Source organism: Narcine bancroftii, chromosome 10 (genome assembly GCF_036971445.1).
Source record: "Narcine bancroftii isolate sNarBan1 chromosome 10, sNarBan1.hap1, whole genome shotgun sequence".
NCBI lineage: Eukaryota > Metazoa > Chordata > Chondrichthyes > Torpediniformes > Narcinidae > Narcine > Narcine bancroftii.
In genome coordinates, this window is record NC_091478.1 from 40,067,987 (window position 1) to 41,221,419 (window position 1,153,433).

General features: G+C 41.5%; 5 protein-coding genes, 4 long non-coding RNA genes and 1 pseudogene across 33 annotated transcripts; 4 read left to right on the plus strand and 6 right to left on the minus strand.

The window, feature by feature from the left end:
* Window positions 1-10,603: 10,603 nt before the first annotated feature.
* On the minus strand, window positions 10,604-87,578 carry ccdc6b (coiled-coil domain containing 6b). Its single transcript, XM_069900710.1, has 9 exons — window positions 87,248-87,578; window positions 39,749-39,898; window positions 38,555-38,683; window positions 33,835-33,938; window positions 30,266-30,426; window positions 28,858-29,014; window positions 17,334-17,434; window positions 14,787-14,911; window positions 10,604-12,564 (listed from the first exon to the last, which is right to left on the minus strand). Exons 1-9 carry the CDS (start codon window positions 87,503-87,505, stop codon window positions 12,391-12,393), a joined length of 1,359 nt encoding a protein of 452 aa, XP_069756811.1. The 5' UTR covers window positions 87,506-87,578; the 3' UTR covers window positions 10,604-12,390.
* A 13,856-nt stretch (window positions 87,579-101,434) lies between these two features.
* On the plus strand, window positions 101,435-113,519 carry LOC138744483 (uncharacterized). 2 transcript variants are annotated; one of them, XR_011345565.1, is made up of 2 exons: window positions 101,435-101,733; window positions 113,241-113,519. It is a non-coding gene; the product is annotated as an uncharacterized lncRNA (long non-coding RNA). The 2 variants fall into 2 exon arrangements; XR_011345566.1 differs by having other exon boundaries at window positions 113,246-113,519.
* A 704-nt stretch (window positions 113,520-114,223) lies between these two features.
* LOC138744480 (ankyrin-3-like) lies at window positions 114,224-780,409 on the minus strand. Of its 17 annotated transcripts, none has more exons than XM_069900714.1 (45): window positions 780,093-780,408; window positions 349,133-349,234; window positions 342,472-342,570; window positions 332,830-332,928; window positions 328,002-328,100; window positions 323,473-323,658; window positions 316,009-316,107; window positions 313,271-313,369; window positions 305,648-305,746; window positions 303,865-304,062; window positions 298,575-298,673; window positions 296,448-296,546; window positions 291,038-291,136; window positions 282,848-283,045; window positions 281,265-281,363; window positions 278,231-278,329; window positions 271,644-271,841; window positions 269,575-269,673; window positions 268,763-268,861; window positions 268,557-268,655; window positions 266,117-266,215; window positions 265,901-265,973; window positions 264,937-264,999; window positions 245,912-246,044; window positions 228,777-228,855; window positions 226,108-226,167; window positions 223,012-223,118; window positions 213,618-213,842; window positions 211,013-211,167; window positions 196,195-196,406; window positions 185,944-186,145; window positions 183,692-183,788; window positions 175,406-175,634; window positions 174,537-174,662; window positions 173,670-173,792; window positions 173,219-173,245; window positions 171,881-171,965; window positions 161,702-161,776; window positions 143,894-144,025; window positions 138,892-139,032; window positions 134,624-135,317; window positions 130,366-130,774; window positions 123,665-123,796; window positions 119,848-119,947; window positions 114,224-115,611 (listed from the first exon to the last, which is right to left on the minus strand). In XM_069900714.1, exons 1-44 carry the CDS (start codon window positions 780,135-780,137, stop codon window positions 119,879-119,881), a joined length of 6,060 nt encoding a protein of 2,019 aa, XP_069756815.1. In that variant the 5' UTR covers window positions 780,138-780,408; the 3' UTR covers window positions 114,224-115,611; window positions 119,848-119,878. The 17 variants fall into 17 exon arrangements, with proteins under 17 accessions (XP_069756815.1, XP_069756814.1, XP_069756812.1 ...); XM_069900713.1 differs by having other exon boundaries at window positions 211,025-211,167; window positions 228,777-228,870; XM_069900711.1 differs by having other exon boundaries at window positions 228,777-228,870; window positions 780,093-780,407.
* Window positions 162,297-169,723, minus strand: LOC138744479 (ankyrin-3 pseudogene; annotated as a pseudogene).
* On the plus strand, window positions 243,757-274,548 carry LOC138744482 (uncharacterized). 2 transcript variants are annotated; one of them, XR_011345563.1, is made up of 5 exons: window positions 243,757-243,859; window positions 249,130-249,193; window positions 268,499-268,678; window positions 268,786-268,926; window positions 272,491-274,548. It is a non-coding gene; the product is annotated as an uncharacterized lncRNA (long non-coding RNA). The 2 variants fall into 2 exon arrangements; XR_011345564.1 differs by having other exon boundaries at window positions 268,499-268,607.
* Window positions 780,410-782,391: 1,982 nt separating the features above from the next.
* Window positions 782,392-844,003, minus strand: LOC138744485 (uncharacterized). Of its 2 annotated transcripts, none has more exons than XR_011345568.1 (5): window positions 843,337-844,003; window positions 829,458-830,187; window positions 826,449-826,632; window positions 784,800-784,991; window positions 782,392-783,119 (listed from the first exon to the last, which is right to left on the minus strand). It is a non-coding gene; the product is annotated as an uncharacterized lncRNA (long non-coding RNA). The 2 variants fall into 2 exon arrangements; XR_011345567.1 differs by having other exon boundaries at window positions 843,487-844,001.
* Window positions 843,742-864,263, plus strand: cdk1 (cyclin dependent kinase 1). 2 transcript variants are annotated; one of them, XM_069900731.1, is made up of 8 exons: window positions 843,742-843,815; window positions 851,591-851,647; window positions 852,494-852,650; window positions 855,331-855,454; window positions 856,949-857,119; window positions 859,163-859,326; window positions 862,679-862,817; window positions 863,930-864,263. In XM_069900731.1, exons 2-8 carry the CDS (start codon window positions 851,605-851,607, stop codon window positions 864,041-864,043), a joined length of 912 nt encoding a protein of 303 aa, XP_069756832.1. In that variant the 5' UTR covers window positions 843,742-843,815; window positions 851,591-851,604; the 3' UTR covers window positions 864,044-864,263. The 2 variants fall into 2 exon arrangements, with proteins under 2 accessions (XP_069756832.1, XP_069756833.1); XM_069900732.1 differs by lacking the exon at window positions 843,742-843,815 and adding an exon at window positions 843,974-844,022.
* A 43,783-nt stretch (window positions 864,264-908,046) lies between these two features.
* rhobtb1 (Rho related BTB domain containing 1) lies at window positions 908,047-974,209 on the minus strand. 5 transcript variants are annotated; one of them, XM_069900735.1, is made up of 10 exons: window positions 974,137-974,209; window positions 954,493-954,694; window positions 953,036-953,139; window positions 932,833-933,018; window positions 919,408-920,393; window positions 918,422-918,540; window positions 916,478-916,628; window positions 913,495-913,583; window positions 911,216-911,321; window positions 908,047-909,208 (listed from the first exon to the last, which is right to left on the minus strand). In XM_069900735.1, the coding sequence occupies exons 2-10, from the start codon at window positions 954,682-954,684 to the stop codon at window positions 909,042-909,044; spliced, it is 2,100 nt and encodes a 699-aa protein (XP_069756836.1). In that variant the 5' UTR covers window positions 954,685-954,694; window positions 974,137-974,209; the 3' UTR covers window positions 908,047-909,041. The 5 variants fall into 5 exon arrangements, with proteins under 5 accessions (XP_069756836.1, XP_069756834.1, XP_069756837.1 ...); XM_069900733.1 differs by lacking the exon at window positions 974,137-974,209 and adding an exon at window positions 969,263-969,471; XM_069900736.1 differs by lacking the exons at window positions 932,833-933,018; window positions 974,137-974,209 and adding an exon at window positions 969,263-969,471.
* A 125,377-nt stretch (window positions 974,210-1,099,586) lies between these two features.
* LOC138743935 (uncharacterized) lies at window positions 1,099,587-1,112,401 on the plus strand. Its single transcript, XR_011345121.1, has 2 exons — window positions 1,099,587-1,099,719; window positions 1,112,144-1,112,401. It is a non-coding gene; the product is annotated as an uncharacterized lncRNA (long non-coding RNA).
* A 112-nt stretch (window positions 1,112,402-1,112,513) lies between these two features.
* Window positions 1,112,514-1,131,846, minus strand: LOC138744487 (transmembrane protein 26-like). The gene is made up of 6 exons (XM_069900739.1): window positions 1,131,621-1,131,846; window positions 1,126,049-1,126,175; window positions 1,120,735-1,120,803; window positions 1,120,225-1,120,421; window positions 1,119,405-1,119,481; window positions 1,112,514-1,117,732 (listed from the first exon to the last, which is right to left on the minus strand). Exons 1-6 carry the CDS (start codon window positions 1,131,809-1,131,811, stop codon window positions 1,117,398-1,117,400), a joined length of 996 nt encoding a protein of 331 aa, XP_069756840.1. The 5' UTR covers window positions 1,131,812-1,131,846; the 3' UTR covers window positions 1,112,514-1,117,397.
* Window positions 1,131,847-1,153,433: the final 21,587 nt, after the last annotated feature.

Below are 1,153,433 nucleotides of genomic sequence, written 5' to 3' on the forward strand. Positions count from 1 at the left end.
CAGACCAATGAATAAGGTTATTTACATTAACCAAAAGTTGCTTTCAAAACTTACGAAATGCTTGTCACTTAAACGTGCCAATTGCCAGAATTTGCTATTTGGTTTTTTGATTTTTTTTTAAATATTTTGTGAATTTTCAATCAACCTGCAGTCAAAACTATGAATAATCAAAAATACATTAGTATTCACATATTAACAAAATGATACACATATCAATCTGCATGTCAATATTAAAGAAAGTGAGAGTCAACGTGATTCATTCATTATAAAGAAAATTCTACTACTACAAAAATGTAAATTAAATTAAATGTCCGTGTTGAGTCAAAGGGTGAAAAATATAATAGAAAAAAAAACAAAAGGAACCCTCCCCCTTCCAAAAGAAACAAGAAAAAGAAAAAGAAAAAAATTGGCTTCACCTTGGATAAATCCCACTCCCAAAGGACAAATAACCTGACTCATCTAGAGTCCTCGGCGTTGCGAGCACCGGGGGAAGAGACAGGAGGGAAATTATTAAAGACTTACCTCAATGTCGCTTAGTTATGAATTCCATATTCTTGAAAATACATCATTCCCTGTTTGAGGTTGTAGGTGATCTTCTCCAGGGGAACACAATGATGCATTTCTATCTTCCAGCGGGTTAAACCTTGTTGGGAATCAGATTTCCAAGCAACTGCTATGCACTTCATGGCCACAGCTAAAGTGAGCTTAACGAATTTTAAGTGATATTTCGGCAGCCTCATTTTAGGTCTTCTAAATTCCCCAATAAAAATAATTTAAGTACCTGAGGAAATTCCAGCAATTTACCCCCCCACACAGGAGATTACCCAAATCTTCCCAGAAAGGCCTCACTTTAGGGTAGGACCAGGTTGAATGTAAGAAAGTACCTATTTCTTGACCACATTGAAAACGTTGGTTTGATATTTCTGATTTAAATTTATGAAACTTTTATAGAGCAAGGTATAATTGATGCAAGAAGTTATAGTACACCAGCCGATACCTCACATTAATCGTGTTAGTCATGCTGTTCTGGCATAAGTCGGACCAGCAAAATGGATCAATTTCTATACCCAAATCTGATTCCCACCTTAGTCTTGATTTATCAAGCCCTTGTTTAGGGGTTCCCACCTGAAGCAAGGAATACATTTTGGATATAAATTGTTTTGTGCTCCCCTTTCGAACCAGAGTCTCTATTTCACTACACTACATTAAGGTTAGTACTGGACCTAATTTGTCCCTTAAATAAAATCTTAACTGAGGATAGTAAAGATGTATTTAAAATTCCATATTTATTCCTAATTTGTTTAAATCTCATAAATTGTCCCCACTCATAACAATCCTCAATGCACTTGACCCCTCTCTGGGACCAAGTGTCCAGGATTTTATCATCAATCGTTAATTAAATTAACGATACTTGTATCCTTGATATTTAACCTGAATGAATGTGCAAAACTCAAATTAAAAATCCAAACAGAAATTTACTTAATCTCGTGGTCATTGATATGCAGCGATATTTGTTCATACATCAAATAGGACAATAAACAGGTAGAACATGAGGAGATAGCTTAATATTTCACTTTGAGTTGATCTCATATTGTACCTATCACAAAGATGGAGGGTGATAAACACGCCTGAACACAAATTTATGGATAGCCAATTATACCCACCTTTCAAGATGAAGGGAGTTGTGCAAAATAATAAAATTGAGCGGTACAATTTAACAGGAGCTCTCCTCTGTATTTAGCAACATGTGCATGAATTGAATCATTTAGGGCAATTTCAAGGTGCAGAAATAAAGCAGAATTATACTAGTAGACTGAAAACCAGGTCAAATTGGGTCTTCTGCATTTCAAAGGACCAAAATCAGCAGAAGGCTTTTCACTCATATTCATTGAGATGTTTGGATCGAGTAGGGTGCTCGAGTAATAGCAGACGATTTGATGAGATCTTTTAGGTTCGGCGCAAAGTTTAAAGTGAAAGATGCAGATTTAAAATACAATTGACCAATAAAACAAAGTTTTTTTTTCATGTGCAACACTTTCGGAGATCTTTGGTCAGACTGCATGTTGAGCAGCACCACTTATTTTTAAACAAACTGTTGAAGATGGCAAGAACATGCTCATTTCAAATGAGAATTATTTTACTTTGAAATAGTATGGTACTCCGGATTGAAGTTGATGAATTGCTTGTAAAACCTTTTGGGAATCTGCTTAATAAGCTATATAAATGCAAGTTCTTTTATTGATCAGTAAACTAAGTACATCTTATTTTCTTTATTGACTACCATCAAGTAAAAGACATTCTTATATTTATCCACTCGAAAAAGAAAGCTCTGATATTTGAAACATTACATTCACCTTTTTAAATGTTACTCAAGTCTTCATTTTTAGGGCCATTAGGAAACTGATTCATACCACAGAAGCATTTTTGCACCATCAAATAAAATTGATTAGAAAGATAAGAAATATGGGCAACTAGATCAGATTAAAAGCAATACTATTTTACAGTAAGTATGTTATTCAAACATCGGCACTTCAAGAATAATCACTCAAATATTAACAATTTGTGTTCGTCTTATTTGCAGACTTAATAGAAAAGGAAAACTTCAAAAATTATTTTTGCTTCTTCCATTCTTTTCAGCCAGAATTATTCACAGAGGCGAGATTCCAAATCTTGAGCAAGTGATCTATCATACCTTACACTTCCAACCCTTTCTGTTGACAATGTCAAGATCAAGCTGAGATCAGGATGATCCACAATCTGAACTATTTCACAATTATCAGTCCACATAATATAGAATGATGCAAAAAAACCTTTGGTTCTTACTTATATAAAGTAAATTAGATTGCATAACAGCTGTGTAAAAATATTACTGCCATTATCACATCAACTTGTTTTGAGATTTTCAGTTCTGCCCCTCTCTCCTCCAGAGGTTTAAAAACAAGTTTTTCCTGAAGTCTGAGCAAAATGTTCAAATTCTGGGGTGGGGGAAATGATTCGTGTCGTAGTATTGTACACTAAATTTAACTCAAATACTCAATGGTAGAATTTCCTGTAAAATGATTCAGTGAAGGCCCTGGTATCCAGCACCTATGTGGATTGGTATTTTCCGCCTGCTTGAGATCGTGTGCTGCATGGATTGATGAACTAACTGCCAGGAGTCACCAATGTTAAACTTTTGAATACTTTTAACTATTTATTTTCCCCAATTTTTTTTGCCGGTTGGTTGAGGCTGCCGATTTTGCTTGAATTCTGGATAACGGGGATTTTACTGTAATTACTGTTGCAGCCATTTTTGGAGCCAAAATTAAGGCATTAAATTTGTTGCTCTTTTAGGTGAATAGCTTTTATACTACCTTGATTTGGATACCCAAGGAGTGAAATAGTTGATGAAATATACAACTCACATTCCCATAATAATGACTGACCAACATCTTTTGTTCAATAGTTTTTCATGCTCTGTTACTGGTCAAATCACACACAGAGTCAGAATGCTGATCGGTTTTGGATGATTGAGATTGTAGGTAATATAGTAAAGTAGTTTGATGTTATCATTGTAACCTCACTGACAAAAGGCAAAGGAGGAAAAACCCAACACCCAACCCCAACCAACCAATTTTCCCCTGCAACCGCTGCAACCGTGTCTGCCTGTCCCGCATCGGACTTGTCAGCCACAAACGAGCCTGCAGCTGACGTGGACTTTTACCCCCTCCATAAATCTTGGTCCGCGAAGCCAAGCCAAAGAAATTGTAGTCTTGTCAGGATGTACTAAAATATAAATGGAATAAATCGATGAATTGCAGGCAACTCAATTGTTGCTATTCATTTGGGTCCACAGCAGATATTATCTCCCTTGTTCTCTCAACTCAGCCCTGGAAACCTATGTCAACACCAGTGTTCAACTACAGCTCGCCTATCATTGTCCCAGTAAACACATCACCCAACTTCAAGTTCTTGGCCTCAGTGCCCCCCTCTGCAACTGGATCCTTGACTTGCTGTCTAATAGAAAGCCTCTCAGTGAAGATCTCCTCTACAATCACACTCAATACTGATACTCAACCTTCCACACCCATGACTGTACAACCATCTTTAAGTCCAACCCCATCTTTAACTTCACTGACCACACCACAGTTGTATGCCTGTAGACACAGCGGTTGAAATAAAAACACAATGCTGAAAAAACTCAGCAAATCAGTGTCCTTTATATAACAATGGTAGAAATACATAATCGATGTTTTGGGCTTGAGCCTTTCAACGTGTAGAAAAATGCCAACAAGTCTGAACAGAGAGGTGGGGAGGGGTAGAAGGGTGGCCGCAAAGGCTGGAGGTGATAGGTGGAAAAGGGAGGGAGGGAGGGGACAGCAGCAATCAAGGGGAGATGGTTAGATGAATAGTGAGGGAAGGGGGGAGGAGAACTGAGAAGGGGAGGAGAGAACGGGGGGGGGGGGGGGGTGTGGGGAAGAGGAGAGAAGGTTAATAGAAACCAGAAAAGTTGATGATAATGCCATCTGACTGGTGAGTGCGCAGATAGAAAATCAAGTGCTGTTCCTCTAATTTGCGGGCGGTCTTGGTGAGACATGAAAGTATGGGAATGTGATATCCAACTGAACTGGTTGGCTACTGGGAGGTCTCTGCCACTGATGCAGACAGAGCGAAGGTGCTCAGCAAAGCCATCTCCCAATCTGTGCCCAGTCTCTCGGACGTAGAGAAAGGCACAAAGGGAGCACTAGATGCAGGATGCAACAGAACACAGGAAGGGGAGTAAAAGGCTAGTGAGCTGCCGGACAGGCTAATTATTTATCAACTGCAGCACAGTTTTCAACACAATAGCACCAAACAAACTAATCTGCAAGCTATGTGACATTGATCTCAGCACCTCTCTCTGCAATTGGGTCCATTACTTTCTATCCCACAGGCCGCAATCAGAGAGGACCTCCTCCATGATTATCCTCAACATCAGGCCACCAAAAGGACATGTTTTCACTCCTTTACTATATTCACAGTACACCCAAACTACGTGGCCAAGCACCACTCTAAAACCATCTATAAATTTGCAGATGACACCACTGCCGGAGGCACAATCACTAACAAAGATAAACTGGAGTACAGAATTAGAAGGAACTAAGAAACATAGAAGTCGGTTGAAAAGGAGGAACGAGCACACTCCTCAGTCCCCACGATTCAGAATTGGAGATTCAAGTTCCTCAAGGTAAATATCTCCAGTAACTTGTCCTGATGTATCCACATCAATGCACTGGGCAAAAAATGTCCACCAGCACCTCTAATTCCTCAGAAGCCGGAGGAAAGATCAGCAGCACCTCTCAACATCATCTGCAGGTGCACCAATTACTACTAGGATGCATCGCTGTGGTACGGGAACTGCTCTGCCCAAGGCCGCAACAAACTGTGAAGAGTTGCAAAGATGCTCTAGCCATCTCACTTAGCCCCTCCCCTCCACCTATTTTGTTTATTAGATAGAATTGCATGATTTTACCGGTCTGATGTCCAATGTCTCTGCATCAGTCCTTCAATCACGAATGGCCAAAACTCCGTCTCCGTTTCCTTATGTGTTTAAACAGCATACCGGAAGTGCGGTAATTAAAGAAGCGGGACTTGCAACATCGATACGTGCTATTCATTATCCCATTGTTCACGGAACGCCTGCGGTTCACTGTAGACTGTACGCTTTCCGGGAAATTAACTAGGGTTCAGGAGGTAAAATATTGAAATGGAACCCTCATTCCTGCTCCAACTTTTTATTTTTATAAACACCGCATGCATTCTGGGAAAATGGTTATTAATTTCCTGGAACACAGCGGCCGTGTAAAAAAAATAACTCACTGCCTTTGAAAAACAGTCAATATAACAAATCCACCCCACCCCCCCAGCCACATTCTCTTCAGCCCCTTCTCCTTGGGGAAAAAAAGATTCACAACTACAAAATCATGCACTCCCATATTCATGGACAATTCCTTTCCAGCTGTTATCAGTCTCTTGATGGAATGCCAAAACAGAAAAACTGCCTTTGATCCATTACCAACTGACCTCTCCCTGCAACTCTGCAGGTTTGTACTATCTTAACCATATAACCATTTATCTGTACTATGCATGAAATGATGACTAGTCTGCTCTCAAAATGACCACTCATACTACATCTACTACATGTGGCAATAAACTTGAACTTGGTGCTAAGATGACAACATCTCTCCCTTGTTCTATGTTAAAAAAACACAAAAGGTGCTGATCAGAGATTTCAGGGGGTGGGGTGACCCCGGCTATATCAATGTTGCTTGGTTCCTGGAAGTGAAATTTCCAGTGACCTAACCTAGGCACAATTGACAAGAAAGCTCATCAACACCTGACCACACTTCAAAAAACATCTTTAACCACTGACAATTATAGATTTATGCAGTAAAAATGGGTAGGCACGCTAGCTTTTGATAGGAGAGAATCTGAATCTCTTTATACCAACACAATAAATGGAAATACCATTTTCTTGGTATAATATGGGGAATGTACACAAGGATCAAGATGAGAAACACTAGAACTGCAGAGTAACCAGAGATGCTAGAGGGTCTCATCTTAAGGGTCCCGAACCAAAACGTTCACTGACCATTTCTCTCCAAGGATGCTGCCTGACCAACAAGTTCCTCCAGCTTCTCTTTGTTCATGGGAACACATATTTGCTTTATTTGCACAATATCAAAATGCCAAAAAATCCATGGGAGCCAAATCCAGTAGTTTCCAGAAATGCCTGCAGGAAACAATGTAATGAGTGCCTGTGAATGGAATGCAGTCAACATGCCAGATTCATCTTGGATCTTAGTTTCAATTATTTCAGTTTCCAGCTAATGCTAACTGCACAGTTGTTGGCTTGCAAGAGTAAAGGGCCCAAATCATGAAAGGTCAAGCTCAATTTATGGCAGCCTGCACTAATGAAAATGAACTCCTCTGGGAAATGGTTTTGAATGCAGAACTTGGGAGACAGCAGGTTGCACAGAACGAGATAACTTGGAAGAGACGGCGCATGAATGACATCTTCCAACAGAAACATGCAAAGATGGTAGCAGAATTTCAAGGCCCATGGAATTTTCATGTTTAATGGCTTCATGTACGGCCATTGTCCATGAACAGAGCCTCGTGCCACATTCAACCAGAGGACAAGAAGTTGGTGCCTGAACCCCGAGTTCCCCAGCAGTTTTTTTTTCTTGCTCTAGATTCAATCTCTACCAATAACTTAACAATCAGGGTTTTTCCCTAATGTTTTAATGTTCCTTTTCACTTTCATATATCTACTGGTTTCCAAAACGTTCAAACTGTTTAGCTATCAGTCACATTACCCATATTATATTATGTGACATTTACTTTACACACTTGCTTCTACAGTGCAATCCAAAACATTGCCAGAGGTAGCAGGCGCTGGCACAGAAACCAGGCCAAATTTGCATGGCCTAAATTTCATATAGGAGTCAAGGCTGGAACTGGGACAGCATTTGAAGCCAAAGGTTGTGGTGCACCTGCTCCAGACATCTCACCTCTCCTTCAACCAAAACATTCTGAGTTACAAGCCAAAGCTCGTGCAAACAAATGTCTAATCCTTTCACTCTTCCTCGACATCTGAATTGCAGATACCCAAGAGCTGCAGAGTGGCAGAAAATGGAAACCTGCCGACAATTTCACAATGAGCCACCAATTTAGAAACTCCCATAATACACAACAGAAAGCAGAAATGGAATCTGCATGTAGCGAGACATCACTGACTGAAGCCAGGCCACAAGGATTACACAGGCTTTAGTGGGTAGAAATAAGCTCACTGATGAGTAGCTACGGAAACCTGAGAGGACTGATGGGTCAGCCAACTAAAGGCTGCCAATAGGCCTGCACAATGAAACAGTTGGTAAATTGAAAATCTACATTCAGTGTTAAAGAGATGGTACCAACATAACATGCTGCTAAATCCCAGTCTTTCCAGTGTGGAGGTGGTGCCCAACTCTATTCATTCCTGTGAATTCAATGCAGGGTCTGACATCACAGATGGCAAATTATGGCAAGCTGCAACCATATTCAAGCATTGTGAGGATCATACAAATTCATTGTCAATCATCTCAATTGCCATTGGGAATGCAGTATAAAGTCATGATTATGGCTGGAACAGCTGGCAAATTTCAGTGAAGAAACTTTTATTGACGCACACGCAACTCTCTAATCGCTTCCTAAACATCACTGACAGATAAATCTTCAGGCTGCTAAAAAATTGATATTAGCACCCATCCCTGGGCCTTAAAGCAGCTTACTATATTCTGAATTACCTCTGCAATATATAAAAGTGCTGGAGATACAAAACAGGTCGAATACACTCAAGTACTGAAGAAACTTGGGTAATGCAGCATCCGCTATTCACAAAGGTGCTGGAGAAACTCGGTGGGTTAGTAATACACAAAAATGCTGGTAAATGTCGAATATGCTGAATGACACCGAGTTTCTTCAGAACTGGACAACTGCACTCGATCCCAGCATCTGCAGATTCTCCGAATCATTCCTATTCTTTTTCCACATTTGCACTATATTTCTGGGGGATGCCTACAAATGCATTCACGGGTACAGATGTTTTGCGCACGTCAGGGCAAAGTCGTACAACACCTACCACATCACTCCCTGTAGACTTCCATATCCTGAATTCATCAAAAGATGCCAAACCATAGCAAAGGCCAAAAAAAACATACAAACAGGTAAACCTGGAAATAACATACTGATATAATTATGGCCACCCATGCAAGGGCAAGAGTGAATGAGAATTTATTATCATATAGAGATGCAATGAGGGGATGTTTGCTGGAATGTTGAACTTAAACAAATGGCCCGGTATCAAATTAGCATTGCTTAATAATGGAGATCTTTCAGCACGTTTCTGATTATCCGAAAAGCTTGGGACCGGACGTTTTTCGGTTCACCAGATTTTTCAGAGAACCGAGAAAAGGCCTTAAGTAGCCCAGTAGCATCAGCAGAATATTTGTATCAGTAGTTAAACAACAAAAAGACAACAGAAGGCCTTTCAAACATGAAATGATATTTAATTCTAACCCAAATAAATGTGATCTCTGCTTACAAAATAAATGCAGCAACAAAGACTTCTCACGTCACTGCCAAAGTTTTCTTTTGGATAACTGAGATATAGGGCTAACTGATTTTCAGATTAATCTGAAACGTACTGCATGTCTATTCACTGCTCATGCTCCAACGCCTTCAGTAACATGCCATCTATCCCATAAACTTACAATTTTGGAATGAAGCCCAGATTGTCCAGAACGTAATCATGCACAATGCCCATTTCCTACCCTGCGATTTCAACACTGATCTGAACAAAATGAATTTGCATCAGTAGCTCCAAGAAGCATCACAAACCAACTCATTCAATGGTGAGAACTTGCTTCGTCTTCTCAAAGGTTAAAACCAAGAATGTCATTATTTTCTTATGCACAAAAAAAATTAATGGGGTCAGCAGAGTTTGGGACACCAGTGTCCAGAAATTGACTGATGATAGGTGAAAAGAAATGAAACTTTAAACTCAATAGTGGGAGTAAATGCCCAATGAAACACAAGAATCTAATGGATTTGATTACAAAGCAGTGAATGTCTTGCAGCAATTTAGACATAAAACTTAAAACTACATCAATGATCATTTCTTCAATTCTTAGTTCAGAATCGAGGGTATGATAGACTAACTTTTTATTCACCTGGGGCAGAATACAGAGGAGTGATCTAACAGAAGTATTCAAGTATTTGAAAAGAATATAGGTAAATTGGTTTTTTTTTCTGCTCTGATGAGACTGAATAATGGGGCATAAGATTTAAGTTTGAATTTTCTGAGACATTAGGAATTTCCCCCAGAGATGTTGTGGCTTTAGAAACTAAAAACAATGCTTGACAATAATATGCAAACAAATTAGGTAAAAGGATTTAATGTACACAATGAAATTGAATGGTAGATTGTGCTCCAATACCTGAATGGGCAATGTTTGCTCCTGTGCTCAGGCACAGGGGATGCATGCCAAATTTTAACACAAGTTCTCAGGTTAAGTAGCACATAGTTGGACTAAGAGTACCTATTCATTTAACAATACTCGCTTATTGAAAGCTTTAAGTTCTCTCTGGTGTATGGTTCTCAGGTAATCTTTCAGAGAATGATGGTAATAAAGAATGATGAAGCACTTTTGGAGAGAAAATTAAAAAAGAAAACACTTCAAATGGCTTTTTACCATCCTCGCACCCAATTTCCACACAGCATTTCAATGAAGTTCATTTTCACTTTGCAACTGAACCAATTCTTCTCACTTGAGTGTTAAACAAAATTGTAACTGTTGATGTTAGTTTAGTTACAAGCAAGTACCTCAGCAGAGTACAGAGATCAAACTTCATAACTTTGTGGTCTGGACGATTCAGCCTGCAAAGCTTCAGGGAACCATCCAGTACAAATAAAAAATTCATATTTCCTGTAAATAACGCCACAAAGTAGATGCATTACAAATTCCACTGGAGATTATGTATTCCCTGCTCGTCCCTCTGTCTGACACAAGTGTGCCTTTTAAAGAAAAAAAGGACTCTTACATTATAAAAGTTGCTGCAAAGCCAAACCAAACAATTTATTATTTTTGGAGGAAAACTTTTTAAAAAATCTCCCTGTAATACAGTGTATTGGCTCATGTATTATGGAAGCTTTCATTACAGCCAAGAACTTGCAATCTCCATGGCCTGTCTCATCTTCACCAAACAGTGCAGAATTATTTGGTTATGACAAGCATTATACTTTGAAAACTGAAAATATTCCCACCTGGGTTAGCAGATTACACCACACACACACAGAAAAAAAATCTGCTCAAAAGTTTTTTTTTTAATGATCTCTTCAAACCCCCTCTGAAAAGCTGAGTTGGCAGCAAAGACAAAATTTGTTCTTTTAAACATAAATTTGCAGGACTCAATATTTCAGCTGATGATTAATTGTCATCAAAAGCAAGTATTTTACAGCAGACAACATTCGCTCCAAACACACCAGCTTGTTCATCTAATGATTCACTATCTACAAAGCCCACCGACAATAGACCTATGCAGATTACAGTTTACATCAAGCAATGTTGATCTTAGATTGAAATACAAAAAGGTTATATTTCATGATGTCATAATCCTGATCTATAATAAATCAAAATAATTGAATTTAGATGTAACCCCTTCCAAATGGTACAGATTTGCCATAACAAGACCTTGGAATTCTTATAAAATGGCAGCCACAGCACATCACAGAAATTCAATACTGAATCTGCATTAAGTTTACAGTAAAAGTCCAAAAATCCAAATGCCAGAAATCCACTCCACCTGAGAATCCGGACGCTCAAACTTTTAAAAGTTTGTGGGCTTTTGTGTGCATGCACGTGTAAGCACCACAGATGCATAGCAGCAACAAGCGACCACGCTTAATATAGGTAATCTTAAAACAAAGAAATTCATTTGTATACTGCATTTTTCTTTCCAGTGTTCATTTTAAGCATTACCCGCTTTTTTTTGTAGTGAAAAAAAATTATGTCGACATTTTTGTCAAGTGTTGACTTTATTTTTATTTAAAATTGCTTGTTTGGTAAATGAAGCATGCTCTATTTGCTTATGAATAATATCACAATTTACCTGTTCATCTCTTCTTTATTCCTCTTTAAATTTGAATTTTAAAAGTAGTGCCCAAAAATCTGAAAAATCCGGACCAACCCAATCCTCAAGCCGTCCAGATTTTAGGACTTTTACTGTATACGCTGCTTTTTGGGATACAAATCCTACCAGAGGTAAACATTAGATTCAGTGATGGTGCTGGATGCCTTTAAATGATACCATTAAAACGTTCTCCCATTTTCTTTTCCAAAATGTAGTGCTAATTCTGTTAATGCTTGGCAAAATCCAACGAGACACTAAAGCATTAACACTGATGCATAAACACAGTCTATAAAACAAGACAGACACATCATGCTTGTAAGTACTGCAAAATCTGTAATGAAATCAGTGGAAAGGCCTTTTTACAAATCTGTGGAAAGCAGCTTTGGAGCTCCCTGTCCGACAGAACATTCAACTCGTGTATTGTTATTACCAAATGGATGTGGCAGATATTGAGCAACAAAATGAGAATTCTGCAGAAGGTTCCAGTCAACACTGACAAAATGTAGTAAATTAGTGTTGTTGACAAACAACACCGGATGCCCTTCAGACAAACATTTACAGCACAGTTAGCGGTGAAGCCTATATAAACTCAGTGCAAATAAGTCAAATTCAAAAGAGGTGGTAAGCCTTTGGCTTTAGTAAACTGCTTTTTTATGTCATCAGTCCGCTCCAGATCAGCTGCTTCACAACACGTGTACTCTACGGCTGAGGAGGAGGAGGAGGAGGAGGATATGTTGAAGACTGGGAATGGGCTGGTTGGGATGGTGGAGGAGGTGGTGGTGGCAGCTGAACCGCCGTCTGTGTGTTTGGGGAGGGTGGAGGTGTTGGGCGTTTAAATTTGTCAGGGCTGTTGCTCCTTCTTGGGGAAGGCCTCTGAAAAACAAACAGATGCATGAAATTTTAAGACCATGTTTTTAAGAACAGTTCAAAATTAAAGAACAGCAAACCACATAGAAAAAGGATATCCTATATCAAAAAATAGATAAATAAATCAAAAAGGCAGAAAACGTTCAGGACACACAAATCTTTACTGTTCAGCTTGAAATCTATATACTGTAAATGATCCAACAGGATTTGATGTGCAAACACCATCTGGATAATATTTTCTATTGATTGCTCAAATTATTGGGTCAGAATTTTCTGTCAACAGCACTTATCACTGACAAATGGTGGGAGGGACAACATCTTTCCATTGCAGCAAAATGAGCGTTCGAGCAATCAGGGAAGCAAATACAACCACATGGGATTGAGATGGAGTCATAATTACGTCCATGAGTCCACTCATTCCAAAAATAGCAATAAAAAGGCTCGGAGTGAGATTTATATAATCTGCTAACAAGCGTTCTGAAATCATTAATGGCAGAGTCTTGGAGGAAGCAATGACATTACAAGAGTGGACGAGAGGTCCCAGCAATGAAACAATTTTAAAAAAAGAGAGCTGGCAATGTCATGCATCCCAGGATTTGCAAATCAAGGGCATTCAATGCTCCTGAATGCCACTGGCAGTATTGAAACAATCCAAAAAACATTTTTTTTAAGGTGAAAGACTTCTGAAGATGAAGATAAAACCAGAAAAACATTTAAAACACATTAACATCATTGAGAAAACTGGCAATTCAGAGGTGAACAAAAGCTTACCCTTCTCACTTGCAAACTTCCTTGTCATTGAAGTGTCAAAAAAAATTACTAGTGAAACTTTAACAAATTTGGGACTTTTTTTGGGGAGGGGGAAGGAAATTATTGATCATTTGGCTTGGAACATTTTACAGCAAATTCTGGCCCATGTACTGGGATAAGTCAACTGCAATTTCTCTGAAGAGCTCACTACAGATTTTTTTTTGTCTCATACATTTATCATGTTAGTTGAGTTGACAAAAGTAGCTCTTGGCAGCCATCATTCATGACATTTTATTTACCTTTCTGCAAAACCCTTTTGAGGTTTTGATTTTTCATTTAAGCAACTGGCACCTAATGTTCCCGTTAAGGTTGAAGTTTAGGGGTCCAGGGTACACGAACTATTGCATGGAAGGAAATGAGCAGAATTTTTTCACTTCTGTTTTATTCAGTTATTAAGTTATAATGTCTTAGTGAGCTAACAGAGTATCTGCAAAAACTGAGAAAACAGGATCAACTGAATTCCACAATTAGTAAATTTTAAATTCAGACATATAGCATGTTAACAAGCCCTTTCGGTCTACAAGCCTATGCCACTCAATTACACCCAATTGACCAACACTCCCCATATGTTTTGAAGGGTGGGAGGAAAGTGGAGTCGCCGAGAAAACCCACACAGTCATGGAGAGAACATACAAACTTCTTATGGACAGCATGGGCATCAAACCCTGGTCCCAATCGCTGGTGCTGTACCAACATTACGCTAACCACACTGCCCTAAAAAGCAATGTTCTGATGATCTAGCTTTCAGCTGAAAGCAGCCACCTCATCTGGATTTTTAAGAATCAGTTGACTGCAAGAGCTCCATAATGAGGAAATTCCTACACACCAAGAGATATACACAGTGATATACACGGAAGGTATCTTAACTATATTAAAGTTTCATTTCATTTTCTGTCAAATATATTGGAAATTTCACAATTGCATTCTTTGTTTTCTCTGCTGCCTGGTTCAGTGATCAATTTAACCATGTGTCTCCACTAAATTTTAAACACTTCAGTTTTCAAAACAGAGGTTTGAATTCGCCCTGATTCATTCATTTTGCATGTTCTACTGAAACTGAAAATGTAAAAAAATCAGCAGTATTAAACATCACAATAGAAAGGACAGAGTCACAGCAAAGGACGCAAGTATTGAAGATGGAAGAGTCAGGAGGTGCAAATTTGCTCAGATTTCCCTAACCCCTATTTGAATATTTATATATATATTATTATTATAATACACATTTTTCAGAATTCAGATACAAATGTAAATAGGACTTCGAAAGACTGTTTCCACTAAAAATAGATTGGCAAAAAAATTTGTTCTGAACCATGAATGACATTTTTACAAATCCCTTTGTCACTCAGAATGATGCCCTTGACCCTTCAAACCACACACATCTTCTCAATAAATATTTATTATTTCTTATTAAAACTTACCGCAATACCATGAGAAGTTCCCATGTGCTGTACATGAAGACCAGGTGAAGTGTAATAAGACATTCCAGCACGTGTCAAGGTAGTAGGTGGTGTAAAACCAACATTGTGGCTTGCATAAGACAGACCTGTAAAATATATCCAATTGGTCTGGTCATTTTCCTTTCAGTTTATTCCCTTCATTTGAACATTTTTTGAAGATAACATTAGATTTCTCCTGTCGCCCCCAGGAAAACTTGGAAAATTTAAGATGCACGATCAACTAAATGTTGTTCTCAATACACAAACAAGAGGAACACTGAGATGGTCTCAGAAAAAGTTAACCAATTTGAAATATTCTATTATTTAAATCTGTTCTCAAATGAATTCAATAAAACTAAAAATGCAGCTTTCAACAAATCTTTGGCACGTATATTCCCTCGGCATTGTGATTTCAAATACTTAACCATATAACCATTTACGGAGCGGAAACAGGCCATGTTGGCCTTTCGAGTCCGCACCGGTTCACTGATTTTGTGCGCCTTCATCAGGCATTGGTGATTTTAAGTGTAGTGTATCTTTGAGAATTTTAACATCTATCCATAGGTACTCTGTACTTTGGATGTAAAATATTCAAAAACATTAGCTGTGTGGGAGAAGCCAGTGAGTGGCCGTGGACAATAGCTTCTCAGACTGGAGGCCTGTGACTAGTGGTGTGCTGCAGGGATCGGTGCTGGGACCAGCGTAGCTTGACATCTAGATCCACAATCTGGACAACAATGTGGTGGTGATTGGATCAGCAAGTTTGCAGACAATACTCAGATCAGAAGGGTTGTTCATTTTCCAAAATCCTACTTTAGTTGTTTTAGTAGTTGAACACCTATCTAGCGAGAGGGATGTCATCAAATTCAATAACCATTATGTAAGTGTGGGAGGGACAACATCTTTCCATTGCAGCAAAATGAGCATTCTAGCAATTAAGGAAGCAAATATAACCACATGGGATTGAGGTGGAGTCATAATCACGTTCATTAGCCCACTCATTCCAAAAATAGCAATAAAAGGGCTCGGAGTGAGATTTATAACAAGAATTAGTGTAGTAAATATCTCTTTCCAGTAATTACCGACTCCCATGCATCTTCAGGAAACAGCTGTTGAAAGTTGTACTCCCAAATGTTCTTAATGTTAGATAAAGGACTATCACTAAATCTTAAAGTAGTTCATTAGGGCTGAAATCAGTTCTTTCTGATTAGGTTTAAAATTATATACTTCCCAGATTGGATTAAAATCTAAGTCTTGGGGAAGCCTCATCATTAAGGATTTTAAGAAACTCCTAATCTATAAATAGCACAAGAAATGTTGATTAGGTCATTTAAATTTTGCAGATAAATGCTCAAAAGAGGCAAAGTTTTGGTCTAGATGCAAGTCCAAGAAAGATTGAATACCCAACCTGGAACATGGAGTACATCCAATGTTTTGGACAGAGGGTTTAAAAAAAAAGGAATTACATAAAATTGGACTAATTAATAAAAATCTATGATAACCAAAGTGCTTTCTAAATTGGAACCAAATGTGCCAAATATGTCTAACTACCAAATTATCAGTTAATTTGGAGAGCGAAAAAGGCAAACATGCTCCATATTGAGAAAAGAGAGCGTCTTTTAATGGATTTAATCTCGAAGACGATCCATCCTGAGGCACCTGAAAATTCGTCATGATGTATCTATATAATGATATTCCTAACATTTGCTGCCCAGCAATAAAGTCTCAGATTAGGTTAATGCCAAGCCCCTATTACTTTTAGCATTTTGAAGGGGTTCTTTTTTTCAATTATTTTTAAAATTTATAGATCAATTATTTTTGCTTTTTATTCAATATTTTTTTTTTCTTTTTCTTCATTTTTTTGAAATTAGTAGTTGATAATTGGCTTTGATTGTAATTGCTCAAATAGGTTGGGATTAGAAATTACATTAGTTATATTTTTTTCCAATTTTTATCAACATGGATCATAGGTATCTTGTTTACCCTCGATACTTCTTATTTATTTTACATGAACTTTATATCATATGTATCTATGTATTTGGCATTATTATTTTCTCAAAAATCAATAAAAAGATTGAAAAAGTAAACATCCTTTAACTGGGAAAGTGGCTGTGAACATTTAATGCCTGTAGCTGTGTTGAAAAACATTCTCTCAATTAGTCGTATATGAAAAATTATAGCAAATCTTAGTTATCCCACAAAATTGAACTTTTTAAAAAAAAAGCAGCATTAATGACAGTTACAAGAGTAAGAAAACCACAATAAAAGTTAAGAATTGAGGACAATTGCACACAATCATCTCATCCTTATCCTGACTAAACTCAGCAGAGACTGTAAACTAACAGAGAATTGATAATCTGGAGCTCTGCACGGCTCATGTTTTACCTGGGAATTATTTTATCTACTTGACCACTAGGGTGAGATTCTCTGAACATTAACTCTTCCATCATTTCCATCAGAACACAGCACTAAACAAGATGATTCTAGTGGTTTCACCAGTGATCATAAATGGAGAGTTAGAAAACATACCAGGAGATATCGGCCTGCTGGAACTTGGAGATGGTGTGTAGGGGATAGGGCTGGAGACAGTACGAGGTCTGAGTCCTTGGGCAGACATCTCATTAAAATATCTGGAAAACAAGCATAAATTATCAATTATATCCAAGTTACACACATCCAATTATCAACCTATAAAAATTAATGAGAATATTTCATTTACACCCAGATTCAATTAAACAAACCTCCCAGGTCTTTCCAAATCAAAATAAGAGATAAAGCTCAAATTGAACAATACCAAAGAAACTAAAGCTTGCAGACTTTCAAGCATGGACTGCCAGGCAATTCGAAAAACTCAAACAAGTGTCAGGACAGTGATTATCCAGAACAAGCCAAAACATTGACCTACCATTTAATGGCAGTATCTGAACAAGCTCTGTTCTTATGAGGTGTAAGAACCGCAGATGTAGTCAGAACAGAAACTTAGCTGGACCAGCACCACATTAAACAAAAATTAAAGAAACAAATGGGACCCTGATGATTCTCTACAGTTGCTATCGAGAAGATGACGTACTGGCTGCCTTCAGGAGAGTGAGTACAAGGAAAGCATCTGGTCCGGACAGAATATCTGATCGAGTTCTGAAAGCCTGTGCTGACAAACTAGCCAGTGTTTTCATGGATCTTTAACATTTCACTCCAAAAGGGCATGGTACCCACCTCTTTTAAACAAGCTTTACTCTTACCTGCGGCCAAGAAGAGTGTGCTAACCTGCATAAATGAATACCAACCATATCCACAGTGATGGTGTTTGGAGAGGCTGGTGTTGAAGCAGATTAGTTCCTGTCATGGATCCATTCCAATTTGCCTACTGCAGCAACAAGCCCATGGTAGATTTCAGATTTACTGTCAGTGTACATATATGACTTCACATTCAACCTTGAGATTTTTTATTGGTAGTGCAAAAAAAAACTGTACACAACTTACACCTGTAAACAACTGATTCTGAAAAGAGAGGAGAAAAAATAACAATAAAATGCAAAAGAAAGTTGTTAAATGAGTACCTAATTGAGTTTGTTGTGTAGGAGTCTGATGGTGGAGGGGGAGCAGCTGTTCCTGAACCTGGTGGTGCAAGTCTTATGGCACCTATACCTCTTTCCTGATGGTAGCAGGGAGAACAGAGCATGTGTCGGGTGGTATGGATCCTTGATGATTGCTGCTGCTCTCTGATGGCAGCATTCCCCGTAGATATTCTCGATAGTGGGGAGGATTTTGCCTGTGATGTCCTGGGCTGTGTCCACTACATTTTGCAGTGCTTTATGCTCGGGGTGGTATTGTGTCCCAATATCAGACCATGATGCAGCTGGTCAGCACATTTTCCACCACACCTCTGTAGAAATTTGCTAGGATTTCCAATGTCATACCAAATCGCCGCAAACTGAGAAAGTAGAGATGCTGATGTGCTTTCTTCATGACGCCATTAGTGTTGGCTCCAGGAAAGATCCTCTGAGATAGTGACTCCCAAGAACTTTAATTTGCTCACCTTCTCCACCTCTGATCCCCAATAATTACTAGATCATACACATCTGGTCTTCCCTTCCTGAAGTCAACTATCCGCTCTTTGCTTTTGGTGACATGGAGTGTGAGGTTGTTGTTGAGACACCAGTCAGCCAAGTTTTCAGTCTCCCTCCTTGACTCATCACCAACTCATCACCTCTTTTCAAACCACCCACTACCATGTTATTTTGTAGATGGTGGTGCTGTCGTACCAAGCCACACAGCCATAGATGTAAAGTGAGTAGAGTAGGGGGCTTAAGAACTCAGCCCTGTGGTGTTCCGGTACTGTTGGAGATGGTGGAGGAGATGTTCTTCCCAATCCTTACTGATTGTGGTCGGTAGGTGAGGAAATCAAGGATCAAATTAGACAGTGGGGTGTTGAGTTTGTTGATCAGTTTTGAGGAGATGATGTTAAATGCCTGAAATGTGTTGATAAAGAACATCCTGATGTATACATCTTTGCTGTCCAGCTATTCCAGGGCTTTGAGTGGAGCCAATGAGATGGTATCTACCATAGATCTATTGTTATGATAGACAAATTGGAATGGATCCATGTTGCCTCTCAGACAGAAGCTGAAATGCTTCAAAGCCAGATTTTCAAAACACTTCATCATTGTTGATGTGAGTGCCACTGCCATTAGTCATTTAGGGAGGTTACAAACACTCTTCTTGGGCACTGGTACAATTGCTGCCTGTTTGAGACAGGTGGGTACCATGACCTGCCAGAGTGAGGTGCAGAAGATATCCATGAATACGTTGGTAAGTTGGTCAGCACAGAGTCCGCCCAGACCAGATGGTTTCCTTGGATTCACTCTCCTGAAGGCACCCCACACGTCATCCTCAGATACAAACAGGAGAGGATCATCAGGGACATGGGGTGTACAGTGATGGGTCTTTCTTGTTCTATGTGGAAATGTTGCCATCAGAGAGCAGAAGCAATTATCATGGACCCATAAAACCCAGGTCATGCTGTTCTCACTTCTGCCATCAGGAACAAGGTATAGGTAGCACGTACCACAAGACACATACTGCGAGGTTCAGGATCAGTTGCTACACCTCCACCATCAGACTGCTAAAAAAAAAAGATCCAATCAGAGACTCATTAAGGACTCTTATATTGCACATTATTACTGATTTTTTTCTGTGTTTGCACAGTTTGTTTACATTTCTCTCTTTTTTTAAACATTTCTCTCTTTTGGATGCTCATCTTTTTTTCTTGAGTACAGTTGACACTATTGTTAAGTAAAAAAATTCTGCCTGGCATGCAGGAAAAAGAATTTCAGAGTTGCATATTATGTCTTGTATATACTCTGAACTTTGGACGTCATGTTACAACTATACAAGATGTTTGTGGAAGTAGGCAGCCATCATCAGAAAGGACCCCCATCATCCTGGCCACAAACCTTTCTCACTGCTACCCTCAGGCCGAAGTACAAAAGCATGAAGACCAGTACCTCGAGGTTCAAGAACAGTTTCTTTCCAACAGCTATCAGGCTCTTGAACATTCCCTTGTTACACTGCTCATGGACTGCTCCAACACCAAAATAAGGGATAGTCTGCACCATTTCAGTCATTTTTTGCACTAGGATAACTGAACATTTATTATCTATCTTATTTCTTGTCTCTTTATAATTCAACTGCATACTATTATAGTTATATTTTTTCAAAGGAAGTATCTGTTCAGCTGCAGCATCAAAGAATTTTGATGCAAATGTACATTGACATTATTATCTAAAATTAGGGGGTAGAAATTGAAGATGAGAGGGAAGATATTTAAAGGGACCCAGGGACAGCTTTTCCACATAGAGCGTGATAGGGAAATGAAACGAGCTGCCAAAAGAAGTGGTAGAGGCAGGTCCAAGAGTAACTCAAAAGTATTTAGACAGATACATGGATTTAAGAGGTTCAGAGGGATATGGGCCAAGAACAGGCAAAATGGACCAGTTTAGGTGGGCAACTTGGTCAACATGGACAAGTCGGCCAAAAGGATTGTTTCTGTGCTGTAATACTCAATGACTCAACAAAAAAAAAGGGTTTACAATTTGTTTCTGTGATTTGGCAGAATTTCTCTGGCCCAATATCATGGAAATTAATGAAGAGAGGCATTGAATGGAAAACAAAACATGATGATGCCAAAGGCAGCAGACATCAAAGGTTAGCAGGCACAATCTAGTGTGGCAGTGGACTATCCACTTCACTGCTGTGAGCAGCCTGAGCCAGATTAAAATTCTAAAGAAGCCAAGGTTAGAGCAGAATTACTAGTCTATGTTCTTTTTATTCATGAACAATAAATGGGTGTGGTCATTAAGATGAAGATTTAATGCATATCCTTAATTTTTCTCAAGACAATGATGGTGTGAGGAGTCACGTGATGGAGTAGTGGCTGGTAGGAGAATACCAGCCCTCTCCAGAAAAGAAGGAAAAAAGTGAGAAAAAACAAAGCCCCAGACACACAAATCACAACAAATAAAAAATAAAGATGTGGAGAAAATGGCACCAAAGAAAGAAAAGCCAAAAATAACGGGAAGAAAAGAAGAAAGAAAGACGCCGGAAGAGAAAGGTGAAGGCCTTACCTGTTCAAAGAAGCAGGGACCCGCCGTGGAAAGAGGAGCCCACTACCTGAGGTCAGTGGAGACCTTGCAGGGTCGCGACCCATCGAACGCAGAACTGCAAAGATGGGTCACGGAGCCAAACAGGGGTACGCAACCGTGCATGCACGAGGAATCGCACATGCGTGATGCACACGACAAAGACAACACCGACGGGAGGGGGGACGAGCTGCGGAGTGGAACTTTACAGCACGAACAGCTGAGAAAGACTCGACAGCAGGGCTCCCAGCGGGAAGATACAGAAAATAACGGGAACGGGAGGGGAGAGAATGAAAAAAGGAAACCAGAGACACAACAGATAACCAGCCAAGAAGAAGTGGACCAACATCAAGACACCATAAAAAAATACCCAACAAACTGAGACAAGCAGCCCAACAAGAAAGTCAGAAGAGACACAGATACAAGGAAGAGAAATAGAAGACACAAACCCTAGAGCAGACACAGAAGAAGAAGAAGAACATCAAGCTCTGCACAGAGGAATAGAAGATAAAGTGAATGGACAGTACATAGATTTAAAAAAATTTCAAGAATATATGGAAGCATTAAAAGAATGGCTGACATGAGAATTTAGTGAAATAAAAAGAAAAATGAAAAGTACAGAACAAAAAGTGAGTAGAATAGAGCTGGTCATGACAAATGTAGGGAAAAGATTAGACAAGGTGGGTGGAAGAACGTGTAATGGCGGTAGAATTGGAAGTGAACAACTAAAAAGAAAATTGGAAGAAACTGATAAAAAAGTTAAAGACACACAGAAGTGGTTAGCTCAGAAGATGGATATAATGGAAAACTATAATAGGAGAAACAATATAAAGGAGAGTGGGCCTTAAGGAAGATGAAGAAGGCCAAGATATGAAAGAATTTATAAAAGAATGGATCCCCAAGGTCCTGGGAATGCCAGAAATGCATGAAAGAATGGAAATAGAAAAGGCACACAGTACATTAGCCCCAAAACCACAATCACAACAAAAACCAAGATCCATTTCAATAAAATTCCTGAGATATACTACAAGAGAAAGTATATTGGAAAAGGCAATGAAAAAAAATGAGAGAAGACAAAAAACCACTGGAATACAAAGGTCAAAATTTTTTTTTCTACTCAGACATAGTTTTGAGCTCCTGAAGAAAAGGAAGGAGTTTAACGCAGCAAAATCGATCCTATGGAAGAAAGGCTATAAATTTATGTTAAGATATCCAGCAGTGCTTAAAATAGTTATCCCGGGGCAGCAAAACAGACTGTTCTCAGATCCGGAGAAAGCACGAGAATTTGCAGAACGCCTGCAAGACAGAAAGAGAGATGAAGAGATGTAACAAGAACAAAGAATGATGACAAACTTCATATAAAGAAGAAAAATAATGTATAAGTAAGAACTAAGGAGGGGAAGAAAAGGGAAGAAAGGAAGTAAGGGGGGAATAAAGAGGGTGAGCTTTGTTATATGTGATAAAAGTCTTTTCTGGAGGGGCTTGGGTGGGAGTGAGTAACAGTCACTCGAAATCAGTTGACGCTTGCGAGCAAGTTCACAATCCAAATGGAGAGGGGAGTTGTGGTTGCCCGGCAAGAGACAAGGGGCCACTCATGAGAGGGGTGGGACATTTGGGGTTAAGGGAATTTTAGATGGGGGAATAGTGGAAATATTTTAATGTTTTAGAAGTGTTGTCTTACAGTGGGTTCAAAAAAAAAACCAGAAATGGATAAGGAGGAAAGGTGGTGATGAGGAAGCAGAAATGAGAGGTAAACAAAGTATGAAATGGCCATGTTGAACTATATGACTATAAATATTAACGGAATACATAACCAAATCAAAAGGAAGAGGCTGTTAAATTTACTGAAGAAAGAAAAAATTGATATAGCATTCATGCAGGAAACACATCTAACTGAAGTGGAACACAGGAAATTAAAGAGAGACTGGGTAGGGCACATAACGGCAACATCATATAATTCAAAAGCCAGAGGAGTAGCTATATTAATCAATAAAAATGTACCAATCAAAATAGAGGAAATAATAGATCTAGCAAGGAGGTATGTAATGATAAAGTGTCAGATATATTCAGAATTTTGGAATTTGCTCAATGTATATACACGTAATGAAGAGGATCAAAAATTTATGCAAGATATCTTTTTGAAGATTGCAGATATGCAGGGGAATATACTGATAGGAGGGGATTTTAACCTTAATTTGGACTCAAAGATGGATAAAACTGGAAAAAAGATGAGCAGAAAGAACAAAGTAACCAAATTTATGGCTAAATTGATGCAGGAAATGCAACTTTTGGATATATGGAGGAAACAACACCCAAAGGAGAAGGAATACTCATATTATTCGAGTAGACATAAAACATACTCAAGGATTGTCAACCCACATCCAAGGGAGAGTTAGAAAAACGGAATATAAAGCTAGATTGTTATCAGATCACTCACCCCTGTTATTAGCAATAGAGCTGGAGGACATCCCATCAAGAACATATTGATGGAGATTAAACTCCATGCTACTTAAAAGACAGGATTTTAGAGAATTCATTGAGCGCCAAATTAAAATGTACTTTGAATTAAATACAGAATCAATCAAAGAAAAATTTATACTATGTGATGCAATGAAAACTTTCATCAGAGGGCAGATAATAAGTTATGTAACTAAGATGAAGAAGGACTACAATCGGGAAATAGAACAGCTAGAAAGGGAAATAGCAAGTACAGAAAAAGAATTAGCAACAACGGAAGATACAACAAAGAGAATTGGCAGACAAAAACATCAAATATGAAACACTACAAACATACAAGGTGGAGAAGAACATAACGAAGACAAAGCAGAAGTATTATGAGCTAGGAGAAAAAAAAAGGCACAAATACTAGCTTGGCAGCTTAAAACAGAACAAACTAAAAGAACGGTATTGGCATCAACGAAAAAGGACAAACAAATTACATATAACCCAATGGAGATCAATGAAAACTTCAAGGAATTCTACGAGCAATTATATCGAACTGAGAACGAAGGGAAAGAAGACAAAATAGATGAGTTTCCAGCTAAAATTGAACTACCGAAATTGCAAGAAGAGGAGCAAAACAAATTAATAAAATTATTTGAAATAGAGGAAATACAGGATATATTAAAAAAACTACCGAACAATAAAACACAGGGAGAGGACGGACTCCCAATAGAATTCTATAAAACATTTAAAGACTTATTAATTCCTCCTCTCCTGGAAGTAATGAACCAGATTGAAGAAACACAAAACATGCCAGATTCATGCAAAACAGCAATAATTACAGTAATACCAAAGACGGGGAAAGATCCATTAACACCAGCATCGTATAGACCAATATCTTGACTCAACTCAGATTATAAGATAATAACTAAACTATTAGCAAACAGATTGGCCGACTGTGTACCAAAAATAGTAAAACTAGATCAAACTGGATTTATTAAGAAAAGACGAACAACAGACAATATCTGTAAGTTCATTAACTTAATCCATGCAGTACAAGGAAACAAGACGCCAACAGTGGTGGTTGCCTTAGGCGCAGAGAAAGCCTTTGACAGAGTAGAATGGAATTATTTATTCAAAGTACTACAGAGGTTCAATCTACCAGAGAAATATATTAATTGGATTAAAGCATTATATTAGGGACCATTGGCGAAGGTGACAGTAAATGGATATATATCAAACCAATTTAAATTAAGCAGGTTAACTAGGCAGGGATGTCCACTATCTCCCTCACTGTTCGCGTTAGCTAAAGAACCCTTGGCAGAACTGATAAGAACAGAAAATAAAATAAGAGGGATAAAAATAAAAGAGAAGGAATATAAAATCAATCTATTTGCAGATGACATCATAGTATACTTAACAGAACCAGAATTATCAATAAAAGAATTACATAAGAAATTGAAGGAATATGGAGAAGTATCGGGGTACAAGATCAAAGCAAATAAAAGTGAAGAGATGCCAATGAATAATGCGGATTTCACAAAGTTTAAGAAATAATCACCATTTAAATGGCAAACACAAGCAATCCGATACCTAGGTATTCAACTAAATAATAATCTAGGCCATCTATACAAATTAAATTATCAGCCATTAATGAAGAAATTACAAGATGACTTAGAACATTGGAAAGATTTATCACTAACACTAATACGAAGGGTAAATTGCATTAAAATGAATATCTTCCCAAGGATACAATACCTATTTCAATCATTACCAATTCACCTAACAGAGAAATTCTTCAAGGAGTTAAAGAAAATAATAAGGAAATTATTCTGGAAAGGGGGGAAACCGAGGATAAGGCTAGATAAATTAACAGAATGGTACAAACAAGGGGGCTTACAGCTCCAAACTTTTAGAATTATTATAGAGCAGCACAATTAAGATACCTATCAGATTTTTATCAAACAAGGGAAAAACCAGATTGGACCAGATTAGAGCTAGATAAAATAGGGGAGAAAGTACCTGAACATATACTATATAAGTAGGAATTCACCAGTACTGCACCATCCACTCAACATTTGGAAGAAGATTCATGTAGAAAGGAAAAAAACAAATTACCAACAACCAAAATTAATATTGACGCAAAATCAACTAATCCCTTTCACAACAGATAACCTTTCCTTTAGAGAATGGGAGAGAAAAGGGATCAAAAGATTAGAAAATTGTTTTTTGGGAAATAAGTTATTATCTTTTGAACAAATGAAGTGCAAATATGGTACAACTCACTGTACAATGTTTGCATACCACCAACTGAAAACCTACTTGAAGGATAAATTGGGAAGCAGACTGAGGTTACCAGAAGGAAGCAGTTTTAAATATGTGATTACAGACACAATGATAATTAAAAGATTTATAACAAACATGTACATCAAATTGCAAGAGAAAGAGAACGATGAAATAAGCTGTAAACCCAAACAAAAGTGGGAACAAGATCTAAACATAAAGATAAAGAATGAAACATGGGAAAAGCTATGCTCCGGAACTATGAGAAATACAATAAACACGAGATTACGCATGATACAATATAATTGGTTACAGGGGCTATACATCACGCCCCAAAAGTTAAATAAATGGGACCCAACAATATCAGATAGATGTTTTTGCTGTAAGAAGAAAACGGGAACAACAGTACAGGCAATTTGGGCATGTGAGAAAATGGAAAAGTTTTGGGAAGATCTAAATCAGGTATTAAATAAAAATCACAAAAAATAACATACCAAAAAAATCCAGAGATCTTTCTTCTAAGTAATATAAGAAGTAAAGAACTTGGCCTTGATTCAGATGAAGCACAAAAAAGATTTATTATGATAGCCTTAGCTGTAGCAAAAAAATGTATTATGTCAACCTGGAAAAAGCCTGAGAATACAGCAATGGTACATATAAATGAATAAATGTATTCAATTGGAAAAAATAACATATAATTTAAGAAATAACATCACAGTATTCAAATAAATTTGGGAACCGTACATGGAACACAACAGAGAGGTCCTACCGTGGACCTCCACCACCTAAAATGACAGAATGAGAAGACTAAATGAACTGACCCAGTGTGTAAAAGTAGATGACACAATTTTCTTGTTTATTTTCATTGTGTGATGACATTGTTTAATGGGTTTATTGTATTGTATATGTTGAACGTTTAGTGGTTGGGTAGGGGGGTGGGAAGGAGGGAGAGAGGGGAGGGGAAAAAGGGGAGAAAATGACACTGGCCTGTTTCCGCTCCGTAAATGGTTATACGGTTATATTCAAGAGGGAAATGTTTATGTGTATTTTGGTCAATATGGTTCATAGTGTGAAAAATTTTAAAAAAAATTTAAAATACAGCCGTCTACCTGAAATACCATCCTACCAGCAATGATGTTCTTACAGTGTTCAATGGGGACTCTCAGGATTCTGATCCAGCAGAAATGTAGTATTAAGTCTGGAGTTGAACTGCAAAGGAGCACATCATTGCTCTAATAATTGTTTGCTGATTTTAAATTGAGGGATAACAATGTCCAAATGGTGATGAAAGATATACAATTCAATTTATGTCGTTTGGGGAAAGACAATTCAAGTGTCTTTTATGGACAAAAAAGTTGGGCGAAGTTGCTTAGAAATTTAGCAAAGAAAACAAGGAAAGTTCATTATGTAAGGCAGGTAAAATGATCACTCCAATTTGAGAACACCACTTTCATTGGTTGACGAGATAAAGAATTAGTCTTTTGGAACGATGATAATAATAATCATGTAAATGGTTTGGAAAACATTTTTAAAGAACAGGCAAAATAGACAAATCAACAACTACTTTAACTCAATGGAATAACGATCGACAAAAGAATTTTTCATCAGATCACATAGAAGTAGACTACTTTAAGCAAATGAAGCTCCTACATGAAAGTCCAGAAACAAAAAATATATAATTGGCACAAGGGGCAGAATAAAATGTACATAGCCATCTTATAATTAGCATAGCTCCAGGTTAGTTGATGAGGTAAAAAGTCTACATTGAATGAAGACACAAGAAATTGTTGATTCTCAAATCAGAAGCAATATCAGAAACTGTGGAGGAACTCGTGTCAAACAGCATTTGTGGGGGAAAAGGGCTGGCCAATGTTTTAATAAAAACACATAGATATGCTGGAGGACTCAGCTGATCTCACAGCATCCATAGCAGGTAAAGATGTTTCAAGCCTGAGCCTTTCTTCAAGGAATCAGAACACGAAGGCGTCAGAATAGACAGAAGAGTGGCAGGGGGAGAAGTGCAGACCAATAAAAGGTATGAATTGGATATGAAGAGAGGTGAGAATTTATTTTTGGCTGTCTTGGGGGAGAGAGAGAAAGACAGGAAGAAATAAAAAGAGAGTGAAAGAGTTAGAGTCAGAGAGAGACACAGATGGGGAAGATTATATGGGGAAGGTGGGTGGGGTGGGAAGGAAGGTTAATGGCAACCTGAGAATTAATGCCATCTGGTTGGAGGGTGCCCAAACAGACGATGAGGTGGAGTTCCTCCAATTTGCTCGTGCTCTCAGTCTGGCAGTGCACAAAATCATGTCACCAAGGGAAAGGAACGGGGATTTGAAATGTGTGGCCACACTATTGTGGCAGTCAGAGCAGAGGTGCTTCACAAATGATATCCCAGTCGGCACCCAGTCTCGCCGACGTAGAGGCGACCACAGCAAGTGCAATATAGAGGCCAAGTGCAACACCCACTGATCTCCTCCAGCAATTTGTTTTTGGCTTTATTGAATCTTAGATTCAATCAGTCATTGGAACAACGGAGATAAACATTATTAAAAAATTAAATTTAATATGGAAATAAATGTTAATTCACAACTGTATATGACAGCTGTTTATTGTAAGTATGAAGATATTTTCCAAAATCAGATTTTATTAAACATTAAGTGGCAAGAATAAATATTTTCAATGCAAACCTTTCATCATCCATTTCTAAGCTGGACTCGCTTTCAGACAGCTGTCTGCAGAGGGCTTCTCTCCTTTCCATTTCTCTTTGTAGTTTACGTTGGAGCCTCAAATTTTCTTCCCTCATGTGACGCTCTTCTTCTAAATACTGTGCCATTTTCTCTGTATCTGTAAATTTTGTAATGAGTAATGTATCAATGGAAGACTTCATAATTTTGTAACCAAGGATCAAAATAAGAACAGAGAAATCCAAATTTACTAAAGTTGCTGGAATGAAAGGCAAAAGAATCTAGAATTTACTTCGAAGCAAGAATGTGACTGAGGATCCAGGTGGATCCTGAATTCTAAAGACAGGGAGCAGAGTCCTAAAAGTTGGGAGTGACTGCAGAAGAAAAGTTAAGAAGTCTTCAGATGCTGGAATTGAGTGCAATACAGAAACAGTTTGGAGAAACTCAGCAGGACACATGGCATCTCAAGGAAGGAAAGTGTAACCAAGGTTTCAAGCCTGAGCCCTTTGTCAGGCAGGCACCTGAATAAAAAGGTGGGTGACAAGGAGGAATGCAGGCCAATGGGTAAAAAGTCATGTCTATACAGGTGGGAGGGTTGAAGAGAAAAGGCATAGAGGGCAGCTCTCTGATCGAGGGAAGGGGGTGGGGAGCCAGAGGATAGGACATAGAAGAATAGGGAAGAGAGAGAGAACAAGGAGGGAGGGGTAAATGGAATTTGGACGGCAATGTGAATGACATTTGGCTGGAGACTGCTAAGACAATACCAAGTGTTGTTCTTTTAATTTGCGGGAAGCCTCTGTATGGCAGTACATAAGGCCAGGGGCAGACATACTGATGTGGCCATGGTGTGTGGAAATGAAATGGTTGACCATTGGAGGCCCTTGCCCTGACAGCAGACAAAACAAAGGTGCTCAACGAAGAGATCTACCAGTTTGCATCCTGTGTAGAGGAGACCACCTCGGGAGCATCGGATGCAGTAAATGACCTCAAAGGGTTCACAAGCATTGGCACACAAAAGTATTGATTATTGTGGCTTCATAAGGCCTTTTACAGTGGTAAAATTACATGCACCTAGTGTAGTTTTACTTAATCAATCTGCAACAACTGAACAAGTCTTTTGCTTGTCAAACCTGGGTCAGTTTGAAGGAAAGAACTCAAGCACTGATTTAGAGCGTTTAATCTATTGGCATGATAAATACAGAAAAATTAGACATTTCCTTTCATGAGACTGTACCATTCATCATGCAGTCTCTAAAAATGCAAGCCTCAATTAATTCTTTAAAATCAGTTGGTCATTGACTATTTCACCAATTTTTAAAATGATCTCTTGCTGCTTTAAAGAATAAATTGAGTGCTTAAAAAATCATGGGGTTAGAAATAATTCCCACCTCTGTAACATGATGGAACTTACGCTGTAACTGAGCTGCTCGGAGTTGCTTTTTTAGCCTCTCTACCTCGTTCTTCAGAAATCTGATGTGTCGCATCATGTTTTCTGGCGAGTCTATTTCCATGGAAATGTCTCTGGGCGAAGGTGGAGCTGACACAGGCTGGTCTAATTTCTCCTGTAGAATTCTACATTAAGAAAAAAGTAAGTAAGCCACAAATAAATGCACTTTGACTAAAACAAAATGCGCAAAATAATTCTAAATGAACAAAGTGCAGAAAAGCAGGTGAAGTTAAGAAGCAGTTACATACAACAGAAATATTTGAAATGCTTGAAAGTGAGCGATACCCTTTAGTATATTACAGAATAAATTGATTCAATGGATGGGTGCTCAAATGAAGCATGGCCTACACAAGTTCTGCAGGTCCAAACTAATACTAAAAAGAACAGATAGAATGTACATAGTAATGACACACTGTTGTCAAGCAATGCCAATCACTAATAAAAGTCAAATTTATGTTTGCAAAACCATCAAATTGCTTGTTTTATCAAATATGTAACAATGGCTTTATTTCCATTCGCTGTATTACACTACCAATATGAATATATTAAGCTGAAATATATATATATATATATACACACAAGTTCAAGTTTATCATCATCCAATTGCACAAGTTCAGCCCAATGAAACAGCGTTCTCTGGTCCTCGGTACAAAACATGCAGACACATAACCAGATAAAACACATACAGAAACAAAACATACACAAGACAAATATACATGTGTGGCGGTACGCCATTAGGCAGGCGAACCGGCCCCGCTTGTCACGCACGCGGAGGGTTTCCTCCCGACCTCAGAACCAGGCTCAGAAGCCCGCGCTTGGGAACCCACGTGACGCCACGGTGACGTCGGGAGCCCCCAGTGCGGTTCTCAGCCAGGTCTGGGCTGGGAGTATAAGACCAGCCAGGTAGCCTGCAATAAGTGAGTCTTTGCTCACTGAACTCAACCCGTCTGGTTGTGCGATCCTTTAGTTAGCAGTGGAGCCGCCGCTACACATGAATAAATAAATATTGTTTGGTGAATATTAGAGTCTCAAATGGTTAGTGTGAGTAGTTCCTTCGGTTGTTCGGCGTTCTCACTGCTTGTGGGAAGAAGCTTTTCCTCAGCCTGGTGATGCTGGCTCTAATATTGCTGTATTTCTTTCTCAACAGGAGAAGCTGAAAGATGCTGTGTGCGGATGGTAAGGGTCCTCAACGATCCCTTTAGATCACATCGATAGGGGGAAGAGGAAGACCCCAGTATGCATCTTGACCACTCCTATGATACTGCGTATTGAGCTCCTATCCAATTCTCCACAGCAACCATATCACACTGTAATGTCGCCGGTTAGGACGCTCTCAATAGAACTCCTGTCAAGAGGTTCACATGCTGGTGGTCGGTAGGCTTCTTGACAAGTGAGGAGATGTGTGCCCACGAAAGGTCATTTGTTAAGTGGACTCCAAGGAGCCACCAAGTTATTTATGTGTAGTGGAGGATCACTCCTAAAGTCTATGATCATCTCTGTCTTATCCACGTTGAAACTCAGGTTGTTATTCTCTGACCATACATGAGATTTCCATCTCTCCTCTGAAGCACGAATCATCGTTGTTGCTGATGAGGCCATCTGCAAACTTGATGACTCTGTTGGAGCTGGGTCTGGCGACGCAGTCCTGCAACATAGCGTGAACGAGAGTGGGCTGTGCATGCACCCTTGTGGTGCACCTATGCTCAGCGTGATGGAGCTCAAAGTTCTGCGACCGACCAGGACAGAATGTGGTCTTTCTGTTAGGAAATCCAGAATCCAATTACGGAGAAGGGCACTGAATCCCAGCCTGGACAGCTTCTCCACCAGCCTCTGAGAAATGATCGCATGAAATGCCAAGCTGAGGTCAATTATCAGCAGCCTGGCGTATGAGGCCTCTTTCTCCAGGTGGGTCAGGACTAAATGGAGGGACAAGACTACATCATTGGTCAAACAGTTTCCTCTATAGGTGAAATGAAATGGGTTCACTGTCTCTGTGAGGTCCGCTTTGATGTGTTCCATCAGCAGATGCTCAAAGAATTTCATATTGGTGGAGGTCAGTGCCAAGAGGGTGGTAGTCACTGAGGCCTGTAACTGTCACCCTCTTTGGAAGGGGTATGATGGTGGCTGTCTTGAACCCTGTATGAACAATGAACTGCTGCAGTGAACTGTCCGTATCGCCCTCCGTCAATTAGTCTGTGCAGCCCTTCAGTATCTGACCATGTATGTTGTCTAAGCCCACTGATTTGCATGGGTTCACCTTGGATTGTGTTCTCCTCATCTCAGCCACAGCTATGCAGGGGGACCATTCATCAGGAGAACCATGCCTTCTGGTTAGCCCTGGTTGTGAAGCATTTGATCTCAATGACATCCTCACTGGACTTGCTGATGTAGCCAGTCACTGAGCTCGTACACTCTTTAATGTTTACCTGACTGTTGTAGGTGGCTGACTCCCTGAAACAGCTCAGGTCCATGGTCTCAAAGCAGTTCTTTAGCACTATTTTATGTATATATATATATATATATATATATATATGTGTGTGTGTGTAATGTATATGTAATGTATATATGCACGCGCGCATATACACACACACACACCCTACTGCACAATAGCAAGGAGAACGTAATCCACCTTTGTTCATCATCCTTACAAACTGGAGCAATGCTTACAAAATTATCTCTGTGTGTAAGGAACCATCAATATCCTTCACATTCTGCAAGCAGATTACTGTATTTGATGGCATATAGACACCCACCCCCCCATTTTTACTGAGATTTCAGGAAAAAAAATGTTGTGTATTTACCTCATTCAATTTTCTCGAAGTCTCATCCCTCACTCCCTTCCAGTGTTTTGAGGGGAGCACTGGGCCTCAATGATCAGGCTTTGTTCAACGAGCCTGATAATCGAAGCCCAACACTCCCCTCAAAGCAGTGTGGGAGAAAGGAAGCAAGAGAAAGGAGGGAGCGAGCGAGCAACGGGACACTCGAGCAAATCAAATGAGGCGCGGGGGTGGGTGGCAGTGACCAAGTGGCCTGAGCCACTCACTCACTGCCACCTGCGCCTCATTCAATCTATTCAGGGAACGAACAAAGCTGATCATCGAGGCCCAGCGCTCCCCTCAAAGTACTGTGGAAGAGAGCGAGCGATGTGAAGAGGGGTGGAAGAAAGAGAGAAAGAACACACGTTGGTGAGAAGGAAGGAGACAGCAGGCCTTCTTACCAGAGAAGGCAACGACTCCAGAAAGCATGGGTTATTAGTTTGAGGTCTTTCCTCCTGTCGCCATCTTGCAAAATGGCAGCACTAAAATGTCACCTTCACAAAAAGGAACCGGTATGGTTTTTGAGGTGATTTTTTTTGGAGGAAAAAGGAGTGGGGGGGTGGGGGAGGTTTCTATATGTCGTCAAGTGCAGTAGTTTGACAGGTAAAGTGAATTCAACATGAAATTTCCATACTATGTCACCATATAGAGGATCCTATGCTTATGAGTTGGCAATGCCTATCAAACAGTTGCATAAAAGTAGAGCCATGAACTTACCGCTTCTCAGCTTCCAGTTTGTCCATTCGTTTCCACAGTCTATTTACTAATGCTTCTTGTTCTTGTTCCAAGGTATTTTCAAGGTCAATTTTCTCACGGCGCAGCTATAAAGGAGATGAAGTGCTTATTTTGCTTTTGAGGATTGCAAGCCTATTAGCTGAGTAAGCAAGCACCCTGTTATATTGGATTGCCGAAGCAGTGAATATTCCTCAGTGAGTTGTTTTTGGGCATCAATAATAGTTGGCAGGGACTGAAACAGGATTTACAAGTGTGGTTCTATTTTTCAGGGATAGAAACTTTTCACATGCAGGGGCTTCACCAAAGAGTACGATTTAAAAACAGGCAACGGATTAAAAGTGACAAGAAGCTGCTGATGTTCCCACCTGTTGACATCACAATTTCCCTTCTCCATCCTGTACAACATCCATGAATTCACAATTCCAAAATTGAATTCACTGCCATCTCTTGCTCCTTCAACTCCAGCATACCACAATCATGGCAGCTGTCACTGATCTCCCATTATAGTATTTCATTGGGCATTTTCCTCACATAATAATCATTGGTCTAAATAGTAAAACCTGAAACCATAGAAGCTGCCAAGGGGAATTTCCATTGCAACCTTGGAGAAGGGGTAGGGTGATGCTGATCCACATCCCAGAGAGAGATAAACTTATTTTCTTGAATTACCTCAAAGCCAGGCCCATAAAGAAGCAATCCTCTGGCAAGCACGATTGGCAAGAGTAAGGGTTGGTGAAAGGTGTCGGAATAACAAAAGCTCTACTTCAACAGAAAGGCAAGAACTAGGCAAATCCAGGCACTGGGACTGACACATTAGATAATACCATTGTCTCTCTGACAAACTACAGAATGTCTTAATGACAGGTATTGGTTACTGTTGCACTGACGCTCCTAATTACATTTACCTTTCTTGCTTTAATATAACATCAGCACCAGAAATTTTGTCTAAAGATTTACATTGAAATTCTCATCAGCCTTTTCCAGGGCAATGCCTCATGGACAATTTGACAAACCTCAAACAACAGGAACAGTGGAATGTCTATAGTATCTGGGCTGCTCTGAAATTTAACATACCATATATTTTGGCGTATAAGTCGATCCCCATTTTTTGGGCTGTCTGGGCCTCCCAGGAACAACCCAATTTGTTTTTTTAAAAACACCCCAATCGCAAGTAACAAAGCTGTAAATTAAGTAAAAAAAAACACCTCGGCCTACCAGACAGCAATAGCCCACGGAGATGGAATGGCAACATCATGCTCCAGGCGGGAGCAGAAACCTCGGCCTACCAGGCAGCAGCGGCGACGGCCCTCGGAGCTGAAGCGCCGACATCGTGCTCCCGGCGGGAGCAGCAACCTCGGCCTACCAGGCAGGAGCGGCGATGGCAACCTAAGGGTCCCAGGTAGGAGCAGTTATGGTGGCGCCCAGCGGTGGGGAGGTGTTGGGTAGCAGCGGTGTCGGAGGTGGGAGGTGCTTCCGACATCGTCTTGACGTCAATCTGGTTTTTTTTGGTGAATTTAAGGTCTCAAAAGTATATCCAACATAGAAGTCAACCCCCCTTTTTGAGATTTTTTTTAGGGTTTCAAGACTCGACTTGTATGCCGAAATATTGGTAATTAGCAGGTGACAAGAATAACTCAGAGATCCAGAAACTTAGTAACAGCAAATTCAAAGTATCCTTTGAAATTTCACCAGGGCTCCAGGCAACTGAGATCCACAAGGTTAATAAACTTAAAAGTAGATGGCAGGCCAAAACACACAATTGAGTGATAATCATGGCATGCAGATTACTTAGCATTGGCATAACTGGCAATGATCTAAATGATCAAGATCCCATCTGCTGGGAGACAAGAATGAAAGTGAAGGTTTGAAGGACATAATCAAATGGTGCCCTCCAGAGGTATTACTTGAAGAACTCCTTTATTTTTCTTGAATGAGAATCCTGCATTCCTGATTCATAACCACCATCGTCCAACTAAAAGACAACAAGGCCTCAGAAGTAAACAGCATCTCTGCTAAAATTCCTAAAATTTGCCCAAAAGGAACGTGCGTCAAAAAATTAACCTATCACCAATTGAACTGCTTCCTCACCAAAAACACCATGAATCAGTATAATGGAGGAGGATTTACCCAGGGACGCAAGATCCATAATTGTGACCTCCCCAGGATAGGAGACCAACCCAAGTGTCATAACTATAGAATGGGTCCCCTTGCTACTTGTCACAGGAATAATTGTCATGGACCACTTTAAGCATTAATATCCTGCACATAAAGAACTACTCCCCAAATCAGTGAGGATACTGTTCATTTGGAGGCACTGTTCATCAATTCTAAGAAGTGAAGGGATTTGTATCATAATCTTGCATATCCTGAACCTCAAAGGCCTTTCACTCCATTAACTGGAATTGTAGAGCAGCCATTCTCAACCTTTATTTGGCTACGGTCCCCTTAGGACTCTGTCCAAAGTTTATTAGCACGCTTCCCTGTGAAGCACTCAAGTTTTGGTTTTGACTACATAAAAACAAAAATTATTTATGTTGCATGAGGTGAAAATAAAACAAGGTTTTTACTTAAATGTGCTGAAAAGATAGAATGTGGGACTGTAAAAGCCCATTGAAAATGGCTGCTATAGAACATCTTTCTCCAATTTTTCTGCCCACATAAATTAGCTACTATATTATTTCAATCACATACCAACATGCAAAGTGCAATCTGAACAAAAGGTTCCCAACAAACACAATGTAGACTGGAATAAAGCACAATTACATCATCTCAACTGCAAGATCTTGCTAAAGTAAAAATAATCCACCAGATGTGAAAACCTGTTCAGGCCATGTCACCGTCACTCCAGAGTGACTTTGGTCTGCACACGACCCTTCCATATTTGCAGGCCAAGTCGCATTCCTTTGCCGAGTTATCTTCTGATGGATGCAAGAAAATGCACCTTGCACTTAACACTCACTGGACAAACACTCTCTACGAACCTTTTGCAATGTACAGCACTATCTGACAGAAAAATATACAGCAAGACAATGGAAAATGTGGATACATTTGCCCATCACATGGCCTACCTCTCCACTAAAATAGACATGAATGGTGAAGTTCGCCTCCTCCTGCACTGCACAGGTATAGCCTTTGACCATTTGAGACTTCAACCTTGGTGAAAAACTCATGGCCAACTAGACAGCAGTTATCCCTGCTCTTTTATACATCTCTAAATTGTGTACTATCTGCAAGGAGTACATCAAAGTACTGGAGAAACATGAAATTTGTCTTTTCAACACACTCCAAATCCAGGGTCAGGGTAAACAGATGATAAGAGTCTTCTCCCAGTCTAACATCCCCTGCATTCAAACACCAATCACATTCTGTCAGATCTAATGAAAGGAGATGTCATTCACAGGATCAAACTCCCGAAACATGTCACTTGAGTGCCATCATAGCAAGTTTTTCACGTGGACAGAGGAAATGACCAAAAGATATTCTTAAAAATTTCCTTGAAAAAGTGCAAAGTTTCCATTGATCTGTGGGAATCCCTATCCATGACCACTCAAAATGGAAGAGTGTTAGATTGGCAAGGAGAACATCCAGTCCATTCCCAAGGAGGGACTGCCTAAGAGTGAGGAAAGTTGGATGTGAAAAAAAATAAGTTGACTGGTTTGATGGTCGAATATTTCTTTGGGTTCATAGTTCCCTCCTCAGTTACATGGGTTATACCTATAACACAACTCTGAAAACAAAGTTTGAAGAACAAAAAATCATGGAAAATTAAGCAACGAAACTAAAGACAATATCTACCTGGAGGTCAGTGACTAGTGGAGTGCCGCAAGGATCAGTTCTAATTTTTATAAATGACCTGGAGGTGGAAGGATGGGTCAGTAAGTTTGCAGTTGACACGAAGGTTGAAGGAGTTGTGGATGGAGCTGAAGGTTGCCGAAGGTTACAAGAGGATATAATAGACAGGATGCAGGATTGGACAGAAAAGTGACAGATGGAGTTCAACCCAGATAAGCGTGAAGTGATGCACTTTGGAAGGATAAACCAGAAGGGTTAATGGTCGGTTACTTAAGAGTGTGGATAAACAGAGGGACCTTGGGGTTCAAATTCATATATCCATCAAGGTCACCACACAGGTTGATAGGATAGTTAAGAAGGCCTATGGGATGCTGGGCTTCATTAATAGGGGGATTGAGTTAAGGAGTAGAGAGATCATGTTGCAATTCTACAAATCTCTGGTAAGACAGCATTTAGAGTATTATGTTCAGTTCTGGTCACCTCATTATAGGAAGGATGTGGAAACTATGGAAACAATGCAGAGGAGATTTGCCAGGATGTTGCCTGGATTGGAAAACAAAGGTTAGTAGAACTGGCACTTTTCTCTTTGGAGAGTAGAAGGATGAGAGGAGACATTATGAGAGGCATTGATAGGGTGGACAGCCAGCACATGTTTCCCTGGGCAGGAATAGCAAACACCAGAGGGCATATGTACAAAGTGAAGGGAGGCAAGTTTAGGGGAGACATCAGGGTAAGTTTTTTTAATTTAAAAACAGAGTTTGGGTGCCTGGAAAACATTGCCAGGGATGGTGGTTGATGCTGGGTTAGTATTTTTTTTTAAGGAATATATGGATTGACACAACGTCGAGTGCCGAAGGGGCTGTCTGTGCTGTAGAGTTCTATGTTCAAATGGAGGTTTAAATATGCTTACCTGTTCAAGTGTAAATTGTTTAGAAAGAGTATCATTCTCCAATTTTTTAATCTTTTTCATCAATTTATTTACTTGAAACTCCTGTTCCTGCTCCAGTGTCTGTTCCAGTTCAGCTTTTTCATGCTGCAACTAAAGAGAAAAACAATAGCAAGAAGGAAACAATGATGGAATGATTAGAGGCAATTTTATAAATCTAATCAGCCACTGAATACTTTGCTTGCCAAGAGATACAAAAGCAATGCAAATGGACAATCTTCTAGCCACTTAACAGATGAATATCAAGAGCTTGAAGTATTACTGTTCATAAAAAGGATGCAGGTTTTGCTGATGCCTGAATGCAATTGCTGTGGGAATTTCTGGCATAAAATCCCAATGATCTAAACACTGAAACAGAACTACAACTTCATTAAATTCCGAGGTGTCCAAAATATTGCTGGTCAACACGTTTACCTCACAAAAAAGTACAAGATCTCAACTGCATCTGAATCCCAAGTTGTCGAGGCTGCTAATCAAAGACAACTCGACCAACATTCACTCTGCCTCATGCAGCTAAAGAGTGTCAAACTGTTTAATTATTATTTCCCTGAAACCCGGCTTTAATAGAAGACATTAAAATTACTATGAGCTTTTAATTGCATTTGAATATCTAAATTGCAGATTTGCTGGAAGAGAGGACCCATATATTTTTTGAAAATTTAACAGGATTCATCTGTTAAATAGAGAAAGTGCTAAGTCTAAACACTGGAAAAATTGAGCAGAGATAAAAGTTTGGCAGCAAGCAGTACTGAAATGTTCTTGGATAATTTTGACAGGCGATAGGAAATTGAGAGAATATTTTAAAAATTGAGAGAATCATTTTAAAATCCAATATTTGTTTCTGTAAATAATGTGGATGTTATACAACATCGCTCAAAGAACACAACTGGAGAAAGATGAGCAAATGTATCTGGGAAGATTTAATTAAAACGATCCCTGCTGATTTGTGCCCAAGTCATCACATGTATGCTGACATGACAGAAATTAAGATCGGGAAAAAAAGATATTCGTGTTTCAAATCTGTATTAAATATAAAAGATTCCAGTTGCCTCCCTTCTGACCTGCATGTTCTTCATATGCTCCGTCTCTCACAGTGACTCAATTCCTGAGATTAATTTGAGTTGTATGATTATTTGATTTTTGAAGACCTGACCTTACCTGAAGCAGCTTGCGAGAGAGTTCATTTGTGAGAAATTCTTCTTCTTTTTCATAATTTACAGCAAGTGTTTCTTTTTCTTTTTGCAAAGCTTGAATTTTTTTAAACAAGGTGTTACTGATAAATTCTTCCTCCTGTTCAGCCCTTGCTTGCTGTAAAAAATAAAAGGAAAATGCAATGAATATCACCTTGGTCAATGATTTGAGGTGATAGATTTGATTAAATATTTGGGCTTTTTTTTTCTGATGCACTACTTTCCACAAGAATCCCAATTTGCTTGGAAACAAGGGAGCCCCAAGGTGTTAGATTTGCTTCTTATTTCCATTGCATTGGGCTTTCTGGGGCTTCCTTGTTGGAACTGCAGAACTGGATCTATTCACTGATTATAATGTAGGGTCCAAATTCAGTTTTCCATGTCATTCTTTATTATAGAATTTCTCCAGCAGCTTTTTATGCTCTGCACTGCAGTCTTGTATCAGTGTTCTTGGACAAAGGCTATGTTCTTCGACTGGAGTCCTTGCTGCAATCCAAGAACACAGATTGAACTGGTTGCACATGATTTTATTCTCATTTAGTAGAAAATGAATCCAGTTCTACTTCCTATTATTAGGATAATACTTTGAGCCTTAGAAGGCCCCATACCCACTCACACTAGAATATCAAAAAAAATTCCCTCACCCAAAGGAATGGCATTTTAAGATGCTTCTAACCCACAAGGAAATAAGATTGGACGAGCATGTCACGTGACCCCTTCGGGCAGGATTCAGGTTAATCTGATTTGCCATTATCCTCAACTACTGCTGCCTTGAATCTATTCAATAACTCGACCTCCACTGCTCTAAGAAACAATTCCGAAACTTCACAATCCTCAGGACAGCAAATGCTTAAATGAACAATCACTTATTCTAAAATAACAGCTCCATGTTCTAAATTTCCCCACGATGGGAAACATCCTGTCAGCATCAATTCCATCAGATCCAACAGTTTTACAAAAATCTAATTCTTGTAAACTCCTTCATCTCACAAAACAACCTTATAAACCTTCTCAGAACTGCTTTGATGCATCTTCAATCTCTCCTTTAATCAGGAAACCAAAGCTGCCAGCAGTACTCCAGACGTAGGCACATCAATGCTACATACATGACACTAGTTTGCCAACATCAATTAAAGCTTCTCAAAACAAAGATCTATTTGTTTATTTCTATCTTATTCATAATCAAATTTATTGGCCGAATGAATTGACATTAACATCCAGATGCTACAGGTGATCAATCAAATTCTGAACTTTGTCAAAAAAAGTGTTTTGAATTGCACATTACATCACATCAACTCTAAGCAACCTATTCTAACCTGGACCAAATACAAGCACAGCCAGCTATCCTACTCAAACTTGGTACAAAATAGTCAGATTTAGAGGCTTGGGTGAAGTCGCTAGGCTCAATGCCATAATGTAGAATAAGATATCATTTATTCAATTACACTGCAAATGCAAACATTGGCAAGGCTTTTTAAAATCACATTTACCATTGCATCCAAGGTGAGTTAGTCAATTAGAGGCTGAATGTAGAACTCAGTAAAATAGAAGAAGCAAATTCTCAAGATTTTATTTATAAATGGAATTGAAGATTGTTGATAGCAAATAGAGAAACTCCTATTTTTAAGCATTTCATTGCAAATTCACAGAATAAGGTTGATAAAGAGATTGGGGGAGGTTTGATGTCAGGGAAAAAAAAGCCATTATTTCAAAATAGATTTTTTCCACTTTCTATGGGGAGTCAATTTTTAAGGATTTGACAACATCATGGTATTAAGAAGATCGAGGACTGTTTTGAAGCGAGGAAATTTATGACTTCCAGTAGAATGAAGGAAAAGTGTCAGATATTTGAGAATACTAGACTTTGTTATAAGGTTATGAACATTTTACGGGACAATTTTCATCATGATTTTTTATTGCCAGCAGGGACAGAAGAGGAGTCATTTATATGTAATGGAGATTTAAAGAAATTTATTTGGTAATATATAATTGGTTACAAAGGAAAGCTTGGAAAGTAGGGGTTCATAAATCAAGATAAAGATGGGAGATAGATTTGAATAGGCAAATAGATGAGCATAGTTGGATTGAGTTGTGTAGAGAAAATATGAAAAGTACAATAAATAGGAGATATAGGTTGGTACAATATAATTTTATCCATCAATTATATTTGACACATCAAAAATTAAAGATTGACTCATACCTTTTTGGATTTATGTTTTAGATGTGGACAGAAGGTCTGTACATTTTTACATTCTACTTAACAATGTCCTAAAGTTAAACCTTTTAGGATGGAAATAGGAATTTGTTAGAATGAATAATGGAGGTTAAATTCCCACAATGTTATTTTTATTGGGGGATATTAAGGGAGCTAAACCCAAATTAAAATTGAACATTTATGAAGTAAATTTGTACAAATTGCTTTAGCAATAGCTAGGAAATGTATTGCTATAATTTGGAAATCAGTTACAGATTTGGGAATGCAAAGATAGTTTGAAGTTCAGAGTTGCATACCACTTTAAAAAATTGCTTACAACTTAAGAGATAAATACTTTATATTTTGGAAAATATGGTGCCATATTTACGAAGGGCCAGTATGAATATTTAAATAAAACTCAGACATTCCCTTTCTCCTAAAGGTCTCTTTACATTAGAAAAGTTTTATAATATGGAATATTCCTGTGGTGAATCTCTTCTCCTATACTTTCTTTTTAGTAGGGGGAGGGATATTGGGCGGGGGGAGGGGGTTCTTCTTAATTCTATCTTTTTCTACACACACACACAATTAGAAGTTGATTTATAATAATATGTATCTGAATTTTTGTGGTTTTAAATCTATTTGTTTTAAAAAGCTAATCAATTAGATACAAAATTGTCTTAATGGATAGCGACAGAGGGTGGTAATGGAGGTTTTTTATTGCAAATTCTAGGCCTGAGATCAGTGGAATCCTGCACGGACTGATTCTAGGTTCCCTGTTTGTCATGTGCATTAACGATTTGGATGAGAAGGCAAATTATATGATCAGTAAGTTTTCTGGCGACTGCAAAATTTGTGCTGTGGTGGAATGTGAAGACGGTTGCCCAAGGTTACAAAGGGATCAAGATCAACTGGAAAAGTGGGCAAAGAAATAGCAGATGGAATTCAACTCCACATGCAAAGTGGTGCTTTTTGGAAAGTTAAACCAGGGGAGGACTTGTACCAGAACTGACAAGTCTCTGGGAAATGCTGTAAAACAAAGGGTACATACGAGACCGTGAAGAAGGCATATAGCATACTTGCTTGCCTCCATCTTTGGTCAGGAATTAAGTACAAGAGTTGGGACATTGCATTACAGCTGTATAGGATGATGGAAAGACTGCATCTGGAATAGCGCACGCAGTTCTGGTCACCATCCTATAGGAAGCATGTGATTAATCTTAAAAAAGGTGCAGAAAAGATTACTGGGACATTAGGAATTACAAGAATATTACTGGGACTGGAGGACTTGAATTACAATGAGAGACTGGAGAGTTTGGGACTATTTTCTTTGCAGCAAAAAAAAACTGAATATAACCGTATAAAGTCATGAGAGGCATAAATAAAGTGGATAGTCACAGTCCTTTTCCATTATAGAGGTGTCAAAACTAGAGAGCATAGGTTTAGAGTGAGAGGGAAAGATTTAAAGAGGACCCGAGTTTCAAGTTTTTCATAGAGTGGTGGGTCAATGGATCAAGCTGCCAGATGAAGTGGAAGAAGCAAGTATGATTCGAATGTTTAAAATATATATCAACAGGTTCATCGATAGAAAAAGTCGGCACCCACTTCAACATGAACAAATTATGTTGAAGGCCTGGTATTCATACCATATATTGTTAGGAATCTAAATACCTTTCCTTATTTCAGTGCTCAGTCAAGCTGTGAACATAGATTAAAAACTTTGCACTCCAATTAGCTAAATTCATTACAAGGTTCGCTGAAATATCAACACGGAAAAAATCAACAAAGCTAATTGTGTGCACATTTCAAAGCAATTCAATCTAATTACTGATAAAAGACATGACTAACTTAAAGGTCCAGACCTTCTTGGTTCAGTACAAATGAATGCAAATTATTTGAAGGACAGAGAGAAACTCCATCACTTTCTAATAAAAGCAAACAAGTTTTAAACCACTTTTCTAGTTCTGTCACTATTGTACTATTAATACAACACTTGCAGCAAATAAACTTCTCGTGCAACTATTTCCTACAGCAATCAAATCATTAAATATGAAATTGTTTTATATATGTTCATCTCAAAGGCAAAGCTGCTTGACAGTATTTACAGCAATCTAATTTGTATTTAGTATACAAATTCCATTTCCTTACACAAGAGACAACTTTGTAGCCTGACCCTTAAAATATAAAACATTATACGGCAGGCTCCTTGTTAAACTTGTAAAACTTGAAAACCTTGCCATTTCACTGCAAAAATCTAATCTTGCATATTCTTAAAACATTCATTTAGAATATGTAATAACCAGAACCTTAATGATTGAATGGCACTTTGTCATTACAGTTAGTGAGCAACAATGTACAGTAAAATCCATGGAATCTGGCACCTATGGGAATTAGTAGACACCGGATAAGTGAATTTTCTGGTTGCTTAAGACTTACTCCTACAACGCCCAACTATTACACCTATATTAAGAATAAACTGTTTAAAAGTATATTGTACTTACACTGAATAAATATCAGGTGCATGAATTTATAAACTTTAAAACATTTTGCTTTATTTTCACATTCTTTAAAAACGTTTAACCATCGCTGCATTGGCAGAATCCTCCTTCTCCACAGAGATGCCCAAAAGATGAACAATAGCATTATAGATAATTAACCCATCCTTTCCCCAAGTTTACAGATAAAAGCCTCTGACCGGGGTGACCCTCACTAAGCATGGATAAGGAGTTACTTCAAGAGAATCATCTCAATGGCGAATGACATCAACCAGCTCTTCATCCTGGGTGATGCCATTTTATTCAAACACAACTTTAATCAAACAGCTGCAACAAGTAAAGCACGACCAAGTCTCACTGTTAGCTAAATATTTGTTCCCACCTTCAAAGATTTGTTACCTCAGAGAACATTTACTTTTACAATTTTAAACTTACCGGTATTTTTTTTTTACCTTTTATTTATTTTATTTTTTTTAATTACTTATTCTCCTTTTTTTGCCAGTTGCTTGAATTCCGGTTACCAGGGGTTTACAGGTATCAAGGTATTTGGGATGAAACCCTGGAAGGGGGATGGATATCTGAATGAGGCAGGGTAGAATATCTAAATGGGCCTAAACTTCAAACCAATATAAAACTTGAAATATTAAAATTAAAATTGCTAATGAGTTAAACTTCTCTGCAGAAGTCGAGTTCACCAAAAGTCACAATGCTGAATTACCATACAAGCCCGAACCTGTAATTTTTATTCTGTAACATCAGATACTATTTATTGTCATGTAACAAATAGAAATTTAATATGACACAAAATTGCCTTCCATCCGTAATAAGACAAAGATTCTTCATTAGCATTGTCCAGCGCCTGTTGGCAGTCAGAAAGAGAAGCAAAAGGAAGTCCTACCAGAGTCACTAGGCCTTTTCACACTGCCATGTAAAATGGGGATTCCTGGGAAATTTTCCCAGAAACCCTCCTAAGAACTGGCGGTGTGAAAATGTCGGTCCTGGAAAATTACCCGGGTCCACGGCTCTACCTAAGAGATAGGGCCACAGACCCAAGTAATTTCCCTGGACCACTCTCTCCCTGCGGTGTGAAAAGGGAATTTGGACCACAGTATGGAAGGCCTGGAAGGTCCTGACCTTCCAGGAATTTCACCCAGGTCCAAGTCAGGTCACCACACGCCAGTGGTGTGAAAAGACCAACTGGGTTTCTGTTGATTCACTTCCAATGCTCGGGCAGCTTTTACAGCTTCAAAGAGCCCAAGTTCAGATCAAACCATTGCCAATCCAACCCCAGATTCAAACCTCAGACGTGATGAAGAAAGCCTTCAAAGCACAGGGTCCTTCAGGAGCCTTCCTTACCCTCAGCATCCTCTCAAATCCTGGATCAGATACATGGTTCTCATGAGCCAATCTCCAGCAGTCTGTGTGGGATCCTTGCCTGCAAGTCACCATCAGTTCTCCACCTGTGTATCCTGCTGCCGCAGAGGCCCTTGCTATTCTGCCACCATGGTCACTGTCCTTGGCGTTGTCTCCTCTGCTTCTCCAACACAATGGGGAGAGCTTGACAGGTGCCTCGCACCAGTCCACTGCTCCCTTGGAGTATGCGACACCTCACGGCCGCTGCTGAACACAGGCATCACCATCTTTGTCCCAGATCCTGTGGTCGTCTGATTTTAAATTAAACACTGTTGGCTCTTTTAACCGCCTAGTTAAAGCCTGCACGGAGCCATTGGCAGTAGTACTGCGTGGTAGGACCCTGTGGGGGGAGCTCTGCGACTCTGCTCCCCGATCTCCCTGGGTCCGCTCCGGCACTGCCTCCATTTTTCATAGATCTTATCAGGCATAATTGGAACTGCAAATTGTCAAAATCTTTAATGAAGGTAACATAACTTCCATGCATTTCAAAAAGCCCACCATTTCAAATATGCTTTCATGTTACAATTCGTCTGAAACTGCACATTATACTAAACACCATAAAACTCATTGTCTAATTGGTCGCAATTCATTTCACTCCCTGAACATAAAAACAACCATATTCTGCAGGATATGCCAAGCTTGGAAAAACAGTGTACTTTAGCTCATTCATTCGATGTCCTACTATGTAAGCACTTATAGAAACTAGTGGAATTTCAAAGGAACTGAATGACAAACAACAAAATTTAAGATACTTAGTGCACCTCATTCATAATTAAGTTAGTTTCTAATTAAGTCACATTAATGTTTTCCCAACAATCTTCCAAAAATCTCTCAATGATTGAGAAGTGAAGACTTTGATTTATTTAATTTTCAGAAGAATGAGTTAAAGAAATTGTAATTTTTAAGTTGCATTTATGCATATCAACTTGCAACATGTATTGTGGTGGAAACCATGGTTTAACTAAATTATTAGGAGCTGTTAACTCACCCAGAATTTGGATTAATTGCTGAAAAGTAGATTACCAAGAACAACCAGCTTTTAAAGTAACCAGCTAAAAATTTAACATTACTCATTGTAAAACATGCTCACCTAACTTGACAGAATTCCTCACCAACACAAAAACCTTCTCCAATAAACATGCTCGCCCAACTTGACAGAATTCCTCACCAACACAAAAACCTTCTCCAAAAAACATGCTCACCCAACTTGACAGAATTCCTCACCAACACAAAAACCTTCTCCAATAAACATGCTCACCCAACTTGACAGAATTCCTCACCAACACAAAAACCTTCTCCAATAAACATGCTCGCCCAACTTGACAGAATTCCTCACCAACACAAAAACCTTCTCCAATAAACATGCTCACCCAACTTGACAGAATTCCTCACCAACACAAAAACCTTCTCCAATAAACATGCTCACCCAACTTGACAGAATTCCTCACCAACACAAAAACCTTCTCCAAAAAACATGCTCACCCAACTTGACAGAATTCCTCACCAACACAAAAACCTTCTCCAAAAAACATGCTCACCCAACTTGACAGAATTCCTCACCAACACAAAAACCTTCTCCAAAAAACATGCTCACCCAACTTGACAGAATTCCTCACCAACACAAAAACCTTCTCCAATAAACATGCTCACCCAACTTGACAGAATTCCTCACCAACACAAAAACCTTCTCCAATAAACATGCTCACCCAACTTGACAGAATTCCTCACCAACACAAAAACCTTCTCCAATAAACTATGCTTCAAATCTTCAGCTCTCTTGTAGAAATTTGCTTTATGGCTTTTCATTGCTTTCTGCATGGGCTTTTCCTGAACAATATTTAATTCATCTTGCCAAACAAGCATTTCATTGGTGTGCCTCTGGGTCTCAACAAACACAGGTCTAAATTAGATGGTGTCTGAACCAGACCAATGGTTTATTTTCAACACTTGCTTCTATAGCTTTGCCTTCTTCTGGAAGGCCCAGGAAAATGGGCATGTAATGCTTGCTGATATAAGAAAACCTGTCATGATCATTTATTGGTAGAAACCAAATTACACACTGGAAAAATTATCTATATTTTCTTTTTATGACCTAGGACATCAATTACAACCCTCTACAAAGGGAGTACCACAAAGGGCACATCATAAAGGCCCACCCATCAGCCTTGTTCATGACCTCTTCTCACTGCTACCTTTGAGCAGAGTGTACAGAAGCCTGAAGACGGACACCTCAAGGTTTAAGAACAGTTTCTTTCCAACACCCCCTTGTTACACTAATAATGAGCTGCTTGCACATTGTTAAAGGAATGTGCATTATTGCAAAGTCCATCTTTTTTGCACTCAGGTAACTGTGAATATAATCTATCTTTTGTGTTTATTTTTCGCTTTTTAATTTAATTATGCATACTATTTTTAGTTTTTTTTTTAAATTAAGTATCTGTTCTACTGCAGCAAGAAAATAAACTCCTTATCATTGCATTGTCTCACAACACCATGAAATCCTAGAGACTGTTTAAAGTGCACCATTTTGTTAAGATAAAATGGCCAACAAACCCAGTGATCACACAGACCTGGGGGTGACACTGGCCGTCGTCCCAGGTGACCTCCTGCACGGCGGGAAGATGGAGCATTGAGGCGGGAACGCCAGCCAATCTCAGACCAGTGCTCCGATGACATGGGCCCTGACGTCAGTGACTGGAGCCCATATAAATGCGACGGCCAGTGCAATAAACCAATCTCAACTTCAAGGCTTTGGTGTGTGGTTGTTCTTCTCCACGCCCGCGTAGCAAGAACTCTACAGTACAGTAGTTTTGTGAATTTTGCTTCCTTATTATCCACTAGCTATAAACTTTTGTTCAATGAAATCTGCCATCAACATTTATTTATCAGATTCTCAATAAAACTGGATCAAATCTTGCTCAATCAGCAAAGACCCTGCTGGATATCATTGAGAGCCATTTAAGTCAGCCAGATCAAACACTGCCAAAGAGCATTCTGAATTTACCTTTGAATAGCAAAGCTTCTTAACCCCTAACTCTTCCTTGGCCCCAGGAGGGTGAATTGTCAGAGCTTTTTTTTTTAAAATGCATCCAAAATGTCTGTCACATTTAAAAGCAAATCAAGGTTTTAACATTAAAATTTAAATAACTTCAAAATGTTGTAAAACACTCAAATAATAACATTACAAACACAAATTAATACTACCATTCTTCCTTCCTCAACTACAAAATTGCTCTCACAGTAATTGAGCTCATGGATCATGATCCGGGTCTAATTTGGCACAGGAACAATGAGCAGATCTGCCATGAGAAAACTCAGGATATTTGTGCTCTGCATTGGAGTGTTAGTAAGTTCAGCTCTTGGTCAGCCAAAAATGCCTGTGCTGGAAGTCACTGGCATTTAGATGGGGGGAAAAGCTGGTCTATTTTGCAAGAGAGAACATTTCTCCCCAACTGGATTCACTACGTTTATACAGTATGGCAACTTGATGCAAATGCATCCACATCCATATATTTCACCAATCCCAAACTTACCCTTAGAGGCTTATGGACTCATTCATTAACCTCTTTTTAGTTTAGTTGAAAATAAAACAAACTACTTCCACAATTCCACAAGGTGAGGGGAATAAAACAGAAAAGGAAGGAGACCAAACAATAGAGATGTCTCTTGGTATAGAATTTGTTCCCTGACACGAGTAAGAACTGTTTCTGTTAAAGATCACAACAAATTTGAATTGGTCTTAATTGCTGTCCAAAGTCCACATTAATTAATCAAAGAAGGCACTTTAGCAATTAATTCATTTAACAAATTTCCAGGTAGTTTTCTCCTTTCTCTTTTGTTGAGAGATTTTAACTTCATACAATAAAAATCCCTTAGAGGCAAACAGATTACAGTAAATCTCTTATCTATTCTTTTAGAAAATATAATTTGTGAAGACTTTGGAGGGGGACTTTGTTTTTTTTATTATTTGGTTTTTATATTTTCTATTCTCCTAATTCTTCCTCCACTAGTTCAGAAGATGATGAGGAGGCGGTTCAATCCATTATTCGTGTTGAGCTTGAGGTTTCATTCAGGCTGATCGAGGGTTCACTTCATTAATTGGAATGGAGCAGAGTGAATCCACCAAACACGGGGTCTAGTTTGATGAATGATCTAAACCAGCCATTCACAATGGGGGCCCCACCCTGCGCCCCCCCCCACCCTACGCCCCCCCCCCACCCTGCGCCCCCCCCCCTCCGGGCAACAACATATTTTAGAGGCCCCAGACTGAAATTATATATTTTTTTTTTTAAATACAGTTTGTTCCATACTTCTCCAGACTAACTAAATGTAACTCCTTCACAGGCAAGGGGGTCATAGCCAAAAAAAGGATGAGAATGGCTGGTCAAAACTGTCAAATAGGATACAATAATGAACAAATAAACTATACTTTGGGCAGAAATTTGGTACTTGTGGAATCACTACATACTATGAAAATTAACTCCTTGCAAAAAAGTAATTTTACTCTAATTTCATCTTAATTTATAACTAATTGCTAATTTTTTTTAATTTTAAGCAATTTGAGCAAGTGTGAGGGTAACAAATGCCCAAGGTGAACTGTACCAGAACAAGAGTAAGAGGAACAAAGTTCCATGGTCTGGCAGGTTTGGAGGTTGCAGGTTGGACAATTTGAATAACTTACAGTCAGAAATCTTACACATCCCACCCCCCCCCCACCCCCCTCCCCACATGTCAGTGAAGCAAAGTAAAAATATAAAAATGGGTGCAATGCTTTCAAACCTTTGGCTGTGATTACAGCTATTACAAAAAGGGGAAAAGATTCATGTTAAAGATCGGTGATGGAGGCGAGAAGCAAATGGGCTGAAATGTAACTGGAAACCAGAAAATAGAGGGCAAGAGCAATGGGAACTTTCTCAGATCTAAAGTTAAAAATCATTCCAGAAGGACTTCTATTTACTGAACATATAAACTGCCCACAAGAATAAGTAAAAATTGGATTTGGTACCAATTTGGAAATTGCAGCAAACAAGGACAGTTATGAAATACAAGATTGTAAAGAGGATGAATAAAGAGCAAATCAAATCAAATATAAGGTGAGTATTCAGCAATAGGTGAAAAGGTATTCATTTATTGGATGGCAATAACTCAGTGATATGGGAATACACCACATGAAAAATGCAGTGAAACTGATCACCTCAATCTAATATTCATGATATTCATTCCACCCACTGAGGTTGAGTTGTTAACCAATTTAGAAGCATCCTTTCAAGCTGACTGCATACAGGTTCTTTCACTTCCTAATTCTCCAATGCACAAATTATTCAAACAGTGAGAAAAAAGATAAATTTAACATCCAGAGAATGGGATGTATCATGAATGGGCTAATGGTATTTGTGCCAAAGGAAAATGAGCCTTATTAATATTAAGGGCATCCATCATTTATATCAGTAGAAATATGAACCTGAAAAGGAAAAAAATCCATGAGTGTTTGAAAATTATCAGGAACCTGCTCTATAACTTGTGAACTCAGAAATAAAGGTGACTGATTGGAAAATGAGCCCTCAATTCAGTCAATTAATCATGTTGTCATCAAGAATCAGAGGAACATTGCATGGAAACAGGCCCCTTGGCCCACAGATCCGTGTCAAACCCCAGATCCCATCACTCACACTCGAGCAATTCAGTAACCCACTAGAAGCTCATCCATCTTTGCAATACAGGAGGAAACTGGAGCCTCTGGAGAACAACTACACAGTAAAAGAAAACGTGCAAATTCACCACAGGCAGAACGAGACTTGAACCCAAATTGCTGGAGCTGTTAAGCTGACCCCATTGTAAAAGGAACATTAAAAATCTGAATGGAAAAACAGCAGAACAAAAAAAATCTGCTCAAACTTGCATAGCAATAAAGCCAAATTCCTGCAGTAAAACTGAATAACTGCCCCAAAAATATTAAAAACTGTACCAAAAAAATATTAGATTCTTAGTTTTGTCTCACATTTCTATTTGCTGCAAAGATCTGGGTTGATTTGGGCATGCCTTTCTGAAGAAGATATGGTCACAATGGCTGCCAGTTTTTGAATAGAAAATACAATATATTTCAAAAGGTATGTTCCAGTAATCAGAATTTATTGTCATGATAAGTCACAAAATTCGGTGTTGCGGCAGCGTCATAGAGCAAACACTCGTATTATGAACCATCTTACAACAATAATATAAAATTAAAATAGTAGGACACAAAAAGTAAGACAGGGTTTTCGGTTCATTGATTATTCTGGAATCTGATGACAGTGGGGAAGAAGCTGTCCTTGTGCCGCTGAGTGCTCATCTTTAGGCTCCTGTACCTTTTTCCTGATGGGAGCAGAGTGAAGAGGGCATGACCTGGGTAGTGGGTATCTTTGAGGATAGAGGCTGCTTTTTTAAGACACCGCCTCATATGAATATCCTCGATGGATTGAAGTCTGGTGCCTATGATGTCGCAGGCTGAGTTAACAACCCTCGGGAGTTTTTCCTTGACCTGAGAATTGGCGCCTCCATACCAGACAGTGATGCAATCAACCAGTATGCTCTCCACGATACACCTGTAGAAGTTTGAGAGTCTTCGGTGACCGACCAAATCTCCTCAAGACCTCACAAAGAATAGGTGGTGGCGGGCCTTCTTCGTGATTGCATCAACATGGACGCTCCAGGAGATGTTGACAGCCAGGAACTTGAAGGTCTTGACATTTTCCACGACTTGAGCCCTCGATGAGGATTGGGTCAGGTTCTCTTGACTCCTCCCTGAAGACCACAATCATCTCCTTGGTTTTGTTAATGAGGAGCTCAAGGTTGTTGTTGTGACACCACTCAAAGAGCTGCTCTATCTCCCTCATTGTTGTTTGTGATTCTGTGGTGTGATTGGAAAACTTGTAGATAGCATTGGAATTGTGCCTGGCTGCATCTTTGGGGTGTGCCTGTGTTGATAGACATTGAGGAGACATTGCTTCCAATTCGTAGACTGTGGTCTTCAAGGATCCAGTTACAGAAGAGGGTACAGAGGCCTAAAGTTTGTTGCTTCTTGAACAGCAATGAGGGAATGATGGTGTTGAAGGATGAGCTGCAGTTGATAAAGAGCAGCTGTATGTATAGGTTGCTGTTTGAGGTGTTCGAGAGCTGAGTGGAGAGCCTCCAATATTGCATCTGTGGTGGAACAATTGTGATAATAGGCAAAATGCAAAGGGTCCAGATCTTTGTTTAGGTACGTGTTAATTCTGGCCATGACCAGCCTTTCAAAGCATTTCATCACAGCAGAAGTTGGTGCTACTGGCCAATAGTCATTGATGCAGCTCACACTACTCTTCTTGGGCACCGGGATGATTGACGCCCTTTTGAAGTTGGTGGGAACCTCTGACTTCAGCAACGAGAGGTTGAAAATATCCGTGAACACTCTGGCTAGTTGGTTGGCGCAGATTTTCAGTACCCTGGCAGGTACGCCGTCAGGGCCTAACACCTTGCGAGGGTTCACCCTCCTGAATGGCATTCTGATATCGTCCTCAGAGAAAGAGGTGGTTCTTCTCAAAGCAGATATAGCTGTTCAGCTCATCAGGTAATGAGGCATCACAGCTCTCTGCAGTATTTGCCCTTGCTTTGTAGGCTGTAATGGCCTGCACTCCCTGCCATAGCAGCTGTGTATTCATCTGTTTCTATCTTTCTCCGGAATTGCCACTTTGCCTCAGATGGCCTTCCACAGGTCGTAACTAGTCTTTTTATAGAGATCTTGTCCCCGGCCTTAAACACCCTGGTTCTTGCCCTCAGTTGGTTGTGAATCCTGATTCATCCGCGGCTTCTGGTTGAAGCACTGAAGAAGTGGCTCTACACATACTGTGCCAATACAGAAAACTACCATGAAAACCTCATACTTTTTGTATCAATGCCCAAATTTTTAAAATTTTATCTGCAGGAACCAACGACATGGCAAGACCATTTATATTTCAAGAGGGTAAAAATATAGGTGAACAAACTTTGTTGGAAAATACACAGACACAATTACAGATCAAGATACAGGTGACATGGTTAATGTCTTTAATTTTTATTCTCATCTGTTGTTGCGTGATTTGCTCAATGGCACCAAACTCAAACATTTTCTTAAAGCTACACTGAGCACCTATAATAAAAAATACAGCAATCTCAAACGTGGTTTTAATTGACCTTCTGTAAGGGACACAACTTTAGGATGGAATTATAGCTATATTGAGGATGACCCCGGTGACGACTTTCCACATAGCACACCAAATGTAGACCCTCTGCAGTTACAGTTATACTTGCCCACAATTACAAAGCCTCCCTTCATAAAAAACCTCTTCTTCCAAGATGTGAACAACTTCAATTCTTTACTGTCAGGTTTTAGGATTTCATCAGGGTTGTTATCTCCTCCCAAGGCCTTACTAATTTTGAGCAAGTATAGTAAAGTCTTTCCAAATTTTTTGGTCAGACTGATCCAAACAGGTTACTGTGGGGTGGAATCCAAAGCATTCTTCTCAAGATTAAAGTCACTATTCAACAAAAGATACCGCCAAAGCTTTGTCCACAACATACTCCAAATTCACCAGAAGGATATGTGAACCAAAGTAAGCTTTCTTTTCCACACCAATATCCATGCATTGAGGATTTTGTAACTAAGACATCTCCTTTAGGTTGGCATCGTCACTCACATGTTCAAATCAAGAATTCTAAAGTAGATGATGTATTCTGTGCTCTTTCGTGGAAGCAGAACAAAACATTCACGCATTTGGTTACAGCTTCATTAAAAAAGTGCAACATCCCCTCTGACTTCTGAGCACTTCTAGCCTATAACCACAAGGTAAGGAAGGACCATTCAGGATGATTGTGAGATCCTCAAATACACAAGTTCTGCATAAATGCCAGGAAAATATTATTACCTCAATTAACCTCTTCTTCCCAAGATCCACCAGCTGCCCTATTTGTGGAAGAGGCTATGGTTTCTCATTGACCATCTTAGAACCAACAAAATCAGAGCGGAAGTTGAGGAACTATCTACATTTAATTTTAACAGCTACATTTAATTTTGTTCACTCAAAAAAAACATTCACTCCATTTCCACTTGTTTTCCTTCATATCCCCACCAACTCCTTCTCCCTAACATTAAGATCCTAACATTCATGCTATATGTCATAGTCACATGAGTACTCCCAATATTCACATCACGTTTATCTGGATTAAAATGATCTACCATTTATCAATCTTTGCAGTAGAATACACACACACACACACCAATTCTTCAGGTTGGACCTGGCACAGAAACAGTAAAGTTAATTCATTTGAATCAAAAGAAATGGCTGCGAGGGAGTAAATTGGAGATGTACTATATTTTGGCGTCAAGTTTAATTTAATGTCCTTAATCATTTTAATTCTTTTAAGGTTTAATAATTCTAACTTTTTGCAATGGAAGTTCCTGAATGTCACCTATTTGTTATTTTGATGGAGTTGAGGAAGTCAGGGCTACGTAAAACATTTCCTCCCCCAGCAGTTTCATGGTTAGAGTTATTTTACTCCCACCCACTCAACCCTTCCCATCAAACAAGCAATCACAATGGGGCCTTGCTTTTGAAGATTTCATTGTTTTGAAAGTAGAAGTTGACAACAGATCTACAAAACACAAGCTTACACTGATCATTAAGGCCATCAACAAGGACAGGTACTGTCCGTCAGCTTGGGTCTGATTTTAATGGCCTAGTCTGTCTCTCCCATGAATGATGGTGAGGTGCTGTTGGGAGATGAAGAATACGAGGCAAGTTTTCACCCATGGTTTGGTGGAACATGGAGTCTGTTCATCTTCTCCAACCTGCTAACTGCAGTTGACTGGAGATCAGGAGCATTTTTCCATATAATTTAGACCATGGCCCCTGACAAATATAAACTAGTTAAGGAACTCGAGGATAGATTATAGTAGATTGACGTCCTATGTCCATGTAGCGCGTCGAATGACTCAGACTTGTAGATTATTTCCAAAAGACTGGAGCGTAGTACATCGAGGTCCAGACTGGCCCTGGGACTGGTTAGGTACAGCACTTTATGACCTGGCCAGTAAGTGTGGCTACAGCTCTCAGCCAATCATTAGTACTATATACGAATATATACAGAGGTGATAGGATCCATACTATCACAACCCAGACAAAGTTAATTTTTTTCCAGTGGAGTACATCATCATTGTGGTTTCTGAGGTGGTTCCCTACAAAGTAGCAGGTCAATTTTAAAATCTCACCGCAATTCACAAACTGCTGGAGAAACTCTGCGGCTCCCCCAGCAACCAAAGGAAGTGAAAGGCAGATGTTTTGGGACTGGGCCCTTTGTCAATGATGAGCAAAACCATGCAGGCAGCTGAATGAAAAGGTTAGGGGAAGGAGTGAGAGGCGAGGAGGGAAGAAGGGGCAGCGGGAGGATCACAGGCCACGAGGTAGCTGGGAGATGGTGGAAAGGGTCAAGGGCAGCTCTGATAGGAGAAGGAAGGGATGGTGGGTAGCTGGAGAAAAGGGGATTAGCAAAGAGAGTTGGCCATTTACTTCCTATGGATGCTACATGATCTGCCAGGTTTCTCCAGCCACCTCAGCATCTGCAGACTTTCTTGTTTAACTTTAAAATCTCATTCTTATTTTTAAACTTCTCCATCGCTCTACCAATCCAATCTTTCAAGACATTAAACTTTTCACAACTGCTGCCTTTTGCTCATTCTTGAAATTGTGAACAATTTCTCTTCCATCCTTTGGATACACTTGTTTGAAGTAAAATATGAAAGTCTGCAGACACCATGGTTGTAATAAGAACAGAAGGCTGGAGAAACTCAGCAGGTCAGGATCCTTGATGAAGGGCTCAAGCCTGAAACATTGGTTATGTTTCTTTATCTTTGCTATACAAAGTACAGTTTGACCTGCTGATTTTCTCCAGCATTGTGTTCTTGCTGATACACTTGTTCCTTAGGTCATGCTATTTTTCAACACCAATTGGCTCTGCACCAAATTTTTTGTAGCTCGTGTTGGTGGTGTGCAAATGAGCAAGACTATCTGCTTGTTTAGACAAGGTGGCACAGCACTAAACAAAAGAGAAAAGAATCTGCCTCCTACACAGATTTCTTCTTCAACAACCTAAGATTAATGAGTTATTTTGTTTACTCTTTGTCTGATCCCTGCTGTGAACAAATTATCTGGAATATCTGCCTATGTAAACAAAGAATGAATCTGCTCTCAAGGGAACTAAAATGAGAAGCTTCAAATGTCTCATTTCCACAGATATGCAGAATGTGATCCAAAATGTAATAAAATCAATTTCAGTTAGGGAGGGAAATGAAAAAAATGGAATGCAATTATTCATGATTATGTGTGTAATTAACTGTCACACAGAGAAATGAACAAGACTATCTGCTTGTTTATACAAATGTACAAATTCATTAGTTACGTGCAATGTGATCCACACCACCAACAGTCAAACATCACAGCACTCAATCTCATCCACAGGAGACCAGATTTTCACTGACAAATATAACAAATGATGTCCTCTAAAGAATGGGCCATGACTCCACAGTGCATTTTAAGGCTGGAGTATAGATTGCAAAGCAATTTTTTTTTTAATACACATGCTGTTGAAAATTGAGCTCACCCTCAAACTGATTCCACTGTGCTCCTAGCAGTATCTTCTCAGAAAGGTGCAGTTGCTTCACACTTGGACAGCCACATGGACAATTGGGTAGAGCAGAATCAGATGATTTTATACACAAGCCCTTATGGGAGGTCAGATATAATTTTATCTTTCCCTGTTTCAAATGCTATTCTCGCTTGGCATTTAGAATAATTTTCTTGTGTAAAAACCTAAGTAACTCTATTGGTTTTGATCAACAGTACATTAATCGGTTAACATTAAATGTTGATAGGTGCAGCCCTTGGATTTTCACTTTAATAGAATTTCTGCACTATGGTTCTCATTTTCCTCAACCCACTGCAGCACATAGGGCACTCTGGTCCATCCATGCTTCTGGAACAGTCCAATCCATGTCCTTTGCCTGCAGATCTGCAAATTATTTTCCTCAATCTTCCACTTTGAAAGCATTGTTTCCACCATTACTTGGTATTGTTTAATTAATAGAATTATATTTTGAGCCCACCATTGATGAAAGTTCAAATTTATTGTCAGAGTACATACAGTGCATCACATACAACCCTGAGATTATTTTTCCTGTGGAATGGGCAGAATTTCTACTTATCAGTAGTGCAAAAAACTGTCCTCAAGATACATATATACATGAGAAATGTAAGCAAAGAAGGAACTGCAAGCAAACTGACTGTGAAATACAGAAATACAGAAAATAAATAAATATTCAATAATAAAGAACATACAAAGAGTCCTTAAATGTTCCTGAAGCTGGTGGTACAAGTCTTGTGGCACCCATACCACATTCCTGAACATGGAATCTGTTCATCTTTTCCAACCTGCAGGATCCTTGATAATTACTGGATTTCACATACATTTACTCGATGGTGGTGAGAGATTTGCCTATGATGTACTGAGCTGCATCCACTACCTTCTGCTGGGCTTTCTGTTCAAACTTATTGGTGCCTCCATACCAGGCCATGATACAGATAGTTCACACACTTTCCACTACACGTCTGTAGATATTTATCAAGGTTTTGTATGTCACCCTGAATCTCCACAAACTCCTGAGAAAGTAGCTAACTTGGTTTATTCACAATGCCATTAGTGTGATGGGTTCAGGAAAGTCCCCTGAAATAGTGATTCACATGAACTTAAATTTTCTCACCATCTCTACCTCTGATCCCCCAATGATCAATGAATCATACATCTCTGGTTTTCCTTTCCTGAAGTCCATAATCAGCTCCTTGGTTTTGGTGACATTGAGTGCAAGGTTGTTGTTAGTTGACCATAAAGCAAGTTTTCAATCTCTCTTCTGTTTGCTGACTTTAATCACACCCTTTTATACAACCCACTTATTATGGTTTCGTGAACAAATTCATAGGTGGGGTTATTGTTGTACTGAGCCATACAGTCATAGGTGTAAAGAAATAAAAATCCAGCCCTATGGTGCTCCGAAACTAATAAAGATTACACAGTGGGCTATTGAAGTCCAAGTCTTGGAGTTTGCTGATCAGTTTTGAGGGGTTGATGGCGTTGAATGCCGAACTGCATTTGAGAAAGAGCATCCAGATGTCTGCATCTTTGCTGTCCAGGCATTCCAGGGATTTGTGTAGAGCCAGTATGAAGGTATCTGCTATAGACCTGTTGCTGAGATAGGCAAATTGGAATGCTTCAACACCAACTTTTCAAAACTCTTCATTACTGTGGATGCGAGTGCCATTGGTTGGTCGTCATTTCGTTCAAATTCAAGTTTATTATGATCATACAATTTTAAAGTATAACTGGACTAAACGGCATTCTTCGGCCCTCAGTGTTAAAAATACGCAAGCACTTATATAGACATACACATTTACAGTACATTGGAAAATAATAATGATAAAGTCTCTGAGGGATTGTATGAGTTCAGCAGTCTCACTACCTGTTGGAAGAAGCCATTTCTTAGCCTGGTGGTTCTAATTATTCTGTATCTCTTTCCCGACAGGAGTAGCTATCAGATGCTATGTGCAGGGTGGTAAGGGTCATTAATGATTTTGTAAGTCCTCCTCAGACTGTGATCCTGGTAGGCCATGTCGATGGAGGGGAGGGAGACCCAGTAATCTTCTCTGCTGCTCTTATGGTCCTATGGATTGACCTCCGATCCAATGCTCCACTGCAAACATACCACACTTCAATACAGCCAGCCAGGACACTCTCGATAGAGCTCCCATGGAAAGTCGACAGAAATGGTGGCCGGTAGCCTTGCCTGCCTCAGTCTTCTCGGGAAGTGCAGTTGCGGCTTCCTGAGAAATGAGGAGATGTGACGTGTCCAGGAGAGGTCACGACTTCAGTGGACTCCAAAGAACTTTGTGCTCTCTACCCTTTCCACGACAGAGTTATTGATGTGTCATGGAGGGTGGTCATCCCTAGTCCTTCTGAAATCCACCATCATTTCCTTTATCTTATTAACATTAAGATTCAGGTTGTCACCACAGTCTTCTTGTTTACAGGTACAATTGAGCCCTGTTTGAAACAGATGGGTACAATGCCCTGCTGAAGTAAGAGGTGGAAGATATTTATGAATATACAGGTTTTCAGTACTTGGCTAGGTATTGTGACAGATTATGTTATATTTTATAATCATTTATAGATATGTTTTAAAGGAGATAAATTGTGGCAGGTATTTTTTAAATGTAGGTCACATACAAAAACTTCAAAACAGATCTCATTTAAAATGCCAGAGCTCTGCTCAAGCCAGACAGTTCAGGCTCCGGGTGTCTTTGCAAAAACTTTGAAGAATGCCTATAAGGACTTCACAAGTGTTAATTAGGCATGCTGTGGAGTAATGGATTGTTTTGGAAAGCAACAGATGAACGAACTCGGAGGATTAGGTCCGGAGCCGCAGTCTGTCTGAGTGCAGTTGGCTGTTCTAAGAGAGTCATGTGGTTTTCTCTGAGTATATGTGTGTGAGTGAGAGAGAGAGAGAGAGAGAGAGAGAGAAAAATTCAGTTCTACAGTTCAGCAGCAGCAGGGACTGGAACATGGCAAGCTAGAGGGAAAAACCCCATTGTGAAGATGGGTTGTGAGTTCTTAGTTCAGCCTGGTCAAAGCTCTTATGGTCCATACAAGAGGAGAGGACAAGCTGTCTAATGTTTCACTTGAAATAAAAGAAACAGAAAAGGAACTCTGTGGTGACCTGAAAGAAAGAGGTTATCATCTGGAAAGCACTGATGGGGCAAGTTTCTTCAGTAAGACAATGATGTAGCTGATTGGAAGGGATCAGTTTGCGTCCAACGAACAACAAATCTCTCTGAAAACTGACAAGAACCTTCCTGAGCAGTAACCATTTACCTTTCAAGCACCAAAGCCTGGTGAAATTCATAAATGTTAAATTCTGTGCACAGTATGAATTACCTGATACCGGTAAATTTCAAAGAGTGAGAATGGAGATTGGACTGTGAATCGAAGAACTTTTCTGAACTTACACACACTTTACATACACCTGCGCTTAGAATTAGAAGGGGGAGACGATGCCACTTTAGTTGCCCATTCAGAGCCAGCTCTTCAGCACTTGACGTCCTGTTTTATGGAAACTGCCAAAATGTTTGGCCTGGAAGTCAGCCTGAAGAAAACGGAGGTCCTCAATCAACCAGCTCCCCACCATGACTACCAGCCCCCCCACATCTCCATCGGGCACACAAAACTCAAAACGGTCAACCAGTTTACCTATCTCGGCTGCACCATTTCATCAGATGCAAGGATCGACAACGAGATAGACAACAGACTCGCCATGGCAAATAGCGCCTTTGGAAGACTACACAAAAGAGTCTGGAAAAACAACCAACTGAAAAACCTCACAAAGATAAGCGTATACAGAGCCGTTGTCATACCCACACTCCTGTTCGGCTCCGAATCATGGGTCCTCTACCGGCATCACCTACGGCTCTTAGAACGCTTCCACCAGCGTTGTCTCCGCTCCATCCTCAACATTCATTGGAGTGCCTTCATCCCTAACATCGAAGTACTCCGGATGGCAGAGGCCGACAGCATCGAGTCCACACTGCTGAAGATCCAGCTGCGCTGGGTGGGTCACGTCTCCAGAATGGAGGACCATCGCCTTCCCAAGATCGTGTTATATGGCGAGCTCTCCATTGGCCACCGAGACAGAGGTGCACCAAAGAAGAGGTACAAGGACTGCCTAAAGAAATCTCTTGATGCCTGCCACATTGACCACCGCCAGTGGGCTGATATCGCCTCAAACCGTACATCTTGGCGCCTCACAGTTCGGCGGGCAGCAACCTCCTTTGAAGAAGACCACAGAGCCCACCTCACTGACAAAAGACAAAGGAGGAAAAACCCAACACCCAACCCCAACCAACCAATTTTCCCCTGCAACCGTGTCTGCCTGTCCCGCATCGGACTTGTCAGCCACAAACGAGCCTGCAGCTGACGTGGACATTTACCCCCTCCATAAATCTTCGTCCGCGAAGCCAAGCCAAAGAAAGAATAGTTAAAGTTTGATCCTGTTTTCATGTTTAAAGATAATTAAAAGCAACTTTTGATTAAGTAACCATTTGTCTTGGTGAATTTCTATTGCTGCTGGGTTCTGGGGTCCTCTGGGCTCATAACAGTATTCTGTCTGGACCAGATTCTTTCCTTGGATTATCCAAATTCTGTATTCTAGTGCAGCAATATCAATTAATTACTGAATCAATCAACATCTAAAACGAAGATACCTGGTACTAATAATGCACAGACATAAATAAAAGAATTTTAAATAGAAAAAGAAAGCAAAATGGTTCATCTTAAGATGAACTACACTGATGCAATTTTAAATGATTAGCTTGATAGGTGTGTTCATTTAACAATTAACTAATTTTAAAAAAATTAGTTTTTAATGTTCAATTGATTTAAACAATTTTACACAGAATTTGCAAGCTAAGGAATTTTCATAGCCTAATCAGTCTCTTTTTAACAGATCATACAAATTATATTAATCAATATCCTTTGTACCCTTCATCCAAATTTTTAGCAACTTCAATCTTTAAAAATCATAAAATCCTACTTGAGTATCACTGGATTTACACTGTCTTGGAAGCAGAAGTGCCTTGAGATTACATTTCTGAATAACCTGCAATATATTCTTTGTATATTCCCACTTACATTTATCCTTTGAAACATCTTAATTAGGCCAATCTTGTAAAGTAGGCTCACTGCCCAAATCTGAATGCCATATCACAGAGGAAGGCCAAATTACGTTAGGATCACCCTCCTCTTTGTGCATCAGCTACCTTGAGATTGTCATTATCTCAATGAGACAAATCTATTTCTGTGGACGACCTGGCTATGTTTGCTATCTTCTCCATTCTTGGCCACTCAAATTACCAAACCGGCATGATACATTCCACAGTGCATCTGTAGAAGTTTAATAAAAGTATTCAGTGTCATGCCAAATCTCCTTAGATGTCTTCGAGGTGTAGGTATGGCATCTTCACGGTTGCCTCATCATGCTACCTATAGGAGAGGTCCGTGAACTCGAAGGTACCAACCCATTCCATCTCTGTGTCCCATCAACTAAGACAGCTGCATAGCCCCTTGGCCTCGGCCTCTTAAATCAAATTAAATGTTCCTTGACCCTGCTAATGTTGACAGCATCATTGTCGCTCTGGCACCATCCAACCAGATTCTCAATTTCAATCCTGCATTCTGACTTGGTATTTCTTGTTATTTGGCTGACAGTAATGTCATCAGAGAAGAAACAAGCCTTCCGTCGCGCATGCAGCCATCTTCAGCGCAAACTCCGGGAGATCCAAAATGAGTGGTGGACTAGCCTCGCCAAACGAACCCAGCTCAGCGCAGACATTGGCGACTTCAGGGGTTTCTACAAGGCTCTAAAGGCTGTGTATGGCCCCTCACCACAAGTCCAAAGCCCGCTGCGCAGCTCAGACGGCAAAGTCCTCCTCAGCGACAAGATCTCCATCCTCAACCGATGGTCAGAACACTTCCAATCTCTTTTCAGTGCCAACCGCTCAGTCCAAGATTCCGCCCTGCTCCAGCTCCCTCAACAGCCCCTAAGGCTAGAGCTGGATGAGGTTCCCACCCTGGATGAGACATATAAGGCAATCGAACAACTGAAAAGTGGCAAAGCAGCAGGTATGGATGGAATCCCCCCAGAAGTCTGGAAGGCTGGCGGCAAAACTCTGCATGCCAAACTGCATGAGTTTTTCAAGCTTTGTTGGGACCAAGGTAAACTGCCTCAGGATCTTCGTGATGCCACCATCATCACCCTGTACAAAAACAAAGGCGAGAAATCAGACTGCTCAAACTACAGGGGAATCACGTTGCTCTCCATTGCAGGCAAAATCTTCGCTAGGATTCTACTAAATAGAATAATACCTAGTGTCGCCGAGAATATTCTCCCAGAATCACAGTGCGGCTTTCGCGCAAACAGAGGAACTACTGACATGGTCTTTGCCCTCAGACAGCTCCAAGAAAAGTGCAGAGAACAAAACAAAGGACTCTACATCACCTTTGTTGACCTCACCAAAGCCTTCGACACCGTGAGCAGGAAAGGGCTTTGGCAAATACTAGAGCGCATCGGATGTCCCCCAAAGTTCCTCAACATGATTATCCAACTGCACGAAAACCAACAAGGTCGGGTCAGATACAGCAATGAGCTCTCTGAACCCTTCTCCATTAACAATGGCGTGAAGCAAGGCTGTGTTCTCGCACCAACCCTCTTTTCAATCTTCTTCAGCATGATGCTGAACCAAGCCATGAAAGACCCCAACAATGAAGACGCTGTTTACATCCGGTACCGCACGGATGGCAGTCTCTTCAATCTGAGGCGCCTGCAAGCTCACACCAAGACACAAGAGAAACTTGTCCGTGAACTACTCTTTGCAGACGATGCCGCTTTAGTTGCCCATTCAGAGCCAGCTCTTCAGCGCTTGACGTCCTGCTTTGCGGAAACTGCCAAAATGTTTGGCCTGGAAGTCAGCCTGAAGAAAACTGAGGTCCTCCATCAGCCAGCTCCCCACCATGATTACCAGCCCTCCCACATCTCCATCGGGCACACAAAACTCAAAACGGTCAACCAGTTTACCTATCTCGGCTGCACCATTTCATCAGATGCAAGGATCAACAATGAGATAGACAACAGACTCGCCAAGGCAAATAGCGCCTTTGGAAGACTACACAAAAGAGTCTGGAAAAACAACCAACTGAAAAACCTCACAAAGATAAGCGTATACATAGCCGTTGTCATACCCACACTCCTGTTCGGCTCCGAATCATGGGTCCTCTACCGGCACCACCTACGGCTCCTAGAACGCTTCCACCAGCGTTGTCTCCGCTCCATCCTCAACATCCATTGGAGCGCTTACATCCCTAACGTCGAAGTACTCGAGATGGCAGAGGTCGACAGCATCGAGTCCACGCTGCTGAAGATCCAGCTGCGCTGGATGGGTCATGTCTCCAGAATGGAGGACCATCGCCTTCCCAAGATCGTGTTATATGGCGAGCTCTCCACTGGCCACCGTGACAGAGGTGCACCAAAGAAAAGGTACAAGGACTGCCTAAAGAAATCTCTTGGTGCCTGCCACATTGACCACCGCCAGTGGGCTGATAACGCCTCAAACCGTGCATCTTGGCGCCTCACAGTTTGGCAGGCAGCAACCTCCTTTGAAGAAGACCGCAGAGCCCACCTCACTGACAAAAGGCAAAGGAGGAAAAACCCAACACCCAACCCCAACCAACCAATTTTCCCCTGCAACCGCTGCAATCGTGTCTGCCTGTCCCGCATCGGACTTGTCAGCCACAAACGAGCCTGCAGCTGACGTGGACTTTTTACCCCCTCCATAAATCTTCGTCCGCGAAACCAAGCCAAAGAATGTCATCGGCACCGGTGTCACTAGGGGAGGTGCAGACTGCACTGGGTGACACCATTAGAGGGGGTGACACCAAAATGACTGTCTATAAAATCTTTGCTTAGTGTTTCAGCAGAAATTTATTTTTTTTATATTTAAAAAATATCCCCGTAGTCAGTTATAACAACAAAAGCATTTTTCATCACCCTAGCTTACATGTATCAATATACCTACAAAGCAAAAACTCTATAATTTACTTTTTGAACCTTCTCATGTGCTCTAGTCAGAGCTGTCATTGTTACCCAATTACAATGATGCTTGGAATCACCTGGTTTCATCTGCACGACACTACAAGCATGTGCTGTTGTTTTCATTGCTGCTGGTGTTTTTATAGTTGCTGCTTTTGTCAGATTTTCTAGTGTTTTAGCTACAATATTGTGGTAATTAGTATTTGTCAACCTATAGAAGTAACATTTTTTGAGAATGAAGTAGTAATTAAAGGAAAAGAAGGATAATAAATCAAAAAAGGTTTCCCCTCAGTTACTAACAATAAGGTTTAACATTAAAAATCTATATAATTTTGATGTAGTTCTTAAAAGTTTTTATTTTGAATTCAATTGTTTTCTTACTGAATCTTCACTTTAACCACATGAAACTATATAAATGTAAATGCATTTAAGCTCTGCGTATGATATTGTAATTTAAAGGTGTGACTTTAATTTTGCTAGTTGTTATCCCACTATCATTGCCATTACATTCAGTGATATTCAGGAATTACAAGTAACATTAGTACAAAAAATATTAATGATTCTGTATGGTCTGGTTCAGGAGGTCCATTTGAGGGGGGGGGGGGGGGTGACACTATGAGTTACCGCACTGAGTGACAACACTGGTCATCGGCAATTTTAAAGATTGCATTTGAGCCGAACTTAGCTATGAAATTATGGGTGCACAGGGAATTGAGCAGCAGATTAAGCACACAGCTTTGTTGTGCCTACATTGATGGTCAGCAAGGTCCACATTTAATGGGGTCTTCTAATGAGGAAGTCCAGGACCCAGTTACAGAGGAATAAACAGAATCCTAGACCCCTCAGTTTTATCACATTTTGTTTGTACAATGTTATTGAGCACCAAGTTGTTGTCAATGAACAACAGCCTCATTGCTTCTCCAAGGCTTCAACTTGCAATGATCCACACCACTTTCAATGACCAGATTCCGGGCTATTTTTGACCCTTTTTAACTTTCTGGGTCCCAGTTACAGTACTTAGTTACTTTGTATCCAAACCAGAATTTAAGCAACTTTACATTGCTTTATGCAAAGAAATGTGGTTTAAAGAATAGATCTCATCTGGTTCCTTGGTTTGAGAAGGGGGGGGGGGGGAGTGGGGGCAGTGGTTGGAATGCCATAGTACATGTTCCCTTTCTTCCTACCTACCACCTTCTTAGAAGGTTACCTCCAATCCCCTGTGTTTTCATTTTTGTCCCTCTCTTGGAATTGATATGGCCTCTGAAAGAATAAAAAATTGATAACATGCATTCACTAATTTACAAAGTCCATAAAAGGCCAAACCAGGCTTGGCAGAAATGACCACCTTTTCACTATCCAGCTGAATCGCTGATTAGTTCCTTTCTGTTCAATCTCTAATGGTGGATTCCTATACACAGCCAATAACTGATGGGTTCAAATTTCTTCTCAACTTTAATTATTGCTGGACACAATCAGGATTATAAATGAATTACAGCTCTATAACATTCAAAAGCAACTAATTATCAGGAACCACTACTTGGTAATCCACTATGTCAAAACGTCGCCATGAGATTAACAATTAGTAACTACAGTAATTTAGAAATGTGGGCAATAACACAAAAATGTTTACTTCATGGCAAGCTGATAAACTAGTGATTTTGGCAGAGATCGCATATTTCTGAGTACATGGTCTGACCAAACAACTTATGCAAAGACTGATTGCATAAACCTTTAAATGTAAAGCACTAAACCTTGTGAATACTTTTGCAATTAAAGAGCATTTTTCTGCAAAAGTAGTCAAGGACATTTAATATGCAAACCAACCCATTATCACTGTGGTTCGGGTCACGGAATGGAAGAGGAACTTAATTCAGAAATCTAACACACCTGAAGAATTTTCCATTTTGCAAGCATCCAAAAGTTTAAAATTTTCAAGTAATTTATTTCTACACTTCCAGAGTGCAACGAGATAGATCTTAAATGTGAGATGGCACATACTAAATGTTCAACAAAGAAGTGAAGATCAATTTTGTCTCATTTCTTCAAACCAGTAGGTCTCATTTATTTCCCTGTTACACCACAGAAAATGAAATACCCAAGCTCCTTGATGCCCAGAGCCCCAGTACACTTAGTTAAGCAATTATTTCCTCACTTCCTCCAATTCTATACATCTTTCACTCAGTGCTTTTTCCTGCACCAAAGAAAACAAATGCTGATTATGTTCTGCTTAATACAGCCCCAAATACGATCCATAACTTTAATTCTCCATCCTGCTTTGACCTCTCTGGCTGACCTCCGTCTCAAGCTGTGTTCCAACAAATTCCAAAGTAAACTCAAGGAAGAACAATTAAATTTTCACCGAGGAAAGTTATGACCTTTCAAAGATGATAAGCCAATTCAGAAATTTCAACTGAACAGCATTTATTAACTTTGGATAAGTAAACTGCATTGATGTCACCTCTGGATTCTCGTTATCAACTATTCTGTGATTAAATCTTCCTACTTTCAACCATGTATACACCTTGTCTTTTATCCAATTCTCGACACTCCCATTGTTCAACTAACTTTTAACTCTGTTCAAATGAAAGTCCAACTTTTCAACCATCCATTCTCAATGAGGGCCATTCAGCTCATTGGGAGGAGGGACAGATTGAATTTGTAAATTTTTTTAATATATAGTCAGTAAGAGAGAAGTGCAGAAGAAACCAATTAGATGTAACTGTTTCACAGGGAAGAGGGCCCATAAACTTTGAGCAGAGTCCTAAAGCGGCCATAGAGAAATAAAGGTTAAGAATGTGTTTTTGACAACTATCTTACATAGAATGATACCTGACTTGCTGAATGCTCCCTCCATTTTCCATTTTAATTTCAAGTTTTATTTTAGTTCTGGGACGAGTTTCACCGTTGTTGTTGAGCTAAACCCTACAAATTTGAGTCAATAACACTATACTATTATCTGCACTGAAAACAACAAAAATTTCAGCCTGAGCCCTTGTTCAGGCAGGCGCATGAATAAAAAGGCTGGTGGAGAAGGAAAGAAAGGTCAGGGGGAGGGAGGAGAGGAAAGGGGAGAATTCACCATATTAATTCATACCAAGAAGTTCTGAAAACAAGATAACAAAATGTTGAGCAATACTGGCCAATGACAGACAACACTAGTTACTGATTTAAAACAATGCAATAGTGAAAGACCCTAGATTATCATTATTCAACAAAATTTTCATAAGTGTACCAGACAATTCCTCAAATTTACCTTAAACAGTTTCTAAATATTCTGCAGCAATCACACAACTGCCAAGTTGTGTCACAATGTAGGAAACACAAAATCTCTTACACCCTAAATGGGCTTTGAAATAGGCACAAGCTGATTTCACATTGTGGTTTTACAATTCATGACAAGAGCTTCTTGCCATCAGGCTGGAAATTTAAACAGATCCAAACACTGCTCATCGCATACTGAAATATTTGAAGGGAACAAACTAAAGGTCAAAGTGAAGGGAAATCAATGACAGCACTTGATTTAATACTACTGAGTTGTAAACGGAGATACAGGAATGCAACAGTAACGGTGCTGGGAAAAATTCTAAAGGACCAACAAATTCCTTTATTACCTATTAACATTTTGGGTCCTTTTCCTACAGCTTACAAGTCTGTTTACAGCAAAATAAGTGATTTGGAGAGAACCAAGTGTTGCTTATCCAAGTTTGATGATGGCACTGAATTCAGTGGAAGAGAAAATCGTGTAGAGGACACAGAGTCTGCAGGGAGATGATAGATGTGCGGTCATCCACTTTGGAACAAAGAATTAAATCAGACTATGATTTAAATCGTGGAAGAATGCAGCATGCATGGACACAGAGACCAGGGAAAGCTTGAACATGAATTGCAATAAGTTAATTTGTAGGGTGCAGCAAATAATCAGAAAGTCAAATGGGACATTGGCTTTCATTACTAGGGGGATTGAATTTTAGAACAGGGAGGTTCTGTTTCAATTGGACAGGGTACCGATTCAGATTTCATATTTATTGTCAGAGTGCACACATGAAATTAAATACCACCGAGATACTTTTTTCTGTGGACAAGGCAAAATTAACACACTGGTAGTGCAAAAAAAACCATACACAGCCTATACATGTAAATATAAAGAATGGTAAACAGGTAACAAATGTAAACAAACTAAGAATTTTTAAAAAAAACTCAATAAAAGTGCACAAGAAGAGTCCTGAAACGAGTCCCTGATTGAGTTTGTTGTTGAGGAGTCTGATGGTGGAGGGGGAGCAGCTGTTGCAGCACCGACTGTATATTTTGGTGTACAAGCCAAAGTGGAGTCCCCATTTTCAGCCTCTTTTTCAAGGTTTTATCACATCAGGTGTACAAATTGACCCCCCCCCCAACCCCCAAAAAAAATCGCGATGACTGAGCTGTTGGGCTTTGCCTGAGGGTGGTTGTTATCATGGAGCCTCCAGTAAAACAATGAAGGTATGAAGCAAGTTTTAAATTAAAAATAATAGAAGTGGCCAAGAAATCCAGCAAATGCTGCTGCTGCTAGGGCATTCAATATGTAAGAGATTGGAGAAAGAAAGATACTTTTAGAAAAATACCAAAGAAATAATGTTTGACGAGAAGAGGAATCACTCATTGGCCAGAGTTGGAAAATCACCTCACAGCATGGGTACTTGAACAGAAGCAGGACCTCTACATAGTCACACAAAATAAAATCAGAACACAGTAAAGATTTTGAAGCTTCTCATGAACAGGAAAAATATGATATTATGACAAAAAACACAAATTGGACAGAAGCTACCAAAAGATCTTGATCATAAAGTTGTACATTTTCACCAGTTTATTATATGAGATAGACAATGAGATAGACAACAGACTCGCCAAGGCAAATAGCGCCTTTGGAAGACTACACAAAAGAGTCTGGAAAAACAACCAACTGAAAAACCTCACAAAGATAAGCGTATACAGAGCCGTTGTCATACCCACATTCCTGTTCGGCTCCGAATTATGGGTCCTCTACTGGCATCACCTACGGCTCCTAGAACGCTTCCACCAGCGTTGTCTCCGCTCCATCCTCAACATCCATTGGAGCACTTTCATCCCTAACGTCGAAGTACTCGAGATGGCAGAGGTCGACAGCATCGAGTCCACGCTGCTGAAGATACAGCTGCGCTGGATGGGTCACGTCTCCAGAATGGAGGACCATCGCCTTCCCAAGATCGTGTTATATGGCGAGCTCTCCACTGGCCATCGTGTCAGAGGTGCACCAAAGAAGAGGTACAAGGACTGCCTAAAGAAATCTCTTGGTACCTGCCACATTGACCACCGCCAGTGGGCTGATATCGCCTCAAACCGTGCATCTTGGCGCCTCACAGTTTGGCGGGCAGCAACCTCCTTTGAAGAAGACCACAGAGCCCACCTCACTGACAAAAGGCAAAGGAGGAAAAACCCAACACCCAACCCCAACCCACCAATTTTCCCCTGCAGCCGCTGCAACCGTGTCTGCCTGTCCCGCATCGGACTTGTCAGCCACAAACGAGCCTGCAGCTGACGTAAGCCTGCAGCTTACCCCCTCCATAAATCTTCGTCCGCGAAGCCAAGCCAAAGAAAGAATTATATGGAACCAGCAGAAACACCAGTTTGCATTGGCAAATATCAGAAACATGGACAAAAGCCCCATGAATATTGACATGATAAGCAATAGGACAGTGGAATGGAAACTGTGCAAACTAGAAGTACAGACCATGAAAGAACCAAGTTTACAGGGGTGTTATTGTGCATGGCTGAAGTTAGGACCCATGGTAATTTTCAAGTGTAAACTTAAACCCAAAATAAAGTTCCCAGAAGGTATTTTTGTACATTTTCATGAAAAAGGATGGATGAAAATGGTGTAAAATGATGGATGGACAATGTGTGGAACAGGAGGCCAGGCAATTTACACAACGAAAGCAGTTTGCTGGTCTGAGATATGTTTCGTAGTCACTTAAATGAGGAAACTAAAAGTAGATTAGCACCAAATAATACTTACATCGCAGTTATCCCAGATGGTTTGATGTGTCCATAGCAAACTCTAGATATCTGCAAGCCATTCAAAGACCACATGTGCCAAGAATGGAATACTTGGATGATGAGTGCAGAAAAATCTTTTGCCAAAGGGTAAAATAAACACATCTTTGATTAGTTTTTAAAACTATGAAATTAATATTTGTTGTACTTCGGCTCCTTTAAATTACTGAATATTAGGAGCACAAGTTTACACACCAGATTTATATAACATCAAAAATGGAAATAATATTATGTCTTTAGAGTTGAAAGGTTATTGTTAGAACAAAACTATTTTGATTATCAGGAGTTCAGCACAAATTAGAATTGTGCTCATATGTGATATGTGGAAGCAATTCTTCAAACAAAAAGTTTTGGAAACCTCACAATTATAGATGCTACGTCAGATGAAAATGTGAAGTCGTTTAGTGACAGCGCAAATTTACTGAGACACACAAGGCTTAACAATTCTGCTGCTCGGCAATCCAGAAAACTGCTAAAGTCGAATCATTCTTTTTGATTTATGCACAACAGAAAAATAACTCAGTTGCATGACATTTTAAATGTTAGGTAAATCATTGAATTGGCTGGACTCTACTCAACTCCAGCTGAAACAGAAATTAGCTGAAGGTCAGATTCCAGCACATCCGAGTTCTTGCTGTTACTAAACACCATTAAATTCAGCTGTGAAGTAATAATGAGAAGCCAGATGTACATTCATTTTCTGATGGTGAGCTGGTAGCAATACTGAGGACCTTGAATAAAAAGGCTAGTGCAGGGAAGTTACTTTTATTTATATCTTTCTTAACATTTTCTTAATTTGTAGCATTAAGATATTTTAATAATGATATTACTAATTATTTAAACAAAACAGACATTTAATCACTTCCCCAAAGCAGATACCTGGTTAGTATTCCGAATCTGGATACTGTTAGTGAGGGGGAGAAGTTAATGCTGTTTGACACATCCAGTCTAATCTGTATAAATGCAAATTGTGCACTGGAGGTTTGCAAAGTCAGACATGCAAAAAACAATTACAATAGAAGCCCTGATATCCAGCACTTATAGGGATCTGAAGTTGCCAGATAAGTGAATTTTCCGGTTGGTTGAAATTGCATGTGGCATGGTTGGCGAACTAATGGCAAGGCCTGCCAATTTTAAACCTCGATCTTCTTTACCAATTTATTTTCTGCAATTTCTTTTTTTGCCAGTTGCTTGAATTCCAGATAATGGTTTTTTTTAAACTGTAAAAATATTTGTTCAGAAATAAGATATATGGATAAGGTCGCAAAGCAATCAAAGGTTCCCAAGCATTTAGGCTGTTCAGGATTGTATGCTCCTAGTTGAGGCCTGTAGTTGGCCTCATCAGAAACAATGATGAGTGAGCTCACAGCAAGGAGGCTGGGAGGTTCATAAAATGGTGTGAGTAAAACAAAGGAGATGATTGTGGACGTCAGGAGAATGAAGGTCGACCATCCTCCATTGATTCAGTCGTGGAGAGTACAAAGTTCCTAAGTGCACAAATGAAGACCTATTCTGGACCCACAACACCTCCTCATTAGTCAGGAGGGCACACCAGTGCCTACACTTCCTTTCTTTTTTAATATTTTTATTAGATTTTTACATGACTACCTATAAAAAAAAGATGTGCAACAATGATATAACTGTAACAAAGTAAACAAACTTTAATTTGGTTATGTATTCCATTAATATTTTTAACAGAAAAAATTATATTATGCAACACAATTAATTCAAAGTTAAAGTAGAAAAGAGAAGAAAAAATTAAAATAATTTTATAATCCAATCCATTCCAAAGTTGCATGGCTAATAGAAGGTAAAAATAAAGGTACAGGTTCCATTATTGTCACATTATACTACATTTAGAATGTAATATACATGCAATTCTTTTAACTTTTGTCTACCAGAAGGCAGACAAGTCACCACTTTGTCCAGCGCCCCTGACAGAAACCTACAACACCTGGTGCTCCTAGGCGGCCCCTCCTCCAAGTACTGACCAGTCCTGAGCCTGCTTAGCTTCTGAGATCAGACAACCTCTGGCGTATTCAGACTATCAGGTGCTGTAGCCGAGCTCAACAAGCCGCTCATCACTGCATCCCGCCCATCATTCAATTTGCTCAAGTACCTGTGCTCGTCGAACAAAGGTTCAGCTTGGGACCTGATCATCAAGGCCCAGCGCTCCCCTCAAAGCAAGCAATCAATCGAACCATCAGCATGTACTACAAATACTGCCATTTGTGCTGTTGGGGGGAAATGAGCGGTAGCTCCAGAAACCACGGGCCACCCCAGGGAAGGTGATCCGCGAAGTTGAGGGCCCGCTTCCTGGACAGCCACAGCACCTTTGCAGACTTCTTGAAGCTGGGAGAGTAGTTTGAGCACTTTCATCATATTCCCATCTTGCAGATGAAAGCCTCCACTACGATTGTATTTCAGTACCCACAATGGCAGCACCAAAATGTCACCTTCGCGTACATGACCCTGGGGTTTTTTTGGGGCAACTTTTTGGGAAAAAGGGGTCTTATGTGCCATCAAATATGGTACCTTTATAAACATTATCACTGCCTGTTCCTCACCCCAACTCCCCCCACCCATCTCTCATGTCCAAAATATTGAATTTTCATCCTTTAGACCTTCAGATATAAATGTTAGCAGCAGAAACAGGCCATTCAGCCCATCAAACCTATATGGCTATTCAAATCATGGCTGATGTACTTTTTTTTCAATCCCATTATCCTACCATCTCCCCAATAATATTCGATGCCCTACGCAAGAACTGAGCAACCTCTGTTTTAAATATACCCAATTACTTGGTGTCCATAGCCACCTGTGGCAATGAATTCTACAGACTCACTACCCTCTTGCTCTGGGGTGGCCAACCCATTTATTTTTAATTTATACATAGAGCATGTTAACAGGCCATTTCAGCCCACAAGCCCATGCTGCCCAATTAACCTACACCCCCGGTACATACTCACGGCCCCGTTATCGTGCCATCTGTCTAAATTAAAAGGTTGGCCACCCCTGCTCTAGTTAAAGAAACTTCTCTTTTCTGAAGGGACATTATTTTATACTGAGGCTGTTCCCTCTGGTCCTAGGCATTCCCACAACTAGAAACATCTCCTTTTCTACTGCTTTGTCTTGCCCTTTCAATATCTGGTATGTTTTGATGAGGTTCCCCCCCCCCCCATTCTTCTAAACTCCAATGTCCCTCAACTCTCTCCTCCCTTGGTGGTGAGGAAGCAGAAATGAGGTGTAAACAGGATATGAGATGGCCATGTTGAATTATATGACTATAAATATTAATGGAATACATAACCAAATTAAACAGAAGAGGTTATTAAATTTACTGAAAAAAGAAAAAAATAGATATGACATTTGTGCAGGAAATGCATCTAGCTGAAGTGGAACATAGCAAATTAAAGAGAGTCTGGGTAGGACACGTAGCAGCAGCATTATATAATTCAAACGCTAGAGGTGTAGCCATATTAATTAATAAAAATGTACCAATCAAAATAGAGGAGGAAATAATAGATCCAGCAGGGAGATATGTAATGATAAAGTGTCAGATATATTCGGAATTTTGGAATTTGCTCTATATATATGCACCTAATGAAGAGGATCAAAAGTTTATGCAAGATTCTTTTTGAAGATTGTAGATACACAGGGGAATATATTGATAGGAGGGGATTTTAACCTTAATTTGGATCAAATGTTGGATAAAACTGGACAAAAGAATAAAGTGGCCAAATTTATGGCTAAATCAATGCAGGAAATGAAACTTATAGATATATGGATGAGGCAGCACACAAGAGAGAAGGAATACTCATATTATTCGAGTAGGCATAAAACATACTCAAGGATTGATATGTTTTTGTTGTCGGCCCATGTTGAAGGGAGAGTTAGGAAAACTGAATATAAAGCTAGATTGCTATCTGATCATTCACCCCCGTTATTAGCAATAGAACTGAAGGACATCCCACCAAGAACATATAGATGGAGGTTAAACTCCATGCTACTTAAAAGACAGGAATTTAGAGAGTTTATTGAACGCCAAATTAAAACGTACTTTGAAATAAATACAGAATCAGTGAAAGACAAATTTATATTATGTGATGCAATGAAAGCCTTCATTAGAGGGCAGATAATAAGTTATGTAACTAAGATGCAAAAGGACTACAATCGGGAAATAGAGCAGTTGGAAAGGGAGATAATAAATACAGAAAAAGGAACTAACAAAAAGGGATGATATAACAAAAAGAGAATTGGCAGACAAAAAAAAATACAAAACATTACAAACGTACAAGGTGGAGAAGAACATAATGAAAATAAAGCAAAAGTATTATGAACTAGGAGAAAAAACACACAAAATATTAGCCTGGGAACTTAAAACAGAACAAGCTAAAAGAACTGTATTGGCATCAAGGAAAAAGGACAAACAAATTACATATAATCCAACGGAGATTAATGAGAACTTTAAGGAATTTTATGAACAATTATACCAAACTGAGAACGAGGGGAAAGATGATAAAATAGAAGAGTTTTTAGCTAAAACTGAACTGCCAAAATTGCAAGAAGAGGGACAAAACAAGCTGATAAAACCATTTGAAATAGAGGAAGTACAAGATATATTAAAAAAGCTACCGAACAATAAAACGCCTGGAGAGGATGGATTCCCAATAGAATTCTATAAAACATATAAAGAGTTATTAATTCCTCCTCTACTGGAAGTAATGAAACAGATAGAAGAAACACAAAACTTGCCAGATTCATGTAAGACAGCAATAATTATAGTAACCAAAGACAGGGAAGGATCCACTAACACCAGCATCATATAGACCAATATCTCTACTTAATTCAGATTATAAAATAATAGCAAAATTATTAGCAAACAGATTGGCTGATTGTGTACCAAAAATAGTAAAACAAGATCAAACTGGATTTATTAAGAAAAGACAAACAGCGGATAATGTCTGTAAATTTATTAATTTAATTCATGCAGTTCAAGGAAATAAGATGCCGACAGTGGCTGTTGCTTTAGTCGCAGAAAAAGCCTTTGACAGGGCAGAATGGAATTATTTATTCAAAGTATTACAGAGGTTCAATCAATTGGATTAAAGCATTATATAATGGACCATTGGTGAAGGCAACAGTAAATGGATATGTATCAAACCAATTTAAATTAAGTAGGTCAACTAGGCAGGGATGTCCATTATCTCCCTCACTGATCGCTTTAGCAATAGAACCATTGGCAGAACTGATAAGAACAGAAAATAAAAGGGATAAAAAGAAAGGAGAAGGAGTATAAAATCAGTTTATTTGCAGATGACATCATAGTATACTTAACAGAACCAGAAATATCAATAAAAGAACTACATAAGAAATTGAAGGAGTATGGAGAAATATCGGGGTACAAGATCAATGCAAATAAAAGTGAAGCGATGCCAATGAGTAATGCGGATTATACAGAATTTTAAAAAGAATCACCATTTAAATGGCAAACACAAGCAATCCGATACCTAGGTATTAGGTTAGAAAATAATTTAAGCCACTTGTACAAATTAAATTATCAGCCACCAATAAAGAAATTGCAGGAAGACTTAGAACATTGGAAAGAATTACCGCTAATGTTGATAGAGAGGGTAAATTTCATTAAAATGAATGTCTTCCAAAGGATACAATACTTATTTCAATCGTTACCAATTCCCTTAACAGAGAAATTCTTTAACGAACTAAAGAGAATAATAAGAAAATTTTTGTGGAAAGGGGGGGGGGGAAACCAAGGATAGCGTTAGATAAATTAACAGAGAGGTACAACCAAGGTGGTTTGCAGTTAACAAACTTTAAAAATTATTATAGAGCATCACAATTAAGGTATTTATCAGATTTTTATCAGACATGGGAAAAACCAGATTGGACTAAGATAGAGCTAGATAAATAGGGGAGAAGGTACCGGAACATATACTTTATAAGTGGGATGAAAAGCTGGTACGATATAAAAGCTCACCAGTATTGCATCATTTACTCAATATATGGAAGAAGATTCACTAAGAAAGGATAAAAACAAATTACCAAATACCAAAATTATTATTGACACAAAAATCAGCTAATCCCTTTTACAATAGATAACTTTTCCTTTGGAGAATGGGAGAGAAAAGGAATTAAAAGAATAGAAATTTGTTTTTTGGGAAATAATTTATTAACATTTGAACAATTGAAGTACAAATATGGAATAACTCATGGCACAATGTTTGCATATCATCAACTGAAATCTTACTTAAAGGATAAATTGGGAAACAGACTGAGATTACTAGAAGGAAGCAGCTTTGAATATGTGATTACAGACACAATTTGTTAATTAAAAGATTTATAACAAGCTGCAAGAGAAGGAAAACGATGAAATAAGCTATAAACCCAAACAAAAGTGGGAAAAAGATTTAAACATAAAGATAAAAAATGAAACATGGGAAAAGTTATGTTCTGGAACTATGAAGAATAAATAAACACAAGGTTATGCATGATACAGTATAATTGGTCACACAGGTTATATCACACCCCAAAAGTTAAATAAATGGGATCCAACATTATCAGATACATGTTTTCACTGTAAGAAGGAAACGGGAACAGTACATGCAATTTGGGCATGTGAGAAAGTGAAAAGGTTTTGGGAAGATCTAAATCAGATATTAAATAAAATCACAAATCACATACCAAAAAATCCAGAGATCTTTCTTCTAAGTAATATAAGAAGTAAAGAATTAGGCCTCAAACTGGATGAAGTGCAAAAAATATTTATTATGATAGCCTTAGCTGTAACAAAAAAATGTATAATGTCAACTTGGAAATCAGAAGAGAGCCTGAGAGTACAGCAATGGTACATAGAAATGAATAAATGTATTCCATTGGAAAAAATAACATACAGTTTAAAAAATAAAGTCACATTATTTGAACAAATTTGGGAACAATACATGGAACAAAACAGAGGGGGCTTGCCTCGGACCTCCACCCCCTAAAATGATAAGAAGACAAAATGACTTGATCCAGTGTGTAAAAGTAGATGACACATTTTTCTTGTTTATTTTCATTGCGTGATGACATTGTTTAATGGTTTTATTGTATTGTATATGTTGAATGTTTATTGGTTTTGGAGGGGGGAGGGAAGGGGGGAGTGAAGGTAGGGGGGGGGGAAGGGGAGAAAATGCCACTGTGTATATTTAAGAGGGAAATGTTTGTATGTATTTTGGTTGATATGGTTCACAGTGTGAAAAATTTTTTAAAAATTAAAAAAAAACTCTCTCCTCCCCTGGGATCATTCTTGTAGACCTCCTTTGGACCCACTCCAATGCCAGCACACCCTTCCTTAAAAGTTGGGCCCAAAACTATTCACAGTACAAATATGGTCTGACCAGCACCTTAAAAAGCCTTAACATTACATCTTTGCCTTTCTAGTATAGTCTTCTTGAAATGAATGCAAATCTTAACGATGCTATGGTAGTGGGTTGTATATAAAAAAAGGTGATGAGTCAACATAGAGGAGGGAGATTGAAAACTTGGCTGAATGGCGCACCAACAGCAACCTTCAACTCAATGTCACCAAAACCAAAGAGCTTACTGTTGACTTCAGGAAGGGAAAATCAGAGGTGTACGATCCAGTGATCATTGAGGATATCAGCGGTGGATAGGGTGAATCACCATCTTGAGGATCTTTCTTGGACCCAACACACTAGTGGCATCATGAAAAAAGCACATCAGAGCCTCAGCTTCCTCAAGTTTCTACAGATGTCTGATGGAAAGTGTACTGATCAGCTGCATCACAGTCTGGTATGGACCATTAATACCCCTGAGCATAAAGCCCTCCAAAAGGCAGTGGACACAGTCCAAGACATTACAGATATCAATATCATAATCAGGGAACACTGCCATTGGAGAGAAGGATCCACATCACCCAGCAGACGCTCCGTTCTCACTGCTACTTTCAGGAACACCTGCTCCCCCTCCACCATCAGACTCCTCAACAATAAACTCAATCAGGGACTCATTTCAAGACTCTTATTTTTGCACTTTATTGATTTTTTTATTGCACAATTTGTTTACATATATATCTTTTTACATTTCTTTATTTGTTTACATGTATTCGCTGTGTAGTTTTTTTTTAATTTACCAATAAGTGGTCATTCTGCCTTGCCCGCAGGAAAAAGAATCTCAGGGTTGTATGTGATGTCATTTATGTACTCTGTCAATACACCTGATATCTAAATCTATTGCATTTGCCTTCTTTGCTATTGACTCAACCTGCACATTAACCTTCACTATGACCTCATGTCCTTTTGAACATCAGTTTTCTGAATTCTCTCCACACTCTGAAAATCACCTACTTCTTTATTGCTTCTACCAAAATGTATGACCAAACATCCCTCCACAGCATTCCATCTACCACTTCTTTGCCTATTCTCCCATCCTATCCATATTGCTCTGCACTTCCTACTTCCTCAAGACTACATGCTACTACGTACTTCCATTTTTCAGTCCATTTTCATTTTTGTGGGACTGTCACTTTAAGAGAACAGATTTAACAAAACCCTGCAGGCTTTGGAGTGTTTGTGAACTGACTGCAGGTTGAAGACAGCACGTTCTTAAATTGGGAGAGAGGAAACCCAGGTGCAGAGACCAACAAGTTCAAGACTGAGTGCAGTTTTGCTCAGGGCCCATTTTTAAGGAGACAGCAAAAGAGCAAATAGCTCTTGGAAGAAATTCTGTGCTGGATTGGCCTCATGCGTGGTTATACACAATCTGTCTCATTTTCCCATGTTACAGGGGAATGGGGGTGTAGACAACCTGTTTGATTTCCTCCTGTTATAGGGGAATGAAAATACCATTGTGATCAAATAGTGAAGGTCACTTTGTTTGGCTAACCAACGGAAAGGGCTCTGAAAGCAGAAGAAATACTGCATTTGGATAATGACCAGAGGGAGGGTCACTTGAATTTGACTGACCCACAGAAAGGGTTCTGGAAGCGTTATGAGCATCACTCACTTCATGTCCCCATGCCAAGGAAGAGAGGGGTTAAGGTTGGCACTCATCTAAAAAGGATATTTCACTGGAAGCATCTCAACAAGGTTTTCATGAGTTAATAAACATTCTGTTATCTCCGGTCTCTTTCACCCACTTCATGAATTGTTAATTTAATCACTGAATTTTCAAAATTGAAATGTGAACTGCCTTTTGAGAATTGAGCCTTGAGCTGTAGTGGCTTGGGGGTATTCCACACACACACATATATTTGCGCATAGTTGAGGGTTGTTAGGTAAGTGTAGATATAGTTTAGATAAGTATAAATAAATTAGATAAGGTGTTATATCATTGTTAATTTGTAATTAAAAGTATTATTTTAAATATAACACCTGTGTCTTTCGAATTATTCCAAGAAACTCCTGCCAAGGTCCCCTTTCAATCACCTTTGGCCAACTCCTCTTTTGTGTCTATGTAATTCCCTTTTCTCAATGATTACCTTTACTCAACAATTTACTGTAATGATTTTAACTTCTCCCTCTGAAACTGCAGAATGAAGTCAATCATATTGTGATCACTACCTCCTAATGGTTCTTTTACCTTATCTAATCAAATCCAGCTCATTTGCATCAAATCCTGAATTTCCTTTTTCCCAAGTGGGCTTGGCAACAGCTTCTCATGGGCATTCCACAAATCAACTTGCATGTTGAAATTCCCCATCACCACCTTCACATTGACTTATCACCTTCTATGTACTTTTCACCTTGTATTAACAGTGTAAAAGTAATCGTAATAATCACAAATGCAAAAGCCAGAGCGAAAAAACTTGATTGTGCGTAAGATTTAGTTAGCCAACATAGTGGTTTTCAGAGAATGCTACCATGATCAAAAGCAAACACGCCTCTCTCCTTCCGCCCCCCCCCCCCCCCCCACCACCACTAGGTAGAGTGAGGGAGGAAATAAAATACCAATAAAAAAATGCACTTATTTTGCTTAATATTCAAAACCAATGTTCAACATGTTTGGTCATATACCAAGAAAGCTGCCAAATCACATTGCTCAAACACAAGCACCTCAGATGTGATTTGTGCCTGGCTAGAGCTGTTCCTGAATTTAACAGATAAAGATTTAATTCTTTTCTTTGAATCAAATTTTTCTAAGTACTTTTCAGCCATTATTCCAAGTAGAAAGTTAATGTTAAGCTGAAGATAGACCAATGATTGTGTAATTCAACAAAGAGTTTTGATGATTCTGCACCCAGTCTCGTCTACCATACATGGTGTCTTAACATTCCAACTTTGGAAGGCTAGTCAAGCCAGATACTGCTATAAATCTATAAGGTACTTTTTTTTTCGATTCATTAATTTATTTCATGCTTAAAGCATTTGCCACAATCCTGTGACACTTTCTATTAAATAAACCTTCAAAATTAAACATCAAATTTGATCTAATTAAATGGAAACATAAAATATCTAGAGTGAAAAAGAAACTTATTTTTGACAAAACACTGTTGTCCTGTAGAACTACCCATTTCTAGGTACACCAGTCCACTGAAATAACTCCTGAGAAATCATTTTCTGCTAACATCTATACTTTCCAGTTGCTATACCTAGAAGTTGTCGAAATACCAGAGGTGCCATGCACCTGAGCTATTTATCCAAGAGCATTTACTAATGACCAACAGAAATTAACCAGTGCTTTTTAAAAAAAAAATTAATGGCTTAGTTTCTACACCTTTATTATTTAACTAAACATATCTATCTGGCGATAACAGAGGCTTGGGAAAGACTGATCTTGAGCTTCCTTTACCTGAGCTCCTGTATCTCAGCCTTGAGCCCATGCAATTCTTCAAGGATGGTGATTAGCAAATTATTTGTCGGCTTCTCGGGTAGGGGATTACATGGATTGGCTTTTGACGAAAACTTAAAAGCTGGTTCTGTCATGATCTTTGCCTTTAACAAATGAATAAGAATTGTTAGAATAGGTTGACCTAGTTTTGGTTTTTACCTTAAAACAATTTTTAGTCAGTTGAGCGTACACCTGCAGGCTCATAGTGCTCTGATAAGAGTGTTCCTTTAAGTATCTGGATTCTTCATAAAACTCAAGCAACTCATTCACTTGTTCCAGCTCAAGCACCAACTCAAGCAGTTGAAACTATTTAATAACTATCTATCTTTTGGGCGCCAAATAAAAAATGACCTTAATAAAAGTATCAAAGTAAATTACAGGCAAACAAATTAGGCAGCTATCATGTTCTTCAATAAAAAAAAAGTCTCATACAGCTTTGTCCACCATTTACGTCACAAACATTTTAAAATCTATCGTATATTAAATCAGCATGGACATGGTAAGCTAAATATTCAGTTTCCATGCTTATGCCTCCATGACTTGAATACATCTAACTAATGCAAACCTTGCATGCCTTACTATTCTCCAACTTCACAAATTCAGGAATGTTTGCAATCCCAAAAATCAAGCTAACAATGTTTAAAATCTAAACCTGTCAATGTAATCATGATGAATTCTTTTGGTGCCATGATTTGTTCAGTACATCACAATCCTGGAGTACATCGTTATACTACAAAATATCAGATTCAAGGAGACCTGCCGAAAAATAAATTGTTTGCCCATCTTATTTGTTCTTACTGAATGCTGCCCACAGCAAAATAATTTTCTAACACAAAATGATGGAGAATGAAGCAGTCTGTCGAGTTTATTCTTGTCCTTCTGGTCAAACAAGGCTCAGACCAGGGAGCAAGCTGCTCAAATCCTTAAGATACACCTGAGCTCCAAGGCAGGTCATGTAGGAATCAAAGCATGGGAAACTTGTTTGAACTCATTCTCAAATTTACTGTTGATGTCTCACAGAAGCAGAAAAGCAGGCAAAGGACAGACACTTTCACAATCACCTTTTGTCTCAAGATTGCATGGCTGATCCTTCTTGGCCTCCATCTAAGATCTTCACCATGACAGCCATGTTTTTTGATCCTAACATCATATTGAGGAATTTCTGAGTGCAAATCAAAGCTAAAGGTCCCAACAATATCTCAACCAAAGTGCTGAAGATACAAGTATCAAGGACACAAAATTAAATTATGAATCACAGAGGAAACTTCTCACTGCACAACTATACACCGATTAAGGAAGGTCATTGTTGGAGGCCTATCAACACAGTATCAGTTCTTCAGAGTATAGGCTTGGATCAAATAATTTTCAACTGCTTTACTAGTCACCTTCAGATATCGGTATGTTCAATTACAATTTTTTAGATAACAAAAGACGTGTCTGCAAGCAACATGTGAACATTCAACCTTGAGCTAATAAGGGGTGTCTCACAAAATCTACAATATACCTTTTCCAACAAAATAGAGATTAATCACTTCCTCTTAGTATTCAAAGGCATTACCCACAATAGGTAGTGGAGAAAACCTTTTCTCAAAGTTACTGCAAATGCATCAATCCATGACCATACTGGTTGAATTGGCCACTGTACTTTCCATGTGACGACACCTATATTTTGCTGTGTCTCCAAATCTCAACATGAAGTGGATCAGCAGAAAAGCAGATTGGCTTGTCCATCTGAAGCATGGATTTTGTGCAGCGTCATTATCTCTTGAATGAATTTCCATTTATTTCTACAAATACCACCCTGTCTATATTTAATAGCACCCTGTCTATATTTGTAATCCTGGATGCAGCTTGCACCTTACAGCAAGGCCAAAAGGCTTCAACAATGGCCGCAAACTAAGTTCATTATCATCCGATTGTCAAACCTGATGAAACAGCATTCTTTGCTCCTCGGTATAAAAACATGCTTACAAACAGACACAACACACAGACAAGCAAAACATATGCAGTACATTTCTACATATACAAAATAAATATTGTTAAATAAATAGTCTCAAAGGGCTTGGAGGAGCAGTTCATGCTGAAGTACAAGGGCAGCAGACAGGAGACCACAAACCTCATACCTCTCAGGACTCATTCTGCATCTACTTTGTTCCCCTTTTCCCTTTTGTCAACAGCTCAACAAGCTCTGCGTACGCCACGATGCCAACTCTTCTTTCATCGTCTCTGTCTCCGTGCTCCACCACAACTCTCCACCCCACCCACTGAAGACCTCTTCTCTCTAAAGTATTCAGTCAGTGGGGAAACAGTACAGAAACTCACAACCTAGTACCCATTCAGTCTTTAAGGGTGCTAACATTTAACTAAATTGATCTAATCTTTCTTTTTCAATCTTTTTATTGGTTTTTGAAAAAAATCAGACACATATGATATAAAGTTCAGATAACAGTAAATTAGAATTACAGATAGTAAACAAAAATAAACAAGTTACCTATGATCCACGTTATTGATAACTAATTTAATTTCTAACACCAACCTATTGAATGAGCAATTACCATCAAAGTCCGGCGTCAACTACTAATTTCAATATTAATGTTCAGAAAAAGAAAAATAAAGACCATAAATTTTGAAAATAATTTAAAAAGGATCCCCAAAGCGGAAAAATTTAGTACTCGTGTCAGTAGTTGAACAACTGATTTTCTCTCGAGAGGGATGCCATCAAATCCAATAACCATTGTGTCTGTGTGAGAGGGACAACATCTTTCCACTACAGCAAAATGAGCATTCTAGCAATCAGGAAAGCAAAAACAACCACATGGGATTAAGATGGCATCAAAATGAAGTCCATTCGTCCCAAAAAAGCAATAAAAGGGCTCGGAGAGAGATTTATAGGAAGAATTAAAGATAGTGTAGTAAACACCTTTCAGTAGTTACAAAGGGAGGGACGCAGCCAAAACATATGATATAAAGTACCTTCCTGAGTTGTACACTTAGCATATTGATAGGATATATTAGGATAACATTAAGTGAATTGAACTTTGGAACAGTGGGTTACTTTAAATTGTAATAAGGATTCTCTGGCGCAGAGGGAAGATGGATGTGCATTTTTCAAAATAGAATCTCAGATATCTTCAGGAAGCAATTTTCCTTTGGAAAAGTTTTCCTTCAAAATACTAAAAGTAATGGGGGCTTGGCATTACCTAATCTGAGACTACTACTGGGTAGAGACTATTAGATATATCTGTACCTAAACACAAGGCTCTTAGGGACAATCTCCATGGGTGGCACAGGACACACATTTCACCCCCCCACTTCTCCCAGATGGACAAGTCTAAACATAACGGAGCACCTTACCTCTGGGACCCTCACCCCAACCTACTCCGTGCCCTGGTGTTGTGGCGCCGAATATTCAGGATCCTCAAAATGGATTGATTTAGAGATTAAATCCATTATCTCAATAATCGGAGCATATTTGTCCTTTTTGCTCTCTAAATTAATGGATAATTTGGTAGTTAGACATACCTTACATATTTGGTTCCAATGTAAAAAGCGCTTATCATAGATTTTTATTAATTATCCCAATTTTATATAATTCCTTTTTGTTCACCCTCGTTTCAAGACATTGGATGTACTCAATGTTTCAGGTTGGGTATTCAGTCTTTCTTGGACTTGTATATAGACCCAACTTTGCCCCCTTTGAGCAATAATCTCCCAAATTTAACTTACCTAATCAACATTTTTTCACTATTTACAGATTACCATCTTCTTGAACTTCTTAACATCGAGGCCTCCCCATCTCATCTGGGAAGTACATAATGTTTAGACTTAATCAGATCTAGCGATCGTTCTTTATCAAACATTAAGTTTGGGGACGTGATTTACTCCCACCCCAGTTGAGATTTAGCCTTGAAGTTTGCGGGGGTGGGGGGAAATTCAAAGCGTTGACAGATTTTGTGAGCTGGTGTGTTAATAACGGACAGAAATGTGCAAACACGTTCCGAGCACAGTGAAAATAAAACCCTTAGTGACAAAACGCAATGCTTCCATCACCAATTATACTTTTTACTCTACATTTGTACCTGCAAAATATCCAACATGAATTAGTTAACGGTCAGATCTTTGGATGTTATTAAAAGACAGCTCAATCGCAAAGGCACTAGTAAGCAGCAGTTTCAGCAAGGACTGAGCTATTGCACATTTCTATTCTTTCTGACAGCCTTTCAAGACCAGGAGACATCAGAAACAGCCCATAGGTTTCTCGACCACCCTACCAAAGAAGGATGACATGGCAAAATAGAAGCCAATAGTTCATTCTGAAACACCTGCTGCTGCTTTTATTTTCCCTGGAGATACATTCTGGGTTGATCAATGCAAAAAGGGAAAGCTCTGGACCTAAACACAAGGCTCTGAGGGGCAGTCTCCATGGGTGGCACAGGACCCACATTTCACCCCCCACTTCTCCCTGTGGACACGTCTCCACGTCAGTGAGCGTCGTGTCGCCGAGGAAGCCTCCTGGCGCCTTTAACATGTGGGGTAGGCACGGCTCCAGGGTGGGCACCTTCCCTCCGGGACCCCCCCCCCCCCCCCACCTCCACCTCCACCTCCTCCGTGCCCTGACGCCTTCACTCCACGAGGAACGAGGCACACCAGGCCCGGAGGACCACGAGCTGGGCGAGGGGCCCAGACGAGGAGAGGGCGGGCATCGGGCTCACTCACGATGGTGACGCTGGCCTTGCGCAGGTCGCGGTTCTCCTCCTGCAGGGCCTTGCACTTCAGCTTGTAGGTCTCCAGCTCGATCTTCAGCACCTTGTTCTCTTGCTGCAGCGACGCCAGCCGGTTACTCAGCTCCTCCAGCTTGGAGGCCGAGATCACAATGCCGGCCTTGGAGGACGGAGCCGCCGAGGACGAGGCGGGAGGCAGCGCCGTCGAGCTGCCCGCCGCGTCCGTGTCGCTCTCGCTCGCGCTGTCCGCCATGTTGGAAGCCGCTCGCCTCGGCCCCCCCTCTCGAGCCCCGGCTGGTGCGCCAGTGCGGGAGGGGGCGGGGCCACGGCGCGTGGGACGTGACGTCGTCAGAGGGCTCGGCCTGTTCGGGGGGGGGGCGTGGCTCGGAAGGCGGGACCAGAGCCGGGATTGGTGGAGTGTAGCAAAATCAGCGCCAGGTTGGGTTGGGAGGACGAGGTGTGACAATCCCTGACGTTTCAGTATTGGTTATCGATCCTCTCTCATCAGTGGTCTCAATAACAATAACAGAGGAAGACCACCAGAGAATAACATTTCCTTGTGGCGCTGAGTGCTGGTCTTCAGGCTCCTGCACCCCCCCTCTCCCCCATGAAGAGGGCATGGCCTGGGGTGGTGGTGGGGTCCTTGAGGATAGAGGCTGCTTTCTTTCTCTAAGACACAGCCTCTTTTAAATTAGATCTAGGACGGTGCAGTAACAGGCCATTTCGGCCCACGAGTCTGTACCGCCCAATGGACCCGCCCTGGAACGTTTTTTTGAACGGTGGGAGGAAACCGCAGCCCCAGGAAACCCATGGAGACATGGGGGGAGCGTACAAACTCCTGACAGACAGCTGGGATTCAAAACCTGGTCTGGTCCCAATTGCTGGGCGTGTAAGGTCGTTGCGCCAACCAGGCCGCTCTTGTAGATGTCCTCGATGGTGCCCCTGATTTAACAACCCTCAGGAGTTTTTTTTTTCACTGTCCTGAGTACTAGACAATCATGCAATCAGACAGAATTCTCTCCACAGTACACCCTGTAGAAGTTTTTTTGAGTCTTGTGACATACCGAGTCTCCTCAAATACTTCTGGTGAACTTTATTCATGATTGCATTGACATGGAGGACAGATCCTTGGAGATGTTGACACCCAGGAATTTGAAGCCTTCAATGAGGACTGTATCGTGTTCTCTTGACTTCCTCCTGAAGTCAACAATCATCTTGGTTTTGCTAATGTTGAGTGTAAGGTTGTTGATGCAACACCACTCAGCAAGGTGATCTATCTCCCTCCTGAATGCTTCCACATTGCCCCTTTGTGATTCTGCCAACAACCGTGGTGTCATAGGTAAATTTACAGATAGCATTTTTATTATCCCTAGCCACACAGTCATGGGTGTGTAATGAGTAGAGATGTGGGCTGAGCAAGCATCCTTGAGGTGCACCTGTACTGATAATCAGTGAGGAGGAGATTTCCTCATGACTGTGGTCTTCTGATAAGGAAGCCAAGGATCCAGTTGTAGAGGGAGGTGCAGAGGCCCAGGGTTTGGAGCTTCTTGACCAGGTCAGAGGGAATAGCCTGGTTGGGCCTGTGAATGGCAGCAGGGCCAGGCTACTACAGGTGTAGAGGGGTGAGGTCTAATTGGGGAGGGGAGAGTCCAGTCTGCGGCAGGGTTTCAGAGGGTTGGACTGTCCTAAAGATGCTGGACATATTTCAATTCATCTATGAAAGAAACTGGTTCACCCAGGAATTTGAAGTTCTTGAGCCTTGTTTTCCTGATGGTAGCAGAGTGAAGAGACCATGGCCTGGATTATAGGGATTATTGAGGTTAGAGGCTGCTTTCTTAAGGTACTGCCTCCTGTAAATGTCCTTGATGGAATGAAGACCGGTGCTTGTAATGTCTCAGGCTGAGTTCACAACCCTCTGTTTTTTTCTTGTTCTGAGCATTGGCATCTCCTTACCAGACAGTGATGCAACCAGCCAGAATGCTCAGGGAGGCGCAACAGCAACTGCATTTCCTGAGAAGACTGAAGCGGGCAAGGCCACTATTATGTCAGTCTTCTACAGGAGCTCTATAGAGAGCAGCCCAGCTGTCTGCATCACAGTGTGGAGCAGTTGTTACAAAGAAATGAAGTGGAGGTCAATCCACTGGACCATTAAAAGTGGCAGAGAGGATTACTGGAGTCTCTCCACACCCCCCCCCCTCCCCCACCCATCAACATGATCTAGCAGGATTGTTGTCTGGAGGGCACAGAAAATCATTGAGGACCCCATTCCACTCTGCACACAGCATCTTTCAGCTGCTCCCATCAGGAAAGAGATGCAAGAGTATCAGAGCCTGCACCACCAGGCTGAGGAACAGCTTCTTCCCATGGGCAGTATGCATGCTGAACGACCTAAGGAATGGCTCACAGTAGTCATCCAAGCCTTTCATATTCCGAAAGCAATATTTATATTTATTTATTTGTATATATAAAAACTTGTCCTGCATATGAATTTTTTGTCTATATATGTGATATCCTGGTTGAGTGTCTGCAAGTTTTGCAGTGACAACTGGAGAACGCTGTTTCATCGGATTGTACTTGTGAAATCAGATGACAATAAACTTGACTTGAAAGGAGTTTTGTGAGCTGTTTTCGTATGAATGGAAGGATCTGTTGGTTTTGCAGACGGCCCAGAGGAGGTTCATGAGACGGATCCCTGAATGAATGGGTAATCATATGAAGAGCCTTTGATGGCTCTGGGACAGAACTCACTGGAGTTCAGAACAATGAAGGGGAACCTCGTTGAAATATATTGAATACTTAAAGGCCTGGATAGAGTAGATGTGGAGAGGAAATTCCTGTGGTTGTGATTCTGGGACGAGAGGCCACAACCTCAGAATATAAAAATCCCCCTTTTGAACAGAAGTTCAAAACAGAAGGGTGGTGAATCTGTGGAATTCATTGCTACGGATGACTGTGGAGGCTGTCACTGGATATATTTAAGGCAAAGTGAGATAGGTTCTTGATTAGGAAGGGAATCAATGTTCTAAAGGAGAGAAGGGGGAGAATGGGATTGAAAAGGAGAGTAAAATATAGTGATTGTGACCGAGCTCTGTCAAGATTCAAGATTCAATTTATTGTCATAGTAATGAAGCAGCGTCATATTACACGAGGTTTCTCTTTACCTGCTGCAAGGCAGACAGATTCGCCAGCAACAGGAATTGCCAAAGTGCCTCTTACCATCAGGCTTACCATCAGAGAGAGAAGCAAAAGAGAGTTCCACCTCCCCCCCCCCCACCCCAGAGTCACTGCACATCTGTAGATTCGCCACCAGTGCTTCCGCAGCAGCCCCTCGCAGCTAAATGTCCATCATCGTTATGGACAAGGATAAAAGCAGATAGAGAAGGAAAGTGTTTAATTGGGGAAAGGCTAATTAAAATGGGATGAGGCCGGAACTAGAGAGAGGAAATTGGGAACAGATGTTCACAGAAAAAGCACAAAGTGGAGGATTTTTAGGGAGCACTTGCGCAGGGTTCTGGAAAGGTTTATCCCACTGAGATAGGGAAAAGATGGTGAGAAAAGGGAACTGTGGTTGACAAAGTATGTGAGACAGCTAGAAAGTAGTCGCAGGTAGCTGAAGAATGGTTACAGGACTTCTTTGAGTCAGCATATAGGATGGTGTTCAATGACTCAGCTGAGGACCTGAATGATTACACCACTTGATCAAAACAGCAGTGTTCAAGTATGTCCCCATCAAATCATTCAGGGTTTTACTCAATCAGAAGCCCTGGATGAACAATGAAATCTGGAATCTGCTGAGAACCAAATCACAGGCATGTAAGTCCAGAGATCCAAATCACTACAGAAGGAGCAGGTATAACCACTTACGGAGCGGAAACAGGCCTGTCGGCCTTTCGACTCCTCGCCGGTTCACAACTATGACCTGCAGAAATTGGGGATCAATGGATAACAGCTTTTTTAATATGGGGTACAATTAAGGCTTTTTTGAGAAGTCAGATTATTTCATTTATGAAAAATATGAAGAAGAAATATAATGCAGAATTTTTTTTTAATTTATTTTTTTATTTTTCACACCATAAACCACATTAACCATGATACATACTTTTTCCTTTTTAAATATATACAGTGCCATTTTCTCCCCCCCCCTCCCTCCTCCCATCCCACCCTCCCTACCTCCCCCCTCCCGTCCATTTAAAGTACAAAATCTAGGATACATTAAACCAGTCAAACAATGTTGTCATTCAATAAAAATAAACAAGAAATTCCACTGAGTCAATTCTTTTCATTTCCTTCTCCTTTCGTTAATTTAGGTAGTGAATGTCCCCGGTAGGTTTTCGCTATTATGTTTCATGTAAGGCTCCCATATTTGTTCAAATATTTCAATATTATTTCTTAAACTATATGTTATTTTTTCTAATGGAATACATTTATTCATTTCTATATACCATTGTTGTATTTTCAAATTATCTTCCGATTTCCAGGTTGACATAATACATTTTTTTGCTACGGCTAGAGCTATCTTAACAAATCTTTTTTGTGCACCATCCAAATCAATTCCAAATTCTTTGTTTTTTATGTTACTTAGGAGGAAGATCTCTGGATTCTTTGGTATATTGTTTTCTGTAATTTTATTTAATATTTGGTTTAGATCTTCCCAAAATTTTTCTACTTTCTCACATGTCCAGATTGCATGAATTGTTGTTCCCATTTCTTTTTTACATCGAAAACATCTATCAGATACTGTTGGGTCCCATTTATTTAACTTTTGAGGTGTAATGTATAGCCTGTGTATCCAGTTATATTGTATCATACGTAACCTCGTATTTATTGTATTTCTCATCGTTCCAGAACATAACTTCTCCCATGTTTCCTTTTTTATCTTTATATTTAAATCTTGTTCCCATTTTTGTTTAGTTTTACCATTTGTTTCCTCATTCTCCTTTTCTTGCAGGTTAATATACATATTTGTTATAAATCTTTTGATTATCATTGTATCTGTAATCACATATTCAAAGTTACTTCCCTCTGGTAACCTCAGACTGCTTCCTAATTTGTCCTTCAAGTAGGATCTCAATTGGTAATATGCCAGCACTGTATCTTGAGTTATATTGTATTTATCTTTCATTTGTTCAAAGGATAATAATCTATTTCCTGAAAAACAATTTTCTATTCTTTTGATCCCTTTTTTCTCCCATTCTCTAAAGGAAAGGTTATCTATTGTAAAAGGGAGTAACTTATTTTGCGTCAATATTAGTTTTGGTAATTGATAATTTGTTTTATTTCTTTCTACATGAATCTTCTTCCAAATATTGAGTAGATGATGTAATACTGGAGAACTTCTATATTGTACCAATTTTTCATCCCATTTATATAATATGTGTTCAGGTATCTTTTCCCCTATTTTATCTAATTCTAATCTAGTCCAATCTGGCTTTTCCCTTGTTTGATAAAAATCTGATAGGTATCTTAATTGTGCGGCTCTATAATAATTTTTAAAGTTTGGCAGTTGTAAGCCTCCTTGTTTATACCATTCTGTTAATTTATCTAGTGCTATCCTCGGTTTCCCCCCTTTCCATAAAAATTTCTTTATTATTTTCTTTAACTCCTTGAAGAATTTCTCTGTCAGGTGTATTGGCAATGCCTCAAATAGGTATAATATCCTTGGAAAAATGTTCATTTTAATACAGTTTATCCTTCCTATTAGTGTTAGTGGTAAGTCTTTCCAATGCTCTAAATCGTCCTGTAATTTTTTTATTAGTGGATAATAATTGAGTTTATATAGTTGGCCGAGATTTTTATTTATTTATATACCTAGGTATCTTATTGCTTGCATTTGCCATCTGAATGGTGATTCCTTCTTAATTTTTGAGAAATCCGCATCATTCATAGGCATTGCTTCACTTTTATTTACGTTAATCTTGTAACCCGACACTTCTCCATATTCCTTCAATTTCTTATATAATTCTTTTATTGATAGTTCTGGTTCTGTTAAGTATACTATAACATCATCCGCAAATAAACTGATTTTATATTCCTTGTCTTTTATTTTTATCCCTTTTATATTATTTTCTGTTCTTATCAATTCTGCTAGTGGTTCTATAGCTAACGCGAACAATAAAGGTGATAGTGGGCATCCTTGCCGTGTTGACCTGCTTAAGTTAAATTGCTTTGATATATATCCATTTACTGTCACTTTCGCCAATGGTCTCTTATATAATGCTTTAATCCAATTAATATACTTCTCTGGTAAACTGATTTTTTGCAATACTTTGAATAAATAATTCCATTCTACTCTGTCAAAGGCCTTCTCTGTGTCTAAAGCAACTGCTACTGTTGGCGCTTTACTCCCTTCTACTGCATGAATTAAGTTAATAAATTTACAAATATTGTCTGTTGTGCGTCTTTTTTTAATAAATCCAGTTTGGTCTAGATTTAGCATTTTCGGTACATACTCTGCTAATCTGTTTGCTAATAGTTCAGCTATTATCTTATAATCTGTGTTAAGTAAAGATATTGGTCTATATGACGCTGGTGCGAGTGGATCTTTCCCTTGCTTTAGTATTACTGTAATTATTGCTGTTTTACATGAATCTGGTAAGCTTTGTGTTTTATCAATCTGGTTGATTACTTCCAGGAGGGGAGGAATTAATAAATCTTTAAATGTTTTATAGAATTCTATTGGGAATCCATCCTCTCCTGGTGTTTTATTATTTGGTAATTTTTTAATTATCTCTTGTATTTCTACTATTCTAAATGGTTCTGTTAATTTATTTTGTTCCTCTATTTGTAGTTTTGGTCGTTCAATTTTAGTCAGAAATTCATCTATTTTCCCTTCTTTCCCTTCGTTTTCAGTTTGGTATAATTGTTCATAGAATTCTCTAAATTTTCCTTGATCTCCTTTGGAGATCTCCTTGATGCCAATACCATTTTCTTAGCTTGTTCTGTCTTAAGCTGCCATGCTAGAATTTTGTGCGTTTTTTTCCCCTAGTTCATAATATTTCTGTTTTGTCTTCATTATATTCTTCTCCACCTTATATGTTTGTAGTGTTTCATATTTTATTTTTTTATCTGCCAATTCTCTTCTTTTAGTTGTATCTTCCTTCATTCCTAATTCTTTTTCTATATTTACTATTTCCCTTTCCAACTGCTCTGTTTCCTGATTATAGTCCTTCTTCATCTTGGTTACATAACTTATTATTTGCCCTCTAATGAACGCTTTCATTGCATCCCATAGTATAAATTTATCTTTCACTGATTCCGTGTTTATTTCAAAATACATTTTAATTTGTCTTTCAATTAATTCTCTAAAATCCTGCCTTTTAAGTAACATGGGGTTTAATCTCCATCTATACATTCTTGGAGGGATGTCCTCTAACTTTATTGTCAATATTAAGGGTGAATGGTCCGATAATATTCTAGCTTTATATTCTGTTTTTCTTACTCTATCTTGCATATGAGCTGATAACAAAAATAGGTCTATTCTTGAGTATATTTTATGTCTCGCCGAGTAATATGAATATTCCTTTTCCTTTGGGTGTTGTTTCCTCCATATATCCAAAAGTTGCATTTCTTCCATTGATTTAATTATAAATTTGGTTACTTTGTTCTTTCTGTTAATTTTTTTCCCAGTTTTGTCCATATTTGAATCCAAATTCAGGTTGAAATCTCCTCCTATTAATATGTTCCCTTGCGTATCTGCTATCTTCAAAAAAATATCTTGCATAAACTTTTGATCTTCTTCGTTAGGTGAATATACATTGAGTAGATTCCAAAACTCCGAATATATCTGACATTTTATCATTACATATCTGCCTGCTGGATCTATTATTTCCTCTTCTATTTTAATTGGCACATTTTTACTAATTAATATAGCTACTCGTCTTGCTTTTGAATTATACGACGCTGCTGTTACGTGTCCTACCCAATCTCTCTTTAATTTCTTGTGCTCCAATTCAGTTAAATGTGTTTCTTGCACAAATGCTATATCAATTTTTTCTTTTTTCAGTAAATTTAGCAGTTTCTTCCTTTTAATTTGGTTATGTATTCCGTTAATATTTAAAGTCATATAGTTTAGCGTAGCCATTTTATACTTTGTTTATCTTCCCTTTCCGTTTCTCCACCATTACCTTTCCTTCTTATCCATTTCTGCTTTCTTGTTTTGAACACTTTATAAGACAACATTTCTAAAACATCAAACATTTTCCCTATTCTCCTATTTAAAACTTCTTTAACCCCATTCTCCCCTCCCCCTCCTGAGTTGTCCTTTATCCCTTGTCGGAGAACCACATCTCCCCTCTCCATTTGGATTTGCGAATTCACTCGCAAACGTCAGCTGATTTTGCAGTGACCGTAACTCCTCCCCACCCAGCCCTCCCCAGAAAAGATTTCAATTTTCATATGTAACAAAGGTCACTCTTTTAATTCCCTCCTTATTCCCTCTATTCCATTTCCCTCCCTTATTAATTCTTGTCTATACTCTATATATTTTCCTCTAAATACGGATACATTCATGTATGCACACTTTACACACATACATATAGATCGTGGTTATTTTTACTCTTATTACATATCTTCATCTCTCTGCTTGTTTTGTAGTTGTTCTGCAAATTTCCTTGCTTCCTCTGGATCCGAGAATAGTCTGTTTTGTTGCCCTGGAATAATTATTTTAAGTACCGCTGGGTACCTTAATATAAATTTATATCCTTTTTTCCATAAGATCGTTTTCGCTGTATTGAACTCCTTCCTCTTCTTCAGGAGTTCAAAACTTATGTCTGGATAGAAAAAATTTTTTTGGCCTTTATATTCCAGTGGCTTTTTGTCCTCTCTTACTTTCTTCATTGCTTTCTCCAATATATTTTCTCTTGTTGTATATCTTAAGAATTTTACTAAAATGGATCTTGGTTTTTGCTGCGGTTGTGGTTTCGGGGCTAAAGTTGTTGCAGGCTAACAAGTCTCCAGGAGAGGATGGGTTTCCACCTGAGTTCTATAAAGAATTTAGAGATATGTTAATGCCATTACTGATGGATCTATTGGTTCGAGCGGTGGAGATGCAGAAACTTCCAGAATCTTTTTCAAAGCAGATAATTATGGTATTACCCAAAAAGAATAGAGATCCATTAAAAACATTGTCATATAGGCCAAATTCTCTTCTTAATGCTGACTACAAAATTATAGCAAAGGTGTTAACCAATAAGCTGGGGCCAATATTCACTGAAATTAATACAACCAGACCAGGTGGGATTTGTAAAGGGTAGACATTCAGTGAATAATCTAGACAGACTGTTTAATATAATACATATGGCAAAATCAAGGTGTTATACAAGTATAACAGTTTCATGGTTGCAGAAAAGGCATTTGACTGATTAGGTGCGGACTCGAAAGGCCAACATGGCCTGTTTCCGCTCCGTAAATAGTTATATGGTTCTATGATTAAGAGGATTTATTAATTGGATTAAGGCACAGTCAAAGATATTTACAAGTAGTGAAATGTCAACAGTATTCCCTTTGAGTAGATCAAGTAGGCAAGGATGGTCTCTGTCTCCAGCATTGTTTATAATGGCAGTTGAACCTCTGGCTGAAATTATTAGAAGAGATCCTGAGAGCATAAAATTAGTTTATTTGGGGATGATGTATTTTTATATTTGTCAGATCCAGAAGAGTCCTTGGAAAACTTAGAGGAGACTCCCAAGAAATATGATAGAGTGTCTGGTTATAAGGTTAATATGGACAAAAGTGATCAATTCCCTTAACAAACAATGATTACGAAAGATATAAAAAAGGAAGTAGGTTTAAGTGGAAATCAGATGGGACTAAATATTTGGGAGTAGAAACAGACAACAATTCATAAAATCTGTATGAGATTAATTATGTTCCTCTGCTTAGTAAAATAGAACAGGACTTACAAAAATGAAAGGATTTTTCAATAGCACTAATAGGAAGAGTGAGTTTTGTAAAGATGCAAGTGATGCCGAGACTTCAAAACTTGTTCCAATCACTACCTATAGCTTTACCTAAAAACTTTTTCAAATTGTTAAAACAATCAAGTAAGACCATTCCTATGGAATAACAAAGTACCTAGAATTGCATTGGAACAACTAATCTAGGATTATAAATTAGGAGGCCCGAGACTTCCAGACTTTAAAATATTTTATCTGGCTGCACAAGTAAGATTTTTAGCATCTTTTTTTGAAGGGAATTCACCAAATTGGGTTCGTATGGGGCTACATTCTATGAGTGAGGTAACAGCGAAAGACTTTATTTATAAATGGGACATTAAATCAATAAAAAAATAAGACAAGTAACCCTATATTGATACATATGGTGAAACTAAGGCAGGAAATAATGAATGTATTGGAAAAAAGTGGGTATTTGGCTATGGGTTCCATTATGTATCAATGTATTGTTATCTATGTTTATATGTAACAGAATTCTAAATGTATTGTTACAAAAGGGTAAATGCTGTTATAAAGATGGTGTTTTTATGTCATTTGAACAAATGAGACAGACTCATGGTGTACCTAATGGAACATTAGGTTTTCTTTGAAGGAACGATGGGGACAGGCATTGACTCCTCCGGGAGTTAGTTAAATGGAACAAATGATTTGGATGGGTGATATGCCCAAATTTATTACCAGAATGTATTTTGCTCTTCAATTAGAAAGTGCTAAACCTGGTCTGGAGAGAAGAAGAGAAAGGTGGAAGTCCAACTTAAGTGTTGCAATATCAGAGCAATACTGATCTGAATGGTGTGTGGACAGTGTAACTTTCACAATGTGAGATATGGGTTGGTTCAATTTAATATTTTACACCAGCAGTATCCCACTCCACAAAATTTGCAAAAATGTATGTTTTAGTTGTGAAATAGAGGAAGAAACATTCTTTCATTCAACTTGGTCATGTGTGAAGGATTGACATTTTTGGCAAGAAATCTCTGAAGTATTAACAAGAATTACAAGGGTAACCTTCCAGGTGGTCCAGAACTTTATTTTTAGGCAATTTTATAGACATAAGTAATGATTTTACAGAGTTTCAAATTTCATTTGTTAAAATTGCACAAGCAGTATCCAAAAAGAGTACGGCAATCACGTAGAAGTTGGACTCTCCAGTAACCTTGGCGAGGTGGATAGCAGAGATGGAAATAATAACATACAATTTTAGGAACCAGTATGATACAGTTCTTAAAATATGGCAACCATATTTGAAGTATGTTGGTGCTAAACTTTAATAGTTCAACTAAATTCAAAAGTGATCTTTCCCTGAATCTTGAGATTAATTTAAATTGTGAGCTCTGATGGTACAAAAAGGTATTTAGTAAAGGGGGAGGGGAAACAGAAGGGGGTAGAGCAGTGGTTCTCAACCTTTTTCTTTCCACTCACATGCCACTTTAAGTAATCCCTATGCCCTAGGTGCTCTGTGAATAGTAAGGGATTGCTTAAGGTGGTATGTGGGTGGAAAGAAAAAGGTTGAAAACCACTGTTTTAATCGTACCTAATTGTCTCATTATGTGCACGGTTTCATAACTCCAAAGGAAATGGGCCAATGACAATTTTTCTCAAGCAAAATATTTCAGTAACAATTGGGTCTAGAGCAGTGATTCTCAACCTTCCTTTCCCATTCACATTCCACCTTAAGTAATCCCTTATTAATCACAGAGCACTTATGGCAGAGGGATTACTTAAAGTGGTATTCGAAAGGCTGAGGACCACTGGGGTAGAGTTGGGGTTTTTGTATGTACACTTATTTTATTTGTACCAAATTTTATGTATATTTTTACTGTAATGTTAAAATTGTTAAATTTTTATGAAAAATAAAGTACTTTTTAAAAACCTGAAGATTGATAAGTTCCCGGGGCCAGAAGCAATATAGACCAGGTTGCTGTGGGAAGGGAGGAAAGAGATGGCAGGGGGTTGGTGATGATTTTTGTGTCCTCTTTGGCCACAGAAGAGGTGCCAGAAGATTGGAGAATGACAAATATGGTCTCCTTGTTTAAAAAAGGTAATAGGGAGGATTGTGAGAATTATAGACCAGTGGGTTTTATATCAATGATGTGCAAACTATTGGAGGTGATTCTTAGTGACTGGATTTCTGAGCATTTGGAGAAGTACAGGGGTAGTCAGCATGGTATTGTGAGGGGAAGATCCTGGCTCACGAGCCTAATTGAGATTTTTGAGGAGGTAACAAAAGATATTGATGAGGGTAGGGCTGTAGGTGTGGTCTATATGGATTTTAGTAAGGCATTTGACAAGGTCCCCCATGAGAGACTAGTTCAGAAAGTCATGAGGCATGGGGATGCATGGAACCTTGGCTGGGTGGATTCGGAATTGGTTTGCCTGTAGAAAGCAGAGAGTAGTAGTGGACGGAAACTATTCTGCCTGGAGGCCAATGATGTGGAGATCTTCAAGGATGTGTTCTGGAACCCTTCCCTTTGTGATTTTTATTAATGAAGTAGATGAAGAAGTGGAAGGATGGATCAGTAAGTTTTGGATGATACAAAGGTTAGAGAAGTTGTGGGATAGTGTTGAAGGTTGGCATAGGTTACAAAAAAATATAGACATGATGAAGAGTAAAGGGGAGAAGTGGCAGATGGAGTTCCTTCTGGAGAAGTGTGTGGTGATTCATTTTGGAAGAACAAACCAGAAGGCTGAGTACAGGGTCAATGGATGAATTTTTAACAGCGTGGTTGACAGAGGGACCTTGTGGTCCAAATTCATACATAGGATGGTTAAGAAGGTGTGTGGGATACTGGGCTTCATTAGTTGGAGGTAAAAGTAAAAATGTGTTTTCCTTTTACTTATGATTTACTTCATTAGTCGGGGGATTGAGTTCAGGTGTCAAGAGGACATGTTGCTACTCTACAAATCTCTGGTGAGATCACACTTAGAATATTGAGTTCAGTTCTGGTTACCTCTTTGTCGGAAGGATGTGGAAGCTATGGAGAGGGTGCAGAGGAGATTTACCAGGATGTTGCATGGATTGGAAAATGTCTTATGAGACAAGGTTAGTAGAACTATGGCTTTTCTCTTTGGAACGAAGAAAGATGAGAGGTAACAAAAGAGAGGTCTACAAGTTTCTGAGAGGCATAGGTAAGGTAGACAGCCAGCACCTTTTTCCCGGGGCACGGTTAGCAAACACCAAAGAACATCTATACAAAATGAAGGGAGTGAAGTTTAGGGGAGATATCAGGGCTGTTTTTTTTTTACACAGAGTATTGTGGGTGATTGGAATGCCTTGCCAGGCTGAAACATTAAGGGCATTTAAGACACTCTTACACAGGCACATGGAAGAAGGGAAAATAGAGGGTTGCAAAGTAGGCTTTAGATTATTATTTTGGATATAAATAATATATAGGTTCATGTTATTATTTTGGATATATTATTTTTAATGTATACAGTACATTCTGAGATTTGGCATAATCCACATATAACTTCATCACTCGACCGACGTGGCCTGCTTCTCCTAGTATGTCAGCATCATATCACTCAGAATTATTTCTTTTTCTTCAGGCTACATTTTATTTTTAGCTGGAATGAGCTATCTAAATTTTACATTGAACTTTTCAAATTGTGATATTGGTTGTGATGTTTGTAAGACCCCATGCTCTATTACTAATGATTTAAAGCAGGGGATCAGCAAACTTTTTAAACCATCAACCTTTTCATGATCTCTCTTTGACTCCCCCCCACCTCCACAGCATGCAAAATAAATAAATAGATATTATCAATAATAAATTTCTCTATAGCCTAGACATTTATCGACCCCCTTGGATAGTCCATCGATCCCCAGATGTCAACATAGACCACTTTGCCGATCCCTGATTTAAAGTAAGGTATGATGAAAATGTTCAAAAAACTTCACACTGGAAACTTGAGGAGAAGTCTTGTGAATTTTGGTGATAGGCATTGAATATTTGACGTATCAGCTTTCTCTGGTCATTTTCGGGTGAACAATATTTTGGGAGTACGGGAATCTTTAATGTTTTTATTTCAATTCATCATTGTTCTGGTGGTAGTGAAAATGTCATAATGCAGACATGTGAAGATGTTCCATTATACCCAACAGTTCAACTTTTGACGATCCTATTTAATTCTCCCCACCCAGCACCAGTTAGCTGCTTGTAGAGCAGCTCCTCTGCTGGGCTCCCACAGTAATATCATCATGGCCACTGTGTCTGTTGTGAATAATTAACTCAACATTTTGAGCTTGACGTAGGCCTAGTTAGGGATTGATATTGGTTTCCTCCTCGCTGAAACACGATCACCTAATTGCTTTGTTCGCTTGCTGATCCATTTGGCTGAAGGTGCAGTTCTTATTACCAAAACCTGGTGCTTCCTGTTCTTCCTGCTTCGACCTGCACATGCAACTGAATATCCAGAAATCTTTATGTGTTGAACCGGAAACATGGTGGAATCTACCTCTCCAGACTGGCAGAGATGGGGGAAAGAAACATCAGAAAGAAGGCTCTTTAAGGAAACAGCAATATTCTGGGTGAGTAAAATATTGTGCTCTGATACAAATGTTATCAATGGCCCGGCTATTCACTGTAACCAACTGAAAAAGGCAAAGCAGCATCATAAACTGTAGATGCTGGAAATCTGAAATAAGGTATAAATAGCTGGAAATGTTCAAGCAGGTTAGGCACTATCTGTGGAGCAAGAAACAGTTAATGTTTCCCTCTGAAAGTGTGCCAGACACCCATAATGGTTGGAATGTTTTGACAGACACAAAGTCCTCACAGACCCCATGATGTTAGCTTTGCTCAGATTTTGGCTCTGGCTGTGGGCAGTGGTTCTGGAATGTGCTTTGACTGTAGGTCAGGTACTGTATTTCAAGATGAGGAGAATTGGATTCTGGTCTTGGAATGCTTATGAAGTAAGGAAAAAGCGCGTGCCTTGGGAACTCAGAGGATGGCGGCAAGTCAGAACAGAATGAGGTTATAAGTTAGTGTTCATGCAACAGTATCTTGGGGAGGGCAGTTCATCGGGGGACCACCTCCTGAAATAGAGTGCACCAATATCAGAGTGTGCAAAACAATTAGAAGCAAAAATATAGACTCTAATATTCCTCGAACCTGCTCTGGTATTTGATATTGTGGCTGATCTGATTGTCAACTCAGCTCTGAATTCTTTTCACCCCTGGTTTAATTAGAATTGATCTATCTCTGCATTAAAATAACAGATGTGTGTCGCTTAACATCCGCGGTATGTTCTGTGAAATACGACGTTATGCGATTTGGTCTTGGTGTGAACACCATTTTGTGTACTTAGCAAAGATGTATGGAATACTGTAGAAAATTAAACAGAGAGATAACACTACAACATTCAAGAGATGTGTGATAAATGAGATTAGATGCTGTTGCCTGTGATTCAAAGTTCTACAGAAAACTTTTTATTTAGGGAAATTTCACATTAAATAGCGATAGAAATTATTATATAGTGCATACATAAGCCAGTTACAGGCATTTATTATGGCTATCAAGACATATGTAATATAGTTTATATATATTGTAGCGTGATCTCGAGGAGCACAAACTCGCTTTTATTAGCTTACAGCTAATGGCCAGTATTTACAGAGCTCTTCAGCTAAATCCAAGGTAAGGCGGAAAAACAAGGTTTATATCGGGACCGACGGGGGCAGAGCCAGGAGGAGGGGTCAGCCAGCTAATCTACACACAGACAGTGAATTCCATTTCACTGCAAATGTACTGTACCATTATATACCTGGCAGCACAATCACTTTGTATACAAGAGACATGAGATACATGTGTCGCGTGCGGGAAGCAGTTGCGTTCACTACATCTGGTTAAGTCCACTACATCCCGTTTTCCAATCAGGATTTCTGAACTCCATTATAACCTTATGGGACCACGGACAGATATACGATCAGACATTGCCCGAGCGAACGTTATGCGGCGCATGACTGTATTCAAATATTCTGGTTCCACTGCTTTTGGTGAAGAAGAAATAAAATTTCACATCATGTACCTTAAAGGAGTGGTCCATTATTATTTAAACAATTGTCCTTTATTTTTAGATTCTCCCCCTGTAAAGACTCTTCATAGTCTTGTATATTCCAAGCCAGTCCCTTGAATTCCAATAGATACAGGACTGTATAGCTTGTCCTCATAAGACATCACTTATTCCAGATATCAGTGTTGTCTTTTTCTGAACCACTTCCAATACTATTACTTGTCCTTTGTACAAGGAGACCAATATCACGTACAGTCTGCCAGATGAGGTCTCACCCGTTGTGAATATGCACATACATACTTATGATGTCATCACATATGACATCATCTCACACACACACACACACACACACACACACACACACACACACACACACACACTCATATATAGTGTGCTTTCAGGGAACCATTTTAGTTTAGTAATAAAGAATGAATGAAGCACGACGTCTCCATCTGCTCGTGTATTTCCATGCCTAGAATGCACAACAGATTGGTGACAAAGATCGAAACGAACTTCCCCTATGCTCTGAACATGGGAGAGGATATTTAAAGAGGAAATGCAAGGCTACCACAGGGTCAAAGACAGAGAACAAAGGGAGGCAGGAATATTGACTCCTAATGGCAGAGAGACAGTTTGGAAAATTCATAGACTCAGAAGAAGACTAGTATGACTATATCGAAAGATTTGATCCACACTGTCTTGCCCATAATACTACCAAGTGAACACCAGTAGCACTGATGTTTGGGCAGGACTTAAGGACAAAACTTTCTGTGGTGCACCCAAACATCGGTCTTCACTTGGAACAATCCACGACTCCAAGTAAACCTACCAGATCTCTGGAAGTAGGAGACTACTGGGTCAATAGGAAACCGAGGATCAGAGACTTGATTCTTACAAAAACTGAGTCCCTGTTCTTATTCCCCATGGTAGGCACTAAAATATGGAAATACCACATCGACCAGTTAAGAGCGATGGATGATCCAATGACCACGCCCACTGCTCACGACCCTGACGAATTCCCATTTTGGGCTCATTCCAATGACGAAGTCCCAGAAATATCATCTGAAGATGTCAACTGCTCAGCACGACAGTCCTACATTACGTGCTGCTCAGCAGAGCAGTCCGCCACTACATCCGGATCAGCAGAGCAGCCCTACACGATGTCCGAGTAGGGCTCACCAAAGACAAAGTTCACAGTCCTTATCACCAACTGAGGAGGAGGTACTGCCCAAAAAGGCAAAGAGTCTGGAGAAGTCGCAAAGTCTCCCAGCAAATTCTACCTAGCCAAGAAGATCAAAAAGAAAAGGATGTCCTCCAGAATGCCAAAGGGACTATGTACAGCGACTTGGCTGATTAACATGTCATACTTATGTTGTAGTGTAATGGTAATTCACACCATTAGTCCAGGGGTACCATGTAGTTATTGTAGTTTAGTATAATGTTATTTTCATGAAGCGTTTATTTTGTGGGGGGAAAGAGCATTGTGAATTTACACCTGCACGTGTATGACATCATCACGTATATATATATTGTGTGCTGCAGGGAAACCATTTTTTGTTAAGTAATAAAGAATGAATGAAGCCCCACGTCTCCATCTGCCGAGAATACACATCACCCAGGCCCTTTTTAGCTGAGACATAACCCCTTTTTGTTTTCACTGCAGTTCCGCAGCAGTAAACAACGTCATGCTGCTAGCTTTCCTAATGACTTATCATATCTGTGTGCTTGCCTTTTGTGAACTGTGTTCAAGGGCACTTGTATCCTACTGCACCTCAGAGCTCTTCAACATCTCACCATTGAAGAAATGCACTTCTCCTTCACTTTTCTTGCCAAAATGGCAGTTCTTCATTTTCCCACATTTCACATGGTCTTTGTCTAGTCACTGAACAAAAATATACCCCTTCGCAGTTTCCTTGTGCCCTCTTCATGATCCACATCCCATCTATCTTCAAGTCATCAACAAGTTTACCAAACTACACCTGGTATCTTCATCCATTCACATTAATTGAAAAGTTGGAGGCCCCAGAGCTGATTTCTGTGGCTCACCACTTATACTGTTACAGCCAGACAAAGACCCATTTATGCATACTCTTTTTTTCCTGTTTGCCGGCCACTCTTCCACCCAAGCCAACATATTACTTCCAAGACCATGAACTTTTCTTTTCTCCAATAATCTTTGATGCAGCAATTTATCAAATGTCCTCTGGAAACTTCAGTATGGTACATCCACATAATCTCCTCTATTCACAGCATGTGTTACTTATTCAAAGAATTTGAAAGGCAAACAGTGATAAAATTTGAATAACTGAGAGCAGAAAGAGCTTATAAAACAGCAAGGGGACGGGAAATTATGACCCGTGAAGGGGGTCTAAAGATTATTTGCAGTCAAAAATTTGGAAATAACAAAAGCTGACAGAATCACATCGTGAATGTGTCACAGCAAAAAAACAAATATGAAGAGGTAAGAATGTATTCTCATCATAAAACCGAATAAATACTGAGCCACATGACGTATAAATACTATGAAGACCAAGAGAATTACAGCATCAATAAACCGTTCACAAATGGACTAGAAACCAACACTGGAATACTTGACATTCACTGTGCACAAACTCCGAGTAGACACCTCAGGATAAATACAGAAATTACTTTGCTATCAGAGGTGATCATCAGTTGAGATATTAAATAAAGAGTCTGCTTTTCAAGATTCCTTTAATGTCATGTAGTAGTCGTTGTCGTGGCTATCCTTTGTAGTCGAGGATGATAGACCTCGTTCCATTTTCCACAGAGCGACGACGCCTGTGCGTTAATTTGTTTAACGCCTACGTGATGTTGTGCTCCAAAAAGCACACGATACTTCACAAATCAACCAACTAGTTCCATTGGCATGAATACCATGACGATTGGAGCTGATGGATTTGCTGCAGCCTTCGTCCTTCATCATAGCCGTTGAGTTCAAAGCAACTTCGTCCGCCTGTTCCACCGTTGAAGTCTTGGTTGGATTGTTCTTTGTCAAGGACCTCACCCTCGTCCTTACCATCATGAATGGCCCTACCAGGAGCACAGCTCCACACGGCATTGCTCTCGGGATCTCAGGACCACACAAGGTTCTCCACCACGACAAGGTGACAATCCATGGAGAAGAATGTAATAGTGTAGAATATGAAATATTACACAAAATTGCCTTCTGCCTGCCATAAGGCAGATAAAAAGTCACCATTAGTGTCACCCGACACCCCCTTACAATTAGTAGAGAAAGAGAAGATAAAGAGTCCCTCTAGAGTCACTGAGATCTGCCTCCAGTGCTCCCACAGACTCAGCCACTGCATAGACCGGGCACCCTGAACTCCAGATCCAAACCTCAGATTGGATCAAGTAATCCTTCTGCCATCGGTGTTCTGTGATTAGCAAGGGATGCTTAAGGTGGTATGTGAGTGGGAAGGGAAGGGTGAGAATTACTGCTCTAGACCCAATTATTATTGAAATATTTTGCTTGAGAAAAATTGTCATTGGCCCATTTCCTTTGGAGTTATGAAACCGTGCACATAATGAGTCAATGAGGTACGATTAAAAGTGGTTTTTACACTTTTTCTTTCCACCCACGCACCACCTTAAGCAATCCCTTACTAATCACAGAGCACCAATGGCACAGGGAATACTTAAAGTGGTATGTGAGGGGAAAGAAAAAAAGTTGAAAACCACTGGCTTAAATCCTCGATTGTATAATTCCAATATTACTTCCCTGTACTCAGCTCGTTGATTCATAACTTTGGGAGCATAATCTTCCACTACACCGATCTGCTAATCATGTTATTCCAGTTTCCCTCTCCACCGGGCCTCTCGGATCAGAATGTCCTTTATCTGATAATGATCCCTCAACAGCCCCTAAGGCTAGAGCTGGATGAGGTTCCCACCCTGGATGAGACATATAAGGCAATCGAACAACTGAAAAGTGGCAAAGCAGCAGGTATGGATGGAATCCCCCCAGAAGTCTGGAAGGCTGGCGGCAAAACTCTGCATGCCAAACTGCATGAGTTTTTCAAGCTTTGTTGGGACCAAGGTAAACTGCCTCAGGATCTTCGTGATGCCACCATCATCACCCTGTACAAAAACAAAGGCGAGAAATCAGACTGCTCAAACTACAGGGGAATCACGTTGCTCTCCATTGCAGGCAAAATCTTCGCGAGGATTCTACTAAATAGAATAATACCTAGTGTCGCTGAGAATATTCTCCCAGAATCACAGTGCGGCTTTCGCGCTAACAGAGGAACCACTGACATGGTCTTTGCCCTCAGACAGCTCCAAGAAAAGTGTAGAGAACAAAACAAAGGACTCTACATCACCTTTGTTGACCTCACCAAAGCCTTTGACACCGTGAGCAGGAAAGGGCTTTGGCAAATACTAGAGCGCATCGGATGTCCCCCAAAGTTCCTCAACATGATTATCCAACTGCACGAAAACCAACAAGGTCGGGTCAGATACAGCAATGAGCTCTCTGAACCCTTCTCCATTAACAATGGCGTGAAGCAAGGCTGTGTTCTCGCACCAACCCTCTTTTCAATCTTCTTCAGCATGATGCTGAACCAAGCCATGAAAGACCCCAACAATGAAGACGCTGTTTACATCCGGTACCGCACGGATGGCAGTCTCTTCAATCTGAGGCGCCTGCAAGCTCACACCAAGACACAAGAGAAACTTGTCCGTGAACTACTCTTTGCAGATGATGCCGCTTTAGTTGCCCATTCAGAGCCAGCTCTTCAGCGCTTGACGTCCTGCTTTGCGGAAACTGCCAAAATGTTTGGCCTGGAAGTCAGCCTGAAGAAAACTGAGGTCCTCCATCAGCCAGCTCCCCACCATGACTACCAGCCCCCCCACATCTCCATCGGGCACACAAAACTCAAAACGGTCAACCAGTTTACCTATCTCGGCTGCACCATTTCATCAGATGCAAGGATCGACAATGAGATAGACAACAGACTCGCCAAGGCAAATAGCGCCTTTGGAAGACTACACAAAAGAGTCTGGAAAAACAACCAACTGAAAAACCTCACAAAGATAAGCGTATACAGAGCCGTTGTCATACCCACACTCCTGTTCGGCTCCGAATCATGGGTCCTCTACCGGCACCACCTACGGCTCCTAGAACGCTTCCACCAGCGTTGTCTCCGCTCCATCCTCAACATCCATTGGAGCGCTCACACCCCTAATGTCGAGGTACTCGAGATGGCAGAGGTCGACAGCATCGAGTCCACGCTGCTGAAGATCCAGCTGCGCTGGATGGGTCACGTCTCCAGAATGGAGGACCATCGCCTTCCCAAGATCGTATTATATGGCGAGCTCTCCACTGGCCACCGTGACAGAGGTGCACCAAAGAAAAGGTACAAGGACTGCCTAAAGAAATCTCTTGGTGCCTGCCACATTGACCACCGCCAGTGGGCTGATAACGCCTCAAACCGTGCATCTTGGCGCCTCACAGTTTGGCGGGCAGCAGCCTCCTTTGAAGAAGACCGCAGAGCCCACCTCACTGACAAAAGGCAAAGGAGGAAAAACCCAACACCCAACCCCAACCAACCAATTTTCCCTTGCAACCGCTGCAATCGTGTCTGCCTGTCCCGCATCGGACTGGTCAGCCACAAACGAGCCTGCAGCTGACGTGGACTTTTTACCCCCTCCATAAATCTTCGTCCGCGAAGCCAAGCCAAAGAGAAGAAGAAGAAAAAGAAGATGTAAACGAATGATAACCGAGTGTGGTCTCTGACCCAGAGCTGGTTTAGATACTAAAGAGCAGTGAACTCTATCGATCTCCAGAGGGGATGGGAGCATATCTTTCCCGAAAAATCAGAGAAGAATTTTGTAGGTTGTTTTCTTTCGATACATTCTGCCAAGCTCAAGATACGCACCGGCACTCCAGATCAGCGACTTTAGTCGTTAACTTTGAGTTACTTTCACGTAAGCTGGAGCAGATGTCTTCTAATTCAGTAACACGTTGGCGAAGTATTCCGAAGCGAGCTCCAAAGATGACAATTGCTGGCCATGCTCCTCCATTAATGACCGGATTTGATCAACTTTAACTTCAAACAAGCTAAAAGAAGCTTTGAAGGCATCAGCCAGCGCCTGTCTCTGTCGATCCAGTAGGACAGAAATAGCCTCTAACGTTAGGCTAGCAGTAGCTTCTTCTTTTCCTTCTTTTTTTCCCAGATTTTCCATTTTGTTGTAGTCATTTTGAGGCAAACAAGAGTAAAAGAAGGAAAGATGCAAAATATATAACATTTCAGTTGTAAAATAAAAAGGTTAGAAGTGAAAAAGAAGAGAGAGTAGACAGGAGCTCCTGATAGTAGTGTCTACACCACATCGCAGCTGGCCACAAGTCGGCAGATGGAGTTTGATCTGGATAAGTGTGAGGTGATGCATTTTGGAAGGTTGAGCACTGTGTCAATGGATGAATACTTAACAGCGTGGAAGAACAGAGGGATCTTAGGGCTCAAATCCATACATCTCTCAAGGCTGCCTTGCAAGTTGATAGGAGAGCTAAGAAGGTCTGTGGGATGATGGGTTTCATTAGTCAGGGGTTGGGGGTTCAAGAGTCGAGAGGTCATGCTCCAAGCAGTTGGGAGTCGAGATCTGAAAAACTCAAACTCAGCAGAAAACAGCTGATTGGGCAACTGAGGTCAGGTGACCCAAGCATCACTACAAAAGTGAGAGACTGTGCAGCGGAACAGTCCTTCAGCGGTCATTGTCGGAGTGGACTGAATTAGAGTCGTAAAACTGGTGAGTAGGTGATTCAGGAGTTGAAGTAAGTAAGGGCCATCCTACTGGAGTAACAAAAGGGATTCAGCAGGTAGATTCAGGGAAGGGCTGGTCTTATTTGTCCTATATATTTTTTCCTGTGGTCTTAGACAATGGGAATGACAGTCAGGGCAGGGAAATGCTCCTCTTGCAGAATGTGGGTCATCAGAGAAGCCTGAAGTATCCTTGACAACTTCATCTGCGGGAAGTGCATCCATTTGCAGCTCCTTATCAACTGAGCTGAGGAATTGGAGCTGGAGTTGGATGAACTCTGGAACATTCGGGAGACTGAGGGGGTGATAGACAGGAGTTATAGAGATTCCATCACACCCAGAGGGCAGGAGGTGGTGACAGACAAGAGATGGAAAGGCAACAAGTAGTCAGTGCAGGGCAACCATGTGGCCATTCCCCTCAATAACAAGTAAACCATTTTGGATACTGTTGGGGTGGGGTGGAGGACCTACCAGGGACAAGCCATGATGATCAGGTCTCTGGCACGGAATCTGGTCCTGTGGCTAAGAAGGGAATGGAGGAGAAAAGGCGAGCTGCAATGATAGAGTATTCCATAGTTAGGGGGAACAGATAAGAGGTTCTGTGCAAGGGATTGAGATTCCCAGATGGTACATTGCCTCCCAGGTGCCAGGGTCTGAGAAATCTCAGATCGAGTTCATAGCATTCTCAGGAGGGAGAGTGAGCAGCCAGAAATCATGGTCCATGTAGGGACTCATGACAAGGGTTGGTAGGGTAAGGAAGTCTAGCAAGGAGAATTGAGGGACTTAGGCACTAAGTTGAAGGTCAGGACCTCCCAGGTTGTGATCTCAGGTTTACTACCCACGCCACGTGCTAGTGAGGTTGAAACGGGAGGATAAACCAGCTTAAAATGTGGCTGAAGACATGGTGCAGGAAGGTAGGCTTCAGGTTTCTGGATCATTGAGTTCTCTTCCAGGGAAGGTGAGACTCGTTCTGATGGAACAGTTTACATCTGAACTAGAGGGGACTAATATCCTTGTGGGAAGGTTTGCTTGCGATGCTCTTGGAGGGGTTTAAACTAGATTTACAGTGGGATGGGAACCAAAGTGCCAGAACAGACAGAGGAGTGGGGAGGGAAAAGATGATGTGAAAATTACATGCAACATTCAAAGTTAAAGGGCTGTACCGGGTGCCAATGTTCTCCGGTGCATCTGTTACAAAGCACAAAATATTGTAGGAAAGGCAGACGAGCTTACAGCGTGGATTGGCACGTGGAATTATGACACTGTGGCCATCAGTGAAACATGGTTGCAGGAGGGATCGTTCAATGTCCTGGACTTCTGTTGTTTCAGTCGGTGGAATGAAAGGGGGAAGAGTGGCATTGCTTGTCAGCGAATATATTACAGCTGCTCGTCTACTGAGGCTGAGAAATGGGAAAGGTATGACCACACTCATGGGGTTGTATTATAACCTACCCTATAATCAATGAGAATTGGAGGAGCAAATCTGCAGAAAGATAGCAGGCAGTTGCAGGAAACAAAGTTGTGATAGTTGAGAGTTTAACTTTCCACATATTGTCTAGGACTCCCAGGGACATATCGAGGGCATGGCAGGTATGGCATATGACGCTTGAAGGGGGCACCACTGAGCAATTTCTGTCCCCAGTGGTCTCCTTCACTGCACCTCCCCTGATGACTAGAAGTGGCGCATTGACGGAGGCACAATTAGCATAGATGGAGCCCCCCACAACCAGCACCACCCCCCACAACCAGCACCACCCTCCCCACAACCAGCACCACCCTCCCCAGCCAGCGCCATCCTCCACAACCAGCGCCACCCTCCCCACAACCAGCACCACCCCCCCAGCCAGCGCCACCCCCCCAGCCAGCGCCACCCTCCCACAACCAGCACCACCCCCCCAGCCAGCACCACCCTCCCCAGCCAGCGCCACCCTCCCCAGCCAGCGCCACCCTCCACAACCAGCGCCACCCTCCCACAACCAGCACCACCCTCCCCAGCCAGCACCACCCCCCCCAGCCAGCGCCACCCTCCCCAGCCAGCGCCACCCCTGCACTGACATACAAAAACATATAGGTCTTTCTTCTCCGCTTTGTCCTCACGTTCACTCTCAACATTAAAACGCCAAAGCCAAACAGAATGTGGCAGCCACCAAGGCCAGCTCTTGTAAAAGGTTGGCCATCCCTGCTATAAGCGCTATTTACCGTGGATATGCCTCCAGAAACTCCCATGCTGGACCTTGTTAAATGTGTTCAGGAACATTTTCTAAATCAATAGGTACCAACGACAGAGAGTGCAATAATGGGACAGATTGATCATTGAGATCTGTACAGCAGTATTCACTGGCCTCTTTATTTTGGCACCTCTCTTTATTTAGCTTTTCCAAGATCAATTGGAATATATCAAATCTAATAGGTAAACAATTTAGGAAATGTTTTAATATAAAAAAAACATTGTTTTATTAAGTGATATCTCTCATAATTATTTTTTTCAACCATTAATAATTGATCAATCTTTCTCTATATGGAAAATCAAATGTATTGTTTCTTTCGCAAATTTATTCAAGGTTGTTTAATGTCACAGACTGAAATCATAGAATATTTAAATTTTTTTATAATAGATGTAGTAGGAGAGAAGCAGGGAAGTAACCAACTAAAGTTGACTGCTTCACAGGGAAGGTGGCCGACAAATTTTGAACAGAGCCATTGCCAGGAATGATTTAGAATGCCTGCTCTAGATTTATGAAATGGCCTGGGTTTTGAGAAGCAATGAAGAGTACAAGGACTGGTCCGTTTTTAAAAAAAAGTTTGTTACGAGATCAGCAGTTTCAAGTCTACTCAGCAGTATGATTTCTGAAACATCATAATGGAGAAACTCGATTTAAAGGAATAAAACAAAAGATACTCTATGAAGAAAATTGTCCACATAGACCTTAGAATATGCATGCTATGAATTTTCAATTACAACTTTTAGTTGCTATTGGCAACCAATTCGAACGTATGCCTTTCGACAGCAAGCAGCTCTCGAGTCATTTCTATCGGCAATGAATCAGTAAGAAAAATCACAATTTAACTTTAAAAAAAATTCCAGAGAACAAAAAGTCTAGGACAACCAAATGTTGACCTGTCTTTAAAAATATTTTTTCTAAAAATAGTCTTTCCAAGTTTTGTTGGATAAGGAGAGAATTAGGCTCATGCAAACTTTTGAGCTGCAATTTATGGTTTGTTTAAAATCATTCTACATTTTTTTCAGTGCAGGTGAAATTTCTGTTACTTGCTTGATGATAGAGAATGTTGCAAGAAGGAATTTATTGATGGATCAAGGAATCACTGACAACTCTAGACTTCTGCATCAACCGGGGAAAAGTTCTCAAATTGCCTCCATTTTAACTGAGCGATTACTATTAATCATTCGAAACTCCACACTGTTCCTTTAAAATGTATCTTTAACACTTCTGAATATTTCAGATTCTGTTCATGATGGTTTTATGTGGTATTAACTCTTTTTATAAATGGAAATGTAAAAATGGAATGTGCTTTAGCTATCTATCTATTCAGACATACAGGCCATGAGTCCCCGCTGCCCAATTTACTCACACACCGGGTACATTTTAAAGGGTGGGAGGAAACCGGAGCCTCTAGGAAAACCCACGCAGACACAAGGAGAACGCATAAACTCCTTACAGACTGCGCGGGATTCAAACCCCGGTCTGGATCGCTAGCGCTGTAAAGGCATTGCGCTAACCACCACACCAACCCTGCCTCCGTGTTTTTCTGAACACTTTGACAAACAAAAAGTAAAATGACCAAATTGTGGTTTTTCTTGGAGGATAATTTTCTGCTTTAACCAATCTCACACTCTACTAAATGATCTGCTCATTAGCTGTCCCTTTATTGAAATATGTTTTGCAATACTGAGTGAAATAAAGATTTAATCTGTACAAAGGATGGAATCTTTTCTGTGAAGTGCAGAGACAGCTTCGCTGTCCATGAACACAGGATATGAGACTTTACTAGAATGGAGTGAGTGGGTTGAAATTCCAAATTTAAAATCACCAGATTTTACACCTGGGTGATACTGGCAACAGGACATTTTCCTGATATTCAGTAAAGCTCCATAGCTTAATATTAATGAACATGTCAATTGACTCAACCATTAACTGAGGCCTCCTTGACAAGCTGACCAATGTTGAATTTGCCACGACAGTAATGCTTCCTAAAAAATGCACAGAATGCTAGATATTTAACACAATTTATTTTTTTAACTTGAATAATCAATTGGATCATTCAGTGGAGTTTTGTTTTCATACATATGTTATAAGAGCTATCTTCAGTGACTGCTTAATGTTTTTATATGAATATAATCAACAAAGGAGAATAGTTCACCAAACTTAAATGTAGAATGTCCTTTTAACCACAGCAGTCCTTAACAACCTATTATTACATTGCCAAAAAAGGTTACAGATCATCAGTTTATGGAAAGACTTCTACATCTTATTGCCAATACACATGATATAGTAATAATTTTACAGCATGTTGCCAGTCTACAAGCATGTACATCCTCATTGTTTCAACTCATAATACTGTGCCTGCAAGAGAATTAATTCAACTATTGAATTGCAAGCATAAATCCCTCAAGAAGCAAGAATTTGAAACATTTCCCCTTTGCATAATGTATGGCATCCTTTTAGTTATTAAAAAAAAGCAGTAAAGAATAAAAGGGTGTGATAAAGTGTGTTAAATTCCAACAGTGTCTCCAAACTTAGAAAACAAATTTAATTGCAATGAGGGACACATGCACCTGAAAATTGGTAGACTGAAGAAACTTCATTTTGAGATCATTTTTCACAGAATTACATTTTTCAAAATCATTTTATATCTCTGCAGTGTAGTCTGAAAGAAAGCGGTCTTAAAATGAAACGTGTTTTTGCATATACAAAGATTATACCTTTTCTATTAATTGTACAAGAAATTGTGGAATCACACTCAAAACGCTTTTAGTAGGTGGAATCAACTTTGTAAGTGTGAATCAGACACGAAAACATTTGAAGTGCTCAGACAGCACATTTGCGTTTCTTCCAAAAACGCCACCTGATCATATTTTTTTTTTTTTTTTTTACAGAGTTCTTATGTACAGCAAAACCATTTATGATTTTTTTGATGTGTGTTTTTAATTTTTTTTTAAATAAGCAAGTATTTTTTTTATACCCTGAAACCACGGGTTCAAGAAAATTATAAGGCTAGATGCTGTGAATAATCAGTGATTTATACACTCCTTGCTGGAACCTCGATACGTTATGATTTGCTGTCAACATCCTCAATCACAGGGAAGTTATTAAAGGCGCAACATAAAATCTCTGCTGGATGACACAGAGAAATTGAAAAGTCGCTTGTACTGAAAGCGCCTGTGTGTCACTCAGTGCACCAAATGCACTCCCTTCCAGATCAACGAATGAAAGTGATTTCCCATGCGGTTTTAAAGTTGCTCATGCTAAATTAAAATATCCTGTGTATCTAAACCATGCTTTAATGTGTGAAAGCAGCAGGCACACACTTCATCTGCAGTCGGCTCCTCCTTTGTTCCAGCCATTCCTCCTGGACACTGGCAGTCGCAAAACGTTTTCCTGTAAAAGACAGACGGACTTGTATTTATATTCTGCTTTTCGTAGCCCAGAACTGATTGAACTGTGATCACAGAAAAAGGGGCAGCCAATGTCCAGTGTTTGTGCATGTGCAAGGATTATACCTTTTCTACTATATGTATAAAAAGATTGCAGCCATACTCAAAACGTTTTTAGCAACTGGAATCAACTTCTAAATTGTGAATCAGACATTAAATCAATGTGACAACAACCAGATAATTTCTTCTGGTAAATGTTAGGTGAGGATTCAGCATTGATCAAGACACCAGAAAATAAAACCAGAAAGAGGATATTGGCACTTGGTTTAACCCTTTCAGTCCAGCCATTTTTAACCTTTCATAAAAGATATTCAGTACTGAGTCCATGGGTAAACTACAGTACGAACCAGCTGGTATAAAACCAGTCCCTCCTAGAAAACGGGGACATGAGTGTGTGGTTGGTCGTCCCTGGAAACCGTGACATTGAATCCAATGGGTTCACATCTCATCAAGGATAGTGGACCCCATCAGTACTGCAATGGGGAGGGGGCACCTTTCATGATGCACTTGACTCTGCAGTCGATATCGGGAAGTGGCTGACACAGGTTGCATTTGAAGAACTCAGCAAATTAAGTGCAGCGTGACTGAAGTCAGACTCGAATGATGCAGCATTGACCTAAAACAGGTTTCTCTGTCCCTCTCACACCACAAATACTGCCTGACCTGCTATGGCATTTCCAGCCATTGGTTGCTTTAGAAACTGGATCATCAGGGGTTCCAAAACTTTAAAAAAAAAGTAATGCCATTGATGCCGATTTCCAAGTCCACCATTCCACAAACATTTATTGATAGCCTTGCTCGTTTAGGGAGGTGACCCCCTCAATTTGATACTGTGCCAAGATGTAACACAGACGACATATGCAGTTAGATCTAAGTTAGCTTTTTCCATAGTTCCACTATCCAAAGGAGCCATATTTTTTTTTAAATCACAAATACGTAACATTGGTCTCTGGATTATACCTAAGCCATCTGGAAATGCACATGATTTTTGTCATTTGGGACAATTTGCATTGCTGACAGCTTTATCAAAGTACTCTGATTTTGAGAATGCTTGCATCTGAATAATACAACACAAACTAACCATGAGTTTTCAACGTAGTTTCCATAGACTAGAGCCCATGCTTAATTCTGTGTCTCCTCAGTTGATCTTCAAACTGGTTTAAACTTGTTTTTTGGGGGGCATTATAGATATTTGATGTATCTGAGCTTCAAACTGAAGGTTGTAGGCTGTTTTGGAAAAAACCTTCAGATTTTGTGGGTATTTAGTTCTATTTTGGATTGATATTCTGTGAAATTTATTTGGCCAATTAATTTCATAGGTCTGGAGGGTTTTGGAATGGGTGCAGGTCAGTGGGACCAGCAGAATGATGTTTCAGCACAGACTAGAAGGGCAGATCGGCCTGTTTTCTGTGCTGTAATGTTCTATAGTTCTATTTGCTCAATTGCAAAATCTAAAGCAGATAACCCCCTTTTTTTTAATAGGGCCTTATTGACATTGTAGTGGGTAAGGGAAAATGCCACAAGGCCAGGGTGGTCTACTTCAGTCAGGGAGAATCTTAATAACTGGCCTGCAATTCAACCCAAATCCATCACCCATGTCTGTAGGGCACTGTCTTCCCCTATTAAGTGGAAAGTGAATTTACTTAAGACATTAAAAACAGTACAGGTGAAGAAGGTCACAAAAGGTTAATGGAACATTGTTATTTTTGCTTGGATTAAAAGTGGAGTTCAATGCTTGGTGCAGTCTGGAGCACTGTGTAGGAAGGGGGTATTGCGGCAGTATAGATGATAGGGCACACATTCACAAGGATGTTGTCTGCTGTCAGGAGATTCGCACAAACTAGCTGGAATAAAATGGAGCTGTTCTTATCAGAACTAAGTTATAAACATTTGATATAATCCAACAAGAGATGGAGGTGGGGCGTTGGGAGCATGATCATGCGACAGAACTGCAGAGGCTGACATTGCTTATCTTACATCACTCAGTACTGCCAAAGGGGATCTGATGCAAAATTACTTGAGTTGAGAACACGTTTCTTTTGTCACTGACTGAAGCAGAGGCAATTATGGTTTTTACACTGCAGGCATGTAACGGCACAATCAATGAAATTTGCAGCTCCATGGGCAGTCGAAAAAGGAAAGTGCAGGAATTTTGAGTCAATTCCTGCACTGCAATTTATCCTGCAGACCCCCCCAACTACTTTTCGGGGGAAGCCTACAGTATAAATCGCACGCAAAACTCACTTCATGAATTTGGCGTCCCAGCTGATGATTCAGGCCACGTCGCTCCATGTAAAAGCACCGGGACAAGAGTACACAGGAACTTAAGGGGTGCAGTGTAAATGACCACAAGGTGAGTGATTATGTTAAATTTTTCAGATTTTTTCCAATATTGCCATCTAAAAAACACTATTGTCAATATTTAACTACAGCTAGCAAGGTACTATACATAAATAGAAATAAACTACTGGAACATGAGATAATCTAAACAAAGATATGTTGGCAACATTTTGGGCCTGAGCCCTTCTTCAAGGAAGATAAATTAGAAAAGGTAGAAGCCGGATAGATCAGAAAATCTCAGAATTCCAACACAGACCAACAAAAGGTGTTAAGGGATGTGATAAGGGACGAGGTAGAATTTATCATGTCTGTAGATGACAGGGGAAGTAATGAGGGTGGGTGGGGGGGGTGGAGGGAGGCAGTTTTTAACGAAAGACAGAGAAGTCACTATTACTGCCATCCTGTTGGAGGGTGCCCAGTTGGAAGATGAAGCATTGTTCCTCCAATTTACATGGGGTCTCAGTCTGACAGTGCATGAGACCATGGACAGAAATGTCAGCAAGGGAATGGGATGGAGAATTGAAATGGGTGGCCACTGGGAGATTCACGCTGTTGCGGTGAACTTAGCCAGGTTGGTCAACAAAGTGATCTCCCAGTTTGCGTCCAGTCTCTCCAATGTAGAGACCACAGCGGGAGCACCGGATACAGTAGATGACGCCTGCAGATTCACAAGTGAAATGTTGTTTCACTTGGAAGAACTGTTTAGGGCCCTGAATGGTGCTGAGGGAGAAGTTGTGGGCGTAAGTGGAGCATCTCCTCTGGTCACAAGGATAGGTCCCAAGGAGACGATTGTTGGGGAGGGGGGAGTGGACAAGGGAGTCATGGAGGGAGCGGTCCCTGTGGAAGGTGGAGAGGGGAGGAGAAGGGAATATGTATGAAGTGGTGGGATCACGTAGTAGGTGGCGGAGGATGATATGTTGGATGCGGAGGCTGATAGGTGGTAGGTGAGGACAAGAGGAATCCTGTCCTTGTTGTGCGTGGGAGTGGAGGGGGCCAGGACAGATGTGTGGGTAATGGAGGATATGCGGGTGAGCACTGAATTTGGGCACTCCCTTGTGTCGGCATTCCCGGTCTCCTTTCGCACAATCATACTTAGTCCTTTATCACATCCAATTAACACCTTTTGTTGGTCTGGATTCCTCCCCCATTGTTTGAATTCTGAGACTTTCTGTTATGTCCTACTTATGCTTTTTCTTGAAGGGCTCAAGCCCGAAACATCGACAATATATATTTGTCTCCTATAGATGCTGAATAGGCCAACTGAGTTCCACCAGCATTTCAGCGTTTTTACTGCAATTGCAGTGTCTGCAGCCTAATCTAAACAGCACCATAGATTGGCTGGTCCAAACCACTCCTGTGTTTCAATTTCAGTGCAAGCCTAAGTGATTCTTTCCAGCTGAGGCCAGAGCGAGAGTAGTTGAAACGGGTCATTTATGTGCTTCCAATTCACCCTTTCCTTCTCGTTTATACTGACATATTAGAGAATTTAAGATCTGTAATTGATTTGGAACATTTCCAATTAAGGAATTTAGTCATTTATAATATGAACAATGAAATTCAAATCTGAATATTTCCTTGAAATCCTTATTTATTTTGTGCGAGTTTTCAACTGAATAAGATGCCTTTAAAGGCCTGCGATCTGGGTTCAGATTCTCACTCCAATAAAAAGCAAAGTGGCCCCATTTAACAATCACATCTGCAATGAGCAAGGACACGAAGTTCCACATCAGCATTTAAAAGGAAACACTGGCTCATGTCTCTCCCTCCACCCCCCATCACCCCCCCCCCCCCCCGGTAAATTGCAAAGCAGTTGATCCAATATACCAATGGAATATTGTACCTGTAGTTCCATCTTGGCTCTTTACAGACTATTAATGAGTCTTCTTTTCTGCTTGCCGAATTGTCTCCTTTTTCACTCGAATGACTTTATATCCTTCAACCTGGAAAGGAAAAATAAATACGTTGGTTTTTAAGCCAGTAACTAGACTGACTGAGGTACTAAGATAGTAACGTTGGGCTCTCCAAAGAAATCCTTGGCTTAAAAGTATTAAATGTTAGTATGATGAGTGGGAGGGAGTGCAAACAGTATTTTTTTTTAAAATCTGATAATTTATATCCCACATGAACATGGTTCATGCAAGCAGCAAGATTCTGCAAGAAAAGTCAGGCAGTGATCCATGAGTGAGCGTAGCAAGTTCAGCGAAAAGGAAACCAGCAAAGGTCAAAGCATGTTACTGCAAAACATGGAAATCGGAATGAAGGCATATTCAGTAATCAGAACCAGTACCATTCTCACAAAGGTTCAATTTGGAAATGAGCGTGAACGATACATTTAACATAGGCAAGTGAATAGTGACATCAGCCGCTGTAAATTATTTCAGTGAGTCAATTATCCACACCTTAAAATTCATCCCTCAACTCCTAAACGTTTGCAGTGCATCATCTTAGGCAAACACAACGTTCACATTAAGATCAGAATGAGTTTCAGATGCACATTTTTTTGCTGGAAGTCGTCCAATTTTTAAAAAAAATTGTCAGACTGGTCTCCAAGAAAGGCATTAGAAGTTGGAGATTAAAGCTGAAGCCATGCACATTTTTCTGGCTGGGATGTAACTGACAGACACATCATGAGAGTGTGACTGAGGCTGTCATTACAAGAAACCACTTTTAGTATCAGAACATCTTTCAAGAATGTTCCAATTAGTTAGGAATAATTGCGCACACACAGCAGAATTAACCATTAGCTGCAAGATGCAGAGAGGATCTTTTTCCAAATAATACAAAGCTGTCCACCCCACCCACCCCCCCCCACCCCACCACCCTGCCCACCCCCATTATTATTCAAACAACTTATTCAAGTGAATGAAAATACTGCAGAAATCAAGTCTGGATTTTATTTCCCGTGGACGATATCCTGAAATTCTTGAAGATGTACAAATTAATTGGACTTCCTTCCACAGCAAATATTGACCATTAGGGAATATGTTTTACTACTGATCTTGATAGCCATAAGGGAACCAAAAGAAAAGTCTGCTTAGTGAACCAAAACTACATTAAGATTCAGGACCATCAGGAAGGGACAGGTTGTCATATGTAAATAAAACTTGGACATGGAGTGAAATGTGAGAACAGCAGCAGGTTTCATGAAAATCTGGACAGGCTGGAGTGATGGACAAATAAGAAGTGGGTGAATTTCATGCTGATTAATTGTAAAATGTTGCTTTTTAGTAAGAATTGATGAGAAGATAACAAAGAAAAAAAAAAGTAGGTTCCTCTTGCCTGTTCAGTAAGATTATGTCTCATCTTTTAGCTCAGTGTCAAATTCCTATGCTCATCCACATATCCAAAAAGGTACTGATTCCGGTCTTGAATATACTCACAAAAGAAGCTCTCATAGGTAGAGAATTCCAAAGGGTGACTACCCTCCACATAAAGAAATTTCTTCTCATATCCGACCTGAAAGCCTGACCCCTTTTCTGAGGCTATGACTCAGGGTTCTAGAAACTCTAAGCTGAGGAAACTCCTTTCCTCTGCCAAAACTGTGTAAACATTTTGTACGCTTCAAAAAAATCATCCCTCAAACTTATAAAATCTAGAGAATATAAACCCAATCTACTTCATCTCTGCTCACTGGGAAGATGCCAGGTTCCAGGAAGTCTGGCAAACAGTCAATACATTTCCTCCTATCCCAAGTGAATCCTTCCATAGGTCAGGAGACCAGCTCTGTAGACAATATTCCACAATTTCTCCACAAGTCCGGAAACATGTCTTCCCCTGCTCAAATCCTCTCACCAGGCAACTGGCAAAAGCAGCAAAAACAAAATCATGAAGTAAATTTTTATTTTGCAGTATGGCTAAGTCTGGGATGTGCGACCAGGGGTGGTGGTGGAATAACATTCAATTCTTGCATTCAAAAAGTAGCTGCATACATAGCTACAATGAAGGAATGTGTCTGTTTATGTGGTGACGGTGGGGGAAGGGATGTACTTCACACAGGAGCAGCACGGACCCCACTGGCTGAATGGCCACTTTCCATCGTGTGACTAATTTGTGAATGAGCAAACATGAAATGGTTAAAAAAGAGAGATTCAGCAACTAATTAAGATTATTTAAGAGTCCATGTTATGTGGGAAAATCATTTCAGGTTACACATGGAGTGAAACATGAAAGTCTGCAGACGCAGGGATTGTAGTAAAAACACAGACAAATGCTGGAGGAGCTCAGCTGATCTCTCAGTGTTCACAGGAATTGAAGATATATTACTGACACTTTGGGCCTGAGCACTTCTGCAACGCAAAAGCAAAAACCAGGCAGCCATCTTATTTAAAGACAAGAGAGAAAGGGGAAAGAATGGGAATGGCAGGAGTCCAGACCAATAGCTAAAAAGTGTTAAATGGATATTACAAGGAGTTTTCAAAGGGAGTTCTGTGCGAGTCTCTCTCTCTGCTCCTGACCTACACTCCCTGCTGCTCTCAAGCTCTTCGACCATGAACTCACCCAGACTTGCTTCCACTTGTTTTTTTTTGGGGCATTATAGGTATTTGATGTATCTGAGTTTCAATCTGAAAAAGTTGGAGGCTTTTTTTTGTCCTTCCTGGCTTCTTGCCGTTGGTCTACACTCCTCCCATTCTTCCGCCTTTCTCTCTAGTCTATCATTCAGACGCCTGCCTGCTTTTTGCTTATGCCTTGAAAGGCTCAAGCCCGAAATATCGGTAATGTACCTTGACTTCTTATGGACGCTGCGAGTTCTCCAGCATATCTATGTGTGTTTATTATCTACACATCCCCCCTCCCCTCTACAAAATACCTGTTGCATTGCTGGCATTTTATGCATGCTAATTTAAAAAAAAGTTAATTTGCAATGTATTTGTAGAAATGTTGGTGGTTTTGTTTCTCAATGAAGATGAAGGTTGAGAATTTTGGAAAAGCTGCAGAGTTCTGGTGAAAGATACAGTGTTGGGGGAGGTGGGGGGGGAGATTGGACAGCTTTTGGAAAGGGTGACCGCCTTACTGGGCTAAAGGGCCTCATTCTGTGCAGCAGGATTCAGTGAGAAACTCTCAGCCTTTTCAGTTGTGTGCAGCACAAAGGGAACCTCAAGCCTCCAAGCATTATTTGCCAAAACTAGGGCTAAATTACACATTCAACTGCCGCCGAATTAAAGATACAGGGAGTCCCCGGATTACGAATGTCCAACTTATGGACAACTCGTACTTACGACCAAATTGTGCTCCAAATTCACCCATGTGCGTAATGTTACCTCACGAATGCCCCTTCCGGTGTGCAAAACATCAATGGAACGGTGGTAAGCGTTAACTTTTAATCATCTTTTTTTCTCTATCGAAACTGTTTTTTAAATAACTGTACTGAGACAAACATTTGGCTAAATAAGAACCGTATGTACCAGTTCCAACGTATCCACAAATTCGACTTAAAGACAGCTGTAGGAATGGATCTCGTTCGTAACCCAGGGACTTCCTGTACTTCATTTTCAAGGGCAGTTATTTAACTGGCTCAGGTGACAATTTGGGGGTCGTCATCACTGCACTTACCTTGTCTATGGGAAAGCTGATTTCTCATCCCCTATCATCACAAGCAACTAATAAATAATTCTGCTGTTAAACTCATTTTTTTTTTTCTTTTGAACACAGCTGCAAACCTCCTCTCCCATGAAATCACTTCTGAGATACTCGGCACCCTCCTCATCGCCTTGCCCTTCCCTTTTCAGTTCATCATCCTCATGGTCCCTGCTTGGAGACAGAACAAGCCGCCTCACCACTGTGCGGGTCACCTAAGAGGAAAAGAGGGCATCAAGAGGTTTAAAGACCGTGCTTGATGGTTTCAGCCCCAATTTATGAGTAGAACTTAAACATGTTCATATAAAGTTGGTCAGTTATGGCATTACATTTTTGGTGATAACATTTCCATCTTCGTCAACAAACTGGTCTTCTGTAACCATCTCTTCAGGGACTCGTTTAGCTTCCTCTCCCTCTAAAGGGTGCATTATGTGAAAATTAAGGCATGGTTTCAACAATAGGAAGAGATTGAATTCACATGTCGAGACCACAGTTTGCCACATGCATAATATCAATGGCATAAATCAAAGTTTTGTCCTTCCATGCATCATTTGAGAACAGCTCTGCCTATCCTTCTCAACTGCCCTGATTCTTTGGAGCCATAGCTTTGTGTCCACACTATTGCTGGATTCAACAGTTGCTAAAATACCATGAGGGCTTTAATTTCAGGGTTGCTTGAAAGAAATCATCCAAATTAAAGATGAATAAATTCACTTCCTAACTGGCAGTGGGAAGGTAGGGCTCTGCAAGTTTCCATGAGGGTTGACCTGAACTGTAAGCATGTGCCATTACATCCAGGATTATTCCTGACGAGAGTCAGCCTGGCCTTTCACTTTGAACTAAAATATTCATATCAAATAAGAATAAACTATTAAAATCAGACAGGCCAGTAAAAGTGGAAGGTTGCTTGAATGATATTTTGTTTTCACAGAGCTAGGACTCTCGGTCTCCGGGGCAGCCTCAAACTATCCCAACACCTCATAGGAGGAGATACCGGTCACAATAAGCAGCGAGGGGATCTCAGCAGGTCCACGGAGGAAAGGGTCAATCAACATTTCTGAAACCGTAAAGGTCTGGAGAAAGGGTCCAGAGCCAAAAGGTCAGCAGGTCACGCAGCGTGTCAAGGACGAATGATGCTATCATATGAACTTTTCTTTGCCCCGTTATTTTCTTGGGCGCATTTTTCATACAATTGAACGATAAAGGAGACCAATCCAATCCTGGAACATCTCAGTTTTTGTAAGGTTTGTGTATTAGAATGGTCAAGTATCAGCTGCTGGTAGTTTCATGGGTTTAGTGAATCAAACCCTTAGTTTTCAGAACACAGATTCAATCTTTCATTAATTGCACACACTAAACAACATTTGTAATGTAACTAGTAAATCTGACAGGCTTAAATTTATTTTCTCATTGGGCAGTGCCCACATACAGCCTGCCATTTTGTTAATCCAGTCATGAGCGTAAAGAGGGATGGAATCATTGGGGATTGGATATGAAGTCACGATGGGAATGCAATGGATCCAATGGAAAATGTCAGGGAAGTCAAAGCCAACGAAAAACCAAGAGGGCATAAGGAATTAAATATTAGTGGGAAGATAGAGGATTGGGAAGTTTTAAAAAGCATGCAGAAGGTAACTAAAAAAAAAATCTTATTAGGAAGGAAAAGATGAAATATGAAACGAGACTTGCAAATAATATCAAAGAGGATTAAAAAAAAGTATATAAAGAGTGAAAGAGGGGTGGGAGTAAATGTAAATGACGCAGGATAAATAATAATGGGTGAGAAGGAAATGGTAGAGGAACTAAATAAGTATTTCGCATCAGTCTTCACTGTGGCAGCACTGTGTCAAAGCAAGGAAATTGAGTGCAGTTACTATTTCAAGAGAAAAGGCGCTCAGGAAGTGGAACACTCGAAGGGTAGATGTTTCTCAGCCCAGCTGGATTGCACCTTTGAATCCTGAAAAATCCACAATCTCTACTGCTACCTCTCTTAGGACCCAATAATTCTGGCAATGTCTCAGAGGACTGCAAAAATCGCAAATGTCACCCCAGGTTCAAAAAGGGAGGGAGGCAGCAAAAAGGAAATTATAGACCGGATAGCCTGACGTCAGTGGTTAAGAAGACATTGGAATCAATTGTCAAGGATGAGATTATAGAGTACTTCTAGAAGCACAAGATAGGCCAAAGCCAGCATGGTTCATTAAGGGAAAACCTTGCATGACAAGCTTATTGGAATTCTCTGAAGTAACAAGCAGGCCGGTGAAGGGAGATGCAGTGGATGTTGTGTATTTGGATTTTCAGAATGACTTTGACAAGGTGCAGGACATGAGGCTACTTGACAATAGCACATGGTAGAACAAGAAACCGAGCAGTGTGGGTAGAGCATTGGCTGATTGGAACAGAGAGTTGGAATACAGGAATCATATTCTGGTTGGTTGCCGGTTGCTCGAGGTGTTGGTGTTGAGCCGCTTCTTTTTATGTTGAATATTAATGATTTAGATTATGGAACGATGGCTTTGAGGCCAGGTTTACAGATGATACGAAGGCAGGTGGAGGAGCAGGTAGTGTTGAGGAAACATGGAGGCCGCAGAAGGACTTGGAGAATGGGCAGAGAAGTGTCAGAAAGTGGACGGACACGCACTTTGAGAGAAAAAAATTTATAGGAGCAGACTATTTTACTTTTAAATGGGGAGAAAATTGAAAACACCAAGATGCAAAGGGACCTGGGAGTCTTTATGCAGGACAGCCCGAAGGTAAACTTGCCAGTCAGTGATGAAGAAGGAAAATGCAATGCTGGCATTCATTTCAAAGGAACAAAATACAAGAGCAGGGATGCGATGTTGAGGCTTTAATAAGGCACTGGTGAGACCTCATTTGGAGGATTGTGAGCAGTTTTGGGCTCCTCATTTAAGAAAGGATGTGCTGACATTGGTGAGGGTTCAGAGGTTTACTGGGAATGATTCCAGGAATGAAAGGGTTATCACATGAGGAATGTTTGACAGCTCTTTGCCTGTACTCGTTGGAATTTAGGAGAATGAGGGGGCATCTCATTGAAACATATCAAATGTTGAAAGGCATGGACAGAATCATGTTGGAAGGTTATTTCCCATGGTGGGAACGTCTAGGACTCATGGGCACAATTTCTAGATTGAATGGTGTCCGCTTAGAATGGAGATGTGTCGGAATATTTTCAGCTGGAGGGTGGTAAATCTGTGGAATTTGATGTTACAGGCTGTTGTGGAGGCCAGGTCACTAGGTGTGTTTAAGGCAGAGATTGATAGGTTCTTGAGAGCAAGGCCATTAAAGGGGTTAAGGGGAGAAGGCCAGGCAGTGGGAAAATGATTGAATGGTAGAGCAGAATCAATGGGCCAAACAGCCTATTTCTGCTCCGATACCTTATGGGTGGGCGGGGGGAAGAGGCAAATTTACTTAGTGAGCTGCTACATGATTCAATCCTGACCTTCTTTCTTACTACTTTATGAAACATTTCCAAAATGGCTTGCTCACAGCGATGGACCATGCACGTCTATGAATATAACTCTGCTGTTTCACGTGGCAGACTTTCACATAGTGTTCACAGGCAGTCACACAACCGACTAACTGCACCCCCACACTATTGCGCACCCCCACACTGGCACTCAGAAATTTTCAAGCACAAGCTGCCCAACCCCATACAGCTACCTCACATATGTCCATCAGCCACTGCATGAGGGCAGCACATGTGTACCTCATAACCATATTTTGTGCTGTAACTTATATTTTCTCAGCCAGGCAAGGGAGAACAATGATTTCTCATGGACAGTGGATGATTGGCATAGCGCCTGTGTGATTGTGGGCTCAAGGATGTATGGGTATGGTGCATCAGTGTGGGTGGGTGCTAAAGTGGAGGCACAAGAACCATGTAAAATGCTGTGCAGCTTCCTGTCACTGTGTGTCTGAACCTGGTCTGTTAACACAGCGGTAGTTCTTTTTATTGGCAATATGTTTTACCAACCCTACGGCATCTTGGAGGGATTCAATAAAACATCATTTTCGTGGCCATAAAAACTTTTAATTGGAAGAAGTAGATTTAGAACCATAGAGCACTTCAGCACAGTAACAGCCTCTTCAGCCCATCTAGTCTATGCCAGCCAAACTATTAATCTGCTTCGTCCCAGTGACCTGCGCCCAGATCATAGCTCTCCATACCCCTCCCATCCATGTACTGATCCAAATTTTTCTTGTTGAAATCAAGCCCACATTCACCACTTCAGCTGACAGGCTGTACTGTACTTTCACCGCTCTCTATGTCAGTGGTTCTCAACCTTTTTCTTCCCACTCACATACGACTTTAAGTAATCCCTATGCCATAAGTGCTCTGTGGTTAGTAAGGAATTGTTTAAGGTGGTATGTGAGTGGGAAGGGAAGGTTGAGAACCACTGCTCTACACTCAACTGTAACTGAAATATTTTCCTTGAAAAAATGGTCTTTGGGCCATTTCCTTTGGAGTTATGAAACTGTACATATAACAAGTCAATTAAGTATGATTTAAAACAATGGTTTACAAACTTTTTCTTTCCACTCACATACCAACTGACTAATCATAGAGCACCTATGGCATAGGTGAAGAAGCTCCTCCATGTTCCCTTTAAACATTTACCTTTTAGCCTTAACCCATGACCTCTGATTCTTGCCTCATCTAACCTCAGTGGAAAAAGCCTACTTTCTTTTAATCTATCTACCACATAAACCCTCTTGTGATGGCAAATGATGTCGTTTTCCCCATAACAATTTTGCTCTTGAGCACAACCTCGTACAAGGGAAACTCTCTCCTTTTACTTAGAACATCAATGAGCAGAAACTAATGATGATAATGTTCATCAAACCAATAGAGCTTGTGAAAGGCTCAAAACCCCCAAAGGCTAAAATCTGGAGATAACAAACAAGAACACAGTCATATTCCAAAACCATCTCCAAGCACAATAAGCCAGGATGGGATGGATACCTGCAGCATCACCCTAGGTGGGTCACGCTGGCTGTGACCTTCCTCCTCATTGAGCCTAAGTTCCTGATTTATGCATATTAGCACATGTTGTTACGAGGAGGCACGTAGCATGGCCATGGACTAGAACAGATGCATTTCTTTGAGCCACTGGCACTTACCCGAGTTGCCCACTTGCAAGACTGACTGATCATTGGGGACGAGGTTTTAACTAGCTGCATCAGCGTTCAATGCCAGCAACTGAAACTCTCCATTAATGGAATGGTCAGCACACAACCTAGCTCAATTGCTGTGGCAACAACTCAGGATTTTTTTTCAATCAACTGCAGTAGAACAAGTTAATCATTTCAAACCCAAATAGATTGCCATTTAAATCACCAAAGAAACTTTCTTTCTCCATGGATGCTACTTTTCCTTAGTGGAGCAGGGGTAGCAGTATTTTTTTTTTAAATTGTAATTCGACTTTCCCGCTTTTGTAAGCAATGAGAAGCTGTGGTCAGGCAGCACCCAAGGAGAGAAAGGGCCAGTCAACGTTTGGCCTCCTTTCTTGAGACCTTTCTTGACCACCTTTAATGTTTTGAAAGAGAAAACATTGGTAATTTGGGGATCAGGATTTTAAGTCATGTGTTACCAAGTACAGCCTCAGTTATACTTTGACCTGCATGTCTATTGAGGTTTAACATACCAGATAATGCAAAGTGTCAATGAAATATTCAAGTCAACATTTGCGAGCTGAAGTTAACATTTTCTACTTCCATTTTGGTTTAAATTGGATGCATAATTGGCTAACTGCTTTATATATGTCTTTTTGAGGGTGAATTAGACGTAGTATATCCAGTTTCAAAGAGTCTTGCGCTTTAGGTCTTGACATCACTGCAGGGAAAGCACAAAGCCTGTGTGCCAAAGGTTGCTCAGAAGAGCACATGCCAAAAGATTAATTAATTCACTGATAGAAAGCTAATTGTGCCATATTTTAGCAGCGTACATCCATAATTAAGCCGTGAATAATTACTAAAAACTCAATCTGAGACTCATTTAAAGACTCTTACTTGGGCACTTCACTGATTTTCTTTTATATTCTCTCTGTATTGCAGAGTTTGTTTATTTTTTGCACTACCAATTAGTGGTAATTCTGCAAAGCCTGCAGGAAAGAGGAATCTCAAGGTCATGCATGTACTCTGACCATAAATCTGAAATCTAAAAAATTTTAATTATCAGAAGACTGGATCCAGTTCTGTTCCAACCCACTAATTCTAGGGTGTATTATGCTGCACTGTCAATCTTCATTGCAAATGACTAACCATAGTCAAGGATGTAAACTTAGCAGTGGAGACCTGTGGCTAAGGCGGGGGATGGGGAGGAGCGAGGCAGGTACAATAACTGTGGTTTTATCTTTCCTCCACTGAGCTGTTAATAAGAATTTCAGACTTGAGATTAATCTCCAATCCTCAGAACATAAGGTTCTGCATTCAGCAGACAAATTCACATCTGATATCTATATCCACATATTTCTCATTTTATAAAACTCTATCAAACCTTATTGTTGGAGATTTTGATTTCTTTCCATTGAATGCATCTGGCAGGAACAGGATATTGATTAGTGACTAACAGAAGAACACAATCAATTTGACAGGAGCAAAATTCAGTCCTAGCTATAAAAGATTAACATGTGTACACAATATTCCAAATGTTAATTCTTCCCATTTTAGTGAACAATGAGAAGCTCGAGGGATTTCAGTTAGTTAATACTTAAAAGCACAATTTCTTTCTTGAACAGGTCATGCACAAGGAGACTTTTTTCACCTGCACTTTGTTTTCTGCTGGTAGAGGCCCATCACCTCTGATGTTTGTTCCTGATTTAATCCCCTCAGACATGGCCCAACTTGTCTTCCTCTCTGCTCCGTACCCGCTGCCTCTGTGCTCTTCTGCACCCAAGCGCCTGGAATCTGCCAGCACCTCCTTCCCTGGCTCCACGACTGGTAATGAGCGTTTCTGCGCCTTCCCATTGACTGCTTTTCTGTCATGTGACGTCACGGGTACCTCATCCGCCACCTCCTGAATCAAAGGACTCACTGCTGCGTGACTTGACTCTTTTTGATGTTCAAGCCGATGCAAGTCCAGGTCTCCATTCTCCTCGGGTTTTAAAATTGGTCCTTTCAAATGAAACTTGACAGAGCCAGCGAGCTCAGCTTTGAAATTCTTTTCCTGAAGACTACAGAAGGTGGAAATAACATTAAAAATGCTCTTTCTGCAACGAGCTGCACATCACTCAACTTAATCTTTATTCCAAATTCTTAATGAAATTGTTCTGACGTCCTTTATCATGAAATTAAGGTACCGTATTTGATGGAAATACGACCCACTTTTCTCCCCCCAAAAACTGGCTCAAAGATATCCTCCGGGTCTTACATGCCAAGTTGAAACTCCAGAAGCCCGCGGAGGTGCTGTGGGCTGTCCAGGAAGCGGGCCCACAGCTTCACAGGCCACCTTCCCTTGGAGCCGCCGCCACCACCACTCACTTCCCCCGGTGAGAAGGCCGACCATGGCGGCCCCTGCCCAGCAGCACAAGGAGAGTAGGAGGAACCATTTGCCAAATGACTCACAAACAACTTTGCTTAGTGTTTCCTGCTGAAATTGGGGGGGGGGGGGGGGGGGAGGAGGTCTTGTATGCCATCAAATACAGTAATCATATTGAATGCCCAGTGCAGATTACTCTAAGAAAACAATGAAGTTTTGATTTTATACCAGTACAATAAAATGGGTGCGAGCTGGGCCATTTCAGAGAGCTGTTAAATGTCAAGAACTTTGCTGTGGGTGTCGAGTTGTGTGCAGGACTGATCAAGTGATGACAGCAGGAATATTTTCCGAAAGGGCATTAGAAACCCCACTGGGTTGCCACTCATTTGACATTTGATTTCCATTTGCACTTTTAAAAAAAAAAGATAGTGTAAATTCTCAAACCGTCACGTGGAATCCCTTTCTTAGGAGCCCCAATCCTCTGAATTATTTGTGCAGCATTATGAACATTGCACTTCCACCATCCTTGTAGTTTTCAATACACATCAAGTCTGAAAGACTCTTACCCTTGCATTCTGTAACCATGGGGAGAATAGGCTACTTACCCTTTCGGTCAAGGCTGAAGTGCTTACTACACAAGAGAAGCACTGCTGGAAATTTGGGTGTTTACTTGGTGGCTGGGACCAGTTTAAAAATATGCTTAATAGACTGCCGTCTCATTGCAGCATGTGGACCTGAAGGCTTAATTCTTGCTCATCCACCTCAAAATCAGAACATGTTCTCCGAAATGTTGTTCTTGTTATTTTGATGTTCAATGCGAGTTTAATGTCAGATAAGTGCAACACACAGGTGCACTGGAAATTCTTACTTGCTGCAGCCAAAAAGGGGTATATAGCCTACACCAACAACAATAGCCAAAATGCAAGTAACCGTAAATGAAAGACAGAAAAAAAAAATCAAAGCATAGATAAACGTTCCTAGTCATAGTTAGTGCACGAAAAATAATGTGACAATTCTCATGCAGACAGATCTTTTGATGGTCCAGGGGTAGTTGATGGTTCGGATTAGAGTAATAGAGGGAGGTTGAAGGGGTTGATAGCTGTTGGATAAAGACTGTTCTTGAACCTGGAGGTGAGGGACTTAGGCTTCTGTATCTTCTGCAGGTAGCAGAGAGAAGAGGTTGGGACCAGTGTGATGGGGATCCTTTATGACATTGGCAACCTTGCTTGAGGCAGTGCCTCACGTAAATGCTTTCAATGGAAGGGAGTTTGGTGCCCGTGAAGGATTTGTCCAAGTTTGCCATTTTGTGCAGCCTTCTATGTTCCTGGGCACTCGAGTTTCCAAACCAGGCCATGATGCAAAAGGCTATTAACCTTTTCTATTCTCAATACTGAAGCACAAATTCTGACAGTTTTGCACCTTGTTCAAGTATGCCATTCTGAATTAGCGATTTCACAAGCAACTTTATAAACTAGCAGTAATTGCATTTAAAACTATAATGTTTTAAAATTTCATACATGAACATATTTCCAACGTACAAAATCACAGTTTTACCTGTGCTTTAGTGTCTCCGTTTATTTTAGACGATCCTATGTTTATAAAAGAAACTGCCTGCATAAATCATTTTACCGTAATGACATTGCTTTCTTGAGGATATAGTAGTGGGACGAAATGATACGACCACCCTCTCCAGTGCACTCAATTGCACACTGCAGAAGATGTAACACTAATCACACATTGTTAGAGTCTAATGCACATAGTGAACACAGAACAGCACGGAAACTGACCCTTTAGGCCAGGAGTCCGCGCCTAACATGATACCCAAGTTAAACTAAAACTTTGCTGCTAAAGTGTTTGGAGAATCCCAAAGCTCTCATTTCATTAAGCCCCTTGGGTATCACCCAGAAGGACTGGTATAGTCGAATGTAAAGCTTTCCAGAGAACAGAATCTGAAATACATGGTGATAAGTGGATGTGGATGGGGGCGAGAAGATTCTTGGAGTTAAAGGGGGTACTCTCAATAATGCTGCAGTCATGTGACCCCCTTTCTCATTTGCCACTGTACTAATATTACATACTTGAGGAGATTTGGTATGTCACTAAAGACTCTAGAAAACTTCTACAGGGGTAGTGCGGCGAGCATTCTGGCTGGTTGCATCACTGGTACGGAGGCACCAACTCTTTCAGGACAAGGAAATACTCCAGAAGGTTGTTAACTCGGCCTGTGACATTACATGCACCAGACACCACTCCATCACAGACATCTACATGAGGCGGTGTCTTAGAAAAGCAGCCTCTATCCTCAAAGACCCTCACCACCCAGATCATGCTACCACTGGGGAAAAGGTACAGGAGTCTAAAGACGAGTGCTCAACGGCACAAGTACAGCTTCTTCCCCGCTGCTATCAGATTCCTGAATAATCAATGAATCAAAGACACTGCCTTATTTTTCGTGCACTATTTTGTTTTTATTTATTTATTGTTGTAAAAATGGTTTATGTGAATGTTTGCAAGTCACAAAACACCAAATTCCATGACTTGTTCATGACAATAAATCCTGATTCTGACCACATCTGTCCTGTAACCATTTTCAATTATTTTTTGGCCTCAGCTCATTTAGGACTGTCAAAGTTCCTCGTGAAACAGTCAAGTTTAGTTGGTTTCTTCCATTCTTCTCTCCTACCAACTGCATTAAAAATATTTTATAATTTCAGTCCATGGCCCCCCCCCTTAAATATGCTGTTCCCCCTACCCATAGGGGAGTTGTATGGCCCCTATTGAGAATGGCAGCTTTAGGGGACTTTCGGAAAGTCATCTTTTATCAGTAGAAATTAAATGGACTTTTAGACATACAGCACGTTAACAGGCCATTTCGGCCCACGAGTCTGTTCTACCCAATTAACCTACACCCCTGGTACGTTTTGAATGGTGGGAGGAAACCTACGCTGACACGGGGAGAACGTATAAGCTCCTTACAGACAGCATGGGATTCGAATCCCAGTCCCGATCATTGGTGCTGTAACAGCATTGCACTAACTGCTATGCTAACCGCACCTATTTAGAGTTGCTTGACAACTGGCACACAAAGGAGAAAAATCCCATCAGCTCTTCCTCGGAGACTTGAGCATAAAGTTTGAGATGCTAAAATTAGTGAAGTACTATAGAAGGGTTGGACTGTCAGAGGTGCTGTCCTTTGCATGAAATGTTAAACCTGGCTGATTAAGAGAATGGAAAAAGGTCCCTTAGCACTATTCCGAACCCCCAGATTGCTGACCAGCATTAACCCCTCAACCTATGTTACTAAACCAGATGATCAGTTCATTATTGTATTTCTGTTACATGCTACATGCATGCTCATTGGATGCAAGTTATTTCTTTGAAAAACACATTGGGGATACATAAGATGCTATATAAATGCAGGTAGCTTCTTTTGAAATCAAACTTGGGTAATTTGAGTAGTAGCATGGCATAATCATTTTTTGCAATTGATAATGTTTACCACAACAGGCAGCAGATTTGTTTAAGAACAGATTATCTCACTTACTTGGCATGGTCTTCATCTAGATCATCAGTGCTCAAGTGGCAGCTCTTTGGGGTTGGTGGCTCCACAACAACACTGGATGCATCACTGTGCCAACCTGGAACTGTAAAACATTCTTTCTGGCAAATCTGAGCACGATGAAGTGCCTGGACCTCTTCCTTTGTCACCTCCTCGTCATCTGAACCTCTGGAACTACGTCCTGGATTAACAACCTCCATGTCTCTTTTGAACTCTGCAAGCTCCTCAGTACTGGGCGCATCTGATCTGTCCTCTCGCTGCGCCTGGTTGGGAGGCGCCCGCTGGTTGGCCACGCATTCCTCGTCCGGTGACCGAACGTGTTCTGCCTGCTCTATGTTGGTGGAAGTCTGAGTAACAACAATGCTGTCACCCTTGAACTGCAAGTCAGATCCACACTTGGTGCCTTCTGGCTTATCCACCGGCTCAGGTGATGAAGGGGCCACCTCATCTGATGCCAGTTTGAGCCCTGACAAATCAGCACTGAAACCTTTTAAGGGCATTTCTTCAACGTCGCTGAAAGGCGACATTTCCTTTGGTGCCAGACTTCTTGGATGGGGAGTTGGGGATGTTGATTCTGCACCAGGATAATTACTAAAATAATGATCAAAATGAAGAGGGGAGGGTGGCAAATAGCGTAATGCAGCAGGTGTCAGCAGCTCCGCATAGATGGAAGAGTTGCCTGAATGAGCAAAACACAATGGAAAAAAGTACAGACAACATGCATGATCACAACAGAAACATGACAGGTAACGGTGACACATGAGTCTCCTCAACACAGATGGTGAAATACAACTATGCAGAAGCAACCATCTATTGCACTCATATTATACGGTTTCATTTTTATCAACTTCTCTGCACTTTCAAATTAGGTTCTGTCTGAAAGACACCCCACAATTTAATTTTATAAAATAATTCATCTAAGCTGACAGTGCAATTACCCAAAATGATCTCCAAGGGGCACATTATTAAAACAGATTCACACCGATATGCATAAATACCTACTTTCCAGAAGTCCTGTGAATTTAATTTTTTTTAAAATTTTGATTGCTCAATCCATGCACCAGATTACACAACAGGGCAGCTCAGACACTTATTTTGCTCAAAAAGGATAAATGTTATTGGAGGGAAAACTGGTTTCTTCATTAATAAAGCAGCAGGTAAATTTTTTTCTTCTTCTGTGGCAATAGATGAGAAGGCCCCTTTGTAGCAGCAGGTAAAAGCTAAAGTCCATCCCAGTACAGCGAGAGCTGTGGACATTAGTCAACCACTGCAGAACCTGTGATTTGCTCAACAAAGCTTACAATTGACACCAAGTCCATATGCAATCACTGACCAAAGCAAATGGCCTTGGATTTTTACAAAGGTATGGTTCACCTCAGGCTGGGATTATGGAGAACCATCAAGGGCTTTGCAAGTGAGCTTGCAGGGCACCAATTGCAAATTCCTTAAGGAAGATCATTCAGGTCTTCTTCAGTTCTTGGGACCCAAGTGTTTCCACAGAATATAGCAGGGACTCACATTAAGTTTTGTGCAGCTTTAAAAATCCTTGTAGTTGGTATTGTCAAATCAACCAAATTCTGCCTGGTTAACATGTCTTTTGCCTGTCACTCATAGCCCTCCTGACCAATGACAACTGCCTCTCCTCTTTAAATGAGCTGGCCAGGTTGGAGGGGTTAATAGCCCTCATTCAAGGCCACATACCGAAAGGAGCAACATTTGCTGGAAAGTTGGAGGAAGGATGTGTGGATTTTCAATACAAGGCACCTAGCTATAGTCTAAAAAGTCGTGCAGTATTATCTTAGGTACCCTCTACTAATCCAGCTAGATTATAATAAAAAGATTTTTATGAATCACTTTGATGATATATTCTGAAGCCAATGGTGTCTCAGGATCTATTTGTACAATGACCCAAAGATACTGTAGTCTTTTCATCCCAGCACAGCTAGCTGTCCACTCAGCCACCTCGAGAGCTGTTTATTATTGCATCCTCCCTTCCCTTAAAATTCTTTTCCAACCAAGGTTTTATTCATCTACCCTCGAACCATGACTGATATTCCCTGTGTTTCCTTGACACATTTTGATATGTTTTTATAAAGTTAAAAAGTGCTGGTCTTAGTTGGTGAATTACTTCTACCTATTTAATTCAACTCCATACAAAACATAGATGAGGGCAAGTGGAGCTGCTGGGCGATAGGGAGTTGCTGCCTAGCCCACCTTTCACCTCTACTACAGCACATGTCCTCCCAATATGGGTTGATACTCAGTTGCACTTCGCATCTAGTCCCTCAACTACCACAGGCATAGATTTTCATTTGATTCCTTTACTGCAGATCAATACATCTTAACTTTTAATTTAAAAAAAAACTCCGTTGTTAAATGTCCAAAAACATCAGATTTATTTAAAGCAATGTAACATGACTCTGAGAACAGTTACCTGTCAAAGTCCATCAAAGCTGTTCCTGAGCTAAGAGTTCAAGTTGAATGTGAGAATCAGATGGAGTCCAATCTATCCCACTGTTTACCTTGTGTTAAGGTGAACACATAATCTCTAATGTTCATATATTATTATTCTGCTCATGGACTGGAAAATTTCTTATGTACTGTAGTACCATTGCTCCAAGAAAGTTATGAGCAAATTAACATCTCTCCACATTTCTATTTGTCTTTGAAGTGACTTTTGGATTACTTTTCAGGTTTACAAACCTGCACCATACAGTCCTGCAGAATTACTAAAATGATAGACAACACTGACAGCAAGACATGGAGGAAAATACAGTGGAAAGCTTTTACAAGATGATTACAGATCTAATGGATTTGATTGACCAGAATGATGATAAACTGAGGAGAGATTTTTGTAAACACTTGGACAGCAGTACAGATAAGCACACTGATTAAAATAAAAAGATGATTTCAAGTGATCATTACATTACATTAGCTTGTAAACAACAGGAATAGGCGTGTAACAAAGCTTCTTTAACTTCAGACTTTAGGAATAGGAAGATTGGGAATGAGATTGGGACAGGCGCAGTAAATGAAATCCAGTTCATTGATCGGTAAGCAGAGCACAATCAGTAGAGTTCCCCAAGGTCCGCAGAGAGAAGAGCAGAGACAGGTGGATCTTGGCAGAGGAGGAGTGCCGGCAGGTTCAGAGAGGACGAGTGACAAAGAAGTAATTACAACTGTAAAGCAGCATCTGTCCAAAATAATCGCAAGAAAACTGAAATAGCAGAAAAAAGTATCTACAATGCAAGGGTACATTTTATCTGGCTGGAATTCCACACTTCCATTAAATGCATACAAAACAGAATGGGTGTAGAGATTGGTGTATCTGCAATATTCACCCATCCATTGACTGAATGGATGAACGCTCTTGCAGAACACACCATTCTCTGCAACTGATCTCTTGTTGAACACTTCGACCCAACAGGTGCACCGCAAGAACAATCTATTCTGGGGCATAGAAATACATGGTTGATTGGTGAGGCCAGATTTGGAGTACTGTGCTCAGTTCTGGTCTCCAAATTATAGAAAAGATATAGATAAGGTGGAGAGGGTGCAAAGAATGTTTTCAAGAATGTTGCCTGGCTTACAGCATCTGGATTACAGTGAGAGATTAAGGAGACTTAGACTTTATTCATTGGAACGTAGATGACTGAGAGGGGACTTAATAGAGGTATTTAAAATTATGAAAGGAATAGATAGACTAGACATAAACAGACTTTTTCCCCTGAGGGCAGGGGAGGTCGGAACAAGAAGCCATGAGTTGAGGGTAAGGGGGTAACACTTTAGGAGAAATAATAGAGGTGGCTTTTTCTCTCAGCGAGTGGTGGCAGAATGGAATGATCTTCCGAATGAGATAGTTGCGGCAGGGTCCCTTCTGTCATTTAAGAAAAGGTTGGATGTGCACATAGAGGTGAGGGGGTTGGAGGGTTATTGGCAGAGAGCGGGAGGTTTGAGCTAGTGGAGTTGTTCTAGTGAACCAGTGAGGACTCGAAAGGCCGACATGGCCTGTTTCTGCTCCGTAAATGGTTATATGGTTATGTTTTAACTTCAGAGCATTACCTATGCTTTAATCTATTGATATCCTGCATACATTTGCACTTGGAGGAATGAACTTCCATCAGAATTGAAATCTGGTTACAGTCAAAGGCAACAATTTGCACAAACAAAAAATGTGACTGGTTTTTTGATTCAGTGGAACCACTATTCCTCCCCCCCCACCCCCCAGAAAAGTGTAAGGAATGTAAATTTACCATCAGACTGATCCAGGAATACGCCATCGTCAGCAAAACTTCTTGTGCCAGAAACATTACCGTAGTCAAATATCGGGCCTTCTAGCAAGGTCACAATGTCCATTCGATTAATCTTTTTGAGGACTCGGCTTAAGGCATCAGCTGCAGAAAGAGGAAAAATATGCTGACTGTGCACAGTGATCTAAAACACTCAAGAAAGAAGGGTGGCAGGGTTGATATAGCGGTTAGCGCGAAGATCTGGACCAGACCAGGTTCGAATCCTGTGCTCTCTGTAAAGAGTCTGTACGATCTCCCTGTGTCCGCGTGGGTTTTCTCTGGGGGCTCCGGTTTCCTCCCACCAGTGGGGTGTTTTAACAGCTCCCCTCATTCTAAAAGTTGGCATTCTTGTGGGAGGAGCCTGCCAGATCATGTAGCCCTTTACAGGGGAACATTGTTAATATTCTCTTGAGATAAAGCAGCCTCTGTTATCTGGATCAGTGTCGAAGAAGTCGGCAGGTTGTTCTGATAAAGTACACTTTAAAGGTGGATCAGTTTTACATCTAGTTGGAAATGGATGAAGTGATCAAGCCCAAAACAAAGAAGCAATACTTTAACATTTTAAATTAAGAGCCAACTCACTTAGGAGATGTAACTAAGAAGCAATTATTTTCCTGATACTCACCCCAAGAGCTTGCTTGAAATTTTCAGAATGAAGTTCATTTGATTTCTGCTAGGATGAAGTATTAAAGGATAGGGGGAGCAGTGGGAAAAATGGATTTAAGATACAGGTCACCCAGGTTTGATAAAGATGAAGATGTTTGAAGGGGTGAATGGCTTTGGCCTGTAATTATTTTCTCACCAAAATTACTGTTTAATAGTTGGGACTTCACCTCGCTGCCATTCAATCTGCCAGCAGGGTGGAAAAACTCGACATGATGCTTTTTCATCCTCATTGACTGTAATGGAAAACAACAGGGCGACACGGTGGGCATAGCAGTTATTGCCACACCAGAGATTGGGACCTGACTTTGAATCCCGCGCTGTCTGTAAGGAGCTTGTACATCCCCCCCACGTCTAAGTGGGTTTTCCCCAGGGGCTTCGGTTTCCTCCCACTGTTCAAAAAAAATGGTCCAGGGAGGTAGGTTAAAGGGGTGTAAAATGGGCGGCTCGGACTCGTGGCCTGAAATGGCCTGTTACCATGTTGTCTGTCTAAATTTAAAAAAAAATCAAAACACACACACACACACATATATATACATATATATACTCCCAGTAAAATTATCACAATTTCTACTGAATTGTGTATTTCACCCACTAAGTTTTTACTTCAAGTCTCCAACCACTCAAAAGTCTGAGGGTGCTGTGGTTCTGTACGTGGGCGAGTGTGAGACAGGAAGGGAAAGATGCTCCATTGATTAAAACACCTTTGCGGTGTCCTACACCCTTAACAAGTCACCTGAAAAAAGTGAGCGAAGACACTTTTGAAGGAAAAAAAAAATCCATGGGAAAAACTCAGTGGGTGGAATGGCACCAGTGGGAGAAAAAGAATGACATTATTTAGGGTCAGATCCTTTCATCAAGGCTGGATTTACAAAAAATCTTTGAAATTTAAGATTCTGTACAACATCCCTACTTTTGCCAACTGATCACTAACTGGTACGTGGTTAGAAATAACAAGAGAACCGTCTATATTTCCTTAATCCCAGTCCACAATGACATTATTATGCTGAACGCTCATCACAGGTGCTATGTGGCTGAAGATGGCAATGTTTGAAAGGAAGCTCATAACAAACTAATACACATGGGAAGACCAAAACGATTGGTGTTTGCAGATGGGAAAATATCAAACCCAATAGTCACACTCTATCATCTAAAATATCTGGGACCCTCCCCAAAACAAAGTCAGAGCAAGCACAACGGAATACTTTGAAAGTGTTGGGTCATTATCCTCAGTCACAGGAATCATTCTGGGTGCCCATAAGGGCAGTCAGGTCGGCCCAACCATCTTCGTGAGGTTTTCTCCAATGGGCCAAAAGTAGAAATATCTATTCAATGTTCCTGAGATAAGAACGATATCTCTGCCTGTATTCAAGGACTCCGATAACAATCAATCTTAGGCTGATAAACTGTGAATGATCGTTACATTCCACGCAATGCCCACCGAACTCTTTTGTATAATCACTTATGGCGTTCAATAGCATTCCATTCGAAAACCCCACGGACCCAGCAACATCCTGGGGTGGCATTGGCATTGCCATTTACCAGATCTTTAACAGAACCAATCACAAGAGCATGTCAAAACTCAAAATATTCTGAGGCAAATAACTTGGCTGATTCTCCACAGCCTTTCGTCCACCTAAGGGACAAAGTCAGGAGTGCAGTGGATGACTTCAAACTTGTTCGGTTAAGTACATGATCCAAAATAAAGCAGGCTTCATTAAGACCACTCCACCCATTAAACATTCACTTTCTCTGCCATTGGTGGACCAATTCATCAAAGCTACTTGACCTCCACAATCTGGACAGAAAAAGGCAGGAGCATCTTAGGATCACCAGTATCTGGATGCCCTCTGCTTAACCTGGTTCGCTTTCCTACACGTTTGTTTCTTTTCACGTTCCTTCACCTGCAGTCTCTTGTGTGAACAAAAATTGGACATGCCAGTACAGCAACAAATTTGCAGTACCAACAGATTCATGCGTGTCCCTTACTAAAACTACAATTATTCAAAGCCTGGGTCTAGCAGTGGATTATTGCGCCTCTCATTCCAAGGAGAAGTGCTCGCTCTGAACATTGATTAATCAGGCCAACAAGCTACTCTCAACGACTCTTGCCCGTTGAATTTGAAAGGGACAAGTCTTCCAAGGACTTATGACATAAAAATGTGCTGCCATTCCTTGAACGGATTCAGATCAGATTTCAAATTTATTGTCAGAGTACATCACAAACCACCCTGAGACTCTTCCCTGTGGGCAAGGCAGAATTATTATTTATTGGTCGTGCAAAATACTGTTGTTGAGTCTATATCAAAAAAATCCCTCTGAGCATCTTTATCAAATGGAGTGCAGCGGACGACCGCGGCTATCTCAAGGACAATTGGGGTTTGGAAATAAATCCTGGCATAGCTACTGGCACCCATTGTTCTGTATTAATAAAACACCAAACTATGAATAGTAGGTAAGGTGAAAACTCCTCCAAATTCAGACATTTCCTCAGACTCTGTTCACTTCTGGCAAACGGGAATCCAGCAGGTCAAACATGCATTCAAATACTAGTTTGGCATAGTTGAACACTGCTTTTCACAGTGGTGCCAAAACCCAATTTATAGTGTTTATTTTGATGTTAGTCAAGGAATCAGATAAAACTCCACATCAACAAAATCCTGGAACTAATCCAATTTCAACAAGGCCATCAAATCCAAAACTTACCTCACAAACTCCAATCATTCTTCTGATTCACACCACATACCATTTACTAATATTCATCTAGTGCCTTTGCCCATTACCTTATATTCACTTTCTTAAAACTTCCAGTGATGATATGCAAAGCCCAGAGCATCACAAAAAGCTTAAAAGCCCACAAAAATTAAAAAGGTTTTTTTTTCTCTCCCCAGAAACACATCAAGTGTTAATGATAAGAGAAAGGTTAGCTGAAAGGGAGTGGGGGGGAGAGTACATTCAATATCAACTTCTCAAAAGGGATTGGAAACTGCCTAAAGGGTGGCACAGTTGGTGTGGCGATTAGCACAACGCCTTTACAGAGCGAGCGATCGGGACCAGATCGGGGTTCGAATCCCGTGCTGTCTGTAAGGAGTTTTTATATTCTTCCATGTCTCCCACCTTTCAAAACGTACTGGGGGTGTAGGTTAATGGGGTGTAAATTGGGCAGCATGGACTCAAGGGCTGAAATGGCCTGTTACCATACTGCATATCTAATTTTTAAAAATATGTAAGGTTATATGTATTTAACAGGTAGATACTTTAACTTAATCATTTTAAACTGAGCTTTAAAAACTGTGAGGGAGGTGCATGTGTATCAGTAGGTAAGAAAAATCTAATTAGCAGAAGGTATAATCCTGGACAGTCTACATTAGAAATGTGAACATCAGTATAAGACTGATGGAACAAAATTTGCAAAGTATTTTATCATATTTAGCAGGTTCACTATTGTTAATTATTATGTTTAGCAGATCCAATCCTCAGTGTTGAGACCCTGACATCCAACCAGGTCAGGCATAGCATATGCAGTCACATTAGGGTCCCACAGCAAGCTCCACTCACAAAATGTACAGACAGTCAACTAAGTAATGTCTCCTATCTTAGCCAGTGTTCAAACCTGCCAAGGTCCTGAATTTTTTTTCTGAACATAAGATTCATAAAAAATAAAACATTAAAAATCAATTTAAGCCATTAAAAACATTCACAAATTTAAAATCAGTTAAAAAAAAATTGAGTTTTTAAAATTTACACAACTTGAAAAGTAAACCACCCCCCCCCCCCCCCCCCCCCCGCCACACCCAGTATCCAGCATCTATGGGGATTGGTAGATGCCGGATCAGTGAATTTGTCGGTTTCTTGAGATTGTGTGCTGCATGGGAGTTCCGCTTTTAAGCGTTTGTATTTAAAAAAAAAATCTCTATTTTCCACAATTTTTTTTTTGCCGGTTGCTTGAGTTCTGGATAACAATTAATGTAAAAACAACGTTCTAAATAAACTAGAACTGCGTCCCTTACAAGTATTCTTTACCATGGAAATGAATGGACTCGCTGTTTTTGGCACCAGATTTAACTTGGCAATGGCTCAGTATAGGTAGTGGGAATTGCTGTCATTTGTGCTCTGCCCATGAACTGTTCAAACCCAAATTTCAGACTGCACTTGGGACTTTGCCAATGCAGATTAAGCAGTCAGTTTGCGATTTTGAAATCTGCACAGCAGTCCCCAGCTTGGTAATGATTTTGCAGAGAAATGCCAGCATTCTCCAAAAGGTTCCAACACAGTGCATCATCCACTTTTCCTTTTCACTTACTTGTAGCACTTTTTCCATCTCGCACAATCCACTTCTTTAACAATATAAAGCTCTGAGTGGTTAAAGAGTTTGGATTTTCAACCCGAATCTGATTTATATCATCAACAGAAAAGTTCAATTCTCTTGCCAGTTCTGGAAGAAAAAGAGATGCAAAACAAAATGTTATTTTCTCATTTCCGTGGCTGCAACACAGCTATTGTCTGCGAGCCAAATGTTGAGTTAATGCAAGAGGGCAATTCAAGTTCTGTTTTTATTAAATACAGATACACTAAGAAGAACTCTCACATCCAACTCTTGCTCCCCTTACTCCAGTGTTCTGCTTATGCCGGCTAATCTGGACAACCCATTACTCCCATCCCCAGAATGAGATTCTTTTGCAAACCCACTATGGCTTGTTTCCTTCCTCCTACAAAAGCGTTAGAAGCCACAGAAAAAAAACCCTCACCTTTTTCCCCCATAACTCACCCCAAGCCCACAGTAATACACTGGAACTTTAAAGATTTTGTTTTTTGTTCAGTTGAATTAGGCAAGTTACTCAGAACCTGAAATAGTTCTACATTCAATGTCAACGTGCAGATGTGGATTTGTAACAGGAAGACCTGTGAACAGAATCCATGGAGCCACAAGATTATTACAGAAGAAATGGGATGCGTCTTGACTCCTGGTCAAAGCTCATTATGAGGAAAATATCTGCAGAGAATCTGTGTTTCTAATGAAGATTCTCTTCATCATTTCTCACTATTCTTATTGACTGTTAACACTAAAGGACTGCAACTTGCCATCATTTATTTACTGTTGCTGTATATCACAGCAGAGGTTTAATCTCTTCTAATGACGCAGTAAGGAAAGGTCATTCTGTAACTTTTGTTAAATGTGCAAGCTTTCATCTTTGACTGTCCGGATTTCAGTCAGCAAGTAGCCCATCATCTCACATCAAGTACCAGTGTCTGACCACAGAAGGCATAAATTCACTGAACAAAGGGCATTCCCTGAATACAAAATATGCAGTCATTTTGGTGTCGGCTTTCAATTCTCATCAACGAATATTTTCAATCATTTAGCAGTCAAATCAGAAGAAGCCACTGAAAAAAAAAACTGGGAAAGTTAATGGTGAAATTATGGAGAGACAATGTGCCCTAAAGGATCCCATGGCTTCATTGTGGTAGTACCTCGATCTGGAGAGCATGGGATTGTGTGAAGTTGTGCAACTCTGTTCTTGATTTAACAGAAATAGGTTTGCAAATAATTACACAAGCATGGTCGATATACAGTGTATCCCCACTTGCAGAGGGGCGGTGTTCCTAGAAAATCATCCATTTCAACACAGTCTGAAGCCATTAAATCTCATGTTATAAGTGGAGGTATACTCCAATGGAAAGTCTCTCTCCATGGTAATATCTCTTCAGGTTACTGCTTCATAGGGAATTTTGACTGTATTGTATGCTGAAGAAAAAGTATTTTTTTTAAAAAATCAATTAGAAATAGATGTTTCTTAGCTCGATCAAGTACAGGTCCTCCATGATTTACAACCTACTTGACTTTTTTCCATCCGCACAATCAACTAATAGTTTTAAAATACATTTAAAAAATATAAAATTTATGCAGTTTATGTTGTATTTGATAAACTGTAACAGGGATAGAGGGCATGCAAGAGGCAAAATGTGTGTACTTACCTGGTTAGTCGGTGTTCTGGAGTCCATAGGCCGGACATGGCCATCTTGATTTCTGTGCGCATATGTGAGTCTTTGGTGGTGCATGCACCGTGGGTTCACGTATTGGAGTTTTTGTTGGCACATGCACGGTGGGTTGGCGTATTGGAGTTCAGTTGGTGCATGCACGGTGGGTTGGCGTATTGGAGTTCAGTTGGCGCATGCACGGTGGGTTCGCATATTGGAGTTCAGTTGGCACGAGCGAGAGTTAACCCCCCTGACAATATTGAATTTGCTAGATATATTTTGATTTTATTTTATCTCAACGTAAATTCTATGAGCAATCTTTCTTTATCAATTTTTTGGTAGTGATCAGTGAATTCCAGGACAAATGTCCATGACGCGAACTACTGCATTCAAGCTTTGCATTTCCGCATATTGACAATTCTTAGATAGCTCACAGAAATCACAATAGTCAATCACCAGCCCATATGATCTATACAATTATTTATTTTCTACCAAACTTTCTCCAATGTTTCCCAACTCAGCAATGTTTGTAGATTTCCTCTAAATGTATTAGTGCTGTTGTCCTTCAACACCCCAAGGCCACAACGTTCCAGCTTCTTGCCACCAAGTCAATTCCCGAATTCCTAACTAAGTGTCAGTGAATATCTGATTTCATGACCCTGTTATTGGACTCATCCACTGTATCAAATTTATTTACAATTTTCAAAAGTTCCATCATGCCACCTACCAGCTTTTAAAAAAATTAACCCACTCAACATGCAAATGAACAGAACTAATTAAACTTCCCCATGGTTTTGCATTTTAAGAACAAATACTCGGCTGGTGCCCAAATCGGGTGTAATAACCACACGTATACCAATAACTGGCTAATTTGAAATTGTTTTGCATCATTTAGAACCATAAAACTGCAGCACAGAAAACAAGCCATTCGGCTCGTCTAGTCTGTGGCGAAACATCATTCCGCTAGTCTCACTGACCTGCGCCTTGTTCCATAACCCTGCAGGCCTCTCCCATCCATGTATCTATCTAATTTATTTTTAAAACTTAAGAGTGAGGCCACTTTTACCACGCCAGATGGCAGCTCATTCTACACTCACCCCACACTGAGTGAAAAAGTTCTCCCTAATGTTCCCCCAAACCTTTCCCCTTTCACCCAAAGCCACGTCCTCTTGTATTTATCCCTCCTAATCTAAGTGGAAAGAACCTACTCGCATTTACTCTGTCTATACCCCTCAATTTTTTAAACCTCTATCAAATCTCCCCTCATTCTTTTACACTCCAAGGAATAAAGTCCTAATCTTTCTTTGGAACTCAACTCCTGAAAAGCTGGCAACATCTTTCTTGTAGTTTGGGAACCAGAACTGTACACAATACTCTAAATTTGGCCTCAGCAGTGTCTTATACAACCTTACCATAACATCTCAACTCCTATACTCAATACTTTGATTTATGAAGGCTAGGAAGCCAAAAGCTTTCTTTACGTTTGATGCGATTTTCAGGGAATTATGTATCCACATTCCCTGATCCCTTTGTTCCTCCACACTCCTCAGTGCCCTACCATTTACTGTGTGTATGTCCTACCTTTGTTTGTCCTTCCAAAGTGCAACACCTCACACTTGTCTGCATTAAATTGCATCTGCCATTTTCTGGACCATTTTTCCAGTTGGCCCAGTTCCCTCTGCAAACTTTGAAAGCCTTCCTCGTTGTCCACAACGCCTCCAATTTTAGTGTCATCAGCAAACTTGCTGATCCAATTTATCACATTATCATCCAGATCAATGATATAGACAACAAAAAAAAAAAAACACTGATCCCTGAGGCATACCACTAATCACAGGCCTCCAGTCTGAGAAGCAATCATTCACCACAACTCTGTGACTTCTCCCATTTAGCCAATTTCAAATCTAGTTTACAACCTCTCCATGGATACCTAGTGACCTTGTCAAAGGCCTTACTAAAGTCCATGTAGACCACATCCACAGCCTTCCCTTCATCTACTTTCTTGGTAACCTCCTTGAAAAATTCTAGGATTCATTAAACACAATCTACCATGCACAAAGCCAGGCTGATTATCCTTAATCAGCCCTTGGCTGTCCAAATATTTGTACACCCGACCTCTTAGAATACCCTCCAATAATTTACCTACTACTAGCCTGTAATTTCCAGTTTTTCTTTTGGATTCTTTTTTTAAACAATGGAACAACATGAGCTACTCTCCAATTTTCTGGCACCTCACCCGTAGCTAAAGACATTTTAAATATTTTTGCCATGGCCCCTGAAACTTCCACTCTAATTTTTCTCAAGATTCAGTGGAATATCATATCAGGCCTGGGGGATTTATCTACCTTTATTTGCTGTAAGACACCAAGTACCTGCTCCTCTTTAATCTTTATATGTTCTATGACACCACTGCTTGTTTCCCTTCCTTCCTTGTTCACTATGACAGTTTCCTGAGTAAATACTGATGCAAAAAAACTGTTTAAGATCTCCCCTATTCCATGAGGCTCCATACATTAATGACCTCTCTGATCTTCTAGGGGATCAATTTTGTCCCTTACTATCCTTTTACTCTCAACATACTTGTAGAAGCCCTTCAGGTTTAACTTTACATTATCTGTCAAAGCAAACTCTCATATCTTCTTTTGCCTTCCTGATTTCCTTCTTAAGTATTTTCTTACATTTTCTATACTCTTCTAGTACCTCATTAGCTTCTTGTTGCCTATACCCGCCATACACCTCTATTTTCTTGACCAGATCTCGAATATCCCTTGAAAACCAAGGCCTGTTAAGTTTGACTTAAACCTGACAGGAACATGCAAAGTCTGCACTCTCAAAATTTAATCTTTGAAGGCCTTCCACTACTGAACACATCCTTGCCAGAAAACAACTTAACCCAAACTACTCTTTCTAGTTCCTTTCTCATTTCCACAAAATTGGCCTTTCTCCAATTTAGAATCTCAATTTGAGGACCAGACCTAGCCTTATCCATAATTAACTTGAAACTAATGATAATATGGTCACTGGATGCAAAATTTTCACCTACACCTACTTCAGTCACTTGACCTGTCTGGTTCCCTAATAGCAGATCAAGTATTACATCGTCTCTCTGCTGGTACCCCTATATATTGATTTATAAAACTTTCCTGAACTCATTTGACAAACTCCAAGCTACCCAGCCCTTGTACAATATGGGAGTCCCAGTCAATATGTGGGAAGTTAAAATCTCCTACTATCACAACTTTCTGCTTCTCCCTACAGATTTGCTCCTCCAATTCTCTCAGACTATTGGGTGTTCTACAATATAACCCTATCAGTGTGGTCACATCTTTCCCCATTCCTCAACTCCACCAATATGGCCTCTGCAGATGAGCCATCTGGACTGTCCTGTCTAAGCACAGCAGTGATATTTTTCCTGACCAACAATGCCACTCCTCCCCCTTTCATCCCTCCCACCTCTATCATGTCTGAAACAAAAGAACCCCAGAACATTGAGCTGCCCCTCCTGTAATCAAGTCTCACCATAGCAATAATGTTGTGATCCCATGTGCCAACTCACACCCTAAGATCGTCTGCTTTTCCGACAATACTCCTTGCATTGAACTTAATACAGCTGAGAACATTTCTGTCACAAAGAAACCTTATGATTTCAGTCTATACATGCAGTCCTCACGTGACCTTTATCCCTCTCCACTTCACTATCCGCTCTGGCACTCTGGTTTCCCTCCCCCTGCAAATCTAGTTTAAACCCACTGGACCAGCACTAGCAAAGCTGACCATAAGGTTATTTGTCCCCCTCCAGTTTAGATGCAAACCGTCCTGTTGGAATAGGCCCCACCTTCTCTGAAAGAGAACCCAATGATCCAAAAACCTGAAGTCCTCCCAGCTACATCATGTCTTTAGTAATGTGTTAAGCTGCATTACGCTTCTATTTCTAACCTCATTAGCACGTGGCATGGGTAGCAATCCTGAGGTCGCTACCCTGGAGGTCCTGTCCTTCAATCTTGTGCCTAACTCATTGAGCTTTCCTTTCAGGACCTCCTCACCCTTCCTACCAATGTAACTGGACCCTCCCTTCTTCCTGAGAATGCCCTGAACTCGTTCTGAGATATCTCAACCCCTGGCACCAAGGAGGCCACATACCATCCGGGATACTCGATGTCCTCCACAGAACCTCTTATCTGTCCCCCTAACTATGGAATCCCCTATCACTACAGCTCGCCTCCTCTCCTCCCTTCCCTTCTTAGCCACAGGATCAGATTCCGTGCCAGAGATCTGATCGCTGTGGCTATACTTGTTATTCAGGGGAATCCCTTGAAGGGTATCCTGCCCAGCCTGCCTGTTCCCTTTCGTTCACCTGAATGTCACCCTCTTCCTGCCTCCCAAGTGTAATCAAGTCTCTCTAATTCCTATCAATCATCCCTTCTGCCTCCTGAATGTTCTGGAGTTCATCCAACTCCAGCTCCAATTCCTTAACTCGTGGTTTGACAGGAGCTGCAGCTGGATGCACTTCTCACAGATGAAGTCGCCAGGGATACCCTGGTAACCTACATCTTGGAAGAGGAACATTCCCCTGCCTTGGTTGCCATATCCAAACTCTCTCTCTCTAACTATCTCCTTCTATCTTTATTTCTCTCTATCTGACACTACTGCTCCTTTTGGATTTTCTATGACTCTCTGCTCTCATATGCTGGTAAGGTGGCTCCTGTGGGAGGCCAAAAAAACCAAAGAAAAAAACTGTTTTGGCCAATTACAGGAAAAACATTGTAAAATTCCTCCCTGACTCCCAAATGGCAGTCAAGCAGAGCAGCAAGAGATCACTGAAATTTGTGATACACTACACTACCAGAATAAGGTTTAATTCTATTTTTATTTCTTATTCTAATACAGTACAACTCCGATTATCCGAAATGTACGGGACCGGGCCCATTTCGGATACTTTTTTTTGGAGAATGCGTCATTTTTAAAAATAGCCCAGTATTAACAGCAAATCACCTGTAACAAACAACAAGGCTTTTTAACCATTAAAATAAGTTTAATTCTCACCCAAAAAAATGCTGGCCACCACCAGTCACCTCCACACTGAGGCCCCACAGATGCCAGGAGCCCGAGGGTCCCATTCCTGCCTTGATGCCCGATGTCCCCACTACCGGCACCGGGAGCCTGAGGTCCCTGGTCAGTTAGGTTCCAAAAATTTTTTGGATAAATTAGGATTTTGGATATCCTTAGTTATCCAAATTTTAAAAAAAAAATTCAAATAAACGACGATTTAGGAGAATCCAATTTCGGATAATCGGAGTTGTACTGTACTTAATCTCCTCTCAGTCAAACTCCCGCTCCTCTATTGCATGGAGAGGGGAGGATAGATTTTGTGTCCGTTTCAAATGGACGACAGTAAGAATAAATTGGTCCTTATTGAAGCGATCATTGTTGAAATATTTTACCTCCTTAGTTACTGACCGAAATCCTCTGGTCTGAATTATGCCTGTTGAGGGAAAGCTCTTGGATACTGGCAACAGAAAGCCTCAATCTTTCACCTACTGAATGCACAGGAACTCAGAAGGCAGCAGAGTGGTGTACATAGCAGGCACTGACTTCATATCCGCGGAAGGCACGTATGCGAGGCACTGCCTTGTCAAGGCAGCAATTGACACAATAGATTCTCATCACACAGGCTGGACATGCTCTCTTCTCACTGCTACTTTCAGAAAGAAGATACAAAAGCCTAAAATCCAGCAATTCCAGGTTGAAGAACAGTTCTTTCTCAACAGCTGAATCTCCCCTGTCCTAGCTGAGCCATATCACTACCTCAAGACAAGCACAGAACTGACTGTACTACTGACTCAGTATATTTTTTGAGCTACAGACTAACGGTGAAGTATTTATTTATTTATATCATTCTTTTATATTACCTTTACTTTCTTTCAGGTTAATTATACTTAAATTGTTGTTGATGTCTGTGTAGCTGGGAAGCTGCAGCAGGCAAGGCTTTCAGTGCATCTGTACTCTTGCGTATGACAGCTATTAAAAAAAAAATTAGAAGTACAGAACCTTAACAAGTCAATTCGGGCCCATGAGTCCATGCTGCCCATTTTAAACCATGGTACGTTTTTGAAGGGTGGGAGGAAACTGGAATCCCTGGAGAAAACCCACACAGACATGGGGAGATCGTACGGGCTTCTTACAGAGAGCACGGGATTTGAACCCCAGTCTGGTCCCAATCACTGGCACTGTAAAGGTGTTGCACTAGCTGCTATGGCAACCTTCCTGACTCTGTGCCCTTTGCAAAGCCTCCACATATGGGGTGTCCACAATTGCAGACAGTATTCCAGGTGGCAGTCTAACCAAAGTTTTATATAAATGCACCATGACTTCCTTATTTTTGTATTCAATGCGCTGCCCAATAAAGGCAAGCAAACCATGCATTTTATCACTCTATCTCCTTTCATGGCCATGTTCAACGAGTTATGCACCTGGACCCACAGATCCCTTTGTATTATGACGCTTTTAGGACTCTTGCCATTAACTGTATTCATTCTCCTTACATTTGATCTCCCAATGTGCAACAACTCACATTTATTTGGATGAAACTCCATATCAGGGTTGGCGCCACAATGAGTTTGGGGGGTGGGGGTATGCAGGTAACGGGGGGTGGGGCGCACAGTCCAACGCTCGTAGACTCACTCACCGTTCGGGGGGGGGGGGGGAGTGGGTGTTGGTGGATGCTGGTCCTCCTTCCCTCCGACGTAGCAGACAAAAGTGCTGCTTTTACTGGGTGGAGAGTCACTGGCGTACTTCAAGCTACATGCTAGTCACGCTTGACGCACAGTGGCGGGGGCGGGTCTGGTGGCAAGCGATGGCCATGAGCGCATGGGGGGCATAGCACCTCGCTTGGGGGGGTGGGCAATATCTGCGAATGCCCTCCCCTTGGCACCAACCCTGCTTCATCTGCTGATTCGATGTCCACTTCTGTAACTGATTTATATCATATTGTATTCTTTGATAGAACATTACATCACAGATCCTTTCGGCCCACAATGTTATGCCGACCCACATACACCTTTAAAAAAACCCCACCCCATAACCCTCTATTTTTCTTTAATCCATGTGCCTGTCTAAGAGACTCTTAAATACCCCGAATTGTTTCAGTCTCCACTACCACTCCTGACAATGCATTCCAGTCACCCACAACTCTGTGTAAAAGAAAACATACTCCTGCTGTCTCTCTGAAACTTTCCTCCCTTCTCTTTGTACAGCTCTACTCTGCCCATAGCTCCATCAATTTTTTTTATCATCTGCAAATTTACTATTTGGTGACCCGTTCACCAACTTCTTCACCCAAGGCACTTATATTCTGTGATATTCAGGGGTCAGTCCCAGCCTGAGTAACATTCTTCCACCACTACTTTCTGACTTTTCTTTGCCAGTCAATTTGGTTTCCAAACTACTAATTCACCATGGATCCCATTCATCTGTACCTCTGCATCCAGAATAAAAATAAATACTTAGGTGAGGAGAAGTATTAGCCAAGAGACTAGACAAAGTTTCTGCACTTCTTCACAGATCCCATTCTGGTTATTTTTTTTGACCTGGAAGAAACACCCAGGAACATCTTTTTATACGAGTCTTTCAGTAAAACTGCATTGTCCAGGAAAGCCAGGAGACATAAAAACCGCCAACGCTGGAATCTTGAGCAGACAATGAGAAGCCAGGAAGAACTCAGCGGGCAGGCAGACACACTGAGTTCTTTCAATATCTCACTGATTGCACTTGAATGTTAACTGTGATGGAACAAGAGGCCATGAGTTAAGGGTAAGTGGGGTAACACTTTAGGAGAAATATTAGAGGTGGCTTTTTCACTCAGTGAGTGGTGGCAGAATGGAATGATCTTCCGAATGAGATAGTTGCGGCAGGGTCCCTTCTGTCATTTAAGAAAAGGTTGGATGTGTACATGGAGGTGAGGGGGTTGGAGGGTTATTGGCGGAGAGCGGGAGGTTTGAGCTAGTGGAGTTGTTCTAGTGAACCGGTGAGGACTTGAAAGGCTGACATGGCCTGTTTCCGCTCCGTAAATGGTTACATGAGGTCCATTAACAATGGTGTGACCTTCTAGCTCATTGCTAGGAAGGCAGCCTTTAATATAAACGTCGAATAATGCAGATTTTGAAAATTTCAAAAAAAAAAACCCAGAAAATGATGGAAGTACTTAGAATATCAGGCAGGGAGAAAGAGTGACTATTTCAGATTGATGCATCTTCATCAGCTCTCAATTATGCTGAAAGCTCATTGGCCTGAAATGCTTCCCTCTTCATGGAGAGGTGCAACAATGCGGCACACAAATCTATTAGCACAAATCTGCAACAAGTTAGAAAGAGATTTTACTCTGACTTTTACCAAGCTTTGCATTAAAATACTCAGCAGGTCAGGCAGAATTAGGGCAGTGAGGGACGGAGTGCTGAGTCGATGGCCATTCATGCCAACTGCATTTCTAGCAGCAGAGTGGGAGGGTGGAGTGAATGGAGGGAAGGTCCCTGATTGAGGGTGGACCTAGGTTGCCCAAATGATGCAGTGTTTTGGTGCTTTCAGAGGAAAGTGGGCAGTTGGAAAGAGAACGACGCTAGAATATTGAAGCTGCTGATCATACAGTTGCTGGAAATCCAAAACAAAAAGCCAGACTGAGGATGACTTTTACATTGGGCCCAACGGAGAGATCAGAGAAGGTGGGATTACAGGAGGCAGAGTCATTCTCCTCAGCGGTGTTCCACAAAGCGAGACTTAATCTGCCTTTGTTTTCTTCGAAGCAGGAAGACCAAATGCAGTGTGAAAGAAGTGCAAAAAAATGGGCGTCTTGCTCGGAAGGACCTCATGTATCCATGAACAGTGGGATTGAATGAGGTAGAAAGGGCAGTCCTGTATCTCCATTTTGTTAAATGCTTTCATGGGAATATTACAAAGGACAACATCAATGCAGAACATGTTCAAAGATGTCTTTTGGTGTTCTGTGTTGTGTATTGGCCTATGTGTTGCGTGGTTTTATGTTAAAAAGTGACAGTTTGCTTTAGAGAGCCAAGGTGAAGGTGGACTGCTGAGAGAGTGGGAGATGGACTGAGCATGTGCAGAAAAATGATCTAAAACATTTCTGGACTTAGACGATAAACCACCACTTGGTGGTGCTGTGGAATGGAAGAAGGGCCAGAGCATGAGTCATGGTCTGGAGGACAGTTTAGAATGTTGGGATTTCAAAAAGGATGAACATTCTGAAGGCAGGCAGAAGGATCCAGACCAAGCAGGTGGTTCCTCTCTCTGCGAGCACCACAAGATCACTTCAAATTTTGTGCTCTATCTCTCAAAGTTATTTTTTTGGCTTCAGTTTACCAAACAAATTGAATTTTGTTTAAGATCTTTGCTTCGGTTGAGATCGAAGTTTTGTGAGTCTTGTGTGTTTTGTGTCTAAGTTTTTCTGTGGGCTGGTTGGAAATATAACTTAGACTTTAATATTTAGGCTGGGGAATTTATTAGTTTTACACTGTTAAAGAAATTTGCATAGTAACCAGTGGGCATTGTTATAAAAGGGGGGATTTTGAATTAAAAGTTTGAAGGTGAATTTTTTTATTAATAAAGTAATTGTTCATCTTTACCCCTGTGTGATATGCCTTCTTTGTGGTTGCTGGTTTGATCTTGTAACATAATTTGGGGGGGATCGTCCAGGATCAAACCAATTTGGAAGCTTGAGGGGCGATTGACTTGTGCTTAGTTATCAGTCGTCTGAGTTTGACTCAACCTCCAGCTTGAAATTAAAAATAAACACCAGCAGAAAAACCAGCAACTATGAATACTGACCAGTTCATAGCGAACCCTTCAGTAGTTAATGTAAAAATAGTTAAAAAGTCAGAACTGATGGTTATAGTTGGAAAGTTAAAACTTCTTACAGTAAGAACTGGGATTAAAAAGAGGAAATTGTCTGAAAGATTGTTAAGCACTATGTAGGAAAGAGGGTATTTGAAGGAGTTGCATTAGAACAGTTTCCAAAGGAGAAAAGGTCAGAGGAAGTAAAGTTGGCTTTGAGAAAACTAGAGTTAGAGGAAAAAAGAGAGGCAGAAAGGAAAGCCGAACGGGAAGCAGTAAGGCAGGAGGAAAGGGAAGAGAGAGGAAAAAAGAGAGACAGAAAGGAAAGCCGAACGGGAAGCAGTCAGGCAGGCAGAAATTGAGGAAAGAGCAGCCGCAAGAGAGGAGAGAGAGAGAAAGAACAGAAACATGAGCTAGAACTAGCTAAATTGAGGCAGACCCTAACCCAAGGAGAGGGAGAAGTCCAAAACCCACATGCTGGTCAGGAGGAGAGGTTTCTGGTCAGTAGAAAAGTGAGGTTAGTTCCTCCATTTGAGGAAGCTGAAACAGACCAGTATTTTCAGCATTTTGAGAAAGTAGCTGTAAATTTAAAATGGCCACCAGACCAGTGGTCACTCCTGGTACAAAGTGTTCTTAAAGGGAAAGCCCAACAGGTGCACTCGTGTCTCACTGTACAACAAGCAGCTGATTATGAATTTGTAAAGCAGGCTATACTCCGATCTTATGAACTAGTTCCAGAGTCTTATAGACAAAAGTTAAGGTGTTTAAAAAAAGCAGCAACCCAATCTTACCTGGATTTTGCTTATAGGAAGGATGTACGTTTTGATCTGTGGTGTGGCGCAATGAAAGTAGAAAATAACTTTGATTTATTGAGGAAAATCATTCTATTGAGGAGATTAAAAATTGTGTCCCTGATGATATTCAAGTGTACTTGGCAGAGAAAAATATAAAAGCTTGGCAAGAATTGGCTAAATTCACAGAGGAATATGCTTTAACCCACAAGTCTAAGTGGACACCAGGGAAAACCTTTCAAAGAAATACTGCTGATAATCCAAGTAGAGTAGAAAGAAAATCTAGAAGTAAGGTTAAAGGAAGAGAGGAAGAGAAATGGGTGAAGGAAAAATTTTCTAGTGTTATTTGCCACTATTGTAAGAAGCCAGGGCACATAAAAGCAAATTGTCTTGTACTGAAAAGGAAGAAAGAGAAAGGAGTGGTACCAACTGCCTGTGTTCAGAGTGAGAAAGTTAGGGATATTTTTAAACCATTCATGACTGAAGGTTTCATTTCGGTTAAAGAAGGATCCAATCAAGTGCCAGTTAAAATCCTGCGGGATACTGGAGCAGCCCAATAGCTTGTATTAAGCAACGTTTTGAATTTTGGTGAGGAGGCTGATACTGGAGATGTGAATTTAATTAAAGCCATTGGTGGTGAAGCAGAACCTATACCTTTGCATAGAATAGTGATGAAATCAGACTTAGTTAATGGCCTGGTTACGATAGGGATAAGATCAAGTCTGCCGGTGGATGGAGTTTCTTATTTGTTAGGAAATTATTTAGCAGAGGTTAAAGTCATACCTGCGGTAAAACTCACCAGTAAACCATTGGTTTATGAGTCCGGATTTGGAAATTTACCCTGCGTGTGCCATTACTAGAGCCATGTCTAGAAAAAAGGTAGAGGTAGAGAAAGTCTGTGATGATCCTGTAGTGGAGGCAAGCATTGAAGACAAATCTAAGGATCCAGCTTTGCTGTTGTCAAGAGAAGAAGAGAAGACAAAAGCATGATCCTGATCTTGCTTGGATAAGAGATAAAATTCTGTCTAACCAGGAAATTGAAACTGTGCCAGTAATGATCTTTGCTTCAGTTGAGATCGAAGTTTGTGTCTAAGTTTTTCTGCGGGCTGGTTGGAAATATAACTTAGACTTTAATTACATATGTTATATTTAACCACATAACCATTTACGGAGCGGAAACAGGCCATGTTGGCCTTTCGAGTCCGCACCGGTTCACTGATTTTGTGCGCCCTCTTCAGGCAATGGTCCCGATGGGTTTGGCCCTTGAATTCCAACTTCAGTGGCTGAATTCTTCCGTTATTTCACCTTGGTAAACTCCAAGAGTCTCGTTTAACCATATAACAATTACAGTACGGAAACAGGCCATCTCAGCCCCTCTAGTCTGCATTGATTTAAGTGATCTCCTCTAGTCCCACCTACCTGTTTCTCTGTCCATAAACCACCAACCCCCTCACATCCATGCTCTTAACCAACCTTCTCTTAAATGACAAAACTGACCCTGCTGCCAACCACCTCTTAGGCTGGGGAATTTATTAGTTTTACACTGTTATAGAAATTTGCATAGTAACCAGTGGGCATTGTTATAAAAGGGGGGATCTTGAATTCAAGTTTGAAGGTGAATTTTTTGTTAATAAAGTAATTGTTCATCGTTACCCCTGTGTGATATGCCTTCTTTGTGGTTGCTGGTTTGATCTTGTAACAGTAAATTATTCAACACTATGCTATTTTCTTTCTTTTATTTTCATTATCATCAGGTCTTTGGAGGCACAGAGACTCTAATTTGAAACAAAAAACAAACTGATGGCGGAATGCAGCACATCAGGCGACATCTGTGGGGGCAAAGGGACAGTTAATGTTTTGGATCAAGACTCAGCCTGACCTGCCAAGTTTCTGCAGATTCCCTAATGAAAAGCTCGGGCACAGAATGTTGGCTAACCTTTACTACCTATGGATGCTGTGTGACAAGCTAGTATTTCACTAACACTGTTGTGCATTGGACTCGAGTTCCTGCTAACATCCATGATTATTATATTTAAAGTAACACTGAAGCTGATTTATAGTCTTAATCTCTATTTTTAGACACTTTGCCCGACTTTTCTCGATTAGTCATTAATGACCATTCTATAATAGAATTTCTAGTATCTTTTTGAAAAGTTATTACCAGATTATTTGGGGATACATTCCCATTTATGACTTGTTACCTGAAGATCCTCGTGTCTTTCACTGACTATCTCAAATATAGTACACCGATTATCCAAAATCTCAGCTATCTCAAATTTTTTGGACCCGGAAGTGACATCTGTTCGACTCGGAAATTTTTTTTTCAGATAATTGAGGGTTTCAGAAAAACCAGAAATCCTCATTTATCTGAAAAATTTCGAAGTCAAAATGACATAATTGCACCTCCGAAAATTTTTGGATAAATGAAGGTATCCAAAACAATCAGAAATCCTCAGTTAACGGAATTTTTTTTCCAGAGCTGAACTGACGTCATAAATTGAAAAAAATTTGGAATTTTGGAAAAACCTCTGATTATTTTTTGGTGCTGGATTTATCTTTTCTTTTGATCAGGTTGTTTTTTTCGGTGAGAATTGAACATTATTTCTTGCCGAGAAGGCCTTCCCTTGTTGTGTGTGGCTGTTTAAACACTGTTGCAAGTGATTTGCTGTTGCTACTGGGCTGTTTTTAAAAAAATGACCAGTTCTCCGAAAATATCCATGTAACCATATAACCATTTACGGAGCGGAAACAGGCCATGTCGGCCTTTCGAGTCTGCACCGGTTCACTAGAACAACTCCTCTAGCTCAAACCTCCCGCTCTCCGCCAATAACCCTCCAACCACCTCACCTCCATGTACACATCCAACCTTTTCTTAAATTACAGAAGGGACCCTGCCACAACTATCTCATTCGGAAGATCATTCCATTCTGCCATCACTCACTGAGAGAAAAAGCCACCTCTAATATTTCTCCTAAAGTGTTACCCCCCCCTTACCCTGAACTCATGGCCTCTTGTTCCAACCTCCCCTGCCCTCAGGGGAAAAAGTCTGTTTATGTCTAGTCTATCTATTCCTTTCATAATTTTAAATACCTCTATCAAGTCCTATCTCAGTCCATATAACCACTTACAGCACAGAACAGGCCAGTTCGGCCCTACTAGTCCATGCCGTAACAAATCCCCACCCTCCTAGTCCCACTGACCAGCGCCCGGTCCATACCCCTCCACTCCTCTCCTATCCATGTAACTATCTAGACTTTCCCAATGATCCCGCCTCGACCACGTCTGTCGGAAGCTCATTCCACATCCCCACCACCCTTTGCGTAAAGAAATTTCCCCTCATGTTCCCCTTATAATTTTCCCCCTTCAATCTTAAACCATGCCCTCTAGTTTGAATCTCCCCCACTCTTAATTGAAAAAGCCTATCCACATTTACTCTGTCTGTCCCTTTTAAAATCTTAAACACCTCTATCAAGTCCCCTCTCAATCTTCTACGCTCCAGAGAAAAAAGCCCCAATCTGCACAACTTTTCCCTGTAACTCAAACCTTGAAATCCTGTCAACATTCTCGTGAACCTTCTCTGCACTCTCTCTATTTTGTTTATATCTTTCCTATAATTTGGTGACCAAAACTGTACACAGTACCCCAAATTTGGCCTCACCAATGCCTTGTACAATTTCATCATAACCTCCCTACTCTTGAATTCAATACTCCGATTTATGAAGGCCAACATTCCAAATGCCTTCTTCACCACACCATCTACCTGAGTATCAGCCCTGAGGGTACTATTTACCATCACTCCTAAATCCCTTTGTTGCTCTGCACATCTCAATAGCCTACCATTTAATGCATATGACCTATTTAGATTTGCCTTTCCAATATGTAACACCTCACTCTTATCTGTATTAAATTCCATCAGCCATTTCTCAGCCCACACCTCCAGCCTTCCTAAATCACCTTTTAATCTACGGTAATCTTCCTCACTGTCCACAACACCACCAATCTTTGCATCATCCGCAAACTTGCTTATCCAATTCTCCACCCCTACTTCCAGATCGTTAATATATATAACAAACAGTAGTGGACCGAGGACCGATCCCTGAGGAACTCCACTAGTCACTGGCCTCCAATTGGACAAACAATTTTCTACCACTACTCTCTGACATCTCCCATCCAACCATTGCTGAATCCATTTCACTACCTCCTCATTTATACCTTATTCCTCCACCTTTTTTCCTAACCTCCTGTGGGGAACTTTGTCAAAAGCTTTACTAAATAGACAACATCCACAGTTTTCCCTTCATCAACCTTTTTTGTAACCCCCTTGAAAAACTCAATCAGGTTTGTCAAGCATGATCTACCCCTGACAAAACCATGCTGATTACTCCCTAGCAATCCCTGTACCTCCAAATAATTCTAAATACCATCCCTCAGAACACTTTCCATCAACTTGCCCACCACAGACGTCAGACTCACGGCCCTATAATTCCCAGGTTTACATTTAGACCCTTTCTTAAACAGCGGAACCACATGCGCCACCCTCCAATCCTTTAGCACTATCCCCGTGTCCAGTGACATCCTAAATATCTCTGTTAATGGCCCCACTATCTGTCCACTAGCCTCCCTGAGTGTCCTTGGGAATATTTTGTCTGGTCCCGGAGATTTATCGTCTACGTTCCGATGAATAAAGTCCCATTCTCCTTAATCTCTCACTGTAATTCAGATGCTGTAAGCCAGGCAACATTCTTGAAAACCTTCTTTGCACCCTCTCCATCTTATCTATATCCTTTCTATAATTTGGAGACCAGACTGAGCACAGTACTCCAAACCTGGCCTCACCAATGCCTTAAACTGCTGCAGCATCACCTCCCAGCTCCTCGACTCTAGACTCGTTTATCCATTTTGGATAATCAGAGTTGGACTACACACGTTCTACTAATGGAGGCATTATCAAAATACTTGTTTTAAACACCTCTATTGTTTCTTCCCCTCAAATTTTCTTCCTTTAAAGGCCTAATTGCCATATAATTCAATTCCTCAATCCAGTGAACTTTTCTCTGTCATCTCTATGTTCTTCCCAAAGCAACACCAAACTCTGGATGTGGTCAAACAAGTAAAGCATAAACGTTTATCATAGCTTTCTTGCTTTTTACTCTGAGCTTTTGCTGGAAAATCCAGGTTTAGAAGAATGTCTCAGCACATGCAGTGGTTTCGAAGAGCAAAATAAAAACCTGCTGGAGTAACTCGGCAGGTTGAGTAACATCAGTGGGAGAAAAAGAACCGTTGACATTTCTAGTCGGGACCCTTTGTCTAATTCTATTCTTCCCCGCAGAGGCTTCTCAACTCATTGAGTTCCTCCAGCAGATGATATTTTGCTCCAGATTCCAACCTCTGGTTTCAAATTACCGCTGGACGCAATCTGGAATAATGGTTTTAAATGCGAGTTAGCATTCAGGGTCTCCTTTTTGTCTTGAGGGTGTACAAAGATTACAAGTGCATCTTACCTGTCCAACTCAGTCCCAGATGATCTGCCACTATGGCTGTCCTTATATCTGTCCTTTCACACGGGCTCTGAGGGCCTGCAGTTTTTAAACAATGAATTAGGCCAACATCCTGAGCAACACATCCAACATCCAGATTTAGGTAAAAAAAATCTACTCGTGCCCACGTATATGAAATAAACAGGTCCTAGCTACCTACACAAGTGTAAATCCTATCGCAATCATTAGTAAGATCCAAATTCAGATGAATGCGGAAAATTTAAAGTGACGTCACAGCGCAATGTTGATAAAGAATTTGAACATGCTGAAAAACACCCACTTTTCTAAATGTGTAATTGGAGAAAAGTGAACAAACTGCACGTGCTTTACAAAAGTGTTGCATTTTCTTGTCTGACTTGCATAGAACTGCAGGTCTGCAGAGAAGATGTGGTCTAATTCTCTCTGCTTAATGTTGGTAGGCATGCTTCACTGGGAGAAAACTACTGGGATTACACTGGAGAAAACGGGCGGGGGGAACGGGGTGGGGGGGGGGGGAATACGAAACAACACAAACAACGACAATGATCACATGACAGCTAAAGGATAAATCACGCCACAAGCAATCACAGATAGTCATGCACTAAAGATCAACAAGTCGAAAGTTTTACAAACTAGGCTTGATCTCCGCGATGCGAGCCACGCGAGGCCCAGAAACCTGACTGCTTTCCTCCCCACCAGTCCTTTTACTGCTCCTTGTCTCACTGTAGACCTTTTCAACCTTTGATTTTAAAGATGCTGCCTCTGGTCTCATATCTCTAGGAGACCTCGATGTAACGGAAAGTAGGCCGGCTTCCGATAAAGTTGCATTTCGCGACGTGCTGTCTTCTTCAGAGATCTCTGACTGCCCTCTTTTCTCTTCATTGGCATGTCGATCCACAAGTTTTATTGCCTCACTGCTAATTCCTTTAAAATATCCAAATGAATATTTACAAACCTCACTTGGTTGTACCTTGTTTGCTCTACTTGATTTATTCATGGTATTGCTAGGCCTTACCTTAACTGGCAGTCTAGAATAAGATTGCTTCGGCTTTACTTTGGCTGGCTGTCCCTGTTCTACACTGGACTGGGATATGGTGAGTGGAGGCAAATTTGTTTTGTCAATATTTTTAATAGGGATTCTAGATTTTGCATCAAAATGTTTGGGAGGATCTGTTTTTGCCTTAAACTCATTCTTCCTAGGCTGCTTCACTGTGCACGCTTTCTGATCTGGATGAGAAACGGACAATGGGGCCACGTTTGTTTTTACTGGAAGTCTCGATTTGGGCTTTCTTACTGGTTCAGCAAGTTTTTTTACCACGTCAGTTTTGGTGGTTGTCAATGGTTCTGGTTCTTGGACAGTTGATTCAATTGCTGGCTTGACTTCAGACTGACTAATGGCCTCACTGCTGCCAGCGTCTGTGGCTGGAGAATCAAACTTTTCCTTATTAGAACTTATTGGCAAATCAGATCTGTCACTTTCTATCATACATTCCTGACTCGTAGCTCTAGTCTGTACTGTAGCTATTTCTAGCACTGCATGCTCTGTGATCTGATCATCTAACAGCACGGTATCAGCTTTAACTTCAACCATCTCAGTTGCGCCCATGTCTTTCTTCATCGTCATTGTGGACGCAGAAATTCCCATTTTAATTGGCGTGCGTAATTTAGGATCAACTTTTGCAGCTGTGGCCGGTGAGGATTTGTCCACTGTGTTGCCACTGGATAGCGATTCCAGGCCATTTCCGCTAGCCTGGACTTTCTCGTGCTCAACTTGGGGCGCCTCTATCGATGCCTCAGTTGTGTTATCCCCTGTCTGAGGCAGCGTGGTGACTACAAGTGTGTTTAGAACCCTTTCCCCCTTCTCCCCTGACTTCCCCTCAGCGGTATGCTCACCAATTTGGAAAAATTGGAGCCTTTCTTCAACAAAATCCCTCTTGCTCATGTCAATTGCACCACTGCGAGTCATCTCAAACATCTTCCCTTCATGAAATGGGAAGGGATTAGGCTCACTAGTTGGAGTGCTCTCATCTGTTGGGGTTCTGGCTGGGGTGGTATCTGGTGTTGTTGCTTGGGACCTGTCCTCTACTGCTAAGCCAAAGGCCTTTTGCTCATCCTCTCTCAACCTAGCTTCAAAGACTTCATCGTCCCCTCGGCCATTAGACCATGGATCAAAGTCAAGGCCTTTGGTAGCAACAGTTTTAAACGGGGTTGCAAATTCTTCCTCTAGTTTGTAACTAAAATATGAATCATTAAACCCGGTTCTGTCAGGATGCCTGCCTTCCAAAGTGAAGATCTCGGTTCCTGGTTTACCATCAGTTTTCCCTTCGCCTTTCTTTTCAGAAGTCTGAGTTTTAGACTGCAAGGGTGTTTCTTCTTCAGCGCCTACCTTTCCCTCTTCCTCAATTACTGCAAGTTTACCCTGGCTATAGGAACGATCCCCCTGCTTCAAAATCCCTTCAGTGACCCAAACATCCATCTTGGTTTCTATTCCCTGATTCAAGGATTTAGAGTCAGTTTCAGTTAGGCCATCATCTTCATCCGGCAGATCGTATCCGTCAAGGGAGTCAACCTCTGTGGCATCGGTGTCATGGGAGAATTCTGCAGTCGTTGCTATAGAGCACTCAGTGACCGACTGGTCATTATTGCCGTTTGGGACTGCATCCTCCTCAGAAGTGACGTCCAAAGCCAAATTTTCGTCGTCATCTTGGGGATCGTCATCTTTGCCACTCTGCTCTTTAGGCTTACATCTCGAGGAACCAGTGTTGGTGTCGTCCTGCAGTTTAAAGGTGTACTTTTTCATGGGAGCTGGCTGAAAGATGGACTCATCGCTGCTCGAGTCACTGTCATTGGCACCAGGAGGGATGGGCGAAGGTGGCTGGACTCTGATGACGGGCTCGGCCATGAAATGTTTGTCATGTTCTTCTTGCAAGCTCAGTTCAATCACATCCAGCTCATCCTCGGTGGTAGTGCCAGGCCCTTTCTTCCTGACACCGGGCATCTCGGAATCCAAAGTATTGATTGGAGGAGGCGGAGGGAACTCAATGTAGGCGACACGATTTTCTTTCTGCCGTTTATCTTTTCCATCTGATTCGGTCAGCTTCGAGGATCTCGTCAGTCCGCTCACGTATTTAGCAGAGGCCATTTTGACCAGTTCTTCCTCTTCCGATTCTTCAGAAACTTCAGGGATCGGACTGGGCTTTCCATGCATGGTGGGAAGTTGGGATGAAAGTTCATAGCTGACCTCCTCAGAACTGGGTGTTTCAGGTGTGACAGGACTTTTTCCAGAACTCTCTATCAGTGATACTTGTTCCAAAGTGTCATCTTCTGGACTACCCTGAGGAGAGGGGCATGGTTTATGCTGGCGAACTGTATAAAAAGAGCCCCTTGTCTCCTGCACTGTCCTACTTTCCTGACTGGTGATTCGTTTAATATTTCCTTGGAGTGGGCCCACAGGTTCTTTCTCATAGTGTTTCCCCATTTGAACAATGCTGACGTACACAGGCAAAACCTTTATTTCTTTAAAACCTTCAATGCTCGCCAAGGGTGCTGTTCTATCCAAAAACTCAACTGGACTCTGATCAAAGAACTCACTCAGTGAGGAATCCTTCACAGGACTGAACTCGAGAGAGTCAGGAGACTTGACAGGGGAGGTTTCCAGCTCTTCCCGACAGCAGCCTGGGTCCACGCCATTCCCATGTCTGTCAGACTGATTGTCCTTGGAGCCATTAGTCTGAATACTACTCTCTTCTTCAAAGAACTGGGGCCCCTTTTTGGCTCTCTCCAGCATTACCTTGGGTGTTTTGATGACTACATCAGTCTCGTGGAACTTCATTTGATCACCGTTACATTTTTGTATCTTTGACGTCAGTTTCGGCTTCTCTTCTTGAACTCTGACCGGGATCTGTGATGGGCTGTCTTTCCTCGTAGTCTTTCCTCGCATTTGCTCACTGGAGCTCTCACCCTCTCCGAAAGTTCGCTCCACCTTCTTGGACGGAGAGCTCGACGGGGCCCCTCGAGCTTCCTTTATTGAGTGCTTGCTGTTTGACAGATGCTCCTTCTCCACTGCAGGGGCGATCGTTTCTCTCACGTGCCCATCAGACCGAAACTCGGCTTGGGCTAGGTCGTTTTCCATTAGATTATCATGCACAAGAATGTGGGTAAGCTTGTCCTTGTGAGATTTGCGATTGGCACTCCCACAGTGTTCCCAGGTTCTGTATACTTTTTTCTCTTTATCCAATTTTATTTGTAGCTCTTGGTCTTTTTTCAAAGGTGCTTCTGTTTCACCAACTGCACCTTTTGCACCAAACACTAACTGTTTTGGAGCGGAGGCCACAAATTGAGAAATATTTGCATGTGGTGTAACTTCTGTTGCCTTCTGAAGCACTGACGACACAGGATCCATTCCAATGTTCAAACCTCCCAAGCTGCTGAAGTCCTTAAACTTGCTGGCGTGCACTTCCTTCACGGTAGAAATGGCCCCTTGGGCTGCATGTTCCAACTTTTTCTGATTAATTTCTTTCAAGGAGAACTGGTAGATTGGCAGCTTGCTCTCCTGCACTCGTTTAATGGACACATTCAGCTGCCCTTCCTGCAAATCCTTTTCCGCAAAGGGTGCTTTCACCTCATCACCAACCTGAGCGCCGGAGCAAGGAGCCGCAACTTTTCTCAGTTTGCTGTCAGCCTGGCCGCCCTGCACAGCACGGTCTTGCGGGTAGGCGTGCCATGAGGAGTCCTTGCTCTTCTGCACCACCACCGGCTCAGGCTTCAATGAGCCATTCCCTGTGTGTTTGAAGTGAAAAGGTTGCTGGGGCAGGGCCTCGCAGGGTTTTGTTTTATGTTTCACGTCATCCGAGAGGGGCAGGGAAGCCCTCTGGGCAGCGTCCACCATTGCATGGGCCGTCCTTTTCTCCTCAGCACGAACAGAGTACCTGCGAAGGCACTGCTCGCCCTGCTTCTCCTGGCTCCATTCGTCGCTGGGCGTTACGTCGGTCAGCTGCAGCTTCTCTGGGCTACTGCTGGCAGAACTGAGGCCGGAATGGGTTTGCATTCCTTCCCTTTTGTGGGGCTTCTTTTCTGGCGACTGCAGCTCATCATTCAACTTCTCGGTTTTGTCCCGAAAAAACTGGGACACTTCAGTCAGCTTCTCCTCTGCTTCTTTCACCGTTCTGTCAACCCGGTCTTCATAAATCAGCTTCTCTCTTCCTCCCTCCTGCTGGTCTTCACTGAAGCGCATCCACAGGGCATGCTTTGGACTTCCAGATTCCGGTGGATAGTGCAGCACTGCAACCTTCTCAAGGCGACTGCCTCGCTCTGGCAACTGATCGACGTGATCAGTCATCACTTTGGCGATTTCCTTCTCCTGCGACACATCATTCAGTCTCCGGTAATGACCGGTTGCCTGCGGGTCCAGACTGAAGACCTGAGGCTGCTCAGTGACTGATTCTTCAGTGTCAGAATGGGAAATATCCATTTTTTCTGAAAGAAGCATCTTCTCCGCAAACCTGTAGGACTCGCCCCTCATCTCAGAGTATTCGTCATCGTGGTACTCGACAGACTGCTGCGTGAGAAGCTTCAGCGTTTTGTAGGAGTCATCGGAGATGAGCTGAGCTGAGCTGGGACGGCTTTCATCCTCCTGGGACACAGGAGTGTTCACCCTCGATGACTCCATGTAGGATGGAAGGGATTCTTCAGCCGTGAGCTCCTCCTCTTCCCGCTGTACCTGCTCGTCATGACAGGCGTCAAACCTCTCTGGGAGAACTTTGGCTTCCCTTCCCTCTCTGTCTCCCAAAAAATCTTTCTGATAAACAAACAATTCTCTCTCTGGGTGCTTTTTTGTCTCCCTGATAATTACTTCTGTCGGTTCCACTTTATTCCCCTTTTCAATATGGAACTCAAAAGTTCTTTCAACTTTTGGTTTCGAGTTGGAGTCTTTGTCAAGATAGCTCGACATTGCTTCTCCAGTCTTGCTGCTTTCTGAAGACACCACCGATTTGTGCTCAAACAGGCCAGCCAGTTCTTTCGAAGGATCACGGCCTGATTGAAAAGCCTTCATGATATCACGAACAGACATAGTTTCTTCTATTCTTTCACTTGCCTTGCTCTCAGTGGGGAGGGGTGAGTGGTAAACCATTCTAGTGGTTGTGGTAATTTGAGTTTCCTCTTTCACATGCACCTCTTTGCTCTTCAAGCATTTGCTGTCTTCATCCTCGGACTTTGTTTTGATTTGAAAAGCTTTCACCTTGTCTTTGATTGAACCAATAGGCTTCTCTTCCACTTCTGCAAACATATCTGCATTTTGCAACGAAGCCAACCCTTCCGTTTTGGACTCCTGCATCGCATCTAATGATGGTTCGTAGCTTCGAATGACACGGACCACTTCCGTACGCGTTTCTGTTATGACTGGCGGTATGGGAACATCTTGAAAGAGGGGCTTAGGACCGGTGCTCTCTGCACTTTGAGGGGCAGAAGGTGTCTTTTCGCTCCTGGTCTCAAACCCACTGTCCGACAGAGGACTCTTGTCCTGATCGTGCTGAGAAAGATCGTCAGGTGACTCCAAAATAGCTTCAGTCGCCATTAGCGCGTCTGCAAGTTTGCTCAGTTCCTTTTCTGAAGCAGACTGGCGCATGGTTGGCGGAGGCATCTTGAGTTTATGTTCTGGCAAAGGCATTGTTGGCTTGTGAGCCCTTTTGGAGAACATTTTGTCTTCACCTTCCTTCCTGATGTCAGTTTGGTGATATTTATTATCACTCATCGTTCCCAGCGTGTCAATTCCGAGATCATTTGTCAAGTAGTCGACCACTCTTGCCAAGCTGAAGTCCTTTTCTCCTCCGTTTTTCACTTTAATTGGTAAAAAAGTGCCAAAGTGGTCACTGGCCTTTTGCTTCGCCTCCTCAACATCATCACAGTCAAACATAACCCAGTCACCTTCACCCGAAAGCTCTCCATTTGTCTGAGCTCCCTTTGCACCGTTCTTTCGCTCCGACAGCCCGTCCTTCTGAAGGATTTCACTGACTTTCACCAAGTCTTCTTTAACCTTCTCCACAAGCTTGAAAGGCTCCTCACTTTCATCCTCGCTTTTTCCTCCCTTTGCAGACACCTCCGACGGGAATGCTTTTTCGCTTGCCGAGTCGGTTTGCAGGATGGCGGTCATCTTCATCAAGTCTTCCCTCATCTCTGCAACGTCTTTCAAAATTTCCTGACTGGAGGACAGGGAGGAGGCAGATGATAATTTCAGAGCTGTGGGAGCAAGATACAGGGAGCTTTTCAATGGGGATAAGGTCTTAGCAAACTGTGACTGAGCTGGAGGGCGAGATTCTGTGGACAAGGATTTTATTGGTGATAATAATGCAGCTGCTGACTTGGTTAGTGGTGTCGCCTCCGAGAGCCTTTTCAGTTGTGGCTCCGATAATACATTTACAACAGAGTAAACAGGTACAGTTATAGTCGATGATGTCACAGATGATGTGGTCACAGATGAAGACCTCAATGAGGAATACAAGGAGCCAGCGGGGGGTAATCTTATTGACTGAAAAGCAGAAGGGGCTGCTGATGCAAAGGATTTAAGAGGAGCAAATGTAACGCTATGGCTGGTTACCTGGGCTTTCTCTACTGCGTTCTGCACCGTTGCAAGGCCTTTGCTTGCCAGCAGTGTGGCAGAAGTTTTCTCGGGTGATGAACCATTTGCTTGACTGCTAAAAAAAGCTGCAGCTGAGGGATACTTGATTGGTGACATCATTCCATTCGTAGAGATCTGGCCATTCGATGAAGCAACCAATTTAGATGGAGAAAAGGACACAGATGACAATCCTTGGGTGGCATCAACAACAGATTTAACAGGAGAAGAACTTAAAGCCGACACCGATTTCAAAGGCGAGGACAGAACCGTGGGTGCAGTCGTAATTATGGACTTGAATGGCAAGGCGGTCGAGTACATGTTAACAGTCGCTTTAGGGGAGGCTGGTGGGGTCATGGTAATGGAGGATCTTTCCAGAAGCGATCCTGCCGTGGTGGCTGGAGACAATCGTGAGGAGAACTGTGACGAAGTTGGCCCTTTTACAGAAGAAGACTCGGGCATTACTGATGCTTTCACTGGTGAAGAAATCAAAGCAGAGGAAGATTTAACAGAATACTGAGTCTGTGTCACTACAGTTTTTATAGGTGAAGATGTGGACTTAAATGATCTAATTGGAGATGCTAAATCACTCATAGATCTTACTGAAGAGGTGGTGGAAGCTCCTAAGGTTGATCTGATAGGTGAAGCAGAAGAAACAGACCAAATTGACTTTAATGGGGAAGCTGTAGGCGTGTTGGAAGTTGAACTTGAAAGAGAGGTGATCCCAGATTTTGCTTGTCCAGCCAGTGTAATGGGGGCTGCTGCCCACGACTGATAAGACTTTGTTGAAAAGACCGGCTTGTACGAGTACGGCGCAGGGAAAGACCTGGTGGTTCCTGTACTTCGTTCAATGATTTCTTAAAAATTTCAGAAATGATATCCAAATTTTTAAAATAAATCAACGAGATAAATTAAAGAAACGGAGAGACCAGAGAAAAAGAGAAATTGGTCAGTAAAATCTGGTCAAACAGTGAGAAGAAAGTACAAATCATTTAAAAAGACACAGCGATAAATTCAGTGAGAACAGCGTTTAAATCAGCTTGATCCGAAAAAGAACATTTTCATTTCCTTGCGTTTAACTGCATAATAGTTAACAAGCTAGAAAGCAATTAGAGCAGCAAATGAAATAACACACATGTAAAATTAAAAGACAAAAATCGGGTAGAAAAGACCAAACACAAACAAGAAACAAATGGTATGAAACACAATGGCAATTTCGAGCAATATTTTTCACAATGTGTGTCTGTTTTACAGCTAAATTTAGCAGTTGCTTTAAACATGCCACTGAGGAAAGAATTCTGAATTTGTCCAAAATTATTATGATACAAGCACACCTCTCCAATGTAAATTAATGTTTGCAGTTTAAAAAAAAGTGAATTTAGTTTGTGTATGATTCATAATAATCTTCAGTCACCATTCACTAATGTGCAAACTGCAGCAAAAGATGCAGTGCCAACAGATTCATCCATTGTGAGTTGGTGTGGCATCATGCCAACACTGTGGTCAAGAGTTCCTTCCACAGCAGTACAACTTAAAGTGTCCCCTCAGATCACAGACTGAAACTAGGTTTAAAATCAGCGAACCCTCTTACCCCGGCTCGATCTCTTACTCTGAGCTAGAAAGTAGTGGCTTCAGGTTTTCATTTCAGAAGCTTGAAAGAAAATCCAAGACAACATTCTCAGGAGGTGCTGCCTTTCACAGGAGATGGTGAACCAAAATCTTATCACCCTATCAAATGGGCGTAAACGAGACAGAGCAAGATAGATCTCTCTTTTGCACAACTTTGGTACCAAAACCAAGTCATTGATATATATATATATTGCTATTTGTGGGCAATGCTGTCCCCCAAATACAAGCACCCACTTGGCGACTCGAGTCCCTTTTGTGAAACAGTGATTAGACGTGGTAAGTAATTAAATGGTTATAAAACACATTGCAATATCCCAAGTTCACAAAAGGCATGCCAAAAATGAAAGTCTTTTATTTCCATTTCCTTAATGAGAGCTTTACGGCATACATGATATCTTAACATGAGAAGCTCCTTGAAATTGGTGATCGGTGGCTGAGTTTAGGGTGACTTTAATATTCGAAGGACAGCAGCCGACCCCCGGACAAGAGGCGTTTTCATGTTTAATTAGTCACAGAGTTCCACAGCATGGACGCAAGCCCTTTGAGCCAACGTCCACACCGACCAACGTTATCCACCCAGGCTAGTCCCATTTGCCTGCGTTCAGCCGAAATCCCTCTACACCTTTCCTATCCGCGTACCTGTCTAAATGGATTAGAATCAATGTGAAAAATAAATCTCATTTTGATCGAAAAAATTAGGCATGCATTAAAAACATTAAATGGTAACAGTAACAAGTGGTTTTTTGCAAAGCAAAGCTAGTTCTTGCTTTCTAGCCATGGATCTCAACAAGTGACAACAGTTTAAAAAGAACGAGTACAAATTTACTTGTTCGACTGTCTTATCTTAAAATGAAAAAAATTATCACACACGAACGTGAACAAGACAAACATTTCGTGGAGGGATGAATGGAGGATCGACTCACTCATTCCGGGTTCAGCGAGGTAGCTGTAGCGTTTCCGTAGAGCGAAGGATGCAAAAGAATGACGGCGGTCTGACGTTCTCTCCACCTGGAAGAAAAGTACTTTGTGGCAATCCGTCGATTTTAACAAATTCCCAAAGTGAAAAACTTTCATTTGCACGTCTCTGTTCTAACAAAGAATCTTGTGGCATACAAATTCTACCAAAATCAATGGCTGCTGCTTGACATCTTGATAGAGAAGTCAATTCTCCTTCCCTTGCTTTTCATTGCACAGGTGATATAAAAACAGAAATGATGAAAAACACTACACTCACCATCTGGATTATTTTAGAAATGAAGCTGCATGCTATTTCCAATTATTCATTTCCTATTTAGTAATTATTACTCTTCAAAGGTTGGTCTTGTTTCCTTCCTGCTAGGAGGATTGCATGCTGCAGCCACCAAACTTTACAGTGCCACATTCAGGTCAAAGGTTAGAAGGATGTGGGGGGGGGGGGGACTCCTGCTTCCAGGAAAGCACTGTCCCATTTGTCCGTCCAATGAATGAACGCATTAAACTGAAGTGCCTGTTTCACACACCAAAAAGTGGGCCTTTGTTCCATTGATGAAGGATCCCCGCAGCATCATTGGGATTCATGAGAGGTCAGTGTGGACACACCGTAGACAAAAGCAGCAAGAATGGAATTTGTAAACACCAAGCATGAAACATACAGACGCATGTGAAACACCTTACTACAAATAGATGAGAATCAGCTTTCGATGTGATTAAACTGATCAGTTTTAGTGTGTGTTAAGGTGTTGACATCTTCACACTTTTTAAATTAGTGGCTATTAAAGATACAGTTACAATAAATATTCTGGTGTACAATGCTGGCAAAGGGGGCCTGAAGCTAACCAAATCACATGGGGGCAGTTGGTACTGACTCAGAAGGCTCTATTCCAGCATAAGATACAAGGAATTTTTATTGTGACCACAAGCAGATACATTGTGATGCACTTATTGAGCTATGGCAGTTGACCCAGTTCTCGGCCACACAAGCTTTTCTCGCTGTGGTGTCACCTCAATTTTGTAATTAAGACACTGCACAGAGATGGACACCGCTGAACTATTTCAGAAACCCTAACCCTCAAGAAAATGAAACAGGATTGTAAAAATGACAAGATCTTTTATTTCCCAGTTGCACCCAGAATTGGTCTGCTGCATCTGGCACTGGGAGTTTGGAGAAATTAACTCAATCTGAGAAACATCAGGGGAAAATAATTCTCCAAGACACCAAATGCACAAATGTCCACTGCAATAACTTAATAGTCATCACCAAGTTTAGAGAAATCATCCTTTACCTCGTCATCTGGGTCTGATTCGGCTTCCTTATGGTCCCAAGAAGCATTGCAGAGACAAGGAGTATTATAATGGACAGCAGGGGAAAGAAACATCAGGATATGAAGGACTCAGAGGCAAGCAAATTAGCACAAGATCAAAACAAGTCCAAAGCCAGCAAAACCAAAAAAAAAATTAAATTTGATTTCACATTAACCAAAAACAAAAATACACAACAAATGATGGACTAAACTGCAGGAGTTTTGACCTCTAAGTTATTAGACAGAGCAAGAGCACAGTGAACAACCAATGCTAGCAATTGAGAAAATAGGATTTAATGACTACTTGTAAAATAATGTAGCATTTCTTGTTTAGAAAATAAGTGTTTGTTTCTAAAGCAATACAGGTTCAGAGTAAATTATGCCATTTATCGAGCTTTCTCGAGCAGAAGATCGATTTGTCTTATTCACATACTTTTTTGTGAGCCGGGAGTGTTATGTTCAGGTTACAGATAGCTGCTTGTGGTAATCCTTTGGAGGTTTTTGGCTCCTTGAGGAAGGACAGACGGCCACAGGGCTCCTGGCTGTTGTCTCTAACCTAGAAATAAGAACCACTTTAATTCACAACAGGCCACACTATTGAGATCTCTGATCTGGAGGGGCACATGCCAACCACCTGATAAATCTTTCTCATTGGCTGTGGCATGTTACAAAACAACGGCCACAGTAGCACGTGTTTAGATTGGTTAAAAACATTTAGAGAAGTATCTTGAATAAATCATTCCATGAGCACAATTTTTTTTAAATTGGGGTTGAGCGATCGATCTTTACTCTTGGCCACACATCCTGCATGTGAAATTGTATGTGAACAGTCTTAATTCAGTACCCAGTGGGGATTATCCACTCGTACAAAACGGTCAGTAACTTGTTGTATCTCTCTATTTTTATAGGAAATAGAAAAAATGGCTGTCTTGTGCAGTAAAAGGGAATCCTTTTCATTAAAATGGAGGCAAACAGATGGCATGGTAGAACGGAACTAATTCGCATGATATTGCTCATCATACTGATAAAGGGAGCATGGAAACAAGTTTGAACCAGGTGGTGCTGAGTTCTGTGGCGAAACTTGAATCCATGATCCGAGAGCTGGAGGCAAGAACATAGCCTCATGGCACATCTTTATGACCAAAGTTTTGGGCCTCTTATCCCCATATACCCTTCAAGAGCCCTCTCCCTTTTTCCATACAATATTCCAAAGTGTCACAGAATGCAGGGCTGATGCATAAATTAATGCAGAGCTGATGTGGTTATTGTCTTACCTTTGCTCCAGAGGTTTTTGCCTTACCTTCACACCAAAGGGCAATCTATTTTCCTTGAAAGCATAGAAGTTGAACACAAGCTGCTGGCCTGCTTTGGCTAGGGGGACCAAGTTTCCATAGCAATCCACGAAGATGGGTTTACCTTCTAGCACCTGTTGGTTAACATTGCAAGTTTACAAATAAACACAAGCATTGACCAAAGAATTGTCATTTTAATGCTTTTGTTTCTGAGTATTTATCAAATAAAGACACATATGCTTGAAATCCCTGTTCCATGCATATAATCAACATAGGATGATTTCTAATTACTTTATGAGGTTGCCTGCTTCGACTCTGGAATGTTAGAAGGTCCCGGGTTTCTGTGGATTGTAAACTGATACTCAGGTGCAGTACGAGATGGGAGGTGTGGGAAAGACCAGCTCCTGGCGAGCAGAAGAATGAATGGGACAGGAGAAAGGATTTATAGATGCTCTTTGACATGATAAACCCATCATAAGTGGAAAAATCATACATCGAAAAAGAATACCACAACTACCAAACATCATAGCCGAGCCTACCTTAATGGGCACAGACCACTTTTCGTAGCCTATAGTTGGGCAAAATCATCCAACACAAAACCTATTTTATAATAAAGTGTTGAATATCTCATGTAATTCATTGAATACTGAAAGGATTTTTGTTCAGCCTAGGCTAGCCCAGCCTTAGATGTGCTCAGACCACTTACTACAGGAGGACAGATTTATCTAAAGCAAAACAGGAGACACACATGGGAGTTTAGCAGGTAGTTCCATGACAACCGAATCTCTGACTTCATCATAAAACCAACATCCAAGTCAGTTGAGAAGTGACGTGCAAAAGATACCTCCAGACTATACAAATCGCTTCTAAAGTATACCTCAATATCTTTGCTCCGTGCCACTTCGGTGAAGTTTTCCTGTTGCTCCAATGTCTTGTCAACTTTATCGTCAGTCATGCAGAAGCAACGCAGGCGGGCTTCCACTGGGTCATGCATTTTGGCAAACACAACAAATTTGGCCATGTAGGGGACACAGATCAACTCTCTGTAGAGTTGTGTGGCTAAACTAACAGTTTCTGGCACCTGGTGACAATCGACAAGCCAAAACCTGTGCAAGAAATCACACAAACAAGAAGCTTTGATCTTTGCACGCATTCAGGTTAACACACCAGACCATTTAGAATCAGAGATCGCACATTACTTCCAAAACTGGGTCATATGAATATTTTATTGGCCATTGTTTATTCATTTCTTTTAACTCGGTCTGTTGATAATTATAAGCACATAATTCTGATTAAAGAATTGTATGAGAGAATCCAATAGTAGGGACTTTCCCCACAGTGTCTTTGGAATTATTGATTCTATTCACAAAAAAACATCTCTGTTCATTTTACGTCAGAAAAGGAGGTATGCAAATACACAGAGTAGCAGAAATATTTAGTTGTTTGTACCTCCAACTCGGGTATTGTTCTCATTCCAGATCTGCTCAAAGAAATCAATGAAAAGAAATTCACAAGTAACATTATGATGGATTAGCAGGATACCTGGCATTGCCCAGGAAATCAAACACTCAGTATTGGCTACATGGTTGAAACAAAATACCCAAAAAACTTCACTGTAATTCAGCTTCTGAATGTGCATTGATGCATAGCACTGTAACTAACTGAGGTGTCCTGGTGCAAGTTCAATTTTTAAAATGTGGTCATGACATTCTTTCTTCTTCTTTCTTTCTTTGGCTTGGCTTCGCGGACGAAGATTTATGGAGGGGGGTAAAAGTCCACGTCAGCTGCAGGCTCGTTTATGGCTGACAAGTCCGATGCGGGACAAGCAGACATGGTTGCAGCGGCTGCAGGGGAAAAATGGTTGGTTGGGGTTGGGTGTTGGGTTTTTCCTCCTTTGTCTTTTGTCAGTGAGGTGGGCTCTGCGGTCTTCTTCAAAGGAGGTTGCTGCCCGCCAAACTGTGAGGCACCAAGATGCACGGTTTGAGGCGATATCAGCCCACTGGCAGTGGTCAATGTGGCAGGCACCAAGAGATTTCTTTAGGCAGTCCTTGTACCTTTTCTTTGGTGCACCTCTGTCACGGTGGCCAGTGGAGAGCTCACCATATTACACGATCTTGGGAAGGCAATGGTCCTCCATTCTGGAGACGTGACCCACCCAGCGCAGCTGGATCTTCAGCAACGTGGACTCGATGCTGTCGGCCTCTGCCATCTCGAGTGCTTCGACGTTAGGGATGAAAGCGCTCCAATGGATGTTGAGGATGGAGCGGAGACAACGCTGGTGGAAGCGTTCTAGGAGCCGTAGGTGATGCCGGTAGAGGACCCATGATTCGGAGCCGAACAGGAGTGTGGGTATGACAACGGCTCTGTATACGCTTATCTTTGTGAGGTTTTTCAGTTGGTTGTTTTTCCAGACTCTTTTGTGTAGTCTTCCAAAGGCGCCTTTGGTCATGACATTCAGTATCAAAGGTTACCACCATTTTAGAAATTATTTTATTTATTTTTTTCCCTTAAATATACACGGAAAACTCTCCAATATCAAAGGGTAAGAGTGTGAGTATGTAAATAAAACTTTTTCTCACAAAAAATAAACAAAACAACCCCTCCCCCCTTTCCTTTTCACACTATAAATCCACAAACTGTCAGGGCTCACATTAATGTGGACCATAAAAAATTCTCTATGGGGAAGTCACTTGCATTTATATTGTAGCAGCATCTATTATTGTAGTTATAATTATAATTGAGTCCCTACATGATCTAAATATGGCAGCCACATCTTGATAAATATATCATATTTGTTCTTTAAGATGCATGTATTTTTTTCCATAGGTATACAACTATTCATCTCAGCAGTCTGTCAAACTATATGTAGAGGGGAGTCAGATTTCCAAATAATTGCAATACATTTCTTAGCCACTGCTATAAGTTTATTTTAACAAATGAAATTTGGAATTTAGTTAATTTATCGCTTATTTCAATAAAATTGAAAAGATAAAGCTCCAGGTAGCTCATGAAGGCCACCCATTATCCTTGTTAGTATTTCAGTAATATCCTGCCAGAAAGGTCTCACCTTCACACACGATGTCGTACGCAAAAATGTTCGTATTTCTGTCCCACACCTAAAACACATCTCTGATATTTCAGATTTATGCAACTTCTGTGGTGTGAGATATAATTGGTGTAGGAAATTATATTGCACTAATCCGTATCTTGCAGTTTATAATTGATGTCATGCTGTCCAAACACCAATTAGACCAGCATCTTTCCATTATGACCACACTTAGATCTGACTCCCATCTCTCTCTTGATCTCTGTAAACCTGGTTTCGCACTTTCATTCTGGAGAGCATAGTTATAAATTTAGGTATATTCCCCAGCCAAATCATTTCATTAATTTCAATTGAAACCAACTTGGTATTTTGTCTTCCCCCTGGTTTAAAAAAAATCCTTCATAAAGGCTTCAACATCATAATTTGGTGCATAGATATTCATAAACGTCCATGATTCTGCATAACTTTTACAATGTGCTGCTACAAATCTTCTGGCTTGGTCAGTCAGTGTCTCTTCTATTATTATTGGTATATTTTAGTAATTTTAATTGCTTTTAAGCCAAATGAAGATGATACTACTTGTCCCACCCATCCTCTTTTTAATTTAGCATGTTCCAATTTGATAAGACGTGTTTCTTGTAGAAAGACTATATCTGCCTTTAATTTTTTAGATGTGTCCAGTTTCCTTTTCACCAGCCCATTTATCCCATTAAGACTAATAAATTTTAGAATTCTATCCACATTGATTTTTAAACAAATATTGTTTTACAATAAAACCTTTTTGATTGCTTAAATAATACTAATTTTTTTTCCCAAAAAAAACACATACATTCTCCCTGCCCTGCCGGTGATGTAAGCAGGAAACCCCAAAAGCCCATAGAATCCTTCGAGGAAGAAGAACTCCTCCATTTAGTGAAATTTTTTAAATAGATTCTCCACTGGGGTCCATTCTATCCCTTAGACTGAAGTCTCCACCTTGCTACTACTTTTCCCAAGTTTTCACTCTTTTCTGAGCTCTCCATGAACTTTTCAATAAAATTAACTTTTCAACAATACAAGATGGTTTAAAAAAAAATACAACTTTTAGTCCCATTGTAAACATTCTTCACCGTCTTCTCCTTTGGCAACTTTAGTCTTTCCATAATCCTCAGAAGAAGTTAGTCTTAAAAAATCGATTACCTTCTGCTCCTTCGATGCTCAGTCATGGGGTATATCATGGAATATTTCAAGTTTTCGGAATGCAAATTTTTTTTACTTCATCAAACTTCCTTTGCTTAATCAAAGTAGGACTACAATCTTGGAAAAATAGCATTTTTTCATGGTCAATCTCGGACGAGCCATTATTTAGCTTAGAGTTTTCATAGGGCAGCTCCCAGAATTGTCTCCCGTTCCTGGTAAATCAAAAGTCTTACCAGGACCGGTCATGGTCACTGAACGCTAGCTCTCCTGGGTCCGAGGGTCCGGTGAGCCCTTTCAATGTGTACATTTTTTTTCTGAATTGGTCTTCTCCCAGCACTCGTGGGATCCATGTTTCAAAGAAGTTCATCGAATCTCTTCCCTCGATTCCTTCTTTCAGTCCGATAATTCGAACATTATTTTGTCTGCTAAAATTCTCCATGTGGTCAATCTTGTCTAGCAGACCTTGTCTATCCAACTCCCATTGTTTTGCATCTTTTTCCAAAACTTTGAGCTCATTCTTGTTTTTTTTAAACCAAGTTTGTTTCTGCTTGGTTCATTCTTTCTATTAAATCTTCATCGGTTTCTTTAATTTCAGTCATGTCTCTCATTACATTTTTGACGCCTGCAAATCGGTTGCTCAAGTTTTCCATTTTCTCCAGAATAATATTTAGTTCTTGTCCCAACTCCCCAGCTCTGCCGGGGTCCTCCAGTCCCAAGCCCACTCTTGCACTGCTTCCTTTTGGGGTTTCGATGTATGTTCCTGGCTTAATAGAAACTTCCTCAATTTTTGTTTTTGGCTGCCCTTGGTTTCTTGGTACTTATTTTGTCCATTTTTTTTTTAAAGTGGAAAAATTCTTAATTTTAAGATTTTAACCATCTCTTTGATACTCGATCAAAACACGTCTAAATCCTTCGCATGCCCACGTCCCAAATATATAGCACATAACAATTACAGTATGGAAACAGGCCATATGAGCCTTTCTAGTCCCCACTGATTTAAGTGAAACTCCACTAGTTCCACCTATCTGTTCCCTGCACATAACCCTCACGTACTCATCCAATCTCCTCTTAAATTACAGAATTGACCCTGCTGCAACTACCTTTTCCGGAAGGTCATTCCACTCAGCCACCACTCTCATGTTGCTTCTAAAGCTTTTCCCCCTAACCCTTAACTTATGACCCCTCATTCCAATCTCCCCTATCCTCAAGGGGAAGAGCTATTCACATCTACTCTCTCTATATTCCCCTCATAATTTTATACACCTCTATCAAATCCCCTCTCAACCTTCTATGCTCCAATGAATAAAGATCCACTCTACTCAATCTTTCTCCGTATTCTAGATACTGCAATTCAGACAACATTGTAGTACCGCAATGATAGTAAACAGTAACGCAAATCAGTACAAGCTGTCCAGAAAACACTTTTGAACTTCATGTGGCCTTAAATGTTAAATTCAATGTGGTCATGACATTCAGCATCAAATGTTACCCCTCCTTGGACTTTTCTAGAGTTCTCATATTGACTTGCATGGAGAACAGAGAGACATGCACAAATATCTATTAGATAAAGACAATTTTTTTTTCACCACAAGCTTCCTGCCAAGTAATTGCGATGCATTTTCTGCAGAAATGGAATGTCTTAAATGCTTTGTAAATAATTCTGTGCCTCAAGGTCAACTGTACTTTTGTGGAACTGATTTTATTTTTGTCTTGCACCTTGTAGAACTCTTTTGATGGATGAAAGAGTGGGCAATATTATATCTCATGTCATTTTGTAGAAGAAAACTACAACTAAACCTATGAATGGCACAAGTGTTGCTGCCTCACAGCTTCAGTAACTTAATTTCCATCACGATCTCTGTTGCTGTGTTTGTAGCTTGCACATTATCCCTGCGACCACATGGCTCTCCTCCATATCCCAAAGACTTGCCGCTAACAAGCCACTGTACAATTGCTCTGTGTGGAGCGTGGGAGGAATTGATGGGCTTATGTTTAGTGTAAATAGCTGTACGATGGTCTGCTTCGACTGTGGGCCAAAGATCTTGTTTCTCTAAAGTCCTTAAATCTGGAAAGATCATCAACAAAATTAAATGAAGCAAATGTCATGTTGGTCAGTGCAAAAGAGTCTTCTGAAAAGGAACGTAACAGCAGTGTGCACTACCAGGCTATTCTTCTATTCTTACGACTATAAAGGGAGGGAAAACCCAAGTAAATCTATGACCAATAGATTAAAGCAGAGGATCAAACGTGGGAGTCTCATTAGTGCACATTCTAAAAGGTACATATAGGATTAAGATTTGGTACTGAAATCAAAGCCGTCTGTTTCACAAAAACTGAAAGGATCAAATGAGAACTCATGCCTACAACAGTGACCACGATGAGACTTTGGTGAGACTACAATTGGAGTCAGCTTTGGTGGCACTGTTATAGGAATGATGTTGTCAAACTGGAGAGGGCGCAGAGAAGATTTATGAGGAGGTTGCAAGGACTCAAGGGTCTGAGATGTAGGGAGAGGTTGTGCAGTTTTATGCCTTGGAGCGCACGAGCACAAGGAGGTGGTCTCATGCAGGTGTGCAAAATCACAAAAGGAATGCAGAGATCAAGCGAATGCAGAGTGTTTTGCCCAGAGTAGAGGGATTGGTAACCAGATGATGTAGGTTTAAGAAGAGGAAGAGAGATTTAACAGGAACCCAAGGGGTAACTTTATTTTAAGTTCAGTAGGTAATGGGCTGCCGGAGGAAATGGCAGAGGCAGGTAGAATTCCAATGTTTAAGAAAAATTGGATGGACATATGGATAGGATGGGTTTAAAGGAAATGGGCAAAATGCAGACAGGTGGGACTAGTTTAGGCGGGACATTTTAGTCGGCCTGGGGAAGTAGGGCTCTTTGAGAGCCACTAATTGATTTTGTTTGCAAAACGCTTGCAGGCATCGAAGAAGAGAGGGATTACAGGATTCAGCTATCCTTGGGAAACCACTGCATTAAAGACATGAACAAACTGAACATTTTTACCCAATAATTATACACTCATTAGCAACAAAGACCAGAGTAAAAGAGAACTTGCAGGTTTGTGCACATTGATGGCTTTTGCAGTGGTTTTTAACTTTTTCTTTCACTCACACACCACTTTAAGTATTCCCTATGCAAAGGGGGCTCTGCAATTAGTAAGGGATTGCTTAAGGTGGGACGTGGGTGGGAAGAGAAGGTTGAGAATCACTGCTCGAGACCCAATTGTTACTGAAATATTTTGCTTGAGAAAAATTGTCATTGGCTCCTTTGGAGTTATGAAACCATGCACATAACGAGTCAATTAGGGACAATTAAAGCAGTAGTTTTCAAACATTTTCTTTCCACTCACATACCACCTTAACTCATCCCTTACTAATCACAGAGCACCAATGTCATAGAGATTACTTAAGGTGGATTGTGAGTGGAAATAAAACCACTAGTCTACAGCATAATTGAATAGAAAAGAATTATCGCCACCATGCACCACAAGTCAAGGGACTTCGATAAATATTTCTTAGGATTTCAGCTTGTGCATTGCTTTCACCTTGAGGCTCTCAAAGGGAACACAATTGTTTGAAGATGGATACTTTAGAGATCCACTGAGGAACACTGATAACTTGGGTCACAGGATTACTTTTTGAGTGAATAGGACAGTTATTTGTTGCTATATGTGAGGCAGGCTTCATACAACTGTGTTAGCCAATTGTGAAATACAGCAGCAGGGGGAAAGCAGAAGCAAAAGTCAGCCAGGTTTAATGATACAAAAGGAAAGCTTGCTAAATCTTTATGATTTAAATTTCAAACATATTAAAGAAAGCAGGGAAAATACAAATAGGCATTCCAGTGTATATAAATTTTTAAATTTAGACGTACAGCACGGTTACAGGCCAATTCGGCTCACGAGCCCGTGCCGTCCAATTATATCTAATTAACTTACAACCCCTGTACGTTTCAAACAGTGGGAGGAACCCCAGGGAAAACCCATGCAGAACGGGGAGAACATGCAAACTCTTTACAGACAGCGTGGGATTCGAACCCCAGTCCCTATCACTGGCGTAATAACAGCGTTGCGCTAACCGCTACGCTGTCTGCTGCTACAGCAGGAGAAGTAGAAAACCACAAGTCCATCTGTTAACATGCATTGTTAACATTCCTTAAAGTGATCCTTGTTATTTCAATACATCCTCCAAAACAAATGGCAGAAATATTCCAAATTCATTCTGCCACTGGACACAGAAGAGGAAAAATGAAAAACAACAAAAAAGCAACAGATCCTAAAAATCTGTTGCTGAAAGAAATACTCGGGATGTGATACTTCCTGATCTGATGAGTTTTCCCAGGGTTTTCTGTGTGTTCTTTGGGAGAAACTAGAGATTGATGTCCATCACACATATTCTATAGAAATGGGTTCATCTGATCCATTCCTCGTTCTTTCACTGACTAAAATGTTTTGAATTCTTAAAATATTTCCAACTCGAACACAGAACATTAATAATTATTTAAAGATTGAAATGAAGCCAAAGTAAAATAGCACAGTGGGAATTGTGCTCGAAGTTCATTTGAGATCCATGACTTTGAATCCTGTGCATTAGTTTCAGTATATAAACAGTTTTGTGATGTGGAGCTGAAACTGTTGTGGAGAAATACCCAATTAATCAATAGCAATACTTTTTGGAAATTTGAAACACTAAAATACCAATCAAAAATAATCTGTATAATTTAAATGACGGTGGTTAAAACAACATTCCCTTCTAAGGTGCCCGCAGTGCAAGGATTTTCTCATGTACCTTTAAAGTGCAGGAAGAAGAAAACTATTGTTTGGATGAGGTGGTTTGACCATTTTTAGCACCAAACAAATTGGCAGACAGTTCTGAATGCTAGGTTTTGGGCAACGTGGTAAGAGGATAAAAAGTTCTGGATAATCTGTACCTGGCTGAGACATTTGTTGTAAAAGAAACCCCTTCATTGACAAAAGTTAATGGTGTTGTTCCAGTTATGTCTTCCCACTGTGCAGGTGATGTGCCTCCTAACACAATGAGAAAGAAAAAGCCAAGTATCAGTTTCAGTGAAGAGTTGGGGGGGGGTGGGGAAGGAAATAGGACATGATAAATCTCCATCCACAGATTTTACATCCCAACATATTCTACGGCTGGAACTTATGCATTACACTTTCATCCACTTATGGATTACACTTTCAGATTCAAACATGGAAACTACAGAATGTTCAGACCTTTTATTATTACCTTTATCACAAACAATTATACATTACTGAATACATAATAGGAATGTTGAGAGAATTAAAACTCCTAGATGACCCAAAGTTATTTACTATAGAATTACTCTATGGAATTAATTGCAGAAAGCATTTGGATGTGACATCATCTTGCCTCGTTTCTATTTTGTCCCTCATTTAAGAGAAAGTTGGATGTGTACGTGGAGGAGAGGGGGGTTGAAGGGTTATTGGCGGAGAGCGGGAGGTTTGAGCTAGTGGAGTTGTTCTAGTGAACCGTTGCGGACTCGAAAGGCCAACGTGGCCTGTTTCCGCTCCGTAAATGGTTATATCGTAGTTGGGTATTTGGTCACTTCGAACATGGATCGCTGAAAGGCCTGTTTCAATGATGTATGATTCTAATGGAATTGCATTGATGCTTTTGACAGGAATTCTCCTCTTTAGTTGCTGAATAATGGGCCAATGGCCATTTTAATCACGGGCCAACTGCTTTAACATTGATTGGCCCATGAGGCCAAGAATTGGACATTGCAACTAGCCTAACATGTGGAAAGGACTTTCCTTTGAGTTCAATGATGTACCAGGGTTGGTGGGCACCATGGGGTTAGGGCATTGGCTGGGCCAGAGGATCGGATGCAAGAAATGCATGAGATGTATGAATCAGAAGTGGTGGGGAAGGAACTAAAGTCTTAATCAAGGATAGAGTTTGCTGCCAGCAATCAGTAGTGGTGTCTGTACACTCTGGCCTTATTAAGGATTGGGGGACAATGTCAGGGAGATCCAATCACAGAAATATGGGCATATCAGAGGCTGCTGCAATTGATCAGTTACTCTAATAGGCTAATCATTAGGTGGGGGAGATGGGGAATAATGAGCAAGTCTTTGTGGTTAAGGTAATGAGTGTCAACTGGGCATCAGGAGAACTGTAGGGGGAAGGGGCCCAAATTAAAGTTGCTCAGTCCATCAAATCAAGCTCGGACCCCAGCACGAGGCTGGCAACTGCTGAAGGTGGGCCCTTGCAAATAACACAGCTATGAACAGGTGGTGCAGTGAAATCCCCTATGGAATGTGAGTGACCAACTATCGACGTGTGAAAGAAATGGGAATGGCACGAATGCATGGTTGTAGAAAGCAACCAACATGTGCAGGAATTTCCCTGTCAAATTTCCAGAGGGGCTGTGATCCAACCTGGGAAGCAACATTATTGTTGCATCCAAGGGAAAATAAATTTCCAATGTCAATAATGTAGGAAACAAGACCACCAGGCAACCAAATTTTGTGGCACAGCTGTTCAGAATGGATTGTGAAATCTTCAATGTTGAAGGGATGAAGCAATATTCTTCACTTGTCGAGATTATCATTTTCAGTCTACCGTGGTACATGACAATAGACTTGAAATTGGACGGCCAAAGAAACACTCAAAATGCCCAAGAGCACCCAGATCAAATCAGCAGGCCTTTCTCAAATATTTTCTGAGCTATGAATCACACAAGGAGCTGCCTTCTTGGCACCACAGGGATACTGTGGCCATCATGTGCAACTTGTAACAAAGTTTCCTCAAGAGCAGCTTCAAAACTTGCACCCACTGGCACCACAAAATGCAAAGGCAGCAGATGCACCTGAACACTATTATCTAATTCCTGGCCACTTTTATATCAGAGGGACAAAGGTGTTGCCATTTCTTCATCAACACTGGCTGCAACTCTTCCCACTCTTAACTAACAATTCCGTGGGGTGTACATGCACCACTGGTTCTGCAATGATTCCAGTCAGTGCCTCAGTCCCACATTCCCAAGCACAAGTAGGGATGGGAAATAAATGGCGATGTTAACATCCCCAAGAAGGAGAAAGAAAATGATATTTTGGCGATTTGAGCAAACATTTTCATGCTTAGAAGATCACTGTGCATCAATTAATCTGGTCAAAGGGAACAAGCCAAGATCAAACCAACCTGTTATACTACACAGCAACCGGAGGCTTGGTGCATCACCTCTACTTCCATTTGAAGCATCTCCCGATGCTGATGGTATTGGAATAGTCATTGTAATGGGTTTGTGAAATTTCCTTCTCCTCGGCTCCACAGTTACAATAGGACTGAATGTGGCTCTGTTCCCAAGGATCTTTTTGACAAGTTCACCTTGAACTGGCTGTGCCTGTAGGTTAAACACAAAGAAAAGTTAGAGCCAGTTATAAAGACTACTATGCGTGTTATCACAATGAATTGGAAGCAAGAGAGGGTTCCAGAACTTAAACCTTGGTGTAGTTCAAGCTTCACCATCCGTTAATCAAGCAGGCACTGAGAGTCAACAAGAACAATCAGACCATTATCTGGAGTTCATAATGCTTTCCTGTCGATGTGAACCAATAAGTACAGCGGTCAAGGAGCCATGGTGCACAATTTCTTTACAAATCACTTATTCACATTGCAACAAATTCACCCAACCATATTATCATTCTGAGACCTTTCTAGTAGCCTTGAATCCCATTTGCTGACATCCTCAGTCTAGTTTTCTTGAATGTTTCTTATTCTACCACCCATGCCAGAAATCTGTGTTAGATACTGGTCATTCATTAGTCAAAGCAGGAAATACCCTGGCCAGTTCATGTCGATGAGGAATACCATGTACCAGCATGAAGATGTCATCAGGGAAATGCAGAATTCTACCTCTGAAATTTCAGAGCTGTGGTCATCTCAGGTACAAGTTGCAATCACGTTTGAAAACAGCCATCTGGATTCGGCTTAACACCAGCAACATCAAACCAATCTGTGAAGGAGGCTGACAGATCTAGAAGGATTAACTGATGGATTCTCTATCACACAAATCTTGGAGACCCTCAAAAGGAGTGGTTGGTCATAACCACGTAGATTCTTTAACTGGGACTTTCTGGAAGATGGAGGTGGTTGTGGGAGGGGGAAATTAGCAAATTTATCCTGGAGGCACAGAGAGGAGATGCAAAATACTGGGAAGCAGTCTTCAATCAATGGGAAGTACCACAGGGCCTTTTCGCCTTTAGTTCCGCAAGATTCTGGAGAAGGAGAATGATGCACTGCTCCAAAAGTTAGAATTATAATGAAAGTTGACAAATCCACTGGTAACAGCTGTGCACATCTGGAATAGTCAGAATGATGAACTGATTGCCGGAAATGGACTTAATAGGTTTGCAGGCACTTTCGCCCATTGCATTATCCTTCTGCAGTTACAGATAATGATGAGGGTAAAAAGATTGGTATACATTGTGAAATTAAGGTAAAATCCAAATGTCATGAATGATCTTGGCAGGCTTCTTCAGAAATTATGATCAAAATGAAAAGGCAGGTACAGAGCCAGCCTCTTATATCTAAACTTTGATACATGGATTACACTTCTATTACAGAAAATTTTCAGTCCCATCAACTGGTAAAATGGTGGTCACACTTCTTTCTTTTCTTTGGCTTGGCTTCGCGGACGAAGATTTATGGAGGGGTAAATGTCCACGTCAGCTGCAGGCTCATTTGTGGCTGACAAGTCCGATGCGGGACAAGCAGACATGGTTGCAGCGGTTGGAAGGGAAAATTGGTGGGTTGGGGTTGGGTGTTGGGTTTTTCCTCCTTTGTCTTTTGTCAGTGAGGTGGGCTCTGTGATCTTCTTCAAAGGAGGTTGCTGCCCGCCGAACTGTGAGGCACCAAGATGCACGGTTTGAGGCGATATCAGCCCACTGGCGGTGGTCAATGTGGCAGGCACCAAGAGCTTTCTCTAGGCAGTCCTTGTACCTCTTCTTTGGTGCACCTCTGTCTCGGTGGCCAGTGGAGAGCTCGCCATATAAGATGATCTTGGGAAGGCGATGGTCCTCCATTCTGGAGACGTGACCTATCCAGCGCAGTTGGATCTTCAGCAGCGTGGATTCGATGCTGTCGGCCTATGCCATCTCGAGTACTTCGATGTTGGAGATGAAGTCGCTCCATGAATGTTGAGGATGGAGCAGAGACAACGCTGGTGGAAGCGTTCTAGGAGCCGTATGTGATGCCGGTAAAGGACCCATGATTCGGAGCCGAACAGGAGTGTGGGTAGGACAATGGCTCTGTATACGCTTATCTTTGTGAGGTTTTTCAGTTGGTTGTTTTTCCAGACTCTTTTGTGTAGTCTTCCAAAGGCGTATTTGCCTTGGTGAGTCTGTTCTCTATCTCGTTGTCGATCCTTGCATCCGATGAAATGGTGCAGCCGAGATAGCTAAACTGGTTGACCGTTTTGAGTTTTGTGTGCCCGATGGAGATGTGGGGGGTGGGGGGTGCTGGTAGTCATGGTGGGGAACTGGATGTTGGAGGACCTCAGTTTTCTTCAGGCTGACTTCCAGGCCAAACATTTTGGCAGTTTCCGCAAAACAGGACGTCAAGTGCTGAAGAGCTGGCTCTGAATGGGCAACTAAAGCAGCATCGTCTGCAAAGAGTAGTTCACGGACAAGTTGCTCTTGTGTCTTGGTGTGAGCTTGCAGGTGCCTCAGATTGAAAAGACTGCCTTCCATGTCGTACCGGATGTAAACAGCGTCTTCATTTTTGAGGTCTTTCATGGCTTGTTTCAGCTTCATGCTGAAGATTGAAAAGAGGGTTGGTGCGAGAACACAGCCTTGCTTCACGACATTGCTAATGGAGAAGGGTTCAGAGAGCTCATTGCTGTATCTGACCCGACCTTGTTGGTTTTCATGCAGTTGGATAACCATGTTGAGGAACTTTGGGGGGCATCTGAGGCGCTCTAGTATTTGCCAAAGCCCTTTCCTACTCACGGTGTCGAAGGCTTTGGTGAGGTCAACAAAGGTGATGTAGAGTCCTTTGTTTTGTTCTCTGCACTTTTCTTGGAGCTGTCTGAGGGCAAAGACCATGTCAGTAGTTCCTCTGTATGCGCGAAAGCCGCACTGTGATTCTGGGAGAACATTTTCGGCGACACTAGGTATTATTCTATTTAGGAGAATCCTAGCGAAGATTTTGCCTGCAATGGAGAGCAGCGTGATTCCCCTGTAGTTTGAGCAGTCTGATTTCTCGCCTTTGTTTTTGTACAGGGTGATGATGATGGCATCACGAAGGTCCTGAGGCAGCTTTCCTTGGTCCCAGCAGAGCTTGAAAAACTCATACAGTTTGGCATGCAGAGTTTTGCCGCCAGCCTTCCAGACCTTTGGGGGGATTCCCATCTATACCTGCTGCTTTGCCACTTTTCAGTTGTTCAATTGCCTTATATGTCTCTTCCCGGGTGAGGACCTCATCCAGCTCTAGCCTTAAGGGCTGTTGAGGGAGCTGGAGCAGGACGGAATCTTGGACTGAGTGGTTAGCACTGAAAAGAGATTGGAAGTGTTCTGACCATCGGTTGAGGATGGAGATCTTGTCGCTGAGGAGGACTTTGCCATCTGAGCTGTACAGTGGGCTTTGGACTTGGGGTGAGGGGCTGTACACAGCCTTTAGAGCCTCGTTAAAAACCCCTGAAGTCACCAATGTCCGTGCTGAGCTGGGTTCGTTTTGCGAGGCTAGTCCACCACTCATTTTGGATCTCCCGGAGTTTGCGCTGAAGATGGCTGCATGCGCAACGGAAGGCTCGTTTCTTCTCTGGCCAGGACGGCTTTGCATGGTGAGCCTGGTGGGCAGCTCACTTCTTTGCCAGCAGCTCCTGGATTTCCTGGTTGTTTTCGTCGAACCAGTCCTTGTTTTTCATGGAGGAGAAGCCCAGTATTTCTTCAGTGGATTGCAGTATGGCAGTCTTCAGATGATCTCGGAGGGATCCCAGTCAGTTTAGGAGCGGGATTATGGCGTTCGGAGGCCCCAACCTAGGTGGTCACACTACTGAACTAGTAACAGGCAGGTCTGACGAGCAATCCATTAGCAAGATCAAATTCCCGCAATACAGCTCGGATGGTCACATTTATTTATTTAAATAGTCTGAAATTTTAACAGAAATAAATTCTGAAAGGTGAAAGTGAAATGACTAAGATGTCATAAAAGTCCACCTCATTTACCAGACCATCAGAAAAATTGGCAATCAGACCCACGCTGATTCACTAATTCTTAGGCCATTCATATCTGCTTTAAATTTACATTTTAAATTTTATATGTTTAGATACACAGCACGGTAACAGGCCATTTCAGCCCACGAGCCTGGGCCGCCCAATTTATACCCCATTAACTACAGCCCCGTATATTTTGAACGGTGGGAGGAAACTGGAGCCCCCGGGGAAAACTCACACAGACATGGGGAGAACGTACAAACTCCTTTCAGACAACGTGGGATTCAAATCTCAGTCCCTTTTTGTAAAACCAAATTTAGATTACTGTGTGCAATTCTGGTCACCAAATTATAGGAAAGCTATCAACAAGGTAGAGAGTGTGCAGAGAAGATTTATGAAAATGTTACCTGGGTTTCAGAAAGATTGAGCAAATTAGGTCTTTATTCTTTGGAGTGTAGAAGGTTGAGAGGGGATTTCACAGAAGTATTTAAGATTATGAGAGGGATGGATAGAATTGATATGGTTAGGCTTTTTCCATTGAGAGTAGAAGAGATTGAAACAAGAGGTCATGAGTTAAGAATTAACGGGCAAAAGTTTAGAAATAACATGAAGGGGAACTTCTTTACTCAGAGAGTGGTGGCTGTGTGGAATGAGCTTCTGGGAGAAGTAGTGGCAGCAGGGTTTATATTGTCATTTCAGGAAAAATTGGATAGGTATATGAATGGGAGGGGAATGGAGGATTATGAGCAGGGTGGTGTTAGTTGGCAACTAACATAATCCCAAGATTATGAGGTAGGTTGGGCCAGAGGAGAGTACTTAGTTCAGTGTGGACTAGCCAAAATGGCCTGTTTCTGAGCTGCAATTGTTATATGGTTAAAAAAAATGTCAAAATTCAAGGAAAGCTGCCTTTTGAGAAGTGAAACTATTTTTCTCCAACAAGACGGGTTCATCTATCAAATATCCCAAGGGTTATTCATTTGAATCTGGCGCATCAGTGATGGCATTGCCAAGGTATGAATGCAACTACTACTGCAACCAAGGTTGCTTGCTCCATCACCTACTTTGGTTGCAGATATGATACCCATGCCTCCCAGTTTTATGTGGCCTTGACATATTCCTGGCAAGGTCCCATGGAGGCACACAGAATGAAGAAGAGCAGATAGACTAACCACATAAATCCAAGGCATTCCAGGATTGCCAAGACCTGGGCTTGTTAAATGGGTTCAATCCTTCCTGCAGTTCCCACCACCATTTCTCTTACCAATTCAGTTTGCAACAATTGCAGGATCCGAGAGCATTTGAGTAACAGATCTATCTATCTATCTATCTATCTATACTCTATAGGATGAAAAATTAACAAGTTTGCTGATCACATCAATATTGATAATGAGTAGTAAGCGAGGCTGATAGGATTTAAGATTAGTGTTATGTGCAAGTTCCACGCTTACATTTGTTGCCATGTGTACCCAGATACAGTGAAAAGGTTTGTTTTGACTGCTTTCCAGCAAGTCTAGCCATACAGCAAAACCAAACATTACAGAGAGTTTAGTGAGAGATCGGTTCGAACAGCATGACGTGATGCACTTTAGGAGGACTAATTGCAGAAGGACAAACATTATGAATTAAAGGGGTTTACGGAAGATTCATGAACAGAGGGATCTTAGTGAATAATTCCATGGCTGCACAGAAATATGTGATGGTGAAAGGGGCATATGGGGTATTTGTTTTCATTAAGCAGAGATACACGAAAAGGAATGTCATCAAACATTGATGTGGCCAAAGATGGTCTATTGTGTACAATACAAAGGAAGGGATTGCCAAGGAGATTCACCAGAATGGAATGGTACAGTTCAGATCGGAGGAACAGACAAGCTGTGTTAGTTTTCCTTGAAATATGGGATTGGGAACATCCCTTAGACCATCAAACATAGTCCTCTCCCATCCATATACTCCATCTGTATCTCCTGCTCTCCAGAAAAAGCAGCCAACATATTAAAAGCCCATCTCTTCAGCCCCCTTCTTTTGGGAAAAAGATTCACAAAGGCAAGATCACACACCATCAGAGTAGAACACTTTCTTTCCTGCCACTATCAGACTCCTGAATGAACCCCACCAAATTAAAACTGGCTTGCCTTTGTTCCATTCTGACTGATCTCTCCTTGGAACTTTGCACTCTTTCGTGTCTGAGATGAGCAGCTGAGAACCACAAAGCAAACTTTATCATTGCATCTTGGTGCATGTGACACTAAGCCCGAACTTGGAATTTTATGTTCCTCTAGCAAGACCATCCTCAGTCAGAGGAACACAAAATTATGAGAAATTTTTCCCTTAGCAAAGGTATCTAAAGCTTAAGATCACAAACAAGATTGGAAAGGATCTGAGGAAAAACCATTCAGTCGTAGAGTTTTACAATCTAGAAACATATTCGTGCTGACCAAGTTGTAGACCTGAATTAGTCCTATCTGCTTGTGTCCCACCCATATACCTCCAACATTTTCCTATCCCAGAGTGTAGTTTAGATCTGGTGTGCATACCAGCATTGCCTGAGTAGGTGGATGTGATGGGTTCTCTTACAATATGCAACAGATATCTGGACAACAATTGAATTGGCAAGGCATAGAAAGCCATGGCTGAAAACACAGAAATCCTTAGGCTGTAAAAAATATGACCTGTTTCAGGCCTGAGCTCTTCTCCAAGGTATGAAGAAAAAGCAGGCAGGCGTCTGAATGGAGGAGGGGAGGAGCACAAACCACTGGATGAATGATGATAACTGAATATAGAGAGGAGGCCAGGAGAAAGGAAGGGGCTGGGGTAAAGAAGACAGAGCTACAGGATAGGAGTGGCAACTAACAGAAAATGGAGAAGTTGATATGCCATCAGGTTGGAGGGCGCCCAGGCAGAATAAGAGGTGTTGATCCGCCTATTTGCAGGTGGCCCAACAAGACCATAGACAGACATATTGGCAAAGGGAATGGGGCAGGAAATTGGAATGGGTGGCAATGGACCAAGTGCTGGTAAATGGGATTAGCATCGACAGGTATGATTGGTTGAAGGACACGATTCTGTGCTGTTGGACTCCAGTCAATAGAGTTTAGAAAGTAAAGTGATGTTACTGAAACCTGCATCAATTATCTTTCAATTATCTATCCTTAAGGGTTATGGAGATCCAACCATTGATGATGTTCTAAACACAGACCAAAATATATCTGGATATTAGAATAGTGCTCAAATTAGAAGATCAACAATATTATTATTAAGCATTGTAGAGAATTCAATGGGCCACATGCTCTATCCTAGTTCTGATGGCCGGCAATAGCACAAGAGACAAAGCACGTACATTGGCGTAGCATCTTTCTTACCTTTCTGGACGGGAAAATCTCATGAACACAAATAGAAGAGGGGAATAAAGGGAAAAGCTTCATTAGTGGGAACCCTACGCCCAATGGCAAATGTGATACTTCATGCCACTTGTAGCTGGGCAGCAGTAACATCTCATAATGGGTGTATATTATAACTGTAGTGTACAAAATCACAAAAAGGGGCAGTTTATAAAATTACCAGGGGCACAGATAAAATGAATAGACAATTCTAGGGCATAGTGGACAATTGTGCATGGGGCACAATTCTAGCTTCATGGTGAGGGGTGGGGAGGGGAGATTTAAGAGGGGCCCAGGGACAACCTTTTCACCCAGAGAGTGAAACGAGTTGCCTGAGGAAAATGTAGAAGTGGGCACAATTTGAATGTGCGAAGTATTTGCACAGATATACGGTTAGTAAGGGCTTAGAAAGATATGGACATATGTAATTTTGCTTTGCTCTTCAGGATTCAGAAGGCACGCTTCATGGATGGCCCAGCAACACTAAAAGATGGCCCAAAAATGTAGGCTGTCCATTCCTGAATTCACATTGTTTATTATCATGTGCAGAGATAATTGTTGTGTACTTCCAAAAACAGAATGTTATACCATCTTAGTTGGGTCACATGTTTATGTATGGCTTATTCTTATGTGGGAAGCAAGCAGAAAAATGGCAGGAACATCTAAATCTGCAGTTGGATTCATCTGACCATCTCACAGGAATTGATCTGGAAAAGTAATTAGCAGCCTTTTTCAGAAAAGGAAGTCCCTTGACCAATATGGATCTGCTGCTCAGTACACGACCACCCACTTGAGTTGCTTAATGCAAGTGCCATTTCCACAACCTTCTGCTCCCAGGGAGAGATGCACTCAGAGGAAGCGTGGGTTAGAAAATTGTAGTATTGCTACCCAACCTTTTACTACAGATTTACACCTGGTAGCACAAGACCATAGAGATAGCTCAGCCTTGGTGCTACCAAAAAAACGTACTATATGCACAAAATGTATTTAATGTTACCTTTTTTTTAAAAAAAACTTTGACCAACAGATTTTTAATCTGCAGCCGTAACAGAAGTAAATAGGAAATATAACTCTTTGGATTTATAATACATGATCTGGCTGTTCTTTGGAGCTCTATATCCAAAAACAATGTAGCTCCCTTTGCTTCACGTGATTTTCCTTTACAACAAACCATGCCTGTGGCTATATTTCCTTTCCACAGGAATACATTTCCTCTGTGGAAGGGATTGTTTTGTTGCCATTCTTCCCACACCCTACACGATAACCGTCAACAGATGACCCTCAACTCCAACCTCTGACATCGAGGATAAACAAGAATGGCCCGAGAGCCTTCCCATTTGACCCGATCAATACGCTTCATAATTTTAAATGTCTTCCATGCCTTTTCCAAAATAATCAAAACTAATGACAATTTTTAAAAAAATGAACACATTAAAGTCACATATTTAATTTAATTTTTAAAATGAAGGCACTGTAACAGGCCCTTTGGGCTAAGAACCTGTGGGCTGCCCAAATAAGCTAATTAACCTACAATCTCCATATATTTTTGGAATGTGGTGATACGGGCCCAGAGGACCCCAAAATCCAACAGCAATAGAAATTCACCAAGACAAATAGTTACTTAAACAAAAGTGGTTTTTAATTTTCTTTAAACATGAAAACAGTTTCAAATTTTAACTTATTAACTTAACTCCCTTCTAATTCTAAGTACACGTGTATGTAATGTGTGTACAAGTTCAGAAGAGTTCTTTGGTTTACAGTCCAATCTCACTTCTCACTCCTCCAAGTTCACCGTAATCAGGCAATTCTTATACTGTGCACAGAATTTAAAATTTTTGAATTTTCACCAAGCTCTGGTGCTTAAAGGTTCTGGTTGGTTTCAGAGAACGAGAGAGAGAGATTCATTGCTTGTTGGACACACTCACAAACTGATTCCCTCCAATCAGCTACTTCAGTGTCTTGCCGAAGAAACTTGCCCAATCAGGGTTTTCCAAATGATAACCTCTTCTTCTGCAGGTCACCATAGAGTTCCTTTTGCTTCCTTTATTTCAGGTGAAAGCCAGCCATTCCCTCTTATATGGACCACAAGGGATTTCAACAGGCTGAACTCAGAACTCATAACCTGACTTCAAAATGGGGTTTCAACAAGCTTCCCAAGGACACTGCAGAAGCCAGATCTCTCTCTCTCTCTCTTGGACAAAACCTGTTTGGTCTCTCTCCTCTCAATCTGCTTGCAAAATCCACATGACCATCAAAGAACAGCAAATTGCAACCAGACAGATTGCGCCACCGGACCCAAACTTCTAAGCCCATTCACCTGTTGCTTTTAAAACAATAATCCATTACTCCACAGCATGTGCATTTAGCAGCTACATGTGAAGACTCTTGAGCTCGGATTCTTCTATTTGTACCTCCTTATGAAATCCTTTAGCAAAGCAGTTTTTATTGTCTTTACAAAGGCCCTGGGCCCCAGACTGTCTGGTTTGAGAGAAGCTCTTGCATTTTAAATGAGATCTGTTTTGTGAAGTGCTTGTTTGTGACCTATGCTAAACCCCCACAATCTATCTCCTCCAAAAACATACCTATTCACAATATATAATATAATCCATCACAGTGGAGCATCCTGGGGAAACCCACATGGACATGGGGACAAACTAATTATAGACAGTATAGGATCTGAATGTGGGGCGCTGGGGCTATAATTAAACCATGCTAACCATGCCTCCACTACACTTAGCATGCTACCTCATGGGGCTGATATTGCAGAAGATCTTATCCCACATTCCTTACCAAGCCCCTAAACCAGTACTCTACAATCCCCAACATTTAACACAGCACAATCCAATAAAATGCCCAATTACCTGAAGCCCCACTCGAATCCTTTTGGTCAAGGCTCCATCTGGGAAGGATGCTTGCACACTAGGAATGGTCGAACTGCTTAACATTCCTCCTTCAGGCCCCATTTGATTACTTTCCTGCTTGATCCGAGATACAACAGCAAAGTACTGGGGAAAATCCTTGGTAACCACACGACAGATGCGCTTCTTCTCCAGTTCTTCCAGGCTATCGAGTTCTAGATCAGATCACATTCAGGGGTCAACTTGAGAGCATTTTTTTACTTCAATATTGAACTTGAACACAAATATCATCAGTGCTTTCCAAAAAAGGATCAGTCTGCATATATTCCGATGAATCAAAAAACTGGTTTAAAAAAAAATGACATCAGGCCACTAACTAGAGCAGTTGTCAAGTTGTGGACAATTGATCTGGAGACACAAGTCACCACAGCAGGTTGGTAATCAAAAAATCTGGAATAAAAATATCATCATTAGTGATGACTGTAAAACTATCATATCAACACTGTGAACCTATCTGGTTTACTTAGGTTACCTGTGGAATAAGTAAGCTGCCAGAGGAAGGTAGTGGGAGGTATAATTGTAATGATTTAAAGACTTTAAGACAAGAATGGGTACAATTTCGAGGGATATGAGCCAAATGCAAGCAAATGGGAAGATCTTGGATAGACAACCACATAAGCGTGGACACTGAGCAGAAGGGCCATGTTGCAAAACAGCGGGAAGGATATCTGATCTCCTTGCATGTCTGGCTATGAGATTCCATACCCTCCTGCCGAGTTGTTTGAAATGGTTCAGCAAACATTCAATTCATAGTCAACTCAGGAAAGAATGCAAGCCTTCTTCCCATGAAAAGCTCGCCACATGGAAGGGGATCCATCACCTTGTGATGGTTGCTTGTAAAAGCTATGCAATTAATTCCGCTTCCACTGTTCTCTTTCCACTTTTGTATAACTGTTCCTCCCCTTTTCAGATCTTTATCTAACTTCCTTTCAGAAGGAAAATTTTGACTATAGATTTCAGAACATTTAAAAAAAAAATCTGTAAAAAGGCATCTCGTTTCTCCTCTAGTTCTTTTGCCAATTATCTTAAACCAGAATCCTCTGGTTATCACCCTTCCAGTTAATGGAAACCAGCTTCTCCCAATTCACTCTGTCAAAATCCTCAAAAAATTAATGTACTCCAATTAAACCTTGACCTCTTGAGAGGCTAATCCAAATCTCTGTGTTTTTACCTCATCCAAGTTTCTCATGCCTGGAAATCTGCCCTGAAAATGAGTCAAAATTTTGACATGTTTTCTAGCATGCATTGCTGTTGACATCCGACCAGTAATCTGGCCCATTGCATGTTTAACTTTCTGGAGTTCAGGGCTGTTACTTTACTGCCTCACATCCTATCAAGTACCTTCTTTCAGAATAATTAAACTTCCAATCAAATTACAGGTATGCGCTGCTTTAACAAACATGATACGTTCTGTGAAACTGGGTGTTATGCAATGCAGACGATGTGCAAACACAATATTACTGCGCATGGGATGGGATACTGAACTTACGATAAATAATTTTTTTTCCCCACTTTTTAAACTTCTCTATAAACATTAGCCTGTATCACACACAATTTGACAAAGAAGATCAGGATTATCCACATCCCGGTTCTCAACTTCCTCAGTGCTCCCCGGAAGAGTTTCAGGTCAAATAACTTCACTCTGCAATGCCTGAAGGACCTGGCTGAGGCTCTTCTATGGGAGGCGATGGCTTCTTCAGGAACATGTCCAGTGTTGTTGCCTAGTTGGCTTTTTCTTTTCTTCATAAATTTCTTTATATGCAGCAAACATTGCATGAGCGTTCCTCGCTATCAGTGAAAAGTGTTCAGTGTTTGGCTCCATCTCTTCAGTGAGCTGTTAAGGTTTGCAAAGAATGTGACTAACCCCATAACAGTCCACTATGTCCATATCTCCGATCGGAATTTCTGACATAACTCCATAACCCTATCATACCACGGATGACGGACTTGTATGCGGTCGGACATTGCCCGATCGGATGTTAAGCGGCACACACCTGTATTACTTTCTAAACTGTTACATTTATTTTGGTTATGAATTGATTTAAAAAAAAATCTAAGAGCATGATATTGAATGCTGAGTTACTGGCTAAGACCTTCCTGGTCAGATGATCATATATTTCGCTCCAAGATTCGAGCAGATCATCTATATTGGCAAGAAGTCCAAATAAATTGCTGTGAAATATTTGGCTTGGGTCCAGAAGACATATGAATGCATGCTCCTCCTTTGATAAAAGAATGAATGCAACCAGTAAAAGGGAGGTTAAGATAAAGCAAAGGAATAATATTAAACCTACTGAAAATCAATAACTAAAACTGGCAACAAGCACTGAGGAGCTGGTGGAACTCAATGTGTCATGCAGCATCTGTGGGGAAAAATGCTCAGTTAATGATACAGGACAGGACAATTCAGGCTGCCTGTCAATTAGACTCTAGTCTGGAATTTCCAATCTTCCAGACAGGAGCATCTTAAAAAATGTTCCATTTAAATTTTTTTAAATTCTGTGAATCATCCAAGTGAAATTAAAAAATTAAATTTATTCAAACCAGAGATCGAAAACTTTCTGGATACCAAGGGCAGAAAAATAAAGCTGAGAGAGATCAGACAGGATCTTAATGAATGGTAAAGTTGACAGCAAGGGCAAACTCTTGAGTTTTTGTGAGGCACCTTGGACAGAAACATTAATTAGAGCAATAAAACACATCGTTTTTCATTTTATAGAAAATGGTTTGGTTCAGAGAAGACCATGAATATGTGTGTAGAGAATGCAAAATGCTATACTGAAAGGGTAAAAAGGGGATGTTTGGGAGAAATATGAAAGATGCATTTGCATTGATATTGCACATTTAACAGACCACTTTATAGGCAATGAAAGAAATAATAAATGCTGGAAATAATAAATGCTGAAAAAAAACATCAGTTTTGTTGGAAATTTTTTTTTCATGAAAACTAGAAGAAAATGGACATTGTACAGTATGCCTAAAGTCACGAAAAGGGGAAGGAGTGGAGAGGAGATAGGGAATGCCAGGAATAGAATGGAGAGCAAGACAAGTTGAATGACACACTTGGCAGGGGTGCCAATTGCAGGAGGTGAAGGCTTGCTGAACAGGGTTAATCCATCACATGAAGTGCAAACAGAAGGAAATGAATGTGAATAGATGAGAAAGGACAATTTTTTTTCCAAAATAAACACAGCCGTTGTGCTCCAGGCAATTACTGCTCTTTTCCTGGAATGGAGTCAATGTAAAAAGATCAGAACAGGAATCAGGAGTCATTCCTGTTCCGATATTTTACCTCCTTGACCCCACAGTAAAATTCCCGGAACACCTGCAGTCTAAAATTAACTGCAGGCATTCCGTGAAGAACAGAAGACGTGTGATTCACGTAACACTTGATGTCGCCACTGTAGCGCTGAACTTTCCAGGTACGTCAGGTATCGATGTTGCCACAGCGGCATTGTAAGCTCCGCCTCCTTAATTACCGCACTTTTGGTATCCTAAACGCGTGGCTTGGAATGGATATTTGGTCGTTCCTGTGTGAACGGCCACTCCAGATGATAAGTGTGACAATTGCCAACAGAAGAAAAACTTTAGTTATATGTAAAAAAAACATAAATGCTGGTCCTGTGAGTCACACCACACCCACTGCTGGGAATGTTAAAACGAGAGAATGCTGGAAATAATTGGGAGATTAGGCAGCCGCTGTGGAGAGAAGAAACAGAATTAATATTGCAGCTTGGTGACTTTTAATCAGAACTGGCTAATTTTCTTATGTAATGTGGTTACCTGAAATTGCCAAATTCAATTTAACCAATTCTCTTTTGCTTTCTGGATCTACATCAACGTCCACTTTAAAACTCTAATTTTTGCCTTGAAATCCCTTCACAGGTTTACAGATCAGCAATTTTCTCCATTCCCATGACTCTCTCTCAATTCTGTCCTCTTGAATCGTGTTATGCCCGACCACTGGTGACTAAGATTTCAGGTGCCAAAACCTCGAGCACTTCATATGCCACTCCACCTCTCCTGCTACCCTTGGGGCACCATTAATTGCAATTAATTGCAATCTTTCCAACCAAGGTTTTCGTTACCTGCTCTCCTCCTCTTGAATCAGGAGTCTGATATCCTACAGGACATTATAGGTTGCCGTCTGTGTAAAAAGATCGGAATGGGAATAAGGAGTCATTCCCATTCTGATATTTTACTTCCTTGACCCATTTCTGGAAGTCAGGAATTAAACACGCACTATCTTCATTTGTGGCTCACGGCCAATTTTTGTCTGATAAACTTCTGTGGAACACTGGGGTTCAAGGTGAAAAACTGGACGTAAAGAAAAACTGAATAAAAACCCTAGATGCTGGAAATGTGAAACAAAAATTCTGGAAAATGCAGGTTAGGCACATAGAAAATACATCAACTCTAATTATCTCCCTAGTATGTTGCCAGACCGGATGTGTATTTCCAGAACAGTATTTTCATTCCAGTACAAGTCATTGGTCTTCATGCTTAGTGGAAGTAAATGCTTTGCACATTTGATATCCCATCAATTTTGCAGCTTCATGCATTCTCTGACCATCCTTTTACTGAGAACCAAGTTGTACATTTATAGAGCACCTTTCACATCCTCAGGTTGCTCTGAATCCATCTTTACAGCTATTACATTTTATTTTCCTGAAGTAGGGTGTTTTCTTCCCTTCTCTGAAACAAATGTAGGAGCTCATTTTTGCACAGAAAACTCACACACGCACAGCCACAAATCTTCTGACAAATTCCCTTCCCTTATCAAAACATCTGATGTGTCAGGAACCACTTCCTCTGGTTCACACAAGCTTTCAGAAGATTTTCACTCAGATGGTTTTAAAGCCCTCGCCTCGTGGAAGCTGGTTAAAATTGCAGCCACAGAATTGGTTCATCGCTGAGCAAATTGCTGAAAGGTGCGAATCCCACCAAACACACTTACATCAGCAGCTCCGATATTCTAAGTCCAGGAACCTGTGTGCACCTCTTTTGCCTATTTAAGAGCCAAAGCTAATAAACCCGGCAACAAAGATTTTTCTTCCTGAACACTTGGGTGTATTTTATGGATTTCAGGCTGTTGATCATGAAAACCACCTTAAAAATTTCCTATTGTAATTTTTAAAAAAAGATATAACCTATTGTGTGATTTCCTATCATACTTTAAATCTACTGGTATATTGCCCATAGAACAAGCTGTTTTTGTCAGTCCAAGCATGCCTGGGCATGCACTCAGTGCAGGTGCTAGGTCTTCGGCCTGGGCATAATTAGTCACGACAGTCAGAGGTTGAGAATTTTCTTGGCAACTATAATCTACATCCGGCTGATTAACAACCTGCTTCAAGCATTTAAAACCATGAAGTGCAGCGTGCTTTTGAAAATACACTTTCTGCCTTCGCACTTGGACGTCCTCCCTGCTGATCTTGGTGCAGTCAGTGACGTACATGGTGAGAGGTTTCTCCAGGATGTTATAACCACGGAAAAGTTGCCAGTATCAGAGCAACTGGAATCTATCAATGGACACTCACAAGAGAGGCATCAGATGCTGAGTACAAATGAAAGTCAGCAGCAGAACATTTTTAGGTCAGTTGAACCAACGCAATGTGTCAGCGTCATTATGCGATTTAACGTGCTAAATTTGATAAAAGTTAATTTAACGTTTCTCCAACTTCCTACGTGATACAGCAAATCCAAAATTATCTTTGGGTTCAGCTTGAAGTTGTCTATCATAATCCACAATTTTTTTTTCAGGAAACAAACCTTTTGAAAAATTTTGTTGTCCAGTGTAATTTGAATTGGAATGAAGCAGGTAGGTTTAGCATGCATCAGGTCAGTACAAGCAAAACAAGAATAGAAAAATTGGTGGATTGCAACTTGTTGGACATTTGCTACTGTGGTGATGTCCCATTTGCTGATTTACAAAACAATTGATGCACTAGGCTAATAACTGCATCCCTGATCTGTGAAACTCAATAAGTCAAATACTACAGGACTTGCACTGAAAGTAAGAAGAGGCAACCCTAAAGGAGATGTAGGGCAAAGTTTTATTGCACATAGAGTGGGTAGATGTCTGGGATGGGCTGCGAGGAATAGCCACAGGGCCATTTAAGAGGCTTGTAGGCAGAGAATAAGCCCAGAAGTCTGGAAGGCTGGCGGCAAAACTCTGCATGCCAAACTGCATGAGTTTTTCAAGCTTTGTTGGGACCAAGGTAAACTGCCTCAGGATCTTCGTGATGCCACCATCATCACCCTGTACAAAAACAAAGGCGAGAAATCAGACTGCTCAAACTACAGGGGAATCACGTTGCTCTCCATTGCAGGCAAAATCTTCGCTAGGATTCTACTAAATAGAATAATACCTAGTGTCGCTGAGAATATTCTCCCAGAATCACAGTGCGGCTTTCGCGCTAACAGAGGAACCACTGACATGGTCTTTGCCCTCAGACAGCTCCAAGAAAAGTGTAGAGAACAAAACAAAGGACTCTACATCACCTTTGTTGACCTCACCAAAGCCTTTGACACCGTGAGCAGGAAAGGGCTTTGGCAAATACTAGAGCGCATCGGATGTCCCCCAAAGTTCCTCAACATGATTATCCAACTGCACGAAAACCAACAAGGTCGGGTCAGATACAGCAATGAGCTCTCTGAACCCTTCTCCATTAACAATGGCGTGAAGCAAGGCTGTGTTCTCGCACCAACCCTCTTTTCAATCTTCTTCAGCATGATGCTGAACCAAGCCATGAAAGACCCCAACAATGAAGACGCTGTTTACATCCGGTACCGCACGGATGGCAGTCTCTTCAATCTGAGGCGCCTGCAAGCTCACACCAAGACACAAGAGAAACTTGTCCGTGAACTACTCTTTGCAGATGATGCCGCTTTAGTTGCCCATTCAGAGCCAGCTCTTCAGCGCTTGACGTCCTGCTTTGCGGAAACTGCCAAAATGTTTGGCCTGGAAGTCAGCCTGAAGAAAACTGAGGTCCTCCATCAGCCAGCTCCCCACCATGACTACCAGCCCCCCCACATCTCCATCGGGCACACAAAACTCAAAACGGTCAACCAGTTTACCTATCTCGGCTGCACCATTTCATCAGATGCAAGGATCGACAATGAGATAGACAACAGACTCGCCAAGGCAAATAGCGCCTTTGGAAGACTACACAAAAGAGTCTGGAAAAACAACCAACTGAAAAACCTCACAAAGATAAGCGTATACAGAGCCGTTGTCATACCCACACTCCTGTTCGGCTCCGAATCATGGGTCATCTACCGGCACCACCTACGGCTCCTAGAACGCTTCCACCAGCGTTGTCTCCGCTCCATCCTCAACATCCATTGGAGCGCTCACACCCCTAACGTCGAGGTACTCGAGATGGCAGAGGTCGACAGCATCGAGTCCACGCTGCTGAAGATCCAGCTGCGCTGGATGGGTCACGTCTCCAGAATGGAGGACCATCGCCTTCCCAAGATCGTATTATATGGCGAGCTCTCCACTGGCCACCGTGACAGAGGTGCACCAAAGAAAAGGTACAAGGACTGCCTAAAGAAATCTCTTGGTGCCTGCCACATTGACCACCGCCAGTGGGCTGATAACGCCTCAAACCGTGCATCTTGGCGCCTCACAGTTTGGCGGGCAGCAGCCTCCTTTGAAGAAGACCGCAGAGCCCACCTCACTGACAAAAGGCAAAGGAGGAAAAACCCAACACCCAACCCCAACCAACCAATTTTCCCTTGCAACCGCTGCAATCGTGTCTGCCTGTCCCGCATCGGACTGGTCAGCCACAAACGAGCCTGCAGCTGACGTGGACTTTTTACCCCCTGAGGTCCTCCATCAGCCAGCTCCCCACCATGACTACCAGCCCCCCCATATCTCCATCGGGCACACAAAACTCAAAACGGTCAACCAGTTTACCTATCTCGGCTGCACCATTTCATCAGATGCAAGGATCGACAATGAGATAGACAACAGACTCGCCAAGGCAAATAGCGCCTTTGGAAGACTACACAAAAGAGTCTGGAAAAACAACCAACTGAAAAACCTCACAAAGATAAGCGTATACAGAGCCGTTGTCATACCCACACTCCTGTTCGGCTCCGAATCATGGGTCCTCTACCGGCACCACCTACGGCTCCTAGAACGCTTCCACCAGCGTTGTCTCCGCTCCATCCTCAACATCCATTGGAGCGCTCACACCCCTAACGTCGAGGTACTCGAGATGGCAGAGGTCGACAGCATCGAGTCCACGCTGCTGAAGATCCAGCTGCGCTGGATGGGTCACGTCTCCAGAATGGAGGACCATCGCCTTCCCAAGATCGTATTATATGGCGAGCTCTCCACTGGCCACCGTGACAGAGGTGCACCAAAGAAAAGGTACAAGGACTGCCTAAAGAAATCTCTTGGTGCCTGCCACATTGACCACCGCCAGTGGGCTGATAACGCCTCAAACCGTGCATCTTGGCGCCTCACAGTTTGGCGGGCAGCAGCCTCCTTTGAAGAAGACCGCAGAGCCCACCTCACTGACAAAAGGCAAAGGAGGAAAAACCCAACACCCAACCCCAACCAACCAATTTTCCCTTGCAACCGCTGCAATCGTGTCTGCCTGTCCCGCATCGGACTGGTCAGCCACAAACGAGCCTGCAGCTGACGTGGACTTTTTTACCCCCTCCATAAATCTTCGTCCGCGAAGCCAAGCCAAAGAAAGAAGGCAGAGAATGGATGGATATGGATCTCATATAGTGTTAGGTCTGCTTTGTTCATGAATGAGTGAGACAAACACCAGACTGAGTCGAAATCAGGGTTCTTTGTTCTTTATTGCCGGATTGTAACACTTGCAACTAACCATGTTAGTCGGAGAATGCATTCTGCCGTTATCAGCAAAATGGTGATTTTTTATACCCTTGGATACATGCTTAGAACATCATCATATCATTACTTGTCCAATGACTAAAACTGTTGCTATCCTTTCCCTGCTAGCTTCCTGCCTCTCAATCCATCAATGTCTCTCTTATCTTGTAAGTACAAGGATGCATTCACATCTTGTTACAGCCCTGTACAGGGTAACTCCTTACACATTCCCATCTCATGATGTTTTACCTTACAATAGTCAGAAGAAATTTAGCTTAATTTGACATCATGTTCAGCACAGGAACTACAGGCTGATGGGCCTGTTCCTCTGTGCACTCATTTGCATTGGGTATCTATCCCAAATCAGATTAAATTGAAAAATGACCTTTATAACTGTCAACAAATCTGATGTTAAGAAGAGCAAGTCATTCGTCAAGCAAGTATTCACTTGACTTAATTGGAAATATTCATGCTTCCAATTTTAGAACTTTGTGGACTCTCTCCTGCTAAAGGAATTCACAATGGAGACTCTTTCGCTCCTTATGCTTATGCCAGCTCTGTTCAAGAATGATCGTACTAATCCCATTGTTTTTCTCTCTTGCTCCAAGTCCCACAGCTTCATTTATCATTTACCAGCTCTTCTATTTGATGGCACAATATTAAATTAAATGAGGATACAGTATGATAGCATCCCCTTCCGGCTTACGAACCATTGCCACTCAAAAGACACCAATCCACCATACGATACAACTCCCATACGATTTTGAAAGGTGGGAGGAAAGCAGAGCACCCGGGGAAAACCCATGCAGACATGGGGAGAACATACAAACTCCTTACAGACAGCATGGGATTTTAACCCAAATTGCTGGTACTGTAACAGTGTTACAGCTAGGCTAATCATGTTGCTCTAATTTTGCCTTGTGCTTTTAGAATATTCCGTTTAAAAATATTCAATTTTCCTAACTCGTCCACTGTTACACATTTTACAGCATAGTTAGGAGTTGATTCGGTCTGTGCCATTTTTCGGAATTACCTGACAACTAATATTTGAACTTGAAGTTGTGAAGATGAAATAGACACAAAAACAAGACTAGCAATGGCAAGAACGGCATTTATAGAAATGAGAAACATCCTAATGAACAAGAAAATAGAGATGGATGTTCGCCTTAGAACTCTCAGCTGCTACATTCTTCCTATGTTGATGTCGGTCTGCGAGTCACGGACCATCATAAATGTAATGGAAAGAGGAATCAATGCAGCAGAGATGTGGTTTCTCAGAAGAATGTTCTGCCTATCATATAACAAAGAAGTTCTACAAAGATTGAAAACAAAACGTACATTACTTAAAAAAGAAAATCAGAAATTCTTTGGATACATCATGCGAAGAGAAGCATTAGAACATTTAGTTACAACGGGAAAGCTGGAAGGAAAATGAAGCAGAGGCAGAGAAAGAATGAAAATGAGAGATGGATTAACATCAAGGTTAGAAACAGGGGAGGCAACAACTACAATTCAGAGGGTCGGAGACCGTGATGGATGGAGAGACATGATTGCCCACGCCAAACAGCAAGGCACCCGAAGATGATAAATATTTGTCTCAATAAACAAGATGCTGAGGTCTCTTCAAAGAACGTTCAGAGTCACGAGGAACCACGGAAAGACCTAGATCCAGCAACGCATCTGAAAGATAGCACCTCCTACCGTGCAGCTCTTGTTTTAGGCCATGTGTTTTAGGCCTCCAGATTGGGGTTGAATCCACATTATTCAGATTCACACTTATTATGGACTCAGCAAAAAACTGAAGTGGAAGAAAGGGCTGCTTTCATGAAAAATTGTAAAATTAAGCCAATAACAGATCAGGGTTAACCAAAGGTGTTATAATTGCTAATGGTGTTATGTCACTTTTCATTAGTGGAGGAAATGGAATAGTTTCCACTTGGTTCAGTTTTATTTAATGAAACATTTTTATATTTGAAGTTCTCCAAAATGTCTAATAAAAATCCAAAGATCTCTGGTCACGTGGTATGATAGCAGGTCACGCAGCATCCATAGGAAGTAAAGGGTCAGAGTCCTTCTTCAGGAATAAGATGTTTTATGTGGGCATCTGTGGGCGTCTGCCTGGTTTTTTTCCTTCTTATTCCTGATGAAAGGCTCAGACCCGAAACATTGGTTACCTTTTACTTCCTATGGATGGTGCGAGTCCTGCTGAGTTTCTCCAGTATGTACGTAGATTTTTTTTAATTTAACTCAACATGATGTGATAAAGAAGTTTGACTTCTAATAGGTCATCAAAAATAAAAAGGAATCTATATTTTTGCTCATGCCTTAATGAAGTGCTCAATTCCAAAACTTTGGTTATACAGTACAACTCTGATCATCTGAAATCGGATACTCCGAAATCCTCATTTATCCAAATAAATCTTTAAATTTTGGATAAACGAGGATATTTGAAACAAATCAGAAATCCTCATTTATCCAAAATTTTTTCAGAGCCAAACTGACCTCACAGGTTTAAAAAAGAATTCACCCGACATGAAATGAGAACAATTATTGCCCTCGTTTCAGGTAACTCCCTCCCCTCCCTCTTTCCATTTCTTCTCTACCTTCCCCCTATTGACTTTTCGCTCTGACTCTTCCACTCGAACTGCACGGCCCTCGCCGCAAAACATTGGAAGAATTCCTTGCCCTGGCGTCATCAAGGAGAGCGGCCTCCCAGGCAGGAGCGGGGACCTCGGCCTCCCAGGCAGGAGCGGGGACCTCGGCCTCCCAGGCAGGAGCGGGGACCTCGGCCTCCCAGGCAGGAGCGGGGACCTCGGCCTCCCAGGCAGGAGCGGGGACCTCGGCCTCCCAGGCAGGAGCGGGGACCTCGGCCTCCCAGGCAGGAGCGGGGACCTCGGCCTCCCAGGCAGGAGCGGGGACCTCGGCCTCCCAGGCAGGAGCGGGGACCTCGGCCTCCCAGGCAGGAGCGGGGACCTCGGCCTCCCAGGCAGGAGCGGGGACCTCGGCCTCCCAGGCAGGAGCGGGGACCTCGGCCTCCCAGGCAGGAGCGGGGACCTCGGCCTCCCAGGCAGGAGCGGGGACCTCGGCCTCCCAGGCAGGAGCGGGGACCTCGGCCTCCCAGGCAGGAGCGGGGACCTCGGCCTCCCAGGCAGGAGCGGGGACCTCGGCCTCCCAGGCAGGAGCGGGGACCTCGGCCTCCCAGGCAGGAGCGGGGACCTCGGCCTCCCAGGCAGGAGCGGGGACCTCGGCCTCCCAGGCAGGAGCGGGGACCTCGGCCTCCCAGGCAGGAGCGGGGACCTCGGCCTCCCAGGCAGGAGCGGGGACCTCGGCCTCCCAGGCAGGAGCGGGGACCTCGGCCTCCCAGGCAGGAGCGGGGACCTCGGCCTCCCAGGCAGGAGCGGGGACCTCGGCCTCCCAGGCAGGAGCGGGGACCTCGGCCTCCCAGGCAGGAGCGGGGACCTCGGCCTCCCAGGCAGGAGCGGGGACCTCGGCCTCCCAGGCAGGAGCGGGGACCTCGGCCTCCCAGGCAGGAGCGGGGACCTCGGCCTCCCAGGCAGGAGCGGGGACCTCGGCCACCCAGGCAGGAGCGGGGACCTCGGCCACCCAGGCAGGAGCGGGGACCTCGGCCTCCCAGGCAGGAGCGGGGACCTCGGGCTCCCAGGCAGGAGCGGGGACCTCGGGCTCCCAGGCAGGAGCGGGGACCTCGGGCTCCCAGGCAGGAGCGGGGACCTCGGGCTCCCAGGCAGGAGCGGGGACCTCGGGCTCCCAGGCAGGAGCGGGGACCTCGGGCTCCCAGGCAGGAGCGGGGACCTCGGGCTCCCAGGCAGGAGCGGGGACCTCGGGCTCCCAGGCAGGAGCGGGGACCTCGGGCTCCCAGGCAGGAGCGGGGACCTCGGGCTCCCAGGCAGGAGCGGGGACCTCGGGCTCCCAGGCAGGAGCGGGGACCTCGGGCTCCCAGGCAGGAGCGGGGACCTCGGGCTCCCAGGCAGGAGCGGGGACCTCGGGCTCCCAGGCAGGAGCGGGGACCTCGGGCTCCCAGGCAGGAGCGGGGACCTCGGGCTCCCAGGCAGGAGCGGGGACCTCGGGCTCCCAGGCAGGAGCGGGGACCTCGGGCTCCCAGGCAGGAGCGGGGACCTCGGGCTCCCAGGCAGGAGCGGGGACCTCGGGCTCCCAGGCAGGAGCGGGGACCTCGGGCTCCCAGGCAGGAGCGGGGACCTCGGGCTCCCAGGCAGGAGCGGGGACCTCGGGCTCCCAGGCAGGAGCGGGGACCTCGGGCTCCCAGGCAGGAGCGGGGACCTCGGGCTCCCAGGCAGGAGCGGGGACCTCGGGCTCCCAGGCAGGAGCGGGGACCTCGGGCTCCCAGGCAGGAGCGGGGACCTCGGGCTTCCAGGCAGGAGCGGGGACCTCGGGCTCCCAGGCAGGAGCGGGGACCTCGGGCTCCCAGGCAGGAGCGGGGACCTCGGGCTCCCAGGCAGGAGCGGGGACCTCGGGCTCCCAGGCAGGAGCGGGGACCTCGGGCTCCCAGGCAGGAGCGGGGACCTCGGGCTCCCAGGCAGGAGCGGGGACCTCGGGCTCCCAGGCAGGAGCGGGGACCTCGGGCTCCCAGGCAGGAGCGGGGACCTCGGGCTCCCAGGCAGGAGCGGGGACCTCGGGCTCCCAGGCAGGAGCGGGGACCTCGGGCTCCCAGGCAGGAGCGGGGACCTCGGGCTCCCAGGCAGGAGCGGGGACCTCGGGCTCCCAGGCAGGAGCGGGGACCTCGGGCTCCCAGGCAGGAGCGGGGACCTCGGGCTCCCAGGCAGGAGCGGGGACCTCGGGCTCCCAGGCAGGAGCGGGGACCTCGGGCTCCCAGGCAGGAGCGGGGACCTCGGGCTCCCAGGCAGGAGCGGGGACCTCGGGCTCCCAGGCAGGAGCGGGGACCTCGGGCTCCCAGGCAGGAGCGGGGACCTCGGGCTCCCAGGCAGGAGCGGGGACCTCGGGCTCCCAGGCAGGAGCGGGGACCTCGGGCTCCCAGGCAGGAGCGGGGACCTCGGGCTCCCAGGCAGGAGCGGGGACCTCGGGCTCCCAGGCAGGAGCGGGGACCTCGGGCTCCCAGGCAGGAGCGGGGACCTCGGCCTCCCAGGCAGGAGCGGGGACCTCGGGCTCCCAGGCAGGAGCGGGGACCTCGGGCTCCCAGGCAGGAGCGGGGACCTCGGGCTCCCAGGCAGGAGCGGGGACCTCGGGCTCCCAGGCAGGAGCGGGGACCTCGGGCTCCCAGGCAGGAGCGGGGACCTCGGGATCCCAGGCAGGAGCGGGGACCTCGGGCTCCCAGGCAGGAGCGGGGACCTCGGGCTCCCAGGCAGGAGCGGGGACCTCGGGCTCCCAGGCAGGAGCGGGGACCTCGGGCTCCCAGGCAGGAGCGGGGACCTCGGGCTCCCAGGCAGGAGCGGGGACCTCGGGCTCCCAGGCAGGAGCGGGGACCTCGGGCTCCCAGGCAGGAGCGGGGACCTCGGGCTCCCAGGCAGGAGCGGGGACCTCGGGCTCCCAGGCAGGAGCGGGGACCTCGGGCTCCCAGGCAGGAGCGGGGACCTCGGTGGGGAAGTGTCGGTGATCAGCGGTGGCCACTTTTGTTTTGGTGAGAATTAAATATTATTTTAATGCTTAAAAAGCCTTCCCTTGTTGTTCGAACACTGTTACAGGTAATTTGCTGTTGCTACTAGGCTGTTTTGTAAAAAATGACTAGTTCTCCAAAAAAAAAACCTTTTATCCTGATCATTTTGGATAATCGGAGTTGTACTGTATATCTTTATTTTTGCTATATAAAGTACACAGTTTGACCTGGCAAGTTTCTCCAGCATTTTGTTTTTAAAGAACTCCATAGTTTTTGTCAAGCAGTAACCAAAATAGCTGCCAAAAGTGGATGCTCACCTTCATCCATACCATTTAAAATATCACTGAGTTCCTGTTCTTTATAGTCATACTGGTGCTCCTTCCAGACTTCCCCATTTTCACTCCGCAGAACGATAAGCTCCCGTTCTTTGTCTCGCATTGAACCAAAATGTGGTATCTCTACAATCACTGGGCTAGAAAGAAGAAAGATCTATTGCATTATCACTATTTGGCAGCCCAAGACAAGATCTTAATCAAATTTAGAAAACTGTATTTCAATAGCTCTTAGAATTTTTCCTTTATAATACAACTGATTCTTTTTTCCTGCACCCCCAACCCTCTCAAACCCTCCTCACCAACCCCCAACCATAAACTTGGTCATTTTAATCCTTTTCAGAAAGCATTCCAGCATTACAAGAAAAGGTCATTGATCCTTCATTTCTACTTTTTTCCTGCAGGAAATTTATGAATTTTGATTTTTCTTCTGTACATTTCATGACTTATGTTTCTGGGAGAAAGGTTTCAGCTCATACAATAAGAAAATTTCACATATCACAGTCAAAAAGTTAGAAAGAGAATTTAAACTCAAAAAGTGAGCAAAAACACATATATTTACATAGCCCTCAAGAGAAACATTAAGAAGACAGTTTGTTTTTCGGTCGTCTATACAGGCTGTATTATTCAAAGATAAAGTCCTCAGAGCTAAGGCAATAGTAAGGAGAAAGTTGCTGGAGGGCGAAATATTTAAATGACCACGCAACTTACACATTTAATTTCTTTATTATTAGCAATCAAAGAAAAATAGAGCACGAGTGGAATTTTGTTGCTATTTTCAAAACTTTTAAATGAGATTTGCATGTATTGAAAAGTATCTTTGCGTTGTTATTTTTACAGCTAAACAATGATCAAAAATAAAATGTGAGATTCCCTATTTGCAATAACACTCCCCAGACTCTCCTGACCCCCCCACCCCACCTTCCCTGTTTTGGCCAGAATTTTGGGAATGAAGAAATGTTTCTGGTTTCTTACATTTCTAACATTCTGCTTCATAATATTCAACACTGGACACACACAGAAAACCCTTTTTGCAAATGTGCTTAAGCGTGTGTGTGAGATTGTTGAGGAATGCAATGGAAATTCAGCACTCTTTGATGTCCCACCTTGGAAATACAGCCCTTATATGGCACCGAAACTTGCACTGTCCATGAAAAATACATATTGTCAGATTGATCATTTCCTGTGTGTAGTGCAAGACATCCAGAATGAAAATATGGATATAGAGAATGTACCATACCATTGGTAGTTAAGGGAAATGTTTTACACCTGGACTTGACCAAGCAGAAATGCTAATGGCACCATGAAGCTATCTGTGTAGCTTCTTACTGAACATCAAATCAATATTTTTGAGCCTACGTCCTTGAGCACCATTTTGGAGGACACACATATTAATTTTGTAATTTTTAAGAATGTATAAAGCAGGCAACCTGCAAAAAAAAAAAAAAAAATCATGGAGGACTACGCCATCATTTTACAAACGTAGCCCAGGCGCCATCGAAAAGTTTGTCAAAACTTGCTAACTTGGTGAATGCATTTTGTTCAAGCTAACGTAGAAGTCGGCAAGAAAAGGAACATTGTTGATTTTCTGACTTCAGTGGACTTCTTTTTTAATGACTACCCATCCTTCTGCCATAAAGTTGCCCTGTTTCCACTGATACCTTCTCTATACCAATATTGAATGTAAAGAGCTGTCACTTTTTACTGAATGCAGTTGATGCAGCTGAAAGAGATTCCAACAGGTGAAGTACAGAGATGAAGCAGTTATGAAGGCAGAATGCTTGCAGTGATCATAAGCGTGTCTGTAAGCGCCAAGCTTAAAACAACAGTGCTTTAATAGATCAAGCCAGTATGAATTTCTCTCAGCGACAAAACTAAAAGCTGGTTTTTCAAAAAGAAAACAGAAAAACATGGGGAATGACTAAAATAAATACCAAAGAAAATTTTTTAAATCTGCTGTGACATTTTATATCTTTTTAATAAACAGCCTACCCAATAAATTTTGTTCCTCGAGGCCCCAGCTGCAGGATTCGGCTAACCAAGCTCTCACCCTCATTGAGAGGGGGAGGGTTGGTAGGAAGGTGAAGTTTACTGAAAAAACATCCATGCAGCAGTAAAGGGAAACAAAACGTGAAAAAAAAAACAATGAAGAAACTGTCATTCCCAACAGTATCCAGATTTGAAGGGAGCATTTGCAAAACTTATTCTAACAGAATGAGCAAAAAAGTTACCAAGTACTGCAAAATATTTCGAGACACATGGCAGTTGTTTAGAGAGGAATCTTAAAATTGGGCATTTGCAGGTGATCAAAGATGTCCAATTTTACTTTCCACCAATGGAATATTATGGTTTTCAATTTGGCCATCAATAGTGCTTTCACAATTATCCTGCTCTGTGACTGATTTTGAAAAGATGCTGGTACATGGCATTTACAAAGAAAGAGCACGCAAGTTAATCAGCCCCACTCCCCCACCAACCAAACAAAAAGCTCTCATTCAAGACTTTGTGACCAGTAGCGTTAATCCATACAAAAGAAAAAGGGGAAGATGAGTATTGTGGAATGGTCAGAAAGAAAAGAGCAGCAACTTACCCCAAGAACTGAGCACCTGATGGTCCAACTTCAACCAGTCTACTGGCCAACCCTTCCCCTTCTACCATAGGTGGTGGGCTTGCCAGTTTGTGTCTCTTCACCAAACGGCAAGTGATGCGTGTGGGCGCTGTGCACTTGCGGGGCGGGATGATGATGCGCATTCCATTGTGGCGGCTGCCACGCATCGAACCGCCACGGGCATCCACCATGAAGCTGACGAGAAAACTGGAGGGGAAGAGGAAAAAAGCCGCACACATAAATGCGCCAGTTATTTCAAATCACGGAAGCAGTGCTGTTGGCTTTGCAGAGTTCAGGGGGCATCTTGGAAAATTACTGGAACCAAAACACGCAAGATTTTCCAGTAATTGCATTTGTAGCTTAAGAGGTATAAACATTTGCAAAATAAAAGGTTTGGGTATTTATAGTGAAACAGCAACAGACCTTTCGAAGGGTTGGTCATGACACAATGGCACAAAAGACCCCTTCTAAGCCTAAAACTTTGTAATATACGACTTCTTAGCTGCAAAAATACAGCAAAGAAATGTACTCCAAACCAACAGGAATTAACGCTTTTGAGGACAAGAATGTCTACTGGTGTTATTTACGCTGACTTCTAGAAATCATTTGATAAAGTCCACATTAGCTAAAATTGCAGCTCAAGGCATTGAAGACAATTTATTGCATCTACATCTCCTGCTGTCAACATACTGAAAGACCCATCATACCCTGGATGCCTCCTTCCTCCCATCAGGGAAAAGGCTTAAGGCTTCAAAACACACACATTATTAATTATCCATCTTTAATATTTATTGTCTAATTATTTTTGTATTTATGACATTTTTTTAATTTATCGTGTAGCTGGTTTAAAAAAAAATGAAGTACCTGCTCATCTGCAGCATGCAAGAATTTCAGGACGCAACACATTGTACAATGCATATGACCATAAATTAATTAACACCAGGCTTGAAGATAGTTTATTCTCTGTAGGCATCAGGCTCCTGAATGAACCCCACAACAGTGTCATCTTGCTTCCCTTGCTTGGTGCCAATTGGTCTTGCATTCTGCAAGCATGGTCTTTACATGGTTGTATGAATGTTAGGGATAACAGGTTAACCGGCTTGCTGAAGAACCCTCTCACGGACTAAATTTGTGATGAAATTAAACAGTTGAGCAGTCAGGATCAGAAGCTGGCAACATGTGCCCAGCATAAAGGGAAGTGTTGAAGATTCAATCTTCACAGCGGGAGAGATTTCCCATTACCCCAAGACCACTGCTCACAGTGCCTCATCAGGGTCCAGAGCAGCACAGGGGGCTTTCTCCACACAACCACTAGACTCACAGACAGTAAGGGCCTGCCCGAACTCCAGACTGTGCTATTATGGATGAGATCAACTGATGTGTATGAACATCTTTCAGATTCAGAAACATTCTGTGATACTTGGGAAATGCAAAAATAATTTGGAAATAATATTTTCATTTAAAAGAATGAAAAGCTCATAGGTTAAAACCAAGACTATTTAAAGCACAACTACTCACCTTTTCCCTGGGTACCCACATCTCCCATTCATTCGGGTAAGAATTGCACTACTGATACCAGATTTGACCCATGCTAGAGTGACACAAATTTCCCGGCTTGAAAACTGGGAAACCTAAGAATGATCATATCAGTGGGTTGTTTGTATGTGGAGGGGACGAGCTGCTGCTGTTCATCTTGACTGGAAATTTGGAAGTTGGTACACTCAAAAAAAGACACATTATGGCTCCAAGACAAGCATCTGGGCAAAGGATCACCTTTCATATTAATAAATGATTTGATAAAAAGCCTAATATACACAAAGGTAGACACCACTGTAGAACTGATCATAAATTCACAAAGCTTTAAGGTTAAGTGAACAGCAAAATTGTGGTGAAATTATGTTCAGTTTAAGCAAATGCAAGACTATCCTCTTTTGACCTAAAACAGAAAGAACAGTGAGTGGTCTATTCTATTCCCTGAATGCCCAGGAAAGGATAAAGGGCTGGAGGGAAACAGCACAAAGTGGGTGGCAGGGGGAAGATCCACTCCTGAATAACATCCAAATCAGCTGACTCTGATCTCCAGTTGAAGTTGATGATCACATGGACCAAGATGCAATGATAAAGTTTGATTTGCAAACAGCCCAGCAAGAAATCTCATACATTGTACAGCGAGTAAGAAACAATACAGAAGTGCAGTTACAAAGGGAGATTAGATGGTGTGGAGCAAAGACAACTATTTTACTACTGTGAGGTATATTTGGTTGACTGATAACAACAGGAAAGAAAGTCCTTGAATCTAGTGACGTGTGATCTCACACCAGTGAATCATCTTCCTGATGGGAGAGGGATGAAGAGTATGGCCTTTAATACGTTAGTTCCTTTTCCAAGGCAGCTCAGGGAATAGATGAAGTTGGGGGGGATGGGGTGGTGGTGGATGTGTACAATGCACTGAGCCACATTCACAACCCTCTGCAGCTTTTGTGGTCTTGGGTGCAACAGGTTTCACCCACAGTGGTGCACATTCTGACACCTGTGGAAGCAGTGAAGGGATGCCAGTGACATGCCATGCTTCTGAGGAAGTGGAGGTACTAGTGTGCTTCCTTGGCCTTTGCATCAATGTGGGTGACCAGGGCAAACTCTGGAGATGTTTATACAGAGGAACTTAAAGCTATCTAACATATCTACCTCATCACCAATGATGCAGGCTGTGCTCTACCCCTCTCCAGATGCCTATGATCAGCTCCTTGGCCTTGCTGACAAAGAGGGAGAGGTTGTTTTCTTGGCACCAAGCCACCAATCTACCCATCTTTCCTTGCACAAGACATCCAGCTATGACCCTTGTAAAGCCGAGAGGCAACACCATTCCAAGATGGAGTCCCAGACAAACCTCACAGACACCTGCCAATGACACCAAGGCATCCATGCCATCATGAAGTTATGGCCAATCCAGAATCACTGGTGAAATGCATTTCTTCCCATTCAGCTCAAAGATCAGAACGTCAGAATGACAGGGGCGAGTTGTCTAGTTGAATAGACTAGACTAGGCAGGAGTTCAGGAGACTAAGAATGGACTTGATAGACATCCTTGGAGGATTATTCAGACAACAAGCAGAGAGGATGTTTCTTCTTGAGACAAGAAACTGGAATAATGGAATGCACAACTCACTGGTCAAGGTACTGTGAAGATTTTGGGCCTGCAGTGGACACTCAACACAAATGCATTTGTTGAGTTGAAGAAAACAAGAAAGGGAACATTAAATACAGGCAGATCATGTGAAAGTGAAGACAGGGTGGAAACGTACACGAATGACCATGACATGAGGTCTGTGCAAGTGTGCAGCACCAATGAACAGCCAGCACCTTTTCCCAAGCGTGACAATAGCAAATACTGGAGGACTCCTTTTTAAAGTAAGTGGAGGAACGTTTATGGGAGATGTCAGAGATAAGTTTGATTTAAAAAAAAATCTCTGCACAGAGTGGTGGGAACCTGGAATGCATTGCCAGGGTGGTGGTGGAAGCTGGTTCGTTAAAAAAAATGGGACACTTTGATAGGCACATGAATTGAAGAAAAATAGGTTACAGGTATGAGAAAGGGATGGATTTGATCGTCGTGGAGTAGGTTTATATAGCTTGGCACATCGTGGGCTGAAAGGTCTGTACTTGCTGTAATGTTCTATGTTGAATAAGGTTATCAATGGGCTTAATGAGAGTGTGAAACAAAAACTGCACAAAGAGAAGCTGGAAGGACCCAGCAAGTCAGGCAGCGTCTATGGAGAGAAATGGTCCATGTTTCAGTTCAGGGGCATTTGTTGATGAGGGAGCATGTTTTTTTTTTCTTTAGAAGTGGCTTCCCCTCCGACCCAATTGATAAATTGTGTCCCCTTGCCAACCCACCTGCTCTCACCACCCCATCCTCCACAGTGTTCCTCTTCTCCTCATCTTCCACTCAACCTCCTTCACCTTCAACAGGTCAGCAATTTCTGCCAACTTCACCAGGCTGCCTCAATCAGACACAAACTCCCCACATCATTCCAGAGCAACTGTTCACTCCGTGACTCCGTAGATGGGGAGTTTTGGTGCAAAGGCAATGGGGAGTGCTTGTGCACGATACTCTAAAGGATGACCTCCAGGTTGAGTCAGTGAAGAAGGCAAAGGCAATGTTGGCATTTATTTCTAGAGGAGCATACAAGAACAGGATGTAATGTTGAGACTCTCTAAGACAGTGGTGAGACCTCACTTGAAGCGGTTTATTTGAGAAAAGACACTGGTGTTGGAGAGGGTTCAGTGAAGATTTACTAGAATGATACGAAGAATGAAAGGGTTTGCACATGGGTAGTGTTTGTCGGCTCTTGGACTGTACTCCTTGGAGTACAGAAGGATAAAGGGCTGGAGGGTGTGGGGAGGGAGGAAAGAATCTCATAGATATTTTGAATGTGGAAAGGCCTGAACAGAGTACATGTGGCAATGTTGTTTCCTGTGGTAGAGTCTAGGCTAAGAGGGCCTATCCCCCAAGAGGGATAAAGGGTGTCAATTTAAAACAGAGGTCGCGAGTCTGTGGAACTTGTTGCCTCAGGCGGCTGTGGAAGCAAGGATGTTGGTTGTATTTAAGGCAGAGATTGACAGGTATTTGATTAGGCATCAAGGGTTACGGGGAGAAAGATGGGGAATGGGGATGAATGGGTGGATAAATCAGCTCATGATAGAATTGCAGAGCAGACTTGATGGGCCTACTTCTGCTTCTGCTTCTATAACTGTGATCTTGTGACTCCCTGACTCATAGCTTCATAGAGCAATACACCACAGCAGCCGGCCCTTCTCAAATAGCTGAAGCATTAAACAGCAAGCTGTGACTATCTGCGATTAGATGAAGCTAATCTTTGGGTTTTTAACTACATCATGTGGTATGGGTACATACAAGGTTCAACAGTCAAGAAATCTCTGCTGGTATAATGAAGTCTGCCAAATTAGACTTTAATTGTTTCAATGGCAATACCCTGTCAAAGCATTCACAGGGCCCAAGCATCTTCTAGATTGAAATATCTTTCCAACAGAAGCCCAAAAATATTTCATGATATGAAAATCATTGTAATTATAATTTTACCCTGTATGTCAATGGATATTATCGCAAATATTTTTAAATTTGTAATGTTAAAAGATCAGTCTTTTGTTAATTATTTAAGATCAAATTGCAGACATGTAAAATAAAAGGCACTTTAAAATGAGACAGGATTTTCTAAGGCACTGGATTGTTCATATTTTGTCCTTTCCTCTTTGATTTACTTTGAACAGTGTGGATGTTATCTCAGTCACATTGTACCAAACCAGTCCACAATATCGGAATTTGAAAGCTCACTGACTAATTATGAACAAAAATCATTCATTTCAAGAGGGCTCAAATATAAAAACAAGGATGCAATGCTAAGGCTTTATTAAGGTGTTGGTCAGACCATATTTGGAACATTGTGAACAGTTTTAGGTCCCATAACTGTGGAAGGATATGCTGGTTGCAGAGGGTCCAGAAAAGGCTCACTTGAATGATCATGGGGACGAAAGGGTTAATATATGAGGAGCTCTGGGCTTGTACTTGCTGGAGCGTAAAATTATGAGGGAGATCTCATCGAAACTTACTGAATATTGAAAGGGCTGGATAAAGTGGATGTGAAGATGTGTTTCCAGTAGTGGGAGAGTCCAGGGCCAGAGGACACAGCCTCAGAATAACAGGGCAACCCTTTAGATCAGAGTTGAGGAGAAATTTCTTCAGCCGGAGGGTGGTGAATCTGTGGAACTTGTTGCCACGGAAAACTGCAGAAGCCAAGCCATTGGGTATATTTAAAATGGAGTGTGGTAAGTTTTTGATTGGCAAGGGTGTGAGGAGATGGCAGGAACATGTGATGAGAGGAAAAAATATATCAACAGTGTCTTGAATGGCAGAACAGACTCAAAGGGTCATATGACCTAATTGTGCTCCTATGTCTTGTGGTCTCAATGACATTCGTTTGAGCACTAAGTAACTAGAATTGCACACAATACTCTGTGTTGTATCATCTTATACAGTTGTAACAGGATGCTTCAACTCTCATACTTAATGCTCATGTACCAAATACCTTCTCCACCACTCTATATACAGGTGTTGCCACTTTCAAGGAACACTGTGCCTGTACTTCGAGGTCTCTCTGGTTCTCCAGGGCCCTCCCATTTACCATGCAAGTATTGCCCTGGTTTAAGGTCATAAATGCAACAATGCACACCTGGCTTCTCTTTTGTTTTGTGGATATTTTCCACACATCCTTACTCACTTTCTTGAGTTCTCCAAGTTCTCCTATACAGTAAAAAAAAACAGGTGAGAATATTTATTTGGTCTCTCCCATCTCTTCAACCGATCCTGAAGAAGTGTTCTTGCCCAATACATCAAAAAATCTTTCCTTTCCCCTCACTGGATAGATTGCTTGTGCTCCAGATTCCAGCATCTGTGGTCTCCTATCTCCTGTGGTTCACATATGGCCCCATTAATCTTTAAGAGAACCTATTCTCGCCCAATTTACCCTTTTGCTCGGAATATAATTATGGAATCTCTGACGATTCTCCTTTACCTTATCTGCTAAAGCTCTCTCACTTCCTCTTTTTTCCATCCTAATTTCCCCCTTAAATCTTCTCTGACATCCCTTGATCCCACCTGCTTACACCTGACACTTGCCTCCTTTTTCCTGACCAGTACCTCAATATCCCTCCTCAACCAGGATTCCCTAATCCTGTCAGTATTTACCTACACTCCAACAGGAACATGTTAACCCTGAACTCTTCCAATCTCACTTTTAAAAGCCCCCAACTTGACCTCCAAACAGCCTTTCCCAATCAACCTTTATAAGTTCCTGCTTAATGCCATCAAAATTAGCTATGCCCCCAATTTAAGACTATCTTGTGGATCAATCCTATCTTTTCTCCACATCTCCACAATTACTTTAAAATGACTAGAATTATGGACTGGTCCCAAAGTGCACTGCTACAGACACAATAGTCCCCCTCCTCATTTCCCAGTGGGAGGTCCTATGTTGCCCCCTATCCTAATGGATGAGTAAACTTACTGGACACGCTTAACAAATTCCACCTCATCCAAGTCCTCAGCGGTATGGTAGTTCCAGTCAATATTAGGGAAGTTAAATCACATCCGATTACATTTCTATTATCCTCACAGCTATCTATAAATCTCTCAACAAATTTTCTGCTCTAACTTCTGCATAGATCCTCACCAGACAATATCCAAGGAATATTAGCAACATTCTCACTAATCAAAAATGCAACTCCCCTACCTCTAGGCAACAGCCCTGAGGGGTTGCAGGCTCCGGGAAAACGGAGAACTGGTGCAGGGCACCAGCAAGCAGGGAGACTACCCCCTCATCTGAGAAGGAGAAGCAGAGGAGACGACCCATGGGACGGTGATCACGGCAGAGGACCAGTGAGGGGTTCTGTGGCTGAGGAACACACAGGTGGCGGGCTGTTGGCGACTCGAGAAGAGGAATCCACGTGGGCTGTTTGAGATGGCGGTCAAGGGACTCACACCAGGTGATGGACTACTTGAGACTGGCTGAAGGAGTACCAGGTATCGGAACCGGGATGCAAGAGGGAGCTGAAGGGTTGCTAATAGCATTGGAGGCTTGGATATGGAACTCAGGTTGCTGATGGTTTGGACTGGACTCTGTGTGGCTCTCTTTTGCTTCTCTTTCTCTGTCTGTAAGAGGCACTTCAGGCAATTTCTGCAATGGCGGATCTGCCTTACAGCAGGTAAAAGGCAATTTCGTGTAATTATTACATGACAATAAATTGAATCGTGAGATCTGAATCTTTTACCTTCACTTATTACACGCCATAGCATCCGTACCCTGGAACAGTCAGCTACCTTTTCTTAACCATTTTTCTGTAATAGTCCCATGGGCTCTGTTCACCTGCCTTACCTGTCAGGCTTCTAACATTGAAATAAATGCAGTTTCAGCTAACAGACCTTCCTTGTTCCCTGCCCTGCAATAACTGAACTGAACTTGATGGAAACTCATCCTTTCTCTTCATTCCACAAAATGCAGCTGAAGATCCAAGTATCTGATTATGTTTTATTTTCACATGCAACTTATTGTTAATTTGTCAATAAACTCATTCCACATTCTGCTGCTAACACTCTGGTGAAGTGGCTATTTACCTGAATTCCAAGAAGGTGCTATGTTTTGGTTGTGGATGAGATTGTAAATGCTGATTACAGGTGGGATGCCTGGGGAATTTCTTCCTTTGTGGCTGCTGCCGCCAACAACCGAACCCAGGACTTCTTTGCTGATCCAATCATGCACCACACCATTAGAAGCTGACAGCAGTGAAGTGGATTTCATTTTTGAGGTACATCAAATAGACAGAAAGAAAGAACTTGCATTGAGATGACCAAGGCATCTGAAGTTCATTGGATCAAATGAGGTCTTGGCAGTCTACAGCTCAAATGCACTGAATTTTAATTTAAATTTACAAGGCCCACAGCCTGTGTGGCCCAAATACCCAAATTAACCAACAACCCCCATACATTTTGAAAGGTAGGAGGAAACCCACATAGACATGGAGAGAACGTACAAATTCTTTTCAGACAGCTCTGGATTCGAACACTGGTTGGTGGCATATGGCGCTAACTGTTGAGCAAACCGTGGCACCCCATTTTCAAAGTTCTGATAACGAATCCCCTCTCTCTTTTCTTCTGTTAGTTCTGTTCTTCTCTCATCCTTTGTCCCCTTTCCTACATATCCCCATTCTCATTCCTCTCCCCCTTCTGGTGACATCCACATTTCACTAACTTGATTCCTCCCCCAATTTCAGTTCCAGCTGCTCCAGTTTGTCCGTGTCCTCTATCCTAATAGTCTCCATGAGACTACATCACTGGAAGCCTTTGACTCTGCATTCCACCCCACCCCCCACCCAATTTGGTTGTCTCCAACCCCATCTTGATTGTCTTGACTTCATTTGTCCTTGTTTCTTCACTCTCTTTATTTGGCATCTCAGAATTGATGTCATGAACACAACATTTCTACAAGCCTCTCTATCTATTCACCACCCTTTACCCCTCCCTGGCTCGCCAACTTCCAACTGAATACAGAACCCTGTCTAACCCCTTCCATCCTGCCATTTTGCAAGCCATCTCCCTGCTATACTCTCCGTCTTGATGAAGAGTTCTGACCATTCTTTTTCTCCCACGAGTGCTGCTCAACTGCCGACTAGCTCCAGCAAATTGTTTGTTTACCTCCAGATTTCAGTATCTGCATCCTCTCTGTGTCTCAACCTCTAAAGCTTTGTCGCTACCACTGCATGTGACATTTCACATATCATCTGGACAGAGTAAACAGCAACTTACCCTGAATGGATGGGGCTAGAAATGAGATTGACGTTGTCTAGTGTATCTGCTGTCCAGCTGAATCTTTTCAAAGAGTCACTGTCATACTCACGAGAAACCGCGAGGTGCTGCCAGAAAAATATTTGAGAGAGAAAATTAGTACCATGTCACAACAATGCATATGTTTTAACGTGACTGAGCCAATAGAAACCAGTGAGATTTCTCTCCATTCAAATTCTCAGGGCTAAGGAACATAGACATAAGAGCAGGCCATTCAGTTCCTTCCACTGCTACAACATTCAACTAAAATATAGTGGTTAAACCTCAATTCTATTTCTTACCTACCATCACATCACTTGAAACCCTTATTTAACAAAACTTCAACCAACTCCACAAACAGAAGTATTATTGTACATGTTGCTCTACGAGCTAAATCCAATTATGTCTCTTACGAGGAGATATATTTCAACCAAAACCTGTGCCACAAGGCCCAAGTATCACCTTTTTTTTTTAAGAGCTTGCGGTCACATATAGGCCAAGACAAATACACTTGTAATTCCGATATTTACCAGCAATCTCATCCATGCTTGAACAGCATGTATTTCAATTTAGTCTTAAAGCATTTTAGGAAGGATCAGGAAAGGCAAGCTAAAGGCATTATTATCATAATCGAATGCCAAATCACAATAGTTGAATGTTAGGTCTGGTAAACCACATTCCTGGAAAGAATTTAAAATGCCCTTTTGGAATACTACTTATAATGGGGAAAATGCCAATGGTCAAATAATCAGAGAGGTGCGTGTGATTCCTTGAAAGAAGCAAGGGCCAAGTCTTCAATAACTGTTACAAAAATTAAGAGTGCCTAAGGAATACATTCTACATGTGAATGAAATGATGATGGACTAGTTTTTAAAAACAGGATGGTGAGAAACTCATGTGGTAATGTATTTTGAGATTTTCTTTCTATTGAATAAAGGCAACAAGCGAAGCAGAATTTAACATCGACTCTTGGAGTACACAGAAGCATGTCAGATAAAAGGACATCTCAAATGTTACATTTGAATCCAATTTTTTTTTAATGTGACTGAATGCATGTGATGTGTAAATATAGAAAAGAGGAATATTTCTGATGTAATATACAAATGTAATTTATTTTTGAACTAGGTTAGGGACATTGTGGAGTGGACCCGAGCAAACATACAGAAAGGGAGCAGGGAGGAAAGAGTTTTTAAAGATAGGACAAAGAAAACAATAAAACTGGGGGCGATAAAAGCTTTACCAATGGTGAGGAACATGATGAACAGCAAACATTCCGCAAGTATGCCAAGAATAAGCCAAGGGCATCCGGGTGGGGGGGGGGGGGGGATGAATCTGTAAATGGGCTTCCAGAAAGTAGAGAAACAATTGAAATATTTAACTGACACTTTTCAAACAAAGTGGATAGCAAGATTAAGACTAACAAGAATTATAGTGCCGTTTAAAGATTAATACAGACTGATTAGGTTGAAGGAGATAACTTACTGAGGTAATTGTTGAACTTTTTAAAGGATGGGTTTAAATAATTTTTCAGGAAATCCAGAAGCACTTAACAACTAATTAAGTACTTTTAAAGTATGGTTACTTTGGTAATACAGGAAACTATGCAGGAAGTTTGTAACAGAACAATACCTCAAACACTGATTAATGCCCAGCTGATCTAGTTATATACAGGGTGGACAGCAAGGATACTGGAGAGAATGTGCCTATTCTTCAAATTAGTCACACGGGATATGGTACAGCCAGCTGAGAGAGCAGTGGAGGCCTAACTTTCACATCTTGCATTGAAAAAGACACATCTGATCGTGCAGCATATTCTCAGTGTGGCAACTGAACCTTCCCCCACCCCCTCCGAGCTCCTTTCCTGAGTATCGACATTTTTTGTATCCTTGTTTACCCCAAGTAATTATTTGTGGTCAAATTTTAAGATAGCCAGTATTTCTGCCAGTATCTCAGGATTTTGAAGACCTTTGGAATTGTCTTACTGGATTCAGACCACACCTCAGGAAAATCCCAAATGTGGCTTCCAAGCAGCTAAACATCACCTAGAAGAGTGTGGCCTGCCTGATTATTACCATATCCATCATTTTAAGCATTTACTCCCAGCATGCCACAATTACAGTTTTATCTGTTTTTTTTTGCTATTTTTTTTTAATTTTTAATTTTTTTAAATTTTTCACACTATAAACCATATTGACCAAGATACATACAGACATTTTTTTCTTGAATATATGCAGTGTCATTTTCTCCAGTTTTATCTGTTTCATGCACAGTAGTTACTTGGTAAAGATAATTTGAGAGCACTTTTCAAAACAGTAACTTCATTAAGATGAACAAGGGCAGCAGATGTAAGAGAACATTAAAAGCTTCAGGTTCTTCTCTAAATCACATTCTATCCTGATTGGGAAATACATTTCTGTTCCTTCATTACCACGAGGTCCAAACTGTGTAGCCACTTATCCAATCAAGACAAGAAATTTGCTGAGAGGAAAAAGAGGTGGGATGCAGAAGATACATTTTATTATTGACGGGCCAGTATGGCCACAAATCTACAGACAAAATTCATGGTCAATTGATCAAATCGTGCATTCAGTAAATGCTTACAAGTGCAAAATTTCATCAGGCTTGGAAGCAGGTTACTGGAGATGGGGTTAGTATTTCAGAACAATCTGACAGAGGATTTGAAATCACAAAAAAAAACTTTCACTTGTCAGTATGTTGGGAATATATTTAAGCGGATCATCAAAAAAAAGGTGTAGCGCTTTAAAATTAAAAAAAAGCACAGAAGCATTTCTAGTCCTTTCATTGTGGAGTGGAAGAATACAATCAATTTTCCACAGGAATGTGGTTAAATACAGGATAAGAAAAAGGAAAACTGTTTGGGGAGAAGGAAGACAATGGGCTGAATGGCCTTGTTTTGGACAAAAAAAAACGGAATGACGCTCACATCACCACCTGGAAACTAAAGAACTTAGAAATGTTAAATATTAGGCTTGACATGATTTAGAAACACAGCGGTACAAGTATTCACTTAAACTTCCTCGCCTTCAAGCAGCAAGCTGGCAGAAAATTATTGCTTACCTTCAGTGAGTTGCTCACTATTGGCCCACCCATGGAATGCGCACGATCTGCTTGGAAACCCTGATGAACCAGGAGGAAAATCAGAGATGCCCTTTAACCTCAAAGTATACTCTCAGGATCCTGGGAGTTGGCAATTATGAAGGCCGTGCGTGCAGATGGAAGCAATGTAAAGATTACTTCCAGTAAATGCCAATGCAGCCTTCATTGTTGCCAATCCCTGATTTCAGTTTGCAAGCTAGCCTGAGATTGGAGCAAAAAGGTTCAAAACGCTAAACAATTTTTCTTTACACAGTTAACTTTAACAAGTAAACATGTAATTTTAAATGTAGACGGGACATGGCTTACCACTGGAACTATTTCTTTAAAACAACGATCATCCCCTTTTTCTTTGCTTTGCATTTCAGGTTGCTTTGGACATTCTAAGCGATGTCCTATTCCCCTTTAACATGGTAGGCAAACATAATTTGCTACTACACTAAGAGTGGTCACAAATCTATGGCCGTCAATTGCATGGCAGATGAAAACCTTCCATGACCAAGTGCATAATCACCAACGGACACTACATACTAGTGAATTAAATAAAATGGCCAGTATTATTTTGGATGTAAAATCATTGCCAATTATGGAAACTGTACAAATAAACATTTGGTTTTTGTTTTCACCCCCATTCAGGCCCATAATTAGAAAATTTGAAACAGACAAAAGAAAAATGCTTCTCCCCTCAAACTAATGAAAGGCAATGCTTTATATCTAATGTTAAAATAACAAGACATGGTTGGTATGATGTGAAGGTAACAACTCTAATGTTTTAAGTTACAACTTTGAACATGAAAAGTTGCAAATCATAATTCAAAACAAAGGCAGGAATATTTGGCAGGGCACCAATTGGCTCCTCATGGAAATGATACCACTCATTGTGATGGCTCCTCAGAACCACAGGCTAAGTCGCAACGAGTAATATGTTGAAAATAAATAAGAGCATAGGAAAAAGGAGCAAGAGCCCACCTGGGCCACTGAGCCTACTCCACCATTCAATAAGATCATGGTGATCCACTCTAACCTCCATCTTTTCTCCATACCTTCAATTACCCAACAATGCCAATATCTATCCAACTCTGCCTCTGTTATGAGGTAGCCTTAACTAATTCTTTGGGCAGAGAATTCACTCTGGGAAAATAATTCCTCTTCATCTCTGTCCTAAATCTACTCCCCAAATCTTGTGGCTGCCCTCAGCTTCTAGTCTCACCTACATCAGAAACAGCTTTCCTGCCTTAATTTATCTCTCCATTTTATTGGTTTCCATTCAAAAAAAAAAATTCCTCTCTCATTCTTCAGAATTCCCTCCGGTTATAGTCCCAGGTGACTCAACCTCTCCTCATCTGCTAACTTGCTTACCTCTGGAATCAATCAGGTGAATCTCCTCTGTACCACCTTCAAAGCCAGGTGGGTCTTTTCTCAAGTAAGGAGGCCAGAACCACACACCATACTCCAGGTGCAGCACCCCCTCTCCCCGGGCACCCTGAAAAGTGGCGGCAGAAGCTCCCTGTTCTTAAAAAAAATAATCCTCTACCAATGAAGGTCAACATTCCATTTGCCTTTTCTCATATGATCCTCTCTCATTCTTCTGAAAAAATTAATTTCTTCTGCAGTGAGACACTGTTAGCGATGGGCAGTTAGGGATCAACATCAACGTAAGCCAACACTGAACAAGTCACTGGAAGTGGTGAGGGTGGGAAAAGTGGCAATGCACCAGGATTTCTGTCACTGAATACTCTCTTTATACTTAAGTCTATTCAGCTAAGTTTGTGAACAGCCAGGAAATGTTATGCTTCATCGTTTGGCTTTATTAAGGATTATTAAAACTGATTGCTGCAGTCCCACACAAAGAAATAATGAGGTAATCCACTGAGAAGAAATGAATGGGGAAAAATGGTTGGGAAAGGAGAGGACAGCTGAGAACATTTCACCTCCTTAATTAATTCATCCAAAAGGTGCTTATGCACTTTTACTCTCAAATTGCTTATTTTAATGGAAGCAGAGAATCATCTTTGCCCAGACTCTAATCTCTCATCACAGAAGGGAAAACCAGCAGCTAAAAGGTCTTATCACTGATAAGCAACGAGCCTGTATCATCCCAGGCTTCACTGCAGCAATGCAAAGAGAGAGAGAGAGAGCGACTCTGGTGGATAGAGTTGCTCTTGGGAACAAGGGGCTTCTTGTGTTCTTCCAAATATTCTTGGAGTAACTTAAAAATACAGAGACGAGATGAGGGTGGATGGAAAATCTAAAAATTGATGAATCTTATTGCCTGATTGAACTGCTGGGAAATTGTGGACATCTGAAAAGTTCCAGAAAAATGCATCCCTTCTGCATTCACATCACAGCAAAGATTAAGGATTTTAAAAATCTACTATTGGAATTACCCATTAAGTGGCCTGATCAGAAAACAACCCAAGTTTAAGGTCAATGTAATTGAATAACATGAGCAGGTTACAAATTGCAAACACCAGGTCCATCCCCTAGTTCTCCCTCTCAAGCAAGCTCAGTTAAACAAATTGGATGTTGCACACTACACTGAAAGCAAGGGCAGCAGCATTTGACAGCGACTGTCTAAAGCACATGATGAGGTCAAACCACACAGGTGACTGGAGTGGAGATGTCCCACTTACCGGTTCCTTTGTTAGCTCTTCGATCATGATGCTGTCCCTGGCATATGGACTCCTGTTCAGCGAGTATGACCTATCCGAACTGAAGGAGCGGAGGCTGTTGTGTTTACAAGTTATCAATCAAGGGGTAGATGATAATCAAGACAGATGGAGGGGAGGGAAAAAAATACTCATTAATGCATGCAGCTTCCAGGGGTTAAGAAGGGTGGGGTCATGAAAGGAAACCCACCAACAGCACCCAAAAAAAAAACCAACAAGTGCAACAAAAAAATAAACTGTTTTTGTAGAGTGATAATTTAAAACTGATCAAAAAGGCAAAAATCATTTGTTTTGATGAACTCAAACAAAATGCTGAAATTACTAAAGAGGGTCTAAAACTTATGAATAAAATCTGATTGAAAGGTTAAAACATCTCAGTGCCAGTTGCATAAAATAACTGAAGTTAGTTCTCAGCAAATGCATCAGCCACACGATACCAACATGTTATAGCCCTGTAAAGTTTTACTGAAATATTTACCAAGCAAATTTTGTTCATTGAGGGTTATCAGGTCAGAGAATCAAGTTTGCTCGAAGATTTATATTTTTGAAAACCAGCGACAGATAGAGGGGGAGAGGGGCCTAAAGATAGAGGTCAAAACAGTAACACCTATTCCAGCTAGTGTCAGTACAATTGCTGTTCTGCACTGGCAAGTAACACAATTTATTGAATAATCAGATTAACCCAGACCCACTCCAAAACCAAAGATGATTGAAAAATAACCACCTAATCCCTTCGTGCAGCCTCCCATCAGAAAACAATTGTCCCATCATTCCAGAAGGAGTCTCAAAGCTATGTAAAAGTTAAAACTTCAAAACAATGTCTGGCCTTTAGCACAGAGAGGCAAAACTATTTTCATTTCTTAAAAAAAATGCCCCAATGAATACAAGCTTTCGGACGAGATTTCTCTGTGTGGACCCTTTGGATTAAAGCTAACAAAAGTGTATTGGCAACTGGTTCTGCTTCAGGGACAAACACACGTACACACACATGGGCACCTTAATTATTATTTTGCTTTCTGCATGTAGTGTTCATACTGTCAAAGCCCTATAGATAAATTCTTTACAAATTCAACCCAATATAAACAAAAAATGGATGCATTTCTCTCAAATTCTTCACGACCATAGGAACTGCCAAATTGCTTCAATAATCAATGAACTAATGTCAATCCAATCTGGTCATTGTTTGAATTGCTTTATATGCAATGCAGTCCTCGATCTGCCACAAGATAACTTATATTCCTGCATTTGTTCGCGGAATCAGTGTTGGCCGGAACAACAAAAATTTTTTTTTTCCCTTGCTACTTATTCTTTTGCCAGAGATTTTTAAAGTCCGTTTAAAGGGATAGGCACCTCATGTGACAGACGACATCAGACAACATCTCCAACAGTGCAGCACCTATCCAGTATCACACTTGAATGTTTAGCTTATAGTTTCAGAAGTGAATTTTGAAACCACAATCCTTTCACACAAAAGTGAGAATGCTACCTACCGAGTGATCAAGCCCAAATAAAACTACAATTTCAAGTGGGAAAAAATGGATAAACAACTTGGAATACATTTTCTTGCTGGGATGACTTTTTTTTGGTTAAAGTGCGACATGCAAAAATCAGTGCTAACAATGTAATTGCGGTCTAGTGTAAGACAGTGGCTTTCAGTCAATTGGGTGCCTAAGGAAGATTCTCCCCAATGCCTTGCATAGTCCCAGGGATTCATTGCACATAATATCCTGGGTCTGAGATAATCATCCAGGTTACTCTAATGCAGAAAAGTCTCCAAATATTCAAATAAAATCAAACATTACAAGCTAATAATTTAGGCCAAATGATGTTAAGGCAAAAAAAAGGTCTAAGTGGTCACTTTGCTCTTCTGAATTAACAATACCCCTGGAAGTTACATACAATTGCAGCCTTGGTCTTAAAAGCTAATTTATCAACCAGAGTGCATTAGCAACTGCAAATCGAAGGATAACAGAGAATAAACAGCCAAGAGCTAACCCAGTCAGATACTAAATAGTGTTAACAGGAAATATCAGATTAGTGCCTAAGGGTTAACATCCTTGGCAGCAAGCGATTAAAGCAGCAGTTCTGATCATGTAGGTCTTCTATTATAATCATGGAATCGACCAGTCCAAGCAATCCTGAATTACACTTAAATCTGCACTAATATTAAATGATTAGACAAAAAAAAACTAGCATCATTAATCTGATAAAGCTATCAGGAATTCTGGTTCGGCAATGATCCCTGCATAGACTTCAGGTCTTTCACACGACTTCAGTTCATTTTAATCAGCTTGTGAGTTAAATGATACAAATGGCTTTGGATAGTCTTGGCCCTTGGGGATGGGATCACTGGACGGTGAAAGAAAATTCATTAATTTTTTCATCTTGATTGTGAGAATATAAACAAATATTTTTATAAGTCAGGAGCACTGCTGTAAAACCTAGATAATTAATTAAGGGTGATATCAATTACATATGTTTTGACAATTATTTTTACTCCAGGCAAGCAGGACAATGACCAGTGAAGTCTGAAGCCTTTCTTGCACTTGAACCTTAGCTATGACCACAGTCTGCCAGAATGAAATTGCACACGAGGTTACATGAAAAGATGTTTAAAAAAAACAGACTTGAGAAGAGTTGAATTTCAAGAAAGTGCACAAGGAGTTTTAAAATAGTAATCGGTTTGCAATTAGTGTGGGACTTGCAGAAAATGTTCAAGCCAAAACAGATTATGGAAACCGTTCTTTCCGTGCACAATGGACAAGGGACAATTTGCGTAATGTCGTTAAGATTTCCAGAAAGCCTGGGATTAAAATTCTATATCGATGCTAAAGGGCCAAAGAGTGACTGGCTGAGAGGCAAAATAAAAGGCTCAAGACAAGGAACAGAAAGGTATCATGATTGTGAACAGCAAAGGAGTGAAGAGCAGAGCAATCCCTGGAACACATCCCTCAAAAATATGAAGCATGTCTTAACTATCAACATTTTTAATTTGAGTGCTGGTACACCACCGGCTTACTGCAGGGGGCAACCTCTGTACCTGTAGGAGTGTAAGGGGACAGGACAACACCTGGCCAGCTGCCAATCAGTCGACCTGAATGGATCAAGCCCCACCCGGCCGGGTGTCAATCACCCTCCGGGATAGAAGCCTGCGCCGGCCTCCCAAGGCCTCACACAGAGTTACTGCAGCCACAGCTAGTGTGGTTTTGTGGAATTCCGTCTTTGAGGATTAAAACCTGTTGTATAATCTTTACCTTGGGTGTATCTGATTCTGTCTAAACAGCTCACCACAATTTGTTTACAGAGTTTTATTCCGCAAATATTCGGAAACTCTCATATGCATTTCAGTAACACCATTGCTCAACATTGCTATTGTTTAACAAATCAGGGACTAAAATTTCAATTTAGTCACAATTGTGCTTCATTTCTCCCACAGCCCCCTTCCCTCCTCCTATGCTTTTTATTCAGAGGGCTAAGTTATAAAAGAAATAAATTATATTCATCCATGCAAATGTTCTGAAAACCTGTGCCGCCCCCACATAAAACCAACGAGTGGCAACAGAACAAAACCCTGCATTCATTTTTGAAGTTTACTCATTGTTGTCCTGACACAGTATCACAGATCTGAGGATGACTCGCTTCCCCAGTACTTCTCAGGAATGGAGGAATTCTTTTAATGTGGGTGGCTGCTGTATACAACTCGCCTTGCTGAGGTGACAGGGCTAAGTCTTGGTCTAATTGCGAGGAGCTCCAAAACAAGAGGATAAGGCTCACTCTTAACAAAAGCTTCCTAGGTATGTGTGGGTTGGGAGGTGAATTTGCTTCTATAGATTATCCCTGGTCTACAAGTGCATGGTAGAATCTGTTAGGGGGTAGGGAGCACAGTTGACATCAACAGGAAAAGAAAATAAAAGGACTGGACGGGAGACGTGGTTATTGCAACGTGGTTACAGCACCAGCGACCAAGGTTCGAATCCAGAGCTGTCTGTAAGGAGGTTGAACATTCTCCCTGAGTCTGCGTGGGTTTCCTCTGGGTGCTCCAGTTTCCCCTCACCATTCAAAACATACTGGGGATATAGGTCAATTAGATGTATTGAGCAGCACGGGCTCGTGGGCCGGAAGGGCCTGTTACCATACCAACATGTCGAAATTTCATGTACAACAAATATAAAATGGCAGTTCATGGTCAGAACAAACTCAGTGGATTGGAGGGTTTGTTTTCACGCTGTATGACTCACATAGACACACTCCAACTGCACACCAATCCTTTCTCTCAGTAACCTCCTCATCTCAAACCCCAGCCTGATTCTCTTCTTTGAGCCCCTCAGCCTTCCTACCTGTCTCCCCCTTCCCCAATCTTTTCCCTTGGCTCCCAAACCCTTCACTCTCCTAAGCCTCTTCTCTTTTGATTGCCTCACTCACCCTCAGGCTCTAATTAACATTGGCAAGATCCCTTAATCAGCCAAGAGGAATAGGAGTTGGTCGTATAGAACAGCACAGCATTCCATAGTGTGGTGCTGAGCAATAGAAACCTACTCAACCAATTAAGCCTTCCCATTCATACACCCATAACCCTCCATTTTTCATGTACCCATGATGTCCAAGAGTCTATTAAAAGTCCCTATTGTACCAGCCTCCACCACCACCCCTGGAAATGCAGGGATTTTAATTCATTCACTTAGATCTTTGCAAATCTGCATCTTGACTATCTATCCAAGTTGAGAAGCAAATAAAGACTGCAGATGCTGGAATCCCAATGATCAAAGAGAAGGGAGAGGGATTCAGCAGGTCAACTAGACACAAGATTTCAGATTGTGAACTCCTTATTGCAATTTGTTAATCAGTCTTTATCGGTTTGGATAAAAGATCCTGACCTGAAATGTTAACTGATCATTTCCATCCCTGGATGCTTGCCTGACCTGCTGAATCTCCCCAGCTTCACTATGTTTTTTGCTAAAGCCTTACCATTCTTCTTGCTGAACACAGCATTTTCATTTCCAACGGTGACATTATTTATTGATTCCCTCTCAATTCAACACAATTTTTTTTCTGAAGTGAATTCCTGATTGCCTTTATCCTTTGTGTGATTAGCTGAGCTTTAATTTTGTTAGATATGTTCTCAAGGGATATGTCCCACTCTCTCTTTGTGCCTAATTAATCATTTTTTCCACTTAAAATACAGATACATCATCCTTTAGCTTCAGTATCTGAGGGAATATGTTCCAATTCATCCAACATATCCTTAAAATTACACATCTAATGAGCAACCTTCCATTTTCCAGTTCTGATGATTTTTAATTCGGTTTCTCTCCTCAGATGCTGCCTCAATTGCTGGGTATTCCCAGTAATTTATTTTTATTTTATCTTTTAAATCAAATATTCATCTCTTGTTCGTCCAGCCACACCTCACTATCCTTCCAGAGGAGCAGTGCATGGAACAAAGCACTGTAAATGGCGCCTCATAAGCTTTGCTTAACTGGGACACACCTTTTCCTCTTGAGATAGGCTTTTAGCTCTTGAGATAAAAAGCTATCATTCCATTTGCCTTTGAATTAGTTTCTGTATTCTTTCACACACTTTCAGTGATTTTTGTCCCCCCCAGTTGTAAGGTCTTGCTATTTAGTTCATATCAAGTGCAACCTAATTTGCTCTGTATCAAATTCTGCTCTGGTCTGCAGAAGGGACTGTGGGAAGTAGTGGGCAGGATGAGTTGCAGTAAGTGGATATTCAAGAGGAAAGCTGTGGCACACTGCATCAAGGTGATGTGGGGCACTCCTGGAGCAGGAAACCAAGCCAGACCATATCAGGGAAATGGTGAGCAAGCAAACCCAGCCAGGTCACACAGCATCTGGATGAAAAACTTGGTTAGGCCAGTACTGAGAGTAGGAACGCCATCCAGATAAGCCATTTCTCAAGATGGAATTGGAGTATGGGTATGACACACTATGAATGGAAGATTGGGCGAGGGAGAGTTATGTCTGGACTGATGTCAGGTGTAAAAACAGATTGGGAATTCAGTTAAGCAGACAGTATGTGTGGGGATAGGGGGAAGGAAGTAATGCTGGAGAAACTCAGCAGGTCATGCGGCAGCAATAGGAAGCAAGGGTACATAACCGACGTTTGGGCTAGATCAGTCCCTCATTAAGGAAAGTCAACAGGTTTAATAAAAAGGGTGAGGGGGGAGAATAAAGGAAGAAGGAGTAGGAGGAGAGGTCATAGGTGGATATGGATGGGACAGAAGAGAAAAAAAGGGGAGAGAGAGGGTGGGGGGAAGGGGGAGCCTCACAGAAACCAGAGAAGTCGATGTTGATGCAATCTGGTTTGAGAGTGCCCAGACGGAATATTAGGTGAGTACATGTACTCACACAGAATCGCTTCCTTCCAGGCTAACTTGTCTCTACTGCCACCTTCTGCCATGTGGTTCCCAAACAACACCTAATATTGGTGTATTTGGACAATAGCATCGGGGTTGAGGGTTATGATGAGAAAGCCAGGGAGTGGGGCAGAGTAGGAGGATAGATCTTTGGCTTGGCTTCACGGACGAAGATTTATGGAGGGGGTAAAAGTCCACGTCAGCTGCAGGCTCGATTGTGGCTGACAAGTCCGATGCGGGACAGGCAGACACGGTTGCAGCGGAAAATTGGTTGGTTGGGGTTGGGTGTTGGGTTTTTCCTCCTTTGTCTTTTGTCAGTGAGGTGGGCTCTGCGGTCTTCTTCAAAGGAGGTTGCTGCCCGCCGAACTGTGAGGTGCCAAGATGCATGGTTTGAGGCGATATCAGCCCACTGGCGGTGGTCAATGTGGCAGGCACCAAGAGATTTCTTTAGGCAGTCCTTGTACCTCTTCTTTGGTGCACCTCTGTCTCGGTGGCCAGTGGAGAGCTCGCCATATAACACGATCTTGGGAAGGCGATGGTCCTCCATTCTGGAGACGTGACCAGCTCATGATAAAATGGCTGAGCAGGCTCGATGGGCAATTGGCCTACTGCTCTGATATCTTGTGGTCGAGAATTTCACAGTACCAACCAAGGAGGACACAAAATTTTAATTAAAACCCTACCTACTGCCACCACTCACAGAAACATTTTGGTCTCCAGTAGGTCATGCTCTCTCCTGAGTTATGCTCATTATTCAGATGTTCTTTTGTTTTACATGCCAGTATTTTTCATGCCCTCTCCTTGTTTTCCCAACTTCTTTCTGAATTTTTACCACACTTTGTTCAGATTTTCTGCAAAAGAGTTCAAATTCTACACCCCTACTCCCCTAAGAAAAAAGAAACTAAGAAAGAAAGAAATAAGGAGAATAACTTGTATCATTCATTCACTAACAATGCGGAGAACCACAGCTGCACTCAAAACCAGTCTCAGATTTTCAAATTAGAATAATCCAAATATGGGTTCCAAATCTCAATAATATTGATCCCATAAATGATAAGTTACCTTCACCAGTGGTATACAAGACCTTATTTCTGAATGACATCTCTGTAAATTAAGCTCCATCTGATCTTTCCATGAAACAGCTATACATTTCCTTGCTACTGCTAGAGGTAATCGCAATAACGCCATTTGAAATGTATCTAATTTATTGAACAAAGCCATTTCACAAACTTTCCCAATTAAAAAGATCTTTGGGTCTAGAGAAAATTGTATTTTTAGGATATCCTGCAACAGTCTCTTAATCTAGCCCAGTGCACCTCATCATTAATGTGGCTCCAGATTTAGCAGCCATACACCTCTTTCTTTGTCAAAGAATGTTTAACTTGAGACCTTTCAATCTCCTACCAAATATCCAAATTGTTCCAAGACAGATTCAACTTCGTTGTTTCTAGTCCACTTCTGTCGATACACTTCTTAGCCAAACTAAACTGGCAGATGTGGAATCTTTATGACAATGTAATCTTTGTTCTAGCCTACAATTGAATTATGTTTATAACCATACAACCATTTACGGAGTGGAAACAGGGCATGTCGGCCTCACCGGTTCACTAGAACAACTCAACTAGCTCAAACCTCCCGCTCTCCGCCAATAACCCTCCAACCCCCTCACCTCCATGTACACATCCAACCTTTTCTTAAATGACAGAAGGGACCCTGCCGCAACTATCTCATTCAGAAGATCATTCCATTCTGCCACCACTCGCTGAGTGAAAAAGCCACCTCTAATATTTCTCCTAAAGTGTTACCCCCCTTTCCCTTAACTCATGGCCTCTTGTTCCAACCTCCCCTGCCCTCAGGGGAAAAAGTCTGTTTATGTCTAGTCTATCTATTCCTTTCATAATTTTAAATACCTCTATCAAATCCCTTCTCAGTCATCTACATTCCAATGAATAAAGTCCCAATCTCCTTAATCTCACTGTAATCCAGATGCTGTAAGCCAGGCAACATTCTTGAAAACCTTCTTTGCACCCTCTCCACCTTATCTATATCCTTTCTATAACTTGGAGACCAGAACTGAGCACAGTACTCCAAATCTGGCCTCACCAATGCCTTAAACTGCTGCAGCATCACCTCCCAGCTCCTATACTCTATACAATGATTTATTGAACAAAGCCATTTCACAAACCATATGCCTTCTTAACCACCCTGTTTATGATAGTTATAATGACTGCCTCAAGGAGCACTCATCAAAATTCCTTCCACTTGCCCAGCCTCATTATCTAAAACAAAACAAAGAATGATTCCCCCACTCTACCCTGTCTCGCTGCTGCAGAAGCTTGGTAGATATCAACTAAAAATGTTCCCCCTCTACATCACTTATGAGTTCTGTGCTCCTTTCATTTTATCTTAATTATTAGGGTACATAAAATATTCCACTGTAGCGGCCCGCGTACGGAGATGTGGACTGGCCCACAAAATGGCTGACGAACGCAGCGACCGCACAGAACTGGGGGTGACACTGGCTGTCATCCCAGGTGACCTCCTGCACAGCATTAAGACGGGGAACTGTGGCGAAAATGCCGACCCAAGATGCTGCCCTGACATCAGCACCTGGGCCAATATATATGCAACAGCCAGTGCAATAAACCAGTCTCGACTTTAAGGCTTTGGTGTGCATGTCATTCTTCTCCATGCCCACGTAGCATGAACACTACATTTGTGACCCCAACAGGTCCAACCAGCGGACCTGAAGATCATGGACCAGGCGGAGCCAGTGATCATCCACACGGACTCTCTCAGCATCCCAACGTGTGGTTCGAGCAGGCCGAGGCTCAGTTCCAGCTTCAACACATCATTGCTGCCGATACCCGCTACTTCTATGTCATGTATGCCCTCAATCACGATACAGCAGCAAGGGTCGTAGACTTCCTATGGCAACGCCCTGGCCAACCGTTGTTAATGGCCGTGGCGGTTGGCCCACGTGATAGCCTCCTCTACGGTTGGGACTCCTTGTTGTGCAGGTGATTCCTGGTCGACGCCAGCACCAAGATAAGCATCTTGCCCCCCGCAGGCCTCGATACCCGCAACAGCAAACAGGGCCCAGCACTGAGGGCAGCCTCCTCCATCTTGACTTTTAGTACCCTCACCAACCCCCCTTCGGTTCGGCAAAAGCCTCACCTTGCGGCAGTAGCGCAACCGCTTTTGGGCGCCGACTTCCTTCGTGCCCACTGTCTGCTCGTAGTCCTCAAGGGACGGGGCTTGGTTCAAACTTTACCTCTAGGGGAGGCCAAACTACCCACCCCAATCTTGATTCTCTAACACTTTGAGACTTTGTTGCAAACCTGCATGGGGCACAGGTGTTTTCCAAGGTGGACCTCATCCAGGGGTACCACCAAATCCCAGTTCACCCCAGAATGTCCCTAAGACCACGATTATAACCCCCTTTTGGCTTGTTCGAATTCCTCTGCACACCCTTTGGTCTTAAAAACAAAGCACAAACTTTCCAGTGGCTGATGGATGCAGTGGGCCGTGACCTCCCATTCACGTTCGTCTATTTGGAAGATATCCTTATCGTCAGCCGCAGCCACAAAGACCACGCTGCCCACCTGAGACAACTGTGCACCCGGATGAGTAAGTTCAGGCTGGCAATTAAATCCACAAAGTGCCAATTCGGCCTGGACACTATTGATTTCCTGGGGCACAGAATAAACAAACACGGGGCAACACCCCTCCCCAAAAAGGTCGAGATGGTGCAGCACTTCGTCCAGCCACGTACAATAAAGCGGCTACAGGAGTTCACCGATTCATAATGACAGCGGCCAGCATCATGTGCCCCCTCTTCGCGCTAATGGTGGGCAAGTCAAAGGACATTACCTGGGACGACGTGTCTTCGAGGGAATTCCAGAATGCCAGTCATGTTGGCCAACGCCACCCTCCTGGTCCACCCCAGACTAGAGGAACCTACCACTCTGACAGTCAATGACTCCAGCACAGTGGTAGGGGACTTACTGGAACAGCTCATTGAAGGCCATTGGCAACCCCTAGCCTTTTTCAGCAGACACCTCTGCCCCCCAGAGCTCAAATACAGCGCTTTTGATTGAGAGCTAGTGGTAAGACATTTCCGCTGCTTTTTGGAAAGACGACTATTTAAGGTCTTCACTGATCACAAGCCATTGACCATCGCCCTCCATAATGTATTGGACCAGTGGTCAGACTGACAGCAGAGACATGTCCTACATGTCTGAATTTACCCTGGACATACAACACATCGTGGGGAATGCAGCAATGTGGTAGTCTATGCTCCGTCCCAGGGGTCAACTACGTGGCCCTTCCCAAAGCGCAGCAGGACCCTGAGATCCCCACGTATAGGACAACTGTCTCTGGTCTCAGGGTGGAAGACATCCCTGTGGGCCAAGTATCGTGACACTACTGTGCAACGTCTCCACCGGCAGCACTTACCCCATGGAGGCGCCAGGTTTCCAACACCATACACAACCTGGCACATCCAGCAATATGAGCCACAGTCAAGATGGTTGCTAGCAGGTTTATCTGGCATGACCTATGCAAGATTAACCAGTGGGCCAAGACCTGCATGAACTGCCAGTCCTCAAAAGTGCAGACTCACACAAAGGCACCCACAAACTTTTGAACCAGCGCAGCACAGGTTCAGCCATGTACATATTGATATAGTAGGGCCACTACCGGTTTCCCAAGGGCAAGATACTTGCTGATCGTGGTTAACCACTCCACTGAGGCAGTCCTGCTGGCTGATACCACCACAGAAGCCTGCGCCAGGGCACTCATCACCACACTGATGTCCAGATTTGGGGTCCAAGAGCACCTAACCTCAGATAGGGGGGCACAATTTACTTCTGGGCTCTGGGCAGTTCTGGCTAACTTCCTGGGGAGCGGTTCCACAGGTATCTGAAGGCAATCTTGATGGCCCAGCTCAAGAATCCGAACAGTTCGTACTTAAGACAAACTGCCTTGGGTACTGCACCACACCGAAGGAAGACTTCAATGCCTCAGCAGCAGAGATGGTCTACAGCGCACCATTACTCATTTTGGGGGAGTTCTGGACAAACGCCCAGAAGACTCCGCAGTCACCCTTGAGAACTTACAGCGAAAACTGGGGTCCCTGGTCCCACCACAAGGCCAGCCCAAACATATCATCCCCAAGAAGTTAAAGACTTGTCAGTATGTGTTCATGTGAAGGGGCACACACTGACCACCCTTACAACAACCCTAAAGGGCCCTATAGGGTCATCAGGGACAATGGCTCCACTTTCATCCTCGACATCAGTGGTAAGGAGGAGACCTCTACCATTGACTACCTGAAGTCGACATATCTTGGGGCGGGGGTCATGGAGTGGCCATGCACGGAGACGCTGACCGGCCCACAAAATGGCAGACAAACGTGGTGACCACGCGGAACATGGGGGTGACCTCCTGTTTGGAAGCTCATCCCAGGCCAGCTCTCCGATCACGTGGTGCCCTGGCGCCCATATAAATGTGATGGCCAGTGCAATAAAACCTGTCTTGGCTTCAAGGCTTTGGTGTTCGTGTCATTCTTGTCTGCACCCATGTAGCATGAACGCTGGACCACAATTATTTCCCAAATTTCACTCGCACTTGCTAGATATTTGGCCTTTATCCCCCTTCTAATTATTTTGAGGTATGTAGCACTCCAAATCCCCCCTCTTCCACCCTTCTATTTCTCGTCCTCCTCTCTACCTGGTCCGAAAACTCTGCACCTTGAAATTGAAATGTTGCCATTCCTGACCTCCAAGTTAGCATAACCTCGCCTATCTTCAGGTGGGGGGAGGCAGGCAATATCAAATTTCAGATTTTTACGATGCTGGAAGAGGTTGATCAAGATGGTTTGGATCTAGAGAGTTTTAAATACCAGAAAACAGGTTGAAAATTGTCAGGATCAAAAATTAAAGTCAGGAAAAGTTAAGTAATGACTTAAGGCTATTTAAGCAAACAAGAATAAATCAGCTGCACATACTGGATGATTAATGAATTCATGGAAAGAAGAATGATCAAGAATTAGTAAAATATAGCAATTCTGTGGTTTGAGATGAAAAAAATATTCATGGCCAGCACATTGAAAAGCTTTCCTTTGTATCAGAGACATATTCCACAAACAAATTTTCATTAACTATTTTGTTGGAAAAGGACGGGATCTACCTCCCACACTGCATTAGTAGCAATTTTTGTTTAAAAAAAGGTGTTTTGCACAATCAGGTGAGTTTTGCAGTGTCCAATCAGGAGAAAGTCTTTGAAAATTGAGGGCCAAACCACTCCAAGCCTAATTAAAATGAACCAGCTGCTTGCAAAAGCATCCTGCTAAAGATGGAAACAAGTAGTGAGGTGTGATTATCATCCAACAGATTCTCTTTCTCAGACCAAAATTTCAAAGGGTCAACCAGAATCATCCTGCTTCATCCAAATTATTGAAGTTACCTTTGTTTCAAGGGTAGCATAAACTTTGAGAAAACAAAATCACCTTCACATGCCTTTGAAACAGTTCCAAACTATAAAACTACCACAGACCCAATGATCAGACCAAGGCAAAGAAAGCCTGCTCGTGCTGACTGGCAGGATAACATGACCCACTAAAACATTTTAATTCATACATAGCCTTGATGCCTTTAAGCTGTGAATGTTATCACTTCTTGTGGGCACAAAGGACATTTACACGCAGAAGGTGGGGGGGGGGGGGGGGGAATTTCCTTGCAACAATTCTTTCAACAATGCAGTTTCAAAAACAATCGTAGGCCAAGCCAATGCACATCTCAGGTGGGGAATACTAGAAGACTACCTGGGCAGGTGCACAGGGGTGGAACTGGCTAACAGCTGAAGCATTATCAACTGGAAAAGAAACTGGCATGGTTGCTAAAAAAGTAAAAGGTTCGTGTCATCTTACCTTATTTTAGGACTTTTTAAACAAATTGTGGAGAAAAGAAAGGAAACAGGAGAAAATAGAAGTGATTAAAGAATCAGAAGAAGCAGAAACAAGTAATAATTATAGTGCTGTGGTCCAAAATCTATGGTTTCCTTTTTAATCTACATTGCCTACAGAGTACATTTTGTTCACATTATTACTAAGTGCTTAACAATAGGAAGTGTTTTGTTTTCGGGTTACGCATCATCACACTGTGAGATGTGGACTAATTTTCAAACTTACCACTAAACAAAATGCTATTATCCACTAGACAGAATTAACACCTGCAAATGCATTTATGCCTGAAATCTAATACATCATGGTGGAGGAAAAAAAACACTTCCATAGCAATAGCAAATGTTTAAATAACAGGGTGTTCGAATTCAGTGCTACCAGTCCATTTGCAATATGGTCCGATGGAGGAATCTTGGCATCAATATACACTGGATAAATTATGTCGTTGTTTACTGGTGGTGATATATTGCCCCAGTGCCTTTTGTTGGTCTGATCTTGGTTGAATTGCAACAGCAGGGCAATTCCCAGACAGTTCAATTGGTCAGGAATGAATATGGTCCCGGCAGTTAAGCCTTTCCTGGGAGCAAGTTTTGCTCTTCCTTCACGGCTTACATAGGGTCACTCCAATATAATTGACCATAACTTTGTGAAGAGAAGGAGGTAAAATTAAGATGATACAATATCTTGGCAGTCACAACCCACAAGTTAGGTAACGACACAACCCATCAGACACACTCAATTCGAACTGTATACGTGCTGGAATATAAGGGAATGAATACCATGATTAACCCTGCTGACCACATTGCATTCAATTAACAAAGTTCTATTGTTTCGGAAAACCACAGAAACCGACTTGCCTTGAGCAACAATATCGCACAAATAATAAAAAGAAATCAATGGAAATCAACTTTACTGCTCGAAATTCGATTACAGGGCAGAAATTTGGAGAAGATCGGGTGATAGCAATGAAGTTTTAGCTCCAATTCTTGCATTATTTTTTCCTTGTAGGAAGTGGTAAATGTACAGGTGTGGTGGACGAGTGGAGCAAGGTGCACCCCAAATGCTTCAAGGAATTCTCAAAGATCTCTTGTTAAATGTCGAGGACAACACTTTAAAAGCAAACTTGATTAGGACATCTTAAAAGAAATTTCTTTGAGAATGTTTAATAAATTTGGAAGTGCAGAGACTAAAAATAAAATTTAAATGTTCATTATCAGGCTCATAAACTGTGATCTACTGACCTGGCTTTTGTGCACAAATTGCGACTCTTTATTCAATTCAATGTGGCAGTGTCACTCAAGGAGGTTTGCTCTCAAGTCAAAGTCATCATATTTTACAATTTTACAACAGAACATTAAAGCAAACAAATAAAGGACAGGGGCCGTGGTTTAAGGAGGGCAAATATAAGAAGCTTTTATTGTTATGGTTATGCAGTGCAAAGAAACCTCATACATCAAAGGTCTGGCTCAAGAGGCAGCAAAGTAAGTGCCGAAATATTTGAAAAACTAAACAATCTCAGAAACTCAAAGCAGCAAAAAAAAAATTGGATCTTGCATCACAAAGCAGAGATCTCCTTGGCAACCTTAATTATTAATTTCTGTACCAAAACATTGAAATGCATGCAATTTACAGGTGTGAAGGAAGATCAGAAAATAGCTGGTCTCTCAGAATGAGAGGGGGAGAAAGATCTTGTGTCAAATCATCAGGCAGGTAAATATTTGTGTAAACATCAATCAAAAAGAATGGCTATTGGAAAACAACAGCTTAAAAGCATTTGGAGCAAGGAATTATCCATGGATGGAAATGATCAGTCAACATTTTGGGGCTGGGCCCTTTATTGAGATTAAGATAAGGTTTAAAAAAAGGTAAAATACAAAGGGATAAAAAAAGCTGGGGGAGGGGCCAAGAGATGAATGGGTATAGGACCAAATGAAGGAGAGGTGGGGATACAGATAGAAGAAGAGACCACGAGGGTGGACAAAGAAAAGTTGGAGAGATAAGTAATAAGTTTATGAGTAGGTTAACAAAACAGTGGAACTAAATGGGGATGGGGGGGTCACCTAAAATTGTAAAAAAATCAATGATCATGCTGTTAGGTTTAAGGCTATACAGGCGGAATGTGGTGTGCTGTTCCTCGATTTTACATTTGGCCTCACCCTGTCAAGACGGCCACACCAGGTTCATTAAATGCAGTAAAGTTCTGCCTTGGAAGGTCTGTTTTTGGCCGTGCATGGAGGTGACGGGGAAGATGAAGGGACAAGTTTGCCTACCCTGCGATTACAGCCTAAGGGGGATAGAAAGGTGGGTAGGAAGAGTAGAGTGGATCAGGAAGGTTAGGAAGCCCTTAGATTTGTTTGGTTTATATCAGAAGTTTGGGCAGGATTATCGAAGCTGGCAAGCTGGGGAAAGGTTAGAGCATGTTAGTTGTTTCCTGGAGTGAGGAATGGGGCAAAATCTAAATCAGTGGTTATAAAGGAATTGATCTTTTGCTACAAAAGGCAAACACAAAGCCCACTGGCAAAAAAATCCTTCATTATGCTCTGCTCAGTTTGTCCTATGACTCAAAGAGAGAATCAGAGGAAAATTCCAAAGCTCCAGTTCAGTTCCACCAATCTATTGAAGAGAACCCAACTTGAGTTAGCTCTCGGGTTATAAACATTGTTTTTATTACCTCTTATAAACTGCACAAAAGGCATAGCCTTTAAATAAATGTTTTCCTCATACATAAAATCCAGAAATATTTTCCCCCCAAAACTTCCGAGCTGGGATAATTGTTACAGATTTTCTTTTGGTCAATGAGAATCAGAGTGGCATCTTCAAGATGGGAGCCCATTAGCAATCAGACCAGCCATGAAAGAGCAGGATTCCCCTCAGTTCATACTTCTGTTACTGGGACATAAAACGATTATCATGGGAAAATATATTGAGGGATCTGATTCTTTCTGTAAACGTTTTCATTCTTTAAACATTTTCCTTTGCAGCAGAGGATGGGATAACTCTGTCCATCCTTGTCAGTGCTTTACGACGAACCTTTGGTTGCTATCCCCATGCACTGCACACTGCATTTTAATCTAGTGATCTGACTAAAAATATAGTTGCAGTTTCTTCATTTTTGTTTTGAAATAACAAGTATCGATTCCACTAATCAATAACATCGAATTATCCTTTTGGTTGCTTGGGAAATGTGAATTATACCCACCATTAAATTATATAACAAGAGTTTTAGAGAGCAAAATACAAACAGTCTTAAACATCAGTCTCTGGAAGGGAGGCTTTATGATGGAGCAGAATTTCAGAAAACCATCGATGACAGGAGGACTCATTTTTGAAAGGTAGCAGTTCTTAAATAATAAATACAGTTAATGTTTTCACTGATAAACAATATTTAAAAGGGTTATAAATTCTTTTCCAAGATTTTAGAGTACTGGTGAGAGTGGACGTTTAAAAAAAAACACTGGAACATTGTTCAGTTGTGTTTTTAAGATAAAGCTGATCATTATGCTGTGTATTCTGCCCAAATCTCTTAAGCAGCAATTAGAATTTTTGTTCCTCATTTTAATTTGTCAACGTAATCCAGACATAATCATGCTCATGTGCTTATGTGGATAAATTAAAGTGGTCTTCACTCAAGTGTCTTAATTATTTACACTCTTAACAACCTGAAGTGTTCAAACTGAAGGGTCACAAGTTCCTATTGTAAAAACAACTATTAAAAGACAGTTCTCAAATTAAGGCAACATGAAACAATGTCAACTACATTACCTTGCAGATCGTGCTCCAAGGCTGAAACCCATATAACTCATATTTCCTTCCATTGGCAGTGAATCATCGCCCAATTCTTTTAAATCTTGTGGTCCAAGATACTTATCTGTATCGCCAGTCATCGCATCTTCACCTGTTAACAAGCCATAGGCAATGGCTTTAAATTAGCAGTTTAATATTGCAAGTACCCAGTGAGCCTGTGGCAATGGCACTGACTTCCTTCCTCCCACTTAGAATCATACAACTCTGCAAGGCAGCTGCTGCGAGGGCCATCTCATCCGATAACTCTCTGCTCCCTTTCTTTTCTCCTTCCAGTTAGACATCAAAATCAAAGGAACTGTTGATTTTGTGTCCACCACCATCCTAATTATGCATCATTTTAAAGTGTCTTTTAAAACTTTTTCCAAATGCAAATAGATTTAGAGTATTAAAAAAATAACACTGGAGTTTGAAATTATTTTTAAAAAAAGCCCTTGGACATGATTTAATTGTTTTATTTTTAAAGCTTATGTTATTTAGCCCATCTCTCATCCATTCTGAAACCTATACTTTCTCCCTGAAATACAGTAAATTCAATACAATTGCCCAGAAAAGGCAACATTCACATTTACAAAATTGAACAAAACCTCCTGACTTTCGTACTGACCGCAATTCTTTCCAATTCACTGTATTTCAGGGAGGATAATTATGACTTTTGAATGTAAAGAGCAGAGAGAGTCCCTCCTAGACTTGAACAGCAGAGGGGTCAAACCCAAGAACTTACCATATCATTGATCAATCTCACTGAATTCCACCTGGACATTGATCAATAAGCAGCATCAATCACCAGGGATAAGGTTAGAAACCCTGCTTGGGAATGTCCCTGGAGGCACCCCTTCTTGTCCTCGGCATCAACTGCGTTGGCAGTCAAAAACAAGTTTTCTGGCTGGATGATCCTCGACTTTGAATCAAGCAGCCCTTTTTTCCTACCGCCAATATCCTGATAACAAATTCCATTTATGCTCATATTTCCTGAAAATGCAGGAGACCATTCATCCCATTTTGTGTATGGCAGCTCAGATGGCAATTCCATTTCCCCATCAACTTCCCATGTCATCGGTTCTCCCCGCATCCCCCTGCACCATTAATAAAGTTCTATGTCTCGAGGACATGTCTCTCCCACCCAACCCCCAGTTGTTCACAGCAGTCCTGGAAATGTACTTTGAATTCAGGACAATTGTGCAACTTCAACCGGAAGATGGGGGGGGGGGGAGCGGCAGACCGCAGGCTCATTTCACTCTGGCTTCATCAGTTCCCTTGCCAGACCGAACGCTTCGCTCGCTCCAAGCAGCGCCAGCTCGCCACACTGGTTGGGGACAGGAGCACGGACTCAAAAGTTCCAGCCCCCCCCAAGGAAAGTTGGAGTCTGTTTCCAGGTACTTTGCAACACACCCCAAACTCCCCCCACCCCGCCGCCAGAAGAATTGTACAACCAAAAGATCGGCAGGGAGGAGATTCTGCCTCTTACATTTGTGACAAGCCATCTCTTTCCACGGCAAGACTTCTCGGTGTTGGCAGAGACACGGCGAGCGGTCCCGGAGCCGATCAACCGCTCATGCAGCCAGGAGGAGGAGGGCGAAGGACCCATAGAGCAAGGTTAAAGAATCCACTTCCCCTCAGGAGGCTCCCGGAATCCCCTGCTGGAAAATGCAAGCGACCCCCCTCCCCGCAAAAGCGAGAGAGAGAGAAGAAGGGTGGGGGGGGGGGGGATCCCACTGACAAGGGAACGGAATGCAGCGGAGAGCTTGCAAATGAATGGTTGGGAGGTGTGGCTCACGCTACCACAAGCCCGACCCATCCCATTGCATTGTAGAAAAGAGCATCTGCACCACAAGCGGGGAAACTCCAGTCCAGGGGAGGGGAGGGCAGGTTCGAAGGTCCCGACGAGTGGAGGAGAGGTTTGGAAAGGCGGCAGTAGCTCGCATTGTACGAAAGCCGAAACCCCAGTCCTTCTGTAAATATTTGCTGCGTTACTCAGCGCTGGCCTGACTTGAGAAAGGGCTGCACAGCGAAGGATTGATGAACACAGAAAGGAAACGTGTGTGGTTTTCTAAAAGGAGTTTTGGGGGGGAATTTTGTGCCAAGGGCCCACGTCTAAGTTTTATCCAGTTGTCCATTTAACAATTAATCTTTTTAACCCCCCCCCCACCCAACTTTTACTTGTCAGTTAAACAAAGAACAGATTAAAGTATTCAGAATCTAGGGGACCATCTTCAATCTTGAGCAGGAATCCTGGCCGCTTTAATACATGGGGGGATGGGGGGGGTGGGGGGGGGGAGGATCAAGGTAAACATGAGTAACAACTGATCACGTTTCTTCCTGGATAGCATTAAACCCAACAATAGCCCCTTTTCCACTGGCACCTTGTCCCAGGAATTTATTGGGACAGGGTCCAGTAGTGGAAAAGGAACACCGTCCACACGCCGGCACCAAATGACATCATTCCACGCTGGGGATTAACCACCTTGATTCCCTACTCATATCCCCGGTGGGAAAGGGACAGCAGAAAATCACACGTTTCCAGTTTTCTCCTCTCTCACCTTCTTCCTTCCCATTCCAGATCACTGCACAAGTCAATTAATTGGGATACCAGGGGAAAAGGGGCTAATGACCTTTCCAATTTTAGGTTCCACTGTTTCCATCTCACCCTACTCTAACTTTTCGCTCTAACTTCCGCCACCAGTGTTTTCTACTTTCTCACCTTCTTCCTTCCCATTCCAAATCACCTCTGCCCGCTCCCCTTTTCAATCTTGGTATCTCCCTTCCCCACTTTAGATGCTAAAAAAAGGGTCCTGCCCCAAAACACTGACTGACCACATCTCTCCTTGAACTGTTGAGCCCCTCTGGCTTCCCTTTGTTCACTCTACATTGCAGTTTCTTTCTGGGAGGTCCCTCAGGTGTTTTCTCTCGTTCTCTGAGCACCCTTGGGTAACTAATGAGCTCTGTACAGGATCTGCAGATCCATAGAAGGAGATCTAGAGGACAGGTGGGTGCGTCTCTGTGACACACGGCACTCCTTTCCCGGTTTGTGCTCACAATAGAGAACCTGGTGTTTGGAGCTTTCCAGGATGTTTCTCTGCTCGTCTATGACATTCTTTGAGCTGGTGAGAATGTTAAGATTTTTTTCCAAGGAAGTTTTGAGAAGATCATTGAAGCCTTATTTCTGTTCTCTTTCCCAGAAATTATTTGCCACGAGGAAGCTCAGAGAGGAGCGCTTTCATCAGGCCCCAGGTTTCAACCAAAGTAGGCAATATGCCCTGCCGATCAAAATTGTTGGAGCATGGTTATCACCTTGATGTTAACAAAGTTGTCTTGGAGACAACACTGATTATTTATTTGCCTCTCCTGTTAATGGATTCGAAGGATTTTGCAAAAGCATCACAAATGTTTTAATGTTTTTTGGCAAAAGCATCATTAATGTTGGGGGGGGAAAAAAAATATCGCTGAAAAAATTCATATAATTACTGCCCATGTGGTTCTTCACACTGGGCTCCTTTTTAGTCTGCAAGTACCTGAGTGAAATAGTCCCGATGGATGGACGTTCAGTAGAGTGGATGACTGACAAAGAATTTTTATGGGACGATTTACACTGCAGGCTTCCTCCAAAAAGTTGTAGGGGTCCGGCAGGATAAACCGCAGAGCAGGAATTGACTTCAAATTCCTGAACATTCCTTTTTAGACTGCCTGTGTCGTGGCAAAATTCCTTGATTGTGCCTGCAGTCTAAAAACCATAATTATCCTTGTCTAGCGGTTTGCGGTGCTCCATATAGGTAGTTCACATTTCTAAAGCGCGTAGGTAAGCCAGCATCATTGTAACTCAGAAAACACAAGTCAGTGCTGGGTTTGCTGTATTGGTCATCGAGCACAAAATAGAGTAGAACAGAGATATTTTGATGCCTTGGAGTATTGTAGAGCTACTGCTGCCTGGACACTAACATGAGTCATTAATGATTGAAGAAATGCAAGTGACCGTCATTCCTAAAGTTTGATAGAAATAGTGAGGCTCTACAAAGCGCTGAGATTGCTGTTGGACAGGCAAGTATTTCTCCCTCAACAAAAAGGGAGATCGCTTTGTTGAGCACCTCGGCTCTGTCCGCCACAATAGCGGACACCCATTTCAATTCTCCACTCCATTCCCTTGTTGACATATCTTGTACTGCCAGACTGAGACTACCCATTAATTGGAGAAACAACACCTCATCTTCCAACTGGGCACAGTCTATCAAATGGCATTAATCTCAACTTTGCTGGCTTTCATTAAACTCTCCCTGCTTCCCCCATCATCACTCCATTCCCGGTCTCCTTTTTCACAGGCATGATAAATTCTATGTAGTCCAGTGATTCTCAACCTTGTTCTACTCACATATCACTTTAAGTAATCCCTATGCCATCAGGTGCTCTGTGATTAGTAAAGGGTTGTTTAAGGTGGGATGTGAGTGGGAAGGGAAGGTTGAGAATCACTCTTCTAGACCCAATTGTTACTGAAATATTTTGCTTGAGAAAAATTGTCATTGGCCCATTTCCTTTGGAGTTATGAAACCGTGCACATAACGAGTCAATTAGGTGCGATTAAAACTGTGGTTTTCAATCTTTTTCTTTCCACCCACATCCCACCTTACTAATCACAGAGCACCCATGGCATAGGGAATACTTAAAGTGGGATGTGAGTGGAAAGTAAAAGGCTGAGAACCACTGACCTAGTCCATTATCACATCCTTTTGTTGGTCTGGATTCATCCCTTTGTTTGTATTCTGAGACTCTCTGCTTCTACCTTTTCTGATGTTTCCTTGAAGAAGGGCTCAAGCCCAAAACATTGGCACTATATCTTTGTCTCCTATAGATGCTGAAAAGACCGGCTGAGTTCCTCCAGCATTTCGGAGTTTTTACTACAATCAGTGTCTGCAGCCTATCGTGTTTCCCTAAGTATTTCTCCTTTGGATATTATACCAAGCTTGATTCCAAATGTTATTTTCTCAAAAGCTTGTCAATTTACATTTTATGAACTTCATTTCTTATAGTTGTATTACATTTTAGGATCATCTGTTAGTGGTAATTAAAATATATTTGGTATTTGTTTAAGCAGTGCAATGTCTGACCTGAACTATTCCAGAATCTCTGCATGTTCATTGTTGAGCCTGCTTACCCTCAACATATCTATTCCAATGTCAGCTGCAATAAAAGATGATTGGCATTGACCATTGTCTAAGTCAGCCAATCTCAACTGAGGCCAGATGGCACCCCTGGGGGCCACAATACGTTTGGGGGGGGGTGGGGGTCATGGACTGAAATCACAGTATTTTTTGTATGTTTTTTATGTAGTCGGTAGGAGAGAAGTGTGGAAGAAACCAACTAAATGTGACTGCTTCACAGGGAAGGGGGACCCATGAACTTTGAGCAAGAGGTGGGGGGGGGGGGGCACAGCCAAAGGTCTAAATCATCGCTCAGCAAGTAACATAGTCTCTAAATCTAGAGTGAGATACTTGTTGTGAGCAAGTCCAATAATTTGAAAATGCTCATTTTCAATAGTTGGCCCAGTCTTTGTTCTCTAATGAATGCAACATATTCCACTTCATTACTGAAAAAAATTGCTGAAAAATACCTTGCAATGTTTATTCCTTACTTAACATTTATACAACATATCATCTGGTCAGTTATCACTTTTCCATTTGTGGAATCTTCCTATGCATAAATTTGCCTCTAGGTTTCCGAGATTACACAATGCAGTGTAATGTTGGGCTCATGAGCCAAAAGGGTCTGTTACTGTGCTATACATCTAAAATTGTACTGCATGAGTATTTATTTTGGCTATAACACCTCTTGGAGCATCCTAAGCTCCCAGCAGATGTGTTGGGGGTGGGGGGGGGGGGGGGAGGCCTACAAATTTTTCCCCCTTTTCCTTTTAACAGGACCCCACTACAGCACTGGAGCTGAACTTCTCTGATCACTTTTTGGATAGCTGATACCTTTTTCTCCAATGCCAGATAAGAATTCTGTATCACATTATATGGAACATGAATAACATAGAACACTACAGCATAGTATGGACCTTTTGGCTCACAATATTGTATCAACTTTGTAAATTACTCCACAAAAATCCAATCCATCACTACCATACCCCATAACCCTATGCTTTTCTTACATCCATGTGCCCATCTTGGTCTTCTAAATGTCCCTATTGAACCAACTTCCACCATCACCTCCAGCAATGTATTCCAGGTACCCATGACTTAAAAAACCTTACCTCCCCATTTTTGCCTAAACTTTCCTCCATTCACCTTGAAGAGATGTGCTCTGGTACATGTTATTGTTGCATGGGAAAATGTGCTGACTCTCCACCCTCACTGAGCCCTCTGAAAACTTATATCGCTCTTTTATGTCACCTTTCATCCTTTATCGTTCCAAAGAGAAAAGCCCAAGCTCAGTCAACCTTGCTCATAAGTAAAACTTCCATTTCACTGTTTTACTTGCTCATAAGACATGTACATGCTGGTAATTTTTATATTTACACATTTTTAAAAAAAATTATAGCGTACAGTATTTTTTTTCATATGTACAGATGGTCATTAAGTCGCATAGGTCGTAAGTAGGGAAGAGGCTGCACGTCCTTCCTGTAATGAGGTGATGAGAACTGCACACAATTCTTCAAGTGTGGTCTAACCAGAGTTTGGAGGAGCTGCAACATTACCTTGAGCTCACTCTCTTGATTAATGGCCAGCACACCTTGTGCCTTCTTAACCACACTATCAACTTGTGTGGACCTAGATCCCTCTCTTAAGAATGAACAAAGAGAAATGTTTTTTTAAAGTACTTGGTAGATTATCATTTTGTGAAGAGGATGAAATGTTTGTAACAATCATGGAGATAACGGATGTGTAGTGCATGAAAGGATCCCATCACAATTCAAGGAGCTCTAAAGTATGTACCAGAAACTAATGATTTTACAGAGTTGCTAGGATTCTGGGCAACATGGAAATTGCTCCACAGATGCAACCAGTTAACCTCGAACTTGAGCATTAGGGGGACTCATCGTACACATTCTCCCAGATACATTTTCTTCTCCTCCCACATATCAGAAAGAAGGCGCAAGAATGGGGAAAATGGGCAGCAGCCAGCTTAAGGACAGTATTTTCCCTGAAGCCTTGGGTTCCTGAACAAACCGCACAACGGAGCTGCCTTGACTTGCTCCAAATTGATCTTTCTCCTTCATTATAACTTGATACCCTGTGAACTCTGCTCTCCTACTTTACACAGCTATATGAATGTTAGAGCTAACCTGCTAGAAGAACCCTGCTCGCCATACTAGATATAATGTCGCAAGTAAACTTAAGCTGTAAATTCTAGGCTATGATTTCCAAAAGGAGGCACTATGTATTGGCATCCGCGTAGCTCTTGGTTTTATTTCAGACGCCTCCCAGCTTTTACTGATGTGTAAAATTAAATGGAAAATGAGCTGTTGAGAACATGCAAAAAAATATGCAAAAGCTCATAGAGAGATTACAAGCAGGTGGAGGAAAAAGAAAAATGTGGGGAAAATGTGAAATTATGCGCTTTGATCGGACAGCAGAAGAAGATGTACTTTTAGAAATGAGTAAATATTGATATACAAAGAGATCTTGATATGTGAGTTCAGAGTTACAGAAAGTAAACAGGCAGTATAGAAAGACATCTGAAATACAGAATTTATTGCCAGGGCTTTGAAGTTCAAAGGAAAGGAAATCTTGCTGAGACTTTACAGGTGTTTGGTGAGATTCCTTTTAAAGTGTTGAATACAATTCTGAGGAGAGAGATATATATATATAAGCTACTTGCCTTGGAGTATACACACAATCTTATTTTCTGTGGGGGAAAAAAAAATTAACCTTGGTGATATTCATTGAAGTTTAGAATAACGGGTAATTTCATTGAAGCATTACCGAGGTATGTAAACTCATGAGGAGCATTGATAGGTAAGTAACCACAGTCTATTCCCCCAGGTTAGCAAAGCCTAAAATTAGAGGGCATAGGTTTAAATTGAAAGGATGAAGATTTAAAAGGGACGTTTTCTACACACAGGGTGGTAGTGTGTGAATGGACTGCGCTGGCAGAGAAAGTGATGGAGGTGAGTGCAATTACAACATTTAAGAGGTATTTGAACACATACATGATAGAGAATATTTCTTGATAGAGACCAAGTGCAGGCGAATGTGACAAGCTCAGATGGGTAACTTGGTCAGCATGGACAAGATGGGCAGAAGGGCCTGTTTCCATCCTGTTCAGCTCAATGACTTATACTTGCTGCTGAATGGAACGGACAGAGAAGCTGTTTCTGCTAGCCACAGTGGTTTTACTAGAGGGCATAGTTATTAGTACAAGGGAATGGTCAATTAGGACAAAGTGGAGGAGAAATTTCTTGGCACAGCCAGTTACAATATCTTGGGAATGCTTTACCTCACAGTGCTTTGGGCGGTTACTCATTGATTCAGTTCTAAGTTGAGAGTCATAGATCTATGGACACTTCAGAAATTGGGGGATATGTTAATCAAACTGGAAAATGAATTCCCAGGGACAGAATTAGCCAGGAACATTTTTATGTTAGGAAATACATCATGGAAATTATGCAATAATATGACCTTACTGTTAGAGAATTACTTCATCTCAGTTCTTTGGCATGTTCACAGATACAGGGCTGTATATAAAATTTCTGTCTGCTAGAGTCAAATGGTATTGTCCATTATTCATGTGCATGCAATCATGATTTGCCCCTTACTGTGTCTGCAGGTCACCAGAAGCTGTAAACACTGCAGCCACTGACACAAATCCTGAAGGCCCTCCACTACATTTATTCAGATCTCGATCCCCAACATATAAACGACTTTCCCTGTTTGTCATTAGTGTTCCAAGAGGATCAGATAGAGTCACTCAGCAGGGTTTCTGATGCTATAGAGAGGCTATCACTGGACATCAGTGATAAATTGAACAATAAAACAGCATTGGAATAATCACGGAGGCCATCATTTCTCAGGGAGAGACCTCCAATAACTCTGACATAAATTTCCTTGGTGTCACTCTATAAGTCATTCATCATCCCAACTAATTACTATGTTAGCAACAAAGGCATTTTCCAGGATGCTGTGAATTTAAAACCGGGAAAAATCAGTTCTGCCAAATTTACCACAGTCAAGATATTTATTGCTAAAGTCATATTCACATAAAAGCACATTCAATTAAAGTGGAACTTCATGAACCACAAGAAAAACGATTGGATTTATTTATCAGGGGAAAGAAACTAAACAACTTTGAACATTCTGAGAATCATGCCTTTCCTTCCAACCATGCTTTAGGTTTCTTACGTGACCCTGTAATTAATACTCCCAAATCCCATTTCCAAGCATGAGACTCTTTTCACCAGCCAGGCTCTTTTGTTCATGGGGTCAGGAGTCAATTCTATGGGGAATATGGCTTCTCCATACAGACTGTACACCAAGGTGCTATCTGTCCCATCTGCTGAGCCTGTCCCTTCTGCCAGCAAAACAGGATTTACCCCTGTGATGAAGTCATCTGCATATTATCTGATTCTGTGAGGTTCTCATCTGTGGGACAGCTCTTAAGACGTCGGTTGCCAAATATTTTTAAGGAGAAATTTGCAAGATTGACTAAGCCAGTGGTTCGTAACCTTTTTCTTTCCACTCACATACCACTTTAAGTATTCCCTGTGCCATAGGTGTTCTGTGATTAGTAAGATGCTATGTGGGTGGAAAGAAAAAGTTTGAAAACTACTGTGTTAATCGCACCTAAATGACTCGTTATGTGCACGGTTTCATAACTCCAAAGGAAATGGGCCAATGACAATTTTTCTCAAGCAAAATATTTCAGAAACAATTGGGTCCAGAGCAAACCTTCCCTTCCCACTCACCTACCACCTTAAGCAATCCATACCCAATCCTTCCGATTTTGCTTCACCGACAGTGCCTAATGTATTTTTTTCCTTTTTTGGTATATTTTTCTTTTGGTATATTTTAAAACTATTATTTACATTCCCAGTGGCCCTGAATTCATTTGAAGTTCTTGTAACTGCTGTATTTATTCTTTCTGCTAAGACTTTGATCCCGGTCCAGTTCAGGTGGAGTCTGTCCCAATGATATATTTCCTTCCTCTTTCAGTATTGCTGCCAATATCATATGAAATAAAATGCCTTTTCCCCACACCATGCTCTCCGCCACATTCATATCTTTAGTTACTCTGCTCACTCGCAGTGGCTCAGGTAATAGTGGAGAGGTAATATCCCTTTAAATCCAAATCTTTCATTTACCTCGTAGTGAATTACAAGCACAAACAATAAATCTAGAACCTTTCCTCCCTCTCCAATATCCTTCCAATGCTTATTTAATCTTTGTAGTCTATATGGGCATACAGCATCAGGCTCTGCAGTTCATTTGAGATTTATTGTCTTCAATAATGAGTGCCAACTTGGCAGCTGTAGCCCTTACTTGTTTCTGCAGGCTGGACCACAGAAAATCCTGCAGGTTCTTCAGCAACAATTTTGGGAGATTGCTGCACGATCATCCATGATCCAGCAAAGATAGCAGACAGGGTTCTCCAAATAAGGCAGCAACGATGATAAGAAGGGAACATACTGAATAAGTTTAACGAGTAGCATCTTGAGACGGAATAAGTCAGACAGTAAGTTGGAGACTTACGGGAGAATAAAAAAAAACACAAATTGAGAAGTGAGAGGAAAGCCATATTGTTCCAACTGGAGATGCATGAGGTCTTGGTGAGTCCACCCAAGTCGTAAGCTACAGACCAGGTTTCAAGTGAAAACCCTGAAGGGGATTCTTAATCCAGAACTTGTGACTGGAAGGCAGAGGACCCAATTGGAGAATATGCGATCAGGCTTAATGAATGACAAAAAAGGTGGAATTTGCAATGTTATTTTAGATTGGGGATTGCAGGACAATTTTATGTGCAGAATGGTGAATAAGAGAATTCAAGCTAGACGATCTAACATCATGAATGTCATATTTGAGAGTGCATGCCCTCAATATAGAGAGACTTCAAAAGCTTTTCAGGCATAATCCACAGTGAAAATAGGGAACAAGCCCTTGGAGATGGAAATGGAAGTGAGATCCTCTTAGTAACATTGATACAGCAGAAATCCAGCAATTGTCATGGAATTATACAACACAAAACACCCCATTCAGCCCCCTCATACCACGCCAAATGGTGAGCACTCATCTGCAATAATCACATTTTCCAGCACTTGCCCCATTGCCTCAGTGATTCAAGTGCTCATCTTACTTAGTCAGAGTCATGTGGTGATGCGAATGCAGAAGGCTGCAGCTCATATACGTGTAAAAGAGGGGGAAGTTGCATGTGCATTATGAAAAATATCTGGCGTCAGAATGCCCATTTCGGATGGCAAAGTAATCAAAGGCCGGGGGGGGGGGGCGGGGGGGGGGATGAAAGTAACTTAAGAATGCTACTGAGCTGTCAAGATGCAAGGAAGAACACTTGTGGAAATGTTGGCACAGAGATGTAGTTTAAAAAAAATATAAAGGTTCCATTATTGTCACGTAATACTACATTTAGAATGTAACGTACATGAAATTCTTTAACTTTTGCCTATTGTAAGGCCGACAGAGAGTCGCCACTTTGTCCAACACCCCTCACAGAGACCGACAGCACCTGGTGTTCCCAGCCGGTCTCCCCTCCAAGTACTGTCCAGTCCTGTGCTTGCTTAGCTTCTGAGAGTTGGTGCTGCTGCCACATAGGTCCAACAACCCAAGTTTGATCCTGGTCTCTGTCTGCATGAAGATTGACAACTCTCCTTATGAATTCTCGGGTTTGCGCCGGGACCTCTGGTTTTCTCTCACCTCTTAAAGATGGGTTAGTTTGCTGCTTAATCGGAGATTGAAAATTATCCCTAGTGTAGACAATGGAGGGAAAACTGGGGAGGTGGGGAATGGACATATGAGCAAGAATTTGTTACCTGGTAAATTAGAGGAAGGGAGGAATGAACTGATGAGAATATTCTGGGAATTCAGTAAATGTAATCAGATGAAAAACCTCCTTTATAGTAAGGAAATCTGGGAGACTGTACCACTGATGTTGAAAATTGAAAATTTTGTTTAAAATTAAAATTAACAATAAAATTTAATCAGCTCTTTAGGCTGTATTCTTTGGAGTATAAAATAATGAGAGGGGATTTCATAGAAACATTTTGAATGCTGAAAGGATTGGACAGAGTAGATGTGAATAAGATGTTTCCCTTGGTAGTTGAATCCAGGACAAGAGGGGACAGTCTTAGAATTAGGAGAAATTTCTTTAGCCAGAGGGTCATGGATTTATGGAATTCATTGCCACATATGGCTGGGGAGGCCGGATCATTGGGGGAGATTGATAGGTATCTAATTAGTCAGGGTATCAAGGGAGATGGAGAAAAGGCTGGAAACATCTCCAAGTTGACAGGTAAGACAAAGTTTGGGAGGAGGATAGTGTGAATGTTCAAGAGCAGGCAAAGAGGCTCTGATGTGATTTAGACAAATGGGGAGAGCAGGCAAATTCATGCGAGATGCAGTTTAACTGTAAGGTCATCCACTTTGGTTCTTAAAACAGTAAGAGATCATTTGAACACTGAGACTAGATACAGGGAGAATGTTCCCAGTGGCTGGAGTCTAGAACAGTGGCTTTCAAACTTTTTCTTTCCACTCGCATACCATTTTAAGTAATCCCTGTGCCATAAGTTGCTCTGTAATTAGTAAGGAATTACTTAAAGTGTGTGGGGGTAAAAAGGTTGAGAACCACTATTTTAATCGTACCTAATTGACACGTTATGTGCAGGGTTTCATAACTCCAAAGGAAATGGGCCAGTGACGATTTTTCTCAAGCAAAATATTTCAGTTACAATTGGGTCTAGAGCAGTGGTTCTCAACCTTTTTTCCCACTCACATACCACCTTAAGCAATCCCTTACTAATCACAGAGCATCGATGGCATAGGGATTACTTAGGTGGAATGTGAGTGGAATGAAAAAGTTTGAAATTCACTGCTCTAGAACTTCAGATCACAACCTTATGGTATGCCAATTAGAACCAAGATCAGGAGAAATTTATTCACCCAGAGGGTGGTGAACCAGTACAATTCTTTACCACTGGAAGCAGCAGAAACTAAGTTATAACATATATTCATGAAGAAGGCTGGTGATGCCAATGGGATCAAATGATATGGAGAGAAGCCAGGAACAGGGATGGCAGTGTTTAATAGTGGTGGAGGTCCAAAGGCTAAATGACCTACTCTGCTTCTACTTTCTAGATTTCTACACCCCACATTTAAGGCCACCCCGTTAATCAGTCAAGCAACAAAATACAAACACATCAACATTTCAGCAAGTTTGTCTGAAGCAGTCATGTATTTGAAATGCCTCACTCAGGCACGGCAATGTGATATCATTTACATATCCAGAAGCCATTTCAGTCACGGAGAAGTAAACTGTTGGGTTGCCAATGGTGAATTTGGGTAATTTGCGGGTGACGAGCACTAACTCGTGGTCATAGATATAGAAGGGTTTAACCGAATTTGGAGATGCATTTGAAAAGATTAAAGCATTAAACTGAGAGGAGATCTGGGAGGCGCTCTCACTTTTGGGGTGCCCTGACCCATTGGAGTTGACCAGTGATTGAATGGACCTGGGAAGCATCAAGAAGTTTTCAAATGGCGAGACTGGGAGACCAGGGTTACAGGTTGTAACTTCAACGAGGCAGCTGTCCAAAAAGGTAGTTCTATCTTGACCTACCACACAACAGTTTGGTACAGCAAGAGGAAGCGTATCCCAAGAAGAGAATGCTATGAATACATGATGTTCTCTCGTTAGGATCAAGGCACAACCACTAATACTGCAGAACCATTCAGATGGAATTTGGTGGCAGTCAGTTCAACATGAAATATGAAACAGGCACATGACAGACCTTCTTGGGAGAGGGTAAGATAGAGATTAAGCATCAAAGAAATCCAGAAAAGGTTACACAATTTAGCCAAGGATTATGGTGAAGCCTCATACAGTAAAAGTTAATGGAAACATGATATTGTCAACAAAATACTAGTGAGTTGTGAAGTTCCTACTCACTGATGCATGTAATGTTGAACTCCAATCAATAGTTCCGTCTCCAGACTGCTGAGTTTAAGTGAATTAATACCCTCCTGTGTCACAAGTTTGTGGAAAAAAAGAACCGGATCACTTGATCTCCATTGGCTAATCTATCTCCTGCCAATCTGAGCTTTGCAAATCCAACTGCCTAAGTCACCTGACTCCAATTGCTAGGTGCAGTCTGCAGATAAAAGCCCTGCTGAAGTTTGCTACAATATCACCAGGTATGAGGATGCAAAGAAAGGGCACATCTTCAGGGATAAAGAGAACACTGAAGGCATTCATTGGAAGCTTTGCATTTGCAAGTCTGATCGCAAAGGCTCGGTGCATATCTGTTTTATCATGGTTCAACAGAGTAAAGCAGATGGTGGATCACAATGGCAGTAGGTGTGACTGAAAGAAGCTCGGGCAGAAGCCATCTCAAGTTTGAGAAGCAGATCTGCAAAATAAAGCAATAAGCACCCGAAGAATTAAATCAGGGGGAGGGGGGAATCATTCTGAGCCTGGGGCCACTGAAATAAAGTGTTTTATGAGATGTCCAAGTCAAAGGCAATTTGGATAGTGACGGCAATTTCACAAGAATGGGACTATTCACAAACAGTGCAGAGGAAAGGTCTGCAATCTGTTTTAACAGTGCAGACGAAGGGTCTGTAATCTGTTTTAACAGTGCAGAGGATGGGTCTGTAATCTGTTTAACAGTATGGAAGAGCCACTGGAGTATCATGACAACTGGGCCATTCGAACACTCCACAAACAAGGTTAAATCCAGAGGTAGTGAGTTAATATTGACTTGAATGTGCACAAGGAAATCTGGCAGAGAAAATATTCCTGTTCTTGGAAATATGCCCAGGTGATTTTAACCACTTAAAATATCAAATTAACTGCCAATTGGATTGAATTAAACTACTGAAAAGAAGATTGCTTCATAATGTGGAGGGAGCTCCAAAGCGGAGAGGATACTATGATAGGTATCACATCAGATGCAACTTACTGAAGGTAAGCCCAGCACAGTGTAGCCAGACTGCAGCAATGCAGAGCCAAAGCTGTCATCAACAGAGTGTAAAGTCTTGGAGCCAATCCAGAAAGGAAAAGTCAAAAGGAACAGCAAGAAAGAAGGGCTGGTGTTCACTGGCAAGAACTGTTCAGTTCTGGTTGCCTCATTACAGGAAGGGTGTGGAAGCTTTGGAGAGGGTGCAGAGAAGAGTTACCAGGATGCTGCCTGGATTGGACATTGTGTCTCATGAGGTTAGAGCTTGGGCAAGGTTAACAGAGAGAAGGAGGATGAAATGTAACTTAATACAGGTCTACAAGGTTACAAGAGGCATAGATTCAGTGGAAAACCTGCAGCTCTTTCCCGGGTAATGGGAGCAAATACCAGAGGACATCTGTAATAAGCTGAAGGAAGAAAAGTTTAGGGAAAACATCAGAGGTAAGTTTTTTTTTTTCACACAGAGAGAAGTGGGTGCCTGGAATGCATTGCCAGGGATGAAGTTCCATACAACAGAGACTCTTAGACAGGCACATGGATGCAAGAAAAATAGAGGGTTATGAGTATGGGAAGTTTAGATCGTTGTGTAGGTTTATATAGGTTGGCACAACATCATGGGTCAAAGGGGCTGTTCTGTGCTGTAATATTAAAACGGGAAGATGGATGCACGACGGCACAAAATGGGGAATCAAAAGAAGCAACTGATGCATCATCGGTGATTCAAAAGACTGAAGCTGAGCAAAACCGATAAGCTTTTATTAGCAATAAAAAGGCACATCCCTGCTGGCCAACGGTCCCGAACTGAGAAGGGGCTGAGGGACAGTCACCTTTATTCAGGAGCTTGTGGGAGGGACCATAAGTACAGTCAGCCAATGGGTGTGCCTAGACAGATATACATATACATAGAATGGTTACCAGAGCAACCAAAGTAGATATTATGACTATTGCTTGTATCCAATAATATATAAAATACAATACATAACTCCAACTAAAGTATCATTGATTTATTAGTTTTATATCAATAGATGTGTATACCCAGATAACTAAGAAGATAATGTCAAAATATGTAAGACAAGCTATCCACAGTAATATAGACAATTATGCTGCGGTAACAACCACAGGGCACGGTGGGTGATAGGTACACATGAGGCCCATCAGGCAAGTGATTCACTGAATTACCCGGGCATGGAGAAGATATTTCCGAGATGTCATTTGGAGGTTGCAGTGATACCAAGTGTGTGAATTTATAGTTGATAGAATTTATAATTGCCTGTTATAATAGTTGACTGTTCAGGTAATTATGAATGCAAACAGGTGGTGGTTGATTTTGATTTGAAAGGGAAATTAGTGGAGCACACACTAGTATGAACTGAGTATATCCAAGATGGTTTGATCTTGACTCAGTTTTGTAACAGGTACTGCATTCTCCATGAGTTACTACCTTCAAAATAAAATATTCTTTTGTAAATTCTATCTCTGCTATTTGCTCATGCAACAGCAACACAAGAGTCGACAGAACCTTCAGTATTGATTACTAAAGGATAATGTCTTTCATTCTCCCATTAACCAACATAATTTGCTTTCCCTCCCAACTTTGAAGAGGCCTGCTTGGAGATACCACAGTCAACATTCTGGAAACAAAATAATGCCAGCTTTGCTGGACTTGCTGCCACTGCAAGTTCTCTGCTGGGGCAGACCCAGGAGTCCGAGGAAAGGGGCATATTGCTGCTCCTCGGCGTCCTACTGCCCATTCGTAAGCCTTTGATTCCATAGAGGCTTTAAACGGCCTGTTTATTACCACGGGATTGTATATGGGCTGGGCATCGTACCATGAGGGGTTGCAGATTCGGGGGAGCCACAGATTGGTGCAGGACAGCAGACACAGGGAAAACATCCCCCTGTTGAGAAGAAGCATAGGAGATGACCCTACAAGACGGTGACCATGGTAACGGACTAGAGAGGGCCTCAGCGGCTGAAGGACCCACACAGGCAGTGGGCTACTGGAGGCAGGTTCTTCAGAGCCAGGATTTGAGAGGTGCTGAAGACTATCTGATCATGTGGTGATACACCACTAGCCTACTGCAGGGGGGCGACCTGTGTACCTGCAGAAGAGCATTGGAGAACAAGGCAACACTTGGCCTGCTATCAATCAGCCGACCTGAATGGACCAAGCCCCACCTGGTCGGCTGCCAATCACCCTCCAGGTTATAAGCCACATCCGGCCCCTCGAGGTCAGTCTCAGTGCCAGCACAGCCAACTCTGTGGAAGTTTATGTTGAACAGACTTTGTGTTTTGTGTCTGTTTTACTGCTCGATAGCGCATCACAGATTGTATCAGAGGTTTGAATCTGGAGCTCTGATTGCTGATGGCTTGAACTGGAGCCTCTCTGCAGAGGCTGACAAAGTGCTGGAGGCAAATCCATAGACTCTCTTTTGCTTCTTTGTCTCCTATTGTTAGGGGTGCTGGGCAATGCTCATAGCAGACAAAAGTTGGAATGTTATCATGTATGTTACATTTTTAATGTATTATGACATGACAATAAAAGAAACCTCTAAACTGATTAATCTATTTCTTGTCCTCACTGACAGCAAAAGATCAAGGTTTCAGGTCTGAACCCTTCCTTGGGAATGTTGAAAAACAGGTGGGGGAAGGGGGAGGAGAGGAGGGAGAAAGGGGAAGGTAGAGGAGCACTAATAGGTAAGAGGTGGATGCAGATGGGAGGGTAGAAGAAAAAGAAGCTGAGGTGATAGGGGAGATATGGAGGGGGGGGGAGCTGTAGGAAAGGAGACAGGTGTAAGGAAAGAGAGACCGGGGAGAGGGTCAACGTAATCATCAACCCATCAATGCTGAGGTGTTAATTCCCTTCAAGCATAGACGTAGTGCCTGCAGTTCTCAAAGACGCCTTCAAAAGCAACTCTGCACCCAAACCCCACAAAGGGCACAGGCGTTATCACTATCTCTAGTTTCTTTCCACACTGCACATCATCTTGTCGTGTACCTAACACGACAGACTGCACATGACAGAAAACTGGAGCAATACACAAAAAGGTGGATCTGAGTTTTTGGCCTGAAACATTGACTGTCTATTACCTTCCATGGATGCTGCCTGTTCTGCTGGTCCTCTCCAACATTTTATGCATTGATTTTGACTTCCACGTCTTTTCCCTCACGTTGGAAACCCCTTTGTACAATGGAAGTGCTGTCATGATCAGATCGCTACATTTCAAGAAAGAGGTGCTTTCATCTTTTCAAGAGCATTTAGAAATATTCCTTACCAATGATGCTCAAATCAAGTTTAGTAAGACTCTAAAAAAAATACAGGCTAGATCAATGTTAGATAGTGTCCAGTTCAGGCTCTCAGGGATAAGCAAATTCAAGAAATTTTGAATCAAGTTGTGCGGCTCCAGGCCAACTTCCACCTGCACTTTCACCTCAGTGTCCAGTAATTTCTAAAAAATACTCTTTCCCCCCCCCACTACCGAAATTTATTTATGGGCTAATTAGACACTCAGTTTCTCCAAAAGAATACTGGAAGCATAACCTCCATAGAAACTAAGAATGTCTGTGTGGTTGTTTCTGTTCACATTCTTCAGAAAGAACGGGTGCAGCTGATGTTTAACCATCATAACCTGCTGAATGTAAAGATTAGTTATGACTGGAGTTACAGTTACCACACAATGGCAGCTCAGCAAGCGGTCTGGCCAACCCCACTCAGTAAGATCCCAGCCCTGCACACATTCAGGTTTAGGGTTTAGTTTCAGGCACAGCAAGCAACACCTGGACAGCCAGCAAGGAGAAGAAGTCAGTGCATTAGTCACGGTTTTAAACACATACACAACACGTCATTAAACCACCCGAGCAACAAAGAAAATAATACCTTCTTCACCATCTGATAAATACTCGGCTTCAATGAAATTTTCAGGAACACTGGCTTTATGAACTGTGTGGTTTGAACAAAGATCATGATATTACCAAAATCATTCCAAGTTCTTACTAAAATATCGCTTCAAGAGTCTGTAGAAATCACAGAATGCAATGTGCTCAGAGAAATTATTCGTTGGATTTAACAGTGGGGAAAAAAATTTTTTTTCAAGATGTAGTTCCTTCGAAGCAGTGGTTTTCTTCAGTGGTTCACTTATGCAGCCCAATAACTGCAACGTGCTCTCCTGTCTGTGGACCACATTTATTTAAAGAAATGGAGAGGGTGGTCCTGTTTTTTTTAACATGCATTGACCCACCTGACGGACATGACTCCTAATTAATAAAATCAATGCTCTAAAAAAGTGGTTCTCAGCCTTTTCTCATTCATAGACCACCTATAGTTTCCAGAGCCTGCTTTTGACAAAATTACTGAGTACCAGTGTGAAGGGGGTAAGGCTTCTGAGCTCAAAACCCTTCCTAGATCAGCAATGGGATTTTGTTTGTTTTGTTGAGCAATCTATTGAGAATTTTCATCCTTTTTGTTTTCAAGTGTAAGGCCTCATTTTACACATTACTCATTTATTATATTTGTCTTTGCTGTTTCCCTGTGGACCACCTCCAATGAATCCACAGACCTCCTGTGGTTTATGGAGCACAGGCTGAGAAACACTGCTTTAAAGGATGACTGGAAGTGAAGGCTTTTGAGTTAATACATTAACTATCCAACAAAGATGATTAATGGAAGTTGAATATTTGTAGTGTAGTGACATGCATTGAGAAAGGGCTGAATTCAACAAAGATGTTGAAGGACTAATATTCTGAAAACAAGGACAAATTAGGGCAGGACATTTGTGCAATGGGGTGAAATGAATGAGAATGAAAGGTGAGAAACAAGGACTAAAATAAACTGCTTGACTTGCCTTCATCATCTGATACATCCAGAACCTCATTCATGGTTTCAGGAACATTTAGTTTATGTTTCTCTGTCGTAAACTGTGGAAAAAGACAGTGTGTTAGAGAGAGTTTGTTAATTATTTTTCTATTATTTAGCATTCAAATGAACTATTTAAGATGGCACATCCTTTACAATTACAAGACAGAATGTAATTGTCAGGCCAGAATGAAACTGAATTTACCATCGTGGTTGTCAAGGTTTCCTCAGTGACCACCTTCAATGTATCAACCACCGAGATGTAACCTAGCCGGCGAGCAATGGCCAAAGCAGTATTCCCATTCTAAAATAGAAACAGATTGTCACAGCACAAGAGAGAATGATAACAATGAATTAAGTGCAGCCTTTGAGATTATAGTTTTGTAAAATATCAATACCTATTTAAAACTTTACCAATAAATTCCCAAATTTATTTGAATATGAAGCTTTATAGATAACTCTCCTGGTGTCACAGGCCGAGTTAACAACCCTCTGGAGTTTATTCTTTTCCTTAGATTTGGCACCTCCATACTAGACAGTGATGTAACCAGCCAGAATGCTCTCTACAGTACACCTGTAGGTTTATGAGAGTCTTCAGTGACTACTGAATCTCTTCAGACACCTCACAAGAAGGCGAGCGTTCTTTGTGTTTGCATCAACGTGGAGGATCCAGGACAGATCCTGGGAAATGATGACACCCAGGAATTTGAAGTCCTTGACCTTCTCCACTACTGAGGCCTCAATGAGGACTGGATCGTGTTTCCCTGACTGCCTCCTGAAGTCCACAATTTGCTGACGTTGGGCACATGGTTGTTGTCGTTACACCATTCAAAAGGCTGATCTATCTCCCTCCTGAATGCTACCTCATTCCATGTCAATTAATCGTATTTAGACAAGACTGAATAGAATCAGAAAGACAGAGCTAATAAGCAAGAAATTAAGCATGAGAGAGACAGAGAAAGGCAGACAGAAAGAGACAGAAAGTGCTCTTAAGAGTGCATATGGGACTTCTTTATGCAATTATCTTACAGAATCTTGGCACTTAAATTTCCCCAATATTCTTTCTCCTGTAAAGTTTCTTCAAATATATATGAAACACAAACATATTGACGAATGTACAAATAGTAATTTTTCAATCATTTACAAAATCCTGCTGGTTTCCCATTCTTTAAAAGGGTATGCAGTTTTCCAATTAAAGTGCATATTAGCAAAGTCAAAATATTTGCAGTTCCTTTAGAGAAACAGCCTTTACTTGAAAGAAGCAAAATTGAAATTAAGGAAAAGCTGTCTTCTTAAGACATTGCATCACCAGGGTTTATAATGCAAGAAGTGCTCCTTAAAGTGTTTCCATCCACTAAGCCTTCATGAGGAATATGTCCCTGCATTTAATGTTGTTTTCTGACAGGAATATTTTGCATCCTTTCATTGTATTTTATAAACGGGCACCCTGCATGTAATGACTTTCACACAGTGTCGAGAGATGACAAACAGCATTACAGGTACACAATCCTTTATCCGGAACCTTTGGGGGACAGTGTGTTCCGAATTTCAGATTTTTCCAGAATTCAGAACAAAAGCCAGTGCCCCAGATTTAAGCCCACCTGAATTGTGCTGCCGTATCCACCCCCTTCCAGTCACACTGGCGTCTCTCTCCCCCTTGCCCACCCGAGTCGCCCTGCCATCTCTCCCCCCGCCCACCTGAGTCGCCCTGCCATCTCTCCCCCCTCGTCCACCTGTGTCACCCTGCCGTCTATCCCCCCCACCCGCCCAACCTAGTCGCGCAGCTGTCTCTCTCTCTCTCTCCCTCCGCTGTACCAGCACCAGGAAAAAAATCCAGGTTTTTGGAGCTTTCCGGATTTTAGATGTCCAGATAAAGGATTGTGTACATGTATTACATTTGACAAGCTTCCCCTCCCAGGGTGTCAAGGCAATGATAATATGTAAAGTATCCAATACACAGCTGCAATACTTTATTGTTCTAAGGTCTGACTACACCTTTAGTGTATTAATCAACATAGCATTATTGCCAAGAACTGGTTCTTCAGAAACTTGGGATCCTGATAATGTGATATAAATTTAAACTCACGACAGGAACTTGAATCTAGAATAAAAAAACTGGGATGTGACGATGATCAAAAAACTACTTGCTTGTTTCATAAATTCATCTGGTTTTACTAGGACAATCACAGGTTCAAAAGGTTTGCCAACCTAAGTTGTGGTTTGTAATGTAACTCAAGATCCAGTAACGTGGTTGATAAAACTGGCCATAATTCAGAGGCAGTTCCAGGATAAGCAACAAATTCTAGTCTCGCCAGTTGGATGCACATTCCAAGAATAAACGGGTAAAAATGACGGACTACATACAAGGAAGACAACAGTGTAATTCAGAAATATATCTAATACAGCAAGCGTCTCAGTCCAATAAAAGGGTTGAATTCATTGGAGATAAGTGGTAAACTGGCCAGACCTGATTTATAAAATCTTCCTTTATTTGGTCAAGATCAGTTCTCCACTCATAATGTCTTCACACTTTCATATTCAAATGTTTGATGATACACCTTCTGTTTATATTTCTTTATTTATCTAGGAATCACTTAATTGGAGGACAGCCAATTCCCGGCAAGTGAATGTATGCTATTGCTTACCACTGTGACTTCATCTGGAGAAGCACCATGCTGGAGGAGGATATTTATAATGTGTGTATGCCCTTGCTGTGCGGCCTGGTGGAGGGGGGTGTATCCATTCTGGAGTAAGGCAAAGAGAAAGGGTGTGTTAATGTGGCATCGGATGAAAAGATTTCAGCTGCTTTAAAATTATAGCGGGTGTAAATATTCAGGTAAAGTGAACAAACCTTTGTCTTGGCATTTACTTTAGAGTTATGTTGCAGAAGAAAGTTGACCATCTTCACATTCCCATAGTGGCATGCTACGTGGAGTGGAATATAACCCATCTGCAAAATAAAAGCAACTCTATTTGATCTTCCACTGGGAGAAACAACAGCAAGAAATACAATAGGTAGAGTATCACAATTGCACTTTGGTATTGTTGTTTTGAACAGATGAATGCCTATGAACTGTGAAGGCATTGTATGCTTGGAGCCATAGATTTATCCCAGAACTGACAGACCTATGCAGATATGATACAACATTGGGCCTCCACGCCCAAGTCCCATTTTAGTTCCATAGCAATGCTGGCCAGAAAGACTGGCATATTATTTTCATAAGTTATCTAGATTCTCATAGAAATTACACAAAAATATATCAGGGTATCTACCTCCAAGAATCTCAGCTGTGATGCAAGGTCTTTTCATTTACCTGCACGATAGCGTGCTGTGTGTACACCACAAGTGGCTATGGATGAACTTCTGCCTTGCTCTCTGGTCACAGACTTTCATGCTGTCAATGAGACTCTGGTTTGCTCAAACTGGTCGGTGTTGCTTACACATTAAAATAGTGGTTACATTTCAGAAGCATTTAGCTGACCACGAATCACTTTGGGACATGCATCTTTTTTTTAAAGACGCTGCTATCTTCTCCCATAGTGAGGCATCTTATCTCCTGCCCCATGAGAAAAAGGGACATAGAGAACCAGGAAGATGTATGATATGCATATTCATGTGAAATTTTAACTTGACATCCAGTCGAAAAACAGACAGGTTCTTACCTTAGTTTGTGGATCAATAGCAGCTCCTTGGTTAACTAGTACTTCAGCAACATTTACTCGATCCTCTTGAGCAGCCAGATGAAGAGGCGTTAGACCACTCTGCAAATCCAAGTTAGACATTGTCAAAGCAGCAGCCATCAGATCCTCCAGCAAGATTATGAGTGATTTTCACTGCAATTTGTGACAACAGCAGAGGCTGTTTTGTAAACTGTAAATAAAACGTGTGCAACGGTCATTATTTTCCACTCTAACTACAACTTTGTGGCAATGAATTTTTAATGTTGAGCCAGGATATCTTTTTTCAAATGCAACAAATTCAAAGGCTGAGACATGGATATGTATCACCGATTTGTCGTGATCAGTCTGAACAAAATGGATAATGATCAACTGGCAAGAAAACTGGACAGATGGAAAATATGCTATGGATTTATCATTCACCCCTTTTACACAGACAATTAAAGCCTGGTATTATCCACCTTTCGAATGCTACACCTAGCTGTGTCAATGTTCTGAAGATGGATTGTGTGTGGTTGGGGGGGGGGGGCGGGGGGATGCCCTGAACTTACCCGGCCTTAATCCGCCAAGGTAGTGTCAGAGGAGGAGCGTTGCAAAGCAGGCCCAGTCTCAATGGGAGAGCCGTGTGGCCATGCTGCTGTGCTACGCGTCCCGCCTCTTTCGCTTCGGGGAGCTGGCTGGCTGTGTAAAAGGACTCATTGTCCCAGCTTCTGTTCTGTGTGAAGAAGCAAGCCGGCTTCCAGAGATGGGTCATGCACGCAACAACAGCGCGGCTTTTCAGTGTAGAAAGAGCCATTGTTAACCTAGTTCACCGCTGTTATGTCTTGGAAGACTTTGCAACCAGGAAGGCTCTCCTTGCAGATGACCTTAAGAGTTTGATTTTATTTTAAAGTCAGTCATCTTTGATGCAACAGCACTGTTACTGCACTGAGCAGTTCATTTCCGGAGCTGTACACACACAATCTGACTTGTGCACAGGATGTTGAGATTCAACAAGCCACCATAAAATCTGGGTGGAGTGCTGAGATGAGCAATATTTTGTGACATAGCTACATCACATTTGATTATTAACATTTATAATGAAAAATGCTAACATGGGGACATTTAGACAAGAGGTAAAACTGAACAGAGAGAATGCAGCACAGCTAAAAATTTAACTGGGAGCCATTCCTGATATATGTATTGTCAATCATATTGAATTTCACCTCTTGCGATCTTTAGCGTATGACAGATGAATATTTTTCTTCTCTCCAAACCCTCCCCCCCTCACCCACCCTCTCCTTTCCCCCAATTTTGCGTGAAGTGAGGACGGGTGATTCCAACAATGCTGCCCCATTGGGAAATGCTTCTGATGCTCACTTGGAAACACCCATTCTTCTCTAATGCAAAGACTAAATGTGCCATCAAGTAACGCTTGATCCAAATGAAGACAAATTGCAGAAGAGGGGCTCGACACGCATATTGCACATTGCACACAGAACACAAACAACAAAGGATGAAATTCCACACCCTCTTCATTCGACACCGTAAAGTGCCTACAATGGGCAACTCAACAAAACAAAATAAGCTCATCAAATCTATCAAAATATACCACACATTGATGGCCCATATATTTCCCATTACTTTTTCCACCAATGAGACTTGTTAATAATACCAAATCCATTGGTAGGCATTCAAGAGAGAGAGAGAGAGAGAGCAGGACCAGTTTTTGACATTATCAATGATAACAATATCTAATAGAAAGGGGTTTGACAGATTAATGTGAAAGTCCTGTTTATTTGACCTTGGATTTGCCACTGTTTCTTTCCCTGCTTTGGGAAATGTGTAGGTTGCCTACTTGTTTGGAAGCATAGAGGGATGGAAGATAAGTGTGAGTGAGTGGATGCATCAGGCTGTTCCTGCTTGTTACCTTTCTCTGTCTTTTATACATTCAATGGTTAAGAACTTATTGCAGGATAGAACTGGAAAATGAAGCAAATAAAATTTCACTCCCATACACAGTCATAAAAGAGCAGAAATTGGGTCATGAGGAATGAAGTTCACTGATTACTGACCTTGTTTCCGAGGTTTACATCTGCATTTCGAGTCAAGAGTAAGGATACCATGTCAACGTGTCCCTCCTGTGCGGCAAGGTGTACTGGTGTAATGCCCTGCTTGGTCACTGTGTTGGTGTCAGCACCATATTCCAGAAGTGTTGTTGCTATGTCCATCTGATTCTTCTTGGAAGCTATGTGCAGGGGGGTGTAGCCATTCTACAAAAGGTTAAGAGAGAGAGAGAGAGAAAAAAAACAAACTATGCTAACTAGGAATAAAGAGCTAACCAAATACAAAAATTACGTTTCCCTGTGGAAAATTTGGCCTAAAATATGCACAAACATCCTCTGTTGAGTGCTGTCAATTTTAATACTGGCAATAGCTTGAAAACATATTGCTATAACTTGGAAGTCAGATACTGATCTGGGGATGGATGGATGGCATGCAGAAGTTCAGAGTTGTATTCCACTTGAGAAAATTACTTTTAATTGAAGAGATAATATGGAGCCATGTTGGCATTATTATTTAAATGAATCTCAAACACATCCTTTCTCTTATAGGTCTCTATGAATATTTATATATTTAAAGGTATTAGAAAGTGAAGTGCTCCTGATTTGGATTTTGTGTTCCTTTTCTTTTTTCTGTTTCTTCATTTTTTTTAAAAACTTTGTAGGGGGTTGGGGGATTCATAGGAGGTTTTCCTTTCTTTTGTATTTATTTACTTTCTTTTTTATAAAATTTCACATGTATTCGGATTAAGTTTGAAATATTGTGATATGTTTGCTAGTCGTTTTATATTAAGTAAAATAATTTTTTAAATTCTCTTTTAATAAAATGACAAAACTGTCTCTTTAATCCGTCTTTTAGCATGAAAGATGCAAAGAGCTGAGTGGTTGCTGCCAAAAAAATGACTATCCCTGAGGATAGACCTGGATTTGTCACTTTGGAACACTGCCACCAGCAATCAGCAGATTAGAAAATGAGCAAATATGAAAAGAAAATGCTTGGGAACTTTTATTTCCATAACATTAGATGGAGACGCCAGGAGTCATCCAAAAGGGTGGTGAATAGTCTGCTTGGTGTCCAGTTGAGGAAGAAGATGGGATCACACAGACACGTTGAATAATCAGGACAAAGGCGTGGAGCTGGGAGGTCAAGCAGAGAAATCTTCAGGAATACATCCAAGCATAGATGAAAAGCACAGCAATACGTAGTTCATCAAACACCATCGTCGCAATTCATTTATCAGTCAGAGAGCTTTCAGCTGGATGCACCGATGGACCCATTTTAAAGAGACAAATGGGTCAGGAATTAAAAATGAGCATATACTTTCTTTAAGAAAAACCTTGATTTTAAGTTGATGTAAAATTGTATTTGCAAGTTTTGGGTAGGGTTTAGCAGAAGACACTGATAATTTTATCATTGTTAATTAGTTAGATAATAAAAGGAATGTAAGAGAACAGATCTAGAATGATGATATCACTGGCAAGAAAAGGTCTACGATGTTATTCAGAAGAGGCCCATCATATTTGTAGAAATCGTTCTCTACTCTCCCCTCACCCATACCATTATTCTTGCTATTGCATTTCCTTTGAAAATGACACCACTCTTTATTGTTTGCCAAATATTTGATGTGATTTTTTTTTCCCAGCAAATATCCTGTGGCAACGCTCATGGATGATCCAGATGAGGCGGAGATAGAGGGGGACCAACAAAAGGAGAGGGAGATTTTGTAAGGGCAACCATACATGGAACTGAAGGACTAGTTCAGTTGAAGCTGTTTAAGTGGCTATGAAATGTAATCATACACGATTCAATTTATACCTTCTAACTTGTGCTGACACATCAAAGTGGAGATGGTTTTAACCAAAACGTTCAGAAGCATACAAAGACTACATCTAATGAAAATGCCCTTCCAAGTCAGAGTGGGAATAATATATAAACTCCCCGGTCAATTAAATCAATTAAATCCGGTCAATTGATTCTCAGATTTGTCGGCACTATCCTTCGCTTACAGTATTCTCACTAAAAAACAACTCTGCTTTTTTGAGAGAACCTGCTGCAGTTTTGGCGATCACAAACCTAATGCATTGATCCGCAAGCTTAAAGGCAGGTTCAGGGTATTGTGTCAGTCAATGAAATTATTTTCCAGAAGGCATTCTATAATTATTTCTTGAAACATTTTTTTTCCAAATCTAACATTTAATTAATTGGATTCTTGTTTTCAGAATCCCAAGTGTACCTTACTTGGCCATGTTCATGCAAATTTAATTTATTTTTAAATGAACAGGAAATATTTTATATACAAGTACAGATACAATGATGAGAAGCTTTCGATCTCTTACAGAAAGCCACTTGTACAAAATGTCATTGCTCTTTGTAATTTATCACTATGGCTCTTCCTTCCCCTGTTATTTTTCAGTTGTTTGCAATGGACTGCATGCAGAACTGCTGATCAGATCCTCTGAAGAAGCAAAGTCTAACTACTGAACTGCTGGACACTGAGGTTCTAGTATTTATTACAATAGCTGTAAATTAGGGGTTAGACGGCTTTTTGTAAAACATGGCCTTGTTGTGCAAGATGGTCAGAATACAGCCCTGCTAAAGGCTTCATTGATGAACTCAAAGGATCTTTGCTACATCATGATTAGGACCTTGGTTTGTACCATGGAGCTCACATTTGGAACACTGGAAAAAAAAATTGGTAAATGATGATGAATTAAACAATGAAGTAGAAAAAGATGAGAAGCCCAGCATATAATACTTTGAATGACTGTGATAGGATAAATCAACAAAGCATGTTAATATGCTGAAATATATCATGAAATAAGCAGGCTTTTCCTTTGAAATCTTCTTTGGCTTGGCTTCACGGACGAAGATTTATGGAGGGGTATGTCCATGTCTGCTGCAGGCTCGTTGGTGACTGAGAAGTCTGATGCGGGACAGGCAGGCACGGTTGCAGCGGTTGCAAGGGAAAATTGGTGGGTTGGGGTTGGGTGTTGGGTTTTTCCTCCTTTGTCTTTTGTCAGTGAGGTGGGCTCTGCGGTCTTCTTCAAAGGAGGTTGCTGCCCGCCGAACTGTGAGGCGCCAAGATGCACGGTTGGAGGCAATATCAGCCCACTGGCGGTGGTCAATGTGGCAGGCACCAAGATATTTCTTTAAGCAATCCTTGTACCTCTTCTTTGGTGCACCTCTGTCTCGGTGACCAGTGGAGAGCTCGCCATAGAACACGATCTTGGGAAGGCGATGGTCCTCCATTCTGGAGACGTGACCCACCCAGTGCAGTTGGGTCTTCGGCAGCGTGGATTCGATGCTTGCGGACTCTGCCAGCTCGAGTACTTCGATGTTGGTGATGAAGTCATTCCAATGAATGTTGAGGATGGAGCGGAGACAGCGCTGATGGAAGCATTCTAGGAGCCGTAGGTGATGCCGGTAGAGGACTCATGATTCAGAGCCGAACAGGAGTGAGGGTATGCTAATCTTTGTGTGTTTCTTCAGGTGGTGGTTTTTCCAGACTCTTTTGTGTAGTCTTCCAAAGGCGCTATTTGCCTTGGTGAGTCTGTTGTCCATCTTAACACTTGGTTAAATGACAATCACACTTGAAAACTATGTTCTGCTTTGGTCATAAACAATTCAGAGTAGATTCATGCTACTTTGAGACAAAATATTTAGGTATGATGAAAAGGTTAAAGGAACAAAAATACATGACAGGTCCAAGAGGGACAGAGTTTTAACTGGTAAACAGCAAACTTAGAGCTGATTAGAGGAATACCTTCTCTTTGTAAATACCAACCTGTGCATGGAATGGATATTTATAGAAATCTTGTGGCACTGTTGGGGGTTGTCACAGAGATGCTATTAGGTAGTTCAATGAAAGTAACAATTTTGTGACCTGTTCATCATGGATCCAAAGTTGAAGATCTAACATTTTCTGCACATTTTAAGTGCCTTTTTTCAGTTTACCCTTCATGTTATCTGCCCTCAATAAAGATTGTCGTTGTCAGACCCCCCTGAATAAATTGCAAAATAATAAGGTAATGTTACATTTACTCTGTATCCACTGATCTCTCTTCCTTCCATTTCTAACTTACTTATTTCAACATTCAGCCTTTAAGTTCAATGAACAATGAAAAAGGAAACAATCCCCATGATAATATGACTTCTTCAATCACATTATTTGTACTAATGGTAGCTGCGCCTTCCATGTCTTTCTCTCAAACTTCCTAATGTTTCTCTCTATTTTAATGCACTTTATAGCATCAGTACCTGTGCTACATTGTTATAAATCAAAGGGCCATGAGTACCTCTCTGCATTCCTCATAGAGTCATAGTCATAAAGCAGAGAAGGCTCTTCAGCCCAACTCATCTATGCTGACCAAGATGGCATTCTGGGCTAGTCCTGCTTGCTTGGATTTGTTCCACATCCTTCAAAGCTCTTCCTATCTATACATCTGCCCAAATGTCTTTTGAAGGTCAAAATTGTGCCTAACTCTGCTCCGGCAGGTCATTCCAGATATGGGGAAAAATAGTCCCTTTTAAATTTCTCCCCTCTCATTTTAAACCTATGTCATCTAGTTCTAATATTGTCTTCCATATTTCTGTTGAGTAGATATATTGTAGGTTGTACTACCAGGGATGTAGGTTTGAACGTTTGAATTTAAACATGCAATACTGTTAATTCATTTTAAAAATCATCTCTGTCTTGTCTGTGTATGCTGTTACCAATTATTTTTTTCCCCCAATCTGATTAGAGAAGGTAGCTAACCTATAACTAACAGCATGGGAAATTTTGTTTTTAAGTCACGTTCTAACATGCAGTGATGAACGTTGTTTTGCAAGCAGATCAGTTCATATACATAGTCCAACATGTTAGTTGCAATACAAAGGTACAGAGTTTCAGAGAGAGATCAGCGGGTACAGAGCAAATGTAACATAATCTTACTATTTTGCAATTCATTCAGGGGGGTCTGACAACAACATTGTTGATCTCATTCAGTAGTTTCAAACTTTTTCTTTCCACTCACATCCCTCTTTAAGTAATCCCTATGCCATCAGTGCTCTGTGATTAGTAAGGGATTGCTTTAGGTGGTATGTGAGTGGGAATTCTAGGCCCAATTGTTACTGAAATATTTTGCTTGTGAAAAATTGTCATTGGCCCATTTCCTTTGGAGTTATGAAACCGTGCACATAACAAGTCAATTATGTACGATTAAAACATTGGTTTTCAAACTTTTTCTTCCCACCCACATCCCACCTTAAGCAATTGCTTACTTATCACAGAGCACCGATGGCATAGGGAATGCTTAAGGTGGTAAGTGAGTGGAAAGAAAAAGTTTGAAAGCCACTGATCTAATTGATTCAATTCATACGATCAAAGTATTTGAAAGGCAAACTATTTCCTCTGCTGTTGGTCTGCAGTGCACGTTAGAGATAGGCTAATTAGTGGTACAATTATGATGCAATTATTCTCTCACATTGTCCCCTAAGCAGCTGAGAAGTCCGTTGATAATTCCAGAAGGGAAATCGGTAGATCTTAGTTAGCTAAGAGCAAAAGGGAATACTGAATCAAAGTAGGAATAGAATTAAGAATTAGATCCACTAAGATGTTGGTAGAACAGGATCAAGGAGCTGAATGGTCTTTTCCTATTCCTGTAAAAGAGAGCAGCATCGTACAGTGGAAATTGGCAACATGATTGGAAAGATGCTCATAGACCAAGAACGAAAGGCACACAATGAGATCTCACATTCAAGTTTAACTGGTTTATTTACATCCATCCGCGTTGCATCCAAAAGGTCTTTGTAACACTGAACGTAATGTCAAGGAACCAATATATCCTGAGCTGCATGCAGCTGGGAGTCTACTAAACCAATAGGTGTACTGCTCTGTTCAAAATGACTATGTGAAACATACTACTGCCATGCTCATAAATATTAGGACTTTAATCTAGTTGACAAAACTTTTGACCATCAAATTCCCTTACTCATCTCCAAAATCCATGTGCAGTCTCCATTTCAACATCTAGATAAACACAGTCCACAGGTATCAATTGCCAAATGCTGGAAACAATTAAGATGATGAAACTACAATATTTTCTGAGTTAACTCTCAACCCAGTTGCAAGTTAACTTTCACCTTGTTGTCCAGCTAGGTGATCTTGATACTCATCAGGTTCAAGTCAAGAGTGAAATCAATCAGCAACAAGACAAGAGACAAATCTCAGTCTGGAGTCAACTGAGATCTTTGTAACGAGAAAATATGTGAAGTGACAAAATTACACAGGAAAACAGGATCTTCTTGTATGCACATAAACAATCTCACAACTTCCATGTTCACAATAGCATCAGCAAATGTTTGAATCACAATAGAACATGTCCATTTCATATAATCTGCATGTCTTCCACAAATCACACCACAAACATGGTCCATCAAACCTTCTATCACTGACTCCTAAAGACATTGCATTAGATAAATTCAGCACATTCCCAAAATGTGGCCTACTTTCTAGGTACATATAATCAAACCAAAAGCCATAGTGGACTCAATAAGCAAGTGATCATTCTCCACAAGAGCTGCTGGTTACCATCTCCTGGCTCTCTGTACACTGTACCTTTGCTGCTGCATGGGATGATGCTCCTTGGTCCAATAACAACAGGGCCACCTTCTGGTTATCATAGTGTGCTGCCACGTGCAATGGAGTTAGGCCGCTCTGAAATGAAATGGACAAAAAATGGGAGCTTTTTAAGATTGATCCCCAAATCAGAAATTTCTAAGTAACTTCAAACTGTTTCCCTGGCTGATTTAACATACCTTTTAGATTCACTCCAACATTCGGCCACCCTCGATTCCTTTACTACCCACCTCCATAACCAATTTTTCTGTTATCTGGCCTAATACTACCTTGTGAGGCTCAGCATAATTTTTTACAAATGTTTTAACCCTGTTTTGATGAGCCATTTTACCATATATTAATTAAAAAAAAATTTAAATTAAATTTAGACATACAGCCTAGTAACAGGCCATTTCGGCTCGCGAGTCAGTGCCGCCCAATTTACACCCAATTAAGCTACACCCTTGGTACATTTTGAACAGTGGGAGGAAACTAGAGCCTCTGGGGAAAGCCCATGGGAAAAAAGTACAAACTCCTTACAGAGAGTGCGGGATTTGAACCCCGGTCCGCGCCCGATCGCTGTAAAGGCTACGCCAACCGTGCCACCCCCAAAACAAATAAATCTCTGCTTCAACACCTTGGTTGATTCCAATGTAGTTTAACAACTTGGAATGTTGTGTGCAAACTGTATTAATTTTCATGTGACAGTGACACTGCTTAACAACCCAGAATTGCGTATAAATTATGAATGCCAATGTTTCAAAGTGTTGTCAGAGTGAGAAAGGACATGGACATTAAGAGATTCAAGCACAAGGAGAAGAATTAAAAAGTCTGAGGCGGTGGTTGCGTGAGGAGACAATGGTTGAATCTTGAATGATAGGGTTTTAACAGAGTAAACCCATGTTGAGACTTCAGGCCACTTCAAACAATTGTTTGTACTGTCAACAAGTATGAGAGACAATCAAAAAGTAGTGATGTCAACAGCTGATGCATTTAACAAGATAACCTTCTGCAACCTGCCGCTCTATTTATTCACACTCGTTCTTGCCAACAGAATGGGGTGCCAACTGACTGTAGGCACAAAGAAGAAAGTTAGATAAACATAAATCTCAAGCATCTGAGAACAATAACACTGTTTTATTGCTACCATGTATTAAAAAATGATCACAGTGGTTGCCTATAGCCTTGCCCTATGTGTTTTTGTTTTGTTTGGTTCATTTCACAGGCAGTGGGAAAGAAGTGATTGCTACTCTTCTATTTATTTCAGACTGCACCATTGGATTTCCAAGAACACTTGGAAATCCAATGCAACTATGGCTGATCAATTCGGATTTATGCTTGTGGAGGCACGGCTCCCCACTGTTGAGGTTGTGGCTTTGCTTCCCTGAGAGTAATAGTTGACTGAGATTAATTAATAGAATGCTCTAGCAGAAAGCTGGTGCAGATATAAGCTCTTTATATGGAGCGACGCCGCATTGAAACCAGCTCAACGAGGAAAAAAACAGGTGGACTTGCGTTTTTTGGAAAAGGCCTATAAGGCTGCTCCAGCATTGCTCTTATGGAGAGTGGCGTCGAGGGCTGTCCTCTGGAGCTGAGGGAGGTGTAAGATCAAACATACGCTCCGAGCTATGGCCGTCTTCATTACCCGTAATCCCCCATGCAGCAGGAACCACTCTGGGAAATGCACAGCTGTTCCATCTGCGTAGGGGATTATGGGTAACGAAGACGGCCATTGATCCCGCATCGCAGGCCGGAGGGGGAAATGGGAAGAGGACATTTCTGGGTGGCAGGAAGGAGCCCTAACCCCAGGACCAATCACCGCGAGAGCCCTGGTGGCTGTTTCTTGGTCGTGGGCTGATGGCATCATCGTGACCCCGTCAGCCCACCACTTGCAGCGGCAGTGCCTTTATGGAGGAGATGGAGTGACTGCGCTTCACCTCTGTCTGTACCCTCAGGATGGATCAGAATTCGTGTGTTGGATCCGGCCTCTGAGGTTTTATGGAGCTAGGTTTAGCGATGCAAGGGTGGAGAATATCCGCCTTTACCCTTGTTTATTTCTTCTCTATAAAAAGGCCTATAGTGAGCCGAATGTGATGTAAATATTTAATGATATAAAGTATTTCAGACAGTGAATTATAACTATGATCTGATGAGTCAATATGTTTAGGATTAGGCCAGATGATCCATTAGCTCAGTGAGAAACTTGTAAATCTAAAAATAGGTGGTATTTACATGGCACCTTTCATTATATCATTAAATCTTGAGCTTTCAGCCAATTAATTTCCCTTCAATTGTATTTATATTTGCAATAAATATTGTGAAAAGTGCAGTTTGGTCCCAAACAATGTAAAAATTGCTAGATCATCTATTTTTGGTGATATTTAAGAAACATGTATTGCAAGGTCTTGAGGAACTGAGTTCCAGGGAAAGGTTAAACAGGATACAACTTTATTCTCTGGAGTGTAGAAGAATGAGGAGAGATTTGATAGAGGTTTACTAAATTATGATGGGTGTAAATAGAATAAATGCAAGCAGGCTTTTTCCACTGAAGTTATGTGAGATACATATCAGAGGACATAAGTTAAGGGGGGAAAGGGAGGTTTAGGGAGAATATTAGTGGGAGTTTGGAAGGAGCTGCCAGCTGAAGTGGTGAATACGGGCTCAATTTTTAAAAATTTGGACAGGTATAGGGATGGGAGGGGTATGGAGGGCTATGCACTGGGTGCAGGTCAGTGGGATCAGGCAGAATGACGGTTCAGCACAGACCAGAAGGGCCAAAGGGCCTGGTTTTTTGTGCTGTAATGTTCTACGATTCCAGGTTATCAGTAATCCCTTCTTCAAATGATACCATGGGAATCTTCATATTCACCCTCGTAAACAGGTAAAAGCTTTGTTTCATGTTTCATCAAGACTGTGACTCTCAAATTATCCAGGTTTTTGTGCTGATGTGGGATTTGTGTTGACAATCCTCAGAGAAAGCTTATAACTGAGCCATGTTAACAGAAGCAATTTAGCAAAAGAGTGCTTTGGTTACCTTTCCAGAAGCATTGGGAGATGCAGACTTCTGAAGCAAGAGGTTGGCTACCTCCATTTTCCCATACTTCGCAGCTACGTGGAGAGGAGTAAAGCCTTTCTGTAATGAGATTTTAAATGGCATCAAATATATATCTCAACATATTCTGCATTGTCAAGTGCAGTTACTTATATAGTAAACCCTTGAGGATTTAAAATGGATCAATTCTTTCACTAAATTTATAACCAGTAAACTTTGACCAGAATAAGATGATGCACTCCTTTAAGCCAGCTCTGTACTCAGTTAGATTATAGCTGATTACGGCCTTCTCCACTTGCTTGTTCCAACTCCACATCCTTTGAAAATTTCACTTATTTTTTTGAGCACTTTTTGAAGGAAAGAAAGTTGCAAATATACACTCAGTCCTGTGGATATTCTTTTGGGAGTTAGACTTTACATCTAAGAGAGAAAATATTACCCGAAACACATAATGGCGTGAATTCTTTTTATTTACAAAGCATATTGGCTTAGTACAAAGGAACAAGTTTCTACTCAATTATATTAGCCACACCAACAAAGACAGTGGCATTTTGAACTGATTTGTTCTCAAACCTAAATTCTTTTGTATATTTTGTGATGCTTCAACACTCAACTTGTCAGACCCATCCTACAGAACTGTCCATTTTGAGATTCTGAGAACTGCATTGGTGAGGGAAATTTTTCACACCAGCTCACTTCCACTTTTTGTAACAACAATCTATTTATTTTACTTAAGGAATTGATTGGCATCCACCAATGCAATAATCACAGTGTAACTTCTCAGTCACCTTCTGCTATTTTAAATCAGAAGACATAAAGGTGGAAAACTATACAAGTGCTTCAGGTGGTGTGTAAATGGGAAGGGAAGGGTTGAGAACCACTGCTCTAGACCCAATTTTGCTTGAGAAAAATTGTCATTGACCCATTTTCTTTGGAGTTATGAAACCGTGAACATAACGAGTCAATTAGGGACGATTAAAACAGTGGTTTTCAAACATACCACCTTAAGCAATCCTTTACTAAACAAAGAGCACTTATGGCATAGGGATTACTAAAGCTGCAATGTGAGTTTAGGGGAGTAGTTTGAAAATCACTGCCGTATACCATTCTAAAATGCTCACCCACACCTTGATGAAGGTCTCAAGCCGGAAATGTTGGTGATGTATCTTTTACTTTTGCTACATAGAGGGACCATCTGACCTGCTGAGTTTCTCCAGCATTTGTGTGTTTTTTCACTTAATCGGCAGTGTCAGTAAAATCCTTTAGTGGTAAATCAATCTCTAATTTCATTAATAAAACTGTAACAGCTGCCATTCAACCTAGGAGCGAGAAATCCAAGAAATAATTATGCTCGAATGCTATCATGATTGCACTTACAAAGAAATGGCGACTGTGATCATGTGTTAATTTTAACAGAGGCTTGAAGTTAATATTCAAATCTTACACAGTCTCCTCCTCGAGTTACGGTGCATACATTCTTTGTCAACATAGAGCTGAATAATCCGTTTCTAAACCATTACAATCTCAAGTGTAAGTACCACCTCTCATGTATTCAACTCTAATACCTTGGTATTCACAGAGAGTGAAGCTCCTTGTTCCAGTAGTACTAATGCCACATCTTCATGTCCTTCGCGAGCTGAGATGTGCAGTGGAGTGTAGCCAGAGGTGGTAGCTGCATCTGGAGATGCACCATGTTGCACCAATTGCTGCACAATATCAGCCTTCCCCAAACGAGATGCAATATGCAACGGAGTCTGGTCATCCTGCATATGATAAAGAAAGTCAGGAGATCACTTCAAATACCGCTCGCCTATAGGGAAAAACAACATTTGCAAACAAACAGCAGTTATACAGGGAGCTTACATGACATGAAATTTGAATGAATATATACAATAGGCTTTTATGTTATGTCTAGAAATAATTGAATGAAAATTTAACCTGTCATCAGCAGATATCAATCTGAGAAATACAATCCTAATTTGTTTTTAAAATGTATTTATTTTTCAACACTAAGTATCACTGTCGAGATTAGTGTTTATGCCAAGAGTATCACTGTTTAGGAAGTTTCTGGATTTAAATCTGGTGACACTGAGTAAACAACAATGGTTGCTTATGAGTAAAAATGGTTGATAATATGAGGGGAAGATGCAAGTGGTAGAGTTCCCATGTGCCCAGAGGAAGCCCTTGTCACCTTGAGGTTAAGGTGGAAGATTTAGGAGTTGCTGTTGAAATAGCCTTGGTAACTATGAGGCGCATTTTTATACACATGAGGTGCATTTTTGTTTACGAGGCACATTTTCGAACACATTTTTGTACATGAGGAGGATTTTTGTACATGAAGTGCATTTTTGAACACGAGGCACATTTTTGTACACACGAGGTGCATTTTTGTACACGAGACACATGAAGCGTATTTTTATACACTCTGAAGCCACTGTGCACCAGAGGTGGAAGGAATGAATGTTCAGACAGCTGATGTACTGCCAATCAACCAAAGTCTGCTGTTTATTCTTTACCATTATATTTGGTCGAAAATGATATTAGAGTGCAACATGGGGTTTGTATTCCCAAGACAAGTTTCTATCCCATTTTCCCATCATCTCACTATCCTTTTTATTGTCAGGAAAGATTTACCTTCTATCAAAACTGTAGGATTTCCTGGAAAAACTGGTTCTGAGGTAAACAATATGAGACACACTATCAGGGCACAAACATACCCTTCATCCCCAGGCTGAAGACAAGGTCCTGGACCCAAAGTCCAGAGCAAGAATTGTCTGAGTTCTCTGAGTGGGAATATTGTTGTTTATACTGTGTTAACACCAGCATTCTGCTGCACGTTTCTAGCCCAGAACTCCACAAGTATTACACTGCATCATTCAGTTGCCCTTTTTCCATTGGCACTCTGTCCCAGGATAGGGTCCAGTGGAAAAGGAACACTGTCTGAATACTGGCGTCAAATGGTGTCATTTCATGCCAGAGATTAATCACCTCTACCCCTACTCACATCCCCGTCATTTGCTGATGCCGGCGTGCTGATAAAACCAGTGGGAAAGGGACAGCAGAAAGTCACTCGTTTGCAGTTGAAGGGGTCACCCGTTTGCAGTTGAAGGTAGAACACTCTGATCCCCGGGATGACTGTGTTCAGTGGTAAAGCAATGAGTGTTCCAGTTAAGGATGGCCCAGTGGAAACGGCACAAAGGGCTTCCTATCCTGGGACACTGCATGGCCAATCAACTGGGATGGCAGTGAAAAAGGGGAGAGTGTTTCTCTCATTTATGAAGCCAACAGAAAAATGTGAGGAACAACAAAACCAAATGTTTATGGACCAGAACCTTGTCTGTCAAAGCATTACAATCTTTTTTTTAATGGGAGGTAGGAGTAATTGTGGGGATGATGAAACGTTGGGAGAGAAACATTTTGTTTTGCAGCTATAAACAATCCCACCCAGTTTCAAAACACCTAGATTTACCCAGTCACATAATCTTTGAAGTTTCTGCAATTTTTTATTCATGGAATTGAGAACATTGCCACTTTAAAACAGGATTTTACTATTCTGCTAACCTGCTAGAAAACTTTGGGTTATTTACTGAGAAGAAACTGGAAAATCTGGGATTAGGTTGTTCTGTTAGCAGTCTGTGTAATTATTCTGAAACAGACCTCCCATGCCTGCCACCTGCTAATCTCTTACATTAAAGGAGCAACAAATCTTTAATTCCACAGGGCAAAATAAGCAAGCACTTTTGCCAAAACCTCAACACTAAATGTGTAATTGAAAAAGAAAATCTTCCAAGTATTTGGCAAAGGACACGGCTAACTTAAAAACATTTTTAAAGTGGCAACATGAAAGGCTAAATCGTCTGTGTTGTATGATTCCATTTTTTAAAATCTAGATATGCAGCCCGGTTACAGACCCTTCTGGCTCATGAGCTTGCACTGGCCAAATACACCCATGTGACCAATTAACCTACTAACCCTGTAATTCTCAGGAATGTAGGAGGAAACTGGAACACACGGAGAAAACCCACGTAGACATGGGGAGAGCATACAGACAGCGCCAGATTTGAACCTAGGTCACTGGAACAGGGATAGCATTGTGCTAACCGCTACGCTAACCAATCTCTATTGCCTTCAGTATTCTATCTCTGCAGATTTGGACCAACTCCAATTTAAAGCTACTTGGTGACCCAGTATTAATCTTTTTTCTCTGAATCTGGAATAAAATTTGTATCATCCCTAATCTTCTTCCAGCTTCCATATTAATGCAATCTCGATAAAGGCTCCCCAGCGGCTATACTTTATGAGGTGTTTGTGGAAATTCAGGATGTCACCGAAGACTTTTGAAAACTTCTACAGGAGAGCATTGTGGCTGGTTGTATTACTGTCTGGTACGGAGGTGCCAACGCTCAGGACAAGAAAAATCCAGAGGGTTGTTAAGTCAGCCTGCGACATCACAAGCACCAGACCTCACTCTATCAAGGACATCTACAAGACGCAGTGTCTTTAAGAAAGCAGCCTCTAACCTCAAGGACTCCCACCATCCAGACCATGCCCTCTTCACTCTGCTACCATAGAGAAAAAGGTACAGGAGCCTAAAGACAAGCTCTCAGTGGCACAAGGACAACTTCTTCCCCACTGCCATCAGATTCCTGAATGATCAATGAAACAAAGACACTGCCTTACTTTGACGTTTCGTGCATTATTTTTATTTAATTTTGTAAGGTGGTTTATATGAATGTTTATATGTGATGTTGCCACAAAACAATGAATTTTGTGACTTGTTCATGACAATAAATTCTGAACTTTCCCTTCATCTATAGAACTTAAATTGAAATATTGGTTGATCGGAACCTGTCATTACATTGGAACCTGAATTTCAGATTATTCAGTTTCAATATTTTCCATTCTAGAGAATAGTTACGTTTCATGAAATTTCCTTCATTCCATAATTCCTTAAAATATTCATTTTTTCATGGGGCCTCTCGATTTCATCCATTAGCTTGCTCAGAAAGGTGGCTCACGAAAGGCCTGGCCAGTTTTGTAAGGATAACTTCCAATTTGGTACTCAATGTCCTCAAATTACATTATAATACTTGTTATTGTTAACAACAGATTAAAGCCAGATAATCTTAGAATGTGGCTGGCAGTCATTCCAAAACCCTTTAACCTTTCTGACATTCCACACAAACACTGTCATGTGTGTGTGTGTGTGTGTGTGTGTGTGTGTGTGTGGTGTGTGTGTGTGTGTGTGTGTGTGAGTGAGTGAGTGTGTGTGTGTGTGTGTGTGTGTGAGTGTGTGTGTGTGAGTGTGTGTGTGTGTGGTGTGTGTGTGTGTGAGTGGGTGTGTGTGTGTGAATGTGTGTGTGTGTGTGGGTGTGTGTGTGGGTGTGAGTGTGTGTGTGTGAGTGTGTGTGTGTGTGGGTGTGTGTGTGGGTGTGTGTGTGGGTGTGTGTGTGGGTGTGTGTGTGAGTGTGTATGTGTGTGTGAGTGTGTGAGTGTGTGTGTGTGGGTGTGTGTGTGGGTGTGTGTGTGGGTGTGTGTGTGAGTGTGTGTGTATGTGTGTGTGAGTGTGTGTGTGTGTGGGTGTGTGTGTGGGTGTGTGTGTGGGTGTGTGTGAGTGTGTGTGTGTGTGTGTGTGTGTGTGTGGGTGTGTGTGTGTGTGCTTGCTCACATTGCTGGTGTCACTGCCACTGTCTGAACCAGCACCATGTGGAATTTGCTTGATAAAGATTGCATTTATCATTTAAATATATTATTGTAGTCAAAGCATTTTAATTCAGTATCTGTCATCATTTTACAGAGGGAGACTGGACTTTTATTGGCCCTAATTTTCTCTTGATCTATCATAAATAGAAATCTTTCACGTCATGACCATGTAATTTATTCCTTTTAAAGGAGACACTCTATACATACCAATGGTTCAGTGCTTTACTCTTACTCAAAGAATCAAAATGGCTCTTTGCAAGGGATAATTAATCCTGCGGCTCTTTCTCCTCTATTCAGCTATTATTTTTCTTTACAAGTACTTGCCTTTGTCCTTTTTGAAACCCTTGACCGAATATGCTTCCCCCACCCATGAAGTCAGTGATATCCTACCAAGTCCATCTCAAATGGTACCTTCTTGCTCTGTACACCCTATCAGTTCTATTAGTGTGTATCCCTTAAGGTTTATCAGCCAATTTGCATAATCGCCTCACCTCTCAAAAAAAAATCAATTTCCTTTCCATCTGCTCAAAGTTCTCCAATATCACAAAAATTGTTAGCATCGATAACTTTGTAGCATGGTATATGGAACATATTCCCAAAGATGAAATATTTTCTGGTTCTAAGAAATATCTCAAGCTAATTCAAAAATTTATTTTTCATTCCATTTTCCACTTTTGTAATTTTGTTGTTGGCCTTTTAAGATATCAGACCACACCACTGCTCATCTACTTTTGCTTGCACTTACAAGGTGAATGGGAGGGTCCCGGAGAGTGTTGGAGGACAGAGAGACCGAGGGCTATAGATGCATAGTTTCTCGAAAGTGGCAACTCAGAGGAATAAGGTGGTGAAGAAGGCATTTGTCTTGTTGGCCTTCATTGGGCACGGTACAAAAGTTTGGAACTTGTTTCAACTGTACAAGGCATTGACTGGACCACTCAGAGTACTGTGTACAGTTCTGGTTGCCGAGCAGATTCACCAGGACGCAGACAGGATTGGAGGGCTTGCAAATAGGGAGAGGTTGGATCAGTGATGTACCTAGGGAAATTGCACCCCACCCCCGTTAAAACTTACTTCAACCCTTCACCCCGCAACCATCTCTCGCCACTGCCATGCCATCCCCTTCACCTTCCCTACCTGTCCTCACTGTTGTAGAACCCTAACACGACAGTCATTTCAATTAAAAAAAAAACCCTCTACCTACTTCAAAGGCTAGTATTCGATGAATGAAAGCAGTGAGTGGCGTTCCTCGGGCCGGAGCGGCGGGGCCAAAGTTAAAGGTGTTGAGTGGCTGTCACCGTCCCTGTGTGTGCCTTTAGTGGAAGGGTGATTCTCAGCACCAAGCACCCAGTGGGAAAGAAGCACAAAGATGCTGAAGCCCACGCTCAAACTCATCCTTCAGTGCTGGGCATTGGGAAGCTCCAGTGGCCGGCTCCAGGCCCTCCCCTTGGCCACCTGCATCCTGGGGCTCCTGGTGCCCAGCTCTGGGCCCTCCCCTCAGCAGTCGGCCTACAGAAGCACACCTGGGCTCCCAGCTCTGGTTCTGGGCCCTCCCCTCAGCCTACTACCACACATCCACACTGGATTGTGCGGGGGGCCGGGGGTGGGGGTCGGGGCTGGCATTGGGAATTCTGGTGTGGGATGTGGGAGGGTTCACAGTCAGGCGTCGGGAGCTCCGGTGTGGGTTGGGGGGGAGGGTTCGAAGTCAGGTGCCGGGAGTTCCGGTCATCAAGGTTCTCGATGCTGGACACTCCCCTTGGCGGTTATAGTAAAAGTACTAATGCCATTTAGTCTCTTGACGGTCTGAAAGTATTTGGTTTGAAATAAATCAGACAAGGGGCATTGGAGGAGTCAGGGTTGGGGTGGAGTGGGAGGTGAATAATTTGCAGGCTCTGCCGGCAGTGGTGCCCCCTTCAAGTGGTGCCCAGGGTATGTGCCCTAGATGCCATCCCTAGATATGCCTATGGGTTGGATCAGCTGTGTCTTTATTTTCTGAAGCACAGGGTGAGCTTATAAAATCTCAAGGGTGTATAGAAAATGAATGCTCACATTATTATTCTCAGGTAGATGATTATAGAACTAGAGGGCATAGGTTTAAAGTAAGAGGGAGAAAGATTTAGGAGGGACCTGAGAGGCAAGTTTTTCACTCAGACGTTGGTCTGTATCTGGAAGAGGAAACTGTAGAATCAGGCACAATTAAAACATTCAAAAGACATTTGGTCAGATTTCTGGATAGGAGGGGCTTAGAGGGATAAGTACTGCCTGCAGGCACGTGGAGTTATCACAAAATGTTAAATTGCTTGGACAGACTAATTAGGCCTGGTCCGTGCTGAACAACTCTTAATGATTCTACAAGGTTTTCCTCATACATTCTCACAAGTTGATGTAATGTCACCTCGTGCTCCAAATATTCATTGGAGTATTACATGACATTGTATTTTCCAATTATTGTCACTGCTGTGAACCAATTCTTCCTCAGATGTCACCTTCCACTTCTCTCCATCCCACCAAAATCCCTCCCCGTCTCAGCAAAACCCTGCCCCGTCTCAGCAAAACCCCGCCCCGTCTCAGCAAAACCCCGCCCCGTCTCAGCAAAACCCTGCCCCGTCTCAGCAAAACCCTGCCCCGTCTCATCCAAACCCCTCCCTGTCCCACCAAAACCCCTCCCCATCCCACCAAAACCCCTCCCCATCCCACCAAAACCCCTCCCCATCCCACCAAAACCCTTCCCCATCCCACCAAAACTCTGCCCCATCCCACCAAAACCCCTCCCCTTCACCTAAACCTATCCCCATCCCACCAAAAGCCTTCCATGTTAGATTAATTATTCTGTAGACATATAATGGTCTATGATTTACTCCTATTTTTGAACACTGCAGCTTATTTGTTATCTTGTTACCGTCAAAGGTAAGAAAATCCAATTACAGTACTTTTCCCCTCATCCAAAATTCTGTTAACTAAAATGTTCCAACTTTTTTGCGGCGCTAACATAAATATCACAAGTTGAAAAAAATTTATCACCCAACTTGTCCATTTGGGACTCTGACTGTTGGTGCCAGTTTGGTAACAAAAGAGCTCAGAACCAGCCAGGAAGACAGACACTGAATGGCTGGATGGTGGCTCAGAGAAGCAGGCTGGAATTTCACGCCATCAGTGACTGCCTGGAGAAATTTAGTGGGTCAGGCAATGCAGGGAGAGAAAGTAAAACACTCATTGTCCTTGTTTCAGTTACTCCCTCCCCTCTCTCTCTTTCTACCTTTTCTTTACTCTCTGCTGTACCCGGTTTACAAACTGCATGTTGCTGCCTCCCAGCCACAAGCGGTCAGAAAAATCCTTTGACCCGGCAACATCAGCCTGCCTCCCAGGCAGGCCCAGGGACTGTAGTCGGAACCAGCGGTGGTGGAGAGGTGTTGGGAATCAGTGGCGCTGAGGGGAGGTGTCGATAACCGGGGACTGGTGGTGGGGAGGTGTCGGGAACCGGGGACTGGCGGTGAGAAGGTGTCAGGAACGGAGGTGGGGAGGTGTCGGGGACCAGGGACTGTCGGTGGGGAGGTGTCGGGGACCAGGGACTGTCGGTGGGGAGGTGTCGGGGACTAGAGATTGGAGGTGGGGAGATGTTGGGGATCGGGTACTGGCAAGGGGAAGGTGTCGGGGACTGGTGCAGGCAGGGTGTTGGGGATCACCAACGGCTGATACTGAACTGTTTTTGTTTTTTTTTGTTTGTTCCATTAACTGAAAAAACCCATTAACCAAAAACCATCCAGTCCCAAGATTTTTGGATATGGGGAAACATACTATAGTATTGTTCACTAACAAGTCTTAGTGTCACAAACAATTGAATTTTGAGCTCTAATGAATAAGGCTCCGTTCACTCAGAAGTGATGTATTTAATGGGGTATCATTGCCCAAAGTAATGTCATGATATATTGTATTTATCAAAGGCTGCACGGAACTCCACTGCGTCATTGTTCATCTCCCTTACACCTGATTTCTCTTAGACTGTAATCAATTCCCAACCTTGCGGAGAGAGTGACTTGATTTTCTTTTAATATTACCTTGGCCTTGGCTTCCACCTGAGCTCCATTCTGGACCAGATGTCGGACCACATCTGCTTGCCCTGCCCTGGCAGCCATGTGCAGTGCAGTTTCTCCTCTCTGAAACACAGAACAAAATTCAATGCCATTTACAAGACAAACCAAATGAATATAGGTTTCCCTCTCGCATTCAGAAAAGCAAGTTTATTGTGCTAATTTCTCCACTCTCCAGCCTTGCTGTGCAAGAACCCTTCACCCACCTGCCTATCCCGTCTGGCATTCAATAAGCCAGATGCACAGCTGGCAAGGCCACTGCCTCACACCCTGACCTCTGGAGATGTCTGTTTGGAGTGTTCATGTTCCCCTGTGACTGTATGTGTTTTCTCCCACATCCCAAAGACATGCTAGCCAGTAGGCTAACTGGCCATGGTGAATTTCCCCGAGTGTTTGTGGATGAGTGGTGGAATCTGGGCGAGTTCACAAGAAAGTGGGGAGAACGAAGAAAAAGATGAATGGAGGATTAGTATAAAACGGAAATCAATGGTTGGCATGGCCTCTGCGGCCTGCCCCATGCCTTTGTGATTAGAATCTCCATGTCTTACAGAACACAGGTGAGAGAGTTATTTAGAGGTGGTTTGAGATGAATTGTTATAGCAGCTTGCATACAAACATTTTAAAACACAGAACTTTTGGAAGACTTTTGCAGAGTGCTTTTTGCAAAAATGCTACAAAGTAGCAACATTCAGCAGCATGTTTGGGAGAGCATGTGATCGTTGCAGGCAGAGGAGAGAACAGCTTTGCTCTCAGAGAGGGAGGGAGCAGAGAGAGAAGGAGCGACACAGAAATCGGCTCCAGAAGGACAAGCTGGAAAACTTTAGAAGACTGCCTGGTCAAAGGAGAGGACTAGCTGTCTGAAAGGTGACCTGAAAGAAAGAGGATCATCTGGAGAATCCTGAAGGGGACAAGTTTCGTCAGCAAGACTGATTGAGAAGGAATCAGTTCCAGATGTCCTGGAAAAGGAATCTCTCTCTAAAAACCAGCAAGAACCCTCCTGGGTAGTAACCCTTTTGCCTGATAAGCACCAAAGACTGGTGAACTTTATTAATGCTAACTTCTGTGTACACTACAAGAATTGCCTCCAACCAGTGAGATTGGACTGTGATCCAAATAATTTTTCTAAGCCTATATACACATTACACACACCTGTGCTTAGTATTAGAGGGGGGATTAAGTAGGTTAAGTAAGTTGATAGTAATAAGTTAAAGTTTAATTCTGCTTTCTTGTTCAAATATAATTAAAAACTACTTTTGCTTAAATGCCCCTTTATGCTGAGGTGCATATCTAATGCTGCTGGTTTTTGGGGTCCTCTGGACCCCAAATCAGAGCCACCGGAGTCCTCTGGACTCCGCAACATTTTATACTGCTAAAGCAATTTCTCAGGGTGGCTTCCTGGTTCATCAATTCCTCAGTTTCAAATTTCACATCCTGGTCTTCCAATTGCTCTTGACTCTGCCCCCTTCCTTCTGGGAGGGGAAACTATTGTATACACCTTGCCCCAGTATAATCCCTCACTGCTGCAGTCAACTGATGGCGTTCGAATGTCAGCATGTACAAATGCTCTGCCGTGATGAGCCCCTTTACTGAATAGATTCGTTGCCACCCCCTCTCACCAACAAAATCCCTGCTTTATCAGATCATCCAGGTTCCAAGAACAAATAAGACATCACTCTCCCCCAGCTTTTGCAATGACTCACTCAGCATATGTTCCAGGTCAAAGTGCAGTTCCAAATTCCTGCAGCTTACTTTTAACCCAGTTGCTTTCAAGCTTCAACAGCAAACTTTCTGCTTAAGGTGGTTCATGATCTCTACCTTCTGTACAAGCAAACATGTCCAATATGGAAGCAAATAGGGCGATTCTAGTTATGGCGTAGATTTCTGATCAGAGAGAAGGGTACAGCCCATAAATAACATTCTGGGAGGTGGATCATTTGATTCATAATGCACTGACAGTAGTGTTGTGAGGATAAAGGTGAAATGAATTAAACATGAGAAACTGTTCGTGAAATACTTTAAATTAGTTGCTGATGGAACCCCGCAGTTATGGAAAAATGCTCTATATCAAAATTGTGGATCAAGCAGAAAAGGACAATATTCAGTGAGATGGGGAGCTATGTTCACATTTTTCTTCAACGTTAATCCTTCAGGGTTGTTTTTAACGAACTTTGATAACTTAAAAATTTAAAGATAACTTCTTCTGCTACTAAGTCAACTGAGAGATTTATAAGATTGTAACCATATTCATGTTCCAATGAATCAGCCTGGGTCTTCATTAGCTGCTTCAAGGCAAGGTTACAAAACAGATTGCGAAAAGTATTCCTCACTTGTTCCCTTATTTGCGAACAATCAAATCACCAATGAGCAGCAAATCCATAAGCAGAAATGACAAAGGTTTTAAGTGCATCTTTAAAACTTGCATAGATTAATTCCAAAGAGATCTGATTTGGGAAAAGCTATTTAATAGAAAAACTCTTCCACAGGCTCTATTTAAAAAGTATTGGTGATTAGCTAATACATTGTGGATTTGACATTGAAAAGATATTTTAACAGATATATAGACAGGAAGAGTTTTGCAGAGTATGGACCAAATGCAGGCAAATTGAACTAGCGCACAAGGCAAACATAATCGGCATGGATTTGTTCTATGCTGTATGACCCTATGTCTATTTTCTCTTGATTACAATCATGTCGATCCCTTATGAAAACTGAATGCACTTACACGAGGCATATCAATAGTTTGGAACATTCCAAACCATTATGCAACCGGAGGAGTAGTTCTTAAGTCTTGTTACATAGATAACCTACAAGAATGTTCCAAATGTAACAAAGGGTTTAACTGGCCAGACCTCTGTCTCTGGAGTTAGTAAATGGACAAATATTGGCCAAGCGAATTGGGCTGGTGTGGTTAGTGTCAGGGGTGACCCAGTAGGTGTAGCGGTTAGTGCAATGCTATTACAGCACCAGTGACCAAAGTTCGAATCCAGCGCTGTCTTCAAGGAGTTTGTAAGTTCTCCCCGTGTCTGTGTGAGTTTCTTCCAGGTGTTCCAGTTTCCTCCCACTTTTCAAAACATACTGGGGTTGTAGTTTAATTGGGATATTTGGGCGGCATGGGCTGGAAGATTCTGTTATCGGGCTATATGTCTGAATTTTTAAATGTAAAGAAATCTAAATTTACATTTAAAATTTATATTTAGAAATCTTCCTTTAACATAGGGCAGTATGGTTGGCGTAGCTGTTATTGCCTCGCCTTTATAGCACCAGCGATTGGGACCGGGGTTTGAATCCCAAACTGTCTGTAAGGAGTTTCTTCCCGTCTCTGTGTGGGTTTTCTCCAGTGGCTCTGATTTTCTTCCTCTGTACAAACCGGGGATGTAGGTTAATGGGGTGTAAATTGGGCGGCACGGGCTCATGGGCTGAAATGGCCTGTTACTGTGCTGTATGTCTAAATTTAAAAAAAATTAAAATATGACAGTGTAATGGGGCTTTGAGCTTAACTTGTGAGAGGTAATGGGACCTCAGTTTAACAGATTGCACTTCAGTTCCCAAATGGTTAACTGAACTTAATGTGTTGAATACCAGATTTTGGATTACTCTTGTTTTCCCATGAATAACTGCAGGGAAAGTCAGACCGAATAAGCAGTTCTATGACAAGAAAATCTGCACCTGCATTTAATTCTCTAATTCATGCTTCTTTCAAGAGAGACTTGAAAAAATGTTGGGAAATTCTTGCAAGGCACTTAAGTTATTTTAAACTCTATGAATCTGTATTTCAGGCAAGGTATAAAATATATTATGGCTTGATTCAAGATGCCACAAATGGCACTCTGATGTATTCCCTTGAAAATCTAATTATTCAATCTGTACAAACAAAATCTGATGTGGGGCTAAATTAAATCAGGGAACTTCAAAAAGACATCCTTTCTGCATTAAAATATTTTATCTGAAAAAATGCTTTTCCTATTAGAAACAATTCCTTGGAGTTATCTGATGGTTGCTGGGCAACAGTTTACGAAGCTGTGGGAATGAGTGGGGAAAGTCTGCGACTTTACTTTCTTTACATGTTCACAGAATAACACAAATATGCAGCATGGAAGAATGCCCTTTGTTCCGATGTACCAACATTGGCCAAGTTTTTTTAAAAAAACAAAATAGACTTTATTCACAATTAACAATCATTAACAAAATGTCTCCGCTTCATTAGTGTCATTTCCATACAGTTTGTTCACTGTACAGTGTTATATTCATTTTGTTTAGCAGGATTGCCACCATTGTGGCACCTCGTCGTTACCCCCCCCCCCCACCCCCCTCTCTGTTGTTTGAGGAGCTTCCCCTCTGTCTCAGCCCCTCAATGCTTGGTAACAGAAGGACTTACCAAGCTAAGTAGAACGCTCCTACTTCCCAGCACTGATCTCCACTTGTGTAGGTTTCAGCTTAAGTCCTATTCTGATTGCATTTTAAAATGAGGCAGATTTTTGGTTCCACCACACTTCTGAGTTCTAATGCCTTGGTCTCTCCTGCAACTGCCCTCTGATCTTAAGTTAAGTTTATCTCTCCTAGTTTGCGCTTTGCGCTCGGAGAAATGGTTTTTCTGTTCACCTTCCAAATGCTTCTCAAAATTTTACACACCTCAATTAAATTTCTTCTCATTTTCTCTGTTCCAAAAAAAGAGAAGTTGTTTTCCATTCTATAGTCATTTAAAAGAAAATCTTTTATTTGTGTTCTTTCCAGAATGTCCCTAAAGCTTTGCATATTGAAGTATTCTGTTCCCAGAAGGGTCATTATCAAAACAGAAAATACTACATCTAATTTGTGCACAGCATACTTACATTAAACAGCAATGTGAAAATGACCAGAGAGTGTCTTATCATGTGTATTGATTGAGTAATAATATTGGCAAGTATATATCTCCCTTGCTCTTAGAAATATCGCCAAGGGATATTTTAGGTACTGGGAGATGGGACCTCGTTTAATGTCACTTACAAATCATGGCACTGCTAATACTGCTATGATTATAATACTTTAATCATATTCCATTCACATTTTTGGAAAAAACATCTTATTTGTATTGTTCTTGCATCATTGCAAATATTCCGCGGAAATAAAAAAATATTAAGTTCACCTTCATCCATTCAAAAATGTTGCGCTACCAATAAAAGAGCTGTGGACTATTCTCAGCAGTTCATCACCCTGTGACACATCACTACAGATTGCCGCAGTTATTTGTATTTGTTTTCCTTTGGACTTGAACGGCACGATGAGACATTTACCCACGTAGCTCTCGAAATAGTGGTTGAACCTTCTATTGAGAGTATAGGGATAAAATACAAAGTAGCCTTTCTTTGCCTTTCTATAAATGGATAAAGTTGTTCCTTACCACATTTGTTGTATTTGGTGATGCTCCACGTTGCATTAACTGTGTCACAATATTTGCATGCCCCATGAATGCAGCAACATGAATAGGTGTTAGGCCAGACTGCAAAGAATAAGGTGCATCAGGCATGTATGATAACGAGTATGTTTCTCATCAAGATTTTACAGTCATGCACCACATACAGTACCGACACAATCATGTGCTCACATCACTCACAAAATCAGAATATATACATAGTCGCAAATATGCACGTACGTCAATTGGCATGAGGGTTGACACATTTGTAAATGCATTAATGCCCGATAAATTAAAACAGAACCCAATCACAGCCAGTATGGAGCCAAAGTACTGAAAATTGTTTTGCAATCTGGCCAGATACAGAGGAGTTGGCAGAAAAGTGGAAAATAGTATGTTGGATGGACATTGACCCTGATTAAAAAGAAAAGTGCAAAATAACAAAGCAAATCATCCTATCCCAAACCATTATCCTCCATAATTTCCGCCACCTACAACATAATCCTACTACTAAACACATCCTCCGCTCTCCGCCTTCCATAGGGACCACTCCCTTGTCTACTCATCCCTCCCTATCCATCACACGCACCCCCCCCCCCCACCTGACACCTTCCCCTGCGGCTGCACAAATTTCTACTCTTGTGCCCACACCTCCTCCCTCAATTCAGGGCCCCAAACAAGCCTTTCCAGTGAAGCAGTGTTTCACTTGTGCATCAATGGGAGTGACCTACTGCCCTCACTTTGTGGCCTTCTCTACATCGGAAAGATTGGGCGCAGACTTTGTTGAGTACCTTCATTCTGTCTGCATCAACGACAGGAACTTCCAGTGATCAACCATTTCAATTCTGTGTCCCACTCCCCCTACTCACATGTCTGTCCGTGGCCTCATATACTATCCCACCAAGACCACCTATAAATTGGAGGAACAACATTTGATTTTCTGTCTGAGGACTCTCCAACCAGATGGCATCAACATCGACCTCTCTGGTTTCTGTTAACCTCCTCTCCATTCTCCCTCTCTTCCCTTTCCCTTTGACTTTTTTCCCTTAGCTCTCCACCCCTCCCCTCTCAATTCACAGAACCATCCCTCCTCCACTTGCTTGCTGCTGTGCCCTCACTCTCTTCTCCACCTATTACCTCCTGCCTTTGGAACTACGCTCCACCCTCTCCTCCCCCCCTACCATTTTGTTTGGACCCCTGCCTACATTTTTTAATACCTTGATGAAGGGCACAAGCCTGATACATTGGTTATGTATCTTTATCTTTGCTATATCTGTATAAAATACACTGTTTGACCTGCTGAGTTTCTCCAGCATTGAGTTTTTACCAAATCAAAACCAACTTTTACACGATCAGTTCCTTTGGATAACAATGGTCTGCAAATAAACAGATATGCTCTCTTTCATGAAAAAAAATCAATAAACACACACGACATTCACAAAATTATAAATGTTGGAAATTAAACTTATTTTCATTCACAGACACACATAATCATACATGAAGAAGCATATATACATATCCAGACAAGGAACCACAAAAGCGCATTCATCGAAGCTCATGTGTGCAGACACACATTTTTGTCTCGATGCATGCAGCAACAATGTAAAAATGCACATGTGAAAACACTAATGCAGACTGATGATCATATTAATATGTAGAGATAGCACACAAATGCTAAATTGCACGAATATAAAATTGTGATCAACACAAAAATTACAATGTACAATTTTGTCCTTGCACAAAAACACAATACGTAATCTCATCAATGTTAATAAAAAGCAATCAATATAAACGTACAGTATATGCGCAATGAGTCTACAACATCGAGAATTTCTTTCAAATATGAATATGCACAATTTATAGAACCTGGGGGAAAAAAATTATATAAACATGCCTATAATATAAAATGTACAGATACTTTAATGTATAATGTACATGTGCAGTCTTATAAACAAAGAAGTTTACAAATGCTATCAATAGCTACAAGAATAAATGGAGATGCATAGATAAATCAGTATTCAAAGACAGCAATGCAAAAAAAAACACATCAATATACAAAACAGTGACCAATAAACATGCATATAAAACACACACATTAAATTGCATTGGTGTTACCTCAGTAATTGCCTGAATTGATGCTCCATACTTCAACAACAGATCCATTACTTTAATCCTGTTTTTCTTACATGCGATATGAAGTGGGGTGAAACCATTCTACAACAGATTCAAGATGCATTAATTATTCAGTATTTTGCACTGACTAGTTTTTAGTTGACCATTTGAAAATAGTCTTTTCATCTTTCAACAAAAGCTTCTACTTTCTACTGGTTTTGACTGCAGCGCAGCGAAACAAAGCAAACAAAAATACTCTGAGGAATGAGGAGATTTACATTAGTACCGCTGGCCTTATATCTGATGTAGATTGAACGAATCAAATCAGACGTGGCAGTCTTGAGCCAAAGTGACTGTAGATTCCTTGGAAGAGGTGAAAAGGGGACTAATATTGGGCTTTGTGGAAATAGCCGAGGCTTTGAAAGACTATTTTGTGTCGGTCTTTACAGTGGAAGATACATCTAACATGCCAAAGATGCTAAGGATACGATGGGATCAATACAATTGATATCACGAAAGAGGTAGAGCTGACCAAACTGGGAGGTCTAAGGGTAGACAAGTTTCCTGGTTCTGATCTAATGCATTCCAGGATACTGAAAGAAATGGCAGCAGTTATAGGAGACGTGATTCTGGTAATTTACCTCAATTCTCTGGACACTGGGCAGGTCTCAGCAGATTGTAAGACAGCAACTGTCACATTGTAGTATAAAGAAAGGATGTAGCAAAAGACAGGTAACTTTAGTCAGGGTGATGCTTGAGGCAAAAACAAGATAGAAATTGTTCCATCAAGCAGATGCCACAAGGAAGGCCGGTTGTTTTTGAAAAATATACTGGAGTTCTTTAAGGATATAATGAGCGCGGAGGATAAATGGGATTTCTTGGATTTCCAGAAGGCATTCAGTAAGGTGCTGGATAAGATGAGGATGCATGAAGTTGGGTTTAAAGTATTAGCATAGAGTAAAAACACAAAAGTATTGGAAGAACTCAGCAGCTCTCACTGCGTCTATAGGAGTAAAGATTATATAACCAATGTTTCGGGCCTGAGCCTTTCGTCAGGGTGTGAGCAAAAAGCAGGCTGGTTTTTTAAAATTTTTAAAAATTTTTTACTCTATGAACCATACTGACCAAAATACACACAAACATTTCCCTCTTGAATATACACAGTGTCATTTTCTCCCCTTTTCCCCCCTCCCTTCCCTCCCTCCTTCACCCCCCTCTCCCCACTCACTCAACGTTCAACATATACAATACATTAAACCCATTAAACAATGTCCTCACACAATGAAAATAAACAAGTTGAATAAAAAGAGTGAAACACGATAGGCTGCAGACGCTGTGATTGTAGTAAAAACACCGAAATGCTGGAGGAACTCAGCTGGTTTTTTCAGGATTGGTAGGAGACAAAGATAAATTGCTGAAGTTTCGGGCCTGAGCCCTTCTTCAAGGAACAATCAGAAACAGAAAGTCTCAGAATTCAAACAATGGGGGAGGAACCCAGACCAACAAAAGGTGTTAATTGGATGTGATAAGGGACTAGGCAGAATTTATCATGTCTGTGCGAAAGGATCAGAACGGGGAAGAAGGAGGGTTGTTTTTTTTTAAAAATGAAAGCCAGGGAAGTCAATATTAATGCCAGTTGGTTGGAGGGTGCTCAGTCGGAAGATGAGGTGTTTATGGGGGGGGGGGTGTGGGTCTCAGTCTGGCAGTACATGAGACCATGGACAGACATGTCGGCAAGGAATGGGATGGAGATTTGAAATGGGAGATTCACGCCATTGCAGTGGACAGAGCTGAGATGCTCAACAAAGCGATCTCCTAGTCTGCATCCAGTCTCTCCGATGTAGAGGAGGCCACGAAGAGGAGAATAAAAAGGCTGGGCGAGGAGGGAAGAAAAGGCAAAGGGAGGAGAACCGGCTAACAGAACAAAGGCAATAATTGCATATGGATAGGTCAACAGGAGAGGAAAGGTGATAATTGATTGGATGAGGATGGTGGTTTGTAAATGAAGAACTGAAAGAGAGATGCTTACCATCTTTATACAGAAACTTCAGAATTATTCCAAAAAACATTAGCATACTTACCTCCTGTGTGTCCTGATATGGTCGTTTATTCAGGAGCACTTTTAGGGTACCTTTACACAGCCTCCCTGTGTTTTGGAATTTATTGGAGGGGTAATGTTGTAGTCATTAGACCTGTTTCTTCTGGAGTGGCTGCGGTCAACTTGCACTGCAGCCACTCTGAAAATGTGTGGGGATACGAGTGGAAAATTTATGGGATAGAATTTGCATAAAAAATTCCGTCCCATCATTTTTACACTACCACTGGAGCTGAAATTTTCTGCTGTTCAGTGACTGTGTAAAAGTACCTATATGGGAAGAGGGGGGCAGGGGGGAAGGAGACATAGAGATAGGGAAAGAGAGAGACAGGGGAGCAGGTTAGCAGAAAGCAGAATTAAGTTGAAGTGAATGCCATCTGGCTAGAAGGTGCCCAGATGGAACATGGGGAGTTGTTCCTCCAATTTGCAGGTGATCTCAGTCTGGAAGTCCTGAGACCATAGAAGACATGTTGACATGGGTATGGGGCAGGGAACAGTTAGATTGATTAACAAATAGAAGGCAGATACACAGATCAAATCAATGGTTGCTCGAGGTCATTCACTTTGAAAGAAAAATAGATCAGATTATTATTTAAATGGTGAAAGGTTGCAGCATGCTCTTTTACAGAGAGACTTGGAAGGTGTGCTTGAATTGAAAAAGGCTGGTTGAAGGTGCATTAGGTAATCAAGAAAGCAAGTGGAAAGTTAGCACTCATTGGCTGAGGGATTGAATTTAAGAACAGTAAGGTTTGCTTCAACTGGGCAGAATACTGGTGAGGTCACAACTGAAGTAGATAAAAAATATACTGGATATACACAGTACAGAGGAGGTCCACCAGGTTGATTCAGAGATGAGGGGGTTAGCCAATAAGGAGAGATTGAGTTGCTAGGTATAGGTACAGAAGAATGGTAAAGGTTCCATTATTGTCACCTAATACTACATTTAGAATGTAACATGCATGAAATTCTTTAATTTTGTCCACCGTAAAGAAGACAGAGAGTCGCCACTAGGTCTAGCGCCCCTCACAGTGAGGAATGGACTTGTAACCCCTGGTTTACAAGACCAGTGCTCTAACCACTAAGCTATTGGAGCCTCTTATAGAAACATATGAAAGGGATATACAACATAGAGGCAGGAAAGTTATTTCCACTGGTGGGTGAGAATAGAATTAGGAGGCATAACCTCAAGATTCAGGGAAGTGGAGTTGAGGAAGAACTGCTTTTCTATGTTTTACAGAAATTTAAATAACAAATATAATTTATTATGCAACATAATTTAGCAAATCATCCCAAGCAATTTTGTAGAAACATTATCAAGCGAGACTCTGTGACATGCAAGAGACAGTGAACAAAAGCATAACCGAAGAGTGAAGCTTTAAGGAGTATTTTAAAGGAAGAGAGAGAGTCGCAGAAAGGTTCAGCAGCTGCAAGTAGAGAAGCAAACTGAAACTACAAAGAAAACTTAAAGAAATCATCAAGCATATAAATTACTAGGGTTTTTTTTAACTGTTTAGTCTTTCTGACCCTTTTACACATACCTAAAGACTCCTTTCATCCTTCGTCACTTGACTTCCTGCATTCAATTTCTCCTAGTATCCGTGGAAACTGATACACAATCACCTCTGCCCTCTTGCACAGTGAGATTGATCCTTTCCCTCTTCCTAAAGGTATCATTTACCCATCCTTTCCCTTCTTTCTTTTCAGGTTGTGCCTGTTTCTTCTTTTATTTGTTTAGAAATTTGAGCAGCAGTACAGGGAAAACTGACACTTCAGCATTGTACAGAAAGTCCCATCCATGAAAAAAGCTGACTTAAAAGGATCATTATTTGTGCCAATTTAAAAAAAATCCGAATGAAGTAGTATTCACATTTGCAGGACAACTTGGATTTTGATTTCAGTCGACAAAAATTTTAAAAAAATCTGTTTTAATATTAAAAGAAAGTGATTTATTGATTGGGATAGGGAGCTTGGTGGCCATGACTGACATCACAATTGTGATCCATTGCAGACTCGACTCATGACCCATGCATTCTGAAGTACTAAAAGTCTTTATATTGGAATAATTTAGGAATTTGGTCAGTGGCTTGAATCATTCCTTTGTCGCAACTTAAGATGCTATCTTCAAGGTCTGTCCAGTCTCTACTTGGTCAAGCTATATGCAATATAAAGAACCTTTTTAGATTCTGCACCTGTTTCCCAGGGCAGGCTCAGCAAACACCACAGGACATGTGTACAATGTGAAGGGAGGGAAGTTTAGGGGAGACATCAAGGTAAGTTTTTTTTTAAAACGAAGAGATGTGGGTGCCTGGAATACCTTACCAGGGATGGTGGTGGAGGCTGAAACACTGGGGGCATTTAACAGACTCTCAGACAGACACATGGATGAAAGGAAAACAGAGGGTTAGGGAGGGTTTAGTACTTTTTTTCAGGTAGGAATATATGGGTTGGCACCACATCGAGGGCCAAAGGGCCTGTATTGTTCTGTTCCATGAATATTGGATAAAAGGTAATAGATTTACAAGGTTAGTCATCAATTTTCCGGCTTCTGTTAATTTGGAGAGAGGTTGGTATGCTACACATTCATTGTCACTTGCATAGATTGCCGCATGCATAGATTGGTGGCAATATTTTCCGCATTATGCTTTCCAGAGCTTTGTTTTGTTTTTGACAGTTCGCAGTGGTGTTTTGAAATGGAATTCTGTTTAAAATCATTTGGCATACAGTACAGAAATCAAGTCTCCACAAAGAAAGGACGAGTATTTTTCTGGTTCATCTAAAACCTTGGGACCACTTAATACAGCTGTACAACAATTTAACTGCATTTATGCATATTCCCTGTTAATCTGGAAGCATATATAGTAGTCAATTTAACCGTTGCAGTACCTCAGATACAATGCTGGATGAAGTACAAGTTTTGGTTGATAGGCCTCTCCTGTTTTGCAAATAACGCTGTGAAATCTTTTACACCGAATAAAATTAACAGACACTCTCTTGGCTTAGAGGATGATGGAAGAAGCTTCAGACATAATTTTCAAAAAGGTAATTAGAAAAAAAATGCTTGTCCTCTTGCAAAAAGAGAGAATGGGACTAATTAAATGACTTTCATGTGCGGGCAGGATGGAGTTGTAGCAAAAGTTCTTGAAGGGCGTGGGGGGAGGGAAAATAGGACGTTGGGAGTCAATTGTGTTCAGTACTCACCAGTGCTTTGGCGTTTGGGTTTGCTTTCTTTTCCAGCAACACTTTGGCGACTTTGTAATGACCACAGTGAGCAGCAACGTGCAGAGCTGTCAGGTAGTCATTGGTCACATCGTCTACAGGCACATCATGTTGAAGCAGCAGCTTCACTGAATTCAGGTGGTCACCCTGCGTCGCCATGTGAAGTGGGGACAAGCCATTCTAACGGGGCACAAGCACACATTGAATGAGCACATAGCCACTTGCTCACTAAGCGGGTTATTACATTCCATTTGCAATAGAATCAGGCTTCATGGCTCAACAGATTTAATGTAGTCCCACCTTAAACGCTCATGCGATTATCTCCTGAACTATTCACCCGAAACACTTCTTGCTCTTCAGCTTCACATTTTCATGGATGGGCAAAAGACCCAGAAGATCCCATGATGAAATGTCAAAGCTGATTCAGAATTTGCCATGACTGTTAGTTCCCTGGCAATTTAAATCAGAACGCAAGAAAGATCACGAGTTAACTGGTAATTCAAATTGAACAATGAAAGTAATTAAATTATGTTTTTAAAAAGAAAAGTCACTTGAAATAAGATTATCCGGAGGAACTTAAAATTTTTACAAAGAATTTAGAAAATGACAAAATCCAGACACAGATTAAAAGACAACTTCTCTCAGTGAATTCAGCATGACGTTTCCTGATACTGAAAGGAAATGTGATCCTCTGGCCTCACGATGAGTTTTATACATAACTGGCCTCAATATTCAGAAGACGAAGCTGACAATGCATCACAGGAGGAACTCCGCAGGTCAGACTGCCTCTAGGAGATGAGGGGGGTGTATAAAAGGTCTAGATATGGTCAGTCAACCTTTTAGTATGTGTAGGTTCACACCCAAAATGTTGACTGACCATTTCTACCCATGGACGCTGCCTGACCTGCTGAGTTCCTCTCGTGATTCTTTGTTTGCTCAAGATTCCAGCATGCGCAGCTTTTGTCTTTCACTGCAGAAGACATGGATCCTTACTTCACAGAAATCCAACAGCAAAGCAGAAGCAATGAAAGAGGCCAATGAAATGGAACTCAGATAGAACAAACTGCAGCGAAAAGGATAGGCATCTCTTTTATGATCACCTCCACTTTCTAATTTTCTTGCCTGTTCTCCCCCGTGTTCTCCTCGAGGCGATGCCTTTTTGCCGGGATTTGCAGAAACTCTAGCTGCCCCCACTTGCATGTCTGAGTGATGAGGCTGTTGCCCACTGAGTGAGTCACTTTGAGTTAACCTACTCAGGGGAACACAAGGCTCAGAAGGTGGTACTTTAATATTAACAGGAAGCATGTTCACTCAGATTTATCTTCCCATTCAACTGGTTGTTGAAATATTCCTACTCCCATCAGCTGACGGTATATATTGAACTACAACAGTCAAACCGTTCACGAGACACCTCAAAGCATTCCCCTTTCAAACTAAAACTAAAAAATGAGAATAGGCTCAATTCCAACTTTAACTAAATGGAAACTTAAAATGATCATCGATCCCTTTAACATCAAATTGTTCATTTACCAAACCACATTTTGCCTTGCACCTGTGACGTAATTAGTATAAGATTCAGGTCAGGTGTAATGGCTTACTAGGCTATTTTTTGTAGATTTCTCAATCAGATGACAGAAACATTTCCCTTACCAATCTCAGCAATCTGCCAATGTTTTTACCCAATGCAAAATAGATTAAAGCATGTGTTTGAAGGCATGCCCTGAAACTAATAAAACGATTTCAGGTCAACTGAAGAATGACCTACTTTTGTCTTGGAAAGTATCGGGGCTCCTCGATCGAGTAACATTTCCACAACCTGCTCGTGCCCACTCCTTGCTGCGCAGTGGAGAGGCGTCAAGCCATCCTAGAATAGGATAGGACAGCATTATTGCCAAGTTTTATAACAATACATTGTGGTAAAATCTGCGCACACTATCAGAAAGGATCCCCATCACCATAGTCATGCCTTCTCCTCAGAAGATACAGAAGCTTGAAGTTCAGCATCTCCACATCCAGGAAATTCCCCCCCCCCCACCAAACTTTCCATATGACTCTAACCATAAATTGCTCTAAAATCACAAAAGGTCTATTGCATTATTGAAACAGAACATATTTGCACTGCTGTAATTGTGAATATTTTTCTATTTATCCCTTTATATTTCTTACTGTGAATTTATTTTACTGTGTTAAATTAATTTAGTTTTAACTTTAAATTTTTATATTTAGACATTTTTATTTTTTAAAATTCGGCCCTATGAGTCTGTGCCACCCAATTTACACCCCATTAACCAACATTTCAACACGGTTTTGAATGGTGGGAGGAAACCAGAGCCCCCAGAGAAAACCCACACAGACACAGGGAGAACATACAAACTCCTCACAGACAGCACAGGATTGGAACCCATGTCCAGTCCCGATTGCTGGCGCTGTAAAGGTGTTGCGCTAACTGCTATATCGACTGTGCCACAATAATTTCATTGTATTTTCACATTGCACTAATGTATATGACAATAAACTATCCTCATCCTTACATTACAACAACCAAACCTTCAACAATATCATCAATTGATCTCCAATCATTGCATTTTTAAATTAAGAAATATATGCAAATATATTACATAACAAGTGATGAGTGAAGGAGACAGCAGTAATGAGGGGGTGGGGGGTTGACTGGGCTGGGTGGGTGAACTGGAAAGACAGGAAAAGAAGGGAGGGAAAGAAAAGGCGAGCAGATTTAATGGAAATCAGTAAAGTCAATGTTCATGCCATGTGGGGAAAGTGCCCAGATGGAAAATAAGGCCATGGATAGACATGTGTGCGGTGGGGGAGACCCAAAATTGAAATGGGAGACTGCTGTGGTTGTGCTCGGAGAGGAAGTGCTGACTGAAATGATCACCCAATCTGCAACCGGTCTCTCCGATGTAGAGAATACCACAAAGGGTGCACCAAATGCAGCAAATAAATCCTCTGGATGTACAAGTGAAGTGTTGTTTTATGTGAATGGCCTGTTTGGGGCCCCGGACCATGGTGAGGAAGGAGGTGCGGGCACAAGTGTTGCACCTTCTGCAGCACAGGGGAAGGAGCCAATGGTGTGATGGATGGGGAGGGTTGAGTGCATGAGGGAATCACGGAGGGAGCGGTCCCTGGAGAAGGCTGAGAGGGGAGGAGGAGGAAAAATGACTGATAGTGGGATCCCATAGTGCCATAAATCTGGTGGATGATGTATTGGACGAGGAGGCTGGTGGGGTGGATGGCGGGGATTCTATGTTGGTTGCATCTAGGGCAAAGGGAGACAGAGCAGATGAATAGGAGGAGATGCAGGCGATGGCTGAGTAGATAGTGGTGGAGGGGAGCCAGGCAGACATTTCATTGCTGCTGTCCCCTCCTTCCTTTGTCCATCTATCACCTTTCACCTTTGCCACTATCCCCCTTTCCCCCTCCCTCCCTTTTGCTCGGATGCTTGCTGGCATTTTCTCAGACTTTGATGAAGGGCTCAAGCCCGAAACGTCGGTGATGTATCTTCACTGTTGCTACATAAAGGACCCTGTTTGACCTGCTGAGCTTCTCCAGCATTTTGTGTTTTTACTTCAACAGATTTTTGTGATTTACTTTTTAAAATATTAACACCTTATTTAATTGGAAAATTAATTAATTAAATTACCCTTTGCAGTGAAAATCAGCAAATTCAATTCTAGCTCAATGTTTCCACATTACATGTACCCAGCTCTAGCTGGAGAAAAGTTGAGGGGCTCGAGATAGTGCATTTAACCTTTTAATGCAGGACAAAATGGAACACTTCTAGACTTGGTGGAGAGTCAAGATTTCAGCAAGAGGTCAGACAAAAATAATCCAACCTCCACCATATTCCATACTCCAGAATGCCCTGTGGTTTGGTCAGCACTTCTGTCTGGGTGTTGTTAATCTCCACCTGGAATATATTCAAAGACTCTCCCTCCATAGCTCTCAGGGGTAAACTACTGCAAACAGTCAAAACCTCTTGAAGATAAGAAATTCCTCCTCATCTCTCTCTCTGAAAATGTCAATGCCATATTCTGAAACTAAGTCCTCGAGCATTAGATAGCCCCGAGGGGAAATATCCTCGGCTTCCATCCTGTTAATCTCTCCCAGCATCTCTCACTCTTCTAAACTCAAACGATCACACACTCAACCTGTTAAGCCTCTCTTTGTATGTCAATCCTTTCTTCCTTGGAATCAACTTTGAACCTTCTCTGCAATGCAAGCATATTTTTCTGTTCATACGAAGACCAATATTGTACATGGCATTCTAGATGTGGTCTCAGCAGCACCTATGAGGGGGCTTCAAAACCTCTATAAGCCTTGTTCTAAAGGCTATTCACCTTCCTAATTACCTACTGTACCTGTCTGCCATCCCTTGTATTTCATGCACAAGGGTCTCCAGATCACTTTGTGTCTTGTTCCAATAACTTGTTTACCTTCTCTTTACATTCATTCTGATCAGGCTACCCTTTTGTATCGCTACTCTAAGACTACTTCTTCTTTGGCTTGGCTTCGCGGACGAAGATTTATGGAGGGGGTAAAAGTCCACGTCAGCTGCAGGCTCGTTTGTGGCTGACAAGTCCGATGCGGGACAGGCAGACACGGTTGCAGCAGCTGCAGGGGAAAAATGGTTGGTTGGGGTTGGGTGTTGGGTTTTTCCTCCTTTGCCTTTTGTCAGTGAGGTGGGCTCTGCGGTCTTCTTCAAAGGAGGTTGCTGCCCGCCGAACTGTGAGGCGCCAAGATGCACGGTTTGAGGCGATATCAGCCCACTGGCGGTGGTCAATGTGGCAGGCACCAAGAGATTTCTTTAGGCAGTCCTTGTACCTTTTCTTTGGTGCACCTCTGTCACGGTGGCCAGTGGAGAGCTCGCCATATAACACGATCTTGGGAAGGCGATGGTCCTCCATTCTGGAGACGTGACCCACCCAGCGCAGCTGGATCTTCAGCAGCGTGGACTCGATGCTGTCGACCTCTGCCATCTCGAGTACTTCGACGTTAGGGATGAAAGCGCTCCAATGGATGTTGAGGATGGAGCGGAGACAACGCTGGTGGAAGCGTTCTAGGAGCCGTAGGTGATGCCGGTAGAGGACCCATGATTCGGAGCCGAACAGGAGTGTGGGTATGACAACGGCTCTGTATACGCTTATCTTTGTGAGGTTTTTCAGTTGGTTGTTTTTCCAGACTCTTTTGTGCAGTCTTCCAAAGGCGCTATTTGCCTTGGCGAGTCTGTTGTCTATCTCATTGTCGATCCTTGCATCTGATGAAATGGTGCAGCCGAGATAGGTAAACTGGTTGACCGTTTTGAGTTTTGTGTGCCCGATGGAGATGTGGGGGTGCTGGTAGTCATGGTGGGGAGCTGGCTGATGGAGGACCTCAGTTTTCTTCAGGCTGACTTCCAGGCCAAACACTTTGGCAGTTTCCGCAAAGCAGGACGTCAAGCGCTGAAGAGCTGGCTCTGAATGGGCAACTAAAGCGGCATCGTCTGCAAAGAGTAGTTCACGGACAAGTTTCTCTTGTGTCTTGGTGTGAGCTTGCAGGCGCCTCAGATTGAAGAGACTGCCATCCGTGCGGTACCGGATGTAAAAAGCGTCTTCATTGTTGGGGTCTTTCATGGCTTGGTTCAGCACCATGCTGAAGAAGATTGAAAAGAGGGTTGGTGCGAGATCACAGCCTTGCTTCACGCCATTGTTAATGGAGAAGGGTTCAGAGACTACTTATTGTAACATTATACCCACAATATTATTGCAATATTAATTGTACTTAAGTATGACTGATTTGTCTGGATAACAAATAAAAATGGGCTGCATAGTTGGAGTAGTAGCGTTACAGCGCCAGTAATCGGAACCGGGATTCGAATCCCGCACTGTGTTTGTACATTCTTCCTAAGTCAGCGTGGGTTTTTTCCCGGGGGTTCTGGTTTTCTCCCATCATTTAAAACATACCGGGAGAGTAGGTTAATTGGGTGTAAGTTGGGCGGCATGGACTCGTTGGCCGAAATGGCCTGTTACCATGCTCTATGTCTAAATTTTAAAATAGTTTTGCATTGTATCTTGATAAAATGACAAAAAAACAATTCAATACAATTATTCTATTCCAGAGATTAGCTTCACATCTTCTCACATTTTATTCCATCTACTGATTTTTTTGCCCATTCACTTAACCTATCCATGTACCTTTGCTGACTCTTTATGTTCTCCTTGTTAACCCACCTAACAGCAAGTTTGGTTACTGCACGTTTGGTCCAGTACTCACTGAAATAAAATCTGCATCTTCCCAGAATCGGAGACAATTACATTCCTATTTTTACACTCCCTGCCTGACCGATTCCCTCCAGCAACTCATTGATATATTTTAGACTGCAATGTCGGGAAAATCACTGAAAACATTAATATAATTACTGCCTGGTGGTTGTTCACATTGGACACCTCTTTAGACTGCAAGTACATGAGTGCAACAGTCCCAGTGGTTGGACGTGCAGTAGAGCGGATGACCGGCAAAGAATTTTTATGGGACGATTTACACTGCAGGCTTCCTCCTAAAAGTGGTAGGGGGCCCTGCAGGATAAATCGCGGAGCAGGAATTGACTCAAAATTCCCGCACATTCCATTTTAGACTGCCCGTATAGCAGCTAAATTCCTTGATTGTGCCATTACATGCCTGCTGTCTAAAAACCCCTATTGTTTGTTCAAACATTTCATTCAGCTACTCAATTTCAGGGATGTTTCATGAAGTGTTTGCTGCAAAGATGACCTGAGAGTCCCTCAAAGAGTTAATCTTATCAATCAAAAAGTGTTAGGAGAAACAAAGTATAATTCTTGTCCAATGAAGATCTACTACAGTGTAAGAAATGTGGCAGGCCATTTGTGCACAGCAAATCTGCACCTTTTACAGATCAATGTCCAATCTCTCACTTGGTCTGGTTATTACTAACTGGGACTAACAGGCAGCAAACACTAGTATTCAGTCAATAAAGACCAATGAAAAGCCAATGGAACTAATCATCTGCACAATCAGACAAGCAGCATGCATAGACCTTCAGTTAACTGCGAAGAGAGACAGACCATTCAGCCAACTTATCGATACCGTTGTCGAACCAAACCAGTCCGATTTGCCTGCATTTGGCCCACATCCTTCTATCTAAATGTATTTCAAATGCTGCAATTGTACTTGCTTCTCCCATTTCCTCTGGCAGCTTGTTCCATATACCCTCCACTCTCTGTGTATAAAAGTGCCCCTTAGGTGCCTTTTTAAATCCTTCCCCTCTCACCTTAAATCCATGCCCTTCAATTTTTAAGTCCCTTACTCTGGGAGTAAAACCTCTTCAGGCAAGCCAAGATGAGTGAAGTTTATTGTCATCTGTTTGTAGAAATACAACCTGACGAAACAGCCTCTCTGGCCCTTGGTGCAAAACATGTAGGCACTCAATACATATGCAGGACAAGTGTTTCATCTATACAAATAAATAAATATTGTTTTTTACATATGATCGTCTCGGATGGTTAGTATGAGCAATTCCTTTGGTCGTTCAGCATTCTCGCTGCCGGTGGGAAGAAGCTGTTCCTCAGCGTGGTGGTGCTAGCTCTGATACTCCTGATGGGAGCAGCTGGAAGATGCTGTGTGCAGGATGGAAGGGGGTTCTCAATGATTTTTCACACTCTCTTCAGACAACAATCCCAGCAGATCATGTCAATGATGGGGGTGGAGGGGTGATGAGACTCCAGTGATCCTCTCTGCCACTCTTATGGTTCTGTGGATTGACCTCTGATCCATTTCTCTGCAGCAGCCATACTACACTGTGATGCTGCCGGCCAGGACAATCTCGATTCAGCCTCTATAGAAGGTATAGGGTTCCCCTTCAGCTGCCTCTCCAGGGAAAAAAATATCCAAGCCTATCCAACCTCACCTTATAACAAGCCTAAGACCCAGTAACATCCTCGTGAATCTTTTCTGCGTCCTTTCCAGCTGCTGGCACAGATGCAAGATCAATCAATGCTCTCAGCGTCAGTGGAGCCTGAGAATATTCAATGTTGGCACACTCCAGAGATCAATAACTGTGATTTTCTGAGGTAAAAATCCAGTGATCAGTCACTGGAACTAATTGTTAGCACAAACAGGTAATCAGGGCACTGGGACAAACTTTGTCATAGAATGTTGATCAGTCCGTAGGATGGTCACAGACCAGTAAGCACGCAATAGTTTCAATGCTAATGAATTTGCCTTCTTCTTCTTCTTTGGCTTGGCTTCGTGGTCGAAGATTTATGGAGGGGGTAAATGTCCACGTCAGCTGCAGGCTCGTTTGTGGCTGACAAGTCCGATGCGGGACAGGCAGACACGGTTGCAGCGGTTGCAGAGGAAAATTGATTGGTTAGGGTTGGGTTTTGGGTTTTTCCTCCTTTGCCTTTTGTCAGTGAGGTGGGCTCTGCGGTCTTCTTAAAGGAGGTTGCTGCCCACCGAACTGTGAGGCGCCAAGATGCATGGTTTGAGGCGATATCAGCCCACTGGCGGTGGTCAATGTGGCAGGCACCAAGAGATTTCTTTAGGCAGTCCTTGTACCTTTTCTTTGGTGCACCTCTGTCACGGTGGCCAGTGGAGAGCTCGCCATATAACACGATCTTGGGAAGGCGATGGTCCTCCATTCTGGAGACGTGACCCACCCAGCGCAGCTTACTTGCTGCAGCCAAACAGTACTTCATTAAAAATAAATACCAACACCATTAGTATGCCTTAAATTACCATTTGGAAAAAGATAATACATAGAAAAATGTAGAAAATAAATATTTCATAATTACAGTCATGCCAGAAACAGAAATGGCATTTCAATAGTCCAGGTAGATGTGTCTGTAGTTTCAGAGAAGTTGATGGTTAGGATATTGAGGGGAGGTTCAAGAACCTGATCGTTGTTGGGGGGAAATACTGTTCTTGCATAGATGGCATTGGTTGGTGACTTGTCAATGGAATAATCAAGGTGCCACAGTGATGGCAAAGCTGCTAAATAGAAAATGAATTCAACATTGTACAGTGTACGGCTAAGACACCAAGGGTGCGATGATACTCAGAACAGTCTACTTTCTGAAAATAATTTATTGTGAACAAAGTCTATTTTTGGTTTAAAAAAAATATTTGATGCAATCTTGCAGGTTACTGCATCAAAGACCAGTGACTACTTAATGGGGTGAATGAGTGAGTGGTTGATGAAGGTCGCTTAAATGAGATGCATTCTGGGGCACCAAGTGTCAATGTTGATGATGCATCAAGAAAACAGTCACGTCGCTCAATATGTTTTTGCTGCACTCACAGCTGTTGTTACCTTTTAAAAAGTGCGCAACTCTGGGTGTTGAATGAGCCTTTTGGACCTACAGTATAGGCTTACCCTCGTCTTGGCTTCAATTTGAGATCCTCGATCCAGCAGCAACTTAACCATATTGGCATTCCCTCTCTTTGAGGCCACATGCAGTGGGGTGATGTCATTCTGGGGAGAAGATCAACTTTCAATTACTCTGACATGTATATTAATGGAACGACTGCCGGCACAAATGAACCACACCTTCCGCATCAAGAAAATTTATCATGACTTTACAGCGTTTGGTCTCTTCCGAATTCAAAAGCTTTGCAGCAAGTTTGTGGAGAAGTTTGCCTTTATGTTGTAATTTCTTACTGACAGGTCAGACTTCCTGGAATGCAATGGAATTACTGTCATTACCTTTTTACAGTGAGCAATGAAATCAGAATATGTCCCCACTGTATCACTGACATCAGAATGTGCAGACCTCCCCTTTGTCAACAACTTGCCTGTCAAAGCCTGGGCCCTGGTGCAGTGGAGAAACAACTGGCAGTCGACAGTTCAGCCCAAGTTTTCTGGCAACCTCAACATTTTATTTTCATACCAACTTTGCTCTGCCAGAAAATCAGGCTTTGGAAAACTGTTACACACCATTATTAGGTATTTGGAGGCATCTTCATCCAGTTCTTCGTGAATCTTTTGCCAGGAGCTGTGTTTTTCTACCCATTTCTTACTTCAATGATAGTCATGTTTTTCACTTGACCGAACTAATTGACAATCAGTTCAAGTCACCCTACTCAACTTACTGGGATGTTAGAACAATTAGGATTCCATTTTGTTCCCTTTGAGACTGCCCCGCCATTCAGTTCAAACATGGCCGATCAGCTTCTTAACTTCATTTACCTGGGTTGGCTCCTTACTCTTAAAACCTTATGAACAAAATTCAATTCCTGCTTCAATAGTTGCAGGTAAAAGGATTTCCATATTTCCAAAACCCTGAGCACCTAAAAACATTCACCTTTATGTCCCTTTGTCCTGGACTGCCCCAACAAAGGAAATAATTACTCCAAAGTTCTGTACCAAACCTTCAATCATCCTAAACTCAAACTCTTTGATGCCACAAACGGAATTGAGAGTTTGTAATATCCTCCAGCTACCCTCCTCCCTCCTGTTTACAGGGTGGACTCTATGGTTTGCTGACCATCAGGAAATTCCTTTTACCTTTAGTCAAACTTTTTACTGCAAGGGCCAGCAAGTTATTCACATTTTACATCAGAATGCTATGGGCATTCATGGATTTTGATTGGAAGTGGGGAATCCAAACCAATTTTCCAATACTGTACTGGCTAAGAGGTCAAAGGCCAACTGTAGTAATTCTATGCCTCAACATATACTCGCTGTTCTGGGAAGACCATTAACAGTCCACATCCAGCACTCCTAGTTAAACATAAACTTGTTTATGTTCCTTATGTTCCCTTGAAACTTGCTTGGCTTTCATATGTTGATGCCTTCATTGAATAAAGTAAGAGAAAAAGCAGAATCCAGCTGTAGAATTTTGTGTGTGGCAATGGCATGATTAGGAATTCACTCTGTAGACCTTCCAGGTGACAGGAATTGCAAGTATTTCAGAATAAAGACAATCTGCCAGCAGAATGCTGAGGCTTACTGCCAGGTGTTTGGGGCCTGTGGATGTCTGCTAGAAGAAACAAATGATAACAGAGCAATGTACAATACATTTCCGATTATCCAAAATGCTTGGGACTGGAGGTTTCTCGGTTAACCAGATTTTTAGGATAACTGAGAAATTGCTTTAAGCGGCCCAGTAGCATCAGGGTTTGTTAAAGGTGGTATGTGGGTGAAAGAAAAAGTTTGAAAACCATTGTTTTAATCGTTCCGAATTGACTCGTTATGCACACGGTTTCATAACTCGAAAGGAAATGGGCCAATGACAATTTTTCTCAAGCAAAATATTTCAGTATCAATTGGGTCTAGAGCAGTGATTCTCAACCTTCCCTTCCCACTCACAAACCACCTTAAGCAATCCCTTACTAATTGCAAAGCACCAATGGCATAGAGGTTATTTAAAGTGGTATGTGAGTGGAAAGAAAAAGGTTGAGAACCAGTGGTCTAGAGGTTACAATAGGAAAGCTACTGGTATAACATCCAAAAAAACTCAACTGTTGATTTGGATGCTAGAATTCAAATCTCATCACGGCAGCTGCAGAATTTAAATTAAATAATTATGGAACAGAAATCCAGGATTAGTCATGCTTTGCATGACCAGGAATGAAAATCCATGATCCTGATCTTTTCTTCCTCTCCATCCTAACCCTACCCCCAAACTCTCAGCCATGAGGTTGGCCCTTATCTGAACTCTTGAAGTGATTTATCAGGTGATTTTGAGAAAAATTGGGTGGGACATAAACACTGGCCTAATCATCTCCTGAACAATGCTACCTTTACCTCAAGACATAGCACAAACCTCTCAGATAATGTTAATATTTGGTGGAAATCTATTCTATTAAACACATGGTATGCGACTTTCACCGCCACAATATTTGTCAACCTCTATTGTTAATAATTTCTGTGGCAATAATTCCTGTTTAATCCTTTGCTATGTTAATTGCAAAAGAAATTAATAAATCTTCCTTGCAATGCTATGGCTATTTTCAATACTAAGAATGATCAGATGTCTCGAGCAGCTCCATAGTTTTTATTACAATAAATTAAAAAAGTATTTTATGTCACAATTTTCATGTTAAGGAAGTATCAGAGACTTGCATAGAGGTCAAATCTGGAAAAAATTGAATCATAATCCAAGATCTTACCCTGGCCGTGAAATCTACAGCAGCACCACGATTCAGCAATAAAGTTGCTACGTTTATATTCCCATAATGAGCAGCTATATGGAGCGGGGTAAAGCCACTCTGCAAAAAAAGGAGATTTAAGCATTAATTTTGTTCTAGTGCTTTCAAAGGCATTTATTCTCCAAAAGCTTCTCAGCTGGTTAGTGAGTCTCTGCTCTTGACCCCGGTGAGGGGTGGCGGGGGGGGGGGGGGTGGGGGGGTGGAAAGAAAAGTATTCAAGGCTACAGCAGTACTATTTCATTCCATCTTTTTGTTTCTTTAAAACCCGCACTTAGGCTTGGTTGGTTCCTGGTTTCAGAAATTCAGGAGCTGCAGCAAGTTTGAGTATGAAGCTGGAATTCCCACACATCTCTGTGGAACCTTGTCCACTTTTTGGAAGCAATACCCTGAATCAATGTTCCCACACTCACAGGAGGCTTGCACAGGATTGATGAACTCTGGCTACCATCCCCATTAGTAAAGTTTGCACAAAGTGAATGTGAAGGTTTAATAAGATTGCAGACTTTGCCTGCCAGCAGTAATCCTCTCTTTCTCTCACATTTACATTTATGTATTTATTGGTGCTTATTGAGAAAGCTTGATAAACGTGTTTTACTATTTTCCTTCTTCTCTTTAATACACACAAAGACAGGTAAAGCAGTTTAAAATGAGGAGAGACACACAATCGCTTTCTCCCTTTCTCTCACTCTCAGTATCTTGTATTAAAAAAATATACAATATTCCTTCTGCAGACTAAATCATAAAGCATAGCTTCCAATGGCATTACATTCCATGCAATGGAATTGTGAGGAATTCCACCATAACCTCATTGTTTACACAGATGGAGTTTCATAAAGGTCTCAGATTCATGTAGTTAACTCATCTTGCACATGCATGTGTTTTCATATCCAAGATGCCAGAGATTCATGACAAAACTTATAATTAAGTGATCTGTAAGTGTCCATTTTCATAAATGAAATACCACAGAATCCTGTTGTCAACCAAAACTAAAATGGGGAGAGATGTAAACAGCCAACTGAATTAAATTCAAACTTGGCCGGAATAAAGCTGAACTCCACCTATCACCGTACAAGGCTGACATTCAATTTCTGACTCAAGAGTTCTGCACACCTAGACTGAATCCACATTTCATTCTCTCGGTAACAGTCTGCCGCTCACCCAAACAAGATTGCATATTAACACAGCCTGCCAGGACCTTCACAGGATCCAGAGGCATATATCACCATTTTTAAGCCTATCAAAACACAGGAAATGAGGCAACAGCAGAATTATACTGACCAATGATACCTCATAGTGGCAGCCGGGTGGGGGGGGGGGGGGGGTGGGGGAGAGGGGGCAGGCCTTCACGTTCGAATTGTCCCTGTAATGCTGGTCAACCAGGAGTCCCGGCGGCCTGTGCTGAGATGGTTCTGGACCCCCTCCACCTTGGGACGAAGCCCACAAGCTGAGAAGTGTTATGATGTCACTTCCGGTTTTGGAATGGCCAAACTGGAAGTCACTTAAAAAGTTGTCTAAAGAGGGATTAAAACAGTTAAGAGTCAGTATTTTCCTTTCCAGCTCTGCCTTAAAAGGCACCACATTGGTGACCCTGACGTTTCAGAGGTCTCTGAGCCCAACACAATGGCCAACAAACCAGCGCTGAGTGTGGTGGCCATTAAATGCTGCCAGTTTTCTGGCCACACAGACTAGGTGTGTGGTTCATTCAGGCGGAGGCACAATTCAACCTCTGCAAAATCACCAGCGAGGCTACAAAATTTTGGCATGTCGTCGCATCGCTAGACAAGGAATTGGCCACTAAAGTTGAACTTTTCCTGACCAATCCTCCTGCAGAAGGTCAGTACAAGGCCCAACCTCCTACGGACTTTCACCATGACCGAGCTGGAGAGAGGCAGGCGTCTCCTACATCTAGACGAACTTGGGGACAGGTCCACCTCCGAGCTAATGACCGAAATGCTCACACCAGCCAACGGACACTCCAAGTGCCTAATGTTCAAGGTTGCATTCTTTGAACGCCTCCCCTGCGATATCGCCTTGTTCCTGCCCGACACAGACTTTTCTGACCCTCAGGCTGTGGCAAACGAAGTGGACAGACAGTTCCCAAAAATTCTGTTGCAATAGACCATTTCAACAATCACCACAACCCTGAGACAGGCAGGAGGGTTCAAAGGCAAGCAGCAGGACGGGTGGTGTTTCTACCACAAGAGATGGGGCTGGAACACCCACCGATGCATCCCATTAAGCACTCGCTCAGCCGACAGTCAGGGAAACGACACCGCCATCCGCCAGTAATGGCCGCGGCGGTAGGTGAACACACAAGCCTCTTCTGAGCTGTTGACCGAATCTCCGGATGAAGGTTTTTAGTCAACATCATGCTTCCGAACGCCTTTGAATCAGAAGCCTTCAAACCTACTTGCGGCAAACGGGATGCCTATATCCAGCTGTGGAACCAGGTCAGCCCGTTTGCTCCGAGGAGACTCTGCTTACAGGTAGGATTTCACTATTGCAGCCATATGCCAACCAATCCTGGTAGCGGATGTCCTGAGGGCCAATAAATTACTGGTCAATGTGAGGGGGCAACAATGGTTAGTCCATGCCTCCACTTTACAGACATGCACACTCTCACCGAGTACACGACCAGCCCTGCACATACAGACCCTGTCTACAGACGTTTGCAAAGGTCCAAATTGAGTTTCCCGAGATCCTTACACTGGATTTTCATTTGAACATCCTGTCGCACAACATCCAACATTATGTGATGACCAAAGGACCGCCCATTCACACCAAGGTGAGGAGATTCCCTCCTGACCATTTATAACAAGCCAAAGAGGAATTTAAAATGATGGAAGAGCTGGGCATTGTCAGGTGCTCTGACAGCCCCTGGTCATCTCCCCTCCATATGGTCCCAAAGCAAATGGGGGCTGGCGACCATGTGGCGACTTCCAAAGACTGAACAGTGCAGATCGCGACCAAATACTGTATATTCAGGATTTTGCCGCGAATTTGCATGGGAAACAGTTCTTTTCCAAAGTGGACCTTGTGGAAGGTTACACAAAATCCCCGTACACCCAGATGATGTGCCCAAGACACCCATTATAACCCCATTCGGGCATTTTGTATTTCTGAGAATGCCGTTTGGGTTGGAAAATGCGGCGCAAACCTTTCAATGTCTAATGGACGCAGTTTCCAGAGATCTCCCCTTCATTTTCGTCTACCTGGATGATATCCTGGTAGCCAGCACTACGGAGGATGAACATGTCCAGCACCTGGGACTCCTATTCCAGAAGCTCTGTGATTTTGGACTTACTGTCAACCAGAGCAAGTGTGACTTCAGTAAGGAGACCATTGACTTTTTAGGGGTCAAAGTCACAACTGCCGGAGCAGCCCCATTGCAAACTAAAGTGGCAGCTGTCTGGAACTTCCCAGGGCCCTTCACTGTCAAGGGTTTACAAGTGTTTTTAGGCATGGTGAACTTTTACCACCATTTTATCCCTGCAGCTGCCAAGAAACTATGCTCACTTTTCTACCTGTTGACCAGCAAACAAAAACTGTTAACATGGATGCCTGAGGAAAAAACAGCATTCCTGGAAGCTAAAGAGGTACTAGCCAAATCAACCATGCTAGCACACCCAAGCATGAACGCCCCATTGGCACTGACATTGGACACCTCCAACACAGCAGTAGGAGCAGTCCTAGATAAGCAAGTCAACGGCCACTGGCAGCAACTCACTTTTTTCAGCCACCATCTACATACCCCCAAACATAAATACAGTACCTTCGATCGGGAACTGTTGGCGCTTTACCTGGCTATGAAGCACTTCTGCCATTTCCTAGAGAGACGGCAGGTCATTGCGTTCATCAATCACAAAACGCCTCACCTTCGCCCCGTCGAAAATATTGGACCCATGGATGGCGGGACAACAACGACATCTGTTCTTTCATCTCAGAGTTCACCTCGGACATTCAGCATGTGTCGGGGAAAGACAACATCATTGCAGATGCCCTCTCCAACCCGGAGATTAGCTCCATCACAGGGGACCTTGCCTTGAACACTTTGGCCAAGGCCCAGCAAGAGGATGCATAGGTGAAAGCTTCCCGGACCACAAAAAACAGAAACGGGCCCAGATAGGACTACCCTACTCTGTGACATTTCCACAGAGTACCCACATCATAGTGCGAAAGAGTTTTCGACCACGTTCACGGACTGTTGCATGCCTCAATACGCATTACAGTCAAACTTATAGCATCCAAATACGTCTGGTATGGGTTGAAAAAACATGTTCCACAGTGGGCAAAGACTTGTCTGGCTTGTCGAACAGCCAAAGTCCATAAGCACACCAAGGGCGCAGTGCAGCATTTCCCTCCCACTACCCAGAGGTTCCAATATATCCACATCGATGTTGTTGGACCTTGCCCATGTCATGTGGCCACATATACCTTCTCACCATTACAACTGAGACTTGTGCCAGGACATTTTTATCTACCTGGGTGGTACATTTTGGAGTACCCGTGCATATCATCTCCGACAGAGGTGCACAGTTTACTTCCACATGTTGGGCTGCACTGTCCCGCCTCTGCGTCACACAACTCCATTTCCCCACATCCTACCATTCGCAAGCCAATGGGCTAGTGGAGCGCTTTCACAGGCACCTAAAGCAGGCTCTGCGAGCCCATCTCACAGGCCCGCAGTGGGTGGACACACTGTCCTGGGTGATGCTCGGAATACAGACTGCTCCAAAAGAGGGCTTGCAGACTTCATCAGCTGAGCTGGTTTATGGCACACCTGTTAGTTCCAGCCAACATTCCACCCCTGCCTGACAGTGACGATTTCACGGCATCAGAAGAACGCCAAAGCTTGCACCACCTTCTGGGGGCATCGGCCCCAGTCCCAGCCACAAGACATGACTCACCACCCATGCACATCCTGGCGGATCTCAACTTGGCACCTTCCGTGTTTGTCCGGCGCCCGACAGAGGGGACACAGCTACAGTATCCCTACATTAGACCATACAAAGTGCTAAAAAATGATGAATCCACCCTACTGTTGGACACTGGGGGAAAATACGAGCTGTACACAAGGGACCGGCTCAAACCTGCCCACGTGGAAACTGCCGAGCCAGTGCCGTTTCCAACGCTGCGTTGCCGTGATTGCCCCCCAAAAAAACCTAAGACTCAGACTATTGTACTGGGGATGATTCTGGGGGTGAGGGCTTCACGTTCGTATCGTCCCTATAATGCTGGCCAACCATGAGTCACGGGGGCCCGCACTGAGATGGCGTTGGACCCCCCCCCCCCCCCCCCACCTCAGAGATGAAGCCCGCGGGCTGAGCAACGCATCGGGAGTGTTATGACGTCATGTCTGGTTTTGGAACATCCAAACCAGAAGTGACTGAAAAAGTGGTCTAAAGCGAGATTAAAACAATTCTTTGCAGCTCTGCATTATAAAATAGGGAGAGTGATCTAAAAAATGGATCGTACAGTCAAATCAAATGGCCCACTTTCCATGGGTGGAAGTGTGCTCGAAGCATATATGTCCTCACTCACACTGGAGAGATGAGCTGTGAACCCCAAAATAAACCAGAGGTGTACAAGCTGCTTTTGGTTTATGGTATCTGGTGCTTCAGTAATGCCACAGTACAAACTGAGTTTTTTGTTAAGCAGTTCTAAAGGACACCATATCCCCAAATCCAGAATACTTGCAACTGTGGTTGATTGTCTCATCAGCCATTCGTAGGGGAAGGCATGCACTAAAAGAAAAGTACAAGGTGCAGATCCACTTGACTGATGCATAACCATGCTGGGTCTGTAGATGCTTGCGACAAGTGTTCAAATTATAAGACAAGCTTCCCCTCCCGACACCTTTTGCCTTTAAGAAACCAATGCTTTTTAATGGGATCATGTTGTTCACCTTCATCACTGCATAGGGATTAAATGAGACCCTCGGCCTTAGTACTTAAGAACATGCAACTATAATTCTGGCCCTGCACTGTTCTGGAGGAACTAGATGCATTTGCATAGATGTTCAGCATAGCCATGCTTTCAGTGAGGTGGTCAGGAAGGCACTGTGTTTGTGCATTTCTATGGTCTTATTTGAAGGCTCTAAAAGCCCCTCCCCCCCCACCCCCTCCCCAGCTGACACTTGCAGGATAAGTGTCATGCAGCAGTCCGAGAAGTCAATTCTAGATGCACACCTGATCAGGGCTGTCTGCAGTTCTCAGCACTGGCCCTGGATCGTATCTCTGACAGGGCCCATCTGACCCTTCCGAGTACGATTGAATTGAGTTCTGATTAAGATAAATTAGAAATGGAAAATTAGCCATCTTGCCAGCTTCCACTGTGACAGAACATACAAGGGCAAATAGACTATTTCTCAGGGTCTCAGGTCAAACTGCAGAAAGCCCTGCAATTTAATCGATTTCTTCAGATTTGGGCATGCTACGGTATCGAAAATAACTATGAAAAAAGCAGAGCCAGAAACAAGAGACGAAGCCGCAGCAGCACAAAGATTAGGAGTGGCGTGGCATATAACATGTTATACCTCTGTGGTCCTATTCACCATCATCTACGATAGTACATTTTGCGGAGAAGAGAGGGAAAGAAAAATGAAGGATTAGTTCACCGACAGGTGACGGGACTTCACAAACCCTACGATGAACGAATGACAGAGGAAGCAATGATCCAAGCAAAATGGGAAGAGGTGGCAGCGGGACAAGGCAGGAAGAAAACAAACAGAAGGGAGGGGACTGGAGAGGAAAAGGTGCCTTGTATACTGAACGCTCTTTATTTGGAATACATTCTCATCATATTAAAACATCTATTTGAAAAAGAATGAAAAAAAAACCCATCCTGGACAATCCTGTAAAAGAATGTGTTTGACAAGGCTTCCTCATTAATAAAAATTCTTCACGATAAGGATGCCTGCCCTGGTTTGGACACATTCCAACCTCCATCTGCCCTGTCTGCACACTCCCTTCAGTTGTGGCCTAGGACGCCCAGCCTCAGAGCATCTCGCTTTTCCCAAGGCAAATGGCAAATAAACAGTTGCTCTGCTTCCAACCCTGTCAAAAAATGATTCTCCCCATTACTCCGCCCAATCCCTTCCCTGTCCTCTCCTGTCCCCCTCTTTCACCCAGCTAACCCACCTAGCAACCGACTTGAAGCAGATTAATCTTTGGTCCCTGAAGACACAATAAGAGAGTTGACAAACTATTTCGGGGTTACATGCTGAAAAAAAAGAAAATGATCACTGCAATTTTTGGCATGTGTTTTTGCTTCATCTAAACCCAACACCATCAGTTGAAAACATGACAGAGAGGATACCATGTCTTAAATCGCACAGCATAAGTTAGAGAGCAGGCAGCATCATTAAATGCAGGCCATGGGCTAGGGAGCAGCCCAGAGTTACAATGATACCCACAAGGTGCCTACCTTGGACTCCACATCGGCATTGTGGTCATTCTGCAGAAGCAGTGCTGCAGCTTTCGTGTCATCCTTGCGGGCAGCAATGTGCAGGGCCGGTAAGCGAACCTTCCCCTTCGTGTCATTCTCCAGCAGCAGCGAGACCACTTGGTCGTGGCCTTGTTGCAACGCCACGGCCAATGGCGTAAACCCATCCTGCACAGGAAAGTGAAATGTTGGTGATCATGGGCCTACAGGTCCCTCCTTTACTCAGAGAACTGTGCCTTAGAGGCATAAAGCATAGAACAGATTCTTCTGCCTAACCCATCTATTCTGACAATTTTGGGCTTGCCCAATTGCCTCCATTGGGTCCACAAGCTCTTCCTATCCATAAATCTGTCCAAATGTGACAGAATATATAGAGGTGTTTGGGAGATAAATTGAGAAAGGTTTGTTGGAGCAGGTCACACACAAACACTTTAAAACACAGAATTTTTGCAGGAGCTTTTGTAAGAGGGCTCAGATTAATGATGGACTGTCATTTGCAAAAGGCAACAAATGTAACAACAGGCAGTAGCAGCTTTGTCTGGAAAACAGAACTTACTGTCTGGAGGGTCATGTGATCTTTGCAGGTAGAGAACAGAAAAAAAAACAGGCTCTGCTCTCAGAGAGGAGGGAGTGAGAGAGAGAGAGAGACACACACACACAGACATCAGTTCCAGAGGGACAAGCTGGCAAGGTTTGGAAGACGGCCTGGTCAAAGGAGAGGATTGGCTGTCCGGTGTTTCCCTTGGAATAGGTAAAACAGAAAGGAACTCTGTGGTGACCTGAAAGAAGAAAAAAACTCTCTCTCTGAGAACCAACAAGAACCCTCCTGAGTGGTAACCATTTACCACTCAGCACCAAAGCCTGGTGAACTTTATTAATGTTGGCTTCTGTGCACAGTACAAAAATTGCCTTCAACCAGTGATATTGGACAGTGAACCGGGAAGCTTTGCTGAACTTACACACACATTGCAATGTGTGCTTGGAGTTAGAAGGGGGTTAAGTGGGTTGAGTGAGTCAATAGAGATAAGTTAGGGTTTGATTCTATTTTTATGTTCAAATATAATTGAAAGCAACTTTTGTTTAAGTGACCCTTTGTCATGGTGCATGTCTGTTGCTGCTGGGTTTTGGGGTCCTTTGGACACGTAACAGTCTTTTGAACATTGCAATTGTACCCACTTCTACAGTTTCCACCATGCAGCTTATTTCAGATTTGGGCCACCCTCTAAATCTTTTGAATTTTTCTCCCCTCACTCTAAACCTTTGCCTTCTATGTCTAGAGGCATCTACTGTGAGATTTCACTTTATTCATGCCCCTCATTTTATAAATCTTGAGATCGTGCAACTATCTAATTTTGAGATAAGTACATTTTTATGGGGTAGTTAGATAAATACATGAAGAATTTTTAAAAATTAAAGGTTATAGTGGTACGTTTGGATGAACTAGGAAAGAATTAAGTTAACTCTAGACTAAGTTGGTCAAGAGATCAGTTTTGGTATCTTTCCATGTAAATCTGTGTAACCTCCCCATTCATCTGCATATTGCGACTTCACTCTGCAGGCATCTGCCATGGCTGTAAAGCCAACTATGTTCTTTATCGTGTACAGACATAAACTCTCCCCAGTACTCCAGATGTGGTCTCATCAAAGCTTGTAAAATAATAGCAAGACTTCTTCCTTCCTCTTTTGCCAATCGAATGCAATAAAACCAGAATTTTGCTAAAAGTCACACAGGAGACTACAGACACTAGAATCTGATGCTAAGCACATTCTGCTAGAGTGCCTCGGTGGGCCGAGCAGCATCAGTGGGTGGGAAAGAATGGACGAGGAAAAGAAAAGTCTTAATGAAGGGTTTCAGGCTGAAATGTAAACCGTTCCTTTTCTCGCGCTAATGCTGCTTTCCCATATTAACTTTTGTGCTTTGATTTCAAGTTCCTTTGAATAATTGATCGGTATTAAAAAAAATTCCTTATTTCTATTTTACTGACCAAAACAAATAACCACACTCCATCAGCCAACTTTTACAGGTTCTTGGAGCACACACCAAATTCCAGAGCATCCAAACAGTTTAGGAAGCATCCATGGAAAAGCAAAAAGGTTTCAGATTGAAAACCTTTCATTGAGGATAGCAAGAATTGCAAGAAATTGAGAGAAGGCCGAATAAAAAGGGGCAGCACAGTTGGGGTGTAGCGGTTAGCGCAACGCCTTTACAGCGCCAGCGATCAGGACCAGACTGGGGTTCGAATCCTGTGCTGTCTGTGAGGAGTTTGTACATTTTCCTCATATCTGTGTGGGTTTTCTCATGGGGCTATGGTTTCCTCCCACCATTCAAAACCTACCAGGGGTGTAGATTAATGGGGTGTAAATAGGACTCATGGACCAAAATGGCTGTTACCATGCTGTATGTATTATGTATGTCTAAATTTAAATTTAAAAGGGGGGAAAGGGAGGGAAGGAGTGGCAGGTGAACACAGTGGGGGGGGGGGGAAGAAATGGGGAAATAGAGATGAAAGGAGGAATGGGGAAGAATTGAGCAAACAATAAGATGCTAGCGGGTCTCAACGAGCCAGGTAGCATCTGTGGAGAGAAACGGTCAGTCAATATTTTGCGTAGGGACCTTTTATTGATGTTAAAGTTGAAAGGGATATTAAATACATCAAGGGGTAAATGACAGAAAAAAAGAAGTTTGGGAGGGGGTAAAAGGTGAAAGAGTAATGGACAGAAGGTGGGAGAGGTAGAGAGAAAGGTTGAGGAAGAGATAATTGAGGAGAGGGTGGGGTAAACTTAAGGGGAAAGTAAGAACAGGAGTAGGTAAAGAAGGAATGGAAAGAGTGGAACCTGATGGAGGTGGGGGTTACCTAAACTTTGATGTTCCTGCCATTGGGTTTAAGGCTGTCAAGGAGGAATATTATGTGCTGTTCCCCAAGTTTGCATTTGGCTTCACCCCAGCAATAGATACGACCAAGAATAGGCATGTCTTTGTAGGAATGGTGAAGGGAAATTAAATGGCTGCTATTGCAAGTTCTAGCAGATGTTTGACACTACAGTATGTTTTCAGTATCCTTTTGTCTGCCACTTAATTGCATGCCTTTTGAAAATCCAAATATACTGCTTGTTAAGAACTAAATAAAAAACAGAAAAAAAACTCCAGTGTGATATTGTATTTTTCTTTGTTAAAATCTTTTTGACTTTGTCTAATCACAATATAACTTTCCAGCCATCACATCCTACACAATAAATTTCAGCATTTCTCCAATGACCAATATCATCTATGAATATCAGTTATGACATTTGTTATCTTATATCTTAGGACAGTCCTATGATATTATAGAAATTTGGAAGATTTTCGGAAGACAACCCTTCCAAGGGACCAAACAAGACAATTATTTCCTGTATCTTTGGAAACGTGCTTTTTTCTAGTATTTTGGTCAACTCGTATTGATGGAAAAGAATGGAGCTAATCTTTGCATAAAGTTCAATTAGATAAGGAGAACGGGCACAATCCGACACATGCTTGGGTATTCAGGGTCAGGTTGTCAGAAAACTTGGCTCAAATCAAGCGTACTTCACATCCTGGGCACCCCAATGAAAAATGAAAATGACCAGAGCTCATTCACTGAATCAGGCAGGACAATTTGCCAGAAGGCATTTTAAAAAGCACATGATCCTGGGCTTTATGAAGGGGCTAAAGAGTACAAAGGATAGAAATTATGCTAAATCTATATAAAACATTATTTCATCTCCAGCTGAAAAATCGTGTTCAAATTCATGCATCAGGCTTCAGTCAGGATGTAAGAGTACAGAAAATATGCACTGGAATGGTTCCAGGAATCAGAGTAAATCTTATCAAATTATTAAAGCACAGACATCTGTACTGGCACTTGTAGAGCAATCCCATTCCCCTGCTCTTCAATCACTGCCCTTAACATTGTTTTCCTTTGTGCCAATCCAACACACTCTTTTGGAAAAAATGGCATGGAAAATGAACTGCAAATAGATGAGAGAAGCCAGGATTGTTCTCCCGAGCACAGAGAAACCTGGTGGGAGATATGGTTGAGATTTCTATCCCTGCATTCGGATAGAACAAATATCCAAGTGCTGAAGGGCCGATAAGGATTGGCCATAGATTTAAAGTGGTTATCGGAGGTGGTTAAAGAGAAAACCTCTTTTCCCATGCAAATTTCAGCTGCGATTTTAAGTGTACCATCTGATAATGTGGTGGAACCAGATTGAAAATGTAAATTCAAAAGAAATAAATTTGAGAGAATGGGAAACGAGCAGATGTGACAAACAGCTCTGCATGCCTTTTTGTTGGCTCTGTGGAGCAATCCATGTGACCAGTCTACACAGGCAAGGCTCTTCAACTCTTCCTCTGCTACACTGACAAATATTTTGAATCTACTAAATTAAAAGATCCAGTGTGGCCCTCCAGGACAAATAGGTTATGCTCACATATCTTTTTGTGATAAATGTGCCCAATACTGAAGACAAAAAGAATGATATTGTAAAGTTACCTCAGTTGCAATGCTCTGACTTGCCCCATTGTCAAGAAGGAACTTTACAACTTCCAGATGATTCTCTTGAGCAGCCATGTATAAAGGAGTGAAGCCATTCTGTAAAAGATAATAAATCCAGATAATTGAGGCCAGTGTTCTGACATTAATATTATTTTTTTTCTTCTAGCTTATTATTTAACCACGTCCCTTTGTGCTCTCCATTGTGTGAAGGACATCATATTCAAATCAAAACTGTAATTTTAATACAGGCAATGCCCGACTGATAATGGGAGTTCCGTTCCAGCACTCCCATTGTAAGTTTAAAAAATTCATAACTCAAGAAAGAATATTGCACTTAACATTTTTTACAATTAAATGCTGAAATCAACGTGTTGAAATATTGAATGCAGCGACTGCGAGTGTCGTTGAGTCAGCATCGCGTAAGAATATGTTGTATGCTACTCCTGCATCATGTGGCTATCGCCCAGAAACGCGTGAGAGTAGCGCAGGGACACACTGGAACTCAAAATTGAAGGTACGGTTTTGAACCATTGTAACTCTAAAATTCGTAACTCCGACCATCATAAATTGGGGTCTATCTTATAGCCTCTGCACTAGAGAAGTGAACTCATTTTCTCTTTTACGTAAAGCCAAACCTTTCATTAATAGAAAGTTAAATATCGGATTGTGAATGTTTAAGTCAATCAAATGCATTCTGAGCCTCAATTCGATTCAAAAAACATTTGCTTTGAACTAATCTTGTGAAACTGAGGCTCCTCATTAAGTATTTATTGCACTAAGAAAGACACAGACAAACTTATCTCAAGATCGAGCGTTACCCATGTCCTCAGAGCTTCTTAAATAAATCAAATTATTGGATGGTGGCAGAGTAGGTTTTGGAGACAATAACTTTCTACCTTGGCCAGTAAAAGTGCCTTAAAACATGCAGTCAAGACATTACTTTTTAAAGTCTATTGATATTTTAACTTCCCAGCAAGGACAACACTGTAGGACAACGATGAAGAAAGGTAATGAGAGTGTCTCAGGAAAGTGTGGAGTGCGCAAATATCATAATGTTCGAGAAATAGTCAGTAGCAAAGTTGATGACGTCAAATAGCTATAAGAATAATAGGGTTGTAAAAGTTGGTGCTTTTAATTTCTGTCATATTGCCTGGAACTTTCACGGTGCAAAAGGTTTGGATTCAGCAGTGTGCCCAGGAAAGTTCCCTCAAGCACTAGACAGAGGGCAACACTTGGACCTCAGATGAGGAAATAAGGCAAGGCAAGTGACTGAGCACTTGGTGGCAGAGCACTTTGGGACCCAGTGACTATAATTCTATAAGTTTTAAAACATTTCTGCCAGTGGTTCTCAAATTTTTTCTTTCCACTCACATACCATTTTAAGTAATCCCTATGTCATAAGTGCTCTGTGATTAGTAAGGGGTTGCTTAAAGTGGTATGTGGGTGGAAAGAAAAAGTTTGAAAGCCGCTGTTTTAATCGTCCCTCATTGACTCGTTATGTGCACGGTTTCATCACTCCAAAGGAAATGGGCCAATGACAATTTTTCTCAAGCCAAATATTTCAGTAACAATTGAGTCTAGAGCAGTGATTCTCAACCTTCCCTTCCCACTCATGCCGCCCCAACTCTACAATCCTAAACTCTCTTTATCTGCACACAGCATTCATAAATGGCAGAGGAGTGAAGGCAAAATTGGAAATAAATGGGTACATTCTGACAGCCATCACAGAGAGAAAGTTGCAAGATGCTCTGGGGTTTCTGACATTTCAGAGGATTAAAGCAAATTGAAAAAAGAGGAGCCATAGGGTCTGTATATAGGGTGAGATAATGAAAATGAAACTGCCTCAGAGCTTTAGATGTAGAATCAATTATGTTGATATAAAAATAATCAGGGTTAAGAAGTCACTTGGTGGGCATTCCCCAATTACGCTGATGGACAGAATATACATCAAGAAATAACTGAGGGCTTGTATGCAAGGTTCTGCAATAATCAAAGGGCAATTTTAATTATCATATAGATTGGACAAACTAAAATGGCAAGGATAGCCTTGAGGATAAATTCATAGAGTGCATTCAACATGTTGAGGAACCAATCAGGAAGAAGGATAGTTTAGATCAGGCACTATGGAAATTCATGAATGATCTTGTGGTAAATGTTCCCCTCAGAAAGAGTGATTGCAGTACAATGGAATTACAACATTCTGTTCATGGGTGAGAAAGACAGATTTGAATCGAGGGTCCAAAAGTGAAGCAAAAACAATCACGAGTATGGAAGCTGGCGAAATAGACGGCAAAAAGAGTTCAAATTGTATGACATGTGGTCGCTGCATTAATGGAGATCATTCATACGTACTGATGAGGAAGAAAGACAATGAGATAGATATACCATCCATGGTTAACTTAGAAAGTTGGCATCAAATCAAAAATATGCAGTATTATGTGGATTAGTGGCATGCCAGTGGATTGAGGACATTTTTAAGAAACCAGCTATAGATGAATAAAAATTCTGGAAAGGGGAGAAGATAGAAAATTAAACACCTCACTGACAAAAGGCAAAGGAGGAAAAACCCAACACCCAACCCCAACCAACCAATTTTCCCCTGCAACCGCTGCAACTGTGTCTGCCTGTCCCGCATCGGACTTGTCAGCCACAAACGAGCCTGCAGCTGACGTGGACATTTACCCCCTCCATAAATCTTCGTCCGCGAAGCCAAGCCAAAGCAAATAATATGAAACTAGACAATAAGAGCTTCTGCAGTTATGTAAAAGGGAATGAGTGGTTGATGTAACAATGAGCTTTTTAGAGAATAAGCCTGGGGAATTAATAATGGGAAACTGAAAAATAACAGAGATTCTAAATCATTATTTTGGATTGGTCTACACTAAAAACATTTTGGATTGGTCTACACTAAAAACATTTCAATAATAGTCATGGAGAATATACTGAGAATCAAGCAAGGATATAATGCTGAGGCTTTATAAGGCATTGTTGAGACCATTTTATGAGCAGTTTTGGGCCCCATATCTAAGGAAGGTTGTGGTGATATGAGAGAGGGTCCAGAGGAGATTTACAAGACTGATCCTGGGGATGAGAGGGTATGGGAAGCATTTGATGATTATGGGCCTGTACTCACTGGAGTTTGGAAGGATGAAGGGAGGGTAAGATGAGTTCTCATTGAAACCTGCCAGATATTGAAAGGGTTAGATAGAGTGGACGTGGAGAAGGTGTTTCCAGCAGTGGGAGAGCTTTGGACCAGAGGGTACAATCTCAGAATAAAAGAATGTCTCTTTAGAACAGATACGAGGCAAAATTTGACTTCAATCAAAGCATCTGCAGACTTTAGTGTTTCACTCAACCCTGAATACTTATTCCTTTTCTCTTAATTATAATATTTACTGCCCTTTTTTAATCTCATCATGGGATCTTAATCATACTTAATTTGTGTTAGTGTGTTTTATTCAACTGGGAATGCTGTAGGAAGTAAGACTTTCACTGTATCAGTAAATTGTGCTCATGTATATGACAATACACACATTCACTCAATTTTCATGAAATGTTCACTGTTGGGAAAAGGTTGAAGAATAACTGGCAAATTTGGAATATTATTCTCATTAAATAAGGCTTCATTACACCATTAGTTCGATTGTACTGAAGCTTGTGCGAGGATGGAAACTAGTTAATAACACTGCCTCTGCTGTATTCTGTAACCAGAAAATATTTTCTGCTTTCACTATATCGAGAGCCTCAATGACTCTACTTGCTGGCTCTGGACCCGAATTTTCATTGAATCATATAAGTGCAGTCACACAGAATTATAATGGGCTTTTTCTGCCCACCTTGTCCATGCAGACCATGGTCCCCATTGATTATCCCAATCCTTTCCATACCTCAAGCCCAAAATGTTGGTTAGATATCGTTATCTTTGCTACATAAAGGACACTGTTTGACCTGCTGAGTTTCTCCAGCATTGTGTTTTTACTTAATTACTTCAAACCCATTTGCTTTACCATCCAAGTATCTCTTCAAATGCCTTCCAAATGTTTTGTCTTTCAAATGAAGTGGGGTTTTTTTTAACCCCTTTTCATAGTCAACCTTTGGCTTGAAATATAATGATAATAACCTATTTTAGTGCCAGACGAGAGATGAACTCAAGCTTTCTGTAAAAAAAAAGTCTTTTTATCTCACAAGTTGTGAGCATCAAAACTCATTGTAATTGCCAGAGCGAAAAACCCAGATTCTGGATAAGAGCCTCAATGACTTCAGTTGTTGGCACTGTATTAGATAATGCAACTCCTGCATAGGATCATGTAGAATGGATCTGCTCACAGGATCAGATTGCTTGCCCAGAGTGTGAATGATCACATGACTCGTGCAGCCAGTACAAATTTAGTTCTTCACATCCATTTTCAAATCCCTGGCACACATCTCTTTCAGCCTTTCCATACATTTACATTTTAAGTATGTTTTATAATGCTCACAATTAAACTTGACTCACTCACATTGCCACTTGGGCTTGTGTGGTCATTCTGGTTTCACCTGAGTGTCTTGGCTTGATGGCAAAAATTCAGCTTGGAAAAGCACCTCCAATATTTGAAATAAATTTGTTCTCTCTCATGAAAGGACAACTTTAAATCATGTCAATTTAAAAGTTATGCAGAAAGACCAAATAAATCATTGGAAAATCACAATTTCTCAATATTCTACAAATCACAGCAGTTACCAATCAGATTTTAATACAAATAAATCCAGATATTTCACTTATGAATGAGTGGACGCGTGCACGCACACACATTTTTACGGGTGAACATTACGGCAAAAATTTTACCTGTGACTGGGCATTGATATTTGCACCATTTGTTACCAGGACATGGACAACCTCTGCTTGTCCAGCTAACGAGGCAATATGTAGGGCGGTATTTCCTTTCTGAAAGTAAGAAGGAAAGGCATATCAGCAATTGTAGATGCAAATGTTATGAACTCAGATCAGAGAAAAACTGTAGTGACAGTAGATCAGTGAATGACATTACATTGCAGGCACTTGGCTGGTTTACTAGATCTGTGGTGGACTAAACAATAACAATAGATTGTTATGATTACAATTATAACAGTTATATACAATTAAAATATACGGTCCTTTGAATTTGTTGGACTTTTCAATTTTATCACAGCTGATCTGTATCTTAATTCACACTTACCTTTCAAAGGAACAAATCCCTTTGACAGTTTTACCTATCAAAAAACCTTATCGTTTTAAAATCTCCAAGCAATTATACAATCCTTAATGTCATTGGTGTGAAGTATAGTGGAATCTATTAAAATTGTAATGGAAAAAAATCTACTAAGCAAATGTATTGTACAGCAAACAGTAAGATGCCAAAAAATGAAAAGCTGCACATGATCAATATTATTGAATGATTTGAATCCATATCAGAAAGGGTGGATGAATAATGTTGTTGATATAATGCATTTAAGTTTGATAAATTAGCACAAGGTGAATTTATAACTGAGAACAGGACACATGGAGTCAGGGAGCAGGTACCTGAATGTCTATCGAGATTGTTGCAAAACACAAAACAGAAAATAGCATGAAAAAGACTGGAAGGAAGAGCAAAATGGTGGCCTTCTGGGAATGATGCTGGGGCCATTCATTAACATGATCCTTATTAATGTCTAAATTAGAAACCAGAAGTATAGTTTCTAAATTTATAGACTAAATTTGGAAATATGGTTATGATGAGGCAAGATCATGCCTTAAAACATGGAAGAATATGGAGCCATGATGTTGTGCCAAACTGTAACATACAAGATGGCAATAATAAGCTTGCATAATGGTTGATTAACTTTTAAATTAATTCCTGTTTTCGATTGTCGTGGATGGGGTGTTTCAGTGTGGATTAGGATGGCCACATTTGACTATAAGTGGAACAGAGTAACAAGGAGTTCAGGAGTACGAGAGCATCGTCACTGAATGAAGCGAGATAGGTTCTCAAGATCAAAACTGAACAAAGAAATGGGAGTTCATTTCTAGATCTGAAGCAGCACAGTTGTACCAACTTTCACAGCATCTCATTTGACCATACTTGTAATGCTCAGTGTAATCCACATCACAAATGATGAGCAAAAGGGTGGCCTGTTGAGAATGGTGCTGAGAATACTATTCATCACGAAGAGAGATTCCCGAACGTGCAAAGAGTTTCATATACATAATACTAGAGCTAGGATGGTGCAACATCGTGGGCCCAAACTGTCCCTGGCAAGACTTATTGATTCTGCAAGGGAGGTTGGTCAAGAAGGTTCAGTTGCTCAGTATTAAGGATGAAGTAGTAAATTGGTGTTGGTGCTGTGCAATTGCTTTGTCAAAGGAGGTGTAATACACTCCTTCTGCCCGGTAGCCTACAGGTCGCCCTTAGGCCAGGAGTAGTATCTGTTTAACCTTCCAATCAGGGCCACATGAAGTCATGGATTGCAGATGGCGGGTGATTTTACAAGCAAATTCTACAAATTGGAATTTATGGTTGTAAAACTAAAAATGCTGGGCAGATGAATCTGCTGATCAATGGCTAGGGTTACCCGTCCAATATGGACACTGCAACTGAAGAGGGCAACAGGAAACCATTTCAGTATTTTTCCCTTGTATAATCATGAACTCAACATTGACTACAGTCTCAGCTCAAAGAAGGGGCCTTCACTGAAGGAGCACAGGGGAGGCAACAACTACAATTCAGAGGGTCAGAGATCATGGAGAGATATGATTGCCCATGCTGAATGGCAAGGCACTTGAATATATGCGTACATTGTAATACACGTTGGTTTTGTAGAAGAAGCCAGAGGGTGGTTGTAGAGGATAGCCTCTCTAACTAGAGGCCTGTGACCAGTGGTGTGCCCATTGTTTATCATCTATATCAAAGATCAGGCTGATAAATTGGCTCAGCAAATTTGCCGATGATACTAAGACGGGGGGTAGTGGGCAGTGAGGAAGACTTTCAAAGCTTCCAGAGGGATCTGGACCAGCTGGAAAAATGGGCTGCTGAGTGACAGATGGAATTTAATGTGGACAAGCATGAGGGGCTGTACTTTGGGAGGACAAATGAGGATAGGACTTACACGGTAAATGGTAGGGAACTGTGGAGTGCAGCAAAACAGAGGGATCAGCCAGTACAGACATGCAATTCCTTGAAAGTGGCATCAAAGGATGGTAAAAAGAAATTTGGTATGTTGGCCTTCATAATTCAAAGTATTGAGTACAAGAGTTGAAATGTTATGTTGAAGTTGGATAAGACATTGATGAGGCCTAATCTGGAGTTTTGTGCAGCTTTGGCTGTCTATCTACAGATAGGATCAGCTGATGATTGAATGGTGGGGCATGAATAGCCAATTTCTGTTCCTTTGTCCTTATGGTCTGGTATCAATAAGATTAAAAGAGTCCAGATAAAATTCACAAAAATATTGCTGGATGTTGAACAGCTCAGATATAGGGAAAGGTTGAATAGGTAAGGACTTTATTCCCTGGAGCATCAGAGATACACAGAATTATGTGGGGTATAGTAAGGCTAAATGCAAGAAGGCTTTTTCCACTGAGGTTGAGTGTGACAAGAACTAGAGGGCATGGGTTAAAGGAGAGATGTGAAATTTTTAAGGGAAGCATTAGGGGGAAAATTCTTCACTTAGAAGGTGGTGAGATTGTGGAACAAGCTGCAGATGCTGGTTTGATTTTGGCATTTAAGAGAAGGATAGGTACATGGATAGGAGGGGCATGGAAGGATGGAACTAAGTCAAATAATTGTTTGGCACAGTCTAGATGGGATGAAGAGTCTCTCTGTCTCTGCTGTAATGGTCAATGGTTCCATGTCTCTAATTGTCCTAACAGCCTTGAAATGACCTCAGAGGCAGCTGTCTTGCCATGACCTCCAGATCATAATTGGATTTCCAATTCACTGAATTTGATTTTTGAACTCTGCACAAAAGTACACTTACTTGAGCCAATTGCTGTATTCTGTCCTAACATTTTTTTCCTCAAATTTCTTACTTCTAATTTCTGATTTAACTCTTAATGTATTTTAGTGTTCCCTTTTTCTGTGGGGTCTCTTGCACTTTCCTCAGTCTCTTATTGTAGCTGCAATATTTGAAGAAATGTCAGAGGATACCGGGGCTTGAATGTTGAGGAGGGTGGCCTTTATTCTTCATTATCCACCTGTCACATGGTGACATCATCCTTCACCCAAATGAGATCAACCATAAATGAATACTCAGCAACTAACTCCACCTCCCCATGATATTTTTCAATCCTTCCATGACCTTTTTTCCTGTCAGATGGTTCATGTGACGTCTTACATGACACACAATTGAAGTAAGTATTTGGACAGCCAATATTTATGTCTTTCACCAGAAATTAATCACTTTCTGGCCACAATAGCAGACTTTACCAGATTGCCTGTAACTTTGGTTTCCCAGTGAGCCCCGATCCAAACTGAGAATGCCATTTTCAATACAATACTCAATATAGCTTTCATAACATCACTGCCTTCATCCCATCAATAGCTCATCTGCTGCTCAAACTCTTATGTCATTCCCTCCTCCAAACTTGACTATTCCAGTGCTTCCTTGGCCGTTCTCCCACCATTCATAAACTCCATCTCATCCAAATATCTCACATCTCATAATTTCAGCTGACCTCTTGCTTTTATACTTAGTGGGCTCTGTTAGGTCCATTGCCGAACACCTGCATTCCCAGTGGTCAACCACTTCAATTGCTCTCACTGTTCCCACACAGACATTTCTATCTATTGACAAGCTGATGCCAAACCTAAACTTGAGGAATACAGCATTTTCCTCCTTAAACTCAACGGCATGAACATCAATTTTTCTGAATTTAGTTGAAACCCACCTCTGCCTGGTTCCACTGTCTCTCGTTCTTAACTCTCCCCTCTCCCCTTGATCTCTATCCATCTTTCCACATCTCACATTTTGTTCAATATCTAATCACTTCTTGGCTCCTCCCCAGGTTGCTTCCCCTTCTAATCCTAATATCAGCTCCTTTTTACTTTAGTCTTGAAAAAGGGTCCCGAGTCGTAATGCTGACTGATCAATTCTACCCATACATACTGTCTGATTCACTGAATCCCTCCAGCTTCACATTATTTCCTTCTTGGTGTCCCAAACCATAATTTTTTTGTTTACTTGGGATATTCATTATTTTAGTCTCAATGTGAACATCCTACTGTAAAATGTCCATTGCTACAACTCCAATCTCTTGAACTACCAGCTGTCATGGATCAAGGTCCTATCTGCACCTTTAATCAAGCTTTTCTTCACCACTTCCACTATCAGCTCCTTTCACTCAGTGTTCATTTTATTTGATCATGCCTCCTTTGCAACTGCTCCTATTTTAAGGATTTAAAAAATTTAAAAAAATATATAGACCTACAGCAGGGTAACAGACCATCTTGGCCCACGAGCTCATGCCACACAATTGAACGGTGAGAGGAAGCTGGAGACCCCGGAGGAGAAACCCTCGCAGACACGGGGAGAGCAAGCAGACAATGTAGGATTTGTACCCCAGTCCTGAACGCTGTCGCTGTCACAGTGTTGCGCTAACCGCTACATTAACCATGTCATTTTGATACACTGATTAATGTCTTAAATATTTTTATTTGCAATGGTAGAGATGTGGCATTTAAAGAAAAATTCAAATTGAGGGGTAAAAGAGCAGAGAACAAAAATAAGAGGAGGCACAGCCAGTAGTGGATTATTAAGTGCTGATTTTGCCCTTCCAGCTGAATCCTGTCCTTGTATTCCTCAGTTATCTCTCTTTTTCATGCCTTGGCGAAAGTCCCCTCCCAACATGAAAAATGGAAGGATCATGCAGAGCCATGAAATGGAAAAAATGATTTTAAAGGTTAAAAAAGTGTGAAGAGAAAGGGTAAAATGAGTGAAAGGGAACATAAGAGCGACACCGGAAATAACGTGGGTGAGAATGCAATGAAGCAGATAAGAGGCTGTTTCCATTATAGCTAATAATGATTTTACTCTTCAATAAATGAACTCTTGCACTCCTGCATGAATCGTGTGTTAAGCTGGCCATCTTCCTGCCTTATAGGCTGACCAGATGTGCAGCCTATTTGATGACTCACACAGTATATTTGGGGAAACATATTTCAGTACGTTATTAAGTCAGTTTTCAAGATGATGAAACTAAGGTAGTCGTGACCTCCAACCTGTTTTTTTTTCTTTTTAATTTTTGGGTTAAGAAGTGTAAGGTAAAAACATCAAGAGATGGGACCGGAGAAGGAGTCACGCAGTACTAAGGAGTAACAGAATGCAGATGTGACCTTGTCCACTCAAGATAAGCTTTGCACCAACAAGAATGATGTGCAGCAGACTAAGAGAAGGATAGCAACAGTTTATTCATTGGACAATGTAACGGTATGATAATTTACTAAGTACGTATCCTGAGGTATAAAAAAAACACCACTTGCTGATAACAGCAGAATGCGCCTTCTCCAACTAACACTGTTAGTTGCAAGTATTACAATCCGGTAATAAAGAACAAAGAACCTTGATTTCGACTCAGTCTGGTGTCTGATTCACTCATTCATGAACAAAGCAGACCTAACAGAAGTGAGAAGTGAAGGTTTTTTTAATTTTTTTTAAATAAATAATTTTTTTTAACTCTTTTTGTTTTCTGATTGTAATTGAGAGGGAATTAGGAGGGTTTTTTTTCTCTCCTTTTTTTCTCTCTTTTTTTGGGGGGGGTTTCTCTTTTTTCTTTCTTTTTTAATAGGATGATGTCACAGAAGATAATAAGTCAAATAAGGGAGGGGTGGATGAAGAGGAAGATGAGGAGAAAGGTGATAAGAAGAAAGAGAAGAAAACTAAGTACAAATACATTGAGAGAGAAGAGTTTAATAAAATTAAGTTAATTTCAATAGAGAATTTTGAAGATGTTATAAATGAAGAATATGGAGAATTTTATAAGAATTTGAACTTTTTTTTCTTTTTTATATAAGGGGAGGGGAAGGGAATAAAAAGTTTATCTGATTGTTTTTCTAAGGGATGTTTTTGTTCTCTCGATGAATTATAAAGGAAACGGTATTAATGGAAATTCTGTATTTATGTATTATTAATTATGATTTTTTGTATAACAGATATGTGATTGATATATGATTTTAATATTTGAACTTAGTTTTAAAGTGGATTTCATTTGTTAAATACATGTATTATGTTTGATTTAAATATATGTTTAAGGGTATTATTTTAGTATTGATTTTTTTTGTTGTTAGTAATTTTTTTTGTTGTTAAGTTTTATCCTTTTTTTTGTAAGTGGGGTTTTATCTATTTTATTTACAACATTGTTAATTAATTCTTCACTCTTTATTTTGGGGGAGGGTTGGACTAATTTTAAATTAGACGATTAATGTTGTGTTATAATTAGTGGGGGGGGTTAATTTGTGTAGTTTAATGATGTAGTATTCTAATTTTTATTATCTTATTTTTTATTATTTCTTTAAATGTAATTTTTATTTTATTCATGTCATAAAATTTTAAATAAAGTTTAAAAAAAAAAGATGATGAAACTTGAGATTGGCCATTTTGTGAAAAATAATGGGACATTTTAGTCTCACATTGGGACCAAAAATGATGCGGAAATTCGATCATTAAAACAACATAGGCTTTTATCATCTCACAACAAGACCGCAGAATAAGGGAGGGGTGGATAAAAACAGTCATGGTCTCAGCCCTCCATATTTTCATTGAATTACTGCTACTGTTTACTATGGGTGTAGTTGAGCTTGTTTTCCCCTATCATATATGGATACTTCGAGCTCAGGTTCACAGCTGAAAGACAGGTCGTGTGGCTATAGGAGCACAGGAGGCGGCAACATCAGAGGAGATCCACAGCCGCTCGATGGCTTTGAAGTAATCTTCTTTTGCTTCTCTTTCTTGTTTTAATAATAGTACTGAATTATTTGATGACTCTTTATTTGCTTTTGCAGGGGAAGCGAAGGAAGAATTTTTGAGTATTTTGTGCATGTGACAAGTCTTGAATTTTTCCAAGGTTTATGGTCATTTGTACTTCCTGCTCCTACATGTTATTCTGGTCAAACAACATCTCCACTAACATACACCTAATGGATTCCAGTCCTCCTGGAAACCAACAATATAAGCAAATTTTCCTCTCGTGGAAATATCCTTATGACATTGAGAATCAACTTCAATGGGAATACACAGAATCTATATTGAAGGGGGGAAAATCATTTCTAGATGTTTCAGAGCACATCAGAAGGAATTGATCACATTCAACACTTCGCTCCAAATATGATCAACAAAAAAAAAAACTCTGTCACCTTTTGTATTTCCTCTTCCCCATATGGCATCAGGGTGTGACTGCGATGCACTGCTGCAGTAGTAAGCAGACACAAAACTCAAGAAAGAACAGGCTTTATTCATTTAAAAGTTTCTGCTACAGTCGTAGCTGTACTGGTAACTCCAGAGTGACTGGCTCAGGATTATAACCCGGGTGTTTGATTGACAGCCGGCCAGGTGTGGTCTGTCCTCCAGTTATCTTCCTGCAGGTACAGAGATCGCCCCCTGCAGTGGGCTAGTGGTGTATCACCACAGACTGTGATCACCATTTCATCAGTCTGCAAAGTGATTTCATTTATACTGAAGAAGGTAGCCAACATCTTAATGGACTCCCACCACTCTGAAGACAATCTCTTCTCACTCCTATCTTCAAGTAGAAGCCTGAAAACCAGCACCTCAAGTCTCAAGAACATTTTCTTTCCAACAGTTATCAGACTCTTGAACCTCCCCTCGAAACACTAATCAGTGACTGCTCTGACAGCACAAAAAGACAGTCTGCAGTTTTGTAAATCATTCTTTTTGCAAGAGGATTATTGTGAATATTTATTATTTATCTTATGCATTTATTGCCTCTTTTAATTGAATTGAATTCATTTCCCATCATAGTTTTTCTTTACAAGTACTGTACCTGTTTGGCTGCAGCACAAAATAGAATTTTGATGGCACAATGGATACGACAATATCAAATTGTCCCCGATCATATCTATCCAAGTCTGCAGTCTGGCAGGAATATGGGGACAGAGTCAGGTATTGTCAGTTTACTTGTCCATAGATCATTCTACAAACATTTCAGTGTATCCTTTTACATCTAATTCCACTGACCAAATAGGAAATGGGGACCTTGCCTGAATGTTTTGTTGTTGATAATGTAATGTTTCTTTGAAGATCAACTCCAACGTTAATTGTCACTCAATAGATTCAACAATTGAAACATTATTAAATGAGTTTTAAAGGCAAGTTGCTTTCCCAAATGCTGCAAAAGAGTGTTCCAAGTTTTAAAGTTCGTTCAATGTTCAAATGTATTGTTAGTGTACATACATGATGGCACAGTTGGTTAGGGGTGGCATGTAGCGATTCGCGCAACGCCTTTACAACACCAGCAATCGGGACCGGGGTTTGAACCCCACTCTGTCCCGTAAGGAGTTAATACGTTCTCCCCGTGTCTGCATGGGGTTTTTCCTGGGGGTCCCACTGCTCAAAGCTACTGGGGGGGGAGTAGGTTAAATTGGGCGGCATGGACTCATGGGCCAAAATGGCCAGTTACCATGCTCCATGTCTAAATTTAAAAATTTTAAATGACATTTTAATTCTCTGAGATTTTTTTTCTTTTTCCTGCAGGCAAGGCAGAATTTCTATTTATTGGTAACTTTAAACTGTATAAAAGAGGAAAGATGAGCATATAAAAGTGAGACATGAGGGCAAAGGTTAACATTCAAATGTTAACAAACTGCAAATACAGGAAAATAGATTTCGGCATTCTTCTCACTGATGAAGACATGTGTCCAAACATAAAACTGATCAACCTTTGTCCAAGGCAGGTATATTGTAATGAGTTATGTACTTTGTGCCTTACTGTAGAAACATTGAATGGTTGCAGCAGAGTAAAAGGCCATTCAGCCCATTGAGTCAATGCCAACTCACATTCCAAATCCTCCTCTGCAGCCCTGCAAATTTTTGTTCAGCATCTATTTATCCAATTCCATCTTTAAGGTCACAGTGGAACCTGCCTCCAACATAGCTGCACTGTTACTTTCAGTTCTTGTTTCTATCACTCAAGGGCTGCGTGCTATCTTTTTTCTTTTAGGCCTAATTCATTTCATGCAATATCCCCATTAATCTTCATTATGAATTGCAAACACTCATTTGATTTACTCCTTATCATCCTCCTTTTTAGGATTTTTCTGCATACCAATGTATTGGAAACATGGAGCTGCTGTTCACAAGGATACCTGAAAGTGCTGAAGTGATGTCAATAACCAATAACCATCCTTCTATTTTCCTGACAACAGGGAAATAACCTGATTATGATGAATTATAGATGCAAGCTAGAGATTGAATCATTCATGCCACAGTGAACAGTTAAAGAACTGAGTCATATCCTCACCTTTGTTGCTGCATCAACATTGGCACCCAGCTGAATCAGTTCCGAAACAACCCCTATATGTCCTTCCTTTGAAGCAAGATGGAGAGCATTCAACCCATTCTGAAAAAGAACAGAGAGAAGAGTATGGTGACCACAGGCATTGTGGATAAATATGTATCACAAGAGTGGCTACTGTAAAATACCCTTTGCTGCAGGCAATTGGCTAAAGAATCAAAGTGGAGTTGATGGGAATCTGAGGGAGAATAACTGTTAAAGGAACATATAAGAGGGAGAGGATGGACTGATGGGATTTGTCCTGCTAATGACCAGGTTATCTTGATGGGCCAAGTTATAAGATGATAACATTTCTCCACGGGTTCAGGCAAAAATGTTGTTTAATACTTTCAGCAATTTATTGCGAGATGTTTTGCACATGTACAATAAGTGTTGTTTGTTATTTTACACTTCAAGGCACTCAAAGTTCATGTTTTAGCACAATATCTATTATAAGTGCCTAACCTTTTATCTGGGATTCCGAACATTGGCAACCTCCCAAAACCTGGCACTTTTTTTGCAAATGAAAATGCCCGACCACCTTGCTCTTGGCCTGCATCGCCTGTCCATCCCAGCCATCCGTTACAACCCCTCCAGCCCCCGGCGGTCCATATGTCAGCCCCCGCCCATCTATTGGTTGCAGTCCCCCCATCGGCCGTCTGTCAATCACCCCCCCGCCCCCACAATGTCCCTGTCCATCCGTCAGCACCTCCCCCCAGCTGCCCCCACCCCATCTAACTCCCGATACAGAAGCAGGGGTGCAGTATTGCCAAGCCCGGAATTAACAATCATGAGCCTCTGAACCTTTTAGAAACACCTCTTGACTTCTTGTTATAAACCTTAATGATCTTGTATCAATTTGCAGGTGATTGAAAGAAATATTTTATGTGCCTATCTTTGTCAAAGGATAATGCTGAAATCTTGAAAACTTTTAAATATTTAGTTTATTTGCTTCTAAACTTCCTTTTTTTAACCATGTGGAAAACATCTATCCAAGGAATAACATCATGAGATACAATCTAGATAAATAGAGTGGGCCAAATACCAAGGGAGAATATTGGCAGAGATAGTTCAAGCAGATTATTTAAAGCAGTGGTTTTCAAACTTATCCCCTCAACTCACATTCTACCTTAAGCAATCCCTATGCAATCAGGGCTCTGTGATTAGTAAGGGATTGCTTAAGGTGATATGTGAGTGGGAAGAAAAAGTTTGAAAACCATTGTTTTAATCATTCCTCATTGACTCGTTATGTGCACGGTTTCATAACTCCAAAGGAAATGGGCCAATGACAATTTTTCTCAAGCAAAATATTTCAGTAACAATTGGGTCTAGAGCAGTGATTCTTGACCTTCCCTTCCCACTCACATACCACCTTAAGCAACCGCTTACTCATCGCAGAGCACTGATGGCATAAGGTGGAATGTGAGTTTAGGGGGCCAGTTTGAAAACCACTGAGTTAATGCAATGCCTTTAAAGTCTGCCACGGACTCGCAGCTTGATACAATGCTCAATGCTATTTTTCTGTTGCACAAAAAGCAAAATACTGTGAATGATATGCCAGCCAAGCAGCATCTGTGGTGTGTAAGGCGAAGGTTTCAGATCAAAGCTGGGACAAACAAAGACTGAGGGATTTAGAGAAGAAAATTCAGTGAGTCGGACATAGGTAATTGTGTCAGCCAAGGGTATCATGAGTTATGAAACCAGGATGGGTGAATGATATTAAGACAGACCAATTTAACCTGATTGAATGTTTGAATAGGCTTGAGAACTTTTCTTATGGATCTAGCCAAGGGAAATGCAGAATTTGTGAACTTTTGGTCTTGGAACCCACAGACACGGGGAGAACAAACAAACTCCTTACAGACAGCGCCGGGTTTGAGCCCCGGTCGCTGGTGCTGTAACAGCATTGCGCTATCTGCTATGCTAACCATGCCGCCTTGAGGAGCACTAAATATTAATTTGGTTTACATTGGTGTATTTAAGTATGCAGGGATAAAGGTATAAACAGCAATGAGTACAAAACACCATTTGACTGACAGTTGTTAAGCTTTTGGTCCAAATCCTATTAGTGTAAAAGGAGTGACATCATTATATTCTTCAAACTTCATGCCCTTGATTCTCCATCATATAATGTCTTTCTTCGTGACCTTTATATAGCTTTGAAAACATTCAACTTATTTCTGTCCTGACTGCTCACCACAAGCACCTTCACTTTTGCCCAAACCTGGAAGAACATGGGATCTCTCTGATGCATAGAAATCTCAGAGAATTACATGGGAAAATGATAAATTCTAAATGAGAGGTGAAATGGATAATTACAATTCTTCTCATCATGCAGATGTCACTACCAAAGCTGCCTTCATCTTAATTCCATCAGGCCACCTCGAAAACAAACTTGGGAATTAAATATTCTTAATCGGTACTGAAGTAGAATTAAATGCAAGCTACACTCTGAAGGAACAGGTAGGTTTCTTTCACAAAGCTATTGATTAACTATTTAGATTTTTTTTAATGCAACTGAAATTTTATATTTTTAAACTAAGTTTTGAAAATGCAAGGACTGGATTTAAGTTCCTATTTCTTGCCTGTTGGTCTCAGCTTCTTAGATCATCAGTCAATTGGCAGAACTAATATGATAATGAATGAGAATGAGCGTTTATTAATCATGGGCTTCAGCACAATATGCAGATGAACCTGGAGCAGCATGCAAAATACACCAGTGATTGCTAAGTATCGATTAACTGCTATGCAAGAATATAGATAATGATAAGAGGATAGATAAATAGTCACAATTGCAGTTACTGCAAAGAAAATGTGATGTTTCAATTGTGCAGACAGATATTTAGTGGTCCTGCAGCAGTGTTCTGGTACCATGGGGAAGTACCAGAAGCCAAAATGTGGAGGAGCCTGATAGATATTGGTAAAACAAAATATTCTTGAAACTAGAAGTGCCAGATCCAAGGTGCTTAGGCAGACTGGATCTATAATTTGGCTGGGTGATATGGGTCTACGGGATGCTTTCCTGACAGGAAGTCTGCAACTAGCGATGAACTGAATTTCATGACTTGTTCATGACAATACATTCTGATTCTGATCTACTGCAGAGATCAGTGCTAGGGTCTTTGTTATTTGTCACAGATATACTGAATAAACGGATGAGAATATCTGAATCCATTATGTAAGTTTGCTGATGACATAAAATTGGCAGATGGTGAGTTATGTTAAAGTTTACTCTCATCTGAATGGACATATATGACCAGACAAAATGGCATTTATCTGCATCATGTATGGTGCACACCACATTCAGAGTGAATAATGGTGTGAATTGATACAGAAGGACTTGGATCAGCTGGAGTGGTGGTTGTGAGGTAACGTATTTGTGTCACCAAATACAGGCTAAGCATGTGCAGTAAACATCAGAGTCCTTAGACCACTCTCTGGGAAAAGCAGTTCCTCCCCATCTCCGTCCTAAATCTACTACATTGGATCTTGATGCTTCGTCCCCTAGTTCTGGTCTCCCCCAACAATGGAAGCAACTTACCTACTTTTACCTTATCTAGGCCTTTCTTAATTTTGTATATTTCTACAAGATCCCTTCTCATTCTTCTAAATTCGAGTAAATATAGCCCGAGATGACTGAATCTCTCCTGTTGCAGTAAGCTGCAGCTGAAATTCTTGGCAGAGGTGGATAGGGTAGTGAAGACAGAATTTAGCTTGCTTCACAATTGGGAGCTTGAGTACAAGAGTTGGACATCATAATGCCACTCTACAAGACACACTTGGAAGATTGTGTGCATTTCTGGTCACCAGAAAGGATGTTTTTTTTCTTTGGCTTGGCTTCGCGGACGAAGATTTATGGAGGGGGTAAAAAAGTCCACGTCAGCTGCAGGCTCGTTTGTGGCTGACCAGTCCGATGCGGGACAGGCAGACACGATTGCAGCGGTTGCAAGGGAAAATTGGTTGGTTGGGGTTGGGTGTTGGGTTTTTCCTCCTTTGCCTTTTGTCAGTGAGGTGGGCTCTGCGGTCTTCTTCAAAGGAGGCTGCTGCCCGCCAAACTGTGAGGCGCCAAGATGCACGGTTTGAGGCGTTATCAGCCCACTGGCGGTGGTCAATGTGGCAGGCACCAAGAGATTTCTTTAGGCAGTCCTTGTACCTTTTCTTTGGTGCACCTCTGTCACGGTGGCCAGTGGAGAGCTCGCCATATAATACGATCTTGGGAAGGCGATGGTCCTCCATTCTGGAGACGTGACCCATCCAGCGCAGCTGGATCTTCAGCAGCGTGGACTCGATGCTGTCGACCTCTGCCATCTCGAGTACCTCGACGTTAGGGGTGTGAGCGCTCCAATGGATGTTGAGGATGGAGCGGAGACAACGCTGGTGGAAGCGTTCTAGGAGCCGTAGGTGGTGCCGGTAGAGGACCCATGATTCGGAGCCGAACAGGAGTGTGGGTATGACAAAGGATGACAAAGGATGTGGTAGCACAAGAAAAGGCGCAGAAGAGCTTTACCAGGACGTTACTGGGAATGGAGGCCTTTAGTTGCAAGTCATAATTGGATAGGCTGCAATTGTTCTCACTGCACTGAGACAGCTTTAACGAGCTTTTCATGAAATAGAGAGGCATGCATCGGGTAGGTAGTATGTCTTTTTCCAGGGGTAGGGAAGTCTAAAAATATGTGAAGTAAATATTTGAAGGAAGTGGGGAAAGATTCAAAGGAGTTCCATATACCTAGCACTCTGTGCTTCGCACACGGAGAGTCAGGGGTATTTAGTAAACACACCAAAATGCTGGAGAAACTCAGCCGCTTTTTTCAGCACCTATGAGAGACAAAGATATGTTGACAACTCTTTGGGGGCCTGAGCCCTTCTTCAAGGAAAAAAATCAGAAAAGGCAGAAGGCAACCAACTGATTCTTCTTGTTCAATTGTTCTACTAACAAACCAATCTTGTCAACAAGTTGAACAACTGAGTTTCTAACCTAAGTGAGCTACGAATCTCTGACTTCAATAATTTGCTTTCAAATTCTCTCATTTCCACATCTGAAAGTATATTATGTTATTTAATAATAAAATATGAATTCTAAGGAAATGAGGAAATATCCCTTGATAAAGCCAATAATAAGAAAAGTATGGACTGGAAACATTAAGAAATACCCGTCCAGATTGTTCCCATTATTCAATGTTTAGGTAAGAGTGACTTTCCAGGTATAATAAGAGGATTGAAAATTCAGTTTGAATCCTAATATTTATAATGGCACAGTGAGAAAACCCAGGAGACCAGACATTGCCAGGCAGAGGGTATTCCACTCAACTCGTGTGACCCACAAAACTTACTATCTCTTCTGCTGAAAATAGCCAGCATTATTTACCAACCAGCATTTACTTTCTATTGTCATGGCCATTTCCTGAATGTCAAAAACTCCAAGAGCTCATAAACAGGCAGCATGACTGGGATGGAGACCCAACCTCTACAAAGGGGCAGGACCAATCTTTTACAGTCACAAAGCTCTTTAGTTGCTCAAGCCTCACAAATCAGCCTCCCTTCAAGAGATTCTACTTGGGTGGCATTACAATGTCACAGATCAAGGTTTGAATACCCTTCTGCTGGTAATGAGTTTATACGTTCTCCCCATGTCTGTGTGGGTTTCCTCTGGGTTTCTCCCACTATTCAAAACGTATGGGGATTGGGGTATTTGGGCAACATTGGCTTGTGCACCAAAAGGGCCTGTTACCATGCTGTGTCTCAATTTAAAATGATTTTAAAAATTCCACCTGGGGGCATGCTGGGAGCACCAGCATACTCCATCAACTCGGGTGGCATCAGAGGACCTTGCCAAATGTCTAATCGTACAGAACAATACTCCCTTAAATTTCACATTGCAATGCGAGCCCAGATTTTGATTTGAGAAAGGCCTTTCCAATGTTTAAACAATAATACGAAATGGTGGCTGACTGATTTTAATGGGAAGAGGAGGGAAGAGGTTACACACAAGGACAGGCCACCCCCATTTACACAGTGATTGCATTCCTAGAAAACAGTTCATACCACAATTTTCTGTAATTTGGGGGCTGCCCACAGAACTCTTTGAGGATGGCTTTGCAAAATTCAATTTTTTTCTTTTGTAATCTGCGTGTTCAATAATAATCATGTACATCTGATTTGATCCCTGCATCACAAAATCTCTAACATACAGTATAGTCTAAGGGTCTTAATTTCCCAAAGAAATAGAATATGCTCTTCTGAAATTAGTCAAATAGGCAAGATTCTCAATTTGGGGCAGTATGGTTGGTGTAGCAGTTGACGCAACACCTTTTCAGTGCCAGTGATCGGGACTGGGGTTAGAATCATGCATTGCTTTAAAGTGTTGGCAAGTTCTTCCCATATCTGTGTGAGTTTTCCCCGGGGGCTCCAGTTTCCTCTCACTCTTTGAAACGTATGTTAATTGGGTGTAAATTGGGTGGCACGTACTCTTGGGTCGAAATGTCCTGTTGCAGTGCTGTATGTTGAAATTAAATTAAAAAATTAAAATAAATTATGAGAGTTGTACACATCAACTTTTATTGTATTTCTGTCAAGAACAAAAGTCACAAGATATCTTAAAATAATCCAGATCTGTGTAGGGTTCATATACCTGGTTGCAGATGTTTATGTCAACTCCAGCTTTGATATAGTCAAGAGCCTTTTCCAAGTTGCCCGCTCGAGCAGCACGTAGATAGCTTGCATTGGTGTCAGTCTATGTAAAGAGGGAAAAGAAGTTTTCAATGAGACAAAAGTGAATGCAAACTAATTGAAGACATTTTAACACTTTAAATCGACAATAAAATACCAAAAGGGAAAGGCCAATTTCCAGGGGTAAAGTGTGCAATTACTGCATTTTCCCAGTGTTCTCACTTAATTGCCCTCAACCAAACTTTCATGATACACAAGAAGGCAAAGCCAACATAAGAAAAGGCAATTGCAGCAAGATGGTGCAGCAATTTCATGCATGAGTTGCAACTGACATTAATGATGACATAACTTTGCACTTCAGGTGAAAAATGTGAAGATTCTGAAAGGTCTCAAATTAAACAGTCCCTCTACAGGCCAGAATGCAGCCTTACAAACAAACTGGAAGAATAACTTAGAAATCTGAGGTGAAGGCATACACAAGAATTAACTGCTGTAAGCAAATGGATGGAAAATAGTAAAATGACTGAAGTTAAGATAGAGCAAAGCAAAAAGCATACCAGACATTTGCAAAGTAGGACTATACAAGATCCAGAGTGCCTAAATATGGAGGCTGATTCATTAACAACAAAACCCAGTAAGTAGAGAGTAGTGAAGGACATTACTGTGCTCTCATTTAAATGAAAAATTTGTTGTATGCATCTGACCAAATCAGGCATCAAACAAATTGGAACAACACCTCCACCCTCACCACCATTTGGAGCCCCAAACAGCCCTTCCAAGTGAGACAATACTTCACTTGTGAATCTGCAGGAGGCTTTTACTGTGTCCTGTGCTCCAATTGTGGCCTTCTCTATATTCGAGAGACTGGTCACAGCCTGGGAGATCGCTTGGCTGAGTACCTTCACTCTGTCTGCATCCATGACAGGGGTCTCCCAGTGGCCAACCATTTCAATTCTATGCCACACTCCCGCACTGGCATGTCTGTCCATGGCCTCATGTACTGTCAAACCAAGGCCACCTGTAACTTGGAGGAACAACACCTAATATTCCATCTGGGCACTCTCCAACGGATGGGATTAACATCGAACTCCAGTTTCTGCTCGCCTACTCCCACTCTCCCTCTCTTTTCCATCCCTCTTGTCTTCTTTCCTCCAGCTCTCCCTCTCCATTCACAGACCTATCCCACCCTCCCCCTACTTGCGGGTGTACCCTCTCTCCCTTATCCACCTATTTCGCCCTGCCTATGGGACTGCACTCCTCCCCCCACCCATCCCCTCCCCTCCACCATTTTGTTCGGGGACCTGCCAACATTTTTCTCATACCTTGAGGAAGGACTAAAGCCCATAACATTGGTTCTGTGTCTTTATATTTGCTATATAAAGGACACTGTTTGACCTGCTGAGTTTCTCCAGCATTGTGTTTCTACTTCAATCACTGCTTCTGCAGACTTTTGTATTTTACTCTGGCCCAACAGCTAAAGGTGTATACTGGCATGCAAGAGTCCACTCATTACATACCAAAGAAAATATTTTAATGATTCACCAAATCACAATTCACTTTTAACATAGTTTAAGGCTGCCTGGTCAATAAAGGAAGTGTAAAATATCAAAATGTGGAACTAAACACCATATTGTATTATAGCAAGTGATTTAAACTCCATTGGCAAGTATTTAATGCTTGGTAATTAATGACATCCTTCTACAGCCTTCTCTCCATGCAGGCTGAATGCAGCATTTAAGAACAAGCTTTTCAACCTTTCAGCAGAAAGGCTGAAATAAGGGAACTAAATTTGAGGCAACTACCAATAAGTCGACTACCTTTTACTTCCTATGGTAACCTGCTGAGTTTCTCCAGCACCTTTAGCTACTGTTTATTTGAAGGACATAGAGAAATGCAGGGAATCGAAAGTATAAAAATGGCAGATGGAGTTTCATCTTGACCAATGTGAGGTGTTGCACTTGGGGAGGTCAAATGTCAGACAATTAATGACTGAATTCTGAAGAGCATTGATGTGCAGAAGAATCCCAGCAAGGTGTGGAAGGGTACAGAAGAAATTTGCCAGGATGCTGCCTGGGTTAGAGGGTACACAGGAGAGAGTGGACAAACTTGGGTTGCTTTCTCTGGAGTATCATAGACTGAAGGACGACTTGATTGGTTTATAAAATTATGAGAGTTATTGTCAGGGAAGGCAGTCAGAATCTTCTTTTTCAGGGTAAAAATATTATATTCTCGAGGACATACATTTAATGTAAAAGAGGAACATTTAAAAAGATGTGTGGGGCAAGTATTTTTATATATGGTAAGTGCTTGGAACAGTAATGGTGGAAGCAGTTACAATGGTAGGGTTTAAGAGGTTTCTAGATAGACATACTAAGATGCAAGAAATCGGGGGATACATATCATATGCAAACAGCAAAGTTTTCATATAAATTGGGGATCATGTTTTGTTAGGTAAGAAAGGTCCAGGTCTTCTACTTCCAATGGATGCTGCATGATCTGTTGAGTTTCTCCAGCACATTTGTGTATTGCCCTGTGCTGAGTGTTTTCTATATGCGACACTCTTTAATTTAAGCGCAAGTTTAGCCGGGTGCAAAGAGGCTGATCTAGTCTTTGTTCATGGAAGAAGCCAAGGGTCCTAAGAAGAATGAAAGCAGAGAAGGAATGGTGCTCACTGTTATACTGAGATAGGAGAATGGAAGCTTTTAAATTGATGAAAAATTTCAAAGGAAATGCATGTACAAATGGGAAGCCACACTTCGTCGGGCATAAACAAGTTGAAATTCTGTGTGTAACAGGCCAAAATTATGCTGTCTCCATTCCACCAATTGCTGTTTATTTATTTCTTTAAACTGTATTGCCATATTATAAATAAATTAGAACCGATAAAATAATGAAATATCACTTTCAACCGTATCTGTTCAATCGTCTACAGACACATTTTTTAGCTTTTGCCCTCTATTCGAGATTTACTCTTCAAAATAATTTGCATCTTAACTTATGCTGAAAAAATTCAAGCTTAGTTCATGGAAGCAACCTTCATAATTTAACTATTTTAATTCCAGTGTCATTAAGGAGCATTTGGACCAGGTCTATATAAATGCTGGTCAAACCGTGTCCTTTAGGTAGCAAAGGCAGAAATACATAACCGATGTTTTAGGCTTGAGCCCCTCATCAAGGTATCAGACATTTCAGGGTAAATGGTCAATTGACAAGCTGCCTGTCCTACAGTGGGAGCATGGAAAGCTTCATCCACCCCGTCACAGTGCAGCGCTACTCCCTCGTGTAAGGCCAGTAAACCATAGAGTTTATTTGACCTCGAAATCCCAATTGGCAGATGTCCATGCCTGCTGCATAGTGACTCTAACTGTACGGGGCACAGAATTGAAACTCCTTGTGATCCCGCAGCTTTGTGCTGCCGAGCTGCTGGGGCTGGATTTTCAATGCCACCTTAAGAGTTTTACGATGGGGTACAATGGGCCCCATCCCCCTCCCTCACTGTAGTTTTTAAACCACCCACTGTGCTCCATCGACAGAAATCCCATCCCCCCTAGCCTCTCCTCCCATCGTTTCCAGCCAGCAACCTGCAGATTGCCCACAACGCATGACCTGCGGCCTTTCAACCCTCAAGATCACCCCTTCTCCACTGTTCACTAACCTCACCCCCGAATGTAAACCTGTTGCCACCAAGAGTAGGCGAGACAGTACCGGTGATAGGGTCTTTATTAGGTCGGAGGTGCAGCAGCTTCTGAATGAGGGGATCATTAAAGCCATCACCAGCCCCTGGAGAGCCCAAGTGGTGGTAGTTAAGAATGGGGGAGAAACACAGAATGGTCATCGACTACAGTCAGACTATTAACAGATATACACAGCTGGACGCGTACCCTCTCACCCACATGTCCGACATGGTAAATCAAATTGCTCAATATCAGGTATTCTCCACTAATGATTTAAAGTCGTCATATCACCAGCTCCCTATCCGCCCAGGGGGCCCGCCAATACACTGCCTTTGAGGCAGATGGCCACTTCTACCATTTCTTGACAGTTCCCTCTGGAGTCTTTGTTTCTCAGCGGGAGATGGACTGCATGGTTGACCAGTATAAGCTGCAGGCCACATTCCTGTATCTGGACAATGTCACCATTTGCGGCCATAAACCTGCAGGATCATGGTGCCAATCTCCAAAAATTTCTCCAGACCGCCAATCTCCTTAACCTTACATACAATAAAGATAAGTGTGTGTTTTGCACAACCCGCCTCACTATCCTTGGCTGCGTCGTGGATAACGAATTCATTGATCACACTTTTGGAACTCCCCCTTCCTCATAGCCTCAAGGATCTGAAAAGGAGCCTGGATTTTTATCTTTCTATGCCCAATGGGTCTCCATTTATGCAGACAAGGCCCGCCCCCTCATCAAATCCAACTCTTTTTTTCCCTGACGCCAGAGTCCCGTGTGGCCTTCAGCCACATCAAGGTAAATGTTGCCAAGGCCGCAATGCAAGCAGTGGACAAATCCACCCCATTCCAGGTGGGGAGCAATGCATCCAACTTCACCCTGGCTGCCACCCTTAGCCAGGCAGGCAGATCAAGCTACACAGATTGTCCCACTCAATTATTGAATAATTCAGCTGACAACATTCATTCTCTTGTCACCTTAGATAGCTCAAAGTGCCAAAAACTTTCCTAGTAATGTCATCCAGACAATGTTCCATTAAAGAGAAGAGGAGCATTATCTTGAGATAAAACCAGGAGTCTGAAGTTGCTGGAGAACAAGAACAACTCCCAAAAGTGCCAGAGAAACTCAACAGATAACACAGCATCTATGAAAGCAATAGGCAGTCCACGTTTTGGGCCTGGGATCGTCATCAGGCCCTTTGTGACAATTTTGAGCTATCAAGAAAGCCATTCAAAATCAAAACAGTTTATCCTGATGAAAATGCTGGGCAAGTCACAGGAATGGCAGAGAAACATAATTTTGGCCATTGGCCCTAATTTTTAGCAGGAAACTTCTTTATGTATGTTCAAGCACATGCACGCCACATGGGCATACTTACTTCACATCACCAGTCACAAATTAGTCACCGGAAAAGTAAAGCACCAAAAAGATGAAAAATCACTGGCATTGAGCATTTAGACAACAAATAAATATAATGTTACAGTTCACAGCATTCATGACTTGCATACGGACACAGAGTCATCAGGCCAATGACAGGATTCTATACCAAAATGTTAAAATTCGTTGCTCAGGAATATGGTCGGTTGCATCTAGATTCCCATTTAGCCATGCAACTAAAGAAATTTATAAAACCATTAAACATTATAGTGCAGAAAACAGACCCTTCTAGTCCATGTCAAACTATTATTTTCCCTAGTTTTACTGACTTGCACCCCATTTCATATCCTGCCATACCTGTCCCATCCATGTACATGTCCAAATTTTTCTTTAATGTTAATACTGAGCCCACTTCAGTTGGCACTCTTTGTGTGAAGAAATCCCCCCCTTAAACCTCCCCTTTAATCTTAACCGATGTCCTCTGGTTTATTTCTCGTCTAATCTCAGTGTAAAAAGCCTGCTTGCATTTACTCTATCTACACCCATCATCATTTTGTATTATTCTGTTAAATTGCCCCTCATTTTTCTACGCTCCAAGGAATGAAGTGTTTAACGATTCCCTGTAACTCAGTTCCTCATGGCCTGGCAACATCCTTGTAAATCTCCTCTGCAATTTTATTGATATCTTACCTGTAGTTCAGTGTCCATAACTGCACACAATATTCCAAATATGGCCTCACCAATATCTTGTACAACCTTAACATAACTTCCCAACTCCTATACTCAGTACAGTAAAATCCCCATTAACTGGCATTCAATCAACCAGAAATTCAAACAACCAGCAAAACAAAATTGAGGAAATAAATATTTTAAAAATAAGAATAAATAAAGTTTTAGATAAAAGGTTAAAAATGTAAAAGTAAATGTTCTCCAAAGCAACACGCAACCTCTTGGGAGCAGACATTCAGCCAGCAGAGTCCCTAGTCGTGCCCTGCACACAACAGCTGTTTAAATAAAGCTGTATTTGAATAAAATGGCAGCGCCCAGGATGAAGAGCCAGCTGATGCCACTCACCATTGGGGTGACTCTCCCAAAGTGTCTTCCTATCCCAGCCTAGTAAGAGTCTTTATCAGTATATTGTTACGTATATTAGGGTTAGGGCTAGGGTGAGCACTGTCGGATTTAAAGGAAGGTGCACCGAAGGCCTGACCAGGACACTCGCGTGACGGTGAGTTGGGTTGTCAGCCTGAGGAAGGTGCTGCAAGGATCCTTGGATGAAGGCGAGTCAGGTTGCGCCGAGGGTCTGACCAGGACACCAGGTTGAAGAGGTGATCGATGCTGCTCGCCACTGGGGTGATTCTCCCAAAGTGTCTTCCTATCCCTGCCTAATAAGAGTATTAGCATTAGGTACTTTATATTAGTGAGGCTTTATCTAGCCCTTTTTATACAGTGATCCTAGAACACTGCTCTAAAGAAGACCTGTCATTAAGCCAGCTTTGCTTGTTTACACTGAACCAAACACCAGAATAATGTTACCCCAATGTGTCATTTTACAAAGCATGCAGACATTCCAGAAGCAAAAGAGGCGTGGGGTGTAACACCACAGCATTGGCGTCTAGTTGTCAAATCCCTTTCCCATTCTGGTCCCAGCCTGCCGGCTCGCCCTTTCTACACAGATGTCAATTCTGTGCTGTGACTACCTCCGTTGCTTTACATTTTTCACTGTCTTTTGTCTTTTAAACGATACATTTTTAACACAGAAGTATTAGATCGGCATTGAAAGAGTCTCAGTCAACCAGAAAATTTGCATTTCCAGCATCCATTATCCCCGTGGGGTTTTACCATCCTTTGATTTAAGACCAATGTGCCAAAAGCTTTTTTTTAACGACACCATTTTCAGGGAATTATCAGTCTATATTCCTAGATCCTTCTGTTCAATCCCACTCTTCAGTGCCTTCCTGTTTACCATGTATGTCCTTCCAAAATGCAACACCTCACACTTGACTGCATTAAATTCCATCTGCCATTTTGAAGCCCATTTTTCCAGCTGGTCCACATCCATCTGCAAGCTTTGAAAGCCTTCCTCAATGTCCACTATACCACAAATCTTTGTATCACTGCAAACTCACTGATCCAATTTACCACGTTATCATCCAGATCATTCATATGGATGATGCCTGACAGCTGTGGCAGGGTCTAAATGACATAACCTGCTTCACAACAAAATCCAGTGCAATAGAAGGCAGCAAAGCTTCACTCCCAGACCTCAAAGCCTTTTATGCTCGATTTGACCACCAGAAAAGGAATGAACCACTGAGGATCCCCATGTCTCCTGATGATCCTTTACTGCCTGTATCCGAAGATGACACATGGACTTCCTTCAAGAGAGTAAATCCAAGGAAAGCATCCAGTCTGGACTGAGTACCCGGCTAAGTTCGGAAAACCTATGCTGACCAAATGGCCAATGCATTCACAGGTCTCTTCAAAACCACAATCCGACAGGGCATGGTACCACCTCCTTCAAATAGGCCTCAATCGTACCGGTGCCTGAGAAGAGTGTGGTCACCTGCCGAAATGATTGACCAGTGGCACTCACATTCACAGTGCTTTGAGGAGCTGATGTTGACGCATATCAGCTCCTGTCTGAGCGGCGACACAGATCTGTTCCAATTTGCCTGATACAGTAATAGATCTACAGCAGATGCCATCTCATTGGCTCTACAAAAACTCTGGAGCATTTGGACAGCAAAAATACATACTGTAGGATGCCCTTTATTGACAACAATTTGGCATTCAACACCCACATCCCCCTTAAAATTAATCAGCAAACTCCAAAAACTTGGGTTCAAAACACCACCGCGTATCACTATGAAATTTGACCAAGATTATGTAACAATATTGTTACATAACATTTTGTTTCATGACAGGATTACAGGCGGGAAAAGAAGTAGAAATTCACCATTAAAACATGTATTTTCTTTTTAAAAGATTCTGTTTGCAAATAATAATTGGATAACTTTATCTTTTGAAGTTTTCTTTTTCTATTGACAGCTGAGTTAAGATGCCATTTAACCCAGAGGAGTAATTTTGTCCCTTTCTATCCTTTTGCAGTTAATATACCTGTAGACACCCTTTGGATTTTCCTTCACCATGTCTTCCAAAGCAACCACATCTTCTTTTACCCCTCTTGATTTCCCTCAAAATTTTTCATACTTCTCAAGTACCTTATTTGCTCATTGTTGTCTATACCTGCTATACACCTCTCTCTTCTTCTTAAACAGTCTCCCAATTTCTCTTGAAAACCAAGGTTCCTTGTGCCTGTTAACTTTGCCTTTAATGCTTACAGGAACATACAAGCTCTATACTCTCAAAATTTTACCTTGGGGGTCTTCCACTTACCGAGCACACCCTGTCCCAATCCATGCTCTCTGGATCCCTTCTCATTTCCTCAAAATTGGCCTTTTTCCAATTGAATATTTCAACCTGAGAACCAGACCTATCCTTTTCCATAATTATCTTGAAACTAATGTACCCAACAATGCCTTCCTTATTACCCTTTCCCTCTTCTGACTATCCCCAGCTACTCTCCTTCTGCTCTTGAGGCATAATTGCGTCCCTGTAGGTCCTGTCCATCACCCCTTCAGGCTTCTGAATGATCCGGAGTTCATCCAACTCCAATTCCTTAACACAGTGATTCTGTATATAGGACCACAATGCCTCAGAAGATGTCTGCAGATTGGAAAATGGGTCTGGAGTCAATGGGCTGAGTTGCAACTGTCTCAGAAGAACATTTAGCATTGAAAATAAACTCCCTAAAACATTTTTTGTGTAGTGGCTTGTTCAGGAAATGATGTTATTGGAAAGAGCATCATCTAACTAGACAACGGGGGGATCTTGGAGACAACAGGAAAAGTTAGGAAAACTAACACCTCCAGAAACAAAAGCAATAAAGTAATTTTTCTTGATTTTTAAAAAAATTTGATTTAAAGTTATGATTTTTTTTACAGCAAAACATCTTGAAATTAACATTTTTCTTTCGCATTCCATTAGGCAAAATCTAGAAATCATGGTTTGTATTTAATTTTCAAACAGGAGGCCATTCAGCCTATTGGTTACCTCCCAGTAGCACTAACTTCTACTGTGATGAAATGCTTTGAGAGGCTGGTCATGGCCAGAATTAACATGTACCTAAGCGAAGATTTAGACCCACCGCAATTCGCCTATCGTCACAATCGCTCCACAGCAGATGCAATATTGTTGGCTCTCCACTCAGCTCTGGATCACCTCGAAAACAGCAACTCATACATACGGATGCTCCACATTGACTCGGCCTTTAATACCATTATTCCCTCAGTGTTGGTCAAGAAGCTACAAACTCTAGGCCTCTGTACCCCACTCTGCAAATGAATCCTTGACTTTCTCATTGCAAGACCACTGTCAGTACGAATTGGAAAGAACATCTCCTCCTCATTGATTATCCACACAGGCGCACCCCAAGGATGTGTGCTTAGCCCACTGCTCTACTCATTGTACACCCATGACTGTGTGGCCAGGCACAATTCCAATGCTATCTACAGATTTGCCGATAGCACCAAGGTTGTCAGCAGAATCACAGACAACAATGAGGAAATGTACAGGAGGGAGATAGATCAGCTCGTTGAACCTTGCACTCAATGTCAGAAAAACCAAGGAAATGAGTGTGGACTTCAGGAGGAAGTCAGGAATACAATCCAATCTTCATCAAGGGCTCAGTAGTGGACAGGGTCAAGAACTTCAAATTCCTGGGTGTCAACATCTTTGAGGATGTGTTCTGAAGCCTCCACATTAATGCAATCTCAAACAAGGCTCACCACCCAGGCCACGCCCTCTTCACTCTGCTACCATCAGGGAAAAGATACAGGAGCCTAAAGACGAGCACTCAATGGCACAAGTTCAGCTTCTTCCCCGCTGCCATCAGATTCCTGAATAATCAATGAACCAAAGACACTGCCTTAATTTTTGTGCACTATTATTTTTATTTTTCTATAGTAATGCCATAAGATGGTTATATTATGAATATTTTCATTGTGACAGATTATAGATATGATTTTGGGAGATAAATTGGGGCAGGTTTTTTTAGTGTAGGTCACAAACAAACTCTTAAAAGCAGATCTCATTTAAAATACTGGAGCTCTGCTCAAATCAGACAGGACGACCCCTGGGGGCCTTTGCAAAAATCTTGGGGAGTTCCCATGAGACTTCACTCATGAATTGCTGTTTTGAAAAGCAACAGATTAAAGAGATCAGAGTAATTTCGAGCCACAGGCTGTCTGAAGTGCAGCTTGCTGATCTAAGAGGGTCATGTAGTTTTGCTAGCAGAGAGAGTCAAACAGGCTTTTCTCTGAGATGAAGAGAGAGAGAGAGAGAGAGAGAGAGAGAGCGAGAGAGAGAGAGAGAGAGAGAGAGAGAGAGAGAGAGAGAGAGCGAGAGAGAGAGAGAGAGAGAGAGAGAGAGAGAGAGAGAGAGAGAGAAGAGAGAGAGTGATCATTTCTGCAGTTTTACAGTTTAGCAGTAGCTGGGACTGGAACAGGACAAGCTGGCAAGCCTGTGGAAAACCCCATTTTGCAGATGGGTTGTGAGTGCTTAGTTCAGCCTGGTCAAAGCCCTTGTGGTTCATCCAAGAGGAGAGGACTGGCTGCCAATGTTTCACTTGAAATAAGTGAAACAAAAAGGAACTCTGTGGTGACCTGAAAGAAAAAGGTTATCATTTGAAGAACTCATGTGGGGCAAGTTTATTCGGCAAGACACTGAAGTGGCTGATTAAAAGAAATCAGTTGTGTGTCCTATGGGCAACAAATTTCTCTCTGAAAAAAGACAAGAAACTTCTTGAGTGTTAACCATTTACCTTTCAAGCACTAAAGTCTGGTGAACTTCATAAATGTTAAATTCTGTGCACAGTCTAAGAATTGCCTGCAACTAATAAACTTGGAGGAATGAGATGTGAAATTGGACTGTAAATCAAATAACTGTTCAAAATTTACACACACACATTACATACACGTGCGCTTAGAATTAGAAGGGGGTTAAGTTAGGTTAGTTAAGTTATTAGTGATAAATTAAAATGTGATCCTGTTTTCATGTTTAAAGACAATTAAAAGCACCTTTTGTTGAAGTAATCATCTGTCTTGGTGAATATCTATTGTTGCTGGGTTTTGGGGTCCTCTGGGCTTGTAACAGCATTAAGGTGATGCCACAAAACACCAAATTTCATGACAATAAATTCTGATGCTGATTCCGCAGTCTATGCCTCCTCCTAATAAAGTAACCCTCTCAGTCCCATCTCCCCACTCTTCTTTTCCCTGTACAACTGCTGCATATTCTCTCTCACATGCCCATCAATAATTCTTCCACTACTTATCAACATTAAGAGGTAAATTTCTGTGGACAATTAGAGCATCAGCATGCCTTTGGAATGTGAGAGAAAACTAGAAATAGGAACAGGAGTAGGCCAACTGGCCCAATTGACCCTGCTCTACCAGTCCAAAGACCATAGCTCAGAGGAGACCCACGTGGTCTGAGGGAGAATATGCAAGTACGAATAAATGGGTGATATAAGCTTGCTCCTTGAGGCTGTGAGGCTGCATTGCTAACCATGGAGCTCCAGTGGGCAATGTGATCATTTTTTAAAAAAAAGTGTAGACATACAGCACGGTAACAGGCTATTTCAGCCCACAGTCCGTACCACTAAATTTTACACCCAATTAACCTACACTTCCGGTACGTTTTGAACGGTGGGAGGAAACCAGAATCCCTGGGGAAAACCCATGCAGACACGGGGAGAACGTACAAACTCCTTACAGTCAGCATGGGATTCGAACCCCGGTCCTGATCGCTGGTGCTGTAAAGGTGTTGTGCTAACCGCTACACCTGTGCTGCCTAAGTTGATATCTTGGGTTTAATAACCTGGTCAGACTCGTAGAATATTCTTATGGATCTGGCCTAGTATTTACAAATCAACCCTGGGGACTTCCACAATCTCAGGGCATTATTCTCCACCTTGACTTAGACATTTAAAAATGCAGAAATAGGCAAGACTTAGTCAACATTTAGGCAACACTTTGAGTTATGAAAGCAACAAGATGCGGAAGGGAGCTAGTGATGAAATACAATGAATGGCATTCTGAAATAAATGCCAAACAGTTGGATGAATTAAAACAAACAACTGTTGAAAGGTTTGGTCAGTGTCAGACAAAGCACACAACTCCAGAATGTGCTAAAAAATGGTTTGAAACAAATATGTCATGATCAAGTTCAAAATAACAGTGCTTCTACCATTTGCTATAGTGTCCTCTCAGACCAAAGCAATATTCAGGGGAGACTGAATAATCCACCCACAGTTATTCAGAACAAGGAGTTTCAAATATGTATACTCAAAAGGACATTTACACCATCTTAAAGTCGATTGCAATTCCTGGAACAAGAGCTTAAAAAATTTACAGGAATTTCTGGAATAAATCAGTCAACAAACATCAAAATCAAAGACTGGCGTCTACATAACCCGTCGCAACCTGACGCAGCAAACTCTTTACAGTCAATCTGCAAAGATATTCTGTATTGGTCACAATAAAGGGAATATAGCAGCCAATGTGCATTTCTGAAGGTCTTAAAAAATACATTATTAGCCAGTGTACAAAGAGAAGTTGGAAGGACTCAATGAGTCAGGCAGCATCTATGAAGCAACATTTTAGGTGGAGACCCTTTATCTCAAGAATCCTGTATCTGCTGTTTCATTTTTATCGAGCATTATTAGCTGAACAGTCTGCATTACTGATTCAGGAAATCTTCTGAATTTCTTCAAATTGTCACATTCACCTGACTGGGCAAAAAGGACCACAATTGAACATCAATCAATAGAGACTTTTTACACAGAAATCCTGCGATATTGCCGTAAGGAAGACCCGGCTTTGTTTGTTTACACAGAATTGAACAAAGCCAGCATAATGCCGGGTCAGTGTGTCTTTTTACACAGCAAGTCAGCATTCCAGGAGCCAAAGCAGCAGGACGGGTAACTCAGCAATGTCGGCGTTGGCATCTCATGTCACGTATAACATACCGTATTTGGTGGCATGTTAGATCCACTTTTTTCTCTCCAAAAAATGGCTGAAAAATATCCCCCAGGTCTTACATGCGAAGTTGAAATTAGGGTGGTAATGGTGAGTAACGCCAACAATGATCATCATTGCTGCGCGGCTCACTAGTGTCACCGCTATTGGTCCTCACACTGGTCATTGTTGTGCTGAGAATGTGTAAGGTTTGAGAGAGATGGGTTTGGGTTTGCAATCAAATGTTACTTTTATTAACAGACAACAATTAATAGAAGAGCATGGGAAAATCGTAGCAGGAATAAAATACACATGCGCACAATTTATAAAAGAGTATGGGAAAATCTACTACAAGTATTAATCTATAGCAGTAGATCTGAAACTTTTTCTTTCCACTCACATACCGCCTAAAGTAATCTGTGATTAGTAAGGGATTGCTTAAGGTGGTATGTGAGTGGAAGAAAAGCTGAGAACCACTGTTCTAGACCCAATTATTTCTGAAATATTTTGCTTGAGAAAAATTGTCACTGGCCCATTTCCTTCAGAGTTACGAAACCATGCACATAACGAGTCAATTAGGTACGATTAAAACAGTGAGTTTCAAACTTTTTCTTTCTACTCACATACCACCTTAAATCATCCTTTACAAATCACCACTATCTATCGTTGGGGGCTGGTGGCGGGCTGTCAGGGTGAGAGGAGGGAGTGGGGCTGTGGGCTTCAGACTGTTCAAACTGAGGACAACACCGGTTGCTCATAGCACAAGGTGACTAGAGACACCTGGGGACAGCTGGGAGCGGGGTGGTAGGATCTGTATGAAGGCTGGTCTTTTATGACAGTGCCACTCTCTAACACTAATCTCCTCTCTCTTAATATCTGAAGGTCTGTCAGTGGCTGTCTTGAATACATTTAGTAACTGAGCATTCACACACTCCTTCTGTAGAGTTCCAGATTCAGTGCCTGTTGATACATCCTTTTTATCTTATTCATGAATGATCAAGCTCTATTTTGAAAGACCCACATCAGTCCTGTCAAGATCATGAGTTATGTACTTCTGAATTAAATCACCTCTCATTCTCCTCCCACAACACTTCAGTGCTTCACCCACCTAACAAAATGGTGAGTCCAGTCAAGGATGCATCACTCTTTCACCACCAGCTCATTTAATCTCCAGATCAAGCCATTTCTTATACAGCTCACTGCAGATTTCTGCATTTATGGGAGCATGCTGAGACAAACTCGAAGTGCCTGCCGGTCAGCTATTCCCTAGTGAACTACCCGCTGTCAGCCAGATTGATTCTGCCTTTGATCTTTTCTGTATAATTGCGGGGCGCCAGGAGAGAGCGGGACAGTGGTATATTTTTTAAAAATTCTTGTTGTCCTACCTGCATGTTTTGTCTAAGTTTTCAATGCTTACCTCTAAATACACTAAAAAAAGTACGGTACACGTACATATCCTTACCCGAATTGGTCCCAGATTGCCCTTTTACACAGACGGTGTTATGGGGCTGACACTGCGTCTGCTGCCGGAAAAGAAAGCCGGGACAGTGCTTTTTAGCCAGCAGGCGTAGCGTAAAAAATATTCCACAAATATCCCGGAAAGAAGCAAAAGTCTCTAATAACATTTTCAACAGTGTAGCAGTCCCTCAGTCTGCTCTAAAGTGTTAGTTTTGATTCCATAATTGTCTCCAGTGTGGAATTAAACTCACAAACTTTCCATTCACTAAATCTACAGGAAGTCATTAATTGGGCTTTACAGAGTAAAGAGAGTGAGAGAGAGAAAGCGAGCGTGAGGAAGGGAAGGAGGGAGCAAGCAAGAGGGGGGAGGGAGCGAGCGAGTGAAGGGGAGGAAGCAAGCGAGTGAAGGGGGAGGGAGGGAGTGAGCAGGAGGGAGGGAGGAGGGAGTGAAGAGGCCAGGCATGGATTGGAAGGAGCGAAGATGCGGGAGGGCTGTGGGGTTGGGGGCACTGCCAGCATTGTGAGAGAGTAGCCATCTCTCCATCATTTTCTGCTGTGAGTGTTAACTTTTAATCCTGATCTCATGACCGTATATAGTTACTTTCATTATTATGTTTAAGATGTTTTAGTGTATTGGAAAGTGTTTTAAATGCATATAAAGGTAAAATATATACTATATACTAAGATAAATAGTTGACTGACTGACATTAAATAAGGACCGTATGTACCTGTTCTGACTTACATACAAATCCGAATTAAAGACAGACCTAGGTAACATGACTCTTTTCTAACCTGTGGACTGCCTATCATATTGTTGTCAAGCTGAAATATATTATGGAAATTGAGACACTTTCTTACTCAATAAACATAAACTACCTAGTTCAAAATCAAGCTGATTAATGCCTAACTATTAGAGAGTATAATCAATTATTGCACAATATCTTAAATTTAAAATCAAGAATGGAATGCAATGTCAGGGATTATTGTTCATGGGAAATATCTGGAAGAAACCATTCCATTTATAATACAAAAATCAATTTTGTAATATTACAAAATTATAATTGTAATATTACAAAAGTATCAATCATTTTTATTACAAAAATAACTAACAACTATAAAACCAATCAGAACCAAGGATATTTAGAATTATTCCAAAGAGTTCTCTTGTACACTGGACAATGGCTTTCAAGTGTACATTTAATCAACAAGATCTGCCACAAAAATTAACAGACAGTTATATACTCATGAAACAAATAACATTTGGAGCTGTTTCTTGTCTTGTGATTTTTGCCAACCAACATTTAAAAAAGACAGAAGGACAAGTATGGGTATTGAGATCCCAACTCCATTGCTGATTTATTAGTCATTTTTGTAATTCTTCAATCTCCTGACCATAAAGTGGCCGCTGAGCTTTCAACATTCCAACAGCGCTGGTATTTTAAAGTACACTTGATTCGTTTAGTGCTTTTTGAAAGATCTACATGTGAATGGTGCTACAACAACAAACACCCAAATACAAGCCCTTCTTTTTTATAATTTCAACCTGTAATTTTATCATTAATTCTACATATTACAATTCACATCTTTCAATGTCTGATACCTATTACATCTTCCATGCTCAGAAAGCTATTCGTAGCAAGCTTTGTACAGGCAAGTGAGTGTGGCTAAGTGGATGAGCTTTCCCTCAGAGATGTACTGCCAATCTTAGCTATGTCACAATTAGTAACTGACCTATGAATTCATCATGAATAGAGAAGTCATCCAGCAAACCGTGATATAATTGAACAGACATCAAAACTGAGTAGCAACCCTTACAGCCTTTATTTTATCTTCAGGCACTTACTTGCTCGAGCAAGTCTGCTTTCTCCTCCACTGCCATCTCCTCCAGATGAAACCTGCTGATCCAATTATGAATGCTTGGATTTTAAAAATTTACATCAGGTCTAAAAATACCAGCTGGAGTTGTGGAGTTAAAAACATGATTAGTTTTGTTGCATAAGGGAAAAATCACTATCGTTTCTACAAAGGAAGCATTATCTACACTGCCCTCACAGCACTCGTGTATCACTTCCCAAAATTCCTGATAAGCTTACCATATTTATAGGGTCCCATCACATAGGCTCTATGTAAACGTGATACAGATGCACCAGAATAGTAGCGACAGCTGCTTCATGGTTACTCTGTGCACTGGTTTGCCAGCTCCTGTTTTCTACATCGCAGAGTGCTGCTGGTGCCCAAGTTAAAGCCTTCATATAAAATAAATCTTCCATGGATATGAAACAGGGCCCTAAGTTGGCACTCCTCCTTTGGAGGAAGTGCATATTTCTCTCATGTTCTCCTCTGTACAACTATTAACATTATAATTGTCAATATTTGGCACCTGGAACGAGCTGCGAGGGATAATGGTGGAAGTAGATATGACAGTAGATTTAAGAGGCTTCCAGATAAGACACGTGAGCAGGCAGAGAATAGAGGATTATGGATCACATGCAAGGGGCAGGGTTTTAATGAAATTTGTCACCATGTTCGGTGCAGAACATCGTGGGCCAAAGGGCCTGTTCGTGCGCTGTACTGTTCAATGTTTTATAACACTGTGGGATATTAAACATGGAGCAAAAAGAACAGCGTGCATTTACATAGCACCTTTCACATAATAATGTCACAGCCAAGCAATCAGACAGAATTTGATACTGAGCTAAGTAATGAAATATGACAGCAGGCAGCCAAGAACCTGGGCAAAAAAAAACAGATTTTAAAAAAGGAGAGGTAAGGAAGCAGAGATTTTTGAAAGGAAAATTCAGAGCATAAAGTCTTGGAAGCTGAAGGTATGATCTTTAACGATGAGGGAATGGAGATGCACTAGAGCTCAGAAGAACAGTGGATTGTAGAAATGTGCTTACAGCACTAACGTTGCCAGGTGCCAACTTCAGCATACGGTTCTCTGTACAATCAGCTATATCCAAGAAATTCTTTCTAAACTCCCACAAGGTATCATAGCGTCAGGCGGCACGTAACAGGCTCTCCGGCTCAATCCTGGGCTCCTTCCATTTGCTTGCATTTGGTCCTTTTCCTTCTAAAACATACCTATCTCTAAATCTGTGCAAATGATTCATGAATGTTGAAATCATACCCACTTCTTCAAAGTTAATTTGAATTCATACACGAGAGAGATTGAAAACTTAGCTGACAACAACCTCACGCTCAATGCCACCAAAACTTCAGAAGGGGAAGACCAGAGGTATACGATCCAGTGATCATTAGGGGATCAGAGGTGGAGAGGATGAGCATATTTAAATTCCTGGGAGTCACTACCTCGGACCCAACACACAAAAGTCATCATGAAGAAAGCACATCTATATTTGAAAAGGAAAAAGTATGTATCATGGTTAATGTGGTTTATGGTGTGAAAAATAAAAATTTAAAAAAAAAAATGAAGAAAGCACATCAGTGTTTCTACTTGCTCAGGAGTTTGAGGAGGTTTGGCACGACGTCGAAAACTTAGGCAAACTTCTGCAGACGTCCAGTAGAAAGTGTGCTGGCTGAGTGAAGCACGGCCTGGTATGGGGACACCAATACCTCTGGGCAAAAAGCCCAGCACATCACAGGTAAAACTCTCCCCACCATTGAGAATATCGACATGGAACGCTGCCGTGGGAGAGCACCAGCAATCATCAAAGTCCGACACCATATCGGAATAATTTGCTGAACATTATGTAATATAGTGTATAGCATAATTTGTGCACAAGGGTGGAAGAGCAAAGTGAATTCAAAGTGAGCAAAAGTGAATTCAAAGAGATTTTTGCATGGCATTACTTCATGTGTAGTCCATTTCCTGTTTTGATATTCTTCCGATATTTTGAGTGTACTTGAGAAGAGATTAGGAATAGTAAAGGGGAAAAAAAATCACTAGTGGGAGTTGTCTATAGGCCACTCAATAGTAACATGGCAGAGGCAATAAACCAAGAAATATCGGAGGTGTGCAAGGATGGAGCACCAGTAGTCGTTGGGGACCTAAACATGCACATAAATTGGGTGAATCAGGCTGGTCAAGGCAATCTTGAGGAAGACTTCATGGAATGCATACGTGATGGATTTCCTGAACAGCATGCCATTGAACCTACAAGGGAACAAGCCATCTTAGATCTGGCCCTGTGCAATGAGACAAGTAAAATTAGCGATCTTGTAGTTAGGGATCCTTTTGGAAAGTGTGATCACAGCTTCTCATACAAATGGAGGATACAATAGTTCGGTCTAAAATCAATGTTTTATGCCTAAGCAAGAGAAACTACAAGGGGCTGAGGGAGGAGTGGCCAGGTTAAACTGGGAACTCAGGCAACATGGAGGGACGGTTGATGAACAGTGGAGGACTTTCACAATGCTCAATAGAAGTATATTCCAGTTGAAAACAAGGACTGTAAGGGTGGGAGCAGCCAGCCTTGGATAAAAAAGGAGATCAAGGAAAGGCAACAAACTAAAAGCTCGTGCATTCAAATTCACCAAGAGCAGTGGGAAAATAGAAGATTGGGATACCTTTAAGAAGCAACAAAAAACCACAAAGCAAGTAATTAAGAAAGGGAAGGAGGACAATGAAAAAAAGATAAGCACAAAATATAAAAATGGATGGTCTTTACAAAAGGGTGGCTAAAGTGAAGGTTGGACCCTCAAAAGATGAAAAGGGAAAATTGATATTGGATAATGAGGAAATGGCTGAGTCTTTGAATTAATATTTTGTGTCGGTATTCATGGTGGAGAGTACATCAAACATGCCAAAGACAGATGTTATGGAATTGACGGGACCTGGATGTAATAGCTATCACTAAAGAGGCCCATACTCAGAAACTAGAGGGTCTGAAGATAGACAAATCCCCTGGTCCTGATGGAATGCATCCCTGAAAGATAATGGCAGAAGTTATAGTCAGATGCAGCAAAGGCAGGTCCTGTTTGATGAATTTACTGGAGTTCTTTGAGGACATAATGAGCGCGGTAGATAGAGGGGAGCAATTGGACATTGTTTACCTGGATTCTCAAAAGACACTCGATAAAGTGCCACGTAAAAGACATACACAGAAGAAAAGGATGAATGGAATTGTGGGTGATGTTTTTGCATGGAGAGAGGACTGGTTAACCAATAGAAAGCAGAAAGTTGGAGTACAGGGGTGCTTTTCTGGTTGGCAATCGGTGGTGAGCAGGGTGTCGCAGGGGTCGGTGCTGGGCCTGCAACTGTACACAGTATATATAAATGATCTGAAAGAGGGGACAGAGTGCAGTGTGATGACACTAAGTTGCAAGGAAAAGCAAATTGTTCAGATGATACGGAGAGTCTGCAGAGAGATATAGATAGGTTAAGTGAATGGGCAAGGGTCTGGCAGATGGAGTACAATGTTGGCAAATGTGAGGTTATCCACTTTGGAAGGAAAAATAGAAGATCAGAATAGCATTTAAATGGTAAGCGATTGGAGTTTGTTCATGTGCAGAAAGACTTGGGTGTGTTTGTGCATGAATCACAAAATGTTGACTTGCAGGTGCAGCAGGCCATCAAAAAGGCAAATGCTAGAGGGATGGAATTTAAGAGCAGGGAGGTTATGCTGCAACTGTACAAAGTACTGGTGAGACCACATCTGGAGTACTATGTGCCATTCTGTTCTTACTTGAGGAAGGATGTACTGGCTTTGGTGGCGGTGCAGAGGAGGTTTACCAGGTTGATTCCAGAGATGAAGGGTTTGTGCAAGAGGAGAGATTGCGTCGACTGGGACTGTACTCGCTGGGATTTAGAAGAATGAGTGGGATTCCTGTAGAAACATATAAAATTATGAAAGGTATAGATAAGATTAAGGTAGGTAAGTTGTTTCCATTGGTGGTATAGACCAGAACCAGGGGACATAGCCTCAAGATTCAGGGAAATGAATTTAGGACAGAGATTGCTTTTCCCAGAGGATGATAAATCTGTGGAATTTGCTGCCCATTAAAGCAGTGGGGGCAACCTCAGTAAATATATTTAAAACCAGGTTGGGTAGATTTCTACATAGTAAGGGAATTAAGGGATATGGGGGAAAAGGCAGGTAGGTGGCGATGAGCTGATCATCAGATCAGCCATGATCACATTAAATGGCAGAGCAGACTCGATGGACCTCGACTCCTTTTCCTACTACTTATGTTCCTCTTACTGCTGGGCGAAGCTATTCAATCTGACTTGATGGGAGATGATGATTTCAATTATTTCTACTGCACGTCTTTATGGCTGAAGCACCATAAATTCCTCGTAGCACAAGGATAAAAAAAAATCTTATGCAGCCAATAAAGCCACAGCATGGCAATGAATGAATGAATCAATTTGGAACAAACTGCAGATGAATGATAAACAGCATCATAAAATAGAAAGATTTCCATAAGTCGTGTCTTTCATGCCAATCTTCTGCTGACTGGAGCTGATGGTGTTGTTTTCGTGGTTTTCTGGCCACTCTCCTGCATTTCCTACCTTTGCTGAAACCTGTAAAACTGATTAAATGTTTTCCACCTCTACATGCTGGGGAGATGTTGGTTCTAATGTAAAACAACATAAGTACATTTATATAGTGCCCTTTACAAACTCGGAACAGTAGTTTGCAGCCAATTAAGTAGTTGGGCAGTATTGGTGTTATGATGGAATCGTTCAAGTTCACAGTAAAGAAGGCAGCCTTTCGTGTAGATGCTGACACACCTAATTAGATCCAACCTAATTCCACTGCTCAGCTCTTGATCTGTTTATTGCCATAGATGCAGCGAAAAGTTTTGTTTTGCACTCTACATAAGCAGTTCACGAAAAGTCGTCACGGACGCCCCAACTTTGAATTCACAGAAAAGTTCACACTGATCATGGCAATGGTAGCATTTAACTTTAAGGTAACAGCGGCCTCCTGATGGGGATCCTGCGTGACCACGGTCCACTCGTAGGCCCATAACGTCAAAGGTCCATTGGGCTGGGTGCGGGTGCCAAATACCAAATTCTTATTCATAACTTGCTTTCCATGCTGGCAGAATATGAAGCTCTCTTAGCTTTCCATCCAAGCACACTTCTGAAACACGTTGAGGGCTTCTGTCTCTTCTGGTCCACCCATAAAATCAGTGAGTTCTGGACACAATGTACTGAGTTAAAAAAATACTTTCTTTACCTCTTCCACTCCACCCTCTAATTCTCCTGTCCACTGCTTTAATGCTTTCTAGTTATTATACTCTTCACAATTTTTGCTCAGAAGTAATTTTCACAACTCAAAAAGAAATTGGCTTGAAGGTAGGAGATAACGTCTGGTAGTGGAGAGCTGCTACTCAGATTAAGGCTTGTGACCAGAGGTGCGTTGCAAGGATTGGCACTAGGTCTTCTGTTGTTTGTCATCTCTTTTAATAACTTGGAATACAATGTCCAAAATTGGTGGCACAGTATAGTGGATAATGAAAAAGATGATCTAAGATTGCACTGGATCTAGACAAACTGAGAAAATAGGGCAAGAAAATAGGAGATAAAATTTAAGTACAAAGTGTTGTACTTTCAAATCAGAACAAAACTTAAATAGCAGGGCTCTGGGGATTCTTATAGAACAAAGTCACTTAGGTTCAGGTAGATAGATCCACAAAAGTAGAGTCATGGGCAGACGTAGTGGTGAAGAAGGCATTTTGCAGGCTTGGAATCTTTGGCCAGAATGCTGCATGACTTGCTGAGTTTAACCAGCACCCTTCATCTCCTCCAACTCCCCTCTGAGCTCTTTTCTCTCAACCCCTCACAGATCCTCTTATGTCCCCAACTCCCTTCTGAGCTCTTTTCTCTCAACCCCTCTAGCCCTCAGACCCTCTCATGTCCCCAACTCCCCTCTGAGTTCCCACTTTCTTCTCACCCCTCTAGCCTTCAGTCCCTCCCACATCCCCAACCCCCCTCTGAGCTTCCCCTTTCTTCTCACCACTCTAGCCCTCAGACCCTCTCATACCCACCAACTCACCTCTGGGCTCCCACTTTCTTCTCACCTCTCTAGCCCTCAGTCCCTCCCACATCCCCAACTCCCCTCTGTGCTTCCCCTTTCTTCTCACCCCTCAAGCCCTCAGATCCTCTCATACCCACCAACTCCCCTCTGGGCTCCCCATTTTTTCCCACACCCTTGGACTTTCTCATCTCCCCCACAACTCCCCTCTGACCGGGCCTTACCATCCAAATCCCCCTGACCTTCCCTACCTGCCACCTCCCCCCTGACTTCCCCAAACCTCCACCTACCCCCTCTGACTTCCCCAACCCTCCATCCCTATTGGATCCCCCCACTGGAGAGTTAAACCCTCCCCCTGAAGTAACTGTGGCTGAAATAAAAACACAATGGACCATGCCTTGATGAAGGGCTCGAGGCCGAAACATTGGTTATGCATCTTTATCTTTGCTATATAAAGTGCACTGTATAAGGTGACAGTTGAGTTTCTCCAGCATTGTGTTTTTAAACCCACCCCTTATCACTTTTCAGCTCTTTTCTCCTGTGCCCTCCCACTCCTATCCACCTATGATCTCTTGCCTGTGGCCTTGTTCTCCTCCCCCGCCCCTCTTTCCTACCATTTTATTCAGGGATTTGCCTGCTTTTAGTTCAGACCTTGTGGTGCAGCAAACAAATACAAATCTCAAGAAGACTGTACTACAGGCTTTAATCAGCTTAAAGTTGAACACCAGGTCTGCGTAGCCTGTGGTTCCACGTGCCCAACTGATTTAGGAAGTGGCCGGCTCGAGTCTTTATATGGGCCGGTGATTGACAGCCAGCATGGTGGAGCCAACCTCCCAAGTTTCCTACCTGCAGGTACAGTGGTCGCCCTCTGCAGTAGGCCAGTAGGAGTGCGGTCAGTGTAGTGGTTGTATCACCACAGACCTTGATGGAGAGCTCAGGCCCAAAACGTTGGTTATGTATCTTTATCTTTACTACATAAAGAACATTACATGACTTGCTAAGTTTCTTCAGCATTTTTATGTAAATTCCATATAGCTGATGTTGCTCTGATCATGAATATTATGATTCAAGTGAAATAACTTGTTCATGTTATTGAACCAAGTGCCAGAATTGTGCTCAACCCATCAGGTCACAGGTTCGAGGCATTTTCATCTTGAATGCCATAACATCCTTATGTGCTTGAGATTAAACATGATATCTATCCACAAATAAATTTGACAGCATGTGGTCAAAATGTAAATGTAAGGGGTGGGAGAGAGAGGGTGAGAAAAATGAAAGTAAGAAAGGGAGAAGAGGAAAAGGTTGGGAGAAGGGAAAAAGAGGGATGGGGGGGGAGTGGGAGAGAGAGAGGAGAAAGATTAATCTTGTTCGGAAGAGAATTCCAGAGGTGAAGATATGGCAGGATAAAATGAACTTGGGAAATGCATGAAATCAAAATAGAACGACTGCTGAGATTTTGGATGTTTGGAGGAGAATAACCGTGAAGAAAATTAAACAGAAATGAGAGTTTAAAATCAAGAAATTCCTTTACTGGGAACCAAGGTAGGTCAGTGAACACACTGATGCTAGGGAGTGGTATGGTTCAAGTTATGACATGAACTGAAACTTGTGAACTATTATCTGCCATTCATGAATCCAAATAGCCCAATATAACGGGCGGCCCGGTTAATGTAGCGGTTAGTGCAACACCTTTACAGCGCCAACCAGTGGGTCCGAGGTTCGAATCCCGTGCTGTCTGGAAGGAGTTTGTATGTTACCCCTGTGTCTGCATGGGTCTCCTCCATCGGCTCCAGTTTCCTCCCACCATTCGAAATGTACCAGAGGTGCAGTTCAATTGGGTGTAAATTGGGCAGCACAGACTCATAGACCAAAATAGCCTCTGTTACTGTGCTGTACGAATAAATTTAATTTAAAATTTAACCTGTTCTAAATGCAAAGTCAACACTACTGAACTATTATTTATTGGGTTTAAATCAAAAGGTACAGGGGAAATTATTATTTCCTTTTCTGTGATGTCCTTTAATTGAAGATGGAAATATCTAACTTAATAAATCTGTGACAGTACACAAAAAAGTTTGGCATGTTATGGCCATAGAAATTTTTTAAATGTCTAAATCAAAATGTTTTGTAATTATCACTTGTGATAATGGCTTGGGGATTGAATCTGACAGAGATTGAAGTAAAATTCTGACCAAGTAATTCATGGGCTTTTAATGGAACTTGATTTTATTTACATGGTAGCAGTGATTATATGATACAATAATTCCAAAGTTAGAACCCAATGGGAGTTTTGCAGGAAATCAAAATGGGGAACATCACAATTTGCTTTTCTGTAACGCAGGGTACACCCTGGGAAGCCCTAAAGAGGGAATCATTTCTATAATTGCTCTAAGTCGACACCAATTCCTCGAGAACATCCAAAAGTGTGTTTGAAGCAAGCAGATACTTTCGACAATCCAAGTGCCGCTAATTTAAAACTTTTGAGTGTGCTCTTCACATGAACGTTCAAAGATCTATTTCTATTAATTTTCACGGTAGATCTTTTTTTAAAAAAATGCATTTCTACTTGCAAAGCATTTTGCTGCCCCAGAAGAAAACTACATTCCAAAATTAAAGCTACCAATGAAAACGTCCAACTTCAAGGCACAGGATGCTAGATTGTGCCCAATGTCTCAAATATAAACTCAAAGATGTTAATACTGTATATTAACATGATCTGAAACCATCAACACAGCTGCATTTTTTTGACTGCATTAGAAACCTAGTGAAATAATGCTTTGTAATCTGTTAACAGCTTGTGCAGAATAAACCTGCTGTTCTCGATATTTTATTTTCACTACAGGCTACAGCAATATGTAGGATGTAACGTAATGGGACCATAGTTAGTATCCAGATACTTAATGGTTACTTTTGGAGCGATGTATGATGAAGACCACTGAACTATTATTTATTGGCTTTAAGCAACTCGTAGTTACACAACATCCTTTTACAGACCTTGGGCTGTAACAAAGCAAGGTTCACCACATATCAGTGAAATCGTCCAATAATCTGTTTAAATTTTAACCCAGGAACACAAGGCAAACTTTCACACCCCATTATATCCATTGAGAGGGCAGCCTGATGCGTCATGGGGAAAGTGGGACAGCTCCTTCACTAGTGCACTGGACCTTCGATTTTGTACTGAACACATGATTGAGAAGGACTTTGTCTTTGAAACAAAGGTTCCTTTTATTGTCATGTAATACAAAAAATATAATACAGTAGAACTAATATCCAGATTTCAGACAATGGCAAAAAAATTGACAAAAATGAATTATAAAAATTAAATTAAGATAAAATAATAGGTAAATAATAGTTTAAAATTGTAAAATTAAATGTTCACTGAGGTACTTTTTTTAAAAAACTGTTTATTTTTAATGCAGGTGCATTAGGCATTGTAAGAGGGTCTCAAGCAACCGGAAAATACACTTATTCAGCATCTACCAATACCCATAGGTGCTGGATACCAGGGATTTCACTGCATACATGATGTACTTAAACTTCTGAATGCTGTAAATGGCATGAGCATTCCCTGGCACCCTCAATAATAAGAAATAAATAAATAAAAGAAGTCCCTTCAGAGACACCGAGATTCAGCGCTCCTGCAGTCTCTGCAGCTCAGAGCCTACTGTACAATCCATTGGCAACGCAAGCTCCAAATTCGAAGCTTCCAATACAATCAGGAAGCCTACATTGGCTGAGACTCCTCTCAAATCCTGGTTTCAATACCTGATTCCCATGAAACAATCTCCAGTGGCCTGGAACCTGGTGTGAGTCCTTCAACTGCAACCGGAGTAACTTTCCAAAGCCCTGGCGCTGATGGGGATTTTCTTCACAAGCAGCTCAATGAAGCTCATGCTTGGCAGGAACAACCCGATGGGCAATGGCTACTCCTCTGCAAGGAGCACTGTGGAAACTTGATTTCATTTTCATTCCAGAAGGAGATGATGATACACAACACCTACTGCACTATAATGTTTAGGATTAGCAGGCATTGTCACATTCCTAACTGAAGCACTGGAGAAATCCTGAGCTATCGATATCTTCAATCATACTGATAATTTGAAGGAGAGTGAATACATCAGGACAAATTTTAAAATGTAAATTTATTTCAAATTTAGACATACAGCACAGTAACAGGCCATTTTGGCCCAATTTACACCCAATTAACTTACACCCCCGGTACGTTCCGAACGATGGGAGGAAACCAAAGCCCCTGGGGAAAACCCACGCAGATACAGGAAGAATGCACAAACTCCTTACAGTCAGTGTAGGATTCGAACACCGGTCCCGATTGCTGGCATTGTAAAGGCATTGCATTAATTGCTACAACAAACTTGCTGCCCAAGTTGACATCTTGGGTTTAACTATTTATCTCCAGAATCCCTAAATTCTTTGTCTAACCCTAAATCTTTATGAAATATTTTTCAGATGCAGGCACATCACTTTACTTTGCGATCCAATACGATCACAGCATGCACACCCTACATGGTTTCTACTTAAAGACGCAATATATGTCTTCAGAGTCAATTTCAGTATCATTGCTTTCCAGTTTTCCAAAAGGTCAATAAGTAATTTTGAACAAATGATGGTAATACTGTTGCTAATTACTAAGCATTACACTAATATGATATGAAATGAGAGATATTTTGTGATGTACATAAATTCTTTCTTCTTTTCTTTGGCTTGGCTTCGCGGACGAAGATTTATGGAGGGGTATGTCCATATCTGCTGCAGGCTCGTTGGTGACTGACAAGTCCGATGTGGGACAGGCAGGCATGGTTGCAGCGGTTGCAAGGGAAAATTGGTTGGTTGGGGTTGGGTGTTGGGTTTTTCCTCCTTTGTCTTTTGTCAGTGAGGTGGGCTCTGCAAAGGAGGTTGCTGCTCGCCGAACTGTGAGGCGCCAAGATGCACGGTTGGAGGCGAGATCAGCCCACTGGCGGTGGTCAATGTGGTAGGCACCAAGAGATTTCTTTAAGCAGTCCTTGTACCTCTTCTTTGGTGCACCTCTGTCTCGGTGGCCAGTGGAGAGCTTGCCATATAACACGATCTTGGGAAGGCGATGGTCCTCCATTCTGGAGACGTGACCCACCCAGCGCAGTTGGGTCTTCAGCAGCGTGGATTCGATGCTTGCGGACTCTGCCAGCTCGAGTACTTCGATGTTGGAGATGAAGTCACTCCAATTAATGTTGAGGATGGAGCGGAGACAGCGCTGATGGAAGCGTTCTAGGAGCCATATAACCACTTACAGCACAGAACAGGCCAGTTCGGACCTACTAGTCCATGCCGTAACAAATCCCCACCCTCCTAGTCCCACTAACCAGCACCCGGTCCATACCCCTCTAGTCCCCTCCTATCCATGTAACGATCCAGTCTTTCCTTAAATGTAACCAATGATCCCGCCTCGACCACGTCTGCTGGAAGCTCATTCCACATCCCCACCACCCTCTGCGTAAAGAAATTTCCCCTCATGTTCCCCTTATAATTTTCCCCCTTCAATCTTAAACCATGTCCTCTAGTTTGAATCTCCCCCTTTCTTAATTGAAAAAGCCTATCCACATTTACTCGGGTCTGTCCCTTTTAAAATCTTAAACACCTCTATCAAGTCCCCTCTCAATCTTCTACGCTCCAGAGAAAAAAGCCCCAGTCTGCACAACTTTTCCCTGTAACTCAGACCCTGAAATCCTGTCAACATTCTCGTGAACCTTCTCTGCACTCTCTCTATTTTGTTTATATCTTTACTATAATTTGGTGACCAAAACTGTACACAGTACTCCAAATTTGGCCTCACCAATGCCTTGTACAATTTCATCATAACCTCCCTACTCTTGAATTCAATACTCCGATTTATGAAGGCCAACATTCCAAATGCCTTCTTCACCACACCATCTACCTGAGTATCAGCCTTGAGGGTACTATTTACCATCACTCCTAAATCCCTTTGTTGCTCTGCACTCCTCAATTGTCTACCATTCAATGTATATGACCTATTTAAATTTGCCTTTTCAAAATGTAGCACCTCACATTTATCTGTATTAAATTCCATCAGCCATTTCTCAGCCCACACCTCCAGCCTTCCTAAATCACCTTTTAATCTACGGTAATCTACCTCACTGTCCACAACACCACCAATCTTTGTGTCATCCGCAAACTTGCTTATCCAATTCTCCACCCCTACATCCAGATCGTTAATATATATAACAAATAATAGTGGACCCAGGACCGAACCCTGAGGAACTCCACTAGTCACCGGCCTCCAATTGGACAAACGATTTTCTACCACTACTCTCTGACACCTCCCATCCAACCACTGCTGAATCCATTTCACTACCTCTTTATTTATACCTAATGCCTCCACCTTTTTTCCTAACCTCCTGTGGGGAACTTTGTCAAAAGCTTTACTAAAGTCCAAATAGACAACATCCACAGCTTTCCCTTCATCAACCTTTTTTGTAACCCCCTCGAAGAACTCAATCAGGTTTGTCAAGCATGATCTACCCCTGACAAAACCATGCTGATTACTCCTTATCAATCCCTGTACCTCCAAAAATTTGTAAATAGCATCCCTCAGAACACTTTCCATCAACTTGCCCACCACAGACGTCAGACTTACAGGCCTATAATTCCCAGGTTTGCGTTTGGACCCTTTCTTAAACAGAGGAACCACATGCGCCACCCTCCAATCCTTTGGCACCACCCCAGTGGCCAGTAACATCCTAAATATCTCTGTTAATGGCCCCACTAACTGTCCACTAGCCTCCCTGAGTACAGGAGCATGGGTATGACAATGGCTCTGTACACGCTGATCTTTGTGTGTTTCTTCAGGTGGTTGTTTTTCCAGACTCTTTTGTGTAGTCTTCCAAAGGTGCAATTTGCCTTGGCGAGTCTGTTGTCTATCTCGTTGTCGATCCTTGCATCAGATGAAATGGTGCAGCCGAGATAGGTAAACTGGTTCACCGTTTTGAGTTTTGTGTGCCCAATGGAGATGTGGGGGGGCTGATAGTCATGGTGGGGAGCTGGCTAATGGAGGACCTCAGTTTTCTTCAGGCTGACTTCCAGGCCAAACATTTTGGCAGTTTCCACAAAATAGGACGTCATGCGCTGGAGAGCTGGCTCTGAATGGGCAACTAAAGCGGCATCGTCTGCAAAGAGTAGTTCACAGACAAGTTGCTCTTGTGTCATGGTGTGAGCTTGCAGGCACCTCAGATTGAAGAGAATGCCATCCGTGCGGTACCGGATGTAAACAGCATCTTCATTGTTGAGGTCTTTCATGGCTTGTTTCAGCATCATGCTGAAGAGGATAGTAAAGAGCGTTGGTGCAAGGACACAGCCTTGCTTCACGCCGTTGTCAATGGAGAAGGGTTCGGAGAGCTCATTGCTGTATCTGACCCGACTTTGTTGGTTTTCGTGCAGTTGGATAACCATGTTGAAGAACTTGGGGGGAATCCGAGGCGCTCTAGTATTTGCCAAAGCCCTTTCCTGCTCACGGTGTCGAAGGCTTTGGTGAGGTCAACAAAGGTGATGTAGAGTCCTTTGTTTTGTTTTCTGCACTTTTCTTGGAGCTGTCTGAGGGCAAAGACCATGTCAGTAGTTCCTCTGTTTGCGCGAAAGCCACACTGTGATTCTGGGAGAACATTTTCGGCAACACTAGGTATTAGTCTATTAAGGAGAATAAATACAAATGTACAAATGCACACGACCGCAAGATACTACAATAGCAGTATCAAATTAACATGAGAACATCAGAAATAGGAACAGAAGTAGATGTGCAGTCCAATGAGCCTGCTCCACTATTCAGTATACCATGGCTGATCTGGCCATGGACAGCTCCACCTACCTCCCTTTTCCCCATCCCCCTTCATATCCATCCCTTGCAAAAATCTGTGTGTGAAATATATTGAATGAGGAAGCCTCTATTGCTTCTTTGGGCAGGGAATTCCACAGATAAATGACCACAATGAGCCCGAGGAAAAGAAAAAGAATATAAAAGTACAGATAAATAAATATTCATAGTTGAAGTTAAAGGAAAAAAAATCGACGTTTCAGTCATATTTTGATAGTTCTGGAGTACTTTATGGTACCCATTAGGCTAGAAATGCCAGACTTTAGAATTCTGTACTTTCTGCTTGAAGGTAGCAACAAGAAGAGGTGGTAACTAAGGTGATGGGGATCTATCACATACACTTGATTGTAATTATTTCCAATAATTGGCAATCTGATCTTGGTAATCATAAACTCATCATTCAAAAGAAGGCTGATTCTATCAGAGCTTAGGAAAATAAGTCAAGACTGTGAATCTCTTTGTAACTTGGAAAATGCATCATGAGTTTTTTTTATTTTTACTGAAACATCCTGTAGTGAGGTAAAATGTTGCTGTGCACTTGTCACCCAACTAATATATTGGGGAGGGCCAGAGGATGTGCATTTGGGTAATGCACAAGTACTGAGTTATAATGAAAAGCTTAGTTTCATGCATATCAATAACATTCAGCGATTTTTCTCACTGATCTGAGAGAACAGGCATGGCTTCAATTCAGAGTCACATCTGCACCTATTTGTGAACCCAATGTTGTTGTAGGCCTGATCTGGAACACCGATGAGAAGAAAAATAGAAGGGAGGTAAAGAGTCGATTGGCTTAGTCCCAAGGGCAACAATTTCTCTCTCTTTCTCTCTCTCTCTCTCTCTCTCTCTCTCTCCATGTCAGCAAGACAATGGAGTTGGACTTCCAGAAAAAACAGCCACACGTCCACAAAATCCACCGGGTGATCTCACTCTCTGATCTGTGTTGATGGCTCTGTGTCATGAGACATAAATGACCACAATGAAAGTGTATCAATGCTTCTGCATCCTTGGGAGCATGTTCCTCAGCAACTTCTACAGATGCACCACTGTTGGGAGGCATCCATTTGTGGTACGGATATCGCCAAAGACTGCAGGAAACTGCACAGATTTGAGAACACAGCTCAGACCGTTGCAGAAACCCTCCATCTACCTCATTGATATTTTCCAGTGCCTTAAAAAAAAAAGCAGCTATAATATTGAAGAAATAAACATGCCCACACCTGGTGGTATTCTCTTCTCCCTTCTTATGTCAAGAAGAAGATCCTGACATGAGTGTCTGTGTCTCTCTCTGAGTATCTGAGTGTCTGTTTGTCTGAGTGGCTGTGCCTGTGTCAGTGTGAACAATACATTTTTGTCCCAATATATTGCTTTGAATACTGATTGTTTCTACAGTTCCATCACGAGTGTTAGCTTTTTACCCATCTTCATCACTTCATGATTGTAATGTGGATACTTTCAAGCTGAAATAATTCTGCCTTAGTGGGCATTCCCAGTACCCAGATCTCTCAAGCCTGCTGCATTGACAGTGTGAAGAGTTGAGCCATCCACGTGCAGGCACACAGCATTGCAGGGTTATTACATCACATCATACTGCTGCCTCTGCTAACCACCTATTACTATCACCCACATTTTAAGTAGGGAAGATTGAAATCAATCGTATAATTCAAATCATAAAACCAGAGCGACATTATAATTAGACAACGACAGAGAAGAATTGAGGCAGAGATAAAGGATAAAGGAAGAGACCAAGGCAAGAAAAGGCTCAGGTTTCAATGAAAAATCGAATATCTTTACTCTTCACTGCAGTGTTATGCTTTTACTGTCATTTGCTGGGGCACTCGCGCATGTTATTTCGGTTTTCAATTGTGGCAGAAATTGTAGCTTCTGTTATTTAAACGTGCTGTTGCTCAGAGGTTTTCCAGCAATTTAAAGGAAGACAAATCATTGCCAACTCAACCCAAACAAAAGTTGAGCACCAGGTCCCTTCAATCTTTTACCATTGCTCCAGGTATGAGTGAAGATCTTGGCTTCATAGACAATGCAGCACCCACTCCACCCACCATCCCGATGCATGCCCATCAATCCAAAGATCCCGATTTTCCTCACATTCTCAGTGTGAGCTTCTCTCTCAACTGATCAGAAGAAATCTTGCATTGCGGACATGGTCGATTCCAGCTTTTTGGGACAAGCAATAAGATGGAGGCTGACAATTCCCTTTAATGCCCATTGTTACAGAGACATTGAATTATTCATTATCTTTCTATTCTCACTTTTGCACATTGCAGTATATGAGAAAAAAAACTGCATCTACTGAAAAGAAATATTTTTAACCACAAAAACAAAGAAATTAGAATAAAATTAATTGATTTACTATCATTCAGCAGAGGAGGAATTTGGGATTTCTTTTAAACCAATTGCCTGGAAATTTGATCAAGATGCTCTATTTATTCCAATGAAAATCAAGAGGAAAATATAAAATATTTGTAGATTATACAGCATTGATCAGAACCTCTGATAACCATCAAACATACATTTACAGGGCAACATGGCAAGATGGCATAGAAGTGCTTTTCACCTTTCCCCAGCTGGATTACTAAATACCTGATTTAAAAAAGTATAAAAGTGGTTAAAAATAATATTTACAGTTTTTTGAATAACAGTGATTCACCAATGTGAAGAAATCTAAAACTCAACTTCAGAAGAAATTACCATATAAATGTGTAGACGATCTGAGGCCCACCTGTACAGCTGAATCAACGGAGTCATTGTTGGGAGCCTCCAAGCCTCAGAGGACTCCTGCCCGTTCAAGCTTGACCTTGGCGCCGATCCTGCAGTCACAAGATGGCGCCGGCACTTTGGTGAGTTCGGTTATAGCCGGCAAAGGGGCCCCTGAGCACGCGACATTGCTGGGTGGCCCGGGGACACACAGTGTAGCGTTGGAGGACGCTCCTGCACGTCTGGCGGTTCTGCTGGGCATGCGCGGAGCATCCCGGGTCCGTGACCTTTTGGAGAAAGTGTGGGCTCGTCGGGGTGCCAGTCTCGGGTGTCCAAACCCGCAGCCGCACAGTGAAAGGACCTACGGTGACTGAAGGAGAAGAGGAACTTACCTGATTGAAATTTTCCCCAGGAGGAGGAGCCTGCAGTTAAAGAAGGTTGACCTCAAAAAGTGGCTATGGAATCTGGATTGGACTCAGTATTCACTGTTTTGGAAGAGATTGCTTCCCAAATGGATAATATGTCAAAACAATTGTCAACTCAAATGACCCAAGGATTTATGAAGGTGAAAACAAAAATGAATACTTTGTATGAAGAAATGTCAACTATGAAACAAGAAATGACTGTAGTTAAGAGTGATATTAACAGATGTATAAAATCTGTTGATATTGAACAAGATAATTTTTTAAAAATTGAAACAGCCTTTTCTGATGTCAAAATCAGGTGGAACGCAATAGAAAAAAAATGGAAAAAGTGGAAGGTTCTTTTGTAGATTGGGGGATTCAAAGAAGGGATTTATTAAAGAAGATTGATTCAATGGAAAATCAAAGCCAGAGAAATAATGTGAAAATAGTTGGTCTTCCAGAAGACTTTGAAGGTTCTGATTGAATAAATTTTTTTAAGCATTGGATCCCAGAGGTACTAGGTAAAGAGCTTTTTCCTGAAGGTTTGGAACTGGATCGGGCCCATAGAGCGCTGAGGAAAGAAACACTTCCAGGACAAGCACCCAGAGAGCGGTCTTGATTCGTTGTTTGAAATATCAAGATAGAGAAATGATTTTACGAACGGCGGTACAGAGAGCGTGGAAGAGTCAATCCCCATAGATGATTCAAAATAGTAGTGTTATTTTATGCCGATTTGAGTCAAGAGGTTATTAGAAGATGACAGGAATTTAATTCGGCTAAAGATGTCTTATTGCGAAAGGGCTATAAGTTTGCTTTTAGTTATCCTGCAATTTTGAAGGTTTTTTATTGAAACTTTCAATCTCAATTTTTTTGAGAATGATCATTGCCAGAATTGTGAAGAAATGGGCAGTCTTCACCATCGTCTACTAAGAGGAGGGTAAAAGGAAATGTAAATGGGAATGGGTTTGGAAAGAATGGAAAGAAAGAAGAACTGACACAAAGTCTTCTTGACATTGAAGATCCGGAACAATCATTGGGCTTGGAATCATTGGGTTGAATATATTTACTATATTTGATTGTTCTTAATTACATAATGAATATGTATCTGGCTGGGAGGGGGTGGATGACACTGAAAACTTTGATTGTCATCTACAATTAGTGGGCTTACCATACCCAGTTTTTAAGGGTGTTACTCCTTTGCGTGGTTTTTTTAATATCTTTTTGGGGGGGGGGGGTTTAAAACATTTTTTTTGTTTATTGAGGGGTGGGGTTTTTTTGTTTTTGAAGAATTATAAAGGAGGGGAGCATTATTTTATAGAGTGTAAATATATTAGTAGTTAGTAAAAATGTTCAGTCCTTTGACTGAAAGGCAGAGGTGGCAGAGGTCGGCAGCATCGAAAGGCAGAGATGACAGAGGTCGACAGCATCGAGTCCACGCTGCTGAAGATCCAGCTGCGCTGGATGGGTCACGTCTCCAGAATGGTGGACCATCGCCTTCCCAAGATTGTGTTATATGGCGAGCTCTCCACTGGCCACCGTGACAGAGGTGCACCAAAGAAAAGGTACAAGGACTGCCTAAAGAAATCTCTTGGTGCCTGCCACATTGACCACCGCCAGTGGGCTGATATCGCCTCAAACCGTGCATCTTGGCGCCTCACAGTTTGGCGGGCAGCAACCTCCTTTGAAGAAGACCGCAGAGCCCACCTCACTGACAAAAGGCAAAGGAGGAAAAACCCAACACCCAACCCCAACCAACCAATTTTCCCCTGCAGCCGCTGCAACCGTGTCTGCCTGTCCCGCATCGGACTTGTCAGCCACAAATGAGCCTGCAGCTGACGTGGACTTTTACCCCCTCCATAAATCTTCGTCCGCGAAGCCAAGCCAAAGAAGTAAAAATGTCTACTTTGAATTTTGCAACTTTTAATGTTCAGGGATTAAATAATCCAATTAAGTGAAAGAGGGTATTGGCTTATAAAAAAAAAAGAAAATTGATATTGCTTTTTTACAAGAAACTCATTTGTCCGAAAAGGAACATTTGAAATTGAAAAGAGATTGGGTTGGACACGTGTTTTTTTTTCTTTTATTAATTCTAAGGCAAGAGGGGTGGCAATTTTGATTCATAAAAATCTTCAGAGGGAAATGTAGGTAGAGTTTTACGGGTGAATTGTAAAATTTTTGCTGAATCTTGGACTTTGCTTAATCTTTATGTGCCTAATATAGATGATGAGCGGTTTATTTCAGAAGCTTTTCTATTGTTAACTCAAACTAATGAAAATATTTTAGTTGGGCGAGATTTTAATTGGACAGAAACCCGAAGAGTATAAGGAAATCAAAGATGGCAATTCAAATCAAACCTTTGATGAAAGATTTAAATCTGGGAGATATTTGGAGAAAGGTTAATCCTACAGAGAAAAATTTTTCTTTTTATTCATCACGACATGATTTGTTTTCTAGGATTGATTTTTTTTGGTATCAGCACACCTACAGTGCAGAGCACCGCAAGTTGAATATAAAAGTAGAGTTCTATCAGGCCACTCATTATTACTTTTTTCCTGTGAAAGTTCAGAAGTGGTATGTTCATCGTATAGATGGAGGTCTAATGCAATGTTATTGAAAAAAAATAGTTTTTTACTTTTGTTAAAGAGCATATCTCTTTATTTTTGACTGAGAATATTAATTCTGTGGATAGTCATTTTGTAGTATGGGACGCTTTAAAAGCTTATTTGAGAGGACAGGTTATTAGTTATTCTACGAAAGTTAAGAAACAACATATGGCAGAAAGTTTAATGTTGGAAAATCAGATTGCTGAGTTAGAGAACGATTTTCAGAAGAATGTGACTGAAGACAAAAAAGCTGCATTATCAAAATTGAAACTTTGATATGATACTTTATGATACTTTACAAACTTATCAGTTTGAGCATTTAATTAATCGAACTAAACAACATTATTATGAGTTGGGAGAAAGGCAGAGATGGCAGAGGTCGACAGCATCGAGTCCACGCTGCTGAAGATCCAGCTGAAAGCTGAACAAGCATCTTGGACTATTAATGCCATTAAAAAGAATTCAATAATTACCTATAAACCTCAGGAAATTAATGATCAGTTTTATTCATTCTTCCAAAAATTATATACTTCTGAGGGGAAGCAGGATAATGGTTCTAATGGATCTTATTTATCTAAATTAAGATTACCGGTATTAGATGAGAAAGATATTCAGGAATTTACAGATTTTGAAATTAAAGAAGCTATACAGGAAATGCCAAATGGAAAGGCCCCAGGGGATGATGGATTTCCTGTGGAATTTATAAATTTTTTAATGATGATTTATCTAATGTATTTGGAGATGTGTTAAAACGAGTTACTGAAGAACAGAGGCTGCCGGAATCTTGTTCAAGTGCTTTAATAACTGTTATTCCAAAAAAAGATAGAGATCCATTAAGTGTCTTCATATAGACCTATTTCTTTATTAAATGTAGATTATAAAACTATAGCCAAGGTATTAGCTAATAGACTTGCTATGTACTTAGCTAAGTTGATACATACTGATCAAACACATTTTATTAAGAACAGAAATGCATCAGATAATATTCTTCGATTAATTACTTTGATCGATGCATACCGAAAGCAGCCTAACCATCCTATGGTGGTTGCACTAGATGTAGAAAAGGCTTTTGATAGGGTTGAGTGGGATTTATTATTTAATGTGTTAGAAAAGTTTAAATTCGGCCCTTTTTTTATTGGTTGGGTTAAAGCTTTATATACGAACCTGATTGCTAGGGTGGTGACAAATAGTCAGATTTCTTTACATTTAGGTTGACTCGTTGAACTCAGCAGAGCTGTCCATTGTCACCAGACTTATTTGCATTGGGTATTAAACCATTAGCTCAGACTATTAGGCAAAATGATGAAATTAGAAGGATGAAGGCTATGAATGAAGAATATAAGATTAATTTATTTGCAGATGATGTATTGATATATTTGACAGAACCGGAACGGTCGTTGAAGCAGTTACAAGAGTATTTGTCAAAATTTGGAGAACTGTAAGGATATAAAGTTAATTGCGATAAAAGTAAAATTTTAACAGTTGGAATAGGAGATTATTCAGAATTTATTATTATTACAAAATTAAGGTGAACAAATAAAATTAAATATTTAGGTGTGTTTGTAGACGTTAATTATCAATCATTGTATCAGTTAAATTATGTGCCTATATTAAAATGGATTAAAGCAGATTTGATTAAGTGGAAAGATCTTCCATTAACTTTGATTGGTAGGGTTAATTGTATTAAAATGAATATTTTTCCTCAAATTCAATATTGATTTCAGTCAATACCTTGTTTATTTTCAAAAGGTTTTTTTTTCAGGATTTAAATAGGTAGTGTGGGAGTTTTTATGGAAAGGTAAATTAGCTCGAGTGGCATTGTATAAACTTGCATGGAAATATGCTTTAGGTGGACTTCAGTCACCACATTTTCAAAATTATTATGAAGCGGCCCAGTTGAAGTTTATTAGCAGGTTGATGGATCTAGATTAACCTCCTAGCTGGGCTAAGGTGGAAATGGCATGTATTTCTGAGGTCGAGGTACATGAATTTATATTTTGTTGGAACTTGAATTTGTTACAGGAATATAATATGTCAGTATTGAAACATTTGTTAAAGATCTGGATTAAAAAAATAGGATCAAAAGATAAATTATCAATTTGAATTCCATTGTATAATAATCAGCTTATTTCTTTTTCAATGTTTAATAATTATTTAAAGAGTTGGGATTTTAAGGTATAAAGACAATACAGGATTGTTTTGAAGAGGGACAATTTATTTCTTTTAATCAATTGAGAGAGAGAGATTTGATATATCTGTAAATTCTTTGTTTGTGTATTACCAAAGAGCCTTGGTAAAGGATAATTATGGTAGAGAAATGAATTTACCTACTTTGTCGAGATTTGAGTCTTTGATTTCCTCTGTACCAAAGAAGGGTTATATTTTGGTTATGTACAATTTATTACAAGATAATATGGATAAACCGGATTGGGAAAAATCTAAACTTAAATGGGAGAGTGATTTGGTGTTTATTTTTCCTGAAGATGTTGGGCAGATATGTGTCAGGACAATGTAATCAAATTGACTAATGTAAGATATGGAATGGTTAATTATAATTTTTTACATCAATTATATTTGACTCCGGAGAAACTGAAAAAATATGGGTTTAGTAATTCAGACTTATGTTTTAGATCTGATTCATGTATTGGAACTTTTTTACATGCTGTTTGGACTTGTGTTAAAGTTCAACCATTTTGGCAAGGAATTAAAGTAGTTTTGGAAAAATTGTATAACTTTACATTACCATTAGACCCAACGATTTTTAGGCTTGGATAAAATTCAAATTGCTTTTGTACATTTGGTGTTATAAGTAGCGCGTAAATGTGTTGCGAGTACTTGGAAAGATTAATATACTATGTTGGCATAATGAATTGAACACTTGTATTGTTATGGAAAAAAATACCTATAATTTACATGATAATTATTCCTTTTTTGTTAGCAAATGGTCTCTGTATCTGGAATATATGCACTTAGATATACTTTGAATTGTTCTCAACATTTATAGTTTTTTTTATATATAATTTATATTTTTGGCTCCCCTTAAGGGAGCTGGCTGAAGGGGTGGGAGGGTGAGTTTGGGGTTTTTTTTATTTTATTTTATTTTTCTGTTCTTTTCTGGGTTTTTTTCATGTTCTTTATATATATATATATCTATATATATAGATATATATATCTTTGTAAAATCAATTTTTGATGATTATTGGACTGTATGTTATGTATTTTCTATCTTTAAATAAAGTTTGAAAAAAAACATACATTTACAGTCTCCATCCAAAATTTATCTTTCTTTGCACCACTTAACTGCACAAAATGGGCAAATTACAGTAGCCAATTAATTACCAATCTTCACAGCGAGCTGGAAGGAAATCAGAGCACCCCAGGGTCAACCCACATAGTCTCAGAGAATATATGTAAACAGCGCAGACACAAGAGTTATTTGCATCATTCTGAAAATTAAACTAGCAATTCCTGGCAGGAATTATGGGGTTGTACAGCCAATGCAAATTTTCAGAGTAAATTCAATTTTATCAATGCAACATTCCTTGGGGAACACAGTGGTGAAGCTAGTTCACATTGTCCCAAAAAAGACTGCCATTGGTTATCCTTGGTCCAACAAAGCATTCACTGTGCTGTGTTGAGTTGGTATCATACCTATCCTATTACTTTCCTTACATCTCCCAGTTGTAGCAAAGAATCCTCTACCCACTCTCTCTTGGCCTCAGCTTCCCCGACCCACCCAACCTTGGTCTAGAATAGTTATTTTCCTGCAGGCCATGTTAAGGAAATCAACTAGCCAAATACATGGCATCTGATATCTTGACCCAAGATAACAAATATCAGACATATCTGTTAATGAACAGCAAGTTCTCAGTGAGGAGTTTAAATTCTTAGTACCAACTATTGGTAGTTATGCTACAGATACAGTGCCCTCCTCCATACTCCACCCATCCATTTCACTATCCAATCTTCTCTTAAATGTTGCAATCAAACTTGCATTCATCACCTCCATCGACAGCTCGTTCCACTCTCTCACCACCATTGAGTGAAGATGTTCCCTCAAATGACCCCATCAAACTTTTCCCCTTTCAACCTCAACCCACATCCTCTAGGATTTGCCTCACCTAATCTCAGTGGGAAAACCCTGTCAGTATTTACCCTTTCTGTACCCCTCATAATTTTGAATACCTCCATCAGATATCCTCTCATTCTCCGATGACTTGTTCAACCTTTCTTTACAACTCAGCTCCTCAAGTTCCACAAACACCCTTGTAAATCTTCCCTGCTCTCTTTGAATATTGTTGATATCTTTCCTGTAGGTGGGGAACCAAAACTACACACAAGACTCCAAATTTGGCCTCACCAATGTCTCATACAACTTCAACATATTAATTTAACTCCTGTATTCCATACTTTGATTTATAAAGACCAGTGGGACAAAAGCTTTCTTTACGACTCTTTCTACTTGTGATGCCACTTTCAAGGAATTGATGTCACTGGCTCTAAAAACTTTGAGACATCCTGGTGCTAAATGAAATTCAAGTCTCTCAGTCTCCCAAGGATTGCAGTGCCTATGTATCGTCAATAGGGAATAGAAAGTGAGCTGGCAAAATGATTTAACAGGTATTAAATGGCACCGTTGTGTGGATTCACTGTCAGGTTTATGATATACATTATACCTCGTTGACCAGGTAGACTTTTCCATTGATATGGTTCAGCCATGTTGAAACCCATCATGGGTATTTTACTTGTGTTCCCACTCGTGTTGCTTCAAACAAAACCCTCTTTCCATTTAGTACACAGATAGCTGCACAGATGGTTACATCACTGTCTGGTACGGAGGTGCCAATGCACAGGGTAAGAGAAACCCCCAGAGGGTTGGTAACTCGGAGTGCGACATTACAGGCACCAGACCTCACTCCATCGGAGACATCTACAAGAGGAAGTGTCTTAAGAAAGCAGCCTCTCTCGGCAGCCTAACGGCACAAGGACAGCTTCTTCCGCTGCTATCAGATTCTTGAATAATCAATGAACCAAAGACACTATTCTTTTTATTTTTATAGTAATGTTGTAAGATGGTTATAATGTGAATGTTTGCACTGTGACGCTGTCGCAAATCACCGAATTTCATGACTTGCTCATGACAATAAATTCTGATCTGATTCACATAACGGCATCAGCTACAGATATGTACCACGTATGGGCAGTGCCTGTATGAGGACAATGGCTGCAAATGTGTACCATATATGGACACTGACTGCAAAGATTCAGCAACACGGATGGTGTAGCGGTTAGCACAACGCCTTTACACAGCCAGCGATCGGGACCAGAGTTTAAATCCCACGTTGTCTGTCAGGAGTTTGTATGTTCTCTCCGTGTCTGCATGGGTTTTCCCCAGGGGTTCCGGTTTCCTCCTACCATTCATGTAGATTAATTAGGTGTAAATTGGGCGGCACAGACTCGTGGACCAAAATGGCCTGTTATCTGTGCTGCATGGCTAAATTTTAACACATTTTTAAAAAAATCTATACGTACCACATAAGGCCACTGGCAGCCGATACGTATCACACTTTGGCATTGAGTACAGAGGTGTTCCACATATGGGCACTGGCTCCAGATGTGTATCACATGTAGGGACTGGCTGCAGAGGTGTACAACATATGGGCACTGGTAGATATGTACCACATATGGGCACTAGCTGCAATGTGTATCACATGTAGTTACTGGCTAGATATTTATTTTAAATTTCTTGCCAGTTGTTTCTTTTCGCCAATTGCCTGCATAGGACCCTGATGAAAACAATTCAATAGTGTTGGCTCTACAAATGAGAGTTTAAGACCCAGATCATATGTGGGGAAATCCGCAATGGGCCTTTTGTACACAATGGAAATATCATAGGGAATTTAATGTGCCCCTTGCAGCTGAGGTATTGCGGTACTAATGACAACTGCAGTTTTGAATTGTTTGGCAGCTCTCTCTGTTCTACATCAGATGTTGATAGGTTCAATCCCACTCCAGAAGCAGGCGAATGTAATCTAAAACCAGCACTTCAGTTTGGTAATCAGTGAAGGTTAAAGAGTTTCCTTTCAAGCAGTTTAATTAATCCAAAGCCTGTCAATTTCACTCGAGGCCATGCAAAAATTCCCTGGTCCTCTGCTGAGGAAGAATTCCCACCTGTCCATGATGTATCTTTCCATCAACATAACTTTAAATAAGTCGCTCATCTAAAAAAAAACCATAGATGTTCGACACTCAAATCATGAAAAGTGCTAAATTATTCAAAAACAACTTGTGCGATCATCGGCTCAACAGGTCAGGCAGTATCACTTGCTAATATTGTCATAATAATATCAATTAGTACAGAGCTAAGCCAGTGAGTTTGTCAAATACTAACAGTAAACAGAAATACTAACAGGCCACAAGGTGGCCTTTCACCACCAGGCCTGCTCTATACCTCCATTTCATTGCTTCATACTCCCTTAACAGCTTTACGTCAGAAAAAGATCTATCAATCTCACTGTTGAAAACTTAAATGATTCCCCAGCATCCATAGTTAATTAAATATACAGGTGCAACTAGCAATTAAGAAGTCAAGCATTATTTTTCCATTCAAATACCCTTTATCAGAACCACTAATGAAGAAACTACATAGGTTCAGATAAGGGTCTTTGACCTGAAATTTTAACTTTCCTTTCAGAGATGATGGCTGATCTGATTAGAGCTTTTAGTGTTTTCTGTTTTAATTTAGGATTGGAGTTGTACATGTTTTACAACTTATAATACTCAAACATTTTCAACTGATGAATTTTTTAAAATGCTAAAGATCAACGTATTTTTACTGCACAATTACTGCAGTTTGAAAAGAGGTCTCAAGAGATGGGTGAGGGTGGGGAAGAAACAAGTTTGCTTGTACTTTAACAGGGCTTTTAGAAACCAGCTGAGTGAGCGTCAATGGTCATTTCATCTGTTCTCTCATTTTTGAGTCACATCCATCTTAGATCCACCACAGTTTAAGTTCAAGTTTATTGCTACATGTTCCAAGGGGCAGTGAGAGAGTTTGTTCTGCGGGCAGTTCAGCGAGACATTCCATACACAGTACAGCAGGTAAACCACAGTGCAGAAGAGCAGAGTTACAGTAAGAGATCAGTTAGTATAGAACTAAGACAGCACAACTTTTCCAGCGAGATCTGGGCAACACTGCTTACTTCCTGTGAGTTAACGGAATACCACGCACCCACTGTGAATGATAATCAATTTGTGTCAGAATGAATCAAAGGTTGCAATTTCAAAGTTCAAATTCATCGCCAGAGTACAAGGCATCACATTTAACCCTGAGAGTCTTTTTCTACAGGCCAGGTAGATTTCTACTTCAACTAGACTCAAGAAAAAAGATGCGTATACAAAAGAGAGAAATGTAAACAAAGAAATAAATGTAAACAAGCTGTGCAATACATTTTAAAAATTCAGCAATAAATTCACTCTTGTGTCATGAAGACTGTGAGCAAAGCTTCATAAAGGAAATGTCAGCATGTAATCAATGGTGAGCAAATGCCGTTATCATCCAGCCCATCTTTAAAAATAAGAACAGCCAGCCTGACCTTTCAGCTCGACATGAGTGAAAATGATTGAGAAAATACCAGAACTGTGGGAACCTTGAGAGAACAAAAAGAGATTGGAGGGACTTAGTGGGTCGGGCAACATCCATGGAGAGAAATGGCCAGCCAACGTTGACTGACCATTGCTCTCCATGGATGCTGCCTGACCCAATGAGTTTCCCAGCTTCTCTTAGTTCACTGAAAATGAATGAGGACCTTTTTTCACATATTCACACTCAACCAGTAACATAAAACCGGCAATCTAGTGGTTTATTGCCCCAGTGTTCATGGGATCTTGAAGTCTGGAAACTGACTAAAGTGTATTCTGCATTATAACATTAACTCAGTGGTTCTCAACCTTTTTCTTTCCACTCACATACCACTTTAAGTATTCCCGATGCCATAAGGGCTCTGTGATTGGTAAGGGATTGCTTAAGGTGGTGCGTGAGTGGGAAGGGAAGGTTGAGAATTACTGCTCAAGACCCAATTGTTACTGAAACATTTTGCTTGAGAAAAATTGTCACTGGGCCATTTCCTTCAAGGTTATGAAATCATGTATGTAACGAGTCAATTAGGGACGATTAAAACAGTGGTTTTCAAACTTTTTCCTTCCACCTACACAACACCTTAAACAATCCTTTATTAATCACAGAGCACTTATGGCATCGGGAATACTTAAAGTGGTAAGTGAGTGGAAAGAAAAAGGTTGAGAACCATTGAATTAACCCTTCCAAAGAGCTTCATTTGGCAGTGAACTGCTATGGGATATCTTGGGTTTCACTATATACGTAAATACAACCCCATTCTTTCTTGAAAGTGCCTTCTGAGAGATATGGAAAATTAACCTTTGTAATCCCCCCCCGCAGAGACAAGATTAATGGGGCAGAAATTGCCATGTTTATATTTCACAACAGTCTTTAGTCACATATCAATGAGATTCAATGTAATGTAAATGTCTGTTGCTTATTGGTAAGGTTAAAAACATATTTCATGTAAAGATGTTGAAAAATATTTCTGTCAATCAAGGTGGGAATTAAATACTTAATAGGGCATTTTAAGGTGGGAATTAAATACTTAATAGGGCATTTTAATACTACATTTAAAAAAAAACTAGACATACAGCACAGTAACATGCTTTACAGCCCATCCACCCATGCCCCTCAAATACACCATCTAACCTACAACCCTTGTACATTTTTGGAAGGTGGAGAGATGTTACGAGCCCAGAGGACCCCAAAATCCAGCAGAAATAGATATTCACCAAGACAAATGGTTACTTAAACAAAAGTCACTTTTAATTATCTTTAAACATGAAAACTTTAACTTATTACTATTAACTTAACTAGATCCCCTTCTAATTCTAAGCACACATGTATGTAAGTTTAGAAAAGTTCTTTGGTTCACAGTCCAATCTCACTTCTCATTCCTCCAAGTTTTCTGGTTGCAGGCAATTCTTATACTGTGCACAAAATTTAACATTTATAAATTTTACCGGGCTTTGGTGCTTGAAAGGTAAATGGTTACCACTCAGGAAGGTTCTTGTCGGTTTTCAGAGAGAGATTTGTTGTTCGTTAGACACCCACAAGACTGATTCCTTTTAATCAGCCACTTCAGTGTCTTGCCCAAGAAACTTGCCCTATCAGGGTTCTCCAGATGATAACTTCTTTCTTTCAGGTCACTACAGAGTTCATTTTTGTTTCTCTTTATTTCAAGTGAAACATTAGACAACCAGTCCTCTCCTCTTGCATGAACCACAAGGAATTTGACGGGCTGAACTAAGAACTCCAACCCATCTTCCAAATGGTGTTTTCCCCAAGCTTTCCAGCTTGTCCTGTTCCAGTCCCAGCTGCTGTTGCTGACTGTAAAACTGCAGAACTGATCTCCCCCCTCTCTCTCTCTGAGAAAAAGTCTCTCTCTGCTTGCAAAACAACATTCCCCTCCAGACAGCCTGTGGCTCCGAGAGTTTTTTCATCGGTTGCCTTTTTGTAAACAACAATCCATTAGTGACATCTCTTGTGCACTCTCCAAAGCTTTAGCAAAGCTTCTTAGCGCCAGACTGTCTAGCATGAGCAGAGCTCCAGTATTTTAAATGAGATCTGTTTTAAAGTGTATGTGACCAATACTAAAAAAAATGCCCCAATTTATCTCCCAAAAACATATCTATAATCTGTCACAGGGGAAAACTAGAGGAATCCCACGCAGACTCAGGGAGAGTGCGCAAATCCTTACTGACAGCGCTGGATTCGAACCTGGGTCGCTGGCACTGTAACAGCGTTGCACTGACTGCTAGGCTAACCGTGGCACAGTTATCCTGAAATTTTGAGATCAAAAAACATTAGTTCCCTAACAGTTAAATATTTTTGCAGATTCCCAACCCTGCCAGTATGAAATAAAAGCAAGAATGTTATGAGCTGTCAGTATACCTGGCAGCTTCACTCTGAAGGTTTTCTAAAGTTGTCCGGCCATGTTGACGTCTGCTGGGGACTTACAAAATAAAAAGAAACCTTATATGTATTTAGTACCTTTCGCAAACAGGTCAACACTTTTTGAAATGTGGTTATTAATGCATCTAGTTCAGAATAAAGATCAGCCTCTTCAGGAGACCTGCAAATGGAAAGAACTTCAGTAAACTATCTAGAAGGCCAAATGTATGATGTTCATTGTTGTTGGTGATTACAAATTTAAATCAATGCATTTTAGCATATTTTTGGGACAAAAATGCAGATCTAGATCTTTAAAAATTGATTGCAGGGAAAATTTTTAAGCATGAAAGAATTTGCAAAAGATATCATTATCTCAATTGAAGTGGCAAACAGAGGATGATGAGTATCAATACTTACTGCAACTTTGCTCAAACAATGAGTCTCCAAGTCAGGCAGCTTCTTCGGAGAGAAATGGACAGTCAATGTTTTGGATCGAAAAAGGATCCCAACCTGAAATGTTGATTGTCCATTTCTACCCATGGATCCTGCCTGATCCACCGAATCTCACCAGACATGCTGTTTCTGATGTCTACAATTATCTTTGTTAATGGCTTTGCCAAAAATTTGCACCCCTTTCCCAGTGTTCAGTAGTTTCAATGTAAAAAATAAATTCTGGCACACAATTAAACAAAAAAATTTAGTGCTGCTCAGAGAAACCTCCCTCCTTGTTGTTTCTTATTTTTACCTTTCCTTCTCCTCTCATTTAATTTATCTTTAACTTTGTGAGTTGCCATTGTCCAGCAATGATGGGAAGCTGATGTCCCTCATGAATTCACTCTGGCCCTCAATTTATCAAACTGTTTCACATACAATGAAGTGCAATCAACAATTTTAAAACTACTACAGTATGTCTTCTCAAAAGATGAAGTACAATTGCTGTTTTGATGCCCTGAGGCATGGAGCATTGAGCACAAACCTTCCTGTGGGGTACACTCACTGCTCTAACAGGTGCTAATGCATGGGGATGAACGCAAGGAAAAGTGCATTGGCACAACAATGAAGTATAAATTTAAATTTAGACATACAGCACGGCCACAGGTCATTTCAGCCCACGAGTCCGTGGGGCCCAATTTACACCTAATTAACATACACCCCGCTACGCTTTGAACAGTGGGAGGAAACCGTAGCCCCCAGAGAAAACCCAAGCAGACATGGGGAGAAGGTACAAATTCCTTACAGACAGCCCGGTCCCGATCACTAGCGCTGTAAAGGCACTGCACTAACCACTACGTCAACTGTGCTGCCCTATAACGAGACTCTCAAAATGAAGCACACCCATGTATTGTTGGATCGTCACTCATAGTCTGAGCCATTGTTGTTGACGATGGAGCAGGTGCTGTTAATAGATGATGGCTGGAGCAAAACCATTGGCATTGGGGTTTTGGTGAAGGCAAACGAATCCTTTTCAGTTCCCGGCCAACAGGGTGACCTAGAAGTCTTGTACCTGGTCACCTTTCTCCAGCTTGCTCCTGAGCCAAGCACCTTCACCATAATTATAGTGCCATGTTTCATTCATTATTTATCATTGTGACCACCAACATTTCCTGTCGACTTGCATAAAAACACGAAAGTCTGCAGACACCGTGACTGGAGAGAGTTAGCAGGTCAAACGCTGAACTTCATGTAGCAAAGATAAAGTCACATAAGAAACGTTTCAGCCCTTAGCCCTTCATCACGGAATGAGCAAAATGTAGGCGGGCGTCCAAATAAAATCTCCAATAGACCAAGCTTTTGGCTATTAACCTTTCCTATTTTGCCTTGTGTCAACTTCCTTTTTACCATGTGATCAATTAGAAAAAGGCTTTTAAATAAACTCATAAACATTAGCTATTCCTCTCCTCTGTTGAGCTTACGATAGCGATTGCTGTTCTTGAATAATAAGCACATTTCATGATCTGAGTGTTTAACCTTAATGCAGTTTTATTTATAGATTAGTCACAGTTCTCAAGGAAATAATGTGACATGTTCATTTTGTTCAGTAACATTGTTGGAGGGATACATAATGAACAGGTGGGAACTCTGTCAAAGTAGGACCTGGGAATTTTTCATGGTCACTTGTGAAATTGGCAACCCTTGCATTCATTAAATCATTTGTAGGAAAGCATTTTAACTTGCACTGTTCACTGAAGAGCTGGGTTAGATTAGCCGCTCATATTTCTGAAGTGGGACCTGAACCCATCATCCGCTGATGTGGGACAGACAGAAGTCTCAAACAAGATAATATTGTATTTGCCACTAGTGCTGCAATGCCCAAATCAATGGGCCTGTATTAGATTACCCTGTGACATTACTATTGTGTACGTTTACCATGTGTAGATTTCTCCACATATGACCCATGTTTTGACTCTCACTTTTTTGATCCAAAGCTCCTTCTATTAGTTTTTGTCAGCGAGCTATTCAGGGGAATTGTTGGAAAGGAACAAGGGCCAGAATAAGTCATCACAAATTCAAATGCAGTCTGGTAAATGTAACTGGCCTCCAGCGTCCAAATAATTTTAGGCGCGAGGATCCAAATTTGCGATCTTGTTGCACATAAAACTGCTCATTGATCTCACCCTGAATGACTTCGCTGAGGCTGCGCTCAATTCCTCTGACTCTCCCACCCCAAGGGAAATCTCTTCCTGCTCGACTGAACCTCTCCAACATTCCAAACACCTCAATGAACTCCATTCTAATTTAATGAAATAAAAATAAGTTCTGAGGTTAAATAAAGCACATTAGGAGCAACAGAAAAAGAATTATTTGAGACATTTTAATATTCATACTATTGTTAAATCATTTGCAGGCAAGGCCCAGATGCAGGAAGCAACAAATTAATGCAATGAAGGGTGAAATGATGCACTGTAGAAGGAATGAGAGAGATGAAAGATGGCACATTTTAAATGAACAGATATAAATCTGCAGAGCTGCTTTAAAGAGCGCACATGATTCCAGGGTTTATAAAGAGAATATCATTGCAGAAAAGTAAAATAGTTGTTCTAAAACCTTATGAATCAGACTTTGGCCTCAAATGAAGTGTTCAATACTGGAAATCACACTTGTCAGTCTTGGAAATTATCCTTTGAGGAATGAGGATCTTCAGTTGCATTTGAGTGGCTGCATTAGGTTGGGTGTGAGGGCTAGGATAGGTGCAATACCATGGCTTAGTGTGACAGTGAAGTTGAAGTAGCAACTCAGAGCAGAAGGAGACCCAAGAAGCAATGTCCAAAATTTGCTGCCTCCATCAAAAATTCTGCTCCACCTGGAACAATTAACTTTGGTTTATACAAATTCAACAGTTCCAGAGTCATAGCTCAAATTTTGGGCGCCATGGTGAGTGTAGCGGTTAGCATGATGCCATTACAGTGCAGGCTACCCAGGTTGGATACTGGCGCTGTCTGGAAGGAGTACGTATGTTCTCCCCGTGTCTGCGTGGGTTTCCTCCAGGTGCTCCGGTTTCCTCCCATCCTTCAAAATGTACGAGGGTTGAAGGCTAATTGGGGAATTTTCACAGCACAGGCTAGTGGACTGGAAGAACCTGTCACCGGCTGGATGTCTAAAAAAGTTTCAAGAAAAATAATGCAAAAATAAATAGTGATCGCCAGAAATTAGATATAAAAACAGAAAATAGCAGAAAATTTAATGGGTGAGAATCTTTTTATCCCTCATCCAGAATGACCTTGTGTTCCTTTTCTTCAGCGAGGTCTTTCTATTTCAACTTCTCTTGAAGCTGTAGCAATCTTCTTACATGAATTTGCAAAACCACGATTTACAAATGAATAAATCACATTCGAAAAGGCAACCTCATGCTACAATGCTATGCCATTAAAATGACAGAGGTATAGCTACTGTACTTCATCAACAAGTAAGAAACTCTCCTCCCACCCCTTCTCCCCCATCCACTCCCATCAGTTGCAGCTGAAACAATTGACACGCCAAATCTGTAATCAAACAACTTCTGTTAAAGGAACAACCATGAGGTCTGTTCCCATGGTGATGGTGCCTGTGCTGGGCAGCATATCACGAGGGGTTGCAGACTCCAGGTGAGCAGTGAACCGGCTCAGGGCACCAAAACTGGAGAGAACGTCCCCTGATGAGAAGGCAAATTATAGGGGATGGTCCGAAACGATGGCGACCATGGCAGCAGATCAGTGAGGAGCTCAGTTCTAAAGAACGCACACAGGGTCCAGGTGGTTCCCTAATTGTGGTCAAAGGTCTCACGCAGGCTGCAGCCCTCTGGTGTCATGGTTGAACCAGGTATCAGAACCAGGATTCAAGAGGGTGCTGATGGTTTACTGATCATATTGGAGGTTTAGATCTGGAGCTCAGATGGTTTGAACTGGGGTCTGTGCGGCTGCAGGAGCACTGGAGGCAAATCCACAGACACTCAATGCCTCTAAAGGGACTCTCTTTTGCTTAATTTTCTCCTATTGTTAAGGGCACCAGGCAATGCTCATGGCAACTCTTTGTTTGCCTTCCGGCCGACAAAAGTTGATATCCTGTATATTACATTTTTAATGTATTAAGTGGCAATAAAAGGAACCTTGATTTTTTTATCATCCTATTCAAAAAAATAAACTTCAAATTAATGAAATATTTCAAACTTTTTACAATTTTTGAGAATAAATAGTTAAACAGCAAAAGAAACGACAGAAGACGCTGAACACTTTTACATTCCAATAGTTACTGCAGATGCTGCGAATCTGAAATTAAAACAAAACAAGAAATGCTGGTAATATTCAGGGAGCCAGGCAGCAACTGTGGGAATGCATAGAGTTTAAGCTCCATCACTTTCTACACAGATGCTACCCAGGCAACCTCTTCAGCTTTTCCAGCATTAAACAATTAATGAGCTCTTCTTCCCACTCTTTTGACTATTTCTGTTTTTAAAAATTGCCTCTCAATTATTTCAGTAAAAGATCTTGACATATTTCAAGAGCAGTCATCAGAAACCCAAGTCCCAACTGCTTTATTAATATAGTCATGCATTTAAAAAAATTATAGCTACAACTTTGCTTTACTTTTTGGAATTTAGAACAACAGCTTCCTCATACTGACAAGTTTGGCTATAAATGTCGCTGAAGCATGGCCCATTATTATCTGTACAATTACAGAAAATATAGAACATAGAACACTACAGCACAGGAAGGTTCAAATGAGTTATTTACATGCCTTTAGCAATTAGAAAGACCTTGGAATGTTTTTCCTTACAAAAAGCCAAACATAAATGCAACCAACTCTTGTTCTTGGATGCAAACAATACATTGTAATGATTTATAACCATATAACAATTACAGTATGGAAACAGGCCATCTTGGTCCCTCTAGTCCATACCAATTTAAGTGATCTCCTCTAGTCCCACTTACCTTCATCCTGCCCATAACCCTCCAAATCCCCTCTCATCCATGAACCTACCCAACTTTTTCTTAAATAATAAAATTGACCCTGCTGCAAACACCTCTTCTGGAAGGTCATCCCACTCAGCCACCACTCTCTGAGTGAAGAAGCTCCCTCTCATGTTACTTCCAAACTTTTTCCCCCTAACCCTTAACTCATGACCCCTCATTATAAACTCACTTACCCTCAAGGGGAAGAGCTTATTCACATCTACTCTATCTATCCCCTTCATAATTTTATACAGCTCTATCAAATCCCCCCACAACCTTCTAGGCTCCAATGAATAAAGACCCAATCTAATTAATCTCTCTTTGTATTCTAGATATTGCAATCCAAGCAACATTTTAGTAAATCTTCTCTACACCCTCTCTACCTTATTGATACCCTTCCTATAATTTAGAGACCAGAACTGCAACCAGTATTCCAAATTTGGCCTCACCCATACCTTGAATAGTCTTAACATCACTTCCCAACTCCTTATATACTATGCTTTGATTTATAAAGGCCAGCATACCAAAAGCCTTCTTTACCACTCTATCCATATGAGATTCCACATCCAAAGAACGATGAACTGTTATTCCAAGATCGCTCTGTCCCTCTGCATTCTTCAATACCCTCCCCTTCACTGCATATGTCCTATTTTGATTAATCTTCCTAAAATGAAGTACTTCACACTTTTCTACATTAAACTCCATCTGCCACCTTTCAGCCCACTCTTCTAAGCCGTCCAAATCCTTCTGCAATCCCTGAAAACCATCTTCACTATTCACAACTCCCCCTACTTTTGTATCATCTGCATATTTACTTACCCAATTTACCATTCCATCATCCAAATCATTATTGTAAATGACAAACAACAAGGGACCCCACACCAATCACTGAGGCACACTGCTCGTCACCAGCTTCCATCCTGACAAACAGTTATCCACCATGACTCTCTGCCATCTACCTTCTAGCCACCGTTGAACCCATCTGACTATCTCAACATTAATACCTAGTGCCTGAACCTTCCTCACCAACCTTGTATGTGGAACCTTATCGAAGGCCTTACTGAAATCCATATAGAGAACATCTACTGCTCTACTCTCATCAACCTTCCTAGTCACCTCCTCAAAAAATTCAACAAGATTTGTCAAACATGACCTTCCATAATTAAAAGGGTATTATTAATCAGCATTAAAAAAAAATCAGACTAGTATTAGTAAAAAAAAAATTCCTTTGATTCACAAGAATTTTTATTAGCGATGATATTCCTTTGCATTTTGGAGCCAATGGGTGACATCAGAAGTTTGCTCAATTGTAATAATACAGAAATGGGGCAGTGCACTTAGACAGAGAAAGCTCATACTGTAATGGGATACTAGTCTGAAGATTCAGAAGGAAGAAGGGTGTGCGAGTGTAAATCTTGATCCAAATTATTTTAGGAAATTTCTTTTGAGTGAGATGGGTAGTGGGCAGGGAAACATTGGATAAGGGCCATCAAAAAGCCATCAAATTCCTACTTTGAAATAATACACTTGTACGCCTATCTACATTTTGTATCCAGACTCATTTCATGTCATATCTTTCCAGGGAAGCGATCACTGATCAGACAAACTTACAACACGGCAGTTACATCTTCATATTACGATAGGAGTCAGCACTGACAATGACATTTAGAATTAAATGGCAGCATTTAGTGGAGAATTGGATGATTGAGTCTTTTAGGCTAAGGAGCTGGGTGTTCCAAAATGAGGAACTGTTATGCTCCCCGATGGAAGAGTTAATTACTGCTTAACATGTTATCTGATAACCCATTATATATCTGGGTACATTATAATGTAGTGGAAAGTTTTAATCTATCATACATCCATTTTACATGGGTGTATCACATTTCCAAATGACCTTCCCTTATTCAGATTTGCCAAGTTACCCCTCCCCACTATAACACGAGTGAAACACTCACTCCCTCCTCTGTTGGGTCCTTCTGAAATCATTCACACCTCCCCTGGATCCATCACTTGTCTCATCTCATTTTACATAAGGGCACGTGTTTGTTCAATTAAAAAGGAACAATTATACACGAGAATAGAATATGCAGACACATAGATTTGTTTTTATTCACACTTTACGATGTATAAATATTTAACCCTGTTTCTAATAATCGTGCAGAGGTTCCCCCCTCCCTAACATGCTCCTTGTCTTTCCATAAACTACAATGAAATGCATGTCACTTTCCTGAGAGCATCTTTTGATCAATTGAAAATAAGGTAGTTCTTTGGTCTGGCACCAGTGACCAAAAGTAGGTTATCGATGTGCATTTCTATACCAGCAGAAGAGGACATTCTATATCAGAGGTGGGCAACCTTTGTTTTAAAACTCACATTCCACTTTAAGTATTCCCTATGACTTAAGCACTCTGGAATTAGTAAGGGATTGCTTAAGGTGGTATGTGAGTGAAAAGAAAAAGTTTGAAAAGCACTGTTTTAATCGTACCTCATTGACTCCAGCTGGAGAATTTTGTGTGTGGCAATGGCATGATTAGGAATTCACTCTGTAGACCTTCCAGGTGACAGGAATTACAAGTATTTCAGAATAAAGACAATCTGCCAGCAGAATGCTGAGGCTTACTGCCAGGTGTTTGGAGCCTGTGGATGTCTGCTAGAAGAAACAAATGATAACAGAGCTATTTTATGCAATGTACAATACGTTTCCAATTATCCAAAATGCTTGGGACCGGACGTTTTTCGGTTAACCAGATTTTTAGGATAACTGAGAAATTGCTTTAAGCAGCCCAGTAGCATCAGGGTTTGTTTAAGGTGGTATATGGGTGAAAGAAAAAGTTTGAAACCACTGTTTTAATCGTACCTAATTGACTTGTTATGTGCACGGTTTCATAACTCCAAAGGAAATGAGCCGATGACTATTTTTCTCAAGCAAAATATTTCATTAACAATTGGGTCTAGAGCAGTGATTCTCAACCTTCCCTTCCCACTCACACACCACCTTAAGCAATCCTTTACTAATCCCAGAGCACCTACGACATAGGGATTACTTAAGGTGGAATGTGAGTTTTTAAAAAAAGGTTGACCACCCTTGTTCTATTTGCTGGGGTCAAGGGCAATACACAAATATGCTGGAGAAACTCAGCATGTCACAGAGCATCCTTAGGAAGTAAAGAATAACCAACACTTTGGGCCTGGAATGGCCAAGGCACAATACATCCTGTGGATGTTGAGTGTTTCCAGCACATTTGTGCATGAGACATTGTCAATAAATAAGTAGAGAAAGATAAAGGTTAGAAATATTATCCTAACCAGATAAAACCAAGCCTTGACAAGATCTTGCCATGGGCTTTAGATTAGTTACGGATGTAAATGTTATGAATGTTTTGACAAATAAGGCGAATAAAGTGTTGATCACTGCGTTCAAATTGCAATCTCATGATGTATCAAGTTCCAGTTCAGCACAAAATCATGGCTGAGATGTCCACATTATTGCATTATTAGTTGGACCAGTCATTCCAAGCAGCCACTTTGCCGAAGTCACATATTTGCTAAAGGAGCAGAAGGATTCTCCTTGGTGCTGAGGCTGTTAAACTTTTAACCAACATCATAAAACAAGTTAGGTGTTCCATTTTATTTTCTCCCCATGAAGCATGATGGACTTTCTAAACCCCGAGCACCTTGCAATTGCAGATTATGAACAACAGATTCTCCTGGTCTTTCTCTTCAAGCCAGTCCTGATCGAGGAGCCAAGAGGTTCTTCATGGATTCTAATTATAATGAACTCTAAGGCAGTCTGGACATTGTGGATAATTGGCAGCTCACTGGATTGTCTGAGGAGCTATTGGAGAAGAGCTATTTTTGAGGGCTCCTTCAAATGTTTCAAATTGATTTTCACATGGCTACAATTTTGCCGCCACAGTTGCTTTGGGCCAAGAGGATTGAATGTTCTCTGACCCTGACATTGAATTCCCCTGAGAAGATCAGTTCGTATCTCTTCAGAACTCGGCCAGAGTTTTATCAAGGTCAGAGCAGACATCTTCCTTGGATTAATTTGAATGTTCCAGAGTTGGGATGTTTACTCTGATGTCTTCATTTTGTATTAGAGTGAGCTGGTAGGTCACAAGAAGTTCACTTAATTCAGACCCTAACGAAGTATCTTTGGTTGGACGGCCTGGTTAATGCATCATTATTGCACCAGCACTTACCCGTGTTCACATACGGTGCTGTCTGTAAGGAGTTTGTATGTTCTCCCCATGTCTGTGTGGGCTTTCCCCAGGTGCTCCAGTTTCCTCCCACCCATCAAAATGTAGGGGGGCATCGTAGGTTGATTGGTATATTTGGATGGCACGGGCTGTACCCATCTAATTTAAATTTAAAAACTGATTCCACTCCTCAAAGTAAACTATCTAGTCCAGTCATGCCACCACTCCGCAACAAGTTGACTAAAAGACCGTATTCCAACAAAACAAGTCCTTAGAAGCAGACAGGGTCCCCCATTGCAATTTTGAAACATAGTGGAGGAGGAAGGAGTCACTAATTCAATCCCCCACATCTGGAAAGAGAAGGACTTGCTAGGAGATTCAGATCCATCACCACCATAACAAATTCCATTTACAGTCAATGCTTTGTGGTCTCTGTACTGTCTGCTGCTGTGAATATCATTGTTGGAGTCCTCCCCATAACTGCCTCTGCCCAACGACCAGAGAACTGCTCTGCAATTTGGATTTCAAATTCTGTTTATTTAAAGGTGCAGTGGACCCAGACTTCATGGTGCATCTTCTCAAGGAGATTATTCTTGCCTATTCTAAACACACTAAAGCTTTTGAATTTATTATAAAGTATATTTCTCAAATTTGATTTTGGATATTTGTTATCTTTATGAGGTTTATAAAACGACAAGGGAAAGTAAATCACAAAATTCTATGAACATCGTGGTTGAAGTAAAACACACAAACTGCTGGAGAAGCTCAGCAGTAGCAAAGGCAAAGATACAGAACCGACGTTTCAGGTTGGAACCCTTCATCAAAGCGTGGGAAAATGTTGGCAAATGCCCAAAGAGTGGAGGAGGGAGGCAAAGGTAGGAGATGATAGGTGGAGGAAGGCAAGAGGGGACAGCAGCGATGAGGGGGAGGAGGGATAGCTGGGTGGGTGAACTGGAAAGACAGGAAAAGAGGGGAGAGGAAAGAAAAGGGGAGCAGATTTTATGGAAAGCGGTAAAGTCAATGTTAATGCCATCTGGCCAGAGAGTGCTCAGATTGAAAATAAGGTGTTTTTCCTCCAAATCTGTGCATGGTCTAGGTGGGATAGTGCATAAGGTCATGGACAGACAGGTGAGCGTGGGAGGGTGACTCAGAATTGAAATAGTTGGCCACTGGGAGGTTGCTGTGGTTGTGAACGGAGCGGAGGTGCTGAGCAAAGTGATCTCCCAGTCTGTGACCGGTCTCTCCGATGTAGAGAATACCACAAAGAGTGCACTGGATGCAGTAAATAAGTCCTCTGGATGTACAAGTGAAGTGTTGCTTCACTTGAAAGTCCTGTTTGGGACCCTGGACCATGGTAAGGGAAGAGGTGTGGGTGCAAGTGTTGCACCTCCTGTAGGCACAGGGGAAGGTGCCAGGGGTGCGATGGGTGAGGAGGGATGAGTGCATGAGACAATCAGGGAGGGAGCAGTTCCTGTGGAAGGCAGAGGGGAAGGAGAAGGAAAAATGTGTCTGGTGGAGGGGTCCTGTAGTAAATGCCAGAAATTCCGGCGGATGATATGTTGGATGTGGAGGCTGGTGGGGTGATAGGTGAGGACGAGGGGGATTCTAAGTTTGTTGCATCTGGGAGCAGAGGAGGCCAGGGCAGATGAGCAGGAAATGGAGGAGATGCAGGTGAGGGATGAGTTGATGCTGGTGGAGGGGAAGCCATGTTTGTGGAAGAAGGCAGACATTTCAGAAGCTCTGGACTGGAAGACCTCGTCTTGGAAACAGATGCAGCGGAAATGGAGAAATTGAGAGAAGAGGATGGAATTCCTGCAGGGGACAGGGTGTGAGGAAATATAATCAAGGTAGTCGTGGGAGTTGGAGGGTTTGTAGTATATGTAGCACCAACAACAACCTTGTACTCATTGTCACCAAAACTAAGGAGCTGATTGTTGACCAGGAAAGAAAAGCCAGAGGTATACAATCCAGTGATCACCGGGGGATCTGAGGTGGAGAGGCTGAGCAAATTTAAGTTTTTGGGAGTCACTATCTTGGAGGATCTTTCCTGGACCCAACACACCAATGGCATCATGAAGAAAGCACGTCAGCGCCTCTATTTCTACAGGAGTTTGCAGAATATGATATCAAAAACCCTGGCAAACTTCTACAGAGGTGTGGTGGAAAATGTGCTGACTGGCTGCATCACAGTCTGGTATGGGAACGCCAATAGCCCTGAGCATAAAGCCCTCCACAAGGTAGTGGACACAGCGCAAAACCCTCCCCACTATTGAGTACATCTACAGGGAACACTGTCATTGGAGAACAGCTGCAGCAATCATCAAAGACCCACACCACCTAGAAAATGCCCTGTTCTCACTGCTGCTATCAGGAAAGAGGTATAGGTGCCACAAGATTCGGACCACCAGGTTCAGGAATCCCTACAATCCCTCCACCATCAGACTCTTCAACGAGAAATTCAATCAGAGATTCATTTATTGACTCTTACTTGTGCACTTTATTGATTTTCTTTTTGTTCTCTTAAATGCAGTCAGTTTATTTAAATTCATTATCTGTTTACAGTTCTTTGTTACATGTTTTACGCTGTGTACAGTTTATTTTTTGCACTACCAATTGGTGGCAATTCTGCCACGCCTACAGGAAAATGGAATCTCAGGACTGTATGTGCTGTCATGTATGTACTCTGACAATAAATCTGAAATCTAAAGCTGAAAGCAGATATTACACAGTGCAGTACAGCAAAGGAATAGAGCCCTTCAGGTAATGATTTCTGCGCTGAACACAATACCAGATTCTGCCTGCATGATCCGTATCCTTCTGCAGTACACAGACGTGCTGGAGAAACTCAGCAGGTCATGCAGCACCCACAGAAACCAAATGGCAGTCGATGTTTCAGTCCTGAGCCCTTTTTCAGGAGTGCTGAAAATAAGGCCAAGACCCAAATAAGGTGGGTTGGTGGATGGAGGGGGAAGGGGGAGAAGCACAAGCTTTCAGGCGATGAGTGGATGCAGGTGGGAGGGGGAGGAAGAGAAAGGAGTTAGGAGAGGCCTCAATTTGGCAGTACATGAGAACATGGGTATCTTGGTCAGTGGAGCAATGAGATGAGGAATTGAAATGGTTGGCCACTGGGCAGACAAAGCAAAGGTGCTCAATGAAGTGATATCCCAATCTATGTTCAGTCTCCCTGATGTAGTGGAGGCTACATCAGTGGCACCGGATGCAGTAAATGGCCTCTACAGATTCACTGGTAAAGTGTTGCTTCACTTGGAGGAACCCCTGCATCTGTAGATATCTTATTTACATTCATATCCTTCCACTCCCTGCACTCTATCCAAAAGCCTTGTAAACTCTACTATCGCAACTGCCTGTTAAATTGCTGATAAAGATTCACCTCTGCCATCAGTGCTCCACCACACACTTTGACTGGTTAAAGGAATGAATACATGAAGATCAAAACCTGGCACAAAGTTTTCTGTCTACCTGGAAGCAGTGATGTACTGCCAGACTGAGACCACCTACAGATTAGAGGAACAACACCTCATCTTCTGCCTGGGCCCCTCCAACCAGATGGCATTAACACTGACTTCTCCGGTTTCTGTTAAACACCCCACCCCTCTACCTTCGTCTCCCTGTCGCTTTTCCTCCAGCTCTCTCTTTCCCCGTTCCCTTTGTCTCCTTTCACAGAAACAAAACCTTTCTTCTTATCATATGGCTGTTGGTCTGGACTCCTCCCCCTCCCATTCTTCAGTCTTTATTCAGATGCCTTCCTGTTTTTTTTGCTTCTCAAGTCAAGTCACCTTTATTTCCTGTTCATACACTATGTTCTCATGGTAGGATGAGATAGTGTTTCTCCAGGACCACGGAGCCTATTTACATAGATATAAGTTAGGAAAGCAGTTAACACATTAAAACATTAAGGTGTAAATATGTATACACTGGAAATCCATGGCGCTCTATGCACATCTGCACTGGGAGTTCAGGTGCCTGATGGCTTGTGGGAAAAAGCTGTTTCCCACTCTAGATGTAAGGGCCCGAGTGCTTCGGTACCTCCTGCCAGATGGCAGAAGGGAGAACAGTTTACATGTGAGTCTTTCACAATGTTTATCGACTTTCGCCTGTATCGAGCAGAGCAGATGTCGTCCATGCTAGGAAATGGTTTTCTCCACTGACTTCACCATCCTCAGCAGGGTTTTGCGGTCTCAGGAGGTACAGCTTCCAAACCAGGTGGTGATGCAGTTGCACAGGAGGCTCTCAATACATCCCCTGTAGAATGTAGTGAGGATGGAGGGTGGGAGATGGACTTTTCTCAGCCTTTGCAGGAAGTAGAGGCGCTGCTGGGCTTTCTTGGCTATGGAGCTGGTGTTAAAGGACCAGGTGAGGTTCTCCACGAAGTACACACTAAGGAACTTGATATTCTTTATGACCTCAACAATCGAGCTGCCAATGATCAGGGGACCAGGGCTCAGGCCTGAAATGTCGGCAACACATCTTTACCTCCCATGGACGCTGCGAGACAGGCTGAGTTCCTCCAGATTTCTGTGTACTTTTTAGCACAATCACAGCATCTGCACACATTCATGTTTCATATCCTTACTCTTCTACGCACTTTTGAGACATAGGCAACCCACCAAAGGCATCTCAGAGCACTGATGAGCAGTACCAGTGCTGGTTCCACAAAATCTTCCCGAATAAGGTTAATGGAGGTCCTTAGGGTGGCCGTGAAAATCTTTGTAAGAAGTCCTTTTATCAGAGGGGTGCAGGAGTTCAGCATGAATGACCAAAAGGTGAAGATGATGAGTTTTTATTGCCAAGAAATAAGTGCAGGTATGTACAGATGCACCTATATTCTTACTTGCTGATGCCAAAAAGGTACACCAGATGCACCTAATGGATCAGGCTTCTGGCGAAGGTGGTTGTGGCAGGTGCTCTTTCAACGTTTAAGAAAAATTTGGATGCATGGATAAGAGGGATAGGGGCCAAATGCAGATCGATGGGATTTGCATGGGTGGGACATTTTTGGTCAGTATGGGCAAGTTGGGCCGAAGAGCCTGTTTCCCATATCAAAAAAGGGATAGATAAATATTCACAGTTTCAGCTGCTGCAAAAGAAAGTGATGTTTGAATTGTGCATGCTACTTCTCAAACTGCCCATCCACCTGTCCATCAAGCACCCCCTGCACCACTGTGGCTCAACATTAGCTCCTTTAGAAACCACTTAATTGGTGTGGAAACAAGCAACCCCAACCTCAAGGGTTGGCCTAAAAATAGGAGACAATAGACACTGGCATTCAAATAGATGTTCTTCAGCTGTTAAGTGCTTTGCAGTCATGACTTGCAACATTTTAAGTCAGTTAATGTTAGCAGAATGTACATTCAGTCATAATCTGCATTATTACAAGAACTTTTATGTACAAATGTGCTTCGAGAACCCTAACAAAGGTACAATGGAAGAGAACTTAAAAGAAATGTTATAGCTTTGTCATAATGGGTTTGCAACTGTGGCTCAAAGCAGAGCGGGAGGAAGGTTAAAGAAAGCATTCCATACCATGGGACCCAAGAGGATGAAATCACAGTGATGTGCAGCAGGACGCATCAGGACACAAGTCAGAGGAACAGTGAAATGTAGGGTTGGAGGAGGTTAAAGACACGAGAGTGGGGGAGAATGTTATAAAGGCTGGGGGGGGGGGAGTTGAAACCAATGGAAGTCAGCAGGGTAAATGGGGTATTAAAACTTGGGTCAGGGTTATAATTCACACACAGAAGAGCTTTGGATGAGCTCAAGTTTATGGAGAGTGGAGGATTGGAGAACAAGTGAAGATCAAAATGGTGAGGGTTTCACTAGGAAAAAGGCTGAGAGGGCAGGCTTGGATATTAGGAATATGGATGTAGGCCATCTTTGATGTGGAAGATGTCAAACAATTTAGATCTGCTTGAAACATCAGCCTGAGTCTTTAGGCATACTGGAATGTGTCCAATGTTGTTGGAAGGTGTGCTTTGATGAGTTCCATCAAGATAGGATGAGCACCTCGGCTCTGACCCCTGCAACAGCGTGGATCTCCCAGTGGACACCCATTTCAATTCCCCATCCCATTCCCTTGCTGGCATGTCTGTCTATGGTCTCATGCGCTGCCAGACTGAGACCACAGGCAAATTGGAGGAACCGCACCTCATCTTCTGTCTGGGCCCCTCCAAATGGATGACATTATTATTGACTTCTCTGGGTTTTGTAAACCCCTCCCCCCCCCCCCCCCCCCATCTCACTTCTTCCCCATTGCCTTCCCTCAGCTGTCTCTCTCTCTCCCTTGTTTTTCCCGGTCTCCGTTTGCACAGACATAATTAGTCTCCCCCTCTCCCCTTATCATGGCTAATTAACATCTTTTATTGACCTGGATTCCTCCCCCAGCCAGCATTGTCTATATTCTGAGATTTCTTGTTTTCTGCTTATTCCTCGTAGAAGGGCTCATGCCCAAAGGGTCGGCAATATATCTTTGTCTCCTATGGACACTAAAAGACCGGCTGAGTTCCTCCAGCATTTCAGTGGGTTTTTAATATGATCAGGATAGGCTAAACTATCCTGGACTCGCAACACCTCCTTATTAGTCAGGAAGGTGGAGAAGCACCGGCACTTACTAAGGAAGCTGAGCAGGGCAAGACCCCCATCTTGACAACTTTTCACAATTGATAGTGTCCTTATGGCTGCACCAATGTGCAGTAATATTAGAATTCACTAATGTCGAAAGCCATGGATGTTTTATGTTGTGCATGGGGGGGGGGGGGGGGGGCGGGGGTGGAGATACAAGGTGGAGGCATATGCTGAAAGATTTGATGCTGTGATGTTGAAGGTTTGTGATCTAAAGTCATTTCTCTCCAACTCAATTCTTTCTGCGTTGATGATCCATTTGGGAACGGCAGAAAATCAAAGAGGACCTGTAATTGCATTTGTGAAATGTACTCCATGCGCATAATTCTGTAAATGGAGAATGGAGGAGCAAAATGAACCCCAAGAAAATTAGACACATTTTCAAACAAAATATTTACCACAATATGCCACGAGACAACAAAGATAATGAATATAAAAGCTTTGAATGATAAATATTAGTTAGTTATAGTTTGGAGAAAAAAAGTGATGTTTCAACATCGCAGCCAGATTTTTTGAAGGTCATGGAGTAGTTTATGATTAAGGTCCTTCAAGAGGTAAACTTCTCAGCTTCTTTCTCTTCTACCCTCCTACTTGTATTAACCTATTACTTCTTATCTGGTAGCCTCCACTCCACCCCCTCCCTACCCTCTCCTCCCACCTTTTTATTCAAGCATCTACCTGGTTTTACAGATTGCCTTTCACTTCCTATGGATGCTGCGTGGCCTGCTGAGTTTCAGCAGTACTTTTGAGGTGTGTGTATGTGTTGGAGTATGAAAGGGGGAGAGTGTGTGTGTGCGAGTGTGTGTGTTGGAGTATGAGAGGGGGAGTGAGAGTGAGTGTGTGTGTTGGAGTATGAAAGGGGGAGAGTGTGTGTGTGCGAGTGTGTGTGTTGGAGTATGAGAGGGGGAGTGAGAGTGAGTGTGTGTGTTGGAGTATGAAAGGGGAGTGTGTGTGTGCGGGTGTGTGTGTTGGAGTATGAGAGGGGGAGTGAGAGTGTGTGTGTGTGAGTGAATGTGTTGGAGTATGAGAGGGGGAATGAGAGTGAGTGTGTGTTGGAGTATGAAAGGGGAGAGTGTGTGTGTGTGCGGGTGTGAGTGTGTTGGAGTATGAGAGGGAGAGGGAGAGTGAGTGTGTTGGAGTATGAAAGGGGAAGAGTGTGTGTGTGAGTGAGTGTGTTGGAGTATGAGAGGGGGAGTGAGTGTGTGCGTGTATTGGAGTATGAAAGGGGGAGAGTGTGTGTGTGCGAGTGTGTGTGTTGGAGTATGAGAGGGGCAGAGAGAGTGAGTGTGTTGCATGTGTGTGCAAGAGGGTACACACACACACACACACACACACACACACACACACACACACACACACACACACACACACACACACACACACACACACACACACACAATAAGAAAGGTGTAATTGTTGATTCTATTCCCCAGATCTCTTACGGCCTGGCTGAAGTACTTGCTCAGCTCACACAGCAGATGGTGCTGTACGAAGACTCTTTATCCAGGCTCTGCTGTGGGAACACAGCAATGCAGAAGAGCCCATTGTTCCAAAAATATTACATTTTGCTAATAAAATAAATAGCATTTGGTGTCCCTCATGAAAAAAATTACTGATGTGGACAAATGCCAGAGCATTTGATATCGACAATGAATCAAAGATATGCAAATAAGGAAATCATCCATTTGAGCAGTCACTAAAATCAGTAGAAACAACCTTGAAGATGTTACAACCTATTCCACTATCTGCAGATACACGCTATATAACTGTTGCTGCATTAACACAATCCTAGCCAGATGTGATTCAAGAGCAACTGTGTGCTGATAGTGTACAGTACAGTTATATATTTTTAAAAATTTAGACAAACAGCACAGTAACAGGCCATTTCAGCGCATGAGTCCGTGCCGCACAATTTACACCCCATTAACCTACAATCCCGTTACGTTTCGAACGGTGGGAAGAAACTGAAGATCCCAGAGAAAACCCACACAGACACAGGGCGAACAGACAAACTCCGTTCAGACAGTGTGGGATTTGAACCCCAGACCCGGACCCAATTGCTGGTACTGTAAAGGCGCTAACTGCTAAGCCAACTGTGCCGCCCTTTGAAAGGGGAGTTTCAGAGAGTGTGGGGAGGACGTGTTGTACAAGAGGAGATATAGAAAGCTGGGCTAATAGTCCCATATAGCAAAACTAATTGGTCCTCCAAAAGCCACTTCAATCCCAACCTGCAAGAAGTGAGATAATTTCTTTCTTTTAGCAAAATGATTTGACACACAGATTCCCAAAACAGACACTCTACCCTGACCCTATCATATGGAATATTTAATCACTCTAGAGTTGGCAGGAGGGCAGGGAAATGAAGCAACACTGTTCTCAGAGTCTTGACAAGAGTGTGTGTAAATTCTACCTTGATTCTTGCGATTCTCTGGTCTGTCACTGAGAAGGCACATCCAGGAAGTAATGCAAGTGTTTTTTGATGGGAGCATCTAGAATCTCAGCAAGAATGGTAGAAGGAGCACATTCCCACCCCCCCATCCCATTATTATCCAAACGCTGTCCCATGAAACTCCTCCTGCTTCATCTACGGCAGAGTCTGCTGACTTTATGTAGGAGTTATCAGCCATTTGAGAATCCGCAGAACCCTCAAGAATAAATGGTTTGTACTCTTAAGGAAAGCAAAACAACTTTGACCATTAGAACATAGAACAGTTTAGCACCGAAACATACCTTTCTGCCCAATTAGGATGCCAAATTAAATAAAACTACTGCTTAAATAATGAGAGGTCAATGTTGCCCATATTTGAACAAACGTTATATATTTCCACTGAGATCAAGCGTATAACTACAACGGCAGGTTATCCTTCTGTCAACCTTGGACTATTTGATTGCATATTGCATGTCGTATCAGATGAGCTGTCACGATGGATCATTAAAGAAGACAACTTCATTTGGATTATGCATTTTTTTAATTGCAAGTTGTTGATGACCTTTTCTAAGAGGGCGTCAAAGTCATCAGAAAGATTATTCTACTGAGGCAGGCGTTCGAACTGACCAGGTCAGGATGAAGTGATTCATGGTTGGGAAAGTGTGGAGCTCAAACCCTGATGGAGAAGGCAGTATGAACCATCCAGGCAGCAAAAGTGGGGTGACAGAATGGTGATTCCAGAGGTTGCCTCTGCTCAGTATATGGTAATTGTCCACACCATTTAAATGCTGAGAACACATGTTCTGGTACTGGTCAAGGGTAGAAGTCACAGTTCTGGTGCAAATGTGGAGATGGCCATCAAATCCCTCTCAGAGGCTGCACTTTAGTGTTTTTCACTTGGAAACATGATCTCTCCTTCTGCTGGTTCACCCTTATTTAAATAGGTGTAAGTGTTGTCTTCTGAGTCATGCATTTCCATGGAGCTTCGAGGCTCAGAGGTCAGTATTTTATAACCCTTGCCTGAGGAAATGGCTCTGACAATGGTCTGAACTTCAAGGTAACACCGTTTGTTACTTCCCCTCATTCCAATAGTTTATTGCCCCCACCACCCAACCCCCACCCCCTACCCATGCCATCCACCATCTAACCAGGAGGCTGAATGATTGATCTGCTTGGTAAAGAAAGAGTGAAGCAACAGTGGCTGGAGAAGGAGTCCAAGCAATCCATGAGTCACTTCCATTCCATTCACAAGATTCCCCGCAGTTGAAGTATTGATGAGTTGCCGGTTGTTGACACAGCCCAGTTTTCTGCAGCACAACTGGAAAGGCCAGTCAGAGGGGGAAAAAAAATCAGAGAGACGGCACAAATCACAAGATCAGGAGAGAGATTTCAAATGAATTCTAGAAACACTTGGTGAGGATGAGCGACAAAATGTTCATGCAGATCAATTAATATATGGTAATTTAGCTATCCTTTTATATTTCCTTACATTTATTATCACTTTATCTGTCTCATGGCATAGGGTGGTAATTCAATTCATACAATTGTTGTTGGTGTATCCTATATATCTGCATTATTGCAGCAAGAGAGAATTTTAGTGAATCTGTGGATCGTACTTGTGCTATGGACAATAAACTCTAGTCCTCATTACTGCGCATGTCAACAAGGAAGATGAGACAATGAGGTGCAACGTGAGCTTGGATTTCTATGATGCAGCTGCTGCTGGGCAGGACATAGGTAAGGAGAAAGAGGAGAGCTGCAACACACAGCCTACGGGAGGCAGTGATTCAACAGAATGGCAGGAGCGGAAGACTTGAAAAATGTTTCTTTGCAGTTGAGGAAATTTCAGGGTTCAGTATGACCATATAATTACTGTCAATATTCGTGTACAATGCGTTTCGTGTATAATGCAACCCCCCATTTTTGAGGGGAAAAGGGAGAAAAATTTTACCCCTGTGGATAATACGACCCCTCCCCTCGCTCGCCTGATTCACGCTGCTGTCTCTCCCCACTCACCCGCCCAAGTCGCGCTGGCATCTCTTACCCCTGCCCGCCCAAGTCACATTGCCATCTCTCCCCCCCCTCGCCCGCCCAAGTCGACCTGCCGACCCTCCCCCGCTTGCCTGCACGATTCGCGCTGCTGTCTCTCCCCCCCTCGCCACCCGAGTCACGCTGGAGTCTCTCTCCCCCCTTGCCTGCCCGAGTCGCGCTGGCGTCTCTCTCCCCCCCCGCCCGCCCGATTTGTGCTGCCATCTCGTCCACCGCTCAACCTAGTCGCTCTGCTGTCAATGTCGGCAGCAGCTGATAATCTTACTTATCGTTAAACCTGGCAGAAAAAATTGTTAAAATAATAACCTCGTGTATGATGTGACCCCCCCCCACCCAACCTTGAACTTGAATTTCGGTTCAAAATATTTTGCATTATACACAAATATTACAGTAATTACAGAAATTAAATGTATAACTTGATAGTTTGATTAAATGTGTAACTAGTTGAATATTGTAATTATTTAACTTATTGTATAACTTCACGTGTCATTAATTGACAGTTTGAATGAAATTATTTTCCCTTTTCAACATAGTAGGTGGGAACCATGTTATTTGACTCTAACCCATTGTTTCTAAGACGTTGATGTTCATTTGAGAGTTGCTGCTGTCAGTAAAAGATGTTTTGTTTACAGCTTTGCAAAGAACCCCACATTTATGCCATAATAAGGGAAGTCAAGATTCAGCAATTTTTGGGATGGGTTTAAGTAGTTGAAGTTACAACTATTTAAAAGTATTCCATGGCTGTGGTTGACAAATATTCTACCAAAGAATTCTAAACAACCAAATTCACAACAGAATTTGCTGCTGGGCCACTGAGATCTTCCAATTTCTCATTAGGTAGCAGGCATGAGCTCTTGGCAGGATAATCTTGAGCAGTGCCAACTCTGGACAGCTGGTCCAGCAGGTTTGTGCGGCGGAGGCTGCAGGGACTCATTTCACTCGATACTTAACAGCCACTCAGGAGAAAGCTTTACCCTCCATCTGCTCTGGCTGGAGTCACAAAGGGGATTATATTCTGAGCAGCCACGCAAACCAATCCTCAAGCGCTGCATTCTACACGACTCAAAACCAACAACACCGGTGTCACCGATTCACCAAGGCGATCTCCGATGTAGGTGGGAATTGGCAGTGGCATTAGATCTGCAGTTTGGCACAGGCCATCATTCCAAGAATATTCACCAAGTTGAAGTTAATCAGCACTTCTCATTTTACATTGTTCTTCACTGTCAGAATGCAACCCAGCACTCTTTACAAAACAAACTTTGATTAAAACAAGCACATATTTCACAGTTTTCCCCTCATAAAGAAATCAACATGTTCCTATAAGCTGTCTTAACGGCAGAAAGAACCTCGTGAATAGGTTTATTAAACAGAAAATGGAGGATATAAATAGAATGCTTCACAGGCTCAAGTCAAAGCTAAGGTTTCTTGTGACAAATACCCAGCCATTGCTTCGAAAGATTTTTTGCATTTGTATGTAATTAGCTCTGTAAAACAATGATTCAACAACCAATTACCTTCCTCCAGTGTGAGTCCACTGTTAACTGTAATAAGCAGCATTGTTTAATATCTCAAAGGGCCAATCACCGTTCAGTTCGTTCTGATGCCAGAGTCTTGACACCCAATTGATCCAGTGTAAATTGGTAGGAACGAGCTGCTGGGAAGAGAAAGGGAAGTTTGCTTGGGTTCTTCATTGCAGGACCCCTGCAAGGTGATAGTCGGGAATATTCATAATGAAATGAGTATCCTTCTTCTGCGCTGTTTTTCTCTGAATGGAATTGCGACATCCTTGCATGAGTTAATTCATTCCAAGCAGTTTAGAACTGGAACTGACAGTCCATGAGTGGGGTTCTCCCAATACAAGGTGCGAGAGGCGTCGTCTTTCAGTCTTCAGAAATTGACTTGTTTTTTTTCAGTCATTACTATCTCATATTTATGCCCTATTCCTGAAGGATTTTTCTTGACTGTATTGTCGTGGCAAAGGCCCATGAGCATCTAGGACTAACTATTTGAATCAATTTACCTTGCTTTCTTCCACACTTTTGCATATTTGCATTAAAGTGCATTTACCAACTACTAATATATTAAATTATATCACGTTATTAACAGCAAAATATCCCACGGGGAGGACCAATACTTTGTTATTACACACAATCAAAACAGCAGTTAAAAATGTGGTACAGCAATCACTTAATATTAAATTAAAAGATTCCACTTCACGTTACAGCAACGCACTCCTTCAGCTCATCCTCCCTGCATACTTTGCCCAAATCTTTGACCCATAATTGGAACTGATTTAGAATAGGGTTCACTCAAATGATGTGAGTCTCTTGCCCTCAAAAAGACAAACCTAGCACGTAGCTTCACCATCAACTAATTTTTAAGGCTGACAAGAAACTAGAAAATTGTAGCTCCTTCCTAAACACGTGCATTTACTGCCACTCTGAAATTCATCAGCCGCTGAAAATAGTAAGTATGCGAGGGATTGGGCCGGAGAAGTTGCAGAAGGGATCTTCATGGATGGCATCATTGTTCCACCAATACTGAAAGCCTCGGAAAGGACACCATTCTAAAACAGGAACTTTCCTTGTGAACTTCTGGCACCAACATAGGTCCCATTTTGGAAGCACTGGTCAGTTTTAGGAACAAAACCTTCACATGAAAAGGAGGATTCAATATTTAGTTACATATTTCCCTTAATTTAATGCCAGAATTTATTAATAAAAACATTGAGGCCAAGGGATGTATTCTGGCATAACTTACTCTTGAAAACCCAGCTGTACTTTATATCTGTCACAATTCGCACAACTTCAATATAACGGATGGTTTGGGAATACTGACTCCTATTTGTTATCATATAATAAAAGAAATTGTTGTAAACAACCTGATTATTCACACAGAGTCCAGTCAAAATTTTTCTCAAATTTCTTGACACATTCCACTGCAAAGAGGCAAAAAGGTGTGTTCAGTCAAACTACATCTATTGTTCCGAAGCTACAGGGAAAATGAGCAATTCCAGATCAACAAATGAAATCTGAGGATCTGGAATTGTAGAGCAGTAGGGATGGATTGCTCCAGTGCTTTTGTTGGATGGCACGGTTGGCGTAGCGGTTAGCTCATTGCCTTCATAGCGCCAGCGATCGGGATTGGACTGGGGTTCAAATCCCGCACTGTCTGTAAGGAGTTTGTACGTTCTCCCCATGACTGTGTGGGTTTTCTCTGGGGGCTCGTTTCCTCCCACCATTCAAAATGTACGGGGGGTATAGGTTAATGGGGTGTAAATTGGGAGCATGGACTCGTGGGCCGAAATGGGCTGTTACCGTGCTAATTAAAACCAAATCTTTGGAAACAATGATATAATTCCTGGATAGATGTGAATGGCTTCACAGCAGGCATATCAGAAGATCAGTGTCTCTCAATTCGTTTCTTTAATATCAAAACATTTCACCAATTTTGTGGGACCTTGCAGTGTTCAAACTGACTGCTGAGGTTTGCATACATCAACAGTCCTAAACTGCTTGGAATGATTAACCCATTTATTTTCTTGCTGTGAAGTTACCCCTACTTTGTAATACACATCAACATATCAGTAACTGTTTAAGTTACCATGCCCGCTAATATTCTTTCCCTTCCTGCTGGGTAGCTCTTGGACCCCTGCATCATTTTTTCCCCCAAATATAACCTGGCTTTAAAAAAAATTGGAAAGGGACATTGTCACTTCAGGAAGAAATCCTACAATTCTATGGGTCTGAGGTGATCAATATACGAACTGCAGGCTCTCATGGATGACACCGGTGGGGGTCAGCATACAGATCATTTCTGAGGTAGTGAGCTGCTTTGCTGTTTTGTTCGGGTGCCTGGCTACATTTTGCTCGTAGCTTAACGAAGGGCTCAAACCCGAAACATTGGTTACGCATCTTGCTTCATAAAGTCCATTGCTTGACCTGCTGAGTTCTCCAGTATTGTGATTTTATTTCAATCACGGTGTCAGCAGACCTTTGTGTTTTACTTCAAATTTTTAATGTTTACTTCATGGTTAAAAAAAAAGATTATTTCAAAAATTGAAATTGAATTTTTTCTAAAAGGAATTTAGGAAAAATTGCACTAGCAGTTGCAAGAAAATATGTAGCAGTGATATGGAAATCAGATTCCCATTTAGGAATGGAAAGATGGCATGCGGAAATACCTAACTGTATACCCCTTGAGAAAATGACATATAATTTAAGGAATAAATATGATACTGTGATGGTGCACATCGCAACGCAGGTGAACCGGCTCCGCATGTGACGGCTGCAGCAGCAAAGCAGCCGCGTCAAGATGGCGCCGCAGGGTTTGGGCTCCTTTGTGGTCGGGGGGACTGCGCGTGCCCTCGGCTGTGTCATCATGTCACAGCCGACGCGGGGGCGGGACTTGATGGCCACCTCTTAAGGCATAGCTCGGGCTTTTGAATTAAATCAGTTGGAAACAAAACTGACTCCAGCTCGTGGTTTCTGTTCATGTTTCCTCCGGGTAGCTACCGCTACAATACCTTTTTGAAAATATGGTGCCCATACTGACATACCATAGGTATTAATTTATAAAAGCTACCCTGGAACCTCTTGAAACCTTGCTAACTCCTTGGGATAAATGAATGATGACGTTGAGAAGGCAAAGTTGTGTGAAATGTGGTGATATTTTGGTAACAAGGTTTGCTTTACTTTTTTCTTGACTTTTAAGTATTCTTATTTCTATCTTTTTCTTTTTTTTTCCCTTCGTTTTATCGTTTTTGTGGATTATTATTTGGGGGAGAAGGAGTTGGTAGTGTTTATTGGGGTATAATATGTAGCCTAAACAATGGATTTGAATATAGGACTGTCACTTTCTGTATTTAGACGTGAATTCATGTGCGGAAATTTAAATAAAATATTCCAAAAAATAAAGAGTAGTTGACAAATGTTTAATATCTTCATTGCATGCTCCATCGCCTGCCCTTTCAGTCAGAATGCCACCTTTGCTAAGATGACAGCTGCAGCAATTTGATATGAACGGCCATAATGCATAAAGACAGTCACCGTGATGGAAAAACGAGTGCCTTATTTAACAATAATGTCGCACACTCTGTGAAATTACATTTTCAAAATATAAAATCAATTTCATGGAACTCATGTCTAATTTTGGAGATGAAATAAATTATTCGCTGTTCATCCGCCACCTATTTTCTGTTCATTATAGTCACACAACTATAACAATGTATTTCCACTGCTGCAGCAACAGAAATATCTCAAATGTTCTCTTTCTACCTATATCTTTAAATTAATACGAGCAATGAACTGCAATAATCTCCTGTCTTTCGAACATTGTTTGGAAATGACCTTGCTGCAGGAAGTTAGAATTATGCAGTGCTTGCTGCTTCGGATTTATAAACTGACATAACAATCTGTTCGGCTCTTGTGCTGAACTGGAAATCTGTGCTCTGAATTCTCTTCAGGAAGTAGTTAATCAAACCTGCTTCATGCTCCCTGCATTTCCACTTCTGCCAGGCGTTAGCTGATTAGGTGCAGAGATGCTTGTGGGAATCGAAAAAACTCTTTCTGATAGGATAGGGAGGAGAGAATCAACATTGAACCCAGGAGCTTTTTAACCAGGGAAAATGAAAGCACTTCAGAGTTGGAACTTGCCACATCCGTATTTAATAAAGAAAAAACAGATGCTTGGTAAGTGTTATCCCTAATCTTCACCGAGAATTAAAAGCAGAGGGATCTGTGATAAATGAGTGACCTTGTAAAGGTTAGTCATTCTATCATCAGATTGGACATTATCCAAAAGCTCGCAGCAGAGTTCGTCCAATGGGATATTTTGCTTTATCGTTTCAACAATGGGGCACATTTATTCATTTTGTTTTTCGTGGAAACCGACGTAAGAGTCTAACACGTTCTGCCACCATCATTCCTCCCCATCTTACATCTCTCATCTCACTCTCTCCACTTCCCATCAATACCCCTCTCTCATTTTATTCCAGCAAGGATCATATCGGCCAGATTGTTTTCTGGCACCTTGCCCGTGATCCCGCTTCAAGCCTAGATTCCTATCCATATTTAATTTCTCCAAACATGTGGCAACCTAGCCTTTTCCACCTTTGGCATTTTTAATGAATGTAAAGAATACGAGATAGTGGAATAAGGATCAATATTGTATTTTAATACTAAATAAAGGAAAGGAAAGGAGAGTGGCATTCACGCACTTACATTTCTCTTTCAGGATGACCAAACTGTTCTAAAATTTTATTCACAACATGGTAGTAGTTGGTTTTGGGCATTGACAGCCATGCTGCCCAATTACACCCAGATAATGTACAATCCCATAAGCTTTAGAGGGTGGGAAGTAACTGGAACACTAGGGGAAAAACCATGCAGATATGAGGAGAATGTACAAACTCCTTATGGTCTGCACGAGATTCGAACCTGTCACTAGCATTGTAATAGAGTCACGCTAACCCCTAGGCTAACTGTGCCACATTTTACTTTCGAGGTGCCATCAAGTGGTTGCGTTCTTATCTCCCTGCTCTACTCGTTTTACTCCTATGAATGTGTGGCTCGGAACGGCAACACCACTATCTACAAATTTGCTGGCAATACCACAGTAGTGGTTTGTATAAAAAGGGGCGATTAGTCAGCATACAGGAGGGAGATTGAAAACTTGGCCAAATGGTGCATCAACAATAAACTTGCACTCAATGTCACCAAAACCAAGGAGCTGATTGTTGACTTCAGATAGGGAAAATCAGAGGTGAATGATCCACTGATCATTGGGGGATCAGGGATAGAGAGAGTGAGCAAATTTAAGTTCTTGGGAGTCACTATCTCAGAGGATCTTTCCTGGACCAAACACACTAATGGCATTTTGATGGCACGTCAGGGCCTCTACTTCATCAGGAGCTTGCGGAGGCATCGAAAACCCTGGCAAATTTCTATAGAGGTGTGGTGGCAAGGGTGCTGACCGGCTGCATCACAGTCTGGTATGGGCACACCAATGCCCTGAGTGTAAAGACCCGCAAAATGCAGTGGACACAGCCCAGGACATCACAGGTAAAACCCTCCCAACCGTCGATAAAATCTACAGGGAATGATGCCATCAGAGAACAAAACAATCATCAAGGATCCACACCACCAGCACATGCTCTGTTCTCGGAGCCCCCAACAGGAAAGCTGTACAGATGCTACAAGACTCATATCACCAGATTTAGGAACGGCTGTTATCCCTCCACTCATGGTGGGCTGTTATTTGTAAAAGGTAACCAATGTAAGAACAGGCAGTAGCAGCTTTGTCTGGAAAACAGAACTTACTGTCTGGAAGGTCATGTGATCTTTGCAAGCAGAGAGCAGAAAAAAAACTGGCTTTGCTCTGAGAGTTGGAGGGAGGGAGGGAGGGAGGGAGGGAGGGAGGGAGGGAGGGAGGGAGGGAGGGAGGGAGGGAGAGAGAGAGAGAGAGAGAGAGAGAGAGAGAGAGAGAGAGAGAGAGGCTGGCAAGCTTTGGAAGATACCCTGGTCAAAGGAGAGGATTGGCTGTCCAGTGTTTCCCTTTGAATAGGAGAAACAGAAAGGAACCCTGTGGTGACTTGAAAGAAAGAGGTTATCATCTGGAGAACCCTGAAGGGGTAAGTTTCATCAGCAAGACACTGGAGCGGCTTATTAAAAAGGAATCAGTTGTGAATGTCCTGGAACAAGAAAAACTCTCTCTCTGAAAACCAACAAGAACCTTTCTGATTGGTAACCATTTACCTGTTAAGCACCAAAGCCTGGTGAACTTTATTAATGTTAACTTCTGTACACAGTACATGAATTGCCTCAACCAGTGAGATTGGACTGGGAACCAAAGAACTTTGCTGAACTTACACACGCATTACACTCATGTGCACTTAGAATTAGAAGGGGGCTAAGTAGATTAAGTGAGTCAATAGAGATAAGTTAAAGTTTGATTCTATTTTCATGTTCAAAGATAATTAAAAGCAACTTTTGTTTAAGTCACCCTTTGTGGTGGTGCATATCTATTGCTGCTGGGTTTTGGGGTGCTCTGGACTCGTAACACTCCTCAGCAATAAATTCAATCAGAAACTAATTTAATGACCCTTAGTTTTGGACCTTGTTGTTTGTTTTTTACCCTCTCTGTATTGCACAGTTGTTTACATGTGTACATTGTGTACAATTGTTTTTGCACTATTTATTGGTTTGCTTTGCTCACAGGAAAAAGAATCTCAGGGTTGTATGTGATCCATATATGTTCTCTGACAATGAATTTGAAATCTGAATTGACACCTAATTTATACACAGCAAGGCAGAAATGACCATTTTTTCTATTGATTTGAATAGTGATATTTTTCCGATATTTATATCTAACTGAAAGAGCAGGCAAAGTCATCCTGAAAAGACACTGATGAGTTGATGAAGTAACTTACAGGTATACAAGACGCTTAAGATTTGCAACAATTTGCTGGCAAAACAATGTGGGTGACATGAAGCTGGATTTACATGTGACATGTTTTAAAAAGGTTCTAATGCAACATATATCGCTTGAAGATTCTTTGAAATGGTTTTTGCATGTGCTCTTTCAACAGAAATCTTAAACCTGACAATAAGAGTTCTAGAATTTAAAAATTAGGTTCAGATTTTCATCAGTGGATCCTCTGAAAGAAAGAGCAGTTTTCCAGTCTCATCCTTCTTTCCACATATTCCTGTTTATTCTAAAACAAGTTCATTAGTTGCATATACCAAGAGTTAGAAAGTTAATTTTGTGAGCAATCCAGCGAGTCAGCCCATACATAGTGCAGCAACAACCACATGTTACAACATGCACAGTTACAGAGAGAGATCAGTTAGAATAGAGTTTTCTTACAGTGTTTCAGTGTGTTAATGATTTCAGGGAGAGACTGTGCCAACTTAGGGTAGTTAACAGCACACTTTGGAGGGGGAGAGGGCTGGTGGGGGCTGGAATTGTGTGGAGGCTGCCAGCTGATACAGGAAAAGGTTAGAATAATGCTTTGCTTACCAAAATGCACAGTGAAGTTAGAGGGTACTTACTACTTCAGACAGTCCTCATCTTCTTATCTGCTGAACCCTTCGCATTTCTAATTCATGCCTCCTCTCATTGCAGCTCCTGTCTCTCTCCAATTTGTTGCTGTCCCTTTTATTACCAAAGATTTGTTTATATTTATCAGAGTAGTGTATACTGACACAAGTTGTCTTCCCACCTATTGTGCTCAAGGGACCTGCTCGTTTCCTATTGAACCAATTGGCAGTGCACATGCGATTCAGCCGTGAGGAAGACCACGCTGCCATTATTGGTCTTCTTCGCAGCCGAATCACATGTGCATGACAAGTTGGTTCAGTGGGAAACCAATAGGTCACTTTAGCAAGCTGAAGAGAAAGTGAGAAGGGTGAAAAGAATAAAGGGGGATGTCAGTGATAGGAGTGCATGAAGCAGGCTAATGACTGTGGGAGCCACCTGAGAGAGGTGCGAAGGATCACCCGGAATGTTTGGTTTTCAACCTTCAAGTTTCAATAAAATGTCATGGACCTTGTTTCACACCTTAGATGTTGCATGAGAGACTGATTATTTCTGGCTTGTTGGCTTTAATCAGGAATCATAGAAATTAGGAACTTTACCAACATGGACCAATTGGTCTGAACTTGCTCAGCAAGAGGGTGATCACAGAATCTGCCCTATCTTCTCCTGCTTCAGGCCAGAAATGGATCCTCACAGGATTACCCTTCCAGTCTGTAACTTCATAAATGGCATTCAGATCAACAGCATATTGATTTGAGCTTTCCAGCACTTCACTACATCAACTAACAAAGCAAGGATTAATCCAATTCCCTTGGATTGAGAAAGGAATTGCAGAGGACAATCATCATTTATTTTTCACTCCAAATCATCCGTGCAGCACACATACCCATGAATATGTGAATTAAGAGCAAGAGCAGGTTCATTCAGTTGCTCGCTTGCTCTGTCATTCAGAAAATCAGGACTCACCTGAACAGAACCCAGTAGTATCCTTTCATCACTTGGCTTATCAAGAATCTATCTGTTACTGTTTCTGCCCTAATCCCAGGTCTTCATTCTCCCCTCATTCTCATCAATGCTGTCCAGATTGTAACCTTCATTTAGATAGCGGGGCAATTGGTAGTGGACAATTAACATGAGAACCTGCACATGTTTGGGTTGTGGGAGGAAACCAGAGGACTTAGAGGAAACCCCACATGATCACAGCGAGAAAGTGCTAACTCCACAGAGGTCAGGATTGCATGGGGGCTACTGAAGCTATGAAACCACGGTCTCACGAGTTGTGTCACTGTGCTGCTCTTGTATGGCTTTCCCTAAAAACAATAACATTTTAGCTGCTTTCCAATTAACTTGATAGTCGACAAGAAATTATGTGGGAGGACATCCTCATCTCGCAGCAATGTATCGTCTCAGCATTGATAGGCTTCCCTTATTTTTCCAGCCAGAACAACAATCTTGCTCTCAACATCATCAAAAGATTATTTTTGAGAGGCTGACGAACCTGTCCACATTGGTGGAACGGTGGTGGAGAGGGTTAGAACCTTCAAGTTCCTGGAAGTCAATATTTATAGGCTTCCCTTATTTTTCCAGCCAGAACAACAATCTTGCTCTCAACATCATCAAAAGATTATTTTTGAGAGGCTGACGAACCTGTCCACATTGGTGGAACGGTGGTGGAGAGGGTTAGAACCTTCAAGTTCCTGGAAGTCAATATTTCAGAAGACATAACCTGCACACTTTCAACTTAAGGAACACTCACCAATGCCTCTACTTTCTAAGGAGTCTGGAGGAGATTGACACCTCTATTGAACTTCCACAGGTGCGCTGTGAAAATATACTGACTGGTCGCATCACAGCCTGACTTAGGAATTCAAATGCCCCAGAATGCAGAAGGCTCCTGAAGGTAACAAACAGAACCAGGTCCATCAGAGACTCCGACCTCCCATCTACAAGATGCATTCATGTGAAGTGCTGCCTCAAGGTGGCAGCTAATATTGGAAAGGATCCCCATCACTCTCACCACAACCTCTTCTCACTGCTACCCTCAGACAGAAGGTATGTACACCTGAAGTCCAGCACCTCCAAATTCAAGAACAGTTTTTTTCCAACAGCCATCAGGCTCTTGAACCTCCCCTTGTTAAAGAAATCACGGACTACAGCCACACTGCACAAGGATTGTTTGCACTGCTCTTAAGTCATTATTTTGCACTGGAATAACTGAATATTTATTAACTATAATTTTTTAGGATTAATTCGGTTAAGTTTTACTATTATATTTTTTTTGCCTTTTTATTTACCATGTTCCTGTTCAGCTGCAGGAACTAACAACTTCAGCGCACATGTACATTGTGCAATGTATAGGACCATTATCATAACAGACATTTCCACATTGTCCTCTAACTTCGAAACTTTTGCCTACTTGCTTAACCAACCAATAAATTCTATGCCTATTATAGTCATTTTATTTCTTATTTTGTGATTATATAGCAATCCATTCAAGCCTATCATTTATGCCACGTCCCAGGGCAATTCTCTCATGTATTTCTCAACAACTCATTTTCTCTCACATGCACATGAAGTTCATTCCGATTCCCATAATGCCCACTTACATGAGGGGAAATTTGTGGTACCTAATTAGCCTACAGAACCATAGAACGTTACAGCACAGAAAACAGGTTGTTTGGTCCTTCTAGTCTGTGCTGCTGGTCCCACTGACCTGCTCCCATTCTATAACCCTTAAGACTTCTCCCATCCATATATTTATCCAATTTATTCTTAAACCTTAAGATCGAGCCTGCATTCACCACGTCAGATGGCAGCTCATTCCACACTCCCACCACTCTTTGAGTGAAGAACTTTTCCCTAATGTTCCCCCTAAACCATTCCCCTTTCACCTTAAAACTATGACCTCTCGTATTTATCTCCTCCAATCTAAGTGGGAAAAAACTCTACTCACAAGCACTCTGCCTAAACCTCTCATAATCTTGTAAACCTCTATGAAATCTCCCTTCATTCTTATTCGCTCCAAGGAATAAAGTTCTAACCTGTTTAATCTTTCCCTGTACCTCAACTCCTGAAGGCATGGCAACATCCTAGTAAATCTTCTCTACACTCTTTCAATCTTATTGCTATCCTTCATGTAATTAGGTGACCAGAACAGCACACGATATTCCAAATTTAGTCTCACCAATGACTTAAAGAACTTCATCAAAAGCTATCTTTCAAACCCTGTCCACCTGCGGCAGATCTCTTTGCTCCTCCACACTCCTCAGTGTCCTACCATTTACTGTGTGTATGTCCTACTTTGGTTTGCCTTCCAAATGCAACACCTCACACTTGTCTGCATTAAACTCCATCTGCCAATTTTTGTCCCATTCCCCTAGTTGGTCCAGATCCTTCTACAAGCTTTGAAAAACTTCCTCAATGTCAACAATGCCTCCTATCTTTGTGTCATCAGCAAATTTGCTGATCCATTTGATCACATTATTATCCAGATTATTGATACAGACAACAAACAACAATGGTCCCTACACAGATCTCTAAGGCACACCACTAGTCACAGGCCTCCAATCTGAGAAGCAACCATCCTCTACTACTCTCTTGTTTTTTCCCACACCGCCAATTACAAATCCAGTTTACAACCTCTCCATGGATACCTAGTTTCTAAACCTTCTGAATGAACCTCCCATGTTGGACCTTGTCAAAGGCTTTACTAAAGTCCATGTAGAAAACATCCACAGCCTTTCCTTCACAACTTATTTTTCCATTTATCTTTGGACTATCAACAATTTTAGTGTAATTCTTTCATTCAAATCATTTATTTAAATTGTATTGTGTTGACTGAAGTTTCAGTTCTGATTTTAAATTTAAATTTTAAGTTTTAATTTTTAAATTTTTTATAATTAAAATTTGAATTTTTTAAATTTAGCCATATAGCACGGTAACAGGGCATTTTGGCCCACAACTCCGTGCCACCCAATTAACCTACATCCCCACTACATTTTGAACAGCGGGAGGAAACCAGAGCCCCTGGGGAAAACCCACGCAGATACAGGGAGAATGTACAAACAGACAGCGCGGGTTTCGAACCAGTGCTATAAAGGCATTGCACTAACCGCTACGCCAACCATGCCACCTGATCTCTGCATCATTACATCTTGTCACCAGAAAGAAAGACCCATTTCCTGTCAGCTGCCTAATCTATCCATGCCCATGTAGCAAATGAGTCATGGTGTGAAATGAAGAACAAGAAAATGATAAGACGTAGTTAAGTCAAAGTTCAGTAAAAGTTGTTTACTCAGTCACACGCAGCTTTTTAAAACCCCACTGGTTCCAAATGATATCGTCGCATTGTGACGTCATGTTGTCACTCAGAAGCTCCCAAGCCGGTTCAATTAAGCCTCTGGTGAGCCGCTACTCTAACATATTGCCTTCTACTCAATTAGCTTTTATTTCTTGCAGTAACAATGGATATAATAACTTATCAAATGCCTTTTGGAAATCTCCATGTGATATACCTCCACCCTTTTCTTTCATCCATAGTACATTCTGCCACTTCCAAACACTCCAAAAAAAAAAATTCCCTTTCACAAAACCTGGTTGATTGTGCCCGATTATCTTGAATTTTCTTAACGTTACAGAATCAGAATTTATTGTCGAGAACAAATCTCAAAAGTTGTTGTTTTGAGGCAGAATCACAGTGCAAACATTCATGTAAACCACTTTCCAAAAGTAAGCTGTCCTTGTGTCGATAGGTTCTCACCTCAAGTCAAATCACCTTTATTTGTCGTTCATGCCATGCTTGCACAGTAAAGATGGAGAGTGTTTATCCAGGACCACAGAGCATATTTACATAAATGTAAGTTAGAAGTTAAATATTAAGACGTATACAGTAAAAGTCCATGATACACTATCCACATATGTTCTGGAATTCAGGAGCCTGATGGATTGGGGTAAAATAATGCTGCCCAATCTGGACGTAAGGGCCCGAGTGCTGCGGTACCTCCTACCAGATGGCAGAAGGGAGAACAGTTTAGGTGAGGGGTGTGTGGAGTCCTTCACATTGTTTATTGTCTTTTGCCTGCATTGAGTGTTGTAGATGCCCTTTGTGGTAGGAAGAGAGCCCCCAATAATATTTTCCACTGAGTCTTCAGACTTCTGCTACTGATGTTAACAGAGTGAAGAGGAAATGGCCTGGGTGGCGGGGGTCCTTGAGGAGAGAGGCTGCTTTCTTAAGACACTTCCTCTTGTAGATGTCCTCGATGGAGTGAAGTCTGGTCCCTGTAATGTCGCACGGCGAGTTACCAACCCTCTGGGGGTTTCTCTTACCCTGAGCATTGGCACCTCCGTACCAGTCAGTGATGCAACCATCTGTGCAGCTATCTGTGTACTAAATGGAAAGAGGGTTTTGTTTGAAGCAACACGAGTGGGAACACAAGTAAAATACCCATGATGGGTTTCAACATGGCTGAACCATATCAATGGAAAAGTCTACCTGGTCAACGAGGTATAATGTATATCATAAACCTGACAGTGAATCCACACAACGGTGCCATTTAATACCTGTTAAATCATTTTGCCAGCTCACTTTCTATTCCCTATTGACGATACATAGGCTCTGCAGTAATACCTTCAATCCTTGGGAGACTGAGAGACTTGAATTTCATTTAGCGCCAGGATGTCTCAAAGTTTTTAGAGCCAGTGACATCAATTCCTTGAAAGTGGCATCATAAGTAGAAAGAGTCGTAAAGAAAGCTTTTGTCCCACTGGTCTTTATAAATCAAAGTATGGAATACAGGAGTTAAATTAATATGTTGAAGTTGTATGAGACATTGGTGAGGCCAAGTTTGGAGTCTTGTGTGCAGTTTTGGTTCCCCACCTACAGGAAAGATATCAACAATATTCAAAGAGAGCAGAGAAGATTTACAAGGGTGTTTCTGGAACTTGAGGAGCTGAGTTGTAAAGAAAGATTGAACAAGTCATCGGAGAATGAGGGGATATCTGATGGAGGTATTCAAAATTATGAGGGGTATGGAAAGGGAAAATTCTAACAGGGTTTTCCCACTGAGGTTAGGTGAGGAAAATCCTAGAGGATATGGGTTGAGGGTGAAAGGGGAAAGGCGGACATTTGAAGGAACTTCTTCACTCAAGGGTGGTGAGAGAGTGGAACGAGCTGCCAATGGAGGTGGTGAATGCAGGCTCGATTGCAACGTTTAAGAGAAGATTGAATAGTGACATGGATGGGAGGAGTATGGAGGATCCAGGTGCGGGTCAATGGTAGTAGATGGAATAAATAGTTTGGATGGACATAATGGGCCAAAAGACTTGTTTCTGTGCTGCAGTGCTCTGTGATTCTATGCCACAGAAAGAATGCAGCTGTCAACCAGTACATAGAGAGCTCCAACACATGGCAGTACAACAGCGAGATTATTGTTTCTCCTGGCATTACCCAGCACTTCTAACAAATGGAATACAATCTATCACACACAAGAGGTCTGACAGGGTTCTCTTTCAAAGGGCTGGATTGCTGCAATCCCCAAGCACCAAGTTTATGTGCCCTCCCAGGCTACATGGCACTGGAAGCCCTTCACCCACCGACTTTCCACTGGCGGAATGGATCAGAGGCGTCGGTTCAGCAGTGAAGCTGAGGCTAAACCTCAGCAACAGCTCTTGGTAACCAGCCACTGTCAAAGACATACTTCAGCGTTTATTCAGAGATATTTAAAAAAAACTGTTTGAATGTCTTTAAATAAATCCAGTAATTAATTATCTAAAGATAACCGTGTTAAATATAAATGAAAACAAATTCAACAGTCATTTCAAGTGAAGTAAAGGAAGGTTGGCAACCACATTCAAACCAATCATTGTCCTCTCAGCACGGCACAACGGAGAAGTGCCAGTGGATACAGTGTTGAGTCCAGTGCCCACAGGCGCTGACATTTGACTTCTAGTTATTTCTTATTCCTGCATTGCAGAAATCACACTAAGCATCGAAGGACAGATGCCATCCACAAACCTACATCCACAGCATGGATTAAAATGGAGCTTTACCTTATCTAAAGGACAATGCTTCCAACAGTCCCTCTGTACCATAGTGCCACAGCACCTCATCTGTGAAGCGATCTTGAACATTTTATATAGGGGTAAAAGAAGCTACCAGTGAGTCATAGCCAACAATTAATAGAATTTAAGATTCTATTTATTAAAATTTATTATCATACACACAAAATACACAAAAAAACTTTCAATTGTTTCCCCTGCAAAGGAAAATGAAGAGTCGACAAGGAATCTGGCACCAAGAAAGAGATGCAAAAGAGAATTACAGGTACTCCCCCACTTGCGACCGATGCAACTTGCATCCATCCGTACATACGACCAAAAAATGTTAAAATATAAAGAAAAAAATGCAAAATTTACATGGATTATGTTGTATTTGACAAACTATAACAGAGATACAGAAAGCCAAAATGTGCATACTTATCTTGTTAGTCAGTGTCCCAGAGTCCATAGGCTGGGCGTGGCTATCTGGATTCCTGTGCGCATGTGGAATCAAGATGGCCATGCCCAGCCTGCGGACCCCGGGATGCCGACTAACAAAAATGTGGAAAGATTCACCAAGGTTGATCGACAAGTTCAGGAACTTTTAAGTTGTTATCATCAAATCTACTATGAAAAAAATATTTGATTAAAAAGTTTGCTTTAAGACTTCAGTACTCCACGCATGTGGGCAAAATTCCGACTTACATCGATTTCGAGATACGACCAATCCTTCGGCCCCAATTACGGTACTTCAGAAGTCTTTTGAGTGGCCCTGGATCCCGCTGCTGATGTGGCCCCATAAATTTTCTACCCATGCAGAAAGTTGTTCAGCTATGAACTTAGTTCAAGGACTTGTATGCAGATTGTACCTTCATGGCCGCTGGTTCTGAATCTCTGAAGCAATGGGAAACCATCAGCAGCCGAGGCCTTTCAGGAGGCTGGCTCACCATTCCACCGACTGGAGGACTGGACCTCATTCCTGGTTCCCAGAATCCAGGAAACTGGTCACCTGCGGCCCCGTGTGAGGTCTCTAAATGCCGAATCCAAGCTGGAGCCTGCCACAGCAGCCACATTTAGATGCTTGCGTTCCATACAGCAATCCAATGGGACTGACCAAAGCCTCCCTGACCACAGCCTCCTTACAAATCAACCCTGGATGATCTGCCCCACTGCTGTGGTTTTTCTTAAACATCAAGCTGCAAATATAGTCAGCAAATGTGGCATTCGGCATTATCTAACTCCTTTCTCACACTGCCATGTCAGATCTCATTAAATGCCAACAGGAGAAATTTAATATAAGCATCCTGCTGACCAGATGATGAAACAATTAAGGAATTAAGCTCATTGATGGTCAAAGTCACTACACAGCAGCTGATACTTGCACTTCATCGGCTTTCTTATAAATGCACCAATATGCAAATTGCTAAATGGATTATTTCAAGGGTAGAAATAAAGCAATAAGTGGATGCTAGGATGCTCGAAAACCATAACAGGAAATATTGGAAACACTCAGTCGGGTGGGTAGAATGGTTCTGCCCATCTTAAATACTGTTAAACGACTTCTTACAAAAGAATGTACTTCATAAAATCAGAAACAATGAAAATAGTCTTTTATCAAGATTTCAAAGTGGTTGTCACAATAGGTTAGAGATTTGTTTTCCCACAACATTTTTGCGAAAAGAAAACATAAATTCAGGGAAGAGCAAATCAAGGTTTAATGTCTTGCACAGTGAACCGCCATCACAGCTGAGAAAGGTAGTAGAGGCAAAGAAGTTGGTACACAAGAATATTCACATTCACTGCCTCTCTCTCTCTCTCGAGTCCATACTAGTTTGCACAATGTCAAATTTCTAACATGCCAGTGGAGCCTGCTGCCTCACAGCGTTGTGGACCTGGGTTCAATCCCGACCTCAGCAACATTTCCTAGTTTCCTCCCACATTCCAAAGTCTTGGCCACTGTAAACTGTCCCTAATGTGCAGGTAAGCCATAACATCTGAGGACAGTTGATGGGCAGTTGATGGCCAGCATGGAGTTGGTGGGCCAGAGGGCCCATCTCATGCTGCAACTCTGCATGACTCTGTGACAGATAGCAATGTACTTGCACAACAATTCTTCATCCTGATAGTCTCACCAGGAAGGCGAATGCTTTACGCACAATGAAGAAGTATGCAAACCGAGTGGTGGAGCTATTTTTCTGGATGTAACGAAGCAAATCCAGATAAACAACAGCCACAGAGATTTTATTTGCCAAAATGACTGTTCTCTAATTTAAACGATTTCTTACTAAAGAATGGCTATTGGGAAGCAATTTTTAAAAATTGCAAAAGTGAAAAGTAAAGGATTTATTGACACAGAAAAATTGACAACAAAAAAAAATGTGGTCTCCAGCAATAATTGGAGATTGATGTGTCCTGGCAGAGGTTATGGCTGGGTGTTTCATATAGATTCACTAGAATCAAGACTAGCCTTTTAAACGTGAATTTGAACTTGCTGTTCACAATCACTTTAAAGCAAAAATTCTGTCCAACATACTCGTTAAGTCTGGCCATTGCTCCTTTCTCTCCATTGACCCCAACAAAAGGATCTCATTATCAGTATTGCACAAAAGGCTACAAAGAGAGCTAAGCACTGCAGGCAATGCTGTGCTTTTATAAAGATTTGCATACATGAGTCAGTGATACCAAATCATATCCACCAGCATGCTTCATCCTGAGTCAGTGGGGTTGAGCCTCCTCAGGTCTTTAGCCATAGTCTCAGCTGGGTGGAACAGAGCAGTCACATTGGTCCTCTAAGCTGGCTCATCTGTACCAACACTTGATGAATAGCAATGCCTTACAGACTTGATTATTCCAATGCTCTCCTGTCTGCCTCTCAGCTTCAATCTTTCATTAAACTCTAACTCGCTGCAATCAGGTCCCAAGTCCTTCTTACCTATCACTTGTGCTCTCTCTGATCTACCTGGCCTCCTTTACTTTTTTTTCTCCCCATGTTGAAACCGTTCTATATCTTGCTTCTCGCCACCGCTGTAATTTCTGAGAACTCCACAAATATTGACATATCAGTGGTCATACTAAATCATGTGCACACATCTTTTTTCTACGCTGCACCATTAGCAGGCCATGCTTTCAGTCATCCAGGCCCTAAGATCTAGAGTTCCTACCCCAAACTGCTCAACTCTCCACTGCTTAGAATTGATTCCTTTAAAAAAATGTTTTTTGCAGTCAACTGCCTGAAAAATTCCCCTGGCTCAGGATTAATTTTTGTCTGAATAAACTCAAATGAGGTGTCTCAGTGCATTTTATGTTACTGAATAATTCAAACTATTCTTGGTATATTATTCAATTTAATGAAACCATTCACATTGTTCTTGACAATTTAAGGCAAAACACATATGATTAAAAAAGACTCAAGTGAGTAGCGGCAACTGATCCTTGTTATAGTTTTTACAATGGATTATGAAAATTGGATGCTTATTTGCACTGATTTGATACAACAAGGAAACAATCCTGTGGCTTCTTCAGCTGGTAAAAAGCTATTCACTTCAATTTGGCCTGAGCCAACTGAAATAAATAACATCTCTGAAAAGACAGGCTTACAGAACAGATGCAGTCTTTACAGGCTTTGTCAGCTTTGACCATTCAGTGTGCTTCTCTTGGAAAGGAATCAACAAAGAGCATTTTCAGCATTGCGAATAACAGTCAAAAAGTCACCCTGAGTGGGTTGTAAGAAAATCAATGTGTCCCTTGGCAGATGGTGCAAACGCTATGAACAGCATAATCCGTGCCCCACTAGCTCAGCACAGCCACCACGGAGCAAATCTGGAGTGAATATTTGATGAGACACTGGGCCTTGAAAGAGTAGTGAATTTGTACATCCCTGATCGATCAGACAACAGTACAAACACAGGAACAGTCTCTGTTCCCCACGATATCTGTGCCAAACATGATGCCAAATTAAAATGGATATAAAATTAAAAATTAAACTGAATTATATAAAAACTTCTGCTTGCACATGATATATATTCATCTAATCCCTGCATATTCATGTTGTCTATCTATCTTTGGCTTGGCTTCGCGGACGAAGATTTATGGAGGGGGTAAAAAGTCCACGTCAGCTGCAGGCTCGTTTGTGGCTGACAAGTCCGATGCGGGACAGGCAGACACGATTGCAGCGGTTGCAAAGGAAAATTGGTTGGTTGGGGTTGGGTGTTGGGTTTTTCCTCCTTTGCCTTTTGTCAGTGAGGTGGGCTCTGCGGTCTTCTTCAAAGGAGGTTGCTGCCCGCCAAACTGTGAGGCGCCAAGATGCACGGTTTGAGGTGTTATCAGCCTACTGGCGGTGGTCAATGTGGCAGGCACCAAGAGATTTCTTTAGGCAGTCCTTGTACCTTTTCTTTGGTGCACCTCTGTCACGGTGGCCAGTGGAGAGCTCGCCATATAACACGATCTTGGGAAGGCGATGGTCCTCCATTCTGGAGACGTGACCCATCCAGCACAGCTGGATCTTCAGCAGCGTGGACTCGATGCTGTCGACCTCTGCCATCTCGAGTACTTCGACGTTAGGGGTGTAAGCGCTCCAATGGATGTTGAGGATGGAGCGGAGACAACGCTGATGGAAGCGTTCTAGGAGCCGTAGGTGGTGCCGGTAGAGGACCCATGATTCGGAGCCGAACAGGAGTGTGGGTATGACAATGGCTCTGTATACGCTTATCTTTGTGAGGTTTTTCAGTTGGTTGTTTTTCCAGACTCTTTTGTGTAGTCTTCCAAAGGCGCTATTTGCCTTGGCGAGTCTGCTGTCTATCTCATTGTCGATCCTTGCATCTGATGAAATGGTGCAGCCGAGATAGGTAAACTGGTTGACCGTTTTGAGTTTTGTGTGCCCGATGGAGATGTGGGGTGGCTGGTAGTCATGGTGGGGAGCTGGCTGATGGAGGACCTCAGTTTTCTTCAGGCTGACTTCCAGGCCAAACATTTTGGCAGTTTCCGCAAAGCAGGACGTCAAGCGCTGAAGAGCTGGCTCTGCTACCCCCAGCAGCCCATTCCAGACACCTACCACACTTCTATGTAAAATATGTAAAAGTGTGTCCCTTAATCCCTCCTCCCATCATCTACATTAAATGTGTGTCCTTCAGTATTTGACACTTTTACCCTAGAAAACAGATTCCAACTGCATCACAAAAGAATCATAATGAAGTGATTAGTTTTTGTGCATGGCATTTTATCTGATAGAACCAGAGAACCACAGAGCAATAGAGCACAGAAACAGGTCCTTTGGCACTTCTCGTCCACACTAAACTATTATTCTACCTAATTGCACTGACCTGCACCCCAACCATAGTCCTCCATACCCCTCCAATCCCTGCACCTGTCTAAATTCTTCTTAAAAATTAAAATAGAGACTGTGTTCACAACATCAACAGCCAGCTTGTTCCACACTCCCACCACTCTCTGTGTGAAGAAGTTCTTCCTTGTGTTCCCTCTAAACTTTTTCCCTTTCACCCTTAACCCATGACTTCTGGTTTGTATCTCATCTACCCTCGGTGGAAAAAGCCTACCAACATTTACTCTGTCTAGACCCCTCACAATTTCAAATCTCACCTCATTCTTCTATGTTCCATGAAATAAAATCCTAACCTGTTTAACTTTTCCCAATAACTCAATTCCTGAAGTCTGGGCAACATCCAAGTAAATCTTCTCTGCAATCTTTCAATCTTATTGATTTTTTTTCCTTTAGTTAGATGACCAAAACTGCGCACAATACTCCAGATGTGGCCTCATCAATATCTCATACAACTTTACCATAACATCCTATCTCCTTTACTCAATACTTTGATTTATGAAGGCCAATATGCCAAAAGTTCTCTTTACAACCCTATCCATCTGTTATGCCACTTTCAGGGTATTATATTTCTGCATTTCCCAGATCCCTCTGTTCTTCCGCACTCCTCAGTGCCCTACCATTTACTATGCATGTCCTACCTTGCTTTGTCCTTCCAAAATGCAACATCTCACACTTGTCTGAATTAAATTACATCTGCCATTTTTCAAGATGGATGCCTCCACATGAAGTCTGGCATGTGTATGTTCTGTTTCTTAGTGCTGTTTGCTTAGTTAATAAATCTAGTTGTTTTAAAAAGAACCCAAGTTTCTTTATTGTAATAAAAGAAACATCACATGGCACCAGAAGTGGAAGAAACAGCCAAGTTATGCTTTGCACAGGAATGAAAGAAAAAACAGAAACACACAGTGTCCATACTGAGTAACAGTCAATATCAGCAGTGAAAATATGGAGAGTTTAAAAAAACTCTAATGCTTGTTGACCATGAGCAGAAGCTGTTTAAATAAAGCTTTATGCTGTACTTGCAAGCCACTGGAATCGACAGCGAATCGGATACATGTAAGATAGCACTGCTACTTACCGTGGCAGGACCTCGAGAACTAGAGGTTTTCAACATGTTTGTTATTGCCGATGCATTAGTCAGAGCAAATTTGACAAGGTTATCGAGATGTTTGATGAATACTGTTCACCAAAGAAAAATGAAACCTTAGAGAAGTATGCGTTTTGCTCGCGCACACAACTGCAGGGTGAGAGCTTTGATACTTTTTTTTAAGAACAGACTTAAAATTAAAAGCAAGTACAGGTACACAATCCTTAATCTGGAAAGCTCCAAAAACCGGCAAGTGGGGAGAGAGACGGCAGCGCAAGTCGGGCGGGCGAAGGGGAGAGACCGGCAGCGCAAGTCAGGAGGGCGAATGGGGGAGACCAGCAGTGCGAGTCGGGCAGGCGAGGTGGGTGAAGACGGCAGTGTGACTGGAAGTGGGTGGGGGTGGATACGGCAGCACAATTCGGGTGGTCTTAAATCTGGCTTTCTGAAATCCGGAAAAATCCAAAATTCGGAACATACTGTCCCCCAAGGGTTCCAGATAAAGGATTGTATGCCTGTATATGCAATTTTGGACCACTGAAAGATTCAAGGATCTGGATTAATGTGTTCAGATTCAATGTGTTTAAGATTAATGATAAGAAAGTAAGAGAGATATTGCTGCAAGAGACAGAGTTTACCTTAGCTGGAGCTGTGAAGATATGCCACACTAGTGAACTAGCTCTGCAGCATGCGAAAACTTAGGTGATAGTGTAAAATCCAGTGATGATGAAGGAAACAAAGAATGAGATACAGGAACCAATAAAAAGATGGAGAGCCATTCAATTGTAAATGATGCGGCACTAAACATGTGCCAAAGCAATGGAAAAGTCTGTCACAAGTGCAAAGGGAAGAATCACTATGCAAAGCAATGTTTTTTCCAAAGGGAAACTAAGTAGAAGTAAAAGTGGATACACTATAGAAAAACTGCTCTCAGTGATACACTTTTCAAGGTGGTGCAGGAAGTGAACAGTATCGAGCAGGATAAATGGACCGTGTCATTGCATACAAATGGAACAAATATTCCTTTCAAGTTAGACACAGGGACAAAGGTCAATTTGATCCCTGAGAGTGACATCCATGTAAATCCTGCACTGTTCAGACAATGAACAGACCATCAACACGAAAGATACATGTAAACACAAGGTGAAAGTTAGAGACCACCTCAGGTTCGCAGTAGTCCCAGATGGACATGATTCACTGCTTGGTGACAAAGCCTGTGAAAACTTAAAACTAGGTTAAGAGGTTGTATCACATGAACAGTGACCATGTACAGAACAGCATAGAGGAAATACTGGATCAATTTCCTGACATCTTCAACAGGCTTGGAGTTCTATCATTCATCTATTCTTCTTCTTTCTTTGGCTTGGCTTCGCGGACGAAGATTTATGGAGGGGGTAAAAAGTCCACGTCAGCTGCAGGCTCGTTTGTGGCTGACCAGTCCGATGCGGGACAGGCAGACACGATTGCAGCGGTTGCAAGGGAAAATTGGTTGGTTGGGGTTGGGTGTTGGGTTTTTCCTCCTTTGCCTTTTGTCAGTGAGGTGGGCTCTGCGGTCTTCTTCAAAGGAGGCTGCTGCCCGCCAAACTGTGAGGCGCCAAGATGCACGGTTTGAGGCGTTATCAGCCCACTGGCGGTGGTCAATGTGGCAGGCACCAAGAGATTTCTTTAGGCAGTCCTTGTACCTTTTCTTTGGTGCACCTCTGTCACGGTGGCCAGTGGAGAGCTCGCCATATAATACGATCTTGGGAAGGCGATGGTCCTCCATTCTGGAGACGTGACCCATCCAGCGCAGCTGGATCTTCAGCAGCGTGGACTCGATGCTGTCGACCTCTGCCATCTCGAGTACCTCGACGTTAGGGGTGTGAGCGCTCCAATGGATGTTGAGGATGGAGCGGAGACAACGCTGGTGGAAGCGTTCTAGGAGCCGTAGGTGGTGCCGGTAGAGGACCCATGATTCGTAGCCGAACAGGAGTGTGGGTATGACAACGGCTCTGTATACGCTTATCTTTGTGAGGTTTTTCAGTTGGTTGTTTTTCCAGACTCTTTTGTGTAGTCTTCCAAAGGCGCTATTTGCCTTGGCGAGTCTGTTGTCTATCTCATTGTCGATCCTTGCATCTGATGAAATGGTGCAGCCGAGATAGGTAAACTGGTTGACCGTTTTGAGTTTTGTGTGCCCAATGGAGATGTGGGGGGGCTGGTAGTCATGGTGGGGAGCTGGCTGATGGAGGACCTCAGTTTTCTTCAGGCTGACTTCCAGGCCAAACATTTTGGCAGTTTCCGCAAAGCAGGACGTCAAGCGCTGAAGAGCTGGCTCTGAATGGGCAACTAAAGCGGCATCATCTGCAAAGAGTAGTTCACGGACAAGTTTCTCTTGTGTCTTGGTGTGAGCTTGCAGGCGCCTCAGATTGAAGAGACTGCCATCCGTGCGGTACCGGATGTAAACAGCGTCTTCATTGTTGGGGTCTTCTATAAGATATAGTTAAAAGAGGACAAACAGCCAATAGTGCATGCCTCAAGGTGGGTTCCAGCGCCACTAAAAGCACAAGCAGGAACTCAACCGAATGACACCACTCGGAGTCATAGAGAAAGTGGAGGAGTCCGCAGAATGGATGAATTCATTGGTATGTGTCAAAAAGAAGAGTAACCTACACATATGTATGGACCCAAAAGACCTGAATGCCAATATAAAGAGAGAACATTACCAGATTCCAATCAGGGATGAAATTACAAGTGAGATGGCTGGTGCAAAGTTTTTCACTAAAATGGATGCATCCCAGGGCTTCTTGTAAAATAAAACTGCATGAAGAAATACTGTACATATAATACACCGTTTGGCCGATACTCCTGTCTGAGGATGCCTTTTGGAATTTCCTCAGCTCAAGAAGTGTTCCACAGGACAATGGAGCACATCATAGAAGGCAGAAATGGGGTTCATGTGAACATGGAGGACATGATCCTATGGGGATCCATACAAGAACAACACAATGAGAGGCTCATTAAAGTGCTACAATGCATCCAGAAGTATGGATTAAAATGAAACAGATAAAAATGTTAGTTTGGTGTGAAGAAAATAACCTTTCTGGGAGATAAACTGTCAGATGTAGAGCCAGACAAGAGCAAGGTGAAAGCAATTTTAGAGATGCCCAGACCCACTGACAATAAAGGCATATGGAGAGTGCTGGGAATGATCATACCAAATGATCAGGTAAATTCATACCAAATCTGTCTTCCAAAACAATGTACCTAAGGAAGTTGTTACAGGATAAATGTGAATTCAAGTGGACGGTCAACCACGAGGAAGAATGGGGACGACTGAAGACCATTCTAACTACAAAACCAGTATATTTGATGTTCTTTGATGCATCCAGAAAGACGAAAGGACTTGGGCTCAGTCAGGTCAGACTCTGGGTCGGAGGAGACAGTGAGTCAGTGCCTGGTGTCGGGTGAGAAGAGGAGGAGGAGGAGCCGTAGTTAATTGGGGTTAATTGGTAAGAGGCTAATAAAAGGAGTAGAAAAGGAGGGAGCGGCCAGCGAGGAGTGGCGCAGTGAGTGAGTGGCCCAGTGAAGGAGTGGGGACTTTGGCTCGAGAGACTTCGGTGAGCAGGGGCTAAGAAGGAGCTTATTAGTAAAGGGTATTATAGTAAGAAAGGAGGAAATGGAGTCAGTTGGGGTAGTTAAGTGCTCCAATTGTGGGATGTGGGAAATCAGAGACTGCACAGCTGTTCCTGATGACTACACCTGCAAAAGGTGCATCCAATTGCATATAATTGTTAGGGAGCTTGAGGTACAATTGGATGAACTGAGGATCATAAGGGAAGCAGAGGCAGTGATAGAGAGGAGTTACAGGGCAACAGTCACCCCTAGAAAGCAGGAGTCAGGGAATTGGGTGACTGTGAGGAAAGGAGGGAGAGCGCCAGTGCAGAGTACCCCTGTAGAAGTGCCCCTCAGCAACATGTATTCAGCTTTGGATACTGCTGGGGGGAACAGCCTATCAGGGACGTGGGGGTCAGGTCTCTGGCACGGGGGCTGCCCCTGAGGTTCAGAAGGGAAAGAAGGATAAGAATAGGATTCTTGTAATTGGGGACTCATTAGTCAGAGGGACAGATAGAAGGTTTGTGGGACGAGATCGGGGATCCAGGTTGGTATGTTGCCTCCCTGGTGCCAGGGTCAGGGATATCTCTGATCGAGTACATAGCATTCTGCAAGGGGAAGGAAAACAGCCAGAAGTCGTGGTCCATGTGGGGACCAATGACTTAGTTAGAAGTGGGGATGAGGTCCTGAAACAGGATTATGTAGAATTAGGTAGGAAGTTAAAAAAAGAGACCTCCAAGATAGTAATCTCTGGATTGCTGCCCGTGCCACGAGCTAGTGAGGGTAGAAATAGGAGGATGTGGAGGTTGAATGCGTGGGTAAAGAGATGGTGCAGGGGGCAAGGGATACGATTTCTAGATCATTGGGATCGCTTCTGGGGAAGGTCGGACCTGTACAAGAGGGACGGACTCCACTTGAACTGGAGGGGGACCAATGCGCTGGCAAGCAGATTTGCTAGAGCTGTGGGGGAAGGTTTAAACAAGTTTGGCAGGGGGGTGGGGAACAGAATGTGAGAGCAGTGTCCAGGGAGTATGGCACCTAGATAGGAATAAAAAAGATAACAAAGGTAGGATGGAGATTAGGGTAGAAGGTAAAAAAGAGAATATATGTGAGGGTCATTCTCTGAGATGCATATATTTTAATGCAAGAACATAGTGAACAAGGTAGATGAGTTGAGAGCATGGATAGATACTTGGGGTCACGATATTGTGGCAATTAGTGAGACCTGGCTACAGGAGAGGCAGGACTGGCAACTTAATATTCCAGTATACATTTGTTTTAGATGTGATAGATCAGGGGGTAAAAAAGGAGGAGGAGTTGCTCTGCTTGTTAAGGAGGACATTACTGCCGTGAGGTGGCAGGATGGTATGGAGGGATCGACCAGTGAGGCTGTTTGCGTGGAATTGAGGGGTGGAGGAGGCAAGAGGGTGCTAATAGGGGTGTATTACAGACCACCAAATGGGCCAAGAAAATTAGAGGAACAAATTTGTAGGGAGATAACGTATATGTGTGAAAATCATAAGGTAGTGATCATGGGAGATTTTAACTTCCCACACATTGATTGGGATACTCATACGGTTAGAGGGCTGGATGGGCTGGAGTTCGTTAAATGTGCTCAGGATTGTTTTCTAAATCAGTTAGTAGAAGAACCGACTCGGGACGGTGTAATACTGGATCTCCTGTTTGGGAACGAGCTAGGTCAGGTAGCGGACATTAATGTTGGAGAACCAATTGGGTCTAGTGATCTTAATTCTGTTAGGTTTAGGGTAGTTTTAGGGAAGAGCAAGGAGAGGCCTAAAGTTGAGGTTCTGGATTGGAAAAGAGCAAATTTCAAAGGAATAAGCAGGGATTTGGGGAGTATTGAGTGGGACAGGATATTTTCAGGTAAGGATGTTAATGAAAAATGGAGGATATTCAAAAAATAAATTTTGAGGGTACAGAGTAGTTATGTCCAAGTGTGGATCAAAGGAAAGGCTGGAAGTCATAGGGAGGCTTGGTTTTCGAGGAATATTGGAAATTTGGTTAGGAGAAAAAGGGGGGTGTACAAGAGGTATAAAGAGCAGGGAGCTGAGAAGTTGAAGGAGGACTACAAGGAGTGTAGAAGGAATCTTAAGAAATAAATTAGAAAGGCCAAAAAAAGGCATGAAGAGGCTTTGGCTGACAGAGTAAAAATAAATCCAAAAGGTTTCTATAAGTACATTAAAAGTAAAAGATTTGTGAGAGATAAAATTGGACCCCTTGTAGATAGCGAGGGTCGGCTGAGTGAGAAGTCTGAGGAAATGGGGGAAATTTTGAATGATTTCTTTGCCTCGGTATTCACTAGGGAAAAAAATGTTGAACCAGTTGAAGTAAAGAAAAATAGTGGGGAGGTCATGAAGCATATAAGGATAACCGAGGAGGTAGTGATGGCTGTGTTTATAAAAAAAAAGATAAAGGTGGATACATCTCCCGGACCGGACAAAATATTCCCTAGGACACTCAGGGAGGCTAGTGGACAGTTAGTGGGGCCATTAACAGAGATATTTAGGATGTCACTGGCCATGGGGATGGTGCCAAAGGATTGGAGGGTGGCGCATGTGATTCCTCTGTTTAAGAAAGGGTCCAAACTCAAACCTGGCAATTATAGGCCTGTAAGTCTGACGTCTGTGGTGGGCAAGTTGATGGAAAGTGTTCTGAGGGATGCTATTTACAAATTTTTGGAGGTACAGGGATTGATAAGGAGTAATCAGCATGGTTTTGTCAGGGGTAGATCATGCTTGACAAACCTGATTGAGTTCTTCGAGGGGGTTACAAAAAAGGTTGATGAAGGGAAAGCTGTGGATGTTGTCTATTTGGACTTTAGTAAAGCTTTTGACAAAGTTCCCCACAGGAGGTTAGGAAAAAAGGTGGAGGCATTAGGTATAAATAAAGAGGTAGTGAAATGGATTCAGCAGTGGTTGGATGGGAGGTGTCAGAGAGTAGTGGTAGAAAATTGTTTGTCCAATTGGAGGCCGGTGACTAGTGGAGTTCCTCAGGGTTCGGTCCTGGGTCCACTATTATTGGTTATATATAATAACGATCTGGATGTAGGGGTGGAGAATTGGATAAGCAAGTTTGCGGATGACACAAAGATTGGTGGTGTTGTGGACAGTGAGGTAGATTACCGTAGATTAAAAGGTGATTTAGGAAGGCTGGAGGTGTGGGCTGAGAAATGGCTGATGGATTTTAATACAGATAAATGTGAGGTGCTACATTTTGAAAAGGCAAATTTAAATAGGTCATATACATTGAATGGTAGACAATTGAGGAGTGCAGAGCAACAAAGGGATTTAGGAGTGATGGTAAATAGTACCCTCAAGGCTGATACTCAGGTAGATGGTGTGGTGAAGAAGGCATTTGGAATGTTGGCCTTCATAAATCGGAGTATTGAATTCAAGAGTAGGGAGGTTATGATGAAATTGTACAAGGCATTTGTGAGGCCAAATTTGGAGTACTGTGTACAGTTTTGGTCACCAAATTATAGGAAAGATATAAACAAAATAGAGAGAGTGCAGAGAAGGTTCACGAGAATGTTGACAGGATTTCAGGGTCTGAGTTACAGGGAAAGGTTGTGCAGACTGGGGCTTTTTTCTCTGGAGCGTAGAAGATTGAGAGGGGACTTGATAGAGGTGTTTAAGATTTTAAAAGTGACAGACCCGAGTAAATGTGGATAGGCTTTTTCAATTAAGAAAGGGGGAGATTCAAACTAGAGGACATGATTTAAGATTGAAGGGCGAAAATTATAAGGGGAACATGAGTGGAAATTTCTTTACGCAGAGGGTGGTGGGGATGTGGAATGAGCTTCCGGCAGACGTGGTCGAGGCGGGATCATTGGTTACATTTAAGGAAAGACTGGATCGTTACATGGATAGGAGGGGACTAGAGGGGTATGGACCGGGTGCTGGTCAGTGGGACTAGGAGGGTGGGGATTTGCTACGGAATGGACTAGTAGGGCCGAACTGGCCTGTTCTGTGCTGTAAGTGGTTATATGGTTATATGGAAAATATCACGGACACTTCAAGAGATGGAATAGGTGCCATACTACTTCAGACTGTAGAAGTTTGGAGACCAGAGGCATAGGATGATGACTACATCTGAATATCAATATGCACATATTAAGAGTATCTAGGTCTGGTCTATGGACTCGAGAAATTCCACAGTTAAGTATATGGTCAACCAACATTCGTGACAGAGACAGACCACAAGCCATTAATAGCCATAATCAAGAAAAATTTCAGAGAAATGTCACCAAGAATCCAAAGACCAATAATGAAGTTACAACGTTATGTCCTTGAATTGGTGTACACACCAGGGAAACTTATTGTGTCAACTGATACATTATCCTTTGAGAGTTGGGCAATGAGAGTTGCACTGAGACAGATGTGAATCTCCGTGTGACTCTGATCACTGAATCTCTTCCCATATCTGACATGAAATCCAAGCAGATCACAGCTGAAAAGGTCACAGTTCTACAGAAGGTCATCAAGAATCTGAATGAAGACAGGCCTAGAGGGGAATGTCACCCGTATTACAACATCAGAGCTGAACTGAGTGTTGTCATTGGGCTTCTACACAGACAGAGCAGAAATATCATTCCTCAATCACTGAGGCAAGAGATGCTGCAAAAGGTGCATTAGAGGTACTTTGGAATGGAAAAATACAAGAGGGGGGCCAGAACTGCTGTTTATTGGCCAGGGATAAATGCTAACATTGACAGGATGGTTTCCAGCTGTGAGACCTGTTTGAAACATCAGGCAAATCAGACAAAGGAACAACAATAACTGATTTACCAGTAGAACCATAGCAGAAAGTTGGGACTGATCTGTTCCTCATGGATGGAAAGAATTACTTGCTGGTTATTAATTATCTATCAAACTATCCAGAGATTGTGCTGTTTCCTAGGAAGTCTGCTGTTTGTGTGACCAAATATATGAAATCGATCTTTGCAAGACACAAAATTCCTCAAATTGTCTACAGTGACTATAGACCATTCTATAGTTGTAGAGAGTTCCAGAACTTTGCAGAAGAGTATGATTCCTGACATGTGACTTCAAGTCCTCTGCATCCACATTCAAACGGTATATCAGAAAAAGGAGTTCACATAGATAAACAGTTGCTCAAAAAAGCACTAAATAGTGGCTCAGATCCGTATCTCGCTCTATAGAGTTACAGAGCTTCACCACTTGAGCATGGCATGTCACCCGCTGAGCTTCTGATGGGGCGTACACTATGCACCACTCTTCCCAACTCTGCAGACCCAAACAAGAACAGAGATGTCAAATGGATACAAAAGCATCTGCAAGGAAGACAAAAGGCAAACCATGACAAGTCAGCGAGAAGCTTAGGGCCACTGGCACAACATGACACAGTGAGACTCAGAGGTTCCAACACTTGGGACAAAAGGCTATTGTTCTGGGAGAAGAAAATCCAAGATCCTACACTGTCAGAACAGAGGATGGTCAAATACTGATGAGCAATCAAAGGAGCCTGCTGAAAATTCCAGAGATACTGCAGGAACAGATAAATGCAAAGAGGATCCAGCCTGCACAGCAACAGAGGACACACCACTAGTGCTAGGCAGTAGTGGGCCAGCAGAGCCGACACAAGCACCTGCGTTAAGAAGATCGACACAAGTTGTAGAAACACCTAGTAGACTAAAAGAAAAAGACACTTAAAGCTTTCTGCTGCTGATGCTCATGTTACATTTGTGTTGAACTTTAAATTGAAAGAATATTGTATTAATGAGTCATGTTTGATTAAACATCTCAAGGAAAAGGGATGTAGTGATAGAGTGCTACCACCAGGAGGAGCTGGAGACAAGATTGTGTAGCATCTGGGGAATGTTGCATCTTGGGAGATTCCACATGAGGTCTGCCATGTGTATGTTCTGTTGCTTAGTGCTGTTTAATTTAATATAGTTTTTTTTAAAAAAAAACAAGTTTCTTTATTGTAATAAAAGAAACATCTCAAGTCTCTGCCCACACCCCCGCGTGTGTCGGTCCCATACTGATCCCACTGCCCCATGTCGGTCCCCAAAATGATCCCTACTTACAAATAAAAAGTTTACAGGTACACTACAGTATCCCATATAGCTTTGCTATATATCATATAATATGATGTTCACACAACGTCCACATTGCATAACTCCCAATTTCACAGAACGTATTGTGGACGTCAAGTAGAGCATATTCTGTATAGGGTTTGGTATTATCGCAGTTTCAGGAATCCGCTGGGGGCTTTGGTACATATCCCCTGGGGAAAAGGGGAAAACTACTGTACCTGTAGAAACCTTTAGGATTTTCCATTACATTGTCTACCAAAGTAATCTTATATTCTCTTTTAGCCTTCCTGTTTATTTAAGATTTTTCTTGTATTTTTATACTCTTCAAGTATCTCATTTGCTCCAAATTGCTTTACACCTCTCTCTTCTTCCAAACCTGATCCCCAATATCCCTCAAAAACTAAGGTTCCCTTTGCTATTTAAGGCAAATAGCGCCTTTGGAAGACTACACAAGAGTCTGGAAAAACAACCAACTGAAAAACCTCACAAAGATAAGCGTATACAGAGCCGTTGTCATACCCACACTCCTGTTCGGCTCCGAATCATAGGTCCTCTACCGGCATCACCTACGGCTCCTAGAACGCTTCCACCAGCGTTGTCTCCGCTCCATCCTCAACATTCATTGGAGCGACTTCATCCCTAACATCGAAGTACTCGAGATGGCAGAGGCCGACAGCATCGAATCCACGCTGCTGAAGATCCAACTGCGCTGGGTAGGTCACGTCTCCAGAATGGAGGACCATCGCCTTCCCAAGATCGTGTTATATGGCGAGCTCTCCACTGGCCACCATGACAAAGGTGCACCAAAGAAGAGGTACAAGGACTGCCTAAAGAAATCTCTTGGTGCCTGCCACATTGACCACCGCCAGTGGGCTGATATCGCCTCAAACCGTGCATCTTGGTGCCTCACAGTTCGGCGGGCAGCAACCTCCTTTGAAGAAGACCGCAGAGCCCACCTCACTGACAAAAGACTAAGGAGGAAAAACCCAACACCCAACCCCAACCAACCAATTTTCCCCTGCAACCGCTGCAACTGTGTCTGCCTGTCCCGCATCGGACTTGTCAGCCACAAATGAGCCTGCAGCTGACGTGGACATATACCCCTCCATAAATCTTCGTCCGCGAACCCAAGCCAAAGAGAAGAAGAAAGAATCCTAACAGGAACACATAAACTCTGAACCCTCAAAATTTCACCTTTGAAAGCCTTACACTTGCCTAGCATATACTTTCAAGCCAACAACTTATCCCAATCCACGCATTCTAGATCCTTTCTCATTTCCTCAAAATTGGCCTTTTGGCCTTTCTCCAATGTAGAATCTCAAACTGAGGCCCATACGTATCCTTCTCCATAATTAACTTGAAACTAATGTCATTATTATCACTGGACCCAAAAGGTTCCCATACACATAGTTCTGTCACCTGTTCTGCATCGTTCCCTCAAAGGAGATCCAGAATTGCACCCTCTCTAGTTGGTACATAGAAACATAGAAAATAGGTGTAGGAGTAGGCCATTTGGCCCTTCAAGCCTACACTGCCATTCATTTTGATCACGGCTGATCATCCACTCAGTACCCTGTTCCAGCTCTCTCCATACCCCCTGATCCCCCTAGAGGCAAGTACTAAATCTAATTCTCTCTTAAATATAGCTATGGAACTGGCCTCAATCACTTCCTGTGGCAGAGAATTCCATAAATTCACCACCTTCTGAGTGAAAAAAATTCCTCCTCATTTCAGTCCTAAAGGACTTCCCCTTTATCCTTAAACTGTGACCCCTGGTTCTAGACTTACTTTACAAACTCCACACCATCCAGCCCTTTTAGAGTATGGGAGTCCCAGTCAATATGTGGAAAGTTAAAATCCCCTACCATTACAACCTTATGTTTCCTGCAGCTGTCTGCTAGCTCTCTACAGATTTGATCCTCTAATTCTCCCTAACTATTGGGTGATCTATAACACAACCCTATGAGTGTGGTCATACCTTTCCTGTTTCTCGACTCCACCCATATAGCCTCAAAAGGTCAGCCTGAACATAGCTGTTATATTTTCCCTGATGTGCAATCCCACTCCCCCTGCCCTTCCCAGTTCTATCATGTCTAAAGCTCGGGACATTGAGCTTCCAACCCTGCCCTTACTGCAACCAAGTTTCACTGATGGCCACAATGTGTCATAATTCCACATGCCAATCCATGTTCTAAGCTCATCTGTCTTTCCTACAATACTCCTGTATTGAAATAGATGCATCTGAGAAAAGTGCCATCACATACAACCCTTTGACTTCTGATGCTATGTGCAATCTTCACAATCTTTATCCCTCTCCACTTCCCGATCCACTCCTGCACTGTGGTTGCCATCCCCCTGCAAGTCCCCATGGAGCAACACTAGCAAACCTTCCTGCAAGGATATTAATCCCCATCCAGTTTAGATGCAATCCATCCTGTGGAACAGGACTCAGCTTCCTTGGAAGAGCTCCCAATGATCCAGAAACCTGAAGTCTTCCCCCCTGCACCACGTCTTTAGCCGCATGTTAAGCTGCATTATCCTCCTAATTCTAATTTCTCTAGCATGTGGCACAGGTAGCAATCTTGAGATCACAACCCTGGAGCTCCTGTCTTTCAACCTACCATCTAACTCCCTGAACTCTCTTTGAAAGGCCTCCTCACCTTTTCGACCTACATCTGCAGGTATATCAAGGAGAGTATTCTGGCGAGTTGCATCACTGTGTGGTGTGCAGGTGCTAACGCTCAGGATAAGAAAAAAATCTCCAGGGCGTTGTTAACTCGGCCTGCGACATCATGGGAACCAGTCATCGCTCCATCGTGGACATCTACAACAAGGGGAAGGTGTCTTGAGAAAGTAGCCTCTATCCTCACAGACTCTCACCACCCAAGTCATGCCCTCTTCTCTCTGCAACCATTGGGGAAAAAAAAGGTACGGGAGCCTAAAGACGAGTACTCAGGGGCGGAAGGGCAGCTTCTTCCCCGGTGCCATCAGATTCTTAAATGAACAAAGAACCGCAGACATTGCCTCTCTTTGACTTTTTCTTCCACTATATTTATTTATATAAATGTTTTCACTGTGAAGCTGCTGTAAAATAACAAATTTTGTGACATGTTCATGGCAATAAATTCTGATTCTGAAACTAGAACAGATGCAATAAACAATACATTACTGAATAATCTTGAGCACCCTCTCCTGCCTTTTGCATTAAAGTTTTGAGAATGTGGTCTTAAAGGCTTACTTACCCTTCTCCTCTGTTGTTTCCACAGTCCTCCACTTCCCTTCGGAGACAAGCTGAACACTTGGTCAAAAGGTTTCTTATCAAAGTACACTCCAGCAAAGTTCCAGTGCTGTAGTATACTATAGCAAGCCCCTGTCCAGTCCATGAAGTACAATTTTTTTTATTTGTGAAATGACAGGAACAAGAGAATGGGATCGGCTCTCCAATCCATAGTCTGATGACTGTGCCCATTGAAATTCTGAGAGCATTACCAAATACAACACACTCCTGAATTCTATTTGGCTCTGATCATAACAGTTTAACACTGCAGTCAGGGTATGGGGCTGATTTCAGGACCTTCTGTCCATATTCCCTGGAAGGTCTGGAGTAAGTAGAAAACTTACACAAAATTGTGTTCAGAATACTTCATGAAGATCATGTTTCTCTTTATTTATGTTTCATTGAAATTACTCTTCGTCATCCAAATTGGAATTGGTTTAAGTACGAAGAGATGTTGGTAAATTATTAAATGGCTGGAAGAGGTTAGCAAATCAAGCAGCATCCATGGCTGTAATTGTGTTTTCAGGTCAAGACACAGCATCAGGAATGAGAGTGCAGAGGGAAGGTACAGACCTCATCGACCTACAGTGAAAAAAAACACCAATACCTTCTTGTTTACCAAGGCCAAGCCTATTCAAAATGCAATGTACTATCACCTGGGATCAGCCAACATTTTACTATAATCCATGCTCTACCTTTATTGCCTCCTCAAAAAAATCTAAACGTTTGTAAAACAAGATCTTCCCTACACAAAGCCATGCTGACTCTCCAGAAGTGTGTGAATTCTTTCTCTATGAACATTCTCCAGTATTTATCCAACCATTGATATAAGATTCACTGATCTATAACTTTTGGAATATCTCTACTGCCCCTCTTAAACAAAGGGAAACCTCTGGGTCTTCTCCATTCTTCAGGAACTCATCTATGTTAAAGCATTCAAAAATCCCTGTCAAACCCCCATTTGCCTTTCACCTGAGATAGAAAGCTCTGGGGATTTATCTGCTTTAAAGATTTAGAGATCCTGCATCTCTTCCTTCTTGACATCAACATGCCCTGGAATATCGTGAAAAGGAAAAAGTGTGTATCATGGCTAATGTGATTTATGGTGTGAAAAATAAAAAATTTAAAAAAAAACATGCCCTGGAATATCAATATACCCCTCCCTCATATCACGACCTTCTAATTGGTGAACATTTGTTTCGTACCTGATCCACTCCTCAGGAACCAGGCTTAAATTCCCTCCTTTGTCCCTGAGTTACTCTTTTCTTTTTAAAGTATGCATAAAATTCCTTGGGATCTTCCTTCAGCCTACATGCCAAGCAGATTTCATGGCTTCCTTTGTTTTAACCCCCTGTTTCTTTGATTAAGTTCTTTTCTGTTTCCTTCATATTCAGGATCCGGTCCATTTTTAGCTTCCTAAAACCAACATTAACTTTTCGATCTCTCTCATCCAAAGTTCCTGAACCTTGCTATCCCTGTCTTTCTTCTTCATAAGAACTGGTTGGTTCTGAATTCTGCCTTGCTGTTTTTTAAATGACTCCCACCTGTCAAAAATGAACTTACCCAATAATAGCTTTTCCAAAATGTGGTCTCAATGATGACTCAGTGTGATCTAAAGCTCATCTTGGGGGCGCCAAGGCCATTAAAAGTCTGGCCCAAGTTCAGATTGTTGCAAGGAAAAGGGATGGAGTTGGTGGTGAAGAAATTGGAATGCGATGACTACTGAAGACAATGGCTTTGAACTTTGCTATACTTGGGCGACACAGTTGGCGTAGCAATTAATGCCACATCTTCACAGCAGCAGCGATCGGGACCATGAGTTCGAACCCCACGTTGTCCACAAGGAGTTTGTATGTTCTCCCTGTGTCAGAGTGGGTTTTCCCCGGGGGCTCCGGTTTCCTCCCACCGTTCGAAACGTACTGGGGATGTCGGTTAAATGGGTGTAAATTGGGTGGCACAAACTCATGGCCTGTTTCTGTGCTGTATATCTAAATTTAAAAAATTAAATTTATATTTAAAAATTACATTTGTTTTAGAAGATGTCTTGCTCATTCAATATTGAATGCCTGAGAAATTAACAATGGTAAAAAAGGTCGGGTTGAGGCCGGATATCTTCACCCTCCCTGTAGAAACTGCCACGATACTTTAAGATGTTGGTGTAGAAAGATAACAGTTTGATGGGAAAGGAAGGTAGACCAGGTTAGAATCTGGTAGGACTAGAAGCACTGCTGTGGGTGCAGATAGAAAATACCTTGCTGGTGATTCCCTGTCTATTCATCTTTCTCATGTCCATTCACCAATGTCATAGATTTTTAGATTAATTCATACAGCAAGGTAACAGGCCATTTCGGCCCATGAGTCCATACCGCCCAATTTACACCCCTTTAACCTGCACCCCCGGTACATTTTTTGAATGGAGGGAGTAAACCAGAGACCCCAGAGAAAGCCCACATAGACACGGGGAGGACGTACAAGCTCCTTACAGACACTCGCTGGTGCTGGAAAGGCGTTATGTTAACTGGCATGCCAACTGTGCCACCCAATGACTGATTATATTTCATGTACAAGCATAATGGTATTGGGTTTCTTTGTCAATAGTTATGGCAGGATAAGCAATCACATAAATTCCCAGAGCTTCTTAGAGAAGCAGATTAAGTAATAATACAATCATGTTTGGATACAGCCCATCCGATTGATCGATGGTGAAAAAGCCTTGGAAATAGTACTGTTGAAAGTTGTAGGTTAAAGGGGAAGAATCCATTGCCTTGGTCACAATCACATAGTAGGAATTTAATAACTTTTTAACTTATTTAATGCTGATGAAAACATTTGAAGTCACTCCACAGCAGAGTAAGTAGACAGCATTTGGCACCTTAATACCTCAGAATATGTGATCAAAAACTTGGTCAAAAGTAGTCATTAAGAAAGGTCTTAACACAGTTCAGATAGATGCAGAGACATTCAGGAAGGAAATTGAAGAGCTTAGAACCAGGTCATGTAACTGTGCAGCACCAATGATAGTGAGGGGAATAAGTGGTTCGTGAGAAGCCAGAACAGGAGAATGCCACGTTCTCAGATGTTTGCAAGGATATAGAAGGTCACAGAGGAGCTCAGGCATCATCAGCATTTGGACAAGTCAAATGGGAAAACCAAGATCAAGGATTTGGTGGATTAGCAGTCAACATGCCAAAATGCTGGAGGAACTCAGCTGGTCTTTACAGCATCTATAGGAGACAAAGAAATGTCGCCGACATTTTAGGCCTGAGATCTTCTTCAAGGAAAAATTAGAAAAGGCAGAAGCAGGATAGATCAGGAAGTCTCAAAATTCAAACAATGGGGGAGGAATTGAAACCAACCAAAGGTGTTAATTGGATGTGATAAGGGACTGGGTGAGAATTTATCACGTCAGTGCACAAGGAGACAGGGAAAGGAGAGAAGACAGGGAAAAGAGGGGGTGGGAGAGAGTCATTTAGCGAAAGCCAGAGAAGTCGATAGCGGATCAGCAGGTTGAGGAAAACACAGATGATGGGTGAAGATGTCTCAGTGCATGGATGTAGGCTACAGAGTCCTGTAGTTGCTATGGAAAATGATACCATAGTGGGTGGAGATTAGCAGCAGATCACGGGGAAAGATTCACAATATACTTCTTTCATCCCAATACTGAAAGTCAAAGATTAAAATGTTGAAGAAGAATATTTTAATTTATTTGAAGATTCACAAAGCAGCAGAGTAAAAACAATAACACTCCTGGGATTATATTTTAAATTTCAGAAATGGTTAAAGAAAACAATGCAAAAATATTTTGCAGAACAAACACACCATGTCCATTAAATGTGAAGTAATGTAAATAAATGAACCAATATCACAGAACTCCTTTCCATTCTGAATGACTGAAGTTTGCTTTTGAATCTATAAATCTGTTCTTAAAAAATAATTAAGAGATAGCTATATACATTTGCAATCAAATATTTGACTCAAGGAGGGCAGTATCAGTGAGATCAAAATACAAATGTAGATTATTCAACCACACAGCCCTGCACATTAGGGCTTTACATTTCACAGTACAGAACCATGAGAGGATTATTTGCAGAGATCACAAGATAGAGAAGCAGAAGTCAGCCCATTGGCCCATTGAGTCTGCTCCGCCATTCTAATCATGAGCTGATCCATCCTCCTATTCAGCCCTACTCCCTGGCCGCCTTCTTGTAATTACATACCTGTCAATCTCTGTTTAAATACACCCAACAACCTCACTTTCACAGCTGCCTGTGGCAACATGTTCCACAGACTCAAGACCCTCTGACCAAAGAAAATTTTCCACCTCTCTGTTTTAAATTGACGACCTTTTATCTTGAACTTGTGCCCTCTTGTCCTAGACTCCCCTACCATATCGACTCGGTCCAGGTCCAGGTCCAGGTCCCTTCTCATCCTTTTGTACTCTAAAGAGTACAGTCCAAGAGCCAACAAACATTCCTCATATGCTAACCTTTCATTCCTGGTCTTCTTCTTCCAGCTGTCCATCCCATAGGATGATGATGGTTCCTTTCAGTCAGTTTGTGGGGTTTGATACAAGGATACCCCACTCCTCAGAAAGGAGTGAATGGATTTAGGTGAGTAGGAGCTTGCTCAGATCCAGACCCACCCTCGTGACACCCCCTCCCGGATCCTGCAGCCTGATGAGTGCCAAGACAGCTGGGGGAAATTCTGTTGCAGTAAATGGCTGGACCAGGCCTCAATGCAAGGGATGCCCTTTCTGCGCTTCATGGCATGCATTGACCCTACAAGGGGGTTTGTCAGCCCTTTGACAGGGCTTGTTTTTCATCCTGCAGGATGTCTTGCCACCTTCCACCCAGGCAACCCTGGTGGGGGAGCCGGTTTACTCACTGACCCCCCGACCATGCGACAGAGGGTACTGGGTTACATGGTACCTGTAGCATGATATCATTCTAGTAAACCTTCCCTGAATCCTCTCTGAAGCCAGCACATCTTTTCTCAAATACAGCACCCAAAACTGTGGACAGGTCTGGTCTCACCAGTGCCTTATAGAGTCTTAACATTACATTCCTGCTATTATGAGGAATATGCTATTTGTCTAGAACACTGGAAGTACAAAAGGTTGCTTGTTCTGCAGCAGAGCTGGCCATTATAACGGATGCTCCTGCTTTCATAATTAATGGAAAAAAATCTCTTGCCAGTACAATTTTATTTGGTCTTAATGAAAAGAGGCAAAAGCAGCACTGACAGTCTCAACAATATCTTTCAGCAAGCCGAGAATCTTTCATTTTCTCTCAGTACTGATTGAGGCCTGCATCTCTTCTTATTCATACCATTGTGTATCAGGCTTCATCTCCCACGCAGAAAGGTTAATCATTCAGCACAATAAGGCACAGACTTAATTACCTATTTCAGAATGCCGTTGATCAAATATTTTAAGCAACTGGGTTTAAAAGAGTACAGTCAGCATTAAAGACAGCACAAGGGGATTATTGAAAATTCTTCATATTCTCTCAATGTTATTCATCAAACAACTAATCAATTTATGAAAGCAACCATTAGAGTTGAGCTTTCTATGAGACCTTTATTTTTTTGAATTTTACAGATTCAACAAACCATAAACAAATCAACTTGAGATATATTACATTACACACACACACACACACACACACACACACACACACACACACACACACACACACACACACACACACACACACACACACACACACACACACACACACACACACAGTATGTGTTAATCCCATCCCATTACTTCCCTCTCTTATACAATTTAAGAAGCAATCAATAAATTTATTAATACAGAATCAATTAACTACCCTTCCCCATAAAATAATCTAAACACACTATGTCTGCACCATCTTCTTTGCAAGTAGGGGGAATTAATCAAACTGGGGGCCAATATAAATCAAATAAGGTTTTCATCTTTTAATAAGTGTGTCATAATTCTTTCTTACATTGTAAGTGATCTTCTCTAGGGGAATGCTGCCGAAAAACCCTGCTGCTCCCTCTCTATGAGACCTTTTTAAAGCACGTGATCTTCACTAAACCTAACGTATTATTTGTTGCTAAGGTAATTTTGTCAGCAAAGATGGACAATTGACACAAGCCTTGTATTTCTGGCCTTTGCTAAACCTTCTGCATTTGCATCTGAACTCTTGGCTATTTCATTAACGTTACCATTGTTCCCCAAATTTCTGCCTATTCCGCCACGCACTCAAATTCTTTTACACTATCGGGGAATCATCAGGTTAAAATGTAACTACGATGACCAGATTACCCCAGCTACACATCGAGCCACTCCATTTTGGCTCATTGTTCAATGTTGGTTTATTGTCGTATATTTAAATAAAATGGACAGAGGGTCTGAAAATTCTTACTCACAAGCACGTAAGATATACCAACCAAAATTTTAAATGATCACAAATGCAAGACAAAAAAAGAGGTTATAAATGTCAAAGGATAGATATTTGCAGTTAATGTTTCATTGGGGCTGACAGATCTGGTAACCCTGGGCAAGTTTACGATTGGGGTTAGAGAAGTATAATGAGGTTGAAGAGCCTGTTCTTGAACCTGGAGGTGCTGGACTTCAAGCTTTGGTATCTTCTTCATCATAAATCCCAGTAAAGCATTCAAACGCTGTGGTAGGAGGATGGCCGTAATCAATGACTAATTACCTAATACTTCAAATCCAGACAAGAAAATCCATGTTGTTTGTGTGGCCAGATCGGTCTTGTCAAATATCAACAAGAAGTACCAAAAGCTTCTGCTGCTAAGTTTCACTGCACGGGCAAGTTGAGTGTCCAAATGGTTCCAAGGATGAAACTGGCTCCTTGTGCTGGAAATATACAATTCATCCTTCCAACTGGGGAACTCCTGGTATTCCAATTAAAAACAGCAGAAAGTACAGGGCCAATAGGAGCACATGGAGAGGGAAAGGAAGAGACTGGCTCCATTGGATCCTTTAAGAGATTGAATGCAATGTTGCTGTGGTGCCACTAACAATGAATACATTGGCATCTGCACGTGGAAATATTTTTCTCTGCTCAGCCAATCAAACCTTCCATCAGGTCACACCTTGAACTACTCTTCTCTAGGGAAAACCTTAATGTTCTTTTATCAATCCTCCCCCTCAGAAAGGGCAGCTGCTTCTACTCGGTAAGGTACGGCTCCTTAGAGGCTTATCTCCCTCTAAAACGGTAGTCATTTTGCAAAAGCGATCTGGGTTGGGGATGTTGGTGGGTTAAAATGCCCAACAGCATCAAGCCTGTTCACATTTTCACTTGTTGTTAGGATTAATGGAGTGCAAATCAGGAAACAGAACCTTGGTAAAGTTCCCTTCTCCTCGACAAGTTCATTCCCCTTAATCTAAAGGCGGTTCAGATGACTGCAGTGGTTTTACAGATAGCCCTGATGAAATGAGCCAACTGAGCATGACCTGCCAATAGTCTCTGTTATATGTGGCACACTTTTTGTTGGGTGAATTCATTATTCCATTACTTTATCTCAAAGTGAGAAAGTGTTTCAGAAATAAGTCTTTTGTGAAGAGCATACATCAACATTCTGAAAAGAAAATCACTTTGGACAGTTCTAACCTTTTGTTCTTTCAGGACATTTTACATTATTCTTATCCTGCGATGGTTATTAATAAAAGAATGAACACAAGCAACTCCTCACCAATTTCCAATATGAAGACAGAAGAGAGGACTGCTGGACAGTGCCTAAAAGTGGAGATTAAAATTCCCACTTTGAATTCCAGGTTAACAGTTTCAATGAAAATGTGCAATTCATTATGAGAAGGAGCTGAGGTGAACAGACAAGAGGCTTTTCAAGGAAAGCTCAACTTGAGGTAAAAAGAGAATATATATTGATAAGGTAGCTTAAATTAAGCAGGAGGAATCTTGTAAACTTCACAAATACTGTCATAATCCCGATAGGATAAAGGTCCTATGAATGAACAGCAAGGTTGGTGTAGCGATTAGTGCCACACCTTTACAGTGTCAGCGAATGAGACCAGACTGGGGTTCGGATCCCGTGCTGTCTGTGAGTTTTCTCCCACCATTAAAAAATATAATGGAGGCGTAGATTCATGGGTTGTAAATTGAGTAGCACAGACTCATGGACAGAAATGGCCTGTTACCATGCTGTATGTCTAAATTAAAATTTTTAAAAATTAATGCTCTGTATCCATACTGCAAAATCCATGTAACTGAGAAATACACCTGCTTCCCATCCATGTGCATTGTTTCATGTTAGCTGTGTGAGTTAAGTTAGTCTCAAAACCTTTTGTCATTTAGGAAAGGCTGTGTTATTATTTGGCATGAGAATATCAGCCAAGAAATGATCATTGATAATCAGCAAATGCTTAACTAGCTTAAATTATTGTTCAAGAAAAACATGAATGAACACACCAATGAAATATTTTGCAATTAAAATGTGACCACTGACAGCTTTAGCACATGATGTGAATCAACAAGCATTCTTTTCAATTCAGAGGAACAATCCAGTGTTGACGCTACATTATGAAATGTTCTCAGCTCCTCTTTTATCACCATCCCATTATGAATGGCACCAAAAACTAAATCCTAAATCACAAGGTATGGAACCAGTCCAGAAGGCTAACTGACAGTAGGTTCTCCCACTAAATGCAGACCTAAAATGTTGGATGGCAATTTAAAATAATTTAAAAAACATTCAGAGTGATTACTTTTTCCTTTAAAGAATCAAAAATATCTACAGGGAATGCTGCTGTCATCAAGGATCCACCTCGCTGCTACCATCAGGGAAGAGGTATCGGTGCCACAAGACTCACACCAGCCGAACCCCTCCACCATCAGACTCCTCAACAACAAACTCAATCAGGGTCCAATTTAAGGACTCTTATTTTGCTCTTTATTGTTTTTTTTATCTTTGTATTGCAGTTAGTTTGTTTACATTCTTTATTTGTTTATGCATACATGAGTACAATCTTTTTTGCATTACCAATAAGTAGTAATTCTGCCTCACACCACCCCCCCCCCCCCAGGAGAAAAAGAACCTCAGGGTTGTATGTGATGTACTCTGAAATCTGAAATTTAGTCAAACCAACTGAGTGGATGTAATCTATCATGTTCTTTATATCCTGGCTTGGCACCTCTTCCATGCCTGAAATTAGACAGAACGAAGTTACGTCAGAACATAATTCTGACAGAGCAAGTCCTTGCTATTTCAGTAGTGCCTGGTTGATATCAAGCCAAGTAGGAGCTGTGAATGTCACAGCTGACAAAGACATATTAATGCTCATATGGTTCACGGAGCTTACTAACATGGTTTTTTTTTTAAAAACTCACAAGAAAGCAGTGTAGGATCAGACATGTGTGGAATGGTCTGCTGAAGGACCCAGACAGTCTCAAAATATTTAACAAGCAATTTAAAAGATAACTGAAGGAGCAACAATTAAGAGATAGCGGACCCTCCGAGTTCCGTGTTATCATATGTTTTTAGAAGCATGTCCTAATTTGGCTGAACAGACAACAGTTCTGCATATTTCACACAAACCAAATAAAGCAACAGCTTTTGTTTAATTCTGAGCTGCTGAGTGGCAAGACCAACTTGTTTTCAGGATTCTATTTGTTTCAGAAAAAGATCCTGGCAATGTGGGAGGGACTCGATAACTCTTTTCGAATTAAATGTCAGAGATGTTTTAACCCCATTAAAATCCCCAACAGCTGTAAGAGACAATACTTCTCACCTCCACTCTCTCTCCACTCCCACAACAGCTTTGTCCTCTCTCAAATCTGTTTAGCATCCTTCTGTGAGCAAGGGCTCAGCAGCTACGTTAACCAAGGTCCAGCTCACTACCGAGACTGACTCAAGGTCGAAGTAAGCTCAGCATGGTGAACCCACCACATTTGGAATAAATGAGAAGCATGGACAGAGACTCTGGCCAGCAGGCTGAGTCCAACCCACTCTGCAAGGATGTCTGAAGTTTAACACTGAACTTTAATTTGGGATTAATTCAAAAACCGTTGGATGCCCAGTGTACCACCTCTTTAGTTTTATGCACCAGGAACATTCACGCTGTTAGAATACTCAGTGCCAGCCACATCACACTCCAAGAACATGGAGAAATAAAAGAGCATAAAGATACTCAGACAAAATACTTTGCAGCACAAATGTTCATTTGCAATGTAATGAATCTTATGATTTACAAAAACTGTCTGATTCTGAACATTAATAACTTTGGCACAAAAACAGTACATATTTTACGAGATTATCTTGAACCAGATTCAAGTTTATAAAGCACTGGAGAGGACCAAACTACAATACATTAATTCAGACAAATGATGCAGATGATGTAAAGAGTTAAAAACTGAACTTTAGATAGGTGAAAAATAAGATAATAATGGGAGTTGATCTGAAATCACTGAATTCAGGTTTCAGATTTCATTCTTCGATTTTACAACATCCCCAGACAACTATTTGTTCATTCACTCGACTTTACTGTTATTTTTCAGCTGGGTCCACCATCATTTTTTATAAACAGGTACTCCCCAACTTACAACCTATGCGGCTTACGACAATCCATGCATGCGACTGAAAAAAAATTGTATAACTTCTTTAAAATAAAGAAAAAATATATGCAAATATAAAAATTACATTTGGTCGTACATCCATGGTTGTGCGAGTATGAGAGTGACTGTCAGATGATATCCTGACATTGTGCATCTCTCTTAGTTCTCAGGATATAAGAATGTACAGGCACAGCGGGCTGTTAGCAGAGCATGGGGCAGTGGGATCAGTGTGGGGACTGATAGCGGACTGTTGGGAGAAGGCGGGGCAGTGGGATCAATGTGGGGTATACAATAGCATAGGGGCTATATGCCATACTAACATATGTCTGATGTTTATCCATTTCAAGATTCAACCAGTTGGTCAGAACAGAACTTGGATGTAAGTCGGGGAGTCTCAGTATATTCAATCACCACAGACCTTTCCCATTTGAAGTCAGTCAGCATGGAACAGGCCCTTGGGCCCGACTTCTCCATGTCAACCTAGTTGACATTCTGGCCTCATCCCAATTGCCTGCATTTGTTCCATATCCTTCTCATCCTTTACCAAGACCAAGAATGGTTGATTTTTATTTGGCATGAGAGTCAAAGAATATAGGTTAACTGTTTGGAGATGCAGAGCAGACATTTGAACCAAGGAATAAATTCATGGAATTAATGACAGATGGCACAGTTTGCACAGCGGTTAGTGCAATGCCTTTACAGTGCCAGTGAACAGAACCCAGGTTCAAAACCCACCCTGTCTGTTAGGAGTTTGTATGCACAAGTAATGTACAACAACGCAGACGCAAAACAACGAATTTTGTGGCACGAATTCATGACAATAAATTCTGATTCTCATTCCCAAGTCTACAAGAACGTGATTCAAGCCATTGTACACCCCTCCCCTCCGTCGATTCTATCTATAATTACCCACTGCTTTGGAAAAGCATGGCAATGTGTTAAAAGGCTCGTCCTGCCCTGGCCTCACCTTCTTCACACCCTCCCATCAGGGAGTCACACACCCAATTGATAGCTCTCTGTAACCCTGAACTTCTGTACAGTGTCTTACTATATATGAGATGTGTAACTGGTCTGGTCTCAAACCAACCTCAATCATTGCATCCTGTTACGTGTGACAATAAACTTGAATGTGAAAAACTTTAACTCATAGGAACCCCGTTTTGCAAAATCAACACAGTGGTCTACTACACATGACTAGAACAGCCCAAGCTTGTCAGATCAGTAAACCTGATTTGGAATAAATTTGAGCTATTGGAATAACGCATGCTGAAAATAATAAAGCAAATCATATACTGATATAAATTATTTGTTCAATATTGAGTTGAATTGGGGAGATGATCATGCCATTTTTGGAAACGATTGCAGCCTCTGATCCTTGTGCGAAGAACGTTGTGGAATATATAAATGTGTTTGAGAAACTCAACAGGTCATGCAGCATCCAGAGGGAGCAGCTTTTGGGCCCGAGTTTGTCAAGGTATGAGCAAAAAAAAAAACCAGGTAGGTGCTTGAACAAAATGTTGAGGGGGGGCGAGGGGAGAATGGACGAAGAATGTTGTGCACAATTCTGATCATTAAGATAAGGAAAATGAGAGTGCAAAAGAGAACGCTGCTGAGAACATATGGAAGAGAATTTGAGATGATGGAAGGATTGGATTATAAATGGAAATTATACAAATTTATCACATTTTTAAAAAACATATTTTGATGACATACAGCAATGAAACAGGCCCTTTCAGCCCATGCGCTCAAGCCACCCAATTTCACCTAATTGACCTACATCCTGCTACATTTTGAAAGGTGGGAGGAAACCGGTGCACTGGGAGGAAACCTACTCAGACACGGGGAGAATATACAAACTCCTTACAGACAGCCTGGGATCAATGAACCAAAGACACTACCTTTTAATTTATTGTTATAAGATGGTTTATATGAATTTTGGCACTGTTAACGCTTCCGCCAAACACCAAATTTTGTAACTTGTTCATGACTATAAATTCTGATTTGAACCCCATTCCAAAATGTTGGCTCTGCAGCAGTGCTGCGTTAACTGCTACACTAACCCCGCTGCCCTATTGTGGGAATAAAGGGGTTGTAGGTGAGGCAGCATGAATTTCACAGTGACAGTGAGCTCTTTCACCTGGTCAGAACGCAATCCACATGCTGAAAGTGGTAAATTCAGAAGCACCAAATATATATTTATTCCAGTGAAGATGGATTTCAATTAGAAAATAATATTTCAGTATCAGAATTGGAGTACTTTGATGTAATGTGGAAGAATATGAAGCCAGGATATACTGGCATACTAAACAGTACTATTTTAATTAATGCAGAGAAGAGAAATAGGAAAGATCGTGATTAAATATTTAATGGCCATATTATTGTTGAAAAGAGCAGTTAAATACAAAAGTCTATCCAGGCTTCAAATAGAAAAGCATTACCTGCTAACCTTGTGTCTTGTACCACGTTTAAAGAATTGTTTTGACGAGCTGCAGAAGGGATGGCTCCAGAACCAAGGGATTTAGCTACATGGATAATAAAATAGGAACGTTGGGTTTCTCCTTTGAGCAGAGAAGGATGTTTATGGGTGAAGGATCCAAATCTTTGGGGTTGGGCTTCAGGAAATAAGCAAGGAAACAAGACCACATTGAAACTTTTGTCATGAACAAACAGTTACGATACAGAAAACAACACCTGACTGGGTTGGTGGAAATATAAGAGTTACATGGAAAAAGCAAGTTGGGTTTGGATGAAGGATGGGGATTGGGATTAATAGAATTGTTCTTTGAATCAGCCTGTTAGATTCCCAAATTTCTCCAATCACTATACATAGAACATTACAGCACAGTAAATGCCTGTCAGTCCACGATTACTGCACACCCATAACCCTCTATTTTTCTTACATCATGTGCCGATCTTTGTGCCTTTTGAATGCCCACTTAGTAACAGCCTCCTCTATCACCCCAGCAATGCATTCCAGGCACCCATCACTCTCTGTGTAAAAAAAAGTTACATCTGGCATCTCCCCTAAACTTTTCTCCACTCGCCTTAACGGAGGTCCTCTGGTATTTGCTATTGTTGACACGGAAAAGGTGCTGGCTGTCCACCCTATCTAAGCCTCTCCCAATTTTATGCACCTCCATTAAGTTACCTCTCACCCTCCGTCGGTCCAAAGAAAAATATCCCTAGTTCGGTCTACCTTCTCCAATGTCACGAAGGATTGTGCAACAGTGACAGATGATTTAACCTTTACTGGCATTCAGATAAATTAGTCCCCCTACCCACCCACCCTCGAAATAGGGACACTGTAACAATCTGTCCCCAGCAGGGAGGCCAGTGTGAGTAACAAGACAGGACATACCGCAGACGCCGTGCGTGTTTTTTTCTTTCTTTTTAGTTTTTCATCTTTGCGACTTAGTCATTATCACTCCTAGATTACTTCCTAGGTTTCTGTCGGGGTTGTTTCCCCCACTGGCATTTGCATCAGTACAAATTAATTGTCTGTATTTTAAGCTGTATGTGGGGGGGGGGGCGCAAAGTGGGGAGGGGATAAATACAGACACTGTATAGACATTTGAATGTTGGAAAGATTAAACTGTTTGTTGAAATCAAAAATTAAATATATAAAACCTTAGTATCAATGTATAAACTGGATAACTAATATTTTTGTCTATAATTACCTAAATTTAATAATAAACATAATCCGCTAAGTGTGAGTGCTAAATAATGTCAATGTTGACAGGTGCTAGGTACGTCTAACAGCCCCTCAGAGGAAGATATTAAAAAAACCCATCTGTGGATATATTTTAATCTTTCTTTTGTCAGTTCAGAGCAGTAATTCTCTAATAAGGTCCTCTTGATAGTTGCAAAGTACTTCAATACTCCCTCAGATTTAGTCTGGGTTGCCCTCCACAGTTGTAAAGAAAGGAATATCAGAAACCTGAGTAGTAGCCAGGGCCCCAGACCTATTTCTGAAATGAAAGTGCCATTACACACAGTGATACGAGATGAAGAATAACTTTAAAATGAACTTGGATGTTCCAACGGGCCTTGGTGAACTCATAATCTACTTTCCATCCTGTCTTGATGGAATCTAACTTGCTGTTGCCTGCCTTGCACAAGGCAAATCTTGTTAATTCTTCCCAAACATTTCAAACAAAGGATATAATCATCACATACACTCAAGTCCACCGAAATAGATTACCAATTCACAATATTTGCTTTAAAATCAACAATGTTAAAAAAAGTTGTGGGATTCCAGTCCAAACTGACTGAGCCACAATGAATCGAATTGGAAGAGATCTATAGAACCACTTATAAGGACCTATGACTGTGCAGGTTGTTATGACAACACCATCTACAAATTTGCTGGGAATACCACGCTAGTGGGTTCTATAAAATGGGGCAATGAGTCGGTATACAGAAGGGAGATTGAAAACTTGGCTAATTGGTGTACCAACCTCACACCCAATCTCACCAAACCAAGGAGATGATTGTGGACTTTAGGAAGGGAAAACCAGAGATATGAAATCCATTGGGGAATCAGAGGTGGAGAGGGTGAGCAAAGTTAAATTCCAGGGAGTCCCTATCTAGGAAAACCTTTCCTGGACCCAACACGTGAATGTCATCGTGAAGAAAGCACGTCAGCACCTCTACTTCCTCAGGAGTTGGCGGAGGTTTGGCATGACATTGAAAGCCTTGGCAAACTTCTATGGATGTCTAGTGGAAAGTGTGCTGACTGGCTGCATTACAGCCTGGCACCGATACCTCTGAGCGGAAAGCCCTGCAATAGGTAGTGAACGCAGCCCAGTACATCACAGGAAAAGCTCTCCCCACCATTGAGAAAAGCCATCAGAGAGCAGCAGCAATTAACAAGGACCCACACCACCCAACACATGCTCTGTTCTCGCTGCTGCCATCAGGCGAGAGGTGTAGGTGCCACAAGGCTCTTACCACTAAGTTCAGGAACAGTTGCTGCCCCTCCACTATCAGACAACAAGCTCAATCGGAGACTTATTTTAGACTCTCACTTTGCACATTATTTATTACCGAATATTTATTTTTATTCCAATATTGCAGTTTGTTTACATTTCTCTCTTTTGTACATGTATCCTTTCTTGAGTGCTGTTTTGTTTTTGCAGAAATTTTACCTGGCCCGTAGGAAAAGGAATCTCAGGGTTATATGTAATGTCACGTACGTACTCTGACAATAAACGTGAACTTTGACTTTGGCTGGTGAAGCAGTTTTTCCTTTCGATACTCCTTATTGAAGAATTAAGTCTTTTAAAGATGCAATGAATATGTGCATAGACAGTTCAATTAGAGAAGTACCATGGTGCAGGTAGAAACAAATAACACTGACCTAAAGCATCAAAGAACAGGTGAAACACTGACATTGACACAAGATCGAGCCAGGGTTAAAATACTGTACAAATAACAGGGTTTAAGGAAGCAGCGACTGCAGTGCTTCCTTCAATAATGCAGCAGCACTGGGCTTGCCAGTGCTGGTTCAACATAATCCTGGAGGTACAAATCCTACCAACAATCAGGCCTTTCCCAAGATACGCATTTCCCTGCAGTTCAGAGCCTCACCTTCCATTCTAATCACAAAATAAATACTCTTGAATTCTTGCTTGGGTGATTTTTAATTACTCCGTCTTTAACACGCCTCCTTCAAAAAATATTAAAATTTTCAAAGAAATTTTTTTTTACATTATTGAACCTCTCCTCATTGAACTTGAAGAAGAATCTTGAAGTTAATCCTGGAGGTTAGACCAATGCCTCAAAATTAATCAGTACCACTCTTTCCAAGCCAGAACTTATGCTCAAGCTGGCTCAGCAGTATTCTGTTCCAGGAATATTTTACACCTAGTAATAGAAGATAAATTCTCTTACAACACTCCCCATCACATTTTTTTTAAAAACCCGCAAAGCCAAAGATTACGTGAGTCTCGTGGCCATAACAGAGCCAGATTTCTTGGACACTGAACAAAACTAGACTTACAAACTGACTATGTTGACCTGGGCAAAACAATAATGAACCTTGTTTACACTCTGAAAACATGCAGTTTATTTGCTCCAAATAAGATTTCATTGATCTCACTCTAATGTTTGCTGTAATACGATGTTTCAATTTGCAAGACTGAACATCATCCTCGATAAGAATCATCTTTATGCAGTATACATGCAAGTAAATTTGTAACATACATTATCCGTGTTGGGGTAAAAACATAATGCTGGAGAAACTCAGCAGGTCAAATAGCAAAGATAAAGGTTACACAACCAAGATTTCAAGCTTGAGCTGCTCATTAAGGAATGATGAAGGTCGTCTTTGCTGATTTAACTGTAAAATTTATTACACACATGAAATTCCTGTTACAATGTTTCTGTCAAAGACACGTTGATGAATGCCTTAAAAGTAAAAAGTATCTCAGGGTAGAAGAAATAAAATATAGACCAAATATAAAGGAAGAAAGCACCAAGGAAACATCCAGCAATAGGTTATATTCACACTTTACCAATCTAGGATTGCGTACACTAACATTTCACCGGTCTAAGGAAAACAAATAGAGCTGTAGATGCTGGAATCTGAAACAGAAACAGAAAATGCTGGAAGAACTAGGCCAGTCAGGCAGCATCTGTGGAAAGAGAAGCCAGTTACAGTGTCAGATCAAGGACCTTCTTCAGAACTTTTTTGTTTTGCATCACTCTCTCATGCTGATCCTAAGCTGATCACACCATTAAATGCCCTCACTACATCTTCACCCAACCACCACCCCTCCCTCCTCCTTTCCATTAACCCCACTAAGGCTGCGAGCAAAATAAATGCTTCTTATTTGAATCGAGTTCACAATGTCAAAGACCTCATTCAACTTATCTCCTGCATGGCTATTACACAAACACAATTATAGAAGAAACTAAGGAATACAAATTAAATGAACTAATACATTACACATGTGGGCACTCATTTAAAGCATTCACAATTGTGAAATTGAATTTAAGCCAGTAATGCAAAGTATGTCAAGACTATGCAGAAAAAAATCTTAATTTATTCAGTCGCGATAAACTGTAGTCCTTTTTCCACTGGCATCCCAGTTAATTGACCGTGCAGTGTCCCGGGATAGGAAGCCGTTTGTGCTGTTTCCACCAGACACTGACTGCTTTTCCACTGAACGCAACTCATCCCCAGGGATCAGAGGCTCTACCTTTGAATGGAATGGGATGGATGGAAGTTGTCCTTTTTCCACTGATTTAATTAGCATGCTGGTGTCAGCTGACGGTGGGGGTGTGAGTAGGGGTAGAAGCCGTCAATCCCTGGCATCATTTGATGCCGGCGTGCTGATTGCTTTCCTTTTCTTTTCCACTGGACCTTTAGCCAGTTAATTCTCCGTTAATTCCTGGGACCAGGTGCCAGTAGGGAAATGGGGGCTAGTATCATGTTATGAAAATCATGGCATCGTTGCTCTTCTAAAACAATCTTTGCTGTATCTGCAATACATAATAATTCAGGAGGAACCCAGCAGGCCATGCAGCATACAGCCAATGTTTCGGACCTGAGCCCTTCATAAAGGTGTGAGCAAAAAGCAGGCAATGAGGTTTTTTATTTAAATTTTTTTATTTTTCACACTATAAACCACATTGATCAAGATACATACATTTTCCTTTTCAAATATATACAGTGTCGTTTTCTCCCCCCCCCACCCCTTCCCCTCCCACCCTCCCTACCTCCCCTCCCATTCATTTAAAGTTTAGAATCTAAGATACATTAAACCGGTCAAACAATGTTTTCACTCAATAAAAATAAAAAAGAAATTCCACTGAGTCAGTTCTTTTCATTCTCTTCTCCTTCTGTCATTTTATGTGGCAGATGTCCCCGGTAGGTTTTCTCTATTATGTTTCATGTATGGCTTCCATATTTGTTCAAATATTGTAATATTATTTCTTAAATTATATGTTATTTTTTCTAATGGAATACATTTATTCATTTCTATATACCATTGTTGTATTCTCAAGTTATCTTCTAATTTCCAGGCTGACATAATACATTTTTTTGCTACAGCTAGGGCTATCATAACAAATCTTTTTTGTGCACCATCCAAATCAAGTCCAAATTCTTTGTTTTCTTATGTTACTTAGGAGGAAGATCTCTGGGTGTTTTGGTATATTGCTTTTTGTGATTTTATTTAATATCTGGTTTAGATCTTCCCAAAATTTTTTCACTTTCTCACATGTCCAGATTGCATGAATTGTTGTTCCCATTTCCTTTTTACAGCAAAAACATCTGTCAGATACTGTTGGGTCCCATTTATTTAACTTTTGAGGTGTAATATATAGCCTTGTATCCAGTTATATTGTATCATACGTAACCTCGTATTTATTGTATTTCTCATAGTTCCTGAGCATAACTTCTCCCATGTTTCCTTCTTTATCTTTATGTTTAGATCTTGTTCCCATTTTCATTTAGTTTTACCATTTGTTTCCTCATTCTCCTTTTCTTGTAGTTTAATATACATGTTTGTTATAAATTTTTTGATTATCATTGTGTCTGTAATCACATATTCAAAATTACTTCCCTCTGGTAACCTCAGACTGCTTCCCAATTTGTCCTTCAAGTAGGATTTCAGTTGGTAGTATGTCAACACTGTATCGTGAGTTATATTATATTTATCCTTCATTTGTTCAAAGGATAATAATTTATTTCCCGAAAAGCAATTTTCTATTCTTTTGATCCCTTTTTTCTCCCATTCTCTAAAGGAAAGGTTATCTATTGTAAAAGGGATTAGCTGATTTTGCGTCAGTATTAGTTTTGGTAGTTGGTAATTTGTTTTATTCCTTTCTACATGAATCTTCTTCCAAATATTGAGCAGATGATGTAATACTGGAGAATTCCTACGTTGTACCAATTTATCATCCCATTTATATAATATATGTTCGGGTATCTTCTCCCCTATTTTATCTAGTTCTAATCTAGTCCAATCTGGCTTTTCCCTTGTTTGATAAAAATCTGATAGGTATCTTAATTGTGTGGCTCTATAATAATTTTTAAAGTTTGGCAGTTGTAAGCCTCCTTGTTTATACCATTCTGTTAATTTATTTCCCCCCTTTCCATGAAAGTTTCCTTATTATTTTCTTTAACTCCTTGAAAAATTTCTCTGTCAAGTGTATTGGCAATGCCTGAAATAGGTATTGTATCCTTGGGAAAATGTTCATTTTAATACAGTTTATCTTTCCTATTAGTGTTAGTGGTAAGTCTTTCCAATGCTCTAAGTTGTCCTGTAATTTTTTTCATTAGTGGATAATAATTGAGTTTATATAGATGGCCGAGGTTTTTATTTGTTTATATACCTAGGTATCGCATTGCTTGCATTTGCCATCTGAATGGTGATTCTTTCATAAATTTTGAGAAATCCGCATTATTCATTGGCATTGTTTCACTTTTATTTGCGTTAATCTTGTATCCCGACACTTCTCCATATTCCTTCAATTTCTTATGTAATTCTTTTATTGATATTTCTGGTTCTGTTAAGTATACTATAACGTCATCTGCAAATAAACTGATTTTATATCCCTTGTCTTTTATTTTTATCCCTTTTATTTTATTTTCTGTTCTTATCAGTTCTGTTAGTGGTTCTATGGCTAACGCGAACAATAAGGGCGATAGTGGGCATCCCTGCCTTGTTGATCTGCTTAAGTTAAATTGTTTTGATATATATCCATTTACTGTCACTTTCGCTAATGGCCCCTTATATAATGCTTTAATCCAATTAATATATTTCTCTGGTAAGCTGAATTTTTGTAGTACTTTGAATAAATAATTCCATTCTACTCTGTCAAAGGCCTTCTCTGCGTCTAAAGCAACCGTTACTGTTGGAGCTTTATTTCCTTTTACTGCATGAATTAAGTTAATAAATTTACAAATATTGCCTGTTGTTCGTCTTTTTTTAATAAATCCAGTTTGGTCTAGTTTTACTATTTTTGGTACATAGTCGGCTAATCTGTTTGCTAATAGTTTAGCTATTATCTTATAATCTGTGTTAAGTAAAGATATTGGTCTGTATGATGCTGATGTGAGTGGATCTTTCCCTGACTTTGGTATTACTGTAATTATTGCTGTTTTGCATGAATCTGGTAAGCTTTGTGTTTTATCAATCTGGTTAATTACTTCCAGGAGGGGAGGAATTAATAAATCTTTAAATGTTTTATAGAAATCTATTGGGAATCCATCCTCTCCTGGTGTTTTATTATTCTGTAGTTTTTTTATTATCTCTTGTATTTCTACTATTTCAAATGGTTCTGTTAATTTATTTTGTTCCTCTGTTTGTAATTTCGGTAGTTCAATTTTAGTTAAAAATTCATCTATTTTGTCTTCTTTCCCTTCGTTTTCAGTTTGGTATAATTGTTCGTAGAATTCTGTTTTCATTAATCTCCGTTGGATTATATGTGATTTGTTTGTCTTTTTTCCTTGATGCCAATACCATTCTCTTAGTTTGTTCTGTCTTAAGCTGCCATGCTAGAATTTTGTGCGTTTTTTCTCCTAGTTCATAATATTTCTGTTTTGTCTTCATTATATTCTTCTCCACCTTATATGTTTGTAGTGTTTCATATTTTATTTTTTTATCTGCCAATTCTCTTCTTTTAGTTGTGTCTTCCTTCATTGCTAATTCTTTTTCTATATTTGCTATTTCCCTTTCCAACTGCTCTGTTTCCTGATTGTAGTCCTTCTTCATCTTGGTTACATAACTTATTATTTGCCCTTTGATGAACGCTTTCATTGCGTCCCATAGTATAAACTTATCTTTCACTGATTCCGTATTTATTTCAAAGTACATTTTAATTTGTCGTTCAATGAATTCTCTAAAATCCTGCCTTTTAAGTAGCATGGAGTTTAATCTCCATCTATACATTCTTGGAGGGATGTCCTCTAACTCTATTGTCAATATCAGGGGTGAGTGGTCCGATAATATTCTAGCTTTATATTCTGTTTTCCTAACTCTGTCTTGCATGCGAGCTGCTAACAGGAATAGGTCTATTCTTGAGTATATTTTATGTCTACCCGAATAATATGAATATTCCTTTTCCTTTGGGTGTTGTCTCCTCCATATATCCAAAAGTTGCATTTCTTGCATCGACTTAATTATAAATTTGGTTACTTTGTTCTTTCTGTTAATTTTTTTTCCCAGTTTTATCCATGTTTGAATCCAAATTAAGGTTGAAATCCCCTCCTATTAGTATGTTCCCTTGCGTGTCTGCTATCTTCAAAAAAATATCTTGCATAAATTTTTGATCTTCTTTGTTAGGTGAATATACATTGAGTAAATTCCAAAACTCCGAATATATCTGACATTTTATCATTACATATCTCCCTGCTGGATCTATTATTTCCTCTTCTATTTTAATTGGTACATTTTTACTGATTAATATAGCTACTCCTCTAGCTTTTGAATTATATGACACTGCTGTTACATGTCCTATCCAATATCTCTTTAATTTCTTGTGCTCCACTTCAGTTAAGTGTGTTTATTGCACGAATGCTATATCAATTTTTTTCTTTTTTCAGTAAATTTAGCAGTTTCTTCCTTTTAATTTGGTTATGTATTCCATTAATATTTAAAGTCATATAGTTCAACAGTGCCATTTCATACTTTGTCTATCTTTCCTTTCCGTTTCCTCATCATCACCTTTCCTTCTTATCCATTTCTGCTTTCTTTTTTTGAACACTTTATAAGACAACATTTCTAAAACATCAAACATTTCCCTTATTCTCCTATCTAAAATTTCTTTAACCCCACTATCCCCTCCCCTTCCTGAGTTGCCCTTTATCCCTTGTCGGGCAACCACATCTCCCCTCTCCATTTGGATTTGCGAATTCACTCGCAAGCGTCAACTGATTTCGCAGTGACCTTAACTCCTCCCCACCCAGCCCCCCCAGAAAAGATTTTAATTTTCATATACAACAAAGGTCACTCTCTTAATTCCCTCCTTACTTCCTCTCTTCCCTTTCTTTCCCTTATTAATTCTTATCTATACTCTATATATTTTCTTTTAAATACACATACACACATGTACACACATATATACATACACACACACACACACATATATATATATATATATATATGCCCATATACACACATACATATAGTTCGTGGTCATTTTTGATCTCGTTACATGTCTTCATCTCTCTGTCTGTTTTGTAGTTGTTCTGCAAATTTTCGTGCTACCTCCGGATCCGAGAATAGTCTGTTTTGCTGCCCTGGAATAACTATTTTAAGTACCGCTGGGTACTTTAGCATAAATTTATATCCTTTTTTCCATAGGATCGCTTTTGCTGTATTAAACTCCTTCCTCTTCTTCAGGAGTTCAAAACTTATATCTGGATAGAAAAAAATTTTTTGACCTTTGTATTCCAGTGGCTTTTTGTCTTCTCTTATTTTCTTCATTTCTTTCTCCAATATATTTTCTCTTGTTGTATATCTTAGGATTTTACTAAAATGGATCTTGGTTTTTGTTGTGGTTGTGATTTAGGGGCTAATGTTCTGTGTGCCCTTTCTATTTCCATTTCTTCCTGTAATTCTGGTCTTTCTAGGACCCTGGGGATCCAATCTTTTATAAATTCTCTCATATTCTTGCCTTCTTCATCTTCCTTAAGGCCCACTATCTTTATATTATTTCTTCTATTATCTTTGGCTTGACTTCGCGGACAAAGATTTATGGAGGGGTAAATGTCCACGTCAGCTGCAGGCTCGTTTGTGGCTGACAAGTCCGATGCGGGACAGGCAGACACGGTTTGCAGCGGTTGCAGGGGAAAATTTGTTGGTTAGGGTTGGGTGTTGGGTTTTTCCTCCTTTGTCTTTTGTCAGTGAGGTGGGCTCTGTGGTCTTCTTCAAAGGAGGTTGCTGCCCGCCGAACTGTGAGGCACCAAGATGCACGGTTTGAGGCGATATCAGCCCACTGGCGGTGGTCAATGTGGCAGGCACCAAGAGATTTCTTTAGGCATTTTCCATTATATCTATCTTCTGAGCTAACAGCTCTTGTGTCTCTTTAACTTTTTTATTAGATTCTTCTAATTTCTTTTTTAAGTCATCTACTTCCATTTCTATGGCTGTTTCTCGTTCTTCCACCTTGTCCACTCTTTTTCCTATGACCATCTCTAATCTATTCATTTTTTCTTCTGTACTTTTTATTCTCCTTTTTATTTCACTAAATTCTTGTGATTGCTATTTTTTTATTGATTCCATGTATTCTTAAAAAAATATATATCCATGTACTTGCCCTTCCCTTCTTCTTCCATTTCTCTGCGTTCTTCCTCTTCTTCTTCCTCTGGGTTGGTCATCTGCTGTTTCTTTGATTTCCTTTTACTGTCTTCTTTCTTGCTCTCGTTATTTTCTGTGTTTTCCTCTTGTTGTGCTGTGGCTGTCATTCTCAGCTGTGGAAATCGACAAATCGACTCCTCAGCTGGTCCCCTCTCCCGTCAGTGTTTTTTTTGTCTTGCGCATGCGCGGCTGCGCACTTTTGCTTGGCTCTGCGAGCCATTTTTGTAGTCCTGAGCTCGGGACTTCGACTGACCTGAGGGAGTGGGCTTCTCTCTCCACAGCAGGCCTCCTCGGACAAGTAAGGCCTTCATCTTCTTCTTCCGATGTCTTTTCTTCTTCTCTTCTTCCTGTTGCTTTTGACTTTTCTTTCTTCGTTGCCATTTTCTTTCCACCTTTACTTTCATTTTATTTTAATTTTCGTGTTTGTGCCTTTGCGTTTTCTCTGTTTTTTTAAAACTTTTACGGAGGGGGCTGGAGTTCCCCGACCGGCCACTACTCCATCACGTGACTCCTCCAGCAGTGAGGTTAACTGAGTATAGGTAAGGGGCTGGCAGATGGAGATTATCTTTGCTAAATGTGAGGTCATCCACTTGGAAGGAAAAATAATAAAGCAGACCACTATTTAAAAGGTGAGGAAATGCAGCATCGTGCTGCGCGCAGACAGAGCCATGTGAATCGCAAAAGGTCAATTCACAGGTACAGCAGGGATTTTGATCTCCATTAATAGAGGGATTACATTTAAGAGCAGGAAGGTCTTGATGCATCTATGCAGGGTACTGGTGAGACCATAGCTGGAGTATGGCTTGCAGTCCTGGTCTCCTTACTTGGGAGAGGACAATACTGGCTTGGGAAGTGGTGCAGAGGAGGTTCACCATGTTAATTCTTGAGATGAGGAGGTCAACCTATGAGGAAAGACCAAGTTACCTGAGACTATACTCACTAAAGTTCAGAACAATGAGAAGGGTTAAGATGGAAGGGAAGACAAGAGCTGGGAAATACAGCCTCCGCGTGGAGACAAGGATGAGGTGCTTTCCCCAGAGAAGTAGTGAATCTGTAGCCCCTTTTCCACTGGCACCCTGTCCCAGGAATTAACTGGGACAGGGTCAGTGGAAAAGAAATATTATCCGAACGGCGGCGTGAAGTGACATCATTTCATGCCAGGGATTGACCGCCTCTACCCCTCCTCATAACCCCGGTGTTGACTGATAAAACCAGTGAAAAAGGGACAGCAGAAAGTCGCCTGTTTCCAGTTGAAGGTAAGAATACTTCGAACCCTGAGGATGAATTGTGTTTGGTGGAAAAGCAATTAGGCTCCCAGTTCAGGGTGGTGCAGTGGAAATGGCTTCCTAATCTGGGGCAACTGCCCAGCCAATTAACTTGGATGCCAGTGGAAAAGGGGCTTGTGGAATTCTCTGCATACGGAAGTTGTTGAGACTGCCTCAATTAAGACACAGTTAGACAGCTTATTGCCTAGTAGTGAATTCACAGTTATGGGGAGAACACTGGTAGATGCCGAGTCCTCAGCCAAATCAGCCACGATCTTAGCAAATAGCAGGGCAGGCTCAGAGAACCAGATGGCCAATTCCTACTCATATTTCTTGTTTTTATGTTTTTATGATGTAGTAGACCAAGCTAACACACCTCAGACCACAGAAGTGGGCCCTCAATGTGCACTGCCATTGCTGTGATGTATTCAAAATAGTAGCAGCCTCTTGTGAATGAGACTTTGACTAAAGGATTCATCAGCTTGTCCTGGTGGGGTATAACGATGCTATGGAGAGACGGAAAGCAAACTTCACCCAATATTTTGGATAACATCTAACCTGCAATCATCAATCAAATTAAATAATTGGCACAATGGTTGATTGAAAAACAGTGAGCGCTCTCGAGTTGATGCAAAAGTTGCAAAGCAATTTTGGAAGTTTATAAGCTTCCTTTGTTGAGATAGAGACTTGCTGATTTTTATTTTTGGATGCCTCAGATCAAGGTTGTCTTTAGAGTAGTAGTAGCCTCAAGTGTGTGCCAGGTCTGTGGATCTATCCAAATCTCCTGCTTGCACTGCGACCCTCAGTGTCCCAACTAAATAAAAATTAATTTTACATGTCGACCAGAGGCACCTTTAAAACACAAACATTATTCTCATTCATCTTTGTTTCTTTGAATCAAATGTTAGCTGAGGACATATGCCTGCCCAAGGGCTTTTTAATCATCTGCATCACTTCACACACTAAAAATCAACATATTAAGCCATCAGTTTATGAGGGATTTTCTTGCATAGAAGGAGTGAGGAAATATGAGAGATTAACTTGCCTTATTGTTTCCATTTGATTTTTACAGACATTCTATTAATTCCTTTCACTATCCTATAGGTTCCTATCCCAATGAAAATAAAGCTTGAAAGGTTTATTTGGCAGGGAAAGAGTGGGGGTTGGGTGCCGGGAGAAGCTGAGGTGATGATTTGGAATTCCTTCTTCCAACAGATCTTTCTGCTTACTTTAAACCTGTTTGTTTCTGTTTCCTTCCCTGGATGTCAAATATCTCACAGCATCATTGAATTCATATCTCCAATCACCAAGTTATCTCTGTATGGGACTTTCATGTAAAAATGATTTTTGACAAATTAGTAACCATGATCCTATTTTGAGCCAAGAAACAGTCCGAGAGCCATGGAAAACTTAATTACAGTATGTCACAACAGAAACAACATGTATTTTCCGTATTTGACAGCATATAGGATCCCATTTTTCCCCCAAAAAAATTGCCTCAAAAACTACCCCAGTTCCTGTATGCGAAGGTGACTTTTGCTGCCATTTTGCAAGATGGCAACAGGAGGAAAGTGCTCAAACTACTCACCTGTGCTTTCCTGAGTCACCGCCGCTCACTTCCCCTGGTAAGAAGGCTCCCTCTCTTCCTCCTTCCCACCTGTCAGTTTTTTCTCTCTCTCTCCCCCTCCCACAGTGCTTTGAGGTGCGCGCTGGGCCTCAATGATCAGGCTCATCAAACGAAGACTGATCATCGAGGCCCAGAGCTCCCCTCAAAGCACTGTGGGAGAGCACAAGTGACGGAAGGGAGGGAGGGAGTGATTAATGGGAGGGAGGGAGCGACCAATGGGTTGGAGGGAGAGAACAATTACTGGGAGGGAGCGAGTGATGGGACCCCCGAGTAAACTGAATGAGGGAAATACACTAAAACAAAATTTCCCTGAAATCTCACACTAAAAATTTGAGAGGGGGGGGTCCCATATGCCATCAAATATAGACTATTTTTCATTATTTCAGGATTTTAGTTTGTTTTGTCAAGATGTCCTAAAGTTCATAACAGTTTGCATGCAGAATTTTTGAACTGCAGTAAATGTTGGAATGAGGGAACATGGCTCCGATTTTTATGTGCAATTAAGGGCCAACGAGCATCCGATATGACAATGGCCAGGTATTCTTACTTTAACGATACAGTCTCAGGTATAAATATTGGGCTGGTTACCAGGTTAAAATAGAGACATGCACGAAGCAGTAGATGGTGGAACCTGAAGCAAAAGGCCATCAGAGGGTTGAGTAACATCACGAGAGAGAAAGAATGGTCGACCCTTTGGGTCAGAGCCCTTTTCATCAAGACCAGAGGAGAAAACTTTGTCAAAGTCGGCATGTCTTGAAGAGCAGTGGAGATGTAAACTGAAGACACACGAGAGATGTTGGAATCTGCAGTACGAACAAATCAACCAGAGGATCTCAGCAGGTAGAACAGCATCACTGGGAGGAAAAATGGTTGATGCTTCCAGTCAGAGCCTTTCATCAGGCCCACATTTTGGGTTCAAACACCCCCAGGAATATCAAGATCCTGATGAAGGGTTCTGACCTGAAACATTGTTTAATATTTAACTCCAATTAATGCTGAGTTCCTCTAGCAGATTGATTTTTGCGCCAGGTTAAAATATTCTGTATATCAGTATATTTGAAGTTTTATTGATGTGGATATTGATTGCTATTAACTGCTTCTGATGTTTTTGTAGATATATCAGCCTGCACAAAAGTGTGCATTTCTCTTATTATATGATACAACTACAGTGCTCTTACATTTATTACAGTAATAACCAATTTATTACCGGTGCGCTTTGACTTTAAATAGATCATAAATTCTCACAAAAAGTAATTAATGCTTTCAACTTTACCATTAATGTTCCCATATATTAGTGAAAATACTTCTAAATCACTGATTGTGAGTTAGGCCCCTGTACAAAGTTGCATCAGCTTTACCATACAAAATTTGCCTTTATACATCAAGTTCAATGCAGTTTTATGGCTAAAAGGTCTTTGGATACAGGTTAATATTATGGTAGTTATGGTGGCAGAATCCTGGATTTCAATATTTTGGTTGGTCAGGTTTGTCTTCCATATATGTGGCTAAAAGGATGATTTCTCCACTGTGGCAAGAAACTTAATTTTGATTTGCAATTCTACTAACTAAATTAAAAGCGATCAGCATTATTTTCTTAATAAACTCTAGTTATTCAAAAGAAAAATTATTTATTTCTTTTCTTGAGGATGAGTGGTTTTGTTAACTGACATTGGAAGAGCTCATTTTGGTTTCTGGCACCTTGCATTCAAATAAGCAGGAAAATGTTTAAGTTACATGCAAAATTTTCTAAACATAAACTATGTTCAGCTCCCATTTGTTTTGATAAATTACTCAAGCTGGCAAAAGATTACAGTTGATTGAAGAAATGTTTTTGTTCTATCTACAGTAATTGCCATCATTGCAAAGTGAGAGGTTAAGGTTGGAAGAAGAAATAGAAGAGTCTTTAGGGACTATTTTTAATATTTCCAATTGTTATTGGGGAATTTAGCAACTCAGCACCTGGAAATAATAAAACTGTGATAAATGTTATACACATTGGTATAAAATTGCTCAATTTTAAAATGATTGGTTTGCTGACTACATTTGCTTGGCAAAGTGACACAAAATATATTTGGCCATCAATGTTGCACATTTCAAAGATCGGTGACTGAAATGGTATGAATTGTAAAATCTTATGGCCTTCAACAACTGATTCTTTTTCAAATTACTATCTCACCTATTGTCCCCAAACTTACTCCTTGCAGGAAAATATCCAATTAAAATTATATACTTTGATCTTCCGGGCCAAGGCCATTCATCTGCTGTGCTCAATTCTGCAAAAGGTGTACTTTTAGACGCCTTTTATGGTGACTTAAAACCAGTCATATCACTGATTTAGTTTATCTTCCTTCTTAAGTTCTTATCTCATCCTTCAGTACCGAGGATTGGAATTAAAAGTGGGAAATTGCATGATGTGGGATCAGAGTAATGAGGGTTCAAGTTAGCCGAAAGATGCATATTCACAGTGTGATAATTAAGGCAAGTAAATAGCAAGTACAAATAATCACATGAGGACACATCAGTGTGATAATGGAGAAGCAGTTCAAAGGTAAGGATGAATGAGGTACTAAGGATTTTTAAAATAAAATGTATCCATGATTTTCAATCCTCTTTGGCCACAGGGGAAATGCTGGAGGATTGGAGAATGGCAAATGTAGACCCCTTGTTTAAAAAAGGTAATAGGGGGGGATTCCCTTGGAATTATAGACCAGTGAGTCATACGTCAGTGCAAACTACTGGAGAGGATTCTTGAGGATAGGATACTCAAGGATAGTCTGCATGGCTTTGTGAAGGGAAGGTTGTGCCTCATGGGCCTAATTGAGCTTTTTGAGGAGGCTACCAAAGAAATTGATGAGGGTAGGGTGGTAGATGTGGTCCATATGGACTTTAGTAAGGCAGTTGATAAGGTTCCCCCAGGAGAGACTCATTCAGAACGACATGAAGGTGTGTGGATAAAAAAATTTGGCTTGCCTGTAGAAAGCAGAGAGTAGTAGTGGAAGGAAAGTATTCTGCCTGGAGGTCAATGACTAGTGGAGTTCTGCAAGGATCTGTTCTGGGACCCCTGCTCTTTGTGATTTTTATAAATGATCTAGATCGGTGGTTTTCAACTTTTTTCTTTCCACTCACATACCACCTTAAGTAATCCCTTACTAATCACTGAGAACCTATGGGATAAGGATTACTTAAGGTGGTATGTGAGCGGAAAGAAAAAGGTTGAAAACCACTGATCTAGATGAAGAGATGGAAGGATGGGTCAGTAAGTTTGCGGATGATATTAAGGTTGGAGGAGTTGTGGATGGTGCTGAAGGTTGTTTTAGATTAGAAAAGGATATAGACAGGATGCAGATTTGGGTGGAGATGTGGCAGATGGAGTTCAATCTGGATAAGTGTGAGGAGATGCATTTTGGAATGTCAAGCCAGAAGGCTGAGTACACGTTGAATACTTAACAGTGTAGAAGAACAGAAGGACCTTGGGGTCCAAACCCATACATCTCTTAAGGCTGCCTCGCAGGTGATGGATAGTTAAGAAGGCCTATTGGATGCTAGGCTTCATTAGTCAAAGGAGTGAGTTCAAGAGTTGAGGTCATGTTGCAACTCTACAAATCTCTGGTGAGACCACACTTAGAGTTTTGTATTCAGTTCTGGTCATCTCATTATCGGAAGGATGTGGAAGATATGGAGAGGATGCATAGAAGATTTACCAAGATGTTGCCTGGATTGGGAAACAACTCTTATGAGGCAAGGTTAGCAGACCTGGGATTTTTCTCTTTGGAGCGTAGAAGGATGAGAGGATACTTGATCGAGGTCTACAAGATTATGAGAGGCACAGATAAGGTGAACAGCCAGTTCCTTTTTCCCAGGATAGGAATAGCAAACATCAAATGACAAATGAACAAAATGAAGGGAGGGAAGTTTAGGGGAGACATCAGGGGTAAGTTTGTTTTTTTTTTTTACACAGAAGTTGTGGGTGCCTAGAATGCCTTCCAGGGATGGTAGTGGAGAATGAAACATTAGGGGCATTTAAAAGATTCTTAGAGAGGCACATGGATGAAAGAAAATAGAGAGTTTAGTATTTTTTTTAAGGTTGGCATAACTTCGAGGGCCCAAGGGCCTGTACTGTGCCGCAGTGTTCTATGTTCTATGAAAGTTAAGGAGGGAAGGACAGAACTAGGTATGACATATTGGTGAAAAGAAAATATTGCAATGTCAAGAGAGGACAGAATCTAAAAGAACCACAAAAAGATTTAAAATATGTCTGATGAATGGTAACAACAGGGAATAGACAAATTACAAGCATGTACAGTGCAACTCTGATTATCCAAAATCAGATTCTCAAAAATCCTCATTTATCCAAATTTTTTTTTAAATCAGAAATTCTCATTTATCTGAATTTTTTTCTGAGCTGAACTGACCTTTCAGGTTGAAAAAAAATTCGCAGCATGAAATTAGAACCATGATTGTCCTCATTTCAGCTAACTCCCTCTGCTCTCTACCCCTATCGACTTTTCTCCAACTCTCCCCCTCAAACTGTCTGGCACTGTCTCCCAGCTGCAAGCGGTCAGAAGAACCTCTTGTCTCGGCGTCATCGAGGAGAGCGGCCTTCCGGGCAGGAGCGGGGACTTCAGGCTCCCAGACGAGAATGGGGACCTCCGGCTGTCGTATTCAGTGGTGGTCCCTCCATTCCCCTCCCCTCCCTCCTCGGCACAGTGGAGCTCCCCGACGCTGACACCGAACCTTCCCCATGGCCTACTTCCACCCACTGAACTCCCGGGTGTGCGTGTGCGGTAGGCCTAGCAGGGCTCAGACATCGGGAGCTCCAGTGCCTGGGGTGACAGGGGCAGGCCCGCTGACTCGCCAGTGAGTGTTCCACCAGGCCAAAAGCCTCCGCAGGGATCAGCAGCAGCAGTGGGGACTTGTCGGGGATCGGCTGCGGTTGAGGGATCTCGGGGATCAGCGGCGGCCACCATTTTTTTGGTGAGAATTAAACATTATTTTAATACTTTAAAAGCCTTCCCTTGTTGTTTGTTGTTGTTTAAACACCATTACAAGTGATTTGCTGTTGCTAGTGGGTTTTTAAAAAGTGACCAGTTCTCCAAAAAAAACATTTATCCGACATTGGCCCGGTCCCGACCATTTCAGATAAGCGAAGTTATACTGTATTTACCATGTCATCAAGGTTGAGCACCAGCAACTGAGAGCTGGGAAGAAGTTCTGACCCTAATTATTGTCCTTATTCCCATTGAAATATATCAATTTGTGCACTTCCATGGTCAATTTCACTTTGGAATGGTTCCTCTATTTCTCTCCCCACAGATCCTTCTGGCCTGCTGAGTACTTTCAGTTTCTTTCAGACTTCGAGTATCTGCGGTTTTTTGCTTCTTGTCTTGCAAATTGGTATAGATTGAAAAGGACATTCAAAAACCATTTGAAAAGTGCCAAAGAATGAGCATCCCGGCAAAACTGAAGCTACCAATGAAATAGTGGCAGCATGGATAGAAGAACAGGAACAATTGTGAACAGTCTGGAAGAATCAGTATTTTGCAGCATCACCACAAATAATATTGCTCAATATGAGTGCAAGAACACAATTTGGGAATCTGTGCACGATGCTAAATTTGGGACCGTATACCATGAGGAGGAGGGTGATGGGAGTTCATATAAATGTGAACAGGACAATAGATCAGTCAAACACATTGCAGATGAAATCACTTTGTCCAGCTATGGGAAGGATATCAATTAGGTGCAGAGCATAGTCACCAGGATGTTACTGGGACTGGAGGCCTTATGGCAAGAAGTTGGATAGTTTGGGTCTTTATTCCCTTGTACCTAGGAAGATGAGGGTTGATCTCATGAAATCATGAGGGGCATGGTTAAACTGAATCCTCATAATTCTAGAACTAGAGGACAGAGGTTTAAGGTGAGAGGGGAGTGATTTAAGAGGGACCCAAAGGACAACATTTTCACTCCGAGGGCTGTCTGTATCTGGAACAAGTTCCCAAAGGAAGCAGGTACAATCATGGTGTTCAAAAAAAAATAAATGAAAATAAAGGATTTTGAAGGATATTAGCTGAATACAGGCAAATGACACTCGCCTAGAAGGGCAACTTGGTGGGGTTGTACAGGTTGAGCCGAAGGGATTGCTCCATTCTGGATGACTCTATGACTCTTGACATAAATATGTTCAAATTTACACAATTTGTGCAGAAAAGTGAAGGTTGGCATTGAGGTCAGAACCTACTCCCAGCAATGTTTGCCTGATGTTCTCCATGGTGAGTACCCATTTGTAACTTGTGGATCTGCCATTCTTAATTTATTACGAAGTACCAGCCTAATCCTGAAAGGCAAAACTCTGCATGATGTCAGGGTCTTGCAAAGCATTTTGCCTTCTTGTGGGAGGTCCGACAGGCAAGGATCATTTTCAGAAATGATCAAAAGCACTTAAAAACAAAGAATTGAAAGAATTCAAAGTAAAAATGCAAGACATTGAAAACACAAATTCAAATATTGAAAATATTTAAGTAAATTAAATGAAATATAAAAAATATATAAATTACCAAGTTCAGCCATTCCTCATCATTCAATATACGGATTTGTTATTCCCACTCCAGGTCTGACCTGGGCAGGTGTTGAGCAATTGCAAATGTATTGTTAATAACCTGAATGTCTAACCTCAGATCATAGTCTGGCCTGCAAGCTGCATACTTCCATATGGATATGGGCAGCACGGTTGGCGATCACGACCGGGGTTAAAATCCCGCGCTGTCTGTAAGGAGCTTGTACGTTCTCCATGTGTCTGCGTGTGTTTTCCCCAGGAGCTCCAGTTTCCTCTCAGCGTTCAAAACGTATCAGGAATGTAGGTTAATTGGGTGTAAATTGGGCGGCACAGACTCGAGGGCCAAAATGGCCTGTTGCTGTGCTGTATGTTTAAATTTAAATTTAAAAATGTAAATATCCAAACACAGCATCATTTAACATGGAGAAATATTGGTGGTTCTCTGAGAATTCAGCATTTTCCAACAAACTGCATCCAGATTTAATCTAAACAGGTAGAGTTTGAAGCAAAAAAAACAATCTGCTTGAAGAACTCAACAGGTCAAGCAGCATCAGTAGGTGAAAAGGTTTTTTTTTGCACATACAGCATGGTGACAGGCCCTTTTGGCCCACGAGCCTGTGCCGCCCAGTTACACCCAACTGACCTACAACCCCCGGTACATTTTAAACAGTGGGGGCAAATCAGAACCACTGGGGAAAACCCACACAGACATGTGGAGTACGTACAAACTCTTTACAGACGGGCGGGTTTTGAACTCTGGGCCCCTTTTGGGTCGGAACAATTCATCAAGACTCAAGGGTTGAACTCTAAAGCAGGCACAGAAACTTTAATGAATTTAGAATGTATGCGTACAAATCCTCTGAAGGTGGGAGGAGAGTACGATAGAATAAAACTTGGTTTACAGGATCTTGAGCCTTGGATGTGGAGTACAAAAGCAAGGTAACCTTGTGAAACTTCTCCAAAATTCAGGCTCGGCTTTAACTGAAATAGCACTTTTCAGGAACAGTCTGAAGGCCTTGGAGGACATGCCGTAAAAATTTAATGAATTGGTCCCAAGGATGATGGTCTTCAGTTACATGGGAGAGTTGGAGAAAATGGGAGTTACCTACAGGTGGAGAAAGCTATTTGAAAATCTGATGGAGGTGGTCAAAATTACGTGTCTAAACAAAGTAAATAAATTGTAGTCACTAGCATGTCACGCACAAGAGAACACACGCATTAAGGTGATCTCAAGTGCTAGAAATAGTTTGGTTTGGCAGCATCTGTGGACAGAGTTAATATTTGTCAAAGCTCTTCATCTCAAATGCTGGAAATAGTTTAACCTGATGAAAGGTCACCCTGCTTAAACTCTGCTTTTTTCTCGACAGACACTGTCGAAACCTAAAACTATTCACCATTTTTTTTAGATTTACTTCAGATTTTCAGAATCTAAATTTATTTTTTTTAAGGCAATTCAAAAAATAACTGTGAAAGGCAAAGTCTTTTTTTGTGCAGTGAGGGGTAAAGTGTTCCACAATCACGTATGGGACCCCTGTTCCATTCCCTCCTCCTCTGCTGCCTTTAACTTTCCTCAATTCTGATGAAGAGTTTTGGCTCGAAACATCGACCACTTTTTCTGATGCTTCTCGACTCCCTGAGTCCTCCAGCAGTTTGCATTAAGCTCACAAAAATATAGCATGGGTTCAAAAGGCCAAATGGCCTCCTCTTGTGTTGTGACAATTTTGTGATTCTTTCAGTCACCAATTGGGAATCTTAGAAAAGTCCAATTTTATCAAAGTAAACATTTTATCATGTCAATATGCTTCAGTCAACCATAACAGTCATGGCAGCTATTAATAATGATTAATTAACAATTAATACTGATCAGCTTTATAAAATTACCAATTTAACAGTGCATAGAGTCATACAGTCGGAACAGACCTTGGGTCCAACTTATCTGTGCTGACCAAGTTGGCATTTTGGGCTTGTTCAATTTGCCTGCATTTGGTCCATATATTTCTGGACCCTTTCTATCCATATTAACTGTTAAAAATGAAACTTACATATTTGAAATTTAAAAATCAATTAAACTATCCCCAAAACTAAAAATACAGGACACTTGGCATCATTGATTGTCCAAGTATATTGTTCACAACAAGTCCTGGACTGGGCTTGATCTCACCAATCAGGTTCCAGCATTGATGACCAAATGGTCATTGGAAGCTGTGACCATTTCTTTCCATCTATGCCTGCAATTTTTTCACGTTGCAGAAATTCCAGAATACAACACTGGGACATACTAAACAAAGTGCAAACTTTATTTTATGGCAAGTTTCAAATTAGTTCTTGACCAGCCAAACTTACACTGACCCTCAATCCTTGCACACAAAGAAAGGTCAGGAAATGGCACAGATGGGTCCCTGTGATAGGTAAAGAGAAAACTCGTGTGTGTTCAATGGCAACAAACTGTGCAATGTGTCAGAGTCAAAGAAGTGAAACCTTTTTCATGTAAAGTAATCTACGTAGAAGCTCTTGAACAAGAAAACCCAAACAACAAAGACCCTCGAAAACTTCTACGGGTGTATCGTGCAGAGCATTCTGGCTGGTTGCATCACTGTCTGGTAGGGGGGTGCCAATGTTCAGGATAGGAAAAACTCCAGAGGAGTTCACTCCATTAAGGACATCTTAAGGAAGCAGCCTCTATCCTCAAGGACCTCCACCACCCAGGCCATGCTACCATCTTCACTCTGCTACCATCGGGGAAAAGGTACAGAAGACGAGCATCCAGTGGCACAAGGACAGCTTCTTCCCCACTGCCATCAGATTCCTGAATGATCAATGAACCATAGATGCTGCCTCACTTTGGTGTTTTCTTTTTCTTGCACTATTTTATTTATCAAAATAAAATAGAGCAAGAATGTATTTTATAGAAATATTTGCACTGTAATGCTCCTGCAAGAAAACAAATTTTGTGACATGTTCATGACAATGAATTCTGCAATTCTGAAATTAAGAATTCTGCATGGGGTGAATGCACTGCATAAATACTGTATATTCCAGCGTATAAGTCAACCGGCAGATGTCAACCCCCTCTTTCAGCATCATTTTAATGGTTTTATTCTATATCAGGCATATAATTGGACCCCCAATTTTCGGCCTTTCTGGGGCTCCCAGCAACAATCCAATATTTGTTACCATGCCCTAACTGCCAAATAAAAAAGCTGTAAATTAAGCAAGCAAGAAAAAAAACCTTAGCTTCTGGACGAGAAGATGACAAACGGTGCTGGGTCCAAGTCTTCAGCCTACCAGGCAGAAGCGACGACCTCGTTTTCCTGAGTTGGAGTGGTGACATTGTTTATCTGGTGAGAGCGGGAACCTCGGCCCACTGAGCAGGAACAGCAACGGTCTACCGGGCAGAAGCAGCAACCTCATTCTTCAGAGTAGGAGTGGGAACTTTGGCCTACCGAACAGGAGCAGTGACCTCAGGCTCCCGAGTAGGAGCAGGAACCTTGGCCTACTGGACAGGAGCGGCGACCTCGTTCTCCCGAGTAGGAGCAGGAACCTCGGCCTACCGAACAGGAGTGGCAACATCATTCTCCCGGCGGGATAGGGACCTTGGCCTACCAGGCAGGAGCAGCGACTTCATTCTCCCAAGTAGGAGCGGGAACCTTGGCCTAGCAGGCAGGAGCAGTGACCTCGTTCTCCTAAGTAGGAGCGGGAACCTTGGCCTACCGAACAGGAGCAGTGTCCTCAAGCTCCCGAGTAGGAGCGGGAACCTTGGCCTATTGAATAGGAGCAGTGACCTCAAGCTCCCGAGTAGGAGCGGGAACCTTGGCCTATTGAATAGGAGCAGTGAACTCAGGATCCCGAGTAGGAGCGGGAACCTTGGCCTACCGGGCAGGAGTGGCAACCTCATTCCCCCGAGTAGGAGTGGCAACATCATTCTCCCGGTGGGAGCGGGAACCTCGGCCTACTGGGCAGGAGCAGCAATGACCAACCAGGCAGGAGAAGCAACCTCGGGCTCCTGAGTAGGAGCGGTGACCTCGGACTCTACAATTGTAGAATTCCTGGGTGGGTTATGGCTGCACCCGCCGGTGGGGAGGTGTCGGGGAGCGGAGGTGCTGACCGTGGGAGGTGTTTCCAGGGTAGACTTGTACGCCAAATCGGCGTCCAGCAGTTTTTTGAGCTGAATTTAAGAATTCAAAAGTATATCTGGCGTATGTTGGACCTCATTTTTTTGAGGGTTTCAAGTCTCAAATTGTATGCCGAAATGTACAATTCTTAACCTGCACCAAGAATTAAGAAGTACCCATTCTTGTGCTGGTGGCTGTTGTTGTACGTTTTTGAAACAAATGGTGACACTTGCACTCTCATGTTCGCATTGATGAAGTGCTCCATGAATTACAGCTTACAGCAGTTTGTTTTCATTGAGGCTTGTTTTCTGCAACCGTTCTCCCTTGCACTGTGGCCCACAGAATGGATAGCAACAGTCAGTCACGTGAAAAGACAAAGAACACAGAGCACCAGGCTGTTTGCAACTCTGCATCAAATTTTATCTGTCAATATGCCGCCAAGTCCACACATTTCACACCACTAAGGCTAAAAATAAGACTGGATTTGTTTTGGTAGTTCGAAAACCCATGACAACATAGAGAACAGAGATAAATCCCATGAACCATCACGGCTTACATCCATGTACAGCAACAGCGTTACAAAAAAGTACACAGATTCACAAGAGAGTGTTTTGGATTCAGTCATGACCTCTAACAACAGGACCCAAGGACCGACACAGAATGCTTTACTCCACCAACCATTTTTACATTTCAATGGGACAGAGGCCTGGAGCACGTTCTGGAAGCCACAGTTGAAAAGAGTTCACATTTAGAAAAATTATGCACACAACCTCAGATTACAGATGTCTCAGCTGTTTTGGAATATCTTTGAAGTGACCAGTGCTGCGATTGTATCATTATTACCTCACAAAATGGGCGGTGGGGGGGGGGAGGAAATAGCAACATCTAATTGACACTGAGTTAGGTTGATAAGGTGAGAGGACAAGGGTTAATGCTGGAGTGAGGGAGGCAAAAGCATATCCTGCAGAGTTTTGTTTTGGACATTATTTATAATATCTGCAAGTAGTTCAGCGCTGGAAGCATCAATGTTTAAATGAAATCCCTAACTACCTGCCCCCCAAGGGAACAAAAAGTTATGGCACAGAGCAAAGCAGGGAGAGGCAGCACAATTCCCTTCTCATGGATAGACAACATCAGACATAATTAATGTATCTAATTCAGTCAATGCAATTTAATTTTTAAAAAAAGCATCCAGTGTTCAAAATCAGATTAGAATGAACTTTTAATAGCAACATTGCACAAAAATATTGAGGCTGCTAGTGATGTGTTAATAATAGATTTTTTAAAAAAACATTCATGCTTCCTTCAGACAATAAAAAAATAGTAAAATCACAAAAGCTGCTTCACGACAAGATAATCGTGATGGGAGTGGATGGGTTAAGGTCACACAGAACACTATGTGGATATTGCTAATTATTTCCTAAAAATAGAAGAACTCTGTTCAAAATGAGGGCAGCAAAGTAAAGGGTTACATCTCTAACTCTGCATTCATTGTTCTTTTGATGCGGTTTTTCATTCACACACGTTTAAGGCACAATATTCTAAGTGCCAGATCTAATTCAATTGACAAAGTAACGTCAAATATGCATCACAATTCCACTCCACAGCATTTGAAATTTCTGGGAATCAGTCAAAGCTAGTTTCGAGAATTCTGAATACAAAAACATAATTCTATTTGTAGCTCCCATTTCAGTGAAATTAAAACCCACCCAGATGTCAGCTCCATCCTTCCTGATGAAGCACATCCCACACCAACACTGCAGTCCACAGTGAGGAATTGAATAGAGGCAAATTCCCTGCAAACAAAACATTTGAGACCCCAGCAAACGGAAATCAACTGCAGAAAAAAAATGTGTCAAGCCATGTTTTGGAGAATAGATGGTTCCATCATGCAGACTTAATGATGAATTTTTAATTTTCACCGCTCCGTACATTGGAATTAGAACAATGGAACGTGCCAATGGGTAAATTTGCCAAGTTACCTTTTTCCTTCGATCCCGAGAACGCTTTCTGTGTTTTTTGACGACTTTTTCATCCTCGGTCACAACTTCCATTTCCCGGTTTTTCTTGAGGTGGGAAGCAGCATGAGCCATCCTGAATGTGTATAATTTCTGGCCAAATGTGGCGACTTAGGAAAGGTATGAGCCTTGGCAACCTGAAACAATCACTGTTCTGAGCAATTGTTTCTCTCTCCCTCTTGTCTCTGCTTTAAATCACAGCTAAAGAATTAACATGATGGAAGATGATGATGAAAAGGGCAGTCACTCGCGAGAGATTTTGCACTCATTTTCCCTCATCAATGTCCGCAACTCTAGGAGGAGAAAATCTTCACACGGTGCTGCCTATCTGGATGCATTAATATAGTGAAGAAGCCAGCTGGGATAGTGAAGGCAGTATTATGGATATATCTCCTGCCACCAACTGGAAGTGTCTAAATGACTTCATTGAAGGGGGGTGGAGGTTGGAGGGGAGATGCTAACAGGAGTAATGGATATACACCAAGTGGTGTATAAATGGATACATATTATAATAGTGCAACAGTCAAATTTTGACAAATTAATAATTCTTGTCATCTCACATGTTCACTTTAATTTTGGCTAAAACCAGCAGGCATCAGGATACACTGAACCTGCGATACAGTGGAACGTGTCTTTACACACTGCTGGTGCAGACAGAGGCAGAGAAAAAAATACATTACATTTCCATTTGCCCAGATAGGCCAAATGTCTCATTGTCAAGAAATAGAGGAGCCTCGTAACTGGCCTGCAGCATTCTCCACATTCTACCCTAATCAGGCACATTCCACTGATTGTTTTAAAACATTGCTCATGTTAGCTGTGGCAGAGCTTCCCCTGGAGGATTGGTCTTCACTGTGTACTGCATGACAGATCTTAATATGTAATCACACCGGCTCACGGTACAATCACTACAGTTGCAAGGGCTGTCTCCAGGGCTAGTCTTAATTCACTTTGTTTGACAGGAAGGTGGAAGGAAAAATTATTTCTCCAAAATTACTTGATCTGTTTCAGCATCATTTTTGGAAACCACAAGGAGGTTTGAACCATTTAATTGTTTTTTTTTTGCCACCTGCGCCCTTGATGCTAGTGACTGCAGCTTTTGAATATTCATGATGGGTGGGGGAGAGAGAGAGAGAGAGAGGGAGGAGGAAAGGGAGAGAGATGGGACATGGGGAGAAGAGAGATGAATGGGGAAAAGAGAGATAAACGGAAGAGAGAGAGAGAGGGAGAGAGAATTTACAGCAATCAATATAGGGATAGAACATAGTAATATCTGAAACTATAGATAGAAAATGGAGTTCTTCCCATGGAATAATAAATCTACATGCTGCACCAGATTTGTAGGGTCATCTCCATAAGATGACCTAACACCAAGAGAATAGAGTGGCAATGAATAAACATCCCCAAAATCAGAACTATATAATAAAATGATATTGCTGTGTATGAAACAGAATCAGCCCATTAATAGTTTATATAACGTTTTATTGCTAAATGCAATGCTGGTGTAAATGTGATGTTTGTACTAGTTATTAATAAGGGATATTTGGAAAACGCTAGATTAGGAGCAAATGTCAACGAAGGAGGTGTGCCCAGGGCTGGGATTCCTCATTCAATTCTAATGCAGTCTTTGGTTTATGTAGGAGAGGGGATTTTTTTCTTCTCCAGTTTGGCTGCATCAGCTACTGTAGCCTGATCCATTTCACAGGTGGAGTGCACGTGTGCGTACATTTTTAGCGAGAGCTAGAAAATGAATTAAAACAAGAAAAATGTAATGACCATTTTTAGTAATTAGCAAAATGAACACTGCATCATTGAAGGGGGTTATTTATCTGTCCTTAGTGCGATCCAATTGGTATCTGTGCCAGTCGGCTACCCCTGCTCCCATCACTTGGAAGAGTCGCATCAATCGACTATTAACGGTTAAAGTGTGCACAGCATCTGAACTTAATCTATTTCGGTTTCCTTGCACTAGACGTGGAGAAAATGAGAAGCCCATTAGATGACAGGATGACAAAAGTTGAAACCTGATTTTATACCTGACATTTCAGTGGACAACACATGCCAATCAAATCCTCACATCTGTGGATATAAAATTGACGTATGGTGCATTAATGGATGCATGGCACAGAAATGGAACTAGTCCACACCACTTGTGCATCCAGAGTTCGGATGTCTTTTTTAAAATTAAAAATAGAATATTGAAACCCATCCAGGGAGCAGCAGACAGGAATCAGGAAAAAACAACCAAGTTACAATGTTTGTGTTGATGAAGTTGGCAACATTATGTGTGCTGTGCAGACCCATGTACCGACCGTCCCCGGGTTACAGATGAGATCCATTCCTAAGTCTGTCTTTAAGTCGAATTTGTAGTTAAATTGGAACTTAAGCATCACCAGCACTTGCATTGGATTTACGCTTTGGAGGCAAATACGAAGTTACACACTCAACACAGTGTTAATGACAATGTGATCTGACTTAAAATGGCAGACGGCGTTCTCCTTCCGCAAGCCAAGAAACCACTGAAGCCACGCATAGTTCATTCGTAAGTATGAGTTGTCCATAAGCCGGATGTTCTTAACCCAGGGACTTATTGTATTACACAATGCATGCACATCAGTGCTGGTGTCTTTTGCTCACTCAATCATCCACCAACATCTGAATAACTTTCTGCATCTGTGCAAACTAAAGACATCTCTAGAATCCAACTCGAGCTGATATGGTACTTCAAAAATGTTACTTCCTTTGCCTCACACTTATCATTGAGTGATGATATGGGACATTTTAAATTTACATTTTTTTTAAATTTAGACATACAGCATGGTAACAGGCCCTTTCAGCCCACGAGCCCGTACCGCCCAATTACACCCAACTGACCTATGTTTTTGAAGGATGGGAGGAAACTGGAGCACCTGGAGGAAACCCACGCAGACACGGGGAGAAAGTACAAATTTCTTATAGATAGTGCGGGATTTGAACTCTGGTCTCGATCGCAGGCACTATAACAACATGGTGGCCACACTAACCGTGGCGCCCTTTATACGATATTCAATTCAAAACATGATAGTTGGTGCTAAGGAAAAAGAGTACTGCACTTCTGAACAGTCTTACTTGCTGTACAATGTATGAGACATTTAGCTGGACTGCATGCAAAACAAACACTATCACTGCCCCTTGGTGAATGTGACAACAAACTTCAACTTCTGCACTTTCATTTCTGCCATTGTGATTGCGTGAGGGTTTGGTGCCTGCGATCTTCCTTCGGAATCCCACTAATTAAACGGCCTTTGTAATCGGATCTGATATTTTTATATCTAGAGAACAAAACCGGATTTTTAATAACCATCCTTTTCTGCAATTCTTACTCAGGTTGCTCAAACCACTTCCAAGAACTCTGCTTACAATCCTGTTTTTCTGGGAAGGGGTAAGACCTGAGGAATAAAAAGGAGGGGGATTGGTGGATATACAAGGGAATAAACTGCAGGGCTGCAGAGAAAATAAGGAAGAGGACTGGGATGGATGGAATTGGTCTATCGGAGGAGCTGTATGTCATAAGAATGTTTGATCATGACCCGTCATCATGCATTCAACTGATAATGTTCATAAAGTTGCATTTATGTAGTATCCTTCGTTATCAAAGATCCACCAGAAAGTGCTTGACAACCATTGTGAGTATTTTACAGTGGCCCAGTAGTGAGAGCCACACAATTCCAAAAGCCTGGGTTCGATTCCTGACCTGGGGTGTTGTCAATGCGGGGTGTGCTTGATATCTGTGCAATTGTGTGCTCTTCTTCCCACATCCCATGTGGCTGGTTAATTGGCTATTGTAAATGATGCCTGATGTAGAAGGGCGGCAGGAGAATTGATGGGGGAAGGGGAGGAAGGGTGCTAGGTTTCTTTGAAGAAATGTTACAGGGGAAGAGTGGGAAAATGAGATTGTCCAGAGATTTGGCAAAGAATCGATGGGCCAATGGCCTCCTCCTGTGTTGTAAAGCACTCATTAAAAACATGCAATATTAATGCAAACCGAGCATCAAGTTACCGTTAAAGTTACAGGCTTCTTGAAAATCAATGATTCCCCGTAAAAGGAACACAAGGTATTGGCCTGGATTCTGAAGTTGGAATGATGTCAAAACTATCAGTTTTCAACATCATTTCAATGTGAAAGAGAGAAACTAAGTGAGGTTATTTCATCAAAATATCATTTGGCACAGAGAGGAATTCTGTTATCTGTTTTATTAAAAAAAGACCTTGATAAGTACAACTATATACTATATATATTGGGCTCAGATTTCCAAATGCCTTAGCACTATAACTGTTGCCAGTGTTTCCATCTCTCTCCAGTTGTACTTTTGTTGTTTAGCTTCATCATCAAAATCAAGAGAGATCTTTGTCCAGAAGCACTGGGGAATTTTGAACTATCTTGCGATAAATTATGCTGAAAATATCACTTTGTTTATATGTGAATATATAGGTTTATACGAAAATATAATAATTTGAGTCGCAACGTAGACAAGACAAAGGAGGTGATTGTGGACTTTAGGAGGACCAGGGACAACCACCCTCCACTACACATTAATAGCTTGGTTGTGGAGAGAGAGGAGAACACCAGCTTCCTCCAAGGCCACTGAAGAAGTGACCTACCTTGGACACAAAACATCTCCTCACTTCTCAGGAAGGCTCAACAGCGACTGCTTTTCCTTAGAAGGCTGAGGAGGGCAAAGTTTCCAGCCACCATTATCTCAACTTTCAACAGGTGCTCTATCAAGAGATCCTGGCCGGCTGTATCACAGCATGGTACTGTCAAGCTTTTGGATCGGAAGTCATCCACAGGACCATAAAAGCGATAGAGAGGGTCACTGAGGCCTCCCTCACACCCATTTGTGATTTACTGCGATAGTTGGTTAAATCAGTGAGGACCCCTAAACACCCCGCTCAGCTACTCCCACCGGGAAAGAGATACAGAGGTATTAAAGATCAATCCACCTGGGTGAAGAACTGCTTCTTTGCATGAGCAGTGAGACTGCTGAATGACTCTACTATTTATTATAATATTTACTTTTAATGTGAAGACATGTCTATAGGCTCTGTGTAAATTCACACTGGAATGAGCAATGAAAAATACATTATTATTTAAGTGGTGCAAGATTGCAAAACATTGTAATATTATGGGATTAGTATAGCAAGTAATTGGAAACTTCTATATTTATGTATAAAAGAGAAAAGTTTCAATGCAAACAGACAGGGTGCTGGTGAGGCACATATTGTACCGCATACAACTTGGATCTCCAGATTAAAGATATACCTGTACTTGCATTGAAGGTAGTATAGTGAAAGTTCATTTTGTTGACTCTGTGATGAAGGGATGTGATAAATTGGAGGATTGGAGAATAAGAAGTGACCTTGTTAAAAAAAACAAAATTCTGAGGGCATTGATTGACTGAAAATATACTGCTCCCAATAGGGGTGGAATGGAGAAATGAGGTAACCAGAACGAGGGAACATAGTTCCCAAACAAGGAATCACCCCTTCATGCAATCATGAAGCCTGCGGCTGTACTTTGTTAGGTACTCAAGAAGATTTGGTGTGCCACCACTCTTTCAAATTTCTACATGTGTACTGTGGAGAGCATTGACTGGTTGCATCACTGTCTGCCAATGCACAGGACAGGAAAAGGCCACAGAGAGTTGTGAACTCGGCCAGTGCCATCATGGGCATTAATTAGTCTTCACTCCATTAAGGGCATCTACAAGAGGTGGTGTCTCAAGAAAGCAGCTTCTATCATTAAGGACCCTCCCCATCTAGGCCATGCCCTCTTCTCACTGCTACCATCAGGAAGGGAGGTACAGGAGCCAGAAGACGAACACCCAACAGTACAAAAACAGCTTCTTCCCCTCCACCATCAGATTTCTTTTTTTTAAATTTTTTTTTTCCACACCATAAATCACATTAGTCATGATACACACTTTTTCCTTTTCACACATATACAGTGACATTTTCTCCCCCCCCCTCCCTCCTCCCAACCCACCCCCCCCACCCCCCCCTCCCATCCATTTAAGGTATACAATCTAGGATACATTAAACCAGTCAGACAATGTTGTCACTCAACAAAAATACACCAGAAATTCTACTGAGTCCATTCTTTTCTTTCCTTCTCCTTCCATCAACTTAGGTATTGATTGTCCCCGGTAGGTTTTCGCTATTGTATTTAATGTAAGGCTCCCATATTTGTTTGAATATTTCAATATTATTTCTTAAACTATATGTTATTTTTTCTAATGGAATACATTTATTCATTTCTATATACCATTGTTGTATTTTCAAATTATCTTCCAATTTCCAGGTTGACATAATATATTTTTTTGCTACGGCTAGAGCTATCTTAACAAATCTTTTTTGTGCATCCTCCAAATCAATTCCAAATTCTTTGTTTTTTATGTTACTTAGGAGAAAGATCTCTGGATTCTTTGGTATATTGTTTTCTGTTATTTTATTTAATATCTGATTGAGATCTTCCCAAAATTTTTCTACTTTCTCACATGTCCAGATTGCATGAATTGTTGTTCCCATTTCTTTTTTACATCGAAAACATCTATCAGATACTGTTGGGTCCCATTTATTTAACTTTTGAGGTGTAATGTATAGTCTGTGTATCCAGTTATATTGTATCATACGTAGCCTCGTATTTATTGTATTTCTCATCGTTCCAGAACATAATTTCTCCCGTTTCCTTTTTTATCTTTATATTTAAATCTTGTTCCCATTTTTGTTTAGTTTTACCATTTGTTTCCTCATTCTCCTTTTCTTGCAGTTTAATATACATATTTGTTATAAATCTTTTGATTATCATTGTATCTGTAATCACATATTCAAGGTTACTTGCCTCTGGCAAACTCAAACTGCTTCCTAATTTATCCTTCAAGTAGGATCTCAATTGATAATATGCCGGCGCTGTATCTTGAGTTATATTGTACTTATCTTTCATTTGTTCAAAGGATAAGAATCTATTTCCTGAAAAACAATTTTCTATTCTTTTAATCCCTTTTTTTTCCCATTCTCTAAAGGAAAGGTTATCTATTGTAAAAGGGAGTAACTTGTTTTGCGTCAATATTAGTTTTGGTAATTGATCATTTGTTTTATTTCTTTCTACATGAATCTTCTTCCAAATATTGAGGAGATGATGTAATACTGGAGAACTTCTATGTTGTACCAATTTTTCATCCCATTTATATAATATGTGTTCAGGTATCTTTTCCCCTATTTTATCTAATTCTAATCTCGTCCAGTCTGGTTTTTCCCTTGTTTGATAAAAATCTGATAGGTATCTTAATTGTGCGGCTCTATAATAATTTTTAAAGTTTGGCAGTTGTAAGCCTCCTTGTTTATACCATTCTGTTAATTTATCTAGTGCTATCCTCAGTTTCCCACCCTCCATAAAAATTTCCTTATTATTTTCTTTAACTCCTTGAAGAATTTTTCTGTCAGTTGTGTTGGAAAAATGTTCATTTTAATACAATTTATCCTTCCTATTAGTGTTAGTGGTAAATCTTTCCAATGCTCTAAATCGTCCTGTAATTTTTTCATTAGTGGATAATAATTGAGTTTATATAGTTGGCCGAGATTTTTGTTTATTTGTACACCTAGGTATCTTATTGCCTGCATTTGCCATCTAAATGGAGATTCCTTCTTAAATTTTGAGAAATCCGCATTATTCATAGGCATTGCTTCACTTTTATTTACGTTGATCTTGTAACCCGACACTTCTCCATATTCCTTCAATTTCTTATATAATTCTTTTATTGATAGTTCTGGTTCTGTTAAGTACACTATAACATCATCTGCAAATAGACTGATTTTATATTCCTTGTCTTTTATTTTTATTCCTTTTATATTATTATCTATTCTTATCAATTCTGCTAGTGGTTCTATAGCTAACGCAAACAATAAAGGTGATAGTGGGCATCCCTGCCGCGTTGACCTGCTTAAGTTAAATTGCTTTGATACATGTCCATTTACTGTCACTTTCGCTAATGGTCCCTTATATAATGCTTTAATCCAATTAATATACTTCTCCGGTAAACTGAATTTTTGCAATACTTTGAACAAATAATTCCATTCTACTCTGTCAAAGGCCTTCTCTGTGTCTAAAGCAACTGCTACTGTGGGTGCTTTATTTCCTTCTACTGCATGAATTAAGTTAATAAATTTACAAATATTGTGTGTTGTGCGTCTTTTTTTGATAAATCCAGTTTGGTCTAAATTTACCATTTTCGGTACATGCTCTGCTAATCTGTTTGCTAATAGTTTAACTATTATCTTATAATCTGTGTTTAGTAAAGATATTGGTCTATATGACGCTGGTGAGAGTGGATCTTTCCCTTGCTTTAGTATTACTGTAATTATTGCTGTTTTACATGAATCTGGTAAGCTTTGTGTTTCATCAATCTGGCGGAATTAATAAGTCTTTAAATGTTTTGTAGAATTCTATTGGGAATCCATCCTCTCCTGGTGTCTTATTATTTGGTAATTTTTTTATTATCTCTTGTATTTCTACTATTCCAAATGGCTCTGTTAATTTATTTTGTTCCTCTATTTGTAGTTTTGGTAGTTCAATTTTAGTCAGAAATTCATCTATTTTCCCTTCTTTCCCTTCGTTTTCAGTTCGGTATAATTGTTCATAGAATTCTCTAAAGTTTTCCTTAATTTCTTTTGGATTATATGTAATTTGTTTGTCTTTTGTCCTTGATGCCAATACCATCATTTTCTTAGCTTGTTCTGTCTTAAGCTGCCATGCTAGGATTTTGTGCGTTTTTTCACCCAGTTCATAATATTTCTGTTTTGTCTTCATTATATTCTTCTCTACATAAAATATATTTCATATTTTATTTTTTTATCCGCCAATTCTCTTCTTTTAGTTGTATCTTTCTTCATTGCTAATTTTTTTTCTATATTTACTATTTCCCTTTCCAACTGCTCTGTTTCCTGATTATAGTCCTTCTTCATCTTGGTTACATAACTTATTATTTGCCCTCTAATGAATGCTTTCATTGCATCCCATAGTATAAACTTATCTTCCACTGATTCCGTATTTATTTCAAAATACATTTTTATTTGTTTTTCAATAAATTCTCTAAAATCCTGCCTTTTAAGTAACATGGGGTTTAATCTCCATCTATACATTCTTGGAGGGATGTCCTCTAGCTTTACTGTCAATATTAAGGGTGAATGGTCCGATAGTATTCTAGCTTTATATTCTGTTTTTCTTACTCTATCTTGCATACTAGCTGATAACAAAAATAGGTCTATTCTTGAGTATGTTTTATGTCTAGCCGAGTAATATGAATATTCCTTTTCTTTTGGGTGTTGTTTCCTCCATATATCCAAAAGTTGCATTTCTTCCATTGATTTAATTATAAATTTGGTTACTTTGTTCTTTCTGTTAATTTTTTTCCCAGTTTTATCCATATTTGAATCCAAATTCAGGTTGAAATCCCCTCCTATTAATATGTTCCCTTGCGTATTTGCTACCTTCAAAAAGATATCTTGCATAAACTTTTGATCTTCTTCATTAGGTGAATATACATTGAGTAGATTCCAAAACTCCGAATATATCTGACATTTTATCATTACATATCTCCCTGCTGGATCTATTATTTCCTCTTCTATTTTAAATGGCACATTTTTACTAATTAATATAGCCACTCCTCTTGCTTTTGAATTATACGATGCTGCTGTTACATGTCCTACCCAATCTCTCTTTAATTTCTTGTGCTCCAATTCAGTTAAATGTGTTTCTTGCACAAATGCTATATCAATTTTTTCTTTTTTGGTTATGTATTCCATTAATATTTAAAGTCATATAGTTCAACGTAGCCATTTTATACTTTGTTTATCTTCCCTTTCCGTTTTTCCATCATTATCTTTCCTCCTTTTCCATTTCTGTTTTCTTATTTTAAACCCTTTATAAGACAACATTCCTAAAACATCAAACATTTTCCTTATTCTCCTATTTAAAACTTCTTTAGCCCCAATCTCCCCTTCCCCTCCTGAGTTATCCTTTATCCCTTGTCGGACAACCACATCTCCCCTCTCCATTTGGGTTTGCGAATTCACTCGCAAGCGTCAGCTGATTTTGCAGTGACCGCAACTCCTCCCCACCCAGCCCCCCCCAGAAAAGATTTCACTTTTCATATGTAACAAAGGTCACTCTTTTAGTTCCCTCCTTATTCCCTCTATTCCATTTCCTTCCCTTATTAATTCTTGTCTATACTATCTATATTTTCCTCTAAATAAGGATACATTCACGTATGCACATTATACATCTAAACACTTATACCTCTTTACCCACATACATATAAATCGTGGTCATTTTTACTCTCATTACACGTCTTCATCCCTCAGTCTATTTTGTAATTGTTCTGCAAATTTTCGTGCTTCTTCTGGATCCGAGAATAGTCTGTTTTGTTGTCCTGGAATAAATATTTTCAATACCGCTGGATGCTTTAGTATAAATTTATACCCTTTCTTCCATAAAATCGCCTTTGCTGTATTGAACTCCTTTCTCTTCTTTAGGAGTTCAAAACTTATATCTGGATAAATGAAGATTTTTTGCCCTTTGTACTCCAGTGGCTTGTTGCCCTCTCTTACTTTTTCCATTGTCTTCTCCAGTACCTTTTCTCTTGTAGTATATCTTAGGAATTTTACTAAAATAGATCTTGGTTTTTGTTGTGGTTGTGGTTTAAAGGCCAATGCTCTATGTGCCCTTTCTATTTCCATTTCTTGCTGTAGTTCTGGACATCCTAGGATCCTAGGGATCCAATCTTTTATAAACTCTCTCATATTCTTGCCTTCTTCATCTTCGTTAAGGCCCACTATCTTTATGTTATTTCTTCTGTTATAATTTTCCATTATATCTATTTTCTGAGCTAACAGTTCTTGTGTCTCTATAACTTTTTTATTAGATTCCTCTAATTTCTTTTTTAAGTCCTCTACCTCCATTTCTACTGCTGCTTCCCGCTCTTCCATCTTGTCCATTTTCTTTCCCATTTCTGTTAAGGTCATATCTATTTTATTCATTTTCGCTTCTGTGTTGTTTATTCTTCTTCTTAAATCATTAAATTCCTGTGTTTGCCATTCTTTAAATGACTCCATGTATTCTTTAATAAGAGAAAGTATATTCTTTATCTTGCCTTTCCCTTCTTCTATTTCACTGTACTCTTCCTCTTCCTCCTCTTCTTCCTCTGGGTTGGCCATCTGTTGTTTCTTTGTTGCCCTTTTCTTCTCTTCTTTCTTGTTTTCATTGTCTTCTGTGTTCTCTTCTTGCTGCAGGTGTTCTGCAGCTGTCGTTGCTGGCTGTGGAGATCGACTCCCCAGCTGGTCACCCCTCCCGTCGGTGTGTTTTTTTTCATGCGCAGTTGCGCACTTTTACTCGGCTCAACGAGTCATTTTTGTAGTCCACTTTCTACCGACCTGAGGGAGCGGGTTTCTCTCTCCACCGCGGGCCTCTTCGATCAGGTAAGGCCTTCAGGCCTTCTCCTTCTTCCTCCGTTGTCTTCTCTTCCTCTCTTCTTACCGTTGATTTCGATTTTTCTTTTTTTGTCGCCATCTTCTTTCCACCTTTATACTCACTTTTCTTTAACTTTTATTTCTGTGCCTTTGTGTTTTCCTTTGTTTTTTCTGACTTTTCTGGAGAGGGCTGGAGTTCACCGTCCGGCCACTACTCCATCACGTGACTCCCCCCACCATCAGATTTCTGAATGGACAATGAGCCGGACACGACCTCATTTTTTCTCTCTTCTTTTGACTTTTTTTTAAATAGTGTATTTATGGAAATATAATTTATAGCAATGCATAATAATGCTTCCATAAAGCAACAAATTTTGTGACACATGCACATGATAATAAATTCTCATTCTGAAGACAGAGGAGGAGACATTTATTTTCTTCTCATGTAATTAAAGGGAGATTGACAAACATTTGAGACAAAAGGTATGGAGAGGCAGGGAGTGAGCAAGTGCGATTGAGGCTAACAGTAGATCAGCCTGAGTGGAGGAGCAATTGGCCTACCCTGTTCTTGCCTCTTATGTTCTTATTATCCAAGACAGGGTAGCTTGCTGGATTGCTTCCATCATTGTGGAAGCACTGTGTACAGTTGACAACATAACCTTAGCAACTCACCAAAATTCACTCCATAGCACCACTCCACTTCCCCAAGAAACAGTACCGCTGTCATGTTGGAAAGAGTATCAGGTTCAGTGGGCACACAGAGAAATGAGTCTGGATGCAAGTGTTACAATCACACATAACTTTTATTAGCACACGGGAAACAAACAGGGGAGAATGTTAAACAGTACTCGATCACTTTTTCACTTAAGCAACGATAAAGGCATTCACTCCAGACTTTGGTTGGACTCCGACAACAGTAGACCTATACTCGACCTGCTCACTCACTACAATCAAGGACTCTTACACCCCCCCCCCCCACCCCCGGTTCCCTGATCAATGGGGTTGTGGCTCTCTGCAAGTATTAACAGCTCTCGGTTCAGTGTAGATCACACCTTACCTGCAACACTTCCAGTAATGTCCACAGAAGTGATTTGGCATGGAGTGATGTCTGGGGCTTGGGACCATGAGGCAGAGAGAAAGAATGTGCTATGTGTTGGTAGTATATATGATGCTAATCTGTGCTTCTTGTCAATAATGTCCCTGGGTGATTTAAATTAGCCAACTGAAAGTTGTGGACTAATGGGTTGCCAGTGTCCAACTTTGATTGACAGGTGATGTGGCTTCCAAATAAGTTTCAGAAGGAAAGGACACATGACCACCCAGAATGCACACATTCCAGACAAGCAGGGAGACCATGTTTCCTCCACAAACAACAACCACAGAAGATAAAAACATATAAATGCAAGGGAATGACACATAATACTACAAGCTCTGCCACATGTTACATACCATCTTGACTTGGAAAAATACTGCCATTTTTTTGTTGTTCCTCAGTCTAAAGCTGGGTTTGCCCAAGCTAACAGGGCTGTGTGGTCAGCCCACTCCTGTTCACGCAACTGACTCACAACTGCAACGCCAGATCCAGCTCTAAGAGAGTCGTCGAGTTTGCAGATGACATGACAGTAAGCAACAACAAGGAGTCATACTACAGAGAATAGGTGGAAATAGTGCAAGAATAATAATCTGAGTCTCAACGTGGAGAAGACAAGGGAGATGATTGTGGACTTCAGGAAGACCAGGGATGACCTGCACATTAATAGTTTGGTAATGGAGAGAGTAGAGAGCAATGCTCTTTGGAGTCCACTTCAGAAGTGACCAATCCTGGACACACAACTCTCCTCACTTGACAGGAAGGTCCAACAGCGACTGCACTTACTTCCTTAGAAGGCGGAGGTGGGCAATTCTACTGGCCATCATTCTATCAACTTTCTACAAGAGCTCTGTGGCCAGCGTCCTGACTGGCTACATCAATGTGGTATAGCTGTTGTAGACGGTTGGAATGGAGGTCGATCCATAGGCTTTTCTTTTCCATTCTGTAATCACAAAATGCTGAGAAGCAATATTCCACCAGAACCAGAAGTGAATACTTATTTTTCTCCATGGTGAAAATGCATTCTATTTATAGCATCACCATCCTGCCTGGAACTGGGAAATTTCCTCTCCGCTGCTACATAAATGATATCATAAATGGTTAAGTTCAGGGAAAAGAATGCAGGAAAAGTTAGCATAGTTGATACCAGGCAGCTCAACAACAGGAGTAACACTCATCTCTCGTTGTAAGTATTCAGATTTATTGTTAGAGTACATTCATGACCCTGAGATTCCTTTATCCTACAGGCACTGTCATGTAAAAATAAAGTCCACACAATGTAAGCATGTAAACAAATAAAAACTGTAAACAGATAATGAATGTTGTGATGGAATATTTGGGAATGTTTTTGGGAGATAAATTGGTAAAATTAGAGATATATGCACACATTTTAAAACAGATCTTACTTGAAATACTGGAGATTTCATATTCACAGTGACTTTACAGAAGTTATGAAGAATGCTATGGAGATTTCACAAGTGCCTGTTAATTGAAGTGGATGAATGGACTATTGTCTTTAAAAGCCACAGCAAGAGACAGGGCATCTCCTAATACCTCTTCACAAAAAGGACATTGAGAGGTTATTGTTTACCTAAAGCAACAGATTACCAAAAGAGGAACTCCTGTTGTTTGCTGGAGAAGGTCAAGAGCTTTGCAAGTAAGAGAGAGAAGGACATGCTGCTGGCAGTTTGAATCTCAGATATAGAGAGAAACAGAAGGGAGTCTTTGACTGTGTGTGACACAGAAAAGCTGTAACAAGCCAGAAGCCTGCTGGAACTGAAACAGAAGCTCCAGAGTGGCGGATGACTGGAAGTGTTATCTGTCTGATGTTGCTCTTGGAGTAAGAAGAACAGAAAGGAACTCTGTGGTGACCTGAAAGAAAGAGGTTATCATCTGGAGAACCCTGATGGGGAAAGTTTCATCAGCAGGACATTGAGATGACTAATGGTGGTACCTCAGTTGTGGAGATCCTGAAACAACACATTTCTCTCTGCAAACCTACCTTCCTGAGCGGTAACCATTTACCTTTCGAGCACCAAAGCCTGGTGAACTTTATACATGTTAAATTCTGTGCACAGTATAAGAATTGCCTGCAACGAGTGGTGAGATTGGAAGAAGGAGAAGTAAGATTGAACTGTGAACCAAAGAACTTTTCTTAAATTTACACACACATTACATACACATGCACTTAGAATTAGAAGGGGTTTAAGTTAGGTTAGTTAAGTTAATAGTGATAAGTTAAAGTTTGATTCTATTTTCATGTTTAAAGATAATTAAAAACAACTTTTGTTTAAGTAACTTTGTTGTGTTGAACATCTATTGCTGCTGGGTTTTGGGGTCCTTCGGGCTTGTAATAATGTAAACAAACTGACTGTGGAACACAGAGAGAAAGAAAATCAATAAAGTGCACAAGCAAAAATCATTAAATGAATCTCTGATTTATTTTGTTGTTGAGGATTCTGATGGTAGAGGGGTAGCCGCTATTCCTGAATCTGATGGTGTTGAGTATTGTAGGATAACATTTTATTATAGGATAAGTGCTACATGAGGTCTGTAGAGGAAGAGTCATGTCTGCTGGTAATCTCTGTCAGCATCAATGCGTTGAGTTATAACAGTACATCAGTTTTATCTCCTTCTTTCCTCAATTTCTTCCACACTACTCCAGAATACAAGAACTATTGTCCAATTCATTTCAGAGATGTATAAATTATTACTAAAGAAGGTTTGAAAAGAAGGAGTTCATAAATCAAGATATCAATGGGAGGTAGATTTAAATAAGCAAATGAATGAACATAGATGGATTCAGATATGTGGAGAGTATGAGAAGTACAATCAATCGTTTAGTTCAATATAATTTTATTCATCAGTTATATTTAACACCACAAAAGTTTCATAATATGAATTATATTTATTCAGATTTATGTTTTAGATGTGGACAAGAAGTTGGTACTTTTTTGCATTCGACTTGACAGTGTTCCACAATTAAACCCTTTTGGCTTGAAATGGGTCATTTATTAGAACGAATAACTGGAGTCAGATTCTCAAAGGATCCAATGTTATTTTTACTGGGAGACATTAGAGGAATTAAACCTCAATTAAAACTCAATATATATCAAGAAAAATTTGTTCAAATTGTCTTGGCAATAGCTAGAAAATGTATTGCTATAACTAGGAAGTCAGATATTGATCAGGGGATGGATGGATGACATGCAGAAGTTCAGAGATATATTTCACTTGAGAACATTACTTATAATTTGAGAGATACTTATATATTTTTTGAAATAAGGAGCCCATATTTACAAACTGCTGGTATTAAAATTTAAATGAATCTCGAACACACCCTTTCTCTTATAGATCTCTATGAATATTTATATATTTAAAAGTATTGGAAAGTGAGGTGTTCTTGTTGTGGTTTTCTTGTCCTTTTTTTTTAGTTTGTAGGGTGTTGGGGAGGGGGGTGAGGAGATTCATAGGTGGTTTTTCTTTCTTTTGTTTTTTTTTTAACTTTCTTTTTTCTTTTTTCTTTTTTAAAATACCACATGTATTGGGATGAAGTTTGGAATATTGTGATTTGTTTGCTAGTGGTTTTATATTAAATTTAAAAAAAACTATTGTCCAACTTCTGTCCTTCACAGGAAGAAGAGGCACTGCTGGGCTTTATGGCTATGGAGCTGGTGTTAAGGGACCAGGTGAGATTCTCCGCCAAGTCCACTCCAAGGAACTTGATACCCTTGATGATCTCAATGGTCAAGCTGTCAAAGGTCAGTGAAGCATGGTTCCCCCGGGCTCTCCTGAAGTTGACAACTATCTCTTTTGTTTTATTAATGTTCGGATACAGCTTGTTGGCTCTGCACCATCCATTAGCGACTGCACTTCATCTCCATCTCCATACACTGCCTCCTCATTCTTGCTAATAAGGCCCACCACGGTCGCGTCGTCAGTGAACTTGATGATGTGGTTCGAGCTGTGTTTAGCTGCACAGTTGTGGGTCAGCAGAGTGGACAGGAGTGGACTAAGCCACCCCACCCTCCCCCCTGTGCTTAGTGGGATGGCCTTGAAAGTGCTGCTATCGATCCAGACTGCCTGAGGTCTCCCCAACAGGAAATCATGAAGCCAATTGCAAAGGGAGGTGTTTAAATCCAGCAGGCTCAACTTCTTTATCAGATAATGAAGTATGATCTTTTTGAATGCCAAAAAATTGACATCAATAAACAGCATTCGAACATACGAGTCCTTGTTTTCCAGGTGGGTGAGGGCTAGATGAAGGGCGGTGGCGATGGCATCGTCTGTGGAGCGGTTGGATCTGTATGTAAACTACAGGGGGTCCAATGAGGGGGGCAGCAGGAGCTTGATGAGCCTCAAAGCACTTCATGACGTGAGTGTGACAGGGCAGTAGTCATTGAGACAGAACACAGATGACTTCTTTGGCACAGGGACAATAGTGGAGGCTTTGAAACTCGTTGGGACCACAGTACTTCTCAGATGTTAAAGATGTCAATGAGAACATCTGCTAGCTGAGCTTCACATTGCCTGAGCACTCTGCCAGCCTAACACTCTCCTCACCTTGGCCACTGTAAGACACAACAGCTAATCATTTGGAGGAAAGGTGGTCTTATTCGCCATCATGTCGTTTTTCAAAGTCGTTCCATGCATCTGGGAGGGAAGCATCACAACACAGGCAGATGGTGTAGTCTTCTGGTTGGTGATATCTTGGATATCCTTCCACATGCGTCGTATGTCCTTGCTGTCTAGGAAGTGAAGGTTAATGTGCTGGGCATGCACACGCTTTGCTCCCCTGATGGCCTTAGATAGCTTGGCTCTTGCAACAGCTCCCTTGTTGCCTGCTCTGCAGGCAGCCTCGGTTCCTCAGCAGCACATGCATCTCCACAGTCATCCAGGACTTCTGATTAGAGCAAGTAATGCTGGTTTTGGGCACAGTGATGTCCTCAGTACACTTACTAATGTAGCTGGTCACTGATGCGTATACTCCTCCGGATTGATGCAGTCGCCACTGGTTGCTGCTTCCTTGAACATGCGCCAGTCAGTGCACTCAAAGCAGTCTTGAACTGCATGAATAGCCCCTGCCGGCCAGGTTTTTACCTGCTTCAGAACTGGTCTAGAGTGTTTGACAAGTGGTCTGTATGTTGGGATTAGCATTACAGTGAAGTGGTCTGAGTATCCAAGGCAGGGTAGGACTCCGCTCGATAGGCATCAGAAATGCTAGTAAACACAAGGTTCAATGTGTTCGCCCCTCTTGAAGCAAAGTCCACATACTGATGGAATTTTGGTAGCCCTGACTTGAGGTTCGCCTGGTTGAAATCCTCAATGATAATAATCAGTCTGTCAGGGTTTATGGTCTGCTGTTCGTTTTTAGCCCCATACAGTTCCCAGATCGCCTCCTTAGCGTTAGCGCTGGGGGGAATGTACATTCAAACTATGGGGACCCTGGTAAATTCCTACAGTAGATAAACTGGCCTGCATCTGACAGTCACAAATTCCACTAGCACTGAGCAGTGACCAGAGTCTCATGGAGAATCCTTACACCATTCCGTGTTGATGGAATCGCACAGGCCACTGCCAAGGGCTTTTCTACACAGAGCAGCTTCTCTGCCTGCCCGAAATAAAGTGAGCCAGTCCAGCTGAACAGTGGTGTTCGGGACCCTGTCACTGAGCCTTCTTCCGCGCAACCCTGAGGCTTTTAAGCCTAGTCCACACAGCAGCCTGTAGTCGCATAGCTCATCCTGCAGATCTTCCCAGAGGGGAGTATAAACATTTCACACTTAGTAGTGGGCTGAGTGCAAAAAATAGATCAACTCATGATTAAGTGCTGAGGTAGACTTGATGGGCTGAATAGCCTATTTCTGCTCCTATGACTCATGGCCTTGCATCAAAAAGCAGCCCCAAACATGGCTTTACTTCAACTATATTCATCAAGAAGAGACAATAGTTTTGAATAGCACTGACCCTGGCAACCCAGTACAAGAAAGAACAGGTCTGGCGGGGAGGAGAATAAAGAGGGAGGGGAGGGGAAGGGCAGAGAAATTGAAACCCAGGGAAGATGGATGTTGCACTGGATAGTCAACATGAGCAAAGGAGAAGAGAGAAAGTCGTCTCTTTGAAAGGAGGTGGTGGTGTTTTGGTGAATTGGAAGTGAAGAGTGAAGGAGACTTGGGACCAACCTTTGTGATATCTTTTAGTCTGTTAAAAGAATATCAGAATATCCACAAATGAAACGCATTAATTCTTCTGCAAGTTCACCATCAGTTTAAGGTGAAAGACTCATCTTTCAGCTCTAAGCTATTCCTTTGTTTCAATGCTGGCGAATGCCTATAATTGCAGTAACCAAGGTCACACAATGAAGTTGATCAGGATTCAATCCCTAATTGTTCATTCCCAAAGTAGTTGCTGAGCTGTTTGTTGTCCACTTCTTTGTGATCTTGGTCTGATTGTCTAGTAATCCATGCATCTGTTTTCTCATTTGATTTCCTTCGTAATCTTATTATTTGAAACTGGCTTTGAAAATCAATAATGCCGATTTATTTTAGACATCATTGCGCATTATTGCTCCAATCATTTTTTTCAGCCCAAAACTCGTTGGTATCTCAGAAACCATTAACCATCGATGGATAAGTAGAGATGTAAGAAGGATTATAGATATTAAAACACAAAGCTGTTTACAAACAACACTTTCATTTATTAAAGTTTGGAAAACCAGACAGAGCTATTCAATCACTAGTCTGCAGCAGGAAAACAGGCCCTTCTGCCCAACAGATCTCTACTAACCAAGCTAGTCACATTTGACTGCATTTGACCCACATTGCTCCAAACCTTGGACTCATGAGTGAATGCAGATGCTGGAACCTGACAGGAGGAATTCAGAGGGTTAAGAAGTATCAAGGGGAGAAAAAGAACAGTTGACTAAGGTTTGGAAGCCTTGAATGTCGGCCATTCTTTTTCTCCCACCAATGCTGCTCAATCAAGTCAAGTTTATTGTCATTTGATTGTACAAGTAAAACCTGATGAAACAGCGTTCTCTGGTCCTCTGTATAAAACAAGCAGACACACAACCAAGCACAACACGCGTACAAACAAATAATACATATGCAGGACAAGTATTTTATCTATAACAATAATTAAATAAACATTGTTTTGTACAAATGGGAGTCTTGGAAAGTTCGTGAGAACAGTTCCTTTGGTCGTTCAGCGTTCTCACTGCCCATGGGAAGAAGCTGTTCCTCAGCCTAGTGGTGCTGACTCTGGACTCCTTTATCTCTTACCTGACAGGAAAAGCTGAAAGATGCTGTGTGCACGAGGGACGGGGTCCTCAATGATTTTGCATGCCTTCTTCAGACAATGAGCCCGGTAGATCCGTTGTTTGGGGGGGGGGGGGGGGGGGAGGGTGCAGAGGGAGACTCTATTGATCCTCTCTGCCACTCTTATGGTCCTATGGATTTTCCTCTGATCTATTTCTCTGCAGTAACTGTTCCATATTGTGATGCAGCTGGCCAGGACACTCTCGAAAGAGCTCCAATAGAAGGTTGACATACTGCTGGCTGGTAGCCTTGCCTGTTCAGTCTTCTCAGGAAGTGAAGTTGTTCTTGTACCTTCCTGATAAGTGAGGAGATGTTGTGTGTCCACAATAGGCCACTAGTTAAGTGAACACCAAGGAACTTGGTGCTCTCCACTATAGAGTTGTTAATGAGTAGTGGAGGGTGGTCATTCCTGGTCCTCCAGGTCCATGATCATGTCCTTCGGCTTTGTGGTGATATGTAATTACACCACTAGGCCACCAGGGGTCATCCCGGTGACCTTGTCTATAAAGCAGTCCAGAGCTACAGTCTAGCCGTACATATAATAGTTTATTAAAGGTGTCTTATACTCGCACTGCTGGTGTGGTTATTGTCAGTACAGGCTTGTTCAGGGTGAGACTCAGGTAGTTACTCTTGTACCATTTCACGAGATTTTCCACCTCTTCTCTGCCGTGCGACTCGTCGTTGTTGCTGATGAGGCCGACAACTGTGTGGTGCCATCTGCAAACTTTATGGCATTGCTGGAGCTGGATCAAGCGATGCAGTCGTGGGTCAGTAGCGTAAACAGGAGTGGGCTGAGCTCGCAGCCCTGAGTTGTGCCGTCCTCCAGGTTTTCATTTTCTCTAGCAGATTGTGTTTGCTGAGTCTAAATCGTTGTTATCTATACACCAGTTAAAATGCCTTTTGAACCTTACTGAGAGCAAAGGAGTAGTTGAGAAGATATATTTGCATTGGATGGAGAACTATGCTGATTCAGGGTCAAAAGGGTTCCACTAAAGGTCAGTTTGGGCAAATTCAAGAAGGTGGGTAAAGGGAGAGGTAATATATCATAAATGACACAAGACATACTGCATAGGAGCAGAAAGAGGTGATTCAGCCCATCGATTCTGCCCTGCCACTTAATCATCATCTGATCCATTTTTCCACTCAGTTCCACTGCCCAACCTTCTCCCCATAACCTTTGATGCACTACCTAATCAAGAATCTATCAGCTTCTACCTGTGACAACAAATTCTACAGATTGTGGCTAAATTCCTCCAGATACCCTTCAATGAGAGTCCTAGACTCTCTCACCAGGGAAAACAACCTTTCTACATCTACTCTGTCCATACTTTTCAACATTCAAGATGTTTCAATGAGATTTCCCCTCATTCTCCTAAATTCCAATGAGTACAGTACAAGAGCTGTCAAACACTCCTCATATGATAACCCCTTCATTTCCAGAATCACCCTTGTGAACCTGCTCTGAACCCTCTCCAATGACAGCACATCCTTTGTTAATGAGGAACCCAAAACTGCTCCCAATCCTCCAAGTGAGGTCTCACCGTACCTTATAAAGCCTCAACATCATATTCCTGTTCTTATATTCTTTCTTTTTTCATTCTTTTTTATTGTTTTTTTTAATAAATACAGTACAATGAATAAAAGGGAATGAAAGTGAAAATACAATATCATGCAGGTATATCAAAATAAAACTTCAAACAGTATAAACTCAGTCCCACCTCCACTGCACTGGGTGAAAAGAGAAAAGACATTAAAAATATTATGTGTGTGTAAAATACCTACTCTATTAAAAAAAAACTAACAAAAAAAAACATCGGAGCAGCTTATCCTGAGGGTTACATGTATTTTGCAGCTTTTGATTCATACCGTGAATCAAAGATCAAAGGTAAGACTATATCTCATCTGGAAGAGTGAATACATCTAATCACATTAAAAACATTTTCATCAAATGAAAATAAGACATAAAAGGTTATCATGTATCTTCAAATTTCACTGATGAATTAAATACATGATATCTAATTTTTTTCTGAACTTAAACAGGACATAACATGAGAGAACCATTGAAACCCTGTTAGGGGTCTAGAGTCTTTCTGTTTGAATAAAATGGCTCTTCTAGCCAACAATGTAGAGAAGGCCATAACCCGTTGCACAGGTACAGAAAAACTCCCTATGTCAGGTTCAATAACCCCACAAAGAGCAGTGATTGGATTGGGTCGTAGGTCCACCTGAAATACAGTTGAAAAGATATTAAAATTGTCTTTCCAATAGATTTCTAAAGATGGACAAGACCAAATCATATGTGTCAATGTAGCAATTACAGGTACACAATCCTTTATCCGGAACCATTGGGGAACAGTGTGTTCCGAATTTCAGATTTATCCCGATTTTGGAAAGCCAGATTTAAGCCCACTTGAATTGTGCTGCCGTATCTAACTCCACCCCCTTCCAGTCGCACTGGTCTCCCCCCCTTGCCCGCCCAACTCGCGCTACCGATTTCCCCCCCCTCGCCCGCCCGACTCACGCTGCCGTTCTCCCGCCTGCCCGACTCGCGCTGCCGTCTCTCTCCCCACTTGCCGGTTTTTGGAGCTTTCCGGATTTTAGATGTCTGGATAAAGGATTGTGTACCTGTATCAGATTTGCATCTGTCACAAGTTGGGTTAATATTATAAAAGATACAAGCCACCTTATCTTTGGACATGTGAACATGATGCACCACTTTGAATTGGATAAATGAATGTTGGGCACTTATTGAAGATGTATTCACAAGTTTCAGAATCTTGTCCCATAGATCCTCCAATAAGGGTCATGCAAGTTCCATTTCCCAAGCCTTTTTAATCTTATGGTGAAGTACTGGATGTAATTCCAATTAATCCTTTCTGAGAAGGATTCAATTGAAAAATATTATCAACTAAATCTGATGGATATACAAATGGTAATATGGTATCTAATCTGTAATTATCTAAAAAAATGAATATTTGATAGGTCATATTTACTTGTCAGCAGTTCAAAAGACATTAAACAACCTTTCTTAAATAAATTTGCAAAAGAATTAATATATTTGATTTTCCATATTGAGAAAAATTGATCAATTATTGATGGTTGAAAAAAATAATTATGAGAGATAGAACGAGATAAAGCAAAGCTTTTTAAATGAAAAAATGTCCTAAATTGGAACCAGATTCGCAATATTTGTTTGAGTATTGGATTAGATATATCCCTCTTGATCTTGGAAAAACTAAACGGAAGAGAGGTACCCAATAAAGAGGCCAGTGAATACTGTTGTATAGATTTCAAATCTAAATCTGTCCATAATGGACAATCTAATTTGTCAGAAAAAAATATCAAAAATGTTAGATAATGAATATTAACAGCCCAGTAATAAAATCTAAATTTAGGTAGGGCCATCTTTTTTCAATTTTTGTAAATAAACACCATTGAACCCGAGGTCCCATTCCTGCAGGGAGGCTGCTCTCCACGATGATGCCAGGACAAGGGATTCTTCCAACCGCTTATGGCTGGGAGACAGTGGCAACAGTTTGAGGGGGAGAGTTAGAGAGAAAAGTCAATAGGGGAAAGTAAAGGAGAAATAATAGTCTGTCCTTTTATTTCTTCTCTCAAAGTGCATGATTGTAAACTTTCCATCGTACCACTTTCATCAACCAGCTCTTCGTCCATTCTCATAATCAATCCAAGTATCTCTGCAGATTTTCTGTATCCTCAGCGCCACCCTCCCTACCATCTATCACATTTAGCCACGAAGCCGTTTACTCCATCATCCATATCACTTACATGGGACGTAAAAAGAAGAGGCCCCATCACTGACCCCTGTGGACCATCGCCAGTAGCCAACCAGAATAGGTCCCCTTTATTTCTACTCTATTTCCTGCTGATCAGCTAATGCTCCACCCATGCCAGTATCCCTCCTGTAATTCTATGGGCTCTCATCTTGTTTAGCAACATTATGCTTGGCACCTTGCTGAAGGCATTTGAAAGTCCAAGTACACAACATCCACTGCATCTCCCATGTCTGTCCTACTTGTGATCTCTGAAAAAAATTGCAATAGGTTTGTCAGGCATGATTTTCCTTTAAGGAAACCGTGCTGACTTGGATCTATCTTTTCATGCACCTCCAGGTATTCTGTAAGTTCATCCTTGACAATCAACTCCAAAAGCTTCCCAGCCACTGACACCAGGCTAATACGCCTATAATTTTCTTTCTGCTGCGTCACTCCCTGAATGGGAGGGTATGATGCCCAGTTTTTTTTTAATGTCAATAGGAGCAGATGCAACAATAGTTGCTGACCTATCAAAATACCAAGAGGCAGGCAGGTTTGCAGCGGACAGGTGAGGATGGGAGGGTACCAGGGAGGTAGCTTCAGATGTGCTATCTAATCCAGGAAAGCCAGCATGAGAAGCTGGTCAGATTGGTGTAAGGACAGCATGACATCAATTATAAATGCAAGATATGGATTGGTTCAGTATAATTTTTTTAACCCCAATTATATTTTACTCCACAAAAATTACATCGATCAAAAGCCAAAATATCAGAGATGTGTTTCAGATGTGGGACTGAGAGAGGAACTTTTCTACATGCTATGTGGTCATGCATGAAGGTGAAGCCATTTTGGTAAGACATCACAGAAAAATTAACCTGGATAACAGGAGTGGCCTTCAAGGGTGACCCAGAAATATACCTTCTTGGTAATTTAATGTAAATAATCAACAAATTTAATAAATACCACATCTTATTTATAAAAGGAGCACTGGCTGTAGCAAAAAAATGAATCGCGATCACTTGCAAGTCTGATTTTCCTCTACTTATAGCACGACGGACTGCGTAAATGAACAGCTGTATATCTATGGGAAAAAAAATCACATATAACTTAAAGAATAAACATGACACTTTTGAAACGATCTGGCAGCCATACCTGGACCACATAGGGGCCCAAATACAGTAATTAAAAAAAGGACTATAAACGTTACTATTATATATATTTAAACTTGGTTTCCCCAATTGTATTCCACATATATTTAAAAGATATGTAAGCTCTGACAGTGTACAGATTCGTATATATGGAAGGGGGGAGGGAGGGATTGTTTTGCTTTTGTTTGTAAGAAGAAGTTTAAAATATTGTGCCACTGAAAATTTTATTATGCATATTTCTGAAAAAAATCTGAAATAAAATATTTTTAAAAAAAGGAAAGCCAGCAGGAAAAAGTCAGCCTTCTGCAATGCAGTGAAAGCGAAGGTATCTAACTCCTCTCAGATTTAGTGCCAAGGCCCACACAGCCATCTACACGGGACTCCTCAGGAGGAAAATATTTGCTTGCCTGGCTTTTGTACTAACATTTTATTTTCAATAAGAGGATCACAAACCACAAGGTATGTGAGATGAATACCCGTCGCACCTTTGTGCAGTGGAAGAGATGCAAGTATAAGGAGATTTCCTTTGATTAAGCAGCTCCTCAGTTCATCTTTATTTTAACATTTTTGGTCATAATTACCACTCTGTTGCATTAATGTTGTGATGTAGAATAAGAATGATGTATGCATTCCCATTAATATTAGTCTGCTTTATGCAGTGAAAAGCTAGGTACATACATCAAAGCAGATTACCTCTCTGACGAGCATGTTGCGTGTTTTACACATCTGCATGTCAAATACAATCGTTATCGTTCACATCGAAACCCTAAAGAAATCATCAGTAAATTTAGGCTTGCCTGGATTCAACTTCTGAAAGTAAGTGAAAATAGTGATAAATGACTTTTTCATTTTATTTTAAGAATTTATAAAAAATATCAGTTTATTGATATGTGTGAAATGAAACGAGATAAGCAGGTCGTTAATTCTCAGTCTGAAAGTGTTTGTTGCAGAGAGTATTTGTGAATAGTTTATTCATTGTACGATTATTCTGCATAGTTAAATGTCTCTGGGTGGGCCCTTAAAACTCGAGTAATATCAGTATATTCATTGCTGTGATCCATAATTTTGTATAGCCCAGAAAATGTAATACTAGTGAAAATAGAAATAACTACAAATAAAAAACAAAATTATCGTCAAATTCACTGAAGAGGGTGCATTGAATTTTGCTCCCCAAGCACAATATTGCCCTCCGAGAGCATGTCCTATGCCCTCTCCACCAGACCTCGCTGCAGCCCACCAAGAATCAAGATCTTGTTATTTGTAGCTTCCCAATAATCTCAGGCAGACCTTCAGAACAAGGATGACTTTCTTTGGTTCTGTGGGTTCTAAATGAGATCAATGTGGGAATTTTTATAGATGAGGCAAGAGGCGCCTGAGGGGCAGGGTAGTGGTGAGATGGAGCATTCATTCTGACAGGTGTCCTAGAATCAAAGAAAGTAGGTGCAGGAATAGGCCATTCAGCAGTACAAAACTGCACCACCATTCGATAGAATAATGGCTGATCGGGAGGCTTCAGTGACCTGTTCCTGCTTTCTCTCCATTAACCTTGATGCCTTTATCTGTAAGGGCTACACCCAACTACCTTTGACCATATCCAATGAACTGACTGCAACAACTTTCCACCTGGTGAGTTCGACATTCACGACTCTCTGAAATGTTTCTCCTCATCTCAGTCCCAAATGACTCATCCTTCATCCTAAGACTGTGTTCTGGACACATTCTTCTTGCATCTAACCCATCTAGTCCTGTCTGAATTTTTAATATCTAAATGAGGTTCTCTCTCTTTCCTCTAAATTCCAATGAGTATAACCCTAGACTATTTAATCTTTCTTCATACGTCAGTCATGCCACCCCAGGAATCAGGCCAGTAAACCTTGGCAGTACTCCATTATGAAGGGCTTGAGTTCATCCAGTTTATAAAGTGGTCTATTAAATCCATTCCAAATGGTCCTTCAAGGTAATGGTGTCTGTGTTCAGCAGTGGCCTCGAGGGGTTGCAGACTCTGGGGAGCAGCGGACTGGAGCAGTGCACCAGTAATGGGGAGAACACCCCCACTCCCCATTGAGAAGGAGAAGCAGAGGAGATGACCCCAAGGGCAGTGAAGTTGGTGGCGGACCAGCGGCTGAGGATACATACAGGCAGGGAACTGTTAGTGATTTGCGGGCAAGGAACCCACAAAGGTCAAATGACTCACACCAGGATGCGGGCTTGCAGGAGACTGGCTCATAAAAATCCTGGTATCGGAACCAGGATTCGAGAGGTCGCTGAGGGCAAGGAGGGCTCCTGAAGGGCCCTGGGCTCTGAAGGCTTCCTTATCTTGTTGGAGGTTTGGATCTGGGTTAAGATTGTCAATGGTTTGATCCAAACTGGAGTCTTGTGTGGCCACAGAGGCAGGGAGAGATGAGGAGGAGAATCCATGGTCACTCGGTGATGCTGGGGGATTCTCTTTTGCTTCTCTTTCTTTAAATGCAAGGGGCACCAGGAAATGCTAATAGTAATAGCAAATCTTTGCTTTATGACTGAGTAAAGGCAAGTTCATGTCATATTACATTTGTTTCAGTACATGACAATAAATAGTATTTGTATCTGTACCTCAATGAAAGCCATAGGCTTTCCTAGGAATCCCCTGATCCTAGGAATCAGTGGGGATGTTACTTTTCTACAAAGAGGCTTTGAGTATATTCCTGAAACCTTTCCTTCCTACACGGTGTAGCTCTTTCCATGAGAGAGCTCAGAAAGGAGTCTGATGTTATGCACATGAATACCTATCCAATGAAGTTGACAGGGTGTAAACTGGATATCAGCCTGGAATTGATTCAATTATTCTTTCAGTGAGATCAGAGTATTTTGCCAAGCCAATATTGGTGATGTCCTTACTGCTCCTTGACTTGCTTTGTGTTGGTATTGCCAGCTTCAGAAACATGCGGGATGGAAGAGCAGCATGTTGAAAGCCAGATTGGTGCAGTGATCACAGGTGAGGAGATGACCATAATCACGTCAGGATAAGGAGGGCTTCAATCAACATGTCAATGATGGCTTGGAGGAACACAAAAGTTGCAGATGTCAGAATCTTGAACGGACAAAGAGTTACTGGAGGAACTCAGCTGGTGAGACAACAGCAGTAGGTATGAATAGCCAGTCAACAATTTGGGTCTGAATCCTTGATCAGGATATCGTGGCTTGAAGCTCAGTTTCTGAGCATGCACAAAGATAGGAACTGTCTGAATAATGTGGATTGATCATTCTCCTTCATTCTGCAGTTAAATTACTGTCGCTTGAAAAGTGTCCCACCGATTCTGAAGGTTAGATCCATTCGCATGGGCAGTTTGTTGGAGGCAAGGTGCAGGAAGAAAGATCAAGAAAAGAACTGGGTCATAATATAGCCTTGTTTGACAACAAAGGCACCATCGGTTAACATCAGGGCTTCCAAGTGTGAGTTGGAGAATGACTTCTGTGCAGTTGCCAAATTTGAAGAGGGTGTTCTACAGTCCCTCCCAAATGAATGAGTCAAAGGCTTTACTGATGTTGTAAAAATGTATGTATATTTGCTGGTGCCGCATTTGTATTTCTTTGTGCAATGAGGAGTATGTTCACTACATCTAGATTTGAAGCAATGAAAGGAGGTTTTTGAAATAGACTTCCTTGAGGCAGACAACAGGGAGACCCTTCAGTAGTTACCACAGTTGGATGGGCTTTCTCTCTTGAAGGTGGTCATGATTACAACAACACTGAGGTCCCGCAAGATATCCCTCTTCTCTCAGAAGTAGGGGATGAAATTGTGGGTACAAAAATGGAAGCTCCTCACTGCTGAGTTTTAGAACTTCAACAGGGATATCATCTGCTCCAGACACCCTGCGAACTTTAGTTGGAATATGGCTTTTCCAGCTTCTTGGTCAGGAGTTGCAGCAAGGTTGTCTTGGATGAACAACCTTCCACTGTGCAACCCAGTGTTTCCATCAAAGACAGTTGCATTTGAGGAGATATTTGAAGTGTTTTTTTTGCACTGGTTGTTAACTATTTTTCTGGTCCTGATAAGTTTGCCATTTCCCTTTTGTGTTATACCTTTACCTTGAAGTGCTTGTGGAGTTCTTTTCCCTTGAATGATGGAGCTTCCAATCCAAGAATATGGCACGGTTGGTGTAGCGGTTAGCACAATGACTTTACAGCGCCAGCAATCGGGACCGGGGTTTGCTGTCTGGAAGGAGTTTGAATGTTCTCCCTGTGTCTGCATGGGTTTTCCCAAAGGGCTCCGGTTTCCTCCCACTGTTCAAAACAAAATATACTGGGGGTGTTGGTTAATTGGGTGGCACGGACTTGTTTTCCGAAATAGCCTGTTACCATGCTGTATGTGTAAAAAAACACCTTCTGGTCATCCTCTTCAAACCATAGCTAAAATTAAATTTAGTCAATCAAAAGTGCTAAGATTCGCGTGGCATCATTTGGTAGCTGAAATCAAATACATTCAACAAGATATTGCGATATTTTCCTGTACCCGCAGCCACAACTGCTGCTGTTTGACAACTTTTTGCATCCCCCTGTTGGTCTGATACATCAACTAAGTACGCTCCTGAAATACTGGAGACCCACCTTAGCTTTTCACTCACAATGCCATGGGCTGTGAGACCGATTACTTGCCAAACCAGAATATTCCAATGCGTGAAATAGCCTTGAATTTAGCCAAATTGTGTACCAACCCTGCATTGTAAAGAAACCACTAAAGCCTCACAAACGTCACTTTTCCTCGTTTCAGTAAAGTGGCTGGTGACTGAATAACCATTATGGACCAACCAACACAAGAAACAGCTGAGCTTGCCACAAAAGAGCCCCTGTCAAGAAATGCCCGGTATACTACCAGCAGGGAAAAGGGCGCAAAAGGACATGGACTTGCTACAGGTATGTTCCCGCTCCTATCATTTGCATTTCAGGCGAAAACAAGCACCTATCAACAATTATTGCAGTAATGATGAAATGTGAAAATGTGGTTTTTTTTTTTGTTTATCCCGAGGGGGTAACAATTATTTCCATTTTAAGACACTGGATCAGTATTTTGAGCTTTCTTGGTCTCAGTAAAAGTGAAATGTGCTCCTTTGTTAATGTTTTTTTGTTGTCTGAGGGTTTAGTTGACTCCATAAAAAGGCTAGCATCTCCAGATAATGGTTGTATGGGTGTACTAACATTTTCTAACTGTCATCAGAATATCAATTCCAATCAAAACTATTCTGAACCTTGTCAAATGGATATATTTAATTAAAAGGTGAGAAAAGGTATTATACACTGCAATCAGGAAACAGAATGCAAAAGTAACCTGTCGTAAAGAATAGTATTAATTCTGTTGGTTCTTATGTTTTTATTCTCTCAATTTGTTTTGAATGTGCTTACAGTCTAAGTTTTGTATTCAAAAGGTTACCTTACTGATTGTTCACATCTTTGCCTGATTTCCTGTCAGGCATGGACTAAAAGGGCCAAAAGGGCCTGTTTTTGTTGGGTAATATTCTATGGTTCTGTAATGATTCCTTGAATACAAACAGTGCATACTTGTCTTGCTGTTCACAAAATAGGAATTAACAATCTCATATATGAGCAATATTTCAACATTACATTCTCCTAAATTATCCAATGATTGATATTAAGACCTCCCTGGGAAATAGCAAATTTTCATGTACAGTGTTATTTTCATATTATTTAAAAGTCAGCATGGCCCAGGAAAGGGCAGGACTGTTTCAAGGGAGGAGAGGGTTCTAACCCAAGGAAAACAACAGAAGGGGCTATCAATTGAGGACCAGGCAATTACAAACTCCAAACCCACCATGGAAGAAAGTAAAGTCCAAAAGTTCTCCCAGGCTCCATTCCTGCCTTTCCAATCGGCTGTTTCTAACAGAACCACCAATGGATGACCTTTACATTTAGACATGCAGCACGGAAACAGGCCATTTCAGCCCACGAGCACAAATCGACCAATTTACCTACAACCCGCTACATTTCGAACAGTGGGAGGACACTGGGGCACTCGGAGGAAACCTACACAGATACGGGGAGAAGGTACAGCACGGGATTCGAACCCAAGTCCCGATCGCTGGCACGGTAACAAATATTACACCAACCGTCACCCTAACCATGGCACCTGAAATAGATTCAAGTCCTGTCTTCCCTTTCAGAAAAACAGATTTTTCGTGTGAGATATAACTGCATTGGAATATTTACTGTTAATTGAGATAAATGTTCCAGGCACCTGGGTGATGTTGCAGATCTCTGATCTTTATGAGATATAATCAGGATCAACTTATTAACCAATGAAATTGTAAGGCCACCATCCAGTGCACTACCATATAGTGATCTTCCCACTTGACTGCTGCACTATAGTGGAGCGGCACTGTTGGCGTAGTGGCTAGCGCAACAGCTTTACAGCGCCAACGATCGGGCCCAGGGTTCGAATACCGTACTGTCTGTCAGGAGTTTGCTCCTTCTCCCCGTGTCTGCATGGGTCTTCCCTGGGGGCTGCGGTTTCCTCCCACCATTCAAGACATACCAGAAATGTAGATTAATTGGGTGTACATTGAGCACCACTAACACGTGGGCCAAAATGGCCTGTTGCTGTGCTGAATGTCTAAAATTTAGAAAAAAAATTTTTAGAAAGCACTTGCACCAAAAGACAACTTCCAAGCAAGAGCACCGTGGAAAAGTAAAAAAAGAAGAATGAAAGAATATGCAAAGCAGCAAATCATGCTGATTGTGGCTGGCAGGAATCATTCGTGTTCAGTGTTCCCACACAAAACCCAGATTCGCATGGACCTGCTGTAAGCCCAAGATTACTGAGTGACAGGTGCCACTGTGACAGATGGAGTCACACAACGGAGCCTAGACTTGCTGCGAATCCTTTATTAACTGTTGACTGGAGACAGCATGAGTTCAGTAAACATATTTTGGGTTTGTCCAACATTTGTCATTGATTGGTGTTAATATGCTCTTCATTAACATTGTGTTTTTAATGTTAATAATAAATGATTACATTATCTCTAAGATTTATAAAAAAGATCAGTGTTATTTTAAAATCACAATAAGTCCTCATGGGCTTTGTCAGGGGCAAAGCTTAACTCCGACTTTGCCTTCTGTCAGAGTACGGTGGGCTTGGCTTCAATTCTAAGCTTCCTGAAGCCTCGCCGTAACCCTAATAAAAACATACCCATCTGGTGTCCGAGTTATGGAGGGTCAGCTCAATTAGCACTCCACATCTGGCCCAGATGTGGTCTGTGGATGAATGGGGGCCAGGCCCAGCTCAGTAGGTTACACCCCCGTAGTATACATTGTGACTTTTGGGCAATCCCAAAGTTGTTCTCCACCAATAAAATTCTTCTCTTTTCATTATTTTTACTGAGTTATATAATATTATAAATATAGGTAATAATAAGTATATTCAACAAAGTAAACTAAACGTATATTAACAAGTAAGCAACTTATGAAAGAGACAAAAACATACAAAAGAAAAACTATTCTAGTAATCTAACACTTCCCTTGTGAAGTTATGATTAAACATAGATGTTCCATTAATGCATGAAAAAAGGACACAATAAAGTTCTTCTGAAGCATTGTCGCTTCTACTTATAGAAATGATTAAACTAAATCATGTCCAAGTGTACAAACAGCACAGAAATTAAATGTTGAATTATCGTTCTTCATTTGCTGATTGAGAGAGAGAAATTAATGCCTGGAATAAATGAAATCTCCCCTGCTTTTCTCTGAACAGTGAAATAATTTGTTTTTTTTATATAAGCAAATAGTTTTCTTTTAAACAAAGCCTGCATTTCCCTTCTCAGTCACCGTACCTCCAACAGTGCATACATCACTCAAATACAACCGTTGACTCAGTAAATTTGCAGTTGATATTGATGGACAGTGAAGAAAGTGATCTAGGATTATAACAGGATGCAGATGAACTGAGAAAGTGAGCCAAGTAATGGCAGATCGAATTTAATTCAAAATAGGTGTGAGGTGTTCCACTCTGGTAGGTTAAACCAGGGCAGGATTTGGTGCTCTGGAAGGCTGTGATAGGGCAAAGAAACTTGGGAGTACAAGAACATGATTCCATGAAATTGGTGACAGAGGTAGACGAGGTGGTGAATAAAGCATTTGGTCTGCTTGCCTTCACCGGTCAAGGCATTAAGTATCGGACAACTGTATAAGGCATTGTTGCGACCACACTTGGAGTAATGCACACAGTTCTGCTGCTCCCCAACCCTTGGAAAGATATTAATAAGTAGGAAAGTGTGCAGAAAAGACACACAAGAATGTTATCAGGACTGGCTGGCTTGAATTATTAGGGGAACTTGAACAAGCTGGGGCTTTTTATTCTGTGAAACATGGGATGCTCAGGATGGACCTTATAGAAATTTAATAAACCAAGAGGAACATAAATGAGGTATATAGTCACAGTCTTTTTCCTGGGGTATGGGAAATCTAAATCTACCTTGAGATTCTTTTATTGTCATGTAATAGTACAGAGCATGTAATATTACACAAAATTACTTTCTCCCTGCTGTAAAACAAAGAAAGAGTCGCTATTAGTATTGCATGGATGTCCTTACAAAGAGAGAGAGTCCCTTCAGCATCAGTGACTCTCCGTGGATTTGCCTCCAATGCTCCCGCAGCCTCTGCAGCCGCATAGACTCCTGCTCGTTTCGTCAGCAACCCCAACTGCAGATCCAAACCTCCAAAACGATCAGGAAGACCAGCACTCGAGGGCCTTCGGGAGCCATTCTTGCCCTCAGCACTCTCTTGAATCCCAGCTTCGATACCTGATTCCCTTGAGCCAATCTCCAGCTGCCCGTACAGATCCCCCAACCGCAAGATGCCCACAAGCTGTGTGGGCCCCCCTCACTGCCACAGTCACCATCCTGTAGGATTGTCTCCTCTGCTTCTCCTTTTCAACTGGGGTTGCTGCTCTCCCCTATTTCTGGTGCCTTGCACATATTCGCTGCTCCCCTCTGCAACCTCTTGTGGCCACTGCCGAGCACAGGCACAGCTATCTTAGGCACAGGCCTCGTGGTTTCAGGATTTTACTACAATCCCCGTTGGCTTCTTTAACAGGCCATTTAAAGCCTGCAGAGAGCTCCTGGCATTAGGACCAGGCAGTTGAACCCTTTAGAGTAGCATGTGCCTCCATTCTTCACTCTTCTGGGTTTGCACCAACGGTCATTACAGCATCTCCAACAGGGCCGCCACTTTTCTTTCCTGTGGCCCACCCTCCCGTAAATTTAAGGTGAGGGAAAAAGATTTAAAAAGAACCTGAGGAGCACCTTATTCCAACATATGCAACAAGCTGCCAGCAGAAGTGGCAGAAAAAGGAACACATGAAATGATTACAAGTCATTTTGACAGAATAAAGGACAAATGCAGGCAAATGGGATGTTTAGTCAGCACTGGAAAGTGGGCCAAAGGGCCTAATGAGGTGCTGTAGGATTCTCTGAATCTATGACAGATGAGGACGTGTTATTTCTTAGAGATACCTGTAAACCCAACTCGGATTTGCTCAGTATAACTGCTTTCTATTAATTTATTTTAATTGACCGTAAGTCTAGAAATTCTAATTCATGCCAATGAATGTTTTAGATTCAAGGAAGCTGGTGGCCACAGAGCTAACTGGATCGTGCCAGAGGTGGGAAATTCAAAGCCTGGCCACATTTGTATGTGCAGTGTTAGGAAATGGGGGCATCAGCCATATTTAGATGTCAGGGCTGGGAGGGTGGTTCCAATGAAAGGATAGCAGATCTGGAGCATGTATCCTGTGCAAAAAATAGGATAACATTTGTCACTGGCTCTAGCTGCTAAATATCATACCTTGAAGAAGGGCTCAGGTCCGATACATTGATTAGATAACTTTACCTCCGATAGACGCTGCTGAGTTCTTTCCGAATTTTTTTGTTTTTACTATAACCATAGTATCTACAGACTTTCATGTTTGACTCCAAGTAGTTCTCCCAGTCTGGATTTAGAGTGGTATAGCATGGAACAGGTCCTTCGGCCCATCTCCTCCGTGCCAACTAGGTAATCAGGGCTCGTCCCATTTGCCGGCATTTGTGGAAAATGACCAATAATGGACACTCCTGGGATGACGTGCCCCAATATTCCAAGGAGATAGCGGCATCAAAAATGAAAATTCCACATTCCCCCAACATGGAAATCAAATTAAAGATGCAGAGATTACAGACGTCCAGAAATATCCAGTTGAAGTTATGGACTTAAAACCTCACGTGATCATGCCACTCCCCAGTAAAAAAAAAAAAGATTTTGACTTGTCTGACATCAAATAAGTAAAGCCCACAATTAAATTTCTGGGCAAATGTATTTTCTCATTCTTAAGAACCAGTTCCTGCTGGTAGCCAGTGTGTGGCACAATAGGGCTAATTTTGGATTACAGGTACAACAGAATTTATGTCACATTTTGGTATATTTCTCACGTACAGGTGAATTTTAATAGCTATTCCTTCAAAAATAGATGTCAAAAGGATAACTGCATTTATGCCCTTCTACAAATCTCTCTGCATCACCTTGGTCAGTCCCCCACAGCTGCTAGCATAAGTAGGCAGTGTGCCAGCATCCTCTGCCTCCAGTTCCATATCACTAACAGTGACCTTCACCACCTGCCCCCCTACTACCCACAGGGTAACGTCTTTCGAACCAATGCAATTCCAGCCCAGACTGGTCAAGTCAGGACTTTTACCTTTGGGCTGTCTGCTTGGCAGACGGTTCAGGGAAGGAAGGTGATGAGACTCAGCAATGCATCTGGCGAGAGAGGCACTAATAAATTTCACTGGAATTGTGCAGCATTATACTGCTACAAAGTTCTCATTTTATCCTCTGCACATTACTGCACCAACGATAAAAGCCATCTTGCTGCTTGTTAAAGGACAGGGATACTGCTTGTACATGAGTAAACAGAACAAATATCTCCTCTGCAAAAGGAAGCAGCAACGGCCAATTCCTCGGCCATAATGACAAGAGACCTTAGAGAAACCAAAATGAAAACAGTGGCCTAGAGAATGTTTTATTTATAAATAATCAAACCTCCACTGCCTACCATCTCACTGGGACTCTCACTGCTCCCTCTCCAGAAATATATATTAATTTCTCTTCACAGGTAAACAAAAATGACCTCCAGTTGCTGGAAAATTGGAGCAATGCATAAAATACTGGAGAAGCCCAGCGGTTAAGGCAGAACCTGTGGAAGGAAACAGTCAATGTTTTGGGCTGAAGCCCTTCATTGGGAATAGCAAGGAACATTGACTATCCATTGCTCTCCATGGATGCTGCCTGATCTGTTGAGTTCCTCCAGAATTTTGCATGTTGTTACATTTCTGTTCAAGCCATTTATGCCAGACATTTGGAGGCCCTTTTTGCACTTGTAAGTGGTCCCGGGAATTAACAGCCAATTGGCCTAAAAAGGGTCGAGTGTGAAAGCAAAATCATCTCAACGCTGGCGTGGGATGACATTATCTCACACCAGGGATAGACTGCCTCGACCCCTAGTACAATTAGGCAAGTGTAGAATGCTTTCTAGGATAGACAAGACCCAAGTTTTTGCATGAGTGCAGGAATGTGAAGGAAGAAAAGATTACAACGAAGGTATAAAATTCAACGTAGGAAAGTCACAGCAGGACAGAGAGAGAGAGAGAGAGAGAGAGAGAGAGAGAGGAAATAAATAGCAATAGTGGACAATTTTTAAACAGTGTAGAAAAATTGGTAGAACTATAACTATAAAGACCGTGGGACTGATGGCCTTGACACCTAGTACTTGTCTATAAAGCCTGGAAGGGGCCACATAGATTGCAAAATAGTTAGACTTTGAACTTTATCTACATAATAATAGAATTTATATAGAAGCGTCGAATACAAAAGCTACGAGGATATGCCAAACCATCAAAAAGAACAAATTCATCCTCAATCAGAGCACTTTTTCCATTTCTGCACACCATGCTTTAAATTGGTTGTGGAAAAAGTAGTGAAGGTTACAGGAAGGATTCATTAGAATATAATTCTCCATTCCTGAACCAATCTCCTAGATGAAGAGAAGCTGAGCTGTTCTGCTCACAGAAAATTGATAGCTTACTTTGAAATTATGATGGTAGTGGAGCGAATAAATAAAAGCAAACTGTTGCCAATTCCATAAGGGTTGCTACCATGAGACGCAGGTTTATACAGCTGGTTAGGATTTGGAATGCACTGTCAGGCAGAACTAGGGATGCAGAATTTATTTTAATATTTTTGCAAAACAAATTGACAAATATTTGAAAGAATGTGTTTTTAAAAGAGGTATGGAGATGGGGTTTAAATAGCAAATCATTTCGAACTCCGTTCACCAAATGTTCAAACAGATCAATCAACTCATTGGTAGTGTTCGAGGTAAAGATGATGCAGGGTCATTATGGACAAGGCATGATAGACACAAATTAATTTTACCTCACATACAATCCATTTAGTTTCCAAAAGAAGTGCATTGCAAATATCAAAGAGACACAGCAACAACTAAAATTAGGTCTAAGATTCACAAAAGTGCAACTTTGCCTTGAAGTGCCACAAGGTAATGGAGATTTTCCTGCAGTGCTTGATCTGGATGGTTTTTTATTGAGATCATTAGGGATGGCCATTTCCATCAATATTATTCCAAAATATTGATAAACATTTATTTTATATAATATCTTATTGTATACATGTGATTATTATGACCATATAACAATTACAGCACAGAAACAGGCCATCATGGCCCTTCTTGTCTGTGCCGAAACACTTATACTCTCCTAGTCCCACTGACCTGCATTGTGCCCATAACCCTCCATACCTTTTACATCCATATACCTTTCCAAATTTTTCTTAAAAGAAGATATTGTACCTGCCTCCACCACCTCCACCGGAAGCTCGTTCCACACTGACACCGCTCTCTGAGTAAAGAAGCTTCCCCTTGTGTTGCATCTAAACTTCTGCCCCCTAACTCTCAGCTCATGTCCTTTTGTTTGAATCTCCCCTATTCTCAATGGAAAAAGTATATCCACATCTACTCTATCTATCCCCCTCAACTTTTTAAAGACCTCTATCAAATCCCTCTTCAGCTTTCTACGCTCCAAGGAATAAAGCCCTAACTTGTTTAACCTTTCTCTATAACTTAGGTGCTGAAACCCAGGCAGGTCTCGTTCTGGTGAATCTCCTCTGTCCTCTCTCTATTTTGTTCACATCCTTCCTATAATGTGGTGACCAGAACTGAACACAACATTCCAAATTTGGCCTCACCAATGCCTTGTACAAATTTAACATGACCTCCCAACTCTTATACTCTATGTTCTGATTTATAAAGGCCAGCATTCCAAAGGCATCCTTCACTAACCTATCCACCTGAGATTCCACTTTTAGGGAACTGTGTACCATTATTCCTATATCCCTCTGTTCAATTGCATTTTTTAACCCCCTATCATTCACTATATATGTCCTATTTTGATGAGTCCTACAAAAATGTAGCACTTAACACTTGTCAGCATTAAACTCCATTTGCCAACTTTCAGCCCACTCTTCTAACTTGCCAACTCTCTGCAAGATTTGAAAACCTTCCTCACTATCCACAATACCACCTATCTTAGTATCATCTGCATACTTAGTAATCCAATTTTCTACCCCATCATCTACATCATTAATGCATATTACAAACAACAATGGACCCAGTACAGATCCTTGAGGCACACCACTAGCCACTGACCTCCAACCCGACAAACAGTTTTCCACCACCACTCTCTGCCATCCAGCCACTGTTGAATCCATGTTACTACTTCCATATTTACACCTAATGATTGAACCTTACTAACTAACCTTCCATGTGGGACCTTCTCAAAGGCCTTACTTTTTTAATTTTTAAAAAATTTTTCACACTGTGAACCATAACAATCAAAATACATACAAACATTTCCCTCTTAAGTATACACAGTGTCATTTTCTCCCCTTTTTTCCCCCGTACCTTCCCTCCCCCCCAAACCCATTGTTCAACATTAACAATGTCATCACACAATGAAAATAAACAAGAAAATTGTGTCATCTACTTTTGCACATTGGATCAAGTCATTTTGTCTTTTTATCATTTTAGGGGGTGGAGGTCCGAGGCAAGACCTCTCTGTTCTGTTCCATGTACGGTTCCCAAATTTGTTCAAATAATGTGACTTTATTTTTTAAATTGTATGTTATTTTTTCCAATGGAATACATTTATTCATTTCCATGTACCATTGCTATACTCTCAGGCTCTCTTCCAATTTCCAAGTTGGCATTATACATTTTTTTGCTACAGCTAAGACTATCATAATAAATCTTTTTTGCGCTTCATCCAGTTTAAGGCCTAATTCTTTACTTCTTGTATTACTTAGGAGAAGGATCTCTGATTTTTTGGTAGGTTATTTTTTGTGATTTTATTTAATACTTGATTTAGATCTTCCCAAAACTTTTCCACTTTCTCACATGCCCAAATGGCATGTACTGTTGTTCCCGTTTCCTTCTTACAGCGAAAACATCTGTCTAATACTGTTGGGTCCCATTTATTTTAACTTTTGGGGCATGATATATAGCCTGTGTAACCAATTATATTGTATCATGTGTAACCTTGTGTTTATTATATTCTTCATAGTTCCACACATAACTTTTCCCATATTTCATTTTTTATCTTTATGTTTAAATCTTTTTCCTACTTTTGTTTGGGTTTATAGCTTATTTCATCATTTTCCTTCTCTTGCAGCTTGATATACATGTTTATTATAAATCTTTTTATTACTGTTGTGTCTGTAATCACATATTCAAAACTGCTTCCTTCTGGTAATCTCAGTCTGCTTCCCAATTTGTCCTTTAGATAGGCTTTCAGTTGATGGTATGCAAACATTGTACCGTGAGTTATACCATATTTGTACTTCATTTGTTCAAATGTTAATAAATTATTTCCCAAAAAACAATTTTCTATTCTTTTAATTCCTTTTCTCTCCCATTCTCTAAAGGAAAGGTTATCTATTGTGAAAGGGATTAGTTGGTTTTGCATCAATAATAATTTTGGTAGTTGGTCATTTGTTTTTTTTCCTTTCTAAGTGAATCTTCTTCCATATATTGAGTAAATGATGCAGTACTGGTGAACTTTTATATTGCACCAGTTTTTCATCCCACTTATAAAGTATATGTTCTGGTACCTTCTCCCCTATTTTATCTCCAATCTGGTTTTTCCCATGTCTGATAAAAATCTGATAAATACCTTAATTGTGCTGCTCTATAATAATTTTTAAAGTTTGGTAACTGCAAACCACCTTGTTTGTACCACTATGTTAATTTATCTAACGCTATCCTCGGTTTCCCATCTTTCCATAAGAATTTCCTTATTATTCTCTTTAGTTCATTGAAGAATTTCTCTGTTAAGAGAATTGGTAACGATTGAAATAGGTGTTGTATCCTTGGGAAGACATTCATTTTAATGCAATTTACCCTCCCTATCAATGTTAGTGGCAATTCTTTCCAATGTTCTAAGTCTTCCTGCAATTTCTTCATTAATGGCTGATAATTTAATTTGTGTAGGTGGCTTAAATTATTATCTAATCTAATACCAAGTTATCGGATTGCTTGTGTTTGTCATTTAAATGGTGATTCTTTTTAAAATTCTGTGTAATCCGCATTACTCATTGGCATCGCTTCACTTTTATTTGCGTTGATCTTGTACCCTGATATTTCTTCATATACCTTCAATTTCCTATGTAGTTCTTTCATTGATATTTCTGGTTCTGTTAAGTATACTATAACGTCATCTGCAAATAAACTGATTTTATATTCCTTGTCTTTTATTTTTATCCCTTTTATTTTATTTTCTGTTCTTATCAGTTCTGCCAATGGTTCTATTGCTAAAGCGAACAGTGAGGGAGATAGTGGACATCCCTGTCTAGTTGACCTACTTAATTTAAATTGGTTCGATACATATCCATTTACTGTCACCTTCGCCAATGGTCCATTATATAATGCTTTAATCCAATTAATATATTTTTCTGGTAGGTTGAACCTCTGTAATACTTTGAATAAATAATTCCATTCTACCCTGTCAAAGGCTTTTTCTGCATCTAAAGTAACAGCCACTGTTTGAATCTTATTTCCTTGAACTGCATGAATTAAATTAATGAACTTACAGACATTATCCGCTGTTTGTCTTTTCTTAATAAATCCAGTTTGATCTTGTTTTACTATTTTTGGTACACAGTCGGCCAATCTGTTTGCTAATAGTTTTGCTATTATCTTATAATCTGAATTAAGTAGAGATATGATGCTGGTGTTAGTGGATCCTTCCCCATCTTTGGTATTACTGTAATTATTGCTGTTTTACATGAATCTGGCAAGTTTTGTGTTTCTTCTATCTGGCTCGTTACTTCCAGGAGAGGAGGAATTAATAACTCTTTAAATGTTTTATAGAATTCTATTGGGAATCCATCCTCTCCAGGCATTTTATTGTTCGGCAGCTTTTTTTAATATATCCTGTATTTCCTCTATTTCATATGGTTTTATCAGCTTGTTTTGCTCCTCTTCTTGCAATTTTGGCAGTTCAATTTTAGCTAGAAACTCTTCTATTTTATCATCTTTCCCCTCGTTCTCAGTTTGGTATAATTGTTCATAAAATTCCTTAAAGTTCTCATTAATCTCCATTGGATTATATGTAATTTGTTTGTCCTTTTTCCTTGATACCAATACAGTTCTTTTAGCTTGTTCTGTTTTAAGTTGCCAGGCTAATATTTTGTGCGTTTTTTTCTCCTAGCTCATAATACATTTGCTTTATTTTCATTATGTTCTTCTCCATCTTATATGTTTTTAATGTTTCGTATTTTATTTTTTTGTCCGCCAATTCTCTTCTTTTTGTTATATCTTCCCTTTTTGCTAGTTCCTTTTCTGTATTTACTATCTTCCATTCCAACTGTTCTATTTCACGATTGTAGTCCTTTTTCATCTTAGTTACATAACTTATTATCTTCTCTCTAATGAAGGCTTTCATTGCATCCCATAATATAAATTTGTCTTTCACTGATTCCATATTTATTTCAAAGTACATTTTAATTTGGAGTTCAATAAATTCTCTAAATTCCTGTCTTTTAAGTAGCATGGAGTTTAATCTCCATCTATATGTTCTTGGTGGGATGTCCTCCAGTTCTATTGCTAATAACAGGGGTGAATGATCAGATAGCAATCTAGCTTTATATTCAGTTTTCCTAACTTTGCCCTGAATATGGGCCGACAACAAAAACATATCAAGTATGTTTTATGCCTACTCGAATAATATGAGTATTCCTTCTCCCTGAAGTGCTGCCTCCTCCATATATCCATAAGTTTCATTTCCTGCATTTTTTAACCATAAATTTGGCCACTTTATTCTTTTTGCTATTCTTTTGTCCAGTTTTATCCAACTTTGGATCCAAATTAAGGTTAAAATCCCCTCCTATAAATATATTCCCCTGTGTATCTACAATCTTCAAAAAAATATCTTGCATAAACTTTTGATCCTCTTCATTAGGTACATATATATTGATCAAATTCCAGAATTCTGAATATATCTGATACTTTATCATTACATACCTCCCTGCTGGATCTATTATTTCCTCCTCTATTTTGATTGGTACATTTTTATTGATTAATATAGTTATACCTCTGGCTTTTGAATTATATGATGCTGCCGTCTCCTTAATTTATTATGTTCCACTTCAGTTAGATGCGTTTTCTGCTCAAATGCTATATCTATTTTTTCTTTTTTCAGTAAATTTAATAGCCTCTTCCTTTTAATTTGGTTATGTATTCCATTAATATTTATAGTCATATAGTTCAACATGGCCATCTCATATTCTGTTTACACCTAATTTTTGCTTCCTCACCACCACTTTCCCCCTTTTCACCATTTTCATCTCTAGTTTTCCCTTTTTGAACTCAATGTATGACAACACTTCTAAAACATAAAATACTTCAACAACTCTCACATCTAAAATTTCCTTAACCCCAAGTGCCCCCCCACCCCGCCTCTCTGAGTTTCCCCTTGTCCCTTGCCCAGCAACCACAACTCCTCTCTCCATTTGGATTGCGAACCCGCTTGCAAGCGTCAACTGATTTCACAATGACTGTTATTCTCTCCCACCCAACCCCCTACAGAAAAGACTTTTATCTTCACAATTAACAAAGCTCACCCTTTTCCCCCCCCTTACTTCCTTTCTTCCCTTTTCTTTCCCTTCTTTAGTTCTTACTTATACATCATTTTTACATCTTTATATGTAGTTTGTCGTCATTCTTCGTTCTTGTTACATCTCTTCATCTCTCCTTCTGTCCTGTAGGCGTTCTTCAGGATCTGAAAACAGTCTATTTTGTTCCCCCAGGGTAAATATTTTAAGCACAGCTGGATATCTTAACATAAATTTATAGCTGTGTTAAACTCCTTCCTTTTCTTTCGGAGTTCAAAACTCATATCTGGGAAAAAAAAATATTTTTTGACCCATGTATGCCAATGGTTTTTTTGTCTTCTCTAATTTTATTCCTTGCCCTCTCTCCAGTATATTTTCTCTTGTTGTGTATCTCAGAAATTTTACTAACACAGATCTTGGTTTTTGTTGTGGCTATGGTTTCAGGGCTAATACTCTGTCTGCCCTTTCTATTTCCATTCCTCGTGTATTTCTGGCATTCCCAGGACCTTTGGGATCCATTCTTTCATAAATTCTTTCATATTTGTGCCTTCTTCATCTTCCTTTAGGCCCACTATCTTTATGTTGTTTTGCCTTCTATAGTTTTCCATGATATCAATCTTCTGACCTAGCAAATCTTGTGACTAACTTTTTTGTCACTTTCTTCCAATTTTCTTCTTAAGTCATTCACTTCCATTTCTACAGCCATTTCTCGTTCTTCCACATTTTCTAATCTTTTCCCTATTTCTGTCATGACCAGCTCTATTCTATTCACTTTTTCTTCAGTACTTTTCATATTTTCTTTTCATTTCACTAAATTCTAATGTCAACCATTCTCTTAATGCTTTCATTTGTTCTTGAAATTTTTTAAATCTATATACTGTCCATCTCTTTCACCTTCTATTCCTCTTCTTCTGTGTCTGCACCTGTGTTTGTGTCTTCTATTTCTCTTCCTTGTATCTGTGTCTCTTCTGATTTTCTTGTTGAGCTGCTTGCCTCAGTTTGCTGGGTGTTTTTTTGCATGGCTTCTTGCTGTTGGTGTCGGGCATCTCTCAGCTGGTCGCACTGTGTAGTTTGCTCCTCAGCTGGGCCCTCCTCCCGTCGGTGTTTTCTTTTTCCTTAGTGTGCACGTTGCGCACTTCTGTTTGGCTCAGAGAGCCATTTTTGCAGTCCAGCGGTCGAGAGGTCGTGACTCTGCGGGGTCGTCACCAACCTCGGGGAGCGGGCTCTTTTCTCCACGATGGCTCCCTGTTTCTTCATGCAGATAAGGACTTCTCCTTTCTCTTCTGGCGTCTTTTCTTCTTTTTTTCCCGTTGTTTTTGCTTTTTCCTTCTTGGGTGCCATTTTCTTTCTTTTCTCCACAACTTTATCTTTTATTTGTTGTGTTTTGTGTTTCTTGAACTTTGTGTTTTCTTCACTTTATTTCTTCTTTTCTGGAGATGGCTGATATTCTCCTACCGGCCACTACTCCATCATGTGACTCCTCCCCGTCAAAGGCCTTACCGAAGTTCATATAGACAACATCCACTGCCTTACACTCGTCAATATTCCTGGTAACCTCTTCAAGAAAATTCAATAAGATTTGTCAAACATGACCTTCCACACCATGTTGACTGTTCCTAATCATACAATGTCTATCCAGAAAAGTATATATACCATCTCTAAGAACATTTTCCATTAGTTTGCCCACTGTGTGCTGTGTATTGTGTATGTATGTGCATCTTGGTTGAGAGAAAACCTGTTTCATTTGGTTGTGTAGTATATGTTGTCAGATGATAAAAAGCGAACTTGAACAAACACTAAGTAATACTATACTAATGGTCAGCATCAGCATTGAACAATATTCTTGACAACCTGTTGCTAAATGCAAAAATTAAGTCCATTTAGTGGTGTGAGCTTATCGAGATTCAATTTATTGTCATATTAATAAAACTGTGTCAAATTACAAGAAATTCATTTTTGCCTGCTGAAAGGCAGACAGATCGCCACCCGCATAAATTGCCTAACCGCCTCTTACAGTCAGAGAGAGAGAAGCAAAAGAGGGCATTCAGCTTGTCCAGTAACCAGGCAGCTCAGAACCCTTATCTAGTACCATTGGCCATTTGGTTTACTTTAGAATTATGGAGCAAGAACAGAAATTTATTCTCTCAATCATTCCAATGGCTGGCATCAGTTATTTTCAGATCACATAGGAAAATGAAAGGACCCTCTGGCATTTGGAAGCAAGTACAGCTGCACAGAACATTAATTTTTACTCAAGCTTCAGCCGTACCTTTGCCCCAAATTATACAACGGAGAAGTATTCTGAACGTTGCCTTTTAAATTGAACCTATAAATCAGCCGGACATTTTGCATAATGGAAAACCCCTGGTATCCGGCACCTATGGGGATTGGTAGATGTCAGATTAGTGCATTTTGCAGTTGCTTGAGACTCACTCTTACAATGCCTGACTAATATTGCTGTGTTAAGAAAAAACAGTTGAAAGATACAATTCTGTTCTTACACTGAACAAACTTCGCTTGCGTGAATATATTAACCTTAAAGCATTTTACTTTGTTTTCACTCATATCCTTTGTTAACACTTAACAGTTGCTGGATCTGCAGGATTCCTCCTCCCCCACCTCCATGGAGCTGCCCGGAAGATGAAAAACAAATAAGTACCCACTCCCTCCCCCTGCCCCCCCTCCCCAACCCCAAGTTCATAGATAAAGCCTCTGAACGGGGAGACTCTTAACTTAGCAGGGATAAGGAGACTCTTTAAAGAGTCACCGCAACAGAGAGTGGCATCAACCAGCTCTTCATCCTGAGCCTTTGCTGTTTCGAACAGCTGCTAAGAGCAAAGCACAACCAAGGCACTCCACTGGCTGAATATTTGCTCCCATCTTCACCAAAGGTTTTTGTTTCTTCAGAGAACATTGACGTTTTCCATTTTAAACATGTTATTTTTTTTTAATGTTATTTTATTCTTATTTATTTTCATTTTTAATGTTTATTTTCCTTGATTTTTTTGGCCAGTTGCTTGAATTCCAGTTACCAGGGGTTTAACTTTTATGTGTATTCAGGAAAACATCAGTCAAATAACAGAGGCTATTCTTGTCCTAGGCTTTGAAGGACTTTTCTATTGGTTCAACTTCCCTGCTCATTTCCCATGGTTGTGCTTGTTGAGTTTCCATGAGAAAATAACTTGCTAAATCTCATTCATCGGTCAGCAGCAAAAAAAAGTTCTCCTCTACCTAAAATGGGACACACACACACTCACAGAGTGGTATCCTTTTGACACCATTAAGAGTGGGCAACTGTAAAACAATCAATCAGATATCATCCAATTCTCATAGGATATTGCATAAATTACAGTACAACAATGCAATTAACATAGAACAGACCCTTTGACCCATGTGCCTGCTGAACATGAAATCAAAATTCTGCCATTTGTATCTGATAAGATATCCCTCCAACCCCTTCATATTCATGCATCATCGATAACAACCATTCTCAGCCTTTTTTCTGTCTGCACAAAATTAAGCTGAATTGCATATTCAAGTGTCTTATTTAAGAGCCTCTTAAATGCTGCGAGACCGGCTGAGCTCCTCCAGCATCTCTTGGCTTGTGCTACTATTGTATCTACCACCATCACTACACCTAGCAGCTCATTCAAAGCGCCTACGATTCTTTCCGTAAACCCCCCCACCAAATAAAAACTCAATCCCTCACCTTAAACACACAATTTACTCTGGTAAAACCTTTTTTTTTTCCCAGCAGCCAATTTCCAATTTAACATTGCTGGATCAGACATTTGCTGGATCATGAACGTTTATACAGCAAGAGTTCCAAAAAAATGTCTTGCGCAGAATCTCCTTATTAATCAGAGTAAAGGTTTCTTCTTTCTTTGGCTTGGCTTCGCGGACGAAGATTTATGGAGGGGGTAAAAAGTCCACGTCAGCTGCAGGCTCGTTTGTGGCTGACAAGTCCGATGCGGGACAGGCAGACACGATTGCAGCGGTTGCAAGGGAAAATTGGTTGGTTGGGGTTGGGTGTTGGGTTTTTCCTCCTTTGCCTTTTGTCAGTGAGGTGGGCTCTGCGGTCTTCTTCAAAGGAGGTTGCTGCCCGCCAAACTGTGAGGCGCCAAGATGCACGGTTTGAGGCGTTATCAGCCCACTGGCGGTGGTCAATGTGGCAGGCACCAAGAGATTTCTTTAGGCAGTCCTTGTACCTTTTCTTTGGTGCACCTCTGTCACGGTGGCCAGTGGAGAGCTCGCCATATAACACAATCTTGGGAAGGCGATGGTCCTCCATTCTGGAGACGTGACCCATCCAGCGCAGCTGGATCTTCAGCAGCGTGGACTTGATGCTGTCGACCTCTGCCATCTCGAGTACTTCGACGTTAGGGGTGTAAGCGCTCCAATGGATGTTGAGGATGGAGCGGAGACAACCCTGGTGGAAGCGTTCTAGGAGCCGTAGGTGGTGCCGGTAGAGGACCCATGATTCGGAGCCGAACAGGAGTGTGGGTATGACAACGGCTCTGTATACGCTTATCTTTGTGAGGTTTTTCAGTTGGTTGTTTTTCCAGACTCTTTTGTGTAGTCTTCCAAAGGCGCTATTTGCCTTGGCGAGTCTGTTGTCTATCTCATTGTCGATCCTTGCATCTGATGAAATGGTGCAGCCGAGATAGGTAAACTGGTTGACCGTTTTGAGTTTTGTGTGCCCAATGGAGATGTGGGGGGGCTGGTAGTCATGATGGGGAGCTGGCTGATGGAGGACCTCAGTTTTCAGTGCATTGAGAAAGGAACAGACACTGGCTTGACTATAGTTCAACACAAGATAAGGTCTTACTTTAAAGATCCAATTCAAAAGAATTTTGCATTTGAATAGTTTTTTTTAAAAAGGTGATAATTTCACCCTATAAAGCACTTGCAACCCGTGCATGACTGTTTTTAAGTTAATGCCCAACATTAATAAGCAGATCACTCAGAAAGCAGGGCTGCTCAGTCCCAAGTTTTGTGGTCCACACTGAAGCAAGATTCAAGGCATCTTAGCAGTAGCTTAGTTTTGTATTCCTTTCCAATTGTTCACAAATAGTCCATTTCCAGAGCTTGATGCATCTTTGAAGCGGAAGAAGGAGCAGTTGAAAGAAAGTTGACTGAAGTTGAACTTGAGCTCTCTCTGCTGGCTGGTCATGACATTATTGAGCAGAATTTTTTTGTGGTATGCTACATGTCTCTTGGAGGAGAAAAACTGGGAATGTGGGAAAGGGAGCCATCAAAATGGCATAACATTTGACATATTTAAAGGTTTGAATTTAAAACCTCTCCTGACAGTAATTTCAAATTAAAAATGTCATGAAAAAATAGTTGGAGAACTTCAATTGACCAAATAAATTTTGGACAGTGAATGTAAAATATAAAGACATACAAATGCATATAAAGAGTATATCCTACAAGTTAACGTTCTTGATTAATGCAAAATGTAACAAAATTAAAATATGTTTCAAATGTGCTAAAATAGGATTAGCAATCAATTAGGTTCAAGGAACATATCGGCTCCAATCTGTAGAGCTTAAAGAAACCTTGCGCTCAACGTCAGCAAAACCAAGGAGATGATTGTGGACTTCAGAAGGAGGTCAGGGGAACACGATCCAGTCCTCATTGAGTAGTGGAGAGGGTCAAGAGCTTTAGATTCCTGGGTGTGAACATCTCAGAGGATCTGTCCTGAAGCCTCCATGTTGATGCAATCATAAAGAAGGCTCGCCTTCTCTGAGGAGGTTACGTCACCAAAGAGTCTCGTAAACTTCTACAGGTGTACCGTGGAGAGCATTCTGGCTAATTGCATCTCTGCCTGGTATGGAGGCACCAACTCTCAGGGACAAGAATAAATTCCAGAATAATAACTTGGCCTGCAACATCACAGGTACCAGACTTCACTCCATTGAGGACATCTACATGAGGCGGTGTCTTAAAAAAGCAGCCTCTATCCTCAAAGACCCCGACCACCCAGGCCATACCCTCTTCACTCTGCTACCATCAGGAAAAGGTACAGGAGCTTAAAAATGAGCACTCAGTGGCACAAGGACAGCTTCTTCCCTGCTGCCATCAGATTCCTGAATAATCAATAAACCAAGGACACTGCCTTATTTTTCATGCCCTACTCATTTTTTTATATATAGTAATGTTGTACGATGGTTATAATATGAATGTTTGCTCTATGACGCTGCCGCAAAACAGCAAATTTCACGTCTTGCTCATGACTACATATTTTGATTCTGAAATGTTTAATTTCTGTGTCAGCACAGATGTCAAAGATCCCTCCTCTGACTCACAGTGCCTTCCAGTGGCCTGTCCTGTTGGGGAAAATGTGTCTCTCACTTCTACACTGACACAGTGTTGAATTTCAGCGATTTCTCAAATCACGCTCATTTCCGCTCTGCAGGGTATTCCCACAGCAATTCTTTGTTGATTTATTTACCTCTTTTTCCACAGAGCGAATTTTATTGTCTATCTCAATTTTTTTTGGCTGTTTTGTGTATTTTGCAAGACTGTATTTCCGTAACTCGATCGGCCTTAGCACAGAGGTGTCCAACATGGTCATTCACAATCTACAGTCACTTGTTATGAAGTTCCTGGCTTAAAATAGAAATTAATTATTTGTAAAAGAAAAATGTATGGACAGAAGGTGGCTGTTGCTTGCAAGGCCACCATTTATTGTGTCTTGAAAGTTACACAAATGTTCTTGCCACTTCAGATAAGAAACATTCAGTTTGGGATTGGATTCACAAACTGGATAATATTGGTAGGTTTCCTTCCCCAAAAGGTATTTCGAGAACTAGCTGGGCCTTCTTAATAATCAAATATTTTTTTATCCGAACCAGATCAGATGCAAACACTCATCTGTGCTTTTGCTTTCCTTTTTTATTAAAAAAAATCCCGAAGAATAGACAATTATGGAATTAACAAATCGTTGACTGAGCCTTTTGTTTTGAAAAGCTAAGTTGGAGGGAAGTTTCATTTCCCATGAGGTAAATGTACTCCTCACCCCCTACTGCTTTGAAATAAATAACTTGCATTTATAAAAAAACAGATGATGTATCAAAGCACTTCAATGCCTGTGTGGTCGTGGCGTCATACAGTACAGAACAGTCCCTTCGGCCACCTCATCCATGCCAACTAAGCTGGCATTCTGGGCTTGTCCCATTTGCCGGCACTTGGTGCAAATCTTTCCCATCCCTTCCTATCCATGTATCTATCCCATTTGTCTGGTCAGCCCTGCAATCCAAGAAATTCGCATCCAGTTTCCACATAACAAGTTCCCATAAGCAGCAACATAATAATCACTGATTCAGTTTTGCTGGTTGAGAAATACTGGGGAGAATGATTTGTCCTTCAAATAATTTCAGGAAGATCTTTTATGACGGAAACAATTGATGGGACTTCAATTGAACAAATCACCTTAAAGGAGGCGACTCTGATGTATCAACTGACATTACCTGGAATGAAACTTGAACCCATGCTTACTGACACAGGGATGAGACACAGGTTGACATTTGACCACATCATTACTAACAGCATGAATATATGTGTATTATCTAACACCTAACTCGAGATACCTTCTGACAAACCATGTTCTACTCGAATAGAATGACAGATTCATGGCATTCCCCTTTTCCTATATTCCTGCATTTCAAAGAATCCACTTTTATTTTTCTGTGTGGTGAACCAGAAAGAAAGTTATTAAATTCAGAGTGTTCCTTCCATCATGAATTGCAGTAGGTGTTCCTGCAGCAATCTTTGAATGGCAAGATAATATGACTGGGGATTCGTGCATTGAGGTAATGCAAGATTTTCCCTCCTATAATTTTAACCTGGAGAGCAGCAGACTGCCGCACCTGACTTTTCAATCTGTTCTCCCGTGGGGGATCCCTGGGAAGCGTGCAGAGCGCTGCAGAAAATCATAAGATTAACTGAGAGCGCAAAACTGCGGCCAATGCAGTTTAATGTGGAAGAGATCATTCATTCTGCATCTGAGAAAGGAAAACCGCATTTTTTTCCTGAATGGTGAGCGAGTAAGAGGAAACGGATGGGTCAAAGTTTTCATGAGCAGACCCCACGTGCGTTTGTTGGCTCAGCATCTCAAGGGAGATGGAACTAAGATGAATAAATGAATTTGAAATCTAGATCACCAGATGAGCGACACACTAATGTCAAGGGGCTGAATAGCCTGCTAACTTAAGAATGCCGTTGACACCAACTCTTTACAATGATGGAACTGTTCTAATGGTGTAGATATAATTGGCCAAAAAATAGTTTGCCACAGACGAGAAGAGTCAAAGGGGCTATTCCGTGCTGTAAGGTTCCATGGTTCTATATGTGATTGTTAGATCATTGTCTTTCAACCACTTTATCTTTGAGCAGTACAAGGGTGCAGCTGGTCAATTTGGTGTCTCAGCTGTAGTGACCTGGGATCAATTGGCCAACATAATTTATCCCTAGTGTGTAGGTGGGCGATGGAATCTGAGGGAGCTGACAGAGGTATTGAGAGAATTAAATGCGACCTACTTAGGTCAGTGAAAGTGAGTGTTTGAAGGTTGCCACAGACCTGGGGCATCAATGGCTTGTCTTCGGGTTGCATAACTATGACACATTGTGCCCCACAGGATTATAACTTGCCTCTCTCCATTACCTTACCTGGTTTCATTAGCTACTTGTCAAAAGCTTCCCAGATTGTGATTTATAGATGTAATGTGGAACGCCAGAAAACACAGAAGCCAAAGAGCCTTTAGTTCTGATCCTTCTGCTACTACAGATATTGCATGTCCTTGCATCTGCAGCCAGAACACAAGGTATGACTCGGCAACTCGATTTTGCCTCCAGGCTTAATGCCTCTTTAGCTGTTAGGGGGAATTGATTCATTGGTTCAGGATCAGATTCCATTGGGGAGTGACGATAGGGCAGAACTTCCCTATATATTAGAACTGTGATTAACAGTCATTTCTTTTTGGTTGTTCACCAGGCAAGTCCTTGGCCCTTAAACAACTGGTGCTGAAATTTTACCAGAGTACACAATGACTGCACCATAATTTCACCGGGCTGAAGACGGGGCTTTAGTTATCAGAGAGGCTGGATGAGCTGGATCTTTATTCCCTACAATGTAGAAAGCTGAGCGGTGACCTTACCAAGGAGCATGGAGAGAGTGAATGCTCCCATTGTAGAATTACAAGGTGTAAGTTGAAGGTGAGAGGGGAGAGATTTTAGAGGGATGTCTGAGGCATTTTTTTTTGCACTCAGAGGGCATTTAGTATCTGAAATGAGCTGGCAGAAGTAACAGAACCAGATACAATTACATCATTCAAAAGACATTTGGACGGATGTATGACTAGGAAGGGCTTTGAAGGATTTGGACCAAATGCAGGAAAATAAGCCCAGCCCAAAATGCCAACGTGGTCAGCATGGATGAGTTGGGTCAAAGGGCCTATTCCATGACCCTATAAATCTTTCCACAACTCCTCAAAGACAACAACTGAAGTTTGTTTATAAAGAAAAATTTATTCCAGTTCCAAAATGGAGCAGCTGAACTAATAAAAATCTACATGATCAGTTTCTTGATCTTCAGTTAATCACAAGGGTAGAATTTAACACAATGGTTCTCAACCTTTTTCTGTCCACTCACAAACCACTTTAAGTAATCCCTGTGCCGTCGGTGCTCTGTGATTAGTAAGGGGTTTGCTTAAGGTGGTATGTGGGTGGAAAGGAAAAGTTTGAAAACCATTCGTCCCTAATTGACTCGTTATGTGCGTGGTTTCATAACTCCAAAGGAAATGGGCCAATGACAATGTTTCTCAAGCAAAATATTTCAGTAACAATTGGGTCTAGAGCAGTGGTTCTCAACCTTCCCTTCCCACTCACATCCCACTTTAAGCAATCCCTTACTAATCATAGAGCACCAATGGCATAGGGATTACTTAAAGTGGGATGTGAGTGAAAAGAAAAAGGTTGAGAACCACTGATTTAACAGAACTACAGATGCAGGACATATCATTCCCTACCCTTTGAGAGGTGGCAGCTTCCAGGACTATCCTGAAGTCTCCAACTGAAGATTAATCACTTTGTCATTCCTGCAAACTAGCCAGAACCATCAAGGGATAACAAGTCCTTTCAGTACATTGATGAACACTTTCTTGTCAGAGTGGTTGAGGTTGGAGTTCATGCAATGAAATGTCTAGGAATGCACCCAATCAGACGGTCAGCTCTGAACTCAATGGGAATTGGTATCTATCAATGCAGTTGGCATCAAAAGCTTGTAACAGAGCACAGGCACGAGGTCCCAAGCATACATTTGGATTCCTTGTCGACCTTTAAAAATAAGGATATCATCCAACAGATGGGAAGGAGACAAAGAGATAGTGAAAACTAATAAAATGAATGGGTAAGAAACTAATATTGGAAGCTTAAATCTGTTCTGCCATTCTGTCAGATCGTGGCAGGTCACTAACTAAACAAATTTTCCTGCCTGAGCTTCTTGTCCAATACTCTAACCAGGGAGAAAAAATCCATTGAACTTGAAAACTCCACTGTCCCAGGTTCTAAGGGTCTCTTAATGGTTCCAATGAGTGAATGAGGCAAAGTCATTTTAGAAAGGAGTTCAAAAGAAAAGGGCTTCCAAGGCTGGTACCATAAAGAAAGTACTAAAAACAATATCTGTTTGGAAGATGGGACTGAGCAAATGGGACTGACCAATCAGAAGCCCTGGATGAAGAATGAAATTTGGAACCTGCTGAGAGCCAGATCACAGGCGTTTAAGTCCAGAGATCCAGATCAATGAGAAGGAGCAGGTACGACCTATGAAAAGCTATCTCCCTGGTGAAGTGGAGATTCCGGATGAAAGTGGAAACAAGAAGGGACACCCAACAGCTGAGGCAGGGCCTAAATGCCATAATAATTCTGTTATTATCTGGCATAAAAATTTCCCTTTTCTTCAAAGGGAACGCTATACAGTAATAACCATCAACATGTTTCACAGAATTGAAAGTAAATCCAGAAACTGTTGCACAAGATTGGATAAATTGCTGCAAAACCAAATCCAGAAGTGGAAGATGGTAAAGCATTGCTTCCAGAGGAACTCAATGCCTGATTTGACGATAGTAACAGTGAAGAACCACCCCTCTGTAACTCCATGTCCCATGAGGATCCTATTTGGCCATATCTGAAGATGATGTGCGTGCTGCTTTCAGTAGAGTGAATCTGAGGAAAGCATCCAGCCAGATAGAGTACCTGGCCAAGTACTACAAACCTGTGCTGACTAACTTACCAATGTATTCACGGATATCTTCAATACCTCACTCCAGCAGGGTGTGGTACCCACCTGTTCCAAACAGGCATCAATCATACCAGTGCCCAAGAAGTGTCGAATAACCTGCCTTAACAACAATCGACCAGTAGCACTTTCATCACAGTGACGAAGTGTTTTGAAAGGCTGGTATTGAAGCATATCAGCTCCTGTCTGAGCGGTGACATGGATCCGTTCCAGGTTGCCTAGCGTAGCAGCAGCAAAGATGCATACATCTCTTGACCGGATTCAGATCAGCATTTAACACCATCATCTCCTCAAAATTGATCAGCAAACTCCAAGACTTGGGACTCAACTCCCCACTGTGCAAATGGATCAAGGATTTCCTCACCTCCAGACTACAATCAGTGAGGATTGGTAAGAACATCTCCTCCACAATCTCCATCCCTACCAGAGCACCATCAGGATGCATTATTAGCCCCTTGCTTGACTTATCTTACACCTACGACTGTGGGGCTCAGTACAACAATAATGTCATCTACAAATTTGCCAATGATGCCACGGTAGTGGGTTGTATAAAAGATGGGTCAGCCTACAGGAGGGAGATTGAAAACCTGGCTGAATGGTGCACCAACAACCTTGCACTCAATGTCACCAACACTAAGGAGCTGATTGTTGACTTCAGGAAGGGGATGCCAGAGATATGAAATCCAGTGATCATTAGGGGATCAGAGATGAAGATGGTAAGCAAATTTAAATTCTTGGGAGTCACTATCTCAGAAGATCTTTCCCAAACCAAAGAAACCATGTGTCTCTACTTTCTCAGGAGAAAGCTGAGGTTTGGTATGACACAAGAAGCCCTGGCAAATTTCCACAGAGGTGTGGTGCAAAGTTTGCTGTCCAGCTGCATCATGGTCTGGAATGAGGGACACCAATACCCCTGAGTTTAAAGCCCTCCAAAAGGTAGTGAACACAGCCCAGGACATCACAGGCAAAATCCTCCCCACTATTGAGAACATCGACAGGGAAGACTGGCGTCGGAGAGCAACAGCAATCATCAAGGATCGATATCGCCCAGCACATGCTCGGTTCTCGCTGCTGCCATCAGGAAAGAAGAATAGGGGCCACAAGACTCACACCACTCCTCCACCATCAGACTTCTCAACCACAAATTCAATCAGGAACTCATTTAAGGACTCTTACGTGTGCACTTTATTGATTTTTTAAATTCTCTCTGCAATACACAGTCAGTTTGTTTACATTCATTATCTGGTTACAGTTCTTTATTAATTTACATGTATATGCTGGGAACAGTTCTCTTTTTTGTTCGATCAAATAAGATAATTCTGCCTCGCCTGCAGAAAAAAGAATCTCAGGGTCGTATGTGGTGTCAATAAATCGGAATTCTGAGTTAGCACATCTAAGTTTGTTGATGACACGAAACTGAATGGAAAAGCAAATTGTGTAGAAGATGCAGAGAGTCTGCCAAGAGATACAGATAGGTTAAGGGTCTGGCAAGTGGAGTACAGCACAGGAAATGTGAGGTCAACCACTAGGGAAGGAAAATTAAAAGATCAGTTCATTCTGTATATGGTGAAAGGTTGTATCATTGATGCTGTGCAGAGGCACTTGAGAGCTTGTGACTGAATTGCAAAAGGCTGGTTTGTAGGTACAACAGGTCATCAACAATGCAAACAGAATGTTGGTCTTCATTGGTAGAAAGATTGAATTTAAGAGCATGGAAGTTCTCCTGCAACTATTCAGGATACTAGTGAGGCTGTCCCTGGACTATTGCATGCAGTTCTGATCTCCAAACTTGTGAAGGGTATACTGGCTTTGGATGTGGCACAGAGGAGGTTCACCAGGTTGATTTCAGAGATGAGGGAATTAGCCTATGTCAACAGATTGAGTCACCTGGGACTATACATGCTGAAATTTAGAATGAGGAGATCTTTTAGAAACATAGAAAATTATGAAAAGAATGCATGAGACAGAGGCAGGAAAGTTATTTCCACTGATAGGTGAGAAAAGAACTAAGGAACATAGCCTCAACATTTGGTAGAATAGATTTCAGATGGAATTGGTTTTCCTAGAGAGTAGTGAATCTGTGGAATTCTGTGCCCAAGGAGGCAAGTAGAGACTGCCTCATTAAATGTCTTGTGGGTGAATTCTAGTATTAAAGGTAATGGACAAAAGGCAGGTAAGGGGAATTGAGTTCACAGCCAGATCAGCCATGACCTTTTAATTTTGAGATGCAGCACAGTAAAGGGTCCTTCAGGTCCACGAGTCCACACTCCCTAAATACTCATATGACCAATTGATCTACGAACTCTGCACATCTTTGGAATGTGGGAGAAAACCAGAGCATCCAGTGTAAACCCATGCAAGGAGAATATTTAAACTCCTTCCAAACATTGCCGGATGCAAGCCCCAGATCACTGGTGCTGTAATGGTGTTGCACCAACCACAAAGCTTAGTTTTGATGGGTCAGAGAGCCTATTCCTGCTGCTATTTCTTATCGTCCTCCAATTGCTTTTTAATAAACTTTGTTTTTGCTATTAACCTTCACTCGAAATAATTTACAATAATCATTTAACTGTGGTGTAAGATGAACATATTTTTGGGCAGGGTCTGGATCCACATGCAAGGACCCAGGTAATCTGCTGATGTGCATCCACCCAAATTGATGAACCAGTTCTTGATCAACCCAATTTTATCATTGAGTGGGCTCCAGGGGGTAATATGGTTGGGAATTTTGCAGTGAGGCTCAACATAGTGGAGGACATTACAAAGCATAATTGGTGTCATGTGGTGCTTTGCTGAGCCATATCCGAATATTTGCTGGATATGAAAACTGTCTTTGACATATATGCAACAAAAAAAACCCAAGCCATTTAATGAACATTAAAATAAAAGCTGTTACATGTTAAAAATTTGTGATGAATTACAGTGCAAAGAAAAGTCATAGCAGCAATTGAACTTGCTGCATCAGCAAGCCACACAGCTTACAATTCATTAGTTCAATTAGTTAATAGTCCTCAAATAAATAAAACTCGGCTTCACAAAACTTTGTCTTCTGGTCCAGTGCACTGTAGTGCTTACGTCAGTGTTGTCACAGAAACATTACACAGGTGCTCCCCTATTTACGATGGTCCGACTTACAATTTTTCAAAGTTACAATGGTTTGAATCTGTACTTTCAATTTCAAATTTTGAATCTGTTACCGCTCTTGTGATGGTACACTCGCGATGCTGGGAGATGGTAGCGTCGATCGCAAGTATCATACACCATAATCTCTCGTGATGCTGACTCAACCATGCTCGCAGTCTCAATGCTTCAAACATTCTTCATGCCCAGTGTGCTTTCTGCTGTGTATGTAAATGTTTTTGTTTTCCCAGTGTGGAATAAAGGTATTCAATATTTAATTATAAAATATGGCAGGTGCGGAATTCTTTATCGCTGCAATTTTTTTGACTTACAATGGGATTGCCAGAGCATAACCCCATCGTAAGTTGAGGAGAAACTTTATGCACTTCATCAAAGTGCTGTCACAGAATGATTGGCAATAACAATAGAGTATGATGAACTTGGCTTCAGCAACCCAGGCCAACCACTGACTCAGCCTCCCAAAGAAATTCTGTTTGTCCTAGAGATAAAGGAAACTGCAGATGCTGAACCCTTACTCAAACAATGAGAAGCTGGAGGGACACAGTAGGTGAGGCAACATCCATGGGGAGAAGGGGACAGCCAATGTTTTGGGTCTTGATCCTTCTTTGAGCTACAGAAGTCCTGACCTGAAATAAAGACTGATTATTTCTCTCTATGGATGCTGAGTTCCTCTAGCTTCACTCTGTTTACTTCCATTTGTCCTATCAGGAATGCAGAGTTGGGCAGGAAAAGTGGCAGATGGAGTTCAATCCAGATACGTGTGAGACAATGCATTTTGAAGGTCAATCTTGTGAGCTATATGGATTTGGACCCCAAAGGTCCCTCTGTTCTTTCACACTGCAAGTTGATAGGATAGTTAAGAAGGCCCGTGGGATGCTGGGCTTCATAAATTGGGGGAATGAGTTCAAGAAGTCCAGAGGTTATGTTGCAATTCCACAAATCTCTCGTGAGACCACACTTAGAACATTGTGTTCAGTTCTGGTCATCTCATTGTAGGAAGGATATGGAAGTTATGGAGAGGGTACAGAGGAGATTTACCAGGATGTTGCCTGGATTGGAAAGTAAGTCTTATGAGGCAAAATTAGCAAAGCTAGGGGCTTTCTCTCTGGAGTGAAGAATGAGAGGAGACTCGATAGATTTCTGCAAGATTCTGAGAGGCATAGACAAGGTTGACACCCAGTGCTTTTTTTTCCCTCAGGACAGGAATAGCGAGCACCAGATGGCATCTGTACAAAGTGAAGGGAGAAAAGCTTAGGGGAGACAGTGGGGTACATTTTATTTACACACACACAGATTTGTGGGTGCCTGCAATGCATTGCCAGGAGTGATGGTAGAGACTGAAACATTAGGGGTATTAAGAGACTCTTGGCATATGGATGAAATAAAAATAGGGGATTATGAGGTCTTTTTTTGGTAGGAATTTATAGGTGGGGCTGAAGGGGTCTGTACTGTGCTGTTTAATGTTCTAAGTTTTAGCCCTACTTCTCACCCAGCATTCTCTGCAACTTGCATTTCACTCCTTCCCAGAACGATGGAGGATCTTTAACGTGAAACATTAATTCTCTTCCTTTCTCTGCACTGCAGCTGGCCTATCGAGCGTCTCCAGCATTTTATGTTTTATTTCAGATTTCCAACATCTGCAGTTTTTTTTTCATTTTCATTTAAAGTTCAACCTTAACTTACTGACATTGTGACCACTCTCCTTTACAGATAATGTATGCTATTATCTGAAACAAGGATGAAATGTAAAGAAACTGATTAACTCAGTAGAGCACATGTAGCTGTTTGTCTGCAAAGTAACCCATAAAGATCCTCTTCAGCTGATCTGTTACAGCAACACTAACTTTGCCAATTACTGATTTAGGTGGCAGACTTACCTAACATGGAGCATAATTAAGACAGTCTTTGATATTATTAATTCCACACTTTGTAACGGAGTCAACGACAAGTAATAATATCAATGTCAGTGATTATTAATGGTCTGATTTTGTTTTGGAAGTTTGCAAAATGATGGTGGTGATCCACAAACACAGAATCTGAACACTGCTTCAGAAATCTTTCATGTGCTATCAGATCAATCAAATACAATTCAACTATTGAATTATCAAGCACTTTAACATTTGGCCTTCAAATGGGCATCGCCTTCATTTATGCAATGTATGATATTTACATTAAAACAGCCCTTAAACAGATTGAGAACAGGGTGACATTGAAGCCAAAGATATTGTCATTTGATAAAGTAGCTCAAATTTCAACCAAAGTCCATCTGCAATGCTACTGCTGTCATCTCCAGTCGTCTGTACAATGATGAAGTGCAACGACAACGGGCGCCTCCTGTGGGAGCTCTGCACAGAACAGCAGCTTGGAGAGGACAGCCTTAAGACCACCTGGATGCATCCCCAATCCAAACACTGGCACCTCCTGGACTACATCCTGGTGCGAGAAAGATACAAACGAGATGTGCTCCACACCAGGGTCATGCCCAGCGCGGAATGCCACACTGACCACCGGCTGGTTCGCTGCAAGCTCAACCTTCACTTCAAGCCAAAGTCCAGGAACAGTAAAGCCCCCAAAACCAAAAGGCAATTCCGCCAAAACAGCATTTCCACCTTACTATAAAGCCAACTTATCAGGCTGACCGTCTAACAACCCAACTCCTTTAATTCAACAATCGTTATATTGAAAAATCTGTCCAGGTTAGTGATAATGAGTAATAAAGTATCCATTCACTTCAAATGAACAAGACTTTTAATGCAAGCAGGTGAACACTTCCACAACAATATTCAGCACTGGGAATTTGTTCAAATGAGAATAAAATTGTAACCTTACGTCATTTTGACTGAGATGGGCTCCCAATATTTCAGCTTCAAGTTTGCCTTCGAGGTTACAGTACTAGCAGACATCAACACTTGATCCATTATTTTGACCAGAAGATATACTTACCATTTTCATCAACGGGTACTTTAGTTTTGTGACTTTTTAATCCCAAATTTGATAAACCAAGTGCAGTCTATGTTTCACACAGCAGGAGAGAATATGGCTGAGAGTTCCAATACACTTACCTAGGGGACAAGAAAATAAGGACAGCATTTCAATAATCTAATCATGAACCAAAATAATCCCTTCCTGCAATCACCAAATTTGCATTGGATGAAGGAGATTTGCTCAGAAACTAACAACACATTTGGATTTATAACTGGCCTGTTTCTGTGATGGCAGCTAAATAAATGCTAAAAAACTTCCAGAATGAAGTGACAGTTCAAAGTCACATTTAAAAAAAATACTATTAGAATACTATTTGAACAAGTCAGAAGGTAAAACACTTGAAGAAAGTTTTGAATTGAACTTCGAGCAAGGCTTCAGTTCAAATGGGTTCTAAGTGAATGCCTGGTAGATTATAGATTTAACGTTATCTCTCAGCAGCTTTCTCCAAATCCCCTTTCAAAATGAAGGCAGCAAAAAGTTGTTCTACCACATCATATTCCATTCCATCTGTCTCACTGTGATAATGAAACAGCATTAATCAGAGTTCAACAATTATTTACCACCACGAGATATAAAATATTTTGATGAGGGCACAAACAAGTTATTTTGTATTAACATTTGACAGTGATATGTTGGTAGAAATGATATAACTGAAGGTCCGGGCTTTACTGTGGAAAGGGACAGGGTGAATTGCGTAATTACGGCTTCGTTAACTTACATTGGTGTTCACGTGAAATACATTCATAGTGGGAGTCAAACCCTGCGTGTTGGTCAAGTTAGATTGAAATAACCTGCCTGATCCTGCCTGTACAGTCAGCACTTTATCACTAAAGATCTGGAAGAAGAACAATTTTCATTACAGAAATAATGTTGAGAGCCTGCAATTAATTTGCTGAACTGAAAATTTAAAAACTAAATACACCATTAAAAATATTTTGCAAGGGAGTTACACGAAAACATCAGAAATAGGAGCAGGATTCAGCCAGCCGGCCCGTCGAGCCTGCTCTGCCATTCGACGAGAACATGATCAGCTGATCTCCACCTCCCTGCCTTTTCCCCATATCCCTTAATTCCCCTACTCTATAAAAATCTATCCAACCTTGTCTTAAGTATATTTACTGAAATGCCACTGTTTTAATGGCAGAAAATTCCATAGATTCACCATCCTCTGGGAAAAGTAGTTCCTCTTCATCTCTTTCTTAAATATACTACCCTGAATTCTGAGGCTATGTCCCCTAGTTTTGGTCTTCCCAATGAATGGAAACAGCTTTCCTCCCTTTATCTTACCTTTCATAATTTTATATGTTTCTATAACATCCTCTCTCATTCTAAATTCCAGCAAGTACAGTTACGGGCAGCTCAATCTCTCCTCATGTTAACCCCTTCATCTTTGGAATTAACCTGGTGAACCTCCTCTGCACTGCCTCCAAAGTCAGTACATCCTTTCTCCAGAAAGGAGACCAGAACTGCACACAGAACTCCAGATGCGGCCTCACCAGAACTTTGTACAGTTGCAGAATAATCTCCCTGCTCCTAAATTCAATCCCTCTAGCAATGAAGGCCAACATTCCATTTGCCTTCTTGATTGCCTGCTGCATCTACAAACCAACCTTTTGCAATTCATGCATAAGCACTCCCAAATCCTTCTGTACATCAGCATACTGTAATCACTTGCCATTTAAATAGTCTTCTATCTTACCTTCCAAAGTGGATAACCTCACATTTGCCAGCATGGTACTCCATCTCCCAGACCCTTGCCCACTCACTTAATCTATCTATATCTCTCTGAAGACTCTCCATACCTTCTGCACAATTTGCTTTTCCACTCAATTTAGTGTCATCAGCAAACATAGATACACTACACTCTGTTCCCTCTTCCAGATCATTTATGTACATCGTGAACAGTTGCAGGCCCAGTACCAACCTCTGCAGCACCCCACTCACCATCGATTGGCAACCAGAAAAACACCCCTGTATCCCAAATCTCATCTTTCTATTGATTTACCAAACCTCTATCCATGCTAATACATCACCCCAACTCTATGAATTCTTATCTTCTGCACAAGTCTTCAATGGAGCACCTTATTGAACGCCTTCTGGAAATCCAGACAACTGAAGTCCATATGCTCTCCTCTATCTACCACACTCATTATATACTCAAAGAACTCTAGTAAATTTGTCAAACAGCCTTTACTGATTCCCTGCTGAGTCAGTCTGATGGATCCATTTCGCTCCAGATGCCTTGCAATTTCTTCTTTCATGATAGCTTCAAGCATTTTCTCAACTACAGATATCAAACTAACTGGTCTTTAGTTCCCTGCTTTTGCCTACATCCTTTTTTGAATAGTGGTGTGTCATTTAGCATCTTCTAATTCACTGAGACCTGTTCAGAGCTCTAGAGAATTTTGGGAAATTATCACCAAAGCCTTGACCATAACTTCTGCCATTTCTTTCAGTGCATTTCATCAGGACCAGAGGACTTAACTATCTTTAGACCATCAGGCATCACGTTTTCTGAACACCACCTCTCTAGTGATAGCTATTACGTCCAGATCCTTACCTCCCATCACATCCATAATATGTCTTTGGTACATTCAATGTGAAGAATGACACAAAACGTCATTCAAAGGATCAGCCATTTTCTCATTACCTAATATCAATTCTCCCTTCTAACCTTCCAAGAGACCAACCTTCAGTTTAGTCATCCTTTTGCACTTTAAATAATTATAAAAACTTTTACTACCTGTTTTTATATTTTGTGCATTTTTCCCTCTACAATCCCTCTCCTTATTGCTCACTTCATGATTCTTTGTTGCTTCTTGAAGTTCAAACTTTTACCCACAGCTCTTGGGCAACTTTGTACAGACAAACTTTCAGTTTAACACCTTCCTTATTTACTTATTTATCCAGGGTTGCTGTCCCCTCCCTTAATGTCCCTGTTTTTAACTGAAATATACTTTTGTTGAGCAACATGAAGAATCTCTTTGAAAGTCTTTCGCTGTTCCTCAACCGTCCCTCGAGATAACCTGCGTTTTCAATCTACCCTAGTCAACTCCACCCTCGTCCCCTTTTAGCTTCCTTTGTTTAGGCACATCACATTGGTTTTAGACCAATCTATTGTACCCTCCATTTATATGATAAACTAGTCATATAAATACAAACCCCCTGTTCTCTTACTTTTCTCTAGTAGCACCACTACTCCACTACAGCGACCTACATGGGTTTTCCACAGGTGCTCCGGTTCCTCCCACCCTCCAAGTTGGTAGGATAATTGGGTGTCATTGGGCGGCACGGGAGTCTCAATGGCCGGAATGAGCTTCAGGCATGCTGCATCGTTCAAATTTAAATGTTAAAGAGGTGACTAAACTGAAGGTTGGTCTCTTGGAAGGTTAGAAGGGAGAATTGATATTAGGTAATGAGAAAGAGTTTTTAAAAAACCAGCATGGTCGGTGGAAGGATGAGAGAGGTGCAGAATCAACCTTCGAGTCATCGAATGGTGTAGCATAGAAACGGGTCCTTCTGCCCACTAAATCCATGCCAGCCATCATGGCTATCTATTATAATCCCACTTGCCTGGATTTATTCCACATCTCTTATTGCCTTCTTCTTTCCAGATACCTCTTAAATCTTGGTGCTGTTCCTCCTCATTCCAGCAACCATCTCTCCCCAGATGCTCTTTAAATCTCCTCCCTTTCACCTTAAACCTTCTCCCTCTAGTTTTAGTCCCCTCAACCATGGGATGCAGACTCTGGCAATCTACATTATCTATGAAGCTCATAATTTTATATACCTCTATCGTGTCACCTCTCAGTCTCCTGGCTCCAGGGAGAAGAAACGCAGCCTGTCCAATCTCTCCTTATAACTCAAGCCCTCCAATCCAGACAAACCCCTTGCAAATCTGTTCTGCACCCTCTGTAGCTCAATCACATCTTTCCCCAGTGTGGTGACCAGAACTGTATACAATACCCCAAATGCAGTTAAACCAACATTTTGCTAAATTTTACATTTAAATTTAGGCATACAGTATGGTAACAGGCCCTTCCAGCCAATGAACCCAAACTGTCCAATTACATCCAATTAATCTACAACCCCTGACCTTTTTGAAGAGTGGGAGGAAATCGGAGCACCTGGAGAAAACCCACATGGTCACAGGAAGAAAATACAAACTCCTTACACACAGCACCGGATTCGAACGCTGGTCACTGGCACTGTAACCGTGTTGTGCTAACTGCTACATTTAACATGCCACCTAACTATGACATGTACTCAAAGTGTATTCAATATCTCAGCCAATTAAAGTAAGCAGGCCCCTCGAGCTCCCTGTGTTGCCACTTTCAGAAAACTATGTACCCCAAGGTCTGTTTAGCAACACCCCATATGGCCCTGCCATTCATTCACAGGTATGTCCTGCCCTGTTTAACTTCCCAAAATGCACCAATTAGTAATAGTGAGTTAAATTCCATCTGCATTTCTTCTCCCGCTTTCCCAGTTGTAACTTAGACAATCTGCTTATTTTGCACCAGCTCTCTGCCACCAGAGTTCAGGATCAAATAATGTATAACTTACAAAATAATTATTCTTTTTTTAATTTAAAACTTGGAGCCCCGTATATGGAATATTTGCGGCTAGATCATTAATATTTTCTTTCCTATACATTGGTGGTGCGGTCCCAATCCATGGCAAATGATTGAATAGCATTGTTGTAGATCTCCTCCTCTCTTTCTTCTTTTCTCTTGGGGTAGTTTAGAAGGGGGTTGGATGGGTTGGGAGTTATGTGGGATAAAACATTATGTATTTTGATTGTATGATTTATTATTGTTTATAAATAAAATTTACAAAAAAAATGGTTTAGCTCATGGTGGAGTGGCGGAGCAGACTCGATGAGCTGAATGGCCTACTTAGAAACATAGAAACATAGAAGATAGGAGCAGGAGTAGGTCATTCGACCCTTCGAGCCTGCTCCGCCATTCAACGAGATCATGGCTGATCTTAAAGTTCAGTACCCCGTCCCCGCCTTCTCTCCGTAACCTTTAATACCCTTATACTGAAGAAATATATCTAATTCCCTCTTAAATATATTTAATGAACCTGCCTCTAGTGCCCTCTGTGGCAATGAATTCCACAGATTCACCACCCTCTGGATAAAGAAATTCCTCCTCATCTCGGTCCTAAATGGTTTGCCTATTATCCTCAAACCATGGCCCCGGGTTCTGGATTTTCCCATCATTGGAAACATCCCATCTGCATCCATTCTGTCCAGTCCTGCCAGAATTTTATATGTCTCTATGAGATCCCCTCTCAATCTTCTAAACTCCAGCGAGTACAAACCCAATTTGCGCAATCTTTCCTCATAAGTCATTCCTGCCATTCCAGGGATCAGCCTGGTGATTCGCCTCTTCACTCGCTCCATTGCAAGAACATCCTTCCTTAGATAAGGTGACCAAAACTGCACACAATACTCCAGGTGGGGTCTCACCAAGGCCCTGTACAGCTGCAGTAAGGTATCCTTGTTCCTATACTCAAACCCTCTTGATATGAAGGCCAACATACCATTTGCCTTTTTAACCGCCTGCTGTACCTGCATGCTTGCCTTCAGAGACTGGTGTACAAGTACCCCTAGGTCTCTCTGCACTTCCCCAACTCTTAATCTATTGTCATTCAAATAGTAATCTGCCCTCCGGTTTGTATTACCAAAGTGGATAACCTCACATTTATCCACATTGTAGTGCATTTGCCATGTATCTGCCCAGTCCCTCAATTTATCCAAATCACACTGGAGCTTCCTGACCCCCCTCTTCCATGCACACAACCCCTCCTAGCTTAGTGTCATCTGCAAATTTGGAGATATTACATCCAATCCCCTCATCCAGATCATTAATGTAAATTGTGAACTGCTGGGGTCCCAGTATAGATCCCTGTGGCACCCCATTGGTCACCGCCTGCCACTCAGAAAACGAGCCATTTATCCCAACTCTCAGTCTTCTATCTGCCAGCTAGTTCTCAATCCACATCAATACTTTTCCCCCAATCCCATAAGCCTTGATTTTGGAAGCCAGTCGTTTATGCAGGACCTTATCGAAGGCCTTTTGGAAGTCCAGGTACACCACATCCACTGGCTCTCCCCCATCTATTTTACCTGTCACCATCTCAAAGAATTCCAATAGATTTGTCAAGCACGATTTACCTTTTGTAAATCCATCTTGACTCTGTCCAATCCCTTCTCTGCTAGTCATATGCTCCGCTATTACATCCTTAATAATGGATTCCATCATCTTGCCCACTACTGATGTAAGGCTCACCGACCTATAATTCCCCGCTTTTTCTCTACCCCCCTTTTTAAATAGTGGGGTAACATTAGCAACCCTCCAATCCATGGGTACTGATTCTGAGTCAATCGAGTTCTGGAAAATAATTCTTAAAGCATCTGCTATCTGAATGGCCACTTCCTTAAGTACCCTAGGATGTAGATTATCAGGCCCTTGGGATTTATCTGCCTTCAATCCCATCAATTTTCCCAAGACTATGTCCTTAGAGATACTGATTTCTTTTAGTTCCTCCCTTGCATTAGTCTCTATGTTTTCCAACATCCTTGGGAGGTTATTTGTATCCTCTCTTGTAAAAACAGAACTAAAGTAAGAATTTAATTGGTCTGCCATTTCCTTATTCCCCATTATATATTCCCCTGATTCCGACTGCAAAGGACCTACTCTGGATTTCACCAATCTTTTCCTCTTGACATATTTATAAAAGCTTTTGCAGTCAGTTTTTATATTTGCCGCAAGCTTACTTTCGTAATTTATTTTTGCTCTCTTGATTAATCCCTTTGTCCTCCTTTGGTGCATCTTGAACTGCTCCTAGTCTTCGGTTGTGGTACTGTTTTTGGCCAATTGATATGCTCACTCTTTGGACCTAATGCTGTCTCTAATTTTCCTTGTTGTCCATGGTTGAGTCACCTTTTTTGGTTTATTTTTATGCCAAACCGGTATAAACGATTTTTGCAATTTCTCCATTAGATCTGTGAATGCTTTCCATTGTCTATCCACAGTCAACTCCCCCATAAACACCACCCAATCAATCTTACTCAACTCCCGTACTTCTGTTCCTTTATCTTGTGATCTTGTGAAAAATAATCAGCTGCCTCTTTAGAACATTTCAATTATAACAGATTAAAATGAGAAATGCTCTGGTGCTGGTGAGTCATGAGAATCATAAATCCAAGGATACATGACATTCTCAAGGACACTACACTTACCATGTCTTTTTAAATTACTCACATACTGTGCACCAGAATGACATTCATCTACTTAAACTCTTGGTCAAGAGGTTCTAAGCACAGAATTACTTCACATGTGCCTATATAACTTCCTCTTAGCAAACAGTGTCATCATCAATCCCAATACATATCCGATGCCCACGCTACCAAACTTCCTGACCAGCGTCAAGACTGAACCAAAATGCTTGCAGTCCAAATCAACTCTAAGCACAGCATTCCTGTCTCATCTCCTCTTCAATCCCTATAAAACCACTCATCCATCACCCAGTCCGGCACTCCAATGCACTTCGATATACTTTCTATCTCAATATGCACAATTACACAATAATCCCTTCATCAAACATTGGTAGTTTTCCATGAAATTACTGACTGAAATTAAAATAAATCAGGTTGACCCTTGAAAGCTCTGAGTAAAATGTCTCTGGCCTCAACCCCACTACAACATAATCATGACTGGCACCTGTGTAAAGCCAAAGGAGAGCTTTTGAACCAAAGGCCCTATGTGCTCTCTCAGGGACTAAGAAAATTCACTGGCACTATTCAAAGAAAAATTATTCCCAATGTCGAGGGCAATAAGGTAAACCAGATCACCACTAGTCCTGATGAAGGTTCTTCAAGGTGAAACATTAACCCTTTTTCTCTTTCCACAGATGCTAACTGACCCGCTGAGTGTTTCCAGTATTGTCTTTTTATTTTTATTTCAGCTTTCCAGCATCTATAGTTTTCTTTTGATTTGCTAAACATGAGTAATAGCAAATAATAAAAACCTAAACTGCACATCTCTCCACAAAAGCAACTTACCTGCTGGATATTTCCAGCATTCACTGGTTTAGCTTTCAGTAACTGATGATCTAATAATGATCATGTTGCTGTTAGAGGGACATGGCTTTGCACAGCTGGTTACCACAATGCTGGTATTAAAATGGAGAAATATTTAACTAGCTGCAAAGTACTCTGGAAGATCCTCAGGCCTTGGAAGATAAAAATACACAAGTCATTTCTTTCCAATGCAATCAGGATAATTGAAGGTTGGAGATAAAGGAGAGTTAAATTAATTCACCAGGATCTGCATTTCATGTGTGAGGAGAGGCATGTATTGGCTTTCCCTAATTGCCTTCAAAAACATTAAATAGGTCAGCACAGGAACAGTCCTTTCAACCCATGATATCGGTGCTAGCCATGATGTCAATTTTAACTAATCTCTTATGCTTGCACATGATCTGTGTCCCTCCACTTGTCCTGTTCTCTTGTTTATCTAAATACCCTTTTAAACATTGCCATTGCATCTGCTTCCACCACCTGCTCTGGCAGCATGTTCCGCTCTCAGTTTAAAAATCTGGCCTCAGATATCTCCTTTAAATTTGTCCTCTCTCATCCTAAAGACATGTTCTCCAGTATTACACATTTCATCCTGGGGAAAAAAAAATCTGTCTCTCATAATTTTATAAATTGCTAAAAGGAACTGCTGAACCTCCAACTCCCCAGAGAAATCAATGCAAGTTTGTCCAATCCCTCCTTAAAGATAATGCTCTCTAATGCACCTAACATCCTTGTGAACCTTTTCTGCACCTTCACCAAACCCTGCAAATTTTTCCCAAGGAGCAGCGCCCAGAACTGCACATAATACTCCAAATTTGACCGAACTCAAGTTTTATAAAGCTACGGCAAGACACTCAGTGCCAAAATGATAAAGGCAAACAGACAAAATGCATTCATTACCAATGTTATCTACCGGTGTTGCCACTTTTAGGGAGATATGAATCTCCAGTCTGAGTAACACCTTTCTGAGAGTTACACCACAGAACAAGGCCTATGGTCATGCCAGTCTTGAAATCTGGCTCCATCGGCCTAACATTTTCTTCATTTTTCCTTGTGTTTCCACCCATCTCCTTCTCATGTCCACCTCAATATTCATTCCCCACCACCCCCCCATCATTTCCCTCTCCTTCTCACCTGGCTCCACCCATCACCTCCTGGCCTCTGCTTCACCTTTCCCTCTCACTTCCATGTACCCTCTCAATCATGAGGCAGACTCCTCCCAACACAATGACCATCCCTTTCTTTCCAACGATGCTGCTTGGACCACTAAGTTCTTCCAGGAGTTTATTTTTGTTGTTTATGCAGATTGTTGGTTTGTTTTGGAGCAGGAGCTATCTTATTTTGCCTTGATGCGACATACACAGAATGCCGCAGTTTCATTTCAATATTAGATTATATATTAGGACTTGCACACTGGGCTGTAAATCTTCTGCGACAAATCAAGAGTGCCAGATTAGGCCAACTACACACAGGCTTGTAAAGTTGCTTGACATAGCCAATACCACCAATATTACCTTTTATTTACAAATGGATACTTGAGCCAACAACAGCCCCAAGCACATTTATCAAAGTCTTTCAAGTTTATCCCCTCATGGAGTCACCCTGGAGAAAATCAATTTATCCACAAGCATCAAAAAGAAGGTCAATTGCAACTGGCAAAAAAAAAATGAGAAAAATAAATTTTAAAAATTAAAATATATAAGAATAAAATAATAGGAAAAAATATGCAAGCTTAAACTGTAAAAGTAAATGTTCTCTGAAGTAACACATAAACCTTTGGTGAAGATGGGAGCAAATATTCAACCTGCAGAGGGCCTAGGTCGCACTTTGCTTGAAGCAGTTGTTTGAATAAAGTTGTGCAAAACAGCAAATTTATTGTCAGAGTACATACACGACATCACGTACAACCCTGAGATTATTTTTTTCTGCAGATGCGGCAGAATTACCACTTTATTGCGAGTGCAAATAAAACCTGTACTCATCATATAGATGTAAACAAATAAAGAACTGTAAACAGATAACAAATGTAAACAAACTAGCTGTGCAATATAAAAAGATTTTTTTTTTTAAATCAATAAATTCTACGATTAAGAATCCTTAAGTGAGCTCCTGATGTAGTTTGTCTGATGGTGGAGGGGTAGCAGCTCTTTCTGAACCTGGTGGGGCGAGCCTTGTGATCACTTTCCCGGCAGCAGCAACAAGAACAGAGTGTGTGCTGGGTGATGTTTGCTGCTGTTCTCAGACAGCAGGGTCCCCTGTGGACGTTCTCAATAGTGGGGCAGGTTTTGGCATACGCATGCGTGGAAGCAACGGCATAACCCAAGATGAAGAGCTGGTTGATGCTGCTTTGCACTGGGGTAACTCTCTTAAAATGTCTCCTTATCAGTGCTTTTCAGTGTGGCCAAATGCAGCAACGATTAAATGTTTTCAAAGGTTGTGATTGAAAACGAAGTAAAATGCTTTAAGGTTTATATATTCATGCAAGTTAAGTTTGTTCAGTCTAAATACAGAATAGTATTTTTTGTCTTTTAGCTGTTTATTCCTCATGCAGATGTATTAGTTATGTATTATAAGAGTAAGTCTCAAGCAACCGGAAAATACACTTATCTGGCATCTACTAATCTCAGTCGGTGTCAGGTACCAGGAGTTTTACTGTACTGTTACAAGCCTAAAAGACCCCAAAACCCAGCAGCAATAGACATTCACCAAGACAAGTGGTTTTTAAAACTAAAGTTATTTTTAATCAACTTTAAACATGAAAATAGAATCAAACTTTAACTTAACTCTATACTTAACTAACCCAAATTAACCCCCTTCTAATAATTCTAAGCGCACGTGTATGTAATATGTGTGCAAATTTCAGAAAAGTTCTTTGGTTCACAGTTCAATCGGACTTCTCCTTCTTCCAAGTTCTCTGGATGCAGGCAACTCTTATACTGTGTACAGAATTTAACATTGAACACACTTTGGTGATCGAAAAGTAAATGTTTACCGTTCAGGAAGGTTCTTGTAGGGTTTGCAGAGAGAGATTTGTTGTCCCAGAATTTCCACAACTGAGGTACCACCATTAGTCACCTCAATATCTCACTGATGAAATTTGCACCATCAGGGTTTTCCAGATGGTAACTTCTTTCTTCAAACTACCACAGAGTTCCATTCCTCTTATTCCAAGAGAAACATCAGACAGATAGCACTTCCAGCCTTCCACTGCTTTTGGAACTTTTCATCAGTTTCAACCAGCTCTTCCTGGTTTGCATTGTGTCACACACACACAAGCTGAGAGGGCTTCTCTTCTCTCCCTCCCTCTCTCTCCAACTGAAACTTCCAGCCAAAAACATGTGATTCACTCACTTGCAAAACCCCCACCTTCTTCAGCAAACAACAGGAGTTCTTTCTTCTGCTCAAGCTGTTGTTAGATAAACAAAACCCAGGAGTGACCTTCCTGTAAGCACCCTGCAGAAAGGTACTTGTGGCCATCCTGGCTCCAGTTCCAAACAATTTATGACGTCAGTTCAATTAACACCTACTTGTGAAAGGTGCTTACATTCTCCAGAGATCTTCAGTATTTCGTCAGAATTTCAAATAAGATGTTTTAAAAATGTGTGTATGTATGTAACCTACTCTAAACCTTACCAAATTCCCCAAAAGATTATAATCATTCCAGTATTCTCATCATTTGCCTTCTGCTGCATCAATGCTGAGGGTACACTCATGAAATCATTTGCTGTCCGGCAAGAAAGCAAAGTGATGGAAAATAAAATTACAAACTAAGTTCAAGAATCAAGATTCCTTTATTGCTACATGCAACATTATATGAAATTGGCTTAGACAAAGATTTGCCATCAGCAGAGATTTCCTGGTGTCCCTTACAGTCAGGGAAGGAGAAGCAAATGAGAGTTCCCTCCCCACTAAGAGTCACCAATCAAAGAATTTAGAATCAAATGGCAGAGTCATTGTCTCAGGATAGGGATTACCCATTTAAGACAGAAATGATTATGGTCAATATCTTATCTTTGTAGATTAATTTATTTTCTCCTCCACTGAGATAATCCCACCCTCAAGAGTTTAATGAATTTTAAGGATTCTCCAACCAAGGGGGCTGTAAATGATCAGATGTTTAATGTTGAGGTAAGTCGATTGGTAGATGGTTATAGGGATTAATTAGATAGGAACCCATTTTACACAGCCACTTCAATGCGGGGATATTGTACCTTTATTGCGCTGCACCTTTATTGCACCATGCCTTCTGTGTAAAAGATACAAACACAGAATGGTGGGGGGTGGGGGATGTCATTTTGGTCCTGCCTTTAAGATGGCAGTGGAGGTAGTCACAGCATTGAATTGACATCTGTGTAAAAGGGCGATTCGGCAAGCCCGGATGAGGATAGGCAAGGATGTGTATGATATATGTCACATTTGATGCCACAAGTCCTGCCTCTTTTGCACACAGAATGCCAGCTTGCTGTGTAAAATGACACCCTGGCCCAGCATTATGCCGGCGTTGTTTGGTTCAGTGTAAAAAAGCAAAGCCGGCTTAATGACGGGTCTTCTATCCAGCAGTGTTGTGAGATCTTGGTGTAGAAAGGGCTAGGAATTGGGGCAAACAAACAAATCACCCATGATCTGGAACAGTACCACAAGTGCTTAGAGACACTTATTCTCCTCCTGTTTCTTTATCATATGCTCTTATGAGAGGTCTGCAGTAACCTGGGCTGGAAATGCAGAGTTTCCCAGACATAGGAGTTGTCCCAGTTGATTGCCTGACAGCCAATTTAACAATTTAATTCAAGAAATTAGGTGGAAAAATAGCCAGACATCAGAGGACAGAAAAATGCGACATCCTTTATTGTGGATATGCATTTATGGCAAGCCAGAGTTAATGTTTTAATGAAAAGGAAAGTCTTTGACAAATCTAGGTACGTTTTTAAAGATGAGGAGACACATTTCAAGGGTGAGACGTTTTCCATGGGGTCATTAGTTGCAAGTGAAATGTTAGTGCAGATTTGCTTGTACATCTTTGGAGCAACAGCTCCTAGATATGGAGATCAAATCTAAGCCAAGAATTTCAGGTGGTGACTCATCAAAGGTTATATCATGGTGGCAAGATTTCCTTACTTTTGCAGCAATCCATTGCAATAAAGGCTATTGTTGATTTGCTGTTCTAATCGCTTGTTGTGCCTGCCTACTAACTTTGCGATGTACAAAGGTACATCTGTTCACCAATACCTGGTATTTATCTTCACTTTAAAGAGATTTTCTTTTCCTCCCCAAGCAACCTTGCAACTGCCAGCTTTACTCTCCATTTGCTATTTTCTCACACTCTCACTTAACATGTCCTACACTGAACACTGAGTGCAGTCATGGACATTAGGTAGATGGGGAAAGGGTGGGTCTCAGAGTTAGGGGTGCTCCCCTATTTAGAATGGTCCAACATGATTTTTTCTAGTTACGATGGTTCTATAGCACGTCTGTCATTATTTACTTTCATGTAATGTTAAAATAAAGTCATCACATCCATTGTTGATTTTTCCAAATAACGTTGATAATTCCTCCAAGGTGAATTCTTTATAGCCTCCTTGGTCAATCACTTTTTTAAGTTCAGTCAGAAAACTTGCTGGGACTAATACAGTGCTGTCGGGAAGAGAATGGGGCAGCAGGGTCAGTGTGGGGACTGACACAGCACTGTCAGAAGAGAGCAGGGCAGTGGGATCAGTGCAGGAACTGATACTGTGCTGTTGGGAGAGAGTGGGGCAGTGGGATCAGTGTAGGGACTGATTATAGCACTATTGGTGTTATACAAGGTATACCTGTATTCTTTCTCGACTTAACAATTTTTTCAACTTATGATGGGTTTGTTGAAACGCAACCCCATCATATTGAGGAGCACCTATAAAAACTTATGAAAAGAATAGATAAAACAGAAGCAAGGAAGCGATAGGAGTAGGAGTTGGCCATGTGGCCTGTCGAGCCTGTTCTGCCATTTAATAAGAACATGGCCAATCTGGCCATAGAGTCTGCCCCACACCTGTCTGTTCGCTATAATTCCCCCATTATTAAAAATCTAACTGTGGCTTAAATATGTTTAATGAGGCAGCTTATACTGCTTCATTAGGCAGAGAATTGGCTAGATTGACTCCTCTCTGGACTGATATAGCGCTGGTGGTGTAGTATGTTTTTATGTGTCTTAACTCCACTCCCCCAAATCTTGAAGCTCTGTTCCCTAATTCTTGTTTGACCTGTCAATTGAAATAAAGCTTAATATTCACCTTATTTTATAGTTTTAGTATCTAATATTAACTATCTCTTTAAGAGCCAAATTGGAAAAAAATCTTCATAATAATTGCCTTGTCCAATTCCACAGCATTTCTGAAGAATGTTAAAATACATCAATGGATGTATCAACACATCCAGAAAACAGTGCTATACTGAAATGGGGTCCGAAAATAATGACACAATTAATTATGTTTCACAATGAGAAGTGGACAACAATGCAATTAAAACACTGTTCCTTTGGGATATTTAGATCAAGGTTAACACAACTTACTGAACTGCTGGTGGAACTCAGTGGATTAGGTACTATCTGAGAATGAGATAATTGTGATGTTTCTTTTATTGCAGTAAAGAAACTGGGGTTCTTTGAACTCAACTATACTTTATTGGCTATAGAACATACTCATGACTGTGTGGAGGTATCGTCTTGAATCCAACTGAGCTCTGACAAAACTAGTCCCTGACTCCCTCCAATGGTCAGGACGATCACTAGTACTCTATCACTACAATAATCACTCCACTGAGTTTCTTTGGCAGTTTATATGTTGCTCCAGATTCCAGATTTAGTTTTTTGTACATAATAGAGTTGGACAAAGCAGTATTCTTCTTGGACAGGTTCTTTGCCATTTTTAAAACCATGCAGGAAACAGATAAGGTCATAAATATTTCTCAGAAAATGAACTGATTATTATGAGAATAGGGATGTTATATTCACAATGCTCAATTGCACATGCAATGCTTATGAACATTATAACCCTATACCCAACAATGACGTCTTGACATTTTTATATTAGTGAGAACTATAATTAGCACAAATGACTGTTGATTAATGTATTGATGCTTCAGAAGACAAATAAAGTGAACAATGATGGTTATTTGGGCAGGAAGATGGGTTGAGTCCTGTGGGACCTCTCTGATCCGGACTCCTGAAATATAAGACTTCATCACAATCAGAATTTATTGTCATAAACATGTCGCAAACTTTGTTGTTTTACAACAGAATTACAGTTGCAAATATCTCCCTAAATTATATTCTAAAATAAATAAATTAGTGCAAAAAGAAGAGAAAGTGAGGCTGTGTCAGTCATTCGTTGTCCATTCAAAAATCTGACGGCAGAGGGGAAGAAGCTATACGTGTCAGTGGGTGCTCGTCTCCAGGCTCCAGTACCTCCTTCCTGATGGTAGCTGTCAGAAGAAGGCGTGACTTGGGTGGTTAGGGTCCTTGAGGAAAGAGGCTGCTTTCTTAAGACATCACCTCTTCAAGATGTCCTCGATGGAGTGAAGACCGATGGTGCTGCCTGAGTTCACAACTCTGCATTTTCTTCCTGTCCTGTGCATAGGGTACCTCCATACCAAAGAGTGAAGCAACCAGTCAGAATGTTCTCCATGGCACACCTGTAGAAATTTGCAAGTCTTTAATGACATACCAAATCTTCTCAAACACCTCACAATGTAGAGCCACTGGTGAGCCTTCTCCATGATTGCGTCAACATTGAGGCCCCAGGACAGATCTTCGGAGATGCTGACACCCAGGAATTTGAGGTTCTCAACCATTTCCACTGCTGACCCCTCAAAGAGGACTTGTTTGTGTTCTCCTGATTTCCCCCCCTCCCCTCCTGAGTCCACAATCAATTCCTTGGTTTTGCTAATGTTGAGTGCAAGGTTGTTGCTGTGATACCCCCCAACTGGCTGATCTATCTCACTTCTGTATGATTCCTCACTGCCTTCTGTGATTCTTCCGACGACCATGTTAGTCATCAGCAAATTTATAGATGGCTTTTGAATTGTGCCTGGCCGTGGATTGTCACCTTGTCGTGGTGGAGAAGCTTGTGTGGTCCTGTGATCCCAAGGGTGATGCTGTGTAGAGCTGTGCTCCTGGTAGGGACACCCATGGACGGTAAGGTCGAGGGTGAGGACCCTCACAAAGAACAATCCAACCAAGATCTCAATGGTGGAGCAGGCAGATGAAGTTACTCTGAATTCAATGGCTGTGATGGAGGACGAAGGCTGCAACAAACCCATCAGCTCCAATCATTGTGGTTTCCAGGCCATTGGAATTAGTTGGTTGATTTGTGAAGTACCGTGTGCTTCTTGGAGCGCAGCCTCAAGTACACATTAATACATTTGTGCTAATTATATTTCTCACTAAATACATGCACAGGGGTCTTCGCTTTGTGGATCAACAGAGTGAAGTCCATCATCCTTGACTATGAGGGATAGTCACGACAATGAGTCACACAGTCATGGGTGTAGAGCAACTAGAGCAGTGGCCTTGAGGTGTGCCTGTTTTGATTGTCAATGGGTAGAAGATATCTCCTATTCATAATGACTACGGTGAAGAAGTCAAGGATCTAGTTGTAGGGAGGGGGGAGGGGGGTCCAGAGGCTCAGGTTTTGGATGTTGTTAGAGCTGAGCTGTAGTCAGTAGCCTGATGTACATATTGTAAATATTTGTGTAATAAAAATTATCGCATGACCTGCAGTAAAAGTCAACCCCCACCACCACCTCCTGCTTTTTTTGACCCAAAAAACCCTTATTTTCAAGGTATAATTTGTAAACATTTGATGCAAAAATATAAATGCGTCAGCACAAGGAAGGCTCACAACCTCTCTTTGCAGCTCAGCTTGCACACATCACTTGTGGTGTCAAAACTTAGCCTCCACTTTGCTTCAAATGCCCTCCAGAAAACCAACAAATAGACAGCAGCATTTAAGCTAAAGGTTGTTAAAATTGCTGAGAAGACAAATAACCACAAAGCAGCAAGAGTCATGTGTGCATCGGAGAAACCGGAGAAAGATATCAAACAAACTTCAGACAATGGCGAAAAGAAAGTGTGCTCACAGACTTAATCCTAACAAGTGGCTACAATTGGAAAAAAATTGCTGAGTAGGTGATTGAAAATAGTCAAGATGGGAGATGCCATTCGTCATTCAAATCCATGCACGAAAGGAAGCAAGGACAAAAAGAAGTTCAAATTTCACAGCAAGTTCTGGATGGATCTCGAGGTTCATGAGGCAGTATGACTTCGCACTTCGGCACAGAACCATGTGTGGTTCACAAAAGTTGCTCACTTAAAATATTAGTGTTTCATCGGTTTATAATCAAACATCGGAGGAAGGAAGGTTACAAGTTATCACGCATTGGGAACATTACACTTGGCATGCCAGAGAATGAAAAGCCCCCTTCACACTTGCAAGTGATCCCAGGAGTGCCGAGTGTGAAAGCAAAATCATCTCAACATCGACATCAGATGATGTCATCTCACGCTGGGAATCGACAGCCTCAACCCCTAATACAATCCCCAACGTCTGCAGACGCCAGCGTTGTAATCAGGCAAGTGTGAAAGGGGTAATTGCATTGTGGGATTGAAATGACCCAAGTCTTTGTGCAAGTGCAGAAAGAAAAGATTAAAATGAAGGTTGCCATGGGAAAGTCGCAGTGGGGGGGGGGAGAGAGAGAGAGAGAGAGAGAGAGAGAGAGAGAGAGAGAGAGAGAGAGAGAGAGAGAGAGAGAAAGAGAGAGAGAGAGAGGAAATAAACAGCAATAAATGACAATTTTTAAAGTGTGGGAAATTTGTAGCTCTTTCGCATACAATTTATAAAGACCGTTGAGGAAAAAGCAATGGCAGACCTGCCTTCCCAGAATGCCGTGCAGCAAAAACCCCTCTATGAATGCTCCATGCATGCAGCCAGGCATACAGCCCTTTCTCAGCTGCTTGGCTTTCTGGGAAGGCAAGTCTGCCATCATTTTTTCCCACGAATATATAAATTGTACATGATAGAACTATCAACTTTCCCATGCTATTTAAATTGTACGCGATAGTGTTACCAACTTTCCCATGCTCTTTAAATTGTAAGGGATAGTGGTAAAAACTTTCCCATGCTCTATAAATTGAGTGCTATAGTGCTATGAATTTCCCACCTTGTTTAAAAATTGTCCGTATCCCTATTTATTGCTCTTACTTTCCCACGGTCCCTTATAAAGGTTTATATAGCTTGGCACAACAACAGGGGCTGAAGGGTTCATACTGTGCTGTACATAAAGATTAATTATGATATATTTAGGCATGACTAATTTTGTTCAAATATAACATCATCATACATTGATCAGGATTTAGGGCAGGTCCAACATCTCTCGATGCGTCATGACATCACTGGTAGAAGGTGGAACAGTCCTAGCCCCAGAGATGGCTCCTTGCATGTGTGAAAGCATTCAGTGTCCCAGTTAGGAGTGGTCAAGTGTGAAAAGCCAAATCCCCATTCCTATCCCAGGACACTGAATGGCCAATTTAGTGGGATGCAAGTGTGAAAGGGGCTAAAGCGTGAAACAAAAAGGAGAAAAAAACACTATTGGTGGAAACCGGTGGTTACAAGAGAATTAGGTTTACTTTAGTTCTTTCCTGTATGGCCGATGGTGCCATATTAAAGCAAGTGGTTGCTTTTTTTTAAAAGGGAAAAACTCGGGCCAAGGAGAAATTGCCAAAAGGAATTGTTGACCATGTGCATCCACAAGGCTGGATCAATGAAAGCGGGTGTAAAAAATGGATAAAGGAAGTTTGGAAGTTGTGACTTGGTGGGCTATTAAAGAAAAAGTTTACCTGTCTGGAATCAGTTTAGGTGACATCAAGTGAAGAATGTGGTTGATCACCTCCAATTACAGAACACTCACGTGGCTGTAATTCCCAGCAGACTTGCAAGTGTTGTGGAACCAATGGGTGTTAGTGTCAATAGGCCATGATGACAATGAGGTGGAGTAACCGGATACATGAAGGAGAAAAAACATACACAAAAGGAGGCAGTAAGCGGGCTCCATCATGGTGTCAGATCCATGAATGGATCATTGATTCATGGAAGGAAAGGAAAATCGACATTATTGTCAAATCATTCAAGAAATTTCAAATGTATTGGATGGTACAGAAGATAATTATCTATGGGATGACGGGGATCATGAAGAAGAAGCAAATGTACTAACTCGGACAACAATAGCACTATTGAGGAAGATGAAGAGGATCCGTACGATGATTATAATTAATCCTGAAGATTATGCTTTACTTGGTGCTGAAGATGTTAAATTAACTTTTGTGTTCGAAACCCTTACTACAATAAAAGTTTACTGCACTATTTTGCGTGCTTAACCTAAATAAAAACTTATTACCGGCAATAATTTTTGTTTCTATTCTCATTATTTATTTTGATATTTTGTAGCATTAAGAACAAAAATATAGTCAAGAAAACGATACCATAATCCCGAATATGAAATTGTGGCTAAAGCTTTTGTGATGTGAGCAAGTTACAACAGAGCCTTACAGTCATTTTGAGGAGCAAATTCTATTCTCATTGTAATTCATTGTGTTCTTTATCGATTTAGAGATCATTTGGGCTTTTGGTACTTTTGGATTCTTGTGTGAATTTTAGCCCCTCTAAATTATGACCCACATAAAAGTTGACCCACCCCCTTCCCCAAATTTGACTGAAAAATTGGTCCCCAACACTTGACTATGACATGTGCATAGTCAATTGGCCTGATCAGTACTAGATAATTACTTCCCTTTACAGAAATAAAAGGTGGTTGCAAGCATTAGTCACCCTCCAGAGAGTGCGGTAAAAGAAACTCTTCGTCTCAGGTTGAAGATGCTTCATGAGAACTGATGAAGTGTTAACTCTGAAACATTACAACTAAATGGGTTTTTTTCCCCACAGATGCCGCCCTATCTACTGAGTCTTTCCAGAATTTTGTTTCTATTTCAGATTTCCATCAGGTGATTTTTTTTTAAAAACGGTAGCAATTAGCCACCCTCGATTGTTTACACATTACAGTGGAAATCGTAAAGTACAAACTGTCTGAAAAATCATGAGTCAATGCTTCTCCTTCACTAGTTGCCTGCTGCAATGGTGCACCTTAATTCCCTGTAGACCAGGGGTGTCAAACTCAAATTCACGGAGGGCCAAAATTAAAAACTTGGACTAAGTCGAGGGCCGAACTAAATATTTATTGAAAATTTTCAACAACATCTGCAGGTTTTCTCTTCTTTCAACATATGTAATGTTAAACTTTTTCTTATTAAAATAAATGTTTATTAATAGTTTTGGATAAACTCTTTCCAAAAGCATTAACAAATGAGAAATAAAATATTCAATAAATAATATTTCTCTATAGAGGATTTGTCAAATGTTGCTAGTGTGCTGTCGAATAGTAAAATCTGAGGGCTATTGAGAATGTGGGAGAATAACATGATTCCTGAAACAATCAAATGGGTGACTGATTGTGGGCATGAACTCTAGCAGGGTTATTTGCCATGTCCTTTTTCCATTGGTACAGATATCCTTTGATTTACACACTTTTCAAGTTTTATGCCTAATGAGCTTGTATCCAGGTGCAGGACCATTTTTAACCAGGAATTTATTTATCACTGTGACATGAAACTATTGGAAGATCGTTTTATTCTGAGATTAAAGTTCATAATACTTTCTCAGGGCTGTGTGCAGGAGGGCGGGGTTTGCGGGCGATCGGGTTGGACAACGACAGTGCGGGGGCATCGGCTCTCGCTGCAGGGCGGCATCTCGGGGGATCAGCGGCCCCGTCACCGTGAGTCGCGGTTCGGCCTGCGGCAGGGAGGGGGAGTGGGCAACGGACCTGGCGAGGTCAGGCCCGAGGCCTCCGGTTCCGGGCGCTGGGAAGCGGCCTTGGCTTCCCCTGACACCGGCCAGGCCCCAAAACCAGAGTCCACAGTGAGACCCTGCAACGTAAACAGAGGAGGTGGGGGCAATTAGCGGGCTGACGCCAATGCATTCTGGGATTTGTTCTATTACTGTGCATGCGCTATAATGGCGCGGCGGCCAGCGGGCCACCTCTAATACATTTTTGAAATGATCTTGCGGGCCAAATATAATTATATCGCGGGCCAAATTTTGACATGTGTGCTGTAGACCATCACCTGAACATGGAACCCTGTTCACCAAAAAACCCACGGATGAAGACATGGAATGGAAATGCTTATTCTCATGTGCTCCGAAAAACAGTACGGAGCTTTCCATTGTTCTGTGTGCTAACCAGGCAATCTGACTCACTCAGCAGGTACTGCAATTATAACAAGTAAATCAATTAATACTTTAAGAAATTCCATTTCGGCCCACGAGTCCATGCCACCCAATGTACACTCAATTACCCTACACACCCGGTATGCTTAGAATGGTGAGAGGAAACAGGAGCCCCCGGGGAAAACCCACGCAGACACGGGGAGAACGTACAAGCTCCTTACAGACAGCGTGGGGATTCGAACCCCGGTCAACAATAACCATGGCAAAAGAAAAGGGTCTATGTTGTGGCAGAGTGGATGTTTATTGATAATCTTGGGAGAGGGCTTGGAGATGTACCGGAGTGAAAAAAGGGATGCCAAATTAAATGATCAAGAATTATAGCAGCACAAACCAATGAGGGTGGGAAGAATACCATGTTGAAGTGGAATTTAAAACAACCAATCAGCATGAAGACAGCATAAAGGAAGACTGGAAAGGGGAGAGTGAGCACTGGATCAATTAGTTTTCTCTTTCTCAATAAATGTCAGTGTTGGATTAATTTAATTATAATTTACCAATTATTACTTACAGCATATCAAATGAACAATTCATTTGAGCCAAACAACCTGAGGAACAAATGGTTCCTGTTTGTGAATGACACTGCAAATAATGTTGGTTTAAACCAAGCCAGGTTTTGGTGTGTGTTCAATATTGGATTAGACAAAACCACTGAAAGGAGCATTTTACGATTAGGTGACATTAAATAAATTAGTTTCAATCTGGGAACGTGTGGAGCTTAGTTTCTTTCCAACTCTGCAAAATTGATACCAGTCCAATATGTTGCTGTGCCATGTTTCAAATGTAAGCTTTAAGCATGGTATCTGATTCCCGTGCTTAAAACACATTACTGAAATCCCCCACTCCCTTTGGCGTGAGCACAGTAAAAGATATTTCTTCACTTGAGTTGAATAATATCATCATCTGCCATGGCCACCAAAAAATCCTGTCAGAATTCAACACCCTACAGAGCAGAGAATCAAAAACTGTCTATCAGAGAAATTGTGCACACAATAGCCACTGATAGAGCTTAGTGGCTCATGGAATCTGCTATCACATTATCTGAACAAGCTACTGTCACCTTCCATTCCTTGCAGACATTCTCAAACTATTCCATGGAGCATGTTTTGCACGATGCAAAGACGAACCTCATCATTCAATATCGACTTTGCAACGACATACATCAGAAGAGAAGGCATCCTCCAATGATACAAAAAATGTTCTCAACCTTCCTGTATGCAAATACAGACAGTCCTCCGATTAAAAACGAGTTCCGTTACCTGGGTCTGTCTTTAACTCAAATTTGTATTTAAATCGGAACAAGTACTTATTTAATCCTTATTTAGTATCAGTTGATCAAATGTTTATCTTAGTGCATAGCATATATATTATATATTTTACCTTTCTATGCATTAAAAACTCTTAAGAAACACTTCTAAATACACTACAACATCTTAACATAATAATACAGTACATAATTGGATGATGTAGGAGATGATAATGGAGAGATGGCTACCGATGGAGAGGATGGACCTGGAGAGTCAGGATTTTGTTCTGCTGCTGGAGAGATGGGGGGTGGGATGGGTGGGGGGGAGGGTTTAGTACTGGAGTTAATTTTGTGAAGTATTCATCAAGGGATATTTGTACAGAGCTTTTCTTTTTCTCATCATAAATGGCCTTAAATCCCCTGGTAGATTTGGTACAGTACAAATAGAGTGCAGGTGTATTTGGATTTTTGTCACATGAAACTTGGAGATGGAAGAAGCTGCAAAGAAGCATCTGTTCATTTCTACCTGCCTTTAACCCAAGGATTCACCAAACTGTTGGTTCACGAGTTACTTGTAAACCAAGACTACATAAGAATATATGGTACCGTTAAGGTGCAATGATCAAATCCGTACTTTTCAATTTCGAATCTGTTCCGGCGCTTGCGACTTGTGGTACGCTACTCTCTCATGATGCTGGGCGATGGCAGCATCACGCGAGAGTATTGTGCAGTATACTTTCTCGTGATGCTGACTCAACCACGCTCGAACAAGGAGTAGACAGCATTCTATTTCTGGCCGGCTTGTCGGTTTGTAAGGTACAAGTTATCCTAAATCGGACGTTTTTAATCTGGGGAGTGTCTGTATTACATTGTGACTCAAGTATCAGCTAGAAAATGCTCTTAGATATTGCAAAGTTGTTGTATCTTCATATAAAATACTCTCAAAAGAAAGTTAATTAAGGTTTACCGAAGAGTACTGATTGGAACAGCACCGACTCAACCAAATTAGCTAAATAGTCAGAATATCTGTAGAAATGTTTTAGTCATGGTAGAAATACTTTAGTCATGAAGTAGAGCTGCTGCCTCCCAGCACAGAGACTTGTGTTCCTTCCTGACCATTGGGTTCTGTTTGAGGGGAGTTTGCACATTCTCCCTGATGACTGAAAATGGATTTCCTGTAGGTCCTCTTCTTCCTTCCCACGTGCCAAAGACATGCATGCTGATTGGTTAATTGGCTACTGTTACTTGCTCCTGGTGTAAAAGCTGAGTGGTAGAACCTGGGAGAGTTGATGAAATGTGAAATTAACGTAGGAATAGTGTGAATAGGTGGCTGATGGTCCATCTGTACTCTGACTCTAGGTTCTGTTTTCATCCTGTCACCCTCCATGATTCAACAATGGGTTTCAAGTACAGTTCCTACCATTAGCTGTGTGAGAAGGCACAGAAGGCTGGAAGTCTCTGCATTTTGTAGCAAAGACAGTTAAACAAAACATTCAACTACGAGAGCAGAAAAATACAGAACCAACCACAGATGACTGAGAGGAAAAGGGAAGCATTGGTGTGAATTCTAAAGATTGGCCAGTTGCAAGAAGGTCCCATTCACATTAGTTGGCAACATATACAAGGGTCAAATGTGAATCATCTTCTCCCAGTTATCTTCAGCCTGAAGTTCAACACGTCTAGCCTCAAGAATATTGTTCCCCCCCCCAACTGCTTTCAGACTCTTGAACCTCCTCATACCACCACACCTCTAAACTACTCTGGGACCACCAAAAGATCTGTGTGCACTTTCAGAATCCATCTCACTGCCATCTCACTGGCTCGACACAAAGTCCTGAAACACCTAGACAATAAAGATGCATTCATCAGGATGCTCTTTATTGACTACAGTTCAGCATTTAACTCCATCATCCCCTCAAAACTGATCAGCAAACTCAACATCCCATTGTGTAATTGGATCATGGATTTCCTCACCTCCAGACCAGAATCAATGAGGATTGGTAAGAACATCTCCTCCACAATCTTCATCAGTACTGGAGCACCAGAGAGCTGTTTTCTTAGCCCCCTGTTCTACTCACTTAACACCTATGACTGTGTGGCTCAATACAATAACGCCATCTACAAATTTGCCAATGATTCCACTGTAGTAGGTTGTATAAAGAAAGGCGAGACAGCATACAGGAGGGAGATTGAAAACTTGACTGAATGGTGCACCAGCAACAACCTTGCACTCAATGTCATCAAATCCAAGGAGCTGATTGTTGACTTCAGATAGGGAAAATCAGAGGTGAATGATCCAGTGATCATTGGGTGATCGGAGGTGGAGAGGGAACACATTTATGTTCTTGGGAGTAACCATCTCGGAGGATCTTCTGTGGACTGAACACACTAATGGCATCATGAAGAAAGCACAACAGCACCTCTATTTCCTAAGGAGATTGCGGAGGGTTGGTACAAAACCAGAAACCCTGGCAAATTCCTACAGATGTGTGGTGGAAGGTGGGCTGATCAGCTGCATCATGGTCTGATATGGGAACACCAATAACCCTGAACATAAAGCCCTGCAAAAGGTAGTGGACACAGCTCAGGATATCGCAGGCAAACCCCTCCTCGCTATTGAGAGCATCTACAGGGAGTGCTGCTGTTGGAGAGCAGCAGCTATCATCAAGGATCTACACCACCCAGCAGACAACATGTCCTTGTTGCTGCCATCAGGAAAGAGGTCTAGGTGCCACAAGACTCCCACCACCAGGTTCAGGAACAGCTGCTACCCCTCCACCATTGGACTCCTCAACAACAAGCTCAATCAGAATCTTATTTAAGGACTCTTACTTGTGCATTTTATTGTTTACATTTGTTATCTGTTTACAGTTCTTTATTTGTTTACATGCATATGCTGTGTACAGTTTATTTTTTCCACTACCAGTAAGTGACAATTCTGCCTCGCATGCAGAAAAATAATCTTAGGTTTGTATGTGCTGTATGTATGTACTCTGACAATAAATCAAAATCTGAAATCTGATCACTAATTTTGCATTAACTGCAACTGTGAATATTTACCTATCCTTCAACATTTATTATCTCTTTTCCTGTCTCATGGCACATCGTGACAATTTAACTTCTGCCATGGTTGTTGATGTATCTCGTGCACCCGTGCGGCTACTGCATTTGTCCATTGCACTTTCATATATGACAATAAACTATCCTATAGATCTGTCTTCTTTTTTCTTCTTCTTTTTCTTCTTTGGCTTGGCTTCGCGGACGAAGATTTATGGAGGGGGTAAAAAGTCCACGTCAGCTGCAGGCTCGTTTGTGGCTGACCAGTCCGATGTGGGACAGGCAGACACGATTGCAGCGGTTGCAAGGGAAAATTGGTTGGTTGGGGTTGGGTGTTGGGTTTTTCCTCCTTTGCCTTTTGTCAGTGAGGTGGGCTCTGCGGTCTTCTTCAAAGGAGGCTGCTGCCCGCCAAACTGTGAGGCGCCAAGATGCACGGTTTGAGGCGTTATCAGCCCACTGGCGGTGGTCAATGTGGCAGGCACCAAGAGATTTCTTTAGGCAGTCCTTGTACCTTTTCTTTGGTGCACCTCTGTCACGGTGGCCAGTGGAAAGCTCGCCATATAATACGATCTTGGGAAGGCGATGGTCCTCCATTCTGGAGACGTGACCCATCCAGCGCAGCTGGATCTTCAGCAGCGTGGACTCGATGCTGTCGACCTCTGCCCTCTCGAGTACCTCGACGTTAGGGGTGTGAGCGCTCCAATGGATGTTGAGGATGGAGCGGAGACAACGCTGGTGGAAGCGTTCTAGGAGCCGTAGGTGGTGCCGGTAGAGGACCCATGATTCGGAGCCGAACAGGAGTGTGGGTATGACAACGGCTCTGTATACGCTTATCTTTGTGAGGTTTTTCAGTTGGTTGTTTTTCCAGACTCTTTTGTGTAGTCTTCCAAAGGCGCTATTTGCCTTGGCGAGTCTGTTGTCTATCTCATTGTCGATCCTTGCATCTGATGAAATGGTGCAGCCGAGATAGGTAAACTGTTTGACCGTTTTGAGTTTTGTGTGCCCGATGGAGATGTGGGGGGGCTGGTAGTCATGGTGGGGAGCTGGCTGATGGAGGACCTCAGTTTTCTTCAGGCTGACTTCCAGGCCAAACATTTTGGCAGTTTCCGCAAAGCAGGACGTCTAGCGCTGAAGAGCTGGCTCTGAATGGGCAACTAAAGCGGCATCATCTGCAAAGAGTAGTTCACGGACAAGTTTCTCTTGTGTCTTGGTGTGAGCTTGCAGGCGCCTCAGATTGAAGAGACTGCCATCCGTGCGGTACCGGATGTAAACAGCGTCTTCATTGTTGGGGTCTTTCATGGCTTGGTTCAGCATCATGCTGAAGAAGATTGAAAAGAGGGTTGGTGCGAGAACACAGCCTTGCTTCACGCCATTGTTAATGGAGAAGGGTTCAGAGAGCTCATTGCTGTATCTGACCCGACCTTGTTGGTTTTCGTGCAGTTGGATAATCATGTTGAGGAACTTTGGGGGACATCCGATGCGCTCTAGTATTTGCCAAAGCCCTTTCCTGCTCACGGTGTCGAAGGCTTTGGTGAGGTCAACAAAGGTGATGTAGAGTCCTTTGTTTTGTTCTCTGCACTTTTCTTGGAGCTGTCTGAGGGCAAAGACCATGTCAGTGGTTCCTCTGTTTGCGCGAAAGCCGCACTGTGATTCTGGGAGAATATTCTCAGCGACACTAGGTATTATTCTATTTAGTAGAATCCTAGCGAAGATTTTGCCTGCAATGGAGAGCAACGTGATTCCCCTGTAGTTTGAGCAGTCTGATTTCTCGCCTTTGTTTTTGTACAGGGTGATGATGGTGGCATCACGAAGATCCTGAGGCAGTTTACCTTGGTCCCAACAAAGCTTGAAAAACTCATGCAGTTTGGCATGCAGAGTTTTGCCGCCAGCCTTCCAGACTTCTGGGGGGATTCCATCCATACCTGCTGCTTTGCCACTTTTCAGTTGTTCGATTGCCTTATATGTCTCATCCAGGGTGGGAACCTCATCCAGCTCTAGCCTTAGGGGCTGTTGAGGGAGCTGGAGCAGGGCGGAATCTTGGACTGAGCGGTTGGTACTGAAAAGAGATTGGAAGTGTTCTGACCATCGGTTGAGGATGGAGATCTTGTCGCTGAGGAGGACTTTGCCGTCTGAGCTGCGCAGCGGGCTTTGGACTTGGGGTGAGGGGCCGTACACAGCCTTTAGAGCCTCGTAGAAACCCCTGAAGTCGCCAATGTCCGCGCTGAGCTGTGTTCGTTTGGCGAGGCTAGTCCACCACTCATTTTGGATCTCCCGGAGTTTGCGCTGAAGATGGCTGCATGCGCGACGGAAGGCTTGTTTCTTCTCTGGACAGGACGGCTTTGTAAGGTGAGCCTGGTGGGCAGCTCGCTTCTTTGCCAGCAGCTCCTGGATTTCCTGGCTGTTTTCGTCAAACCAGTCCTTGTTTTTCCTGGAGGAGAAGCCCAGTACCTCTTCAGTGGATTGCAGTATGGTAGTCTTCAACTGATCCCAGAGGGTTTCAGGGGACGGGTCCGTGAGGCGGGTTGCAACGTCGAGCTTTGCTTTGAGGTTTGCCTGGAAGTTTCCTCTCGCTTCGTCTGACTGCAGTTTTCCAACATTGAACCTCTTTCTGGGGGCTTTATTGTTCCTGGGCTTTGGCTTGAAGTGAAGGTTGAGCTTGCAGCGAACCAGCCGGTGGTCAGTGTGGCATTCCGCGCTAGGCATGACCCTGGTGTGGAGCACATCTTGTTTGTCACTTTCTCGCACCAGGATGTAGTCCAGGAGGTGCCAGTGTTTGGATCGGGGATGCATCCAGGTGGTCTTAAGGCTGTCCCTCTGCTGAAAAAGGGTGTTTGTAATGACAAGCCGCTGTTCTGCGCAGAGCTCCAACAGGAGGCGCCCATTGTCGTTGCACTTGCCGACGCCATGCTTGCCCAGGATTCCTGGCCAGGTTTCTGAGTCTTTGCCGACACGAGCGTTGAAGTCGCCCAGGATGACAACCTTGTCGGCTGTAGGGGTACGTTGGATGAGGTTGCGCAGGTCGGTGTAGAACTTGTTCTTTGCTGCTGGTACCGCCTGGAGGGTTGGAGCATAGACACTGATGAGGGTGATGTGACGCTTGTTTTGAAGTGGGAGTCGCATGGACATGATTCGGTCCGAGAGGCCTGTCGGAAGGTTTTCGAGTTTGGAGGCAATGAAGCTCTTGACCATGAAGCCTACACCAGATAGGCGTCGTTCATCCGAAGGCTTGCCAGACCAGTAGAGTGTGTAGCCCGCGCCGCGTTCTTGGAGGCTGCCTACATCTGCCAGGCGGACTTCACTGAGAGCGGCTATGTCGATGTCAAGTCTGAGGAGTTCATGTGCAATGAGGGCAGACCGACGTTCAGGTCGATGGCTGTCAGTCTTGTCTAGCATGGTTCTGATGTTCCAGCATGCTAGCTTGAGTTTGTGAGCATCTTTTGAGGGGGAGGACGTGGAGGGGGAGGACGTGGAGGGGGAGGACGTGGAGGGGGAGGACGTGGAGGGGGAGGACGTGGAGGGGGAGGACGTGGAGGGGGAGGACGTGGAGGGGGAGGACGTGGAGGGGGAGGACGTGGAGGGGGAGGACGATGAGGGGGAGGACGTGGACCTGTCCTCGGGCCTGCGCAAAGGAGCTTTTAGGTGGAGTGCAGTGCGCGCAGTACTGGCCCCACCCTTTACACCCATGGTTCGTGTGCCGTGGCCAAGCAAGCTGGGACGTGGCAGCGAGGTCCTTGGGTCGTAGGTTTTATATCGGAGTGGCCTTCTCCTATGCAGGTTTCTTACCCGGGCTGGAGGGGCCTGCCTCCCCTCCTAGGTCGGTCCATACTGCCCGGACCGGGGCCGAGGCCGCCGCAGTTCACCCTGTGCCTGGACTGGGGCCACCGCCTCCCACTCCCTGCCCGGACCGGGGCCTCCGTCTGCCTCAAACACCTTGTGGAAGGGCTCGAGAACTAAATGCTTTTACCTCCGACGGACGCTGCGAGACCGGCTGAGTTCCTTCAGCATTTCAGTGTTTCTTTTACAGCCAATCCCACTCCTCCCTCTTCTAATCCCATTGCAATAGAATGTCTGCCTGGGCCTCGAGGGAGCTTCGGACCATTTCTGTGCTCGAAAAAGTTGGACAAGACCCATTCATGAACCAGAGCAACAACCATGAATGGGACATGGGACCTCCAGTGAGTCCAGACAGGAGCAGGTAAAGGTGCATCACTAGAGGGTGGTCTGAAACCACAAGGCACCAATCACACCACCAGGGGCTGCATTCAATCCTCCTGTGCAGACAACAGGATTATCGTTGGCACCTATCCAAGGCAACCAATTGATCAGCATCGGCGGCCCGAGGAAACTCTCCGCTTCCACCAGGAGTTCTCCGACGCGGCCAGTGTGTCGACAGGTTGAACGGGGATGCTGATAGATCTGTAATTAAGAGGGAAATGCATCTTGCTACAACTGAACACCAGATGGCAACAGAGCACTAATGAGTGCCCCACTATACTGAGGCAATAAATAATTATAAAATTAATTCAAGTTTTCTTCCATTATCAACATTCCACTGAGGTGTGCAAAGATCATGCGCTGTCTCAATTGGGGTAATGTAAAAGGATAAGTGGATTACAATCCTGAAGTGCGAAGCCTTGAAAATCTGATTGCCAATACAGGTTAGACACATTTCTGGAGGTTTCATTACATCTATAAGGATAAGCACATTTTTCCTGATTTTTTTTTTGTAATTAACCAATAATGGTGCAGAAATCTTTTTTTTTTAATGACACCCTTTTAAATATAATTTTTGTCCTTGTTTGCTTATAGCAGTGGCCAGAAGTTTAACCTTTGCCTCCTGGAGACCCCGATTCTTTGGCTGATGAGAGCTCTCAATAAATGTTCTGCTTAATTCGGTTTTGAAAGATGGATGTTTGGGTCCTTATTCAAAACTGAAGAATTGATATCGATTCCCTCCAGTTAAGAAAATTTATCTACTCTCTGATTTTTTTTTCCAAGAAGCATCAATTATGTTGATTATTTCATAGATAAAGGAAATATAATGGGTCAAAGTTGGCAACAAATAATAAATTATAATGAATCAGCGACCCATTTAATATTCTACAAGATTTGCCTGGTTGGAAGGTAAAATGGACACACTGTAATGCATCAGCACTTACGTTTGCCAAATTCCTCCTCTAACAAATGGCAAGTTGCCATAAACATATTTCACAGAAAGGTGGAGAGGAGAGAATTCTAACTCATTTAATTTACTGCCATGAGTCTGTTTCAAGAGATTCAGAATGATTTTCATACTAAAATAGGCTGGCTCTAATTAAAAGAGATACATTTTCCAGGTGCAAGAATTGTGCCAAAAGATTTATGATCAACACCTGCACGACCTACGACTTCCTTGCAAAAGTCAGAAGAATGATGATGATAATGAGTTTACACACACACGCACGGAGATTCTTACCTGCTGCAGCCAAACAGGTGTTTTGCATAAGAAAACACAACAGCAAACACTGAATCTACATGCTGAGAGATCATGAATATATTGTTTGCTTGTAGTTGCTCCCCATACCATACAAATATTAAGGTCTCTCCACCTCCATGAAACCTGGATGAATGGATCAGGCCCGAAACGTTGGTTTTATATCTTTGCTTTCTATAGACACTGTGTAATTTGCTGAATTTCTTCAGCACTTTTGAGAATTACACTATGATCACAGCGACTGCAGATTTCCCTGGTTAACTCCACCTCCAAGATTGTCAGTTTATTTTCATGTGCGTAAAACTTTTTTTTTAAATGACAGGATTTTTCTCTGTAATAGTGAATTCACAATAGGGGTAAAATGTTCAAAAGGAAACAAAATATCAGAATTCCAATAAATGGTGGTATACTTTTAAGAGTTCTTTTTTTACAGTAATTGAGGTTAATTAGAAATAACTCTCAAGCAGGAGCAGTGAATTCCCAGTGAATTTATTTGATTGGCTGCAGTCACTGCATTCTATATAGTCAGCCAAAATACTCTTCATACACAAAGTAAAAATGTTGCAGATGATTAAGGTTCAAATTGTCTAGAATTGAGGGCACGTTTGTGTGTCTAATATATACCTCAATCCAGGTTTTCTAAGCCTTACTTGATCTCCCATACAATTCTAACCAAACTAGAAATGGTTGGGGATTTGCAGCTTCGTACCAGTGGTTCTTCCCACTCACATACCACTTTAAGTATTCCCTATGCTCTGTGATTAGTAAGGGATTGCTTAAGGTGGTAAGTGAGAAGAAAGAAAAAGTTTGAAAACTACTGTTTTAATCGTACCTAATTGACTCGTTATGTGCACGGTTTCATAACTCCAAAGGAAATGGACCAATGAGAATTTTTCTCCAGTAAAATATTTCAGTAACAATTGGGTCTCGAGCAGTGATTCTCAACCTTCCCTTTCCATTCACATACTACCTTAAGCAATCTCTTACTAATCACAGAGCATAGGGATTACTTAAAGTGGCATGTGAGTGGAAAGAAAAAGGTTGAGAACCACTGCTTTATACCAATATCCTTAATTCTTGTTTGTATCAAAAATGCATTTTAAACACATTACCAGTATTCATCCTGGTAAATTAATTGGCCTATTGCATCAAAAAATTGATAGATCTGTGTTAGAAAGAAAAATTTCAACATTCTATGCTTCAAATACTTCATATCTGCTGAGATGGTACAGAGATATTTATGTAAATGATGTGTCAACAATTTATTCAACATTTTTAAAAGTTTTATTGCAACATGGTAGAAGCCGATTCCAGACACTGAGATCAGTGCCACACTAATGAAGTAATAACTTGGATTTATAGCGAGCTTTTAATGAGCTCTGAATATTCCCAAAGTTTTAAGTTTAAACGTATTTGTAACATTATAACCTGACTCAGTGAGCAGTTTAACAAATAAATTCACAGTTGTATAACAATAGAACAAAAACACAATGACAGAGTATAGAGTTACAATGTGGAAAAAAAAGGATAATTTCATATAAAGCAAAGAAAGCATGGAAATATTGTTGTGGGGTTCATTCTGGAGTTTGAAGGCTGCAGAGAAGAAAATGACATCAAGCTTGTCAGGGTGTGATGCTGCACTCGTGAGCCTTCCCCCTGTTGGGAGGGGTGAGATCGGTCTTTCATTCTGTGAGCTTCTCTGCCTCAGCAGCAGGAGGTCCAAATGGACTTTTACCATCCACAGAGTACAAATCAGCAGTGTGGTACACAATACTCTCCATTGCCTGGCTAAGGGCATCTCCAGGGTCTGAAAAGATGATGTTGCCTTCATACCCATTATTTTAAATATTCAATTCCTTCACCACTGTGTGTATCAGCTACAATAGCCAAGGCTTCATCATGGGAGCTTCCCAAAGCCGCAAGGTCTACCAGCTAAGGCAAGGATTGTGGGCGCGTGGCAGCAGTGTATCATTTCAAATCCCACTCTGTCACACAACCCTTGGAAATATGATATGGTTCAATGATGGTCGGTTGGTTTAAATTTCCGGATTTTTACTTTAAACACCACTTCACTCCGCAGATTACAGCAGTTCAATAAAATGATTCCATCGCCTTCTCACAGACAATTTGGATTAGCAGCTACTATCCAAATCATATCAATGAGTGAAAAACAAATCTGTCTCAAATGAATGATTGAAATGTCTGGAAGGAATCCAGGGGTGATACAAGAAACAAGCTGAAGCAGGAATTCTGCCTCGTATTGCTATTTCTGCTTTTATCAGATCAGGCAAAATCTATTGGATACCTAGAGAAAATTACCAGCAATTTTTGTGGCAGAATTGCCTTCATTTCATCATATTCACTAGGCCCTTCAAAACAAAAACAACACTTGCATATGGTGTAAATTTGTGATTAAAAAAGAGGATGATCATACTTTTCAAGCAGCATGTCTGGAGAGTGGAATGCGTGGGTGGCACGGTTAGCGCAACGCCAGCGACCCGAATTCAAATGCAGCGTTGTCTGTTAGGAATTTGTACATTCTCCCCGTGTCTGTGTGGGTTTCCTCCCACCCTTCAAAACTTACAGGGTTGTAAGTTAATTAAGTGTAATTGGGTGGGATGGATTCGTGGGCCAGAAGGGCCTGTTACCATGGTGTATGTCTAAATTTTTTAAAAATTATTAAAAAATTAACACAACAGGTCAATGATCTTCCAGATCTGTTGATGGACGCTGCCTGACCTGCTGAATATTTGCTGCATTCCTTATCATCAACTTTGTCAAAACTCTGTGCTCCACTCAAATGTGTTGTTACCGTGGCACTCTTCTTCTCTGTCCCATTTGTCTACCAATTGCTGCTGCCCTCTGCCCAATCTTTTGTTCTTCCCACCCCTATCTCCTTTCCCCGATTCTATACTAAAATACCTTCCAGTTCCGACAAAAGATCATCAAATTAGAAATTTTGACAGGTGTTGCAGAACTTACAGCTTTGGGTGATGTGCAACTTGAAGGGAGACGTACAAGTGAGGACCCTTGTGGAGGGAGGGAGTAAATGAGGCAGTTGATTTTTCTCCAAGCATTGGTGAGCAAGTGCCATCTGTTGGGGATACGCTGGTGATCATTGAGAATCCATAACAGGACAGATGGAGTAATGTTACATTTTTTTGTATCTACGATATATCTAAACAATATTCCAGTTAGTTTTGAAAGTGTATGGGGTAACAGCTTGGCTAAAGGCATGGTTAGTTGGAGAGCAAATCTGAAAAAATTCTCAGATGAATATTGCCTGGTCCCTTTTCCCTTTGTATATACACTTCCAAAAGCTTTGTTGTATTTCAACAGGATTAGCATTGCACCACACTATTACAGCACCAGCGACATGGGTTCCAATCTGGCACTGCCTGAGAGGAGTTTTCCCATTTCCTTGCATCTTCCAAAATTGCATGGATTGTGGGTGAATTGACTACATATGAGGCCATATAGTCCCATTCCCTGTAACTGCTCTTACTCATCTACCAACACCTCCTGATCCTCCTACCACTCACCGACACTAAAGGAAATTCACAGTAGTTAATTAACTTTCCATCATTAAACATAACAGTACAGAAACAGGCCATTCAACACATCTAGTATATGCTGAACTATTATTCTGCCTTGTCCCATGGACCTGCACTTAGACCATAGCCCTCCATATCCCTCCCATCTGTATCCATCCAATTTTTTCTTAAATGTCAAAATTGAGTCCGCATTCACCACTTCATCTGGCAGACTGTTTGACAGAGTCCTCCCCAATATTGCCTCTGAACTTAACTTTGGAAAGACAAAAAGAAACTGGAGAAACACAGTGGACGAGGCAGCATCCTCAGGGTCCTGAAACATTGACTGATCATTTCTAGCCATGAATGCTGCCTAGACCTGCTCCAGTTTCATCCTGTTTGTTGAAGATTCCAGTATCTGCGTTCTTGGTGTTTCTCAGTATCTGTTTGGATGGGAGAAAACTTGAACTCCCAGGGGAAATTCCTACACTTATAAGGAGAACTTGCAAACTCCACAAAGAGAGCACTCAAGGTCAGGATTGAACTTGATTTGCCCAAGCTGTGTGGCAGCAGCATTGTCTGCTGCAACGATCTGCCACCATGAGGCATTTTGCTTTGATAAATGGTCTGCTGGGCAACCAGAGGGGAGCGAAGAGTCAACCATATTGTTTTATGTCTGGGATCATCTATTGGCAAGACCTGACAAAAATGGATTTCTAAAGGATATTAATAAACCTGTTGTGTTCTTAATGACAATCCAGTAATTTAATGATAACTAGTATAAATAATTGATATTTACTGGTAACGGCTTAATATCCCCATTCGTCTTGGAAGTATTTAAACTCAGCAACAGGACTCGAGAATACTCCAAATGTTTATACTTTTTAAAAAAATAATCATTATAAAAAATATTCAAAATCTATTCAGCAGTTTGGTTTCTCTTTAATTTTAATGGTTGTCTTCACAGTGGATATTAATTGATTACTACGACTGGCAATCACCTACATGTAAACAGCAAGATATCGATAATTTAGTGAAAGCACACCCTAAAAGTTACTAAATTCAAACACAAGGATGGCTCTATATTCTGAGATGATTAGCAAAGCCACAAGATGTGGATGTTTTTTAAAAAAAAGAGAAACATGGCAAATGAGACCAGAAACACCTCCTAGCAAGATGGTCAAAGCAGATTTGGAGCGCAGAATGATGAGAGGAGACTTGATACAAGTCTTTAAGGGACATTGATAGGGTGGACAGCCAGTGCCTGTTTCCCACAGCAGGAATAGCAAACATCAAGATTCAATTTATTGTCATAGTAATAAAACAGTGTTCCATTACATGACATTTCTTTTTGCCTGCTGCAAGGTAGACAGTTTCACCACTGGCACAAATTGCCTAGGCGCCTCTTACATTTATTATCTTCTTTGGCTTGGCTTCGCGGACGAAGATTTATGGAGGGGTAAATGTCCACGTCACCTGCAGGCTCGTTTGTGGCTGACAAGTCCGATGCGGGACAGGCAGACATGGTTGCAGCGGTTGCAGGGGAAAATTGGTGGGTTGGGGTTGGGTGTTGGGTTTTTCCTTCTTTGTCTTTTGTCAGTGAGGTGGGCTCTGCGGTCTTCTTCAAAGGAGGTTGCTGCCCGCCGAACTGTGAGGCGCCAAGATACATGGTTTGAGGCGATATCAGCCCACTGGCGGTGGTTAATGTGGCAGGCACCAACAGATTTCTTTAGGCAGTCCTTGTACCTCTTCTTTGGTGCACCTCTGTCACGGTGGCCAGTGGAGAGCTCGCCATATAAAACAATCTTGGGAAGGCGATGGTCCTCCATTCTGGAGACGTGACCTACCCAGCGCAGTTTGATCTTCAGCAGCATGGATTCGATGCTGTCGGCCTCTGCCATCTCGAGCACTTCGATGTTAGGGATGAAGTCGCTCCAATGAATGTTGAGGATGGAGCGGAGACAATGCTGATGGAAGCGTTCTAGGAGCCGTAGGTGATGCCGGTAGAGGACCCATGATTCGGGGCTGAACAGGAGTGTGGGTATGACAACAGCTCTGTATACGCTAATCTTTGTGAGGTTTTTCATTTGGTTGTTTTTCCAGACTCTTTTGTGTAGTCTTCCAAAGGCGCTATTTGCCTTGGCGAGTCTGTTGTCTATCTCGTTGTCGATCCTTGCATCCGATGAAATTATAGGCAGAGGACATATGTACAAAGTGAAGGGAGGGAAGTTTAGGGGAGACAATAGACAATAGACAATAGGAGCTGGAGTAGGCAATTTGGCCCGTCGGGCCAGCACCGCCATTTTAGATCATTACCATCAGTACCCCTTTCCAGCCTTATCCCCATAACCCTTAACTCCGTTACCCACAAGAGTCTTATCTAACTCTCTTTTGAACATAGTCAGCGAATCCGCCTCTACCACCCTCTGTGGCAGAGCATTCCACAGATTCACACTTCTCTGGGTAAAAAAATGCTTTCTCATCTCCGTCCTAAAGGGCCTACCCTGTATTCTTAAACTATGCCCTCTAGTCCTCGTCTCCCCCATCATTGGGAACAAGTAATCAGACTTCACCTTGTCTATCCCCCTGATGATTTTGTATACCTCAATCATGTCCCCCCTCATCCTTCTAAACTCCAGTGGATACAAGTCCAGTTTTTCTAGCCTTGCTCCATATGACAACCCTGCCATCCCTGGAACTAACCTTGTAAATCTGCGCTGCACACCCTCTATAGCTAGTATGTCCTTCCTCAAGTTTGGAGACCAGAACTGGACGCAATACTCCAGGTGGGGTCTCACCAGGGCCCTGTATAACTGCAGAAGGGCGTCTCTGTTCCTATACTCCAATCCCCTCTTTATGAAAGCCAACATTCCATTTGCCTTCTTCACAGCTTTCTGAACCTGCATGCTAGCCTTCAGTGACCGGTGAACAAGTACACCCAGATCCATTTGCACTTCCCCACTCTCTAGCTTGTCTCCATTTAAATAATACTCAGCTTTCCTATTACTTCCCCCAAAATGAATAACCTCACATTTGTTCACATTGAAATTCATCTTCCATTTAGCCGCCCACTCCTCCAGCCTGTCCAAGTCCCTCTGCATTTTCCTTACATCCTCCTCACACCCCACACCGCCACCCAGTTTAGTGTCATCTGCAAATTTGCTCATGTTATTTATAATCCCCTCATCCAAATCATTAACATAAATTACAAACAACTGAGGACCCAACACCGATCGCTGAGGCATTCCACTCGTCACATCCTGCCATTCTGAAAAAGACCCATTTACTCCAACCCTTTGCTCCTATCTCTTAACCAATTTCCTATCCATGTCAGCACCTTACCTCCAATACCATGCTCCCTGATCTTGCCCACTAGACTCCCGTGCGGTACCTTATCAAAGGCCTTCTGGAAGTCCAAATACACCACATCCACTGGCTTTCCCGAGTCCACCTTCTTTGTCACATCCTCAAAAAATTCCAGAAGGTTAGTCAAGCATGACTTACCCTTAAGGAATCCATGCTGACTAGCCTTTATACTATTATTACTGACTAAGTGTTCTGCTATTTCTCCTTTTATGATGGACTCCAATATCTTCCCCACCACTGATGTCAGGCTAACCGGTCTATAATTTCCCGTTTTCTCCCTCCCTCCTTTCTTAAAAAGCGGCACCACATCAGCCACTCTCCAATCCTCAGGGACCTCCCCGGAATCTATGGAACTTTGGAAAATGTCGACCAGTGCCTCCACAATTTCCATAGCCACCTCTTTAAGCACCCTAGGATGCAGTCCATCAGGCCCTGGGGATTTATCAGCCCTCAGTCCCAACAATTTACTCATAACCTCCTGCTTCTGGATCCGGATATCCATTAGATCCCCTACCTCCCCAGTAAAGTTCCCCAAGTCTCTTGGTACCGCATGACCACTACCCCCTAACTGACTATAACCTATATCCTCCTTGGTGAAGACAGTTGCAAAGTATTTGTTAAATTCCTCTGCCATTTCCTTGTTTCCGGTAATAATTTCACCCTTGCCCATTTTCAAAGGGCCAATTTTAGACCGAACCAATTTCTTCCTCTTCACATACTTAAAAAAGCTTTTGCTATCCTCCGCAATATTATCTGCTAATTTCCTCTCGTACTTCATTTTCCCGTCTCTTATGGCTTTCTTAGTTACCCTCTGATGTTCTTTGAAGGTTTCCCAATCCTCTAATTTCCCACTCCGCTTCGCTATCTTATAATTACTCCCTTTGGACTTGATAATGCACTTGATTTCCTTAGTTAGCCAGGGCTGCCATTTGCATCTCCTAGAGCCTTTCCTCCACTTTGGAATAAATTTGTCCTGAATCCTGTGAAAAATGTCCATTAAAACCTGCCATTTTTCCCCAGTTGTCCTCCCAGCTAGTGTATCTTCCCATTTTATTTTGGATAGCTCCTCCCTCATAGCTGCAAAATTCCCTTTATTTAACTGACATCAGGGGTATTCTTTTTTTAAAAAACGAAGAAAGTTGTGGGTCTCTGGAATGCCTTGCCAGGGATGTTGGTGGAGGCTGAAACATTCGGGGCATTTGAGACTCTTCGGCAGGCACTTGGATGAAAGAAAAATAGAGGCTTACAGGGTTTAGTCCTGTTTTTTTTCCTTAAGGACAATATGGGTAGGCACAACATTGAGGGCCAAATGGCCTGTACTGTTCTTTATGTTCTATGTGGTCAATTTCAAAAGGAAAATGGGTTTGAGTGTAGGGAAAGGTCTGGGGAATGGGCTAATCACCAGAGTTCACAGAGACACAATAGTCCCAATGACTGAAGAGATGATGCAAACGTAATTGTCTCAGTGGTTTTCCTCAAAATTCTTTTCATCCAAACTTTGGATGTTTGGAACAAACTTTGATTTAGCTGCAAAGTTTATTTTTTTAAACTATGTTATATATTGCAGTTACATTCATGTGGCTTTATACACAGGCACATGAACCAAAACAATATGTACAACATGGTCACTGAAAAGATCTGGGATTATTTCACCAACTTGCTCATAATTTCTATGCATTGTATACAAAGGTCATTGACAATATGCTTTATTAAAATGAGAGATCAGATCAAAATAAAGAAACAAATTATGTGAATAAATGACAATATAATTTAGTTTGAAAGTGTCCATAATTGTCCAAGGATGAAAAAATAAAGCATGGAAGTGAAATAATTGTTCAGTCTCTCTCATTTATTCCAGAGACAAACTGAACGCACACATTCTGAGTCTCAGTAATTCACCTCCCTCTGATCTTCTGACAATTAGCAACAACTAGTATGTCTCCAGCTGCTTCCCCAGTTCGCAGAAGTCAGGTGTAAGTCTAGAAACATCACATCTCATCTTATGGCAGCAGTGCAAGGAGCACTGTTACCCATGATACTCAACACTAGGTCGGAGGTTAAAACTAGAGGGAGACTTGCACAATTCAGGGCTGCAAATTATCCATCCGTAGCCCTCAATGTGGAAGACTGTGCCCAAGCCAGGCAGCAGCCCCCAACTCTTCTCTTACTCGTGTTCACCAACTTCTGCTTCTCTAAAATTCCACAGGGTCAAGAGCAAACTTTGTGTACAATATAATGATAGTGAGTTTATTGTCATATATATTATTCAATGCATATATGCATCAAACAGGTACTTAAAAAACAGTATGATAGCGTACATAATTGAATTAAGAAATAATAAATACAAAAAAATGGGTCAATAATAAACGTTATCTTGGTGCAAGAAAAAAATAGACCGCATTTAGTGCACTGTCCTTTTGTGCTGTTTAGTACAACCAAGGGGAAATTCAACAGTCTGATTGCTGTTGGAAAGAAACTATTCTTATATGTAAAGCCTCTAGGTATGAACTGGGTGGGACTAGGCAAAGAAAATGGTTCGGCATAGACTAGAAGGGCCAAAGGGGCCCATTTCTGTACTGTAATGTTCTATGGTCTATACAAATCTTAATGTTCATCCTCTGATGTAGAAGTCTTCACAGAAAATGTCTCCTGATCTCGATTCTGGATCGTTGACACACTAACCTGGAATTCTGCCCCTTTCCAAGACTCTACAACCGAAGCAAAAATCTTATCAACACTGACCTTTAAGAATCTATGATTTAATGAGTCCACCATTTTTTTTTTAAAGTCCTGTAAGGGCCAAACTTGTGCAATCTTTTCCCACAGGACAAGCCATATGCCATGAATCAATCCTATATTGCACCTCTGCTCAGGCAAGTACATACAGTAATTATATGCATGCACATTGAGACCAACCACCTCCACCACCCCCCCCCCCAACTCCAAAGCACGTCTCACTGCTCCAAACATGCTCATGTCAAATAACAGTGAAAGTACTGTAGGAGGAGAAAAAGAGCTAACACTTTAAACTGAAGACCCTTTGTCAGGCCTTGAGAAAGAGTCTTCAACCTGAAACATCAGGCCTTCTCTCAGCCATGACCAACCTGCTGAGTTTTTCCTGCTTTCTTTTCCAGCATCTGAAGTTGATTTCTTTTTTGGTGGTCACTTCAAAGCTTTTTTTTTAATATAAAGTGCAGCAAGACGTCCAGAATCCTGCACACCAGCTCCTTTCAAGAAAGCAAAATGTGGCAGTTGTCTTCTTGACGACCTGCAACTTTGGCTTAATGTTTACTTCCTCCCTTCATGATGCAGAAACACCTGACCTCCCCACACACCAAAAGCTTATATTTTTCACCAGAGAAACATAATTTATTTTAATTTATCCTGTCAAAGCGAGCAACCTTACATTTTTGCACCTGCCACCTGCTCGCCTCACTTGACTATTGCAGCACTTTCCATTAAACACATTGTTTGCTTCTGCTTACTGTCTCTCGTTTTTTTGTAACTGGGGCTATGTTATTAAATGCTGATATGCTGAATATAATAAAGAAGGCTCATCAGTAAGAGAGCAGCAGAGTTGGTGTAGCAATTAGCTCAACGCCTTTACAGTGCCAGCGATGCCTGGGTTAGAATCCCGCGCTGTCTGTAAGGAGTTTGTATGTTCTCCCCCTGTCTACGTGGGTTCTCCCTCGGAGATTACAATTTCCTTCTTCCGTTCAAAACGTTCTGGGGATGTAGGTTGATTGGGTGTAAATTGAGCAGCATGGACTCATGGGCCGAACTGGCCTGTTACCATGCTGTATAGGATGGTGACCATGGTGACAGACCAGCAAGGGGCTCTGAGGCTGAAGAATTCACAAGCAGTGGGCTGTTGCTTGCTCGAGGTGAGCAGGCTGCGGGCTGCTGGTGAATGGCTTGAGATGGCTGAAGGGGTACCAGGTATCGGAATCGAAATGCCAGAGTGTGCCAAGGGCTTCCTGATTGTGTCAGAGGTTTGAACCTGGAGCTCAGGTTGCAAAATATTTGAACTAAAGACCGTGTGGCTGTGGGAGCGATGGAACTGAATCCATGGACACTCAGTGACTCAGTGGGGGGGGGGGGGGGGGCGGGGGGCTCTCTTTTCCTTCTCTTTCTCTGATTGTAAGGGGTGTCGGCCAATTTCTGCTGATGGCAAATCTTTGTCTGAGACGGAACGAAATTTCAAGTAATATTACATTTTGTGTTTTATTACATGACAATCAAAGAATCTTAAACAGTACATTCTCAGAAAAATGTTGATGAAACAATTTCCCTTAGCAAGACAATATGGATTCTGCCTGAACATATGATTTTCAAAGTATCCTGATACTATATCCCTGAAAATCACTTCCAATAAATTCCCTGTAATTGATATCAGGCTAACTGTTCCTATTTTCTCCTTCTCTCTTGAATGGTGGTGTTATATTTGCTATCCTCCACTCTGCTCTAACTCGACAGGAATCTAGATAATAATAGGTCTTCTTTAAGTGAGAGAGATAAAATGGTCTCCCTCAAACTGAATCAAAATTCCAGCACATTGATATCACCTTTCTTTAAATATTCTTGTCCTTAGAATGCCAATCTCTCGCTTGTAACCTCAATTAAAATCTGCACTTAAACCAATTGATGGACAAATTGTTCCTGAATTGCCATCAAGATTTATTTGTGACCTTCTCGCATTCTGGACCTTGATGTGATATCGTCTAAGAAAAGCATATTCCCCAGTTCCCACCCACATTTCCATGAACTTAATCTACCTCCACCATTTCTTTGCGTGAAAGAAATAGATAGGCCTGAGACAGTATACCTATTCTTAAATAAATATAAGCCTTAACCTCTGTGGAATCGTTAATAATCTATTCTGTACTTTTTCAGGTATATTTCCACCTGGGGACAGAATGCTTTATGGGATTTCAAGCATGCTCCGAGTTTTAAAAATTCTTTGTTTTTCCAATTCACATCTTTGGTTAAAAAAAGATTTTATTAATTTTATCAATCTGTTACACATTCCTGAACAGACTTGTCACTGTCTCAGAAAGGAATCTCCAGGAGGTGCAGTGCAGCTTTCGGCCAGAACAGAGTACAGTGGACATGATATTTGCTGTGAAACACGTTCAGGAGAAGTGCATTGAGAAGAACAAGCCTCTTTACTCTGTTTTTATTGACCTGACAAAGGCATTTGACGCTGTAAACTTGGAGGCTCTCATGATCATCCTGAGACATTAGAGATGCCCAAGAAAATTTGAAAAGATGATTCAGCTGCTCCACAATGGAATGACAGAACAGGTCCTCTGCAGGGGTGATATATCAGCTGCATTTCCCATTTCTAATGGGGTGAAGCATGACTGTGCATTAGCCCCAGTCTTGTTCAATCTGTTCTTCACTTGCATGTTGTCATGTGCTGTCCAAGGTCTGGAGGAGGGAGTGTACATCAGGTACAAACTTTGACTTTCGCCGCTTGAACACACGGACAAACTGCCTCTACACAGTCATTCAAGAAACCCTTTTTTTTGCTGATGCCTCTGTGCTTTTGGCACGCAAAGATAGTGATCTACAGTTAGTGCTGAACAAATTCTCAGATGATCCTCCGCTCTTTGGTCTGACCGTCAACCTAAACAAGATTGAAGTACTCCATCAGTCCGTGCCAAACACCAACACCATAGAACCAAAAATCACTGTTGATGACACCCAGCTGACAAATGTAAACAGCTTCAAATACTTGGGGAGCATCATCTCGAGTGATAGGTCTTTGGACTAAGAAATTGACTCCAGGATCAGAAAGGCCAGCCAGGCTGCATACCAGAGTGCTCAATCAACACAATGACCACATCTCTACAAAGCTGAAAGTCTACAGAGCTGGGGTCATCCCTTCTCTCCTATATGGATGTGAGACCTGGACTCAGTACCGACATCACATTAAACAACTGGAGAAATTCCAGATGTGTGCCCTCCATTCCATCCTTGGCATCTGTGGGCGAGACGGTGTCTCCAACCTAGGGGTCTTCGATCATGCAAAGTCCACCAGCATTGAATCCCTGATCATCTGAGCCCAGATGCAGTGGGAGGGACATGTCATCAGAATGAACGGCCAGTGTAGGCCTTGCCCTCTGTTCTATGGTGAACTGAAGACTGGAAGGAAACCTCAAGGTCATCCATACAAGCGCTATAAAGATGCTGTGAAGGAAACCTTACACTACTATGACATACAGCCAAGAGAACTAGAAGCTGTGGCTGCTGACGGATCCCACTGGCAAGCCCTGTGCTATGAAGCCTAAACCAGTTTTGAAGATGGGTGCAGCCAAAAACTGATGGAAAACCATGAATGAAGTCACAAACCAGCAGCCACAGTTATTTCAAATATAGACTTCCAGTGCCCCCATTGTGCTAGGCTTTACGCTTCCAGACCGGGACTGCAAAGTCACCTTTTGTCCAAAGATGAACTGTACAACAACAGGTCTTCTTCAAACCGAAGGACAACCAATAACAACTTTGTCATTTGTGAAGCTGTATATTCAGTACACTCTGTACCCTATAGTAAATGTCTAATTGCATTTGAACATTTTCCAAAGGACATGCAGCCTCATTCTGCTCATACTGAAGTTAATTAGCTAAATGTATGTCCAATTCTGCATTTATCACTGCATTTGTTAGAGTCTTTAAGTGCGTTAAACTATTCCACCATTGGCCGCCTCATTTTGAAAATGTATCTTTAACAGAGTCTGGATGGTTGACTGAATCAACACAATACCACTTCCCAACTTTCTCCAGCTGCTTTCACAATTAAAAGTCAAACTTTCTAGCCATTCTCTTCCTTGTTGCCTGGCTCAATTTTTTTTCTTATCTCACAGTAAGAGATTAAGAACATAACTAGTAGCAGGGGGAGGTCATTCAGTCCCTCATGTCTCTTTACCATTCAATCACATCATAGTTGATTTTTCTCCTCAGTCCCACTTGTTTGCACTAAGTCTATATCCCTCAATTTTCTTAATATGTTAAAATAGTATCATGTCTACCAGGCAGTAAAGGACACAAGAGTCAGGAGGGTTTTACTTGTATTAGATTACAATCCCCAATGTGAGCAGTGACTGTTAGTTTTTCACTCTGGCTGCCTCAGGAGCTTCATATTATCTGACAATATAACAATCAGCTACCTTTGTAAAGTTTCCCATCACAGGTTAAGGATGTACTGGAAGGCTGGAGTAAGGTCAGGAAGCAGCCATGGAGAGTCACTGTTTCAGGTTGGGACACTGTATCAAGACTCAATAAGAGTCTCACAAAATGGTTCCATCCTGAAACATTTGCTGACCATTTTTCTCCATGGATGCTGCCCAACTCGCTGAGTCATCCAGGCCTGTGGTGATTGCTCAAAATTCTGTGCTTCTACAAGTTAAGGATAGGTGAATTAGTCAGTAGGCTTGCCTTATAGTCCCACAATGGTGCACAAGTGCTGCTGTCCAATATGGGACATATTGAAAAGGGTGGTGCAGTGGCTGCTGCCTCGGAGCTCCAGTGAAACGGGTCCGATCAGGATCTCCAGTGCTGTCCATTTTGTTTGCATGGGATCCTTCTAGTTGCACGCTCGATGGGCCAGATGACCTACTCCTGCTCCTATTTCTTATGTACTGCTCCTGTTCCCCTCCCATGTGATGTGCAGGTTGGTTGGTGAATTGGCCAATGTAGATTGCTCTTGGTGTAAGCCAGTCTTAGAATTCATTGGAATGTGGGGTGAATAGAGTTATATGGGAAATTAGAGGGCAATGGACTTGGGCTGAATCACTTCCTTCTATACAGGACAAAATTTAGAAAAATAATCAAGAGATTCCCTGATTTTTCTGTTTCTACATCAACTACATTTTCCAAGTAATTCATTAACTACAAAGCAGTGGGGATGTTGTGGGATATTCAGTCTTTCTCCAGTAGTGTTTGGCTTATAAAAGCTTAAAGTCAGCTCAGTACGATGAAGAGATTGGGCAGTCTTCTTAACTCAAGTGCAAGCTGGCAAACAAAGGAAATCTCTTTGAGTAATGGTTGCTGTTCAGGGACAAATTTCATACTAAACCCATCTTTTATATTTGCTGGGCATCTCAAGTATGTGAAAAGAAAACAAGTTGACACTCAAACTATATTATTGGGGTGGGCAGTATGAGTAGCATAGTGCTACAGCAATGCTGTTACAGCACTAGCAATTAGGACTGGGGTTCGAATCCCATGTTGTCCTTAAGGAGTTCGCATGTTCTTTCTGTGTCTGTGTGGGTTTTCTCTGGGGGTTCCTGTTTCCTCCCACTGTTCAAAAGGTATAGATCAATCGGGTGTAATTGGGCGGCACAGACTCATTACCACACTGTATGTCCAAATATTTTTCCTCAAATATTTCCTTGTTCACTATTTTGTTTCAATATTTTAAAAATGTCTTGGGTCCCACATTTTCTTTTAAAGAAAAGCAAAATATTGATGTGAATTTGACAAAAAAAATCCATTATCACTTACAAGGTCAGGCAGCAGGTCTGTGGAGAGAAACAGTATTAACGTTTCAAGTTGATAGTTTTTTGACAAAAGATCACCTGCTTGAAGCATTAGTTCTCATTTCTGTGTAGTCATCGACTTTTGTGCTATAATTTATATTTCCAAACTTGGTTTCATATGAAGCTTCATCTGCCATGATTTTGATACCAACAATTGGATAACAAATAAAATATTCTTCATAACTCCCTCAGAACTTGTGGGTTCTGATGTGACTGATGCCAATGTAAGAACTCTCCAGCAGGACAGGTAGAATGGGAGATGAACAATATGTTTATTCCTTCTGCCACGCAGTCAGCCTTCACATGATCCCGATGCATAGGCGTGAGGTTCCTAATCACGGAGCTATTTATCTGTTTTAATGCTGTTCCAATGACTTGGCCTCAACAGCTGTCCACACCAGTGAATTCCATATATTCACCACCCTCTGGGTAAAGAAATTCCTCGTCTCTGCTTTGACACTGTTCCCTCTGGTTCCAGACACCCCTACCGTAGAAAACATCCTTACCACGTCCACTAATTCATGCCTTTCAGTATTCGATAGGTTTCAATTATATCCTTCCCCATTCTGCTAAACTCCAGTGAGTACAGTCCAAGAGCCATCAAACGCTTCTCATATGGTAACTCTTTTATTCCAGTTATCATTCTAGTGAATCTCCTCTGGACCTTCTATAATGCCAACACATTAGATCAGAAGCCCAAAATTGCTCAGAATATTCCAAGTGCGGACTGACCAATGCCTTGAACTGCATTTTTTTTTCCCCCAAGGAGGCTTTTGTGCATACTTGAATATTTTTCTCTGTTTGTTCACTAATCTCTTAGCATGTCAGAATCCAGAACATAGTTTTGGTTTTGGGAATCAAATGTTGGGCAGCTTAATAACAATGTAATCAACCAAGTGTAACTAGAGCCTCCACTGTGGTGATTTTGGCCTGACATTGGACACAAGCTTTGTTCTCTTGAACCTTCAAGTGAATTTGAAAGATTTTGCAGACACAAAGTTGATGTAATTTTTCCAGAGGCTTACATTGAAGACACTAGAACATTTTAGAGTCAAGACATTTTCTAATGGCACCAAGTTATGCCATGTACACACCGCTTTACAAAAGTAGAGTGATCCTATGAAACCTTTTGTAAGCCGAAATGGCATAAAGCAAAGACTCATTCACTACTGAAGGCTATTTTCGTAAAAGCAAAAACCAATTCAAATTTATTTTGGATTGGGATCAAAAACCATGCTCTATATTAATTAGATGCATGAAATTTAAGGATTGTGAAAGAATATTAAGAGCTGCAGTAAAAAAGGTAAAGGAGAGAAAATGAAAACCACTGGAAATTGAAGGTGAACAAATATTTTTTTATCCGGACATAACTACTGCACTATTAACGCTCAGGTGGGAATTTAATCCACTGAAGAGCACCCTTTGGAAAAAAAAGGTTACAAATCTGTGTTGCGTCAACCAGCCAATTTCAAAATCATAATGCCAAAAGGACAAAATAAGTTTTTTTTTTACTGATAGTGATGTAGCAAACAACTTTGTGAACAAGCTACCAACTTTGAAGAAAAATGAAAGAGAACAAGAGAACTAACTTTGAACTTGATTTTTAAAATTTGAATACTGACACTTTTTCTTCCTGTATATTGGTATTTGTTTGATATTAATCCTTTGGGAAAAAAAAGTAAAATTTTCTGAAATTGTTTTGCCCAGAAATTCGAGAGCTTAGCCTCTAGAATACATACGTGCTAGTGGGTTTTCTCACTACCCGTACAAATTGGGGAGGGGGGGGGTTTAATTTATTTTACACCAAAGGGAGGGTCTTTACCACTTAGTAAAGGTACTTTTTTCTCTTTTCATTTTTCTTGGGAAGTGTCATTGGTTCTAGGTCCTACCTTTGAGGGAAGGGAAATAGGTCTCTAAAGAGAATGTAATGTGGGGGGACAGAAGGAGAAATATGGAATCAGTACAACAAATAATGAAATGTAATTTTTTTTCCTCTTTGGAATGTAATCATTATAGATTTAAAATATTCTTGAAACCCACACTGATGCCACTTGGATCTGGTAAAATCAGTAAAATTATATCCCTCTGGTTTGGATGGTAGTCCTCACACATTTCTTTCTATTTTCTTGTTTTATTCTTTTTATGGGGGTTCTTTCACTTTAACTTTTTTCTTTTTTTGGGGGGAGGGGGATAGGGCTAGGTGAGTGGGGTAGATTAGATTTGGGTTTTAAAGACAACATGTAACATGGTTTATATATTATTATACCATACAATGAATTTTGATTATGGATGTATGTATGACTTGAAAAATTCAAAAAAAATTATTTTGGATGGCGAACACAGGTTTCTTCGTAAAAGCAAATTTGAGTAGAGCGAGTACTTGTAAAGCAGGGTATACCTGTATTACCTGGAAAAATAAAGAAAGGAGCTTGAATGTCATTCACAGCTCAAGAGTTGTCTCTGCCTCGAGGATAGTTGTGGGTTCAAATTCTTTTGAGAGTCTTGTAGAAACCCAGTGCACTGAATTATCGTGATGCTGTCTTTCAAAACCAAGGAACCATTTATCTTCTCATTCAATGTAAGATTGCATGGCTGTCTAATGAAAAGGAAGAGGGAGGGCCCATGCTGTACATCTCTGCCAATATCCATCTCAATCAGCATCACTTAAGGCAACACTGTTCAAGTGCGCAAACTGGTTGGCATCGTATCTTCAATGCAACAATGACTCCTGTACTTTATTTGCTGTCAAATATTTTGGGGTGACTTTAAAAGGATGTGAAATGTTCTAGTTCATAACATTAAGTGTCTTTTTGGCAAGATCAGAAGGCAATTAAGCTTCAGAACAGCCTCCCTCGTTCAATCATTTCAGAGCCTGCATCATCATGTTCTTTGTCAAAGAATTAGAGATAAAATGGATAAAGATTCTTCAGCCCAACTTGTCCATGCTAACCAAGGTTCCTTCCAGAGCGACTCCTATTTGTCTGTGTTTCACCCATGGGGAAAACAGTCTCAGTCTCTCCTTCTACTTCAAGCCCTCCAGTCCTTGCTCCTAGTTTAATCACATAGTTCCTATAGCAACCAGAACTGCACAAAATTCTCAAGGCAGTCTCAAGCTTTTATTTCATGTTCTTTGATACAAAAATCTTGTAAATTCCTACCAAATCTGAACAATTCCTGAGCCTTTCACAGCTTTCATTATAAAAATGTTATCGTACAGTTCTAACCCATCTCCTGAGCACTTTTATTTTAATGACTTGACTCAACAATCTGCTATATAAAAGATAACATTGAATTAAAAAAAATGCACTCATACATTTAAATCTGCCCTGAACACTGTACTGGTGGTGATGCATCAACCTGACAAACTGTGCGCCTTGAAGCAGCAGATTTCACCCATCATTTCCTCTACTTGAAATGAATCAGCCGTGACTGCAAAGGACGACGTAGCCACCAGCTGGATCCCAATATGACGGCAAGACTAAAAAGAAAGAAAATTCCAGCTGGCTTGACTAATTAGTGACACTCAAATCTGGGAGAGCTGGTAAAGAACTTGGAGCAAGTTGGCATTCAGTGAGGGGAAAATTTACCCAATGGCCACTTTCAAAGCTGCACCTCAGAAAGGAGATACTGAGCTTAGAAGAACAGAATAATATTTGAAAGAATCAAATTGTGAAGATAGTTTAAATTTATATAGATATTAAGGAAGTGGGTGGACAAGTTTTGATGGAAGGCCACTGACCTAAAACATGAACAATTTCTCTCTGTGCAGATGATGATGATCTACAGAGAATTTCTATTTTGATTTTTGCTTGTATTTCAGATTTCCAGCATTTACAATATTTGCATTTAGCAACCAGGCTTGCATCCTTTGAGAACAAAAGGGTAATTAGTGATTGCATTTGTAGAATTGTATGGCATGAAAACAAGCTATTCCACTGCAACAAATGAACACCCTTCCACCGAGTCAATTAGTGGGAAGGGATTGTAACGATAGAGGGCTAATGATAATCCTGACCACTAGAGGGAGTGAGAGATCAGTTGTTGCAGCTCAGAGTAGATTCAAAATGGATGCCTCCATGAGGTCATGAGTTTTAAAGCTAATAAATTATTGTTGCTATAAAAGAACATAAGTTTATTTATTACAATAAAAAAAATCACAAGGATGAGCAAGTCCTGGAAGGTGTGGACCCTGCAGAAAACAGAGAGGGGACAAGAGGGGAAGATGTGTCCGGTGGTGGGATCACATTGTTAGTGGTGCAAAATGTGGAGGATATCCCTTGGCACCTGTCCTGTGACCACATGAAATGTTACACCTGCACCCACATGTCCCTCAGCTGCATTCGGGGCCACAAACACTTCACTTATGAATCTGCAGTGACCATCTACTGCATCCAGGACTCCCACTGAGGTCTGCTCTACATCAGAGAGACTGGATGCAGTCTGGGAGATGTTTTGTTGAACACCTTTGCTCTGTCCGCTGCAATAATGGGAAACTGCCAGTGGCCAGTCATTTCAATTCCACACACCATTCCCATGACATCATGGCCTCATGCACTGGCAAACAGAGGCCATCTGCAAATTGGAGGATCAACACCAAATGCTGAATTCCATTTCAGCATTTTCCAACCAGATGGTATTAACATCGACTTCTCCAGTTTTTGTTGGGCCCCTCTCCTGTCTGCCTTTTTCCATAACCCTTTGTGTCCTTGCCTTCAGCTCCCCACCTCCTTCCCTCTCCACCATCCATGTCTGCTTACATATTGGCCCGTGTTCCTCCCTCTGACCCTTCTTCCTTCATCCCCCATAGTTTTATTCAAGCCACCTGCCTGCTTTCTGCTCATACCTTGATGAAGGGTCCAGGCTCGAAATGTTGGTCATATATCTTTGCTTCCTATGGACGTTGCATGACTTGCTGAGTTTCCCCAGCACTTTTGTTTATTGAATACAGTCAAAGCATCTGCAGAATTTCTTGTTTAATTTCTCTTTGCAGTCTGAGTGCACACAGATTCTCAATAACCCAACAAATCTTGGCATCATCCACAGATTTATGAAACTTGCCTCTCACATCAACTTCAGTCACATATACTACAACCAGCAAAATTTACAACACTGATCCTCATATATCGTTGCTAGTTAAAAACACACAATCTATCAATACCCTCAATCTCCCATTGCCAAGCCAATTCTGGACCCAGTTTCACAGTCTACCCTAGTTCCCATGGACCCTAACCAAATGGGCCCTTGTAAAGTCCATGTAAATCACTGACACCTTCACCGATACACTTTTTAAACCTCAAAAGAATTCAATCAAATTGGTCAGACATGATCTACCCTTGACAAAGCCATGCTGGGTTTCTGATTACTGCCAAACTTTCCAAATGATCATGCATCATGTCTTTCAGAATTTTCTTCCAATATCTCCCTAGAATTACCAGGATTTTCCCTGCTGCTTACTTGGAAAGGAGGAACCATGTTTGCCATCCTCCAAACAGCTGTGCACAGCAAAAATTTAAAACAGTCACAGCCAGAGATCCAGCAGTCTCATCTTTGAATCATTCTGGAGAGCATTAGAGTCCACAAATCCTAATGTTTTCGGTCCTCTGGTGTTATTGATAGGCTCTATCAATAACCACAGAGTCATAGGCTGCAGGAACAATAGGTTTTAATGCACACAAGACTTTGGCCAGCCCGGATCCAGGTACAGGACTGCAGAAAGGGGAAGGTAACACGACCTTTATGACCAGGGCAAAAGGGGAGGAGACTTAAGGGAGGAGTCATTAGTGGGTGGGCCAGCCTCACATATACAGTAACTGGTGAGGGCTATACAATGTAGGAAAACATATCAGTACAGTTATACAACTCAATCCATACAGACTCCACTTCATCCAAACCAGCATTCTCAATGGGGGCTGTATGACTCTCCCCCTCCCCCAACCCCCTTCGAGTCCTAAGGGGATGTAGCAAAAAAAGATTGAAAATAGCTCATAAAAAATGTTACCCTTCCTTAGAATTATGCTAACCATCTCTTTACTGATCAATTCTCACCCATCACATTTTCCAAGCACTCTATCCATCATAAATGTGGAGTATCCCTTGAATATTAAGTTTCTAACCCTGGTCACCCTGGAGCCTTATCTCATTAACTCCGATCAGGTTATAACTGTTAACAACTATCTCTGCTGTTAGTTTATCAACTTTATCGTGAATGCTCTTTGCACTGAGATAAATAACCTTCAGGCTTGTTTAGTTTTAAAAATCAGACTGCAAATTGGCCCTTTTTGTCCATTTCTTTGGATTTTTCATCGATAGGGTAGAAAATCAGGATCTTTTTCCCATGTGCTTCAGGTGACAGGGAAAGTTTAAAGGTAAATGCTGCGCAAGGATTTTTTTTTTTTACACACTGAGAGAAGGAGGTGTCTGGAACAGGTTTCCAGGAGTTGTGGTAGAAGCAAATACAATAGAGGCATTTAAGAAATTTCTAGACAGATACACAAAAATGCAGGGAATAGTGGAATTTTAGCTTAAATTGAGCATCGTACACCAGGACCATTGAATACCAGATACATATGCACACACACCAGTATACATTCGTTCCCCTCCCATCTATGGTTTCGCTTTCTGTGGTTTTAGTTACCCACGGTCAACTGAAACTGATCCGACTGCCCTGCTTTCTCCCCACAGCCCTGTATCAATTCCCACTAATCCCACTCTCCCCACAGCCCTGTATCAGTCCCCATATTGATCCCACTTCCCTGAACTCCCCCACAGCCCCGTGTTGGTCCCCACACTGATCCCAACTTACAAATAAAAAGTTTACAGGTACACTACAGTATCCCATATAGCTTTGCTAAGTATATAATATGGTGTTCACACAACGTCCCCATCACATAACGCCTAATATCACAGAACGTATCGTGGACATTAAGCAGCGCGTATAGGTTTTGGTACTATCCGCGATTTGAGAGAGAGGGAAAGAGATAAATTTTTTTAAATCTCTCTCTCTCTCTCTCTCTCTCTCTAAAGACTGTCATAGATGAAGGGCGGTTGTAGGGACGAGCTCCCACTGCAACACAAATGTGCTTCATGGCGTGCATCTCATACAGCCTCTGACAACCAAGTCCAACTCCTGGCCTTCACATGTGGCATAGTTCTTATGCCCGGCAGAATTGTTCTCACTGACAGAAGAAGGGGCAAAGGAGCCTTGAAACCAGTTGCTCTTGGCAGATGGGACTCGTTAACCATGGATGGTAACTCATCGAGGAGAGAAAACTCCATTTTCAAATCTCTGCTGCCTTGAGGCTATACCTGCTCACGGGACAGGCTTTGGGAGTAAACGCCGAGGAAAAATCCGGAGTCAGAGTCCCGAAGGCGGCTGACTGCTGTATCCAGCCCCGGCACAGCAACTCCTGGGATGCTGCTGGCACCAAACTATATCAACTTTTATTGTTCCTTTAGGCCTGTCATTAGTGTGGAGATGGAGGTGTGTCCCATTGCACAGACAACAGACAACTATGCCCTGGCTTGCGCCCTGGAAAGGCCACTCCAGCTTTGACCACAACCGACACAGGCCGCACACCTTATACAAATAAAAATGGAGGAAAGTGAAATCAGCTCTGCCAAATGAAAAGGCTGTAATCCACAAAAAACAATGTCTCTCTGTCACTGGGCAGCAGGATGAATTCTGCTTGGATTTCTCCAGCAGAGAACGGAGTTCCATCTGTTGACTCAGCTAGGAACTTCTACAATTCAATCCGAAAAGAAGCAGATGAATGAATTCAGGCAACCATCCTCCAGAGAACTCAAGCCAACTTCCATTTGGTTAACCTGGCAATTCTTTACTCATGAATACAACAATTGAAAGATGTATAATCCTTATGGTTTGGATGATTTAATGATTTACAATAATTACCAGAGTCATCAAAAAAGCAGGAAAAAAACATTAATTCTTTTTTTACATTCTGGAGCCAAATATTTCATTGCCCAAGGAGCACTTTCTACAAAATATTATTCAAGTTCTGTCATGGACCCGAAAGGCCTTGGCAAAGGGTACTCAAATTTTAGAACAGCAACAACATCTTGCACTTTTAACTTTAAAACATTCCTAAAGAACAATCATAAATTCAAAATTTGGCACCAAGCCAAATAAAAGGACAAAGAGAGGTCTTCAAATTTAAACATCTAACAAAATTTTAAACACAATTTAGAATTAAAGAAACACCTGAAATGCTTTAAAGATCTAATGGTCCTAAGTTTTCTACATGAAAATAGCAAAGTAGGAAGACTTCAGATCAATACTTCTCAGCTTGTGATCTGTGGGTTTGCTATTGATGGTCCACATGAAGTGGTGAAGAGAAATAATACTGATGAAATTAACAAATAATATGTAAAACAAGGCTGTAAATTTGAGAACAAAAAACTTACCTTAAAAATTTCCCTCCAAATCATAACAGAAATCCTGTTAGCAGTCTGAGAAGGGGTTCCAGCTTAGCAGATCCACCCCCTCCCGCAGGTTTGTACTTTGTTACAGGTGGTCCACAGTGAGTCAAGGAATAGTTAAGGTAGTAAATGGGTGAAGATAGGTTAAGACCAAGGCTGAAGGAACATTGGTATTCTTCGTAGGTTGCATGCCTCAGTGAGATTTTGTACAGTTGGAAAGGGCAAGACCAAGGAAGAGTTTGAATAGGTGATAAAAATTGATGCATTGGTTGACTGAGGTGTCAAAATACATCATTAATGATAGGCAGATAAAATTTCAATAAAATTCATTTCCTACTCAGCTGAAGTTGAAGCACATCTTTCTTCGTTCAAATAACTTGGGCACATGACAGTATAGAAGAGACATCCTCTCCCAACAGCTTTCTATGACATTTAATTAGCTGCAGACCATGTTAAATTTAATTAAATGGTAAGCATTCAATTATGGAGATGTTCACATGCAAAATACCTGTGGGGAAGAATGAAACAGGGACCAGCAGGAGCTCTGCTCTTCAAGCACCCCTTATACATATTCATCTTCTGTCTGAAGAACTGCCAAATGTTGGTCCCTTGCTTTCAACTGAAGATAAATAGGTGCAGTACAAAACTAGAGCGTTCCTACAAAACCTTTCAAAAGCCAAAAAGGCTTAAAGCAAAGACACAATTCACTACTATTGAAGGCAATTTTCGTAAAAGCGAAAACCCATTCAAATCCTCTTGAACACAAGCTTCTTCGTAAAAACGATTTTTCGCAAGCCGAGTATTTCTGTGCTCTTACAATTTACCAAACATTTATTTGATTACTTCACAAATAACCATCTCCAAGGTAAAAGGTTACAATTCATCTTCTTATGTCCTACTAAAAAATACTGGGGTTGAAGAATACCTCCAACTTTTCTCTGTATACCCCGTGACAAGTCAAAATCTGGAGCAACAACAATCTGCAGGGTCAGAACACTTCAACGTGAATTGAAAAGTTTCAACCTTCAGTCATTTTTTTTCTCTGTCACGGATGCTGCTTAATCTGTTGAGTACCTTCTGCAGATGATCTTTTTGCTCCCTATTCCAGCATCTGCGGCCACTCATGTGGCTCAAGTTTAAATCTTTTCTTTCTACATCACTGAACAAAACTAACCACAGTCTTATACACAAGCTCTCGACCGAGCTTGGCTTCTTGATTTCTCTGACAAGCATTTGACAATTTAATTCAGTTGATTTTCTTATTTGGACTGCATTAATTGCATTAATAAGGTGTCCAGATCTGCTGAAAATCCTTGGCTCATAACTATAACAGGTTCCAGTCAGCAGGAACCTTTGTCAAGTCATCATGATTTAAAGTTTGAAGTGTATTTGTTATATAGGATTATCATATGAGGAGTGTTTGACAGAGCTTGCCCTGTACATGAAGGAATTTTGGAAAATGAGGGGGTGGGGAATTTCACTGAAACATTTTGAAAGGCAAGGACAGAATATATGTAGAAACGTTTCCAATGGAATAATGTAACTGACGAGAGTAATAAGTAACTGAGCACAATTAACACTTTAAAATTTATGTTCCTAGGTCACAGGCTAACAACATCATCGTGATATCATCAGCCTGCCCCCTCGCAGCCGCTTTCAGTGGCATTGCCTTCATGGAGGAGGTGGAGTGGCCTCGCTCCACTTCTGAGTGTAACCCCCCCCGCACCCCCCTTTGGCTGATTGGAGTTCGGCTGCTGAATCTGCCCTCAGACCTTTCACGAAGGTAAGTGAAGTGATGTAGAGGCAGAGAATATCCGCCTTTACATTCTCTTTTCTTCCCCACTATAAAAAGGTGTTATGACAAGTGGGCAGAACTTCAGAATTGAAGGGCGTTCACTTAGAACAGAGATGGGGAGGAATTTCTTCAGCCGAAGGGCAGTTGTGGAGGTCAAGTCACTGAGCATATTTAAGGGAGAGATTGATAGGTCCTTGATTAGCCAGAGCATAAAAGGTTATGGGGAGAAGGCTGGGTAGTGGGGCAGATGACAGAATTGCCTATTTCTGGTCCTATGTCTTATGGTCTAAAATACCTTGTGCAATGAGAAGAGTTCTTCTGTGAACAAATCAACAGGTTACCTTCTAAAGAAATATCTGCATCTCTGTTCTAAGTGAACACCCTTCAATCCTGAAGTTGTGCCCTCTTATTCTAGATTCTCCCACCATGGGAAATAATCTTTTTTTACATATACTCATTCTATACCTTTCAATATTTCAACATGTTCCATCTCTTCAGCCACTCATTTATATGCGGTACAGGTTGAATGAGATCCACCCCTGATTCTCCTAAATTCCAACGAGTACAAGACAAGAGTTGGTAAATGTTCCTCATATGATAATCCTTTAATTCCCGGAATTATCCTTGTGAACCTCCTCTGAACTATCTCCAACATCAGCACATCCTTTCTTAAATGAGGAGCCCAAAACTGCTCCCATTCCTCAAAGTGAGGTCTCACCAGTGCCTTATAAAGCCTTAACATCACATCCCTGCTCTTATATTCTACTCCTCGTGCATTGCATTTACCTTCTCAACATGCAACTTTACTTCTGGGTATCCTGCAAGACGACTGTCAGGTTCTTTTGCATCCAGGAATTTTCAATTTTCTCCCCATTTGGAAAATAGTTAGCCTCTTTATTTTTACTACCAAAGTGCATGACCGTACACTTTCTGACATTGTTTTTCATTTGTCACTTTTCTGCCCATTCTCTTAACCTGCCCAATTCCTTCTGCAGCCTTACCAACAGAGCCAAGCCACCCCTGTGCTTATCTGCCTATCCTTTCGATACATTGTGTATCCTTGTATATTTAGCTCCCAATGACGTCCATCCTTTAGCTGCGTCTGCACGATGGCCATATCATATCTGCCAATCTGTAGCAGTACTACAAGGTCGTCCACTTTCTTTTCTATGATGTGTGCATTTAAAAACAAAACCTTTAGCTCTGTTTTTTGTTATTATTTTTTACTCTGTGATCTTGTTGCATGGCAACTCATCCCCATGACTGCAATTTTGCCCTACCTGCTTGTCCTTCCACACAACCTCCCTACCTGCTGTTCCTACTTGTGTGCAAACTGCCCCTTCCCCACCTCTTCACTTCAGTTCCCACTTACTTGCTAATCTAGTTTAAACCACACTCCTCTCCCCCTCACCAGCATTAGCAAAAATCTCCCAGCCAGCATATTGGTTTTCCCCCTCCCCCAGTTTAGACGGTCTCCATCCCACTTGTGCAGGTCACCCCTTCCCCAGAAAATGATCCAAAAACTTGAAACCCTGCCCCATCTCTTCAGCCACTCATTTGTATGCGGTACAGGTTGAACCTCTTTAATACTGTGACGTCGAGCCATGGCCATTGTCGGACTACTGAAAATGCCGGAAACAGAAATTGACCCCCTAAAGGAACCTCCTATGTAAACACATCAAAAGTAGAACAAAGCTTAAAACAGGAAATAATACTATGGGCCCTGCGTGGTTAGCGTAGAGATTAGTGCATTGCCTTCACAGTGCCAGCAATTGTGATATTAGTACAAACACCTTACAGACAACGTGGGACTTGAACCCTGGTCCTGATCACAGCAGATTCAACCTTTATAGCACCAGTGATCGGGATCGGGGTTCAAGTCCTACACTGTCTGTAAGGAGGTTGTTCAACGGCAGCAGATTCAAAATGTGCTGGACCACGGCAGTTGTCGGACAATAGGGGTTCAACCAGTATCTTCCTGTTCTGACTTTCCCTAGCTCGTGGCACCGGCAGTAATCCAGAAATGAAAAGAACTCAATTAGTACCAAGGCCAACATGATAGCAATGTTGTGAGATGGTCACAGAGAAGAAAATGAATATAAACATTGATGCACGCTTTCATACTCTTAAGCCTTTTCCACAATGGGAGGAGAGAGAACAGAGTGTGCGCTGGGTCTTTCAGTATATTGGCTCCGTAGCTTTTTCTGATCTTGAACAGAGCAGCTCCCATACCACACTGTGACACATCCAGCAAGTAGGCTTTCAATGGTGCACCTGCAGAAGTTGTTGAGGGACAAGGTGACATGCCAAACTTCCTTAATCTTTTAAGAAAGTAATGGCATCAGCTTGCTTTTTGTTTGACAGTTACCTCAATGCACTTGTTCCAGGTCCGGTCATTGCAATTATTTATTCCCAAAAATTTGAAGCTATCCTCTCTTTTGACTTCAGCAACATTAGTGTGAACATAGGTGTGGTCCCTGCCCCTCTCCTGAAGTTAATAATCTTCTTCACTTGACTTGTGTTGAGACAAAGGTTGTTACTTGATACCTGGCCAATCACTGAACTGTCATCAGAAAACTTGAAGATGGAGTTGAAATGATATTTGACTGTATCACCATGTGGGAGTAAAGGGATTATAGTTCGATTGATGATTGGTAAGGTTAGGATTTCACATGAAGAACAAAGTTGCAAGGAAGACAGATCTGATTATTAACGCTCAGAATCATCTCTGTAACTCTTTAGTTGGCTTGTGCCTAGGTGCCTATAACCCACATTTTGGTAGCAAGTGTCCTTAAAACAACCAGTGTGGTCTATCTGTCGATCTGTTAAGTAGATGCAATAAAATATCTGATCAATGGTATTTTGATGATTGTGGCCTAATCAGGTTTTGTTGACTGGTGTTCACTCTGGACCAATTAATACAGAATCACCAAAACTGTGACGTACTGTTGCTACACAGAATCATCCAGCTAAGTAGATGATCTTTAGACCTGAGAAATTAGGTATAAACCCACGATTCCAATAGGGAATATCAAGACAAGTTACAAGTGTGCACTTCTGTTCATTTGCCTCATTTCTAACCAAAATGTTGGGGGACAGCGAACATTATGATAAATGGTGTTGAAGATTTTGACAATTGGAGATGACTGAAATAAGTTCAGTACATATATGACTTTAAAGCTGTCTAACAAATCTCCTTTATAGGATCTTTAAACTTGCTTTTATATACATTTCAGCAGCCAGGAACAGTTTTTGCAAATTCCGCCCTTATTACAACCTGTAGCTCTACAATTGAACAGCCATAAAAATGACAAGGAGAGAAATCAGGTAAGCTGTTAACTAGTCAACAGAAAGCAGCGGCATATAAAAGGCAAATTACAAAGAAATGCAAGAAGAATGGAAATTTTACTTTTGATCATGCTGAAATTAATAAAGTGTTTCAGGAATTCTATTCAGATCTATATAAATTGGAATTTCTTGACAATCCTATTTCAATGGATAGATTCTTGCAACGAATGAATATTCCCAAAATATCACCAGAAGATTAAAACTTGCTGGAAGCTCCAATTTCAAAGTTGGAAGTTTCCCAAGCTATTTCTTCTCTTCAATCTGGCAAAGCCCCAGGTCTGGATGGCTTTGCGGTAGAATTTTAAAAATCATTTACTAATTCAACTGTCCCACCACTATGTAAAGTATTTGAAAATTCCATTTTTTCTGGGGCCTTTCCGGCAACTTCGAATGAAACATCAATTTCATTGATGCCTAAAAAAGATAAAGATCTGACTGAATGTACTTCCTATAGGCCAATTTCTTTGCTAAATATAGATTTCTTTCTAAAATTTTGGCTGGTGGTTGAAAAATACCTTCCCTCTGTTAAATCTAAAGATTTATTAAAGGTCGTTATTCACATTTTAACATCTGCAGATTATTAAATATTATTTATTCCCCTTCAGACACAATTCCAGAATGTGTAGTTTCTCTAGATAATGAAAAGGCTTTGGACAGAGTGGAGTGGAACTATTTATTTGAAACGTTAAGGAGATTTAATTTTGGTATGGCCTTTATATCATGGATTAAATTGATTTATAGTACTCCCTTAGGTCTGGTGATTACTAATAATAACAAATTCTCCTTATTTAGGATGTTTAGGGGAACTAGACAGGGTTGTCCCCTTAGCCCCTTGCTATTTGATCTAGCTTTAAAACCTCTGGCAATAGGCCTTAGAGACACTCATGAGTTGCTCCATTTCTGACAATCCCTTGAACTTCATGAGTGTCTCTAAGGCCTATTGCCAGAGGTTTTAAAGCTAGATCAAATAGCTAGATCAAAGAAATCTTATGAGTTGCTCCACTTCTGACAATCCCTTGAACCTCCTAAGATTTCTTTGTCTGCAGATGATCTATTAGTTCATATTTCAAATCCCAAAAGATCTATTCCAGCTATGTTATGTCTTTTCTCAATTCAGCTCTTTCTCTGGTTTAAATTAAACCTTCATAAAAGTGAAATTTTTCCAATTAATATGCATTAAAGATTATCAAAGATAATGTCATAAACTTAGAGGTTAAAATTACCAAACAATTTAAAGATTTACATAAACTCAATTTTTGTCCTCTATTCGAGTATGTGAGATTGTCTTTTTCTTGATGGTCTCCTTAATAGGTCATATTAATGCAGTTAAAATAATAACATTACCTAAGTTTTTATATCTATTTCAAGCAACTCCATTTTTCATCCCAAAGTCTTTTTTTGATAATAGTTCCTCAAAAGTTCTTTCTTTATTTGGAAGAACAAAATTTATTCTAGACCAACAACAGTGTTTAAATGGTTCTCTCGTGTTATGTCCTGTTTAAGTTCAGAAAAAAATTTAGATATCATGTATTTGATTCATTGGTGAAATTTGAAGATACATGGCGACCTTATATGTCTTATTTTCATTTGATGCAAATGTTTTTAATGTGAATAGATGTACTCACTCTTCCAGATGAGATAGAGTCTTGCCTTTGCTTTTTGATTCATGGTATGAATCAAAAGCTACAAAATACAATGTAACCCTAAGGATAAGCTGCTCAGATGGGTTTTTTTGGGTTAGTTTTATTTCTTTAATACAGTAGATTAGGTGTTTTTTATATTTTATATATAATATTTTTGATGCATTTTCTGTCTTCACCCAGTGCACTGGAGGGCGGACCAAGTTTATATGGTTTGATCTTTATATGCGATATTGTATTTTCAGTTTTGTTCCCTTTTCTTCATTGCACTGTATTTATTATAAAAAACCAATAAAAAAAATTGAAAAAGGAAAATGACACAGGATACATTGTGAAACTCTCGTACTTCAGAAGGAAGACTTCACAAGCAATCTCCAGCCCATTCAGAAATTACAAATGTGTGTCAATCACGGGTGAATAATGTGAACATTTTTATTTATCCATTCAGTTTCCAGGATGTGGAGGAAATTAAATACATCAGTTAATTAATGTCCTTCATGGTGGAACCACTCTGGTCCACACTGCTGGATTCTAATCGGTCATTGTCAGAGTCAATGCTATTTTCTCAAGGTAACTAGAAATAGTCAATTAATATTATTCTCATCAACTGCAAAAGACATGGGCTTCAATATTAAACTATATAAATACAAACTAAACCTTCTTATGTTCTTAGATTCTACATGATAATATTTTGACTGACAGAATTAACTTCATGAGTTCAAGGATCTCATCCGACATCCAAATCAGCTCCCACCAAACTGAACTAGTCTGAACAATGAAAAACTCAGAAACAAAACAAGCCTCCAAATATTTGCATTGATGAATGAAATTAGGGAGACGGGTGAGGTTATGCCATTTTTTAGCCAGATCATGCAAAGTGCTGCACATCCCTAAAATGGACGCTGTCATCATTAAATAACGTCTTTAATTTTACATGCTAACATGACTCATTCAATCACCCTTTACCTCTGATTTCTTTCTGAATGCTTAATTTCAGTGAGTACCGGGGATGGGGGGCGGGGGGGCGGGCGGAGTGTATATTTGAATAACAAACTTCCCTAATCCATTTAGTAGCAATGCCATGGGATTATTTGCTAATACAGGCATCTTTCTAAACATCTTTCCTTCGATTTAACATTCCAGGATACTATTGAGGTATATAAAATGATAATTATTACAATCTGCAGCAATCTTTCCCTCATAGTGTATCAGAAATGAATAGAATGAAAAGACATCAATACAGGGGGAAGAAACTTAGAGGTGATTTAAGTAGAATCTTTTCACTCAGAGAACAGTGAGTACCTGGAATGCACTGCTGGAGTGGGTGATGTAAGCAGAGTTGTCAACAGCATTTGAGAAGTGTTTAGATCAGCTTTGAAATCACCACGGCATAGAAGGTTATAGGCCAAGTGCTGAAAGATGGGATTAATACAAATGGGTGCTCACTGGTTAGCAAGTATGTGATGGACCGAATGGCATGTTCACTGATAAGAACATAAGAAATAGGAGCAGGATCTTCCCTCTATAATCTATGCCCTCTCGTTTTGTTCACTTCTGATATGGGGGAAAGATTGCTGCAGACAACCCCAATTGCAGCACATATAATTTTACATATGCCAATTGTATCCTGCCTTAACCTCCTCCACTCGAGGAAATGCATACCCAGCCGCTCATCAAAACTAATAATTGTATTCTATAGGATAGGAATGGCTCCATCGCATCACATGACAGAACTTGATAAAAGATACCATTCTCATTACTACACCAGCCTGTCCACCCTTGGCCATCTCCCCTGCTGCAGTGGGGCTCAACATAACTTCACCATCTGGCCTGTCAAGCTCTGCTCTGCCATTCAATGAGATTGTAGCTGGTCTGATGACAGGTTCATCTCCACCTACCTGCCTTTTCCCCACATCCCTTCATTCCCCCAATTTGTAAAAATCTATCCAACCTTATCTTAAATATACATGACTGCAACTATATTCAAGCAGAGAAACCTCAGGTGTTTGGCAAACTGAAATGAAGGATGACCTCTTCTATCCATCTATCAAATTTTCATTTATAATGTGCAGATGCATATAATGCACAGAACAGCATAAATTGTTCAAAGATATTTTCATATAACACGTACATGCATATACTGTGCGGGTGTGGTATTCTAAATTCCAACTGATAAAAGCAATTTGCATTTAATTGGGACATGAGATAAAGTACATACCAGTATCTGCCACAGTTAATCCCACAATTAACATCCAATCAACTTCCTCCAGAGGTGTCAATCACCCATTATATAGATGATATCCTGCTGCAACACATAAAGAAACTTTGGAGAGGAATCAATTAAATTGATTGAAGACTGACAATGCCCTAGCCAGAATTTCCTGTTTATAGGAATTCAGGACAAAGAGATATTCCCAAAATCAAAATTTCTCACGCCTGCTATAAATTGTGCGTGTTCTTTCATTGCCTCTATTACATTTGCATGCTTACTAAAAAATTGCCGGCACATCTTTCCCACAGGTGCTATATATTGTGTGTTTTCTTTCAATGCTGCTATTATATTCCCATGCCCACTATAAATTGCCAATTCGACTTTCCCACGCCCATTAATTGTGTGCACTCTTTCAACATGTATCCATGTATACCGCGCACAGGCATAAAATGGTTGCCTGGTTTGTAAAATACGCATATAACACATGCGGGAAAATATCTTGAATGCTTGATTTGAGAGAGAAAAAATGAAGTGAAGAAAATGAGACAACAAGAAATGAAAACTTTTTTTAAGCTCCTTTGGAGCTGGTGAAAGACTGTGTTACCACTATGGGAAACATGCAAATCAATTTCAGCAAAGATCAGAAACAACAAAAGTGTACAGATCATCTGTTTTAATGAAGTTGGTCTGTCACCGGTCAAAATATTTTACTGTAATTAATTCCCTTGCCTTTGGAAACATTTACACCCTCTCACCCTTGAAATATCAAATGGTAAAATTAATTCATTATTGACACAAATACAACACGATGTTGCAACAAACCTAACAACCCTCAGATTTTTTTTCAATAACAATAACAAGCCCACGAGCAGAACATAGTTTCATCTTTGTTGGTCAAAAGTAACTAGCAGTTTCTCAATAACAGTGGGCGACCAGTGTGTGCGTTTGTTTTTTTTTTCTGAAGTTGTTGCTTCAGCTAGAAGAAGCCAACAAAGATGATGCTCTGGAAAGTGAAGGCAAGACATGAGTGAGGTTTTCACCTGCTGAGGAGCAGAGATAGGAAGAGAGGTTGGTCTTTCTGCAGAAACTGATTTGAACTTTGCAACAAATCATTGGACTTTGCATGGAAAAAGAGGCAGATAACATATTGTGATTTGCATACATGCGGTTGACAGCCAAGCCTTCTGGACGATATTTCACAAGGAATCACAGAGATGTAACAGAGCAAAACCAAAGAGAAAATAAAGCTGTGTCACCAAAAAGCCTGATAAATTAAAACACTGTTCATGACTTTAACCTATGCATTACTTTATTTATTGGAGCATGGGAGGCTGAAAAGTGGCCAAAAGGGAGGTTTATAAAGTCATGAGGGGCAAGGATAAGTAAAATAGTCTTTTCTCCACAGCGTAGGGAAATCTAAAACAAGAGGGCATAGATTTAAAAAGGGGAAAGATTTAAAAAGAGACTAAAGGGCACCTTACGCAAAGAGGGCGGAGGGCATGTGGAATGAGGTGCTGGAGGTACAGGTGTAACATTTAAAATCAGTTTAGCCAGATACATTGATAAGAAAGCTTTGGAGGGGTATCAACCAAATGCAAGCAACTGGAATGAGTTCAAGGAAACAATTTGGTTGGGATGGACAAGTTGGGCTGAAGGGCTTGTTTCCATGCTCTGTCTCCCAGGTGCACGTGAAACCACTGCTCTCCACACCAGAACAAACAAAGAGGCTGGTAAGAAGTTCCAAAACCTTCACCAACTTGGCTCTTACAAATACCAAACAAATCATATTTACAAATTGCAGCTCCCTCTAGTTAATCTCAAAACAATCTTCCAATTATATTTAAAGTGAACGACTTGAGCTTTGCAACGAGGAAAAAAAAGATTTGGGCACAGCTTCAGGGAGTTGGGGTTTGATCCTAACTGACTGAGCAGAGTTTACATGTTCTGCCCTATGAACCTAAGACTGGCTGTCCAACCTGGCCTTATCTGGATGCATTTCAGCAATTAACAGCTGGAAGCAGGAAAAGAAAATCTCTTCCCTTCAATCTGTTTTACTCATAAATTCCACATCTGGGATGTAGTTGGAATTTGAAATTAAAAGACACACCAAAACAAAGTTAATAATATACAACCAGGTGGATCTTGCTAGAGTTTATCAATCAGGTTTATATAATAATTCCAGATGCCATTCAGCCCACTGGGTCCATATCAGCTCACAGGAAGCTTCTCCATTAGACCCCTTCCCAAAATCTTTATTTTCCTTGCACCCATGCATCTATCATTTCTTGCATTCTTCCATTTGATTCTTTTTTTCAACCAGAAATCTACACAAGGGAGTAATTTATAACAGCCATTTAATCAACCAGCTCATCTCCAGCACTTGGGAAGAAACAAAACAAACTACATGGAGGAAACCCACGAGGTCACAGAGAACACAATCTTCACACTGACTAAGGTGAGGATCAAAAGCAAGTTCCAGGAAATGAAAGTCAGCGGCAATCACTACTGTGTCACCATGATATCCCCTCCGAATGTGATTTTGGTTTTAAATTAAGGACTGGTCATGTGTTTGAATTCAGGATGCTTCCAGCAAGCCAACATAAATGGCTTATGCTGATTTGTTTTGACCAGTCCACAGTCGCCTCTCCAAATACTTCCTTGTGTGACTTCGGAGAAGGACATTGAAATGTTTCAGTAAGCTAAAGAAATCAGAAAAATGCCGATTGTTTGAAATGCTCAGAAACTGAAAGGAATTCAACATCTGACAGCTACTTAGCTGTGGCTATGTTGGATAAATGGATGAAAAATAATTATATTGAAAGGCTTCCTTCTTCATATTTGGCTCGTTACAAAGGATTAGCCAAGTCAGTGCAGAAAATTGATTAAGCCACTTTTAAATTAAAACAAAAATAAAATGAAAAGCTGACTGACTTTATAACTCTTCCCAATTTCTTTCAAGTTCATTACATGAGAAATTAATTCTGATTCAGATGATTACATTGTAAAATTTAAATTTAGACATTCAGGATGGTAAGAGGCCATTTCGGCCCACAAGCCCATGCCACCCAATCTATACCCAATTAACCTACACCACCAGTACATTTCAAATGGTGGGAGGAAACCGGAGCCTCTGGGGAAAACCCACGCAAACACAGAGAGAACGTACAAACTCCTTTACAGACAGCATGGGATTCAAATCCTGGTCCCAATCGCTGATGTGGCGTTAACCACTACCTCCAACCATGCCGCTCCATGGAGTGGAGTCATGGGTTCAAACTCACCTCCAAAGACATGGGAATTTCTGCTGACATTCCAACATAGTATTGTTATGGAGAGACAAAGGCTTGCAGTCACAGTTGACGTATTAAACCAAGACCCCATCAGTCTTTTCAAGTGAGACTATTGAGGTGTTACACCCTAACCATATCCCAAGAACATGGGTGTAACGGACACTTCGGAAAACATTGGCTGCACAAAATAATCCAACAGTGGTAAAATATCCCTCAGTGTGAATTTAAAGGACACGAGAATTGCCTCCTTGTACCCTGGCTTGCACTTTCACTGCTGACATTTGTACTCCTTTAAGTAAATCAAAACCAAGTAGACCATCGCTGTCCGAAAGTCTCATCTCCATTTTCCAGCCTACTTAAAATAAGCCTTTAGTCACAATTCCTCAACTGTTATTGATCAGTGGTAATTAGGTAAAAATAAATGCAAGTTTATTTTTATTTCTCACCACGAGCTTTAAAAGTTCAATTCATTCCCCTGAATAAAATTCCAACTCAAAGATGTTGACATATAATTCATGAAACTATTATGCAGAACTTATGATTAAGGTCAAAAAATCTGATGGTATTTAAGCTTCTACTCAATATTATCTCTTATATTTGACATTCGTTTCCATGCTTTTGTCCTTCAGGTACAAATCAGGCATCTTAAATATATCTGTGCTTTTCACCTCAGCTGTCATGTGTTAGCAAGTTTCATATTCTAATCACTGAGTAAAGTTTCTCCCATATCATGTATTGGATTTGTTGCAGATGATCTTATGTTGATGACTCCTAGTTTTGAACGCCATCACAAGCTCTCTTTAGAACTCAAGAGTGCAGGTTAAATAAGCAAGCACTGCAAAATTTTCTTAATGAGAAGCAAGTCAAAATAATTGCACCTTAAGTCAGAAGCCTGAACAACTGAAGCATTGTTTTAGGAAAACAACTTAACTCATTGAATACGAGTTTTGTATTGTTTAGCCCCATGAACACAAATTAATCTACACTAATTGACGCTCCAGAAGACACCAGCTTCACTACACACTTTCAAAATCAATTATCAAACCAATTGCACAAATTATTGCCAAGGTTCCTCGGATCAGAATTGATCTCTCCATAACTGTGTGGCTTTCTTCGAGATGTGCCTGTTTCCTCCAAAGACATTCTGCTGGTTAATTGACTCCATGAAGTGACCCTCAGTTTAAGTTCATGAAAGGTATTATCAAAAGGGATTGATGGGCATGTGTGTGTTTAGAGAGCAGGGGTACGAGGAAGTAGAGATGGAGAATGGGGCTAACAGAATTGCTTTCAGTATTTGACATGAACCCAATTGGCCAAATTTTCTCCTTCTGTCATTACAAGTATTTAGTAAGATAAGAATTGATTCTGAGCAATTATTTCACTTTAAACCTGGAAGTATACAAAGTACAGGTATAACAACAAGCCAACAGAATGGATGTTTTAAGAATGCCCTGGGTTTTGGACCCTGATTTTCTGGCTCGTGACTGCGACCAGCAAGACTGTCCTTACAATTTAAAAATCCAGACATGCCCTTTTGGCCCACAAGCTCGTGCTGCCCAATTGCACCCAAATGACCTACAGCCCCGGAGAGTCGGAGGAAACCGGAGCACCTGGAGGACACCCACACAGACACGGGGTGAACATATAAACTCTTTACAGACAGCGCCAGATTCGAATCCCGGTCTGCAGCGCTGCAACAGCATTGCGCCAACTGTGCTGGCCTACTAGTACCTTGCAAAACTACTCCCATAAAAGAAAAGCTTCACCTTGATGACTTGCAATTAATAACAGTGGAAATTCATTTTCATCAGTTTTGTTTTGTCAATGGTTACTTTTAATTCATGCTCTTGCACCATCTCTGTGCCCTCTCTCTTCCCTGTCCTTCTGATGATCCAAGAACATGTGGACGCCCTCCGATAATCCAGATTCTCCAGAGAGCCGCTAAGCTCCACCCTTTTCCTACTGCTTCCTGGGATTTCTTTCACAAACCAATCCACAACAATGGAACAAAAAGTGATGAGAGGCAATCTTGCCCAGTGGAGGTGCTGAAACTTGGGAAGAAAGATGACAACAGACAAAAAAAATCAGAAAATTCAAATAAAAATTTTGGGCATCAAAACATAGGAACACATTCAAAGCCAAAGATCTTCAACATCAGTGGGTTGTCATTCTGATCAGTGTCCTGGAAAGTCACAACAAGTGTCATTTACAAGACAAATCTGTGAAAACAGGCTTCTTCTGAAGTTCATTGGAAGTTGAGCAGCTGAATCAAAGGTCATCTTTTTTCCAAACAACGTCAAGGAGAAAATGGCATGGAATGCACGTTTACCGCCCGCAGACTGGCTACTTCTTAACCCTATGGCTTGATGACATCATTAGGAGACCACATGCCTCCAGAGAAGTGAATGGGTGAAACAAAGATGCTTGAAGCTTGAGTGAACAAAGAGAAGCTGGATGAACTCAATGGGTCAGGCAGTGCCCATGGAGAGAAATGGTCAATGTTTCAGTTCGAGACCCTTTGTTGGGACTAAAGTGGGAAGGGCAGATATTAAACATAAAAAGAGGGGAGGGGGAAACAAGATGTCTTTTCTATCTGCTTGGAACAGTTGGCAAATATTTGAACTGGGATGTAAATCACCTTGCAAAAGCCAATATTAACGTAAACAGTATATATGAAGTAACTGCATTTCAATATCTAAATATATTACACGCAGAAGGATGCAAAGAAAACCATGAAGCTGGTAATTGGATTAGACAGATTGATGGGTTTGTACGGCATACCTTGGCAGATACTGATCCGACTTTTCAAGTTGAGAAAGTGCTGTGAATGTTCCAACAGCTACATATTTACATTTATTTTGCACAACTTGGCATTCTTGCGGTGGCTGCGAGCTTGCACATAGTTCCCAGCCTCTCAGCCAGTGAGCTCCTGTTCCAGAAGCAGAACACTGGCTATACAAGGGGGGGAGGGGGATCAATTGTAAGAAGAATTGGGAAGTAGGCTGGGTGGGGGTTTATTGGATGCATTCTGTGCTCCTGCCAGCTCTCTGTGCAGGCTATTTTTCCAAAAATCTGTTTAGGTTTTATTTTTCTGGTGAGGCACTCTCTAGGTTAAATGATCCAAAGAAAAGTCACCCATTTTCTACCCATGCTTTTGAGTGATTCCTGGCAACTCCAAACTGATCAGTAGATTTCATTTTCCATATTTGCCTTACTGATGGCTGTTTTAATAACAGCAAGATTTTTTTAAATTTTATCTGCTGACTGATAACCCCCAGTGCTGATAGGATTAATTAACACATCCAAGTTATTTCTGCATGACTCTATCTTACACTATCAGTGTATGATTGCCCCTGGTTTTGTACCTGGCAAGTGTTCAGACTATCTCAAGATTCAAGTTACAGCTAAATCATTTCCATAGCTATGAATGACTGTTCTAATGCATGCAGTAAAACTAAACAGTTTCTACCAAGGCTTGCGTACACGTGATAACCAATCTCTGCACTTGCTTCATCTATTCAACAGTAACTGAAGTCACTATTGTTTCCACCTAGTTGTCCCAGAGTGCATCTGCAATTTCTTCTGAGAGCTTATTTGCTTCTTAAGGTCTAGGCTATATCACACCAGCTGCATTAGATTTGATAACATGATGTGAAAACATTTCCTCTTATGAATGCTTCCTTAATTATAAGTAAGCCAACTAGGGAGCGATTCTGGTCCTTAAAATATCTACTAGAGAACATTTCTACTGTGAAAAACAAAATCAACAGCTGACAGAAATCTGGCTCTTAATACATCTTTCTGGAAACAGAAACAGATGGCATTCTATTGAAATATCGACCACAGTTTTTGTTGACAGTTTCAGATGACTACAACAATGTTAGAGTCTTTAAAGCTTCTGTATATTGCAAATACAAAGGAAAGTCACAGCACCCAGATAAATTTCTTTGGAAAGAGGTAAATTAATTGGAGTTATCACAAACGGTTGTCCCCTGCAGGTGGTAACAGTTCTTCCAATCAGGAGTAGGTCACTAGGCCTCTCAAGCCTATCCAAGATAATCATGACTGATCTTTGTTGGCTTCATCTTTTCCTCTTTGAAGTATTCATCTCTCTCTTCCTCAATTAGTTCTCATGGCTCCATCTAAACCACCCTAGGGCAGCTTCTCAGGTTCACAAAAAAAACGATTTAAGTATAATTAACACTGCTGAGAGATTAAAGGATAATAAATATTAAAAGAGAATATAAATAAATAAACAAATAATTGGCCAGTAGTGCAAAAATGTGTAAATAGTGCAGACAGATCTTAGAGAGACTTGGAGCAGTGTTGATTGTACAGGGAGAGTCAAGACCTTTATAGCTGTTGGAGAAACAGTTCTGGAACCAATGGTGCTGGACGTTAGATTTCTGTAGTTTCCGCCTGAAGTTAGCAGGGAGAATGGTGCATGATCAGGATGAGGGGGGGACTGTTATGATGCTGCATTTTGATGGAAGGTGGGGAGAGTCAGTGCCATGATGGACTTGTCTGGGCTTGGCATTTTCTTCTACCTTCTGCATTCCTGGACATTCAAGTTTCAAAACCACATCGTGATGCAACCAGCCAGTATACTTTCTAAGTGAGCGAGCATTCAACAACAGGCCCAAATTCTGTTAAACTCCTTGGAAAGTAGAACCATTGATGTGCCTTCCTCACAACTGTCTCAATGGGCTGGCCATTTTTTTTTAGGATAAATTAGGATATCCGAAACAAATCAGAAATCCTCACCTATCAAAATGTTTTTTTCTCAGCCGAACTGACTTCACAGGTTGAAAAAAAATTCACTCGACATGAAATTAGAATGATGACTGTCCTCATTTCAGGTAATTCCCTAGTCTCTCTCTTCCATTTCTTCTTTACCTTCCCCTATCGACTTTTCTCTCCATCTCAAACTGTGTCCCGCTGTCTCCCAGCCACAAGAAGTCAGAAGAATCCCTTGTCCCGGCATCATCAAGGAGAGTGGCCTCCCAGGCAGGAACAGGTCAGGCATTCGCTTTGCCCTGGCGCAGAGCGGCTCCAACTGCATGGGGGATTATGGAGTAATGAAGACAACTATTGATCCTGCATTGAGCCGGACCCATGAGGTGCTGGATTGGCCCCAAAGCGACCTGATGAGGTGCCAGAGTGGCGGACAGAAAGCCAGAACAGCCCCCGACGGAACGAGGCCACGGGGAGACAGGAGCACACCGACTCACCGGTCAGTGTTCCACCAGCCCGGGAAGCCTTCCCGGGGATCGGCGGCAGTGACGGGGACGTGTTGGGGATTGGCTGTGGCAGTTCAGACATCCCAGTGATTGTCAGCGGCAATGGGGATTGGCAGCTGACAGTATTTTTTTGGTGAGAATTAAACATTATTTTAATGGTTAGAAAGCCTTCCCTTATTATTTTTTTGCCATTTAAACATTGATATCAGTGATTTGCTGTTGCTACAGGGCTGTTTTCAAAAAATGACCATTTATCTGAAAAATTCAGTCATCTGAGATAGGCCCAGTCCCAACCATTTCAGATAATCGGAGTTGTACTGCATTTCTCCCTCATTAACTGACTCCCCTGAGTTCAATGATCCAGGTGAAGGATGAGGAAAATTTGAACTATTCACTCTGAAGGGAGAGATACAAAATGTCATTCAGCGCAAATACAATCTTCTTCTCAACCTCTTCATTCTCAGCTTCAAAGCCACATGTTTTGTTTCATTCATGTCCACCAGAGAGATTTATACCTACTTTGGCATCCAGGACAAATATCCCTTCCCACTTTACCATTCACTCCTTCCCCATAATAAATTTCCTTTACGACATAAACCTTATTCAAATTTTTGCTAGACAATCACAGCAAAGACCTCGGCAGCAGACCAACACAGGGCTCTGTAGCTGTAGGGTTCCTACCATCACTGCTGGCTTCAGGCAACCAGGTATCCATGACTGGGATTCACGAGGGTGGTGATGGTGAGCAGGGCTCTCGAAAGGCCACAGGCGCTGACTGCTTCTTAATTGCTTCAGGGGTTCAAGGAGCAAGGGCCAAGGATGGTGATCACGAGCTCAGATTCACCGGTGAATGGATAGGAAGCTGCGCAGCTACAATTGTTATGGAGGCACAGGAGGTAATGGCATCAGAGGAGGTGGCAGGATCCACTGACGCTCATGGTCTATGAAGGGACACTCCTTTCCTTCTTTTTCCTGTGTTGTTGGGACACCAGACTTGTGGTATCTCTTTGCATGGCTTTACATGACAATAGAGTAACTTTCACTCTTGCAGACATAAGCCTGGAATGATGCCAATGTGATTTGTAGTTGGAAATGCAAGCTTGGAATGTTTAACAGCTCATTGTACAAAGTCTGGAGGTCCTTTGTTTGCCCTTGGAGCGGAAACCAAGGTCACAACTGATACAATTATTGTTTCCGTTAAGTGCTCTATGAGGTCACACAGCTGAAAGATCAATTCTCAAGTCTCCAAAGGAGGATATAGGAAGTATCAGGATTCCCTCAGCTCTAAATTTAATATTGAACAATAACCTCCTCACCTCCTTCCACAGAAACATAAAAATAGGGGTAGAAGTAGGCCATTTGGCCCTTCAAGCCTACACCACCATTCATTATGATCATGGTTGATCACCTACTCAGTACCCACTACCTGCCTTCTCCCCATACCCCTTGAACCACTAGGGCCAAATCTAACTTCCCCTTAAATATGGATAAGGAACCGGCTTCAAGTACTTCCTGTGGCAAAGAATTCCACAGACTTGCCACTCTGAGAGAAAAAAAAATCATCTCAGTCCTAAAAGACTTCCCCCTTATCCTTAAACTGTGTCCCCTGGTTCTGGTTTTCCCCAACATCGGGAACAACCTTCCTGCATCTAGCCTGTCCAATCCCTTAAAAATTTTATATGTTTCTATAAGATCCCCCCCCTCTTAATCTTCTAAATTCCAGCGAGTATAAGCCTAGTCAATACAGCCTTTCTTTATATGCAAGTCCTACCATCCCTGGTATCAATCCAGCGAACCTTCTCTGAACTCCCTCCATGGCAAGGATGTATTTCCTCAGAAAAGGAGACCAAAACTGTACACCAAGGCCCTGTACAGCTGCAGTAGAACCTCTCTACTCCTGTACTCAAATCCTCTTGCTATGAATGCCAACATATCATTTGCTTTCCTCACTGCCTGCTGTACATGCATGCCCACTTTCAATGACTGGTGCACAGCAACACCCAGGTCTCGTTGCATCTCTCTTGCTCCTAAACAGACACCAGTTAGGTAATAATCTTCTCTTCTGTTCTTTCCTCCAAAGTGGATAACCTCACATTTATCCACATTATATTGCATCTGCCATGCCTTGGCCCACTCACCTCACTTGTCCAAATCACCCTGGATCCTCTACACAGCTAACCCTGCCACCCAGCATCGTGTCGTCTGCAAATTTGGAGATGCTGCTTTCTATTCTATTCTAATTCATTGATATATGTTGTAAATAACTGTGGTCTCAGCACTGAGCCTTGCGGTACTCCACAAGTCACTGACTGCCATTCTAAAAAGAACACATTTTTTCCTATTTGCTTCCTGTCTGTCAACCAATTCTCTATCCACCTCAATACCATGTGCTTTAAGTTTGGACACAAATCTCCTGTGCGGGACCTTATCAATGCCTTCTGAAAGTCCAGATATACCACATCAACTGGTTCTCCCTTATCCACTCTACTAGTTACATCCTCAAAAAATTCTATGAGATTCGTCAGACATGATTTTCCCTCATAAAACCATGCTGACTCTGTCCGATGATATCACTACTTTCCAAGTGTGCCACAATCACATCTTTAATAACTGACTGTAGCATTTTCCCCACTACCTATTTCAGGCTAACTAGACTATAGTTTCGCAATTTCTCTCTCCCTCTCTTCTTAAAAAGAAAGGGGGGGGGGTTATGTTTACCACCTTCCAATCCTCAGGAACTAATCCAGAATTGAAAGAGTTTTGAAAAATTATCAATAATGCATCCACTATTTCTTGGACTACTTCCTTAATCACTCTGGGATACAGACTATCCAGTCCTTGGAGATTGATCTGCCTTAAATCCCTTTAATTTACCTAACACAAACTCTCGACTTACATTTATTTCCTTCAGTCCTTCCCTCATATTATATCCTAGATCCCCTACTATTTCCTGAAGATTAATTATGCTTTCCTGAGTGAAGACAGAACTAAAGTTTGCCATGTCCATGCTCCCCATAATCAGTACACCTGCTTCTGTCTGTAATGGAGCCACATTTGTCTTAACTAATCTCTTTCCATATCTATAAAAGCTTTTGCAGTCATTTTTTTATGTTCCCTGGCAGCTTTTTCTCATAATCCCTTTTACCTTCCCTAATTAATCCTTTTGTCCTCCTCTGTTGAATTCTGAATTTCTCCCAATCATCAGGAATACTGATTTTTTTCTGGCTAATTTATATGCTGCTTCTTTGGATCTGATCCTCTCCCTGATTTTCCTTGTTAGCCATGGATGCACTACCTTCCTTGATTTATTCTTTTTCCAAACTGGGATGTTTAATTGTATTTCATCCAAGCTATCTTTAAATGGTTCTCATTGCATTTCCACCATTAGTCCTTCAGGTATTATTTGCCAATCTATCTTAGCCAATTCACATCTCACATCATCAAAATCATCCCTCTTTAAGTTCAGAACCAACTCTGTCACTCAACATCTTAATGAAGAATTCCACTATATAGTGGTCACTCTTGCCCAAGGGGCTTTTCACAACAAGATTGCTAATTAATCCCTCCCCATTACTCAGTACCCAATCGAGAATGGCCTGTTTTCTCGTTGGTTCCACGACATGCTGATTTAGAAAACAATCTCGCACACATTCTAAGAAATCCTCTTCTTCATTACCCTTACCAATTTGATTCACCCAATTTACATGTAGATTAAAGTTGCCCATTATAACAGCTGTACCTTTGTTGCATGCATTACCAATTTCCTGCTTAATGCCATCCCTAACCTCACTGCTACTGTTAGGTTGCCTGTACACAACTCCCACTAGCGTCTTCTGCCCCTTAATGTTTCGCAGCTCCACCCATAATCGATTCCACATCATCCAAGCTAATGTCCTTCCTTTCCATTGCATTCTAACCAACAATGCTACCCCACCTCCTTTTCCTTTCCGTCTATCCCTCCTGAATATCGAATATCCCTGAATGCTGAGCTGCCAGTCACGGTCCCCTTGAAGCCATGTCTCTGTGATTCCAACTATGTCATAATCATTAATAGCTATCTCCACATTTAATTCATCCACCTTATTACGAATGCTCCTTGCATTCAGACATAAAGCCTTCAGGCTTGCTTTAGCCACACTCTTAACCCTTTTACCATTATATTGAAAAGTGGTTCCTTTCTGCTTCCTAATTTCTATTATTTGAGCCCGTTTCAGAGACTTCTCTCAACAAGCCCCGTTGCTGTCCTTTGATTCACTGTCAAATAAAGCAGACAGTTTTTAAAAAATCTCACAGGGACTTCAGGGAGGGGCTGATGGGGGAGTGGGGGCCTGAATAAATGCTGCAAGAATATCACCGGTTAAACAAGATGCAGACGCTGGGGTCAAGCGCAATGCACCAATACACTGGAGAAACTCAGCAGGTCATGCAGCATCCATAGGAAAGAAAGGGCAATCAACCTTTTGGTCCTGAGCCCTTAGTCAAGAATAAGAAAAAAAACAAGCAGATGTCTGAATAAAAAGGTGGAGCAGGAGGGAGGAAGGGGGAGGTGCACAGTCTAACTAACTAAGAGCTCGGAGAAATAGATGGACACTTAATTTTCCTTTGTCACAGAATAAATTTACTTTGGGAACCAGGTGAGCACAATGTTGTTTTTCTTTTAATTATCTAAGGTAATTTCAACACTCTGAATGTCAGTTTACTGTATACAGAATCGAGCCAAATGCAAAACAGAAGAAATAAACATTACTGTACTGTTGCAGAGATCACTGAATTTCTTTGCTATTAATACTTGCATTCTGGCACATTCGATCCATTAATTCACAACGTTACACCAGGAAAGTTCATTCATTTTCACCCTTTCAAACATCAATGTATTCATCCAACCCTTCCCCACCACAACAAAATCAAACGAAAACATCAGTAAGAAGAGAATTATATCCTCAATCTTCATTTTCGATCACTGATTTTTCTGCTCCATTTTCATCTTTGGATGTATCAAAATGACAAGTAGAAACTCATGTTTATACACAGGCAGAACAATAGCAATTCATAACCAGTTAAATCTAGCTCTTCTCCCTATAAAAAACCCACGTTGAGGAAATTGCATTGGCTACCCCACCTCCTTTTCCTTTCCGTCTATCCCTCCTGAATATCGAATATCCCTGAATGCTGAGCTGCCAGTCACGGTCCCCTTGAAGCCATGTCTCTGTGATTCCAATTATGTCATAATCATTAATAGCTATCTCCACATTTAATTCATCCACCTTATTACGAATGCTCCTTGCATTCAGACATAAAGCTGTCCCAAATTGTCATTTCACACGTTTGTAACAATAAATTCTGTAATCGACCATGATAAACCTTATCCCTCAGTCAATGCAGAATGGTTTGACAAAACAATGTCCATGAATACAAAACTTTCAAAAAGGGAGCCCTGTTTTGATATAACAATTCACAAGCTCCACCCCTAAGGTGAGGTAAGAAACTCGAAGACTGTAAAATGTTGGAAGGCAGTAACTTAGTGTCAGCACATTTAGCAAAAATGTTTTTTGAATAAATGGTGCAATGTAGAAAAGATATGTAGAAAAATGCTATAATCTGGAGTTTAAAAAAACCTGACTGTCCAGCAATTTTTTTTTTTGCAATAAAGTGTACTAAAGTGCAACTTCACACCAATACTTGGCCAATGAACTCATTCCACTTTCATTTGGATGAAATTTTTAGTTTCCTACATGCGATTTCCCCAAACAATCCTTTGATCAATTTAGATTTATTTAATTTTCAGTTCTTAAACCATTCTCATCTGTAAGAAATTGAAACGAATACAATTTTACCAAGCAGCAATACTACATCAGTACTACACCAAAAGAAGAGATCTTCAACAGTCTCCCTTCTGGTCTGGTCAACTTGTCAAGAATAGAAATAAGCAATGCTACCCTCACAAGTCAGTCCATCCAATCTGCCAGTAAATTCCGCCAGCATTTCCCCCTTCCTGGGCCCCCCAGGACTGTTGATTCTGACAGACTACAAATAAAAGTTAATCACCTGGACAGAAAAAGGGAAGGAGGACACAACAAAACATCAAACTTTCAGTTACTGATGAATTGAAAGCCAATCACATACAACAAACGGATGCTCCACTGTGTTTTAACAGAGAACTTGTCAAGGACAGAAACAAGCAAGATCATTTTCAATGCATTAGCTATGAAAATTCTTATTCCCCAAATGCAATTAAATATCTTATTAAAGAGTCCTGGGAACATAATCTGCAACATTCATATTTCTAAAGTACTAGTTGTATTAATATCTTCTGTACTTTATGTGACATTGTCTTTCTCATGCTGGGCTTGTAGCCCACCAATAAATTTGTGCTTCATATGCAAGTAATGTTCCACCCTTAAGAGAACAGAACCAAGACAAGTTCCATTGTTCAAGATCCAGAGTGATTTGTCAATATATGCTATCCATGGAAAAAAACTTATTTTTGTGGATTACAAAAAATATCTACATGCATCGATGCTTTAAAGCATCGTTTGTTATTTTAAAACACAATGCAAAAAATATTTTTAAACAAAAATACACCGTAGATTAGTGTAATAGTAGTTACATTTTATTACAACTCCTTTATAATAATGGATGCTTAATTATTGTGTTGGGAATTGTCTGAAAGGCCTTTTCAAAAAAGCTGGATTGGAGGGCGTGTGTTTAAAGAGAGATTGGATAGAATGGGTCTGATTTCCCTGGACCAAAGATGGCTGAGGTGAGACATGAAAGGTATATAAAATTATGCAAAGCAGTGATGGGGTGGATAACCAGAGTGTGTTTCCTAGGGTATGGGTTTTTAAAGTTACAGAGTGCACATAAAGTGCTTGATCAACATTGTACATGTAAAATTAGTATTTGGAATTGCAGGTACCCCTTTGAACAGGTGGGTAGCAGAGAGATAGGGAACGAGGGTAAATTGTTTGTCAAGTAACAAGCAGAATGGCGCCATCTGCAGACCAGTACAGTGACCTTTGCTTTAAATTGTGCGATGGGAAGAAATTGGGAGAGGTATAACGTCCAAGTTCAAGTTATGTAGAAGTAAAATCAAGAACTACATTTTCACACCAATAGTGGAAACAAAGTTTTACACCCATGTTTTCAGGTGACACTAAGTTACAAGTTGTGAAGACAGTCACTCAAGACAGATGATGTGAATGGGTACACCCAAGGACAAAAGGAGTTCAATTTGAGGAAGCAGAATAGCATCACACGTTCTTGAAATGGATGTCATGAAATCCACTGAGAAAAACCTTACACACCGCACTTTCACAGAAGCATTGATGTCTGAAGGAAAACCAAACCAATTACTGGAAAGGTCCAGCAGATTACACAAGCATTTGTAGAGAAGGAAACCATTCTAATGAAAAGAACTTCATCATGAATCTTTTCTCTCCACAGATGTTTCCTAGTCTATAGGGCATTTCCAAGCAACTCGATTTTATTTCAGATTTTGCCTTTTGTGAACATTTATAATTCAAGTTCATTCATTTGTCACATGTATCAAAAATAGTGATGTAGATGGTTTGGAAGCAGACCAGTAGACATCTCACACATGACACCAAAGACGGGAGAAAGAGAAGTGCAGAATAATGGAAAGAGATCAGTTGGCACTGAGTAAGGAAAATATAATTGTACTACTGTGGGGTTCATTCAAGAGTCTGAAAACACTGGGAAATAAAACTGCTTTCGCTGTGCAAGGGATGTTTAAGTATGACGCCAATACGCAGAGGTACTTTACTGGCCATTGACTTTTGTTAGGAAAAACAACATATACATTTCATTTTTATTGTCTAAAGATTGAAGTTAATATGCAGGTGTTTGGAAATGTAAGAAAAGCAAATAAATTTATCTGAAGATATGAATTTTAGATTACATAAAATTTATTTTTTTTAACTATTTTTATTGAGTTTAACAAAATCCATAAACAAGTTATTAATATAGCGAAGCAATATGATAACATATACGGAGAACATAATTAAAGTAAATGCACAATACAACAAATTTTAAATTTCATTCCCCAATTGGTAAATGTGATTGTTTGTTAAATTATTATACGTAAAAATCAGTTAAATACTATTGTAACAGACCAAAAGAGATATCATCTAGGATAATCATAATTAAATCCCATAAATCCACTTATTATAAAGAAAAGGAAAAAAACCCTAAAACTAATACTAATCTAACTCCTCCCTCTAGTCAAGGTTACAAGAGAAATACAAAGATGGATCTAGTTGCGACCTCCAGAAGACGGACAGTTCAGCACTACCAGATCACCCAGATCACCTAAACTTAAATATGACATTACATCCTGTAGCCACTGTTGCACGATTCGGTGAGAACTCATTTTTCCATTTCATTAAAACTGTTCGTCTGGCTATCAACGTGCTGAAAGCTAAAACTTGCTCTTGAAATGCCGATAAAAGTTTCTCTGGTTCACGCGAAAAACCAAACAGGGCAGTTGAAGGGCGTGGATCTAATTTAATCTTAAAAATCATTGAAAAAGACTGAAAAATATTCTGTCAATATCTTCCTAATTAAGGACATTCCTACAACATATGAATCACTGAGACTGAAAAAATTTTACACTTTTCACAAAATGGATCAACATCTGCATAGAAATGGGATAATATGAGTTTAGACACGTGTATTCTGTGTACCACCTTCAATTGTAATAAACAGTGCCTTGCACAAAATGAGGAATCATTGATCAAATTTCTAGTAGGCAAAATTTCTATTCTTCTGTTCAACTATAATTGCTGCTCGACACAAGCCAATAATTATCACTGCAAATAAATTCCAGCATCATCCATACCAACCAGTGTTCTTGCAAATAACCCACACCATTAGCTGTCAAGTACTGTAAATGAAAGCCTTAAGTTTGCCATGACTGAAATGTTTTCCTCAGTGTTGGCTTTAACAATGGTGCTGTGTTCAGCAGAGAAATCAATAACAACGGGACTCCTATTTGAAAGTAATTAGAGGGGGAATTTGAAAAACGTTGAGCAAAGTATTTGACAATAAACTCATTATCATGATTCCCGTTTCATTCAAAGAGTGATTGAATTCTGGAGCTCTTTCCTAAATAGAGTGGAAGCAGAAGCCATCACTCATTTTAGAAGGTGAGCACTTGACACATCTTGATCTATCATGGTCAGGTTTCATTCTCGAAATTTCTATCACTTTTAACCCAGGTGCAGGATCTATTGGAGGGAAACACGAAAGTGTGTATAGTAAAATCACCCAGAAATGCTGGAGGATCCAGCTTCTGCTTGAAAATGAAACTCCAGATTCAATGAGTCCCTTTTCTGCTGTTGAATGACTTTTACATGAACCTCTCACAGGCAAAAGATGACGGCCCTGAACTGTTTTAACTGTACTTTATGCCCTGAATGATCTGACTTATTTTAACAATACTCCCAGCACTTCTTTTTTATTTGTTTATTTATTATTGCACTAACTGCTGTACGAGTTGACTTGCTTGGATAGCAGATAAAATAAAGCTTTTTACTGTATCTTGGCACATGTAACAATAAACCTTCCAATTCAGTGCACAAAACAGAGGAATTAATTACACCATTTATGTAAAACCATTGATTTATTTGAAACTGGGCACTAAAGTAAACTCCTGATCATAAGCGCACTACTGGATCCATGGATCAGAAGGGAACAGTGGTGCCAGGACAAACAGCTCATGCAGAAATAACATTTATTTAGTATGGAACGAAGAGAAGCATATACATGAAATCAAAGGAGAAAAAGGGGTACACAATCAAAATTCACAAAATTACAGGAACACTAATTTCTATACCCTCCTTTCACACTGGCACCTTGTCCTAGTAATTGATGGCCAATACATCGGTTAAGGGTCCAGTGTGATAGCTCTTTAATCAACATGCAGGTATCAAATCATGCAGGGGAATGATACAAGCTAGGTAGGACGTATCATCCCTGGCATCAACTGATGCCTGTGTGCCGATTCATCCAATGGGAAAGGGACATGGCCTATCCAGGGACAAAGTAGTGAAGCGTTAATGACGTTTTTGTTTGAGAGCAGGAACGCGAAGGTAAAAGATTAAAAGGTATAAAATTTGTCAACCTATATAAACCTTTATAAACATCTAAAGCACCGTGGGAAAGTGGTATAAAACAGACAGCCACACAATTTATAAAGACCGTGGGAAAGTCCTAATGGTAATGGTGCACAATTTATAAAGATCTTGGGAAAGAGCAATGGCAGACCTGCCCTTCTAGAATTCCGTGCAGCAGAGAAACTTCTCCATGAGTGCTCTGTTAATACAGCCCTTTCTCTGCCCCACAGAATTCTGTGGCAGGTCCGCCATTGCTCTTTCCTACAGTATTTATAAATTATGCCACTGTGTTTTATACCACTTTCCCACACTCTATAAATTTATAAAGGTTGGCACAACAACAGGGGCTGAAGGGCTCATACTGTGCTGTACATGATGCTTAATTATATTATAATTAGGCATGATTAATTTTGCTTAAATACAAGATCCTAATACATTGACGAGGATTTAGTGCAGGTCCACCATCGCTCGATATGTCACTCAGACATCACCGGTGGAGGAAAGAATCCCTTATCCCCGGGGATGCCTTGTGATGAATGTACAAGGACACAGAGAACTGGTTAACAGTGGTCCAGTGTGAACGGCAAAAACGGCTTCCTTAACCGGTTCACTGAACGGCCAATCCACTGGTTAGCCAGTGTGAAAAGGGCTAAAAATACAGCCACTTCTAAACAGCTTATAAAATGTAGAGAACTCATTCATTTGAAGCCTTTCAATCGACATCAACTGAACACAACCCTGAAATTATTACGTCATTCAATGCAATGTAAAAAAAAACAAGGTTTGCAAATAAAACTTTCTAACATCAAACCACCAGCTGATAAACACCATCAGATATTAATCATGTTTAACCTGCAACTCAAGTGCAGAATGACATCATAGAAATCATATAATGAAATAATATATTCTGCAATTATTTTTCTTTTAAGCATTTTTAATTGGCAATTCCAAAACCTAATACTGACTCAATAATCCTGATAATACACTGAACGATTCTTAAGTATAAATATCAAAGCTAAGTTATCAGTGAAAGGAATTTTCTACAAAGCTATAGTTATGCTGTTAAAGGTTAAAGGTTATCATCTGGTGCAAATAGAGCAGATTTTTAAAAAAAACAAAGCACATCAGGTGAAATGAGAAAGGTACTTTATATTATTTTGACAATGTGGCTAAATGAACATTGCAAAAGAATGACTGCACAATGTTGAATAAGAGATGGTAATCACAGTAGTTCAGCAATTTTTCACAACAATCTTTATTTTAACATGTACACTCTGTGCAAAAACTTTCAAACCTGTAGTGCCAACACAGTAGCTATGAGAACAAGAAAATGGCCCTTCCAGAAATATCTGGATGTTTCACAACACTATATATATTTATACATATTAAATCTCAGTTGGAATTATTTTACAGCATCACAAAAATAAAGGGGTGGAAACTATTTCAGTAAATAAAATTTAAATGTAAATAGATCTGTTAACATGTCTAACATAAAATTGGCTCCAACATTAAGATCATTTAGAAACCTGCAGGACGGGTGCCAGGACCAATTTTATCCACAAGGAATCTTTTGAATGTACACTCCTTTTCAACAATTAAAAGAAGAATCAATTAACCTCTTAGAACAAAATAACTTGAAGCAAATATGGTGTAAACAGAATAATCCCTCTCCCGCAGCTCCCCTCCACTAAAATACCTCCAGACATCTATCCCCCAGGTGAAGAGCGATGTACAAGGATGGCTGACCTTGGCATTTTGAGATAATTTCCCAAGAAAACCATTAGCTACAGAAGTGTAATGCACAGCAGAAGGCCACTGACTCAGGGCCATCTCCTATGCAGCAATCCCATCAACTCCATTTCTCAATGAAATGCAAGTTTCTTTTTAAGATTGTTGTGGTGGCTATTTCCAAAATATCCATGTTTTACATTTCGGAGAGTGCCATCAATCCTCTCGAAACTTGATCAATGTTCAGCCTATAAAAGCATATTTTCTCCTCTTTCACAGGCATTCCTGTGAAATACTATTCTTATAGTATTATGTATTACTGGACCTTGTCCGGGAAATTGGATTATATTGGGGAGTATAGGTAAAATAAGAGAGAGTCATGATTCTCCAGTCATTTAATGTATTTGTTTGTTGATCTTCACATGCAGTTAATTTCATTTGACTAAAGATGGGAATCTGATTAACGTCATAACAGTTTTTTTTATAATATACACAGTGTAAAACCAAGGTCTGTTCTTGAAGAAGAGCAAGCGGTTAAAAAGAAAAACAGGGTAAAATGTAAATACTTAGCCAGCCTGTCAGCACACATGGAGAGAGAAAACATTACTGCTTCAACTGCCTGAACTCTTTTCCTCTCTGCACAGCTGCTAGCCAACCTGCGATGTATTTCCAGCATTTACTATGGCTTTTTTTCCCCACAAATAGAATATCTGCACTATTTTGCCCTGGCAAAAAGTTGAGACCAGCAAGAAACAGGAAGAAAGTTGGTTCAATAGCAATCATAATTATTTCGAAAGGAGGGCAAAAAAAATCTCGGCACAAGATTCAAGAAAAGTACAAAAGTTCCTTTTTATTGTCACATAAAAATACATTAAAATGTAATGTACATGATACACTTCAACTTTTTTCTGCCGCAATAAGCATTGCCTGGTGTCCCTAATGATAGGAGAGAGCAAAACAACGGAGAGAACCTTCAGAGGCACTGAGTACTCATGGATTTGCATCCACAGGTCACGCAGCCTCTGCAGCTGCGCCGACTCCACTTCAAACCATCAGCAACCTGAGCTCCAGATCCAAACCTCCAATACAATCAGGAGGCATTCATCACAACAGGATGATATGAAACCTGACTCGAAAGTTCTAGGCAAAAGCATTGGCAAAAATGTTCAAACTATTGTAAACGGCTTTCTCCTTTCCACTGCTCCCCCACTTGTGCACGTCACACCGAGCTGGGCCATGACAACAACACTTCTCTTTAAAACATCAACTACAACTATGAATATTTATCTATCATTTGATATTTATTATTTTTGCTTTGTGTATTTTATATACTGGTAGAGCAGCAGCTCTAGGAAAAACAAGGACTGGTTTGACGAAAACAGCCAGGAAATCCAGGAGCTGCTGGCAAAGAAGCGAGCTGCCCACCAGGCTCACCTTACAAAGCCGTCCTGTCCAGAGAAGAAACAAGCCTTCCGTCGCGCATGCAGCCATCTTCAGCGCAAACTCCGGGAGATCCAAAATGAGTGGTGGACTAGCCTCGCCAAACGAACCCAGCTCAGCGCGGACATTGGCGACTTCAGGGGTTTCTACGAGGCTCTAAAGGCTGTGTACGGCCCCTCACCCCAAGTCCAAAGCCCGCTGCGCAGCTCAGATGGCAAAGTCCTCCTCAGCGACAAGATCTCCATCCTCAACCGATGGTCAGAACACTTCCAATCTCTTTTCAGTGCCAACCGCTCAGTCCAAGATTCCGCCCTGCTCCAGCTCCCTCAACAGCCCCTAAGGCTAGAGCTGGATGAGGTTCCCACCCTGGATGAGACATATAAGGCAATCGAACAACTGAAAAGTGGCAAAGCAGCAGGTATGGATGGAATCCCCCCAGAAGTCTGGAAGGCTGGCGGCAAAACTCTGCATGCCAAACTGCATGAGTTTTTCAAGCTTTGTTGGGACCAAGGTAAACTGCCTCAGGATCTTCGTGATGCCACCATCATCACCCTGTACAAAAACAAAGGCGAGAAATCAGACTGCTCAAACTACAGGGGAATCACGTTGCTCTCCATTGCAGGCAAAATCTTCGCTAGGATTCTACTAAATAGAATAATACCTAGTGTCGCCGAGAATATTCTCCCAGAATCACAGTGCGGCTTTCGCGCAAACAGAGGAACCACTGACATGGTCTTTGCCCTCAGACAGCTCCAAGAAAAGTGCAGAGAACAAAACAAAGGACTCTACATCACCTTTGTTGAGCTCACCAAAGCCTTCGACACCGTGAGTAGGAAAGGGCTTTGGCAAATACTAGAGCGCATCGGATGTCCCCCAAAGTTCCTCAACATGATTATCCAACTGCACGAAAACCAACAAGGTCGGGTCAGATACAGAAATGAGCTCTCTGAACCCTTCTCCATTAACAATGGCGTGAAGCAAGGCTGTGTTCTCGCACCAACCTTCTTTTCAATCTTCTTCAGCATGATGCTGAACCAAGCCATGAAAGACCCCAACAATGAAGACGCTGTTTACATCCGGTACCGCACGGATGGCAGTCTCTTCAATCTGAGGCGCCTGCAAGCTCACACCAAGACACAAGAGAAACTTGTCCGTGAACTACTCTTTGCAGATGATGCCGCTTTAGTTGCCCATTCAGAGCCAGCTCTTCAGCGCTTGACGTCCTGCTTTGCGGAAACTGCCAAAATGTTTGGCCTGGAAGTCAGCCTGAAGAAAACTGAGGTCCTCCATCAGACAGCTCCCCACCATGACTACCAGCCCCCCCACATCTCCATCGGGCACACAAAACTCAAAACGGTCAACCAGTTTACCTATCTCGGCTGCACCATTTCATCAGATACAAGGATCGACAATGAGATAGACAACAGACTCGCCAAGGCAAATAGCGCCTTTGGAAGACTACACAAAAGAGTCTGGAAAAACAACCAACTGAAAAACCTCACAAAGATAAGCGTATAGAGAGCCGTTGTCATACCCACACTCCTGTTCGGCTCCGAATCATGGGTCCTCTACCGGCACCACCTACGGCTCCTAGAACGCTTCCACCAACGTTGTCTCCGCTCCATCCTCAACATCCATTGGAGCGCTTACACCCCTAACGTCGAAGTACTCGAGATGGCAGAGGTCGACAGCATCGAGTCCACGCTGCTGAAGATCCAGCTGCGCTGGATGGGTCACGTCTCCAGAATGGAGGACCATCGCCTTCCCAAGATCGTGTTATATGGCGAGCTCTCCACTGGCCACTGTGACAGAGGTGCACCAAAGAAAAGGTACAAGGACTGCCTAAAGAAATCTCTTGGTGCCTGCCACATTGACCACCGCCAGTGGGCTGATAACGCCTCAAACCGTGCATCTTGGCGCCTCACAGTTTGGCGGGCAGCAACCTCCTTTGAAGAAGACCGCAGAGCCCACCTCACTGACAAAAGGCAAAGGAGGAAAAACCCAACACCCAACCCCAACCAACCAATTTTCCCCTGCAACCACTGCAATCGTGTCTGCCTGTCCCGCATCGGACTTGTCAGCCACAAACGAGCCTGCAGCTGACGTGGACTTTTTACCCCCTCCGTAAATCTTCGTCCGCGAAGCCAAGCCAAAGAAAAAAAGAGCAGCAGCAAGCAAGATTTTCAGTGCATCTGTACATTGTTCAAAGTTCAAATTTATTGTCAGAGTACATAAATGATATCACCTTCAACTCTGAGATTCTTATTCCTGTGGGCCAGGCCGAATATCTACATCGATAACTGTGCAAATAACAGACCAAAAAAAAAAGAGATATGTAAACAAAGAAAAATAGATAGTCAGTAATAAATAATGTGCAAAGAACCCTTAAATTAGTCTCTGATAGGGGTAGAGGAGGGGCAGGGCAGATGTGCAGGAAACGGAGGCAATGCGGGTGAGGGCAGAGTTGATGGCGGTGGAGGAGGAGCCACGTTTCTTCGAAGAACGAGGACATCTCGGATGATCTGCAAATGGAAGATCTCATCTAGGGAGCAGACGAGATGGAGGCGGAAGAAATGAGAGAAAGGAATAAAATCCTTCAAGGGGACAAGGTGTGAAGAATTGTAGTCAAAGTAATTGTGGGAGCCGGGAGGCTATAGAAATTGTCTGAAGAGTTTGTCTTCTGAGGAGACAGAGATCAAGAAAGGGGAGCATGTGGTCAGAGATGGACCAAGTAAATACAAGGTCAGGGTGAAAGTGAGCAGCAGAGGATAAAGTTGACAATCTCACCATGGGTGGTGCATGAGGCAGCACCAATATAGTCATCAATTTAGCGGAGGAAAAGCTGAAGAGCTTTGCCTGTGTAGGATTGTTCCAGAAGGCCAACAAAAAGGCAGGACTGGATGTAGTTGGAATAGCGTTTGCTTATAACCACATCATACATAGTTGCCTTTTGTGGAACTGGCGCTTTTAATTTGTTCTCGTTATTAGTCACACAGTCAAGGGTGGGAGATCATATTTCTCCTCTAGATATAAAGGAAGTTTACTCAACCTAAACATATCAGATGTGCAGCTGAGAGGAACTCTGAGATTTAGCAAACTTCAGGACTAATAAACCAAGCTAGATTAAGTCCATACTGTGTCTCAGAAATCTCTTTTGACACTTTGATGGACAGTGATAGTGGTTGAGTTAAGCCCTGCTAGTATGAGAAAGGAATGTAAAGATGATCAGAGGGGAACTTGATTGAGCTCCTTGATATCCTTCAGCTTTTGCCCCTATCCCGTCCCAAGTATGTACAATGCTTGTCTGCCAAGTATCAAATGAGAAGACAAAATCCAAATGTGTCACAATATTGTCTGTCTCTTCACTTGATCACAAAGTTTACAAACCAGTAATCACTAATAAACTGCCAAATGGAACAAAGACACTTTACATAGTACATTTATTTACATAGAACACACAACAGTGCATCACAGAACAGGCTCCACAGCCCACAAAGTCTGCACTGAATAGGATGCCAAATTAAACAAACTCTGCTGTTTGCACATAATACCCATCATTCTACTCCCTGCATCTTCGCGTGTCCATTCGGAAGACCCTTAAATCCTACTTATGCTTCCATCTCTACCCCTGGCAGCCTGTTCCTCACAACTCCTTTCCCATTCCCCCACCACCCTGCCTTTAAACACGTCTTCTTGGGAGTTACACCTGAACCCTGGGGGAAAAATTCTGATTGTATCAATGCCCCTCATAATTTTTATAAACTCTATCAGGTCTCCCCTCAGCCTCTGACACTTTAGAAAAAAACCCACCCAAATTTGTCCAATATCTCCTCATAGCTGATACCCTCTCACCCATCCCAGCAAATCTTTTCTGTAGTAAAAATACTGGGGGAACTCAACAGGTCTCGCGGCATCCATAGGAAGTAAAGATATATGACCAATGTTTCGGGTTTGAGCCCTTTTCCAAGTCCCTCCTCTTCACCCTTTCCTGTGATTGGGCAAACAGAACTGCACAGAGGGTTGGAATACATCATTTAACTATGGTTACCTCGTACATGATAAATTGACTGCCTAGTCTTAATAACATGAAAAAGCTGTTCACAAAAGGAAAAACCAACAAAATATTAAAAAACCCAACACTTGACCGAGGTCCAAAACCATAACACAAACTGGAAATAGTGAAGCCAGTTGGCCTGCTTGCTCAAATGGCTAAATTATAACAACTATGTTTGCACAGTATGATGGAATAACAATGACTTATCAGTATGACAATAAACCCTCATCAGGATACACTGAAATTCTTACTTTGTTACAGCCATTCAGGTTTGTGAGACACACCAACAAGAATAGTACAACTTAAATTAACACAAGGTCTTCCCTTGAGTTACGAATATCAAGCGACTTTCAAAGTCATTCGATAATTCTACTGGCAAAAGCTAATCCAGTTCCTTTGGTAAACAAATCGAGGAAAAACAAGACCTGTAGCCTTAAAATAGTCCTAAGTTGCAGGAGATTTGTTGACAACACAGAATTGCAGAATATTGGCATTCATTCCTCCTTCCAATCAACAACTTCTTACTCCAAATTCAATTGAAACTATCAAGCCTACGGTAGTAAATTCACCAGGAACCAAGATGGGTGAATGAGGTTAAGTCATAGATCAGCAATTATCTGAAGGAATGATGGAACAGGTCTGAAGGAATGATTGCCCTTGACTTGTTCTCAAGTATTTGGACCACATGAAGCATTATATTTCTTTCACCATCTTGACATATCACATCATTCTCAGGTGAATCGGATGAGCCTTGCCTGGTTTATTTTAAGGTCCAAACCATCTTTTAGGATGACCTGATTCACGAAGATTGGCATCAAGTACAAGGCTGTGAGCCTTTGACAGAAATAGTAGCACAGAACAATTCACATCTTCTCTCTTCCATCATGCTGTCATTCAATGATCAAAGGGCAGATTTAAGGGGACATCGCATTCTTATAAACACCATGAAAACAATTCTATGGTGTAAGGCAAATATGCAATAACTCTGGATCCAAAATCCTAGACAAAAAAAACTGGAGGAACTCAGCCAGTTGGGGAGGCAAAGGGATAGTTAATGTTTCGAGTTAAAACCCTACATCATGAAGGAAGGATGGGCACAGTAATGAGGTGAGGAAGCTGAGTCAGAGGCAAGTAGATGAGCCCCTACCAGGTTAGGGAGGGGATGATGGGCAGATGCATTCATGTGGGGGAAGGGACAGTGAGGATAGAATGGGGGAGAATAAACTGGGTGTGCGGGTGATTGGCAGATAGGAATGGAAGAGGTGAACAAAGGGCGAGAATGTAGGTAGCAGTAGGAAGGGTGAGTGGTCTACATGAAATTGGAAAATCTGTCGCTGCAAAATCCTGACCTTAAATTGAATCTGTAAAAACATAATCCATTTCATACCTCCCTCATTTATCAAAAATTTATCAAAATAAACTTTTTAAAAATATATATGAAGAGTAAGAGTGACAAAGTAGACATAGGACTGATAGAAACGACGCTGAAGTAATTATAATGGGAAACATGGATATGGCAGAAGAACTGAATTAATATTTTGGATTACTCTTCACTGTGGAAGTCATTGGTAGCATACCGGACTCTCATGGCTCTCTCGGAAGAGAAGTAAGTGTAGTTAAGATCATGAGAGAGAAGCTTTTTGGGAAGCTCAATGGTCTAAGAGTAGATAATTCTTGTGGACTAGATGGAATGCACCCTCAGGTTCTGAAGGAGATGCTGTAGAAATTGTGAAGGCATTGGTAATGATCCTCCAGGAATCAATGGAGTCTGGCATTGTTCTGGTGGAATGTCACTCCACTCTTTAAGAAGGGAGTGAGGCAGCAGAAAGGAAATTAATAGGCTTATTAGCCTGATGTCAGTGTTTGGGAAGCCGTTGGGGTCGAATATCAATGAGGAGGTTACGGAATACCTAGAGCTTCATGAGAAGATAGGACAAAGTCAGCATGGTTTCCTTAAAGGAAAATAATGACTGAGAAACCTATTGAAGAGATCGCAAGTAGGATGGGGGAAATGCAGTGGATGTTGTATATTTAGCCTTTCAAAAGGCCTTCAACAAGGTGCCACACATAAGGTTGCTAAATAAGATGAGACCCCATGGATACTCACATGGGTAGTGCATTTGTTGATTGGCAGGAAACAGAGAGAAGGAATAAAAGGATCCAGAACACCAGTGGTGTTCCACAGGGGTCAGTGTTTGGGCCACTTTTTAGTTGTTATATGTGATTTGGATGATGGAGTGGATGGCTTTGTGGCTAAATTTGCAGATGAGTGGTAGGGCAAACAATGCAGAGAAACTTGGGTAGATGAGGAGAATGGGCAAAGAGATGGGAGCTGAAATACAATGTCGGAAACTGTACGGTCATGCACTTTGGTCGAAGAAATAGGCAGGCAGACTATTATTTAGAAGGGGAGAAAATTCAATATTGCAAGGTGCAAAGGAACTTGGGAGTCCTCCTGCAGGATACCCCGAAGGTTGACCTCCAGGTTGAGTCGGTGGTGAAGCCAGTGAATGCAATGTTGGCATTCATTTCTAGAGGAATAGGATACAAGAGCAGGGATGTTGAGACTCTATAATACACTGGTGAAATCTCACTTGAGTACTGTGCACAGTTTTAGGTGCCTTATTTGAGAAAAGACATTGGAAAGAGTTCGGAGAAAATTGACTAAAAAGATACCAGGAATGAAAGGGTTAGCATATGAGGAATGATTGTCGGCTCTTGGACTGGACTCCTTGGAGTACAGAAGAATGAGGGGGGAACCTCACTGAGGCATTTCGAATGCTGAAAGGCCTAGGCAGAGCAGATGTGGCAAGGATGTTTCCCATGGTAAGGAATTCTAGGACAAGAGGGCATAATTTGAGGATAAAAGGGCATACATTTAAAACAAATACAGAAAATGGTCTTCAAAGGGTCATGAGTCTGTGGAACTTGTTGTGGCTGTGGAAGTAAGGTTATTGGGTGTATTTAAGGCAGAGATTTACTGGTATTTGATTAGTCAGTGCATTAAGGGTTACAAGGAGAAAGCAGGGGGAGTGGAGTTGAAAAGGAGAATGGATCAGCTCATGATTAGAATGGCAGAGCAGTCTCAATAGGCCAATGGGCCTACTTCTGCTCCTATATTTTGTGTTCTTATACAGTGTGCCCAATCTTGCGACTTCTTTTCTATCTTCCATTTTATACTTTCTGACATTAGCAGCTTTCATTTTAAGAGCCCAGATTTGTTTTTGAGCAATTAAAAAATCAAAAGATAGAGAATATCTGAAACCGTTCGAGCAGAGACTGGACAAGACTCAGTGCAAGGTGTAAAAGGGTCTCAAAACAAAAAGGAAATTTCAGTTGCTTTCCTCTCATTTCTTGCGGTCCTCAGATAACAGGCTCCAGCATGTGAGATTCTTCTACCTGCATTTTCTCCCCCTCTCACTCACACAGAAATTTCTTTTGACAGTTAACATAAGGTTCTCAACCTTACTATCCCCATTCACTTAGCTCTTTCAGGAATTCCTTACAAACCGCAGAGCGCCTATGGCATAGGATGACACACAGTAGGTGCTCTGTGGTTACTAAGGGATTACTTAAGCAGCATGTGGATAGAAAGAAAAAGGTTGAAAATCACTGGACCACTGACATATTGCAGGCAATAGGGCTGGGTCGCCATTGTGATCTGCTCTGGGCAGTGGAAGCGAAATAGATCCAGATCAGACAACTGATCGACATCCCATGGCATCCATTTGCAGCTTGTCTTATTCTTGCTCAGCAGGTTAATTACTCCAATGGATTAAATGGCGCAGATAAGATTAATAAATTTAATGGAGGTCTGTTACATCTTTGAAGATGATGGGTAAAGAGATTATATGGGCAAAAGAAACAATCAGAGTTGGAAGTGATTTTTGCAGCGAATAAACACCAGCACAGACCAATTTGGCTGAATGTGTATTTGCATACCATAAATATTTCATAGATCTGTGTAACATATTGTCAAGATCAAGGTATTGAGGCCATGTGATTGATCAAAGATGTTGCTTCCATCAAGCACACGCTCAATTATTTGGCCCAAATGTCTCCTCGCAACCATATCAAGATCAATAGAGCATCTTATTCCATAATCGTAACCAATTCTTTCATTGTCCCTTGTGCCGCACTAGTTGGACCCAATGACCTCAGATTGTACAGAAATAGAGGGCTGCAGGGTGAAAGTACAATCAGTCTTGCAACAGGTTTGTGTGATATCTTTATACAATTAAATCACTAATTACTGCAGCACGCCTGGAGATTTCGTTGAAGCCCAAACTACATAAAATGTCCTTCCTTCGTAAGATGCTGAGAAAACGAACAACAGGACCTCAAAATCCATAATGTTGAATACAAATTGTGCGGCATCAACCGGCAATGCTTCGAACGCAAGCACAAAGTAGGAACGAACACTTGTTCCTGTCAAAATCCACCCTCCAGAAGGTTGAACAGCCTACGTGAGAACCACACCCAACATTTTGCACAGCATGAAGAGCTTCCCGCTGTCATGAAGCACAAGGTGACTCTCCAGCATTTTAAACCAAGGCACAACTTGTCCGACACCATGGATACTATTCCATGATCTCTTCCTGGTGGAAAATGATCACGATGCAAAATTTAGAGCTGTGGATTGAATGGCGTTACCAAGAACAGACTGAAGGTCTTAAATTTTGTCTTGGCGAGCTGAGAACAAAGAAAATCTGCACGTGAATCCATGGCATGGATGCCAGCTTTATTGAGATTGGAAATGAAAGATCATTATAAATTAACCCTTCAACTGACAGGAATTGTCTCATCCTACATTCTCTTTCCCCATAACATGGCAAATGAGACCAGTGTATGGGGTCTGGAAACACCTATCACTAGGACTGAGCCTGGGAAATGACATGCTTTGTGCTGAGCTGCTCAAATCTTCCTCTCTTTGCACTGAAAATATTCAACCCCCCCCCCCAAAATGTGCAAACTGCCCATGATGAGAAGGACAACGATTCCAACGTAATGGTTCTCCGGGATAATGGACCCCCCCCCAAAAAAAAAAGATTGGAGGGTGGGAGCGAAGGTGGCCTTTTGCGGCAAGCGCGAAGGTAACGCTGTTCAAAATCCATCTGGCTGGAAGATCTCCCAGTTCGGGCCGACAGGCCACTCGGTCCCTTTGTCTGTCTGCTCTTTAACATGAACCCCTGGGACCCAGACCCCTTCATCCGCCGTCATTCCGATGTCGGGACGGGGGGGGGCCGCACTGAATGGGGGGACTTCGGCAACTCGCTTGGCCCCGTCCAGATTAAAAAAAACCGGGCACCTCTCGCCCAAACGCCGTCGTTTTCTCCAATAGGGAGAGGAAACGCCCCAGAACGGACCGGGGGGGACGGGGACAGGTGGCATCGCCGCCGCCGCCGCCTCCTCCCCACTCGCCGGAGCCTGATCTCAAAGCCCGTCCCCGAACACACCCAGCACCAGCTTCCCCTTCTAGCAGGTTCAATTTCCATCGCCTTCCCTATGCGCGGAAACTTTGCTTCATGGATTCAACAGGCATTGGATGGGGGGGGGGGGGGGGGGGGACATCAGCAGAATCTCTGATCCAACAAAGATAAACACCGCCTTTACCTTTTTGCCCTTCTTTTTCCTGTTGCCAGGTTTCGACCCGTTTTTCTTTGCTTCCTCGCTCATCTTATGGGCGGTCTAGTCAATAATTCGGAAAATACAAGGCAGCGCGCCCCTGCTCTCCCGATCCCCCCGCGGCAGGTAGCTCGACACCCCCCTCCACCCGCGGCGGCGATGTCTCCAGACCGAGCCCCCCGCGCCCTTCGTCCAGGTTTCTCTCATCCGACGCCAGACTGGGTCTGCTCCAAACTCCGAAATAAATTTCCAACCCAAAATAATCTAGACGGTCTCCGTGTCACTTCTCCGTAATCCCGGGTCTCCACGTCCAGCTGGACACCGCGCTCCCATACAATCCCCGAAAGCTTTTCTCAGTCAATGAACGGGCAGAGGGAGGAGGAGAAGGAGGAAACGCCGCGATTCTCCACCCCCCCCCCACCGTCGCTACCTCGCAGCGCTGGGTTGGACCGACCGAGACGTACGGGGTGGGGGGGGGGGGGGGGGGCGTCGGTGGTGCCAGATTGGATGCCTGTCATCTCCGCTGAGAGCAACTCCAATCAATGCGCATGACCCCAGGAGCAACGTTGCTGTTATCAGCCAAAGCAAAATTATATTGAGGACGTTTGGTTTCCACCCCCAACGAAGTAAATCAGATGTTGTTCAAGAATCCAGCGCAAAAAAAGCTCTTCCCAGCACTTGCATATTAAAGAAAAGCAGCTGAAGGGGCTTTTTTTTAATGTTCACCTGATCACAAACTAATCCCATCAGCTCATGTCCCCTTGGTCATCCATCCAGGCGACACACCAGTTAATACAGCAGGGCACAAACTTCCATGCTGATGCATATTGAAGCAACAATGTCCATACTAATCCATCACCTGTCAGCATTCAGACACAAATCAAGTGTTTTCTTTATGACCCTTTTAAATTCTGGGTGCAACACAGTAGCAGAGCTGTTTGACCTTACCCGGCTGCTGTCATTAGCCTGAACTATGCCCTCCCCACTTTCCCTACCTTTCCCTCACCCCCCACTTCCCCTCCACCTCCCATTTCCCCTACCTTCCCGCCCACCCCCACTTCCTCTCCACCCCTACTTCCCCTCCACCCCCCACTTCCTCTCCACCCCCCCATTTCCCCTACCTTCCCCCCACCCCACTTCCCCTCCACCCTCCCATTTCCCCAACCTTCCCCCCATTTCCCCTTCCTTCCCTCCACTTCCCCTCCACCCCCCCATTTCCCCAATCTTCCCCCCATTTCCCCTTACTTCCCCCCACTTCCCCTCCACCCCCCATTTCCCCTTACTTCCCCCCACTTCCCCTCCACCCCCCATTTCCCCTACCTTTCTCCCCACCCCACCCCCCCTTACTGAAAGGTAATCTGTCAGGAACATGGCGTCAAACTGCATTTGTTTCCAGACTGTAAGAAATGACAATAAAACGGTCACTCACTCTATGGGAAAACAAACAAATGTATAAATCCCTTGAAGATTCATTTCCAATGCAGAAAATAAACAGTCAAATATACCAAGCTACATTTAATTCTGATTAAACTCAACAGGGAAAAACAGAAAGGACATGATTGTGAGGTTTTATACGGTAGGTTGTTTCATGTGACGTTCAGTGAACTACATAGTTTTGCCACAAATATCATTTCACTACACAGCTCACTAACGCCAGGTGCAGCACAAGCCACAGACATATCAGGCATGTTCTTCTAAAGGTTGTAAAATACGTTGTTTATACACATGTACAATACATGTTTGAAATCTGAATTTCAATTTCAGAGTTTTATTTTGACCATGTAGTAGCAGCTACACTGCTAACTGAGATAACACACAACCAGACAGGTTGAGCTCAGTGAGCAGAACTGATTTATTGCAGGCTGCCTGGCTGGCCCTATACTCCCAACCCGGACCTGGCGGAGAACCACGCTGGGGGCACTGACGTCACCAGGGCGTCACGTGGGTCCCCAAGCGCAGGCTTCTGAGCCCAGTGCTGAGGTCGAAGGGGAAAACCCCCGACGGGGCCATCTTGGCCGGCTGCCCTGCTGCGTGCGTGACAAGCAGGGCCAGTTCGCCTGCCTGATGGCATGCAGACACACAGCTCTCCCCCCCCCCCCCCAACCCCGGAACCGGTGCCGATGACCTTTTTAGTCAGGTGGCCTCACTTCTTGGGCTGGGCCACAACTACTGGTTCGGTGGCATCGAGGTGTGCTGGCTTCAGCCTGTTCACCGTAAACAGTTCCCTCCTACTGCCAATGTCCAGCATGAACATGGACCCTGAACTTTGTATGGCCCTTCGTAAGGCTTCTGCAGAGGTGCCGTGGACTGGCCTCGTTGAATAAAAACGTACTCCGCGGTGTACAGCTCGCTGGGGATGCAAGAGGCCCGTGTGCCGTGTCTAGGCGGCAGTGGGGGTGCGAAGGAGCCTAACTGGGCCCAGAGGTGGGGGAGTAGCTCATGCGGTGACCACTGTGGGTTGTGAGGTGTGTTGACGAACTCACCAGGTAGCACTAGCGGTGCGCCGTAGACCAGCTCAGCTGATGACGCCTGTAGATTTTCTTTGGGTGTCGAGCGGATGCCCAGGAGCACCCAAGGCAGTTTGTCCACCCAGTCGGGACCGGTGAGGTGGGCCAAAAGTGCCGACTTAAGGTGGCAGTGTAGTCGCTCAACCAGCCCATTGGCCTGCAGGAGATAGGCCATGGTGCGGTGTAGCTCGATCCCCAGCCTGTTGGTGAGCTGTGCCCAGAGCGCAGAGGTGAACCGGGCACCTCGATCGTTGGTGAGGTGATTCGGGATGCCGAACCGGGCGACCCAATGGTGTAACAGCACTCAGGAGCAGGAGTCTGTGGAGGCTTCTGGCATCGGGATCGCCTCAGGCCAACGAGTGGTGTTGTCCACCACTGTGAAAAGGTAATGGTTACCCTGGGAAACGGGTAAGGGCCCGACAACATCCACGTGAATATGGCTGAACCATTCCCGGACGTGCTCGAACTCCTGTACGGGTGTTCTGGTGTGCCTGTGCACCTTGGAAAGCTGGCAATGGGTGAAGGTTCTGGCCCAGCCCGCGCCAGATGAAATGCTTTGCCACCATACGGACCATGGACCTAATTGAAAGGTGCGAAAGGTCATGGATATGGTGGAAAACTTGTCTGTGCCACTTCTGGGGAACCACTGGTCGCGGGTTGCCCATGGAGACATCACACAGAACAGTGCTCTCACCACTAGGAGCTGGGAGGTCCAGGAACCGCAGGCCCATGATGCAGTTCTGAAGGCTCACGTCTCCTCGTCGGACTTCTGGTCCCAGGCGAGCTGGTCGAAGTCAAGATCGGGTGTCAGCGTGCAGAAGGCTGGACTTGAGAGTGCATCGGCGACCTTGTTGTCCTTCCCCGCCTTGTGCTGAATGTCAGTGGTAAACTCGAAGGAGGTGAAACTGAACCTTTGCGTGGCTGAACCAGGTTTCCGGCTCCTGAACCCAAAAGTTAGGGAGCTTGATGGCTATAGCACTGATCGAAGGGTCGCTCATGTTGGGTACAAAGGCGTTTGAACCTGTCGGGGTCACCAATTGTAGCGGCAGCTACACTGCTAACTGAAATAACACACAATCAGACTGGTTGAGCTCAGTGAGCAGAACCGATTTATTGCAGGCTGTCTGGCTGGCCTTATACTCCCAGCCTGGACCTGGCTGGCCTTATACTCCCAGCCTGGACCTGGCTGAGAAACGCGCTTGGGGCACTGACGTCACCCGGGCGTCACATGGGTCCCCAAGCGTGGGCTTCTGAGCCCAGTGCCGAGGTCGAAGGGGAAACCCCTGATGGCGCCATTTTGGCCAGCAGCCCCGCCATGCATGTTACAAGCGGGGCTGGTTCGCCTGCCTAATGGCGTGCCGCCACAATCACAGCATTATTTTAATTTTGCATTTGCTTTTCTGACAACTGAAAATATTTCAAATCCAATGCCCAAAGTTTAACTTATAAATGTGTTTTATTTCCCATTATGTAAGAACATAAGAAATAGGTGCAGGATTAGACCATCTGGCCCATCTAGCCTGCTCCACCATTCAATAAGATAATGTATGATCTGGCAGTGACTCAGCTCCACCTCACTGCTGCTTCTCCATGATGCTTCTGTGCAGAACTCTTTCTGCAACACCATTCCTGCTGCAATCTCAACATTGTACACATTTCCAGAAGATCCACACTCATTTTCCTGAATTCCAGTGAGCATAGACCAAGGCAATTCAATCTCGTCTCATAAGCTAACTTCCTCTACTCTGGAATCAACCTGGTGAACCTCCTCTGCATTGTTTCCAAAGCCAGTGTGTCTTTTCTCAAGTAAGGAGATTAGAACTGCAAGCTGTATACTCCAGATGTAGCCTCACTAGTACCCTGGGCAGTTGCAACAGAAACCCTATGCTCTTAAATTTAATCCCCCTTTAGTAATGAAGGCCAACAATTCATCTGCCTTCTTGATTACCGGTTTCACCTGCAAACCAACTTTTGATGATTCGTGCAAAAGCACTTCCAAGTCCTTCTGCACAACAGCATGGACCCTAACCCTAACCCTTAACCCTAACCTGCTTTTTTCTTAAATCTTACATGATTTAAATAATAATCTGATATTCTATTTCTCCTTCCAAAGAGGAGAACTGCTCCTTTACCTTGTGGTCCATCTATCAGATACTTGCCCACTCACTTAACCTATCTCTATGCAGCCTCTTTGCATCCTCTGCACAATTTCCTTATCCAATCAAATTTGTGTCAGCAACTCTTGGTCCTCTCTTCCAAATCATTAATGTATATTGTGAACAGTTGTGGACCTATCACCAATCCCAACAGCACTCCACTCACCATGCCAACCAGGGAAACATTGATTTATCCCACCTCTCTGAGGTTTATTGATCAACAAACCTTCAATCCATGCTAATACAATACTTGCAATTCCATGCATTCTTCCTTTCAAGGATTCGCCATTTATGTGGCACCTGATCAAATGTTTTCTTGACATCCAAGTAGAGAATATCCACCTGTGACCCTCTGTCCCCTGTGCTCTTAATATCCTCAAAGAACTGAAACAAACTTGTCAAACAGAACCTGCTTTTCATGAATTCATATATATCTGCTTAACGGAACAATCTCAAGGTTCAAAGTTCCTAAATACACAACATTTGTTTGCTCATAAACAAATGCAAAGAGGTGCCACTAGTCCATCACCCCTAAGAAGTAAAAGAGAGTACCTTCACAGGTCCACATCCTCCAATGCATCCACCTCCTGAGCTTCCATAAGCTCAGTAGCCACATGGCCTCCGATCTGAGCTGGCAGTGAATTGAAGCTCCAGGCATTCAATACCATCACAGACCCTGGTTTCGAATCCCCCATATGATTAGAAAGGTGTCAGAGCCCAAGGCCTCTTCTTGTCATTGGCTCCCTCACAAATCTCAGACCTGGTACCTCGTTCCCATGAACCACACTCCAGAAACTTGCAACCTGATGAGAGTCCTTCAGCCTCCAAGCCCCTCGCTAGTCTGCTGCTGTGATCTTGTGCCAGGCTTCTTCTTCTCAGCAAGGTGGTGTTCGGCCACTCTGATGCCCTGCGCTCGTCTGCTGCTTCCTAGAGCCTGCAGCCCTCATGGTCAAGGCTGCCACGCTAAGGCGCCGCCATCTTGGGCACAGACCTCCGATGTCTCACTTCTTCATCCTTTATGACACTTTCAAGCATTTTCATGACTATAGAAGTTAACTGGCCTATAGTTACCTGCCTTTTGTCTACATCGTGTTTTTTTTAAAGCAGTGGCATCACATGTGCTGTCTTTCAACTTGCCAGGACCTGCCCAGAATCCAGAGCATTTTGGTAAATTATCATAAACATCTCTACTATAACTTCCATCCTCTCTTTCAGTCCTTGGGAATCATTCCAAGGGACATTTATCCCCACTAATTTGCTAGAACTATCTCTTTAGTGATAGAGATTGTGTCAAGCTCTTCATCTCCCATCACATCCGTAGCATCACTCTTTGGCATGTTAGATACATTCTTCACAAGATAGTCTTCCAAGGCCTCAGCCATTTCCACCTTACCCAATATTAATATCCTCTTCCTTATCTTCCAAGGGACCTCTATTCCCTTCAGCCACGCTCTTCTGCTTCATGTAATTATTAAAACTTTTACTATCTGGTAATCTATTTTTCCTTTAATTTATTGCTTGCTTTGTCGTTCTTCATTACTTTTTTCTTAAAGTTTTCCCAGGTTCTCACTTCTCTCAGTGACTTTGTACATGTGAGTTTTTAGCTAATGACAATGAGTTTATTGTCATACACATTGTACAATGTACACGTTCACCAGAATTCTTACTTGCTGTAGCTGAACAGTTACTTTATATAAGCTGAATTAAAAAGAGAAAATAAATACAAAAAAATTAGATAATAAATATTCATAGTTATGGTAGTGCAACAAAAATATAGTGAACGTGCAGATAATCCTTTCATGATGTTGGAGCAGATGCTGATTTGTGGGATAAGGGAAGGTTGAAGACCATGACAGCCATCAGAAAAAAGCTGTTTTTGAACCTAGAGGTACTAATCTTCAGTCTTCGTTCCCTTCTGCCCAAAGGGAGCAGCAGGAAGACACTGTGTCCAGGATGATGGGGATCCTTTATGATGTTGACTGCCTTCTTGAAGCAATAGATGCATTCATTGGTTGGGAGGTTGGAGCCAAGGATGGACCTAGCTACATTATCTCCTGGAGCCTTCTGTGTTTCTGGGCAGTCGAATTCCAAAATCCAGCTGTGGTGACATCTGTCAGTATACTTCCCATGGTGGACTAGAAGAAGTTTGACAATATGCCAAATCTCCTCAGACAGTAGAGACTTTCCTCACAGTTGCCTTGATGTGTAAGCTCCAGGAGAGGTCATCTGAAATATCAACTCCCAGGAATATGAAGGTTCTAACCTCCTTCACCTCCATCCCTTCAAATTGGACAGGTGTATGGACCTCCTGCCTCTCCTTTCTAAAATCGTGGTGGTGTTTAGAGCAAGATTGTTGTTCTGGCACATCCCAACCAGGTTCTCAGTCTCCATTCTGTATCACTTCCTCATCAGTGTCAGTAATTTAATGAATGGTGGTGTCATCCACATATTTGCACAGAAAGTTGCAGCCAAACTTAATAAAACTTAATAGTCATATGTGTACAGGAGTAAAGTAGGGACTAAGCACACAATCTTGGGGTGCCGTTGTGTTGATGGTCAGAGGAGGTGATGTTGCCAATTCATCCTGATTGGGGTCTGCCAATTCGTAAGTCAAGGATCCAGTTGCAGAGGGATGAATAGGGTCCCAGATCCTTTAATTTGATCCTTCCTTTATTTCCTTAGTTATCTAAAGCTAACTCTCCTCATCTTTAGTGCCCTGGTTTTAAAATGGAATGTACTTTTGTTGAGGCCTATGAAAAATCTCTTTGAAAGTCTTCCACTGGTGCTGAACTATCCCCAGACTGTGCTAGCAACTCCTTCCTCATCCCTTTGAAGTCTCCCTTGTTTAAGAATACATGTACACATTGGCTTCTTTTAAAAAATAAATGCTGTCAGTTTAAAACACTGGGTAGTTTCATTAGATTCAATATCATTGCAAATGAAGAGGCAGGCAAACTTGGAACGTTTGTTTCTTTCTAAAATTTTTATTGTTTCCCTCATTAAGTACTAAAACATTTACAGTTCTGAGGATCTCTGTCATCTGATCATAGGTCTTCAATGACCTCCTAACCTTCAACACCATTAAATCTGATATATTGCAGCGTGCAGTTAACTAGTCCCTTAATTTAAACCACACAAAAATGCAACAATAGGTATTTTCAGGTGGCCAATTACCCCGCATGTAAAGCCGCATGTTTAGGCAATATGCGGCTGTTTTGAGGCCACCTGAATGTGCAGGAGGCGCTCTTGAGGCGAGCTACTTAACCCTCCTCAGAGAGGGATAATCAGCTCAGCTCAATGGTTCCTCCAGCCACCTGAATGCAGCTGGCTGAAAGCAGATGTTAAAGGGTCAGGCTGCTGATCACAGCTGACACTGAGCAGGAGCCGGAGTGTGCTCAGAGTCGCATCCTGTGCAGCTGTGTCCTTCAGGTGGCCAGCGTTGCGCTTTAAACGCTGCCACCTGAATGACGATTTAAAGGGCCGCTTCTGCTTCTTCAGGCTCATTTTTAGCGTAGAATGTACCTGGTCATTAACACTGGTTAAAACAATGCTATAACACAGAAACTATCAGACCAATAACACAATAAAAAGAACAAGAGGTATATATTTACAACTCAACAGGGATACTTGAAATAATTAAACTAATGAGATGGAGAAATATCCTGATTACATCCATAGCTCATTCATTCTGTAAGAATCAATGGCTGACACAAAGATTAATCTTATCATAGTGTTGGAGGTCAAAAGTTTAACCCCATGAAGTAAAGAAATAAAACATGTTTTATGCGATTATTCTATTGATATTGATTGTTAAACCCATAAGATCGAGGAGCAGAATTGGGTCACTCTGCCCAACAAGTCTGCTCCACTACTCAAATCATGGCTGATATATTTTTCCTTTCATAAGAACACAAGAAATAAGAGCAGGAAGAGGCCATTCAGCCCATTAAGCCTGCTCCATCATTCAATGTGATCACGGCTGATCTAATGATAGGCTCGTCTCCACCAACCTGCCTTTTCCCCCATACCCCTTAATTCCCTTACTATGTAGAAATCGGTCTTAAATGTACTTACTGAGGTTGCATCCACTGGTTCAGTGGGCAATGAATTCCATAGATACACTACCCTTGGGGAAAAGCAGTTCCTCCTCATTTCTGTCCTAAATTTGCTACCCTAATCTTGAGGCTATGTCCCCTAGTCTGGTCTCCACCACCAATGTAATCAACTTACCTACCTCAATTTTATCTATTCTTTTCATAATTTTATATGTTTCTATAAGATCCTATCTTATTCTTCTAAATACTGGCAGGTACAGTACCATACAACTCAATCTCTTCTCAAAGACCAACTCCTTCATCCTGGTGTCAACCTGGTGAACTTCCTCTGCACCGCCTTCAAAGCCAGTACATCCATCAAGTAAAGAGACCAGAACTACTTGCAGTTCTCCAGATGCAGACTCACCAGTACTTATACAGTTGCAGCACAACCTCCCTGCTCTTAAATTCCACCCCTCTAGCAATGACGGCCAACATTCCATTTGCCTTCTTGATAGCTGCTGCACCCGCAAGCACGTCCAAGTCTTTCTTATTTCTTGATACAAATGACTTTTTCACAAATCCAGTCTCTTGCGTGGAAGTTTCGGAACTTGTGTTTCACATGATGATTTCACCAACCCAGGAAAGAGTTAAATGAAGTAACCACTACAAATGGACATGTAGAACTGCTTTCTCTTGACAAAGAGACAGTTGAAGTTGCTCTTCCTTTGAAGCCACTGATTCTACATTCCTTCCCTATCACAAGGAGAATGCACAACAGTACCTCTCACATTACTACATCTCTCTGACTTCAGATGAAGCATGGTTCAATATCAAAGATGCCTTCTTGAAGCCCTAAAAAGTTCCTAACTTTTAAAATTAACCATTTCTTTTGTTCCTTTTCCTGGTGCTGCAGATGACATCACTATTGATTTTGTTTGAAGTTCCTCTCTTCCAAAAGTTTTAAAGAAACTGCCTCTAATTTGTCTGCACAGCCATCAAACAAAATGGTTTGATCAGGTGTCTTTTGGAGTAAACATCATTGTCTTAGGTTTCAATGAACAGCAATAATCAAACTGCTTAATGCTCTGAAGTAGCAGTCAAACTGTCTCTTTCAACAAACATTCATTGTCTTCAATATTTCAATGGACAATTGCTCCAGTTTTTATTGCTTTGCTTACAGCTGGCTACAGTAGATACTGCATCTCTGGGTGTAAGTGTCTTTGTGTCTTTTTCCCTGATTCCAACCCACAAACTCTCTTTACTAAAAATAATATATTTATAAACTAAATATTAATAATAACATGATTCTGTAATACCTCTTTCTAATGAAGAAAAATGAGGTGCCACTTTGCCTTGACCAACAACATAACAAGATAAGTCGTTGTAGCATGGTCAAATTCACTTTTAGCTAAATTAACAGTACGGTTTGGTTCTGAAAGTTTGTTGAACAATTTCGCTAAAGCAGACATATGTGCTTTGCAGGTGTCATTCCAGTCACAAAATCATCAATATAAGCATCTGTATGCTCTAAATCTTGAGTCACAGAATTGATCATCCTTTGGAATGTTCCTGGAGTATTCTTTTTTAATATATATTTTATTTACAAATTTTCAAGTCAAACAGTGCAAAAGACAAAATAAGTTTCTGAAAAAATAGTAATATACATCCAATAATAGCTATTGCATGTCTAACGATAATTAACTGTACCTCCTCTCCTCTTTCCTGGAGAAAAAGTAAGAAAAAGTAAGATCGTTCAAGACTAAACTACAAAGAGAGAAAAATAAGAGGTATGCACCGTCCACCTTCTGAGCCTTAAATTATAGTATCTAGTTTTTCTAGATCCAGGGGAGGGGTACACTCGGGGTGCTCTGAAGTGAAAGGGGATTCCTGGAGCATTCTTCATTCCAAATGGTAAAACATTGTATTTATATAAACCTGATGGGGTTATGAATGCAGAATTTTTTGACCTTTCTCTGTTAAGCGAATACACTGGTAAATTTTTAACAAATCCATCTTCCTAAGAAACGTAGCCTTTCCAACCTCATCATCTTATCCACACAATCATCCACCCTAGGGATAGGATAAGCATCTGTCTTTGTTATCACATTAACCTTTCTATAACCAGTGCAAAATCTAACCATCCCATCTGATTTAGGCATCAGGAAACAAGGTGAACTCCAATCTGAGATAGAACGACTAATTATGTCATTCTTTAACATGTTTTCAATCTCTTCACCATTTCAGCATTCATTCCATAAGGATGTTGTTTGATAGGTTTTACATCTCCAACATCAACATCATGACAAGATATTTATGTTCTCTGAGGCACATCTGGAAACATTGTTTTAAAAGTCATTTTATTTATTTAGACATACAGCACGGTAACAGGCCAATTCAGCCCTACAAGTCTGTGCCACCCAATTTACACCCCATTAACCTACACCCTGGTACGTTTTTGAAGGGTGGGAGGAAATGGGGAGAACGTACAAACTCCTTACAGACAGCATGGGATTCGAACCCAGGTCTGGTCCCAATCGCTGGCACTATAAAGGCATGGCACTAACCACTACCCCAACCATTCCGCCCTAAAAAGTTCCTAACTTTTAAAATTAACCGTTTCTTTTGTTCCTTTTCCTGGTGCTGCAGATGAGCTAAAGTATCATCCAAATTCTGCAAAATACTCTAATTAGATAGACGAACTGGAACAATGTTTTCTTTAAAGTGACCCTCACAAGAATCACCTTGTATTGTTTCATGTATTGTATTCTCAGTTTTATCAATAACTAATACCTCTGGTGAAGGCTGCTTCTTGCTAACATCCAAATTGTCAAAATAAGTTTTCATATATTGACACGGCAACTTTATGCTTTATGTCTCTGATTAGGTGTTTTAACTATGCAGCTGACTTTATTTATCTTGGATTCTATCTCATATGGTTCTGAAAAATTTGCCTAAGAGGATTAGAATTTATTGGAGACAGAATTAGCACTTTATCCCCTGGTTTAAAAATTCTTTTTTTAAAATCATACCGGACTTTCATTTTATCTTGAGCCGTTTTCAAATTCTCCTCAGCTATTTTAGACTTTCTGCAAATGATCTTTAAACCTTAAAACATAATCTAAAAAATTCAACTGCACATCCTAATGAACCCATTGTTCCTTCAACAACATTAAAGGTCCTCTAACGCCATGTGCAAATATCAACTCAAAAGGACTAAAACCAAATGATTCTTATACAGACGCTCTCACTGTAAACAAGAGCAAATGGACACCCTCATCCCAATCCTTTTCATTCTCACAATAATAGGTCCTCATCAGAGTTTTCAGGGTCAAATGGAACCCCTCCAATGCCCCTTTAGATTCTGGATGATATGCAGATGACATGATTTGTTTAGCCTCCCCCCTCCCCCCCCATCCCACACCCCATGTATAAACTAACTGCTGAAACAATCCTGACATAAAATAACTCTTTTGGTCTGATTGAATCTCTTTAGGCAGACCAAATATAGTGAAAAATTTCACAAGGGCACTTGACACAGATTTAGCTTTAATATTTTCTCCTGGAAACCTGGAAGCTGGACACATGACAGTTAAACAATACTCAATCACAGTTTTGGTCTTGGCCACAGGGCCAACGAAATCCACAATAACTTTAGAAAAAGAGTTCTCCAAGAGCAGGAATAGGTTTTAAAGGAGCTGCTGTGGGACCTTGATTAGGTTTCTCTGCGACTTGACAAGTGTGACAGTCCCAACACCTTTTCTCAGACAAGGCCTATAAAATTGGTTCATAATTTTATCGATAATTTTCTTTACCCCAAGGTGACCATCTAAGAGTGTGCTATAGGCCTAGGTTAAAATTTCATCCCTATAGGCTTTAGGAACCACAACCTGGTGAACAACTACCCATTCTTAATTGGCAGGGGTATCAGGTGATCTCCACTTCCTCATCAACACACCTTCCTTAAAATAATATCCCACAGGTACTTTCTTAATTTCATCATCAGAGAGAGAATTATCTCTCACCATTAAGATCAGGATCTCTGATCTGCCTCTCTATAAGCTCCTTTTGAGATAACGATAAATCTTTTGGCAGGTTACTGCAACCTGTCACAGATTTCCATGCTATCCAAATCATTTTGTACAGCACTGCCTTCACTGGCAAGCCTTTTTGCCATCACCCGAATTACTACACAAGCTGGATATACATCCAAATCTGTCTCAATCTCATCAATGACTGGGTTATCTGTTAACTTCACCGCAGGGACAACTTTACCCTGTCCTAATAGCAATGAAATACCATCCACTGGTAAACTTGATCTGATCCCTATCTTAATAAATCCATTAACTAATTCTGATTTCAAGCCTCAAATCATACTCATTCCACCCGTGGCAGTCTTATCATCAAACTCCAAAACACTGTCTAACATGAGGGACTGGGTGGCCCCAGTTTCTCAAAAGATTTTTACTGTCACTGGTGGTTACTTTTCCTTTAATGAAACCTTTCCCTCTGACACAAAAGGTTTAAATTCCTTCCTAATTTTACCAGCAGGACCAGACCTTTTCTTATTTCCATGTGTTTCATGTCGTTGAATACAGGCATCTGGTGCTGCCTCCTTTTCTTTAACACAGGACAATTTGCTATCATGTGTCCAGGTTTCTTACAATAGTGGCAAAGTGGACCCAAAGGTTTTTATTTTTCTTGCTTCCCTTTTTCTTTACCTCTCGCTCTACTTCCCCATTTAATTTCTAACTTATTTGAATATTCTACATTATGCTTTTGGAAAGTTTTATCTGGTACAAATTTAACTTTGTGAGTTAAAGCACACTCATGTGGTAATTCAGCAGAATCTTGCCAAGCTTCCACTCCTTTCAAATCTGCAAAGATTGGTGATGCCAAAAACTTCTCAATATCTATTGCTGCTGTATTTTTCCAAACACACAAGCCTTTTAAATTGGCTTTTAAAACAGCAAATTTAATCAAACAAATTGCAAATGAATTCATCAATAAGCTTCAATTTTGGTTAAATTGCAGACAAATCCCCAATTAGTTACAACATAGACCAGCAGAAATAGAAATTCACCAAAACCCTAACCTAAAATCTCACTTAATTCTAAACTTCACCCCACTATGCGAAAGTACAACAGTACCTCTCTCATTACTGCATCTCTCTAATTTCAGATGAAGCATGGTTCAATATTAAAGATGCCTTCTTGAAGTCCCTCAATCACACGATATGACATCACTACTGATTTTGTTTGAAGCTCCTCTCTTCCAAAAGTTTACGAGCTAATGCCTCTGATTTGTCTGCACAGCCATCAAACAAAATGGTTGCTTGTTTGACCAAGTGACTTTCAGAGTAAACGTCATTGTCTTAGGTTTTAATGAATAGTAATAAATAAAACTGTGAAATAGCAGTCAAACTGTCTCTTTTGTCTTCAATATTTTAATGGACAATCGCTCCAGTTTTTATTGCTTTGCTAACAGCTGGCAATAGTAGACACTGCATCTCTGTGCATAAGTGCCTTTGTGTGCTTATCCCTGTTTCCAACCCACGAAGTTCCTTTACTAAAAATAATATAATTATAAACTGAATATTAATAATAACATGATTCTGTTACACCTGCACAACAGAATGCTGAAATTGGTTTCCATATAAATAATATACTGATCTTCCATTTTTCCTTCCTAAGTGGATAACCTCACATTTACCAAGATTGTACTCTGTCTGCCAGACCCTTGCCCACTCACTTAATCTATCTCTATCTCTCTGCAGACTCTCTGTATCCTCCACAATTTGGTTTTCCACTCAATTTAGTGTCATCAGCAAACACAGATATACTACACTCTGTCCCCTCTTCCAGATCATTTATAGATACGTGAACAATTGCGGGCCCAGCACCAACCCCTTTGGCATCCCACTCATCACTGATTGCCAACCAGAAAAACTCCTCTGTATCCCATCTCTCTGCTTCCTATTGTGTGACCAGTCCTCTATCCATGCAAATACATCACATCGCCATTCCATGCATCCTTATCTTCTTTGTCTTTTGTGAGGCAGCTCATAGAACGTCTTCTGGAAATCCAAGTGAACAATGTCCACCTGCTCCCCACTATCTACAAGGTTCATTGTATCCTCAAAGAACTCCAGTGAATTTGTCAAACAGGACCTGCCTTTGCTGAATCCCTGCTGCATCTGCCTGATGGATCTATTTCACTCCAGATGCCTCATTATTTTTTCTTTAATGAGAGCTTCAAGCATTTTCCCAACTACAGATGCAAAACAACTACATCCTTTTTTGAATAGCGGCATGACATTTACCATCTTCCAATCTACCGGGACCTGCCCCGAGTCCAGAGAATTTTGGTAAATTATCACCAAAGCCTTGACAATAACTTCTGCCCTAGGATGCATTCTATCAGGACCAGAAGATTTATTTATCTTTAGACCCTCAAGTTTTCTGTGCACGGGCCTATTACATCCAGGCCCTCACCTCCCATCCCATCCATAACATCTGCCTTTGTCATGTGTCCTCTGTGGTGATATGTAATTACATCACTAGGTCACCAGGGGTCATCCCGGTGACCTTGTATATAAAGCAGACCAGAGCTACAGTCTAACCTTCCAGGTTCGTCTTGCAGAGAGACAAGACCTCTTAGTGTACATATTAGTTTATTAAAGCTGTCTTATACTCGCACTGCTGGTGTGGTTATTGTCAATATATCCTCCACTATGAATAGGAACACAAAATAATTATTCAAAGCCTCGGCCATTTCCACATTCTCCAATATCAATTCCCCTTCTCATCTTCCAAGGGTCCAACCTTCACTTTCACCACCCTTTTGCAGTTTATATAATTATAAAACTTTTTATTGTCTCCCTTTATATTTTGTCCTAATCTTTTCTCATCATCTACCTTCCCTGTTTTTATTGCTTCTTAAATGTTTCCCCCTTCTCTTGGCGACTTTAAACATGCGAGCTTTTAGATTAATCCTTTCTTTGATCTCCTTAATTATCCAAGGTTGGCTTTCCTTACCTTTACTGTCCTTGCTTTTAACTGGAATATACTTTAGTTGAGTACCATGAAAAATCTCTTTTAAAGTCCTCCACTGTTCCTCAATCACACTTGCATATAGCCTGTGTTCCCAGTCTACCCTGGCCAACTCTTCCATCATCCCCTTGTAATTTTCCTTGTTTAGGAATAACACACTTGTTTTTGACAAAACTATTGTATGATCCATTTGTATGGTAAACTCAATCACTCTTTCTCAGAGGATCATTAATATTACCTGTCTCATTGCACAGGACCATATCCAAGACAGCATGTTCCTTTGTAAGTTCAGTAACATGCTGAACAAGGGAGCCATCACATATGTATTCAATGAAGTCCTCCTCAAGATTGCCTCGACCAACCTGATACACCCAATCTACGTGCATGCTAAAATCCCCATGATAACTGCTATTGCATCTTTACATGCCTCTGATATTGCCTGTGCCACTGTAAGGCTATTATAGACAGCACCAATGAGTGACTCTTAACCTAATTTTCTTACCCTCTCCCCATAACCTTTGATACCCTGACTAATTAAGAATCCATAAAATTCCACTTTAAATGCACCCAATGATTTGGTTTCCGTGGATTCACAACCTTCTGGCAAAGAAACTTCTCCTCATCTCTGTTCCATGCGATTTCCTTTTATTCTGAGGTGCTGTCCTCTAGTCCTAGACTCACTCTCCCATCACTGGAAACATCTTCTCCATGTCCACAGTCTCCAGGTCTTTCAATATTTGGATGGTTTCAATGAGATCTTCCCCCCCCCACCACCCCCAGACCTTCTAAACTCTAGCAAGTGCAGGTCCAGAGCCATCAAATGCACCTCATATGTTAATCCTCTCTTTGCCAAACCAGTACAGAGAAATAGTGCAGGACTTTAACCGCTCCATTCAAGAGTATGATAACAACAGATAAGAAGCTGTCCTTGAACCTAAACATTTGTGTTTTCAAACTCATGTTCCTTCTGCCCAATGCAGTGTATCCTGGGTTGAATGAGTCCATTAATATATTGGCAGCTTCCCCGAGGTAACAGGAGGTAAAGATGGAATCAGTGAAGGGGAAGCCAATCTGTGTGATGGCCTGGACTATGTCTACAACTTTCACTAGTTTCTTGCAGTGTCTTGGATGGAGCAGTTCCTGTGCTATGTGATGATGCATCCAAACAGGATACTTTCCACTACACAGCTATAAAAATTCATACTGCTGCATTGCCTCAGAGTTCTCAGGAATGAGAGTAATTGTGCAATTCAACAATAGGACCAGCTTTTTTGCCTCATTACCTACTTGGTACTTGGTTATTTCTCCATCCAGTTCACAGCCACTATCTCTGCTGAAGAACGTATGCAATCTTCATGTCTTATTTGTATAACATCACTTTCATGGTAGTTCTTTAAAATATTGCCCATCTATCCATTTTGTTTGCATCAACCATAGGAGGCTGCTATCTAACCTATCATACCTGCAGCAGAATCTTAGCAAAGCTGGCTGATTAATCACTACTTTCTTTCATTTTGCCTGATTTAAAAAAAAAATCTCTTTAAGAATTTAACTTATAGTCAAAGATTTCTTTGCTGCCATCATGATGTGTATTTTCTTTTTTTGACTGCGTTTACAGGAAGTGAGCATCCCTGACAAAGGCTGCAAGAGTGCATAGCCTACTGAGTTTCTCTTGTGCTTTTGTATTTTGTGCATTGATTACATATTCCCAGTTTCTCATGAGAAGGTGGCATGAAAACTGCATTGTTCAATTGTGGCTAATCTTCTGGTGAAAGCCCCGTGAGCTGGGTAGGCGCTGCAAGATGTAGGTCCCCCACCCCCCTTTCCAACATTGATGCAATGACAGTGTGGAGTTATCTCAATTGTTTGGTGCCTTGCCTTAATGATGGTAGATCATTAATCTGAGAAGTCCTTCAAAGGCACTATCATCTTCTAACTGCTGTGTGCCGGCTGTAGATGGCACTTACAGCTCATGTACTGGCGGTAGGAGGAGTGAATCAGCTGTCAATCAAGCAGGCATTTTGTTCAAGAAAGTGTTCAGTTTCTTCTTGCTGCTGGAATTGAAGTTGGCCAGGAAGGGTACATCATACTTAGCCAGGAAGTTGGCCTGAAGGGTACATCATACTTCTGAGCAGTGCCTCAGAAATGACTTTGCAGGATTGAGGAATGCCTCATTTGTCACTGGATACTAGGTCTCTGATTTTCCATTGCAGCCAAGTGTCTACTGGGCTTTTCTAATCAAGTTCCTTATCAATGGTGCTGCCCGAAAAGTTGATGATGGGAAACTCAATTACAGTAATTCTGTTGCAAGTCAAGACTAGGTGCCTGGCACTCATGTGACACATACCTTCAATTAAATTGTAATTTTTTTGTTTAAATTTAGACATATAGCTCAATAACAAGCCCTTCCAGTCCAGTACACTGATTAACCTACAAACCCCATACATTTTGGAGGGTGGGAGAAAACCGGAGCACCCAGAGGAGACCTGGGTGGTCACAGGGAGAATGTACAAACTTCTTACAGACAGTGCTGGATTCCAATCCAGGTCGCTTTAACAGTAAATGCTAGGCTAACCGTGTCACCCTGAATAGGTCTTGATTCATTACTGGAAGGGTTGCAAATGGAATTGAACATTGTGAGATCTTTAGCAAACTTCTCCACTTTCAACTTATAATGGATGATATACCTTAAGATATTCATGAAAGACCAATGAGCTTTAGCAAGGCTCGAGAATTTCTAAAGCAATGTTCTGAGGATGGAATGATCGAAATCCGATGACTTCATCAATTTTCCCTTTAAAATTATACTACTTAATTCAGGCCAGCACATGTCTGTCTGCTTTACCTCTCCAGCTATATCTGCCTGAGATCAGTTATCATCTTCCAACAGCTACACATATGAGTTTTTAAATTATTTCTCATTCATGCAAATCTAGATCATTAATTTAGATTAAAAAAGAACAAGTGGACCTGTTGCAGACTCCCAGTATCCAATGACCCAAAGTTAATTAAACACAGTGAAATAAAGACAAGAAGGATCCCCATCACCCTGGAGTTCTGCTCTCTTCTCAGTAGGTAGCCTAAACCTGGTACCTCTTAACTTTATCAACAGATTTTGTAACTTTATCAACAGATTTTTACCAACAGCTCTTCAGCCCTTGAACCCCTCCATACTACCCTAACCAGAACACATTCCAGGACCACTTAAAATTTGTCTGCACTATTGAAACCATATTTGTTCAGTTAGCAGATGTTCTCATTGACATCTTTAACATCTCCCTGAGTAACACTGTGGTCTCAATGTGCTTCAGTGTCGCCACCATTGTCCCTGTGGCAAAGAAGTCAGTCTGTGTCCTGCCTCAGTGATTACCACCCTGTCACACTCATGTCCATCGTCATGAAGTGCTTCAGGAGTCTCGTCATGAGGCACATCAAGCTCCTGCTGCCTCCCTCACTGGACCCCCTGCTGTTCACATATAGATCCAACCACTCTATAGACGATGCCATCGTCATCATCCTCCATCTAGCCCTCACCCACCTGGAAAATAAAGACTTGTATGTTCGAATGTTGTTTATTGACTTCAGTTCGGCATTCAACACAATCATTCCTCAGTACCTGATAAGGAGGTTGGACCTGCTGTGTCTAAAGACCTCCCTCTAAAATTGGATTCTCGACTTCCTGACGGGGAGACTGCAGGCAGTCCGGATTGGAAACAGCCCCTCCAAGACCATACACTGAACATGGGGGGCCTCCCCAGAGCTGTTTGTTCAGTCCGCTGCTGTTCACTCTGCTGACCCATGACTGTGCAGCCAAACACAGCTTGAACCACATCATCAAGTTCGCTGACCACACGACAGTGGTGGGCCTCATCAGTAAGAATGAGAAGGCAGCAAACAAAGATGAAGTGCAGATACTAACAAACTGGTGCAGAGCCAACAACCTGTATAAGAACATTAAAAAAAAGAGAAGGTTGTTGACTGCAGGAGGGCCCAGGGAGATCACGCTCCCCTGACTCTACTGTTGAGGTCATCAAGAGTATAGAGTTCCTCAGAGTGTGCCTGGTGGAGAATCTCTCCTGGTCCATTAACACCAGCTCCATAGCCAAGAAAGCCCAGCAGCATCTCTACTTCCTACAAAGGCTGAGGAAAGTTCATCTCCCATCCTCACTACATTCTACAGAGGATGTAGCGAGAGCATCCTGTGCAACTGCATCACAGCCTAGTTTGGAAGTTGCAGAGGATAGTGAAGTCAGTGGAAAAGAACATTGCGGAACCTCTTTCTACTACACTCGATGCAAGTGAAAAGCAATAAACATTGTGAAAGACTCCACATATCCCACAAGTATACTGTTCTCCCTTCTGTCATTTGGCAGGAGATACCGAAGCACTCGGGCCCTTACGTCCAAAGTGGGAAACAGCTTTTCCCCCTAAGCCATCAGGCAACTGAACTCCCAGTGCAGATGTGGATAGTGCGCCATGGACTTTCAGTGTAGCTTAATATTTTAATGTGTTCACTGCTTTCCTAATATATCTATGTAAATAGGCTCCGTGGTCCTGGAGAAACACTATCTCATCCTATTGTGCAGGCATGGTATGAACGGTAAATAAAGGTGACTTGACTTGGTTTTGGACAACTGTGACTACTTATCCTTCTAAATTTATTGTTGTTTTTCCTCTCATGCTCTCATGCACATTGTGTTAGTTTAATTCATAGTTATATTGTTAGTGTTTTTCATACCTATACTGCTGAAGCAAGAATTTCATTCTATCTGTTCATCTTACTTATGGAAATTATAATAAACTATCAAACAGAAGTTCATCAAAATATTATCTTAGAGGCTATTCAAAATATTAATATCTTAAACACTATTCAAATAAGGCCACATCAGTGGAGTTTAAGAAAAAAAGTGACAATACCTTTGTTGGGATAATATAACAGGCGTCCGAACAGATGGCAGAAGAGAGAGGAGTAGATATTGAAAGGACCAGAGAAGACTGAGAGGAATTGGTGATAGTAGTGGAGGAATTCAACTTCCCCAGTTTACTGGGATTGTCTCAATAGGAAAGAATTAGACAAGGTGGGATTTTTTTTAAGTGTGTCCATAAGATTGTTTTTTTGCGTCAATATGTAGATTGTCTGACTTGCGAAGGGAAAGTGTTGGACCTACTCCCAGAGATGAAGCCATACAAACGTCAATGGGTGAGCATCTTGGAGATGCCACAGCTTGGTAACTTTCACAGGATTGTTGAAAAAGGTTAAGGAGAGCCTGAAAATTAAACATCTGAACTGAGAAAAGACCAATATCAGTATTGGGCACGAATTGGCAAATGTAAAACTGAGAGCAGCTACTTTCAGACAAATCTACATTCAGGAAGTGGGAGATCAAGGTCAATGCATTCCTGAAAAGGGCAGTGTTAGGATGGAGAGTCCTGGAAATCTTTGGTGTCGAAGGTTGTTGAGGGTTCAATTTTTTTAAAAAAGCTCATGCTAGGAACAGAGCATAGAAAATGGAGAGGCCTGTCAGAGGTGGAGGATTTGGGGAGGAGGGTTACTTTAAAAAATTGAGGGCAAAGAGGAGCAGATAAGATTAAGGAAAATTCTTGCCATTTTTAAAAGCAAGAAGGTAACCAAGAAAGGATAGGGGCCCAATAGAGAGCAACGTGGCAATGTGTGGGTGGAGGCAGACAATGGAGCAATGAACATCCTTCATCTCATTCGCCAAGGAGATAGTCATGGGCATGGAATGTGACACCTTTATTCAAGAAGAACAAGAGGGATAAAGAGGGTAACTATTGGCTGGTTTAATCCACTGTCAATATTAGGAAAATTACTGGAATAAATTCTGAGGATTATTCCATACTTGGAAAGGAAGGGATTAATAGAGGTTAGTCAGGATGAATTTGTGGGTGGGAGATCCCGTTTGACTAACTTAATTCAGTTTTTCAGGACAGGTGAGTAAATATATTGATAAGAGCCATGTGGATGATTAATTAATGGAATACATTAAGGCCTTTGCCTATATATTACATGGAAGACATTCAAGAGGCTAGAACCCTTGGGATCCAAGTCAAGTTGGCAAAATGGCTAGCCTGGTAACAGGAAGCAGAAGATCATAATGGAGGGCTGATTTTGTGAATGGAAGTCTGCGTCCAAAGGTACACAACAGTGATCAGCACTGAGACTCTTGCTGTTTGTCTCAAACACCAAAGAATGAGATGTAAATTGAGGTGGCATGATTAACACCTGAATCGCTAAGGCCTAGATGGCTATCAATTGCCGGTAAATGGGATTAATGCAGGTGGATATTGCAGGCTGCACAATCCCATAACTGTGTAACATTAATAAAAATCTCAATTAGAAAAGTGCATTGGGATACTAATCAGAATAACATTCATTAATCTGAGATATCCACCAGTTTGGCATCAGAGTCAAGAGCATATGGATTATCAGAATTTTACCATATTTAGCCATAAAGCTTCTAAAGTTTGGAACAATATGGACCAAAAAAGTTATTGATGTTTACTGAAATTACTCCCAGTGACTGGATACAACTTTCATGCATGCAAAGGTAACTTCTCAAATTTCAAAGTCGCTGTCACTGATCCAGTTTTTCACAGTAGGCCCTATTATTTACAATGTGCAAAGCTGCAATCATGAGAAATCGCTGGAATTGATGTGAATCTGCACTATTGTAAATCCTAGTTTGTTACATTAAATCTAAGTAAATGTAATGATGTGGCAGGCCACAATTACTGTTTAGCAAATTATCTGCCCTTAATATTGTGATGGAATTGTGTTATTAATTTTTTTCTTTGGCTTGGCTTCGCGGACGAAGATTTATGGAGGGGGTAAAAAGTCCACGTCAGCTGCAGGCTCGTTTGTGGCTGACAAGTCCGATGCGGGACAGGCAGACACGATTGCAGCGGTTGCAGGGGAAAATTGGTTGGTTGGGGTTGGGTGTTGGGTTTTTCCTCCTTTGCCTTTTGTCAGTGAGGTAGGCTCTGCGGTCTTCTTCAAAGGAGGTTGCTGCCCGCCAAACTGTGAGGCGCCAAGATGCACGGTTTGAGGTGATATCAGCCCACTGGCGGTGGTCAATGTGGCAGGCACCAAGAGATTTCTTTAGGCAGTCCTTGTACCTTTTCTTTGGTGCACCTCTGTCACGGTGGCCAGTGGAGAGCTCGCCATATAACACGATCTTGGGAAGGCGATGGTCCTCCATTCTGGAGACGTGACCCATCCAGCGCAGCTGGATCTTCAGCAGCGTGGACTCGATGCTGTCGACCTCTGCCATCTCGAGTACTTCGACGTTAGGGATGTAAGCGCTCCAATGGATGTTGAGGATGGAGCGGAGACAACGCTGGTGGAAGCGTTCTAGGAGCCGTAGGTGGTGCCGGTAGAGGACCCATGATTCGGAGCCGAACAGGAGTGTGGGTATGACAACGCCTCTGTATACGCTTATCTTTGTGAGGTTTTTCAGTTGGTTGTTTTTCCAGACTCTTTTGTGTAGTCTTCCAAAGGCGCTATTTGCCTTGGCGAGTCTGTTGTCTATCTCATTGTCGATCCTTGCATCTGATGAAATGGTGCAGCCGAGATAGGTAATAATAATCTTTAGGAAATTATATACATTTCTTAGAAAAGGTTTTGTGGGTGGACAGGGTCACACACAGACACTTACACACAGAAACCATTTTGAGAGGCAAAATGTCTATTGGTTCATTATTGGTTGAAGCTGTGTGAACAGCCATAAAAACTGAAATGATTCTTAATTTAAACTTCATTGTTTCCTGTTCAAACAAGCAAGTTCTTGCTTCAATGACCTACACAGAGAGTTCATAATTCGTACTTTTGAAGTGGTTTGAAGAAACTTCAAAGACAGCAATGAGGTCATGTCATGTGATTAAAGACACTTCAAGAACACATCTTTAATATTACACTAGTTTTCATCTGAGGCCAGAAATGGAGTAGTCTCCAGTCAGAGAGGTATTGTTCGTGATGTGGTCTCTTAATCTCGGGAGATACACAAAATCAGTGGTTAAGGAAAAGCCATTCACTTCAGCTGTCACTTTGAAAAGAGGACAGTTTCACTGTGTCCATTTTCACATGCCCACTTTAGGTAACCCTTGCCGTAGTTGGTGAAATCATTGTGGAAGAAAACACAAGTTCTGAAATCTACATACAAGAGAGGTAAATCATTCGTATGAAGAAACTCTACAAGAATTTTGTGAGTTTTGAGAAGTCTGAAGCCTCACACCACTCCATAATTACTTTTGAGCAACAAGCTAAAAAAACTGAATTTCAGCACAAAACTGACTTAATTTTAAAAATTGATTATTTTTACAATGCTCGATTGAGACCTGCCACACACAAAAAAATATTTTATATAACACACACATGTATATATACACACACACACTATATATAATTTTTTTTAAAAATACATACATTTGAGCATAGTGGGTTTAAACTAGAGTTAAGTAAGATTTTATATTATTAATAGTTATTAATAAAAATTATTGTTTTGAAGATACCATTGTCTTGGTGAATTAGTATTGCTGCTGGTCTGGTACGTAACACAATGTATACTGTAATTTCCTCATTTCTTACAAGGTGTTTAAATTTAAATGATTTGTCATATTTCAGCTGGTGAATGGTAGGTGTTGCATTCTTTTATGCAGTACTTTGAAAAATTCTTCAAGTTAAATAAGAAATGTTCTTTGTTTCCTACTAAGCTTTATTGTAATTCACTCCTGAGCAAGCATGATAACATCATCACTGCTAGATACTAGGAAACCTTCTCAACTTGCACTTGGCAGGAGTAGGTATGAAAACAAAGGGGAATATTCTCATGAGAGGTTCCCAATAGATGGATATTTTGTAATATAATTCAGGACCTGATGTCCCAAGCTGTTTCACCATTTATAAAGCGTCTGAGCAGCAGGACGACCAAAACTCCATCAGTGCTCAATCAATTCCAGATCCCCAAATGGAATTTAAAAAGTCTGACCTCAAACTCCTTCATGTTCCTGATTTACTACTTAACCAATTAGTTCTCATTTCTATCTGTCTGGCCAAATAACTTTTCAGTTTTCTGAAAATATAACCTCCCTCCAGTTGAGTATAGATTTCTCCTGATCTTTTTTCCAGAAGTGCTGCAGCACCTTGCCCAAAGATTTCCACCTTGTGAAAGTCAAAACTAAGTATTGTTGAGGCATCCCCCTCAAATAATTTTTGAACTAATAATCACTTTTATTTCCCAGGAACCTCAAATGGGATGTCAAAAGTAATTAACTGATTCGCTGGTAAAAATAACTGAGAGATATTTATTATTTTCACTGATTATAGAAATTCTGCTGGCACTCCATACAAAAATTGAAGTAACACATTGAAAATTACAGTCCATAAAGTTTTGTAATCTACTTCCAAGTGCTAATAATTTTACTATCATTAAGGTTTGGTTTTGCACAAAACAGCTAAAATTACAAGTTGAAATAATAAGAATTTCGTAGAACTAAAAGCTTTTGGGTAGTTTTAACTACTTCAAAGAAAGCCAATCTCTCTATTCACTTTTCTCAGTTAAATTACCAAAAATAACGTCAAATTCTTGATGACAAAGAACCAAGTTAGAGAACCAAGTTATAGTTATCTTGTCAATATTAAATTACTTGTGTTTTAAATACTAAACATATTGGAAGAAACAGTCTTGTCTGCATTCTCTATTTTTAGATGATGCCCGACCTGTGCCTTAACTACATTCAATTAACCCTGCACCATGTCTGTTGAAACCCTGATTAACATTAATCCATTATCTCCTTGCTTTAATTCAGCCTGACGAACAATAATCCAGTGATCTGAATCTTAAAAGCTCCAAGCAAGGTGGAATGATGTGAAACAATTACCATGTGTTGCCAAGTCAGGACAAAGAAACATAGTATAATAAAACCCCCCGGTATCTGGAATTCAAGCAACCGGCAAAAAAAACATCAAGGAAAATAAAATTAAATAAGAATAAAATAACCTATACATGTTTAAAATTGTCAAAGTAAATGTTCTCTGAACTAACACGTAAACCTTTGGTGAAGATGGGAGCAAATATTCATCCAGCGGAAGGCTTTAGTCTTGCTTTGCTTGTTGCAGCTGTTTGAATAAAGTTGTGTGAAACAGCAATGGTGTCACCCAAGATGAAGGGCTGGTTGATGCTGCTCGCTGTTGGGGTGATTATCTTAAAGTGTCTCCTTCTCCTTTCTTAGTAAGAATCACCTTAGTCAGAAGCTTTATCTGTAAACTTGGGGGAGAACTGGTTAATTATCTATAATGTTATTGTTCGTCTTTCAGGCAGCTCCGTGGAGGGGAGAAACCTGCGGATGCAGTGATTGTTAAATGTTTTCAAAGACTGTGACTGAAAATAAAGTTTTTACATTCACTGTGACTGAAAATAAAGTTTTTACATTCACTGTGACTGAAAATAAAGTTTTTACATTCACTGTGACTGAAAATAAAGTTTTTACATTCACACCTGTTACAGATGATTCTCTAAACTTTTTGACAGCAGATTACAATTAATAGAAGACACCTTTAATATAGGAAAACTTACCAAGGTACTCAAAATTATCAATCCATTTTGGTATAAAGCCTCAAATAAGACATCAATATAAGTAACCAAAAGAGGTGGGAAAGTTCTTTTGTTGAAAAAAATGGAACAATAGAGCCAGATGGAGAAGTTCCAAGGTTTTTTTTCCAATCAGGTTTTGTGCAAGGAGTGAGTTAACAGGATTAGAGGGCACAAAATTGGGAGTATTGTACTTGGATGGATTGAAATTATTTAATAGGCAGAGAATAAAAAGATTGAGAATAAGCAAACCCTTCTAAAGTTGCCAGGTTGTGCCTCATAGGACTCCACAAGATTCAGTGCTTGAGCTCCAGCTTTACACAAACTTTATCAATGACACAACGGAGATGAAATGACCCATTCCCAAAGTTTGCTGGTGATGCTAAACTCGATGGAGTTTCAAATAGAGAAGAGGACAGAAAGATGCTTCAAGAGCATGTGGGACAAGCTGAATGAGTGGGTAAGGACATGGTTGATGGAACATAATGTGGAAAAATGTGGTCAACCTGTCATGTCACCGTGGACAGAATACAACCACTTTGGTTTGCGTCACAGAAAAGTAGAGTTAAATGGTAAGCGATATCTAGCGCTAATGCGTACTAGAACACTAAAAACCAATGTGCAGGTGAAGCATATGGGGTTTGATAATGAGAGTCAGGTATTTTTAGCGAAATTGTACAGGGACATCAACTGAGTATTTCTTTACAGTGTTATTCTCCTTCTCCAAGGATATTCTTGCCATGAAGAGTGGATCACAAGAATTCAGTGTATTGGTTCCAGAGATGGCAGGTTTGCGAATCAAGGAAATAGGGATTTTACATTTTTTAAAGAGTTTACAAGAACAAGAGACAATTGAAATATGTTACAAGCTTGATGCAGAGGCCAGGTATCTCGCAACTTCTGAGTCTACGGCCAGTGGGCAAAGATAACAAATAAGGGGAAAGCCAACTGGAACTAAGATGAGGAGAAATTCCTTCATTTAGAGGATGGTGGATGATTGAAATTCTCTCTCCTGTGCCGTTTCAAAATGGAGATTGATAGATTTCTAGACATTACAACTACTGGGAGATGTGAGATAGTACTGGAAATTGGTGTTGAAGTAGATCAACACTGCTCTTGAGAAAATGTACCATATGACTATCTTCGTTCCTCCTTCTTGTGCTACAAAGATTCATCATTACTTCTCTGTCTCTTATACCCATTTACGAGATTTTGAATCTCACACATTTTTAAAACTATCCTGTAACTTTTAAAGGCATATGCATGTACCACCAGATTGCTTTCTACATGTCTTCTAGCATTGTTCTTAAATGTTATCTTGTTTTTCCTTGATCTCAAAATTAAATAATAATTTTAAAGCACCAAATTTTATCTGGCAATAGCCTGCCATTTCCGCAAGCCTGTCTATAGCCTCTAATGTTCGCATTTCCCTCTGCATCTAAATTTTGCATTGCTTGCAAATTTGTAAATTGTACTCTGTCCAACCCAAGCCTCAGTCATTAATGTATAGTAAGAAAACATAGCCCCAGGAAAAATGGCATTCTACACATTTCTCCAGTGTAAAAACAAACTGCTCACCTCTACTCTGTTTCCTGTTACTTAGCCTTTATTTCAATCCGTACTGCTCCTGCCAAATTTGTCCCATTGGGCTTCAATCTCGATGATAAACCTCAATCAAATGCTTGTGCCAGTCTATATATTCCACATCAACAGTATTTACTTTGTTACGATCAAAAATGAATATCCACCTGATTGGTCTTCAACAAATCCATGCTGGTTTTTCTTAATCAATTGATAATTGACCAAATGATGGCTAACTCAGTAACTGATCATTTTACTTCCGTGTTGGAGAGAAAAGATTAACTGAAAATTGCTGGGTGACACCTCAGAATTTTATTTTTAATAAAGGCGTAAAACATCACCAATTCTGCAATCTTTGGACACCAGATTCACACATTTGAGGATTTTGACCAGGGTCTCATAAAAGCTCCCAACCCAAAACCGACTGTCTATTTCTTTCCATGGATACTGCTCGACTTCCTGAGTCCCTCCAGCTCTCATTTCCTCAGGAAATCTCTAGTCTTGATGTGTTCCAGGTCTCCACACCCCACTTCTACCTTCAACTCAGGATCCACAAGCAGGATTGTCCAGGCAGACCCATTATTCCAATTTGCTCTTGCTCCATAATTTTTTTTTCCCTACCTTGACTTCATCTTTTCATCAACAGTGTATTAATGCTGCGACCTGCTAACCAATACATCTGGAAATTTTCATGACCTTTTGCTGCCATTTTCTCTCATGCTTTCACCTTCATGCAAGTCGTCTCTGACTTGCTCTTTCCTGGAACTCTATCTCCAACTCAGAAGATCTCAAACATCCATTAAAAGCCTACGGGCTCCCGCAGCTTCCTCACCAATAATTTCCCCCCAACTTACTTCCTGCAACAAGTCTATTTCATTTTCCCAGTACTCTGTTCATCACATTTACTCCAGTGATGAGATTTTCTTCCCACAGAGATGCTTGTAAGATGTCTTCCTCCTTCCTGACCGGTGCCATTCTCTTCAGAAAGCCCCTTGGTCGCATCTCAGCTACTTCCAGCACTTCTGCTCCCACCCTCAAGTTTTCCTGGTCCTCCCCACTGACCTCCCCATTCCATGGATCCTGCTTCACAGTTTCCACCAGCTTCAACAAGTTTTGACCATTTGATAGATCTTTCCCCTCCCCTCCTGTTTTAACATTTCATTCAGATTGGTCCTTGCACAACTCAGGTCAATTTTTAACCTGTCTGCAGATGTTGCTTGATCTGCTAGGGGAGCTTTCAAAATTTTCAATTTCTTATTTCGAAATTAAATTAATTCTTCTAAATTAAATTAATTCTCCTTTTCTTTTCATTCTCCCATATATTTCCTGAGTACTTTGTGCCTTTTAAAAATAAGAATTTGGTCTCTATTATTTCCACAATATCACAATTCTGTGGCTAAATACACACACCAACCAAAAGCCTTCTTTAAAATGCTTCGTCTATTCATACATATGCATGGTCAACTCATTTTGGAGCTTCCTCTTAATCTGTTCATATTTGGATTGTGCTCTCCAAATCCTATACACACCTGCTAACTACTTTTCAATGCTATAGCCAGAGTATTTGTAAACCTTCCAGCTGAGGCACTGGTTCAGGTTTATTGAGGGACCACCCGTCTAGCACCCGTCCTGCTGCTCCCACCTCCCCCAGAACTGAACCTCAATGAATCTACAGCTCTCCCTCCTTCAGCACCTATACCGCTTCACCTATGCTACTGCATACGTGAAGCTTCACTATTCTACCTCTTTCCACATTCACATTTTCACATAAAAGGAGCCTTTCACCCAAAGCAATAACCAATTTTCCACTCAACTTAATCTCTCTGTCTTCCCTCTGCCATTTCACATTCCACCACCTACTCTGGCACCTTTATGCTCATCCTTGTTGGAATTTAATTTGAATATTAGGCAAATTCCCACAAATTTGAACAAGTCAAACTACTTTTTTTTAATTGTATTGTACATTTTTAATTTGTGAGATCCAGGAGAAATTGTCTTGCGTGAAAATGGATAAATTTTTCACGTGGAAATGGTTCTTATGCATGAAATACTCAACAGGACACCCAAAGAAGCCACGTGGCCCATCAGGTGCACAGCAGCTCCCACCAGATTAACCCCTTCAGTTTCATTCCCTCCTTATTTCTCTGCAATTAAGAAGGCACGGCCAGTGCAGCTGCTGCCTCGCAGCTCCGGGGACCCAGGTTGCATCGCAATCTCCGTTGATGCTTCTGACGACTTTGCACGCTCTCCTTGTGAACACCTTCGTGGTGCCACCTTCCTCCCGTGTCCCAAAGGCCTGCAGGTAGGCATGTTAAGTAGCTACCGTAAATTGCCTCCAGAATGGGGAGGGGGGAGTGGGTGAGTGGCAGAATCTGTGTGGAGTTAATCGGAGCAAGGGAGGAATAAAATAGGGCAAGGGCCTGATGGTCAGCGTGAACTGGATAGGCCTGTTCATGTGCCCATCAATTCCCCTTTGATTCTTCTGCTGCTCAGCTATGCAATGGTTGGTTTACAGAAGCCAACAAAATGACTCTTGGATATGTGAGCAAACACGAGCACCCAGCAGAACCACAATTTATCAAAGGAAGAACAAGACAGCACCAAGGTCGGGATTGAACCCAATTCCTGAAGCTAAGTGCCACAGTTTACTCACAGCTTTCGTTGTTGAAATACAGTCTACTTCAACAAGACAAGATTGATATGTGTAAACTTACATTCCTAAGATCTCATGCAGTTTGAAATCTGATCCCACGTCCTCTAATGAACTTTAACTGTTTCTTTCGTTGAAAAGATTTCTCTTGCTACAAAATGAAATAAATCAGCTGACAGCTTGTAAATACCACAGGTTTTGCTTCTAATATTAATTCAAATTCTCCGCAAAGACCAGAAGCCGGTGAACAGTAACTTTGCAAAATACACAAGCACCTTGCAATGGAAACAAAATTCCAATTTGTACTGAAGAAATTATTTAAGATACAGTCGATAAGGGAGCTGCTTCTCAAACATTACAAGGTGCTTGTACATTCTGTGCACGATGGTATATATTTTCTATTTTATGCATCAAAAGCTCTCCAAATCTTTGAGTTAATTCCCCCTCCCCCCACCCCTGCCTCACCTAAGGTGTCAGGTCTTGGTCAGCCGTAACATTTGTCAAAAATTTAGAGTTCAAGCGTCAGCCTTTACATAATCAAGGCAGGCGTACATTGCCTTTTAGATGAAAACATAAAATATCACTCATTTCAGGTATGACATATCCCATATCATTTCTGATGTTAAATATCCCATGATAATGCTTCCCAGGGAGTTCATCACCAACATCAATCTTTTGCTTTTGCTTCTCTTTCTCTTACTGTAAGTCTGACAGTAAGAGGCAATTCCTTCCAGTGGTGAATCTGCCTGCCTTGCTGTGGTGGTACACCGCCGGCCTACTGCAGGGGGAAACCTCTGTACCTGCAGGAGTGTCCAACACCTGGCTGGCTGTCAATCAGTCGGCCTGAATGGATCAAGTCCCACCCAGTTGGGTGTCAATCACCCTTCGTGATACAAGCCTGCGCTGGCCTCCCAAAGCCTCATTCAGAGTTACTGCAGCTGCTGCCAGCCTGGCTCTGTGGATTAAAGCCTGTTGTACAGCCTTTACCTTGTGTATGTCTGATTCTGGCTAACAGTGCACCACAATTTTATCCACAAAATTTTCCCATGGCTGCCATGGAAAAACTCCTGAGCGCAGGGATCCTCAAAGTTGACCCACGACACCAGGAAGCCCAGACACATTTTGAGATCTGGCGGCACACGGTTGAGGCAATCGTCGAGGCACACGCAGGCGATATCCTGGACTCAGATCGGAAGAGGCTGGTCCTACTCTGGTCAAAGCTGGATCCCCACGCCTTCCAGGCAACCAAAAGCTGCTCCACATACAAGAGCACCATGAACACTCTTGAGAACATTTACAAGCCCCCCATGAATGCGACCTGTGCAAGGTATCTCCTCAACACCTGAGCCCAGCAACCCAGGGAGATGGCTGAGTTTTACCTAGGACACCTGTGAGAGTTGGCCCGACTGTGTCTGGCTGAACCCATGGTAGGCGCAGAGGAGGTTGAGAGGCTGACCTGGGATGCCTTCGTCTGAGGGCTATGCTTGAAAGCCATTTGGCAGAAGCTGCTGGAAGATAATATCTATGCCCTGACCAAGACAGTGGAAGTGGTCCGAACCCTGGAAGCTGCAGCTGTGCACATTGAACCCTTCAATTCCAGGATCCCCCAGGCTCCCTCTTGACCCTCTCACACTGCAGCTGCAGCCCCAGACTGAGCTAGGGAGGAGAACGTCGCTGCGGCAGGTACTGTGGGTCCTGGTGTGGGTCAGACTGATGATCGTGCTGAAACTGCCCGACTAGGAACCAGTACTGTTCCCGATGTGGCAAGAAAGGCCACTGTGCTAAAGTGTGCCTCTCAAAAACACCCGACAGCTCAGCGGCCCTCTATGACCTTCCTACCTCCCCCGCGGACCCCTCCGCATGCGCGTGACGGGCGGCGCCATTGTCCCCGCTACAACTTCCGCCTTCCCTGACTCCGACGGTGCAGCATCTGGCTCTGCCAGTGATGATCGCAGCGTGTGCCCCAAGCACCTGGACCATCCCCCGCCCTCGCCAGCGCTGCTCGCCGAGAACGATAGTGACGTCACTTCCGGCTCACAGTGTGACATCACTTCCTGCTGACGTAATGACATCACTGCCACCGGCCGTGACGACGTCACTTCCCCCGGTGCAACAAACTCGGCTGGGGAAGGAGGCCAGCCATGCAGTGGGCCTCCACGTGCCACCGCCATCTTGGGCCAGGCAGCAGCCGACATGGAGGTCCCCCGACGACGATGAGAATGACGTGGTCAACATGGGCGATGACCAGGCTGCCCTACCAACAATCCCCACGCCTCCGGACGCCATCAGCTGCCGTATGCCACACCCCTCGACCGACATCGACGTGGTCAACACGGGTGATGACCAGGCCGCCCTACCGATCTTCCCCACCCCTCCGGAAGCCATAAATCACCGCAAACAACCAGAGAGCGATGACTCCGACCCCGAGACAGTCCTGGCTGCCACCATGGTGACCAGGAACATCCTTCATGAGCTTGGGCGCTCTATGATGGACATGCAAGTCAACGGGCAGGTAACAAAGTGCCTGTTCGACAGTGGCAGACCGAGAGCTTCATTCACCCGAGCATGGCCCACTCCCTGAGATTAAAAGTCGACCCCACCACCTGCTCGATCGCCCTCGCCACCAAGAATAAGACCATTGGTACCCTCAGGCGCTGCTTAGCTGATATAATTGTGGGAGGGGAGATATACACAGGGTTCAGGCTCCTGGTCATGCCCAAACACTGCGCCCCAGTCCTCCTGGGCCTAAATTTCCAGTGCCACCTGCAAAGTGTCACCCTTGACTTTGGGGGGGGGGGGCCCAATCTCCACTCACGTTACACAACAGGCCAACCTACCAGCTCCGGCCAACCTGAGGCCTCTCCACGCTACGCATCACCCCACTGGCGCTCTTCCCACATCTTACACAAAGCTGCAAGCCAATCGCCGCCAGAAGTAGGCACTATTGCGCCACAGACAGAGACTTCATCAAAGCAGAGGTGCGGCGACTCCTAGCGGAAGGTGCCATAGAGCCCAGTAACAGCACTTACAGAGCCCAAGTCCTGGTGGTCAAAAGAGGAAGTAAGCCGAGGATGGTCGTAGATTACAGCCAGACCATTAACCGGTACACCCAACTGGACGCCTACCCACTGCTGAAGATCGCTGACATGGTCAACGAGGTAGCCAGCTACTGGATTTTCTCCACAATTGACCTGAAGTCGGCATATCACCAAATCCCCATCCACCCGAAGGACAAGCCCTACACTGCCTTCGAGGCAGATGGGCGCCTGTACCAGTTCTGCCGAGTTCCTTTTGGGGTCACGAATGGGGTCTCCTTCTTCCAGCGGGAGATGGATTGCATGGTAGACTGGCACAAGCTAAAGGCGACGTTTCCATATCTGGATGACGTAACTATCTGCGGACGTGACCAGCAGGACCACGATGCTAACCTGGAAAAATTCCTCCAGACGGCCGGGGAGCTGAACCTCACTTACAACAAGGAGAAATGTGTGCTTAGCACACATCCTAGGGTACACCGAGGCCCATGGGGTCGTCATCCCAGATCCAGAAAGATGCGCCTATTAATGGAGCTACCTCTTCCCCCCCCACACTAAAGGCCCTCCGCAGGTGCCTTGGCCTATTCTCCTATTACTTGCAGTGGGTCCCTCGCTTCTCAGACAAGTTCCGCCCACTGGCCCAAGCTACAACTTTCCCCTCCCACCCGAGGCACAGGCAGCTTTCATCCGCATCAGGCAGGACATCGCGGATGCCATGATACAAGCCGAGGATGAGGACTCTCTCTTCCAGGTGGAGAGCAATACCTCTAAGGTAGCCCTCGCAACTACCCTCAACCAAGGGGGGGGAGGGGCACCCCGTCGCTTTCTTTTCTAGGACCCTCCACGGCTCCAAGCTAGGGAATTCCGCCATTGAAAAGGAGGCCCAGGCAATTGTGGAGATGGTCCATCACTGGTGCCATTACCTGGCCGGCAAGAGATTCACCCTCCTCTCGGACCAGCAGGCCATGGCGTTCATGTTTAACATTACCCACAAAACCAAGATCAAGAACGACACGATCTTGCGCTGGAGAGTCGAGCTAGCAACCTACAGCTACAACATCGTACCACCCCGGGAAGTTTAACGACTCGCCTGATGCCCTCTCTCGGACCTGCGCATCTATGCACAATGACAGGCTGCAGGCATTGCATAAGTCACTCTGCCATACAGGTGTCAACAGGTTGTACCACTTCATTAAGTCCCAGAACCTGCCATATCCCATTAGGGATGTCAAGGACATGATCGAGGCCTGCCGGTTCTGTGCATAGTGTAAACTCCATTTCTTCCGCCCGCCCCAAGCCCATGTTGTAAAGGCCACTCAGCCCTTCGAGCGGCTCGGCATAGACTTCAAAGAGCCCCTGCCTTCCACAAACTGAAACGTCTACTTCCTCACGGTAGTGAACGAGTACTCACACTTCTTTTTCGCTATCCCTTGCCCGCACACCTCAATGGCCACCATAATCAGGGCCCTGGGGCAGATCTTCACCATGTTTGGCTAACCCGTTTTCATCCACAGCGACCGGGGATCTAGTTTCATGAGTGTCGAGCTGCACCAGTACCTGACAGTGAGGGGCATCGCGACCAGTCACATGACGAGTTATAACCTGAGAGGCAATGGGCAAGTGGTACGCAAAAATGGGGTGGTCTGGAAGGCAGTCCTCCAGGCTCTCAAGTCAAAAGGGTAGGCCATTGAGTACTGGCAGGACACCCTGCCCAAGGTGCTCCACGCCATTCGGTCGCTGCTGTGTACGGCTACCAATGAGACATCTCATGAACATCTGTTCTTATTCCCCAGGAAGTTGGCGACTGGAATGTCCCTCCCAGCATGGCTATTGTCCCTGGGACCGGTGCTCCTGCGTAAGCACGTACGACACGCAAGACTGAAGCCCTGGTCGAGCAGGTCTTTCTCCTACATGCGAACCACAACTACGCCTACATTAGGTTCGGCAGTGGCAGGGAGGACACTGTCTCAACCAGAGATCTGGCACCAGCAGGAGCACCCACCACCCCATGGCATCCTTCACCCCAGGACGACGCCGACCAGGCATACATCCCCATCCCCAGGCAGCTATGGGGCGCACAGGACCACCTTGACCACCAGGGGCCCGCTTCAGCCCTGGGGGACGAACCTGCCCCCCCCCACCCATCCAATACAACCCTCATACATCGACCTTGGCCCCCTCGGCCACCCCTCCATGCGGCACCACACCAGTCACACAGAGCTCTGCCACCAGCACCCCTCCCCCCCACTTCCCCTCCGACCAGTGACCAAGAGCCAGTCCTACTATGGTCACAGAGACCCCGGCGGCCGCCGGATCGTCTCAATCTGTAAATATTGTATGTTGTATAGTGGGTACGATTCCTTGTTATTGCTCCCTCCCCCCCCCCCCCCGGACAATTTTAAAGTAGAGGGTGATGTGGTGGTACACCACCGGCTTACTGTAGGGGGCAACCTCTGTACCTGCAGGAGTGTAAGGGGTCAGGACAACACCTGGCCGGCTGTCAATCAGTCGACCTGAATGGATCAAGTCCCACCAGGTCAAGTGTCAATCACCCTTCGGGATATAAGCCTGCGCCGGCCTCCCGAAGCCTCACTCAGAGTTGCTACAGCTACTGCCAACCTGGCTCGGTGAACGTCTTTGTGGATTAAAGCCTGTTGTAGTCTTTATCGTGTGTGTGTCTGATTCTGGCTAACAGTGCACCACCCTTGCAGCAGGCAAAAAGAAATTACATATGACACTGTTTTATTACCATGACAATAAACTGAATCTTAAATATAATATTCTCTCGAATCATTTCTTTCATCCCTCTCTGGGGGGAACCTATTGCACTTAATTGGCTGCCACATTCCCTACAATAAAATAACTATCCTAAGAAGAAACAGATCCAAATAAACTTTTGAGTCATCCAGTTTTTTTTAAATTGTTTTCTCAAGATTCTAGTATCTGCATTTCTTCTGTTTCTTTTGCTTTGCTTTTGTTGGAACTATAGGCAGTCCCTGGGTTACGAATGAGACTTCTCAAGTCTGTCTTGAATCACATTTGTAGGCAAGTCAGAACAGGTACATTCAGTTCTTATTTAGTGACAGTCAAGTGTTTGTCTTAGTGTATATTTTTACCTTTCTATGCATATAAAACAATTTCTTGAGCTAGGCATCAAGGGAGGTTTGCACAGAGCTTTTATTTTCTTCGTCATGAACGGTCTTGTAACAGCTGAGGCCCTCGGTAACCACATGGTAAACTTTGGTGAACCTCTCTGTATTGTCATTTAATGCTTTCCCAATGGCATTTCGCCTCTTTCCATTCGCTTTATTATTTTCCACTCTATTTTTGTTCGTGATCATTTTCCTGTTCTTTGATGCGTCACCAGCACTCGCGTTGGATCTATGCTTTGGAGGCATGGATACAAGGGTAAATTCAAGCCAAGTACAAAGTTACACAGCACTAATGGCAGCATGATCCAATTTAAAATGGCGGATGGCGTTCTTCTTCCTTAAGCCGACGAACCGCTGAAGCCAAGTGCGAATTATCCATAAGTCTGACATTCTTAACCTGGGGAGTAACTGGATACCTAAGTATCATTCATACTTGTGAATTTCAGAATAGATGCAAAACATCACCACAAATCATTGCTAGTTTAGCTCCGCTTAGCTTATCTATTTGACCTACTGGCGCTCTGCAAGCACTATTCTCTTCATCCTGTTCCTTACCTCCCTCCTCACACTTGTTCCATCCATCTAAAAGACCTCTCTAATTAGTCCTATTTGTCTCTTATACTCATCTCCAAAAGAGCAAATCTACTTAGCGCCATTCTACCTTTGCATTTACAATACTGATTTTTTGATATGTTAATCATTGTTTTATGCCAAATCTCTTTTAAAGGCAAAATTGTCTGTTTCCATCCAACAAACTCTGATCAAAACCTGCTCTGAGAACTTTTCCCTTTAATTATTAGAGTTTATTCCCACCCCCCCCTTCATTCTTTCGGAGGTGTGTGGTTCAAGAAAGCAGCTTCTATCATCGAAGACCCTCACCACCCAGGTCATGCCCTTTTCTCACTGCTTCAGTCAGGAAGGAGGTACAGGAGGGTGAAGACTTTCACTCAATGTTATGGAAACAGCTTCTTCCCCTCTGAGATGCTTCATCACTTCTACTCCAAACTTATTTCTGCTTTTTTTTTCCAGCCTCCAACCTTCAAGAGATTTACAGAAGCCACACAGGGATTTGCACACAAGTTTGAGTCTTTGAAAACGATGAACTTGAAGCAATAGAGATAATGTAGGGCAAAGGGTTTGCTGGTGGTAGTACATATTTCATTTTTTTTCAAGAATAGAGGACATTCAGATCCAAGTCCACTCAACAAGTCAACCCATCAATCTAATTAGATGAAGATCCATTGAGTGAAGTCTTAAAAGAACTTGAAACAAGAAAGCTGAGGCATAGTTAAATAGTACTTTAAAAGTGTCGGAGACGTTTTGAGCAGCAACAATATCTTCATATCAGACCCACGTGCACAAACTAAGCAGCCCTCTGGGGCATTACGTCACATCCTTCTCAGATTATATGCAAAAGCAGGATGAATTGTAATAGCAGGCCGATGGAACCTCAACACAAGCTGATGGCCCAGGCCTGAAATGTTGGTTTCCCTTTACTTCCTCTTGATTCTGCGTGACCTGCTGAGCTTCTCCGGTGGCGCTGCTGCTGTGCATTGCTAATGGAACATGTAGCTCCAGAAAAAAACTTTTTAACCTGTCAAATGTAACACCTTTCAGTGAAATATCCGAGCGCCATCTGATAATTGTGTGGGTGGCCAATATAAAAGCAGCTATTTAGATCACTCCATGATTAACCACATTCCAATTGCTACCTTGGCTGTCGGCCATTCAACTGAATCTGGTTGTGGAAGTACGTGGAGCAATTCAGGCAGCTGCAATGCCAACATGAGAGTTAGCAGTGTTGCAGCTGAACGGTGTTGGCTTCTCTCACCTTTGATGGCCTCTGGCACCCACTGCTGCCTTCTCCCAAGTTTCTGTGGCATCCAATGCTTTGAATGGTGTTATTTTAAATCCACTGCGAGTGTAATAAGACCCAAGGGGAGAGCAAAATATAAACAGCCACGTAACTATATATAGCAACAATGGCTAATCAGGGAAATTGTTAAAAGCTGTTTTTTCCCCACAGGTCGTAATTGATGTTAACCCAAGCAGATTTAAAAACATACACACAAGCACACAACGCCTTTATCATTAGATCTCCTGCATTTATTAGACTACATTCGCTTCTGAGCAGATCATTACAAGGTGTGCCAAACCATTCGAGGTTCTGTCCTTCTCATTAGTTCAGGGAGGGTCAAATGTCCCATGATTCACATCCTTAGAAGATGCTAGAGACGCATTCCCAGGTACATTGATACATATGTGCCCTTCAACTAAATAATGGGATTAGTTAAAGCAAATGGACAAACTAACCCATTTGAGTGAAATACAAAAACCCTTGCATGGAACAAGTCTTGGTTACAAAGACCAGGATGAAAGATTATCAACTTGATCGCTCCATTTAAATTTCAAGTAGCTTTGATCTTAATCTATATTTTTACATTAAGAGATTTCACAATTGTAAATTCTGAAGGGAGGCGAGAAATGTCCTGTCAGATCCAAGGCTTTTCCAAAGTCACTGATAATATGCTTTCTGTTTGTACAAAATTGATGCTGCCACAGAATACATTGTACTCCTTTACAAAAGCCACATTGATCTGCTTTCCACACAAGGGCTGAACACATCAAATGAGTTACTACAACACTGTGATTGCCCATTCTTGGCATGAGGTCATCATTAAAAACTACAGCATTTATCAACCATATGTGGTTAACCTTGAGAGGGCTATGATGGACCATCATTGTGAATTGCTGCTCTCTGCGTAGAGAACGTCCTTGCACAAAGTAGCCAGGCAGAGGTCGTTATTTTCACTCAGGCATTTTGAAGGAAAAACATTAAATTCATTGGGATGGCATGCAACTCGAAGGAGAACTTGAATCGAGTACCTTGTACTTCTAGGAGGTGGCTTTGTATTTGTTAAGATATCATTTGCATTGTCCTGAACACACCAGGCATTGCCCTTCAAGTACAAAGGACAGAGACTTCCACTGGAGAGTCAATAACTGCAATAAAAATCAAAATCTTTCATTTTGCATTTAATTTTCAACCCTCCCAGTTTCCCCCAGCCCTCTGTCGTTTTAAAAATACACCCACTGAATTACACAAACCTATCCAAGATTTAATTCTCACTCATTAAAAAATTGTGTCCACTAAATTACACAATTAAACGTAACACAGGCATCTAAGATTTAATCCCATCTCCATTTAAAATAGAAAACAAATCAAATTGTGGGCGGTTGAAGGCTTTATTTATGTGTTTCACATCTATTACAATGATGTCTTTCAAAAGGTATTGTTTAACAGAATATCCCTCTGTTGCACATTTTAATTTACATTTCCCAATTTCCTACGTAAAGACATGGTGTCCCCAGGTATTGCACAGGAGGAAGACCAGCTTCATCACCATGGCAACAAACAATTCCAATTCACATTGTGAACCAGATGTCCCCAGAGGCATTTTGTATAAATAGCTATGTTAAGCTATAACAAGATTTCTTGTAAGTCAGATGTTTCCATTTGTACACTAAAAGAAGCACTGCATTTTTTCTTAAATTAACAATAAATGAATAAACACACACGCAGAATGACTAATGCTGAATCATAGCTTTACTGAAACATTATTCCTGAATTCGGTTTTAGATGATTGTTAATAAGGGTGCAAATATGTATTTAGTGTAAAGATGCAAGGATGTATTTCCTTCAGTATTAATCTCCACAAAAATTACAATCTTTAGTTTGCCTAAATTTAAAAAAATCTCATTTTATTTTAAAAGAGTCACAAGCGTCATTAATCCTAAACCATGACCTTTCATCTGCATGGGAGGAAACTACGTAAAACTGCCATAGCTTGCGCCAGTGTGCAAGCTTGCGATTGGAGAGGAACAAAGCGTTGGTTTAATAGCCAGCTTCAAGCCCACTTCACACACTCCTGACAAGCAAAGATGGGATCTCCACTTGTTAAATCTGGATAAGCAAAGAACAATATGCAACGTGGCGGTATTCCATGGGATATTGCCAGAGCTTTCAAATTGCATGGTATCCCAATGGACTTCGCACCATTCCTTCCGACTGCTAGGAGAAGACAGCTCCAAAAGTCCACAATGTTATGCTTGTTCTTTCAAGAAGAACGACTTTATGTGGGTTTAACCAACTTTATTTTCCTTGAGCTGCTTTAACCGACTTCCAGTGACAAGGGGCGTGACTCCCATCATATACCACTTCTGGATTCCACCCTACTGCTTGCATTGCATGCTAGGAAATGTAGTTCTTATTTACACACAAAAGAACACACACAATTCCCTCAGTATTGTGCAAGAAGCACTCAAATGTTAATGCTTTTCTGGATTAAGTCTTGTAACCAAATCACCACATGACAAAAATGTTGGCAAATGAACCACAACTAAGATGTATAGACCGGGGAATTAAGCAAAGCAAGCCTTGCTTTCTTTTGAACAGCCTTGCCTTTCCTTTCAAATTTATTTTATCCATCATCACTGAGAATCTTAGAAAACTGTTGATGTGCAGTGTCACCCATCTGCAGTGGTTAAAAATAAACCCTACACTCATAACACTGCCTACAATGGGAACAGCAGTGAGAGCAGTGGTGTGGTCCACTTGCAGGATGTTGGAAATCAGGGATAATGCCTGTGTTCCTGATGACTTCATCCGCCTAGAAACTGCATTAGGGAACAAGAGTTGGAGCTGGTTCAACTCCAGATTATATGGAGATTATATAGAGAGGAGCAATCGGGAGGCAGTCATACCCAGAGTCAATGAGCTGGATGCCTGTTAGGAGAGGGAAAGGGAGTAGGCAATCAGTGCAGGGATGCTCTGTGGCCATTCCCTTCAATAACATGCATAATGCTTTGGGTTATACTGGGGGTGTGGGGGAAATCACTTACCTGCAGAAAGAAGCAACAGCCAAGTCTCTGGCATGGATTCTGGCTGAGAATCAGAGGTATGGGAGGAAGGAGGGGGAGAACAAAAGGGATAGGGGATTCACTGTTTACAAGAACAGGCAAGTGATTCTATGGGGAAAAGATCAAGATCCCTGGATGGTATGTTGCCTCACTGGTGCTTAGAGTCAGAGGCATCGCAGATTGAGTTTATGGCATTCTTGAGAAGGAGAATGAGCAGCCAGACATTGTGGTACCAATGGCATTGATAGGTACAGTGAGGAGGTCCTGAAGGGTGAATATAGAGAGTTAGAAAGCTTAGAAAAAAGCAGGAGCTCAAGGGAGGGTTACTGCCTGAACCATGCATCATTGAGAGCAAGAATAAAAATAATATGCCAGGTGAATTTGTGGCCAAAGAGTTGGTGCAGTAGACAGGGGTTCAGATCTGTGGATCATTGGGATCTCTTCTGGGGAAGATATGACCAGCACAAAAAGGACAGGTTACATCAAGAGAGGAACCAACAACCTTGCAGGAGGTTTCAAGGGCTGTTGGGGAGAGTCTAAACTTGCTAGGCTGGGGGATGGGAACCAGAATATTATGGGACGAGATGGAACAATGGGTGGAAAGGCAGATGCAATGTGCAGTGAGACTGTCAGTAAGGACAAGGCACAACGCAGGCATTTGGATAGGTTGAAATGTTTACTTTAATGTGGGAGATATTTCGAGTAAGGACAGGGTACTTACGGCATGGATCACTACGTGGAAAAATGATGATGTGGCCATTATTGAGACTAAGCTATCTAAAGGGCAGGATTACCTTGATGTTTCAGGGTTTAAGGATCGGGAAGGAGGTAAAAGAGAAGGGGGAGTGGAATTGTTAATCAGGAATAATATCACAGCTGAAGAAATGGATAACATCATGGAGTAGTGGACGAGAGTCAGCAGGAAGACAGCAATCACTCTATTGGGAGTACTCTACAAATTCCCTAACCACCTCGGCGCCACTGAGGAGCAGATAAGTAAGCAGATTTTGAATAGATGCAAAAATAACAGGTTGTTGCTGTGGGTGACTTCAATTTCCTCTCTGGAAACTCCTTAGCTCAAAAGGATTAGTTGGGGCAGAATTTATTAGCTGGTGTCCAGGAAGAATTCTGATATAGTAGGTGGACAGGTTGACTGGATGAGAGGCCATTCTGGATCTAGCACTGGGCAACAAATTTGGTCAAGTGAGAGAACTCTCAGTGGGCAAGCATTTAGAAATGGTGATCATAACTCCCTGACCTTTAGCATGACCATGGACAAGGATACAACCAAATAAAATGGGAAAGTTTTGAATTGGGGAAGAGTTAATTATGCTGCTACAGTATTACGCAGAAATTTGAGAAATTAAATTGGAAACAGATGTTCTTAGGAAAATCCACAGCAGTAATGTGGAAGATGTTTTTGGGCCACTATGCATAGGTTTGTCCCATTGAGACAAGATGGTTAATAAGCAAAGTTGACAAGCAAAGTTTATGGGCCCCCTTGTCTGTGAAACAGTCAAGTTTAGACAGTTTCTTTTGTACCAACTACATAAAAAAATCTCTTAAAATTTTAGGATTTTGGTCTGTGGTTTCCCCCTTCAATGTGTTGTGGCTCAGGTGGGGGGGGGGGAGGAGTAGGGGGTTCCTCATGTTGAGAATGGCTGATCTAAACTCATTAAGATTCGTATGCATCAATTTAATCTTTTCTGCTTCAAGGTTCACAAATATACTATTGTAACTTTGAAATTTTCTTCCTAAAACCATTCTGCATCCTCCATAAGAATCTCACATTCTATTTTCAGTAGATTGACCAGAATTCAATAGAATAATAACATAGATCAACTAGGTACGAAGAACAACAATAGATTTCTCATCTCTTCCAAACATCTCTCCTGCACCATGATATAAATCCTCCCCAAAAGCCCACTCACCCTCCCAATTTTCCCCAAATGCCTCAAGTCTCCACACACCAATGAACACTGGCTAATTTAATTCGGCCAGCAACAAAACATAAACTATCAAAATCTGTAATTAAGAACTAACAGCAGGAGTAGCTACAAACGCTGGGTTCCGAAATGGCATCTGGCCAGTTACAAAAAGCTCTCGTCCACAACAGCCGAAATCTAGAATGTGGTGAACTTCGTAACATCTACCGTCCAAAAGTTGTCTGCTTCACAGGGAAAGGTGCTAATAAACTTTGAGCAGAGTCTTAAGCAGGCCATAGCCAAAATAAAATTGACAATGGCTGGTATACTGTCATCTCAGGTGTCAGGTGACATGTATAATAATATACCGTACACATCAATAAATGCAAATCTTGATGAAAAATATTCCACAATCTCATACGTGCAATGGATTATATGTACTGTAATCTATGGTATATTGGTTAAATGCACTTTACTATCTGGCATATAGATACTGAGTACTTGGGAATCCAGTCACCTGAAGCAAACATATTGTGGAGACTGTTTCTAACAAACTTGATTGTACATCCGATGATCACAATCACCCCCACCACACATTGTAAGGAAAGCTAGTCACTTGGGCCTATTTGCCAGCAAAACATCAAAGAAGTTGAAGCTAAAACTGCACTTAGAACTTGGATGTGGACTTAATGAGAGATGAAAATGGTTCACAGCAATAAAAAAGTGTCTCAGAAAAACTGCAGTTTGCTTTGTTCCACCAATTTGAGTTCCCCACGGGCCAACTTGGGCAGAACAGTAAATGTGACAGCACAAACAGACAAATGTTGCATTTTCTCAAACTCCTAGTCTGATCAATAACTACAGAGAGAGACTTAAGCCTCCCCACCCCCCATCTTCCTTCCAGCTGCAATATAACCATGCAATCTAGGCAATACCTTGCATATCCTGAAGATCAGAACCGGGTAAGTAGCAATTGTTCAGCTTGTTTACATAGCGTGCTCTTAGGCGGCTCATGTTAAAAAAAGGAAGCAGCTTCCACCATTAATTTGTGCTGTGATATGGCTTTAGTTGTAACATGCCAGATTAGAGAGATGATGATCCCTCATTATTTAGAAACATAGGAGCTTTCCAACAAGAGGTTATCCAATGAAGACAAGATCAAGTTCCACCCTTGTGCTGAAAAGACTGATCTCAGAAACTCAAATAGCTTTCAGTAAGTAAAATGATATCCCTCCTGGTTTACATCAGTCCATCTCATTGCTGCAGGGTGACTTGGACCCAAGAAATGATTTCTACTGCTTGTTGTTGGCTGATGGGATGCACGAGTAACACAAGGGATGGAAAAAGGGCCAGAAAATATCCCGATGAAGGAGCAACATTCCTTAAGGGGTTTTCCTAAATGATTCCTTAACAACTATACTTTCCTTTCTGGAAATTGATGTTACACACACCACCCATCATACTGGTTGGTACAACTCTAAAATTTGTACTGTGAGCAATTACATTCCAGTGTTAATGTAGAATCTTCAAAAGAAACTGGCTGCCTCTTCTCTTCTCCCTGTGTGGGCACTGGTCCAAATAAGGACAAGAGGTGAACACCAGAGGTGAAATGAGTGCAGCCGTCCTTGACACTGAGGCAACATTTTTATCAAGCAGCCCTGGCAAAACTAAAATCAACGAGAATCAAAGGGAAAACCCTCCACTGGCTGGAATCATACTTTACACATAGAAAGATTGGCATAGTGATGGGTGGTCAATCACCCTGGCCACAGGACATCTCTGTAGGACTTCCTTAGGGTAGTGTTCTTGGCCCAACCACCTTCAGTTGTTTCTCCTTTAATTACGAGATCAGAATTGCAAACGTTTACACAACGTTCAGCATCATTTGTGACTCCTCAGATAATGAATCAGTTCATAACCTGGACGACATCTAAGCAGGGACAGATACATGGCAGGTAACAGCTACGTCATGCATGTGGCAGGCACTGACAATAACCAACAAGAGAAAATCCAGCTATCACTTCCCCTGGCATTACCATCATTCAATCCACCTCTGTCAATATCATTGAATAGAAACTGATCTGGAGCGAGCAATAGATAAAATGTAATGACAAGAGTAGGTCATATGCTGGGAACCTCATAATATTTACTTACCTCTCAACTCACCAAAGCCTGTCCATCTTCGTCAAGGTGCAAGTCAGGAGTGAGATGGAATGCATTCCACTTGTCCAGATGGATACATCAACAAGATTCAAAATGCTTGACATCACGCAGGGCATAGCAACCTGCTTAAATTGGAATACTTCCATAACCATTCACTCACGCCACTGCCGATGCACAATCCCAAGTTTCTGGCAGCTCTCAATGCATTGCAGCCACTCACCAAAACTCCTCAGACAGTACCTTCCCAATCCACAACCTCCATCAGCTTGGGAACACCACCTGCTGGAGGTGGCCCTCCAAGCCACAGATTGTCCTGACTTGAAAATATATTGCCATTGGTGAAACATTTCTGCATCAAAACCCTTGAGCTCCTTCCTTTGACTGCATTGCGAGGGTATATCCACAACTCAAGAATTGCAATGGATCAATAAGGCACCTCACCTTCACCTTCTCAAGGGCAACTGGGATGAGCAATTAAACGCTGGCACATTCTGCCAATCCCACATCCACTGCGCACTCCCATACGTGAGCAAAAGTGTAAAATTTGGAAAAATTATGTAACCAAAAGAAATCAATGATCTGTCAAATAAATGAGCAGCCTCTGTATTTGTGGACTGAAGTTAACAAGGTCATCTGTAAGATTAAATTATTAGTGAAAACACACCAAAAATTTGGAGGAACTCAGCAAGCTCCAGCATTTTGAGGTATTTTTACTACAATCGCAGCATCAGCAGACTTTTGTGTTTCACCTAATTTACTAGCTTTGTACAAAACCAAACTATTAATGGCACTTCCGGAGAGCGACGGTCCCAGATAGACTCATGGGGCATGTCATAAGACCCTGCATGGATCCGCTTGTTGGATGGGGTGGGGGGGGCACTGTATTCACAGATCTCTTTAATCTATCATTGCAACAGGCTGGAGACTCCAAGAAGACCACCATCATTTCAGTACCACACAATATTGGCCTAAATGACTATTGACTGGTGGTTCTAACATCTATCATCATGAAGTGCTTTGAGAAACTGCTCATGGCTCACATGAACTCCAGTCTCCCAGCTCATCTTGGCTCACTTCAATTTGCCTATCATCCAAGCAGGTCCATGACAGGCACAATCTCTCTGGCCTTCCACATTTAGACATCAAGGACACCAACCTCAGACTTTAGTTTGGCAACTACAGCAACTATAGTTTTAACCAAACTCAACAAACTTTGAAACCTGGATCTCAGCATCCCTCACTGCAACTGGATCCTTGATTTTCTGTCCAAAAGAACGCAATCAGTGAAGATGGAAAGCAAGACTACAATCACGCTCTTCACGTACAATCACGTATGCAGTCCCCTACTATACTCCCTCTTGACCATGTAGCCAGTAGTTTACAGAACACACCACAGACATTATTGTAAAATAATGATGGGATGGAATGCAGGAAGGAGATTGAGAGCCTAGAGCCCTGGTGTCAAGTGAACAACCTCCATCTCAAGCACAGCAAGCCAGAGGAGTTGATCATGGACTTCAGGAGGGGTTATAAAGCCTGCTCCCTGTCAAGACCATGGTGGTGAAGTGGAGATAATAGATAGCTTTAGGTTCGCGAGAATAAATATTTCCAGTAACCTGACCTCGATCAAACACTTCAGCGCAATGGTCAAGAAAGCTTTCAAATGCCTCTAGTTCCTTAGAAGTGTACAAATTGAGCTAAAGGGTCCTAAATCTGGATCCCTAGCTTTATGCCCATCATGGATGATCTAAATTGTGATCAACAAGCCCCCAATAAAAACATGAGTGAAGGTCGTCAGTTTATTAATCTTCTCTTGTCCCTTTTTCACATGTTGAAATTCTAATATTTTCAGTAATTTATTTAAAATCATTGAACTGTTTTGTAAATACTGCTACTTTCTTGAAATTTGTGTTTTAGAAAAATCAACAAGCCCTGAGGATCAGCATCCAAACGATTGGTCCCGGTGGCGTGCTCCAGTACACAAGAAAAGAGCCTCAAGGTTTACTGCAGTCAATGTCATAACAGATCCCCATCACCCTGGTCACAGACTCTTCTTGTGTTACATTTGGGAAGAAGAGGCAGCAGCCTGAAAAAATGACATCTCTGGATTTCAGTTTCTTTCCAATGTCTATCAGGTTCTCGAACCTCCCCTTGCTCTATAACCATAAACTACAAAAAGGCCCATTTCCACTATTAAAATATTATTTTCTTGCATTACGGTGATACTTATTATTAATGTACCTTTGATATTTATTATTGATTTGTAAATTAATTTAAAATATACTTTGGTGCTGATTTATTTTATGAAGTTCTGATTTAGTGGCAACAAGTATGAATTTTGGTGCATATGTACATTCTACACTGTATATGACAATAAACACATTTATCTCAAGGCACAAGATTCCTTTTATTATTACACAATACAGTACATTAAAAATATAACATACATTATAAACTTTAACTTTTGCCTGCCATAAAGCCTGGTGCCCCAACAAAAGGAGAAAGAGAAGCAAGTCCGTTCAGTTACTCTTGAGCGTCCATGGATTCGCCTCCGGCGCTCCCGCAGCCTCTGCGGCTGCACAGACTCCTGTTGGATCCATTGGCAAGTCGAACTCCAGATTCACACCTCTGACACGATCGAGAAGCTTTCAGCGACCAAAACCCTTCAGGAGCTCTTCTTCCCCTCAGCATGGCATACCACTAAACTGTAAAACTAAATCTGGATGAAATGCAACAGGGCCCAACGTTACACTCCTTATTCACTGATGACTTAAATTCTAGGTAAACTTTGTTTAACATTCATTTCTGAAACTTCAATAAATTCATACAATTTCAATTTGCTAACTTCAAGAATGCTGATAGATTCCAAGTAATTTGCATGTGGTAACACCTGATCGGTCCAATCTAATGTGCAGTGTCTACATCCTCCTGCTGAAAGCCCAAGCCAGGTGGGCTGGACATGTAGTCAGAATCCCAGACAAATTGCCTAAGCAGCTGGTGTACGGAGAACTGTGCCAGGGAAAGTGCTCAGTCGGGGGAGGCAGAAGAAATGTTACAAAGACTGCCACAAAGTGTCCTTCAAAGGCCTGGGTGTCGACATCAACATGTGGGAGATGTTTGCCCTCGACCATCCAGCTTGGCGCAGCAAGATCACCACAGGAGCCTGTGCAGCTGAAGTCAGGCGCATCACCGAGGCGCAACGAAAGCATGCTGTGTGCAAGCCCCAAGCAGCATCTACTGGCATGACAGCACCCACCCACGTGTGTCCCACATGTGGGCGAGCCTTCAGGGCCCAGATTTGCCTCACCAGTCACTTCCAGACCCACAGCCACCAATCTCACATTTGATTTTGAAGTCATGGTCATGAAGGACGAACAACAACGTGCAGTAACTGAGGGTGTTGCTATTTACTAAATTAGTTAGGCTGGCATTTAGCTTCACTGAGCATTGTCCAAATTTGAAAGAAGAAAGGGTCAACATTGCTCAGAAAATATACAGTGTATGTGACACAACTCCTGAGAGAAAAAAGATGCTGCCAAAATAACAGTTTGATATCTGTGAATGTCTTATTTAATTGAGAGCAGCTGTACCTCGTCATTCCAAACCAGTTGTCCTTATCTGATTTGTTCTATTTTTGTGGCAATTGAAAAATTAATTGATTTCAAAACAGTTGAATCAAATTCAGTAGTTGCTTTTGGGCATGTGCATATTGTGGATTGTTCCTTATGAAAACAACATTTTAACTTTTTCTCTTAATCATTTGCCTTCTGTGGTTCAGGGAAAGCTTCATGGAGAATTGAGTGCATGACATGGGTATGACTAACAGGTTTGCTTGAAATACACAGGACATGCACACAAGTTGGTGATTTATCTGATGTCTCATTTGTAGGCTTTTTTCAATGACATTTATCATTAATGAAGTGAATCATTATCATGTTAAGCTGTCCTTTCTCCAAAAAAAAGTCAAATATGGAGTGGATAAATACCAGTTACAGGAGGCAGTTATCGACATTCAACAGAGGATCTGCCACTGCTGTTTGATAAAGAAAATTTATCTAATCATCTGTCTCCGAAACACCCTTTCCATTTTACCTTCTCGTTCAATTTCTGCCCCTTTCACTTATTGCTTGTAGTTTGTGATCATGTTATTGTCTGTCATCTTTGAAATAGAATCCAAGAATCAAACCTAATATTGTAGCTACTAGGCTGGGATTTAAACCACTTCAGTGATGTTCACACTGAAAGTTTGAGTTAAGCAGTGATAACCATATAACCACTTACGGAGCGGAAACAGGCCATGTTGGCCTTTCGAGTCCGCACCGGTTCACTGATTTTGTGCGCCCTCTTCAGGCATTGGTCCTGGGTGATCTTCATTCACCCCTTAATACTAAGATTAGAATAGAAAGTCAACCACACAGAATTTATACCAAAGAAACAGGCTATTCTACATAAACTATATGTGTACTTCAAAGTTCAAATTGCTTGTCATCGTAGATGACTGACATCACATACAACCCCAAGATTCTTTTTACTGCAGGCCAGGCACAGTTTCTACTTATCAGTATCTGTAAACGGTACTCATGAATTGAGAGAAATGTAAACAAACTGACTGCATAAATACAGAAAAATTAAATATTCCATGTGCAAAGTAAGAGTCCTTAAACAATTCTTTGATTTGATTCTTTGATTTGATTCTTTGATTTGACCCTGCTGTTGAGGAATCTGCTGGCTGAGGAAATTGCAACTGTCCCTGAATGTGGTGGTAGGAGTCCTGTGGTATCTACATCTCTTTCCTGATGGCAGCAATGAGAACAGAGCATGGTGTGGATCCTGGAGGATTGCTACTCCTCTCACGGCAGCGTTCTTGATGATGGAGATGGTGTTGCCTGTGATGTACTGGGCTGTGTCCACTAACTTTTGCAGGACTTTCCACTCAGGGGTATTGGTGCCTCCATTCCAGGGCTCAATGCACCAAGTCAACCTGCCACACACTTGTAGAAGTTTGCCAAGGTTTCCGATGACGTACCAAACCTCTACAAACTCAAAAGGTGCTGCTGACATGCTTTCTTCATGAGGAAAAATTGGTGGGTCGGGTCCAGGAAAGGACCTCTGAGACAGTGACTCCCTTCTTTTTCAATCTTTTTATTATTATTATTATTATAATTTATAAACACATACAGTTCAAAGAGATATAAAAAATACATAGTAAGTAATGAATTAATACAGAGATATTAAACAATAATATTACAGAATAAAAATATATCATAAAAAAAAATTAGATCAGTTTAGGGTGTGAACTATCTCTAACAAAAAAGATATAATTAATAACAATATATGAAAAAAGAGAAAAAAAACCCCAAAAAAGAAGAAAAAACAAATCTGAATTAAAAAAACTTAAAAAAAAAACCTACAGATAGAGCTAAACCACGCCGATCACTCCGATCTCATCTTACAGTCCAATTATCATACATAATCATAGAAAGAAAACAGAGCCAGATCAACTCACCACAAATGAAAATATTGAATAAATGGTCGCCAGGTTAACTCAAACAGAAGGGGATTCATAGACAGAGTTTCTAATTTTCTCTAAATTTAAACATAGTATAGTTTGGGTAAACCATTGGAAAAGTGACTCCCTTCTAATCCAACTCTAACTTAATTATGTCTATGGTATTCATCTCAACTTCAGTGTGATAGCAACAGTAGGGAATTCAGGACCGTGTTCAATTAGATCACCAATGGTCTTCATATTTGTATTGCCCACTTACTTTAGCTCACCTTTACCAAAATACATCAGCAGCAAATTTGGATATTTAAATGATCTGAATGTCCACATTTTCTTTGACCAGAGTGTTCCAGATCGATGGTATGAAAAATACAAGACAGACATTAAGACAATGGACATAGTCCCTTGCCCTTTAGTGGACAAGTGTTTTTTTTAGTCATTTCAGAGAGTTAAGCGTCTACAATCATTTTTTTGAACTGCTATTGCATGATGTAAGCCAGAAGTGGAGCAGCACATGTGTAACCATCTAAAGAACAGCATTGAAGCATTTGGATTCTTCACCATAATCTAATGGGTTTATGGCAAGGTTAATGAACATCATCATTTCCACTTCCGATTACAAAAAAAAGACTAATGTCATATTTTTAAACTGCTATAGGGGGATTTGAACCAATCTGGCCTGGATTTTGCTCCCTTTAAAATCTATTCTGATTATTAGTATTACAAGATCAAAGCAGCAACCACAAAGAAGGCATATCACACAGGCGTAAAGATGAACAATTACTTTATTAACAAAATTTCAGCTTCAAACTTTAATTCAAAAGCCCCCCTTTTATAACAATTCCCACTGGTTACTTTGCAAATCTCTATAACAGTGTAAAACTAATAAATTCCCCAGCCTAAATATAACATATGTAATTAAAGTCTAAGTTATATTTCCAACCAAACAAAATTCACTTTGTTTGGTAAACTGAGATAGAGAGAGAGAGAGAGAGAGAGAGAGAGAGAGAGAGAGAGAGAGAGAGAGAGAGAGAGAGAGAGAGAGAGAGAGAGAGAGAGAGAGCAAGCACAAAATTTGAAGTGTCTTGTGTTGCTTGCAGAGAGGAACAATTGGCATGGCCCGGATCCTTCTGGCTGCTTTCAGAATGTTCCTCCTTTTTAAAATGCCCAACATTCTAAACTGTAAACTGTCCACCAGACCATGACTCATGCTCTGGGCCTTCTTCCACTCCACAGCACCACCCAGTGGAGGTTTATCATCCAAGTCCAGAAATTTTTAGATCATTTTCTGCACATGCTCAGTCTGTCTCCTACTCGCTCAGCAGTCCACCTTCATCTTGGCTCTCTCAGGCAAACTGTCACATTTTAAACATAAAATGACACAACACATAGACCAATACACAACACAGAACTCTGTAACAATTAGTCAAATAATTTTTTGCACATCAAATAGCGAAAGGAAAGGCAAATGCAGAGATACCGTGTCCATTGGTGGATCAAAACCAAAGGACCGAAAATGAAGCTAATTGGCAAAATAAGTAAGTGATTCAAGGATTTGGAATGTGCTGGGCAAGAGGGGATTGGTTTGTGGACGCAGATAAAATTATAGTCACTCAAAAAAGGAACGGGGCCAGTATTTGATATTACATCGTGCTCTGGGGATTGGCTGTGGGGGGGACAAGACTGCAGATATAACTGGGTTGCCCTTGCACTGGGTGGGCATAAACTCGTGAGCTGAATGGTCTTCTTCCATGCAAACCGACTGCAAAAGTTTTTATAAATATGTCAAGAGGAAAAGATTGGTGAAATCCAGAGTAGGTCCTTTGCAGTCGGAATCAGGGGAATATGTAATGGGGAATAAGGAAATGACAGACCAATTAAATTCTTACTTTAGTTCTGTTTTTACAAGAGAGGATACAAATAACCTCCCAAGGATGCTGGGAAACATAGAGACTAATGCAAGGGAGGAACTGAAAGACCAGGACATGGTCTTGGGGAAATTGATGGGATTGAAGGCAGATAAATCCCAAGGGCCTGATAATCTACATCCTAGGGTACTTAAGGAAGTGGCCATTCAGATAGTAGATGCTTTAAGAATTATTTTCCAGAACTCGATAGACTCAGGATCAGTACCCATGGATTGGAGGGTAGCTAATGTTACCCCACTATTTAAAAAGGGGGGTAGAGAAAAAGCGGGGAATTATAGGTCGGTGAGCCTTACATCAGTAGTGGGCAAGATGATGGAATCCATTATTAAGGATGTAATAGCGGAGCATATGACTAGCAGAGAAAGGATCGGACAGAGTCAACATGGATTTACAAAAGGTAAATCGTGCTTGACAAATCTATTGGAATTCTTTGAGATGGTGACAGGTAAAATAGATGGGGGAGAGCCAGTGGATGTGGTGTACCTGGACTTCCAAAAGGCCTTCGATAAGGTCCCACATAAACGACTGGCTTACAAAATCAAGGCTCATGGGATTGGGCAAAGTATTGATGTGGATTGAGAACTCCCTGGCAGGTAGAAGACAGAGAGTTGGGATAAATGGCTTATTTTCTGAGTGGCAGGCGGTGACCAGTGGGGTGCCACCAGGGATCTGTACTGGGACCCCAGCTGTTCACAATTTATATTAATGATCTGAACAAGGGGATTGGATGTGATATCTCCAAATTTGCAGATGACACTAAGCTAGGAGGGGTTGTGTGCACAGAAGAGGGGGTCAGGAAGCTCCAGTGTGATTTGGATAAATTGAGGGACTGGGCAGATACATGGCAAATGCACTACAATGTGGATAAATGTGAGGTTATCCACTTTGGTAATACAAACCAGAGGGCAGATTACTATTTGAATGGCAATAGATTAAGAGATGGGGAAGTGTAGAGAGACCTTGGGGTACTTGTACACCAGTCTCTGAAGGCAAGCATGCAGGTACAGCAGGCGGTTAAAAAGGCAAATGGTATGTTGGCCTTCATATCAAGAGAGTTTGAGTATAGGAACAAGGATACCTTACTGCAGCTGTACTGGGCCTTGGTGAGACCCCACCTGGAGTATTGTGTGCAGTTTTGGTCACCTTATCTAAGGAAGGATGTTCTTGCAATGGAGGGAGTGCAGAGGCGATTCTCCAGGCTGATACCTGGAATGGCAGGAATAACTTATGAGGAAAGATTGCGCAAATTGGGATTGTACTCGCTGGAGTTTAGAAGATTGAGAGGGGATCTCATAGAGACATATAAAATTCTGGCAGGACTGGACAGAATGGATGCAGATGGGATGTTTCCAAGGATGGGAAAATCCAGAACCCGGGGCCATGGTTTGAGGATAATAGGCAAACCATTTAGGACCGAGATGAGGAGGAATTTCTTTACCCAGAGGGTGGTGAATCTGTGGAATTCATTGCCACAGAGGGCACTAGAGGCAGGTTCATTAAATATATTTAAGAGGGAATTAGATATATTTCTTCAGTATAAGGGTATTAAAGGTTACGGAGAGAAGGCGGGGACGGGGTACTGAACTTTAAGATCAGCCATGATCTCGTTGAATGGCGGAGCAGGCTCGAAGTGTCGAATGACCTACTCCTGCTCCGATCTTCTATGTTTCTATGTTTCCATGCTGAGATCTTTGTTCAACACTGCAATTGTTTAAAATGCTTTAGATCAGAGGAGGCTTTGTCTACACTTACTTAATTGCATGTTTTTGAAAAAGCACACATGAGCAAATATGAAACGCTGCTTACCCAACTCATCTCTCAATAACTCACCCGTCTCTCTTTGCCTTGGAGACAGTAATACCACTAACTTATAAACAATCTTTTAGTTGGCACTTGGATCACAGAAGGTGGTCGATAAAGAAAAGAGATGCTCTGGAGAACATATGCTCAGTACACGTCATTGGCAGGAAATGGGGGGAAAAAATCTTTTCTCCCATATTTGAATTATTTTCATATCATGGCTAAACTTAGTATTGAAGCAAGGTTTTTTCCTCAGTATCTTTCTGGTGTTCATAACCACACTACACAGAAAGCATACTGAATTTCACATGAACTATGTGTTCAGTTAAGGCCTGAAATATCTCCAGTCAGTTAAGCAGAAGCACTCATTTGCTCAAAAATATTTACAAGTGATTGCTGTATCTACCTTTTGTCTGATACTTGGTGCAGTGAAAAGAGATCATAATTTGTTCACCCCAAAATAACATTAACTAAAGGTTCAATTGCTACTCAGTTGTTGACCCATTAACATATTGAAAGAAAATTACCTTTTACTGATCTCCCATATTTCATCTCTTTCAGAGAAGCTTTTAGCCTGATTAACCTTGACACGGGCCAAAAGTAAAATGGATTCATTCCCTTTTACATCAGTGCGAGGCACAAAGGATTTTTAAACTTCTGAAGTAAAGCTATCATTTGAGAATGCTGAGAGCTTTCCAAAAGGTTGTATTAATACCATACAATCCTAAAATAAATGAACTCCTTAAAAGACTTCTTGGTAACTTGTGCATGGTGCTGCAGAATTATTCCTGATGTGCTATAAGAGGAGAGCAAAACAAGGCTGATCAAGTTTGCCATGCTATCAATTAATGCCAGCTAAAGATGCTACTCATAAAATGGTGCTTAAACTTTACTAGTACCATCATGGATAACGCAAGGAGAAATAGAGATTTGTTCCAGTTTGTACATGTTCAATGTCATGCTCTCTCAAGCAGGCCCAACACTGAAAATCTTTGATTACAGGAGACCTCCCCTGTTTCAGAATGTATAACCAAATTGACTGCATGAATTCCATCTACAAATTTGCAGTTGACACCACTATCATAATCTGCATCTGAAATAATGAAAAGAAGGAGCACACGAAGGACAGTCTAGCGGCATGGTGTAGGGTAACAACCTCTTCTTCAATGCCAGCAAAGATAATTGATTTCAGAAAACAGGGGGAGCACATGATCTTGTATATATCAATGGTGCTGAGATGGAGAAGGTGGGGAGCTTCAAGTTCTTCAGAGCAAATATCACAAACAATTTGTCCTGGTCCACCATGTCAACATTACGACCAAGAAAGTGCACCAACAACTCTTCTTTCTTACCAATTCTGTAGCTACACCCTAGAAAGTATCCTGTGTCAAAGCGTCATAAATTGGTAAAGGAACTGCACTGGAAAAGACTACATGGAACTGCAGAGATTTGCGAATGTAGTGTAGGCCAACATGCAAACCAATCTCCTCTCCATCGACTCCATCTATTCCTCTCACTGCATTGGGAAAGCTGTCAATACATTAAAGAACTCCTCTCATCCTGGTTGCAATCTCTCATTCCCCCCCCCCCCTCCACCCCCCCAACCTTCTGTCAGTCAGAAGATACTTGGCTTCTAAATACAAACATCCAGACTCAATGATAGGTTCTTTCCCGCTGTTATCAGACTCTTAATTAGATCACTTGTTGGTAAAAAGATGATGCTCTTTTAACTGTACTTTTCCCTATACCCTGCACTATTTCTCTTATTCTCACACTACTCCCTGCACTTCTGGTTATTTATTTATACTGCTAGTATTTATCAATTTATTATTGTACATCAAGCTGTACAGGTTGACCTATCCTGGATAGCACACAAAACAAAAGTTTCTACTTTATCTCAGAACATGTACCAATAAACAATTGAATTCAATTTAATGATGACAACAACCATGTGTATATTCACCAAAATTCTTACTTGCTGCAGCTGAACAAGTACTTGTTCAAATCCAGTGGTTTTCAAACTTTTTCTTTCCACTCACATACCACCTTAAGCAATTCCTACTAATCACAGAGCACCGATGGCTTCGAGATTACTTTAAATGGCATGTGAGTAGAAAGAAGAAGTTTGTAACCACTATTCTAAACTATAAATAGTAAACTGATTGAATGTACTAAGTGAAAAGAGAAAAATTCTTGTTTTAAAACATAAAAGCACAGTACAAGCTATTCAGCCCATGATGTTGCATTGACTGAAATAAACCTACTCACCAATGTAATCCTTCCCAACCTCACACCCATGATCCTCTATTTTTCTCACATCCATGTGCCTGTCGAAGAGTCTTTGAAATGTCTCAATTGCACCAGCCTCTGTCACCACCCCAAGCAATTAATTCCAGGCACCCACTACTCTCTAAATAAATAAAACTTTCCTTGCCTCACTTGATCGAGATTTCCTCTGGTATTTGCTACTGTTGCTGGCTGTACACCCTATCTTTGCTTCTCATAATCTGTCGACCGCTATCAAGTCTCTTCTCATCCTTATTCACTCCAAAGAGAAAAACCTGAACTCAGATAGCCTTGCCTCACAAGACACATTCTCCAACATCCTGGTAAATCTCTGCACGCTCTCCAAAGGTTCCATATCCTTTCTGCAATGAGGCAACCAGAATCGAAAACAATATTCCAAGTGTGGCCTACCCAGAGCTTTATAGAGCTGCAACATTACCCCACAACTCTTGAACTCAGTCCCCCAACACAGGGGTGACACAGATGGCATAGCAATTAGCGCAGTGCATTTACTGAGTCAGTGATCAGGACCAGGGTTCAAATCCCACACTATCCATAAGGAATTTGTACATTCTTCCAATGTCTGCGCAGATTCTCCCCGAGAGCTTTGGTTTCCTCTCACTGTAAAAAAAAAAGTACCTGGGATATTGATTAATTGGGTATAAATTACGCAGCACAGATCGTAGGCCAAAAAGGCCTGTTACTGTGCTGAATGCCTAAATTTAACTAATGATCAGAATGCCACAAGTATTCTTAACTACTCTATCAACCTTCAAGGGAAACTTGAGAGATCTATTGATTTAGACCTTAAGGTCCCTCTGTTCTTCCACACTGTTAAGGATCCTACGACTAACCATATACTCTGCCTTTGATCTTCCAAAATACATCACTTCACATTTATCTGGAGTGAAGTCCATCTGCCACTTTTCTGCTCAACTCTGCATCTTGTTTAAATCCTGTTGTATCCTCTGACAAGCTTCTGCACTATCCAGAGCATAAAGGATAGATCCTTTCTGGATAATCTGCTTCCCTCTGCTACCATCGAGAAAAAGGTACAGGAGCCTAAAGACGAGCACTCAGTGGCACAAGGACAGCTTCTTCCCTGCTGCCATCAGATTCCTGAATGATCAATAAGCCAAAGACACTGCCTTACTTTTCATGCACATAATTTTAAAAATATTATTGTTGTAAGATGGTTATAATATGAATGTTTGCTCTATGATCCTGCCACAAAACACCAAATTTTGTGATTTCTGCTATTCACACTTGATCGCTCTTAACTGGGACACTGCACACGTTCACACTTGCAAGGACCCATCCCCAGGGTTAGGACTGTTATTTCTTCTACCGGTGACGTCATGTGCATCGAGCAATGGTGGACCTGCCCTAAATCCTGATCATTGTATTATGATTTTGTATTTGAACAAAATTAATCATGCCTAATTATAACATAATTAAGTCTTATGTACAGCACAGTCTGAGCCCTTCAGGCCATTGTTGTTGTGCCAAGCTATATAAACCTTTATACGGGATTGAGGGAAAGTGCGAGCAATAAATAGGGGTAACAGACATGGGAAAGCTGGTAGCATTATTGCGTACAATTTATACAGTGTGGAAACATTGGTAACACTATCGTGTACAATTTATGTAATGTGGGAATAAATAAATACCGTGGGAAAAAGTGATAGTGGACATGCCCTCCCAGAGTGCTGTGCAGTAGAGAAAGGGCTTGATACATGGCTGCATGCACGGACCAATCAGGGAAGGGTTTCTCTGCTGCATGGAATTCTGGGAAGTCAGATCCCGTCTTTCTTTTTCCCCACAGCTTTTATAAATTGTGTGCTCTTGCACACAAATTGTTATTGCTACCAATTTGCCCATGCTGTTTAAAAATTGTCCACTATTGCTATTTATTTCCTCTCTCCTGCTGCGACTTTCCCAAGGCAAAATTGATACCTTCATTTTAATCTTCTCTTGGTTCACGTTCCTGTACTCACGCAAAAACTTGGGTCATTTTTGTCCTAGAATGCAATTGCCTGTTCTGCACTTGGCTGATTGAAACACCGGCATCTGTAGACACTTGGGATTGCACTAGGGGTCAAGGCAGTCTATGCTGGCGTGAGATAGCGTAATCTCACACCAGCATTGAGATGATTTTCATTCCACACTGGACCCCCTTAGGCCGAATGGCCGTTAATTCCTTGGACCACTCGGAAGTGTATCAAATGTACAAAGGCAAGATCATACAGTGGGTTATTGACGATACCAGATCATATTGGCCAAAAAGATTCTATATTGTTCAGTGCATATTTGACAGCACAGAAACTGGATCACACAGTAGGTACGTGACAGTACATAGACTAGTTTATGTAATAGGTTACTGATAGTGCATGGGACAGCACTGTGCAGGATTGAAAGCAAAGTATGTGGTGCTGAACAGCTGATCATAATTATTTCATTCTTTTCTTGCAAGTATTTTGCAAGATGGATGTTCTTAATTTCTATCAGTCACACCCAGCCAAACACTTCCCCACATTTGTAGTATCTCAGATGGGCCATTTTCCTAATTCAGAGTAAAATTCTAAAGTTTACTCGTGCTGAGAATCACTTGTACACAAAACAGGTCAAGGACAGTCTTCACAAATGACAGGTATAGAAAGAAAGAAAGATGGTTCTTTAAATTTTTCATTGATTGTTACATCCTACTGAATTGCCTTTTACACTCTTTCTGTGAAAGACCTGCTTGGACATCCCTGAGTCATTGACATTTGTGATTAGTGTCAGGAGGCAAGAGCACCAGATAAATTGCATGAGACACATCACAAGGGACTATTGTCATAGCAACAAAGCACAGTAGCATGGTTTCTCCATGGAAACTAGTTGTCACTGAGAATACTAATACAAGGCATCACCACATGAAATTAGAAGAGAAAACTTGTAAAAGATGATAACTGCATAAAAATACATTACTTCCCAGTTAATTCCATTTAACATGAACCTATTTACTGAAGTTGTGAGAAAGCGATGAACTGTACTTAAAATTTTTGGTACTGTTTATGAAAGATATTCAGAACATTTTATAGACAGGAAATAGGAAAACTCACAGGGCAATTGGAAAAGAGAGAAATATGACCAGCTAAATAACAGAAAGAGCTGTCAAAGCATAAAGACTGAATAGGTTTTTAAAAAATGATGGTGAAGTTTTTTGGTTAGGAAAGTATATTCCCGAGAAAACCATCTGGAAGCATAAAATACACTCCACAAGCTAAATCCTACTTTTGAAATTAATTCCACTGGTTATAATGCAATGAATCAGGGACAGGAGACAATAAAGCTAAAACAGAAATAGACACTATTTAGAACAAGGCACATAAATATCACACATCAACATTTATCATGAAAGCCATTTCCCTTGAAGGAGACAAGTCAGAATCCTACATTAATCAACAGCAAAATTATTTACTTCAATTTTAAACCGATCATGTTCCATTTAACCCCATGATAGAATTGGAAAAATTGGTTACATTCCAGAGCACAACTTCATCCTGTTCCACTATTAAATATCACAAAATTTATTCCTACAATTCCAGTGAGAAAAGCGTATTCATTCAACCCAGCTCCACTGATCTACTCAGAATTCTATTTGTCGATAGCTTCATTTGAAGAATACTTTTGCACCACTTCCAAAATTGCCTTCAATCTATTTGAAAATAAAAGGTATCCCTTCCCTTGTGGATTTATCCAATCGTCTACATTTATCCTGAAAACACTTGATACACAATTAGATCATTCTGGCTGAAATAGTCAAAATTTTTGTACTCTTTCCTCATAACTCAGTCTGACAAAACGTTTTGTTCTTTTTGCAGCCTTTTAGAACTAACAGTATTAAGTTGCATTTATCATCATCTTGTCTGTTTGGGTACTTGTTTAGCTCCCAACCAATCTCTCTGTGGTGGTATGTTTCCTCCATTATATATAGTCCTCTTGTCAGTTGTACATACGGAGCTGGCCCCGCCCACTGATGACTCATATCCTATGACTCCACCCCGTGGCCCTGGGCCATAAAGGTCGAGCCATCTCTCCCTTCCTTCCATTCCTATACCTAGATCCGGGCCAGCAAGGTTCTTCTGTACATTAAAGCCTATCATTCCCACTGCCTCGTCTTTGTGGTTACTGGTTGTGGTGCACTGTTAGCCAGAATCAGACACACACAAGGGAAAGACTGTACAACAGGCTTTAATCCACAAAGACTTCCACAGAGCCAGGCTGGCTGTAGCTGCAGTAACTCTGAGTGAGCTTCGGGAGGCCGGCGCAGGCTTATATCCCGGAGAGTGATTGATACTTGATGGGGTGGGGCTTGATCACTTCAGGCTGACTGATTGACAGCCGGCCAGGTGTTGTCCTGTCCCCTTACCTTCCTGCAGGTAAAGAGGTTGCCTCCTGCAGTAGGTCGGTGGTGTACCACCACACTGGTAGTGCCCTAAGCTCTTCAAATAGAATTACTCAATGACTTCAAATCCAAATCATTAATGCAAATAAATAGAAAGGCCCTGTACATGCCTCTTGGATATCCAAGCCAAAATGTATTCTCAGAAAATGTGCTCCGAGGCTAGATCAGGTCGTCTAACAAGGTGGTCAGGTCGTCATCCCTTATACACAAGGTCCCGAAAATCAGGAATGATTTGGTGGGGCTGAAATGTCACCAAGTCTTCAACGATAGGCCCTCAGATATTGAAGAGGGGGCTGCAACCTCTCACTTGAATTACAACGGCAGAAATGTTTGCAGTCTGAGATTTTTTGGAGAACAATCTCTGACCCACGCTCCCTCATGGCCATATTTCAAAATGGACCAGAGCCGAGGTATCCAACCAGCAGTGGTGAATGAGACAACTGGGTTGAGGCAGTGTCACAGTGAGTACATCTGCTGCTCTACAACTTCAAAGGGAGAGAGAGAGAGAGAGAGAGAGAGAGAGAGAGAGAGAGAGAGAGAGAGAGGGAGAGAGAGAGAGAGAGAGAGAGAGAGAGAGAGAGAACCATCCAAGTGCTCTGGTTTCCTCCAACGCCCACAAAATACGAGGGATAATTGGCCTCTGCACATTGCTCTCAGAATACAAATGAACAGGAAAAATGGGGAATAGTTCTCAGGAAAGTGCAGAGTACAAAATATGTCAGGATAGGATTATTGTAGGGACTCAAAGAGCCATAGGGCTATTTCCTTTTCCTCCTGCTCTCTCACACCCTCTCTCCCTTATTTCTAACAGCCCATAGCAAAAATCCCTCCCTGAAATGTGGAATAGTCGAATTGGCCACTGTGAATTTCCTTGAGGGAGTGGCAGAATCTGAGGAAATGAGGCGAATGTGGGGAGAATAAAAAGATTACTGCTGAATTAATCCAAATGACCGTTGATGGCTTGTATGGATTCGATGGGCCAATTCTGTTGCCTCTCTCTCTCTCTCTCTCTCTCTCTGACATTGAGCATTTCAGGGCTCAACACCAATGGCAGTTCTGGTCAAGAAGGGGTCGAATCAGTCCAGAGAACTAAACTTCTTCACGTCCCTTTGAGACACACAGTTCTAACAAAGGTATTTGCTCTTTTTATCCCTTTCACATCAGGTGATGCACTCAGGATCTGTGTCGTTTCTATCCAATATTATCCAATCCATTCTTTCATCATTCAGTCATTCGGATCATTTCTAACTCATGCTGCTCTGTTACACAAAAGTTTCCTCCTTCACAAGGTGGGAGTGGTGCTGGAGGTCACCTTCAACTGGAGACAATCACATGCAAAGCTTCAATTAGTACCAGTGTAAGATGAGCAATAACCTCAGTCAGAAGCAGCTAATGCTAACTGAATCTTCAACGCCATGTACTCAAAAGACAAAATACATTGCCAGTGCACACTGTCTCAGCAGGTCCTCTATAAGACCATGACATAAGAACGGAATTAGGGCATTTGGCCCATCAAGTCTGCCCTCCCATTCCATCATGGCTGATTTACTATCCTTTTCAGCCCTTTTCTCCTCCCTTCTCCCCATACTATTTGATTTCCTTCATGATCATGAACATATCTACTTCCGACTTCCCAATGACTTGCTCTCCATAGTCATGCATGACCACAAACTCCACAAATTCACCACCCTCTGGGGAAAGAAATTCCTCCTCATATCTGTTCTAAAGGGATTTTTTTAATATTCTGAGACTGTGCCCTCTGGTCCCACATTCCCCCCACCAGAGGAAACATCTTCTCCACATCCACTCCATCCAGATCTTTCAGTATTCAATAGGTTTCAATGAGATTCATCCTCATTCTTCTGAACTCCAGTCAGCAGAGCCTTCAAATGCTCCACATATGTAAACCCTTCCACTCCGGGGGCCATCCTTGTGAGGTGTCTGAAGAAATTCGGCATGTTACCGAAGACTCTCGAAAGCTTCTACAGGTGTACCATGAAGAGGATTCTGGCTGATTGCATTACTGTCTGGTATGAAAGTGCCAATTCTCAGGATAAGAAAAAGCTCCAGAGGGTTGTTAAAGCAGCCTGCAACATCACAGGCACAACACTTTACTCCATCGAGGATATTTATAAGAGGCGGTGACTTAAGAAATCCTCAAGGATCACCACCACCCACTCTGCTGTCATCAGGAAAATGATGCAGGAGGACAGCTTCTTCCCCGCTGCCATCAGATTCCCGAATGATCAATGAACCAAAGACACTGCCTCCCTTTGACTTTTTGTGCACTATTTTTATTCATTGATGAAAGGTGGTTGATCTGAACGTTTGCACTGTGATGCTGCCACAAAACAACAAATTCCATGACCTTTTAAAATTTAGACATACAGCATGGTAACAGGCCATTTCAGCCCACGAGTCTGTGCCCCCCGATTTACACTCAATTTACCTACACCCCCAGTACGAGGAAACCAGAATCCCCAGGGAAAACCCATGCAAACATAGGGAGAATGTATGTTCCTTACAGTCAGCACAGGATTCGAATCACAATCCCTGGCACTGTTAAGGCATTGCACTAACCGCTAGGCCAACCGTGCCGCCCTATTAATTTGTTCATGGCGATAAATTCTGATTCTGAACCTCCAATGTCATCACATTCTTCCTTAGAAATGAAGGCTAAAATTGCTAACAAAATTCCAAGTATGGTCTGACCAATGCCTCAACATCGCATCCCTGCTTTTATTTTCTATCCCTCTCGAATTAAATTTGCCTTCCTTATCATTGACTCTACATGCAAGCTGACCTTTAGGGGTCTTGCACAAGGTGCTCTCAGTGTGGGTATTTCTGAAGGGGCCAAGGGATTCTTTATGCTGGCGGACTCCAGTGGCCATGTTCTGTAACTTTGCATCCTCCATGAATAACATTAATAAACTATTTTTGAAGTTAATCCACTTGCTTTCATCTATCTAAATGCGCAATGTGGTGTCAGAAGTGGGATGTTCCTGATTTTTCAAGGTTAATGTTTTTCATCCAAGATGTGTTTTTTTTTTGAGCGAGGATAACTAAGGCAGTCACGACAGCACAGCTAAGCAGCGGATATGGTGGATGGATTCTGGAGGCCTGACTGACTTGTCTTTGCTGGTAGCATCGCTGAAAACTGGCAGAACTTTGAACAAGAATATGATATTTTCATTGTGGAAGCACACTCCAACCAGCTAGCCTGTACTCGAGTATACATTCTCCTCAATATGGTGGGACCAGAGGCCAATGAACGTGAACGGTCTTTCGTGTATGTGGGAGAAGTGAGAGATCTCAGCGAGAAGGGACCAAGCCTCGTTTCCGCGGGATCCACAGAGGATCCTGAATGTCTCGAGAGAAAATTTAGAGAGCTGTGCAACCCTCAAACTAACATTACTATGGAAAGACACAAGTTCAGCACACGAAATCAGAAAGCTGGTGAATTGACTCGTATGCCAATGAATTAAGAATCAAAGTGAAAAGCTACAGCTTTGGAGTTCTCGGAGAGGAGCTTATTAGAGATGGACTAGTCTGTGGAATTAATAAGGACAATATGAGAAAGGTGCTAGGCGTGATAGTGATTAGCTAAGGCTATGTCCATCTGCCAAATTCATGGGATAACCAAAGAACACAACAAAACACTGGCTTCTCCACAGCACTCGGTCACAAATGTTGATGCAGTCCAGGCTGGGTCCATGAGAAAACAAAAGTATGAGGGCAAAAAAGAAGAACCAGCCAGAAAAAATTGTGACACCGTATATTGCGAATTGCAATAACTATGGAGGTGATCATGAAGAGACAAACGTCCAGCTTTTGGTCAATAGTGCCGTGCCTGTAACAAATGGAATCATTTTTTTAAAATACTGCACGTCCAAACGACAAACCTACAATAGGCAGAGACCTAGGAGAACTGTTCACCAGAGGGAACCAGACCAAGCCGATAGCGATACAGATGAGGCATGCTACGTCGATGGTATAACTCTGAAAATGGCTGTTGATTCAACTGATTCACAGATAAAAGAAAATGATGAAACTTTTGACTCTGTGCAAGTTAATGGCACTTCATTAAAATGAAAGTTGACATAGGTGCCAAGTTGTAATGTCTTGTCAACAAAGGCATTTGAATGAATGAAGAGTGAGGAACAAATAAGAGCATGCATTAAACCCACAAGCCTTATTGCATTTAGGGGTAGCATAATCCAAACAGCTGGGATGGTTAAGTTGCAGTGCTGCCTAGAGGGACGCCAACACACATTGCCATTTTTGTTGTCAATGTTCTGCCACTGCTAGGGCTATGTACATACATTCAAATGGGGGTGGTCTCATTCATCAAAGACATCCACCAGTTAAGCCCCACTGAAGATAATCTGTCACTTCAAATTCAAGCTGAATACAGCGACCATAGTTCTGGTGAGCTTGGAAAGCTACCCGTAACCTATTCCATGAGACTTGACCCGGAACTGAGACCAGTTGTTCGTCCTGCACATTGAATTCCTGTGGCGATGAAGGACAGGGTCAAAGCTGAGCTCGGATGCAGGAATTGAGTATCATCATTTCAGTTTCTGAGCCAACTGATTGGGTGTCTTCTATGGCTTCCACCAATAAAAAGGACAAACAAGAAATCAGAATATGCATCAATCCAAGAGACACGAACGCTGCTCTTAGATGCAAGGAACTCCTTTTGGCAGATTTCACTTGACAACAAATCGTCATTGCTAACTACCTTCAGCACTTGTTTCGGTCGCTACAGATTTCTACAGATGCCGTTCGGACTCAACTCCGCCAGTGAAGTGTTCCAGCGCTCCACGGAACGGAATTTTGCTGGATATCCCTGTGCAATCATAGTTGATAACAATGATTGGAGGAAAAAAATTGGAAGAACATGACACCAACTTGAGAAAGGTGCTCAACTGTGCTAGAGAGGTGAACTTGAGGCTTAATCCCCTCAACTGCAGGCTCTGGCTGAACCAGGTCAGCTATTTTGGTCACGTTTTCACAAGTGAAGGCCTCAAAGCCGACCTCTCTAAAACAAAAGCAACCAGTGAAACTGCTACTGACCAGGAGATAGCCCACCTTTGCAAAAACTCCTGGGGATGATCAACTGTCTTGGAAAATTTATTCCAAATTCCAGTCAGCTGACAGCTCCACTGTGACAACTACTACACAAGGAATGGACCTGGGATGAGCAGCAGCAAAATGCTTTTAAAGTACTAAAGAAGCACACGTCCTGCCCACCGGTTCTGTCTTATTACCTCGTCAGTGACCCGGTGACATGTACCAGTGAGGCTTCACAGTATGGGCGAGGTGCAGCCTGTTTGCAGGAAGGAAAATCTGTAGCCTATGCTTTACAAACACTAACTGACCCAGAAACCAGATATCCTCAGATCAAAAATGAGCCGTTGGCAGTGGTTTTTGCATGTTCAAAATTCCATGATTATGTTTACGGCAAGCCGGTGACCATAGAAACAGACCACCAGCCCCTGGTCTCTATACTGAAGAAACCCATACATGCTGCACCAGCAAGACTACAAAGGACGATGTTACAACTTCAAAAGTACAGCATCACCTTCTGTATAAAAGCAGAAACAAATCTGCCTGAGACTCTGTCTCGAGCCCCAGGAGTTCCACAGTTCAGCAAGCTAACGAGGAAGACAACTTTGATGTGATGAAAGTAAACTATATATCCTCTTCTCACTTGGAGGAGTTAAAGAGACACATAGCAGGTGACACAACCCTGCAGACAGACACTCATCATTATCATCAGACATTATTATCATGGCCCAGCGAACAGTGTAGTCTTCCACATGCTGTTCGTCCTTATTTTCCTTTCCGAGACGAACTAATTATTGAAGACGGGTCATCATGAAAGCCCAGCAACCTTGAGCAAGCTAGATTAATTGGAAGTTAATCTACTTGCTTTCATTTATCTAAACTTGCAACAGATAGTACGTTAGCTGCTTTCCTGGGTCACTACAAAAGGAGTACATCACCATTATGCACAGAGGGCATCCTGGTGCAGAAGCTACTAAACCGAGAACAAGAGGCATAGTTTACTGACCAACAATGACAGATGACGTCAACGAGGAGATAGTCATGCTCTGTCTGTAACAGCACAAAACCACACCAGCAAAGGGAACCACACCTCCTTTTTCCCCCCTTATTTTTGCACTAATTTATCTATCTTTAAATGTAATATTTTGCAATATTTGCACATTTTTTGAGACAGGTTTCAATTTTCACACTCAATGCCTGCTTGGAGTTTTCCTTGCAGGCTGCATTGCATTTACAAACTTTTAAGCCCGGCCTTGTCAAATAATTGTTGGTCAAAACAGAAACCTATTACTTTAGTCAACCCAATGGCCAACGCATAAAAGTTTACAGGCCCAATGTTGGAAAATGGGATTTGTATAGAGCAGTGGCATAGATGCTCTGCGATTAGTAAGGGATTAAAGTGGTATGTGAGTGGAAAGAAAAGGTATGAGAATTACTGTTTTAATCGTACCTAACTGACTCGTTTTGTGTATGGTTTCATAGGGAACCACTCCTCCTTCATTCAGTTCCAGACCTGCCTTGGCTGACCATGACGCTGTCAGCAGTATTTGGCGCTAGTGGACTAATTTTCATGAGATTGACCTGCTTCGTGATGTAACCTCAGCAACGGCCATCACAAAACTCAAGAGACACTTTTCAGTTCATGGATCACCATACATTCTCATATCAGACCAGTTTACAAGGACTTTGCCATACAGTGGGACTTTACTCATGTCACCAGCAGCCCAGAGTATCCCCCATTTAATGGGTTAGCTGAGAGAGCTGTCCGCAGCACCAAGCAACTCCTGGAGAAATCTGAGAGAGAGAACCTCGGCCTCTTAAATCTCAGAAATGTGCCACGAGACACAACTCTAGGGTCTCCTGCACAACGACCAATGTCAAGGCAAACACGCTCTACTCTCCCTGTCTCAAGGAAGCTACTCGAACTTCATATGCTTCTCAATAAGAGACTGTCACAAAGGTTGTGCTATGACAGATCAAGCCAACCACTTCAGCCTTTAATGGAAGGATATGTCATCAGGTTGCAGACCCCACAAGGTTACAACTGGACAGGCACAGTAAAGGAGAGTTGCAAGGAGCCCAGATCTTATATTGTTCACTCAGAAGGAAAGCTACACAGGAGGAATCGCTGACTCATTCCACCTGTAGCCGAGCCTGCGCCAGCCCAGCCCAGTCTAAGTGACACTGACTATCAGGATACTAGACCTGGGTCAGAAGACTCCAACACTCTCACAAGAGTAGGACCAGAAAAGATGGGCACGGAGCGGTTTCAGAATGAGGTGCCCCCAGCTGAGCCACCCTGAAACACAACCGAAAATCTGTATAGAGCATGCTCAGGTCGTGCTAATAAACCAAATCCCAAATACAGAGACTGAATTGTGTTTTACAGCATATCTATCGGTTTGGCTATAGTAATTGATATTCATATTGTTTACATGTAGCAGAGTGTTTTCTTATGTTTCTCACCTAATCTGGTTGTCATTTCAGTTATTGCATGTGTCTGCTAAATAGTTGTCATTCTGTGACACTTTGTAAGCACTGAAGTTTAACAAAGTTATTTTGTCATGGTATGGAGCATGAGCTAAGGAAAGGGGATGTAGATCAGTCACTGTGTTCATATCCTGCATATGGGGTTCCAGGGGATTCTTTATGCTGGCGCACTCTAGTGGCCTCGTTCTGTAACCTCCATGTATATAGTTAATAAACTAGATTGGAAGTTAATCTACTTGCTTTCATTTATCTAAACTTGCAACAGATCCGATAGTATGTTAGCTGTTTCCTGAGTCAGCGGAAGATAGAGGGGAGAGGTTGGTTTAATGCATTAACAACTCTCTGCAGTTTCTTTCTGTCTTACATGACACTGGCTTAAAATGTTACATTGAAAACACAGAGATTCTGGAGAAACTCACAGTGTCCTTAGGAGGTAGATATACTACTAACATTTTGGGCCTTCCTCAAGGTGTGAGTGAAAACAGACAAGTGTGTGAATTAAAGGCTGGGGAAAGAAAGGAGGAAGAATTTAGGGTTGGTGGGGGGGGGGGGTACAGACCAACAGACAAAAGGTGTCAATTGGATATAAGAGTTCTCACTCTTTAACTGATTTTTGGTCTGTGAAAGGAAACAAATGGAAGGGGAAAAGAGAGAGTGAGTGCTAGAGGAAACGAGACAGGGGAAGAAGATGGGGGGAGGGGTTTTTCAGCAGAAACTAGAAAAAGTCAATGTTAATGCCATCCGGTTGGAGAGTGCCCAGATGGAAAATTCCTTCGATTTGCGGGTGGTCTCAGTCTGGCAATGGACGAGATCATGGACAGACATGTCAACAAGGGAGCAGAGCGGGAAATTGGAATGGCTGACCACTGGAAGATCCACACTATTGCAGCTCACAGAGCTGAGGTGCTCCATGAAGCGATCTCCCAATCTGTGTCTAGTCTCTCTGATGTAAAGGAGACCACAACGGGAGCACTGGATGCAGAAGATGACCCCTTGCAGATTCACAAGTGAAATGTTGCTTCACTTGGAATGTCTGTTTGGAGCCTTGAATTGTAGTGAGGGAGGAGGTGTGGGCGCAAGTAAAGCATCTCCTGTGGTCACGGGGTTAGGTGCCAAGGGGGCAATTCGTGGGGAGGGAGGAGTGGACAAGGCCGTCCAGGAGGGAGTGGTACCTGTGGAAGGCGGAGAGGTAGTGGGATCACATAGTAAGTGGAGGAAATGAAGGAAGAGTATATGTTGGATGTTTTGACTACAATCACAGTATCTACGGATTTTCACGTTCACTGAAAGTATTTTTTTTAATCAATTCACTCCAGGCTTATTTCACTGACTTGACATTTCCACAGTGACAATTTGAGGTCATGAACTGTCAATGTGTAAACAGAGGTTTAACTGAGGGAAAAGTCACAATTAAATTTGTTAATCCAGCAGCAAAAAAAACTTGACAAAGAAATTTGCTGGATCCCACAATAGATTAATCTCTACATGCTCTTGACCCCAGAACAACGCAAAGACGCAAACTAGTTTACCACATCAAAAATGTTGCTATTAAGTGTTTTTAAAAACATGATTACATTACGCGTCACTGTACACCAAGTTATTCTGCCACCAGGTCAAAGATATTCCAGATTTAATCCAACATCATCTGTCAGTGCAATCAGCAGAAAATAAAGCATAACCAAAAGAGATAAAGGCAGTGGGGACTAAAAGCAAACAAAGAATTGTTGGAGGTCAGCTTCAATGGCCGCTCAACGTTTCAGGCCTGGACACTTTATTGATGCTAAAAGTTTCAGCTGAGAGGGCTAGGAAATTTAACTGAATGGATCAAGTCATGATGGTCAATATTGAAACTAAGAAATTAAGACCAACAAGCCAGGTTTTCCGAAGGTTGTTGAAGATCTGGATAAGGTCATGATCACAGTAATGAGGATTTTAAACCTGAACAGTAAAGGAATGGGAGCCAATGTTTTTGAGAAAGATGGGCAGAAATGCTCCAGGATAGTGCTGGGATTGATGGAAAAGAGCTGGAGCGAGGAAGGGATCCAACTCTGAGGAGGACCAGAGAAGTATAGGAAAAACAAGACAAACCAATTCATTTAGGAGTATGGTTTTAGAAAAAAAACAAGCCAGATACTCCATTCCCCATCCTTCCATCCTACAAGTTTAATCAATGTCTGGTTCACCCCATCAGGCTCAGGGTCTCATTTGATCTCCTCTGTGCTTGGTTCATTGATTCTAAGCTTAGGGAGAGGAATATATCCCGGAACCCAAGAATAATTCTTTGACCCTGATTCTTTTTCTTGGCTAAATGGCTTAATTACATCATTCAACATCTGTTGAAGAGTCAAGAAGTGAATCAGCTTTTCAAGTTACCTGCTGCCCAGAAAACCATGCAGAAGCAATAGTCAAAATTGTTGAGGGCCAGGTAATAGTAAATGAATTAATGTCTGTCAAAGGAAGGTCCACATCCAGCAGCCCCAAGTTATGCTTTACAAGAGAATACTGCCATCTACAGGACTAACAACTGATCTTCTCATTTCTAGAGAAAAGCAATGACCAAGTGAAACAAGAAATAAATTGTTGTTGGAACTCAGCAGACAAGTAGAACCTGTGGAGGCAAAGGGCTGGTTGACATTTCAGGTCAAGATCCTGCAATGAAACAAGTTGTGCATATACAAATGCTCAGAGAGCTCCCATAGAACAGGGCCAGCAGTGATTGAAGAACATGGAAGCCCACGCCAAAGATGGCAGCCCAGACCTCGAGGGTCATGGACTCCAGCACACCACTTCACTTCCTTACCACAGCTTAGAAGGAAAAGCCTGGGGAGGACTAAAGAGGCCAGGGGACAACAGCAGTGGCTCAGTGCCCAAAGGACTCACACTACGCCATAGGCTACTGATGACCAGCTTCGAGGAACCAGGTATCAAGACTAGGACTCATGAGGGTGGTGAAAGAGAGCAGAGTTCACCAAGGGTCTTGGGCACTGACAGCTTCTTAATGCATTGGGGGTTCAGAAGCAGAGACTGAAGATGATGACTGGATGCCTTGAGTTCGGGTTCATTACTGGAACAGACTGGAGGCCATAATGGCACAGACGCTACAGGAGTGCATGAGGTGGTGGGATCCACGGACTCTGAAGGGACTCATTTTTATAATTCCTTTCTCACTTTAATTGTGGAGTTGGACTATAGGTGCCTCTTTGCGCATCTTTAAAGGGCACCTGATGCTAGAGGAACCTTGAACATTGAAATAAAAAATACTGGGAACACACAGCAGACCAGACAGAACCCAAGGAAAGTGAGACAGCGCTACATTTCACATTGAAGATCCTTCATCAGATTTGGGAATATCAATTGTTTCTTACCCGTACATCAAGTCAGACCTGGTGAGTGCTTCAAGCATTGTCTGCTTTTAACTGAATGTACATGAAAGACATGGAGAAAAGTGATAGGGAGCGTAATGTGGAGAATGGTAATGAATGTCTGAACCAGACGTTTTGCAATCAAGAAAATTGTGGGGTTGGGTATTTTGAGGAGCATTGTGTTCGAGTCCCTGGTACGTGATGAGATATATTTCAAGTGATTGAAAGAGGCAAGTGAAGAGATTGATTCAGAGTTACCCAACCTGTCACGGCAGGTAAGTTGTCAATCTGAGCAAGTCCCATTTGCCTGCGCTTGGGCCCATAACCCTGTAAATCTTTTATATCTATGCGCCTGACAAAATGTCATTTAAATTTAAATCTAATTTTTTTTTTAAAATTTAGACATACAGCACATTTACAGGCCGCTTCAGCCCACAAGCCCCCGTCGCCCAATTTACACCAATGAACCTACACCCCGGGTACGTTTTGAAAGGTGGGAGGAAACCGGAGCTCCCTGGGGAAAACCCATGCAGAAAACAAGCAAACTCCTAACAGACAGCACAGATTCAAACCCCGGTCCGGGTCACTGGCATTGTACTATGCCAACTGTCGAACATTGTAATTGTATCTGCCTCCACAACTTCCTATGGTAGTTTGCTTCACATACTCACCACCCTGTGTGGGGGAGGGGGGGGGAAATGCTCCTCGAATCACATTTAAATCCCCTCTCAACTTAAACCTATGCCCTGCAGATTTTGGAAAAAGACTGGGCATTCATATTACCTGCATCCTTTGTGACCTCTATACAGTCACCCTTCAATCTCCTATACTCTTAGTGGGTGGGGGTGGGGTGGGGGGCGGGGCAGGGGAAAGCAGCCTATCTAGTTTCTCTTTATTACTCAAGTGGTACAATCCTGGTAACATTCTCGTGAATCTTTTCTGTGCCCTTTCCAGCTTCATGAAATCCAGAATTGTGCACAATACTCCAAGCATGGGCTCACCAGCCTTTTGTCCAGTTGCAATGTGATGTCCCATCTCTTGTAATCAGTACAATGAAAGAAAGCATTCACCATTCATTTTTCTTTTGCAAAGGGTATTGGGGAACATCAGCCAGAGCACCAGTGCTCATTTTACCCCTGAGATTAAGATGCAAGGGCTGCTAATATTAATGCAATGGTGGAGAAAGCCCACAATTTCATCGACTTCTTCGGGATCTTGTAGAAGTTCAGCGCGTCTCCTGAATCTGTTCACAATTTCTGCAGATGCACCACTGAAAGCATCCTGTCAATGTGCATTGCTGATAAACAGTAGATGGAGTTAAATTCAGACAAAAGCAAGTTGCTGCATTCGGGAGGTCAAATGCAAAGGGAATGAATACAACTAATGCTGTGACTCTTGAAAGCACTAATATGCAGATGGATCAGAGGTTCAGGTCCGTCAGTGGTCACACAAGTAGATAAGATGGTAAATGTGACGAAGGTCTGCTTGCCTTCACAGGACAAGGTATTTAGTAAAACAGTGCAGCTATACAAAATTTTTGTTAGACCACATTTCAGATATTGTGTGCAGTTCTGGTTGCCCAATTTCAAGAAGGATCGGGAGGCTTTGGAAAGGGAAGAGATTTTCCAGGATGTTGCTCAGTTTAGAGGGTATGAGTTACGGAGAGAGGTTGAACAAACATGGATTTATTTTCTCAGGAACGTCAGAAGCTGAGGGGAGACCCGCAAGAGGTTTATAAAATGAGGAGGGGCATTAATAGGGTACACTCTCTTCCCCAGAGTATAAGTATCAGATAGGAGAGGATGTGTGTTCAAGGTGGGTGGGGAAGGGGAGAGTTTAAAAGGAGATGTGTCAGGCTTTTTTGTAAATATACACAGGATGGAGGTTTCCACGGGCTGCCAGCCCTAGTGGTGGAAGAATATACAAAGGAGCATTTGAAAGGCTTCCAGATAAACTCATGAATATGAAGGGAATGAAGATATATCCATGATGTGCAAGCAGTTTTAGTTTGATTTGGAGATCACGTTTGTCACAGACATGTAGGCCCTGTTCCTCTTGTGTATTGATCTATGTTCTCTATATATGCCACATTTATCAAAGGCTACAACAGTGTCAATGTACAAAATGAGTGGGGGGTGGGAGGGGAAGGTGTGGCATGATGGCATAGGCAAGTGACGTGGGTGGACATCTCTCCTGACAGATTAAAGAACAGCCCGTTTTGAAATACTCTTCTAACAGTACAAAAGTTTTAAGAAAGCATTATAAGAAGCAGAAATAATTATGGAAAATAAACTAGAGCTCAAACGATGAAGAAACTGATTTTAAAACAATCAGTAAGTTTGGAAAAAGTGAGGCCTACCTCAGAGCTGGATCCGGGGGAATTTGAACAACGCTCCTCCTTGACCCCGGCAGGCAATGACAACCGGTGACTCTGAGAGTGACGCTGGTGCCAGTGCCGCGGAGCTCCGGGCAAGATGGTGTCGACATCAAGTGAATCTCTTCCAATGAAGCTGAAGTAGTCGCGCAGGTGCACATTTCTGTGTGCGCGCGCGCACCATACTGAGCATTTTTCTTCCCTTGGGATGGTGGGGGACTGGTGCTCACCAACTGGGTCAGTAGAGGATCGACCTAAAACCCATGGGGGGGGGGGGAGTAAAACTAACTGTGGTGGAGGCTGAAGATCTGGGGGCAGGAGTTGCAGGTGGTTGGAGCTGGAAGCTCAGAGGAAGAAGAAGCTGAAGTGTTTGCAGCTCATGGTCGGCCTCAACTAAATGTAAAAATTATTTTGAACAACAATTTAAATCTGTGGACAATAAGCTTTCTAATGTAATGGAAAAAATATAAACTGTTAAAGCTGATGTAACAAAATATGCTAAAGAAGTGGATAAAGTACAAGAGAAGGTTAAGAAGATGGAAGATGAGCTGGAGGATTGTGTTTGTGATATTGATTGATGACAGCAGGAGTTGAAATCCTTTGATGGATTCTTTCATTGGATGGAGAATAGAGAAAAATTATCTATTGAAGAAAATTGATTCTTTGGAGAATCAAAGCTGGAGGATTAATGTGAAGATAGTGGGACTTCCAGACGATTTTGAAGGCTCTGAAGCAGTACATTTTTTCAAAAAATGGATCCCAGAGATTTTAAGATCAGATTCGTTTCCAGATGGATTGGAATTGGATAGGGCTCACAGAACGATTAAAAGGAAACCACTGCCCGGTCAGTCACCTCAGTCTATTTTGGTGAGGTGTTTACGCTATCAAGACAGAGAACTGATATTAAGATTGGCCGTTCAAAATGCCCGACAACATGGAGGCCCATTGATGGTTTGGAATAGAAGAGTGTTCTTTTATGCGGACCTTAGTCAAAACATTATTAAAAAACGTAAAGAATTTAATTTGGCGAAAGCAGTCCTCTGGCAGAAAGGCTATAAATTTGCTTTTAGATTTCCTGCAGTTTTAAAGGTTTTTTTTTAATGGGGAATATGAATCTCAATGTTTTGATGACGATGGAGATCCATTGATTTTTGCCAATTCTTTATCTGATCTTAAAAGGGTCAGTCTTCGTCTTCTAAGATGCAAAAATCAAATGGAGTTTCCAGAGAGAAGGATAAAGGGGTACAGAAGGAGAAAAAGAAGAAAGACCAGAAGGAAAAGACACAAAAGAAGAAATGTAGAGATATCTATTGATGAGGAGCAAGTGAATAAAGAGTTGGAAGAAGCTGATCATAATTGAACTTTGTTGAGGAGATGTGGATTAATTTTAGTATGTTGCTAAGTTTAATGTGAACGAGCTCAATAATCCGATTAAAAGAAAAAGAGTGTTAGCTTATATTAAAAAAAATTTAAAGGTTGATATTGCATTTTTGCAAGCGACTCATTTAAATGAAAAAAAACATCAAAAATTAAAATATATTTTTCAATCTATTCTGTGTAAAATCCCTAAAAAATATTTTTAAAGATTTGAATACAGTAGTTAGGAAGTTTTTAATGGAAGGGTAAAATGACAAGAGTACCCATTCAGAAATTAGGAGGTTTACAACTTCCAAATTTTCAAAATTATTATAGAGCTGCTCAGTTAAAATTCATTAACAGAATGTTGGACTCTGATAGTTTGTTGACTTGGGCAGATATAAAATTAAATAGAATTAATGAAAACAGAAAGGATAAATGGAATACTAAATTGTTATATGCTCATATAAGTCGCCAATATTATCTCATTTGATAGAAATATGGGATAAGATAAAGAAAGAAATTGCTACTCAAGGTAAAATATCTTGATATACTCCTTTTATGGTGAATAATCTTCTTCAAATTTGGGATCAGAAAGGCATTAAGATAGTAAATAATTGTTATGAATTAAATCAATATCTTTCATTTGAAAGAATGAAAGAAATATATCAAATTCCAACCAATTTGCTTTTTTCTTATTCTCAAATTAAATTGTTGCTTTTTGATTCTTATGGGAAAAATTTGGAACTTCTAAAGGAGTTGAAATTTGAAATGATAATTTGGGAAGGTGGAAAGAAAGGATTTATATTTGAAATGTATAAATTATTGCAATAGAAAATGTCTAAAATAAATTTACAGAAGTCAATATTCAAAAGGGAAAAGAATTTAGAAGTTGAATTTAATATAGATCATTGGAAAATTATTTGTAAAGATAGCATGACAGATATTATTAATGTTCCATATAGACTTGTACATTATAATTTTATATTTCAATTATATTTAACCCCAGAACATTTAAAAAGATATAATTTGATTTATTCTGATTTATGTTTTCGATGTAAGAAGGATAAGGGAACCTTTTTGCATTCAATATGGCTATGTGAAAAACCTTTTTGGTTTTAGGTTAAGGAACTTTTACAATATATTTTGAAAATTGTTTTCTTTGGGTCCAAAAGTCTTCTTAATTGGTGATACAAGAATAATTTGTTTGAAAAATGATTTAGACAAAATTTCAAATAGCATTTTTAAAATTGGTTTTAGCAGTGGCGAGGAAGTGTATTGTAATTACGTGGAAAGAACAGATTAATTTACAGAGATGGCATTCAGAATTAAGATCTTATATTCCTTTAGAAAAAAAAATGTATAATTTGAGAGATAAATACTCTACTTTTAGGAAGGTTTGGAGCCCTTATATGGATGATTTGGATTTGAAATTGTAAAGATTTGGACCTGGTTGTGGCAAGATCTCCCCATCACATGGTTTGGTTACTGTTGTTTTCGGTTATTTCTCCTCTTCTCTTCATTTTCTTTCTTCTTTTAGGGGTTAGTGTGGTTATAGATAAGGGGATAGGGATAGATTAGAGGGGTTTTGATATAAACCATGTTTGTTTTGAAGGTATATTTTGCATTCGTTGTATTATGTGTGAAATAACGTTTTTTTTTAATTTTAAAAAAAATATTCCCAAAAAAACATGCAAAATTAGTCACCAACCTTTTGCATTGCAAGAAAGTGTATAGTGATGTCTTGAAATCTATTAACCTTACAAGAAATGTTGGCAGTTTGTAGAGCGCAAGACAGATAAATCCCTAGGCCCTGACCAGGTGCACCACCAGGAACAACGTGGGAATTAAGGGAAGAAATTGCTATTGCTGAGGACCTGGCAGAGATCATTGCTTATTCGTTAGCAACATGGGAGGTACAAGAAGACTGTGTTGTGATTTAATTAGGAAAGGCTGCAAAAACAATTCAGGTAGTTAGAAGGCAGAGAGCTTCACATTGGTGAGAGAAACTGCTGGAGGAGATTTTGAGAGACATGATCTCTCTGCATTTGGAAAAACAAGTCAGCCTATTTTAGCACATGGAAAATCAGATTTCATAAATTTGATTCGACCGAGAGGATTGATTCAGGTTGGATGATCCACGCTGTTTAGCAAAGCTTTTTACAAGATCCTGTATAATATGCTCAACAGGAAGGTTAGAATGTGCAAGCCCGGTTGAGCTCAACAAATGGATTCAAAATTGGCTGCATTGCGAGTCAGATGGCAGAAGTGGAGGGCCGATTGAAGGCCATTGACCAGAGGTGTGCTGCAGGGATCAGTGCTGGGTTTCCTGCTGCTTGTCATTCATATTAATGGTTTGGATGAGAAGATGGGTGATTGGCAAGTTTGTGGATAATGCCAAAATTACTGGCTTGGAAGAAAATGGTCAAAGGTTACAAACAAATCCAGATAAACTGAACAAGTGTGAAGAGGGATGGCAGATGGGATTCAACTCAGAAAAGAGCAAAATGATGCATTTTGGAAAGTTAAAGCAGGGCAGAATTTGATAAATTAGAAATGATAAGGCCTCAGGAAGTGTTGTAAAACAGTAAGACGAAGGGGTACAAATAAATAGTCCTCTGTAAATGGCTACACAGATGGACAGGGTGGTGAAGAAGGCATGTGCTTGCATTAAGTGGTTGGGCATTTAGTTCAGATATGGGGAGATTCTGTAGAAGATGCTGGTGAGAATGTGTTTGGGATATGTTCCTCAGCCAGCATGGATTGGGCTGAATGGCCTATTTCCATGCTGTGTATCTCCACAAGGTAATCCATCACCCTCTTCTTTTCAAGATAATGATTAATGCAATTAAGAAAAAGTAAAATATCTGACGCAAGACAAGAGGGAAACTTGGTCCTCGAACAGAATTGCAGAGCAAAATCTACTCTGGCATTCCACATTCATTGCCTGAGATCTGGATCCGTAAAGAAGGGATTTTAAAATAATTTGCTGTCATCTTTAACCACAGTCACTAACAGATGCTTCGCACCAGCGAGCTCGCATAGCAGGGTTCTGATTGGCTTGAGCTCAGAGTGGTTTTCAAACCACATTGACGTCTAACAGAAGTGAGTTCACAGAACAGCTTACTAAGCAATGAACTCATGGAGTGAGCTACCAATAGTCAAAAGTTCACAAAACAATGTTTTTTAAACAATAGTGAGTTCAAAAGCAACTCGCAGATTCAGTTGCCAATGTTTCCATGCAAGATTTTGGAAAATAGTTGGATTCGTTCTCCAAAGGAGCTGTCATGGACATGATTGGCCAAATGGTCATTTTAATGCTGTGAATGGGGCAACATGGTTAGCATAGCAGTTTGTGCAATGCTGTTATGTAACCAACAATTGGAAGTGGAGTTCAAATCCCACGCTGTCTGTAAGGAGTTTGTATGTTCTCCCCGTGTCTGCGAGGGTTTTACCCAGGGGCTCTGGTTTCAGCCCACCCTTAAAAAAAATGTACAAGAGTTGTAATTGGGCAGCAAGGACTCGTGGGCCAAAAGGGCCTGTTACCATGCTTTGATGCTTACATGCAAATCAAAATAGCCTTATAATTGGATATTCAAGTCTATAATCGTACATACTCTTTAGAATGCAGCTTGATTGTATAATGCACTGTCAGCTTTGAGCGACTAGAATAGTTGTACATGCGAGTGCCACTGATAAAGGGTGACTCCACAGGTAAAAGATGGCTCAACTGATAAAAGGCAACTCCCATGGTCATAAACATTTCAGCCTTTTACTCCCTCATCAAACCATACAGATCACTCCTTTCCCCAAAATAAAAGACTTTTCATTAAAACCATAGAATATTACAGCCCAGAACCAGGCCCTTCAGCCCTTCTAGTCTATGCTGAACTATGCTTTTGCCTAGTCCCACTGTCCTGCACCCATTCCATAGCCCTCCAAATCCCTCCCAGTTTTTACATTCTCCCTGTATCTGAGTGGGCTTTTACCAGGGCCCCAGTTCCCTCCAACCGTTCAAAACGTACCACAGGTGTAGGTTAATTGGGTGTAAATTGGACGGCAAGGACTCGTGGGCCAAAATGATCTGTTACTGTGTTGCAAGTATAATTTTTTTTTAAAATTGAAATTTAAAACTGCACACAATACCCTAAATTTGTCCTCACCAATGTCCTATACAACTTTACCATAACATCCCAACTCCTATCCTCAATACTTGATTTACGAAGGCCAATATGCCAAAAGCTTTCTTTACAACCCTCTGACACCACTTTCAGTAAATTATGTATCTGTATTCCCAGATCCCTCCTCTCTACCGCACTCCTCAGACCACTGCCATTTACTGTGTATGTCCTTTCTTTGATTGTCCTTCCAAAATACAATACCTCACACTTGTCTTCATTAAATTGTCTGCATTTTGTCATCAAAACATTAAGTGCGAGGTTATTGTTAGTACACCATTCAGCTGATTATGGACTTCAGGAGGGGAAAACCAGAGGTGTATGATCCAGTGATCATTGGGGGGGGACATCAGATGTGGAGCAAGTAATCAACCTTAAATTTCCAAGAGTCACCATCTCAGAGAACCTTTCCTGGACCCAACGCACGTCATCAAAACCTTGGCAAATTTCTGCCGACGTGTCGTGTGAAGTATGCAGACCAGCTGGTTAACGGCCTGGTAATGGGGGCACCAATGCCTCGGAGCAGAAATCCCTGCAAAAGGTATATCAGAGGTAGAACACTCCCCGCCATCAAGAAAATCTTTATGGAACAATGCCACCAAAGAGTAGCAGTGATCATCAAGGATCCACACCACCCAGACACGCTCTGTTCTTGCTGCTGCCATCAGAAAAGAGGCATGGTGCTGCAAGACTCGTCCCACCAGTCAGGAACAGCTGCTCCCCCTCCACCATCAGGCTCCTCAACGACAAACTCAATCAGGGACTCATTTAAGGACTCTTCTTTGCACATTATTGATTACTCTTTTGTAGGCACATCTTTTTCTTGAGTACAGTGTACAGAAAAGTAGAAATTCTCCCTGGCCTGCAGGAAAAAGAAACTCATTGTTGTATGTGATGTCATGTATGTACTCTGACAATAAATTTAACCTTGACTTGATTTAATTTACTGTATCATTCAATATAAAATCACCATCATATCAAAAACATAAATCGGTGGGAGCTCTCAGCAGGTCAAGAGGCATCTAGGCACAGAGAAACATAGTTAACTTTTCAGGGTGAAGCCTCTTCACCAGCTATTCTTGGACAGATTTAATGGGACATTCCATGGGGAAGATGCTAAATAGAAGAATTAAGGCCAAGCTTCATTAGGAGTTATTCAATCAGGTGACTAAAACTACGGTAAAAGGAGGTAGATTTTAAAGAATAGTTTATGAGAGTAATAGGGTCAAGAATGTTTGGGGTCAGGCTCTATGCTAAAGACACAGCTGCCCATGCTGGAGTGATTAATCTGAGTGATTAACCAAGAGGCCAGTAATATAGGATATCTCAGAGAGACGAGAGATGATCACAGACATGAGGAGGGATAAATCCTTGGAGAAATTTGAAAACAAGATTTTTTACCTTAAGGTTAACGTAGCTGGATGATCAGGACTTGGTGCACATTGGCAGGGCAATATCATGTTTGCCAAGAGGCATGCCCTTTATTGCAAACTAATGACCATCTAAATTACTGAAGCCCAGTGAGCTTCAGCCCATGACCTTCCAACTCAAGGTTGGAGGACTCTACTACACTATCTAATGTGCCTCAAAAAGGAAAAAAAAACAATAGAATCCTCAAAAATTAGAAAATAGAACAGAAATGTTGTCACTGACAAGAAATACAAATTCTTTGTAATTAACAAAACATTAAAACACACATTTCAAGGGCCCCTGTCAAAAACATGATAAAGTGATTTAAAAGTCACCTTACTCATGAGAAGGAATTTTTTAGACATCACGGAAAGGTTGTGCTGTAATGAGCAGCGAGCTGCATAAACATTTCTCAGAATTACAGTAGATAGAGTTTGTATCGAATTTTATTCCCTTTCAATGTAATTTATGATTTGCCTTTGTAACATAATGCATGATCTCCCTCATGAACAGTGGGCCTTGTGTCCGTCTGTTTCTCAGAGTCAGACTGGCCTTTAATCACTTTGATTTGTGTTCACCCAACCAAGCATGTAGATGCGATTCAACTACATAAGCAATAAAATTTTAATAAAGGATGGATTTGTTCTCTTAACTGCAGTCTACTGTTTGCCACCCAGCATCCATGGGGAACAGGGTTGCTGGTTGCATGAATATACTCAGGGGTAAAAAAGTGACAGTACCTCATACACCAGCTTTAGATGCATAAACCTTTAAATAAATTGCTAAATTCCACGTTATAACTTTGAGTTCATGGAGAGCACTTTAAGCTTTGTTTTAATTTTATAAATCGAGGTTCCAATGTTGAATTCTTTCACAAGGACACCTCAATTTTTTACATACCATTAGTTCTCTTCCCCATTTCAGTGTTAGAGCAACATGATTCCACTCTATCTTGAACAGGTGCATTTTTCCCTGACACAGAGCATAGATTAGAAGGAGGTGGAGGCTGAATTTTGGTGGTTTGCTTTAGCATTCAATTCCTTGTTACAACAAAAAAAAAACACAACTCTTCTGATTACATGGCAGTCAAAAATGTGCAATTTCAGACAAACGAATAGACAAAAGAGGTCTTTGAATTGCCCTGAATTATTAACACTCTTTTTCTCTACACCAATTCAGTAATTCTGGGCTACTGAATTGGTATCCCTGATATTTCAGATGTCCATTATTGATAACATAAACACTTCTTTTCCAGGGAAGCCCATTTCAGTGAGGCTTCTGTTTGTCTCTTTTGCTTTATTTACATTCATTGTCTTCCATTTCCCTTCAGGATATTGATCAGGCATTTACCCAGACTCCTTTCTATGACCATCCTCTCATGCCTGTGTGGACCTGTTCTCACAATATACAACTTCTCCTTCATTTCCACTCACTAGTTCTAACTAGAATGAGTAGTCATGGGAACACTTTGGGTCCCAGCTATGCTAGTATCTTTTTGCAATAGATGAACCACTTCTCTTTAGCCTATCAGGTTCATCTCTCACTCAAATCTAAAAGTAGATGGTATTGGTAAGAAGGAGAAGATTTAAAAAGGACCTAAATGGAACTTCCTTTATGTACAGAGCAGTGGGTACATTGATCAAACTGCCAAGATGTAGAAATGAACACCATTGTAACATTCAGAGGGTCTCCGTGCCAGGTACATGGAGAGGAAGGGTTTAAAGGGACATGGGACTAATTTGGTCAGCATAGAGGGGTTAGGCCAAAGGTCCTATTTGTGTGCTGTTGAACTCTATGTCTCTTTTCCTAGTACAGCAACAGTTACATTGAAGCCACATCTTGCATCCACAGAGAAACAAGAATGTTTCATCATCCTTTATGGCAATTTCTGCCCTGTGCTATCTTCACATTAGGGGATGGGTGAACAAACAGTCTCCACTATAAGCCGTCAAAATCCCACAACTGCCTGATGATGCTTCCTTCCACTCTACTCCATCTGAGCCCACATTACATTCTCCAACGTTTCCATCTCTGCATGAACCTGTTGCATCTGTTCTGATGATGGCACCTTCCATATAGGTACTTCCAAGGTGCATCGTTTGTTCCCTCAGACTTGGCTTCTCTTTCACCTGATCTGGCCAATTTCCCACAGTTCTGCACTCACTTTCCTCCCATGCAATACAAGGATAGGTATTCCTCTTGCCCTGAGCATCCAACCTTCAATGTTCACCTTCAACAGGCTGTCCTCCATAATTTCTTGAACCTTCCATATAATGACATCAGAAGACACAAGTCATTCATTTCCTCCTTTCAAGCAGACCTCCAAAGGGACCTGAATTTGCAATAATTCTAGCCCTTTCGAATCTGCTCTCATTCCCTCCGCAAAGATCTAGACCATCTTCCCTTCCATCTTCAGCAGCTATTCCTCATTTCCCAACACCTCTCCATAGCAAATGTAGAAAGTGCTCAATTTCTGCCATCCATGAACCTAAGCACACATTCCAGATGAAACAATCATTTGCTGTTGTCTACTTCTAAGTAAATTTATATGTAAAAATATTTAGAATAAGGAAATTTAGAATTTTTCATTGGGTGCTCACTAAGTTATCTCCTCAACATTGGTGCAATCAAACAGTTTGGATGACTTTTTGGCTGTTTGGATGACAACAGCGATCATTAAGTTTCCATTCCACTCCTATTCTGGCCCTCTTTTCTCTTCAGTCCATTGTTCCATTTAAGTTCCTCAGGGTGTTACGTATGAAATCCTCACGCCCTCCATGATGATGTTGTCACTCATAGACTGTGTGCTAGGGGAACCATCTTCAATTTGCATTAAACCATGACTCCATATGCTAAACCACAATACATAACACAGGAACACCGTACCATCTTCCAACTGGACACATTATAACCTTGTGAATTGATCTGTTCTATTAGCTGTACAAATATGTTGGTCTATAACATTCTTCCGCCCCTGTTCTCGTGCATGGTTAATCCAACATTTCTGGAAATTGCACCATGGAAGTGTCAATTCTTGTTTGGTTTCAAAACAATTGCTAGTTTATCACTCGGATTAGAATAATAGAGTTGCAAGCTGAGCAGATTGCTGGTTTGCAACATTTGCAGTGTGTCTCGAAAATGCCAAAATACATGTAGCAGATACTAAAAACTGTTGCAATTATAAAACAAAACCATCACCTCCTCTTACTCTGGTTGACATGATCTTGCCCATTATTAGGTCCATAGTATACTACAGCACAGAAACAGGCCATTCAGCCCAGCAAGTTCATGCTGAACTTTTGTCTGCCAGTCCTACAGGCCTGCACCCAGACCACAGCCTAACATGCCCATCCTATCCATGCACCAATCCAATCTTTCCTTAAATGTTGAATTTGAACCTGCTTCCACCATTTTTGCTGGCAGTTTGTTCCACACTCCCACCATCCTCTGATTGAAGATGCTCCCCTTAAACAATTCACCTTTCACCCTGTCCTCTGGTTCCTACCTCAAATCTGCAATGAATTCAACAATTTCAGGAAATCAGTCAATCCACTCAGATATTTCTTTCCCCTTTCCTTCTAGTGATTTCATTTTCATTTATCTAATTCTGTTTGTATTTCCCCCTGATACACGCTTGTAAAATACCAGTTTAACTGTTAAATCTGCCACCTCACTCCATCACTGACCTTTCCTTTGTTGCCCCTTCAGTTTTTTTAAACTTTTCTCAGTTATAATGCAAGGTTATCGATCTTAAATGCTAATTCACATCATTGCATCGCAGATGCTGCCACTTCTGTGAGGCCTCCTAAAACTGGACATTCCAGATTTACGCTATACATCTGTCTGAAAAGGACTGAAGAAAGTTTACTACCCGAAGTGAAAGTGGATCACAGCTTCAGTCTATTCTGATTTGAAGTTAGGAACATTGTTTCAGCAATCCAGGAAAAGAAAAGTAACTTATGGCAATAATCACAATTATTAGTTTTATTTCTGCTCTCTCTGCTGCCACATTCCTTCAAATGAGTTGCAATAACAAAAAGCTCAGTGAGGGTTGTAAAATCACTATCAAAGTAGTGGCCCTTGAAAATGCAGCTTCAAGCTACTTTCTCCCCGGAAAGATGAGATTGACAGGATTAAAGAGATGGCATATGGAGTTGAGGTTACGTGTTCCATTGGAAAGAGTAACGCATAATTTACAAAACAATTATCTCTTTTTTTTCTAAAATTTGGAGCCCTTATATGCATTATATGGGGTTTAAATGTTGAATTCCCTGGTGTCTGCTGTGATGGTGAGGCTTTGATCCATAGTGACTTAATGTATAACTTTTGCTTAATGGTTTAAATTTCCATTCTTTTTTCCTACTTTGGGGTCTATCGGGGGAGGGAGGAGGGTGGAATTTGGGGGGTGGGTGAAGGGTGGGGGGGGGATGGGAGGATTTGTATCGTAATTGAAAAATCTTAAATCAAGTATTTCTCCCAACTGTATATATACAATTAACAATAGCAAATATAAAAATCCATCCCTTCCTGTGACAGACATGTTCCCATTGCTAAGACTGAACCCAATATCACCTGTCACAGTTCAGATTTTGCAGTGAAGAAGTGGTGAGAAAGAGATGCTTTGGTAACATCTAATCACAGCAAGTCCCACAAGAAACTGAGGGCATAAAAACTTTGAGAGGAGAAACAATTTGCAGGATTTTAAGGATGTTGTTTTGATGCCAGAAATTTTGTTGCATTCATATTTGCAGGGACTTTATGACAGACACAGTTTAACTTTTAATAATCTTGATGACTTACAAATGAACACATACTCTTAAGTGCCTGGTATTTATAAAGAGGGATGGCTTCCAATGCAACTTGATTTTTTTTTTAAAAACCAAGTACAACATCGTAAAACTTGATTTGTACTTTGACGCTTAAAGATCTGCAGGTATTGTACCGGTTATACTGATTTGTGGGAAATTAAACCAAAATATCAGGGGATCAAAGCAAAAGCCCAATTTGATTCATCTAACTTGTAGTTTACTATTTTCTTTTATCTAAACAAGTTGTCAAATTATCCTATAATACAAATATCACATTAAGATTGACACTGCCATCTCAAATTGTTGAAGGGAGCTGCTGGTTTTGAATATTCACAAGGTGGTACTTGACAATTGGATTCCACAAAGCATTCCAATTAGCAGCAAGGCTGAATCGAAACTATTGTCAAGACGCAAAATTTAGGTTGGTGGACCAAAATTTCAAGATGACATCAAATTTCTGAAGCCAATTGTTGTGGCCGTTCTGTGCAATCAAAATCAAATCCTAGCCTTATTTCTGGGCAATTACTTTGACTGGTCAAGCATCTCACGCCCATCAAAAGTGCAGGAAACGCGGTTTCGAAACATGAAGAAGCAGTTCATGGGAGGAGAGCAAGTCAAACTTTCACACTCAATTCTAGAAGAAAAATCAGGGCCATTAATCAAAATATTGAAACATTTGGGATACGTTGAAAGAAATTCAACAGACTAAAGGCAGGAATTCCAGAACATAATGAGGCATCATTCTTGATTTCTATCACAAGCTATTCCACTGCATTGCTCCTTTAACTTAAGTATTCCTTTGTCTATTGTTTCCTCTCAACCATAAAGCATAATAAATTTAATTAGGAAATACAAAAGTACAACTTGGCCCCCAAGCTCGGCAAAAAAAAAGCTAATTGGCAAGCATAAATGTCAGTATATCGAAATACATCTGGCTTGAGAAAATGAACCAGCCCAAAAAATTGGCTATTTCACTTGCAGTGCCAAGTACAGAGAAGATGAACAACTCTCACAAAATAATATTTCATCAGTGAGCCATGAACTACAAATAGGTATATTTGAAGCTATGATTTTGTCTCTAATGTGAGACACATTATATTTGGCCACCATAGAAAGGATGGATGCAATGTTTTCTTTCAATGGCACTCATATGTTCAGCTACCTTTGCTCTATCTGTGGATTTCTCTGCCTAAGGATGCAGTAGAGGCTCCTTCATTGAATGCATTTAAGACATCGATATGGTTTTTAAAGAAATGGGGGAAATTAAAGGTCATGTTGAACAGACAGGCAAGTGGAGCTCAATCTACAGCCATTCAACCACGATCTTATTGCAGACTCAATTGGCCAGATATCCTACTTTTGCTTCCTATTTCTTATGTTCTAATGAATCCAAGTTATTTCCTAAATCATCTATCTTGATCTCCATCTTCAAGCACATTTCATTCACCAAATAACTAGGCTCTGTTTCAACCAACTATTGTCAAATTTGTCTCATTAGACTTCTGTAAAGCACCTTGAGATGTTTGTTAGAGAATTGGAGAAATTTAAAATGAGTCCACTCATCCATTATGCCCTTGTTAGCTGAAAAGAGCTATTCAGATTAATGCAATTTTTCAACTCAGACTCAAGATACGCTTCCTCTAGATCCTTCAAGCAAATTACCAAAAAACTGTGTCTGTATTATTGATTGCTCTACCAAGGAAAATGGAACCATTCCGTTCATAGACAGAGAGTCAGACAGCATAGAAGAGGCCCATCAGTCCAACTCATTCATGCCAACTAAGTTGGTATTCTGGGCTTGTCCCGTTTGCTTGTATCCTTCTGAGCCATTCCTACTATATATTTGTGCAAATATCTTTTAATTGTCAAAATTGTCATGACTTCTACAATTTCCTCTAGCAGCTCCAAGAGGGATAGTTGCCCCTCTGGCCCACTTAAATCTCTTCTCTCCCTTCCAGTTTGAAGACCATCTGCCCTGGGAAAAAGACTGTGAATGTTCACTTTATCCCTGCCTTTCTTGATTTTATAAACCCCCATAAGACCTCCCCTCAGCCTCCTCTTTCCCTCAACTTGGTGCTCAGACCTCAATTAAATGTTCCCTTGCCCTCTTGATTCCAAAGAATATAATTGGCGCCACCAATATTTCCTCATGACTGCTTCCTCCTTTGCAACATCCTTGTAAATCGAAAAAGTGAAGTACGATGAATGCAGAAAATGTGGATAAACCGTAAAGTCAGACATAAGCTCAATTGGTCAAGGCCACATTAGTGGAGGATTAAAAAGACAATGGGTTCAGGTTGACTCTGTGCTCTTTTTCAAGATGTGTCCTCCCTGCCGAGTGTTCCCAGCAAATTTAGTTTTTGTTTCAGATTTCCAACATCTGCAGTAGTTTTGATATTCATCACTGTTAAATTTATGGACACTTCTCTTCCAAATATTCCAACCTCGAAGAAGTTCTCTTTCCATGAGGTGGATTTCCGTTTGCTTATTTTGCCTTGTTCACCCCAATTGATTTCATTTTCCTTCCTTCTCATCAATAATTTGTTGTACACACCTACATGGCTTTTCTTAGCTCATGGTCCCCAGCTCCAAATTACCCCATGCAGATTGCATCTGAAATTCAACATGATGTGGACCAGCCAGGAGCAAGGTTTGGTCTCCTTGCTGAACCATGGTTCTAATTGCATCCTGAGATCCATACTTAAAGCCACATCTTGCTCGTTATATCCCTATGCCACCAACTTTTTTTTTTAATCTCAAAGCTGTGGTGATCTGCAATTACACTTTATTGTTTGCCACATTCAGTGCTACGATAGATGACTTTTTTCCCCTTCTGTTCGAACATCGATCACAAGGTCTAACAACTCTTGAATTCCAATAGCCCTTTTGACCATGCCCCCTTCAATGTCCTCTCACCTCATCTCTCTCTCCAGTTGCACATTAATCTTTTTTCATCATCTCTCTTGGTTTATCCCAAAGCCTGAGCTTTGTCACCCTACGTCCTCATCACAATGAATTCCAAAAGTAAAATACAAAAGTCTGAATACACTGTGGTTGAAGTACAAACACAATGCTGGAGAAACTTCACAAGTCAAACATTGTGCATTATATATCTTTGCTATATAAATGACACTGTTTGACCTGCAGAGTTTCTCCAGCATTGTGTTTTTATAATGAATCCCAAGCCTGAATTTGATGTTTTCTTCTGCTATCTCCACACCCAGAATGCAGACCTATTCTCCCATCCCCTGAATTCCTGATCTACTTGAACACCTGCTTCTGGCTTCTTATCCCATTACTTTTTCCACTGCAGTCTTTCATCACTAGGAACCAACTCAGAAATGACTCGGAGGTGGTGCAGCTGTGATCTGGTGAACTGACCTCTTTCTCACACCCACCGCCTCCCCTCCTCCACTTAAACCCTGCACTTGAAAAATCAGATTTTGTTTCCCAGACAGTCTTGGAGTTTATCCACAGCTACCAAGCTTGGAGCACGTAGCCTGCTTCCACTTCACGTCCAAGATCCACAAGCAGGGTTGTCCAGGTCAACCCAATCCTTCAGCCTGCTCTTGCCCTGCTAAAACTAGCTTCTTCTCATCTTTCTCCAGTCCTTTCCCACTTACACTCCTGCCAACTCCGATGCTCTCTACCCCTTAGGCATTTTCCCAATATCTGGTCCCACCTTGTTCATCTCCACCAGGGACATCCAGAGCCACTACAGCTCTGTACCAAAACTGTCAGTTCAAAAGCCATCCACATTTATTTAATGAAAGTTCAACTGAAGAACATTAACAGTTTTTCCTCTCTCCACAGATATTTTAAGTCGAAGAGCTTCCAGCATTTTTAAATGTCAATGTGTTTTTTTTTTATTTGCTTCTCAACAACTAACATTTAATTCAATGACAAGTCTGAAGATCTGAAAGGACTGCTCTTTCTCTCATATTAACTGTATTACCCTTCTTTGCATACGTCCATTTGTTTTGATTGTATGATTTACTCAATCCAATTTTTTTTTAAAACTCCATAGCCACTCTGTCTTCTCTCAATGTTGCACATTCAACCTGATTTAATGTGCAAGACCAAGTCTGAAACTTCAATGCTGTGCAGAATGATTGCTGTAGTTCACTTCAAACATTATCTGTATGTTCGAGTAGGTTTTAAAGATCCCCTGGAACTAATCACAGAAAACACAGCTCTGTTGATATCCTGGCCAATTTTTTTTTCTCTTTCTATCAGCACCACCAAACCAAAACAGATTAACCAACCATTTTGTGCAAAGAAAGACATGAAATATAGTTGCTGTTTCCATCTCAATAGGAGGAAACTACAGGGCGATTTGACTGAGCCAGTTAAAATTGTGAGAGATTTGACCACAGTGCATAGTTGCTTCCTATGGTTGAAGAGCCTTGGATAAAAAGGACATTGATTTACTATTAAATGCAAGAGAATTACAACAGAAAGAAAAAGATCTCAGTTGATTTTAGTAGAGTCCATGTCAACATTTAAGAACAAATTAAGCAGGTCATGAAAGTATAATTAAATGATAGGGAATTATGATGAACAGTCTGAACATTGAAATCTGAAAATTGAAGTATTCTGTAACTGAATAAATCATCCTCAAATATTTATACAGATTTATTTTAAATCACATCTGTATGCATATATGTAATTATTGAGTTCTGTATATTGTGTGTGTCTATGTGTGCAGCGTGGTTTGGAGAAATGCTGTTATCAGTCAGACGATAATAAACTTTTAACTGGATGTTACAATTTCAATTATAATCTCATTGCTATTTGGAGTCTTGCATTATGTGAATTAGCCACCATACAGTTGAAATAATTTAATTGCATTGCTCACCCCTTCATCTCTTTGCTTGCTGACCAACATTGGCTCATACCATATATTTTGGTGTATAAGTCGACTGGCAGACAGGTCAACCCCCGTTTTGTAGTGTCATTTTAATGGTTTGATGGTATATCGGGCATATGTCAAACCCCCCCCCCCCTTCTCATTTCCGGGCTGTCTGGCCCTCCCAGCCACACCCCAATCACCAAGTAACAAAGCTGTAAATTAAGCAAGTAAAAAAGGAAACTCGGCCCACCGGGCAGGAGTGGGAACCTCGGCCCACCGGGCAGGAGCGGGAACCTTGTTCTCCCAAGTAGGAGTGGCAACATCATTCTCCCAGTGGAACCAGCGACTCAAACTCCCGGGCAGGAGCGGGGACTTCGGGGTCTACAACTGTAGAATGTCTGGGTGGGTTATGGCAGCACCCTGTGGTGGGGATGGGGATGGGGGGGGGGAGGAGGTTTCAGGGAACGGCAATGCCAGCGGTGGGGAGGTGCTTCCAGGGTCAAGTAATATGCCGAATCAGTGTCCGGTGGAATTTTGAGCTGAATTTAGGGTCTCAAAAGTATGTCGACCCCTATTTTTTTTAGGGTTTCAAGACTCGACTGATACGCTGAAATATGTAGTAATTAAACATGCCTGAATTTACCCCCCCCCCCCCCCCCCATTTGTAACCACTCACATACCTGTAATCACTTCCAGCTTTGTCAAACCGGAGCTGTCTGTGCTCCTGCAATTCTGACTCTTTGAACACCTCTTGGTTTAAGTTACTCCATCCACTGACCTGCCAAAGCCCCACATTTCAACTCTCCTTCCAAAGATCTTGCTATCTCTGCAACTCTTTTTGAAATGCTCCTTGAAGCCCATTCTTTTAATAAAACTATTGTAGCAACTGACACAAACCTCTCAGGTCAAAGCAGTTTAACAAAACACATTTGTACCACCTTGAGCTGCTTTTACTGCTTTGAAGCTGCCATGTAAATGGAAGCTGTTTTTGTTGTCTATAGTTCAAAAGGAATTCTTTGCCTGTTAGATTCTATGAACCATACGTTATTTTTGTCAATTACTCTGAAACTTCAACAGGTGCCCTGTAGAAAAGTATATTGACTAGTTGTTTCGCAATCTGGTTCGGAAATTTGAATACCCAGGAGCACGGAAAGCTGCCGAAAGTGACAGACATATCCAAGTCCAAAATAGGCACCAACCTCTTGGTTGCTCGGGACAGTTTCAAGAAGGCAGCCAACATCAGAAAATTCCCCCATCACCCTGGGCATGGTCTCTTGTCACAACTACCTTCAGGTAGAAGATATAGAAGATTGAAGTCTGGCTCTTTGAGTTTCAAAAAAATTATTTTACCCCCAAATGGCTTGAACCTTCTCCTATTCCTTCAATCATCATATTACTTCAAGGCCACCGAAGATATGCCTGTTCTATTGAGTTGGCACATTTCTTGCTCATTTTTTGCATTACAGCTTATTTTTTTTTCCTCTTTCTTTTCTTTTTTTTTCTCTTCTAAGGTGTTGTGCGTTTTATATACCTGGAAAATTTCAGCAACAGTTTCAATGTGTCTATGCGTTGTATATATGTATATGACAATAAGCTTCAACCATTCATCCTCTCCCTTCCCACCCACTTCAGCAGGCTGCAAGGAAATATTGATGTGCAAAGAATCCAACAAAAATTGCAGCCCTCTAGAAGTTCCAGAAAAGGAATTTTGGTCACAGCAAGAACATACGGTTTTGAATTGAAACAAATTGCGAGAAAAGTCGTTTTCAAGTGCATAATCAGTCAGAAAATGGGCATGAAAGGAAACCAGGTGAGGTGACAAAAACTGATGATGATTAAACTAAGTTTTGAACAGTTCAGAACCGATGAGGTATTGGGAAAAGTGAAGCAGCAGAATTTAAGATACAACCTTTTTCCTAATTGGAGGGGATTGGGATTTGGGATGTTGGAGGCATGGAGATTGCGACAAAAACACAAAAGGCATGGTCCCAGATGATGCTAAGCACAATAAGTAAATTATATTGGGTGCATTGGGAGGTAACGCAGTTCTGCCGGGAGTAGAACGACAACACACAAGGCTTGAGAAGTGACGCAAGAGGTTTGGGTGATGCAAAGTTTTAGCAATAAGAGACGTTCATTGAGAATACAAGTGGCTATCCACAGCAGTGGGTTTGCTCTGAACTAATCAAGGCAGGAAGTAAGCTTCAAATGAAGTGGGGTATTTCTCATTCCAAGAGCACAAGTACAAAAGTTAGACTAAAGGTCAATTAGGCCAATGAGAATCTTAATCTGGGGCCAGAAAAAGATATAGAACCAGAGCCAAAGAGAATTTCTGTTGCGAGGGGCTGAGACACAATCAAAGTGGAAGAGAGAATTTAAAAGGCTTGGACTTTTTTTTTCTGCTTGGGAATCCACAGTTCAATTTATTTGCCAAAGCTCCCACAGGCTTTTTCTCCACACTGCAGGAGTCATAAACTATAGCCCCTGCCAAGCTCTGACGGGCAATCACAAAAGCCCAGTAGCTCCCAAACACTGTGCTGAAAGCGACACTCCCTCACAGAGTGGGAAACCTTTTTTTAAAAAAAAAAGGATTCTTTCTTCGCACAGAATTAAATTATCACCTCAGAGGGGAACAAAAAGTCAGCAGGTTCAACAAAAGTTCAGCAGCAAGTGATTTAAAAGAAAGGAGAACCGATCGGTTTAGCGCAAGAAATTTTGATGTTTATCAAACAGCAAAACAGGGATTGGTCTCAACCATTTCCCAAAAGCAGCAACTTTTCCCATAACTGTTGGGAAATGATCAAGTCTGATTTTACAAGTTTTTAGTCGATTCAGCAGGGTTGCTGTTTGGAGATGGGGATCTAGGAGTACAGCATCCCAGCAACAATTCATTCTGGTGCAGAGGATGATTCTGCACCAGAAGCCTTATCTTTCAAATGGACCTCTCCAAAGGAACAAATGAATGCCAGTTTCAATTAGTTCCTACCAAACCTTATCTCCTAGCACTAAACCCAAATCTTACTTTTAAAAATTGATTCCTCACCATTTGCAAAGACATCATCCATGAAGAGTTGAGCTTTATTTCACCTTGCTTTGGGCTCAACTGGGAAAGAGCTACCCCTCTTTGCAACATCATTAACGTTAAATGTTAACATTGCAATTGGGTCACAATCTATTCTTTTATGCATTTCTCATGGTCTTTCAAGAAGGCCGTAAGTCTTTCAGGAAACATCAGTGAAAACATTTGGGCGGCATGGTGAGCATAATGCTATTGTAGCGCAAGCGACCTAGTTTAAAATCCGACGGTGTCTATAAGGAGTTTGTACATTTTTCCCATATCTGAGTGTCAAAGTCAGCCTTCCTTTGGGTTCTCTGGTTTCACCCCCCCCCCCCCCCCCACCCTCCAAAAACATTTGAGGTTTGTAGGTTAATTGGTGAATTTGTGAGGCACAGGATCATGGGCCAGAAGGGCCTGTTGCCAAGTTGTATCGCTAAAAAGAAAAATACATTTCTAGATACTACATGAAACCAGAACAGGGAAATTTTGTTTAGAGAGTTACATTCTACATTCTTTAACTTACAAGACCACTCAAGTTCAGCAGAACAAAACCAGGAGGACAGGTAGGGGAAGAATAAATGAGAGAAAAAAAAGACCAGAGCAATGACGAAATGTTAAGCTGGCAAAGGTTTGCTTCACAAGATCAGTTTTAAAATCTCAGTAGATAGACAAGCACAAGGAGAGAATTGTGCCACACAAGCCCTGACAAGAGTTTTATTTATCTTAAACTTCTGTTTTTCAGTTTGGTCAACCAGATAAGCAAAATATACCAGTGGAGTCAAGAGGATACAATGATGGCCTAGAAATAAACATAAAGGTAGTTTTTAACATAGCTAATTAACAAAGTTACATGTGAGTACTGCTCACTTGCCATTGCTTCTCACAAGACTACAAGAATATGCAAAGAATTCAGTGCATGGTAATAATTTAATTTCTAGCAGTAATAATAAATATACTTCTCTCCAAATCCACACCAGACAAAAGGGGGTCAAAAGCAGAGAAATGGCAACAGGTTATTCCACCAATCACAGAAAGCAGAAGCAAGAGTTCTATTGCATAAAATCTTGAGCTCAGAGCTCCAGCTTGAGTCTCAGTGGTACAGTTCCATCCGTCAGTGAGACAGTAATGGTTTCCCCATGAACACACATTCTTAGGAATATATGTAGTGCCTGGGTTGAAACCCTCTCTGAACAATTTTACCTCATCTCAATGTTAAGTCAATGACCCCTTTGTCTAGGTCTATAATTGTTAATTTGAGAAGTACTCAGAAGAATTGAATTCTCCCTCTTGCCCTGGTTACATTCAACACCAAGCCAACACCACTGGAAATAGAATAATTGATTGTTGGCTATGGTACTTTACTGTGAATAAATTTGTTACCTCATTTCATTCAACTACAAATTTTAGATGTACAGCATGGTAACAGGACCTTTCGGCCCATGAGCCTGTGCCAGCCAATTACACCCAATTGATCTACAACCCCAGTATGTTTTGAATGGTGAGAGGAAATCGGAGCACCCGGAGGAAACCCACGCAGGCACAGGAAGAAACGTACAAACTCCTTATAGACAGTGCCAGTTTCAAACCCAGGTCGCTAGCACTGTAAACGTGTTGCACCAACTGCTACGCTAACCGTGCTGCCTGCCCTTGACAGTCTTGAAAAGTATCAATAAAAGGCCGTCGACCTAAGTGTGAACTCCATTTCTCTCCAAAATTATTTCATCTACTAAATATTTTTATTTCAAAAGGACTTCGTTGGCTGCAATACATAGTCAGACGTGCTGAAGTCATGAATTTAAAATCCTGTCTTCGATTCCTACTAAGCTTTATGAATGCTCAGGTTTGATGTGATATTGAAATAGCTCTTGGATTTCAGACTCCTCAGAACCTTTTTCTTCAATTACAAACAGGCTGTCCCCCATTGTACTTGCTGTATGTGCCCCACCAGAGCTTTGACTCCATCAGTTACCAAGAGTATCATGCCACAATGCAAAGAGATGGATTTTTGAACATAGAATAGAAAGTGACAGTAGCAGCTGGTCATACCATGCAGGACTCAAAGAATTCAAGAGCGTTCCAAAGATTGCAATGCTTTCAGATAAAGATATTAGGTAGTGGGAAGTGGCCAAGTATTAGAAAAATCACACAGCAGCTAGTTCCTGTAAACTGAAGCCAAGTAACAAGACAAGCCAAGAAAGAAAGTTGGAAATCCCCTTCATGCGTGTTCACTGATAAATGTTACAAGCCCAAACTAGAACAAGCATATTGTTGAATCCACAGTTGATGATGGGAATTTTAAATATTTCATACACATTCACCTGGCCATTTGAAATGTTTTCGATTATAGTCGATTATAACCTCCACTAGTTACCAAAAAGTGCAAATAAAAAAGACTTGAAGAGCACACTCACAATGTCAATGCTTTAGCACCAATATATATTTTTATCAGCTTCTGGGTTTCTCATATTACAAAAGCATCAGCATCTTTAAAAGATTGAGTGAATTATTCACCAAAAATTGTTCAATTTCCTTTTATTACATTTTAAATTTTAATTTTAGACATAGAGCACAGTAATCGTGCCGCCCAATTTACACACAATTAACCTATGCCGGGGGTATGTTTCGAATGGTGGGAGGTAACCAGAGCCCCCGGGAAAAACCCATGCAGACATGGGGAGAATGAACAAACTCCTTACAGACAGCGCCACATTCAAACCCCGGTCCCAATCGCTGGTGCTGTAAAGGTGTTTCACTAACCACCAAACAGTTTTATATCAACTTCAAGAGGTACCTGCTTGAACCACTGCAATCATTTAGACAATGGTATTGCAGAGTGATAGAGGGTAGACAGGTTCAGACCAGCAATGATGGCCTGGTGTTCTGAGGTCATAGTTGTTGGAGATTTGAGAAGTGCTCTCAGTGGTCTGGTGCGTAATTGCATAGCATTTTGTTGATGGCACATACTGTAGCCATGGTGCACTGGTGGAGGGCACGATGTTTTGTGCTGAAGGATGGAATGTCAATCATCTGGGGTGTTTTGACCGAAATTTTATTGAGTAGCATTCATTCCAATAAGTGGACAGTGTTCCATCACCCTCCTGGCTTGTGCCTTGCAGTTGGTGAAACATTTTTTTGGGGTGCCAGGAAGTGAGTTACGTGGCTACTTTTACAATCCATTTGCCTAGATTTATCGACTTCCTGGTCATCAGTGATCCCATGTGATGTTGACAATGAGGGGTTGGGGGTGGGATATGCAGGGGTTGGCGAGAAGAATGCTACTGAAGGATATGGTTCATGTTAGGGAGGGTCACTGATTGGTTCTATTGTGTGCAAATATTAAATGCCCCAATATTGTGTTGGCTTTTCTGCATACAGATATGGACTGCTCCATTTTCTGAAAAGCTATGCGAAATGGAACATTTTGTTCTTATCAGTAAATATCCTCACTTTTGGCCTTGTGATGCAAGGAACATAATTGATGAAACATCCAAAAATAGTGGAGCTTAGGGCACCACTCCAAGAAGCTGCCGCAGCAATACAAAATGGGGATGTCTGTGCTGGAACAGCCATAATCAGCTTCTTCTTTGTGAGATTCGACTGACCATCTTAGTGAAACAGAAAACATTGCAGAGAGTAGTGAACACAGCTCAGACCATCACACAAACCTTCTTCGACTCCATCTACACTTCCTGCTGCCTCAGAGAAGTAGCTAATGTATCAAAAGGACACAGCCCACTCCGCCACCCTCCCTTCTCCCTCCATCCTTCCTCCTTTATCTGAGGTCCAAAGAGAGATTCATTAGAATGGGTCAAGGGTAACAATATTTTATCAGTGCAAGCTTTGCTCAAGAGTCTTGGAGCTTTGGGAAAGAAACAATCTTTGAATATAGTGGTGCATGATCTTGCACTCATTAATATTCTTGATGCAGGGAGAGAAGGTGGTAGGGGTGGGTTGCTCCTCTGAGACATTGGCTGCTTCCAAATCCTTGCTGGTAATGTCAACTGTCCATTTGCCTCCATGGAATGCTGCCTGACTCGCTGAGTTTCTCTGGCAATTAGTTTGGTTTTTGATTGAGGTGAAGTGCTGTGTGATGATGGGGATCTCAGGGAGAATCCAAAATGGTTCACTCAATTGGACGCTTCTGGCTGTACTCAATTCCAAATGCTTTCACTGTTTCTTTGGGTTTCTTTGGGTCCCAACTTCAGAGAGAAAGGGGACATCTTTCGGGTATCGTGCTCCAGTTAAACACTTCTCCATCTGCTACCGTTGATGACAAGATGTGGGAAAACTGGCTTTACATAAGTACACACAAATGTCAATTGGCTAAAAGTCTATGGGTTTACTCCTAAAAGGAAACTCCACATAAATGGTCACTTGTCACATTCGCTTTTGAGGCCTGTTTTCCAGTTTATTTAATTTTGCTGTGAAGTTTAAGCTGGCAATATCAAAAAAGAAAGGAAACTCCCATCTGCAGACACCACTTGATTAATAAATTCTACCAACGATGAATATAGGGAGATTTCCAATCTTGCATTTAACCAGGAAGTGTTCAGTAGGATTCTCCCACAGTTCTACAGATTTCACTCTCTACGCACAAGACATAAAAATGTGCAAATGTTCATTGAACTTGGGAAACTGACAGAGGCATACAGAGGTATAGCATGGAAGCAGGCCATTTGTCCCATCAAAGGGCAGCACTGTTAGTGGGAGTGGTTAGCATAATGCTGTTCCAGCACCAACAACCCAGGTTCAAATCCCACGCTGTCTGTAAGGAGTTTGTATGCTCTCCCCATGTCTGCATGGGTTTCCTCAGAGTGATCCAATTTCCCTCCACTTTCCAAAGACGCACGGGGTTATTAAGTTGATTGGTCACATTTGTGTATTCGGGCGGCACAGGCTGGGGGCTGTAAGGGCCTGTTACCATGTTGCATCTCTAAAAAGATCATCAATGATCATATTTACACTAATCATCCATTAACCAGTTTTTAAAATTCTCCCCTCATTTTCATTTATGTCCCCACTTTTGTCATTCATTTACACCCTGGGAACAATTAACCTATCATCCAGTATGCCTTTTGGATGTGGAATGAAACTAGGGCTTCCAGAGGAAACCTACAGGAGGAACGTGAAAACTCCACACTTTCAGCACCCAAGATCAGGGTTCCACCAGAGGACAGGATTGAACCTGAGTCTCTGGATTTGAGAGGCAACATCTTTAATTGCTGAGCCAAAATGTTACCTGACAACTATTGAACTGAAGGAGAATTATAGTTAGATTGAGAATTAAATTTGCAAAGTTCACTGTGGTCAACAGTTTTGAGAAATGAATACATAAGCACATGCAGATAACATTTCAAGTGATCTTGATCTTTGTATCACTCCTTTCTTGCTTTAACACAAGTATACCCCTTGTTCAGACACATTTATTGCACTCCTTGCTGGTCTTGAAAGTGAGCATTGGCAGGCAATTCCGCTGTGGCAGGCGCACCAGCCCTGGGCAAACACACATTTCATGAACAAAGCGCCAGACAGTAATTTCCCCCCCCCCCCCCACCCCTAAGAGATTCTGCTATATAATCTGTGCCTCCAAATACTTTGCACACTTATTCCCAACACATCTTTTCTTAATGAGATTATTTTTGGTTAACAACCAGCTTTTTACCCTTAATTTAAAATATTTTAGTGAGACACATCTCTCTCAATCATAGAATTGACTGTGATAAACATCCACAACACAGACTCCCACAGCTAATCTGACCATATCCAATCTTACCTTCAGCAAGGACTCTATCCCATTTTCTGCCAACTCCATTATATCTTCTTCTTCTGGCTATGCATCCTAAAGGATGACGTTAGTCCCTTTTCAGTCTATTTGTGGGCTTTGATATGAGAATACCCCAATCCTCAGAAAGGAACAGTGTGTGCGTGAGTGGATTTAGGTGAGTATAGGTTGCACAGGTCTAGACCCATCCTCTTGACATCCTCTCCCAGATCTAGCAGCATGGTGAGGTCCAAGACAGCTGGGGGAAATCCTGTTGCAGTGAATGGCCAGGCCAAGCTTTGATGCAAGGATCCCCATTCCGCACTTCATGGCACGTGTTTGTCTGTTGACCTTATGAGAGGGTTCATTCGCCCTTTAACAGGTCTTGTTTTTCACCCTGCAGGGTGACTAGCCACCCTCTGCGCCAGGTAAGCCTCGTGCGGGAGCTGGTTTAGTTGCCAATCACATGACCATGTGGCAGGTAATACTGGGTTACATGTCTATTATATATTTGCTCTATTAAAAATTTTGCTTAGAGGTACCTTCAAGATCTCTTTTTGTACCACAATTCCTCCCCAACCCCCACAAACACCTATAGTGGGATAGGTGACAGGAATCTCAGCAATTTCCTGCAACTCTGCCCTTACCTGCTCTCCATCCAAAAAAAGTAAGGCTGGAATTTCCAGTTTCACTTTCCACTCCAGCAGCCTCTGCATTCAATTTAAATTTAGACCTACAGCACGGTAACAGGCCCTTTTGACCCACGTGCCCGTGCCGGCCAATTAACCCGAGTTAACCTACACCCTGGCATGTTTCGAACAGTGGAAGGAAACTGGAGCCCCTGGGAAAAACCCACAGAGACACTGGGAGAACATACCAACTCCTTATAGATTCCTCACCTGTCCTTTTATCCCTCTCCTTCCCATCAACCAGGGGGATAAATAGCCTTTCCAGGTGAAGTGACACTTGCACTCTTGCATACTGCAATTAATGGTTGTGATGTGCTCTCCTCTACCTTGAAGAAACCAAAGCAGATTGGACCACAGCTTTTGCAGTACACTTGCATTCAGTATACAGGGACATCCCAAACTCCTCGTTGGTCATCACTGTAATTCTTCATTCTACTTCCACACCGATTGGTATGTGACCTCCCGCATTGTTAGTACAAGACCTAATGTAAGCAAGAAGAATATCACTTGATCTTTCCTCTTGCAGCCTTTGAGTCAGATCAGATTTAATAATTTCTTCTCACTACCTTCTTTTGTAGGTCATCCATTTGTAATAATGATTCAATATTTATTCCTCTACCAGCTCAGCCTGGTTTGGTTTCTTTCCAAAACATACAGGGTTTTAGATGAATTTGGGTGCAATTGGGTGGCACAAGTTTGAGTGGCTGGAAATTAGCTTCTACTGTGCTGTAATTCAATGAATAAAATTTTAAAATTTAAATCTCACAGACCTATCAACTTTAACGGCTCATCTCCAAGGCAATCCTGACCTCTCCCATTCAAAAAGATATATCTGATGTCATATCCATCTTCCTCTCGACAATGTAAAAATAACACTCTCTCTCCCTTTCTGATGAAAGCTTTTGCACTGGAAAGTCTTCCATTGGAAACTTTAATTCTTAACGCAGATGCTGCCCAACCTGCTCAATTACTGAGATTTTCCAGTTTTATTTCAGATTTCCAACGTATGAAAACATTATTGAAAGAGCGGAACTGAGAGTTCAGGCTGAAGGGGAGGCAATTTTTATTGTGGTTTCTTAGAAAATACTCAAACAGAAATTATTTAGATCCAGCTCAAACAAGTTATAACAAGCTTATTAAAACCACATCAATCAATCCAAAAATTCAACATTCCTCAACTCTTTACTTCATTTCAAGTTGGCAGCAAAACCAGGGGTTTTTTGGTCAAATTGGATTTGGAGGGTTAACATTACAAAAAACACTGGCATGTGGGAACAATTTGAACATGTCCAGTTAGCTGGGACTCCAGTGCAATTACAACACTGGCATCAACCTAGCAATGTGGAAATTTTCCAAGTATGCCTTAATCACACAAAAAAACAAGGCAAATTCAATCCAGGTAAATATTGCCTAGTCTACTCCCAATCAGCAACAAAGTGATGGAAAGTGTTATATTTTAACATTACAATGATTTTAATTATTAATATACAAAGTATACAAATGTATATTTCACGCAGCAGTAATCTACCCAGCGAGATATGGGTTTGGATTTCATTGGGACCACTCCTACCCAGCTCTTATCATAGCCTTGGGTCAAACATGGATCAAAGAGCTGTCAGAGAAGTGATATGAAAGTAATTGTTCTAAACACCAAGGTAGCATTTCACCCATGACTGTGTGGCTAGGCATAAATGCCATCGACAAATTTCCCAATGACACACAGTTATCAGCAGAATCCCAGACAGCAATCAGGAGTGAGATAGATCAGTAGATTGAGTGGTGTCACAACAACTTTGCACTCAATGTTAGCAAAACTAAGGAACTGATGGTGGACTTCAGGAGGTGGAAATCAGGAGAACACGAACCAGTCCTCATCGAGGGGTCAGCAGAGGAAAGGGTTAAATTCTTGGGTTTCAACACCTCTGAATATCCTCCATGTTGATGCACTCACGAAAAAGGCTCGCCAGCGGCTATAGTTAGTGAAGTGTTTGAGGAGATTTAGTATGTTACCAAAGACACTTGCAAGTTTCTACATGTCTACTGTGGAGAGCATTCTGACTGGTTGCAAGTGCCAATGCACAGGCCAGAAAAAGACTACAGAGAGTTGCAGATTTGGCTATCAATCTTCACTCCATTAAGGACATCTATAAGAGGCGGTGTCTCAAGAAAGCAGCTTCTATCCTCAAGGACCCTCACCAGCCAGGCAATGCCCTCTTCTCGCTGTGACCATCAGGAAGGAGGTACAGGAGCCTGAAGATGACTCCATGGCACAAAACAACTTCTTCCCTTGTCACCAGATTTCTGAATGGACCATGAACCACAGACAGTTCTTTTGCACTAATTTGTTTATTTTTTTAATGTAATTGATAATAATATTTGCACCAGTAAAATTGCCACAAGACAACAAATTTCATGACTTGTTTGCGACAATAAATTCTAATTCGGATTTTGATCCTGACCACGTACAGTGCCCTGGGTCCAAGCATCCTGTGTGCTTCCAACATGAGATGGCAATGCTCAATTGCGTTTGCAAATGAGGCAATTTATCCCTACGTGCAGCAAATCTGATCAATCTGGGCTGAATAGTGGCAAGTGACATCCACACCACGAAGCTGATAGGAAATTAAAATATCAAACAAGGCGGCATCTAGCCAGCTACCCTTGAATGTTAAATGATATTGCTGTCACCAAATCCCCCACAATCTAATGCTTGAGATTCCAAAATCATCTGAAACTCCTTGACCAGCCACAGAAAGTCAGAGGCTGGGTACTCCATGGCAATCACCTTATCGACAAAGTAATTCCAACATCATCTTGGCATATGTGGAATACTCTCTACATGCTTGGGAGGTCTCATGAAGCTGGAGAGAATCCAGAACAGCCTGCTTAAAAGACAACTTATCTTGGAAGGACTGTTTGGAGTCCCAAATAGTCATGAGGGAGGTGGGATAGGTTCAGGTGTGGCAATTTTAGCAGTCACAGGGTAAATGCTGGGGATGGGCGAATTAGTAGAAAGAATTGAGTTGACAAGGGAGTCATGAAGAGAGCAATCTCTGCAGAAATGGAAGGGAAAGCTAAATCTACTCGTAGGGTCCCATTGTGGGTGGCAGAAATTGGGTACAATATGTTGCTTACCGAGGCTGGTAAGGTTTTGGGTGAGGACAAGGGAAACCCTATTCCTGTTATGTCTAGATTATGGGGCAGGGGCAGATGTGCAGGAAAAGGAAATATGCATGAGGGAAGTATTGATGGCAGCCACATTTTCTGAATAAGGAGACTTCTGATGCTCTTGAACAGAGAGCCTTGTCCTGGGATCAGATGTGGTAGAGACAGAGGAAATGAGAGACAGGAATAGAATCCTCACAGGAGACAGGTTTGGGAAGAGATATAGTCCAGGTAACTGTGGGAAATGGTAGGTTTATTAAAGACATTGGTAGATAGTCTGTCTCCCAAGATGGAGACAGAGAGTTAGAGAAAGGAGAGAGAGTTAACATAAATTTGGAGGCAGGAGTGAAGATGGTAATAAAGTTAATAAAATTGACAAGCTCATCATGGGTGCAGGAAGCAAAGTGTAGCAGTCAAAGTAAGATAGAAAGAACTGGGGAATTTTGTTTGTGTAGATTTGCAACATGGATTGTTCCATGTACCCAATGAAAAGACAGGTATAGCTAAGGCCCATAACTACACCCTAGATTTGGAGAAAGTGGGAATCAAAGAAGTTTTAAGGGTTTTGCATCATCTGCCAGATGATGGATTGGAAGTTAAAAAAAAGGATTGGTTGGGTCTCTTATCCAGGAAGAAACGAAGAGTCTTGAGGCCTTCCTTATGGAAGATAGAAGGATACATAGATTGAACATTCATGGTGAGAATCAAGCAGTTTGGGCCAGGGATTTGAAAGTTGTTAAAGTGGTGGAGAGCATGTTAAGTGTCCTGGATGTAGGCGGGAAGGGACTGGACCAAGAGGGAGAAACAGAATCAAGATATGACACGAGTTCAGTGGGGCAGGAGCACGTGGAAACAATGGGTCTATGGATCTTGGGTAGGAAGTAGAAAGAGCAATGCAGAAGTTGGGAGACAAATAGGGTTACAGCCTGTAGGTAAGAGATCTCCAGAGATGATGAGGTCAGGAGTCAGTATGGTATGGAAGATAGTGGTCATGCTTCTCGGTGAAGTCCTGCTCAAAAGGGGTAGGCTTGAGGTTGGAGAAGGGGGATAGAGAATCCTTTTTGGAGAGCTCAGCCGTGGCATGTGTGATTCATTCACATGTGGGTACAGGGGGATGAAGGCAAGGTCTCTACTGAAGTCAGAGTATTCCACCTCAGAGAGGGAAGGGTCAGAAAGGATAGTGATGACCCAGCAAAGGTTAAAGTTAGGGTCAAAAAGGTTGAGTGGGTCAGAAGAGGATGGTTGAAGGCATCAGAGGGAGGAAGAGGATTGAGGTGTAAGGGGAGGTGTGAGGGATGGTGAGAGTGGGAACCAGCAAGACTTGTCCGCATTACAATGATTTTGCGCCATCAACTGTAAACACTTATTATTTCTTTTCATGTGTATTTATTTCTCTTCATGGCATCTTCATCGGACATAATCTATGTTGATGTGTTTTACATAACTGAGAAGCTGTAGCAAGTCTCACTTTCATTGTATCTTTACATTGTGCTTATGTCTTTGACCATCAACTCTCATTCATTTAGTCTCCTTTCATAGATCATGGCCTATGGAGCCCTATCTACAATTTCAAAAATATTTGAGAAGGTGGTAACAGAGCTGGTTCTGTTTCGATCCACGCTCAGGAAATGAAAATCAAAAACAAAACTTGCATTTGTAGCAGATACATATACAAATGATAGTAATAAGTCCACAGTAGAATTCTTGGGAAAAATCTTCAACCCACAGAAGTAACAAATGTGCCCTTCATACCACAAAGCATTGCTACCTTCAATGGTAAGATGCACAAAAGAGAAAAGAGCAAAGGAAATGTTGATGACTGTTCATGTATGATACCTCAATCTCATTTCAAAGATGGTGAAAGCTCGACCAATGTCCTAGCTAACATGACTAAATTCTTTAATTGTGGTTGTAGACAAGTTTATTGACAGATCAAGTTTGAAAATTAGATGATAACCAGAGGTTATGGGCTTAACATAACCGACTAAAGAGCTAGTTGGAAATCCAATGAAGTTACACTGTTTCACAAAGAGTCGTTCAGATTGAGGAAATATCATCTGCACACACAAATTTTACAGGACTTTTCAAAAGACAAATAGACATGTACTATTGAAAAGAAGGCTTGGGGAAAAAGATGACACATCAGATTAATTGGATAGATCTTTCAAAAAAATTAGCACAGACTCAGTAGGACAAAGGATGAGCAAGAGTGATCCAATATTCAATGGATCTCTAATTCACTCACAAACGACCACAAGTAATATAAAAAAAATACTTAAATGGATGTAAAGTAAACATGGGCCATCCTGTGGGTGCCAATTTTAATTATGCAGGTTCTTTCTTCTGCTTAGAAGAGATCCACAGCAGACAAGGTTCTTGTTGCCTCTGCAGAAGTCGGTTTTGGTGAGGCACACATGCAATTTCCGCAGGAAAACGGAAAGATTGGTGCCATTCTTTCTTTTGCAAATAATAAACAGAATAGGCGCAAAGTGTTACACACAGACCACAGCTGGGTATATTTCACAGGCAGAAAGAAAATGGGGATCAGAACTAATGCTGCCCCCAAATTTTCAGATTTGCCCCTACTAATTCTGCACCAAATAATCCACACAAATCACATGAAAAGTCAGTTTCTTTAAAAATTGAGATAGTCAAATGCAAAACCACTCAAGCGTTAACAAGGCAGAGTTCCACCGATTAGCTTCCTCGTAGTTTGACAGAATCCCTTGTGACCCGTACTTTGGCAAAATGCAAGCAAAAACTAAATGCGGGTTTCCATCATTGTCATTTTCAACAGGAGGTTATTGCTGACACTGTAAAAATACGGAAAACAAGTGACAATTTCTCTCTCTTTTGTTTCATTTAACAATAAACCTCCATACATGTGCTGATGGTTGTGTTTTTTGTAAAAAAACGGTCTGTAAGCTTAACAGAACACAATAGAAAAAAACGACAATAGCTATGGAGAACTAAGAGCTGTCCAAATGCATCAATGCTTTGTGTACACATGGATACTACTCAGCACTTCATAATCCTTTATTCTGGCAAAATGTTTTCATTAGCTTGGCTGAATTAATTGCAGAATCATTTTGCTCAACAATGTTAAAAGTTAATTTGTTTCAGTTATAATATTAAGCAGTCTCAAACAGCTTTGAGACCAGAGAAGTCCACAGGACATTTTTTTTAAAAAGAGTATTTAGTGGACTTTTATCAGAAGCAGATAATGAAGTGATTGCAAAACTGAAAGAACTTTTGAGAGAATTAGAAAATAATTTGCCATTATTAAACATCCAATGGATTTTATTTTTAAAAAAAGACCAGGGATGTTCACCCTGATATTGAAATGTTCAACTGAGTTTCTGAGACCTTGCTTTCTTGACTTTGGCTTCCTCTTTGACGTAGTTGATAGAGTTCTCGTCCATTTCTGTTCCACTTCCTATCCTTCTGCTCTCACCCATGCAGAGCAAATGCAGGATATTCCTGGACCATCATATCTATCTTCAACTAATTTACCTCTGGGCATTCCTCAACTTTTTCTGAATCTCTGATTTGATGTGGTGGAGAAGTGTTGACTAATGAGGTAATTTATCATTTTGATAAGGGATTCTTTTTTCTTCTCCTTGCCAATCAGCTTTGTTTTTGGTAGTGGGTTTAGATCTTTTTGTAATAAAATATTACTGTATTTGTTTAATTGAAAATACAAGATACCGTGGATGAATGCAATGCACTATTTATTGACTTTTAATATGTACTCTGTATTTTTTGATGTGGAACTTCAATTATAATTTCAGTGAAAATATTGAAAAAGAAAGTAACACCTTCAGCACTTTTAAGTCAATATTTTAGGATCAAAGATGACTTGCTTTTTCTCCTGTTCACTGGGTTCCAAAGAGGCTGATGAAGCCAATGTGGAAACTGCCGACTCTTCCACTCATGGGTAGTTGATGGCTGATTGAACAGATAGTTCAGTAGTTTATGAGATAGTCAGCTCCTACCACTTATGCAAGGCTTTCTCTCTCTCTCTCTCTCTCTCTCTCTCTGATCAGAGGTTCACAGAAGTCAGAGGAGATATGGTATTTCTTCCAGAAGATTTTGAGTACCTCTTAAACCATTTCCTCAGCAACCTTGTAATCTCTTCCAATAATAGAGCTTGGTTTCTGCAATGCAGACAATGAAATTTAGCTCTGGTAACTACAGCCTCAATTTGGACATGTTTACTTAGCACACCATACTTATGTTGGATCACTTGCATTTACTGCATTTGGAGGCTTTAATGGAGACTGCATTGGTGGTATTTTTCTAGTACCTTCACATGCTTGTTATAGGAACTCCAAATCCCAGAAGCACAGAAAAAAAGCAGGAATCATTGTTATTATACAAACAATGAGACCTTTGCGCCAGGCCTGAGGTCTTGATCTTAATATCTTTTCCTTCTATCAACCAAAGGCTATACTGGTTTATTGAAGGCAATGGTTTGCCTTACCGAGGCATGGTTCCGACGACATGAGAAATGGTTCATGTTTTCCAGGATATCATGGTGAACAATTATTGTTAGAGGGCAGTGTGGTGCAGTAGGGCAGGTAGAAAGAGGACCTTTGATTTTCAGATAGTTATTCAGTGCATGCTTAATCTCCTTACAAACATGTCAGTGGTGCCTTGGAGGTTGGCCTCAGAATATGCACAAATTCAGTATGTCATCTGCAGGCTGTGAACATCAGTACCATTTCTTTTGCAACTCCCTTGTTCACCATTCTACTTCCATCAACACCGATTCCCCTTCACACACTGCCTTTGCATGCAAATGTTGGTCTTCATGATGCATGATTATACCTACATTGCTGGACTTTCCAAGCATTTGCTGCGTTGATTCCAACAACTGCTGTGATTTTAATCTATCAGCTCCAGCATTTAATTTTTGCTCCTCTTTCCTCTGTTCTCCTATTTACACCTCCAGATAGTTTAGATGCCACGAGCAATACTTCAACATCCTCTCTCAGTCAAAACCAATTTGTACCACCCATCTTTTCTTGGTCTCCACCCCATAATTGACATTTCTCCCCCCAGTGCTTCTTCTCCTCTGCCACGTTTGCATTCTCTCTCTCTCTCTCTCTCTCTCTCAGAACAGATAAGCTGAAGATTTTCTGATTTTTTTTTTGTTTTTAAAAGGAAAAACCAGGTCCTGTGTACAAACAGCAAAACAAAAAGAGTCAAAATCATACAAATGCCCACAAGCAAATTAAGTCTGCATTCAGACTGACTGTCACATGGAGGTTGAAACTTTGGCCCAAGCTTCCACTGACTGCTTTCATTTTCCTTTGCTATGAATTCTCTATTCCACAGAAAACATTGCATTTTTCAGATCTGGGGTTATTTTTCAGGTGCAAATTAAGACCAAAGTGAAATTTATCTTGAGATGGTAATGCAAAATAGATTATTTCAAATAAGCAGTTCTGTATTGTACATGTTTTTGTCACCTTGGTAGGAAATTAGAACTGAGCTGAGTACAGAAAGAGTTGCCTTTGCTACCACTAAACTGACTTGGGTACTCAATCATGATTGGTCATACAACAAAACCTCTCTTTCCCTCATCATTTGACTCAGTATATAGATATTTATCAAGATAGGTAATGAGAGACCATTTTGATTAACCTTATGACTCACTCATTCATGAAGCACCTTCTCACCGATGACTTAAGGAAAAATGGAGTCGAATATGGACCTGGAACTATGGATTACGGTATCCAATTCCTCCAACAAGCCTAATTTTGTTTAATTTCTCCAAAACACAAACAAGGTGGAGAGATAATTACTACACCATATCTTGCAAATGTACACTGTACTTCTCACTACAAATTACTTTTCACAATCGATTCATTCATCTCGCTCAGGTGAAAATTTAATATTGAATAAGAAAGAACCATCCAGTAAAACAAACTAAACAACCCATTTTCTGAGTTTTGGCCTTCTCCAATCTTCCCTTTTGTTCTCTGTAACCCCCACCCCCTTTCTCTGCAGCTCTCTTACCATTTCTAGTACTGATGAAAGGTCATGTACCCGGAACACCATCTCTGTTCCTTTCTCCAGGATGGAGAATTTCCTATTCTCCCCCCATCCACCCCCCACCAAGAGTTACAGCATGTGCAATATTTGGTTTTTGCATTGTCAAATTGTAATACAAGGCAGAGAGAAACAGAAAAAAACTGCAGACAGGAACTGCTGGTGGAATTTAGTGGGTCAGACAGCATCCATGGAGAGAAAGGGTCAGGACCTATTCTCATGATAAAAATAGGAAAGAGATATTAACTATCAAGGGGTGGAAAGTGCTGGGTATTGGATAGAAGGTTGGAGAGGTGGAGAAGCAATTAAAAGATTAGGAGGAGGGGAGGTTAGAAAGAAAAGCAAGAGGGAGCCGTGAAAAAGAGATGGAAATAATGGAACTAGATAGATGTGGAGTTTAAATAAGATATTCAATTGGAAAGGTAGATATGGAGAAAGGATTTCCTTTCCTCTACCAAGGGGTGGAAGGAGCTGGGGAGGGACCAAGAGATTATTGGGTATTGGACAGAAGGTGGGAGAGGTGGGGAGACAATTAGAAGGATGGGAGGAGGAAAGGTTAGAGGGAAAAGCGAGATGGAGCTGTTAAAGAAGATGGAAGCAATGGAACCAGACAGAGGTGGGGTTTTAATAAGATATTCAGTACAATTAAACAATTGGAAAAAAGGTAGGTAGGGAGAAACTATTTCCTCTGCTGGAGAGACCAGAAAAGTGCATGACATTTAAACATTAAACTGGGCTGTTTAGGAGCAATGAGAAAGAGTAATTATCCCCACCGAAAAAACTGGAAACCTGGACTCGTCCTCTTCAATGGCCTTTTGAGATTAGCAATCAATTTAACAAGTGGAAAAAACATAGACACTTTTATTCAATAAGGGTGACGTAATCAGAACAACTGTTCGATATTGCTCTTTTGGAATTCAAATACAAGGGGAATTTATGCAATTCATGGGAGGAATCTTTAAAACACTGATGTGCAAGAAAGATCTGGAGGTTCAGGTGAGTCAATAGCTTCTTGAGAGAAAACGTGCAAGATGATGGGGTGGTAAAGAGGTGTACAGAAAACTTGGCTTCATTGGATGGGGCACTGCAAGGATGGTAAGAAAGTCAAGTTGCAGCTATCTAAAATTTGGCTTGGTCGCACTTGGAATATTGTGTGCAATTTTGGAGGGATGTGGAGGCTTTGGAAAGGATACAGAAGGGATTTACAAGGAAGCTGCCTGGACTAAGGAGTGTGAGCTAGAAGGAGAGGTGGGACAAACTTGGGTTGTTTTCTCTGGGGCATCAGAGGTTAAGGAGTAACCTAATTGAAGCTTATAAAATCACAGTAGGCATTGATAGGGTAGACCTGGTCATATACTCGATGGCATGCTTTTAAGGTAGAAGTGGGAAGGGAGAGTTTAAAGGAGATGTAGAGGATGGTTTTTTTTTTGTACACTGAGTAGTAAATGCCTGGAACAGGCTTCTAGGAGTAGTGATGGAAGCAGATCCAATTGTCGGGAAAAGTGGAACACATCATGGGCAAGCCTGGAGAGTTTTAGTGTAACTTGGGCATCGTGTTTCAGACCAAGACCTTGACAAACAACTGTGGTCTGAACAAATAGCAGAGCATCCTCATCGCTTCTAAAACAGCAATACGCTTCTCATGTTCTTTTCAGTACCATATTTTTAAAAATTCCAAATGGAAACCAGACATTAGTTTAACTTGACGCTTTCCTTTGGGTGATAGAAATGACTTACCAAGGCACTCATCTGACCACTTACAGAAAGCCACTGTTGCTATTCAAGCAGCTACGGTGTTTCTTCAGATGGCAGTCATGCATCCCAAAAGAAAACTGTCAGTACAGAGTAAATCCAGCACACAATCTGGGTGCCACTAACATTACAGGAAAAAAAAGAGCTTTTGTCACTGTTCCACTGCAACCTTTTGTACGACCAGATCATAAGACTAACAGCGATTTAGCTAGTAAAAGAAAACCCATACAATTACAATGTCCAAAAATTCCATTTGGATGAAGTAAATTTCCATTTGGATACTTTGAAAGGAACAAATGGGTTCAAGGCACTGGGCTCTCATCCTGGATTCACTGTCACAACTTGGGCTTTTTCTGGACAAATGTACTTTGTTATGTCAATAAAATAAGCTCCATATTCTGTTCAAATTTGCCTGCACAGAAAATCTCAATGTTCAGTTTCTTTGGAAATCATCCCATTGGAATAGCAGCAAATGATACGGCCCAACACAGCTGTGATAGTATCAATGATTCAGTTATTCCCAAGCTTTTCACATTTGTTTAAACATCTGTCATATTTTAACTCAAAACTAAATACTCAACCTTTATTAGATGATGATATAATGGTTTATATTTTCTGACTACAATATACAACAAATACCACACTTTAGTCATTAAACTCTAAGGTGCAGATACATTTCTTGAGACAAACTCGAGACCCAAATAACCGACTTGAGCAAACCTTCCATTACAGTCCTCCAAATTACTGTCAATCTGTTACACTTTTCTTTGTTACTTTGTCATGTCACTTTAGTTTTTTTTAAGCACATAAAGTGGATGGCTTTGGGGATTTATTGGAGATGTTCAAAACTGTGATATACTAAGGGAAATGTTTGCACAGGGAGATAGGTCAAGATTGATAACTTGAATGCCTGAGAAGATGAGAAAGAAAAGTCAACAGTCATTTTTAAAAGTTAATTGGATATCACCTTGAAAAAGAACAGAATTGCAGGGCACTGGGCAAAGTACAAAGGTGAGGACGACTTCTACAACTCTTTCAAGCAGCTATGAGTTCTCTATTTCACACAAAACATTGCATTTTTCAGAATGCTTTCCATTTGCCATCGAAGAAAAAAAAATCAAATCTTACAACATGTCAACACCACATGCAGGTCATAAGGTAAATACTGCAAATTCAAACACGCATGTCAATGGTCAAATGCAATCATTCAGAAGTCCAGTCACTGAGATCATTACAAGTTGTCCACAGACACAATGCAGCCTGAAATGCACAAGGAATAAATGCATTTGTTTGACCCTTGATAGGTTTACATTCACCCACATTAAAATGCCAGAAACCTGAAGATAGCTTCCAAGCAGGTTTTTGCAAGGTCAGATGGAATTTCAAATAATGTGGCAAATTAGGAATGATGTTATTTTTAGATTTACAACAGGAATGGCTCACCTGTTTTTGGAATAAAGGTTTATATATGGGAGTTTAAAACAAAAATTACACCTTGCTCACTTCTTCAAAGTATGAACCAAATCATTCCTATTTATCTCTCACAACTCATTTACATTAATGAAAGCAGATGTGACAGTGAACCTGGAGTGAATTATACTTGTACCTGAACAAAGAGGGCTGGGATCTCTTAGCGAGTTTGCTGCGTGATAGAATCTGGTGGTTAAGTGTAGTTGAGCTGGTTGAGCTAAATGTAGAGAATTTATATGTAAATGAAGGAATATTCATAATGAATCATAGCTGCCTGGATTATTCAGTGAGGACCATAGAGGGCGTAGCCTGTTCCTTATCTCCTACACTAGCAAACTGAACATAGAAAATCAGTACAATCTTGCATAAAATTTACAGCAAACTTGCAAATTGGTCAATCTGATTTCTGCTGATGGTTACAATCTATGGAAATCTCCTGCAACTTCATTTTATCTTGCACAATTAACTGTACTCTTTTTCCTAAACAATTTTTCTTGTCAGGCATTGAAGCTGTTTGATGAAATTAATAGTGTAGGTAGCTTGTTTCACTTTCTCACCCCAAAAGGTTAACTATATATTAGTATATCCATTTGACCTGGCCCCGAGTTTAGCAAGGCATAAATTTCTAACTTTGCAGATGACTTGTAATTCTGAAACACATCCAAAAATGAGGAAGAAGCGAATAGGCAGATGGATACGATAACTGGATTCATGACAGTTGAAATTTAACACAAAAGGTGATGGGGAAAAAAGGAAAACTAAATGATAACATTTTAAATTAAGGGAAACAGAGAAAGATCTAGAACTGTAAACACACAAGTAGTAGGTGGCTGAGAAAGTTATTGTTGTGATATTTGCAGTCTTCGTTTTATAAATAATGATAGAGAACAATAGTAAGGAAGTACACAAAAGTGCAGGAAAACTCAGGTCGCACAGCGTTTGTAGAAAGCAAAAGCAGTTGACGTTTCACCCTTCTTCAAATATGATGACAGTTGTTTGCTTTCTATGGATGCTGCATGACCTGCTGAGTTTATCCACTTAACGAGGCCCCAGCGTCGGCAGATTTCTTGTTTATCTACAAAAGCAAGGAATTATTGTTGAAAAAAATTAAAGATCCTAGATGGAATTCTGTGTTGAATCCTTGCCATCACATCGTTGCAAGGATTTGTGGCCCTTGGAGAATTTACAGATAATCTAGTGTGATGGCAGGGATGCTGGATTTCAATGACAGTAAAACCCCTGTTACCCAGAATTCAAGCATCCAGCAAACAAAATTGCCAAAACAGAAAAAAAAAATTGGAAGTTTAAAATTGGTGTGCCTCACCATTATTTTGACAATCAATCTCAAACAACTTTTAATGCCAGGAGTATTGTAAAAAAGGTGGATGAGCTGAAGGTGTGGATTGATACTTGGAAGTATGATGTGGTAGCGATTAGTGAGACATGGTTGCAGGAGGGATGTGATTGGCAACTGAATATCCCTGGGTTTCGTTGTTTTAGGTGTGATAGAGTCGGAGGGGCAAGAGGAGGTGGGGTTGCATTGCTTGTCAGGGAAAATATTACAGCGGTGCCTAGGAAGGATAGATTAGAGGGCACATCCACGGAGGCTATTTGGGTGGAACTGAGGAGTAGGAAAGGTTACACTTGTAGGGGTGTATTATAGACCACCCGGAGGGGACCGAGACCTAGAGGAGCAAATCTGTAGGGAGATAGTAGATATTTGTGATAAGCACAGGGTTGTAATTATGGGAGATTTTAATTTTCCACATATAGATTGGGAAACACATTCTGTGAAAGGAATGGATGGGTTAGAGTTTGTGAAATGTGTGCAAGATAGTTTTTTACAACAATATGTAGAGGTGCCGACCAGAGAAGGAGCAGTGTTTGATCTACTGTTGGCAAATGGGATGGGTCAAGTGACGGAGGTTAGTGTTGGCGAGCACTTCGGGTCCAGTGATCATAATGCCATCAGCTTCAATGTCATTATGGAAAGAGAGAAATCAGGGCCAAGGATTGAGGTTTTTGATTGGGGAAAAGCTAGATTTGAGGAGATGCGAAAGGACTTGCAGGGTGTGCATTGGGACAATTTGTTTTATGGGCAGGATGTAGTAGAGAGATGGAAGTCTTTTAAAGATCAGATTTTGAGAGTGCAAAAGCTTTATGTTCCTGTTAGGTTAAAAGGAGGGGCAAAAGGTTTGAGAGAGCCGTGGTTTTCAAGGAATATTGGAAACTTGGTTCGAAGAAAAAGGGAGGCGTACATTAGATATAAGAAGCATGGAGTTAAGGAGATGTTTGAAAGATACATTGAATGTAAGAGGAATCTTAAGAGAGGAATTAGGAAAGCTAAAAGAAGGTACGAGAAAACTATGGCAAGCAGGGTGAAAACTAATCCAAAAGAGTTCTACAAATATGTTAATGGTAAGAGGAAAGCTAGAGACAAAATTGGTCCCTTAGAAAATCAGAGTGGAAAACTGTGTGTGGAACCTAGAGAAATGGGGGAGATATTGAACAGTTTCTTTTCTTCGGTATTCACTAAGGAGAAGGATATTGGGAGATGTGGGATAAAAAAAGCAAATTGGGTAAATATGGGGAATATAGAGATTACAAAAGGTGTAGTTTTAAGGCTTTTGAAGAATATAAAGGTGGATAACTCTCCGGGACCAGACGGGATCTTCCCCAGGACATTGAGAGAAGTGAAGGAGGAAATAGCAGAGGCTCTGGCTGTAATTTTTCAAATGTCATTAGATATGGGGATAGTGCCGGAGGATTGGCGCATTGCGCATGTGGTTCCGTTATTTAAAAAGGGTTCAAGGAGGAAGCCTGGCAACTATCGGCCTGTAAGTTTGACGTCTGTGGTAGGTAAATTAATGGAGAAAATTCTTAGAGATAGTACTTATAAACATCTGGATAGACAGGGTCTGATCAGGAGCACTCAACATGGATTTGTGGGAGGAAGGTCATGTTTGACCAATCTGATTGAATTTTTTGAAGAGGTGACTAGGAATGTGGATGAGGGTAGCGCAGTGGATGTTGTCTATATGGACTTCAGTAAGGCCTTCGATAAGGTACCACATGGAAGGTTAGTTAGGAAGGTGCAGTCTTTAGGTATAAATTTTGAGATAGTCAAATGGATTGAACATTGGCTGAAAGGGAGAGGCCAGAGAGTGGTAGTGGATAATTGTCTGTCAGGTTGGAGGCCGGTGACCAGTGGTGTGCCTCAAGGATCTGTATTGGGCCCATTGTTGTGCGTTATATACATTAATGATCTAGATGATGGGGTGGTGAATTGGATTAGTAAATATGCAGACGATACTAAGATAGGTGGAATAGTGGATAATGAAGAAGGTTTTCAAGGATTGCAGAGGGATTTGGGCTGCTTAGAAAAGTGGGCTGAAAAATGGCAGATGGAATTTAATGCTGATAAGTGTGAGGTGCTTCATTTTGGTAAGAAGAATCAGAATAGGACATATGTGGTAAATGGGAGAGCATTGAGGAATACAGAAGAGCAGAAAGATTTAGGAGTAACGGTACATCGTTCCCTGAAGGTAGAAACTCACGTGAATAGGGTGGTGAAGAAGGCTCTTAGTATGCTGGCCTTTATCAATCATTGCATGGAATATAGGAGTTGGGAGGTGATGTTGAGATTGTATAAGACGTTGGTGCGGCCTAATTTGGAGTTCTGTGTGCAGTTCTGGTCGCCTAATTATAGGAAGGATATAAACAGAGTGGAGAGAGTGCAGAGAAGGTTTACCAGAATGTTGCCTGGGTTTAAGCATCTGGAGTATGGGGAGAGATTGGACAGATTGGGTCTTTATTCTTTGGAGCGTAGAAGGTTGAGAGGGGATTTGATAGAAGTATTTAAGATTATGAAAGGGATAGACAGAATGGATGTGGATAGACTATTTCCGTTAAGAGGAGGAAAGTTTAAAACAAGAGGACATGAGTTAAGAATTAATGGGCAGAGGTTTAGAGGTAACATGAGGGGGAACTTCTTTACTCAGAGAGTGGTAGCTGTGTGGAATGATCTTCCGGGAGAAATAGTGGCGGCGGAGTCAATTGTATTATTTAAGAAAAGGTTGGACAGGTATATGGATGAGAAGAAGATGGAGGGTTATGGGCATTGTGCAGGGAGGTGGGACTAGAAAGGGGTGTTTGGTTCGGTGCGGACTAGAAGGGCCTAATGGCCTGTTTCCGTGCTGTAATTGTTATGTTATATGTTATGTTAACTTGAAAATTCACACATCCAGCATCTACCGATCCCCATATGTGCTGGATATCAGGAGTTTTACTGTAGATGGAAAGACTGGAGTATTTAGAATTGTTTGCTCTGGAGTATAGAGAGAAAATTTAATCGAGAAGTTCAAAAGTATTTTTTTAAATAAACAATTAACTATTTCTAACATCAAGATCATAGATTGAAGGCAACTGGCAATTAAAGGCATCATTAAAAAATAAAACTGCACAATCTGGAGTGTACTACTCTTGGAAGGAGAGTTAACAACAACTTTCAGATGCAGATTTTTTAAATTATGAAATCATTATCAAGGCTGCAGAGAGATACAAGGGGAAAGGTATAATTGGAAAGTTCTTTCAATGAGATGACAGATGTAAAATCGGTTCAGCTGTGGTGCATAATTTAATAACTTAAAGTCGCCTCGAACCATTTAAAAACACAACCTGTTCAACCTTCTACTGATGATTATAATTTCTCACTGAAAACATAACAAAAAGGAAAGTTAAAAACTAAAACTGCTCAATTTTCTTGAATGGCTGATCACCCATTCCTTGAAACCATTCTCCAGCTTCCCAAGGTCACATGACACACTAAGTGCACACAGTAAAGACAAGTGAAAAGGTAAAGTTAAGTAAATAAACCATCAAATAGCATGACTTGCCCTTTTCCCAGAAGTCAATGTCATCCATTCATTGTGAAGGGAATTACTACAATTTCATCTGACACCAGTGCAGCGTGGGTGCAATCAACATCTCAGGATGCCTCAGTTGTTATTTCAGTGCTTTGCAGAGGACAGTATTCCTTACGTTCAGGTTTGGTTATTCTCAAATATAAAATCACTTCAATAATGATAGTGCAACATTCCTCTGGCAAAACACAAAGCTCTGAAATTCCCTTCCTTCCAAAATCATTCCATCTCTCCACACTTTTTGCCATCTTTGATGTTTCTTAGATTCAAATTTATTGTCAGAGTCCATACATCACATCACCTACAACCCTGAGATTCCTTTTTCCTGCAGGAGTGGCAGAATTACCACTAATTGGTAGTGCAAAAAAAATTTTACACAGCATATATATGTAAATGAACAAGAACTGTAAATAGATAATGAATGTAAACAAACTGACTGTGCAATACAGAGAGAATAACAAAGAAAATCAATAAAGTGCACAAGTAAGAGTCCTTAAATGAGTCTCTGATTGAGTTTGTCATTGAGGAGTCTGATGGTGGAGGGGGAGCAACTGTTCCTGAATCTGGTGGTGCGAGTCTTGTGGCACCCACAACTCTTTCCTGATGGCAGCAGCGAGAATAGGCCATGTGCTGCATGGTTTGGCATTTTGGTGATGGCTGCTGCTCTCCAACACAGTTCTTAACATTCTCAACAACATTCGTTACACCTAGATCAAGCATTTGGCCCAATAGCTCAAGTGGCACTCTGTTGAATTTTGCTCAATAACATTCCAAGTGTTTTCCACCACATAAACAGGTCCTGCAATCTACTAAGTCCTGGCTATTAGTCTGTTATCTTCCATATCTTAGTGATGTTTTTGCTAAATTCTTTAATATTTCTCGAATGCTCTTCTCCATCCATTCCTCAGATCCCAACTACCCTTCATGAGAAGTTCATCCTCTCACCTGATATCTTTGGACACCACCATCTTTGGGATTAGACCATTCACCCAACAGGTCTAGTCCACCATTTGAACCACAGGTACACAGCTGATGTATTTTTCCTCTCACCTCCATTCTCCTGCCTTCTCCCCATAACAGGTGTTTGTGCAAGTGTGTACATGTTTCTCCTCCCATAGGTATGATGAAATAGATAGCTTCTTTTTGTTTCCTTCAGCCCAAGATTAAATTTTCTCTCTATACTCCAGAGCAAACAATTCTAAATACTCCAGTCTTTCCATCTACAGTAAAACTCCTGATTGGTAAGGGTGTCAAAGGTTATCATCCTCAATATATACCCAATAACTTGGCCTCCACATCTGTCTGTGGCAACAAATTCCACAGATTCACCAACCTTCTGGCTGAACAAATTTCTCCTAAAGGGTCATCCTTTTATTGTGAGGCTGTGCCCTCTAGTCTTCCCACTACTGTAAACATCTTCTCAAGCCCTTTCGATATTCAGTAGGCTTCAATAAGATCTCTCCCTCATCCTTCTAAACTCCAGCAAGTACAATCTCAGAGCCATCAAATGCACTTCATATGTTTAGCCTCTCATTCGCAAGATCATTCTCGTACACCCCCTCTCCAATAACAAAACGTCTTTCCTTGGACACGAGGCCAAAACTGCTTATGGTGTTCCAAATGTGGTCTGACCAAGATCTTACAAAGCCTCAGCAATCCATTCTTGCTTTAATATTCCAGTCCTCTCGAAATAAATGTTAACATTGTATTTGCCATCTTCACTCACAACCTTTGGTGAATCCCACACCTGGACACCCCAGTCCCTTTGGACCTCTACTCTGAATTCTCCCCCCATTTAGAAAAATTTTTACTTTTTAAAAATTCCTTCTATATAGTGCATGACCATATACTTCCCTATATTATATTCTATCTGCCAATTTTCCCAGCCTGACTGAGACCCTTTTGCAGACTCAACACTATCTACCCCTTCATTAATATTCATAATATCACAACCAGCTTTGGCCAATTCATCTCTCGTACCTCTGTAATTACCTTTACAGACAATATTCTCCCTCTCCCTCTCAAATTACCATATTGAGATTATTTCCTCCTAATGGTTTACCCCAAGCTCCCTACTCAAATCCAGTTCATTGCACAGCACCAATCCAGAATTGCCTTTTCCCCCAATGAAGTAAATCACAAAAATCTGCAGACCCCGCGGTTGAAGTAAAAATATGAAATGCTGGAGAAGCTCAGCAGGTCAAGCAGGGACCTTTATGTAGCAAAGGCGAAGATACATCACCAACGTTTCGGGCTTGAGCCCTTCATCAAAGCGTGAGAAAAATGCTGACAAGCATCCGAACAAAAGGGTGGGGGGGGGGAAGGGGGAGTGACAAGGCAGGAGATGTCAGAGGGTACAGAAGCAAGGGGGGGGGGAATGGAAAGGCTGAGTGGGTGAAAGAACTAAAAGGACAGGAAAGGAGGAGGGGAAAGAAAAGGCAAGCCCAAAACGTAGGTGATGTTTGTCCTGTGGAGCTTCTCCAGCAGTCTGGGTTTTCACATTTTCCTCCAATGAGCTCGACCAGAAACTGCTCTAAAACCCGTCCCTTAGGCATTTCACAAATTTCTTCTTGGGATCCTGTGCCAACCTGATTTTCCCAGTCTTCTGCATATTGAATTCCCTCATGACCACCATGTTGTCATTTGGACCCTATCTATATCCTGGCTGCTATTTGGAGGCCCATCAGTGTATATTTTACCCTTGCAATTTCTCAACTCTACACACAAGGATTTAACCTCCTCTGATCCTATATTCCTTCTTGCTAAGAATTTGATTGCATTTTTTTTAAACCAACAGAGCCACTACACTCCCTCTGCCCACTTGCTCATCTTTTTGCCAGGATCTTTATTCTTGGTTGTTGAGCTCCCAACTGTTATCTTTCTTCAGCCTCCTGTCTCTCGATTTACCTTTATCATAATTTCCCATTTCTCTATCTCCTTTGCACCCTCTTTATCAGCATAACATTTAATTTACTTCATTAAATTGTATTTATTACAGGCTCTTTATTGTTCTCAAGCTATCACAGATAGTGTCTTTGGGATGGTTAAACAAACACAGTGCTATTTGAACGGCAGGGCAAAATCATCCTCAAAGACCGTCAAACACAAGGATGTTCCCACTGAACTAGGACTGACAACTTGAACATTCACAAGTAAATCACTAGTTTGCTGGAACTGAGCAACAGTATCTCAAATAAACCTCTTTCAACAGGGAGTATGAATGAATGATATTATTAAGAGTAATTTGTGAGTCTTTGGTGCTCAAAATACAGTGGAAACCTGATATCAGTTGCCAGGGCAACTAAGGTACTTTCTGCTTGCCCAGTTGTTTCTCTTCTATCGTTTCTCTTAGGAATGAGTCATTGTCTTAATTATACGGTACCTTTACCAATGCCGTCTTTGCCTTTGTGGCGAGCTGGCAATATATATTCTTGGGCTGAAGGAAACAAAAAGAAGCTATCTATTTCATCATACCTATGGGAGGAGAAACATGTACACACTTGCACAAACACCTGAACCTGTTTTTTTTTTTTTTTTTCCGGAAAATGCTTCAACAACAAATGGTCAGGCTAAAATTTAACTTTTGTTTAGTTTCCAAGCATATTTTTTTTTTTTTTTTTAAACACTTTAGGAATTTGCCTCAATTAGCATAGAGTGAATCAAACATGGTGCAGCCGGATGTTCAGTTTTATTTCACCTCAAAAGAAACCAAATCTGGGGCAGAGGACAAAATGGAGTGCCAAAGTGAAGTAGGCCTTTTGCACTGATCTTCGAGAGGAATTCGAAGACATTTTGATCCAATTAAAGGAGATTATGCAAGCTGCAGTTCATTCCAAGCACATGCATAAAACAATTATTAATCTGCAGCTAGTCAACTCTAAAGATCAAAAAATTATCGAGCAGGTTGTAAAACTGTTGTTCCCCTTTAACAACACACCCGTAGTTTTTTCATGAGTAACTTATTATTATAGATTATAATTATATTTGTAAAGATTGATACTGGGTAATGTTGATGTACAGTGAAGTAAATTCCCATTTCAAGCAATATCAACTTCGAGTCTGGGGCTCATTGGATTTGCCCGGGGTCTCTGATACATTTCAGTAAAGTTACTATTATGAAGTGATAAGGAAGTGAATGAAGTCCGATAACCAACAGATCTCACAAAGCCACTTAAAAATTCACTCACATTAAAGCTGCATGTTTGCAAGGTTGGAGGTTACAGTTTTAAAGGTCTCAGGCTCAACTAACTGCAATGGTGATGCTTGCATTAAAACAGGAAACAACATTTATTCCAGGTTGCTCACAGAGAAACAGGTCCAATAATGAGCAGTGTTGGAACATGCACAGAAAAGTGACCGCTTATTCATTTAAAGTTTTAATCAGCAAAAGAATAGACCTTTGAAGCTGTTGGTCAGAATATGACCTGCAGTCCCACGCAAAACCCAGGTACACAGATTCCAGCCACAAACCTATGAACAAAATTGTGCCCTTTTGAGCAGCTGGATCCATGAAGAATTGTGATCAACGTGCAGCTCACGAATTCACTCAATTCTAATTCCTTCACTAGCACATTGCAATATTGGAGTCACTGAACTCTCCTTGTTCGCTCGTCCCCGTGTCCACTTGCACCTTTCCTTGCAATCGTAGGTGCAACACCTGTCCCTAAAACTCCTCCCTCACCACCATTTAAGGACCTCAGCAGTTCTTCCAGCTGAGGCAGGGATTCACACAGGTCTCCTCCAACCTTAATTATTGTACTTCATGCTCACAATGTGATCTCCTCTGTATAAGTGAGACCAACTCAGCCACTGCTTTCTGGAGCACCTGCAGTCTTGACCCTCCCAGATTCAAGTCATTTCAACCCTCTTTCCCATATCAACCTGTGAGGCCAACCACAAACTAGAAAACAATACATCATATTCCATCTGGAAGTCTACAGCCTTGTGCTCCAATTTCAGGGCACATACCCAATTTGTATCCATTTCTTCTCCTCCTGTTCCACCCACCCAGGTTCTCTTAACACCCTCTAACATCTTTCAAACCTCTCCTCCTCATGATACAGAGTGTCAAACTGGTAGGTTTTGCCCACGGACTCAGCACTGAGTGCTACAATGGCAAACAAATATCGTAAACAAAGTGAATCAAGCCCCTCATATCTGGGATGGTAGCTATATGCAACATGACCCTATTTATTTGAAAAGGGAATTCATTAAAATTTCATATATTCATAATCAATATGGAACCAGTAAATAGATTTACAGTAAATTTAATTTTAACATTATTTAAATACTTTTGAATTTTGTTTTAATGTCTGCTTGTCACAGATATTTACAAGTGCTGCTGTGAGCTGACAAAAGGCACGAGCAAGGGCAGAGCCTCAGGATCTATCAACTGAGGCATACATGCTATTGACGTGTCAAGGGCAACTGAACCTCCAGGCTGCAAAGACTGCATTCATAGGAATGGGTCAGGCAGTGGGCCAGATATAGCATGATCCAGCTCACTGAGTTTCAGATCAAAGGTATGAAAAACTAGAGCTTCATGTGCTGGTGTCTACAGGCCCTGTAAAAATACACAGGCGTGTTGGAGGAACTAGGCCAATCCCTCAGCGTCAATAGGAGGCAAAGATATGTTACTTGTATTTCGGGCTTGACCCCTTCCTCAAGGGATAAACAAAGAACAGGAAGGTGTACAAAGAATAAAGAGACTGAAGACTGACTGGGGGGAGGAGTCCAGACAAACAACGAAAGGTGTTAATTGGATTTGATAATTGGAGAGGTGGGATTTGATTTTGGCTCTGTGAAAGGAGACAGAAGGAAAAGGGAAGAGAGAAACCGAGCTTAAGGAAAGGCAACAGGGGGAGGGGTGGGTGGGGTTTAACAAAAACCGGAGAAGGAAAACATATTGTTATCTTGTATGAAACTTACTCCTCCAGATTTCACATAATATCACAAAAGAGAATGAAGGAACTGTAGCCTGGCCAGGAAAACAAGCATTTGCAAAATGAAAGGCTGACAGAAAAACCTGGAATGGCTTTGCTTTATTATCCCATTCATCTGCTCAGTGGGAGGGTTCCCAGATGGAAGATGAGTTGGTGTTCCTCCAATATGCAGGGTGCCCTCAGTGGGAGGATGCCCTCAGTGGGAGGGCGCCCTCAGTGGGAGGATGCCCAGATGGAAGATGAGTTGGTGTTCCTCCAATATGCAGGTGGTCTCAATCTGACAGGGCATGAGACCATGGACAGACACATCAGTAAGGGAATGGAATGAGGCATTGAAATGTGTGGCCATGCTATTGCGGTGGACAAAGCCTGTAACTGAACCCATTAAGACATTTCAATGCATCCCATCACAAACACTCCTTTTGTTCTGGGCATTGCTCTCCCACCTTCCCTCGCAGATCCAAAATGTTGACCATTTTGCTTTCTGTGGTTGTAGCCTGACTTTCTTGTCTTTCCACCCCCCCCCCCCCACCCCCCATCATTTCCTGCTTTGTTTCAGATTTCCAGCATCTGCAGTATTTTCTTTTTAAATTTTCATCCTAATTGAAGGGTCCACCTCTGAATTGTTAGACAGCAATTCTTAATACTTAGCCTCACTTCTAACAAACATCCTGCTGGAGTAATCTACATAATAAACTGGAAACTATTCGACCACTGTTGGCCTTGTGCCATCTCAAGATTATCCCAACCTCAGTAATCAATACAGTATCCAAGAACAGGAGAAATGCTCCATTGAGCCTGCTCCACTATTTACTGTACGTGATCATGGCTGATCTGGCTGTGGTCTCAGCTCCATCGACCTCCATTTTCTCTATAACCTGTAATTTCCCATCTATGCAAAAAATCTATTGGTGCCTTAAATGTATTCAATGAGAGCCTCTACTGTTTTCTTGGGCAAATAATTCCACCACTACTGTGGGAAAAGCAGTTCCTCCCCTGAATCATAAGGCTAGGGTCCCCTAGTTCTAGTCTCACCTACCAGTGCAAACAACTTTCCTGCTTCGATCTGATCTCCTTTCATAATATTATGCATTTACATAAAATCCCCTCTCATACTTCGAAATCCCAATGAGTTTGGTCCCAGATACTTTAGTTTCTCCTCAGGCTAACTCCTTCACCTCCATAATTAACCTGGTGAACCTTCATTGCATTGCCTCTGTCTTCTTTCTTCCAGTTCCCCACTCTCCCTCTCTTCCCCATCTCTGTCTTCTGTCCTCCTGCTCTCCATCCCCTTCCCTCTCCATTCACAGAGCACATCCTCTCGCATTCTGGTGTGCCCTCTCTCCCTATTACCACGTGTCTCTGGGCCTGTGCTCCTCCCTCTGCCCCTTCCCCCCACCTCCACCATTTTATTCAGGTGACTGTCTACATTTCATTCATACCTTCGTGAAGGGCTCAACCCCGAAATATTGGTTATGTGCCGTTAACTTTGCTATAAGAAGTACAATGTTTGACCTGTTGAGTTTTTCCAGCATTGTGTTTTACTTCAATCACGGTGTCTGTAGACATTTGCGTTTTACATTTATCCTCTAAAACCTTGTTTACAAAACAATATCTGCCCTTGGGGCATTACTGTGAGTGTGCAAGTGAATGCTGCATTTATCCTTTTTAAATGTACTGAAGAAATAATAGGAGCAATCATTATTTTAGATGATCACAAAATTAAGTTCATTATTTTAACAGACTATATTCATAATGGGAAAACAGTATATATTTACTGATTGCCTGGGAGACATAGAAAGGGAACTTCAACACAGAAACTAGCTTAAAGCTGCAACTTGAAGTCATCAAGAGTTGGTTTATTTTTGGTAACTGGTTCTTGTCTTCATCTTGCATTCTGTCTCCATTGAAACTGAGTGATTCCAACTCAAGTTTATGCATAGCAGCGTATGAAAATGTTTCAATTTGTTTTATTTCCAAAGTTATAAAGCCACCTAACGAAATCAAATCACTTTTAGAAACTAAGAGTTTTGTGTAAAAGTGAAGGAAATTTGCCCTTATATGGCATCTTGCACAACGTTTGGAAAAACCCAATGTTTTGGATATAGAAATTACTCTGGAGAAGGAAAATACAGTAACTGATGTGTGCACAACAAAGACACAGGTTTTTTTTGGGTTGTGCATTAGATGTGCATATGGGCAGCATGGTTGGTGTAGCGGTTAGCAGAACGCCTTGACAGCACCAACAATCCTGCGTTGTCTCTAAGGAGTTTGTACATTCTCCCTGTGTCTACGTGGATTTTCTGCGGGGGCTCCGGTTTCCTCTCACAGTTCAAAACGTACCAGGGGTGTAAATTGGGCGGCACAGACTCGTGGGCCGAAATGGCCTGTTACCATGCTGTACGTCTGAATTTTTAAAAATTAATTTAGATATGGGGTAAATAAAGCACTATGGAACCTTTTTCACACTGCAGCTTGGAAGAACAATTTAATATTGATTTGATCTCTCATTTGAAGGACGACTTCCAATAATCCAGTATCAGCATAGATTTACGTGCTCACATCTGTATTGTGGAACCTGAACAAATGACCCAGAGGTAGAAGCGCCACCTCTGACACAGTGACAAATGGATGATCTATCTTTGTTTTCTCCAAAAACACATCCAGGATCCCTGCGAAATTGACTATCATTCCAACATGAAAATATATCATCATTGCTTCATTGTTGCAGAGTCCCATCCCAAATTAATGAAGTTGTTCACGTGACTAACCACTACCACTTCAAAGGCAACAATATTGGGCAATAATTTCAAAAGGACAACAGCTCTATCGATGACTTCCACCATGAGTTTGCAAATACACAGGATTTTGCACCAAGTTAGAGATCAAATGCACATTAACACAATGGAATGGGAGGTACAATGGTGGCCAGTGTTTACTCTAAACTTTGGAGTGCAACTCTGGAGTGCAACTTGAACTAGTACAGATCTTATTTGTCTCAACATATGTTACACATGCTGGTTTGGATGTTGCCACGTTGAAGTAATGGCACTTACCACGAGCTCAGTTGAGAGCTGTTCTCACACATATCTAGCAATACCTGTGATCTGAATATCAATTTTCCTCACTTAAGTTTCAATTTGAAATAAGCTGTAGAGGAAACAAAAGCAGTTAAGTTCAGCAAATTCTTTCAGACAGTGGCATCTCAACCGATATTTTAAGAAGCATTAATTTTAAGACTACAGCAGGAGATCAAAGTAAGAGCTAAATTCCCATTTTAAAAAAAAATCACTTTAAATTCCATTGATGAAGGATTTATACTCCACATTTTTTTTAACTACCAAAGATTTGTTAAACTATACTTTTTGGTCTGCATGCTCACAACTTTATTTGCATTGTCAGTGCAGGCTGCCATGCAGCAGGGCTTTCAACAAATGGCCTTCATCCATTAGTGGATTAACTACCACCTGGGCCCCTAGGCTGAGTTTTAGTAAGGCCCCCCCTGGGTGATACCCTCCCTCACATATTCCAAATTTATCTACTGGGTATGTTCTTGCAGTGGATGTGTATGCTGTGCTTGGCGATGGTAGGGTGGAATTATTGAGCCGGGTGGCAAAAGCCCAGTAGAAAAGAGTGCATGAGGAGGGGAGGGGTTGGGATGGTAGTGGGGTGCCTTAGTGCCCACCGCTGGCGGGAACCTCATCGCCAGGCTCTGACACTGATGACCACCAGTGTAACAGGCTCGGGTTCAGAGAAATAACTGTAGACGAAAAACAGCTGGGCAAAAATCAGGCATCGATGAATTTCTAAGATACTTTTATATAAGCTATTATTAAACGTATATTTCTATTTCCGCACGGTTCCCCCGGCCTTGCCTTTCCTCTAATTATATCAATTAAAAGAGATCGCTCTGACCAGGGTCCACTTTTGCTCGTGCCTTAACATCACGATTGAAAGCTTCTCAGTCAATCAATTCAGATTTATTAAATCATAAATTCAACACTGAAAATGCATAGATATATTTCAGTTCAGTTGGGAAGACTTTCAAGGACAAGGTTATTTTTATGAATAGGTTAACCTGGAACACTACTGGATGTGAGAGGCTCTTGGAAAACTGCAGGGTAAATGCAGTTCACATTGAAAGGCACACCACAAATTTTCATGCCACTGCAACACCGTTGCCATCTCCCAGAAACCACCGTGCATGAAGGAAATGACCGTGCATGACACCAACTCTGGCCCACACTCCACACACTGGCTTCATCCACACAGTAAGTGTGAAACGATAAACCGAGACCAGGCTATCCTTTACTGAGTAGGCTGAAGCCTGGGGGCTTGGGCCCCCTTACCCTCCAGGCCCCTCAGCTTCAGCCTATTCACTCTAATGGTTAATCTGTCACTGCCTTCATGGCTATTGGGAGGAAGATGAAAACCAGAACAAGACAGGCTACCAATAAAAAATGCTTAAAATTCAGTCACTTCATGCCAATAGCTCAACAATTGTCTAAACCAACCTTTTTTTTTTTGGCTATGGCTCCCTTGGGTCTGCTCAGTTTATGAGCCCCCTTCCCTGTGAAGCAGTCAAGTTTTGGTTTCTTCCGTACTTCCCTCCTACCAACTATATAATAATCATATTTATGTTACACGAGGTGAAACAAAAACTAGGCTTTTACTTATATATGCTGTGGCCCCTGCTGAGAATGGCCAGTCTAAACTGCCAAACTTCAAAGTTTAAAAGGGGTTTAGGTTAATTGGGTGTACATTGGGTGGAGTTGTGGGCCAAAATGGCCAGTTACTGAGCTGTGTGTGTACATATCAACATTTAATTTCTGACATTCAAAAACTATTAAAAAAGAAAAAGAAATCTAAAAGCACAGATATAGTTAAATGCACCATTAGCAGTACTGAAGCAATGCCAAGAGAAAATCTAAATTAACTGTTCCCTCACTGAATCAGGCAGAGTCACTCTCCTTCATTAAGATCAATGCAGAAGTCTTCTCTGTGCAAGGTGCAGCCTGGTATAGGATGTTTGAGTGGATTCCCCACAGAGGTGATGGGTAATTGGTGCAATTTTGGCTCCCTCTTTGAATATGCTGAAGCGTCAAGGACTGGAGTGTATTAATATAAGCAACCAGAAACCTCAAACAACTTTGGCATGGAAATACTGAATTACACAGCTAATCTCAGCAGTGAGAAGGATTAGGGTGAAACACTAAAGTCTGCAGACGCTGTGATTATGGTAAACACACAGAAATGCTGGAAGAACCCAGCAGGTCTCGTGGTGTCCATAGGAGGTCACGATGTTTCAGGCCTGAGCCCTTCATCAAGACATGAAGGATAATGACATCGATTCACTTATCGTACAATGATAAGAAGCCTGCCCATAAGCCAGGTCACTGTCAATTTCTCAATATAAAAGGGAGCAAATGCAGAAGGCTTTAAATTATTTTAAACACAAAATTTGAGCTCTTAAATTATTTGTGCAATATAATTGTTGCATTGCATTATTAAAAATAATATTGTATTAATTGAAATAAACAACTGATTGTCCAAATTTTTTTTTAAATGGAATAAGGAAAATTGGCTGGGACACTTAGAACTTGGTGCTCCTCATTAAAACTGTTGGACTTTTCAGGTATGCAGAGAACATGATCTGAGCTCATAATCTCAGTAATAAACTACATTAGCACGTTCTAATGAAAAACTCAAATGGAACAATAAGATATGAACCGTGTTCATTATAAAAACATGAAAATATTTGCTTGAAAGTATGACATTTCAGGACACAAGTTAGATATCTGGCAGCCATGCTGTACACTGATTGTTTTTATCCCCTTACAAAATGTATTTCATTGTGAAATATATTTACTGTCAATACTGTGCAGATAACTTGAATGATTGTTGAGGCTGACCGACCATTTAAGATACAACTACTTTTTCCAATCACTTGTAGATAGTAACATCTCTGTATATTTATTACAAACTGAAGAGGCAAGAATGTATCCAAAGCTGAAAGTCATCAAGAGATTCAAGTTACATTGGTACATTGCTAGCGATCCACTTTGATGTTAATACAACCATATTTGCACACCTGATATGCAGCTTTAAATTCAACCGAACAATGACCATAAAACAGATTTTTTATTACCTTTCATATATACTAGTTTATTATTCTCTTGTGCCTAACATCTGCTTACTTTTCTCCGTCATTGGCAACAACACAAATGTGAAATTACCTCAACCCAACAATAAACTTGGAAAACTGTTTTTCTCGTATATTATGCCTAACAGTATTTGCGTCAGATAAGAGCTTTCTGTCAGCAGTATTGAAAATCTTTTAACCTTTCATAAGCTCAAGAGTTCCCAAAGAAATGAACTACTAATGAAATGCATTTTTTAAGCATCGTCACTTTTGCGATGTAGAAAATGCAGCCAAGTTGTCCACCAGTTCATACAAGCACCAATGTGCCAATATCTGCATGTGATTTGACAATTCATCCAGAAGAAAACCAGTTAGACAATGCAGAACTAAACCATTAATTTATATTTTGAGACTCTGTGTGGGCCTTGAACCCACAGATTTGGACTTGGAGGTTTCATGGCTGAGTCCACACCACAAAATAACCTCATCAAAAATAACTGACAACAGAAAGAGGGTGGAGAATGGACACAAATTCATCCCATTCACTTCCTCTGCTGCCTGCAGTGTGGGTACTGCATTCAAAATGCACTGCAGAAACCCACAAAATTTCTTCAAGACCACCTCACAAAACACCAAACAGCTAGTCCCAAGGAGAGAGCAGCACCACTGAATTAGTACTTAAAGTTCCTTTGCAAGTCACATATAATTCTGACTTGGAAATATAATTTGCATTTCTTCATCATTGCTGGATATAATGGCTGAAACTCCCTTAGACACAACCAATGTTGAAGTGGTTCAAGAAAAAGGACATTTAAAAATGGCTCTGCCAGCAATGCCCATATTCCATAAATGATTATTATATTCCAGAAGTTGTAAAGTCTATATGGCACAATTATAGAAACATGACTGAACCTACACAATATGCATGACCGAAAAATCGCAACTTCTGAACACACTTAAGCAGCATGTTCCAAGCTATGATCACAAGCACTTTTAAAATGATACACACATTTAGTTGTTGCTATGTTAAAAAGCTACGGACAAATAAAAATTATGTGGTTCCTTCAAATTTTAAATGTGTTCACCCAGACAGAACGGTCTGAATATCTTTAAATATTTTTCAGTGACCAGGATATTTTTATTCAAATTAGTGATCTTACACATACTTCTGATGAAAGGTTAATTCTCTCTCTCCAGTCAATGAATGACCTTAGATTTCATATGTTTTTTACTTTCAATTAGGCATCAGGAATAGACAGGCTTTCAGGAAAAACAGAAAATTTTCATTATGTACATGAACACCCTTCATGGAAGTTTACATTTCCTCACAACTGTTTCTCAGATTTGTATCAGGAAACTATATTGACCATTTTAAGAGTTTGATACTGAAGGCTAAGCCCCCTAAAATTATGACTTTCGACAGAGGTTCGGATCCTTGTCAAATCAAAATTGATTATTCAGTTATTGCCGAATTCTTGTATAAACAATCCACGTTCATAAGTGGTGACATGAATACGGTACATGCAAAAAATATGTATATATAGATAAATTTACTTTGAATCACATGCGTCCAAATGGGCTGAGATTAATTTTCAGCAGGTAGAATTCTTATTGGTCAAGATCCCGTCACCAGCGAGGTTGACACCATGCAGGGTCAACTTTTCCTGAGTTACTCATCTGTCTCTGGACAACAATGTAATTGAGAATGAGTGTAAAACAACCTCCAGGAACCTGGCGTACAGCTTTGGGGAGAAAAAAAAACCCATCTACTGTGTTTGGGTGGAAGTTAGTTACACAAAAGAGTTAAAACTGGATGTCAACCTTTCTCTTTTAAAATTTAGCACACAACCAATGCGAGCCGTGCTGTGACATATCTACCCGATTTACCGATCGTTATGGGGCAGAGGAGAACCCTTAAAAGTGGGTTGATTAAATTACAAAGTATCCAAAGTTGAGTGAATTACAATTGCATTGTATGGAAAACTGCGGTCTCAATCGACTTGTCACGTTCTGGCGATGAGATGGAGGTGATGCCGACCTGCGCACCTGTACTGTCTATCCAGCTCACTCTCCTTCCAGCAAACAGTCAAAACCTGTCGTTTATGCCATGTCCAACGGAGATAGGTCAAAAAAACGAAAGCGGATTATTATCGTGATAATCGCAAATCAATTATTCCGTGAAAAAAGTTTATGGAACAGAACCCAGTGCTTCAAGAAAGACCAATACAACCGAAGGAAGCAGTAACCTCGGCGCCGTCAAACGAACACTTTGCGCAATAATTATCGGAGTGGAAACATAATTCTTGACCCCAAAAAAAGTTTTGCTAAAGTTTTGCTGAGTGCAGAGAGCGCGCAGAGGCAGATGCAATTATCGAGGCAGGGACAACGGCGGAGGCGGCTACAGATAGTTCGAAACAAGAAGAATCCCGGATTGAAAAGATTCCCAGTTCCACTTTCTCACCTGTTCGGAGAGCCTATCCGAGTCTCCATTAGGGGAGGAGGCCATGTTTCTGGTCTTCAGGCTTGGCCCAATCTCTTTTCCCTCGTTTCAGTTTTGGGAGCGGGTGTAAATATTTGGCCGGAGAAGGGGGCGGGCAGGGGGAGAGAGAAAGAGAGGGCGGGAGGAAGACAGAGAGAAGGAATTCCTTGGCACGCGCCAACGCCGGCCGCTGAGACGTTTTGTTCAATGGGCACTTCTGCCCCACTGTGAATGCAACAGGACATAGAGGGCAGGTAGCAACGCAAGTGCTGCCCCTCCCCTTCTCTCCAGCAATGCAACTTCATAGACTAGATGGCAGCAAAGCGTTTCGTGTCGGCGGGTTTCCAGCGCACGTTGGATTCAACCAAATCTGATTCCTCGGGGAATCCCGAGTATTCTTACTGACTCAATGGGAGTGAAACAGAGCGGGGGACAGCAATTCGATACAGTCGTTGTTGCAAATTGGGAACAGCGATGGGGTTTAAGTCCATCATCGCATCGCTGTCCGATTCTCTCAGAGAGAAACACTTTCTGATTTAAAGAAACCTTTTTGCACATTTCATGTGTTGCCGGCTTCAGTCGTGGGGTTGAATGAGTTGAACTAACCCTTTAAATCCAGCCAAACACCTCGTTAAGTCAGACACCAACCGTCAACTACATGGTCGCCGACTTTCTTCCCAAACCCAGCCCGACTTTCGTTCACCTGAACTTTACTCATTTCATTTCCATGACTAACTCATTCTGTGTCAGTGGAAAATAAACCCCGGGACAGTTGACAGGACGGCTGGTAATTTCCCCCTCGCCTCGGCACCCAGACACTTCTGGTGCTCCTCTTAGCTCGCAATAAAGTGTTAAACTTGATGAGCGTTTAATGGTACGTTGGGTATTTGCCGCTCAATCAGGGATCCCGTAAGTCAACATTTTGCGAATAAACCCAATCGGTGAGATTTTCACCTGTTGGGCGGGTATAACTTTTTGCGTGTTTTTAGGTAGAGCAAGATTTTAATATGTACATTATCTCCTTGAATGCCTGCAAATGCTGGAATCGGCTAGGGGGAAAAAGCGATCAATGGAGAGAAATGGGCAAACAATGGGTCGGGACGCTTTGTGCAGGCTCGACCGAAGGGGGTTGTATGCATCTTCACCCGGGAGAGCCGGTGGCAATCTGGAACAAGTCAGGCAGCAGGCTGACCTCGCAGGGGAGGCAGAAGGAATTGGGTTCAATGTCGAACTAACATAAAGTAAACCGAATGTTGACAACATTTAATAATCGAGATGAATAATTTGATTAATACTAAGTTAAATATTATTTTATGATGAAATAACGGGTTCACCAAATTAAAATAACGGAAGTTCCAAGTCAGGATATAAAGCCCACCACAGCATGGAGTTGGCCTTCTTGAGGGTATACTCAGACCATCACCACGGACCCGGGCGGCGCCTCTGTTCTAACCCTCCCAAGACCTCCCCGCAGTGTTCGACACTGATAGACCATTAATGGCGTGGCCCTGAGCTGGTTCAAATCTTAGCTCACTGGCAGGGCTTTCATGGTCAATATGGGCAACTAACTATACTTCTGCCTCAGCCAGCCTCTCCTGCGGGTTTCCGCAAGGATCTCTCCTTGGCCCCATTCGTTTCTCACTGTACGTGCTCCCCCTCAGCCATAACATGGCACCTCTTTCCACTGTTACACCAATGACACCCAGCTCTACCTCCCCCTAAAACCGGACGACCAGTCAAGAATCACCACGTGTCTGGAAGATATAAAATGCTGCATTGCCCGCAACTTCCTCCAATAAGATCATCCTATTCGCCACCACCACCACCACCCACCACTAATTTGACCAACCACTAATTTGACCAAAAAGTTACATGACTTTGGAAGGAGTTATTCTCGTCCTTTATCTTCTGGCGGTTGGACTTCACTAACTCTCTATACATTAGGATTGGCCAGTCCTCCCTGACCCGCCTCCAATTGGTTCAGAATGCCGCGGCTTGGGTCCTGACAGATGCCCAGAAGAGGGGCCATATCACCCCAATTCTAGCCTCCATCCAGTGGCTGGCGGTGCAGCTCAGAATCGACTTCAAGCTGGTGCTATTTACATACAAGGCCCTCAACGACCTTGCCCCCTCCCCCATACCTCCTATCAGTTTACGCCCTATTCCGTTCCCAATCAGCTCAGGTCATTACCACAGGATGCCTGGCTGTTCCACGCACCGCACACCAAAGGGAGACTGTGGAACAGCATTCCCCTGACCATTAAACTGGCCCCCTCCCTCAACTGCTTTAAATCCAGGTTAGCGTTTAACATTTGGAACCCTTTGTACGTTCCTTAACCTATGACAGGAATTGTGGTCTATTTATAATGCCTTAATCCGTTGCTCTGTAAATAATCGTTGTTGTTTTGATCGATCGCCTTTGTACTTTGTACTTTGTACTTTGTACTTTGGTCAATGCAAGTTGAAAAAAATGTGCTATATAAATAAAGAACTTGAACCTGAACCACGTTGTTGCAATATGCGGGAACTCATCGACTTTTATATTGTCTATAGTTTGAATAACTTCAGCTCCGTGTTGAGGAATTACAGTCTAACCTACAAACAATTCAAGCCACCAGAGAGGGAGGAAATAACTGAGGCGTTTGCTGCAAGAGGCTATATAATAGTGGAAAAACCAGGGTTATGGAAGACCTGACTTACAGAAACCCGACTTTAAACACACTCTCTGATAATTTTTAAAGAAGCTATTTACAGATAAGCAAACATCTTCAGGGGTTGTGGAATCGGGGTCACTGCGAGGTAATACGAAAGACAGTCTTGAAAAAAAACTAAGATTCCAACACCTGCAATCTCTTATGTCTCCATAAGGATTCTAAACAAAGTCGCTGACCATTTCTCTCCATTTCTCTACTTGCTCAAAACTCCAGCAGTTCGAACAAACCCCATGGTCTGTTAAGAAGGTCAGTGCAGGTTCACAGAAGAATCCACTTGAGAGACTTGCCTCAGAAACTGTTGCAGAAAGAAAAAAAAGCCCATCAGTTTACTGACAGTTCTCAGGATCTGAACCCATGATAACCCAGTGACCCCCTGTAGATAGGATTGGCACATGGTCAAGGAAGTGAAAGCTATTGGGGTAAATACAAGGATTCAGGAGCTTATACTGGGGGAGCTCAGTCCCTGCACATGCCCAATAGGCTTGAGATTCTGAGTATTGGAAGGGATATGAGTAAAGTAGGAAACACATCATGGCACAATAAAACGTCAAAGGGGAGGGGAGGGGAAATTGGAAGGTGGTTGTTGCAAGCAACAGTAGAGCTGGGGGTAGACAATATTGTCTGCAATCAGGCATATGAGACCCAAAGCTATGTTGTCTTCCTAGTGCTTGGGCAAGGGATAATGCCTCAGGGATGGAGAGAAACTTGGAATGAAAAGGGTCACAATAGTCACAATGGTCCACTGAGAGATCTGGGGATAAATGAAGAAAAATAAAACTGCAAAACTGCAGAGCTACTAATTTCTAATTTACTAATTTTGTAATCCACAGAAGCAAGTCGAGTTAAAGGATCTTGACAAAGGATCCAGCCAAAAGGTTGATTAGTTTTTACTTCCTGTGGATGCTGCATGACCTGCTACATTTTCCATGCACTTGATCACAGCAGCTGCAAATTTTCTTGTTTAACTCCTGGGTTAAAAGACATTCTCTTTGATCAAGGATATAAATGTGATTGGTAGAGGAGAAGTGGGTTTTAATTTATGGGGCACTAGCATCAGTAGTGGGGAAGGAAGGAACTATTCCATTAAGGCAGATTACAGTATCAGTACCATGTCGAGATTAGATTTTTATCAAAACATGTTTAGAAGAGTAGCTGGAGTCAGAAAACATTTGTGGAGGATATCTATTAATCTCTAAACAAATGTGATAATGCACAGTAGGGCATCAACAGAAATTGCAGACGCATATAAAATGGAATGAGCCTAATAATGGATTATTTATATACAGACTAGCTAATAATATTGTGGAGGATGAATTCCTGGAGGGTGTATGATGTTCATTTTTAATCAGTAGATTAAGAAGCAGGTTCTCTGAAACTGAAAATTGCACAATAAGGAAATGTTTGTTAGTTATTAAAAGATCTCAAAGCCCTTCACTTCTTCCTGACAAGACCCATCCACCACCACCCTCCTCCAGCTGGCAGAATTTACTCCTCAATTTACGCCTCAAACCAGCAGCAATAGAAGCCCCAATTCAAAGGGTTTAAATTTTAAATCTAAATTGATCAATGACTATTAATCATATAGTGCCTTCACCCAATTAACTCGACTATAAATATCTATAAAAAATATACAGATATCATATCTTTAAAAAGTGTGTATGTGAAATAAAACCCCAGACCATTACAGTCTATGTCCAATATTCAAAAAAAGAAAAATCCCCCAAAAACTCCAGATCAGTCAGTCAGTCGAAAATCACATTCCACAGGATTCAATCTCAAAGCTCAATGTCCAAATTCAGTTCTTTAACTGAATAGCAAAAGGATGTCGCATTGAACACTGGAGAGAGAAATGACTGATGTGGCGTTTCCATAAGCTTATGAATCCTTTTTCAAGGCTTCCTTAGATGACTTCCCTCAGTTCTCAAATTGTGGTTTTTAACCCTTCATAAACTTATGAGGCATGTGCCTTTCTCACATCTCTCCATTTGGTCTCCGCCACTCCAATTTCAGTTCTGCTGCTCCAACTGCCACTCTGAATGTCCCATTCTCTCTCTGTCTGCACAGCTCAGCCCAGCTGCACCAGGTCACACAGAGTTCCCAGCTGAATTCAGTCCAAAAGGTCAATCCATGGTCCATAAGACCTCCAACCCACAAAGAAAATGTTAATCTGCAAGAACAAAATTTTAGTAATTAATTAAGTTATTACAATATAAACCAAAACACTACGTTCAACTACAAGCGTACAAGCAGTAACTAACTTCATTTACACATTTTAGCATCTGGAAAGACAACCAGCAATCACCTTATCCTTTCCCTTAATATGTTATCATCAAATCCTTCTCTTATAAAATCAAACTCCAATTTACCAAGCATCTATACTTATTCTTCATTTTACACAAAAAAAATCAATGGATTATGATCAGTCTATATCATATGTGGTTTTTGAATTGTACAAATGTAAACATTAAAATGTTGTAGAGCCAACACAAGAGCTCACAACTCTTTCTTTATGGTGAAATAATTCTTCTGATGGCCATAAAACTTTTTTGAGAAGTAGGATACAGGATAGTCTATATCATAATAATTATTCTGTAACAGTACCAGATCCATAGCTAAAGAAAATGGTTTCTTTAAGTCAGGTGACTTAAGCACAGGTTGATGACATAAAATGGCCTTCAATTTTACAAATACTTCTTGTCAACATTTTGACCAGACAAATTGTTCACCCTTCTTAAGCAGTTTTGTTAGAGGAAGTGTAATATCTGCAAAGTTTTGACAAAACTTGCTATTGTAGCCAATCATTCCCAGGAACCTTCAAAGAATTTTCTTACTAATTAGAACAGGGAACTTAGAGATATCAAAACCTTTGCCTCAACTGACACAACTGCCCTTGTCCTACGACATAACCCAGATAAGTAACAGTCTCATGACCAACTCGCATTTACTTAAATTAACTGCGAAATTTGTTTTTGAAAGTCGATTAAACAATTCTTCTAACTCAAGGAAATGCTCTTTCCAAGTGTCACTACTTATAACTAAATCATCAATGTGAGCTCCTGTTCCTTCAACCCCTGAATTACAGAATTGATCATTCTTTGAAATGTTCCCAGACCACTCTTCATTCCAAAGGGTATGACATTGTACTCATACAGCCAAGAAGGTGTTACAAATGCAGAAATCTCTTTACCCCTATCTGTTAAAGGAACACATCAGTAACCTTTCAACAAATCAATTTTACCTTGTCTATAAAATTGTCCACTCTAGAAATAGAATAAGCATCTGTCTTTGTCACAGCATTTACCTTCCTATAGTCAATGCAAAACCTAACAGTTCCATCTGGCTTAGGCACGAAAACAGAAGGTGAACTCCAACCTGAAGTAGACTTTCTAATGATACCATTCTTCAATATGTAGTCAATTTCCTGATCTACTAGTTTGCACTTCTCCATATTCATCTAATCTTTCTTTGGCTTGGCTTCGCGGACGAAGATTTATGGAGGGGGTAAAAAAGTCCACGTCAGCTGCAGGCTCGTTTGTGGCTGACCAGTCCGATGCGGGACAGGCAGACACGATTGCAGCGGTTGCAAGGGAAAATTGGTTGGTTGGGGTTGGGTGTTGGGTTTTTCCTCCTTTGCCTTTTGTCAGTGAGGTGGGCTCTGCGGTCTTCTTCAAAGGAGGCTGCTGCCCGCCAAACTGTGAGGCGCCAAGATGCACGGTTTGAGGCGTTATCAGCCCACTGGCGGTGGTCAATGTGGCAGGCACCAAGAGATTTCTTTAGGCAGTCCTTGTACCTTTTCTTTGGTGCACCTCTGTCACGGTGGCCAGTGGAGAGCTCGCCATATAATACGATCTTGGGAAGGCGATGGTCCTCCATTCTGGAGACGTGACCCATCCAGCGCAGCTGGATCTTCAGCAGCGTGGACTCGATGCTGTCGACCTCTGCCATCTCGAGTACCTCGACGTTAGGGGTGTGAGCGCTCCAATGGATGTTGAGGATGGAGCGGAGACAACGCTGGTGGAAGCGTTCTAGGAGCCGTAGGTGGTGCCGGTAGAGGACCCATGATTCGGAGCCGAACAGGAGTGTGGGTATGACAACGGCTCTGTATACGCTTATCTAATAGGATGCTGTTTAATAGATCTAGCATCTCCTACATCAACATCATGATAAGCTATGGAAATTCTCTGAGGTACATCTGGAAATAAATTCTCAAATTTTAAAAGTAACTCATTTTTTTTTCCCCTTTCTGAAGTTTGGAGATGAGCCAACTTTGTTTCCAGGTTTTGCAAAACAATGGAATTTTCCAACCTCCAGCTTATTAATTTTTGTGTCCCATGACCCTCTCTGAAACTTGTTTTATTTGCCTCTTCATTATCCTGGTCCATAACCATCACCTCTGCTGAAAGTTTAGTCTCACCTGCTCAAAATATGGCCTAATCATATTTACATGACAGACCTGAGTTTCTCATCTGTGATTAGGTGTTTCAATAACATAAGTGATCTCATTATTTTTAGATTTAAGATATGAGTGCACTAAACACACAGTTTTGTGTATAAATGACACTAGTAAGTGACCTATGGTGGGTCGGTAATACAATGCTTGAGGGAAAATCAGTGTTTTATGGCACTGACAATGTATTAATATGCTGGATTTTGGGGACAGGTAATATTCAGGGGAAACTAAGTGATCTGGGTATTGAATGTGGGTTATTTTCAAAAAGCTTTGATGAAATCCAACTTTAGAGATTAGTGTTGCAAAATCACAACTCATGGATTAAAAATTGATTTGAATGAATGAAATTTAATGTCACAGTCATAAGTACAATGTACAGATATGATGGAAGTCTTACTTGTTGCAGTTTCCCAGTCACATAACACACACAACTCAATTAGATATCTATAAAGTATCCTGCATCATTTATAACCCTACCATAACTACACTTTGCCTGTATGATTTACCATCTATGAAGTTCTTGATTGCCATTCCAACCCCCCTCACCCACAAAATTTATCTTGCTCTATTATAAAGTCTGTGCAGCTCCACCCCAACACTTACTATCTTAAAAACATGACCAATTTGAATCCAAAAGCATTTTATATCCCCATGCACAAAATGTATATCACTTTTATTATTCTTAGCTCTATTTATATAATCATTATTTTAACATGTTAAAATTAAGAGTCATTTCCAAAAACTTACACTTTTTAATTATTGTCATGCATGCCTACATACAGTGGAAAGCTTTCTTTTGCAAGCCAGAGAAGTGCAGAGGCACCACTGTCCACAATTTTGCAATAAAAATGAAAGAAAAGAAAGAAGGTCCCTTCAGAGATAACAAATGATCAAGGTTCAAACAAATCAAACAAAGAGAGTTACTTTAAGGTTTATAGAATAATGCAGTTGTCTGAGAACAGAAATATTGAGGGAATAGGAAATTTAAAGTTAAAACAGATTACTTAAAGCTTGATGTTGCACTTTTAATTAATTGGTTCTGAATGCAGAACATTGGGAAATGGAGGAACAGTATTACTTGGCTGAATGGGTGCGAAGATTTGTGGTGATATTCTGCAAGCTTCATAGTTTTGCCATCATGAGCAAACAGTCTTTGGCTTCAGTCTTCAGTTGAGAAGCTGAGTAGCAGAAGCGCAAGAAGAAAAAAGAAAAGTAGTTTAGTCAGGCAACCCCTTTCACCCAGGTTCCTCTTGCAGAAGTAATTCCCAGTTGCTTCTTACCAACCTCATTCACTAATTTCCCCATCCTCTTTGTCACTGACCAATACCTTATCCTCTTGCCCCTAATACAGAAATAAAATCCATAATTAAAGACTATCTTGATGAAATAAATGCAAAAGTAATCATTCTTTCAATATTACTTCTGCACCTCTGTGTCTTTGCCTAGTATTCCTGCAAAGCATGACTCTTCAGGTGGCAGCATAGTATATGGAAAGATTTCTAATGGCAAATTACCTTGGAAACAATCTGGAATAATTCTGGGCCAAGAAGGCCCAGTTACAGACTGTGCAGAGAGTGCCATCTTGGTCTTGGAGAGCAGCCACTAGCCTGATGTGACAACCTTGGTGCTGAGGTAATCATATTGTGGGTAATGTGTTCAGAATGCTAATCTGAAAATACAAGTAAAGTGGAATTTTACTTGAGAGTTAAAAGAACATAGAATGTGGAAGAAAGGTTAGGGGAATAGAGGAGTGCACTAGAATGTTAATAAGAGAATAATCCCCTTGGAATGTTGAAATATAAGAAGAACGATCTTGCAGTAAAAAGGGCTTCTACCCCTACTTTGTACCAAGGAACATAATCTCAGGATTTCATTCTCTTGATTTGGCTAAAATGGGCCTTCAAATAAATATAGAAGCAGGATGATCAACAGGAATAGAAATCTCTGCTGTGCAATAAGGTTGTAATTGACCTTGGAGCTCAGCAACACTTTTCTGTGGAAATCCTATTACTTGATTCAGTTAATATTTAGAAGCTGATCAATCTCTCTCTGATATATTTCAGGAATGTGCTTCCACATCTCTCATGGGCAGGCACCTTTTTGGTAGCCATACCAATAAATCTCTTCTGTATCTCCACCAAGGTTCTGATATCTTTCCTACATCATGTTTCACAGAGGTTAACATTGAGTTTGAGAATTAACCAATGCTTTGCATCATTTCCTTGCTTTTGTACTCTGTGTTTATAAATTTTAAAACTTCTTAAGCAATGATATCAGACTTTATCAACTGGTTCTTCAACTTTAATGGATTTGTTTTTCTTTCAGCCAGTTCTCAAATGTAAAGAACAATAATTGTTCCTTATTGCAGGGAGTCAAAGAGTCAGTTAATAAGTACTTACCAACGTTTAGCTGTTTTCGCAAAGGCTTAGATCCTGCAGCAAATGACATGACACATTTGAGAGATCTGCAAGGCACCCCATATCTATCAAATTGAATTACAGAATATTGTTCCACCTCTAATTTATTTATGAAAGTTAGATATGTCACTCTACAAAACCTACTACCACCTGGAAACTGACCTTTTTTTAATTAATAAAAATATGACCAATAAGTCAATCACTTTAATTCATTGCAAAAAGCAATCTGCTGGAAGAACATCAAAGGGAAAAATTGATCGATGTTTCAGCTCATAATCCTTCATCAGGGCAGAATGCAGATAGCCAGTACAATGAGGACATGGTGGGAGGGGTTGGACAGGGCCAGATGGATAGATGAACCAAAAATGAGACTTGTAAAAGTTGCATTTAAGCACATAATATAATCATTCCTCTTTAAGCTAAAATTCAGTTACAGAGGATTATTTTTCCTCAATTGGTGACAAAGATTGTTATTGAATTCAGAATCTATTGTTGCCCTTTCTGCTATAATCAAATTCTGAATGAGTCACATGAGAAAAACTATATTGCCTTTGCTCTGTACTAATGGATCTCTCTCTGCAACTCTACTTTTCTGTGTTGTATTTTACTTGCTGGACTATATGATAGTGAGTTTATTTTCATATACATTGTTCAATGTACAAATGCACCAACATTCTTACTTGCTGCTGCCGAACACGTACAGTATTTTGTAAAGGAAAAAAACCACAATAGCATGCGTTAAATTAAAAAGAGAAAATAAATACAAAAGATGGAAAAGATCATAAATATTCATAATTACCAGAGTTCAAGAACAAAAATGTGGAATTACAAGTGTATTGGATGTCCAGCTGCAAACTTTCTTACTATGCACGTGATAATAAACTTGAACTTCATCTTCAACACGAATTCATCTGACCTTACTACAAAATTCTGACCAAGCAATTTCTGATATGATTTATGCTCTTGTGAGTTACATTTCTGATGATAAATTAAAACCAAATGGCATAAAAAGCATAGATGCTGGAGATTCTCAGCATCTGTGATGATAGAAACAAGAGGTAACAATTCAGGTGATAACCTTTTAACCATTCTGATGAAAAAATGCTGCCTAGCTTGCATATTTCACGCATGATTTTAAATTTAGAATCAGAATCAGGATTCACTGTCATGAAATCCAGGGTTTTGTGGCAGCGTCATAGTGCGAACATTCATATTATAACCATCTTACCACATTACTTTAAAATTACTAAAAATAATCTTCCAAAGGCGCTATTTGCCTTGGCGAGTCTGTTGTCTATCTCGTTGTCGATCCTTGCATCCGATGAAATGGTGCAGCTGAGATAGGTAAACTGGTTGACCGTTTTGAGTTTTGTGTGCCCGATGGAGATGTGGGGGGGCTGGTAGTCATGGTGGGGAGCTGGCTGATGGAGGACCTCAGTTTTCTTCAGGCTGACTTCCAGGCCAAACATTTTGGCAATTTCCGCAAAACAGGACATCAAGCGCTGAAGAGCTGGCTCTGAATGGGGAACTAAAGCGGCATCGTCTGCAAAGAGTAGTTCACGGAGAAGTTGCTCTTGTGCCTTGGTGCCTCAGATTGAAGAGACTGCCATCCGTGCGGAACCGGATGTAAACAGCGTCTACATTGAGGTCTTTCATGGCTTGTTTCAGCATCATGCTGAAGAAGATTGAAAAGAGAGTTGGTGCGAGAACGCAGCCTTGCTTCACGCCATTGTTAATGGAGAAGGGTTCAGAGAGCTCATTGCTGTATCTGACCCGACCTTGTTGGTTTTCATGCAGTTAGATAACCATGTTGAGGAACTTTGGGGTGCATCCGAGGTGCTCTAGTATTTGCCAAAGCCCTTTCCTACTCACGGTGTCGAAGGCTTTGGTGAGGTCAACAAAGGTGATGTAGAGTCCTTTGTTTTGTTCTCTGCGCTTTTCTTGGAGCTGTCTGAGGGCAAAGACCATGTCAGTAGTTCCTCTGTTTGCGCAAAAGCCGCACTGTGATTCTGGGAGAACATTTTCGGCGACACTAGGTATTATTCTATTTAGGAGAATCCAAGCAAAGATTTTGCTTGCAATGGAGAGCAGCACGATTCCCCTGTAGTTTGAGCAGTCTGATTTCTCGCCTTTGTTTTTGTACAGGGTGATGATGATGGCATCATGAAGGTCCTGAGGCAGCTTTCCTTGGTCCCAGCAGAGCTTGAAAAACTCATGCAGTTTGGCATGCAGAGTTTTGCCGCCAGCCTTCCAGACCTCTAAGGTCTGGAAAAACAACCAACTGAAAAACCTCACAAAGATTAGCGTATACAGAGCCGTTGTCATACCCACACTCCTGTTCGGCTCCGAATCATGGATCCTCTACCGGCATCACCTACGGCTCCTAGAACGCTTCCACCAGCGTTGTCTCCGCTCCATCCTCAACATCCATTGGAGCGCTTTCATCCCTAATGTCAAAGTACTCGAGATGGCAGAGGTCGACAGCATCGAGTCCACGCTGCTGAAGATCCAGCTGCGCTGGATGGGTCACGTCTCCAGAATGGAAGACCATCGCCTTCCCAAGATCATGTTATATGGCGAGCTCGCCACTGCCACCGTGACAGAGGTGCACCAAAGAAAAGGTACAAGGACTGCCTAAAGAAATCCGCTCCATCCTCAACATTCATTGGAGCGACTTCATCTCCAACGTCGAAGTACTTGAGATGGCAGAGGCCGACAGCATTGAATCCACGCTGCTGAAGATCAAACTGCGCTGGGTGGGTCACGTCTCTAGAATGGAAGACCATCGCCTTTCCAAGATCGTGTTATATGGCGAGCTCTCCACTGGCCACCGAGACAGAGGTGCACCAAAAAAGAGGTACAAGGACTGCCTAAAGAAAGCTCTTGGTGCCTTCCATATTGACCACCGCCAGTGGGCTGATATTGCCTCAAACCGTGCATCTTGGCGCCTCACAGTTCGGCGGGCAGCAACCTCCTTTGAAGAAGACCGTAGCGCCCACCTCACTGTCAAAAGACAAAGGAGGAAAAACCCAACACCCAACCCCAACCCACCAATTTTCCCTTGCAACCGCTGCAACCGTGTCTGCCTGTCCCGCATCGGACTTGTCAGCCACAAACGAGCCTGCAGATGACGTGGACTTTACCTCTCCATAAATCTTCGTCCGCGAAGCCAAGCGAAAGACTAAAAATAATAGTGCATGAAAAATAAGGGAGTATCTTTGGTTCATTGATTATTCAGGAATCTGATGGCAATGGGGAAGAAACTGTCCCTGTGCCATTCAGTGCTTGTTTTGAGACCCCAGTCCCATTCGTTGGCGCATAACAGTGTTGCACTAACCGCGCTGCTCCGTGACGATTTGACCTTTTGCCATTTTTAAGCTTAGCGGAGTGTTTCAAATCAGAATTGTTATTGCCCATTCAGAGAAAAAAAACAACTGTGTTTCATGCCTCTGGCTGGAGAAAGTTAATGTTACAGGTCAATGACTTCGTCAGAACTGAAGGACTGTGAAATGGAAACCTAAAATTGAAACCAAAGTTCTGGAAACATTTCTATTAATCTACTTAATTTGCAGCTGTATTATTTAAGGGGTCATTTGCATGGTCACTGGAAACTTCTGCTGTCTGTTGTATGTCATTCTGGAGACTGACTGCCCATTCCAAAACCTACTGAGACATCTGATGAGAAACACAAGTGATCTGGATCCAAAAACAAATTGCTGAAGGAATCAGCAGGTTGAGCAGGCACCTATGGAGACAAAAGCATTGTCAGCATTTTAAGTTGAGACCCTGCATCAAGACTGAGAGTTCAGGGTTAGTGGGCGTGTGACGGGATGGGTGGGGGGGGGGGTTGGTTGGCAGAGGTAGAACATAGATATGTCAGGAGCATGCACTTTAAATTTAGCTGCCAGTCACAGGGCTACATGTGTAAGAAAGAATAGGCAACAGTGCAACACTTTGCAAATGATTCTGAACATATTTGATGGAGAACAGGCTTCATGAAGTATCCCCATTCACTAATAGCATTACTCAGCATGTGAGAACAAAAGTTACGAAGTCTTTTTTCCTCTTGTTCTCACTTTCCTTACATCCAGAAACATATTTGAAGCTCTGATGGAAGAACATGGGCTGAAACATTCATTCTGTTTTTCTCTCTTCCTATGTGCCATATTTGCATATTTCCAGCATCTGGTCTTAGTTCAGGGGTAAACTTTCAAGTTGCTTGGAATCAGCTAATTTATCATGAGTCAAATCTTAGATCCATACATCTGTCTATCTCTTCTATGTGTCCAATTAAAATACAGAGCTAAAGGGGAGGATTGAGTAAACTTGTTTTTAAATACATGCTGTAAATATTAATTAAACCAATTATTCAGTTACAAAGGATTTGCTTTCCTTAATTGGTGGCAAGGTGGTTGTTATCAAACTCAATATTGTGCTGTATTCTGGTGGGGTATATTCTTAAGTGATCTTGAAATAATTGTGGCTGTCAAATTAAACAAGTGGTGATTATTTCTCTATATTTTTTTGCCAACACATATCTTATTCAAATCATAGTTTAAAAAAAGTTTGCCATTTGAAATGTAGGAAATCATTTTAGTTGTTACCCCTCTATGTCCAGCTGAGAGAAATAGTCACCTCAAGATATTTGTAGATGTGTAATAATGTCTCTTGTCATTGTTTAATTTAATTGATAAAGAGGGTGTGGGGACACAATATGTATCAAGGAACATTAGGCAGTTGAGTTAAATGTATACATTAGTGATAGGATACTAACATTGATTGTTTTATCCTCACCCTGTGCAAGCTTTAATTCTCACCGTCCACTCCGTCCTGACCCAACAAGAGAATGATACCTGGTGTTAAACTGTTGTTCACTGACTTCAGCTTGGCAATCAACATGATCGTACCTTAGAGGCTGGTGGATAAACTGTCCTCGTTGGGACTCCAACTGGATTCTGGAGTTTTTGACAGAAACCCCCCAGTTTTTCTGGTTTGGCAGCAAAACATCAAGCCCCATCACACTGAGTAGTGGCTAAAAAAAATAAAAATAAAAAAAAAACACTGAGTAGTGGCGCATCTCAAGGTTGTGTGGACAGCCTACTGCTGTTCATATTGCTAACTCATGACTGTTCTCCAACAGGATCATCGAATTTGCAGATGAGACACCAGTTGGGCCTCAGCAGCAACAAAGGTGAGTTGCATTACATAGAGGAGGTTGAAAGGCTCATAAAATGGTGCGAAAGCAACCTGAGTCTCAACAAAGGAGATGACTGTAGAGTTCAGGAGGATGAAGATCAATCATTTTCCACTTTACATCAACAGTTCCATCGTGAAGAGAGTGAAAAGCACAAAGTGCCTTGGTGTGCATACAAGGGATGACCTATTCTGGACTCACACACCTCTTTATAAGTAAGGAATGTGTAGCAGCAGCACCTACACTTCCTAAGGAGGCTGAGCAGAGCAAGGCTACTGGTCCCCATCCTCATAACCTTTTGCAGGAGCACAATGTCTGGCTGCATCATTGTGGGGTAATGATAGCTGTAGAGCACCAACTGGGTCTATACAGAGGATCATTAAAACAACTAAGAGGATCACTCGGGCCTTTAAAGGCATTTAATTGTAAACATTTTCAAATTTAGACATACAGCACAGAACCAGGACCCTTCAGCCCATGAGCCTGTGCCACCCAATTATACCTGATTAAACTAAAACCCCAGTACGTTTGGAAGAGTGGGAGGAAACTGGAGCACCCAGAGGAAACCTACACAGACATGGGGAGAACGTACAAACTCCTTACAGACAGCACAGAATTTGATCCCTGGTCCTCGTTGCTGGCGCTGTAATGGTGTTATACTAACCACCTTGCTAACTGTGCTGCCCAGCAGGGAGCATTGGCTAAATAAGGCTCAAGGAATTATAGAAGACTCTTTCCATTCAGCGAACATGGGTTATCCAACTGCACGAAAACCAACAAGGTCGGGTCAGATACAGCAATGAGCTCTCTGAACCCTTCTCCATTAACAATGGCGTGAAGCAAGGCTGTGTTCTCGCACCAACCCTCTTTTCAATCTTCTTCAGCATGATGCTGAACCAAGCCATGAAAGACCTCAACAATGAAGACGCTGTTTACATCCGGTACCGCACGGATGGCAGTCTCTTCAATCTGAGGAGCCTGCAAGCTCACACCAAGACACAAGAGCAACTTGTCCGTGAACTACTCTTTGCAGACGATGCCGCTTTAGTTGCCCATTCAGAGCCAGCTCTTCAGCGCTTGACGTCCTGTTTTGCGGAAACTGTCAAAATGTTTGGCCTGGAAGTCAGCCTGAAGAAAACAGGTCCTCCATCAGCCAGCTCCCCACCATGACTACCAGCACCCCACATCTCCATCGGGCACACAAAACTCAAAACGGTCAACCAGTTTACCTATCTCGGCTGCACCATTTCATCAGATGCAAGGATCGACAATGAGATAGACAACAGACTCGCCAAGGCAAATAGCGCCTTTGGAAGACTACACAAAAGAGTCTGGAAAAACAACCAACTGAAAAACCTCACAAAGATAAGTGTATACAGAGCCGTTGTCATACCCACACTCCTGTTCGGCTCCGAATCATGGGTCCTCTACCGGCATCACCTACAGCTCCTAGAACGCTTCCACCAGCGTTGCCTCCGCTCCATCCTCAACATCCATTGGAGCGCTTTCATCCCTAACGTCAAAGTACTCGAGATGGCAGAGGTCGACAGCATCGAGTCCACGCTGCTGAAGATCCAGCTGCGCTGGATGGGTCACGTCTCCAGAATGGAAGACCATCGCCTTCCCAAGATCGTGTTATATGGCGAGCTCTCCACTGCCACCGTGACAGAGGTGCACCAAAGAAAAGGTACAAGGACTGCCTAAAGAAATCTCTTGGTGCCTGCCACATTGACCACCGCCAGTGGGCTGATATCGCCTCAAACCGTGCAATTTGGCGCCTCACAGTTTGGCGGGCAGCAACCTCCTTTGAAGAAGACCGCAGAGCCCACCTCACTGACAAAAGGCAAAGGAGGAAAAACCTAACACCCAAACCCAACCAACCAATTTTCCCCTGCAACCGCTGCAACCGTGTCTGCCTGTCCCGCATCGGACTTGTCAGCCACAAACGTGCCTGCAGCTGACGTGGACTTTACCTCTCCATAAATCTTCGTCCGCGAAGCCAAGCCAAAGAAAAGTATGTACAATCAGCTGATAATAAACTTGAACTTGAAGTGGCAGGTTAGATTACATCAACACTAATTATCAACTATTATGTAAACATTGGAAATGAAGCACTTGGTTCCTTTTGGCCTCTAAATAGTAACATTGCCATTTGTACTGATAAAATCTTAATCAGGAGATAACTGCTGAATGATAAATGGAACACAGCACACAGAGGCTAGATGCAAGACACACTCAGCTTTTTGCATATTCATTGAAAGTTGTGGTCTGATTCAGATATGTTGCGAATTGCACATTGTTCATGCTTCTTCCAAATGGTATCAACATTGGTCGTAGTGGAGGAAGGAAGCTGAAGTTTCATAAGAGCATTGAATATTTTGGAACTTTACATTTAAAATTAATGAATTTGGAAAATATGTTAAGTTAACATTTTAATAATGTATGTATGTTACTTCAACATCAGAAAGATTTATAAATGAACCCCTTTGGGTTACAGATTTTTGTCTCAATGGAATTTGCAAATCTCTCCCCTTACGGAACTTATGACAGGATAAATAAATAAATATAAGTTCCCAGATAAACAAGAATTCTGAATATTTTTACTTTTTTTCAACTTATTTCCTGATGAATGCACAGAAAATGTGGCGGGTGTTTTTGACTTGATGGGTTCACTTTGCTGTCGAGCAGGATTTTTCAAAAATTTTCTATATTGTTTAACCTGAAACAGGGCTAGCAAATATTGTATAAGTGCAATTTGTAAACTTAAACGATCACTATTATTTGTTGTGAGTTATATCATTGAACTAGTTTACCTCTATTTGATAGGCTAAAAGGTGACTGACATCTGCAGTCACTTTTATCTTCAAACACAGCTGCTGGCCACTTAAGAAATTTGCTTTGGTGACTGACAAAGCGATCAATCTCTTAGAGGCCCTAATCATGAACCAGCAACTACAGATAAACAGGCATCTCCACATGTGACTTTCATTATGGAAAATTGCAATTTGGCGTGTCTTCTAAGAATGCAACCTCTCTGCGAGACATGGATTGCACTAATAAAGCTAAAATAAAAAGATAAAGTTAGAAATATAATGAGTTACATGCTTTGCCATTATTGATTAGATGCTTACCATTCAGATCTCACAAGAACAACTGGGCATGGAGGTCAGTTCTGATGCACATGGAGATAAACGATGCTCAAAAGGCTGGTTACTCATGCATCGAGTCCACGCTGCTAAAGATCCAGCTGCGCTGGATGGGTCACGTCTCCAGAATGGAGGACCATCGCCTTCCCAAGATCGTGTTATATGGCGAGCTCTCCACTGGCCACCGTGACAGAGGTGCACCAAAGAAAAGGTACAAGGACTGCCTAAAGAAATCTCTTGGTGCCTGCCACATTGACCACCGCCAGTGGGCTGATATCGCCTCAAACCGTGCATCTTGGCGCCTCACAGTTTGGCAGGCAGCAACCTCCTTTGAAGAAGACCGCAGAGCCCACCTCACTGACAAAAGGCAAAGGAGGAAAAACCCAACACCCAACCCCAACCAACCAATTTTCCCCTGCAGCCGCTGCAACCGTGTCTGCCTGTCCCGCATCGGACTTGTCAGCCACAAACGAGCCTGCAGCTGACGTGGACTTTTACCCCCTCCATAAATCTTCGTCCGCGAAGCCAAGCCAAAGATTATATGTATTCATGCAATACATAAATTATATGTATTGGGCAATATATGATTAGTTTCTGTGTTTCAATCCCAATCCCAAGGAAAGATTTGATATTCCTGTGCATGAGTCAGGCTGAATTTTCAAGGCCCCTTCATTTGACCCTTTACTGACAGATAACATCATCTTGGGGAATTAACATTCCTCAAAGTGCAAACTTGCTGGCATCTTGAACAAAAAGTCTTATGTAGGGTGCACAAACCTGCCATGTCCCAGTCTAACAGAAGTAATCCACTCTTTAATGAACCTGCCAACCATGTTGCCTGCTGTGTACAATGTCAACAGCAAACAAACTCAAAATGTACCCTTTATATAAAAAAACAATGAGAGATAGCTATTTAACAAAAGAAAATTATGTTAAATGGGACCTGTTATCTACAATTTTTTCTGTTGATAGAATAATTTTAACTACATTATAACTGAGGTAATAGTCAAGACTCAAGATTCCTTTATTGTCATGTAATAGGACAGAACACAAAATTACCTTTTGCCTGTGGAAAGGCAGCATTAGAATTATCTAGTGCCCCTTACAATATGAGAGAAAGAGAAGCAAAAGAGAAACCATTCAGAGTCACTGAGTGTATGTGGATTAATCTCCAGTTCTCCCACTGTCTCTGCAGTCGCACAGACTCCTGTCCGGTCCATCGCCAACCCAAACTCCAAACCTAAACTTCTGACACGATCAGAATCACAATATTACTGGAGTGGGTATGTTTTAAGAAATATTTTTATGGTTGCAATGTGCTTTGGAATATCCTGAGAATTATAAAATATATTATTGTGGCGGCGCACTCTCTTGTGGCGAACTGGCCCTGCTTGTAACGCCACGTGATGGGGCAGCCATGAGAAGATGGCGCTATCAGGGGTATCCCCCTCCATCGTGTTTCCAGCCCAGCGTGCACCTGGGACAGCAGTTATGATGTCATCACGCACGCGATGACTGAGTTTACGCTGCCCTTAAAGGGCCGCGTGCTAGATTTGAATTAAACAGTCGTTAATGACATCTGACGTGGTGGCTATGTATATCTTAGTGGTAACTCACACTACATTGGTGACCACGACAAGCCCAGACGTTTTTCTGAGCTTTGAACATGGATCCTGCTGAGGTCAACGCTGTGCCCATCAAACTGCCCCCCTTCTGGACCCATCAACTGCGTACATGGTTTGGGCAGGTGGAAGCATAGTTCCGCCTCAGGAACATCTCTGCAGATGCTACAATATTTTACCATGTCGTGAGCGTCCTGGACGAGGAAACAGCAGCCAGGGAGGATGATCTCATCCATCACCTACCGGACAAGGGTAAATATCCAGCCCTCAAGAACCTTCTCCTGGGCACCTTCAGTCTCTCTCCACGTACCTCCAGACTCCTACACCTGGACGGGCTGGGAGACTGCACTCCATCGGCCCTCATGGACGAGATGCTGGCACAGGCGGAGAATCACAAGCCCTGCTTCTTATTCCACCAGATCTTCCTGGAGCAGATGCTCGAGGACATTCAGCTCCTTCTGGCGGACGAGGACTTCATGGACCCACATCGAGTCGCAGCCCGTGCGGACATCCTCTGGCGCACCTAGAGGGAGAATGAAGCTGCCCTCAGTCAGGTCATTCGTCCAGGAACCAGCTGGCCACAGCACCCCCCAAGCACAAGTCAGAGGAGCACCATCCTACCTCGTGCTTCTACCATCAGCGCTGGGGGGCACAAGCTCGTAAGTGCAAGCAACTGTGTACCTACCAGGGAAACAATCTGACCAGCCGCCATTGATGGCTGCTGCAGCTGGCCGCGTGAACAGCCTCCTTCTCGTAACTGATAGATCCACTGGCTGGCACTTCCTGGTGGACACCAGAGTGGAGCTGAGCATCTTTTCACTCATCGCCCTCAAGACACACACCCGATCTTGTGGTCCCACCCTGTGGGCAGCCAACAGGGTCCGCCATTAAAACCTTCAGCACCTGCGGGCCACAGATCCAGATTGGTAAAGAAAAATTCCGCTGGAAGTTTGTGCTGGCCTCAGTGGGTACTGCGTTGTTGGGGGTGACTTCCTGAGAGCACATGGCCTGCTAGTCAACATGAAGGGCAAGACCAGACTAGGGCTGGTCAATGCTCCCACATTCCACTCGTTTTGCTTAGATGCCTGCAAACCCAAAACCGCCGCCATCGCTGCTCTCAGGGACGAGTATTTGAGCATACTGGATGAGATCCCCGCCATCCTGCAGCCCCAGTTCAGGGCCACCCTGCCCCAGCATGGGATATATCACCACATCTCCAACCAAGACTCCCGCTTCATGCCAAGGCCCAACAACCCGCCTGAAAAGTTGCAGCTGTCCAAGGAGGAGTTCTCTTGCCTGCAGGAGTTAGGTATCGTCCGCCGCTCGGACAGTACCTGAGCATCCCCCCTCCACATGGTCCCCAAATCCTCTGGAGGCTGGAGGCCATGCAGGAATTATCGCCGCCTGAAAGACGCGACCACGCCGGACAGGTACCCAATTCCCAACATCCAAGACTTTACGGCTAATCTCCACGGCATCCAAGTCTTCTCTAAGGTCGACCTGGTGAGGGACTATCATCAGATTCTAGTCCACCTTGAGGACTTCGGTAAGACGGTGATCATCATCCCCTTCGGCCTTTTTGAATTCCTGCACATGCCCTTAAGGCTCAAGAACGCCGCCCAGACTTTTCAGCACCTCATGGACACAGTGGGTAAGGACTTGGACTTTGTGTTTATTTACCTTGACGATATCCTTATCACCAGCCGCAACCATGAGGAACACAAGGTCCACCTCCATACCCTGTTCACTTGCTTGGCAGAATTTGGCCTCATGGTCAACGTGGCCAAGTGCCAGTTCGGCAAGCAGACGCTCCAGTTCCTAGGCAGCAGCGGCTGCCCCAGCACCAGAAAAGGTCACGGCCGTCTGGCAGTTCCCCAAACCCACCATCCTCATGGGCCTGAAGTAATTCATAGGGATGTTAAACTTTTATCATCGGTTCATCCCAGGCATCGCCCGCATCATGTGGTCGTTGTTCGCTGCGAAGGATTAGGTCCTGGCCTGGTCAGAGGAGGCAGAGAAAGCTTTCACAGCAACAAGAGATGCCCCAGCCAACGCCACCCTAATGGTTCACCCGGAGGCACCCACTGCACTCTTGGTGGACACCTCAGCCACGGCCGTAGTGGGTGTACTCGAACAATGTCTTAAAGGACTGTGGCACCTGCTGGCCTTTTTTAGCAAGCATCTTCACCTGCCACAGCACTTTCAACCGGGAGCTCCTAGCGCTGTACCTGGCCATCCGGCAATTCCTGTATTTCCTGGAAGACAGGCCATTCACTGTGTTCATGGAGCACAAACCCCTCACAATGGCCAAGGACCCATGGGTGGCTCGTCAGCAATGCCACCTCTCCTACATGTCTAAGTTCATGATTGACATCCGGCACAGAACAGGCAAAGACAATGTCGTGGCAGACACGCTCTCCCGGCCAACAATCAACACCCTTGCCGCCGGCCTCAGCTGTCGACATCGTAGGCCCCCTGCCAGTGTCCAGGGAGGCACGCTACCTACACACAGTCATTGACCACACCACGAGATGGCCAGAAGCCATCCCCATCAGAGAGGCCTCTACAGAGATGTGTGCCAGGACTTTAGTCAGCCACTGGATAACCAGATTTGGAGTTCCGGCTCATATTATGAGCGACAGAGGTGCCCAGTTCATCTCCGTGCTCTGGTCACGACTGGCGAGCCTTCTGGAGGTTAAACTCCACCACACCATGGCCTACCACCCACAGGCAAAAGGTCTGGTGGAGAGGTTCCATCGCCACCTGAAATCAGCTCTCATGGCTCACCTCACAGGCCCCGGTTGGGCGGATGAACTGCCCTGGGTCCTCCTCAGAACAGCACCCAAGGAGGACCTGCAGGTATCTTCTGCAGAGCTGATGTACCTCTCATTGCCCAAGGAGTTTCTTGGGCTGGATACCAGCGCCACGTCCGAGCATACGAACCTTTTGGCAGACCTCTGCAGCAAACTCTCCTCGCTAGCCCCCCCCCTCCCCCATCCACATATCACGGTGCTCATTTGACCTATCTCCCCAAGGAGCTGGACACGGCAAAGATCATGTTTGTTCGGCGCGCACCGCACAAAGCACCATTGCATAAATTTTGATCCTCCAATGGTCTGGCAAGAGGTTTACTTTGGACATTGGGGGATAAGCGAACTTTTCACGATAGACCGTCTTAAAGCGGCACACTTGGACCTATTGCGGCTGGTGCAAACAGCCATCCCCAAATGCTGGGGCCGCCCGCCCAAGCGGCGGGACACATAGCCAGTTCTGGGGGGGCGGTTGTGTGGTGGCGCACTTTCTCGTGGCGAACCGGCCCCGCTTGTAGTGCCACATGGTGGGGCAGCCATGAGAAGATGGCACTGTCGGGGGTGTCCCCCTCCATCATATTTCCAGCCCAGAGCGCAACTGGGGCAGCAGTTATGATGTCATCACGCACGTGATGACTGAGCTCACGCTGCCCTTAAAGGGGCAAGTGCTGGATTTGAATTAAACAGTCGTTAACGTCATCTGACGTGGTGGCTGTGTATTTCTTAGCGGTAGCTCACGCTGCACTCTGCAATTTTACTAACAGTGATAAAACTGTATACCATGCACAGATGCCGCCCATACTTTAATCTAAGCTCCAAAAATTTTAAAGGCATTTATTTGCCATTCTCTAGCTCTTGTCTGAGCACATAATATATGCTGATTTTTAGATCAAACAAACTTAAATTGGAGCTTGGCCTGAACATGAACTACTATTATTTGACTGTTAATGCCAGATGTGTTCATGATGGATGATATCTGCAGTTATTCTCCTGCAGGTTTCCCATAGTGTCACGTTCTAATTGAAAACGGCAGACTCAATGCCTTTCTCTATGAGTATTCATGCACAACTAACAAGAATGGTGGCCAAACACAGTTTCCTAAAGATTGTTTTTCGATGGTTAATCATAGGAACATAGGAAGTAGGAACAGGAGTAGGCCAAAAATGGCCCATCGAGCCTGCTCCGCCATTCAATACAATCATGGCTGATCTAAGTTATGTCCTAACTCCACCTACCTGCCTTCTCCCCCATATCCCCTAATTCCTCTATCATATAAAAATTTATCTAACCGAATTTTAAATATGTTTAATGAAGCAGTTTCAACCACTTCCCTGGTTAGAGAATTCCAAACATTCACTACTCTCTGGGAAAAACTATTTTTCCTCATCTCTGTCCTAAATCTACTCCCCCGAATCTTGAGACTGTGTCCTCTCATTTTAGTTTCCCCGGCCAGCTCAAAAAACCTTCCTACATCTATCCTATCCATATCCTACATAATTCTATATGTTTCTATAAGATCTCTCATTCTTCTGAACTCGAGCGAATACAATCCTAGACAATTTAATCTTTCATCATAAGTCAACCCCTTCATCCCAGAGATCAACCTAGTAAACCTCCTCTGGACCGTCTCCAAAGCCAGTATATCCTTCCACAAATATGGAGACCAGAACTGGACACAGTACTCCAGGTGTGGTCTCACCAGTACCTTATACAGTTGCAACATTACCTCCCTACTCCTGAATTCAATTCCTCTAGCGATGAAGGCCAACATTCCATTTGCCTTCTTAATAACCTGCTGCACCTGCAACCTAACTTTTTGCGATTCATGCACAAGCACTCCCAAGTCCCTCTGCACAACAGCATGCTGTAGTTTTTCACCCTTTAAATAATATTCAGCTCTTTTATTTTTCTTGCCAAAGTGGATAACCTCACACTTACTAACATTGAACTCCATCTGCCAGACCTTTGCCCACTCATCCAGCTTAACTATATCCCTCTGCAGACTCTCCACATCCTCATTACAATTTGCTCTTCCACTCAATTTGGTGTCATCCGCAAACTTGGCTACACCACATTTTGTCCCCTCCTCCAAGTCATCAATGTAAATGATGAACAGTTGTGGGCCGAGCACCGACCCCTGCGGCACCCCACTTACCACTCTCTGCCAACCTGAAAAACTCCCACTTATCCCGATTCTCTGCCTCCTGTCAGACAACCAATTTTCAATCCAGGCCAATAGACTTCCCCGGACTCCACTTTCTTGTAACTTCCTGAGAAGTCTCTTGTGCGGCACCTTATCAAACGCTTTCTGGAAATCCAAATATACAACATCAACCTGTTCCCCTTTATCCACTGCACCCATTATATCCTCTTTAGTCATTTTATTTCAAAGTAAGGCAGGAGGTCAGAGATAAAGGTGTAAATCTAAAGAGTAGGCCGTACATCTAAAACAGGTATTACAAAGAAATTGTAACTCAAAATAAATGTAAACAATAATCAATCTGCTGTGGTGACAGAGTGGAAATCATCTCAGGTACTGAAAACACAGATGAATTCTACAATGCGATCCACTTCGAGGGGCCAAATTACATTTCTCATTCCCATCATTTCTCACTTGAGTTTCCTGGTTTCAGAATGCAAATCAGCATTAACACTGGGCTTTAGATGTGATCATGGTATCAGGTTAAACTGCTGATTCACAGCAGATTCAACACTGAACACCCATGCAACAGCAGAATAACATTTCACAAGTCTGTGACCTCATGGCCTGGCAGATTACATAAACTAACATTATCAGCAAGCTCGGGTCAATAACAAGTGTTGGGGAGAAAAGAGTAACAAATAGGTGGAGCTACAATACAGGAACACGTGCATCTTTCTAGATATGCCTAGTGATCCAACAATGAACAGATCAGAAAGTTCCACAGACCTGCCAAATCCAGTTTTCTGAACAAATAAACTACCATTGGAAGGGGGTTCTTTGAACAAACCCATTGATAGTGATGAAACAATGTCCATTCATTGTGGACAAATGGATATGGTCCACAAAAATATCAGGTGAAACAAGAGAGCCAAACCATCTGGACATTCAATGGTTTCATCAATGTTGCATCCTTAAACATCAACAACTTGAAGGTCACCAGGGAGCAAACACAACAAAGGAACAGTCACATCAATACAGTGGAAACAAAAGATCAGAGACTAGATATCCTGCAGTGAGTGGCTCACTTCCTGACACCCAAGCTTTTTCACCATCTACAAGGCAAAAATCAGAAGCATGATGGGGATGATATTGGTCCAGAAATTTAATCTTCAGTAGAGCACTAAAATTGATGAGAAAGAAGTGGCAATTGCTCAGGAAACTATGAACCTGCTGTCCTCTTCTAGCATGAAATCATTCATGAACCCATCTTTGCCCATCAAACTGGGCAACCAATGCTGTTTTTCCAGACTTCGGTGATGCTGCTGGTAGCTGGACCTTCTAGACACAAAGTTGCATCAGGCAGATTTCCAAGAAAAGCTGCAAGCAAAATCTGTCCAAAAAATCTGCTCTCAAACCTTCTGGAAACATATAGTCACATCCAATAACCAAGTGGTACCAAGAGAACATGCAAGGATGTCATGAATGTTGACTGTAACAATGGTTTTTATGTTGGCTTTGGTCTTCAATGGTAGAGAAAGTAGGACAGCTGGTGATCAGAGTATTGAGAAGGAATATACAAGAACCATTCTGGAAGTATGGGCATTGGCTTAAAGGGAATGACTGACTTGCAGCATTTCTTCTTTTTCCTCTTCCTCCTCAAGCTCCTGATGTTTAATTCCTCATTCAAAGAATGATGCCAAAGACCATCTGCTCATGAGCAATGATCTGTGTAACATGAAGGAAAACATGATAAATCTCAGTACCCATTCAGCTGAGCAATGGATTAATTCTCCAGAGATATCCAAACAGCATAAGTGTTTTTTTTTGTATTGAATGATATACCTCATGTACATGTATGCATTGGTTCAGGGGAGAAGTCATGAGCAAATATGAGGAATTTTGCAAACTTTTATGCTTGTGTTTGATGTTAGTTAATATGATCATTTGCATTGCTTTGCATTTAAATGGAAGGCTCTTTAGGCTCTAAAGGTGGTTCCATAGTTCAAGACGATCATGGATGATTATTCCATCCAACTTTGTTCATATCCCCAATTTTTTTATACTCTCAGCATATACAGAAAAGATTACCTTCCCCTCCCCGATCTTTCCAGAATCTCTCTGGCCCCAATCCTCCTTCTCTTTCCTCTCCCCTGCCCATCACCCAGACCTTCCTTCCTCCAGTTCTCTAACCCTTCCCTCCCTTCCTCCTATCAGAGTGAATCTTCCTTATTCCAATACCACCTAGCCTCTTACTTTTAGCCCTTTTCTCTCCCCTCCCACCACTCACATCCCCTTCCTCAGCCTCCTTTTGTTAAGACTTCTATCTGTTCCTTTCTAATCCTGATGAAGGGCTATGGACCAAAATGTGGCTATCTATTGCGTTCGATGGATGTTGCCAGACCTGCTGAGTTCCTCCAGCATCTAGTGCATTGCAACAAAAAGTTATTGTTTATTTCCCCTTAATATCATGAAAATTTCAATTAATCCATCATTAACCTACTAAACTCCAAGGAATACCAGCCTTATCTTTGTAACCCATGCATGTAATTTAATCCTTAATCTATCTGGTAGGAAATTTAATATAAAAGCAGAAAATACCAACAATACTTGTTGCAAAATGCAACATAGTTACAGCGAGAAACAGAGAAATGAGAAATGACATAATCTCATGCACAACAGATGAGGAAACTACATCAGATGTATAAAAGTGATCTGTAACCGGAACTCAATCAAACAATTGAAATGACATGAATGGGTAGCACAGTGGCAAAGCAGACAATGCTGTTGCTTCATAGCTCCAGCAGGCCAGGTCCAGCCCTGACCTCCAGATTTCTCAGCTTCCACTGCACAGAGGAGCAAAGTGCACCCACTGGTGTCACTTAGGGGGTGCGGACCACACCGGGTGACACCATCAAAGGGAGTGACATCAAAATGACTGTCTATAAAATTTTTGTACAATGTTTCAACAGAATTTTTTTGAATATTTTATTTTTGTTCTTTTTCCATAAACATACATATCAAAATTTTCCATTTTCAAAATATATAAATATGAATATATATGTATATAACTTTCTTTTTTCTTACAAAACAAAATGCAACCATCCCCTTCCCTCCCTCCCACTTCCCAGTATAAATCCGTACACCGTCAGGCCTTACAATTGGATTTAAAAAAGAAAATTTTCATTGGAAGGTCACATATTTTTATAATAGCAGCACCTTTTTATATTTTAGCCTCTATATAGTCCAAATATGGTTGCCATATTTTTATAAATACATCATATTTGTTTTTTAGATGGTATGTGATTTTTTTTCCCCCATAGGAATACAACTATTCATCTCTGTCTTCCGTCATGCTATCTGCAGAGGGGAGTCGGGCTTTCAAGTAATCGCAAAACATTTTTTAGACACAGCTAAAGCTATTTTAACAAATTAAATTTGGAATTTAGTTCATTTTTACTTATTTCAATAAAATTGTCCAAAAGATAAAGCTCCGGGTCATCCACGAAGGCCACCATTATCCTTGTTAGTATTTCAGTAATGTCTTGCCAGAAAGGTCTCACCTTCACACACATCTATGCAGCATGTACAAACGTTCTTATTTCTAATCCACATCTACAACACATCTCCGATATTTCTGATTTTGATTTATATAATTTCTATGGTGTGAGGGATAATTGATGTAGAAAATTATATTGTACTAATCCGTATAACCATATAACCACTTACAGCACAGAACAGGCCAGTTCGGCCCTACTAGTCCATGCCGTAACAAATCCCCACCCTCCTAGTCCCACTGACCAGCACCCGGTCCATACCCCTCCAGTCCTCTCCTATCCATGTAACTATCCAGTCTTTCCTTAAATGTAACCAATGATCCCGCCTCGACCACGTCTGTGGGAAGCTCATTCCACATCCCTACCACCCTTTGCGTAAAGAAATTTCCCCTCATGTTCCCCTTATAATTTTCCCCCTTCAATCTTAAACCATGCCTTCTAGTTTGAATCTCCCCCACTCTTAATTGAAAAAGCCTATCCACGTTTACTCTGTCTGTCCCTTTTAAAATCTTAAACACCTCTATCAAGTCCCCTCTCAATCTTCTATGCTCCAGAGAAAAAAGCCCCAGTCTGCACAACCTTTCCCTGTAACTCAAACCTTGAAATCCTGTCAACATTCTCGTGAACCTTCTCTGCACTCTCTCTATTTTGTTTATATCTTTCCTATAATTTGGTGACCAAAACTGTACACAGTACTCCAAATTTGGCCTCACCAATGCCTTGTACAATTTCATCATAACCTCCCTACTCTTGAATTCAATAGTCCGATTTATGAAGGCCAACATTCCAAATGCCTTCTTCACCACACCATCTACCTGAGTATCAGCCTTGAGGGTACTATTTACCATCACTCCTAAATCCCTTTGTTGCTCTGCACATCTCAATAACCTACCATTTAATGCATATGACCTATTTAGATTTGCCTTTCCAAAATGTAACACCTCACACTTATCTGTATTAAATTCCATCAGCCATTTCTCAGCCCACACCTCCAGCCTTCCTAAATCACCTTTTAATCTACGGTAATCTTCCTCACTGTCCACAACACCACCAATCTTTGTATCATCCGCAAACTTGCTTATCCAATTCACACAATCTTCTCCCTCAACAACCTCAATCTTTTTTTAGAAACTTCGCAGAAAATCTTCCACCTCATTCTTGGCCTCAAAGTCATTGAATATTTCACGTTTTTAGCATGTAATTATCATATTCTTTTCTTTGCTTAATTAAGGTCAGGCTAAAGTCTTGAAAAAATAGTATCTTTTCATGATCAAACTCATGGCCTTTTCATGGCCATTATTCTGTTAAGAGTAATCATATGCTGCTCCCAGAATTATCTCCCTTTCTCAGTAACTTAAAAGTTTCACCAGAACTGGTCTTGGTCACTGGATGCCCGCTCTTATGGGTCTGAGTGTTCGGTGAGCTCTCTTGCTATGCAGTTTTTATCCAAATTTGTCTTCTTTCAATACTTGTGGGATTCATTTTTTAAAAAGGTTCACTGGGTCTCTTCCCTCAATTCCTTCCTTTAGTCTGATCATTCGGACATTGTTCTGTCGACTGACGTTCTCTATATGATCAATTTTGTCAAGCAGTCCTTGTTTATCCATCTCCCATTCTTTGACTTTTTTCTCCAAAGCTTCAAGTTTTTCATGTGTTTTCATCAATTCAAGCTCTGCTCGACCCATTCTCTCCATTACGTCTTCAATTATCTCTTTTATTGTGGTCATTTTTTCCACCATAACTCTCATCACCTAAGAATCAGTTATGCAAATTCTCCATTTTTCCCAGGATGATGCTCAGCTCTTGCCCCGACTTCCCAGTTTTACCTGGTTCTGCCGGTCGGTCCCTGTCGCCATTCTTTTACCACTTCCTTTGGACTTTTACCCAAATTTCCCAGTTGAATAGGAGCTTCTTCAATCTTTGTTCTTGGTTGCCTTGGCTTCTTTGCGCTAGCTTTATCCATTTTTGATGAAGAAAATCTTGATTTTCAAGTTTTAACCATCTATTTAGCCCTCTTCACAAAGAGATTAACCAAAGTACACCTGTCTAGGTCCTTCGCATGGCCATGTCCCCCCCACCATATGATTTTTTTTAAATAAAAATATCCTTGTGGTTAGTTATAACACCAAAAAAAATTTTTGTAAGCCCAGCTTATATGTATCAATATACCTACAAGGTTAAAACTCTATGCTGATTTACTTTTCGAACACTCGGTCAGAGCTGTCATTATTACCCAATCACAATGATTCTTCAAATCACATGATTTCATCTGCACGCGCTACAAGGACGAGCTGTTGTTTTAGTTGCTGCTTTTGTCAAATCCTCTGATGTTTTAGCTACAATAATATGATAATTAGTATTTGTGAACCTATACCAAGAACTTTTTTAAAAATGAAGTAGTATGATACTGTAATTTAAAGGTGTAGTTTTAATTTTGCTAGTTGTTTATCTCACTTCTATTGCCATTACATTCAGTGATATGTGGGAATTACAATTTACAAGTAACATTTAGTACAAAAAACATTTCTAAAGATCCTGTATGGTCTGGTACGGGAGGAGGTCCATTGGTGGGTGGGGGGGGGGGCGAGGGTGGAGGGTGACACCATGAGTTATCGCACTGGGTGACACCAACCCTAGTGACGCCACTGAGTGCACCAACACAATAACTGAAATGTTTTCTGTAGAAAGTTATTTAAATTTCTTAGACAGAAAGTTTGTTTTAAGAATCTGTATAAGTAAATCCATTGCAAATTGTAAAATCTGTAAAACTACATTTGTGAATTGGTCTGTCATGAGAAATAAGCTTACCTTTTACATTATTTTGAAATAATGTTTTCTCAACTTTTTTTTTGCTTCCTGAAAGATGACCATTTGAACTGAGACCCATAACAATAACGTGAATTATTAAGCTTCCATGGAGAAAAGGTCTGAGAAGACATAAACCTTCTTGAAATTGAATGAAAGTAATCTGGAATCTTTAATGTTCCTGCTGAATATTTCCCCGCAATTAATGCTTTTATTTGATTTAATTATTTGCCTATTTAGGATTATTGTCCTAATAAAGTTTATCCACTCAGCAATAAGTGCCCTTTGGGAATTATTTTAATTGCAATAAAACTACAGGTAGCATGTTGGGAATGTTACAATTTATAACACTCTTTTGTCTTTTGAAATTTAAGCACCTCTTGCAATTTAACAGAAGCGCAGCCACTACCAGCAAATACTTGAAATTTGCCTGGGCTGAGGTGGTTACCAATATACTCGTGCACATATATCAACTTGAACCACTATTGATTTATGAATGGACTTTTGTAGTCCTATGTGAGTTGCACAAACACTGAGTTTAATTGTTTCATAATTCGGTTCAAACATTAAGTTTAATAATTCAACATTTCAGTTCAAACGTCGTTATCTACAATCGAAAACGTGAGTTGACCTACCAGTCTGCTGCTTCGACCCCATCACGCTCTGGGCTCCCACTCTCGCGAGAGCACGATCCTCCAAACCACAGTTAGAGAATTAAGTGGTGTGAACCCCACCCAAGAACCAGGATATTGGAGGTGGTCAGGTTGTTGAGTTGAGGGTGGGATTGGTCTTGATGGTGGACGCTCTCTGCGGTGGGGTTGTGCCATCTGCACAAGTGTGCCAGCTTGAGATGGTCCACAGAGATAGTCTCGGGTCTGTCACCCATGTAGATGATCAAAATCGTGGCAAGGTTTTGCAGTACTCTGAAGGGCCCCTCGTATGGTTTTTGCAGAGATGGGAATCTCGGCAAAGGAAAACATACTGGTAGACCTGGAGGTCAGGTGGGATGCACATGGTTGTGAGGCCGTGTTGGGACACTGGAACTGGAGAAAATGTGCTCACGTTCTCACGGAGGCGCATCAGCATGATTGCGGGCAGTTCTTGATATCCACGTGCTGTCGGGATGAAGTCTGTGGGATCGTAAGCAGGGCACCGTACACCAGCTCGGCTGAGGAAGTTGCCAGGCCCTCCTTTGAGGCAGTGCGTATGCCTAGCATGACCCATGGGTATTTGTCCATTCAGTCTGGGACTGTGAGCCGTGCCTTGGTGCCATTTGCTTGCAGGTGGTGAAGCACAGTGCCAATTAGCCTGGCCATTGCTGACCACAGTCCAGAAGTGAAGTGCGCACGTCTGGCAGAGGAGGTGTCTGCCAGCAGCCAAAATGGGCCATCCAGTGGGTGTTGAGGGCATGTGCACAGGTCACAGTGGAGTTATCTGAGAGTGGGATGGCCTCTGGCCATCTCATGAATCTATCCACGATGGTGAAAAGGTGGGTGACACCTCTGGATGGGAGTAGCAGACCCACTATATCGACGAGTACGTTGTCGAAATGTTGATATGTTCTGCAGCAGCACCTTCATGTGTTGCTGAATCTTGGAGGTTTGACAGGGGATGCAAGCTCTGGCCCAGTTGCCGACCTGTTTGCGCCATCATGCCACATGAACTTGGCTGTAATGAATTACTTTGTGAGCTAGGCCATGAACCATGTCGAAGATCTGGCATCGCCATGCAGTGGGGTGATGGGTCTTGGCTGTCCCGTAGACACATCGCAGAGGAGTGTGGTGTCAGTGGGCCCAAATCTCATATCCTCTAACTTTAGGTTTGAGATGGCAGTGCTGTAGGCAGGCATCTCTTCACCTTCTCGCTGGGTCGCCGCCACGGTGGTGTAGTTGACGTTTGGGGCCAGAGTGTGGATGGCATTCATAGCCATGCGGGATAATGCATCTGCAACCTGGTTGCTCTTGCCTGCGAATTGCTGGATGGAAGGCATGTATTCTGAGATGTAGGTCAAGAGGTGCTGCTGTCAGGCTGACCAAGGATCAGACACTTTAGCAAAGTCAAACATGAGTGATTTGTGGTACGTGAAAACCATGAAATCCCTGCCATTGAGAAAGTAGTGGAAATGCCAGATAGCAAGGAGCTCCCAGTTCAAAGCGTTGTATTTCTGCTCGGGAAGTCTCAGGTGATGACTGAATAAAGGCGAGGGGCTGCCAGCTACCATTGATCAGTTGTTCCAGCACTCTGCCCACAGCTGTGCCAGATATGTCAACCATGAGAACAGTTGGTTTGTTGGCCCGTGGATGTACCAGCATTGTTGCCTTTGCCAGCACTTCCTTGACGTTGTCAAATGCGGTTGCAGCCACATTGTTCCAAACTCTTGGAGTCCCTTCACAGTAGAGGGTTTGAGAAACTTGCGAATGGCCTCGACCTTGGACAGGAGTGGGACTGCTCCATGCTGGTTGATGTGGTTGCTGAGGATGTTGATGGACGTGAAGCCAAACTGACATTTGGCAAGGTTGATCACCAGGCCATGCTCATCGAGCCTCTGGCAGAGCTGTCGGGAGGTATGCACTGTTGGAGGTGTGTGTGGTGTTCCTGGTGAGAGTGGCTGGCAATGAAGATGTCTTTGAGATAGATGAACTCGAAGTCGAGCCCACAACCTACTGTGTCCATAAGCCTTTGGAAAACTTGGGCAACGTTCTTGAGGCCGAAAGGGTGTGCAGGAATTCAAAGAGCTCAAATGGGGTTATGAGAGCCATCTTGGGGATGTTGTCTGTGTGAACCATAATCTGATGGTAGCCACATACCAGGTCAATCTTGGAAAAAACCTTGGCACCATCCAGGTTTGCCATGAAGTCCTGGCTGTGAGGGACAGGGTTCCATTCAGCTGTTGTGACCTTGTTAAGACGATGATAGTTTCCATAGTCTCGAGCCCCCAGACATTTTGGGGACCATGTGAAGTGGGGATGCATATGGGTTGTCTGAGTGGTGCACTATGCCCATTTCCTCTATCCTGAGGAACTCATCTTTGGTCAGTTGGAGCTTGTTGGGTGGCAGCCTGCGTGCGCCTGCATGGAGTGGCAGTCTAGTGGTGGGGATATGGTGCTGCACCCCATGCTTGGAGCTGGCTATTATGAACTGGGGAGTTATGATGTCTGGGAAATCAGCTATGATCTTGGCATACACGTTGTCGGAGAAGGTCACTGAGTTGAGGTGGGATGCAGTCAATTCGGCATCATGCAAGGCGATAGATTTGAAAGTCTTGGAATTGACATGCCCTTGTCCTTTCAAATTGACCTGCAGGGAGTTCGCTCAGAGAAAGTCGATGCCCAGCACTGATTGTGAGACGTTGGGAATGGTAAAGGACCATTTGACATGGCAGGAGTTGAAGTTGAGTGGGATTGTGTGGATCCCTAAGTCCTGATGCTGCTGCTGTTGTCAGCAGTCAGGGGAGGCCCCTTCTTTCCAAAATGAGTGTCAATACTCGAGGGGACAACACATTGACCTCCTCTCCCATGTCAATGAGAAAATGCCACCCCGAATGACAATCCCAGATGTAGAGGAGTCGATCGTTTTGGCCGGCCGCCATTGCCACTACCCATGACTGGCCGAGACGTTTCCCGGATAAGTGTAAAGTGATTGGCATCAGCAGGCCGTGGAGCCCCATCTTTGGTGGTAGTAGCTCCCCTTGTCCTTACTGGTGCTGTTCAAGGCTGACGTCACTATCACTCTTTCCATGAGGGTTGGGGCCGTCCGTATCATTGGCGAGGCACAGCCACCACCCGGTTGATGGTTGCTTTCCCCTGCTATTTGGCTTGCCATAGTTTTTCCGCACAGGCTGCCAGGTGTCAGAGGTCATCATCTGAGAGGAGCAGGCGGATGTCCTCAGGCATTTGCTCAAGGAAAACCTGTTCGAAGATGAGGTAGGTCCTGTGTCCATCCACCAGGGTATGCATTTCATTCATGAGCATGAATGGTTTATGGTTGCCTAGGCCATCCATGTGCAGTTGTTTTGCTGCCCTGTCTTGGCAGGAGAGAAAGAATGTATGCTTGAAGAGTTTTTTGATCCTTTCATACTTGTTGTTGGCTGATGGTTGGTGAAGGTAATCGATAATGCACCTGGCGGTTTTCTGGTCCAGTACTTTGTGGCATTGGTAGTCATCTGGAGTATGTGGAATTGGGCTTCAGCTTGTTCAAACCATACTTGCGGTTGTGATGACCAGAAGATGGGCAGTTTGAGAGAAACTGCATTCTGTAGATTTGAATTGTCTCCTTCCAGCATTTTGCAATCCAAAAGATCATCGGGGTTACCTCTGTTGTCATTTGTAAGTTGCACAAACACTGAGTTTAATTGTTAAATAATTCAACAGTTCATTTCAAATGTCATTATCCATAGTTAAAAAAAATGAGTTGACCTGCCGACTCAGAGAGAGGAAAAGAAACCGCTCAGCCTTGCGCTGCTAGTCCATTGCTTTGACCCCATCATGCTCTGCTCTCACGAGAGCCCAAACTTCCAAACCACGGTTCAAGAACCAAAGTGGCGCAATCTGCCACATTTTTTTGTTAAATACACATCATAATTGTTATTACAATTTAATTTCTGCTTCAGACACAATTTCCATGGGGAATAGAGCCACTTCCTGTATATGTGCTATACTGCATTAAAAAGCCATGTTGAAACCCATCCTCCTCTTCCAAAGATAGAAGTTAATCAGATTTGACAAACCCTGAGGCAAAGGAACATGAGGATGGCAGTGAATAGTCTGTAATCAGGAAGTGAGATTATTAATATGGAAATTTGAATGTGAATCAGGTAATTGTCCATAATTGTTATTCTTCTAGATTTACCAAGTGTATATTTGCTGAGCCTGGCCCACAGAGAAAAGTATCTCAGAGTTGTATGTGATGTTATGAATGTACCCTGATAATAAATTTAACTTTGAAAATTTTTCTTTTGAGGTCCTGATCATTTCGAACATATAGGGACTGTCCACATAGATACTCTTGCTTGCTATTCCCTGAATTGTTGATCCCAATTTGACTGGATTTTCTCTTGTCCTCTTCAATACCTTTTACAAAACAGCTCACAAAATACCTTTCAAAACACACTCAAGTTAATGACATGCTTCTTAACAAAAATATGGTCGTCTTAAACTGCAACAGAGCAGTCAGTTTATACACAGGAATTTCCCTCAGTTATGTGAAAATTGTATAAACTGAAATATGTACAAGCCCAGTAAATATTATTTGCAAAGTCTGATTGGCGTTTTATTGCCTGTGTAACATGTGATCATAGAAAAATAGAAATCAAGGCAGAGAAACAGGCCATGCCACCCACTTCATCCTTGTTAACCTTGATGCCTATCTTCACTAATGACATGTGGCTGCCTTTCCTAGCCAAGTACCTGTTCAAACACCTCTTAGATGTTGTACAAGCACAATGCTGGAGAAACTCAGCAGGTCAAACAATGTACAGATAGACCCTGCCTTACGATGTCCCGACATACGATATTTCAAAGTTACAATGCTTCTATTCTCACATTTTTTTGGCAAATTTCGCATTTTTTTGCTCAATTTTAACATGATAATTTCTATTTACAATGTGAGTCCCGGAACTGAACCTGTACTTTATGTAGCCAAGATAAAGATACATAATCAGTGTTTCAGGCTTGTGCCCTTCATCAAGGTATGGCAACATGTAGGCAGTCGGCCAAACTCAGGCACCTGTCTACATTTTTCCATACCTTGATGAAGAGTTCAAGCCCAAAACATTGTTTATGTATCTATTTTGGCTACATAAAGGACCCTGTTTGACCCGCTGAGTTACTCCAGCATTGTGTTTTTACTTCAACCATGGTGTCTGCAGACTTCCATGTTTTATGATTAAATGTTGTATTTATCTCCTTTACTTCTTCCAGCAGCCATGTTCCAGATAATCACCATTTTCTGTTAAGTTCCCCCCCCACCACCAACCCCGCCAAACCTCCTTTAAATTTATTCCCTCTCACCTTAAACCAATGACTTCTAATTCTGCATTCACTTACCCTTGGAAGAGAAGACATCTATTATATCTATCCCTTCATAATTTAATAAACTTCAGTAAGTTCACCACTCTACATTTCAGTGAAAATAAACACAGTCTAACCAAACTCCCCTGATAATTATAGCCCTCCATTCCAGATAACATCCTGGCAAATTTCTTGATACGGAACCTAAATTCACCCTATAATCATTTGGAAAGATGAACATTACATAATTTTTCTAACCTTTGCTTTCGCTCAAGGCTTGATACAAAATTTCTGTTGATGGACTATGAACTATACAAATACAATACAGCAGGTGGAAATTGTTTATTGCTAACGATGGAAAAGTCAACAATAGTTGGACTTTTACTAATAGAAATGAGGCCAGGAATATGCTTTATCTGATCATCCAATGCATTTATGTTACATTGACTTGTTCTTCCTTGCTTTTTGCCTCTATATCCACAGTCAAGAACTTTTCATTCTCCTCTCCTCCCAAATCTTCTTTTGCATTGTTTCCTCTTATTTATCAACTTGCCCATTCAGAGCCAGCTCTTCAGCGCTTGACGTCCTACTTTGCGGAAACTGCCAAAATGTTTGGCCTGGAAGTCAGCCTGAAGAAAACTGAGGTCCTCCATCAGCCAGCTCCCCACCATGACTACCAGCCCCCCCACATCTCCATCGGGCACACAAAACTCAAAACGGTCAACCAGTTTACCTATCTCGGCTGCACCATTTCATCAGATGCAAGGATCGACAATGAGATAGACAACAGACTCACCAAGGCAAATAGCGCCTTTGGAAGACTACACAAAAGAGTCTGGAAAAACAACCAACTGAAAAACCTCACAAAGATAAGCGTATACAGAGCCGTTGTCATACCCACACTCCTGTTCGGCTCCGAATCATGGGTCCTCTACCGGCACCACCTACGGCTCCTAGAACGCTTCCACCAGCGTTGTCTCCGCTCCATCCTCAACATCCATTGGAGCGCTCACACCCCTAACGTCGAGGTACTCGAGATGGCAGAGGTCGACAGCATCGAGTCCACGCTGCTGAAGATCCAGCTGCGCTGGATGGGTCACGTCTCCAGAATGGAGGACCATCGCCTTCCCAAGATCGTATTATATGGCGAGCTCTCCACTGGCCACCGTGACAGAGGTGCACCAAAGAAAAGGTACAAGGACTGCCTAAAGAAATCTCTTGGTGCCTGCCACATTGACCACCGCCAGTGGGCTGATAACGCCTCAAACCGTGCATCTTGGCGCCTCACAGTTTGGCGGGCAGCAGCCTCCTTTGAAGAAGACCGCAGAGCCCACCTCACTGACAAAAGGCAAAGGAGGAAAAACCCAACACCCAACCCCAACCAACCAATTTTCCCTTGCAACCGCTGCAATCGTGTCTGCCTGTCCCGCATCGGACTGGTCAGCCACAAACGAGCCTGCAGCTGACGTGGACTTTTTACCCCCTCCATAAATCTTCGTCCGCGAAGCCAAGCCAAAGATCAACTTTCCTATATTTCCCTGCAGTTTTCCTTCAATATTTCTGACCCCTGGCCTGTTTTCTTTTCCATTTCTGTATTTTCAACCTTACCCTCTGCCTGAATCTCTTCCTGATACATTCTAGTATCATCCATTCTTTCATCCTTTATAGCAACCATCATACTACCCTCCTGCTAGTGACCCTGTACCCCTTTGAGCCTGGGGATATCTGCCAAATCTGAGACAGTGTATGTCAGGCTTGGCAAGCAAATCAAACATCCTGCCACATTTTTGGTCCAATTTCTTGTGATGGCCATAAGGACCATGACAACTACTGTTGTTTTACGATATATGGGAAGATATTAAACAAATATTTTGAGATTCTCTCTCTTATAGTTCAAGGTTTTTTGTTAGATTAGTGTTTGACAAATTTGCTGGAGTTTGAGGACACAACAAATGAATAAAAGATGGCACATAAAATGTAATTCAAAGCATGAATAGGGGACTGTCTATTCAACTGACAACAGTAAATTGGAAATAATGACTCATTTTCTGATTGGCATGCAATGACTAGTGTTGTATTGCAAAATTAGATTAGAGCTGCAGACTCAATTATTCATAATCCATATTGATAATTTGGATAAAAAAAATAAGGTTAGTAAGTTGTGGGAAGGACACTAAGAGCCATCAAAAGGATATCAATAGGTTACGTGAGCGGACGAGAATTTGATAGATGTGGGAAAATATAAGATTCTGCACTTTGGAAAGAAGAGTGAAAAAACAAATTACAATTTAAACAGAGTTGCAATGCAGATATCCCAGGGTGAAATACAAGAAGTGTTGCACAGTTAGCGCAACATTGTTGCAGCGCCAGCGATCAGGACTGGGGTTTGAATCCCATGCTGTCTATAAGGAGTTTGTACATTCTCCCGCGTCTATGTGGGTTTCTCCTGGAGGCTCCAGTTTCCTCCCACCCTTCAAAAAGTCAATTGGGTGTAATTGGGCAGCATGGGTTCGTGGACTGAAAGGGCTTGTAATTCGGCTCTTTGTTTAAATTAAAGTTACAATGCATGTACATTTGTGATTAGGAAGGCTAATAGAATGTTGGCCTTTATTGTAAAGGGTATAAAAAAATAGCTTTTAGTTGATGAAACCACACCTGGATTTTTGATATCTGTCTTGTTGCTGCTTCAGGGGTAGCACGAAAAAGGTTTAATAAGTTATTTCCTGTGATGAATAGATTCAAATACAAAGAAAGGCAAAGCAATTGGGCCTGTATTTATTGCTTAAGGAAGCATGAAATGACATTATTGAACATAAGATTGTTGGGAGGGATGGGTTTCAAAACAAATGCTGAGAGAATATTTCCTGTCATGGAAGTGCCTAGAACTTGAGAGCATAGTATCAGAATCAGGAGGAGAGAATCAGAAAATTGAAATTTTCTACCCATAAACAGCTGCGCAGATGACATTGAATGTATGTATTCAGCCAAATATTGCCAGACAAGATTGGATCAGCTATGATCAGCAGAATCAATAGGTCTACTCTTATGTTTGTTTCTTTTGTACTTCGGTTCTATTTTTAATGTACATTTATTCAAGCTCATTCCTCACTATGCAACAGCTTTCAATAGGCCAGCTTTACAAAAGAAATATTAGAAGGCTAGATATGCTGTAATCTTCAGACACAGAAATCAGAGATGCAATCTGACCTAATATCAGTATAATTCACTTTAAGATACAAACGTTTTGTCATGAAAATTAAGCATTTTAATTGTAGATATTCCACTGTATGCAAAGTTAGCAATAAGTCTGAAAAGTAAAGAAGTGAGCTTGCATTTTTTTCACCAGTTCATAATCATAAATACATATCATGGATTGTCCTGAAAGCAAACTATTTATTTTCCAGATGACAAGCCGGAGAAACATTCAGTCCAAATTTTTTTTTAAATCTTGAAACAATGGGCTAAATATAACTTGGAGCTAAACTAAGAAGAGAAATATAATTGACTTAAAAACAAACCAAATAATTCCAAGTTAATAAATATACTTTACAAAATAATGCTTCATTTGTAAAACACCAGATATAATAAATTCCTGGACAAAAGAACAAACTTTTGCAGGAACAGTATTTATGGGGGGGAAAGAACTGTCAATATTTGGGGTTGAGACCCAGCATCAGGACTGAGAGTGGAGAGGGAAGGTTAAAAAAAAAAGGAGAGGGGCAGAGGGCCAGTAAGTGACAGATAAACCAAAAAGTAATAAATTCCACACTGAGATCCCAATTGGGTCGAAATTCCAGTTTTATTAGGTTTCAAGCATTGGTAAAAACTTGTTTTTTAAGTTAAAGCTAATTATGCTGTCGAATACAAAAACAACTTTCTGGGAATTGGATTATACATGGTTTTGGTGCACATAAACATCTTTTCTCAGGTCCATTTGGGCTCCCTGCAAAATCTGCAGTTTGCCAAAATATGACTGCGTAGTTCACATGCGGACCCTTGTTTAAAGATAGTCTGAGCAATGACTCCGTTTTGTGCACTTCCTGATCCTTTGCTGAGTGGAGAAGATCATCATTTTTTGAAGCTCACTCCCCAATGATAGTCACACATCCTTTTGGGTTCCCATGGAGGAAATGGCTCTCACTCAAAAAGGTAGACAAGTGTTGGAGAGACATGCTGATGAAGAAGATTTTGTGTGTCATGAGGTTAAGAGATCCTCCAAGTCCACCTTAAAGAAGAGCCTGCTAAGAGGTGACTGCAACACTCTTGCCCAGAAAATGTAATATTACATGAAATGTCCTTTAGTCTGCTGTAAGGCAAACAAAGAGTTACCATTAGTATTTTATGGCACCTCTTAAAGTAAGAGAAAAAGCTAAATAGATTTGATTTACTCCATAACCCACCTTTTAAAGCACTTCTTCATGATGGATGTAAGTGCCACCAGTCAATCGTCATTGACTCAGGTAATCTTAGTCATCTTGGGCACTGGTATGAAGTCCTTATGAAGCAAGTGGGACCTCAGACCATAGCAGCAACAGATTGAAAGTGTCTGCAAAAGCTCTAGCCAGTTAGTCCATGCAGGGTTTAAGGACGCTGCCAGTTACATCATGTGGGCTGACACTCTCTGAGGGTTCTTTTCATCTCAGCCACAGCAACTGAGCACAAAGGCACTGGGGGCTGTGGAGGTTTGTGAGAGATCGTCATCGTTTTCCCTAATGAAGGGATCATAGAAATAGGAGGTTATAGAGGTGAACTGGAAAAAAAGAGTTCAGATTTTTGACAGAGAACACACGACATTACATACAACCATGAGATATTTTTTCCTGTGGGCCAGGCAGAATTTCTACTTAGCGGTAGTGCAAAAAAAACTGTATTCAAGAAAAGATAAGGATACAAAGGAGAGAAATGTAAACAAGAAGAAAGTGCAAACTATGCAATTCAGAAACAAAAAAGAGTTATTGAATGAGTCTCTGATTGATTTTACTGCTTAGGAGTCTGATGGTGGAGAGGTAGCGCCTATATCAGGCACCTACATCTCTTTTCTGATGACAGCAGCGAGAACGGAGCATGTCCTGGGTGGTGTGGATCGTTGATGATTGCTGCTGCTCTCTGACTGCAGTGATCCATATGGATTTTCTCAATGGTGGGGAGAGTTTTGGCTATGATGTGCTGGCCTTTGTCCACTAACTTTTGCAGGGCTTTCCTCTCGGAGATATTGATGAGCCCATACCAAGCTGTGAGGCAGCCGGTCAGCATATTTTCCACGACACATCTGACCAAGTTTGCCAAGGTTTTCATTGTCATACCAAACCTCCGCAAATACCTGAGAAAGTAGAGGTGCTGACATGTTTCTTCACGATGGCATTTGTGCGTTGGATTCAGGAAAGGTCCTTTGAGATAGTAATTCTCAGGAATTTAAATTTTCTCCTCCTCTCCACTTCTGATCCTACAATGAGCACTGGATGGTACATCTCTGTTTTTTCCCTGCTGAAGTCCACAATCTCCTTGGTTGCGATGAATTTGAGTGCAAGGTTGTTAGTCCACCATTCAAGTTCCTTGGAGTCCACTTAAGTAATAACCTATCCTCGACACACAACATCTCCTCACTTATCAAAAAATGCAATAGCAACTTCACTTCCTAAGATGACTGAGACAGGTAAGGCTATCTGCCACCATTCTGTCAACTTTCTACAGCTCTATTGAGAGCGTCTTGGTGGGCTGCAACACAATATGATACAGTTGCTCTAGAGCAGGGGTGTCAAACTCAAATTCACGGAGGGCCAAAATTAAAAACTTGGACTAAGTTGAGGGCCGAACTAAATATTTATTGAAAATTTTCAACAACATCTGCATGTTTTCTCTTCTTTCAACATATGTAATGTTAAACATTTTCTTATTAAAATAAATGTTTAATAATAGTTTTGGATAAACTCTTTCCAGAAGCATTAACAAATGAGAAATAAAATATTCAATAAATAATATTTCTCTATAGAGGATTTGTCAAATGTTGCTAGTGTGCTGTCGAATAGTAAAATCTGAGGGCTATTGAGAATGTGGGAGAATAACATGATTCCTGAAACAATCAAATGGGTGACTGATTGTGGGCATGAACTCTAGCAGGGTTATTTGCCATGCCCTTTTTCCATTGGTACAGATATCCTTTGATTTACACACTTTTCAAGTTTTATGCCTAATGAGCTTGTATCCAGGTGCAGGACCATTTTTAACCAGGAATATATTTATCACTGTGACATGAAACTATTGGAAGATCATTTTATCCTGAGATTAAAGTTCATAATACTTACTCAGGCCTGTGTGCGGGAGGGCGGGGTTTGCAGGCGAACGGGTTGGACAACGACAGTGCGGGGGCATCGGCTCTCGCTGCAGGGCGGCATCTCGGCGGATCAGCGGTCCCATCACCGTGAGTCGCGGATCGGCCTGCGGCAGGGAGGGGGAGTGGGCAACGGTCCTGGCAAGGTCAGGCCCGAGGCCTCCGGTTCCGGGCGCAGGGAAGCGGCCTTGGCTTCCCCTGACACCAGCCAGGCCCCAAAACCAGAGTCCACGGTGAGACCCTGCAATGTAAACAGAGGAGGTGGGGGCGATTAGCAGGCTGATGCCAATGCATTCTGGGATTTGCTGTATTACTGTGCATGCGCTATACTGGCGCGGCGGCCAGCAGGCCACCTCTAATACATTTTTGAAATGATCTTGCGGGCCAAATATAATTATATTGCGTGCCAAATTTGGCCCGCGGGCCAGAGTTTGACATGTGTGCTCTAGAGCATTGGATCAGAAGTCAATCCACAGGACAAAAGCACCAGAGAGGATCACTGGTGTTTCCCTCCACCTATCAATGTGATCTACTGGGATCATTGACTCCAGAGCGTTCGGAAAATTGTTAAGGACCCCTACCACCCTGAACACAGCATCTACCAGCTACTCCCATTGGGAAAGATATGCAGAAGAATCAGACTCAGAACCACCAGGCTGAGAAACCACTTCTTACCACAGGTAGTGACACTGCCAAATGACTGATAAACTGCTCATTCAATCCCTCTGAGACTCGACTATTTATTTAACAATATTTATTTATATACATGTACTGCATATAAATTGCTTGTAAATCTGTGTGCTATGTCAATATACTGTATGTGTTTGCATGTTTTTACACTGTACTGAAGAAAGCTGTTTCGTCCAGTTGTACTTTATACAACTGAATGATAATAATAACCTTGAATTCAGCCAAATTTTCAATCTCCTTCCTGTATACTAACTCATCACCCCCTTTTACAAATCCCACCACTGAGATATTGTCAGCAAATTTGTAGATGGTGTTATTGTCATTCTAAGCCACACAGTAATTGGCATAAAATGAGTGAAGCAGGGGGCTAAGAACAAACCCCTATGGTGCTCAGGTACTGATGCAGATTGTGGAGATGTTCTTAACAATCCTCAATGATCCAATTACACAATGGGGTGTTGTGTCCCAGGCCTTGGAGTTTGTTGGTCAGTTTTGAGGGGATGATGATGTTGAATGTCAAACTGTAGTTGATAAAGATGTATATGTCTTTGCTATCCAGACATTCCAGAGCATTGTATAGAGCCAGTGAGATGGCAACTGCCGTAGACTTGTTGCTGCAGTAGGCAAATTGAAAAATCAGACAGGAGCTTATATGCTTCAACATCAGCCTCTCAAAACACCATCACTGTGGATGAGATTGCCACTGGTCTGTAGTCATTTCAGCAGGTTACCCCACTCTTCTTGGGCACAAGTACGATTGAGGCCTGTTTAAAACAGGTGGATACCACACCCTGTTAGAGTGAGATGTTGAAGATAAAAATATTTAAGAATCTCATTGTGCACCTTGCCGGTCAAGTCCACATGAGAGTTCTGAATGTAATGTGGTCAGATGAAATAGAATTCTATCACCCAATGCCCAGTTTGTCCTATTCCTCATCTCTAGTATACATGCATTTTATCAGTCCAGAATCATGCATCATTATGACCTTTAGCCTTTTTTAATATATAGGCCAAAATATAAATGCTATTCCCATGGATGCATGAAAGTATTGTTAAAACAATGTTAGGCAGAAAGTTTCCCATTGGAAGTTCTCCCACTCCCACGATACCAGGAAGTTGAAATTCAGCCTAGACTGTAGATTTGGCATGTAAAGCATTTTGTGTGATTCGATCTTTGAGGCGAGAGTGTCCCCTGCTGGTCTCTATCATCAATAACTTAATTCAGAGTTAAATCTGAGAATATAAAATATCATCACTTAGCAACAATTTTTATGGTATGATTTTTGTAAAGAATCCCAATGAATTTATACCTGTTGTTACTTTACATTTTGTTCCATATGCTGGACACATTTCACTGAAGTATGTATTGCCATATGCTATCATTTCAGTAAACGTTAATTTCCTTTATTCCAATAACCAATGCCCCTTATTTCTGTCCTAATATGTACATTTACAATAGTAGACTTGTAAAATTGAAAAACCTGAGATTAAAGCTCCTGAAGGTAGTTTAGGTATGAACTAGTAATAAATAAAATGCTGAAAATAGTGGTAAAGTGTTGTTCTACAGACTGGCGAGAATTATATAGTGAGGTGGAAAATGACTCCTTTCACTGAAATATGTTATTGTATATTTCGATGTATAAGTCGCATCTAGAAACCCTCAAAAAGCACTCAAAAATCAGGAGTCAACTTCTACGCTAGATACAAAAATTCAACTAAAAACAAAAACTGCTCGACGAGATTTGGCGTATAAGACGACACTAGAAGCACCTCCCCATCACTAGTACCGCTGTTCACTGACACCCCCCCTCCGCTGCTATAACCTGCTCTGACACGTAGCCGTGGTTCCTGCAATGAGCACACTTGGCAGCGAGGCGACTTCTTTGATGCAGACAGCATTTCACCTGATGTTGAGAATAGAGTCGCTGTCTCCAGCTGAAGCTGATGCTGAAGACTTGGACCCAGCTCCGTTTGGCATCTTCCCAGACAGAAGCAAAGGTTTTTTTTTAACTGTATTTTTTTACTTGCTTGCTTAATTTACAGATTTCTTACTTGGCAATTGGGGTGATATAACAAAGTTTGGGTTGTTGCTGGGAGACCCGTACACCAGTCTCTAGCACATTCCTTGCAGAAAATTGGGGGGGGGGGGTTGACTTATACGCCCAATATATAATAAAACCATGAAAACGAGCTGAAAATGGGAACCTGACATCTGAAATATGCCAAAATATACAGTAATTGGATATAGATTTCAAATTTTGCATCTTATTTCAGTGCCAGGAATATAATCATTAATGTTTAGTTTACATTATTTGTCACATTATACTTGGTATAGTGAGAAGGATTCTTCTACCACCCGTCTAATTAATCTATTCTGATACTCATGCAGCCAGAACAACTAGAAGGAAAGAGCACAGATGATCTGCGAAACTTATATAAAGGGTCTAAAATTCTTACCTTGATGATGAAGACGCAATACCGCTGCCATCTTCCTGCTGACTCCCATGCAATCTCCAGCAAGCCCCGTTAGTTATTTGCGAAGTCTCAGCGCTCCTCCATGGGGTCCATCCACCCGGTCCTATTGCTGTCAGCTCTCTGCAGGCTTTAAATGGCCTGTTACAGGAACTGACAGTGGTCTATTCTAAAATATCCAAAAAAAATTAAAATCTTTAAATAACAATTCGTTATTAAATTATTGTGATTTGCTTTTAACAGCATTCACTGATCAACGGTAAGTGCCAGATTTGAGATTTGTTTTATACAAAAGGGTATTGCTCCAAACCAACATTATAGGTGGAAATTGCGAGGTCGTCCTATGCTTGAGTCATCCAATATAGGATATATGGAATACAAAACAAAGACAACATGATATTTTTGTTGTGGGATTCTTTCAGGAGCCTGATGGCTAAATAATAAAGTACTGAAGAAACTCAGCAGGTCACACAATGTTATGTCTTTAGGCTTTAAGCATATTGGTACGCGATTTCCCATTCCTGAGACTTCTCCCCAATGGGAGCAGGAAGAAGAGTATGCGTGAGGTGTGATTATTCCTTCAGTATATTGGTTGCCTCTCTTATGAGGGAGAGAGTTTGTGTGACATTTGAACACAGCAGCTCTCCTATGGACTATGATGCATCTAGCAAGTATGCTTTTAATGGTGCACCTGTGGAAGTTGTTCTGGAATCTGGGAGAACCTGCCGAATTTCCTTAGCCTTTGAAGACAGCAGAGGCATTGGTGTGCTTTCCTAACTGTCAGGTCCCAACATCTTGAAGCTTTCTACTCTCTCCACTCCAACACCATTGATGTCTCCTGAACTGAGGGAAAAAGCTTGTTATCTTGGAACCATACCACTAGACTTCCAATCTAATTTCGGAATTCCATCTCCTTGTTATTTGATACTGTGCAACTGTGATGTTCTCAATGAATTTGAAGATGGAATTGGAGTCTTGGAGTAGAGGAAGTACAGTAGAGGACTGTGTACATATTGTTTCAGGGCACTGGTGTTGAGTGTGATCGTGGAGAAAATATTGCTGTCCGTCTTCATTGATTGTGATCTCTTAGGCACAAAATTAGAGATCCAGTTGCAGAGTGCACCACTATAGCAGGCACTATCAACGGGTGAAATGGGCCGACACACAACAAATTTAAATCAGGTGTGAAATGTTGTATTTGAAGGGAAAATCTTGATATGGTTATGTTTAAACAACAAAGAAAGGAGGCTAAATGGATGCTTGGCAGTAACTTGCTCACCCAAATATCATGTAATACTTCATGGCTACTTTTCATTTTATTTCAATATACATTACATTGTCTTCTATCACTATTATAATATATACAGTACATTTTTTTTGTACTATTAGCAAAACTTTGTTTGACACAATTCTTCTCTGGAGACTGGAGACACTTCATCAAAGCACTCTGAGTCATTCTCCCCATTTGTGCAGATGACACTCAGCTCAACATCACCATCTGCTCACCCTCTGGTTGAGCTATGTCCAGTAAACAAACAAAAATTTCCTCAAATTAAATCATCTTGAGTATCAAGCACAATTTATTTTCCCCTGTCATCTGAGCTGACCCAGACTATTTGCAACCTGATCTTATTTAGTCCTCTGTTGAGTTTTTGTTGTATATCCTCTCTTATCATAAACACCTCTATCCCCCCACCCCTGCCTTTAAACCATCTGTCATAGAAACCTTCAACTATTGTTTGGTCAGATACAGATTTAAATATTCCAGACTTCTATAAGCTGGACTCTCAATATTCCCTCTATAAATTTTAGATTGTCAAAACCCGATTTCCTAACTTCCATCACCGTATATCCGTTACAGTATGCTGGCCTACATTTACATCCCAATCTTGCAAATCCTCAAATATAAAATTCTTATCTAAAAAACCATCCCACTGAATATCCCAACAGCAAACCAAAGCATTTATTTTCTCAACTTCAGCAAGCTGTAGGTAGTGCATACCATCTAAATTCCGCAGGTACTCACAGGTTACCAACAGCACGTCCAAACTACTTGCTCACTACCATTAAGAACAAAGTGGCATGGGAATACCACCATTTTAAGAGTCCCCGTTGCATCTGAAAACTGCACTTGGGAATATATCACTGATTCTTCAATATCACTGGGTCTAAATCCTAGAACCTTACCCAACAGTTTCGAAGGAAGGTCTTCTCCAAAAGTAATGCAGAGGTTTAAGAAGCAAGCTCACCACCACCTTCCCAAGAGCAATTAAGGATGGCCAATAATGCTTGTTTTGCTGGCACTGCCCAGATCTCAGAAATGAATGTAAAAGATAATTAAACTTAATATTTCTAGCCTTTCCAAACTTTAACACTCTTCAGCCTTCCATGGTCGGTTTTTGTCCTGCAGAATTTTTTTTCAATTGCTGCTACACCAAAGATGCCTACCACTCCATCCCTATCAACATTTTGGGAAATTGATCACTCAACTGTTCTCTTCCTCCCACTTATAAACAGAACCTGAAATGCGAGTATCTGGTGAAGAAAGTCATACACCATTAGTCTGAAGATATATATGAAATGCAATTGCTTTGAGTTGGTTGATTGGTGAACATTCAACAACTCACCAGCCAATCTAAACAAATATGCCTCTACAGGCTTCATAGGCAAATATGTACAGGACTGCATGTTAAAGAAGATAATCTGACTGTTCTCCAACCATAAACCAGGTGACCTACTGCCTAGTGAATCCAGGTCTAAGGCATTCAAGTCAGGCAATCCTGATCTATACAAGAAATCCATGTTTGATCTTCACAAGATTATCACAAGTGTCATGGAGGAAATACCAGTCCAAACATAAGTCCCAGACACCCGGCGACTGTGGCAAGATATGCATGCTATTATGGATACAAAGCAATGGGAAGAATTGCAGCAAATGATGTGCCACTTCCTGATGAGCTCAATCCATTGTACGCCTCTTTTGAATAGACTGACCTTTGGTCCTGGAGTAATAATCTGCTTCAGGCAGTATGGGAATGTTCCAGAGTCCAATAGTGGCTGGAAAAACAACTGTTCTTGAACTAAAGGTGTAAGTCTTCAGGCTTTTGTACTTCCTGTCTGAGGGTAGCAGTGAGAAGAGACTGTGACCAGGATGATAGGATCCTTTATAACTTTGTTGCTTTTTTCAGTCACAGCCTCATGTCGATATTCAAGGGATTGGAGGACAGTGGCCTTGATGAACTTGGTTATGTTTGCCACTTTTTGTAGCCTTCTGCATTTCCATTTTCCAAACCAGATTGTGATGCAACCAGTCAATATACTTTCCACAGCACAGCTTTAGAAGTTCAACAACAGGTGAAATTTCCTCAGACTTCTTAGAAAATAGAGATGTTACTGTACCTTCTTCATGGTTTCCTTGAGGAGTTGGTTCAGAAGTTCCTCAAACAACTAAATGCTGCTTCACCCGCTGAGTCATTCTAGCTTTTCTTTGTTTGTTTAAAGATAAAGTTTCCATCTGCTTTAAGAAGTCCACTATTATCCAGGTGGCAAAGAAAAGCAAGGCAAAATGTTTCAATAGTTGTCACCTCGTAGATTTAAAATCCACATAATGAAGTGCTTTGAAACACTGTTCATGGCCCACATCACCTCCTGAGTTCCAGACAGCCAGCACAACAGGTCCACAGCAAATGCCATCTTTCTGGCCCTGCACTCTGCCCTGGAACACCTGTAAAACAAGGACACCAAAGTTAGGCTCCTATCTACAGACTATAGCTACTCCTTCAACACAGTAGTCCCAAACTCCAAGACCCTTTCTGCAATTAGATCCTCGACATCATTACCCAAATAGATAGACTAGACATAAACAGACTCTTTCCCCTGAGGGCAGGGAAGGTTGGAACAAGAGGGCATGAGTTAAGGGTAAGGAGGCAAAACTTCAGGAGAAATGTTAGAGGATGCTTCTTCACTCAGAGAGTGGTGGCAAAATGGAATGATCTTCCAGAAGAGATAGTTGCGGCAGGGTCCTTTCTGTCATTTAAGAGAAGGTTGGATGTGTATATGGAGGTGAGGAGGTGGGAGGGATATTGGCAGAGAGTGGGAGGATTGAGCTAGTGGAGTTGTTCTAGAGAACCGGTGCGGACTCGAAAGGCCGACATGGCCTGTTTCCGCTCTGTAAATGGTTATATGGTCAATGGCTGCAAGCAGTGAGGATAAGTTACACCTCCTCCATAATACCATTTATTTGGAAGACTTCATACTCAGCCCCCTACGATATGACTGAATGACCAAATACTGTTCTCCATCAACAGGTTTGCAGATGACACCACCACTGTCAGCCAGATCTCAGACAATACACACAGAAAACCCACTTAATTGGTGTATGAACAACCGTCTTTAAAGGCAGTTCAGGTCATTCACACTGAACTAAGATATGCCAGGTCAGTGCGATCTTTTACATAAGCAAGCAGGCATCCCGGAACTTAAGGAGGTGGGAGCTGCAGGATTACAGCATCGGTGTCCTGTGTGATGTTGCATCACAGCGTGAACCCTTTTAGACTGAAGCTGTAGGGAAATACATCAGCTATGATGCTACCTACTTTGGTAGATGAAAATGACCCCACTATTCCACCTTCGTTGTGTTTATACAGGTAGGTGAAGCAGTTAAAAGGCAGTTAATTTCCTGTCTTTTAACAGCTGTGTAAAAGGATCTAATGATGAATGGAGTTTAGGATGGGGAATAGAGTGTTTGGTATCAGGAGAACAATGTCTCCCTCAATATCCACAAAACTAAGGAGCTGAAAATGGAAGGGCAGGGAACACAAAACCCTGCATATATATCAATGGTGGTGAGGTGAAGAAGGTGGAGCTTAAGTTCTTTTAAGTAAATATCATCAACAACTTGTCCTGGTCCAACCACATCGATACTTTAACAAAGAAAACACGGCATGATTCTACATTCTCAGAAACCTAAGGAAATTGAGCATGTCCATGAGGTCTCCTACCAATTTTTAAAGATGCTCTATAGAAAGTATTCTGTCCAGACGAATCAACTTGGCATGGGAACTGTCCCACTCAAGGATGCAAAGCACTGTAGAGTTGTGGACACAACTCCATCTGCTGCCTTGGGAAAGCTGCCATCATATTGAAAGACCATTCTACCTTGTTCATACCCTCTTTCTTCTCTTCCCTTAATGCCAAGCAGAAGATACATGAGCTTGAAAACAAAAACCTCTAAATTCAAATACGATTTCTTTCCTGCTGTAAAATGATCATTAAATATACCAGTCATTGTTAAAAGATTACGGCCTTACACTGCTTCAACTGAACTTTTCTTTATACCAAGCACTTGGTGCTGTAACTCTATACCCTGCAGGTGTAGATTTGTTATAAAACCAAACCCTGCACTTTTGTTTTATTAATGTACTACCTGCTGTAGTTAAGTACACGTTGAGTTGCTTGGATAGCAGACAAAACAAAGCTTTTCAGTGCATCTCAGTAGAAATGAGCATAAACAATTTAACCAATTATCCTCATTTCTTTCACAAAATTTTGATAGTTCTATCTTCAACAATCCAGGGCCTAAACTCTGGAATTGCATCTCTAAACCTCCATGTCTCGATAGCTGAAGAATTCAATTACTATGTACAGTAGAAGTCTGAAAATCCAGACTGCTCAGGGATTGGGTCAGTCCAGATCTTTGGATTTTGCAGATTCACGGGCAGTACTTTTAAAATTAGAAATTAAGGAGGAACAAAAAAAGAGATCATCAGGTAAAGTTTGATTGTTTACTCATTAGCAAATATAGCCTGGCGACACTGGCGTACAATTTTCATATGTCAATGACTATGGCAGCAAGATACCAAACAAGTACAGAACACTATTAGGTTGCGGGAATTGCCACATTTTCGAATACATAGAAGGATGTGAAAATTTTGACTCAGCCATCTCCAAGTTGGACAATTTATATGTGAAGACTCCCAATGAGGTTTTTGCCATTTACTGGCTACCAGGTGGCAGAAGCCAGGAGAATCATTTGAAAGTTGAAGAGAAACTATCATTTCGAGATCACAATGTGGAACAGTGTGGAAACAAGGCAATGTGGGCCATGTTCATCGCTGGCATTGCCTCACCTGCAATATGCCAGCGTCTCTTAGGAAACAAAATACTGGCCTTACAGACTGCTACTGTGATAGATGTAGCTCAACACAATAACCATGCTAAAGTGGCAACATGCCATTTAGTGGCTCCATTTGCGCACTGCCTCAATGATGGCAGTTGCTTCTTTCTCTCCAATGTGGTAGTGCAATTCACTTCCTTCTAGCGTCTTTGACATGAAGTCTGTCCTCCTTGCTTAAGGACAGCAGAAATAGCCACATCAGATGTGTCACACTGGGGAGTCACGTGATGGAGTAGTGGCCGGTGGGGCAACTCTAGCCCTCTCCAGAAAAGTTAAAAAAAGATAGAGAAAAAACAAAGGCACAAACATAAAAACTATAACAAAGTGAAAGTAAAAGTGTGGAGAAAATGGCAGCGAAGAAAGAAAAACCAAAAACAATGGGAAGAAAAGAAGAGGGAGAAGGAAGGTGAAGGCCTTACCGGTACGAGGAGTCCCGCCGTGGAGAGAGAAGCCCACTCCCTGAGGTCAGTGGAAGCCCCGAACTCGGGACTACAAGAAAGGCTCACGGAGCCAAGACAAAAATAACACTGACGGGAGGGGGGACCAGCTGAGGAGTAAATCTCCACAGCTGAAACAGACAACTACAACACAACAGGACTCTCAACAGGAAAAACATAGAAAATAACGAGAGCAAGAAGGAAGAGAATAAAAATGAGAAATCAAAGAAACAACAGATGACCAACCCAGAGGAAGAAGACCAAAACCAAGACACTTTTAATAAAAATAAGAAGACCAAAAATACCCAACAAAATAAAACAAACAACCCAACAAGAAAACCAGAAGAGACAGAGGTAAAGGACACAGATCCTGGAGTGGACTCAGAAGAAGAGGAGGAAGAACACAGAGAAATGGAAGAGGAAGGGAAAGGCAAGTACATGGATATTTTTTTTAAGAATATACGGAAACAGTAAAAGAATGGCAGTCACAAGAATTCAGTGAAATAAAAAGAAGAATAAAAAGTACAGAAGAAAAAGTGAATAGATTAGAGATGATCATGACAGATATAGGAAAAAGAGTAGACAAGGTGGAAGAACGAGAAACAGCCATAGAAATGGAAGTAGATGACTTAAAAAAGAAATTAGAAGAATCTGATACAAAAGTTAAAGAGACACAGGAGCTGTTAGCTCAGTAGATAGATATAATAGAAAATTATAATAGAAGAAACAATATAAAGATAGTGGGCCTTAAGGAAGATGAAGAAGGCAAAAATATGAAAGAATTTATAAAAGAATGGATCCTGTAAGGTAAAAACATCATGAGTTAGGACCGGAGAAGGAGTCACCCAGTACTAAGGAGTAACAGGATGCAGGTGTGACCTTGTACGCTCAAGATAAGTGTGGCAATAACAAGATGATGTGCAGCAGACTAACAGGGAAGGGTAGCAACAGCTTATTCATTGGACAATGTAATGGTATGATCATTTACTAAATGCGTGTCCTGAGGTATAAAAAAAACACCACTTGCTGATATCGGGAGAATGCGCCTTCTCCAACTAACACTGTTAGTTGCAAGTGTTACAATCCGGTAATAAAGAACCTTGATTTCGACTCAGTCTGGTGTCTGACTCACTCATTCTCGAACAAAGCAGACCTAACAATTCCCAGGGTCCTACGAAGACCAGAATTACAGGAAGAAATGGAAATAGAAAGGGCACACAGAACATTAGCGGCTAAACCACAACCACAACAAAAACCAAGATCCATTCTAGTAAAATTCCTAAGATACACAACAAGAGAAAATACATTGGAGAAGGCAATGAAAAAAATAAGAGAAGACAAAAAACCACTGGAATACAAAGGTCAAAAAAAATTTTTCTATCCAGATATAAGTTTTGAACTCCTGAAGAAGAGGAAGGAGTTCAATGCAGCAAAAACAACCCTATGGAAAAAAGGTTATAAATTTATGTTAAAATACCCAGCGGTACTTAAAATAGTTATTCCGGGGCAGCAAAGCAAACTATTCTCAGATCCGGAAGAAGCACGAAAATTTGCAGAACAACTACAAAACAGACAGAGAGATGAAGAGATGTAACAAGAACAAAAATGACAACAAACTATATGTATGTGTATATGTGTGTATATATATATATATATATATATATAAAAATAGAGAATAGGTAAGAAGTAAGAAAGGAAAGAAAGGAAGTAAGGAGGGAATTAAGAGAGTGAGCTTTGTTATACATGAAGATTAAAATCTTTTCTGGGGCTGGGTGGGGAAGAATAACAGTCACTGCGAAATTAGTTGACGCTTGCGAGCAGATTCGCAAATCCAAATGGAGAGGGGAGATGTGGTTGCCCGACAAGGGACAAAGGACAACTCAGAAAGGGGAGGGACTATTGGGGTTAAAGGAATTTTAGATATGAGAATAGTGCAAATATTTTATATTTTAGAAATGTTGTCTTATAATATGTTCAAAAAAAGAAAGCAGAAATGGATAAGAAGGGAAGGTGGTGATGAGGAAACAGAAAGGAAAGATAAACAAAGTATGAAATGACTATGTTGAACTATATGACTTTAAATATTAATGGAATACATAACCAAATCAAAAGGAAGAAACTGTTAAATTTACTGAAAAAAGAAAAAATTGATATAGCATTCGTATAAGAAACACATCTAACTGAAATGGAACACAAGAGATTAAAGAGAAATTGGATAGGACATGTAACAGCAGCATCATATAATTCAAAACCCAGAGGAGTAGCTATATTAATCAATAAAAATGTACCAATCAAAATAGAAGAGGAAATAATAGATCCAGCAGGGAGATATGTAATGATAAAATGTCAGATATATTCAGAATTTTGGAATTTATTCAATGTATATTCACCTAATGAAGAAGATCAAAAATTTATGCAAGATATCTTTTTGAAGATAGCAGATACGCAAGGGAACATACTAATAGGAGGGGATTTTAACCTTAATTTGGACTCAAACATGGATAAAACTGGAAAAAAAACTAACAGAAAGAACAAAGTAACCAAATTTATAATTAAATTGATGCAAGAAATGCAACTTTTGGATATATGGAGGAAACAACACCCAAAGGAAAAGGAATATTCATATTATTCGGGTAGAGATAAAGCATACTCAAGGATAGACCTATTCCTGTTATCAGCCCACATTCAAGGGAGAGTTAGGAAAACGGAATATAAAGCTAGACTATTATCGGACCACTCACCCCTGTTATTGGTAATAGAGCTAGAGGACATCCCACCAAGAATGTATAGATGGAGATTAAACTCCATGCTACTTAAAAGACAGGATTTTAGAGAATTAATTGAACGACAAATTAAAATGTACTTTGAAATAAATACGGAATCAGTGAAAGATAAGTTTATACTATGGGACACAATGAAAGCTTTCATCAGAGGGCAAATAATAAGTTATGTAACTAAGATGAAGAAGTACTACAATCGGGAAACAGAACAGTTGGAAAGGGAAATAACAAATATAGAAAAAAGAATTAGCAATAAAGGAAGATACAACTAAAAGAAGAGAATTGGCAGATAAAAAAATAAAATATGAAACACTACAAACATAAGGTGGAGAAGAACATAATGAAGACAAAACAGAAATATTATGAGCTAGGAGAAAAAATGCACAAAATTCTAGCGTGGCAGCTTAAGACAGAACAAACTAAAAGAATGGTATCGGCATTAAGGAAAAAGGACAAACAAATTACATATAATCCAACGGAGATCAATGAAAACTTCAGGGAATTCTACGAGCAACTATATCAAACTGAAAACGAAGGGAAAGAAGACAAAATAGATGAATTTCTAACTAAAATTGAATTACCGAAATTACAAACAGAGGAGCAAAATAAATTAATAAAACCATTTGAAATAGAAGAATTACAGGAGATATTAAAAAAAACTACTGAACAATAAAACACCAGGAGAGGATGGATTCCCAATAGAATTCTATAAAACATTTAAAGACTTATTAATTCCTCCCCTCCTGGAAGTAATCAACCAGATTGATAAAACACAAAGCATACCAGATTCATGCAAAACAGCAATAATTACAGTAATACCAAAGTCAGGGAAAGATCCACTTGCAGCAGCGTCATATAGACCAATATCTCTACTTAACACAGATTATAAGATAATAGCTAAACTATTAGCAAACAGATTGGCCGACTATGTATCAAAAATAGTAAATCTAGACCAAACTAGATTTATTAAAAAAAGACGAACAACGGACAATATCTGTAAATTTATTAACTTAATTCATGCAGTAGAAGGAAATAAAGTTCCAACAGTAGCGGTTGCTTTAGATGCAGAGAAGGCCTTTGACAGAGTAGAATGGAATTATTTATTCAAAGTACTACAAAAATTCAGCCTACCAGAGAAATATATTAATTGGATTAAAGCATTATATAAGGGGCCATTGGCAAAAGTGACAGTAAATGGATATATATCAAAACAATTTAACTTAAGCAGATCAACAAGGCAGGGATATCCACTATCTCCCTCACTGTTCGCGTTAGCTATAGAACCACTAGCAGAACTGATAAGAACAGAAAATAAAATAAGAGGGATAAAAATAAAAGAGAAGGAATATAAAATCAGTCTATTTGCAGATGACATTATAGTATACTTAACAGAACCAGAAATATCAATAAAAGAATTACATAGGAAATTGAAGGAATATGGAGAAGTATCGGGGTACAAGATCAACGCAAATAAAAGTGAAGCAATGCCAATGAATAATGCGGATTTCACAAAGTTTAAGAAAGAATCGCTATTTAGATGGCAAACACAAGCAATGCGATACCTAGGTATACAACTAAATAAAAACCTCGGCCATCTATATAAACTCAATTACCATCCATTAATGAAAAAATTATAAGACGACTTAGAGCATTGGAAAGACTTACCACTAACACTGATAGGAAGGATAAACTGTATTAAAATGAATATTTTCCCAAGGATACAATATCTATTTCAGTCATTACCAATACACCTAACAGAGAAATTCTTTAAGGAGTTAAAGAAAATAATAAGGAAATTCTTATGGAAAGGGGGAAACCGAGGATAGCACTAGATAACTTAACAGAATGGTACAAACAAGGAGGCTTACAGGAACCAAACTTTAAGAATTATTATAGAGCCGCACAATTAAGATACCTATCAGATTTTTATCAAACAAGGGAAAAACCAGATTGGACCAGATTAGAACTAGATAAAATAGGGGAGAAGATACCTGAACATATACTATATAAATGGGATGAAAAATTGGTGCAACGTAGGAATTCACCGGTATTGCATCATCTGCTCAACATTTGGAAGAAGATTCATGTAGAAAGGAATAAAACAAATTACCAACTACCAAAACTAATATTGACGCAAAATCAGCTAATCCCTTTCACAATAGATAATGGGAGAGAAAAGGGATCAAAAGAATAGAAATTTGTTTTTCAGGAAATAAATTATTATCCTTTGAACAAATGAAGGATAAATATAATATAACTCATGATACAATGTTTGCATACTACCAACTGAAAACCTACTTGAAGGACAAATTGGGAAACAGTCTGAGGTTACCAGAAGGAAGCAATTTTGAATATGTGATTACAGACACAATGATAATTTAAAAATTTGTAACAAACGTGTACATCAAACTGCAAGAAAAGGAGAACGAGGAAACAAACGGTAAACCTAAACAAAAATGGGAACAAGATCTAAACATAAAGATAAAGAATGAAACATAGGAGAAGCTATGCTCCGGAACTATGAGAAATACAATAAACACGAGGTTACGCATGATACAATATAACTAGATACACAGGCTATACATCACACCTCAAAAGTTAAATAAATGGGACCCAACAGTATCAGACAGATGTTTTCGCTGTAAAAAGGAAACGGGAACAACAATTCATGCAATTTGGACATGTGAGAAAGTGGAAAAATTTTGGGAAGATCTAAACCAGATATTAAATAAAATCACAAAAAGCAATATACCAAAAAAACCCAGAGATCTTCCTCCTAAGTAATATAAGAAACAAAGAATTTGGACTCGATTTGGATGGAGCACAAAAAAGATTTGTTATGATAGCCCTAGCTGTAGCAAAAAAATGTATTATGTCAACCTGGAAATTAGAAGACAACTTGAGAATACAACAATGGTATATAGAAATGAATAAATGTATTCCATTAGAAAAAATAACATATAATTTAAGAAATAACATTACAATATTCGAACAAATATGGGAGCCATCCATGAAATACAATAGAGAAATCCTACCGTGGACTTCCACCACCTAAAATGACAGAAGGAGAAGACAACGAAAAGAACTGACTCAGTAAAATTTCTTGTTTATTTTATTAAGTGACAACATTGTTTAACGGGTTTAATGTATCTTATAGATTGAACTTCAAATAAATGGGGAAGGGGGTGAGGGAGGGAGGGAAGGGAGGGGGGAAAAAAACGACACTATATATTTAAGAAGAAAAATGTCTGTATGTATCTTGGTCAATATGGTTTATAGTGTGAAAAATAAAAAATTTAAAAAAAAAAGATGTGTCACACTCTACCTCAAAGGGTAAATTTTCATCCACCGAATCCAGGGTGGCTTCCTCCAACTCTCTCTTTAGTAAGTTAAAGGCTTTCAGGGCCTTTTCCTCCATTGAAAACCTCTGCAGTTACCATCAGTTGAATCTTGTTAGAAAACCCATGGATCCATTTGGCATAACAAGCGAATTTTCTGGTGGAGAAAGCTCTTTAGTGGGTGAAGTCTCTCAGGATCTGGCTTGATGATAACATTCCCCACACAATATCCAAGGCCATTAATGGAATTCACAGACTTCACAGTCTTTGAATCATTAAGTATAAGGTGTCTCGGGGGAGTCACGTGATGGAGTAGTGGCCGGTAGGGGAACTCCAGCCCTCTCCAGAAAAGTTAAAAAAAGATAGAGAAAAAGCAAAGGCACAAACTTAAAAACCAAAACAAAGTGAAAGTAAAAGTGTGAAGAAAATGGCAGCGAAGTATAAGGTGTCTCTGACTGATGGTCTCGAGGAATTTCTTACATTTTGATCATGTTCCGCAATATTGATATTATCAAGGTAAGGTAAGGCACCTTGCAGTTTTTCTTCTCTAACTTGTCCATAGCTTGCTGGAAGACGGCTACCAAATTTGTGACTCCAAATGGAATTCCTACAAAATTGTACTGTATAAATGTCCATTGGCTTTAAACACCATATACCTTTTATCTGACTCCTTCAATGACACTTGGTGATAGGCACTTTTTAGGTCAAAGGTAGAGGAGGCACTATATTTTGCAAGTTTGTTCACCGTTTCATTATTTCTTGCCAAAGGGTAAGCATGCAATTCTGTGCATTGATTGATTGTCTGTGAATAATTCACACACATTCACTTCTTGTGTCAGTGGGTAGGATCCTTCACCCCTACCACTTAGGCTCGCCATGGTGATATGCACGGCTCAATTGTGCCTTCTGAAAGTAATTGGCGAATTTCCTCTGCAGTGTCCTGATCATCTTTGCTGAAGGGTCTTGATTTGGCAGCAAATGGTTTACAGCTTGGTCTTAAGTTTGGTAAAAGGGATGGCTCTTCTATTTTTGCTGCTGTCAATGCACACTAATGATTAGCACCATTCACCGTTCGCTCAGATATTCAAATTTCACATTCAGATGCTGACATTGAAAATCCTGGCCAAGTATTAAGTCAGAACATAGATCCTTCAATACACCAAGTCTTGTGGCAGCGTATGACTGACTATTAAGACTAAGGGTTAGGTCAACAATGTATACTTGGTAACTCGTGCTTAAAGTTTTCTGAGCTTTATGGATGAGTGAATCTTTAGTTTTAGTTCCCACATGACCTTCTCGCTAATGCAACCATCAGAGCTGCATGAATCCAGCAAAGCACTTAACCTTTTACCATTCACAGTCACAAAGGTTGCAGCTTGAGCGAGTCTTTGTGGCACGTTAGTAAGTGTAGCCAGTACCTGAGAATTGATCACTGAGCTTGGTGAGGCTTTGGATTTGCACATTTATTACAAGTAGCCTTGCGTGCTGTTCAGTTATCCCATGAGAAACCACAGACGAAACATTTTTGTTTTGTATTATAAGTGGAAGCCACAGCTGGTTTCTCAAGAGCAACTGGAAGATTATCAGGCAACCCTGCCAAAGAATCTTTTTTGCATACCTGCGGTATCTGTGATGGTTCAGCGTTTAGTAATGCAGCTGTATGGGCCACCGGGGTATCGTATACATCTAACACTGTAGCTTGGTTATAAGCAGTCTTTAAATCTAGTGTTTTGTTTTCTAAGAGACACTGGCGTATTGCTCCGCACTTTCTTGAAAATTAGTTTCTCTTTAACTTTTCCAACTCTCTGAAGAAATTATAAAATGATTCTCCTGGCTTCTGCCATCTGGTAGACAGTAAATATCTGGCAAAAAATCTCATTGGGAGTTCACATACAAAGTCCAACCTCGTGATAACTGGGTCAAAATGTTCACATCCTCCTATGCAACTCACACAATGTTGTGTACTTGTTTGGTATCTTGTCCCCATAGTCGTTGACATAGTTCATGAAAATTGTACACCAGTATTGCCACTCCTTGGCAGCTGTCAGTGACCTGGGGTCGATGACTAAGTACTTGGACCTCCACATCATCTACATGCTTGTCAATTAAGTTGAGTAAATTGTGAGAATGAAAAACTTGGTGGCTGCTTTCCAAGCTTTTCTCAATTTAATTTTACAGTTAGTTAGAATTTAGAATTACAGTTAGATTTTAGAACAATTGAGAATAACTTTGTAATATTACAGGAATTTTCTGGCCTGGAATACTTCATTGAGACTGAGAGTGTAGAGTGCAGAGGGGGGAAAATAGTGAGTACAACGTAGACAGGGTGGGAGGAGTTGGACAGGGGGAGTGGGGGTTGGAAGACCAGGGAAGGATGAAGGACAGAGGCAGTTGATTAGCAGGTGCCAGACAAAGAGGAATAGAGGGGCAAAAGAAAAAAAATGGGCCAGGTACAATGTGGAATGGATTGCTAAACTGGGGCAAAATTATACTCAGTATATCCAAACTAGAGTTATTCAATCCTGGAGTGGAATGATCTTAATCTCTCGGTCTCCATCTTGGGAGGTAAGCTCTCTACAGACATTGTTCACAAATCTCCACCTCCCACAACTACCTCAACTACACTTCATCACACCCAGTTCCCTGCAAGGTCTATTCCCTTTTCTCAATTCCTCCACCTCAGTAATATTGTTCCAAAGATAAGGCATTCCAGTCCAGATCACCAAAATGTCCTCCTTCTTCCAAAAAAGGCTTCCTCTCCACCACCATCAACTCAGCCCTTAAATGCATCTCCTTCCTTTCCCACTGAACTACCCTGGTCCCCTCTGCCCCCAGACACAACAAAAACAGGATTCTCCTTGTTCTCACTTACCACCCCACCAGCCTCCACATCCAACACATTATCCTCTGTAATGGCACCTTCAACATGATCCCACCACTGGACCCATCTTCCCCTCTCCACCTTCTGCTGGGACCACTCACTCTGTGACTCCCTCATCCACTTATTCCTTCCCATTAATTGCCCCCTTGCCACCTTACCCTATGGCCTCATGTACTGTCAAACTAAGATCACCCGTAAATTGGAGGAGTAACACCTAATTTTCCTTCTGCGTACTCTCCAACAGATGGCATCAATTTCTCCAGTTTCATGTAGCCCTCTCTCTGGTCCGCCTCTCTTCCCTGTCCTTCTTACCTCCATTCCTCCAGCTCTCCATCCCTTTCCCTCTCCATTCAGAATCTATTGTCATGAACAAGTCACATAATTCAGTGTTTTGCAACAGTGTCCTAGTAATTTATATTTATCATTTATATTTTGAACCAGCTTAGAACAATAATATATAAAAAATATAAAAATAGTAGTGCAGGAAAAGTAAAGCTGTATCTTTGGTTCAGTCAGAGCCATCCATCCTCCCTTCCCCAACACACTGGTTTGCTGGTGTGCCCTCTCTCCCGTATTCACCTATTACCTCCTGCCTTTGGGCCTGTGTTCCTCCACCCTCCACCATTTTATTCAGGGGCCTGTCTGAATTTTTCTCATTCCTTGATGAAGGGCTCAAGCCCAAAACATCGACTATATATCTTTACCTTTGCCATATAAAGTACACTGTTTGACCCAAGTTTCTCCTTACACTTTGAAGTGTTTTACTTCAATCAGGACTTTCGTGTTTGACTTCTGATCTGATTAGAAGTCAGTATTTTATCAGGGTGTTTCCATTATGAATCTGATCTTTTGGGTCCCTCATGATATTCAAGGTATGTCTACTGGAAAATGAAATACGATAAATTTTAAATGAAAACAGTTAACACAGTTGCATTCTTTGAACATATCCAATTCTGGCTATCCATCCCATAGGGTGATGATGGTTTGTGGGGTTTGATGTGAGGATGCCCCACTCCTCTGAAAGGATGTGTGTGAATAGACACATACAAGGTAAAGAGTGTACAACAGGCTTTAATCCACAAAGACTTCCACAGAGCCAGGCTGGCTGTGGCTGCAGCAACTCTGAGGGAGGCCGGCGCAGGCTTATATCCCGGAGGGTGATTGACACCCTGACCGGGTGGGGTTTGATCCCTTCAGGTCGACCTGACCCCTTACACTCCTGCAGGTACAGAGGTTGCCCCCCTGCAGTAGGCCAGACCCACCTTCCCTCTCGACATCCCCTCCCGGATCCTGAGGCAGGGTGAGTGCCAAGATAGCTGCGGGAAGCTCTGTTGCAGTGAACGGACAGACCAAGCTTCAATGCCCTTTCCGCGCTTCACGGCACGTGTTTGCCCGATGGCCATTGGCCCTACCAGCATGAACAGTGCCTGAGGCAGGTTCGGGCCTGCTGCGTCCTCCTGTCTTGCTTTATTTTATAATGGCTTCTGGAATGTGTTTAACGCAGTTGCCACAAGTTGACTTGGGCTGCTGTTCAACTTCGGGGAAGCCCATCCGCCGACTTGCCAGTCACCTTTCCCCGTCTGCGCCTGCGCCCACGCTCTTTGGACGGCGAAGGACCCGGCCCTCAATTCCGATTGGTCGCTTTGAAACCAAATGGTGGCGCTGATTGGCGGCCGGTTTGAATCGGCGGCGGTTGGAGGGAGTCGGTGAGATTCAGGCGGCGGCGGTGGCGGCGGGAGCGGTGAGAGTGCTCGAGGCCCGAGTCGCGGAGGGAGACGGGGGTGGGGAAGGGGAAGGCAGGCGACTTGGTTACGGTCTGGTGGGTGGCAAGCACCGGAGCTCCTCGCAGACTCTTGAGTGCGCAGGTTGGGGAGGGGTGGGGGGGGGGGGGGGACGTGGGTCTCATCCGTTCAAGGCCGTGAACGGAGCCGCAGCCTCTCTCACAACGGTAGAGCTTCAGCTTTTAATCCACCCTTCGGGTATTCGGGCAGTTGCTGGAAGGGATGGGGGCTCCGGAGGCCTCTTGTCTGGCCGCCTGGGCTCATATTTGTGGTGTGCGGGCAATGCCTTTCATCCCCTTTAACGTTCTCAAGCTGGAACAATGCGAGGTGGGGGGGAGAGGGGGAGAGTGAGGGGGAGAGTGAGGGGGAGAGTGAGGGGGAGAGTGAGGGGGAGAGTGGGGGGGAGAGTGGGGGGGAGAGTGGGGGGGAGAGTGGGGGGGAGAGTGGGGGGGAGAGTGAGGGGGGGAGTGGGGGGGAGTGGGGGGGAGAGTGGGGGGGGGAGGGAGGGAGAGTGGGGAAACACTAGAGACATTTGATTTGAGAAGAAGTTTCTGGTGTTCTGGTCCATTCAAATTCGAAAGGAATTGCTGACCCTCGGAAGGTCTATCAACCTTCCTGGGGGAAACTTTCTGAGGAATAAACATGTTGCTTTTAAGTTGGGTGAGGTGTTCTCGTATCCCTGGAAGGCGTTTTAAATGGAAAGTTTTTAAAAACTGCAGGTACTGGGAATCGTGAACTGAAAACCAGATGCAGGGTAGTCCAAATTGTAAGGAGAAACCGAAATGAGGTTTCTGATTGCAACCCCTTTCTTAGGATGGGTATGGAGAGAGGAAATAAGCTGGCATTAAGTTGGGGGGGGGGGGGGAGAGGGTGATAGATTTTATAACGGGAGATCTTCGATGGGACCCATGATCAGTAGGGTTAAGCCATACCAGTCATTTGGTTAATTTAATGGAGGCAGTTAGGGAGAGAGGAAAAAAATGCTGTAAAGTGTGAATGCTTAATGTAGGCAATTAAGTAAATGTTCTAAAATGCACATGGCCCCCAGTCAGCTGGAGGAACTGAGTCAGGTAGCATCCGTGAAAAGCAAAAGATGATCAATAGTTTGAGCTGAAACCCTTCATCAGCAAAAGCAAGGAAAAGGCAGGTGCTTGAATAAAAGTGGGAGAAGATAGAGCACAGGTTGAGGGGGCGGAGGGGGGGAGTTTGTGATAAAAGAAGCTAGGAAGTGATAGCAGAGGACTGAGGAAAATGCACTCTGATGGGAGAAAGGAAGGGAAGAGGGTGGGGAACTGGAGGAAGGTAGGTTTGTGCAGGGGCAAAGGGAAGGAAAGCAGAAAGTGGAATTGGTCCAGGGAAATGATGTGATGGGGTGTTGATTGAGAAGGGGAAGGTTACTGGAAATTGATTTTGATGTCGTCTGGTGGAAGACTGCCAAAATGGAATTCAAGGTGCTGTTCCAATTTGTGAGTCCCAACCTGGGGAGATGTGTACTAGAGAGGAACCAAATGAATTTTCAACTCTCCTCAAATTTAAACTTCCACTCTGCCCTTTCTTGATCTGTCTCCCTCTCAGGGGGCAGACTATCAGCTAACATCTTTTACAAACCAGACTCTTGTAAGAATGCTATTGCTTTCACTCAATTCCTCCATCTCGGCTGCATCTGTTTGCATAATGAGGTTTTCCACTCTTGGACAACAGAGATCTTCAGTGAAGAAGGGTGATGTGGTTAGGTGAGACATAAGCTAGAGATTAGGGGTGAAATGTAAAATGTTCAAATGGAACACCAGAGAGAAACTAAACAGAGTGTGAAATGAAGTGTGAATGTGGGCTTGATTTTGACATTTAAGGGAAAAAAATTAAGTACATGAATGGGAGATCTGGGTGCAGTCAATGGGACGAGGCAGAGTAATAGTTCAGCATGGACTAGATGAGCTGAGGACCCTTGTTTCTGTGGTGTTGTGTACTATGGTTCTTTTCCAATGCTATCAATGCAGCCCTCACTTGCATCTCCTTTTCCCCACACATCTGCCCTCAACTCATTCTCCACCCCACCACAAAACAGGGTTTCCCCTTGTCCTTGCTTACCATCCCACTCACCTCCAATAATATCCCACTTTCCATTGCATCTTTGCCTCTCTATTTTCCATAGGGATCACTCTCCATGACTCCCTTGTGTGACAGAGTATATAGATATATTTTTGGGAAATAAATTGGGAAAGGTTTGTTATAGTAGGTTACATACAAACACTAAAACAGATCTTATTTGAAATATTGGAGCTCTGCCAATGCATGTTGGCTCCACTGCTTTTGCAAGAGCTTTGGAGAGTGCCCAAGAGACTTCACTAATCGATTGTTGCTTATAAAAGGCAACAGATAAAAGATCTTGTTGGAACAGCAGATTGTATGGAGCTGTTTGAGGAAGGTTGTGTGGTTTTGCAAGCAGAGAGAGTCAAACAGGCTTTCTCTCAGAGAGAGAGAGAGATGGAGGGAGGGAAGACAGGGAGAGAGAGAGAGACATACACACAGATCATTTCTACAGTGTTACAGCCAGTGACTGGGACAGGACAAGCTGGCAAGCTTATGGAAACCCCCATGCGGAAGACAGGTTGTAAGTGCTTGATTCAGTCTGGTCAAAGCCTTTGTAGTTCATGCAAGAGGAGAGGACTGGCTGTCTCATGTTTCACTTGGAATAAGAGAAACAAAAAGGCACTCTGGTGATCTGGAAGAAAGAGGTTATCATATGGAGAACCCTGAAGGGGGCAAGTTTCGTCAGCAAGATGTCCAAAGAGGGTGGACTTGGGAGAGCCAGTGGATGTGGTGTATTTGGACTTCCAGAAGGCCTTTGATAAGGTACCGCACGGGAGTCTAGTGGGCAAGATCAGGGAGCATGGTATTGGAGGTAAGGTGCTGACATGGATAGGAAATTGGTTAAGAAATAGGAAACAAAGGGTTGGGGTAAGCGGGTCTTTTTCAGGATGTGACGAGTGGAGTGCCGCAGGGATCGGTATTGGGTCCTCAGTTGTTTGTAATTTATGTAAATGATTTGGATGAGGGGGATTATTAATAACTTTAGCAAATTTGCAGATGACACGAAACTGGGTGGCGGTGTGAGGAGGATGTCAGGAAAATGCAGAGGGACTTGGACAGGTTGGGGGAGTGGGCTGCTGAATGGAAGATGACGTTCTATGTAAGCAAATGTGAGGTTATCCATTTTGGGGGCAATAATAGGAAAGCTGAGTATTATTTAAATGGAGACAAGCTAGGGAGTGGGGAGGAGCAAATGGATCTGGGAGTACTTGTTCACCAGTCACTGAAGACTAGCATGCAGGTTCAGAAAGCTGTGAAGAAGGCAAATGGCATGTTGGCTTTCATAAAGAGGGGATTGGAGTATAGGAACAGAGACGCCCTTCTGCAGTTGTACAGGGCCCTGGTGAGACCCCACCTGGAGTATTGCGTCCTGTTCTGGTCTCCAATTTTGAGGAAGGACATACTAGCTATAGAGAGTGTGCAGTGCAGATTTACAAGGTTAGTTCCAGGGATGGCGGGGTTGACATATGCTGAAAGCCTAGAAAAACTTCACTTGTATCCGATGGAGTTTAGAAGGATGAGGGGGGACATGATTGAGGTATACAAAATTAACAGGGGGATAGACAGGGTGAAGTCGGATTACTTGTTCCCAATGATGGGGGAGACGAGGACTAGAGGGCATAGTTTAAGAATACAGGGTAGGCCCTTTAGGACAGAGATGAGAAAACATTTTTTTTACCCAGAGAAGTGTGAATCTGTGGAATGCTCTGCCACAGAGGGTGGTAGAGGCAGATTCGCTGGTTATGTTCAAAAGAGAGTTAGATAAGACTAGTGGGCAAAGGAGTAAGGGTTATGGGGATAAGGCTGGAAAGGGGTACTGATGGTAGTGATCAGCCATGATCTGTAAAATGGCAATGCTGGCTCGACGGGTCAAAGGGCCTACTCCAGCTCCTATTGTCTATTGTTGTACAACAAATCTCTCTGAAAACTGACAAGAACCTTCCTGAGCTGTAAAGCACCAAAGCCTTATGAATTTTATAAATGTTAAATTCTGTGCACAGTATAAGAATTGCCTGCAACCAGTGAACTTGGAGGAATGAGAAGTGAGATTGGACTGTGAACCAAAGAACTTTTCTGAACTTACACACACATTATATGTGCATGTAGAATTAGAAGGGGGTTGTTAGGTTAGTTAAGCTAAAGTTTGATTCTATTTTCATGTTTAAAGATAATTAAAAGCAACTTTTGTTTAAGTAACCATTTATCTTGGTGAATATCTATGGCTGCTGGATTTTGGGGTCCTCTGACTCGTAACACTTGTCCACTTGCCCCTTCCCATTAATCACCCTGCCCCAGCGCACATTCCTATGACTGCACCAAGTGATGCACCTGTATCTATAAACTCCCATCACCACCTTTCAGGGTCTCAAAAAGTCCTTACAAGTGAGGCAACATGTCATCTGTGAATCTGTAGGGTTCATTTGCTATATCTGGTGTGGCCTCTTCAAAAAACTGCAGTACATAAAAGGGCTGGAGAAATTCAGCAGGTCACCCAACACCCATACAAAGACCCAGGAGATGGGAAGCGAAGAAGTGTAGTCAAGTTATAGTGGGTTTATAAAAATGTCTGTAGTTTCCTGAAATGGAGACTGGGCAATTGGGAAAGGAGAGAGAGTTGCCAGATATGGTCCAAATGAATTTAACGTCAAGGTAGATGTTGGCAGGAAAGTTGTCAAAATTAACAAATTCATGCGTGCAGGAAGCAGCACCAATGTAGTTGACAATGTAACACAGTTGAGGAACCTTGCCTGTTAGGCTTACTCCATTGATCCTTGTATCTAACGAAAAGACACTCAAGTACTCTTAGTGCATATTGGATTTGGAGAAAATGGACTGCCCAGATAAGTTATTGAAGGTGAGTACAAGTTCTTCCAGGCACAGGAGGAGGGTGGTGGAGGGAGACTGGTTAGGGCTGTTATTAAGAAGCTGAGTCTTGAGGCCTTTATTTTTATGGAGATCGAACTATATTGGGATTAGGTGTCCATGTAAAAATGGGACAGACCAGCCCAGGAGACTGTCAGTGATGGAGGTGTCCTGGATTTAGATGGAGGGGTCTGGACTAAGGGGGAATAAATGAATTTGAGGCATGATGGGGCAGTTGGTTTTGTGGGCTCTGGTTAGGAGGTAGATCCAAACATTGTTTGGAGGGGGGGGAAACAAGGTGAAAGAATTGACGGTTGATGATGGTAGCCTGATGTTGCTTGGTGGGGTTCTGTTCAAGGGTTAAGCTGGAAGAGGTGCCTGAAAGCTGTTGTCTAGTTTGGTCAAGGTCGAGGCCAATGTGCCAGACAATAACTGCATTATCCGTGTCTGCTCCTCTCTCCTTTATTCAACTATCATCTGCCAATCTGTGCTCCTGTCCATTATTTGGCCATCTACCTGTTTCTTGCTATTCTCGGTGAAGGGTTTAGTCTTGAAACTGATTGTTTTCCCTTTCATGAATGCAACCTGACCTGTGAAGTTCCTCCTGCATTTTGTGTGTTCCTCCAGTTTTTCAGCAGCTGTGGTCTTCTATTTAAACCAGTAAATTAGGCTGTACTCATGGAGGGAGAAAAATGAAGCAACACTACAGATGATTTGGGTGGTTCTGGTGTTGCTTGAAGTCTAACATCTGATGTTGAATCTGGAAGGCTTCATTATCTTCAGATAGATGAGATGCTGTTTCTCAAGTTAACGTTGGATGCTGTAACTGTACAGAGGTGTGAAGAAACAAGTTTGACAGGTCCTAAGAGCAGTGAGTCTGAACATAGGCTAACTAAACAGTAATCCATATTTACATGGTGGGGGAGATTACAACAGGGATTAAAAAACAAAGGTGTGTAGGATCTTTGTTTTCATTTCATAATTGTCTAATGATCTGTAGCAGAAAGTGATCGGAGTAACTTTATTTGCTGTTTTCTTTCAAAGAAGCAGTGATGAGCAACAAAAATAGTTTCCTGTAAGACTGTTTATTGAGAAAAAGTTTCTGGTAGTAGTGTTGGTTTTGATCAAACTTAAATTACCAGTGGCATTAATGTGATGCTTCAGATTTAGAGTAATTTTTAGGTTCTAACATGTAATCCTACTAGAACCCCTGAAAAGGCTGAGATATCTGTCACTGAGCGTGACATCAGAACATCATTCAAAAGGGTGAACCCTTGCAGGGTGTCAGGCCCTGTCGGCGCAGGACAGGGTACTGAAAATCTGCGCTGACCAACCAGCTGGAGTGCATGGGCATTTTCAACCTCTCATTCCAGCAGTCAGCGGTTCCCACCTACTTCAAAAGGGCATCAATTATCTTGGTACTCAAGAAGAGTAGTGTGCCCAGTAGCACTAACTTCTACTGTGATGAAATACTTCGAGAGGCTAGAATTAACATGTACCTAAGTAATGATCTGGACCCACTACAATTTGCCTATCGTCTCAATCATTCCATTGCAGACGCAATATTGCTGGCTCTCCACTCAGCTCTGGATCACCTCGAAAACAGCAACTCATACATGTGGCTGCTCTTCATTGACTGCAGTTTGGCCTTCAATACCATTATTCTCTTAGTGCTGATCAAGAAGCTACAAACTCTAGGCCTCTGTTACCCCACCTCAGCAACTTTCTCATTGGGAAAACCACAGTCAGTACGAATTGGAAACAACATCTCCTCACTGATCATCAGCATGGGCGCACCCCAAGGATGCATGCTTAGCCCACTGCTCCACTCGTTATACCCACAATTCCAATCCCATCTACAAGTTTGCCTATGACACCACAAGTGTTGGCAGAATCACAAACTGCAATGAGGAAGTGTACAGAAGGGAGGCAATCAGCTTGTTGAATGATGTAATGGCAACAACCTTGCACTCGTGTCAGCAAACCAAGGAAATGATTGTGGACTTCAGGATGAAGTCAGGGGAACATGACCTAGTCCTCATCGAGACCTCAGTAGTGGAGAGAGTCAAGAACTTCTATTTCCTGGGTTTCAACATCTCCGACGATCTGTTCTGGAGCCTCCATGTTGATGCAATCTCAAAGAAGGCTCGCCAGCAGCTATACTTTGTGAGATGTCTGAAGAGATTTGGTATGTCTCCAAAGACTCTCATAAACTTCTACAAGTGTACTGTAGCGAGCATTCTGGCTGGTTGCATCTCTGCCTGAAATGGAGGCGCCAACTCTCAGAACAAAAATAAACTCCAGAGGGTTGCTAACTCGCCCTGCAACATCACATGAACCAGACTTCACTCTATTGAGGACCTCTACATGAGGCGGTGTCTTGAAAAAATTTTTTTTTAAAAATGCAGCTTCTATCCTCAAAGACCCTCACCACCCAGGCCATACCCTCTTCACACTGCTACCATTGGGGGGGAGGGGGGTGAAGGTACAGAAGCCTAAAGATCAGCACTCAGTGACACAGACAGTTTCTTTTCTGCTGCCATTAGATTCCTGAATAATCAATGAACCAAAGATACTGCCTTACTTTTCGTGCACTATTATTTTAATTTTTTTATAATAATGTCAAAAGATGATTATAATATGAATGTTTGCACTATGTAAAACATTGAATTTCATGATTTGTTCATGACAATAAATTTTGATTCTATTGTTGGATTGAACATTATAAATTGAAATCTATTCGTTGTGTAATGTCATTTGTAAATATCTATTTTGTTAACAGGCTGAAGTGTGAACATGAGTATGGATGATTATGTGAAGATAGAGAAAATTGGTGAAGGTGAGAAACATTTTCAAAGCTTAATATTTGAGGATCTGGAACAAAATGCTTGCGTTGGCTTTGAACAAGCAGGCAGTGCATCCAATCCAAGTTATCAAATGCTTCAGATCCAATTTCTCCCAATTTTCAGAAATAAATATACAACAATTATTAAGTTCTTCACTGCAATGAAATTCCTTCATATGTCCCATCAGCATTTTCAATCAAAATTTCAATTTTATCTATGAAGTGAAGTTGGGGCATGTGGTTGAAAGGTTAGTCAGAGATTAAAGAACAGAATTAAAAGGTTAAATGATGTAGAACTTGAGACCAAGGTAGCAAAGAGCAAATCAATTCAAATTCAAGGTGTTCAGAGATTGGAATTGGGAGTGGCACAAGTTGGAAGATATATGTTCCTTTAATCTTGTTCAGGAAGAAATGAGTACATTCAGGAGGCAACAATGCATTAAAAGACTTTAGAAAGGAAGAGGCAGTAGAGATGGGATAGTAATCTACAGGAATAGATGTTTGAAATTTTATTTTAAGTTTGTGGCAACATATTTGGAAGAGTGGAGAGAAATTCAAGAGGCATTAGTAATATCAGTAGATGTAGTAGCTAGGTTATGAAAATGGGCAAAGGAGATAAATTTGTGAACAGAATAAGCTTGGAGAGGCCATGGGGAGAGTTGAACAATCTAAATAATAGTCCCATGGTGGGTGGAAGGAAAACTGAATTTATAGCAATTAATTATTAACTCATCATTGCAATTTTCTGGAAAATTACTGGAATTCTTTTCTACTCGAATCAATTTTTGTTTTGCTGAATTCATTGTTTCCTTGAGAAAAATGTTAATTTGTATTTTTAAGGTACCTACGGGGTTGTTTATAAAGGTCGTAATAAAACTACCCAACAGATAGTGGCCATGAAGAAAATCCGATTGGAGAGTGAAGAGGAAGGTGTTCCCAGCACTGCAATCAGAGAGATCTCTCTCTTGAAAGAACTTCAACATCCTAATGTCGTGTGGTGAGTGCGGTGCTTTAAACTTAGAGACCAGATATTTCTATTTGGTGTATTGAGTGTATCAAGATTCCTTGCAGTTATCCATTGGGTTACTTCAGTTCCTAATGGAAAATTTTGATTTCTTCCAGGAGTTTGTAAATCTGAAACTTGAGTGCTTTGCTAAATGCTAAATGCCTACGCACATGAGTTAATGAATAGAGTCCTAGAAATAGTAATGGCACTGGTTTTCAGTTGGCATTTAAAACTAGCCAGAAAATATTGTGGAGAACTGAAATGGTTTACGAGCTATGGGTATAATGTGCCAAGGAATCGCACTTAGATGTGCATTTAATAGATGTTTTACAAATTTTGATTTCAAACATTTGAATAGGAGAATAACAATGCTCCATTTGCAATGATCCAAAAAAAATTTGCTAGTGAGCGAAAACTGAACTAATTTTTAAATTGACTATGGCTCATGTGTATTTGTACAGATCAAATAATTTTGAGCTTCTCACATGCATTCTTTAATATAAAACATTGATTATAGTATTGAATGGCTGATGGACAGAAACCTGATGGCCACATTAATAGTGTAATAATTGGCTGACCCTTTTTTAAATGTATCCAACTACCAACCTGGGTACAGTCAAAGCAAGAGACCTGCTGATTTATTCTATGCATTTGAAGGTAGTTTGTGATTACCATAATATTTAAAAAAAATGTTTTAATACACCTACTCCTGACATCTTGGCTGCCAACTACAGCTTTGACTCTAGTCGACTGCAACAGGAGTGCCCGGCGTCTTGGTCGCCAACTACCTCCAAGGTCAAGACGCAGGAGCACCCTGCCACTCTCACACTGACTCTCATCTGGGTCCTGGCCATCCTTGGGCTGCAGCTTCCAAAGCAGACTCTCACCACGTGGCACATGATGACATCCACACACACTGCAGTCCTGACCTCACTGCTGGATCCATGAGCTCATCAACCCCCACCACCCCTTACACTTCCTGATATTTCCCCCCCCCCCCTGCACCTCTCCCTACTCTACTCCCATCTCCCCCTCCAAGCTCCTCTCTTCTTCTAAGTCCCCAACCCTCAGTCCCTCTCATCTCTTTTCCCCCCCCCCACCCCCATTTTCTCTCCAGTGATTCCCCTACCCTCCAAATACTCTGACCTCCCTAGCCCTCCAGCTCCCACCTACCCTCAACCCTCTGGCTCCATCCGCTCCTGAATTGGACAGCTTCATTTTTACTATAGATGTCTAATCCCTTTACACCTCCGTCCCTCATAGAGAACATGTCAAAGCACTGTTTCTTTCTTAACAAGAGACCCAACCAGTCACTCTCCACCACCACCCTTTTCTGCCTAACAGAACTTGTTCTCACAATTAATAACTTCTCCTTTAACTCCTCACTTCCTTCAAATCAAAGGAGTAGCCACGGGTACCTGCATGGTGCCCCACATACTTCCCAGCTATGCCTGCTTTTTTGTGGGTTTTCTGGAGCAAGCCTACACAGGCAAGGCCCATCAACTCTTCCTCTGCTATATTGACAACGATGATGAGCTTGTCAACTTCATTTGCTTTGCTGCCAAATTCCACCCTGATCTCACGTTCGTCTGGTCTGACAGCACTCTCTTGAACTTTCTGTCTACATCTCGGGAGACCAACTTTCCACCAACATATTTAACAAACCCACCAACTCCCACAATTACCTCCACCTCACTTCCTCACACCCAGTCTCTTGCAAGGATTCTACTTCCTTCTCGCAATTTTCTGTCTCTGCTGCATCTGCTCCCAAGATTCGGTCTTTCAGTTCAGATTATCTGAAAGGTCTGCCTTCTTCCACAAACATGGTTTCCCCTCCACTCAGCCCTCAACTGCATCTCCTCAATTTCCTGCTCATTTGCCCTGCTCCCAAAGGCAGCAAACACAGGATTTATCCCACCAACCCACCCCCTCCCCACCCAGGCCTCTTCCCCATGTGGTCACAGGATGTGCAACATTTGTGCCAACATCTCGTTTGGGGCCCCAAACCATCCTTTCAGGCAAAGCAACTCTTCACTTGTGTATCCATGGGAATGACCTATTGCATCCAGTGCTCCCTTTGTGGCGGTCTCTACATCGGAGAGACTGGGCACACATTGGGAGGTCGCTTTGCTGAGCACCTTTGTTTTGTCTGCAACCCAGTGGCCAGACATTTCAATTCTGCATTCCACTCCCATACTCGCATCTCTGACCATGAGCTCTGTACTATCCCACCAAAATCACCTGCAAATTGGAGGGAAAAATTACTTCATTTTCTATCGAGGCACTCCAACTGGATGTCTCTGTCTCTGGTTTCAGCTAACCTCTCCATTCTGCCTCCCTTTGTCATCTTTCCTTTAACTCTCCACCTCTTCCCTCTCTATTTACTGATCCATCCCTCCTCTCTCTGCTTGCTGCTCTGCTCTCCCTCCCTTATCCATCTATTACCCCTGCCTTTGGGACTGCTCCTCAACCACACACCCCCCCAATCATTTGGTTCAGACTCCTGCTGACATTTTTCCACTGTTTGAAGGCTCGATCCTGAAGTGTTGGTTATGTATCATTCTTTGCTATATAAGTACACTGTTGGTCCTGTATTTTTACTTACTCACACCATTATCTTAATGGAGTTGTGAGATTGGTAACAGCAATTTGCATGTTTTTTTTCCTTTAGCCTTCAAGATATACTCATGCAAGATGCAAGACTATATCTTGTATTTGAATTCCTATCGATGGATCTGAAAAAATATTTGGATTCCTTGCCTTCTCGAGAGATGATGGACCAAATGCTAGTTAAGGTATCGTAGTACATGCATATTGAAGTTTTTTGGCATGGATTAGTGGGACAAATTGAAAATTATTAGTGTTTTAATTTAAAGTGGCATATCTAAACTTCATTGTTTAGGTTCCTTGTAATATCTGACTGTCTTTATTGATTATAACCTTTTGCATATTTTCATGTTCTCTGATTAATTGTTCTAGTCTTTGTCTATGATATTAATATAGTATTGACATAATTGATGTTGCACGTGCCAATTAATTTATCTGATTTTCAGATTGCTGTATTTCATTGGTGAAGCTGAAGGTTTTTAATCTTTGGAAAAACTTTTTTTGGGGGGGGGGGGGAAAGCACATTTTACTTTCAATTATGCATCTTTGCCATTGTCAGCTATTAGGCTCAATCTAATTTGTATTTTGTTCATTCCACTGCGAAAGATGCCTCCAAGAAATTATTAATAAATCATAAATTTTATTAATCTCAAAATTGTCCATGATGTTTCTGGTAAAGTTACATATCTAAAAGTGGGAAAGGTCATCACCTCCAGTTCCCTCCCCTGGCTACTTTCCCCACATGTATAATGTAAATTAACCTTTTATTTTGGCTTTGATAAAGGTTTCAGACCCCAAATGTTGACTGACCATTTCTACCTATGGATGCTGTTTAACCCACTAAGTTCCTCTGCACAAAATAATGTTTATTTTCATAGTTATTTTATAAAAACTTCCAGAATTGATTCAAGTAAAATATTTCCTTCAGAGATGGATCTGATGTCTGTGAAGTGAAAGATGGTTGTGATTGGCATTTGGGTATTAAATTTGATATGCATTGATGCACAGCTATGTGTTGCCTGAGTTGTGGCCCTTTTAATTGTAGTTTTTAATTTGACTAGATGTTGCTGGTAAGGCCTGTACTTGTTATCTATCTCCAATTGTCACGGAACTGAATACGTTTCTGAGCTGCATCACTTTTAATATTGCATGGGATAAGCTGGGAAAGCATAGCAATTTTCTTTTCCTGAAGAATATTAATAAACTAGGTTTTTGTTTTGCTAGCAGTTCAAAGTTCCATCATTGCAAATTTGCACTTGTTTCTGGGTGCTGGTTTCGTTTACTTAGTTTTGAGATGCAACACAGTTGTGGGCCCTTCTAGCCCAGGAGCCTGTCCAGTCCAAATAAACCCGTGTGACCAATTAACCTTCTAACCCTATATGTCTTTGGAAAGTGGGAGGAAATTGGAGCACCAAGAGGAAACGTATGGTGAGAGCATATAAAATCCTTATGATGCTGGATTTGAACCCAGGTCATAGGTGCTGTAACAGCATTGTGCTCACTGTACCACCCCATGGTTTAGTTATGCACAATGCCACATTCTGACATTGTTCTATTTGCATTTGTTCCTAACGGTCAAACAAAGCAAATTTTAAGTTTTGAAGGAGGGGTCAGTCTTGCTATCTGTAGATTGAAAATATCTTGGCAGATATTAATGATCGTGCTTTATCTCTCCCTGCTAGAGTTATCTATACCAGATCACACAAGCGATTGCTTTCTGTCACTCAAGGCGGGTTTTGCACAGAGACTTGAAGCCTCAGAATTTACTGATTGATAGTAAAGGAGTTATTAAGTTGGCTGACTTTGGTCTGGCTCGTGCCTTTGGAGTCCCTGTCAGAGTTTATACACATGAAGTAAGTTTAACCAGCCAGTTAGTTCACCGTTATGGATAACAATTTTTGAAACAAAGTTCTTGTGATATGCTAAAATTGTTTTAATGTTCATGCTATCAAAACCTGTGTGTTAAAATTCTGTTTCGTTCACACTTCTCATCTTTGAGTTATTCTGTAGATTGTTCGGTTTGTTTTTGGTTACTTGCTTTCCACTTCTTCGGGGTGTTGATATTTTGAGTAATAACTCTACCTGTGCTATAGGTGCCTAACCTTTTATCTGAGATTCTGAAACCCGGCAACCTCCAAAAACCGGCACTTTTTTTAATATCAATGATATCTGCTCATCAAAGATGGAGTTTGGCACCAAGCATGACCCGACGTGACCCTTGCTCAATTCCCATGTATCCCATCGCATTATGCGTCGCTAATTAGTGGTATCATTACTTTATAAGAACACTACCCATCGAGCATCACCCTTGCTCAACTCGTGTTGGAATATCCTGCATCGTTCCACAAAATAAGCACCTCTAAATCGCTGTATTGACGCCCATCCAGCATCTCAGTGCTTTCAGTCAGCCCGACGGCAGTGACTCAATGGCCATCATTGCTACGTATAATCTGCCATGCAGCTAAAACTGCTGTGTCAGTGTAGGGAGACTGAGAAAGACGCTGTTCCCCTGGTGCTGATACAACAGTGAGGAAAGATGTAGCATAGCTCGGACAGGGTTGGGGAAGAGATGGTGGCGTGACTCGGGCGGGCAGGCTTAAGAGGGCCAAAGTAGATGTCTGGTCCTGGCTTTCCAGATAAAAGGTTAGGCACCTGTATTACATGCTTAGCTGAATCTTTTTCTTCACCTTACTTCCATTCTCTACTCATGGTTTTAACAGCTAATGTTGAGCCAGTTATAATTTTTATTTTTGTAGTAAAATAACCAAAGTTTCTGAAATTTGAATGTGTTGATCTCACTTTTGATATGGAGATAAAAGGAAAATTATATTAGAAATTAGACCTACCTTGTTAAAAATTTTACAATTGTTTATTGCATGCAAAGTCTTGGTCAACACATGAGCTCTAATTGTCAATTGTCCTATGGGGAAAGTGATATATGCTTGAATTGTTTTCATCTCTGTCAGAGATTGAGTGTTGAACTCTTAGAATATAACAGCAGCCATCCAAGCTGAAATGATTTGGGGGCCCTTTTTATATTTACAAATGTGTACTGCATTTTCACTCGTATAATGTGCACACGTGATGGCAGAAAATCATAGATGGTTCAAAAATATTTTTAAATAAAGTACACATGCATTTACTGTGTGGGTGTAGTATTCTAAATTCTGACTGACAAAAGCAATTTTTATTTAAATAGGACATTAGACAAAGCACATGCCAGTATCTACCGCTGTTACTCTCCAGCAATTAATACCCATTCAACACCCTTCTCCCCCCCTACTCAATCACCTATTATAATAGATGATATCCTGCTGCAACACATTTAACCAGCTTTGGAAAGAATCACTTAAATAGATCGAAGACAGACTTCAGAGTTGAGCAGGATTTTAATTCTGATGTTAACTTGATACGTTAATCTCCTCCCTCAGGGATGGGTCTGAGCCATTGACAAGGTGCTGTGCCCTAGCCAGAATGTTCTATTTATAGTTATACCATTGGCATTTGGTACAAAAAGATAGTCCCAAGATCAAAATTTTCCATGCCTGCTGTGTGTTCTTTCAAGGCCAATATTCCCATGCTCACTATAACTTCCCATGCTTGCTATAAATTGCTTGTGTGTCTTTCCCATGGCCACTATAAATTGTGCACGTACTTTCAATGCCGCTATGATATTCCCACGCCTGCTATAAATTGTTGGTTCGACTTTCCCACACCAGCTATTGTGCGCTTTGTTTCAACAAGTAAAAAAAATATTCTTATATAGTGCACACACGCATATAACGCACCTGATTTCTACGATGCGTGTTAAATGCATAAAAATAAGGTGATTTTTTTCACAGTGTTGTGAAGTTTATAAGCCTATAATTAATTCTGAATGTGACTCTACTTAAAAGGTTGTGACACTGTGGTACAGAGCTCCTGAAGTATTACTGGGCTCTGCTCGTTATTCAACTCCTGTGGATATCTGGAGTATTGGTACAATATTTGCTGAAATGGCCACCAAACGACCACTCTTTCATGGGGACTCGGAGATTGATCAACTTTTCAGAATTTTCCGGTATGTCAATGTAGGAGCAATTTATCAATCAACACTGGAGTTGATCTGCAAACACCAACGTGATTTATTCAGAGGTCAACTAAACTGATGCATTAAGAGAATAATCCAGAATGTTTCTGGCTCAATCTTGGCAAAGTATACTGTTGCAGAGCTTGGTATATATGATTGATGTTAAATACAACTTTATATGCAGGTCCTTCCTTTCTGCAGAAGGCCAACATCTGTGTACCATTAATATTTTCCCAACAAGCGGTTCAACTATTCCGACCATCGTCCATAATAAAAAAATTCTATTACTTTTCCCCAACCTAGACTCCATGACTTTCACAACTCTGCAACTTTCTTTGTCTCTTAAATGTCTCTTCCCTCCCTCAAATAATTTGAATTAATATTCTTCATTGCAGCCTGTTTGTGGTGTGATTAGTAGCCTTGTTTTAACATTCTGATTGGAACTGGCTAGGGATTGACAGTACCCAAATCTCCCCTCAACCACCAATTAAAAAAAAATTTTTTTTTTTGTCGAATTACAATATCTCAATGTTAAGAGACTGTTCAGTCAAAGGCCTGGCCAGCTCAGACCTATCCAGTGCTACCTGTCTCCTTGCCATAGCTTATTAAAATCTATCCTTGCCCTGTTACAATTGAAACTTCACTTGCAGTACATTCTGACTCCAACCATTAATTGGGTCTTGAGCTCTCCTCTATCTTGTCCCTTTTTTAGTTCTTTTGGCATCAGTTCTTCAACCTTCCAATGGGAACAGTAGGTTTACTCTGTGTACTTATCATGATTCTAAATACTTCTACAAGATTCCCACTCAATTTCTTTGGAGCAAAAGAGGCGAGCCTCGACTTCTACTGTCCTCAAACGAACTAAACTCTTCATTCTTGAAACATTTCATAACTTTTCCTGTTGTCTTTACATTTATGTGTATTTCTTTCTTTAAATATTTTAATTGAGTTTAACGTATAAGCATACATAATTACGATTACATCAACTATACAAGTAAATACATACCAAAGTGAGAGAGAAAAATGAGTACATAAGAAAATATGCTTAACTACATTAACTACATTAATAGTTACTTATAATAATTTAATCTAGTAATAAACATTTATTAGACTGTTTTATTACAATAATTTTAAAAAACTAATGGACTAAAACTACTCCCTCTAATCAAGGCTACTTTTTAATAATGAAAAAAATCAATAATGTGGAATCACTGGTGACCCGCAGAGAACAGTCAAAGAATTACTGGAACACATAATAATTATTGATTCTTCCAGTTATAAAAAAAATTCTAAGAATGGCCCCATAATTTCATCAATTGAAACTTTCTATCTTTATAATATCTGATTTTCTCTAAATTTAAATAGGACATTACATAATATAACAATTGCATACGAGTAGGTGATTAATCTCCTTTCCATTTCAATAAATAGCTTGTCTAGCTATCAATGTAGTAAAAACTCAGACTTTTTCCAAAGATGCCAATGAAGGTTTATCTGAGTTACGAGAAAAATCAAGCAGCAATTAGCGGACAGGATTCCAAGTTAACCTTGAAAATTGTTGATAGAGATCTTTCCAAAATCTCTAAATTTGGATATTCCCAGAATATATGAATTAGAGAGTCTTCAAAAATTTTACATTTCTCACAAAAAGGATCAATAGCTGCATAGAAATGGGATCATTTAAGTGTAGGTATTAGTACTGTGCACCACCTTAAATTGTAATCACCAATGTGTTACACAAAATGAGGAATCATTAATCAAGCTGAGAGTAGAGTAACAATCTTCATCTGAAAACGTTGTATTCAAGTCTCGTTCCCAATCTTTCTCGATCCTAGCCATTGGGACTGACTTTAAATTCATTAAATTATTATAAATACATGCTGTTATAGACCAAACTGATTTTATTAACTAGGTATTCTTTGATAGGATTAAACAATCATTATCGGGTTGGTATTCCTTCATTGAAAAGCAAAGGCTCTGATTTTGATTTTAAAGTTTTTTGTCATTGTATGCTTCTCTCATTCTGAAAAAAATTTGTTCAAATATTTTACGCATGTTATAACCTCATTTAATCTATGGTCTTTGAAAAGACATCAAATAATAAGCTGATTGAAATTCAGATGTTTGTACTTTTCTCATCAAACCTTCATCACAAAAGTTCAGTGGATTTGCCTTCAACAAATCCATGCAAGTGCAAAAGTAGGAGTCCTTAAATGAGTCCCTGATTGAGTTTGTTGTTGAGGAGTCTGATGGTGGTGGGGGGGGAGCAGCTATTCCTGAACTTGGTGGTGCGAGTCTTGTGGCACTTATACTATACCTCCTTACTGATGGTAGCAACCTTGATGATTGCTGCTGCTCTCCTAACGGCAATCAAACCACAATTAAGAGACTGCTAATTTGGTCCCTGATTATTTCTTAAAATTTCTCTACCACCAGTATACAATGTATGCTGTAATTGATTAATCCCTGTGTGTGTTTCATTTCACAGAGTGCAATGTTTGCAACTTTCCAATCCATGTGCAAATCTTTTATATGTTTGTTATGGCCATGGCCTGTACAATTTTTTTCCTCTCTGCAACCTAACATGCATCTCATCTGGTCCAAGTGATTATCTACTTTAAATAAACCTGTACTGCTTATATTTTCATCCAGGAACCGAGACATCATTCTTGCATCACCTTCCAATATTTAATTTATTTACAATTCAATTCATTTATGTACATAAGATAGGCAACTGTTTGTTTGTCATGTTTAGGCAAAAAAAAGTTGCCAAGTAATCCAGAGCTATTATTAAAATAAAGAGAAGCGGCTTGATCTTGTCACCACATCTAATGTAATTGCCTAATAGCATTTTCAACTCTGGAGCCTTGTATCCACATAACACCACCTGGTTCCAATTGTCCCCAAATTGTGAGCAAGACATTCTTACTCCTGTCCCCTCTAAACCACACTCTCTTTGAGAGTACACATGTAAACAAATAAAGAAATGTGAACATAGTCTTGATCTAGTCCCTTGTTTTAGATGCCTGCTGTGGGAAAGTTTTCTTGATGCCGACTTGAATTATTTTTAAAATCGTTAACTTTGTGATCAGCATGGCTTCCACTTCTGCAAGGTAAAATAGTAATGTATAATCATGGCCACAAAGCTGCCCCGTTGCTATGAATGTCTGAATTATGTAACGGTTAAAGCACTTCACTTAATGGAATTCATTGTAATACATCACCATTGCACTGCTCTAAATTTCTAACCATTAGTATTGCTTGCAATGTCCAATGCAATGTACATACCAGGCAATATTGAATCACCTTTACAGAAATAAAACTTAGTTTTTCTTCCTTTCAGAACGCTGGGTACACCAAACAATGACATTTGGCCAGATGTTGAAACTTTACCAGATTACAAGAATACCTTCCCTAAGTGGAAAGCAGGGAATTTATCCCAAGTGAAGAATATTGATCAGAATGGCCAGGACCTGCTCGCAGTAAGTGGATGTTGCAAACGTGTCTGGTTTTTAAATTTAAATTTGGACATGCAGCATGGCCACAGGCCCTTCTGGCCCACAAACCCATGCCACCTAATTAACCTACAACCCCATATGTTTTTGAAGAGTGGGTGGAAATTGGAGCACCCGGAGGCAACCCACGCAGACATGGGGAGAACGTGCAGACTTCTTGCAGACAGTGCCAGATTCAAACCCATTTCGCTGGTACTGTAATAGCGTTATGCTAACCGCCACATGAACCATGCCACTGATTTCTGCCATTTATGATTAGAATTTTTAATTCTGCACTGGGTTGAGATCTTTGTGCTCCTTGTCATCAGCACTGAACTATACTGTATTACTAATCTTTGCCTTTTATCCATGACTGTTGGCTCACTGATGCAATTTGAGGTTTTTGCGAGGTTAAAAAAAATGTTTTTTTTCTTGTCTGCATCAGAAAATATTTGATTAGTCTGATAACTCTTCAAAGTATCAGAATGAATGGCATCAAAAGTGCAACTCGAGTCAAGGAAATTTGTGTTGTTTGTCGGAGCAAACGTGTAGGAACTGTCCCTTGAATTTAATGTTATTGAGTGTTTATATGTAGGGTTTCATCCATAAGTTAGGTGATCATGACCCAGGGAGAGCCTGCAAGTTCAAAACACTAATTTGTCATGTTTCTACTTTCCAAACCAGCTTGCATTATAGAGGTTGGTAATTGGAAGCAATTGTGGTGTTCTAATTTTTTTGGCAATTTCAATTTAAAAAAAAAACAATTTGCATTAAGGTGCAAACGTCATTGAAAGTGTCAGTAAAGATTGTACTTGGATTCTCCTAAATATAAAATGGAATAAACAGACATGAGTTCAGATAGGTCACTGTGCTCAGGGCACAGGTTTCTGTAATTTATTGTGCTCTTTTGCTAAAATGCAAAAAATGATGTCAAATTTGCTGTCCTTGAAGTAGGATGTTTTTATTGTAGATCTTGCAGTTTTTTTAGTTATTCATGAATCTATGATATTCAATGACCTGGATGTTTTGTTTGTCTAATGTTGCTTAAAATAGTTTCACTTTGTGTGGTTTTTCTAATGTATTGTTTTTCTTTTTACCAGAAAATGTTGATTTATGACCCTCCCAGAAGAATCTGTGCAAAGCAAGCTTTGCATCATCCATATTTCGATGACTTGGATAAGTCCAGTCTCCCTGCCAATATTGTAAGAAATTAATTTCACGCGGTGTCAGTCTGCTTGTTGGTCTATTGGTAATCAACACATGAGACTTTATTTTCAGCTTCTTAAAATCTGGTTACAACTATACCTGTATTGAAAGTTCTGTAGATTTTTCTGTTCATATCAATGTATTTTTCCTTCTGACTTCCTTCCCCTATAATTGCACATTTTTTACTTGTATAACTTGTAAATATAAATAAAAGCGAAATGTACACAATTTTTTGGGATTTGTAAACTGAAACAGAAATTGTTGTAGTGTGAATTTTGTAGACTGGCCAAAGGAGAAATTTTCTTAATTTGATAGAGCAATACACAAAAATGCTGGAGAAACTCGGCCGGTCACATAGCATTTGTAGAAAGTAAAGGGTAACCAATATTGTAGCCCTGAGCCCTTTAAGGTATAAGGAAAAAGCAGGCTCGTGTCTGAATGCAAAGGTTGAGGGGGAGGGGAAGAGCAGAGGGAGGAAGGGCCTGGGAGGATCAGTAGAGGTACTGCCAAACAGAGGCTCCCCACAAATTGGAGGAACAACATGTAGTATTTTGTCGGGCACTCTCCAACCAGATAGCATTATCATTGACCATATTTTTGATAAATCCCTCCCCTATGTCTTCCTTTATTTATCCCTTTGTCTCCTCTCTAGCACCCCACCCCTTTCCATTCAGAAAGCTACTCCCTCCATCACCTCAGCTTTTTTTCACTTCCCTTTCAACCATATCCACGCAAGACCTCTTACTTGCTAACCCCTTCTGCTTCCTATTCTCTGTTTTCCCCCCTCCCACCTCTTTTTTAATTCAGATGCTTACCTGCTGTTTACTCGCATCTTGATTGAAGAAGGGCTCTGGCCCGAAACGTTCATTACCCTTCCTCTGCATGCTGCGTGGCCTGCTGACTTTCTGCAGTACTTTTGTGTGCAGCATCTGCAGCCTTTGCTATTGAACTCCTTAGTTTGAGATTGGATGCTTTTGCTTTATTGAGCAATACCACTTGTACAGTGATGAGTGGAGCAGACGCCTTATTTTAAATTACAATGTTGTTCAATGTTCCTATCATCAATCCAATTCACAGTTGGACATCAAGTAAGCAAATGAGCTTAGCTTTTTTTGTCATGACCAGTAAAAGTTAAATCCAGTGTAACTTGATCTACTGCCGTTACTAATGAAAATGATTCAATGCAGATGTCTTGAGGCTTAGAAGTGTCATCAGATTACTGTAACTTCACTCCAATCATCCATGTGTTTAAGTTAACCAACTAGTTAATTAGTAGGTGATTCAACCTGTTTTCTGCCACTTTAATCATACTGAAGTATAAATGTATTTTAGATTGGCATGTATGAACTAATTTGGAAGCCACCAAGTATGAAATCGTGCTGTCAGCACGTCGGCAGCAATCTTGAGTTCCGTACAGTGAATTTTGAAAGACAAAAGGGAAGTTGTTTGCCTCAAACTCCTCCAAGATTCAATATTTAATGTGTTGAATAGGATTTTTTAAACTTTCATATGAAATTGTACAGTCTTGGCTTGCATTAAGAAATTGAAAGACTCTATCGTGGTATATTTCCTAAACTTTGAAAACTGATTTTCAGTATTTTAAATAACTTATCCTGTTCGTAGTCATGACTTATTAATTTGACTGCTCTGGTGACTTCTGTCAGTCATGCGAACCAGAAGGTTAATAATTTATTTCTTTAAATATGAATATTTTAGCTTGCATTTGAAATTGTTACTACTGTTATAAATATGGATTTGACTACAATATGTACAGTTCTGAAAGCCATAATACCATCTGCAGTGTTTGGGCATGAGTGGACACGTAAGTGTTGGCAGAATGAGCAGGTGTCAATTTTGTGCTAATTTGTCACCATAGATCTTAAAGGTTTTTGTTTGAAGGTCTCCCTGCCATCAATTCTATTTAAAAAGATAATTGACCAAAGCAAAAAAAAATGCTCATCCTTGCTTGGATTGTATTGATTTTTATAGTTCGACGCAGAGCTTTTGGTGCTATGATGGAAATTGAAACGCTGATTTTTAAAGCTTTTACACAAACCAGCCGTTTCCGTTGAGGGGTCATGTAAGCAATTCACTTCCATTACAGCAGGGGGAAAATGGTTCTAGAATGGGTGTGTGAAATGCTTTGGCTTGGGATTTGATCTACTTAAAGCTCAATTAGGGGAAAAACACTTCTTGACTCTTCAGTGTGAGAAGAATGTGTTTCCTTAAGAATATCCTCATCAAAATCTTCCCATCCCAGCCACAACTCTAGTAATACAACTCAAGGCTAGTATTCAATTGTGATCATGGCATTTAATGTAACCTTCCAAAGTAGAAATTGATTACATTCTTTGCTCTGGGATTCCAGGTTGGGAAAGTGTACAGCTAGGATTGCAGGCTTTTCTGGATAGGAAACTTAATGTTTCATATTCAGTTCTGGGGAGGAAATAAAGGTACTGGTAATTTACAACAGTCAACATTACAAAAATGTTCAAGGTGAGTAGCTTAATTGGTCACATGAGTGTAATTGGGTGGTGCGGGCTCGTGGACTGGAAGGGCCTGTGCAACAATTTTTTCTTAATATTTTTATTGAGTAACTTGCAAATCTTGCATACAAAGTCTTCTAATTAAACAAATAACAGATCATATATACATGTCACAAATTAATATAAATGTAAATTGAAAACCTATATATTGATTCAACAATATTTCTTTAAAAATTCTGGATAGAAAATAAGTAAATTCACATTAGGGGTAAATTCTGACTAATTTAATATGACCTATGACAACCATAATTAAACCCATATTTAACAAGTTAATCTAAAAAAAAAAGGAATCAAAAGAAAGAAACAAAATACGGAAAATTAAATCTAATCTATCCCCTCCCTCTAATCAAGGTTAACTTGTAGAAAAGGATGTAAAGGTATGCATCAAATAGTAACCTTCAGAAACTAGACAGAATCACCAGATCATCTAAACCTTTTCTCTTCCAATCATGATTAAATTCTATGAATGGGCCCCACATCTTTGCAAATTGAAACTTTCTATCTTTAATGTTGCACCTAATTTTCTCCAAGCTAAAATGGGACATTGCATGATGTAACCGCTGTGTATGAGTAGGTGAAATCAACTTTCAATTTCACTAAAATTGCTTGTCTGGCTATCAACATAAAAGCTAAAACTTTTTCCTGGGAGTCTGACAGAGGGCACGAGGTTCACATGGTTCTATTTTAATCTTTAAAATCGTTGATAAAGTTTGGAAAATGTTTTCACAAAAATCTTCCTAAATTGGCGCAGTCTCAAAACATATGAATCAAAGAAGCTTCAAAAATTGTTACACTTTTCATGTAGTGGATCAATATCTGCATAAAAGTGAGATCATTTGAGTTTGGACATATGCATTTTAGGTACCACGTTAAATTGTAATAAACAATTCCTTGCACAAAATGAGGAATTATTAATCAAGCTAAGAATAGAGAACCAATCTTCATCTGAAAATGTTATGTTCAAATCATGTTCCCAATCATTTTTAATCCCAGCCATTGAGGCTGATCTTAAATCCAATAAATACATGATATTAATCCATTATGAAGGAACCGTATATTAAAAAATACATCAAGAATATTTGAATTTGTGATTTGAGGAAAATCATGTAGTTCTGACTGAACAAAAATGCCTGACTTGTAAATATCTTTTTTTAAGTCTATTAGAAAGATTAAATTTAGCTGACAAACAAAAAGATCTTAATAGCTTTTGATACCTAACCTGTACCATTCCTTAAAGCCTGTATCTAACAGACAGCTGAAAAATTGTTTTTTTATTTAAACTAAATTTTAAAAATGTAAAATGGTTAGTATGGATATGTTTAATCTAAACTTGGAGAATTTGCTAAGATCTTAAAAACTGCAATTTGCCCCCATGGAAAATGAGAAAATTGACCACTTACTGTAGTATAACAGATGCTGCCTGATCGGAGTTGTTTCCAGCATTAGGTTTTCATGCACGTCTTCAAACCAGCAAAATTTGATGCCCAGAATGTTCTCTTCCAGAGTACCAACTGCTTAAATATCGCCTCAGATTCATTCAACCCATCCAGTTCTAAGAACAATTCAGTCAGTCCCATTCTATTCTTTGTTGCCTATTTCCTAAAAGTGATTTAACACCTTTCAGATTGTAACTGCAAGTTCTTACTGTATTACACTGAATATTTTTGCCTGTCATTTTGACTGCCTCCTGGTTATCGATAAAACAATAGGGTAAATTCTATTTAAAAGTGTATTTTCAATCTGCCTTTTTTTTTATGCCATCAATAAATCCAGCTGCTTCATTCTAACCTTGTTGCTGAAATTCTTCATTTCATTGGATTATTCTTGTCTAAAGCAGACAATATTGAAAAGGCTTAGCCAGGCAGACAGCATCTGTGGAAAGAAAAACATCAGTTCTCTGCTTTTTTTAAAATTTCTGATTTCCATGTTGTGGTTTTTGATTTGTATTCTTGTACATTTATTTTGGCTTTTGCATGCTTCCTTATCTTTGACTAAAATTTGAGACAATTCTCCAGTTGTGGCATAACTAGTGCTTTGTAGAAGTTCAATGTTGCATCATCCTTGGATGTAGGGGTCATCCTCTCCCTCAATCCTTTCATTTAACAAAATTCCAGCCAGTTCAATCTTGCCTTTTATTTTCCAAGTTTGTTTCCCCAATTAATGTACAAATATTGGTATCTTTGAGTTTATGCTCTGATTTAAACAGTGAGCCTCTGTTAAGAAGGTCAAATATTTTCTGAGACTTTCTACTTGTAAGCTGCCCTTCAGTTTTATATTTCCCCATTTTTGGGAAATCTCTCAGTACCCATTATCAATCTCGATTAAAATGTCTTGTTTCAGTAAGATCAATGCTTGGACTGCAATGAATATAACTCAACTTTTATTCATTAGACTGTCCCTTCAAGCAAGAGAAACTTTCAACTATCTTCAATGCTAATTAAATAAGGAGATTGCATTTGTGTGTGGTATTTCATGTTTGTTTGCAGCAAACTTCCTGATTTGTGTTCCATCTGTAACAATAAGCCTATTTACTTTCTGGTTATGAGGACAACCAGATCCCTCTGCATTGTCGTAAGAATTCAAGAAATAGGAGCTGGAGTAGGCCATCTGGCCTGTCAAGTATGCTCTGCCATTCCATGAGATCATGGCTGATCTGACAATGAACATAAATGCCACTTACTGCCTATAACCCTGAATTCCCCCACCAAGTAGTCAAATATATTTAAAGGTAGCATCTACTACATCATTGGGGAAATAATTCCACATATTTCCCTCTGGAAGAAGTTCTTTATCTGTCTATGTCCTATAGTTCTAGTCTCATGGGCCAGAGGAAACAATGTTCCTTCTTCCCTATTCCTTTCATTTTTGTTTCCTCCGAGGTCCCATCTTGATTCTAAATCCAGCTTGTAAAGCGTCTGAAACCCATGAGCTAGAATATCAATGCAAGTGGCCACAATAAAATGTATATCAAGCATATGTTCTGGTTCGAAGTAAATGGGTAATACACTGATGGAATCTGATTATCAGAGATGTATCCAGTGAAATTATCAATCCTGGCTCACAGTTCCTGCCCCTGCCACTTACCAGTACATGGTAAAAATAAAAGATATGATGTGAAGGATTCATGTGTGCAATTCCAATTAGGATTTAAATAGAACCATAGAACATTATCCTTCTTGCTCAAAGTCCAAGGAAATATCTTGTCAGGCCCTGCTGATTTATCCACCCTTATTTGCTTTAAGACAGCAAGTACTTCTTCCTTTAATATGTATAGGTTCCATGACCTAACTGCTTGTTTTCCTTACTTCCCATGACTCTCTGCTTGTTTCCTGAGTGAATACTGATGGTGAAAAAAAATTAAGAACTTCCCCATCTCTTTTGGCTCCATACAAAACCAACCACTCAGACCAATTTTGTCCCTTGTTTTGCTCTTAATATTCAAAACCTGTAGAAACCCTTAGGATTTTTCTTCACTGTCTGCCAAAGCATCCTCCTATCTTTTAGCCTTCCTGATGCCTTTGAGGTTTTCTTGTTCCTCGGGGGTATTTTTTTAAATGCATAATTTACTCCATGTTGCCTGTACTTGCTATACGTATCTCCTCGTCTGAACCAGATCCCCAATATCTTTCTAAAACCAAGGTTCCCTGTGCTTGCTACTCTTGCCTTCAATCCTGACAGGAACATACAAACTTTGTACTCTCAAAATTTCATCTTTGCAAGACCTCACTTAGCTTGCACATTCTTACCTGAAAACAGCTTATCCCAATCCACGCATTCTAGATCTTTTCTCATTTCCTCAAAATTTGCCTTTTCTCCAATTTAGAATCTCAGCCTGAGGCCCAGACCAATCCTCCATAATTAACTTGAAACTAATGGCATTATGATCACTGAACTCAAAATGTTCCCCTACTTGTCATCTGTCCTGTTTTGTTCCCTAAAAGGAGATCCAATATTGCACACTCAGCTGGTACTTTTATATTGATTTGGAAAACTTTCCTGAACACATTTGACAAACTCCAAGCCATCCAGCCCTTTTACAATAAGGGAGTCCCAGTAAATATTTAGAAAATTAAAATCAGTAGATTGTGTTTCCTGTCTACTATCTCTGCAGATTTGCTCCTCCAATCTTGTTGACTATTGGGCACTCTATAATACAACCCCATGATCTCCAGCCTCAATCGACAAGCCCTCTGGTCTGTCCTGCCTGAGTGCAGCTGTGATATTTCCCTGATGAGCAATGCCACTCCTCCCCATTTCATCTCTTTGCACCCCACCCACTCCCTGGGTTCTATTGTGTCTAAAAGCAACAGAAGCCTGGAACATTGAGTTGACAATCTTGCCCCTCCTGCAATGTGGAAACCAATGAAAGTTCTGGTAATCTTATTGGGATGGAGGGGGGAAGGAAGAAAAGGGGAAAGCTGCAGATAGCTTGAGAGAACAGCAAGCGGCTTCAAGAATAAATAACCCAGGAAAGGCTCTTTTTATGCAGAGGACTGATTGCTAGGAGTTCTGTACCTGGTCTGTGGATGATCAAAATAGAGATTAAAAGATTTTTTTTGGATGAGCAAGAAATAGTGGTCAGGTTTTAATTGAATAATTTAACATGATCATGGGTCTGAGTGGTTAGAGTTTCCATTTCATTTACTGAAATCAGAGAAAGAAGCAGGTATAAACTTAGCTGTCAATAATCAAATCTACATTCTATCTGCCTCTGTCACTGCATGTTTTCCCAAATATTTTTTCACACTACATATCCCTAAGTGTTTATTTCCTCTTCTCCCCACCCCCCAAAAAGCTGGGGTTTTGCTTGTTACATATTTAGCATATTTCTAAATTAAGTTTGATTGACCACTGGGGGTGGGTGGGATAATTCTGTGAAATTAACTTGTATTTATTTACTTCCATGATAAATTAATCCCCTGCAATTCAAATCAGAAAATGTAAATCTAAAACAGATACCTCTTCATGCTGCTTTTTAATCTTGGGGTGCTCAATGTGCCTTAGAGACACTGAAGTTAAATTAATGTTGAGGAGCAGCAAATTGGTGCACATCAAGCTCCCACCAAACTGAATATTTTTAGTGGTGATTCCATATAAATAGATGTGTACAGGACATTTAAACATTAAAATATTCAATGAATCATAAATGTTCTTGCATTTAAACAACTTATTTACTTTTGACACCATGAGTTAAGATGATCACTTCCCTGTTAATAACAAGTTCCTGCATGATGTCCTTTGAATCTTTAGGCCTTGCAACATTTGCTGCAAGGCACTGACAACATATGGTGGGAAATTGTGAGAGGAAATAGTGTTAGAGACGAGCAGCTTTGCATCCTGTGGGCTCCACGTAGAAGTGATGAGTGTGGGGTGATGGTTGACAGAAGTCATGGAAAAGAAGATGTGGGGTAATCTGGAGGAACTGAGCAGGTTGAAAAGTATCAAAAGAATGAGAACATCTACAGGGAACACTGCCGTTGGAGGGCAGTAGCAATCATCAAAGACTCTTAGCACCTAGCCCGCTCTGTTCTCGCTGCTGCCATCAGGAAAGAAGTATGGATGCCACAAGACTCGCACCACCAGGATCAGGAACAGCTGCTACCCTCCATCAAATTCAATTAGGGACTCCTTTAAGGACTTTTTTTTTCTCTTTATTGTACAGTCAGTTTGTTTAGATTTGTTATCTGTTTATAGTTCTTTGTTTACATATTTTACGCTGTGTACAGTATTTTTTTTGCACTACCAATTAGTGGCAATTCCACTGTGCCAGCAGAAAAAAGGAATCTCAGAATGCCCTTTATGTACAGTACTCTGACAATAAATCTGAAGAATGGTTGATATTTCAGGCTTAATATACAGGGTTCCAGCCCAAAATATTGACTATTCTTTTCTTCCCACCAATTCTCAATCTGCTGAGTTCCTTCATCAGATTATGTTGTTCAATTCCAGTTCAAGTCAAGTTTATTTTTATTGTGATTTGATTGCACAAGTACAACCTGAAATGAACATGTGGCTGAGGTGCTGGTGTACAAGGCAAGGATTTGGCTTCTTGGATCATTGGGATCTCTTTTGGGGAAGGCATGATCTTTACAAGAGGGACGGGTTGCACCTAAATCCAAAAGGTGTCAACATTTTGGCAAGTATGTTTGGTACAGCAGTGGGGCAAGGTTTAAACTAATTTGGCAGGGGTATGGGAACCAGAGTGATAGGGGAAAGGGTAGGGAAGATAAAGTAATGGCCAGGAAAAGTAAAATAGGAAAAGTAATGTTGGGAGGAGAAAGTAAAAAATCAGATGGTACAGTGAGTTTTCGGGTCAATAATAGTGTTAAGAAAATTACAAAGAAAAATGAAAAGAAAAGGTTACAGAAGTCTCTAGATATTAAAAGGACAAAGCATAAGGGCACTTTATCTGAATGCCCACAGTATTAGAAATAAGGTTAGTGAACTTGAGGCGCAAATCGGTATCCATGCTATGATTTGGTAGCCATCACGGAAACATGGCTACAAGGTGACCCTAAATGGGAATTAAACTTTCAAGGGTATCAGGTGGTGCAAAGAGATAGACAGGATGGTAAGGGAGGTGGAGTTGCACTCTTAATCAAAGATGAGCTCCAGGCAGTAGTCAGGAATGATATAAGATCGAAAGAGCAAAATGTTGAGTCCATTTGGGTAGAGATAAAAAATAACAAAGGGAAAAAATTATTGGTGGGTGTTATCTATCGCCCACCAAATAACAATATACTTTAGTGGCACAGGAAATAAATAGAGATATAAGTGAGGCATGTAATAATGATATGGCAGTAGTCATGGGGGACTTTAACTTCCACATAGATTGGGAAATCAAGTTGGTCGTGGGAGTCTGGAAGAGAACTTCATAGAATCCATCCACGATAGCTTTTTTGAGCAGCCTGTTAAAGAACCCACAAGAGAAAATGTTCTCCTGGATCTAGTGTTGTGCAATGAGGTAGGTAGAGTAAATGATGTAATAGTCAGAGACCATCTGGGAAATAGCGATCATAGTATGATTGAATTTCTAATTCAGATGGAAGGGGAAATAGATCTAAAACTAATATATTATCCTTAAACAGGGGTGACTACCATAGGATGAGGGAGGAATTGGGCAGAGTGGACTGGGAGCACAGGCTAATTGATGAAACAGTTGAGGAACAGTGGAAGATTTTCAAAGAAATATTTTGTAATGCTCAACAAAAATATATTCCGGTCAGGAAAAAGGGCAGCAAGGGAGGGAAAAATCAACCGTGGTTAACAAAGGAAATGAAGGAGAGTATAAAATTGAAGACGCAGGTGTACAAAGCTGCAAAGAGCAGTGGGAATCTGGAAGATTGGGAAAACTTTAAGAGACAACAAGGGGTTACAAAGCGGGTAATAAGAAATGGGAAAAAGGATTATGAAAGTAAATTGGCACAAAATATAAAAACAGAAAGCAAAAGATTTTATAAATATATAAAATGGAAGAGGGTGGCCAGAGTTAACATAGGACCCTTGGAGGATGAGAAAGGAAAACTGGTAGCAAAAAATGAGGAAATGGCCGACGCATTAAACAAATATTTTGTGTCAGTCTTCATGGTGGAAGATACGTCCAGCATGGCCAAGTGCGGAGTCAAGGATGCGAATGTTGGGGAGGGCCTTGATAAAATAGTTGTTACAAAGGAAGTAGTGATGGAGAAACTAATGGGACTAAAGCCAGACAAATCACCTGGTCCTGATGATATGCATCCAAGGCTTCTGAAGGAAATGGCAGAAGTTATAGTTGATGCATTGGTGGTCATAATACCAAAATTCCTTGGATTCTGGGCAGGTCCCGGCAGACTGGAAGACAGCAAGTGAAACGCCACTTTTTAAGAAGGGATGTAGGCAGAAGACTGGAAATTATCGGCCTATTAGCTTGACGTCTGTAGTTGGAAAAATGTTTGAAGCCGTCATTAAAGATGAAATAGAGAAACTTCTGGAACGTAAGGGTTCAATCAGGCAGACGCAGCATGGTTTTAGAAAGGGAAGATCTTGTTTGACAAACTTGTTAGGATTCTTTGAGGATATAATGGGTGCGGTGGATAGAGGGGAACAGGTTGATGTTGTATATTTGGATTTCCAGAAAGCATTTGATAAGGTGCCACACAAGAGACTTATTAGTAAGTTACAGGAAAGTGGAGTCCGTGGAAGTATATTGGCCTGGATTGAAAATTGGTTGTCTGACAGGAGGCAGAGAGTCGGGATAAGTGGGAGTTTTTCAGGTTGGCAGAGAGTGATAAGTGGGGTGCCGCAGGGGTCAGTGTTAGGCCCACAACTGTTTATCATTTACATTGATGACTTGGAGGAGGGGACAAAATGTGGTGTAGCCAAGTTTGTGGATGACATCAAATTGAGTGGAAGAGCAAATTGTAATGAGGATATGGAGAGTCTGCAGAGGGATATAGTTAAGCTGGATGAGTGGGCAAAGGTCTGGCAGATGGAGTTCAATGTTAGTAAGTGTGAGGTTATCCACTTTGGCAAGAAAAATAAAAGAGCTGAATATTATTTAAAGGGTAAAAAACTACAGCATGCTGTTGTGCAGAGGGACTTGGGAGTGCTTGTGCATGAATCGCAAAAAAGTTAGGTTGCAGGTGCAGCAGGTTAATAAGAAGGCAAATGGAATGTTGGCCTTCATCGCTAGAGGAATTGAATTCAGGAGTAGGGAGGTAATGTTGCAACTGTATAAGGTACTGGTGAGACCGCACCTGGAGTACTGTGTCCAGTTCTGGTCTTCATATTTGTGGAAGGATATACTGGCTTTGGAGACGGTCCAGAGGAGGTTTACTAGGTTGATCTCTGGGATGAAGGGGTTGACTTATGATGAAAGATTAAATCGTCTAGGATTGTATTCGCTCGAATTCAGAAGAATGAGAGGAGATTTTATAGAAACATATAGGATTATGAAGGGTATGGATAGGATAGATGTAGGAAGGTTTTTTTTAGCTGGCTGGGGAAACTAAAAAGAGAGGACACGGTCTCAAGATTCGGGGGAGTAGATTTAGGACAGAGATGAGGAAAAATAGTTTTTCCCAGAGAGTAGTGAATGTTTGGAATTCTCTAAACAGGGAAGTGGTTGAGGCTGCCTCATTAAATATATTTAAAATTCAATTAGATAAATTTTTACATGATAGAGGAATTAGGGGATATGGGGAGAAGGCAGGTAGGTGGAGTTAGGTCATAAATTAGATCAGCCATGATTGTATTGAATGGCAGAGCAGGCTCGATGGGCCATTTTTGGCCTACTCCTGTTCCTACTTCCTATGTTCCTATTCTGGCACCATTTCTTTAGATATTCCACAACTTCGCTTTGGTGCGACTCAATGCCATCTAAAAACAATGACACTTGCAGCTGGATTTGCGATGCATTCGTGGGTCAATAGCGTGAACAGGAGCCGGCTGAGCACACAGCTCTGAGGTGCTCAATGTTCCGCAAGTATCTTTCCGTTAGAGAGGGCTGCTGAGTCCCATTGAGGTAAACTTCTCCACCAGCCTCTGGGGAATGATTAAATGCTGGGATGAAGTTGATGAAGAGCAGCCTGGTGTATGAGACATCATTCTCCAAGATGGTCAGGATGAGTGAAGGAACAAGACTATAGCATCATCTGTGGAATGATTTCTTCTGAGGCGAATTGAAATGGATCCAGTGTCTCTGGGAGGTATGCTTTGATGCATTCCTTCACCATATGCTCAAAGCATTTATAATGGTGGAGATCAGTGCCACAGGGCAGTAGTCATTGAGGCCTGTTATTGTCACCCTCTTGGGTACCAGGATGATGGTGGCTGCCTTGAACTCTTCCTTGAAAATTCATATTCCAGTCCAAATCCTAATTAACATTTGCTTTTCCTGATTAAATAAAATCAGCCATCTTGACAACGATAAGTAATCAAATTTGGGACTAGATGCAAGACAAATTCATCTAATCGGTTTCAGTCATCAGCAAAATGATGAAAGGTAGAGTCTTCAATTCTGCTCACTGATGTTAAGGATCATAGTTCCAACCCTCATCAGGTCCATGGACTAATGAGTTGAATTCCAGAGGTGCGGTGAGGGTGCATGGCCTTGACTGACTAGCATGAAAAAATCCTGGTAAAACTAAAGTTGATGGATGTCAAGATGAAAATATCTCAATAGATGGAGTCACTCCTTGCACAATAGATGGCACAATTAGCACAATGCCATTACAATACCAGTGACACAAGTTTTAATTCGTGTCTGCAAGGCGTTTGTATGTTCTCTCAATGTCCATAGACAATAGGTGCAGGAGTAGGCCATTCAGCCCTTTGAGCAAGTACTGCCATTCACTTTGATCATGACTGATCATTCACAATCAGTACCCTGTTCCTGTCTTCTCCCCATATCCCTTGACTCTGCTATATTTAAGAGCTCTATCTAACTCTTTCTTGGAAGCATCCAAGGAATTGGTTTCCACTACCTTCTGAGGCAGAGCATTCCACAGATCCACAATCTGGGTGAAAAAGTTTTCCTCAACTTTGTTCTAAATGGCCTCTGGTTCTGGACTCCTCCAATATTAGGAACATGCTTCCTGCCTCTAGTGTGTCCCATCCCTAATAATCTTATTTTATCATTCTGATCCCCTCTTATCCTTCTAAATTCCAGTGTACACAAGCCTAGATGCTCCAATCTTTCAGCATATGACAGTCCCGGCATCATCAGAAATTAATGTCGTGCACTCCCCCAATAGCAAGAATGTTTTTCCTCAAACCTGGAGTCCAAAACTGCACACAATATTCCAGGTGTGGTCTCACCAGGCCCATGTACAACTGCAGAAGGACCTCTCTGCTCCAATACTCAACTCCCCCTTGTTATGAAGGCCAACATGCCATTAGCTTTCTTCACTGTCTTCTGTACCTGCATGCTTACTTTCAGTGAATGGTGAACAAGGACACTTAAATCTCATTGGACTTCCCCTTTTCCTAACTTTACACCATTCAGATAGTAATCTGCCTTCCTGCTCTTGCCACCAATATGGATAACCTCACATTTATCCACATTAAACTGCATCTGCTACGCACCTGCCAACTCACCCAACCTATCCAAATCACCCTGCATTTTCATAACATCCTCCTCACATTTCACATTGCCACCCAGTTTAATGTCATCTGAAAATTTGCTAATGTTACTTTTCATCCCTTCATCTAAATAATTAATGTATATTGTAAATGGCTGAGGTCCCAGCACCAAGTCTTGCCACTTGAAAGGGACTTTGTTCTGGGTAAACTTGTACCTCTCTGTTCATTTTAGATTGGTCACAGTGTTTGAGCTACCGAAAGAAAACAGAGAGACACACTGAGAGCACTTCAGTTTATACAAATCTTTATTACTAAATCTAAAGCTGATTTCAAACTACAATATGCAAGCCCTTCCCAATTATACTTTATCAACGCCTGGACTGGTCCCAATTACCGAAGTGAGGCAACGACTGCACACTTGTAGTAGGTTGTCTGGGCGCCAGCAGCAGCTTCTCCACCTCCCTCGACCGAAACGTTGGTTGGAGTCTAGAAGTTCTTTTTGCTGAGAGATGTTGCCACCTCTTGGAGAGTCTCAAATTTCAGCAGTGGGACCATGGCTTATATTACCCAAAAATTGTTTACTCATAGCTTATCTCTTTGAATAAATGATTTAATTATCTTCAAGGTCTCCTGACAGTCTGTGACCAACAAAAGACAACTGCATCTCTGGGCCTCATGGTGGAAATTAGATTATGTCTACTGATTCATATGCATCTCTGGGCCTCATGATGTAAATTAGATTATGTCTTCTGATTCACATGAATACATGCTTGCATAAGCTGGTCTAAATCCTCCATTACAGTCAGCAGGATTGGTCTCAAGATGTTTCGCCGAAAGAAAGAGGTGAGCTCTTAGCGGTTCTTGATTCCGGGATGGACTTCCAAAGAAGATGGGTTTGGCATGTTGGCCAATACCCTGTCTTTGTTGGGATGAGAGGTTAGATCCATCAAGTGTGCCTCTGGGAGTGCGGGTTCCACTCTCCTTCGAGAAAGTAAATTTCCTGTTAAGAAGGGGATGCTGACGGATGGTTTTTGGCTGCTGGCCACAGCCTTACACCACGCCGTTCAGCGTGAAGCAGAATCTGTTCAGTGGGAAGTAGAATCCCAGCACAAGAGAGAGCAACTAGAGGAGGAGATAGAAGCCATGTGTCAATGCTCTTCCATGAAGAGTGAGATTGTTTGCACCAGTCAGCACCAAGCCAAAGAATGGGAGGATAAGCATGTCCAAACAATTTGCCGTAATATTAAACTCCAGCAGCAGCTCTGTGCAGATAAGGAAAAGCAAGGGGTGGAACCCGATCCACATCGTATTCATGCCATGATAAGGAATGGCAACGATCCTGATGTAATCAATGATTGGGATGGGAATATCTGGAATTATGACAATGGTAATAATGCAGGTACCCCTCGGCATGTGCCTGACGTACTCCCCTCTCCACCCGCTGTTCACGCCCACCCCGTAAGGCAGTGGACTTTCCAAACAAATGAAGATGGAAGGGGGGATGATGTAAATTAAGAGATTGAAGGGATAGATGATGTCCCGGCCTCCCAAGCGGACTCAGGGGAAGGTACCCAAACCCCTGCTTGTTCTCAATGCCCCCTCCCCCCAACGGGATGGCTTGGGCATCCTCCCGTCCACTGGGCAGAGGGCCCTGTGGGCCAAAGTGGGAACAGGGTTCGGGAGCAGTCAACGATACGTGACTACTCTATAAAAGAGCTGGCCACCATTGGAGATCGATTTAGACAAAAGACGGGAGAAACTCTGGCGGCCTGGCTCCTGCGTGTTTGGGAACAAGGAGGGAGTAATGTATATTTAACCCCTGAGGAATTATTGGGATTAGGAACATTGACTACTGATATCCGGGTCACTGCTGAGCTACGTGGTAGACCGAGAAGGGTGGACTACTTACTTGCCATTCTAGGGGATGCCCTGTTACGAGTATACCCGTCACCAGTAGATTGGGATTTACATTTGCAGAACAATTTGGGCAGCCCAGAGGAGGGTATATCAGTAATTCGTCAACAGGCCCTGGCCTCTGCCATGTATGCAGGGCGTTTGAGGCTGTGGGTACATGGGGGGAGCCCTGACGAAGAGATATTCACGGCCAGAATGCATACCCGATTGGTTCGTTCCGCCCAACCCACTGAACGGGGACTGGTTCTGTCCATAACTAGTCCGCTAATTGGGCACCCTGTGTCTGAGGCGGTGCATGCCTTATCTGGGTTTCGAGAATTAGAGTTGGGAGGTAAAATCTACTCACGTACAACCCAGGTTAAATCAGACAAGCAGGATGAAAAGAGAGGGGCTTCTGCTAATAACGGACCGACAAGAAAGGACCTTTTTCTAACCTTGTTAAAGTCTTTATAAGAGGAAGGCAGGGGAATATCATCACCAGCTGTTGAGCCCTCCTGGCCCAGCTGTGCCTTCTGCTCCCACTGATGCTCCTATCGAGCCAGCTTCTCTTGCTCCAGTTACCCGTGATGAGATACAACAATTGGTTAAAAAGGCTCTTATGGATAATAGTAGCATGTGGTCCTGGAAACCCCCAAACCCTACTAAGGAATGAGAGTGCGGGCACGGTTCCTGTGTCTACTCCATTGAGATACGGCGGATACATGTGGACCAGCAGCCCTACATACCGTTAACAATCCATTGGGGTGGGGGTAATGACCGCCAATATTTGGCCTTTGTTGATACCAGTGCAGAGCATTCGGTGATTCCTGGTAACCCCGACCTCTGGACTGGATTGACATTTTGAATAGAGGGGATAGGAGGAGTGATCACCCTGGCGAAGGAAATAAAAGTCCACACCATGGTGGGTGCGCCACGGTGGGTGATGGCCCTTCCCCTGTATGGTTACATGCCCTGGTGGCTGCCACTGAAGAGTGTAACCTGGAATAAGTGGGATCCTGTGATGGTGCCTCCCCCCCCCCCCCCCCCACCCCCGAAACCAGTATGCATTCCAGAATATCACCTCCCTGGAGGGCAGGAAGAGATTACTGCCACTATCGATGCTTTGCAAGAAGAAGGGGTAGTGAGGCCCGCAATGTCGCCCTTTAATAGCCCTGTTTGGCCGGTTCAGAAGCCGGATGGCTCCTGGAGAATGACAGTTGATTATCATTTTTTGAACAAACATTCCCCACCACTTGCTTCGGCAGTTCTGGACATTGTTACCCTTATTGAAAACATTGCTACTGGGAACTCAACAACATGGTATGCTGTCATTGATCTCACTAATGCCTTCTTCAGTATTCTTATAGCTGTGGTCTCAGAGGATCAGTTCGCCTTTACCTGGAAGGGGCGTCAGTATACCTTCACCCTCCTCCCTCAGGGCTATGTACACTCTCCAACTATTTGCCACAGCCTAATTGCCTGTGATTTGGAGGCGGTGCCAGTATCGCCTTCTCTCTCGATTCACCATTATATTGATGATGTGATGATCCAAGGGGCCATGGAAGAGATGGTACAGGAAGGTATGGAGAATGTCCAAGATGCCCTGATGCAAAGAGGATGGGCCATTAAACCCGCCAAGGTGCAGGGCCCATCCCAGATGGTTATTTTCCATGGAATTCAGTGGCATGCTGGAGAACAGATTGCTGTGCCAGACTGTATGGGTAAACGTTACGTCCTAGTAATGGTTGACACCTTTTCGGGCCTGGTTTTTGCTTTTCCCACCAAGACAGCTGACCAAGCTAGCACTATCCCAAGGACTAAACCATTTAATTTCTCGTTATGATGTACCAGAGGAGATTCAGTCTGATAATGGCTCGCACTTCTCCAGGAAGGCAATCTGTGATTGGGCAACTGACAACAGTATCTTATGGTTCCACCATATTCCTTATTACCCGCAGGCTGCAGGGTTAGTTGAACGAATGAATGGCTTACTGAAGGAACAAATTTGTTTATTGACACCACTGGGGACCCTGAAGGGGTGGTGCCCTGTGCTGCAGCAGGCAGTCAACAATTTGAATCATCGCCCTTTAAAGGGAGGTACACCTTTCTACCGACTTCTTCACAGTTCTGAACTACAGCCTAGTCCAGAGGAAAAACAGTCATTGCCCCCCATTCCCAAGCCAGAGGATGCTGGACAAAAGGTATGGGTGGCACCACCAGGTAGTGGCCCTCCTGTAAAAGGAGAAATAGTGACACCTGCCCAGGGTAACACTTGGTGGGTAGCTATTGAGGAACAGGATGATTTAGTTTGTTTAAATACTGAATGCTTACGGCATCATGAGTGATATGTCAGGCTTTTTTGTTCCAGATCCTCCGTCTTGCGCTCCTGCTGATCTGGCTTAACAGCTGCTTTGGTGCCAGCAATTGGATTTGAAAAGTTGAGGACGTTCCGAGGGAGTTGCCCGTGGGGGACACGGCCCGATGCCAAGGAGGTCTATTGCCAAGGAGGTCCTCGGTCACCCGCCTCAAGTGCAGCTTATATAAATATGTTATTGCCAGTCGTGGTTCCTTTATTCTGTTTGTGGATGGACCAACTGAAGGAGTCACCCCCTACTTCTATGATGGTCGTTTTTGTACCCGCTTTTTTATCTTGTGATAACTCTGCACTGCCTGTCGCTAAGTGATGGGAGGATTCCGGTTCTGTGGAGGGTTGGTTGTCTACTTCACCATCTAACATCCCTTCAGATTTGTCCGACAATTCTTTTCTCCAAGTTTCCTATGCGTACGCTCACCGATTGAATATATCTGATTGTTGGATTTGTACCATAGGCCCTTTGCATACCGTGAGTGAAATACAGGCATTCCCATGATCCCCATTCCTTTCACCCGAAAGGAGGTTGCTGCCTGGAAATATTTTGATCCCTCCAAAGGCAGGGTTCACATTGATGTTAATAAGCCTGTGCCTGAGGAGGCCTGGTTCTTTAGTCTAAGTGACATTTTGGGTATTTCTCAAGGGTGGCATATTTCTACCCCCCCTTATAATATCACACACCCCTATTTTATTGTTTCTCAACATGTGAAGGGCTCTGTTTGCTTTTGTAAGTTCCCTGATAGGCCTGATGATGCACTGGGATACAGTGACTGTCTGGCAAATTCCACTTTTATTTCCAAGCATCCTATCAACATGGGTTGTGGGTCTCGTGCCTTTGCATGGTTACCCCTTACCTGGGGTGGTTGCTGCTATTTTGCAAACACCGTCCCCTACCTGCATCATATTTCCTGTTTACAGGATCATCCCTCGCTTATGCGTATGTCCCCTGTCCTTCGGCATAGATGTGCCCTCTCAGGTGCTGAGATTTTCTTTGGCGCCTTGATCGCAGGTTTTATCTATTTATTTATTATTTATTTTTAATTTTTTTAAAATTTTCACACCATAAACCACATTGACCTTTTCAAATATACACAGTGTCGTTTTCTCCCCCCCTCTTCCCATCTCACCCTCCCTACCTCCCCTCCCATTCATTTAAAGTACAGAATCTAAGATACATTAAACCAGTCAAACAATGTTGTCACTCAATAAAAATAAACAAGAAATTCCACTGAGTCAATTCTTTTCATTTCCTTCTCCTTCCATTATTTTAGGTGGTAGATGTCCCCGGTAGGTTTTCTCTATTGTGTTTCATGTATGGCTCCCATATTTGTTCAAATATTTCAATATTATTTCTTAAATTATATGTCTCAGGTTTTGGCATTATTCGCATTTCCCAAGAGGTTCACAAATTTTATGATCTGATGGGCTCTATTGCCAATGAGACATCCTTCGCCCTTTTGTCTGTCAGTCAGGGCCTTAATGACCTTAATCATGAGCTCTCTGCTGTCAGGACAGTGGCTTTACAGAATCGTATGGCCCTGGAATTTCTTTTTGCAAGATAGGGTGGCACGTGTGCTGTTGTCGGTTCTGAATGTTGCTCGTATGTTCCCGATGTATCCACTAATATATCTGATATTGTTCAACATGTTTCAAAATCAGTTCGTGAGCTTCAGCGTCTGGGTATTGTGGCCCACAAGGATAGTTTGAGCCTTGATTGGAATCCTTTTTCATGGTTAACTGGTACATTTGGGGGGATTGGGCCACAATATTCTCCGTTGGTTGCTCGCATTATTGCTTATTTTTGCGATGATTATAGTTTTAGTTTCTCTTTTTCGCTCCTGTACTCAAATGCTTGTTAGGTCTCGTAATTGACAGGCTGCGACCAAGGGGTGGAATGTAATGGAGGATTTAGACCAGCTTAGGCAAGAATGTATACATTCTTGCCTAAGCTGGTCTAAATCCTCCATTACAGATCTGTTACTCTTTATTTCCTGTCTGCCAACCAATTTTCTATCCATGTAAGTACCCTACTCCAATACCATGTGCTATAATCCTGCCACTAATCTCCTCTGTGGGATCTTATCAAAGGCTTTCTGAAAGTCCAGGTACACTGCATCCACTGGTTCTTCTTTGTCCATTTTCGTAGTTATATTCTCAAAAAAATCCAGATGGACTTCCTCTGGGTATTCCAGTTCCCTCGCACTTTTCAAGGGCATATGGGGTTCGTAGGTTCATTGGTCACATGGTTGTAGTTGGGCTGTGTGAGCTCATGGGCCAGAAAGGCTGCTGTATCTCGAAATTAAAATGTTTGTGGTTGTATGGTGTTCCTTGGGGCAGTGTCCCAGTCCCAAACATTTTCAGCTATTTAATCAATAACCTTTCTACTGTCAGAAGATTAGGAATTCACTGATGACTTGCACAATGATCAATTGCATTTACAATTCCCCAGGATGCTGTCAATGACCAGATACAATCATGGCTTGGCTTCACAAAGATTTAGGAAGGGGGCTGTCCACATCTGCTGCAGGCTCCCTGGTGGCTGATGAGGCCAATGTGGGACAGATGTGCCCAGCCACAGCGGCTGCAGGGAGATTATTTTCTGGGTTTGGTGCCGCTGTGTCACGGTTCTTCCTCCATCTCCTTTTGTCCTCAAGGCCAGTCCTGTGTACAATCTCGAAGGAGGAGATAGACTGGTGAATGGTGTGCGTGTCGCCAGGTCACACAATCGGAGGCTAGAGCAGATCACTGGTGATGGTCAATATAGACAACACTTCCCTTATTCTAATATCTTAATTTCAAAGTATCTTCTTCCAAAGCGGGAGCTGCGATATCTCAAATTTCAATCTCTTTAATCCAACAAATCAAACTGTGGCTGTTACTTTATGTAGTTTTAGTTCAATGATAAAACAGAAACATCTTGCATAGCTTCATATTAAGACTTTCATAATGATGAATAATAAAGCATTTACTGTATAATTATACAAAATCTCTTGGTGCCTGCCACATTGACCACCGCCAGTGGGCTGATATCGCCTCAAACCATGCATCTTGGCGCCTCACAGTTCGGCGGGCAGCAACCACCTTTGAAGAAGACCGCAGAGCCCACCTCACTGACAAAAGACAAAGGAGGAAAAACCCAACACCCAACCCCAACCAACCAATTTTCCCCTACAACCGCTGCAACCGTGTCTGCCTGTCCCGCATCGGACTTGTCAGCCACAATCGAGCCTGCAGCTGACGTGGACTTTTACCCCCTCCATAAATCTTCGTCCGCGAAGCCAAGCCAAAGAAGATACAAAAGCTTAAAGAGATACAAAAAGTATATAAAAAATACAAAATCTTAGATACACAAATTCAAAGAGAAATTTCTCGTGCTCACAGTTTCTTCACATCTTGTAGAATGAAAGAGTAAGCTGATAGCCTTGGAAGATATTACAACATCATAGTCATTATGGTAACACTACAAACAATTCAAAATGTATCAGGGGTTGTAGGTTAATTGGGCCGAAATGACCTGATACCCTGCTGTATGTGTAAATTAAGAAATAAATTAAATGCAATACCAACAATTCTGAAGAAGCTCAAATCATCTGGAATAGATCACCCATAAATCACCTTGAACATCCCTTTCCTCATCACTGGCAGAAAATTAACTAAGCATTAAAAATACCTTTACAGTCAATGCAAGGGATTTCTTCAGAGAGCCCTTGTACCTCTTTTTCTCAGCCATCTCTCACAATGGCCAATGGAGAGTTCGCCATACAGCACAATCTTTGGCAGGCGATGATCCTTCATCTTAGAGGCATGCCCTGCCCAGGGTAGTTGCATCTTCAACAGGATGGTCTTGATGCTGGTAACCTTCGCCTGTTCGAGGACTTCAATGTTGATGATGAAGTCACTCCAGTGGATGTTGAGGATGGTGTGGAGGCAGTGCTGGTGGAAGCACTCAAGGAGTTGTAGTGGTGATGGTAGGTGACCCACGACTCAGAGCCGTACAGTCGAATGGTCAGTACAATGGCTCTGTACAGACTGATCTTTGATATAATAAGACCTACACATTTCAGACATTGCACTGATAAGTGGCAAAGGATACTTGTACCACATAAATGCCAGATAATAACTATCTCCAACAGGAAGATCATCTGCCTACCTTCCCTGGACAGGCAATGGTATTGTCATTGCGACAACATCCTGGGAATCACTATTGACAAAATCGGTGATTCTCAACTTTTCTTTCCACTTACATACAACTTTAAATATTTCCTATGCCATAGATGCTCTTTAAGGTGGTATGTGGGTGAAAGAAAAAGATTGAAAACCATTGTTTTAATCGTATCTAATTGACTTGTTATGTGCACTGTTTCATAACTCCAAAGGAAATGGGCCTATGACAATTTTTCTCAAGCAAAATATTTCAGTAACAATTGGTTCTGGAACAGTGGTTCTCAACCTTCCCTTCCCACTCACATCCCACCTTAAGCAATCCCATGGAACACTGATGGGATAGGGATTACTTAAAGTGGTCTGTGAGTGGAAAGATAAAGGTTGAGAACCACTGGACTAGAAGCTACTGTGAACCTTTCACATATATATCATGGCTATAAGAGTAGGTCAGAGGCTTGTGTTAAATGACTCATCTGCAAAGCACCTTGCAGAATACTCCATTGGCAATTTGCCTGGTAGCACGGTTAGGATAGCAGCGTAGCAGTTAGGAAGATGCTCCAATGATCAGGATTTGGTTTCAAATCCTCCGCTGTCTGCAAGGAGTTTGTACATTCTCCCTGTAGAGTTCCGGTTTTCTCCCACCATTCAATATGTATCAGGGGTTGTAGGTTAATTGGGCTGAAATGACCTGATACCCTGCTGTATGTGTAAATTAAGAAATAAATTAAATGCAATACCAACAATTCTGAAGAAGCTCAAATCATCTGGAATAGATCACCCATAAATCACTTTGAACATCCCTTTTCTCATCACTGGCACACTGTTACTGCCGAGTCAGCCATCTACAAAATGTACTGCAATTGCACTTAACACATTCCAACTGCACCTTTCAAATCTATGATCTGGATCACCAAAAATGGCAAGGGCGCCAGGTGCATGGTGACACCACCACGGTTCCCATCCAAGTTGTGCACCATTCCCGATGTTGAAGTATATTGCCTGTCCTTTATCATTGCCAGGTCTAAATCCTGGAACTCCCTGCTCAACAGCACTGTGAGAATCTTCACCAAAAGGACTGCAAACAGTTCGATAGGCTGGTGAATCTATGGAATTTGTTGCTACTGACAGCTATGGAGGCCAAGCCATTATGGCAGAGGTTGATAAGTTCTTGATTAGCAAAGGTGTCAAAGGTTATGGGGAGAAGGCAGGAATGGGGTTGAGATGGAAAAATAAGCGAGCCATCATTCTTTCCTTTTAAAATATTTTTGAGTTTAATATATAAGGTTACATAGAGATTTTTAGAAAAGAAAGCACATAAATCATTTGAATACATGTAAGCACACAAAAAAAAGAAAAAATAGATGAAACTAAGTTGAGAATTCCTTAATAAACATAAGAAACAACAATTTGAATTGATCTGTAAAACTATGCTGAGTTAAGCCAAATTAATAAAAGTGAAAAGAAACTAAAAACTACATCTAATTGATCCCCTCCCTCTAATCAAGGTTACCTTATATAATAAATAAAAATGAAAATGTGGATCCAATGGTGATCCCTAGACATTGGACAGTGAATCTCTGCAGCACACTATAATTCTTAATTCTTCCAATTATAATAAAATTCTAAGAATGGGCCCCACAACTTAATAAATGGAAACTTTCTATCTTTAATATTAGATATAATTTTCTCCAGACTTAAATAGGACATTAAGTCATATAACCACTGTGTATGAGTAGGGGATGAATCATCTTTCCATTTCAGTAAGATTGCTCGTCTGGCTATCAACGTGGTAAAAACTAAAACTTTTTCCTGAAATGCAGACATTTATCTGGGCCATGAGAAAACTGAACAGAGCAATTAACGGGCAAGGTTCTAAATTCATCTTAATAATCATTGATAAAGTTTGGAAAACATCTTTCCAGCATCTCTCTAAATTTGCACACATCCAAAAGGATCAGAGAAGCTTCAAAAATTTAACACTTCTCACATAATGGATCAATATCTGCATAAAAATGGGATAATTTAAGTTTAGGCATGTGAATTCTGTGTACCATGTTAAATTGTAATCAGCAGTGTCTTGCAGAAAATGAGGAATCATTAATCAAGCTGAGAGTAGAGTAACAATCTTCATCTGAAAATATTACTTTCAAATCTTGTTCCCAATCACATTTGATCCCAGCCATGGAGACTGATTTTAAATCCAATAAATTATTATAAATACATGACATCAATCCACCATGAAAAGTTCAAGAATATTGGTATTTGACATTCACAGGAAATCAGAAAGCTTAGACTGAACAAAATGTCTAATTTGTAAATGTCAAAAAATGTCTGTTGGAAAGATTAAATTTTGCCAATAATTTTTCAAAAGATACAAAATTATCTCAAATAAAGAGATGGTTAAAACTTTGGATGCCTAATCTAAGCCATTCCTTGAAGCTTGCATCCAGCAAAGATTGCTGAAAAATATGGTTATCTATAATAGGACTAGCTAAGAAAAAAACCATTAAGCCCAAAGAATTTCCTAAATTGAGCCCATATTCACAACCTATTTCTCATTGACAGATTATGTGTCAATGTAGAGAAGGAAAATGGTAAAAAGTATCCTTAAATTGCCAACATAGAAGTGTTTTTGGAGAACTGTATTTTCTATCCAGAAGGGTGATTCACTGACTTATCCAAATGTAATAATAAAAGTAATGTACATATGTTAATCACCCAATAGTAAAATCTAAAATCTGGAGGTGATAATCCTCCATTCCTTGCAGTTTTTTGAAGATGGGCTTTGTTTATACATAGTTTCTTCCCCTGCTATACATAGGTAGAAATAACCAAATCTAATAAACTGAAAAAAAGATTGGGAATAAAAATTGGTAACACTTGAAAGAGATACAGAAATTTAGGTTAAATATTCATTTTAATTGAATTAATATAACCTATCATTGGAATAGACAAGGGTGACCATCCCGATAATAGTTTAATCTTATTGAGTAATATCAAAAAATTCTCTTTCACTAAATTTTTGTAACTTTTCGTGATTGCAATTCCTAAATATTGGAATTGATCTTTCACTATTTTAAGTGGAATACGTGCAAAATCACCTTTTGAGGATAAAAGTTCACTCTTATGTAAATTTAATTTATAACCTAAAAACTGCCTAAATTGATCAAACAAAATTAATAATTTTGGTATAGAAACTTCAGGATTTAAAATAAAAAGCAATGTCATCAGCATAAAGTGATACTTTATGTTCAATTCCTCCTCTAATTATACCTTTAAATTCTCTACACTGTTGGAAACCAACAGCTAATAATTGTTCCAGTACTATGTCAAAAAGCAAAGGACTTAATGGGTAACCCTGCCATGTTCTTCTATTAAGACTAAACCTTTTTGATTGCTGTATGTTGGAGTGAATCAATGCCATAGAGCATGAATACAATAACTTAATCCATTTAATAAAAAATGGACCAAAATAAAATTTTCCTATTATAGCAAATAGATACTCCCATTCCACCTGATCAAATGCTTTTTCAGCATTTAATGAGATAACACATTCGATCGATGGAGTGAAGGGTAGATATAAAACATTCAAAAATCAATGTATATTATAGAAAGAACATAATTTTTTAATAAAGCCAATTTGGTCTGAGTCTCTAATAATTGGTAAAAATATTTCTAATTTATATGCTAAAACCTTAGATAGAATCTTCATATCAACGTTAAGTAATGAGATAGGTCAATAAGATGTACATTCTGTTTGCTCTTTCCTTTTTTTTAGAATAAGAGAGATACATGCCTCGTTAAATGATAAAGGAAGCTTCTCTTCTTTAAATGAGTCATCCAATACCAAGCTTAAGTGGAGTACAAGCTGTTTGGAGAAGGATTTATAAAATTCTATAGAAATCTACCAATCCTGGAAATTTACCAGACTGTAATGAGGAAATAGTCACAGCTATAACCTCCTGCAAAATAGGTTTATCCAAACTTGCATGTCTATTTTGTTTTGGGGACGTAAGGTAAATTCAACCCATCTAGTAATTCTGACATTGAAGCATTATTAAACTTAGAGGTATAAAGGTTTGAGTAAAATTCTCTAAAGGTTTCATTTATTTTAAAATAATCTGTTGTCATATTTACCATCACTCATATAAATCTTATTTATTTGGTTTTTTTTTAGCAGAAATTCCTTTTTACTTCCAGATAGTTAAATAATAATAAAAAATACTTCTATTTCCTAATAGTTGCTGTTCAATTGGATAAGTAGATCAAATTTAGTTTTAAGTTCTACTCTTCTCTTATATAATTCTGGATTTTTAATACAAGCAACTTGTAAATCAATTTGCTTAAACTTTCCTTTTTAGTTTTTTTCTTGATATAAGACATGTACAAAATAATTTATCCTCTTAAATACGCTTTCATTGTATCCCTGACAATCAAATTGAACATCGTTGGGGAGAAATTAGTAGAAAAGAAAAACTGTACTTGGTTCTCCATAAAATATATAAGAATTCTCTATTGGCAAGAAGAGTAGTATTAATTCTCCATTGCTTTTTAGAAGTGGAAATATCATAAAAATTCAAAGCCAGAATGACTGTGGTCTGGTCAGATATAACTATTCCTTGGTACTCACATGATTTGGTCAGGGAAATTAACTGTTTGTCAATTTTAAAATATCATCAATCCTCATATAAGAATGATGCACGTTAGATAGAAGAGTATTCTCTACTAGTAGGATTTAAAAAGCACCAAACATCTGTAATACCAAAATTAGATAGAAAGGAATGTATTCCACCTGCAGATTTGGAAAGGGACGCAACTCTCGAAGAATAGTCCAGAGCCGTATGCAAACAACAGTTAAAATCACCTCCCAAAATCAATAAATATTGATTTAAATCTGGTAAAATTGAAAAGAATTTTCCCAAAAAATGCTGGTTCACCTATGTTTGGGGCATGAACATTGGCTAAAACTAACAATCTATTATATAATTTTCCTGTTAAAATAATGAACCGTCCTTGTTTATCTAAAATACTGTAATGAAGAACAAATGGGATATTTTGATGTATTAATATCAAGACTTCTCTAACTTTAGCCTCAGAACAAGAATGAAAACATTGTCCCTTCCATCTGAACATTAGCCTATCCTTATTAGGGTTCCTTATATGAGCTTGAAAAAAGACAATATCCGCTTTTAACTGTCTAAGATGTGCCATTACTCATTCAATCCTTTGTCATTGCATGAATCTATGTTAATAAAGTAATTTATACTGTGAGCCATGATTCGAATGGTGGAGTGAACCCAATGAACTGAATGGCTTAATTCTGCTCCTGTCTTATGGTCTTTAGAATATGATACTGCACCAATTCTTGAAAAAGGGAATTGAAGGTTTGCTGCCCTTGCAAATCTTCCACAGATCCTGAAAACTGAACAAAAAACATGTTCTTGTTTCCCTTTAGTTCTTTTGTCATTGCACATTCTGATATCTTTTGCCTTTTTATTGAAATTTTTTTCTGTGAAATTAGTGAATTCTTTTAAAAATCAACTATTTTTTGGAAAAAAAATGGCTTGTGTTTAACATCACATTTTTCACAACCTCAAGATATGCTGAGCCAATAAAGAGCTTAAAGTAATGTTGAAAATGATCTCTGTGTCTTGTTAATTACTGTGTGAATTTGATGCTATATAAGTAGTCATGGAGGAGACATACAGCACGGTCACATGCCATTTTGCCCCCATGTATCCGTGCAGCACAATTTACACCCCAGTTAACCTCCACCCCTGTGTGTTTAGAAAGGTGGGAGGAAACCAGAGCCCCTGGAGATAATCCACACAGACACGGGGAGAACGTACAAACTCTTTATAGACAGTCCAGGATTCAAACCCCGGTCTGGTCTTGATCGCTGGTACTGTAAAGGTATTGCGTTAACCGCTATACCAACTGTGCCACATCTGAGATCCTCAGTGTTAAAAGGATTTTGTTTCTCAGGGATGTTCTTGAAACTCCTTTGTTTCACAAAGACGTAGGAGTAAGGCGGGAAGCCTCCCAAGTCTGCCCCACCATTCCATATAATCATGGCTGTTCTACCTAGGCTTTAAATCCTTCTGAGGACTCAGACCCCAAACCTTAAAAAAATGTGCCTATCATCCGAAAGGAACACCAACACCAACATCATCCTCTAGGTAGGACTCAAGACTGTTTTTTTAATCGTCAAATGCTTTGATCTCTGGCAGCAGTGTCACACTGTCTTCAAGGGTTTGCCTCTACAGAGCCACCTCACTTCTGCATGATGAATTACATCACCCCACTTAACCTCTAAATTTCCCTCCATTTGGAATTGATGTGGTTAAGGTCATCAATTTCATTTAGTTAAAGTGGAGGCAATGGCATTCATCACATGGAAAACCAAGGCCTTTCCTGGTGGATAATGCACAATGCTGCCGGAATTGCACCCAATGTTCCGCCAGACTTGGCTGTTACTGAAGGTGACTAATCATCAAAATACCAACTAATTTATTCCATTCCACACCCAAAGGTTCAATTTTATCCTGGAGTCTGTTGAGGGTCCATAAGGTGAAGCCAATCCCCTAAGATCATAAGCTTTAAATTAATTTGTCACACCCAGAAAAAATACTGTGATTTGAGCTCTGACTGTCACAGACTGATCTGTGACCATGGATGAGTACAAAAAGGTGTTTTGCCTCATCTTTCACCCCGATAAACTGTCATTTCCCTGACCTGACACTTTCATGGGAATCAATTTTATTTTTTTGGAAGAGCTTTAGCAAGACACGGCATTTTGCATGCTGAAATTTTGCAAAACCTCCATTGCTATAAAGGTTTAATTACTTCTGTGATAATTTCAGCTTATTGCAGCATCTTGGGCAGAGAAATGTTGCTTGAACTGTAAGATTATTAATTTTTCATGATCTGGGCATTAGTATGTATTGCCAGTTCTGCAGTCAGAGTAGTTGATGTAAGGAATTCTAGTACATTTTGACAATCATGTACACTACAGCTATTGAGTGCCAGTGGTGAATGGAGTTCACATTCAATGTTTGTGAGTGCCCATTAAAACAGGTTGCTTAATCCTGTTCCTTTTTTTCTTTTTTAAAATATTTTCATTGAGTTTAATATATAAACTTGGACACAAAATTCCATGAGATATATAACCAGTCATCTCATATACATTTAAAGAAAATCAGAAAGATAATATAACCGTTAGTCAGTTGCCTATTCATATGAAAAACAAAGCAATTAACAGATTTCAATGTGCATAATTAAACCCATTTAACAAATTATTTGGGTAAAAAAAGAGATAAAATGAATAAAATAGAAAACCTATAAAACTAAAGCGTATCTACCTCTAATCAAGGTTACCGTTAGTTATACAAAAGGAAGCTTGGAATCAGATCACAATCTCCAGGCATCGGACAGTGAACTCCTGGACTCTTCAGAGTTCTTTATTCTTCCAGTCATAATAGTATTCCAAGAATGGGCTCCACATCTTTACAAATTGAATTTATCTATCTTTAATATTGCACCGAATTTTCTCCAAGCTTAAGTAAGACATTGCATCATGTAACCAATGTGCATGAGTAGGTGAAGAATCTTCCTTCCATTTCAGCAAAATTGCTCGTCTGGCCATCAGCGTAGTATAAGCTAAAACTTTTCCCTGACTTGCAGACGGAACTATATCTGGCTCACATGAAAGACCAAACAGAGTAATTAAATAACGAGGCTCTATTTTGATTTTAAAAATAACGGATAAAGCTTAACCCTGTTTCTTTAATCCTTCAAACATGTTGATACTGCACCCATCCTGACGTCAGGAGGTGTTCTGTGGAGATCATTCTGGGTGCCACTGTCTGGTATGGAGGTGCTAACTCTCAGGGCAAGAATAAACTCCAGAGGGTTGTTAACTTGGCCTGTGACATCACAGGCACCAGACTTCACTCCATCAAAGATATCGACGTGAGGCGATGTCTTAAAAAAGCAGCCTCTATCCTCAAAGACCCCCACCACCCAGGCCATGCCCTCTTCACTCTGCTACCATTGGGAAAAGGTACAGGAGCCTAAAGACGACCACCCAACGGCACAAGGACGGCTTCTTCTCCTCTGCCATCAGATTCCTGATTAATCAATGAACCAAAGACATGGTCTGACTTTTCGTTCACTAGTATTTTTATAGTAAATGTTGTAAGATGGTTATGATATGAATGTTTGCACAGTGATGCTGCCACAAAACCCCAAATTTCATGACTTATTCATGACAATAAATTCGGATTCCGATAACCAGCTATAGATCTGCCCTTGTAGTTATGGTATTTGATCCAGTGGAGTTTCTGGTAAATGGAGTCCCAGGAAGTTAATGGTAGGGAATTTGTAAAGGTAATGCCATTGAATACAGGAAAATGATCTCATTTTCCTACCAGCCAGCACATGTTTTGATCTTGGTGTTGATTTAGGCACCAGTTCTGATTTTCAGGTTTTTGTATATGTGGTGATATGTAATTACACCACTAGGTCACCAGGGGTCATCCCGGTAACCTTGTCTATAAAGCAGTCCAGAGCTACAGTCTAGCCTTCCAGGTTTGTCTTGCAGAGAGACAAGACCTCTTAGTGTACATATTAGTTTATTAAAGCTGTCTTACTCGCCCACCATGACTACCAGCCCCCCCACATCTCCATCGGGCACATAAAACTCAAATCGGTCAACCAGGTTACCTTTCTCGGCTGCACCATTTCATCAGATGCAAGGATCGACAACGAGATAGACAACAGACTCGCCAAGGCAAATAGCGCCTTTGGAAGACTACACAAAAGAGTCTGGAAAAACAACCAACTGAAAAAACCTCACAAAGATTAGCGTATACAAAGCCATTGTCATACCCACACTCCTGTTCGGCTCCGAATCATGGGTCCTTTACTGGCATCACCTACGGCTCCTAGAACGCTTCCACCAGCGTTGTCTCCGCTCCATCCTCAACATTCATTGGAGCGACTTCATCTCCAACATCGAAGTACTCGAGATGGCAGAGGCCGACAGCATCGAATCCACGCTGCTGAAGATCAAACTGCGCTGGGTAGGTCACGTCTCCAAAATGGAGGACCATTGCATTCCCAAGATTGTGTTATATGGCGAGCTCTCCACTGGCCACCGAGACAGAGGTGCACCAAAGAAGAGGTACAAGGACTGCCTAAAGAAATCTCTTGGTGCCTGCCACATTGACCACTGCCAGTGGGCTGATATTGCCTCAAACCGTGCATGTTGGCGCCTCACAGTTCGGCGGGCATCAACCTCCTTTGAAGAAGACCGCAGAGCCCACCTCACTGACAAAAGGCAAAGGAGGAAAAACCCAACACCCAACCCCAACCAACCAATTTTCCCCTGCAACTGCTGCAACCATGTCTGCCTGTCCCGCATCGGACTTGTCAGCCACAAACGAGCCTGCAGCTGACATGGACATTACCCCTCTATAAATCTTCATCCGCGAAGCCAAGCCAAAGAAAGAAGAAAGATACTTGCACTGCTGGTGTGGTTATTGTCAGTACAGCAGTGACTGAAGTTAATACGCTGTCCAGCTCTTGCAGAACCAGTTATTCAGTGTGAACCTATGGATCGGAAAGTTTAAGATGGACATGGGCCAAAGTGGGCAAATGGGACTAAATTGTTTGGCACAGACAAACTGGGTTGCATACTTGAACTCTTATGTCTTCAATACCCTGACCCAGGACTGAAATCTGCTCCATTGTCATTACTGATTCGAAGTGTTCTCTTCTTTGTGAGCCTCCTCTTGACTGAATGGCAACAATTCCATCCACGCAATCAATCACAGATAATAATCCTGAAGGCAATAAAATGTCTGGCAATGCCATAAATAAATCATGACCACTCCAAATTAGGCTCCCAGAAACCATTGCATTAATTCTGTAAAACTTTTCCTTGATAATTTTTTGTTGTTTTAATTAAAATCCGATTCAATTCAAAAAGCTGCATTTTAACTGGCGACTAATAAGTTATTTATTTCAGCAAATTCTTTGTGCCTTTAGAACTGTAACTAAAAATATCTCCAAATGGTTATGTTTGTTAGAAGTGTTTTGGGTTGTCAGTCTGACACTTACTGCAGAGAGGTTTTTCAACATCGCTGCCAACCCACAATACATCTAATAAATTCCTGCATGGCAGTGGTCTGTTTTGATGGCAGTAATATACATAGAACATAGATGAGTTTATTGTCGTATACAAAGCACTGAAGTTCTTGCTTCAGCAGTACAGGTAATTTGTACCAAAAAAAAACAAGAGTATACATTATTGAATTAAAAAGAGACAATAAATACATTCTTTGGCTTGGCTTCACGGATGAAGATTTATGGAGGGGTATGTCCACGTCTGCTACAGGCTCGTTGGTGACTGACAAGTCCGATGCGGGACAGGCAGGCACGGTTGCAGCGGTTGCAAGGGAAAATTGGTTGGTTGGGGTTGGGTGTTGGGTTTTTCCTCCTTTGTCTTTTGTCAGTGAGGTGGGCTCTGCAGTCTTCTTCAAAGGAGGTTGCAGCCCACCGAACTGTGAGGCGCCAAGATGCACGGTTGGAGGCAATATCAACCCACTGGCGGTGGTATATGTGGCAGGCACCAAGAGATTTCTTTAAGCAGTCCTTGTACCTCTTCTTTGGTGCACCTCTGTCTCGGTGGCCAGTAGAGAGCTCGCCATATAACACAATCTTGGGAAGGCGATGGTCCTTCATTCTGGAGATGTGACCCACCCAGCGCAGTTGGGTCTTCAGCAGCGTGGATTCGATGCTTGCGGACTCTGCCAGCTCGAGTACTTAGATGTTGGTGATGAAGTCATTCCAATGCATGTTGAAGATGGAGCGGAGACAGCGCTGATGGAAGCGTTCTAGGAGCCGAAGGTGATGCCGGTAGAGGACCCATGATTCGGAGCCGAACAGGAGCGTGGGTATGACAACGGCTCTGTACACGCTGATCTTTGTGTGTTTCTTCAGGTGGTTGTTTTTCCAGACTCTTTTGTGTAGTCTTCCAAAGGCGCTATTTGCCTTGGCTAGTGTGTTGTCTATCTCTTTGTCGATCCTTGCATCAGATGATGCAAGGTCCTTTGCGCAGGCCCAAGGACAGGTCCACGTCCTCCCCCTCAAAAGATGCACACAAACTCAAGCTAGCATGCTGGAACATCAGAACGATGCTCGACAACGCTGACAGCCACCGACCTGAACGTCGGTCTGCCCTCATCGCACATGAACTCCTGAGACTCGACATCGACATAGCCGCTCTCAGCGAAGTCCACCTTGCAGATGCAGGCAGCCTCCAAGAACACGGCGCGGACTACACACTCTACTGGTCTGGCAAGCCTCAGGCTGAATGACGCCTATCTGGTGTTGGCTTCATTGTCAAGAACTCCATTGCCTCCAAACTCGAAAACCTCCCGACAGGCCACTCGGACCGGATCATGTCCATGTGACCCCCCCTTCAAAACAAGCGACATATCACTTTCATCAGTGTCTATGCTCCAACCCTTCAGGCGGAACCAGCAGAAAAGGACAAGTTCTGATAAATACATTAGACAGATATTAAATATTCATAGGTATATTAGTGCAAAAAAAAGTGACTGCATGAGTCCTTTGTGGTGTTGGAGCAGTCCCTGCTTAGTGTAACATGGAGAGGTTCAAGAGCCTAATAGCTCTTGGAAAGAAACTTCTTGGACCTTGAGTGGCTGGTCTTCAGGCTTCTGCACCGTCTGCCTGTAGGTAGCAGTGCAGGGCAATTTAGCTCAGGAACGGGTTCTTCCACCATGACATCAGAGCTGAGCATGACACCAAATTAAATGAAACCTCTGCTGCTTCCACCTGATACATATCTTTCTATTCCATGCCCATTCGTGTGTCTATCTGGAAGTATCTTAAATGCTACTTTAAACCTACTTCCAGTTTCAGCTCTACTCTTCCAGAACCACATTTTGGCTCAAGGGGTAAGCCATCTGTTCTAAGATGTCATCTGTCTGTTCTCGAAGAATCATGGTTTGTTCCCAGATGACAGCAGTGGTCTGAGAATCCATCTGAGGCAGCAAAACCTCAGATGTCCTTTTCTTGCATCTCAATGGAAGTAGAAATGCATTACATTGACCGCTCACTGGCCCTGATGTTTGCAGTACTTCTGGGCAAGGAATGATGCACTCCTGGCTCTGCATCAAGTTCTGCAATAGGTTGGAGACAATAACCCATTGGTGCACCCGTGTGCAAGGCAGGAAAGTGCTGACAATGGATTTCCACATGTATTGCAGCTGGGTGGTGCTCAGAAGAGTTCCCGGTGCAGGTCTGACATGGGGCTTTTCCTCTAGTGGACTAATAAGCTAATTTCTCAATGCTCTCACAGCCAAGGAAGGCCAGATATCACTCCTTGCAAAATACACACCTCCCGTCCAGCATGTTCATTTCCATGGTCAGGATGTGCGCTAATGCTCAATGAGTTAAAATCTGAGGATTGGGGGTGGGGGTGGGTAAAAAAAATCTGAGGATTGTGAGCAGGTTGGTGTGTGTTTGAAGGCAGAAGAAATAAGGAACAGTTCAATGTTTTGAACCATTAACCTGGGCACATGTCTAAGGCCATAAGGTCTGCTTGCAAGGGGGTCCCACATCTGCAAATGTGTTCAATGGGTCAACTCGGTTTTACAGCAAGGAAACAGACTCTGTGCCCCTACCTGTTCAAGTCAATCAAGGTTTCTCCCCAAGCTTGTCTCATGTGGCTTCATTTGGCCCAAATCCCTCCAAACTTTTTCTAACCATGCACTCGTACAAATAACTTTAAACCAGTGGTTTTCAAACTGCCCTCCTAAACTCACATTCCACCTTAAGCAATCCCTATGCCATAAATGCTCTGTGATTAGTAATGGATTATTTAAGATGGTACGTGAGTTGGGGAAAAAGTTTGAAAACCACTGTTTTAATTGTACCAATTGACTTTTTATGTGGACGGTTTCATAACTCTAAAGGAAATGGGCCAATAACAATTTTTCTCAAGCAAAATATTTCAGTGACAATTGGGTCTAGAGCAGTGTTCTCGACCTTCCCTTTCCACTCGCATACTTCAGGTGGAATGTGAGTTTAGGGGGGCAGTTTGAAAACCACTGCTTTAAACAACTGTACCTGCCTCTACCACTGCCTCTGGCAGCTTGATCCACGCACCTACTGCTCTCAGTGTGAAGGATAATTGAGTTGGCCTCAGGACCATTGAGGGAATCTCAGGAAAGAAGCAGTGTTAGGGTGGAGGCAGGGGGAGCATTTAGTGAGGTGAAGTAAAAAGCAGCTTCAAGGAAGGTCAAAATACGGGGAGATCTAGACAGGTTGGATGTGAGGAAGACATTCCCCTGTTTGGAGTGATTGGAACAAGGCTCACAGTTCCTGGTATTGGGAGATAAATTTTTAGGACTGAGATGAGAAGTGTCTTCACTCAGATGATGATGGAATTCGCTGGTATAGAGGTTTGTAGAGATCAAGGCACTGAGCATATTTAAGAGCAAGATAGTTAGATTTCTGGACACAAGGCATTAGGTGGTGTTTGGAGATTTGGGAATATGGCATTGATGTAGATGATCTGCCATGAATGGCAGAGGAGGCTTGAAGAGGTGAATAATTTGCTCACAGTTTCTACCCCTGCACCTTCCTCCAATTTAGTTTGTCATATTATACCTGACATGGTGAGAAGGATTCTTCTGCGAGCAGTCCACCAAGACAGCTCTAACTGGCGTAGAGCCATACAATGTAGAAGTCCAAGAGCACAATTACACAGCGTCGTGTCACGGTGAAGAGAACAATTAGTACCAAGCAAGGCGAAATAAGGTCACTGTTGTGAATTTAATTCACAACCTGATGGCTGCAGGAAAGAAAATCTTTAAAGCCTATTGATGCCTGATTTCACGCTCTTTAACCTTCTACCCCATGGAGGGAGAATAAAGTGTGCCCCACGTGGGATGAGTACTGCAGAACATTGCCTCCCTCTCCTTACACTATTAGTGCAGTAAGCATGACTATGACACACCTCTTCTTCCCCCAGAATGTTGAGATTTGATGACTGAGCCTCTTGGGCCGAGAATTTAGATTCAACCCGGCCTCTCAATGACGACATAATTTCCCATGCCTATTATTGTCCTGTTAAATCCCGTCAGATTGTCTCCCAGTTTGAGGGAGCTTAGGTCCAATTGGCTTAGTTGCTCCTCAAGTGACAAATGCATTATTCCTGGAATCAATCTGGTGAACATTCATTTCATCTCTCCTTCTCAAATTGCTCCTTTCTTAAGTAGGGAGACCAGACCTATACAAAAATGTCCACATGCAGTCTTCCTTGGACCTATATAAGTGGAGTAAACAAGAGTAGAGAAACACTGAATGTTCAAATCTGTTTGCAAAAAATTGGTATGTACCTGCTTCTCACCAGCATCTTTCAGACTCTTACCCTTCAAAAAAAATTCTGCCTCTATTTTTTTTGACCAGTGTTAATGACTTCACTATTTTCCATTTGCAAGTCCATTCCCATACTTGTCATACCTCTCTAAATCCATCACAGGCACCAACGTCTCATCCATTGAAAGCATCGATGTGAGGTGCTTCCTCAGAAGGCAGTTAACATCATAAAGGATCTCTATCACCCTTGTCAATAATCTCTTCTCCCTTTAGCCAGAAGGCACAGAAACCTGAAGTCCAGCATCTCTGTGTTGAAGGACAGTTTTTACACAACAGCTATCAATTTTGAACAACCCTGTCGATCAAACCTCTACAGGTGCACTGTGGTAAGTTTATTGACTGATTGCATCATGGCCTGCATTGGTAATTTTAAACACAGAAGATTGCAGAAGGTATGTAATGTACTTCCTCAAGAAAGCATCCAACATCATAAAAAATCAGAATTTATTGTCACTAACAAGACATGAAATCCAGGGACCCCTATCACCCTGGTTACAACATTTTTGCACTACTACCATTGGGAAAAAGATATATAAGCCTGAAGTCCAGTACCTATAGGTGCAAGAACATTTTTGTTCCAACATCTATCAGGCTCTTGAGCCTGCCTTCACTACCCTGCAATATGGTTACACCATTTGTTTGCATGATTGTAACTATGAATATTTTTATATTTATTGTCTCTTTCTTCATTCCTGTATGTTATTGGAATTGCGATTGATTTTTAAACAAAGTACCTGTTTGGTTGCAGCAAGTATTTTGCTGAATATGAGCATTATACTTGCATGTATGACAATAAATTCATTCTCATTTAATATTACTACCCAACATCAACCATAAACTACTCTGGACCACCAAAGATCTGTCTGCTCTATTGAAACATCACCTTTTTACGCTAACTGTCTCTGTGAACACTTATCTGTACTTCTACATTTACTACCTTTTTTCTGTCCCATGGCATAGCTCAGGGTTTCGAGCATTGGTCTTTAAAGCAGGGGTCGTGAGTTTGTTCCTTGCTGGGGCCTCAGCTCTGTGAGGGGCGCTGGACAAAGAGGCGACTCTCCGTCTTCCTTATGGTACACAAAGTTAAAGAATTTCATGCATGTTACTTTCTAAATGTAGTATTACATTACAAAAATTTTATATTGGGGAAATTTAATTTATACCATTGTAATTGGTGTATCTCACATACCTGTTTGGCTGCAGCAAGTGAGAATTCTGGTGCATCTGTACATGGTACTTAGATATATGACAATAAACTCTTTCCTGTGAAAGACCCTTAATTTCTTCTTCATAATCCTCAATGCTACCTAGTCTTGTCTCATTATCAATCTTGGATCCCCCTCACCCAAATCAGAGCATGTACCATGGCACTCAGAGTAAATCTTGGCATCACACACAACCCTGAGATCCTTTTTTTGTCTGTGGCCAGGCAGAATTTCTACTAATTTGTAGTGTAACTGTATTCAAAAGATACTGTAAGTATACAAAAGAGAGAAATGTAAACAAACTGACTGTGCAATGCACAAAAAAAAATTCAGTAACAAATAATGTGCAAGCCCACAATCTCCACTTCCATAAAGGACAAATCCCTTTCTAAAGCACACCCAGGCATTAACCTGCCTGTCCCATACAGAATGTTACTGGTGATGGTAATGTCATTCAGTTGTAAAGTAGGTAATTTCTCTCTCTCATTGAAAATGTTTAGCACAAATGTTATTTGCCACTGGTCAGTCTGAATTTTGCCCAGGTTTTGTCACATGCAGGCATGGTCTGATTCGGGTGCTGAGGAATTGTGAATGTAATTGAATATTTTGGTGTCATCAACTAATGTCCCTTCTCCTTATATTAATATGGAAGGTCTTTGGTGAGAGTTGGGGTCATTTGCTTGCAGTCTTGATCATCTCCATTTCCTGCACTAATGAGGTCAAAGCTTTGTCTGACTTCAGATGTATTATCAAAAGTACATACATGACATCATATACCTCCCTGGGGAGGTTCTTTTTCTGCATACATGGCAGAATTAGCACTTATTGCTAGTGCAAAAAATAACTGTACACAGTGTATACATGTAAACAAATAAAGAACTGTACACAGATAATGAATGGAAACAACTGACTATGCAATACAGAGAATAAAATAATCAATAAAGTGCACAAGTAAGAGTCTTTAAATGAGTCCCTGATTAAATTTTTTGTTGAGGAGTTTGATGATGGAGGGGTAATAGCTGTTCCTGAACCTGGCGGTGCAAGTCTTGTGACACCTAGACCTCTTCCTGATGGCAGCAGCGAGAACAAAGTGTGAGCTGGATGGCATGGATCCTTGATGATTGCTGCTGCTCTTCGATGGTAGCGTTCCCTGTAGATGTTCTCAATAATGGGGAAGGTTTTGCCTGTGATATCCTGGGTTGTGTCCACTACCTTTTGCAGGGCTTTATACTCAGGGATATTGGTGTCCCCATACCAGACCGTGATGCAGCCGGTCAGGACACTTTCTTTTACTGATTCCATATATTCTTTAAAAAAAAATATATCCATTGTCTTGCCCTTCCCTTCTTCTTCCATTTCTCTGTGTTCTTCTTCTTCTTCCTCTGGGTTGGTCATCTGTTGTTTCCTTGATTTCTTTTTACTTTCTTCTTTCTTGTTTTCGTTTTCTCTGTTCTCTTCTTGTTGTTGTGCTGTAGCTGTCATTCTCAGCTGTGGAGATCGATTCCTCAGCTGGTCCCCCCCCCCCCGTCAGTGTTTTTTTTTGTCTTGCGCATGCGCGGTTGCGCACTTTTGCTTGGCTCCGCGAGCCATTTTTGTAGTCCCGAGCTCGGGACTTCGACTGACCTGAGGGAGCGGGCTTCTCTCTCCACAGTGGGCCTCCTCGGACAGGTAAGGCCTTCATCTTCTTCTTCTTCTGATGTCTTTTCTTCTTCCCGTTGCTTTCGACTTTTCTTTCTTCGTTGCCATTTTCTTCCCACCTTTACTTTCACTTTATTTTAATTTTCGTGTTTGTGCCTTTGGGTTTTCTCTGTATTTTTTTTAAACTTTTCCGGAGAGGGCTGGAGTTCTCCGACCGGCCACTACTCCATCACGTGACTCCTGGTCAGGACACTTTCCACACATTTGCCAGTTTCTGGTGTCGTACCAAACTTCTGCGACTCCTGAGGCACTGATTTCTTCATGATGCATATTGGTTCCAGGAAAGATGATCCGAGATAGAGGCTCCCAAGAACTTAAATTTGCTCACCTTCTTCACCTCTGATCCCCCAATGATCACTCTATTGTATATCTCTGGCTTTCCCATCCTGAAGTCAACAAACGTCTCCTTAGTTTTGGTGACTGTGGTAAATCACAGTTAATGCTCTGATTGGCTGCTGCTGGCTGGATGCACCTCCTGAGACCGATCCTACCCATAGCCCTTTGCATGCTCCCCATTCCCCTTTGCCTTGGGAGGTTGACGGCTGTTCCAATCTATAGTTAATAAAAGCCTATCAATTTTACAACTTCAGTCTTGATTATCGACGGTGCATCAGTGAAACTGAGTGCGAGGTTGTTGTTGGGGCACCATTTAGCCAAGTTTTCAATCTCCCTCCTGTATACTAACTCATCATCTTTCTTTATATAACCCACTACAGTGGTACCGTTGGCAAATTTATAGATGGTATTATTGTCATTCCGAGCTGCGCAGTTGTAAGTGCAAAGTGAATAGAGTGGGGACAAAGAATGCAGCTCTCTGGTGTTCCAGTACTAATGGAAATTGTGGAGGAAATGTTCTTGCCAATCCTCATTGATTGTGGTCTGGAGGTGAGGAAATCCACAATCCAATTACACATTGAGGTATTGAGTGCTTCCCTGTAAAGTACTGAATATTTGCCACTATTGATGAAGGGCAATACTGATTTACACAAAACCTTAACCCACTAGTTCCCCATTTACGAAATTCCCTTCAGCTCACTGATGGGCATAACATGGTGGTTCAGCTTTTGAGCAGAAACACATATTTTGCATCTTTTCAGCCTTGACCTGTAGTGAGCTTGGCAGTTGTGTGAATGGTATTTCTCTTGCAGATATGAAGACATTAATTACTGAAATTCTCTGCAGGAAACCCTACTTGATTAGGCTGCGCAATTCCAGGGGATATGCCAATGAACTGTTAGGGACCCATGCTGAGGATAAAAGCATTTAGAGATGGTTTCAACTCATAAGCTTCAGAACTGACTGGAATTTTCGCACAAGAGATTAATTTTTTGGTTGAAGTCACAATCCCCTGTAGCTTTGCCCTGCCTAGATACTCAATGAATGCTTGTGTAGAAACTGCAGCTGCTGTGATCACCGTCATGCACGTGGTACAGGTTCTGATGGAAAGTGTGCTGACTGGCTGCATCACTGACTATTATGGGGGACACCAATACCCCTGAGCGTAAAGCCCTTCAAAAGGTAGTGGACACAACCCAGGGAATCACAGGCAAAACCCACCCCACCATCAAAAGCATCTACAGGGAACAATGCCGTTGGAGAGCAGCAGGAATCATCAAGGATCCACACCACCCAGCACACACTCTCACAAGGCTTCTTCAGGTGCATTCTCCACCAATCTGCAGAAGCAGATTCAGACCTGGAAGTGCAGCGCTGGCCATCTGAAAGGGTCAGCTTCATGGGAAGGCACCTCAGATCACACTCCGGCTCCTGTCCCTTCAGGCTGTTAGAGTTGGGACAGCCGGCGGAGGCTATCAGCGCGGGGACATCCCCACAGTGATCCCGCTGCCCCGCTCTCTCCCCACAGCCCTATATCAGTCCCCACACTGTGGGGCGGCTGGCACGGGCTGTCAGTGTGGGGAGAGCAGGGCAGTGGGATCAGTGTGGGGACTGATATAGGGCTGTGGGCGGGACATCCCCACACTGACAGCCTGCACTGTCTGCTCCACAGTGTGGGAACTGAAATAGGGCTGTGGGGAGAGAGTGAGGCAGCGGGATCAGTGTGGGGACGTCCCGCGCCAGGGGGCAGGAGCAGCTGGGAGAGGGGCTGTCAGGCGCTCGCCAACTGACTGTCATCCACTTATCAGCTGCTTTCCAGCATTTAGTGCTCCAGCAATTATCCCTCCTGGAGAAGGGTTACAAAGTTCGCCTTGCATGCGCCTCCTGCACTTTCAAGTGGCCTCCCGACAGCTGCATATGGGCATAATATGCGGCTTTACATTGGGGGATTTTGGCCACCTGAAAGTGCCTACAGCTACCATTAGGAAAGTCACAGACTCGCACCGCCAGGTTCAGGAACAGCTGCTACCCCTCCAATATCAGAATCCTCAACAATAAACTCAATTGGAGACTCATTTAAGGACTTATTTTAGCACTTTATTATTTGCTTTTTTTTCCCTTTGTATTGCAGAGTTATTTACATTTCTTATTTGTTTACATGTGTACATTGTGTAGTTTTTTTTTGCATTACCAATAAGTGGTAATTCTGCCTCACAGAGAGAAAAAAGAATCTCAGGATTGTATGTGATATCACGCATGTACTCTACAAGGCTTAATTAACCCTTAGAAGAGTAACTTTACGTTGTCAACTACAGGTGAAGAAGAGAGTGAGAGACCCATTGCAGGCAGGTCAGGTGAGGATGGCATTTCCCATAATTTTTCTGATTGGATTTTGAGGTTGTGGAGAAGCTTAAATACCTGGGCAATTAAATTGACCTTGACAAATACACAGGTCTCCCTTTGCTGCTGCCTCCTTTGAGTCCATTTTTAAGGTCGTGTTGGGGTAGGGTGGGAGAGGATCTCAAGTAAACACTGGCTGTGTTGTGTGCATCCTTTGACTTTCTTCTTGCATAGGCACTACACAATGTCTTCAGTAGAGCAGGCATCACTGGCTAAGGGTCATGCAAACTTCCATACAATGATGTGACGTGAGAGCTATTTTTAAGTAGTCAACTGCAAATTGTAATTCGATCCAATGGGTTGCAATTTTCTCAGCTAAATCACGAGCTGAAACAGCTGAATTGGCATGCTATTAGACCAGCTACCAGCATTTACGTAGAGTGCCAGATTCCAAAGAGCAATTCAGAACACAGGTGCTTCTCTTTTTGCCTGATTTTCTTTGTGATACTGCCTGACCTGTTGAGTTTTCCCAACCGTTTCGATTTCTGATTTCCAGCATCTAGATTTTTTGTTGTTGGTTTTCATTTTGAGGTTGGGAAGTTTGTTCAGCATGATGTAGACCAATTTCTACAGGCTGAGGCCCATGCACAAAGCTCTACTGCTACCTACGAATCCCTTTCACCATGGCTTACAAAATTAGATTCTGGCTGTATTTTTCAGAAGGGAGATAGCAGTTTTTTGCTTTAGGGTACAGAGTTTACAAGCCTGAGTCTGTCTTACCTCTTAGGGAGCCCGTGTTCATCAGGCTTTCCTCTAATACCAACCCTTCACCTCCAGCTTGTACAGCATGGCCCACAGGAGTGTTGAAGCAGCAGCTGTACATCTCACCTAAAGTGAGTGTGACTTTATGGATACCTCAACCCACCACACAGCCTCCAGAATGTTCTTCAGCAGAAATGCTTCATATAATTTAGTGGCCCTTGAAGTAGCACAGGTGAATAAAATGAAGTGTCGTATAAAATCTGGCTCTTTGATTGGTCGTTTGAAGTAGAGAAGCACAATTTAATTTCAGCTCAATCCTGAAACCAGCGCTGTAAAACTGCTGACATACACTGGCATGCAGATTGGGAGAGGCAGTATTCTTCCACATTAAGTTTTTGTGATTTATTCCCAAAAATATTGTAACTGAAATCACACAGTACTTAAAAAATTTTTTTCACGGGAAACACAATTCAATGTCCAGCCTACTTTGTTATAACACTACATGCAGTTATTGTTTTATCTTGAGAAGTAGTCCTCCTTTTCCTTTTTAAAAAAAAATCAATAACATGGATCATTCGCATCTTGTTTACTATCTCCAATTTTAATTTATTTCTATTTGAACTTTGTATCTAATATATTTCTTTCTTAAAAACAATAAAAAGATTGAAAAAGAAAGTACTCGTCAAATTCAACATGTATTTTCCTGCCTCTCAGTATAACTTCCCTCTAATTTATTTGCAGAAATGTGATCCAGTAGAACCATTTTGATTAAAACTACAGGGACACAAAATACTATAATTAAATCTTTGGATGAGATCTTGATTTCACAACATCCAGACTCAAGGAGAGAGCATTGCCAAATGAGCTATTGTCACTTTAGTCTCGCATAATACATCAATTTCAGATTATAATCTACCAATAACAAATGCTATTGAACAAATAAAACTAGCATTAAAATTTATCTCAATTTTTTTTCAAATGAATATTGTCAGTGTGCTTTCAACATTACAATCTAAACACCAGTGAGTGGGAGCATCTTGGTTGGACTCACAATTGCTTAATCAAATTAACTAAATAATGTTATTTCAAGCATATTAAGAAGTTCTTTAGAAGCTTGTACACATGAAAATTAATATTTTCAAACAAGAACAGAACAAAGTGACTTGTGGAATATATATTTACTGAATACAGCATAGAAACTACAAAAGAAACATCTAATTTTTTTGATAAAAAGTTTTATACCACCCTACAATCTACCATGACACAATCACAATATTTAATTTATTGATGCAAAAAAGTGAAAAGGCAATGAGCACAAAGGTTGAAGGCTAAAAGAAGGGCAACCAAATGAACCAGCCACTTGGGTGTCAGCAGCTGAAATTCAATAGATCAATATTACATTACTTACTGCAATATCATTACACACAAAAAGATTTTTGGAAAACGTGTAGTTGAACAGCACTTTAGTACATTACTATTCCACTGCTCAAAATAAACCAATGAACCAATTTTTAAACATATGGAAAAAAAAATACTGTTAAGTAGCACACTGCTTTAGTTTCACTTCAAAAACTAACATTTGGGTAGACAGTAACTGTGCAGCAATAATACAATTTATGATAAGCAGCGTGAAAGATGCATATAGTAGCAGTAAACTGCTCCAAGTTACCTGTGTGTGTGTTTAGGTCCATATGGACAGAAGCCACTTTTTTCATGGGGTAGTTTCTAAGCCCTTCTAATTTTACAAGTTTACTAAAATCTGTATTACTACCATCTCTAGTTTGGTTACAACAAAAGTATATGGCCAACACCAGTACAAAAATAATTAAATATTTTATTTCAAATTAAAATCCAACAGTGTTAATTCTTTTCAGAACAAAAGAAAAGTCACTGTTGACAAATATCTATATTAAAAGTTTTCAACCAATCTATAGGTACCACACGGGGACCAGTTGTTAAAGCAAGCATTTTTTGGACAAAAGGTTGTGCTTTAAATGTAACAATGATTGTTTAAATAGACACAGCCAATTATCCCAAGATAGCCTTTCTTTTAATACAGTAAACAAGAATTAAGACAAATACATTGTGTTTTTTTTCAATCTACCTAATAATGCACAGGATGTTCTGGCTAATTCCTGGAATTGGTTTCTAAGAGGCTTCAGGCAACAGCAGAACGGTGCCAGAAGCACCACCTGCGTTTTGAGTGATGCTTGTGTAGACCAACCTCATCTTTCTCCCGTTCCCTTTTCACTCGCTGGTAATGGTCCTCTTCTTTAAGGTACCACACAGGCGGCCAACGGTGCTTTTCAAAGTACTCTTGATTCTCTATCAATTGAAATGGCAGAATTACAAATCTAGTTACTTCGCAAATCAAAATTTTCTCTTGATCGCCAATCAATTAAAAAAAATCGTAAGTTGTAATGAGAAAGTAAACTACAATCAACTATAAATCATGTAAATTTTGGAACCATAAATTAGAGCTGAAGTGACTGCTGTCAGTCTAAATCTCTGATTTTGGGTAACAGCTGAAGGAGGTTGTTGACTTTTCCAGTTTAAGTTTACACAAAACAATTAAACCCTGTTAAACAATTGGCACTGCTGCAGTGTACATTAGATTGTTGATATAAAGCACATGGACCAACAAGAGAGATCATCTCCAGGGTAACAAGTGAACGATGCCCAAAATAATTCTTTGCAGGTGCCTCAGCCTTCAACTTCCATGTCATTAAAGTTTTCAGCCAAATAAACATGAGCTCAGTTCAGAAAGCTACAGCTGTCAGCTTTTCCAAAAGTACTTTACTGGTTAACAGATTAAAAAGCAACCAGTGAAAGTTGCTCTTGCACTATCAGGTTTGAAGGTCATTGAAACAAATGCTACACCAAGGTAGTACCTGTCCAATGGACCTTGCGCAGGAATCCTAAACATGCATCAACTGTTGGCTGTTGGTGATTAGGGTTAACAGATTAAAAAGTAACCAGTGAAAGTTGCTCTTGCACTATCAGGTTCGAAGGTCATTGCAACAAATGCTACACCAAGGTAGTACCTGTCCAATGGACCTTGCGCAGGAATCCTGAACATGCATCAACTGTTGGCTGTTGGTGATTAGGGTTAACAGATTAAAAAGTAACCAGTGAAAGTTGCTCTTGCACTATCAGGTTCGAAGGTCATTGCAACAAATGCTACACCAAGGTAGTACCTGTCCAATGGACCTTGCGCAGGAATCCTGAACATGCGTCAACTGTTGGCTGTTGGTGATTAGGGTTAGCAGATTAAAAAGTAACCAGTGAAAGTTTCCCTTGCACTATCAGGTTCGGAGGTCATTGCAACAAATGCTACACCAAGGTAGTACCTGTCCAATGGACCTTGCGCAGGAATCCTGAACATGCGTCAACTGTTGGCTGTTGGTGATTAGGGTTAACAGATTAAAAAGTAACCAGTGAAAGTTGCTCTTGCACTATCAGGTTCGAAGGTCATTGCAACAAATGCTACACCAAGGTAGTACCTGTCCAATGGACCTTGCGCAGGAATCCTGAACATGCGTCAACTGTTGGCTGTTGGTGATTATGTGCAAGTACTTGGAATATACAGTAATTGTCCTTTAAACAGAAATTTCTCAAACTACATCCAAGTATTACCGTTCTTTGGCTGAGGAACTAAGGACAGTCAGAGTTGCTCTTAAATCTAATCACATAGTTGCAAAATCCATAATGTCACACAGTTGCAGGATCAAGTACTGCAGGCGAGGAGTTAGGGAGGTAGGGGTAGCGCACATCAGTGGAATATTGTGTCGTTCTGTGAAAGCCTGCCACTCCATAACCACTGCATTGTCACAATTACAGATGGGTTTATCTAATTTGTGAAGCCCTGATGCCCACATTTTATTATTACATGTCAAGGTACCAGGGAATGGAAAGTTAATCTCATTTCAGGTGATCTAACTCAGCATCATGAATTTTTTGGGCCAGTTACAGCATGCACATGGTGCAGAGTTAAATTCCCTCAACTCTGGTCCAATGTTGTGCTGAGCCAATCTGAGAGGTGCTGCAACATGACAATTATTTTCCTAGAATAATAAGCAAACACCTGCCATTGTCTTGGCTCTCATGGTAAGAATTTTCTGCTTTAGGCTTTGCCCATTTAAGTAATGGGATAATATTCTCAAACCATTTTCTTGCAAAACTATTTTGACCTTTTTAAAAAAAAAATCCATTGATTTAATTCAAAACTAGGCCTCAGAGGTGGAAGGAAGAAATGCTAATTGACTGTATCATCAGGTCTTCGAAATTTCATATGATATATGAGTAAACCAGAGCAAATACTTAGTTTCTTACCAGGAGATATTGCCTTTATCTCTTTCCTGAACTTGCAACAAACACTGTTGTAACTCGTACAGATGTGATGCAAGCACCAAGCTGCCAGTTGATGTGCATTATGAAACTACAAGTATAGGGGGTGGAGAAGAAAAAGAGTTTTTAAGATCTGCGATGTGTGTAATATATAGGAGACCTATAAAATAGTGTTTCATTATGTTTGTTTAAAAACTAGAAACGTGAAAGTCTGGAATCATTACACACACACACACACACACACACGCGCGCGCGAGTTCTCCATGTAAAATGACTGAAAATGTGGAATTAGGAAATGTGGAATTAAAATGTGGAACCAGTAAGACCACCTACTGCAAATGTCAACAAGCTTGCTTGAAATTTAAAGCAACCCTGTTAACTCACTTTACTATTTTGTCAAAAGGAAAATAAACATTTTCAGGGCCTATTTAAATCTTTACATTTTAACTGTAATTCACATTTCACTTTACTAAATGTTTCATTCAACTTCACTGATTGAACCCATTTTTAATTGCAGCAATTAGAAGAGTTCATTACCATTACAAAAAAAAAGCCCATCCACTTAGCTGCATGTTTTAAGAGTGGGAAGTTTATACCAAGAGTTTCTAAATCATGCCTATTCTGTAGCCTTAAATATTAAAAGCAGAAGATGCTGCTGAAGCACATTTCAGGAAATGGCTGTATGTCACTTCCTTTGCAAATGATGGAAAACCTGCACATTTAAAACTGGCAATGGTATCTTCTACAATGTATGAACCAACTTTTGATTTTTTTTTAAACTGGAAGACCAGAAAATAGGGGTTGTATAGGCAACAGTTCAACTCCCAAAGAATATAATAGCTGCAGAGAAAACATGAATATCTTTCTACAGTTAGCACTTGCTCAGAATCTGCTCTACAGATTTTAGGTATAGCCGTACTTCAAAAGAACTAAACCAGTGATACTCCACTGCCAATGTGGAACACTGTTCCTGTTTTTTTCTATTTGTTGACTGCTTTTAAAGATCTTAACTCTGACAACACTTATCAGTCAATTTATCAACTGAAGTAGTGCAAAGCCAAATTTCCACCCAGCACCTTTATCATGCCTCAGATCCCAAGGTTAACGCCAGGACGGTATGGTGTGCTAGATAAATGGGCCCACTTGCCAGACCACAATTCCTAATGTTGCTTTCTTATTTAGCTCAAGGTAAGCAGTTGATTCATGACAATCGGACTAAAAAAGTGCTCAAACCTCATGCCAGAATTATACAAGCATAATGGATGGATGGAGGAACTGACCAGATTGCTGTTGATTGATGAAAGCTCTTCTCCTTTCAATGACACAAGTACTAAAGAACAGGGGAGTGGTGCTATAGTGAAGATTTGAAACCTTTTTGTTCCACGAACACAAATCTTGCATCACTACAGAAATTCAGCAATTTAAATACTGTACGTGAAATTTGGAAATTGCTCTCAATTGTATTTCTAGTGTTTATGTTTTTTTTGTATATTTTGGTAATATCAGGTTTCCCTCGCAAGTCACTCCAGAAATCCTGAAGGATTTAAGTCTGATGCCAAAGAAACATACAATAACTATTAAAAGGAAAGGTCTTTCAACATCATAGAGAATTTTCAAACCATTGAAATACCTTTAAAGTTCTGTCACAGTCCTAACATAGGAAATAGAGCTGGCTAATATTATGCTTCGTCACCAGTTAATTAAGCAGCATTAGTGATGAGTTGATGAATGAACATAAATTCTAATTGCCCATAGTGCTTCCAACTATTCCAAATTAATCAAAGGGGGCCTTGATAGAACATGTTATCTGAAAGTTAGAAGCTATAACATTACATTATGCCTTTAGCACTGCACGGCTTCTCTAAATTTCATACTGTTGTTTTTATTTAGTGGCATCCTTGTGTCATCAAATAGGCCTGGAGAGTAATATTATACCATACACAAAAATGCTGGAGGAACCCAGGTCATACTGCATCATGAAATCCAATAGGAAGACCAAGCTTTGGGTCTGAGCCCTTCATCAGGAAGGGTGAAGAGCTCAGGCCCAAATTGTTGACAGCCTATTACTTTCCACTGTCCCTCTGAGATATTGTATTGTGCGTTGTTCCAGTTCTCCTGCATCTGCCGATTTCTTGTTAACATCAGTGCTGCTAGACCTCTATCATAAATGGTTTCAAATAGGCTTACACACCTAATTCATGAGTCATTTATGACAGCTGTCAGCATAAAGTTTGTTAATATATATAAGTATGGAAATGACCCACCTGGGCAAGTTCCAGGTATGTTAACACTTCTCCATCAATATCAACACCTTCCTTTACTGCTCTTAGCAGGTCCTGCACAGCATATTGTTCTGTAATGGAGAAACGTGACACATCTGTGTAAAAGGCAGATGGATAACGCAAAGCACAAAACTATTCATTACAAGATTAGAATGGATTGCAAAATATGGTATTCATTTCATTCAAATAATCTGAAATGCTCCCATCAAGCAGGTGATATGATATATAAAAAATAATAAGGTGAAGCAAAACCAAAGCCTATCTGTACCATTCAGCTTTCCAAAACACTGAAACCAGATTAAGCCACAAATCCTATCCTCTTCAAAGTAACTGTTGAAAGAGGTTGTAATTTTGCAGCTTCCTAAAATGAAATATTTATTACATTTCTGGAACTAATTTCAACCACATTAGCTCAGTGCTAAATAGCTGATTTCTATTCTTTTCAAAATACATTGGCAGAATTATCTCAACTTCAGCCCAACTTCTTAATGATTGGGAAAAGAATGGAAATCGTGTGTTATGTCAAGTTGTTTAGGGTCAAAATCCATCAGGGGGTCCATCATTAAGCAAAACAGTGCCCCAAGGTCCTTCAAAGCACGTAATAATATAAAATTTGGAAAGGACAATGGAAAATTCCTTGGAAAAATAATCTAAACAGAGTAGAGATGCCAAGGGATCTTGGAATTCATGTTCACAAATCAACGACTATTTAAATACCTTTCTTTCTTTGGCTTGGCTTCGCGGACGAAGATTTATGGAGGGGTAAATGTCCACGTCAGCTGCAGGCTCGTTTGTAGCTGACAAGTCCGATGCGGGACAGGCAGACACGGATGCAGCGGTTGCAGGGGAAAATTGGTGGGTTGGGGTTGGGTGTTGGGTTTTAAATTTCACAGGGGCATTATTAAACTCATGCCATGTAAACACAGCCATGGGAGAAAAAAAAGCAGAGCGAAGGAATTCAAAAGCAGAAGTTACAATTCATTTATTTTTTATCTTTTTTTTAACCATATATCATATTGTTATACAGTAAAACCTCTGGTATTCAGCACTATGGGGATTGGTGGATGCCGGATAATTGAGTTTTCCAGTTGCTTGAGGCTTACTCTTTCAATGTCTAACTAATAGACCTGTATTATGAATAAACACTTTAAAAGACAAATATACTATACTGAAATTATATTGAACAAATTTCATTTGCATGAATTATATAAACATTAAAGAATTTTAGTTTATTTTCAGTCACATTCTTTGAAAATATTTAACTATCGCTCCATCATCACGGAGCTGCCCGAAAGATGAACAATAACATTATAGATAATTAACACCCCCCCAAGTTTACTAATATATTTAATACTATACTAATAAAGGCTCTAACTAAGTAGGGAGCCAACAGCGAGCGTCATCAACCAGCTCTTCATCCTGGGAGACGCCATTTTGTCCAAACACAACTTTATTCAAGCAGCTGTGAAGATCAAAGCCTGACCAAGACCCTCCCTCCTCTGGCTGAATATTTGCTCCCATCTTCACCAAAGGTTTATGTGTTACTTCAGGAACATTTACTTTTACAATTTTAAACTTTTATTTAAATCTTAATTCGTCTAATTTATTTATTTATTTTCCTAGATTTTTCCTGTTGTTTGAGTTTGCCAGTTGCTTGAATTCTGGATAACAGGGGCTTCACTGTATATAATATTCTACAAATATTTGACTTTACCAAAAGGATCAGGGACTGAGAAAAAAAGGTAAAAGTATTACTGCAATGATGCCAGGAAAGATAGAACAAACTTTAAGGGTTCTTTTCTCTCTGACTTCATAGAAATCCATGAAATAATGAATGGTATCGAAAGGGTAGAGATATTTCTAAGTTGAGAATTTAATAAAATAGAGGCCATTAATAGATAATAGGCATAATTCCACTCAGAAACCTTAGAGGATTATCTTATGTCGGTGGTCTGCATTTGTTATATTTCACCTCTGGGAATTGTTCACGTTAATGAATCAGAGTCACACAGTACAGAACACGTCCTTCGTTCATGCTGATCAAGGTACTACTCTTGGCTAGTACCATTTACCTGCATTCGGTCCATAATCCTTCTTATCCATATAGTTTGCCAAGTGCTTTTTGAAAGTTGTAATTGCAAATGTTATGATTTAAGAGGGATTGAACAAAGGATGCAATGATATATTATTCTTGCATCCATCCATTAAAATCACAAATCTTTCCACTAATGAGTATAATATAATGTTTGTGAGAGAAGTTAGCAATATTCCCTTGTGCATGGGCTGTCCTCAAGCAATGACCAGAGTGAAAGGTGTTGTTTGTCAATCTCTTGTTGCAACTGAAAATCTTGAGCATTGTAACTTAGCCTCCTTTCAACCACATTGGCTTTTACACAGTCAGCTTGAGTAAAGTGAAGGTTTTGAGCCTTCTCCCCTTTGCCCAACATAAATTTGCTGATCACCTGAACGTCCACCTTGACCACACTGAACAGGTCTGAAACTTGTGCTTGTGGGATGCGGAGGCTGTAGTGATGCTACCTATATTGTCACAACAAGATTTTGCTGTGGCATTGTGATCACAGAACTTTACTTCAAGACATACAAAATGAAAATTAGTTGGAGCACACAACTATTGGAAGCACAAGTCCAAAGTTTATCCTGGTGAATGCTTTAGTGTTAGATTTGGTGAATTAAATGTTTAGGTCTTGAAAGTGGGGATGGTATTTAGAAGCAGTGGCACACATAGTATTACAATATTCCATACCAAGCAACTAAAAATGTCTGGAAAGACACAGTAATAATTTTTTATTCTTGCAGATGGAAGACCTAATCTCTCAGCCTGAGTAATTGAAGAAGAATTACAGCATTTACTGAAGAAGATACATTCCTATTTACTTTCCTCTGGGAAAAATAATAATGCAAAATATTTGCTTTTATGGCTTAGTGTCCTTTCTTTCATACTGACCTGTCAGAGCCACAAAACGTGGAAGGCACAGCCTGTTTGCCAGGGCAATTAACTCAATTGGATCAAGCTGTGAATTGAATGAAAATTGGCTGGTGTACAGGTATTCCAGAATTGCTTGCATGCAAGCCTTGCTTGTGGTAGGAAAATAGACCTGCAAGTGAAGGCAACGCATTATCTGACAAGAACATATTCTCAAATGCTGCATAATCTATTTATGGTTAATGTATAATTAAATATTGATGAAAATTTCCAGTCCAAAATCTGAATTAAGATCACTTTACTACAAAAAAAAATGGATGGCTGTGACAAGATACTGTCACAAATCTATTCTGCTTCATGACCATTTAGTACTACTACATTACATTCAACAACTTCCTTTGATTCAATGCAATAGTTACAAGAAAAAGCTGGAACTGAAATTCTTCATTCATGTGTTATGAATTTTGTATGCTGGGAATAAAGACCATTTCCCTTTGTTAATGCACTTTAAATATTTCATGCTTGCTGAACATTCGAGAACGACAAAAGGCTTCTGTAGTAATCTCAGAAAGCAACCACAATAAGGATACAATGGCTCCAAGAGTGGCAATAGTTGCTCTGAGTGTTAGTCAAACACGCAACATTCGTCATGCTTCCAAAACTTCATCGAATGTATTCATTCAGTCTATAATGATGTTAAATACTCTGCTATTAAACTTTTAGTTTAGCTCCTTTTACAAACTTAACTGTGCTCATATAATTTTGTAATGCTGTGGTTATTCAGTGTCTTGGAATTATTAGAACTATTTTTTTCCTGGAAAGTGTGAAAATTCATGTACATTTAACTGTATTTTTAAAAAAAAAACAGGTTTATGCAATTGAAAAGTCATTCTCTAACAAACTCACACAAAACTAATTACAAAACAACCTGAAAATGGTTGTTTTGAGTCACTCTGGAAATTTGACTGTGAATTTCTGGGTGCCGGATACCCATTATGTCCTGATGCGATAGCCACACAAGAGTATACGAGAAGCTCCCTTTGACTCACAGCAGAGAGAAATAAACCAATTTTGTTCTGGGAGCATCCTAAAATGATAAACCTGTTCTTAGATACTAAAGTCTGAATGATCTGACGGTTCTGATGTTTCTCTCAGCCCCATAAATATTCTGTGACACGTGGAACTGATTCTTCTCACTTCCACAACTTCAATGCTTCTTTCCACATCGTGACCACCAGACACCATGTTCCAATGCTTTTCCTCCCCATAAACCCTCAGCCTCCACCATCACAGGCTTTTACGTGGGTTTCAACCTCTTCAACATTCCAAACATGGTCTGAGACCAAAGAAGATTGCTGCAATGAAGGGTCTACCATTAAAAGGATTTGATGTTCCTCACAACACCAATCGGGCCATTGAGTAATTCGTCAAAATTTTTTTTTTAAGGGTGAAAATATTTTTTCAGACATGATTGACATTCATTACCCTTCCCCAATTGTGAAAAACATTCTTGAATTGCAGTAACTCTCTGGTAACTGTGAAAAGCAGCCAAAGGCCAAGCCCAACCTGACAGTGACGTGGGTATTAAATTTAGATTTTAATAACAGAACTTTTGATGCAATTTGTTTAGGGAAATATTGCTGTGCTGAGACTATTCTGCTCATTTTACTTGCTTTAGCATGCCAATGTGCCAAAAACACAGATTAAAAAGTATGATTCACTGTTGCATGGCCAAACACTTCACATCTGGATGAAGGGAACACCATATCATTTTGTTCAGGAGTTCTTAAGTCTCCTGCTGGAAGCTAATTGTAGACATTCACCACAGCACAGAACAACAGGCCTCTTGATCTTAATGGTTCAAATGATCGCTGTATTCATGAAGAGAACTAAGAAACTTGACAAACACATTTAATGTATTCAATTCCATTTCTCAAAGAATATCAGGCTGTTGCATCAACCAACCTCTTTAATAGAACTCTCTAGGAAAGATCCTCCAAACATGGCTGCCATCCACTCACAACTGGAAATTAGCAGTGATTTATGGCCATTAATACTCCCATCTTCTAATTTAAGAGTTACATCTGCCGTTGAAAGTAGAAAAAAGTATCAAGAATACTACTGCAAAATTTAATGGCAAAATAGCACAATAATCAGAGGGTAATTGCTTTCTTCTTTGCAGCAATGACAAGAGAAAATTGCATGCTATAAATATTTCAGATTGTTAGTCCTCAGACAACATGGCACCAAGAATAAACTGATTTAAACAAATTACCCTCTCAACATTCCATCCATTATCATGACTGTCATCTGATACAATGGTTAATATGTGCATATACAAAGGTGTTCTCTAAAAACTGAAATGTTTATTTTAGGAATGGGCAACTGTGCTGGCAGTTTATTAAACCCAAATAAAGTCACTCTCTCTTCAAATGCAAGCTGTGCACAGAAAACAGATGTATCTAGGGCTTAGGTTTTATGCATTAAGACTGGAGTCCAAACTTATTTTACTCCAGAACAAGGGAGGAAGGACTCCTGCTTCATTTCACTATGGAGTAGAGTCACAATGATCTCACAGCAGTGCCTGCGAGTAAAATTCTTATGGGAAATGTTTCTTGATTTGAGTAACTATGAAATTGGCAAGGGGGCTCTCTAAATGTTTCCTATTTTAATCACTGTATTTTGTACCTTGCTGCACAGAAACTGTTTACTCAAATGGTTAAGAATATGATGCCCAAATAGCATTGCTTAAATTTAAAATAGGGTCAGAATTTTCCCAGGCATTCTTGCCATCTGTTTGCCATCTAAAATTTGAAGGTTTATTTCAATGTAGTACATTCAAAACTCTTGAGAAAGCTAATAAAATTATTTTGAAGTAGCAGGAATAGACAGTACAAATTAAAGTGACTGCTACAGGCAAATGAAGTGAGATTAGAAATTTAGATGATTACCAGAAAATGTTCCCTTTGCTAAACATTCCTTTATTCGGTTTGCTTTCCTGACATGAAATGCTTTTGTGATTTCTTGATTCATAAAGGCTTCTTTATTTTGAATATTTTCAACCATCATACGCAAATCAAATACTTCCAAAATCTCTGCTATTTGTGCAATTCTCATCAGGTCTCTCTCATTTTCATCCAACTCTCCTGTGTAGAGAAATCGTAATACAGCTTCAAAGGGCCCTGGCTGGATTGTTTGATCCATCCTAACCACAGTAATAAGACCTGTCCTCTTTGTTGCAGGGTTCTCCAAGGCTTCTTCGTGAATATAATTAAACGCCTTGCTCCATGAAGATAGTGGTTTTCCTGTCTGCGTTTGCTTTACTGTTGAGGATCCATCTTCATGCATGCTCACTTTCAAAATCCCATCACTCTTGGATGCTCTTAGAGTGCAGTGCATTGAGTCAACATTGATTTCACTGCCTTCATCGTCTGTATCAAGACTCGCAGTTCTCATCAAGTGCTCTCGACTTGGATTCGCCGGTTTCTCATTTTCTTCATCATTTGTTTGAGATTCAACAGTTAGGTCCAACAAAAAAAGATCATAAAATTTTGATGATGAGGTAGCCAGGTATACTTTGTGAGCATATATTTTAACCTGGTTCTGAAGTACAAACATGACATCAGCACACAGTGGATTGTCAAGCAGTTGGCCAGGTCTAAAAGCACTCACAGGACCATCTGGAATTTTCATAACTGGTGGTGGCGGCTTAGGTGGTAGGAATGGAGCCTGAAGTAAAGGCTTTTGAACTTTCTTTAGATGAGATTTCCAGAACTGAAGGTGTCTCCTGGAAATCAGTGCACCTCTGACGGCATTATCAAATACATCCTTGATGCCAAACTGATCAAACACGCTGGTCTCATAATATGGGATCCCAAGTTCTTTGGCTACCTCTCGGCCCTTCTCAGGAGGTAAAATGTCATTGGGTCTTATGGGTCTAGGAATAAATACAGTTAAGTAAATGATTTGCCAAAGTAACATCAATTTCACTTTAACTTGCATGAAGTACTTGAGACATTTCTAATCTGGTAAGAAGCTAGGCAAAACTGCAAGCTTTCCTTTCCTTACAATGACTCAAACTGAACTGTTACCTGGTGAAAAAAATGACAGCAACTTGACAGCATGCCCGAGTTATGAATTGTTGGGCAAGTTTAGGGTTTGGGCTGCACAGTGGCATAGCAGTTAGTGCAACGCCTTTACAGCACCAGCGATCGGGACCGGACCTGGGTTTAAATACCACACTGTCTCTAAGGAGTTTGTACATACTCCCTATGTCTGCATGGGTTTTCTCCGGGAGCCCCTGTTTCCTTCCATCTTTCAAAAACGTACCGGGGTGTAGGTTAACGCAGGACCAAATTGGGCCGTTACAGCAATGTATGTCCAAATTTTTAATAAAAATTAAAATTTTAAAGGGATTTAAAATTGTTGGTGAGTCATTTTGCTTCTGGCAAACTAATAGTGCACCAACATAGAGTATTCACAGCAAACTCCATAATCAGCATAAATGATTTGAGTCAGGCAATGCCCAATTTGAAATCCAATAATTAATAGTCCCAGTGCCAAGCCCACTCTTTTACAATTAAAAGGGACTCCACTTTTAAGACGTGGTTTCTTTTTGAATTGCTTAGATGCACAATCATGCCAGTGGAATGTTGGAACAAGAACTGAGAATTAAAATTGTAGTGGAACTAAGTTCATCAATTTCCAGTAACAGATTCATGTTGCATGATTCTTTCTTATTAAGTGTGAAATTGAGCAATGAATTTAGTTTTAACAAGCAGTTTACCACCTTACATTGAATAAAGAAAATATTTCTTCTGATCATAGAATCTATAATTTTAGCAGATATTGGGGATTTGATCGATCTTACCAAAAATAAGCACATTTGGGTTCTATGAATGAGATTTTCACCAGGGTAGAATATAAACATAATGATTTCAACAGCAAGGCAGAATTATCTAAAAATGACCACAGCCTAATAATACTCTGATGGGAGTCACATTCCACAGTAACTATAGTTTTCACATGTCCACCCCTTCTAATTCCTATTTCAAGTTTCCTTCAATTCAAACCTGGAGATTATATCAATTTATGTCAACAATTCTAGTCACACACTTCTTAAATGGAAAAATACCAACCATAATGCAAATAACTGTACACTTTTATGATGCAAAAGTCATAAACCTCCAATGAGCATTAATTTTTAAAACACAGACATTAGGGTTAGGTTTAAGGTTAGACATCTGTGAAAATTCATTAAAAGTACATTATTCTGCCAAAGATATGGTACAATAGATGACAGATTAAATTAAATACAAATAAGTGTGAAGATTTCCATTTTGGTAGGAGAGACATTATAAACAAGAGGGGACCATTTTTAAAGAAGGTACAAAATCGATCTGTATATGCATCAAAGATGGCAGGGCAGGGTCAAAAATTGACAGAGAACAGGGCATCCTGGGTATTACACGTTAAGAAAGATCTCAGGGTGTGCTGAGATTTTTGAAAATGAATTTGGAGATCGACACATTAGTTGGATAGATTGAAGAAGCTGGGTGTGTTCTTATAGAAACAGATGAGGCTGCAAAAGTGCAGATTGGATGTATTTAAAATCATGCAGTGTACAGAGGATGGATTAAGAAATAGCACCCTAAGGCAGAAGGGTTAAGAAACAGGATAAATAGAATGGAGATTTATGGTAGAGTCAGGAATACACTGCTGAGCTGCTCATAGAAGATGATTCACTTATAGTCTTCAATAGGGAGCAGGATAAATATCTGAAAGGAAAGAATTTGCAGGACTAGGAGAAGGGATGGATGGCAAAGTAGAACATTCTGGAATACAAGCATACAATTTGACACGACCAACAATTTTTTTTTGTGCTGCAACCATTCCATGATTCCACTATTAATGAACCAGGGTTTACAAAAATTAAGCCAACCTCTAGTTATCACAAAGTAGCAGAGTATTAGCTGCAAAGCTCTCAGGTTTGACAGGATCATTTTCTGAAATACTGACTTTATTTTTTCTGTTTGACATAAATTTGAGCACTGGAGCAGAATGTATTTAATTTGGATAGAAAAGAGCACAAATACATTGCAGAGTGCGGGCTGTTAATCGACGAGTTCCTGGATATTCAAATGTTCGCCAGTTCCTAGATGCTATCTCAAGTGGAGTACAGAAACTAAGTTAGTCATTTACAGAAATGCAGTTAATTGTAATGATTGTAGCAGTTTCAGATAAACAGTCATATCACAAGATTTGAAGGCAAAGAATAGTTTTGGAACAAATGTGAAGAATGTTTCCTTGGCTTTCAAAAGATTTCACGAAGAAAGCAAATACAGATTGTTAATTTGAATATATGAATGAACTGAGTCTATTTACATCAATTTTTACTAAGACAACATGCAAAGCAGTCAAGCAATCTTTCAGCTATTTGTCACATGCACATGCATGTTCCTGTTGAGACTCAACAGTCTTTGTTGCTGGCACAGACGAAAAGACTTAATCTTGCATATAAATCTTGCAAGCTAAAAAAATACCAAACATGCTACAAATAGAAGCTACTTACCACTTCTACAAGTTTTTACGGATGGCAAATTTGATGAAAATTTTGGTTATTTGTTCTTTTTTTTAATTCCTGGGTATTAACATTACACACTTTTCAGGAAAATGCCAAAAGATTGATAGGAGTAAGCACGAAACAAATGTCCATCCTAACTATCACCACGTTAGAAGGAAAATTAAATTTTTAAAATTTAGACATACAGCACGGTAACAGGCTCTTTGAGCCCTTGAGCCCGTGCCACCCAATTACACCCAATGGACCTACAACCTCAGTATGTATTGAACTGTGGGAAGAAACTCGAGTGCCCGGAAGAAACCCACGCAGACACAGAGAGAATGTATAAACTCCATCTAGACAGCGCCGAATTCGAACCCTGGTCTATGATGCTGCAACAAATGCTGGCCACGCTGCCAAAGTCCTCCAAATTCTGGGGTTGGAGGTCAGACACTTCAAATTCAAAACTAGAGCTTCTAGCTTTATTTTTTCGACTTGCTTAGATGTTCACTAACATACAGATTATAACAGTTCCAATACTGGCAATACGCCATCTTTTGTCTTGTCTTCCTCCACCACACTGAAAAAAAAATTCATCAACTAATTTAAAAAAAAACAACTTAAAATAGTAGGAAACCTACTTAAGATTTTTAAAAAAGGCTGTAGTATTTCCAGGATTTCAACACAGTCTTGGAGGATCAGCGAGAAGAGTAGTTGAACCAACAAAGTTTGCCAGCTTCAGTGAAATGTAGTAGAAAACATGAATGCTCTCTCCTGCTCCAACGAAAGAAACTTCACCTTGTGTGAGCAATTGAGAGTCCCCCAGAATTGCTTACCTTCTTTTTTTAATTGTTGAGCTCAGATCTACCAAATCAGCATCATTGCAAAGGACTGTGAGCTATTTTTAAAATGATGGCATCATTTAATTGACTGTCTGTATGAATGGTAAAGGCCGTAATAAGCCAAGGTATCTACACATTCATCTGTATTCAGGGCAAGTTGGGTGAAGGACATGGGGGGCGGGGGGGGGGGTGTCCATTTAAGAATTAATGCCTCTCCTAATTTCTCTTCAACTTCCCCAACATAAATATACTGTATATTATATAGAACATCTCTATTTTACGTTTCACCAAGCAAAGAGGCCAGTCCCAATAACAAGGAATGGTAGGAGGAGTGGGTGTGGGAAGAGAAACTGAAAATAGTAAATGTGAAGTTAGCATATGCAACCAAGTTATACAAAACATAATTTGGACACTAAATAAAGGTTATGCTGACGCTCATTCATCAAAACACGCGCTTCTCTCTGGTCTCCTCTTAACCCAGGTCAAGCACTTTGAAGCCAGGCGCTCAATACCTTCAACACACACCAGAAGATGTCACATTTTGAAGATTAGATTAAAAACAGACCCAAGACATGCCTCTATAATTCTTACCATTTTTTTTTTACATTAACACTCAATTGAAAAACCAACCCCACAAATTTACCAGATCTCTGATGAAACAGGATTTATGTGGTGCAGATCTCCAGCAGTTAGCTACTAAAACAGGTTTATTATGAGGCAGTGATGACTACAAATTATTATAGAATATTTTCAGTATGGAAGGAGACCATTTAACCTATGAGTCTGTACTAGCTCCATTAAATATGAAAGTTACTTCCCATTGCCCTCCAATCTCTGCTTATCAGAACTTTCCTTTGACCAATTAAATCTGCTCCCACTATCACTTCTGACAGTGAGTTCCAGACTTAACCTCTCGTGATACAATTTTTCCTCATGCCACTTTAGTTTTCTTCTGGCTTCCTTCTACGGCCCCCTTGTTCATGACCACTGCCACTGATGAGAATACATTATCTACTTTGTCAATATCCTTGTTGATTTTGATCATATCCTTTATGATTTTAATGCAGACTCCTCTTTTCTCAAAGAGAACAAACCCATCTTCTTCAGTCTATTCCCATAACAATGGTCTTTCATCCTTAGTAAATCTCTCTGCACACTCTAAAGCCTTGCCTAACATGTGGTGCCCCAGAACCGACACAATAAGATATTACTACCAATCTAGAGTTTACAATAACAAGTGTCCTGATTTTCTTATTCTTGTAATCCATGTATCCATTTAGAAAGCCCATTGTTGTTTGTCATTTCAACCATTTCCTCAACCTGTCTTAAGACGTTGGACAAATAATGTGCATGCATTTCGATTTCTGCACGTACTATTTTTAGAAATAATGCACTCTTCAGTCTTTCTATGAAGATGCAACATTTCACATACTTCAGCATTTGATTTAATATGGCACCTTTTTATCATCCTGTCTGCATCTCCTTGAATTCTATTACTGTGCTCTTCATCTGCCTGCATGTTATCTACAAACTTAGAAATTGTATTTGTACAGCCAAGTCCAAATCATTATTGTATGCTATGAAAGCAATAGTCCGAGTACTGACTCTGGGAAAATTTCATTGTCCAGCTCCTTTTCTTCCGTAAAATAATTCTTCCAATATTACCTGCTCTTGCTGGCAATTTCTATCTTTGCTGCCACAAGCTCCTTTATTCCAAGGCTTTCAATTTTAATAAGCCAATTGTACAGCACTTTATCAAATGCCTTCGAAAGTACATCCATCAGCACTCTCAAGAGACAAATCCAAGTGACTGTTAATTCTGTTCCTGAATATAATTTCTACAATATTCCACATCAATTTTTGGAACAAGGATGCATCATTTCGTGATTAAATTTATAGATGTTCAGAAGAAAAATAAATAGCAGGGCCTCTGTAATTTCCTCTTTTCAGCAACCTTGTATACATCGGGAGCAGGTGAATGATCTACTAAGTAGTCAACCTTTCTAGTGTCAATCTTCAGCTCATTCAAAATCTCTACTTTTGAGGTTACCCCAGCGTCATCATCTTCTGGGCAATAACAGGCAAAGTTCATTTGGTAGTTCAGCAATGCTCTTCATCTCACGAGCATATTTATAGTTTGGTTTCCAATCAGCCCCAGCTCTTCTCCTAATGGATGAGGCACAATGGTGCATATGGTGGAGTAGCTAGTAGACACCCAGGTGTCGTCCTGAGAGGGAGAATCTAGAAGTTGATGACAATGTGAAGAGAATAAAATGGGAGTAATGTAGGATTAATATAAATTGGTCACAGACCTGATGAAAGGACATATTTCCATGCTGTAATGCTCTGTCTATGTCTAACCCTTATCCTGTCCACATGCTTGTATGATATTCTGGATTCTCTTTTGTGTTTTCTGCCGGCCTTTATCGTGCATTTTCTTTAGTCTCTCACTTCCTTTTTATTTCTTCTTGGAGCTTTTTGTAATCAGCCTGGTTCTCACTCAAGTTAACAGCCTGGTATCAATCGAATATTATTTTTCTTGGCTCTTTTTTCCAGTCACATTGGAAGCTCTGACTTTAATTTCCCTATCCTTCTCTCTCATGAAAATACACATAGATTGTAGCCAAAATATCTACATATTGAAGGTCTCCTGTTATTAAATGGTTCTGAACTTTGATTCCAATTTATTTGGGCCAGATCTGTTCTCATCCTATTGAAATAGACTCTTCTTCAATTAAACAGAACAGTGCATACGACTTTCCACAATAATTTTAAACCATAGGATAGTTATTTCCTAGCCCTTTTCCTGCTGATACTTGGCTTGGCTTATTTCTCAGAACCAAGTCCAGCAATGTCACCTTTGTCTTTGCACCAGAAACCAAGAAATTTCTCTTGCACATACTTCAGAAATATCTCCCTCACTTGATGTTGCAATAGATAGTGGAAATCTCCCATGATCACATTTACAATTATTGAACAGTGTAATTGCACTAATGTTTCTCAAGTTCAAAGAGATAAATTCTGCTCCATTGTTACAATAATCCTCTCTGTGGTGCTGCAATATTCTTCTAAAAAGGATCATTATTATTTTCCTGAACACCTTTTATCCAGAATCATTTACAGCCTATTACTGTAATGTGAAACAAGAATGTCTGCAGGTGCTGAGATTGCAGTTAATGGACAAAAGTACTGGGGAAACTCAGCAGGTTCCGCAGCACCCATTTCCCGCACATCTACCCCAGTTCCCTCTACCCCCAAATGCAACAAGGAGAGGATTCCCCTTGACCTTACCTACAACCCCACCAGCCTCTGCATCCAAAATATCGTCCTTCGCAATTTCCGCCACTTACAATGTGATCCCACCACTGGACACATCATCCTCTCTCTGCCTTCTGCCAGATAGCATTAACATAAGGCCCTTTCATGCAATGAAAAATCCCGACTGTAAAGGCAGAGATTCTCCACCCTTACGTCGGGAGACTTACCTCAATGAATACACTGTGGCCCGTTCCAAGGTGCCGACTGCAGTCCCTTTCGGGAAAGGATAATCAGGGGAGCGCAGCACTCCGCTGCCTCACATAAATGTACAGGTGTAAGCCAGCGACCCACCTCCCCTTTCCCTTCCACCCACCTCCCCCTCTCCCTCTCTCTTCATGATCCCCCTCAGGGCAGGGGCTGCTGGCAGGAACTGATAGGCCAGGGGCGGCCGCCAGGCCCATCAAAGGACAGCCAGCGCAGGCTGCGACAACCCCGCCAGCTGCTCCGACTCCTCACTGGGCCGCTCTCTGCAGCAGAGCAATGGCCGTCTTCCCTACCAATAATTCCCTACCCATAATCCCCCACGCAGCTGGAACTGTTCCAGGAAACACAGAGGTTCCAGCTGTGTGGGGGATTATGGGCAGGGAAGATGACCATTGCTCTGGCACATATTTATGATGGGTGGCACTAAGGCAACAGTCGCCCCGCATTCAACGGCTCCGGAGGGCGCGACGAGGTGTCACTCTACATGAATGCGACACAGGAGCAGCCTTTTAGGGCTGCTCCATGAAAAGTAAGTTTATGTTTTCCCTCCACACATAGCCGGCCTCCAGCTGGAGGCCTGGCATGAAAGGGCCTATAGAATTCTCTGGTTAACGTAAGGCATCCCCCTCACCCACCCCCATCTCTCTCTTTCCCTATCCCCTTGTCACCTTGCCGCCAGATCTCCATCCCTTGAACCTTTTTCCCTATCCTGTTCAATTGTCTCCTTTCCTCTAGCTCTGGATTTACAGAGCTACTCCCTTCCCCTGATCAATTCTCAGCTTTTGTCTCCTGCCCTCCTTCCCATGTCCAGCTATGGCCCTGTGGCTGTTGGCTTGAGCTCTCCTCATGCCCTCTTCTTCCCTCACCTTTTTATTCAGGTGCCTCATAACTTGGCAAAGGGATCAGGCCCCAAACATTGGTTATATGTCTTAGCCTCCAATGGACTCTGTAGGACCTGCTGAGCTTCTCTACCATTTTTGTGCATCAACTACAACCTATTAATGCACTTTTTCCAAGTCATATTCTCTTATCACCACCACATTCTAATTCCATGTGATTAATTTGCTCCCTGAATCACACAAACCTTGATTATGCTGATTCATGCAATTATAAACCCACCTTGAATTTTCTTGCATTTTCTCTCATTTTGGCTCCATTTTAAAACTCTCCATCATGCCCACTTGGCCAGGGTGCCGTTTATATAACATAACATAACAATTACAGCACGGAAACAGGCCATTAGGCCCTTCTAGTCCGCACCGAACCAAACACCCCTTTCTAGTCCCACCTCCCTGCACAATGCCCATAACCCTCCATCTTCTTCTCATCCATATTCCTGTCCAACTTTTTCTTAAATAATACAATTGACTCCGCCGCCACTATTTCTCCCGGAAGCTCATTCCACACGGCTACCACTCTCTGAGTAAAGAAGTTCCCCCTCATGTTACCTCTAAACCTCTGCCCCTTAATTCTTAACTCATGTCCTCTTGTTTTAATCTTTCCTCCTCTTAACGGAAAGAGTCTATCCACATCCACTCTGTCTATCCCTTTCATAATCTTAAATACTTCTATCAAATCCCCTCTCAACCTTCTATGCTCCAAAGAATAAAGACCTAATCTGTCCAATCTCTCCCTATACTCTAGATGCTTAAACCCAGGTAACATTCTGGTAAACCTTCTCTGCACTCTCTCCACTCTGTTTATATCCTTCCTATAATTAAGCGACCAGAACTGCACACAGAACTCCAAATTAGGCCGCACCAACATCTTATACAATCTCAACATCACCTCCCAACTCCTATATTCCATGCAATGATTGATAAAGGCCAGCATACTAAAAGCCTTCTTCACCACCCTATTCACGTGAGTTTCTACCTTCAGGGAACGATGTACCGTTACTCCTAAATCTTTCTGCTCTTCTGTATTCATCAATGCTCTCCCATTTACCACGCATGTCCTGTTCTGATTCTTCTTACCAAAATGAAGCACCTCACACTTATCAGCATTAAATTCCATCTGCCATTTTTCAGCCCACTTTTCTAAGCAGCCCAAATCCCTCTGCAATCCTTGAAAACCTTCTTCATTATCCACTATTCCACCTATCTTAGTATCGTCTGCATATTTACTAATCCAATTCACCACCCCATCATCTGGATCATTAATGTAAATAATTATCTCTTCCAAATAACTCCTTACCCTTCAATTCCTCTCCCTTTTTTTTAATGCTGCCTTCCTGCATTTAATGCACATTATCTTAATGACCTGTGCACAACACTAACTACCCTTCCTGTGAGGATATTGATCCCAGGTCTGCATATACGAAATATGTGCAAGCTTAGAACTCCAATCTCTACCAAACTAGACCAATATCTAAATACCTCCCTCCTGCACCATCACCCTGGCCACATTCTTATCTGAGCTATCTTTTTCTATACTTCCTGGAGTATGGGTTTTGGGAATAATGTGGTAAATATTACTGTGAAGTCCTGTTCTTAATCTCTTTTCTAATTTCTTAAAACTAGCTGCAGAATTTCATCCCTTTACCTTCAGAAGTCACTAGGACCAAGATGATCCAACCTATTCCTGAATTCTTTTGCAGTAGCTCAGTAGCATACTCAGTAGCATACTCAGTAGCATACTCAGTAGCATACTCAGTAGCATACTCAGTAGCATACTCAGTAGCATACTCAGTAGCATACTCAGTAGCATACTCAGTAGCATACTCAGTAGCATACTCAGTAGCATACTCCTTGGCATCAGGGAGGCAACATGTCATCCTGGAATTATTCCTGCCACCATTGAAACAATTGTCTCCTTTCAATAATAGAATCCTCAATTATTGTTCTCTTGCACTTTCTCCTCTCTCCATATGCAGCTGAATCCCTCAGGGTGCTATGGTCTTGGCTGTGGTGGAACAGTTTAAGGGAAACCTCTCCCCCCACCCCTCCCCCATCAGAATTGAATGATGGTCAGAAAATAAGATTCTCTCAAGGCTTTCATTAATCTGCTGCCTTCACGCATCCATTTCGTATTCCTGATTATTTTCCACCTGCTAAAATATGCTATGGATAAAAGACTGACCTAAGGATAGCTCTGGGTGACATCAGCTGATTCTTGGGTTCCACAATGTGTATTCTAAAGAGTCGAGTCAGCTTGCTAAGCACCTATTCAATTATTTTAACAAATAGAACAATATCACTCCAGCTGACTTATTGTTCTATTTTCTGAGAAGAAAATTTTCAACTCCCCAGCTCTGTTTTAATTCACCAGGCATCTGCTTCCCACACACCTTTTAAATTTATTACAAGGTGGTGAAACAATTCAGGTCTTCCCCAATGATCTTTCATGATGCCCTCCCATGTTGTCCCAACATGATTAAAAATTTCTACAAGATCATCACCTTTCTTTTTATTTGCAGCTATTGCTTTCCTATTTCTTCCATTTCCACTCATTTCCATTTGAGATTTTTTTTTAAATATCATCCTTCCCATTTAATTTCACCATTTATTTCAACAATTTGAATGATTTATTGAAATTCCTTTTAATTCCACTGCTCAATATCTGTATGTTCGCCAATAGATGTTATATTTGTTTCTAGCTGCTTATAGGCTGCCATTAGGTACCAATTTCCCATCATTTTATTCATTTATATAAAAGATTCTCACTTGTCTTCTGGTTTTTAATTGTGATAATCTATGCCTGAAAATTGATCCACTGTTAATTATTTTCTTCTGCTGTCAAATCTCTGTATATTGTCAGTGAATTTTCTTTTCCTTTGCAAGATTTAACCCACTTCAGACTTGACAACCAAAATAAGGGGAAGCAAAGAATCTGCTGACCTGGAACAAGGAACGTTACATGGCAGGATTGTCAATTTTAGAACACAATGGAAAACTGTCAGTATATGGCCTAATTTTAGACAGACAAGCTAATATCACAAATATATTTAGACCCTGCAAAACAGTAAAAAAAAGGTGGATTACTGCAAAGAAAAAAGCTTAAAATTTACACTGCTTTGGAGTCTTTTCTGATCTTGGTGTAATGGAAAAAAATTATGCCCTAGAGGAATGCAGAAACGTGCCACTAAGGAGAGAGGTAATATTTGTTGACAGCGATGAAAGACTCTGAAAGCAGAGCTTTTCTAACACCAAAAGAAGTCATAATTAAATTTTATGGAGGCATACAAATGTTGTAAAAAAGATGCAGAAAATCCAAAGGTTCTCTGGAAACCTGACCACACAAGTCACAGTATCTTTTAGTCACCTTTGCATAACAATCTAAAGGGTGAACTTATTATAAACAAATTATTTGAAAGCTTTATGGAAACAATAATAACGAGTACAGAACTTTGTTGCACACCATCTGATTTGAAGCTTCCCTTAGCTACACAAGCATGTTTTATATGAATGATGTACAAAAGACATTTTACTTATGATGTATGAAAATGAAAATCTACTTCCAACTAAATAACTGACATTATCTATCAACAGACATTGTTGGGATACATCCTATGCAACAGGTAATATCTAGTATGGAAATATGTTAGATGCAATGCAATTCAAATGAAATGAAGTAATCTTACCAGCATCAGAGGATGTTTGTAATTGTTGGTAACTTCATTTCAGACGCCAGGCCTTTGAAAAAAAAATCTTAAGCTGGATTCTTCAATATCTGTTATTGGAATTTAACTTTTTTTTTCTGGCTAGTCACTTGTTTAAAGTTCTTATACTTCCCCTAAGGTCAAGATTGAACTCACTTTACCTTTCTTTGGACCAGTACACTTTACACTTGTTTCTCATTCATTCAGGCACATGCCTACATTTTGCTCATTCTTTGATGAAGGGCTCAAGTCCAAAATGTGGGTTATGTATCTTTATCTTTGCTATATAATGTATGCTGTTTGACCAGCTAAGTTTCTCCAGCATTGTCTTTTTACTGCAATCATGGCGTCTGCAGACTTTAGTGTTTTATTTGTGTCTCATTGGTTTATCAATTGGAAGATAAGTAAATTCAGAAACTATTTGTTGTCCAAAATAAATAAATAAATAAAGTTTTAATTGAAACACTGGAAAACATTGGTTTCCTTTGCAATGTCTATATTCTGTTTCATTCTCTACTCCTTGTCAATTTGCATGAAGATAAATCAAGTCTTTTATAGACTCAAATGGATAACTTTGCTAAATGGTAGCATTCTAAAAATCTCAAATCCAAAAAATGTTTCTCCAAATCAAACATATGGTTACAATCTTTCCATTGTCAACTTGGAAGATTCAAATTCATTTGTGCAATAACAATTAAAACAGGAGTTAAAAAATATATTGCTGACAAGAAAGATACAGCCTTCACTTCGATATATCAGAATATCATGTTTGGATTCTAATTACAGAGTGAACAACTGTACTGAAATAGACTTTATTGGGGTATTTACTGAATTGATGTCATAAAAGTACCTTGCTAAAGGGCGTCGTGCTCGATTTACTGCTTCAAGATCAGCATAACGCAAATCCAACTGACAGCCAACTAAGACAACAGGTGTTCGTGGACAAAAGTGCTTGATTTCAGGAAGCCACATTGTCTTTACATGGTTAAGAGAATTGGGGTTAGCAATTGAGAAACATAGCACCACCACATCGGACCTGAAAAATTAAGATTGCAATTAGTTACTTTTGATGATTTTGAAGTTCTTCATTTCATCATTTAGATCATTCAGTTTTCTTTCAGCAATGCACATAATTTCCTTCCATGCAAAGTTGATGACATATCGCACATGAGCAGAAAATAATACTGCAACACAGTCATGCACTTCCTCCTGGCAGTACCAGAACTAACTTTGCTACATTACCTCATGTGGTTTGTCCACAATGCTGGTATGAGTTAGTTTTCCGAAGGCAGTATTTACTTTGGGTCTCATTCTCTGTACAAACGTTAATAAAAACAAATGCTTTGATTATATTTTTTGGTTTGAAAAATTATTATTTAACGTTCCAAAATTTTTAAATTGTATAAAATATATTTTACATTAAAGTTATTTTAATATCTCTGGCGCCATTTGTACCTCAATCTTCTATCATTTTGAAGTGTAGGTTTTAGTTAAGCATTTTAATTTAAAAAAAAATTATGCTATGAGCCAATCAAACCTAATCAATTGATATGATTTTTGAAAATATGTAAAATAAATCACCAACAGAAAATCTTTTACCTTTTGAAAGAATTAGTATAATATTCAATGGCTAAAGAGGCATTCAGAAGCAAGTTTTCTGACATTTTCTTTTTAAATCTACTGTATTTCTAGGATGTCACTTCCTGGATCAATGATCTTGAATACGAAGGTAAAATGCATTGAAGGGCAACTTCATAGTTTAACCATGAGGCAGGCTCAACATTCGGCTACCCAGTTGCTGTAACAGTGCTCCTACAATTTGATGCTTGTTAAATCTGAATTCCAATGATAAAAAAAACGACCATAATTCAACACAAAATTGTCAATCCTGCTTAGAAAATCCTCAGCACTAGAGAGTGAGAGAGATGGAGAAGATTTTTAAATGTCTAATAGTAAATGCTTGCCTAAGGATCTGGTAAAGGACACACTTTGGGAAGCACAGGAGAGTGAGGGAAATGTAGCAACATTTTAAATGCCCAATAGCAAATGCTTGCCTAAAGATCTAGTAAAGGTTACATTTGGGGAAGCTCTAGACTCAGATGTGCTTCTGACAGGTACATGCTTGGTGTTGTCACTGAAGGCTTCCAAAAGTTTACCATTTTGCTTCAGTCTGGTTGGATTGAAAATTTCAGTTGAATAATCCTAAATACTCTGCAATCCAACCAAGAATACACTTTTTAACATTGATTCAAATGTTTCTTTTCCAGAGCACTTTAAGATGCAGGGACTCATTCAATCTATGATTGCATAACTGGCCATATCTTGAAAATGAATTAGAAGGAACTATGAACAAAACCGGGACAAAATCCTTGAAGATTGTTGACAAAATGACAGCCAGATAATTTCTAGTTTAGGATAACCTCATGCAAAGTGTTAATTTAAAAAGGTTCAACATATAGCTGAGAAGATAATATTAACAGAACATTATTCTGAAAAATAGCTCTAAAGAAAAACGAAAGAAAGAAATACTTGGCTGTGAAGTGAACACCATATTAAGCGAGCCTTCTCCTTATTTCATTGGTTGGCCTATAACATGAAGCAACCAATTACCTGGAACTGCTGGCAATGTATTATAAAAAACAAGACTCTCCTCAGAAACAAATACAGTAAATGTGATGGATAAGGATAAGTAATGTGCACTGATGGCACCTTGCTTCCCAGTACTGAACACTTTTTCAACATCAGGGTCAAACCAGATCAGATTACTACCATAATTCAGATGTATTCATTATTTTTTTGGGGTTAAATTCACAGAAAATGGTTCAATTTAAAGGGAGATATTAAAAAGGTCATAATTACACTCAGAGACTGTGGTGCGCTGTCGGTCAGAAGCAAACACACAAAACCAAAAGACTGTACAACAGGCTTTATTCGACGTAAACTTCCACAGAGCCAGCTGTGAGGAGAGCTGCTGTAAACTCTGAGAGTGACTTCGAAGGGTCAGCTCAGGCTTATATCCCAGAGGGTGATTGACACCCGACCAGGTGGGGCTTGGTCCATTCAGGTCGACTGATTGATAACCAGCCAGGTGTTGTCCCCATACTCTTCTGCAGGTACAGAGGTTCCCCCCTGCAGTAGGCCAGTGGTGTACCACCACAGAGACAGCTCAACTTCAGAGAAACAAATTTAGCTCTGGCTTTGTCTAAATTATCTGAAGTTCCAAAGCTTATCGTACTTGTGTTATTTGGACTGGATTTCTTTGCGACCTGACAAAGTTAGCTGAAGCCTCGTTGTGAAAATGTCTACCAGAGAATGATAGACGGTAGCAATTTATTCACTTTGAGCACTATGAAGAAATCAGAATTGTACCTCACCTTTTCAAGGTGGAATGGTTATTTGAGATTGCCATCACCAACAATGAACATGGAAAACCTTTGAAGATCAGATCTGTGCAAGATTGGTATCTCCACTAATTACACTTTCCATTGCATGTTAATTTCCACTGCACTTCTTAAAGCAACACAGACTCAAGTTTCCTTTAACTCTTTTTATTGTTTTCCCCACTCACTATCACTGCCAAACTCGCTCGCATAATTCTAACTCCTCTTTCAATATGCTAACATCTCTTCAGTCTCATAGTTCCAACTCTACGGCAAAAACTTCATAAATTAAAAACTTTGTTTTACCCTAATCAGTTAAAAATGCACACTTCTAGGACTTGAAGTGAGGGGAGGGGGGTGTGGGGAAACTGGTAGCACAAGTATGCCTCATCTAAAATTTTAGTTTCCCCTGGGAGATGTTCATGATAAAAGGTAAAATGGGTCATCAAAAAGTGGAATGTGGCGAGGGCCCACAATGCAAAACTGTGCATTATAATTTCTATTGTAATATTAAAATATTCAAACCCAGCTGAATGCAATATTAAACCACATAATGACAAGATTACATTTCAGGGATTTGTGTGTTCTGCTCAAGAAATACTGTATGTGCAAGATATCAATCACCAATCATTAAATGGCCATGGCAGAGCAATGATGCGGTGATTTTAGATAAGATAAATTTGATGACATTTAACATCAGCAATTACTGGCAACTATCAATGCCAGTTGTTTTAATCAATGACAATCTACATCTGCAGCAGTTTTCTGCTTTAGGCTTATTCCCTGAGAACATTAGTCACATATTTGGTTATCTGCAGCCAGCAAACAAACTCATTGTTGATATTTTTATAAACAATTTTGGGCAAGCATCCAAATGCCTTCAATTAGAGGCACATGGACTGAATCCTCTTTCTTTCCCTTCTCTGTGAACTGCAGATTGTATCCCAGCTTATTTATAGTTAGCAATTCAATTAAAAGTTTGCAGGCCAGAAGAAGTCTAGTGATATACAAGGAAGCTGCATAAAAGGTTTCATAGCTCCTTCCTTGCAAATGTAACAAATAACTCTTGAAGGTGAATTTGGAACATTCTGTTAATATAGAAACACTCCATGTTTTTTTTTAAAACCTTCATTTAATGCAAATTTAGAAAGATGAGCACGCAGTTCTGGAACATGCTTCCAAGTCGGGTGGTGCCCTTTCACACCCTGCCACACCACCATCCCCACCCCCCATATTGCTTTCAGTACTCATTTAGAGTAATATATTCATGTGTTCTTTCAGAGAGTACATGAAAACATGTTACCTCAGGGGAAAAGAAACGACTGAAGTAATAGTAATATCCGGGGCTTTTAGTACAAGACCATAAATTGTTGGCAGATTTCAGTTTTGTTAATTACCTCCTAACAAAATTTGTGCCACATTTGCCAAATATAACATTCAATTTAATTTTGGCCAATTAAATGTTCCTTTGATTTTATCTCTGATAATAGGAGCAATAGTGGTATGCCTTTCATATCCTCAGAAATTACACAAATCAGGCTGAATATAAAAGTTGGGTTATATCAGACCATTCCATGTTATTTTGCTCCTGTGTAAGTCCAGGTGGTTCACGCCATTGTTAATGGAGAAGGGTTCAGAGAGCTCATTGCTGTATCTGACCCGACCTTGTTGGTCTTCGTGCAGTTGGATAACCATGTTGAGGAACTTTGGGGGACATCCGATGCGCTCTAGTATTTGCCAAAGCCCTTTCCTGCTCACGGTGTCGAAGGCTTTGGTGAGGTCAACAAAGGTGATGTAGAGTCCTTTGTTTTGTTCTCTGCACTTTTCTTGGAGCTGTCTGAGGGCAAAGACCATGTCAGTAGTTCCTCTGTTTGCGCGAAAGCCGCACTGTGATTCTGGGAGAACATTTTCGGCGACACTAGGTATTATTCTATTTAGGAGAATCCTAGCGAAGATTTTGCTTGCAATGGAGAGCAGCGTGGTTCCCCTGTACTTTGAGCAGTCTGATTTCTCACCTTTGTTTTTGTACAGGGTGATGATGATGGCATCACAAAGGTCCTGAGGCAGCTTTCCTTGGTCCCAGCAGAGCTTGGAAAACTCATGCAGTTTGGCATGCAGAGTTTTGCCGCCAGCCTTCCAGACCTCTGGGGGGGATTCCATCCATACCTGCTGCTTTGCCACTTTTCAGTTGTTCAATTGCCTTATATGTCTCTTCCCGGGTGAGGACCTCATCCAGCTCTAGCCTTAAGGGCTGTTGAGGGAGCTGGAGCAGGGCGGATTCTTGGACTGAGCGGTTGGCACTGAAAAGAGATTGGAAGTGTTCTGACCATCGGTTGAGGATGGAGATCTTGTCGCTGAGGAGGACTTTGCCGTCTGAGCTGTGCAGCGGGCTTTGGACTTTGGGTGAGGGGCCGTACAAAGCCTTTAGAGCCTCGTAAAAACCCCTGAAGTCGCCAATGTCCGCGCTGAGCTGGGTTCGTTTGGCGAGGCTAGTCGACCATTCATTTTGGATCTCCCGGAGTTTGCGCTGAAGATGGCTGCATGCGCGATGGAAGGCTCGTTTCTTCTCTGGCCAGGACGGCTTTGCAAGGTGAGCCTGGTGGGCAGCTCGCTTCTTTGCCAGGAGCTCCTGGATTTCCTGGTTGTTTTCGTCAAACCAGTCCTTGTTTTTCCTGGAGGAAAAGCCCAGTACCTCTTCAGTGGATTGCAGTCTTCAGCTGATCCCAGAGGGTTTCAGGGGACGAGTCTGTGAGGCAGATTGCATCCTCGAGCTTTGCTTTGAGGTTTGCCTGGAAGTTTCCTCTCACTTCGTCTGACTGCAAGTTTCCAACATTGAACCTCTTTCTGTTCCTGGACTTTGGCTTGAAGTGAAGGTTGAGCTTGCAGCAAACCAGCCGGTGGTCAGTGTGGCATTCCGCGCTGGGCATGTCCCTGGTATGGAGCACATCTCGTTTGTCTCTTTCTCGCACCAGGACGCAGTCCAGGAGGTGCCAGTGTTTGGATCGGGGATGCATACAGGTAGTCTTCAAGCTGTCCCTCTGCTGAAAAAGGGTGTTTGTAATGACAAGCCGTTGTTCTGCGCAGAGCTCCAACAGGAGGCGCCCGTTGTCATTGCACTTGCTGACACCATGCTTGCCCAGGATTCCTGGCCAGGTTTCTGAGTCTTTGCCGACGCGAGCGTTGAAGTCGCCAAGGATGACAACCTTGTCGGCTGTAGGGGTGCTTTGAATGAGGTTGCGCAGATCAGTGTAGAATTTGTCCTTTTCTGCTGGTTCCGCCTGGAGGGTTGGAGCATAGACACTGATGAGGGTGATGCGACGCTTTTTTTGAAGGGGGAGTCGCATGGACATGATCCGGTCCGAGTGCCTGTCGGGAGGTTTTTGAGTTTGGAGGCAATGGAGTTCTTGACCATGAAGCCTACACCAGATAGGCGTCGTTCATCCATAGGCTTGCCAGACCAGTAGAGTGTGTAGCCTGCGCCGTGTTCTTGGAGGCTGCCTACATCTGCAAGGCGGACATCACTGAGAGCGGCTATGTCGATGTCAAGTCTGAGGAATTCATGTGCGATGAGGGCTAACCGACGTTGAGGTCGGTGGCTGTCACCCTTGTCTAGCATGGTTCTGATGTTCCAGCATGCTAGCTTGAGTTTGTGAGCATCTTTTGAGGGGGAGGACGTGGACATGTCCTAGGGCCTGCGCAAAGGAGCTTTTAGGTGGAGTGCAGTGTGTGCAGTACTGGCCCCACCCTTTACACCCATGGTTCGTGTGCCGTGGCCAAGCAAGCTGGGACGTGGCAGCGAGGTCCTTAGGTCGTAGGTTTTATATCGGAGTGGCCTTCTCCTATGTAGGTTTCTTACCCGGGCTGGAGGGGCCTGCCTCCCCTCCTAGGTCGGACCATACCTGGTCGCAAATCACCTGTGGACATGGCCTAGGTAAGTTTAATTGGGTTCTCTAACTACCTCTGAGATAGATCAGGGACCCGGTTGGATTCTGACGGGGTTGACCGAGTCACACCCTTTCTTACTGCTGTGTAACTCACAAAGATTAGCGTATACAGAGCCGTTGTCATACCCACACTCCTGTTCCGCTCCGAATCATGGGTCCTCTACCGGCATCACCTAAGGCTCCTAGAACGCTTCCACCAGTGTTGTCTCCGCTCCATCCTCAACATTCATTGGAGCGACTTCATCTCCAACATCGAAGTTCTTGAGATGGCAGAGGCCGACAGCATCGAATCCATGCTGCTGAAGATCCAACTGCGTTGGGTAGGTCACATCTCCAGAATGGAGGACCATCGCCTTCCCAAGATCGTGTTATATGGCGAGCTCTCCACTGGCCACCAAGACAGAGGTGCACCAAAGAAGAGGTACAAGGACAGCCTAAAGAAATCTCTTGGTGCCTGCCACATTGACCACCGCCAGTGGGCTGATATTGCCTCAAACCGTGCATCTTGGTGCCTCACAGTTCGGCGGGCAGCAACCTCCTTTGAAGAAGACTGCAGAGCCCACCTCACTGTCAAAAGACAAAGGAGGAAAAACCCAACACACAACCCCAACCAACCAATTTTCCTTTGCAACCGCTGCAACCGTGTCTGCCTGTCCCGCATCGGACTTGTCAGCCACAAACGAGCCTGCAGCTGATGTGGACATTACCCCTCCATAAATCTTCGTCCGCGAAGCCAAGCCAAAGAAAGAAGAAGTCCTGGTGATGCAATCGTCTTATAGATGGAGGTTCAATACAATGTTATTGAAGAAACCAGAGTTTATTACTTTTATTAAGGAGCAGATTACTTTGTTTCTGGCTGAAAATGTTAATTCAGTACGTAGTAATTTTATACTGTGGGATCCTTTGAAAGCATATTTACGAGGGCAAATTATTAGCTATACTACGAAAGCTAAAAAGCAATATGTGGCAGAAAGTTTAACATTGGAGAAACAAATTACTGAGTTGGAAAAGGAATTTCAGAAAGATGTTACAGAAGATTAAAAAAGCTGATTTAACGAAGTTGAAATTACATTATAATACATTACAAACTTATTAGTATGAGCATTTAATTTAATGATCTAAGCAACGTTATTATGAATTGGGTGAGAGAGCTCATAAGGTACTAGCATGGCAGTTAAAAACTGAACAGACATCCCGAACTATTAATGCTGTGAAAAAGAATTCAACAGTTACCCATAAACTTCAGGAAATTAATGACCAATTTTATTAATGTTACCAGAAATTATATACTTCTGAGGGAAAGCAGGACACTGGTTCTATTGAATCTTATTTATCTATTTTAAATTTATCTGTTTTAGGGGAGGAGGAGGTTAAAGAATTGGATGCTCCATTCATGGATTTTGAGATTAAAGTGGCTATACAGGAGATGCTGAATGGAAAGTCGCCAGGAGATGATGGATTCTCAGTTGAATTTTATAAAGTATTTTATGAAGATTTATCTTCTGTATTTGGAGATGTTTTGCAGAAAGTAACTGAGGAGCAGTTGTTACCAGAATCTTGTTCGAGTGCTATAATTACTGTGATTCCTAAGAAAGATAGGGACCCATTGAAAGTGTCTTCATATAGGCCTATTTCCTTATTAAATGTAGATTATAAAATTATAGCGAAGGTGTTAGCAAATAGACTTGCCAAATATTTACCTCAGTTGATACATACAGATCAAACAGGTTTTATTAAAAATAGAAATGCGTCTGATAATATCCTCAGATTGATAACATTGGCCAATGCATTTAGACAGCAACCCAACCATGGTGGTTGCACTGGATGCGGAAAAAGCCTTTGATAGGGTTGAGTGGAATTTTTTATTTAAGGTGTTAGAGAAGTTTAACTTTGGCCCTTATTTTATTGGTTGGGTTAAGGCTTTATATACAAATCCAATTGCTAGGGTGGTGACAAATGGCCAAATATCTTTTACCATTTAAATTAATGCGATTGACTCGACAAGGTTGTCCATTGTCACCAGCCTTATTTGCATTGGCTATCGAACCGTTAGCTCAGACAATACGACAGAATGATAAGATTAAAGGAATGAAAACTGTGGACGATGAATATAACATTAATTTGTTTGCAGATGATGTGTTGGTATATTTGACAGAACTGGAACAATCTTTGAAATATTTACAAGATTGTTTGTTAAAATTTGGGGAGTTGTCTGGATATAAAGTAAATTGGGATAAGAGAGAAATACTGCCAGTTGGGGATGGAGATTATTCAGAATATAAAAGTATTATAAAATTAAAGTGGTCAGATAGAATTAAATATTTAGGGGTGGTAGTAAATGCATATTATCAATCTTTATATAAATTAAATTATGTTCCTTTTGATTAAATTGAAAGATTTGCCGTTAACATTAATTGGTCGAGTAAATTGCATTAAAATGAATATTTTTCCTCGAATTCAACATTTGTTTCAGTTGATACCATGTTTACATTCAAAAGTTTTTTTTCGGGATCTGAATAAAGCAGTGCAGGAGTTTTTATGGAAGGGAAAATTAGCACGAGTAGCTTTGTATAAACTTGCATGGAAATATGCATTAGGTGGATTGAAGTTACCTCATTTTCAAAATTATTATGAAGTAGCTCAGTTGAAATTTGTTAGTAGATTGATGGATATGGACCAACCTCTGAGTTGGGCAAAGTTGGAAATGGCTTGTATATCTGAAGTTGAGATACACCAGTCTATATTTAAGTGGAATGTGAATTTATTGCGGGAATGTAATATGCCGGTACTAAAACATTTGCTAAGGATATGGGTTAAACGAAATATGGTTTTAGGATCAAAGGGTAAATTATCAATCCAAACCCCGTAATATCATAATCAGCTTATTCCTTTTTCAATGTTTAATAATCATTTAAAGAGATGGAATTCTAAGGGTATTAAGATAGTTCAGGACTGTTTTGAAGAAGGCCAGTTTCTTTCCTTTAATTGACTGAGGGAGAAATTTGATATATCTGTAAACTCTTTATTTGTGTATTATCAACTTAAAGCTTTGATAAAAGATAATTATGGTAAAGAGATGAATCTAGCCATGTTGATGAAATTTGAGTCTTTGATTTCCTCTGTACCTAAGAAAGGTTATATTTCGGGTATGTATTAATTGTTACAAGATGCGATGGATAAACCGGATTGGGAGAAATCTAGACTTAAATGGGAAAGTGATTTAACTTATATTTTTCCCGAAGATAATTGGGAGGCTATGTGCCATGATAGTGTAACTGAAGTGAAAATGTACGATATGGAATGCTTAATTATAATTTTTTGCATCAGTTATATTTGACTCCAGAGAAGTTAAAAAAATATGGGTTTAGTAATTCGGATTCTTGTTTTAGATGTGGATTATGTATTGGAACTTTTTTTACATGCTGTCTGGTCTTGTGTTAAAGTACAGCCATTTTGGGAAGGCATTAGATTGGTTTTGGAAAAATTATTTAACATTAAATTGTCATAGATTTTTTTTGTTGGGATTATATGGTTTCTTTGAAAGGACTAGGGTTGGATAAATTTCAAATTGCATTTGTACATCTAGTGCTGTCTGTAGCACGAAAATGTGCAGCTAGTACTTGGAAAGATCATGTAGAGATTAATATTAACACGCTGGCATCATGAGTTGAGAAATTGTATTATTATGGAACAAATTACATGTAATTTACATGATAATTATTCATTTTTTGATAAAATGTGGTCTCCTTATTTGGTGTATATGAATTTGGAAATACTTTGAAATATTCCTTATATTAACTATTGTTTTTATATTTGGCTCCCCTTAAGGGAGTTGGCTGAAGGGGTGGGAGGGTTTTTTTTTAATATATAAAAATTTGTTCTTCACTTTTCTTTGTTATGTTTAACTGTATTTTGATTAAAGTCTTTAAATAAAGTTTTCAAAAAAAAAAGAAAAGAAATTACACAAATAGAGTCACTTGCAATTCTACAGCACTTTTTACAACCTTGGGCCAGCACAAATCATCCTACAGTTAATTAAGTGCATCTGAAATGCAATAGCTGATTTTTTTTTTGGATACAGCAAGATCCTACATATGTGATAAGAACCAGAATCTGGTTTTGATGGGGGCTGGGAGAGATCTATACACCATTCCACTAAAAATACTCCAATTCTAATGTTCACTTGAAGGGTGCAATGGGGCAGTGATTTAAGGGCTCATCCAACAGGTTCATTCTCTCTCTCTCTCTCTCTCTCTCTCTCTCTCTCTCTCTCTCAATTAGAGAATATAGTACAGGAGAATAGAAAATTAATTGGTTGGCAGGAAAAAGTGGTAATAAATTAGTCCTTTTCAGACTGGCAGGCAGTTAGTAGAGGGTTCCACAAGCTTCAATACTGGGACCCCAGCTATTTACAAAATATATTTTGATGATCAAGACCAGCTGATCATAATACTTTTTTTATGGCCATGGCCCTCTTAGGACTCTGCTCAAAGTTTATAGGGCCCCCTTCCCTGTGGAACAGTTGTATAGTTGGTTTCATCCAGATTCTCTCTAACGACAGCATGAAAAAGCTTTTTTAAAAAATCATGATTTCACTCTGTGGCCCCATTGAGAATGGCTGATCTAGACACTGTATGAAATATCTTTAAATTTGAATGACACTAAGCTGGGTGGCAGTGTAAGCTGTGAGGAAAATTCCAAGAGGCTGCAAGGCAACTTGGAAGATTAGGAAAATGGGTACATGTATGGCAGATGCAGTACCATAAAGATAAATGTAAAGTTATCTACTTTGGTGGCAATCATGGGAAGGCAGATTATCTGAATGGGGAGAAATAAGGAAGAGAGGTGCAACAAGATCTGGGAGCCATGGTGCATCAGTCACCGAAGGTTAGAATATAGGTACAGAAGGCGATAAAGTAAATTGTCTTCTATTGCAAGACGTTTTAAATATAAAAGCAGGGAAGTTTTACTATAATTGTATAGGGCCTTGGAGAGCCACACCTCAAGAATTGTGAGTGTGGAGAAACTCAGGCCATGCAGCACCTATGGAAACCAAAAGGCAATCAAAGTTTCACTTCATCAGGTGTGCCAAAATCAGGCAAACGTTATAATGAGGAAGGGGAAGTGAGGGGGTTTGGGGAGAAGAGAAAGAAGATGAGGAAGGGGGAGTAGCACAGCCTAGCAGATTTAGGTGGATATAGGTGGGAGGGGGAAGAGGAGGAGCTGAAGCTGAAGATAGCTCTCTAACAGGAAAAGGGAGAGAGAGGAGGATAGGGAACTGGAGGAAGGGGTTAGAGGGGTGAGAGAACACGAGAGGCCAGGGGAGGGTTTAACAGAATTTGGAGGTCAATATTGATGCCATCTGGTTGGAGACTGCCAAGACGGAATGGTTGAATATGGTGTGCAGTTTTGGTCTCCTAGTCTGATTCTTGATATACAAGGGGTGCAGCAAAGGTGCACCAAACTACTTATGATAGGACTGACACAGGAAGAAAAAATGGAGTAGACTATGGTTATGTTGATTGGAATTTAGAAGAATGAGAGGGTATTTCATTGAGACAAACAAAATTCTGATAGGATTGGACTTTAGATGAAGGAAGAATATTCTCAATGTGAAAGATAAGCAAGAGACAGTTCATAGATGGCACTTTAATATTTTACTGTTGAAAAGGCCAGATTATTTTATTCAGAATGAAATTAATATGTTCTGTGAGATTAACTCTGACTCAACTGTGGACAAATTTTTACTTGGACACATTAAAGGCATATTTAAAGGGCAAATTATTAGTTATGCCTCTAGGATTAAAGAAGAATATACGAGGGAGGTGGACAAATTGGGAAAAAAAATCACAATTTTAGAAAAAGACCTTCAACAAAGAGACTCTATGGAAAAACATAGAAGACTAATTATTAAGAAGCTCAAGTACAATACAATAAAGATGTATAGAATGAAAAAAAATGATAAGATCTAAGCAAAGGTACTATGAGCTAGGGGAAAGCGCCCACAAGGTCCTCTCCTGGCAGTTGAAATTAGAGCAAGCCTCAAGTATGATAAATGCAATTAAGTCAAAGGATCTCCTACAAAGGACATAAATGAAGCTTTTTAAACAATTTCATATGAACTTATATGAATCTAATCAGTCAGGGATTTGAATAAAATAGTTTCCTGTCAAAATCGGATCTTCCAAATTTTAATCTTGAAGAACGAGGGGGGGGAGGGGGGGTTTAAACATTCCCTTTAATCAAGTTGAGATAGAGGAAGCATTTATTAACTTGTAAATTAATAAATCCCTGGGAGAAGTTAAGTTCCCAGCTGAATTTTAGAAAGAATTAAAAAAATTATTGATACCTCTATTTATGGAGGAACTAGATCAAGCAGTGACAAGTTGTACTCTCCCAGAATCCTTCTCACCAGCAATTATTTCAGTGATTCCCAAAAAAGATTGGGACCCATTTAAAACATCATCTTATAGGTCCATATTATTATTGAATACACACTACAAGATCATTGCTAAAGCTCTGGGAAATAGATTGGCTGTTTATTTGCCTAAATTAATAAATATCGATCAGACAGGTTTTGTTCAGAAGAGACAGTCTGCGGACAATGTTAGCAGACTGCTCAATATTATCCATCTGGCACAAATAAGAGATTAATTGAGTGTCGCTCTGGCCCTAGATGCAGAGAAAGCTTTTGACACACTGAAACTAAACTATTTAAAGTTTTGGGGAAATTTGGACTAAAAGACGTATTTATTAATTGGGTTAAAGCTCTATATTATGAGCCTAAAGCAAAAGTATTCACTAATGGGCAAATCTCATCAGTGTTCCCATTGTCCAGATCAAATAGTTAAGGTTGTCCATCATCTCCAGTCTTTTTCGTCCTGGCTATCAAATCATGAGCGGAATCTATCCACCAAGATCCAGACATAAAAGGCTTTAGGGTTAACCAGGAAGAACATAAAATCAATCTATTTACTGACAATGTTATGATATATCTGACAACCCAGCGAGTACACTACAAAAATTGCAATCTAAATTGGAATTTTTCAGGACTTTCTCAGGCTATAAAGTTAATTGGAATAAAAGTGAAGATATGCCACTTATGGGTGAGAATTATGATAATGTTAAAAGAGACTCTCAATTTAATGGGATTAAGATAGATGATAACTTACAGAATTTATACAAGTTGAATTATCTTCCTTTGCTTCGTAAAATTGAGAATGATTTAAATAAATTGATAACTCTTCTAATTACTTTGATTGGAAGGGGCAATTGTATAAAAATGAATATATTGCCTAAGTGATAATACCTTTTCCAATGATTCTTTCAGAATTTAAATACATATATTAGGAAGTTTCTGTGGAAGGGTAAGTTCCCCAGAGTCTCTATTGATAAATTAACTTGGAATTATGAACTGAGAGGATTAAAGTTCCCAGACTTAAAAAATTATTAAGGCAACCCAAATGAAAGTTTGCCACCTCCCTCTTTGATGGAGGAGAAAAGTCTTCTTGGGTAAAATTTGAACTGAACAAGGTTAGTGAGAAGATAGCATAAAATTTTATATACAAATGGAATTCTAAATTACTATTTGGTCCTAAGGAAGCCCCCTTACTAAAACATTATTACAATTTGGAATAAACTCAAATGCTCAAATTGGTGTTAGGAGAGGGCTCTCATCCAAAACACCCCCAGCTCAAAATAAATTAATTCCGTTAACAATTGATAATAAAATTCTATAAACTTGGTCTCAGAGTTGGATCAAATATATCTAAGATTGTTTTGAGCAGGGACAATTTTTGACATTTGAACAAATCAGGAATAAATTTGGAATTTTAAATGCATCATTTTTCTGCTATCTTCAGTTAAGATCTTATTTAAGGGATAAATTATGTCCAGCACTGGACTTACTGCAATGTACTGAAATAGAGACTGGTTCCAAAGGGGATCAAAAAGAATTTATCTCAAAAATTTATTTCTTACTTCAGGTGGTAGCCCCTAAACAAAGGCGAGATAAGTCAAGAGAGAGATGAGAATCAGATTTAGGTATAGAAATTGATCTAATTTTGCTGGTCTGACCTGTGTTGGGACAGCAATGAGCAATACAATGCAAGGTTAATGAAATATAATTTTTGCATCAGCTGTACCTTGCTCCGCATAAATTAAATTAATTGAAATCTGAATTATCCAATTTATGTTTTTGATGCAGTCAAGCTATAGGGACCTTTTTGCATTTGACCTGACCATGCCCGAAGGTGAGATTCTTCTGGGAAGATTTGGGGAATCTCTTGGGACACATGAACAGAATTCGATACCCTCAGGTCCCAGAATTGTTTTTAGTGGGGAAATTAGCAAATATAAGACCTAAAATGAGGCCATCAAAATATCAATTGAAATTTGTTAAACTTGCTTTAGTGGTGGCTAGGAAATGCATGCCATTATTTGGAAATCTGATTCCCAACCAAGTCTAACCCAATGGAAGTCAGAAATGCATAGTTGTGTTCCCCTGGAGAAGATTACTTACAACCTCAGAAATTGATACGACATGCTTATAAGAATAAGGAACCTGTATTTAAGATATACGGGGATTAACCTTTGACGACTCCTCCCTCTAGTCTCCAATACCACTATCTCCCTAGCAAAGTCTATGTCAAGATATTTATCTCTTAAGGGAGTAAGTAAGCTCTGGAAGAATCACGTAATGTTTCATCTGTATGTAATTAATGTTTTTGGAAAACAGATGATTTTGTCATATCATATAGGATAATTACCTCTTCTTTTTCTTTATTCCTTTTCCTTTGGAGGAGGGGGGTCTTTTTCTTATTTTTTGTTTCCATCTTTTCTTTTAAGGGTCAGCACGGTGTGTAATTGATTTATAAACACTAGTGCAGAATCTGATCTTTGTCATGTGTTGATCCTTCTTTGTACATTAGCATTTAGTTCAGTTCTAGTTTACTGTATATTTCTCTGATGTTTCTTTGATTTTGTTTTGTAAGTCCATGTTGATTGAAATGGGGGAAAAAAAAGAATCTCAATGTTGGGGAAGTCCAGAAGAAGGGATCACAATCCAAGGATTAAGGGTAAGCCATTTCGGACTGAGATGAGGTGAAAATTTTTCTCTTAGAGTTGTGAACTTGTGGAACTTCCTTTCGCAGAAAGTTGTTAAGGCAATATGGAGAAGATTTCAGAATAGGGAATGAGAGTGCTGAAATACAGCAGGCTTGGAGGGATGAACAGCCTTCTCCTGCTCCAATGCAGGGATGAATATCCTTCTCCTGCTCCAATGCAGGTATGAACAGCCTTCTCCTGCTCCAATGCAGGGATGAACAGCCTTCTCCTGCTCCAATGCAGGGATGAACAGCCTTCTCCTGCTCCAATGCAGGGATGAACAGCCTTCTCCTGCTCCAATGCAGGGACGAATGGCCTTCTCCTGCTCCAATGCAGGGACGAATGGCCTTCTCCTGCTCCGATGCAGGGATGAATATCCTTCTCCTGCTCCAATGCAGGGATGAATATCCTTCTCCTGCTCCGATGCAGGGATGAATGGCCTTCTGCTGCTCCAGTGCAGGGATGAATATCCTTCTCCTGCTCCGATGCAGGGATGAATATCCTTCTCCTGCTCCGATGCAGGGATGAATATCCTTCTCCTGCTCCGATGCAGGGATGAATGGCCTTCTGCTGCTCCAGTGCAGGGATGAATATCCTTCTCCTGCTCCGATGCAGGGATGAATATCCTTCTCCTGCTCCGATGCAGGGATGAATGGCCTTCTGCTGCTCCAGTGCAGGGATGAATATCCTTCTCCTGCTCCGATGCAGGGATGAATGGCCTTCTGCTGCTCCAGTGCAGGGATGAATGGCCTTCTCCTGCCCCAATGCAGGGATGAATAGCCTTCTCCTGCTCCAATGCAGGGATGAATGGCCTTCTCCTGCTCAAATGCAGGGATGAATGGCCTTCTCCTGCTCAAATGCAGGGATGAATGGCCTTCTCATGCTCTAATGCAGGGATGAATGGCCTGCTCCTGCTCCAATGCAGGGATGAATAGCCTTCAACTGCTCCAATGCAGGGATGAATAGCCTTCTCCTGCTCCAATGCAGGGATGAATAGCCTTCTCCTGCTCCAATGCAGGGATGAATAACCTTCTCCTGCTTCAATGCAGGGATGAATAGCTTTCTCCTGCTCCAATGCAGAGATGAATAGTCATCTCCTCCTCCAATCCATTGGACTATCAGTCTAGATTTTGTGCAATCATCCTTGAACCTGGATTCACAAACTTCCTTTGTGTACAAGGAACCAAATTACATGCCAACAAAAATCAGTCTTTCAGATGAATGTTAAACCTTGGGCATGTCTTCTCTCAACAACAAAAAAAAAATCACATAGCATTGAAAAATAGTCAACTAATTGTCCAGTCCCTACTTGACTAAAACCACCAGAACAAGATTCAAGATTTCTTTATGGCCATGTAATAGCACAGAGCATGTAATATTACACAAAATTGCCTGTCTGTTCTATGGCAAAGAGTTGCAATTAGTGCTGCCCAGGACACCTTACAGTACAAGAGAAGAAAGAAGCAAAAAGAGAGTCTCTTCGGAGTCCCTGAGGACTCACCTCCAGCATTCCCGTAGGTTCTGCAACTGTTTGATCCATTTGCAACCTGAGGTCCAGATCCAAACTTTCAACGCAATCAGAAAGTCTTTAGTGCCTGATGATCTTCAGGATCCCTTCTTGCCCTCAGCACCCTGTTGAATCCTGGTCCCAATACCTAGATCTGCTCACTTATCTCAATGCTGTTTTGTGCTTCTCGACTGTGCAAACTGGTTATTTTGATTCGCTACAATTTAAGCTGACCGGCTGCAAAGTTAGAGATCAAATTACACTCTGAAAGATCATTTAGAGTTGCAAGATCTTCTCATTCTTTGGTAGTTATAGTTGAACTTTGCATAATGGCCATGATATCCTCCTCTGGCTTCAAATGTTTTACTATAATGTCTCATTTTCCAGAGTATGCCTTTCACACAGTAGCAGTACTAAAAACAGGAACCCCTCTTGGTTTATAATTCAGGCACTGCTAATGTGGCTTGTTGTACCATATTCTATTTAAACAAGAATGCTACTGTTAAACTGATGAGTTAGCAATGTCATACGTAGCTGCACTGAGACTCACTAAATCTGAGATTATGTTAATATGCTTTGATTATCCTCTACTGTTAACAATTCATTTTCACACCTAGCTTCAGGTTCATATCTGGAATATGTTGGTTTAGTTTTTAAAAATTGCTCGCAATTTGAGACAGGGAAAAATGGTTTCTCCTGATAGGTAACTAGTCCCTCCTGTTAATATGCTTGATAACATTTGGCCTATCCTAACCACATCCTTCTTACACCCCACAAAAGCAAAACAACCTGCTAAATTTCATTGGTAAAGATTATTGGGCAAATGATGGCTCTTGTGAAAGATACCAGGGAGGGGATTTATGGCAGCAGTAGAAATGTCTATCGAAGAGAGTCAATGTCCTGAGAAGGAAGCTTGTAAAATAAAACAAGCAAAACATTTAATTTGTAACATGATAACTTTATTAGTAAACTGTAAGCAGTAGTGCCAATATGCTAAAATAGATGCAATGGAGGCAGAGGACTGGAACTCATTTATTCAGATGGAGAAATTTCCTGGTGGCTGAGAGATTAAAATAATTTCTAGCATTTATTTGTTCAAATCATCCTGTGATGTGCATCGTTTAACAGTGTTAAGAAATAAAAATGTCACATATGTCGTTCATAGCCTTGATCTCATATTGAACTCTTTATCTAAAGCTCTGCATTAATGACTTTTTGAGAAGTTGCATTTGGAAGCAACATACAATGTATTTGGTATTCTTCCGATAGGAAAACATATACATTCTGGATCACTTTATTAACACAGAAGGGGGAACAAACTACCTTCTTTAAAAAAAAACTAAATTAAATCCAAATGGTTGATTGGTCTTATTAATTTTGCCCTAGCTCAGCTATAAGCAAGAAACACCTTTTATTGATATGTCAGATGGAAGGTTCAAAAATAAAAACATAATTAAAACCCAGCCCTGAAAAACAGCTCTTGTCGGCTGACAGCTGATCTCTGGAAAAGTCACAGCCCAGATGGTTCCATTTTTATTTTTTCAGGGCAACTGCATAGACGCAGACTAACAAAAGATAGAAACGACTAACTAATATTATACACATATAGTTCCTCCCACCAATAGTAGTTAAAAAAACCTTCAGTTTTGCTACTATTAAATATTATTTATTATTAACTAATATTATTATTGAATATAACCCTACTATTTGCTATTTGAATGTAATAGTCATGAACATCAGAGTGTTTATAGATCAGGGTCCAAATCAACAAGATGAACCAATGTGGATTTGAAATACGAACCATTTTTCTCTGCAGCTGCTATGTCCTTCCAGGATTTAGGTTTTAACGGCTATATTTTCCTTATTTTGTCCATCATTCACTCCAATCTATACCCCTTCAATCTCTCAATGCACTGATCAGTGCCAAGCTGCCAGAAAACAGTAGAGGTAATTTTCTACAGCTCAAAAGGGCTGTTTCCATCTTATCAAATCACAGGTAGTGCTTGTTATGTGTTCAAATAGTTGCCCTCAGTGGAACAGACTCTTTGCCATAATGTGAATTTAAAAATAATTTCCTACACCATTTTTACTCTTGGCATTCTGAATCCTTGATATATTGATTTTGGCAACTTCCAATTGAAGCCACTCCCTGATCATTTGTGTTGCATATTGGATCTTTCTATATCATTTCCTTTCCACCGAATTTCCAGATAACTTTGGTTCATCATCAGGCTTGACTGTATTGATTACCAGATATTCCCTCTTTTAACAAGACCTCACCACTTCTATAAATCTCATGACGGATTTGTACCCTAATTAAACTCTTTGCTATTTTGAGCTAGCTGCTGAATGTCTAATATTTTTTAAAATTCACAGTAGGTCAATGTGAGGAAAACCAGCAGCATCCAACAAAACTCCAGCTGCACCAGTTTCATATTTAGAACTCTCAATTATGTAACGGGTATTTTTATTGCAGTGTGTTGAGTTTCACGTTCCTATTATGCTCATGTTTTACAATTTTAAATAGAAAACATTCCAAAGAACACTTTAAAATGATTGTGTAATTAAGGAAAAAATATATTGCAAATTAATGCACTGCATTCCGCATATTTATAAACCTACTTGACAAAAATAAATGCTTACTTGAGCTAGAAAAGGGTCCAAATTGTACGATTACATCTGCCCCAACAAGTAGCTGCCATACAATGGTTAATACATAGCAAAATTGTCATTAAAAACTGTTAGGCAATTTATAAATTATTCACTACTTTCCTTGTAAAAGGATTTTGCTTTGGAATAAAAAATATACCGATTATTAACATTATATGCTCAATGTGTAACAGCTAAACCAAGCCTACTTAAAAATTGTTTCTTAAAAACCATCCACCAACTTAATTTTAGAATATGTAACATTAACTAATCCACTACCAAGCTTACTGAACTGATGCTTCAATTGTTGGCATTGGTATTAGGCAATTCATGTTTAATTGTACAGCAGTATACAATACACTTGGTATTATCCAATGTAGCATTTAAATGTCTTTTTTACTCTGATTAAACAATTCATTTCATGTTCCACAAATGCAGATTTCATGTGACTTTCTCTCTTTTTTTTACCTGCCATATGCAAAACGCCTGTCCTTGTGGTGATCACCAAACGTATCCCACAGTCTTAGCGATATGCTAACTTCATCTACAACATCACGGGAACGTTCGAGCACCTAAATGCAATCAACAATTAATGTAATTGGAAATGTAATGGTTTCACTCTGTTGTGAGATTTCAAACCTATCATCCAACACTAATAATCACAGAAAACAACTAACAGACACAAAAAACATATGGTAAAATGTGCTACTCAATTACTTCAGTTTGTACAATTCTTTTGATAAACAGAACAATTTATCAACAAAGATGAGTAATGTTAATAATAAAAGCCTCACGGTAGCCATAAGAACATTGATCAAATCTTTCAAGCATCTTGAAATAGTTCATTGAGTTACAAAATAAAATGATTTGGCAGAAAGTTGCATTTTAAGCAAGTATTAAAATATTCAGTAATAAATAAATATGGAAAATACTAGGTCAGATAGCCCCTATGGAGATAGAAATAGAGTTAATATTTCATTTCATTGACCTCTCATCAAACAGTTCACCTGATAATCTCCATTTTTCTATAATCTGCCGTTTGTTTTGGTTTTTGATTTAAAATAAAGCATTTAAACAAGTTTTGGGTAGCACTGTTAGTATAACATTGTTACAGCACCAGTGAGGGAGACCGGAGTTCAAATTCCATGCTGTCTGTAAGGAGTTTATACATTCTCACCACATCTGCGTGGGTTTCCTCCGGTTTCCTCCCACCATTCAAAAATGTACTGGGGGTGAGGGTCATTTGGGTAGCACGTGCTCATGGGCCAAAAGGACCCGTTACCAAGATGTGTGTGTATATATAAATATATGCAAAAAATATATCTATTTATTTATTTCAAAGTGAAATCCATTTACAAGGAAAGTAGTGAATAATTTATATATATATATCAATAAATGATCTTCATTTCAGAAGGACTTCCAAAGGTTCAAAGTAATTCCAACTTTTTTCCAAAGATAAAATTATTCAAATCAAAATTATTTACATGTTATAGTTAAGAGACATCAATTTTGTGTTTATAAATCCATTACTTCTGCAAGCAATTTGAAAATAATATTATGATCGACATTAGGAAAAACTGGAATACAGTAATTCTATACTACAGTCATCCAGAGTATTGCTTAGTAATACATTTTGCATGACCAAATCTTGTGGATTCTCTGGCTTAATCTGGATCACACTAACCATCAGAGACTCAGTAACCAACTATTTATTCGTTTATATGCATATTTGTCCTGCATATGTATCGCTTGTCTGTATGTGTAGTTGTGTGTTTGCATGTTTTGCATTGAAGACCAGAGAATACTGTTTTGTTGGGTGCTACTTGTGCAATCAGATGATAAATAAACTAGAACACTAATCAAGAGTAAATGAAGTACAAAGAATGGTATTTTTAAAAGATTTTTTTTTTGAAAAATGTTCTTACCTCTTGACAAACACGGTACTGATCAATTGCCCAGACAGTAGGAACGTGCGTCGACAGTAGCTGGTACTGGGTCAAGGTGGTATTACATGCTCGTGCACAGATAAGTCGCGTCTTTCCTACAGCATTGTCTCCAACAACAACACATTTGATGGTTTCAACATTCGGCCTTTCATAATCCATAGCGGCATCCATTTACAGTAAACTATGATAGAAGAGAAAAATGTGAAGCACTTTTTGTAACTACATTTGAACAAAAGTCATTTCATTCAATCAAATGATCAAATGCAATCTAATTCAGGAATGAGCAAGATCTCACTCCATTTATACTGTGGTCTGTATTAATCCATGGATAAATATAGTGCAACTGCTCAGGATATTTTCAGTACATTCAAGATGAATCCTGTCAGAGTCTCTACTCTTTCTAAAAACAAGATTATTATACATAAACAAAGCTCCACTTTTCAACTTGGTTGGATTAGTTGGTATTCTAGAAGTAGAAGCAGCCAGATAAGTATAGGTTACAACCACACAGTGCTGACTGAAACCTACTTAAATCAGTCTACACATTTTATAATTATGTTTTGGGAATGGAAACCCCACAACTCAAAAGAGAAAACTTTACATTCAAGAACTTTTGTGAAAAGGCCCACAAAGTAGTAATCAAAACAGCAACCTTGATTTTATAGTGTATTTACATATAGCCAGTACGGTCAATTTACCACTGAATACTACACATTTTAAATTTAAAATTTTAAAAATTAAAATTTAGACATACAGCACAGTGACAGGCCAATTTTAGCTCACAGGACTTTGCCTCCCATTAACCTATACCCCTGGTACATTTCAAACGGTGAGGTGGGTGGAGGGGTACCTGAGCCCCTGGGGAAAACCCATGCAGACATGAAGAGAATATACAAATTCCCCACCGACAGCATGGGATTTGAACCCCAGTCCCAATCGCTGGCGTTATAAAGGTGTTGCACTAACCATGCCACTTCTTATTAAGTGGAAGGGGACGTACTGAAAATGGAAGAGTGAGCTCGTGTTATTCATGCCTAAACCCCAATTATGAAATTTTCAAACAACCCTGAGTAAGTGGAAACACCCCTTCACTACTTCAATGTGCAATTGAGGGTAGTTTCTGAAAGGAAATTCTTAGTACAGCTGAAGTGTGTTGTGCATACCTGGAGCTCAGACAGGAATGCAACAGCCTTCAAATGAACCACCAGAATCCATGAAAAACAGGCCAAAACCCTAATATTTCCTTCCTGCTTAATATTTAACTATTGTGCTGTATGAGGCACACCAGCCAAGCTCATTATCAACTTAACCAGGATCTTGTCACAGTTTCCCCCCAACCTTTGCCAAGACCCACGCAGCTGGCCAGCCAATCTTGCTATTTTGCAACCAGAAGGAGGATGACAAGGACTGGATTTCAAAGTGTCTCAATTCAAACACTGACAGCCACCACTAATGTCATAATGATCTTAAACAAAGATTGAAGATTTTTTAAAAAGTGCTTTTTTAAACTGCTTGTTCACTTGCGGCATTGCTTGGTATTCACAGGAAGCTTATTTATAGCAATGGGAGTGTTAAAGCCACTTAGCACTTAAAGAATGTTGCAAAATGCTTTATTTCTCCTCACTCTTTGAATTATTCTTTCAATTTTGTCAACAATTTTAATATACAAAACATCCCAAGGGCACGTCAAAGAGCTGTTAATTAAAAACAATTGCTAAACTTTAGCATCGTTGGGACAAGGATTTGTTCAAAGAGAATGGATGAAGATAAAACTGAAAGAGAAAGAAATCAAGGTAACTAAAGATAAACAAGACAATGAGATGGACTGCTGCAAAACAGGCCAAGACTATACATAAAAGGCAGACACTTAAATAAACCAAGGCATAGAAGGACACAGTCATAATTAATGCAAATGGGATTGGTATAGCTGGGCAAAGAGATTGGCGTGGACTGAAGACCCATTTCTGCGCTTTATTACTCTATGACTTAATTACATGAATTGAGAGCTTGAGGGCAAGGCTTTATGTTTAAGTTTATTTGTTATATCTTGTACAGTACAGAAAAAATTCTTCTGCTTTAAAACAGGAACAGGATATGGTCAGGAAATGATCATTGATTAAATCAAGATTAAAAAATTAAGCAGTGGCAGGCATGAATTTAACACAAATTAACAAGGGTGGGCTTAATGGATGACATGCAACAAGAGGCAGGTTTGAATGAACTGATTTGTGAAAGGAGTTGAGTGGGAAAAATGCCAATGAGGATGAAATGGAAATAATAAGTATTCATCAGCAAAATTGATGCATCTGCTACTGCAATTGTGAAATCAAACACGCCGTGGTTCAGACACATGGCAAAGGCTTTCTGTTTACTTGCATCTCTTCAGCTGAGCGCATTGGCTTGGGAAACCATCTTTATTTCAGCTTTCAATTAAAAAAACATATGCTAAAATAAAAACATGGAATTTATTTTGAAAATACCACAAATATTATTGATATGCATTTTAATCGTTTTCTAGCAGCATTTCTCAACCCAGGTCAACAAAATTTTAACACCATCCCAGAAAGAGAAATACAACATAACATGTCCTTAAAGCTACAAGCCTCAACTATTCTAAAGGATAAAACATGATTGTGCTGGATGGTAGAAAAGATTCTATTTCTTTGCTCTGTTTAGAAATTATATCAACACACATTTCCCTATTATTGTGTAGTTACTTCTTCAAAAAAAAATTCAATTAGGTTCATAAGACATGACCTTCTCATACTACAAGTTTGCCGATGACACCACAGTTGTCGACAGAATTACAAAGAGCAAGGAAGAAGTGTAATGGAGGGAGATAGATCAGCTTGTTGAAAGGTATAACCACAACAACCTTGCGCTCAATGTCAGCAAAACCAAGGAGATGATTGTGGACTTCAGGAGGAAGTCAGGGGAACACAAGCCAGACCTCATCGAGGGTTCAGTAGTGGACAGGGTCAAGAATTTCAAATTCCTGAGTGTCAACATCTTCGAGGATGTGTTCTTGTGTCTCCATGTTAATGCAATCTCAAAGAAGGCTGACTAGCGGCTATACTTTGTGAGGTGCCTGAGAAGATTCGGAATGTCTCCGAAGACTCTTAAACTTCTACAGGTGTACCATGGAGAGCATTCTGGCTGGTTGCACCAATGTCTGGTGCGGAGGCACCAACTCTCAGGACAAGAATAAACTCCAGAGGGTTATTGACATCACAAGCTCCAGACTTCACTCCATCGAGGACATTTACGAGGCGGTGTCTTAAAAAAGCAGCCTCTATCCTCAAAGACTCCCACCACCCAGGCAATGCCCTCTTCACTGTACTACCATCGGGTAAAAGGTATAGGAGCCTAAAGACACGCTGTGCACTCAACAGCACAAAGACAGCTTCTTCCCTACTGCCATCAGATTCCTGAATAATCAATGAACCAAAGACACTGCCTTACTTTTCGTACACTAGTATTTTATTTATTGTTGAAAAAGTGGTTTATCTGAATGCTTGTACTAATGATGTTGCCAGAAAACAATAAATTTCTTGACTTGTTTATGACAAAAATTCAGATTCTAGTCACCTCTATTCGCACTTGAGTGCTATCTTTAATTATACTGTAGTTTCCAATAGTCTACACAATGTAAAGAACAAAATACCATAATACTTTTACAGTCCCAAAGTGCAGTCACTTGCACAACAGATAAACAGATCCCACAACTATCTCAACAATAACAAAGTAATATTAACTATATAATCTCTATTGATGACGAGGGCAAGTATTAAAGTAGGGTACCAGAAGGACTCATCTGCTTCTTTTTTTTGCAGCCATCCTGTTTAACATACCATTCAAATATGGTGATGGAACATGCACCTCCCAGGGATGCTGGACCCATTTTAATTAGTCTTCAGAAGTAACCATTCCAACAATAATGCTTTAGTCTTATGTCGTGTTGAGAAGAGTATAAGGTTCAGTGAGTTTGCAGGGAGACAAGTCTGGACACAAGTGTAACCTGCTTCCCTGACCAATGGGGTTGCGGATCTCTGCAAGTATTGATCTATTGCAATACTACGGCTCAGCTTCACTTTAGTGCATACCTTACTCACAACACTTCCAGCAATGTCCACAGCAGCAACATGGCATGGAGCAATGTCTGGGGCTTGGACCACAAGGCAGAGAGAAAGCATGTGCTGCGTGTTAGTGTTTTATACAGTGCTAAGGTGTGCTTCTAGGTGATTTAGATTAACCAACAGCAAGGTGTGCACTAATGGGTGGCTGGAATCCAACCTTGATTGACAGGTGATGTGACTTTCAGATGGAGAGGACACATAAACACCCACAATACACACATTCCAGACAGGCAGGGAAGCCATTTCCTTCACACACAACATTCCACCCCTCGGAAGTCACATCACTCTGTAATCAATATAATGACAATCAATGATTCTATATACATGTTATGACTATAAAAATAGGTAAAGAAAATAAAAGAAGAAAAAGACGTGTTTAAAAAAAGATACTAATCAAGTGGATCAATACAAGTGCCTTCTGTAGGTTGGACAATGCGCATAATCAAATTCAATGACAACACCTCATCAGCTACCCCCGCCCCCACCCCCCCCCCCCCCCCCCCCCGACCAAACAGTGTCCCTGTGTTTTCAATGGAGCATGTTTCTAATGGAGCAGGGTGCTGTGGGAGTTTCTCCCCAGTGTCAGAGGGGAGGAAAGAGAATTTGTCTGATCATCGACTCACGTGCTTGGCTTCTCTGGCTTGGCTGGCAAATAAGTGCACCCTTACCACTGACGTCTGCAAACAGGTAGTGCCAGAACCTGGGCAAAATCAAGGCTCATGGGATTGGGGGCAAGGTATTGATGTGGATTGAGAACTGGCTGGCAGATAGAAAACAGAGAGTTGGGATAAACGGCTCATTTTCTGAGTGGCAGGCGGTGACCAGTGGGGTGCCACAGGGATCTGTACTGGGACCCCAGCTGTTCACAATTTACATTAATGATCTAGATGAGGGGATTGGATGTAATATCTCCAAATTTGCAGACGCCACTAAGCTAGGAGGGGTTGTGTGCACTGAAGAGGTCAGGAAGCTCCAGTGTGATTTGGTTAAATTGGGGGACTGGGCAGATACATGGCAAATGCACTACAATGTGGATAAATGTGAAGTTATCCACTTTGGTAATACAAATCAGAGGGCAGATTACTATTTGAATGGCAATAGATTGGGAGATGGGGAAGTGCAGAGATACCTAGGGGTTCTTGTGCACCAGTCACTGAAGGCGAGCATGCAGGTACAGCAGGTGGTTAAAAAGGCAAATGGTATGTTGGCCTTCATATCAAGAGGGTTTGAGTACAGAGCCTTGGTGAGACCACACCTGGAGTATTGTGTGCAGTTTTGGTCACCTTATCTGAGGAAGGATGTTCTTGCAATGGAGGGAGTGCAAAGGCAATTCACCAGGCTGATACCTGGAATGGCAGGAATAACTTATGAGGAAAGATTGTGCAATTTGGGATTGGACTCGGTGGAGTTTAGAAGATTGAGAGGGGATCTCATAGAGACATATAAAATTCTGGCAGGACTGGACAGAATGGATGCGGAAAGGATGTTTCCAATGGTGGGGGAGTCCAGAACCCGGGGCTAAGGTTCGAGGATAATAGGCAAACCATTTAGAACCGAGATGAGGAGGAATTTCTTTACCCAAGGGTGGTGAATCCGTGGAATTCATTGCCACAGAGAGCAGTAGAGGCAGGTTCATTGAATATATTTAAGAGGGAATTAGATATATTTCTTCAGTATAAGGGAATTAGGGGTTACGGAGAGAAGGCGGGGACGGGGTACTGAACTTTAATATCAGCCATGGCGGAGCAGGCTCGAAGGGCCAAATGACCTACTCCTGCTCCTATCTTCTGTTTCTACCTTGGGCACTCCCTAAGCACAGCGCCAAAATGGACATTACTGTGCTATACTGTGGTAAGGCAGGCCGGCGGGGATGCATCCAGAATGCACCTGGAGCACTCTATTTTTCTGGCATGCTCTTTAAATGGGTACCACAGGTTTCTGTGTTGGGTCCCTGCAATGATAGTCAGTAGGTGTCAGGACTGAAAGGTAGCCAATTTTTGATTTTAAATAAAAGCACCCATCCCATGAGATCTTTGTTTCTGTTAATTAGAGGGCTGGTGGGGATGCTGTCATTGCCAAGTGCTAACAAAATATATACAATATTTCCTGCTAGTGTGTGATCTGTAATATCGTAACTATAGGCCCTTTCATGCCAGGCCTCCACCTGGAGGCCAGCTAGCGCAGAAAGAAAATTGATTATTCATGTTAAGTGGCACCTTGTAGTGCCCTTTGGAGCAGATGGGGGGGGAGGGCGCAGTGGTGCCATCGCACCACCCATCATAAATACAAGGCAGAGCAATGGCCGGCCTCCCTACCCAGAACAGTTCCAGCTGCGTGAAGGATTATGGGTAGGGAAGACAGTCATTGCTGCAATTTGAACCACTGACGAGCAGCCCAGTGATGTGCTGGAGCAGTTGGTGAGGCTTTCTCAGCCCGCACTGGCCACCCCTGCCCTGTTGGCCCCTGCCCTGAGGGGGTCATGGAGGGAGAGGGGTGAGTGGGAGGGAGGGAGAGGGGAGATGGGTCACAGATTGATGGTGTCATTGCGATGTCATCAACCCGCCCCTAGCCAGCCGCTTGTAGCAATATTATCCTTCCCCAAAAGGGAATGCAGTCGGTGCCTCGGTGTAGCCTTTGAGGTAAGTCTCTACCTTTACTTTGCATGAAAGTTTTATGATTTGTAACATTGTAATTAAAAGCTGAAACTACAATTTCTTGAGTGTGCTGAGATATTGTGCAGAGTAGCTACCACAGCTCAGGTGCAAAAAAAAACTCCATTACAAAAGCTGTATTTGGAAGGTGCATAACAAAGAATGTGGTTGAATGTCTAACGTAGAGGTTTATATTTCCATGCCACAGCTTTTTCCTCTCTTGTGGAGAGTTCTTTACATAAGTGACAAATGGTGTCTTGCTGGTTGCTGTAAAAGTGCTGGGATTGCAGCAGTCTGTTGAAATGAGTGTTTTGTAGACCCTCATATCAAGAAGAGATAGTATTCTCCTGTAGGGTGGGATGGGTCAGGGATGGTTAGTGTTTGGGAGAGTTCACAAAATAGATTAGTCAGGGACCACCTCTGGCCAGAGGTCAGAGTGGGCAGCACATGGGAAGCTCCACCTCACAAGACTTCCCCCTGCAATGATCTCTCTTTCTCTTCCTAAATCACTTGTAAATCAGTAAACTTTGCCTTAGCTCTGAAAAGTTGAGTGGGAGCTTTCTGTACCATGTGCTCCAATCCACCCAAAAGGGTAATGGCTTCCTGGTTGCCAGTCTGATGAGGGGCAAGGGGCTTTAAGGTCGGGGCTTGTGGTAGCAACTAAATAGCCCAACCAGTCACCTTCATGATCCTTGGGAAGGTATTCACTGGTACCCCTATAGAAACCCATGCTCAGTGCCTGCTCCCATTGCCACATATCCCATTGCCAATGGCGTGCCACTGGGGCCGGCCACGTCAGCCCCATTCTAGGATGGTAAAGGAACCTGGCCCAGACCTCGATCGCTACCTGTTCCCATAGAGTGGTGCTATCATTGACCCCTTCTGGCAGCGCCCATAAGGTATCGCCAGTTGTCTGTTGGTCAGAGAGACTGCCAGGGAACTTGCTTCCTGATGAGGGAGAAGGGAATTGGGGTCCTCCTTGTCTCCCAACTGAAGCAGCAGCTTGGCTAGGATTCACCTGCCTGCTGGTGATGTTGTTCTCCTCACTTGGTTAGTTCCTTGGCAGAGTAGTCCCTGGACTCCCTAATTTCATAGTGACCACATACGTGCCCACCCGAGGTCCCCCCATTTTCAATTACCTCCCTGTTTTGGAAGGTCATTGGAGTGCCCTCGTGGCAGGTCTGGGACTTCGTGGTCACTGGTTGGACTTGTAAAGGCTCAGGCACATGGAGGAGAAAATGTATTGTGGGACTATTTCCTCATGTTATCACCATCCATCCACATATACTCATCCCCAAACACATGTCAATCCCCTCCCCCTGCTGAACAATAGCTCAGACTTTTCCTGCATCAAGCTGCTTGCAGCTGCTGTGTTTCAATCAGCTTGGAAGCTGCCTCCATGATTTTAATTTCTAAGTTGGTCACTGACTTTTGCAGCTCACAACAATCATGTTGCATGGATTCTATCTCCCTATCTTTCTGGGTGCCCTGACTACTCAACTCAGACGTGATACCCCACTGATGCCGAAGTAGGGATATCAGTAACTATAGGACTCCCCCACAACTACCCCAACCTCAGGAAACCCCAGTAACTTCAGATTCAAGACCACATGGTCCCCTAGCTTCTCTCCATGAGTGTCCTCCATGAGAATCCAACCTGTCAACCCAATTGGCTGGCTTGGCTTGCCAGCTATGCCACCAAACAGCTGAACACCTGACGCTCATCGGTCCACCCAGAGATTTTATAATCTGATCCTGGGGTCCATTCCTTATCTGTGGTTCACCTCATGCAACTCTCATTCGTGAGCAGGTCCACAATCACACATGCACCTGACAGGACGCACGCGCACACACACTCAATCTCCCACATTGTTAATATGATCTTCCACACTAAAAAAACAGGGACTCATACACACACACACACACACACACACACACACACCCAGTTCCTTGACCAATGGGGTTTCAGCTCTCTCCAAGTATTGATCTATTGCAATACTATGGCTCAGCTTCAGTGTAGTGCACGCCTTACCCACAACACTTCCAGTGATGTCCACACCAATGACCTGACACAAAGCAATGTCCAGGGCTTGGACCACAAAGCAGAGAGAAAGAATGTCCTGTGTGTTAGTGTTATATACAGTGTTAATGTGTGCTTCGAGCCAATAATGACCCTAGGTAATTTAAATTAGCCAATGGCAAAGTGTGCACTAATGAGTGGCTGGAGTCCAACCTTGATTGACAGATGATGTGACTTCTGAGTAAGTTTCAGACAGGGAGGACACATGACCACCTGCAATACACACATTCCAGACAGGCAGAGAGGTCATGTTTCCTCCACGCACACCTTGTCCTTCACTCTGTTCTGACCCACCTGGAGAACATCGCCAGGCTGCTGTTCATTGACTTGAGCTCGGTATTTAATACGATCATTCCCCAGAGGCTGCTGGTGAAGTTATCCTCACTGGGACTCAACAACACCCTCTCTGTAACTGGATTCTGCACTTCCTAATGGAAAGACCACAGTCTGTCTGGCTCGGTAGCAGAACGTTGAGCACTGTCAAACTGAGCAATGGCGCATCTCAAGGCTCTGTGCTCAGCCCGTTCATGTTCATGCTACTGACACATGACTGCACAGCTAGATCCAGCTCCAACAGTGTAATCAAATTTTCAGATGACACAACAGTAGTTGGCCCCATCAGCAACAATGATGTGTCACACTACAGAGAAGAGGTGGAATATCTTGTGAAATGGTGCAAGAGTTACACACTAGTCTCAACATGGACAAGACATAGAAGATGATCATAGACCTCAGGAGGACTAGGAATGACCATCCTCCACTACACATCAAAAACTCTGTAGTGGAGAGCACCAAGTTCTTGGGTGTTCACTTAAATGGTGACCTATTGTGGACGCAAAACATATCTTCACTTGTCAGGAAGGCGCAACAGCACTTCCTGAGAACATTGAAGCAGGTAAGGCTACCAGCCACCATCATGTCAACCTTCTATAGAAGCTCTATTAAGAGCAATCTGGCTGGCTGCATCAGGATGGTAGTTGCTGCAGAGAAATGGATCAGAGGACCACAAGAGTGGCAGAAAGGATCAATGGAGTCTCCCTCCACCCATCGACATGATCTACTGGGATTGTTGTCTGAAGAGGGCACGCAAAATCATTGTGGACCCCTTTCATTCTACACACAGCATCTTTCAGCTGCTCCCATCAGGAAAGTGATCCAGGAGGATCAGAGCCAGTACCAGCAGACTGAGGAACAGCTTGTTCCCACAGGCAGTGAGAACGCTGAGCAACCAAAGGAATTATTCATACTAACCATCCAAGACTCTCATTCATGAGCACACCCATGCTTTGCCTTCTGGATTGAGAGTTCAGCCCTTGATCATCTTCGTGTCATCTTGTCCCTAACCCCTATTGCTCTTCTCAGATGATGGGGGAAATCAGGGACCTTGTTCTTCAAACAACATCTCTCACCTCATGACAACTTGGCCTCAAATTGAGACATATCCCATTCCTTGCCTACAATCCTTATTTCAAAGATCCTTTCATCGCCTCTCAGACCAAGCCTCATTCAAGTCCTCCAGCAGACTCCAATCTTGCATTTCCTTAACCTCTCCCTTTCCAAATCACAGTTCAAGACTCGTTGCTCCACCAATTTCTACACTGTACACTTGATCTTCCTTTTCCCCTGCACACACCCATCAACCACAGCACAAGCCTGATCCTTACCCCCCCCCCCCCACCCCATAGACCTATAGATCTGCAAGGATAAAACTTTGGTTAATATTATTGTGTAATCCAATTGTGTAGAAAAATAACTCTGCAAGTTTGATCCTGAATTCAAGGTTTTCAAATTAAATGAAAGTATGTTCATTGTGTTTCACTGGAAATTGGGTATTAATTCTGAGGACATACATTATCTTTTTAAGTTTCTATTTCAAACTCAAAATGAAATTTTTGTTTTGTGGATGTAATTTAATTTAGTGATTTGTTTATAAAGAGTGATCATTTGATGCACTTTCAAAAAAAATGTAAATGGAACATGTCATGAAGAGTTGCATTAAAATTCTTTAAAATATTATTAAAGTTATTTTTGAAGTTAATGCGCTAGGTTCTACAAATATTACTCGATCAACCACAAAGAATAATCTCATTTTAGGCCAACAAAATGTTTCACTGTCTTTCCTCTCTCCAAAGAAAACAAGTCTTGCACAATAATATATTCTCATTTCTGACATCTCCTCTATGACAAATAACACGACAACAAATTTGTTTTAAGTTAGGGACTATGATAAATAACTTCAAGATGAATATAAAAATTTTCAGATTTGCTGTATCATGGAGGAAGTTGGAGAAACATTAAGTTAACAGTTATTGAATTTAGTATGTTTAATCACATAATGATGTGGACACATTGCATTAGTTCAAGTGACCTAAAAATATTTTGCCACGGATTTTCATTTGTACTCAGCATCTAATGCCTCTTGTGTCAGTGTCCAACAATAGTCGGCCAGCATTGATAGATTCCATGCCCTAATACTGCTTTTCCATGGTTGCTATGTCCTGGTGAAACCTTTCACCATATTTCACTGCTGCACCAATATCAACAAGGAAGGATTCCAAATGTGAATGCAGAAAATGGATTTTCAATGACACGTATGCTTGGAACACATTGCACTTTCAATGACATGTATGCTTGAAACATGTTAAAAATGACAGGGGAAAAAAAAAAATCACAAAAATAAATTGTATCTAAAAAATGGTTTGAGATAGGAAAATTTTAAGGTGATTTTTGCAATCAGCAGTCCAATATCCATAACATACACCCAAACATGTTCAGGAAGCAAAATCTTTGTTGCCCAGCAATAGCGTCACTAGGTGGGTGCGGGAGGGGGGGGGGGGGGTGGTGGGAGTCAGATCGCACTGGGTGACACGATCAGAGGGGGTGACACCAAAATGACTGTCTATAAAATGCTTGTGCAGTGTTGCAGTAGAAATTCATTTTGTTTTTATAAAATTATCCAAGTTAGTTATACAGTAATAACAAAAACATTTATCGTAAGCCCAACTTACAATCAATATACCTACAAGACTAAAACTCTATGCTAATTTACTTTTTGAACCTTCTAATTCGCTCTGGTCTGAACTGTCATTATTACCCAATTTCAATGATGCTTCAAATCACGTGGTTTCGTTTGCGCGCGGTACAAGCATGCGCTGTTGTTTTCATTGCTGCTGGTGTTTTTATAGTCACTACTTTTGTCAAATTGTGGTCATTAGTATTTGTGAACCTATATCAGTAAATTTTTTGAGAATGAAGTAGTAATTAAAGGAAAAGGAGAAAAAAAAGGCTTCCGCTCAGTTACTAATAATGTTGTAATTCAATGTAGAAAAGATTTTACAAAACAATTTTGTTGTTAGTATTCATATAATCTAACCCTAATGTACCTCATGTACCTCAATAAAGTTTAACATTAAAATCAACATAATTTGGATGTAGTTCTTAAACATTTTTATTTTGAACTCTATCATTTCTTACCAAATTTTCACTTTAATCACATGAGACAGTGTAAATTTAAATACATTTAGGCCGTGTGTATGATACTGTAATTTAAAGATGTAACTTTAATTTTGCTAGTTGTTATCTCACTACTATTCCCATTACATTCAGTGACATATGGGAATTACAATTTTTGAGTAATATTAGCAATGATTCTCTATGGTCTGGTATGGGAAGAGGTCGACGGGGATGGGGAGGGATGTATGGAGGGTGTCACCATGAGTTATTGCACCAACCCTAACAATGCCACTGTTTCCCAGTGTAATATCTTGAAGAATGGCTCCGGTCCAAAACGTCCTCAATATATCTTTGTCTCCTTTAGATGCTGAAAAGACCAGCTGAGTTCCTCCAGCATTTTGTGTGTTTACTACAATCACAGCATCTGCAGCCTATCGTGTTTCACTTAATTATAACGTCAGAATAGTGAAGTAACAATTAAACAAGTGGAATACAAGTTTGAACAATGTTAGGATTAGTTAGTGCACAATACAGCTATTTGACAGGCTGGGGCAAAGTACTTGAACAACTTAAAACATGTTTGATCATATAAAATTGACCTCTACGCAAATACACTTATCATGCAGCTTCTATATTACTTAATCTGATGAAAGGTATCTGTCTGGTTCATACAGCAGAATATCAGCATAACTTGCATTATTAATAATCATCTTTGAAATCTATTCTGGTTTAGTATGATCATGTTACACAAAGTATAAACTACAGATCGGGATATTGTTACAGATTTATAGGATGCAGAAATACCCTAGGTCAAAGACAACATTATTGATGCCAAATTCAGTGATCAAAATACCAAAAGTATATTTCTATGTTTTAAAAAAACTCTGATTGAAACAAAATACAAACTTACATTTTTTTTTTAAATTCCAGACTGTTACTTCATCTTGAAATATATAAAGTTTATGATTTTCAGATAAATCTGTCTAAATCTCTGCTAAAATAGCAGTGAAAGAAATCTCAAGTGCATTATTGCTTTCTAATTTCCGGGCTATAGTTTCTAAAAATAGAAATAACTTGTTACATGAAAATGTATTTTCGGATACTTTCACACTACCAGTTGAATGGTTTCATGTGGATATTAAACTTGCACAGTATAAATCTGTTGTTTACGCCACATTGATGGTGAAACAATAAAAAAAACAACAAAGGAAGTCTCAAACTGTTTCACTCCTTGTCAGAATTGACCCAAATCCAAATTCAGGTTGCACTTAACCCAAAGTTACCCTGCACAGAATTTTTTTTTAATATATAGCAAGAATGCAATCCAAATTAAATGGAAATGTACATTTTATCTTTTGACAACAAATTCAATGAAATTAAAATAATTGCTGTCACAATCAGCTGTGAACTGATATCAGGACTTATTTTGTTGCTACAACAATAACTAAAAAAAAAACAGGATTTAAAGCATAGAATACTAGACCTATTGAGGAAAAATACTTTAAATCTCAATTAAAAGTATTGGGTAAGAAGTATATGAATTTTATAGACTTTTAACCAATTCCTCCCTTCTCATTCACAAGTTTGATAATGAGGAAGCAAACTTTCAGTGTGGGGAGATGCAATTTAAATTTTTTTTAAATTTAGACAGACAGCACAGTAATAGGTCCTTTTGGCTGACGAGCCCGTGCCACCCAAGAGACCTACAACCCCCAGTAAGTTTTGAAGGGTGGTAGAAAACCAGAGCACCCAGAGGAAACCCAGGCAGACACAGGGAGAAAGTACAAATTTGTTACAGAGTAGGATTCGAACCCTCTGTCCCAATCGCTGGTGCTGCAGGAGTGCTGTGCTAACCACGTTAATCATGCTGTTGTGTTGTGGTGAACTGCAGGTAGAATTCAATCCAGGACACCCGAAGTAACTGCAAGTAAAGAGGTGCAATAAAGGCAAGAGTGGGCACAATAAATAGGATACTAAGATGCATGAAGGAACAGGTGGCTGAAAAGACACAAGGAATACTTATCACAGATGAGAACTATTGGGATGGGAGGCCAACACTTGGACAACATATTAAAGGAACTGAAAAGATGATAGAGAAGAATTAAAAGGATGCTGCCAAGACTGGAAAATTATAGTGATAAGGAAAAATTGAATAATCTAGACGTTTTCTTTGAATCATAACTCAGGAGAGATGCAGTTGAGGTGCACAAAATCATGAGGCTTGGATGGTGAATAGGAAGGATTTATCTTCCTTTGTAAATGGTTTTAAAACCAAAGTAATTGGTAGATTGACTCATGTGGAAACAAGGAAAAATGTTTTCCTTAAAGGGAGAGGAAAGAATCATAAACTCAAACTTGAAACAGCAAAAGAAATAGACATTTCTTCACATTTAAAATAATACCTGAACATGGATTGGAAGAGCTGTTACCTGTAGGGCTACAATCTAAATTGCAGCATAGGATAAAGCTGGATAGTTCTTCTGCAACTGAGGTGGGGAATGGCTTCTTGTGTTGTAATTGTCTAAACATTTTTTCTATTAAGTTTCTGATGCAGTACATGAGAAGGGAAATAGAATGGATGAATGCACTGTCCAGTCTCCAATACTGACAAGGCTCTGGATAAAATCATTAGTACAAAAGTTAACAGCAACTTACGAGTCCAATTCTTAAAGTTTCACATAATATGCATAAAATTTTAGTCTTAAGCCATATGGTTCGAAGATGTGCTTAAAGCACTACCATATTATTGCTCCACCTTCTCAAGCAAATTACATTCAACAAGCATTAAAATATTTGGCACGAGACAATTGAAGTGATATCGGTTAGACTTTCAAGCCTTATTATTTGGTTAAAGATGCAGGTTTAAAAGGACCTTGAAATGCACTTCTCCTACCAAGATTCAAGCACAGACATACCATTACCACAAAGTGGCATCGTTACTCGACTTTCAAAGGAAATGATCAGCACACAAATGAACATTGTGAACAGCACTTTAATTTGCATTTCTGTAATCCTGACACCATAGGAATTGAGCCTCAGATATTCAAGTGCATTGTCCCATTCTGGAACTCTCTCAGTAGTTATCCTACATTACAATCAAGGAGTTTGTGTGGTCTGGAAGTCCTACTATATCAGTCTCACTACGAACTATACTAATATTTTTGATGTACTTCAGCACAAAAGTTAGCTTACCCTGAGGCTCCCTCTCTGAGATACTTAGTTGAAAGTCTGAAGTAAGCAAGTTTACTTCTGACTGCTCCACAACTCTGTGAAATACTTCTGTTTCTCTATCTTATCCCCACTGTTAACCACCTATGCGGTTGTCCTAGATTTTACTTCTTGCAGAGTACATTATGAACCAAAAGTTTAAACCCCAAAGAAGCTCTGCTAATATTGAAGGATTGGTGACCGTTGTTCTGCTTAGTCCCAGTGGACCTTATCCAGACCAACACCAACATTATTCTAGCATCAAAATTAAACCTCAATTTGGTCAAGTGTACTCTGAATTTAAGTGTACAATTAATTTTCAAGATCCTGAAAGCTCTAAACACAATACTTGCCAGCATTCATGACCATTTCCCAATAGCTCGTTGCTCAAGAAGTTGGATAGGGCTAGATCCCCAGTGCAATATCATCTGCATAAAGTATAATGTTAATTTTTAGTATAGTGGATGAAATAAAGCTATACAGTAGATTTAAATATCATGCCTTATATTTATCTTTTTTCAAATTTTGAGAGTGAAATGAAAACAAGAATAGGCCGTCGTGGTGGCAATTTACATTGCAGATGTAGATTGAAACTGGAAATGAGAAATAGATAGCATGTCTTCTTGAAAGGCAAACTCTTTTTGGTTCAGCTCTTAATTATTTTAATTGGTCTGCTTTACCATCCAGTTCACTGACACGTAGAATGAGACCTGTGCAAGTGAGGTTATGGAGAAAACAGCAGGTATCAGTTTTTGGAAATGTTGGAAGATATGCCATCTCAGTCAAGACATGTCATTATCTATTTTAAAGTCCCAACAGAATGTCCAGTGGCCATGCTGGGTGACATGCAAGGATTAGTTTAACTTAATTCCACTTCCATCCAGGGGTAATATAAAGCTGTTCATGTGCCATTGAGACAGCAAGCAGTAAAATGCCATACTTCCCACCTCTCTCACCCTCAAATGAGGATAAGGCTTTGGGGAAACTTTTATAGATGTTACTAGTCATAGAATGAAATCTTTAGGGTAACTGCCACATAAATTGATGATCACCAAACCTCAGTAAGATCTATAGGAATTCATTTATCCATTGTTGATGATAATGGCAAGTTGAGGGCCACATTGAATATTCTGTGGACAGCAAACTAGTCAATGCTACAGATATCCTTGGTGCTAGGAGACAAAAGAATTGATATCCACAGAATGTATGATAGTGATCAGCAATGTGATTTGATGTTACTTTTTACCCATAGGCATGGCAACACCTCTGATGGTTTCTGTCAGCTTCTGTACTTATAGGTCTGTTATTCTCCAAAAACCCATCTCTGCTCATTATTTCTCCTAAGCTGGTATATATTGATGACATCTAAATCTATTCTACCAAGATCTTTTTGCCACAACAAATGCCACTCCCTAATCATTGATTCCAGCTCACTTAATAAAAAAGGTCAAACAAGAGTGTTTGCAAACCAACTTATTTTTTACACTTAGCTTCAGACCAAGTGTCTGCACCATTATTAAGGGTGACTACTTATGAATTATAATCAGCCAAATGGACCTGCCTCAGTTAATCTGCCGCCGAACCACTCATCCATGCTTTTGCTACCTCTAAACTCCAATGCCCCAGCTTCCAACCCTACGCTTCAGCATTATTTTGGAAAAAGGATCATTCTGGCTCTTCATCTAGTGTGGCCCTAATTTCTGGAATCTTTTTTCCAAAATAATGCTGCATAAAAATATTGTACTTCAGCAAACTTCTTGAGTTTAAGGAGATTCGGTAGGTCACCAAAGACTCTCAAAAATTTCTACAGATGTGCCATGGAAAACATTCTGGCTAGTTGCATCACTGCCTGATATGGAGGTGTCAACACTCAGGACAAAAAAAAACTCCAGAGGGTTGTTAACTCGCCTGAGACAAAATGGGCACCAGTCTTCACTCCATCGAGGACATCTACAAGAGGCGGTGTCTTAATAAAGCAGCCTCTATCCTCAAGGACTCCCATTACCCAGGCCATGCCCTCTTCACTCTGTTACCATCAGCAAAAAGGTACAGGAACCCGAGGACAAGCACTCCGTGGCAGAAGGGCAGCTTCTTCCCTGCTGCTATTTTTGAATGAACCGTGAACCACAGACTTAGTCTTTTTTTCTTGCACTAGTTGTAATTATTTTGTAAGGTGGTTTATATAAATGTTTGCACTGTGATATGTTCATGACAATAAATTCTGAACATTAATCACCATCCTGATAATAGGCAAAATGCATATTTTATGTCATTTCAGAGAAACTATTTGCAGTGTTTTATAATATTATAGACAGTCAAATCTGCCTGATCCAGCTCCATTCATCTAACTCAGTGGTTTTCAAACTTTTTCTTTCCATTCACATACCACTTTAAGTAATCCCTATGCCATAGGTGCTCTGTGATTAGTAAGGGATTACTTAAAGTGGTATGTGAGTGGAAAGAAAAAGTTTGAAAACCACTGATTTAAATTGTATCTAATTGAGTAGTTTTGAGCCCAGTTTCAAAACTCCAATGACAATTTTTCTCAAGCAAAATATTTCAGTAACAATTGGGTCTAGAGCAGAAGTTCCCAACCTTATTTCCCCACTCACATAAGAGCTTAAGTAATCCCTTACTAATCACAGAGCAACTATGGCATAGGGGTTACTTCAAGTGGTATGCAAGTGGAAACAAAAAGTTTGAAAACCACTGAATTCTAGCTTCATTCACCCATCATCTTGCTTAATGTCTCCCAGATAAGAAACACTTCCATTTTAAAATTCACATCGTAATTTTCAAATCCCCTTTAATAACATCACCCTGATCTGCCCTCCTTTGAATCGGAAGCAAATACAATCTGCTTTAGGTACTCAGCTCGTCCACTCATATCAGTGAAAGTGAATTTTCAACATTTGGGGCCGGAACCCTTCATACATCCTTCAACTCTGGCCTCATTGAGAATCTAGGATTTTAATAACTTCCCAAGTCCTTGCATTCTTTCTCAAAACAACATTGCACCGAAAAGTAAATGATGGAGTTAAATTTGGGGTGATCTATTCATGTACCCTCCCCCTTCTGTGACAAACGCATTTTGCATGACATCACTCCTGGAAAATACTATGGGATATTAAAAAGGTCGAAGTGGAGCCCTCTTCAATTTCCCTGAAGAAGCTGGTAGAAAACAAATGGGAATTGCACAGTCCAGAGGACCCAATAGCACAGGTGTCACAAAAACAACAACAAGAAGCTCTTGTTTGGGCTTTGACCCCGGCACCAATCTGTTATCAGACCTGTACCAACATGAAGATTTGCACTTCAAGTTTGGAGAAAAGTTAAAAGTCATGGAGCAAAAACACATTGCTGGGGGGACTCAGGTATATCCTGAAATCAGGTATTTAAATTATGCCAGAGAACACGGATTGCAGACAAGGTGCAATTCCTTTCTCAACTTCAGTGGCACCATTCACTCCTTCTGAGCAAGACATTTCAAGCAGCCTCAGTCAATAAATAAAAAAATTACAAATACTCAAATAAATTCAGGGGAAGCCACATGACCGTTTATTCTCCTGCATTAAACTATTTTACAAGGGGATTGAATTGTATTAGTGAAGTTGTTGTGGATGGTCGGAGGAACAGCTGAAATGAGAAACTTTACCACTGCGAGAAATGCTCATTTAAAGGCGAAAAGAAAACTTTTTTGGAGAGGGGGGGAGAGAGAAAGAAATGGCCTGGATGAGGGAGCCCGTCAACCACTCGAGAGCATCAGCGCCCACATGAACCCCCCCCCCCTCTTTCGGGGGGGGGGGGTCGATCCTGCCCCCTCGGCAGCAAGCAGTCCGATGCGGGCAGCTTCCAGCGGGGCTCCCGAGCCCCCCTTCCCCTCATCCAGCCATGCATCCACCCCCCCCCCCCACAAGTCTTCAGCCGGCTGTCAACCGTGGCCGGACGGGGGAGGGGGGTCCACAACCGGGCGAGCAGGGCTGCAGCCCGACAGGGCAGGGGAGCCCCCCGAAAAGCTGCCCCCCCCCGCCACGTTTCCTCGGGGCGGCGGTGGGCTGTCCACAAACTTTGTTCATCCCTTCGCCGCCATCCCTACCTGTCCTCGCCGCCGCCGCCGCCTCCTCTCTCCGTGATGCGCGCTCTGTTTCTCTCCCCCCCACCTCCCTCCCTCCTGCCTCCTCCTCCTCCTCCTCCTCCTCCCAGTGGGGTGGACGGTAACGGTAGGAAGGGGGGGCTAGGAGGGGAGGGGTGGGTGGATCGGGTCAGCGTGCTCCTCTCATTCCGCCGCCGGTTTCCTCAGCTCGCCCCTCAGCCGCCGTCAACTGAGGAGCAAGCCGGACGGGCAGCATTGACGAGCTCCTTGATCTGCCGCCCGCGCCTCAGGGGGAGGGACGCACCACGCGCGCGCGTGTGTGGAGACGCCGACTCTCCCGCCCCCCTCCCCTTCTCTCAGTGTGCGCGCCGCTTGCGCCGAATCCTCGGCACCCGCCGCGGGTCAGCGAGACGCGCGGTCCTTTGTGACGTCAGCGCCTGCCGTGGATCGTCCCCTCTGCAGCCCCATTCATGAGAAGTGTGCGCGCTGTTGGGCTGTTGTTGCAGGGGTGTGACAAGGCAGGACTGGGACAGTCTATTGCGCCAGTGAGATGTCATTCCCCACTCCCACGTTGTCTTTCGGGGGTCCCTCAAAAATCCCCCAAATCAATTGCACAGGGCTATTGGTCCGAAAGGCGTTTCGCTTTGGTTAAATCTCGCAACCCCCCACCAACTATTCATCAATAGTAGTGCAATAGACTGGAAAAAGCAAACTTAAATCAGGAGAAATATATGCTTGTTTTATAGATGTTTATTTGCAAAATATTCATAACTGGAGTGTTCTTAGAACACCCAAAAGCAAGCTTTAATTGAACTGAAATTTTCCCAAATGATACAAAATTAATATTGAGACATTGGTTCTTACGGTCGTAAAAATCAAAGTTGGGCCCTTGAAGACAGAAAATGATTATGGGGAACAAGGGAATGGCAGACCCGTTGCATAGATACTTTGGATCTGTCATCACCAGGGAAGACCCAAATAATCTCCCTGATGTAACCGTGGACAGAGAACCTAGGGTAAAGGAAGTTCACATTAGGCAGAAAATGGTGTTGGGAAGACTGATGGGCTGATAAATCCCCAGAGCCTGATGGTTTGTATCCCAGGATACTTAAGGAGGTGGATCTCGAAATCATGGACACATTTCCCAATGTTCTATAGATTCAGGATCTGTTCCTGCAGATTGGAGGGTAGTTATCCCACTTTTTAAGAAAGGACGGAGAGAAAAAACAGGGAATTATCGACCAGTTAGCCTGACTTCAGTGCTGGGGAAGATGCTGGAGTCAATTTAAAAAGATGAAATAGTAGCACAATTGGATAGCAGATACAGGATCAGTCCGAGTCAGCACGGATTTACGAAGGGAACCTTCTGAAATTTTTTGAGAATGCAACTATGAAAATGGACAAGAGAGACCCAGTTGATATAGTGTACCTGGACCTTCAGAAAACCTTTGATAAGGTCCCACATAGGAGATTAGTGGGCAGAATTAGAGCACATGGTATTGGGGGCAGGGTACTGACATGGATAGAAAATTGGTTGGCAGACAGGAAACAAATTGTAGGGATTAACAGGTCCCTTTCAGAATGGCAGGCAGTGACCAGTGGGTTACTGCAAAGCTCAGTGCTGGGACTGCAGCCTTTTACAATATACATTAATGATTTAGATGAAGGGATTAAAAGTAACATTAGCAAACTTGCAGATGACACTAAGCTGGGAGGCAGTGTGAGATATGAGGAGGATGTTATGAGAATGCAGGGTGACTTGCACAGGTTGGGTGAGTGGGCAGATGTGTGGCAGACACAGTTTAATGTGGATAAATGTGAGGTTATTGGTGACAGGAACAGGAAGGCAGATTACTATCTGAATGGTGTCAAGCTAAGAAGAGGAGAAGTCCTTGTTCATCAGTCACTGAAAGTAAATATGCAGGTACCGCAGGCAGTGAAGAAAGCAAATGGCATGTTGGCCTTCATTACAAGGGGAGTTGAGTATTGGAGCAAAGAGGTCCTTCTGCAATTGTATAGGTCCCTGGTGTGACCACACCTGGGGTATTGTGAACAGTTTTGGTCTCCAAATTTGAGGAAGGACATTCTTGCTATTGAGGGAGTGCAGTATAGGTTCCCGAGGTTAATTCCTGGGATGGTGTGGTCATATGTTGAAAGATTGGAAAGACTGGGCTTGTGTACACCAGAATTTAGAAGGATGAGAGGGGATCTGGTAAAATAAGGTTATTAAGGGATTGGACGTGTTAGAGGCAGGAGATATGTTCCTGATGTTGGTGAGTCCAGGACCAGAGGCCATAGTTTAAGAATAAGAGGTAGGCCATTTAGAACGGAGATGAGGAAAAACATTTTCTCCCAGAGAGTTGTGGATCTGTGAAATGCTCTGCCTCAGAAGGCAGTGGAGGCCAATTCTCTGGATGCTTGCAAGAAAGAGTTAGGTAGAGTTCTTAAAGATAGTGGAGTCAAGGGATATGAGGAGAAGACAGGAATGGAGAACTGATTGTGGATGATCAGCCATGATCACAGCGAATGGTGGTGCTGGCTCAAAGGGCCAAATGGCCTACTCCTGCACCTATTGAGTCATAGAATCCAAACAGAACTGAAACAGGACCTTCAGGCCAACTCATCCATGATAACCAGGATTCCTAAATGAGCCAATCTTATTTTCCTTAATTTGGCAAATGCCACTATATCTTTCTATCCAATCTAAATATCTTTTAACTCTTGTGATTGTACCTGCTCCTACAGGTGCCTCTGGCAATATTCCATATATGCTCTACCCTTTTAGGAAAAAAGTTGCCCCTCAGGTACCTTTTATGTTTTTTCTGCCTGCCTTAAATATGTGCCCTCCAGTTCTGGACTCCTCTACCCTGGGGAAAAAGACTGTGACCTATCTATGTCATATTATATAATAAATCAGAGGGACATTGCAAATTTACCCTTTGATAATCATTTCTAACATTGTCTATGTAGTTTAGATTTAAATTTAATCTATCCGTACCAATTCTGAGAAGCTATTTGATTTTTTTTGTCAAATCACCATTCATGAGAGCAAATGTGAAATATTTATGCAAAATGCATCGAACTACTTTGCCCAAGAAATTATTCCTTCTACACAGTTATACCAGTTCTATCCACTTACAATCTCAATGTCCGTACAACATTCTTTTCACTAATGTAAGTAAATGTCAAGTTTTATTAGGAGGCAAAGTTCCATCTGCAGCCATGGGCTGGACCTACTGAAGCACGTCTGTAACCCAAAGGCATTAAGAGATTAGTGCTTCTTCAGTTAAGTCTTTCATTCTGATTGACTGAACTGTAAACACAAGTTCTGTGATAGTTTCCTGAAACACAGTTTGCCCATTAGATGTGAGGACTAATTTTGATGCGTGTATATCACTTTTTAAATGGAACCCTATTAAAAGTAATTCTGCAAAAGCTGATTTGAAGTGTGCATGATAGATAATCAACATCAAAACAGGTTTTAATATACCAGAGCAATGATTAAATCTTAATGTAATCAAAAGGCATGGAATGGAGCAATGATCATAATCCCATTTTGTCCAACTGCAGTGGTCAATAAAGCTTATGTCACTGATCAAGCATCATTCTTTAGAATGTGCATTTTTAAAAATCCATAAACAATATAACTATTTGAGGAGTGACTATTCCATCCCTTGAATCTAGTGCTTACAAATTATACATCACCCTTCAAAAACATAGCTCTGTTCACATCCATAAAGTTCATTGGCTGGAGTAACACCATACTAATTGTAATTAACAGTGCCTCATCCTGTCCACTGGTTCATTCTAAAATGTTCCAAATCAAACCATTTCATAATCACTTTCCGGCATCAAGTGTCCGGGATCTTGCACTGCCTTCCATCCCAAAAAGCATACTCTTAAATCTGTCAACTGAGGGTGAAAGAGCACAGAGATCCCAAAACTAGTGGATCCAATTTCTTTATGATGCCATAAACAATGAATGGAAGATGGCTGGATATTCTCATCCGTGGTGAGAGCAGAGACCAGCATGCAAGTGCAAAAACAAGCATGAACCATTTGCAACACAATGTAGTTTGGAGTACAATGACAGTTTAAAATAGGGTAGTGAAATAAGAACGTGATTGTAGTAAAAACACAAAATTGCTGGAGAAACTCAGCAGGTCCTGCAGCATCCATAGGAGGCAAAGATATATAAAAAAATGTTTTAGACCTGAGCCCTTCATCAAAGTATGAGCAAAAAGCAGGCAGGTGCCAGAATGAAAAAGGAAGGGGGAGGACGGAAGAAGGGCAGGGGGAGGAGCACAGACCAAGAACCAAGAGGACATTGGTGGACATGGTTGGAGGGCAGAATTGATCTGGGGAAGGGAGGTAGCTCTGTGAATGTAGACCAGCAGAAGGAAAGGAGATGGATATGGAAGAGAGAGAGAGAGAGAGAGAGAGAGAGAGAGAGAGAGAGAGAGAGAGAGAGAGAGAGAAGGGGTAAGGAGCTGGAGGAAAGGGGATATAGGAATAGGGAAAGAGAAAGATGGGAGGATCCTAACATCCTAACGAAAACCAAAGAAATTGATTAATGCCATCTGGTTGGAGGGTGCCCAGACAGAATATGAGGCACTGTTCCTCCAGTTTCTGGGTGGCCTCATTTTAGAAGTGCATAAGACAATGGACAGAAATGTTGGCATGGGAATAGGACAGGGAATTGAAATGGGTGGCCACTGGGAGATACCCATTATTATAGCGGACAGAGCCAAAGGTGCTGAAGAAAATGATCTCCCAGTCTGCATCCAGTCACTCTGATGTAGGGGAGGCCACAATGAATGCAGTAGATGACCCCTGCTTATTCACATGAAGTGTTGCTTCACTTGGAAGTGCTGTTTGGGGCCCCAGATGGTAGTAAGGGAGTAGATGTAGGTGCAAGTGTGGCATTCCTTGTGGTCACAGGTGAAGGAGCCAAGAGGGTGATAATGGGAAGACATGAGTGGACGAGGGAGTACTGGAAGGAAGTAGTCCCTGTGGAAGGTGGAGAGGGAAAAACCTGTTCAGTGGTGGACCACTTTGTATTGCTAGGGATGATATATTGGAAAAAAATGGTGGTAATGCCGGAGCTGGCGTTATGGGAGCACTGCCGCTGATGCGGACACGGGAAAGTGGAGAGCGGAGGCACAGCGGGATTCTGAAGGGTTCAACTGCCTGATCCTACAGGCTTTAAACGGCTTGTTAAAGGAGCCAACGGTGCTTGTAAGTAAATTCCAGCAACTGCGGAGTCTGTGCCCAAGATGGTGGTGCCTATGCTCACTGCAGCTGCAAGGGGTTGAAGATTTCAAGGAGCAGTGGAGCGGAGCAGGGCACCAGAAATGGGAAGAATATCCCCCATTGAGAAGGAGAAGCAGAAGAGATGACCCTACAGGACAATAGCCATGGCAGGAGACCACCAAGGGCCTCAGCGAATGAAGGACCTACACAGGCTGTGGCTAACTTGCAGCTGAGTGCCAGCATGGGCTGCAGGCCACTGGAGACTGACTCATGGAAACCATGGGTTGGTGGTGGGATTTGAGAGGTTGCTGAGGAAAAGAAGGGCTTCTGAAGGGCCTTGGGTGCTGAAGGTTTCCTGAGCACGTCGGAGGTTTAGATGTGGAGCTCAGGTAACTGATAGTTTGATCAGGAGTCTGTTTTGCAGGACCGTTGGAGGTAAATCCATGCTCTGAAGGGACCCTCTTTTGCTTCTCTTTCTCCTTTCTAGTAAGAGGCGCCGGGCGACACTAATGAGGACTCTTTGTCTGCCTTATGGCAGGCAGAAGACAATTTCATGTAATACTACATGTTCTGTGCTGTTACATGACAAAGGAATCTTGAATGTTGGATGCTGAGGCTGGTGGGAGAATTGTGCACTTGTTGCTTCTAGGAGTGGAGGGAGCCAGGGCAGATGTGCGGATAATGAAGGATGTGCAGGCAAGAGTTGAGTTGGTGGTAGTGGAGTGGAAGCCATGATTTTTGAAGAGAGAGGGCATCTTGGATGATCTTGCATGGAAGACCTTATCCTGAATGCAGATCCAATGAAGCTGAGGAATTGCGAGAAAGGAATAGAATCCTTACATGGGACAGGGTATGAAGAGGTGTATTTGAGGAAACTTTGGGAGTTCAAAGTTCAGATTTATTGTCAGAGAATATGCATACCATCACATACAAACCTGAGATTATTTTTCCTGCGGGCCAGGCAGAATTTCTATAAATCAAAAAATGTACTCAAGAAAAGATACAAATACAAAAGAGAAAAATGTAAACAAACTGACTGTGCAATACAGAAAAAAAGTAATAAATCATGTGCAATGTAAAAGTCCTTAAATGTGACCCTTATTGAGTCTGTTGCGGAGGTGTCTAATGGTGGAGGGATAGCAACTATTCCTGAACCTGGTAGTATGAGTCTCATGGCATTGATACCTCTTTCCTGATGGCAGCAGTGAGAAGTCAGCCAGTCGGGAGAAAAGGGTGCGCAGGTGAGACTTGTGTTGTGCCCGGTCTCTGCTGGCGACAAGGATGTTGTCCAGGTAAATGAATATGAAATTCAAATCCCTGCCCATTGTGTCCAAGAGGGGCTGGAAGGTCTGGGTGGCAGGTTGGCCAAAAGTCCTCGAAGTGAGGGATTGGGTAACAGTCAGGTACTGTCGCGTCATTAAGCCATCGATAATCTCCACAGGGGCGCCAGCCGCCAGAAGCTTTCGGGACCAGGTGGAGTGGTGAGGCCCAAGGACTGTCAGAGTGTCGAATGATCCCCAGCTTCTCCAGAGGCGAGAACTCTTCCTTTGCTATCTGGAGCTTATCTCGCGTGAGCCGGCATGCCTTGGCGTGGACCAGCAGGCCTTGGGTGGGGATGCAATGAAACACCCCGTGGCGTGGTGAGGAGGTGGAGAATTGCAGCTTGAGGAGGGACGGAAACTCATCCAGGATAAGCTGAAACTCGTCCTTAGGCGTGCTGACCGTGGCCATCTGCAGCTGCTTTGTGCGGGAGGCATTGAGGCGAACGGATTGAAAGGTACGGACATCTACCAGTCACCTACCTCGAATGTTGACCAGGAGTCCGTGGGCGAGGAGGAAGTTGACACTCAGGATGGCGGTTGGGAGGGATGAAATGGTGAACTTCCACGAGAACTTCTGCTGGCCAATCTGGAAGTGGACGGTCTTGTCTCTGTCAAATTGGCTGCACGGAGGGGAGGTCCTCAAGACCAGTTCCGGGACTCGATGGCTGTGGCCAGAATGATGCTGATTTGGGGCCTGGTGTTGAAGAGGAAGCGTCGGCCGCTGACTGAATCCCGCAGGTAGAGAAGGCTGTGTTGTTGGCCAGCCGCCGCAGCCATTAACAGTGGCCAGCCTGCTTGTTTCTCTAGAGCGAGCAGGGCTGACGACACTTCCTAGCCTCGGCTCCTCAGTGCTGGTGGAAGAAGCAGAGGCCTGAAGTGGATGGCTTGCTTCTGGCTATGCTCTTTGAGGCCCCTGCAGGGGCTGGGTGTTCCACCACAGCGCTAGAGGAGGGCTTGGCATGGTCATGCCCATGACTCATAACCTGCTGGACTGCTGAGCCCTCTGGGAATCATTTGAGCCATAGTTCCTGAGCCTTTTGAGTGACCTTCCTAGGGTCGACGAAGCTCTCCTGGGACAGCAACGGCCGGATGTCTTCAGGCAGATGGTCGAGGAAGATGCGCTCAAAGAGTGGGCAGTTGGTGTGATCGCCCATGAGTGTAAGCATCTCGTCCATCAACTTGGTTGGAGTTCTGTCCCCCAAGGCATCGAGGTGCAGCATCTGAGCGGCACGCTGGCACCTGGAAAGGCCGAGGGAGCCGGTGAGCACCTGCTTGATGGTCCCATACTTATCTTCTGCGGGTGGGAGCTGAATGAGGTGCAGCACTCGTTTGGCGGTAGCCTGGTCCAGGGCAGCGACCACATGGTAGAACTTGGTCAAATCCGATGAAATCGGATGAAAACTGAGCCTCTACATTGCTGAACTAGGTCTCCGGCTCCTGAATCCAGAAGTCAGGAAACTTGATGGCTATAGCGTTGATCGAAGGGTCATTCATGTCGGGTTCAAAGACGTTTGAACCTGTCGGGGTCACCAATTGTAGCGGCGACTACACTGCTAAATGAAGGATCGGACAACCAGGGTTGAGTTCAGTGAGCAAAACTCATTCATTGCAGTCTGCCTAGCTGGTCTTATACTCCCAGCCCGGACCTGGCAGAGAACCGTGCTGGGGGGCCCCTACATCACTGGGGCGTCACGTGGGTCGCCAAGTGCGGGCTTCTGAGCCTGGTGCCGAGGTCGGGAGGAAACCCCCTGACAGCGCCATTTTGGCCGGCTGCCCTGCCGCGTACATGACAAGCGGGACCGGTTCACCTGCTTAATGGCATACCACCACAATTTATTAGTTTAAAACCATACAATAAAACACATCATTTAAAACAAGACAAATACATGTGGTATATAAAAGGAAAAGAAACAAAAGACCTCCCCCACCCCCCCTACGAAAGAAGATCAAAAGAAAAAGAGTAAGAACAGGACCAGAGACCCTCAACAGGGAGTCTATTACTTTAAAGTCTCTTATAATATACTGAGACCTAAAGGAGAAGGGAATGCCAGAGCTTCATTTAAATATTAACACCCATATTTTATAAATAAGGGCTCCATATCTTCCAAGATACATGGGTGGCATGGATCCTTGATGATTGCTGCTGCTCTCCGACCGCAATGTTGCATGTAGATTTTCTCAATTCGGCCATTAAAGCAGAGATTGATAGGTTCCTGAATTCTAGGTGGATCAGACAATGTGGTGATAGTGTAGGAAAAGATCATTAAGAGCCGCCATGATTTTAATGAATGAAGAATGTGGCTTGAAGGGCTAAACAGTTCACTCCTGCTCTTCTCCTTATCCAAGTGGGAGAAAAATAGATGTGAGTTATATAATAGAGACAGTGGAATAAATTAATTCATTATTCACTTTATTTTTAAGCAGACGTTTTCAATCAAACCAACACGTTTCACATTGCACCAGTTCAGAATTTATAGCACAAACCCAATCTATGTCAATCAATTAATGCTGCGGTCGCTTGCCAGGAGCAATGTGAAATCATTGTTAAACAGAGCTGCATCCAGTAGCTGAACAGCTGCAGCAGCTGGTTTAAACCTCATTTATTGAAAGAACAAGAAGTTGGTGGGACTCATCAGGCCAGGCAGCATCCATGGAGATAAATTGGCAGTCAACACTTTGGATCAGGACCTACTTCCTCTCCATGGATACTGCCTGACCTGCTGAATCCCTTCAGCTTTTCATGGCTCTAGATTCCATCAACGGCAAATTTTGAGTTTCTCCTCACTTAGTTAATCTCTATCAGTGAACTCGGGGAGGGGGGGGTGGGGGGCAGAGGATATTTGGTTTCAGAACATGTTGGATGGACAAACTTGGGCTGTTTTCTTTGGAGCATCGGAGGCTGAGGCATTGATAGGGTAGACAGTCAGAATCATTTTTTCCACAGAGTAAAAATGTCACATACATGCATTTAAGCTGGGGTGGGGGGGAAGTCTAAAGGAGATTGGTGGGACAAATATTTGAAACAGAGAGTGGTAAGTGGCTGGGACAAGCTATCAGGCCTAGTGCTGGAAGCAGATAACATACAGTATGTTTCCTCATATCCAAAAAAGCTTTGGACTGTATGTTTTTCGATTAATGGGATTTTTCGGATTAGGGAATAATGGCTTTAAGCAGCCCAGTCGCATCAGCAGAATACTTGTATCAGTGGTTAAACATCAAAGAACAACAGAAGGCTTTTCAAGCATGAAATAATGTTTAATTCCTACCAAAAAAAAAACCAATGTGATCTCTGCTCACAAAATAAGATAAGTGCATAAATTTAATAAAAGACTGTAGCGGCTACTTCGGTAGAGCTACTAAATCAACACACACACACCAAGTTAGTCAACACAAGACTGCTTTATTCAGACTTTACAGGCTTCTTTTATATACCTCATGTCCCGGGCTCCACGGGACAAGGTGGCACATCATTATGAGTTTACTGCTGATCCACAGGACCGGCAGGTTTAAATTGAGCCCTGCGCCTTCCGGCAGGAGACTCCGTAAAACAACGTGAACTCAGCGCACAGCACCACGCATGTGCGGTCCATTAAATGGGTGAGTACCCAGCTGTCTGTCTTATGGTTCTGCACGCCCGCCGAAGAACCATGCCGGTGACGGTTCACAATATCGCGCGCTGTGCACCCGCTCACGGCGGCTACAAGATACATTTTTTTCACCTTTTGACATCACATCGTGGCCAAAGAAAGTTTGGATAATTGAATGGTTCAGTTGACAGAATTATGGATATGGGGAAAAGTACAGAAGTAACATTTCAGACGTTTTTAGATAGACATGTGAATATGCAAGGAATGGAGGAATATGAATCATTTGCAAGGAGCAATTTTTAAGTTTAATTTGGGCATCGTGATGAGGTGGACCAAAGGACGTTCCTAAGCTGTATGTTCTAGGTAGATTATGTTCTCGGTTGGCAATCATCCTGATGTTGAGAAATGTCGACACATAAGAAACACAGTTAGTAAATCTGTGCACACTTTCAATGTGAATGCTTAAAGCACTGCAAAGGAATTGTTGCTTCTGTCAACACATGTGGAGTATCTGACGGTTTCAGAAAAAAGCAACAGGAAATGGAAATGCTAGTAAATAATGTTGTCCAGAGTGTAATGTAATTGAACTAAATCTGGTAAGGAAATCCCAATGTATTTAAGGATTTTGATCTGTTTGCATGCTTACAATAACAGCACAGAACAGGTCATTTGGCCCACGATTTTGTGCCAATCTTTGTAAACCTACTCCATACAATCTAGTCCTTCCCTATATCACATCCATAACCCTCTATTTTTCTTACATCCATATTCCTACAAAGAATCTTTTGAATGTCCCTATTATACGAAACTCCTCCGTCTTCACCTGCAATGTATTCCAGCCACCTGTAAAAAACTTACCTCTGATGTTTCCCTGAAATTTTCCTTCATTCATCTTAAACAGATGTCCTCTGGTATTTGCCATAGTTGCCCTGGGAAACAAGTACTGGCTATCCATATTATCTATGCTCCTCATAATCGCATATTCATAGCGCAGTCCAAATCAAAAGGTGGGAAACAGATAGCTTCCCCATCAAGTCTGGAGTTAGGCAAGGTTGCCCATGCTCTCCCATCTTATTTGTGTGCTGCATTGAGCCCTTTGGTGAATCCATCAAGAAGGACAAAGGAGGACAAGGCCTCCCTGTACATGGACAAAGTTGCCATCTTCTGTTCAGACACATGATCGGTCTGCAGATTGATGCGTATCTGTAGCTAATTTGAATCTATATCAGGCTCCAGGTAAACCAGAAGAAGAGCGAGTCAATGATCTTTGGTAATTGGTCCGACCTGTCCACCATCCCCTTCACAGTCAGATCTGACTACCTGAAGGTGCTATGGATCTGGTTTGGAGGGGCCGAGGTGTGCAACAAGAATTGGTCAGAGAGGATGGCAAAAGTCCACTAGAAATTGTGTCTGTGGGCACAGCGCTCCCCCTCAATAATGGGGAAGAGCATGGTCATCAGGTGCAAAATGCTTTCAGTGCTGCTGTGCATGGTGCAGGTGTGGCCCATTACCTGCACCTCAACTCTGATGGTCACCAGAGCAGTTTTCTGGTTCATATAGGGATTCAAAATGGAAAAAGTCCAAAGGGTCACCATGTACAAGTCACCAGAGAATGGGGGCTAGGGTGTACCCAACATGATCCTCATTCTGATGACCATCTTTGTGTGTGGCTACATCAGGCTGTGCATGTAACCAAAATACAAGGACACCAAATGGCATTATGTGCTGCAGTTTTTACCTGTCCCAGGTATTGCAAAGGATGGGCTTGGCCCCATTGACGCACAATGTCCCAGCCAGCTAGACTTTATCACACTACCTGGTCTTTGTGGAAACTTTTTCCAGACCGACACCTTTGATCTCAAGGACGTCAGGCATGGAATGTCCTGCGGACACTGAGAGAGGTAGTTTCAATGGACACTGTGGGATGGTTTCTGGAGCAGACCGTGAAGGTCACCTGTTGGAATGCCTTATCACCAGGGCTCACAAATAAGCACCAGAACTTGGCCTGACTGGCAGTGAGAGGAGCTCTCGGTCATATCTTTCCACTACAACCAGATCACAACACACATTGTCCCCAAGATAACTGTGGTGGAGAGGAGACAGTTGCCCAGCTCTCTGTAGAATGTAGATAGTTGCTGACTGTGCAGAGAAGGATGTAAGGGTCCTTGTCATGGTTCACTCCCAGCAATAGTGTAATTTGATTTATGGGCTAATCCTGGGACGCACACAGAGTCACACATCCAGGACTGCCGATAAACGATCAACTCGGTGAAAGATGCGCTTAGGTTTGCCCGAAACCAGTTGGTCTTTCAACACACGGAGATGTCGGTGCAGGAACGCTGCCAACTGGCACATTCCAGGCTGCAGGAGCATGTGCTGAGAGACGCAATGAGGCTTGGTGCAGCCAGTGCGAGAGTATTGCGAGGAAGGACCACAGTCTAGAGTCCTCCCATTTCTGGGCATTGAGCAGCTGAACCTGAGGGAAATCTCCTCAGGGGGAAGAGAAGTGAGAAGATGCCACAGTGGTAGTAATAGTGTAAATAGAAATGAATGTAATGATGTACAGTGATGGAAATGTATGGACTTGAAACTAAGGGTGGGAAGAGACTTTGGACAGTAAGTAGATAAAGTCTATTTTTGGTTTTAAAAAAATTCAGCACCATCTCAGTGGACTGAAGGGCCTGTCTCTATGACTCAATGAGGTCAAGAGGATCCTGGGGAAAGAAACAAAGATAATAGAAATCTCAAGGTGTGAGGGCACGCTCCTCATTTTATCAAGTTTGTTGTCAGTGCACTGAGGTTCAGTGAGAAAATTCATTTTGCAGGTAACCCAGTTCATCAACACATGGTACAGCAGTAAAAGTGGAGAGGGCAGAGTTGAAATTCAGCAACACACTTATCACCTTTTGCTTAGAAGGCCCCTCAACGTAGATATTCCTGGTGCCCTCGAAAATTAACCATGGTCAAATTATCATTCTGGCTGTCTATCTCATCTCCTATCTCCTTGTGGCTTTGGAGAAATTGTGAGCCCACGGCATTCATTCAACGGAGGATCTTCTTTGATTAATTGGCACCACGGGGTTCAGAATCCCACGTTGATTATAACAATATTGCAATTTATGTGCCGATAAAAGATTCTGACCTGAAATATCGGTTGACCACTTTTACCCATTGGGTGCTGCCTGACACCTAAGTTCTTCGAGCCTCTTATCACTCTGGTTGGGAGAAAGATACCCACTCCCTCCGGCCCTGTCACATTGGAGTAAATTTTCCAAGACATAAGTGGTCTTCCGAGGAACTCAGTTGGTCAAGGAGCATCAGTGGGAGAAAACTGGTGGATGTTCAGGGTCGGAATCGTTGATGAATGTCATCCATTCTTTTTTCTCTCACTCATGCTGCTCGACCCGCTGAGATCTCCCTGTAGACTATTTTTTGCTCCTGATCTCACCCACAGCAGTCTCTAGTGTCTAGAGCAACCTTTTGATTGAACTCTAGGCAAGAAGAACAAGTTCCTCAGTGCCACTCTGCTCGGCAGTCTCCTGGAGAAAAGATCACGATCAAGTGTATTTTCATCCGATTGTATAAGTACAACTGAACAAAACAGCATTCTTCTGTTCTCAGTCCAAAAACGCATACGGACATAGCACAAATACAGACAAACCATTCCTATGCAGTAACTACATTCATTTCTAAAAATTAATATATTGTTATATAAATAGTTGAGTCTTGGAGATTTGTAAGAGCAGTTCATCAGTTATTCAGCAGCCTCTCTGCTGAAGAAGCTATTTCTCAGAATCTGGGTCTGATATCTCTTTATCTCTTTTCCGATGGGAGTATCTGGAAGATGCTGTGTGCGGGGTGGTTCGAATCCGTAATGATTTTCTAAGCTCTCTTCTGTCAGCAATCCTGTTAGATCACGTCGATGGGGAGAGGGAGACCTCAGTGATCCTCTCTGCCGCTCTAACGTTTCTGTGGATTGACCTCCAATCCAATGCTCTACAGCAACCATACCACTTACTATTTTACACAATATGTTTTTCCTCTCACGTGATCCTGGCAGAATGACATTATTCCATGCAATCCAACTGATGTCTGAATTAAAGTGTGAATGGTGTTGGAAAGGCCATTAATTTGCATTAATCTGACCCTGTAAAGTGTGGATAATCACATTCCAAAATGCCTTTACAATTATTCAGCTCATTTCAGACCTAAACCCCGTATACATAAATCTTTCAAAGAATGGCTTGATTAATGTTATTTTTATTACTATTCTTAGAACGTTTACACTTCCCTATAATTTACTATGTACCATGTGGCTCACATATAGCAGGGTGAACTGCACCGAGGTAAATACAGTAAAATCCCTATGATCCAGAATTCAAGCAACCAGCAAGAAAAATCACGGAAAATAAATGGGTAAAAAATGCCGAAGTTTAAAATTGGCATGCCTCGCCATTAATTTGCCATTCACACAACATGCATTCTCAAGTATCCGGGAAATTCACTTATTCGACATCTACCAATCCTCATGAGGTGCATACCAGAGATTTTTACTGTATTCAGTAATATAAATATGTTGGGATATAAATACACTGGACACTGATCAATATCCAAATGCACAGCACCTTGTGACAATTCGTGTCAATTCACCTTATTGTCTTTGAAAATATTTTCATTGCAATAAAAATCAAGAATATGTTGGAAGGCTCTTTGCCTTCCATCTTTACCCTATGCTGAGGACATATGCTGTGGTCTAGTTCCTCAGCTGACGTCAATAGCTAGTCCCTGCTGACTATAAAAATAACAGTCCCCGTTGAAGGATTTTATTTTGCTTCATCTTTCTTGCAGAAATTGACATTGTCAGTTTCTTTTATTTCTGAGCTTTCACTATTGCATTTATTGGATTATTCCATCTGAAAAGTTAGTCGTTCTGGACAGTTTCTTGCAAAAACCTACACATTCATACTTAAAAGATAACACCACTTCGCCTCTCATTCCAATAAAAGCAAAGATTCTATAGTGTGGCCATTTTATCTGCTTATTGATGCCGAACAGGAATATTTAGACTATCTCATCATCATTAGCTTTGGGCTAAAGACAGATTTAAAGTAAACCAATTTCTGACCGAGCAATATTAATAAAGCTGTAATTTCTGTGAAGGTTAATTCCAAAATTTCAGTCACAAAAAAAAGACAATAAAAACGTTTATTCAATGACGATAATGTTGTTTGGGAAGAGCGATTGATATCAAAACCCTTCAAGCTGGGAATGATGGATAGTAGATTGGATGAGTCGAACTGGACAACGCTGAAAACATCAGTCATATTTGGGGCTAGGCTATTTATCTTACTTCAATATTTTTAAGAAGGGATGTTAAATGTAGCAAAGGGTTAAGGACGTATCAGGGTCAAAGCATTAGCTTGGGAATAGAATGCAGGCCATTAAGTGAACTGGTCATAGTTTAAAAATACAAAAATAAAACACTGCAGTTTTTAGTTTCACTCTGCAAGACAGTTTGCAGCAAACAGTTTAATATCTTAACCTGATTCAATATTAAGTCATCAGAAGATCTGGTTATAATTAACACCATGAATGTTATTGTGCAACTTGAAATCACCCGAGCCTTCCTTTACATGTATCATTCTTATAACCTAACATTGGGACAATGGTTCTGCTACATTAATCAGCAATCCTATTTACTGACTGATTCATGAAACCTGATCGTGAGGATTTACATTTATATGGTGCTCTTAATTTAGAAAAAACAACATAAGGTGATTCACAGGAGTATAATGTATCAGAGGTACAAGGATTGCTTAAAGAAATCTCTTGGTGCCTGCCACATTGACCACCGCCAATGGGCTGATCTCGACTTCAACCATGCATCTTGGCGCCTCACAGTTCGGCGGGCTGCAAACTCCTTTGAAGAAGACCGCAGAGCCCACCTCACTGACAAAAGACAAAGGAGGAAAAACCCAACACCCAACCCCAACCCACCAATTTTCCCTTGCAACCGCACCTGCCTGTCCCGCATCGGACTTGTCAGTCACCAACGAGCCTGCAGCAGACGTGGACATACCCCTCCATAAATCTTCGTCCGCGAAGCCAAGCCAAAGAAGAAGAAGAGAATGTATCAGAAGGTAACAATGTGAAGAAGGACTATTTAGAAATAGTCATGGTAGAGAGGGTGTTGGAGGGTGATATAGAAAATAAAACTCCAGAGGTGGGCCACCGATGGCCAAGGTGAGTCAGGATTGATGGGAGAGTGGGACTTGTTGCAGGTCAGGAATGAAGCATTATTTGGAAGAGCTGGTTCATGGACGGTAGATGATCGATACACACTGGAATCATCGTCTGGAAGTGGAAAAACTATAAATTTTGGTTTTGGTAGACCTTGGGCTGAAGAGTGGGAAGAGATAACGTTACCAGGTGGTCATTGTAAAAGAGTGGATATGAATGTGAAGCTCAGTACAGCATCAAGTACAAATGGATACAAACATTTTTGGGTCAACCTGAGATTGAAAACTGGTAATGAACTCTGCAGCAAATATGCAAAGATTGGAATAAGGAATGTAGGAGATGACTTGAAGCTTCCTAATGGTTAAAAGTAGAACCATTGGACTGAAAGTTGGAAAACCAAAATTACCATACAAGAGCAGAGGAGGTGTATCAGAGCCTGAATACGCCCAAGATTCTCTGATCTCGGGAGCTAAGCAGGCTCAGCACTTGTAGGGGAGACCACCTAGGAACACCAGGTGCTGTAGGTTTCAGTGAGGGGCACTGGACAAAGTGACGACTCTCTGTCTGCCTTACAGTGGACAAAAGTTAAAGAATTTCGTGCATGTTACATTCTAAATGTAGTATTACTTGATAATACTGGAACCGTTACCTTTAAGAGTATTACTTGAAATAATAATTGAAATAGAGCAGGGGAACCTGATCCTGATCCTCTGTGTCTGGATGATGTTACCAAGGGGCAAAAAAAAAAGAGGATAGGTCTGGACACAGATGTCTGGGAATTCCAGACATAATGTGAAATAGGAAGGAAACCATTGCTGGAGTTGCTTTGGCTAAGATTGAATAGTGGAAGTAGGCCCTGTGATGTATACCAGTTGGGAAGCATGGAACCAAACAACAGCAAACCCGTTGAGAGGAATAAGGAAATGGAAACAATGAAAGAGCATCTGAACAGAATAAAAAAGGAAGATGAATCTTAAAAGAAAGTAGGGTGTATTTGAAAACACAGACATCCAGAATTCAAGTTCCGTTTCTTTCCTGCTGTTCTCAAACATTCAAATAGAACTCTCATTAGTAAAAGATGACATCTTATATGGTTTAACTGTACTTACATTTTTAAAACTGTGCCTGGAATTTTGTTTCATTGTTACAATATTCCCCACATTTTTTTATTCTTGCACTGCCTTTGATCCCACTCAAAACAAAGATTTCCACAATACCTTGGTGAATGTGGCAATAAACAATTCAATCCAATCACTGATTGTCTTTAAGATTGGATGGTTTCAATCCTATGACAAGAGGTGGACATGTGATTGGAGACATTTAAAACTTGGAGGTATGAAAGTGGGCACAGATTCTGCAGATGACGTTGGAAGTGGGAAGGAAGTAGAATGTAGCTTGCAAGAGCAAAAGTTTAATGAATTAACTTCTTTTAAAAATCATGATACTGGTCAATTTTCATGGGATTGGATCATGGCACAGGCAAGGGAACTATTTACAAAGCCATGTGACATGGGGGCCAGGAATAAATATTCATGGTTCTGTTAAAAGGTCATTGACCAATAACATTAATCTGTTTATCTCGATAAATACCTCCTGACGTAAGTGTGTCCAGAATTTTCTATTATTTCAGATTTTTTTTAACTTTACAAGCTGTTTACTCTCCATCAGCTATTAATATTGTTGTGTGACAGAACAGAAGGCAGTATGCTTATCTAAACATAAATAGTCTTACATTGATATGAAGCAGTCCACTACCAAAACCTTGTCTGCTTCACAGGGATTTTTATGTCTAGGTCGGCTAGGAAAAGCAATGGGAAAAAGTAGTTTTCTGAATAATATATTCTTGAGCTAATCAAAGAAACAGCTTTTAATGATCCTATTACCTCAAAAGAATATTCACTGACATATCAAGCAAAGAGCCTCCAAATCTAAGGCTTCATACAACTTTGTCTTTATTAATGTTCAAGTTATTTAAACAAATCAAAACACAATTAATTTCCACGAACCATGTTTGATTTACTGTTCTAACTTATTACTTATGCTAACTCACTAGAATCAGCTTTGGACTCAAATACTAGACGCAAAAGATGAACAGGCCAGGCTCACACCAATGGAGTTGTTGCATTCTTTAAGCTAAACTCTGATCCTTTCTTCTGCGACCGTCATTCTCCAGGTCGTCATGGCTGATATCTTTGACAGCTCTTTTGTATGATTTCTCCTCCAAATTTCTTCAGGCTTTCTTTGTCTGTACCCTGGCCTTGGAGCCTCAGGTCACTGCAGTCAATCACACAAAGTTGTTATTCATTCAACGGCTGGGTAAACAAGATGCATCTGTTCTGTTAACAGGCCAAAGAGTAATTAAAAGAGTGCCTGTTAGTGATTTGCAATGCATTAGACTTTCCTTTTCACAGGATATCAGTTCCCAAAAACATCCGCATATGTTCTCTTTTTTTGGATACCTGGATTGTAAAATTGGCTCAGCTATCTTCTCATATTGATAGCAACCATGTTTTGATCAGGTAATTTTCCTTCACAATTTCTTTTTTCTGAGGTTCCCAGCACCCCTCTCTCTCTAAATGCATCATATTTCATCTCACACAAGATAGTCATTAAAGTCCTGGTCATGTCACAATTCATTGCTGTGAAGCGGCCTGAACAGCGTCGTGGCCAGTGCAACACTATTGCAGTACAAGTGGCCCAGGTTCGAATCTGGTACTGTCTTTAAAAAGTTTATTGTTCTCCCCATACCTGTGTGGGATTCTTCTGGGTGCTCCTGCTTCCTCAAACATCCCAAAGAGGTACAGGGTTAATAGCCTGCTACCACACCACCTTCAGACCCCTAAACAACAGACTCAAGCAGAGAGCTATTTAAGGGCTCTTACTTTGCACATTATTTATTACTGAATATTTATTTTTTCTGTATTTGCACAGTCAGTTTGTTTACATTTCTTTCTTTGTTTACATTTCTCTTATTTGTATACATATCTTTTTTCTTGAGTACTGTGACAGAGTATTTAGAGGTGGTTTGGGAGGAATTGTTAGAGTAGGTTACCAACAAACATTTTAAAACACAGAATTTTTGCACGACTTTTGCAGAGTGCTTTTTGCAAAAATGCAACAAAGTAGCAACATTCAGCAGCATGTCTGGGAGAGCATGTGATCGTTGCAGGCAGAGAGGAGAACAGCTGGGCACTGAGGGAGGGAGCAGAGAGAGAAGGAGAGACACAGACTTTGGTTCCAGAGGGACAAGCTATCAAACTTTGGAAGGCTGCCTGGTCAAAGGAGAAGACTAGCTGTCTGAAAGGTGACCTGAAAGAAGGAGGATCATCTGGAGAACCCTGAAGCAGGGCAAGTTTTGTCAGCAAGACTGATTGGAAAGGAGTCAGGTGCGGATGTCCTGGAACAAAAGGAATGTCTCTCAGAAAACCAACCAGAACCCTTCTGAGTGGTAACCATTTGCCTGTTAAGCACAAAAGCTTGGTGAACTTTACTAAGGCTAATTTCTGTGCACAGTACAAGAATTGCCTGCAACCAGTGAGATTGGACTGTGATCCAAAGAACTTTTCTGAGCTTATATACACATTACACACACCTGCTCTTAGTATTAGAGGGGGATTAAATAGGTTAAGTAGGTTAAGTAAGTTGATAGTAATAAGTTAAAATTTAATTCTGTTTTCTTGTTCAAGTATAATTAAAAATTACTTTTGTTTAAGAACTTCTGTGTTGTGGTGTATAGCTATTACTGTTGGCTTTTGGGGTCCTCTGGACTCCATAACAGTACTGTTACAATATTGATAAGTAGAAATTCATAAAAAAGAAACTCAGAGTTGTATGTGATGTTACTCTGACAATAAATTTGAACATGAACTACCATATTTGACAGCATATAAGACCCATGGGAATATAAGACCCCTACCCCCATTTCAGCAGGGAATATTAAGATATTTTATTAGTGTATTTACGGGTAAGCATTTAAAACTTGGACAAAACATGCAATTAGAAAAACAGGAAAAATTTTAAAATAATAATACTGCTGTAATTAACAAGAGAAAACAAAAGCTGCCGAGCTATAGTAGAAAACATTTTACAAGAGAACAAGCTACCAGTACAGTTATCATAAACAAAAGCACATGAACTGGGAACACCAACCTTCCGCAAAACCCTCATTCCTTTGTTCTTCTGCTAATCTCCTGGCCTCATTAATTATCTTTTTGGTAGAAACGCATTTTCCTTACCTGCCTGAGGACAAAAGGCAGCCTGATATTCCTTGTAGAATTGTTCGGTTGGACACTTTTCTGAATCATGCTTTCCAGGATTTTGTTCATTCTTTTGCTCTATGCCACTTGACTATTGATAGTTTGCTCTGTGAAATCTCTGATTTATTCCCAGTCAGTACATTGCATTCTCCATAAGATGCTTGCCTTCATCAGACTCAATATTGAGTGGGAGAGTCCATCTTCTACATCAGAGGTTCTCAACCTTTTTCTTTCCACTCACAGACCACTTTAAGTAAACCCTATGCCATCGGTGCTCTGTGATTAGTAAGGGATTGCTTAAGGTGGTCTGTGAGTTTGAAGGGAAGGTTGAGAATCACTGCTCTAGACTCAGATGTTACATCCAAAGTTCGTTGCCTGCAGGGGAGAATTTATGATGTGCTTTTATTTTAATTTTCCCATATTTTCAGCCTTGGGCTTTTTGGATGCCATATTTGAGAAAGGGCACAGATGGCAGAGGTTTACCGTCTGCTGAAATGAAACACCTGATAGCAAGAATTTGATTTCACTGTTACATACAGTGTAACAGTATGTACTCGAGATGGCAGAGGTCGACAGCATCGAGTCCACGCTGCTGAAGATCCAGCTGCGCTGGATGGGTCACGTCTCCAGAATGGAGGACCATCGCCTTCCCAAGATCGTGTTATATGGCGAGCTCTCCACTGGCCACCGTGACAGAGGTGCACCAAAGAAAAGGTACAAGGACTGCCTAAAGAAATCTCTTGGTGCCTGCCACATTGACCACCGCCAGTGGGCTGATAACGCCTCAAACCGTGCATCTTGGCGCCTCACAGTTTGGCGGGCAGCAGCCTCCTTTGAAGAAGACCGCAGAGCCCACCTCACTGACAAAAGGCAAAGGAGGAAAAACCCAACACCCAACCCCAACCAACCAATTTTCCCTTGCAACCGCTGCAATCGTGTCTGCCTGTCCCGCATCGGACTGGTCAGCCACAAACGAGCCTGCAGCTGACGTGGACTTTTTACCCCCTCCATAAATCTTCGTCCGCGAAGCCAAGCCAAAGAGAAGACATGCAAGTAATCTGTCTGTCTACTGGTGAGGAAACTTACCAGGGTAGCTAACCACATATGTGATCGCTGATCTCACAACATTCTTAGGATTCATTTTAGCTGGCAGTTTCAAGCCATCTCCTTTGCTTCAAAACTTTTCTATTTGAATGCCACATCCTGTTTTTTTGATTCCATCAATTATCTGAGAAGACCCATCAACTAAAGCTTTTCAAGAGGTATCTGTGGTCTCATTTTCACCAGCATTTAATCCTCTGTTCTCACTCTTCCCTGTTGAGTGACCTGGGTGAGAAAATAGACAGGCTGGCCACTATTTACTAGAACATGTCGTATCATTCCACATAACAGTCATGAGCCCATTCCAATGGGTGAGGAGATGGAGTCCTCCACCTCCTTGTTCCTCTTGCTCGATTGATGTGTGGCACGGAATTCCTTACAGATGGGAGTAATGTTTACGACGTTCATCATTTGCCACTTTATATTAAATGTGCATTATTTATGGAATTACACACTACTGAGTGAAATATTGCAAAGACTGGTCGCTGTGTTCGCAATTTACATTATCCTGGTTTTTAAACTTCGATGTATGTTTGTAAGCAAGTAGTCATTTGTCACTTCCGTGATTTGCATGAATTGTAGAAAACAGTCATGCATCACTTTATTGTAAGAATTTAATTGAATTTTTATTGAACCATACATGTGTCATTGAATATGTTTACAATTAAACTTTTTTCTCCTCATACAGTCTTTTATGTTTCATTCCTTTTACTGTCTTTGCTTCATGAGATTACATGTACAGATATGACAGTATGTTTTATAACTTTCAAGTCAAGCCATTCATCCCCTGGCGCAGGGATGCCCATTGTTATTAACTTGATTTATTAACCCTGCATCGATTTCACGACAACTCTGGAGACACCCTCCACGACAACTCTGGAGACACCCCCCACCCCGCTTAGTGGATCGATATAATCGCCCCACAGATAGCCTGTAACGATGTGCCTGTGTGAATTGCGTGGTCAGGCGTGGGGAGATTTGTTTGAAGTGTTCCATCAAGGCACTTCGATAAGCACTGCAGTCGGCCAAAAGTATGTTCCACCACTATCCTTGCAGAGCTCAAGGTTTTGTTAAATTTCCGCTGTCATGGATCCAGTGTGCGGTGGTACATGAAACCTTTCATAAGTCACTTGCTGAGGAGGTAATCCAGTTCACCCATAGGATATACTGGGACCTCCACCCTCCTAACTTCACGGGATTTCTGTGGGTAGAACAATGCAGATATGTAGTTAGTTGAACAATGTGTCTGAACAATGCTCTCTACACTGCAATCCCATGGGAACAGGCAGTGCAACATTATTCCCCTTACAATAACCATGAAATGCAGACTCAAGAGCCACTCCTACGAAGATGCTAATTGGATGAACCACATAAAGTCAATGGGCATGGAAGGGTGCACACTCACGTCGTGTGGGAAGAGGTATCCACCCTGCTCCTCTGCCTTTCTGTAGATGGATGAGTTGACAAGCATTCAGGCATCGTGCGTGCAGCCAGGCCACTCCACCCCACCCCGGAGTGTAATGTTGGGCAGACAAGACATGCCAGGTGACAAACAGAGAGATGCTACTACAGCTGTAAACTTACCAGAACTTTTGGTCAACAACAGCTTGCAGAACAACCAGGTGCCACCCTTTCCATTTGTAGTAGGCTGCAACATCCTCGGTGGGGGGGGAGGAAATGCAACGTTGGGAATATGTGCGCTGTCAATGGCACCAGCACACATTGGGTGCCCCTGTTCCGCAAAGCCGTCTATTGTCTCCTGGAGATGCTCACCACTTGGCAGGCAGATGAAACGTTTATCAAGGACCCTCTTCAAAGTTGACTTGAGATATAATCACCTGTGCACCACCACACACACAGTGGGGACACCTATGCCAAAGATAGTAATGATGGATTGATATTCACATGGGGTGGCATAACACCACAAAGCAACAGTGAGTCGAAGTCCAGGCTCCAATGGCCGCTGCTAGTTTGTAGTCTGAAGCCTCAGGTGAGGCTCAATGAGTTCCAGGACAAAATCAAAGGTACTGCATGATGTTTAAAAGTGTCTCCTCCACTCTTCATCATCAAATTTGGTGAGGGCATTACTCCAAAACTCAGACCCCCGGGATCTGTCAATCATCCACATGGTCCTATTTGATATCCAAGCTATTTAACTATCAAGCAGCATAAGCCTCTATCTGCAGCTCCTAAGCTGTGCCTAAAACTGCTCCACAACTTCTACAGGAATCGTTCACTGATCCCACAGACTCTTGGGACATCAGAATGTTAATGGCCCTAATTGTGATGCGCAGGATTTCAACCTGGGCACTAAGACCGGCTGCAAACATTGCAAACAACGTTCCTACCTGTACTGGGGTCGCCAACCTCTGCTGTAGGGCTCTCTCCCCAATTGGCACGTGTGTATGACTTCCTGTTGATGGGTGGTGGTATGGCATCAGTTGCCCCGCCTCCATCAGCTCCGGAGGATGATATGAGGTGCCGCTCTTCATAAAACAGCCTTTTAGGGCTGCTCCATAAAAAAAAAGGTAAGTTCAAGTTTCACTCCACAGATGTAGCTGGCCTTGAAGTGGAGGCCTGGCATAAAAACCCCTTTAGTTACTTCCCCTGCATCTTTTTGTTTTGGCATGAATAGTACCTTGGGGTCATTTGTTGTTCATATTTGGCATTCTTGCTGTTCTCCAGTTTAATTAGGATTATCTGCAAGGAAGGTAGGTACCTTAATATGTTTTAGATCTACATTCCAGTCTTCTGATGGCAATATCCACTGGGCTATGTGATTTGGATGAACAATACCATCCAGATGCAACTGGATGAAAGATTTAGAGAATGAAATTAAGGCTGATTACATATATAAAATGTGATACCACTCAAGAGATTGTGAGAGATGTCATTCAGAGGCTTGAAAATTCCTGTTCCAATGGAGCTCGATGCTGGGATGCAAACTCAAATAGTCCTAGTCTTCTTTATCATTTCTGCAAGATGATTGTTGAGATGGTCAATTGTGATGACCATCTTCACTGTGGTTCTTTGTTGTGTGGATTCCAGCAACATTTTCTCTTTCTCTCTCTCCCCCCCACCCCGCCCCTCTCTCTCTCTCTCTCTCTCTCTCTCTCTCTCTCTCTCTCTCTCTCTCTCTCCTCTCCCACACCCCCCCTCCCCTGTAGATTTGTCCTGAGCCTGTTAAGATTTCTTGTCTCCAGCTATACTATCAAGAACCATAGAACATTACAGCACAGAAACAAGCCCTTCGGCCCTTCCAGTTTATGCCGAACTATTTTTCTGCCTGGTCCCACTGAACTGCACCCATCCGCAGCCCACTATACCTCTCCCATCCATGTACCTGTCCAAATTCCTCTTAAATGTTAAAACTGAGCCCGCATTCACCTCTTCAACTGGAAGCTCCTTCCACACCCTCTGTGTGAAGAAGTTCCCCCTTATGTTCCCCCTGAACTTTTCCCCCTTCACTCTGAACCTATGTCCTCTGGTTTGTATCTCACCTACCCTCAGTTGAAAAAGCCTATCTACATTTACTCTGTCTATCCCCCTCATATTTTTAAATGTCTATATCAAATCTCCCCTAATTCTTCTATGCTGCGTGGAGAAACATCCGGACCGCTTTAACCTTTCCTTGTAACTCCATTCCTGAAGTCTGGCAACATCATAGTAAATCTTTCTATCTTACTGATATCTCTCCAGTAGTTAGGCACACAATACTCCAAATATGGCCTCACCGATGTCTTAAACAACTTTACCTTATAGATCCTGGATAGGACCTCTTCATAATGGGTGCTGGAAAATCTCAGCTGCATGATCTGATGAGTTTCTCCAGCATTTTTGTGGACAGATCCACAGCATCTGCAGATTTTCTTGTTTGTCATAATATAACAAAAGTTTACACTTGGTTTGAGTGAGCACAGAATGAATCCAAACATGGTAGAGTAAACTTAAATAAAGCATCAATGAAAAGATGAAAGGAGAGCTAACTAAAGTGGCGGATTGCGTTAAGGGATCTGTGACTTGAGATAGAATCACAAATATTTAGTAATCTTTCAAAATATACAGAATAGATACATTATAACAAAAAATTCTAAGCGAGGATGATGACAACTAAATAGTTACTTTAACTAATTTATTATTTAAATAATATAAACGTTTTAAGTTAAAAAGTTAACTTAAAAATTGTTGGTATCAAAATTAAAACAATAGCATTTAATTGATCAAAAACGGAAGGTTAAAAAAAAACAAAGCAATCAAAAGGAACTAAAAGGTTATTAAGAATAAAAAGAATATAAGGACAAATCTAGCCAGAAATATAAAAGCAGACAGTAAAAATTTCTATAAATAGCATAAAAGAATTACTGGTTTTATACACAGTAATGGTCGAGAACTAGCTATATGTCAGGAACTGGAAGAGGGGGGTAAAGTCTGGAAGATACAATCACTCGTCAGTTGTATGAGAAAACTGCTTTGAGCCACGAACTTCAGTCCTAATATCTTGACAGAAGTGGCTGGTGAGATAGAGGAAGCATTTGTTTTAATTCTTCGAAGTTCCTTAAATTGGAGGGAAAATTCCGTAAGATTGGAAAAATCTACTTTCTTTATTCATAGAAGAAGCGAGACAACATGGCCAACAAAAGGATGAAAAAGAGAATGGACGTGTCAATCAGAATATAGAACTGTGAACTCGTCCGAGTGAGAGAAGCTCCACACTGGGGCTTTGTTTTGGCCTGAATTTCAAGTGATAAAAGTAGTCCTTTTACTTCACGGTTTAAATGGTTTATTTTAAAAGTATTTAACTTCTTATTCTGAGGTGGGCAGGTGACATGTGGGACAACGATCGCTGTCGCTGCTTCATAACTCCAGTCATCTGGGATTGATCCTGACCTCAGGTGTTGTCTGCCTGCATTTTCTCTCTCTGAGAAGATTTCCATGGGTGCCCTGGTTTCATTCCACGTCCTATTATGTCATCTTCTGTCCCAATGTGTCATTTGTTTATCGTTGTGATATTAGCGGCAAGCAAGGATAGGAAAGACACAGTGAAAGAAAAACAGAACACAGTTATGGCCAATGAATAATTACTGTGGGCAGATGAAGAATGGTTCATCTACTCTGCTCAATGAAATGGTAAAAATGTTTACATCACAATTTATCCACTCCCTTGCCAGCCTAAAACTGTGATCTTAAGTGGGAGGTGGGAACTGTACTATTGTCCCTTAGTTTTCTCAGGTGATTGGAACTGTCAAGAAGGTCATTTAGTGTTGAAATATTTCCAACAATATTATTTGTAAGATGCAATAACCTCACAGGTTGGAGGCAGGGATATTCTAAAACTTATTTTTGAGATTCAGCGATTGCTGGCATGTCAACATTTGTTGCCACCCTCGTTGCCCCGGAGAAAGTACTGGCGAGAGCCATCGTTTTAAACTGCTGCAAGATTTTACTCAAGGCTCTTGAGGTATAGAGACTTGAGCCAATGTTGCAAACTCCAAGGGCTATTCCTAAGCATCCCCCTCACAACTCCGTGTATCCAATTGTGCCACCACGCTGATGGGTCTGTCCTGAGAGTGGGGCATGGGCATATTGAGAAATTGTGATGAGTCTTACACATTTTGTGCAGGTTGTGAATCTATGGGTAAGGCTGTTGCTCAATTAAGTCCAACTCTCCCAAGTTCCGAAGCAACATTTCACTTGTGAGTCTGCAAGGGTCATCTATAGCATCTGGTGTTCCTGTTGTGGTCTCTCCTCTACATCAGAGAGACAGGAGGAAGACTGGGAGATCTCTTGGCTCTGTCCACTGCAATAGCGTGGATCTCCCAGTGGCCACCCATTTCAACTTTCCTTCCCATTCCTTTGCTGGCATGTCTGCCCATGGTCCCAAGCAATGCCAGACTGAGACCACCTGCAAATTGGAAGAAAAACACCTCATCTTCGACTAGGCATCCTCCAGCTGGATTGCATTAATATTGTTCAAGATGTCAGTGATAAACCTAGACTTGAAATGAAATTGGCAGCGTGGACCTGTCTGCAGTGGCTATACCTGACCATGGTTGCTGCGAGAAATTAAATGTTTAGATGTTTGGTAGGCTATTGAAATGTGCAGAGCAACAAAGGGATTTAGGAGTGATGGTAAATAGTACCCTCAAGGCTGATACTCAGGTAGATGGTGTGGTGAAGAAGGCATTTGGAATGTTGGCCTTCATAAATCGGACTATTGAATTCAAGAGTAGGGAGGTTATGATGAAATTGTACAAGGCATTGGTGAGGCCAAATTTGGAGTACTGTGTACAGTTTTGGTCACCAAATTATAGGAAAGATATAAACAAAATAGAGAGAGTGCAGAGAAGGTTCATGAGAATGTTGACAGGATTTCAAGGTTTGAGTTACAGGGAAAGGTTGTGCAGACTGGGGCTTTTTTCTCTGGAGCATAGAAGATTGAAAGGGGACTTGATAGAGGTGTTTAAGATTTTAAAAGGGACAGACAGAGTAAACGTGGATAGGCTTTTTCAATTAAGAGTGGGGGAGATTCAAACTAGAGGGCATGGTTTAAGATTGAAGGGGGAAAATTATAAGGGGAACATGAGGGGAAATTTCTTTATGCAAAGGGTGGTAGGGATGTGGAATGAACTTCCGACAGACGTGGTCGAGGCGGGATCATTGGTTACATTTAAGGAAAGACTGGATCGTTACATGGATAGGAGAGGACTGGAGGGGTATGGACCGGGTGCTGGTCAGTGGGACTAGGAGGGTGGGGATTTGTTACAGCATGGAGTAGTAGGGCCGAACTAGCCTGTTCTGTGCTGTAAGTGGTTATATGGTTATATGGTTATATGTACAACTTTTAATTGGAGGAAAGGGACATTGAACTGCAGGGAGTTGTGTGTTGCCTGTGAATCATGCCAAATGGGAGTGGATCTGAGCAGCTGGTGCAAGAGCTGTGGAACTCACCCGATGGAGGTATGGAACTTCAGACTTGGCCGAGCGGAGGAAGCCGAGCCACTGCGACGCTAGAGGCGACGGTTCTTCTGCTCTCTGAAAGTGTTGTTGGAAATGTCTACAGTCGAGTGGAAAGATGAGTGGCAGAATCGGAGATGGCGACCGGCGCGACTGAGCATTGCAGAGCTGCGCCAGGCTCGGAGGCCGGGAGGGACATGCCTAGACCCCATGGACAATATGGAGGGCTTGAGGCTGTGATGTCTGGGCCTCACGGGAAGGACGGTGCCAGAGGGCTCAGGACACGGGAAATTATGACTGGGCAGTAGTTGATTCCCCGGCTGTTGGTGAACTTAATATCTGTGTGGGGAGGCGGGGGGGGGTCGGAAACTCAACCTGTTGAAGGCTGCGCGAACAGAGCTCGCAGTGACCCCTCAGATTTGGGGAACGTTCTTCTTCACCCATAACTGGTGGGTTTTTGTGACATCTAGATGTAACCTGTCTCCTCATACCATTGTCTGGTTTCTGAAAATTGATTGTATGGTTAGGCAGATTTGTACTGAGTCGGGGGAACGTTATCTCGTTTTTAAGACTGTAATGGTGTTAATGGTGACAAATAAACTCATATCTGATACCTGACTTCTCTGGCTTTCGTTAAACTCCAACCTCCCACCCCCCCCCCCCCCCGCACCCCACTTCTTTCTCCAGCTCTGTCTCTCTCCTCCCCTGTCTCCTTTCACACAAACATGACAAATTCTTACTTCCCCCCTTATCATATCCAATTAACACTTTTTGTTGGTCTGGATTCCTCCCCCAGCCGGCACTGTCTGAATTCTGAGATTTTTTGGAGATTTCCTGCTTCGGGTTCATTCTGCTTATTCCTTGAAGAAGGCAGGCCCAAATCAGTATATCTTTGCCTTTTATGGACACTGAAAAGGCCAGCTAAGTTCCTCCAGCATCTTGGTGTGTTTTTACTCCAATCACAGCTTCTGCAGACTTCCTTGCTTCACTCTCCCAAGTTCGAGACTGGCCTCCAGACGTTTGGGGGGATTTTGCAAGGTGGGCTGGATTGAAAGTGTCTTTCCTGTTGAGAATTCAGTGACCATGGCCAGGTGGTTTTTTGTTTAGTTTTATTCTTTCTGTTTAACTGAACAACTGAATGGCTTTTCAACCCATTTCATAGATCATTTGAGAGTTAACCACATTGGGAGCACATCGGTGCGGGGGAGAGGGTCTGGAGTTACACTTAGACCAAATCGGATATGGATGGCTGATATCCACTACTGGGACATTAAAAAAATTGGATGAGTTTTTATGATAATTAGTAGCTGTTCATGGTCAGCATTTCTAAAAGTACCTGGTGTTTCTTTTATAAATTATAAGTGGAACCTAAACTTCACAGCTGCTAAGGTGCGAATTGAACCCAGGTTTTAGGATCATTAAACTCCAGATTGCAAGGGGACGTCCTTCATATTATAGGGTGAACATATACTCCAAATTTCAAGCTATGTATTTCTAAGATAATTATGAGATGGGGTCATCACAGACACCAGACTCCACTCCATCGAGGATATCTACATGAGGTAGTGTCTTAAAAAAGCAGCCAGTATCCTCAAAGCTCCCCACCACCCAGGCCATGCTCTCTTCACTCTGCTACCAATGGGTAAAAGTTACACGAGCCTAAAGACGAGCTCTCAAAGGCACAAGGTCAGCTTCTTCCCCGCTGCCATCAGATTCCTGAATCATCAATGAACCAAAGACACTGCCTTACTTTTTGTGCACTATTCTTTTTATTTTTTATATTATTGCTGTAAGATGGTTCATAATATGAATGTTTTCACTGTGATACTGCTGCAAAACACTGAAATTTTGGGTCTTGTTCATGACAATAAATTCTGATTCTGAAGAGCACTGTTTTCTTACAAGTTAAACAATGTTTGCCAAACATGAAGACAAATCCAGAACAGAACAATATTTCCTTATGAGATAAGAAATCATATAGTTCTATAACAGATCCCAGTACCATCTGCCAATTTGCAGATTGTCTTTAAAACCTAGGTCGAGACCATTTATAAAAATAGTAATGAGCAATAATCCCATCAACAATCCTTGCTGGGCATCTGCTTACAGGTTTCCAAATAGATTCAGGCCTATCTATAACTTATTTCTGTCTCACTCTCATTCAGATTCAGCATAATCTAATAACACTAGAAGATTTGATCTCAACCAGAAGCCTCTTATGAGGTGCCTTGTCAAAAGCTTTTGTAAGTGTAAGATGACTGGGATTTCCTTATCCACCAGTTTGATCATTCTGCAAAAAAGATCAAATTTAGAAGATATAATCAATTTTGGAACTACTGTTTGCAGTCCCTTAAATATGTCTCTGTCCAAATAATCATTCCTGTTGATTCCCTGAAATATATTTCCTGTTGCATCAATTTAATGGCTTGCAGTCAGCTGTTTTTTAAATTTAAAATTTTTAATTTAACTTTAGTTATACAACACGGTAACAGGCCATTTCAGCCCATGAACCTGTGCCGCCCAATTGACATCCAATTAACCTACACCCCTGGTAAATTTTGAATGATGGGGGCGGAAACCGGAGCCCCTGGGGAAAACCCACGCAGACACGGGGAGAGTGTACAAGCTCCTTACAGACTGTGTGGGATTTGAACCCTGGTCTCGGTCGCTGGCGCTGTAAAGTTGTTGCGCTAATCGCTACACCAACTGTCTTGAATGTGAAAATTCTATGGATACTTCTGAAGACTGCAAATTTCAAAAGTAATTTTGAAAAGTTGCCCATAATCCCCCATCCCTCACACAATATTGTCTTGCTACCACCTTCAGGAAGGAGGGACAGTAGACAAAAGTTTGGTAGCTCTTGATTTTATAAGTGTCTTTCCATGGCTATTAGGTTCTTGAAAGTCCCCTTACTGCACTGATCATAAAGTTCTCCGACCACACAAAAAGAACAGTCTGTACCATTGCAACACCAATGTTTCTGTACTTGCACTATGGTAACTGAATATTTATTCCATATCTTTTGCATTTATTATCTTTTTAAAATTTAATGTATGCTATTGTCATTTTTTTGTGAACTACATCTTCAGCTGCAGCAAGTAAGAATTTTGGTACACATACATTATATACGACAATAAATTTATTAGCATCATTAGATTAGTCAATTTGTGTTCAACAAGCTTCCATTAAAGGCAGTGAAAAATAATCTGATTTGATGATATTGATTGCAGAGAAAATAATGTTGAGAACTATTGCAGCGGTCCTCTACTCCTCTTCGAATAGTTCCATTGGTCTTTTCTGCAGTGGGCAGATGAAGCTTCATTTTAAAGCTTTCTCTGAAGAATGGTGCCGAGAAAATTATGGCATTCCTTCAGTGCTGCACCGGATTGTCGACTTAGAATTACATCGGCTGAAGGGGATTTAAAAAGAACATTACAGAACAGTACAGTACAGGCCCTTCGGCCCCCAATGTTGTGCCTACCTAAATTTCCCTACCAAAAAAATAACTAGGTCATCATAACTACCTCGTCATCCTCTATTTTTCTTTCATTCATGTGCCTGACTAAGAGTCTCTTAAATGCTCCTATGGTTGCAGGCTCCACCACCACTCCCAGCAAGGCATTCCAGGCATTCCCAACTCTCCTCTAAATTTTCCTCCCTTCACTTTGTACATATGTCCTTTGGTGCTTGCTATTTCTGCGCTGGGTTAAAAGTGTTGGCTTATCTATGCCTCTCAATCTTGTAGATCTCTATTCAGTCACCTCTCATCCTTCTTCGGTCCAGGGAGAAAAGTCCCAGCTCTGCTAACCTTGCTTCATAAGACTTATTTTCCAAACCAGGCAACAATCTGGTAAATCTTCTCTGTCCCCTCTCCATAGTTTCCACATCCAGAACTGAACACAATATTTCAAATGTGGTCTCACCAGAGATTTGTAGAGTTGCAACACAACCTCTTGAATCCTGAACTCGATCCCTCCATTTATGAAAGCCAGCATCCCATAGGCATTCTTAGCTATCCCATCAGCCTCTGCAGCAACCTTGAGAAAGATATAGATTTGGGCCCCAAAGTCCCTCTGTTCTTCCACATCTGTAAAACAATTAACCCTGTACCTACCTTTCAGGTTTGATCTTCCAAAATGCATCACCTCACACTTCTCTGGATTGAACTCCATCTGCCACTTTTCTGCCCAACTTTGCATCCTGTCTATATCATTTTGTAATTGTCGACAACCCTCAGCACCATCCAAAACTCCTCCCACCTTCGTATCATCTCCAAATGTACTGACCCATCTTTCTGCTTCTTTGGCCCGTTGGTCATTTATAAAAATCACAAAGAGCAGGGGTCACAGAACAAATCCCTGTGGAATCTAAGACATCGAATGCAATGTATGCTCTCATTGATCCAATGCTGAAAAAGGTCTGCTACAACCCTTTGCTGGTTCTGTTGTTCACCCTGATTTAATTTATTTGCAAGATTAATTTGCTCATGTCAGAAATGGGATTGATGTGCTAAATAACTATGACCAGAAATAGAGCTTTGCTCACTGGTTTGGGGGTTAGGGACAAGCAAGTATTAACAACACAAAAACAATAGCCGCTGGAATGTTAGACAAACATTGAGCTGATGGAGGAACTCAGTGGGTCAGACAGCATCCATGGAGAGAAATGGTTAGTCAACATTTTGAGTCAGGAACTTTTATTAAGGCTAAAGTTAAAAGAAGGTGAGACTACATATATGAAGGGGCAAAGAAGTTGGGAAGGGCAAAGAGGTGATAGGATATTGGACAGAAAGTGGGAAAGATAAAGAGACAGGTAGAGGGAGAGAACAATATTTAGGGGGAGGGTTATAGTTACAGAGAAATGTATGCACAGGAGTAGGTAAAGAAACAGATGAACCAGAAAGAGATGGGAATTAACTAAAATCAGACATGGGGAGGGGGAAATGTGGCTAGTGGTGAGTATCTGCTTTAGTTGGTGGAAGCATTAGAGGAGATAATGTGTCGGATGCGGAGGCCAGAGCGGTAGAAAATGAAGACCAAAGTGATTCTGCCCTTTTTCATCTGGGATGACCATGGAAGTACGAGATATGGGTAGGGGATTTATTAATGACAGTTCCATTTTTATTAAACAAAGAGAACATGTTGGAGTACTAACTATAATTTGGATGGTCTGCAAATGATCAAGAAGTTGGTCTAAAGGAGGATTTGAAACAGAGTTAGGACAGTTTACATCCAGAAATAAAAACGGTTCTCAATATATGCCACAGGTAGCTGGACATAAATTCTGATATTTCAGCGGGCACCAATCTGAGAAGACAACCTGCCCCTGCATGCACACACCCCATGGCTGCAGGCAGCACATGTTACGGCTGCCATGGAAGACAAAGAGGGAAAGAGCCCCAAACATTTAGTGAATTTAATGGACCCTTGCATCAGTAAAGTAAATGCCAGAAAGGACATCCTGGGTGCTTGGAGGGGTCAATAGTAGAGGAGCCTGCCTTCTGTAGAATTCCACACATGAGAGATCAGTACACAGATAAATTCTGTGGCCTCAGAGTGAATTTCAGACCAGGGAAAATAGCTGTGGTAAACCATTTCAAGAATTCATCTATTGACTGTCATTGGTGAATCTGCAAAGCATCTTAAGGGAATGTTCAGGGTCAACCTTATTACTGTCACATGATTTTATTGTTGATTGTTGAGGTATGGCAGGAGTCACATGGTTTGCTTGGAAGGCTCTGATTTTAAAGGGTCATTACAAGAGGGACTATTGAGGGGAATGCTGATGACCAGATTCAGGAATGAAGTTAAAATCTTGAGAAAACGAGTATCCTCTGTATATAGGAAAGGAAATTTGAAGTAGTTCAAGTATATCTTTAGACCAGCATTCAAGCATAACCACTTAGGTCAAGGGATTATAACACTGTGGCGCTGACCTACATTCAGCAGTAACTAAATCAAATAACTGCAGCAAAGACTGCACCCAGAATAACCAGTGAAGACATGCAGGCAGAGATCACAAATGCATCAAGATCAAACCATACACGTAGATCATTTCAAGCCTTTCCTTCAGTTGAAAGCAACAGGTGCAAGAATCATCAGTTTGTGATTAAAGTGGGTCCAATAAATATGCTTGGTGATATGTTCCATTCTTATTTTTTTTGCCAAGGATAGTTTACAAAAATATCTTATTAATAAACATTTGAATTTGGAAAAGCATTAATTTTATTGTCGGGTCAGTGCATTAAAAGCACAGTCGAAAGGGACAGATGACTGTTACTCAGTGTTTTCCCTTCACTGAAGGACACATTGACCAAGCCATGAAAGACCCCAACAATGAAGACGCTGTTTACATCTGGTACCGCACGGATGGCAGTCTCTTCAATCTGAGGCGCCTGCAAGCTCACACCAAGACACAAGAGAAACTTGTCCGTGAACTACTCTTTGCAGATGATGCCGCTTTAGTTGCCCATTCAGAGCCAGCTCTTCAGCGCTTGACGTCCTGCTTTGCGGAAACTGCCAAAATGTTTGGCCTGGAAGTCAGCCTGAAGAAAACTGAGGTCCTCCATCAGCCAGCTCCCCACCATGACTACCAGCCCCCCCACATCTCCATCGGGCACACAAAACTCAAAACGCTCAACCAGTTTACCTATCTCGGCTGCACCATTTCATCAGATGCAAGGATCGACAATGAGATAGACAACAGACTCGCCAAGGCAAATAGCGCCTTTGGAAGACTACACAAAAGAGTCTGGAAAAACAACCAACTGAAAAACCTCACAAAGATAAGCATATACAGAGCCGTTGTCATACCCACACTCCTGTTCGGCTCCGAATCATGGGTCCTCTACCGGCACCACCTACGGCTCCTAGAACGCTTCCACCAGCGTTGTCTCCGCTCCATCCTCAACATCCATTGGAGCGCTTACACCCCTAACGTCGAAGTACTCGAGATGGCAGAGGTCGACAGCATCGAGTCCATGCTGCTGAAGATCCAGCTGCGCTGGATGGGTCACGTCTCCAGAATGGAGGACCATCGCCTTCCCAAGATCGTGTTATATGGCGAGCTCTCCACTGGCCACCGTGACAGAGGTGCACCAAAGAAAAGGTACAAGGACTGCCTAAAGAAATCTCTTGGTGCCTGCCACATTGACCACCGCCAGTGGGCTGATAACGCCTCAAACTGTGCATCTTGGCGCCTCACAGTTTGGCGGGCAGCAACCTCCTTTGAAGAAGACCGCAGAGCCCACCTCACTGACAAAAGGCAAAGGAGGAAAAACCCAACACCCAACCCCAACCAACCAATTTTCCCTTGCAACCGCTGCAATCGTGTCTGCCTGTCCCGCATCGGACTTGTCAGCCACAAACGAGCCTGCAGCTGACGTGGACTTTTTACCCCCTCCATAAATCTTCGTCCGCGAAGCCAAGCCAAAGAAAGAAAGTAACCCCCCTACAGTGTGACTACACTCCCTATGAATGTTGGGAGGAAGAGTTAATTTAGGTACAAAAGATGCCTATCCCACTCCATACAACATCCCGTCTTTATCCTTTCAGTTAATCTTCATTTTGTAGATCATTTTAGAAACAACATTTTAAAACCAGTGCAAGTTTCAGTGTAGAAACAAGTTCAAATTTTTTCTGCAGATGGTAGAATTGTACAATCGCCAAAAACATATTCAACTTTCAGTGCCCGGTGTAAACTCCCATTAGTTCCCTCAGCCTTCCCTCACAGCCTTGCCAATTTGTTTTTTTTTTCTTCACGCACACAGAATGTGTCTGGGGTGAAACGGAACCATCTAAAAAACAAGGCCATCAAGGGTTAACCTTTCACCGGGAGAACTGAGATAGCATATGGCATAGTCTTTATAGGCTTAGACAAACAGCTACCCCAGAGCCTGAATGCATTGGTCTCCTGTCATAGACAATCACTCTTGATTTGCAAGGTACACATTTTATACTGAATTTCCTAATGCTTGGAATTTCATATTATGTTCAGGATAGAACTATCCTTATGTTTGTGTAGCAACCACTTTCAGGGAGACCTCATTTGCTTTTAGGTGATTGAGTCTTAATGGCCTCAGTTGCCCAGTGGCGTTAAACTAATATTTCAAGAAGAAAGCCTTGCATCATCATCTCTTAGACCATGTGCGGTGAGGCAATAAATGCCAGCGGGACCTCCATCATTCGAATGATTCAGTTTTAAAATCCTTTACGGTGAGCTAATTACATGTTAGCCCGAGGATAGGGGTCTTTGAGGGTATCAACAGGACAGCACAGAGCATGTCCAGCCCATCATCCCTCCATTAGAAAGAGGAAATGTACTCTCCCTTCTTCTGCCAATGAGATCAGAAAGTGTAGAGGGTATCCCTGGGTTATGAGGGCCCGGCTTATGGACACTCGATATATTGTATATACAAACAAGCTTCCATAATATTATTTAATTCAGAAGTCTGACATACATTTTCTTTTGGCAAATGATAAAACTAGTTTCTTCTTCTCTCTCTCTCTCTTTCTCTCTCCACTTTTAGAAATTATTCTTTCGACGCCATTTATTGCTATACCGTGGCGGTGTGGTCACCATATTGAGTGATTTTTTTTTTGTGTATTTTCTGACCTGTGGACAAAATCAACTTCTGGATGTCTCAGAACTCATTCGTTACTGGGGATTTCCTTTAAGAAATTCAAAGATGATGTTATAGAGTTAGTTGCGGGGAGAAAAATGGATCCCGGCCATTGGCATAAAATCTCATGAGAATCTGAATGCCAGGAAAAAAGAACTTAACAAACTGAGTAACGAATGAAGCAGTTACTTTAACAATACTGTCTGCCCACTGAATGCTCCTATGACTTGTGCACATCTCTGTCACGTGGTGATAACTCTGAGTTGGCACCTGAGTGTGTGAACATCAGAGAGCAGCAGTGTGGTTGTTCCAATCCTATTTTAAGATTTTAATGAACCCCCCAGCTGCTTGTGATTCAGTTTTCTCTGTTCTTAATATTCCATGTGATAGAAATCAGTGCCAGCCAAAAGTGGCAGCACTCCAGTGGTTTTACTTCTTGAAGGCATATGCATATTTTAAGATCATTTCAGTGCATAGAAACAAGGACATGCATTTTATAGAGCTTTATATCAATTGAGCATACCCCTCGTCTTTCACATCCAATTTTATGAAGGTAGAATTCTACCTGACACGATTAACTGATGAGTAGATTGATTTGTTTTCAGTGGTAATGGGGAGAGGGGGCAAAAGAGGGGCACAAAAGGTGGTGGGAGCAGATTCAAGATTCAAAAGGGAATTGAATCTGTTTCTAAGAAGGAAAGCTTTGAAGAGCTGTGGTGAAAGAGGAAGAGTGATTTGATTTTGATATAAGTATAATTAGGATAACTGGGCTCCTTCTGTGCTTTCTGATCCAATTACATCTTCTCCAGAATATATCCAGTGGGAAAAAAAACACGCATGATTTTGTTTCTCGAAGGCACTTCAGATTTTTTAAAAATGTCTTTCATTTGGCTCCGATCATTTGCTGATTATATGCTCAAGCCCTTCCCCTCCAATTCTATGAAGGCAAAATGCTACGATGCAACCCACTGGTGAGCTTCAAAATACATACTTTTGCAGCGGCATTTCAAAGATTCTCTGTTCAGTTTGCATTGTTCATCATGCCATGTTTTTCTGTCCAAGTACAGAAGCAGCATAACAAACACATTCGGTACGTTCAGAGTTGAAGTGTTCCTTCAAGAGGAGCACTTGTAAGTGGTTCATTGAGAAGCACAATGTTGTAAAATTGTCTTGCTTCTGTCAGAGAGAGCCCCCCCCCTTCCCCCCAGTTGTCGTTGTACATTATTTATGGTGGGTTTTATTAGTTGCGCTGCATATGCTTTGCAGTGCGTGAAGGCAGGATGTAACAACAGCTGAGTGACTCATAAGCTCAGACTATGGAAGTTTGATGCAGTGGGGTCATGACGGAAACGCTGCTCAATGCTTCAGTGTTGTGCCAAAGCTTCCAAACTGAGAAATCAGTGTCTCAGTATTGTTCTTTCATTCTCTAACCAAGGTACTGGAGCAAAGCTGGGGGACAGCATCCTATTCGAGCACTGTCTCCCATGGAGGCACCAGATTGGTCCATTGGTCACATGCTAACAATCTTACAGTTAATCAGCTAATTGTGCTGTTTCATCAAAGGGCATGGGTTCACATCGGAGTGTTTCCCCAGATTTGACTTCCCTGTGCAGTGGCCTAACTCAAAAACAATGCAAATGAAATGAGGCTGAAAGTTTGTCTATAAACTCTAATCACCATCTGTAGTGTTATCCCACCAACTCCACCTCCCTCAGCCACCAGCAGCTCCATCTAAATCTAATGGAATAATGTTCTCTGCCATTTCTCTCTCTCCACTATCAGATTTTCATGGACAATCTAGTGGCTCCTGTAACACTCCAATTCACTTCCCTTTTTACTAGCCATGGATCACAGAGGAGTCTCATTTTATGCAGTGCTGTACAAATGCCAGTCGGCCTTGACTTATGTGAATTGGTGTTGCTCCTTTATGCACATCATATTGATTCCCAAATGGTGCTGATCATTTTCTGCCAAATGATTTTGTCTTGAATGAGTAAACACTTATTTTTAGGCAATGATCCCTGGTTCTGGATTCTCTTACCAAATTCTCTACATTCCGCCCTGTTAAGATGCCTCATGATTTATCTGTCAATCAAGTAACCTCTCATCTTTCTAAACTCCAGCAGATTCAAACGTCCAATTATTGCTCGTAAGGATAACCCTCCCATTAGACTACTGACTCTCCAGTTTCTTTATTGAGATCTTCCTTTGAGTCAGAATAAACTGTCAAGTAATTTTTTTTAAAAAGTAGAGGGAGCAGGATGAAAGCCATGGAGGCTAGAGTCATAAGGCATGGAACCAAAAGGGATGCTGGTTGTTTCAGGAAGTTGAACCAAACACCAGTTCATATGATTCGTACCCCCGTGGCCTGACAAAGGAAATATGATCAAACTGAATCATAATGTACAGTAGGAGGAAATATGGCCAATCAGCCCTTTCAAAAAGCTATCTATTAGTCTCACATACACCAACAACCTTCAACTTGCTCTCCTTATACAAATTTTACAAAGCACAGTGCTGTTTAGTGTTTTAATAGCTTCGTCAACTTGCCTTGCCTTCATCAAAGACGTTTTGAACCTTCAGATCTCAATTATTATTAATTACTAATTTGAATTTTAAAGCATAGTCCAGTGTCATTTGAAGACTTGATTCAATCAGATGACATTTAGAAAGGCATTGAGAAAATAAGAATCAGCACGTGATTCTAAGTCTGCGGATTCTCAACAGTAATTGGAGGTGTTTGATCTGACCATCAATGAAGGTCTGACTTTGCACCTTTCCCAATGCACTTAGGCAAGGCACCATGCAACATAAAGACTGCAGGCTCTCCATCCAGTTAGAGGTGACTGGAGGATGTGTGACCTTCAAGTTGTTGCTAATTATGGGTTTGATAAACATCCAGCCAAAGGATTATGGATTTCCAAAGGACACACTAAAAATTGTTACTGAGATATCTCATCTGGAATAGGTTCAAATTCACCAGTTTTACCTGATCAAAAAAAAATCCTTTATTAAAACAACAATGCCAGAAGTACAAATAAACAAATTAAAACATTACTCTGAAAGAATCCCAAGAATGATGTGTAGAGCTCGTCAAAAGAACCAAAGACTTGTTGATCCAAACCAAGGCTTTTATTAGCAAAAGACAGGAGCTCTTCACAGGTGGCCGACCAGTCTGGAATTATCCGACCTGGCTAGGGACACAACCCTTTAAGGCCTAGACAGTAGGCGTGGCTTAGCTCTCAGCCAATCGCTGTAAGCACAGTCTAGATACTGTAACTATATACACTACATACACTGGTGATAGATCTGTACTATCACATGATGCTAAGTAAATAAAGGTCAATAAATGTCAAATTACTAAATTCAGTAAGAATGATCTTATGCAGGATGTAATGAAGTTGATGCATTGCTGCCAGTAATGATGAACACCAATTATGGTCAAGTACTTGCAGAGATGCAGGTCACAGATAGAAAGCTGGGATGGATAGGCATTAGGCAACGCACTAGTGCATCTTGAAGAAAGCACGTCAGTGCAACTTCTTCCTCAGGAGGTTGCGGAGGTTTGGTATGACACCAGAAACCTTGGCAAATTTCTACAGAGGTGTGGTGGTAAGTGTGCTGACCGGCTGCATCAGGGTCTGGTAGGGGGACACCAATACCCCTAAGCATAAAGCCCTGCAAAATGTAGTGGATACAGCCCAGGACATCACAAGCAAAACCTTCCCCACCATAAAGAACAATTACAGGGAGCGCTGCCATCAGAGAGCAGCAGCAATCATCAAGGACCCACACCACCCAGCACATGCTTTTTTCTTGCTGCTGCCATCAGGGAAGAGGGATAGGTGCCACAAGACTCGCACCAGGAACACCATCAAACATGCATAAAACTGCTTTATGCAAGAAATGGGCCTTATTTCTAGACATAGAAGTGCGAATTAGCTTTCAAAATCTCTAGTGTTATCTTGCGTTGTGATTCAAAGTGACTGGATCAATCAAACCCAAATATTAGGAGACAATAAAATGACCTCCATGCCACTTGTACATTCTGATGGTCTAAGAGAAGCTATAGTATTTTTATTTGAGAGTCCCTTTTCCTCACATTTATGCCTGACATCACCTTACACCACCACCAGACTCCTCAATGACAATCTCAATCAGGGACTCATTTAAGGACTCTCACTTGTGCACTTTATTGATTTTTTGTTTAGTTCTTCGTAGTGCAGTCAGTTGTTTACATTCATTATTTGCTTTCAGTTCTTTATTTGTTTACTTGTATAAGCTGTGTTCAGGGTTTTTTTGCACTACCAATAAGTGGTAATTCTACCTTGCCAGCAAAAAAGGAATCTAAGGGTGGTATGTGATGACATGTATGTACTCTGATAATAAATCTGAAATCTGAAAAAAATCTGAATCTGATAGGCGATGGTCAAAGTGGTGGATGTAAGCTTCTGGACTAAGAAATCTTTCTTATTATTATTCCACCAGCAAAAGTGGGTGTAAGGTGATGTCAGGAATAAATGTAAGGAAAAGGGACTCTCACATAAAAATACCGTAGCTTCTCTTAGACCATCAGAATGTACAAGTGGCATGGAGGTCATTTTATTGTCTCCTAATATTTGGGTTTGATTGATCCAGTCACTTTGAATCACAACGCAAGATAAAACATAACACTACAGATTTTGAAAGCTAATTCACACTTCTATGTCTAGAAATAAGGCCCATTTCTTGCATAAAGCAGTTTTATGCATGTTTGATGGTGTAATTGGCAGCTATTATTTGGAATTATCTGGAAACTGGCCCACTCACTTCCGTCCACAATTCATTTTAACAAGTTGGTGATTTGCCTGGCATACGTCGCAGAACTGATGATGTTATCGATCATGTATTTACTCAACCCCCAACAGAAATTAGTGCTTCTGGGGAAACACTGCCACGTTGGCACTTAACTCACAATAAAACCAGAAAAAACTCAGAGTCAGACAGCAATGAGAGTACGTGCGCTGTCACATCAATGTCCCAAGCATCACATTGACCAGCCTTGCTCTCTAAAGCCCAGCATTGTTAAATAATTTATTGGCGCTCTTGCAGTCTCTTCAAAATGCAGTGTCCTCCATAAAATTTGGGATATTTGGCTTCTCAGGTATGTTTAATTGCTTCATTGGTGCAGGTATAAGAGAGTTAGGCTTGCTTCTAAGCTTTTGATCACCTTGGGTGTCTGTAGTTGCCATTTTTCAACATGAAGACCAGAGTTGTGCCAGTGAAAGTCAAAGAAAGACATTATGAGGCTGAAGAACAAGAATAAGACAGTAAGAGACATCACCCAAACCCTAGGATTACCAAAATCAACAGTTTGGGACATCATTAAGAAGAAAGAGCGTACTGGTGAGCTCAGTAATCACAAAGGGACCGATAGCCAAGGAAGACCTCCACTGCAGATGACAGAAGAATTCTTATCATAATGAAGATCCAGTGGAGGTCTTTCTTGGAACAGCAGTCCCTTTGTGATTACTGAGCTTACCAGTTGGCTCTATCTTCTAGATGATGTCCAAAACAGTTGATTTGATGCAAAGGTTTGGGCAATGGCTTTTACCGTTTTATTCTTGTTTTCCAGCCTCAAAATGGCTACTTTGACTTTCATTGGCGCAACTCTGGTCCTTATGTTGAAAAATGGCAACTACAGACTTCAAAGATGATGAAAAACTTAGAAGCAAGTTACACTCTCTTATACCTGTACCAATGAAGCAATTAATCATACCTGAGTACTCACAAACACTATGAAGACAAATATCCCAAATATTATGGTAACCTGAAATGAGGGGACTATGTGCTGTAATTTCTACATGGTTAAACCAAAATGTATCCAAATAACCTTGAATAAACCTTGAATGTGCACTTTAATTACTTGCAAATTGTTTGATTACAAATTTAAAACTGTGGAGCACAGAGGCAAATAATGGAAAAAAGTGGCTTTGTCCCAAACATTATGGAGGCCACTGTATATCTGTAGAGCTGCATGCAGTGATCAGGGCCCCTCCATCTCAACCCTTAAATTTAAGCTGTTCATTATATTGTATTGGGCACAGAGTCTCAGAAACACCGGATAACCCCATGAATCCTGATGCATATTTTTTTTCCATGTTAGTTTCTTTTTCCTGCTCTTACATTGTGGCTGCCACTGGGAGAGTTCTTCAAGCACGACTCCCTTTTCATTGAGTGACCCCCAATGCTCCCAATGCTGCCAATGCTCCAGATATGCCTTCCTTTAAACAAGGGAGACTGGATGCAAGTTGGGGGGATCTCTGCACTGTCCACTGCAACAGCAGGGCCTTATTTTTTAGGCATTCAGCATGGTAGCAGGCCATTTTGACCCACAAGACTGTGGCACCCAGTTACACCCAATGAACCTACAGGCCCCAGTACATTTTGAATGGTGGAAGGAAAGCTGAGCCCCTAGGGAAAACCCCTAGAAAGAACATACAAACATCTTACAGACAGAGCAGGATTTGAACCTCAGTCCTGATTGCTGGCACTGTAACATGCTTTGTTAACTGTGCCGGACTGTGGACCTCCCTGTAGTCAGCCTCTTCAGTTCCACACCCCATTGCTACACTGACATGTATTGTCTACTCGAGGCCACAAGGCCTTGTATTGTGCCTCAGCAATCGCCAACCAGATGGCATCAATATTGACCTCCAATTTCTGATAATGCCCCCCTCACTCACCCTCTTCCTTCTCCTGTCAGAGAGCTATCACTCTGAGCCTTCTGTCCTCTTCACCCCCCACCACCACCTCGCTCCTTCCCATTCCCAGCTGTGTCCACTTATTGGGTGCCAGCCTGGTAAGTGGACACTACACCCCACGCCCCCCATCCCTCCTCTTTCTCACTCCTTATTAAGGCATCTTCCTGATCTTCAGCACTCCTGAAGAAGGGGTCATGCTGGAAATGTCAACAGTCTACAGATGCTAAATGACCTGCTTCATTTCTCCGGTATTGCACTGAACTCCAGTTACTGCACTGAAATGACTATCCAGTCATAATTTTCTCAGGGCTCCTACTGAGGGAACTAGAGGTTGCCAGAGATTGTTCTCTGTGTTCTAAAATTGGCAGGCAATCAATACTTGGCATCTTTTTATAATATTCATAACTCAGATAAAGATTCCTTTTATACTACTTCATGCAGAAACAAATTCTTGTATGTATTTCAATGCAAATATTAAGGTCTCCCATCAGGCACACAGAGATACGGTCTCCAGTTTTGAAAGAATAAGGTTTCCAGTGAAAATTATTTGACATGGTTGTTTTTGTTTTGCTCAATGGAGGAGATAAATGTATCACATGAAACAATAATGATGCATTATTGCATTATATTGTGTGTAAATATTAATTATCTACTAATTTAAGTTTATCTGAAGTACCAATTAACTCGACCAATGTCTTAATTTTAAAATTCTTATCCTTGAGTATGAGTTATTCCATTGTAGCATGTCGAATGACTCAAAGACTTGTTGATTCAAACCAAGGCTTTTATTAACAAAAGACTGGAGCATAGAACATCAGGTCAACCAGTCCAGACTGACCTGGGTCTGGTTAGGTGCAGCCCTTTATGACCTGGCCAGTGGGTGTGGCTATGGCTCTCAGCCAATCATTATCACTATATGCAAATATATACAGTGGTGATATGATCCCATACTATCACAGTTGTTCTTATTTCTGTCACCTCCACCCTAACATCCCTCTGACATCATTTCAGTCATTAGGGTATTTTCTGCACAAAAGCTGTGTTATTGCCTGTTAATGTTTCAAAAAAATAAAGGCAGTTCGCACAGTCCTTTTATGCAGCCCAGAGTTTCCCAGGGCAAAAGGGGGCGGGATGTGTAGCACAGCAGCGGGCACCCTACGACAGACCCCCCACCACTGCCTGAAACCTTCTGCCCTGCTGCCTGACAGCCTCATTGCCCTGCTTCCTTCTTCCTCCATTCTCCACCCTCTCCATTCCCTTCCCTCTCCATTCCCCCTTCCTCTTACTCCATCTCCCCCCATCAGCCCCACACCGATCCCACTGCCCTGCTCCATTGCGACAGCCCCGTCGCACCACTGCCTGTCAGCCCTGCCATCCTGCACCGTTCCTCCTCCATTCCCCTCCCTCCCTACCCCTCCCATTCCCCATTCCTCTTGCCCCATCTCCCCCTTATCAGCCCCTCACTGATCCTGCCACCCCGCTGCTTGAGAGCCCAGTCGCCCCGCAACCTTAAAGCCCCACCAGAAGCAGGGTGGTATGAGGGAACAGGAGGCATGAGGGAGCAGGGCAAAGAGCGGTGTGAGGGAAAGGGCGGCGTGAGAGAGTGGGGCGGGAGAGTAGCTTAAAGGAGCAGGGTGATGAGGGAGCGGGCGGCATGAGGGAGCAGGGCAGGGGAGTGGCATGAGGGAGTGGGTAGTGTGAGGGAGCAGGGCGGAGTGAGTGGCTCCACTGGCTGCTCTGAGACAGCGCAGCAGGGCGACGGGGCTGTCTGCAACGTCGGTCATCTTACCATCCTGTTTGGAGCCACTTTTAGCGGTAATCCTTTTATACAGGAGGTGGAGCGACTTCGTCGCACCTCTGTCTTTACCACCCTTGGCGGAGGTAACCTAGAGCTAGTTGGACCTGGCAATTCACCTTTGGACCTTTTATGCAGGTAAGTGGAACATCTTAAAGGGAGAGAAAACCTATATTTACAGATCACTAATTTTCACTATAAAAGGGCCTATTGACTGTGTAACCCATATTTCTACTGCTTCATCAAGAGCAGCCACTCCTTCGCTGCCAGTCCCCTAAGTTCTACAACCCTCACTAAATTCTCCATCATCTATGCAACCCATGCGTTTGTTTATTCTTTCCCAATGTCATTATTTGGCCTGTGCTTTGTTTTGTCTGTCTCTGTGAAGTCAAAGTCATTGTGAGTTCATTGTCATATAATATTCAGTACATTTTACTATTTTAACAATTCTACATAAATGGATGTGGCTGGTAATGCAAGAACCTACTTGCTGAACGGTTTTTGATGCAAGCAAGGTTCCTTGAAGTTAAATTGTCACCTTCATCTCTCTTCATTGTGCACCTTGACAATTTGCTAATTATACTGTTCATTCAATCAGATGAAGTGAAGTACAAAAATAGGGCATTGCAGGCATAGTCTACAGTTAAAACAAAGCAAAAAAACATGCTGGTTTTGTTTAATGACTGAAGTTGTTTGCTTGTCCTTAGAGAAGTCAATAACCCCCTTTACACAGAGCTGAAAAGTCGGGTTTTATCTGCCTTTCCAGCTCTGTGGGTAAAAAATATCGAAGGCAGATTGGGGGATCCAGACTTAACCGTCTTTGATCCTCTGGATGGGGGGGTAGTCTCAGCGATGGAGCGCATTTGACTCACGGAGCTGGCTTTTTTCGGTTCAGTGTGAACATGCAAGCCGGCTTCCTAAGACGGGTCCTGTCTACAGGAATACCGCATCTTTGCAGTATGAAAGGGGCTAATGATACCTGTTTACTTCCAGTCAACTTCTATTCTGATTTAACAGATACTTTTCAGAAGAAACAGCCACAATGTTGCAATAACCTTTGATAATCGTGCCATTATACAACACTCCAATGGTTAATTCCTTCAGGCCCAAATCTCTGTTCAAAATCCCTGCTCTTGAGGCTATATTGATTGAGCATTCTGGCTCCCAAAACATCCATAACAAGACATGTCACCTATTGTTCTTGGATGATCTACTAGGTTCCCATTGAAAGCATTGGCAATGACTGTGATAGTACAGGATACTATCACCAATGTATATCTTTGCATATATTTACATATAGTAGTAGTGATTGGCTGAGAGCCGTAGCCACGCCTACTGGCAGGTCATAAAGGATTGCTCCTCACCAGACCCAGGTCAGTCTGGACTGGTCGACCTCGATGTAATATGCTCCAGTCTTTTGCTTGGTTTGAGTCAACAAGTCTTTCAGTCATTTGACGCGCTACAGACACCAAATAATTCAGCTAAAGACAAAAAGTCCATGTCACCACAATCATCTCGATGAGTTTCACACCCATTTGCACTTTCACATTTTAAGTGCTTTCTTCAGTCTGGTACCTATTCTGCATGTGCCATGAATGCTACACCCACCATTTAAAATTAATTTGCTGGAATCCTCTCCTCTGCCAAGTTGAACATTTATTGATCCCACATCATTCTCAAAAGGCTGGGAAATTATACCTTCTTGTCTGTTGTCTTCAGCATTAACCTCATATTGACTAACTGTGACCTTGGTGGCAAACTTGTATCTTTCAAAAATCACTAATTGCACAGGTTTAAAGTAAATCTTTAATGTTTTCACTACATTCTTATCAGATCTAGGTTGAAGTGTATGCCACCACGGACTCACCACTGTTTTGTGTGTCTTTGGCCTTACCACAAATAACAACAATGATTTTCTCTACTTGAAGATTACCACATTTAAATTAAAATGTTTAAATTTAGACCTACAGGCATACAGCACAATAGCAGGCCCTTACAATCCATGAGTCTGTGGCACCCAATTAACCTACCACCCCATATATTTTGAAGGGTGGGAGGAAACCCATGCAGACACTGGGGAGACCGTACAATCTCCTTACAGACAGCACAGGATTCGATCCTGCATTGCTGGCACTGTAACGGTGCTTTGTCAACGGCTGCACTAACCGCACCGCTGGCTGCTTTGTATTCTTCCCCTGAATCTTGACAATATTGTTCGCCAATGTGGCACAGCGACACAACTTGTCAACCCACTGCCTCTCAGCTCGAGTGATCTGGGTTCATACTCACCTCTGCTCTGTCTGTGTTGAGGTTGTACATTCTCTCTGTGACTACACGAGTTCCCCTGGGTGCTACGGTTTCACCCGGATTCGCAAATAGATTCAATGTGACTGTTGCTATTTCATAAGAAAATATGGACGTGGGAGAATTTCCACTGCATCCAGGTTCACAGTGAGAGGCTGAGTTTGCTCATATCTCTCCAGCTGCCAACAAAGTCTACTAGTTCAGAATTATCACAAACTTGGGGATAATGTCGTGTTCATGGGATTTTTTTTTTCTGTTCCTGCTTACATGGGTAAAGAACATATATGGAATTACCAGCAAAACTCTCACTGAATACCATAACTCTTTACTCAACTGCTGGAAGAATTTCAAAGTCATTCCACATAGAGCAATCTGTTTTTAAAAATATATTTACATAACTTCAGGAACTAATAGCTGAGTTAAATCAGATAGTTAAATTTCAGTTTTATTGTTAAGAGTACATACAGGACATTACATACAACCCTGAGATTCTTTTTCCTGCAGGCAAGGAGGGTGCAGGGGGTTTGTGGGATCAAGCTAATTGTTTCTGAGATCTTATTTTTAACTGTTATCCAGGAGAGATTTATTGACATTTGTGGCTGGTGCATTGTCAGCCAATAGCATTTGCTATCAGAATCTAATGTACACAGGAATGTATAGGGTATATGAAGAAAGACAGATGAACAGGCATATATTCCGATGACAGGACGAGATCTAAATGCACTGATGATGTGTGATCTCTGACTTAGTTGTTTGTTTAATCCTTTGAGGATTCCGATGGTATTTCCAAGACAGGCTGTAAGTGTCATAATAAGGACATTGAGACAATAGAAGAAATTTGCATACCCTTTCATAATAAGGATTGGAGAATCCAATTGGTCCCCAGCAGAGTAGATGAGGGAATTTTACCAACACTCAGCACATCTAAAAGACCACTATATCTTAAAGTAATTTGGCTGAATCAGAATCAGAGCCGTTGCAAAATTGCCATAAATGACATTAAAAATAAATTAGGGCAAAAGAAAAGAAAGTGAGCTAGTGTCTATGGTTTCATTGTCCATTCAGAAATCTGATGGCAGATAAGGAGGCTGAGCCTGCTGGGTCTGAACATCTCCCTCTGCAATTGGATTTTTGACTTCTTGTGGGGGAGACTTCAGGCAGTCGGGATCAGTAACAGCACTTCCACTGCACTGAGCACAGGCTGGGGGGGGGGGGGCTGTTCAGTTTGCTGACCCACGACTGTGCAGCTCAACACAACTCGAATCACATCATCAAGTTCGCTGAGGACACGACCGTGGTGGGCCTGATCAGTAAGAATGAGGAGTCAGCGTACAGAGATGAGGTGCAGTTGCTAACGGACTGGGGCAGAGCCAACAATGTTAATAAAACTAAAGAGATGGTTGTTGACTTCAGGAGGGCCCGGGAGGTGTGGGGGGGGGGGGGGGGGTCACACTCCGCTGACCATTGATAGCTCTACCATTGAGGTCATCAAGAGAATCAAGTTCCTTGGTGTGCACTTTGTGGAGACTCTCACCTGGTCCCTTAACACCAGTTGTATAGCCAAGAAAGCCCAGCAGCACCTCTACTTCCTGTGGAAGCTGAGGAAAGTCCATCTCCCACCCTCCATCCTCACTGCATTCGACAGAGGATGTATTGAGAGCATCCTGTGCAACTGCATCACCACAACCCCATATGGTTTGGAAGCCATACCTCCTTGGAATGCAAGACCCTGCAGAGGATAGTGAAGTCAATGGAAAAGATCATCGGGGGCTCTCTTCCAACCATGAAGGGCACTTACAACACCAGATTCAGGTGAAAGGCAATAAACATTGTGAAGGACTCCACATACCCCTCGTGTAAACTGTTCTCCCTTCTGCCATCTGGTAGGAGGTACTGCAACTCTCGGGCCCTTACGTCCAAATTGGGCAACCGTTTTATTCGCCAAGCCATCAGGCTCCTGAATTCCCAAAACATGTGGATAATGTGGACTGCTACTGTCTTAATATTTTATTATTTTAATGTGTTTAACTATTGTAACTTATATTTATATAAATATGCTCTGTGGTCCTGGAGAAATGCTATCTCATCTTTAACTTGATTTGAAGAAGCTGTTTCTTTACCATTGGGTATTCATCTTCAGGCTTTTGTTCCTCCTTCCTGATGGTAGCAATGAGAAGAGGCCATGGTCTGGCTGGTGAGAGTCCTTAAGGATAAAGGCCACTGCCTCATATAGGTCCTTAATGGAGTGAAGACTGGAGTCTGTCGTCCCTTTTCCACTGATTTCTCAGTTAATTGGCTGGGCAGTGTCCCAGAATAGGAAGCCCTTTGTGCTATTTCCACTGGGCCAACCTTAACTGAGACACTAATTGCTTTTCCACTGAACACAACTCATCTCCAGGGATCAGAGTGTTCCACCTGTAACTGGGAAATGGGTGACTTTCTGCTGTCACTTTCCCACTGGTTTTATCAGCACGCTGGCGTCAGCCAACGCCGGGGTTATGAGTGGGGGTAGAGGCGGTTAATCCCCGGCGTGAAATGACGTCATTTGACGCCAGCATTCAGACAGTGTTCCTTTTCCACTGGCCCCTGTCCCACTAAATTCCAGTGGGGATTATGATGGCACTGGCTGAGGTCACAACTCTCTGTATTTTATTCTTGTCCTGTACATTGGCACGTCCATAGCAGACAGTGATGTAACCAGCCAGAATGTGACATACCGAATCGCCTCAAACACCTCGCAAAGTATACCCGCTGGTGAGCCTCCTTCATGATCGCATGGACAAGAAAGCCCAGGAGAGATCTTCGGAGATGTTGACACCTATAAATTTGAAGTTCTTAACTCTTTCCACTGCTGACCTCTTGATGAGGACTGGTCTTTATTCTCCTGATACCTCCCCTCTTGAAGTCTCTAATCAGTTCCTTAGTTTTGCTTATGTTGAGTGCAAGGTTGTTGTGACACCACTCCACCAGCTGATCTATCTCACACCTGTACGTTTCCTCATTGCCATCTGTGAATCTGCTGACAACTGTGGTGTCATCGGCAAATTTATAGACGGCATTTGAACTGTGCCTGGCCAAACACTCGTGGGCGTAGAGCAACTAGAGCACATATACTTGAGGTGTGCCCTGTATAGATAGTCAGCGAGGAGCACCCATATTTGTACTGAAAGGATCCAGTGGCAGAGGGAGGTGCAGAGGCCCAGATTTTGAAGCTTACTGACCAGTACTGAGGGGATGACAGTGTTGAAAGATAAACTGCAATCTAAGAAAAGCAGGCTGACATAGCTGTTGTCCAGGTGATCCAGGGCTGAATGGAGAGCCAGTGAGATTGCATCTGCTGCGGAGCGATTGTGGCGGGAGGCAAGTTGCAGGATGAAAACTCTCAGATTCTTCCTTGCTACGTTATTTTGAGATCGAAGAACAAAATAAAAAGCAATTTATCTTCAGTCGGCTCGCTGAGGGGGTGTAATGCTTTTTACACAGAGAGTGTTGAGTATATGGAACAGGTTGAGGCAGGTACTATTGCAATGTTTAAGAACAAAATAGACAGATTCATGGACAGGGATGTGGGCCAATCACAGGCAGGAGAGATGAGTGTGGGTGGGACATTTTGGTCGGTGTGGGCAAGAAGGGCATGTTCCCACACAGCCTGACTCCATGACTCTATGGAGCCTTTTTCTAAAATATTCTCCCTCTTCCTGAATAGTAGTTTCCACTCTGCCATAACTGATCAAATATTCACTCTTAGTTCCTTCATATCACCACATGCCTTCTTTTACCCCTCCACCACCCACCACCCCCCACCCCAGAGTTCGGTCCTCACCTTTCACACCTATGCCCCCAAAATATCACCCTCATCTTCCCCAGCAAACAATTTGCTGCAGGAACTCAGAAGGTCATGCAGCACCCCTGGGGAAAAAAAGAATGGTTGACATTTTGGGCCAGAACCCTTCATTCTTTCCTCTCAGTCCTGACGTGCAGGGATGCTACCTGAAGCATTGACCTTTTGTCTCCACACTTGCTACTTGACTCGCTGAGTTATTCCAGTGCTCTCTTTTTGTGTTGTGCAGTTGCCAGCATCTGCAGTCTCCTTTGTCTTTGCACACTCACTATTGACTCATTTGAGTTTCTGCACTTGGTTTGGTGACGAAATTCTTGCAAATGAGCCTGCATTTCTCTGGGATGTAGTTATGAGGTTTACCTTTGATAAACTACAAAAATATTTGCCGTAAAATGACTCAGCCCATTCTCTAGCCATCAGTTTTTGATCTGAAAGAAATTAAGTTCTGTTGGAAATGTGAGGTTAACGAAACAGCTTTAATCTAACATGCCAATTGAGAAATCACCTTGATCATAATTCCAATTCATCTAAAATTAGTGGCAAATTGAACTGGGCCTTCATTCAGCAAAATTGATCGACCAAGGTTTTCACCAGGTGATGTTGGGATAGAATTGACTCCTACTTATCTTTGAAGATAAAATGGGTATATTTCTTATACATTCAATATTTCGGTGCTCTTGCCTCCATCTGAAGATTCCAGGTTTCTTAAATCTGGAATCTTTTAATCTGGATAAGTGTGAGGTTGTGGTGATACAACCACCAGACTGTCTGTGACTGCCTGCGCCTATTTGCATTGCTGCCTGTCTTCTGCAGGGGGTGTAGAGCGTGTCAAAAGAACCAAAGACTTGTTGATCCAAACCAAGGCTTTTATTAACTAAAAGACTGGAGCATATTACAAGTAGGTCGACCAGTCCAGAATGGCTAGGAGCAATCCTTTAAGACCTGCCAGTAGGTGTGGCTACACTCTCAGCCAATCACAGTCATCCTACACTACCATCTGTGCATATGTACATATACACATTGGTGATAGAATCTGTACTATCACAAGGGGCACCCCCTAGTACCTGCAGGGACGTAACTTGGGAGGCTGGCTCCACCTACTACCTGCCAATCACTGGCCCCATATTAAGGCTCACCCCCCTCCATTGTGTAGGCAGTAGAGCACATGGAGCCAGAAGAGATACTGAACCTTGTGTGCCAGTTTTAAGCTAATTAAAGCCTATAGTACAGCTTTTGTAGTTTGAGCTTATGTGTTCCCACTGCAGCACATCACAATTCAATTAGCTTAAAACTGGCACACAAGGTTCAATAGCTCCACTGGCTCCATTGCATCACAGAGGTGAAGCATTTTGGAAGGTCAAACTTGAAGACAGAATACATGGTTAATAGTTTATACTTAACAGTGTGGAAGAAACTTTGGATCCAAATCCATTGATCTCTCAAAGTCGCCATGCAGGTTGATTGGACAGTTAAGAAGGCCTGTGGTGTGCTGGGCTTCATTAATCGGGGGAGCCATGAGGTAATGTTGCAGTTCTATCAATCTCTGGTGAGACCATACTTAGAAAGCTGTGTTCACCTTTACAGGAAAGATGTGGAAGCTATGGAGAGGGTGCTGAGGAGATTTACCAGTATGTTGCATGGATTGGAAATTATGTCTTATGAGGTCAGGTTAGCAGAGCTGGGGGTTTTCTCACTGGAGCAAAGAAGGATGAGAGGTGATTCAATAGAGATCTACAAGATTATGAGAGACATAGCTATGGTAGACAGTACAAAGTGGAGGGAGTGAAGTTTAGGGGAGATATTAGGGATCATATTTTTGCACAGAGTTGTGGGTGCCTGAAATGCATTGCCAAGGGTGGTGGTGGAGGCTGGAACAGTAGGGGCATTTAAGAGACTTATAAAGGCACAAGGATGGAAGAAAAATAGAGGGTGATGAGGTAGGTGTATATGGGTTGCCACAACATCGTGAAGTAGGGCCTTTCCTGTGCTGTAATGTTCAACGCTCTAACTAGAATACTGATTTGACAAAGATGATCAAAGATGTTCAGACACGATAGTGAGGCTTTTTCTCTCTGGTTAGATGGAAAAGAAAAATCTCGAGATACTTTATACAGAGATCTGCTGGGCCTTCAGGAACTTTGGGAGGAAAAAGCAGTGGTCTGTCATTTGCCTCCTTGCACCTGCTCCACCATTCAAATAGGATTGAGGCTGGCCTTTTATCACTGCACTACTTGCCTGCTCTATTTTCATATCACTTGATTCCCTGAATGTGTAAACAACTCTCTCCATCTTGAATATATTTAGTGACTGAGTATCCTCAGCCTCCTTTGATAGAGAACTTGAAGCATTCAATCCTTCTCGAAGAAAACAGTTCATTTGAACTCTGTCCAGAATGCTTATTTGGAGACTGTGTGCTTTGGTTCGAGATCCAGCCCTGCAGCCAGGGGAAATAATGTCCCTGAACAACCTTTCTTATTTTGAGTGAAATCACCTCTCATCCTTCTGAATTCAGCCATATGTGGCCTGAATTGTTTAATCTCTCCACATTTGCCATACCTGGAATTGGCTTGGTGTCCTTCATTGCACTCCCTCAATCACCAGAATATCCTTCCTCACGTTGGGAGACCAAAGTTCAGTTGAGTGAAATAATGTTGCCTGTTCTTCATTTGAGCTATTCTGCTCTCTATACTGTGTTTTATTCTGCTGTACATTTTTTCCTAGATAGACTTGCTGGATAGCAGGTAAAACACACCTCAGCCCACATGTCCGTGAATATCAACTCAATATTAACCATGGTCGAAGCCAACCTAATTTCGGGCCAAGGTCTTTATTTTCATTTAAATTTAGACATACAACATGGTAACAGGCCCTGCCAGCCTACGAGGCTGTGCTGCCCAAATACCTTCATGAATCTCCAATCCCGATATGTTTTTTGAAAGGTGGGAGGAAACCTGAGCACCGAGAGGAAGCCCATGCATCCCAGGAAGAGCATACAAACTCCTTACAGACAGTGCTGGATTCGAACCTGGGTCGCTGGCGCTGTAATCGTATTGCACTAACTGCTAGGCTAACTGTGCTGGCCTATTGTACATTTTTGTACTTTGTACCTGGGCTTGACGAACATTTTTTAATGCCTGTCATATATAATTAGATTCTGTTTGGATTATGTCCAGCAGCAAACACTGGAAGGAAGAGATCTAGCTCCAGCTGGGCTCTTCATCTGTTCAATAGCTTTCGGTGGGCTTCACTACAGCATTTTGCCTTGGGACCCTCCTTCAGACTTGGGTCAGGGACACCAAGCTTGTTCATCTACATATTTCCATACGCAGAAAGCAACCCAGCAATGAAGTCCAATACTGAGGTTTATTTTCAACCTGCTCTACCCAAACATGAGGAGATAAAGTAGATCCAAGATGATAGGTAAATTTTAATTCATTCAGGCCCGGGTGTGGTTGAATGTGCAGTCTGATATAATGAGAGGAGGGGTACAAGAGTCACTGTTTATTCCTCTGCAAGCATTACCACAAACAGATTGGATCAGATCTCATTGATTTGGTCCCTCCATCCGGAGCGGTTCCTCTTCATTCCTCAAAGGATGTGATGTTGTTGGAGAGGGTGCAGAGGAGATTTACTAGGATAATTCCCGGAATGCAAGGGCTAATATATGAAGAGCGTTTGGCAGCACTTGGGTTGTATTCATTGGAGTATAGTAGAATGAGAGGAGATCTCATAGAGGCTTTTCGTATTTTGAAAGGTTTAGATAGGGTGGATGTGGGTAAGATGTTTCCCTTGGTGGGTAAATCAAGGACAAGGGGTCATAGTCTGAAAATTAGAGGTTATCCATATAAAACAGAGATTAGGAAGAACTTCTTTAGCTAGAGGGTCGTGGATCTGTGGAACTCGCTGCCGCATACAGCAGTGGAAGCCAGATCACTGGGAGTATTTAAACAAGAAGTAGACAAGCATCTCATTCGTGAGGGCATCAAAGGATATGGGGAAAAGGCCAGAAATTTGAACTAGTATAGAGTAGCTTAGTGTAGTTTTACGGAACAGACTCGATGGGCCTAGTGGCCTCCTTCTGTTCCTGTGTCTTGTCTTGTCTTGTGTTCCACCCCTTCGCCATCAGACTCCTCAACGATGAACTCAACCAGAGATTCACTTAAGGACTCCTACTTCTGCTCTTTATTGACTTTCTTTTGTTCTCTCTGTATTGCACAGTCAGTTTGTTTACTTTTGTAATCTGTTTACAGTTCTTTTATTTGTTTACATATTTACACTGTGTACAGTTTAGTTTTTGCACTACCAATTAGTGGTAATTTTGCTGCGCCGGCAGGAAAAAGGTATCTGAGGGTTGTATGTGATTCATGTATGTACTTTGACAATAAATCTGAAATCGGTTGGTCTGAATAATGAGGACCTATTTTTCAGGACAGAAATACCTTAAATTCGAGCAGCTGTGAATGCTGTGAAGGTAGTTTAACATTCAGAAAAATTAAAAATCTGTAAAAAGCAAATTAATTTAAACATCTAAAAACTTTTCAAACTAAAAACAGTTATTAAAGACAATTAATTAATAAGTATTATTAATCATGATTAATAAAAAACAACTTTAAACTATCGTGAACATTTTATAAAGGCCACTTTAATTCTGCTTTACTTCCTAATTTACAGACTATCAAATCCCCAGTGAAATCAAAAAGGAGTTGGATATTGTGCTGGGTCTGTCGACTCTGTTCCTAAGTCTGGAATTTTGGGTTTTGACAATGGATTTACAGAAGTCCCAGACTTACCACAAAGTGCCTGGAACTTCTGACAAAACAACCTGCTTTCTCCTGTGCCTGTCAAAGGGCCCAGGGCCGAAACGTTGGTTACCCTTTACTTCCTATGGATGGCGCGTGACTGCAGAGTTTACCCAGCATATTTGTGTAGTGAACCTTTGTCTGCCTTGTTTTTTAACCAGAAAAAAAAGTTATTGGATGAAGAGATAAAAATTGCTCTGTAAGTATAAGTCATTTGCTCTTTCATCATTACAATACAAAGGAATAACCACCTTCACAGTATTAGCAGCTATTTGAATTCAGGATGCTTCTGGTCTCTAAAAATAGGCCCTCCATAGTTTGGAGAGCACAATAGTATCGTGGTGATGTGCCATTAGCCCAGAGAACATAAATCCCATCTCAAGAATTTGAATTGAACTAAAGGAGTTGGAAAATATGAGCCTGGACTCAATGCATGTGAAAATCTGCAGTTGCTGGGGTCTAGTGCAGTGCACAAAAATGCAGGAGAAACTCTGCAAGTCACAAAGCAACCATAGATTATGTACTAATGAGGATGCAAGACCTGCTGAGTTCCTCCCGCTCCTTTGTGTGCTGCACAAAACTTGAGGACCGTTGTAACAGCCCAATTGGTTCAGGAAATATTCTTTTCTTTCTTTTTTAATCTTTTTATTAACATTTCATAATATACACGGGGTGAGGAGAATAGAAATAACACAATTAAAATGGTATGTCCTAGTCTACATAGTATAAGCATCATATATAAATTCTAAAGAGTGAACATGTGTCATATTAGAATAATTCTCCTAACAAAGAAAACAGACATAAAGAAATATTTATAATATTATTGTGTTGCGCTGTGGTGCGGCAAGCAGATACAAAATACGAGAAGACCGTACTACAGGCTTTAATCAGTTCAAACTCTGTATACATCAGTCTTAACATCTTTGCTGGCTCCACGTGTGACTGGCCATCCTTTGCTGGCCCCACAGGTCCAACTGACCCTGCGAAGGGTCGACTTGAGTCTATATACTGGCTGGTGATTGACAGCCGGCCAGGTGTGGGGTCAGCCTCCCAGGTAGCCTACCTGCAGGTACAGTGGTTGGCTCCTGCAGTAGGCTGGTAGGAATGAGGCCAGTGTTGTGGTTGTATCACCACATTTATATATAAAAACTCCAACTAACCTACTAAAATAAAACATAATTAAAAAAACAACCAAAAAAAAACAGCTGAGCAACCTATCCCGAGGATCTGTCAAATGTCGAATAGTTTAAAGCAGAACTCTGGTCCACACCTACAGATAACAAAAACGGCAAGGATTATATTATGTCTGTTAATTCATAGAATAACACCAGTTATATCCCATTAAATGGTTTCCATATTTCTTCAAATTTAGTATCTAAAGTACAACTACTGATTTTTTCTAGATTTAAGAAAGGCACAATATGAGAAAGCCATTGAAGTGACTTAGGAGAATCAGAATATTTCCATTTAAGTATTATGGCTCTTCCAGATGATAGTCCAGAAAAAGCTAGATATGCATAAGTAGGTAAACAACCTACATCTGTGATTCCAAAAAGAGCAGTTAAGGGGTTAGGTTGTAATTGGGTAACCAGTATCATTGATTAAAATATTTTTCCAAAATTTTCTAACACAGGATGTGACCAAAACATATGAGTCAATGAAGCCACATCAGTATTGCATTTATCACATTTATCCAAAGAAAAGATGCCAGCGAGTTTATCTTTAGACATATAAGCTCTATGAACTATTTTAAACTGTATTAGAGAATGATATGCACCAAATGAAGAAACATTAACTAGCCTAAGTTTCAGGAGATAATGTTAGCCAAAGTTCTGATTCCCATGTTTGTCGAATCTTATCCATGGGGACTGATCTCAAATTTAATACAAGAGAAAAAATAGTACCAATTAAACAAAATGTTCTTTTATGAATGGAATCCTACCAAGATTTGGCCACTGATATGGCCAACCAAACCATTCAGTTGTATCAAACTATGACCTAAAACAGCTAACTTAGTCATCCTGTTGTACTGGTTGGTAGAGGCAGAGTCTCTGGAGGTGTTTTGCCTGGAAATTTACAACATTTGTCCAGATTGATTGATACAATGGTCCACCATATTGACTTGATATTCAGTGTTTTTATCAGAAAATATTTTCCAAAATGACATTATTTTATCCTCTTAATCATAAAGTTATCTACTGTCTGTTGTGTTTGGAAAGTGTCATTTAGATAGGTTCACAGAGAGTTTGGACACAAATGTTACATTCAAAGGTAACTTTATTGAAAACATGGGAGACAAACATGGGAGGATGTCAAACAATATTTAATTACTACCAAATGACTATATAGACATTCATATTGGACCCAAGTTGGACTCCGATAGCATCTTCTACATGGTACGAGACACGTAGAAGACATCTTATCTTCTACAGGGTACGAGACACGTAGAAGACATCTTATCTTCTACATGGTACGAGACAAAAACTATTACAGAGCAAACAGGCACATTGGGCACAAAGGACTTGAATACCGGTGGCTGCTTACCCTACCACACTCTCCCGCACATGTACACATTACACAGACAGGGACTTTCAAACACACTCCCGATTTCCTGTACCAATGGGAATGCGGCTCTGTGCAAGCACAGATCTATTGCAGTACTACGGCTCAACTCAGTGTAGTGCACTCCTTACCCATGACTCCTCCAACGAGGTCCACAGTAGCAACCCAGCATGGAGCAATGTCCGGGACTTGGACAGAGAAAGAGAACTGTGTATGCATCAATATTTATACTGTTCTGAGCTGGATGTCTGGCCAGTGATGACACGGAATCATTTAAAACAGTGATTTTAAAACTGCTCCCCTAAACTCACATTTCACTTTAAGCAATTCCTATGCCATAAGTGCTCTGTGATTACTTAAGGTAGAATGTGAGTGGGAAGGAAGGTTAAGAACCATTGCTCTAGACTCAATTGTTACTGAAATATTTTGCTTGACAAAAATGGTCATTGGCCCATTTCCTTTGGAGTTATGAAACCGTGCACATAACGAGTCAATTAGGTACGATATAAACAGTGGTTTTCAAACGTTTTCTTTCCACTCACATACCACCTTGAACAATCCCTTACTAATCACAGAGCACTGAGGGCATAGGGATTGCTTAAGGTGGAATGTGAGTTTAGGGGGACAGTTTGAAAACCACTGATTTAAATGATCCAGCAATAAGGTGTACACTAATGGGTGGCCAGAGTCCAACCTTGATTGGCAGGTGATGCAACTACTGAATCGGTTCTAGACTGGGAGGCCACATGTTCCTCCACAATCTGCATATAACACTGTCACTGAGAAAAAAACCAAGGGAAGAAAATCGTTAAATATCCAAAGCAGCAACAACATATTGTTTTTAAATTTCAATCAAAAATACAATTCCCACATTTTAAACTATCTTATATACTGGAAAATTGCTTGAAATAAAGAGTTAACGTTTCAGCAAGAACATCCCAATTATTGCATCCTTGCTCAGGAAAGAAATCTGGTGCCAGAAACAGACCTTTAAGGTTTGAGTACTTAAGAGGATGACCTATGGTTTCACTTTGGTGTTACAAGCTGATGCCCCACTGCACTTCCAATGTATTGGCTTGTTTTCAAAATAGACTTTTGTTCATGGCTGTTGTGCAACTGTCAGTACGTCTAAGGGTTTTATTTCATGCTGCACATCAGTTTTTGTTGGTTTTTCAATGTTGGCATGTACACTGCAGTCTGGTTTCAGGAAGAAATGAGGCCTAGTTCATTGCAGAAGCAATAACGGCTCTTTGTTCTTTACCAAATTCACTCCCACAGTTGGCACATTTCGCCTGGGCCTGGATAGCGCAGTTTATCAAACAGAGGACATCTCATTACTGTTCCTACCTTGTTTCCTTCATCCTTTCAGTCGATTTTGCTAATGAAAGAACAAGCCCTCACTTTATTTTTCATCTTTTTGAACCATGATTAAATATTGTAAGTTAGAAGAAATGCTTGATTTGACATACAAGGTTTACCCAATTGGCTTTCTAACTTGAGAGTGCATGAAAGGAGAACTCATTTTAGCCTTTGTCCAAATACAAAAGAAAGAACTGAATCGCAGCGGTGAGATGAGAGAGATTGCCCTTTCAGCATTTGGTTGAGTGTGGCCACAAGGAGCCCTGATCAAATTGACATCAGATGAACTCAAATGGAGCACAAAAAAATGGTTGAAAAACTGCAAATTCAGGAACTCTTAAAGTACAGACAGAAAATGCTGGCAATGCGCAGCAGGCCAGGTTGCATCTGTGGGAAGAGAAGTAGAGGCCAAAGTTTTAGGTCAGAGACCAGTCGCCAGAGCAGGGAAGGAGACAAAAGAACTGTGTTAAGCTGCGGAGAATGCCTGGGAGGAAGGGAGACTCTAATGAGGTAAAACTAGGGTGAATACTGGTCCACTTTTCCGGCCAGAATTTTAAGGTCAACTGGTTTTGTATCTGGCTTATATGACGACCTCCTTTTTTGGGGTGTTTTTTATAGGGTGCTTCAACTGTTGTCTTATCTGTCAAAATATACAGTATCTATCCTTTTATATTTACTGTCTCTTTTTCTGTCTTGGCATAATATGGTCATTTAATTTATAATCCTACAGTTGATGTACCTTATGAAGTTGATTTCCTGATGCATCTATCAGCACTTATGTAAACAACAATAAACTCATCTTCATCCTCATCTATATTCTCCCTCTCTTTCTGCTCTCATTCACTCAGTGACTGTAGTCTTGTTTACAGCCTGTTCAAATTGAAATGTTGCTTGACTATTTCTACCCATGGATGCTATTTGACCTGCTGAGTGCCTCCAGCAATTCTTTGTTTGCTAAAGAATGGAGGAGGTGCAAAACGTCAAGCAGGAAGACCAGCTGAAATATTATCTCAGCTTATTTCAATTTTCTTCCCCCTTTTCCTCTTTTCTTGCCCTTAGGGATGGAGGCCACACCTAGCCTGACCTGATAGGTATGTCCTCCTGCCCCTGCAGTTCAGATGTGGCTCAGGATTTTGGAACATTCAGTTCCTCAGATAATGTAATATGTCCTGCACATACATAGCAAGACCTGGGCAGCATGAGATGCTGGAAAAATGGAGCAAGACATACTCTGCTGGAGGAAGTCAGTTGATCAAGCAGTATCAGGGTGAGATAAGGAACTGCCAATCTTCTGAGCCAAATGGGAGATGTCTTGCCTTCTTTTGTCTATCGTCCTTATTCAACATTATTTTGCCCATCATGGACACTGACCTCTTGTCCATTGAAGACCTAGACAACATATAGGTAGAGGCTGATAAGTATCAAATAAACATTACACTGTACATGTGCCCATTATCTACAACAAGAGAGAGCCTCATCATGTGGGCTTGGATGAATGGCACTGCAATCATTGAATACATCAACATCAACATCTTTCAATGAGAAACCAAACATAAAAAGCATGGTTACAAGAGAAGGTCAGACACTGAAGCACAAGATCCATCCTCTTATTGCTTGAAGCACCTGAAATATTCACTTCCACTGCCAATACGACCACAACTTTGCCAGTGTCACAATGCCAAGGCTTCTTTAACATCCCCAGCCTCTCCCCTCTCTTGGAGTTCTCTCCATCTTCATTCTCACTCCCCAAAGTCCTGGAAACTCTTTCTCCAACATTTCTGCCAGAGCTTTGGGGAAAACTTTCAAGATCTTCACTGAATTGAGTGAAGTTACTCAACTGGACATCTTACGGAATTTTTAGAAGGTTTATTTAAATTTAAAATTTCTCTGGACCCTATGGCATTTTTATTGGGTTATATCAAAAAAATTGAGTTTGGAATTAAAATTGGATAAGTTTCAAATTGCTTTTTTGAGATTGGCACTAACTGGCAAGAAAATGTTTGGCAATTACTTGGAAAACAAATTGATTTAAGTATTCAACGATGGCATTCAAAAATAAGGTATTATATTCCATTGGAAAAGATAACGTATAATTTACATAATAATTATTCTTTTTTTTTGTTTAGGTTTGGAGCCCTTATATGAAATATATGGGTCTGAATTTGTAATCATTTTGTTTCTCCCTACGAGTGTTGGGGTTGCACCAAATCATGGCAATAGTTGATGTGAGTTGATCTCCTCTTTTGTCTATTTTCTATCTTTTCCTTTTTTTTGGGGGGGGTGTAGTTTAGTAGGGGGTGGGGTTAGGGTTGGGGGTGGGTGGTTATAGGGGGTAAATATGATGTATTTATTTGTACTCTGATTTTGATTGTATGATTGATTTTGAACAATAAATAAAATTTTCAAAAAAAGACTAGACATCTTGCCATCTTCTCAAGGGGCACTCGTAATGGGAAAGAAAAAGTTGGCACCCATTTCCCATGAATGAATAGATGCACTGTTTTTTTGTTCCATTTATCTTCCCTGGTCATGCTTCTTTCATTAACCATAAAATCCCAGTTATTTATTCTTCTGGAACCTCTCCACCTCTTGTTCATTGTTCTAATATTCTTCTTGTATGAATTTGCATGGTATTCACTGTGCATTCACCAACATGTCAAAAACCCATTATTTTCAATGCAGCTTTGATCAAACCAAGTATCTTTGCCTTTATATTTGAGGCTCTTGCTTCCTTGCCCCTTCTCTCTGAACAAGTCCAGGAATATCTGTGCTCCTGAAGGCACATATAAAAATGTTCTTGGCTTGGCGACTCTTGACGGTGTGATGTGATCTTCCATGAGGCACCTTGTGTGCACGAGTCCCTCAATCCTCCGGGTGTCTCCATCGGAATGACACTAGCAGAGCCATTGCCTTAGCACCAGTGACCCAGGTCCAGTCCTGATCTTAAGTCTTGTCTGTGTGGAGTTTGCACATTCTTCCTGTGATCTTGAGGGTTGCTGCAGGTATCACGCTTTCCTCCTATATTCCAAAGACAGGCAGGCTGGCGAGTTAATGAGCCCTGAATATGTAAACGATTGGTAAAATCTGGAAAGAATTGAAGGAAAAGTGGAGAAAATAGAAAACAAGAAAAAATTAGAATTAATATTAGTAGAGAAGAAGGGTTAGCAGAGTAGTTGGCATAACTTTATTACAGCACCAGCGACCCAGGTTCAAATCTGCCATTATCTGTAATGTTAAATGGTCACATGGGTGTACTGGATGGCATGGGTTTGTGGACTGAAAAGTCTTGTTACCATACTGTATCTCTAAAACAAAATATAGAAATGAATTCTGGTCAATGAAAGCTCCATAGCTTTTATTCGTGCTCTCTCTCTCTCTCTCCCTCTCTCTGTCTTGCTATGGCTCTGTGAAAATGTGCACCAATGTACATTCAATGCTCTCCTGCCTGAAACTCTTGTTGCAGCTGTGCTGGAGGTCTTGCATGGGTTGGAATAGAATGAGTGCAGAGGTAACACGGAAGTAGGGATCTCACTAGTCGTCTGCAACTTGGAGCTTGCGGTGGAGTGTCACAGGGTTCAGTAATTGATCTGCAGCTCTTTGGAATGTCTATTGATCAATTCATTGAACAAAATAGTTTGCTGTTAACATAACATTGGATGGGAAGGAGAGCTATGGAGGAGACTGAATGGATATTCATGGTCCTACAGCGCAGACATGGACCCTTTTTCCTAACCTGTCCATGTCAACAAAATGTCCCACTAACACTAATCCTTGCCTCCATTTGGCCCATATCCCTCCAAACTCATCCCTGTACCTGCCCAACTCTTTTCTTAAACATTGTAATGGTACCTGCCTCAATGACCTCCTCTGTTTGCTGTTCCATACGGCCTCTGTGTAAAAATTTACGCCTCAGATTTCTGTTAAATCCAACCCCCCCCCCCACCCCCCAACCACTTCCCTCATCTTAAACCTCTAGTTACTGATTTGCCTACTCTGGGAAAAAGACTAAAAGACTCTGTGCATTCACCCGCCTTATTCTTATGATTTTGTATACCTCTCTGAATTCCTCATCCTCCTGCATTCCCTGGGATAAAGCCCCAGCCTGTTCAACCTCTCCCTAGAGCTCTGGTCCCTGAGTCCTGGCAAATCCTCGTAAGCCTTCTCTGTACCCTCTCCAGCTTGACAACATCTTTCCTGTAGCACGGTGACCAAAACTGAATGCAGTATTCCAAGTGTGGCCTCACCAATGCCTTGCCCAATTGGAAAATGCCCTCCCAAATTCTCTACTCACTATTCTTACTGATGAACACCAATGTGCCTTTTTGACCACCTTAACTACCTGTGATGCTAATTTCAAGGTACACTCTGCTCTGCAAATTTCCTAGATCAAGACCATTCACTGTGTAGATACTGTCCATATTAGACCTACCAAAATGTAACAACATGTCACATTTCTCTTTATTAAATTCCATCAGTCATTACTCTGCCCACTTGTCCTACCGACTGAGATCCCACTGCATTTTTTTGGCAGCCATCTTTACTCTCTACAATATCAGACTTTTTAATGTTATCTACGAGATTGCTAATCTTGCCATGCAATCATTGATATCAATAACAAACAGCAATGGACCCAGCACTGAATCCCATGTGACCCCAATCATCACAGGCGTCCAGTCTGAAAAACAACTTTTAATTATCACCCTCATTATTCTTCCTTGAAGCCAATTTTCTCTCCATTCTGTTATCACCTTGGATCCCATACGAGCGAACCTTCCAGAGTAGCCCTACTGCGACTTGCAAATCTGATTGAGTTTACTTTTAAGAGGTGACCAAGAAGACTGATGAGGGCAGAGGTTCAATGTAGCCAATAGAAGATGAGTTTGCTGGTGGAGGTGGGATATTTAAAGGAGGTGAGTGTAAGGAGCTCCTTTAATTCATTGCAGCCAATGGGAGGTGTGTTTACTGGTGGAGGTGGGAGATTAAACAAATGGGCAAGAAGATGACCTTTGAGGTATAAAATGGGAGATTGTTGCTTTTGGTAGGAAGAATAGAAATTGAGAATTTTTTTTTAAAATGCCATTAAACTGGTGAAGATTGAATACAGAGAGAACTTGTTTTGCTGGCTCATGGGATATGGAAGTGTTTATGAAAGTACAAGTAATTAGAAAGATTAATGCTCTATTGTCCATTATTAATAACAAACTGAAGCACAAGTATAAGAATACCTTGTTTGTGAATACACATGAGAGCTAATTAGGAGTCATGTCTGCAGTTCTGGAGCCCAAACCAACAAAGGATGTGCTTGTCTTTGACCCACTGTAGCATAATTACACTTGATTGATCTCTCAAATATGAGTTTGATTCTGTGAGCGTGTGGGGAGATGAATAAGAAATGGTCCTGGAATTTAGAAGAATGAAATGTGATTGTAAGAATGAACTACAAGATTCTGAGACTGATTGAATAATATATAGATCAGTTGAAAATATAGGCAGAGATGGATGGAGTATAGGTAGATGGAGTTTAATCTGGACAAGTATGAGGTGTTGAACAGTGAGAGGTCAAATTTAAGAGGAATGCATACAATAAATGGTAGTTTCTCAGGAGGACTGATATATATATATATATATATATATATATATAGGGGTCTTGGGGTGCGATCCTGTAAATGGCAATGCATGGGGAAAGGGTAGTGAAGAAGGCACATGGCCTGCTTGCTTTTAACGGTTGGAGCATTGAATAGAAAAGTTGGAAAGTTGAGTTGCCGCTATATAAAACTTTGGTCCGCTGCATTTGGAGTATTGTGCAGTTCTTGGAGGGTGTGGAGGGTTTGCAGATGGTGCTGAAGAGGTTTTGTCCATGGTGTTATCAAATCAATATAAATCTATTCCATTCTGCCCTCCCTCAGGGCCCATAACTATCTGGTTTTCTTATATCCATGTCTATCTAAAAGTCTTTTAGAAGTCCCTACTGTATCATTCTCATCAATTACTCTAGGCACCTACCATTCTGTTTATTTAAAAAAAAACTATTACTGACATCTTCCCTAAACATTCCTCCACTAACCTTAAACATATTTCCTCTGCTAGTGCCATCCTGGGGAAGAGGTGCTATCTGTCCATTCTATCCATGCCTCTCACAATCTTGCACTCCTCTATTAAGTCACCTCTCAATCCAAAGAGAAAAACTCTAGCTCACTCAACCATTCCTCATATGACATTTTCTCCAATCCAGGTGGCATCCTGGTAAATTTCCTTTGCATTCATTCTAAAGCTTCCACATCCTTCCAGTAATGAGGTAACTAGAACTGAATACAATTTTCCAAGTGTGGTCTAACCATTCTAACCAGAGTTTTGTAGAACTGCAACATTATCTCATGACTCTTGAACTCGATCCCCTAATTAATGAAGGAGAGCATACCAAATGTCTTGTTAAACACCTGATGCACCATCAATGATCACAAAAGACTGAAGTTGTGAAACTGATGGGCTTTTATTAACTCTCGACTGGAGCAGCCATCAACCTCATTGATTGATTGAGGCAGAGGGGAATGGGGAGCATGCAAAGGGCTATGGGTAGACGTGTCCAGCCGGCTGGTTTATCACACCACCCTATGCATCATCCTTGAAGAATCTATAGACTTGGACCCCAAGATTCATCTGTTCCTTCACACTGCTAAGAATCCTGCCATTAACCAGAATCCTTTTAACCTTCACCTTTGAAAGTTCAGTGAAATACCCCTTATCCGAAATGCTTGTGAAATGCTTGGGTTTTTGGAACAAGGCAGCAGCAGAATACCTGTATCAGGGGTTAAACAGCAACAACAAACAATGGCGGGCTTTCTGAGCACCAACATGATGCCAACATGTGGAAAATTCATGTGAAATAATGTTTAGTACTTACAAAAATAACTTGATCACTGCTTACAAAAGACCACCTCCCTGACACCTCCCCACCGCCACTACCACCGATCCCCGACACCTCCCTGCTGCCACCGCCAATCCTGATACCTCCCCATCGCTGCTGCCGGTCCCCGACTACTACATCCTGCCCAGGCACCACACCAGATGTTGAGAATGGAGTCACTGTCACTAATTCCAGTTGCAGTCGATGCAGAAGGCTTGGACCCAGCTCCGTTTGGCATCTTCCCAGCCAGAAGCAAAGATTGCAGGGTTTTTTTTACTGCTATTGTAATCAAACTGATGCCAACAGAGCGTCACAGCCCCACGTGGGCAAGTCAGGCATTGAAATTCTTTTCAATTGTGACATCGTGTCAGCACATTTCTTCCCCTTCATATTTCAATGACTTACAATCAATTGTATGGGTTTGTTCTTGTTCTCTTCTACCGCTGCCATCAAGTCTCTGTTGTTACTTGGGAGGTTTGTTAAATAACTTAGAGATGCAAGATTCAAATAACAGAAGAGATTTTACTTACTGGTGCCTTCCACCATCTCAGGAAACTTCACACACTCATATACATATATATATGCCCCACAGTGATGCACTACAGTGAAAAGGGTGTATACTTACGCAGTTACAAAATAGTATACATTATCCTGATTATATAACAGATTTGCTCATTTTTTTCTTTCTTTTCCGCATTTAGTTATAAATAAGACAGGATTGAAATGATATTATTTCTTCATCTTGTTTGTCATATTGTTGAAATGCAATTTCTTTTTATTTGTGTATCGTTAGTAACTGATCCTTTAAGTTACATTCTTGTTTGTTTTCTGTAGTCAACTGTTTTGTGTTATTAACCAATGACTTATTCGCTTTTAAAAGATTCATCTCTTCCTCCAACCTTTTACATTTTGATAATGTTGAATCTTTTTCCTCAATAACGATTCATTCTTATCTTTCACTTACTGACTTTGCAAATTTTAATTACAATTAAATCTTTATTCTTATCAACCTCTCTCTGGACCTTTCCCTCAGTCATCCTTTTGAAATCCAGTTTTGCTTTCAAGTAAAGTTAAAATCTTTTCATTCATGGTTTTCATGATCATCCAATATTTCCAAGCCCTTATTCTCTGAATGCATTTGCACTAAGTCGTCAGTCACATGTTCCTTTATTCCATCAGTGCAAATTTTTGTGTTCGCCAGTTTGGCAGCATGTTACGATATTTCTTCATTGACTTTGTCTGCTGTAATCTCTGAGCTACAAAAGTTACTTTCAAAGTTGTTCTCAGTCTTGTGTTTTAGTCCTGCCTCAGATTCAATTACACAGGAATAATCACCAGCCCTATTGACAGCATCTTCCAATACTTCATTTTCATCTATTGTTGATCTGTTTTCTTTTCTTCAGAAGTGAATTTCTTATTTATCGTCTTTTTCTGTTCCACTACTCATCAAATGCCACAACCGAAATCCTGTTGAACCTTGTCTCTACCTGTTCCTGAGCAATAGAATTGTTTCTTCCTAAAGGTCCATTAACTGTCCATCCAAGTCTAGTTTTTACAGCATACGATCCATCTCCCCTACATTGTATTAATTCTAGTGGTTCCAAAGCCTTTGGTACATCTGAACTAATCAGCATCTCTACCTCAGAATCAACTTCAGGTACACAGATGGATATCATTATTATGCGGGATGTTTCCTTCGTGCACAGGTATCGTCTTCTGTGTGTATAAAATTGGAAGATCGCAAAATTCTTTGTCATGTAATCTAGTAACCGCTGAGCCTGAAACAATGGTGGTTTCTACTAATTTTTCTTGTCCCATGGTTTTCAGCATAATCTTCGTCTTTCTTCCTTGAAGATTAAATTTGTTCATTAGCCCCACTGTGCAAAAAGATGCAGTACTGCCTGGGTCAAGAAATGCATGTGTACGTATTGTTGTATACCCATTCTTGGTCTTGACTTGTACAGGCAGTTTGCAGTTGTCCTTACTGGCCCCAGTAAGACCACTTGTCTGAACCAAGGCTGTAATACTGTGGCTTGCTCATGTTCCAGTTCCTTTGATGAATATGTAACATTCTAGGATACTTCCAATCATATATATCATAGCTGAGCTGCTTCTTACAGCTAAAACATATTCCGTTTTCCTTTGGAAAAGCGATTTTCTCATCACACTTCTTTTCTAACTGTGCATACTTTTCCAAAGTACTGTATGCTCATCCTACAGAACAGACAGTTTTTATCAGCAGGCAAACTCTCATTTTCTTCAGTTATTTTATCCTTTTCCTAACTTACAATGGACACATTAGTGGCAAAGGTTCTCTTTTCCAGTTTCGGGCCAGGCTGTGGGTTCTTTATGTCTTCACTCACTGTTGGAGTGTCCACAGCACATGCCATTCAGGAACTCCACAACATCCTCAAAGGTATTTTGTCTGAAGTTTGCAAACTTTCGTTCTCCACAAATCCTTCAACTTAAAAGGCAATTTGCTTGCGATTATTAATATTTTAGAGGCTAGGTTAAGCTCACTCATGCAGCCGATATCTTCTACGGCATTACAGCATCCTCTTCAAAAGAGGGTGAATGCTTGTAAAGCCTTTGCATCCTCCAATTTTATTGATGGCCATATAGGAACCATATCTATATAGGCCTTGGCAATTTTATATTCATTGCGTAAGTGATATTGTAGTAATGTCTTTGCCTTAACGAAACCCCTTTCTGAATCCATATCCAATTCCTTTGGTTGTTCTCCTTAGGTAATAATGATGATCTCTGGTGTTTTTATTCTTACTTTTTAAAAATTATGTTCAAAAGATCTAACGAATGATTGATACTGAAGTGGATTTCTATTAAAAACTTGAATCTCCTTCTTGGGTAAGGAATGGGCATTAATAAAGTGGTAATTTCATTTTGTTTTGCCATGATTGACAAAATATTGTTTGGTTCACAGTGGCTTAAAGCCAGTTCTGTAGCCGACAGTATCACGTGCCTTTGTTCACCCTGATTGTTACGACCTGTCGATAATGGAGAGAATTCTGGCTGGATGGACTGAAAACCTCTCATATCTCTGTTTGGTGACTGAGCCCTGGCAACACCATGCTTGGGGGAGGGGGGTTAGCTTGTGACCATGGTACAAAAGGTTCTGCCTTAGCATCAAATGCTCTCATTTCACGTGACAACTGCCCTCCATCAGACCTCCTGGAGAGATTGCTTTGGAGAACAGATCCTTTCAAATTTGTCAGTACCTTTACTTCGGCCTGTTTGGCAACAAGCCTCGATTTCAGATCTCATTGTTCCCATTGCTGCTTCCTGTGCTACTCCTCCTGCTCTAATCGTTATTTCCTTTGCCGCTTCTCCCGCTCCATTCGTTGCTTCCTTCTCCACTTTGTCAACTGCTCCTCTTCCACGTATTTCTCCTCAAGCACATCTTGTTGTACGTAAAGAGTGACCAACTCAGCCTGAGTCCTTATACATTGAGATGAAGCATAGGAAGCCCCGGAGCCCACCTTGGAACCTTTTTTTTGCTTCTTCCGCCGCTTCCAGCATTTGACACTCTATCTTCTGGATTTACTTCTGGTGCATTGGTTGTGGCCCGGAATGCCTGATTCCATTTCAAATTCAAATTGTATGTTTTCTTCCTTTTCATCCTCTTTGCCAACCTATTATGACACGTCTTTAGCCATTTCCGTGCCATGGACACGAGAATCAGCTGACGTCATCTGCAGGGCCTTCGCAGAGTCTTTATTCTCATCAACCGAAGCTGCCTCCTTTAATTGCCAATCTCAGTCTATCGATGAGAACATTTTAAACACCGCTTGTACCTGGTTCCCGTTGCTTCAGCTCTTTCCTGAAATCCACAACCTTCATGGTCTTGAAGGTGTTGTTCTTCAACAGCAGCTGCTGTGGTCATTTTTACTCGTCTTGTTCCACCATCCATCGAGCATGCACAACACAAGCCAAATCAACAGACCCACTGGACTAGTGGCAGCAGTGTCCAAACTTGCTACAAATGAACAGAAGGGATGCACAGATGTATTCCTACTGCTTCTGATGGCTGTAATTTGCTGCTAATAAATAAACAAGTTTCCATTGCAGCGTCTGTCAATAATAACGTTGATTTTTCAAGATATGATTTCACCAACATGTTTACTATTAGATTAGAAGCTTTGAATTCCTCTCTGTCTGTTACTCAGGTCAGATGGATGTGGATTACAAATTTCCAAGATGGCCACCATATTATTTTCTATCTTCTATTTTCCTGCTTTTGGTTTCCAACAGTAATTATTTGTTGACTAAATACAATGGTTTCTGTTCACTTAATTTCTGTTGACTTAGTACAACAGTTTCTGTCGACTTATTCCAATTTCTGTTGACGCAATGCAGTGACTTCCTTCCTATTCACTTATGGAGTTGCTGGAGGCTAAGTTAGAGGTTTGTCTGCAATGCGTTTTCAATCATTTCCAGTACAAGTTCAGTTGTATTTAAATCCTTTTTGTAACCTTAGTTCCTGATATTCTATATAGTATATTCTTAACGCCAAAACATTCATATAAAAGTTAACGAGGCCTAAACAATGCTGAATTGATACTTAAATGATGCTTAAATGGGCAACAGAAATTGTCAACTCCTAACTTACCCTACTTCAGTTTCCAAACTGTAGACACGCCCAAGCGAACCTCTTTTTAAACGCTCCCAAACTGTCACATGGGCTCCTTTGAACACGCTGGCTCCCGGCTCCAACCGCTCTCTGCAGGCAACGAGCCAAGCACGCATGGCTTGGATGCGCTGACCCTCGCTAAACTGCTCTTAGTCGGCACTGAGCCATCCACGCATGCGCCGCCATGCTCTTCCGGCACCGCAACGATGCCCGCCTTCATGTATGCGCCTGCCGGCACCCGCACCCAGCGTGGCCGAATGCGGCCTACTAACCTTCAGGACGCTGCCAACGCCTGCAGGGACAAACGAGACGGCGCCCAACTACAACCAAAGGTGAGCTTTTGGTTCTTACAGGGAGAATCAGCATTGGTGTTTCCACACAGTTCTGACAAAAGATCATTAATCAGAAATATTTTCAGAGTTTCCTGTTTTTGTAATTAAAATGCGTCATTCTCTTCGAGGTTAAATGTTGTCTGAACCTTTACTAAGTGAAAGATTTTGAGATTTATTGAACCTTGCTGTGAGTTACACATTAGATTTTAAAATACACCTTGGAAAAAATTTCAATTTAAAAATATAGTTATTCTGAAGCAAAGTGGCATGAAAATCTTCTTTAGGGTCAAATGTGTGAGAAATAATGGCAATTGTATCATCCACAACAGATCCCAACAATAATGTTCCAGACGCTGTATGAAAATTCCTTTTTTTTGTACGACTAGGCCACTGATGTCAAGTATGGGTTACAAGGGTTACACTTGTACCTCTGTGGTGAAGGGATCGACATTCAAGCCGCACTTCAGAGGCATCAGAGCAGATCCTGGAACATTACTTCAATGCATTGTCCTTTAGATCAGATGGAGAATTATTTTTTAATTCATACAGCACTAGAACAGGCACTCTCAGCCCACGAGCCCAGGCCGCTCAATTATACCCAATTAACCTACAACTCCAGGTACGTTTTGAAAGGTGGGAGGAAACCAGAGCCCCTGGGGAACACCCACGCAGACACGGAGAGAGCATACAAATTCCTCATAGACAGCATGGGATTCGAACCCTGCTCCTGATCGCTGGCACTGTAACAGTGTTGCGCTAACCATTATGCCAACTGTGCCTGCATTCGTGTAGGTGTATGAAATTGACAAAGAGCTGGAGCATCGTCCTGGCCGATGTTCATTCTTCAACACACTTCAAAAAAACAGACGATCCAGTTGCTTATTTCATTTCTGTGAGTGGGACCTTGAAAAGGACAAATTGACTTCCTTGTTCCTGATTTTGTTTAATGGAGTTCCCTCACAAATTATTGCTGAAATGTGCCAATACCATTTGTGTCCAGAAAGGTAACTTGGTCTCAAATTATCCTACAACTGAACGGTGAGCCCTGGAGAGTACTAGAGTTTTGGGTGACTTAAATGGTTGACTTAGCTGGACCATAACAAGCCTTGCCCACACATCTGAAAAACTTTGACACCTTTACCCCAGGGAATTCTAAAACTACAGGGCACTCTCCAAACGATGGCATTAACATCAACTTCTCTCGTTTCTGATAGCCCATTCCTTTTTTTTCCCATCCCCCCTGTCTTCTTTCCCAGAGCTCCCCCTTCCTCTGTTTGCTGGTATGCCCTCCCTCCCTTATCCTCCCTGTGGAACTGTGCTCTTCCCCTGCCCCTCTCCCCCACTATTTTCTTCAGGCATCTGCCTAGATTTGGCTCACACATTGATGAAGGGCTCAAGCCTGAAACATTGGTTATGTGTCTTTGCTATATAAAGTTTAACCCGCTGAATTTCTACAGCATTGTTTTTACTTCAGTCACAGTGTCGGCAGACTTGTGGGCTTAAGGGCCTCTTCTGCAGCTACACAGTTCTGTGAAATGTTGTTTTCATTCTACCATTGTATTTTCATGGAGTTTTATACCTAGCATGAACTATTTTTGAGTTAATTGAGCAGTTGTAACAATTATAATTTGTTGTTACTGTAGAAAGAAATCCTCAGAAGAAGATAGCCCATTTCTCAGAATAGATGGGTTTGATAACAAAGGATGAATGAGACCTTGCTTACCTGTTGATTGAGGCCTCCATTCATGTTCAACTGATACATTGTACAGGTAGATGATACAGGCCTAGAGCTCTTGACTATCTGATCTCAGTACTGGCAGACTTGTTGCACTGCACAGTTATTTCCAGACAAACCTGGGCAATATTATTTTGATAGGTTTTGTCATTTTTCCAAATGTCTTTATTTTTATATTATTGTGACCCCATTGAGAATGCTAATGCAGAGGTTCTCATCCTTTGTCTTTCCACTCACATACCAACTAAGTTATCCCTTACTAACCATGGATGATACAATTGCCATCAACGCTCCGTGATTGGAAGGGTTATTTAAGGGGACCACGTAAGTGGAAAGATAAAGGTTGATAACCACTGAACCAATGCATACAAATTTAAATCAAAATGCTTGACTCAATAGCCAACAATAAGGTGAGGACAGTATTTGGTGTGACTGCTTTAATAAAGGAAAGAAAATGTGTTGTGTTATTCATTAATATTTAAACTAGCTGCATGTGTTGAAATTATATATGTTAATCGGCATTTGAGAGGTGATAAGTTTCAGGTTGGGATTGCTCTGCTACAAGCTAGTATGGACCTGCTAGACTGAATGGTCTATTTTGTGCGGAGATAAATAATTAAGGTAGCTGGCTGCATTGGACAAAAGGCACCCATCATTAACTATCACCATAGGAGTCAATTATACAGAAACAATTTAAAATGTGTTAAACACTCAAACTATTTTGGGCATTCAGAAAGTATTTATCCCGATTTCAGTTAAACTCTGATCTTCAATTGGTTTCAATCAATTATTTAACAGCTGGTTATAGAGCAATTGACTGAATGTAACTGCTAACAATTTGGAAGACATTGGCTAAGTGAGATTTATCGTTGGTTTTCAAGCAATTTGGCTGCATGGGAGTTTGTTTAATTGACACCATGCTGAGGAAGTACCGTAACTGGCATTTAAACTAGAATGTCTGTTTTACATTGTGTGGACTGTATCAGTAAAATGTACAGCATTTATTTCTGGAGCATAGTTGAGTTTTAAAAATCCACTGCTTAAAATAGAAGTCAAGAGAATCATGGCTTGAAACGGTTCAAACAAAAAAATAGTTTGAAATGTCCTGAGGTTATGAGAAGTGATTTATAATGATGAGCTCTTTCCTTACATTTCAGAATCACCCATTATTACAGTGTATATGGTACCATATATATCACAAACTTTCTTCAGCCCTCTTTATCTAATCCTGTCAATGTCCTCGATACACTTTTCACACTTTGTGCTAAACTGGCTTGACTGTATAAATACATCATCACTATGAGCTTCAAGCAATTGTTATATTTTTATTTTCACATTCTAACCTCTCTCTGGGCGAAGAAGCTTCTGAATCTATTGGATTGATATGAGGTCATCTTATAAATATGACGCCTAGTCCTCTCCTATTTAATCATAGAAGAATCAGCTGAAGTCTAATTGAAGTCCATTGGAAATAGCAAGGTGGTGATCCATAATTTCTGTCAAACTCCTGTGGCTTTATGTGTTGGCAAAATCTATCCCTTCTTCAAATAAAGATGGACCTTCTTTTGAAGGGAGCTTCTGATTGGCTTGTTTTTAAGAGATTGCGCATGCCTACTTACAAGAGCCTCTCCCTCAAACTAACCCCTTTGTCACAAGCTGGAACTTATCATATAATAAATAATACTTTGGAACCCAGCAACGTGTTTTGAATGCTGGCTTGGAACATTTGCACCTGTGTTTAGACAGCATCAAAAGCTAAAGTAGTATAAACCTGTATTAATGTTTGCACAATCAACAAAATTTCATTGGTGTTTTCTCATAAGTTAATAATTCTTAAAAGCAACTGACAATCTGTAAAAACAAGTGTGATAACTCTTTAACCCAATCAATCTCACTGAGCCCTGCAACAAAAACAAAAGACATTCTTTAATTTGGAGCGAGAGTTGGTTGTCAGCTGTTGCTCGGTGCCCAGTGCAGGTTCTTCGGAATCAAATGGTCATGAACTCCAGGCTCATTCAGATACAAGCAACTACCTTGAATGGATTCTTCAGCACCACACCAAGGCCAAGCTGAACTTTTAGTGGTGTCTTTTTGGGTGTTAAATCGAGCATGTTATTTAACCCATTGCGTCAAATGGTCTGTGACTTTCGGATTATCCATTAGTAAGGTACCTGTTTTCACTGTGAATATCTCACAGTATTGACAAGTTTCAGGCTCCACTTTGAAGATTTTTCTGGAGGGATGTTTGATAGCCTTGTGTTGCTTGGTCAAGACATTGAATGCAGGAGCAGGTATTATTGCTGTACAAAATGTTAGTGAGACCACACATTGAGTTTTTGCATATAGTTTTGGTCGCCCACCTACAAGAAAGATATCATTAAGCTGGAAAGGGTGCAGAAAAGATTCACAACAATGTTACTGGGACTAGTAGGCTATGTTAGGCTATGATTTTTCTCCCTGGAAAAGGTGGACCTTGTAGAGGTTTGTAAAATTATGAGAAGCACAATTAAGTTTAAGAGTCAATAGTATATTTTCCCCCAGTGTAGGAGAATCTGAAACAATGGTGAGAGGAGAAAGATTTAAAAGAGACCTGAGGGGAATCTTCCTCACACAGAGGCTGGTGGACATATGGAACGAGCTGGCAGAGAAAGTGGGAAAGGTGACATTTAAAAGATATTTAGACAGGCACACAGACAGGAAAGGTTTAGAGGCTGTGGTGATACACCACTAGCTTACTGCAGGGGGCGACCTGTGTACCTGTGGAGGACAAGACAACACCCAGTTGGCTGCCAATCATCCGCTGGGATATAAGCCACATCCGGCCTATCGAGGTCAGTCACATGGAGCCAACACAGCTAACCACAGTTAACTGCATCAGGGACTTTAAGTGGAATAAAGCCTGTTGATGTCTTTTAAGTCTTGTGTCTGCTTTCTGTACGACAGCGCACCACAGAGGCACATGGGCTGTGTCAGGGTAAAGGGGACTAGCTTGGCAGGCATAGGCAAGTTGGGCCGAAGGGCCATTTTCCATCCTGTAGAGTTCTATGACTGTCAGTTGAGGTTCTTGCTGATGTAGAGTTATCATCCGAGGTACTCTCCCTGCTGTCAGCTTCGTAACACCTGTTGTGTCTCTCAAACGTGCAAGGCTGGCATGTGCAAGTGACACTTCCCCAGCCTTCCCTGCTGATGGAGGATCACCCAAGGCCTATTCAAAAGTGGGGTGTGTCTTCAAGTGAGATTTGATCTCTGTTGGAAGGAGAAAGCAGTGTAGCCTAATAGGTTAGTCAGAATGCCTCTCTTCCACACCCCAACACAAACTCACACGTTTGCCAATATCTTTCAAGAGGTGTTGGTAAAGGAAGGCGAGAACAAGTAAAAAAAAGGTACTAGTCTCCAGCAATGGCTACACAAACAAGCCGAGGGAGAATTGATTGACATGAGAATTAATATTAGTATTGTCTCCCTCCACCTGGGGTCAATGCTTATTAGGTTCCAGAATAGCAAGGGTGATCACAGCGATCTTGTAGTGGCCTATCTGACGGCACTACCTTATGTATATGGCAATAAAGGACACTGGAGACAGTAGAGTCAGGAATCAGTACCTTTATTGTGCTTAACTACAGTTTTATAGTTCCCTCTGCACGTTTCACGCTGAACCTTCTGGGATGCAGTAGTGACGTCACTTTCCAGCCTTGGGTGTCGGGTGCCATAAAAACCATGGGCTCTTATTTGCACACTTTTTCTAATTGCTGGTGCCTGGCTTGTAGCTGGAGGACTGGGACATCGTTGGAGGCTACGCACTCTGGTTACGTGCTTGCTAAACTTCTGAGGCTGCGCGCAATTCTGTTGTTCACGTGGGGCTCCCGTTACACCACCCCTCCCCCAGAATCATGGCTGCCAGATGCAGGTTCCTGCTGGTAATTCAGCCTGGGGCGTCCTCTGGGATGTTTCAGTGGTGACGAGATCAGTCTTGAAAGATCAGTGTGTGCTGGTTTCAGTCGTTCAATTGTGAACATACACTCTTGGCCCCCTACGTCCAATGTAAAAAACTACACCTTCTTGCCTGATTACCCTAAAGAGTCCCTCATATGGACATTGAAATGCTAAGCCTTTCTGATCTTTCCTAACCATCACGAATTCCGCAGTCAGTAGGTCATGTGGCACCTGATATTTGGAGCTCCCGTAAAAAACCACGGGATAGGGTTGTTTTTCCCTATTGCTATTTCTCAAAAGACATAAAATATCCAAGTCAGCTGTCTAATTTATGACACTACCGAAAAGTATGTCATCTGGAATGGATAGTGGAGTTCCATAGATTATCTCATCAGTCGAAACTGGCAATCCTTCCTTTGGTGCAGTACGTATTCCCAATTGCACCCACGGTAATTCGTCCATCCAGTTTGGCCCCTGCAGTCTCGCCTTAAGTGCCGACTTTAAATGCCTATGGAACCCTTCCACAAGTCCATTTGACTGAGGATGATAGGCAGTTGTGCGGTGTAATTTACTTCCACAGAAGTTTGAAATCTGTGACACAGATGGGAAGTAAACTGCGTACCTCTATCTGAAGTGATGTGACTAGGTACACCAAATTGTGCAACCCAATTAAAAATAAAGGTCTGTGCTCACGTCTCCATGTCTGCTGCCTGTATAGGGATTGCCTCCGGCCAACAACTAAAACGGACAACAACAGTAAATAAATATCTCATCCCCAGACTGACGGCAAAGGTCCAACTACATCCACGTGAACATGCTGAAATTTTGCATCCACCATGGAGAATCTTTCAGGCGGTACACTCGTGTGTCTGTGAATTTTAGCCTTTTGGCACTGAAGGCAAGTTTTGGCCCACAGGATGACATCTCTCTTTAGACCGTGCCACACATAATGATTTGACATTAGTTTAATGGAAGATCTAATGGAAGGATGCAAAAGATTATGTATATCATTGAAGATCTTCCTGTGCCAGCTAACCGATAGAATGGGTCTAGGGTGTCCTGTGCAAATGTCGCAAAGCAGCGTGGGACCTTTTGCCGCAGTAGCGATTTCCTCAACCTGGAGTCTTGTAACGGTGGTTTTGTAGGCTTGTACCTCCTCATCCCGCTGCTGGTCTTCTGCCAACGTCCATCAATCTCTGAAACGTCTGGGCTGCGTTCTTCAAACCAAACAGCATTCTGATAAATTCAAAGAGACCAAAGGGGGTTATAATAGCCATCTTTGGAACATCCTCAGGGTGAACTGGAATCTGATAGTATCCCTTTACTAAATCTACTTTGGAAAATATAGTAGCGTTAGCCAACCGTGCTGAGAAATCCTGAATATGAGGGATTGGATTGTGGTCGGGGATGGTTATATCGTTCAACCCCCTGTAGTCCCTACAAGGCCGCCAACCCCCACAGCTTTTAGGCACCATGTGAAGGGGTGAAGCCCATGGACTTTTGGACCTGCATACCACCTCTAATTCCTCCATTACTGCGAATTCTGCTCTTGCAATTGTAAGCTTGTCTTTTGGAAGCCTACGAGCCCGAGCATAAACAGGTGGACCAGTTGTATCGATGTAATGATGGACACCGTGCCGCGGCTTTATTATTCTGAAAATTAGTTATCAACAGTCCCAGGAACTCTTTAAGTATCGAGACGTATGCAATCTGCTGAATCGCCTGAACTCTTATGGGTTGGAAAGAACGACACATTCTTTTAATGGGCAAACTTTGGAAGTTAGCTGTGTTTATCAGGTGGCATTTATGTATGTGAACCAAGAGACCACGTTCTCTCAAACAGGGGAAAACCTACTGAGGCCACCATGCATTTCCAGTAGAATACCACTGAACCCGTATGTATCGTGACCTTCTTCATTCTGAAAGTAGGAATCGTGGTATCATCAACTGCTGAAAGCGCTGGAGTACGTACACCTTGTGCCAACTCAAACTGTGTCGGGGGAACAATACTGAACTCAGCCACCATATCTATCAAGTAATCCTCCCCTGAAATCATGTCATGTAAATAAATTAGACCTTATTCTGTGCCAACCACTGAGCCCACTAACGGTGTTTGGTAGGTCTGTTTCCCTGACATGGTGGTGGACCTGGTTAAGTGCAAGGACTCTTACATCTCTGGGCAAAGCGACCCCATCGGTGATGATAAAAACAGTATCTGGAACTTTTGTTTCCTTGATCAGGACGTGGTCGCTGTACTGCCGCACATGCCGGTGGTCTTAGCGTTTCGGGGGGCTCAGACAACTCAGCTGCACAGATGGGCTGTATCTGCAAACTGTTCACCTGTGGAAGGCCAGAAAGTTGGTCGGCCTCTCTTGCTACCAAATGCAGCTCTGCAAAACTCATGTGTGCCACACCCGCTGTCACATGCTCTGGTAATTTCGATAAAAGCAGTGCCTCAAAAAGAAAGCAATCGTATGGCCTACGGCTAGTGATACCAGCTCCTGCATTAACTGGGATGGACTATGGTCCCCCAGTTCTTACGTATTCAAAATCCGTATAGCCCGTTCATGACGAGAAAGCTCAAATGTTTCCAGCAAAAAATTGTGCTTCGGCCAACTGCAGCCAGCCACGTGGCTGATCCAACCAGAATGGAGGCAGACGAACTGCTACTGCATTAATCACCACCGGTGCTGCAGAGAGTGAGGCCGAGTCGACCTCCACCTTCGAAGTTGTCGGTTGCTCATCCATGTCAGACATGTGGGACTCAGTGTAGCTGAGGCCTGTCGGGGTCACCAAATTATGTAGTGGCCTATCTGACAGCACTACCTTACGCAAGTGGCAATAAATGACACTGGAGACAAAAGAGTCAGGAATCAGTGCCTTTATTGTGCTTAACCACAGCTTTTATAGTTCCCTCTGCACTTTTCACGCTGAGCCTTCTGGGATGTGGTAGTGACATCACTTTCCAGCCTCGGGTGTCGGGTGCCATAAAAAGCATGGGTTCTTATTCGTGTACTTTTTCTAATTGCTGGTGCCTGGCTTGTAGCTGGAGGACTGGGACATCGTTGGAGGCTATGTGCTCTGGTAATGCGCTTGCTTAACTGTTGTGGCTGCACGTGATTCTGTTGTTCGCGTGGGCCTGGATACACCACAACTCAACTCTGACCTTCTGCCTATCTTCATCATTCTTAACATTTCCTTCCATTCTTAAACATCCAGTCACAAATGGATATTGCAACCTCTTCATTTTCGATCATACTCACCTCGTTCTTTACCCTCATCTCACCATAAACCAATTGGACGCTCAAATCCTCAATTATCAGTCCCATTCAAATCTCTTTTACAATTTCAGATTCCACACATTTGGCTTTCTATTTATCACTCATTATTCCTAATTCTTTCTTCCTTTCTTTTCATTTCAGGTACCATCTGGGGCATTCGCACAAGCCTTGGACATTTCATTTACAACTCCCAGCCACTCTGATTTTTTACAGGTGACACAACTCAACAGCTTCAACAGCAACAATGATGAAGTGGTGTGAGAATAATAACCTGAGATTCAATCTGGAGTTGATTGTGGACTTCAGGAGAACCAGGGACAACCATCCTCCACTACACATTAGTAGCTCAGTGGTGGAGAGAATGGAGATCACCAAGTTCTTCAGAGTCACCTTAAGAAGTGACCTATCCTGGGCACACCACTATTTGGCTCTTGAAATTTTTTCGGATAATTGAGGATTTCAGAAAAATCAGAAATCCTTGTTTATCTTACACTTGATCTTAGCCAAAAGGCCAAGAAGCAATAATCCTCAATTATCCAAAAAATCTTGAAGCCAAAATGACATCATTTCACCTCCGAAAAAATTCGGATAACTGAAGATATCTGAAACAATCAGAAATCCTCAGTTATCCAAAAGAAAAAAATTGGAGCTGAATTGATGTCATGGGTTGAAAAATGGTTAATTTTTAAAAATCCTATTTTGTTCTCTTTTTTGGTGAGAATGAAACATTATTTCACGCTTCAAAAGCCTTCCCTTGTCATTTGTTATTGTTTAAATACTGTTACAAGTGATTTTCTGTTGCTACAGGGCTGTTTTTAAAAAAATGACCAGTACTCCGAAAAAAAAGTTTATTCAAAATAGGTCCAATCCCAGCCGTTTTGGATCATTGGAGTTGTACTGGATTTATTATATCAGAATCAATTGTCATGAACAAGTCACAAAATTCATTGCTTTGCAACAGCATCACAATGCAAATATTCACACAGAACGCCTTACAAAAATAAATTTATAAAGTGTACAAAATATATGTATATGCAGTATGTTCTAGGTATTTGTATTGTTTACCTGTATGTGGTTTATGTCTATACACACGTTTTGCATTGTTCTGCACCGTGGACCAGAGAACACTGTTTTGTCAGGTTGCTGTGGTACAATCGGAGGACAAATATACTTGAACTTTGAAGTGCTAGGCAGTGTGGAAGTACCAGAAGCTGATAACTGGGAGCCAGAAACCTTATTTTCAAACTAGAATGAAAATAGGTGGCCAGGTAAAGATAGCGATGGCTTCGAATCGCAGGATGGTCTCAACAATACAGCACATGGTAAAGGGGTCAGAAGGTGGAGGTGACTGAAAGAATACAGGAAATGAGCCACGGAGTGAGAAGTCCTGTGGTAGACACTTTTGGGGATAACCGAAAGCCCCTTTAAAGTTGGGGAGAGCCAAGGTTAAGCCTTGACGATGGGTCCCCTCTGAAATAGCGACAGCTCTTTTTCTCCTTCTGACGCTGCATTTCTTTTTTGTCGCTCCAGATTCCAGCGTCAGCAAAGTGACACCGGCTCCTCACCTTGTCCTCCACTATATTGATGACCACCTTGGGGCTGCCTCCTGCGCCCATGGTGAACCTATCCACTTTATCCTTCTTGCTGCCGACTTTTACCCTGTCAGGTTCACTTGGTCCATCTCTGGCAACCCTCTCCCCTTTCTCGATCTCACTGTCTCCATCTTTGGAGGCAAATTGTCTACAGCGATCTATAAGCCCACCAACTCCCACAGTTGCTCGACTACGCCTCTTCTTACCCTGCCTCCTGTAAGGATTTTAAATATACCTGACAAAGGGCCCAGGCCCGAAACGTTGGTTATCCTCTACTTCCTATGGATGCTGTGTGACCTGCTGAGTTTCTCCAGCACCTTTATGTATTGCATTTATCCATTATTTGCAATCTCTTGTTCCAGAAAAACATGATCACTTCTGTTTTTTGCTGCATTCAGAACCTTGTGTGGTACTTTTTTTTAATTCAAAAGGTTTTCTAATTTTACAACCCCAGCAGGGTTGTCTCCTCAGAACAGTATTTATCTTAGAACCTTTGATACAGTTAAAGGTGGAGAGAGGCTGACTGCAGAGAGCCTATGCCACTTGCAGTTGCAGCGCCGTGGGTGCTTCAAGTGGCTGGCCCCTACTTTGGACAAGCTGGAGGCTTCCTACCGCAGGTCGGCGGGAGTGGCCACCCCCTGCCCTATGGTGCTGTCTCAGGGTCGACAGACGTCAGCCATTCTCAGCATGTCCTGGCCTCTCCTTTACCAGCTGCCCTGCCTGCACCAGGTCTTCAAGTCACCAGGTTGGCTGTGTTGCATTCACCCTGGTGGGTAGCTGTGGGGCAGAGGTCTGATACTTTGAGAATCTCTGGGCCACCACCTATGAGCTACTCAAAAGACATTGCTTAATCTCCACTGCCTACCACCAACTCTGCCGAGCCCAATTGAATAACTCTTCGTAGGTGCAGTAGACTTGAAGAATACAATAACATTCTTAATGATCCAACGTCTTATTATTTGGAAATCCTGATGATCTGGCATCCAACTTGCTCACTAGCCTGGAATGTAAGCTTAGTGTGGCTGGAACCAGAGAATCCAGACAATATCTGGGGCCAGGATTTGGGCTGTAGGTCAGAAGCATGGGTAGATTTTTGGCTGGAACTGGGGATGGGAATGCTTGAATATTTCCTGTTACCTTGAAACTCACCGGGTTTACTGTGTCAGTCCATGAGGCTTTGAGGTGACCCTCACTCCCTTTCCCCCTTATTCAAATACAGTGATTTGTTATCACTACCTTGTTGCCCATGGGTATACAATATGTTAGCCTCTTGGAGGAATCTGATGAGGAAAGCTCCCAAACATTCCACTGCTCGAGAAATGTGTTCCAGAGTCTCTAGCATCCTCGTGTTTCCCATGGCTTTCACAATACATGTTGTTCAGGTGAAGTGGGGTCGTTGAGCCAATTTTGAACCAGGGTCATTTGTCCATCCAGGCTTGCTCTGCAGAGGGTCAGACATTGGGGCGGATGGTAGCAAACATGAGAAATAAGAACAAGAGGAGGTCATCTGGCCTGTTGTTCAATAAGATCATGGGAGTTGACTGTGGCCACTTGTTTCCTGTAGCCTTAATTCCCCAAAAATCTGCGCTCAGATACATTTAATAAAGTAGCCTCTACTGATGTCTTGGGCATGGAATTCCACAATTTTTTTTAAAAACACTCTAGGAGAAGCAATTCCTCCTCATCTGTCTTAAATCTGCACCCTTAAATCTTGAGGCTATGTCCCCCCCCTAGTTCTAGTCTCATCTACTAGTGAAAACAACTTTCCTGCTTCTACCTTATCTGTTCCTTTCATAATTTTATGTTTCTATAGATTCACCTCATCCTTCTTAACTGCAGTGAGTGTCGTCTCAGGTTATTCAATCATAAACTAATCCCTTCATTTCCAGAATCAACCTGGTAAACCTCTCACTTCTCTAAAGTCAGCATATTCGTCCATAGGATAAGGTTCCTGTTACAGCTGCCTGCCTATGCAGCTCAAACTTTGTGTTTGTTTCCACGATAGCATGGTCTTTGGCCATTGGGTTTCTTGCCTTTTTTACTTCAACATGTGCAATGAAAAATGTACAAGCTTCAATAAGAAGTAGCAATGACCTGTATTGTGGAGGGTGTGGCTGTCACGTGACAGCACTACCCATTATCTGGTTGGAAGACACACCACCTGCCAATCAAAGCTTGGTTCCACCCCACCCATCAGTGCACACCTGACCATTGGCCTTTGTAATTAATTAGACCTTGCTGGCACTGAGCAAGATTTCCTGGGGTGGACTCCCCAGTTCTATAAAGTTCTATACACTTTCCTCTCCTTTTTGCCATCTCTGAGGGACCACCCTGTTTCACTCCAGGCTGAGGACCGCAGAACGGTGCTGAAGAAATAATATGGTAAGGTGTGCATTAGTAAAGGGTTGGGAACATCTCAGTTAGTGTCCCCAGTAGCACAGAGCCTTCCCTGCACTGAGTCAAGGGGTGGCAGGTATCGTGTTGGTTATTTTCCTTGATTGTATGTAACAGCACTGTGTACTCTAGTTAATTGTTGTGTGTGCATGCCTTATCCCTGTTGCGATCTTCCCATGTGTGTCTTCTGTAAGTAAATTTATTTACTGTCAGGCTGTGTTCAGAGTCCTTGCTTTTGAGGCCCATCGGATCTGTCCTCTCACTCACAACACTACCACACATCCATGCTATTGTGGTTTGAGAGTGAGATTAGCTTTGCCAGATTAGGCGTTGAGGACTCACCTAATGCAGCTGTCCATGGCAGACCTGCAGATATGAAAGAGTTCCTCTGCAGCAGGTCTCAAGGTCTCAGCAACAGAGAAGGTGAGAAATGTGATAGGCTTTCTGGAAACCACTGACAAAACATGTTTTGTGGCAGGAGTTTACAAATCACCCAGAGAAATGCAGGCTCCTGTTATAAACCAATGATCCCATACCTGTCAGAGCTTGGTGACTTTCCGCTGTGACCAAATGCTTTGGGAACTCGGGTTTCTGCCCAAATCCCAGGGACGTGCAAGATGGTAGATTAGTTGGCCACTATAAATGACCCCTGAGTGTAATCAGGAGAAGAAACTGAGCGAGTTGCTGGGCATCTGAGAGAGAATAGTTGACAGAGCAATAGCTGGGGGAATGAGATTGATGGGATTGTTCCGAGAGGTGGCATAGATTTGATGGGCTGAATGGTCCACATGAAAACTGTATATAAATCCTGGCCTGAGAGCTGCTGAGATTTCCTTTGAGCAACCGGAATTGTTCTGGCTCCTCCTCCTCCAAACACTTTAAACTGGCAGTAAGAGCCACTAACATTAGTGAAATTAGATTACTGAAATCACAAGAAAAAAGAGCTGGCCTGAAGCTGAAAACGCTGCTAAGAATCTAGAGTCGTGGCTCCAGTCTGCTTAGTTTTACAAACTAGTTGACCATTGCAATATTTGGCTGAAATGGTGTTGTAAAACACCTTAAGCAAGGACATTAATTTATTCAAAATGCAAGAGGACCATAGTAACATTTTTTTTTACCTTCCAAGACATTGGACATCGATAATCTATTCAATTCTGCAAAATCAGTCAATGCACACTCTGTGGTCACTTCTATTGGAGGATGGGCCAATTCAGCCCATCAAGCTCTTGGAGCAATACATTGAACCCATTACCCCACCCTCTTATTTCCCCATTACGTTTTTAGTGTCATAAATATATTGCTACAGATTTTGATTACCTGAACTTCACTTTTAGATGGCATTTTGTTTCCTGTTAATTTGGTGCATATTATGTCTCCTCTGTAGTAAAGACAGAACATATTTAGTCTTTCTACCACTTTCTTGTGCCCTCTTTAAACATTTTTTTTCTGGCTCCAAGGGACTCATGTTTATTTTCAGTGGATTCCTTTTATTTTACACACATTTACCATGCTGTCCAGCTTTGAAAAATCTGCTGTTAAAATCGCAGTTTTCAAATGTGTTGGACATCCACTCCACAAAAGAACTGTACCATTTGGGGCAGGATCGGAAGATCCAATTCGGTTCACTTGATCCTGAAAACTGGAGCAGAATTCCAATCTGTGTCCATGGTAACAATGCATGAGATTTATGCGGCATGACTTCCATAAATAATTAACATTTAATTAGGTAGTGTCTTTAAAAGGGGTAGAATTTCAGGCCTGTTTTAGTGGAGCGATTTATCTGTTATGATTAGATACATTTGCTTCAGGCTCAAGGTCACCTCGCTGTAATTTCGGTGATCGTGTCGAACAGTTCGAATCTATGTCAGATCACATTAACCAGTTCCAAACACTTCAATTCATCTGGGAGGGAGACTGACACATTGAGATGGAACTGTCCAGACTTGTATCTCTGTGCTGCCCTCAATTCCAGGGAGCAGACCTTGTCAATTAACTCTTTGAACTCGGACATCTATCATTTCCAGATTTCAGATGTCATATTTCATGGTCCGCTGGTGGAGAGCGGGAGGATTGAGCTAGTGGAGTTGTTCGAGTGAACCGGTGTGGACTCGAAAGGCCGACATGGCCTGTTTCCGCTCTGAAAATGGTTATATGGTTATTTAAGCATCACTGAAAGGTGTTGTCCAATATGCATTGGATCTTTTGTTGATTTTAATTCCAATGAACTAACTTTGTTTGCTTTGTGCAAGCTGGTATTGTTGTCACAATGAATACAGATAGAATCATTCACATTATAATTATAGCCCATTCATTGCTATAGCAGATTGGAAGAAATGCGTTTTCTAAACTGAAGCCTCAAAATAAAGCTGTGTGCTGGAGTGAGGCATTAAACTTTGTTTACTATATGCACTTCACATCCTGATATCATCCTGGATCCCTTCACAATGACTAAGCCATGTATCTTTCTTTGGCTTGGAACCACCTGTGGCGATTGAGATTTGGTCAGACTGCACTTGGAATACCGTACGCAATTCTGATCCCCACCCCAGCACAGGGAAGATGTGGAGGCTTTGGAAACGGCACAGAAGAGACTTACCAGGATGTTGCCTGGCTTAGAGGTGAAGTATTAAGGGGAGAGATTAGACAAACCTTGGGTTGTTTTTTTTTCTGGTGCGCAGGAGGCAACCTGATGGAGGTATATAAAATCATGGGAGTCATTGATTGGGTGCACAGTCAGAATTTTACCCCCAGGCCCAAAACATCACACTCTAGAGCAATGGTTCTCAACCTTTTTCTTTCCATTCACATACCACTTTAAGTAATCCCATTGCCATAGGTGCTCTGTCATTAGTAAGGGATTGCGTAAGGTGGGTGGAAAGTAAAAGTTTGAAGACCACTATTTTAATCATCCCTAGTTGACTTGTTATGTGCACGGTTTCATAACTCCAATGGAAATGGACCAATGACAATTTTTCTCAAGCAAAATATTTCATTAACAATTGGGTCTAGAGCAGAAGTTCTCAACCTTCCCACCCACATACCACCTTAAGCAATCCCTTACTAATCACAGAGCACCGATGGCATAGGGATTACTTAAAGTAGTATGTGAGTGGGAAGAAAAAGGTTGAGAACCTCTGGTCTGGAGGACACACATTTAAGGTGAAGGGGAGGAAGTTCAAGAGAAATATACAGACAAATATTTTTCATGGAGATTTTGGTGTGTGGGCTGGGCTGCAGGGGTAGTGGCGAGACCATATGCAGTAGCATTTGAGAGGCTTTTAGTTAGATGTATGAATATGAAGGTGCAAGCAGTAGAGTTTCTGTATGATTTAGACACCATGTTTGGTATGTGGGCTGAAGGGCCTGTTCCTTTGCTGTCCTATGTGTTCACACACACACACACACACACACACACACACACACACACACACACACACACACACACACACACACACACACACACACACACACACACACACACACACACGTCAGTGAATGTATATGGAAAGATGCAAAAAAATTATATCTGTAAAATGCATGTTAAGCCTAGAAATAACCCATCTGTACCTAAAGAAAAGAAACAGTGGACAGAGGGGGAGAAGAAGATAAAGGAAAAGGGGGAAAGATCCAGCATCAACATTTAATATTTTAAAAAAGAAATAAAAATATTAAATTAAAATAAGGGATGAAAATTTAATATAAAATATTTAATAAATAGACTAAACTATCTGGACATTTAAATAATTGAAATAAGGTTGCCAAATATCTATGAACATATTATATTAATTTCTAAGATTGTAACTAATTTTTTCCAGGGATATACAAATTTACATTTCCAAATTCCAACGATCAATATGTTTGAGGGAATCTGATTTCTATATTACTGCTAGATATTTCCTAGCTTTTGCCAAAGCAATTTTAATAAATTTGGATTTACTTTTTGGAAGTTAACATTCATGACAGCCATATGGAGAACTCTACTCTTGATAAAGCTTCCGGATCTTTTATGTTGGAGAAGGCAACACCTCAGTTTGACCTCTCCTTTGCATTCCATTCATTGGATCATTTTTTCCTGATATAAAAATCATTTGTATTTGATAACACATATTGAAAACATATTTATGTCAAATATTGTACTTGCACAACATATCTAGAATTCTATCTTAATTTTTCCAGCCGCCTCCATCACTGCAGCACTCCCTTGGCACTGCAGTAAAGCATGATGTGAGATTGCACACTAATTTGCCTGTAATGGGATTTGAACCCACAAACCTTTGAATAAAATGCAAAAACACTCCCATTAAACCATAAATGATAATGGCCACATCACTGACATGTTGTTCATTGGTGCATTTACAATTCAAAAATACACAAACATTTCAATGACATACAGAGTGGTAAATCTGTGGAATTTGTTGCCATTGGCAGTTGCGGAGGCCAGGTCATTGGGTGCACTTAAGGCAGAGATTGATGGGTTCATGTTTAGCCAGGGCATCAAAGGTTATGGGGAGAATTGAGTCAGGAACATTTCTACATTCCGCGTGGTTATACGTGAAAATGAAGCTATTTTGGCAAAAAAAAATCGCAGAAAAATTATCCACGATAACATGAATGGCCTTCATGGGCAACCTGGAACTATATTTATCAGGTAATTTCATGGAAATAAGCAAAAATTGATCAAATATCATAAAAATAGCACTGATGGTCACGAAAAAATGTATCGTAATCTCTTGGAAGCCTGACTCCCCTCTACTTGTAGCAGGATGGACTCCGGAAATGAACAGCTGTATATCTATGGAAAGAAAAATCACATGTAACTCAAAGAATAAATATGACACTTATTTATCAATAATTATATAACACCTAACTTAATTTAATTAACACATCTAACATTCCTAAATGTATATACAATTATCTAACTATGCCTGAATATATGTTGGTGTGTGTGGAATATCCCAAGCCACTACAGCTCAAGTGTCAATTCTGAGAAGCCAGTTCAAAGTTCAGTTTTAGAAGTTCAGTGATGGCATGTGGGTTTGAAATTGATATGTCACGCAGGCTTTAGGATGGTGGAGCCACACTGACCTTAGAATGGTGAGGCATGAACTTAGATGGAAGGAGCAGTTCATGAAGTGGGTGAAAGGGACCGGTTTGGGGGGAGGGGGGTGGGGGCGGTGACCAAAGGTTGATTATCTCACAAAAACCCTTGCTTTGGTACTTCAAAGTAATGTCTTTTTTCGATGAGGGACTTCTTCAGCAATTAGAACCCCTTTTATGTGTCAGTTGAAGTGGAGTGCAGAATGTCTCTGCAACAGAGAACCCTTTTCCCAGGTCATTTGAATAGAGTACAGTATTTCTTCTGCAACTTTGAAAAAACTTTTTGGGGGTCAGTTGAAGTGGTTTCTCCTCCTTCTATATTAACAGGAGGAACTCTGACAAACTGTCGATAACCACATAATGAGGCCAAGTGGGTTTGTCAATCCCACAAAGGAGGTCGAAGAGGTTTCTAATTTTATTTTAAATTTTCTCCATACATGTAGTAGTCAAAGATTAATATAATAATACAAACTGCAAAAGGAAAACCAACTAGAAAGTACTACATGATGGTATATATCCCCCACAAACCTCCCCCAAACTCCCCCCACCCTCAAAAGAATTAATATAAAAGATATAGTTATATAAAATAAAAGAAAAAATAAATCTCGGAAGAATGCAGCCTAACACACATATTTTAATAGAATTCTTTAATACAATTCAGAGGGGATTCTCACAGATTCAAAGGCACAGGAAGCACAACATTACAAAGCATATGGGCATCAAATTTGTAGAAGGTATCATATTTATTTCTCAAATTATATGTAATTTTTTCCAAAGGAATGCAACTTTGATTTTCTGCATTCCATCATGCCATACCCAAATGTGTATCTGATTTCCAAGTAACTGCAATACATTTCCTTGCCATTGCTAATCAACTCTAACAAATTCTAACTGATATATGAACAGATTTAATTTAGGTCTTGTTCCTTAAATATTTCCTAATAAAAATAAATCTGGATTTTGCAGAAATACAGCTCCTGTAACTTGTTCCAAAATTTCCCTAAAGCCACCCGAAAGGGTCTTACCTTGGGACAAGACCAAGTTGAATGCAAAATTGTTCCTACATCCTCACCACACCTAGAACATTGGTCTGATAAGTCTGATTTCAATCTATTCACTTTTTGTGGTGAAAGATATAACTGATGTAAAATATTATATTGAACCTTACAATCTCTGCAAAGATCTGCCCATCTTTGCTTGTCAATTGCAATATTCAAATCTTGTTCCCACCTCTGTCTAGATTGATGAACTCCACGTTTAGGAGTTCCTATTTGTAATAAAGAATATATTGTAGAAGTAAACTTCTTAATAATTCCTCTCCTAAGAAGAATTTCTACTTTACTACAACTAGGTAACATTGCTGGTCCAAGGTTGTCCCTCAAATATTTACTCCATTGAAAATAACAAAAAAGAATATTTTGATTTATTCCATATTTATTTCTCAATTGTTCAAATGACATTAATTGACCCTTTTCATAACAAACTTTAATATTTATAATCCCCTTACGAAACCAAATATCTAAAAATTGAATATCTTTTGAAAAAGATGTAAGAGAATTTTGAGTCAAAAGCATTTTGAACGATATATATCCTCTTGCACCAATTTCATCCTTTCTTTTATTCGAGGTATTAATCAGGTGCTTCAATAATAGTGTTTCTTTTACCCCAACAATCAATTTTGCATCCCATTTGTATCTGAATTCTTCTGCTTTTCTCTCTCCTATTATTGAATTCTATTTTAACCCCGGCCCATTTATCTTCTCTTTCAAAACAAATGTAAGAAATTTCATTTGTGTTGCTCGATGATGGTTTTTGAAATTAAGAAGCTGTAAGCCTCATAATTCATATTTCCATGTTAACTTTTCTATGGAAACTCTTGACATTTTACCTTCCCTGAGGAATTTCCTTACATATTTGTTCACTTGAAACATTTTTTGAGATATTAAAATAGATAATGTTTGAAAAATACATTGTATTCTTGGAAATATATTCAGAAGAGATGTTTCTCTTGTGCTGCCTTCTTAAAATGGCCTCTTAAACAAAATGTGTGCTGTTTTTTTGAGAAGCTGATCACATGGTCTCTGCCCCTGGCTTCTCCAAGGCTGCTCCCCTTCACTCTGCAAATGTATCAACTTTTTGGAGTATGCTGTCTTCGAAGCCTGCTGCTAGTTTACAGTCCCTTTCAAAGCCTGCAGACTTTTGCTAAATCTGATCTCTTAAAGGGACAGTCCAACACATAAAATGAACTGAGAAATTGGAGAACGCCACACTACTCATATGTCTTATGGTTTTAAACTCAGGCATACAGGGAAAAACTACAAGCAATGAGTCATGACTTCATGAAATAAATGGGCATTGGGAATTTCTTTTAGTGCCAGGAGTTGCAGAGAACAAAGGGAGAGTTGCAGACAGTCATTGGAGAGAAGAATGGGGAGGAGGGCTGGAGTGTGGGTGAGGAGAAGGTTGGGGACAGTTGGTAGGGAGGGAAATGGAGCCAGTGGGTGGGCAAGGGACAGGCATCAATGGAGAGGGAGGGGGATGGTCAGAGGGAGGCCAAGTGGCAGCATGCAGTCAGTCATTGCTCAATGGATGGGAAGGTCCGTAAGTGGGGACGGTGACGGGGAGAGCGAAGGTGAGAAAACAGTTATCCATGAAGATAGGTGGTGAGATAGTGAATTGATGAGTTGGTGGGAGGTGGGGGGAGGGGATGAAGGGTCTGAGGGGTAAAGATTTACACTGGGGAAACTTTGAGAACTGGGGAGCTTCACATTCTGGGAACTTCACTGATCAATGTTCAGGACTGCAGAGCTGCACGCTTATTACAATGTGCAGCAGAAAAAGCTTGTAGCAGAGAAATCTACTACAGTTTATAGCACCAGTATTGGCCTGGCATTTTGGCAGCCTCAGAGACCTGATGACTCCTCTTGTTTTACAAGCACTTAATCTATTTCTGGCATGTTTAAGCGTTGACTCATTGGAATTTCAGAATGTGACTGGGGGACAATCCCTTTGTATGTACAGTAAAATACTGTCTCCTTTGATTAAAAAGTGTAAGATATGTGATACACATAAACATGTAGCCAAGAATGACTTCCCATTCAACCTATTCCTCTACCAATGCCACTGTTCCAGCTTTTGTGTCATGAGTTTTTATCTTTTTGTTATACTTGACTATTTATACCATCCTTTTGGCAAATAATTTGAAATAAAACATATCGGGGGGGTGGGGGGGTGTTGTAGGTCAATCAAGTGTAACTGGGTGGCATGGGATTGTGGGCTGAAGGGACCTGTTGGTGTGCTGTATGTCGAATTATTTTTAAATGTAAAAGGTAAATTTAAAGTTAAGGCCATTATAGTTTTGACAGGTTAACAGAGAAATTATTTCTGTTAACAAGCAGGCAGGTAACTAGTCAACACCAATTTAAAATAATTGGCCTAAGAACCAAGGGAATGATGTGAGGAAATTTTTTTTTCCAGCAATCTGGGTTGTTATGGCCTGCAACGCATGACTTGAAAGCCGGTTGAAACAGTAACTTCATAACCATCAAAAGATATGAATCAATATTTACGTGGAAAAATCCTGCAGGCCCTTTGGGGAAGAGTGATGTGGGCCACTAGAAAAGCTCTTTTAATGATCTGGGACAAGAAAAAAGATCTGATTGATATGTTTCTGTGCTGTGTGATTCAATATGTGTTTAAACAGAACAGCACCTCTAAATTTACATGCATTGATTCCACTGCCAGGAGTTTGACAATGAGGTTTTGTTTATTAACAACATACAGTTCTTTTATAATAGTACAACAAAGATTTCTATTTGAGACATATAAAGTATTAATAGCAATCATTTGAAAGATGTGGACATGACATTCAATGTGGAACATTTTCTGGAGTTTCTAATGGTTTATGGCCACCTTTAGGCCATAACTAGTATCACATTTAAAACTCCATCCAAGAATCTGTAATGGATTCAGTCATGGGCAAGTAGAACATCTTACAAAATTTTACTATGACCTGAGAGAGTTGGCATTCACTTTATAAACGAGAGACACAACACATTAAAGAGGTTATAAATTAACATCAGTTCACCAACTGTCACAACAGGTCAACAGCAGATGCCATGTCACTGCCCTCCACTCTGCGTTAGATCACCTGGACCACAGGATCACCCGCATCAGGCTGTCGTTCATTGTCTACAGCTCAACACCATCATATAACAGCAAAACTAATGATCAAGCTCAGGGATCTGAGGCTATATTCTTCCCTTTGCAAGTGGATCCTTACCTTCCTCATCAGCAGACCCCAATCAATGTGGATTGGCAATACCACCTCTTCTTCGCTAACCACCCACACAAGAGCACCTCGAGGCTGCATGCTTCGTCTCCTGCTCTATTCCCTCAGATTTGTGCAGCCAGGTTCATCTCCAACACAATCTAAACATTCACTGAAAACACCTCCTTTGTTCCCTGAATATTGGATAATGATGTCAGAATATAGGAGGGAGATCAAGAATCTGGTCAGGTGGTTCCAGGACAACAACCTTGCCTTCAATGTCAGCAAGACCAAGGAGCTTATTGTGGACTAGGAAGGGGAGGGCGAGGACCATGCATGTGTCTTCACTGGCAAGACAATGTTGGAGCGGGTTAATAGCTTAGTTCCTGGGTGTCCACGAATCGGAGGACCTCTCCTGGAGTCAGCATATTGAAGTAAACATGAAGAAGGTACACCAATTGTCTCTATTTACTAAAAATTCTGATCAGATTCAGCTTGGCTTTGAATACTCAACCAAACTTCTCCAAGGGTCCTGTGAAAGGTATTCTGACCAATTGTCTTACTGCCTGGTTTGGAAACAGTGCCCAGGAACATAGAAGCTGCAGAAATAGGTAAACCTTTAGCCAAGTTCATTATTTTACATGAAGCATTGCCTCAAGAACATAGCCAGCACCATAAAGATACCTTGGTCACAATCTCTTCTCACTGTTATCCTCAGACAGAAGCCAAAAGTCCAAACAGATCTAAATTTAGACATAAGAGTACAGCAACAGGCCATTTTGGTCCATGATTCTGTGCTGCCCATTTTACACCCAATTAACCTACATTCCTGGGCACATTCGAACAGTGAGAGGAAACCGGAGCTCCTGGGGAAAACCCACATGGATAGAGAGAACATACTCCTTATAAACAGCGTGGGATTCAAATCCTGGTCTCAATCGCTGGCACTGTAAAGGCATTACACTAACTGCTAGGCCAACCATGCCGACCAATCACATTTATTTTCCCAACAGCTATCAGGCTCTTGAACCTCCCTGAATTATCCTAACCATCAGGACCACCAAAAAATTTATCCGCATGATTGATATGTCACATTCCGGAGCAAAATGCAAATGTGAATTTTTTTTATTTGTCCTTTTATATTTATGAATTATTTTTCTGAATGATCCCACACTTATTTTATAAAATACTTGTTGAGGCTGTAGAAAGTATGAAATTTCAGTGCACCTGTAGATGGAACTTACATATATGCAAACTCTCATATCATATCAATTGATATTCTCTTTGATGGAATAGAATGCAACTGTTAGTATTAAAAAATAGTGTACCCCTATGTTATGGAGGAGTTGCTTTCCGAGAAAGCTGTATGTAATATGATTTTCTGTAATGTGAATCCTTTTTCCCCATTGAATACCGTATTACAAATGGAGATGATTTTCAATGCATAGCTTTTCTCTCAACAGTAATGCCCGATGAGTGTGCGGTCTATAGGCAAGGGAATTCTGATTATATTGATGGTAGAAGAGAAAGAGTTGTTATTTTGATTACCTAAAAATAGAGGTTACATAGTTTGATAAAGCATTGTTGAACAAGTGAGAGTTTCTTTCGGGTGCTCCGGTTTCCTCCCACGTTCCAAAGATGTACAGGGCTTGTAAGTTAATTGGTCACATGGGTGTATTTGGATAGTGCAGGCTTGTGGGTCAGAAGGGCCTGTTATCATGCAGTATCTCGAAGTTAAAGCATCAATAGAAGAGATTGCGTTGTCAGTTTCCAAAGCAAATATCTTAAGTGGCCTCCTGCTTTGAACAAGCAACATGCGATCATTGCACTTGGCAAACTAGTTCAAATCTCCGTACACATTTTCTGTTTATCTATTGATTTTCACATAAATTATGTAAGAGCAAATTTTTTATTCCATGTAGCAATTAATTTTGAATGCGATTTGTGAATCCTGTATGCACACATTTCTGTTACCTAAACTGCAGTCACATTCTATTGGGCAGATCACAGGTGAATCCAGAGTGCAGATGAAAGGATATTTTCACTCTGTATTACTGTAATGACAATCACTGACAATCAACACCGGCGCAGATCAAGGATGTGTGCTTAGCCCTACAGCTCTACTCTCTCTACAACCATGTAGTGTGGCCAGGCACAATTCAAATGCTCCCTACAAATTTGTCAATGGCATCATGGTTGTCGGCAGAATCACACATGGCAATGAGGAAGTGTACAGGAGGGAGATAGGTCAGCTCGATGAGTGGTGTCACAACAACATCCTTGCACTCAATGTCAGTAAAACTAAGGAATTGATTGTAGACTTCAAGAAAGGGAAGCCAAAGAACACATACCAGTCCTTATCGAGGGTTCAGCAGTGGAGAGGGTAAGAAACTTCAGATACCTGGGTGTCAACATCTCGAAAGATCTGTCTTGGGACCACCATTTCCTTCCATGTTCCAAAGACATGCATGGAATTGTAGGTTAATTGGTCACATGGATGCATTTGGGTTCCGCAGGCTTGTGGGCCAGAAGGGCCTGTCACCGATATAGCTCAAAATTTATTCTGTATATAGAAATAGGCTCTTTGGCTCACGATGAATGTGCCAAACCTGATGCCCAAATTAAATGAAATTAATCTGCCCTGAGATTCAACAAAAGCAGGTTTCCCCTTGTCCTCATCTACCACCCCAGCAGCCTCCGCATCCAACATGCTATCCTCCGCAATTTCCGTCACCCACCACATGACCCCACCACCAAACACCTTTTCCCCTCTCCTCCCCTCTCCGTCTTCCACAGGGACCGCTCCCTCCGAGACACCCTAGTTCAGTCATCCCTTCCCATGAATCTCCCCCTTGCCATCTTCCCCCGTGACCACGGGAAGCGCCCCACTTGCGCTCATACTTCTTCCCTCACCGCCATTCAGGGCCCAAACTGTCCTTCCAGGTGAAGCATCACTTCACCTGTGAATCTGCAAAATTGTCTACTGCATCCGGTGCTCCTGCTGCCGCCTTCTCTATGTCAGCGATACTGGAAGCAGATCGCTTCGCTGAGCACCTTGCCTCCATCCACATCAATCCAAGTGGCCAACCGTTTCAATTCTGCACCCCACTCCTGCGCCAAAATGGCTGCCCACAACCTCATTCCTTGCCAATCCAAGGCCTGTGCTCCTGTGTCTTATTCAGGCTTACTGGTGCTACTAATCTGGTTTAAAAACCAGGTTGTTCAGACATGTTGCAAGGGAGACCACCCGCAAATTGGAGGAACAACACCTGAGGTAAACGGTACAAATTTTATACAAATGCAAGCAATGAACTAGACAAAAAAATAATTCCTAGCAGAGACTATAAAAGAAGAAAGATATGTAGGAATACAAGTATCAAAATGCCCAGGGAGAAGAACAAAGAATAATCAGAGAAACTCATAAAGCTTTGGGCTCATTCTCAAGGGGCTGGAATATAATGAAGAGAATTTTGCTTCATTTGTAGCAACCTATGACCTGATCCCTATCCAGAGTGCAGGGACCCAGGTTGAAGCACAAAGTCTCAGCTGCTGTCTCATAGTTCCACCAACCAGCCCTGACCTCTGGTGCTGTCACTGGGAAGATTGAATGTCCCCACTGTGGATGGATGGGTTTCCCTCATGTCCCCGGATTTCCTCTGACGGTTGCAAAGATGAGCCAGTAGGGAAGTTAATTGGTCATGGTAAATTACCCCTCGCGTGTGGAAGGCACGGGGAATTGGGGGGAAATTAATGAGCATGTCCGAGGAAAAAATGCTGGAGGAACTCAGCAGGTCTCTCAGCGTCCATAGATAATGGTATATAACCAACGTTTCGGGCCTGAGCCCTTCTTGAAGGTATGAGTAAAAAGCAGGCAGATACTTGAATTACAAGGCTGGGGAGAGGAAAGGGCAGGGGAAGGAGTATAGACCAACAGACAAAAGGTGATAAATGAACCTGGATACCCTGGAGGAAAGGAGAAAGAGGGGAAAAAAATGAGAGGGAGAGTGTGAGAGAGAGTGAGACGAAATGAGAAATAGGGATTGATGTGTGGGGGTGAGGTGGGGGAAGGTGATAACAGAAACCAGAGAGGGCCATGTTAATGCCATCGAGTTAGAGGGTACCCGGAAGGAATATGAGGTGTTGTTCCTCCAATTTGCGGGTGGTCTCAGTGTGGCAGTGCATGAAATCATGAACTGACATGTCAGAATGGGAGCAAAGCGGGGAATTGAAATGGGTTGCCACAGGGAGATACCTGCTACTGTGTCAAACAGAGCCGGGGTGCTCAACAAAATGATTTCCCAACCTGCGTCCAGAACATCAGCCCTGGCCCCCTCTCACCCCACACACATCAAGGACAAGATTCCCCTTGTCCTAACTATCACCCCACCAGCCTCCACATTTATTTATTTATTTTTAAATTGTAAAGCACGGTAATAGGCCAATTCGGACTTATGAGTCCATGCCACCCAATTTATACCCATTAACCTACACCCCAGTACATTTTTGAAGGGTGGGAGGAAACTGGAGGCCCCGGAGAAAAGCCACACAGACTTGACAAGAGCATACAAACTCCTTACAGACAGCGCGGGATTCAAATCCAGGTCCAGTCCTGGTCACTGGCACTGTAAAGGCGTTATGCTAATTGCTACATCAACCATGCCATCCCCATATCCCACATGGCATCCTCTGCCACTTCCACCACCTATTATGTGTTCCCACCACCAGACACATCTTCCCCGCTCTTCCGCTCTCTGCCTTCTGCACGGACCATTCCCTCTGTGACACCATTAACCACTCCTCCCTCCCCCCCCCACCACCAATTTCCCCCTTGGCACCTACCCATGTTACCACAGGAAGTGCTACACTTGCGCCCACACCTCCTCCCTTACCACAATTCAGGGCCCAAAGAGTTCTTCCAAGTGAAGCAACATCTCACTTGTGAATCTGCAGGGGTCATCTATTGCACCTGATGCTGCTGTTGTGGTCTCCTCTACATCAGAGAGGTTGGGCATGGATTGGGTGACCGCTTTGTTGAATACCTCTGCTCTGTCTGCTGCAATAGCAGCAATCTCCCAGTGGCCACCCATTTCAATTCCCTGCCACATTCCCTTGCTGATTGTCTGTCCATGTTTTCCTACAATGCCAAAATGACACCACCCCCAAATTGGAGGAACAACATCATATTTCCTTCTGGTCAACCTCCAACCAGATGAAATTAACTATGATGGGTTTCATGGGCACTTGCTCCACCCCACCCCATCCATCCCTATTTCTCCTTTCTTCCAGCTCTGTTTCTCTCTCTTTCCTTTTCCCTCTCTCTCCTTTCCTCCAGACCTCCATTCACAGAGCCACCTCTTGTCCCAATCAATTCTCTTCTTTCCTCTCCTGACCCATCCATGTCCAATTATCACTCTCATGTCTCTGTATTACCAGGGATGCAAGATTCAAATAACAGAAGAGACTTTACTTACTGATGTCTCCCACCATCTCAGGAAACTGCTCACATACACACACATATATACATATACTTATGCCCAACAGTGTTGTACTACAGTTACTACAGTGAGAAGGGTATATTCTTGTGCGGTTACAAAATAGTTCACATTATCCTGATTATATAATATCCCTCCTTCTCACGATAAAGAAAAATTTAGTGTTTTTTTTTATCACTTTCTTTCCAGTGCAACTTAAGTAACTGAACTTACACTAATTTATTTACACAACTATTTTTAAATAGTTTTTATCGATATTGCACTGGTGGCAGTATGTTCCTTCATCATCTTGTGGATTTGGCTGCGACCGTTGGGCTCTGTGTTGCTGGTACATGTGTAGGTGATGGAGCTTGTAATGCTTCACCTGACAACTGCTGTGTTGATGGTTTGGTATTAGTGATTGTGGTCTCTTCACTTGATATTGGTATTTCAGGCTTTGCTGGTATTAAAGCTTTCTACATCTTGTGTCAGCCGGATGTGAATTCTGTTACTCTTCAACTGATTGCCAGAGTCTGTCTGGACAATGTAAGATCTTGGTGTCTCAGCTTCTCTGACGACCTTTGCTGGGGTCCATGTTTTCAACATTGGCCCTTGAATATGCACATGCTGCCCTCTGAAGAGTTCTGGCAATGTTTGTGCATGTTGGTTATATTGCTGGCGTCCTTCTTCTCACCTGTCAGCCACTCTTCTGGTTTCCTCCTGGTCTTCTGGAGGGTGTATTTTACTTGGTAGAGTTTTTTTGTATCTCCTGCCATTTAAAAGTTCTTCTGGGGACTTCATGTCAGCCCTTAAAGGCATTGGTCATAATGATAGAAGAGCTAGATATGGGTCGTCTTTTGTTTCGCAACACTTAACTAGTGTGTGTTTCGTACTTTGCACTTGTCTTTCAATGAACCCATGACCTTTGGGATAGTACGGGGATGAGGTAGTGATAACAAACCCATACTCTACAGCCAGTTTTTTGAATTCTTGTGATGTAAACTGTATTCCATTGTCACATATTACTTGCTCAGGTATTCCTTGTTCAGCAAGGAGAGCTTTCATTTCTGAGATGATAGTTGACGCTTTTAGGTCTTTCACCCTTTTGACAAATGGAAACTTAGAGAAGTAACAGGCTACTATTAAATACCACTCTTGATTCTCAGTGAAGAAGTCTGCTCCTGCTGTGTGCCATGGCCTGGCAGGTACTTTTGTGGAAATCATTTCCTCTTTTCATTGTGTTTCTGTTGATGCTTTTGGATATCTTTTTCATCTGGATCTCATTATGGACAGAGATCAACTGCAACTCCTGGCAGCTATCCAGACCTAGAATTTCTGGTTCATCTGCATCTACCACATAGAATGTTGTATGGGGAAGGGTTGTAGCTGTCATGTGACAGCACCACCTCCTACCTAGTTGGAGGACACACCAGCTGCCAATCAAGGTTTGGTTCCGCCCCACCCATTAGTGCACATCTTGCTGTTGGATCCATGTAAATGACCTGGACTGCACTCTCCAGCCTGCCTGTACTTGGCCTTGGGCCATTGACTGTTGTAATTAGATTAACCCTCCTGCCATTGAGCTATTGACCCCCCCCTCCAGTAAATAATGTGGACTTGTCCCTCCACCAATATAAAAGTGCAATGTGCTCTTTGTTTTCTCTTTCTTTGCCAGCTTGGGACACCCTGCTTCCCTCCAGGCCTAAAAATGTGGAAGGTGCTGGAGAAACTGTTGGTAAGATGTGCATTGTTAAAAGGGTTGGGAGCATTTAATTAGTGTCCCTTGTAGCATCGAGCCATGCCTGCACTGTCGAGGGGTGGTGGGGCGTCGTAGTGATTTATCCCTGATCATTGTATGTACCAGTTCAGTGGGTGTGCGCGTGCCTTTTGTAAATAAAATCCTTCCCTGCATCAAAACTGTGTTCTGAACCCTTGCCTTTGAGACCTACCAAACCTGTTTCCTCACTCACAACAATTGGCGCTGCGAGCAGGGTCCCAGTGGTCTTGGCTGGACACAAATGTTGGGAAACGTTCTGGAACAGGGGCAAAAAAGCCAGTGCAGGTATTGAGGATAGGATGAGAGGGAGGGATTTGAGTACTTGGCCAGCATGCTGGGAGACCACGTTAAACCAGTGGATTGGTCTGAGCAATTGGACCCACGTGGTGAGAAACTGGGGCATCATATGGTCTCCCTCCTTAAGAGGACAAGGTTCCCCAAAGCCAAGGGGAATCAAAGGCGTGTCTTTTGGCTGTTTGCGTCCCTCCTGAAATGCCAGGTCGGGATTACTAACCAGATCCAGCATTCACGTAGCCAGAAGGACAGGGAGTTAGAGGAGCTCTGGCAGTGCTGCTACACACTGCAGGAGGCAGCACAGGCTGCCCAGACTCGAGTGGTCCATAGAGTGCATGTATCTAAAGCTAAATTAGCTTGTTTTCATCCAGCTATAAGTCCTTTATTTGACAAATGTAAAATTGCGGAAGCTTCCTTGGTTCATATGTTTGGTTTTGCCCTCATTTAGAAACATTTTGGAAAAATATTATTCCCACATTATCAGTGATTCTCAAAGTTAAAATGGAACCTTGCCCTTTAATTGCTCTGCTTGGATTATTTGATGATGATGATGTTTTATTGACTTCATCTCAGAGCCGAATTTTATCTTTTACTTAATTGACAGCCAGATGTGCAATATTGATCAAATGGAAAGATAACACTCCACCTACACACACCCACAATATTTAAATGATATGTTGTGGTGTGTCTCGAGGTTATAGCTCGGGAAATAAGACACACACATAGGAGTGCAGTTGATAATAATTTCATGAACTTTTATATAGTCAGGCTGTCCCTGGCTGCCACGTCACTGATGGCTGTGGCCAGTGTTCCTTCATGGCTCTGATTGATATCTTCATGATTGGCTGGATCAGCCCATTTTGCTGCAGCATCATTGACGGGTGTGGTTTGTGCCACCCTGGGCACTGATTGGCCCTTTAGTGATCTGTCGCAGGCGATTGGCTGGCTAAGCCTGTTTTGCAGTGGCCTTGAGGAACAGGCCGCAGATGTCTTGTGTTCAAACGACGTGGTCTGTGCCGGCCTGCGGTGACAGTTGCGGGCCGCCACAATGTCTTGTTTAAGCTTAGAAAAAAAATTAGACGTGCCATTAAAGATTCAAATATTAATTTTCAAAAACATGGGGCCCTTTTATGGACCGTTATCATAATCTAATGTTTTAAGATGGTTCGAAATTTCGATGTGTTCTTGGTTTCTAAGTTATTGTCACTCGACACCCACATGCTAGATTTTTTCTAACCTTGTTAAATAGAAGGGGGTTTGATTAAAGGGTTTTTTCTTTTTTTTGTTGAACACTATATTTTAAATATAACTACAGTTTTGGGGTTTTGCTAAATTTTAATTTATTATGTTCTTTCTTTATTATGGCTGTGCTTTGGAATTCATTTATATGATTACGCTTGCAGTGTTTTTTAAATCTTTTTTCCCATGGCATGTTCCATAATTGTACTGTACAAATATATTACTGAAATTAATAAAAATATTTTAAAAAGATATTTTTGCCAGTCACTTGAGGCTGCTGGTTGCTTGAATCCTAGATACCAGGGGCTTTACTGTGTATATTAATGTACATAGAATAAAATGAGAGCTGAAATCATGTAGCCAGATTTTTTTTAAAAAGGAAGAAATGTTAAAAACACCAATAATATACTACAAGGATACAACTCCTTGTCCCATTCTATCTGCAAGTTTTAAAAATAATTTATAGAAAAGCTTTCAGAGGCCAAAATGCTTTTGAATTATAGAAAATGGCCACTGGTTTCAATGCTTGTGGTAGTGCGTCCAAGACCTTTAGCTTTTAGTATGGTAGGGCGGGAGCCAGGAGTTTGCTGGATCTTGAGTGCCTGAACATCAGACCATTGCTGCACCCCTGGACTCGCCATTGAGTTGAGATGTGATCCTTAAATTGCTGAGCTGAGGGCAGGATGAACTTCCTATCTGGTCCCTAACTTTTAAACAGCCACAGCCGGTATATTTTTGTTCACCCTCATTTGCTAACTTCCATTTAAAAAGTAAGGTTTTTTTTGTGATTTCATAACACGAGTATTCTTATGTAGCAGCATAAAAGATAAGAGCAGGACTAGGCCAACTGGCCCATTACACCTGCCCCACTATTCAATCAAAATGATCTGACTGTGGACTCAGTTCCACTTAGCAGCTTGTTCCCTTAATTCCCCTAATGTCTGAAATTCATTTAATGAGATTGTCTCTTCTGCTTCCTTAGAGAATTCTTTGGCTTCACACTACTCACTGGGAGAAGCTGTTCCTTCTCATCTCTTGTTCTTTTAAAACCATTCCCCCAAATCTTGACCTAGTTCTAGTCTCACATGCCTGTGGAAACAATTTCCCTGTTTCCATCTTATCTGGTCATTTCATCATGCTACACGTTTCCATCAGATCCTCCCTCATCCTTCTAACTGCATCAAACATGGTCATGGGCTATTCAATTTCTACTCATAAGATAACCCCTTGGTTTCCGGAATCAACCTAGTGAATTTTTGCCGTACCTCCTCAAAGCCAGTGCATCCTTTCTCAAATAAGAAAGCAGGAATTGTACACAATACTCCAGGTGCGACCTCTTTGCTCTGACACTCAATCCTTCTGCCAATGAAGACCAAAGTTCCATTTGCCTCCTCGACTACCTGCTGCATAAGCAAAGTATTTGTTTTGAGATTAATATACTCGCACTCCTAGGTCCTTTGACACAACAGCATGTTGCAAATTGTCATCTTTTGAAATAATAAATTGATCTATTATTTTACTCAATAATAGATTCAAGTGTCAGTAATATGATTATTTTTAAATTTGATGATGAGTAATTGTTCAAATCATTGTTATTTTTCCCCCAATTATTTTTAAGCAGGACTGGTCTGGAAACAGCAGGATGTTCTGACAGTCATGAGTTGTTGGAAAAGTTGTAGATATGGCACTTCTTAGCTCAATCCCATTTTACAGACACCATCTGCCTTGTGGAAGGGCCATGATGATCTGAAGAAAAGAGGGTTCAAATTTATAGTGTTGACTAATACTATAAATTTCTACTTCATAGAAAAATACATAATGCAGGGGTCGGACTGATGGTTCATTTAACATTGTATCTATAATTGAGAAGATTAAGGGAATAGCCCCAGAGAGTTATCGACCAGTTAGAAGTTCCAAATATAATGAATAATTCAGTTCCTGTTTAGTTATTGCGACACATATGAAGATGCAATGAGAATGTTTGTTTTATGATAAGTCCAGTTGGACATCTCACACGTAGTACAGCAAGTAAAACGCAGAACCGGAAGTGCAAAGTTACAGAGAGAGAGAGATCAGTTAGTACAGAGCAAAGACCTCACAATGTCATTGTGCAAGGCTATTTCAGGAGTCTGATAATGGCAAGAAAGGAACTGCCCCAGAATCTGGCGACGTCACACTCATGAATCTTCTTCCCAATAGTTCTTAAAATATATTTTTAAAAATGAAGTATATTTTTCATAGGCAACAGGATGCATAGATGAAATATTACTAATCTCAAAAGAAGACATCTTGTAAGGACAACTTCATTAAAATTGAGAATGAGGACGGGGGGTGGGGGTAAGCAATTGTGATGGCATAATCAAGATTTTCAAAATGAAAAGCAGAATAAATAGCTGACTGGATGCAAGAAGGAATGGAATGGAGAAAAGTGGGTGCAACTGGTAGCTATAAAAATGGCAGAACATTTAAAGTATATTCTTGCAAGGTTCAATGCTGTGACTGATTTATATGAATGTTTGCCATCCATCCAAAGCACACTCCGAATTTGCAGACAACATTAAATTGTCACGGTTGTGACAGCGACTATCAATACTGATGGAAACTGAAATTTACAAAAGACTTGCAGAGTAGACATATAATTGACAAATAAATCTCGTCTCAACAAGTGTAAAATAAAGACTTTGCATACTACTGGGAAAATAAGAATGTAAATAGAATTGTGAAGGCAAATGATCTGGGAGTACAAATACACAAATCACAATAAAAGCCATTAAAGTATACAAATCAAGCTTAACATTTGCTTCTAGGGGGAGTTATGTGAAACGTCTGCTGGATTTTAATGGACCATCAGCCTGTGTTGAATTGAGAAAGGGCAAAACTAAAAGGTTTTATGCCATCAACAATAGATAAAAACAATGAATAGAGAAGAATAATGAAAGGTTTCTCTGGACTACATAAATAGCGATCGTTTTCTTTTGCGGAAAGGTGAAAAGTATTTCCTCAGTGCCATAACAACCAGTAAATCAAACAGAATTTAGAAGAATGTTGCTAAGAAGTAGGGAAAAAAATGATAAACATAAAAACTGCATAAACTGGAATCTTGGAAGCAGGAAGGACTCAATGTGTCAGACAACAGCTGGGAGCTGAAATGAGCCGTCAATGTTTGGGGTCAAAACTCATTTCTACCTGTGGATGTTGCCTAATCCAGCTGAGCACCTCCAGCTTCTCATGGTTTGGTGAAAAATTGATTTGTGAAGTTGTTGGGATGGAAGACGTAGATGCACTCAGGTAGAAGCTCTATAAATATATAATAGCAAAAGCAATGCAAGGTTTATGGATGGGGGTCAGGTAGAATGGGTAGGGAAGGCTCATTTGGAGACCTTTCAGAATTTAATCACACCTTACATCTAATAACAAGTTCAGTAACATTGTTATGCATTGTGCATCAGACATTTAGGGCAATTAATTATGCCACAGCACAAACTCAGGTGCAATATGTATGGAATTTCTTGCCACAACAGATCAGGTGCCTTTGGAGAGCTCCAGCTTCTTCCAAAGCCCAAAGGCATTGTGATAGGTTCATTGCAAAATGTTTTTTTGTGTTGGTTGATGGTGAGGATAATCAAAAGGAGAGATGAAAGGCATCGGCGAGAGAGAAATATGTGGCAAAGTGAGAAATATGCATGATAGGATTGATAGTCTTACATGGACCTGATGGGCTGAATGATCTCCTCCTCTGTTTTTCATTCATGTAAGCCATTAACTACACAGACATTTTGCTCCCTAATGAGAAGACATACTGGTCTCCTGCTAAGCACAAACATTAGAAATTATTGTAGACGAGAAATATCTCCGTACATCTTGCATGTTAATCCTTCATGGATGGAACTTCACCCGGGCCAGGCCAAATGGAGCAGGAGTGACCACATACAATTTCAAGTTCTCCTCTATCTCTGGTTATTTGCATCGAACACAACATGAAAAAACTGTTCCTCAAGTAGACATCCAAGTTCTGTTTAAATAAGGTGATGATTTCTGCATCTACTTCACTTGCAGGCAGTGAGTTCTGTTGTTCTCACCTCCCCTCTAATCCATTTATCTCCAGATCTTGACCCCCTCTGTCAAAGGAAAAGGCTTCTTACCTTTTACTCCATCTAACCCTCTAATTTAAACATCTGGATTGGCTACCTTGGATCCAAAGAGAACAGTGCCAGCTTATGTCATATTTGCTCATAGCTGCAATTTGAGTCCTGACAATATCCCCTTGAATCTCCCCTGGGCCCCACTCCAGTGAAATCTTGCATGTAAAGTAGTGACCAAAACGAAATATAGTATTCACTATGCAGTCTTGCTCGTTCCTGCATAAATTCTTATTCTTGCATATTATGCCTCAATTAATAAGACTGTTTATGCCTTCCCAATGCATCTCATTAGTGCAATGCCTTTACAGTGCCAGCAATCGGGACTGGGGTTCGAATCCTGCGCTGTCTTCATTCTACCTTTTTCTACATGGGTTTTCCTCCCACCACTCAAAACGTACTGTGGGGGGGGGGGGGGGGGGTGTAGGTTAATTGGGTGGTATGGATTCGTGGGCCTAAATGGCCTGTTCCCGTGCTGTATGTCTAAGTTTTAAAATTTACATTAATTGACGTATCCTTGCTGCCTTTAAAGATCTGCTTTCACAAACGCCCTCTGTTATTCCACAGCATTCCCATTGTCTGTGCATTTCCTTGTCCATACCAAAGTCGCATGGATTAAAGTCCATTTGTTTCTGTCCAACTGACCACATATTCCACAGTCTCCAACTTGCCTCTATGATGTAACCACCCAATGCTACTGGATGTCGTTGTAGCTCTCTCATCTTCAAATGTTTCCTCAATTTGCAAAATGTTCTTTTGGGTGGAAAACTGTGCATGTCACTACACGATTTACGTTAAGTGGGAGAGGGAAACACCAAATAATGACAGACACTTAAAGTTGATAACTTTGGTTGGGAAATTACTATAATTAAGGATAAATGTAAATGAGCACCTTGAAAATGTTCAGTTGATCGGCGAGAGGCATCATGGATTTATAAAATGCAAGTCGTACCTCAAAGAGGCAGCTGAGGTGGTGAGCAGGGAGTGTCAGTGAATATTTTTCTTACATGATTTTCACTGGAACCTGTTAGGAAACTTTGATGGCCCATTGAAGGCTGTTTATTGACCCGGCCATGACATTGACAGGAGACCTTGTGAGAGGTTAGGTAGGGCCGAAACCCATGATGATCTGCATGAGAATCTTACCTACTCACTGCATTTATAAATTAACATCGATGAGGAGATTAAAAAAACATACATCTACATTGGCAGAGGGCACAGGGCAAAACACAAAAAAATCTGTAGGTGCCAGGGTCTAATGGATGCACACAGGTGGTGGAGAAGCTCAGCAGGTCTCGCAGCATCCGTGGCAGTAGGCAGTGGACATTTTGGATCTGAGCCCTTCTTCAGGTGTGTTGAAAATCAGGCAGGAGTCTGAGTCTGGGGGAAAGGGGAGGAGAGGAGTGGAAAGGGGAGGAATGCAGGCAGGCTTGTGGTAAGTGGGAGGGAGAAGAAGAGAGGAGTTCAGAGGTGAAAGGGGGAGAGGGAAGGAGGGCTGAGAAAGATGCTCTCTGTTAGGAGAAGGAAGAGGGTGGGGAGATGGAGAATGGGAGACAGAGGGATGAGGGAAGCGAGAAAAAGGAGAGAGGGAGTTCGCCAGAAATTGGAGAAGTCGATTGATGTTGGCTGTTTAGAGACTGCCAAGATGGAATACAAGATGTTGTTCCTTCAATTTATATGTACCCTCAACTAACAGTATGAGGGGAAGGTACCAAGGGTGGGGGGGGTGATTGGTGGGAGTAATGAGTAGATGAAAGGAGTGATGGAAGGAGAGAACTCTACAGACAGCAGAGAGGGGAAGTTGTGTCTAGTGGTGGGATCATGCTGTAGGTAGCAGAAATTGTGGAGAAATGTAAACCTTGACAATGGGCACACCTAATTACAAGATTATTCATTGATCAAATGAGCAAGAAGAACTCGGACAAATGGATTATCACGCAGATCAAACATCCTGGGCTAAAAAAATTATGGAACTGCTACTTAAAAATTCAACCCTGTAAATAGTGCAAGGCTGACTATCAAATTTATATTCTGTCATTGAAATGATTGTTTATTGATACCCAGTGCAGATACGTCCAGCTTCTTTCTAAATGGTGTAAAGGAAGCAGCTGTGGATATTCAAAGACTCTTGTACAGAGATGCGCAAAATGCCATGAACTTGCTGAGAGAATGGTCTAAAAGGCCAAAGGAACTGATGTGCAAAGGAATGCTAATTGTGTTCAGCTTTACAAAACAACGGTTAGGCGACATGTGGGAGAGCCTTCGGCACATATCAGGCAGGATATTTTGGTTTTGAGAGGAGTGTGACATAGATTGGATTTGAAAGGTGAAGATGTGTCCAGAAAAATTAGCACAACACAGTGCAGGCGCAACTTCACTTTAAACTTTCATACCTCCCCCCCCCCCCCCCCCCATCATGGGAAGTAAGATTCTGACCCTGTACCTATCTATGCCTCTCAGAAGTTGATAGGCTCTTGCTTAGTCAAGGCATCAAAGATTATGGGGAGAGGGCAGGAAAATGGGCAGAAAAATACACCAGCCATGATTTAAATGACAGAGCAGATTCGATGGCCTGAATGACCTAATTCTGTTCCTACATATTATGCTTTTAATGTGGTCTTCACAAGGAGGGATAAAACTGGGTAAAACAATCCCATCTTATCCAATCAACCCCGTGACTAAAGTCTTCCAAGCTATGCAGAATCCCCTGTTGAGGACAGATTTTTCAGGATCAGAGAGAGGGAGGCAGGAAAGGAGACTAAAAACATGATGGGGATTAAGATTGCGGAGTGAGTCATGGGGTGGGGGGGGTCAATGAAGGGGGAGAGAAATCCAGAAGAGTCTTGGAATTCAAGAGCAGTTGAAGGGAAGGAGAAAGGCCCTTGGTTGAAACACCAAATGATAAAGTGAAACTGTGGATGCAGACACAGTTGAGAGGCGGTGAATGAAAACTGCGTGTTCTTGACATTCCTCTTTCTGCACTTCAGGCTGCCCTACAGTGTGAAGTATTTGAAATTGAGGTCCACTATTATAGTAAACGCAATAACTTATTTGAACACAATTTGCAAATGCCGGAGAAATTCAGCAGGTCACATTCTGGACCCAAGCCCTTGGTGACAAAGTGTTAGTTACTCTTTCCTTCCTATGGATGTTGTGTGTCCTGTTTGATTTCTCGCGCATGTTTGTGTATTGGGCTCCTGTGATGCCCTGCTGCAGTAGTTAGCAGACACAAAACTCCAGAAAGACTGTACAACAGGCTTTATTCAGTTAAAAGTCTCTGCTACGGTGGTAGCTGTACTGGTGGCTCCTGAATGACCGTCTCGGGAGGGGCTGGCTCAGGATTATAACCTGGGCAGTTGATTGACAGCTGGCTGGGTGGAGTTAGGTCTATTCAGGTTGGCTGATTGACAGCTGACCAGGTGTGACCTGTCCTCCGGTGATCTTCCTGCAGGTACAGAGATTGCCCCCTGCAGTGAGCTAGTGGTGTATCACCACAGCTCCACCCCACCATATGCAAATTTTCTTGTATAACTTGTTTGAACACAACTCGATCAAAAAAACAATGGGATAAATGACCAGATCAGCTGCTTGATTTGAAGGTTAAGAATTGCATAACTTCAACTCCACTTTGAAAACATGTTTTGAACTGAGAGAGTAAATGGGGACTAATTTTGATTCTAAGTATAGATGTGTCTGATTTTGATTCAATTTTGTGCTCTATTTAATAGACAACGTGTCTCAGAGTACAGCATTCACTCATTTAGACTTAAATTTTGTGGACAACTCTCCATTTAACTCAGAGGAGGAATGCAACTGGAAATAATAATTTGCAAACTATAACAACATCCCGTGCTGTCTGCAAGGAGCTTGTTCGTTCTCCCCATGTCTGAGTGGGTTCTCCCCAGGGGCTCCGGTTTCCTCCCGCTGTCCGAAATGTACCAGGGGTGTAGGTTAATGGGATGTAAATTGGGCGGCACGGACTCGTGGGGTGAAATGGCCTGTTACAGCGCTGTAAGTCTAAATACTCTGATGCATCTTTCATTAGTACTTACATACTTACCATAATGGGAAAAAGAAAGGGGAATGTACAGAAGAGATGCTTCTCAAGACATTTCAACGGTCATGCCTCCTGCGTTCCTCATCCCAAGAACGATGTTGCGGAGGTGGAATGACTGGGACAAAGAGATGGCATCCTTAGAAGAGACAATGTGGGAAAAGGTGTGGTCCAGGTGGGTATAATAGTGTGCTGACCCTTCACAGTCGATGAAGGCCATTACACTGAACCGAAAATTAAATAAGACGATATTGCATATTTCATTCATGACCTAATTGGTAAAGTGGGACACAGGCCTTGTTTAAAAAAAAAATTAAGGTGGAGGAGCGAGGGAGGTTTGATGTTCATGTTCACATATGAAATGCACATTTTAAAGACCTCTCTCTCTCCATCTCTAGAGACAAATTATTTACTGACATTTATGACAAAACCACAGCTACCTGGACTACATCTCTTCCTACACTGGACAGACACCATCCCTTGCACCAGTTCTTCCACCTTTGCTGCATCTGTTCCTGGAGTGAGGCTTCCACTCCAGGACATCCAAGATGTCCTTTTCAAGAAATGTGACTTCCCCAATCGCTTGATACAGCCCTTAACTATGGACCAACTCTCACCTCACCTCTCACAAGGACAGAGTCCCTCTGGTCCTCAACTTTCATCCCACCAGCCTTTCCATTTGACGTATGATCCTCCAACACTGCTGACACCCTCAGCACGATCCCACCATCAGCCATACCTTCCATTCCTACCTCTTTGCTATTTTTTGCAGGTTTTCTCTGTGACTCCCCTGGACCATTCTTCCCTTCCTCTCCCATCCTTTCACCCATTAGGCTCTTCTCACTGTAATCTCAGAAGGTGCAAATCTTGCTCCACCCTCACCTCCATCTGGAGCCACAAACAGACCTTCCAGGTGAGTCAGAGCTTCACATGCACCTTGTTCAAACTAATTTACAGGATTCCATGTACAAACCCTTTCCAGCAAATTAGGTGATGGCTTTGTCAAGCTCTCTGTCTTCAGATTGAAGCTGCATCTCCCAGTTTCCAACCATCTTAATGCCCCTCACCATGTGTGCGCACAAACATGCATGCACACAATACAATATGTGCTCCATGAGCACGTGCACACATACATAAGCACAAAGACACATGCACTTATACGTGTGCAAGTGCAAGTGCAAGTGCAAGTGCACGCGCACGCGCACGCGCACGCACGCACGTCTGTCCTTGGCCTCATTTATTGTCAGGGTGATGCCACAGACGAACTTGTGAAACAACATATCACATTGTGACCAACAGCATGTACATTGAATTTTTCCACATTTTGGCAACCCCCTCCTCTTTCTGTTTCCGTTGTTTCCATCACTTTTTTGTGAGATGGTGAGAACAAGTTCAGAGGGTTCAAGTAATAAGTCCTGGACATGATTTATGAAGAAAAAATAGTCTTTATTTACATGTAGGGGAATTCACAACAAAGAACATACTCACACACAGACAAAGCAATGATACACAAACCATGTACCTTGAAAGCTGATAAATCACTGATAATCACACCTCCTGATTGTAAGCAAACAGTACTCGATGTTCATCTCTCACTAACAGGCATGGCTCACTACTTAACTGAAAGGTACAAATCTGGTTGCAATATTCAACGGATGAGACACTACAGTCTCCTCAGGGTCCATGCCACAATAGGCCCCACCCTGTACTGGCATGCACCTCACATCTGGTCCTCTAGTATCGCCTCCAGCTGCCAACCTTGATTGAATCCCTCACAATTGGCTGTCCAGCGTCACCCATGGCTTTCAACCCGGACCGAAGCCCTCACAATCTGCCGCCCAGCCTCGCCTGTCACTCACAATCTGGAGTGAAGCTCAGGGATTGTCTCAAGGCCAAAAGAGAGAGAGAGTTGCTCGACATGGTGGGTTTTATGCTTCCAGCAGGTAAGAGGGGCTAACCCAGGTGTGCCTGGGTGGTCTGCGAGAACAAATTGCCTGATTGCTTCACCAGTGGATGGAACCTAATCCTTGATTGGCAGGTGAGGGGTCTTCTGACTGGTTTCCTGCCAGAGAGATCAGGTGACCTTCCATATTATACTTGGCTTACTCCATTTCATCACTTTGCTCTCAAGCCTTCCCTCTCCTCTCCTACCTGTCTTTCTGGCACACCCACCTTCTTGTCCAGTATCCTTTCACCTCTTGGACCCTCTCTTCTTCGTTTCAAATGCTTGCTGTCTCACCTTCCCACTTTAGTCTCGACCCAAAACATTGTCTGACCATTCCTTTCCATGGCCGCTGCCTCTCATGGCTTTTTTCTGGATTCCAGCATTTGTATTTCTTGTGTCTCAATGAATTTTGACATGGCAAGGATTTGGACATCCTCAGCCCCTACAGTAATGGTCCAGGAAGGGTAACGACCTCTATCTAGGGCCAAAGCAGCCTTCAGCTGTACATTTAAACTCTTGTTCAGCTCTATGGTTTCAAGTTATTGGAAGTCCAATTTCAGCCAGCTATATTCCATCAAGTGAAACACAATCTGCTGGAGGAACTCAGCAGGTCAAACAGTATTGGTGGGAGAAGAAGAACAGGACTTTTCTCTTTGGAGTGACTAAATAAGAGAGGTGACTTAATGGAAGAGGAGAAGATTATGAATGATTTAGGTAGGGTGGACAGCCAACATCATTTTTTCTGTGGCTGCAGTAGCAAATGCCAGAGGATGTCTGCTTAAGGTGAGTGGGGGAAGGTTTAGATTGAAGTTTAAGTTTATTCGACAGAGAGTGGTGGGTGCCTGAAATCCATGGTGGTGGAGGCTGGTGCAATAGGGGCATTCAAAAGTCTCTTAGATAGGCACATGGATGTTATGGGTGTGAAGTTGGAAAAAAAATTGATTGTTGTTGAGTTGCATCAGTCAGCACAACATTGTGGGCTGAAGGGCCTGTACTGTGCTGAAATGTTGTATATAAAAAGAATGGTCGGCATTTCAAAAGGAGGCCTTTTTAGTCTCTTCAGTTTAATCTTTGTATCAACCTGAACCTCTCAAGAACACAAACAATAAACATTTTGGAGAGAATCAAAATATTTTCTTCGGGGGTGCGGGGGGGGGTTGGGATCTGAAAAGTTGCCCAATCTGCCTCCGCAAATCACAGTTCCAAAATCCTAGTCCTGCAAAGATGGATTTGCCATAGCATCCCTGCGTGAAGTTTCAGCCCAATTCTTTAGATCACCATAGATAAGTAAATAAATATTTTAACCTGCCCAGTATAAAATAGGCCACATCATGGAGAGATTGCGAAGCTGCAGAAACTTTGTAAATTTCCAGTTGTTTTGCTGTACTTAAAAGTCATCAGAACCTTTTTTGGGACTTTGTGGGCTTGTGAAAGACCCATTTAAAATATACATTATTTCTCTCTTAATTTAGGATAATCTCCTCATGCCTTGTAAAAATGGGGAAAATTGTGAAGGAATTGCTTTTAACACAGTAATAGTTACACAGTCTCAAACCAGGAGAATGGTGTTACAATGCCATCTAGTGATGGGAAAGACATTGATCGACTCCAACATTACAGTGAACTAGTGCTGATGTCCATCTGGGTCCTGTAGAGCTCGTCGAAAGAACCAAAGACTTGTTGATCCAAACCAAGGCTTTTATTAGCAAAAGACAGGAGCTCTTCACAGGTGGCCGACCAGTCCGGAATGATCCGACCTGGCTAGGGCCCTTTAAGGCCCAGACAGTAGGCGTGGCTTAGCTCTCAGCCAATCGCTGTAAGCACAGTCTAGATACTGTAACTATATACACTATATACATTGGTGATAGATCTGTACTATCACAGGTCCATAAACACCTGTCAAATCTCCTGGTCTAATGCATCAGTTCTATAACTTCTTATAATTCTTATTCAGTGCTTCCCTTTGACCAGTGGTTTTCAATCATTTTCTTTTCACTCACATAACACCTTAAGTAATCCTTATGATTAGTAAGGGATTACTAAACTCAATTTTTATTGAAATATTTTGGTTGAAAAAAATTGTCATTGACCCATTTTCTTCGGAGTTATGAAACTATGCACATAATGAGTCAATTAGATTCTTCTCTTTCTTTGGCTTGGCTTCGCGGACGAAGATTTATGGAGGGGTAAAAGTCCACGTCAGGTTTTCAAACTCCCCCCCCCCCACCCACATATTCACATACCACCTTAAGCAATCTGTTATAATCACAGAGCACCTATGGCATTACTTAAGGTGGAATATAAGTGGAAAGAAAAAGGTTGCGAACCACTGCTTTGGACTTTGTGGGCCTGGAGGTTTGGAAAAGGCTGTTGGGATTGGGAAATTGGGAACGAGACTTGAAAATAACGTTTTCAGATGAAGATTGTTGCTCTTCTGTCAGCCTGAGTAATGATTCCTCATTTTCTGCAATACTTTGCTGATTACAATTTAAAGTGGTGCACAGAACTCATATGTCCAAACAATTTATCCCATTTTGTATGCAGATATTTTGTGCAAAATGCAAAATTTTTGAAGCCTCTCTGATTCATCTGTTCTGGCAATGCCCAAATTTAGAGAGATTCTGGAAAGATTTTTCAAACTATCAACAATTTTCAAGATTAACTTGGAGCCCTGCTCGTTAATTGCTTTGTTTGTTTTTTCTCGTGACTCAGATAATCCTTTATCGGCATCTCTGGAAAAAGTCTTAGCTTTTACTTCATTGATAATCAGACGGGCTATTTTATTGAAATGAAAGGAGATTCAGCCCCTACTCGTACACAGTGGCTTTATGATGTCATGTCCTATTTAAGTTTAGAGAAAATCAGATATAATATTAAAGATAGAAAGTTTCAATTCATGAAATTGTGGGGCCCAGTCTTAGAATTTTTTTTATTAATTGGAAGAGTCAATAATTATTATGCGTTCCAGTAATTCTTTGTCTATTCTCCACGGGTCGTCGGTGATTCCACATCATTATTGATTTCTGTTCCTTTCAAAAAAAAATGTCCCCTTGATTCGAGGGAGGGGATTAGATTAGTTTAGTCCTTCTGTTTTTATTCTTTTTTTATCCATATTATTTCAATATAACAGTCTAATAATGAGTCTGACCTGGTTGCGTTTATTATGTTTACTACTAGATGGAGTTATTACAAGTAACTATTAATGTAGAGATCCACATTTTATTACTAATTTTTCCCTCTCCCTTTGGTATGTATTTGCTTGTATACAATTGATTGCTTATGGAATTGTCATGTACTAGTGCCTAACCTTTTATCGTCGGGATCGGACACCTACCATTGTTCAAAATCTTCTGGATTTTAGAATCATTTGATTTCAGTCCCTTTAAGTCCAGCCGCCCAAGTTGTACTGCCGTCTTCCCCCTCCCTGCCTAGTCACGCTGCCATCTTCTCCCCGCCGGAGTTGTGCTGCTGTCTCTCCCCACCCCACCCCATATGCCTGGTCACCCAAGTCACACTGCTATCTCAGTCTTTCCCACGCCCCCCCCCCCCCACCACTGCACTAGGGGGATGGCCCCCTTCTCTGTTCTCTGTTCCCCTGCACTGGCACTGGCACAGCAGTTTTAGCTGTGAGGGGGATTACGGGTCGCGACGACAGCCATTGAGCCGCGGCCGCTGGGCCAATTAAAAGCGCTGTGACACTGGATGGGTGTCAGTATACGGTGATTCAGAGGTGCTTATAAAGTAGCGGAATGACACGGGATATTCCAATGCAAGTTGAGCGAGGGTCATGCTCGACGGCTAGTGTACTTATAAAGTAATGATACCACTAATTAGCGATGCAGAATGTGACGCAAGTTGAGCGAGGGTCGCATTGGGTCATGTTTGGTGCCAAACTTCATCTTTGCTGAGTGGATGTCACCTAACAAAAAAAAAGTGCTGGCGTTTTGAGGTTGCCGTGTTTTGGAATTCTGGATAAAAGGTTAGGCACCTGAATGCTTATTATGTTAAACTCAATAAAAATATATTAAAAAGAAAGAAAAAGGCTGTTGCCTTATTGTTGGAAAAAATACTGAATTATTTACAACATTCAAAAGCCATGTGGGCAGATATTAAGGTTAGGAAGAGCTTCCAATGGTATGGACCAGATGCATACAAATGGGACTAGCCCAGAATGTCAACTTGATCATCATTGATGAAGAGCACACACTGTCTGACTCTAATACTGAGATTGTAATTATTACACCTATCTCACTTCTCCTTCACTTTTGCCTTGTATCTCCTCAAGCCCATCATCACGGCCCATCCCTTCACGAGCGAAGATGAACACGGTGCCTTTTAGCTCTTCTGCACTCACAGAACTTTTTGTAGTTGTTGGCACATTGTGATATGCCACTGCGAATTGCGGAACGCCACGCAGTGTGATTTTTTTTTTGCGAGGTCCTCCCAGTCAGTATGGTTGACATGGAATGACTGGAGATCGCGCTTGATCATGTCTTTGTAGCGAAGACGTTGGCGGTCGACAGGGCAGGGAGCATCTGGTAGCCCACTGTAGAGAATATCTTGGGGAAATCGGCCGTCCTCCTTATGGACAATGCTGCCAGCCCACCACAGACGGCGAGCATGGATGATTGGGTAGAGGTCCGTACTTTCAGTCTTCTCCAGGACTTGGATGTTTGTGACTCTGTCGCACCATGAGTAGCCAGTGGGGATGGATCTGAGGCAGTGGAAATGGAATGCGTTAAGGCGATGTTCTTGCTTTCTGTATGTGACACAGGATTCACATCAATAGAGAAGAATACTCAGCACGTACTCATACAGTGGCTACATTTCAGCTAATGCTAACTTCTACTGTCAATAATCCTCCTCGTTAGCACTTTTGCCTTGAATCTTCTTCTTTGCCTTAAAAATGTTTTAAAGATTGTTCTCATTCATGCTGATCTGAATCTTCTTGATCTTTTTCTCCTACTTTCACTGTTGTAAAGGCCTTATGATCATAAAGGCCTACTGACATTGAAATGAATGCGATGAAGTCTAATTTCTACCACATGCAACAGTGAGCAAATCAGTGAAGACATCTCTCTTCCTCTGTGTACTCGCTGCATCTGAGGAAGAAGGTCATCGCTTTGATGATGGAGCAGTGCGGTTTCTCTATTCTGATTTCACAGGAGAGATTGAGTAGGGATTGGCCTATACTCGGAGAAGCTGGGAGGAATGAGCAAGAGGGCTCACAAGGTCGGTGCAGAGACACTGTTTTTATTGGAGAATCAAGGAGGGAGAGCAATGATAGGTGTAGCGTGATCGATGTTACTCGGGGACTCGAGGAGTACAAACACACTTTTATTAGCTTACAACTAACGGCCAGTATTTACAGAGGTCTTCAGGTAATTCTGAGGTAAAGTGGGAAAACAGGGTTATATCAGGACTGACGGGGGCAGAGCCAAGAGGAGGGGTTGGCTGTCTAATCTACACACACAGACAGTGAATTCCAGTTCATTGCATTCACCCCTTCCTTCAGAAAAGAAGCTGCAGCAAAAAGAGAAACCACGTTCAGCAAGGAATATATACAATTATTTACAAGTTGAGCCTGTCTGGGGGGGGGGGGGCCTGATTATTCTAGTCGAGCCTCTTAATACCCTTGTGGTTCCGAGGGGCCTCGGGGGTCCAGGGCCTGATGGTGGCTCCGTTGGGAAAATGTCACCCAGAACCTTGCGCGGGGATTTTGGAGGTTCCTGGCCTATTGAGGGTGTCTGGACCACAGTTCCTGAGGGTACCAGATCTCTGATCACAGCAATGTCATCCCTGCCATCTCGGAATGCCGCATCAGATTGGCGTGCTTTGCTTCTCCTTGCGTGCTTTTTCAGCAAGAGCTGTTTTGGTGTCGTTATCCATGCTGGAAGAATGATCCCCAACATGGATTTCCTCAGGAATGCAAACATTGGTCGCGGTGTAGAAAAGTGACCTTATGGAGTAGAACCTCTTGCTAGCATGAGTCTGAAAGGCCTTTAGACCAGGGGGCCAATTTTATAGCCTTCCAAACTGTTGCGTTCTCCTTTTCAACTTGTCCATTGCCTCGGGGGTTGTAACTGGTCGTCCTGCTTGAGGTGATGCCTCTTATGAGCAGGTATCGGTGTAGCTCTTCACTCAGGAACGATGAGCCCCGGTCACTATGGATATAGCTGGGATATCCGAACATGGTGAAAATAGAGTGCAGAGTTCTGATGATTGTAGTGGTGGTGACTGGGCAGGGGATGGTGAACGGAAGATGCGAGTACTCATTAATAACTTTAAGAAAGCACACATTTCCGTTGGTGGAAGGTAAGCTAAGTCATTTGAAGGGGTGGGAACCTCTTATCAGGTGTGCTTTTTCGGGGCGGTAGAAGTGCGGTTTGCACTCAGCGCAGACCTGGCATGAGCCGATCATCTCCCTGATGCCTTCGATAGAGAAGGGCAGGTTGCATGCCTTGACGAAATGAGCCACGCGGGTGACGCCCGGGTGGCGGAGCTCGTCATGGAGTGACTGCAACTGGCTGGTGTGTGCGGCAGCACAGCTTCCTCGGGATAGGGCATCCGGAGTTATAGGTGGAGAGTTCAATCCTCCACCTCGTGATCTTGTCATTCTTTATTTTGCCCCTGTGTATTGTTGAATATGAATGCAATAGATCGCTGATCAGTGAGAAGAGTGAACTTCCTGCCAGCCAGGTAGTGCCTCCAGTGCCTGATGGCTTCCACAATGGCTTGGGTCTCCTTCACAGACAGGCTTCGGAGCTTGTGGCCTTGTAGGGTGTGGGAAAAGAAAGCTACCAACCAGCCCACCTGCTGAACGGTCGCTGCCAGAGCTATGTCTGAGGCATTGCTCTCCATCAGGAATGGAGCATTTGATGTAGCTAAAAGCTGCTTGGGCTTCAGCCAATAATGGGAAGGAGGTGTATTTTAAGAGGGGGTGGACCTTATCAGTGTAATGAGGTACCCACTGGGCATAGTATGAGTAGAAGCTCAGGCACCTCCTTAGGGCTTTCATGGTCTTTGGGATAGGGAGGTCTAAGAGGTGGCACATACGCTCAGGTTCTGGACCAATGATGCCATTCTTCACCATATAACCCGGGATGGCTTGGTCCGGAACACGTACTTACTGACATTGTACATGAGGTTGAGGGATTTGGCTGTGTAGAGAAATTTCTGAAGATTGGTGTCATGGTCCTCCAGATTATGTCTGCAAATGGTGATGTTATTGAGATAGGGGAAAGTAGCTCTGAACTTGTACTTGTCTACCATTTCGTCCATTTGCCTCTGGAAAACCGAGACCCCATTCGTAATACCGAAGGGGACCCTCAGGAACTAATAAAGTCATCCATCCACCTCAAATGCTGTGTGGGGATGGTCCTCAGAATGGGTTAGTAACTGGTGATAAGCAGCTTTCAGGTCAATGGTCGAATAGACATGGTACTGCGCAATTTCATTCACCATGTCCAAGATTTGTGGGAGGGGGTATGTGTCCAGGAGTGTGAAGCGATTAATAGTTTGGCTCTAGTCAATCACTAGTCTGGGCTTTTCTCCCCCTCTAACGACTACTACCTGGGCTCCCCACGGGCTGTCGCTGGGTTCAATGATTTTCTCTTTAAGCAGCCACTGTGTTTTGGCTCTAATAAATTCCCGGTCCCCTGCACTATATCGCCTGCTCTTTCTGGCTATCGGCTTACAGTCAGGTGTTAGGTTCTGGAACAGAGGCAGAGATTCGATATTCAGCGTGCAGAGGCTGCATGTGGTGTCCGGCTTTTGAGGCCTTCCATTCCACACCATGATTGAGGGAAGTGGACCTGAGTACTCCATGGTCATACTTTTAAGGTGACACAGGAAGTCCAGGCCCAGCAACACAGAAGCACACGAACCTTTTAACAAATACAGTCAGAACTTGCAAAATTCCCACCCCTTTTACAGATAAGTGTACAGTACAATATCCCTGAATAGTCGCCAAATACGATTATGATGCTAAATAAATACGATAGTCTATGGGTAACATTTAGATTGTACCACCAGGCAGTCATAGAGTTTATAAAGCTCTCCGTCAAGCCATTGTCTATTAAGCAATTTGTCAGATGTCTGTTGACCCTCACCTCCATTATCAAGTTGTTCAGCTGGTGAGGTATCGCTTGGTTAAATGGCTTTTAACTACCTCCGGAATCACATTGTGAAAACCGCCAAGAATGTTCCTTTCCAAGTAGAAAGCAATGCTTCAAACATAGCCCTGGCTGCTACCCTCAATCAGGCGGGCAAGCCGGATGCATTTTTTTCGCGGACATTACAAGGCCATGAGCTCCAGAACCCATCGGTGGAAAAGGAGGTGCAAGCCATTGTAGAAGCCATAAGGCACTGGAGACACTACTTGGCTGGTAGAAGATCTACGCTCTTCACTGACCAGTGTATGGTCACATTCATGTTCAATAATGTCAAGAGGGGAAAAATCAAGAATGACAAGATTGCTAGGTGGAGGATCGAGCTCTCCCCCTACAATTATGAGATTGCCTATTGGCCAGGAGCCCTTAATGACCCTCCAGATGCCTTATCCAGAGGAAGCTGTGTCTCTGCACACACCGGCCAACTGCGGTCTCTGCATAATGAGCTCTGCCATCCAGGGGTACCCACGTGGCTCATTTTGTCAAGGCACTCAATCTGCCCTACTCTGTGGAAAATGTCAGCAAATAACCGGGTCCTGCCAGGTCTGCGTGGAGTGCAACCCGCACTTTTTCTGCCCCTCAAAGGTGGACCTGATCGTCATCCAGGCCCTTTGAACAGCTCAGTGTCGATTTTAAGGGACCTCTCCCCTCCACGAACAGGAACACCTTCTTCCTGTCTACCATTAACGAGTATTCCCACTTCCTGTTCGCCATTCCATGTCCAAACACTTTGTCAGTCATAAAGGCCCTAGATTCCATTTTCTCCCTGTTTGGGTATCCCAGCTATATTCATAGTGACCGGGGCTCATCCTTTGTGAGCTATGTCAATACCTGCTGGCGAGGGGCATCGCATCCATCAGGACTACTAGCTACAACCTCCGGGGGAATGGGCAGGTTGAAAAGGAGAGCACCACAGTCTGGAAGGCTGTCAAACTTGCCCTGAAGTCAAAGGGTTATCCAGACTCACGCTGGCAGGAATTCTTCCCTATGGCTCTCCATTCCATCTGGTCGCTACTGTGACCAACGCTACGCCTCATGAGCTCAGCATAGGGAACTACATTGCCAACCTGGGTCACCACTCCTGGTCCAGTCCTTCTCAGGAAGCATGTAAAGAGAAGCAAGACCAACCCCCTGGTGGAAAGGGTGAAACTGCTCCATGCCAATCTCTCATACACCTATGTGGAGTACCTGGATGGCAGGGAGGACACCATCTCCATCAGCACCCACCGGAACAGAGGGTCCATTGCCTCAGGTGTCCTGGAAGCCACAGAGCTAATTTTTGACGCCACCAGTCAGGGCCTCGAGGGGGGATCCGGTTCAGGAGGAATGTGCATCCCCCTCCACCTTTGAGCCAGACACCCAGCCCACCTCTCCTCCCTCTCAATGGGACCAGGAGACCCAAGGCCCCCCAGAGCTACCAGGATCTCCAGACTCCCGGACCACTTAAATCTGTAAATTTGTAAATAAGCTAGCCCTGTCTCCCAGCTCCGCCCCCATATGCTCACATATAACCCTGGTTTTCCGCCTAAATCCAGAACCCTCCTGAAGACTACTATGAAAACCTACCCATAGTTAAAAGCTAATAAAAGCATTTGTTCTCCCTCCATTCATGAGAGCTTTTATTCATGCTACACCACAAGTGTGTCCTGGACTTCCTCTTCCCTCATCCGGGCTAAGACCGCTTCATAATAGCACTTCCTTGTCAGTGTCCATAGTTCCAGGACATAGTCATCCAGCGATTCACCTGGTCATTGCTGACGTTGTGAGAGTCAGTGTCTTAGCAGCACGTCGTTCTGAGGCCTCATGGTGTGAGTCTTCAGACATTTGATGGCCGTCTCTTATGTCGCTCAGTCCCTGATGACTGCATATCCCTTGGGGCTGATTCGAGAGAGGAGGGCCAATATCCAGAGTGCATCAGAGTGTAAGACCTCGTGGGATGCTGCGATGTAGGACTGAAAGCACTCCCACCAGTAGGCGATTTCTTCCGTGGCCTCTGGGGACAGAGAGTCGACCTGGAGCATGCCAGGCTTTCATCCTGTCTTCAAAAGTAAGCTAATAAAATTGTAGCATAGTACTCGGAGACTCGTGAGGAGCACAAACTCGCTTTTATTAGCTTACAATCAACGACCAGTATTTACAGAGCTCTTCAGGTAATTCTGAGGTGAGGCGGGAAAATAGGGTTTATATTGGGGAAATAGGGTTTATATTGGGAAAATAGGGTTTATATTGGCGGAGCCAAGAGGAGGGGGTCGGCCATCTAATCTACACAGACAGTGAATTCCAGGTCACTGCAATAGGTGAAGGCTATTTATGGCCAAGATGCAGAGATTCTCTTTGTCTATTTGTCAGTCTTCAGAGGCTCATGGTTGCTCAGTTATTGAGAATATTCAAATCTGGGTTTGTGGTGATACACCACCAGCCTCCTGCAGGGGGTGACCACTGTACCCGCAGGAAGATCACTAGAGGACAGACAACACCTGGCCGGCTGTCAATCAGTTGACCTGAATGCACCAAACCCCACCCAGCCAGCTGCCAATCATCTGCCTGGGATATAAGCCACATCTAGCCCCTCTCGAGGTCAGTCACTCAGGAGCAGAGCACAGCTAGCCGCAGCAGAGACTTTTAGCTGAATAAAGCCTGTTGCTCAGTCTTTGAATCTTGTGTCTGCTTACACTCACTGCAGTGCATCACAGGGTTTGTCAAGTTTATGCATCAAAGTGATCAAACACTTTGCGCTTTAGTGAAAAGCAAGTTTGAGATTAAGGGTCCAGCTTGATCTTACTGAATAATGGAACAGCTGTTGGATGAGAGACAATCCTGGTTCTGGTTTCTTCAGAGGCTGCTATACAAAGAGCAGTATATCATTGTGTGTTGTTGTGTTATCCATATCTAAAGCCAAGGTCTGCGGGTCCATTTTACTGACTGATAGGAAGCGAAAGTAATGAGGAAAGCCCGTTTTGATTTAATCTTCCATTTCACTCAGTTCCTAGACTGGGTGTGCACTACCTCTCATTGAATGCTGGTCTGCTCTTTACATTTTCATGAACAGGAAGGAAACACTTCCTGATCCTGATCCATTGCAAAGCCAGATTTCCATCCCTGGATACGATGACCTTGATACCCTTCAATCAGGGCTCACAACCCATGTGATGGAAGGGGAAGGAACCACTCTCATCCCCTGGGATATCAAATCCTCCTTCAGAGTGCACATCCGAGTTTCTATGCCTCTGGAGTATTCCTTGGTTCTCGATCCTCCAAAATATTCTGTATGGAATTTAACCGGGAGGGTTGTTAACGACTGTTTTTATTTAAATTCAGTACGCCCCTTTAAGGGCAGCAGGAGCTCAGTCGCCTGGTGCGTTGTGACATCATAATCGCTGCCCAGGGTGCGCGCTGGAAGGGATGCTAGAGTCAGAGAAACCTCTGACGACGCCATTTCCCATGGCTGCCCCGCCACGTGGCAATACATGTGGAGCTGGTTCGCCATGAGGATGTGCGCAACCACACATCAAATTTTTTTTGCTGACATTCTACATTTTGCAGCTCTGGTGTCCTGTCAGTTGAGGATAGACAGGTAGCTATGGGGCAGGGGTGATGTTTCTCCTCTGATGTTGTTCAGACCCTAGTTTCCAAACTGAGTATTGGCCTAGCGATGAATCCTCTTGTGTTAATGGCCTGGGCTGAGCAAGGACAGCCCAGACTTAAGCTATATTGTCAGCTGAAATCATTTGTCTCAGTGTAGAATGGCAATAGAGATACGAGGTGTTTGCACACCGCAGGCGAGCGGTGACCCTACTTTGTCCCGGAGAAATTCTTGGGAATTCAGGATCTCCTGGGCCTTTCACACCGCGGTCCAAATTCCTGGGAATTTTCCCTCCCCGGCAATTTAAGAGGAGTCCCATCCCCAACCGATGACGTGCTATGCACTCACAGGAGTAAGAGTAATTTCCCCCCCATCCGTCAATTGCCCGCCTGTTCCCTCTCTCCTGGCTGTTGGTAGGTCTCTCGCCTGCCTGCTCCCTCCTTCCCGACCATTGGTCGGTCGTTAACCTGCCTGTTCCTTCCCTCTCATCCGTCCATCACTCACCCGCTCCCTCCCTCCCAGCCGTCGGTAGGTCAGTTGTTTGCCCACCTGCTCCTTCCCTGCTTGTCCGTCAGTCAGTCACCCACCTGCTCCCTCCCTCCCGGCCATTGGTAGGTCGGTCGCCCACCTGCCTGCTTCCTCCCTCCCGGTCATCAGTAGTCTGCCACTCGCTCACCCCATCCTTCATGATTCAGCAAGTCCTGATGGCGGCACAATGAGGGATGAATGGGTGACTTTGTTTCCCATAATCCCTCACGCAGCTCGAACTGCTCTGAGAAATACAGCTGCGTGAGGGATTATGGTTGACGAAGACATCCATTCATCCCACATTGTGCTGCCATCACCACGAACTGATGCATCTCTGGCAGTAAGCACCTTTTAATTAGAATTTTAATCACCTATGAGTCGCAGCCCACAAGCACTGACGTCACAAGGCTTCCCTGCTTGGCTGTTTGACTCTTCATGCTGCAGGGTGGTCTGGGGAAAATTTCCTGGGGAATCTCCATTTTACAATGTGGTGTGAAAAGGCCTTCTGTTGTTTGGTGTACCTTGTGCACTTGTGCTACTGCAGAAAGTAAGAATTTAATGAGGGGGCTGGCCTATGAGGAGAGATTGTGTCATCTGGGACTGTATTCATTAGAATTTAGAAGAATGAAAGGGTATCTTATAGAAACATAAAATTATGAAAGGCCTAAATAAGATAGAGGTAGCTGAATTGTTTCCATTAGTGGGGAAGACTGGAACCCGGAAACATAGTCTCAAGATTCAGGATATAGTAGATTTAGGACAGAGATGAGAAGGAAATGCTTTTCTCAGAGGATGGTGAACCTATGGAATTTGCTGTCCATTGAAGCAGTGGAGGCGACCTCAGTAAATATGTTTAAGACAAGGTTGGATAGATTTTTTTTACAAAGTAGTGAAATTAATGGTAAAAAGCAGGAAGGTGGCGATGGAGAAAGTCGGTGTAGGTGGCGAGAAGTTGTGAGCATGGATTTTCAAGAAGCATTTCACAAGGCACCACAGAGCAGATTGTTTGTAAATTGAGTGGCTGCATGGTTATGAAATTGGATCAGGACCAAAACCAGAAAATAATGATGATCGTCTGTTTTTAAGATTAGAAGGAAAAAACAGGATTTGATTAAAGTTAATGTTGGGACTCCTGCTTTCTTTGATTTATGCTGATGGGCTTTGTTGAGAACATTGGGCATAATTTCAAAATTTAGATTTGACAAAAACTCAGAAACATTGTAAGCTATACGGAGGGTGGTTACAGAGTTCAGCAGAACATAAACTGCTGGGGGGGGGAAGATAAGGGGTAGGAATGTGGAGCTGAGGTCACAAAGAGGTAATTGGTGGTCTGATTGAATGGCAGTGTAGATCTGAGGGCCTGAGTGATCTCCTCCTGCTCTGAATCTGTGTTCACGTGTTTAAACTACGCAGTTATGCCACCACTGAAAGTTGAGGTATGGGAGTGTGGGGAGAATGAGGAAGTGCAACACAATTTTAAACGAGGCGCAGGGAAAAGATCCGGGGTGGGGGGGTGGGGGTGTCCGCGGACACAAATCTTAGAAGGCAGCACATGAGAGAAGAAAGTTGCTGGAAGTACAGCTCAAGTCCTCAGCATTGTGATTGGAGAAAACCAATACAGTACAAAAAGAAAGCAAGGTATGCTGAATATTTCACTGGACGGTGGTGTCTATACTGGGCTCGTTAGTTAAGATGTCAAACCTTTGAAAAAGATGCAAAACAGATTTGGTGAAATGGCACCAGTGATGATGTGAGCAAGTTAGATAAATTGGCATTCTTGTCTTTAGAACTGGGAGGGAGATAGCAGCATAAAATTGTGCATCGAATGGTTTGTAAACAGCAATGTCATAGTATACAGATATAGTCCTTGGTTTTAATTGAGGAGGAAATTCTCCAATAAAAGGTTTAGCGTAGCTTCATTCCCTCTATTAATAAACCCATGGATTTTATCAGCACTTTGATGGCCTTTTTATTTCTAACGCGCTATCTTCATAGTTGATCGAGAGGTCCCATACTGCAAGTATCTGAGTTCAATCCTGAGCAGGGTTGCCATCTGCAGGAAGCGAGCCCATGTGCATGTGTTTCCCTGTGCACTATAGTTTCCTTCCACATTCTTATCCTGAATGCATCTTTGAACATCATCAGTGGGAGAAAAAGAATGGTTGGCGTTTCAAACGGGAGCCCTTCATAAGATCTCAGTGAAGGGTTCCGACCTGTGATGTTGGGCGTTTCTTTTCTGCCTCTGATGCTGCTCGACCCTCTGAGCTCTTCCAGCAGATTGTTGGTCCAGGTACTGAGCCAGATGGGCTCTTAATTCAGTACAATAGTTCCATGTTCATCTATACAGTTTTTAATTTCAAATTTATTAGCCTAAAAATGTGCCATGATGGGAATTGAACTCTTGTCTGGATCAGTGGTCTGGCTCTCTTGCGACCAGTCTGGAAATTCAACTATTATACCATTGTATCTATTAGTCCACATCTGGGACTGTATTCAGTATATTATTGGAGAACAATAATGTGGGAAGGTATGTTTTGTTTGCCCTGGTGTGTGGAAGGTGAGCGGATGTCAGTTGCAGTGGACCCTTCCATAGTACGAGCATTGCGATCTCAATACATTGCCTGTGTAATGTCTATGTTACATTATGGCCAATCCATTCCTCTGGACAAGGAAATTTGGCTGTTCTGGGAGGTCACATCATGGTTAAAGCTGCTGCACTTTTATCACATGCCCTCATGCCAAACTTTTTATGTTCCTCACAAGCAGGCAAATAGGTCCAGTTTTGTTGGGATGGACAAGATCTTTCCTTACTGTGAAACACTGTGACTCTATGCCCTCCATTTCTGATACCACATCCACATCTGTGAGACTGACTCAAAACTGTAACTCCTGCTGCCAGGACTTCCTCAATGTTGTCAGCCCTACCCTTCAGCCAGAGGATGATCAAAGTTTGTGTCATTGAGAAAGACAGTGGACAAGGAAGAGAAAAGGAATGTTAAAAGATCCCTCTCACTTCTGGCAGTGGACATTCTGGATTACCTGCAACAGATATTTCTAATAGTTTTATACAGAGGTGTATTGACATTGTTATGTGTGAACTACATTGATGTGAGTTTGTCCATATACAGCATAACAGTGGGAGGTTTCTTTGCTAACGTATAAAGGGGCAAATTAACAAGCAAGTGTTGGATTGAAGGGTGTGCCTTCCATTAGTGAAGTCTATAGACCCCTCTGCATTTAGAGAGAAAGAATGTGCTATGCATCGATGTTTTACACAGTTCTGGTCTGGGTGTCTTAGCCAATAATGTCCCTAGGTGATTTAAATTAGCCAATGGCAAGGTGTACACTAATGGGTGGCCAGAGCCCAACCTTGATTGACAGGTGATGTGACTTCTGATAAGTTTCAGACAGGGAGGACACGAGACACCCACAGCACACAATATTCCAGACAGGCAGGGAGGCCACGTGTTTCTCCGAAATCCACATATAACAGGATATTAGCCTTCAATCTTGTCAATTTCCTGAACAACATTTCTCTGCCAATACTGAGTTCCTTCATATCCTCCCTCTCCCTCCCCAGATCTTGGGTTTCCCAATATTCCTGGGAGATTACCTCCTTTGTGAAGGCAGAAACAAATAATGAGTTTAATTAGTCTGCCATTTCTTTGTTCACCATTATAAATAATAAATTTTTCCCTATGGGGGGAAGTAACATTCGTATTCAAAAATCATTTTGTATTCACATATCTATAGAAGATTTTACAGTCAGTTATTATGTTCTCTGCTAGCTTACCCTCATGTCATTAAACAATTTCTTTGCTTAATAAAAGTTTGCTGCATTTTCTGGCCATTTTACATTGTTCCCCTTTGGATCTCATGTCTTTTGTAAGACATGGTTGAACCACCTTCCCTGGTTAAGTTTCACACCAGATAAGAACAGAGAATTCATCCATGTACACTTTAACACCTTGCCATTGATTGCCCACCGTCAATCGTTTAGGATTCACAAATCTGTCGTAACTCTGTTATGCCTCCTATCTTTGTAGTTTCCTTTATTTAGATTCATGACCTTCATCTTGTAACAAATTCACACTCTCCATCTTCATGAAGAATTCTATCATGTCATGATCCTTTTCCCAAGGCCCCACACTCAAAAAGTTCACTTGCTCATCCTTTTTCAATGGCCAACTTCGCATCCATCATAATGGATGATTCAAAAATGGCTTCACCAGCAATCTGGAGAATTACCCCTCCAAACTATTATTGCTAATCTGGATTCTCCACATCGCCTCTACTACTGGAAATGTAAATATAGAGCCCCCAACACTTTCTGTTCCTTAATATTCCTCAGGTACATGCATCCAAACCAGGATCCTCTGAACCAAGATTTCCCCCTCTTAATATTGTAACTTTTCATCCTTTACTAATACTCTCCCACCTCCTTTCCCTAATTTCATGATCTTTATGATCATTGAATTCCCCTGTTTGTTCAGTTCCCATCCTTGTATTCAAATCTCTATTTACATGTGTGAATAATTATTTTGCATTGCTCCTTGTTAGTTTCTCATCCTTGATTTCAACGCTTTCCACACTTGCCTTTTGGTTCCTTGCCTTTGTTTCCATCCCTGCCCCCTCCTCAGTTCCCTTCCTTGAGTTCCTATCCCAACCAAGTGTAAATCCGCCCTAATATTCCCAGCAAATGCCCCAAGAGGATGCCCCGATGGTCTGCAGACCTCTTGGTTGAACTAAAAGCACAAAGCTGGAGAAACTTCCATGGCCATGTTGCCTTCCTCTCTATCACTGTTTCTCCAGCTTTGTGCTTTTAATTTGCCCCAAGAGGATACAAGTTTCAGACCTGTCTGGGCCTAACCCTTCTTGCTTGTGTCAATGCTACCTTCTCCTTAGCTGGTGCCACTCTGCCACAAATCTGAGTCACTTGGCTCTTGCACTGATACCCCAGTGAAGCATTCGTCAGGCGCACTCTCCTGTTCCTGAGATCACCTTTTTTGATTTTTAACATGGCTGTTAATTCCTTAACACTGTACCTTTCTGATTGATATTGTTGGTAATGACATGTACCACACCACTGACTATCCACCCTTAAGAATGGGCTGCAGCCATTGACCTGGGAGGCAACATTCCATTCGGGTAAATTTTCTTTGTGGCCACTAAAATGTCTGTCAACTCCTCCTACAATTGAATCCCCTCTAACACTACAGCCATCCTTGTATCTTCCTTCTCCTCCGGTGCACCTAATGATGGTGCCTCGGAAGTCTGGCTCTTGCTGCTTTCCCTTGGGAGGCTACCTCTCCACCCTATCCCATGCAGTGTATCTGTTTGCAAGGGAGATGGAGACAGGGGACTCCTGCACCCTCATCCATGTACCTACTACAGCACTCTTTCTGATGGTCACCCATCCCTTTTCCGGTCCCCGCACCTGTACTTGCAGCGTGACCAGCTTGTTAAGTGTGGTGTGCTTGACACACTCAGCTCCGCTGTGAGTCCATCTGCAGATTCAGCTGGCACAGTGCGGTCAGTGGGAAGCTGCGGTCAGTGGGAGGCTGCGGTCAGTGGGAGGCTGCGGTCAGTGGGAGGCTGCGGTCAGTGGGAGGCTGCGGTCAGTGGGAGGCTGCGGTCAGTGGGAGGCTGCGGTCAGTGGGAGGCTGCGGTCAGTGGGAGGCTGCGGTCAGTGGGAGGCTGCGGTCAGTGGGAGGCTGCGGTCAGTGGGAGGCTGCGGTCAGTGGGAGGCTGCGGTCAGTGGGAGGCTGCGGTCAGTGGGAGGCTGCGGTCAGTGGGAGGCTGCGGTCAGTGGGAGGCTGCGGTCAGTGGGAGGCTGCGGTCAGTGGCAGGCTGCGGTCAGTGGCAGGCTGCGGTCAGTGGCAGGCTGCGGTCAGTGGCAGGCTGCGGTCAGTGGCAGGCTGCGGTCAGTGGCAGGCTGCGGTCAGTGGCAGGCTGCGGTCAGTGGCAGGCTGCGGTCAGTGGCAGGCTGCGGTCAGTGGCAGGCTGCGGTCAGTGGCAGGCTGCGGTCAGTGGCAGGCTGCGGTCAGTGGCAGGCTGCGGTCAGTGGCAGGCTGCGGTCAGTGGCAGGCTGCGGTCAGTGGCAGGCTGCGGTCAGTGGCAGGCTGCGGTCAGTGGCAGGCTGCGGTCAGTGGCAGGCTGCGGTCAGTGGCAGGCTGCGGTCAGTGGCAGGCTGCGGTCAGTGGCAGGCTGCGGTCAGTGGCAGGCTGCGGTCAGTGGCAGGCTGCGGTCAGTGGCAGGCTGCGGTCAGTGGCAGGCTGCGGTCAGTGGCAGGCTGCGGTCAGTGGCAGGCTGCGGTCAGTGGCAGGCTGCGGTCAGTGGCAGGCTGCGGTCAGTGGCAGGCTGCGGTCAGTGGCAGGCTGCGGTCAGTGGCAGGCTGCGGTCAGTGGCAGGCTGCGGTCAGTGGCAGGCTGCGGTCAGTGGCAGGCTGCGGTCAGTGGCAGGCTGCGGTCAGTGGCAGGCTGCGGTCAGTGGCAGGCTGCGGTCAGTGGCAGGCTGCGGTCAGTGGCAGGCTGCGGTCAGTGGCAGGCTGCGGTCAGTGGCAGGCTGCGGTCAGTGGCAGGCTGCGGTCAGTGGCAGGCTGCGGTCAGTGGCAGGCTGCGGTCAGTGGCAGGCTGCGGTCAGTGGCAGGCTGCGGTCAGTGGCAGGCTGCGGTCAGTGGCAGGCTGCGGTCAGTGGCAGGCTGCGGTCAGTGGCAGGCTGCGGTCAGTGGCAGGCTGCGGTCAGTGGCAGGCTGCGGTCAGTGGCAGGCTGCGGTCAGTGGCAGGCTGCGGTCAGTGGCAGGCTGCGGTCAGTGGCAGGCTGCGGTCAGTGGCAGGCTGCGGTCAGTGGCAGGCTGCGGTCAGTGGCAGGCTGCGGTCAGTGGCAGGCTGCGGTCAGTGGCAGGCTGCGGTCAGTGGCAGGCTGCGGTCAGTGGCAGGCTGCGGTCAGTGGCAGGCTGCGGTCAGTGGCAGGCTGCGGTCAGTGGCAGGCTGCGGTCAGTGGCAGGCTGCGGTCAGTGGCAGGCTGCGGTCAGTGGCAGGCTGCGGTCAGTGGCAGGCTGCGGTCAGTGGCAGGCTGCGGTCAGTGGCAGGCTGCGGTCAGTGGCAGGCTGCGGTCAGTGGCAGGCTGCGGTCAGTGGCAGGCTGCGGTCAGTGGCAGGCTGCGGTCAGTGGCAGGCTGCGGTCAGTGGCAGGCTGCGGTCAGTGGCAGGCTGCGGTCAGTGGCAGGCTGCGGTCAGTGGCAGGCTGCGGTCAGTGGCAGGCTGCGGTCAGTGGCAGGCTGCGGTCAGTGGCAGGCTGCGGTCAGTGGCAGGCTGCGGTCAGTGGCAGGCTGCGGTCAGTGGCAGGCTGCGGTCAGTGGCAGGCTGCGGTCAGTGGCAGGCTGCGGTCAGTGGCAGGCTGCGGTCAGTGGCAGGCTGCGGTCAGTGGCAGGCTGCGGTCAGTGGCAGGCTGCGGTCAGTGGCAGGCTGCGGTCAGTGGCAGGCTGCGGTCAGTGGCAGGCTGCGGTCAGTGGCAGGCTGCGGTCAGTGGCAGGCTGCGGTCAGTGGCAGGCTGCGGTCAGTGGCAGGCTGCGGTCAGTGGCAGGCTGCGGTCAGTGGCAGGCTGCGGTCAGTGGCAGGCTGCGGTCAGTGGCAGGCTGCGGTCAGTGGCAGGCTGCGGTCAGTGGCAGGCTGCGGTCAGTGGCAGGCTGCGGTCAGTGGCAGGCTGCGGTCAGTGGCAGGCTGCGGTCAGTGGCAGGCTGCGGTCAGTGGCAGGCTGCGGTCAGTGGCAGGCTGCGGTCAGTGGCAGGCTGCGGTCAGTGGCAGGCTGCGGTCAGTGGCAGGCTGCGGTCAGTGGCAGGCTGCGGTCAGTGGCAGGCTGCGGTCAGTGGCAGGCTGCGGTCAGTGGCAGGCTGCGGTCAGTGGCAGGCTGCGGTCAGTGGCAGGCTGCGGTCAGTGGCAGGCTGCGGTCAGTGGCAGGCTGCGGTCAGTGGCAGGCTGCGGTCAGTGGCAGGCTGCGGTCAGTGGCAGGCTGCGGTCAGTGGCAGGCTGCGGTCAGTGGCAGGCTGCGGTCAGTGGCAGGCTGCGGTCAGTGGCAGGCTGCGGTCAGTGGCAGGCTGCGGTCAGTGGCAGGCTGCGGTCAGTGGCAGGCTGCGGTCAGTGGCAGGCTGCGGTCAGTGGCAGGCTGCGGTCAGTGGCAGGCTGCGGTCAGTGGCAGGCTGCGGTCAGTGGCAGGCTGCGGTCAGTGGCAGGCTGCGGTCAGTGGCAGGCTGCGGTCAGTGGCAGGCTGCGGTCAGTGGCAGGCTGCGGTCAGTGGCAGGCTGCGGTCAGTGGCAGGCTGCGGTCAGTGGCAGGCTGCGGTCAGTGGCAGGCTGCGGTCAGTGGCAGGCTGCGGTCAGTGGCAGGCTGCGGTCAGTGGCAGGCTGCGGTCAGTGGCAGGCTGCGGTCAGTGGCAGGCTGCGGTCAGTGGCAGGCTGCGGTCAGTGGCAGGCTGCGGTCAGTGGCAGGCTGCGGTCAGTGGCAGGCTGCGGTCAGTGGCAGGCTGCGGTCAGTGGCAGGCTGCGGTCAGTGGCAGGCTGCGGTCAGTGGGAGGCTGCGGTCAGTGGGAGGCTGCGGTCAGTGGGAGGCTGCGGTCAGTGGGAGGCTGCGGTCAGTGGGAGGCTGCGGTCAGTGGGAGGCTGCGGTCAGTGGGAGGCTGCGGTCAGTGGGAGGCTGCGGTCAGTGGGAGGCTGCGGTCAGTGGGAGGCTGCGGTCAGTGGGAGGCTGCGGTCAGTGGGAGGCTGCGGTCAGTGGGAGGCTGCGGTCAGTGGGAGGCTGCGGTCAGTGGGAGGCTGCGGTCAGTGGGAGGCTGCGGTCAGTGGGAGGCTGCGGTCAGTGGGAGGCTGCGGTCAGTGGGAGGCTGCGGTCAGTGGGAAGAGCATGCCACAAGGCCAAGCTCACCAACTAGGAATCACTCCTGGATTAAATTCATTGATTACTCCTTTTTTCGTGTATTTCTCTTAAAGAATCACCTCATATGAGAGAAGCAGTAAGCATTTTTTATTCTGATCAAGATGGCATCTAATGGAACACACAATATGAATTAATTTATGGCATAATACACCCATGCGTGTTCCCACAATACTTTTAATTTACAGAAATAATTTCACAGGGGACATTATTCCACTGCAAGCACCATCTATGACAAACTAAAGTCCATATGCTCTTTTTTCCTAGTGTAGATGCTTCTAGAACTAAAGGGCATAGATTTAAGGTGAAAGGGGAGAGTTTTAAGAGTGACCTGAGGGGCAACCTTTTCACTCAGAGGGTGGTCTGTATCTGGAATGGAATGCAGGACACAACCGTAGAATCAGCCACAACTTTGATGTTCAAAAGGCATTTGGACAGAGGAACGGACAGGCAGGCCTTGGAAGGACATGGAGCAAATGAAGGCAAGTGGATATAGCCCAAAATACAAAATTGGTCAGCATGGACGAGTTGGGCCACATGTGACTCGACCTTTACTCCTGGGGGATACACGTAGCAGAAAAAGGTGGATGTACCCGCCCGCTCTCATTTACCAGCAGCAGGGCACTTCTTGAACCATGATGTTAGTCTTGATTTCCCCCTCACCACCCGAGACTGTTTGCCTCAACCCTTTTGTGGTGGAACACAGTAGAGAAGGTGTGACCTCATTGGACTGTACAGGCTGCCCACCTCTGACCCTGTAACTCCTCCTCATAGATTCCCAATAAAGGCTGATAGCCTAGTCTCCTCCCTCCACACCAGTCTTGGATCCAGGGTAGTAGCAGGTAGAGATGTGCCTGATGTTTTAGGATATTAAAGCCCTTGATCATTAGCTTGTTGTTTGCTTGCGGTTATTGATTGCACCACACCTTGGTGTTTGACTCTTCACATATCTACCACATCCATCCTGTCTCCTTGCTCTTTAACCCTCTCACTGCCAATGTGTGACCCTTTATAGGTCTGCCAGTGTCTGCCCACATTAAATGCCCCAGTTCTGTTCCCTTTTGACACCGTAAAGGTGGGTCTGAGCCCTTGTGCTATGTCATGGACCCCATTGGGGCTGCAGTCTGATATTGCAAGGCTGCTCCCTTCGAACCTAAGCAGGTGATTCTGATAGCGTCCAGAAACTCTGGCCCACAGATGTGCCTGCTGCAGAATGTTGGCCTAGAAGGAGCATTCTGGGATAGCTGATAGCCAAACAAGGGTGCACAACTCTGCACGACAAGGACAACACCGGGGGGGGGGGGGGGGGGGACAACCAGCTGAGAGTGGCCCGACAGCAGAACTCCCAGCTGGAAGATAAAGAAAGCAATGGGAACGGGAGGGGTGAGAAAGAAAAAAAGGAAACTAGAGACATAACAGATAACCAGCCCAGAAGAAGAGAACCAACATCAAGACACCATGGGAAAAAAAGTACCCAACAAACTGAGCCAAGCAGCTCAACAAGAAAGTCGGAAGAGAAATAGAAGACCACAAACCCAAGAGCAGACATAGAAGAAGAACACCAAGCTCTGCTCAGAGGAATAGGAGGTAAAATGAATGGACAGTATATAGATTAAAAATAATTTTCAAGAACAAATGAAAGCATTAAAAGAATGGCTGACACTAGAATTTAGTGAAATGAAAAGAAAAATGAAAAGTACAGGAGAAAAAATGAGTAGAATAGGTCATAACAGATGTAGGGAAAAGATTAGAAAATGTGGAAGAACGTGTAATGGCAGTAGATATGGAGGTGAACGACTTAAAAAGAAAATTGGAAGAAAGTGATAAAAAAGTTAAAGAAACACAGGAGTTGTTAGCTCAGAAGATGGATATAATGGAAAACTATAGTAGGCGAAACAATATAAAGATAGTGGGTCTTAAGGAAGATGAAGAAGGCAAAGATATGAAAAAATTTATAAAAGAATAGATCCCAAAAGTCCTGGGAATGCCATAAATGCAGGAAGGAATGGAAATAAGAAAGGGCACACAGAACACTAGCCCAAAAACCACAATCACAAGAAGCTTAAGAACAGGTTATAACTTTAAAGAACTGGTGGCATCAATTCTCACCTCTTCTACGAACCCCAGGCTCCAGATATCCTGATGCCTGTCTGAATCTTTAACACAGTAGTGCTAACTGACTACTGATAGAGTCAACGAGCTGTCAAAAGGCAGCCTGTTCTTAAGTTTCCCACCCAAATGCAGCTGATTGAGTTAGACGCGACGTATGTTGTCAAAGGCTGCAATAAGCATCCAGCAGCACTGCTGATGACACTGAGTCCCTGGAAGGCAGTGTTTTGCTCAGAAGTTTTGGGCACCATTGTTAACTTCAATAATTTAAGAGAAACTATCCATTGACATGTGCTCATTGGAAACCAAAAATCAGGAGGGCAGAGAACAGATGCTGATGTGTACTGAGAGCAACCCTTCCAGACTTCTGTTGATTTTTTGTATACAGAAAGGATGTCTCTTAATTATAACTTGTATGTGAGAATAAATGACCGACAACAAATCATTTCCCTGTCTTTAGGAAGAGGATATGCAAAATGTAAAACATAAAGCTGTAGCAATACTTTCAAAGAAATTATATCCAATTTGTATGCAAGAAAATGCCTTAAATATTGTTCCTGCAACTGTGTTCTTTGAATGAGACCAGTCTTAGTGAGGAGACCTTGTCTACCCAACACTACACACTGCTCATTCCCACTTCCATTACTCAAATAAAGTCTATGTGGCTTGGTTGTCATTTTTGTATCTTGACTGGGGCGCGACTATCACAGAGTTCCTCCAGCATTTCTAGGGGTTTTGACTGGGTACTGACCCTGTGCCACACGTCTGCTCAAGTGAGAGAGTGGGCTGTTCAAGCCCACTCTCTGCTCGCTCTTTATGCTGATAATAATTCCCATTTCTATCATCTTGCAGTTCACTTAGTCACCCAGCTATGCATGATGGCAGACATCAGATACTTGAGGACACTTACAGCGGCAAGTTTCCCTCCTATTCACATACCATTTCAACATGAAAATAACCCACTCTTCCTTCAACACTGCTGGGTCAGATTCCAGGATTCTCCACAGCAAATACAATGGTTGAAGACGATGAGAGGACTTCAGAGATGAGCACTCGATGCTGGTTTTGCAAGAAAAGCCACATTTTGTGAATAAATAATTTTAGAAAGTCTTGGCGGATAATTTATCAGTTATTCTATCAATTAATGCTTTGGTTTCTAAAACCAGCACACACCCCACACAGCACACAATCAGAAAACACAATATTCCAAGGTTTTGGATCAATGAGCTTTTATTGCCATACACTGAACAGTAAACCATGTCCTATTGATTGAAGAATATTCATACATCCCTTGTAATATAAAAATACACATAGTTGGTTTCTGAGTAACTGTGTTGAATCCTCCAAATGAATATGGAAATAACTGAATTAGAAATGTAACATTAAACCTGAGTTAGAAATTGTATTTTGATGTTTGAAGATTTCAAAATAGTCTGAACTACATGTGGATCATGAGTATCTGAGGAAAATTATCTGTGGAGCTGCCAGATTCTCATGAAGGCACAATGGCTCTGAGGTTTCCAGGATCAGTGAGCAGGGAGGAGAAGCATCAGGGATCTCCAGATTACCCATATGCTACATCGTTTTGACTCCACCACCTGGAATTCAACCTAATTCATTGCTTACCTTTCAGTGGGGAACACTCTGAAAGAAGCCATGTCCCTGGTTGGGATCCTGCAACTGGGTTAATGGAAGGGTACACGTCCATGTTGTGATCACAGGATGAGAGTGGAGAGTGGCCTCTGATGTTGAGGGGTGAAGGCCTCTGTAGGGGAGGAGAAAGAATGCTTGGTAGGGTAGACCCTAAGCTTAGAGATATAGGTTTTACTTCTATAATCTGGTGATGATGGGACCTGCCCATTGCTGGACCACAGAAAATGCCAAAAAACAGAAATGAACCCCTAAGGGAACCCCTTGTGCAAACATATCAAAGGTAAAACAACGTTTAAAATGGGAAATAATACTGTGAGATGGCACGGTTAGTGTAGTGGTTAGCACAACACCTTTACAGCGCCAGCGATCAGGGCCGAGGTTCGAGTCCCGCGCTGTCTGTAAGAAGTTTGTACGAACAGCGGTAGATTCAAATGTGCCAGACCATGGGAGTTGCCAGACCACAGAGCACCAGATAGGAGAGGTACAGCCTGTAGTTGTGTTGTAAATGCACCATTGATCTGGAGGCAAAAGGTTCGCCTCCAATCCTTAATTGAAGAGTGCAGTGTGATGGTTATCAGGAAAGCACATCTGATGAGATGACTGGAAGTTCTTGGCTCATCCTGTCCCTCTATAAGTGCAACCTAAGAAGCACCTCTCCCATATATTGTTCTTGAGCCCCCGCAGTTCCCCGATCAGAATAATACCTTGTAAATATTTAATATTCTTGGCCAATGTACTTATTGGAAGTAGATAATGGCCTACCCCCTGTTCCATCTTAGCCCAAGCTAGAAGTTTCTGGATTGGTCTAAGTTAGGTTTGTGATTTTGCAAAGTGTAGATTCCCAAGCAACTCTATCCCATCTCATTTGGAGTTAAGTTTATCCACCCATGCCTATTAGAGAGATGAGCCTTTTGATTTTACCTAGTCTGATCTGCATGTGACTCTAGTCTCAGATCAACTCTAGTCTCAGATCAACATGGTTGACCTCAGATTGCCTTCTGAGTAGAAGAGCAAACCACTCAATTGTTCCTGAACACTAGAAACCAAGACAGCTGTGGTTCAAGAGAAATGCTCACCATCTCCATCACCAATAAATGCTGGCTTTACTGAGAGTTTTTTCTAAAATTGTTGGAACACTTCAACCAGGTCAAGTGAAATTGAAAAAGAAATATTTATCTTGGTGAAGGAAGACATTGTGCGATAGTATCTTTTATAATGAGTGCTGTGAGTCAAAGAACTCCAGGAGATGATGTGAGTTGGCCGGAGTAAGTCAAGGATAAAGGAAGCTGCTGGAGGAAGTAGTAAAGGAGGGTACAATTGTAAAGTATGGAAGACACATTCAGCAGGTACATGGATAGGAGAGGTTCAAAGGGACATGGGCCAAACACAGGGAAATGGGACGAGCTTGGGTAGATGACTTGGTCCGCATGGGCAAGAAGGGAAGAAGGCCCTGATTTTGTGCTTTAAAACCCTTTGAATCTGTGTCTCTATGATTCAATTATTGATAAATCCTAATAGATGTAAAACTAATTAACAAAGGTCTTAATATATTCATCCAACTTGTTTAAAATAAGTTTAAATTTAGGCGAACAGCACGGTAACAGGCCATTTCAGTCCATGAGCCCTTGCCACCCAATTTACACCCAACCAACCTATACCCCCGGTACATTTCAAATGGTGCAAGGAAACTGGAGCTCCCAGGGGAAATTCACATAGACACAGGGAGAACGTACAAACTCCTTGTAGACAGCGCAGGATTCGAAACCTGATCCTGATCACTGGCTTTGCAGTAAAATCCTACGCCAACCATACTGAAATAGTCTAAAAAATTAATTTATGCATCTGAGAAAATTATTGGAGCTGGTAAAGCCTGGCACAAGGCTTGCTACTGCTGTGCTATATGTGGTAAAAGCCTGGAATGTGGAGTCCACAACATTGGCTGACTAAGATGGAGTAATCTAATTAATTTTAAATTGGTGAAAACAAGGGATACAGTACATTTTTAAAGCATTCTTCCTTCAGGATTGGCTTAAACCTAGCCTAAGTGTGACTCCAGCCATGGAGACCTGCCATGGAGATTCCCTGCATGTCAATTTCACAAATTTGTATGCAGGTCATGTGGGAGTTCTGGTAATTGAGCAAATACACTCAAATCGTAGTGACTAGGTCCTTACGAAGACAGCAAAGTTAACAACGTCAAATTAACAATCACTCTAACCAGAAATAATCGAGAGAGGCTGCTGATGTTTGAAGAATGGAAACCCACACAAAGTGCTGGAAGAACACAGCAGATCAGGTAGCATCTGAAGGTGATATGTAGTTGATGTTACGGGCCACAGACCCTTCATCAGGAATCAGGAATGATGGAGGGTTTTGGCCTGAAATGTTCACTATCTTTTGCCTTTCAGGATGCGCTGCCTGACCTGCTGAGGTCCTCCAGCATTTTATGTGGTTCTTCGGACACTCTCTGCACTCCTTGTTTTCACTTTCCATCAGACTTCACATGATTCCTAGGGGGTCCGCTAATTAATTATCGAATGGTATGAAATATTGGATAAACCTAAACTCTATATCCTTGAATGCACTTTGGACAACAGATGACCCACAAATCAAAAAGTGGATCTGAAAAAAATAAATCTAAAAAAGAAACAAAACTTGGGAGATGAGTGAGATGAATCCATCCGTCGAGATATTCCCGGGCATAAAGCAAAAAAGGTTACCCTGAGGTAAATGTTATTGGAGAAACCAAGTCAGGACATCCAGATGTCATAACATCAGGATAACAGAATGTCAGGACATCAGGACGACAGGACATCAAGATGTTAGGGCATCAGGATATCAGGACAAAGGGAGAAGAGTGAAATCATGATGAAGGGAGGTTGAGGCCTGGTCAGTTATTTCACAAAATAAAATAAAAAACTCTATTACAAGTAGGGCTACATGCTAAAAAAAAATTAAAACAGCAGAATGAAATTAAACTACGCACCAAAACCATATTTCACTTAAATTTGGCATTGAGTTCAATGAGACTTCACTGGATGGTTTATAAAAGGGCAGCACTGAATTGGGGCTCACTGCTCCAATGGTTCTTATTTAACAAGGAAGTTGCAATGCCTGGTTTGTTCTGCAGGGCCAGTACAGATGATACACTGTTCATTCAACTGGACAAACACATCCTATTATCAATTAATAGCTCATTTCCATCTAATCACTGTGAGAGTTTATGGAATTTTCCATTTATTCGGCTGTAATTCAACTATAGCCCCTTTCACACTTGCATCCCAGTAAATCGGCCATTCAGTGTCCCAGGATAGGAATAGGGGTTTGGCCTTTCACACGAGGCCACTCCTAACCAGGACACTGAATGCTTTCACATTTGCAAGAGTTTATCCCCGGTGTTTGCCTGTTCTACCTTTAATAGGAAGTGCCTGTAATGCAATTGCCCGTTTCACACTTGCTTGATCTCAATGCTAGCATCTGTAGAGGCCGGCAATCCCCAGCATGAGATGATATCATTTGACGCCGGCATTGAGCAGATTTCGCTTTCACACTTGCCACTTTAAAGGCCGACTGGCGTTTGATTCCTGGGATCACTGACGAGTGTGAAAGGGGCTAAAGTTTCTTACCATCTTATGTGCCCACTCTGAGCAATCCCCAACCTATACCAAAAGTTACATAGTTTACATTTTCCTTTGATTCCCAACAAAAGAAGAAACCATAGCAAATCCACCAACCTTTGAATTGAGGCGCACCAGGGAGGACTTCATGAACTTTACTGAATAAATGTGATAAAACAAATGGGACATGATATTTTTCAATATATTATGCATCAGCTCTGGTTCAACAGTTGCTAGGATGGTCATGGGTTCCAACCCATTCCAGAGCCTTAAACACATATTCAAGGCTTAACTTTGAAGTGCATTACTGAGAGACTACTGTTAAAATATTTTCTGAATAAATCATTAAACTTTCAAGCAGATGCAGTTGATAACAAATTAAAGAAGAGCAGGAGACATCTCCTGAGGCCAAGCCTATATTTGTCTGTTATAATTCCAGCACATAAATCATTTGTCATAATTTCTATAGTACAACAAAAAAAAGCTTTGGATTTCCTATGAAAGGTGGCTTAAAAATTAATTATCTTGTTTTGAATGAACAAGAAAAGGCAAAGGAATATATTCTATCAATGAGGGGCCTCTCAAGGAAGGTTGGTCAATCTTGATCTATTCTAACTCATGAAACCACACATGGAGGAACTATTCCGTCGAATCACTATCCAAATAACCTTGGAGCTGTGTTTCCTGGTGTGGCTGCTCCGGTACAAAATCAAGTGCTTTATCCTTTTCTGAATGTATCTTGAGTAATTGGGCATGTTTGTTTCTGCTGATGCTGGGAAGATCTTGGTGAATCCAAGTCTGGTCATACTCTCACTGCCCAATGCAGAAGCACTTAGCTACTCAGGGATGTCATCCATCTCAACAGGAGGAGGAATAACATGGGCCTCATTGCTCAACTGGTCTACGGATTTCCAGGGCTGACGTATTTCTAAATATATGACAACCAGCCGATAGATCTGCAGTGTCAGCACTAAGCTATTCTTGATTGTGAAGAATAACAGCATCTGGTGAGTTATTTTTCTACCAATCATTAAGTATAATCGGAAAGCGAAGAACGGCCCATCTTGTATAAATATGGATATTGATATACTCCAGAGGTCTGCGCTGTACTTGTATAGCTGTGCTTTCCATGCTGGGTTGTGTTGAAGATCCATGTCTTCTTTCTGTGGAACTGGAATTGAACGAGCAACTTAAGAACTGTTTAGAAACAAGTGTGTAATTAGTAGATACTACTTCCACTTTCCCAACAAACTTTGATAACCAAAACTATCACAATAGAGTTGACCTGATCCCTTTACCCCATCACATCTCACTCCATGAACTAACATCACAGAAGTATTTAATCACACTTTGTTTGACAACAAGTTGCTTCACACATCACTACATGAGATAATACTGCCAAAAAAGCATTTCTATGTAACCTTTCATCAGCCAAAATGGTATAAAGCGAAGAAGCAATTACCATTCATTTATATGGGAAGATTTTTGAGCATTCCCAGATTCCAAAAGTAACCCATCAAATTATGCCAAATAACACATAAAATCTAAAAGAGACCACTTTGCTACTAGCAGAACCAATAGTAATTTCACAGCTTTCAAGATTCTTTCTCTCTGCATGCAAATAGTACAAATGGTGGACACAGGCAAGTTCAACAGACACACAATGTCTTCATTTCGTTCTCCACGATCAAAATGCTTAATTACATCAAGTTTAACACTAAGCGTAACACACTGATGAGTTATCTTAGGCTTTTCTGATTCCTTAGGGCACACCTTGCTAACGGATGCACAAAATAAATTGAGTTAAAGCACAGATGCTCACAGACACAGTTCAAAGCAATGGCAGCTTGATGCTGAGATGCTGAGTTTAGTTCCCGGGGAAGGAGCTTAGCGGCACCACTCTCGCTGCTCGGAGTATGCACCGCCTCTATGACAGCTCACTGCAAAACAAACACTAAACACTATTTTCACTTTTTGCCTTTTTTTGTATAGTGAAAATCCTCCAGATTTCTTTTGGTTAGTGAAAAGAGCTACTAATGAGGGTCTTTCCTGAAAGTGAAGTGGCATAAAGCAAACTTTCGAAAAGCAGGAGGTGTCTGTTATGTAATGGATATATATTCATTTACTCAGTATATACAGTATAATAGATATATATACTGTACATATGTACAGAATAATGGATGAAAATGAAGATGGGTGGTTAGCAGATTTGAAGATGATGCAAAGATTGGTGGCATTGTGAACAATACAGAGGGCTATCATCGAATATGGCAAGATTCAGATCATTATAGATCAAGGCAGAGAAGTGGCAGAGAGAGTTTAATCTGAGTGAGTGTGAAGTGTTGCACTTTGGGTAGTTAAATGTAAGGGAAAGTATACAATTATTAAGAGGATCCTTAACTGCGTCGATGTACAGGGGATCTGGGAATTGCGGTCCATAGCTCCTTAAAAAATGGGCCTGCAAGTAGATAGAGCGGCTCAGTTAGCGTTGGGCGGCATGGTAGGTGTAGCAGTTAGTGCTAGTGACCAGTGTTTGAACCCAGCGCTGTCTGTAAGGAGTTTTTACATTCTCTCTGTATCTGTGTGGGTTTCCTCCAGGTTCTCCAATTTCCTCCCATGTTTCAAAGCATATATGGTTTGTAGGTTAATTGGGGTATTTGGCCAGCATGGGCTCATGGGCCGGAAAGGCCTGCTACCATGTTGTAGGAGCTCTGCTATCTATTGCCTTAAAGTACAAAACACACAATGCTGGAGAAGCATATGTAGCAAAGGCAAAGATGCATAACTGACGTTTCATCAAACTATTTATTGCCTTAACAATGGGACAGAAAGCACTGATTTACCTGCAAGGTCCAAGGGAAATTGAAGCATACTCCATGTCCATAGAGCCATAATGGCATATACCAGCTCAAGGCAGCACCTGAAAGTAACATTGCAGCTACTTAGTTAATGAGGCACATCTCTATCAATACTGATGTTATCTAGTGAATATGGTGCACTGGTGTAGATTTGGGAGAGCGGGTAGCGGGGACACAGCACTTCTCCACAGGGACCTATTGCCCAGTTGTCATTGCCAACATCCTGATAAAGGAGGTCAGAGTGTTTTTTTTAAACAGCTTGAAAGACACGGAGGTGGCAGTGTCCATGCTTGGCAGCAGACTACAAAGGGTCACGGACTCTGGAGGATCAGCGAACCAGTGCAGGGCACCAGAGCAGAACACACCCCACTGAGAAGAAGCTTGCGAGGCAACCCTACAGGGAAGGTGACCAGTGAGGGGCTCAGGCTGCAGGATGCAGGAGACTGGAGACTCGTGGCTGAAGGGCTGCTGGAGACTGGCTGGTGGGAACGAGGTACCAGACCAGGATTCGGAAGGAAGGAGTTTCAGGCTCTGAGGGCTTCCTGACTATATTGGAGGTTCAGATCCGGGAGCCGATGGATCAACAGGAGGCAGTGGGGCTGCAGAGGTTGGGGAAGCACTGGAGGTGAATCTATGGACACTTGGTGTCTCTGAGAAGACTCTCTTTTGCCTCTCCTTGTCTCATTATTGGGGGCATTGGGTGGTGCCTTTTTGTGTGCACTTAAGGCAGGCAAAAGTTGACAAATTTTATGTATTAGTACATAATAACTAAATATCAATATTTAAATGTGAATAAGAAGCCCACCTGACCCCTTTCTCTGACTGCGTTTCACTCTTAAACTCCAATATATCAGCCGCCGTTCCTACAAATGTCAGAAGCAGTTGGGACAGTTGGTCTCGGTTGACTCCTATTCCCAAAGGCAGTATCCACTTCCCTATTATAAGTACAATAAGGAGAGTCTGGTGCAGGCCTAGGATCCAGTCGACATTCTGAAACGTTACCTGAGGTAGCAGGTGAGATGAGAAGAACACAAACCAAATTAGAAATGAATCAAAATAGATGTAGGAAGCAAATTAAAATCATCTTCCCCTTTGGGCTTTTTTTGCACAAATAAGTGGTATGAAATTAAAGTGTTTTACCAAAGAGTTGAAGAATAATTTTCTCTTAGAAACCAAGATTACAAAGAGCACAAGTATTTGTACTGGTCTTTTCTATCAGTGTGGTTGTTGATGTATGTTGTTCTTTGATTATAGAAGTAGACTTAGAAAGTACATTAAAATCATGTTACATTTTCTGAAATTAAAGAGTGATTACCAGTTTTATCGGGAAGCTTGAATTCTGGTTCCTTTCTATAGTTTGACCTCCGGTTTGATGGCTAACGTACTGTAAAAGAATCACTGGTTAATTATATTGTTTGGAACTACAGAAAGGCTCATGTCAAAAACTTTGTCTCTGATGAATGAGTTTCCAATGAAATATCATTTCCCCTGAATTATAATTCTCTGACCACAGTTACACCCAGACACCTACCCCTATTTTCCACTTTTATTCTTTACTTGAGAGGTTTAATCTATGATCCCTTTGAATGTTTGAGCATTTCAGAAGGCAGTTTTCAAGGTTTGGACATCAAGACTATTCTGCCACCTTCACTACTGCCAGTCTCAAACATATGCACTCATTGCCCTCTCTACATCACTGAGCCCAAAGGCAGTCTGGGCAACTGCTTCATTGAACACCTGTGGGACCAATCTCAAACTTCCTATAGCCAACCATTTCAATTCCCCTGACCATTCCTACCCTGATATGACAGTGTTTCATCTTACCCATTGTCAGGTTGAGGCCGAACATAAACTTAAGGACAACACATTCTTCTTGGACAGCCTTGAACCTAGTGACATTGAGTTGCCTGGGACTATACTCATGGGAATCCAGAACAATGAGAGGGGATCTTTTAGAAGCATTAAAAAAGGGATAAATAAGATGGAGGTAGGTGTTAAATGAGACTTGAATTTGGAGATAAGGAGGATTTGCTTCTCCCAGTGAGAAGTGAATCTGTAGAATTCTCTTCCCTAGGAAGCAGTAGAGGTTGACAGTGGCTTCCATCAATTCCCTTGTGATGAAGAAGGGACTAATTCGGCAGTTTGGGTTTGTCCTGTTTTCTTGGACAAGACCCAACGAGTTTATTATCCACAATATCAGTGATGTAACAGGACCAGCCTGGAGTTCTGGAGTGTGGAAGTACATCTATTATCTTTGTTTTATCCTCCGCTGTTCCTTGTTACCATGTAGAGTGATTCACATTGACATAAGACCAGTTAAGTGAGTCACATTGCTATAGGTTTCCAGTTACTTATATGCCAGGTTGGAACTGAATGGCAGATTTCCTCCCCTGAAAGTCATTACTGAACCAAGATGCATCTTAATAACAATCTGGCAGTTTTGTGTTCACTGAGACAATTTTTTTTTTTAGTTTCAGATTATTAACTAAACTTGAATTCCACATCAGCCATGATGAAATTCAAATTTATATTTCTAGATTATCAAACTCCCGGATTACAAGTCTGGCTGGTCCACTGTTGCACAGCCTGTAGTACTTACTAGGTAAATGATGAACTGAAATATTACAGGAAAGATGTGGATGCTTTGAAGAGGGTAAAGAAGAGGTTTACCAAGATGTTAATTATAGTCTGCAGAGGCTGTGATTAGAGTAAACATACTGGAGGAACTCAGCTGGTCTTTTCAGGGAGGCAAATATATATTGCCGATGTTTTAGGCCTGAGTCCCTCTTCAAGAAAAAAAATCAGACTGAGACCATCTAATGGCATTAATATTCATTTCTCTGGCTTTCTTTAAAAAATGACCCCCTTCTTTCCCCCATCCCCTCCCATCCCTACCCCATCATCTCACCATTCCCTGTCTCCTTTCGCACAGACATGATAAATTATATCTAGCTCCTTATCACATCCAATTATCCCCTGTTGTTTGAATTCTGAGACATTCTGATACATCCGGCTTCTGCCTTTTCTGATTTTTCCTTGAAGAGGGGCTCAGGCCCGAAACGTCGGCGATAGATCTTTGTCTCCTACAGACACCGAAAAGACCAGCTGAGTTCCTCCAGCGTTTCATGTGTGTAACAGGATGTTGTCTGGATTAGAGAGTACAGGCAATCCCTGGGTTACATAAAGGCTCTACGCTCTAGAAGAGCCTTGTCCATAAGCCAATTTGTCCTTGAGTCAGAAATACTGTATTTATTTTCTGTAATAGTATTGTTCTGCATGCACTTACTACATAAAATCCCTGTTATCAGGAATTCAAGCAAAGGGCAAAAAAAATTGCAGAAAATAAATGGGTAAAAAATACAAAAGTTGGAAATTGGTGCCCCCTAGCAGTAAGTTCCCCAATCACACAACATGCAATCTCAAGTAATCGGAAAATACCCTTATCCGGCATCTACCAATCCCATAGGCATCGCATATAGGAGTGTTACTGTATTATTCTTTAATTTAATTGAATAGTCAAATCAATGCAATACATACTCTCTCAAATCATTAATTAATTCCATTCTTATTTGAAAAATATTTTTGAAATGTATGGGAGAATTTGCACACAGTTAGATTTCCATAAGTCAGATCTATCTTAACCAGAGAGCTCCTGTATTCATTGATACGTGGATATTGAATAGACTATTCATTTCTCTTTAGCATACAGTGGTGCTCAGAGGGCATACTTGCTTCAAACCTTCCATGATTCAGGGACAGAGTAGGGACTGGCGTGCTCCATAAAAATCCAAGAGCACATTTTAAAGTCCAAATATCTGGACTGCTCAGGGATTGTGTTGGTCCTGATGTTTGGATTTTCCAGATTCAGAGGCACTGCTTTTAAAATTCAAATTTAAGGAGGAATAAAGAGGAGATGAACAGGTAAATTTTGATCGTTTATTCATTAGCAAATACAGCACGCTTCATTTATCAAAATGAGCAGTTTTAAAGAAAAATAAAATCAACAAAGGTGGACATTTGTTGCCACTGTGCATCTCTGGCACTGATGCATGTACGCACACACACACAAAAGCCCGCTACATTTTAAAAGTATGAGAGGTTTCTCAGATGGTCCAGATTTTTGGCATCTGGGTTTTTGGACTTATATTCTTGGTTCCTCTTCTCCTATTTTTTGCCTCTTAGTTAACAGGGTCCCATTCTTACCTCATTTATTGCGTTGACAATTTTTTCTTAAATTTTAAATTTAGACATACAGCACAGCAACAGGCCCTTCTGGCCCACGAGCCTGTGCCACTCAAATACCCCAATTAACCTACAAACCCCCACACATTTTTGAAGGGTGGGAGGAAACCAGAGCATCTGGATGAAACCCATGTGGTCATGAAGAGAACGTACAAGCTCCTTACAGTCAACGCTGGATTCAAACCTGGGTCGCTGGTGCTGTAATAGTTTTGCGCTAACCGTTACATTAACTATGTTGACAAATCATGAATGAACAAAAAAATTATTTCAGTAAAATCCCCATTATCTGGAATTCAAGCAGCCGGCAGCCTTAAGCAAACAGCAAAATAATTAAAATTGCAGAAAATTAATTGGTTGAGAACTACGGAAGTTTGACATTGGTGCCCCTCAGCGGATAGTTGGCCTATCATGCAACACACAATCTCAAGCAACCAGCAAATACACTTATCCGGCATCTACCAATCCACATAACAGGGCTTTTACTGTAATATTGCTTTGCCAGCTTTCGGGACAAAGCAATCAAATACATTCCCAGTCTAAATTGCAACAAATTAGGCAATATTTTAACTGATCCAGGACCAGTGCACTTTTTTTTGAGAGAGACTACACAGAATAAACTGAATTCACCCAATGCAGTCCAATTAAGACATATTAGAGCAGTGGCATAACTTTATTTCCTTTCTTTGCTTGCAACTGTAAGTTAAAGCTCGATACATCAAGAAATATTGCATTGGAATTTAGTTGTAACAACTAAATACAGTTGTAAGTAACTAAATCCAGTAAGTAACTAAATACAGTTGTAAGTAACAACTAAATTTAGTTGTAAGTAACAACTAAATACAGGACTGCTTGATTGAACAATTCAGAATGAGCAGTGCAAATGGAAAATGTAATTCATTACCCAATCACGCAGATTAGTCATATTAAAGAGAATGGAAGAAAGCTGGTTTTGAAAACAAAATAAGGAAGTTAATTCCAAGGGACCAAATTCTTGTAAAGTTAATTTTCAAAGCGAAGAGCAGTAAAATAAGAGTGATCACAGGAACGGATGGGCATCAATGTTTCCTGTGGAGTTGTTGGGTAGTGAATGGCCAAGTGCAGTAATTTTGTGCCAATCCAGGCTTCAACTCCTGCAGGAACAGGCCCACACAGACCATCTTCCATATTTCTATTTATGGATGTGCGCTGTCACCCTAGGATGCTGAGCAATTTATCCTTAATTCATGACAAGTGATGAAAATTCCAGTGTTATTCTTACTAAACAAGTTTGAGTCACTGGATTATAGATATTGATCTGAATACAGGGATGAAGTCCAAAGAATGACAGTGTGGGATTCAGAGAACAATATCATCTTGAACTACTCAAAAACAAAACAACTTATAATAGAGGAACAGTGCAGTTCTAGACCCATTATACATCAACAGGGACTGGGTGGAAAGGGTCACTGCTTTCAGGTTTCTGGGTACACACGTTGCTGAAGGTCTCTCTTGGGCTACCAATACAATTGCAGCAGTTAAAAAGGCACAGCAATGATTCCACGCCCTGAGGATTCTTAAGAAGGTCAAACTGCAGGAGAAACTACTGGTGACCTTTTATTGCTGCTTCAACGAGAGCGTGCTGGCCTATTGCATTCTGCCTTGGTTTGCCAGCTGCTCGGCAACAGACAAGAGGGACTTTCAGAGGGTCATCAGTGAAGCCCAGAAGATTATCAGTGTGCATTGCCCACTTTTGCAGATTTATACAGATCCTGGCTGCCTCAATAGAGCAGCCAAAATCCTGAAGGACCCTTACCACCCTGGTCATCATCTGTTTGAACTGCTGCCCTCTGGTAGATGTTTTAGGCCCATTCAATCACGGACAAACAGTCTCAAAAACTATTTTTACCTCAGATCTATTTGTGAACTGAACACCGCCAAACAGTGAATATTGTATTGTTTTATTGTGCTGTTTTTTATATTTTATTGTTTGATGTATGTGTGCACCATCAGGATGTGCGCTCAATTCCGTTGTACTTGTGCAATGACAATAAAGGTTATCTAATCTAAATCTCTCAGAGGTGAAGTGCTGCCTCGGTATGGTTGGCATGTTATCCAGCTAACGTTAATGCGGATGCTACTGATCAGATGACTTCCTTGTATTTCCTCGAATGCTTTTTGAAAGACAAATTACCACAGCTGTGTTAATTGGCCTCCCCATACGATAAATGTACCAAGTTCAGCATTGACACCAGGCTGTAAAATATTATTAATTTACAACAACACTAACAAGAAATTTATAGCCCAATGGAATCAGATGGAACATTTATCTTAATGGGCATTCAATAATATGTCATATTTAGTCAATTGAATATCAATGTTTATAATGCTGACGAATAGGACAGCCATACCAAGCCTGCTGAATTATTCCTTGAAACACATTCGTTGCTGCGCAAGTGTTCATCAAGCTGGTAGACTTCAAGGATCCAAATTGGAGGTATGATATTGATGAGATAAAAAAACAGTGCTGGAGAAAATCTGTTCAAATGAGCATACAGAAGCACAATTATTTCAGCGCTAGTTCTTGTTCATCCATATTTAATTATCTAAAAAAATTTAATGAGCATGACATTTAAAATGTATGATGGAATCTAATTTGTGTAATAGCTGGAGAGTTTATCAGAGCTGAAGCAGCTGTGGGGAAAATTCTGTACATATTGACGATCCAGCCCAGTTGATGAGATTGAACATGTGTGAGTTTGAGAGGTAATTTTCAGGTGCATAAGTACAATGTAAAGATGCAAAAGAATTCTTAGTTGCTGCAGCCAAACAAGTATATAAGATACCCCAACTACAATAGTAAGGTATAAATTACCATAATATGCCTCACTACCACAATATTGACTGACTTACTTTAACTTCCTTTCATGCCCAAAGGGCAAGCCATTCTCAAACTTTTTTCAGCCATGCATCCCCTTCACCCCCCTCCCCCACCCCCAGGACTGCTCCAAGTTTATGCTCCCCCTTTCCTGTGAAGCAGTCAAGTTTTGGTTTCTTCCGTACTTCTCTCCTACTGACTACATAATAAATATTAAAAATATTTACGTTACGTGAGGTGAAAAGAAAACAAAGCTTTTTACTTAAATGTGCTGTGGCCCAATGAGAATGGCTGCCGTAGAGTGAGAAGGCCAGCAGAGGCATAATCTCATGCTATCACATTATGGACCCACTGATATATACATATATGCACACATGTTTTTAATCTGCCCCTTCAACAGATCTTAAATTTGAATTTCTGCATACCCCAAAAGCAGATTATTGTTTAAATAGAGACAGACTCCAAAATGCTACGATGCTGAGGTATTTGGGTGGCACAGGACATTCTGTACTTGTTTGAGTTTTCTTATTTAGAGAATACTAGCATTGAGGGCAGTTCAGAGAAAGTTGCCCAGTTGATTCCAGTGTGAAGAGGAAAATTTGAGCAGGATGGATCTATGTGCACTGGAGTTTAGAAGAATGAGAGATGATCTAATTGAACCACTTGAAGTTCTGAGCAGGCTTAACACTGAGACGAGGCTTCCATAAGGGCTTCCTGCAGGGGGAATTAAGGACAAGGGGGAATGTTTCAGAGTAAAGGATCACCTTTGAAGATGAAGAATTGCCCACCCCTCATAAAAATTATGAAATCATTGGAAAATGCTACCCCGGAGAACCGTGAAGACTAAATCATTGTTTGGTTTGCTGGGAAGTTATGACAGAGGTAAAGCAGGAAAGTCAGATCAGCCAGAACCGAATTGAATGGTGGTGCAAGTTTAATTCAGCTACTCCCTAATTATCGAATTTAGCCATTTTTATGATTCTATTTCCTTTACGCAGAGATAAAGATAATTGTCATACACATTGTACAATGTACAGAAGCATCAATTATTTTTTACCTGCTGCAGCCGAACAGGTATGCGTAGAGATAATTATAATTAAATTAAAAGAAACAATAAATACATGAAATATATAATAAATATTCACAATAATCCTAGTGCAAAAAAAGTGACTTGCAATAGAATAGACCTCTGGCATCACTAGGGGGATGCAAGGGGTGTGGACCACACTGGGTGATACCAGGGGAACACTTTGGTGAACACCAAAATGACCGTCTATAACATTTTTGTGCAGTGTTTCAGCGGAAATTTATTATTTTTTATAAAAATATCCCTGTAGTTCATAAGCCCAGTATATCAATATACTTACAAGGCTAAAACTCTACACTAATTTACTTTATGAACCACCTAATGTCAGAGCTGATATTATTGTCCAATTACAATGGTGATTCGAATCACTTAGTTTCATCTGCATGCACTACAAGGATGCGCTGTTGTTTTCTTGGTGCTGGGGTTTTTATTTTTTATAGTTGCTGCTTTTGTCAAATTTTCAGGTGTTTTAGCTACAATATTGTGGTAATTAGCATTTGTGAACCTACATCAATAATTTTTTTTAAATTAAGTGGTAATTAAAGGAAAAGAGGGAGAAAAATCAAAAAAGTCCTGCTCAGTTACTAATAATGTAACTAATTTTGCTAGTTGTTTATTTCACTACTATTGCCATTACATTCAATGATATGCGAGAATTACGATTCACGAGCAACATTAGTACAAAAAACATTTTTCAGCATTCTGTATGGTCTGGTACAGGAGGAGGTCCATGGGGGGTGGGGGTGGGGGGGTGACACCAGCCTAGTGACACCACTGGTATAGACCTTTTGTGTTGTTGGAGCAGTCACGATTAAGTTAAATTTAGATAGCTGATATTGGAATTAAGTGAATTAAGCAGAAAATATTCATCATTTGTGCCAGAATACCATGTTTTCTTTGCAAAGGTCAGTGAATCAATTGGATTTTTAAAATCATATTTAAGTCCAAAAGCAATGTTACTTTTATAAGCAAATGAACATCTGTTTCTCCAGCTAGTATTTTTTAATTAACAGATAAAAATATTTTTAATGCAGAAAATATTTTATGGTCAGCCACACAGATGAAACCTTGTACAGGGAATTTCCAAAATCTAAACAGCTTTTCAAACTCAAACCATCAGCTGATCCACAGGAAATAGAAAGTGGGAATGAAAGGATGCTATTCTGGTTGGCTACCGGTTACTAGTGGTGTTCTGCATGGAGCAGTGTTGGGGCCACTTCTTTTTCCATTGTACATTAATGATTTGGATTTCAGAATAAATGGCTTTGTGGCTAAGTTTGCAGATGATACAAAGATAGGTGGAGGGGCAGGTAGTGATAAGGAAATGGAGAGGGTACAGAGACACAGATTAGGAGAATGACATCTCATTATATTTCGATTGCTTGCTAGATATTGGTGTATTTTGGCTGTTAGAGTATCTCAAAGCCAAACATGGTATCCATGTATCGCTTGCTTCAGTCTTTCCTAGCAGCTGTCCTTTTGATTTTAACCCTTCTTCTGCCAGGGGGGGAGACTGTGGTGAATGTCTGCCAAGCTGCCTGTCTATCCTTTGGCGAGCCTTGCTGTACTAACATTGAAGGACACTCTCCTTGGATATAACTGCATATGCATCTATTGTCTTTCATTATTGTACCATGAGTTTCTGCTAATAAAAGCCATGATTATTGTTTGGCCACATCGTCTTTGTCTACTTCATCATCTGGCACTTCAATTTTATGAGCAGAAATGGACGCAGCCCTCAAGCAAGAGCGGCTGATAATCAACCAGTCTGCCCCGAGGACCAGAGAAATTTTCAACCACTGGATTGCTTGTTTTGATTACTACATGACTCGAAACAACGTGGTCGATGAGGTGATACAGTGGGGCCACTTGAACTCTCTGCTAATAAATGATTATTATTAGCCACCTGAACTCTGCTAATAAATGATTATTCTCACTAGAGAAAACATCTCAGTATCTACCTCATCAAGCCCCCTTCAGATCTTTTATCTTTGAATACAATTCCCCCTCATTCACTGAACTCCAAGTAATACAGATCCAAACTTTCTGGGACAACCATCTCATTAGCTTGATGAATCTCATTTGGACTGACTCCAATGCTTCTATACCTTCTTTTTACTTATGAGGACTAAAACCATGCAGTCTTCCAGATGAGGCCTCACCAACACCCTGTACAAACAGTAACAAAACCTCCCTGTCCTTATTTAAAAATTTGCTGGAGAAACTCCATGGTTGAGCAGTATCGATGGGAGGAAAAGAATTATTGACAGTTCAGGCTGAAAACTTTCACTGAGACTTCCCCTGTCTATCTCCCTATTTCAAACTCTTCTCAATGAAAACTGCTTGCTTTCTTAACTTCTTGTTGGACCTGCCCATTAACATTTTATGATTAGACAGTAAAGTGCCTAGACCCCATTGAACTTAATTCATTTATAGTCTCTCTCTCTCTATTTGGATAAGTTTAAATAAGAACCCACCTTGAAACCACTTAATGATCTCACACGTCCCCACCAACTTTATTTGTCAGGATTTATGGCCATAAGAACATAGAAGATAGGTGTAGAATTAGACTGTTCAGACCAAGAAGTCTGCTCAACCACTTGAATCATGGCTGATATATTCTTCCTTTCAACCCTATTTTCATGCCTTCTCCCTATAACACTTATTGGCTTTACTGATCAAGAACCTGGCCTATTCAATAACTCATTCCATAGATTCACCACTCTCTGGCTGAAGAAATTTCTCCTCATCTCTTCTAAATGGGCGCCCTTGTATTTTGAGGCTGCACCCTCTGGTTCAGGACTCTCCCACTATTGGAAACATCTTCTCGATGTCAACTCAACCCACCTCATGCTTCTAAACTCCAGCAAGTATATGCCCAGAGACATTAAAGGCTCCCCATATGTTAACCCTCTTATCTGTGCAATCATTGTCCTAAATCCCCTCGAGATCCTCTCCAACAATCCTTCCTTAAATATATAGCCCAAAACTGCTCACAGTACTCCATATATACCAAAAATACTCTGCCTGCTCACTCATCATAACACGCTCTTCCACTGGTCATCAGCAAACATGGCTGCATTTTATTCTCTCCACCAGGACACTATGGACGTAGTTAGGAATTGAGGGCTAAGATCCAATCCCAAGGGCATGGCACATTTTCATAATGGAACCACTCAAACTCTGCTCTCAGTGAGAAATTGGAGGAACTCAGTCAGTCAGGCAGCATCCGTAGAAGGAAATGGTTAATAAAGGATTCCCTTCCTGATAGGTTGAGTGACCAATTCTACCCACAGGCGCTGCCTGACCGACTGAGTCCCTCCAGCTTCTCGCTGCTCAGAACTCCAGCATCTCCAGCTTTTGTGGCTCTGAGAGCATTCCCCTGGTTTCTCTGAAATGGATGTGGTGCATAACAATTTCTTAAGTCTCATACCACTCCATCAACAGTTCCCCTAATGATAATAAACTGGAAAACTGAAATAAAAAGAGAAGATATTAGAAACAACAGGCGGCATCTGTGGAGGGAGGGATGGGAGAGCGTTTACCCTTCAGTTTTGACTGTTTCACTTTCCACAGTTACTGTCTGACTTGCTGAGTCTTTCCAGGTTTTTTTTTAATTACATTTTCCTCTTAGCCTCTTGGTGTTAAAACTACAGCATTAAACACACGTGCTGGACTCGGCTACGGGTTACATCGTGTCCTCGTCTCCCTTGTGGTTGGACAGGACCCGGGTCCCACGATGTTCGGCGCGGCTGAGTGAACGACAAGACGGATTGTCGCTTCACGGAGACTTTGAACGCCCAAGTTTTGAATTCCCTTCTTGTTTCTTTTACCCAGAACAAGATGCATAAGGTGCCCGAGTGGAGTTTGTGCCCTTCTGCAGAACCAGCCGTTTCAGTTGCCCCGCCTGGGATCCGGATCAAATCGTTTTGCTACTTTTCTGCTCCAAACTGTCCCCGTCCTGTTGCAAACTTCTGACCAAGTGAGAGAACGCGACAACCACACCCACGCCCCTTACCTTTTGTATTCAGCTCCTTTCTGGATGTGGATGGTCACTATAATTTCGACAAAGATCGGTAAAGTCAAAAGCAGCAGAAGCCAGAACATGTGGTCATTGTTCACTAAAACCACTCGCGAAACCGCCAGTAAGATGTGAAAGATAAAAACAAGTCTGGGGACAACCGCGCTGAGATAGACGTGCCAAGCCATGGCCCCGACCGTGCGCGGGGGCTGTCAGATCCCAAACCCTCTCAACCCCTTGTGTGGCGGCTCAAAGAGGAGATGTCGGTGTTTTAACGCCGCAGAGCCTCGCTCCTCCTCCCTCTTCCTGCGACCCCAGACTTCCCAGCTCAAGTTAGAGCTCAGTTCACTTGAAGGTGCTCTCAATTAGGCGTGGGAATGAGTCTGAGTGCTGTGGATTTGACATCAAATTTAAACTCGAACTACGAAAGAGGTGCATTAAAGGAGTGAAGAAGGATCATTTCCAAAGCTATGGCTGGAAAGAATACTGGAATGGCAGAGGAAATACATGAGTGGGCGCTAAAAGATTCATGACCCCTGGGAGAGGGAATCCCCCCCCCCCCCCCCCCCCCATCCTTTCCCCTGCAACTCTTTATCACAGCTCTGGGCTCCTCGGGGAAAACGTCTTCACATCATCTATCCTGTTTATTACCCTCAAGATTGTCTTTCCTTCTTTTCAACGCCGTTAAACCCTTCAATCTTTCCTACCCTTTCATTGTAGATATCAACATATTGAACCTTCTCTGAACCCTCTCAACAGCAGATACAATATTGACGGGTTGACAAAATTATGAGAGGCACAAGTAGGCAGTCCCCCCCCCCCACCCTCAGGAAACATAATAGAGGATGTGTTTGAAGTGAGGGGAAGTGTGAGTGCGTCTTTTTGCACAGAGCCTATTGTCTGGAAAGGGTTGCCAGGAATAATGGTGGAAGCAAGTTCAATAGAAGCATTTCATAGAAGCTTCTACATCGACACATGAGTGTCTACACGCTACAGGGAATGCAAGGGTATGGATCATATCAGGAAGAAGGTATTTAGTTTAATTTGGTATCATGTTCAGTTCAGAATTGTGGGCTGAAGGTCCTGTTCCTGTGCTGTTCTGTTTTATATTAAATATATCTTTCCTTCAATAAACAAATCACAACTGTATGTAGTGACTCCAGATTTGGTTTCACCAAAACCCTGCAGTTGTAGCAAGACTTTCCGACATTTGTTCTTCACTCATCTGCAGAGTTGAGACGATGGAAGTGGAACTAAGTTGTCAATGTTGAAGAGAATGGGTGTGAAAACTCAGTTAACTGGATCCCAAGTTGCAAATAACCTGGTGCACAATAGGTCAGGGAGTATTAAATTGGAGTTGGCGAGTGTGATATTCACAGTTGCAGTTGGTGCCAACAGTGTTCTTTATTTTTCAATAGAGCAGACAGATCTTTTGGTAGTCCTGGAGTGGTCTTAAAGTTCACATAGTTGGGGCCTGATAGCTGTAACGGGGAAAAATGTTCTTGAACCTGAAGGAGCTGGACTTCAGGCTTCTGTACCTTCTGCCTGAAGGCAGCAGTAAGAAGAGATCATGATGACATGGAAATCCTTTATGATGTTTGCTACTCCTTTGATCAATGCCTATGAAAGGCTTGGCTAGGATTGTACTATTTGCAGCCTTCTGCAGCTCTGTGTACTTGAGTTTCCAAAACAGGCCATGATCCAATCAGTCAGTAGACTTCCTATAGACCACCTGTATAAGATTGATACAGTTTTTAAAGACTCAGGATAATAGATAGATAACACCCACCAATAATTTTTTCCCTTTGTTATTCTTTATCTCTACCCAAATGGACTCAACATTATGCTCTTTAGATCTTATATCATTCCTCACTACTGCCTGGAGCTCATCTTTGATTAAGAGTGCAACTCCACCTCCCTTACCATCCTGTCTATCTCTTTGCGCCACCTGATACCCTTGAAAGTTTAATTCCCATTCAGGGTCACCTCGTAGCCATGTTTCCGTGATGGCTACCAAATCAAAGGCATGGGTACCGATTTGCGCCTCAAGTTCACTAACCTTATTTCTAATACTGCGGGCATTCAGATAAAGTGCCCTTATGCTCTTTGTCCTTTTAATATCTAGTGACTTCTGTAACCTTTTCTTTTGATTTTTCTGCCCAATATTTTTCTTTGTAATTTTCTTAACACTATCATTAACCCAAAAACTCACTGCAACATCTGATTTTTTACTTTCTCCTCCCAACATTACTTTTCAGGATTTCATAGAAAGAAGAGGTATTGATATGCTTGCTGAAAGGGAGTCAGAGGAGGAGGAGCTTGCTGAAAGTGAGGAGAATGTAATCTATTAAAGTCGGGGGCTTATTGGGGCTTGGGCCTACTTGGTTCGCCTGTGAGTCGGAGGAGGAGGAGCTTGGAGAGAGTCGGGCTGTGAGTCAGAGGAGGAGGAGCTTGCTGAAAGTGACAGGGTTAATTGGTCAAGGGGCCAATAAAAGGAGTGAAAGGGGAGGGAGCGGCCAGCGAGGAGTGGCTCAGTGAGTGAGTGGAGCAGTGAAGGAGTGGCTCAGTGAGTGAGTGGAGCAGTGAAGGAGTGGCTCAGTGAGTGAGTGGAGCAGTGAAGGAGTGAGACTTCCTGGCTTTGGCTTATCAGGCTTCTGCGAAAGCAGGCAAGGAGAAAAGGTAAGCTGAGTTATTTGCCTTCGTATTCAGAGTCATGCCAATAGGGTAAGTGCTCTGTACTGGGTGTCAGATGTGGGAACAATGGGTGATCTCCACCCTCCCAAATGGCCACATCTGCACCAGGTCTACCAAGATGCAGTTACTAAGGGAGCAAATTATGGATATGGAGTTGCAGATTGATGACCTGTGGCTTGCAAGGGAGAGTGAGGAGTTAATCGACTCAACTTTCAGGGCAATAAATACTCCAGAACCCGTGTCAGGTAAGTGGGAAACCGTCAAGGGGGGGAAGAAAAAAGTGAGAAAAATGGAGAGCACACCAGTGACTATCCCACTCAGCAACAGTTATGTTGTGTTGGACTCTGTTGAGGGAGATGACCGGACAGAAGATGGCCACGGGCACCAGGTTAATGGCAATGAGCCTGGCAGAGTGGTGCAAAAGAAAAGGAAAAGGAGAAATGCAGTAGTTATTGGGGACTCCATTGTCAGGGGTACGGACAGGAGGTTCTGTGAGCCAGATAAGTATATCCGCATGGTGTGCTGCCTCCTTGGTGCAAGGGTACGAGATATCACAAATCGGGTCCAAAATATTCTGAGAGGAGAGGGAGAGCAGCCTGATGTCTTGGTACATGTGGGTACAAACGACATTGACAAGAAAAGGGAAGAGGTAATGAAAAGGGATTACAGTGAGCTGGGACGTAAGCTGAAAGACAGGAACGCTAGGGTGGTGATCTTGGGATTACTACCTGTTCCAAATGCAAGTGATGAAAAGAATGTAAGGATAAGGAAAATGAACGTGTGACTGAGGTGCTGGTGTTCAAGACAAAGATTTGGCTTCTTGGATCATTGGGATCTCTTTTGGGGAAGGCATGATCTTTACAAGAGGGACAGGTTGCACCTAAATCCAAAAGGTGTCAACATTTTGGCAAGTATGTTTGGTACAGCAGTGGGGCAAGGTTTAAACTAATTTGGCAGGGGTATGGGAACCAGAGTGATAGGAAAAAGGGTAGGGAAGATAAAGTAATGGCCAGGAAAAGTAAAATAGGAAAAGTAATGTTGGGAGGAGAAAGTAAAAAATCAGATGGTGCAGAGAGTTTTCGGGTTAATGATAGTGTTGAGAAAATTACAAAGAAAAATATTGGGTAGAAAAATCAAAAGAAAAGGTTACAGAAGTCACTAGATATTAAAAGGACAAAGAGCATAAGGGCACTTTATCTGAATGCCTGCAGTATTAGAAATAAGGTTAGTGAACTTGAGGTGCAAATTGGTACCCATGCCTATGATTTGGTAGCCATCACGGAAACATGGCTACGAGGTGACCCTAAATGGGAATTAAACTTTCAAGGGTATCAGGTGGCGCAAAGAGATAGACAGGATGTTAAGGGAGGTGGAGTTGCACTCTTAATCAAAGATGAGCTCCAGGCAGTGGTGAGGAATGATATAAGATCTAAAGAGCATAATGTTAAGTCCATTTGGGTAGAGATAAAGAATAACAAAGGGAAAAAATTATTGGTGGTGTTATCTATCGCCCACCATATAACAATAGTTTAGTGGCACAGGAAATAAATAGAGAGATAAGTGAGGCATGTAATAATGATACGGCAGTCGTCATGGGGGACTTTAACTTCCACATAGATTGGGAAAATCAAGTTGGTCGTGGGAGGCTGGAAGAGGACTTCATAGAATGCATCCGCGATAGCTTTCTTGAGCAGCATGTTAAGGAACCCACAAGAGAAAATGCTCTCCTGGATCTAGTGTTGTGCAATGAGATAGGTAGAGTAAACGATGTAATAGTCAGAGACCATCTGGGAAATAGTGATCATAGTATGATTGAATTTCTCATTCAGATGGAAGGGAAAATAGTTAGATCTAAAACTAATATATTATGCTTAAACAGGGGTGACTACCATAGGATGAGGGAGGAATTGGGCAGAGTGGACAGTTGAGGAACAGTGGAAGATTTTCAAAGAAATATTTTGTAATGCTCAACAAAAATATATTCCGGTCAGGAAAAAGGGCAGCAAGGGAGGGAAAAATCAACCATGGTTAACAAAGGAAATAAAGGAGAGTATAAAATTGAAGGTGCAGGTGTACAAAGCTGCAAAGAGCAGTGGGAAACTGGAAGATTGGGAAAACTTTAAAAGACAACAAGGGGTTACAAACCGGGTAATAAGAAATGGGAAAAAGGATTATGAAAGTAAATTGGCACAAAATAAAAACAGAAAGCAAAAAATTTTATAAATATATAAAACGGAAGAGGGTGGCCAGAGTTAACATAGGACCCTTGGAGGATGAGAAAGGAAAACTGGTAGCAAAAAATGAGGAAATGGCCGAGGCATTAAACAAATATTTTGTGTCAGTCTTCATGGTGGAAGACACGTCCAGCATGCCCAAGTGCGGAGTTAAGGATGCGAATGTTGGGGAGGGCCTTGATAAAATAGTTGTTACAAAGGAAGTAGTGATGGAGAAACTAATGGGACTAAAGCCAGACAAATCACCTGGTCTTGATGATATGCATCCAAAGGTTCTGTAGGAAATGGCAGAAGTTATAGTTGATGCATTGGTGGTCATATACCAAAATTCCTTGGATTCTGGGCAGGTCCCGGCAGACTGGAAGACAGCAAATGTCACACCACCTTTTAAGAAGGGATGTAGGCAGAAGACTGGAATATATCGGCCAATTAGCTTGACGTCTGTGGTTGGAAAAATGCTTGAAGCCGTCATTAAAGATGAAATAGTGAAACTTTTGGAACGTAAGGGTTCAATCAGGCAGACGCAGCATGGTTTTAGAAAGGGAAAATCTTGTTTGACAAACTTGTTAGGATTCTTTGAGGATATAATGGGTGTGGTGGATAGAGGGGAACAGGTTGATGTTATATATTTAGATTTCCAGAAAGCGTTTGATAAGGTGCCGCACAAGAGACTTATCAGTAAGTTACAGGAAAGTGGAGTCCGGGGAAGTATATTGGCCTGGATTGAAAATTGGTTGTCTGACAGGAGGCAGAGAGTCGGGATAAGTGGGAGTTTTTCAGGTTGGCAGAGAGTGGTAAGTGGAGTGCCGCAGGGGTCAGTGTTAGGCCCACAACTGTTCATCATTTACATTGATGACTTGGAGGAGGGGACAAAATGTGGTGTAGCCAAGTTTGCGGATGACACCAAATTGAGTGGAAGAGCAAATTGTAATGAGGATGTGGAGAGTCTGCAGAGGGATAGAGTTAAGCTGGATGAGTGGGCAAAGGTCTGGCAGATGGAGTTCAATGTTAATAAGTGTGAGGTTATCCACTTTGGCAAGAAAAATAAAAGAGCTGAATATTATTTAAAGGGTGAAAAACTACAGCATGCTGTTGTGCAGAGGGACTTGGGAGAATTGTGCATGAATCACAAAAAGTTAGGTTGCAGGTGCAGCAGGTTATTAAGAAGGCAAATGGAATGTTGGCCTTCATCGCTAGAGGAATTGAATTCAGAAGCAGGGAGGTAATGTGCAACTGTATAAGGTACTGGTGAGACCGCACCTGGAGTACTGTGTCCAGTTCTGGTCTCCATATTTGAGGAAGGATATACTGGCTTTGGAGACGGGCCAGAGGAGGTTTACTAGTTTGATCCCTGGGATGAAGCGGTTGACTTATGATGAAAGATTAAATTGTCTAGGATTGTATTCGCTCGAGTTCAGAAGAATGAGAGGAGATCTTATAGAAACATATGGGATTATGAAGGGTATGGATAGGATAGATGTAGGAAGGTTTTTTGAGCTGGCCGGGGAAACTAAAACGAGAGGACACAATCTCAAGATTCGGGGGAGTAGATTTAGGACAGAGATGAGAAAAAATAGTTTTTCCCAGAGAGTAGTGAATGTTTGGAATTCTCTAACCAGGGAAGTGGTTGAGGCTGCCTCATTAAACATATTTAAAATTTGGTTAGATAAATTTTTACATGATAGAGGAATTAGGGGATATGGGGAGAAGGCAGGTAGGTGGAGTTAGGTCATAAATTAGATCAGCCATGATCGTATTGAATGGCGGAGCAGGCTTGATGGGCCATTTTTGGCCTACTCCTGTTCCTACTTCCTATGTTCCTATGTCTTTTTCATGGTTTGTGGAAAGGTGGGAAATAATCTTGGCATAATGGTCCATGTTATTTAATTGGAATCAATTTGGGTTGAACTAAGGGATAGCAAAGGTCATAAAACATCATAATTTAAGAAGTAAAGAACTTGGACTCGACTTGGATGGAGCACAAAAATGATTTATTATGATAGCCTTAGCTGTAGCAAAAAAATGTATTATGTCAACCTGGAAATCAGAAGCTAGCCTGAGAGTACAGCAATGGTACAGAGAAATGAATAAATGTATTCCATTGGAAAAAATAACATATAATTTAAGAAATAACATCAAAGTATTAGAACAAATTTGAGAACCGTACATGGAACACAACAGAGAAGTCCTACCACGGACCTCCACCACCTAAAATGACAGAAGGAGAAGAAGACGAAATGAACTGACCCAGTAGGTAAAAGTAGATGACACAAATTTCTTGTTTATTTTCATTGTGTGATGACATTGTTTAATGGGTTTAATGTATCATATGTGTTGAACGTTGAGTGGGTGGGGAGGGGGGGTAAAGGAGGGAGGGAAGGGAGGGGAGAAAAAGGGGAGAAAATTACACTGTATATTCAAGAAGGAAATGTTTGTGTGTATTTTGGTCAGTGTGGTTCATAGTGTGAAAATAAAAAATATTAAAAAAAGAGCTATAGTTGTTGCACACTGGAAATTAGAAAATGTACAAGACGAATAATGCAGTAATCATGGGAAACTTTTCCCTATATATGGATGGAGCAAATCAAATTGTCTATGATAAGATGAAAGGCAATTTTATCAAGTGTATGGAAGATGCTTTCTAAACCAGTATGTTGAAGTTTCAACCAGGGAAAAGATTATGTTGTAGTTTATTTTATGCAATGAGATAATCTTGTGGTCAAGGAATTTTTGGGAGAGAGTGATGATCGCAAGATGACATCTCTTTCACACGTGCAATTGGTCCCAGGAATTAATGGCCTTTAAATTGTCTAATGTGAAAGGAAAATCAGCTCAACACCAGCTTCGGATGACATCATCTCACACTGGGTATTGATGACCTTGACCTCTAGTACACTCCCTGGCTCTGCAGACAATGGCATTGCTATCAGGCAATTGCATTGTGGGATTGAAATGATCCAAGATTTTTCATGAGTGCAAGAACATGAAGAAAGAAAAGTTTTGCCGTGGAAAAGTGGCAGTGGGAGAGAGGGAGAAAGGAAATAAACAGCAATAGCAGACATGGGAAAGTTGGTAGCACTATAGCGCACAATTTATAAAGACTGTGGGGAAAAAGCAATGGTAGACTTGACTTCCCAGAATACTGTGCAGCAGAGAAACCCATCCATTTATGCTTTGTGCATTCAGCTATATATAGAGCCCTTTCTCTGCTGCGTGTAATTCTGGGAGGCAGGTTTACTATCTCTTTTTGCATTGATTTTTTATAAATTTTATGTGATAGTGCTACCAACTTTCCCACGCTATATAAATTGTGTGCTATCAACTTTCCCACGCTATATAAATTGTGTACTACCAACTTCCCACACTATATAAATTGTGTGCTACCAACTTTCCCACGCTATATAAATTGTGTGCTACCAACTTTCCCACGCTATATAAATTGTGTGCTACCAACTTTCCCATGCTATATAAATTGTGTGCTATCAACTTTCCCACGCTATATAAATTGTGTGCTATCAACTTTCCCACGCTATATAAATTGTGTACTACCAACTTCCCACACTATAAAAATTGTGTGCTACCAACTTTCCCACGCTATATAAATTGTGTGCTACCAACTTTCCCATGCTATATAAATTGTGTGCTACCAACTTTCCCACGCTATATAAATTGTGTGCTACCAACTTTCTCACGTTATATAAATTGTGTGCTACCAACTTTCCCACGCTATATAAATTGTGTGCTACCAACTTTCCCACACTATATAAATTGTGTGCTACCAACTTTCCCACGCTATATAAATTGTGTGCTACCAACTTTCTCACGTTATATAAATTGTGTGCTACCAACTTTCCCACGCTATATAAATTGTGTGCTACCAACTTTCCCACACTATATAAATTGTGTGCTACCAACTTTCCCACGCTATATAAATTGTGTGCTACCAACTTTCCCACGCTATATAAATTGTGTGCTACCAACTTTCCCACGCTATATAAATTGTGTGCTACCAACTTTCCCATGCGATATAAATTGTGTGCTACCAACTTTCCCACACTATATAAATCGCGTGCTACCAACTTTCCCACGCTATATAAATTGCATGCTACCAACTTTCCCATGCTATATAAATTGTGTGCTACCAACTTCCCCATGCTATATAAATTGTGTGCTACCAACTTCCCCATGCTATATAAATTGTGTGCTGCAAACTCTCGCAAGCTGTATAAATTGTGCACTGAAGCGCTACCAACTTTCCCACACTGTTTAAAAATTGTCCACTATTGCTATTTATTGCTAGCACTTTCCCACGGACCCTTATAAAGGTTTATATAGATCAGCATATCAGCAATGGGCTGAAGGGCTCATACTGTGTTGTACATAAAGCTTAATTATGATATAATTCGGCATGATTAATTTTGTTCAAATATAAGATCGTAATACATTGATCAGGATTTAGGGCAGGTCCACCATCACTCGATGCGCCATGATGTCACTGCTAGAAGGTAGAACAGTCTTAACCCTGGGGATGGCTCCTTGCATGTGCGAAAGCATTCAGTGTCCCAGTTAGGAGTGGTCAAGTGTGAAAAACCAAACCCCTATTCCTATCCCAGGACACTGAATGGCCAATTAAGTGGGACGCCAGTGCAAAAGGGGCTTTTGTATTAAAAATCGGAACTTAATTCTAAAAAGAGGAAACTATGTATCTTTATGTATATATGAGGTTGTCAAGCACAGTGTATTGTGTGTGTACATGTGTATGCACCATATTCCAGAGAAATGATGGTTCATCAAATAGCATATGTGCAGTCGGATGATAATAAACTTGAAAGGGACTTGAAGGTAAAGGGTAATCAATGTTTCAGGCCAGGGCCCTTCATCAATCACAGAGAGAGAGAGAAAGATCATATGGAGTAAAGAGAACATAATTTTACTACTTTGAGGTTCATTTGTGAGTCCGATAATGGTGGAAACAAAGAGACCTTGAATCTAATGATGCATTATCTCAGACTGATTTTTTTGGGGAGAGGGTAGTTGGTGAGAAGAGAGATTGGCCATAACTGGGATGTATGTGTCTTTTAATATGTTGGACGTGTGAGTTATAGATGTAAATGATTGAGGGGGCATCAGCCATCCATTTCTCACAATCCTTGGTAGAGCATTTCCTGCACCGTGCAGTGATGGACCCTGACAGGATGCTTTCAATAATACATCTCCAGAAATTGTTAAGGTGTGCAAGTGACATGTCAAATTTCCTCAAGCTTTCTCGGCCGTTCTAGTAATGAAGATATACAAGGAGAAGTGGCTATGTTTTTTTTGGAGAATGCGTTAGAAAGTATGACAATGGACAGATAAAGAACTGATGTGTAAGTTGCAAAAAATATATTTTTCAAAGGCATAAAATCCCAAAAATGAAAAATAATACATTCACAATTGAACAGAGAAATTAAAGACAGTATTAAATCCAAAGAAGGGGTTTATAAAATTGCCAGTAATAGCAATGGGCCTGAAGATTGGGACCATTTTAGAACTCACAGAGGAGGGCCAAGAAATTAATAAGGGCAAGATAGAAATGAAGATGGGCTGATGAGAAACATAAAAACATACTATAAAAGCCTTTCAAGGTTATTATATGTTCACAGGAAAAAACTAGTGAGGTCAAATGTGAACCGTTTACACAAAGACACAATACACTTTATAGCAGTGTTACGAGCCCAGAGGGACCCCAAAACTCAGCAGCAATAGATAGTCAATTGGTTACTAAAACAAATGTTGCTTTTAATTATCTTTAAACATGGAAACAGGATCAAACTTTAACTTATTACTATTAATTTACTTAACTTCACTTAACCCCCTTCTAATTCTAAGTGCACATGTATGTAATGTGTGTGTAAGTTTAGAAAAGTATTTTATTCACAGTCCAACCTCACTTCTCATTCCTCCAAGTTGCAGGTAATTCTTCTACTGTGCACAAAATTTAACATTTATGAATTTCACCAGGGTTTGGTGCTTGACAGGTAAATGGTTATCGCTCAGAAAGGTTCTTGTCGGTTTTCAGAGAGAGATTTGTTGTTCGCTGGACAAAAACTGATTCTTTCAGCTGTATCAGTGTCTTGCTGAAGAAATTTTCCCCATCAGGGTTTTCCAGATGATAACCTCCTTCTTTCCGGTAACCACAGAGTTCTTTTTTTGTTTATTTTATTTCAAGTGAAATTTTAGACAGCCAGTCCTCTCTTCTTGTAAGGACCACAGGGCTTTGACCAGGCTGAACAAAGCACTCACAACCTGTCTTCAAAATGGGCTTTTTCCACAAGCTTGCCAGCTTGTCCTGTTCCAGTCCCACCTGCTGCTGCTGAACTGTAAAAACTGCAGAACTCAATTCTCTTCTTCTCTCTCTCTCGCAGAGAAAAGCCTGTTGTTCTCTCTGCTTGCAAACCCACATAACCCTCTTAGAAGACCTGCCTGAACTCAAGACAGCCTGCAGCTCTGAACCTAATCCTCTGAGTTCTTTCATCTGTTGCTTTCAAAACAACAATCCATTAGTGGAGTCCCTTGGGCACTCCTCAAAGTTTTTGCAAAGGCTCTCAGAGCTGGCATGTCTGGCTGGAGCAGAGCTCCAGTATTTTAAATGAGATCTGTTTTGAAGTGTTTGTATGTGACCTACACTAAAAAAACCTGCCCCAATTTATCTCCTTTTAAACATATCTATATAAAATATAAAACACAACTTAATCTATCACAGCAGGAATAAGGATATGACAGAAGTTTAAACAATTATTTTGCATGTGAGACCCACAGAACTACCAATGTACCAGAGAATCAAGCATTTGTTGAGAATGAGGAACTGAGGGAGCTGAGGTATTCCTCAAAATAATACTTGAGAAATTGGAGATAATTTATTAGCATGGCTTGAGATTGGTTAACCAAAAGAAGGCAGAGGGTTGGGAATAATGAGTATTTCTCTGGTTAGCTATCAGTGGTGAGTGGAATACTGCAGGGGTTGTTGCTGAGCCCACAACTGTTCATGTTATGCATTAACGATGTGGAAGAGCAGATTGTTCATAGCATATCTAGGTTTGCTGGTCACTGACATCACTAGGTGGGTGCAGGAGGTGCAGACTGCACTGGGTGACACCATCAGAGGGGGTGACACCAAAATGATTAACTATAAAATTTTTGTGTAGTGTTTCAACAGAAATGTATAATTTTTTATAAAAATATCCCTGTAGTTAGTTAAAACAACAAAAACTTTTTTTTGTAATCCTATACATGTATCAATATACCTACAAGGCTAAAACTCTATGCTAATTTACTTTTTGAACCTACTAATGCGCTCCCATCAGAGCTGTCAATATTACCCAATTACAATGACACTTCAAATCACATGGTTTCATCTGCACGTGCTACAAGCACACACTGTTCTTTTCGTTGCTGCTGGTGTCTTTATAGTCGCTGCTTTGTCAGATTTTCTGGTGCTTTAGCTACAATATTGTGGTAATTAGTATCTGTGAACCTATTTCAATAACTTTTTTGAGAATGAAGTAGTAATTAAAGGAAAAGAAAGAGAAAAATCAAAAAAGGTTTCTGCTCAGTTACTAATAATGTTGTAACTAATAATGTAATTCAAAGTAGAAAGATTTTTTACAAAACAATTTTGTTTTTAGTATTCATATAATCTAAGAAACATTACATTTAACCAATTTGCAACTATATTTATCACATATTCTGTATTTATTTTGAATTCTATTGCTTTCTTACTAAATTTTCACTTTAACCACATGAAACTATGTATCTAACTGTAAATACATATAGGTTGCGCATATGATATTGTAAATTAAAGGCGTAATTTTAATTTTGATAGTTGTTTATCTCACTATTATTGCCATTACATTTAGTGATTTACGGGAATTACGATTCACGAGTAACATTAGTACAAAAAACATGATTAAGGATTCTGTATACTCTGGAATGGGGGGGGGGGGAGAAGGGTGACACCATGAGTTACCACACTGGGTGATACCAATTCTAGGGATGCCACTGTTGTTGGTGACAATAGACTGAGTGCAAAATCAAATTGTGGACAGTATGTGGAGAGATATAGTAAGGTTAAGTGAATGGGAAAGGCTCTGGCAGATGGAGGACAATGTTGGTAAATATGAATCATCTACTTTAGAAGGAAAAATAGAACATCAGATTATTATTTAGATGGTGAAAGATGGCAGTTGTGCAGGGAGACTTGGGAGTCCTTTTCATGAATCACTAAAGGTTGCTTTGCAGGTACAACAAATAATGAAGAAATCAACTGGAAAGTTGGCCTTCATTGCTAAAAGGATAGAATTTAAGAACAGAGATGTTTCTGCTACAACCATACAGGGTACTGGTGAGGCTCTACCTGGAGTATTGCACACCGCTCTGGTCTCTTTACTTGAGAAAAGGTATGCTGGCTTTGGAGGTCGTGCAAAAGAAGTTCACCAGGTTGATTCCAGAGATAAGGGGGTTAGCCTATGAGGAGAGCTTGAGTTGCCTGGGAATATTCACTGGAATTCAGAAGAGTTACAGTTCTCAGAGAAATGTATAAAATTATGAAAGGGGTAGATAAGATAGGAGTAAGAATGCTGTTTCTTCAAGAAGGTGAGACATGAACTAGGGGACAGAGTTTCAAGATTCAAGGGAGCAGATTTAGGATGGAGGTGAGGAGGAGCTGCTTTTCCCAGAGAGCAGTGCATCTGTGGAATTCTCTGTTTTAGGAAGCAGTAGAAGCTACCTCAGTGAATATATATTCAAGACTGTATCATAGGAATCATAGGGGAAGTAAGAGTTATGGGGGATAAAAGCAGGTAAGTGGAGTTCAGTCTATGGTCAGACCAAATTTTTATTGAATAGCGGAGCAGGCACGACCGGATCTGATGGCCAATTCCTGCTCCAACTTTTTATGTTTTTATGGGGGCTGATAAATCCCAAGGACACAATGATTTGCTTTCAAAGAAGATCTCTGATCTTCATCTTCCAGACTTACTGGAATTTTTCCTAGAATTTGGACAAATCTATTAGCTTAACATCGGTAATATGGGAAAATATTAGAATCTATATCAGATCACAAACAAAAGAAATGAATAGATTCAAAATAGATTTACATTTGATCAATCTGCTGGAATCCTCCAAGGACATTACAAAAAGAATGCATATATTTGAATCAACATAAGGATTTTGATAAAGTACACACAGAAGATTGGTTAACAAGTCAATATCATGGAAGGAATTATTTATTGGAGATAAGGCAAAGAATAGGAATAAACAGATCCTTCACTGATTGGCATGTTGTGACCGGTGACGTACTGCAGGGATTGTGACCTGGGCCCCAGTGCTGAACATGGCGTCTAAATTAAATGAAAACTCTGCTTTTTGCACGTTATATTATGCTCCTATTCCTTGCACATTCATGTGTCTTATCTTGAAGCCTCCTAAACACAACTATTGGATATACTTCTACCAACTATTTCTGATAGCCCATTCACAGCATCTACTGCTCTCTGTGAAAAGGTTTGCCCTGCACACCTACTTTAAACATATGTTCCCTAGTATGTGAGATTTTTAAACTGTGAAAAAAGATTCTGACTCTCTACCTTATCAATGCCTCTCACAATTTTATAGACTTCCACCAGGTCTCCTCTTAACCTCCGCCTCTTTATAGGAAACAACCCAAGTTTGCCCAACCACTCCCCATCATCCAGATAAATCTTTTCTGTACCATTTCCAAAACTTCCACATCCTTCCTGTAAGAGGGTGACCAGAATTGCACCTAATGTTCCAAACAGGCTTCATCAAAGTGTTATTCTGTTGAAAGATGACCTTACTCTTATATTCAATGACTCACCAATGAAGACAAGCATACAATATGCCTTCTTTACTATCCAATCTACTTGTGTGACCATTTTCAAGGAACCTAAACCCCCAGATCCCTCTGGACATTAATGTTTTGTATGAGTCCTGCATTAACTCTTTACTTTCCCTTTATAGTTGATCTCTCAAAAGTGCAACACCTCACATTTGCCAGGATTAAATTTGATCTGCAATTACTCTGCCATATCTGTAACTGAACAGTATCCTGTTGTATTTTTTGACAGCCCTCTACACTGACCACAATGTCACCAATGTTTTGTCATTGATAAACTTAGGGACTCATCCACCTACATTTTCATCCACAACTTACAAACATCAGATCCCAACATTGATTCCGAGAGAACAATGTTCAAAAGGATCCAAGTGAGCTTGTATGCAGTGCACTGGAGGTCAACATGCAGGTGTGACAGGAGAGCAAATGCCAGCCTTTATTATAAGAGAATTTGATTACAGGAAGAAGAAAATGTTGTTGCAGATTGTTGGGAATCTGGTGAGACTATGTATGGAGTATCTGCTCTTCTTCCCTCAGAACAGTTGTACACATCATTGAGGGACTACAGTGGAAAAAAAAAATATTTTCAGAGTTGGTAGGGTTTGATGAATGAGAAAAGACTGAGTAGACTTGGACTGCATTTGCTAGTGTTTAGAAAGATTTCATTGAAGTAGAGAATAGTTGAAGGGCTTGAATGCTGGATGCAGAGAGGATGTTTCCGCTGAATAATGAGGACTAACCACATATATATAGCCCCTTTCACACCGCCAAATAAAGCGTGTTAAAATGGGCAATTTAGCGGGTCCATAGCGGGTAATGTGGTGGTGTGAAAGGTCCCATCTGAGTAGGGTGGGTAAAATTCAACCAGGCTCTGATTCTTGGTAGGGTGTTAGAAACATAAAAACATAGAAAATAGGTGTAGGAGTAGGCCTTTCAAGCCTACACCGCCATTCATTATGATCATGGCTGATCAGTTCCCAGTTCCTGCTTTCTTCCCATACCCTTGGCCACAAGGGCCAAATCTAACCTACACTTAAATATTGACAGGGAACCAGTCTCAACTACTTGGAGGGGGTCCAAAAGAAGTTCACCAGGTTGATTCTGGGTTGCATTAGAGACTAGCCGAGTTAACTCGATGTTGACTCTGTGGCAGTGTGAATGGTCAACCTTCTCAACCGGGTACCATTAGTGATGTTACTCCCTGCATGCGTATGTCACTCTGGTAGTATTATAAGTAAGATTATTTAAAGCACAGGTATGGCTGTTAGCATGCGGCTGGTGGAGCTGTCAGTGCATACCTGTGCTTTAAATCATTTCAAGGTTATGCAATGTAATGCTAAGTAAATAGTCATTATACTCTATGTTTTAGGTAATAAGGAGAAGCTGGTCTGGTCTGTGGGTTTGTCCTAAGTTTGAACAGTCTGAAGCCCACTGTGGTAGATTTTCTCATGGCGTTTTATACAATGTCTTATTAAATTGTGCACATTTTTTCCCATGGTCTTTAATACATTGAGCGCATATGTGCTTTATTCCCACTACAATTTCACTGCCCTGCAAGTACATAATGCGTCACTCGTGACATCACTGCTGGAGGTTGGACCCCACCCCACCCCACCTTAGATTCACGAGTTACACATTTACCTGGTAATTTATGTTCCAGTGTGAAAAGCTTACCACTTCATTAATTCACCTTTTTGGAAGGGTGGCAGTGTGAAAGGGGCTTTGAGAATGGTGGGTATATGCTACTACAGACATATGAACTAGGCACAGAAGTGTCCGTCCAACTCTTGGAGCCTGCTTTGTCATTCATCAAGATCTTTGCTGATTAAAGACTGGGATAAAGAGAAATTTCTTCCCTAGAGGATGGATCCTTTCTACTGCAGAAGGCAGTGGAGAGTTGGTCATTGAGTTTATTCAAAGCAAAGATCAACAGACTTCTGGGCAGTAAGGAAATCAAGTAATGTGGGGATGGAAGATTAGCCATGATCTTGATGAATTGCAGGACAGGCTCCAATGTTTGGATAGTTATTCCTGTGCCCGCAGTAGCATATCACTGCCCTTGTGACTCAACTCTCTAGGGGCTGTGGGGGTGAAGTGGGGAGGAACTCTAACAAAGCTAACAGAAAGACCATGCATTCACTAGGAACTGTTATAAATCAGAGTACTGGACAGAAAGGAAAAAGCTGATGTTTTTGTTAGCTGATTGGTAAAGAGAGAAAAATTGATTGGTATTTGTTTTTAGATCCAAATAAACTAAAGGGTGGAGATACATTTTGGCAATAAAATGGCAATGAATTGAATGAAACTCAGGAGAAAAAAAATAAATGATTTAATTGAATATTTTAAATGTAAAACTAAAGCTGTGAATAGTGTGAGCATTATCATTATTTAGATCATCTGTCTTCTCTTTCACAATTGTTTGAAAATAAACATTTTAAAATGTTGTGTCTGAAATCTTGGGAGAGTCAATACCAAATAAGTGACCAAGAATTGTTTAGTGCAGGTTAACTCTTTCCTCTGGCCTCTGCCCTGTCTAATTTAAACTCAGTTTATTTTATCTTGGACAATGCACAAATATTGAGAACCATGCAAATCTAAACAGAGAGGAAACATTAAAAACAATCTTAAAAATGTCTGAGGCAAACCATGAATCAAGGATGTCTCTTGCACAATTGTTTATCTTTCTGGAACTGTCTGAAAGCTACAACCTTTTGGCCAGCTCATGCTAAGCATGAGAAACATTCCTTGTATGCAAACGTTTGTGAGGGGGCAAAGAAATGTAAGCATTCATTTATCCAAATCATTTCATGTCCACATTTCCTCACCCACATATGTGGAGAGACTTGATGGAGGGTTCCTGCCTGAATCCTCAGCCATTCTTCCCCACTCATTTGCAAAAGTCTGGTCCTCAGTTTGATGGGATATCCCTGCTGAATCAAGATCTTCAATTGTTTGGATTGAGTCATATCAACCACAATAAAAAGTAGAATAATAGGTGAAAATGCCCACTTGTGAAATGATTTATATTCCTTTCCTTGTTTCACATTTCAGAGATTTTCTTGTTCGTTTATTATAATCCATTTGTACAACTCAATGACATCCTGATATAACATACATTCAGACAAATGATACACATATATATAGATAAATATATATATATATAGATATATCTATACATCTATATATACACACACATAAATATTGTTTAATAAATAGTAGAGTTTCAGAGGGTTTGTGTAAGCAGTTCATTTCAGTTGTTTAACAGTCTCACAGTCTGTGGGAAGAAATTGTTCCTCAGCCTGGTGTTTCTGGCTCTGATACTCCTGTATATTTGATTTTATGAGCCCTCTTCAAACAATGATCCTGGTATATCACGTAGATGGGGGAAGGTAAACTCTAGTGATTCTCTCTGCCTCTTTTATGGTTCTGTGGATTGATCTCCTATTCAATGCTCCACACAGCAACCATTCCACACTGTGTTGCAGCTGGTTAGGATGTTCTCAATAGAGCTCCTGTAGAAAGTTGACAGGATGATGGCTGGTAGCCTTGCTCGCCTCAGTCTTTTCAAGAAGTGCGATCGCTGTTGTGCCTTCCTGACAAGTGAGATGCTGCATGACCAGGATAAATCACTGCTTAAGTGGACTCTGAGGAAATTGGTGTACTCCACTCTCTCCACTATTGAGCTATTAATGTGTAGTGGTGAGTGGCCATCCCGGTCCTCCTGAAGTCCATCTCCTTTGTCTGTTCACATTGAGACTCAGATTGTTATTCTCACACCATATCACAAGACCTCTTCTCTGTAACATGACTCATCATTGTTGCTGATGAGGCCAACAACTGTCATGTTATCTGAAAACTTGATGACAATGTTGAAGCTAGATCTGGCGTTGCAGTCATGGGGTCAGTAGCGTGAACAGCAGCGAGCAAAGCACACAGCCCTGAGGTGCGCCAGTGCTCAGTATGACAGTGCTTGACATTCTGCTACTGACTCAGGCAGGCTGTTACAGAGATGGGTGTTGAGTCCCTGTGAGGATAGCTTCTCTACCAGCCTCTGGGGAATGATTGTATAAAATACTGAGCTTGAAGTCAATGAATAGCATCCTGGAGTAGGAGGCTGTGGTGAATCTCTGCTAAGTCTCCCCTCTGGCGAGCCTTGCTGTACTAACATTGGCTGTGCGTTATCTCTACTGTTAAGGACACTCCCCTTGGGTATAACTGTATATGCACATTGTCTTTCATTATTGTACCGCTAGTTTCTGTTAATAAAAGCCATGATTATTGTTTGACCACATCGTCTTTGTCTCCTTCATCAACTGGCACTTTGGAGGCATTGTTCTCCAGGTGGATCAGAGCAGAGAGAAGGAATAAGGCTACAGCATGATAGGTGGAATAGCTTGTTTGTAGGTGAACTGAAATAGTTCAGTATCTCTAGGAGGTCTCCATCACCAGAAACTCAAAGGATTTCATAATACTGGAGGTCAGTGCCACAGACCAGTAGTCGGTGAGACCCGTTACTGTCACCCTCTTTGCTATTGGAACGATAGTGCATAGTGAGAGATTCAGCCCCAAAACCTGTCAGCCAGCCCCAGACTAATTGAATGCACATCTAACTCTGGGCTTACTTTGATTGAAATGGCTGAGAACAGACAGTGCCATGTGGAATCAATGAACATGATTTGCTCATTATTCTGCAGAATGTTTCCTTTCGCATGGGATGCTGAGGATGGCTGTTGCTGAAGGTACTAATCCCTCCCGTGATAGACCTGAAGTTCTAAGGCAGGTCAGGCAGTGCACCAGCATTTCCAGAAAAAGAAGAGGGCACCCGTTTTAAAACGGAGATGAAGAATTTTTTTATTTTCTGTCTCAGAAACTCAAAAAAATCTCTGGAACTCTCTTCCTCACCGAGGAAGCAGAAGCTTTGAATATTTTTAAAGCAAATTTAGGTTGATTCATAATGAGCAAGGGATGTGGGAATGTGGATTTGCCATGATCTTATCGAATAGCTGAGCACTGTGCCTGCTCGTGAATATTTCACCACTGCAGTCCTCATCTGATTCCTCTGCTGCAGAGCCTCCTTCACAGGACTGGAGCATTACTTCTCCTTTGCAGTTTGATTACCTGGAGGACCCTGGAGACAGGTGTTTCCTTGTGTGTAATGCACCTGCCACAAAATGAACTTCTGCCCTTGTGGCGCCACTGTCTGATCTGGTCTTTGCAGGGATAATGGTACAGGATGCCCTTCTGCCACCACTTCATTATCAGTCTTCAATCCCTCAATCTCCTTTCTTTTTCAATATTTTTTATATTGAATTTTATATAATAGTACATACATAAATAAAAGAAGGATGCATAAAACTAATGCAAACTGAAATAGAGCAGGCAAGCATAATATGTCAGAGAAAAAATATTTTTTTTCTTATGCAACAGTATTATTCATAGGTAAATTAAAAACAGGGAAATAAAAGGAAAAGAGAAGAAAACCAATATAATTAACTAATCTAAACCCCAAACCATTCCTAAGTTGATGACGATATAGAATAAAAAAACTGCCAGTAGGAATAAAAAGAAGCACATATTCACAAGGATCACTAAAAACCTGATTAAGGTTCCCATTAGAGGCTGTGAAAATAATTCACAAAAGAACCCCAAAGATTGGGAAAGCTTAAATTTGAGCCACTTATGAAACATCTAATTTTCCCGTGCTGTAAACGGGTTATATGGTTAAACATGACATCATTGATTATAAGTGGATGGCACAGCATCTTTCCATTTGATCAAAATAACTCGTCTTGCAATGAGTGAGGCAAAGACTAATACAAGACATTGAAATGAAGACAATTTCACTACCCTCTATTCAGCCATCCCAAAAAAGGCCACCAATAGGTCTGGTGCTAGGTTAACATTAATAATAATTGATAAAGTACTTGGCAAGGGTCGAACAAGACCAAAATATATGAATTAATGATACATCCTCATTCTTACATCTGTCACAGAAAGAGCTAATATTTGGATAAATATGAGCTAATTTAACTTCATATAAGCTTCATGTACAACTTTGAATTGTAACAATCAGTGACGGCCACCAGGAGAAGATGTATTAACCAAGCTAAAAATTGAGTTCCAAGAATCATCAGAAATAGAAATAGGGAGGACCTGCTCCCGTACCTTTTTAATTTTATCCACTGAAAGTTACCTTGATTCATGTACAATAACTCTTAACCTTTTCTGAGATGCTTGAAGATTGTAAATTTTTTTCTATCAAATTCATAACAATTTTTAATGAAACCCATCTGATCCTCAGATATAATAAAAGGTAAGAAGTTTTCTAATCTACTGGCCAATATTATGGAAAGAATTTTTACATCAACATTGAAAAGAAAAATGAGCCTACAGGAGGCACGAATTGACAAATCTTTATTCTCTTAAAGGATAAGAGACATCATTGCATATAAAATGTAGTTGGTAAACTGTCAGATTTAAAAGTCAGAAAACACAGAGCATAGATAGGATATCAATAGATGGGAAAAAGTTTTATAAAACTCAACATGAAAGCTGTCAGGACCTGATGCCTTGCCAGCTTGTAAAGATTTAATAGTCCTTGGCATCTCTTCTTGTGAAATACCTTTCTCTAATGGAGATTGAGCCTCTAAAGACAAAGTAGGTATAGTCAAATGATCCCAAAAAATTCCATAGTAGTATGATCAACAGGAAAATCAGATTAAGAAGATTGAAATAGTATTGTCCAAATGAATCATAAATTTCTTCATGATCAGTGGTAATATTACCATCCTCCCTCTGAATCCCCATAATCAGATGTTTAGGAGCTAAGGCTTTTATCCGATTAGCCAAAAGTTTACCTGGCTTATCTCCATAAATGTAGAATTGGCTCTTACTTTTCATAAGCTGAATTTCGATAGAATAGTTATCTTATCTTCTGAGGCACACAAAACCACACTCCTCTTGAAGAACTTCTTCACTCACATCTCCATG

Excerpts from the sequence above, each read along its gene's own strand:
- ccdc6b (XM_069900710.1), bottom strand. The coding sequence starts at position 87,505 with ATGGCGGACAGCGCGAGCGAGAGCGACACGGACGCGGCGGGCAGCTCG. Across the intron at positions 38,684-39,748 it reads TCTCTCGCAAGCTGCTTCAG|TTGCAGCATGAAAAAGCTGA; the intron begins GTAAGGTCAGGT and ends TTTTCTCTTTAG. Across the intron at positions 30,427-33,834 it reads AAACTGGAAGCTGAGAAGCG|AATTCTACAGGAGAAATTAG; the intron begins GTAAGTTCATGG and ends TTCTTAATGTAG.
- LOC138744480 (XM_069900711.1), bottom strand. The coding sequence starts at position 780,137 with ATGGCCTCCTCCCCTAATGGAGACTCGGATAGGCTCTCCGAACAG. Across the intron at positions 246,045-264,936 it reads TTTATCAGATGGTGAAGAAG|GTGAAGATGCGATGACTGGC; the intron begins GTATTATTTTCT and ends GCTTGTTAACAG. Across the intron at positions 123,797-130,365 it reads CAGCAGAAAACAAAGTGCAG|GTGACCCGCACAGTGGTGAG; the intron begins GTGAAAAAAGTC and ends TTTTCCTCTTAG.
- cdk1 (XM_069900731.1), top strand. The coding sequence starts at position 851,605 with ATGAGTATGGATGATTATGTGAAGATAGAGAAAATTGGTGAAG. Across the intron at positions 857,120-859,162 it reads TCAGAGTTTATACACATGAA|GTTGTGACACTGTGGTACAG; the intron begins GTAAGTTTAACC and ends TCTACTTAAAAG. Across the intron at positions 859,327-862,678 it reads CAACTTTTCAGAATTTTCCG|AACGCTGGGTACACCAAACA; the intron begins GTATGTCAATGT and ends TCTTCCTTTCAG.
- rhobtb1 (XM_069900735.1), bottom strand. The coding sequence starts at position 954,684 with ATGGATGCCGCTATGGATTATGAAAGGCCGAATGTTGAAACCATCAAA. Across the intron at positions 920,394-932,832 it reads GCACGACGCCCTTTAGCAAG|ACCCATAAGACCCAATGACA; the intron begins GTACTTTTATGA and ends ATTTATTCCTAG. Across the intron at positions 911,322-913,494 it reads CATACCTGGAACTTGCCCAG|TTTCATAATGCACATCAACT; the intron begins GTGGGTCATTTC and ends CTATACTTGTAG.
- LOC138744487 (XM_069900739.1), bottom strand. The coding sequence starts at position 1,131,811 with ATGGCTTGGCACGTCTATCTCAGCGCGGTTGTCCCCAGACTTGTTTTT. Across the intron at positions 1,126,176-1,131,620 it reads AAAGGAGCTGAATACAAAAG|ATTTTCTCCAGCACTGTTTT; the intron begins GTAAGGGGCGTG and ends TCATTTGAACAG. Across the intron at positions 1,117,733-1,119,404 it reads ATTTCCCTTGGACCTTGCAG|TTCCACAGAAAGAAGACATG; the intron begins GTAAATCAGTGC and ends GTTCAATTCCAG.